This window comes from Dermochelys coriacea, chromosome 1 (assembly GCF_009764565.3).
Source record: "Dermochelys coriacea isolate rDerCor1 chromosome 1, rDerCor1.pri.v4, whole genome shotgun sequence".
In the NCBI taxonomy this organism is placed as follows: domain Eukaryota; kingdom Metazoa; phylum Chordata; order Testudines; family Dermochelyidae; genus Dermochelys; species Dermochelys coriacea.
Genome location: NC_050068.2, coordinates 313,204,052 through 314,253,280, shown reverse-complemented (window position 1 = coordinate 314,253,280; position 1,049,229 = coordinate 313,204,052). Strand labels below are relative to the sequence as shown.

At 41.4% G+C, this 1,049,229-nt stretch overlaps 2 protein-coding genes and 4 long non-coding RNA genes across 12 annotated transcripts; 4 read left to right on the top strand and 2 right to left on the bottom strand.

Annotated features, from left to right (window-relative positions):
- Window positions 1-6,579: 6,579 nt before the first annotated feature.
- Window positions 6,580-29,952, bottom strand: LOC122457828. The gene is made up of 4 exons (XR_006277503.1): window positions 29,838-29,952; window positions 28,449-28,454; window positions 22,722-22,726; window positions 6,580-6,591 (listed from the first exon to the last, which is right to left on the bottom strand). It is a non-coding gene; the product is annotated as an uncharacterized LOC122457828 (long non-coding RNA).
- Window positions 29,953-99,455: 69,503 nt separating this feature from the next.
- Window positions 99,456-110,762, bottom strand: LOC119844139. Its single transcript, XR_005289180.2, has 4 exons — window positions 110,348-110,762; window positions 108,693-108,813; window positions 100,887-101,015; window positions 99,456-100,375 (listed from the first exon to the last, which is right to left on the bottom strand). It is a non-coding gene; the product is annotated as an uncharacterized LOC119844139 (long non-coding RNA).
- LOC119844142 lies at window positions 109,271-138,292 on the top strand. Its single transcript, XR_005289181.1, has 4 exons — window positions 109,271-109,395; window positions 109,762-109,820; window positions 110,576-110,768; window positions 138,132-138,292. It is a non-coding gene; the product is annotated as an uncharacterized LOC119844142 (long non-coding RNA).
- Window positions 138,293-192,823: 54,531 nt separating this feature from the next.
- ZNF800 (zinc finger protein 800) lies at window positions 192,824-227,941 on the top strand. 6 transcript variants are annotated; one of them, XM_038387204.2, is made up of 6 exons: window positions 192,950-193,313; window positions 196,120-196,230; window positions 198,868-198,963; window positions 210,397-210,540; window positions 221,310-222,996; window positions 226,441-227,941. In XM_038387204.2, coding segments are annotated over exons 2-6 (1,989 nt in total). In that variant the 5' UTR covers window positions 192,950-193,313; window positions 196,120-196,169; the 3' UTR covers window positions 226,442-227,941. The 6 variants fall into 6 exon arrangements, with proteins under 6 accessions (XP_043351824.1, XP_038243132.1, XP_038243131.1 ...); XM_043495889.1 differs by lacking the exon at window positions 226,441-227,941 and having other exon boundaries at window positions 192,824-193,313; window positions 196,123-196,230; window positions 221,310-223,487; XM_038387203.2 differs by lacking the exon at window positions 226,441-227,941 and having other exon boundaries at window positions 221,310-223,487.
- A 65,788-nt stretch (window positions 227,942-293,729) lies between these two features.
- GRM8 (glutamate metabotropic receptor 8) lies at window positions 293,730-775,527 on the top strand. 2 transcript variants are annotated; one of them, XM_038385376.2, is made up of 11 exons: window positions 293,730-294,040; window positions 302,601-303,448; window positions 402,558-402,774; window positions 529,914-530,049; window positions 530,515-530,669; window positions 531,171-531,308; window positions 599,231-599,431; window positions 681,564-681,700; window positions 711,624-712,559; window positions 763,848-764,094; window positions 775,324-775,527. In XM_038385376.2, exons 2-11 carry the CDS (start codon window positions 302,939-302,941, stop codon window positions 775,371-775,373), a joined length of 2,727 nt encoding a protein of 908 aa, XP_038241304.1. In that variant the 5' UTR covers window positions 293,730-294,040; window positions 302,601-302,938; the 3' UTR covers window positions 775,374-775,527. The 2 variants fall into 2 exon arrangements, with proteins under 2 accessions (XP_038241304.1, XP_043351798.1); XM_043495863.1 differs by lacking the exon at window positions 293,730-294,040 and adding an exon at window positions 294,279-294,654.
- Window positions 316,598-324,796, top strand: LOC122456504. Its single transcript, XR_006275425.1, has 3 exons — window positions 316,598-316,667; window positions 317,241-317,377; window positions 321,267-324,796. It is a non-coding gene; the product is annotated as an uncharacterized LOC122456504 (long non-coding RNA).
- Window positions 775,528-1,049,229: the final 273,702 nt, after the last annotated feature.

Here is a 1,049,229-nt window from a genome sequence, read left to right as displayed (position 1 = left end):
TACGGGGGGGAGGCTGGTTTGTATCCCCACAGTAAATTGTTCCAGCCCTGGTTTTTGTGGAATTTCCTGCCACCTGAAACATAGCTAGCTGCTGTTTGAACCCTTGGTACCATTGCTTGTCATGCTCCAATTCCACCATTGTCCAAACCAAATCCTGCTCTAGCTTTGCTGCTTGCCTTACAATTTTCTGCTGGGAGGCATTTACTTCTGCCAGCTCCTGATTAGCTTCTTGTAGATGTTCCTCCAAGCAGTGAAGACATCTCAGAGTTTCTTCTCTAGTTTCCTCAGCATTCTCCAGGCAATCTAACAAGTCCCTCCAGTCATCTTCTGTGTGCCCGTAACGGCTGAGCATTGCTGACCAACGCTCCAGGACCTTGAATAGGTTTCTCCTCTGCTGGCTCAGGTACTGTCCTCTGCTGCATCAGGGCTGGGAATCCTTGCCAGTCTCTGCCCAGAATTGTGGACCAGGAAAGGCTTCTCACTACTCTGATTTTTATTCAGGTTGTACTTCTAATTCCACCACAGCCACTGGGTACACTCAAGTCTCTCCATACACAAAGAATATGTGGACTAACAGCTGCTGGTTTATCTGACCAGATGGAAGTTTGCCCACAACCCAAGCCCCCTAACCTGTTTTCCCAGTTTGACTGCACTACCTGTGGTGGGTTTAAGGAGCATCCCAAGCCACAAACCTGGTTATAAACAACAGCCCATATAGCCACACTCCATCAGGGGACACTCTTGTCTCATATGTCCTGATCAGTCACAGCTCCCAGCTACCTGCCAAAGTGCTTCCACTGGGCTTGGGAAAAGACTGGGGTGCCAATAGCTCTTCTGGACCTCAAAACTTAGAGCCACCCAGGAATTTCTCCCCTTGTAATCTCCTCCAGCCTCTGGAGACCAGGGTTTTATATCTTCCTGCCTTTCTGGCGGTGATCTTCTCAGTCTGGCTTGCTGGTCAGATTGCTTAGTACCATCTGCCTCTAAATAGGCCTCTGATCTTTCCACTGCAGTGCAGGTAGAAACTTTGGGCCCCAGCTGGTAGAACCTGCAAAAATTGTAGGATGATTTGATCCACAGTTCTCACTACAGGTTTAAGAGTAGCAGCCGTGTTAGTCTGTATTCGCAAAAAGAAAAGGAGTACTTGTGGCACCTTAGAGACTAACAAATGTATTTGAGCATCTCTGGCCATAGCCCATTCAATGCCAGGCCTTGGAGTCACTGAGATACCCCCCTGGACCATACTCCTCAGCAGAATGGTTCCATTCTAAAGCAGTGTTGATAGGCTTCAGTTGTCAGCCCCAACTGATCTAAAATAGCTTCTTTGACCATCAGATATTATTTTGCTTACTCATCAGATAGGACCCCTGATAGAAACAGGGCCATCCCAGCTGCCCAGGATGCTGCACTTGCTACCTACTCAAAAACATGTAAGAAAGCCTTTAGGTCTTCATCTGGCCCTAACTTTGCCTGGGATCTTCTTCCCAGGGAGCTGCTCCATTCCCTGGGGCACATTTTTCCATACATTACAGGAAATATTCCTGCTGCAGCTGCTGCACTTCCTATTGCTTTTGTTGTCCTTGCAGGAGGAGAACCTGGGTCTGCTCCCGCTGCACTGCCATCAGGCAAACTACTTCCTCCATTTTTCTGCTTCTCCTTATCTCTGAGAGGGTCTCAGTAGATCCTGGATGACACTCCCTGTGTCGCAAAGTGGCAGCCCTAACACATCCCCTCCTGGCTGCCTATGGCACTGCGGCAACTTTTGCCTAAGTTTTTCCCCCCTATCCTTCGGCCTACTCCAGCTGCAGGAGTCAGACTGCTTTACTGAGTCCAACCCCTTCCGGGACCTCAGAAGCGAGGGAGGGGTAAATAATGAAGAGGGCAACTCACTGATTCAGAGCAATCTAGATCACTTGGTATACTGACTGCAAGCAAACTATGTGTTTTAATACAGCTAAATGTAAATGTATGTGTGATGGTGCACCCCATAAAGCTCTATGGTAATATGCTTATGAATGTATATATGGGACATAACTGGAATATGTTTTACGCTACATATGCCATGTAACATATCTCTGTAAAGGTTATGATCTACTGAATCTATTCCTCCTAACTGTATGCCTGTATCATTTTTGGCACCTTAGAGACTAACAAATTTATTTGAGCATAAGCTTTCATGAGCTACAGCTCACTTCATCGGATGTAGCTCACGAAAGCTTATGCTCAAATAAATTTGTTAGTCTCTAAGGTGCCACAAGTACTCCTTTTCTTTTTGCGAATACAGACTAACACAGCTGCTACTCTGAAATGTATCATTTTTGTAGTTGAAGTCATGAATATAGCCTTAGTAAGAAGCATTTGATCAGCTTCTTGAGAAAGGAATGTGCAAGTTAAGTGCCCAATCAAGAAGCACTTAACAGTGGAGACACCAATCCACATCTGAGCTTTCCCAGGAATGTGGCTTGACTGGTAAGGAACTCAGTCTTGCAGGGGCATGTGACTTGCCCATGTGACTCCAGAACTCCATCTTGGAGTTGGACTTTGCATAGGAGAGAGGAGGGGGTCTCTACCCACAAGAGAAAGTCCGTTTAAGCCCATGAGAGACCCTTCCATTTTGTCTTCAGCTGACTAAGGAGATAGCTTCTCCCACCCTAACGATACCTGGGACATGAAACTGGAAAAAAAAAACGGTAACTACAGGGGGTGAGAGTGATTGCTGGACCTGGACTAAAAAGAGAGTAGTCTGTAAAAGGAACTGTGGAGGTTTTGTCTGTATTCAGTTTTATTAGACATAGGCTTGCGGGTTTTATTTTATTTTGCATGGTAATTCACTTTGTTCTGTCTGTTACTACTTGGAACCACTTAAATCCTACTTTCTGTATTTAATAAAATCACTTTTTACTTATTAATTAACCCAGAGTATGTATTAATACTTGGGGGGACAAACAGTTGTGCATATCTCTCTCTCAGTGTTATAGAGGGTGAACAATTTATGATTTATTTGGGAGTTGGGTATCTGAGTTTTAAAGACGGGAACACTTTTGTAAGCTGCTTTCAGTTAAGCCTACAGCTGTTAGGACACATGATTCAGACCTGGATCTGGGTTTGCAGCAGGCTAGCGGGTCTGGCTCAAATCAGGCAGGGTGCTGGAGTCCTAAGCTAGGAAAGCAGGAGCAGAAGTAGTCTTGGCACATCAGGTGACAGCTCTCAGGGGGTTTTTGTGATCCAACCCGTCACAGTATGTATCTAGGAACAAAGAATGTAGGTCATACTTATAGGATGGGAGACTATATTCTGGGAAGAAGTGACTCTGAAAAAGATTTGGGGGTCATGGTGGATAAGCAGCTGAACATGAGCTCCCAGCCTGATGCTGTGATAAAAGGCGCTAATGAGATCCTGGGATGCATGAACAAAGGAATCTTGAGTAGGAGTCAAAAGGTTATTTTATCTCTGTATTTGGCATGGATGCAACCATTGCTAGAATACTGTGTCCAGTTCTGATGCCCACAGTTCAAGAAGGATGTTGATAAATTGGAGAGGGTTCAGAGAAGAGCCATGAGAATAATTTCAGGATTAGAAAACATGCCTTATAGTGATAGACTCAGGGAGCTCAATCTATTTAGCTTGACAAAGAGAAGGTTAAAGGGTGCCCTGACTGCAGTACCTACATGGGCAACATATTTAATAATGGGCTCTTGAGTCTAACGGAGAACGGTATAACACCATCCAATAGCTGGCAGTAGAAGCTAGACAAATTCAAACTGGAAATAAGGGGTACATTGTTAACAGAGTAATTAACCGTTGAAACAATTTACCAAGAGTCATGGTGGATTCTCAATCACTGAGAATCTTTAAATCAAGATTGGATGTTTTATTAAAAGATAAGCTCCAGGAATTATTTTGGAATTTCTATGGCCTGTGTTATACAGGAAGTCAGGAGGTGCGTAGGGTTTTACAAGTATCCCCTGGGTCCAATATCTACATAGTAGTGCACCAGAGGGTGGGGTGTGAGGTCTCTACCCACAGCCAGTAACATATTGGTCATACTAATGACTGTGGGATGTATACTGGATGGTATTTAAGGAGTTATGTATCTATATTGGAAATTATATTCATACAGCATTGGAATTAAAAGCAAGTCATCATCAGGTGACAGGCCTTGGACAGATTCTGTTCAGGCAGGGGCTAGGAGACATTCACTCTCTGTTTGGTCAGGTGTGTATTGTGCCTATCTGCATGCAAAACCTGCAAGAAAGAATCCTTTAGGAAAAAAACAATTGAGGGAGGGACATCCTGTTTGAGTAAAGACAATGGATTGCTGGAATATATCTCAGAGTACCTGGGTGTACTTCGTATCCTTCACTTAGGGGACAAGCTACCAATGTGCTTTTCTTATGAATGGAGGGTCACCGCTAACTGGATCTTTAATATCGGGAGAGAGACTTTTGGTGAGCCAACATTTATAAGATTGAAAAAGTTTAGGCTCTAGAAAGCATGTTGTGGGTTTATTTTATATATAACAATTTGTTTCCATTAATTCTACTTGTTTAGTTTTGAATCTCTATTCTTTGTTAAACAAATTTATACTTTGACTATAAACATATCTCAGGGCTGTGAGTTGCGTGAAGCAGTGATGCTGAGGTGTAACCAGTAATCTGGGGTGTGCTGCTCCTTTGGGAATAGAGGGTCTGTGAATTTTGTGAGTATCCAGTGGACCAGAGCCTGGGCACTTCAGCGGGATACTTGGGGGTTGGACTGTGCCTCTTGCTAACCTGCAGAGCAACAACAGAGCCTGCATAGGATGAGAGGGCAGTGCTTGTGTTGCCTGTGGCTGGCGGAGTCATGGAGCTGACCCCTGGCAAGCACAGATGAGGCTTCCTCTTGCTTAGGGCAGGTGGTAGTGAGATGCCTTATACCTCTGGGTACCTCAGGAGGCATCACACAAGCCACTGGGTAAAATAACAGACTAATTAAGGTTCCAGTTGGTGTGATTCACAGACAACAGTATTGTAGTTCCAAACTATTAACCTTGATTGTTATCTTCCACTCAGTCACTAACCACATTCTGAGTGAAATAAGAAATTCCAAGGAGAGAGGGACTGTTTGTGATATGGTCACAGCTCTGACATGTGTAATCACTTGGGTCTTATCTTTAGAGGGAAAATTTGTGAGCATTTTTCTCCACCAATGCAACCACTATGGAAGCTGAAGTGTAAGCATTTTTGACACTGTTATCTAACTCTGCATTAAACAGTATAACAGACTGTGCTGACCCCTGTAAGAGCAGGTGCTGCTAGACTGCCTGTTACTGGGACTTTTAAGGCCAAGCATTTAGGATGGTTGTGGCTGCTACAGAGATATTGAGATTAAGAGGGAACCGTGTGACTGTGGATGGGGCTATCTACATGAGAATTATACCACATTAACTAGACAGGTATAACGAAAGTGGCACGGACTTCTCCTTCCCCCCCCTTGAGTGTGGAAACAGTTGTATTTGTATAAAGTTGCTTATACCACTACAGCTCATTTACGTGAATTTAGGAGTAAAAAATACAACACTCCTTACAGAAAGAGTGTTTCATGTTTTTGCTGTAGAGGTTAGCCAACACTTGGGGGTCTTGTGGGCTTTTTCCATTAGGAAGAGAAATTGGTGATGGAGTCAGGTGTTTCTTTGGTGCAATCCTGTTACTTTACAAAGAATGCACAAAGTCCTGTTTCCCTGAACACAGTAGGAATCAAAGAATAGGAGATAGTTTCTTTGCTCATATTTCCAAGTCTCTCTGAGCCACCAAGCAGTCCAAAAAGCTCGCTCTCTACAGACTTTTCTCAGGAGCTTGTTCCGGCTGTTCCTTTAGCTTTTCTGCCCCTGCTATCTTCTCTCTCAGCTTCTCTGGTTCTTACTGCCTCTCTTTCACAGACATACAAAACAATAGCCAGCAGAAATCCTTACATGGGTCATGCCTGTGCCTTTGTTTTGGGTGGTGACATAGGTATACTAGTACATACCAAGTCTCAGATTGAAAGGAGATCTGGGGGAAGTATTCTCTAGAGAGACCAGACCTCAAATGGGGCTCTCCTCGGAGTCAGTTGGGGAAGCACTGAGACTTGGAGGAGGCTGTAGAAAATGCCAGTGAAGGCTAGGGGTAGCACACAACTACTGAACATTGTGCAACTTTTGTGTATTATTCCTCTGCAGTGTTAGCTCTTTGCCAGTCTTTCTTGAGAGATAAGGTTTCCAAAACTCTTTCTAGCTGTTAGTATGGAAAAATCATAGAAAGAAGATTCCAGCTGCTTCATCTTTATTAATGAAGTACAGGTTACCTTGCACTAGTAGTATACAGGTTTGTCCTTTGTATTCCTGAGTTTTCTTTTAGTATTGCTGTTACCCATCCCTTTTTCTCCTTCTGTGATTTAAGTTGATGGACAAGTTTAATAAACAATATTACAAATGACATTTTTGTTTTACTTTTTATTTTCCTCAGAGAAAAGGAATCCCAAACTTTACTGTGAAGAACCATTTTTTTCTGTCCTCAATAATCTATGCTTTTGTTGTTTGTTTGTTTTAAGGGTGTCCAAAGTCCAGAACCAGCACTATAGTCAATAGTGCAGTTGAAATATTCATACAATGAGATTTCTTCACACCAGCTACAGCAGAGTGTAATAGCTCAGTGTACAACCACCTGCAGCCATCTGCCTCCGTTCCCATGAGTTAAAAGGGAACAGAGGCAGCAGATGGGCCAGCACAAACCGGAAAGAGTGGAACATGGGAAATAGCAAGAGAATTGTGATTGAGAAACAGAGGGCTGTGAAATGGCAAATAAGGCCTCCTTTCAGATTGCCTTATTGGGATCCTATCATGCCTCCTACAATGACAGGCATATTATCTAAGCAATGCTATAGGACTAAGTGCAGTGTGTGGTTATACCAGATACCCGAATACCTCTAGCATGTTTGATTTCTAATAACCAAGAAGTATAGATGTTCTGCACTTCCACAGGAAGTACAAAAAGAAAAGGAGTACTTGTGGCACCTCAGAGACTAACAAATTTATTAGAGCATAAGCTTATGCATCCGATGAAGTGAGCTGTAGCTCACGAAAGCTTATGCTCTAATAAATTTGTTAGTCTCTAAGGTGCCACAAGTACTCCTTTTCTTTTTGCGAATACAGACTAACACGGCTGCTACTCTGAAACAGGAAGTACAGTGATTATCATTAAGAAGTCAACATTTGCCAACCACAGCTATTTCTTACTCTAAGCATAAGGAAACTATATGATAACTATAAGCAAAGGATGCCTTTTTTAATAGCAGCCACTGTACAGCAATGTGTGTTATTAGTCATCTAGCATGTTTAGCGATGAGGTGAATCCACTTTTTTAGACTTGTGGATTACTGAAGAGTTTGCCTTTGTTATTCAGTGAATCTCAAATACTGCAGAGGTGAAGACTAGTGGACAAGAGTTTAGGGCTGGATCTGGAACAGCAGGAGGGAGTATCAACGAGTTATGAGGCTTCGTTGTAGCTGGGAACTGCGTCATACTTGAAATGACTGCCAATACCTGGGGCAATGATGTATTTTAAGTGTTGAGGATTCAGATTTAGTATTTCAAAGGGTGGCTACACAGCATATTTTAAAGACGTGTTTATATCTAGTCTTTTAAAAAAAACATTGAAAAATAGTTTCAAGTACTACAATGAATCTACCTGAATCTCCTGCCAATATTTGTGATTTACAATCACACTTTTTTCTATTTTTAAAAAAGTTTGTTTTTCTGTCCCCCGTTGCTTTGTGAAAAACCCATATAAATGGGGGCCATCTGCTCCCGAGCTGACCGCACAGGAAAACTGATGTTAATCAAGGTGCTGTCAAATACAGCAACAAAATGAAAAAAATAAAGAAATATTTTGTTTCTCTAATTGTTTAATGTTAGTTGCTTTGGACATTATTTGCAACAATAGTAGATAAAATAAAATAAAATCTTGACTGAAATTTTTTTTTAAGTTTTTGTCCCTTCAAGTGTTTTTAATTCTCTGTCTTAGTGTATCGTCCTACTCTAGTGGCTGGTACCCAAGCAGAATACGGCCATGATCTTGCAAACACTTACACATGTGCTTAACTTTAAATACATTTGGAGTACAAATTGAAGTACTCTTATGTGTCTATGGATACGCACATGTGTAAGGGCTTGTCTTCACTACCAGGGAGATAAACGCTAGTGAAGACCCGTTAAATCGATGGCAGAGAGCTCTCTGGTACTCCAGCTCTCAAAGAAGAGTAAAGTAAGTCAACCAGAAAGCCTCTCCTGTAGACGCAGCGCAGTTAAGACACTGGCGTAAATTGACCTAAGCTACATCGACTCCAGCTACGTTGTTCATATGGCTGGAGTAGTGTAACTTAGGTCGCCTTAACTCAGTAGTGAACACAAGTCCTAAACGTTGGCAGGGTTGGGCCCTATGAGCCTACTACTGCTACCAGCTTATGGAGTTGTCCCTTTAACTCAAGTGATGGAGGCCTGTGCTTTTGTTACTGAAGGTAAAATCTACACTGACCACTGATGAGTGGTTGTGTAGAAAAATTTGTTTACAGACTCAGCTTCACTGAATATGAAGACCTTTAAACATGAATACTTTGCATCAGTCTTCACTGCAGAGGGTCTTTGCATTGGTTTTCACTGCAGAGGATGTGAGGGAGATTCTCACACCTGAGCAATTGTTTTTAGGGTGACAAATCTAAGGATCTGTCCCAGATTGAGGTGTTAATAGAGGAGGTTTTGGAACAAATTGATAACTTCAACAGTAAAAAGTCATCAGGACTGGATGGTATTCACCCAAGAGTTCTGAAGGAACTGAAATACGACATTGCAGAACTACTAACTGTGGTATGTAACCGATCACTTTAAATCAGCATCTGTACCATATGACTGCAGGATAGCTAATGTGACACCAATTTTTTTAAAAGGCTGCAGAGGTGATCCTGGCAATTACAGCCAGTAAGCCTAACTTCAATACCAGACAAATCGGTTGAAACTATAATAAAGAACAGAACTATCAGACACGTAGATGAACATGATTTGTTGGGGAAGAGTCAATGCAGTTTTTGTAAAAGGAAATTATGCCTCACCAATCTATAAGAATTCTTTTGGGGAGGGGCCAACAAACGTGGACGAGGGTGATCCCTTGGATATAGTGTACCTGGACTTTCAGAAAGCCTTTGACGAAGTCCCTCACCAAAGGTTCTTACACAAAGTAGGCAGTCATGGGATAAGAGGGACGGTCCTCTCATGGATCAGTAATTGGTTAAAAAATGGGAAACGAAGGGTAGAAATAAATGGTCATTTCAGAATGGAGAGAAGTAAATAACGGTGTCCCCCAGGGATCTGTATTGGGACCAGAGCTGTTCAATATATTAAGAAATGATCTTGAAATAGGGATAAACAGTGAAGTGGCAACACTTGCAGACAATACAAAATTACTCAGGTTAGTTAAGTCCAAAGCAGACTGCAAGGCATTACAAAGGGATCTCTTTTTTCCACCAAATGCATCCGATGAAGTGAGCTGTAGCTCACGAAAGCTTATGCTCTGATAAATCTGTTAGTCTCTAAGGTGCCACAAGTACTCCTTTTCTTTTCACAAAACTGGGTGAGTGGACAACAAAATGGCAGAAGAAATCCAATGTTGATAAATGCAAAGTAATGCACATTGGACAACATAATCCTATCTATACATACAAAATTAGCTGTTTCCTCTCAAGAAAGAGCTTGTGGAATCACTGTGGATAGTTCTCTGAAAACATCCATTCAGTTTTCAGTGGCAGTAAAAAAAAGGTAACAGAATATTAGGAACCATTAGGAAAGGGATAGACAATAAGACAGTAAATATCATCATGCTACTACATAAATCGATGATATGTCCACACCTTGAATACTACATGCAGTTCTGATCATCCTATCTCAAAAAAGATGTATTAGAACTGGGAAAAGTACAGAGAAGGGGAACAAAAATCATTAGGCATGTGGAACAGCTTCCATATGAGGAGAGATTAAAAAGACTGGACAAGAGACAACTAAGGGGGGGAATAATAGTGGTCTATAAAATCATGAATAGTGTGGAAAGGGTGAAAAAAAAGTGTTATTTACTCCTCATAACACAAGAACCATGCATCCGATGAAGTGAGCTGTATCTCACAAAAGCTTATGCTCAAATAAATTTGTGAGTCTCTAAGGTGCCACAAGTACTCCTTTTCTTTTTGCGAATACAGACTAACACGGCTGCTACTCTGAAAACTGGTCACCCATTGAAATGAATAGGCAGCAGGTTTAAAACAAACAAAAGGAAGTACTTCTTCACACAGCACACAGTCAACCTGTGGAATTCGTTACCGGAGTAACAAAACTACAATTGGGTTCAAAAAAGAATAAGATAAGTTCATGGTGGTCCATCAATAGCTATTAGCCAAAATGATCAGGGATGCAACCCTATGCTCTGGGGGTCCCTCTGACTGCCTGAAGCTGGGTGTGAACAACAGGAGATGGATCACTCTATAGATACTCTGTTCTGTTCATTCCCTCTAAAGCACCTGGCGTGGAGCATTGGTCTGGCCCAGTATGCCAGTTATTATGTTTTTATATTCTTCAGTGTGTAGAGAAGCATGTGAACAGGACTCATTGCCGCTCTGAAATGTTTGCTATAAAGTTACATAAAGAAAAGCAAAACATCTTATAGTGAAAGATAATAATTTTTAAGCAAAAAAGGCATCCATTCAAAATATATTTTTCAGTGTTAACACTAAATGTTAGCAACTTCTTGTACCCCATGCTTGCAGACAGGGAGAGGAAATGTCTCTCTTCCCAGCAAGAAAATTGTCCCCATAATGTTCCTCTAAGGCAGGGTGGGAAGACTAGAGAGGAAATGAGTGCTGCTTCTTTCACATCATTTTGTTCCTTTCTAGCCTGCGAACCAGCCAGTGAAAGCAGTTAATGCTTTTTCTGGCTAGTCTCTTTGTGCATCAGACAGAGGGGGATAACAGCCTGCTACAAAGGAAAAGAACAGAAATCACTGAAATTCTCTTATCCTAGCCCTATACAATCAAGCAAAGGAACAACAGCTAGACACAATGTGAAGTGTTGGCAATAGACCAGAGCAGATGTGGAACAATTGAGTGAGACAGCCTCCATCTGTAATCAATGCATGGTTAAGTATTCAACACCTGAGTCAAAATAGAAACACAAGGTGCTAGGTAAACAATTTAGTGGGGGGGGGAGAAAGGAAAGTATTTTTTTCTTCTGGATATCTGTCCATTAGAACTAGAATTAGACAATCAATTCACGTCACCCAATTGCTTTTGCATGGTACTCGCTAGTAATCACTTTCAATCTCTGGTAGAATGGTCTGAAATAAAAATATTTGATCAGAATTTCCCCTCACTGCCACTAAACCTGTGGATGAAATGGAAGCTGGATCTAAAGCATACTTGCTTGTGATTCTACAATATTAAACCACAGCCTTCTCTAGTCTTTAGGGGCTGACTAGCATTGACTTCAATGAACTTTGGATCAGGCGCTCGCTTTTGGGTTGGATTCGAAGCAGAGACATAGAAGAAAGAAACTATTTATTACCAATCCCCTGAGGCAGCCAGTTAACCAGAGTCTGATTATCTATAGAAACAAAACACGTAGTTAGACTACTCTATATTCCCTAATACATAGATTAGGAGAAAAATCAATGATGGCAAGAGAATTTAGCTCAGAGGTGAGTTCTGCTCTAATAAAAATACAGAGGCAACTCTGCTAGCATTCACCAATATTGTCATTCATTAACCAATAATCCTTCTCCTTGTCATCCTCAAAGCACATTCACTTCAGTCCGGATGTTTAAATACCAAAGCAATCATCTGTTCAGAGACATTGGCAGTCCATTTAGTTAACAGTGCTCCTTCTTAAAGGACAGCATTGTACAAAAGCTGCAAGAGAAGTCTGTTGAACTCCAGGCCAGCAGAAAGGTCTCATTCCCTTATAATTGATTGGGCTCTTCTCAAACATCTAAAGACTTGGTGTGATGGGGTGTATAAACCCCACACTGGAACTGAAGGGATTAAGGAGCAATTCTGGGACCAGGGGATTCTGTGACGTTGGCAGGCCAGATGCCGGCTCTTGCCCAGGCTGCAGGCATTAACTAAGAACAGATAATCTCATAGCTGGAGACCAGACCAGGTCACCTGCATGTAAGTTTTGTTCAAAATAGGTATTAGTCTCATAAGAATGTACGTAGTGTTTAGACTCTATGAAATGCTTGTAAGTTGCTTCATGCATTAACTTCACTTGTAGTGGTTGCATTTCATGCTATAAGAAAATATGTGTTTTGCTTTATAACTTTGAAAATGTTCTGAACTTGTGAACTCAGGCACAGGAATCATCCTCCCCACCCATCCAAAAGGACTATCAAAATAGGATGGGTCATCAAGGATCATTGCAATATCAAGGATTGGTTAATGGCCCTGTCCCGGGAAATGCTACCTGCAAGGAAGCTCATCCCGTGAGCTTGGAAATGAAGGAAATGAAACAAAGTCACAGGACAATTTTCCATCTTTTTGTCTGTTTGAACTTTGAAGGACCAGAGACTCTAGAGTGAAGCCAGAGATCTCCAGGGGCTGCCTCCTGGATCTGCCCTGAAAGACACTTTGAATTGACAAATCACTGCAGCTGTCACTCTTAGGATTTACATGGTAACTCGTTTGTGCAATATGCTTGCTTGCTTTAACCTATACATAACTCTTATTTCTTTTTCCTAGTTAATAAACCTTTAGACAGTTTATTACAGGACTGGCTACAGGCATTGCCTTTGGTGTAAGATCTAGTATACCAACTGATCTGGGGTAAGTGACAGGTGACCTGAATGCAGTGTGATTTTTGGAGTAAGTGACAATTTATCACAATGTCCAGTTTATCTGGGTGGCAAGATAGACTGGTGAGTCTAAGGGGGACCATCTATGACTCAATGGTGAAACTATTACAGTGATCCAACAGTTCACATTTATTACTGACTTGGTGAAATCTAATTAGAGAACACACCACCAGTTTGGGGTGTCTGCAGAGGTGAAAGTAAGCCAGTCCGGTCCAGCGTACCGGCAAGAGCCAGTACGCCGTGCCAGACTGGACCGGCTTCCCCAGCAGTGATTTAAAGGGCCAGGGGGTCCTACCACCGCGGGGAGCCCTGTGCCCTTTAAATCACCTCCGGAGCTCTGGGAGTGGGGCTTGGGCAGCGCTTTAAATGGCCCAGGGCTCCCCGCAGTGGCAAGACCCCCGGGCCCTTTAAAGCACCTCCAGAGCCCAGCTGCCACTACGGGTAGCGGTGGCAGGGCTCCGGCAGGGATTTAAAGAGCCCGGGGCTCCGGCCACTGCAGGGAGCCCAAGGCCCTTTAAAGCGCCACCAGAGCTCTGGCAGGGGGGCTCGGGTGGGGGCTCCCCGCAGTGGCTGGTCACCGAGCCCTTTAAATCCCAGCCTGAGCCCGGCTATCGGAGCCCCAGGGCTCTGGCAGCCAGGCTCCAGCAAGGATTTAAAATGCCCAGAGCTCTGTGGCCGCCGGAGCCCCGGGGCTCCCAGCCGCCTCTACAGCGGGGTGATTTAAAGGCCCCAGAGCTCCCAGCCAGAGCCCTGGGGCCTTTATATCTCCTCTTCTGGTTGAGGCCATGCCCCCACTCAGGACTCCGGCGTACCGGTAAGTCCTTTAAGTTACTTTCACCTCTGGGTGTCTGCTCTGTTTTTGACAGCCTGCTCTGAAGTAGGCACTCACCTTCGTGAGACATTCCAGACAGGGTGACAGACTCCGCCCCTCCAGGTGTAGGAGGAGCTTACAAATTTGCCAGAGATCTCAGAAGGCAGCAGACGGGAGAGGAGGACAGACCTATCCTGAGAACAGAAGCCTTTGCTGTCAGAGAGAGACTACCAGTTGAACCCAGATGGACTGAAGGTTCAGTTAGTTCAGTGGTTCCCAAACTAGGGGTGCCGCTTGTTCAGGGAAAGCCCCTGGCGGGCTGAGCCGGTTTGTTTACTTGCTGCGTCTGCAAGTTTGGCCGATCGCAGCTCCCAGTGGCCGCCGTTCGCTGTTCTCTGCCAATGGCGGCTGCCAATGGCGGCTGGCGGCCCCATTGGCCTGGAGAGGCAAACTGCAGCCAGTGGAAACCGTGATTGGCCAAAACTGTGGATGCGGCAGGTAAAAAAACCAGCCCAGTCCACCAGGGGCTTTCCCTGAACAAGCGGCGCCCTTAGTTTGGAAACCACTGAGTGAGTTAGTTATTTTTCTATCTTATGTTGAACTTTGAGACTTTTGGGGGAGGCGAGTGGTATGAAGTGGCCCAGGGAGGCAGTTTACAGGCACTCCAGGGTGCTTGATATTGTTTCTTCTCACTGGTCCTTGGGTTGGAGCCCAGTTGAGTGTCTGGATCTGGGCTTCTCAAACCACCTCTTTTGTGTGGGGGCATAAACCTTGCTTTCACACTCCCCCTTCTAAGAAGTAAAGAGAAGCTGAAAGCCCTGAGGTGAAGGCAAGTGACCTGCAGAGATCAGGAGGTGGACCTGAGGACCTCCCTACTGCAAGGATGTGGGACTCCATAGATTTCTTTGGACTCTGTTACCCTGGAAGGGGATGAACTAAATTGGTGACTTGGCTGGAGGGCTGAATTGCCACCCACCCAGAGATGGGCTGTCACAGTGTTGGAGTCATTGGTGGAAAGAGGCAGCAGAGATGGGAAGAGGGGGAGGAGAGGAAGTGGAAGCCAGCAACCTAACCACTAGGCAATGCCACCAGTAAGTACAACTTCCTCCAACACAACTTGGTGGAGAATGTGAAGAGTGTCCCAGGTCTGCTGTAAGAAAAAGAAAAGAAGAAAAAAATGATCGCAAGGGGGAAGGAAGAGAAAGAAAAGGAGATGGATGTAGACAAATTTTAAAGTGGCTGATGGACAGCCAACAACAGGCAGCCCAACAGCAACAGCAGCAGAACCAGATGTTACAAGAAATAGCCGCACAGCAGCAGCTCGCTTGGCAGTTATCAATGCAGCAACAATGCCTCTTGTTGGTGACTCTTTTACAACCATCGGGGGGTGAACACAAACTTGTGGCAGGGCCCCTGAACCCTACTCTAGACCCAGACATTCTGATAATTCACAAAGATGGGGCACAGAGATGACCCCAAAACCTTCCTTGTCACTTTCAAGTAGGTCATCACTGTGGCTACCTGAACACTGGGTTATTTTGTTGAGGTCCTACATGACATGACTAGCCCAAGCTCTGTATCAGGGCTTCAATACTGTAGCCGCACAAGATGATACAGAGGTCAAGAGCCATCTGAGATGTCTTCAACATCACAGCTGAGACCCAGTGACAGTGTTTTTTCTGGGAAAGATCCCCACTGGGGGCCTGACCTTCAGCAGTGGTCCAAAGCCTTAAAGAACATTGTTCGCAATGGCTCCAATCTGAGAAGCGAACCAAGCAGATCACACTAGAACAATTTACACAGATCCTTCCTGCTGTGGGTGTTCCAGCATAGGCCCAAGATATTGGCTGATGCGGGGAGGCTGATTGGAAAATTGTATGCTCGTCATAAATCCAGCCATTGGAACTCCAAGATCTGAAGTTGAAGTTGCTTATGCCTGCAGATTTATGGTCCAGGCAAGAAGGGTGGCCTCTGGGAAACCATAATACATAGCCCAACTCCTTGGACTATCAGCAGCTACAGCAAGGCTGTGGAGTCTGTTCCCACGTGAACTAAAGGGATGAGGAAAAGCCTGAACCCAAGAGAAAGTCCTTTTCAAGCACTCAGCTCTCCCTGAGTTAGTCAGGGGATGGAGTGGTTTCCTTGAACAGAAGCTGTTTTTCATGTGGACAATGGGATCATTTCCACCACAACTGCCCCCTCATTGAGTGCAAGTATAGGCAAGTATGGACAGTGGACACCAGGGCTTGGAAAAGAGGCCCAGCAAAGATGTTGGTGCCAGTGCGGGTCAATGGGGTGGAAGTGCTGGGATTAACAGACTCAGTTGGCAGCCAAATATTGATTAGGGAACAACTACCCGGCCCCCTTCAGCACGTACATGGGGGTGTATGCCCATATCCCACAAAGAAAATACCATTAACTGTGGGAAATTGCACAGGTACAGTATGAGTTAGTTTGGCTCTGTCTCTAGCTTACCCAATGAATCAGGGCTAAGATTGAAAGTTTTTCAGAGTCATAAAATCATGGGGTGAATATCTTGAAAGGACTGACCATCCTATAGAGGCCCCTGTGTCATAAGAACCAATAGAGTTAGCTGGGGCTGGAGAGACAGAAGACCCTTGTGGAGGGATCTCCTGGCAGGAATCAATTCCTCCCCACCCCCTGGTAATCAGGAAGATGAGGGGACCTTGCAACCCCTGGACCTAGGTCTGCTTGCAGCCTTGTAAGCTAAAAGAAGTATGATCTGACTCTGGTTGGACCCTGAATTGTACAAACAACAATTGATTACGTTGTGTGGCAAAGTAATCAATCCACAACTGATGAAGCAGTCGTTGTCCCAGTTTGAACTGAGAGGAGTGGCTGTACCAGGTGGCAAAGAACCTCCAAAGCCGAGACGCAAGGGTACAACTCTTGGTTCCAAAGAAGTTCCTCAGGAAAGTATTACAGCTGGCCCATGCAATACCTTGTGGGGGACACTTGGGGAAAGAGAAGACCTTTGAAAGGGTGTCCCTCAGGTTTTACGGTCTGAACTACATAAAGAAGTTAGAGACTATTATATGTCATGCTCTAAATGTCAGTGGGTAGGCCCAAGAAAACTCCCAAAGGCCTCACTAGTGCCTCTCCTGGTGGTAGGAGTATTCTTTGAGAGGATTGGTATGGATCTGGTGGGTACGCTGGAAAAGAGTGTAGCTGGATATTAACACACATTGGTGATACACCACTCCCTGTGTGTGGCAGCTGCTGGATCCAGTGAGCTGTGCCCTGTGGAGAGAGGCAGGAACAACAAGAGCTGCTAGGAGGGGCCAGTGTTTCCATGAGGGAAGACTGAGGGTAAAGGGGGGATTGCTTGTCGGGGATGTGACTTGAGTTGTTCCAGGGGCAGCTGAACCTTTAAATTGTGCTCCCCCCACACTATCAGCACGTATTGGTCATCTCTGATCATGCCACATGGTACCATGAGGCCATCCTTCTTCTCTCAATCACTGCAGTGACCATCGTGCCCGTATTTATACAAACTGTTGCTCTGGTGGGAATACCAAAGGAAATACTGACTGACCACTTCAGGTAACAAAGGAATTGTGCAGTCTTTTGTAAATCAAAGCTGTAAAGACATTGGTTTATCACCCTCAAACAAATGGACTGGTCGATTTCTTCAATAAGATTCTGAAAGAGATGCTAAGGAGGTTTGGTGGCCTCAGATCCCCATCACTGAGAGCAATTGCTCCCATGCCTCCTGTTTGCCATCTGTGAAGTGCCACAGGCATCTACTGATTTCTCCCCATTCAGACTACTGTATGGGAGATAGCGACCCGGGATCCTCAATCTCTTCTGTGAGATGTGGCAACATCAAAACCGCAAAACAACCAACATGTGAAATACATGATCCATTTGAGGGAAAATTTAGAAATGCTGGGGCCTTTTGCAAGGAAGAAAATCTGCTGAAGTTACAAGAGAGCCAGGAATGAGCCTACGATAGAGGGGCCCGTAGGTAAAAATTTAAGCCTGGGGACAGGGTATTATGATTGCTACCATTTCCTCACCTATAGAATGGGGGTAATAATACTGCCCCACCTATGTCTGAGAATTTTAGGCTACATGTGACCCAGTATGGCTGGGGCAGCCCTCACTCAGGGCGGGCTGCAAAAAGAGAGCAGATTCTCCCAAAACTGGTGGTTAACCTGAAGTTAGACTCGCCAACCAGTCACAAACTGTGCTCCTGATCCCCCACACTGGTTATCAAGAAGCTAAAAAAGGGATCCTACAGCCCCTCTGATTGCATTCCAGTTCTCTGGCTCCCAATCAGCACATAGGTCCAGTACAGTGAGAAGCTATTTGAAACTCTGCTCACTATACAAAATGTTCTTCTGACCCCAAAGGGCCAGCCACATTGCCAGATTGGATCTTACCCAAAATACTACGCTGCAAGCCAATCCTTTAGTGTCTAAAACTAAAGGTTTTATTATAAAGAAAGAACAAGAAGGGAGTTGTTAAATGATAAAGCACTCAGATACACATATGGAGACTTCAAAGTCCATATATCAGGTTCTTAGCAATATTGGTGAGTTTGCTAGCTTGAAAGTCCCTCTGTAACTCATCCACATCTTGGATGAGTCATTCAGTCCTTTGTTTGAAAAAAAGTTACTCCAGAGGTATGGAGCAGGAATGAAAACAAGATGGAGATGATGCAGCTGCCTTTTATATTCCTTTTGCCACATGGCTTGTACTTTCTGTGTTTCAAACACAAGCTTCCTGTGTCCCAAACACATGGCATGGAGAAGCCTTAGAGTTCTCTGTCCAAGGCCTACCACATGCCTTGCTGACTCGTAAGGTGTATTCCCTAATTCCTTTCAATGGGTTCACTCTACAGTTGATGGCCCTTGGTGGGCCATTTAACAGGCTAGGCAGTGCTGATGCAAATCTGTCTGGGGTGGGGGGGTCACCCAGAAACACAGCACAAGTTTGGAAATACAGATATACCATAACTATACCATATACTATAACTCACAATACAAAGGTGATACAAACACAGAAATAAGATTATCATACTTTGCAAATTATAACATTTTTGCAGATATCTTACACAGCATGGTCAGATTCCTTTCAAATTTATAACACTGGTGTCAACAGTATCATAAAGTGTCTCCCAGATTCCATACAGCATCATACTACAATAATCAGGAAATATAAAATATTCTAGTTCCCACAGCAACATTAACTGAGTCACTTTGTAATATCTTCTGCCTCGGTACTTATATGGTCTCAATCAGGAGAGCACCTCCGTCTCATCATTTCATTATGAAATATATTATTTACAGAATTAATTTTAATTACAGTTGTCAACATCTTGCTGATTCAACCTTCCCTTGGTTTTATAACTTCTGCATTTCTTCACAGAAAGAACATCCTCTCTCTGTTTAGACATGAACGTAGCCCACAGAACATCACAGACACAGTCAATTTTTCCCTCTGCAGCTCAGGAGAAATAATGCAAACAATTGGATTTGTAGCTATTGATTCCAAATGGTGGACAACACGACCATGACATTTCTGTTTTTCAATCCTTTAGCTGTCCTTTTAGGGATTAATGGCCAAATCCTGCTGTCTTTATACAGGCCAAACTCCTAAGAACTGCAATATTCACCCCTTACTTTATTGTTTAAATACAATGGAAGATCTTGGCTATTCAATACAGATTTGTGTATCCTTTGCACCTTGACAACAATGCCCCTCTGACACGGGGAGGTGTATGTGGCTCTCTCCACAGAAGATTGTTGCTCTATGAGTTTACAAGTGTTACTAGTGATTGCTTCACCTACGTAGACCCCCACCCTCAACATCTAAAGCCTCATTCTGTAAGGTGCTGAGTGTCTCCTGTCAGTGGTAAGCCCCTTCAACTCCCATGGATCTGAGATGTGCTATGTATACTTCACAGGAGGTACCTCACAGAATCAGTCCCTCAATGTTTTGCCTCTTCAGTGTTCCCCATTGACTCAGGACCTGAATTTGAACCTCCACATTGTGGTATTATTCCAGCCCTCCTGCCCAATAGAGTTGCTGTCCCTACAATGATATTTTGAATGATGTCAGTATATACAGCTCATGATTACATTTTGAATGTCCCTTTAAACAAGTTGCCTAGTGATCACTGATATACGCATTCCATAATTAAAGTGATTTGCCTTGCCACAGAGCTCCTCACTAGGATAGAATGAGTCAGATGAATTTCTTGAACAGAGACTGACTCCTTAGGCTGGGCCTCAAGAGAGCAACTTCAGTAGTGATATAATTGCATTTTATCAGTGGAGTTGACATGTAAAGTAAGTAATAATTCTACCACTGCAGACAACTGATATTTCAAGGATTATTTAATAGAAGCAAGAAATTCAAGATAATATACTAAAATAAACTAAAGAGTCTTGAAGTATTTTGTCAGATTAAAAAATTAAATGTACTGATAATCTGCCAGGGAAATAATTTTAATTTGTTTATACAGGAACATGAAAGACTGTAAAATCCAAAATATGCAGACAACAGTCAGTTGGTTTTCTTCATTCTATCAGGGAAAATGTATCTATAACAAGCCAGTCACACGGTGGTTGCTCTAGAAGCTTAGAACAAAATACTTGAAGAAATGCGGTCATAGGGCTTTACATTTAATAAAGTCCTGTCTGAAAAGGTAACCAAGCTGTAAAATCAAATTGCCAATCACAAACATTTCCATTGCTTTGTATAACAGTACCAATTTGAAAAAGTATGTGCACTTTAAGTTTTCTGTGTAGAAAACAAGTCACTAGGGACCAGATCTGTAAGGTATTTGGGAACCAATTCCCATTGGAAGGTAAGTGCCTAAATACTGTTATGAACTGGGTGAAAACTAGCTATGAGTTGGGTTAAAGCCCCATTGAGGGTGATGGGTGTGAACTCTCGCTTCAGTTAACTGTAATATAAGCCCCACCTAAAACAAAAAGTGTATGTGAACCCACCCAGGAGCTTTTGGGCTGAGTATTGTTTTGGTAGGTGTGTGTTTAGGCGAGTGAGAGAATATACACAGACTGAAGCTTTGTCTACACTACAAAGTTTTGTCAACAAAAGGCAGCTTTTGTTGACAAAACAGTGGAAGAATACACACTGCAATTCGACTTTTGGTGGAGAAAATGCCCTGTTTTGACGACAAAATAAAACCACCCCGACGAGGGACATAAGGCTTTTTGAATAAAATGTTTGTCGACAAAGTGCCAGTGTAGACACCACGCTTGATTTTATTGCTTTAATTGGGCTCCGGGAGGTGTCCCGCAATGCCCATTGTGATCGTTCCAGGCAGCAGTTTCAATTCTACTGCCTTGCAGCCAGGTAAACAGCCATCCTCCCCTCCCCCTTAAAAGTCCTGGGAATTTTTGAAATTCCATTTCCTGTTTGCTCCGCACGGAGAAGTCTCATCGCATCTTCCCAGGTGACCATGGCAGGTTATCGCAGCAAAGGCTCTCCCGCTTGGACCACTGCGGAGATGCTGGATCTGCTCAGTATATGGGGACAGGAGGCTGCGCAGCCCCACCTGCGCTTGAGCCATAGGAATTTTGATATCTAGGGGCAGATTTCTTGAGGCTTGTGTGAAAAAGGCAATGGTCAGGACATGCTGTAGTGCAGAACAAAGATAAAGGAGCTGAGGCAGGCATACCATAAAGTGAAGGAGACAAACCGCTGCTCCAGTGCTGCACCTAAGACCTGCCGGTTCTATAAAGAGCTGGATGCTATCCTCTGTGACAACCCCACCTCCAATGTCAAGAGCCTCAGATATACTTCGGCGGCCCTGGAGGTGACAGAAAGAGGACCTAACCCAGAGGATGAAGTCATGGATGAAGAGGTGTAGTTAGACAACGATGTGGAGCTCCCGGCTGGGTCGCACGGTGGGGCAGGCAGCTAGGAACTGTTCACCACTTCAGAGGTGTCTAGCCCATCGCAGAAGTTGTTCTCTGGCGAGCAAGAAGCAGGAGAGGAGACACCTGGTAAGTAGCTGTGGTTTGTGTAGTGCGGAGGTGGATTCAGGGTATAGAAATGTGCAAGGCTGGCTGTCTTTCTGTTGGACATTACCCTGTGTAGCTAATCAGTACTGTGGAACAAGGTGTTGATGCATGTGAAGATCTCACAGGAATCCTCCAGAGGGATCCCTAGGAAAGTTTCCTGGAGGTACTCTGTAATCTTCTGCTGAAGGTTCCATGGCAGAGGAGCTTTGTTCCTTTCCCCATTGTAGGAAACTTTCCTGCGCCATTTGGCAATCACCTGTGCAGGGACCAAAGTGGCACACAGGTGAGCAGTATAGGGACCAGGTCGGAAGCCACAAGCATGTAGTAGATGTACCCTCGCTTCTCTGCTTACCCTCAGCTGTGAGATATCTATTATGACGACTCCCTCCTGTGGAAAATTGTAGGAGAATGTTAGAAAAATCAGGTGTTTGTTAAGGACGCTACTGAGTGGATGATTAAAGTCAGGAAGGAGCAAACACAGATGCTGAAGTCCTTAATAATACTGCAGACTGAGCAGATCCGTGCCAACCCTCCCCTGCAGCAGATTCAGATCTCTTTTCCATGCCCCCCTCCAAACTCTGCCCAGCACAGTCATTTTCGCTTTCCGGGACTTCTTGGTTTCCCCTTCACTCCACCCCTTCAGACACGTGTCAAAATGACAGCTGGACCTACACTCAGCTCTGAAAGTCTGCCCTTCCCTGGTTCCTCCTTTCCCACTAAGCATCTGTGTGTGTGTGTGTGTGTGTGTGTGTGTGTGTGTGTGTGTGTGTGTGTGTGTGTGTTTCTTGTGTAATACAAGCAAAGTTTTTTTGAATGGTATCTCATCTTTATTTGTTTCCTACTGATTGAGATAGCAGGCACTACCAATACATGCACAGGCAGTTTAATCATTAGCTTACTGGAATGTAAGGCCCCAGATGTCATCATTTCTTCCTAGGAAATCTATATGTAATGTAACATTGCAGCACCAATCACAGAGATATACGTTACTAGTTCTCATTTCCAAAGTGTTGCCTCAAAGCCTCCCTGATTCGAATTGCCCCCCCTCCGAGCTCCTCTGACAGCCTTGGTATCTGGCTGCTCAAAATCAGCAGCCAAGGGGTCTGCCTCAACACTCCACCCCTGAGCAAACCTTTCACCCTTAGTGTCAGAAAGCCGCATGTTGCATAATCTATGACCATGGGAATATTACCCTCATTGAGGTCTAACATGCCATAAAGGCATTGCAATCGTGCCTTTAATCTGCCAAAGGCACATTCCACAGTCATCCGGCACCTACTCAGCCTGTTGTTGAACTGCTCCTTACTGCTGTTCAGGTTTCCTGTGTAAGGTTTCATGAATCACGGCTGTAAGGGGTATGGTGGGTCTCCCAGGATTACTATTTCAACATCCCCCACTGTAATCTTCTGGTCTGGAAAGAAAGTCCCTGCTTGTAGCTTTCTATAGAGGCCGGTGTTCCTGAAGATGCATGCATCATGCACTTCCCAGACCACCCCACACTGATGTCAGTAAAATGCCCATGGTGATCTACAAGTAACATCATGGAGAATTACCCCTTCCTATTGATGTACTCCATCGCAAGGTGGTCTGGTGCCAAAATTGGAATATGTGTACCATCTATAGCCTCTCCACAGTTAGGGAAACCCATTTCTACAAAGCCATTCACTATTTCACGCACACTTCCCAGAGTCACAGTCCTTCGTAGCAGGATGCGACTAATTGCCCTGCACACTTGCTTGAACGCAGCCCTAACAGTCGACTTCCTAACTCCAAATTGATTCGCAACTGACCCGTAGCAGTCTGGAGTCGCCAGCTTCCACACAGCGATTGCCACACATTTCTCTACCGATAGGGCAGCTCTCATTCTGGTGTCCTTGCACTGCGGTGCTGGGGTGAGTGCCTCACACAGTTCCAGAAAGGTAGCTTTCCGCATCCGAAAGTTCTGTAGCCACTGCTCATCCCACACCTGCATGACAATACGATCCCACCATTCATTGCTTGTTTCCTGAGCCCAAAAGCAATGGTCCACCCTCGGCAGCTGTTCTTAAAAGCAATCTAAAGTTGCTCCTATCCACGTCACACAGCATGTCAGGTAATTGGGAGTCTTTTTCCATTAGGAACTTCATGATTAATTGCACTGCCATCCACTAAGTCTTCATGACAGTTATTAGAGCATAGGAGAGCAGTGCGGGATCCATCCCTTCTCACAAAGATGCTGGGGTGCACAGGAAACAAGGGCCATTGAAAAATGATATGAAAGAAATCCAGAAGCCCATGGAATGCTGGGACAGAAAGCAATGAATCATGGGACATTGAGCCCTGTCCCAAGATGTGCCGTGATCCACTCCACCTTCCCACAAGACCTAGCGGCAGAAGGTGTCAAGCTGGACTATGCGATAGGTACCCACAGTGCACTGCTCACACTGTCGATGCTTGTACCCCAAGTGTGGATGCACTCTGCTGACAGAGGGAGTGAGTGTGAACATGCAATACAGATTTTTACGATAGTGCTTTTTGAGTGTCGATAACTTTTGTCGACAAAATTCTGTAGTGTAGACAAGGCTTGAGAGAGAGAGACAGGCTCAAGGAGCAGCTGAAAGCATGTGCCTGACCCTGGAAGAAACCTGCGGAGAGGTTTTTTGCATCGGGGTGCAGGGTGAAAAGGCTGCTCTTGGTGCAGTGAGCAAAAGAAGCTGTTTCCTGCTATTTGATTCCCTCTGTATTCAGAGACAGGACTTTACACATTCTTTGTAAATAAATAAAACTGTATCAAAGAAATACCTACCACTAATTTCTACCCCCAGTTGGCACACCCACAGGGTTCCAAACTTTGCCTAGCTGCTTGGGTTGCAAAGGGACAACAATATTGGGAGGCTCTGGGGTTCAACCCAGACCACTAAAGGGTTTTGTCACCACCTGCCCTGTAACCCTGGTTTCTTCTGTGCTGTGTAGCTTTGGCACCAACAGGGTGCTCACAGAACAATAACCTCCTCCGGGCTACCACCAGCTGGTTACTCCTTGCAGGGTGATACTAACACCCTCCCAGTCACCCCAACACTGTTTTCCTCTGCAGTGCTCAGCCCCAGCAACTACAAAACCTTATCAAGTTTGCTATTCCTTTAAAGAGACAATACACAACACCAGTTTTTTAGCTGGGTTGAAGATTTTACTCTTCAGTTTGAAACACTGCACTGAGAGGGCTGTGGAGGAAAACAAGATTAATTTTATGAAGATCAGACAGCTAAGCAATACCAGGTAGAAGTAATTGGGACAGACATGGCTGCAAACCAACAAAAATAAAAATACACTTCTAAGACTAAAACTTAATTTAAGCAAGTTATAATCTTTGCTTAAGTAGTTCTCTCTCCTATACTCAGTTCCCACAGACTTCAACCTCCTTGGCCGAAGGATCCATCATTCTGTGATTTCAAGGGCTCTGGCTTCTTTAGTTCCTCAAGTAGTGGATAACTCAAATGTCTTTTTGACCCCCTTGTATCATCTCAAAGTTCATTGTCTCTGTTTCAAGAGCCAGGAAGGCTTCTTTGTTTTGATTCCACTCTCTTTAATTTACATTGGAGACAGATATATAGCTGCCTTCTCTCCTTTCTGGAAGAAAACCTGTTTGTCCCTTTCTTTGGTCACAGACTTTAAAGTACAATATCAGTAAGTATCCATAATTCCACATACACATACCTTTTCCAATGACATTAATCATCAGTGTCACCAGCTTTTATAAAAGACCTTAGTCAATACACTTTTATAGTGCTATAATGTCATACGCAATCACTTGATTCAATTGCTTACTCTTTGGGGATCAAACCCTTTGTTTTCCCCCTGAGGTGTCTGAACCATGATTGTCACAAATATCTTTACAATCTGGCCATAGCTGAATGTAAATTGGTGGAATGACTCAGCAAAAAAAATAAAATAAAATAAAAAAAATCACAGTCAGCAAGGTCTGTTCCTCAAGAATTAGCACTGATAACAATAAAATAACATAATCCAAAATAACTAACTCTCCAACTGGTGTTCAGCCAAGTCATGAGATGTAGAGTATACATCCTCCCAAATGGTATTCTCTCCATTCTGTGTCCTAAACAGCAATTCTTGTAGTCTTTCACTTGATCATGTGAACAAGGGGAAGGGGAAGTTGAGCAGGGATAATCCCTGTATTTGCTTCATCTGTCACCGACAATAGCCATCTATTGCATGCTATTCCCTTGTGGATAACTAAGGAGCCTATGTCTTGACTTTTTATAAAAAACAATATTCTTTTTATTACTTTGTTTTATAAATCTCCTAGGTTTGCACAGCATTTTACAGATACAGAAACAGGCACTTTTCCTGCCCTGAAGAGCTTGCAATGTTAAAAAACAAAAAAGAGAGAGAAAGAACAAAAACAAACACAATGTAAGACACAGAACAGCAGTTCAATAATCCCACACTTTTTCCCCCGATGAAGGGAGGAGGGTCTGTTTGAGAGAGGCAGGTTTCAGAGAGATTTGAAAGAAGAGAAATGGGGGTTTGATGTTTGAGGACAGGTTCAAGGTGCAGGGGCACAAAGATGAGTGGGGAAAATGAGGTGAAAAGAACCATTACACAAAGAATTTAGAAGAGCAGGTAGGGCAGGACGGGGCAGAAAAGAAAATGAAAGCAGAGATGTAGGTAGGGTCAAGTTTATAGGGCTTTATTGGTGACTTTATGCATAAAGATTGGGAGCAAATAGAGAATCAGACAGGGGATGGCATCAGGTTGGTACGGTTGTAGAAGGAAAAGGTTAAGGAGTGAGCCAAATTCACTAACCTCTCAGGCTCATTTGCTGGGTATAAATAGAAGAAGGAAACAAGTACTGAGGCTGGCTGGGTCATTCTTGGGAAGATTGACTCTGCAGTAACAGAAAGGAAATCTGAGTACTAAAGTGATATGAGCCCTATAAGTATCTAAAGAGATATGGTAGCAACTGAGGCCTAACTACTCAGGGGTATCATGAGACCCAAAGAGGTAACATCCTGTGATATAATTCAATACAATGGAAACTCAAAGCTACAAACACCAGAGTTACGGACTAACTGGTCAACCAGACACCATGTGAAAATGGAAGTGACCAACAAGGCAGCAGCACAGAACAAGAAAAAAAAAAAAAAAGAAGCTAATACCGTACTCTGCCTGTATTGCATCTTAATGATAGGCACATCTGGGCTGCCTCTCCCTCCCCCCGCATACACAGGACAGCCACTTACAGCTAGGAGGAGAAGACACTGGGGCTGTCATCCCAAGGCAGCCAGAGCTAACCGAGCAGGAGCAGTGCTGGGGTCAGTGCAATTTTCACCCCTCCCCGCCCCCAGGAGGGGAACACATTGTTTTTACCCCCCCCCCCCCCACCTACAGCTGGAAGGGGGACAAGCTTGAAAACATAGTCTGACCTAGGGAAAGAAGCTGCCAGTGCTGAGGAGGGAGCTCAGCTGCTGCTCGAGCCTGGCCTGGAGTGTCAGCTGCTGGATCTGAAGGCCGAACGGTGCTTTTTTCAGAGTTACGGACAACCTCCATTCCTGAGGTTGCTGCCTCTGGTGGGACACAACTGAGAGAGCATCAATTCAGGACAGATTGCTTAGAGCAGGGCAGTCACAGCCCCAGGCTGGTGGTTCTCCACCTCTAAGGCACACCAAACCAGCCAAACAGAGAGGACTTCGGTCTCACCCCACTGGCTAACCATAAGTCATACAAGCAATTCCCTTAGACAATCCAGTTTTCCAGTATCACCACCAGTGCTACTCGTTATGGGGATGAATGGTTATGAAAACCAGTATTTGAGTAAAAGGAAAAAGTTTCTCCTGATCCCAAAGGACCAAACCCCATACCCAGATTAATATACAAGTTAGATCTTACCCACAAATCACACTGTTGCCAATCCTTTAGAATCTAAAATCTAAAGTTTATTCATAAAATAAAGAAATATAGATGCGAGTTAAAATTGGTTAAATGGAATCAATTACATACAGTATGGCAAAGTTCTTGGTTCAGGCTTGTAGCTGTGATGGAATAAACTGTAGGTTCAAATTAAGTCTCTGGAGTACATCCGCAGCTGGGATGGGTCATTCAGTCCTTTGTTCAGAGCTTTAGCTTGTAGCAAAGTTCTTCCAGAAGCAAGATGCAGGATTAAAAACAAGATGGGGTGGTTTCCGGGCCTTTTATATTCTCTGCCCATGGAAGGACATCTCTTTGTTCTTACTGTGGCAAATCACAGCAGCAAGATTGAGTCTGGATTCACATGGGCAAGTCACATGTCCATGCATGACTCAGTTTGCAGGCCACGCCATTGCTTACATGTTACTTTGAAGGTTCCCAGGAAAACTCAGATGTGGATTGGCATCTCCCAAAATCCACTGTCAGTTAAGTGTTTCTTGATTGGGCATTTACTGAGAATAGTCCTTTCACAAGAAGCTGACCAAATGCTTCACTGAGGCTACTTGGAATCAAATACATTTGAGATACAAGTATATTGCCCATATTCATAACTTCAAATACAAAAATGATACACACATACAGCTTGCATAATTAAAACCAGCAAATCATAACCTCTTCATAGACACCTCACATGACAATCTTTGTACAATACTTGTTGCAAATATATAACAGTGGTTGCAACAATGATCTATATGTCATAGTTTATGTTAATAACATCACGAGGTGTCCATAACTCTGATCATGCTCATACACCCAGGCCTTCCCTCTCTAGAGTCTTTTCCTGAAGACTCAGGATTCCTTGCCGGAGTCCATCAGGACAAGTCTTTAATACATACTTCTTTCCTGCACCTGAAACACCACTTAGAAGGGTTCTTCTTCCTTTCTTGTACTGGTTGGGCACGCATCTTAAAGGAGTCTCCTGCTTTGGTATATTGCTCAGCTTTCTTTTAATTTACATTTTTATCATTCTTAAGGGGGCAGACCCTCTTGATGTGCCCCAGCTCTCCACATTGAAAACACTTCAATGGGCCCTTCCAGTGCCTCCTCCCCAATGCTCATATTGCCATCTGGTTTCAGAGTAGCAGCCGTGTTAGTCTGTATTCACAAAAAGAAAAGGAGTACTTGTGGCACCTTAGAGACTAACAAATTTATTAGAGCATAAGCTTTCGTGAGCTACAGCTCACTTCATCGGATGCATCTGATGAAGTGAGCTGTAACTCACGAAAGCTTATGCTCTAATAAATTTGTTAGTCTCTAAGGTGCCACAAGTACTCCTTTTCTTATTGCCATCTGCGACACTCAAATCACTTGTGTCCAGGCTTCTCACACTTAAAACACAACAGGACCTTCCTCACCTGCTGGCAACAGCGGTCTCCCTGCCATTGCTGCTGTGCCTCCTCAAGCTGGACCACCTCACTGTCCCACTGGGTCTGCAGGAGTTGGAGATAAACTGCCTGAGTCCACTGCACGTCTCACCTTGCCTTCTGCTCCTTCAGCTTCTGAACCACTTCCCTTTCCCTCCTTGGGGGGAAGGGACTTTGAAAGTACTGCCAACTGTGCCACTGTCATAGGGGGTTGCCTCCCGGGGCTACCCTGAGGCCAGGAGGGGGCAGGAGAGGCAGCCTCCTGATGACAAGAATACACTTGAGCCATGTTTTCAAATAGTTCTCTAAAACCATAAAGGCTAGAAATTTACTTTTTAATGGAAGCTGAGATATTTTATCAAATAGAATAAAACACTAAAATTTAAAAAAATATTAAAAAGTCAAAATCAAAGCTAAACATTTTGATTTTATAAAAAGAAAAGGTAGTGATTGACCAAAATGATTTTTTGGAGGAAATTTTGTTGTGAGAAATTTCAAGTCTTCACTCTGATTGGGAATGAATTATTATTAAATAATCATTAATTACTGATAATTAATCAATCAAAATGTCAGAATTTCCCTTTGAATGGAAATTCTGAGTTTTGACCTGCTCCAAAACATACCAAATATTGCAAAACTCATGATAAAACATTAAGGAGGCTGTAAGGTCTGCGGCCTTTGTCTATAGCCATATTAAGAGAGCAGCAGCCATTAGCTAAGAAGCAGGAAGTCACATCACATACCATCTAAATTAATTAAAACAAACAATGTAATAGACTGTTAAGAAGGAGATCCTGTCCTAATGGCACCCACTATCACCAGATAAAGAAATAGATTTTAAGATGGTTAAAGAAAATTTAGTTTGATAGCATTCTGTCTGGCAAGAAACAACTGACCAATAGTTGTGGTTGTGAAATCCTCATTTCTTTATTGTTTTATCTTTATAGTCCCACTTCCCTATTGTTTGTCTGTATGAGCTCTGTCTGGTTCTTTAATTGTTTCTGTCTGTTACATAATTAATTTTGCTAGGTGTAAATTAATTAAGGTGGTGGGGTATGAATGGTTAGAGAATTTTGTTACAATATATTAGGATTAGTTAGTAAAATGATTGATTAAGGTACAGGTAAGCAAGACTCAAGTTTCACTATACAAACTGGGGCCCAAAAGGAAGTTCTTTGGAAACTAACTCTAGGACACAGTTCCAAGAACAAAGCTGCCAGACCTCAGCACTCTGTCAATGATACCGTGCAGAAACTGGAGTCCCCCAGATGACCTGATTCTGACTGGCCATCAAGAAAAGTTCATCTGTCTTATTGGGAGTGGTGAGCATTGTATGTGTAGCGTGTGCATTCTGTTTTAGTGATTGTTAATAAATAGAGGTTAAGCAGGATATTACTGTGTAAGGCTCTGTCACTGGTAAAAGACCCTGTAAACCCGCAAAAGATTAAGCCCCGAGTCCAAAGGGAATGGGTGTTTACCCATAGCCTGGAGGAGTAGAACCCAGAGCCCATGGAGGGGTAAAGTTAGAGTGTAAGGTTACACGTAAGCCCTAGGAATGGGGTAAGGCAGGGTGCCTAAATTAAGAGCCCTAGGCACTAGGTAGAGGTGGGTGCCTTAGAGTGTGCAAGTGACAGAATTTTGTGCAGGTAACAAAGCTGGCCACCTTTCCAGCCTATGTGAAAAGAAGCTATTGCAATGTTCTTCGAGTGCTCCAACTGTTTGAGCTCTTTAGCACATTGAGATTAATAAATTGAGACTATTGGACACAAATACAATTTTAGGCCTCAGTTGGGTTGATTCACTTTTGTAACCTGCCTCCATTTCCTAGCCTACAGCTTCTAAATTAATAGATTTAAAAGTAGAAAATGTAAAGGACACTGACTTGAAATCTAATCAATGGTAAAGGGGCTATACCTGCTACCAAATCCCCCTGCCAAAGTTTGTGGTTTTATAGTCAAACTTTCTTGTTCTTCTTAAAAATGATTTTACCCCTCCATCCGTGTGTTGTGTGACAGATCAACACAAACAGGGGAAGCTGCTTAACTAAGGCCCAGATCCTTCACTGAGATCTGCTAGTGTATGGTCTTCTGCCCATTTCTCCAAATTTTTTCATTATAATTCCTGTAGATGTTATTGTAACAAAAATATGTTGAAAAAAATCAGATTAGAGATTATGTTGGCAGATCCCTTTAACAGCAGAATATTTTCATCTATCACATTTTGAAAAATCATCACTTTCAAATATCAGTTTAATTAGGAAATGTGAAAATTAACTCTGGCAATAGGTTTGGATTGTGCACACTTCCAGCACGCTTCCAACATTTAATACAGTCTAATAGTCACATTCTGTCCCCATTATTGCCTAGTGCAACCCCAAGGAGGTAAAAAAAACAAAAACAAGGAGTCCAGTGGCACCTTAAAGACTAACAGATTTATTTGAGCATAAGCTTCCATGGGTAAAAAACCACTTCAGATGTATGGAGTGAAAATTACAGATGCAAGCATTATAAAATGATACATGAAGAGAAGGGAGCTAGGTCACAAATGGAGAACCAGTGCTGACAGGGTCAATTTGATCAGGGTGGATGTAGTCCACTCCCAATAATAGATGAGGAGGTGTTAATTCCAGGAGAGGCAAAGCTGCTTTTGTAATGAGCCAGCCACTCCCAGTCCTTATTCAAGCCCAAATTAATGGTGTTAAATTTGCAAATGAATTTTAGTTCTGCTGTTTCTCTTTGAAGTCTGTTTCTGAAGTTTTTTTTGTTCAAGTATAGCTGCTTTTAAATCTGTTATAGAATGTCCAGGAAGACTAAAGTGTTCTCCTACTGGCTTTTGTATGTTACCATTCCTGACGTCCCATTTGTATCCATTTATTCTTTTACATAGGGACTGTCCAGTTTGACCAATGTACATGGCAGAAGGGCATTGTTGGCACATGATGGCATATATAACATTAGTAGACTTGCAGGTGAACGAGCCTCTGATAGTGTGGCTGATGTGATTAGGCCCTATGATGGTGTCCCCTGAATAGATATGTGGACAGAGTTGGCAACGGGCTTTGTTGCAAGGATAGGTTCCTGGGTTAGTGGTTCTGTTGTGTGGTGTGTGGTTGCTGGTGAGTATTTGCTTCAGATTGGGGGGCTGTCTGTAAGCAAGGACTGGTCTGTCTCCCAAGATCTGTGAGAGTGATGGCTCGTCCTTCAGGATAGGTTGTAGATCCTTGATGATGCGTTGGAGAGGTTTTAGTTGGGGGCTGAAGGTGATGGCTAGTGGCGTTCTGTTGTTTTCTTTGTTGGGCCTGTCCTGTAGTAGGTGATTTCTGGGTTCCCATCTCGCTCTGTCAGTCTGTTTCCTCACTTCCCCAGGTGGGTATTGTAGTTTTAAGAATGCTTGATAAAGATCTTGTAGGTGTTTGTCTCTGTCTGAGGGATTGGAGCAAATTCAGTTGTATCTTAGGGCTTGGCTGTAGACAATGGATCATGTAATGTGTCATGGATGGAAGCTGGAGACATGTAGATAAGTATAGCCATCAGTAGGTTTCCAGTATAGGGTGGTGGTTATGTGACCATCACTTATTTGCACTGTAGTGTCCAGGAAGTGGATCTCTTGTGTGGACTGGTCCAGGCTGAGGTTGATGGTGGGGAGGAAACTATTGAAATCCAAATGGAATTCTTCAAGGGCCTCCTTCCCATGGGTTCATATGATGAAGATGTCATCAATGTAGTGCAAGTAGAGGAGGGGCACTAGGGGACGAGAGCTGAGGAAGCGATGCTCTAAGTCAGCCATAAAAATGTTGGCATACTATGGGGCCATGAGGGTACATAGCAATGCCACTGACTTGAAGGTATAAGTTGTCCCGAAATCTGAAATGGTTGTGGGTGAGGACAAAGTCACAAAGCTCAGCAACCAGGTGTGCCGTGGCCTCATCAAGGATATTGTTCTTGATAGTTTGTAGTCCATCCTCATGTGGAATATTGATATAAAGAGCTTCTACATCCATGGTGGCCAGGATGGTGTTTTCAGGAAGATCACCAATGCATTGTAGTTTCCTCAGGAAGTCAGTGGTATCTTGATGATAGGAGTGCTGGTAGCGTAGGGTCTGAGGAGAGAGTCCAAATAGCTAGATAATCCTGCTGTAAGATGCCTGAGATGATAGGGCGTCCAGGGTTTCCAGATTTATGGATCTTGGGTAGCAGATAGAATACCCCTGGTTGGGGCTCTGGGGATGTGTCCTTGTAGATTTGTTCCCTTGCTGTAGCAGGTTTTTTTTTTTTTTTAAATTAAGTTTTTGTGGATACAGACTAACATGGCTGCCCCTGATACTTGACCCAATGAGGTCAATATCTGACTCTAAGAATTCCCTTTCAGATACTGGATGATGCACAGTTCTGAATAGTAACTGTAGGTCCTTTTTGAAAAAGCTGTTGTCTAAAGTCCACCACTAATGTACCTTGTCATCACTAGAATTTACTTTATTGCTGGATTTCACTTCTTGAGTCATCTTGAGAAATGTGATGGGGATATTTATTTCCAGTTCACTTCTTGAGTCTTAATAAGTAATACAGAAGCAGTGAGGTTCAGGCTGTTCCTTTGATAGAAGTCACAGTGTGGTATGAAAAGAAAAACACTTGCAAAATCTCATTTTATTGCTATTTACAACACAGGTAGCTGCTTTTTAATGTGAAATATTGTGACACTTATTAACAAAGGCTAGTGCAAACTATTTCTTGGAAGAGCCTCCGACTAGTGTGAAATTTGCAGTAAATATAAGGAGGCCCCACTGGCTGCTTCACAAAATGTTATTGTGTTCAGGCATGGTTGCAAGGAACTGCATTAGTGAACACCATGCTGAATATAACTGATTGGTCAGTCTAGTCCAGGGCAGATTATATTCATTGTTATATCACTTACTCTTATATGAACTTATATGAACATTCTTAACTTCACTCTTTGCAATCATATGAGAACATAACATTTGTAATGTAGATATCATGCTTGATTCCTTCAGATCATTGTACAAATACTACCATTTCTTTTGCCTATATCTTTCTCACTTTCAGATAACCCCAAATTTTCAAATTAATTATAACAATTTATACATAGAGTCTTGTCTAATAAAAGTCTAGGGTGGATTTGGATTTCTCTCCTTAAAGAAAATGCATAAATCCTTGTGAAAGGTGCTGTATTGACAGTGCTTGGAAACCAAACCCACTATTATCCACTCAAAAGGCATAGTAGATAACAAATACTGCTTTGCTCTACCAACGTGCTCCAACCCTGACTTGGAGGGACCATCTGCAGAGAAGAGAGAGTAATTCACTCTCCTTCCCATAATGGTTTCATGACATAAGACTGTTTGTAATGTGGACACCACTCAACTGCAAATGCCCTGAGGCTACACATTTATTTTACATAAGCTAGTAAGAAGCACCCCCCCACCAAAGAAAACAACAATATTCAGTAACTACCAACATGGACTGGATAAGAAAGTGGTGACTTGGGGGAGAAAAGCTTCATTTCACACTAAAAGAAAAGGATTACTTGTGGCACCTTAGAGACTAAAATTTATTTGAGCATAAGCTTTCGTGCATCCGATGAAGTGAGCTGTAGCTCATGAAAACTTATGCTCAAATACATTTGTTAGTCTCTAAGGTGCCACAAGTACTCCTTTTCTTTTTGCGAATACAGACTAACACGGCTGCTACTCTGAAACAAATAAATACATATTTTAGGCCCAATTAAGACCTGGTGTAAACAGGTGAAAGCTGTTGGCTGTAGATCTTAATGTCTTTTCAACACATTAACTCTGATTGCTCTATTTGATAAAAGTGAGAGTCATTTAGTAATACTTTATACTAAAGATTTTCATTTCTTTTACCTTACTGTGTAGGAACATTTGCCAAAAAGGTAGAAAAGTGCAGAAATAACTCAGATTTAAACCAGGAACAGTTTTTTTTTTCCCCCTGGACCACAAAGCAGTGGACAAAAGTTGTTAGGAACCAAAAGGTATGTTTTTTTTGTGTTTGTTTTTGTTTTTACAGTTTGCAAGAGTAGAACTTCTAGGAGATCAGATTCTACACTGATTTTACACAATTAGGTAAGAAGTCCAGTGCTTGAATGTGGGGGGGGAAAGAGAAGCTATATACAGGGATGTCATTACAAAAAAATTAAGTAGGCACAAAGTTATGTCAGCATATAGACCATTACCTATAGTGAATAATTTATATCCTGCAAAGTCGTTATGGGGGAGAAGGGGAAGTGAAGTATAAAGACCTCAGAAAAGTATGGGTGTAGAGGCAACTGACCTCCTTCCTCACAGCAAATTATGCCCTGGGCTATATATGATGTAGTTATAACTGCATCATACTTGGTATTACTCAAGCCATGCACAGGAGCATTTTGCAGATAGATTCTTACATAAAATTAATTCAGGTGCTTGAAAATTCAGTCGCAATTGTGGTGTCAGATTGTAGTCTTCCACAATCACATTCTGTGCTTTTCTTTATTATCAACTATAATGAAAGGTCTTGAAAAGCCACCATTAGCTTAATTTTTTTAAAATAAACTATTTTTAAAGAAATTCAGTCTTTTGATAGAGAACCCTTTACATAGCGTGTCTTGAATCTTTATTTTTACATTTTAAACATTTTTCAAGTGTTTTTTCGTTTCTCTCCTTTTGCTCTTTAGAAGGGGCTTGACAGTGGGCCCAAGAGGAATGCCAAACATGCTCAGTCCTGCTCCTTGCCCACTCCCTTTCCTCCCTATGCTCACTATCACCTCTTCAACCTTGCAGCTGCTGTTATTGCTAAAAATTCTCTTGCAGGGCCTGAGGAAGAGTGTACACTTGAGTTGCCCCAGAGCATTACCTGGAAGGAATGCTGTCACACTAGGGTATGAGATAGGATGTGAAACTGACTATTCACAAAGGGCTACCAAATGGACAAAGTAAACAAGCTGGAAAAATAGAGAAGAGCACTTTTCCAGCTGTTATCTTACAGGCAACAGTAACTACAACATTTAATGATAGAAATGTGACTTTCAAATTAGTGTGTTCCTTAAAATGTGTACTTTCTGCTGGTGCCCTTTAACCTCTCTGAAGAGGGCTTTTAAAGAGATAGTTCCATCCTCCACCATGGTGCATATTCAGCATTTGTTTAATCTGATGAAGTAAACAAAGTAGATTCTTTACTAGACTGTAGGTTCCTTACATTTTTTGTCTCTGTAAATAAATAGAGAAATGCTGCTAACAATCCTGTGGGGATCACTGAGGATCATGTGTATCAGCCCTGGCACTCTCTGGCATCAAAGCGAGTGTTTTTAAATGTGTATGTGCTGTGCTAATTATTTGTCTATAAAGAACTGCAAATCAGTGTCTGGTGTAATTGAAAGCATTTCAACTTCAACTATTAAAAACTGACTTCCTTTGCAAAGGAAAGAAAAAAAAAAAAAGGTAAGGGATGCCCCCAGAAATCTTGGGCTGCATTTATTCCATTGTCAGATAAACAAACATACAGAAATGTGCTTGATTTGTTCTGATGTTTTATTAAAAAACAAAAAATTGTCCAATTTTACAATTTCACCTCACTGGCATCTTTTGCTACAGGAGCAGGGGCAGTAGCTTCCAGGAAAAGATGCAAAGTCACAGTCAGAGAAAATATGAAGACTAAAAGCTTTGGAATGATGGTAAGTGTTAGTAAGGTCAGATGCAACTAGAAAAGACATTCTACCTTCCCCAGCCCTCCGGAGGCTCATATTGAACTGAATAATGTCCACAACACAACTGGGCCACTCACAGCTTGGCAGTGTCATCTAGCCAGCTTTTCATTAATCCTGCAAAGTTGGGCTTCATCCGTAATAAAGTCATGGAAGAGCAAGAGTTTAAGTATCCTTATCAACTGATGTCCTGGGTTGATGGGAACAGCAGCCAAGATCAGTGGGTCTGACATTAAAACCACACATCTAACCTGTGCTTTACAAATAGTCTTAGCTTTGTTTCCCTATCATGCCCATCATGGCAGGGATTGAAGGACATGACTGTAAGCATAAACTAACATAGATTGTGTGTGTGAGAGAGAGATAACATCATACTTTTGTGAAGATTTGTACAGTCTTTGAAACAAGAAATATTCAAAAAGGTTTCCTTTAAGCCATTGCAATGGTGCGATTTTAGTAATAAACTCTTAAGCTAGGCATGTGATATAATCTCTTAGAAAGGGAGTTTAGGAGGTATTTAGCATCTTTCAGGACTAGGTTCTGGTTCAGATGGTGTCTCAGGAATGGGCAATCTGTCTGATGTAATAAGCTGGCCATTGAGAGTATCTGGCATTCCCTGCTATTTACCTAATTCTTTGCTATTCTGGAAAATAGCAGTTTTGTTCAGGCTTCTTTGGCTTTTACAACTGCATTAGTAAACACGTAGTGACAGCTTCAAGCTGTTTGCCCAGAATAGCCAAATGGTCAGCCTAATGGTGTCTGTCACATTAGTAAGGAAATATTGTATTACCTTATTGAGTTATCATTTCAGATAATGAAATCCTGCCCTCTTTACTGTAAACAACAGTATCACAGGAAGAGAAATTGGCACAAACACATTTAAAGGAATGTGTGCCATTAGCTAAAGACAGCTGACATCACAGAACTGTACAAAAGACACAGTTAACCAGGCTCATGAAAATGTGACGAATGTTATCAAATGCAGTTTAAATGTCTAGAAGCAACAACAAAAAATGAAATTATCAGAACAGCATTAGCATTTTGAAGAAAGATTTCAGTGACCTGAAGCAAAGCTGTCTCCATGAGATGAGCTGTTACAGAATGTAAATGAAAATTTGGTAAGTCAGTGCCTCATAAATCCTCCTTTATTACCTGTACAAAAAGACTCTCTCAACAAGACTGGAAATAGAAGAATCATTGTTGGCCTATATCACATTCAACAAGAGGAAAAATGGAGATTCCTTTCTAACATATGGGCAATACAGTCTTCTTGGGGAGAATGAAAAGTGTTAAAAGAAAGTGTGACAGTGATTAGAGAGATGAACATAATGAAAAAATTAAGGGAAACATTCCCATATGAATTTCATGGGTATTGGCATGAAGTGTGAATGAAAATAATTGACAGAACTTCCTTTTTTAAACACTGTGGCTGGATAACAAGACAGGAATTAAAGTTTTGTTGTTTTTTTTTTTAAAAAAAAAAAAACCAAGCATGTCTGGTCTACTTCAGCTCCCAATGAGTGGAGGAGAGAGGACATACAGTGTGAAATTTAGAACAGAGAGGAGAGCAGACTGCAAATGCCTGAATAATAGAGTGTCAGGGGTTCAGGTAACAGCAGGAGGTTTAAAAACTGTGTTAATAACTGAAGATAAATGGGAAGTTATTTTAACTAAGAATACCAAAGGGTAAGATGCTTGAGGGCAAGGGGTACTTCTTCAGGAACAAAAGTGAAAACAAGTTCTTGTCTGTAACCAAATTGAGGAAGTCTAATGAAAGTATTGTGGTTTGTGGGGCTTTTAATCTCTTTTCCATTTCTGGTGCTTTCTTTGCTCTTGTGTAAAGAATATCTCATGCTCTGATGCTTTCTTGTTTGTGTAAAGATTTTGACCACGTTCAGAGTAATGGGTGAACTGGGAGCTATCTACATTTTTTCAGTGAAATCACAGGTGAGTCAATTTCCCTGTTCAATTTTGTAGAGCTGCTTGCCTGTGCAAATAGGGTTAATCAAAGGAGGCTATAAAAGGGGTATTACAGAACTGAACAGGAAAGGTAAAACAATGACAGATAAGACAGCCTCAGGTAGCAACTTCCAAGGAGTTAAGATAACAGTGGCTAGGTGGCCAACAGTTAGGAGAGAGACTGTCCAAGATGTAGCAATGAAAAAGCTGATAGGCTAGGCGTGGGGGGAAGGTTAATAGAGTCCAACAAAACATATACAAATCTAATGTTCCCTCAAAAGGAAAGAGTCTTCAGCCCACCATGCAGGCCTCTGTAGACTGTGCACCCTTGCATCAGGGTTTACAATGTCACTATCCCCATTAGCTTCAGGGGTGAAGGGCTTTGTGCCCCCTTTGTGGGAGGGGGGGTTGGTAGGAGAGCCTGCACCATCCCTCTCCATCAAGCTTTGGCCCAGAGCCCTACTAGAGGCAGCAATATCAAATACCAAGGAGTGCTTCAGAACTGCCTTCCAGGCCCACTTCCTACCACTTACCTGCTCAGTCTAGGGGTGGTCAGAAAGCATAACAAATGATCTATCAGACAATGGACTGAAGGGTTCCCTAGGGCTAAGGAAAGGCTGGTTGCTCCTCTCGGGATTGGGGTAGCTGCTGCTTGCAGACTTCTCTCCTATAGCCAGGGTTCCAACTGAGCCTTTACTCAGGAGCTTTCTGTACTTCAATGCTGACTGCCCTTTTCTGAGCTGACTAGCTCTCTTTCAAGTTCTTCCAGCTGGAGCAGGCTCTGCAGGTGCAGCAGGGCAGAGCCAGAACTGCTCCTTAACCCCTTCTGTCCCAGTGTGGGCTTTATACATCCCATCACAGGGAGGAAAAGTGATCACTAGAGCTAGAGAACAGTACTGACACCACCCACCTCATTTCTAGGACTGGTCACAAAACAAAAATTCCACTCTGAGATTTCAACGAAACTGCTTTTTTTTTTTCCCAATGGCAAAACTGTCAAAATTTCTCTGCTGAACTCTACTCATTCCATTATGGACATAAGTTATACTGAATCAGTTTCTGAGGTGTGGCATGAATAGAAAGCTATTCTGCCACAAACTTCCTTATCTATAATGGAGCTCAAAGTGTGGTTCTGCTTTGAAAAGTGACTGTAGAAAAACTAGCTTTCTCAGCAGACCCACTCCTTGTTTGAACTTAGAGCTCGATCAGCTGACTTTTGTGGAAAAAGCTTTACTATTTACTATTTCTAACTATAATCAACCCTGCAAAATCTGGGAGGGCGAATCACATTCTTTTCTGGCTCATGCATCAATAGAAGTAAATTCCACCTTCAGGACCCCCATATGCCCCCTTTTTCTTCAAGTTATACCCTCAGCTACACCTTTACTATCTCACAGAAGGCATTTGATTACACAGGTGCATATGGGGGGAAGGATTTGACCTGTAGAATCTCACCACAGATGATGATGCTTGGGCTACAAGCTATCTCGGCATTTATCACACTTATTACTGTAGCATCAGAGGAAAAACTCAGCTTACCCTTCCAAGCTCAGGTACAGTGATCAGAGCTGGAGATTCCCCCATGAACTCACTCATCCTTTTACTTGCAAACTGAACAAATTTGATATGAAAATATCAATGACACAATAAATGTAGGATCCAATAACATTGTTTTTACATGTAATGGTTTAAAACGCATATCTAAAATGAATTTCTTTTAGCCACACAATTGTAAAGCCTTGCATATGTGCATAAGGTAAAAATACGCTGGCAGATAAAATATTCTGTCAGTGTTCAGATCTATATCAAATGGAAATTTGCAGGAATCTCTGATCTATAAAATCTCTCAGATTAAAATGTGGTTCTTTGCAGAAAACTGAGTACGTAAAGATGGCACCTGCTAATGCAACAAATCTGTTTGCTTCAGTGATAAAGTTTGCACAACAATCTTTCTGTACCTCAGAACCAACTCAGCTACAGAAGAGTAACTTGGATTTTATTCTGGCACCTATATCATCAGAATTGTTAATTAAGTTCCAAATGCAGGGCAATACTTTGCCCTCAGTTGTTGCTGTTGCTATTTATTTGTATTGCAGTGGCTGCTAGAGGTCCTAAATAAGTATCAGGGCTCCATTGTGCTAGTCGGTTGCCTGAATTGACAGTATAAACAGACAGTTGAGACACAGGGTGGGAGGTGAATCAGAGGCACAGTCAGATCAAATGATTTGCCCAGAGTTACACAGCTGTTCAATTGCAGAACTAGGAATATAAATCAGATTTCCTGACTTCCAACCCAGTGGCCTATCCACTGCGCAACTCTGCCTTCTGCATATGTGTAATCAAATATGTGAGTATTTACTCCTACCCCCAAACTTCTTATAATCTAAGCATAGGACCAGAGAAAAGAGGTGGGGTGGGGTAGACAAGATAGCAGTGATACAATTGTTTGGGTCTTGGCACACTCATTGCCTAGTCTCTGGCATGCAGTGAAGACAATGGGATTGCAGAGGTGAAAGACTCCCATTCAGGAAATCACTCAAGCACATGGTTAAACCCATCAATGTTCAGGACAGCACTTGTGCACATGGTTAACTTTAAGCACATGCTGAAGTCCCAAGAGACTTGAATCATAGCATCATAGAATAGAATCATAGAATATCAGGGTTGGAAGGGACCTCAGGAGCTCATCTAGTCCAACCCCCTGCTCAAAGCAGGACCAATCCCCAATTAAATCATGCCAGCCAATGATTAAGTGCTCCCATGAATGAGGATGCTTTCCTGAATCGAGGCCTAAAAAGGGCATGAATGGAACCAAGAATTATTATTACTAGTGGTGATGTGTGAGAATGAAAAAAGCCAAGTTTTACTTTCAGATCCAAGATGAGGCTGCAGATATGGCAGTCTGTTACAGCATCTTGTAAAATTTGCATATTTAATCTGGAAGTCACTGAACTGTACTGCCATTGAACCCCACCATACCATTTTTACAGTCACTTTTTACAACATATAAACAGTTTAAAGGTATTCTGTCCACCTCTAAAGGATTCTGATTAGTGGGGAGTTACAGCTTCTATGTTCAAAGCAAGTGGCCAGTGGCTGGTGCAGAGAAATATCTGTATTGCTCTTGTCCTCAGATTTAACCTGATGCACACAGTGAGAGTATAAATTGGGCCGCTGAGAAAGCAACTGGGAAATTTTCTTGAACTGACAAACTATGTGGCAGCTGAGGAAATAAGCTTTTTATACAGAGGGAAGCAAGTGTCAAACCAGAAACCACACAATGCTTATTAAAATCTTATTGAGTGTTGGCAGTGAATAAGTGCAGATGGCTTTTTGAAAGCTATTTCCTGATAGTTCAAGAGAAAGGAAGGTTAAAATAAAATAAAACAACAACAAAAAAAAAAAAACCAGTCAGAATACTAACATGATTGTGGAGAGATAACTGAGGGTAGATGGACAAATAGAAAATTCTGAGTGTCAGGCAAATTTGCTAACAAAGGATTGGGGAAGCCATGCATTTTGGCAAATCTGCATCTTATAAGGTCTTTGTGGCCACCTAGTAGAATGAAAATAGTGCACACCTGGCTAATAAACTGGATTTGTTCTTGTTTGCTGGATTATTAGTGGTGTTGGCTGAACATGAGCTCTGAAAACAATCTACAGCTTTCACAGCAAATAGCACAAGATTCCAAATGGGGCCACTCTACTTGCTTAATGACAGGTTTCAGAGTAGCAGCCATGATAGTCTGTATCCGCAAAAAGAAAAGGAGTACCTTAGAGACTAACAAATTTATTTGAGCATAAGCTTTCGTGAGCTACAGCTCACTTCATCGGATGCATGTAGTGGAAAATACAGTGGGGAGATTTTATATACAGAGAGAACATGAAACAATGGGTGTTACCATGCAGACTGTAACAAGAGTGAGCAGGTAAGGTGAGCTATTACCATCAACCTATCCTGAAGGAGACCCATCACTCTCACAGATCTTGGGAGACAGGCCAGTCCTTGCTTACAGACAGCCCCCCAACCTGAAGTAAATACTCAACAGCAACCACACACCACACAACAAAAACACTAACCCAGGAACCTATTCTTGCAACAAAGCCCATTGCCTACTGTGTCCACATATCTATTCTTGGGACACCATCATAGGGCCTAATCACATCAGCCACACTATCAGAGGCTCGTTCACCTGCACATCTACCAATGTGATATATGCCATCATGTGCCAGCAATGCCCCTCTGCCATGTACATTGGTCAAACTGGACAGTCTCTATGTAAAAGCATAAATGGACACAAATCAGACGTCAAGAATTATAACATTCAAAAACCAGTCGAAGAATACTTCAATCTCTTTGGTCACTCGATTACAGACCTAAAAATGGCAATTCTTCAACAAAAAAACTTCAAAAACAGATTCCAACGAGAGACTGCTGAATTGGAATTAATTTGCAAACTGGATACAATTAACTTAGGCTTGACTAAAGATTGGGAGTGGATGTGTCATTACACAAAATAAAACTATTTCCCCATGTTTATTTCCCTCCTCCTCCCCCCTTCCTAGCTCTCCTGCTGCTAATAGCTCTCCTTTCCTGATCACTCTTGTTACAATCTGTATGGTAACACCCATTGTTTCATGTTCTCTGTGTATATAAAATCTCCCCATTGTATTTTCCACTACATGCATCCGATGAAGTGAGCTCATGAAAGCTTTTGCTCAAATAAATTTGTTAGTCTCTAAGGGGCCACAAGTACTCCTTTTCTTTCTACTTGCCTAGGTTGTTTCTCTTTCTTCAGATTTTGACTGGATATGTTCCTGTATATTCCTCAAGGCTTCAGGATCTGTACTAGCTCAACCTTGACAAATCCAATAGATATGTGATGTTCTCATGAACTCCCAACATCCCCAAAGACTCCCAATGATATAGGAACTCCCTATGTCGCTCAACACCTCCCTAACTCTCTTCCTCCAGAAGTGAAAAGACTCCATTTATGCATGTTCATATTCCTTAAATAAAATCCTGGTTCAGTTCAATATCCGCTGTGACAAAATCAGAGTTGACAGCTAAGAGGGGTGGAAAGCAGGTACTGAGACCCTCCCAATATAATGCCCTTCGTAATAGCAAACCTTGGGCTATACTGAATGTGGTCCCTGGATCCCACCTCCAGTCCTGCCTGCTGTGGTGGTGGGCTGAGAGCTCCTTAGGCCCCTGGGCTCCCAGGGGCAGGGATCTGACAGTTCCTCCAGCCCAGTGCTGCAACTGGGGGCAGAGTGCTCCTCCGGCTCTGGGGCCATGGCGGGGGCCCGAGTGCTCCTCCCACTGCAGAGCCACTGCCAGGACAGAGTGACTGTCCCAGTGGCAGCCCTGGGGCCAGAGCAGTACTTTTTCCTGGCCGTGGCCTTGAGGCTGGAGGAGTGCTCTGTCAGCTCCTGCAGAGACCCCTGGGCTGCAGGACGACTTTACCCTGGCCCCGGGGCTGGAGTATCTGTCCCCCCACCCCTCACTGTAACAACCCCCTGGCTATATTGAAGTCCCGGATGACTGGAAAAAGGCTAATGTAGTGCCCATCTTTAAAAAAGGGAAGAAGGAGGATCCTGGGAACTACAGGCCGGTCAGCCTCACCTCAGTCCCTGGAAAAATCATGGAGCAGGTCCTCAAAGAATCAATCCTGAAGCACTTAGAGGAGAGGAAAGTGATCAGGAACAGTCAGCATGGATTCACCAAGGGAAGGTCATGCCTGACTAATCTAATCGCCTTTTATGATGAGATTACTGGTTCTGTGGATGAAGGGAAAGCAGTGGATGTATTGTTTCTTGACTTTAGCAAAGCTTTTGACACGGTCTCCCACAGCATTCTTGTCAGCAAGTTAAGGAAGTATGGGCTGGATGAATGCACTATAAGGTGGGTAGAAAGCTGGCTAGATTGTCGGGCTCAACGGGTAGTGATCAATGGCTCCATGTCTAGTTGGCAGCCGGTGTCAAGTGGAGTGCCCCAGGGGTCGGTCCTGGGGCCCGTTTTGTTCAATATCTTCATAAATGATCTGGAGGATGGTGTGGATTGCACTCTCAGCAAATTTGCGGATGATACTAAACTGGGAGGAGTGGTAGATACGCTGGAGGGGAGGGATAGGATACAGAAGGACCTAGACAAATTGGAGGATTGGGCCAAAAGAAATCTAATGAGGTTCAATAAGGATAAATGCAGGGTCCTGCACTTAGGATGGAAGAATCCAATGCACCGCTACAGACTAGGGACCGAATGGCTCGGCAGCAGTTCTGCGGAAAAGGACCTAGGGGTGACAGTGGACGAGAAGCTGGATATGAGTAAGCAGTGTGCCCTTGTTGCCAAGAAGGCCAATGGCATTTTGGGTTGTATAAGTAGGGGCATAGCGAGCAGATCGAGGGACGTGATCGTTCCCCTCTATTCGACACTGGTGAGGCCTCATCTGGAGTACTGTGTCCAGTTTTGGGCCCCACACTACAGGAAGGATGTGGATAAATTGGAAAGAGTACAACGAAGGGCAACGAAAATGATTAGGGGTCTAGAGCACATGACTTATGAGGAGAGGCTGAGGGAGCTGGGATTGTTTAGTCTGCAGAAGAGAAGAATGAGGGGGGATTTGATAGCTGCTTTCAACTACCTGAAAGGGGGTTTCAAAGAGGATGGCTCTAGACTGTTCTCAATGGTAGCAGATGACAGAACGAGGAGTAATGGTCTCAAGTTGCAATGGGGGAGGTTTAGATTGGATATTAGGAAAAACTTTTTCACTAAGAGGGTGGTGAAACACTGGAATGCGTTACCTAGGGAGGTGGTAGAATCTCCTTCCTTAGAGGTTTTTAAGGTCAGGCTTGACAAAGCCCTAGCTGGGATGATTTAACTGGGACTTGGTCCTGCTTTGAGCAGGGGGTTGGACTAGATGACCTTCTGGGGTCCCTTCCAACCCTGATATTCTATGATTCTATGATTCTATGATTCTATATTGAACAAATGGCTAGGATCCTCAGGGGTTCAATATAGCAAGGGGGGACTGTATACCAGGCCTAGAATGGTAAAGCCCCTTTCCCTACAAACTGAAGAGGTTATCTCAGGTTAACTCAAGACACCTGAGTCCAATTAAGAGCTGCTGATGACTTTTAAACCCCACGCCCTCCACCGCCTCTTCTGGTGAGAGAGAGAGAGAGAGAGATGGCGGGACAGGGACAGGAAGGATGAAAAACAAGCTGCAGCAGAGTTAGTGGCAGCAGGGACAAAAGTCTTCTAGATGGAAGGTTGCATTCCTTCCATTAGGAGAAACAATCAGATTAACTTCTGTGTGGGGAAGGACTGGCAACCAGAAGCCACTGTTATAAGACAAAGCTCTTATACCTTAAAAGGGACAGGGAAATGCATTTCTTTCATGCTGTGAGCATAGATAGCGCATGCCTCCTGATACTGGCCCAATGTAAAGGTGGGGGGAATGTGACTGCCCCACAGTGTTTCATCTGGGAGGAACTTCCAGCCTCACCTCCCTGAGCCAAGGAAGCCAAGGAAGAAGTCCCTCCGGCTCCTGAGGGGCTGGGACCAGAGGGGCGGGGAGTACGTGCCTCTGGAGCCAGCCCTGGCCTGGGGAGACTCACGGAACCAGTGTCTCTCTGGAGCTCATGGACACCTCAGCAGGGGAGGCGTAGGGTGTGGGGAATGCCCCTACCGCTGGCTAAGCAGAGGCCAGGGAACCTGTTCCCAGCGCTTTCCCTAGTGACCCCCCAGCTTTGGAACTGCCATGCTCTCCCTGCCTCACCAGAGTTACCTGCGGGGAGTGGGGGGAAGGGGGGTGGAGACTCTGTCCTGCTGCTGCACCTCCTCCCTGGCATGTTTGGCTCCTGTCCCTGGCAGTCGGGCTCGGGTGGGGAGCAGGAGGGAGCCGCTTCTCATACTGGCTGAAAGTGGCAGTTCCAGGTTGCGGAAGCTGTCATGCTGCACAGAGATCTGAGCGAGAACCTGACTGGGGAGACAGCGGCTGCCCTCTCCCTCAGCTTCCCAACCCAGCTGCTGGGAACAGGGGCTGAGCAAATTGGAAATGTGCTGGGGGGCGGGAGGGCTCTAACTTGCTTGGCCCCTGTTCCCAGCATCCAGGCCTGGGTGGGGAGCAGAGGGGGCAAGCATAGGTGCTGGAACGAGGGGTGCTGGGTTTGCTGCCGCACCGCCTGGCTTGAAGTGGGTTCCATCATATACAAGGTTTAGAGTTTGATTCAATGGCTCTCAGCACCCCCACTATAAAAACTGTTGCCGCACCCTTGAGGAAAACTGTCACCATCTTCACAGCTGGGTTCTCACAGGCAGCTGCCGCGCTTCACAGAGCAGCAACCCGGAGCGACCATCCTCAGCCGGCGTGAGATGCAGCTGGTCCTGCCCCTTCTGCTCCCGACCCAGGCCCGGCTGCCAGGGACAGGGGCTGAACGTGCCTGGTGGAAGGCACAGTGGGAGAAGGACAGAGCCCATTTCCATCCCTGCCTCTTGCCCCCGGCACGCCGAGCAGAAATCTTGGGAGGCACTTGACCCCACATGCCCTCCCCCCATGCATCCTTATGGTTGTGAGTTTGTTTTTGCTTAAGAGGACTCCTTGGGCCTACCCACAGGCCCACCTTTTAAATATTGAAAAATAAACCAAAGCTAAGAATTAAAACTACCTTCAGAGAAGGACTGATTTATTCCTGGATCCCCATCACCAAAGGGAGAAATGCTGAGGCTGACAAGAAGAAGGAGGTGCCACACCCCCTTGACCCTCTTACACCCTCAGTAGATAGACCTTTGATATATACTCACACCCCCTCTTTACAGATTCCAGCATGCTATTCCTATAGCTCCATTATGTTCACATCACTTGATTCACTCCCACTTCCCTGCATGGATTCTCCACTCTGCTCCTTCTCTCCCCAACCAGGCTCTTCATATTTTCATGCCAAATTGTACAATCTGACGTGTGTCATACTGTGTAAATGCTGAAGTCAGCATATTGAATATCCTGTGTGTTGTCAGCAAAGTCCACCACTTATCTACCAACAAATATCTTTTTTTTCCTTCCCAGACTCAGCATATGCTCTTTACTTTATATTTTATGAGAATACATTTTAACTAAGTGAAAGTTAAAGAGTTTTATTGCTGTTGGTGTGATGCTTCTGTCCCAGCTGGAAAGGTAGAAGTGTAAGTATAATAAATATGTCTTTGCTGCAGTTCTGTGTGCCAATCACAGCTGCTACACTTGCAATGCAGAGGTTCTAGCATCCTAGTGAGTAACAGCCCCAGTGCCCCACTCATTGTAGCATATTCTCCAATAGCAACATTCTCCATAGCAGCAGCAGTGAAATTTAAGGAACTGTGCCTGCAACCAAGCAGTTTATTAAGTGCAGAGTTAAGGGGCATTCTTGGTGAGTGTATTTAATTAATGAGCACACTGTGGGTCAGGAGGGTTAGAGCACAGATTGGGTTTTAATAAGTCTAGACAGCACCTAGCATATGGTGGGCTCCACCAAAATACTATAATAAAAATTATAGGGCTCCACCTAAAATGTTGACCTTACATGTGGCACTGGTGAACTACCATCTCTGTGAGGGATTAGCTTTGTGCACATTCAGCCCACTTTGAACTAATCAGTCTCAATTCAGTTATGAATCGTTGATGAAGGCTGGTTCAGACAATGCTGCCAAACCTGCACCCCTAGCCCACCCAGGTCAGAAGCTCAGAAGCTTGCAAGAGATAGGCTTTATTCTGCATCTTGCTCCGATTGGCTGTACATAACTGCAACAAGAGCTTCACAGACTCCTGCCCAGACTTTGTCGGGGAAGCTCAGCTCTTAAAGGCACAGCCCCTAATGGCACAATAAAGACCTCGAGGTTCAGTGCTTACGCTAGTGTAAAAGGAAGAGAACCGAGACAGTGCAATATTCAGGCTTTATTCCTTCCTTCACACACACTATGCTCTCTCATCAAGCCCTTCCTAAAAGTGGAGGAGTTCTCTTTCCTCTGCATATACTATAGCTTCCCCATTACTAGTGTGATATTTATTATTTATGGCCCAGTACTGCGTGGCATGATATACGAGCTACTTCATGCCACTCCAGCTCTACAGTAAAAAGAAAAGGAGTACTTGTGGCACCTTAGAGACTAACAAATTTATGTGAGCATAAGCTTTCGTGAGCTACAGCTCACTTCATAACTTGAGCCCTTTGGGGAATTGATCAGAGTCCCTTTTTATCATGACCGTAACAGTGACACAATGGAGGTACTCACATTTCCTGTGTAACAGGAAAACTCAATCTGATGGGTTCCCCCCAGGATGCCACCAGGAACTGTGGTACCACTAAGCCCTCTGTCCACCAGCCTAGGATCCTTCTCTCACTGTGTTGCTGTGACAAGCTGCAGACCCACTTCTGGTCCTACACTTCCACCAGCATTCACACAGGTAGGGACATACCTAGCTGTAGTTACATGCAGGCTCTTTGACTAGTCAATGCACAAACCAACAATAGAAAGGCTAAAGCCAAGGTAACTCTCAGCTCCCCAAGCATGCTCCCCTTCTGTAGCATAAACCCCTGTCATAAAAATAAAGGAAAAGGTAACCACACTTTCTGTATACAGTGCTATAAAATCCCTCCTGACCAGAGGCAAAACCCTTTCACCTGTAAAGGGTTAAGAAGCTAAGATAACCTGGCTGGCACCTGACCAAAATGACCAATGAGGAGACAAGATACTTTCAAAGCTGGACGGGGGGAACAAAGGATCTGTCTGTCTGGGTGATGCTTTTGCCAGGATCAGGAATGCAGCCTTACAACTCCTGTTAAATTAGTAAGTAATCTAGCTAGAAATGCGTTAGATTTTCTTTTGCTTAATGGTTGGTAAAATAAGCTGTGCTGAATGGAATGTATATTCCTGTTTTTGTGTCTTTTTGTACTTAAGGTTTTGCCTAGAGGGATTCTCTATGTTTTGAATCTGATAACCCTGTAAGGTATTTACCATCCTGATTTTACAGAGGTGATTCTTTTACCTTTTCTTTAATTAAAATTCTTCTTTTAAGAACCGGATTGATTTTTCATGGTTCTTAAGATCCAAGGGGTTGGGTCTGTGTTCACCTGTACAAATTAGTGAGGATTCTTATCAAGCCTTCCCCAGGAAAGGAGGTGTAGGGTTTGGGGGAATATTTTGGGGAAAGACATCTCCAAATGGGCTCTTTCCCTGTTCTTTGTTTAACACGCTTGGTGGTGGCAGCATAGGGTTCAAGGGCAAGGCAAAATTTGTACCTTGAGGAAGTTTTTAACCTAAGCTGGTAAGAATAAGCTTACTGGGTCTTTCATGCAGGTCCCCACATCTGTACCCTAGAGTTCAGAGTGGGGAAGGAACCTTGACAACCCAAAATATACCATCTTGCATTGCACAGGGAACTGTACAGCATAAGCTCATAGAGTTTGCCCCCTCTTTACCTTCTCCCCTTGAGCTACGATTTCCCATGCACTTCACTCCAACTCAATGGTTTACATAAAGCAAAAATAAGTTTATTAACTACAAAAGATAGATTTTAAGTGATTATAAGTGATAGCAAACAGATCAAAGCAGATTATCTAGCAAATAAACAAAAATGCAACCTAAGTCTAATAGGCTAGAAATCCCTTTAGCCTGGGTCCAGCACTTCTCCCAGTTCAGTCTTTGTTCCTCGGGTGTTTCCAGGAGTCTTCTTGTGTGGGGAGTGAAGAACAATAGGTGATTTATGTCACTCCTTGCCTTATATAGCTTTAGCATATGGCGGGAACCCTTTGTTTCAAAACTTGGTTCCCAGACTGGTTTGTGGAAAAATACTGACATCCCAAGATGGAGTCCAGAGACATGTGGTCTGGTCATAGGTCCTTGCAGTGTTATAGTAGCTGTTGCTTACAGGCTGGCCAAAATGGCCACTGGAAGGTTAAGTTATTCCACAGTCCATTGCCTTTGCTGATGGGTCATCAACCTCATCAGGCTTCTTCACTGTTGTACCTGAAAGGCTGGCTGTGGGTGTTTTCCAGAGTAAGCCCATTTGAAATACAGATCCTTAGTCAATATTCATAACTTCAGATATAAAAATGATACATGCATACAAATAGGATAATCATATACAGGAAATCATAACTTTTCCAATAACACCTTACGTGCTCTGTCTTGTACAAAATGCATCATAATTATATCATAATCATACAACTATGAAGAATATGGGATGCAGTGTCACATTCAATTTGTTATTCTTTACCAAATCTTCATCCCAAAGGGACCGAACACCTGTCCCTCCCTCTTTCTGACTATGCATGGCATAGGCATTTGGGCCAGGCAGAGGAAGTCCCACTGAATGTTAGACTTTGCAGATAGATGCCATGATCATAGACAACTTTGCAAGAGGTCCCAGATCTGCTTGCCTCAATCCTATTAGTAAAGATTTCAACACACAATTCAAACGATTTTTATAAAGTCATAGATCCATCAAAAATAATCTCTTCTAGCTCTGGTCTCAGGCTATTGACAAAAACTAAAAAGTTCTAAATCAGATTGTTACACTGACTTCCCACAAAGATGTTCTAACTTGCAAGACTAATGTGATCAATTTAACTTGAAATGTTCTTGCTTAGTATAGCTGGAGGCACATATCTGCAAAGAATCAATAAGCACTAACACAGAGCAATGCCATCCTGTTGGGTGCTATGTCAGGCAGATAGGAGCCTATTGTGTTTGCAGAACAGAATCCTGGGGATAAAAAAGAAAAGAAAAAAGAATTAGGGTTATTGACTTTGCTCATCTGACTCATTTGCTGTGCATTTATACTTCATTTTTCACTATGCAGCTAGTTAACCATGCATGCCTGTGCCACAGTCCAAATGCTGCTAAAATTTGTAGTGTGAACTCACCAAAATGCAGTTCTCAGAGGCTAATCACCAAGTCAAATCAAACAGAATAAATAGTCCCCTGGACTATTCAAGAGCACTTTTTCTCAAGGAGGACTATTCCCACACCAAATTTAAACTTTTGAATCTCAGCTATTGCAAGACTAGACCTGTTCAGTTATAGATTTAAGGATTTTTTTTAATGGGGAAATTTCCTTCTTCTTCCACTGTTCTGTTTCAAAAAGGCTAACCGATTTTTGCTGAAACAACTACATCTATGTATATTCAGGCAGGTCACTGTTCCAAGGCTGGAAAATTTCAGCCCCAAAGGTAAGATTTTCAGAAAGTTATAAGTACTGAATATAGCGATTTGGAATAGAAACACTTAAGCAACCTCTATGACAGTAGTGGTTACAGCCTGGATACAGTCAAAAGAAGGGGGAAAACATCACCCCATAAAATAATGAATTGGTGAAAGAGAGGAAAGTTGGGAGACAAGTGGGAGGCAGAGAGAAAAGAGCCCACAAAGAATAACAAATGGTTGCATATTGTGATTTGTCTGACATCACTATACAACAGTGGATCATTAAAATATGCATGCAAAACTGAAAGGCCTTATTTTTTCAAATTGTTCTTGCCATAAATATAAAGGGAAGGGTAACCACCTTTTCTGTATACAGTGCTATAAAATCCCTCCTGACCAGAGGCAAAACCATTTCACCTGTAAAGGGTTAAGAAGCTAAGATAATCTCGCTGGCACCTGACCCAAAATGACCAATGAGGAGACAAGATACTTTCAAAGCTGGACGGGGGAAACAAAGGGTTTGTCTGTCTGTGTGATGCTTTTGCCGGGAACAGATCAGGAATGCAGCCTTACAACTCCTGTTAAGTTAGTAAGTAATCTAGCTAGAAATGCGTTAGATTTCCTTTTGTTTAATGGCTGGTAAAATAAGCTGTGTTGAATGGAATGTATATTCCTGTTTTTGTGTCTTTTTGTAACTTAAGGTTTTGCATAGAGGGATTCTCTATGTTATATTTTGGGGGAAGATGTCTCCAAGTGGGCTCTTTCCCTTGTGACAGGGTCAGGCCAGATGGCTACAGGAGAGTAAAAGAAGGCAGATATATTAGCCCCAGGTTAAGTAGGTCCCTTTTCCCTGGGTAAGGTAACAGGGAAGGTTCCAGAACAATCAGGAATCTTTTGGAGACAATTAAGACAGACAGGCTGATTAGAACACCTGCAGCCAATCAAGAAGTTGCTAGAATCAATTAAGGCAGGCTAATTAGGGCACCTGGGTTTAAAAAGGAGATCACTTCAGTTTGTGGTGTGCATGTAAGGAGCTGGGAGGAAGAGGTGCTAGGAGTGAGAACGCGTTCTGTTGGAGGACTGAGGAGTACAAGCATTATCAGACACCAGGAGGAAGGTCCTATGGTGAGGATAAAGAAGGTGTTGGGAGAAGGCCATGGAGAAGTAGCCCAAGGAGTTGTAGCTGTCGCATAGCTATTCCAGGAGGCACTCTAGACAGCTGCCTTCCACAGGGCCTTGGGTTGGAACCTGGAGTAGAGGGAGGGCCCGGGGTTCCCCCCAAACCTCCGAACTCCTGGTCAGACACAGGAGGAGTTGACCGGGACTGTGGGGTCATGAAAACAGCCAAGCTAAAGTCTGCCGTGAAGCTCCAAGGTGAGCAAATGTGCCAATAAGCGCAAGACCCACTAAGGTAAAGGAGGAAGTTTGTCACACCCTGTTCTTTGTTTAAAACACTTGGTGGTGGCAGCATACGGTTCAAGGACAAGGCAAAGTTTTTAACCTAAGCTGGTAAGAATACGCTTGGGGGTCTTTCATGCAAGTCCCCACATCTGTACCTTAGAGTTCAGAGTGGGGAAGGAACCTTGACAGTTCTGGAAAAGCTTGTAACATTATATACTGCATTAACATCTGGATAATAAACTGGAGGCTTTCCAACTTACTAGATCATGAGGAGCAATGCTGAAGGAAGGAAAAATAGAAGCCCATTTCAGATCACAGAGACACAAGTGAGCATCTTGCTAGCATTTAGGGAAGAGACTCAAAGACTCTCAGATTCTGAGTTGCAGCTGAGGAGCGCACAGAACATTTTATGCGAGGTGGCTTTAAATGTGGAGCAAGTCTGATGGAGTCACTAGACCCTGTCTAGATTAGGATTTCAAGTGTGATGATAGTATGTTAGCTGACATATGCTAACATCGAACCTCTAAAGCTTGGCCTAGGCAAAAGAAGAATTTGGTACTTTTATAGGTTGATATGTTTCTGAACAAGGCCATTCAAGATCTTATCAGATAAATGCAAGTGTATTCCAGTGACCTCAAGACTAGTGTAGAATATGCCCCCCAAAACAAATAACAATGGATTCTTTTTCATATAGTGCCATGGTTACCCTAGTATTCTTGCTGTTCTCTGAATTAACCCAATTTTTCTGAGTCAAGTTGCTGTACAGATATGGGTATTTGTTTATCCACCCACACATCAAAGCTAAAAAAATGTTTTATTCCATAGTTTCGTAAACCTGACTCATAGCATGGTTATGATTCAAAGTCACTGTTTATTCTCTTCTCTTTTTTATCTTTTGAAGTCTAACCAAGCACCACAACAAGAAATGCTTATTTATACTATGGTGCTGATGAATCAGCTAAAAGAAAATAGGATTTTTCCTTATTCTGTTAAAAACTAGCAGTCACCAGAAACATTTTGATAGAAAATACAGGATTTAGTTCAAATTTAAATCCTCACTTTCCTAGGAAAAGTCTTCCTGACATTTGCATGAGCACAAATTTGCAATTTAATACACTATTTTTGATTTACTAACTCTATTTCTCTTCCATCTATTATTCCTACACAGGAAAGAGCAAATACATTCTCACTTTAATATACAGTGGACAGTGTAATCAGAAAAAAAAAACCTATGTAAAAAAGGATTTGACAGTATAGCTAGATTTTGCTATATCTCCAGCTTGATAACAGGTGTTGGAATCCGTCAGAAAGCAGGTGAGGCTCATTAAACTCCACCCTGCATGTTAAAGAAGTGAGAATAGTTTTCTAGAGAGGAGGTTAGGGTTTGGGATACATAGATTGTAAAGGTCAAACTTTAGGGCAGCCAAAACTGGGGAGATGGCTTAGGTTGGAATTTATGTTTTTGTTTAAGTTATTTTTGATAATCAATCCAAGCCCCATGGTAACTTTTGACTCTATAAGTGTATGTATATTTCGGATGTAGCAAGTAGGATTGCCAACTGTCTAATCACACAAACCCAAACATCCTTGTCCCGCCTCCTGCCCCGCTCCTTTCCGGAGGCCCTGTCCCTGCCCCGCCTCTTCTCCGAGGCCCTGTCCCACTCACTCCATCCCCCCACCCTCACTCACTTTCACTGGGCTGGGGCAGGGGATTGGGGTGCGGGATCTGGGCTGGGGCCAAGAGGTTCAGAGTATGGGAGGGGCTCTGAGCTGAGCCTGGGGCAGAGGGTTGGGGTGCGGGAGGCAGTGAGGGGTGCAAGCTCTGGGAGGGAGTTTGGGTGCTGGACTCAGGGCTGGGGCAGAGGGTTGGGGTGTGGGGAGGGGTACAGGCTCTGGCCAGACAGTGCTTACCTCAGGCGGCTCCTGGTTGACAGCACAGCTGGGCTAAGGCAGGCTCCCTGTCTGCCCTAGCTCAGTGCTGCTCCCGGAATTGGTTGGCACGTCCCTTTGGCTCTGGTGGGTGGGGGCAGGGGACTCCGTGCTCTGCCTGTGCCCTGAACACCAAGTCTGCAGCTCCCATTGGCCGGGAATTGTGGACAATGGAAGCTGAGGGGGCGGACCCTGCCTTAACTCCACTGTGCTGCTGTCAGGGAGTTGCCCAAGGTAAGTGGGGCCAGGGAACTCTGCGTGCTGCCCCCTCTGCGTGACGCTCCCAGCACATCCCTGCAGCCCCTGGGGGTGGGGGACATGGGGCTCCGCATGCTGCCCGCACCTGCAGGCACCACCCCCACAGCGCCTATTGGCCGGGAATTATGACAAATGGGAGCTGTGGAGTCGGCGCTTGGAGCAGGGGCAGTGTGCAGAGACCCCTGCCCCTCCCCACAGGGCCGCAGGGACATGCTGGCTGCTTCTGGGAGCAGCACGCATTGGGGGCAGCGGGCTGGACTTTTAATGGCCTAAAATCTCCTGGTTTGGCTTCAGTAGCCTCCGGGAGATAGAGCCCGATTCTGGGAGACTCCTGGTAAAACCAAGAGGGTTGGCAACCCTAGTGGCGAGGTAGGGACACTGGGATAATAACCCTGATCTAAAACCAGTTTAAATCAATGAGCATTTTTCCATTGACCGCAGTGGGCTTTGGATCAGGCCTACGGGGAATTTCATATGAATTATCAGTAGCGAAAGACTTGCAAATTCTCATGTAAAATATTTGTATTAGTTATGTCAATTGTAGCAACCTGCCGCAAACCAACTTTCAGTTCCATAGGGCCAATGGGATGAAAAAACAATTCCTCTGACTTCTCACCCTTCTTTCTACTCTTTAATCAGGGAATATATTCCACATTTACAGAGGAAGGCTTCCCTCACTGAAATCAAATACTTACATGGGAGCACAGTTGGGTCCACAGTATCCTAAATGCTACTCTTGCAATCCATGCAGTGGATCTGTGATATCCCAATGTCCTATGGGCAATGTTGTAGAGGAAGGTCCATGAAGTACAGTACCTACTTTGTATATTTGGAAGATTATAAGGTTATGTCTACAATACGAAATTAGGTTGAATTTGTAGAAGTCAGTTTTATAGAAAGCATTTTTATACAGTCGAGCGTGTGTGTGTCCACACAAATGCTCTAAGTGCATGTAGTCGGTGGACTGTGTCCACAGTATTGAGGCAACCGTCGACTTCTAGAGCTTTGCACTGTGGGTAGCTATCCCATAGTTCCTGCAGTCTCCACCGCCCATTTGAATTCTGGATAGAAATCCCAGTGCCTGATGGGGCTAAAACATTGTCGCAGGTGGTTCTGGGTACATATCGTCAGGCCCCCGTTCCCTCCTTCCCTCCGTAAAAGCAAGGGCAGACAATCGTTTTGCGCCTTTTTTCTTGAGTTACGTGTGCAGACGCCATTCCACAGCAAGCATGGAGCCCGCTCAGCTAACCATCACCGTATGTCTCCTGGGTGCTGGCAGACATGGTACTGCATTGCTACAGAGCAGCAGTTTATTGCCTTTTGGCAGCAGACAGTGCAGTATGACTGGTAGCTGTTGTTGACGTAGTCCTGGGTGCTTTTTTAACCGGGCGCCTGGGCAAACATGGGAGTGACTCAGCCAGGTCATTTTCCTTGTTTCGTCTCATAGCGATTGAGTCCTACCGGCAGTGCACTCTCTTTTAATCTGCAGCCAGCAGAAGATGATGGCCAGCAATCATACTGCACCGTCTTCTGCCGAGCACCCAGGAAGTGACGATGGCTAGCGGTTGTACTGCACAGTCTGCTGCCAGCAAGATGTATAAAGATAGATGAAGTGGCTCAAAACAAGAAATAGACCAGTTTTGTTTCGTATTCATTTTCTCCTCCCTCCGTCCCTCCCTCTGTGAAATCAACGGCCTGCTAAACCCAGTTTTGAGTTCTATCCTTGAGGTTTTGAGTTCTATCCTTGAGACGGCCATTCAGTTTCTCACAAAGCCACCCCATGTGTTGATTTTAATTCCCTGTAAGCCAACTCTGTAAGCCATGTCGTCAGTCACCCCTCCCTCCGTCAGGGCAACAGCAGACAATCGTTCCGCGCCTTTTTTCTGTGCAGACGCCATACCACGGCAAGCATGGAGCCCGCTCAGATCGCTTTGGCAATTAGGAGCACATTAAACACCACACGCATTATCAGCAGCATATGCAGCACCAGAACCTGGCAAAGCGAAACTGGGTGAGTAGGCGACATCAGCACAGTTACGAGAGTGATGAGGACATGGACATAGACTTCTCTCAAAGCACGAGCCCTGGCAATGTGGGCATCATGGTGCTAATGGGGCAGGCTCATGCGGTGGAACGCCGATTCTGGGCCCGGGAAACAAGCATAGACTGGTGGGACCGCATAGTGTTACAGGTCTGGGACAATTCCCAGTGGCTCTGAAACTTTTGCATGCATAAGGGCACTTTCATAGAATTTGGTGACTTGCTTTCCCCTGCCCTGAGGTGCAAGAATACCAAGATGAGAGCAGCCCTCACAGTTGAGAAGGGAGTGGCAATAGCCCTGTGGAAGCTTGCCACACCAGACAGCTACCTGGTCAGTCAGGAATCAATTTGGAGTGGGCAAATCTACTGTGGAGGCTGTGATGCAAGTAGCCAATGCAATCAAAGATCTGCTGATATCAAGGGTAGTGACCCTGAGAAATGTGCAGGTCATAGTGGATGGCTTTGCTGCAATGGGATTCCCTAACTGTGGTGGGGCCATGGACGGAACCCATATCCCTATCTTGGCACCGGAGCACCAAGCCAGTGAGTACATAAACTGCAAGGGGTACTTTTCAATAGTGCTGCAAGCACTGGTGGATCACAAGGGACATTTCACCAACATCAACGTGGGATGGCCGGGAAAGGTACATGATGTTTGCATCTTCAGGAACTCTGGTTTGTTTCAAAAGCTGCAGGAAGGGACTTTCTTTCCAGACCAGAAAATGATCATTGGGGATGTTGAAATGCCTATAGTTATCCTTGGGGACCCAGCCTACCCCTTAATGTCTTGGCTCATGAAGCCATACATAGGCAGCATGGAGAGTAGTCAGGAGCTGTTCAACTACAGGCTGAGCAAGTGCAGAATGATGGTAGATGTGCATTTGGATGTTTAAAAGTGCGCTGGCGCAGTTTACTGACTCGGTTAGACCTCAGCAAAACCAATATTCCCACTGTTATTACTGCTTGCTGTGCGCTCCACAATATCTGTGAGAGTAAGAGGGAGACGTTTATGGTGGGGTGGGAGGTTGAAGCAAATTGCCTGGCTGCTGGTTACGCACAGCCAGACACCAGGGCGGTTAGAAGAACACAGGAGGGTGCGGTGCGCATTAGAGAAGCTTTGAAACCCAGTTTCATGACTGGCCAGGCTACGGTGTGAAAATTCTGTTTGTTTCTTCTTGATGAAACCTCCCACCCCTTGGTTCACTCTTCTTCCCTGTATGCTAACCACCCTCCCCACCTCCCTTCGATCACCGCTTGCAGAGGCAATAAAGTCATTGTTACTTCACATTCATGCATTCTTTATTAATTCATCACACAAATAGGGGGATAATTACCAATGTAGCCCAGGAGGGGTGGTGGAGGAGGGAAGGACAAGGCCACACAGCACTTTAAAAGTTTAAAACTTATTGAATGACAGCCTTCTGTTACTTGGGCAATCCTCTGGGGTGGAGTGGCTGGGTGGCCAGAGGGCCCCCCACTGCATTCTTGGGCGTCTGGGTGAGGAGGCTATGGAACTTGGGGAGGAGGGCGGTTGATTACACAGGGGCTGTAGTGGCAGTCTGTGCTCCTGCTGCCTTTCCTGCAGCTCAACCATATGCTGGAGCATATTAGTTTGATCCTCCAGCAGCCTCAGCATTGAATCCTGCCTCCTCTCATCATGCTGCTACCACCTTTCAGCTTCAGCACTCTCTTCAGCTGCCACTTACTCTCTTCAGCCCGCCACCTCTCCTCCTGGTCATTTTGTGCTTTCCTGCACTCTGACATTGTCTGCCTCCATGCATTTGTCTGTGCTCTGTCAGTGTGGGGGGACAGCATAAGCTCAGAGAACATTTCATCGCAAGTGCGTTTTTTTCACCTTCTAATCTTCGCTAGCCTCTGGGAAGGAGAGGATCCTGTGATCCTTGAAACACATGCAGCTGGTGGAGAAAAAAAAAAAAAAGGACAGTGATATTTGAAAAGACACATTTTATAGAACAATGGGTACACTCTTTCACGGTAAACCTTGCTGTTAACATTACATACATAGCACATGTGCTTTCGTTACAAGGTCGCATTTTGCCTCCCCCCACCTCGTGGCTAACAGCAGGGAACATTTCTGTTCAGCCATAGGCAAACAGCCCAGCAGGAACAGGCACCTCTGAATGTCCCCTTAAGAAAAGCACCCTGTTTCAACCAGGTGACCATGAATGATATCACTCTCCTGAGGATAACACAGAGAGATAAAAAATGGATGTTGTTTGAACGCCAGCAAACATACACTGCAATGCTTTGCTCTACAATGAGTCCCAAGTATGGGCTACTAGCCTGGAGTGGTAAAGTGTCCTACCATGGTGGATGGAATAAGGCTGCCCTCCCCAGAAACCTTTTGCAAAGGCTTTGGGAGTATATCCAGGAGAGCCAAGAATTCCAGGGCAAATTATTCATTAAACATGCTGGCTTTTAAACCTTGTATAGTATTTTAAAAGGTACACTCACCAGAGGTCCCTTCTCTGCCTGGTGGGTCTGGGAGGCAGCCTTGGGTGGGTTCAGGGGGTACTGGCTCCAGGTCCAGGGTCAGAAACAGTTCCTGGCTGTCAGGAAAACCGGTTTCTTCGCTTATTTGCTGTGAGCTATCTACAACCTCATCATCATCGTCTTCCTCATCCCCAAAACCTGCTTCCATGTTGCCTCCATCTCCATTGAAGGAGTCAAACAACACAGCTGGGGTAGTGGTGGCTGAACCCCCTAAAATGGCATGCAGCTCATCATAGAAGCGGCATGTTTGGGGCTCTGACCCGGAGCGGCCGTTCGCTTCTCTGGTAGGCTTGCCTCAGCTCCTTAAGTTTCACGTGGCACTGCTTCGGGTCCCAGTTATGGCCTCTTTCCTTCATGCCCTGGGAGATTTTCTCAAATTTTTTGGCATTTCGAAAACTGGAATGCAGTTCTGATAGCACGGATTCCTCTTCCCATACAGCGATCAGATCCCATACCTCCCGTTCGGTCCATGCTGGAGCTCTTTTGCGATTCTGGGACTCCATCACGGTCACCTCTGCTGATGAGCTCTGCCTGGTCACTTGCAACTTGCCACCCTGGCCAAACAGGAAATTGAAATTCAAAAGTTCGCGGGCCTTTTCCTGTCTACCTGGTCAGTGCATCTGAGTTGAGAGTGCTGTCCAGAGCGGTCACAATGGAGCGCTCTGGGATAGCTCCCGGAGGCCAATACCATCTAATTGTGTCCACAGTACCTCAAAATTGACCCAGCAAAACCGATTTCAGCGCTAATCCCCTTGTCAGGGGTGGAGTAAGGAAATTGATTTTAAGAGCCCTTTAAGTAAAAAAAAAAGGGCTTCATCATGTGGACGGGTGCAGGGTTATATCGATTTAACACCTGGAGCCTTGAGAAAATGTCAAATCTTCTGCTATCATTGTGGAGTGAGGACAACAATCCTAATCCCACTATCAGAATGCTACTCTTCAGACACAATGGATATCGACTAGCAGCCTGATACACTATCCAAGAGGGCTACCCCACGCTGTGGGAGAGTTCTTACTTATTGATTGTTCTTTTACTGAGTTATAATGAAGCAAGAGTGCTTGTAGAGAAAATGATCAAATCCAGCCTCCCAGTTAGAACATCTTTGTGGGGTTTCTGAATGCAGTAATCTGATTTTAATTTTTTTAAGATGTTTAAGTCAAATGTCCTCAGTCCACAGCTGGAAGACATTATTTCTAATAGATTTTTGGAAAGCCATTTCGTCCATTTGTACGTCTGAAATTGTTGCTGGCTGATAAACAACATGAGAAGACTAGGCCTATACATAGTAATTTCCTAGGACATTCAGCTGATTGGCTGGAGATGTGAATAGTGGTACCACAGAGTGCACTCAACATAATGTTCAATATACTCACTCCTAAAATTGCTACCTCAGTACGGGTTACAGTTACCAAACCCAAAGAGGAAACTGACTCCAACTCCTCACAGTTGGAGATTTACTCTCCAATTATTTCTGCATTTTGGAGTTGCAGTGATAGCCTAGATTCCTTTGCCTCTTAAGGAAAAACACCAGGCTGTCTGTTGGCAGGAAGCATGTGGCAAGAAGAGGAGGTAGCATAAAAAAAGCCAACTTTGTCTCCTCTAAAACTGATGCTCTGGGATGAGGAATGATCTGTGTGACACAGATGCTGACTGATAAAATGGCTGAGATATTGCCTTAGCCACCTTATCTCTCTAACATCCTGGGACTGACACAGCTACAAGCTACACTGCATACAACATATGCTAACTATCTTCCATCAAAATCTGTTGAAGATTCAGAGAGTTATAAATAGCATCTACTACATAGCTTGAGATCGCAAAGATTTCAAGCACTAGGTGTAGGGATTTCTAAAATAATGTGAAAAGAAAGATCACTCTCAGTAGAGTTGACATGTTCTTGAGAGTCTGAGAACCACAAATCACTCTATTTGTCGTAGTAGACTAGAATGTAGTCTTTACTCTGACAAAAGCTAGGCAGGGAGAAAGGAAGCAGGCATCATATGTTGACTCTTGTAATCGTTCCTTAGAATCTTATTTCTGATGTTGAAATAATTCTGCATATGTGAACCCACTGTTAAATTGATATCACATTGGGAAAATGTGTGCCAGGAATTGAATCTAGTGTAGCAATTCTGCATTCTTGATGGCTATGAGATCTGATTTGAATATTAATAACTTCCTTCCCTGTAAATTAAAAACCTGACTGAAGAAACAGTAAACGCTATTTAAAATCAGCTTCGTCATGAACATCTGTTGCCAACCAAGCAACATTAATGCCAGTAAGCAGATTTTTTTCACCTTGTGCTGAGTGAGGTTCAGTCATAACACAACTCAAACTTCATAGCCACAGTCACACAGAAAAGGTAAAGCCCAGAAGAGTTCTACAATAAACACTCTAAACACATTCAGGGTTCAGAGTAGCAGCCGTGTTAGTCTGTATTCGCAAAAAGAAAAGGAGTACTTGTGGCACCTTAGAGACTCACAAATTTATTAGAGCATAAGCTTTTGTGAGCTACAGCTCAAATGCATCTGATGAAGTGAGCTGTAGCTCACGAAAGCTTATGCTCTAATAAATTTGTTAGTCTCTAAGGTGCCACAAGTACTCCTTTTCTTTTTACATTCAGGGTTGTGACTACAAGCTCTACTCCCAAACATCAATCTGATCTGTAGCCTGGAGAAATGTCATGTCTGTAGCACACACAAGCAAGTGTTAGCATAGCAACAGAAATATAACAAAGTCCTGCCTGTCTGTTGAGCAATGATTTTTTTGAGGAAGGGAAAAATAATAGTAGTTATGTTAATGGTAACCGAAGAGGAAGACAACACAGTAATGGAACTTCTAAACCTTGGAGTTTGGATTTGGTTTGAATCGGTATTCAAAGACTATAGATGCTTATCTGAATCCAAACCATTGCAGGCTTTCCCTCCTCATCCCAATCAGAATCTAAGATTCTATTTTTTTAAACCATTCTGCCTTTATGGTTGCAAAGAAAACCTTTAAAATGTGAACCAAAAGTGACTGATGCTGTGATATTAGAGTCTGAAGACAGAGAGAAATATTGAAAAAATTGAAAAAATAACTGAGAGGCATAATCTACCTAATGTAGTCTAGATTTGCAGTTATACCACACTTTTCATTGTGGTATCCAAGCATCTTAAAATTTCTAAAAACAAACACAAAGTGTCCCTAACGTTCTCTTCCCCTATTCACCAGGTTGATGCAGAGTTTTTGCAGCTTTCTTCATTTTGTCCTGTTGTGGGAAGGTTTACCACAAACCTCAGCACATTTTGAGCTGAAGATGCTGAGGTTTGTGGTAGTTCCAAGAATTGGTTGCCAAGAAAGCTTGGTATCCTAAGGACACCAGTTTTACTTTTGAGGTTGACATCCATAGTTTCAGATGAACACGGCTGTTTTAGAAGGTCAAGATCTTGATGAGTGAAGTAGCCTGAATCTCATGGAGATTTGAAGAGAAGAAGTGAAAACTAGAACTTGACTCAATTCAGTGAAGAGCCAATACAAGAGCCAGAGCACTTGGGTTAGCTTGTGTGCTCTTAGCTTTGTTCAAAGGGCAAAGCAGTGGAGAATCAGGCTCAGTGAATCTTTTTGTATAGTGTTGGTACCCAAACACTTACCAGTTTGACCTTAAATAAGTTTCTCTCAGCAGCTGAAATATTCCCTTGTACTTTCTTCTACTTATACTGGGAATACCTTGAATACTGCAATGATTCAGGGTAAAAAAAGATAACTAAAAGTCTTATTAACTTAAGGCAGTGGGCAAGTTTTTCTGTATCACTCTAAGTGGCCCTAGCTGGGAGCATGACTGGAAAAAAAAAATGGAAACAGCAAGGGTCCTTTTTAGAATTTTCTTCTGTTACATTGAAAATCAATGTTTTCAAATACTAGAAAAAGTCTGTGGGGGGGGGTCACAATTCAGGGTGACTGTACCTATATCCCCCTCTTGTGGTCCATCAAGAGCAGCCACAGTAAGCTCCCAGCTATGTAGCGGTCACCTCTCTTGAGCAGGGACCATGTCACTCTCCCTCCTGACTGGGGGGATCTTTAAAGCTGCACAGTTTCTTCCCTACATGGATATCCCCACCAAGCCAGACCTGTCGAAACAGCCCAGCACCTGGTCTTTGCTTTCTCTTTGAAGGCTATAACGGCTCTTTCTAAGCAAGCACATTTATTCTTGGTGAAAGAATTACAGAGAAAACATAATAAAAGAATCTACACATATGCTAAGAAGGTCCAGCCTCAGGCTCTGGTATGACTGGGTCCATCCTTGAACAGAAGGTCCTGTCCATTGGCTGGATCAGAAAGAAGACCCTGATTCCGTTTGAACTCAGACTTTTAAAACCAAAAGCCCTTTGTTTTCTTGTGTCTGGAAACTCAATTTGACCCAATATATGTGAACCGCCCCAGTGGGTGGTACCTCTCTGGACGTGTTTACAAGGTGAGTAATTCATCTTAATTAACACTCCCCTCCACACACACTGTTTTTAGTTCCTGGAGGAGCTGTAGTAACCAGTAGTTGGAATTGCAACAATCCCTGGCCCACAGTGATACATAAACCACTAATACACTTAATGCATAGATACATAGATACTAAGGTCAGAAGGGACCATTCTGATCATCTAGTCTGACCTCCTGCACAATGCAGGCCACAGAATCTCACCCACCACTCCTGCGAAAAACCTCACCTATGTCTGAGCTATTGAAGTCCTCAAATCGTGGTTTAAAGACTTCAAGGAGCAGAGAATCCTCCATCAAGTGACCCGTGCCCCATGCTACAGAGGAAGGCAAAAAACCTTCAGGGCCTCTTCCAATCTGTCCTGGAGAAAAATTCCTTCCCGAACCCAAATATGGTGATCAGCTACACCCTGAGCATATGGGCAAGATTCACCAGCCAGATACTACAGAAAATTCTTTCCTGGGTAACTCAGATCCCACTCATCTAATATCCCAATAGCCATTAGGCCTATTTACCATGAATATTTAAAGATCAATTAATTACCAAAATCACGTTATCCCATCATACCATCTCCTCCATAAACTTATCGAGTTTAATCTTAAGCCAGATAGATCCTTTGCCCCCACTGCTTTCCTTGGAAGGCTATTCCAAAACTTCACTCCTCTGATGGTTAGAAACCTTCATCTAATTTCAAGTCCAAACATCCTGGTGGCCAGTTTATATCCATTTGTTCTTGTGTCCACATTGGTACTGAGCTTAAATAATTCCTCTCCCTCTCTGGTATTTATCCCTCTGATATATTTATAGAGAGCAATCATATCTCCCCTCAACCTTCTTTTAGTTAGGCTAAACAAGCCAAGCTCCTTAAGTCTCCTTTCATAAGACAAGTTTTCCATTCCTTGGATCATCCTAGTATCCCTTCTCTGTACCTGTTCCAGTTTGAATTCATCCTTTTTAAACATGGGAGACCAGAAATGCACACAGTATTCCAGGTGAGGTCTCACCAGTGCCTTCTATAACGGTACTAAAACCTCCTTATCCCTACTGGAAATACCTCTCCTGATGCATCCCAAGACCGCATTAGCTTTTTTCACAGCCATATCACATTGGCAGCTCATAGTCATCCTATGATCAACCAATACTCCAAGGTCCTTCTCCTCCTCCGTTACTTCTAATTGATGCGTCCCCCGCTTATAACTAAAATTCTTGTTATTAATCCCTAAATGCATAACCTTGCACTTCTCACGATTAAATTTCATCCTATTACTATTACTCCAGTTTACAAGGGCATCTAGAGCCTCCTGTATGATATCCCGGTCCTTCTCGAAATTGGCAATACCTCCCAGCTTTGTATCATCTGCAAACTTTATTAGCACACTCCCACTTTTTGTGCCGAGGTCAGTAATAAAAAGATTAAATAAGATTGGTCCCAAAACCGATCCCTGAGGAACTCCACTGGTAACCTCCCTCCAGCCTGACAGTTCACCTTTCAGTAGGACCCGTTGTAGTCTCCCCTTTAACCAATTCCTTATCCACCTTTCAATGGTCATATTGATCCCCATCTTTTCCAATTTAACTAATAACTCCCCATGTGGCATGGAATCAAACGCCTTACTGAAATCTAGGTAAATTAGATCCACTGTGTTTCCTGTGTCTAAAAAAACAGTTACTTTCTCAAAGAAGGAGATCAGGTTGGTTTGGCATGATCTACCTTTTGTAAAACCATGTTGTATTTTGTCCCATTTATCATTGACTTCAATGTCCTTAACTAATTTCTCCTTCAAAATTTTTTCCAGGATCTTGCATACTACAGATGTCAAATTAACAGGCCTGTAGTTACCCGGATCATATTTTTTCCCTTTCTTAAAAATAGGAACTATATTAGCAATTCTCCGATTATACAGTACAACTCCTGAGTTTACAGATTCATTAAAAATTCTTGCTAATGGGCTTGCGATTTCAGGTGCCAATTCCTTTAATATTCTTGGATGAAGATTATCTGGGCCCCCCGATTTAGTCCCATTAAGCTGTTTCAGTTTTGCTTCTACTTCAGATATGGTCATATCTACCTCCATATTCTCATTCCCATTTGTCATGCTACCATTATCCCCAAGATCCTCTTTAGCCATATTAAAGACTGAGGCAAAGTATTTGTTTAGATATTGGGCCACGCCTAGATTATCCTTAACCTCCACTCCATCCTCAGTGTTTAGCGGTCCCACTTCTTCCTTCTTTGTTTTCTTCTTATTTCTATGGCTATAGAACCTTTTACTATTGGTTTATTGGTTTACTATTGGTTAATTCCCTTTGCAAGGTCCAACTCTACTTGACTTTTAGCCTGTCTCACTTTATCCCTACATGTTCTGACCTCAATAAGGTACCTTTCCTTGCTGATCCTTCCCATCTTCCACTCCCTGTATGATTTCTGCTTTTTCTTAATCACCTCTTTGAGATGCTTGCTCATCCCGCTTGGTCTACAACTCCTGCCTATGAATTTTTTCCCCTTTCTTGGGATGCACGCTTCCGATAGCTTCTGCATCTTTGATTTAAAGTAATCCCAGGCCTCCTCTACCTTTAGATCCATAAATTCTTCAGTCCAATCCACTTCCCTAATTTCCTTAATTTTTTGAAAGTCAGCCCTTTTGAAATCAAAAACCCTAGTTGCAGATTTATTTTTGTTAATCCTTCCGTTCAGTTTGAACTGAATTAGCTCATGATCACTTGAACCAAGATTATTCCTTACAATCATTTCTTCTACGAGGTCCTCACTACTCACCAAAACCAAATCTAAAATGGCATCCCCTCTAGTCAGTTCAACAACTACTTGATGAAGGAATCCATCAGCTATCGCATCTAGGAAAATCTGAGCCCTATTATTATTACTAGCACTGGTCCTCCAGTCTATATCTGGGAAGTTAGTCTCCCATGATCACGCAGTTTCCATTAGTATTTACTTTATTAAAAACATTAAAAAGGGCTCTATCCATATCCAAATTAGATCCCGGCAGTCTATAGCACACCCCAAGCACTAACTTAGGGGAGGTTTTCTACTAGTTTTCTTCCCCAATGTAATTTTTGCCCAGACGGACTCTGTCTTATCCATTACATCACTTCTTATTTCTTTTCATTCTACCTCATCATTGATATACAATGCTACTCCACCACCTTTACCTTTATTTCTGGCTTTCTTAAACTGCACATACCCTTCAATACCTGTCGTCCAGTCAATAGTCACTACTATTCCACCATGTTTCTGTTATCCCTATAATATCTGGTTTCACTTCCTGCACCAGTAGCTCTAGTTCTTCCATTTTGTTACTTAGGCTCCTTGCATTGGTGTACAAACATCTTAATTTTTGCTGTTTGGCCTCACTCAGATTTTGTACCCTATTAGGCACGGTCATTCTACAGCCAGTATAGCCTATTAGACTGGTATCCACGCTGCCCTTCCTCCTTATATACATTCTCCTATCCACGGCTGTATCCTTTCTTACTTCGTTTTCTTCCCTCTCAATGCTAAAATCCAGTGTGGAGATTACCTGGACATCTCCCAACCATCTCCCCCTAATTCCTAGTTGAAAGCTCTCTTAATCAGTTATGCCAGCCTCCATCCTAGAAGTCTATTTCCTTCCCTACTCAGATGAAGTCCATCCCGAGAGAACTGTCCTCTGTCCATGAATGCCTCCCAGTGGCCATACATCCCAAAGTCCTCCTTATAGCACCACTACCTAAGCCATCTGTTGATAGTCATAATCTTGTCACACCTTTGTTGCCTTTCTCTAGAAACAGGCAGAATCCCATTAAAGATCACCTGAGCCTCGATTTCCTTAAGCGTCTTCCCCAGCCTAGCATAATCTCCCTTAATATTTTCCAGCGAGAATCTAGTCATATCATTTGTTCCCACATGAAGGATAATTAGGGGATTCTTTCCCGCTCCCTTTAGGATCCTTTTCAACCTCAGGTCTACATCCCGTATCTTAGCACCCAGAAGACAGCACACCTTTCTATTCTCTGGATCAGCTCTGGTTACAGGCCTGTCTATTCTTCTCAATAGAGAGTCCCCGATCACATAGACCTGCCTTTTCTTGGTGACGGTGCTATTCTCCAATCTATCCCCTGATCCCTCTGGCTGCAAGTTCTTTCCATTCCTATTCTCCCTTATAATCCTCTTCAACCCATCCTGTATCCTCCTGGGGCTCATATTTGGTGTAGTCTCCATTGACTCTTCCCCTTTTCCTATAGGACTAGCTGCTCTTCTCGTCTTCCTTGCCCTTCCACCTTCAGCAACTACCTGCTGTGCCTCTTCTTCATTTTCCAGCTCTGCAAACCTGTTCCTGAGCTCTATTTCTCCTTCACTAGACCGTCTTTTCCTCTGCCTGTTTCTTTTAGTCACATGCTTCCACTGACCACTTTCCTCACCGAGTCTCCCCTCAGAATTCCCCAGCCCTGCTTCCATCTGCAAGTCTGAGCTTTTCCCTTCAGATACCTCATGTCTTTGCTCCATAATCTGCTTAAACCCCTTCCTAAATTCAACCAGACTTTCCACCTGCATCTCCAAACCTCGGATCTTTTCCTCCATCAGCTCTATCAGATGGCATTTCATGCAGAAAAAACTCTTACCAGTTACCCCCTCCAGGATCATGTACATACCACAGCTTCTACATCCAGTCATCTTCATTGTGTCTTCCACTACATGAGTCACTCCCACTATGGTCCCCAAAGATATGGCGTGCGGTTGCAATATCTGTCATATCTCTCCCATAAAGAAGTAAATGTAACTAGGATGCTTGACCAGTGAGCTAGGGAACCCACAGGTTTATTCTCTGCATGGTGTGACAATCAATACCTTTTACAATTTCAAATTACAACAGTTCACATAATAAAAATTCTTCTTCATAGCCCAGTTCCTTTCTCTATCCCACCCTCTTAGGATCCCTGTGGCAGAACCTTGTTTTCTCTGAGGGGAAGAGGAAGAAGATAGAACACCCCCTCCCACCCAGAGACACAGCTGGCCTGGTGTACACCCTCCCCCCCTCCCCCCGCACACACACTGAGTCAATGTGAGCAGTAGTTTGTCCCTCATCCAGCTCAGGGTGCTTTACATTTTCACAGACCAGCAGGAAGTCACACCGATATGGAGGGAGAAGTTGCCCTTCCTTTCTGAATATCTCGGGTATTAATTTCTTTGTTACCTGCAGGGGGGCTCTATTTGTATTCTGGCTGACACCTCCCTCTGCATGTCTGGAGCCCACTGCAGGAGTCTGATTCACCCTTTCCACCTCTCTCAGAGAAAAAGCTGCATTTGGTTTTAAAGCCCCAGTTTTGTTTTCCAAAAATAATACCTCACAAGACATAGAATCCCATATTTCCACAATCAGGCTCCCAGAGCCTTCTGTGGTGTCCATATTGATTCAGGCCACAGGCAGATCGCTGGGGTTCATCACACCCCTGCATAGGTGCTGACTCTGTGGGAGCTCCGGGCTCACGCACGCACCAAAAACAGTAGGGGGTGCTCAGCACTTCCCTGCCACAGTGGTTCTGTGGCCCCCGGGGCTGGCTGCCGATCAGCTAGCGGCTGGTGGGAGGTGCTTGGGGGAGGGGTGGGGTGGAAAGGAGCAAGCGGTGAGCAGGGGAGCTTTGGGGGAGGGGCAGAGCTGGGGCAGGAAGAGGAGGTGCAAGGGCGGGGTCTTATGGTAGAGTGGGGGTGAAGCACCTATCAGGAAAAAGAAAAGTCGGCACCTGTGCAACCCATGCCAGTTCCTGATTAGGTACACCTTCACATTGGTCCTCCAGGGTCCATGGGCATCAGTTGACTCTCTTCTCCTTTGCCAGTCTGTGGGGCTTGTCTTGGCCAGAAAGTTTCTCATGCTTCAGCTATACCTCTAGCTCCATCTGTCTCTCCTGCATAAGCAGCATTTCCACTCCACATCTCTGGACCTCTAGCTACTGCCTCTACCTCTGCTGGACCATCTGTGGCATTGTCTCCTAAATCCCCTGCATGCCCTGTAAGAGGAAAAGGGAGCTCTCTTGGTCCCCTATTTGGCGGGAGTGTCCCATCCTGCCTGAGACTGAGCACAGCATAGCTTACCACCTCCAATCTCTTCACCTCAGCAGCAGACAAATCTTAGTGTTCAGACAAATTCAACAGCTGCTGTTTCTTAAGTGGTTCCTAATTCCTGCTCCTGTCTTTTTTCGCTATTTTTTTTCCAAGAAAGAGTATGGGACACTTTTTTCTCTGTGCTTTTCCCTTCTGCTGTTGGCACATATAGCAATTCACAACTGTCACATATCCCATCGCTGACATCATAAATGTCACAAAGTGTGTAGGGGTTATTTATTTATTTAAAAAATAGCTTTCATAAATCATTGTGTAGAGAGGTAATTTTTGTGGAGTTAAAATGTGTTAATTTTTTTTCTTTCTTTCTGGCAAATAACTTTCCTTTCATAAAGAAAGTTTTTGCTTTCCTTTAAGATAATAAATGTGAACTCTCGTGCCCACAAAATCTTTGTTTTTAGATTGGGAATACAGTGGTTTGGCAGCATGGTTTTTCAGTTGGAAACTGAACCTTTGGGTTGATCTCAATGATTATAGCTTGTCAGAAGTATTCGATAGCCTGCAATTTATTCTTTTATAAAGATGCAACTAATCTACAACTGCAAAATCCCAGATTCTCTATTACAGCCTACACTATCTTCAGGAGGTGGTATGAAGACCCACCTTCTTCCTGGCATCTTCAGAGGGAATAAATTGAATCATAGAAGTATAGGACTGGGAGAGACCTCAATAGGTCATCTAGTTCAGTCCCCTGCACTCAAGACAGGATCAACTCCATCATCCTCTAATTCTCTGGAGGTCTGACTCCCCCACACCAACATCACAGAGCACACAACATGCCACTTCTCCTTACCAGGAGGTCAACAAAGGCTTCCTTAGATTCTTTCAGAGCAGACCTCATTTTCTCTCTCTCTTCAGGGGTCAGCCAGCCAGCTTCTTCCCATTCTGTCTTGCAGCTGGTCTCTTCTGCACCACCTTCAGATAGTATGATGATGGGCCTTATCTCCCATAATCCAGTCTGGGAAGATGGCTAGAAATATTGCAAGGACAGGCTTTCTTCAAACATGCTGGGTAGAGTCTAGGTACAGTCCTGCCTGAAAATCAGAAGCAACGAGAACTTATCTGTACCCTTCAGGACCTCTTAAAAAGGTTCCAGTGTATATTCAGTTCTTATACCGAGTGAAACCTTAGTGTTGAGGTGGCAGTGGGTTTCCTTATTTTAGCTAAATCAGTTTGCCCATCTCTAGCCCACACAACTGCAACAGACCCAATACAATAGACCAGTGCCATAACACTTGTTTATCTCAGGGATAAATACATTGTGAAGTTAGAATAAGGCATAGACACCAACTCTGTGGGTGCTCCGGAGCTCAAGCACCCACCAGAAAAAAAAAAGGGGGGATGCTCAGCACCCATAGGGCTGGATTAAACTTTTGTGAGCCCTGTTGCCCAGACCGTGGCCCCACTCCTCCTGCACTTTGCCCCGAAGCCCTGCCCCTGGCTCTGCTTGGCCTCTTCCCCCCCAAGGCCCCACCCACCGCTCCACCCCAAGGCCCTGCCTGCTGTTCACCTGGGGGGAAAGGGCAGAGAGAAGCAGCCTCTGGCAAAAACAAAAGTCAGCGTCTGCGGAATGAGGTACTCCCTGCTCCTTCCTGCCATTGCAGAGCGGGTGCTAAGCATAAGCAGAATAAGCAATTGCTTAGGGTCCCAAACTGATCAAGGGAGACCTCTATTAATTATTGGTAGGTGTTGTGGGGGACAACCCCCCAAATATTCCTGCTTTACGCCCCCAATGGGCTAGCACTGGCACTGCCACCATCAGTCTGTTATGGCCACACATGGATAAATTTACTCTTCCCACAGTTGGAGACAGACAAGCGCACAGGTTTCTAGCAGAGCCACCTCTTTAGAGCATTGACATAATATCTGCAGCCGAGAAGACGTGGGAGGAACATCATTAGGTCAAGTAAATGGAGTGGAGACATTATCTAAATGTTTTCGGTTTGGGCTCCAAAAGGGATGCTAGCACGCTGCATTGTGAGCAAACCCACAAGAAACCACAGTAGGCGTGGGACCATATCCTCCTCTGGTGTAACCTGGCATAGCTCCATTCACCTCAATGGAGATAGAGGAACAAGCCCATCATGTACACTCTCAAACTCCAGCTTAATGGCACTGTACTGGATTGCTGGCATTTCCGGCACAGATTGGGTGGGGAAAGGACAGAATGAATCAAAGTCAGGACAGCTGATTTTTTTTAAATTACACTTTTTTGTTTGTTTGTTTGCATGTGGTGGAGTCTTAATAGGACCTGTTAGGGGATGAGCTGATTAATGATGGATCAGTGTGTTTAGGGTCCTTTGATGGTCCTTGCAGCAAGAGATAAGAAAAATGGAAAGGCAGAATGAGCAGCAGCACCTGCAACCCAGTAAGCTACCAAAAGATGCTACAGATTCTTCTGCTCCTTCTTTGCATCTGAAGGGGATGACCCATTGTTTTAAGCACCAACGGCCCCAGAGAGATGTGATCACTAGCACTAGGCTAGCCTCACCCCTGGGTAGCAAGGCATTGGCTAGAGGGCAGGTTTTGGAAGTATAAATGCCAGGGAACCACAGGGATCCAGAGCAGCCTGAAGAGTCGGGTGCTGAAGAGCAGAAATACATAGCCAGGGAGGCGGGAGGAGGTATTGTTTCATTGCATCCCTTCAACAGCAGGATGCCTATGGAGACTCAGCTGCAAACAAGTGTTGCCTTCCCCGAAGGTGGTGGTAGAAGGCCCTCAATAGTGAACCCCCTCTCCCAGATAGAGCTGTAGCTCACGAAAGCTTATGCTCTAATAAATTTGTTAGTCTCTACAGTGCCACAAGTACTCCTTTTCCTGTCTCACTAGTGTCAGAAGCAGCAATTTCTGACCCAGCACAAACTGGTACAAATGCAGCTCGAGGAATGAGGGCCAGGCTCAACCTGAAGCATGTGGGTGCAGTTCCCTTACTTTCAGAAGAGTTATGGTCACATGCCTCTGGCTAAATATTCAGGGATGCTATTTGGTGAAGAATCTGAGAACCATACACTGGGTGCACAGGGCTCTCATGTTAGGGCATAGATTTCTTCCAGATCCTCTCTTCTACTCAGGCTCTGGATGCTGAATTTCTGGCTGTGTTAGTTACTTGGAATTGTCCCACCATGGCAGATAAGATGCAGATGATAGCCAGATAGCTATTGTGTGAATCTGCGGAAACACTTCAGCACAGCAGAGAATTCAAAGTGTAAGTCTGTCAGCATATTCCTTTCTTTCACATAACATCTATTAATGGCAGCGAACATAGGTTAGTGCACTGTAGCCCCTTTGCATGGTTGCAGGTTTTGGGGATTTGCAGACTGATTTCCCCAAAACAGAAATTTGTGACATGGAGTCTTGGTATTTTGTTAATGCAACTTGTTTTCTTACTTTATATACACCAGTCTCTGAACAAAGGTGGTCACAAATAGCATGCAGGCAAATCTCTCTCTCAGGAATCTCAGCTCATACATCAATGTCTAGTTTCCAGGAAACAACTGTGCCTCGAGAATTGACTCCAGTTAGAGTGATTGAAGGAGAAAGCAAGAGCTTTGCTTGCTGTGTTTGCAAGAGCTCCCCTGAAGAAAGTGAATCACAATCTAACAATACAGCATTTCTTCAAAGATTGGACACCGCTTATAGGCTAAGAAAAAGAACTTTTAAGATGATGTTTAACATCACCAGCTGCTCATTCCTGCTATAACTGTATTTTCTGGTTGCATTTAAAGATAAGGGGCTGATTCTGTTGCTTCTTCCAGCTACCCTGTCTGGGAACTTGTGGTTTGGGTAGACTATAGATTTTTTTTTTAAGTTATCCAACCACCAGACATTGCTCTAAATGTAAGAAAAAGACTTTTACTAGGAAGAAGTTTAGCATCGCCTACAGTGCTAAGTCTCCTCCTCACACAGGTGTAGACTGCAGTCAGTAGAGACACACCATGGTAAATGCAGTGAGTGTGGGAGGGGAATGGGGCCTTAGCACTGATGTATCCTTGGTCTAATATTACTACAGTGGCATTCATTAGAAGTTAAACATTTTCCAGTTCCTAGGGGTGTGGAGTTACCACATATTTGCAATGAGTTCCTTTTCAATGAATTCAGGAGACCATATGTGGCTCCAGAATGGATTATACTGTCTCACTCTACAAACAATATTTCATACCCTGAGTCAGCATTTTATCACAAAACTCCTAGCTTACCTTAATTTTGAGATTTCCTGTCACAGTCATCACTGCTGTAATTTAAAAGACAACAGAATGTCTTCATACTGATACATGACATGCTACATATGCAAGTTTAACTGCAGTGGTTCTTGGGAGTATCAGGCAGTTGTTGTTCTATGACTCATAAATGAAACTAACTGAGCTTTATGCACCGGAAACAGGTGTTATTTGCTCATAATCTTGCACATTTGATATACATTAGGGCTAAAGAAGAGTTTACATTGGATAATGTTTGTATATATGGACTGGAGACTTGGGAGGCAGTGGGACAGAAGGGAGACAATATGCAGAAAGATGTAGACTATTTAGACAGGAGAAGGAATGATTCCCATTGAGTATCAAATAATTTTTTAAAATAACCTCTCTGTTATTTTAAAGGAGAAGAGGTCATGCAGAATTATATTCACTGCATCCTACAGTTTTCCTAGGAGTTCACTAAGGTCTCTTTGGATGCTAATATTTTTCTGATCAGATAGCTTGAAAATGTACATTCTATTAAATAACCTTTGACAAAATGTTCCTTATTTAATCATTAGGTTATTTTTAATATTGCATGTTTTAATGATTTTTCCTCCTTTCTGAATACTTGTCCTCTGGGGTTTTTCCTTTGAAACCCATCCTGAATATTAATTTTGATGTGATTTTAAATAATAAAATTTATTATTAAAAATGCAATCAAATAAAGAGTAGAGAAGTTCCAATGTAGCTCTGGAAAGTCTGCCTGCCTTTTTTTCCTGTTTCCACACGGCCATCTAGTGTAAATATATTAAACTACACTTACTAAAAATCTTTGATCCCAATTCTTTATTTAGTCTTGTTAGGCATAGTTATCTTATACCTGTAAAAAGTAGGTGGTAGCACTTCATATGCACAGGTGTAAATGATTACAAAAGATAAAAGGGCAGGGGAGAATCAGGCCATTCATGATTATCTTTCAAGGCTGCAGCAAAGTGATGCTGAACAGACAGAAATCTACTCTTAATGTGTATGCATAATAGCATTTAACAGGTGCTTTGAGAGGAGACTAGACATCATGGGCTAGATGCTCAGCTGAGGTTCAATTGATTTTAAGGAGTTATACTGACTTACACCGGATGATTTGGTTCCATAAGAACTTCTTGCATTTCTTCAGAAGTATGTAATGAAAAATCTTAAACTATTTATTTGCCTAAAATAAAAAGTCCTGATTGTGACAAATAGATGTTCCCATTTTCACCAGACACCAGGAAAACATTTGAGATGAAGCCATGAAGTGTGACCCTATGCACCCCTATGTTTACATCCTACTGCAATAATAGTTGTACAAAATATGCCATGCGAGGTATCATATGAAAGCTAATAATGTGCTGTTTATTAATATAATTGTAAAATGCATGTTAACCTTATATGTGAAGTTATGAATTCCCTCTGCATAATGTTGCTAGAACATGCTTAAAATAAAGACAGCCTAGCCTAGATAAAGGTAATAAATAGGTTTGTCCTAAACAAAGGAATGTGGGTTTACCTCAATTTTCATTTGCCATAACCAAAGCCATGAAGCTAAATCAGTGGAGTTCCCTTGAGTCTGAACTTCAGAGACAGAATTAACATGGGCTCCTTCATGCCAGAGAGATACAGGAGGCTGAATTCCCAGGTGGCCTTCCTGACTTGTAAGACAAAGACAATCCCTTTGGAATGTAAGGAACAAAGAGAGACTCCATCTTTATCCCTCACTTTAAAGAGACAAAAAAAACCCAAGTGATTTGATCTCTATGATGGGTACTGGCCAGGTCAGCTAGTAACAAGCTGGAAAGATGACTGTGGGTGAGAGGAAAACCATCTTGAATACAGACTATCTTGCTAGATTAAGTTTTAGGTTTTTAGATGCATGTTTTCACATTTATTTGTTTGTAACCATTCCTGACTTTATTCCTTATACTTGAACTCATTTAAAAACCTCCCTCTTTTTTATTAAAGAAACTTGTTTTACTTGTATTCTAAAATCAACCTACTACAGTGTTTGAATTGATTATTAACTCTAGCTGCCATGCTTTTGTCTCTTTAAAGGAGCCTGTAGCCGGGTAGTCACCTGGATCCAGTTAGGAAGGGGTTAAAAGCAGCCAGAGGAGGCTGGTTGGGTAAGCAGCCACAGGTGTGGCCACACCCAATTAGGGCACAGCTGACCCTGAAAAAAAGAGCAGGCTGGGGGAGTGAAAGGAGATTCTTACTCCAGCTGAGGAGCAGAGAGGACCAGGCTGCCTGGGAGAGAAAGCAGGGTACTTGAGGCAGAGCTGGGGAGCTCTGGCCTAGTGAGTCCCCAAGCTGAGGCCTTGCTAAAGGCCAGGGGAGGTACTAGGGCAGCAGGGAGAAAGGCAGCAGGTCCAAACCCCCCTTGCTGATGAGTGGCCACTTCAGACTGCAGTTTGCCCCAGAGGGAAGGGGCTTGTTGAGGACTGGCAGTGAGTCACTGAGGCGAGGTGGGCTTAGGGTTCCCTGGGGAGGACCCAGAGTGTGGGGGCACTACTGTGGGGCAGCACCCCAAGGTAAGAGGCACCAGGATCTGGGAGGGACATGGGGCTTGACGTGCTGCAAGTGGTGGAGAGCAGGTACTGGTAGGAAGATACGAACCAGCAGGAGGCACTCTGAGGGTGCACGAGTGAATTCCCAGACTGACCACCAGGAGGTGCTGTGGTGGTGAGTGCCCACTGTGCTACAGAGCCTCAGAGCTTAACACTTCTCTCCTGGATGCTCTGGAGAGGGCTGGATATGGACTGTTTTTGCAGAAGTGGACTGTTTTTGCACAAGTTCTGGAGTAGGGGTGTGTTGGTGTTACTTGGCTAGTAGTAACCAAGGCTGGTGGAGACCACAGTGTGGGTGTGGTATAACAAGCCAGCTGCTGGAGTCAGAGTTGCTGAACCAGGACTGCTTATCACACACAGACACGCAGGGCATGCTTGTATGCAAGCTTTTAGTGCCCAGACCGAGAGGTGCTGCAGCAGAACATTAAGGCACTCAGGTTTACAGGACAAGTGGTGACACAACCCCCCCCCCATTAGTCTGGGTTGGACCCAACCACATGACATGGAGAGTTGGTTTATTTTCCACTGTCTTCCACAATTAAGAATAGATTCCTAAAACGATGATGATTTTAGCATGCAAATGTTGAACATTTGCACGTCTCCCTCTTCCCACAAAGAGATGTTTCTCCTCAGCCTAGCACATCATTGATACATTTTGCATATATATGCAAGGAGAAAAGCCTTTCCTACATGCAGCAAGGGTACTTCAAAACCCAGTGTTGGACCCTGGCTTTTTTCCTCCTGATAGGCCATAAAGTAAGGGCTTTCAACAGGGCCTTGTGAATAGGAGAATGCTAAAAATGAACTATATTGTACATCCTAATAACTATGATTGCTGTAACAAAATGACCTCAATTTCTGATTCACGGAGCTGTCCAATAAATCTGATTTGCACCCTTATGCCAGAATATGGCCACTAGAAGACAAAACAAAGAAAGAAACCCAAACACTCCATTTAACACACCATTCAGTTATCACAGTTCAAGCAAATGGCATCAGACAAAGTATTTACACAGCTAGAGGCAAGAACAATTAAACCGTATTCAGAGTGATGAACACTGAATGTAAGGTTAATTCATATTCCAGGTGTCTACATCTCCAGCAAACTACCAAACTTTTTAAATAAAAGATAACTGGCAACTGCCAAAGAAAAAGTGAAAGATGTGACCTCTGATTTCCACTCACTCCAGCTTTGTAGAGCATTAAGATGTTCAGTTCCATCTCTCAATCAAAACCTTTTCTTTGCCTAATCTTAAGAGATGCAACGAACAGTTTAGCAAAACCCAAAATTATGTTCCTGCCTGGCTACTTTAAGCATTTTGTTCTTGTCTGAAGCACTGTCACAAGTAATTGGACTTTACATGGACAGTTATCGGAGTAGATTACTTTGCAGGAGAGCCTGACAGGCTACATCAATATGAGATACCATATCAAAGATCTGTCAAAGCTTTCCATTGACTGACACATTACTGGTGGCAATGGCTTCCAAGAGGAAGTTAACATGTATCATTAAAAAATCATTGGTGCCAAGATAGAGGGATGAGTGGGAAAGGGTCAAGCTATGGCACATTTCATGTACCTTGACATCCATAGCACTGCTTGAAATGAGACTTCCCATTAATAGTCTCTGGTCCTACTTTCCCCTCTCCCCCCTAAAACTGTCATCCTGTCTACTTCAACTATTGCATAAAGAGAACTTGCAGTTTAGAAGCAACATGCTCAGGAGAACTCCCTCTCCCCACTATATAATAATCAAAAAAAGTTTTCAATCAGATTAACAATTTACGACAACCACTCTATAACGAGTATTTGTCCCAAAGTGCACTGAATCTGGAATTCATCCTTGTCATTTGCAGATGTGGTTCCTGTGAAGTAGCAGAAGCTGATCTTCAGGACAGAGGTGAATTGCCACGTTACACCTGCAAGGAGCATTGTCCTTACTTGGCTGACTGGACTCTTGGGACAGACACAGTCCTCAGGAAGCATTACAATTTTAAAATGGTCAGTGAGGAGAAGATACCTCTCATTCCACAAGAAAACTCTTTGGGTTCTTTTTAGGCTTGCTTTTGAACTGTACAGTGTCAAATGAGATTAATAGGTATCTAGTCACATCAGGATGGATCTGACTATGATTGCAGAATTAAGGGAGGTTCCCCCCCCCCAAAAAAAAGTCATGTAGCACTCAAATATGAGAGCTGTGTTAGGTGGTAGAAATGTGTGTGCACGCACGTGTATAGCTACATTCAAAGAACTCAACTTATATTTAGGCACCTAATGAAGTGGCCAGGTTTTCAAATATGCCACACACCTTATAGCTTCCATTGCTCCTGTGGATGCTGAGCATTTATGAAAATCTGGCAGCCTTTTACAAACCCACAATGGTAGCTATTGGGGAGTGAGCTCTCTTGAAAAATCTGGCCCCAAATTTCTAGGGATAATCCTCAGTCACTGACTCTTCCTCATTTATTTACTGAAACCACTGCCTGTCATGCTGGCCAGTATTGTTTCATCATTTCCTTGTACTTACCTGTCAGTCTGTCTGGATCCATCTGTTGTCTCCTGTTTTATACTCAGATTGTAAGATCTTTGTGTCTAGGACCATATTTTTGTTCTGTTTGTATAGCATCTAGCATACTGGGGTCCTTATCTATGATTAAAGCATCTATGTGCCACCAGAGTACAAATAATAAATTATTTCACACGTACAGCTAAGAAAAACAAAAAAATGTTTAGCAAAGGAAAAACATTAAGCACCACCTGGAACATTTAAACACATGACACCATGCATATTTAGGGCCTCATTCTCATCTCTTTCCATCTGGTTTTACACCAGTGGTCTCTGAAGAGTTGCTCCACATTTACATCAGTGTAAGTGAAGGTAAACTCAGGCCCTATTAGTCTTATTCTGGTTCTTATACCATGCCCATCTCTATATTATCTGAGTATTTGGTCTGCCAAGCTTTAACATTACTAGTTTTGTTGCTTCTCAGCCATACATGATTTAGCAAGCTGTCTCTGAGACACGATTGATGAGTTCATGTGCCAGACTGGTTATACAACCAAGATCCCCCCCCCACCCCGCCCCCGTACATGGGTTTACACTGGGACTTGGCTGAACTATTGTACACAATGGCCAGACTTGAACACCAAATGAAAACAGGGTGGGGAGAGTCTCTGGTCATACACCATATGTTACAGTATGGAAACATAATTCTTTAAAGGCCAAGTTCAACCACAGAGGGAGAGCAGAAATGTAGCCGGGTGAAACCTCTGGCACAGGGAAAGCAGGGCACTGCAATCTGGGGGGTCATAATTGTGATGGTTCTTGGGGTACCCAAGACTGAGAGTCACCTTATCACCCCCCTGCCTCCAGTGAGAGAGAGAGACTTGTTTGTGCTTAACTGGATGTCAGCTCCTTGACACCACCAGCCTGTTAGCCACCCAAACAATCTGTCAGCTATGCCATCCCTCCCTTTGCCTTGCAGGTTAATAACTGGTGTATGCTAGTCCCAGAGTCCCTTTGAAGACCCTCTCCACTGAACACTCACAGAAAAATCCAAGGGAACACCAGCTTCTATGTGTAAGGGATCGGGGTGTAGGCTGTCGGACCTAGTGATCACAGCTGGGCTGAGATCTGCCCACTAGGGATGAGAGTCACCAGGCAGGAGTTGGAGGAATCACAAGACCAGGTCCTGTAGACCAGAGTCAGTGTCTGGGTCTGAGTCAAGCCAGGGTCAAAGAGCAGAGCCAGGTTAGAATTAAGAATCAGGGTTTGAGTCAGACTAGAGATCATGAGACAAAGCAAAGTTTGGCATTGCAGCAGCCCAAAGTCTGTGTTATTGCCAAGACAACTTCCAGAGGCAACCCCCGAGATTAAATGGGGCACTTGGCCAATCAGAGGGCTATAGGGTACTGTCCCTCAGTCTCATGGGTGGCACATCCTGTGGCACCTATTCTCCACAGTGCTCCCTGGCTCTACCTCTGCATAGCCTCCTGGTGGCACTGTGAGAATATCAGCACCCCTAGGCTGTGCAGAGCTGGGTTCTTACACTATAATTCAACTCAGAATCAGCCCCTTGCTTAATATCACAGCACTGAGACATTTACAGCAAAAACAAAAATACATTTATTATCAAAGATTCAAGAGATAGTGAGTAAGGCTAATGGAAGCAAAAGGGTTACTGTAGTGGGATGGCTGTGCCACTTCCACAGAACAGGGGTTAAAAGCAGCCCTGGGAGGGCTGTGGCTGGGAAATGAATGAGAACAGCTGGGGGAAGCTGAGTGAGTAGCTGCCTACAGGTGTGGCCAGCTCAATCAGGGCCCAGCTGGCCCTGATAAGAGGGCTGTGGGCCAGGAGCTGAAGGAGTCTCACTCCAGCCCTGGAGGGAGAAGGGCTGGCTGCCAGGGAGCAAAGTACCTGAAGCAGAGCAGTGCTGGGGAAGGGCGAAAGGAGCTAGGGTGCTCCAGCCTGGTAAACCCCCAGGATGCAGGCCTTGTTGAATGCCTATGAAGGTACTGGGGCTGCAGAGATGCAGCCCTGGGTTAGGCAAAGGCAGCAGGTCCTAACCCTTTGCTAATGATGAGTGGCTATTACAGACTGCAGTCTGCCCCAGTAAAAGGGGGCTAGATGATGATGATGACTGGCAGTTGCCACTGAGGTGAGGTGGGTTTAGAGGGTTGGGGGTTCCCCTGAGAGGGGAGACCCAGAGTGTGGGGATACTGCAGGGGCAGAAACCTGAGGTAAAGGGCACTGTAGTCTGGGAGGAATATGGGGCCTGAGGCAGGCAAGACACTGGTCACCAGGAGGTGCTCTGAGGCTGAAGAGCTAATTCCCAAGATGACCAGCAGGAGGTGCTGCAGCAGTGAGTCCTCACCTTGCTACAGTTACCTACACAACAAAACAACACACTTTCTGGAGACTAAACTTAATATACCATGCTAACCTCCTGTCTAAAGAGCTTTTATCTCACCCCCAATGTGCTTTGTAGTGTTGCAACAGGCTGGTTGGGATCCTATTTGCATGAATGAAGTGAGCTGTAGCTCACGAAAGCTTATGCTCAAATAAATTTGTTAGTCTCTAAGGTGCCACAAGTACTCCTTTTCTTTTTGTGAATGCACTGCTCATTTTTTTCCTAGGTGCAGGCTAAGAGGGTACCTTGCTTGCCTTCTACTTATGCCCCCTCCCCGACTCGTCTGTACTCAGAGACAGTATAACCCCTGTGGCTTGTTTTTCTGTGTGCTACTGCCCTGTTGATTTCATATTCCTTCTATAATTTCATATGTAAATAGGTATCCATTGTGTTGGTTTACAATGCAAATTTACAGCTGACAGAGACGGATCTGACAGGAAACCTGTTTCTCCACCTCTGCTGTGATGTAGATTCTAAGACCATGTTTTCAGTACACATGCAGAACTCCATAAACAGTATGTGTACATACGTTTCACAGCTATTGCAATGACCAGTTTGACCCTGGCTTTTATTTAAGACCTCAAATGACATTCTTTGTAAACAACAGAATCAGGAGATTCTTGTAACCCCCTTGCCAGCTTGCACTGAGGGGCTCTTAGGATCATAATATTGCATGCCACTTTGCCTACAGACCACACTCTTTTGGCAATACAGTGCTCAGGTTAGTCATCAGCTGAGCCCACCTGATAGAGAACTCGGGTGGGTAGACCCTGACCAGATGCCTTGGGTGGGGGATGGAGAACAAGATTTCCTGAACCTTCTTCCGTATGTTATACACTAGCATAGAACAGGACAGGTCTGATCCTTAAGTGTGGAACATGTTGGAATCTAGAGTTGGGGGCAGGCTGAGGGAGAGCACAAACAAGTGCATACAAGTCTGGCATACTTCATAGCCCAAAGATTAGGGTACTTACCCAGGATGTAGGAGATCCAGGTTCAAAACCCTGCTCCAGTTTAGGCAAACTAGAGAGATCAACTCAAGTTTCCTACATTCCAGGTGAGTGCCCTATCCACCAGGCTATTGACTATTCCATGTTTTTCTGAAAAGGTCTCTAATGCAAATGGGAAAAAATTGAAATCTTGAAAATTTTCCACAAGATTCTTGCCTAACTCTATTGGAATCTGCCAGAGGGTCACTGGTCCTCGGAGATTTTATTAAACACTCCACCATCAAAAAACAAACAACAAAGCCGAGACAACACAACAAAAACAGAACATATAAAGGCCAAAACAAAGACCACACTGATGCAAGACAACCCAACCCTCTTCTTCCTTCCAATGTCCGATATTCCCTTGACAGGAGAACCTTAACACTAAAGACTTTCCCAGTTCTCAAATACAGTCCACTTGATGTTTAAAGTCCAATCTAAGCAGAAATCAACCATGACCAGTTGTACTTAATCTCATAACAGGTGCTTCATCCCTCCATACAGAGGCCATTGTGTATGCTGAAAATTCTACTTCTGGGGTCCTTCCAAAATATGGATGTGAACACAGCTCCTTATTGCACAGAAACATGTCCCTCCATGAAACACAGAAGACAGAGAAAGACAAAGGAAAACAATCATAGCCTAGTATCAGGGGGTAGCTGTGTTAGTTTGTATCCACAAAAACAACAAGGAGTCCGCTGGCACCTTAAAGACTAACAGATTTATTTGGGCACATGCTTTCGTGGGTAAAAAACCCCTTCTTCAGATGCAGCTGAAGAAGTGGTTTTTACCTACGAAAGCTTGTGCACAAATAGATCTGTTAAACATAGCCTACAGCATTAGCAAAATCCTCAGTCATTGCATAAAACTGACTGAACATACACTTGGTCCAACATAATTTCCCCCACCCTATACAATAATTTCTTTCCAGTTCCTACCATCTCAGGAGTAAAAAACCCCCCAAAACACTCTCCAACATCCTTATTCCTTCACACTTTTGCCCCGAACTTATGCCCAAAGGCCTCTGGACCTATACACCAGGGTCCTCCCCCACCCTCCAAGGAGAAAGACCCACCCCAAACCAGCCCATGTTAAATTTGGATGTGCCTCCACCACTTCCCCTCCTCCTCCAGGCCGCACTTCCTCTCCTCATGCCTGAGTACCCCCAGCACCTTCCCAATTGTGTGCACCAGTTCCTCTGAGGAAGCCATGTCAGAGGTTTCTTCTGAAACACCATCTCACACCTTGCCTTCCAAAGGAACATACATATGACCTCACTGATGAGATAAAGGGTTTCCCCCTCCCATTGGTGATATGCCAGCCCTGAAAAATCCCCATATCCTTTTTGGGCCCTCTCTTGTACTTAAATAACTGGCACTTTCAGCATTCTTGCTAATCCCACATACACATTCTGAGCCCATGGGCACTCCTCCAATGGGTGCTCCAGAGTCTCCTGAAACCTGTCCCTCCCAAGTCCCCAGCACAGCAATTGCTGGGGAAACACCCAGTCTTTGTTTGTTTGGTTTTTTTTGTTTTTTTTTTAAACAAGGTTTTCCATACTTCCTGCATGTTCACTTTACCATGGCAAAGCCTCCAGTCATCTCTATTTATTTGAGGCAATAAATTCACCTTTGAGCAACCTCCTACAAGGTGTTCCTCAGACCTACATCTGTAACAGGTGTTGAGCTGCCCCACATAGTTAATATAATCCCTTTGCCCTATCAGCTCCACCAAACTGGGCAAGTGTACTAAGCTATTATCTGCCAAGCTGCTCCTCAATATAACCATAAAAATGTATTTCCCTGTCCAATTTCCCAGCCATCTGTAATTCTTGTCTCCCCTTGGCAGTATTTTTGTTTCCCACCTTAACCAATCCTCAATCAATTCATAAGGAACTGTGTTGTTTCTAAAAGGAACTGTTACTTTCTTTATGTCAGGAGCTGTTAAAGAAACAGCCACCACATGCTGCTAATCTCCTTTACTTCGTACCTTCCCATAGTTCTTCCATCAGAGAGACCTCCCTTGACCCTGGCAGCTGAATTGCCACTATGAAGTCCAAAGGCACAAACCCCACACCTTTCAATACAATAGTCTCTATTAAGAGATCTCGATCTGGCACTGGTGTTGTTAGGGAAATGTATTGCAAACAGACCATGTACCTCCTTGCCCTTCTCCAATTAGTTGTCCTTGTACCCCCACTTCCCTTCCCCTCTATCCCTTGTTTCTGTCCCATCCCACCTCTCAAACCCAGCCTCCTGCCCTAACTGTTGGCCACCATCCCTTCTTCCGGATCACTTTAAGGCCTGTGCATAAAATACCAGTGACCCCACAGCACCCCACTCAGTAGTGGCAAACACAGTGTCTGATTGCATCCCCTTAGTTAACATCATCCTTTTCCATGCTAGGGGTCTTAGCTCCTGAGAAGACCCAGGGCAGTTCCTTACTCTGCTACTGTTGCATCCATTCCACAGCAACCTCTGTAGCTGTCCCACTGACCAGAGAATCCGAGAAGGAGAATTGCCTGTCTCGTCCCATCTTCCTGAGTCCTTAGCTTTTTAGTAGTCCTCCACTTTCACGTGGGAAACTCTTGTTCCCCAGTCAGGAAGATTATCCTGTTTGTCCATTTCTTCTTCAAACAATCTTCTCCAATTGTCCTTCTTCCTCCTCCTCCTCTTCTGTATCCACTCTGGTTCATCCCAACCCGCTCACTTTCCTCTGCTCCATGTCCACATCCAAATCCCTCCTCGGTGCAGCCCTCAATCCAAGCGCTGTATGAGTAGTGACTGTCTTCACCATCACCCCCATACAAGGCTCTCCCCTAGCCACCGCTGACTCATTGGGCACTTGGGATGCTGTTCGCTGCACTCCAGGCCTCTGCCTTTCCTCTGGCACTGTAAACCAGTCTCATCTGCCACTTCCACGCCTGCTGATTCCTCCATCAGCCACATCAACAGCTCCTACCAGACTCAATCTCCACCACCAGGGGTGAGAGAGAGAGGGGCCTGGTTCACGCCCCTGTCCTTCCACCCTCCCTAGCTCTACCTGGTTCTGTTGCTCTTCCTTCTCCTCTATGGAATTCACTACAGCCACCATGCTGAATAATGCCTGCCCACTCCTGAGGCTAAAAAGAAAAGGAGTACTTGTGGCACCTTAGAGACTAACAAATTTATTAGAGCATAAGCTGCATCCGATGAAGTGAGCTGTAGCTCATGAAAGCTTATGCTCTAATAAATTTGTTAGTCTCTAAGATGCCACAAGTACTCCTTTTCTTTTTGCGAATACAGACTAACACGGCTGCTACTCCGAGTCCTGAGGCTGTTACTGCTCTGCAGTTCTTTGCCTTCTCCTGGTCTTTTCACCCAACCTCTCCAAACTGCTAGCCCTCCTGAACCCCAACATCCTCTCCTGTCCTGCTCACTGCTCTCAGGAGTCTTCTAGTTTATTGGCTGCAAGAACTCCTCCTGAGGGGGCAAGATCCCCAGAGAAGCCCTTCTCCCCACCCCCAGACTTGGGAGACAGGTTCCTTTTCCCCTGCTTCAGCCCTACTGGACTGTTCCAGCCTGCTCTCCATAACCTCCTCTTTGGACCCTCCACTACTACAGCCCCTCCCAATGCCTCCTTTTTTCCTCTTCCCTTCTTCTTTCTTCTCTTCCTTTCTCTCCCCTTCCCTCGAATGAGAGCCTTGCAGAAGAGAGTCAGACCTTCCTTGAAAATCCCCCGTGTCTCCACTCTGGAGCTGCAGAATAGCTGCCGGCTCTCCTGACTCAGCAGCTGTCTTGCTCCTCTCACCCAAGTCCACATCTAGCTCTCTTAGGGGGCCAGAGGCCCAGCCTACCTCTGATGGGCTCTACAAGGGAGAATGAGGCAACTCACATTCACCTGGGACTAATTAACTCCCTCAGTAACTGGAAGGCATTTAATTAGGCAGGGAAACACCTGGGAATGATAAAAGGCATCTACTTCTGGGGTACTGGGCTACAGAACAGAGGCCTGTGAATAAGAGAGGCTCTGAAAGGCAGGAGCTATGAATTCCTAGTTTTGGTGTAACCTAACCCCAATGGAAGGACTTCCCCAGGTAGCAGCAGAAGCCCCAGACCAGAGGAATTATATGCTGTTCTGAGGAAGGGTGGAGTAGTTTGACATCTATGGAGGCCCTTGACCCCAGAGGAGACACCCTTTCCCAGTTGATGAGAAGGGGCCCTGGTTCCAGAAGAGGGTCCTGGGCCTAGAAAGTCTTACTAGTAAGGTACCTGGACATAAGTGGATATACCTGGACATATGGTTAATTCATCCCCTTACTCCAGCTAAAGATACTGGAATGGAAGCATATTTCTATGATGTTTTACATCTGAGTTAAATAAACTAGACCCCTGAAGGGGGGTTGTTCAATATACATTGTCCTGACTGGACTTATTGAAGCCCACTCAGGAAAATGAGGCAGATACGTAATTGCAATGCTACTTCTGGCTACTGGGGGGGCACCAGGGGTGCATGCACCACCCCAGAATCCCAGTAATTTAAGAGACTTTAGCACTAGATGACTAGATTGACATTCTCCAAATGTGCACAACAGATAAAGTAGCCCTTACAGGAAGAAGAGCCACACCTAGAGGAAAAGGGGATGATGGAATTGAAGAACAAGCCTTTTATGGCTAAATTGACCTTTGGGAAGTGCTGGCTTCTAGCTTCCTCTGCAAGTTTAAATCATGGCACAGGGCTCCCTTTTGCAGAAAATTTTCCAAGGGGAGGCTGCACTGGTAAGAGGCCACAACAGCATAAATGGGCAGTTGAGACCTTCTACCAAGGACTTTCAGATTTGGTCCAGCTTGCAAAGAAATACCTTGGGATGCACGAGGACTGAATACAGTAGGACTTGGATGCCCTTCAGGGCTCAGGAGCAGCAGATGAAACATAGATCCTATTTGTGATGGGTCCCCCCCTGAGGTGCAACCTGAAACTGGGATACCGTTGAGCCCTCTGTCTCACCACCTTGGGCTTCCTCTCACACTGTGCTTCTGTGACAAGCTGCAAATGGCTTCAGTCCTTTACTCACACCAGCATTCACACAGGCAGGGACACACCTAACTGCAGTTACATGAATGCTTCTCCTAAGCCACTCAAGAACTGTGTGACATCATAGTGAGGCACCAGCCAAAATACCCCCAGTTCTTCAACCTAGGACCCCAGAGCTGTACCGTCCTGCCCTGGTCAAAAGCCTGACCAGGATATGAGTGATTACCCAGTCCGCAGGAGGGGTGCAGACTCTTACCTGGTGGCGCTTACCTTGGGCAGCGGTGCAGCAGGGCTAAGTCAGGCTCCCTGCCTTCCCAGCCTCACACTGCTCCTGGAAGCTGCCGGCATGTCTCTGCGGCCCATGGGGGTGGGGAGTGGGGGGCATGTGGCTCCTCGTGCTGTCCCTCCCTGCAGACACCGCCCCCGCAGCTCCCATTGGCTGCGGTTCCCTGTTCCCTATCATTTACAGTAAGATTTGTTGACAACAAGGATGGCTATATCCAAGTAAAGGGACGCTTTATCTGTTTCTGGTTTGTGGATGATTCTATTGGAAAAGGCCTAACCGGCCTGTTTAGGATCGTTTTGAATGATGATAAAATAAAACTTCAGGACTGCTGTGGCCACGGCTATGACAACGGCATGAACCTGAAGGGAAGAAACAGTGGTATCCAGGCAAGGATTCTTGTGCTGAATCCAAGAGCTTTCTTCGTGCCTTGTGATTCCCATTCCCCTAACCTGATTGTGTGAGATGCAGCATCTTCTTCTTTAGACTAAGTATTTCTCTTCTGAGTACTGTAAAGGGTATACGTCCTGTTTTCAGCATCAGCTATCAGGAGGAAGATCCACATGGACAATGTTATAAATCTGACCATGAAGCCACCAAGTGACACTCGCTGGGAGAGCTGCATTGACAGCGTAAGGCCAGTGAGGTACCAAGTGACTGAGGTTTATGATGCCCTGATGGAACTGGCACAGCTGAGTAAAATTGAGGCCAGAATCTGACATGGGGCACAAAGGTGGGCAAACCAGATCACTGACTTCAAATTTCTGGTCTCATGTGTGGTTTGGTACGATATTGTGTTACAAGCAAGGCATTACAGACTCAGTTGATGGACATCATGCTCCTACTTTGATAAGAAGCTTCCTTGATTTTATTGTAGGCTACAGACAATGGATTTGAAGATGACATCACTGCTGTCAAAGAAATCATGGAACTTAGGAGCTGAGCCTGCCTTCAAGGAAACTCCTATTCATCTGAAAAAGAGACAGTTTGGTTACAAGGGCAGAGATGAGGATGGGAAGCTTGGAAGAAAACTAATCTAATCTGACTAATCTAATCGCCTTTTATGATGAGATTACTGGTTCTGTGGATGAAGGGAAAGCAGTGGATGTATTGTTTCTTGACTTTAGCAAAGCTTTTGACACGGTCTCCCACAGCATTCTTGTCAGCAAGTTAAGGAAGTATGGGCTGGATGAATGCACTATAAGGTGGGTAGAAAGCTGGCTAGATTGTCGGGCTCAACGGGTAGTGATCAATGGCTCCATGTCTAGTTGGCAGCCGGTGTCAAGTGGAGTGCCCCAGGGGTCGGTCCTGGGGCCCGTTTTGTTCAATATCTTCATAAATGATCTGGAGGATGGTGTGGATTGCACTCTCAGCAAATTTGCGGATGATACTAAACTGGGAGGAGTGGTAGATACGCTGGAGGGGAGGGATAGGATACAGAAGGACCTAGACAAATTGGAGGATTGGGCCAAAAGAAATCTAATGAGGTTCAATAAGGATAAATGCAGGGTCCTGCACTTAGGATGGAAGAATCCAATGCACCGCTACAGACTAGGGACCGAATGGCTCGGCAGCAGTTCTGCGGAAAAGGACCTAGGGGTGACAGTGGACGAGAAGCTGGATATGAGTCAGCAGTGTGCCCTTGTTGCCAAGAAGGCCAATGGCATTTTGGGATGTATAAGTAGGGGCATAGCGAGCAGATCGAGGGACGTGATCGTTCCCCTCTATTCGACACTGGTGAGGCCTCATCTGGAGTACTGTGTCCAGTTTTGGGCCCCACACTACAGGAAGGATGTGGATAAATTGGAAAGAGTACAGCGAAGGGCAACAAAAATGATTAGGGGTCTAGAGCACATGACTTATGAGGAGAGGCTGAGGGAGCTGGGATTGTTTAGTCTGCAGAAGAGAAGAATGAGGGGGGATTTGATAGCTGCTTTCAACTACCTGAAAGGGGGTTTCAAAGAGGATGGCTCTAGACTGTTCTCAATGGTAGCAGATGACAGAACGAGGAGTAATGGTCTCAAGTTGCAATGGGGGAGGTTTAGATTGGATATTAGGAAAAACTTTTTCACTAAGAGGGTGGTGAAACACTGGAATGCGTTACCTAGGGAGGTGGTAGAATCTCCTTCCTTAGAGGTTTTTAAGGTCAGGCTTGACAAAGCCCTGGCTGGGATGATTTAACTGGGACTTGGTCCTGCTTTGAGCAGGGGGTTGGACTAGATGACCTTCTGGGGTCCCTCCAACCCTGATATTCTATGATTCTATGATTCTATGATAAAAAGAGGGAGTTTTTCTGCTCGCTCATTGACATTGCTCGAGTATCCATCAAAGAAAGTTTTGGATAAATGAAACACCATGAAAAGACCTGGGTTTTTTTTCTATGATCTTAGTAAGCTGCTGGCGGACAGGAAAACACTCTTGAACAATTTATAGACCTTCACCAGATGCTGACACATGGGGAATGTTCAGATGTCAATGATAAAAACCTCCATGTTGAATTGGATAACATCTGTTATATTTTGCCACACGGGAAGCACTCTCCCTCCAAGTTTTCCAATTCATTCATGATACACAGCTGACAGACACCTTTTTGCTAATGTGTGGATAGCTCTGAGGATCTTGCCAGTCACTGTCGCGAGTAGTGAGTGCAGATTTTTGACGCTCAGGCTCATTAAAACATATCTTCAATCAACAATATCCAAGGAAAGACTGACATCACTTGCTATTTTATCACTTGAAAATGACATCGGCCAGTCTTTGGATCTCTATGATGCTGGGCTTCAGCTCGCGAGGGCAAAGGCGAAAAAAGCGACCTTTTCAACTACAGGACTAGGGTTAACATTCTAAGGCTGTCACCTACGGTCACACTATTTAATACTGGTCCACCCAATGGTGGTGCACAGTTCAATTTCTTGATGTTAGTACATTTCAGTTATTCTTAAAATTAAAAAGTTTCTATGAGCTTAGAGAAAGTGAGGTTTTCTTTGTTGGGATATTTTAGGGTTAAGTATAACAATAAGCTGCTAATGTGCTGACATGGTATTAGGGGACAAAGGCATATGTAGGCAATATTTTTGTGTCTAATACATAAGTTGCAAATTCTTCAGTATTTCTTTGTCTAAAATATAAGTTGCCAAATTCTTCCCTTCTCTGTTGCTCATAAAGATTGATAAGGATGAGGCTGCAGAAGAAGTGCCCTTTGTGTAAAAGAAGGTAAAAGGAATGTTATCTTCCTCTCCCTCCCTTTCCCAGCTACATAAACCAGCCCTGGCTTAGGGCTCCTTCCTCCCCTCCCCTGAGAACTGTTCACAGCCCCTTCCTCCCTCCCCTGGGAACTGCTAAGGAGGAAGATTTATGACAACAAATTGTTACGAAAAAATGTATCTTCAAGGTAAAAGTGTGTGTAATGCTATCAGCAATAGACAGAGGTGGGTTTACTAATAGTGGGTGTTTCTATTAGAGTTTTTGGGGTGTTGTAATGGATGTAGGCATGTACATACTAACCTACACAAAAAGAGCGTGCTGTAACTCATTCAGTGCTTACTGGACAATTGGGTCCAGGGGAACAAGTATTGCAATAAAGAAGCCTGTACTCATATCCACCTCTGGGTCAACCTGCTCTTTTTTCTTCTAACTTTCTTTATTTGCTTATATGGCATGAATAAATACAGATTTACAGATTCTAGCATGCAAATTTATCATCTTATATGACAGGGATAAATCATGCATGCAAATTGTGCATCAAAGTCGTGAAATGGGCTACAAATGCAATAAAAAACAAGGCATTCAAAGTTTAACAAATGGGGGGGGCGCCGAAGATGCTCCTCACCTGGGGCGCCGTTTGATCTAGGTCCAGCCCTGCTAATGAGCACGCCTAGCGCCCAGCAGACCCAATTTCTGGATGATTCTGACCCAGGCAGCAGAGCCACTCTGCCTGCTCTGGCAAGTCTGGAGTCCCCCAAAACAAAACCAAGAGCTATGTATTCTCACTTTTCCTTCCCTTATTTACACCACTGTGCTACAATGCACGCATATGGGCTACACATGCATCAGTTGTGATTATGAACCTAAAAATGTGGGTGAAAGTTCCAAAGCTATTACAATTACCTATAATTTTTGCCTAATTGGAAATTAACTGTGAAAGATAGGTTGTTTTTAATAAGTGAATATTATAAACAAGTGCAAGAAGACCAGACAAAGAAGCTGGATTAGTCCAAACAAAAAGGACCTGTTGATATGATTCATGGACTGTTGAAATCATGCTTGGTTAAAAACAGGAGATGTGAAACCAGCAGTTAAAACATCAAAATTGGCGTGATGGAGATTAGGCCTAACTGGTGGACAAAATAATGAGAGGGATAAACTATGCTGCCCATTTCCCCCCTTGCTGAGTTTCTTAAAAATAAACGGTGGGGAAAAAAATCTCTCTCTCCTCTCTCATCCCACCTTGCATCAGAGCTCCTCTCATCTTCCCCAACCGCAAGATAGAAGAAGCAGACCAGACCAAAGACTTTCTTCCAGGAGGAAGGTCAGCTGGCTTCCCTGTTGTTTAAGGAATGTCATATTCACCTGCAAGTGATGAAAATCAACATGACATCCAGTCCTCCTAACTGCCAGCCCTGCAGAGACATATCAGATCCTTTTTTGCCTTCTTTCCCTGTTGTGTTAGAATCATAGAATCATAGAATCATAGAATATCAGGGTTGGAAGGGACCCCAGAAGGTCATCTAGTCCAACCCCCTGCTCAAAGCAGGACCAAGTCCCAGTTAAATCATCCTAGCCAGGGCTTTGTCAAGCCTGACCTTAAAAACCTCTAAGGAAGGAGATTCTACCACCTCCCTAGGTAACGCATTCCAGTGTTTCACCACCCTCTTAGTGAAAAAGTTTTTCCTAATATCCAATCTAAACCTCCCCCATTGCAACTTGAGACCATTACTCCTCGTTCTGTCATCTGCTACCATTGAGAACAATCTAGAGCCATCCTCTTTGAAACCCCCTTTCAGGTAGTTGAAAGCAGCTATCAAATCCCCCCTCATTCTTCTCTTCTGCAGACTAAACAATCCCAGCTCCCTCAGCCTCTCCTCATAAGTCATGTGCTCTAGACCCCTTATCATTTTTGTTGCCCTTCGCTGTACTCTTTCCAATTTATCCACATCCTTCTTGTAGTGTGGGGCCCAAAACTGGACACAGTACTCCAGATGAGGCCTCACCAGTGTCGAATAGAGGGGAACGATCACGTCCCTCGATCTGCTCGCTATGCCCCTACTTATACATCCCAAAATGCCATTGGCCTTCTTGGCAACAAGGGCACACTGCTGACTCATATCCAGCTTCTCGTCCACTGTCACCCCTAGGTCCTTTTCCGCAGAACTGCTGCCGAGCCATTCGGTCCCTAGTCTGTAGCGGTGCATTGGATTCTTCCATCCTAAGTGCAGGACCCTGCACTTATCCTTATTGAACCTCATTAGATTTCTTTTGGCCCAATCTTCCAATTTGTCTAGGTCCTTCTGTATCCTATCCCTCCCCTCCAGCGTATCTACCACTCCTCCCAGTTTAGTATCATCCGCAAATTTGCTGAGAGTGCAATCCACACCATCCTCCAGATCATTTATGAAGATATTGAACAAACGGGCCCCAGGACCGACCCCTGGGGCACTCCACTTGACACCGGCTGCCAACTAGACATGGAGCCATTGATCACTACCCGTTGAGCCCGACAATCTAGCCAGCTTTCTACCCACCTTATAGTGCATTCATCCAGCCCATACTTCCTTAACTTGCTGACAAGAATGCTGTGGGAGACCGTGTCAAAAGCTTTGCTAAAGTCAAGAAACAATACATCCACTGCTTTCCCTTCATCCACAGAACCAGTAATCTCATCATAAAAGGCGATTAGATTAGTCAGGCATGACCTTCCCTTGGTGAATCCATGCTGACTGTTCCTGATCACTTTCCTCTCCTCTAAGTGCTTCAGGATTGATTCTTTGAGGACCTGCTCCATGATTTTTCCAGTTACTTTCTGTCCCTCTATATTTTCCCCTCCTATTGTATCTCACTCTCTCTCTTTTCTCTGGCTTTTCATGCAATCCGGAAATTAATTAAACTACACACACCAAAGCCCGCCCTGTGTAAAGAGAAAGGACCCAGGCAGATTTCCCAGACTGCAAAGTGAACCAGAGTTCAAGCAACAAGTGCTGTGGTTGACCTACACGCAAAGGCATCCATTCATGACTGACCAGTCATCCAGTAGCTAAAGACATCAACAAAAGCCCTATTTCCCTCACCTGTTCTATCCTCTCTCTCCTCCACCTTGTGTCTGTTTATTAGAAACAGGAGAGGTAAATATCTGTAACACATCAGGACTAAAAGTAAAATGAACTCTTTTTCCTTTTCATCCGAGAAAAGCTGTTTTGAAAATAAGAGACTGATATTTTGCTTCTGAAAGGAGAGAGACTTTAAGGTTTTGAGTTTGTTTTACACAATCACTCAATTTCAGTTGCAATGTAAATGCTTGTTTTAATTTCTTGTTTGTTCTTGTGTTTGATCAATAAACTTTCAACTTTAGAATGAGTGTTCTTGGATGTTTGCCAAGCAATCGAGTAAAGCAAGGTCTCTGCAGAGGAAAATAAACAAACAAAAAATCCCTGGACCTCTTTGTATTGTTGCTCTTATGTGGGACAATAACATAGCTTATAACACCCTTAAATCTTTTGGCCCTCAAACTAGTACAACACAACTCCCTGCACAAGCCAGTGATTTTGGGTTTGCAGAATTTGCTTTTCTTTCTTCTCTTGTAATCAGCACCAACAGCATAAGAAAGCAGATGGCCAATTAAAAGGAGTGAAAAATCAATATACAATTATGGTAGAGCTGATTGAATAATTACAAAAATGTAAATATTACAAAAGATTGCCAAATTCAGTACATAGTCACATTGGTTATTTAAAATGTTTTGGACAACTGGCAGCTTTTTGTTAAATTTTCTGTGACTGTTTGTTTGATACATTGAAGGAATTATCTTTAAATGTGCCCTCACCTCATTTCTTGCTTTCCAAATGTTCTGAAGAGTAAGTTTGCAGAAACAGCGTATTTTAAAGAAATATTGGAGAATATCTGTGGAATATTTTGACTCTGACACAAGAATTTGCACCAAAGACCTGATGTACCACTTATTCTCATCCAGTCTGACCAGAAACATTTAATCTCTGTGCCCAAACAAAACCAATCAACACAGACCCAATCTGAAAAATGCAATACTTGACACACATGGTGATTCCTGACTGTACTGTGTATTAGATGCCACTAGGTGGTAATGTGGGGCTCCCTTTCAGACCCAGCCAGAGTGAAGTGGCTGCCTCTAATCCTTCATAGCCAAGGTATTCAGTGTGCGTACCCTGGAGTGACCCTCCAGCTACCCCCAGGAACCAGCATACTGGGCACTTACTTTAGGACCCAGTCTATCCCTGCTACTAGAGACTCACCTAGCCTAGCTAATATTCTGTGAGTGACAGAGGGTAAAGCAAACATATTTTCTATAGAGTTCCTCATGAACCAGGAATGAATATGGGTCAGTGTTGTGGCATTTACCATTAATCCACCTTTACTGTAGCTAGGTACTTCTGTGGTTTCTCCCAGCCTCCTCTAGTCTCCACTAATCTAAATAAATTTGTGTCATTCCCCACATTTTGCAACTGCAGCTCCATAATGTGTTAAAATAAACACTGGTTCTAAAAATATTAATCTTCGTCCATGTTGATGGATTATATGGTCCTCCTCTCCTAGCTTTAAGTTTGTCTCTTTCTGGATAGTATTCACTTACCCCAGCTGAGTCCAGTCTATAATGTTAGGTAAGATATGTGTGCTTAGGCTGTTTGACATAGCCATAGAGCACTCTTGTCAGAGGGCATGTCAGCAGACTGTCTCCAGACACCCCACAGCGGTCCCTCTAATTTTTCCCACTCATATGCAGAATGAATTTTGTTATGTGCACCAATATGGAGGTGATGTGTCACACATCTCCTCCATATTGGTGCACATAACAAAATTCATTTGGTGGGGGTGTGGCTGAGGGGTTCATGTGGGAGGGGACTCAGGGCTGGGGCAGAAGGTTGCAGTGCAGGGATGTGAAGGCTCCGGCTGGAGGTGCAGGCTCTTGGGTGGGGCTGGGGTTGAAGGGTTTGGGGTGCAGGAGGGTGCTCTGGGGTTACTGTGGGGAGTGAGGACTCCCCACAGTGCTCTGTCCCTGCAGCAGCACCTGGGCTAGGGCGGGAGAGGCGCCTGTCCCTGCGGTGGGAGCCCTGGGGCTGGGGCTGCAGGATAGGCACCCCACCCCTGGCCCTAGCAGGTCTGGGCCAGGGGAGGGCTCCCCAGGCTGCACCTGGGGCTGGCCATGTCTGGGTCCGGGTTGGGCCAGGATGTGCTGCCCTGGCCACGCCTGGGCCCGATCCAGCCATGGCTAGGTCCATGCTGCTCCAGCTGCACAACCCCGGCAGTGCCTGGGGCCATGCCTGGGCCCAATCTGGCTGCGGCTGGGTCCTGGCCACAGGGTGAGTTGGGGCCTCCCGTGGCAGGTTGAGGGCTGGGCTAGGTGGGGGCCGGGGGAGGGGTGCCCCTCCCCCAGCTGCTGCAGGTCCCCAGGTGGGTTCCCCAAGCACCTGTGAGGCACTAAATAGGCTGTTGCATGGCTGCACAGTTTACAGGGAACTTAGAATCTAACCCAGATGTATCCAGTCCTTAATGTGAGGTAAGTGTGTACATATATGTTGTGAGTGTCTGTGCCACTGCTGAATTGTGGATGATTTTATGAAATTGTATAATGAAATTACTGTGTCATGAAAAGCCTATATGGATGTGGATCCCCCTTGAGTTAACAGGGCTTGTTCATGGTCTCTGCCAGGCCAGAGACTAGGATGAGTGATCAGCACTGAATTGTCTGTCAACTTACAGTACCCTTTCTTCACAAACACACACACACACACACACACATTTGAAAGCTTGCTATGTCTACTTTAAGATGAGGTCTGATGTAGAGCTGTCAAGTGGTGCCATTACCATAGGAATAGGGATAAACAATGACACCATCAACATTAAAAACACCACTTTGAAATATTTGCATTCATTTCTATTAGCTTAATGACTCTATCTATTATTTCAAGACATGAAATTGGATTACTTTCTGACCTGAAAGTAACAATAATCTAAGGGTAAACCAAAATCTAATAATACATTTGTACAGGTATTATTGAAACGTAATAGCACTGGTGTCATGTCTAGTCAACATCATCTTCATCATTACGATCTCTGTCAAGAGTGCATGGATTACAACAGCATTCATTGGCTTAGCACGTACATAGTTCTGTGCAGGAAAGATTGTTCTGACTACAGACACATTTAATCATACAATGACCCCATAGCAGTACAGGCACAAATAAGGTCTTGTAGAAGCTCAGATGCCATTGGGCCTTTGAAGAATACAGGAACAAATTCATCATCCACACTTTCCCATCCATGTTGCAATGGTGATCTACTATCTGGTTTACCTTTGTGCCAAGTTATCCAAGTCTTTGTTTTCCAAGATGTTCTTTTGACATGCTCTTCAAAACTGTCCCCACATGATGGGAGTTTGGCCAGCCATTTGTCCTTTTTGATGGCTGGACTGAGGTACAAGCAATTCAGGTCTCTGTGGTCCTCCTCTTCTTTCTCACTCCGGTCATACAGAACTGCTACCAGCTTCCTTACAGCAGTAATTGCGGCTTGTCCATCACTCTCTTCCAATCTGGCAAACTCTCTGAAGCAGTAAGCGCTCGTTGCTTTGATAACTTTAAACACATGTCCCCCCCGCCCCACCCAGTACTAACCAGGGATGACAGAGAATCACATCCAATTAATATGTGTACAGCAGGAAGTAGATTGAAGAAGTCAGTAGTGAGTGTGTCACAAGTTGCATGCATAGGAATAAAGTGACGCTTGTCAGTTGTGCTGGTAATGGTGCCTGATTCAATCCTCGTTATCTGTGTGTTCCATTTTTGGAAAGTAGTGAACAGCAAGGACCAAAACATCTGTAATCAGGTGACTTAATTACTATGGTTCTTTGACACCAAGAGAACCAAAAGTCCTATTGGCACATACAGCACGCAGAAGCATCCTTATCTCCGCTTCCTGTTGAGTACTATACAAATCTTGGACTTCTTTGACACCAAGAGAACCAAAAGTCATATTGGCACATACAGCACGCAGAAGCATCCTTATCTCCGCTTCCTCTTGAGTACTATACAAATCTTGGACTTCTTTAATCCCTCTACTGGTAATGGGTGTTGCTACTTCAACATTGGAAAAGCCTCCCGCAAGAAGGAGAGTTTGTGCTGGGTGTGCTCCAACATTCGCAGGTGCATATTGACCCATATATTCACAGAAGAAGTTTACAAGTGACTGCTTATGGAATCCCAGATTTAGGACCCTTTTCCATGGAGGCACACAGTGTCCTCCAATCACCTGGTATTTCTTGCATCCAGCCTTAGATCCTGTCTGGTTTTCTCTTCATGCAGTTGTCCTAGAATTACTGTTGTTATAGTTAAGGCTGTGATTCTGTCATGGAAGTCATGGAAAATCACAGATTCTGTGACTTTCAGTGACCTCTGTGACTTCCCTAGCTCCAGTGGCCAGTGTGGCTTGCCCTGGGGAGTACCCAAGCAGGAGTCCCCAGGAGGGGGGGAGGGAGGGAGGGGCAGGAAGTACCTGAGCAATGTTCCCAGGGGTTGCCCTGGGGCCAGTCGCACTGGTTGCTGCTGGAGCAACCCTGGGGCCAACTGCACTGGCCGCTGCTCAAGTAGCCCCGGGGACTGCCTGAGCAGCGGCTGATGTGGCTGGACTCAAGGAGCACCCAAGCAGTGGTGAGCACCTATGGATGTGATTCAGCATCAAATGGGTTTGTCGTATTGGTTGGTAAGAGCTGTAATATGCTCTTCATCCCTACTCAGTGGAGGTGCGAGGACTTGTTTGTGCACTTTGTCTTTACTACTTCTTGTTAGGCCACTTCTTTCTCTCCTAGGTTTTGCATATTCATAATGTGAAGCTGTGTGTGTATTGTCATCTCTAACACTAATACTGATCTGTGCATAGGTGTCACTGAATTAAAAAGCTAGTTTCTAGAATATTTCAAAGACCAGCACTTCATGCATAGGCAATTACAAAGCAAAATCTTCTACCAGGCAGACTAGGTGCTGCATTGTGTATACAAAAGTTTACAAATACAGAAGCATTACATTAAGAATTCACATACATTTATATCTACCCACTATGCAGTACAAACTATGGACATCCAATTTGCTGCTACTGGTGCACAACCGTCAGCGTGAGACTGACTTGATCAGCAAATTTCAGTTGAAAATATAGAAAACTATTATCACTCGTGAGATACTTTGACCATTAAGAATAGATGATGTGAAAACATTTTATGTTAGTATATCACAAAATGTTGATATTTTGCATTTTTGCCACATGCTTTATCATTTTTTAAATAAAATACTTGTCCATGCAAAACCAATAAAAATCTTTTAATACATTGTCCCTTGGTGGCTTTGACCAATAAACACCACTTTAAGATGTTGAAATTAACTTAGACAGTAAAAACTGTAGTCATAGTCCTGTGGCAGTGTTTCTGCAACTGTGCAAATAATGGTGTCTTCTCATTTTGGTACCATTGTTTCTCCTGGCCCATAGGCTTATGGCACCACTTGACAGCTCCACCTCAGACTTCATCTAAATGTGGATAAAATAAACTTTCAAGTGATCTGAGTGTAGGGTGAGTACATTAAACTCCAAAAATATGGCTTTTTTGTGAAGTATTGCACCCTGCTGAGTCTGATCTCACCCACCCCCTGAGTTTAGTCTTTATTTATAGGCTAGGCAGTCCTTCCTGCCTCCTCTCTCTCTCTTTCCCTCTCTCTCTCTCTCTCTCTCTCTCTCCCCCCTTAGCCCAGTCTTCTGGCAGGAGGCAGTGGCTGGCCTGCCTTCACAGACAGCACTCCCTCTTAGTCTCTGACCCCTTTGGCCAAGTGCCCATACTGAGGAACTCCAGATCCTTCCCCCAGCCAGGCTTCTGTGTAGAGAGTTCACTATTCTTGTAGATGGGCCAGTTGGTGAGAGACAATCAGTGCTGATGGCCCTAGATGGTTCTGTTATAGCTTGTATGCAGTGGTGTTGTAGTTATATTGGTACCAGGATATTAGGGAGACAAGGTGGGAGAGATCCAATAAAATATATTACCCACCTTGTCTCTGTGATAGCTTCTTAGACATAACCATTCAGATAGATGCCAAGCCTCCACTACAAAATGGATGATGTAATCCATAATGGAGGTTGTGATGTGCCATGAGGATCATAATGCAAAGTAGAGACCCTGAAACAAAATGGTATTCACAAAGAAAACGGATTCACAATCTGATGCAGCTATATCTCCCTCTGTCGCACTTAGCAATTACATTGAGAAGAAGTATTCTTCCTCTTTTGGCTTTTTACTGAAAACTATGCTCTGGGTCTGGGCTGCAGTGAAGATCTCACTTGCCTTCTCTTGAAGGGACTGTGAAGTGAAGGCCACAGAGCATCTGGTAGCCCATGCAGTGGTGACTACCTCAGGTTTGGATGGCTCAGGCAAGATAGCCTGAGCTGCTGGTGCATAATAACCTGGGAATATGGAAATGGCGTGGAAGAGTGGAGTGGGGAAGGTATTCCCAGTGAGATGACTCCTTCTTAGAAGAAATCTTCCTAGAAGAGAATGGACTGTCAAGAGAACCTGTTGATGCATGGTGTCCCCTGCCCCTTTCTTGGTTGGACTCCTCCTTGGAGTCAGGAGCCAGTGCCTGTCAGGGCAGTTACATAGAATCAGAGAAATGTAGGACTGGAAGGGCTCTCCCGCATCTTCTTCCCTGCACTGAGGCAGGACTATTATCTGGACCATCCCTGATAGGTGTTTGTCTAACCTGTTCTTAATAATACCTGTCTTGGTACTTGCCCGTATGAGAGACTGCCTCTCTCCCTGTTCATTATTGCTGGAATCAGAAGAGGTGTTCAGGTTAGAGCCCTCTTACTTTAAAAAACAGGGAGATAATGGTAAAGCATTTTCTATGAAGGGCTCTGAACACTGGTATCTGCTTCCCCTGGTCTGAACATCTATATCACTGCAAAACTAGTTCCTTTACCCAGGTTTTTATGGGGCAGAGATGTGCTGGGGATAGGGATGTAGGTGCTGAAGGCTTATATTTGTGGATGGGATGGTTTGTTTATTTCTTGCTAGTTTGGAGGAGACTGCCAGTTTTTTTGTAGCAGGAGCATTACAATTTTAATGTACGGTAAAGGCTTCAATAGCTCTAGGTAAAAGCTTTTATTCAATGTCTTGTATAGCTCTATAATGTGTTTCTTAACCTTTTTGTGTTGGCAAAATCGTTTTTTTTTTAACATGGAAACAAACTACAATTTCACTTTTTACAAATTACGAGTCTTACAGAGCCCTTCAAAGACAATTGTGCTTGTTTTGTACTAGCTAATTTTTTTATGTTGGGTTGAATTGAAGAAACACTTAGCAGCAGGTCATTCTCCACAGATAATTTATTTCATTGCTTTATTTTAATTGCACCCATCTATAAGAATCCCAATTCACATAAGTATGACATCGCGCACGGGATTAAAACTTTCAAAGTTTCAGTAACAAGTTCAGGATACTCCTGCTTCTGCGCCATCCAAAACGTGCACATGTCTTCTGAAGGAAATGAACAACATTGAAGTGTTTTATCAGAGGAAAGCTCGATTAGTTTACCTTACAGACTTCCTGTAAGTTTGACAGACTCGACTACTCTTTTGTTGAATGGAATAATTATCCAGCTCTTGCCAAGTTTTTCATTGTCAGGCAGAAAGCAATCCTGGACCTGTTTAAGTTTAAGTATATGTTCAATCATAATGTTTTTTAAAAAAAGAAAAGGAGTACTTATGGCACCTTAGAGACTAACAAATTTATTTGAGCATAAGCTTTTGTGAGCTACAGCTCACTTCATCGGATGCATTTGGTGGAAAATACAGTGGGGAGATTTATATACACACACAGAGAACACGAAACAATGGGTTTCATCATACACACTGTAAGGAGAGCAAGGTAGGCTATTTCCAGCAGTTAACAAGAACATCTGAGGAACAGTGGGGGGTGGGGTGGGGGGGAGAAATAACATGGGGAAATAGTTTTACTTTGTGTAATGACTAAAAACTATTTCCCCATGTTATTTCTCCCCCCCAGCCCACCCCCCACTGTTCCTCAGATGTTCTTGTTAACTGCTTTAAATAGCCTACCTTACTTGTCACCATGAAAGGTTTTCCTCCTTTCCCCCCTGCTGCTGGTGATGGCTCATCTTAAGTGATCACTCTCCTTACAGTGTGTATGATAAAACCCATTGTTTCATGTTCTCTGTGTGTGTATATAAATCTCTCCTCTGTATTTTCCACCAAATGCATCCGATGAAGTGAGCTGTAACTCACGAAAGCTTATGCTCTAATAAATTTGTTAGTCTCTAAGGTGCCACAAGTACTCCTTTTCTTTTTGCGAATACAGACTAACATGGCTGCTACTCTGAAACCTGTCAATGTTTTTTCAATGTTTAATGTCCATACTCTTGTCATAGGCAATCAATTTCATGAACTCACAACTCAGACGGAATGACTCAAAGTTTCCACTCTGAAGCCAAGCAGACCAGGCTCCAAGCTTCTTTCCAAAGGCTCTCACTTTGTCTCCCAACACAGTTATGTTTTTGTGTCATCCTTAAAAACTCATGTTCAGCTCATTCAGATGATTGAAGATGTCTGCTAAGTAGGCCAACTGAAGAAGCCATAATGGATCGCCGAATGATTTAACAAAAGGAGTTCCTTGATCCTATAGGAACATAAGCACTTCAGCTCGTAATTAAAAAAACCTGCTTAATGCTTTTCCCTGTGTGGGCCACCTCACTTCAGTGCGCAAAACTTGACTTTTCTGAAGTGCACCCATTTCATCACATAAAACTGCAAACAGACAAGTTGATAGAGGCCAACTTTTATGAAATTCACAACTTTTACAGATTCATCAAACACCTGACACAACTCAGAAGGCATTCCTTTTTCAGTGAGTGCTTGCCGATGTAAGAAGCAATGGGTCCAAATTGTATGTGGCATAATGGTTTTTAATCTTGCAACAAGCCCGCTGTTCTTTCCAATCATTGCTTTGGCACCATCACTGTATATAGCAATACTTTTTTGCCAATCGATTTCCAAATATTCGGTAGCTTCAACGAACATGCTAAATAGACATTCACCAGTCGTGTGGCTAGGCAGTGCTTTACAGAAGAGCATGTTTTCCTCAACAGAAGCATCTGAATTATATTGAACAAAAACTAAGAACTGTGCTGAGCCTGATGAGTCATCAAACTGAACAGCTAGGGATCGTTTTAACTTTTCTTTCAACTGCTCATGAATATCATCAGCCATGTCATTAATACACCTGGAAACAGTATAATTTGATAAAGGAATAGCTTTAAGCTTATTTGCCTTTCCATGGCCAATCATGCCCATAACCATGGCTAATACCACACGAAGTATGAGAGTCTCAGCTATTGTATGTACCTTACATGTTTGGGCAATAAAATGTGACGCGAGATATGAAGTTTCAAGAGCATTCTTGTATTCCACATCAGGGTTTGCTGGCTATTCAAGCAGTTCAATTTTCTCTTGAAGAACCCAAGAGGTTTGTTCTTTAATTGTGGATGTTTACTTTCCAAATGCTGAATTAATTTGGCAAATTACATGCACTTAGCACTTCACCACATAACACAATGAGGTTTATTTTCGATTCTGGTAAAACCATACATCAAATAGCTGCACTCATATTTTTTGCACTTCACTTTCTTTACTCCTTCATTCTGTGAAGTACTTGGTTGATCTCTCTTTAAACATTTATCCATTGCACAAGAAGACCTTTTCAAAAGTGTGCATACAGTATGACTTGCTAACCGTGAAAAACCACCACGCTGTTTGGACAGGAAGCAGCAGTGAACTGATGTGGTTCTGTGAAGTCACATGCTGGCCTGAAACAGGACCAGCCTTAGACTCACTGGGGCCACACTGAAGGCGCATGAAACTGTCTTTGGAGGTGGACCCAGTGCTGGGTGCCAAGGCGTTTTGACCTACAGGCGGGGTGGCCTGCTGAGGTGAGTCAGGGGGTGGAGATCATGCTCCCACCCCAAGCCCACCATCTGAAACCAAAGCCTAGTTGCTGGGGCTGTGGCCCAAGCCTGAGCCCCGCTGCAGTGGGTGGGTAGGGGGCTCAAGCTGAAGTGATGCTGCAGGGGGCTCAAGCTTGAGCCCAACCCGTGCTGAATGCCCTGAATCCAGCTCTGGGCCCAATCCCCATTACCCAGAGCTGACAGCCATGTGCCTGGCCATAGTGGGACTCAAGCCAAAGCCCAAACCCCATTGCAGGGGAGCTGACAGCCCTGAACCCAGCTGTGGGATGCTCAAGCATGTAAATTAGCTTTACACAGGCCCCTGGGGCACAGGGCCATGCCAGCCCTGCACATGCGACCCTCCCATAAACTATCCCATGACCCCCCTGGGGCTCCTGACCCCCAGGTTGAGAAACAGTGCTCTAGAGAAATATTACTTTGCTTGGGTATTCCTGCAGCACTCAGTCATGTGTGAACCACTGCCCAAGAATACTTGTCGTAGGGCCACTTAGCTCTGTGAGTGTACACACTGCCACTGTCTGGCATTATGCTTCCGCTGTGGCAGCCAGCAGAGAGAGACATGTGCTGAGCTATGCTATAGAGTTGGGCAAAATATTTCAGGTGAATGGTTCATTCACCAAAAAATGCAGTAGTGGTCGACCTGAAACTATTCACGAAGAGTTTTGGCCAAGACCAATGGGGAGGGGTTGGCTAAATTCACAAGGGGTCTTAGGTGCTATTCACAAAGCAGGGGAGGTAGTGTCCACCTTTCAATCATTAGCCCTGTGGTGAGGCACTCACCTGGGATGTGGCAGACCCATGTTCAAATCCTTTCCCTAGTGTGAGTGCCCTAAGCACCAGCCTACAGGGTGCTCTGAGGTGAGGCTTTCCCAATCTCTTTTGCTGAGGCTGTTCCACTTTGTATAATTAAATATTCATTGGAGCAAGGACTTGAACTTTGGCATACCACGTTAGTGACCTAACCACTGGGCTATCGAGTCAGTCTCATTCTCTCCAAAGCAGGCACTGAAACCCAGGTCTCCCACATGTCAACTGATTGGCCAAACCACTTGGCTAAAAAGTTATCAGGGGGGATACCTCTCACTCTCCCTTCTCTGTATTTAGCCCTTTAAAAATGTCTGAAAACAAGAGGTTTGGGGTGGAACAAAACATTTGTTTAGCCCAAAATGGATGTGTCAACTTTTTCAATTCACCAAAAGTTCTCCAAACCTTCATATTTGTTTTGGGTGAAACCAAATTTTTTCCCCATATTTTTCCAAACTGCCAATGAACCAACTCCCCCCCCATCAATTATTTTCCCAGCTGCACTGCTGTACGGAATGGGTCTGGCCAATTTGGAGGCAGCTCTGTGTTTCTCAGGGAGCTTGTGGGTAAGAAATGATCAGATGGTTCATTCAATAAATGTCTGGACCCTTGACTTTCTTTCACTATGTCAGCTAGGAAAAACAATTTTGCATACAGAAGCTCAGATACCACAGGGATGGATGCAATACAAGAACCTAACCAGAACACAAATCCATACGAAGACAACTGAGATTGTTTTTGGGGACTGTCAAAGAATAAGCTAGCAGTAAGTCAAAGCAATGGATGTTGTTCAGCTGGATTGTCTTGTCTAGTTAAACTGTAAATGTATAAAGAGTAGCCTGTAGTGTCAGTCTCCAAAAAATAAAGGCAAAGCACTTCAAAAAAACAAACAGAACACTGTGTATTTAAGCCCCAGCCTGGTACCTCTGGCCATTATATAGAAAAAGAAAACCAGGACTTTCCTCAGCTTGATTCCTCAGTGGAATTCACTGCCAGCTGTGATTGGCGAACTTCAGCCACAAACAATCAAAATCAAGGCTAATAGCTGAAGGTGTTTGGGGACAGTTAGTCTGTTCCACAATTGCTCATACCTCCTGTTCACAGCTCAGCCTCAGTGCCTCTAGTTCTACTGTCTTCTGGATTGGGGGAGCAAAATGCAATGCTTGGGTATAAACAAAGTGGTGGGGTTCAAGTTCTCTGTCCCTTTAGTTTGGTCATGGTCTGGTAGTCTTCCTTGTCTTTCTAAGTTATATAAGGATAGGGAGGAATATCTCTCGGGGTGACTACATAGTCTGTGTCTAAGACTCTTCTGCCCCACTGGTCAGGGTTTGACATAATCATCTTCGTCCCTTTCCTCTTCTTCAATAACCTTTATCCTAGCCGTTAGGGAAGTCACTTGGGATGTAGAACACCTGGGTTTGAATCCCTGCTATGGAGAGTGAGAGTGACTCAAAAGCCTAGTGCTTATGTCAGTCATGTGGGGGACTCGTTCACAAAGCCCTGTTCTGAGGAGCTCAAATGGCACCTAAAAGATGAACATTTCAGCCACCTCTGTGGAAATTACCTCTTGCTAGCCAGAAGGTCTTCTGTCTGAGCTCTCTTTGAAGGGAGTGAACCCCTTCCCTACCAGGGGTGAGTAACCCAGGCTTCCTGATTTGTCACCTCAGCTCCGCTTCTAGATGCGCCTGAATGGATCAAAAAGTGGAGACTCGAAGGGAGATTCACTCATGTGACTTGCTTTGTTTTGGCTAGACGGCCCCTGGTAGGGAGGATTAGGATAAAGGAGGGGGTGGGAGAGGAGGCCACTGGCATCCATTTTAGGAGAATTTCCAGAGAGGGGATGTTAAGGGAAAGCTGGATAGAGGAGTCACACTGTGTTTGCATCAGCACCACCAGGCATCACCAAGGTACCTACACAGTGCCAGATCCTATAGTATCTAACCACCTCACAATCTTTCATGGAATTATGTTCACTCCAGGCAGGGAGGTGCTCTGATCCTTGTTTCATAGTTGGGGAACCAAGAGACAAAGGCACTTTGCCAAGGGCACACATGAAGCCTATGGTGGAGAAGGAAATGACCTCGTGTCCCCCAAATCCAGCTACCAGTCTAGCCACTGGATGATCCTTCCTCATTCATTGTCTCTGGCTACTGCTGTATTTTGACAAGCTGCATCTGAGGGTCATGCCTGGGGTCCTGCTGTAGTTTGTTTGCCACACTGGTTATTCATTTCATTTGCTGTACATATCCTTTAACACAGCCCTGTTTCCAGTTTATTATCCTCGCCCTCAGGGATTAAAATAATGGGGAAATGTTGGGATAAGGTGAAGGAGGGAGTGAAAGCATAGTGCCCTTCCCCCACCCTTTGTTAAAAACAGAGGGCAGCTCCCACTTCTCACCCTGACTTGGATATGCAGTTTCCCCACAACTCTCTCTCCTCCTTGGCTGGTGCAGTGAGAGTTCCCCCTTCCTGTTTCAATTTACTTTAACCACTTTCTGTCCCCTGTTCCTCCCATATTTCCTACCAATGTGACACCGCAAAAACTCCCGAGTTTCATTAGTTCTGCAGCAGCCCTAGATATTGTTTATTTCCTGGAGATTTCCAGGTGGAGGTAGCAGACTCCAAGTTAGATTGAACCCAGAAATCATACACCAAGACTGCCATATTAATTACCGTAACATAATAGCATGGGTGTAAGGGATATTCCATCACAAAATTCCTTTTGACAGGGGCCATCTGCCTGGTATATTCTGGGCAGTATAACAAATAAATAATAATAATTTGCACATGTTGTATGGTGGCTTATAGCTAACAACCAGAAATTTCATATGAGAACAGAGTTAGTAGTTTCAGAAGTTTTCTTAGTGAAGTTTACTTCGACCCCTGATATCTCTGGCCTGAACAGATGACCACATCTCTCAGATGACTTCCTGTTCTGATTGCTGTGATTGAAGACACAAGGCTATTAAAAGTCTACAGGGTGAACAAATTCAAAGAAATTGGTGCAAGTTTACCTTTTGTAAAGCAGTGGACTTTGTTGATTTTTCAGATGTTTGGGCTATCGCAAAATACAGAAGTATATACAGAGCCAGTCAGAGGAAACTGCAAGATTTTGAGACCAGGAAATCTAATTTTCTAAAAAGAATTGATAGAATAACAATTGAAAAGAAATGAAATAATGAGCATCCCCAGCACAGATAATCAAAGTTCACAAGATCAGGATGAATTTAATGCCCTGAAGTTGCTGGATCTTTGGAAAGCATGAATTAAATCAGGCTAAAATTACTATATATGAAAACAAAGTAAGCCTGAGTCAGATCCATGTGTAGCAGTGAAATTCTACTGAGTTCAAAGGAGTAATTCCTGATTTGCACGGGTGTAAGATCACACTCAGGCCCAGTCACTTGCTTTTTAGCATGCACACTGTCTGCAAAGTACCCAATCAAAGGAAAACCCCACACTGTCACCCATCTTTTCAATTTCCTCTCAATCTACTATCCTATTCTATCATACAATCTGAAAAATCACTCAGTTAACCTGGACAGCACAGAACAGAGGTGTTCGAGCCTCATGTGCGTGCAATTAAAGGCTAGAAAAGTCTGATGTTTCTATTACTGATCTTTTCTGAGCACATACAGGAGAGATCATTTTCAAGCTTCGGGGAAAAGAAGGTGCAGTGTCCAGCATCTTGCAGAGATCTTCCGAAGCCAATAAGAGGTACCCTAATTAACCACTAAGACCCCAATTCTGCCCACCCTTATGCACATGCGTAACTTTACTTTTGTTAGTAGTCCCAGCAGGTTGTAATAAAGTTAAGCATGTGAGTGTTTGAGGACGGGGGCCCAATTCTGTAGGAATTAAAAAAATAATCAAAAGTGCCTCAATTTTATATTTTGCCTGGATGTAAACCACTCCTGTGGTCGTTAGTGCTCTGACTCTTGTAGTAATTTATATACCATTTGATTGAGGAACAGCCAGAAAAAAAATTATTGAAATTATTGTATTTTATACTTATTTTAAAGAAAAGTGCAGCCTCTTATGTGAGGGGTTTTTTTTTACTGCATTTTGTAAAACTTTTTGCAGGGATCTGACAGACGTAAGAAACATAAACAACTGCAGGGATACACAGCGGGTATCTGAAGGTACATACATACATATATATATATATATATATATATATATATATATATATATATATATATATATATATATATATATATATATAAATAAATTAAATAAATGAGTCTTTATAGCTTTTTAAAAACTCTAATTCAGCCCAAATACATGCACAACAACACATCCCTAACTACAAATGTGCCATTTGTTTCCCATTGTAACCACAACAGTTTAAAAAATAAAACTATTTTAATTTTACATTTACTCTTCTTCTCCCCTTGTCCCCAACATCACCCACACAAGGTGATGTTGTTATAACTGAAAGAAAGAAGTCTGGGAGAGCAATTAAATAGTAGTCAGGGTGTCACAAAACCGTATGCATTAACTAACCTTAAATATATTGCAAATAATTTCAAGGCCATTTTTCACTGTATGAGCTATTTAGTAGCAATTCTCTATTGGAACATGGCATTTATGGTCTCAAAAGATTAATATAACATAAATCACTTATTTTATGAAGTGAAAAAAGTCAGATAATATCAGGTAAACTTACTCAGTAAAGCCTAAAAAGCCAAAGATTGGTTGGAAATGGCTAACTAAAACTTTAGCCACCTCCATGTGAAAGCCAATAACTTTAATATTTGCTGCAGCTGCTCAGTTTCCAGCAAGTCTCTCTTGGCTCGATGTGCCTGTTAGGAGGCAATGGGCACATATTGCTTCACACATTTGGTGGCTCTACCTTTGTGCAGCAGTCCTTCCCTCTGCAAAATGTTCTTCTCAGTACACAAAAGCGGCTGCTGAAGAAACAGCTTCGGAGTCAGAGTGAGAGAACCAAGGGCAACAAGCAACCTCCGGCAGAGACAGAGAGAGAGAGAGACGGATAACCGTGCTCAGATATCCAAGGGAGCTTCTGTAAGAGACAAAAACACCAGCTTGGCTCACCTCAGCTTTATTTTCACCTCCAGACCCCCCAGGTGAGATTATAAAACCATTAGAGCTAATTTGGCTGTAGAAATATGGGCCTACGTTATGCTTAACTTGAGAGCGTTCAGCTTGAACTTTGAAATAGGTTATTTTATAAAAGTGATGACAGCAGCCTTTTTTTTCCTTTGTCATGCTGAATTTTGTTTGCTGTTTAGTGACTAAAATATGCCCAGGGCGGTGTGGAGAGGGATCTGTACCTACTTGGAACTTTATTGAAAATGTTAGTTAATTCAGTAAAAGTTCCAGTGCATAAAGACTTCAGAAACGTAGATAACTGGCTAGGTAACCCATGCAATTCATCAAACTGCCTCTTGTAAATAGTGACAGAAAGCCTGATGTGCATAGACTGATGCTTGCTACTTAGTTTTTGAGTCTGTCTTTAAATATATTTCATTCTAATCATTTGTAAGAGGAGCTTTATGCTGGAAGATCCCCAGAGGCTCCATATGAGCCATGCATAGTTATTTCTGTCTGTGCTCAAGCTTTATTTTAGTTGTTTTTTTGCACTGTGCTTGCCATGCAGCGATCTGTAAAGGGAACCTACTCTGATACAGTTTGAAAAGTGCATTTTGTACTTGGCTCTCCCTTTGATCGAATTAATCTGGGCTTTTTTGTAGTCCTAAATGAGGCCTATGGGCTGACAATGTAGCTGTTTAAAGGGGATTTTAGGGGATAATAGCCAATGCAAATAGTGCCATGAGAATGGCAACTTGCTTTTGCACTTTCAATCACATAATAACAGCAAAGAAAGCTTTTAAAATGAATTGAAATTTTGTGGCATGCCATCTGGGATTATTTGGGGAAACAGTTCTGAAGACTGTGGCTGTGTAAAAGAATAGTACTATGGGCCACTCTTAAGCTGACATGTTTCAGATGGCAACCTTATGCTAACTGCTGCAAAGTTGGCTAGCATTTTTTTTTATTATTTTCTTTCTCTTGGATTATCTGCAAAAAATTCTCTTTGCTGGTATTTGGGCCTGAAAAACTTTTCTATTGTTAAAGAATTCAATTCAACCCCCTTGCAGCTGCTGATCCCTTTATTGTTCCAATCGTTATGTATACGCGTCTCAGATGAATGTACCCAAGCCTTTTAGTGCCTTAATAGGTGTCTGTATAAAGGTCATTTATTCTGTAGTACTTGTTTTAACAAAAGTTTATACACAAACAACAACTACAGCTAAAACATTCACATTAATCAATGCTCCTTGCACTGCAAAATGCACAAGGAAAAAAAGCCAGTTTAGAGGAAGTGTGTCCAAAGCATGAGAATTATTTTCTGTGCAATACTGGGAAGCAGCAAATACTTTAAGACATCATCATCAAAGGCTGTATGAAAATTATTTCATAGCTGTTGCTAGGGCAGATGATTGCAGAGATTTCTCAGCACAAGCACAGCTTTGATGTGGCTTCTGGAAGTTTTAATAGACAAGAAAGGAAGGAAACTAGAAAACGATGATTTTTCTAGGTTCTTTCCCCCTCATATTAGTTTTGGGGCTGGGCTGTATGCTAGAAAGCACCTTGACCTTTTGGTTGACATAGCTGCCTTCTTCTCTTTCCTTCTTGTCTTCCTCTTTGCCCCAGCTCCATCTGATTAGCTATTACAAACACTTATTGAGACATTAGGGTGTATGTAAGTCAGATTTTTGAGTTGTGAGATCTCCCGTCTAGTGAGCTAGCTCGACTTTTTAAAAGAAATATTAAAATCCACCATTGAGCCCTACAAAGCTAAGTCAATTCACGAAGAATGTAAAAAAGAAGCAGGTAAATTATAAGAACTATGGGCCAAATTCTAATCTTGGTTCCATCTGTGTAAACCTAAAGTAGTTCCATTAACTTTGGCAGAGTTATCCCTGTTTACACACATTACTGAGCTCAGGATTTGGCATTCTAATAATAAATACTAGCTCAGCAGAAAATAAATTCAAGAGAAGCCAGAGGGGCCAAATGCCAGTTATCAGTTACACGAGGAATGAGATTTGTCAAGAACAGGGAATATTATGTGGGAACTACGATGCAACATGGGGAGGGGGTCGGGGGGAGCAGCCACTTACTCGACTTCTAACAGAAGAGCAAATATATGCAGAACAGGGTGTGCTTGCTCATTTGATGGTTAATATTTTTGCCAGCAGTATTACTGCTCCTTCTCCCATCCCTCAATATTATCCAGTTTAAAATAATGAAACTATTACCACTGTTGCTAGGGGCATTACGCCACATTAACTCTCACACCCTAAGTTAAGCAGTATACATAGGTCACAATTGCCCAGTATACAAAGCCCAACAATCAATTGTTGCAGCAGAGGTCTGAGAAAATTGATGTGCATTCCACTGTGCCCTAGTGATGAACAGACTTGGGCTCTATTAGATCTAGGAGGAAGTTCGACTAAGGAGGACTCCACTGATAATGCCCTGTCATTCAGATCTAGGGATTGTTAGCTGGAGCAATTCAGTTATCTGACAGTCAGAGAAAGGCTGTCTCTCTAGCAGGCAGGACTTTACAGAGCAATGACACCACCACTGAACCCGTATGCAATGGAGGATCAGTGCAGTATTGGACTGTGCTCCCTGAAGCTGATGCTGCTAAGTTGGTGGGCAGCCACATACCGCGCTTACTGTAGCTTCCAGGTGGTCTTCAAAACTAGCCACATGTGTAGTGCATTGTAGTAATCCAATTGGAGACCACATAGGTATGGCTAACTGTGGCAAGGTCCACAGCCAAGTGAAAGGGTTGCGATCTGCTTGCCAATGCAGATGAAAAAACGTGTATTTGACCATTGAGAGAAAATAGGGATCTAAAAGCAGCTCCTAACTGTAAGCAAGCCTCACTGATAATAATCCATAGATATCAAAGTGCTTTACCAAAAGAGATAAAAATCCTTATCCACATTTGACAGACAGAAAAATTGAGGTGTAGACAGCGCTGTGTCAACAAGAAGCTACTGCTTCTTTCAGAGGTGGATTAACTATACATACCAATGGGAGAAGCTCTCCCATTGGCAGAGTAGTATCTTCACTGAACCGCTGCAGTATTTTATGCATAGACCTGCCATGAGTAAGATTCCCAGACCTGAAGAAGAGCTTTGTGTAAGCTCAAAAGCTTATCTCTGTCAGAAGTTGGTCTAATAAAAGATATTACTTCATCCACCTTGTCTCTCAGTTTATTTCAGGTCAGGAGGTTACTTAATCAGCATTGATAGTTTTAAATATCCAGTTCCTAAATTCTATCAAATCACTAGACAGCTTTTGGGCATCCTCAAATAAATGGCTTTCACAATGCACCTACAGTCAATTATTTATTTTTATTAAAAATATTTTTAATATAGTTCTTTTTCATATTGGGAGTCAATGTCAGAACTACTTACAAATATCTGTTGTCTTTTCTACCATTGCTTTTCCCTCTAAATCCATTAGTACTAATTTCTAATATTTTAATGAATGCAAATTAAGCTACTGTATCAAGTTAATTTTCCAATGCTGCACAATACAACAGGTGCAAGTATAACATAACTCTGTTATAATGCCCAGGCATCACCTGCCTGTTGCCTGTTTCACTACCTTGAAAATCAGGTTCTATTGTAGATGGTTGAATAACAGACCAAAGAACATAAAACATTAATTTTACATTTTGCAATACTGAATCAAATATAAATCTAGGAGAACACAATAGTTCAGAACCGACTTGGGACACAAAGTTGGGTCAAATGAATAAAGGTTTCAAATAAGTAAGGTTAAAAATGCAGATAAATATTCAGCAGTACAAAGGTCTACTGATCTGCGTCAACTCTTTAATTTCCTGTACTATTAATTTTTAAACATGTTACATATTTTTGCATTGATTCATCCAATAATATTAGTTTTTGAGTACATTATCTTTTTACTAATGTACTGAAGCTGGTAATTATAATATGTAAAAATAGCTAAATAACAAGGGTAGATGTAATAATTATGTCACTCACAAATCAGTGATTTTGGTTGAGTATGATGTATGCATCTTGCCCCTCACATAATATACTTCACTTAAAGGAAAAATAGCCGCAGAAATATATGTTAAAAACCACTATGTAAAAGGCTGAAATGTAATAATCTGTAGAATTTGGAGGTTTGGGGGCAGCTCAGGGGGCTGGCAGTAGATTATTTAAATTTATTACATCTATTAAATTATTACACTAATGCCCAGAGGTTCCAATCAGGATCATGGACAGATTGTGCTAGATGCTTCACAAACATGTGGGGATAAGTGCTCCTTACCCTGAAGAACTTCTGAGCCAGCTACAGATGGCAGGGTTCTTCTGTTGTCCCACCAGGTTAGCAGGCTAAGCAGGACACAGGCAGCTCTGCCACAGAGATGCTGACTGATTTTTGCCGCTTCACTGTGACATGTGCAGATTGTGAACTCTGTTCTGAATATAAGGAATATATGAGTGCCTCTCTGGGCAGAGGAAAGTAGGGTCTAGGACAGAGAAGTCTTTGCGGGAGATCCTTAGGCACAGCCAAGCATGAGACAAAAGCTTGGGCTAAACTTTATATTTTGTTATTGTTCTGAGTTATGAGTAAAGCCAGCCCCCAAAAGTGAGTAAATTTGGACTAAATATAATGGGGCTGCTTTTGGCTCCTACTTTGGCCCCTTTATGCCATCACAGTGGTGTGCAAGGGCTACTACAAGAGCCACAAAAGGCTGAAGTGAATTCCTCTGGCATTGGAACTATGTAGGGCTGATGTAAACAGCTCTACACTGCTTCTGTTTTCAAGCCATAGCACAGGGACTGTGCCAGGGGCAAAGTAGAGCTGTAGGTTGATTGGAGGTGGGATGAGCCATGCTTATTACTCTATAGGTAGCCCTGGAGAGGCTGCCATAAGTTAGAACAGCTTGAGGCTGTTCTAACTTACACCAGAGTTCACTTCATCCCCGCAGTATCCTAGAATTTTGCCACCTTTTCCCCCTCCCTTGTGCTGCCCTCTCAGATGATAGAGCACCAGATCTAGACCACTGAGTGTAATTTCAGTTCAGAACAAGGTGGCAACTCCACCTCTTTACAGAGCTTTAGACCTCAAGATCACTGGATCTAATATGCACTAGTGATTAGGCAGAGTGCCAAATTAATTTTGCCTTGTGATTTAGACCACACTTGATGCACTTTCACAAGAAGATATGCTAGTTTATTAATCTACTGGGTTATGCAATCTAACAATATTAAATGTCAATCCATTGTATAGTGTCAGTCACAAACACGATACTCCATGGCACTAAAATAGTCTGAACCATAGCAAGAAAATATGATTTTGATTATTTTTCTTTCAGGTAATAAAATGTTATATATTTTATTCTTTGGATATGCAATGCACAATGACTGACATATTTAATTTCCCCCAGATAAATCAAACACATTGGAAGTCAATGGCATTACACTCTGGGTGAATTTGGCCCACTAATTTACCAGTTTATTTTTGGAGTATCCTGGACAAATTCTAGTTTGAGCACCTATATTCTATCTACCTAAACTCCTCTCTGCAGATTCAAGTACCTAGGACTTTCTTGCTGGGTCACATGCTCTCTTTCCTATATAACATCCTGATCCAACACCCATTGAAGTCCATGGAAAGCCTTTGAATCACAGAGAAGGAACACTGACCTTTGCAGCAGCAGGGCAGCTTTTGGAGAGATGCCGTTCCAACACAACTTCCTCTTAGGCTTGGTGTTGACGAGGAAGAGGCAGAGGGTGTGTGGCCAGCATATCTTGTGTAGGCTAGAGAAGCATGGGTACTGACTGAAGATCTGTATATATCAGGCAATCTATAGAGTTCTGTTACAGGGCAAGCTGGCCTATTAAGGATGAGTCCCAGCACATGACATTCTGGGGATTTCAGAGTAGCAGCCGTGTTAGTCTGTATTCGCAAAAAGAAAAGGAGTACTTGTGGCACCTGAGAGACTAACAAATTTATTAGAGCATAAGCTTTCGTGAGCTACAGCTCACTTCAAGGATGAAGTGAGCTGTAGCTCACGAAAGCTTACGCTCAAATAAATTTGTTAGTCTCTCAGGTGCCACAAGTACTCCTTTTCATTCTGGGGATTGTAGTTCCCAGGGGGTCTGATTGTCGTCTGTAGGCTTAATCAAGAAATGCTGGGCACAGGCACTGACTTTTCAAACTGCCAGGGGGTGCTTGACCCCTGACTCTGCCCCAGGCCCCACCCCTTTTCCCAAGGCCCCATCCTGCCCGCCTCTTCCCACCCAGTTGTGCCCCCTCCCCCGAGCACGCGGAGTCCTCGCTCCTCCCCCTCCCTCCCAGCCTCTCTGCATGCTGTGAAACAGCTGTTCGTGGTGGATGGGAGGCGCGGGGAGGGCGGGGGAAGGCACTGATCCATGGGGACACTGGTGGGTGGGAGCTGATTGGGGGACTGCTGGTGGGTACTCCAAACCCACTGTTTTTTCCCTGTGGGTGCTCCAGCCCCAGAGCACCCACGGAGTCGGCACCCATGCTGCTGGAAAGGCAGCATGGCTTTAAATAAACTCCCTTCCCTTACTGTCATGGGGTAGGTACACACTGTCACGGGTGCCAGGTCACGTACGGCGAGAAGAAGGAAAAAACTGTATAGCAGCCAGTTAGGTCCCTCATTTGTGACCCTGACTATCAAATGTTGTAGTACTGCCTAGTGGCCAGTGTCAATAAAGCAGCCCTTCTTTCCAGGGCAGTGTGGTTCAATGGCCAGAGTCAATAAAGCAGCCCTTCCACTCAGGGCAGCATGGCCTAATGGCCAGAGTGAATAATTGGCCCTTCTACTCAGGGAAGCGTGGGCTAATGGCCAGCATCAATAAGCAGCCCTTCCACCAGGGCACCATGGCCTAATGGCTGGAGTCAATAGAGTAGCCACCTCTGTGGGATTGTGTGGCTTATTGGCCTGTTGGGGAAGTGGGGCACCACTCAGCAGGCTGTGACACCAAGGATAGGGTGACTTGGGCCCTCCCCGCTCCTCTGAGTCCCAGCCTAGGGCTCTGGAGGTGGTGGGGGTGCTCTGGGGCTGGGACTGAAACATGCTGACTAGTGCTCTGGTTCACTCACTGGAAAAGAGTCTAAGTCCCCTGGGCTGCTTCCTACCCTTTCTCCCTCAGTGATGCTCCACAGTTCCCCTGGGTCTCTGGGGTCCTCAGATGGCGTAACTCCTGCCAGCTTGGTCTCTTCTCCGGGCTCGTCAGGGCAGCCTGGAGTCCGTCTGGAACTCTGCATGCTGTGGCGCTGTAGTCAGGGGCTGTAGCAGCTCCCTGGAGAGAGCCTGCAGTCTGTGTCCTCCCCCTTCAGCAGCCTGCCCAGACTGAGTTGGGCTGTGTAGCCTTTTATTTTATTTAAAGTGAATTTTGTAATGTGGCATTATACCACCGTGTGTTCGGCTCTGGTGGCTACAGTTTTAAGTTTAACAGAGTGAAAGTCACCTCTGCTACTTTCTTCAGAGTTGGAGTCTCTAGGAACATATAGAGTCCAAAGGTAGTGACTACACAGACATTCACAAGTACAAGGTCTAGACCAGGGATGGCCAACCTGAGCCTGAGAAGGAGCCATAATTTACCAATGTACATTGCTGAAGAGCCATGGTAATAGGTCAGCAGCCCCCCATCTGTTCCCCCATCCCTGCTCCCAGAGTCTCCCACCCACCGGCAGACCCACCAATCAGCGCCTCCCTCCCCCGTCCCCTCCCCGCACCTCCCAATCAGCTGTTTCATGGCATGCAGGAGGCTTGGGGGGAAGAGCGAGGGCATGGCAGGCTATGGGTGGAGGCGGTGGGAAGGAGTGGAGTGGGGGCAGGTCCTGTGGCAGAGCCAGGGGTTGAGCAGTGAACACCTCCTGGCACACTGGAAAGTTGGCACCTGTAGCTCCAGCCCCAGAGTCGGTGCCTATACAAGGAGCCGCACATTAACTTCTGAAGAGCCACATGTGAACTTCTGAAGGCCACCCCTTCAGAACAGTCTAGACTGTTTTTCAAGTTTTATTAAAGTTACAATTAAAGTTATGATTACCCAACCATACAGAAATTCTATACAGACCTAGGCACAAGTTACAAACATAGTTATACTCACATCCTTAACAACAGTGTTCGGGTCTGATGCGTCTCTCATGGCTTGATCATCATGAGAGGGATGGTTCCTGCTGGAGTCTCCTATAGGGAGCTCAGTTTTCCCCTTCTAGGCATCCCATTTTTATAATGCGATTCTGTCTATACCTACATTCTGCGTATGTTCTTCAGAGTGTCAGCTCTCTTCTCTCTTAGTGGTCTGTGTCCCCTGGAAACTTAAGGGATCCCAATTTTCTATAGGCTGTGTAAGTTCCCTTTATTCTCATTAGCACTGATGCACAACCTATATCTTGTGGCTAAGACACATGTTGGAGACAGATGCGCCTTTACAGTATTTTTATGCTCTATATTAATCTTCTGTGTAATTTTGTAGCAATATTACTATTTAGTACCTCTTTTCCCATGATTTTAGGGCATCAGGTTATTTTCCAATCACTTATGTCATCATTTCTTGTCTCCAAGGCCTAAAATAGCTTAAGCAGAATCTTGCAGACCTCAGCCTACAAGCCTTGCGTTCCATCTTGTCTTACTCACGTCTAATACTTGGTTCCTCTAAATACTGATCAATCTTATACTTTTGTAATCCTACAAATTCATTCTAATTAACATACAATGAATATATGCAACATATTGATTAATCTTAACATCACACAATAAATGGATAATAAACTAAAATCATGGGTTACAGCTGCTTCCTTTTATACTCTGCCTCCAGGCTGAGCATGCCCAGCCGAGTCGGAGGGGCGGGGCAAAGCACAGTTAACCCTTTTGGCGCTGGTGTGGGGTAGGTGCACTCCATCACACTTACACTGAAGGATTTCTAGAGAAAGCAGCAGCCTGCTGCTAGGATTGTGACTGAGGTCAAGGCAGGACCTGCCTGGGTGCTCACAACTGAGAGGAAGCAGGGAAGGAACTTGAAAAGTACTGTGCTGAAGAAGTCTGTGGAAGGACTAGGAAGGAGTCCTAAGAGGCAGGCTGGCATAGGGGTATCTTTGGGGGAAAAGTGTAGTGAACATCTAAGTCTGGAATGGACTTTAGGGTTTCAGAGCTGGAGTTCGGGGTAAAAGGAGGGCATTGTGGGGCCATACATGTTGATGGCCTCCTTTCATAAGGTGTAGACCCCTGTAACCAAGGGAAGAATTTCACACAGACCCCAAGTAGAGAGCTATGGCCTAGGTAATGCAACGGTTGAAGACTTTTTGTCTGAACTCTTGTTTACCCAGGAAGGGGTGGAGTATTTTTAATGCAGCCAAGGGCTAAATTTACCTGTTGCATGACGGGGAGGCTAGTGATTAGCAGGGAAGCTAAGACAAGGCTGCATTGTGACAGGAAGAGGTAAGAGAACCTGCTCTAAGTTCCCTTGCAGCTCTCTTCTGTTGGTGCTCCTTCCCCTTCCCCTGACAAGCAATGGCAGCATGACTGACACAACTGCAATAATGCCATTGGTTCCCCCATGCCAGCAGCATTCTGTGACTCTGTGCAATGGGAATCGTAGAGCACAAAATAACACACTGCTGCTCTGGTCAATAGCGGTTCATGTGGCAGTTGTTAATGTAACCCATTGGCTAAAAAAGTCTTGCTCACTTCTTGGAGGATCATCATGGGGAGGGATTGAACGTGGAACCATCAACTCTAAAATCATAGATCACTACCTCCTTGAGTAATTCCGGTAGTAGTAGTAGAAGGTTTTTATCTTTCATGTGGACCAGATTCTACAGGGGAACATGACACATTGTTATACTGGTTTACTGGAAGTACTTGCTGCATAGAGTGGCATTTGACCTCTGTAGCTGGTTATATCCCTCAATTTCTTATGTTACTCTTAAAGTGTTCATGTGGAGGAACTAGCTACTCCTGTATGTGATGGGAGGAATATCACTGCACATAGCTTTATTCTTTGTGTATCCCAGCTAACCCATTTATACTCTGCTTCTGCAAGTTTGTTTCTATGCAGGCTGGGAGGCAGAGGAAAAGTCATGGCACCAGGGCCATGCACAGGAATAAAAATTTGGCCACTTTTGGAGGGGCACTTTCTGTGCCCCCAAGGCTAAAGGAGCTGGCTCTCCCTGCCTTGGCACCAGAGGAGTTATGTGCCCCCCACTGATTGGGGGGGCCTATTCCACTGCTTCCCCTCCCCCCCCTTGCCCAAGCCCCTGGACACTGCTGATGTTCTGTTCTCTCAATTGCTGTTGAGCTGAGCAGCAGTGTTTTGTTTCCACTTTCCACCATACAGCGTCTAAAGATAAAATTAAGTCATGATAGTCACCACTGTCATGGAACCGGAGAATTTTGCCATTTATTTCAGCTCTTCTGCGATAGCAGTGACCTTTCATGATTTTGTGAATTTTGCCATTTTGCCCTGCTCCTGCACATTAACAATTTGGACTAAATCGAAGCGAAACTTACAGTTTCAAAGGGTACTAGATCAAAGTAAACTAATCAACTGTTAATCCATGGCAGCAGGGTCCACACTGGTTTTCTGACCATAGCATCAAATTATTGATTGATTTTTTTTTAAACTGTGACTGTGCCATGAATTAGGCATAATTTTGCAGTGACAAAATTGTATCCATAGTGATGGGAGTATTTTAAGAATGTTTGTCAGTGCTTTGCTGGGTCAGGGCCCTGGTGCAATGAAATGCTATATTAAATAACTCTGAAAACAAATATTTGCTATGACTGACATATACTCTGATTTGTTGTAACTGGGGATAGACCATAGTTGCAAAGCTTAGATAAGGATCTAAATCTTCCTGAAAGTTCAGGTGATCCAATGTTCTGATTTTGGTTTGTACCTAGCATTTTCTCAAAATGAGAGATGACGCAGATGTGGAGATCTAGATATTAATTTTAGGCTGAGGAAGAATGTATTTTAACAGTTAAAAGTAGAATTTTAAAGAGATTGTTACAGCTCAGCACATGCCTAACCAACAGGTGTCAGCCTTGCAGTACATTTTTAATTTTTAGGATCTGTTCCTTCTATACCTTGCTATAAATTTTTGCTTTGAATTAGTGAATATTACAAAACACACACAAATAAATTAGACTTAAAGCATTGCACTGCCTGAAAGTAAAGAACACTTTTTCTTGTGAACTAGGAGATGAAACAAATTAGAATCATCATTCAGAACTATAACCCTGCTGCAAATTGCAAAATGAAACAAAGCTCATCTCCTGCAGCAGATAATGAAAGTGTTTTGGGATGGAAATGAAGAGTATAAAATAATGATGGAAAACTCTTTAGCTACTAGCACTGATACTTTGTGTTTACATTACCTCTTTTTTTAAAAAAGCTAGTCTTCTCTTTTATAGGGTTCAGGATAGATCCTTCACAGGATAGTGGCTAAATAATTGTCACATTCTAAAACATAATTTAAAAAACTGCATTTGTATCTTGTGTTTATTAGTGTTTGAATATTAACAAATATTTTTCTTGATAAATACATCTTTTCAACATGTATATCAAACTAGTATGGAATATATAACCAATTCTTTTTGAACGGGATTTTATGAATAACCCCAAAATGTTACAGTCAAAATTTACAAACCCATGTGCTTAAAATTAGGCTTTTGAGTCCATACTTTGGCACCTAAACAAAAGCAGCGTGATTTTTTTTAATGCTGATGAGACCTTCCAGCTCCATTTGAATAGGAATTGTATGTGCTCAGCAAATCTGAAAGTCAAGCCACTTTAATTGAGATGCTTAAATATGGACTTAAGAGCATACTTTTAGGTATCCAGGTTTGAAAACTTTGGCCCAGATCTCTTTTCCTATCCTAAAAATAGGCTGACTGCAAGATTGACATAAACTTTATCGATGTAGCTCTGCCTATAGCTACAGTTGCCTAACACTCCTACTAATAACACCCAGTTTTCAGTTGCTTATATATTTACCAAATTTTAACCATTGGGGCTGAAATCTTCCATGATATGTGTCTGTGTCAGGTGGATTTTTTTTTTTAAGTTTCAGAAAATAAGGTTGATTTGTTTCCAAGAATGAGATTCATGAAAAATATATCAGGTGATGCCAGGATGACAGCAATGTGCCTTTTGTTATCCCTGTGAAAAAAACCCCCAAATTTAGCCAAGTTAAAAGCCTTTGAAAAATCTCAGTTTGCACATGTTCCTTTGAGACTTGTTATTATCTAGCAACTAAATTCTCTAAAGATTCTGACTGCACTGAGCATGCTTCAGCCTACGGCTGCAGAGGTAGAGCAAGAGATTCCTTGCAATTGCTTCTTCCAGTAGTTTCATGCCGCTGCGGTGCCAGAGACCAGAGCTGAGAGCAGCAAGGCTTCGCTCCTATGCTCTCAATGCTCCCTATGCTGATGCCTTAGCACAGTGGTTCTCAAACTGTGGGTTGGGATCCCAAAGTAGGTCGTGACCCCATTTTAAGGGGTGAGTAGGGCCAGAGTTAGACTTGCTAGGACCCGGTGCTAAAGCTGAAGCCTGAGCTCCACCCTCACCTGATGCAGCAGGGCTTGGGTTCCAGTCTGATCTCTGCACACCAGGGTTGGTGGGTCTGAGGCTCCGTCCCTCCCCCCAGGGTTATGTAGTAATTTTGTTGTTAGAAGGGGGTCAAGGTGCAATGAAGTTTGAGAACTGCAGCCTTAGCAGTATGGAGGACTAAGCCTCCTGACTTGACAGCAGATTGGACAAGAGCCAGATCTGGAGGGAGAGGACAGTGGAGGGAATAGACTGAGAGAAAGAGTCTGGATAAAGAGGAGACTTGGACTGGACAGGCAGAGACTGGGGGAGACTTGGACTAGCTAGGTGAAGAGACTGGGACGGGGAGTGGGGACTGGGGGAAGAAACAGGATTATAATGGGGAGGTGGTAGGAGGAGGAGCTTTGCGGGAAATAGAGACAGAAGGGTCCAGTGTAGGGCCTTGCTGGCCAGTGCCCTTTTCTGGGGGCACCACTTGGGACAGGAATTGGCCCAGCTTGTTAACTGCATCCCAGTTCTAATCTCTTCTCTCCTCAATCTTTACAGCTGATTCAGCAGTTCCCAGGTACAGGGGAGGCTGCTGCAGTCCCTCCTCCTGCTTCTTTGGTGGTAGCATAAGCCCAACACTTGGGAATGTTGGTGTGCCTAGTTGTTTGGACATGCTGCTAACATTTTGCTTGGGAATGTGAGGAAAAGGGTGATTTTAAATAGATTCTACAGCAGCAATATTGAATAGAATTTCATGGGACAAGGAAAAGGGACTTCCCTGGGCCATGGGCATTCTCATTGCCAAATATCACAGGTCTGCTACAGACAATGGAGGTATTAAATGGATGACAGGTCACAAGAATCCTTTATAATGGAAAATGTTAGTCAACCTAACTACAGGGAGAGATGTTAGTGGCCCCTGTCATTTATATATTTCATATCTGCAACAGCAAAGAATCCGCTGGATTTTTTCTCTCCTGGGGTGAAGATGATGTCCACTTCCTTTGGCAGAGTTTGGAGGATATGTCTCCATTTCCCCTACCCCCCCCCCCGCCCCTTTTACTCCCATCTTCAAAGTCCTGTGTGACAGTCAGCACACTTCTGGCAGAAGGGCACAGGACAGCATTCATATTCCTGGTTACATCACTGACTGGAAGGGTCACTCTGGAGTAACACAAGGCATCCTGTCCTTTTGAGGATAAGCACACAGCTTTTGCAAAACTCCTAGCCAAAGAACCGAGAGTATGACAGGGACTGAGCCTGGCTCTCCTACATGGAGGTAATGTGGGTAGTATTGCAGCACCAGATAGTGTTTTGTTTGTATGGGTGTGACCGGTAGGTGACAGCTGTACCTCAGAATGAGTCTGACAATCAGAGAAAGATTTAGCTAGGTCGGACATACTTGATCTGATCAACTTCTACAGCATGTCTTCATTGTTATAGACGGAGTTGCTGTGTGAGACAGGATAGCAGTACGGCCAGCCCCAGACGTTCAAAGACCACGACTCAGACTCAAAATAATGAAATTGGCTTAAAAGCCATGACTTTAAAAAAAAAATAAAATAAAATGGGTTTCTTTTTGACCACTCAGATCATTTTTGCAAGCTCTTCATTGTAACCAAGAAGATATTCCAAACTATGACATTGTGCAGGGCACACAGAATCTTTCATTTCCACCTTAAAATTATTGGTCAAGTCTTAAATGCTTATACAAACTACAAAAGGTCTTTACTATTATGTTACAGTTAAGAAGAAGTTGTTATCACTGCGGAGCACAGCTGCCGACTCCATGAGACTATGTAGCTTGTTGATGCCACACACTGGGGCAGGAGGCCTGGTATGATGCCTTATAATACCCAGGTGAAAAGCACTATTTCTTCTTAAATCATGTCAGTTCACTACAGATTGTTCCATAGCATTGGCAGAGTATTGACACGAAATCCTATAAAGCGTGTGGGTGGGTGAGTGAGAGAGAAACCCTGCATTCAATACCGCAGGATATTATGAAAAGGCTACATAGGAAAATGAAAGTTAACTGCAAATTGGAATTTTCATTGTATTGCTTGTGACAGACGTTTGGAAAGAAATATGTGGAATAAGCAGATCTATATTGCTGAGGTTGGTGCAGAGCATACTTGCCCTAAACAGTTTAAAAACAGTTAACCCTCATTATGTTACCAAGGTCAGCAAGAGTTTGAATGATTGGCCATGTAAGTGCTGTTTTTATAGACTAGATATAGCTGTGGGCTGGTTTGAACATACATAAACACAACACTTTCTAAAAAGCAGAGTATTAGCGTCTTTGCTCATGTTGGCTTCCTTTACTATTTCTATCTACTTTTGGAACTTCTCTCCACATGTAGCTGAATGTATTACTGGTTGAAAAAGTAGTTATCCTGACACTCCATGCTATATGATATTACTGAGGTAAACAGCTTAGTAAAGTTCAAAATGGGAAAGATACTTATAAAGCATAGCATCTACAGTTACACTAGCAAGTATAAAAAAATATAAGGGTTATCAGTTCTAGTTGTTTAGGGCATGAACAGACCTTCAAAGAGGGTTAGAAGAAGACTGATCCCTTTACACACAGTTGATAGAATATTATATGTTGATTGGAAACATCTTACATGTAAATATCTGGCACTGGTCACTGTCAGAGTGGACCCCCTGTATAAGCTACATATTGGTTTGTTCTGTAAAACATATCTTCTGTTCTTATCGGAATTTGAATCTTTTCTGCACCATCAGATGTCACTTGGGTTCTTATGAATAGTAGTGTAATTCCATAAAACATGTTGAAGTAAATGTAACTCAGTGTTATTTCACTTTTATTAAAGAAAAAAAAGAACAGTGAAGAATGTGGAACAACACTTGCAATATGTACTATACAGTTACTGGTTTACTGGTTGCTTTTAACTGATACATAAAAGTAAATCAAATGTCATATTATGACCTCAGACTGCATATCAGTTCTCTTTGACATCAATAAGAGTTACACATGTACACCACAGGGACATCTAACTTAATTTAATACATTACTCTGAAAAGATGATTATGCCATCAGAAGTCTGTACTTTTTACAGTTAATATTTTCTGTCCAATGTATGTATTGAATACTAATAATCATACTAATCTATCTAAATACTTGTATGGTTCTTGCTACAGTAGTGTCTGAATGTTAAATACTATTACCAAGTATCATTTTCTTTGTACAAAAATATATATCTGAGCAAATAATGTGAACAAATATATGTATGTTATTGTTCTAAATACATGACACCAAATTTCAATGAGTTACACCAGAGATGAATCTGATCTATCCTCTTTCTAAAAGTGATATATTCTGAGGAACACTTTCAAGGCTGTCAGGCTTAAAATGCAATCTCACCTAGCCTCCACTTCAGAAAAGCATCTTTATTAAGGAAAACACTTCCACACATGTTTAACCGTGAGATTTTACCACATGCTTTAAAGTGTTTTCCTAAATTGAGGCCCTAATGTTTTTGTAATCCCTCTCAACACTATAAAAATTATTATCTTTAATCATACTTAATACTGTATAGAGAAAGTGGTTTACATCTTTTACAGCACTGTCCAAATATTAACAAATGAGTCTTCCTAAAATAAGGGCTATAATACTGTTAAAATCCCACCGCCACCATCCCTATAGCACTGTGGAAGTAATACAAAATGTGTTTTATTGAAATTTATTCGAAGTAATTGAAATTGAACGCGGTTGGTGTCATTTTTGTGGTCATGTTCTGTGAATATGCTAGAAAGAGTTTACTGGCAGGAACCTAGAGAGACACTTTAAAGTGAGCATTGAAGAATATTAATAGAAAGCGGATGTGCAATCTGTAGTTTCAAGCTAGAGGTTGGAAACCTGGTTCTAAGAGTTATGCTCATCCAATTAGGGAACAGAAACATTCCATGAGACCTAAATATCCAATCAGTATATCTGAGCTCAAATATTAAATGGTCTCCTTGTATAAGAATTATTAGCAGAAATAATTTGGCAAATAATTTTGAACAAATGAAAGAAAATTGTGATCTGATCTCACATGGTTCATGAACCAAAACAGGAGAAATAATCAAATTATTTGTTATGAATTATTTGCCCAATTATATTTTTGACCCTGTGAAAATGGATTTTGGAGGAAAAAAAGATACTATTCCTTTAAGGGACAGGCTGGAGCCTACAGCCTAGGATAATCAAGGAGTCCCTGCCCTGCCTTGCAGGCTGAGTTATATAAACAAACAGGAACAGAAAGCAGACAGGCTGCTGTAGATGGAAGTTGCTCTCTCTGGCACCCAGAGACGAGCTTGACCTGATTCAGAGACTCTGGGCGTGGATTCTACATATTGTGAGCCCTAAACTAAGGTTCTTGTGAACAGTTGTTACAATGATTTCTGTTGTGAAAGCTGACTGAAAGGGGACATAGTATTTTGCTAATAGTATGTTAGCTTATCTTAGCCCTGGATGGTTAAAGTGGAATCTGTTTGGAAATTAATGTGGGCCGCACCTGCCGTGCCACACAGGTCTGTCACGGAGTGCTCAGAGGTTGGCTGCATCTTCATAGACCCATTCTCACAAACAACTAGATCACTGTGTTAGTTATGACACTGGAAGCACTGTGCCATTCCTTTGTTCATTTGGCCTGCTCCATACTGCTGACGCTCCAAGGTATTGATTGGTAGGGGAATGTGAAGCAAAGATTTATTGCAACTGATATTAATGGTTGTATGACTAGTAAGTTCAAAGATTAGCATGGCTTTAGCAGATTTGCTAGTCCAATATACCCCTTTGGAAATCAGTAAAAATTCTACTCACAGCGTAGTCTCGCATGTAATTCATGTCTATTGAGATCATATTTGCTTGTAATAGTGTTCCAGGACCTTGTACAAAGGGTTTGTTGTTGGACCCACCTGCCTGGGAGCTGAAATTTGAACACTATGGCAGCTCTCATTTTGGAAGGCTGATTGTCCCCTTCCTATTGTAAAAACTTTTCAAAAATCATAGGGAGATACTTTGTAGCCTTATCAGTCACAGTGTCCCTTTAACAGTATTTCCATCTTAGATCAGGTTTCAGAGTAGCAGCCGTGTTAGTCTGTATTCGCAAAAAGAAAAGGAGTACTTGTGGCACCTTAGAGACTAACAAATTTATTAGAGCATAAGCTTTCGTGAGCTACAGCTCACTTCATCGGATGCATTTGGTGGAAAAAGCCATCACTAAGCCACTGAGGTGTCTTTCATTGTTTAGTTTTTAGGTATGGCACCATAACTAGAACGCTCTGTGTAGAAAAGAGTATCTGTATCCCCCAAGGAAAGACTTATCTGAGAAGTAGAAGAAAACGTATTTACTTTTTTATCAATACCCAGTACTAGGGCACAATTTTTCTAACAGAGATAAAACAGAAATCTAAACATTTTCACCAAGACTTTTGAAATTCAGTGTTCATGTAATTTAAATGGGCTAGGGGCTGTTAATTATTCTGGCAAGTTTTCAGTTGCTTTTTTATTACTTGCCCTAGAATGTAAATGCAATATGAGGAACCTAACTCATTATTTGTCAAATCTGGTTTTTATTTGATTTATTTCTTTGGGTCTTGTTTGCCTCTTAGATTAATCATGGTTTGTACCAAGTATTTCAACTAGTTTTGCTTTATTAATGCAACATTTCTTCATATTTTTCTAGAGCAACATTCAAGATTAAATTATCCAAATGAAAGGGGGAAAATTATTCTATAACCCAAAATGAAATATTAACAAAGCATTTCACTATAATGAATACCTGCTCTAGGATACAACAGAGTGCAGTCACTATACTGAGATAAATTACATATTTTGTTCTCTTTCAGTAACTTTATTTACATTAATACAAGAAAAATGTTGCAACAAATTTTTATTTGTCCAGTTAGATGTTTTTGTTCTGGGTTTCTGTTATTCCTGTGATTTTTAAAAATATCTATCTTACAACTAACAGCCATCAGAAAACTTTATTTTAAATCCTGTTATGTGTTCATCTTGATACTACTGAAATTATTTAGAAATAGAAGGAATTGAATAAACCATGATTGTTGTTAATTGAGATTTATATAACACCCTCATCCAAAGATTAAAAAATATTAGACAAGTTGTGTGTATGTACACACACAAATATGATCACTTTATTCATCATATAAATGATTATTTCTAGGGTGAAGGCACAGAAGCACCATACATAAACACTCTCTTGAATAGAAAAGAATGCTTATCCGAGTGAAACAAGTGCATTTCATCAGGTGACTAGAAATGCAGTGGTTCATTTGCAACTTAGCAAAGATACCACTATTAATATTCTTGCAAAGTAGAACTGTTCTCTTTCAAAGAGAACTGTTCTCTGACAGTTTGATATACTGGGCTTCAGCCTACTCTCCTTGAAATCAGTGGAACATTTACCACTGAATTCAATGGGACAAGAAACAGGACTTTTGCTTGAAAGCTGGCTCCTTAACACCACCCCATGCTAATGCACAGTGACTTATAGGGATGAAAGTCACTTACTGAATCACCAAAACAACTTTCTGTACGACCTAGTTTTTCCTTGGTCTCCTCTCCTAGATGTGATCAACCTGATGCTGATTTAGTTAAGAGTCCTAGCAATATCACTGCTTGAAGGTGATGCCTGAAATACAAAGGGTGATTTACATGCTTGTCGTTTATTTCCAACTATAACACAGTACAGCTCTTTTTTTGCCTCTTGAACCAACATAGAATACAGGGATTCACATTTTGAACCAAAACACAATGGAAAACAGTTTATTCAGTCTGTATTTATAATGTACAACAAAACTAACTGCAAACTCTATAATGTTTTTAAAAGTCAAACACTCAAAACTTTTTTCCCAAAAAAGTTGGGAAATCCCAGATTTACGGCTGCCCATATAACCTTAATAGAAGTCGTGTTAAAAACTAACTAGCTGACAGCAGGAGATCCAAGGACAGAGTGGCACTTGAACAATTTATATAGTTGGGGTGCTGAGAGCCATTGAACCAAACTGTAAACCTTGTATATGATGGAAACCACTTCAAGCCGGGGGTGCTGCTGCACCCTGAGTTCCAGCCCTTCAAGGAGAATGGGTTGCTGGCACCAGGGTCTGGGTCCAGACAGGTGGTTGGAAGTTGCTTGGCCCAGCCTGGCTCTCCCTCTGTCCCCCCATCCAGGAAGGGGAGCACTCCTGCCTACCTGCTGTCCTAGAGGAAGGATGGGCTCTTGGGGCCATGTGCTGGATCTGGGGCAGGATGCAGTCAGGGAGGGGTTAGACCTGGCTCTCTCACCTTACGCCTGCCACTAAAGCTTCCAGGTCTTTCCGGAGCAGCATGTGCTGCAGTTCTTTGGCAGTGGTTGTTGGCACAGCCTTTTAGAAAGTTAATGTTCAGTTACTAATTTGGCATGCTGCCCATTTTGCTGAGGAATGTGAGCAAAACATGGGAAATGGCAATTTTCAATAGTTTCTATCTCAGCTAAATCTGAATGGAATTTCACGGCTTTCCCTGCTGAATTTCAAAGGCCTCCTGCAAACAAGAATATTTTATAATGGAAAGTGTTAGGAAACTTAAAATAGGGGTTGCTGTCAACTGCCCCAATAACAACACATCAGTCACCTGGGCATCCGAGAACAACCAAAATTATCACTAGCAATCAATCAATCCAAAGGACTACAGTCCTCCCTCTTGACTCACACTGCAGATCTGATCCATAGCCCATCGAAATCAAAGAGAGATTTTCCATTTACTTCAGTTGAAGTTGGATTGGGCCCTGAGAGTTTGTAGTAAAGATTGTGCATGTTTGGAGAGGTGTTAAATTCCTATTAACAATTAAACCTTGTCAGAGGTGTTATTGTGGGAAAGTTAATGTAAATAGGTAGCTCTTCTTACAAAGATAAGATCTGTGGTCATTCTAATATCATGTAGAAGAGTTCTGTAGTCATGTTCCAAAGGCCCGATTCCATGCACTTGTGAGCAGAGCGGGTTCTGACAGCGATATTTCCAGGCTGCCCAGTTCCCTGCCTTCACTGTGCATTTTCCAGCACAGACAGGTTGACCAAGGACACCTGCTTGCTTTCTCTTCAAAGGTGTAACTGCTACAGTTATAAATACCACACAGCTCTTTTTGTACAAGCTTATTGTATTCTTAAGATAAAAAATATTACAGAAAAAACATTAAAAACAATAAATGAACCTATGTGCATGCCAATAAGCTTACCAGAATCAACCCCAACCCTAACATGGATTCTGGCTCGTCCAGTCCTTCAGCCTCCCCACCACAGAGAAATCCTTGTGGTTACCAGTTTATCACAGCTTCAGCTCAAAACAACCACCCAGTCTTAGGGGGCCTCAGTAAGGTGACCAGGTATCCAGTTTTTGACTAGAACACCCTGACGGCTCTGGTCAGCAGTGCTGACCGGGCCGTTAAAAGCCCAGTCAGCAGTGCAGAGCTAAGGCAAGCTAGTCCCTACCTGTCCTGCAGCACAGTGCTGTACCCTGGAAGTGGCCAGTAGGTCCAGCTTCTAGGCAGCAGGGCCACAGGGCTCCATGTGCTGCCTGAGCACTGGTTCTGCACTCCTGGGGGGGAGGGGGGGTTGGTGGTGGCTGAGAGCTGCATGCGCTGGGGAGTCTCCTGCCCCCCCACCCCACCTAGGAGCTGGAGCCGGGCCTGCTGGCCACTTCCAGGGCACAGCACGGTGCCCCAGAACAGGCAGGCAGCCTGCCTTAGCCCTGCTGCACCACTGACTGGGAGCTGCTCGAGGTAAGCCCGCACCGCAACCTCAAGCCCCAACCCCCAGCACTGAGCTTCCCCCCAAAATCTGGAGCCCCCTCCCACACCCTGAACCCCTCATCCCCAGCCCCACCCCAGAGCCCGCACGTCCCGCTGGAGCATTCACTCCCGCCCGCACCCCAACTCCCTGCCCGCAGCCCCTTCCTACACCCTCATTTCTGGCCCCATCCCAGAGCCCACACCCCCATTTAGAGCCGTCACTCACTCCTGCACTCCAACCTCCTGCCCCAGTGCAAGTGAGTGAGGGTGGGGGAGAGCGAGCCACTGAAGGAGGGGGGAATGTAGTGAGCAGGGGGCAGGGTTTCAGGGAAGGGGCGGGGCTAGGGTGTTTGGTTTTGTGCAATTAGAAAGTTGGCAACTCTAGGCCTTAGTAGGCCCAGTCCTTCCAACCCTATACTAAGGATTGGGGTCCTGTGTGGACCCAATGGTCCTATCCATTTGATGAATCAGGAAGAAGGCTCTGATCTAGTTTAAAATCAGGCTATTTATCCAAAAACGCTTGCTTTGTCCGTTGGCCCCGGAAAGTCCCCTTCGAACTAGTATATGTAAACCTCATCAGGGGATGGCTTCCTTTTACAACCTGATTGAATTTGCCTAATTGCCCTCTGCTATTCTCTTATTTACCTTTCCCATGGAAATACATACAATTCCACAATAATGGATGCACAATTATCTTAATAGAATGGAACCCAAAGATGTTTTTCAGTAAGGTTTAACTTAATTTCACAATGTGCATTCAGGAAACTGTCAATCTCTCACACCTGTAATGTTTTTTGCCTGAAAAACTGTCAGCTCTAGTGAACTTCTTTTTCCCTAGATTTTTTTCTCATGCGACCTTACCTACCTCCTCTGAGTGCAATAAAGTCTGCTTATTTGAAGTTCATTGCCCCTTTTCTTCTGCTTTCACTCCTTCCTTTCCTTAGAATCACAAAATCTATCAGGTCATCATCACTTTCACATACACTGCCTTCAGATTCGCAACCAATTCTTCCCTGTTAGTCAGAATCAAGTCTAAAATGGCAGTTCCCCAGTTAATTCCTCCACCTTCTGAAACCGGAAGTTATCCCCAATACATTAAAAAAAGACTTACTGGAGATTTTGTGTTTTGCCATATTACTTTTTCATCAATTGTCTGTGTAATTAGTCTCCCATTATCACCAGGTCTTTTAAAAAGATATATATTTTTGTTATTTCTTCTAGAAATTCTCATTTACCTCCTCCTCCTGATTTAGTGGTCTTTCATAGACTCCTACCATGATGTTGCCCCATTAGTCACACCCTCCCTGCCTTTTTATCTTCACCCAAAGACTTTCAACTGGTCTGCCTCTTATCTCCTTCTGGACCTCACAATGCGCGCATATATATATATATCTATATATCTATAGATATAGATATTCTTGATGTATAAATAAAAGGAGTACTTGTGGCACCTTAGAGACTAACAAATTTATTTGAGCATAAGCTTTCGTGAGCTACAGCTCACTTCATGAAGTGAGCTGTAGCTCACGAAAGCTTATGCTCAAATAAATTTGTTAGTCTCTAAGGTGCCACAAGTACTCCTTTTATTTTTGTGAATACAGACGAACACGGCTGCTACTCTGAAACTTGATGTATAAGACATCCTTCCTTTCTTCCTGCCTGTCCTTCCTGAATAAGCTATACCACTTGTCATGGGGTCACTCACCATACTGGCACCTCCTGCTGGGCATTTTAGGAATTAACTCAGTCCCAGTAGGTATGCCCTCACAAGGTCGTGGCTCTCCCATTCTCACCTCTGCCTGCAGACCTGTTGTTGCTCCTTTCTCTCGGCGTCTGCTTCTTGGCACAGCCCTCCAGTTCCCTGCCTTCCAGGGGACTCTTCCAACAAGAGTCCAGCCATTCCTCACAGCTGCTTGGCAGTCCACAGCCAGGCCACTCCTTCAGTGGTGGGCCCAGGCCCGCCCACTACTCCAGGCCCCAGTCCAGGGACCCTGCAAACAGCAGCTTCCTGCTGCCTCTTCCTTCCAGCTCACTGTCTCTATTTCCTTGGCCACTTCCCCACAGCCTCAGTTTCCTCTGCTCCTGCACCCTCTTCCCTGGACCTCGAGCCTGTAAGTCCTGGTGTAATAGTGACAGACCCCAGTCATCAGTGGACAGGATTGAACCAATGACCTCTGGAGCTTAGGGCATGAGCCTCTACTGCATAAGCTGAAAGCCAACTGGCTGTAGAGCAGACTCATTTTATCTCTCTTTAAGTGGTCTCAGTGCCACTAAATGGGACAAAACAGGTGTGTGGGTTACATACTTCTCCTTGCTGAGGGGGCATGTCCTGAGCTTCAGAGACTTCCCAGTTGAAATCGTGGATGAGCCCCCACTTGTAACGCTGACAGACCCTGAGCATCGGCAGGCAGGATCGAACCAGGGACCTCTAGAGCTCAGTGCATGAGCCTCTACCGCATGAGCTAAAGGTCAACTAGCTGTTAGCTAAGGCTGTAGAGCAGACTCTTTTTAGCTCTCTCTCTCTCTAAGTGGTCTCAGTGCTACTCGATGGGACAGAACACCACATCCAGGAGGTGTGTGGGTTACACTGGCAGCCCGTCAAAAACTCTCCCTGGCTCCCCTGGACCCTGCTAGCACCTGCCCTTCCCCAGGTGCAGGTCTCTCTGTAGCCCTCTAGGAAGCCAGTCTTCTCCCTAGAGCTCATTGCATCAGACCAACCTGCTCTGGTCTGCAGCTTTCTTTTAGATGGGCCGCTGGGCCCTGATTGGCTGGTCCAGATGCCGCCCTAATTGGCTGTTTCCCCTGCAACCACTCCTTTGGCTGCCTGCTGCTCAGCCTCCCAAGGCTGGTTTTAACCCTCTCAGGGACAGTGCAGGGCAGGCCCCCGTCACACCAATATTCAAGTTATGAGATTTATCCCACCAAGTCTCAATGATGTCAGTTTAGTCATAATGAAGGCTATGATTTAGTCACGGGTATTTTTAGTAAAAGTCATGGACAGGTCAAGGGGCAATAAATCTTAGGTGCTTGGGGAGGAGGGGCGCTCCTGCTCTGGGGGTTGGATGCTGCTGCTCTGAGGGAGATGCTCTGGCAGTTGCTGCTGCAGCTGAGGGGGGGCATCCCGGGGCCCCGCCACTGCTCCTGGAGGGGCAGTCTGGGGCCCCGCTGTCACTGCTGCTGCTGCTCCTGAGGGTGGGCGGCCTGGGGCTCTACTGCTGCTGCTCCTCCCTCAAGGGGAGGGCAACCCAGGGCCCTGCCACTGCTGCTCCTCCTCTGTGTGGGTGGGTGGCCAAGGGCCCTGCCACCACTACTTCTCCTCCAGGTAAGGGACAGACCGGGATGCCTGTGTGACTTCCATGACTTCTGTGAATGACTCGCAGCCTTAATCATAATTTAGTACTAAGACTTCGAGTTTATTCTCCATACATTTGTATGTAAACATCTAAGATGTTGAGCTGCTTCCCCAACTGTTTCCTGTTGTTGCTCCTGTGACCTTATTTGATAGTAGCAGATGTCAAAAAAATGGATGTGAAGGGAAATGTATTATTTTTAATAAAAGTTCTGCATGGCAGTCTTAAGGGGTTAATGAGGACACAGCACTCATTGCTGCGGTATCTCTGATTCACTTTTATTCTTCATTTCATAGGAAAAAATGGTAGCTAGACCTGGACAAGGCAAACACACCAAACTTTATCCTCAAATACTTGCTCAAATAAAAATTGATTTGTTTTACTTGTGTTTACGCTTCTTTTGTGTTTTCTTTCTGTAGGGTTCTAGCTAATGAGTTTGCAGGCAAGAATATTTGCAGAGCTGCTGAATTTGAAGCAAAAATGTTGGAGAATATGTGTCAAAAGCTGTCTTTTTGTAAACAAAAATATTCACATTACAATCTTGATTCTAAGAGTCACTTACTCATGTAGTAAGGAATCTGAAACAATAGCATATGACAGTTCAAATTTCAGATATTAGACACTCTGTTGACAAGCAAACAGTTCATACTATCTTCAGAGCAAGAATTGTTCTACTGAATTCTCCAATGAGTATCTCTGAATGACAAATACACTTGAGTTAACCTCAACAATTCTTGAACAGAAAGATGGTAAATTTATCAAATTATTTACAATTTACTTGCTTGGCTATCATAGTAATGGTACCCGCAGAGGTTCCCTATGGCAAAATTGCATTACCATTACTTATGGTCCTATTCCTGCAGAGCTTACTCATGCAAAACTTTCACTGACATTCATGGGCCTTTTGTGCAATGACTGCAGACCAGATCTTTCTGAGCTTGTCACAGAGATGTTAAAATTATCTGGAATGGCAAAAATGTCTTTAGAACTTTTAGCACTGTATTTCCCTGTGCTGTTGTGATGGTAGTTAAAAACCCAGAGAACACTGAAAGATGTTGTCTGTACAGTGACAGGCTTATGTTGTCATGCTTTACTCCTCGCCATCCCTCACCCCCATTAGCACACAGGCTATTTTTGTGGATGTAGATGCAACTTTTAAAAGTGGTTGTGCGTCCTCAGCATAGTTTTGTCAAATTCCTGCACTTTTCAAATAAGGTATGTCCTGGAAGTTGCTAGCTCACTTCTCGATGTATGCCATTAAGAAAGAAAACATGGCCAGGATTGACAAAGTATATCTGTGTGGGCACATCCCTGCAGCCAGGAAGATCCATGTGAAGGATGTAGCACTTATGATGCCTGGGTTATGTCCCTGCTCTGCCATAGCTTTGCTGCCAATCCCTTTAAACTACAGGTTCCCCACCTGAACTGTTCAACTATTCATAGGTCAGCATTCTGTCATAAGTGTATTCACTCTTCCCATGGGCGGCACGTCTAATAGGCAGGGGAAGGTTGTGCCTCCCCAAACAGGCCCGTGTGGCATGTGTATCCCACCTGCCTGGTGCTCCGGGTTTGGGAGGGGGCGCATGCAACCCGGTGCTCTGGGGCTGCGGGGAGGGGTGGGCCTGAGGCGGAAGGGGTGGTCCAGGCCAGGGGCTAGCCTCCCCTAGCCAGTGGTTCTCCCACTGCCCATGACTCTTCCATCTTTTCTTCCTCTTATGGTACAGATTCTGGCCCACAAGGGGTCAAGGCCCTTAACCATTTAGTTTCTTCAGTCTTCAAGAATTCATATGTCAGTGACTTATTTTCTCATCCATTTTCTCTGTCCTCATGATTCCAAGCATGGTATCCCCAAACTGTATACACTTCAATCTGGACAGTGTAGTCTCTTTAATTGTTCTCACTATATTGTGGCCTTCATAAAAGCACAATGCACTTGGTGAGATAAAGAAGCTCTTCATATTAAGAAGCCAAAAGAAGTTAATTTCATGCTGAAAATTCTGTCAAATATACCAATTAGATTTATAATTAGATATTCTGTATTGACGTAAGTGATTCTTTAACTAGCTAAAGATCAATAATATTCTAAAGAATGTAAGTAATATCATATGAAATATACTTATATATAAATATATATTATATAATAATAAATGTATAAAAATATGAATATATACAAAATATACTTTTATTTAGCAGGCCCTTTTCTCTAAGTAATACAAAATGGAAATATATTATAAATGTTTATGAAGTATGAATACATTTGCATTGAGTGATATAGTTGGGATCCAGACTGATTTGTTTGACTATATAAGGTAAGCATTTGAAGTACTTTTTCAGTGGGAAAAAAAATACATAAGAAACAAGGAAATGTCATTCCACAATATAATCCATATATCCTTTCCCTCTTGGAAGTCACAGAGTGGAGTTTAGTGTGTACCACTGAGGAGAAGCTTCCACGTTGAAAACATATAAGCAATGTCAACAATATCAAGGAGTGTGAAGAAATCCTTGCTTTTATGATGGACGAAAGGTAACAAGAAACAAGAGTCCAGGTCCAAATCTTTTAACCCCTGAGTACTGATTCTAGGCTATTTTAAGACCTACCGGTATAGGGCTGAATCATGAGGTAGGTGATCCATTTTTTATCTGTATGAATTTTTATTTTTGATCTTTGTAATTCTTGATCTCTATTTCTACTTCTTTTTTAGAAACATTGTAAAATAAAGAAGACATGTGGTGTTCAAGCAACGCAGCCAGTGCCCAGGACATAGTCTGGCCAAGATGAAAACACATTAAGGAGAAGAGGAAGAGAAGACTCTGGAGAGAGAAATGTTTAACAAGAACACTCTTACACAGCAAACTCATGAAATGTCACTGTAATAAAAACTTTTAAAATAAAATGTTTCTTATATATAATATTATTTTAGAGAGAGCAGTAGAAGGCTGGTATGTGATGGATAAATTATCTCCACCAAAACACATGTTCTTTACAATGTAATTATTCTTTAAAAGAATTTATTTATGCTATTATAGCAGTGGTGCCCAAACTTTTCCAGTTGCACGCCGGCCCTTACCAGTAATGGAATCTGTCCATGCCCCATCCATTACTGCACAGGTGGCTTAGCAGAGGAACGTGGGCTGAAGGTGGATCTGGGGGTAGAACTGGGGTGGGAGAGGAGCTGGGGCTAGAGGCAGAGCAGGCCTGAGGGCAGAGCTGGCCTGGGGATGGAATGGAGCTAGGGCTGGAGCTGGACTGGGGGCAAACTGGGGCTGGGTGGTGCTTCTTCCCCATTCCCCTTGGGCCCTGGCCCAGGCCCCACCGCACCCCCCTCCCAAATGTACCTCCATGCCCCCAGGGCATGTGTGCCCCACAGTTTTGGGACTAATATATTAGATATTATATATATTATATATATTATATATTACTTAGAAATATTTGTGTTTGAAGAATCAGAGGGGCTGATTCAGTTTTACACCAGTGTCTTTCTGACTTCAGTGGAATTACTATTGATCTCATTTACACCACTGTAAAATCAGAATCAGGCCCAAAGTTCTGAGAATTGTTCAAAGTGCTCTCTTTTCTGGAGTTTGTTGGACTCTTTTCTTGCAAAACAAAGAAACATAGTAGTATTTCTTTTATTTTGTGCCAATTTGATTGAATGCTGATAAAATACAGACTGATGTACGATTCTAAGTATTGTTTAGTAATTAAAGGGCTGAGGATGTGACAAGATGTTTGCTTTACCAGGGAACTAATTCTTTGATATCTGTGTGACTGGAACCACAAACTGCATTAAGTAATAGCCTTGCCTGTATGTAGGGTGAGGCAAAACTTACTACTTGATCTGGAACATATTAGTGAATCTCTCAGCTCCTTCTGGATTTTGATCATACATTCTCAGCAGAAAATAATTGTAGACTCACTGATTACTCACATACTCCACAAAACTTTCTAGCTGCACTGACCATACCCCACTCTGTGTTCACCTATATGGCAGTTAGTCATATAATTTTGGACCCATTGGTTCCTTAGTGCTGGATTCTTTACTGTCATCAATTGGTGTGGCTCCACTGCAGTCAATGGAGGTAGGCTGATTGTGACTAAGGGCTAGGTACTGAATCTCCCTGGGGCAAGAGATTTGTTCAGGCCAATGGTGCCCTCCTAAATAAAAAAGTACTTATGGGAGAATAGTGGCCAGATCCTCCAAAGTGTTTAGGCTGCTAACTCCCATTGAAATTAATAAGAGTTGCGGGCCTAAATATTGTGGAGGATCTGGGTCAGTGTTGTCTTGAAAACAAATGGTCTCTGCAGCAGAAGTTTTGGAAATAAGCAACTCATGCCCCAAATCACTGGGATTGGGTAGTAACACAAAGGCTAATGGGTCCTTCCTTTCTCAGCCTGTGAGAGAGTATGGATCTTTGCCGCGACAAAGGCGAGCCATGTGCTCCTAGCTGTGAATCTGGTGAAGCTGGATTCCTTCCAACCAGGTTCTCTCTTGCATGTACTTGGCTCTTAAAGGAACAGAGCCAGAAGAGTACCCAGAAGTTACCTACTACAGGACAGGCCCAACAAAGAAAATAACAGAACGCCACTAGCCATCACCTTCAGCCCCCAACTAAAACCTCTCCAATGCATCATCAAGGATCTACAACCTATCCTGAAGAACGACCCGTCACTCTCACAGATCTTGGGAGACAGGCCAGTCCTTGCTTACAGACAGCCCCCCAACCTGAAGCAAATACTCACCAGCAACCACACTCCACACAACAGAACCACTAACCCAGGAAGCTATTCTTGAAACAAAGCCCGTTGCCAACTGTGTCCACATATCTATTCAGGAGACACCATCATAGGGCCTAATCACATCAGCCATACTATCAGAGGTTCATTCACCTGCACATCTACCAATGTGATATATGCCATCATGTGTCAGCAATGCCCCTCTGCCATGTACATTGACCAAACTGGACAGTCTCTACGTAAAAGAATAAATGGACACAAATCAGACGTCAAGAATTATAACATTCAAAAACCAGTCGGAGAACACTTCAATCTCTTTGGTCAGTCAATTACAGACCTGAGGGTGGCTATCCTTCAACAAAAAAAACTTCAAAAACAGACTCCAACGAGAGACTGCTGAATTGGAATTAATTTGCAAACTGGATACAATTAACTTAGGCTTGACTAAAGACTGGGAGTGGATGTGTCATTACACAAAGTAAAGCTATTTCCCCATGTTTATTCCCCTCCCCCCTGCCCGCTGTTCTTCAGACGTTCTTGTCGACTGCTGGAAATGGCCCACCTTGATTATCACTACAAAAAGTTTTTCAGCCCCCCCCCCCGCTCGCCTGCTGGTAATCGCTTACCTTACCTGATCACTCTTGTTACAGTATATGGTTACATCCATTGTTTCATGTTCTCTGTGTTTATAAATCTCACCACTGTATTTTTCACTGAATGCATCAGATAAAGTGAGCTGTAGCTCATAAAAGCTTATGCTCAGATAAATATGTTAGTCTCTAAGGTGCCACAAGTCCTCCTTTTCTTTTTGCAGATACAGACTAACATGGCTGCTATTCTGAAAACAGTACATATCCTAACAGTGTACAGCAGGAGGCCACTTCCACAGAGCTTTCTCTCCCCTTCCTGGCTCACTCTCTGAGCCTCTCCTTACTGCCAGTTCCTCCCAATTACTGAGTCAATTGCCTCATTAGCCCATCAATTGCCACCCAAGTGTCAGTAATCCATGACAGAAACTGGTTAATTGACTTCAATTAAGTTTGCAGTCTTCCCAGTATTGTAGCAACTTCAGATACCGCCCTGTCACATACCACTTCCACTTATTTCGATTGAGACCTTTACTTGCCTCCAGAAGAGGTCTTCTTTGCTACCCACAGTCTATCCTCTTTATGGGGTTGGGGTTCTACTTGAGTTTACTGTGTCGTTTGAGACTGGCCTTCCATGGACCATCAGTAAGGGACTCCTGCCTTCTATCTGCACACCTCCACCTCGGCCCATACATTACCACACCAATCCCATCACATGGATCTTTTCTCCAGCATACTTTGCCTCTGGCTTGTACCCACCAGCGTAAGTTGTCCCTCCAGAGACTTCATATCAGGATCACTCTCTTCCCCTGACGTATCTTGCCCCGACTCTGGACTACTGAGGTAAATTCATCTGCCAAAGTCTCATAATCAGACCCCCTCCCCCTTCAGCATGCCCTTCATAATGTGCCTTGCCCACAGTTTTCTGCTTTTAGGAGCTGTCTGAGCCTCTGCCCTGCTGCTCCTTTAGGTGTTCTGATCTAGCACTCCCTGATACACTGCTCTTTGTAGAGTTTTTCTTTCCCCCTTTCCACCCAAGTCCTCCAGCATCTCAGTTCTTTCCAAACTGGTTATGGTTCATCTAGGCTTATTATATACTGGACTTTGAGGGCCAGCTGGAGTCTACAGTTGTGAGCTCCTAAAAGTGTGTGTGTGTATGTGTGTGTGTGGGGCCATGAGGCCCCATCCCCATGGCCCTGCACCTGCCCCTTCTCTTCCTCATGAGGCCCATCCCCTGGCCAAGCCAAAAGCTGTAGCCAGGCCGGGGAGCCTGGGCCCCTCCAGTAGCCCAGGGTGGGGGACCCTGAAAGCAGCCCATGTCCCCAACCTGCAGGCTCCCTGCCCAGAGAAGACGGAGGGGTCAGGGCTCACCACAGCTGCCTGTGCTGCTCTTACACTGCTGACCCAGCTCTGGCTGCTGGCCTGGCCTGGGGGCGGGGCCACAGGGCCAAAAAGCCGCAGATGAGCCATGGTAAGAGCCACTTAGGCAGCTGTGGGGGGCTGCAGACCCTCCATCTGCCCTGGGTGGGGAACCTGTGGGGGGTGGGAACATGGGCTGAGGGCTGCTGTTGGGCCCTCTGACCCCAGGCCGGTGGAGGGTCGCAGCTTCCCACAGCTGCCTGGGCTGGGCTCCAGCTTCTGGCGTGGCTGAGGGCAGGGCGTCTGGGGGGAAGAGGAGGGGCATGAGGCCGAGCTTGCGGTGGAAAGTGGGTGGGCCAGGCCTGTTCACTTTCAAAAGCAGGAGTGTTATACCAATAAAATAAAAACCAGCAGGATCTTATTAAAGGGGAAAAGGCAAAATGTCACATTTATTGTGAATACAGAAAGAATCATAGTAAGCAGTTAGTTATAGCTATAACATTCCAATCAATTTCATATTTATTCACACATTCATTCATACACACATAGATTCTGCAAGGTTGTTATCATAGTTACCAGCCTTAGAGTTGCTAATGCCAAGCCACTGGCCAGGTGGCCTGAACACGAGGGAGCAGGGCCTTGTCAGATGCTCATCTTACGCTCCTGGAAGTTGATTTGCAGAATCAGACCCCAAAGTTCTCACTTTCTAGAGTCCATTTTTATAGGAATTTCTTCCTATGCCAGTCTATAGGAATTGCTTCATCATGCTATTGCTGAATCAATCAGCAGATGGCATATTCCTGATGGCTCCATGATGCCAGATGTTATCTTGTTCTTTGGTTCTCCCATTCTTGAGGCTGTTGGGTGGATTCCAGTCTGCCTTCCGGGGGTCCTCTGGTTATTTCCACTTGACACCTTCTTCAGCCGATGGACACTGGATTCTGAGGCTGGCACCTCCCTGATCATTCAGTTATTATCCACACCAAGCATCCATCCATATCCATCCTCTATCTCTATTTTAATCACAATTGTTAACAAAGCGAGATGAATACAACAAAAGGGCGGGGAGTCTCTGGGTGCTGTTTCTGTTGTTACAGGGTATTGCTTTGAGTCTCTCTCTGTGTGAGTAGTTGTTGTTATGAAGAATTGCTTTGAGAACTCTTAGAATGTACTAACACAATTAGCAGCTTGCAAGTTTCACACAGAGAGGGAGAGAAACAGTACCAAAAACCAAGAGACCTCTTAATTAGTAATACCTTAATTAGTAATAGAATTTAAACTATGGGGAATCAAACTCATTTGTGATTTTAATACAGAACTTCTTTAATATGATCCAACAGGAGGGCCATAGCCCCTTGGTCCCCCTATTCTGGTGCTTCTGATCTCAGGTCCCCCTTTTATGTCTGTTCCTCCACACAATTCCACAAACCCACAGTCCATGTAGGGACATTCTATCATTATATGACCTTTACCCTCTCACTGGTAACAAACCACTGGGCAATTTGGGCACCCTTATTTGTCTCTTGCATCCAATTCCTGGACTTTCATGAATGAGGTTCCTCAAGCTTTCTTCCCCATCCCTTGCTGTAGGGGGACAGAGTTTTCTCTATGGAAAGTCTACTTCCACATACTCTGTTAATTTTACAGCAACTTCTAACAGTTCCAGCAGATGCCTCCAGACCCAGATGCCTGTAACCTCAGGGAGTCTCTGTATAAACTGTTCAAGGAAAATTGAGTTTGTTACGGTTTTGATGTTCTAACTATCTGGCCTGAACCACTGAGTGGCCCAGTCTGACAATTTCTGTGCAAAAGCCCTGGGACATATCCCACCACTCCAGCTGGCTGCTCTGAACTTTTGGCAGTTTTTCTCCACTGACAGGCCCATTCTGTCCAAAATAGCAGCCTTCAGTGTATCATAGCCTCTAGCTTGGTGCTCATTCAGGGCTATATAAGCTGCCTGAGCCTTGCTGGTCAGGCAAGGGGCTAGCCGAAGTATCCATACATCCGGCACTAGTAGCCACTCTGCTCAAAGGTTAACAAAAAGGCACTGGAGTCATCCCCTAGGGCCATCTTACATGGTCCTTGATCACCATCTGATTTCCAATTCCCTCATTGGAACTCATCAGCCTCTGTAGGAGCTGCTGCTGTACCTGGGACTGCTTCCTTAATGAACTCTTGCCATGTCCACTGCAGGTCCGCCTGCCAACCCAGAAGTGCATGCTTCATCTGCTGAGTTTTCTGCATCTCTATTTGTTGTTCCACCAGCTAGTGCAGTATCTCGTCCATCGTGCCTGGATCTCTTGCCTTTGCACAGGTCACCCCTCAAGACTCCTTGTCACAGCTGAAAGGGTTAATATCTCGGATCTTATCCCTGATATCTTGGACCTTCAGCTACCCTCTGAGTACCACTAAGTAGCCTATTCTTAGTGGTCTCCCAGCCACAAACACAGGTTCCCTTTCACCATGTGTGCTTTTAATCTTCAGTTTCAAAGCATATCAGAAGGAACCATAGGTATGCAGCAGGAGACTTCTACACAGCTTTCTATCCTCTCCCCAGCTTACTCCCTTACTTCCCAGTTCATCCTAACTATATCCTCCCAGTTACTCAGCCAATTGCCTCATTAGTCCATTGATTGCCACCCATGTATTAGTAATGCCCAACGGAAACTAGTTACCGTAATTGACTTCAGTTTAGCTTGTATGCAGTGTTGCTATACCTGTGCTGGTCCCAGAATATTAGACAGACAAGGTGGGTGTGATATTATCTCTTACTGAACCGACTTACACAGAGCTCTTCTTCAGGTCTGGGAAATTTACTCAGAGTGTCCCAGCTAAACACAAGGTGGAACAGATTGTTTAGCATAAGTAGGTAACACACATTTCCAGGGACCATTGAAGTAGCCCATTAACAGCTCTCCAGTCATAGGGGGTAAAGGAAAAAAATGTGTGTGTCTGTCAGGAATTTAGTGGGTTATAGATTGTTCTACTAAGCCATAAATCCAGTGACCCTTTTGGGTCCATGATTTTTTGTATCTAGCAATGTTATGAATTTTAAGCTCCCAGGCTTGTCTTTTGAAGGTGATGTGCAGATTTCCATTGACAATGAGGACTGCTTGCTTCTGATGATGAGGTTGGAGAGGTTGAGGGGGGTTGTCTGAAGGCCAGAAGAGAGAGTTTAGGAGTTCTCTTTCAGGATGTGGTCTCTCTTGAGTATGGGTTATAATTGTTTGATGGTACCTCATATGGGATCCAGGGAGGGGTGTTAGGTGACAATGGGAGGGGTGCGGTTAGAGGGGGTTTTATTTCTGTATTGAAGCATTGAAGAAGTTCTCTCAGAGTATTCGGGTGCTCGGTTTCATAATGTGATCTACTTTGGTGGAGTGCCCTTGTTTGGTGAAAATGATTTTTCAGTGTGTTAAGTGTATAAGGGATGATTTAGTTGGTGTTGGTCCTGCTTTGAGCAGGGGGTTGGACTAGATGACCTCCTGAGATCTCTTCCAACCCTAATCTTCTATGATTCTATATCCTGGACTTCCTTCTTGGAGCATATTCTGTCTGACTCTGGATAATGGATTTATTGGTGTGTTTGGGACGGTTACTGGCAGTGTTCCCTCTAATTTTTTATGTCCATGTGCGGAATGAATTTTGTTATTTGCACCAATATGGAGGTGATGTGTGACATATTGAGGAGCCAGCCTAGTACCCAGGGCTGTTCCCATGGTTTGGATAAAGTGTTTATAGTTGAATGTAAAATTGCTATGGGTGAGGATGAAATGGATGAGTTTGGTGATGTATTTGGGGTAGATATCTGAGGGCTGTCCATTATCTTTTAAATACTTGAGGCAGGCTGTGATGCTGTCATTGTAATGGATGTTGGTGTATAGCAAGGTTACATACATGGTGGCAAGGATGGTTTTCTAAGGGAGGTCGTTAATGTTGTGGAGTTTCTGGAGAAGTCGGCTGTGTCCTGGAGGAGGTTGTGTGGTGAGTGGTTTGAGGATGGTTTCTATCAGTGGGGACACAGCTCCTCTGTCTGATAAACGATTGGTACACACAAGAGTGCTTTCACCCCCAAATCCTTTTAATTAGGTCTTAAGCATACATCAAGCCTATCAATAGTCTAGAAGCATCCCAGATATAATTACCCAAAGCGTGAGGTGGTATCGAGTGACAGCAGCAGGACTCCGGTAGCCAGCTGGAGAGAGAGAGATGTCAGTGTCCTCTTGCTTGTGTAACCCAAACAGCTCCTGGGTGTGGTGCTCTGTCCCCTCTAATGGCACCAAGTCCACTTAGAGATTAATGAATCTGCTACAACCTTAGCTAACAGCCATGCATCTTTTAGCTCAAGCAGTAGAGACTCATGCACTAAGCTTCAGAGGTCTCAGGTTCGATGCCGGCGACTGTGGTCTGTCGATGTTACACTTGCAGCAATCCAAACTTCTCCAAAGTGCCTTTTCTGATTAAACTTTGTATAGGTAACTTAAGCCAAAGCAACAACTTCTAATAACCCCTACCAGGCTGACTACTCCCTAACAACAGTAAAAAAAAAATCCTCCTAATTTCTATTTATCAGTAAAGTAGCTGCTCAGCAAAACTTATAATCAAAGGCATGCAGATTCAAGGTCAGCTCTCCATTCTCCCTTCCATTCCCACAAATCTGTCACTTCACCTTATCTAACCTTGTTAGCAAACACTGAAGCTACAGCTGTGCAGTTGTTTTTGTCTGCCTAAGCAAGGCCAAATTTTTACTATGTGGTGTCCAGCTTCCAGCTTCTGATAGTTAGCTGAGGACACAAGATGGCTGTCAGTCATATCAAATCCAAGCTACAGTTATGTTAAGGCCAGTTCTCTCGTCACATCAGGTCAAGACAAACTGAGAAATCAAATTCTGCTTCCTTTAGATAGTGCAGCAATAAGCAATAGCTGAACCTAGTCATATTCTCACTTCTCCACCTTTCCATAGTTTGGTTCCTCACTGGTGCAAGTGCACAAGGTCAGAGGCCTGCTGTAATTTTTCCTATTCCCTGGTACCAAATGGTCAGGATCCCCATCACAGTGCTGTTATGTATTAGAGATGAAATGCAACCCTCGCCAAGGCCCTGTTTTGAGAGGTAAAGTAGGTGCTTGTGCTAGTTCTCCCCACCACGGTAAATTTCACCGTTGAAAGCTGAAGTTTTTGAAAACATTGAGACACTATAAAAGCAACCACGTGGAGGCAGTATACATTTGTGCTCTGACTATATATGTATACTTTACTGTTTAATAAAGAATAGGAAGGCACTTTGCGGGCAGGTCTACACTACGGGTTAAGTCGACCTAAGTTATGCAACTCCAGCTATGTGACTAATGTGTCTGGAGTTGACGTACCTTAGGTCGACTTATTGCAGTGTCTACACCATGCTGCATTGACAGGAGAAACTCTCCCGTTGACTTACCTTACGCTTCTTGTTCCAGTGGAGTACTGGAGTTGACAGGAGAGCGATCGGCTGCCGGTGGATCAATCACCACAGTGTTGATCCACGATAAGTGGAGACAAGCCCTAAGAATTGCCAGATCAGATAGTACTTATGCTACAAAGTAACTCTATCAAGAAGCATCGACACATACTACATTTTTTAAGTGCTTTTTTGGGAAAAATGCATTTTTAATAAACAAATCTATATATTACTTTTTTTTGCCACTGTGGTGCTCTAGCACATCTTGTGGGCAAGTCTCACTCTTATTTTGAGGTCTCTGCTTTTTAAAAAATTATTCCTTGTAGATCAGCTGGATAGCAACCAACTATTCCTGAACAGTAAAAACTATCAAAATTATACAATTTGGAAAAGTTCAGTCCTCTTTAATGTCAATGAAACTAGCGACTCTTATTGTCCCCAAGTTTCCACTCTCTGAAACGAAGCTCTGAAAACTACTTAAATAATTTCCAATAGAGCATGTAATTTTTGTTCCTGATATGAAATAAAGATTAGATGCCAGCTCTATTACTAGCTACTGGAATTGCCATATAACAAAGGTCACATTTGAAACTACGAGCATTGTTCATTTGTTAATTTAGCTACATTGAAACATCAGTCATTTTGGTAATAGGTTTGTGGATTAATTCACTTTACAGACATTTCTTATCTATCTTTAAGTATCTACTTACTGTAATTTACTTTGTAAGTAAGGATTTTGTTGGAAGATTCACTGTTTACAACAATTTCCGGGCATATAACTAAGAAGTGATTGTTTTATTTTATATAGGTTTGATGATTATGGCTGCGATTCAAGGAAGGTACTTAAGCACATGAGTAGTTTAACTCAGAGGGACTGCTTAAGTAATTAAACTAAATGCACATACTTAAGTACCTTTTCCTGATCTGGGCCTAGTTCAGCTCATTTATGCTTGACTTCTTACTTTCTGGCTGTGTGACTTATTAATACAATTGTGTTGCAGCAGCAAAGCTTTGAGTAAAATGGCACTTTCCTTCTGAGCCTTTGTTTTCAGTAGTTATATCTTCTCCTAAAGGGACTAGTTAAGCTGAAACTTCTCATATTTGTTCACTCCAATGTGAACATTTTTTAAACATTTAAAGGAAATCAATTCAGGCATTCTTGAATTACCTGAATATCATGAGAACCCTGTGGTTTTTATTCTTTCAGTGAATAGTTCAGATTTTATTTGATTTTTGATGACTCAAAACTGGTTTGAATTTAACACTTCAGACTCAGCATGTACTTAATTACTGAGTAGAAATATGTGTTTTATTAAGTTTAAATAAAAATGGTGAATAGCTAAAGTTGTGAACAAGCGTAAATGGTGTACTGCATATCCTCAGTATGCAATTTTCCTTGGCAATTTCAGGACCTGATCATGCATTGACTTAAGTAACTTAGCTGCTTAAGTCTTTGCAGGATTGGGTCGTAATTGTGCATGAAGAGGCATATCCTAGACCCAGGATCTAGCTTGGGCAGAAGTGCAAGAAGGAAGATCTGCTCTTCACACGCCAGTCCCACGATTACAATAGTCTCTGCAGGCTACTCATCTGGCCTCTGTATGGGTTGAAAGAAGAAAGGACCTGCACAAAAGAGCCTCTCCTTGTTATTAGAACTAGGAAGCAAGAGTTTTAGCTGATTAAAGGTGTAAGAAATCTGTCCAATATGTTTCCAAAATGAAACTCAGATTCTTTTCACAGAGTAACAGACACTGTATGTACCGAAGGTGGAGTTCTCCTCTGTATCTTCCTTCTTATTTTTATGATTTGTAAAAAAATCACATAACTCTCCAAATATTATTACTCAGAAAATGAAAAAGAGGTTGAATATACCTAGATATAAATTTATGTGACCTACTTCAGAAGATTTTCTGGTGTGTTTAAGGGGCTGGGTGAAGGGACAAACCATCTTCTCAGAAAATTCTGAAAGTAATTCCCTTACAGGAGTCATATGTGGGATACAATCTTCTTGTAGCCAAGTTGGTCCCAGAATATTAGAGAGACAAGTTTGTCCAATAAAAGATATTACCTCATCCATCTTGTCTGTTTTATATGGGGAATCACATTTGGAATTGACATAGAGGACATGCTCCAGAGAAACTATGTCCAAAGTCTTGCATAATGACAGGTTTCAGAGTAGCAGCCGTGTTAGTCTGTGTACATGCCTCTAGCTTTCATCCAGATCATACCACTCGATCCATTGTCTACAGCCAAGCGCTACGATATAACCGCATTTGCTCCAACCCCTCAGACAGAGACAAACACCTACAAGATCTCTATCATGCATTCCTACAACTACAATACCCACCTGCTGAAGTGAAGAAACAGATTGACAGAGCCAGAAGAGTACCCAGAAGTCACCTACTACAGGACAGGCCCAACAAAGAAAATAACACAACGCCACTAGCCATCACCTTCAGCCCCCAACTAAAACCTCTCCAACGCATCATCAAGGATCTACAACCTATCCTGAAGGACGACCCATCACTCTCACAGATCTTGGGAGACAGACCAGTCCTTGCTTACAGACAGCCCCCCAATCTGAAGCAAATACTCACCAGCAACCACACACCACGCAACAGAACCACTAACCCAGGAACCTATCCTTGCAACAAAGCCCGTTGCCAACTCTGTCCACATATCTATTCAGGGGATACCATCATAGGGCCTAATCACATCAGCCACACTATCAGAGGCTCCTTCACCTGCGCATCTACCAATGTGATATATGCCATCATGTGCCAGCAATGCCCCTCTGCCATGTACATTGGCCAAACTGGACAGTCTCTACGTAAAAGAATGAATGGACACAAATCAGACCTCAAGAATTATAACATTCAAAAACCAGTTGGAGAACACTTCAATCTCTCTGGTCACTCGATCACAGACCTAAGAGTGGCTATACTTCAACAAAAAAGCTTCAAAAACAGACTCCAACGAGAGACTGCTGAATTGGAATTAATTTGCAAACTGGATACAATTAACTTAGGCTTGAATAGAGACTGGGAATGGATGAGTCATTACACAAAGTAAAACTATTTCCCCATGGTATTTCTCCCTCCCACCCCACCCCCCACTGTTCCTCTGATATTCTTGTTAACTGCTGGAATTAGCCTACCTTGCTTGTCACCATGAAAGGTTTTCCTCCTTTCCCCCCCCTGCTGCTGGTGATGGCTTATCTTAAGTGATCACTCTCCTTACAGTGTGTATGATAAACCCATTGTTTCATGTTCTCTGTGTGTGTGTGTGTATATAAATCTCTCCTCTGTTTTTTCCACCAAATGCATCCGATGAAGTGAGCTGTAGCTCACGAAAGCTTATGCTCTAATAAATTTGTTAGTCTCTAAGGTGCCACAAGTACTTCTTTTCTTTTTATGTCCAAAGTAGTGCTTTGTTTGGAATCTGTGGGTTGTCAGTCCAAACAGTCAGAACTATAAGCATTGTTCAGAAAGCCAGAGAGAAGTTGTAATAGTTGGCCTCACAGTCAAATGATTCATTTCAAATAATATTCACCCAGCCAGATTCTGAGACCATTACACACATTTTAAGTAGTGTGCATCGATAGGTCCATTGATTTCAGTGAAACTGCTTAGATACTGCTCTGCCTCAGCAAGGGTGGCAAAAACTGGCACACAGTGAAAAACATGTTATAAATATAAACCTTTTTGTCTGTTGTTGAATAATTTGCCATCTGATCCTGATTTCTGCTAATGTATTTATTATTTGCCAAATGGCTTGGTTGAACAATTTTTAGCCTATGGGCTATTTATAATCGGCTAACTCTGACCATTTGCAATTTACTGTAGGGTACTTGTGGTGTGTGAATGATCACTTTAGTCACATTATTGTGTCTGTGCCATGACGTCAACTTTTTCATTATTCTAGAAGAGCAAATACCGAATGCCCTTGTTTGTGTATAACTACAGGAATCTTATGAAGAATGGCCTCTCCTCAAACACTTGTGTAAATGAAAATCTATTTGTGTGAATGTTTACAAATAATGAGTAAGAAGGGGCACTAAATGGTCAAAAACCGCATGTTTGGAATTCCAATGAGGGCACATGAACTCAGTGTGGTGTCACACATATAACTTCAAGGAACAAGGGCAAATAACGGCAGACAATGGGCTCATGTTCATTAGTGCTAATTACAGTTTTACAGTACTAATGGGCTCTATTCTCTTGACATGAGCATGTAATCCATTTAACAGACATGAGAACTGCACATTTATATGTGAAAAATAATCTCTTCACTTAGCAAATGCAGATACAAACCTCTCTTTTGTTTTGAGAAAGTACGTTTGTGTAGTACAATGGATAGGCTCCATTGATCCCAATAGGCACTGACCCACAGTGGGAGGGATGGAGAGCTACCTGCCTCTAATGCATTCTGCCACAATGGCTGCCAGAGATCTGTGGTGTGCTGGAGATCTGTGGTGTGGCTGCTCCTATACACTTTAGTTTGCACGCCTCTCTTTGCTGGCCAACATGGAGCGGGGGCAGGGTCTTTCCCCCCCTGCTGCTTTGCCACTTTTGATCCTAGCATCACTATCTAACTCAAAATAACCCTTCTGTTCAGGGGAGTATAGAGACTGCTCTTGCAACTAGCCCAAGCATACAGTATGCAAGGGGGGAAAGGATCCTCCCTTGTGCTCCTACACAAGAGCTAGGCAGAATCCATACCTATATTATTTTTATGCTACAGTGTCCTTTCTGTGTGTGGGATAAAGATGTTCACATCTGATCTGCCCTTCACCGTGGTATGTCTGAGTAATCCCTCTGAAGAGTTCCGGGAGGGTTGGTGAATGAGGTGAGGAGCAGAATGACTTTTGGATGAATAGTTTCTCTAATCATTGTTGTTCTATGCTTGTGCACACTACTGCCTCTGCAGAGTTTTAGAGGAGGTACATTATGGACATGCTCGTGCATTTTATGATTTGTGATCACAGTCTAAAAACAGAATGAATCAAAACAAAATGCAACTATTGAATGGCCCCTTTCCCGTCCCCTCTTTCTCCCATGTAATTTGTTTTTCACATCTTTCTTTTAATAAGATTGGGAAAATGTTACCTTTCTCTTTGGAATGTGGTAGCTGACAGCCATTAGGTTTTCGGTGTTCTAGTAAAAACTTATGTACCTTGTTAAATCTGACTTTTCCCAATTGTCTGAGAAGGAGTTAGACTGTGTAATTATAAAACAACATCTTCATCTACCATTAGGAAAAACAGTTACAAAATAATTTACTAAGTATAATAATGCACTCTAGTGTGGGTGGTTACAAAGGTGTCATTTTCAGGAGCTGGAATCATCCAGCTTTCAGCTTCATGCATCACATGAATCACATTTCAGGTAGGGTGTGCTTATTTAGGTCCTGGTCATGCAAGTCAGTTTGCTAGTGCTAGTGCCTAAGACCCCATCATAATACCGGTTTTTGAAGACAGTGAGTAAAGTGTGCTGATTTCTTTAACGACTTGTAATATTATTTATGTAGTGCATTAGACTCACAGCATAAATAATACTACAAGAACCACTTGCCATATCTTACAAAAAAGATTGTTTACAACTTATGATCATTTCACACCTTTGTATTGTGTGTACAAACTAAACACATACTTTGACTTTTTATCAAAATATTTAGCATAATAAAATCTGACCTGGCTTGATACTACTCACCTTATCAAAGCCAACTTCCAGCTGAAATCTTGATACTACTCACCAACTCACTTCCAGCTGAAGTCTGTGGGAAGTTTGACCTGAGTCAGATATGTAGGATCAAGCCCGTAATGCTTGCTTGGCGGTTCACAGTTGTTTTAATTATTAGGGGGAGGTTTTCCAAAGCATGTAAAGGATTTAGGAGCACAAATGTAATGGAATTTGTACTCTTAAATCCCTTAGATGCTTTTGAAATCCAGTCCCTTTATTAGTTTTAAATAACTGTTTGCAGTACTGAAATTTTATGTAATGGGGTGCCACTCATCATTATCACTCCAATCTTACACCCGTGTAACTCCATTGATACTGACTATGTTTCTCTAACATCTCCTTGTGGATGTCCAGCCATCAGTTTAAGCTTAACATGGCCAGCACAGAACTCTTAATTTTTCCTGCCAAGCCTTCCCCCCAGCCTCTTCTTTCTTGGTCACTATGGAGAACACCACCTTCTCCTTGTCCCTCAGGTCCATAACCTGGTTGTCATCTTCAACTCTGCTTTCTCTCTATATCTTTGTGTCCAGACCATGTCTAAATCTTGCTGATTTCTTACCGCTGAACATCTCCTAGTTGTGGCCTTTCCTATCCTAGCTAAAACTGTCATACAAGTGCTCATGATCTCATATCTCGATTACTGCAACATCATTTTCTCTGGGCTTGACAAATCCCATCTTGTTTTACTCAGATCCATTCAGCTGCAAAGATCCTTTTCCCAGCTCATTCTTTTGACCCTGTCACCCCTCTCTTTGAATCACTTAACTTGTTCCCCCTTCCCTATGACATCAAAAACAAGCTATTTGTCTTCACTTTCAAGGCCCTTCCTGGTCTGTTCCCACCCTACCGATCATCTCATTCACTACTGAGATGTTGATCCCCACCTCTGATTGGCTCACAATGCCAGCCTTCATTGGCCACTTGTTAAATTTTCAAACAAGCACAGTTGTGCTTTCTCCCATGCAGTTCTCATGCTTGGGAGGAATTTCGTGTTAACACCTGCAAAGCCACCACATTGGGCTCTTTCAAATCCCTTCTTAAAGGGAAAAAAAATACAAAAAACTTGACCACAGTTAGGTTGCTGGTGTGCTGAGACCACGGCTTATCATGCTAATATTGTCTCATTGTTTCCTTGTGCTTCTCCATCTGTATCCACCAGTTGTCTCTTGTCTTATACTTAGATTTTAAGTATCTATAGGGCAGGGCCTACCTTTTTCTTCTATGTTTGTGCAGCACCTAGCACAATGGGGGCCTGGTCCATGACTGGGGCTACTAGGTGCCACTGCAATACAAATAAATAATAATGATGACTAATATTTGAACAGTTCTACTGATCGAGAGTCTCCTTCCTTGGAAGCCTCTGTCTGTAATTTCTGGTGCTATTTTTCTGTTCACAAAACAGTGGCTCGAAATTCTTCTAAAAACTTAGGCCAAAAGCAAGGCTGTGAAGAGTGCAACCTAGAAAGGAAAACATTCACCATCTGTCATTGGGAGGGCTTACAAGAACATGCTGTAACAGAACAAAAAATAAAATCTTAAGCAAAGATTTGCCCATTGATCCATTTGTAAAAATAAAACACAAATCCTTAAAAAAAAGAAAAAGAAAAAAGAAAAAAAAGGAAATTCAATAGGACTTCTTTTGATTTAAGATGAAACTCCTAGAATAACGAGGAATTCAACTGAATACAAATGACATTAGCTGATTGTCTGGGACATGATAGCTGCTGGAGCTGCCATCTGCCTGATTTCAAACTCAGAGATCTGAATCCTTTTGTGATTTTTGGTCCTTCAGTTTTCACTGTATGATCAGAACTGAATTCCTTTATTATCACTACTATTTCTTTGCAATTCCATAGACTCCCTTCTATCCAGGGATCTCAAAGCACTTTACAAGCATTAATAAACTGAGACTCCTGTATAGATGGTATTATTATCCCTCCCTACCCCTAGGGGAAGTTAATTGACTTACCCAAGGTGATGCAGGAAGTTTGCTGCAGAAGCAAGACTTGAATCCATCTCCTGAGGCCTGTGATTTAACCAGAAGACCATTTTCCTTCTCTCTCTCTCTGAGAAGGCAAATTCCTTTATAAAGTGGTTTGCAAAAAGAATAAAAAAGTAAACAAGCTGGAGCAGAAAAAGAAATGAATTCAAAGGAACGCCTCCTTCCTCCCAGCATGGCTAGACAACAATTATCTCCATGTGATAAGAGAAAAATCAAACAATTTTAAACTTAAAACTGGTGTCTGCCTGATTATCCAAAGACCTGATCCACTGGTCCTAATTCAGACAAACCTCATCCTTGAAATCAATGCTTACACCATTGCTTCTCAATCTGGGCTATAGACTAAATGGATTAGCAGTATGAACCATATGCATGAGAGGACAATACAAATTCCAGTAAAACTATGGACATGCACAGTACAAGCAGCAGTCCCCAAATCTGAAGCTTTCATTAATAAAATATTTCCTCTCCTTTGGGTTCTTGACAATATCAAGAAAGTTTCAACTGATGCAAAAAAGAAACACATGAACTACATAAGCATTTTCCTGCACATATGTGGCAATATTCCTAGAGAAGAGTGGTTTTTAAGATCAGTTTTTATACAGATTATTAATTCATAGAGATTAATTTTAAGGCCAAGATTTTCTAGATTTTAGATGCCTAAACAAGTAATCTGGTTTCAAAAGTACTGATTAACCAATTATTTTAATCAGAGCTGATAGATCTTCAGCATTTTTTTAAAATCAGGCTACTCCTAAATTTGGATTTAGAGTTGGAACATTCAAAAGTACCTAAGTGACTTAGGAGCACAAGGACCATTTAAATTGAGGGGACTTGTGCTCCTAAATCAGCAGAGCAACGGTGAGATTTAGAAATCTTGGATTCCATTGCACATTAAATAATGTTTGTAAAGCACTCAATACTATAGTGATGTCCTCGAAAGGAAATAAACAATTTGGTCATCGAATCAGGATTTGAATAGTGTGCACAAAATAGGGCCTATGGTCACATGTTGAACAATGAGGGGGAAAACAAAATATTGAAGCTCTCCTCATTAAATGTCCATCCTGAGTACTGAATGAGTTCTTGAATTTGAAACATGAATAATGTTCTTTTCATATAGTTTGTGTGTCATAGCATCAAATGCTAGTGTTAGACAATCCCAACAAGATGAGTTAAGGGCTAAATTTTAGTTATGACTCTGGGATAACGATATTTTTTTATACAACTTTTTTTTTAAACTGCAGACTAAAAAAGAATAATCTGTGGAAATTACAAGAGTTAATTCCACAAACTACATGACTGTGTAAACACTAATGACTTTTTTACTGGCACTAGTGCAATGAAGTTCTTAACTACAGTTTGTGAATTTCCCACAATCATCACCACCAATCCCTACATTTTTACTATGGCACCATTGGTTGCAACCAATTGGTAGCAACTGTACGGGACTGCTATTCCAGAGTGAATGGAACACTCAAATCCCTAAATGGCTGTTACTCCAGCTTAATGGGGGAACAATGAATAATTCTGGGTAATCATAGGAATTTTTAGCATACGCAATAAACATTGGGAGAGATGGTCAGATTTCAGGTTACAGGGAGTTTTGGATAATTGAGGTTCTGATAACTGAGATTGATACATACATCATGTGTTTACCATAGTAAGTTAAAAGAAACAAAGTGGGTGAGGAAATATCTTTTATTGGACCAACTTCTGTTGGTAAGAGAGCCAAGCTTTCAAGCTTACAGGACTGAAGAAAAGCTCTGTGTAAGCTGGAAAGCTTGTCTCTTTCACCAACAGAAGTTGGTCCAGTAAGATACTACCTCACCCACTTTGTCTCTCTAATATCCTAGCTACAACAACATTGCATATAGGAAATTCAAAGTCAGAAGTGTGTGGGAATATGTCCTCTCTTTTCTGGTATGTGACTGGAAACCGAGAACAAAAACTTCCATTGTAAATGTATTTGAATAGGATAGCATGATTCCAGGTCTTCTGGGAATGTGGACACGATTTGGCTAATATTTATATGTCGTTTATAACTTTATTGGTTGAAGCCAGCTGATAAGTTCAGAACATTCAGACTGATATCTTTAGGCTGACTAGCCTAATTACTACAGATATACAGGACTCCAGAATTGCAAGTTCAAGACCACAGAATGCTCATTTTTTGGTTTTAATTGCAGGTTACCACCTCATAACCTTTATTGGAGAAGTCAGAGCTGCCACCTGAAGGCAGAAAGGTCTAATAGTTATGGCTATAGCTCTATTATGTTTAAGGTTTCAGGCCCAATACTGAAGTATGTTTATTACATTTGATAACACTATAAATGCTTCTCTAATTTGAATTAAATCCCAAACCTTGGACTCTCTGGCTCTACAAGTTTTAATCATTAAGACATGTATATATTTATCCTAACCTTGGTTTTTCTTATACTTATCCAATGGATTTTACAAAATAGGTTAAAAAGCCCCTCGAGTGCTATTAAATAAACAAAATAAATTAGCATTCTTGGTGCTTCTTCACCCAAGCAAAGTGACACCATACCTATCCTCCTCTTTCAAAGTGAACACTGGCACAGTTCATGGCTACTGGCACGGTGACTACAAATTTTACCCTCCTTGTGCCAGCAGGGGCAGCTTGTGCTGTAACCCTAGGGACTCATCCCCAAGGTAGGGCAGGGAATGTTTGCACTAACTCCCTCCCCTAAAAATGTTCAGCTCGGAGAAAGCAACTTAGCCCAGGGTTCCATACAAGATTTGTTGACAGAAACTGTCTGTCAGATGCCCCAAGCTGCCCAAGCCACATCTGCCAGATAACGCCATCCACTTTTGATGCTGCACTCTCTGTCAGCAGGCCCCATAACAGATTGGGGGCTGTCATCACCTTGTATCACTGCAATTACCCACAGCCCACTTGCTGATGTTGGCCCTTATCCTACCATAGATTATTTGGACAGAAGCTGGCATTATCCAAGCAGAGTCAAACCGTTGCTAGCTGCCTGACTCTCTGTCCCTGATTCTACTGTCACTCCACCACGTGACCTTTCATTCACCATCCTCTTTCTGGGTCCTCCTCTCTACAAAACTCCCATGCCCCTGATTTTTGCCATTTATTTATTTTCTTCAACTAAGAGTCTTGGATGGCATACTTTCCACAATACAAGGAGTCTACCAAGCCTGCTGGTCACTTAAAAGTAAGCTAGAGGTCAGGCCCAGATCTTGTGCTGGTGATTGAGATTAAAATTTGTTTAAGTATATTTTCTACCATTTACACATGTGAAACTCTGTTTGGCTGCATGTAAATTTGGCTAAAATGGGGTTGGTTGCATGAGCATATGCAGAGGGATTAAGGTACAAACCCTTTTCATTGTCAAATGCTAAAAGCATAACTAGAATCTTTAAACTCAGGATTCAGAGTAAGGAAGGGATTTGCAATGGAGTCATCTTGCTCACAGCAATAATTCCCTGAATTTTATTTTTTATGACACAGAATCCAGCCCTTTATTTTGCGAAGGAGGAATGGGGTTCGGCTCCAATTTTATTTTATTTTATTTTATTTTTTTTGCACTTTTATGGAGTTTAGGTTACTTTGTAGGTAAGGAAAGTCGGCAAGCCGGATCCGTAACTTCGGGATAAGGATTGGCTCTAAGGGCTGGGTCAGTCGGGCTGGGGTGCGAAGCGGGGCTGGGCGCGAGCCGCAGCTGGACAAGGCACCGCCCTCTCCCGGGGGGGCGGCGGCGACTCTGGAGGCGAGCCGGACCCTTCCTGTGGATCGCCCCAACTGCGGCGGGTGTCGCTCGCCTCTCCCCCTCCGCGGGGACGGGGGAGAGGTCAGCGTTCCGCCTTGGCCGGCACCTAGCAGCTGACTTAGAACTGGTGCGGACCAGGGGAATCCGACTGTTTTATTTCTCAGTTCCACTATAGCAGGTTGTCTGTTTGAAGGCCCGAAGTCCAGACAAAGATATCCTGGACACTTCCAACAAAAATGAAAAGTACCATTTAGTACAGCGTAATAGTGTCCTTGGTGGGGTAGGTGGCCTAGTGGTTAGTATATCTACTGGCCCCTCCAGGTGAGTATGTCTTACAGTCCTGGTCCTCCTTTACTCAGAGGTGTGGTGAGGTGGGCAGGTGGTTTGGGGTCCTTCCTGTAGTAGGGGCAGTGGTAGAGGAGCCCGGGCCCACCCACTCCACTGGGCTCTGACCCAGGGCCCTAGGAGGGCCAAGAGTGTCTGGCATCTGACGATGTCCTCTGAGTTACCCTCCCTGGCTCACTTCCTAACTGCTGCTGTTCTCTCCCAGCTTCCAGTACCAGATAAGGTGAAAAGAAAAATGTAACCAAACCATCAGCTCCAACAGGGCTCAGCGTATAGCCTTATTCCCTTGTGGAGACTTTTCTGGCACCCTTGTTGGGACCCTTCAGGGTAGGTCTGTCCTCCTCACCAGCCTTCCTCCTTCTGAGCTAGATTGCTCCCTTTTCAATCCCCTCTCCAGCTGGAGCAGGCTCTACAAAGCTGGAAGGGTTGGGCTTCCTGGTGCAGTAATGTCCTTTAACCCGTTCCGGCCCAGTGTGGGGTTTGTATACCCCATCACAACAGCATCAGACTATGTAACAGAATGTACACATATAAAAATGCAGATCAAGCAGTGAATATTTTGTAGGTGTAAGTTATGGTGAGATAATTTTCTTTCCTTGGGTATCTCTTGTACTAGATATCTTCCAAAAATCAGATAGAACGCAGAGGGCCACCTCCTCAACAGTGGAGCTATGCTAATTTATGCCAACTGAAGAAGTGGCTCAGAATAGCTGAGATGAAAGAATCCTTTACCTATTCTATACATTACTTAAATATGACCTGCGAAGGGAAAATTTGGACCTGGGCCATTTTTGCTTCTTTATGATCGCTAAAGAAAGCCTGAAATGTCTTTCTCGCGTTCTCTTTTTTTTTTTTTTTTTTTTTTTTTTTTTTTTTTTTTAAGTTTTTAATTTCTGTTTACAACTTGGATAGCTGGGAAAGCTCTATAGAGACAAGCGAAGAAACAAAGTTATATCATGGCGTTGAGACTGAAAATTGAGCAGCTGAGGAGAGAAAAGGATTTTTAATCAGACTATTTAAAACTCTGTTTTTGTTAACACCTAGTTACTTATCTCCACCGATGAATGATCATTTTGGATAAAGATACAGGACTGCCAACCCAAGTAAGGTTTGAGAGCTTTGAAACCCCCAGGAGGCTCCTTCAGCATAACCAAGCAACATGAGATTTCTGTTATTTGCATGTTAAAACCAAGCAGGATTTAAAAACAAAACACCTTTCAGAGTTTCTTTAACACATTGTAATAAAACAATAAGGGGAACAAATTTAAAAAACCCTTTTGTATGTCACCTTTGAGGTTGCAACATCAAGCTAAGAAATCATTTGAGGGGAAGGAGAGAAAATCAGTTTTATTTGCTAGCTATTTGATTTATTTTTGGGTAGTTGAGTATCCTTCTAGTTTGCATGAGCGTATAATCAGGGCATTACAGACAGTTGCACGGGTCAACTCTTTAAGAAAACTATCTTCTGAAACAGTCTAGTACAGCATGACAAGAAGGGATGCCATAAAACGCTAAGAGACATCTAAAGGAAATGGAAAGAAAACCTTTTTTTTTTTTAAAGGATGAAAACAATAGCGCTAAATAAACCACATTTACCAGAATCAAAGACAAGAGAATCAAAGAACTTGATCTTAGCTGGCTACAACAAGGAGTGAATTACTAAAACATTAAACCTTTTTTGGCACAACAATATCACTGCCAATCATCAAAAAGGAGTAACAGCACATGTAATCAAGGAACATTAAGCATAGCAAAGGATTATTCACATTGAGTGGGAGGATTAAAAAGGAGTCCTTCTGATTCTCAAGTGTATTTTTCACTGGAGTGTTAAAAGATTCAAACTTGGCCTGTTCACTCATGATCCTGATAAAGTCAGCCTTGACTTGTCTCAGTCTATTCCATCAGCCATGAATGATTCTTCCCCTGATCTATTCTGCGCTTCTCTGACACATGTTGGCTTACTTTAAAAGGAAAGAAGAACTGACACACTCCCTTGTCCAATCCTTTTTTTATTTAAAGTACTTGCATCTCATGTCTCTACTTGCCTTCCTTTGTGAATGAAGAGCTTGCCCACAGCTCCTTTGGCTGCTGGACTGGAGCTGGGTGCAGAATGTGAAGTAAGCCAAGAGGAGTTGCATAAGGCAGGGATGAAGCATCTTGAAACCTTTCTCCAGCTAAGACAAATGGTACGTGTGACATTAGAACTAATCTATTCATAGTGGAATCAGTACAGTAATGGCACCCACCATTAACCCCTACACAGAAGAATGAACTTGCAATGTACATGCCAATTTGTAATGACAGCATTAATTGCTCAGTCCCCTAATTCTGCAAAGCATTCTGAGTGGGTGGTTCCCTGGGGCTGTGCTGAGCTGACTGCAGGATCAAGACCTTGTATTGCATCAATATATAAAGATTGCCGAAGGTGACTAGTGATTTTGGATGCCTCAATTTTTGGGTGCCTAATTTGAAACACCTTACATGAGCCTGTTTTTCAGGGTGCAGAAGCTCAGCACTTTCTGCAAATCAGGCCCCTTTAAAAGAAAAAGAGAACAAACTACTATTGGCCCTTTAAGAGAGGAAAGGGTTTAAAATGGAGTGAGATAAAAGACAGTGAAAAAAATCTTGTTAGAGAGTGCCAAGCAAATGGCAGAGGAATTTGACTGAGTGTGAGGAACTGTTGCTGAGAAAATAAATAAAACTAGTTGGGGTGTATGGGTGGCCAGAGAAAGAGAGAGAGAAAAAACCCAAACATATGCAACACAATGTATGGAGTTCAGAGTAGCAGCCGTGTTTGTCTGTATTCGCAAAAAGAAAAGGAGTATTTGTGGCACCTTAGAGACTAACAAATTTATTTGACCATAAGATTTTTGTGAGCTACAGCTCACTTCATCAGATCCGAAAACTGTAGCTCACGAAAGCTTATGGTCAAATAAATTTGTTAATCTCTAAGGTGCCACAAGTACTCCTTTTCTTAATGTACAGAGTGTGGCTGGGAATCAGCATGTAAGCAGTCAGCTCCATTGCATGTCTGAGCTCTAGGCAGTCCCTAAGATGGAACAAGAAGAAGCACTGGAAAAAAAAAGAGAAGAGCCTTGAGTAATCAAGGCTACCATTTCCCTCCCAGGAAACTGTTCCAAGTGATTTCTGGATTGCCCCAACTTCCACCCATGCATTGCAGACAAAAAAACTCCAGTGAGCTAGCCTTTTGTGAATTTACCAGGGTGGCATGAGGCATTTTGGAAGTAGAGTTCTAGAGATGAGTACGACACAAGGCCAGAGTGTGTGATCAAATGTGACCAGCAAAGAGGCTGTGCTAGTATATAGACCAGGTGGAATCCTGGGAGGCAGACCTACGTGTGATGAAGATCCAAAAAGTGAGAGGACTAAGCGAGATACTGGGATTAAGTGTGAAATGCAGCCTAGAGATGCTTTGAAAGGGCCCATGAATATTGCTTTCAGCAACCATGTGGATCAAATGAGAAACAAAAGATTGAGAAGAGAGGGGAGCTTGTGGATTTGGTATTTTTATGGTTCATTAAACACATAAATCTCAGACTCCACTTGCCAGCTTCCCCTTAAATGTGATATGGACATGATCATTGTGATACTTCCCGAGGGCATGGAGGTTAAGGCACCTCACCACCACCTGCGCATAGAAAAAAGAAGTCTTGTCTGTGCCTGCTGTGGCTCAGCCCCCTGACTCCACCAGCTTCTGGCAACACAAGCACAGCCTTCCAGGCCTCCACAGGCCACCTTGCTCTCGCTGTACAGGTTAGTGACAGATACACACCACCCCCCGAGTCTCAGGGCGTTCTCTGTAGCGTCCAGCCCCTTTTCCACTGAATGCTCATGGAGATACCAGGCCTGCGGTTCCCAAAGGAACAGCGTACAGAATAGCTTGTAAGTGTCAGCTCAGGACCAGCACTGTGCTTAACACCACAGCACGGAGATATATTTATAGTGAAAACAAGTGTTACCAAATACTTTGATAGGTATTATCAAAGAACAGAGATTCAAGTGATAGTGAGTAAGAATATTGGAAACAAAAGGATATATACAAAACAGAATCATAACTGCTTTCTAGAGACTAAACTTAACTAATAAGTTATCCTCTTGGCTAAAGAAGCTTATCTCATCCAAATTTCTCTCAAGCCTTTTCAGTCAAGCCTGGTTGAGACCCCTCTTTCATGATTCAAACTTGCTGTCCATTTGCTTCCTCAGTGAAGGGTGGTAGGGCGTCCTCTTTTTCCCCGCAATATAGTAGAGAACACCTTTGATGTGCACCTCAAGATAAGGTTCTCTTCCCCCTCCCCACTGTTTTCCTCTTCCTGTTACTTTTCTCTCTTTGAGGCTTTACAGTCCTTCATTGATATTTAATTCAGACTGGTGAAAGGAGACCCACTGTGAACCATCCAATACTTAATTTACATGTAAACATTCAGATAGATAAACGCTTATTGTCTGAAACAAAATCTGCTTTCATTTTTGCTGGTGACCAGTCCCTAGCCACAGATGTTAAGAATATATTTTCAGTATACGCACTGAAAATATGCTCCTTACGTAGTGTCTGTATATACATTCCACAATGAGAATGATGACCAATGTGACACAGGCTTTTATTAGAGACCTCACAGGACACTCTTTTGGTGAGCCAGAATATACATACCAGACTCAGGAGATTTCTGTAACACCTGTGCAACCCCTCTCTACTCCTTGCCAGTTGGCACTACAAGGTACCTGGGTCACAATCATAAAATAAGTCAAAATAACTATTAAGTACTTTTTGATATATAACCACTGTCTTACTTTGGGGTATGGAGCTACTGCAACCCTTTGTGGGCTACAGTTACTCCTACTCTCATGACGAGGTGGTTCTGGTAGCTGGACGGAGAGGGGGAACCATAGCCCTGGCCCTACACACATCACCTGCCACCTTTGCAGTAAGAATGGGGGGGTGGGATGGTATTCAGGTTGCTAGTGAAAGATAAAATTCACTAATCTCTTTGTAACTATTCTCTAATAATGTTGGTAAATTTAGTAATGATCCTGTACTACCTGCTAATAGAATTAGCAATCACTACCGTTATTATCACAATTTCTTTTAAAGATTAAAGTTAGCTTGAAAAAGAGAAAAGTAAATGGAGAATCTAATAAAAACAAAATCTTAAAATATGGTTCTACTATGAAAATATTATCCTCTAAAAATGTTATTGTGGGGTTCCCTGTTTACTGAATCTCACTGATTCCATTTCAAATTTGGTTAGATTACAAATACATGTGGTTTTACTTATTGTCAGCTTGCAAATTCACCCTGGGATCTGCATCATCCCCAGTAATAAAGATTCTACAAGCCAAATTATCCCTCAGTTACTCTTATCCAATTCCAATGGCTTCAAATTATGCTGTCAGTAGTCATCTGTACTTTATAACAGCTCGATGGCCCCTTAAGGTACGAGGTAATGCACTTGCTGTTCCATGACTCTGAGGCAAGTGCTGTAGCTCTGAGGCCCTATAGCCTCCAGCCCTCATGGGTGCCATGAAGCATGCAGACATATGGCCCCAAAGAAGCTATATTTTACTAGGACTGGCAGCAAATGGAAAGGTTGAAAATACAGCTGACTGGAAAATAGAAATTGGGGAAAATGTCATTTTTTTGGAGGGGGGGAAGTGGGAAAAGGGTCCCTAATTGAAGTGAAAATTCAAAATTGTAAATTTTTTCCAGGGGAAGGATTTCTGGGAAAATTCTTTTTTGTGAGAACTGAAAGACTTTTCTTGTTTACTGGCTGTCTGCCTAGAACGCTTTTGTCCATTTAACTTTATTCCTACAGGCAGAAAGTAAAACTGACAAGAGCTTTCTAGTCTAGCTGCTGGAGGCCAAGCCACCTAGATTTTCCACCTCACAAATCTCCACTGCCCTGGGCCTCCACCTCATCCTAACCCTGACAGCAGAGAGCCAGAGTGTATAGCCTCCCAGCCTCTCTCCCTAGCCTGGCTACTGAAGAACTGGGGCACTCAGTCTTCTCACCTATCTCATGGCCCAGTTGCCAGAGAGGCAGTCATCTTTCTTACACTATCATGGCTTTTGGACATTGGAGTAGAAAGTATTGCTCTGTCTCAATCTCTTCTGACACATTGGTTGCATGATCTCTCTTCTCCAGGGTTGTGTTGTGCCTCCTGATTTGCACCTCCAGCTTATAGTCACTGATTCTGTATTTGGTGAGAGTCCGTCTTATTTTGCACACTTCACTGTGGTAAGGTAATGTGCTAGTCTATATCAAATGTGCCATGTATTACAGTCTAATGCAGTGATGGGCAACCTGTGGCCATCAGGGTGATCTGATTGTGGGCCATGAGACATTTTGCTGACGTTGAACATCCGCAGGCGCATTCCCCTCCAGCTCCCAGTGGCCACGATTCGCTGTTCCCAGCCAATGGAAGCTCAGGGAAACGGTGGGCCACAGGGACGTGCTGGCCGCCATTTCGCGCAGCTCCCATTGGCCTGGAATGGCAAACCGCGGCTATTGGGAGCTGCAGGAGGCTGTGCCTGCGGATGGTCAACGTCAGCAAAATGTCTCATGGCCCGCAATCAGATCACCCTGATGGGCTGCATCCAGCCCACGGGCCGCAGGTTGCTCACCACTGGGCTAATGCATTCAAGAGGCAAATCTAATCACACACAGTATATATGCACGCGGTATTGGTTTTAACATAGTGGGAATCAACTCTCTATTTGACTAAACCTTATAGAATGTAACTTAATGTCTCCCCTTTTTTACATCTTTTATTTTCTCTGTATTCCTACTAAAGTTCTTGACAGCTCTTTTGTCTGCATTGTTCTCAGTCTGTTGTCCTTTATTCCTTCTCTCTCCCTACATCTTCTTATAGCCCTTCTTCGTTTCTCTTTCCTCTCCAACTTTTCTCCCTAAATCTCTTACTTAGCTCTACCTCTCAGTCCCCCACTTACCTAATTTATCCCACCCCTACACTTCTAACCATTCATCTACCAGCTTCATCCAACTGCCTGTTCATCCCACCCCCATCCTGTACACTTACACAAACTCTTCAGTCTGCTTCTCCCTTCCTTCCATTGAAAGGAACAGTGGTTCTTTTACCTCCTCTTTTTATCCCTCCCAATCACTGAAAGGAGCAACTGTTCCTCTGTCTCCTCAGCTCCCTGTAGTGAAAGATACAGCAGCAGTTTCATGCCTCCCCCGCCCTTCATTGACCACAGACAGGAGGCAGAGTTGTGAGTGAGCTGTGCAGGAGATGAAGTGGCCATCCAGTAGGCCAGCAGGCCAATCCAGGCTTGCATTCTGTCTTACAAATGCACTTCCAGGCACCACTACTGAGGTGGAGCACTTCCGCCACTCCCTAACATGGCTCAGCTTCTGCATAAGAGTAACCGAGTCCTTAATATATATGCTGTTCTCAATAAAATTAATGTGAAACAATTCTTGAGTCATGCAACTCATTTTGACAAATCACTTACATAAGAACTGACATATTGGGTCAGACCAATGGTCCATTTTCTGGCAGTTGGAAATTTAGGGACACCCAGAACATAGGGTTGTGTCCCTGACCACCTTGGCTAATAGCCATAGATGGACCTATCCTCCATGAACTTATCTAATTATTTTTTTAAAACCAATTGTAGTTTTGGCCTTCACAACATCACCTGGCAATGTGTGCCACAGGTTGACTGTGTATTGTGTAAGAAGTACTTTCTTCTGTTTGTTTTAAACCAGCTGCCTATTAATTTCATTGGGTGACCCCTAGTTCTTGTGTTATGTGAAGGAGAAAATAACACTTCCCTATTCATTTGACCCCACCATTCATGATTTGATAGACCTCATCCCATTGTCTCTGTTCTAAGCTGAACACTCCCAGTCTTTATAATCCCCCCTTGTACAGAAGCTGTTCCATACCCAAGTCATTTTCATTGCCCTTCTCTGCACCTTTCCAATTCTAATATATCTTTTTTGAGATGGGGTGACTAGAACTGCATGCAGTATTCAAGGTATGGGCATATCATGGATTTATATAGTGGCATTATGATATTTTCTGTCTTACTATTTATCCCTTTCCTAAAGGTTCCTAACATTTTGTTAGCTTTTTTTTTATTGCCACTGCACATTGAGTGGATGTTTTCATAGAACTATCCACAATGACTCCAAGATCTCTTTCTTGAGTGATCCTGCTATTTAGACCCATCATTTTGTACGTCTAGTTGTTATTATTTTTTCCAATGTGCATTACTTTGCACTTATTAACATAGAATTTTATCTGCTATTTTGTCACGCAGTCACCTAGTTTAGTAAGATGCCTTTGTAACGCTACACAGTCAACTTTGGACTTAATTATCTTGAGTAACTTTGTATTGTCTGCAAATTTTGTCACCTCACTGTTCACCCCATTTTCCAGATCATTTATGAGTATGTTGAACAGCACTGGTCTTAGTACAGATCCTTGGGGAGCCCCACTATTTACCTTTCTCTATTGTGAAAACTTTGTTTCCTGTCTTTAACCATTTATTGATCCATGAGGGGACCTTCCCTCTGATCCCTGCTTACTTTGCTTAAGAGCCTTTGGTGAGGGACCTTGACAAAGGTTTTCTAAAAGTTCAAGTCCACTATATTGACTGGATCACTTGTCCACATGCTTGTTGAGTCCCTCAAATATTGGTGAGGCAATTTCCCTTTAAAACAGCTCTGACTCTTCCCCAATATATTGTGTTTATCTATGTGTCTGATCATTTTGTTCTTCACTACAGTTTCAACCATTTTGCCTGATGCTGAAGTTAGACGTACCGGCTTGTAATTGCTTGGATTACCTCTACAGCCATTTTATTAAATAGACATTAAGTTAGCTGCCTTCCAGTTATCTCGTACAGAAGCTGATTTGAGTGATAGGTTACATTCCACAGTTAGTAGTTCTGTAATTCATATTTGAAATCTTTTAAAACTCTTGGGTGAATACCATCTGGTCCTGGTGACTTATTACTGTTTAATTTATTAATTTATTCCAAAACCTCCTCTATTGACACCTCAATCTGGGACGGTTCCTTTAATGTGTCACCTAAAAAGCATGGTTTGGGAGTGGAGGGCTTCCCCACATCCTCTGCGGTGAAGACTGATGCAAAGAATTCACTTAGCTTCTCTGTAACAGCTTTGTCTTCCCCAAATGCTCCTTTAGCACCTTGATCGTTCAGTGGCCCCACTGAGTGTTTGCCAGGCTTCCTGCTTCTGATGAATTTTAAAAAAATTGGTTAGTGTTTTTGTCCTTAGCTAATTGCTCTGCAAATTCTTTCTTGGCCTAACTTATACTTTTACACTTGACTCCCAATTTTTAAAGTATGCCTTTTTTGCCTCTAAATACCTCCTTTACTCTGTTGTTTAGCCATCCTAGCTTTTTTTTTTTTTAATCCTCTTACTGGTTTTTTATTTCCATTTGGGGTGTATATTTAGTTTGAGCCTCTTTTATGGAGTTTTTAAATAGTCTCTGTGCAGTTTCTAGCTTCCTCATTTTCTGTAGTTCTCTTTTTTTAAGTTAAATGCTGTGGTGGTGGTGGATTTCTTTGGCATTTTTTCCCCTACAAAGATGTTAAATTTAATTACATTATGGTCACTATTACTGAGCAGTTCTGCTACATTCACCTCTTGGACCAGACCCTGTGCTCCACTGAGGACTAAATCAAGAAATGTTTCTCCCCTTGTGGGTTCCAGGAAAAGCTTTTGCAAAAAGCAGTCCTTGAGTGTTTAGACATTTTATCTTTGCATCTCTTGCTGAGATTTCGTCAATATGGGGATTATTGAAATACCCCAATACATTTTCTGCCTTTGTACCTTTCTAATTTCTCTGAGCATTTCACGGTGACTTGGTCAGATGGTCAGTAGTACATTCTTACTGCCATATACTTCTTGTTCAAGCATGGAATTTCTATCCACAGAGATTCTATGGTAAAATTTGATTCATTTAAGATTTTTATTTTATTTGACTCTATGCTTTCTTTTGCATCTCGCCACTCCCCCACTGGCACATCCTACTTTGTCATTCCTATATATTTTGCATACTGATATTGCCACATCCCATTGATTATCCTCATTCCACAATGACTATTATATCAATATCCTCATTTAATGTCAGGCAGTCTAGTTCACTCAATTCCATGCCTCAGTTTCCCCATCTGTAAAATGGGAATAATGATATTGACCTCCTTTGTAAAGCACTTTGAGATCCACTGACAAAAAGTGCTATACTAGAGGTAGGTATTATTCTGGTACATTTTTAGTCACTATTTTATAAGACATATATAAATCAGTTTTGAAAACATGAATTAAAGCAATATTTTTCTATATTCATTTTGTAGGTAGATTGTACAAGAGAAAAAAACACTCTGTGTACTGAACTGAACATCTGACTACTATAAAAAGATGACAATTTAAGTTATAATTTTGTAAGTGTCTCTAGTTGTTACTCAAACCATTTTGATTTTCCATAATAGATTTCATTGTAGGCAGTTTGATTGTAAAAAACTTATCTGTAAAAATTAATCCTGATAATCAAATCTAGGTAGGCAACAGGGACATATAATAAAAACAGAAAAATATTTATGTGGAAGGATGCCTTTTTTAAAAGGAAATTATGTTAAATAAATTATTTTACGCTGCAAGTTATGATTTGTATGGTAGAAAAACCTCAAATGTTTCACTGTGTAATCCTTGAGATAAAGATGAGAACACACTCTTCAGATCTTCAGATCTGAAGAAGAGCTCTGTATCACTCAAAACCGTGTCTCTTTCACCAACAGAAGCTGGTCTAATAAAAGATATTATCTCACCCACCTTGTCTCTGTAAAGAAAGAAATGTCAGATAAAGAGGACTGGAATTAATGCGGACACTGTGCATAAAGTTATTCTAAAATGAAGTTAGTTTATCTTAAGGTTGTCTAGAACACCAAATTCTGTAGCATCTAAGGGCTTGCCATGTTAATTATGTCAGCACAGTGAGGTCTTAGTGTTATTTTCAGCTTTTCCCTCTTCTGTGGTTATGGAAAGCTCTGCTTAGGGTCTATTTTTTTCCACTTGCATTTGTTAATCTCATTCCAGTTATTGTGGAAAAAGAGGGAGGTCTTGAAGCCAGCCTCCATTATACTGAATGACAGTAATCCAGTCTGGAGGTGACAAATACAAGGATCTTTACAGTCTGGTCCTTTTCCAAGAGGAAGAGGCAGAGTTTCATAGCAAGCTACAGGTGAAAGGAATTTTTTGCCACAGGCATTCTGTAAACAGTATGGCACTGCCCGCAGTGCTGCCCAGTGATCAGGCAGGAGTTTCTAGCTCTCCCCTCCTGCACTGAGATAGCGGGGGCTGAGACTTTGAATAATCAAGGTCTGCTCTAGTAGGCCTCAGGCAAAGGCCGCCCTTGTTGTGCTATCTGCTGTGTGGGATGTGGAGCGCAGGCCCACCCTCGCCACCAACTGCTGATCCAGGGTCCAACAGTGGGCAGCTACAATTGGTCCCTTGGGGTATCAGGCCTCCATCCTCCCTGGACCACTTCCTATCCCAGCCCCTGCCAATTGCACCGGCATAAAACCCTTCTTTTGAGTCTCTGACCTGCACACTCTGTCACTGCTCTCCTTTTTAGGTTTTTGTTGGGTCCATGCAGGGAGACCTCAGGCAAGGTGGCCCTGGGGTAATACTTTGACCACAGACTTCAGAGCCACCATTTGCTCCCTTCCACTTCCTGTCCCTCAACTGAGCTGCTCTTCTTTTTTAAGCCCTGCCTGCAGGTGTGGCTGAGTGGGCTAAGAGCTGCTCTTTAATCTCCTACTCTCCCGTATGTAATCTGTAAACCCCATCACATATTTCCTTACTATTACAATTCAGTGATGGAGTTAAACAGGACTGCTTAGACTCCTGCACTTTAACAAATTGGGCAGTGGGATGGTGGGAGGTTGTATTGAATTTAAGACAGCCGCTCTTCATCTGGGATCTGATCTCCTGTAGGCAATCTGACATTTTAGCAGTAGCTTCGATTGCATCTGTGGACAATGAGAGATAAAGTGAGCTGTAGCTCACGAAAGCTTATGCTCTAATAAATTTGTTAGTCTCTAAGGTGCCACAAGTACTCCTTTTCTTTTTGCGAATACAGACTAACACGGCTGCTACTCTGAAACCTGTTATAATGCTGTCTCATCATCTTGCCAAATAGACTCATATAGATAATTTGCAGAGAAGGGGATACAACATGAGTGTTGGATCTCCAGGGTCCTTGAGGAAGAGGAGCAATTACCACTCTCTGGTTCCTATTGGAAAGGAATGATAGAGCAGTTTATGTGCTATGTCATTAAATCCAGCTACATGTATGTCCCAAAGTGGGCTTACCTCCTTTTTGAGTATCATTAGTTTGTAACACCAGTATTAATTTGTTTGAAGTTATTTTATAACTTCAACAGTGGCAATAGTACAATAAGGTATTTAATAGTTTAATACTCTGCTGCGTGGACTGAAAATTGGCTGACTATATACAAAAGTTTATCTAAACAAGTTGAAGAATCATAAACCAGGAGTTATAACAAATTGGCAACTGAAATGTAAATAAAGGATTTGTTAAAAGACAAAGTGTCATATTGAGCGAAAGTATCTAGTGGAGGAATATCCTCATTCATGAAGTAGAAGAGGGAATAAACGGAACATTAATAAACCTCAGAGATTATATAAATTAGGAGGAGTTGCAAATATCAATGAAGACAGAGAAATAATAAAAAGAAACCTAGAAGGATTAGGAGCAGAGGCCCAAAATACAGGAGCAACCACTGGATGGGTAAAACTGGTATTGCCTGCCCTACAGATTGTGGCTTTAAAGCACAACTGAAACCTTTATGTTTATTTATATTTCTAAAGTATTATATCCATATATGATAGTAACATCTATAGTTAATGTTGCCTAACACTTTTCATTGTAAGCCCTTTTTCAGTTGCTTATCACTTTGCCAAACTTTTACTGTTGGGGCTGAAATTTTCCCTGCTTGTTCTTTGCTTCAGGCTGAAATGATTAGGAAAGTTTCATTGATAACAATTAAGCCATTTCAAAAATGAGGGAAAGATATGTAGTTTTGACAATCTTAAATTTTCTCCAAAACATTTCTGAGTAGAACTCTAGTGTCTCAGGGCTTTGAAGCAGGAAGTAGAGATTTATAGAGTTTAAGGGAGCATCAGATCATCTAGTCTGACCTCCTGTATGTTGCAGGCCATTATGTTTCTCCCAGTAAGCCCTGTTTTGAGCCTAGGGTGACCAGATAGCAAGTGTGAAAAATCAAGATGGGGGTGAGGGGCAATAGCCCCTATATAAGAAAAAGCCCCAAATATCAGGATTGTCCCTATAAAATTGGGACATCTGGTCACCCTAGTTGAGCCCAGTAACTTATGTTTGTCTTTGGCTCAAGCATATTTTCCAGAAAGGCATCCAATCTTGATTCAAAGACCTGAAGAGATGGGGAATCTACCACTTCCCTTGGGGTTTGTGCCAGTGGTTAATAACCCTCAATTTTAAAAAGTTGTGCCTGATTTATAATTTGAATTGTCTGAGTTCAGCTTCCAGCCATTGGTCCTTGTGATGCCTTTCTCTGCTAGATTAAAGAGCCCTTTAGTACCCAGTATTTTCTCCCCATGAAGGTGCTTATATATTGTAACTAAGTCTCCTCTCAATCTTCTTTTTGATAAACTAAATAAATTGAGCTCTTTAAGTCTCTCACTGAAGATCATTTTCTACAACCATCAAATCATTTTTGTGGGCTCTTTACTGCATCCTCTCCAATTTTTCAACATCCTTTTAAAAATGTGGTCATCAGAACTAGACATAGTATTTCAGTTTTGGTCTCACCAACGCTGTATGCAAAGGTAAAATCATCTCCACTCACGCCTGGATTAATCAATGTGCCCTTGATGTATTTGCGCAGGGCCCCCATTTTACAGGGGAACCCGATCACCAGTGAGGGGAAACACACACCCCAACCCAGGACCAGGAAAGGGTGGGGGCCCCACCTGCATGCTGTGGAATGAGACAATGGGCCAGGGGGAAGTTGGGCCATCCACTTTGGGTTGAGTGTGAGGTGGTCTAGCTCTCTAGTGACCCCCTGCAGACAGGGAAAGTGGGAGGGCCCCATTTGCCATAGTGCACAATTAAAATTCTTTAATTTAGCCTTTCTCCCTACCCTTGCTCACTGCTCCCCAATTTATACATCCAAAGATTGCATTGGCCCTCTTTGCCATGGTATCACACAGTTCTTAAGACACTTCATGTGTGATTTTTAAATAATGTATAGTGGAAATTTTCAATCAGAATGTTGTGTGGTAATAAGTCAAACACTTTACAAAAGTCTTAGTGTAGTAGTACATCTATGCAGTTGCCTTTATCAGCCAAACTTGCAATATCATCAAAGAATGAAATCAGATTTGTTTGACAAGAGCAATTTTCCATAAAATCATGTTGACTCTCTTTTAATTATATTTCTAACTTTTAGTTCATTATCAATTGATCCTATATCAGTTTTTCCATTATTTTGCTCAGGATTGATGTACTTAAGGCTAAGTAGTCTATAGTTATTCAGGTCATCCCAGCTGCCCTTTTTGAATAGCAGCAGAAACCGCACTCTTCCTGTCTTCTTGAATTTCCCCCTATATTCCAAGATTGATTAACAATTAACATTGAGAGCTCCTCAGTCAACTCTTTTAGGACTCTGGGGTGCAAGTTATCCAAGCCTGCTGATTTAAAAAGGTTTATCCCTATTAAATATTGTTTAACATTTTCCTCAGTTACTACTTGACTAGAAAGTACTTAATTTTCATGTGATATGAGTACCTCATCCTGTTTCTCTCCAAAAATAGAACATAAATATATATTGACCGCCTCTGCCTTTTCTGTATTATTAACAATTTTACCATCCCCATTTAGTAGTTGGCCTATACCATTCCTAACATTTATTTTAGTTCTAATATACTTAAAAAAATCTTCTTTGTTCTTAGCCCTGCCAGCTATGAATTTTTACCTGATGTCCTTCCCTTCCCTTATCAATTTTCTGTATTTATACATTTATACTGAGAACTATTTCCCCTCTTTTCCATTTGTTATATATATATAATTTCTAATTGCTGCCTTCACTTTGCCCTTGAACCAGTGTGAACTCTTAGCCAAAGTTGTCTTCTTTCTTGATTGTGAAACTGTGGCTTTTTGGCTATTTAATAAATTCTTCTTAAAGAACTCCCAATTTTCATAACATTTTTCTGTCTAAATTTTTCCTTCTAATCAATGTTGCTTATATTTTTCCTCAATTTTGCAAAATTATCCCTTTGAAAGCACCAAATATATATATTATTGATTGGGACTGTCCTCTGTTTGCCCATATTGAATGGAATCATGTCATGATCACAGGTTCACAGGCAACCACCAACTTCTAGTCTTGTGATTAATTCATCGTTATCCATTAAAATGAGGTCCAAAATAGTGTTACCTCATGTTGAGTGCAATAACTTCTGTGTTAAAAATTATCATCTCTAATTCAGCAGAGGGTTGTTCTTTGGCTGTCCATATAAAAAAAATCCAGATTTGATTAATTTTTAAGTCTTGGAAAATTGTTATTTGCCCACATTCAATAGAGCTTATTAAATACTTGCTGCTAAAATCTCTGGACATGCTATTTGCATTAGGTATTCTTCAGCCCTATAGATCTCTCTATACGTGCAATGAATTAAGCATGGTGTGAGCCTACTTTAGAGCTCTGTTGGGATGTGAAAGAATGCAAACCTTCCTTGCACCTTTGGCTAAGAGAAAATGCACTGGGCTGAAAGCCAAGGGGAGACTATGAATTCTAGTCTTAGCTCTTCCACAGAGTGGTGTTAATTCTATTCACTTCATAGCCCTTATTCAGGATTGCCAATCCCAAATGTTAAAGAATCATACAAGAGTGACCAAACTTTTAAAAATAATAATTTTAGGGTTCTTTTTATTTGTGTTCTTGGTTTTAAGTCTGTAGGTTCAAGTTCCCAAGTTTTTCTCCACCACCATGAGCACGAGAAACATATTTTCCTTTCTTAATGAAAGCTGAGATTCTCAGGTAATAAACTGATTCCATCAGCTGAACACCCCTTCTCCCAAATCATAAGACTTGTGATTAAAATAATGAGTGTTGGCAACTCTGCTTAGTATTGAGCATGATCTCATTCATATCTTAGTGTATTTCAAAAAGAGTGTAGGAATGTGCCCTATCTGAGCCACTACACAGCTGCTCAGAAAAGACACCAATCCCTTCTTCCCCTATAAAATTTCATAAAAATTAAAATACTGAAATATTTTGGCCACAATCTGAAATATTTCAATCCAGAAATGATGCCACGGTGCCTCATGGGAATTGTAGTTCAAGTGCCTCATGCATAGGCTGGGCATCTTCATGGGAAATGCAGTCTAGCTAGGGAGCCCACCTCACAGAGAAGAGTAAGGACATGAGGCAACCAAACTTTTACGCCTGTGAGGCCCTGAGGCAGCATATTCAAATCAAAATATTTGAGTTTTGGGGTGTTATTTTTTTCAATGAAAAACCAAAAATATCCACTGAAATTGAGAAATTTCAGGGAAAAAAATCTGTAATCAAAAATCTTATTTTCCTTCAAAAAAGAATTCTCATGGAAAGTTTTTGGCTAGTTTTAAGCCATTACATCACACTGCTCTCCACAATGAGGAATGGGACCCAGTATTACTAAATCCCATCATTTCTCTGCTTCTAGCAAATAGTTGTGCTGCCAAAATATGTGTTGCATTCCCTTCTCATCCACATAAAGTTTAACAGCCTGCTACTACTACTAGTTTCTTCTTGATCTTTTGTAGTAGATGTCTCTATTGTACATCTAAAGGTTCCAGGTTCCAGCCCTATTGATGATACATATGGGGCAGGGAGGGGTTGGTTATGGTTCCACCTGATTAAATTTTGGGATGGGGCAGTTTTATTTAAAAAAAACAAGCAAATTACAAGCAACTTTGTTAAAATAATATTAAAATTGATAAGCTATGCACTCAGAAGACAGTAAATGCTATAATTAAGGTTGTCTGTGCAGCTGTATACGTTACTTCTCCTTAGAGACTAACAAATTTATTAGAGCATAAGCTTTCGTGAGCTACAGCTCACTTCTGTTAGTCTCTAAGGTGCCACAAGTATTCCTTTTCTTTTTGCGAATACAGACTAACACGGCTGCTACTCTGAAACTTGTTACTTCTCCTGTATCTCTTGCTGTCTCTCAGTACAGGTTATACAAATGGCCCAAGTTAAGGTGATACACTTAAAGGTTGGCTGCTGGAATTTTTCCCACTTAGATCCACTGTGAATCCTCTTTATTCATTTCCACAAATATGGGCTCTCTTTATCTTGATTTTTCTTGAGAAGAAAATCCTGTAGGGATGGTTCAGCTACAGTGTTAGCTTTAGGTATGAGTTAAAGATATTATCTCTGCAGTACTGGTTATGTTACTGAGGGATGAAAGCCTTCAATCTCTAAAACACTTAGCGCTCCTGTGGTTAGCATCCAGGTGCAGAAAAAAACAGAAACTGACTGGTAGACCTGAAAAGCCTTCTGTGCGACCAAAACATTAATGATTTCCCTACTTTTACTGACTACTGCCTTTGTTTGGCTAGTGGTTCTATAGTGTCTGAACCGGTTGATAAAAGTTAACGTCTGGTTCCTTATGAGTAAATGTCCCGCTCTGTCTCTCTTGTTCTACTCTCATCACTTTATTATTGGACATTGAACATAAATGTCATCAGCAAAATTGAGCCTGAAGTTTGGGTGGCCATACCCCTTGTATGAAGGATTATTCAAAAACACGCTGAGCTGAATCATGGTGAGTGTCCTAGGGCTTCTCTTTGCCCTCTCACATGTTTTTCTGAATCGGGATAAAATATGGCCCAATAACAGAAGCCACTGTCCCTCATCCCAATCTTAGTTAAAGAACTGACACACAGTCCTTTTCTTCTGTCCCTACATAGATGGAATCTCAAGTGCATTGCTTCTTCATGCATCTTCCGGCAATCCATGTACATTGAGGAGCAGCAAAAGCAGTTATATCCCATCCAATACAAGCACAGACCCTGGATTTAGCACTTACTTATCATGTGTCTGTGGCACATAATAGTTTAGTCTCCTGTGGGCTGTAATACTTTGGCCTAATTTGGTTGTTGGGTTTGGTGTGCATGTGCTGGGTGATGTTAGTGCCCTGTAATATACTGGAGGGCAGACTAGATGATCTGGTTATCTCTTTTGGCCTTGAACTCTATGACTTATACCACTAACAAATAGAGCATTGCATTATTGCTCGCCTACGAAGCTGAAAGCAGTGCTGATAATTCCTGCACCTAGGTGTCAACATGTTTTAGCATTACATGTTAAGTCAGTTATCAGAAAGAACACAAAAACTACTGGTTTTCCAATGCTCACTCCTATTAGAGGCTATTCAGCCTAAGTATGAAGGGAGAAAGCAATCCTCTGGAATTTTGCTTCTGAGCTATTAAGAACCACCCTCCACCCCAAAAGCTAAATTAACTCTTTCTTTAGCTGGATGGACCTGGTTACTAGTTTTTGGGAGGTTTTAACTTCTTATTGTAAGTCTTGTAATTCTTGTTACCCACAGAAATGTCCAGTCCTTTTTGGTGATGAATGCTTGGTCTCACTGAGCTCTTTTGGCAATCAGTTCCACAGGCTAATTGTGCATTGTGTGAAAAATCATTTCCTTTTATTACTTTAAAATTTGCTGCCTTTCAGTTTTTTTGAATGTCACCATGTCTTTATATTGAGAGAAAAGCAGAAGAGAAGTACTTTCTCTATACCATTTATTATTTTGTATGGCTTTATCATGTCCCCTACACAGAAAACAAAAGCCAACACTGTTTATTTCAACACTATATAGCCTAGGGTAAAATCTTTTATGATTAGCACACACCAATTTTTCAGATTGATGCAGGCAGCTGGGATTTTTTAATATTGTGAAACTTCATTTCTGTGTTTTGGTTTTAAAAAACAAACTCAAACCCAAGGGTAGTTTCGATCCAGGTTCCTTTATCCAAGCTATCTCTTTTTGGTCATTGTTGGGGGTGGCAGTGGTTAGGAGGAAATATGGGTTCAGAAGGAAAGTTTTAGTTTTATACAGTTTCTATCGTGCCTCAACAGAAATACCAGGAAATGTGGGGATGTTCTGCTTTTTGCAAATCAACCTCAGTCAGGTTTCAGTTTTGCTTAAATAAAAATAACATTTAAGGTGGTTCAGACATAGGTTTCATTTTGTCTGAACTACCAAATTTGGGCAAAGAGGAGACCAAAAGTTTTAGGTTCTGGCTTATCTCCAAAAGATTTATATTTGATTTAGGAAGTGTGATGCCATTTACATTGGCATCAGTATCATTTATATACGGTCACTTTTACACCATGCTGTGATTCCGGCACCTAGGAGAATATTTGTTTCAGTTTATAGACAATCTTGTTTTTTCTCAAATCTTTTCCCCTTCTTCCTTGTCCACATATACAGTCTGTGACAGGGTGAATCAGGCAGGAATGGGTTAAGGGCAATCTGACTGTCATATCTCAGCAGGGTATTTAAGGAAGGGCCGGGCATGTCCTCTTTCTGGGGCTGAGAGAAAGGCCTCTGGCAACTGCTGTCTAGCTGGGACAAAGGAATAGCTTTTTATGATGTTACTGCATGAGTTTATGTGCTTGAGTTACAATAAATTGTGCCCTGAGGCAAGGGCCAAAAATGGGCTTGAGTTTGGCACTGGTTCTTTCTTGGGCTAGTGAGAGAGCCCAATACCTTACATCTGGTGGAGAATATGGTCAGTCGCCACAGACTGAATATAGGACTGGATCCAGAAGCGCTGTTCAAATGGCTGAGGGAACATCAGCAGCAGCTGCAGCAACAACAGCTACAATTACAGCAACAGCTGTTCCAGCAGAAACAAAAAAACTATCAGCAGTTTCTGCTGCAACTATTGGATCAGGATGGCTGAGACTCACAAATTGATGTGGTGCCTTAGGGTATGTCTACAATGCAATGTAAGTCCAGGGTTAGCGGGACTTGAGTCAGCTGACCCATGTTAAACAGCCCTGGGTTTGAGCGTCTATACTGATTCTTAACTCTATATTAAGACTTTTCTAACCAAGGCTTGAATCTGGAGTTCTGGCATCTACACTGCAGCATGTGGACCTGAGTCAATCCAACCATATCCCAGAGTCCCTAGTGCCCTCCTGAAATGTGGCCGCTCTAGCCCTTTGATCATGAAGCACTGTGGGAAAACTTTGCTGCCCACCCTGCATGTTACACGAAATTTGAACAGCCTGCTAACACAGCCTGCCAAGCAATCATTTTGGTCTGTGAGCTCCCAGCTACCAGAGCCAGCAACATGGAGGAGGTGCCTTCTGAAGAACTTCTCTTCCTTGCGCTTTCACTCCTGTGTCAGGAAATAGGTAGAGCTTCTCTGAGGTGCTGGTGGACATTTTGGCAGTGTTTTCTGACCCACCAAAGGTACCCAATGGCTTTCATGATGGAGCAGACTGAGAAGGCAGAAAAGGAAGAGTACCCTGGCATGGCAGACTCACATTGGCGATGCTGCTCAGTACAGTCAGCATAGCTGTTGATGTCCCCTATATAGACCAGCGTTTCTGGCACAGGGCCACAAACACAGACTGGTGGGACCACATCATCACAGAGACCTGGGATGACCGGCAGTGAGTCCAGAACTTTTGCATGAAGCAAGCCACGTTTCTGGAGCTTTGTAAGCTGCTTACGCCACCATCTAGCATAAAGATACATGCAGAAGGTCACCCTTGCTGCTCCAGAAGCGCATTGCTATAACTGCTTGGAAGCTGGCTACCCGAGACTACTACAGGTCCACTGCAAACCAGTTTGGTATTTGGAATTCGACAGTGGGTAAAGTGATGGCGGAGGATTTTGAGGCAACCAGGCATGTGATTTACCCCAGGGTGGTGGGCATTAAAGATATTCCTGAAGTAACTGCTCGCTTTGAGAGAATGTGATTTCCTAACTGCTCTGGAGCCATTGATGGGACCTATGTGACCATACCTTGTGCTCCTCAAGGAGCACGAGTACGTAAACCGCAAACGGTACTACTTCATTGTTATGCAGGTCCTTGTGGAGCACAGAGGCTGATTTATGAATGTCAATGTGAGCTGCATTGGAAAAGTTCCTGATGCAAGAGTTTTTCACCACTTGGGAGTCTACATTCATGGTCAGGCTGGGACATTATTCCCATCAAATAACATTGTTATAAATGGAGTTACTGTCCCCACCATTATTCTGGGGGACCCTGCGTACTCCCTTTTGCCTTGGCTTATGAAACCATGTCCTGATTTCAGAGGCCCTGGCAAAAGAAGGTTGGATGCCAGTGTCATCAATGCTGTTTGCATTACTGTGGCTTGCTATGCTTTTCACAATCTTTGTGAAACCAGAGTTGAGCCATTTCCCCCTGAAGGGCCTCTGAATCGGTACCCTCTGCCAGAAAGTGAACTTACCTCAGTTGGAGCTGACTGCACCCATGCAACAGAAGTCAGGAATGTTTTGTGTTCTCACATTATAGACTTGCCTGGACCAATGCAAGAGGAGGACTAGTACCTGTAAAAATGTGCTTGTGGGGGAAAAGGGAGTAATGGATTTGGGGGGAGGGTCCGATGCTTGGGATGGGTGTTGGCTTGATAGCCATGCAATATACTTATGAATGACATAGTGAATAATGAGAGGTTTCAGAGTAGCAGCCGTGTTAGTCTGTATTCGCAAAAAGAAAAGGAGTACTTGTGGCACCTTAGAGACTAACAAATTTATTTGAGCATAAGCTTTCGTGAGCTACAGCTCACTTCATTGGATGCATTCAGTGGAAAATACAGTGGGAAGATTTATATACGTAGAGAACATGAAACAATGGGTGTTACCATACACACTGTAACGAGAGTGATCACTTAAGGTGAGCTATTACCAGCAGGAGAGTAGGGGGGGAGGGGAGGGGACCTTTTATAGTGATAATCAAGGTGGGTCGTTTCCAGCAGTTGACAAGAATGTCTGAGGAACAGTGCGGGGGTGAAGGGGGGGAAATAGTTTTACTTTGTGTAATGACCCATCCACTCTCAGTCTCTATTCAAGCCTAAGTTAATTGTATCCAATTTGCACATTAATTCCAATTCAGCAGTCTCTCATTGGAGTCTGTTTTTGAAGTTTTTTTGTTGAAGTATTGCCACTTTTAGTTTAGTCGAATGACCAAAGAGATTGAAGTGTTCTCCAACTGGTTTTTGAATGTTATAATTCTTGACGTCTGATTTGTGTCCATTTATTCTTTTACGTAGAGACTGTCCAGTTTGGCCAATGTACATGGCAGAGGGGCATTGCTGGCACATATCACATTGGTAGATCTGCAGGTGAACGAGCCTCTGATAGTGTGGCTGATGTGATTAGGCCCTATGAGGGTGTCTCCTGAATAGATATGTAGACACAGTTGGCAACGGGCTTTGTTGCAAGGATAGGTTCCTGGGTTAGTGGTTCTATTGTATGGTGTGTGGTTGCTGCTGAGTATTTGCTTCAGGTTGGGGGGCTGTCTGTAAGCAAGGACTGGCCTGTCTCCCAGGATCTGGGAGCGTGATGGGTCATCCTTCAGGATAGGTTGTAGATCCTTGATGATGCGTTGGAGAGGTTTTAGTTGGGGGCTGAAGGTGATGGCTAGTGAATAATGAATTGGAGGGGGAGGGGAAGGGAGAGGGCGAAGGAGGGGTGAATCACAGTATGGGTTCATATAAGGAAGTTACTGAAATGTGAATTGCTGTCCATAACTGCATAGAGAAATAGTGTTTGTTCAGGAATGTATAATTGCTCCTGATCATGTTTTTAGCTTTATTATCTCAAGTCATAGTTGTATAATGTGATGCACTGATAGCAATAAACTTTCTTGATGACATAAAACAGTACAACAGTCACCCATTGCTAGGCAGGCCAGCTGCCATTACAACCCTCGAAAACAAGTAACAGAACAACATTTCCAAAACAAAACAATAAATAAAAAAAGTGCAGGAACCAGTTCCACCATGACAATCCCCTATCACTGCTTGTCCTCTGCCCCCACATTCTCCTTTCCCTTCTTTCCCCATTTTCCATGCACTTGGTGCCAGAGTAGGGGGATAGAGGTATCCACAGGAGAAGGTTTCAAGAAGAAAGGCTGCATGGGGTTTAGTTGCCCTGCCCAGCCACTCCATGAAGCTTCAACGCTGCCACGAACGATGACATTGAATTATCCAAGCTACTTCTGGAGTGAGGGTATGGTGCAGGGGAATCAGGCCATGGTGTGGGAGAGATAGCAGGAGCCGGTGCTTTACCAGCCATGATGAAGATGAGTCAAACAATTCTCCTTGTTGTGCTCTGTCACCTCCTTAGCTGCCATTCCTGTTCCAAGAACTGCGTTGCAAGTGCCTGCTCCCTCTCTGAAATCCTGTCCTCCAGCTGCGCAGCAAGACTCACCCTTTCCTCCTGATCCTCAGCATGCCAGTGCTTCAGTCTTAAGGCCCTCTGCTTTTGGTAACGGACCTGCATGTCAGCCCTCTCAAGAACTTCGCCCATAACTTCATCACGGAAATCCTTCCACTTGGGAAAGACTGTGAAGGTATGTTGGGCCAGGGCTCAAGTTCTGGATGTACACAGCCAGGGGAAGCCCAGGGTCCTGAAATAGGATAACAAACAGAGGATTATTGTCACAAACAGCTCAGTGGAGGAGCACAGAATTAGTTCTTGTGGAATCTCAAGGACATATAATGTTACATTTCAAAATTGAACCAAAATATATGGGAAAAGGGATGCTTCAGTCCACAGAGGGATTCTCTCTGAACATGGCTTGGTTAATTGCAGTTACAAAAATGCAGAGACAATGGTAAGTTTAAAATTGTAAGTTTTCTGTTTTATAAACATTGCATAGGTATTTGGGTTGTTGGGGTGTATGGTGAGTGGCCTTGCAACAAAAGGCTTTTTCTATCATTTCAGGCCTTTCACATTGTGGAGGACATAAATATTCTTGTGGTGTCTGATTGATAAAGGGAGATGTTATTCCAAGCTGCTAGTGGGATCCCTGAAACGTATGCAGCTGAAGTATTCAAATGTATGGTGACTGAAGAAGCACATCTGTGAATAGAGTGGGCTGATCAGCTACTGAGGTGGCCCTAGAAAATACATTTCGGGGAAGAGTGACTACCTATCTGGAGTTCCTGATTCAGGAAAAGTTTTTAGCTATCAGCAACCAGGATTGGGTCAGAATCCATGAGGGAATTAACAAGATGCTGCGTTGGCTTCCAAATGGCTTAGCCTGTTATGGCTGCATGCAAACACGCAGAACTCCACAGCCTTTCTCCTCCCTGATCATGGCACATTTCTGGAGAAAAATCAACACCCCAGTTGTACTTGGGAGAAATGATTTTGTTACCTGCCTACTACATGGACTACCTCTACCAGAAAAGGACTGGATTTGGAAATAGAACAGTTTCCAGAACACACACTGAGTTCACTGTTTCCAGGCAGCTCCATAGACAGTTGAGCGGCATATGTACAGGCACGGCAATGTAAGATTATTTTTACTTGAAAGGCACAAACTTTTGCTAGGGCCATTCCTGTTGTTTAAAAATACTCTTTAAAGCTGTTCTTTATTGTTTGTATTTCCTGATCGCCATTTTGAACTCCATGTGGTGCAGGGGGAGGGGAGGGGAGGAAGAGGGGACGCCAAGGCCCTGGGATACAATCTACCATTAGAGGATATACACTGGTAGCGGGGCTTCTTATAACTGTTGCATTGGTTCTTAGAGCGGAAAACTCTGCCATTACTGTAGTAATAAACTTTATATTGGTGTCAGAAAATTACCAGGCTCAGAGGAAGCTTCTGTCTCCTCTAGATTTTCTGCAGGCTCAGCAGCGTGGCAGAGGACGACAAAGAGCTCTTCTGAGTATGGGATCCAGAATTTGCTGTTGATCCTGTCCCACAGCTTGCTTGGGACTGGTTTAAGAAACAGAGTCACTTTCTGCTCCCCAATTGAAGTCTGCTGCTGGCTCTCATCAGTTCCCATGATAGATTCAGGGGTCACTTTGGTACCATCTCGGCTGACCAGGTCATCATGCACCCTGGCTGGCTCTGTGTTGGGTGCAGTGCCCAGCACCTGGTCAAACTCCTCATAGAAAGGGCATGAGATTGGTGAATAGCCTGAAGTGTGGTTCTGGTCCGTGGTCTTCTGGTACTCACTCTTGAGCTGCTTAATCCACTCCATGTACTGGTCCCCAGTCTGGAAAATTTGTAGAACTGCCAGCTTTTTAGCTATCTGTTGGTATGCATGGTCATTGCTGGTATTTTTTGCTAAAGTTCACAGTTTTACTGACCTGACACCAGAAATTTACCAAAATCTAGCTGTGCTCCTGTGATGATGAAGCAGCAAACTTTGTAAAAGGCTTGTTCTGTTCAATCTCCATTGCAAACACAGAATGCTCTGATGGTATGCTTGCAGCTCAGTGATCAGAAGACAATAGAATGGTTAATGTTGAGTCTGACTCACTGAGCTGCTGCTGTACATCAAGGGAGGTGACTTCCATTTGCAATTGAATTGATCAGAGATTGTTGGGATAGAGAGGACTAAGGAAGTTAGTCCATAGGATTGTGGGATACTTCTGCTGCACTCCCAGGATATGAGTCAAATGGGATTGTGTCTATACTACAAAGCAGTAGGGTTCGAATCCTGGGTCCTGGCTTGATTCAAGCTCAGACCCTGCATCCCCAGAGGGTCCTGGGACCCTGGGTCTGAGCCCTGGGTTAGTGTGATGTGTGTAGATGGAAGAGGGGTTAGGCTTGAGCCAAAGTTTGATCCTGGGTTTATATTGCAGTGTAGACATACTCTTAGTTACCTCTGGATGAAGGAGGATTTCTCACTAAGATGGGGACGGAGGCCTCCCTAGAGATCTTGGAACAGGTGACAACTGGTCATCAATTGCCCCAAGAAATATGGACTATCAAGATAGCACCATGCTTGACAGCGGAGTCCCCGGCTGTCTATTGTGCTTTGGGACCTTTGCAAAGGACTAGGGTGTGCTGAAAAAGCAGACATCTGCAGCTATTTGGGGCTCATCAGGGAAGGAAAGCCAGTTTAGATGGGATTCCCTAGATTCTTGGCCTCAAGCAGTGGCCATGGTTATGGGATTTCTGCCCTTGATGGCAAAGGAGGTTGTACAGTGCTCTGAGGAAATTGTGGAGGTGATGGCATTGGACTGTTTTGTCAGATCCTACCAGTAGGGCCCAAAAAGTGGATCTGCCACCACTTGGTAACACACCTGAAGGAGGCATCACAACTCATACAGAATGTCCTGGTGGCAGAACTGGACTATGGGATGATTGGGAGACCTTTGAAACAGGTCCTCCTTTTGAGAGTGAGGCCAGCAGTGGCTGAAACTGAGGCTGTGGCCAGGAGATACACAGACTTCCACTGAGAAGGTCCCAATGGGTCATGAGGCCAATCCCCAAGAAGGTAAAGACCAGGGTGTGAATTCCCCTGGGTTCAATCTGGTCTGTTGAACCCATAGATGCTGGAACTAGGGGTGCTGGGGGTGTTGTTGCACCCCCAGGCTTGAAGAGGTTTCCATCATATTCAGGGTTTACAGCTTGGTTCAGTTGCTCTCAGCACCCCCACTGTACAAATTGTTCCAGCACCCCTGGTTGAACCACTATGTCCCTTTAATTCTCCAGCCCAGCACGTCTTTTACAATACTTTGCCAGTGAATAGCAAACCCTTCCAGGCTCTGTTCACTCACAGCCACCAGCAAGCAAAGTCACACCCAGCTTAGTTACATGAGTGCTCTCCCAGACACTCATGAACTACACAAAGGGCAACACCCACAAATTCCCCAACCTCAGCATTGTACTCCAGAAATGTGCGCCTTACACTGCTCAGGACCCCCTGCTCCAAACACTGTAAGCTCACTAAAAGTTTGTCGTCATTCCATCAAAGAGTAATGAATATGCAACAGCCTTTGTGAATCTGAGTAGAGAGCCCCCAAACACTTCAGCCAAAACACATTAGTTTACATAAAAGATTGAAACAAGTTCATTAGCTAGAGAAAGATAGATTAAGTGATTATAAGGGATATAGGCATAAGAGTCAGAATTGGTTACCAAAGAAATAAAAGACAAAACTGCAATTAATTCCTAAACTTTACCATGCTAAATAAGATTAGAAAGCAAAATGGTATCTCTCACCCAAAAACTTTCAGCAGACCATACTAACGGAAAAGCTAAAAAAGGTAATCAAGTTTTAGAGACATTGATAAAATGGTAAATACCTTTTTTTGGTGTACAAGATGCTTTCTTATTTAAGATGCACCCCTTAAATTTTTAATTTTAAAAAAAATTTGTTATGCTTTGTTGCTTCATGCTACTGTAAGCCTTCTTCTTTGCCCGTCAATTAGGATAGTTCAGTGGTTTGAGCATTGGCCTGCTAAACCCAGGGTTGTGAGTTCAATCGTTGAGGGGGCCATTTAGGGATCTGGGGCAAAAATTGGGGATTGGTCCTGCTTTGAGCAGGGGATTGGACTAGATGACCTCCTGAGGTTCCTTCCAACCCTGATATTCTATGAATTATGGATTTTAACTGCAGTATTTGCAGTCTATCCCCATCCTGGCTTTCTAGCCACTTAAGACCAATTTCTAACCCTACAACCGCATCAGCAGCTTTGGGTGGTGGCTCCGAGGGTTCTTCGTCACTATCCTCAGGGTTAGACACATTTTCTGAGGCACCAGGTGATTGAGGGGCAACATTATGAATTACATCTACATCTGTAAGTCGTTCATAGGTTGGACACATAGCATCCACCTCCATCCACTCTTGAACATCAGCTATCCCACTCTGAGCCATAAGTTCCCTGTAGACTCGTTCTGCTCCATGGCCTCTTCTTCCATAAAACCTTCAAAGTTGTTCTCATCTTCGTCTTCCTCATCTTGGTTGTCATCGCTTTCAGTGACAAAAGCACTTTTGAGACCACAATGCCAACATTTCTCTATCATTGATGGAGTGATTCCTAGCCAGGCTGTCTTGCCTAAGTTAAATACATCCAGCAAATTCAATTTCTTGATTACATCTGTTATGCTACTTTTCTCAAATTTTCTTTACTAGGGCTTTACGATAGTTCATTTTAAATGTGGCTATAATGCCTTGATTGAGGGGCTGTATTTTGGACATTGTGTTCTTATGAAGGTAGCTCACCTTTATCTTCCCATCTTTGCTGGTTAAGGTATCAACTGGGGGTGGGCAGGACAGTTGTCAAGTAGGAGCATTGCCTTTGGCTTCAGGTTTTGTCTGCGTAGGTGGCTCCGGACAGCTGGTATAAAATATTTATTAAACCATTCCTCAAAAATATCCGATTTCATCCAGGCATTTTCTGAATGGCGATAAATGAATGAAAGCGAATCCATGTTCTTATGGTGGAAAGCCCTAAGTGACCTGGATTTGCCTATGCACACAGGTTTAAGTTTATGTAAACCGGTTTTATTCATGCAGAAAAGTATTCTCACTCTCTCTTTTATCACCTTAAAACCTTCGGCCTTTTGTTCTTTGGTCCTAGAAGCAAGTATTCTATCCAGCAGCATACGGTAACATAAGCTGGTTTCATCAGCGTTATAGAATTGTTCCGGAGCATAGCCACCCTCGACGATGATCTCTTGTAACTTTAGCGAGTATTCGTCGCAAGCTTTTATATCAGCGGAGCGAGTCTCTCCTGAAATTGTGACTTGCTGAATGCCATGATGTTTTAAAAAGTGATTTAAAGCCATCCGCTGCTAGCTTTAAATTCATTACCTTGATGTGCAGAAGTGTCCTTGCCCGAGCGTTTAAAAATCGAGATCCTTCTTCAATTTCTCTGCTTGTTTTCTTATAATGTCACTGGAAATTGGCGTGCCATTAGAGCATTCTTGGGTAAACCATGTAAATACCGCTCTATCTAGTTGGTTATCCTGGGCAGTTTTTATGCACTTCCTTTCCAGGCCTTCACTTTCATCCAGTTCAACTACCATTGATCATAATTTTTCCTCATCTTTGATTCACCCTCTTAATGTCCTAGTTCTTTTGAGACCTTTGCTTGGCTCATTCCCGATTTCAGTCTGTCCAAAGCTTCTAATTTTTCTTTCACTATCCATGCCTTTAAACTACTTGCCATGATGCCAATGGTATTTTAATATTAATGCGAACAATTTTTTAAAATTGTTTAGAAAATGTCACAGAGTTACAATGTTTCCAAAATACAACCAGTGAGACATCTTAAGCTTAGTCTATACTGCACACAATTTAGAAACGAGATTAAAATAGGTGGGAGAGATGAGAACACCAAATGGGACCAGGGGCAGGCAACATACGTTTACCCCTGCCTTCTCATTGTTGCACATTTGTTCCACCACTTTGATACATGCACATTTGGACAGACAATGTACTGTATGTATGTATGTAATTTGATACAAGCCACATTTTAATAGCCAAGGCACCGACCATAGATGGTTTTGTAACACTTTTAAACTGGCAAGGCGGCAGCAGGTTAGTCAACGACGAAGTTGACTGAACTCTCCTTTTTGATAAATTAGTCATGATTATAAATACAAAGGCCATTTTCATTATAACGGCCGTTGAAAATTAGCTACCACCTCACACATGGTTTTGTTGTCCGCAAAACAAATGTAAACTTTCAATGGTTTTAAACTGTCAACATTATAAACTTTAATTAAGACTTGCAGACAAGACTGTTTTTTATGCAATGAAGATCAGAGTGAAAGTTTAAAAATGCTGTAAATGCGCTCGGCTTTGTGTTTCAACTTTCGATCCAAGGCAGGCTTGTAAAAACATTCATACTGAATATGTACACAGTAATCATTGTGGCAAAATACCTTGTTCGCCTCAGTCCTTTTTAGCCTTGGAGACTCAGGTTTGGGGCAAGGCGAATCCTTATAGGTGGCACAGTGTCCTGCTACTCCTCTCCTCAGTCAGTCCCTTGTGCTTGTTTTCCTTCCCTTCTGGGGAGCAAGTGCAGCCTCCCTACTGGAAAGGTCTGGTGTCTTGCTGCAAACAGCCTATTGACAACTTCCCTGCTCCCCTCACTCTTCCCCTCCTACCACCCAGGGGAGGGTTTAAAAAGATCCCAAGTAGTTGGAGTCAGCTGAACCTAATTGGTTCCCTAGCAACCCCTTTTCCAGCTGAACCGTTTGTAGCTGTTTGTCCTGGGTTTACCACATCATTAAATGTATAAACTGGGATTAAACAAAATAAAAGTACTGTGTGTTGTAGACAAGACAGAAAACCAATTTTGCTTTACCATGTTATATCTGAATTTGTGTTATATTGGATCGTGTTGTATTGGAGTAGAGGTGTACCACACTATCATTGTTTTTTTACCCGCAACTAACACCCCTAGGGTCCCAAACTTTAACTAGTCGCCTGGGTTGAAAAAAGGAACAGTACATTGGCTCCCAGTTTGTGCAAATGCTTTTGGGGAGTTCAAATGGCTCCTCTGCAGTGAACGATGCTGTGAAGTCCAGATTTATGAGGAGTTCATCCTGCAGACGGATGTCTCTGAGCAGGATCTTGGAGCCGTTCTTTAGCAGGGGCAAGAGAATGGAGAGCAGAACGTCCTACATCAATTCTACAATGTACCACAGAAAATTCCTGCCCTTAGACAGAAACTGTTTGGCAACAGAGGAGGAGATCTTAGCAATAAATTAGGCAGTCAAGGCCATTAGATTTTATCTGTGTGGGGCACCTTTTGCACTGGTTACTACCCCAGGTCCCTCTGAAATGGCTGCTTATGCAATCAAAATACAAATTTACACTCTATCCCCAGCCTCAGAGTGGGTGATAGATTACATGACCCATTGGTTTTATGAAAAGCATAAAATTGGGCTTCTACTATATTGACTCCCTAACCAAGAGATCCTAGGCACAATAATCCAGTCAAGATTCTAGAGGCTATGCCTTCATACCATATTCCATAAGATATTCCCCATTTTTTGCAACTTGATTACAATACAGATATTTATGATGGAAAATAAAGAACTTCAACCATTTTTGAGACACTAATGCCTTTACAAGCAGCTTAGAAAAATCTGTTTGAAACTACGATGAAGCTCATTAATCTGACATTAGAAAAACACATTTACTATAGATTCATCTATAAAAAATCTTGCATACAACTGTTAAGCAGAATTTATTTGGAAATCAGGTTTAAAATTAGTGCTAAATAATTTAGAGAGGAGACAAATAATAGGGGATCTGACAAATTTATAATAAATGGCATAGGAAAGGCCCTATTTGTATTTTCTCAAAATAAGACAGCAATGTAAACCTCAAGGAAATGTGAGATCTGAATGCACAACAACCAGTGGAGATTGGGAGCCTTAGTAGTGGGAATCTTGGGAATGTGGGGTCCAAGAAACTGGATGGGCAAAGGAGAATGGGAGCAGGGACCTGGAATCTGAAAAGCAGGGGCCTAAAGTCTTATGGAGAGGGAACTGTTGGGGACTGAGGGCTTGGTGAAGGGGGCCAGAAGTTGGGCCGGGAGCTAGAGAGCAGTAGTTTCAGTGTAGGAATTAGTGGGGTGTGAGGGCTTGGGAGCTTTGGGGAATGGGAGCCTAGAGATGTGAAGAGGAGAAAGAAGCCCTAGGTAGGATACACATGGAGCATATACAAATCAAGGCACCTGGTCACTTTTGTAAATGCTAATAAAATTTCTTTAAATAATAATTTGGTGAAAAACTAATGTCTATATTTTTAAAAGTAGAATTTAGTTGTATAAAATATATTGGCCAGAGATAGATACAAGAGCTGTTTACTATCCCATCTGATTTGAAGAATGGCACTACTAAACAGCATATAATTATATTATAGTGCTGACATTAAATATGACTCCAAAACTTGGTTTATGACCTTGAGCCCTACCATGAACTTCTACCCAGAAAGTGACTGAGCCAGTAACCAAGCCAATTGTCTGAGAGATGGTTTCCTTTTTAATATCGTCCCTTTTTAACCAATATTTGTCTCTTTTCTAGTGGTGTGGAGAGCAGGTTGTTTATTGTACACATTTCCTCATCAAAGCCAGAGCAGCAAAGGGTGCACACAAAGGGAACTTTCTGTTGATTTGCTCATTTAATTTCCTTTCGGCAGAAACAGAGGGAATTTGATTTTCTCATTTACTGTGAGGTGAAAATAATAACCTGTAAATTGCACTAAGGAGGTTGAGAATAGTACACCGACAGAAACACACACTAACAAATTAAACAACAAACTGTAGCAATATGACTGGATATGAATCACAAACTGGCAAAATTATTTGTTACAATCCATCAGATTGGTCCTCCCACTATTTATTTTAATACAACTGGCAGAAACCTCCAGCCCCATACGGGCAGCCTACAATTTTCTCATCGTTGACAGCAGTAGTATTGTCCTGCCAATGGTGCATTTACCACTGCCATTTTCCCTTGCTCAGAGCAGCCCTAGATTACACAAGGGTAGAAATACCAGCTGTCAGGCTACACTCACGCTTCCACCATTTCTTGTGCAGGTGGAGCTGCCCCTGGTGTTTGCACAAGCATGGGAGACTTTCCGCAAATTGTAGACAAGGCAAGCCTCAGAACTAGAGAGAGACTTTGGATAGGGTTGAAGAGGAGCTCTTCTTGTTGCTCTCACCAACAGAAGCTGGTCCAATAAAATATATTACCTCATCCACCTTATCTCTGCCTTTAAGGAACGCAGCCTACAGTGAGGCAAGTGGCAATGGGGGGAGAAGTGTTGAGGCAGCTGCTACCTCCGTTTTTGCCGAAGAGACATTCACAACCCCTCTTCGTCCGAAGTGTTGCTGCTGTACGTAGTGTAGTGGATTATAGTGCAATGACGCCTTGTGTACAGAGTAATTGTCCATTCGGTTGCAGCTGTGCAGGAGGCCGCGGTCTAGGGGCGCGGGGTGTCACAAGCGTGCACCTTATAGCGCGTGCCCAAAAAGTGCTCTGGGCCGCGTGCCCTGTTTCGACTGTGCACTTTACGCTGCCACCAAGCATCCTGCAGGGGGGCGTCGGCTGCTTTATTCCAACGGGAAAGGAGGACTTGTGGCACCTTCGAGACTGACACATTTATTTGAGCATAAGCTTTCGGGAAAGCTTATGCTCAAATAAATGTGCTAGTCTCGAAGGTGCCACAAGTCCTCCTTTCCTTTTTGCGGATGCAGACGAACACGGCTGCTGCTCTGAAACCTGTCTTTCTTCCAGCGGGCTGCTCGGCAACGGCGCGCTAGGGCTGCAGCGGTGCCCAGCGGCGCGGGCGGTAGGAGACACGCAGCTCGTGACTCGCCCACGTGCGCGGGCCGCCCAGCCGCGAGCCCGGCTTCCTCCTGCCTGCCACAGCGCTCCGCGCCCGCGCGCCCGACAGGCACCTGTGCGCGTGGGCGGGGCGAGGGGAAGCCGGCTGCGGCGCCTGCGCAGTGCGCCGCCCCGAGTCGCCGCGGCCGCAGTCACTTCCTGCCCTCGTGCCCATCCGGCTCCGGGGTCAGTGGTCGCCGCTCCCGCTGCGCCGGCGGGACACGGGGACGGTGAAGTTTGGTTCGCAGGCGGGGGGCGGGGAACGAGTCCGCCCGGCGGAGGCTGGTGCGGCGGCTCCCGGCGCGGGCGCAGCGTCCCGTCCCGCTCCCTGCCGCCGCGCTGCTTTGGCGCCCGCTGTCACCTGCCGGCTCCGCGCGGCGACCCGCTCGGCTCAGCCCCGGCCGCCGCCCGCTCCCCGCGGGGCTCGTGGGTGAGCCGCGCCGCCTGGCACGGGCGCTGGCGGCTGCCCCGCACTCCGTCCCCAGGAGCCTCCGTAAGTGCAGCCCGGGCGGCCGGGAGCCCTGGGCCCCGCGGGGCGGCGGCAGCTGCTGCCGCCGTCGCCGCCCAGGGAGACGGGGACTGCGCAAGCTGCCCCATGTGCGGGGCGGGCTCTCCCGGCTCAGGCGCCCGACGGTCCCGCTCTCCCCGCGGGCTGGGCGCTGCTCCGGTTCCGGGGGAAAGAGCAGGGCCGGGTCCCCCCGGGGGGCGGCGGGAGGGGCTCAGGGCAGGGTCGGGTTCCTGGGGGGATCGGGGTGTGTGTGTCAGGGCCAGGTTCATGGAAGGGGTGGTGGGCAAGGTTGGGTTCCTGGGGGGGCAGGGCAAGGTTGGGTTGGGGGGGTGGGGCCGGGTTCCTGGGGGGGGTGGGGCCGGGTTCCTGGGGGGGGCAGGGCAAGGTTGGGTTGGGGGGGTGGGGCCGGGTTCCTGGGGGGGGCAGGGCAAGGTTGGGTTGGGGGGGGTGGGGCCGGGTTCCTGGGGGGGGCAGGGCAAGGTTGGGTTGGGGGGGTGGGGCCGGGTTCCTGGGGGGGGGGCAGGGCAAGGTTGGGTTGGGGGGGTGGGGCCGGGTTCCTGGGGGGGGCAGGGCAAGGTTGGGGGGGTGGGGCCGGGTTCCTGGGGGGGGCAGGGCAAGGTTGGGTTGGGGGGGTGGGGCCGGGTTCCTGGGGGGGGCAGGGCAAGGTTGGGTTGGGGGGTGGGGCCGGGTTCCTGGGGGGGGCAGGGCAAGGTTGGGTTGGGGGGGTGGGGCCGGGTTCCTGGGGGGGGGCGGGGCAAGGTTGGGTTGGGGGGGTGGGGCCGGGTTCCTGGGGGGGCGGGGCAAGGTTGGGTGGGGGGGGTGGGGCGGGTTCCTGGGGGGGGCGGGGCAAGGTTGGGTTGGGGGGGTGGGGCCGGGTTCCTGGGGGGGGCGGGGCAAGGTTGGGGGGGTGGGGCCGGGTTCCTGGGGGGGGCGGGGCAAGGTTGGGGGGGTGGGGCCGGGTTCCTGGGGGGGGCGGGGCAAGGTTGGGGGGGTGGGGCCGGGTTCCTGGGGGGGGGGGGCAAGGTTGGGGGGTGGGGCCGGGTTCCTGGGGGGGGCGGGGCAAGGTTGGGGGGGTGGGGCCGGGTTCCTGGGGGGGCGGGGCAAGGTTGGGGGGGTGGGGCCGGGTTCCTGGGGGGGGCGGGGCAAGGTTGGGGGGTGGGGCCGGGTTCCTGGGGGGGGGGGGGCAAGGTTGGGGGGGGGGGCCGGTTCCTGGGGGGGCGGGGCAAGGTTGGGTGGGTGGGGCCGGGTTCCTGGGGGGGCGGGGCAAGGTTGGGTGGGTGGGGGGGCCGGGTTCCTGGGGGGGGCAGGGCAAGGTTGGGTGGGGGGGGCGGGGCCGGGTTGGGTTGGGGGGGGCGGGGCCGGGGTCCTGGGGGGCAGGGCAAGGTTGGGGGGGTGGGGCCGGGTTCCTGGGGGGGCAGGGCAAGGTTGGGTGGGTGGGGGGGGTGGGGCTGGGTTCCTGGGGGGGGCAGGGCAAGGTTGGGTGGGTGGGGGGGGGCGGGTTCCTGGGGGGGGCAGGGCAAGGTTGGGTGGGGGGGGCGGGGCCGGGTTCCTGGGGGGGCGGGGCCGGGTTGGGTTGGGGGGGTGGGGCCGGGGTCCTGGGGGGGCAGGGCAAGGTTGGGGGGGTGGGGCCGGGTTCCGGGGGGGGCAGGGTAAGATTGGGTTGGGGGGGTGGGGCTGGGTTCCTGGGGGGGGGCAGGGTAAGGTTGGGTGGGGCCGGGTTCCTGGGGGGGCAGGGCAAGGTTGGGTGGGGGGGTGGGGCTGGATTCTTGGGGGGGTGGGGCCGGGTTCCTGGAGGGGCAGGGCAAGGTTGGGTGGGGGGGGGTGGGGCTGGGTTCCTGGGGGGGCAGGGCAAGGTTGGGTTTGGGGGGTGGGGCCGGGTTCCTGGGGGGGGCAGGGCAAGGTTGGGTTGGGGGGGGTGGGGCCGGGTTCCTGGGGGGGGCAGGGCAAGGTTGGGGGCTGGGCCGGGTTCCTGTTGGGGGTGCTGCGGAGTGGGGAGGGCAGGGCAGGGTTCCTGTTGATGTTGGGGCAGAGGGGTGGGGCAGGTTTCTGGAGGTATTTTAGGGCAGAGTTTTCTTGCCTCTAGTCTGGAGGTGAAAAGAGTTTGGGGGGGGGCATTCATGAAGTAACATACAGTATATGGGGCCTCAGTCACACTTCAGTACCTGGCACAGAGCAGCGATGGAGCTGAACATTTGACAGATGTGTGGGTCAATATTGTTAATAGGAGTTATAGTTGGGTTTTCACAACTTTATGGATGCTTGTTGTTATTGGGGGATGAATCACGTGAATTTCATCAACCAGTAGGATCTAGGTGGGTTTTAACAATTGTGGGTGCTATGGTAGTACAAACAAGAATAACTGAAAGATGGGTTAAGTCCCTACAGTTAAGCAAAGTGGTGTTGACAAACACAAGGGACCCCAAAACCATGGAATTTGTGCAGCCTTATGTCTTACACATTCCTAACATTGGTTCTTGTAGGAACCAGGGATTCAAAATGTTGGTTATGTTATCATTTTATTTAGGGACATGACTGGAGTTTAGGAGGAACAAGGGTTTCCTTGATTCTATAACTCTTGAAACTTTTGCCCTTCATTGAAATGCGCTGAAATAAACAGATTTTTTAGATTTGAAAATGGTTGATAAATAATACAGATTTTCTGCCTTAAAAAAGGCACAGTTGGCCTCTGAGCGAGTTCAGTGCTGTTTTAGTCTTTAGGAAGTGGGGGTATGATGTTAGTGTTGTTTAAGTCTTATGGTCTGGGAGGTGACAGAGAATTTGCTTATTTTAGCAGAAACAAGCTGCTGGATGTAGAAGGAAAGTAGGTCGTGCACACAGAAAATGCCTCTAAGGGATAAGTGTTGTCAGACTGACCATCATCACCATGGGTGCTGTGAACCAGGTATAGTGCTTTGTAATACTTTGTTGTTTTTTAATTGATTCTGTCCTCTAAGAAGCTTTCAGAAACTGGCTGTACAGAAATATGCTGTAATAATGAAGCCATTACTTAGGCAAATATGAAGTTTCCTAATTTCAGTTTTTAAAATGTTTGTTAAATATCCTAAAACTGTCACAGTAAATTACTTCAGGAAGATCAGTTTCTCAGTTCTTACTGGGTGCATAATAACCCTCAAGCTCACATGGGCATTGTGTGCACTGAACTGAGGGGAAAGCGAGATACTAAGAGCAGTCACCCTGTATCTGCATTTTTAAAAATTGTAGTGTTCTGATTTTTTTCTAATCTGTATTTTCTTTTGCATTCTGTTATGCCCAAATATAAGAGGATGGATTTACTTTATACCTTATCTGTTAAATATTAACAGTCATAGTTTTTGTTTTTGAGACCCCCCCACCCTAAACTACCACTAGCTTGTTTTGAAATTAGGTTTGTATAATAACATGGAAAAAGTCATATATAAAGGTGGAAGTGTGCACTGTGGAGTCCAACCATCTTTTTTGTTAAGAGACTTTTCATTATTGTTTTACTTAATGTTTACAGTTGGAAGTTTCAAACAGAAATGTGTTTCCTCACCAATTTCTTCTTCTTTTTGTCTATTGCTTTATTGTGGTAGTGCTGTTTATGAGGAGGTTTCCTCTTTTTTTAATCTCTTCCCCCCGCCCCCATCCTCCTTTTTTTTTTTTTAAAGTATTAATGTTTTGGGACTAATAGGAGGAAAGTGTTGTCTACCAACTCTGAAATTGTATCTGTAGCTTAGCTAAAGGTAGTTTTGAGAAATAAATTGAATAGTTTCAACAATAAACCTTTCTATCTAAATAGAAAGTTTTGACTTGTTGCTGTAATTTAAAAAAAATAGATTGAATATACAATTCTTACCTTACAGCCATGCATTTTGTCCAGTTCACATATGAAACTCCCCTTGATGTCACATGGAAGTAGCACATGTATATCAGAGGCAGTATCTAGTCCAAAGTGTGCTTTTTTGTTTTTGTTTTTGTTGAAGAATGGCAAGTAGGTTAGTAGGATACAATGTCATTGTGCTAGATATCACCAAGCAATTAGATGATTTATAATGGTTGTTACATATGTTCGTGTTTTAACAGTGTTTATGGTATGGGCATAGTTGGATAGAATAAAAAGTCCACCATTCTTAGACTGTTTTTTCCTAAAGTAATCATTGCATTTTGAATTTGTTTATAACTGCTCATATTCTAGGGCAGTATTTCCCTTTATCTTTGAATCTTGTCTAAATTATTTTTTTTTAATGTTCAAAAATAGTTTTATCTTATGCATTGACCCCTTTAATATAAATATATGTGGTTTAATTGCGATGTAGACATTCTGGGACCCACCCATCTCGCAGGTCCTAGAGCCCAGGTGCCAGTCTGAGCCCAGACATCCATACTTCAGTTAAGCAGCCTGAGCCCTGCAAGCCCAAGTCAGCTGGCATAGGTCCAGCTGCAGGTGTCTAATTGCAGTGTAGAAATACCTAAGGAGATCTGGGCCCTGACTTTGCAGACACATAAGTAACTTTGCATTTGAGTAGCCTCACTGAGTTAAATGGGGCTATTCCTGTGTGTAAAATGATTCATCTGTGTAAGTGTTCGCAGGATCAGGATTATGGTGTCCATATCAATATCGATATTTTCTATACATCAGTATATCCCACTTAAAATAGGACTATCGTGACCACTGGGGATGTCTTAGCTTTTTAGTTACATGTCACTAGAGTTTGTAAATATATTTTAATATTGTTTACAAAGAATTAGAGGTGAATCTAAATCAGATTTAGAAAAAGTGTCATTTTAGATGAGATCATTTCTGAAATTTGCTGGATTAAAAATGCTTGAATATAAAATGAATAAGAATTGAAATATATAATTTGCAGTAAACATTAAGTAGATGTGTTCATACTTATTTAGAACATTTGTTCTAAATAATAGTTCTTTTGAGGGCATAGTCAACCCTTGAATATAAATCTGTATCTTCGATTAAAGTCACTGGGATCTGCCCATATGCATGCAGATGTTGAATTTGGCATTTTCATTTTTTTCCCTCACATACTTACTTTTGTTTTTGGTTGCACCAAAAAATGAGACGAGGATTTTGTGATGGCACAAGGTGTCTTGAGTAATGCCAATCTAACGGGCAATTCTATGAATTGAATAGTCTAAGCTGGCAGAGACCATTGAGTTATCTACAGTTCTCTTCTATTTTTGTGTACGTACATACTCATATCCATGTTTATGAAACATACACAGGACTATAGGAATATACATTTAAAAAAAACTAATCAAAATCACAACATATTGCCTGAAATAAACAGCTTTGATAGAAAATCTATCACTCTTCAATTTAATTTCAACAGCAAGGAGGTGTGAGTGCAAAATTCCAAATGCCATCCCTAAGCCCTTTTTATTATTACAAGGAATAGGGCTAGTCACTTTAATTAGCTCTCAACTTCGATGAAAAAGGGAACAACATTTTTCCTGATGACTTTGTCCTGTTTTTCAACCAGCCTCAAATATTGAAATATATATGTGTATGTCTCCTCTAACTGTCATCCTTGATGTCTTGCAGTGTATTTGTTAGAACCTGGTGATCCTCCTTTGTTACAGCAACCTCTGCAGATGTCAAAATCTGGTATTCAACAAATTATTGAGTGTTTTCGATCAGGTACGAGCATTTGTTTTTTGTTTTTTTTTTAGTTATTTCCTTGCTTCTAACTATGTGATAATACAAGTGTGTCAGTAAGGTTATTGATTCCATAGAACCAATTTTCTACACATAATTGCAAAATGTTTGGCTGAGATTTAAGCTCTGTCCTTGTGAGATCATCAGTTCCTATAGTTCCTTTATACAAGGTGATGAAAAGACAGTCCCAGTTAAGTTTTATGCTATATTCTTAAAACCACTTCATTTTTAAAGTTGCTAAGTTCAGACAGTTTCAAGGAATTTTGCTTTTGTGGCACAGTTGTCATTATCTCAGTTACAATTTCTGCTAAGGGTCCATGCCCATGTGTCACCTTTTCTTGATGTTTTTTCCTCAAACTTTGAAAAGAGAATTAAAAAAAAAATTAATGTTTGTCTTGCACTGTTATATAGATAGTAGTGTAACAGCACTGCTATTACAATACTAGGGTTTTTTTTCTCTTCTCCAGTGCTGTCAGGGGTTGGCTGTGTATTCCGGTTCGGTAGCATCACCTAATGGTGATACTCCGGAGTGTAGCATCTAGCAGCAAGATTCCAAGGGTCAGTTTCCCTGGCAGTTACAGTTTAGGGCAGTGTCGCCCACTGACGAGAGTTCAAAGTCTGCTTTGCCTAAGGCAGTGAGTCTCAACCTGCGGCTTGCAGGCAGCTTGTGGCCCAGTTAGCGCATACATATGTCCCAGCTGTATGCTAAAAAAAAATTCAAAGTTTGCTGCTCCCTGGTGCTGGCAAGGCGTGGCTGGTTGAGGAGGAGATGGTGCCACGGAGCCGTGCTGGAGTGCTCCCTGCCAGCAGGGAAGACAAAGCAGCCCTCTGTGGCAGGGGAGGAGCTCCCATGCTGTAGGGACACACTGTAGGGTTGCCAGGGTAGGGGGAGGCCCTGGGTCATCAACTCTCACCACCCAGGCGTAGTTTGGGGGGCATTGCCCCCTCTCCTCCCATCCAGATTTCTGCGAGCACAGAGCAGGGCTTGCTCTGCTCAGCCTGTGTAGGGTGGGGGGGGGAGAAGATTCTGTCCTTCCCATGCTGTGCCAACTTGCTCAGCACCTCTCCCTGGCTGAGCTGGCAACTCCAAGCCACTGCCTCCTGGGTCCTAGTGCCTGTTGTCTTCCTCTTCTATGTGTGCTGGGTCTTGTTTCTGTATAATGGTTAGTGCCCATTTGGGGGCAGGATGAGACAGTGAGGAAGGAAGAGGGCTGGGATAGGGCAGGGAGAAGAGAAGGGGATAGGGGAGGGGGGCAGGGGCCGGTGTGAAGAGGAAAGGGGCTGTGGTGGGGAGAGGAAGGGAGAGGGGGAGGAGAGGGATGGGGGAGAGGGAAGAGAAGGGAATGACTGAGAGTGCCATTTCTGGAGTGAGAATTGCCTCCTCACTTCTGGGCATCCATGCCAGAGGCGTCCAGAGAAATCGGAGCGGGGGTGGGGGGACATGTCCCCTCATTAGCCACAGCGGTGTGTCACCTCTGGTGGGGGGATGAGCATGCTCCAGGCTGCACCCTGACCTGCCTGTACCAGATAGTGCCCGCCTGCCGGTCCCCTGCTGGCCATGTCCTGACCTGGAGCTCACAGTCAGAGAAGGAGGCTGCCCTGTAAGTCCCATCTCGGGGGGAGAGCTGGTGCAGGGTGGAAATGGGTCCCATGGGTAGCTTCCCAGCCAGGGTCCCCCATGGCTTGGTGGGTGGGATCAGCCCTGCCCTTGACTGTCTGGGAGCAGGCATTGAGAGACACATGCCTGACTGGCCAGCCACAGCCGACAGGGTGTTATATATATTGTGTGGATGTGGCCCACTTATCAGATAGAGAGCTGCATATGTGGCCCACAATGGTAAATAGTTTGAGATCGCTGGCCTAGTGGCTATTGTTCAGGGTAGTGTTACCCACTGATGAGTAGGGTAGGGAAACCTGGGCCCATCCTACTCCACTGGGATCTGAACTTCGAAACAGTGGCCCTTGTACAGGGCTCAGGACCCGAGACCTCTAACTGTACTCTGAGTCGCTTCCTACCCTTGTTTCAGTTCCACTGACGACATCACAGGTTGGACATGAGGTCCCTCCTGTGTTCTCTGATCTGTCTCCAGAGTCTCTTCTGTTGGCCCTAATGAGTCGCCACCCCTTGGCTCCTGTGGTCAACTAGCTTCCAGCGGCTTGGCGATGAGTCTCTGTCTTGGTGGTGTAGAGCCTCGGTGGCTTTCCAGCAGGAGGCTGCTTCACCTCACTGCTCTCCTCCTCAGTCAGCCCAGACTGAGCTGAGTTGCTCCCATTTAAATGCTACCTCCACTGGGATCATGCCCAGCAGAGGGAAGGGGGTGTAGCCGCTTATGCCTAGAGCAGCTCTTTAACCCTTTCCCACCTTTCGAGGTTGGTACACCCCATCACAAGTGCCAGTATGTGCTAATGAATATATGTATCTGACAGTAAAAACTGAGTTTTGGTTGTGCATGCTCCGTATAGGTAATGTTAGAAAGCTTTGACCCAGTACAAGGGCAGACCCATTTTAAATGTACTAAAGTACATTTTTATTTCCATAGTTCACAGTATAAAAACATAGAGATTCAGTACCAGTGTTAAAGTTTTAGGAGATTTCTTTAATGCTAAAATACAAATTTATTTAGAGATTTTCCTTTTAGATCTGTGGCAACATAGCTATGTGTGTGTGATTGAAAGACTTGCGAATCATCTCTCTTACTATATAACTTCCAAGAAATATGGCTGTGCTAGCTCCTGCAGATCTGTGTGATCATCGTTGGCTTTCCTCGGTACGAGGATGTTGTCTGCTGGGGCGGAAAAAGTCGTTGATGAGACTTCTGTATTCTCCCTTCATTTGCATTTAAGAAATATATAATAGTGACCAGAGGGAAAATGGGATGTGAGATACGTCATCTGTGACCTTTTATAAGAAGATGGAACATTTGGGTGGAATTGCCTAAGGCCTCAAATTTGTGTGTGCCCTTCTCCCACCTGAAGCGGATTAGCTGGAGTCTCCTTGGATAGCAGAGTGACCTAATTTCAAGTAATTTGTCCCCAGGCCGTTCCAGAATATCTTTACTGGCATGTCATATAAATTCATGGATTACTTCCCTCTCTTTTCTCATTTGCATCAAGACAGTTGGTCAGAAAGAAAAACAACTTTTGACTAGGGTTTTACTAGTTACCACTTTTGAACAAATGACATTTCATTATGGAAGAAACCTTTGATCCTTTCAAAAAGAAAAGGAGTACTTGTGGCACCTTAGAGACTAACACATTTATTTGAGCATAAGCTTTTGTGAGCTACAGCTCACTTCATCGGAAATTGGGCAAGAGAGCAGGATGTTTTTACCCTCAATAAAGCAATTCCAATAGAAGTTTTTCATCTAATATTACATTTAAAAAATACACATGGCTTTGTCCTCATTATTAAAAGGGTATGCATGCTGAATGCTAATATACCAGGAGAACAGATAGCTGAAGTTTTGAAAGATAAAATTGCATATGTGATGCACAAACACTGTGATTCTTATGATTACTGCAGTGCTTCTTGTCAGTAGGGTATCTGCACTAGCTGAAGTCCTGTGCCAGTCTTCTATAGGCTTCAAGATGAGCTAGTTTCATAGTCTCAAAATATTACTGGGACTTGATAAGCTGACAATTGCCTACAAGCCAAAAATAAATATAAAAGATGGAGATGGTTCAGTGGAATTGAGAGGCTTCCTCCGCCTGAGAAGCTTAGTGGTCATTGCATTCATCCCCATTTCCCATAAAGCTGGATGAGATCTTTCCTCTTCCCCTGCAGTGTGCCTACAACAGCAAGGAAGTTGTCTCTCTTCCGTTGACAGTCAGTTTCCAAAAATGTTACAGTTAAACTCACAAGAATCTGGTAATTTTCACTCTCTTACAAAGTACATATTTGGGAGTAGTATCAGTGAAATTGACTATTTCCTTGTAAATTTCATTCCGCTGCTGCTAGTGTGGTAGAAGCAGGGTACCTTCACTGACCAGAAATTTTTCGTCAGGTGCCATTAACAATTTGGAGATCCCCACTGCTCCCCACACTAATTTTGTCTGTATGCAGGAAATCTTCAGGTATGTTTCCTCAATGGTTCTACTTTGTGCAAAAATTCAGCTGTTTCTAGATGAGATCCAGGTAAACAGCTTGCCCTCAGAAGGGATTCTTTGCACATTTTTCTCTAGTTTGAAGTTGCTATTAACTCTGTGTCTGAGTTGGTATTGTTTTTTAAACAAGTCTCCCCTATCTTCCATACCTTTTCCCCAAAATGCTTAAGTGATGGCAGAAAAAAATCATTGCTATTACAAATATATAATAGGTATATCAAAAATATTTAAGTATTTGAAGAAATTTGATTCAAGGGATTCTAACTTAGAACTTTTATTTGAAGAGAACCCATCTGTGAAGTGTTACGGTGGGCCATGGTTAATTTTTTTTGGTGTTGTAGGTCAACTTGAAGAATATCTTGATGTTTCAGATGTGACAACACCTGTATGTCTACATCAATATTTTTGACTTGGGATTCTGAAATTAACTATAGCATATATTTTTCTGAGATATTGCATTGTATGATGAATGATCCTGTAGTATGGTGCTTTACTACATCAACAGTTTAAGTAAATTCATATTTTTTTTCCACTGGATGTTTTATCTGAACTGTTTACTTATGGATAAAGTGCAGATATCTTAGGTACTCGCATGGCCCCTGTTACCATAGTCTCTGAGCATCTCACACTTTTTAATATATTTATCCTCCCAACACCTCTGTGAGGTAGGGAAATATTATGGGGAACTGTGTCACAGAGAAATTAAGTGACTTGCCCAACATCACACAGGAATTCTGATGGAGCAGAGAATTGACCCAAGTCTTCCACGACCCAGGCTAGTGCTCTCACCCAGTGATTCTCAAATTCAGCAACCTGAGGACCCCTATTTTAATTTTAATTTTTTTTGAGACCCCCAAGCTCCCAGTTCAGACCCAGGCCCCTGCCCCCATGCCACCCCTTCCCCCCACCCTCACTCACTTTCACCAGGCTGGGACAGGAGGTGGGGGTGCAGGAGGGGGACCTGGCTCTGGGAGGGAGTTTGGATGCAGGAGGGGGTGTGGGCTGGGGCAGTGGGTTGAGGAGTTTGGGGTGCGGTGCTTACCTTGGGTGGCTCCCGAAAGTGACTGGCACATCTCTCTGGTAGCGGCTTCTAGGCGAGAGTGGCCAGGTGCGCTTCCCCTGCCTGCAGGCACCATCCCTGCAGCTCCCATTGACCACAGTTCCCAGCCAATGGGAGCTGCGGAGTCAGTGCTCGGGCGCTGGCAGTTCATGGAGACCCCTCTGTCCCCACCCCAAGGGACCTCAGGGATGTGCTGGCCACTTCCGTGAGTGGCACGGAGCCAGGGCAGGCAGGGAGCCTGCCTTAGTCCCGCTGTGCCTCCGGAGGGAGAGGAGTTGATCAGTGGGGCCTGTGGACCCTCTGGGACTTCCAGGGGTCTGTGGACCCCAGTTTGTGAAATGCTGCTCTAACTTATGGGCCAGTCTTCCCCGATGCCAAAGACCAAAAAAAGTCTCCAGATAGTCCCTAACTAATATACTAATCTTTAATTAAGAGTCTCCATATGGTTTACTGGAGTTTTTTTAAATTGTCTTCTTAAGTACCTGAGTAAATTGCCACAGTAGATTAATCTTTATAGTTTCTTAAATTTTTATAAAGTTGTTAAAAATATGTAAAATCACATGCATTTTCTTGAAAGACTCTTTTCATTTTTCAGCTGTCTCTTTACAAGAAAACTCACATTATAATTAATAGGGTTTGTCTTAAACTCTCTAAAAGCTAATATACTGGGAAATACTGCTGCCATTTTTAATTCAGCCTCTTGTGCCTCGTTATTGGTGGTGGTGCTCAGAAGCCTGCAGCACAGCACCATTACCCAGTTCCTACAAATAGTATTGCTGCCCGCCTGATAAATGTTACAAAGGCGGACAGGGACAAAACATTTGAAGGATAGGTGAAGAAGAAATGGCAATACTGCAAACAGTAGATCATGACTCCTGTGTAGATCATATGGGTTTCAGACCAAACCACAGTACTTGTGACCAAGAGCTGACAATCTCTACCTACGCTGAGAGCGGCTTCTAGGCCAGGCAGAAACAGGCACCAGTGCAGTAGAACCCCGTTTATCCGACCCGCCATTATCCAGCTCTCTGTATTAACTGAACAACCAGCGTACACAGGTCCAGAAGTTGGTGATCACTCCTGTGGCCGCTAGATGGTGCTGCAGCCTTACTTTCCCATTTTCTAGATTATTCAAATTTTTGATTGTCCGATCTGGCCCCAGTCCCAATTAGATTGTATAAATAGGGTTCTATTATATTCCTATTTTCAAGATTCAAATGTATCTAATACCTATCATGACAAATCCAACAGCCCAGCATCCTGGTTTTGATCTTTCATGCCATCTTGGGGTAAAGCTCAGTTGCTTCAGATGTGGAGTGGTCAGATGTGCTGCTAGTAATTACAAGTGGGGGACCTTTGACTCCATGCTTTGTCGTAGTAGGCAGTTTAGACAATGTACTTGCGGGTTGCACCAAATGGCAAGAGCTGTCTGGTTTCCCTCATGGATGTGCATAATGCCCTTCCCTCACCTGTTGAATGGTTAAGACAAAGATTAACCTGTGTGACTTGATTGTCAACGTAGATGCAATTGCAATATGTATGTGTATGTATAGTGTTGACTGAGGACTTCAGCAATGAGTGACACTAGTACATTTCATATGAACTACAGTATATAGGCAGAGGTGATCTCCAGATACAATGCCAGCCTTGATATTAAATGTTGTGGTTTAGATCAGCGTTTCCCAAACTTTTTTGGTCACGGAACACTTTTTAGTCTATTATCGAACACTTATAATATTATTTTGTAGTCATTTGGTTTTCAAATTAAAAAATTGCGTTTATTTATGCTCAAATATATTTTATTTTCTAAAACAAAGCAAAAATACAAATTTTCAAATAACTTGAACTAACAATTTCTAACTGGAAAGCGCATATAAAGTAGTACAAAAATCAAGTGCAAGAGTCAAAATTAAATTCTAGATTCTTTCATGGAACACTTATCCACATCATGTGGAACACCAGTGTTGCAGAGAACACAGTTTGGGAAACACTGGTTTAGATAGTTCAAGGTAGAAAACAGAAGTTTTATGAGAATACTAACTAAATCATAATATCCTATTGTAAAGTTAATAATCGTGTGCATAATGCCAGGTCCACAATCTCTTAGTCAATGGGAGCCTTTCCTTTGACTTTGAGCTTTGAGTTACGATCATACAGTCTTTGTCTGAATTCTCAAAGCACTTGGATATTATGGTACATGTAGTGCTATCTACTTTTAACTTCTGTTAAGAATATCTTTAAAATCTTATGGTCAAAACACTGTCAAGATACACTTTTTTTAATTCATATTAAAAAAAAACCCTCTTGGTTTTTATCAAACACTGTAAAATTTAAAAAACATAACTTTAAAATCTTGCATTTAGGATGTTTGTTTTTTGTGTTTTACTAAAGTTGGATAATCTGGGTTCAGAACTCCGCAGAAGAATCTTTGAGTCAAAAATATTTTTGAGTATTTTTCATTTAATGAAAACATTTGTTTTTCTGCTAAATTGTGGGACTATAGCAAGTTTCTTTTCTAGTTCCATAATTGTCAGAAGATATGTAAACCACACAAAAACTTGTATATTATCTTCTTTTCAGCTGTTCAGTTTTATAGACTGTTGCAAATAATTGGATTATAGTAAATCTAGAGGAAATACTGTTGAGTTCTTGACTTCCACTGCAGAAAGCAAGGGTTAAATTTATCTTTTAAGTATGTATATCAAAGTTAGTCTTTCAGTGACTATTATAGGTTTCACTTTTTGTGTTTATGGCAGCTATTTTATTATTTTAGTTCAACTGCTCAAAGCTGCTATAGATACTATAGATCTTTGCTATAGATGCTATAGGTCTTTGCATCTGATCTCTGTATATTCTGTATAAATTAATATTAAGTTTTATATTTTCAGAAGAGGTAGTAATGTTAATGTTCAAAGTTAAATTTACACAAGTTAAGAGGGAAGGTACTGTACATCTGGGGTCAGGCTTGGGTTATAAGGAATTACAATATCGGTTACAAGGTTCACAAGATACATACATAGTACATAACCAGCATAGACCCAGACTGAGGTGTGGGAGTTTTTAAAATGTCAGCGGATAAGTGATCTTGGGTATGCCACCCATAAAATGTATTGAGAGTCCAAGTCAGTATTGGTGTAGTGAATAAGTACATGGATGGGGTGCATCCCTTGGTTCGTATCTACACCTCCAATTGTTTTTAACAGGAGGACTCCCACTTAGTGAGCTAAAATCTCTTAACCCACAATCCAACATTTAAAAATACTTTTAAAAGGGACAGTATACTTATGGTGGACTAGATGGCTCAACTGTTCAGTAATTTATAGAGCTTTTCACTTATTTAAACTACTGACTTAGTAGTTATTAGGGCAGTCAAGCAATTACAAAAATTAAGCGCGTGATTAAAAAAAATAATAGAATACCATTTACTTAAATATTTTTGGATATTTTTCTACATTTTCAAATATGATTTGCATTCAGTGTTGTAATTGAAAGTGTACAGTGCTCACTTTATATTTACCTTTGATTACAAATATTAGCACTGTAAAAAACAAAAGAAATAGTATTTTTCAATTCACCTAATAGAAATACTGTAGTGCAATCTCTTTATCATGAAAGTTGAACTGACCAATATACAAAAATAACTGCATTCAAAAATAAAACAATGTAAAACTTTAGAGCCTACAAGTCCACTCAGACTTACTTCTTTTTCAGCTAATCACTCAGACAAACAAGTTTGTTTACATTTGCAGAAGATAACGCTTCCTGCTTCTTGTTTACAATCTCACCTGAAAGTGAGAACAGGTGTTTGCATGGCATTTTTGTACCCGGCATCGCAAGTTATTTGTGCCAGACTTGCTTAAGATTCATATGTCCCTTCATGTTTCAACCACCACTCCAGAGGACATGCATCCATGCTGACGATGGATTCTGCTCGATAACAATCAAAAGCAGTGTGGACTGACGCATGTTCATTTTCATCATCTGAGTCAGATGCCATCAACAGAAGGTTGATTTTCTTTCTTGATGGTTCAGGTTCTGTAGTTTCTGCATCAAAGTGTTGCTCTTTTAAGACTTCTGAAAGCATGCTCCACACCTCATCCTCCTCAGATTTTGGAAGGCACTTCTGATTCTAAACCTTGGGTCGAGTGCTATAGCTATCTTTAGAAATCTGATATTGGAATCTTCTTTGTGTGTTGTCAGATCTGCTGTGAAAGTGTTCTTAAATCAAACAACGTATGCTGGTTCGTCAGCCAAGACTACCATAACACAAAATATATGTCAGGATGTGGGTAAAACCATGGAGCAGTAGATGTAAAATTCTCCTCCAAGGAGTTCAGTGTCAAATTTAATTAACACTTGTTTTTTAAAAAAAAAAAAAAAATCTGCATGGAAGCATGTCCTCTGGCATGGTGGTCGAAGCATGAAGAGGCATATGAATGTTTAGCATATCCGGCACGTAAATACCTTGCAATGACGGCTACAAGAATGCCATGTGAATGTCTGTCTGTTCTCACTTCCGGTGACATTGTAAATAAGAAGTGGATAGCATTATCTCTCCGTAAAGGGGAGAGGGGGAAAGATAGCTCAGTGGTTTGAGTATTGTCCTGCTAAACCCAGGGTTGTGATTTCAATCCTTGAGGGGGCCATTTAGGGATCTGCTGCAAAAAAAAATTGGGGATTGGCCCTGCTTTGGGCAGGGGGCTGGACTAGATGATTTCCTGAGGTCCTTCCAACTCTGATATTCTATGAAATGTAAACAAGCTTGTTTATTTTAGCGATTGGCTGAACATGAAGTAGGACTGAGTGGACTTGTAGGTGCTAAAGTTTTACATTGTTTTGTTATGGAGTGCAGTTATGTAACAAAAATTCTAATTTGTAAATTGCACTTTCATGATAGAGATTGCACTATTGTACTAGGATAAGGTGAATTGAAAAATACTATTTATCATTTTTACAGTGCAACTATTTGTAATAAAAAAATATCAAGTGAGTACTGTACATTTTGTATTCTGTGTTGTCACTGAAATAAATATATTTGAAAATGTAGAAACATCCAAAAATATTTAATAAATGTCAATTGGTATTGTTTAACAGTGCGATTAAAACTGCAATTAATTGAGATTAATTTTTTGAGTTAATCACGTGAGTTAACTGCGATTAATCAACAGCGCAAGTAATCATGTTAAGTTTTTATCATTTTATGTCTAATCGATTGACATTAACTGGTAATCTTGTTCCAGTTCATGGGGGTTTTTTTTGTTTGTTTGGGTTTTTTTTTTTGAGACTTCTCTCTTAATGACCTAGTATACTAAAGAAATTTGAAATAAAAACTCAGTTAAGCCCCATCTTGATTAACCAGTATCTTACTAAAGTTTGTAGTGGACAAGTGTCCATATTACAAAACCCACCATCACTATATGCACTCTTGTTAGCAGTTTCAACACAGAAGCCAGTGAAGGAATGGATTTGGAGCATGAACTATTCTCTCACCACTTTAGTTGGCTCTTCAGGAAAAGTCAGGGTTGGAGCACATTAGCAAGGCATGTCTGCACTTTATGTATGTGGTTTTTAAACTAAACTATAACATTTGCATGCTTATAAACACAAACTCTACGCTTGACACAAAACATGCTAATTCAAAACTAATGTTAAATTTTATATATTTCTTCAGCGAGGAAGACAATAGGCAGACTAAAGATATGGGTCCAAATTCTGTTCTCTAATATAAGTGCAACTACATTGATCTCTGGTACCCTCGTGTAAAAGTCTAAATTTGTCTACTCTTCTTTTCACTTCATGTTCTTTACAATTTTCTGCCCTGTTTGACAGTCTTTTTGAGTGAATGTGTTTTGTTGTACATCCTCAGAGCTGTCTGAGGATCTTAAAAAGGTGCTAAATAATGATTTAAATGACTAGGTGGCTGTTCTTTCCTTCCACTTGATAGGCAATTATAACTCATTAACCAAAAACTCCCTTTCTGAATTTAGCTGTTGGTTTTAATCTTAAAGCTTATAGTCCTTTTACTTTTAACAATATCTGTAATCTTGATTTTTTTTCTTCTTCAGCCTAGTCTTTATGCAATAATCCAGAACGTGTGTAGTTGATTTACAAATGATAATGGCATTTTGTCTTGTATTATTTCCTGCTTTAGCACTGAAACTTATTTGATTTGAAAATATTTTTGCTTTAATGAGATAGTGACTTTAAAAAAAAAGTACCTTATTTTAAGTGTAAAATTTCTTTTGTTCCAGGAACTAAACAACTTAAACATATCTTGTTAAAAGACGTGGATACCATTTTTGAATGTAAAATATGCCGCAGTCTCTTCAGAGGATTACCAAACTTAATTACTCATAAAAAGTTCTATTGTCCTCCAAGTCTCCAGATGGATGACAGTAAGTTTTATTTACTGAAATATTTAATCAAACAACCTAGAATTGAGGGACTTTTCCCTTCTATATTACGTTTTTACATACCATATGTTTTACTATCAGAAACAAGATGTAACTAATCTACCAGGTAAATTAGAGGATCAGTGAAGCAATGAAGTACTTCTCTTTTATTAGCTTGTCACTTTCAGACTCATTTTTTTCAATCTGTCTGAAACTCTCCTGTGTCAAATGGGAGTTTTTTATGCAGAGAATGAGGGCAAACGATGCTCCAAAGATATTAATTTGGGCCACGTGGCAACTTAAGGCCTTGGTTCTGCAAAAGATGAGTAAAGTTATGAACGTGTGCAGTTTTTTGCAGAATCATGATCCCAGTCATGAAATTCAGTGTAGTTGAAAACTCCTGTATTTCCACAGGAAAAAAGAGTGAGGAAAATATAAGAGGTTAGGTCTTGTATATGATGATTTTGAAGATTTCTCCTTTAGGGATCTAGAGCCAGGGCTGATAGCATTGTGATGTGCCATACAGTATTAGGTAATTTTTCATGTTGGCCTTGATATATTATTGAACAAGTAGTGGTATTTTATTAATAATTTTAAAAGGACACTTTCAAGATCTAAAAGTTGGTCCCTTTACTTTTACACATGCCTCTTGTTAGCATATTCTTGCTTGAACTCTTAAGATTTTTGTTGTTTTCCTTCAACCAATCCTTTGTGCAGTGAGAAAAACACAAGATTATTGATGGACCTTACATACAATTTGCTGTGAAAAAATGATTAGTATATTATGACAAGATATACCCTAATTTAAAATAATGTATACCCAGATGACAACCTGAATTTGGTTTTGTTCTTATGGAGGTGGAGGAGACAAACTTACAAATGTGATAGACCTAGAACTTAAATTGGCATAGGCTAAGAACCTTGACACAATACCTCAGAGAAAAGGCAAGTTTTAAATCACTTTGTTTAGTGACCTGTAGGGGAAGGGAAAAGATTAACATTAAAAAAACCTTTGTTAGAAATAGTAATAATGTGTATTACAGTAGCACCCAGAGGCCCGAGCTGAGATCAGGTAATTGTTCAAAACTCGTGAAGCCAAGAGATGTTAACCTAAATAGCCCAGACAGACAAAGCATGGAAGGGGCAGTGAAGGCATAGAGAGGTAAATTGCCTTGCCTGGTGTTACACCACAGGTTAGTGACAGCTGGGAATAGAACCCGGGTTTCCTAACGGTATGTCTACACTTAAAATGCTGCTGTGGAGCTGCTGTAACAAGTCAGTGTAGATGCTACCTATGCTGACAAGGGCTTCTCCCCTTGGCATAGGTCATCTGCTTCCTCGAGAGGCAGTAGCTAAGTCGACGGAAGAATTCTTCCATTGAGCTAATGCTGATCTATGCTGAGCGTTAGGTTGGCATAACTACACCTCTCGGGTATGTGGATTTTTCACACTTCTGAGATGTAGCTATACCAAAGCAATAACTATAATTCCTAATGTAGACCAGGCTTAAATCTTTGCCTTATGCCTTACCTATTGGCCTACAGTACCTTTTTGACCAGCTAATGGTCTACTTCATCATTCCCATCTTACTTTAAAGCTATACTCATGCACGGAGGTTTTACTTGTGCCTGCTGCTCCATTAAAGTAACAAGGATGGGTAGATGTTGTTCTAATAAAGTTCATTTAGTATCTGAAGATGTGGGTAAAGCATTTCTGTTATTACCATGCAAGTGTATGGCATTAACTTTCTCTCATGCTTTCTGGACTGAACTGGAAAATAATAGACAAAAATAAAGGGAGGAGGGTGAAAAGGAAAGAACATATTTTGGACTCGTCCATCTAATTTTTGTATCCTATGCAACTTTTATCCATAGGATTATATGGAATTGAGCTATTAAAATTTTGTAGCTCGTGTCAATTTTTATTAAAACCTTTTGGGAAAGGACCATATCTATACTCTTTACAGCAGTGAAAACATTGGCAGTTAATCAGTTTTTAAAATATATTTTACTGAGCATGCTTTTAAATCATGTTATCAAGAGTTTCTGATTTGAAATTGAAAATTCAATTTTCAAAATTCAAAATTTCAAAATTCAATTCAGTGAGCAAATTGGCAATATTCCTGGATTAAATTTTTTTTCTGTTGCACTTATCCATCTTGCTGAATTAGATGTAATGGGCAAATATTTTGTAGATATTAAATTTTAGAGGAGCATAATATTAGATGTACTCAAATTTGAGCATGCTGGAGCTGTGAAATTAACAAGAAAGCCAGGCAGCTAGAACCCAGCTGTCCCCTGTGCAGGAAGGTGAGAAGCCGCCCACTCCTGACAGGGAGATGAGAAGCCCTGGTGGCTGTCACCGACTCTCAGAGATGAGAGCCCGGGGGGCAGCTCAGGTCCTGGCGGAGAGGTGTGTGGAGAGCTCTCAGGCCCCCACACTGCCTCTCTTGAGTCAGTGGAAGCACTACTGGTGCGGATCCACACCATGGACAGAAGGAGGGTAGTGTGGACATCAGCAACCTCAGTAATTACAGTGGTAGCTGTAAATCAACATTAAGTCTGTTGTGTAGACATGCCCTTAGGGATTGCTTTTGTTTCTCTTGAATATTTTTGTTTGCAGGGTTGGATGCTTCAAAAACATGTAGATATTTGAAAATATTCTTCAAAGCTTAGAATCTTTTTCCAATAGCCAGTAGTCCCTTTTATGCTAGATTGTCACAGTCCGTACGTGTTGACTCTATACGGAAGTGAGGAATAAGGCCTCCTTTACTAGTCCCTGTTCAGATTGTGGTTGAGGAAGTTAGGAAGCTTGTGGTGACTGCTTGTCTGATACTCCTCTCCCCACAAGAAGGGGGTGAGGCCTAGGAACAGTCTTGGCTTCCCACTTAAATTATTGGCCAAAGTAGTTGGTCGGTCAGATGGGTTGAATAAGCTTTTCCATGAAAAGGGATGAAGTAACTTACTTCCTCCTCTGAGTAGGAGACAAATTGTGACCCTAAGTCATCATTAGTTTTCTGGTCTGCTCTGAGATGCAGCTATTCACCACTCTTTTTATTCAGAGAAGATTATAAAGCTATAGTCTAGCCCTTGGTGTTTTGTCCTCTATTTAACTGCGGGTGGGGAGGGGGTTAGCCTTGCCATCTATTATGTTATATGAATAAAGGCATATGAGAGACCCCTATTGTGCACCAACTAAAAATAATTTTCTGTCCTAATGCAGAAACTAATTTCACAATGTTTGGACAGTGTCTACAATGTTACTTAAATTCATATGCAGAGATCTTCATAAACTGACAAATTTCTTAATCCGAGTCCTTGCATGCAAGTGAAAAATCAGTGAGAAAGTATGAGAAGAAAAGTGTACATCAGTAAGATACAGTATTTTAAATTTTCTCTTGACCCATCCATACCGAGGAAGTCAGCATGTGTAAGATTTTTGTGATTGTGTTGATTTTAATGTTAGAAAAGTGTAAATCAGTTTAACTTTAATTTTATCTCTGCCATTCTATCTACAACTGTTTGTTATCCCACTGAAACAAAACAAACTGTCTGAGCAAGACTGCCACACTTACTGTCCACGGAAAAGCAAGCGCTATTGACAACCTTTTTTGCATAGTATATTTAACTCTATTAAATAGAGTCCCTGTTTCGTTTTATAGGTATACATATGAACTGCCTCAATTTTTAAACAAACTTTAAAAGTGCTGTTGTAAGTATGAAGGTATAATAAAAATGCAAAGCATCTGTGAACCTTCGACCAGCTATTTTTAAAATCTATTCATTTACAAAGTTTAATGAGTTTACAAATCCTTGCCATGCAAATATCAGAAACAAAACAATCATTACAACAATTAGCTTTTGTTTAATGATGGATATAGTCATCAGATCTTTCTGTTTAACGGGGTGTTACTGTGTTACCGATTGAGCATCATTGCAACACCTGTGTGTTGATTCTCTTGGTTTGATCAAACTGAGTGAAATCTCTGTACACATATAACAGACCAGACTTGTCTAGCAAATGTTGCTATTAAAAATTCGGCAGGAGTGCTGTTTTTTGTTCTTTTTTTTTTTTTTTTTGCAGGTTGAATGTACTTGAAATATTGAATAAAATGTAACCAGATATCTAAATATCCATCTGTTTCTCCCTCCCCCCCCTTTGCTGGTACATAACTGGTGTGTTAACTTTTCCATAAACACAATCTCCCTTATTTTTTTTTAAACCATTCCTCTATTGTTGAGCTATTTTTCTTTTTCCAACAGGCTACCAATAGCCAAGCAGCTACTAGCAGATGAGAGATTAATTCTTCATTTTCTCTTTTGTCACCATTTTCATTAGGAAGCCCTAAGAGAATTACCAAAGGATTATTTGGTAATAAATATCAAACACTTCATGATATTTAGTTATGGATAGGGGTCTACCAAATTTTCAGCCATGAAAATCGTGTCACGGACTGTGAAATACAGTCTCCCCCATGAAATCTGATCTCCAGCCGCCCAGCTCTGAAGGCTGTGCCACTTGTCTGCAGCAGGGGGAGAAGTAAGAGTGGCAATACCATGACCTTTTAAAAGGGTCGGGGCCCCTAACTTGAGAAATGCTAAGAGAAATCACATGTTTTTCGTGGGTTGGTCAGGCATAAATAGCAAATTTTATGGATGTGTAACACACTTGCAGAATTTGCTATTTATGCCGTGACCAACCTCTGAAAACTGTGCGATTTCTTTGCAATTTAAGTGGACCTACTTATGGACTGAATCCCAGTACTTTCTAATGACTGGACATGTTGACCATATATGCATAAATATCTCCCCTTTCATCACAGTTTCTACATTAATCACCATTCAGTCGATATTCATTTTTGAACCTGAGTAGTGTGAAATAGTACCTTAAAGACATTTTCTTTTTTTGTGTTAGACTGAGGTTGTCTTGTCCTCTTTTTCCAGATCAAACGCCATTTCTCTGTGGTAATTTTGTCTAAACTGTTCCTTCTCCTAGCTGTCATATGATTTTTTTTTTTTTTTTGGTTGGGAAAGATGTCTGCAAAGATTGATAGAAATTAGTTGTGTTTTGTTTTCTATTGACCAAATGTCATTAAAGTTCGCTTTCTGTATAAAACAGGTTTTCAAGGAAGTTAGAATGCCTGACTTGAAAGTACTGGTACCAGGGGAGAGCAGACCAGTTAAAGTTAGTTTTGATCTCTAAGTAAGTTAGAAGAGTTTCTTTACTGTGTAGCTGGCCAACCGTGTGTATTCCATGGCTTCTCCAATTTTTGAAGTTCTCTGATTTGCGATGTGGATTAAGATCAGGATTATTTGAAATGAGTGTCATTGGCAAGGGAAAATAATTTATTACCTCTAATTCTAGTCCAAACCTGTAGAGTAACCTTTGCTAAAGAATGTGTATACATTTCTGGAGGGTGTGTTTTTTTTCCATTAAGCCAGGGAGCCTAGCGATGTCTACACTGCTGCAATTTTCTTGTTCAATAAAGACCCAGTGTTGGCTGGGTTAAAGCGTCCCCAGTCCATATCCAGCTTGATAGTACCATAGATTATTTGGGACAAGTAGTCCACCCTGTTTATTGGAACTGTATAAAGTATCCGCACTTACTCTTGGTCTGTTCTTGTTCCATATAAATTCTAACATCCTCTAAAAGAAAAGAAGTACTTGTGGCACCTTAGAGACTAACAAATTTATTTGAGCATAAGCTTTTGTGAGCTATAGCTCACTTCATCGGATGCATTCAGTGGAAAATACAGTGGGGAGATTTATATACATAGAGAACATGAAACAATGGGTGTTACCATACACACTGTAACCAGAGTGATCACTTAAGGTGAGCTATTACCAGCACGAGAGCGGGGTGTGGCGGTGGGGGGAACCTTTTGTACTGATAATCAAGGTGGGCCATTTCCAGCAGTTGACAAGAACATCTGAGGAACAGTGGGGGATTGTGGGGGGGAATAAACATGGGGAAATAGTTTTACTTTGTGTAATGACCCATCCACTCCCAGTCTTTATTCAAGCCTAAGTTAATTGTATCCAGTTTGCAAATTAATTCCAATTCAGCAGTCTCTTGTTGGAGTCTGTTTTTGAAGCTTTTTTGTTGAAGTATAGCCACTCTTAGGTCTGTGATCGAGTGACCAGAGAGATTGAGGTGTTCTCCGACTGGTTTTTGAATGTTATAATTCTTGACGTCTGATTTGTGTCCATTTATTCTTTTACATAGAGACTGTCCAGTTTGTCCAATGTACATGGTAGAGGGGCATTGCTGGCACATAATGGCATATATGACATTGGTAGATGCGCAGGTGAACGAGCTTCTCATAGTGTGGCAGATGTGATTACGCCCTATGATGGTGTCCCCGAATAGATGTGTGGACAGAGTTGGCAACGGGCTTTGTTGCAAGGATAGGTTCCTGGGTTAGTGGTTCTGTTGTGTGGAGTGTGGTTGCTGGTGAGTATTTGCTTCAGGTTGGGGGGCTGTCTGTAAGCAAGGACTGGCCTGTCTCCCAAGATCTGTGAGAGTGATGGGTCGTCCTTCAGGATAGGTTGTAGATCCTTGATGATGCGTTGGAGAGCTTTTAGTTGGGGGCTGAAGGTGATGGCTAGTGGCGTTCTGTTATTTTCTTTGTTGGGCCTATCCTGTAATAGGTGACTTTTCTGGCTCTGTCAATCTGTTTTTTCACTTCAGCAGGTGGGTATTGTAGTTGTAAGAATGCTTGATAGAGCATTCCTTCTGAGGAAACTACAATCCATTGGTGATCTTCCTGAAAACACCATCCTGGCCACTATGGATGTAGAAACCCTCTACACCAACATTCCACACAAATATTTTACAGCATTTGTTGTCCATTTGTACCTACATGTTTTCTGGAGGTGTGACTTTTCAGTCTGGCAAATTTGCTTTAATTCCAGATGCTTTCCCAAAATCCTGGACTTTTGTTAGAAACTAATTTTAGGGAAATATTTGGTTTAAATAAAATTATTACATCATCTGCATAGAGTGCTATTTTATTATGTGCTCCTGCAGGTTTCATTCCTGCAGTGAATTCCTTGTTTCTTATGCACTGAGCAAAAGACTCCATGGCCAGTGCAAAAATTACAGGTGGAGACTAAGCAATTTTTTTAATTCAATGGGAGATTTAACCCCATTACTTGCACAGTTGCTTTTCTGCTGGTGTAAAGAGCTGTTATCCATTTAAGGAACTGGGGGTCCTTTATAGGACAGGACTTGAAACAGAAAGTTGTTCTTCGAGGAGTGTCCCTCCAATTGGAGGCTCCAATTCAGATGAATATGCATCCCTGAACCTTTGGGTTTGTCTACACTACTGCTTAAGTTGATGTAACTTACGTTGCTCAGGAGTGTGAAAAAACCACCCAGCACATCCCTTGGCCCACGCCGCTTCCCGCAGCCTGGAGCAGCAAACCACTGCCAGTGGGAGCTGTGGTTGGCCAAACCCGCAGATGCAGCGGGTAAAGAAACTGGCCTGGCCTGCTAGGGACTTATCCTGATGGGCTGCGTGCCAAAGGTTGCTGATCCCTGCCCTAGCCCCACCACTCCGCCACAAGGCAGAAGCCCCAAGCTTTGCTCCCAGTCTGTTAGGTGGCAAATGCGGGGGTGAGGGTGGGGGGAACTCCACAAGCCATACTTTTACTGTACAAGAGCCAAATATGGCTCACAAGCCATGGTTTGTCCATTCCTGGTCTGTTTAAAAATGCAGAACACAGCTATTATTGATTATCCCAATTAAAGCATACTTCATATTGTTTTCTTTGTAATGTTAACATAATTACTGTTCAATTGGTCATTCCTGGTGACTCCCAAGAAATCTGGTTAGTCTTTAGGTTACTCCTCTAGTATCAGCGTTCTTTTGTTCAGTTTCACTTCTGCCATTGCCAGTATGGTCTCCAGAGTCGTATGTTTTTTCTTTTCCTAATTCCCTTTTCCTGGGTTTTACCATTTGCCAAGGGTTGTTCAGTGGCTTATCTGTAGTTATTACCTCTGGAGAGTCTTCTTGTACATTTGAGATTTGGATTTCTATCCCAAGCATCTTGAATGTACTTTCTCCTTGTTTAAAGTCTTTTTCTGTATAATACTGATTTTTGAAAGCTAAGTGGGATCGCCTTTTGCAGTGGATATCTGCCCTGCTGAGTGCTGCTGTAATTTCCTCAGTGCTGCTTTTTTCTTTTTTAAAGTTAAGGCAGAGAGGTCATGGCCCTTGAGTTTGAACTCTGAATGCTCTGACTTCTTTTCATAATTAATTTTTTCTGCTGATAATTGCGACATTTCAGCATTAGGTCTCTGGGTTTATTATTTATTTATTATTATGAGGCCTGTGAGGGGAAGGGCAGGGAGGGAGGCGTAGTGCCCTGTGTGCTTTCTCCACCTTTACCTCTTACAGACAGCTCAGCTATCTCCACAATTAAACTTTTTACGTACCAGATTGGGTTTCCTCCTTCAGCATTTTCAGGCAGTTCCTTCATTCTGATGATCCTTCTCACTCTGTTTTCTGTGTAATCCACTATAAGCAAAATTACTCTCTGCTCTAGCTCTGCCCTCTCTGTGTATGTCTACGCTGCATTTAGACATCTGTGGCTAGCCCACACCAGCTGGCTTGGGCTTAGGGGCTCTTTAATTGCAGCCTAGACTTTTGGCCTTGGGCTGCAGCCCAAGGTCTGGGACCCTGTCACCTCACAGGGTCCTAGAGCCCAGGCTCCAGCCTGAGCCTGGAAGTCTACTCAGCACTTAAACAGCCCCTTAGTCTGAGTCAGCTGGCACAGGCCAGCGGTGTATGGGTATCTAATTGCACTGTAGACCTACCCTCTCTTGCTTCTCTTAGGCCAGTCTCTAGCATAGGGCTCGCTATTCCAAGTCAGTAACTTCCTTCTTGACTGCAAGAAGCTTGATTGTCATACCATCTCTGATGGAATTCTACTCTGAGGTCATCTCCAGAATGCCTCTTCAGAAGCAATTTGATTTTTTTCAGCCCTGGCATTTCTGCCTGATTTGGCTGCCATATGTTCACTTGGACTCTGAGAAGTCCCACCACACTGCCAGAAACACTCTTCTGAGTGAGGTATCTTTACATTTTCAGATATTCTTAGAGAATCCATCCTCTGCAACTTTGTGATCTGTTTTTTGGTGGGGAGCTTAGTAGGTTTTGGGAATTGATGAAGGCAGGTTGCTCTTCTATTACCTCAGAGTATAGGCTTCAGAGAGCCATTTTATTCTCATCTCTTGTCATAACCAGCCATTTTAGTGAACTTGATTGACTGATTGATTGCTTTTAGGAAAGGTGTTAGCTAGTCAATGGATTTGAGAGAGACCGAGAAACGTAGTATTGGTTTAATGTTCACATCCTATATCAAGAATTGTAACTTGCATCTTGTCTGGATGATCTAATAGAGTTTTATCTCTAGTTAACTATAAGGTTATTGACAACTCTTTTTAAAAACATCTTTAGAGGTAGTTTATAATATATTCTAATATATTGTCATATGCAGATATTAATATATCATGAAAATAATAGAATTGCAGGGAAAATGTGTTCCAGTTCTTAATTTTGTTTTGGTGATTCAGTAAGACTTTCAGGATAATGGATTTTGAGGGACATACGAGGAGTATTTTGTTAATTGGTTGAGGGCTCATTATAAATTGAATATATAAACTAATTTCACTTGGAGGGATAGATCAATAATTATCCTTTTTAGTCTGTCATAAATATCTACAAACAAAATCTCATCTGAGCTTAAAACACCTTATGCTGCCTTGACCTTTCCATTGCAAGTTATTTTAATATTAATATAGCTGTTTAAATTTTACTTTAAATGTTTCAATTTTAAAGTAGCTTAATAAAACAATTTTTGATTTGTTTACACAGATTTAAATGATCTGAACGCTAATCATATTAAGGTTATTTTGAAAAGTGCTGATTGAATTTGTTTTTTATGTATATCTATTTCAATTTACCAAGCACCCATCTAGCATTCTACGCACTTCCCCTTTTATAAAAAGTTCTTTCTGCCAATGAAACTCCCAACCCACCACAAATGAAATTTGTCTTTCATCCTCGTACCCTATTTATGTTGTTCCTTTATGGAAAGCTTGCGGTTGTATAGGCCTTGTAGTGTGTCCTAAAAGGTCAGTACATCTGGGATCTGATTGACAAAGTTGTGGGGTGAAGGGAGGCAGGGAGAATTAACATCCAGAGTTGCAGGTCCTTCATTGAGACTACTCTGCCTCTAGCCCCAGGAAAAGTTTTCCCTAATGATATTGTACACTAGGTAACTCTCATGAAGAACAAGGTCAGGTGTTGCATCTTGATGATTTTGACTTTGGCAGTAGTTGGTTTGTTGTTTTCCTAGAAAAGAAATTCATTACAGATACAAAGGACATCTTAAACTGGGGGGCTGCCAGTTCAAGTGTACCAGAAGGAGTTAATCTTTGAGGTAAACCAAGTTCCTTAATAATTCTAAGGAAATTTATCCTGATGTAATAAAAATATTCGTTGATTATCCAGAGAAAATCCATTACTGGAAATGGTAACTAGTGGTTCAATTGGCAAATTAAGCAAGATTTCTCTCCAGTTAGGCTGGATGTAATTATAGCAATTGTTGAAAGGTAGTACAAAGATGAACTTTGAGTTAAAAACAAAATTTGTGGGCACATAATTCAATGATTAGGCCAAGGTTCAAACCTCACTTTGAAATTTGACAAATTGAAATAAAATGAGATTTCTAGATGATTAAACAATAACCTTTTGTTTTTACAGACCTCCCAGATGTCAATGATAAACAAAGCCAAGCCGTAAATAATCTCCTGGAAGCCATTTATCCTAGAGTGGACAAACAAGAATATGTAATTAAGCTAGAACCTATAGAAACAAATCAGAATGCTGTGTTTCAGTACGTTTCAAGGACTGACAATCCAGAAGAGAATATTGAGATTAGCAGTAGTCCTGATCAAGATCCATTACAAATACAGGAACCTACCACTGAGCAGCCCAAAACTGTTTCAACTCCCGATACAGAAACTTTAGAATCGCCACCTGCTGATGCTGTAATAAATGTAATGCCTGCTCCTGACGAACAACCTCCAGCATTAAATCCTGAATTGGACTCTTCTGATAATTCTGATTTTGGCCACCAGTTGATTTGTTGTCTGTGTAGAAAAGAATTTCATTCCAGACGTAGTGTACGTCGGCACATTAGAAAAGTACACAAAAAAAAGATGGAAGAACTAAAGAAGTACATAGAAACGAAAAAGAAACCAAATCAACGCTCCACAAAAGGACGAAATAAGAATGTGCTTGTAACATTAGGTAGAAGTTGTCCTGTATGTTATAAATCATTTGCTACAAAAGCCAATGTAAGGAGGCATTTTGATGAAGTTCATAGGGGGTTAAGGAGGGATTCCATTACTCCTGATATAGCTACAAAGCCTGGGCAACCTTTGTTCTTGGATACAGTTTCTGCTAAAAAATCTTTTAAGACCCGAAAACAAAAGTCTTCCTCAAAGGCTGAATACAATTTAACTGCATGCAAATGCCTTCTGTGCAAGAGAAAATATAGTTCACAAATAATGCTTAAAAGGCACATGCAAATTGTTCACAAGATAACACTTTCCGGAAAAAACTCTAAAAGAGAAAAAGGACCCAGTAATACTGCCAACAGCACAGAAATAAAAGTAAAAGTTGAACCAGCAGATTCTGTAGAATCTTCAACCCCTTCCATCACCCTTTCTCCACAGAATGAATTAAAGGGAACAAGTCATTCAAATGAGAAAAAGAACACACCGGCAGCACAGAAAAATAAAGTTAAACGAGACCTTGAAACCCCTAAATCAACCAATCCATCTGCTGCAGGTGGCCAGCAAAAAACAAGGAAGCCAAAACTTTCAGCTGGCTTTGACTTCAAGCAGCTTTACTGTAAACTGTGTAAACGTCAATTTACTTCTAAACAGAACTTGACAAAACACATTGAGTTGCACACAGATGGAAATAACATTTATGTTAAATTCTACAGGTGTCCTCTCTGCACTTATGAAACACGTCGCAAACGTGATGTGATAAGGCATATAACTGTAGTTCATAAAAAGTCATCACGTTACCTTGGTAAAATAACTGCAAGTTTAGAAATCAGAGCAATAAAAAAGCCTATTGATTTTGTTCTAAATAAGGTGGCAAAAAGAGGCCCTCAGAGGGATGAAGCAAGACAGATTGGTTCAAAACAGGATGTTGCCTGTAACTCACCGAGTAAAAAGTTTGAAGGAGCTGATGTTGGCATAGAAGTAAAAGTCACAAAAAACTTTTCTCTTCACAGATGCAATAAATGTGGAAAGGCATTTGCCAAAAAGACCTTTCTAGAACACCATAAGAAAACTCACAAGGCAAATGCATCTCATTCACCAGAAGAAAACAAAACCAAAGGCAGAAGTACAAGATCAAAAGCTCTTGTCTGGTGAGAAACAACTAGTGTTTTGCCTTTATTTAAAAAACAAACAAACAAAACAAAAAACACAAACCCTGCCCCCTCCCCAATCTTATTATTTTGTTGCCTAAACAGATACTTTTCAATAGACTTGATGGTGTGGGAGATACAAAAGTAATGTGGCTATCTCATTTGCCTCTTCAGCAAAATGTTTTCAGTGGCTTCGAGACAAGTCAATTTCTAAATTTTTTTTCTTCTGCAGGAAGTTGCAACCTAATACAGTTAGGCTGTACAGTTCTTCTAAACTGTTTTAATATTATAAAAATCAATTTATATTGGCTTATGTTTACAGTAGACATTTTACAATTAGTTTTGCACTTGTTTGGTACTTGTTCACATGGTTTATCCTGCTAATGTACACATTTGTAGGATAGTTACAAAAATATTATGGGACTTTGAGCTGATGTAAAAGTAAATTACAGCAGAGTAAATAAATCTCTACATCTAACTTGGAATGATCAGCCAGCAGTAAACATTATTATTTTTCTTTTAACTTATTCTATTAAGTTTCCTTCACCTTCCCAACATCATGGTATAATCCTAAAAACATCTTTTGCATGAGTAAGAGTTTCTCGGATAGGGCTTTAAATTTGGATGTTTTTTCTTTATCGTGATGACTTACTGTTTTTCTGAAGTCCTGCTTCAAAGAAAAAATGGTGACACAGAGGTAGTCTTCTAATAAAATACTGTATCTTGGTTAAATGGAAATAACCTATAGATGGCCATTTTAGATTTCAGAATCATTATAGTTTTTAACTGAAGGCTTTTTGGATATTGCAGAGATTTGTAATAACAGGCATGCGGGGCAGGGAGAAGGAGTCTTGAAATTATTACTTTGGAACCCTCTCCTTATACCTGTTAAATACCTGTTAAGTGAAGACAAGGCTAAGTACATATGCCTTGTCTTGTACGTGCTCTTGACTTCAACTCAGAAGTGCTCTCTTCCCGAAGGCAACTCTGTCTTGGTTCACCTTCTGCAGTGGATTACCACAGTCAAGCATATGTAGGTGGGTTTTCAGTGGTTTGGTAACCACTTTCTGCTAAAGAAAATGCAACTTAATTTAATGAGCTGGGTTCTCTTAAAATTACAGTAATCTTGTCTGAGGAAGAGTGTTTTTAAATTTTTTTTAAAAAAAAAGGAGTACTTGTGGCACCTTAGAGACTAACAAATTTATTAGAGCATAAGCTTTCGTGAGCTACAGCTCACTTCATCGGATGCATTTGGTGGAAAAAACAGAGTAGAGATTTATATACACACACACAGAGAACATGAAACAATGGGTTTATCATACACACTGTAAGGAGAGTGATCACTTAAGATAAGCCATCATCAACAGCAGGGGGGGGAAGGAGGAAAACCTTTCATGGTGACAAGCAGGTAGGCTAATTCCAGCAGTTAACAAGAATATCAGAGGAACAGTGGGGGGTGGGGTGGGAGGGAGAAATACCATGGGGAAATAGTTTTACTTTGTGTAATGACTCATCCATTCCCAGTCTCTATTCAAGCCTAAGTTAATTGTATCCAGTTTGCAAATTAATTCCAATTCAGCAGTCTCTCGTTGGAGTCTGTTTTTGAAGCTTTTTTGTTGAAGTATAGCCACTCTTAGGTCTGTGATCGAGTGACCAGAGAGATTGAAGTGTTCTCCAACTGGTTTTTGAATGTTATAATTCTTGACGTCTGATTTGTGTCCATTCATTCTTTTACGTAGAGACTGTCCAGTTTGGCCAATGTACATGGCAGAGGGGCATTGCTGGCACATGATGGCATATATCACATTGGTAGATGCGCAGGTGAAGGAGCCTCTGATAGTGTGGCTGATGTGATTAGGCCCTATGATGGTATCCCCTGAATAGATATGTGGACAGAGTTGGCAACGGGCTTTGTTGCAAGGATAGGTTCCTGGGTTAGTGGCTCTGTTGTGTGGTGTGTGGTTGCTGGTGAGTATTTGCTTCAGATTGGGGGGCTGTCTGTAAGCAAGGACTGGTCTGTCTCCCAAGATCTGAGAGAGCGATGGCTCGTCCTTCAGGATAGGTTGTAGATCCTTGATGATGCGTTGGAGGGGTTTTAGTTGGGGGCTGAAGGTGATGGCTAGTGGCGTTCTGTTGTTTTCTTTGTTGGGCCTGTCCTGTAGTAGGTGACTTCTGGGTACTCTTCTGGCTCTGTCAATCTGTTTCTTCACTTCAGCAGGTGGGTACTGTAGTTGTAGGAATGCATGATAGAGATCTTGTAGGTGTTTGTCTCTGTCTGAGGGGTTGGAGCAAATGCGGTTATATCGTAGCGCTTGGCTGTAGACAATGGATCGAGTGGTATGATCTGGATGAAAGCTAGAGGCATGTCGGTAGGAATAGCGGTCAGTAGGTTTCCGATATAGGGTGGTGTTTATGTGACCATCGCTTATTAGCACCGTAGTGTCCAGGAAGTGGATCTCTTGTGTGGACTGGTCCAGGCTGAGGTTGATGGTGGGATGGAAATTGTTGAAATCATGGTGGAATTCCTCAAGAGCTTCTTTTCTGTCCACATATCTATTCAGGGGATACCATCATAGAGCCTAATCACATCAGCCACACTATCAGAGGCTCCTTCACCTGCGCATCTACCAATGTGATATATGCCATCATGTGCCAGCAATGCCCCTCTGCCATGTACATTGGCCAAACTGGACAGTCTCTACGTAAAAGAATGAATGGACACAAATCAGACGTCAAGAATTATAACATTCAAAAACCAGTTGGAGAACACTTCAATCTCTCTGGTCACTCGATCACAGACCTAAGAGTGGCTATACTTCAACAAAAAAGCTTCAAAAACAGACTCCAACGAGAGACTGCTGAATTGGAATTAATTTGCAAACTGGATACAATTAACTTAGGCTTGAATAGAGACTGGGAATGGATGAGTCATTACACAAAGTAAAACTATTTCCCCATGGTATTTCTCCCTCCCACCCCACCCCCCACTGTTCCTCTGATATTCTTGTTAACTGCTGGAATTAGCCTACCTGCTTGTCACCATGAAAGGTTTTCCTCCTTCCCCCCCCTGCTGTTGGTGATGGCTTATCTTAAGTGATCACTCTCCTTACAGTGTGTATGATAAACCCATTGTTTCATGTTCTCTGTGTGTGTGTATATAAATCTCTACTCTGTTTTTTCCACCAAATGCATCCGATGAAGTGAGCTGTAGCTCACGAAAGCTTATGCTCTAATAAATTTGTTAGTCTCTAAGGTGCCACAAGTACTCCTTTTCTTTTTGAGAATACAGACTAACACGGCTGCTACTCTGAAACCTTTAAATTTTTTGTTTGTGGTAAACTTTAGGTACCACCTTGCATTTAAAAATGATTTCTCTGTTGTATAACTAGAAAACAAGTTGTATTGGTAAATGCAAAATATTAATTTATTCCCATTTCTCCTCAGATAATTTCAAGTGATGTACGGAAAGTTTGGAGTTCATTTGAATGGAAAGACTTTAATTTGGTGTTAGAACCACTAATATCTTGAAAATACTTTCATACACTATTGTTTGCTTACTAAATTAATAACTGTTCTCATGGCTTGTTATATGACAGTGCCTCATCCCAACGCTGTCAGGTAACTGTTGACTTGCAGTGCACAACATGCATCTATAGACTAGCAGTTAACTACCCTTATGTCTATGCAGTTCAGCAAAGTTATCAATAGAAAGTGAACTTTTTGTAATTTAAAAATAAAAAAACCCTTTACAAAAAGCATTTTGGGGAAGAAAACTTATTTTCATTTAGGAAATCAACTTGAGAGGTCACCACAGATACTGGCCTTAGTACTGCTAATGCTGATGAACCAATTCTGTAACTTTTTATGTGGTATTCTACTTGGCTGGCAAACTTTTGCTTTATGTACTGTTGTAAATTTATTACAGATGAATGTATAAGAGCAAACACCATATTAGTGTGTATTGGCTGAATTGTTCTAATTTTTAATAATTGTCATAACTTCAGTTTGTTCAGTTTGACTAATTTCCCAACTTTGGGGTGTACTGAATTTCACTGTACTAAAGTTGCTGCAGAGATATTGCCAATACTTTATTTTTCCATGAATGGTTCACAGGACAACATTTCATTTGTAAACATTTAGGAAGTTTACAGAAACACCCACATTCCCTATTTCATATTCTTTAATTTTGTGTTTAAATTTTATACACAAGCACTTTAATGATAGTTGCAGTTAATTTTTCAGTTATTGTTTAAAAAAAACACACTAATGTTAATATGAAGGTAGTGAATATTTTCTGATGTTTTGTAGACACAGACAATCCATGCACAACCACTTCTTATAATGCTAGTTTTATTTCTTTAAATATTAATAAAAGGGAGGATAGTGAGAGAAACTCAGAATATTTTTTTCTCACAAGATCTTAAATGACCACTTTAGGTAGCACTTGGCTTTACTGTAGGATTTGCAAAATGCTTACTGATCCTTTTGTCTATTTTATTTTCAAGATTTTAGCAAAACAGTAGCACACCTACCATTATGAAAATCTTGGCAGGCTTCTGTGCATCAATGTTTTTTTACTTTTTAGAAGATGTTTAGTGATTTGTGTCAAATTGCCACAATTTGAAAGGTACTGTACATCAGAAGAAATACCATGTTTTTATATAGGTTCGCTCTCTTGCTTAGGGCGGTGCCTTGTCATATATACTTTTTGTATTAAAAAAAAAAATCTAAAAATGTTGATCACAAGGTCATGAATTAAAAAAAAATGCTTTTATGGATAGAAAAATGTTTGGCCCTTTTAGTGCTTTGCACTAAAAAAATACACTGTGAATGGGAACTGGACTGTAACTGTTGCTGGAAATGTTCTATATTGAATGTACATGCTCTTGTTTGGATAAATGTACTGTATTTGGAAATAAATCAGACTGGAAGTTACTTTAACAAAGTGTGCTTAGACAGAAGGTGTATTCTAGTGTAACTGGAATGCCTTTCTTCAGTCAAACAAATTCAGTTACTACCAGCAGCTACACTTCAACATCTGCATTTCTATAAACTTTATTTCTTTATCATTGGGTCTGGTTTGTTGTATTATTCCACTGGAATTAAAAATACTTTTTGCCTTATGAGAAACTTAGCAGTTGGAGTGAACCCTTTTCTTCTACACTTACAATGATCTCCATTATGTAATTAAGAAATCATTGTCTAATCTTAGTTTTTACAAGTGACAAAAAACTATCCTTACCTTGATTTTAGTTAAGCAAAATTTAATGTTGTGAATCAAATACTGGTGCTCAGGAAGACTGAATATAGATTTTTTTTTTTTTTTTTTAAGATCCTTATTTTTATATTAAAGAATGAGAGAGGCTTTTGTAACCATTATCAGAGGGATAGCCATGTTTAGTCTGGATCTGTAAAAGAGGCCAAGAATCCTGTGGCACCTTATAGACTGACGGATGTATTAGAGCATAAGCTTTCATGGGTGAATACTCACTTCATCGGATGCATGTGGGTATTTTGTAACAGTAACCCATTTTCATTTGGTTAGAATGTGCATGGAAAACCCCTACTGTTTGCTTATGATTTTAATAAATTAAAAAGTTGGTTGCCCTTATGTGTCCAGCTCCCTAGTACCTATTCTTGGATCTCTGTGTTAAGATTAGGAAAATAAAATGCAGGAGTGGTGGTAGAGTGACTGGGGGGTTACTCAGCTAATTCTAGTATTTCTACTGACTCCATCTTGGCTAAATTTAAAGTCTCGCTGCTGAGATACTTGAAAGTGGAATTACATCTTTTCTAAAGGTAAGCCTCATGTAACAGATCTTCACCCTTGGTTCATATATATGGTAGGTCAAAATGGCCCTAGCTCATAGGGATTTATTGAATTGCTCTCTACTTGGTGGTGTTTCTACTTACAGATGAGGTTTAATACCCAGCAACTGCCTCAACAATTGGTTCCTTTTTATCTTGTGGTGGGATGAGATCTATTGTTTGGCTCTTTCAGAAGCTCAAGTCTCCTTTTCCTTGTGATTACATAGGTTTTTTTATCTCCTTTATTTCAAACAAAGAAAATAAACAAGTATGTCTAGATGTATAAAATTTGTTGCACTTACTGAATCTTGAGTTGATAATGCCACTAAAGATTTTGGGAGGGATGGAAGGTCACAAAATGTGTCTTGTTTGTCTCAGTATTTTTTTCCTTCTCAATGTTGAAATAGCAACCCAGTGCTTACAATAATGCTGCCTTAAATGTGATCAATAGCCATTGTGGATATTTATCACTGTCTGTGGTGTCTTGAGATAGTCATTGCCAGATCTAGTTGTGAGTTATGGATGAGGCTGTTGCCTTGTACAGGTCTAATCCTAGGTACAGTATATCTCATTTTGGATTTTGCCTGGTCTTGATTGAAATAGCCTATGAAAACAAATCTAAATTTGCTTATTTTGGTTCTGGTTGGATTTTGTAGATCCCATAGCAAAACTTTAGTATATTCTAATCATTCTGCGTGCAAATTCCCCACATGTTAGAGCCAGTGCATTGTAGTGAGGCTTTGTAGCCATCTAAATCTTAATTTAAGGCCCCCTGTGGGATTCAGATTTATTCTGAAGTGAAAGAAAACCATCACAAAGTGCAGACAGAAGTCTTCAGAAGTAGCAGCATTAGACTTAATGAAGCTTCCAGTTTAAAGTGTGGAGTGGCATCACATTTTTCTAACTTCAAATTGTAGAACACTAGACAATCGTTTTATAAACAGTCAATATTTTAAACTAGTGTTTAAAAAACAAATCAACAACCTATTTTTACCATTGCAAAATGCGTATTGGATTCAGAGGGGGGATTTATCAGAGGAAGGAGTGCAGGACTGGGCCCCAAGTCTTTCAGATATTAACCATTGTGTTCCAGTATAACCAGTTCCTCCTGGTTTGACACCTTTAATTATGTTTGTTACAGTGCAGTCTTTTTTTTGCTAATTAGTGTTTTGAAACAAACCAATAATAGTTTACTCTCTCGTTTTGAGGTAGACAGCTCCTTTTTAAAGTACAGCCTCATCACTGCTGCTCACTCTTGCTCTAAACATTGTATTATTTAATGTTTAGTGTTTCTGCTGTGCTTTACTGTGCTACATCCTTCGTGTCTGCCTTAGGAAAAAAAATTGAAGACTTCATAAAGATTTTATAGATCTTGTGTTGCTTTTTTAACATGCACTTTAATACAGGAAACTTTCTGTGTTAAGTGCCATTTTATTTGGTAAATAACTGGATCTTAACAAAAGGACCTTGAGATATAATAGATTTTAAATTATCCAAAGGCATAGACCATTTATTTTTTAAATATTTCTTTTGCTTATATAACAGGATCTATTATCCCAGAGCCTACTTCCAGTACAGTTTCTCTCTTCTATACTATAAATATCTCAATTCTTCTTCTTGCCTTTCCTGGTATCTTGTTCCGATTCCAAGTGACTTAAAAGTATCAGTATTCTCAGAACTATTTGTACTATTAAGGAGATTACTTTGTAAATATTTTTCCAATTCACCTAACTCATTTTATAAGTTTAAACCTAATCAATCATTAACTTCTAGAATTAGCTAGGCAGTTACTTTTTTAAAAAGGTATTAATAGTGGATCATTTACGTTGAAGGATTTAGATGGAGGAAAAGTAGTATGCTATAAATGTGTGTGTTTGGGTTTTTTTGTTCCTGCCCCCTCCCCCCCTGCCTCCCCCAGTTGGGTTGAGAGGCCAGCAGGATAAGAAATCATTAAGGTAAGACTCCCTTGGTGAGATACTTATGGATCTAAACTCTGGCAGGGACGCTGGTTATAGGTGGTGATGAGATCAGAAATGTGAGCGGCCAAGAGGTGTCATAAACTTGAGTTCAGTCTGTCTTTTTGAGAATGAGCCTTGAAATTTGAGAGGATGGATGAAAGGGTTTGTACCATTATGAGAACGAGTTTTTGGGCTATGAGGTGGGGATCTTGAATTCTCTCAGCTAATTTCATGGAAGTGGGACTGGTTGGACTGGGATGCAGAGACAATGGGAGTGGGTGATTGTGTTGATGTTGCTCTTCATATTTGGCAATAGCAGCAGAGTGATGATACACACATTCATAGACCTGCCAGGGATCAGTGCACCAGCCACAGTGACCATGGGTGATGGCATTGTAGTGAAGATCCTACAAATGCATGAATCTCTGGAGAAGACCTCCAAGTGGTCCGTATAGCTGCTCCAAGTCTGCCTGTAGGAGGGTCAAGGTTTCTGACCTTTCTAACAATGCAGGTAGTACGCAGGCTTGATCCTGAACTTTGTCTCAGCGCAAAGACTTTTGGATCCGTAAGCGAGACTTCATACAAGAGGCAGCAAGATCTATTTGCTGAAGAACATCCGGCTTGCTACTGATATTTGAACTCTCATCAGCGCTCTCCATGGTACTTGATCCCACCTGCACTGGGGTTCTGGTAGCCCAGCTCTGAGGTTCTGGACCTTGACCATCTCATGGCAATAGATCAACCCCAAAGTGCAGGTGGTGTCTTGGAGGGCAGGGCTGAAATTCAGTCTGACTTTTCCACATCACTGGCGTAGTCTTGGTTGGTAAACACTTCTTGACAAGCCTTGGTTCCAATGTGTGGCGTGGCAAGTCCTAATATCAAGTCAATAGCTTGACAGAACAGTGCCACGGTGAGAGAGCATCCCTGCTGCATGCCTGAGATTGTGCAGTAACATGTCAAAAAGCTGTGAATTGGTACTGGTGTGAAAGTTGCGCTCCAGAGTTAGCGCAACATTTTGAACACCAACTCTTTTTGGCATAAGCCAAAGTGGAGACCTGTCGACTGAATCAAAAGCTGCTTTGATGTTGATGTGTGCCACATGAAAGAGCAGTTAAGTTCTCTGCGCAGCTGAGTGAGAAACCAGAGGGTAAAGTACTAGTAGAATGGAAAGATGGCATTATAGTCTTCCTGTACAAGCCAAATGGTCTCTCACCAAGTGTAACAGGTTTCACTGCAGGGCAGTCAACAGTGGGCACTATACTTGCTTGCTGGCTTCTGGCTGAGCTGCACTGAGTGTGACTATGGCGGGGAGAGACAATAGGTTGTAATGATGAGGGGGATTTATGTTTTGAGAGGGATGGCATTATAAGGTGTGGGGGGCCCTAAGATGTAAGAGATTGTCAGTGTGAAGTAGTGAGTTGTGGTGCAAAGTAATGATGGATTAGGAAGAGTTTAAGATGTCTTTTAGAGCTAGTCCTGGGGCTTGCTGTTTGGGGTACCTAGTTGCAGTGACTGAATTCCTTTAGAGGTTACCGTCAAATGGACAAAAGCACAGAAAAGTGCTGCTGTATGCTGGAATATGGAAGCCCAGGATGGGGTATGGTTGCAGGGCTTGGTTCCTTGATCTCAGTGACAATTGGGGTGGGGGAGTAATAATTTTGTAAGGAGATGGTGTAAGACAGGAACAACATATTTAATTTCTGTTTATTTTTGGTGTCACCTCAGGAGGCTTAATTGTCAAGAGACAGGGTTCCTGGTCTTCAGTTCCTGATGATGAAAACTCTTAGAGGGGAAATAAATAACAATCTGTATTTTAATAAAAGCTTAAACTCCCGATCCTGTGCATCACTGAAATCAAGATGAATGATTCTGCTAGTCTAGGGATAGCACAGTTAATACCACCTGTGGGACATTTGGTACATTATAAACCTAGTGGGACTCAGCAGGGAGGAGGTATGGCCATTCTGATTGCATCCAGCCTAATGACGGCATCTTCTCCAAAATTGAATCTGATAGTATGTTCACTTAGTAGGAAAGTCCCAGGTTGGGATTAAGATAGGACTGGTTTCAGTTTGTTGCTTGACCTGTTGCACTACTATGCCATTTTGAACTGACTAAACTGATCGCTACAGTGGCAAAATTTAATAGTTTTCTGATTTCAATTTGCATGTAGATGTTGGCTATTCTGGGATAGCTCAGGATTTCCTGGTCACTATGACCTTGTTCCAGGTAGTTACTGACTCAGTTCATATAGCTGGCCACACTTTGGTTCCATTTTTTGGATTGAGATTGGAGGTTAGACAATTGGCTGTTAAGCTTGTGTCAAGGACCAACAATTTAACTCCTGTGGTTTGAGGTTGGAGCTCATCTCCTGTCAAGGTGAAGGATCTGTTTTGATGATTTGTCCTCAGATTAATGGAACAAGAAAAGATCCAGATTGCTCTAAAGGAGAATCTGGTTTCACTAAAAGACCCTCCCTGTGGTCTGGTAGAACAATATACTTTTTGTCCTCCACCATTAGTGAGGTGACCCCTAGGTGTTCTTTGCTGACTTCATTTTCATAGGTCATCTTGTTTGTGGCTGTTCAGTGATGAATTGAGACACAAGGTAGCTAGGGTACTGGTGGTCGAAGTCTAGTAATAAGGCTGATCAGTTGAAGCATAAAGAATTTTTAAAAACACTCGTGTCTGTCCAGGAGGCAAATAAAAATTACTTTCCTCCACCACAATATACACACAATCTGAGTACAGATTTGTTTCAGGTGGTAGATAATCTGGTGAATCCAGACAGTCTCAGTTCAGTCACTAGTCTGATTGCCCCCCCATTGTGAGCAAATTGCTAATCATTTTGCAGAAAAAAATGATCAGATTATGGATTGGCTGTCTGCGTCTGTGGTGGCAGAGCAAAATCTTGTCTGCTAGAGTTTCAACTGGTGCTCCCTGAGGCACTGGAGATATTGAGAGAATTTTGTCCCTCAGTTTTTGGACCAATGCCCTTCCTAGCTGGTGAATTACTGGGTCCCTTGCTTGTGGAGATAATCAGCACCACCTATTGTGTTGAAAGAAGCATTAAACTGTAACCCAGTCACCTTTTTAGAAGGTTGAGACCTTTCCTTTCTGATGTGGTCATTGCCATTGTTGATGTTTTTGTTACCTCAAGACTGGACTATTGCAATGGGCTCTACATGGACTATACTCTTAAGCCATTCAGAAACTGAAGCAGGTGTAGAAAACATCAGCTGGCTTAGTGAGCAGGGCATCTTGCTAGAAGCGTATAACACCAGTGCTCTGAGATCTGCACTGGCTGCCTGTTGGTTTCTGGGTGGAGTTTAAGGTGTTATGAACTATAAAACTTTAATGCCTGTAACTGGCTGTCATAAAAATAAAGGGAACGGTAAACACCTTTAAAATCCCTCCTGGCCAGAGGAAAAACCCTTTCACCTGTAAAGGGTTAAGAAGCTAGGATAACCTCACTGGCACCTGACCACAATGACCAATGAGGAGACAAGATACTTTCAAAGCTGGAGGGAGGGAGAAACAAAGGGTCTGTCTGTGTGATGCTTTTGCTGGGAACAGAACAGGAATGGAGTCTTAGGATTTAGTAAGTAATCTAGCTAGATATGCGTTAAATTATGATTTCTTTAAATGGCTGAGAAAATTAAGATGTGCTGTATAGAATGGATATTCCCGTCTTTTTTGTAACTTAAGGTTTTGCCTAGAGGGATTCTCTTATGTTTTGAATCTAATTACGCTGTAAGGTATTTACCATCCTGATTTTACAGAGGTGATTCTTTTTGCCTTTTCTTGTATTAAAATTCTTGTAGGAAATTGAATTCTTTTTTCATTGTTCTTAAGATCCAAGGATTTGGGTCTGTGGGTCACCTATGCAAATTGGGGAGGGTTTTTATCAAGCCTTCTCCTGGCAGGGGGTTGCAAAGTTTTGGTGAGGATTTTGGGGGGAAAGACTTTTCCAAACAACTATTTCCCAGTAAACCTGGTGAAATGTTTGGTGGTGGCAGTGGAAGTCCAAGGGCAAAGGGTAAAATAGTTTGTACCTTTGGGGAAGTTTTATCCTACGCTGGTGAAAGTAAGCTTAGGCGGTTTTCATGCAGGTCCCCACATCTGTACCGTAGAATTCAGAGTGGAGAAGGAACCTTGACACTGACCTACTGGATGGTCTGCCTCACCCATGGTATAATACCATAGCTGTAGTCATCAGGGGTGCATGAATAGGATTTTCCTTGATACAAAAGAGAGGGTGTGACTGGCAGCATGGTCTAAGAATTCTAATCTATGTCTACACTGCACACCCCTGGCAGCTGCACACCCCTGGCAGGGCAGTGGCATGTGTAGTTACACGTCACAGTGAAAGGCTCTTGCAGCAGGAGGCAGTGGGGGAAAGGCTCTGGCACTGGGACATTACTCTCCTAAAACAGTTTAGATGAGGGAGGTGCTGCTTGAGCATGTACAGAACCCTGTAGGGCATGTCTCTACTTGTTCATGCAGTGTCATCTACACCGCTACTTATGCCTGTGCCGATGGCACGGGACATGCAGTGTATGTACTCTCCACACCACCGTAAGTGTGCAGTATAGATGTGCCCTGAGACTCTGGAACTTGCTTCCCCATTTGTTTGAAATAGCCCAAATTTGATGACCTTTCAGGCACCCTGCAAAAGACATCTGTTTGTTTAGGGTTTTTGGATAGAGTTGAGGGTATGCTTTCCATAATGGTAAAGGATTTCTAAACACGCTTACTATTCTAAAAGCCCAAACCAAACAAATTGTTTGATATTGTGGATTCTTAAGTGAGAATATTGCATAATTGCTGTGGAGGTCAGGTAAAATATATGCTTGGAACTCGTAACAAATTACAGCAAATGGGAAAATTACTAACTCTTCCAGTCTTCACAAGCAGTCCACTCTTTCACACTTTAAAGATTTAATGGACTGTATTGTTTTATTGCGATAGTGCCTAGAGGTGCCAATCAAGGATTAGGGCTCCATTGTGCTAGGCACTGTTGCATGCTGTCAAATTGCAAACACCTCATAAATTGTACTTAATGTTACTCTGTCAGTGTTCCAAGATACTCAGTTTTATTAGTATTACTGTTTCACAGTCCTAATTTTATAAGACTTGCTTCGTCTATGCTACCTTGCTACTTGAGATTATTTTGGAGTCAAATTTCTATTAGTTTGGCAATTTTTGTTCAAATTTTAGCTTTTGAAAAAAGTGTTCTCATGGTAGTCAGTTGCTTGCCAGCTGCAATTATATTGAAGTGTGTAATTTCTCCTACCCAATTCCCTTGTCCTCTGTTGTGTTTTGAATTTCAGTGAGAGGCAACTGGCTGGTTGCAACAACGTGGCGTCAGGTAATCACATGGAGAGAGTTGGGTCACCTTTTAAAAGAAATTCCATATTGCAAAGGGAGTTGTACCCTGGAAAGTACTGGGTTATTTCTTTTAAACTATTCTGAGTATACTTGGCTGAAGGCAATGGATTTAAATACTGCAGAAATTGGCCAGTGAACAAAGCAACAGTTAGCATCCTTGATATTAAAATGGCTTAAAACTCAAACACAGAGAAACAAGTTTTTGGGTTTTTGTTTTTTTTTAACATCTTGGAGCCACTTGTATAATCCCAGTGTGTTGGTAACTGAAATACGATGTTGGAGTCTAGGCCAAGTTTCAGCGTTGTGTGAACAATGGAAAAGTTTAAAAACCCCTGGAAACATGAGGCTATAACAGAAATGCTGACTGTCCTTTGCTGTAGTATAGCTGTATTAAAACACTTATCTCTGTTGCCCACTGCAGTCGAAAATATCTTTCAAAAAGTTCTATGTAAGATTTTTTTGAAAATGCTTAGTTTGCCAAGTTTTTATGCTTTTCAATTTTAAATTAGTCATGAATTGGCATTTGAGACTTGAGTACATAATAGCAAAAAGGTACAATAAAGTCTAAAAGTAATAAGAAAAGGAGTACTTGTGGCACCTTAGAGACTAACAAATTTATTAGAGCATAAGCTTTCGTGAGCTACAGCTCACTTCATCGGATGCATTTGAGCTGTAGCTCACGAAAGCTTATGCTCTAATAAATTTGTTAGTCTCTAAGGTGCCACAATTACTCCTTTTCTTTTTGCGAATACAGACTAACACGGCTGCTACTCTGAAATGTATCTAAAAGTAATAGAAACTTGTTTTGTTTTGAGATTAAACACTTACTTTTCAGCTGATGAATGAGATTTGTTTTTACAAAAATTGAAATATTTTTTCAGGTGTAATTGCCATTAAAACACTACAGTTGTACTGAGCAAATGTATTACACTTTTGTTTATAATTCCCAAGAGTTGAAGTCTCTATCAATGTTACTATGACAGATTTATGAATACTGTGCACTAGCCTGTTTGTTGTGGTGTTTTCTGTATGACTATATTGGGATAGCTCATCAAGACTGAGAGTGCTGATCTTATCTTCAGTCAAATACTTACGTTGTTAAGGGACAATGCCACAACTACTAGCTTTGATTTCCCCTGGTGTCAAGTCAACCTACAAATTGGTTTGGACCAGAACATGAGAAAACTTGGAAATATAGAACAAAAGAATTCCCATGGACTTGAAAGGGAGTAATTGTTTCCTGAACCTCACTAGTGTTTCTGGAAAAGTTAGGCCTGCCTAGGTCATCGTCAAAGGATGGGTAGGATAAGGTAGACACGTGTGTAGACTTTTCTCAAAAGCTTTGGTTTCTACTACTGAAATAAAGAATATTATGTTTTTTTTTATCTGATCACTCTCCATGACTGGTTACAGACTCCCTAAAGAAAAACTTCTGGTGTCTAAACTTGGACCTGCAGGATAAGAACAATTAATATTCAGGGTATTGTAGTCCAGCACCTGGTAATGGAGTAGGAGAATCTCAAAGTATGAGATAATCTTGGCTTGGACAAGAATTTTGGCTGTGTGAACACATCACATCGTGGAGTTGTGGTGCAGAAAAAGTGGCAAGATTTAGAAGTGACCTGCAGGCATGATCGAAAGAGGGCTGAGTGAAAGATGAAGCCAATATTATGGGCCTGAGTGACAATGAGACAAGTGACAATTGAGAGAACCTCTGAAGGCTGCTATCCTGTAAATTCCTATAGTAGTCTTCTATACAACTAATTCACATAAAACATTTACTAATGCATGTCATGCTTTTATACATCCAAAAGGTGGCAGCACTCATCAAATGTATGTAATTCCTATAGATTTTTTTCCCATCAGTGTGTGTGTGTGTGTGTGTGTGTATGTATATATGTATAAATAAAAATATAAAACATACACTTTCTTAAAAGTAAGATTAGCAACCTAAAAGGGAAGAAAACTTGCATTAGAAAGGTCAATGGTGCTTGAATCTGATAAACAAGTTAGTCATTAATGTGTTTATGGAATACATTTTCTAGATTGTGACATTTGAAATTCATGACTAATATCTCTCCAAGAATCAAGATTTTTGGAATGGGATGTTTGGCAGGCCTTAACAGCATTCATTGTCATCAGTGCTGTAGTTCAGTTTAAGGACGGTGGTGCTGCATAATTCCTTAGTGAATAGCAATGTATGAATTGCACTTTATCAATGTCTGTTACCAGCTCCAAGCTTCATTTACCTTTTATCTCTGCATTTTAAAATAGCAAAATACTTAGTGACAGCAAAATTACATCTCCCTTTCAAAATGCAGAAGTTTTTTTCTTTTGGGGGCAAGGGGGGAATATCTCAACTAGAAATTTCCACTTTTTTGCCCTAAAAGCCAACTAGAGGTACTTACACATGAGTCTCTCTCTTTCCCAGCAACACCTAGTAAAAGAGCCAGTGCTGCCTTTCAATCCTCGTGCCTGTGACAAGCTAGTGTCTATCTGCCCACAGACCTACCAGGTTGGAGCTAGAACCGTCTGCTTCTCCCCAGTCCAGTTGCTCATTGTTTCTAATAAGATGGATGGTCCTGCTCAGTGGCAGTTAGCTGTGTCCCACAGTAAGGAGCAGTGCTTAATTTGTAATGAAAGAGGTGTCAGGGCTCAAGCAATTTTTTAATTTTTTTACTTTCATAACGGACGAGCCCGAAGGTGTTGGGGCTATGAATTGCCATGTGGTGCTGAGGCTCAGCCCTGGCACACATTAAGCACTGGTAAGGAGTACATAGATTGCTGCAAAGGGCAAGTTATTTCTTGAGGAACCTAGGAGTTTTCTGGGTAACAATATTTAGCAACTTTTTTCTAAGAGCACTTGAAGTGGATGGCATTGAGGAAGCCAATGACATTCTCCACCCTGATAGATGTCTGGTAGAAGGGAGAGTAATTCTGAAGCATGAATAGGAATGTAAGCAGAAATTTCACAAGAAAGGGAGATTCAGCTGCATAATTGTGGGATAGAGAGGGCCTGGAGATACTGTAACTGCTGAACTGTCATTGCATCACCTGCTTATCTGTTGTACACTTGTGAGTTAATTGGTAATGTATTTACTGTGGTTGCCATTAAGAAGTGGACCCTTTCCAAGAAATACTAGGCACTTACTACCATTTGCTAGTCTAAGGATGGGGAAAACCTGTGGTATCTCAGCCTGTTGGCAAATGCTTGCTTTTTTTTTTTTATGGTGATCATTTTATCTGGAAACCCATGTTCACAGCTAGCTGATTAACTCCCACTCTCTACCCTGTAAAAAAAAATATATATATTTATTTCACCTTACGTGATACTGAAGTATAGATTTTTAAATAGCCTGGGTATCATTTTCACCAATCTTTCCATTTCATTTGGTCTCCCCTCTATTTTGAGTTGCACCCTCTGTGATTTAATTGAACTGGGAAGATGGTTTCAATAACTGAGTGAAACAATTTAAATATTACAGGTTTGTGGTATTCAGAGGGGCATTGTTGACTACCGCATGGTCTTTTCTTCTTTTGGTTTTTGATTGGCTCTGTGTCCACTCTGTTCTGTCGACTTCATACTCTTCCTACCCTATCTGAAAAGGCTCTGCCTGTACTTGCCCTTGGGGTAGCTATATCAGTGCAAAGCTCAGCTGCACATGCAATATGCCAGAGTATAATGGGGACTGTACCAGTCTAATTGATTCTCTAGTGATTTACTGGGGAGTCAGACCAGTGGAAGCCGTGTTCTGTATTTGGTGTAGTGTGGTTAAGTTAGGAGTTTTCACCAGTGTACATTATGCTCCCCTAGTGTAGACAAGCTCTCGTTTTCTTACTGTACACTAGCTTCATGCTTTCAAATCCTTTGGGCTTGTCTACATGAAATGCTACAGTGATACAGCTGCTGTAGCATCTACAGTAAAACACTACCTATGCTGATGGGAGGGGTTCTCCCATAGATGTAGGTAAGGCACCTTCCCAAGTGGTGGTAGCTAGGTTGACACAAGAATTTTAGTGCTGTCTACCTGGAGTTTTTGCACCTTTGGGTGATATAGTCAAGCTGACCTAATTTTCTAGTGCAGACAAGGCCTGAGTTTCTCTCCTTATATTGTGTACTGATATTTAATTCCTTCTACCTACACTTAACAGCCTGTCCTCCTTCCAATTACTACCTCTGTTTTCATTGGCCAAGCAAAACCGGGTCTGAGTTCAACTTGATGGCATTTCTTTATTTGCTGTTTGGTTGTAACATGACAACTTTTGTATGCTGCATCCAGTCACTTCCAAAAATTGAGGCAATGATCTACGCACGAGTCATTAATACCTACCACTGTAACAATACCCCCATCTACGCTCTGCCCATCGCCCCACAGCAGTTCAACATGTTGATGCCCTGAATGATTGTCTCGCAGATAGACGAGAAATAATAATGGGGATGAGGGAGGAGAACACACAGGACCCTGGTTTCAGGGAATTGGGGGGCAGGGTAATACAGTGCCCTTGGCAGGAATGGGGAAGGGAGTGGAACACAGATCCTGGAAGGGGGAGAATGGGGACCCCAGTATGGGTAAAGGGTGAAATGGGGGATACAGCTCCTGGCATGGGGATAAGAGGATGGAAGGGGGAAAATACTCCCTTGTATAAAGGTGGAGAGAGGATGGAGGGGGACACATGGAACCCCGGTATATGGCAAAGCAGGCAATTGAGGGAGTGGAGAGAGCCCCTGGAATGGGGGAGGAATTGGGAGAGTTCCAGAGAGTCCCTGAAATAAAGGGAAAAGGGAGTTTGACCCACATAGAGCTTGTGGGGTGGAAAGGAGGAACGTAGGAGCCTATGGTATGTGCAAAGAGCTCAGCTGACAGAAGCTACAAAATGTGAGACCCCCCTAGTTTTATCATGGTGACATAACTCTAGCTCTTCATGATTTTATCACCATTTCTTGATTTATGCCTTACTTTAACCTTCACTTCTGTTTTCACACAGATACTTTTAAATCTTTTCCACTCCTATAGATTTTAAGGCCAGAAAGGACCATTTTGAGTATCCTAGTCCTGCATTACACAATTATAGAATTTCACAAAGTGAATCCTGCATCAACTCCATAGCTTTTGGCTGAGCTAGAACATATTTTTCAGAAAAACATCTAACCTGGATTTAAAGACTAATCTTTCCATTGTTCTCATTTTCCAGCTTTCTATTATATTCTTTTTACCACTCTCCTGCACCTCTTGTCATTTTCCGTCATCTGCCATAGCTTTGGAGTTCCCTTAATCTTTAGTTAATTACTTTGCTGTCCTCATAAGGTCTGAATATTTTTTTATTCCAGTGTGGAAATAGGATTGTATGTGTGTGTTTAGAGAGAAAACATCCATTATTCTCTGTATTGGGACTTTAAGAATCCTACATTTAAGATATGTTATAGGCCAAGCATACAGGAAGCTGTTATAATCCACAATCACATTAAAATTATTTTCCATACCAGGCACTATGCTTCCATTCAAAGCTGAAAAATGAGGGCTGGTGGCCTACTATGATGACCTTGCATTGCAAGAAACCTGCTTTTGATTTCTGGTCCTGTTTCCTGCTTCTCTAATAGTACCCATAGTCCCTGCCCACTGAAAATTTAAAATAAATAAAAGTGGAAATGTTAGTGTCTAGAATCTGCTTAAACTATTTAGCTGTATGGTATTTACATTTTGAATTATATATGCTGCTTCTAAAATATTTTAAAGTTTGTAAGTAATATACCACATAGGAGGAAGAGTAAGGTTACATGCTCTATGGACCAATGGTGGTTAACAAAAACCAAAAACAGACAAATCTGTAAATGATTATTGGTGACATGTCTTGTAAAAAAAAAAAAAACCTATTTTCAGATATTGAAAAGATGACATTAGTTAACATTTTTCTGATTAGCTTCTGTGATGCAGAGTAGTTCTCTTTAAGTTTATATCTTCTCTTTTGGGCAGCAGCAGGAAAAGAATGACTGTTTTGTCATCCACAAAACAGCAGCTATCATGGTAGAACCTTACTCATCACACCAGTTTTTGTGGCACTAGTATCTTGCAGAAGGGCCCTCCAGAAAAACAAAATGGATGCAAACTAAGATGCTGAACTGTGTTGCTTTCCTGGGATTATGGAAGAGAAATATAATACTTAAAGAACGTTATACTCTCCCTTAAACTGTCCCAAGGACTATGGAATTATTTATTTAAGGCACTGCCCACAATCTGCTGAACACTTGTCAGACATTCAGGAGGAAACGCGGGCTGTCAATTAATCGCAGTTAACTCATGCAATTAACTCAAATTAATTGCAATTAATTGCACTTATAACAATAGAATACCAATTGAAATTTATTAAATATTTTTGATTTTCTACATTTTTAATATTGATTTCAATTACAACAGAGTACAAAGTGCACAGTGCTCACTTTATTTTTTATTACAAATATTTGCACTGTAAAAACTATAAAACAAGATAGTATTTTTCAATTCAAGTACTGAAGGGCAATCTCTTTATTCTGAAAGTCTAACTTACAAATGCAGATTTTTTTGGTTACATAACTGCACTCAAAAACAAAACTGTAAACTTCAGAGCCTACAAGTCCACTCAGTCCTACTTCTTATTCTGCCAATTACTAAGACAAACACGTTTGTTTACATTGACGGGAGATACTGTTGCTTGCTGCTTATTTACAGTGTCACCTGAAAGTGACAACAGGTGTTCACATGGCACTTTTGGAGCCGGGCGTTGAAAGGTATTTACATGCCAGATAGGCTAAACATTCGTATGCCCCTTCCATGCTTCATCCCCCATTCCAGAGGACATGCTTCCATGCTGATGATGCTAGTTTAAAAAAAAATCTGTCAATTAAATTTGTGACTGTACTCCTTGGGGGGAGAATTGTACGTCTCCTGCTCTGTTTTACCCGTATTCTGCATATATTTTATGTTATAGCAGTCTCGGATGATGACCCAGCACACGTACGTTTTAAGAACATTTTCCAGCAGATTTGACGAAACACAAAGAAGGTTTAAGAATCTGAAGTGCTCTCCAAAATCTGAGAGGGACGAGCTGTGGAGCATGCTTTTAAAAGTCTTTAAAGAACAACATTCTTATGTGGAAACTACAGAACCCAAACCACCAAAAAAGCAACCTTCTGCTGGTGGCATCTGACTCAGATCATGAAAATGAACATGTCAGTCTGCACTGCTTTGGATCGTTATCAAGAGAACCCATCATCCGCATGGAAGCATATCCTCTGGAATGGTGATTGAAGCATGAAGGAACCTTTAGCGCATCTGGTACGTAAATATCTTGTAGCGCCAGCTACAACAGTGCCATGCGAACGCTTGTTCTCACTTTTAGGTGATGTAAACAAGAAGTAGGCAGCATTATCTCTTGCAAATTGTAACCAGCCTTGTTTGTCTGAGTTATTGGCTGACCAAGAAGTAGAACTGAGTGGACTTGTAGGCTCTAAAGTTTTACATTGTTTTATTTTTGAATGCAGTTTTTTTGTACATAATTCTACATTTGCAAGTTCAACATTCATGATAGATTGCACTACAGTACTTGTATGTGGTGAATTGAAAAATACAATTTTGTTTTTTACAGTGCAAATATTTATAAAGTGAGCACTGTACACTTTGTATTCTGTGTTGTAATTGAAATTAATATATTTGAAAATGTAGAAAACATCAAAACATATTTAAAATAAATGGTATTCTATTGTTGTTTAACAGTATGTAATTAAGTTTTTTAATCGTTTGACAGCCCTAGAAGAAACAGTCCCTGCTGAGGAGTTCACAGACTCTGGTCGGACGAGAGAAGTAGACAGAGATTAGGTATCTTTACTGAATTTCAGCTAGGTCTAAAAGAAGGCTTGCTTACCTGGTATTTGAAAGGCAAATCATGTTTATCATGTTTATGCCTAATCTGTTTAAGAACACTTTTTGCTGGAAATTAGAGACAGTTTACTTTTGATTTATCACACAACACTTCTCAAAAGATAGATTTATCACTATCCTCTATTTCAGAACCAGAATGTACATTATAGTGAGTAATTTGAATATATTAAAAAAAAATCTAGGAAAACTTTACTATGAAATATATTAAAGTGGAGTTAAGATTAACACTGTAGGATTGTTTAAGAAGATCAGAAAGCCAGGAATTTCAAGCTTACTGTTATACTTAAATAAAAAGTCTGACCTATATAGAGCAAGTGATTATACAAAGTGGGACCTGGAAGAGAGAATGCGGATATCAGGGGGGATGTACTCTTTTGCTGAATGTTTACTGCTTGCTGTGTTTTGGTTTAAGAATACAGTTCTTAGTCTCCCTCCTCCCCACTCGCCCAGCATACTGCTGAAATGCTGACTTGAATTTCCAGCCACCTGGTCCTTTTCAGAGGGCTGCTCTTAAGATTTGATGTATGAACATTTTAAAAAAGTATTGCTGACCATTTTTCATTGACTGCTGGGGTACAACCCCCTCAATTTTACCTACACTACCTTCCTGTAGACCTAATGCTGCCCCTATTTCAGATTCTCCCCTCCTACACAGCTTGTCTTTAATCTCTCTTCTAGCTGACCCTTCATTGCAGAGCCAAAGACTTCCCTATCTTATCTTTTTTTTTCATTTGAAATGGGGGAAGAAATGGAGGGCTATTGGTTTGTTGCTTTCCCCCACACACATACTGGGCTCCTGGGATAGTGCAATCCCCATTCCATCTCCTCTGAGCCTTCAGAAGTCTGGGTGGCAGCAAGGTATTTAGAAACCTGCCTTCAAGATTGTTGGAGAGGCAGGATGTCTATTTCCTAAATCTTACATTCATCGATCCTGAGGCTGTGAAGAACTAGTATGATTATCTAGTTCAGGGATTCTCAGGACAAATTTTTGGTGGCCTCAGTGTGTGGCCACCAGCTCTTGCTAGTGGCCGCTCTCACACTAAAATACTTTGTTAGCTTTAAGAAAAACAAATATGCACATATACACATCAAAATCATTGTAATTTGTTTATTGCTAGCTAGCAAGTTTGTTGTAAAAAGTGATATTAACAAACATAAAGTGTCACTTTTCACAGAAGACTTACTCAGCCCTGGCAAGCCTAGGGACAAATTAAGCCCTGGATGGGGGGTTGGTGTAGGCAGTAGGGGCCAGGCGTGATGGAGTTGTGCGGGTGTGTGTGGGGGAGATTGGGGGCCCAGAGCTCAAAGACCTGTGGCCAGGGGATGGGGATGGAGCCTGAAGTCGGAGCCTGACACCCTGGGAGGGTGGAGAACTCACCAGTTGTCTGCTCCTCCAGTGTTGTGCCCTAGCTGTCTCCAGAGGGGGGCAGGGCCCAACCCCTACTTGCAGCCCCAGCACACAACACCAAGGGAGTGCATACAGGAGCAACAGGGAGAGGGATGGGCTGCTGTTTTGCACCACACTACCCTTTTCTCCCCCCCCCCCATGTCCTCCCAATTGTAGCGCAGGAGGCTGTGGCTGTAAGAAAAGCCACTAGTGGCCGCATGTGGCCCTAATGGCCGCATCTGAGAAACACTGATCTAGTTTGATCTCCTACATAGAACAAGCCATAAAATTTCACCCAGTAAAATCCTCCATCAAGCCCATGAGTTCTAGCTGAGTTGCAGCATCTCTTTTAGGAAAACATCCACTCTTAAATACTTCAAGTGGTGGAGAATCCAACATATCCCTAGGTAAGTTTTTTCCAATTGCTGATTCCTCTCACTGTTAAAAATTGTATTTCTAGTCTGAATTTTTCTAGCTGCAATTTCCCGGTGTGGGATTTTATTTTGCTGGATTAGAGCCATCTTCTATCAGAAATCATGCCATGTAGAATTTTAAATGCAAAGACCAAGTCACCTCTTAAATCTTCTCCAGCATACACCAGATCTCAGCTCTATTCTAAACCTTTCCAGTTTTTCCACATCCTACTTGAAATGTGGACTCTCACTTCCAGTATTCCCGTAATGATGTCATTAATAGCTGGGTGGAAAACGGTTTCCCTGTCTTGTAAGAATAAGATTTTCAGGGTGGGTTTTTTGTTTTTTTTCCCCTCCATCAATCTCAAATGTTCAGGAAGTGATCACTGGGAAAATGTCTGATTTGGGTAAATGAAAATGTTTCATACCTATCATGTTGAAATATTTTATTTAGATTCAACTTTTTTTAGCTTTTTAGTTTAATTAAAATAGTGAAATGAAAAGGAGTTTCAAACCAGAAAGTGAAACTGTTTAGAAAATATCACAACAGGATGTTTTGACAACTTACTTTTTTTCCCCCCCAAAAGTGGGAGATTCTTCAAAACCAGTTCATCCTCAGGAACAGTCTTGATTTCAACAAATCATTATTTTCTAATGATACTCCCCATCCAGTACCATTCATTAATGCTGAATACAGAAGTCATATCACCTCCCTGCTTCCACACAATATTCACCTATTTACACATCCAAGGTTCACGATAGTCCTCCTAACTACAGGATTACCCTGGGAGCTCATGTTCAGTTGGCTATCCACTGTGAACTTAGATCCTTTTCACTGGTTTATAGAAAAGTATCTGAGTGTGTGACCTACATTCTGTTTCTAGATTTGACTTGCCATTTGGCTGTATTAAAACACCTGTTCTAGTGTGCCCAGCTCACCAAGCAATCGAGATAGCTGTGTTCACCTGACTTGTCCTATTATTTACCACGCCACCATTTTTTGTCACTGCATACTTGCGATAGTCATGATTTTATATCCAGATCATTAATAGGGATATTGAATAGCATTGGGTCAAGAACAGATTGCTGTGGGACCCCACGAAAAACCATTAAATAGACAGTGATTCCCTATTTAACAGTCACTTTCTGAGAGCTGTCATTTTTTAATCCATTTCATATGTGCTACAGTGATTTTTGCATAATGTTAACTGTTTAATCAGAAAGTCATGCAATACTAAATTAAATATCTTACCAAAGTCTAAGTAATTACATTGTCAGGTACCTTTTCCCAAACTTTTAATCTCATCAAAAAATGGTGTGTATGTGACATCTGTTTTCCATAATCCTCATTGAATGGCATTAATTATGTCACAGGCCTTTAATTTTTTTTACTGATTTGCATCCATAACAACCTTCTCATGCTTTCTCCCCCCCCCCCCCCCCCCCCGGAGTAAGGTCAAGCTCACCAGTTTATGTATCCATTTTAATTAGCAAACTTAGCTTTCCCCAGTCTGTCCATCCTTCCCTACTGTTTCAAGATTTGTTAAAAATCAGCATCCTTCCTCCCCTAAAACATTTCTGCTCCCTGAATGAGCTCAAGAAAAGATGCTTCTAAATCCGTAAGGAATCCCAAGGCCTTATGCATTGTTCTCACAGGTTTTATTATCAGATGCTGAGTAACCTTTTGACAGGTAGTTGCATATCACTCAATCATACACAATACAGAAATGTGGTCCAGGTAAAACTTTCCTATGGCCATGGAACTAAACTAGATTGACTGTAATTTGAAGAAGTGGATCGCCCTCTAATATATTTAACTTCCTGAAGTGATCTTGGCAGGACTGACCACCATCACTTCATGTTCAAACTAGTGCTTGAGAACTGGCAGATGTAAGAAAAATAAAAAGGGGTAACATAAGGGAGGCAGCATAGTTGAGTTCTTAGAGCAGGGCCCAAAGCCTGGACACCTGGGCTCAAATTCCAACTTTCACCAGCTCAGTGTGTGACCTTGTGCAAGTCCCTTAACCTTTCTGTTTCCCTTGCGGAACAATAAAGGATAATGCTTCTCTCTTTTGAAAGATGCTGAATTCCTCAGAGGGCCCTGTAACAGGATATTATGTTAAAGGCATGCCTATTTCCTTATAGAAACATTCTCAACCTTTACAGGTTGGTTATCCCTGATCTGAAGTAAAATATGTTCAGCCTCCCCCGCTTATACTATAAAAGTATAAATGGTAACCATATGTAATTTGTTTCTGCTTTGAGAAGTTGACAAAGAATACTGAATCTTGAAGGGCATGGGAGGGGGGATGATACAAAGGATTTTGAGCTGCTCTATTTTGTTTCTTAAGCACAGCACTGGAAAACATTGATCTGCCACCATTAACTGAAAAGAGGGGTTTGTCTGGAGTCCCTTAATTAGGATGCACTGTAAAGAATGGGGCAGGTAATCCCCAAAACTGGTGGATATTCCAATACTTAGATTTACCAAGCCAGCATTAAACAGCTTCTGTAATACCTCACTGGTTACCCAGAAGCCAACAACACAGTTCCCTCAAAGTAACCCAGCATTAGGCTTCCAGACAGCCAAGTCAAATAAATGATGAGGATTACTGAAAATCTTATTCATCATATAAAAAAATTCTACCTATCCCAAAGGATCAGACACATTACCTCCCAGGGTAATGAATAGGCCAGATCTTACCCAAATACATACTTATAGCCAATTCTTATTAACTAAACTAAAATTTATTAAAGTAAAGAGAGAGGGTATTAAAAGATCAGCATACATACATACATGAGTACAATTCTTGAGATTCAGATTAATAGCAGAGATGGTGAGCTTTGTAGTTGCAAAGAGTTCTTTCAGAATTAGTTCAAAGGTTATAGCGCCAATGTTGATATTCAGGGTGGTCCAGTCAGGACTGGCCTCTCAGCTTTGTGGCTTAAGCTTACCCTGCCTGAAGCATCAAGCGGATCTGAGATAAAAAGGATTGGGGCCCAAGGTTTCTTTATACAGTTTTCTAGCAGCAACTTGATTATACACTCCTGGGTGAACAATAGGCTTTTGATGCAACCTTCTGTTTCCCAAACCTCACCGGTAATTAACTACATGCATTCATACAAGATACTTTATCCGTTAAGCAGTCTATCGCAAAGAGACATATAAACAATGATATTATTTTAAAGAGACATATAGACAACGATGCTATTTCACCCAAGATTCATCTAAATGTTAGTATTCTCTTTTGATCTCTGAATTAATAGCTATAATGACAGGAACTGTCTGTTTACCTGGCTAATCAATAAGCAAGATAAGTAAACACATACAATTAGTATTTCATACAAATATTTCTAACTATATGGATTTGCATTTCAAAGTTCTATCCTAACATGGAATGGCCCTAATTACCATTTACATACCTTTCAAACCTGTCTCTATAGGTTGACTCTGGGTCAATTAGCCTGCAAGCTGCTTAATCCTTTCTGGCTATGTGTCACAAGGGGAAAAAATGAAGTGAAGTTAATTAAAGTGGTAGGAAATGGGGTGGCAGCAGTAGACCACAAGGTGCATAAGTTAACAATTAAACATAACTAAAGAAATAAGATTATGGTTTGCAGTTTAAATGTTTGGTAATTTAAGTGTGTGTACAATGTTGGCACACAGCTAAGAATAGTGAGATGGCTGTTTTAAGCAGTTTAACCTTTGGCCAGTGTGTTGGTAGGCAGAGTGTGGGCTGAAGTTAGGAAAAGGTCACTAAAAACTGCAGGGACGGGTCAGTCAGGCATCCTCAGTCCAAAACTAGGTGAGGCTCAACATCCCATAATAGTAAACAGTCCATAATATTAAAACTCATTGTGCAACAGCTTTGATTGACAGATTTAGCCGTTGTGATTGGTCTATAAATATGGACCAATCAGCAAAGGACTGAAGGTGATTGGAGGATAGGCATGCTAATACGAACAATGAAAAATAAGCCAATCAGAACAGGCCAAAAACTGTATATAAGGCAGAGAGCAAACAGACAAAAGTCAGTCCAGTTAGGAGCCAGAGAAGAAGAAGGAGAAACGGAAAAAGATCAGAAGAAACCTAAAAGAGCAATGGAATCAGAAGCAGCAGCAACGGAAGAGGTGTTGCTGAGACAGAACAGAAGGATCCTGACAGAACAGAGGGAGAGGAGACTACAGAGAGTAAGCATGCCAGTCATTGCACAGGATATAGAATAGAAATAGAGTTAATGAATGTGTACGCTTGGGATAATAAAGATGAATGTCTGTGGTGTGTTACTATGTATAAAGTTTAGGGTTTATAAAGATTGCTGATCACCATGTGCAGAACATAATCACTTAAGCCATTCCAGCTGTATGACACCACAGTCTTGGATATTTTAACTTGTATACCTGTGCTAAGGGATTTATGTTTGTTTGTTTTGATTTAAGTTTAGACAAATTGTATCAGGAAAGGTTGTTTACACTAAATAAAGAAAATAACTTGTTTTGGAAAAGTATTGCCTGGGTGTCAATCCTTTGAGTGGAAGGCTGTACCCATATCCTCCCAGAGTGAACAGATCTAGTCTGTTCTGGTGAGTTTCTGGAAGGGCATAGGGAGATCCTTAGTAAATACTGGCAATTCTACAGGCATCCTCCTTTGGCCTTGAAGGAACAGATTAATAGGCTAACATCTTGTGAAGCCAGAAGTAAGCAATAGGTGGGCTACTCTGGGATTTCTGAGTCTGTTCTTGTGGTAACAGGGAAACAAGAGTTCTTTGCTTTTGACTGTAATCAAATTTAATCCTTGCAACACCCCGTTTGTCATTTGTGACCTCCCTTAGGGGGTCAAAACCTATTGGTCGAGAAATGCTGTAGAGGCCATATATATATTGCTATGTGTTGATGAACTTATTGTGGATTGGAGATCCAGAAACATCTTCCACAATTTATTAATGTTCTTGTAGAAGTTATATTCTGTGATTATAAAATGACTGATTTTAAATCTGAGCTGATGCTCTTTAGCTCTGCCTCCCTTATTCATGTTCTCTTCATGGAATTTTAAGTAGGTACCCAAAATCATAGGGATCCTTATTCTCAGTTCTGTTAAGGCCGTTTGATACTGTTCTAGCAGTGCCTTAATGTAATTAAGAATTGGGTCCATTTTATGTAAGAATGAAAACGAAAAAGGTCCAGATGACATAATTGAAGATAATAGGCTAGATTGTCAGCTGGTGTAAATCTGAAGAGCTCTAGGATTGATCTGAAAATGGGGTTAAAGGTTTGTGCTGATTTGAAACACTTTTCATTGGAAGTAAATTGGTATTGACTTTGGCCTGATTTACTTTCAGCTATAAAACACACTAGGGAAGAGCTGGAGCAATGATCCACAATAAATTTTAACATGAGAGGAAGAATAAACATGATTAAAATCAAATCAACATCTGTTTAAAATCTGTCAGAGATATTTCTATTGACCATATCCAAACTGTATTTCTCTCAAATAAGAAAATATTTTAATACACTTGGAACAAAAAGAAACCTCATATTTATTTAAAATATAAAAATGACAAATCTATAATAAAAATCACTACTTCCATTCAAAATGCAGCTCTTCCATGGTTCATAAAAGACAATAACAAAACTTTTGCATTACGAAGTATTTCTACCAAATGGTCATACAGTGCTGTGTCCATTTGGTCTCCTGCACAATAGATATCTCAGGGCAAGGATTATTTCCTCTGTTTCTATGCACTGTGGCAGAATTGGCATTCACTAATTATTAATATTCCAAATAAGGCCTGTTAAAAATGGACACATTGCCAAAAATCTAAAACTCTTTATCAGATCATATTTGTTCTGTCTCTTTTTCATGCTGTATAATGAATGAGACTAGTGGGTGACAGTTGAACAACACACTGAATTTATGTGCACAGGAGGTATTTGTTTTATGAAGCGACAGGTTTAAATATTGATACATCCAATACTCCAAAAACATGATCAAATTCTTCCTTCGGTAAACATCTGTGCAATCCCCTTGAAGACCATGGGAAACAGTAATTATAAGTGAAGTGTTAGATGCTTGTTGTTTTCCTTTACCTAAAGATGATCTATTAGTTTAAATAAACAAAATTCCCATTGGTTTCAAGTTGAGGTGTTGACGTCATTGTTTCATAGATTCCAAGGCTGGAAGGGAACATTGTGATCATCTAATCTGACCTATTGTATAACACAGGCCATAGAAGTCCCGCAAAATAATTCCTAGAGCATGGCTTTTAGAAAAACACCCAAGCTTGATTTAAAAATTGTCAATTATGCACAATCCACCAAGACTCTTGGTAAATTATTCTTATGTTTAATGATTCTCACCATTAAAATTTTACACTTTATTTCCGTCTGAATTTGTCTAGCTTCAGCTTTCAGCCTTTGGATCATGTTATACCTTTCTCTAATAGACTGAAGAGTCAATTATTACATATTTATTTCATATATATATAATATATATATATATATATATACACACACTCCGAGACCATAATCAAGTCACCTCATAACCTTCTCTTTGTTAAGCTAAATAGGCTGAGCTTCCTGAGTCTATCACTATAAGGCATGTTTTCCTTTAATCATTCTTGTGGTTCTTCTCTGAACACTCTCCAATTTATCAACATCCTTCTCAAATTATGGGCACCTGAACTGGACACAGCATTCCAGCAGAGGTCAGATCAGTGCCAAATACAGAGGTAAAATAACCTCTCTATTCCTACTCTAAATTACCTTGTTTATATATTGCATATTGCCAGGATTGCATTAGCGCTTTTAGCCACTGCATCAGACTGGAAGCTCGTCTTCAACTAATTATCCACCATGATGTCTGAATCTTTTTCAGAGTCACTGCTTCCCAGGATAGAGTCCCCCATTCTGAAAGTATGGCCTACATTCTTTTTTCCTAGATGTGGACATTTACATTTAACCATATTAAAAGGCATATTGTTTGCTCGCTCCCAGTTTACCAAATGATCCAGATCACTCTGAATCAGTGACCTGTCCTCTTCATTATTTACCACTCCCTCAATTTTTGTATCCTCTGCAAACTTGATCAGTGATGATTTTATGCCTTCTTCCAGGTCACTGATAATGTTAAATAGAGTAGGTCCAAGAAATAATTCTTGCAGGACCTCACTGTAAACACACCCACTCAATGGCCATTCCCATTTACAATTACATTTTAAGACATATGTGTTAGCCAGTTTTAATCCATGTAATATGTGCCATAATTAATTTTATATTCTAGTTTTTTAATCACACTGTCATGATGTACCAAGTAAAATGCCTTCAAAAAGTCTAAATATATAACATCAATGCTATTGCCTTTCTCAACCAAGCTTGTCATCTCAAAAAAAGATATCCAGTTAGTTGGACTGGATCTGTTTTCCATAAACCCATGTTGATTTGCATTAATTACATTACCATTCTTTATTAATGTAGTGCCATATCTGCCACTTTGTTGTCTTGCCTGGGATCAATATCAGGCTGACAGATCTATAATTATTAGGCTTTCCTGTTTACCCTTTTTAAAAATGGGCACGAGACTAGCTTTCTTCCAATCTCCTGGAACTTTCCCAGTGCTCCAATCAACATTAATCTTCCACCGAGGAGCTCAGCCAGCTCTTTTGAAACTCTTGGATGTAAATTATCTGGAGCTTCTGATTTAAAAATGTCTAACTTAAGTAGCTTCTATTTAGCATCCTCCAGAGATACCAATAGTATGGAAACAGAGTTATCACTACCATGTGAAATTATATCATCGTTTTCCCCCCCAAACACAGTGTGACAGGGCAAGGCCAGATGGCTATGGAAGAGTAGTCCTTTCGGGATCTGGGAAGTGGGCGGGCGAAGCCCGTCCACTGCTAAAGGATCCCCCCAGCCTAGAAGGGGGATCCACAGGACCTAGATTCCAATTAATTTTGGGGGACAACTAATGAAATAACAGGGACGGGGTGTGGTCAAAGGGTCAAATGAAGAAAACCGGACGGGGACACCGAGCAGAGAACCCCAGACAGCGCCCACTGCTCCTCAAAGGCGTCAAGGGAGTCAGAGGACACCGCCCAGAGGAACTCTGCCCGGATACGTGAACAGACCGAGGATCGGAATTAGGTCCCAAAGTCACAGGGGACTCCATTGGCCAACCTCCTCACTCTGGTTTTAGAGATGGCCATTTTAGCTAGGGCCAGGAGGAGGTTGACCAGGAGATCCCGTGACTTTGTGGGGCCACGGATAGGGAGTGCATAAATAAGAAGGTGAGGGGAAAAGTGCAACCAAAAGCGTAATAAAATATTGGTGAGGAGCTGGAATAGGGGTTGCAGCCTGGCACACTCCAGATATATATGTGCCACGGTTTCCCTCACGCCGCAAAAGGGGCTGGTGTCTGGATAGAGGTGAACCACGCCAAGTACACGCCCGTGCTCACAGCTCCATGAAGGAGCCACCAACTGACATCTCCGGCGGGTCTCGGGACTAAGGTGGAGTATAGGCTGGCCCACCAGGGCTCCTCACCCTCCAAAGGTGGCAGGAGGTCCCATCATTTTGTATCGGGGCCGGACACGAGGGTGAGGGCGTGAAGAGTATGGAGCACGAGCGTGTATAGATGTTTTCTTGGCGCAGTTTGAAAGCAGACTGGCTGTATCTCGTGCAGCCAGCTTCCAGTGAAGGGGTGAAGAGGTCGGTTGGGACCACGGGGCAGGGGTCCAATTAAAAGGTCTGGCGGGCCTGGGGTAGTGGTTGGGCGGGGCATGCCCTCATGCAGGACCCGGTCGAGATAAACCTGAGCAGCGAGCGGCAGAGCGGCCTTCACCTCCTGAAGTATGAGCCAGGGAGTACAAGGTCTGGAAAGCCCCATGCACTGAGCGAGCATCACGGGATCCAGCCAGTCTGCACACGAAGCTGGGGGTTATGTAGCAGGGGCTCCGCGAGGAGATCTGCCCCCTCGGTGGCCGCCACAGATCTGGTCGTTGAAAAGAGTTTCCAGGTCCGGAGGAGGTCCTGGTAGAAGACCGGCAGCCCGGAGAGGTCTCGCGGAAGACCTCTCGGATGGAGATAAAGGAGCTGCCGGTCGTATCAGAGCCCTCGGAAGCGGCGCAGGAAGGCGTGTGCCGTGTGCTCCACGCCGGACTACCTGCCCCATAAAGGAACCTATGCAGGGTCTGGAGGCGGAAGACATGGACCTGAGTAAGCAGACATTTCAGGCCCTGCCCTCCCTCCTCCAGAGGTAGATGGAGAACCCCTGCAGGGACCCAGTGCAGTCCTGACCAAAAGAACTCCAGAATCGATGTCTGGAGGTTGGCCAGGAAACCCGGGGCCGGGACCAGGGTGTTGAGCCGGTACCAGAGCATGGACAGGACTAGTTGATTAAGCACCAGCGCTCTCCCTCCAAGGGAGAGGCACCGGAGTAGTCCTCTCCATTTCCGGAGCCGCTCTATCACCCCGCCCTCTAAATTCTGCCAGTTCTCCGGTGGAGAGGGATGCGTGGCAGAAAGGTAAATACCCAGATAGAGCAGCGGACCCGTGCTCCACCGGATGGCCTGAAGCGCAGGTGGGAGGGAGCTCGCCTGCCGCCAGTCCCCTACCACCAAGCCAGAGCTCTTCACCCAGTTGACCCAGGCGGAGGAGGCTTCCAAATAGATGGCCTGGCAAGCCTCCACCCGCGCCAAGTTGCCCGGGTCCTGGACCATGAGGAGCACGTCATCAGCATATGCTGACAGGACCAGCCGCAGCTCCAGCTCCCGCAGCACCAACCCTGTCAACCTCCTTTGGAGGAGACAGAGGAAGGGCTTGATTGCCAGAGCGTACAACTGGCCCGAGAGGGGGCACCCCTGCCGTACTCCTCGCCCGAAGCTGACCGGTTCAGTCAGGGTCCAGTTGAGCCTGACCAAACACTCTGCGGAGGCGTACAGCACCCGGAGAAAACCCACAAACTGGGGTCCGAAGCCAAAGGCTTGCAGAGTGCTGAGGAGATACCTGTGATCCACCCTGTCGAACGTCTTCTCCTGATCTAAGGACAGGAGGGCGAATGACAGACCATCCCTACACCTGAGTTCCAAAAGGTCCCGGACCAGATATAGGTTGTCAAAGATGATGCGGCCCGGGACGGTGTAGGTCTGGTCTGGATGGACCACGTCCACCAGCACGGACCCTAGCCGCAGCGAGATTGCTTTTGCCACAACTTTGTAGTCCATGCTGAGGAGCGAGACAGGACGCCAATTTCGTAAATCGCGGAGGTCCCCCTTCTTCGGCAATAAAGCGAGCATGGCTCGCCTGCACGAAAGAGGGAGGACCCCGCTCTGCAAAGACTCGGCCCAGATGGTGACTAGGTCTGGGCCAAGGACGTCCCAGAACACGCGGTAGAACTCCATGGTCAGCCTGTCCATGCCCGGAGATTTATTGGTGGGCATGCGGCGGAGGGCTTCCGAGAACTCGGCCTGAGTGAGAGGCAGCTGTAGCCGGTCTCGGTTGCCCACGCTGACCTTCGGGAGCTCCTCCCAGAGCACTCTGCAAGCGTTAGGATTGGTCGGATCCGGGGAGAAAAGACTTGCGTAGAAGGCTCTCGCCCTACCGCACATCTCCACCGGATCCGTGAGGGGGGTGCCATCTTCTGCCAGTAGGCAGATGACATGTTTTTTAGCCCCCCTCTTTTTCTCCAGGGCATAGAAGAAGTGGGAGCAGCGATCCATCTCCCGAAGGAGACGGATGTGGGATCGAACAAAGGCACCCCGGGCCCGATGGTCCTTGAGGGTCTGGAGCTCCTACCGCTTCTCCCGGCACACTCCGCAGAGGGGTGGATCCTCGGGGCTGGTGGCCAGACGCCTCTCCAGTTCTAAGACCTCCCATTCCAACTGCTCTATCGCTGCATCCCTCCGTCGGCTGGTGCCCCGGGTGTATTCACGGCAGAGGAGCCGGGCGCGCCCCTTCCCTAAGTCCCACCACCGCCGCACCGAGGGAAAGGCACGCCGCTGCCCTCGCCAGGCCAGCCAGAACTCCCGGAAGGATGCCACAAAGCTCGCATCCTCCAGCAAGCTGTTGTTAAAATGCCAATAGGCTGGCCCTGGCCTCTCCGCGCAGAGGGTGGCTGTCACGGTGGCTAAATGATGGTCAGAAAATGGGGCCGGCCGGTTGCTGGAGGAGTGGGCTCGTGAAAGATGAAAGCATGATAAATAAATGCGGTCCAACCGGGAATGGCGCGACCGATGGGCCTCTACCCGGACAAAGGTGAACGTGGAAGTGTCATCCGGGTGGTGGTCGCGCCAGACGTCCACCAGGAAGTGGTGTTCGACTATCTCCTGGAGGATGGAGGCGGCGGCCGGGCTCTGCTCGGTGCCTGAGCGGTCCCACTCCTCAAGGGCGATGTTAAAGTCCCCTCCCAGGACCAGGCACTCATGAGGATCCAAGGTGCCGAGGAAGGCGGATGCCTGCTGATAGAATTGCAGCCGCTCCAGGCTCGCTGCTGGGGCAGCAATGTTGATGTTGATGAGATTGACTACGAGCCCCTCCATGTGGACCCGGTGGTGCAGCAGGTGGCCCAGCACAGCCTCGGCGACCCCCAGCACCTCGGGCCATAGGTCGGGGGAGAACATGGTCGCCACTCCAGCCGTACGAACTGTGAGATGGCTAAAGTAGACCCTGTCCCACCAATCCAGCCGCCAGCTGTCTTCGGCAGTCGGATCTGTACGGGTCTCCTGCAGGAAAACCACAGAGTACCCCCCCTCCTGAAGGAAGGGGAGCACCTGGGACCTACGGAAACCCATCCTACAGCCGCGGGTGTTCAATGTTGCGATGATAAGAGGTGCCATGAGGAGGGCTGGAGGGGATCCTCACCGGCAGGGATGCTCGCGGCTCCCGATGGGCCGCGCAGCAGTCTGTGACCTACCCCGTAGGTAAGTAAGGAGTCACGGAAGAGGCGGACCCGCTGGTAGGCCGCGGCGCCTTGCCTCCCATTCCTTTTACCCTCCCCCATGAGGGCTCTTGCGGCTCGTAGGATTTGATTAAAGTCCCCCCATCGCTGGAGAGCAAGCAGTACTTTGTTGCGGGAGCCACGGACAACTTCTAAAAACTCCCGCAACTCCTCTCGCAGCGCATTGGGGGCTGGGGTTACGGTCTCCTGGTTACTCCCCAACAGGGCCCTTGGTACAGCCCCGTGGCCGACTGAGACGGGCAGACAGGGTGCGGACCCCCGACCGGGCTCCTGATGGGTTGGCCCAAATGCTGGGGCGATAGGGGGTGGTGGAGGGAGGATAGCAGCCCCTGGTGGGTCGGGACGGGTAAACACAAAGGCCGCTCCCTGGGGGGCATTGATTGGAGAAGGGAAGGAGACAGCCCCAGGGGCAGCAATAATATCTCCGGAGGTGGACGGGATAGGGACAGGGGCAGGGGCAAGGTTAGAGGTGAGATTCTGGACGGGGAGAGGGCTCTCAGTGATGCCGGGCGCAGGCTCTATGGTGGATTTGCAGCCATGGCATCAGGCGGTGGACTCTCTCCTGTAGGGCCCTCTCCCGGGAAGGAGGTCGAATGCTCCTCACCAATGAGGGGTGTCCCTGGTGGCTCAGGTCCCAGCCGCGTGGCACTGGCCGTTGCCTCAAAAGGCTCGGTGGCCCTCAGCGGGGTGCCATCTGCAGCCGGGTTGATGGAGGAGTCCAGGGGCTCCTCGGAGGTGGGAGCGGAAGCAACGGTTAGAGGGAGGGAAAGGGGGGGCTGGTGTGAAGTCGCCTAGATCGAGGCCCGCTGGCATAGGGTCATCCTCCCCCTGGGTGACCAGGGTCAGACCCAGGGCCTCAATCTCCTCATATATGGATGGGAGATCAGTTTCCACCACCCCGGGATTCTCCCCGCTGGCACCTGACGTGACGGTCGCCTCGGGGCACGCTGAGGTTTCAGATGGCGCCAGGGCAGGGGGGGTTCCCTCGTGGGCCTTGGAGGGGAGGGACTCCCGTGGAGGGGAGATACTGCCTTCCAGCGCTGCCACGTCTTCCCCAGCCGGCTCTGGTGGGTGGAACACACCCGTGGGTGGAGCGGAAGGCTCGGCATCGGTGCCCCCCTTCCTGGTCTTCCGGGGGGCCTCCACACCAGATGGGAAGAGCGGAGCTCAAGCCTTCCACTTGCCCCGCTTCCCCTGGACTAGGGCCCAGCCCTCCATGGCATCATCTGGGGGCTGGCTGGCAGGGGTTGTGTCAGGGGGCAGAGGCGATGGCTCAGGGACTCGAGGGGAAAACGGTGGGGCAGCACCAGGGAAGGAAGATTCCCCTTGGGGCGGGCCCTCTCCCATGCCTGGTGGTGTCCCTGTCGCACCCTCCTCCACAGGCCCCGCCAGATTGCAAGCAGCGGGGGCGGGGCTCTCCCGCTCGTCTGGGCATAGTTAGGGAGGTGCCCCTTGGGCCTGAGCGGGAGCAATGGTGGACTGGGAAGGAGGAGGGGTAGTTTCGGGTGCCGGGCAGCCAGGGGCGCCGGCGATGATGGGGCCGGTGCCCTGCAGGGACTTGGGGGTCCCGGATGCCCCTCCTTGCCGGGCCAAGGGGCAGTCCCTCCGGACATGCCCCATCACCCGGCAGAGGTAGCACCGGGCCTCCCCCGTGGAGTAATGCGCCCGGTAATGGGCCCCCTGGTAGGGGACTAGGAAGGACCCCTCCAGTGCCTCTCCGTCACGCGCTGCCGGCAGCAGTTGAAGCTGCACTTGCCGGCAGAAAGAGAGGACGTGACGGAGGGCGGGGTCTTTGCACCCCAACGGGAGAGGGCTGATGACAGAGATGGGCTTCCCCAAGGTAGAGAGGGTGGGTAACAGGGCGGCATTGGGAAGAAAGGGAGGGACAGAGGTCAGGACCAGGCGGACGCCCAGGTCCTCTAGTGGCGCCAAGGGGACCAACACGCCCCCGACTGCCAGGCCCTTCTTTACCGTGTCCTGGGTGGCAGCCTCCGATGCTAAGAAGAAGACAACTTTGCCATACATTTTGGAGGCCGCCACAATGGCCATGGGCCCCACCACCCTCGCCAACACCCGCACATAGTTTTCCATGTGGGGCGAGGCGGGCACCAGGAGGCAACGGACGCCGTTCTTCCAGGTCATGGTGGGAAAGGGGCCCCGGCCGCTATAGATGGTAGTGGAGGTGGTGGGCAGGAGAGATGACATAGCGACAGGCGGGAGGGCTGCCGCCACCTGGGCGTATGCCCTGGGGGCTAGGGGAGGGACACAGCGGGGCTGGTAAGGGAACAGCGGGGAGGGATGCCCCAGCCGGTGGTGGGGCTGGGGCATTGGGGGCAGCCCCTGCCATGGAGGGCCTGGTCTTTTTAGCAGGGCCCTTCCCCTTCTTCTTACCCTGGCCCTTTCTGCCGGCTGGGGAGGCTCCCCCCGAATCTGAAGGGGAGAGAGATGTGGCAGCAGTGGAGGGCACCCTGGTGCCCGTCGTTGCTGGTGCCCCAGCGGGGGCAGTGGCAGATGGTTCGGCAGCAGAGGTAGAGGCTTGGGGGGGTGACGGAGGGGCAGGTGGGGGAGGGGTAGCTGGGGCTGCTGGGGGGGGCCCCACCCGTCTCGTCCCCCAGCATCGTGAGCAGGGAGGGAAGGGGAGCTACAGAAGAAGGAGGGGAAAGGGGAAGCAGGTTGACCACTCCCTGCTAGGCTGCAGGCAGGGGAGAAGGGCACCAAAAGGGGTGGGCTGGAGGGGGGCAATCAGGGGTTAGGGGTCAGTTGCTGACACAGGGTGGAATTCCGGCTCCTCTTGGTGCACTGGGGAGGGGGGATACAACAACATTGGGGGTGCAGTGAAGAGGGTTGAAACTAAAATGAGGAGTTGCACAAGCGCATGGGAGGGGGCATGGGCACACGGAGCAAGGGGCTAAGCAGGCTGGAGGTGGGGCAGGGAAACCAAGGGGCTAGCCTCGGAGGCTGGGACAGGGCAAACAGAGGCTGCAGGAGGAAATGGGCGGGGCAGGCAGACAAACTGAAGGTAGTAAGCAGGGGCTGGGGCATACGGGGGGCAAAAGCTACAAAGGGCAAATGGGCACGTTGCAGGGGCAAAGCTGTGGGGTGGGCAGTCCGGGGGGGCACGTGTGCCCACGTGCACTTGCACAATGTCTGTTTAGGCTGGCTGCTGCTTCTGGCCAAAGGGTGGAAATAGGTGTGGCAAGCCAAGCAAGCAGCTGAGTCCAGAGGCAGGCGCTGAGGTAGATGGTATACAGCCAGTGGGGGTGGTGGAGGGAGCAGCAGTGATGGTAGTAGTGGTGGGGGTTGGGGGGGACACACAGATGGATTGGGGGGCAGCTCCATGCCATACCCCCTGTGTCCCTGGAAACACAGTCAAGACCCCAACCACAAGAGCACAGTTTGAAAATTACTCAGTCATAGGGCCCCCCTCCACGGTGGTCTGTAAAGTCTCTAGGTGCTTCCCCACTGGTAGATGGTCCTCTTCTTCTCCTCCTCAGGCTTCAGCAGCTCCAGGCAGCAGACTCCGCAGCAGCAGCAGCTCCAGGAACTCCAGGTGGTGGTCTAGGCAGGCAGAAAGGACCCCTCTCAGGTAGTGGGGTCCACAACAGCAGTGGCTGGGGTCCCTCACTCCTCCTCTCTGGGGAGGGGGCTAGCATCCCCCCCCCCAGGCTGCAGTTGGAGCAGTAGCAGCACCCGAGAGTGGGGGGATCCAGCAGCCAGGTAGCAGAGAACAGGGGGTGTCTGGCCCAGCCAGGGGAGCAGCTGGAGCAGCAGGGAGAGCTTAGGGCCTAGTAGCAGCAGGAGTAGCAGCTTCCCACATTCCTCCAAGCTAGAAGGCTATGGAAGAGCAGTCTTATTGGTATCCGGGAAGTGGGCGGGCGAAGCCCGTCCACTGCTAAAGGATCCCCCCCAGCCTGAAAGGGAGATCCAAAGGACCTAGATGCCCAAAAAATTCCGGGGGACAACTAATAAAATAACAGGGATAGGAGTGCGGTCAAAGGGTCAAACGAAGGGAACCGGACGGGGACACTGAGCAGAGAACCCCGGACAGCGCCCACTGCTCCTCAAAGGCATCAAGGGAGTCAGAGGATGCCGCCCAGAGGAACTCTGCCCTGATACGTGAACGGACCGAGGATCGGAAATAGACGGAGGGCTTCCGAGAACTCGGCCAGAGTGAGAGGCAGCTGTAGCCGGTCTCGGTTGCCCACGCTGACCTTCGGGAGCTCCTCCCAGAGCACTCTGCAAGCGTTAGGATTGGTCGGATCTGGGGAGAAAAGACTTGCGTAGAAGGCTCTCGCCCTACCGCACATCTCCACCGGATCCGTGAGGGGGGTGGAGATCTTCTGCCAGTAGGCAGATGATATGTTTCTTAGCCCCCCTCTTTTTCTCCAGGGTGTAGAAGAAGCGGGAGCCGCGATCCATCTCCCGAAGGAGACAGATGCGGGATCGAACAAAGGCACCCCGGGCCCGATGGTCCTTGAGGGTCCGGAGCTCCTCCTGCTTCTCCCGGCACACTCCGCAGAGGGGTGGATCCTCAGGGCTGGCGGCCAGACGCCTCTCCAGCTCTAAGATCTCCCGTTCCAACTGCCCTATCGCTGCATCCCTCCGTCGGCTGGCGCCCCGGGTGTAGTCACGACAGAAGAGCCGGGCGCGCACCTTCCCTAAGTCCCACCACCGCCGCACCGAGGGAAAGGCACGCCGCTGCCTCGCCAGGCCAGCCAGAACTCCCGGAAGGACGCCACGAAGCCCGCATCCTCCAGCAAGCTGTTGTTAAAATGCCAATAGGCCGGCCCCGGCCTCTCCGCGCAGAGGGAGGCTGTCACGGTGGCTAAATGATGGTCAGAAAATGGGGCTGGCTGGATGCTGGAGGAGTTGGATCGTGAAAGATGAAAGCGTGATAAATAAATGCGGTCCAACCGGGAGTGGCGCGACCGATGGGCCTCTACCCGGACAAAGGTGAACGTGGAAGTGTCATCCGGGTGGTGGTCGTGCCAGACGTCCACCAGGGAGTGGTTTTCGACTATCTCCTGGAGGACGGCGGCCGGGCTCTGCTCGGTCCCCGAGCGGTCCCGCTCCTCAAGGGTGATGTTAAAGTCCCCTCCCAGGACCAGGCACTCATGAGGATCCAAGGTGCCAAGGAAGGCGGATGCCTGCTGATAGAATTGCAGCCGCTTCGGGCTCGCTGCTGGGGCAGCGATGTTGATGTTGACGAGGTTGACTACGAACCTCTCCATGCGGACCCGGAGGTGCAGCAGGCGACCCGTCACAGCCTCGGTGACCCCCAGCACCTCGGGCTGTAGGTCGGGGGAGAACAGGGTCGCCACTCCAGCCGTACGAACTGTGAGGTGGATAAAGTAGACCTTGTCCCCCCAATCCAACCGCCAGCTGTCTTTAGCGGTCGGATCCGTATGGGTCTCCTGCAGGAAAACCATAGAGTACCTCCCCTCCCGAAGGAAGGAGAGCACCTGGGACCTGCGGAGACCCATCCTACAGCCACGGGTGTTCAATGTTGCGATGGTAAAGGGTGCCATGAGGAGGGCTGGTGGGGATCCTCGCCAGTAGGGACGCTCGCGGCTCCTGGCGGGCCCCGCAGCAGTCCGTGACCCACCCCATAGGTGAGTAAGGAGTCACGGAAGAGGCGGACCCGCTGGTAGGCTGCGGCGCCCTGCCTCCCGGTCCTTTTACCCTCCCCCATGAGGGCCCTTGCGGCCCGGAGGATTTGATTAAAGTCCCCCCATCGCTGGAGGGCAAGCTGGACTTTGTTGTAGGAGCCACGGACGTCTTCTAGAAACTCCCGCAACTCCTCTCGCAGCGCATGGGGGGCTGGGGTTATGGTCTGGTTACTCCCTGACGGGGCCCTTAGTGCAGCCCCGTGGCCCAGCGAGACGGGCAGACAGGGTGCGGACCCCCGACGGGGCTCCTGATGGGTTGACCTGAATGCTGGGGTGATAGGGGGCAGTGGAGGGAGGATAGCAGCCCCTGGTAGGTCGGGATGGATAAACACAAAGGCCGCTCCCTGGGGGTCATCTTTTGTCAACGGGAAGGAGACAGCCCCAGGGGCGGCAATAACATCTCGGGATGTGGATGGGATAGGGACAGGGGCAGGAGCAAGGTTAGAGGTGAGATTTTGGGTTGGGAGAGGGCTCTCAGTGATGCTGGGAGCAGGCTCTATGGTGGATTTGGCAGCCACAGCATCAGGGGGTGGACTCTCTCCTGTAGGGCCCTCTCCTGGGAAGGAGGTCGAATGCTCCTCACCAACGACGGGTGCCCCTGGTGGCTCAGGTCCCGGCCGCGTGGCACTGGCCGTCGCCTCAAAAGGTTCAGCGGCCCTCAGTGGGGTGCCCTCTACAGCCGGGTTGATGGAGGAGTCCAGGGGCCCCTCGGAGGTGGGAGCGGAAGCAACAGTTAGGGGGAGGGAGCATGGGGAAAGGGGGGCTGGAGTGAAGTCGCCTATATCGAGGCCCGCTAGCATAGGATCGTCCTCCCCCTGGGTGACCTGGGTCAGACCCAGGGCCTCGATCTCCTCGTATATTGATGGGAGATCAGTTTCCGCCATCCTGGGATTCTCCCCGCTGCCACCTGACGCGACTGTTGCCTCGGGGCACACTGAGGTTTCAGATGGAGCCTCGGGGGCCTTGGAGGAGAGGGACTCCCGTGGAGGGGAGATATCACCTTCCAGTGCTGCCACGTCTTCCCCAGCCGGCACTGGTGGATGGAACACACCCGTGGGTAGAGCGGAAGGCTCGGCATCGGTGCCCCCCTTCCTGGTCTTCTGGGGGGCCTCCGCGTCAGATGGAAGGAGCGGAGCTCGAGCCTTCCGCTTGCCCCGCTTCCCCTGGACTAGGTCCCAGCCCTCCATAGCATCATCTGGGGGCTGGCTAGCAGGGGTTGTGTCAGGGGGCAGAGGCGATGGCTCAGGGACTCGAGGGGATAACGGTGGGGCAGCACCAGGGAAGGAAGATTCCCCTTGGGGCTGGCCCTCTCCCATGTTTGCGGTGTCCCTGCCGCACCCTCCTCCACAGGCCCCGCCAGATTGCAAACAGCGGGGGCGGGGTTCTCCTGCTCGTCTGGGCATAGTTTGGGAGGTGCCCTTTGGGCCTGAGCAGGAGCAATGGTGGACTGGGAAGGAAGAGGGGTGGTTTCAGGCGCTGGGCAGCCAGGGGTGTCGGTGATGACGGGGCCGGTGCCCTGCCGGGGCTCGGGGGTCCTGGATGCCCCTCCTTCCCGGGCCAGGGGGCAGTCCCTCTGGACATGCCCCATCACCCGGCAGAGGTAGCACCGGGCCTCCCCCGTGAAGTAATGCACCCTGTAACGGGCCCCCTGGTAGGGGACTAGGAAGGACCCCTAAAGTGCCTCTCCGTCACGCGCCGGCGGCGGCAGTTGAAGCTGCACTTGCCGGCAGAACGAGAGGATGTGACAGAGGGCGGGGTCTTTGCAGCCCAACGGGAGAAGGCTGATGACAGAGATGGGCTTCCCCAAGGTAGAAAGGGCGGGTAACAGCGCGGCATTAGGGAGAAAGGGAGGGATGGAGGTCAGGACCAGGCGGACGCCCAGGTCCTCTAGCAGCTCTAGGGGGACAAAAACGCCCTCTACCGCCAGGCCCTTCTCCACCGCCTCCTGGGCGGCGGCCTCGATGTTAAGAAGAAGACGACCTTGCCATACATTTTGGAGGCCCCCACAATGGCCGTGGGCCCCACCACCCTCGCCAACGCCCGCACATAGGTCTCCACATGGGGCGAAGCGGGCACCAGGATGCAACGAACGCCATACTTCCTGGTCATGGTGGGAAAGGGGCCCCTGCCGCTATAGATGGTAGTGGAGGCGGTGGGCTGGAGAAATGACGTAACGGCAGGCGGGGGGGCTGCCGCCACCTGGGCGTATGCTCTTGCGGCCGGGGGAGGGACACCTGCAGAGCTGGTGGAGGGAACAGCGGGGAGGGGCGCCCCAGCTGGAGATGGGGCCGGGGCATTGGGGGCAGCCCCTGCCATGGAGGGCCTGGACTTTTTAGCGGGGCCCTTCCCCTTCTTCTTCCCCTGGCCTTTCCCGCCGGCTGGGGGGACTCCCCCCGAATCTGAGGGGGTGAGAGACGTGGCAGCAGTGGAGGTCACCCCGGTGCCTGTCGCTGCTGGTGCCCCAGTGGGGGCGATGGCAGATGGTTCGGCATCGGAGGTAGAGGCTTGGGGGGGGTGACAGAGGGGCAGGTGCGGGAGAGGTAGCTGGGGCTGTGGAGGAGCCCCACCCGTCTCATCCCCCTCCATCATGAGCAGGGAGGGAAGGAGAGACACCAGAAGGAGGAGGGGAGAGGGGAAGCAGGTTGACCACTCCTCCCTGCTAGGCTGCAGGCAGGGGAGAAGGGCGCCAAAAGGGGTGGGCTGGACGGGGGGCAATCAGGGGTTGGGGTCAGTCACCAACACAAGGTGGAATTCCGGCTCCTCTTGGTGCACTAGGGGAGGGGAGGATACAACAACATTCGGGGTGCAGTGAAAGGGGTTGAAACTAAAATGGGGAGTTGCACAAGCGCATGGGAGGGGGCATGGGCACACGGAGCAAGGGGCTAAGCAGGCTGGAGGTAGAACAGGGAAACCAAGGGGCTAGCTTCAGAGGCTGGGGCGGGGCAAACAAACAAAGGCTGCAGAAGGAGATGGGCGGGGCAGGCAACCAAACTGAAGCTAGTAAGGGGGGCTGGGGCAAAAGAGGGGGCAAAGCTACAAGTGGCAAATGGGGCAGGTAGTAAAGGGCAAAGCTGGGGGGCAGGCAGTCCGGGGAGGGCACATGCGCCCGCGTGCACTTGCAAAAGTCTTTTTAAGCTGGCTGCTGCTTCTGGCCCAAAGGGTGGAAATAGGGCGTGGCAAGCCAAGCAAGCAGCTGAGTCCAGAGGCAGGAGCTGAGGCAGATGGTATACAGCCAGTGGGGGTGGTGGAGGGGGCAGCGGTGGTGTTAGTAGTGGTGGGGGTTGGGGGGGGACACACAGATGGATCGGGGGGCAGATCCACGCCACACCCCCTGTGTCCCTACAAGCACAGTCAAGACCCCCACCACAAGAGCACTGTTTGAAAATTACTCAGTCTTAGGGCCCCTCCACGGTGGTCTGTAGAGTCTCTAGGTGTTCCCCACTGGTAGATGATCCTCTTCTTCTCCTCCTTGGGCTTCAGCAGCTCCAGGCAGCGGCCTCTGCAGCAGCAGCAGCTCTAGGAACTCCAGGTGGTGGTCCAGGCAGGCAGAATGGACCCCTCTCAGGTGGTGGTATCCACAACAGCAGTGGCTGGGATCCCTCACTCCTCCTCTCTGGGGAGTGGGCTAGCAGCCCTCTCCCCACCCCAGGGCTGCAGTTGGATCAGTAGCAGCACCCAAGAGTGGGGGTCCAGGAGCCAGGTAGCAGAGAACGGGGGGGTGGGTGTCTGGCCCAACCAGGGAAGCAGCTGGAGCAGCAGGGATAGCTTAGGGCCTAGTAGCAGGAGTAGCAGCTTCCCACCTCCCTCCAAGCTAGAAGGCTATGGAAGAGCAGTGGGAGAGAGAGAGAGATTCGCTCCAGGCTAAACAAATCCCTGGTACCAGGATAAGTGAAATGGCAGCTGCTCCAGGTCAATTAAGACACCTGGGGCCAATTAAGAACTTTCCAGAAGGCAGGGAGAAGGCTAGGTTGATTGGGACACCTGAAGCCAATCAGGGGCTGGCTGAAACTAGTTAAAATCCTCCCAGTTAGTCAGGTGGGAGTGGATGTCAGGAGCTGTGGGAAGAAGTTGCGCGGTTAGAGATGCTGAGTAGTACACACCATATCAGGCACAAGGAAGGAGGCCCTGAGGTAAGGGTGAAGTGGAGCTTGAGGAAGTGCTGTGGGGGAAGTAGCGCAGGGAATTGTACATGTCCTGGTTCTAAAAGGTCAGCTACCTAGCTGATCCTATTAGGGTCCCTGGGCTGGAGACTGGAGTGGAGGGTGGGCCCGGGCTCCCCCCCCCACAAACCTTTGCCCCCTGATTAATCACTGAGACTGGAAGACAACAGAGACTGTGCAAGGAAGGATAACTTCTCCTCACCTCCGTCGCTGGCTTATGATGAAAATGGCTCAGTAGACTTGACCCTTGTCTCTAGAGAAAGAAGGGTTACGTGGAGGGTCACAGTGAGCCTCTGAGGCTAGCTAAATCCGCCAGGAAATGTGGGACCCATGGAGGCAAGGACAGAGCTTTGTCCCAGAGAAACAGCAATATTTAAACACTTGTGCCTTTTCTGCATTATTATTGATAATTCTACCATTTCCATCTAATAAATGGACCAATACCATTGTCAAGATTTTTTTGTTGTTGTTCCTCATATACTTAAAATAACTTCTTTTTGCCCTTAACTCTATTGGATTTTTCCTTCTGTCACTTTGCTTTCCTTATGAATTGTTATTCTGCCACAGAACTAAAATTTAATGTTTACCATTCTGTTTTATGATTGGATTTCACTTCAGAGGGAGGATCACCTGTGGTAAAACTCTTAGATCAGCACACACAGATGAAAAGAAGAAATATCAGAATTCCCAACTATACAACTTTGTATAACTTTATCTGGGACTTCACTACCAATGTAATTTATCTGTGAAAGGAGTATAAATACCACATACTTATTCTTTATGGTGATATTTTTGGCTGGATGCACTGAAGGCAATGCAATACAGAATTACAGATGACTCAGACTACTAAAATTCGATACTTTGGACTCCATACAAAATGTACAGATTAGAGCAGAACTCTGGGACATGTTAGACATGCCTTCTTGAAAATTACCTGTCCCATGCTCTCTAAGCAAACCAGCAATGAGCAAAGGCCTCAATCATCAGGAGCCCTTTTGGATTCCTGATGACCTGATTTCACGGTTGAGGGCACAGAAGTTTTAAACCCAATCCCAAAATGTTTTGATTTATTTGTAAATCTGGCCAGCCAGAGCCTTGTTCAGGAATTTCTGTTTTTCCCCAGAATCAGAGGGGTAGCCGTGTTAGTTTGGATCTGTAAAAGTGGCAAAGAGTCCTGTGGCACCTTATAGACTAACAGACATATAGGCTTTTGTGGGTGAATACCCACTTCATCAAATGCAAGTAGTTTTTCCCCAGGAACATCCAAGAAAGGCGATTTCTCCAGCTTTATGGCTATACAATCTTGTGTGGCCTGCATGGGCACAAAGGGAATAAAGGAGTGGGTGGCAGATTGGCATAATTTCTCCTTCCTTCCACCGCTAACTCTATAACATGCAGCTGCAGAGCTAGAATTGTTTTCACTGTAATTTGGCACGGGCAGCTTTCCACGTCTTGTATAGCTTGGAACATCATGGTTATTTTCAGCTGGCTCTGGACCCTGATTAAGTGATTTATATGTGCTATAACTTGCAATAGTTTCTTTCTTCCTGCTCCTCAGTGCACCATAGACTAAATACATGAAATATAAAATAACAATTCATCCATTTAAAGTTTCTAATTATCAAATTATCTAATTTGTAATTGGACACCATGTAAAGCTGACCAGAGGAGCAGGTAAATTGCAGTGTTAGCAATCCTCAATATTTTATTGGGAGCGTCATTATATATTTGATGCCTTTCTTAAAGCACCAGTTACTGGATTAATTTGATTATGTTAGAATCCCAACTTTCATTTTTTTTAAAAGTAAGTTTCTAGCTTTCATGGTTGCAGAGAACAGCTTGAAAATGTGGCCTTAGTACATCTAAAAGGCTCAGAAAGCAGATGACAAATAAAATGAACTCCCAATTTAAAAAAAAAACCCTCGTAATTTTAAAACCTATCATGATATTTGACTGACTGTGGTTGGCAATTCTGAAACTCACGAATGCATGGAAAACTTTACTGAGTACCGGATGTGGAAAATGATGGCCTAAACAAATCATGCCAGAATCAGTTCAGTTCTTCAGCCTTCCGAGATATTGCAGCCAACTTGAGTACTATGAAGTTTAACATTTGCTGGTGTTTCAACTAAATTGTTAGGAAAAGGTAAGATCCTTTCTTCTCTGTGGGAACATTCTGATAATTTTCAGAAGAATGAGTGTCTTCAGAGCAAGTTCTCCCTTTTGCCACATTTTTGTACACTATGCTGGTGTAATGCCTCCCTACACCCAAAAAGTTATGTATACTAAGTGCTTTGACATAAAAGATAAGGTGTGGATGTATAGTAATTGTATTAGCTGCCTGGCATTTTGACAAAAGCTGCTGATTGTAAATTACTTTTTTATTGCTAAAAATAGCAATAGCACCCCTGTAGCTATTATCACAGCAAGTATTGCCATCAGATGAAAACATGCTATTCTAGAAAAGTAATCTCTGAAAGAAGGTATTAATAAATGTGACAATAACCCAGAGCTTATTTTGCATTTTTAATGAGTCACATGTAGTCTAAAGACTCATTCAAGCCATTATTATTTTATATGGGATTCTTATGAAAAGTCCTTAGGCAAACATCAGAAGTATGAGGGGGGAAAAGTCTGAATGGTGATATTAGCTGTATATTGAATCAAAAAATTAAAATGGCCTCCACAAAGTAAAGATTTTCAAAAATTATCCAAATTAACCCAATTATTTTATTTTGGGGCTTTAATATGGATTATAATGGGTATATTTTAAAAATACAATGGCAGATTAATTTTCTTTCAGTAAATTTTTTTTAAAATATCAAATTTTATTTCATTTAATTAGGTTCTGTTTCATGGTCATGTGGCATGACTTTAAGTACTACATCTTGTAAATACAAGCATTTTAGAGTCCTGATTTTAATACTCTAGTGAAATTGTTAGAGTTGTGAACATCAGACATGAAAACCCTACAAGAACTGATTCATGGGAAGTACTAGAGAGATCCCATGCTTTGGGAATCCTCTAGGAACCCTAGAGGAAAATTCAGCCTCTCAGATGCTTGTACTTGTACTGTCAAGCATCTGGAGATTTAAGAGCATGAGCCACTTATGTCAGTTTGCTTAAATTTCAATTTTGTTATGAGGTTTGTGTATAGAGAAATTTTCATAGGCCTGGTGTAAAGTATAAAAAAAAAAAGAAGGGGAGGTACGGCCAAGTAGTTAATTTTTATACAAGCAGTGAGGTCTTCATAATCAAAACTTATGAGCAAAGAATACGACTTCTGTGTGGAATAATGGTAGCAGTTTGTTCCCAGTGCAAAGCTGGATGCTGTTCCTCTTCCTTGGCCTGGTAGAAAGATCCTCCTTTCCATGGGCTATGTTGCTCAGCTCTGAGGCTGTAAGAATTTCTATACCCTTGCTGGATTTGTCTAGATTAAGGGCTGCTCTACACAGAAAACTTACATCAGCATAGCTATGTCTTTCAGGGATGTGAAAAATCCACCCCCTGAGAGACATAGCTACGTTCTGTTGATCTAGCTACTGCCTCCTGGGAGGTGCATTACCAGCACCAGTAGTTCTCAAACTTTTGTATTAGTAGCCCCTTTCAGACAGCAAGCCTCTGAGTGAGAGCCCCCTTATAAATCAGAAAACACTTTTTTTTTTTAACATTTAACACTATAATAAATGCTGGAGGCCAAGCTGAGTTTGGGGTGGAGGCTGACAGCTTGTGACCCCCCCACATAATAACCTCACAACCCTCTGAAGAGTCACAACTTCGCAGTTTGAGAACCCCTGTTCTGCACTCAGGGCCGGCTCCACGCACCAGCTTTCCAAGCAGGTGCTTGAGGCGGCATTCAGAATGGGGTGGCTCTTCCTGCTGCGGCGGCTTTTGGGCGGCAGCTCTGCCACTGTTGCTGTGGCGGCAATTTGGCAGCGACTGCTTGGGGTGGCAAAATTGGTAGAGCCACCCCTGTCTACACTTGTGGGAGAACTACTCCTGTCGCTGTAGTGACTGTCTACACTGAAGTGCTATAGCGGTGCAGCTGTAGTGTTTTAAGTGTAAGCATAGCCTAAGGCAAGTGATTGAGGTTTGGTTGGGGCTAGTTAACATAGGTACAACCCACGCTAACATGGGGTGGCTCATCTCTTCCCTAGTGGTTTGACCACATAGAGAGGTTTATGGATCTGCTACTGCCGTTGAGCTAATGCTAGTTCGGCCAGTAGAGGCTCCCTCTCTAAACCTCTACATCTGGTCTAATTAACATTTGTTGACTAATCCTGACCTTTTTTTCTAAATTAGAGAACCCCACTCTGTGTGGGGCAACAGCTGTTAGACCTTAGTTCACACCTAACCAGTCTTTGTTTTCTGCAATGATTCAGGCCTTCAACATTTAAAATAAATCACTGACATGTTTGTCTGGATGCCATAACCTCTTTTTTTAAAAAAAAGTGTATTGTCATTGTTACTCCTCCCTTGTCTGCTAATTCAATGATAAATACACATCGAGCATATTTGTGTGTCAGTGCTGCTTGAACTGTGAAATCAGAAATCCTCCTCCCCTGCTGTAGCTTACTCCAGCCTTTTTCCGGCTCCTCCTCAGAGATGCTCAGGAGTGACCGACATTATGTGGTGGGACAGCATCGCCTTGACTTTCAAACTGTCATTCTTATTTAGTCACAACAGGTAAGAGGAAGGCTGGTCCAGTCATTAGGGTGATAGCCTGGGGCTAGGGCAAGGATGGGCAAACTACAGCCTGGGGGCCGCATCCAGCCCTTCAGATGTTTTCATCAGGCCCTTGAGCTCCTCCTCGGCAGCAGGGTCTGGGGCTTGCCCCACTCTGCATGGCTCCCGCAGCGCTCATTGCCTGGCAACCTTGGCCAATGGGAGCTGCAGAGGTGGCGCCTGTAGATGGGGCAGCGCACAGTACTGCCTGGCCATGCCTTTGCGTAGGAGCCAGAGGGGGGATATGCCACTGCTTCCAGGAGCCGCTTGAGGTAAGTGCTGCCTGAGCCTGCACCCCAACCCTTTCCCACACCCCTGCTCTAGACCTTATCCCTGTCCCGCCCTCCAAACCCCTCGGTCCCAGCCCAGAGCTTCCTACTGCACCCCAGAGCCCACACTCCCAGCTGGACCCCTCACCCCAACCCCCTGCCCCATCCCAGAGCCCCTTCCACACCCTGAACTCCTCATTTCTGGCCCCACCCCAGAGCCCACACCCCCAGCCAGAGCCCTCACCCACTCCCGCACCCCAACCCCCAATTTCGTGAGCATTCATGATCCACCATACAATTTCCATACCCAGATGTGGCCCTCGGGCCAAAAAGTTTGCCCACTCCTGGGCTAGGGAGTTTGTTGCTCTGCCACAGCCTTCCTGTGTGACCACAGGCAAGTCACTCAGTCTCTCTGTGCTTCGGTGCCCCATCTGTAAATGGGGGCTAATAGCACTTCTCTGCCTGAGAGGGCTGTTGTGAGGATTAATGCATTAACTATTGCTCAGCTACTACAGTAGTGGGCACCGTACCTAAAACAGACAGAATAACTGCAGGTCAATTACAGTTCTCAGCAGAGGGTCTATGGCTAGTTTCTCTAACACATTATTAAACATTGCTATAATATACCTGTGGTTTAAGGGATAGATCTCTAAAGGGATTGAGGTGCCCAAGTCCAAAATTTAGATCCTCAAAACCCCTGCTGAGCTGCCACCTAACCGTGTAGGTGCCTCAGTTCCATAAGCGCTTAAATGATAAAGTCCCCAATGCACTTAAAAATCTGCCAGTGAACATACCTGTGGCCACCTAAATCCTGCCACTTATTGCCTATCTCACACTTAGGCTCCATCATCACACTCTTCAGGCTGGGCATCCCTCCATCTATCTTGCCTGCAGAGCCCCATATGGAAGGTCCTGCTTTGAGCAGGGGGTTGAACTAGAGGATCTCCTGAGGTCCCTTCCAACCCTGATATTCTATGAAGGCATTCTCAGAGGCCATCTACCAGGTGAGGCCCTGCACAAAATGGGGGGTGTGTGTTGGGGTGATGACACCCCCTTTTAACCTTTACTCCAGCTGTTAGAGCACTAACCCAGGATGTGGGAGACCCAGCTTCAAATCCCTCCTCTGCCTGATTTGGAGCACAGATTGGAACCCACCCCTCAGGAGAGTGGCCTGACCACAGGGCTTTGAGATATTCTGGGGCGTGTCTCCTATTGAAGCTGTTGCACTTTGCACAAACAATAAAATAGTCACTGGAACTGGGACAAGAACTTAGGTCCCCACAGCCTGGGTAACTGCACTAGCCACTGGGCTAAAGGTTATAAAGGGGACAGAGGCACCACCACCATTTTTTGGTGAGAAAGGGCTTAGGCACCTAACTCCAAGAGAGGGTTCATGGCCGTGGAAACCAAGTTCAGATAGGTGCCTCCCTTCAACCTGGACTTAGATGTCTTAAGTCCCTTTGAGGGCATGGCTTAGGCCACACCCCTCTCCTTGGCATCTGCTTTTGGCTATTTTAGACAGTTCCTCACTCAGCAGGTTGGCATTTGTGGATCATGTTCTTAGGTTGCTAACTCTCCTCATGCATTGCATGGGGAGTCTGTGCAGCTAACTAAGGGGCTGTGGTTTCCAGTAAGTGGCATGGAGCTTCAAGTTAGCAACACGCTGAGCCCAAGTCCCCTTTATGGATCTAGCCTGAGAGGCTAAAAATGATCATATACTAAATTTGCCAATGACTGATATAATTTAGGCTTTAATCTTCATTGTGACTCCTAGTTAAGGCCAAATTCTTCACCAACTTGCTCTGCGTGCAATTCTATTAGCATTAACGGAACTGAACAGCGAGTGAGTACAGAATATGTCCCTTAGAATATTTCAACCTCCCAGTTTCTCGATTCCTCTGTTTGTCCCCCAGGCTTATAGATACAACAGTTGTAACACTACATATCTTTTTTTTTTTTTTTAAAGAATTGCACCATTTGCAAACCTTGTCTCCTTTCTGATTCTCTTAATTGATGCAAGGTACCTTATTAATATTATGGGTCTTTTAAGGGGGATAATATGTTTTTTGTCAAAACAGTAATATCAATACTTGATAAGAGATTAGTTTCTTATATAATCAAAATGCAAATAGCAATCCCTTGAAAAACTCCACAACAATAAACTACTAGGCTCTTCTAAATGTGTTAGGGGATCAAAAATTACCTTTAAATGTGTCCAAGAACTATAGGAGATTCAAACACCTTCCATAAAACAAATTGTGCATTTACAAATGTTTTAAAAATGAATATATTTGTGATTTCTCCTCTGACTTATAATTTAATCAAACGTATTATTTTTTTCTTTACAGAAAACCTGTATTTAAGCAGCAGTACAAACTCCATTTTTATCTCATTAATAGAGTCAGAATAGTAGCTGAGTATAATAATGAATTATGGCCAGCTCCCAGACCATATATGGCATTTCCTCATCATTCTGGTTGAAATCTCTCATGTAAACAAATACAGGTATATTGCAGGTGGGTGTGTGCACACATGCATGAGAGAGAGATCTTTATAGCACCATTTTCTGCCACCATCCCTATCCCACATTATTCTCAAAACCTAGCAGGAGCCTTTGTGCAAGTCTAGGGCCACAATAGAGGGAAGAGATGACCAGCCAAGTCTTTGAGGTAATTGTGGTCAGGAGCAGCTGTGGCATTATGGCTCCAATGGAAGCAGTGGGGAGCGGGAAGGCTAGTGTAGAAACATAGCCCACATGGAGGGCTGTGGCCTCCTGCATATATTTTGAGATCCACAAGCTTGTGTTATGTGGGAGCCTGGTAGCTTCTTGAGTGAGGGGTCAAGCTCAGCCCCTAATGGGATATGAGGGGAATCTCTGGGAAGGGATGCAAGCTTGGGAGTTGCAATGCATTGGAGGAGCCAAGGGCAGTTACACAAGCTCTGAGCAGGTCCACAGCTCTCCATTTTGGAGCTGTCTTTTCCCTTATGCTGTATGGAATGGGCTGACCTTTTCCCTGGATAGTATACCTAGAAAGCAAAGCAAAACTACTATATGGCACCTCTGCAGCTAATGAATTGCTAAAATCAGTGCATATGTATAAAAGAATCAGAACTTGGACCAAGATATCCCATAAACACCTCTCTATTTTCTGCATGTAGGTTGCTAGACAAAGTACTGGTAAAAATTTATTTTAAAAAACTAAATATGTTTATAAACTCATAGACTTTAAGGCCAGAATGGAACATCATGATCATCTAGTCTGACCCTCTACTCATCTTCTGCTCCAGACCCTCACCTCCCCACTCCAGAAATAGGCCTACATAACCTCTGGATCAGTGACTGAGGTTCTCCAATCTTAATTTAAAGACTTCAAGTAGCACAGAATCCACCATTTACTCTAGTAAACCCATGTCCTATGCTGCAGAGGAAGGTGAAACCTCTCAGGATCTCTGTCAATTTGGCTTGGGGGAAAATTCCTTCCTGACCCCAAATATGGCGATCAGTTAAGAGACCCACCTGAGACACGCCTGGGAAGGAATTCACTATAGTAACTCGGAGCCCTCCACATCTAGTGTCCCATCTCTGGCCATTGGAGATATTTGTTAATAGCAGTCATGGATGGGTCATATGCCACTGTAGGCAACCTCATCATATCATCCCCTCCATAAACTTATCAAGCTCAGTCTTGAAACAAGTTGGGTTTTTTTGCTCCCACTACTCCCCTGCCATCTGCACCTGGTTCTGAGTCTTCCGTGGCTCAGCCTTCAGGTCAAGTCACATAAGGTTCACACTCTTCAGGGTAGGTAGTTTAGAGATAATGGGAGCTTTTTTTAGCCCCCCCCAAAGGAGCAAAGGGGGATATTGGAAGGGCATCTAGCGTCTTGGAGGTTTAATTTGTAAAATTATGGCTTGCGTCAATACAATATCCTCATAAAGTGTTTAAAATTATCTTACTTGGAGTGTCTTTCTGTTCATAGGAATGTGTGTTAAACTGGTTATGTAACTAAACATATGGAGAACATTGGACATCCGGATTTCATAGCCCATAGACTCAGACTGGCTAGCTGAACAAGTTCAACAGTTAAAAGAGAGAATGGAAACTCTCACCAAGATTCTTGCTTTGCTATGGACTCTCAGTCCAGCAAGAAAGGTCCAACCCATAATCCTGCACTACACTGGGGATGAAATTCAAACATTCCACTAGAGTTGACTCTCACAGTTTCAAGGTAACAGCACTTGTAGTCTCCTGTAGTCCTTTGAGGGTAACCACTTAAAGGTTTCTGGCTTCCAGTTGTCACTTCTCCTGGGCAGAGACCCGTGCTTCCCTCCCTCATGACTGGGAGTTTTAAGGCTGCACAATCCAGTGCCTGGCAGCATGATATCCCCAGCTATCCCGTTGGCCTAAAACATCAGCACCTGTGCTTTGCTTTCCCTCCAAGGACTATGACTAGTGTAATGCCAGCAGTTACAAGTTACCATGTAGCTCTTTCTAAGCAAGCACACTTCTTTGCCAAGTAAAAAGCATTACAGAGAAAAAATACAGAAAACAATAAACATTCCTATGTGCATGTTCAAAACTCAACAGAAGTTACCCATCAGCCTGATGGGGCTGGGAGGGGGAACGTTCACACTTGGAGCATCCCCTTTAAATCCGTGCATCAATGGTATATTCAACTCTGGCACCTCCTGCGGCTAGTTCTGAGTCTTCTGTCGCTCAGCTTTCTGGCCAAGTTATGTAAGTTTCAAATCCCGTCTGGGGTATCACAAACAATTCCAAACTAATTTGAGTAATTCTGGGGCTACTAAAGTCTTCTGTTTCTACTTCAAACCCTAACTCAGGGCCTCCCCCCCGATAGGAGCCTACTCTCCTCTGTAGGGGGGTTCTGCCTCCTCTGTAGTCTCTCCCTCGATCCCACTCACTTTCCAGGGCCCACCATGTAGGCATAGATCTTGTTGGGCATTGAGTAAACTTACCTAAAGAGTGATGTGAGTGCAAAATTAAACTGTAAACAGGGGTCTGACAGGCAACTTGATTTGAGTGCAAGGTTAAACTGTAAACAACAGTGTGAAAGGCTGTGTGCTTGAGACAGTGTTTTTGGACTCGTTAAGTGGGAAAACCCTGAACTGATAAACTTGACATAAGTGATTGGTCCTTACATGATCCATATGATGTCAAAAGCAATTAGATTCAAGAAGTATAGGTGTCAGTAGCTAAGAAAAATGTATACACACTGTGTAGCATGTAACGTGATGTGGAATTGCGGTATCAGACTGTACCAAAACGCCCTGTGCTTGAGCCAGGCCAGTTTGGGCGTAGTGTTGCTGTATGCCAAATAAAGGTACCCGAGTGACAAATTCCAGAGTCAAACTGAATTTTTGGAAACCAAATGGAAGAGGGTCTCAAGGGAGCCCAACACATACAGTGATCAATTCTTTCCCTACAGCCTTCCTCAATCTCTGCCTACCCCAAAGGGGACTTCCTCTGCCTTTGCTGGCGAGGAAGCAATTAATCACTCTTTTTTTCTGCTTTGGTGGTGCCCTATCTATGCAGACACTGATTAATGTGTTGGCCATGTCTTCTGGCCAAATGGACTGTGATGATGGACTGATTGTATGAACATGAATCTCGATTTTATCAGACACCTATCTTAGATATTTCTACGGGTCTCATTATCATAGTATAGTGTCTCTCAACACCTCTGTAATAGGGGAAAATAGGGAACTGCTCCTAGCCCATTTTATGTTTGACTTGCCTGAGGTCACACATGAGGTATAGGAGCAGGGTTTTTCCAATCTGATGCTAGCATTCCTACCACTGGACCATCCTTCAGTGTCAACTTGAAACTGCTTTGGACATTTCTGACCATTTTTGGCGACATCAATCCACTTGCTAACTCAAAGAAATTATTTTTGTAAGTCTTACTAAGAAGTTTATTTCTGACAAGCAATCTGATAATATTCTTGTGACTCACTCTTTCAGTATCACTATAATGTATGCTGTCATTCATACAGGAAATAACCAGGTTAAATAATGTGTCAAGCAGAATATAAAAATAGAACTGTTTTAATTGTAGAGCATGTGTTCATTTCGGTGCTAGGTTGAGTGGCATGTGAGTATAGACTTGCAGCCACACCACCGTGGGTTCTGATCCTGCAGTGAGCAATGTGTAGTTGCATAGGGCTGCCTACACAAAGCTCATTACTGGCTCAGGGCTGGTTATCCCCCTTTGGCTACTTGCTGCACAATTGGCTAACTGCATTTTTTTTCATCACCTACTTTTAAGTACAGGCTGTACAAGCCCTTTACGTCCTACTCTTACAGCATATCAGACCCTTTAAGGTCAGTATTTCAGAGCACTTTCAGTTCTAAGAGACGGCCTCTGATTGAGTGGGAGGATGTGACAGGGTATGAGCACAACCCGCTGGCGGAAGCTGCTGGTGCTCTCAGTGTGCGTGAGGAGGGGATTTGGAGGGGAGTAGCGGAAGATATCAGAGCATGACAAGGGTCAAGGTCTGAAGGGGACCAGCTCTGGGTTTATGGCGGGGAGGGAGCTGGAGAAAGAGGCTTGCGACAGAGCTGGGGTAAGAAGCCTTCCTGAAATGAAGAGAGAAGTAGTAGATGGAAGCCAGAGCAGATGGCTGCTTCTCTGCATAAAGCCGGGAGTAAAGGGAGGGTTTGGATTCCCTTATTTGCAATAATGAACCTTGTCATGGAAGGGGAAGGGGAAAACTTATCTTCACACTATCTCCCATGGTCCAGGAGTCTATTGGTTGAGTGTCTGAAGCGTAAGTACTGGTCAAACCTTTAATTACAAAATATTGACCAAAAGAGGTGTGTGTGTGTGGGCGGGGGGGGGGGGGAAATGCAGACTTCTTCCCTTCTCATCCATTCCCTGGTCTAGTTTTCAGCCAACACTAATGGGCAGGAAGTAGGAACCTTATGAAGTGTAATTATTATGTGCTCATGCCGGCCCATTATTCAGTCATGCCTCCAGAAGTTCCATGCTTTCCTCTAGTAAGAGCACTCATAAACCAGTCAGGAAAAACCACCAAGAGGCATCCCCATGATGATGCTTCAATCTCTTCTTCCTCTTCAGCAGGAGTCAAACAAGGCTGGCTTATGGAATTTCAGTAAATTGTTTTTTGGGGGACAATGAAGGGAGTGGGGGTGGGGAAGAGGCTACCCATTTATGCTCCAGAGCATAAGCTTGCATTTAAAACAAGTCTCTTGCTCTACTCTCTAGTCCTTAGTGTAGCAATCATAACCTTCAGAATGTGCGCCAAGTGGAAACTGATGCAGTGATGCCTTTCACCCATAATTTGGCAAGTGAGAATATAGGCACAAATGGAGATCTTGAGGGAGGTCCTCCTAAAATTACTCCTTGTGGTGAGATGATAGCATGATGAATATTTTTTTTTGAAGGGCAAGAATAAAGGACACATACATCAATTATTTAATCAACTGATTGATTGCTGATTCCTCCTCATGGTTAGGTAGATTATTTGTAAACAGGTCTAATCCACTGCATGACTCTCTTCTCCTTTCATAAAGAGTAAAAAATAAAATGAAATATTTCAATTCAAATTTCATTTAAAATGTCAATGCAGGAAAATAGAAAGCTTTCAATAAAATACTTGTTCAAAAAATTTCATTCAGCTCTAATAATTTAGTCCAGACATCACTGTAACCTTAACCTATAAATTTCCTTGTACAACACATTTGATTCCTGTAGTGGGGCGGCCACCCTGCTCCCTGGTTAGGAAGCAGTGGGTTGAGCTGGGGAGCTCAGGCCTGGTGACCTCCCAGACTGAGGCCTGACAGAAAGGCCTAAGGAGGTACTGGCACTGCAGGGAAAGGCAGCAGGTCCAACCCCCTAGCCAATGACGAGTGGCCATTCCAGAATGCAGTTTGCCCCTGAGTAAAGGGGCTAGATGAGGACTGGCAATGGGTCACTGAGGTGAGGTGGGCTTAAGGGATTGGGGTTCCCTGGGGAGGGAAGACCCAGAGTGTGGGGGCACTGCTGTGGGTCAGCACCCCAAGGTAAGGGGTACCGGGGTCCGAGAGGGGCACGGGACCTGAAGTACTATAAGTGGTGGAGATCAGGAGGAAGCAGGCACCGGTAGGAAGACACCGGCCAGCAGGAGGTGCTCCGAGGCTGGAACTGAGCTAATTCCTGGATGACCAGCAGGAGGCACCGTTGCGGTGAGTACCCACCGTGCTACAATTCCATTCACTATTTTTTTTCTTCACACACACCTATACCAACTAGAAGTCTGCATATTTCTGCACATTTCAAAGATCTTTTAGCCATTTCAAGAGAACTCTTTGAACCCATTTAAGGGAGGAGACCTTTCAGGTGCGTACAAAATTGTCAAACTTTCTAAGGATCCCCCACATCCTTTTTTGGGTCTGAGTGGGTGGCCTACTTGGAGTTATTTCTGTTAGCATGTTAATGAACACTTTACCCAAGGGATTCTCTTTGTTTCCTAGCTAAATACAATTTGGAATGCTAAAGTACATAGAAAAAAATATAAATCTAACCTTCTGCTACAGCAGATAGAGTTCATATCAAACAGCAACACATCAACCGTCAGTCACAAACTGTCCCATTAGGACGACAGATGAAGTAGTAGTTAATAATTGTTAACGTTTCCACCACAGAAGAGTTCCTGTTCAGTAAATAGCTGGTCTAAATGCTGTCTTTAATTATACTATCGGTGATTACCATTTTTTAGCCCACAGTTAAGCAATGAAACACAATAAGGCAAGAATCATTAGCCTTAATACCAACCACAAGAGTGAGTGGCTTTTAAATGTCCTTGGTGAGTTTGTTAGAAGAAAAAATGCCTGTATTGTAGCAATTTATTACAATTGGCCATTGATTGTTTCGTATTTAAAGCAAAGTTTAAGTACAAAACCATCAGCTTAATGAATTCACCATATCGTTCACAAATGAGAGTAATTGAAGAGTTTTGTGGATAAGAGCATAAATTGAACAGGGAACTATTTTGTGGCTCTGAGATGAATCTTGCCTCATTATGGGCCTGTTCCTGCTCCCACCAAGTCCATGGTAAAACTCCTATTTATTTCAATAGTAGTGCAAGATCAGACCACTGAGGAGATGGGGGCGCATGTATGTGTATATGCATTTTCAAATCAACCGTAAATGTCAAGTGTGACAATGAATAAGTGAAATGAGTGTCCCTTGTGACTGTAATAAAGAAGGATTAAGATAGGATGGGATCAAGCTATCCCTGCAGAAGCAATAATATGTAGCTCTCTTACAGCATTCTTCATCCATAGATCTCAAAGTGCTTTACAAAGGAGATGGGAAACTGAAGCACAGAGAGGTGAAGTGACTTGCCCAAAGTCACCCAGCAGCTAGTCAGTGGCAGAGCTGGGAATAGAAATCAGGTCTTGAGTTCCAGTCCGGTGCTCCATTACGCTATGTGGTTTCTCTCTATGTAGAAATTACATAGAAAAAATGACATTATTTGTTTGAAGAAAAGATTGATTACATTGATACATGACTCTCCCTTTCTCTTGTAGATAGAACAATTATGGGCGAGGATGCATTGTATAGACCCTCCTATCTGGTTGAAAAAGGTTTTAAAATGTTGTTATCCCCGAGCAAGGGAATCTCAAGGAAGAGAAAAAAGTTAGCTTAGAAATTATTTGCTTTCTTTGTAGAGGCTGTGGAGAGTGGGAATGGGACTGACCTCAGGTGAAGATGATTGTTCCCTTAAGTAAGGGGATTTTGAGCTTTAAAAGAGAGGCTCTGAAAGTCACTGGCTCTAGCATTTCAAGGAACAGGGAACAAACAAGTGAGACTCGCTCACCTGAAGGCAAGAAAAAGCCATTTGTTTTGCAAGAGAGACAAGTGGATGAAGTAATATCTTTGATTGGACCAATTTCTGTTGGTGAGAGACAAGCTTTCGAGCTTCACAGAGTTCTTACTCAGGTCTGGGAAATAAACTGTCACAGCTAAATACAAGATGGAACAGATTGTTTAGCACAGTAGTTAACACATATTTCAAAGGACCATTCAAGGTGAAATGGCCTGTTAACAATTCTCCAGTCATAGGGGAAAATGAGGATGAGGAAAAGGTGTGTGTGTGTGTGTGTGCAGTGAGGGGAAGAGGAGGGTTTAGCCGGTTACAGATTGTTGTAATGAGCCATAAATCCAGTGTCTTTATTCAGTCCTTGTTTTTTAGTGTCTAGCAAAGATTTTTGTTTTGCAAGTAATTTGACCCATAGGAAGACTAGTGGTTGCTGGTCAGTGAACTGGTCAGTTCCAGCTGGGCTCTGTCTGTAAACTTACACAAATGTTTTTCAAAGATTTTTCTCTTTCAATATCTAATTCTATTGCTCTCAGATATAATGGGTTTGATGTTGGCTTTATGCACAAATATTACAAAATTGTATTTGGGGTGGGAATAAGAAACAAGAGACAATATGAAAAGAGAAGAGGACAATGCCAATTAGCCTGTGCCAATGTGGTGACCTCTGCTCCTAGATGAATGTCTCCTAGTGGTCTCCTATGATGAGACCCAGCTGAGTAGGAAGTCTAGAGGGGAAAAGTTGTCCTCAGTCTCTGAGGCCCTCCACTGCCCATCTGGAGGTAAGCCTTTCCTTTGTGGCAGGACACGTGTGGTCTGCTCTGATATTTGGCATTGTTGCAAGAAATAACTTTTCCTTCTTAAAAAAAAATTCACCCCATCTTCTAGGCTGAGCACTAATACTGTTTATTCAAATCACAATAATGTCTGTTTCTCTCATTCCAGTCAGCTGTTCTTATTGAGCCTCTGTATGAAAGATGAAGAGCCAGTGATTGCAGCTTGCCTTGTGTGTGTGACACAAACGTGGTGTCCAGACACCTCTCCTACTAAGGTTTGGCTATGAAAGACCTTGTTAAGTTATTGAGGAAAGGTATTGAACTTCAAAAGAGATCTTGGAAGCTAAATCGATATAGTGAGACTGTATTACTTACAGCTAGAGAAGTTTAGAAACTAGTAAAAGACTTGAGGCTGTTCTAGCTTATGCCAGGGACAAGGCTAGTCTCTGGTTAGCCTCAAGATCCTGGGATGTAAAGATGGTATAAATATAGCAGCTCAGATATAGCCCAGGATCGGGGCCCATATCTTAAGTCAACCTAAGTATTGGCACTGCACTTGCACACATGCTGACTTAAGCAATATGCATAGCTGAGGAAAAGCACCTAAGTTTTAAATATACCTCCCAACTAAGGGCTTGTGTACACTGTTGCAATGGTGCAGCTGCAGTACTTCAATGCAGACATTACCTACACCAATGGGAGGGTTCTCCCTTCCACATAAGTACTCCACCTCCCCAAGAGGTAACAGCTAGGTAGACAGGAGGAGTCTCCCATTGACCTAGTGCTGTCTACACTGGGGGTTAGGTTGGTTTAACTGTGTCACTCAGTGGATTTTTCACACCCCTCAGCAATGTTGTTATACTGACCTAATTTCCTAGTGTAGGCCTAAGAAGCTAAAAGATGTTCACATCTCAATACAACTGTGATCTAAGGTGACTGGAATCTGTGCTGTTTAACTATAAATCACTTTCTCTACAGTATTTTATTACTTTAAATGGAGTCTGAATTCCTGAGTTTGAATTATACCTGAAATTACATTTCTACTGCTTGTGTGAAAAACCATGAAAACCCAGTGGTTCTGTAGCTGTGTCGGTCCCAGGATATTGAAAAGACAAGGTGCGTGAGGCAATATCTTTTATTGGACCAGCTTCTGTTGGTGAGAGAGACAAACTACTGAGCTTACTGTAAGCTGGTCCAATAAAAGATATTACCTCACCCACCTAAGCCATGAAAAGTAATGTTTGGTTTTGCAGTGTAGTGCATCAAAGTGTACTTGACAGATTTATGTTAGATTTCTTGCCATTGAATAGGCAGCAATAAAAGTAGAACCTAGTTTATCTCCGGATGTGATAAGTACACTTTCCACTTTGAAAGTACATGGCATTTTGTGCAGTTAGTGTAGCAAACAATCTTCTGATAAATTCTGTTATGTACACGATTTACAAGAATGAAAGCGCATGTTAGATGAGAAAATCAGCACAGGGTAGCAATCTACAGTGACTTTCTTTTGGGCAGGGAATGGAGGGCTGCACACCTGATGCCATTTACAAGTTAAGGTTAGACTCCACATGTGGGAAAAAATAATGTGGCTTTATTCTCTGATTTATAAATTGTTGCTGAGTCTCACTTCAAGGATGGCTGCAGTTCAGTGGTGAGTGAAACTCTCTCTAGTTTTATATCATTTTGTGAAGTGCTCAGGGATGAAAATCACTATATCAACATTTCCTTTTTTCACTAATATAAAAACAAAATGGGAGACTCTTTTCAGAAGCTACAGAAGCTGGTACATACACAGAGAAGTTATTAAATACATATAGAACCACATCGGAACCATCCTAGAAGGAGCTGGACTGGAGAGTCGCTGTTATATAGGTATAATATGTACTACTTGGGTGTTGCGATGCTTAATTAATTAGGGCTGGATTCTGATCCTCTTACTGAACAGCGCCCAATTCTACAGGGGTTCACAACCTTTTGCTTTCTGAGGCCCCCAGTGTGCTATAAAAACTCCATGGCCCACCTGTGCCACAATAACATTTTTTCTGCATATGCAGTACATTAAAAGCCAGGGCTGATATTAGGGGGTAGCAAGCAGGGCAACTGCATGGGGCCCCACACCACAAGGAGCCCCGCAAAGCTAATTTGCTCAGGCTTCAGCTTCAGCTCCAAGAGACGGAGCTCGGGCTTTGGCTTTCTGTCCTGGGTCCCAGCAACTCTAACGCCATCCCTGCTCTCTAGTTTATTTTGACAGACCACCTGAAACCTGCTATGGCCTCCCAGAGGGCCACGGACCCCTGGTTGAGAACCTCTGCTATTCTCCATGTGGCCCCATTGATTTCAATAGGACCACTTCCGGAGTAAGGTAGTATTTAAGAGAAATAAGCGTATCAAAATCTGGCTCTCATTTCATTAGTAATTATACGGGTTAAAATAAAAGTGCAGAGTTCTGGCTTGTGTTGGAGAGGATTTAACTAGTTCGCACAGTCCCATTTTCTGGAAGGACCAGGTTTGATCCATAAACTTCATGCATCTTTCACTTGAATTCAAATGAAGCCTACGGTATTCTACTTCTGGAGGGGTCACTCCTTCAGATTTAAACCATATGGAGAGGCATATGTTTCAAATCCTCACTTTTGTAGCAAGAAAATGCATCAAGTTATGTCACAGTGCTCAAGATGGCAAGCCTGACTCTCGTGATGTGCATTTTGAAACAAACCAAAACCCAGAGATCCTGGAATGGATATATTCCAGTATACATCAGAATCTCAAAACCCATTTACTGAATGGTGGGCTCGAGTGTATTTTTGCTTTTTCTAACAGACGGGTAGTTTCCAATAGCTGAATCTTTTAAAAAGCTGTGGATTGTAGGCTATTTAAGTTTGAGAGTTAGGCACTAAAAATATTCTGTTTCATTAAACCATCTTGATTCAGCTATGTGGTGCTCAGCACCTCTGTGACCTTATAACTATTTCCCTGCTTCGCACTCCCAACTCTGGTATCTCAGTCATCTTTGAAAAAATGATCTGCAATAGGAGTCCAAATCAATGTTTTCTAGATGTATTTTCTATCTTAGAAGACTGTCTGCTTCCTCTGCTTCCAGATACCACACTCTGGGTATAGATTCCATTCTCTTTCCTCTCTCTTTTTTTTCCCCCCACTTTTAAATTCTTGAACATTTTTTATTGTTATGCTTCAGCTCATAGAAAACCTTAATTTGTTAGAATACATAACACACAAGTGTTGAGCCTGCAAATGCTGCGATCGCTCTACTCACATAATGATATTTGCTTGAAAAATTAAATCTCATAAAAGATACTCAAGAGGGGGTTAATATCAGCAAGCACATCTCAGTCTGTAAAAATCAGCCATAGTAATAATTACCCCTGAGTTCCTTATAATAATAATAGTGTTTTATAAGCATAAACTGATCAATACTAACTGTATCACTATGATGTAAGCAGGTATGATACCTATTTTATAGAACGGTAAATAGAGGGACAAAGTAATTAAGAGCCTTTTTGGAGTTAAATGTGCTCAAAAGTAATGCTTAAGTGGAATGCAGGCCTTGTATTGTTCATCAACCCAGGAATGGATTTCACCCAGGTGTGTAGCCAATTTACCCAGAATGGGTTAGTCCCCTGCACTGATAATTAGAGCTGGGCATATAGTTGATATTTCAGTTTGGCCAGCAAACTGAAAAATCAGGGGAAATATTTGGTTCAGTTCTGAAAACATAGGTGCTGGAACTAGGAGTGCTGGGGCTGCTGCAGCACCCCCGGCCTGAAGTGGTTTCCATTATATACAGGGTTTACAATTTGGTTCAATGGCTCTCAGCGCCTCCACTATAAAAATAGTTCCAGCACCTCTGTCTGAAAATGTTTGGAACGTCAGCAAATCAGAAAGATCAATTCTTAAAAGGTTTGGAACTTGTCAGCCAATCGGAAAAGTCTGTCTTGGTCTTCAGAAAACTGTGTCCATGGTTGTGTCTATTATCACCTTTAATCATGTGGTTAGGGCACCTGCCCGGGATGTGGGAGACCCAGCTTTGAATCCCTACCGTGCAGCAGGGATATACACTCAGATGCCCCCCCTCCCAGATGAGTATCCGATACACCAGACTCTTATAGGCTAGTCTGAGGTGGTTTGCTCTCAGGGTATTTATACACTATATGTGCCTCAGTGGCAATGCTGCAGCTATGATGCCGCAGTGTAAACACTTGCTATGCAATGGAAGAGGGTTTTCCATCGATGTAGTAAATCCACCCCCTCAAGAGCAGGTAGCTAGATAGATGGTAAAATTGTTTTTCCACCTAGCAGTGTCTGTACCAGGGATTAGTTCAGTTTAACAATGTTTCTCAGGGGTGTGAATTTTTCACACTCTAGAGCGATGTAGCTAGGTTGACCTACATTTTAGGTGCAGACCAGGTCTTAGTCTCTCCTGTTGAAGCTGTTCTAATTTACCAATCTACTAGAATTCTTTGAAGGGGGCAACAAGCATGTGGACAACAGGATCCAGTGGATATAGTGTACTTAGATTTTCAGAAAGCCTTTGACAAAGTCCTTCTCCAAAGGCTCTTAAGCAAAGTAAGCTCTCATGGGATAAGAGGGAAGGTCCTCTCATGGATCAGTAACCGGTTAAAAGAAAACAAAGGGTAGGAATAAATGGTCAGTTTTCAGAGTGGAGAGAAGTAAATAGTGGTGTTCCCCAGGGGTCTGTACCAGGACCAGTACTATTCAACATATTCATAAATGATCTGGAAAAAGGGATAAACAACGAGGTGGCTAAATTTGCCGATGATACAAAGCTACTCAAGATGGTTAATTCCAAAGCAGACTGCAAACAGTTACAAAGGGATCTCACAAAACGGGGGTGACTGGACAACTGAAATGAAATGAAATTCATGAATGAAACGCAGATGAAATTCAATGCTGATAAATGCAAAGTCATGCACATTGGAAAACATAATCCCAACTATACATATAAAATGATGGGGTCTAAATTAGCTGTTATCTCTCAAGAAAGATTTTGGAGTCATTGTGGTTACTTCTCTGAAAACATCCACTTAATGTGCAGTGGCAGTCAAAAAAGTGAACAGAATGTTGGGAATCATTAGGAAAGGGATAGAAAGTAAGACAGAAAATATCATACTGCCTCTATATAAATCCATGGTATGCCCACATCTTGAATACTGCGTGCAGTCCTGGTCACCCCATCGCAAAAAGATACATTGGCATTGGAATTGGAACAGGTACAGAACAGGGCAACAAAAATTATTAGGAGTATGGAACAGCTTCCGTAGGAAGAGAGATTAATAAGACTTGGACTTTTCATCTTGGGAAAGAGATGACTAAGGGGGGATATGATAGAGGTCTATGAAATCATGACTGGTGTAGAGAAAGTGAATAAGGAAGTGTTATTTACTCCTTCTCATAACACAAGAACTAGGGGTCACCAAATGAAATTAACAGGCACAGGTTTAAAACAAACAAAAGGAAGTATTTCTTCACACAATGCACAATCAACTTGTGGAACTCTTTGCCATAGAATGTTGTCATGGCCAAGACTATAACAGGATTCAAAAAAGAACTAGATAATTTCATGGAGGATATATCCATCATTGGCTATTAGCCAGGATGGGCAGGGATGGTGTCCCTAGAAATCTCTGTTTGACAGAAACTGGGCATGGGTGACTGGGAATGGATCACTAGGTGGTTACCTGTTCTGTTCATTCCCTCTGGGGCATCTGGCATTGGTCACCATCAGAAGATAGGATACTGGGCTAGATGGACCGTTAGAATGACCCAGTATGGCCGTTCCTATGTTCTTGTATAAACACATTGGCCTAAAGGCAAGAGGGAGAATTACATTATAGCTAGGTTTCAGAGTAGCAGCCGTGTTAGTCTGTATTCACAAAAAGAAAAGGAGTACTTGTGGCACCTTAGAGACTAACAAATTTATTAGAGCATAAGCTTTCGTGAGCTACAGCTCACTTGAAGTGAGCTGTAACTCATTATAGCTAGGTGATTAAGGCACTCACCTGGGAGATAAGAGATGTGGATTCAAATCCCTCCTTTGAATCAGGCAAAGAGAAAATCTGTCCAAATTTACTAATAACAAAGGGCTTGCTCCAATTGCCATTAGCTGCAATTGAAGCTGGATGAGTGTGTGTGTGTGTGTCTAAATAGTTAGAGATACAAAAGACAGAATTTATCATTCAACCTCATTGAACAAAACCATTGTAACTTATTTTTTTCTGAAAAATAGAAGGTAGGAAACTTTATATTCTGTGCCTCTACTTGTGAGAAATCTAGTATACAGCTCTGTACTTGTATGTTTGCTTATTACAGTGGTTAGGGCAGTCACTGAGGTCTGAGAAACCTATGTTCCCTTCTCCTCACCTGGCAGAGGGGTAACCGAACTGGAGCCTCTCACATCCTGGAGAAGTTCCTTAACAACTGGGCTAAAAGTTATAAGGGCAAGGGCACTGGAACACTTTTTATAGTGGGGATACTGAGAGCCACTGAACCAAACTGTAAACCCTGCATATGATGGAAACCACTTCAACCCTATACCTTACTTTTGTACTGCTGCTGGTGGCGGCTCTGCCTTCAGAGCAGAGCTCCTGGCCAGCAGCCACCATTCTCCAGCCACCCAGCTCTGAGGGCAATGCTGCCGCCAGCAGCAGCACAGAAGTAAGGGTGGCAATACCACTGTTGACTGGTTTTAGGATGGCCGGAGACCAGTCAAGAGATTCGTCTCCCTACCCGTATCTATCATTGGGGTTTAAGCTTGTCCCCCCCAAAAAACTAACAAGAGAGTGCAGGAGTAAAACTCAGGTACATTTATTAGACTAACAACAGTTCAACAAGGTAAGTAAACTGGGTATGCTATAAAGGGCTCCCAACACAGGTAAGTAAAGTAAATTGGAAAAGGCGACACTATAACTATACTGACTGTGACCAAAAGGGTTTACTCCCTCCCCAAGATGGGTCCCAGGTAAGGGGTATGGAGGACTCAAAAGGCCTCTACCATATCTTGCAGCTTGTCTGGAGCCTCCTGACGTCATGGCACCCAGGTCCAGGTCCGACAGGTGACTCGGCCGGGTGAGAAGTGGACCTCAGGCAACAGGTAGGTGGTAACTCTGCTTAGTGCTGGTGATTCTTTTTCCTTCTTCCCTGTGGCATCAGGGAAGTAACAGTAATAGGATGAAATTTAATAGTGAGAAGTGTAAGGTTATGCATTTAGGGATTAATAACAAGAATTTTAGTTATAAGTTGGGGACGCATCAATTAGAAGTAACGGAAGAGGAGAAGGACCTTGGAGTATTGGTTGATCATAGGATGACTATGAGCTGCCAATGTGATATGGCTGTGAAAAATGCTAATGCGGTTTTGGGATGCATCAGGAGAGGCATTTCCAGTAGGGATAAGGAGGTTTTAGTACCGTTATACAAGGCACTGATGAGACCTCACCTAGAATACTGTGTGCAGTTCTGGTCTCCCATGTTTAAAAAGGATGAATTCAAACTGGAGCAGGTACAGAGAAGGGCTACTAGGATGATCCGAGGAATGGAAAACTTATCTTATGAAAGGAGACTTAAGGAGCTTGGCTTGTTTAGCCTAACTAGAAGAAGGTTGAGGGGAGATATGATTGCTCTCTATAAATATATCAGAGGGATAAATACAGGAGAGGGAGAGGAATTATTTCAGCTCAGCACCAATGTGGACACAAGAACAAATGGGTATAAACTGGCCACCAGGAAGTTTAGACTTGAAATCTGATGAAGCTTTTTAACCATCAGAGGAGTGAAGTTTTGGAATAGCCTTCCAAGGGAAGCAGTGGGGGCAAAAGATCTATCTGGCTTTAAGATTCTACTCGATAAGTTTATGGAGGAGATGGTATGATGGGATAATGGGATTTTGGTAAGTATTTGATCTTTAAATATTCAGGCTAAATAGGCCAAATCCCCTGAGATGGGATATTAGATGGATGGGATCTGAGTTACCCAGGAAAGAATTTTCTATAGTATCTGGCTGGTGAATCTTGCCCATATGCTCAGGGTTTAGCTGATTGCCATATTTGGGGTCGGGAAGGAATTTTCCTCCAGGGCAGATTGGAGAGGCCCTGGAGGTTTTTCACCTTCCTCTGTAGCATGGGGCATGGTTGACTTGAGGGAGGCTTCTCTGCTCCTTGAAGTCTTTAAATCATGATTTGAGGACTTCAATAGCTCAGACATAGGTGAGGTTTTTCGTAGGAGTGGGTGGGTGAGATTCTGTGGCCTGCACTGTGCAGGAGGTCAGACTAGATGATCAGAATGGTCCCTTCTGACCTTAGTATCTATGAATCTATGAATCATGGGTGTAAGTAAGATCCGGATGAGAGGGTGGCAGCTAGCAGCTCTCCCTTGCGTGCAAGTGTGTTAAATCCTCCCACAACCATAAGGCGCGGTGTTCTGGTTTACGCACCTGAGTGCAGCACTCTGCCACTCAGATGGGCAGCACTCTCCCTTAGATGTGCTAACCCTTATATGCCCTGCTGTTTCTGGGCAAATCACATGCCACATGGTTAGCCGGTTTCCCGCCTTTCGGCAAAAAGGGCAGGTAACTGTCCCTAAGGAGGGGGAAGAAAGGCAGCCAAGATGGATTCCTAGTTGTTCTTGTTAGGAATTCAAGATGGCATGTGGGTATTAACAACTAGAACAGAAATACGAAAATTCTCCCCCTATACCACGACCCCCCCTACCATAGCTTTGTTGACCCCTTTTGGGTCAGGACCCCCAGTTTGAGAAATGCTAGTTTAGCCCACGTAAGCGTGTCCTAGATTTCTAACACACAACATCACTAACAGAAGCTAGCCCAGCACCCCGATTTTCTTATTGTTAGCGAAGGATTAACACCCTCCCCAACACCCAAATCCTCAATGCACAACATATTCAGGATAACAGTGCATGAAGTTTCCAGGGCAGATATTTGTGAACCATTACAGGATAGCAATTGCAGGCTCAGAAGACCCAGCAAGGGTTGGCAGTGCCCTCCAGCTTGCCTGGGGCAGGCCATTACTGCACAAAGCCGAGCAATAAGGAACAACAAAGCCCAGGATGACAGCGTCAGCTGGCCTCATTACAGCTCATTACATTATATAACCCCCCCTCCCCCAGCCCCGATATGCACAGCGCCCAAGACCACCCTGGAACTGAGCCCTGCAGCTCGTTCCCAGCACGTGCACCTGCGTTTCATAAAGGTTTCTTGCTCCTCACTTGAGCCCAAAGGAAACAGAAAGGGGAGGAGGGCGGTCATTAATTCCAGGGCCCATTGCATCGCTGCCTGTGCTGTTGCCCTAAGCCCGCTGAGCTGCCCCCTGGCTCAGCCCTGCTCTTTCATTTCCGTGGCGCCCTGTCGCGCTGCCTCCTTCCCCTTTGCAGCCCTGCCGCTGCCCCCTCCCGGGTGCGCGGCCGCCTCCGGCTCGGTGCGGGCAGGGATCTTCCCCGCGTCACATTCACCCAGAAAGTGGGGCCGGCCCGCTCCCGAGCGCGCCATTGCCAGCCGCTGCCTCCAGATGGCGCCTGTTCACCAGGCCCGGCCGGGCCGGCTCAGCGGGAGCCGGGAAAAGCCCCCGCAGCGCGCCGTGCGGGGAGCCACCCGGCGCGGGGCTTCCAGCGGGGGGGGGCCTGGGGGGGGCCGCGATCCAAGCTAGAGAGCCCCGCCCCTGTGTCCCAGCCAGCACCTTCCTCCCCGTCCCATTGGGGGCCCCTCCCCGCTACCGCTGGTGCTGGAGAAAAGCCCCCCTGCCCTGCGGTGCCTTGGGTACAGACCGAGAGGCGGCCACTCAAGGCATCTGCAAACTTGGATGGGCAACTAAGGGGAGAGCGGCGCCGTTCTGACAGTGGCCTGCGGCCAGCTGCTTGTCAGTTTCCGCCCGCGGGCCACGTGTTCATCGATGGCGCGGTGATTCCTGTTTATTGATCACAGACCAGCACCAGCGCCACCCGCGGCCTCAGGAATGCCCCGCCCAAAGGGTTCCCTCGCGGTGTCTGAGTGACTTAACATCTCTTCCCTGGGCTGGAGCTAGGGTGACCAGACAGCAAATGTGAAAAATTGGGGGGGGAATAGGAGCCTATATAGAAAAAAGACCCCCAAATCGGGACTGTACCTATAAAATCGGGACATATGGTCACCCTAGCTGGAGCTAACAGCCATATTCCTTAGGAGCCCATATGTTTCCCCCGCCTTATCGCCCTCCCTTCCCCCCCCTCCCCGAGCCGTAATTGGCTTTCACTCCAAATCACTTGTTTACCTGAACGTTGTGGTCTCAGGCCGCTGCCCTGGGGAAGGGCGTGTGTGTGTTAACTGCAGTGTGTGCAAAAGGAGGCGAAAACTTGTAAGGGAGGCCTGGTACCCGAATCTGAGCCCTTCATAGCCAGATCCAGGGGGCTTCCTATCGGTGGGGTTGATTTATTCTGCATCCCAGCTTTGATTTTCTTGGCGCTAAACGGCGGGGATTAGCCTGCGAGTTCCCGAGCAGGGAAAGCTCCCTTTGCCCCTGGCCAGGCTGAGTGCCTGATAAGCAGTGGATTAGGAGAAGAGTTAGGCAGACCAATAGCGGCTGCCAGTGGGTGTATTTGTTATTCACATGGAAGAGACTTCGCGTCGTGCTCTGGAATCTCTGCCTCTTTCAGCACCAAGAACAGCTACAAGTGCAGCTCCTCTCGCCCCGGCATGCACTGACATGGGGCTGAGAGCCCCCGAGCCGGCTTCTTTCCACCAGCTTCTGCCGGAGCCAGGGTAAGACTCGGGGGGGGGGGGGGAGCGTGTGTGCGCGGGGAGCCAAAGCCCCCTCTAGGCTAGGAGCGCGGGGGCTGCAGCTATTTGTCCGAGTGTTGGATGCATCAAGTTGGCCCGTTCTTGGAGTTTGGTGATTTGATGTACTGCGAGGGGGAGGGACATAATTGGTGTATCCAAACACAGGCTGGCGCCCGGGGAGAGGAGATCAATGGTCCTTTGCTTAGGTTTATTTCAAATGCCAAGAGGAGGCAACCCAGAGCTCAGCAAAGCAGTTGGGATAAGAGATCAGCACTGAGGTTTGCGCTCCAAGCTGTCCCCAAAAAGTTTTTTTTCCGGGGTGTTTTTGGTGGGCGAGGAGGCTGGTTTTGCTTGGCTGCTCGACTGTGTTCTGCAGCAGCATGGAAATCGCTCTCCTGGCTACCTGTCCCGATCTGAGCTCCTGCCCCTTCAGCTGACGTTACCGGGGAAGATAGCTGAGACGCGGATTGTAGAGAACTACCGAATGCTATTTCCCAACGCTAGGTTAGGGCGGCTTTGATTAATTCCGGGGACTTCTTCCACCGTTTCTCAGCAATACGGATATGCAACTATTTTTGATCGATTGGAGGCTCAAGGTATTTGTATCGGGTTTTTTTTGGTGGGGGGGGGGGGGGGAGAAGGAGAGAGGGAAGTCAACAAATAAGCGTCAATGCAAGTTTTGTCCTAGTTAATATCTTCGGCTAGAAGAGACTAGTATCTGCCTGATTTGTGAGGCTTGAAATAGCCTGGGCTTTTATTATCAATTTCCTCTTAAAACCAGCTCGAATCAAACGGCACGGTAAAAAGACAATGAGCAAAGAACCATCCTAACAAGGACATTTGTAGCCCTGAATTTCAAGATTCCCCCCTTCCTCCTTTAAATGTAGCCTATTATAAACCACAAAGAGGGGCAATTTTCCCTTATAAGCACCCGAGCTTTCCCGCTCCTTATTTGCTTCAGTTTCTGAGCCCTGGGCGGATAAAATCACATTAAGTATTTAACCTGTTTATTCAATGCGTAGTAATAAACATTGGGTGAGTGCAGGAAGCTTCTGCCACAAACTTCGATTCTAGCAGGGTGGGAATACGCAGGGCTGGGACGCGTAGGTAAGGGCACCGAGGATTCCCGTCTTTCTGTTATTTTCAGTAGCTTTTTTCCTTTTTTTTTTAAAGCAGCCTGATCCTGTCCACTTTCCCCAGCGTTAGGTAATTGGAACCCCAGGCACCACCAGAAAGGAGCGGGGCGCAATGTTTGCTAGACGGCAGAAAGCCCCCTTAGCAATACTGAACCCAAATCCATCTGCTCAGCGAAGCAGCGCGAAGATCCCTCGCAGCTTGTTCAAAGCTGGGGAAAATATATAATAGAGCCCCACAAGATACTGGCTGGCTGACACGTGCCGGCTTGTGTCAATGAAACAACCACCAAACTGCGCAAGATATGACAGACCCCCCCTGAGAGCCAGCACGAATGACTTCAATCCGGTTGCAAGGGTTTATTTGGGCGGGGGGATAGATATCTGAGGGGGCACGGTGTGTGTGTGGGGGGGAATCCCTCTGCTCCCTTGATATTTCGCACAATACTCAACCCAAAATAAGGCTGTTAATAGAGAGGAATCTGCACCTCTCCAAAGTAATCTCACCTCTGTTTCGGAAGTGTTAGCTCTCCCACTGGATGATGAGTCTTTTCACAGCATTGTGAATGTGTTTAATGTGAGAGTCATACGTGTTTGCAAGGGCCGCGTGGATAACACATCAACCCCCTCTTCCCCAGTGAAAATCGATTACCGATCCGAATTGCATGCAGACCCGACACCACATTGACATTTGGCGTTGGAAAGCTTCTGGGCTTGGGGGATTCGTTAGAAGAATATTTGTTTTCCCCTCAATAATAATCTAGCCCATTAAAAGGGACCACTTAATTTAAGGAGCAAATGAAATCGTCTGTAGCTGTGCAGAGAGGCTAATGATCACGTATAACCAAATGGCGGAGAGTTTATTTCACGTTAGATTTTTTTTTTTTAATTAACGGTAATGAACCACAGGAGCATTTGGTTCTAATCTGGTCATTTGCATAACTACCTTGCACGCGATTATTTAGGTTCTAAGGAAGATCGGTGGTAGTAAAATAGTTAAAATGCTACAGCTGCTAATGATAATAAAAGAGGCCGGAGTAGTGGGGATAGTTTAGTTTAGAGTGTTAATAGAATTCCTCAATAACAGAAGCAAATTGGTATGGTCGACGTGAGCGTGGGAAGCTAAAAATGGTTTAGTTTAGTGAAAGTAGCGAACAATAGAGGGCTCCCTGCTAAGGAGGCTCACACCCTGGGCAGTGGTTGATTTGTGTGTCGTTTAGCAGGGAAAACTGGTGAAACGCAGTTTATCCTATTCCGCGGCTGAAATGGTTACTGGACCTTTTCATTGTGCAGTAGAGGACCCTTCCAGGTGGAACAAGTCTAAAAGACCGACTTTATGTTTCAGCACGGTGAGGTGCTGGGATGACAAAAGCTACGGAAGTACCCAGTATCACTATTCATATAAAGGCAGCCAGGAAAGAAGAGGGAAAGGAAAGATCTGCCACAAAGAAAGCAAATGAGGATGCTGGATGTTTCAGCTGAGATAGTGGCTGTGCAAAGTAAAGCTGCAGATAGACAGCTTTGACTGCCTCTTGGCACTCACACAGCCAGTAACCCAAGCTTGCAATGACCGTGGCAGGGTTAGGATGGTAATCTTTATGTTGGGATGACATGATTTTTGAATGATTTGGGCAGTCCCTTAGGCACAAGTAGATTTTCCTTTTAATATTAACTTTCCTGTGCCACCTAATTATTTTTCGTGAACGAATATATTTCTCAGAGCTGTTGCGGGGAAAAAAAAATCCTATTCTGCACTTACATTTGAGTTCCCCACTGTCCCTGTTAGGGTGTTCCAGATCCTCGATGAAGCACGGAGTCTTGCTCTAAACTACAGCTACAGCTGGTGGCCAGAGATTTGAACTCTGGAGAAGAAACTCCTCTAGGCTGACCTGGAAAATCTCACTGCTCTTCTTCACCTGTTAGACCAGGGGTGAAAAATCAAGTCTGAAAGGTGTGAATATTGATCGCGTTTGTTCAGTTGTAAGACCAGTCAGGGTCAGAGAGAAGGGCTTACTATGATTTTCCTTTGGAAGATTTATCTATTAGCTTTAAACTTTTATTAGGCCCACACTTGCACAGGATTTGTTTTGACTTTTAAAGATAGCTTGTTTAAAAGATGGAGATTCACAGGGTAGGATGTGAAGGCAGAAGCTCTGGTGGTACTTGAAGTTGCCTTGAAAAGAGTCTGAAATAGACTGATCTGAGACATTTCTCCCATGCCATATAATGAAAAAATAGTTCATGTGGACTGGATGCTGATGGTGACTTGCCTTGTTTTTTTATTGTGTAAAGGGTTCCCTCAGCAGGAAGAAGTGATAAATCCTTACTCATAGGACTGAAGTAAATGGGACTACCATAAATAAGGAGTACTCCTCAGGGGTGCTGGAACAATTTGTGTAGTAGGGGTGCTAAGGATCATTGAGCCAAACTGTAAACCCTGTATATGATGGAAACCACTTTAAGCTGGAGGTGCAGCATTACCTCTAGTTCCAGAACCTAAGGTACTCCTTTAAGTTAGGGTTTTCAGAGTCAGGGCCTAAGACTTCCACAATCCACTTACATTGATAACAAAAAGAATCAATCTGCTTTTATTTGAAATTCAAATTGTTGTGTTCAACTGGCAACACCTTTACGTGATATTCACATATTTTCTCATCACTGATTATAGTGCAGTACAAAAGAAAATATTTCCCAGGAAAATGAGTGTTAGCATAAAAACTAGGAAGATAACAGTCTGTTACTATACAAATCTTATTTTCATATTATAAAGAGGGAAATCAAAAATACTTGCAAGATCCTCTCCCCAAAATTTTGGAATGGAAGGTTTTTATATTTTCATTTCATTTCAGGTTTTCATAAATCTGAACAATTTTGTGGGTTATCACTTGAAAAGAAGATAAATTTGAGCACAAAAAGCCTCTCCTTTTCTCAAAAATATTCTTTTTTTAAAAACAAACTTGATATAACAGTTTTATTCTGATGCAGACCAAATTTCCCATAAAAATAAGCAAAATTCCATATGATATAATGAAAACCTCATCAACTCTTCAAAATGCTGTGAAAAGTGAAATCAGGGAAACGTGAAATGGCCTCAAACATAATTGCCAATATTTTCTAATAGAAAAAAATTGCTCTTTTCACACGGTTCCAGTAGTGTCATGTTTGTTAAACTGTCTAACAGGTCATCGAGATAAAGATCCATGAAACTAGAGCAGTGGTTTTCAAACTGCGGGTTGTGACCCAGAACTGGGTCATGGAATGTAAGGCACTGGGTCGCGGCAGCTCTGGTCAGCACCACCGACCGGGCCATTAAAAGTCCCATCGGCGGTGCTGCCTGGATAAGGCAGGCTAGTCCCTACCTGTTCTGACACCACGCTGTGCTCTGGGAGCAGCCAGCAGCAGGTCCAACTCCTAGGCGGGGGAGCCACGGGGCTCAACATGCTGCCCCTGCCCTGAGCACTGGACAATGGGAACTAGGGAGTGGGATGGTGCCTGCGGCTGAGAGCCATGCAGAGCCACTTGCATACCTCCACCTTGGACCCGGACCTGGTGCTGGCTGCTTCAGGGTTCAGTGCAGTCCGTGATGCCAGGACAGGCAGGAAGCCTGCCTTAACACTCCCGCTGTGCCGCTGACCAGAAGCTGCCCAAGATAATCCTGCGCCCCAACTCTGTGCCCCAATCCCCTGCCCCAGCCTTGAGCCCCCCCAAACCAGGAGCCCCTTCCTGCACCCCATAGCCCTCATTCCCAGACCCATCCCACAGCCCTCACCCCAACCCTCGGCCCCTGCTCTGAGCCCCTCCTACACCCCAAACCCCTCATCCCCAGCTCCACTGGGTCGCAGGCATCAACAATTTTCTTCAACTGGGTGAGCAGAAAAAAAGTTTGAAAACCATTGAACTAGAGGAAACATATTTCCCTATTTGTAATGCATAGAGTGCTACTTGATATCACAGCATGGGCATAAGTGATTTTAAGGATATTTTTTGTGGGAGGATCTCTTCATGATATTTGTATTCATTTTAGCTGACATGACTGTAAATTAAAGGTCACTCTTTCAGTAGTTTTGTTACCAAAATATAGCCACTGCCTAACCCATTTCATTATTTATCATTTCAGCTCATTATTTAGAGTTCCTTAATATAAAGAACTCCGGTACTTTACTAGTACCGACTAGTGTAGAAGCAATGAGTTTGTGATCAGAACAATGAACAGTCCTATTACATAGTACGCAGGCGCACACACTGTCATTGTAGTATTCATGAGACCTTGCTTAGTAGAAGAGTGAACTCCAGTATGTACTGAGCCTAAATCTTCTATAACCATGCTTTACCAAACAAGAAATAGTAATATTCTTAAAGATCTGGGTGTTTGCTGAAGGAACTACTTTCTGAAGTTAAATATTATTCTGTTCCATTATAAAAGCTTCCACCTCCCCCCTTCACCCTAACCCCACCTATTTATGTATTAAAATGAATGTACATGATAATCTATGGAAATTTGTACTGTAAACTTTGCTTTAAAAATGACTTAAACTCAGATGCAATTTTAAGAGAATTAAGGGCAAGCAACCTGTGATCTTTTATGTTGACTTGAAGTGAAGCTCCATGATGCACTTCCTCTTGAATCTATATGCTCAGTGCTGAGGAGATGTGTACATTTCTTCTCTGAAGTTATTTCCCAGTGAGCACTGACTACCACTATAAAAAAACCTGGTAAATGGGGAACACATTTGGATTAATCCAGATTTATGGTCAGTCAGAAAGGATTATATTGTACTTTGAATGGAAACTCTGAACATGAAACACAATTGTCTGGATTTATGGTACAGAAGGTCAATATTTTTCATATAACTAAAAATCACTGATAAAAATGAAATGAATTTAGATAAAACTTTCAACTTAGCTATACAGGCTCACAACAACATAGTTGTAAAACTTAATCAATATAGCCAAAGTGATGTGATACAAATAAATTAGGCAATGTAATACAAGCTTTGATTTCTTAGAAGACATACAATAAGACTAAATCTATTAAAGTTTAAAATTAATGCTTTATAAAGAATGTCCCTTCCATTTTATAGGTAAGTTGTGGCATTAACATCATTAAATACACACATCTTTTTTAAAATTAACAATATCTAGCGATAGAATGCATGATGACTAGTACTCAAGCATTACGTAATATTGCAAAATGCTTATTATGAGATTTCTTTAACCTTCCAATTATTCTAAACTTACTCATCCTAGATAAGCTACTGGGCCCACTTGTACTCCCAAAAACCCTTTAGAAATCAAGCCCACTGTGTTTGACCTACCACTGTACATGTTTATAAGGATTGATTCTATTTTCAAAGCTTCCATTTCTGAATAGAATATTCTTCATTAGAAATGGACTTTGGTCTAACCATGCCGCCAAATGGCACATGGAAAAAAAGCAGTTTTCTTATCAATATTCTGAGACATTTTAAATTCTCTACTCTTGCCTCCAAAATTTCAGCATATTGTTAAATATGAGCTGTTTTCAATTTTGTTAATTCAAAGAACTGATTCTGAAATCCTTGAAAAGTGGTGCTAGTATGTATAGTCTAAAGACTTGGCTGTTCAAAATGAACAAGGGATCAGTAAAAAAGTATCTCTGTAGATTACTTTAGATGTAGAGAAGCTCTTTTCTCTGAATGGTTAAGATGATCAGTTCTGATTGGTTAATGGTGCTCTTGTACTCATCAATATATTTTGAGCCAATTTCTGCTCTCAGTTATTCTGATGTAAATCAGGATCAACACAACTGAAGTTGATGCAGATTTGTACTTGGATAACTGAGAGCAATTTTTGTCCTACCATCTTTACAGCTGGAAGTAAACCTATTGGGCTAAAGCCTGCACTCATTTATACCTTGTATGTTTACAGAGAGGCCAATGAGATTATGTCAATCAGCACAGATTTTGATCCATTTAGATTCAATCCCCAACTAAACTCAAACAAACTAAATATTTAGAGGCATTGAAAGTCTTGTGCTTCATACACTTCGGCACTTTAATATTCCCAATGGCAGTGCTTTTATTCACACCAATTATACATACTTCAATTTCAAGTCTTTGTTTTGTTACCGGATCATGGTGAGATACTTCTACGTAGGTGACTCTCCACAACCAATCTTTTTCACAGGCCTTCAAACATCCATTATTTTAGAATTCTTCTGTAGCTTCTGTGATTTGAGTAGAATTTGTTTTTGAGAAAATTGGGGAACAAAATAATATTTAGTGGAAGATGATCAGTTAAAGGGATTATATAAGCACATTTTGAATTATAATATATTATAGCAGATCTTATTAAGACAAAGGGGGCTTAACCCCTCCCCCCCAAATATGATATAATTGGTACTTGTAACAAAATGCATTTGGAGCTAGACTTTTTAAAATACGGGTGCTAATTAGGTAATTTAAATGTCTAAAAAACGAACACAATCAAGTTAACAAAGTTAGTTACTGGTGCTTAGATACCAAGATAATAGGTACCTTAGAAATATTTAAGATAGCGTCACTCTGATTTTTAGATATAGGGTGAATTCCTGGCCCCATTCAAATCAGTGGGAGTTTTTCAATTAATGTTAGTGAAGGAAGGATTTCACCCCAATTTTGCACACACAAACCGCAAGTACAAAACGGAGGCCCTGATAATGTTGGGGCTCAAATTAAGTAAAAGATAACTGAAAATATATACCTTCTCTGGTAAAATATATTGTGAAACTTTTGCTTGGTACTCTATTATTTTTCCATTAAATATATTCAGAGTTTGAAGTTATTATTGTTTATGGAGCACTATAGATGTACATGGACCTGAACAGAAAGTGAGTTGTGCCAGAGAAGTAACACAGTTAGTATCAAGTGCTGCAAAAACTCAAGTGTGTGCTTAACTTTATGCACATTAGTAGGCTGCTGAATTCAATGAGACTAGTAAGTGTAAATCTTTGCAGGGGAAGAGCCTTAGACTGTAATAGGATGAATGGGTCCAATACAATATATTATGATTTTGTTCTGCAATATATTATTTAATTTAATTTAATTTAATTTAATATATTATTTCATATATTGCAGGACAAAACCCAAAGAGGTATATAGTCTTTGTATCTAAATGTTTCATGCAGTGCAATTGTAAATAAATATTACTGATCTGACTGAGCATCAAGCTAGGTTTTGTTACCTCAGTGTTGCTTCTGCTTTGCTGGTATCATCAATCTCTCAGCTTTTAGTACAGTACAACCAGGTGTTCAAATTCACAGTGGGCCAAGAATTAGTCCCTTACATAATGTGGAAAGTAAAACCTAGGCAATGTAACTCATATTCCAAAGTAAATACTGTTGACAAGCGCAAAACTGCTGAACTAAATAATATTTTTCACTGATTTTTCAGGAGTACCTCAGCTGCAGGGCAAAATGCAAGGACATGAGTCGCTGACTTCCTCCCAGCATCAGAGCCATAGATATTAATCTATATTTCAACATCAATCTACAATAGCTGAAAACACCTCACCACAAAACAAATTAACCCATGGTACTGATGGACATTTTTTGTAAAACATATTTTAAGAACTTTTGTTGAGATCTATTTTCTACTTGTGGCACAATTCTATATTGTTACTTATTGGGCACTGATGGTAGCTTTCAGAAGGTGCTGCTTCAAATGGTCCACCTCCTCTTTTAGCAAGAAGGAACTTCGGGTCTTGGATAGCAACAACATCTTCAGGAAAAATGGTATATGAAGGAAAGCGGCTCGTCTCCTGCCATTGTTTCTTCTTATTAACAGCCAAATTCTACTGGATACTCAGTATGATGCAAAGAACTCATGGCCAGGAATATGCCCACTCTATTCGATTGGATGGGGACATCATCTTGGGAGGACTGTTCCCTGTCCATGCAAAAGGGGATAGAGGGGTGCCTTGTGGGGAGCTGAAGAAGGAGAAGGGGATCCACAGACTAGAGGCAATGCTATATGCAATAGATCAGATCAATAAGGACCCTGATCTTCTTGCCAATATCACTTTAGGTGTCCGGATCCTAGATACTTGTTCCAGGGACACTTATGCATTGGAGCAGTCTTTAACATTTGTGCAAGCTTTGATAGAGAAAGATGGTTCAGATGTGAAATGTGCTAATGGAGACCCACCTATTTTCACTAAGCCAGACAAGATATCAGGTGTAATAGGTGCTGCTGCAAGTTCTGTATCCATCATGGTTGCTAATATTTTAAGACTTTTTAAGGTAGGTAAAGTTTTCTACTCTTCATTTAAATACCAACCATCATGATGATAAGTAATATGACTGTGGTATTTCCATATTCAAAAATAAAGGGCCAAAATTAGAAGTTCTTTCTTAGTTATTTCTCAGACAAAACATTGAGCAATGATAGAAGGCATTATTCTTCGAGATGTGGGGTGCCTCTTGCGAAGTGCGAAGCACCCTTAACTCTCGTTGGCAACACTAGGCATTGCGAGTTCTCTGCATCTTGCAGGAATCACTCAGTACATCAGTCCTAAACAAACACAACGGGATTTCACTCAAACTGTGTACTTGTTAATATCATGACTGCCCTACTGTTTAGTCCAGGGGACAGATTACGTGTATAGCACCACTGACTGCAATAGAGCAAAAGGGGCTACTCGTGTGTAAGATGCCCAGGATTTGGCCTAGGGTTGTCAATGTTTGCTTCATAACTTAGTATTTTCAAGGGTCTAGAACTTAGCAGTTAAATTTCATCTCAGGGAAACTGTTTTCTTAGAAGGAAAAATTCTGCCAGGAGTTAAACCCATATATAGAGTCTCATCTAATCTGCTAGGAGTTAGGAACATTATTAAATATATGATCTTTCTAAAAGAAAACAGAGAGTTGTCCTTTTAAGAATTTCTTCTATGCTGGGGTCAGTATCTGGCAAGTAACTAGACCATAAATCAGGCCAATCATGCTGGATATTTTGAGAACAAAAATTCTAAGGGTATGAAGTTTTATAAATTGGCTATCACACCTGTATTATTTTACCATCAGATCTGAGAGCTGAAAGGCATAACAGGGAATCCCTGGGATACTCTCACAGGCCAGTGTTTTATATTGGATGTGTACCTGCTCCACACTGGGACAAATGGACCCTCATCTAGGAAGTGTTTTGACCAAAAAAGGGGACAATTGTAATATGTTGCCCCACTAGTTGAGAACTCACTGTTCAAAGCCTGGGATAAATGTTAGGCCAGTTCACTTGAAACATTTACTTATTGTCCTCAGCTGTGGTGCAGTTACTGTAAATGTTGCATACCTGTATCTGCAGTCATGTGTTTGTTAAAGTAAAGGTTTTAATTTAAACACAAGCAGTTGTAGTCAAGAATGTAAGACAGACTTGGCATATATTCTTGAGTACTTTAGGTCCACATAGTTTTTTGGGGAGCAGTTTGAGACAGATGTAGTCACATCCTCATATGTCATGCTATTTGAAGTGATATCATACAGTTTATTAAAATCTACTGTGCTAAAAATTCCAAATGGAAAAAGCATCTCTTGGCATAAACATACTTATATTTAAAAATGAGGTATGCACTATGGCCTGAGTCAGAAAAGCACTTAAAGTGATTAAGGACTGAAGGTTTATTGACATCTAACAAAAAGAAAGGGAGTACTTGTGGCACCTTAATAAATGTATTTGAGCATAAGCTTTTGTGAGCTACAGCTCACTTCATCGGATGCATTTGGTGGAAAATACAGAGGGGAGATTGATATACACACACAGAGAACATGAAACAATGGGTTTATCATATACACTGTAAGGAGAGTGATCACTTAAGATAAGCCATCACCAGCAGCAGGGGGGGAAAAGGAGGAAAACCTTTCATGGTGATAAGCAAGGTAGGCTATTTCCAGCAGTTCCGATGAAGTGAGCTGTAGCTCACGAAAGCTTATGCTCAAATAAATTTGTTAGTCTCTAAGGTGCCACAAGTACTCCTTTTCTTTTTGCGAATACAGACTAACATGGCTGCTACTCTGAAACCTGACATTTAACATATGCTTAAAGTTAATAGTGAATAGATGTCAGATTTCTTACATGTTTAAGCATGTGCTGAAGTGCCTTGCTGAATTAGGAACTGTGCCTTTTTAGCTTTAATGAGATATGCCACATGCTAGTGATAATGTGACCTCTTCTCACATGAGGCCTATTCTAAAGTCCACTGATGTCATCAACTTGTGAAATTTCACAGCTGTTCGATGGACATAATGGGTCCAATTTTTGTTTAACTAGTTACGGACTATACTTTCCAGATTCCTCCTTGGTTTAACTCCCCTGACTTAAATGGAATTACACCATGGATGAAATTGACTCAGAAAGTCTAAAAATATAACAGCTATACAGTATTCATGCAAAATGAGCCTGCTTCCATGGATTTCAAAGGGTTTGGGTCAGATCCAATATGCAAAGAGGGTACATATCTTCACCTAATGGGATACAATAACCTTTCTAGAAATATTTTCAGTTTGGTCTTAGTTAGTGAAAAAAGGAGGTTAAATATAAAAATAACATGAAAATTATACTTGGGCCAGATTCACTCTTGCTTTGAACCTTGTATCATTATTTATGTATGTGCAAAGTGGTTGTAAAATGCTACCATTCTGATGTGATACCATTTTACACTCACTCCACACATGTATAAATGACTACGCAAAGTTGCGAGACAATAGACCATCAGGCCCGTTATGTCTTACTGTGACAAGCACCCCCAAATCATTACAAGTAGTACTTTGTCAATAAACTGATTATGACTGAAAAATAGTCTGTTGGAATGAGGAGAGAATGGCATGTTGGCCATACATTTTAATTCTTTATATTTTGTCATTGCTAATCTTTTTTCTGTATTTAATTCTATGTTCTTCAGTACTAGAATTGACACACTTTGCATATTTCCAAGACAAACAAATGAAAGGTTTAAATATAAATCCATTTGTAGGAGGACCAGATTATTACAAGCATATTTTCCCATTTAGAGAAATTAACTAGTGATTTGATTTGCATGTCTAGTCAAATGAAGTGTAGCGAAGCATCGTCTCTTCTCTTGAAATCTTAATCTTCCCAGTAAATTTCACAAGGTGATATCTTTACCATTCAGACTAGTTACCAGTGTTGGTGGATCACTTCAGTCCAAGAGTTGTGTTGACATACTATTCTTTGTCTTCATTGTGCTTTATTATGTTCTACAGTATAAACATTGAAAGGTGAGCCTGCCACATCTACACTTGTCAATTTGGATGGACGGATGAATGAATTCTAATCAATAAACTCAGTTGGAACTGATTGGGCAACTAACATTTAATTTTAAAGTCTGCTTGATGGTAAATAGATAATGGTAAATTGAACGCTAAATGCTTCCACTACACACAATGGCTGTAGCATATGTCTGAAACTGTTACTGTCCCATTGCCTGTTAATAGTCATGCTGATTCCTTCCATTAAAATGTCTGATCTCATTTCCTTAGGACTTGGTGCCCATTGAAACCCATGGTAAACCCACTGAGTTCAGTGGTGCAGGAACAGGCACTTGCATGTTATCGAGACTATTGAGCTCAAATGTTTACGGCGCAGTTATATATCGCCCTGCAGCTAGCTGACCTGGGCCAGTGTGGCTGTGGTGCAGGTCTTTTATTGCAAAGTAGACATACCCAGAGTATCACAGGCTTTAGGGCTATAAAATTGCAGTGTAGACATTCGGGCTCAGGCTGCAGCCTGGGGCTCTGGGGCTCTCCACTTTGAGTACCTTTCCCAGACCCAAAGAAGAGTTTCATGCAGCTTGAAAGCATGTCTCTCTCACCAACAGAAGTTGGTCCAATAAAAGATATTACCTCACCCACCTTGTCCCTCTAATATCTTGGGACCAACATGGCTATAACAATTTGCTTATTATAACAGTTTTGAAAATGATTATCTTCCTTGTTATTTATTAATTTTGGTGCATGTTTGACTGTTGAAAAAATCATAAGGAAGGAAAAAAGAAAAGGAGTACTTGTGGCACCTTAGAGACTAACACATTTATCTGAGCATAAGCTTTCATGAGCTACAGCTCACTTCATCGGATGCATTCAGGAAGGAAGAAATTTGAGTAGAACTTAGGATGACCAGCTAGCAAGTGTGAAAAATCAGGACAAGGTGTGTGTGTGTGTGGGGGGGGATAATAGGCACCTATATAAGACAAAGCCCCGAATATCAGGACAGTCCCTATAATATTGGGACATCTGGTCACCCTAGTAGAACTTGATTGTCTTTTTGAGGCAATCTGAAGCCAGAGTAGAAGTATGTTTTCAATCATTTTAAGGGGGATTTCTTTCTATCCTTTCTTCTGGCTTTACACTTCAGCTAAGAAGCAGCCTGTGCACTGGAGACCTGTTAAGTCTGTGTTGTAGGCAACGGGTTGATCGCAGGCCACGGTCACTATGAAAATTTGAGAGCATGAGACTTACACCGGTCAAATTATTAGCTAGCTCTGAAAGTCAAGGTATACAAAAAACAAATGAGATTTTAAAATGTTGTATATTGATAGCAGTCTTTTAGTCTTTTGAGTTATGCCTGGTTGAATTCCTGTCTTTACTGGTAATAATCACACTGGCTGCTGAATGGAGGTCTTTTTAATTGATGCCCTTTTTGAAGTTGTTAACCTATTAAATAATGCATAGCTCTGAAGTAATGGTCACTTTAATGCCTTTCTTAATGCAGAGTTACCTAGATTATCACTTCCACTTTTTGTTACTATTGAAGACAGTGTAGTAGACTGATTTAAGAAACTAAGCCTTGTAAGACATGCATTAGCTGTGAATTGAGAACAGCAAGAAGGAAAGAAGCCTATGAATTGTCTCAGATTCCACTAATTTGTCTTCTGAAGCCATGACAGCTAACTCCTGATTTCCATTATGCAATAAGATTGCAAATAACATTCCTCTGCAGTCTTAATCAATATAGCATCACATGGCACCCCTCTGGGGAAAGCTCCTATTTACCTATTTAATTGATGTAACACAGTTGCTGCTGAAAGAAGGAGACATCTCTCTTACGTTTAATTATAGACCCTGCACAAGTGCCCTTAATGTACAAATTACATAGGATGATTTTTAATGTTTGCATGTTGGACTGGACTCAAAAGGTCTGATTCTGCAACCCTTACATGAGTAGGTCCATTGACATGAGTAGGACAACTTGCTTGATTAAAGGTGTCAGGATCAGACTGTATTTCAGTACCACTTTAGGAAATATTCCCACTGATTTTATGCAAGCGGAATAGAAAAATAATAATTATTAATATTTAACATTAATATTACACCATAGGGGTTGGTGATACTTTACAGGAAGACTTGGGGCTAGATTCTCAGTTGGTGAAAATCAACATAGCTCCAGAGCTGAGGATAAGGCCCATAGTCCTTGCCCCAAGAAGTTTGTGTTCTAGATAAGAAATTAGTGCTCAATAAATATCACTACATTTGATCACTACATGATCACTGATAGCCAGATGCTCAGCTGATGAAATCTATGTAGCTTTATTAAAGTCAGTGAATCACCACCATACAAATCTGTGTTCCACACTATTTTCAAGATACGTTATTCACCCATATTCCAACCATAACAGTTCTATTTAACAGCTTGAACCTGTAGTCTGAAGTCCAATATTACCTTAATGTGCACTCTGGAACTACTAAGTGCAAGAATTGCATACTTTGCTAGATCTGCATGTGCAACTTATCAAGTGGAAATCTGTGATGAAATTATGGGTCATATATTAAATAGTCCAAGTATGAATATACATATAAAGTGGTTACAAAAAGATTCTGAACAGTAGTTGGGGTTTTTTATGCTGCTGTTGCTCAATTAAAAAAAAATTGATTCAACAACATAAAACACACGGGTCGATAAGCCTAGCTGATAAGCTGGTTGGCAACATAAACTGATTGATATTCATAGGATCCTTCTGTCTCAGTTTCTTTGCAAGAAGCAAGCAGATTGGGGACCAAAGAGAGAGGCCCTGATCCTCGGCCAGTTTCCTGAAAAATTAGCCAAGTTACAGTTCTGAGTTTTTATGTTTGTATATCTCCACCAATATCATATGGAGTGGCTTTTTTTTTCTTTTTCTTTTCTGTCAGCTGTTTGTCCAAGGGACGAGGTGTTAGATCCCAGCTGTTGCAATGAGGCTGCTTGTTGTTACACTCTATACTACTCGAGGTGCTTGGTGCAAACTTTGTCTTGTCTTTATCTTTGTGGGAAGGGAAGGAAGAGGATGTGAAAGATGATGTTTAGATACGTACATCTATACTTCAAGCTGGGGGTGTGATGTCCAGACCAAGGAGCCATTCTTGTGCCAGTTTTCTGAGAGCTACCAGGAATATGTCATCTCAAGCTGTGAATCACACCCCCAGCTTAAAGTGTAGACATACTCATAGATTCCAAGGCCAGAAAGGATCACTGATTGAGTCTGACCTCCTATATATCACAGACCACAGAACTTCCCCAAAATAACTCCTGTTTGAACGAGAGCTTAACTTTTTAAAGAAAAATATCCAATCTAGATTTAAAAAATTGCCAATGATGGAGAATCCATCAGGACCCTGGCATATTGTTCCAATGGTTCACTACCCTCACTGTTAAAAATGTGTGCCTTTATTTCCAGCCCAAATTTATCAAGCTTCAACTTCCAGCTGTTACATACTTGACTTTAATAACAATGTGAGACATCAAAAATAACAGGCTTAGATGGAATTATTTATCGAAGATTAATAGAGCACTATGCAGGACACAGAAAGAAAACATATTTCACCACCTTCTGTGAATGGTGAAAAGATGGCATTCTGTTCCTTCCCTCTGTAACTGTAGGAATTCTGTCAGTGTTCATTTCCAATCTCACTCTCCAAACCTCTTTCCTTTTATAGGGTGGGAGACAAAGAAATTCCTGCTGGAGAAAAAAATTACTTTCCCATAATAGGTACTGTTTTCAATATCTCAGCTGACCTAATTATTAATGGAATTTCTTTTGTGATATCTTAGCTTATGTGATTGATAGGCTAAAGGATTTCCAGTTCCATTACTATTCAAAATACCTGTTGTGTTAAGACCTCCTACCATCTTTCAACGGGTCATTACTTCATAAATCACAGAAAACATCTGTGGTAACAAATAGCCCTTATCAATTACAAAGGATAATTGGGTTATAAGCACCTTCTTATTAATTACCAGTCTAGTTTACTGTAATATAATTTTGTAGATCCCTTCATTAGTTTAGAGGTGCTCTTTCCCTGGTGTGTGGACTCTGACAGACTTAGAGATGCAGGAGATATTTAGGTACAACCCAGTACTTAACTACATGTATTCCTGAGCATTTTCATGTTCTAAGTTCAGTTAAAGGACAGCACTTTTCAGCGTCATAAGTTCAGGGGACTAAATATATAGATACACAACATAAAAAGGATTTGATTAACATATACAAGAATTCTGGGAGCTTAACATATACAAATAATAAAGGTTAATATTTATTAACATAACCTTTGGATCTTATCGTGCCTTCATTTGCTAGATTAAAACTCATTATCAAATATTTTTTCCTCCATGTAGGTACTTACAGAATGTGATCAAGTCACCCCTTAACTGTCTCTTTGTTATGTAAATATAGTGATAGACCCAAGAAGCACAATCTAAGACATGTTTTCCAATCCTTTAATCATTCTCTTAGCTCTTCTCTGAACTCCCTCCAATATATTAACATCCTTCTTAGCCCAGGGTTAATTGTTGTCTATTTAATCTTTTTCAGTTCCTGAAAGTGGCTAGGGATTTCACAGTACAAATAAGACATGGGGTGAGATTCTAAACTGCACCTTTGAGAACTCACAGCCGAGGGGGAGGTGGCCTAAAATGGATTTAAGTCACCTATGCACCCTCTGGATTGTAGGCTACTCTGGCTCTTTTACTCGACATAAAATGTCTGGAGCAGTGGTGAAGATCTCACCCATGGTTCTTGCCCCCAAAAGCTTGCAATCTAATTCTGGACATGACATAACGAAGAGGGATAATGAACATTAGAGAGGATTTTTTTTTTGGTGCGAAAAAGAAGGGTGGATTACAAAAATATGAAGTCATAGCTCCTGGGTGAAGGCTAGGGCACAGTGTGCAGTTATTTTTTATTCCAAGGTTTAGGGTTTCTGGTGGTAAGGGTAGATCTTATTACTGGCTACAGGTATAAGGCAGGTACTTGTATCTTATAGCATAGCACCCCCTATTCTTCCAACAGAGAAAGTGTGGGTTCTGCATCTGTGTTGAGAATTTCTAATGTGGGGTATCTAGGTGTCAACTCAATTTTTATATTGAAAGAAAACAAATTTGCACAGAGTTTAAAAACTTTACCAGACAAAGGTAGGGAGATGCAAAAGGTGAGCTCCTACCATCCACAGCTGCTGAGTAAGGGTATTGGACTTTCTCTGTGGCTGCTGTCCAGCATCCTGCATGGTGGCTCCAGCTCCCATAGCAACCTCTGGCTGGTCAGTATTGGAAACACTTGAAGCTCCATCTCATTCTTGCTGCTGTAAAGCAGAAAGAGCTTTCTGTTCCTTCTCCCACCTCCAGACTCTTCTGGCTGTCATGAGGACAGAGGATTTCAATAGCCTACCCCTCTCCCCGAGACTCCTCGCTGCTGAGAGGTACTCTATCACTCCATCTCTGGGCAAGCCATAGGGAACTTATATAACATTGTGAATCTTGAAGCGCGTCAGCCTGCCTGTTTGCAACTATTACTTACACACAGAAGGCCAAATTCTGGGCCTGGTTTCCATGGTAATAAGGAGTTTGATAGCTCCATATGGCTGCATAAACTGATCCTGGGGATGTTCTCTTTGTGAACACAATGGGGAAAGGAGACAACCGGTTGTGGCAGACAATAGAGTAAATGAGCTGCACAGTTACCTACTCCTATGGATTCCAGTGCAGGTGTTCCCCATCTGAGCCTGCCACCAGAACTCCTGCAGCTCTAGAATAACTTTTTTTGCAGCTCCCATGAGTAGTGGCTAGAGAAACTGGGGAGATGGGATGAGACCAGGGCCCCTCCATTGTTCTGGTGGGTCAAAGGTCACTCGTTCCCCTGGTTAATGGGAGGAGAGATCTTTGAGTGCATTGTTTCTTCCAAGCCAAAATCTCCATTTCTCAGCTGTCCGCCATAGAGACTTCTGTGCAGTCTGTAAAGACTATTTAGTGTCTGTCTCTCTCCTGGGCTGACTGCCAGTTGGCCGGGAGGGTGGGGAACTCGGCTTTTGTTGGAACATCTAGAAGAAACAGCTCACACTGTGCCTTCTCTGACTTTCACAAAAAGAAAAGGAGTACTTGTGGCACCTTAGAGGCTAACAAATTTATTTGAGCATAAGCTTTCGTGAGCTACAGCTCACTTCATCCGATGAATGTAATGCATCCGATGAAGTGAGCTGTAGCTCACGAAAGCTTATGTACAAATAAATTTGTTAGTCTCTAAGGTGCCACAAGTACTCCTTTTCTTTTTGCGAATACAGACTAACACGGCTGCTACTCTGAAACTTCTCTGACTTTGCATCTCTAAGAGCTTGGCTGCCATATATGGCAATCAGGCTGGGCTGAGTCATGGCCTCTGACTCCAGAAGTGTCACATGAGGACAGCTCTTATTCCTCAAGCTACGCTCACTTTCTCAGGACTGGGCGCAGAGGAAACAATAGGTTTAATCTTTCAGCTCAGCTCACCTCCTTGTGTTTCCATGCATTTAAGACTAGTATTCCTTAAAATGTCTGAATCTATGTTAAATGGTTAAAGTCTGCCGGAAAATAAAGACATTTGCCTACACTGATTTCCTCCCATCTAAAAATCTCAAGCTATCCCTAATCACCTCAGCACCATTCCATCTGTCACTTTCACACATGTCCTAGTGAATGTCAGTGTGGGAGCAGCCCAGAGACAATGGTTTGCATGTGAATCAAGACGGGTGGACAATATGCTTGGAGAACTGGGATGTTGGGCTTTCTATTTTTTTGCCAAAATATACCTTTAAAATAGTTTTGTTTAAACAATGGAAGCCTTATTTACCATGTATGTCCAAATTCTCCTTATTACACTAGTGCAACCCTACTGACTTCAGCTGCCTCTTGTATGAGAGGAATTTGGCCCATAATATTTACTTAATACTGTCATAAATATAAAGGGAAGGGTAAACACCTTTAAATCCCTACTGGCCAGAGGAAAACCCTTTCACCTGTAAAGGGTTAAGAAGCTAGGATAACCTCGCTGGCACCTGACCAAAATGACCAATGAGGAGACAAGATACTTTCAAAGCTGGAGTGGGGGGAAAAAACAAAGGTTCTCTCTGTGTGATGCTTTTGCTGGGAACAGAAAAGGAATGGAGTCTTAGAACTTAGTAAGTAAGCTAGCTAGTTATGTGTTAGATTCTGTTTTGTTTAAATGGCTGATAAAATAAGCCATGCTGAATGGAATGTATATTCCTGTTTTTGTGTCTTTTTGTAACTTAAGGTTTTGCCTAGAGGGATTCTCTATGTTTTGAATCTGATTACCCTGTAAGATGTTTACCATCCTGATTTTACAGAGGTGATTCTTTTACTTTTTCTTCAATTAAAATTCTTCTTTTAAGAACCTGATTGCTTTTTCATTGTTCTTAAGATCCAAGGGTTTGGGTCTGTGTTCACCTATGCAAATTGGTGAGGATTTTTATCAAGCCCTCCCCAGGAAGGGGGGTGTAGGGTTTGGGGAGGATTTTGGGGGGAAATATATTTCCAAGTGGGCTCTTTCCCTGTTAGACGCTTGGTGGTGGCAGCAATAAAGTCCAAGGGCAAAAGGTAAAATAGTTTGTACCTTGGGGAAGTTTTAACCTAAACTGGTAAAAATAAGCTTAGGGGGTTTTCATGCAGGTCCCCACATCTATACCCTAGAGTTCAGAGCGGGGAAGGAACCTTGACAAATACATGTTTACCTTATGTGGATTATATGCATACATATCGATAAAATGCAGGTAATTTTCAGGAGCGTCTGTTTTAGTTTTACATATGATTGTCCAGAAATTCAGGGGATATTTTTTTGCAAATAATCACAAAGCTTGAAATTGCAGTTCTCCAAGCATGTTCTGGCAATTTCTTTGCCTTGTGTTGTTTTGCATGAATACCCTCAGCTGTCAGCCTTGTGCTGCTCCTACTGTGACATTGATTAAGACATGCATGATATGTGAGTGTGTGTGTATTAAAATGACTCATTTGTGACTTTTTGCCACTTGCCTGCACTGGGCATATAGCTGCAGTGGGAACAATAATCAGGACATGTTTCAGAGTAGCAGCTGTGTTAGTCTGTATTCGCAAAAAGAAAAGGAGTACTTGTGGCACCTTAGAGACTAATACATTTATTTGAGCATAAGCTTTTGAAAGCTTATGCTCAAATAAATTTGTTAGTCTCTAAGATGCCACAAGTACTCCTTTTTCTTTTTGTGAATAATCAGGACAGTGTCTCAATCCCTACCTGATTGCCCAGGCAGACATCCCAACATGTGTTGGAAGGAGCAGTTCCTGAACTAAATGGAACATAGGGACTGCACCTGTATAGAGCCCTGCCCAATAGGGCCCCCAATCAGTATATCTGCATGTCCTGTGTGTATGTTCTCCATGATCAGAAGTTGGTGTGAAGAAAATATATGCACTTTGGTGGCAATTTGAATTGTGTGGGCCCTGATCCTGAATCCACAGGGGGGTTATTTGTGTCCTTGTGAAGTCTCATTGACTTCAGAGACTCCATGTAGGTGTCAGACCCACCCAAACCTGACTACAATATTAAGGCCATGGTTTCTGAAACTTATAAAAGCCCAACTTCTCTTGTCAATAAGAGTTTGGCCATTAACTTTGTTGGGAGTAAGAGCAAGCTCTAGAAATCTACCCAAGACATTGGCATACTCATCAGCTTGTGGTGATTAAACCATACCAGTGTTCAGTTTACTATATCATCCTGTATTTGTCATTAATATTTTCTGCAGCAGGATAGTTGAAATAATTAGCTACTTAAAATTAATTAGGATGAGATTATTTTCCCCCCCTCTGTAGTTAAAACCAAGCTGGAAAAAAATCTTATCTGAGATGTGAGAAAAATGATCTTTATTCCCCCCATTTAAAAAAAAAGATTTTAAAATCAACTTTTTAAGATGAACAGATTTATTTTCAGTTGTTTTCTAGATATTTTCAATTTCTGAAAATATTTAATTATAAAAAAAAAACCATAGCCAACCATATCTCATTTATTTTTACAGTATTTTCTCTACCTTATTACGAGCCCATATCTATTTAGTGCCTGAACATCTTGCCTATTATTGGTTAGATCATGCCATTGAAAACCATTTGATTTCCTCCCCCCCTTATTTTTGACAGCTCTGCTGCCATTACATAAAACAGCTTTTATATCTCTTTATGTTTCTATGGTAATAGATACCTGGATCACCTTAGAAAACCCTAAGATTCAACTATGAGTATGCTGTCAGTGACAAGTTTAAGTGTCATGGGTGAGAAAGCAAATGCCAGGGCAACAGTACAGATAACTGAAGTGTACAGCAAATACTTTACAACTATCAATAATGAAATAGTTTGGAAATATTTTAACTGCAACCAGAGGAAATAATGGATTTCCAGATTCCATGAAAACTGTTCAGAGTGATTAGCATCAATTTTAATTTGTGCTAAGATGCTCAAGGCAAGGGAGTGCAAAATCAACTTGATACATTGTGTTTTACAGTATATTAGTAATTTAAATGTGCTCCTAAAGTAGTAATGACTAGGGGCTACAAGAAAGGCCTAGCAGTCAGGAATTTTGGATTATATTCCAGGTGTGCCACTGATTCGCTATGTGACTGTGTGCAAAGTGCTCAGTCTCTTTGTGGCTCACTTTCCTAATCTTTATAATAGTTAATACCATAGAAAGGTCATGTGAGGCTCAATTATTTTTTATAAAATGGTTTTGTTGTTGTTGTAAATAAATCTAAATTGGTTAGGTTTTTGTATCATTCCATAACCTGTGTATCTGAACATCTTACAAAAAGGAAAGGCCAATGGTCTAATTTCCTTCCGACTCCCCCTGAGCAAATGGGACAATGTGGTTTGTTTTGTTTTTCTTTTCTCAGATGAAGGGCTCTGCATAGGTGGAAAGTGCTCTTTTATCCTGTGACAGGGTGGACTAGGCCCAAAGGCCCCCTGCTGGAAGGCTAAGAGTCCTGCCACATCCATCCCAAGAAAGAAGCAGTGGAGAGGTCATCCAAGCAGGCTAGAGTCGCTGCAGGGGAAGCAGCCAATCATAGAGACTTCAGGAAGCAGCCAATGAGGGCCTAGCAGGCTCATATAAAAGGAGCTGCAGGGGTAGCATGAGTTCAGTCTGCTAGCAGGGCCTAGGGGAGCAAGAGGTGCTTCTGGCAGGCTGCATGGGTTAAGGTAGGTAGTTGCTGGCATGGACTGGGGAAGCAAGGGAATAGCTTCTGGCTGGCTGCCAGGACTCTGTTAATCTGGGCTATGGGGAAGGGCCTAAGGAAAAGCAGTTAGTTAAAGGGACATGTCCCATGGCTGCTACTTAAAGGGTCCCTAGGCTGGGTCCTGGAGTAGTGGGTGGGTCTGCATCCCCTCACCCCCAACAGCCATTGGGGAAGTGGCTGTGCCTGAGAGAAAGGAGTTTAGACAGGTCCAGGGAAATGACTGCATGTGGACCTATTAGTCCCCTTCCAGGGGGATGAACTGACACTTGCACATCTGGGATCAGAGGACTAAAAGGCAGGTGAAAAGCCTCTGGAAGGAAGCCCTGGGGGATGCTGCTCCACCCTGGAGCAGGATGCACATAAGCTGTGAGCTAGGATACTGAGATTGAGGATCGGAGCCTGGGGAGAGCTAAAGAGACATTGCCAACAGAGGGGTACCATGGTGGACCCGGTTGGACTGTTAAAGGACTGAGCCCAGGGAGGGCTGCAGGACACTTTGGAGAATGTAGTCCAGGAGGGGTTTGTTTGCACATAGACTGTGGGTGCCTTGGCCAGAGGACTGAGTCACTGAAGACCCACCTGACAAGTGCAGTGGCTGACGAGGGGCATGGTGAGCTGACAAATTGAGAACTGCAGGCATGCACGCAGTCGACCAGGGAGTGCTTGTGAGAGGTGGGTGCCACCCCATTATGTACTCTTTCAAAGCTGATTTTTTTCCCTGTGAGATCCTGTCCATAATATCCTGATATCCATAATATCCAAAATCCTGTCCATAATAATAAAAATACATAGATACAGCACAATTCACTGAATTATTTCCCCTGTCAGTTATATTTTCTGTAACAGTGCAAATAAATGCTAGGTTTTAGAATGCTAAAAACAAGGCCCAAAGGCTAAGGTACATGGTCCACTAAGGGGAAGCTTCTGAACTGGAACATGCATCCCATGGTGGAAGCTTTTTAAGAGACTGTGTATTCTATTGAAAATTTTCTCAGTATAGAGGTCTCCTGCTGCTACATAAATGTGAGGTGAAGTCAAGGCACTTATTTTTAAAGGAGACCTTGATCCTGTGACAGTGTTCTAGTGCAATGATTTTATTTTTATTAGCCCAAATGATATAGATGAAGCCTTATTTTTCTGAAGGATGTCTTCTGTAGTAGAGTGACAGTTGTGCAATATTATTACTGACCTCCTGTGTTCTGATACTCATTGGAGAACAAGAACTACTGTGTGCAACAGCCAACTAGTAAAATAACTGAGGATGGTTTTTTTTTTTTTTTTTTTTTTTTTTTTTCCCTGAAGCACACTGTGCTTTTAGGAATAAACTGGCTTCTAACTAGCTAAATGTTTCTCTTTCTGGTAGCATTTATCAGTGAACAATAGTCAGCCATACAAGAGTCTTACTGAAAGGCACAATTTCTACTTGGGTTAATTGAACAATGAACATCAAAATATTTCTCTAGGCTATGATCTGCATATAGACCCTGATCAGAAAAGCTTTATACTGCTTGAGAGGAGAATGGATGGATGTTTCTTCTACTTGCTCCCCTCCCCACAGAGAACTACTTCACGCATGGAGGGCTTGAACATAGCCTGAGATTCTATACCATAAAAGGCAAAGAAGGTCTTGGATATATTTACTGGAAGGTTATTATTGATATGGGAGGCAGGTGCCTGTTTCTTAATACAGCCTTCATTTCCTCCCCAGAAGTTTCTTGTTGGTCCCTCTTCCATCATCTTATTTTTTTTTAAAAAAAATCTTACTTTTATCACCACCATTCCTAGCACCTTCACAAGAGAATATTCCAGTCAACGTTCTCCAATCACATTCAGGCAAATGTTCCCTGGCCCTGCTCTGATAAATGGGTGAGGCTCTACCTCAGGAGTGGGCAAACTATGGCCTGAGAGCTGCATCTGGCTCTTCAGACCTTTTAATCCGGCTCTCGAGATCCCACTGGGGAACAGGGTCAGGGCTGGACCTGCTCCATGTAGCTCCTGGAAGCAGCTGCATGTCCCCTCTCTGGCTCCTACGTATAGGGGCAGCCAGGGGGCTTTGCATGCTCCCTCCGCCCCAAGCGCTGGCTCTGCAGCTCCCATTGGCTGGGAAAAGTGACCAGATTTCCTGTTTTTATATGGACAGTCCCGATTTTTGGGTCTCTTTCTTATATAGGCTTCTATTACCCCTCCACCCCCGTCCTGATTTTTCACACTTGCTGTCTGGTCACCCTAGCTGGGAACTGTGGCTAATGGGAGCTGCAGGGGCAGCACCTGCAGATGGGGCAGTGCATGGAGCTGCCTGGCTGGTGCCACGCCTCCGCATAGGAACCAGAGGGGAGACAGGCCACTGCTTCTGGGAGCTACTTGAGGTAAGTGCTGCGCAGAGCCTGCACCCCTGACCTTCTCCTGCGCCTCAGCCCTGATCCCCCTCCCACCTTCTGAACCCCTTGGTCCCAGCCTAGAGCACCCTCATTCCCAGCCCCACCCCAGAGCTTGTGCCCCTAGTTGGAGCCATCCCCCCCCCCCACACCAACCCCTTACCCCGTCCCACAGCCCAACCCCCAATTTCATGAGCATGTATGGCCTGCCATACAATTTCCATACCCAGATGTGGCCCTCAGGCCAAAAAGTTTGCCCAACCTTGTTCTACCTCATCTCAGCTTGTGGAGGAAGCCAGGTGCTGAATCTTAGAAGGAAGAACTGGAATTTGGGTAATGAGGGGAACCACATATGTGCTGTGGTTAGGGGCTGGGAGCTGAGTATACAGGGAAGGCAACCTCATGGGGGTGATGGAAAATACTAATGCTTGTTGAGGAGATTGAACCCTCATGGGACAGAGGGGTAAAAGATTTTCACTTAGGCCTGCCATGGGGAGTTGGGTCAGAATGATACTGCTAACGGGGAGGAGGGAGAAATCTGACTTCTCATCTGCAACTTCATTTTACTCTAACACTCACTAGAAGAGAATTGCTTTTAGTTGGGGCTTCTGAGATATAGCAAAACAGTTTGGGTGAGTGTTAGTGCATGAGACAATGGAAGATAGGTATAGTAAGCGCTATTTCCCTATCTCCTACTTCCTAACCCAGAATGGTGGAATAGGAGCGGAAATGACTCCTCTCTACTCCACAGGAGAAGCAGCTTGCCCCTATCCACCTGGCAATCAGTCTTCTCTCCCCTGCCTGCTGCTGTATCAGAACTTCTCTGCTGAGCTGCCAATCCAGCCTTACACTACAAGAGAGGCACCTCACGGAGTAGCTGGCTTGCTTACAGTAGCAGGCAGCTAGCACAAAAAAACTCAGCTCCTCCTTGACTGGATAGAACAGTAATTTCTTAAATTCTGGTTAGTCAAAACAAATATGGAGTCTGAGTCTCTTTTCAATCAGGAGTAGCCTCAAGGAAGCCAATGGAATTATACTGATGTAAAATTGGATTTGAGAGAAAAATCAGGATAACAGTCAAGTTGTATAAGTATGAAAAATAGCACTCAACTTCTACTGCTTTCAGTGGGACTACTGGCATAGTCAGGTTCTACTCCATATGAACAAGTGCAGTAAGAACAGAAGTAGTCCCTTCATTATTTCATCATGCTACTATCGAATGATCCTCTCTTTATCTTAGGCTGAGAGGGATACAAATGCCTCCCTTGGGAGCAGATGATGATGATGATTTATTTCTGAAGGTCCGCTGTTGGTCCTGTAAGAGTAGTTTGACTAGTATATACTTAAAGGATGTATCGCTTCAGAAATGGCTTTTGTACTCCTGGCTAGATAGAAGATGCTATAGATGGGCTATATTCTGATCTCATTTATTTCATGGGGATCTCCATCTGTGTTTCAGAGCAAAATTGAACTCTCATCAATCTAATTGTGTGTGTGCTCATGCACACTCTCTCTCTGTTTGCATTGGTCCATATGAATATTTGAAGGGTATAATCCTAAAAAGGAAGAAGAATCAGTGTAGAACATATGCAGTGACTAGGAGTAAACTGTACACAAGTTAAGAAAGGAGAATTTTGGGCTGAATATCAGGGAAAATGTGCCAGGATGTTCCCTATTATGCATTGTCTAGGACTTCCTTCATTTGCAATAGCTTGTGTGAAAGTCCCCCAAGAGAAGAGGTGGGAACCTATTTGCTTAGAATCTTTAAAATTAGACTAGGCAAAAGTACAAAAATGCCAGGTAGGGAACATTCCTTAATTGGCAGGAAAGTGGACTAGGTGAGTGTCTCTTCTGTTCCACTTCTAACTTGGATTCTGAATGAGTCTTTCCATAACAAAGCCCAGGACTTAAGTTACTAGCTGCAATATTTACTTGCCAAAGTCTGAAGGCAATACATATTGTCTGGAGGATTAAAGGACTGATTCTCTTTGTGCTCTGCTGAGGCAGAACTGAAATGTTTATAATGAAAGTAAAATCTATTATAAAGCAAGAAGAAACAAGTCTGTAAATCCTCTTTGCTGGCTAGAATATGATAGTACCCTTTGAACATTTAAGTGTATACATTGATCTCATTAACAATATGTCTGTCTTTCTCAGTGTTGCAAAAAAAGGCTATATTTTTTCAGTTACACCTCTGCAACCTCACTGAAGTTAATGGTGTGGATCAACTTACAGGGAACAACTTGGCCAACTATATCTAGAAATTTCTGAAAAACAAAACTTTATCATTCTGTGGCGAAGGGACGCTGTCTCTAGCACCAACTGAACAACAATACGAAAAACAGATACACAGGAGACTCGAGACAAATTTACTAGTAACCTGAGGAAAAAATATCTGGTTCGGAATGTGTGTATAATGGGAAGATTTTTTTCAGTGTTTTGTGGTGGAAGTTATGCCTGGGGCTGCTTTTGGAAAACGTCAAAATGTAACTAGAACTGTCATTAGAGTACAGAGGAGATGGTTAATCATAGAACTTGGGAGGGGAAGAATCACAAAAAACCTGCCCATTTGGAATGTCATAATGTCCTGAAATCAAGTATCACTGATTGGAAAGGCCAATTAATATACATATAACACTTACTGTCAATAATGAAGGACTTACACTTTGGTGATAAGCATCCGAAATTCACAGTTCAAGCTTTACTTATTTTATTTCCTCATCAATTTATAGTTAAAAACCTTTTTTATCTGATAAGGAGGAGTGATTGGCAAGGCACAGTGGGGGTGCCAACAAGGAAACACAGGGCCATCCTGCTGATAGCCCATGGCTCCTAAAGGACCCACTTGCTTTGGGGGCAGGCCCTGCAGCCTTTTCTCTGGGTGGGGCAAACCACCTCCTCCTTGGTAGGATGGTGTGTGCATAGATACCTGGAGAGGAAGGATGATATGGGTCTGGATGGTTAGGGTGCTAGTCTAGGACTCAGACGCAGGTTCAATTCCTTTCTTCATCACACAGTCACCTAGCCTCTCTCTGCTTCAGTTTCCCACCTGTAAAATAGAGGTTATATTTCCCAACCTGACAGTGGTGTAATGAGCATTAATACATGTAAGAATGTTGGGTACTCTGATAACTATGGTGATGGGTGCCATGTAAGTACCTGAAATAGACGGAAAGCTCTTGATAAGAGACTCCTAACTGAGATTCCTCCTCCATAGTCCACTGCCATGAGTTTTCCTGTGGGAAAGGATGATCTGACCCATTATAAGGTTTTAAAGTGCAAATTATCAGTTGCCATAAGCAAATTTTGAAATCCCCCATGAACTGTAATTACAGATAGTATATCCCCAAGAGAAAAGCATGACAGTCAAAGAAAGAGCTCAACTGACAGGAAAAAATATTCAGATTACTGCCCCTGAAAAATTAAAACTGTTAAATCTCAGTGCTGAAATCTATATTAAAGTCACTGGAAGAACAAATGGCTGTCATTACTACAACAAAGCATGATATTAAATACTATGTGATAAAAGAAGATTAAGATAGGTGTAGCAGAATTTACATTAATTCTACCTAGCCAAGTGGATTATTTTTTTCTTAAATGCTCGAGGGGAAAATGACAGTCAAATTGGATTTGAAAATGACTTGCATGACAATTATTCAAGTTCACTCTTGTGCCTTAGGAAACATTTTAAAAAAATATTTGTTTTCACTAAAAGTGTTTGCTTTTCTGTATCTGGGGAATGAATCCATGTAAGGCATAGCCCCTGGAAGTCAAATGACTGACTAATGTAGTCAGAATGGAATGTATCAGTAACTAGAGCCTGGTCTACATGAGGAAATTAGGTTGATATAACATCACTCAGGGGTGTGAAAAATCCACCTCCCTCAGCGATGCAGTTAAACCGACTTAATCTCCAGTGTAGACCAGTGGTTCTCAAAGCCGGACTACCGCTTGTTCAAGGAAAGCCCCTGGCAGGCTGGGCCCGTTTGTTTACCTGCCACATCTGCAGATTTGGCCAATTGCGGGTCACTGCTCCAGGCCAATGGGGGCTGCGGGAAGGGCGGCCGGCACATCCCTCAGCCCATGCCGCTTCCCGCAGCCCCTATTGGGCTGGAGTGGCGAACCGCGGCCAATGGGGGCTGCAATTGGCCGAACCTGTGATTGCGGCAGGTAAACAAACCACTAGGGGCTTTCCCTGAACAAGTGGTGGACTGGCTTTGAGAACCACTGGTGTAGACCCTGCTAGGCTGACATCTGTTGGGAAGGTGGAGTACCTATGCCGATGGGAGAATCCCTCCCGTCGGCATAGGCAGCATCTTCACTGAAGTGCTACAGTGGTGCAGCTGCCCCAGGGCAATGTTTTAAGCCCTAAGACTAACTCCTGATACATTCTAGAAAATATAGCTTCATATATTTACTTTTCTGCTATTTCTATTGTTACCAAGAATTAAAAAGCATCAATGCAATATTATGAGCAAATATGAGGTACAGTTCTTTTTTTTTTTCCACTTACTGTAGTGTAACTCCTTTATCTTAGTGGGAGAGCACAATCTAGCTCAAGCTATTCAACATAACAAATATATTTCTACTGAAACAGTCGGTGTTCATTCTACTAAGAATAACCATTAACGCTGTGGAAAAGGACAGACTAATCCAGAACTACTATATGCTCAATGTCAGATTTACTATATAGTTCCTTTGGCCATTAATTATACATTTGGGAAAGTATTGTACATCAACTAAGGAACAGTTCAGAGCTTGTTTAAAAGTGGGTTCTATATTCACACCTTGAGAAAAACCCTATGTCTATTATTCTAGCTAAGTATTGGGTGAACTGGTAGAATTGAAGGGGTAGTTGATAACAATATGGTAGATTACAAGAGGATTCTGTTTTAGGGTCTGATTAAAAGCCCACTGAGCTCAATGAGGCTCTTTCAGTTGATTTGGTTTGATGGCTTTGGATCAGGCCTGCAAAAATCTAGTGGGATCAGAATAAAGCCAGCTCCTCCATCCCTGCAAAAACTAGTGTTCACAGTTTGTTTCAGAAATTCCCTCCCTTTGTCTAAGTGTTGAATGTCTATAGCTGTTGAAAAATGGGGGGGGGGGAAATTAATGGAAAAATTGTTTGGAAAAGTTCTGAATTAAACATATTTCGGCAAAATTTCAAAATTCAAGAGATGTTGACCCATTCTAGTCAAGCTACTAAAGGGCAATCCTTAAACATTATCTGAACAATCTGAAATTTTTGCATCTGCAAAACTAGACTGGAAGAACCCTGAGAATAACCTTTCTTGCCTTATTTTCACACTTTTGCCTGACAGAACTGAGGACAGTGTCAATATAAAGTAATGGAGAAAACAGCTTCAAAATTTTCCACAAACCTCAAAGAAAAAAACCCCAGTTAGGAATCACATTTTGTACAAAGGTTTTGCTTGGTTGCTGAACATGATTGTCCAACCTAACTCTTGAGTAGAGCTGTGTAAAAGCAACAGATGCAATTCAGAAGAGCCAGTGTAAATCTTTTCTTCAATTTCAGTTGATGGAATTTGCATCTCTTGAATTTTATGTAGAGTTTGAGGTTTAAATGCAACCAGAAATTCAAAATGAAACTTAAAATTGCTAAGCTTTTCTTTCAGTTTCATGTGGAAAATGTAAGTTGGCCCAGGTTTGCTCAAAAGACTGGAGGACCATAATAAACATTCAAAATCAAACTCTCCATGGAAATTTCCATTGAATCAATGGTTCTGTGCCCATTTATACCAGCATAAAATGTAGTTCTTACATTAAAATAGTTGGTGTGAGGTTTTAAAAGAAATCTGAAACCAGGTGAGTGTACCATGGTTTCAAACTTCATAACAAAATTCCAGCATCTTAGTTCTTTTTGTTCTATATAAGGTCTCATTACACAAGTCTTTTGTGCACAGAGTGTTCGTTGAATCAGATGGGAGTTCTGCATTCAGAGCTGTTGCAAGATCAGGCCCTTAATCATATACTACTCAGAGAGAGAAAACTGGGAAATAGCTTTCAAAAGAGAAGGTGCACAACTTTAAAGCTGCTGTATATGTTGCATTGCTAGGTGAGGGGGTCCTTTACAATGTTGGCTGCTAATTGTCAGTGTGCTTTCAGGATATGAACGTTCTACTCTATCCATGCTGAAGAACAACGTGAATGCTTTCTTCAGAAAAATAAAAGCCTCACTGTTCTGGTTTTTTTTCTTGTTTCACCATTTATAAAAATCTTAAGGGATCTGTCCTATGATAATTGAACTTTAATTGCAAAATCTAATAACTGACACAAGAAACCACCTTACATTAAAAATCTGTCACCGATGTTTTAAGCAGGAATATTGGGAGGAGTTGAGAGCTGGTGTAAGTGGGTTCAATTCTATAGACTTCAATTAGCCAGAATTCCTCCTGAGGGCTCCAACTGCGTGTGTTGCAGAAAAATCATTCTGCATATACCTGGATATGTCACTTCATCCATGACCCCCCTATTCCTACTGTGGAGGAGGCTAGAGACACTAGCAGCATTATCTGAGTACAGTACCTGAATTTCCCAGGTTTACTATCATTTGTCCATGTGTATGAACGTAAGGAGGAGGAGGAGGAAGATTTGTGTACCTTCATATGACCAGCCAGAATCTGTCTATAAGATCATAACCGTCTGTCACAGTTTCAGCATAACTGAACCTGTATTCACCTTTTGTGCTCCCTTGAGGCACCCACTTAAAGTTCTGGCTCTAGGTTATCACCTTTCTTAGAGACACACACGGATCTCCCTCTATAAGCTGCACAGCTCCCTGCCTTGCATTGTGATATCTCCAGCAAGCCAGTCTTCCTAAAAGGAACTTTTATTGTTTTTATATGCATGCTAAAAGCTAACCAGAAGTCACCCATCGGTCTTATGGGACCCTAGTAGGCCAAGATCTTTACAACACTTCTGCAAGTGTTGGTCCTCCTTTAGACAAAAAGTCCTGTCTGTCTGTTGAATCAGAAAAAAATGCCCTGAGTCAGTTCAAATGCAGTCTTTTTATGCCAAAATGTCCTTTCTTTGGCTTTTGGCCTCTGAAAACCCAGCTCAGGCCTGTATAATCAAGCATCCATAGGGGATGGTACCCCTCTGGAGGTGAGTGCTTCACCTTAATTCCCTGCCCATCCCTCGTTCTTAGTTCCTGATAGAGATGTGATGATTCTCTCCCACTGGAGAGGCATAGATTTCCTGGACCACAGTGATACATAAGCCATTGGTACACTTAATACAATATGGTTCCCAAAGGTACTGTGTGCAGTCATCTAGAAGGCTCTGATACAGCTAAGTCACGATTTGGTAGACTGATTTTTTGAACATGAATGAGGCTGGTTTTCGAAAAGGAAACTAAAAGGCTAATTAACCTGAAAAATGCATAATACAATATTAATAGTCTCTGGTCAGAAATACTCAGAACTGGAAAAGAAAGAGTGGGTGCAGATTGTGAAGAAGATGAATCATAGCAATGAGAAATTTTCTTGCTATGTGACCTAAACGGTCGTTTTCTTTAGTTCAGCTTATTATTTTTAACTATACTCCCTTGTATGCTGCATCCTAAATGATTTTTCTTCATCCTTGGGGTGTACACACTTCGAGGAGTTGTAGGTTGTCATCTCCCAATGTAGTTGCTGCTTAGCTAAGCGATCTCTCTAGATCTTGTTTGGCAAACCAACTTTCCACATTTCACCCATTCAAAAACAAGCCAATATTTTTTAAAAAAGAAAAGACTAGTGATTTTGGGTGTCACAAGAGCTAAACAATGTGAGAATCAGGCCCTTTTAAGTGGGGAGTCCAAAATCACTCATTTTTGAAAAAGTTCACCATAATATTTTATGCTCAAACAGTAACTGCACCCCCAAACTGTAAATAAATAAATAACCATTGTGGATATATTGTAACATGTTTCTTTTTTTGTTCCTTTAAAAAGGGTCTTGGAACTTGCAACATCCCTTTCTAGATCAATTTTGGGCTTTGGCTCTGATGAAGTTCCACATGGATGTAAAATCTGCCTGCATGGGCTAGCTTGTAGGATTGGGGCCCTACTCTCTCTGTGCCTCATTTCTCCTTCTGTAGCTTGTGTGTGTGCATGTGTGTTAAGATAAACTCATGAGTGCATGAGAGGTATTCAGGTACTGTAGTGACCAGAACCACTGAGAACCCTGTACATAAAAAAAAATCCAACTAACTGATTGCCCATGGGAGATTCTGGGAGTTCAACGCTTTTGGAGATCAAGGCACTTATTTAGATGCCTAACTATGGATTTATAAAAAGAAAAGGAGTACTTGTGGCACCTTAGAGACTAACAAATTTATTAGAGCATAAGCTTTTGTGAGCTACAGCTCACTTCATCGGATGCATTTGGTGGAAAAAACAGAGGGGAGATTTATATACACACACAGAGAACATGAAACAATGGGTTTATCATACACACTGTAAGGAGAGTGATCACTTAAGATAAGCCATCACCAACAGCAGGGGGGGGAAAGGAGGAAAACCTTTCATGGTGACAAGCAAGGTAGGCTAATTCCAGCAGTTAACAAGAATATCTGAGGAACGGGGGGGATGAGGTGGGGGGAGAAATAACATGGGGAAATAGTTTTACTTTGTGTAATGACTCATCCATTCCCAGTCTCTATTCAAGCCTAAGTTAATTGTATCCAGTTTGCAAATTAATTCCAATTCAGCAGTCTCTCGTTGGAGTCTATTTTTGAAGCTTTTTTGTTGAAGGATAGCTACTCTTAGGTCTGTAATCGAGTGACCAGAGAGATTGAAGTGTTCTCCAACTGGTTTTTGAATGTTATAATTCTTGACGTCTGATTTGTGTCCATTCATTCTTTTATGTAGAGACTGTCCAGTTTGACCAATGTACACGGCAGAGGGGCATTGCTGGCACATGATGGCATATATCACATTGGTAGATGCGCAGGTGAACGAGCCTCTGATAGTGTGGCTGATTTGATTAGGCCCTATGATGGTATCCCCTGAATAGATATGTGGACAGAGTTGGCAATGGGCTTTGTTGCAAGGATAGGTTCCTGGGTTAGTGGTTCTGGTGTGTGGTTGCTAGTGAGTATTTGTTTCAGATTGGGGGGCTGTCTGTAAGCAAGGACTGGCCTGTCTCCCAAGATCTGTGAGAGTGATGGGTCGTCCTTCAGGATAGGTTGTAGATCCTTAATGATGTGTTGGAGAGGTTTTAGTTGGGGGCTGAAGGTGATGGCTAGTGGTGTTCTGTTATTTTCTTTGTTGGGCCTGTCCTGTAGTAGGTGACTTCTGGGTACTCTTCTGGCTCTGTCAATCTGGTTCTTCACTTCAGCAGGTGGGTATTGCAGTTGTATTTATGAGACTATCTTTTGGTACTCAGGTGAAAATGTTGAAAAAAATGTCAGAAGACCACATTTTGTGTAAGGGGTTTGATCCTGGTTCTGAGCATTCTGGTCCCAATCAAAGAAAGCACCAAAGCACTTGCTTAACTGTAAGATTGTGTGTAGTTCCATGGCTTCAGTGGACCTATGCATGTGCTGATATGCTTTGCTGGATAATGGACAGAGTGCTCAGCACCTTGCATTGTTGAACCATAGGTACATAACTACCCCCTACATAAATGTAGATGCTGCATATTTTCTAAAGTTTCTTGGCTTTGTTTTTTAAAATACAACTTTCTATAAGGATCATAAAGATTTCTCCATTTACAGTTTGCAATATTATAGAATAGACAGGCTATTGCTCCTCCTTTCCTTAGGATATTCTGACTTCTGTTGGTACTGAAGTCACTTAGGTGGACTAATATAATAATGATATTAAATAATGCTACATTTTATTTTATGATACCTATCTGCTGCAGCACTCTAGGAACTTCCAAGTAACATAGTTTAAACCATTAAAATATTAAAACACAGAACCAGTGAACCATAAAAAATAATGCCACATGGATAAATAAAATAATTGGGTTGTGCCAAAAGCTTTTTCACATAAAAGATGCTTCTCTCTCTCTCTCTCTAAACAGCACAAGTCTGGCATTTCTTAACTCTGAGGGCAGCATGACACAGAGACATGGAGAGACAAACATACTCCCTGTAACTAACATCTTCTTGGAAGCCCTAATGGAAGACTATAGTAGTTATGAATTTAATTGGCATACTTTTTCAGGCCCAGTGACTAAAAACGTGAGTTACAGTGTTACATGTCAATAGTAATGAATCTCATGGATGTTACTAAAACCTCCTATTGAAAAGATTAAGAAAAAGACTTTGCTAAGAAATGCTACATACATAGCTTTTACCAAGTAGGAATAAATAACTGCTGTCCTTGCTTGCACTGGGGCACATATTGGGAAAGAAGGAACATCATAGTGGTAGTCCCAAACCAGCACCCAAGCAGTGCTGTATACAGTCTCTGCTGCCACCCAGAATCCCTTGAGAGAGCACTAGGAGAAATAGCTGGCAAGATGGTGAGCCCATGGCCTGAGGCATGGTGGTCATGGAGAAAATTGTGGTATCCTAGATTGTAAATTGGTCTATGCATATGCTACGTTAGCAGCAAATATTGTCTGGCAGAATATCAAATACGGACATTGCTCCATTCAGAGAAGTAGCAATATATGCCCTTTGATATGTTGAGCTGCCCATCCTAAGACAACATGTTGGAAACTGCCCATCCTACTGACAATGGCAGGCTGTCTTTTGTGCCAGCCAAGCCTCCAGCACTATACCACTGGATTTGCTCAGAGCAAGATTTTGCTCTGAGTATTTTGAGCCTAGTTCTGTTCTTGAAGGCATTTAAACAACTCCCATGGAAATCATTGAGAACTTCTGACGTGGATCTGAGGGAAGAATGTGGTCCATTAAGACGTACTGCCATCCATGTGTGCAAATTTCTTCATTTGGTTGTTGTTAAAAAGTAATTTACCAAAGAGTTCTAGAATGACGTAAATTAAAAAATAACCTTTTGCATCTGACCTAGTACTTAAAGAAATACAGTAAAGTCTGGATGAAATTTATCCTCTTTATTAGGACAACACAAGACCTATACATCGCTTAATTCAACTAAATAGGGTTGACTTTCATTCTCTGAGAATTGAAAAATTCACTTAAAAGCAAGTGAACAGATATTGAAACTGACGCATCACTAAGACAAGTTCACCATACTTTGGAAAATATCCAGCTATAAACTTGGCCTAGAAAGGCTCAGGAATATTGTATTTTTTTAAGTATGGGAGTATCGAATAGACACTAGCAGTAGTTTAACGTTATACTGTCATACAATTCTCTTGCTAGTAAACAGTTGGAAAGCAGACAGTAACAATAGTTCCATACATCTCTGACCATTTTACAGAGCTATGTGTGTTTGTCCCTTATCTGAAAGCATTACACTAAATGATCATTGAACTGGCCATCTATCATGGAGTTCATTCTAAAATACTTACAAGTTTAACACCCAGAATGATCAGGGTAATTACTTGTTCCTGAAACATATGCCATAATTTATGAATATTAAACATAAGCAAGAGATCAAATCCTGATGTGAGCAGAGATCCAAGCAATCATCTTGACATTTACTCCATTAGAACCTTTCTTTCACTAAGACAGTGAGAACATACTTATGTAACCATATAAATCAATGCAACAAGAGGCATAGGTAGATAGATATAAATTATTATGCATTAGCACAGCAAAGAAATAAGTATATAAACACAATTTGTGCACTTGGATTTCAATTACATTTTGCAAATGTCATGATTCAGGGTTTTATCATGCTTTTTTATTACCTCACCAGAGAGGAATACTTGGAACATAAATAATAAGGTTCCTTTTCCCGTCGTTTATTCCCTACACATTTCAATGTTCAGTGTAATTTAGCTGAGAAAACTGTGTACTCTGAATTAAACTGCCAAAAACTGGTGTTCTGTCATCCTACAATATTTTGACCAAGATTCTTTCTAATACTGGGATCCAGTAGGTGCAGGAACAAAGAGGAGGGTGGCGCTTGATATGGTTCCCTGGGCTTATGGGTTGATCTGCACTAGCTCAGACTGCTCTAACTCATGCAAATTGGCTGTAGTCCCCAAATGACCGTGCACCAGTGGGAGATTGCTGGAGCGTAACACGCTCAGGTTGCATCACTTCCCCACCTCTCCTCATTCCACCAACATGTGGGCCATAGGAGCAGACCATACTGACTCTAAGCTCACTTGGAAGTCCTCCATGCGGAAAGAATCTCCATTTGGGAGTTTCAGGAGCTTCCACTCCTTTTGTGATGCAGGAGTGATGGAAAGAGGCAGAGTCAGGTACTATTCAGTAATTTTTTGTAATTTATGGATTTTTGTTTTTATTCCCCATTGTCTATTACCCGCTGAGGACCTGAATCTGCCTCCTTTTACTCTGGCTGAGTATTAGCTTACTTCGGAAATGGTTCAGCTGAAGTCAGACAAGTGGAAGAAAGCCAATAATATATAGACATAGTAAAAGGAATGACTTAGATACAGATAAGCTGGTTAGCTTGACATCCGTCCTGGGCAAAATAATAAAACAGATGATATAAGATGCTATCCTTAAAGGATGGGAATTTAATGAATGCCAGTCAACATGGATGTATGGAATGTAGTTCTTGTCAGATGAACTTATTATACTTCTGGTTGTAAAGGTGTTGATGTGGAACATTTAGACTTCTTTAGGGCATTGTTAGTACCACACAGCATTCTGCGAAGTGCTGAGCTAATCCTAACCCTTGCTGCTTTAAGGGCTCTCAGAACCTTGCTGAAAACCCCTACTGACTGGTTCTTAGCCATGGGGTCAATGATGGCTTTAGGGTTTAGCTGAATAAGCTTTTGGGGGAGGAGGGGTCACACTGCAAAATCCTCTGCTCTGAATTTCTGCTGCCATTGCTCCTGTGCCAATATCTTCCAGAACTTTAACAAGAGGATACCTCTCCCTGATCTGAGAGACTCACAGGGTTCATTCTTGGGCCTTCTGGATGCCATTCCCAAATATGCATGCCAGCTGGTGTTTTGGGGTTTGAGATAGAAGCCAGGAATCCTTGCTTCTATCTATTTTATCTAGCTTAGATATTTCAAAGTTACTTATCAATTGCTATATCAGCAAGGGAGATTATACAAAAAATTAGCAACGCAGGGGCAGACAGTGGGGTCTGCCTGTAGCTGCGTGCCACCAGGAGCCTCTTCCCATGGATGTGGGGCTGGAGTAGATTATGTACTCTAGGCAGATTATCCTCTAAACCAGTGGTTTTCAAACTTCTGTATTGGTGACCCCTTTCACACAGCAAGCCTCTGAGTGTGCCCCCCCCATAAATAAAAAAAACAATTTTTTACATATTTAACACTATTAAAAATGCTGGAGGCGAATTGGGGTTTGGGGTGGAGTGTCAGCTTGCGCCCCTCATGTAATCTCGTGATGCCCTGAGGGGTCACAACTCCCAGTCTGAGAACCCCTGCTCTAATCTCTCCCGGAATGTGTCCCTGGGGACTGGAACAGGGAGGACAACTTGTGTGGGGCTGAGTGCTGAAGGAGACTGGCTTCTTGCTTGAAAATCCCATGTGTCTGCTGAAAACATGCAGAAAGAGAGAGAATATAATCAGGAATAGACTGAGGGAACCATGGGAGAATGGAAAAAATACGTTTTCTTCATCGCCTAAACTACAAAACCCAGAAAAATAGGAGCAGTGAGTCTAACAAAGCCAACCCAGTTCTGCTGAAGATAGTGAAGAGCAAAAAGAACTTTGAAAAACATAAAAAAAAAGAATATAAAATATTACAGTTCCCCCACTGTGAATAGGAGGAATACATTTGTGGTATCTTTTTGGTTATCTGCAGTATTATAATTTGCAGAACATGTAGCTAACCTACAAATGCTCCAGACTCATGCATTTCATTTCAAATATAAGCATAACAATTCATTAAAAAGTACTCATTTTCTATCTCGTGTAATCTATGAAACCAGCTCTGAAAAGTGCACATTAGCTACGGGCATCATCTATCAGTGTCACTGTCTGCCCAAACTTTAATGAAGAAAGTACACACATAACAAATTTGGAATGGATGGAATATTATTTTTTAACATTGTCATTGTGTTTTTCAAAAGGGTCTAACTTCAAGTTATATATAATAAACATTTTTTCCTCCTCTATCCCTGAAGTCAAAAATGATCAAGTCAGGTATTCATTGTATTTGCTATTCTAAGTCTTTCCCTTTGTTTGATTATAAAACCCAGAAACAATATTTTCTTCCATCAGGAGCATCTGTATCCTTGGCAGAATCCTAGGCACTTTTGTTGGCATTCTGTAGTTGCTTGATGGTGGGCCATGTGGTTAAGCTATAGACTTACTGTCTGAACTGCCTCATCCTCTATTTGACTCACTGTTAATGCAAAAGTGCACTCTACTTCTTATTTTCCATATGATTGTGACAGATACTTGGTATCAACATAGGAAGCTATTCCCCAACATGTATTACATTGTTTGAATTTGTTGTCTCCCAGGTTTGAGTCCAGTGGGCTGAGTTTTCTGAATTTTTTCAAGAGAGAAACACCCTGTCCATCTGAGGAAATGGGATTTATGAGTTGGGAGATGACAGTGCAGGGGGTGAATGCAGCTGAATGTAGTATAATGACTTAGCTATTTTACTTGTATTTTAAAAAAAATTGATCAAGCAACAGCAGGCTTTACAGGAAGGATAGTGCTCAAATTGTCCTCTAGAGAGCTCATCCAAAAAACATGATAGTTTATCAAGAGATTAGGAGAATATCTACTGCTTAGTTCATGCTTTGACCCTAAAGGTTAATAGGAAATACAAGGTTGGGGAAGAATAGTCAAGAGGTAGATTTGGGACTTTCTTTTTCCATAGAAAATATTCTTGAAAGACAGGTAGGAAAGAAGGAGCAGAGAAAGAAGGATGGTATGGTGAAAATGGCTATTAGCACTATTTGAACAGTGGGCTGTAATTACAGTTCTAAATTTCCTATTAAAAATAGATGTATTTTCAGTCAAGATATATAACATGACCTCATGGTACCTCAGTATCACAATAATAGTGTCATGCAGGTTTCCAATCTGTAGCACCTATTAAAGGATTAATTGGCCATAATGCATTTGTTACCTGAAATCCTACCTTTGCTGTCGTGACTCTTGGACTGATAAAACCTATGTTTCTCAGCACTTGAAATGTCTCAGAAAAGGCTTTTCAGGCTGGGAATGCTGTATTTCCAGAATTGTTTGACAATAAATAAGCACAGCTTTGGTACATAATATTATGAAGAACCACAGGGAATGGACAGATGTAAACATACACACTTAATGTTTCCAGCAAACACTGTCCACGTTACATTTTTGGGCAGATGTATTACTTCACTGAAAATTAGTTGCCTTGAACGTATTTACTGGAAGAATCAATGGTATTCCTCTGAGGTGTTGTTTTTATTGTTGTTCACTTTACTTGGGAGATTTTGGGGACTGACATTGCTATGTAAAATTGGGGATTAAATCACATCTGGCACCCATGGGACATTTTACAAGCATTGGGATATTATTAATTGCACTGTCCTAACCCATTTTCAGTATGAGTAATTACATAGGGCCTGATCTAGCACCTAGTGGAGTCAAAGGACCCTTACAAATTTGCATCCACAGTTTTAATGGAAGGTATTTATACTTCTTAACTTTTCTAAGAGCTGTTGTGTTGTAAAGCACCATGGGCAATGCTAGAGGCAGCTGCATATCACAGGAGGATGAAGCAGCCAGCCGACACATTAATTATTTTCTAAAGCACTTTGGGATCCCTCTGGAAGACTGATACAATATACATGCAATATCTGTTAGGATTATTTATTACTTTTAGCACAGGCACCAGGCAATCGCTAGGTTCATCTAATCATACTGAAAACGCACGTGGAGAATGAGACATGATACAGTGATCTTCTTCAGAAAGTGACCTTACAGTTCAGCAACTTCACTGGCCCTTGTTCTTGATAAAGTCTGAAATTTCCCTTGGTTTGCTGGCAACAATTTTTTACATTGTTTTATGCTGCTCTTCATTGTGAGCCCTCAATGGACTCCTTGAGACTCATGATAACCAGTGAACCTGCTGGGTAAAAAGCTGATAGGTCACTGACTAAAGCTCATGAGCTCGCAGGGCCCAGTTTTGCTATAGTTCGTATCAGCTCTGGGGAAAAAAAGATAAAACAAAACGAATGACCAGACAACCAGAAACCAACACACTGGACTTGTTCTGTCAGCTATGCAGCCCTTTTTTCAGGAATTTGCAAAGGAAGAAAAATTAGGGGTCAGATTTAAATGCACCTGCACTGGCCACTGTCGGAAGACAGGATCCTGGGCTAGGCTGACCTTTGGTCTGACTCATTATGGTTGTTGTTATATTCTTAAATGAAACTCCAGTTCTTTAAATGCACTTTGTCAGCCATTCAAAATAATGACAGGTTTCAGAGTAGCAGCCGTGTTATTCTGTATTTGCAAAAAAGAAAAGGAGCACTTGTGGCACCTTAGAGACTAACAAATTTATTTGAGCATAAGCTTTCGTGAGCTACAGCTCACTTCATCGGATGCATTCAGTGGAAAATACAGTGGGCATCTTAAGTGATCACTCTCTTTACAGTGTGTATGGTAACACCCATTGTTTCATGTTCTCTATGTATATAAATATCCCCACTGCATTTTCCACTGAATGCATCCATAGCTCACAAAAGCTCATTCAAAATAATGTTGCAGTTTGCCAGCAAAGACATATTTTCCTCTCATGTATTGATGCTTTGTAAATCTTTACTTGGGAGTAGCAAAAGACACTTCACAGAAATATTGTGTGCCCCAGATAGCATTTCACAATCTGGATCATTTGTATAGCTTTCTACATAGCATGTGCGATAATACCGGGAGCAGTGGTTAAATAATCATTGTTTTTAAGTGTGTCTTAAAATAAGCAAAACAAAACACATATTTGATCAGTTTGTTTACGGAAATTTTAACAGGGATGAAAAAGTAGAAATTTCAGTATATGTGACACTAAAATTTAGCAGCTCATGTTGCAGAGAGGAATGGAAAATTGCAGCCTTAAATCAATGTTATGTGGTAACAAACCAAAACAACAGATTGTTTGGGGTTCTTGAAGAACCCACTTCTCCCTGGTAATATATGGTTGTCAATATCACTTAGCAACACATTCTTTGTCAAGTTTATAGTGAGAATACCTGACACAGGCAGGTAAGGAATTAGTTTTAAGGCTGATGTCTTTTTGGTGGCTCATGCTGAGAATTATATTATTTATATTAACTGGTAAAATAACCGGGAAGCACACAAGCAATTACGTCAATTTTATGGTTAGTGCTCTGCTCATAAATCTGTGTAATGATGGCATCTCTGTTATGAGACTATATTTAACTTATTGGTTGTGGTAATTGTATTGAACAAGTAAATGTCCACTATGAGAGGAAGATACCAGGGTTATGATATCTGCAGTAAGTTATTGGTTAAAATATAAATAGGAAGAACAGATTAGGGCTTTTTAAGAAGCACAATTAATTGAAAAATTGCCTAATTAACGACAGTTTGAACAATGATCCTTTTTATTACGTATGTTTGTTTTCTTGGAAGATACGGTCTCAAGAAGGCTAAAGGCACAGGAAATTGAAATTCTCCATTTATTCACATACTTTTCCCCTCGTGTGCAGTGGAATCAGTGTTTAAAGCCATTGGATGAGATGAAATTATATGTGGAGCGGTCTCCTCTTTTGTTTGGTCAGAAGAGATTTCTTTTTTCTGATACCTTACTCTGAGCTTTCCTCCTAAGTAAATCTAACTGCATAAATTTTTGCCTGGTGGCTGGGGTTTGGGACTGAGCTGGAATTCAATATCTATATACTCAAGACTTCAGGCCAGACTTAAATCACAGCCCCAGCTGCAAAAATATTGAGCTTCATCCAATAAACTAGTGTCTTCATAGAAAATCATTAAAACATGGGCTTCTGATTCCCATTTACTCAAGTCAAATAAGAAAACCTGACATCACTTCAGGTTTCAGAGTAGCAGCCGTGTTAGTCTGTATTCGCAAAAAAGAAAAGGAGTACTAGTGGCACCTTAGAGACTAACAAATTTATTTGAGCATAAGCTTTTGTGAGCTACAGCTCACTTCTATCTGTTAAGAAAGATGAATTGTAGCCTGTATTTTAATTTTGTCTTAATATAAGTTGCAAAAATATTTCCCCCTTTAGCAAGCCCAGAAGTTGATTTTTAATGTGCTACCCTTGGCCCAGCACATTTAAGCCAAATGTGCTGAAGTAAAAATAGCTTCTGAATTGGCTACTTCTTAGAAGAAATTACCCATTTTGAGAGGTTACTAGACCTGCTAAGTATCTGCAAAAAATTCTCTGGTGTTGTCTGTCCAAAGTGGTTTACTACCTGACAGCAACTATGTGTTCAGGGCTGTCAGCAGGAGTTAGAACAGGGGTGGGCAAACTTTTTGGGCCGAGGGCCACATCTGAGTGAGGAAATTGTGTGCAGGACTGGGGCAGGGGGTTGGAGTGCAGGGTGTGGGAGGGGGTGCAGTGTGCAGGAACAGACTCAGGGCAAGGGATTGGGGGAGAGGAGGGGTGCGGGGTGTATGAGGGGGCTCGGGAAGGGGGTTGGGTGCAGGAGGGGTGCAGACTGCAGGGGGAGGCTCAGGGCAGGGGGTTGGGTGTGGGGGTGTGGCAGGGGGTTGGGGTGCATGGGGGTGCAGGTGCAGCATGGGGCTCAGGGCAGGGGGTTGGGGTGCAGGAGGGGTGTGGGGTGAGGCAGGAGTTCAGGGCAGGGGTTGGAGTGCAACGGGGCACAGGGTAGGGGATTGGGGTGCAGGAGGGGTGTTGCAGGGGGCTTAGGGCAAGGAGTTGGGGTGCGGCCTCTGGTCCGGCGCCGCTTACCTAAAGTGGCTCCGGGGTGGCAGCGGTGTGCACTGGAGCTAGGGCAGGCTCCCTGCATACCTGTCCTGGCCCCATGCCATGCCGCTCCAGGAAGCGGCGGCACCACATCCCTGTGCAGCCCCTGGGGGGGCACAGGGCTCCACGCGCTGCCCTTGCCATGCTTCCAGGTACCTCCTCTGAAGCTCACATTGACCGCTGTTCCCGGCCAATGGGAGCTGCGGGGGGGGGGCGGTGCCTGGAGGTAAAGGCAATGTAGGGAGCCCTCAGAGTTCGGCCACCCCCCTCCCCGGGGCCCCAAGGATGTGGTGCGGCCGCTTCTGAGAGCTGTGCTGGACCTGTGGCACCATGGGGGCAATCCCGCGGGTGGGATCCAAAGCCCTGATAGGCCAGATCCGGCTCACGGGCCATAGTTTGCCCACCCCTGAGTTAGAAGAACATATTAGGAAAATTAGAAAAGTATCCATTGTAGGGCGTTTGTCCGCTACTCATGTGTACACAAATCACTGCAGAATGAAGCAACAGACTCAGACTTGCCATAGAAAGGAGATGAGAGTATGTCATAGACCTTCCCTATTGATTTGAAAATAAACCCCCTCCTTCTAGGCTGATTCTAAATGAAGTGATTTTGGTGTTTGGAGATGAGTCATCATGTACACAGATCTAGGGTTAGCAGATAGCAACTGTGGAAAAAACAGGATGGGAGTGGAGGGTAATAAGCGCCTATATAAGAAAAACTCCCCCAAAACAGGACTGTCCCTTTAAAAATGGGACATCTGGTCACCCTACACAGATCTGGCATTGAGAATTACCATTGTTTATGGAGAACATCACCAGCCGCAATGTTTTGGGGTCCCTTGCAGTTAATAAACAAACCAATTTGTAGAGATGAGTCAGAAAATAGCCACTGCTTGCTGATGTCCACAAGTACCTTTAAAATGTCACTGCTGAGGCCACTGCTCAGGGATGATGCCATAAAGTCAGCTAGCATTCCTGTAAGTGCCATGTCATTTCCAAGTATTATGCCACTAGCACTGGCAATTTTGGAAATGAGGTGGAAATTTGGTGATTCAGCTCATGTAGGAGTTACAAAGTACTTGCTTTCAGCCACTTTCAACCTAATGTTCATATGATGATTTAAGAAAAAGCACAAGTCAAAGACAGCTTGCCTCTTTAGAGACGTGGGAATACTTAGGGCTTTTAGCTGTTGGATGAGTACAGGGCTGAAATCCTAGCTGTTACAGATTACTTGCTGAGTAGCAACTGGCAGGAAAGGGTGAATGTCACAAGACCAGCCCTAAGGGTTTTGATGGGTATTTTCTTGGCAAGGTAGATTGAAATAAGTAGCGAAGGGAAGAGAGAGAGAGTGATTTCCAGTCTGCAAATGTTAAGAAAAATAAGGTTATTTTTGGTTTCCTTCCTTCTGATAATAATAAAAATGATATTAGAATTCTGACATCAATGGTAGGAGTGTTGCTCTGATCCTTCATATAGTCAAAGAGCACAGGTTTGAAATTAAAATGACTGACTGCTGTGACATGATGAGTATATTTTTCCCTTAAAAAGTATCTTTCTGAAAATAGATTTGTCTCTGCTAAGCAAAAAGCAGATGAAATGTACCAAAGCATTCAGGAAAGACTGTTATAATAATAACATGTATCATTTCATTGTGAAATGTTATTCCACTGAACTGTCTGGGTCTTTTTTTTTTTTTTTTTTCCAAAAGAATCTCTCTGAACTAGCAGCACTGTGTTACTCCACAGTCTCTACTTTACATAATGGCTGGTTCATTCCCTGGTTTGTGTCCATCTCAAATAAACCAATTATATTTTTCTCCCTCATCATTTAAAAAAAGGCCTTACTGAACTTCTCATAGATCCCTGCCCATAATAGTGCTCATGATAGCCCCAAACACCATACATTACTCAGCTGGTTTTTGGGCCATGTTACTGCATACATTTCCAATACTTCCTACGTTCTCTCCATGCCCCCCCTCCCCCGATCTGTCTTGAGTCTGCAGATCTGATGTACTTTCATTGTTAGTTAGGTCTCTTTGGAGTTTTTTTATTTTACAGGTATATTTAGCATTCAGTTGTACTTACAAGGCCTGATCTAAAGCCGATTGAAGATAATGGAAAGACTCTCATAGAATCCAGTGGAATTTGGATCAGGCCAATATACTGTACAAATAGGAGGATTACCCACTATGCATTTAAGGGAAGTATTTTATTTGATGCTTAAAAGCCTGTGACATCTCTATTAAACAGCTACCTACAAGCATTTGATCAGATAAAATGGATGTTGTTTTCAGCCAAAGATGCGCTTTCATACCATGACTAAAACACAGGGGAGAAAAAGAATGTTCTAACAAGACTTGAACCCATCATCACCCTGATCATGACACTTGTATATTGCCCCACTTTCTCTGGACACTTGTCTAGCCAGGGCTGTCCTGTGGGTGCTTCATTTGTAGAAATAACTACATAGAAATAACTAATAACTCAGATTGTTATCTTTCTCACCTAAGGTGCACAGGATGCATGTCAGGTCCGAGGGCCTGCAGCTGCACCTGTTCAGTCATCAGGCAGCCAGCAAATATAGTTGTGCCACAGGAGAACTCCCTGAATGGCTAAGGCAGTTAAGTGGCTTGCTCTTAAGCCCAGCACCTGCAGAGGGTCAGTGGCTGCTCAACGCATACACTTGTGGATTCTGTACCTCCCTGTACTTGCTTCACTTCAAACCCTGCACCTTGTTCCATCCTTGCTCCTGCCCTGCATTCAACTAGACCCTGCCTTCCTTGGCTCCAGGTCATCTGGTTCTCAGCCTCAGCTTTGATTCCTGTCTCTGACTCTGTCTTGACCCTTGGCTGTGGCATTTGGACTCTGACTTCAGTTATGACCTTTGACTCTGGATCCTGGCTCTGCTTTGTCCTTGGGCTCTGGCATTTGGATTCCGACCCCTAGGCTGGGCTGCTGTTCTGACCCGGTCTCCTGTCAATGGGGGGGAGAGAATGTGTGCACCTTCCCCATCTGATGGGGAAGAGCACACTCTGTGGGGTTGTGGAGGGGTAAGTGCCTGTGCATGTGTCTGGGGGAGATCTAGGGGAAAAGATCTGGACCCTGTTAATGAACCTCAGCCAAACCAATGTAAAAATGCCTGCTATAATATTACTGATGGAATTTTCAAACGTACTATTCTCATCCAGCTTAAAGCCCCCTTAGCATAGGCAGCCAACCAGCACGGCTGATTTCCTTGTCACCCGTGACAACATGACTTTTAAGAACACTGTAGAACACATGGAGAAATATAATTGGGGATGTGTTTCTGTAATAGGAGGCTCGGGAATGACAGGAAAACTGTTGAAAATTCACAGTGTAGTGTATGCGAGTAGCATTGGTCCAAACCAGTGGTGTTTTAAGGTAATTCTATTTCTTAAGCAAGGAAACCTGGGGTTTGCAATTATCTGCTAGAGAATCAGATGATGAGGCGGCATGGGAGAAGGGGTTTGGAGAAAACCTTCACTAAAAGCAGATGCTACACCCAGGGCCGGCTCTACCTTTTTTGCCTCCCTGAGCAGCACTCCGATTTCAGCGGGCGGCTGAAGATAGAGGCTGCCGCAGAATTGCCGCCACCACAGAAAAGCCCTATCGGCTTGGAGCCAGCCCTGGCTACACCCAGTCTGCTCCTTTTTGTAAGAAAGATTTGTGGCTCCTTATACAATTTCCCCAGGCTTTCTACCACTGAGTTTGCCAGATGAACTTAGCCTTATTTCTTAGTTACTGAGTCATCTAGGGCACTAGATGGTCAGGAACTGGAGAAGTCTTCCTAGCATAGGAGGTAGCATGAATGTGAAATCAAGACAGGAGAACTGAGATAAGACACAGTAAGGAGAAAACACTGGCAGACACCAAAGACTTAGAAGTGAACAGCATAAGGGAAACCTCTGAATCAGTGCTGGGGCTGAAGGATAAGAAAATAGGATGGAAGACATGAGAGGTATAGGGGCAGGGAGGAAGAAAATGCTTGCTGGATAATATTGATTCCTTGGACCTTGTCGGAAAAAGAGGTGGATGAGAAAGAGAAAAGGCTGGGAAGAGATTTTGAGAGACTCAAAGACAGAGAAAGCAGTGCAAGAGTTAACCATCAGACTGACACAGTCCTATAAAAGCATTCAGGGCAAAGAAAGTAACGAGAAAACATAATATTAGCAAAATGTGTAATAAATGTGTTAGTTTTCAGAGTAGCAGCCGTGTTAGTCTGTATTCGCAAAAAGAAAAGGAGTACTTGTGGCACCTTAGAGACTAACAAATTTATTTGAGCATAAGCTTTCGTAAGCTACAGCTCACTTCATCGGATGCATTTGGTGGAAAATACAGTGGGGAGATTGATATACACACACAGAGAACATGAAACAATGGGTTTTATCATACACACTGTAAGGAGAGTGATCACTTAAGATGAGCCATCACCAGCAGCAGGGGGAGAAAGGAGGAAAGCCTACCTTGCTTGTCACCATGAAAGGTTATTTCCAGCAGTTAACAAGAACATCTGAGGAACAGTGGGGGGGTAGGGTGGGGGGGAGAAATAACATGGGGAAATAGTTTTACTTTGTGTAATGACTCATCCATTTCCAGTCTCTATTCAAGCCTAAGTTAATTGTATCCAGTTTGCAAATTAATTCCAATTCAGCAGTCTCTCGTTGGAGTCTGTTTTTGACATTTTTTGTTGAAGGATAGCCACCCTCAGGTCTGTAATCGAGTGACCGGAGAGATTGAAGTGTTCTCCGACTGGTTTTTGAATGTTATAATTCTTGACGTCTGATTTGTGTCCATTCATTCTTTTACGTAGAGACTGTCCAGTTTGACCAATGTACATGGCAGAGGGGCATTGCTGGCACATAATGGCATAGATCACATTGGTAGATGCGCAGGTGAATGAGCCTTTGATAGTGTGGCTGATGTGATTAGTCCTGAAGGTTGAAACTGGACTTCTACATAGAATGCTTCCATCGACATGCACGGGCTGAAATTGTGGAAAAGCAGCATCACTTGCCCTATAACCTCAGCCGTGCAGAACACAATGCCATCCACAGCCTCAGAAACAACTCTGACATGATGATCAAAAAGGCTGACAAAGGAGGTGCTTTTGTCATCATGAATAGGTCGGAATATGAACAAGAGGCTACTAGGCAGCTCTCCAACACCACTTTCTACAAGCCATTACCCTCTGATCCCACTGAGAGTTACCAAAAGAAACTACAGCATTTGCTCAAGAAACTCCCTGAAAAAGCACAAGAACAAATCCGCACAGACACACCCCTAGAACCCCGACCTGGGGTATTCTATCTGCTACCCAAGATCCATAAACCTGGAAATCCTGGATGCCCCATCATCTCAAGCATTGGCACCCTGACAGCAGGATTGTCTGGCTATGTAGATTTCCTCCTCAGGCCCTACATTACCAGCACTCCCAGCTATCTTCGAGACACCACTGACTTCCTGAGGAAACTACAGTCCATTGGTGATCTTCCTAAAAACACCATCCTAGCCACTATGGATGTAGAAGCCCTCTACACCAACATTCCACACAAAGATGGAGTACAAGCCGTCAGGAACAGTATCCCCGATAATGTCACGGCTAACCTGGTGGCTGAACTTTATGACTTTTTCCTTACCCATAACTGTTTCACATTTGGGGACAATGTATACCTTCAAATCAGCGGCACTGCGATGGGTACCTGCATGGCCCCACAGTATGCCAACATTTTTATGGCTGACTTAGAACAACGCTTCCTCAGCTCTCGTCCCCTAATGCCCCTACTCTACTTGCGCTACATTGATGACATCTTCATCATCTGGGCCCATGGAAAAGAAGCCCTTGAGGAATTCCACCATGATTTCAACTATTTCCATCCCACCATCAACCTCAGCCTGGACCAGTCCACACAAGGGATCCACTTCCTGGACACTACGGTGCTAATAAGCGATGGTCACATAAACACCACCCTATATCGGAAACCTACTGACCGCTATTCCTACCTACATGCCTCTAGCTTTCATCCAGATCATACCACTCGATCCATTGTCTACAGCCAAGCTCTACAATATAACCACATTTGCTCCAGAGACAAACACCTACAAGATCTCATGCATTCTTACAACTACAATACCTACCTGCTGAAGTGAAGAAACAGATTGACAGAGCCAGAAGAGTACCCAGAAGTCACCTACTACAGGACAGGCCCAACAAAGAAAATAACAGAACGCCACTAGCCATCATCTTCAGCCCCCAACTAAAACCTCTCCAACGCATCATTAAGGATCTACAACCTATCCTGAAGGACGACCCATCACTCTTACAGATCTTGGGAGACAGGCCAGTCCTTGCTTACAGACAGCCCCCCAGCCTGAAACAAATACTCACCAGCAACCACACACCACACAACAGAACCACTAACCCAGAAACCTATCCTTGCAACAAAGCCCGTTGCCAACTCTGTCCACATATCTATTCAGGGGATACCATCATAGGGCCTAATCACATCAGCCACACTATCAGAGGCTCGTTCACCTGCGCATCTACCAATGTGATCTATGCCATCATGTGCCAGCAATGCCCCTCTGCCATGTACATTGGTCAAACTGGACAGTCTCTACGTAAAAGAATAAATGGACACAAATCAGACGTCAAGAATTATAACATTCAAAAACCAGTCTGAGAACACTTCAATCTCTCCGGTCACTCGATTACAGACCTGAGGGTGGCTATCCTTCAACAAAAAAGCTTCAAAAACAGACTCCAACGAGAGACTGCTGAATTGGAATTAATTTGCAAACTGGATACAATTAACTTTAGGCTTGAATAGAGACTGGGAATGGATGAGTCATTACACAAAGTAAAACTATTTCCCCATGTTATTTCTCCCCCCCACCCCACCCCTCACTGTTCCTCAGATGTTCTTGTTAACTGCTGGAAATAGCCTACCTTGCTTGTCACCATGAAAGGTTTTCCTCCTTTCCCCCCCTGCTGCTGGTGATGGCTCATCTTAAGTGATCACTCTCCTTACAGTAAAAAGAAAAAGGAGTTCTTGTGGCACCTTAGAGACTAACAAATTTATTTGAGCATTAGCTTTCATGAGCTACAGCTCACTTCATCGGATGCATTTGGTGGAAAAATTGTTTTCCACCAAATGCATCCGATGAAGTGAGCTGTAGCTCACGAAAGCTAATGCTCAAATAAATTTGTTAGTCTCTAAGGTGCCACAAGTACTCCTTTTTCTTTTTGCAAATGTGTTAGTGAATATTGGGTGGGGGAAAGGAGGATTAGTGAGAAAGTCAGGCCATTAATAAATGAGGATGTAATTAATGAACCAAAACTAACCAAAATATTGAACTGTTTTTCTTATTCTGTCTTTAACAAGAAAGATTAAAAAAAAAAGGTTTAGATAGCTAATTTACAAGGTATTCATTATTTCCTATTGTTAAAAAGCAGGGAAACAAATATTTGGAAAATTTAAATAGATGCAAAACAATCATTCCTGGTTACACAAATGTAGCATGTTAGGGAATTAGCAAACAAACTCTCTGAACACCTCAATGTTTTTAAAAGTCACTAAGGTGGGTGGTATCATAGATTGAAAAAAAATATAATCCCCTCAAGACAAAGAAAGAAGAGCGATAATGGCAATTACTACCCTATAAGGACAGCTAATTAGACATAAGATTGCGATGTGATAAAACAGCAGGAAAAGGCCAGTATGATTTTTAGTCTATATGCAAAGTCATTACACTACACAGCAAGAAGGTAACCATTCCTGTGTTTATACTTTTGTATAATTATTCATATATATTTTGTTCGGAATATGAGAAAGATATTGAAAAATTGGAGGGAAATCAAAGAACAAGAAGACTGATCACAGGTCTGGAGGGACAGACTTCTGAGGGAAGATTAAAAGAGCTAAATATGTATACCTTTGTTAAGTGGGACTAAATGGGAGGAATACAATAACCTACTTTGTTTATTTAAAAGATGTAAAAACTGAAGAGGACATGTTTAGAATGAGACACCAGCTGAGAAACAGTTTCCAAAGGGACGTGGAGAAAGTTCAATTGCTTGGTACTCATTAGCCAGAGAAAACACCACCCTCCCACCCCAAAAAATAACCAACCCACCCCAACCAAACAAACAACCACACTGTTATAACTTTCTGTATCGGCAGGGAGATGGACGGGATAATTCAACAGGTCTTTTCCAGCTCTAATTTCCATGGGCTTGATTCACCATTCTGTTACTCCAGTTTTACAGGCATGCGGCATCATTGTTTTCAGTAGAGGCATGAATGGGTAAGAAAATGGTGAATAAGACCCCTATGATTCTATCTCTTGGGAAAATAGTGGAACAAATAGTAAGAAGAAATTTCTAAGGCCCAAATCCTATCTCCAGTTTTGGAGCATGAGAGGGTCCTGGACTAGCACAACCACCAGAACTAGTATGATACTAACCCAAAGGAACTGTAGACAGGATTTGTACACCCCATGCCTCAGCAGGATGCACAGTCTCTATTCTATGGGGAAGGTCTGTGTCCCAGCATGAAGAACAGGAATAGGGCCAGGCAGCTGTATCTCCATCTAAACCATCCGTCCATTCAGTTCCCATCCCCCCTGAGACAGAAGTAGCAGCCCTGAGCACGCTATGGAGGCAGATTCCTTCCACCCAGCACCCATTGAGACTCCTACTGCATAGCCTGGCTACTCCAGCTGAGCAGTGGAATCTAAAGTTTAGCTCTAAATAGCTAGAAGATTACTGGCCCAGGAGCAATTTACTGCTCAGCTTAATAAAAACCAACAACATCACCCCCCCAACTCAAGAATTGCCACATAAAGCTGATTGCTGTTTTTGATAGAATTGCACAATGAGGACAAAGGGAATGTGGCACATGATGTGTTTGGATGCTAGTAAACCATTTTGTCCAATGTCCCATTAAATCTTACTTTCAAAACAAATTCAAGTTGGCTTGGAGTCATGAGAACTGGCATGTAGACTTATCTGCTATACCATAAACAAAAGGCAATAGTAATTGGCAATGTAATGAATTGAGGAGTTGTCTAGCAGAATGCCACAAGGAATGGTATTAAACCCTACCTTATGTAACATCTCCATCAATATCTAGAAGAGGGGACAAACAGCAAACTAATAACATTTTCAGATAATGCTAATAAATGGAAGAAGAGAATGTAGAGGACAAGAAGAGAGAGATAAGAAGGAATAGTAGGAAAATGCAGAGAAGAGAGAATGTCAGCTGGCTTGTGGGCAGGCAGACCTAATAATCAGAGTCAGAGTCCCCAGTCACAAGATGGGAGTCAGGTGGGTCAGTATACCAGGAGGTCAGAGTCAGGAGAAAAACAGGAGATCAGAACCACAAATCAGATGCCAGGAGTCATGTCAGCTCAGGTTGCCAGAAAATCAAGCTAGGGGAGCTGGAGTAGGAAGCACAAGGCACACAGTTCAGTACAGGGTGTAGCCCTATTGTTCAGACAGCTTCCTGTTCCTGTTGCTGGCTTAAGTAGGGCCAGCAGGCCAATTGGTTGCCCTGGGCCTCCGCCAATAGGACTGCAGGGGTGGAGCCTCAAACTGGAGCTAGACTTTATTGATCCCAGGTGAGCAGGCTTCCAGATGGAGCGTTGGAGGGAGCTTGTTCCTGCAGACCCACATTTGAGACCCATGGATCATGACAGAGAGATGAAAATAAAAACTCAAAGAGAAATAAAACAAACAAGAAATAAAATAGAAATATTTGCCCAACTGCTGTGTGGAACTAGGTAGGAGAATTGTGCTGCAGGACGTTTCTAGATTTGGGAGGCTCTCAGATATCACAATAATTGTCACTATAATAAATACCAATAGCTAGACAAGAGTTAAAGATGGCTGAAAAATACATTTTTTCCCAACAAAAATGTGCACAAAACCCTGACATTTTAAAAATGAAAACAGACATTTTTTCCATGAATTTTTCTATTTAATCAGAAAAGCCATTTTCTGTCAAAAATAAACAAGTTTTGATGGGAATTTCTTGACAAGCCCTAAAGGTAAGTTTTACAAACATCACTGATATAAAAATAATGGAAATGGACCTAGAAAGTCTAGATTTAATTGGTGAAAATGAAATGTGAGTAATTTCATAAAAAAGCGAATTAGCTCATTTCAGGGAATATGTTCAAATGTACAAATATTCAATAGGGGGGAGAGAAACCTAGAAAGGTTTCAGGTGGAAAAACATTCAGGCTGACAGTGGACAGCAAATCTGATGTGAATTTGCAGTGTGGTGAGGGAGTGAAAAAAGCCAGTGCAATTTGGGACTGAATGTGCAGTGGCACCAAGTCACAGAGCAGGGAAATAATTCCATTTCTATATTGTCGTGCTACTGCAGATGCAATATTGCCTTCAGTTCAGGGCACCTCTGTCCCCCAAAGCTATTTTCAGATAAGGAACAATTCAGAGAAGAGTAGCAGAAATTTGTATAAAAATTATAAAAAAGATTAAAAGTTAATGGCCCCAGTTCACCCCTGGTATCAGCTATACAATTGAACAGAAGGAAAATGTGTTATGCCAGGGCTGAATTTAGCCCATTATCTGTAATTTGGCAAGGTGATGACATTGGGGAAGGGTGAGAGAGGATGATAGTCTAATATTTGAAAGGTGTAAACAGAAAGGTGGGCAGGGGAGGAGAGAATTTTTTTAAAAAGATAATTACAAAATGAGATATTGGGTGAAATCCTGGCTCCATTGAGGTCAATGGGAATTTCTGCATTGACTTCAGTGGAGACAGGATTCCACCCATTATGTATTTGTATATAACCTACTGTTATTTAATATGGTAGGGGGTTTGTAATGAGACAATTCGGAAATGGAACATTGACCTTGAATATCAAGCAAATTATCTTAATGCTGTGATGTTGTTGGGGGAAATTAGTTTCCCAAACAGAGCATGGAAATCCCCTCTCTTGAGATATCTACAGCTATACTGAACAAAGCACTAGAAGTTGTACTGTAGGGAATAATCCTATAGTGGTAGGGGGATGAACTGGATAGTAATACTTATTATTATTAAAGATGGATCTTTTTCATCTTTAATTTCTATGTGTCTGATTCTACAATTCAATATGATACTTCTGTTGAAGTTGGTGGGTATTGTATTTTCATATCTGAGGACAGAATCAGCTCCTAAAATTCTATTCTGCCCCCCTCATTCAGTTCAGGCATGTTTCCTCAGTATTTAGGGTGTTTATACTCAATCATGCTCAAGCACATCCTTCTCATTTTATGTAAACAATTTCAAGTCTTAAAGGGCTAGATTCAAAAGAGGAAGGCTTGTGAATCTGTTTCCAGCAAGGAAAATGTATCGAACAGGAAATGAAAATGATCTAAACTTTCAGATTTCTGTGAAAATAAACCACTTCTTTAAAATGCTTTTCACTGGATGCCGCTGCATCTGAAATCAGCATGACAAGTGCTAATCTATTTGAGAGCATTTGTCCTGGGCTCTTGTTCATGTTACAGTCTCCCAGTACACCTACAGCAGTTTCTTACAGAAGATATGTGCATGTCTGTAGTGGATTAGAGAAGAAGTCATGATGAGGGGAAAGAGACTGTTGACTCTGCACTTCTGTTTGTTTAATGACCCAGTATATGGAGCTGTGGACGAAACATAAGATCTGGAAGACTCCTATTGTTTATCAGTTTTGCTGTGAGTTTGTTCATCTTGCTAACAAAATAGAGATTTTTATCAGAGATGAATGAAATAGTATTCTATATGTAAATTTAAAGAAAGACTAGAAGGTATAGCTGGAGAATTTATTGCTTGATAATTCACGTTATGAATTGTGCTGATTTTTTTTATCAGAGGGTATATTTACTTGAGTTGTTGGGGTAGCGTCAAAGCAAAGAGGCTCTAAATTTATATGGCCTTAAGAAGTTAAACCTTAAGAAGTTAATACCTAAGCTTTTTACATTTTCTAATCTGAGTGGCTTGAGGCTCTACATATAATAATAAAGCTAATGAAAAAGAGAGGATATGAATAGAAGCATTTCCATCGATCACAACAGATTCCAAAAAAGGAGGGAAGGAGCTCCAACTCTCAGTTGTTCGAGCAATCTTACCCTACAACTTCCTGAATTCTGATTTACAAGCAGGAATATCTTCTCAGAGAAGTAAGACAGATGACACTGTAGTCCCATATTCTAAAAGCAGGGTATATACTTCCTTCTAAAAGAGCCTCTTACGCTCTTCCAAATCAAATACTGGCTTTGCTTTTTGTGTGAAGCTGAAAACCTAGGCAAAAGTTGAATCATCTTCCTGTTTAAGTTACTTAGTTCAGATATAAAGTATTGCATTGCTCAGTGGCTATAACTGAAGAAACAGGAAACCTTCAACTTAGGGAGTTGAAACACCATCAGTGGATATTCTAAAGCATGCACCTCATTTAACTTCTTTTATGCCCTAGCTCGGGGGGGGGGGCATTTGGTCAGACTGCAGGGAGAATGTATTGTCCCTGGAAAGGAAGTGTGTGTGAGGGAGGAGAGCTGGTACTTAAAAAATGCATTCCCTCTGCTACATCGGGTCAGGGGATTGCGGTGGGTTGGGCCAAGAAAGAGATGTGCTTCTCCCAGGAGGGAGAGGATAGGAAAGTAGCATAGCACTTGCAGAAGTCACCCTCCCACTCAAGTATCAGTACATCTCATTGTACATCTATCAGCCAAGGAAGGATGGTTGCTGATTGGTTCCCACTCTCCTATTTCCCCCACCAATAATTTAAATCTTTCCTTGTGCTGCTCCAGTCTCTTGCCTTTTTAGCTGCCTTGTCCTCCCTCCCTGTAGCTATAGACAGTGTGCTGTAGTTTCCAGGATGCTGTGGGCCTGACAGATCATCGGTTTTGCAAGATCAGGAAGGAATTTTTCCCACTGGATCAAATTGGCTGAAGTCGGATGGATTTTTTTGCCTTCCTCACAGCATTGGTGTAAAGAAGAATAGGATTTAGAAGCCTAATATGAGAGCATATGAGAATGTTTTTAGTTTGTCACAACTTGTGGCCAGTGTTGAATTCAGTTAAAGGCTAAAAGGACCAGCCTGCAGAGATAAATGTGTACCTTGTGCACATAAGAGGAGTCCTGAAGTCTTTGCAGACTGGGATCTCCCTCGGTACTCTCTAGTTACATGGTGCGGGGGGCAGAGCTAGAGGACTCGGATGTGAGCTGAGTCCTGGGGCAGTAGGCCGGGGTGGGTCTACTGTGAGATATTGGTTATATGGTAGGGGCCCTGTAAACCTGCGCGGGAACCAGTGAAATGCCTAGTAAGTGAGATGGGTATGCATATACCACCTCTGCCCAACATTCAGTTAGTAAAGTTGTGGCCTGCTGCAGTGTCTGACTTTCATTTATCTGCATGTCCTAAGCAAGTACTTTTGAGAATTGTGTTCCTTCAATGATATCAGATGTCCCATAATATGAAATGCACTTTAAACCTCAGAACTGCTGCTGCATAGACACTTGCAAATTTGTGTAGCTAAAAGGGTCTGGATTGCTTGGATTGGCTAATCTCATAGTCTGTTGTCTAAGAAACAGTCTCCCAGGGAACTCCTTGTGCGACATTTTGAACAAAACTTTAAAAAGAACAGATTACATTACATTACATTACAGATTAAGAACAGATTTTTAGTTGTAATCTAATGGGTATCTAAGAAAACCATCCAAACTGCAGTATCAGGGTTATGTACCTGCTAAACTGTTGTACAATATGCAAAGAGCAACTACCAATTTAGCATAACTCTTAATGACTCAGCCAGAGGGTTACCACTGTGTCATCTGTGAGTGCCACATGCTGTGGTCCACACAGATCCGAGCTGTAGTCTCAGCTACAATAATGCACTTGACCCTTGCTTAAAGGCCTAACGTTGCCCTTGTTGTTCAGGTAAAATTTCATTTCAATGGGAGATTTGCCTGAGGAAGGAGGACAGGATTGGGGGCTTAGTGTGTTCGGACACTGAATGCTGTACTTCAAGTCTTCTCTAGCATCATCATTGTATCACTTTTAAAGAAGGATGCATTGGTATTCACAGCAGCTTAGGCTAGATAATTCCAGCAATAATTTTGAAGGAAACTCCCAGACCAAAACTTCAAGAGATTCCACAGGAGGCTGTAAGCTTTTCAGGGCAGAAATCCGCTCTTTTCTGTGTTTGTACAATACCAAGCACAATGGGGCCCTGACTCTAATTTGAGTTTAGGGTGGGGTTATAATATATTTATTACTACTATAATCTACTCATCCAAGGGTCTGGTACAAAGCACAGTGAAGTCAGTTTAGTCTTTTCAAAGCATTTTCAAATCTTTGCATCAGGCCAGAAACAAGGAAGGCTTTTACAGATATTCATTGATGTAGTAAGTATTTGAAGGTGACTGTGACCATATATCCTTCAGAAAGATAGTCTCCCAAAAGTGACCTCTGTGTATGGCTCCTGTATTTAATGAAAAATGTCATCTCTGCTCTGTCAGGAAGAATAAAGTCTTAAGTGGTTCTTTGAATTTGCATCTGTCACTCCCCCTTTTTCTGAGTTTTAAGGAAAATGATTCATTATGGGGGGAAAAATACTGATTTAAAATCTGCATCAGCCCTCAGTAAAGACACTTGTTTGGACATTTAGAGAAACATTAATATAGACATTTCATAAAACTTCCATTAATTGGGCCAAATCCTAAAGTCCTTACTCACTTTTTTTTTTACCCATTGGAGTTTTGTCTGAACAGAAACTGAACAAACATTAAGGGCCTCATTGTGATACCCTTACTCCCAATGAGTAGTACCTTACATCATATGTAGTCTCGTTGATGTCAGTGGAACTGCTTGTGGAGTAGAAGCTTGTAGAGCATGCACCTTTGACAACCTCAACTTGTAGAGCAGAAATGTAACTAGGGTATCTGAATCTGGCCCTAAGTAAGGACTTCAGGATTTACTTTAATTGTTTAAATTAAATACAGAATAATTATACTTTTTTCTGTAAAGGATATATTGAAACTAAATGGGGACTTCTGTTCCTATTGGGAAATATAAAAATAAAGAACATTTGTAAACAAAGGATGAGGATTTATTAGCATCAAGTGAAACAAAACTACTTGTGAATAAATACAGAAGTCTTCTGTTTTTGCATACATAGAATAGGATAACAAATTTATATAAGATTCAAGAAATGACTGCAACAAAGAGCAGCAAATGCTGCTGAATTCAGCAGACTAAAAGTTCTCAAAATGTTCATTGTTTCCATGAGTCTAATCCTGATTCCACTGAAGTCAGTGGAAAATGTGCCTCTGTCTTTGGGTTGATCTCAAGAAAGTATTATCAAAGAGCCAAGTTTCTTAACTGGCGATGTCCTGCCTGTGGAATCATCTCTTATGTTCCAGAATAAAGAGAACCATCTGAAGTACTAGTATTGAACAGTTAAATCATCTGGGAACCAGTTTTTAACTACAAAATTGATTTGTATGTTTTATTATATCGACTATTTTATTTAGCTTATCAATCTATATATTCCATTTGTATTAGTTCAGGGCTTCTGCTCTGATTAACAGATCAGTAGCTGCAGGATGGCAGAGTTTAGTTCTTAGAGTGCTAGATTGAGTTACATACATGAATGATGCATTTCTCACAAAAGCTTATGCTCTAATAAATTTGTTAGTCTCTAAGGTGCCACAAGTACTCCTTTTCTTTTTGCGAATACAGACTAACACGGCTGCTACTCTGAAACCATACATGAATGTTTATTCTTATTGTCACAGCTCACTCTCAATCTGCTGTACAGTATTCAGTTCTTTGCAGGCACAGTTAAAGTGTACCCTTTTTGCTGGAATGACAGAAGAAAATAATAAGTCATGCAGTGGTAAGATATTAAAAACTGCATTTCAAAGTAAAATAGTTACCCTCCTCTAATGTAATGAATGGCACTGAAAGATGACAATTACGCTATTTTATCCAATGCTCAGCTGAATGCAAGATCATTCATAGACACTGAAAGTTCACAAAATTTACCTACTCTATGTCATTCTGTTTTTACTCCTAGGCTATTCATGGCTCTTTTAAAAAGTAATTGCATCTAGAGAGACAACTCTGATTTAAAATATTTTTCATGCACAAAAGTCCATGAGTCAGATCTCCATCTGGTACAAATCGATGTATTAGTTGCTGATTTACACCAGCTGAGGATCTTGGACCCAAGTTAAATAAACAAGCAGTTTATCCATATAGTGACAAAAGCAGCCATATTAAAAAAAGATTAGCTGTTTAAATGGAAAAAATTAAAAACAACAATAGGGATTAACATACAAACCATTCCTGCAAATCTTACTCAAAAGAGCATTCCCACTGAGTTATTAGGCTACTTTTGAGAATAAGCACGAAGCTTGGAGGATAGACATTTAGTTTCCCTTGGAAGAGGAAGATCCTATTTCAATCTATTTTAATCACTGCAGTTGGTGGCTTGGAACAAATGAGAAAAGACCGCCTTAGCCCTAATTGTCTCTTTTTGAATTTGACCTTTGAAATGACTAACCCTGTTCTAACACAGGTGCTTTTCTAGATTAGCCATTTTTGTGTATCTGAATTGTTGTTTCTCTTAACTGGATTTTTTTTAAACTTACAAAATGTTTTTGTTTAACTGTCATTTCTATTATTTGCTTAAAATAATGGCAAGGATCTGTAATTGCAACGATAGAGAAAAGGTAAGAGAATGCAATGAAATGACATAAAAAATGGCAAAGCCCATTTAGGTCTGTGAATAAAATTAATATATTTATACTGACAAAAATAAGCGCTGGCTATAGAGTTCAGAGTTAGGGTTTAGTTGACTCCTCAAGCACAACTCTGTAATGTGGAAATACAGAGCACCACTTACCCAGCAGGAGCTTCTGGAAGCTCTGTATCTGATTTAGACCCAACAGACCTGATACAAAGCCCAATGGAAAGACTTCCAAAGACTTCAGCTGGCTGTTGATGAAATCCCATGCCTGCCCCTATGAACTTGAGGGAACACATGATGGACAATAGCTGTCATTTCCAAGAGTGCAGTGTCTGCTTCCACGCCTCTCCCCCGATAAAGGGCAAGTTCCATGGTCCAGTGTGTTGGATGGGAGGTGGTGGTAGGGAGCCAGAGAGTGGGGTTGGCTCCATCCCCAGCCTCTATGGAAAGGCCCCTATGGAAAGACTAATACTACTTTTCCACAGCAGACTGCACCCTCTAGTCCTCTATGTCTAGAGTAGTTGGCACAAAGGCCAGCATACGGAACAATGCAAAACCACACGACCTATAGGGAAGCACAAGGACACCATGTACCTCAGGAGGCACGGTCTTTCCTCGAGCTGCTAGGTAGAGCTGTGTGAATAACATTGTTTTTCCTTTGGAACTGACAATGAACCAAAAAAATTGACGTTTCAGGTCAAATAAACATTTAGATTTTCCAGGCTAGATTCATAGGGAGACTTAGACACCATTCACAAAATGCTGTGTGACAAAGTTCCCCCTCCTACCGTGTGGGTCTTGCGCTTATTGGCTGATTTGCTCACCTCTTAGATTCACGGCAGCCCTCAGTTTGGCCATTTTCGTGAACCCACAGTTCAGGTCGACTCCTCCTGTATCTGACCAGGAGTTGGGAAGATTTGGGGGGAAGCCGGGCCCACCCTCCAGGTTCCAGCCCAGGGCCCTGTGGAATGCAGCTGTCTAGAGTGCCTCCTGGAGCAGCTGTGCGACAGCTTCAACTCCCTGGGCTACTTCCCCATGGCCTCCTCCCAACATCTTCTTTATCCTCACCACAGGACCTTCCTCCTGGTGTCTGGTGATGCTTGTACTCCTCAGTCCTCCAGCAGTCCGCGTTCTCACTCTCAGCTCCTAGTGCCTCTTGCTCCCAGCTCCTCACATGCATGCCACAAACTGAAGTGAGGTCCTTTTTAAACTCAGGTGCCCTGATTAGCCAGCTTTAATTGATTCTAGCAGCTTCTTGATTGGCTGCAAGTGTTCTAATCAGCCTGTCTGTCTTAATTGTTTCCAAAAAGTTCCTGATTGTTCTGGAACCTTCCCTTTTGCTTTACCCAGGGAAAAGGGACCTACTCAACCTGGGGCTAATATATCTGACTTCTGTCACTCTCCTGTGGCCATCTGGCCCAGCCCTGTCACAGCTGACATGGCAGTGGACAGTGGGCAATTAACTCACTGGGGATGCGGGAGACCTACATTTCAATCTCTGCTCAGGACTTGAGTGCTCTAACCACTGGATTATGAGGAATGGGTCTCTCTCAATCCCTCCTGAGGGAGTTGTTCCAATTTGTGTTAATAATTAACTATTAATTGGTTAATTAACTAGATCCTGGGTTTTACCTTTCATTGGGGAGTGCCCTATATCGCAAACTATAGAGTTGTTCTCACTCTCTTTATTTGGACCAATGGATATCTAAGTATTACTACCAAGTGGTGGTGAAGGCACTCACCCGGCACGTGGAAGACTTGGGATGGCATTGATTGTTCCTCACAATAGAACACAGCATGTCATGCTCCTGGCCCCATTTCAAGCAATTTGCTTTCTGGTGGCAGGAAGGGTTGAGCAGTATGTTACATCACAGGGACAGCTAATGTGATTGGTCCTTGTCCATGGAATATGGAAGGAGGTGAGAATACTATTTGCATGACCATCCCTGGTGGAAGAGCCATTCACAATCTGGCCATTCTTTAAGTACACATTCCAGATCAATCATTTGTTTTTTCCCTTTGGAAAATATCAACATTCTAAGGATTAATATCAACAAATATTGCTTCTTTTAAATTAAGAGTATTTTTAATGATAGAGATAATTAAGTACTGAAAATATGCTTTGCACTTTATATTGAGAGGAGATAGGTTGCAGTTGTGTTTGTTTTGTGTGTGTGTGTGTAACATACACATTCCAGCTGGATTTGAATGGTAGAGCCCCAAATCTTCCTCAGTCACATGGGTGCCATCTCTGTATTTTACTAAATGAGAGCTGCACACATGTAATTGAGGGCAGAAGTAGGTCCAATACTTTGAAATATAAGAGATTCTTCTATCATTTACACCATCTGTTAATCCAGAATAACAACTCTGATGTCAGTATAGTTACTCTACCTTTATACTTGTGTAACAGGACAGAAACTGGCCCTATATCTGCTAGACCAATAGTTTTCAACCTATGGTCCGCAGACTGCACGGGATTCACAGACTAGTCTAAGATTTCCAAAGGGATCTGCACTTCCATTCAAAAATTTTTATGGGTCCACAAATGAAAAAAGACTGAAAACCACTCTGCTAGACTAACTAATTACAGTTAAAATCCACAAGAATTTAAAGGTGTCCATATTGTTCTAGGAATGCATAGACATTGACTGAGAATTATAAGGAAATGTTAATAAATCCCCTGGATGTTTTAGGGCTTTGTAATGGGACATAGACACTTTTACCTCAAATTCTAATTCAGCTCATTTCAGTTGTGAATGGAAGTTCTTAGCCTTAGGCTATTTGGTGGCATATGTGAAATGAGTTTGGTGATCTTGGTCCAATTTTCAAGGGGACTGGCACCCTTTGGTAGTTTCAGCGGAAGTCAAATTCACATGAAAACATTGTGGGGCAAAGGAAAAATACAATTTTTTAATAAAATATATAAGGACTAGAAAATGCTCCCAAGATAGCTTGAATATACAAGGAGACTTAAGCATGGTTCACAAAATGCTGATATGGAGTGGAATACCCTATAGCCCAGTGGATAGTGCACTCACCTGGGATATGGGAGACCTACATCATATGAAAATGCTAATGTAATGGATTTTGCTTTTTTATCATGAAGCTAAGAGGAAGATGTTACAAAACAATTTTCCTATAATTTATTTACTAATAGAGTACCTATAAAAATGATTTTCATATGTGATGTCTGAATGAATGTGTACTAAATTCCAGTGGTTGGAATGATCAGTGTAATGGACCAGATGACCTATTACTTTATTTTTTTAACTTGAGTTTGGGGAACTATTATGTTTCAGTTGAATTTTATCAGGACTGCAATAAGAGTTATACAAGAAAAAAACCCAAAGATATGATTTGTCTTGTAAACAAATCTCATGCTAGCATCAAGATTTAGGAGACAAGCTGCCACAGAGAAGTATCTCACAAATGAGCTCCTAGAGATAGCAGTGAATACTATGGTCAGCAGATTTGTAACCTTCTGGGATATTTTAAAGTATTTTTAGATGAAACCAAGATAAAAGAAAAACAGACTCATAAAACATTTCTGACCGATGGCTTTATCCTATCTGGTTATACATCCCGGTGTAATTTTTTTTTAAGAGGTACTGAGTGCACACAACTCCCACTGAAGTGGTAGGTGCTCAGTATCCATGAAAATCAAGTCCCATTTGTCTTAAATGAAATACATATACTGATGCCCTTTGCGGCAGGCCATTTTCACCATCCTAGGGGAGTAGTAATTTCTGTTGTATGGAGCAAACCCAATTCCATAGTCCATACTGGGGTGCTCAATACTAAATCAGTCCTTATGCCAACCTATGTGCTCCCAAACTACTATAACCTACACAGACAGAAAAGATAATGTATTTGGGGTTGGATTCAAGAGCAGATACCGAGCATTCTATGCTACCCAAGGTGGATACCATTAGCCTGAGCCTGCCACATGAATCTGTCGGAATATGAAGAAGAAGCTGGTAGGCAGCTCTCTAACACCACATTCTAAAGGTCATTACCCTCTGATGCCACTGAGGGTTACCAAAAGAAACTACATCATTTGCTCAGGAAACTCCCTGAAAAAGCACAGGAACAAATCTGCACAGACATACCCCTAGAGCCTCAACCAGGGGTATTCTATCTGCTACCCAAGATCCATAAATCTGGAAATCCTGGATGCCACATAATCTCAGGCATTGGCACCCTGACAGCAGGATTGCCTGGCTATGTAGACTCCCTCCTCAGGCCCTACACTACCAGCACTCCCAGCTATCTTCGAGACATCACTGACTTCCTGAGGAAACTACAGTCCATTGGTGATCTTCCAGAAAACACCATCCTAGCCACTATGGATGTAGAAGCCCTCTACACCAACATTCCACACAAAGATGGAGTACAAGCCATCAGGAACAGTATCCCCGATAATGTCACAGCAAACCTGGTGGCTGAACTTTGTGACTTTGTCCTGACCCATAACTATTTCACATTTGGGGACAATGTATACCTTCAAATCAGCGGCACTGCTATGGGTACCCGCATGGCCCCACAGTATGCCAACATTTTTATGGCTGACTTAGAACAACGCTTCCTCATCTCTCGTCCCCTAACACCCCTACTCTACTTGCGCTACATTGATGACATCTTCATCGTATGGACCCATGGAAAAGAAGCCCTTGAAGAATTTCATGATTTCAACAATTTCCATCCCATCGTCAACCTCAGCCTGGACCAATCCACACAAGAGATCCACTGCCTGGACACTACAGTACTAATAAGCGATGGTCACATAAATACCACTCTATACCGGAAACCTACTGACCGCTATATTTACCTACATGCCTCCAGCTTTCATCCAGACCACATCACACGATCCATTCTCTGCAGCCAAGCTCTAAGATACAACTGCATTTGCCCCAACTCCTCCGACAGAGACAAACACCTACAAGAGCTCTATCAAGCATTCTTTCAACTACAATACCCTGCTGAAGTGAAGAAACAGACTGACAGAGCCAGAAGAATACCCAGAAGTCATCTACTCCAGGACAGGCCCAATAAAAGAAGTATCAGAATGCCACTAGCCATCACCTTCAGCCCCCAACTAAAACCTCTCCAGCGCATCATCCAGGATCTACAACGTATCCTGAAGGACGATTCCTCATCCTCACAGATCTTGGGAGACAGGCCAGTCCTTGCTCACAGACAGCCCCCCAACCTGAAGCAAATACTCACCAGCAACCACATACCACACAACAAAAATACTAACCCAGAAAGCTATCCTTGCAACAAAGCCCATTGCCAACTCTGTCCACATATCTATTCAAGGAACACCATCATAGGGCCTAATGATATCAGCCACACCATCAGAGGCTCATTCACCTGCGCATCAACCAATGTGATATATGCCATCATGTGCCAGCAATGCCCCTCTGCCATGTACATTGGCCAAACCGGACAGTCTCTATGTAAAAGAATAAATGGACACAAATCAGACGTCAAGAATTATAACATTCAAAAACCAGTTGGAGAACACTTCAACCTCCCTGGTCACTCAATTACAGACCTAAAAGTCACAATACTCCAACAAAAAAACTTCAAAAACAGACTCCAATGAGAAACTGCAGACTTGGAATTCATTTGCAAACTGGACACCATTAAATTAGGCTTGAATAGAGACTGGGAGTGGATGGGTCATTACACAAAGTAAAGCTATTTCCTCATGCTAATTTTTCTCCTACAGTTACTCACACCTTCTTGTCAGCTGTTGGAAATGGGCCATACTGATTATCACTACAAGTTTTTTTTTTCTCCTGCTGATAATAGCTCACCTTAATTGATTAGTCTCGTTATAGTTGGTATGGCAACACCCATTTTTTCATGTTCTCTGTTTGTGTATATATATCTTCCTACTGTATTTTCCACTGCATGCATCCGATGAAGTGGGTTTTAGCCCACAAAAGCTTATGCCCAAATAAATTTGTTAGTCTCTAAGGTGCCACAAGTACTCCTCATTCTTTTTGCTGATACAGACTAACACGATTACCACTCTGAAACCTTAGTCCTACTCTGTATTTGGAATGTGTCACTATGCAACAGCAGCAGGGCTGAGACACCTGCAGGAGCAGTGGCCAGAAAACAAGAGACTCATGCTGGACAATCACATGTTCCTTATTTCTTTCTGTGTATGCATTCAAGGTTAATGTAGAACAGACTGGACATCATAGGGAGATTTTATATATGTAATAAATACACACACACACACACACACACACACACACACACACACACACTACTTCAGCTGGACCTAAGCTAAGCCTGACTCTGAAAAAGATTTTGTGGTCATGGACGATAATCAGTTCAACATAAGCTCCTAGTGCAACGTAGGGCCAAAAAGGGTTTAATGTGATATTTGTATGCATAAACGAGAATCTTGAGTAGAAGAAAAGTTATTTACCTCATTATATGGGGCACTAGTGTGACCCCTGCTGGAATACTGTATCCAGTTTTAGTGTTCACAGTTCAAGAAGGATTTAATAAAGTGGAGAGGATTCAGAGAAGAGCCATGAGAATGATTAAAGGAGTAGAAAACATGCCTTATAGGGATAGACTCAAGGAGTTCAATCTGTTTGTTTTAGCAAAGAGAAGGTTAATATATGCCAATCACAGTTTATAAGTATCTACATGGGGAACAGCTATTTAATATTGTTCTCTTATGACATAACAGAGAAAGGTATAACAGCTGGAAGCTGAAGCTAGACAAATTCAGACTGGAAATAAGGTGTTAATTTTTAACAATGAGAGTAATTAACCAAGGGTTGTGGTCAATTCTCCATTGATTTTCCATCACTGGCATTTCTAAACCAAGATTGGATATTTGACTAAAATAAATGCTCTAGGAATTATTTTTGGGAGGTTCTACGGCCTGTGCTATAGAGGAGGTCAGACGAGATGATCACAATGGTCTCTTCTGACCTTAGAATCTATGAATCTACTTGAGTGGGGTGTTCTGTTTTGAAAAATAATGGGTTGGCATCGGGTTTTAAATATTCAGCCTCTTTGGTGCCACAGGTTGAAATGCTCGCAAGTTTCATTCATTCCTTCATCCTTGAGAGAGAGAGATTGAATTCTGTGCAATTTACTGTGTGAGGTTTTCCAAATAAGAGGCTAGACTTTACACCACTCAAGCAGTGTAAAAGGAGTGGGACCCTGGCTGCAAGTACCCTAATGGGGATTCCTCAGGTATGGAGCAGTCCCCAGCAAGGAGAGAGCTGGCTTCATCCCCTGTTAATGTCACCACAGGGCAAAAACTGAAACGCCAGAAACAAAGTTTGAAGAAAATTGGTTCAGTTGTTTTTAAATTATGAATAATTTAAAATTATGGAAATTAAAGTTACCAACTAGAAATTTTTTTCATAATCCTTTTAAAATGGATTCAAAACTATTGTGAATAACTTCAACTCTGGCCTGTCTCAAACTCTGGATTATATCTAATCTGAGAGCTCTCCTTTGGGCCAATCTTAATCTATGACACATCAGAAATAGAAGTTTGTCACAAAACAGAGATCATTTTCTTATAGTTGGGAATCTCAAATTCAGGAGGGCCTTAGTCTCTGGGCCATTTAACTGCAAACATTCTTACCTTTGAAAATACAGAAACTTGAAATCTGGCTTGTTCTGTAGATTGCACTGTCTCTGACATAAAATCAAGGTAAAAAAATGTCACCATTAGAAGCCTAAATACACATATAGATACCTAAATAAAACCTGTCTAATTTTCTGAGGTGCTCTGCACTCCTAACTCATAATAGCTGTGGGTGCTCAACATTTCTGCAAATCAGGGCACTTTTATATAGGTTCCTTAGCATGTATTTAGATGCCTAGTTTTGTGCACACAAGTTTGAAAATGTGGGTCCAAGTAACTACTGAAGACTGTATGTACCATAACTTAATGATGTATTACATTATATAGTGTTACTGAGCAAAAGGAGAGCATATTTTAAGAGATCGGCACACAGAAGCAGAGTTAAGGTTAAATTTTGAACTTTAGCTGTGCATTTACATACTTTTGAGTACTTGATTTTTAAGTCTTAATAATGCATATTCCTTTACATTAGCTATTCCCTTACAAAAAATTGTTTTTCTTTGACTGAAGGATAATACCGTTTGTTTGGCCTCTTTTACATGCCAGGATAAATGGATGGACTTAATGACAGCTGTTTGCAATACCCAGCAATTTTCAACTATCTATGGACATTCATATTATTCTTGTTATGATTTTGGCATATCAATCACATTGCTTATAATTTTGTGCCAGTGGCTTGCATGAAAGAACTTTGATGTCCTTGCAAACCAGCCTTGCTGTCTTTGTAAATAAAGCCTGAGATTAATTCTATACTTAATAAATGAATGAAATGGAAAATCCATGAGTGATTTTTGGAATGGTGTCCTAATATTAGACTAACTACACACTGTTTTCTAATACGGTCTAATATGTTGTCTTTATATAGCACACCCTTTAAGTTCATTTTGATCTTGTGATTATATTGGTTTGATGTGAAGAGTGGGATAAGGGTTTCTCAAGTAAACTAATCCCATGCCTTTTTTTTCTTACAAGAATTATAAGGGGAGATCTTATTGGTTTGTGAGCTATTAAGTTGATTGTCTAATTAGTTAGCTATAATGAGTGACTACATAGATTGAAATCACCTGTAATTTAATTTTGATTGACAAATGATCCCTTTTCATTAACAATTTAAAAAAAGAGTATTGTATCAACAATAGGATACCAGCACCTGATATAGAGAGATTTATATGGACAAGCCTGAAAATATTTTATTCATTGTCTTCAATGTGGGGAGTTTTCCTTAAGGGTCTTTTAACTGTCTTCAACTTTCATCAGCTGTATTTCTAATTGCAGAGATTTCTGTGTTTATAATTTCTGCACCCACAACAGAAAGGAACTGCACAACAAAAACAAATGAGAATCAGACTCTCTAATTCAAATGCCATGTGTAGGAACAGTACTCTTTGTAACTGTATCAGGAAATATAGTTGTTAAAACTTGATGGGGAAAAAATCCAAGTATCTTGCTTCACCAAAAATAATGTTTTCAAAGATATAAACCTTTGGAAGAAAGAGGCATCTGAATGAGAGCTGGTTGCATTTTTTCATTGGAAAAATGGTCTTTTTGCAAAACTGGAAGTTTCTGTGTGAGGAGATTTACATTTTACTGCCAGCTCTAATTTGAATATAGAGGCTGCTATTAAATATAATGTATAGGCATAGTTTATATTATTAAACTGAAATTGACTCTCCTTAGCTACATGGAATACCAGGATACTTAATTATTACTGTCCTGCTTATTTCTCATTTCTGCAAAGCCCTGAAACCTGACTGGCTGAGGAGGTTTGATTTGCCTAAGTAATAACTAAATGGCATTTTCTGAACAATTATAGAGTGCATATGCCCTGTACTCAGAACTCTTCCTTACATGCCCATGATAAACATGGCCCTCTCCAACTTCTGACTCCCTCTCCACTCTGTGTTCTTACCTAGCCCAGATATTATATATAATTTGAATTTTAAAAAGGAATTACTCTTAGGCTTTTTCAAGAGACACTGGGGCAGAAGGGAAGTGGTGAGAGAAGACGAGCTGCTGAAGACTGACCATGTTTGTTGTGGGTGTTACGAATTATACCACAGAGACCACACTACCTTCTGAGTAGTGAATTATGCTACATGGGTCACGTAAAAACCGGGTCTAGGCTGAGGCACATAAACGAGTTACAACTGATCAGTCTTTGCAAAGTTTCTGTTTATTACGCTCGAGCGTGGTGCCCCCCTGCTAGTCAGAGGGGGACCCTATGCATTGTCTACGCACCATATATATATAAGTAGGTAATACATGCAGCCCTCGTGCCCGAACCCCTCCCCGAATCAGTAGGTTCCATTGTCCTCGTGCACAGGGTTCTTCAGCCAATGAGTAAAAGCCCATTATTGTTGCATTTAGACCTAACCTTCACTTACGATAACATGCTTACACCAAACAGCGAGTCAAGGCCAGGCCAGAGCAGCCTATTACAAAGCCACAGAAATGAGAGCTCTCTTAATTCTTTCACAACAGTCCCTCCTTTTCTTTTGTACGTCAGTTAATTATATTAGAGCAGAAGAAATCTGTCGACAACATATACTGCAACACTGTATACATACAAAAAATAATACAAATGTAATCACGCCCAAACAGACCATATACAAGATACGCCATCCCCACACACCCAAATCTGGCACCCATGACGTAAGCCAGTTCCAAACCTCTTGGAACCCAGTGCTAGTATTGTCAAGACTAATATGGTGGAATATTGTAGCCTGCTGTTGTAAAATGTGAATGTCTGTTTCAACTTAACTGTGTTGATTCACAAACACACAACAGCTCGAGTTTACCAGAGCGCAAACCCCGCCTTGATTGGCGAGAAGATAATCCAGGGCGAGGCAGTTTTGCAAGGCAGTTTGTGATAATTGGGTAACTTCTATTTGAAGGGCAGATAGTGCATCAGCGGTGGCATTTGCCATCAATTCTAGGGCAGCCGATATGTTAACTATAGCTTTTTCCAATTCACTAACTCCCAGCCACGGTAAGAACCATCGTGCGAAGGAGTGAAACCCCGTTGGGCGGTTAACGAGGGGGTTCTGTGGGACCTCTCGTCGGTTTCTCAATACTAAATTGCAAATTCTTTCCCGGAGTAAGTTTTGGTGTACTGTGACAGCGGGTACAATAGCCCCCAGAGTACACGTACCAACCCAGTCTGCTGGGAGAATTTTATAAGCTGTGTGATTGCACAACCAGAACCAGCCTGATCCTTCAGGGACCGGCCAAGGGGCCCCTGAGTAATTCGAAACATGTGCTGCTCCAGAGCCAATTGTGGTAGTGTGGTTACACCCCATAAAAGTTGCTACAAAATTCCTGTTTTCCATTCCTTTCCCGCGCTTTACACATACCGCGTAATTGTCCTGGGTCACCATGTCGATAGACCATGTTTGAATAGTGATATTCCAATTAAAAGTGGTATTGGCCCATAACATGGGCAAACACATTTTATTAAAAGGGATAGGCACCCCTTCTAGCGGGACCCCCGATCAATATATGTGGGTGTATGGATACATATCCAACACTGTGTTTGATTCACTCTCTGTGTAATAACACGAGTCAGATTAAGAAACTATTACCCACCCATCCTTGTACTGAACTTGGGAATAGGGGGAGGAACCCCCAGGCAAACCATACCAATAACGACATCCTCCCCGATACCAGACAAAAACCAATACTCCCAATAGGAGTCCGATAAACAGGAACACAAAAAGTCCTGGTGGGCTATGAAGGTCCCAATAGCTGGAGAGTTTGGTCCAAGGGTTGGTAGTAGTGTTCATTAATGAAGCAATTCGTCAGTCAGGATTAGGGCCGGATGGGGGTCTCGTGGCCAGTTTAGCGTAGCTATGGTGAATCCAGGAGCCTTTACCTGCAACTTTCAAAGCAGAATAAGTACATAACAATACCTGATATGGCCCCTCCCACCGGGGTTCCAAAGGATCTGCCCGAGGGATCTTTTTTACCATTACCCAGTCCCCTGGTTTAAAGGAATGGACCTGCAATCCCAGGGGTGCAGTTTGAAACAGCTGAGCCTCGGATTGATTACAGGTCAACTCCTCCTGTAACCTAGCAACTTATTTGGCCAAAGTTTCATCTCCATCCGAAAGGCTAGCATGGGCCGGAACATAAGTTTCTGGAACTAATGCTGGTCTCCCAAACAATACCTCAAACGGAGATAGACCCAGTGGCATCCGTGGGGTTCGCCGTATGTGCCATAAGACTATAGGCAAGACATCTGGCCACTTAAATTTAGTTTCTTTGCAAAACTTTGCAACTGTTGTCTTCAAAGTTCGATTCATGCGCTCAACCTGTCCAGCAGACTGAGGGTGATATGGAGTGTGTAACTGTCGTGTAATCCCCAAACACCGGTACAATTCTTCTAAGATTTTTGCAGTAAAGTGTGAGCCCCGATCTGAATCAATCACTTCAGGGACCCCAAACCTAGGTACAATGTCTTTCATCAAAAACTTGACCACAGATCTGGCGTCTGCCTTTCTGGTTGGCACTGCTTCAGGCCATCCAGAAAGTTGGTCCATGATGACGAGGAGGTGGCGAAACCCCAAGCATTTGGGCATTTCGGCATAATCCATTTGCAGGCGCTGGAATGGAAAGGTCGCCCATGGTCTCCCTCCCCTAAGGGCAACATCGAATCGGGCCTGGGCAGAAAAGGCCAGACAAGTAGAGCAAGAACTGAAAACTCGTTTAACTGCGGGATACACATGGGGTGCCGCCCAATACTTCAATATGGCTGTCCCCGTGCCCTGGATCCCAGCATGGCCTAAAGAGTGAAAGTAATGAGCCGCTGCGAGCAAGTAATGCCGGGGGAGGATAGGTTTATTTCCAATCCGCCAAACCCTATCGGGGCCCTCTGATCCTTCCCAGTGCTTCCAATCCTGTAGCTCTGACGAGGATATATCAGCGTATAATAGCGACCAATCGGCTGGTGGAAAGGATACTTCCAAGGGGAGGGAAGTAGAGACCCCCAGAGGTTGTAAAGCTGCGGCCTTTGCGGCTGAATCAGCTAATGCATTTCCCCTTGACACAAAACTGTCAGGTTGTCTATGCGCGTAACAATGGACCACCGCTACCTGGCGTGGGGCTTGAATGGCCTCTAAGAGGGCAGAAATTAGCGGGCCGTTGGTGATTTTTGAACCTGAGGAAGTTAAAAACCCTCTATGCTTCCAGAGCTGGCCCGTAGCATGGCAGACACCGAAAGCATACTTAGAGTCCGTATAAATAGTAGCTGCCTTCCCTGCCGACAATAAACAAGCCCTGGTAAGCGCATATAACTCTGCACTCTGAGCGCTGAAAGAAGGGGGTAGGGGGGCAGCCTCGATAACGTCTGTATGGGAAGTAACCAAATATCCTGAAACCCGATAACCTTTTAAATAGTACGAGGACCCATCTGTAAAAAGCAATAAATCGGGTTCAGTTAAAGGGGTGTCCACCAGATCTGGGGCTTACCATCCTGCGCGACAACATCCATGCACACATGATGTGGGGTTCCTTCCTCTGGAAGGGCTAGCATCGTGGCTGGATTAAGAACGTTGCAGCGACGTAAAGTAATATTATCAGCAGCTAACAAGATCAGTTCGTACGTGTGAGCTTGCTGTGGAGACAGGGCATGAGTAGAATGCTGAAGTTTTTAGCAAAACTTCAACCTCATGAGGAACCCAAACAGTCAGAGAATGTCCCAAAACAATAGGCCATGTTCGTTCAACCATAACAGCGGTGGCGGCAATAGATTGCACGCAAGAGATAGAGCCTTGAATAACAGGGTCCAGCTGCACCAAATAATAGGCCACAGGGCGTGGGCGATCCCCTAGGTACTGTAAAAGGACGCCACTTGCTACTCCCCTCCTCTTATGAGTAAAAAGAGAGAATGGCTTACCATAGTCTGGGAATCCCAAAGCCAGTGCAGAGGCGAGAGCTTCTTTGACAGATGTGAAAGCACATTCCATTTCAGAAGTCCAGGAGATAGGATCACAAGTTGACATGGTAGTGGCTTGAACTAATGGTTTCACTAGTTCCCCAAAAGCTACAATCCATGGACGACAGAACCCAGCCGCCCCCAGGAAAGCTCGTAACTGTCTCTTGGTAGTCGGACGCGGGTAATCCTAGATTGCCCGCACCCTGTCAGGGGAAAGTAAACGCTCCCCCAGCCTAATGATGAAACCCAAATAAGTTACCTGACTCTGGCATAGCTGCAACTTGGATGGAGATGCACGATGACCTTTATCAGCTAATGCAGTAAGCAAAACAACAGAATCAATTAAACAAGCCTCGCGGTCAGAGGCAGCAATTAACAAATCATCCACATATTGAATTAAAACAGAAGAACTAGACAAAGTAATAGCCTTTAGATCCTCAATGAGAATCCAAGAAAAAATGGTGGGGGATCCTGAGAACCCCTGGGGAAGACGTGTCCAAGTTAACTGTTGACCCTTCCAAGTGAAGGCAAACAAATATTGAGAATCAGGGTGTAAAGGGATACTAAAAAAATGCTGCGCACAAATCAACAACAGTAAAACAGGTAGCCGACTGAGGAATCAATGTTAAAATAGTACTAGGGTCTGGAACCACTGGATGGGGGGCTATGACATAACTGTTTATAGCGCGTAAATCCTGAACAAATCGGTAAAGTGGGCGTCCATCCGACCCAGGTTTAGGTTTCTGTATCAGGAGGATGGGTGTATTACAAGGTGAATTACAAGGGACTAAAACCCCTTTTTCTAAATAGCTGTCGATAAGAAGTGAAATACCTTCTTCGACTTCCCTTGGCAAGGGATATTGTTTCACAGACGGGGGCGATCCGCCTCGTGTTTCTAAACTTATTGGTGTAGCCGATTTTAAAAGACCCACATCTTTGGGATCCGAACTCCACAAAGGGGGGGGGTACACTGGCCAATTCAGGAGGCACCATAAAAGTAGGAGTAACCGCTGCCATAAGGGAGGCAACTGTCGAATCCGGGACAGACATATGGAGCCCCTCAGGGGCGCAACGTATGTGTGCCCCTAACTTACCCAATACGTCCCATCCAAGAAGGTTGGCTGGGCCTTCTGGCATTACAAGAAATTTATGTAACAATTTTAACGGACCGAGCTCGATAGGAACAGGATAGGATAAGGGTGCCGGGTACGGACGGCCCTCTATGCCTTGCACCCAAACCCTGACAAAGGCTTGCACCTGACAAAGAGCCCGGAACAAAAGTCAAAGTGGAAAGGGTGGCCCCAGTATCTACTAAAAAAGGCACGAGCTGCTCCCCTATTTTTAAATAAATTTGTGACTGCAGCCCCAAGTCCCCTTCCAAGTCCCCCAGAGTTCCTAAAATTTCCGCTTTCAGTCACTGGGGGTCAACCTGGTTCGAAGGGTTGTTGGGGGATACCATTGAGGAGTCTGAGGAAAACAGGAAAGGTCATTTTGTGCTTGCCCCTGCCAAGGGGCCCCTTTCGGACGGAGGGGACATTCCCTTTTCCAGTGTCCTGCTTGTTTACAATAGTTGCAATTGCCAGATCTTGTGTTTTCCCAACCTCCTCTCTGCTCTATCCGCTCCCGCTCCCGACCCCTTCCTCTCGCACCGTCACGCTCCCCCCAATTCTGATTCCCAAAGGGGACCTGCAACGCAGCTGCCAACGTACTTACTTCTTCCTTTTTTTGTTTGCGCTTTTCCTTAGCCTTTTCCTCGTCCCTGCCATTAAACACAAAGGTGGCCAACCAGACTACCTCTTGTAGGGGTTTACCCGGCTAGTCAGGAACATGCTTAGAAAAGTATTTTTTTATATCTGATGTTGCTTGATCGACATAAAAGGATACCATCATGGCGGGTTTCTTCCGCCTCAGGGTTAACACCACCCCCATACATACGAACTTGTTTAGACAAGCGAGCCAAAAAGGCGGAGGGGTGTTCTGTAGGCTCCTGCTGACACTCACGGATCTTAGACCAATTAGCAGTCTTACTTCCGGCTTTACGTATGGCCTCTAAAAGTCTGCCAGCTTGTAAACAACCCATGTGATCAATAATATTCGGATTCCAAGCGGGGTCAGTCAACGGCCAGAGCACTCGAGCACCATCCTCCCCCGCCCAACGCCTGTTAGTATGTAAAATGGAGTATTTTTCATCCGGCGTAAAGAGTGTATCCAAAATTACCTGAACATCTCCCCATGAGGGGTTAAATGCCGTGAACATGGACCGAATAGTCTGCAATACCTTTTCGGGGTCGTTGTGCAGGCGGGGCATCCGTTGCTGCCAAATCACTAGGTCCCCTGGCCCAAACGGATGATGCACAAAAGGAAAGACTATCTGCTCAGCACCGTCTGCGTTATGGGTAACAAGGGGTTGTTGAACAAGAGGAGCTTGAAGGGCTGGTGGTGGGTCGATAGTAGGTTCAAACGAGTTGGGGGGTGGCAAGCAAGGGGACGAAAGACATGCATCAGAAAGGCAAGGGTAAGCCGGAGGAGGGGCAGAGGCGGACAGCATAGCACAGGATGGGGATGGGGCAGAAGACCCCTGAGACAGGTAAGAGAAAGAGGAAGTGAGGGGACGTCCCTTCGCACGTGCATAAGCCCAGTTGTCCCACACATACCAGTAATCCATCTGAGCTGGAACTTCGTCCTCTAATTTTTTTCTTAAGGCCGTTAATTTGTCCCCGGCAAAAGATCCATTCGGTGGCCACTCAAACGATATTTGAGTTGTTAATGCCAGCCACTCTTTTTTACACAAATGTACCATTCGTCTTTTACCTAATCCATGGGTACCAGAAATATGTTTCCAGTTTTCAAGAATTTCTGCCAAAGGGGTTCCCCTGCCTGTACTCTGTCCAGAGCCCATAATGGAATGGGCTACCAAAAGAGCATCAAATGTGCCACCTTATCGCCTAAGCGACAACCTCCCCCCCCTCGGAGTTCTCAAAGGTGAACTCACCTTATGCCGGCTGGAGCTATCCGAGAGTAGGAGTGCAGCCTAGCTTATTAGGGCGAGCCTAGAGTCCCATCTGGGGTGCCAAAACTGTTACGAATTATACCACAGAGACCACGCTACCTTCTGAGTAGCGAATTATGCCACATGGGTCACGTACAAACCGGGTCTAGGCTGAGGCACATAAATGAGTTACAACTGATCAGTCTTTGCAAAGTTTCTGTTTATTACGCTCGAGCGTGGTGCCCCCCTGCAAGTCAGAGGGGGACCCTATGCATTGTCTACACACCATATATATATGAGTAGGTGATACATGCAGCCCTCGTGCCCGAACCCCTCCACGAATCAGTAGGTTCCATTGTCCTCGTGCACAGGGTTCTTCAGCCAATGAGTAAAAGCCCATTATTGTTGCATTTAGACCTAACCTTCACTTGCGATAACATGCTTACACAAAATTTTGCTAACTCCAGGCCTTTTTCATAACAGTCGCTTATCTCGCCAAACAGCGAGTCAAGGCCAGGCCAGAGCAGCCTACTACAAAGCCACAGAAATGAGAGCTCTCTTAATTCTTTTGTTGTGGGGCATCTGAATTGTAATTCTGAGGCCAGTACACATAGTAAGAGGCATATTTATGATAGCTAATGAAAGCAGAGATGAAAGGAACAAGAGTGCATTTCAGGACAAGAGTAACTAGGATTTGTCCAGTCAACTCAGCTTTATACTGTAATAGTAGTGTCTCAACCAGTCAGAGCCCAAGGTTACTATACAGTTATTGATGCATGACATTTATGGAAATCCCTGCAGCCAGACTGGCTGAAGGGGGTCTGATTTGCATAATCTCTGCATGATTATTTCTCAATAACTCTACTGTATGTAAATCCTTAAATCAGATAGTTATTTGCCATTATTAGCCAATCAGAGCCCAGGTATTTGCATAATCACATTAGGGTTATTGCTGAATAACCATAGTGTGACTATGGAAATCACTTGCTTGATTGGCTGCTGTAATCATAGTGGCAGACTAGGCATCAATGATTACAGTAGTCGGACTGAGAGAGCATCTGGGTCTATTTTTGATTTATTGGGCCCCACTGAGACGGCGTACTACTATTAGGCAGGCTTTGTTCAGTGATGGGCTGTTGGGGTCTGCTTGCAATGATGAAAGGCTTACTCTGGGACGTCAGAGAACTAACACAGGTTTTGTCAAGAGAGGCATCCCTCAGAAGCATTTTACCAAGAGCGTTTTGCTGGAGGCATTTTACTTAGCAGGAGATTTGTTTAGGGAGGCATTCCCTAGAAGCATTTTCTCTTTCAGGGATTTGTCTGCATTCCTCTGAGGCTGTCTTCCCTAGCAGGGGACTCATTTATGGCATAATATCTTTGTTTTCAAAGCATGTTCTGTTTTTGTATGATATGTGTCATGCTTTTTCTGCAAGAAAAATGCTGCAGCACAGAATAGTTATAGCCTGAAAGTGCCTATTTACCCCATGCCACATTGGGGTGCTCTGGCTTCCTTCTCTACTTAGTTGCGTGCAGTGGTGTTGTAGCCATGTTGGTCTCAGGATATTACCTTACCCACCTTGCCTCTCTAGTATCTTTTATTGGACCAGGTTCTGTTGGAGAGAGAGAGAGAGACAAGCGTCAAGCTTACAAAGAGCCTTTCTTCAGAGTCTTTTATCATTTTCTTGTGTGTGTTCATTCGAGGGTGTAGTGATTATCCTGTTTCACCCACATAGTTGTTGTTGGGGCATGTAGTGCACTGGAGGAGGTATTCCACAAGATCCAGGGATTTTGAAAAGTGTATGGTGGGGATATGTAACAGTGGAGATATGTCTGCAGGTTTTGCATCTGTCATTCTGGCAGGATCGGGTGCAGCTTTGAGTTGGTCTTGGGGGAGCTTGCTTCTCCTGATGAGCTTGGAGAGTTTGAAGGCAAGAAGAGGGGGTTCAGGAAAGATTTATTTTAGGATATGGTCCCCACTGAGTATGGGTTTTTGTTGTTTGGCACCCTGCATGGGCTCCAGTGTGGAGTCGTAGGTGACAACTAGGGGTGTGCAGTTCGAGTGGGTTTTTATTTCTGTACTGAAGCAAGGAAAGCCCATGTGTAAGCCTGAAAGCTTGTCTCCGTCACCAAAAGAACTTGGTACAATAAAAGATATTATCTCGCCCACCTTGTCTCCTCTACTTAGGATTTTTAACTGTGTACCAGCAACAAAAATGGTCATGTCAGTTCATCAATTCTTTCAACTGAATCAGAACTGCCCCCCCCAAACAGCTTATATTTTATGATTGCAGTATTTAATTACTCCTCCCTCAGGCACATGCATCACTCTCATTACCACTAATGGGAGTTTTGTATATAATCAAGGCAGGAGCGTAGCACTGTATATTTGGCTCTTTCAACCAGGGGAACACAAATTAGATCAATGTTCCCACTTTTTGGCTTCCTATTTCTCTGGTGCTAGCTGGTGAAATGCTCAAATACATTTTACAGTGTTTCTAAATTTGTCAGTCACTTTTTAGTGAGTATAAAAATTCGCTGCTTCCTTTCTAGCATTCAGTACTGTCCAGAAAAATTGCACTATTTGTTGACAATTCTTACTAAGCAAAACGTGTGTAAGTGCATTCCTACTGATTTTCCTCTCATACTGAGCTTACGTCCCCTGACTTCAATAGAGTAATTTCTGATTTAAACCAATATGAATAAGGAATCAAGCCAAGGTCTTTAGAAGCAGTGGTTCCCAAACTTGTTCCGCCGCTTGTGCTGGGAAAGCCCCTGGCGGGCTGGGCCGGTTTGTTTACCTGCCGTGGCTGCAGGTTCGGCTGATTGCGGCTCCCAGTGTTCGCAGTTCGCTGCTTCAGGCAAATGGGAGCTGCTGGAAGCAGCGTGGGCCGAGGGACGTACTGGCTGCTGCTTCCAGGAGCTCCCATTGGCCTGGAGCAGCGAACCGCAGCCACTGGGAACTGCGATCAGCCGAACCTGCAGACGCGGCAGGTGAACAAACCTGCTGGCCCATCAGGGGCTTTCCCTATACAAGCAGTGGAACAAGTTTGGAAATCACTGTTTTAGAAGTAGGAAATTAGTGCATCCACACCCTTCTGCTGGCCGACTAAACTGTCTTTATGTCTGATTCAGGTAAGTATTTCAGCATGTGAAGTCAATGGGACTACTTATGTGTTCAGAGTTAAACATGTGCTTTGCTGGATTGGGGTCTTAAAGAGCAGTATTTTCACCTCTTACTGGAACAGGCATCAGGAGGTAATCCTTTTATTAACGGATAAAGTCAAAATCAGGGAATTTAACAATATATTCTATGAGTGTTGAGTTTCAGATAGCTGCATGCTTCATTGCTGCTACAGCATTTACTATGGTCTCTCTCAGGATTCTCTTGTCCTATTTTCAGAACTTGGCCTTGAAGTACTACTGATTTTCTGAGGCCTCAAATACTATGTGATATGAATCTGATTTGCCTAGATGTTTTTGTATTGTCTTGTTATCACTGGTTAGCATGACTGTACAGCTGTTCAGCAATTATTTACTATGGAGACAAACAGAAACTACAAAACTGAAGCAGTTCATAGAAAGTTTGGTAATTGCTCAAACCTGGTCCAAACCACGACTCAAATGCTACAAAAATGGAAACGCTATCTGTGAATGTTGCACTGGTTTTGAATGTCATTGTTTTTGAAGTAATATCTACATGGCTAGCATTGAAATCAGCAATGTTTCTCCAGTAGAGAAAATTAATTTAAAATGTCATCTGTTTAATTATTGTTTGTTATGCTTAATTAAGAATGGTAATTTATTAGCTTTATTTGTAGCATACTTAATATGTTGATTTATGGAAAAAAGTTACAAGAAATTTGTTTTCTAGTGTCAAAGTTTTGGGAGCTCTTTAAACATATCTTACAAAGTGTCTTTACTATGGGTCAAATTAGGGTCATGTGGGCAACATGGGTGTGGCAGGGCACACTTACCATTCCTAAGGGATGTGCTAGGGGGTATTATGTCTGCATAATTGCTGCTGGTGAACAGAATGGTGAATGCTAGCTCTTGTGCACCTTTAAAGAGATATAGCACCCTGTGCTTCACAGTGCAGACTGGCCAGTGCCTCCTAATGTTCAGGGTGGATGGAGCCACAGCAGTGCCCGTGTTCAAACAAGACACATTTCTATAGTGCTAGTAAGTGCTGGTGGCAGAGCTATTCCATCTCCCTTTGACCTACTCAGGGTGTGCAGTCAAGTTATGGGTCCCACTCCAATGCACCTGGGCAAAATCAGCCATAATTTACTCCCTTTAGTGTCAATTAAAAGGAACACATTTCTAACTATAGAGGATTTGAAAGACTATAGATATCCATCTATCGATGGCATTGATATGTGGCTTGAACACCTCGATGCATGGAACTGGACCAATACTTGTTCTGGAACGAGAACAACAAAGGCTGCTGTTAGGAAGCAGAATAAAACTGAAAAATAAATACATAGTCTTCATTAAGTGCAGAATGCTAATGAAAGTTAATCAAATGCAAAAAATTCTCTGAAAGATGTTTAATGTAGCTTTATTCAGGAAAAGAAATTGATTAGAAGGGATGGGCTTTGTGAAAGGAAGCCATCTTCAAAAAGCGGTGGGAAAGGGCAGAAATGCAGATAAGGTTTTTCATCTTTCTCTGCTGAAGTGACATTGACCTTTTTAGCTGTTTAATGGAACAGGTGTGCATTTTAGATACTCTGTTACAGATATGTAAGGAATATATATTGCCAAAATGCCTTGAATTCTCTTGAAGGCAAGAGCCCTAATTCTCAGTATATCCATATCTGTGCTGAGCACAGAGAGATTAGGAAAGGTGGGTTTGTGTTCCTGGAAGCCCCCAGTGTCATTTAGAGCAGTAGTTCTCAAAGCCGGTCCGCCGCTTGTTCAGGGAAAGGCCCTGGTGGGCCGGGTCGGTTTGTTTACCTGTTGCGTCCGCAGGTTTGGCTGATCGTGGCTCCCACTGGCCGCGGTTCGCCGCTCCAGGCCAATGGGGGCTACAGGAAGCGGCGCAGGCTGAGGGATGTGCTGGCCGCCCTTCCTGCAGCCCCCATTGGCCTGGAGCGGCAAACTGCGGCCAGTGGGAGCCATGATCGGCCGAACCTGTGGCTGCGGCAGGTAAACAAACTGGCCCAGCCCACCAGGGGCTTTCCCTGAACAAGCAGCGGACTGGCTTTGAGAACCACTGATTTAGAGTAACCTCAGGGCTGTGGGCCTAAAGATGCAGAGACTAGCAGAGTGCAATGTGCCCCTGACCTGCCCCAATATGCTCTTTGTCCTGGGGGCAAGGAGCAGGGTTGGTAAAGGTCTGTCTCAGTAGCTGTGCATTGGCGAAGAAGAGCACTTACACAGGGAATGTTCCCTGGGTATTATATTAATATTGTGTAATTCTGTCCTCTTCTATGAGCCTTTATACCACCAGAATATTGAAAAGGGGGCTTAGCACAATGGAGAATTGGACCCCAGTTCTCACTGTTCCCTTTCTCTCTGTCCTGTGTCCTGCATGCACACACCCACCTTTCAGTTCATGAACATTTTTACTTGGAGGAATGCAAAGCAGATCTACTGTGCTAATTCAGGATGAGTTTCTTACACACTCTGCTGAGGAGTTCCCAATTTTTTTTCATGGAGTACATGGCCTTTTTTGATGTGCAACTTTTTTTAGGTGTAACTGGTGCATAATGCAACTTGGCAGCATTTTGTGACTCTCTCCTCTAGAACTTTCGTGCCTTGCTGAACGACAATGTACTTGCTCTTCTTTGTACGGAAAGACTTAAAGAAAATGCCCTTATAAACCAAACGCAAGAATGAAGGATGCCACAGCTGCAGCTTCTTCCACTGGCACAGATCCTGCTGCTGCACTGAATCTAGTATGTTTAACATTGACTAAGATTTATTGTCTATTGTAAAGACTTAGAAAACGTCCAAAGTTAAATCAGGTGACTCCTGCTTACTTCTTAAAATTTAAACTCAAGTATGAATTCAGCCAGATATTGGCTGGCTTGTGGTATATGCCTGAATATTTGAGAGGTTCTGTATAGAAAATGAGTCCACCAGCTCTATATTGACACAATTACAAAATATAAATAATACCCTGCAAAAGACCTACTACTGATATGCCGGTTTCTGTAATAGGATTGCATTTTTTAGGACTCTACATAGGAATGCAAGGCTTCCTGTTGATTCAGATTAATAGATTTTTAAAGTGGGTCAATGACCGGGTGAAAGTAGGCTAGTATGGGCAGGTATGGCATACTGGTAAAAAATGGCCGCCGGTACCGGCCCATTTGCAGCCAAAGTTAAAGTGCTGCTGCGGCAGCGCTTTAATGTCGCTGCCACTTTTGTGCCCCCGTCGGCGGTTCTGCTGGGTCTTAAAGTGCTGTCATGGCAAAGGACCCTGCTTTAACGTTCTTGCCCCTTTTGCCCCTCCTGGTTGCCGATGTGGAGGAGAGGGGGAAATGAGCAGCTACCCTGGGGCTGGCGATTTAAAAGGGCCCAGGGCTCCGGCTGCCACTACCACAGCAGTGGCCGGAGCCCCGGGCCCTTTAAATTGCCGCTGAAACCCCGAGTGGCATGGGTCAGGCAGCGCAGATGGGCTGGACGGGGGATGCTGATCCCCCAGCCCTTCCCCTTCCACATGAGGCCCCGCCCCTTCCTTTTAAAAAAATTGTAACTTCTATTCTGAATTTTTCTACCTTCATCTTCCAGTCATTGGATCTTTTCATGACTTTGGCTGCTAGATTAAAGAGCCCTCTACTGTCAAAAATCTTGTTCCCCTCTAAGTGCATATAAGCAGCAATCAAATCACCTCTTAACCTTCTCTTGAATTCAACCCCAGCTCAGGTGCTAGAAACCTCCATAAAAAGAGCGGGTATTAACTGGTGACTAATGCAAGTAGGTGGAACTCATTAACCCAATTGGGATATAACAAATTTTGTGGACTGTCAAGGCAGAAGTAACTGGATGCTGTGACAGAGGGAGCCCTGTAAGGAAACCCTATGAATAGCCAAGTTTGGGGAGAAAGCTGAGGCTTATATTTTATTCTTATTGTCTGAATTAACAATAAAACCAAAACCTAAGGAGCAAGTAAGTTTGGACTCTAAACAATGTATGTAGACTGTTACCAAAGCAGGAATAGTCCACCTTGTAACAGTTCTTTGGATAATCAATTGAAGGGATAACATAATTTTTACATTCTGACAAAGATTTAATATTTGATATTATTTCACCTGATGCTTTCTGAGTCTGGAGTAAAAAGAATTAATAAATTCATGATATGTAGGCAAAACTGGTGATTGCTTGGTAGGTTTTGACATATTATTTTTATTTTTTGGCTTCTTAGATTTCATTCCAGCGGTACGTATGAACAAGAAGTGAGATGAGATGGGGGAATTGATGCAATTTTGTGTTTTGATGCAGTGTGAGAACAATCTCAAGTGGCTTTTGTTTCCTGAGAATATGGGTTAGTGTGTTTAGAAGTAAGAATAAATAAATAAAACAAAGATGATACTCTGAATTAAGCTTTTATGTCTGTTATGACAGAGTCACAAGATCAAATTTCTGATGATCTATTTGATCTATCTGGGCAACAAAATGCCAGATGAAATTTAATGTTGATAAATGCAAAGTAATGCACATTGGAAAACATAATCCCAACTATACATATAAAATGATGGGGGTCTAAATTAGCTGTTACTATTCAAGAAAGAGATCTTGGAGTCATTATGGACAGTTGTCTGAAAACATCCACGCAATGTGCAGCCGCAGTCAAAAAAGCAAACAGAATGCTGTGAATAATTAAGAAAGAGATAGATAATAGGACAGAAAATATCATGTTGCCTCTATATACATTCATGGTATGTCCACATCTTGCATACTGTATGCAGACTTGGTTGCCCCATCTCAAAAAGATATATTGGAATTGGCAAAGGTTCAGAAAACAGCAACAACAATGATTAGGGGTGTGGAATGGGTATGAGGAGAGATTAATAAGACTGGGACTTTTCAACTTGGAAAAGAGACAGCTTGGTGGAGATATGATTGAGGTCTATAATATCATGACTGGTGTAGAGAAAGTAGATAAGAAAGTGTTGTTTACTACTTCTCATAACACAAGAACTAGGGGTCACCAAATGAAATTAATAGGCAGCAGGTTTAAAACAAATAAAAGGAAATACTTCTTCACACAATGCACAATCAACCTGTGGAATTCCTTGCCAGAGGATGTTGTGAAGGCTAAGACCATAACAGGGTTCAAAAAAAGAACTAGATAAATTCATGGAGGATAGGTCCATCAATGGCTATTAGCCAGGGGATAGATCACTTGATGATTTTTGCCTGAAGATATTTGCCTGAAGCTGAGAATGAGCGCCAGGGGATAGATCACTTGATGATTACCTGTTCTGTTCATTCCCTCTGGGGCACATGGCATTGGACACTGTCTGTAGACAGGATACTGGGCTAGATAGACCTTTGGTCTGATCCAGTAGGGCCATTCTTTTGTTCTATTCTGAGCCTTCTAGTGTTCTATGAAGGTGGAATTCTGTGCTTGCAGGGAGCCCCATTGATTTCACTGGTGCTTTTCACTTTTGTCTGCCCACGCAGAACAACTTGCAGGATGGGGTCCTTGGACTTCATATTTTCTAAGTATTCATACTGTGTAATGTGAATTTACATGACATCAGAAATATGATGTTTAAATTCAATAAAGTGATGATGGCATGTAACCTGAATATTAGCCAAAACTTTCCTTTTTATCTGTCTCTTGTAACTTCCCCAAATATTCACCTCGAGATTTTCCAGCTTTGCCCCCCTGGAAATCATTGCAAAGCTTCTGTTGGTTTCCATGTGGACAGGATTACTCACCTTAGTATCTGCTCAAACGCAGATTATTGTTTCAAAGTTTGAGCAGAATGTAGTCAAGGAGTGTAAGGTGGGGGTGGGAAATAGTCTCACATTATTAAAAACACAAATTCTCATAACCTTTTTTTGAACAGTTTTAGAGCTGAAATTGCTACAGATAGAGAGTTAAAATCTAGCATGGAAACAGCCTTGATTGAGGGGAAACAGCCTCAAGTATTTTAGAAACACCTGCTTTATTGTGACTAGTTAAGGCCTGTGGAAGAGAATATTGTATTCTATGTGTGTATCAAAGAAGAGCCATATTGTGCATGCAATGTGGTTACTTTAGATACACAGTGAAAAGTGTAGTGATGGAGTGCAGTGAATGAAGTGAGGGCTTCCATGAAACCTTGAAAGCCTTAACTCATTTATTGCATGTCTTGCAATTTAAAAGCTGCAGGCCTTCTAAGGCTCTCTTCTGCGAACCTCATTAGATATTTAGTATAGAGTGTTCTGGTGATGGCTAGCTAAATAGTACCACAGAGTAATTATTTTCCTCTTAAAGAAAATCTAGGAAATTCCATTTAAAATAACTGTTGGGAAAATGCATGCACAGCCTTAATTCTTCTCCCTTGCTCATATGCCCTACAATTCAGTTTATTACATCATCACATACTATTTCTTAAATATTACAGTATATCATTAAAAAATCTACATTCTTAATACATATGTGAAGCATCTTGTAATACTATTTACCACTGGATGTATGTCAGATACATTGCATTAAAATTGTGTATGTGTAGAGTACATGGTGTACTGTTCTTACCCGACACACTGCATAGCAGGTATATAATATAGAATAATGGTGAAAACTTACCAGCATAGGAAGATCACCAAAATTGTTGGCAAGTTATATTTGTGGCTAATTGCCTCATCTCCTAAGGATGGCCATGCTGCTGATTGAAATGAATTTGTATAATACATGGCTCCTGTCTCAGTGGCAGATGGTGGCCAGTGTCTCTATGGGTGGACAAGAAGAGTAGAGTAAAAAGCGTTTCTTCTGTTCTTTTAGCTCACCCCTTCCTCCTGGGCCACAGCTGTATTCCTTCTGCTAATCTGTATGAAAGGACTGTGCAGGGTTAGTACCACTAGGCTACCATCTAAGAAGGAGAGATTTGTGTCACTCAAAACATTTGCTGGCAATACTGCTACAAGGCAAAACTGAGAACTATGTTATTAAAATACATACCTTAGCGCAAAGGGAGAGAGAGTATCCAATAACCCTAATGCCAACACATTCAAAACCTGGAGGATATAAAGTTAGGATCTTAAATCCATAATTATGTGTCTAAATATAAGTGATGTGATTTGATTTTCAAAGCTTCTCACCTCTTTCAGCTCTCATTGATTTCTGTGGGATTTATGGGTGCTCTTCTACTTTTGAAAATGAGGCCATGTATACATTGGAGCACCAGGTTTGAAAAATTGACCTCGGTCAATAGATACTTTGTACCATTATGGCAATAAAAATGAAGTAAATACAAAAGAATGAAAACAATGCTAAACGTGCGAATCGAGGGTAGTAGAAAAGAATTATGTAAAGCTCTATTGTAATATATGACCAATGTGATAATGTAATTAATGACTATTTCATAATATTTATATACTTATGCAGTGTATAGTTCACATATCCATAGCTCTCGCAAGAGATCTGGGCAGAATCAAGATTGCATTGGCAACTTAAACTCTGTAAATTTCTGACACTTTTAATGTGTAAACATGCAAGCGTTATATTCGTTTATCATAACTCTTTTCAGATGGAATTAAATACCAGTTTTTGGGGAACAAAGTATATATATATTTCTTCTATTCTTAATTGATACTTATGAATACCTGTAGATGTAAAGAACTCTTAAATTTCCACTACAGGAAAAAAAACTCTGTGACAGAAACCTAGTTAAAAAGCTTTTCCAGGAACTGAGGGAAATTGGAATCACAATGCTATGACAATTAGGTGTAAGGAAATGTATTTTAAATATCTACATGATAGAGTAATTCATTCATCTTTTGGAGACCATTTAGTGTAACAAGCAATTGAGTAAATGGAATGAGATTATTGCTACACAGCCCTGATTTTATTCTCATGTCTGGCACACTGTATTCATCTGTTAAACTGAATGCGGAGAGTATGTTTGAAGCCAGCCAGTCTTTTTGTTAGTATCCGACTGTTGTGACATCTGCTTCTATAAAGCCAACATTTTCATTTTTCCGTAGTAATTTTATTGTTAATAGTTGTTTCAGTATACTGCAGCCAAATTAAGCTCATTTGAAGGATATGTATTATGGAGCGTGAAAAGACTTGCATCAGCAGTAGCATACATTTATAAAGATTGAGTGACATAAAAGTCTATAGAAAACAACTTCATTCATGAATGGCTAGGCTTGCTAGTGTAGGTTGATGACTAGAGTTGATTCACTGGAGCTAGAATTTCCTTTATGTGGGAAATTCTGACATTTCTAAATTTCCTTTTGTCCTGAGTTGGAACAAAAGATCAAAATTTTGAAACTTCCTGCAAAATGAAAAATTCTAAAATGTTTTGTTTCAAATATATTGAAGTGGCCTTATTGAACCTTTTAGTTTTGATAAGGTTGAAGTGCTTCATTGAGGCTTTTCTATTATTATTTATTATATAAAAAATCAAACAAAGAAGTCAAAATGAAGCACATCAATAATTTTTTGATCTTGTCAGATCAGGATTTTCTGATGGAAAACTTTCTTCTGAAAAATGTCAACCAGTTTTATGGTGACCACTGAAAATGGATAAGTGAAACTAACATGTAAAAATGCATTTGGGACTAATTTATATTAGCAAGTGAAAATCAAATTGTATGTGCATTTACACAGGTTGTCTTGGCCTTACTAATCCGACTTGTCCTCAGAAGCTACCACTTGGGTTTTTGATGTTTCCAATATTTATTCAATGCAGTTGGCACATTTAAATTTGGTTTGATGTAATCTTGTTTATTATGAGTTCTTTTAGCATATGCAGCCACAGACTGAAGGAAGAGCATTTCAAAATAAAAGATGTTCGTTCATCAAAATCTGCTGTGATATTCATAAATGATACAGATCAACTGTGCACTGTGTACAGAAATACTTCTTTAGAGAGAGGAAGATTGTTGGCATAGAGAGATGCAGATTGTTGGCACGGTGTATCTACTAGCAAAAGCTATCCTGTCTGAGGTCTCTTTAGAGAGAGTGATGATAAAATTGTGTTTAGAAATCTGGAATTTCTTCATTCATCAAAACCTTAGCAGGTTGTTAAAGCGTGTTGTAGACTCCTGCAGGTTTAAATCACAGCAGGGCCAGAACAGCTCCTTGTTCTACAAAAGTAGAGAAAAGGAATTCCATAAAATTTACTGTGTGGATATCCTGAAACCAATCTCAAACAGTGAGGTTCTGTCTTCTCTGAGTGAGCAGGAAAATGCTCATGATACTTTTTTATCGGGAGAGGGGTTTGCGTGGAGGTGTCCAACCAACATTCCTTCTCACTCCTCTGATATGCTATGCTACATGTTCTGGTCATCTGCCTGGCTACAAACTTCCATCCCAAAAGTGGTTGCATTTCAGAGATGTGATTTCCTTTATGTGTATGGTTTACAGAATTCTTGGGATCCTCTGGGATGAAAGACAAAATGTGTTGTATGTTTCCATCTTGCCTAAGAGGAGTGGAGGGAGGCAAGATTTGCCAACATATACGCACAAAAGCAAGGCAGAGGAGATTTGACAGACTATTTCTTCAGAGCAAAGGACATTCAGGTTATCACAATGAGTAGTGCCCATGGCTACTGGAACACACACATGCATCCCATGTGGATGCGTCTGAGCTTCATAAGTACTGCTTTGTGCTTTCCAGCAAAGCCAGACTGGCAGGATCAGGCTAACTTGACAAAATGTTTAAAGAAGCCCTCAAAAGTGCACCTGAATCAATGACTGAAAAGCTATTTTTGTGCGTGTTCTTTCACACGCATACGTATAAGGGAATGACAGCTAAGGAGGAAACCTTCAGCCTACTGCTCAGGCTGAGCCTCACACTTAAGCAAAAGTCTATCTGAAGGGTGATAAATGTAGTTTGACTTTGGTTTAAGCTGGTTTGGAATTCTTTGAATGAAAATAGGGAAAAGGGGAATTTTATAGAAATTCTGTGAGTTGGTCTGAACATATGGTACTACTTCCTTCCTGCACTGCGTATTGTTCTCTCTGGTATCATGAAGGCACTCCCAGTACAGGCAGACAGCAAGAGCATGTGTGCAGGGGGAAGCTGCCTTAGCGAGTAGTCCATTGGAGAGTGGCCCTGTCCAGGCTTATCTTTCAGCAGCAGCACAGCAGAATCCCTCTGCCCTTCATGCTGGTCCTAGTGAAAACATTGAGCATCCGTGAACTGGAGATGGGAAGCAGTGAAGCACATGTCAACACCTCAGCACTAGCCACTGTTCTTTATTACTTCAGTTTGTTGTGACTGAGAAAGGAGGACCGAGGGGAAAGTGATGAAGGGTGTGGGAGATCAGGAGTCAGGAATGGAGGGAGAAGTTAAAAGGAGGAGAGAACGCATTATTACCTGGGGTTCTTTCAACCCAAAGCTCTCGGTAACTTTTACTCTGTGCGAGGTGGTGTCAGGAAATAAATCAAGGGAGACCGATAGATGGCTGGCACAAACAGGACAACACGAGTGCTTTCACTTAAAGCTAAACCTTACTTAGTCTCAAGCACTTGCACACGTCTGCAACAGGTTAGTAAAACACTCCCAACCCCCGATAATTACCAAGGCTGAGTGTGGCTTTCGAGTGGCACCATAACAGGCTTCAGCTGGCCAGACCTCTGTCTGCCAGTGGGGACCCAGAGGGAGCGTCCCTGAAGAGCCCCTCCTGAGAAGTCCAATTGCATCAAACTTTCCCCCTAATTTATACATTAGTAATACAATGACATATCCCTTAAAGAAAACTTGTTAAGCAAGCAGTTTTTAAAGATCAAGCAAGACATTTTCTTATGGTCATCAATTTACCAGATATGTTTGTTTTTTTTTCCCTCCAGAATGTCCATGCTTTAGGTTCCTGATGAACATTCCCGGGGGCACATATAGACAGACTTCCTGTTTTTCTAAAATACATAGATCAGCAATTTCCACATTCTCAGCAGGAAGGACGTGGGGTTGAGCTGCCCTGCCTGTGGCACTCCAAACCCCCTCCCCTCCTGTCTTGATTACTCTGAGGCCTCTGCATGACCAATTTACAACCTGCTGACTTGCTACTTTTAGCAAGAAGCAAGAATGGTTCAGTACAGCCTGCTAACTTGGCTACTGTTAGCAACAAGCAATAGTGGTTTAGGCACTTTACTGGTTTACCAAAATCTCACAGAACAAGATGGCAGGATGGAAGAAGGAGTGATGATGGAGATATGGTTAAAGAGGGATGAAAATAGAAGCAAGAGATGTGAAGAATGGCGGGTAAAATGTAGAGTGTGGTTGGTCAATATATATATGGGCACAACCCACTAATATGTGTTACGTGCACAATATTCGCAAAAAGAAAAGGAGTACTTGTGGCACCTTAGAGACTAACAAATTTATTAGAGCATAAGCTTTCGTGAGCTACAGCTCACTTCATCGGATGCATTTGGTGGAAAAAACAGAGGAGAGATTTATATACACACACACACACACACACACACACACACAGAGAACATGAAACAATGGGTTTATCATACACACTGTAAGGAGAGTGATCACTTAAGATGAGCCATCACCAGCAGCAGGGGGGGAAAGGAGGAAAACCTTTCATGGTGACAAGCAAGGTAGGCTATTTCCAGCAGTTAACAAGAACATCTGAGGAACAGTGAGGGGTGGGGTGGGGGGGAGAAATAACATGGGGAAATAGTTTTACTTTGTGTAATGACTCATCCATTCCCAGTCTCTATTCAAGCCTAAGTTAATTGTATCCAGTTTGCAAATTAATTCCAATTCATCAGTCTCTCGTTGGAGTCTGTTTTTGAAGCTTTTTTGTTGAAGGATAGCCACTCTTAGGTCTGTGATCGAGTGACCGGAGAGATTGAAGTGTTCTCCAACTGGTTTTTGAATGTTATAATTCTTGACGTCTGATTTGTGTCCATTCATTCTTTTACGTAGAGACTGTCCAGTTTGGCCAATGTACATGGCAGAGGGGCATTGCTGGCACATGATGGCATATATCACATTGGTAGATGCGCAGGTGAACGAGCCTCTGATAGTGTGGCCGATGTGATTAGGCCCTATGATGGTATCCCCTGAATAGATATGTGGACAGAGTTGGCAATGGGCTTTGTTGCAAGGATAGGTTCCTGGGTTAGTGGTTCTGTTGTGTGGTGTGTGGTTGCTGGTGAGTATTTGCTTCAGATTGGGGGGCTGTCTGTAAGCAAGGACTGGTCTGTCTCCCAAGATCTGTGAGAGTGATGGGTCGTCCTTCAGGACAGGTTGTAGATCCTTGATGATGCGTTGGAGAGGTTTTAGTTGGGGGCTGAAGGTGATGGCTAGTGGCGTTCTGTTGTTTTCTTTGTTGGGCCTGTCCTGTAGTAGGTGACTTCTGGGTACTCTTCTGGCTCTGTCAATCTGTTTCTTCACTTCAGCAGGTGGGTATTGTAGTTATAGGAATGCATGATAGAGATCTTGTAGGTGTTTGTCTCTGTCTGAGGGGTTGGAGCAAATGCGGTTATATCGTAGCGCTTGGCTGTAGACAATGGATCGAGTGGTATGATCTGGATGAAAGCTAGAGGCATGTAGGTATGAATAGCGGTCAGTAGGTTTCCGATATAGGGTGGTGTTTATGTGACCATCGCTTATTAGCACCGTAGTGTCCAGGAAGTGGATCTCTTGTGAGGACTGGTCCAGGCTGAGGTTGATGGTGAGATGGAAATTGTTGAAATCATGGTGGAATTCCTCAAGAGCTTCTTTTCCATGGGTCCAGATGATGAAGATGTCATCAATGTAGCGCAAGTAGAGTAGGGGCATTAGGGGACGAGAGCTGAGGAAGTGTTGTTCTAAGTCAGCCATAAAAATGTTGGCATACTGTGGGGCCATGCGGGTACCCATCGCAGTGCCGCTGATTTGAAGGTATACATTGTCACCAAATGTGAAATAGTTATGGGTCAGGACAAAGTCACAAAGTTCAGCCACCAGGTTAGCTGTGACAGTATCGGGGATACTGTTCCTGACGGCTTGTAGTCCATCTTTGTGTGGAATGTTGGTGTAGAGGGCTTCTACATCCATAGTGGCTAGGATGGTGTTTTTAGGAAGATCACCAATGGACTGTAGTTTCCTCAGGAAGTCAGTGGTGTCTCGAAGATAGCTGGGAGTGCTGGTAACGAAGGGCCTGAGGAGGGAGTCTACATAGCCAGACAATCCTGCTGTCAGGGTGCCAATGCCTGAGATGATGGGGCGTCCAGGATTTCCAGGTTTATGGATCTTGGGTAGCAGATAGAATACCCCAGGTCGGGGCTCCAGGGGTGTGTCTGTGCGGATTTGTTCTTGTGCTTTTTCAGGGAGTTTCTTGAGCAAATGCTGTAGTTTCTTTTGGTAACTCTCAGTGGGATCAGAGGGTAATGGCTTGTAGAAAGTGGTGTTGGAGAGCTGCCTAGTAGCCTCTTGTTCATACTCCAACCTATTCATGATGACGACAGCACCTCCTTTGTCAGCCTTTTTGATTATGATGTCAGAGTTGTTTCTGAGGCTGTGGATGGCACTGTGTTCTGCATGGCTGAGGTTATGGGGTAAGCGATGCTGCTTTTCCACAATTTCAGCTCGTGCACGTCGGCGGAAGCAGTCTATGTAGAAATCCAGGCTGCTGTTTCGACCTTCAGGAGGAGTCCACCCAGAATCCTTCTTTTTGTAGTGTTGGCAGGAAGGTCTCTGTGGGTTAATATGTTGGTCAGAGGTGTGTTGGAGATATTCCTTGAGTCTGAGACGTCGAAAATAGGATTCTAGGTCACCACCGAACTGTATCATGTTCGTGGGGGTGGAGGGGCAAAAGGAGAGGCCCCGAGATAGGACAGATTCTTCTGCTGGGCTAAGAGTATAGTTGGATAGATTAACAATATTGCTGGGTGGGTTACGGGAACCATTGTTGTGGCCCCTTGTGGCATATAGTAGTTTAGATAGCTTAGTGTCCTTTTTCTTTTGTAGAGAAGCAAAGTGTGTTTTGTAAATGGCTTGTCTAGTTTTTGTAAAGTCCAGCCACGAGGAAGTTTGTGTGGAAGGTTGGTTCTTTATGAGAGTATCCAGTTTTGAGAGCTCATTCTTAATCTTTCCCTGTTTGCTGTAGAGGATGTTGATCAGGTGGTTCCGCAGTTTCTTTGAGAGTGTGTGGCACAAGCTGTTAGCATAGTCTGTGTGGTATGTAGATTGTAATGGATTTTTTACCTTCAGTCCTTTCGGTATGATGTCCATCTGTTTGCATTTGGAGAGGAAGATGATGTCTGTCTGTATCTGTGCGAGTTTTTTCATGAAGTTGACAGATTTCCACTCTATACGGCTAAATTCAGTGCCTTGCATAATGACAGGTTTCAGAGTAGCAGCCGTGTTAGTCTGTATTCGCAAAAAGAAAGAGACTGGACAGTCTCTACGTAAAAGAATGAATGGACACAAATCAGACGTCAAGAATTATAACATTCAAAAACCAGTTGGAGAACACTTCAATCTTTCTGGTCACTCGATCACAGACCTAAGAGTGGCTATACTTCAACAAAAAAGCTTCAAAAACAGACTCCAACGAGAGACTGATGAATTGGAATTAATTTGCAAACTGGATACAATTAATTTAGGCTTGAATAGAGACTGGGAATGGATGAGTCATTACACAAAGTAAAACTATTTCCCCATGGTATTTCTCCCTCCCACCCCACCCCCCACTGTTCCTCTGATATTCTTGTTAACTGCTGGAATTAGCCTACCTTGCTTGTCACCATGAAAGGTTTTCCTCCTTTCCCCCCCCCCGCCGCTGGTGATGGCTTATCTTAAGTGATCACTCTCCTTACAGTGTGTATGATAAACCCATTGTTTCATGTTCTCTGTGTGTGTGTGTGTATATAAATCTCTCCTCTGTTTTTTCCACCAAATGCATCCGATGAAGTGAGCTGTAGCTCACGAAAGCTTATGCTCTAATAAATTTGTTAGTCTCTAAGGTGCCACAAGTACTCCTTTTCTTTTTGCGAATACAGACTAACACGGCTGCTACTCTGAAACCGTGCACAATATTAATATTGTATACATTATACCATATATGAACATAAGGTACAGTAGTTGTGTTAACTGAATTCTATTATGCTTTCCCCACAATGCTGTTTATTCCCGCTCACCCATGCTCAGGTATGTATCCCACAACACTTTGCATAGCTGAATTCCGATCTTGGCACAGGCAAATACTAAATCTGTCAGAGACAAGATGCATTCATTTTACATCCTGTACAAGCAGGGAACAAGGCTTCACAGACCCTTGGCGCCTAGAAAGTGGTATCCAAAGCAGAGATAAGAAAGGAACAAGCTGATACAGAAAAACATGAGGCAAAGCTGATTGGTGGGTTTAGAACCTTGAGTGACATATAGAATGTTCTTTTAACTTGTAAACACAACCATGCTATAGATGTACAGCTAGCTCTGAATACATATAGCGAGACTCTGCTATCCAGACAGGATTGGTAAATATTAACTCTTTCCTTTCTGTACAGTTCTTGTCACAGAGTAGCTGTAATCATTTCCCCAGGGCACAGTGAGTGCAAACTGTGTGTGAAATGCTGCCATTCTTATTTGGTTGTAGGTTGTTGGTTTTTATTTATTTTTTTAAATTTGGTGTTTACTTCTCAGTGGTGAGAAGCAGGGATTTTTCAAAGAGGCAAAAAACTTTGAAAAAGTCACAGAAAAGTTTTGAATTACATGAAAGAAATCAAAATGTTTCAGTTTTTGGGTGTAATATACTAATTTTTTTGACTGTAAGTGTGCTACAGCTCATAGTTAGAGGACTTGAAGCCAAATTTACATAGGTATTTAGGCATCTGAAGATAGGCATGTCTGAAAATCCCCCTACTCATCTAAGTGAGTTAAGTACTTAACTCTTATTGAAGTCAATTGGAATTAGGCACTTACCCTGCTTAGTGCCTAGTGGGATTTACTACAGTTGCTATCTGAATCTTTAGGTGCCTAAATAGCTGTCCCTTATTAGTCCTGTACCTCAAACCATAGAAGCTCAGACTTTAGCTCTTCAATCCATGGCAACAGCCAAGATGATGGTTGTTATATCTGTGTAAAAGTGCTAGCTGGGGAAGCTAGGAGGCAACTACAATGCATTTAAGGGAGTATATTGTCCCTTAAAGGTTCAAACACTTCTTTAAAAGTGAATGATCTGACTTGATTTAATACTAACACCTTATTTATGTTTTTCACCCTCACTTATAATTCTCTCCCACCTCCCCCAGTTATATTTTCTTCAATACTACTGTACCACAACAACTGCCACCTAGCCAATAGTTCATGATCAAGAGTGTGTGAAAATGATACAAAATCTGTTTTCACTTTTATAGGGTGGGAGGAGAGGTGAGGGCTGGGGAAGAGAAAGGACAATCATCCTAATGGTTATCTCCAGAAATTTTCCAGTCTCTGATAGGGATCTGGTAGCAGCAAGAGGGTCAGTACATCAACTTTAGTCACTGGCATAGGTGTGTGCGACTCCTACTGACTTCAGTGGAGACTCCCTTGCTACTGAAGAGCTGAATTTGGCACCTAGTCAATAGAACCACCAGGGCAGCTCATTCTTCTATTGACTAAAAGAAACAGAATTGCCTATAAAGCAAGGGATTTCCCCCTTCTTCAGAATGTTCTCTTAAGTTGATAAACTGCCAGCGGACAATCCGAGATCCTAAATCCCTTAAGTTACTAGCTATAGACTCTATAGTACTAATTAGCAAGTGAATTTAAAAAGAGAGAGCCGACTGGAGCTGAATCCAGTTTTCCAGCTACCACGTTACTTTATTGTCCCTGAATTAGAAAAGTAGCGGTGCTAGCTCATCCTGAGACTGATCTCTCTTTATATATTCTCATAATTCATCACAAGAAATTACACTTCTTGAAAAAGTGGGTAACTTGACAGACCCTAATGACGTAAATACAGCTGAGAGTGCTTTGAAATATCAGAGCTCTCACTGAGCTCAGAGTTCTGAGCAAGATGAACAAACCGATACACATAATTAAGTCTGCCCCCCCACCCAATAAGTAGAAAAAGGAATTTGAATGGGTTAAGAAGTCCCTAAGGCTGTCTGGCCATTCTTAGTTTCCTGTTTGATCTACTGATTGAAGAATGTGTGAAATGGCAATAGAAGAATTAAGTCATTCCCAAGCTCAAATCTCCTCCCCATGTGCTCTGATTTCAGCATGAATATTATCCATTTGATCTACAGTTTCTTCATCTCATCATACAGAGGCTGAGTTTAAACCTCAGTTGGGTTTAAAATATTTAGAAAGTTGCTTACAGATGGAAGGATAACTTAATGTAGCTGGTTTTCAGAGAGGCAAGAGACATGATATAAAGTGATGTGAATATATCAATGGAGCTCCCTTACTGGGAAAATGCCATCGTTAAACATTTATCAATAGATTTTTTTTGTTGCATAGAACACTGACAGTTCAAGCTGTCCTTAGATGGATTTTCATCCTCCTGGAGTTCCATAGCAGTGCACAGTGTGACAATATTTGCTTCAGATGTAAAAATGTGCATAATACATAAATACCTTTTTAATGTTTTCCCCTTAAGTACATCACAGAGCGTAGAGACATGTGTGATGGGTTCAGTCACAGAGACCCCCATGGGACTGTCACCTGATGTGCTGAAACTACCTCTGAGCCCGTTTTCCCTGCCAGCTTGGGACTCCAGAACCCTGCCTTGTTGAGGCTGAAATACTAGCCTAATGCATCATAGACTCAGGGTCTGGGCCATACCCCCCAAAACAGCTCAGCAGGTCACCTCTCCAGCACCCAGACACCCAGTTCCCAATGGGATCCAAACCCCAAATAAATCCATTTTACTCTGTATAAAGCTTATACAGGGTAAATTCTTAAATTGTCCAGCTTCTATAACACTGATAGAGAGAGATGCATAGCTGTTTGCTCCCCCAGGTATTAATCATTTACTTTGGATTCATTAATAAACAAAGGTGATTTTATTAAGTATAAAAAATAGGATTTAAGTGGTTTCAAGTAATAACAGACAGAACAAAGTAAGTCACCACACAAAATAAAGCAAAAACATGCAAGTCTAAGCCTAATACATTAAGAAACTGATTACAGGTAATATCTCACTCTCAGAGATGTTCCAATAAGCTTCTTTCACAGACTAGACTCCTTCCTTTTCTGGGCCCAATCCTTTCCCCTGGTACAGTCCTTGTTAGTTCCAGCAGACATCTTAGGTGGAAAACAGGGGTTTTCTCATGACTGGCCACCCCTTTGTCCTGCTCTACCCCTTTTATAGCTTTGGCACAAGGCAGGAATCTTTTGTCTCTCTGGGTCCCTACCCCTCCTTCTAAATAGAAAAGTACCAGATTTAAGATGGATTTCATTATCAGGTGACATGGTCACATGCCACTGTAAGACCCCTAGTCTCCATTCTGCATGAGCTGGCCCACACATACACAGAAAGGTTTTCAAGTAACTTAAGCCATTTACAACTGATTGTTTCTGGAGCACCCTTAATGGCCTCCACTTAATATGTTTACATCAGTGATACAAGTTTATATCTTATTCTCTTAACTCCAGACATAGAAATAATACATGCAAACAAGGAGGATGAACACACTCCATAGATTATAAGCTTTGTAATGATACCTTACAAGAGACCTTTTGCATAAAGCATATTCCAGTTACATCATATTCACATTCATAAGCATATTTTCATAAAGTGTATGGAGTGCACAACATGTATGTTTCAGGATTGGTTGATTTGTTTTGTAGATGCTGCATCTTACATAGGATTCAAGATTCTGGTATCAAATTATATTCCTTTGTGGTATCCCTTGTGCGTAATTACGAATAATGACTTCTAATGAGTCCCTGACCTACTTCAACCCATTAGAAAAAAACTACTTTCCAAATTTTTAACACTTCATATTGTACAAGATAACCTTCTTGATTATATCCTATTATACCATGTTGGCACAGCGGATGATGAAAACTAACATGCCTTGCCATAGTGTCACTTATTAAACTTTAAAAAAAGGTACTTTCTAGTTAATGGATAAAACTCAGATGGTGCTAAGTATCTTAGTTTCTGCTACCCACAGCCTGCAAAACAATTACCCATATTAAATTCAATAAGTTTATCTTAATTTTATAAAGAGCCTGATCTGGCAGACCATTATCTATTTGAGTAAACCTACTGATGTGAGTAAGGATGTGGATGATTGGTCTTATGCATGTAAGGCCTTTTGGGCAGGGAGTATGTTTTTCCTTTTGTTCTGTGATGTGACATGGACATCTATAGAAATAATAACACTGTCATCAGCAAACAACCATTAATAGTCTTAATTCTGCTCTGTGCTCATGCAAACAAGAGTGTTGCATCTAGAAGCTGACACCTGCTCAGGTTTAGGGACACCTGGGGTTAGCCATTAGTCAAGACAGCTGGAGGGAGGCCAGGCAAGAGAATAGATAATGAAAAGAAATGTAGTAATGATATACACTTCTGACCTCAAAAACATATAAGATGTGACAAAGCATGATATACATCTTCATGATGCCTGCACAAGCGATGCCAACAACATCTATACACATGCACACAAATGCCCTGCCCCACCAAACTACCCACGAGCCTTTACTGAATTTTTTGCTGTCACTTATGTCCTGAAACTCCTGGGACTAACAGAGCTGTAAGGTGCTATTCAATATGAATAAGGGTGCAAAAACTGGACCATAGAGGAGATGAGGAGGAGGGCAACAGAACAATAAGAAGAGGCTAATGCATAATTAATGGCACTAATAGCAAGTATGGTACATCAGTGAGGAAAGAGGGATCAGGTCCTTACATGGAAACTCTTCAGGGCAGGAACCTCATTGCCTTCTGTTTACTGTGAGGCACCTAGCACATTAAAACTGTTCTTCTCTCATGGGGGTGTCCAAGTGCAAACTGACAAATTTTATTGGAGTTTCAAAATAAACTGTTATGAATCATATCCTCATTTTTTAGAGAAAAATATTTTTGTTCTACTGATAAAGAACAAAGGTTTAATTGCCTGACATTCTATATTAGCATAAATGTTATCTTTACACAGCAACACTTAAGTGCATAGGGACCTTCCAGAGGACCTGAAAGTAGCTGACCATTAACTACTGATGTACAAGATATTACTGTTCACAGGAAACAGGGCAGTGTGTATTGCTAACTAATGGGAATCAGAGTGATTTAGAACCAGCTAATGGCAGCATATAGATTATACTTTTGTACTTCACTTTTCAAATACTAAACTTTATTTTTTCTAAAATTTTAAATTTTTAAATTGCAGTCATTTAGATGCAGGGCATAACTTTTTTTGCTCTAGCTAATATTGGTAAAATATTTTTCATAGTAAATGTATAATGACTTCTTGAACCAGATGCATTATTGGACACCCAAATTACTTCTGTGGTTGATGGGTATCCTGCCAGTTATGTCACACATCTCAATTTAGATGAACAGCCAATATCTGTACTTCTAAAATGTACGTATAAATGCTCTACCAACAGGGAATCCATTGCTAAAAAATCTTTGGGACAGATTACCTGCTCCTGCTGTAAAACCCATAAAAGGAAACCTGAAGTGTAGATGTGTCTCGTAATGGGAGGAGGGTTTTGTGGTCCCTGGAGTTTGCAGGGGGCCATACTTCTCAACATTACAGATCATAGATGTCTATGGAGCAGGACACGCCAGGCATCCTAGAGGGAAGGGTCTGTGTTGATGCTGTGGTCACACTTTTTCCAGTGGTATTACCACAGGCTGCTTCGCTGATCTACCTCAGCCCCATACCTATGGGTGTGTGGAGTCCTAAGAGAGTGGTCTTATCCTGGGCAGGAGAAGTTACTCCTGACAAGGGTCTCATGTGAGCAAAGAGATTCTTCAGCCCCTTTCAGAAAGATGTAAAAGGGCATCGTCAAGTCAAATTTGGCTCCTCTCTAGGTTTCAGACACACTGGCATCTACAAACCCTAAAGCGCATTGAAGAGTGTGTTCTCCTTTCAGCACTGAGAAATAAAGGGGAAGCCCTGAAAGCTGTAGCCCACTGTGGGCACAGGGACTGTTTTTGTTTTAGACATTTTGCCTAAGTTTTGTATTTGAAGAATAAAACTGTGCCTGGAAAGAGACTTGGCCTGAGAAGGTTGGGGGATCCAACCTGAATGAGGGGTTAGCCTGGAGCCAGACTGGGTAGGCAGCATGGTTACAATCAATTTTTCTTTAATTTCTGTGGAAACTGATGTAAAAACCAAAGCAAACCCCCACCCTTTCAATGTTTACAATTCAAGCAATGGAGCACTGATAATGTTATATTGCGTGAGAAACAAAAGATGAGTACACAGCAGTGACACTGGTGAGACTATTTTTCAGGCTGAGTGAAAAGCCCAAACACAACATGAAAAGTAAATCAGGACAGTACAATTATCTTAGCTTTTAAAAATCAGAATTGTCATGAGTAACAGAGGTAAGGTCTTTTAAAATACAATTTTTAACCTGACACGAGATTTTTAATGACAGAGGTGAAATGATCATGAAGCAGGTATCAATGGCTATTGATAGGTGAGTACAGATGGTTTAAAAGCCTGTGTAGGCATTGGTTTTTCATTTTTGTTTTTTTCATTCAGCCCCTCTGAGGGTTTTTAGTCTCCTTTTTAAGGAAAGGATCTCAGAGATGTTTATTTTCCAGCCTGTGAAAGCTTTAGTCTCCCTCTAAAAACAGAAGATCCAGAAACTGCTTGTGCTATGCTTTGGAAGCTTTGCTTTACTCCGGGGTGATCCCCTTCAGGAAGAGGGAATGTGTTTGTAGGGAAGAAGGAATCTTTGGAATCCAGGGGAGTTTGGAGGGACAACCTAGATTATTGCCTTGCTCCAGGGCCAGAGATTGCATTACTTAAGTGTGAGATGGTGTGATAGAGTGTACAAACTTCCCACTGGACAACAAGCTGTTAAGGAACTTCTGTGGGTTCAGCCAGCCCTGCCCTGGCCCACCACACCTGCAAGGCATGCACAGGCTGGAGGAGGAGTTAAAAGGGGAGAAGAACAACTCATTTGTGGCCAGACCAGGGAAGACACCACACCTTCATCCCTCAGCTGCTGAGGAAAGCCAGGAGCTTCCCCAACAACTGCCTGAAGGTCTCTCCCTGGGGGAAGGGGTGCCCTAATCCTGATACACCCTGAGAGGGAGGCATTCCCCTCTCTATCACTAACTCAGTTTGTTTGTGTTAATTTCCCTTGCTTTCTGTCTATGGATTACCCAGAATGGGAGTGTAGAGATATGTTTGTAGAAGATTATGATTTAGAGATGCTCCCTCATAATGGACAGTATTATGAACATAGGAATTTGGAGACGTGCCCTGGAGGCAGGATTTGGGAACACCACATGGCTGTGTGCAGCAGTTTACTACAGTCTGTTTTATTAAAGTTTTATTCCTTTCCCATTCACTGGTTTGTGCTTTAATGAACACCAAGATTGTTACAAGGAGAGACTTGGAAGTGACCTGACTGGAGGGCCAAGGGCTCAACTCCTAGGGGGAGGTTTGGCCAGGCAGCTCTGCATGCTGCTTCCTCCCAGAGTGCTGGCTTTGCAGCTCCCATTCACCAATGGGAGCTGCGGGACTGGTGCCTGCAGGGGAGGCAGTGTGCAGAGCTGCCTGGCCTCACCTCCAGGCTCTCAAAGCATGCCCATATCCAGCCACGAAAAAGCAAGTCTGAAGGTTTTTGGGGCTCACAGGCTGCTACTGCTGATTTATTCCTGGGTTTCTAACAGTAGCAACCCCTCTCACAGACCTAATTAAGGACAGGAGCCCCAAGAAGGTGCACTGGTCAAGGCCTGTGAAAAGGCCTTTCAGATGTTGAAAGACCTTTTATGTAAAGAGTCTGTCCTGTTCAGTTCCGTCTCCTCAGGAGTTCATTTTACAAGCTGATGCCTCAGAAGTGGTGAGCCAACCTCTTCACAGATGGGTTAGGGTTGCCTTCTTTCCCTGCTACCAAGCTATAGCAGCAAATGAGATGACCCTGTTGCAGTTGCATAGGGAGACTGGTTTACTACTGTCTGAATGGAAAGAATGTCCCCTACTGAATCACTAGTAAAACTTACTGCATCTCCAAAATGTTGATTTGAGATCTCTGATCATAGTAGTAAAACAACACATAATCCTGCTTACCTTGTTTGATCACAACATGAGATAGTATTAGCACAGATCAAACTCTTGAGTCTTGATTATCCATACCAAGTGAATTTAACACTACTTTACCATGGATGCTTTTCTTCAGTGAAGGCAGACTAAAATGATAATCTGAGGGATGGCAATTTGCAGATGTGACTAATAGCTGGAAGACAGTGACCTCGGCTCTCATCCCGCAAGTGTTCAATATCTAGGCCCTAAGGATCTATTTCACTTCAGTGAGGCTTTTGTGCTCACAAAGCTCTTCTGTACAGAAGTGGTGGTAATAATTTTGAAAAGACAAGGCTTTTAATGATTAATGATAGACATAAAACATGAGAAATCACCAACATGAAAATGTTTGACTATGCAAAATTCTATCTAAGCATTTATACTCCTTAGCAAAATTGTTTTGTTTATTAGTAGGTAGCAAAATGCCAGTTGAAATTGAACTGTTGCCAACAATGTTAGCTATAATAACTACTTTTAATGTGTCATTGCTGATATACTGGGAACAGGATGGAAGTCAGCTGCATCAGTGACTATTATAGCTATGTCAGTGTAACTCCTCATCAACAACTTTTAAGATTCTTGGCTGCCTATTTATAAGATCATTCTATCTCAATTCACTTCCCTATATCTGGTAAACTGCTCACAAGTCATCTGTCTTTGCCTGAAAGGATCTAGAGAGATTTCATATGAAAGCTTTGACTAATACCGTATTTTAAATTGACAGATCTAGTGGGCAAGAACCCACTGAACGTTTGTCCAAGACTTGAATTGAACAGGTGCAGAGGGGAAGGACTTTTAGGAGCAACTTGGACACTTGCACTGGAGAAGCACAGAATTAAGGGTCTTGCAGTTTTCCATACTATTCTTTTCTATCCTGGGCCTCCCTTAGGTTAGTCTGGACCCTATGTTGGGAACACCAGAATAAACCCATTAGTAACATTCCCTATTCAGTGGTCCCTGGATCAGAAAGTGGTGAATCTTCCTTCTGTGGAGGACACTAGATGTGGATCACCACTTGCCTGAAAATAAATAAAAGGCACTGGTCTTACGCTCCTGGCACTAAGAAGAGGCTCCTTTTTTCACATGTGTCTTCTTCATCTAATGGGATAAGACTTTCGCTGGTATCTCTGATAGCTGCCTAAGGCATTAAATGTTGTCCTGCCCATGCTGATGTGAGGGTGGCTGGTATTTTCAGGAGGAGTAGGTCAGCATTTTGCAGGATCAAGACCATACATACTAAAACCTGTGGGTCTTTCAAAACGGTACAGTATAGCTTTAACTAACAAAATACTTAGGAATGAACATAGAAATATATGTAGTTAAATAACTTTAAGGCTGTGACTTAAACCAGCCCAAGCTAACAAATTCTATAGTAAGGCTCCCCCATGTGTGTCTCCTTCTTTCAGAGGACTCAGTTCTGTTACCATTATGCACATGGAATATTACCCCATTCCCCAAGTAAAAGTGGCAGAATCTGACTCACAGTAAATCGGGATGGGGCAGGCAGATGGGGGTGGCATGGGGGCACTATCCCATCAGTTAGGATGGGAGCATCATCATCATGTTAAAAAGTATAGCTTTTGGCAGGTTGTAAAACAGCCCTACAGTTGACTTCAGCATAGTTATGCAATCATTTATTCATTTTTTTTCTTAAAAAGCAAAGCAAAAAACAAACTATTGTCCCACAATTATTAGGACTGCATATTGTATGAATACAATGTGGATATTATTACATGTATTTGTGTTAAATTTTAAAGGATAATAAAGGATAAATATAAGAAAAAATCCCCATAGGTCTCTTTCAAAACACAGATTTTTACCCTAGTTACAAGTAGTATCTATGTGTAGATACAAACCATATTTAGGAAGTTTTGAAAATATATATTACTGAATTGATAGACCATAACAGCTCTTTGCATAGGAAGCATTGTGCTTTGTTATGTAAAAATGTTCTAGGGATATGTAAAATATGGTTTATTAAATCTACAGTCCATAATCAGAGTTGTTATAGTTAAAGTATAAATTCTTAGTTCATGGTTTATTGATCCAGTGCATTCTAACAACTTGCTTGCATGCTAAACATTCTTTTGAATTTTGTTGAAAAAGAGTTAGTGTGTCTTTTTAGCTACTTTTTTTTCTCTTTTAACATCCCCCAAACCTCAGACCTCTTAATTCTGTATTTGAAAGCACCTGAGCTGTCTAGCCACATTAATGGATTTCCTGTAAACAAAAGTTCAGGTTACAAGAAACAAAGAGTTTGTTTCCCTCTGAAAATAAGAGTGTGAAGCTACACATTTAATTCTTTTGTCCTTGTAACTTCAAAATACCAAAATAGACTTTTATTAAGGAAAATCTACAATATAGTCCTTCATAGAAATTATGAACTTTTGGGGAGAAGAAAATTGAATAATAGCTTTGTTCAGGGACTCCGTCCTGAGAGGTTAATAGAAAAAGAAACAGGGGAGACATCTAATGATTCAGGAAAAGAGTTTTAAGAGTGTTTTATTTAAGTGTTCTTGACTTTTAGGCTGTTTTTTGTCTCATGGCTAAGTGGCTAGAGTGAGCCTAGTTCTTCCTTGCCGTTGAGCTGTCATAGTTACTTACATCTGTGTAAAGTTGGCACTAAAACACTGCCAAATCAAAATGGTGGCATTTTACACCACTTTGCACCATTGTAAATGGGTATGCACGATGTAAGGCAGTGGAGAATCAAGCTCATTAAGTATTTCTGTTAGTGCAACATTGCACTGTACCCTTCTGTGTCAGACAATGAACATGGGGCCCATTTCAATGCTCATTGAAATCCGTGGAAAGATTTTTGTTGACTTCAGCAAATGTTGGTTCAGGTTCTTCGTGGCCAAAGTGTATTCATTTCGGTTCATTATTCATGTATGTTTTCTTTACAGTCTCATAATTTTATTAGTCTAGCCCCCTCTCCTAAAATAAATTCTATTATGTGTTGGAAAATGGTTGGTGGTTCTGGCTTTTCCAGTGGCTCAATCAGGGATGCACAAAGCATATCTCTGTTGTCTGGGCTGAAACCTCATGTCACTGCATGACACCATCAGCTCCCAAACAAACATGTTGCTAGGATTTGACATTTGCCTTATATCTGAAGGGAAACCAGAACTGAGGAAATTAATGGCTATAAGTGGTATGGGTCCTACTCCTAGGATTTGTAACAACAAAGTCATCGCTAGATTAAAATTATCAGCGGTTACTGATGTGGTGCTATGATGAATACCACTGAGTAACTGTTCAATGAAGAAGCCTCCCCTGAGGATTTGCAAGGTGGCATTCTGAGATCCAACATGAGGAAACCAATGATCAAGGCTGTATTTCCCCTATTCCTTCCCCCCCCCATGGATAAATGTAACTTTTCACAGAGCAAAATGGCAAATATAACAAACATGTTTACAAGTGGGTATCTACCTTTTGCTTTTTAAAGTGCTAGAAATGTTTCAGAACATTCCATGAAGGAATTTGTATTTCCTTTCAGTTGATGGAGCTTTGCTTTGTTGATAGTAGCATTTTCTTTGAGAGATCACCTGTATCTTATATTTTTGAGATTATTTTGTTCTTCTGCCCATCTTCTAAATGGCTTTGTTCTCCCTCAGTCAACTAGTAACCTGCCTTTCAGACTAGACCTTAAAAACAGCAGAGGGAAGGGAAGGCTAACTTAAGTAAGAAGCGATTTAGTAACTTGCTCAAAGTTACATAAATCCTCTGATAGAGCCGGGATAAGAAACCAGATTTCCTAAATCCCATTCCTTTTGCCTTAATCACAAAATCATCCTTCCTTCTTGTGCTAATGACACAATATTTCATTGGCCCTCAGACAATAATTTTGGGGTAATTAGCTGGTATTCCACATTCCCCACTCAAAGTATTTTCTGGTAACTTTCATGACTAGTTGGTGAATATTTCAAGTGTATCCCATCATCACTGTTTTCAAATCATACTCATTATAAAATATCAAAAACATTAATTATCATTTTTTTCACCAAATAAATATTTATGCAACAGAATTGACAATAAACGTTACCTCTAGACAATAACTTCTTAACCTTCCCAAACTTTACTTAGTTCAGAAAGCAATGTTATGACTGAACCCAAACTTTACTTAGGTCAGAAAGAAAAGTTATGACTGAACACTTTCTAAATGCATAAAAGCAAAGTTTCTTTAAATATTTTAACTAGTCCTCAGAAATAGCATAACCATATTGTTTTGCACTTATTTAAAATCTCTTCTGCTCTCTGCATGCAAAATAATTGTGATAACAGGCTGTCTAAAGTCACTAAGGCCCTAATTTTTCCTATATCTATTTCCGAAAATCTAATATCTTTTTTTTTAAAAAGATCTTCCTGCATAACCCAATTACTTAGGCTTTGTATTCTTGTGTGATGCTATGAATGATGTCGTGTTAAATCATGAAAAATCAAAACAAAAAGTGAACGAGACAAACCTTATGAAATAGGGAAAAAATCTTACTTTTATAGTTGGAAGAAATTTAACATTTAAACATTAAGCTTCTCAAAGATGTGACCTTTTTTCTTGATTTGTGAATTGTACAAGTCCTCCTTTCTTCCTTCACTTTTGCATCAGTTCTTAATATGTCTGGAATGGGGAAAAATGTTGTTCTGGTGTGTCATCAGGAGTCATGACTCATGATATCTGGGGAATAACAGAATTCATTATTCACTGGGGGAAAAAACCTTAATGAAAATGAAACTTAACTGACATTTTACAATATATGAAATGGTTTCTGATTAGTTGCTTTAATTATGACAAGATATTCAGATCTGTGCTGCTCCTGTGCATAATCTATTTTAAACTGAAAATTATTTTAGATTGGCTTGAATTACTTGTCATTTTGTTTGCAGATACCTCAAATCAGCTATGCATCTACAGCTCCAGAATTAAGTGATAACACCAGGTATGACTTTTTCTCTCGAGTGGTTCCACCTGACTCATATCAAGCCCAAGCCATGGTCGATATTGTGACAGCACTTGGATGGAACTATGTGTCAACACTGGCTTCAGAGGGAAACTATGGAGAGAGTGGCGTAGAAGCATTTACTCAGATCTCGAGGGAAATTGGTAAGCGTACTTTTATCAAATTTTGTATTGATAGCTGACAGGTTACAAAGTCTGAGCATCACGAAACACTGTCTGGTCTATGTGGGATAATTAGAGCTCCTACAGATGCATGACCTAGACTGTATTATTGAGAGAAGTGGAGAATATTATGAATGATTTTGCTGTTAATGGGTTTGTCAAGGTGACACTTTGGGGCTTATTTAGGAAGGAGAGCTCCTGACAAAGGTAAGAAATTCAAAAAGATCACCCACTTTGGAAAGAGAAGCTCTTTGACAAATTAGAGACTCTACAGGTTTGATAAATGGGCTATAATATGGTCATTTTAGATTGAAACTTATATTAGCAAATTGTCATCCTTTTTAAAAAAAATGGCAACTGGACTGTAGCCAGAGAGGTTATGATCGAGTTGTTTTTAGAAAATCCTAATCTTGTGACCCCAAAGTCCTGGCAAATCTTTCTCACTGTTGTTCATGGCGTTTTTAATCTTGCTGCTCTAAAAATTCTATAAAGTACAAAGATATACCCTGGTTGTTTTTATTTCAGCATGAAATGTGTTATATAAACATTGGCATATGATGAGGAGTATTTTTAAGGTCTGTTTCATCTTTCCTCAGTGTAGTAGTTATTTCTGGCCTGCAAAATTGGCTGTTTTTCAGGAGCAATGGATTTTAGACTCCATGGAGGGGAGTAATAGGTGGTATGAAGGAGAGAGAAGTAGATGTCTGGTATTGATGTTTCACCAACTAAACCAATGTTAACTAACACAAATAACACCCCTTCTGTACAAAAACTTCAAACAGCTTTGCTATTCCTCCCCATATAGCATGGATTAATTTATTGGGCTTGTAGAATGCCTTGAAGCTCAACAAACTCTGACTTTGTCAGGACAAATTGTGGGGGGACGGGGAGAAGAGAATTCTAGAGCAGGAGTTCCAACCTGTCCCCAACTTCCACATACAGATCTAGAGACCATCAGCTTGAATTTCCCAGCTGTCTAGATAAGGCACAAGGGAGAGGCATCTCCTAGCTACCCAGGGTTCAAATCATGGAGGGCCTTATGGATCAACAACCTGAAATGTGTTGGATTTATACAGTATATAATGATCCATGTGAGAACCATCAGTAAGTAACTACACCACTTTCATTGAGTATACTCTGAAGTTTTCAAGTGGTATTCATATGTCAACCCAAGTAAAGTACCTTCCAATTATTTGATCAAGAGGAGACCAAGGCATGGTTGACTTTGGTGATGTCTGCTTTCAAAAGACAATAGTGCAATTTCACACTAAGCACTAATAGCAGAACATTCTTTGCCAGTGATGCAATGTGGATTTCCATTAGCACCTGAAAATGCGGCAGGATTCACACATGAGAGAACCCTTGCATCTCATAATCACTTAATACTTCCTATTGGAAAGAATAGTACAGAGTGACTCAAGTAGTATTGTTTCAGAGTAGCAGCCGTGTTAGTCTGTATTCGCAAAAAGAAAAGGAGTACTTGTGGCACCTTAGAGACTAACAAATTTATTAGAGCATAAGCTTTCGTGAGCTACAGCTCACTTCATCGGATGCATTTGGTGGAAAAAACAGACAGATTTCCACTCTATACGGCTAAATTCAGTGCCTTGCATAATGACAGGTTTCAGAGTAGCAGCCGTGTTAGTCTGTATTCGCAAAAAGAAAAGGAGTACTTGTGGCACCTTAGAGACTAACAAATTTATTAGAGCATAAGCTTTCGTGAGCTACAGCTCACTTCATCGGATGCATTTGTATCTGTCTGTTTTTTCCACCAAATGCATCCGATGAAGTGAGCTGTAGCTCACGAAAGCTTATGCTCTAATAAATTTGTTAGTCTCTAAGGTGCCACAAGTACTCCTTTTCTTTTTGCGAATACAGACTAACACGGCTGCTACTCTGAAACCTGTCATTATGCAAGGCACTGAATTTAGCCGTATAGAGTGGAAATCTGTCTGTTTTTTCCACCAAATGCATCCGATGAAGTGAGCTGTAGCTCACGAAAGCTTATGCTCTAATAAATTTGTTAGTCTCTAAGGTGCCACAAGTACTCCTTTTCTTTTTAAGTAGTATTGTGTATCTGCCAGGGGCCACAGGCACATTAACAGCAACTCTCTCTGCCAGTGGTTTCAAAGGAAGTTACTAGATCTAAGTGAAACAGTATGGGCGTTTGACCTATATCCCGTGTGTGTGTATTAGATAGAAATGCAGTCTCCCTGCCATGTACTAGTATAATTAGTTTGAAAGGAAATTCATTGACTCTCTGGATAGAATAACTTTCTCAGTCTTCCTTTACATGACTTTACGTTTGTCCATCCCAAGTATAGCTCTACCACCACAGAGGCTAACAAATCATTCCTAATTCAGGATATCTTGTTTGCAGAGTATACAGAAATCTCTTGCTGATAAACATTTGTCTCTGTAACCAAGTAAACATTCATCAGGCTGTTTACTACCTAATACAGTTCTGCTGATCAAGACTTCATGGATGCTGTGATGGAGAAGAAATCATTCTTGGTTTCCAACATAACCACAGCACAAGAGTTCAAAAATTCTTTGTCAAAATCTGTTCAATTTGGAATATAAATACTGCCTAGAGCTAGTCAAAAAATGTCCCATAGAACATTTTTCTGTCAGAAAATGCTGATTGGACAAAATCTAAACATTTCATGGAAATGTATTGATTTTTGTCCAAATTTTCAATGGGAAATCATGGAAATGTTTTGTTTTGATAAGCTTGACACATGTTGTTATATTATAATTTATGAGATTCAAAACGGTAAAGTTGAAACATTTTGTTTTGGCTTTATCAACCTGAAATATTTAGATAAGGTCAGTGAAATCTATGAAATATTCCATTTTATGACTAATTACATGATTTTAAAACTTTTAAATATTGGAATTTCCACAAGATATAAATACCCCCACCTTGACACCTCTACCTCTCCCACTGACATTGGCTTTTCTCTGTAGCTATAGAACCATTTTTGTTTAAAAATGAAACATAACTGCTCACATAATCACTGGGCTCCAGGACCTTGAGCTATAAGAAAACTACTAAATATGAGACTCTCCAGATAATAGTGAAGGTTGGTAACACTATATTAATAATCCTTGTACAGTGACACTCAAAGGCCCTAATCAGAAGTGGGATCCTGCAATAGGGTGGCCTGCAACTTTAAGGGCAGGAGACATTCGGCCAGCCAGCACTATTAAATTAGCCCTGCCCCACTCCACCTGTGCAGGATGTGGGATTTAAAAGAAAGAAAGCCCATCAGCTAAGGGCTGTATACTGGTGGATAAAGGATTTCTTAAGTAAAAGAACTATGCAGGTCAGAGTAGGGAAATCCAACTCTATACACATTCACAAATGGCACTCCTCTGCAGAGTGCCATCAGCCCTACTTCATTCAATGTAATGATAAATGAATGATTTCCCAAAAAGGATGAGTGCAGAAGTAGGCTTTTCCTTGTTTGCAGATGACTATGCCGAAGGGACTAAACATAGAAATCAGGAAATAACTGAAAAGTGAATTAATTAAGCACTTAGGAAAAGTGCGGAATGGGGAAACAGGAGGGCATTTACATTTTCAATAAGCAAATCTAAAGGAATGATATTCAATAAAATGAAAATTAAAAAAGATTGGAAACTGTGTCTCTATGGACAGCAAATAGGCATAGTTAAAAGCTACAAATTCCTGGGTGTGACATTTGATAACGAAGTAACATGGAAGGATCACACTGAAAATATTGTAGATAAATATAATCGTAAACTCGGTCTACTTAACACTGTCTCTGGAATCACCTGGGGCACTGATAAGAAAGCAATGGTAATGCTTTATAGAGCGTCAATAATACCAAACATTGAGCATGGATGCCACATGTTTAGTTCAGCATCAAAAATGAACCCAGGAAGCTAGACTCACTCAAAGCCCAGGCATTACCTCATCATAACATTTTTGTGTGTAATGAAGACAGGAGTTGGTGAAGTGCCTGTTGTGTTAAGAATGAAGTTACCGGAATTCATCTTTTCCCAAAAGGTCACAGGGAAGATGGAAACACTAGACAAATGTATGAAGAATACTGGGAATTCAGTGGACAACATTGGGTGGGGGGACCCCAAAATACTTCACGTGAAGAGAATTAAAGTATAGACAAAGCAACTAAGAGAAAAGAAAGACCTAAAAGAAATGAGCAAATAATGCATTTTCCATGGCTCTCTGGATGTAAAATCATACCCCCGATATAAATGTGGAACTATATAATGAAATTAAAAGGAGAGCTAAATGTATTAAATTTAGCAAATCTCTCTATGTAAAATGATACATGGGGCAAACATTGCTAAATATTTACAGATGGGTCTAAAGAGGGGAAAAAACAGGAGAGTGGGGCCAGCATTCTCTGTCCTAACACTTGAAATAAAGGAATCCATAAGACTATCAAATTTTGTAACCACTAGGACGGCCAAACTGGCAAGAATAACGTTGGCATTATACTGGATACTAGATGTGTGACCTACCTCAGTTGTCATCTTGTCAGATTCACTATCAGGACTAGTGGCTATGAAAAATGGGATTCAGATAGTAGAAATGGTATTACTAACAGAACTGGCAGAGATGGGCATAAACATTGAAATAGCATGTTGGGATATCAGAAAAAGACGTAGCTGAAAAAGTAGCAAAAAATGCTGTAAAAACACAAAAATTTACAGATTCCTCTAAGTAAACAGGCAACTAAAAATCTAATTAAAATGAACTAAGAGAGGAGTTGCAGGAAGTATGGACAAAAGAAACAAGGGGGAAAAGATGTCATGAAGTATGCCTTAGAATTAAAAATGCTGACATTTTGCTAGCACCTGAGAGAAAGAATGAGACAGCTTTACTCTGAGTACACTGACCCAAACAGTAACTTGGACTTAATTAACAGATACAATGATGGGATATGTGAGACATACAAGGTCAAAGAAATAGTTGATCACAGTCTCTGGGGTTGTAATGAGTGCAATAGCGATAGGGGGATTTTGTATGAGAAACTCAAATACCTAAAAGTGACAAAGTTCACACTAAAATACCTGGTTAATAGCATTAGGAATATGGGACACCAGAAAGCAATATTACAATTTTTTAAAAATACTGTGAAAAGAGAGATTTTGTAACAATACATAATGAAATCCAGCCCTTGGTGGTCATAGAATGTGAGTCTGCTACACCATTAAATACAAGAAGTAGTAGTAGTAGAAGAAGAAGCTGAAGGTTGGCTTGGGAGGAGAAGGGACATGCTGCTCATACTTTGGGGCAAGAAGCCTGGTTGAGGGACAGGAGCTGTTTGAGGACTGTGGCTGCCCAGAGCACTTTTGTAGAAGGGTGAGCCTAGACTGGATTGGTTGACTGGAGCCTAGATACCTATTAGTGGGTAGACAGGCCATTGCAGCTGGGGTCTGCCTGGAAAGAAGGGGGTTGGATACTGATCCCATTTGAATCCTTTGGTTTTGGGATTTTGTTGGATTTCATTTAGAGGACTCCATTGCCCCAGAAGGGATGGAACTCTCTAAAGCAGTGTGACTGGAGGGTCAAGTCATCTTTATGACTGGAGTTGGCCAAAAGGTGTGTTGAGGAAGCTGTCAGAGCAACTGCAGTGCCACACTGTGCTGCAAGAGGGCACACTGGGATAGTGACTCTTGTACAGACCCTTTATGCTGGGTGATGTATGAATTCAGAAAAACACAATTCCTACCTGGAATAATTTACATACTAACTTAAAACTGGTAAGTGTTACTAACAGCAGGAGGCAAAGTGGGTGTATGGACACAAAAGGTGGTAATAGTAATAAGGCTATTATGCAGTAGTGGAAAATTATTAATTTGTGGAAAGAATGTGAGACAAATTGTTGTCTTCATTACTGTTAGAAGTTCAGCACCAGAAGGAATGTGTGCGATTGTAGTCATCAAACTCTAAACTAGCATGAGTTCCCATCTTTTTAATAAAACTTTCTCCAGTCTGGTAGGAATTACTATAATGAGAATGGAGTTAGGAAGTGCTGTGGGCATGGTGGGTTTTTTTTTAATCCTCTTAAAATAGAAAATATTTTCAGTGCCTTGTATATCTGTTGGTTAGAACAGTGTTTTGTTTGTCGCTGTGTTACCTGGGGTTTTGCTGAACCCAAAGCTCTTGGTAACTTTTATCTTTTTGCAAAGTAGTGGCAGGAAATAAATCATTGGGGACATAGAACATCCAGCCAACAGATAGTTGATGCAAGCAGGCAAACAAAAGTGCTTTCACTCAAAGCTTCAGCTTTATTTAGTCTCTAGCACTTACACATGTCTGCAGCAGGTTAGTAGAGCACCCCAAATTAACCCCAGATTAATATTTACCCAAAGTCTTGAGGATGTCTTAAGTGGATATCTGTAGACTGCCAGTGGCCAGCCTTCCATCTGCAGAGGAACTCGAGAGGAGTCCAAGAAATGTCCAAAGTGTCCTAGAGTTCAGATCCCCTCCCCCCCCCCCGCTTTTTTTACCCTATTTGTTTTTATTACATAGCTTGTTCATCAAAAACAAAACAAAAACTTCTGCTCAGCAGTTGGGATAAATGTGGATTTTTCCAGCCTGTCAGGCAGGGAATTTTCCATCCGTTAACCTGATGTATTTTACATAGCAATAGTTAGCTCTTGCCAGACTTCCCATTTACACAACTGCATGCTTCAGCAAAAAGCTCAAGTCAAGAGCGCACAGGGTCATGTTTACTCCTCCTGGTCACTCACTTCCCCCTCCCAACCTGGTCTGTTAGTCATGCTAAGATCTCAGAAATGACTTTTCTAGCTGCTTTAGCAATGAGCATAACAATTGGTATTCCAGCAGCTGGCAGTGGTTTAAGCATGTTACTGGGCTCTGGGTTACCAAAAATCACCTGCTCTTACAGTTAGTTTATTTTTTTTTATTTTCAAATTTGATTGGCTGTCCATTAGTTTCTGTTCCATAGTCACTAACTTGCGCAGACAGGGAGTAATGGCCTCTCAATTGAAATGAAGAATAATGAAAATGTCAAAGTGGTACTACACTAATATGCCACAGAATATAGTAAGTATCAAAATCCTCTCTCATTTTAAAGACAAATATAACATCTGGTACAAAACATAGCTGAAAATTAAATATTTTACATGACAATGATTGGAATGGGAAATGGTAGTAATTCTAACTCTCTTTTACTGTACTTTTATCATCTGAAGGCAATGTATTAGATTTTTATTATTTGGTTCTCTTATCACAAAGTTTCCCAATGATATTATTATCATTTAGGTGTTGAGTTCAGTTCATGTTAGTATATTTGCCCCAAGAATGAACTGATATAAAAATATAATGCTTAAGAAATCACTGATTTGCTCAAGGCAACTTTACAAAAGCAAACATATTTTACCAAGTTCCCATTAAGCTGTCAGGCACAGTACTTCTTTTTTTGTATTTCCTTTCCCATCAGTGCTGCTTCCCAAAATGTTTGTTGGTAAATCAAGACTTTTTTTCTCTCTAATAAACTTCATCTTTCTGCTCGATTCACTGAGGCATAGTGTATTCCTAGTCAGACCACAAATTCACCACCAGAGAGGCAACTGTGTGTGGGGGGGGGGCTTTCATTTTCCAGGGTACAGCAGTACACTGTGGAAATTGATTAAAGAAAAGTCTCTTTTGGGGTCAGATTTCTTGCTTGGTTTAGCTAGTCCCCTGTTTATATTGCAAAACCTCCTCAGATGCCTGAATGGGATGTGGAATGCTGGAGAATATGTTTACCCCACTAGTGGCCAATGAAGCATCAGTATGCATCCTGATGGGAAGTAGCTGTTTCTTATGGTAGACTATTAAAGAAGACAATAAAAATGATAAAAGAAGAAAACTGTAGCTTATTAAGGACAGATGAAAACATTTAGCATTTTGTCCCCTTTGCTCCTAAGTCTGCAAAATAGCATATATATCCTGCCAGGAAGAGAGGGTAGAGAAGCGGTGAGAGACAGAGAAATGTAGAGCCTAACATGGACAGTGAGTGACTCCTTTAGTTGGGAGTCCCATCCTGAGGCCCACCCCATCTCAGCCTCCTCCTGCTGAAGCTCTGCCCATGCTTCAACCCCAGTCCCTCTCAGCTCTCTCCCCTGACGCTTCCCTGCCCACCTCTCATGCCTCTTCCCGTGAAGGCCCCCCTGCCCACTGCTCATGCCTTTTCACTTCATCCCCCAGATCCCCTGCCACTCGCTGGTCAGCCAGCTGGCTGCTCACCGCTTTCATTTCTTCGCTCCCTCCCTCAGGCCCCCCTCACCCTCCCTGCCCACTGGTCAGCCAGACACTCACCGCTCCCTTGCATCTCTTCGCCCCCGCTCACCAGCTGGCCAGCTGGCTGTTCACCACTCCTATGTGCCTCTTCATCCTCTCCCCCAGGCCACCCCTGCCCACCCACCAGCCAGCCACTCACCATTCCCGCATGCCTTTGTCCTCTCCACCCTCCCGCTGGCCAGCTGGCCACTCATCACTTGCATGCACCTCTTTGCCCCCTCCCCCGAGACCCCCATGTGGGTGGAGAGGAGACAGAAAGAGGTGGAGGGAGTGCGTGGTCTTGGTGGGAAGAGGACGAGTGGGAGTGGGGCCTCAGGCTTGCGCATGGGCGGGGCCATATCCAAGGTGCCCTTTTGGTGACGACGCTTTCCAGAGGCAGTGGGTCAGATGTTTGGGGAGGGTTAGCCTCCTCTGGACTCTTATACTTGCCACTGATGGGGTCAAATCATCACTGGGATAAATATATGTAACTCCACTGAACTGAATACAGCTATGTAGATTTACCCCAACTGCCCTTTGTTCTGATGGGTACCCCACTCATTTGGTTTTAAGACTGGATTCTGGTGGTGGGATTTTTATCTACTCCCTTCATCTTGATAGATTCTTGTGGTAAAATAACATTCTTCTCTGAGGGATCTCAGTGACTGGACAGTGGTCCTTCATATAATAATTTTTTACCGTGAAAAATGGTGTCATGATAATCACACCGATCACTGTACATATTTAATGAATGGATGACGCTACAGTTTTTGTGTACTTTAAAATTTTGATATGTACATTTTATGTAATTTCAAAGACTGACTGACATAGATGAGTTATCACATTTTCCTAATCTTAATGAATGGCCTATTGAAAAAAAAGATATGCACATAAATTGTTGGATCATCTGTCTTTTGCAAATGGTTTATATGGCCATGTGAATACATTGTATCTTTGCTTTGTAAATATTTCCAAACCACTACATTGTCTGCTGCCTTTTAACATCTCTTGGACCCGAACAGCCCAGCTTAAAAAATGAAGGTACAAAGTTTAATGAATCTCTCTCTAGAAACACACCCCACCCCCGTCAAACTATTTAAATTGTCATCTGATCTGTGAAACTGTTTGGTATCCAAATAATAGGGCAAAGAAACCCAACCCTTCTCTTCCACTTAAAAGATTCTTATTGCCCTTAGCTACCACGGCAACAGGTGTCTTTGAAATAAACAAGACTGCTCACATTCATATTTCCTGCAGTTATCTTTTAATTTCAAGCTTTTTTTGGTCTTGGAAAGTACGTGGCTGACTTTATATTAAAAAAACAGTGCAAAGACAAAGAGGTTATATTTCACATTGTATTATTTCTTCTCAGAGAATTTTCCTGTTTTAGAAATGGATTCAAGCTTAAATTAATTTGATAAAACAATATTCTAACATGCTCTCACAAAAGGGAAATATATTAATTCAATTGTGAATTTTTTGTTTATATTTATGCAGCTGGACTCTATTGATAATACTGCATTTGAATTTGCAAACTGTAATACTAACAGCATATAATTGTCAACAAAAGCTTGTAATGTTTGGAAAATTGCAATATCAAACTGTAGGTGCATTAATATTGCAATCTTTAAAAAGATTCTAGAATTTTAAAAATAATTTTACACAACTTTTACAGAACCTGATAAAGTACAGCATAATTTTAAGGGCTTATTATGAAGGTCCCATTTTAATTCTTTACCTTCACTGGTGCTAATAAATATGTGTTTTTTTCTCTTAACTGTATTAAGTTAGGCATATTACTTCTCTATAAAAACAATATACACAACATTTTTGTGTCCAACTTAATTGGATTTCTACCTACATTCTGTAAATGTTATATTATGGCTAAGATTTTAGAAGTTGACTAAGGGATTTAGAGTCCCAAATACCATTAATTGTGGGAAGCATTAATTCCTATGCTGAATGTGTATTCCTTATGTTCCAGCTCCAGAGAAAATTATGTATATTATCCACTCAAAAATATATTTTTTTGCTTGTTTGATGTGTTTTGTTTTTATAAATGCGGCACAAGAAGATGCTATGCTGCAAGCAGTCTATATGTAGTGCTCCCATAATCGGAGCTTGTTAGACTGTTTTTATACTCCCCCAAACAGAAAATTGTGAACCGTACTGTACTAATAAAGGCAACATAACTAACCCTGCACCTCTCATTTCCTCTGTCCATGTAAACAAGCAAAAGACACAAAATGAACTTTCAAGCTTGTGAACATGTCCTAGAACATTATGTTCAGTTTGAAGTGCTTAATTCTTTCCAAGCAACTTAATACATTTCCAATTAAGCAGCAATATCTGTTTTCTGGAGATTACAGGAGAAGATAGATGACTCACCAATAATAAAACTCCAAAGACACTGGTTTACAAGCTTATCAGTGTTTCTCATGGGCTCTTTACCTAAGGAAAACATAGTATTTTAAAACTGTTATATACATTTTTTCCCATTGTTCTGTGTTACCTTCCATCTTCTGCTTGGTAAGACACCATAGGGATGTCCTTCCAAGTGATGCTCTAAATATACATTAATTTTAGAGTGAATTTGGTGGTCATGAAAGCTGCCAGAATGGGTACCCTGGAGACAGTCCTCACAGAATATTTACAGCAGAGGAATCAGCAGTGCAAGCTTCCTTGCTTCCCCACCACTGGGTTTCATTCCTGTTCATTTTGGGGGAGAAAAAAAGTAATTGAGATCCCGATTCAGGAAAACATCCCTATTCAAGAAACTTGAATACATGCTTACAATGGGACTTCAGCATGTACTTAAGCACTTTCCTGGATTGTGGGCCTTTGTCCTCATTTGTATTTAATCATTGGCCTGTCTTGTGAGACTGCCCACAAGGATACCAGCTGTGATCTGGAGAGTGGTCAAATCTGAGACCACCAACTAATTTCACATTGGCCCCCTGAACAGCCAGCGGATGCCACTGACTTCCAATTTCTCCTATACCATCCTGGCTTCATATTTTAAGTTACTGTGAACTTCCATCAAATGTGAAGTAGACATGATATGACAAATATAAGCTATTTGGAGTGAGGATTCTTACTGTGTTTGTACAGTCCTTTGCACAATGAAGTGCAACCTGGATGTGACCTTTTGGCACTCTCACAATATAAATGTTAAATGATGATGATGATATATAGGCCCCCACTCCTGCAAAAACTTATGCATTTCTTTAACTTGACTCACGTAAGTAGACCCAGAGCTGCAGCCATTCACTTGAGTAAGTTAAGCATGTATGTGTTTGCAGGATAAAGGCAATAGTTTCTTTTTAATTCACTTGAACATCAGATCGTACAATGATGATAACTAATGCAAATTCAAAAGAGAGGTCAAGCGGAAAGAAAGCAAACATTTATTTTAGCAGTACTTTAAATGCAATATCTTGTTCATACAGCATTAAAAATTTTGAACTAGTTAACAGATAAATTATAATCTTAATTGCACTAAATTAACCATATATTAATGCTAATTTTAAGCAAATGCTGCCATTAGATTAAAAGTGTGGTTTAGTTGAAATATAGTGTATAGGTATTTAATACTGAATGTGTTAATAAAATGGTTTTGAAAATGAAGGGCTCATTAATGTAGTAGACAAAGAATTGAGATTACAAGATTCAGTGTCTGTATATTGAATTAATATAATTCAAACTGGAAATAAGATGTACATTTATAACATTTAGGATAACTAACCATTGGAACAAATTATTAAGAGATGTGATTTATTCGTTGCTTGCAGTCTTTAAATCAAGACTGGAGATCTTTTTAAAATATATGCTCTACTTTAGTTACAAAATGTTGAGCTAGATGCAGGAATCACTGGTTAAACTTTATGGCTAGGGCCCTCCAAATTTGTGGCCATGAAAAACACGTCATGGATCATGAAATCTTGTCTCTACTATGAAATCTGATCTTTTGTGTACTTTTACCCTGTACTATACAGATTTCACAGGGGAGACTAGTGTTTCTCAAACTGGGAGTCTTGACCAAAGAGGGCTTCTGTGTGTGTGTGGGGGGGGAGGTTTGCAAGGTTATTGTAGGGGGGTTGTGGTGTTGCCACTCTTACATCTGCATTGCCTTCAGAGCTGGGTGGCCAGAGAATGGTGGCTGCCTGTCAAGGGCCCAGCTCTGAAGGCTGCAGCACAGAAGTAAGGGTAGCAATACCATACCCTGCCATCCTTACTTCTGTACTGCTGCTGGCATTGGCATGTCCTTCTGAGCTGGGCTCCTGGCAAGCAGCTGCTACTCTCCAGCCACCTAGCTCTGAGGGCAGTGCCACCACCAGCAGCAGTACAGAAGGAAAGGTGACAATATATGAACCCCCCCCCAATAATCTTGGCACTGCCCCCACTGTCCCCTTTTGGGTCACGACCCCTACAGTTACAACACTTTGAAATTTCAGATTTAAATATCTGAAATCATGAAATTTATTATTTTGTAAATCCTATACAAAATGACTGGATGTGGAAGCTGTGGTATGTACATGATCCTGGAGGGGGGAACCGGTAAGAGTTTTTTCTGCATGAAATGCCGTCTGATAGAGCTGATGGAGGAAAAGATCCGAGGTTTGGAGATGCAGGTGGAAAGTCTCGTTGAGTTTAGGAAGGGGTTTGAGCAGATGATGGAGCAAAGATATGAGGTATCTGAAGGGAAAAGCTCAGACTCACGGATGGAAGCAGGGCTGGGGAATTTTGAGGGGAGACTGGGTGAGGAAAGTGGTCAGTGGAAACATGTGACTAAAAGAACCAGGCAGAGAAAAAGACGGGCTAGTGAAGGAGAAATAGAGCGTAGGAACAGGTTTGCAGAGTTGGAAAATGAAGAAGGGGCTCAGCAGGTACTTGTTGAAGGTGGAAGGGTAAGGAAGAAGAGAAGAGAGGCTAGTCCTATAGGAAAAGGGGAAGAGTCAAGGGAGACTACACCAAATATGAGCCCCAGGAGGATACAGGATGGGTTGAAGAAGATTGTAAGGGAAAATAGGAATGGAAAGAACTTGCAGCCAGAGGGAACAGGGGAGAGACTGGAGAATAGCACCGTCACCAGGAAAAGGCAGGTCTATGTGATCGGGGACTCTTTATTGAGAAGAATAGACAGGCCTGTAACTAGAGCTGATCCAGAGAATAGAAGGGTGTGCTGTCTTCCGGGTGCTAAGATACGGGATGTAGACCTGAGGTTGAAAAGGATCCTAAAGGGAGCGGGAAAGAATCCCCTAATTATCCTTCATGTGGGAACAAATGATACGGCTAGATTCTCGCTGGAAAGTATTAAGGGAGACTATGCTAGGCTGGGGAAGACGCTTAAGGAAATTGAGGCTCAGGTGATCTTTAGCGGGATCCTTCCTGTTCCTAGAGAAGGGCAACAAAGGTGTGACAAGATTATGACTGTCAACAGATGGCTTAGGCAGTGGTGCTATAAGGAGGGCTTTGGGATGTATGGCCACTGGGAGGCATTCATGGACAGAGGACAGTTCTCTCGGGATGGACTTCAACTGAGTAGGGAAGGAAATAGACTTCTAGGACCGAGGCTGGCACAACTGATAAAGAGAGCTTTAAACTAGGAATTAGGGGGAGATGGATGGGAGATGTCCAGGAAATCTCCACGCCAGATTTTAGCATTGAGAGGGAAGAAGACGAAGTAAGAAAGGATACAGCTGTGGGTAGGAGAATGTATATAAGGAGCGAGGGCGGTGTGGATACTAGTCTAATAGGTTATACTCGCTGTAGAATGACTGTGCCTAATAGGGTACAAAATGTGAGCAAGGTCAAACAGCAAAAATTAAGATGTTTGTACACCAATGCAAGGAGCCTAGGTAACAAAATGGAGGAACTAGAGCTACTGGTGCAGGAAGTGAAACCAGATATTATAGGGATAACAGAAACATGGTGGAATAGTAGTCATGACTGGACTACAGGTATTGAAGGGTATGTGCTCTTTAGGAAAGACAGAAACAAAGGTAAAGGGGGTGGAGTAGCATTGTATATCAATGATGAGGTAGAATGAAAAAAATAAGAAGTGATGCAATGGATAAGACAGAGTCCGTCTGGGCAAAAATTACGTTGGGGAAGAAAACTAGTAAAGCCTCTCCTACGATAGTGCTTTGGGTGTGCTATAGACCTCCGGGATCTAATTTGGATATGGATAGAGCCCTTTTTAATGTCTTTAATCAAGTAAATACTAATGGAAACTGCATGATCATGGGAGACTTTAACTTCCCAGATATAGACCGGAGGACCAGTGCTAGTAATAATAATAGGGCTCAGATTTTCCTAGATGCGATAGCTGATGGATTCCTTCATCAAGTAGTTGCTGAACCGACTAGAGGGGATGCCATTTTAGATTTAATTTTGGTGAGTAGCGAGGACCTCATAGAAGAAATGGTTGTAGGGGACAATCTTGGCTCAAGTGATCATGAGCTAATTCAGTTCAAACTAAATGGAAGGATTAACAAAAATAAATCTGCAACTAGGGTTTTTGATTTCAAAAGGGCTGACTTTCAAAAATTAAGGAAATCAGTTAGGGAAGTGGACTGGACTGAAGAACTTATGGATCTAAAGGTAGAGGAGGCCTGGGATTACTTTAAATCAAAACTGCAGAAGCTATCAGAAGCCTGTATCCCAAGAAAGGGGAAAAAATTCATAGGAAGGAGTTGTAGACCAAGCTGGATGAGCAAGCATCTTAGAGAGGTGATTAAAAAGAAGCAGAAAGCATACAGGGAGTGGAAGATGGGAGGGATCAGCAAGGAAAGCTACCTAATTGAGGTCAGAACATGTAGGGATAAAGTGAGACACGCTAAAAGTCGAGTAGAGTTGGACCTTGCAAAGGGAATTAAAACCAATAGTAAAAGGTTCTATAGCCATATAAATAAGAAGAAAACTAAGAAAGAAGAAGTGGGGCCGCTGAACACTGAGGATGGAGTGGAGGTTAAAGATAATCTAGGCATGGCCCAATATCTAAACAAATACTTTGCCTCAGTCTTTAATAAGGCTAAAGAGGATCTTGGGGATAACGGTAGCATGACAAATGGGAATGAGGATATAGAGGTAGATATTACCATATCTGAGGTAGAAGCAAAACTGAAACAGCTTAATGGGACTAAATCGGGGGGCCCAGATAATCTTCATCCAAGAATATTAAAGGAATTGGCACCTGAAATTGCAAGCCCATTAACAAGAATTTTTAATGAATCTGTAAACTCAGGAGTAGTAGCGAATGATTGGAGAATTGCTAATATAGTTCCTATTTTTAAGAAAGGAAAAAAAAGTGATCCAGGTAACTACAGGCCAGTTAGTTTGACATCTGTAGTATGCAAGGTCCTGGAAAAAATTTTGAAGGAAAAATTAGTTAAGGACATTGAAGTCAATGGTAAATGGGACAAAATACAACATGGTTTTACAAAAGGTAGATCGTGCCAAACCAACCTAATCTCCTTTTTTGAAAAAGTAACAGATTTTTTAGTTAAAGGAAATGCAGTGGATCTAATTTACCTAGATTTCAGTAAGGCATTTGATACCGTGCCACATGGGGAATTATTAGTTAAATTGGAGAAGATGTATCAATATGAACATCAAAAGGTGGATAAGGAATTGGTTAAAGGGGAGACTGCAACGGGTCCTACTGAAAGGCGAACTGTCAGGTTGGAGGGAGGTTACCAGTGGAGTTCCTCAGGGATCGGTTTTGGGACCAATCTTATTTAATCTTTTTATTACTGACCTTGGCACAAAAAGTGGGAGTGTGCTAATAAAGTTTGCAGATGATACAAAGCTGGGAGGTATTGCCAATTCGAAGAAGGATCGGGATATTATACAGGAGGATCTGGATGACCTTGTAAACTGGAGTAATAGTAATAGGATGAAATTTAATAGTGAGAAGTGTAAGGATATGCATTTAGGGATTAATAACAAGAATTTTAGTTATAAGTTGGGGACGCATCAATTAGAAGTAACAGAAGAGGAGAAGGACCTTGGAGTATTGGTTGATCATAGGATGACAATGAGCTGCCAATGTGATATGGCTGTGAAAAAAGCTAATGCGGTTTTGGGATGCATCAGGAAAGGCATTTCCAGTAGGGATAAGGAGGTTTTAGTACCGTTATAAAGGCACTGGTGAGACCTCACCTAGAATACTGTGTGCAGTTCTGGTCTCCCATGTTTAAAAAGGATGAATTCAAACTGGAGCAGGTACAGAGAAGGGCTACTAGGATGATCCGAGAAATGGAAAACTTGTCTTATGAAAGGAGACTTAAGGAGCTTGGCTTGTTTAGCCTAACTAAAAGAAGGTTGAGGGGAGATATGATTGCTCTCTATAAATATATCAGAGGGATGAATACCAGAGAGGGAGAGGAATTATTTAAGCTCAGCACCAATGTGGACACAAGAACAAATGTGTATAAACTGACCACCAGGAAGTTTAGACTTGAAATCAGACGAAGGTTTTTAACCATCAGAGGAGTGAAGTTTTGGAATAGCCTTCCAAGGAAAGCAGTGGGGGCAAAAGATCTATCTGGTTTTAAGATTCTACTTGATAAGTTTATGGAGGAGATGGTATGATGGGATAATGGGATTTTGGTAAGTAATTGATCTTTAAATATTCAGGATAAATAGGCCAAATCCCCTGAGATGGGATATTATATGGATAGGATCTGAGTTACCGAGGAAAGAATTTTCTGTAGTATCTGGCTGGTGAATCTTGCCCATATGCTCAGGGTTTAGCTGATCGCCATATTTGGGGTCGGGAAGGAATTTTCCTCCAGGGCAGATTGGAGAGGCCCTGGAGGTTTTTCACCTTCCTCTGTAGCATGGGGCATGGTTGACTTGAGGGAGGCTTCTCTGCTCCTTGAAGTCTTTAAATCATGATTTGAGGACTTCAATAGCACAGACATAGGTGAGGTTTTTCGTAGGAGTGGGTGGGTGAGATTCTGTGGCCTGCTCTGTGCAGGAGGTCAGACTAGATGATCAGAATGGTCCCTTCTGACCTTAGTATCTATGAATCTATAACCGTGAAATTGACCAAAATGCACCATGAATTTGGCAGGGCCCTATTTATGGCATATGTTATGCAGGAGAACAGACTAGATGATCAAAATGGTCCCTTCTAGCTTTAAAATATATTATAATAAAGTAATATTAATGCCTAGGAATTTAAGTCAGGTCTTAATCATAATAGAAATTAAGTTTCTCCATTGTTATTTTCACCTAGGAGTAGAACTGGGTGAATAACTGATTTTTTTTTTGGTTCCTTGGAAGTTCCAAAAAGTTAAAGAAAAGAGCAATCGGTTTGACTTGAACAAAAACTAAAAGTGCTAAAAAAAAATTCACTGAATCTAAAAAATTTGACAAATTTTATTTTGGGTTGAACGAAACTCCATTTTCCTGCAAATAAATTATTTGTGCAAAAGATTTTGCCCAGCTCTCCATAGAAGTCCCCCCGAAGGGTTGAGATCCTCTTGTGCTAGGCACTGCATGAGCGTGTGCACTCACACTCATTCTCACTCTGGAAGGACACTCCTTGTTCCAAAGAGCTTCAGTGTCTAGAAGTAAATGTCATTCTTTTAGGTGATTATGGACAAACTGCATTTTAAAAATGAAAGCCTGTCAGGACTCTGGATTACCGCCATGTTGATCTGAGTAGATGTTCCTATCACAAGCTGAGAGACTCACAGAGAGAACACTGCAGGACAAAGCATCAAGGGATAACAATATAACAGTTACAATATTAGAAATGTAAGCGGGGGAATAGTCCCACTATTGTGAGGAACTTTCCTGGCTTCTGAATTACCCCGGTGAAGTGGGCTAGTGAAAGGATCTGCGTCCTCGCTCCCACTTCCTTTACCCAGTGGCCTCCCTGCCCTTGAGGACTCCCCTTCCACTCTCCTGTCTGGCAGAGTCCTTGTAACCACAACAAGGCTGGACCCAGGATTCCTGGGGGGCTCCACCCCCAACCTTGCTCTGATCACCTAGGACAGGGGCTAGGGTGTCCCCACTCCGGGGTACTCTCTCTGCACTGGGCACTTCTCTGACCCACTGACCATTACATACAAGTTAAAGCAAATGCAAGTTATTTAATCAACAATTAATTTTAAAAAGAATAAGGAATAATGGGAAAGGTTAAAGGAAACACATCAACCCGCTCTGTGGCAGGGAACATCACAAACAGTGTCTCTGGAATGTCAATGCAGTTCACAGTCTGTTTCTTGTAAGTCCCAGGCTTTCTTCTCAGGCCCTGGCTGTGCTGCAGGGATGCTGTGGGTTGGACACTTGCTCTGGTGGTGGCCTCAGGCTCTAAGTGGTAGGACCCTACTTCCCAGTGTCGCCCCTGCCCTGTCGGGGTTACAATCCGAGTCTGGCCTGCAGTGCCTCTTGGCTGAGGCATCTCCTTGTGCTGGGCCTGCTGCCCAGGGTCCCCCTTGCTCTCCCCAGCTGCTCACCGCACCCAGCTCCGGACTGCTCCAGCCCCAGCTGCACCACTCTGTCTCTGCACTGCTGCTGCTGCTCTGCCTCCAGCTTCCTGGGCTGCTTCTTTGGCCCCTCTGCCTCTGGTTGCTGCAGCTCTGCTCCCAGAACATGTCTGCTCTGCAGGCTGCTTCTGTGACTCTGCTCCCAGCACTGACCTGCTTCGTGGGCTGCTTTTCTGGCCCCTCTGGCTCTGGTTGCTGCAGCTCTCCTCCCAGGGCAAGTCTGCTCTCTCTGGGCTGTGCCTCTGGCTTTGGGGCTGCAGCTCTGCTCTCAGGACAGGGTCTGCTCTCTCTGGGCTGCTTTTCTGGTCCCTCTGGATCTGGCACAGCTCTGCTCCCCAGCTTAGCTTGGGCCCCTGCTTTCTCCTTAGCTCGGCCCCACTCTGTCTGACCCAGGCAAATCCAGCTCACAGGGAGGATGGGACCTCCCTGGCCTCCTGACTCACTGATTAGCCTGCTCGCCCTGTCATTCAGGCTGACCTGGAGCATTGGCCTCTCCCCATTTTTCCTGGGGGCTGTCAGTCTCAGGGTCCTGATTCCCCGTCGACCCTTCTCCCTATTTAGTACTGGGAGCTAGCCAACCAAAACACCCCCACTGAATGTTAGTAAGGGGGCAACAGTCCCCTTACAGAAAGGCTGCTTGTGTCTTGTTTTCATCATTCCATAGGGCTGGTGATGCAGAGGATACAGGACTTTGCCATATGCACTGACAGCTCAGTCTCCACAGTGGTTGTAGGTTGTTCAGAGATTCCAGGAATAACTAGTCCCAACAGCTCCACAGACTTGTACTACTTCCTAAGTGAGATTTGTTTCCTTTCATCAAGGGCTTGCAAACAGCTCCTTGTCTTTGTCCCCCAGACAAAGTTTCAATATGGCGCTTTTTGTATTGTTCAAGTATGAATAATCACTGAAGCTGTACATCTTAAATTAAAGCTCAGATACTCAAGCCACTGTGGGCTTATTCAGACTCAGTGTGACTGAACCTGTCTAATATAGCCTCTAATATTTTAGCTTTCATAGCATGGAAGTCTTTGTCAGGTGCGCCTGTGGTTAAGTGCACTCTCAGAGCACAGACAACGAGAAGGACTGTAAAGACACTGGCTTGGTTTGCATTTACATTAATTATATCTTTTAACTCCTCAGAGGATTCCAAGTATTACAATATCAGCTAGATTCCACTAGCCTGGGTGGGTAGGTGTACCAAAAAAGTCTCATCTGTGGATAAACTTATTACATTTCACGCCTCTTGATCCTGTGCAGAACACTTTTGCTCTTGGTTTAAAAAAAAAAGAAAAGGGCCAGTGTTGTGCTTAGTAGTTTTACAATTTTGCTTTCCAACCAATGTCATGATCCAATCAGGAAAATACCTGCTTTCATACATTATAAGCAAGACAAGATTTCTTGACTAAAGTATTAGTATGAGTAATTTGTTCTTGCTAATTGCATTTTAGTTATATCTACAACTATACATTGGGATGTGGGAATTAACAAATTGAACTAGACCATCTAGATCAGTGTCTTATCTCCAATGGTGGCCACAACTAAATGCAAGAGGACAGTGCAATCTCAATAATGGACAGTTAAAGGATCTGCCCATAGTGTTTTATTAACTTATTCCCAAATGTACAAGAGTTGAAATCCCTGACATATTTTGATCCTCTCTAATAAAAGTGTGGAAGTTCCTATTAAACCATATACAAGTCTAGCCTTTCTTTGAACCCTGCAGCAATGATTCCATAGGCAGTGGTGGATTAGCCACTGGGCCAGCAGGGTCTCTGCCCAGAGGCCCCAGCCAACTGGGGTGCCCCAGCTTCCACTGCCCGGCAGGTCAGGAAGGAGAAGCCCCTGCATCCCCAGACCCCCTCCTTGGTAGAAGCCAGGGGAAGCCCCCACAGCATTCCCCTGATCCCCATCCCCATCAGAAGCCATGGGACGGGGGAAGCGCCCCCAGTAGTTCCTCCCTGACCCCATCCCTGGCAGAAGCCACAGAGCAGGGGAAGCCCCCCACAGCCCCTTCCCACAGAGGAAACCTCCAGTGCCCCCACCTGTCTCTGGTTGAAGCCGTGAGGTAGCAGGAGAAGCCCCTATGCCCGACCCCGCTCTCCGGCAGAAGCATCGAGTGGGTGGGGTAGGAGAAGCCCCAGCACTCCAATCCTGGTCCCCTGCAAAAGCGTGGGTGTGTTGGGAAAAGCTCCAGCACCCAGACCCCTGCTGCAGCCCTGGGACTGCAAGAGCTTTTACTGCCTGCTGTTGCCCAGGGGCCATGGTGTGGGGACAGAGCTTCTTTGGTGTTGGAGCTGCAGTTGGGGAGGGCGGGGGGGGGGGGGGGGCCCAGAAAGCAAAAGGGTTGTGGGTTGGGTGGAATGGGGGAGGACCCTGGGTGGAACAGAGGTGGGGCCCTGCAGAAGGGACAGAAAAGGGTGGGGCTGTGGGTAGGGCCACAGGCAGAAAGGGCAGAATGGGGGTGGGCCTGCAGGTGGAAGGGGTGGGGAGTGTCCCCCCTTGCTCTGGCCCAGGGCCCCAGGAGATCTTAATCCACTTTTGTCCATAGGTTAGTTATGCATTAGCCACAACAATATTTCATCAGTTTCAAATGTTATCACCTTTTGGTTTCATTGATTGTCCCCTTGTTCTGGTATTATGGGACAGGGTTAATAAGGAGTGCCCATTTACCTTCTCCATAACACTCCTTCCTATTTGCCTTCATTCTAAAGTAAACAGTGCCAACCTTTTCAGTCTCTCCACAGACAGTACTTTTCTCCATAACTCTAATAATTTTCATTATCTGTCTTTGGGACCTCTTCTGTTTTTCAGTTATCTCTTTTGAGATAAAGTGACCAGAACTGAACACAGTACTCAAAATGAGGCCAGACCGTTGATTTATATAATACTATTATAATCTCATATTTATTTTCCATTCCATTTTTATACATGCTAACACTTTGCTAGCTTTTGATGATTGCTGAGCCCTGAGCAAAGGATTTTGTTGAGCTGTTTGCAATAGCACTCATCTTTTTGATGAATGCATACAGATAATTTAGAAGTTAGTGATGTATATGGGACAAAATACAACATGGTTTTACAAAAGGTAGATTGTGCCAAACCAACCTAATCTCCTTTTTTGAAAAGGTAACAGATTTTTTAGATAAAGGAAAGGCAGTGGATCTAATTTACCTAGATTTCAGTAAGGCATTTGATACCGTGCCACATGGGGAATTATTAGTTAAATTGGAGAAGATGGGTATCAATATGAACATCAAAAGGTGGATAAGGAATTGGTTAAAGGGGAGACTGCAACGGGTCCTACTGAAAGGTGAACTGTCAGGTTGGAGGGAGGTTACCACTGGAGTTCCTCAGGGATCGGTTTTGGGACCAATCTTATTTAATCTTTTTATTACTGACCTTGGCACAAAAAGTGGGAGTGTGCTAATAAAGTTTGCAGATGATACAAAGCTGGGAGGTATTGCCAATTCGGAGAAGGATCGGGATATTATACAGGAGGATCTGGATGACCTTTTAAACTGGAGTAATAGTAATAGGATGAAATTTAATAGTGAGAAGTGTAAGGTTATGCATTTAGGGATTAATAACAAGAATTTTAGTTATAAGTTGGGGACGCATCAATTAGAAGTAATGGAAGAGGAGAAGGACCTTGGAGTATTGGTTGATCATAGGATGACTATGAGCTGCCAATGTGATATGGCTGTGAAAAAAGCTAATGCGGTTTTGGGATGCATCAGGAGAGGCATTTCCAGTAGGGATAAGGAGGTTTTAGTACCGTTATACAAGGCACTAGTGAGACCTCACCTAGAATACTGTGTGCAGTTCTGGTCTCCCATGTTTAAAAAGGATGAATTCAAACTGGAGCAGGTACAGAGAAGGGCTACTAGGATGATCCGAGGAATGGAAAACTTGTCTTATGAAAGGAGACTCAAGGAGCTTGGCTTGTTTAGCCTAACTAAAAGAAGATTGGGGGGAGATATGATTGCTCTCTATAAATATATCAGAGGGATAAATACAGGAGAGGGGGAGGAATTATTTAAGCTCAGCACCAGTGTGGACACCAAGAACAAATGGGTATAAACTGGCCACCAGGAAGTTTAGACTTGAAATCAGACGAAGGTTTTTAACCATCAGAGGAGTGAAGTTTTGGAATAACCTTCCAAGGGAAGCAGTGGGGGCAAAAGATCTATCTGGTTTTAAGATTCTACTCGATAAGTTTATGGAGGAGATGGTATGATGGGATAATGGGATTTTGGTAAGTAATTGATCTTTAAATATTCAGGGTAAATAGGCCAAATCCCCTGAGATGGGATATTAGATGGATGGGATCTGAGTTACCCAGGAAAGAATTTTCTGTAGTATCTGGCTGGTGAATCTTGCCCATATGCTCAGGGTTTAGCTGATTGCCATATTTGGGGTCGGGAAGGAATTTTCCTCCAGGGCAGATTGGAGAGGCCCTGGAGGTTTTTCGCCTTCCTCTGTAGGATGGGGCATGGTTGACTTGAGGGAGGCTTCTCTGCTCCTTGAAGTCTTTGAACCATGATTTAAGGACTTCAATAGCTCAGTCATGGATGAGGTTTTTCGTAGGAGTGGGTGGGTGAGATTCTGTGGCCTGCGCTGTGCAGGAGGTCAGACTAGATGATCAGAATGGTCCCTTCAGACCTTAGTATCTATGAATCTATATGAATAGTTCTGTTTTCCTTCTGATGTGTTCTGTCTAGTATTTGTCAATAGTGAATTTTATCTGCCATCATTTGCCCATTCACCTAGTTTGTGAATGTCCTTTAGTGTTTCTCACTCTTCTCTTCTATCCTATATAATCTTGTGCAATCTGCAGATGTGGCCACCTCTGTGGCTCTGTTCTTGATCAACAGCACTAATCATAGCATGGATCCTTGGGCCACTGTTAACCTTTTCCCCTGTTAAAATCCACCATTTCTTCCTATGGTCTGTTTTCTAAATTCTACATTGTATTGGTGGCGCTGGGGTGGAGGGTAGTGGAGGCAAAATCCCATCCCTTAAAGAGAACTTCACTTATTGTATCTTCTGTTTAAATTCTGATTATATAATTTACAATTGAATTTGATTCAGTTCTATTCTAATTCAAAACAACTTGCATTATATATCTATCTTGGGTACTTATAGGGCACCATTACCATAGTATCTGAGCTCTTCACAGTCTTAAATTCATTTGTTGTCACAACACCCACATGCGGTAGCAAGTGCTGTTATCCCAAAATTTCTGACCAGCCCTAACCACTGGACCATCCTTCCTCGCCATGTCATGGGCAAAATTATGTTCTTAGAATGATGAATACATCTGGTATGTGGCTCTAGCATGTCATTCCATCTTAAGTACAAAACTACTAGTTTTAAGAGCTGGGAAGCTATTAATTCAGATAATTATTTATCCTCAAAAGGTAACTATAACAAAAAAGGAAATATACCTGTAGGCTTGCATGGCTGTCCCTCACTGTCAATCTCCAAGGGCAGCCATGCCTTTTTGCTGTCATACACCTGGAATGGCATTCTGTACAAGGGGGAAATTGCTGCTCTACCCTGATTGCGGGGTGGAGCCCTAGAGACAGCTAAACAGTTCAGGGGCCTAGACTCTTAAGTAGGGTGGGGCACCTTGCAGTTTAGTGCTCCAGCCCTTGGGCAGGGGCAAGCACCAAGCAGTCGAGGGGCCAACCCAAGGGTGCGTGCCAACCACAGTCTATGGGGCTCAGGCACAGGTGTCTGAGGACAGCAGGCGGGAGTACTGCCACCCTAGGGGTGGGGTGGCAGAGGAGATACGGGCACACCCAACTCCACTGTATCCCAGCCCAGGGCTCTAACAGTGGCAGAGTGGGTTGTCACTGGGTCAGCAGGGAATCCACCCACAACACGCTGACCGTGTCTCCAACGGCACCACAGCCAGATGGTAGTCTGGTTTCTCTAGGCTGCTTCCTATACTCCCCCTCAGGTGTATCTGCTTCCAGGGGTCGTCCTCCGTCTTCCCAGGATACACTGCAAGCGGCAGTCCCAGCAACTCCTCAGTGTCAGGTGTGTCTGGCCATTCGGGTAGCTCGGGAGCCTCCATGGGACAGCAGAAGTCTTCTGCGGGCTCCCGCAGCAGCAGTGGGAAGAATGCATCCATCTCCTTTGGCAGCTGCTCCCCAACTGAGCTACAGGACCTCTCTTTTATACTTCCTGTTCCTGTCCCACCCCTCTGCTTCTGGCGTGGAGAGTGTGGCCTTCCTGGTTCCGTCCACCAAGGGGCATCTGGTCGTCCATCACTGTCAATCTCTGAGGGTGGTCATGCCTCTTTGCAACAGTACTGCTGTTGGTTAGTTGCATAATATGGTATGTGACATTGCACACGTTACAATGTAGCATACGCTGTGACATATGGCTATGTCCTCTTTAGCAGGATGTACCATAGCCAAACTGCTGTAGCCTACAGTGTCTGAGTTGCTTGGCAGCTGTCTCAAGACTGAACGAATCTATTGGCACATGCCAAATTTAGCATCTCGATTAATGCACTACTGTTCTTTAATCTGACAGATAAGGACTGATAGGGTAAATAAAAACAAAACAAAAACACCCCATGACCGAGCAAAAGGTCATAACTATCGCTGCTCTTTCTTAATGTACTGATAAAGGCCCACAGTGTTGCAAGCTTTGTCACTGGGATCTTCACTCCTAGTTTTACAGAACTGAACTTTTTTCTTTATGGCTCTCTGCACTCCTGCTGACATTTTCTCTCTCTCTTTTTTTTACAGCAGACGAGAATCTAGGGCCTGTAGGGATTAGCAAAAATTTGTCACTGACTGTTATTTTTAATATTGTATGCTAATACAAGACACTTCAGTTTTGCTCATCTGCTTGATATAGAATGGTTGAATGCTACAATGATGACAATGCTCTTGTAAAATTACAAGGTTAGAGCGTTTGGTTGGAAATGTCAAAACAACATTGTTTTCCATTTCATTTAGTTTATTTTCTTATGGAGAAGGGTGAGGGGCTAACTTCTGCTTTGGGTCAGAGTGGGCACAAGTCTGCTATTGAAGTCTATGGGAGCTACCCCCTTCCACTAATAGAAGAATTCAGTTGTGTGTGGTTGTGGCAGGATTGCCTGTTTGATCAGCAGTCTTAGTGGTTGTGGCCTGCTGCCCCAGTCCTTTAGTTTTGTGTGTCTGGGTCCCCCTGAACAGGGTTCAGCTGGATCAGTTTCCTTGTTGATAACCCTCTTTTCCTGCCCATCCCAGGGCTTGGCGTAGGGGAATCTGGGGTGGGTGTGGGGACCTGGGCCCTCCGGCTCCACCAGATCCTGGCCCAGGGTCCTGAATGTGTGACTTCATGGGATGGCCTACCTCCTGCTCATCTTCCCCTGCATCACATCGTACCCCACCCATGCCTCAGTTTGGAAGTTGTTGCTGTTCAATTATAGCCCTTGGCTCCAAATGCCCAGAGTCTCGGGGCTGATGCAGGTAACCGTCTGGTGCCCTGGATGGTTCTTCCCACCCTTGGGGTGATTTCTCAAAGGTGAGAGATTCACAGCCAGGCCTTCTCCTCCTGGAAATGGCTTCTTTCCTCTGCCTCCTTGGCTGTGGAGCTGTCTTTATACAGTTCCTTTCCTCAGGAGCATAGTCATCAGTGCTTTCTGGGTCCAGAACTTCTCCAGCCTTTCCCCTCAGTTGGTCTTACTGTATGGCTTGTAAAACACCATTGTACTCTCTCTCTCTTTCTGTGTGTGTGTGTGTGTGTGTGTGTGTGTGTGAGAGAGAGAGAAAGAGACTTGGTATAACCTATTTATTTACCCACATGTCCCTTAAATTTCCATTACCTAGTTAACTGTACATGGAGAATTATGGCTAATTCTAAAATAATTGTATCACTTATCATTACTCACTCAGGAAAAATGGGCAGTTGTGTGTGCTTCAGTAATATTTGGAAAGACTGCTACACCTATTTTTTAAAAAAGTTGCCTGATTTAAATGCAAATTACAAGATGTGATACCATCACTATAAATTGGGATGGCAGCAGTATGCATATTTTGTAGAACTTTAAAAAAAAAAGAGAGAGAGAGAGAGAGAGCAAGCGAGCTTTTATCCCTTGCTAGGACACAAATGATTTTTTTAGTCAAAAAATCCTTTCTCTTTTAGTCTTTCTGCTGTGGCCATTCTGTTTGTTCTCTCTCTTTAGTGTCTCATTAATATGGAATGATTACACTTCTGATTTCTGTTTAGAAGAAATTCAACTGGAACTAATTGTTTCAACTGCTGAAATTCTACCAAAACATATTGGCCTGTCTCTTTTACATCCAATAACCCAAGCAGGACCTTTGGATTATAGAATTAATTAATCAAGAACTGGAGTTATAAAATAATATCCATGAACAGCAGTGGTTGTCAATCAGATACGTCCCCATGCATTATTGGAGACTATATGAGTAGAAAGCAGCCTAATATATATTGATTATATGTAACAAGTACAGTACTTTTAAGTGATTTTGTATTGCTGCTTCTTCATGGCTCCCTTACAAAAATATGTGTCCCATGAGGCCGAGCAAATTTTAAGTACATAAGTGATGGCAACAAGGAAATTCCTTATTTCTAAAGTGAGACATTTCACTGAATTCCCCATGCGGAGGCAGACTATGTAATTACAGCAAATGGAAAAAATAGATGTCCAGTCACTTCAAGAAATAAGAATAAGGCCCTGATCCTGAAAACTCTTGTGTTTGCTTTCACATGTGAGCAGTCTCATTGATGTCAATGTGATTAAAGTTATGTGTTTGTAGGCTCAAGCTCTAAGTAAAGTAAGAACGTAAACAAAATGACCTAATTATTTTGCTAAGAAACCCTTGCTATAATTAGGATTAGAAGAAGAGCCCCTAACTACCCTCTCACCAAAACAATAGGAGGACATAAGTCCACCATTTTAAAGAGTTTTACCCACAGTGTTATCTGAGGGTTTTAACAGATGTGTTATCTCAGCTACTCGGTACTATATTATGTTTCTGTGTTGGTATTTCTGTCTCCTTCTCTTCCCTCCCTTTTTTCACAGTCCTAATATTTCTCTTGTGCTCAACCTGCACTCTGCACCATTTTCTCCTTAATTTGTCACTGATTTTGTAAGTCTCTCCAAAGCAATATGTGAACCCACTAACCTCTGAAATAGAGTCAAACTTTCATATCTATAATGTTCGAGAGAACTAAATTCAAACTGTGTTCAAACTCAGGGTCACCATAACTGCTTGAGATGTAGAGAAACAGACAATGGTAATCTTCCTGGAAAGGTCCCTGAAGGATGAAAGAAGAGGATATTCTGTGGTCCAAAGAAATGAAAAGCCTTAGTTTTATTAAGCTTAGAGCTCAGACACGGCATGGATACTGTGAACCAAGAAAATTATGCCTTGAAAAATGGAATGCGAGATAATGTAACAAATGCTCAATTTCTAGGCCTTCATAGTTGTTGCTGTTGCAAGTAATGGCTATTTGGAACTTCCCAGGGACAACAAGGATAGAACATAAATCCCTGTCCTTCAAAACCACAAGTGCCTAGCAATTGAGCAGTTCTGATTCTAGCCATTAAAGGAAAGTCTATCTAATAGGCAGACAATAGCTGGGTCATTGTAATAACTTTTGCTTAGCATATGAGATCTCTAACTAGATGTGTTACAGCATGTGGTAAGTCCAGTAAATTGGACAAAAAAAGCGAACATCATTCTGGGATGTATTAGCAGGACATGAGAAGTAATTCAACATTAGTTGTAAGCAAGACATGAGAAGTAATTCTTCTGCTCTACTCCGTGCTGATTAGGCCACAACTGGAGTGTTGTGTCCAGTTCTGCACACCACATTTCAGGAAATGTGTGGACAAATTGGAGAAAGTCCAGAGAAGAGCAACAAAAATGATTAAAGGTCTAGAAAACATGACCTATGAGGGAAGATTGTAAAAATTGGGTTTGTTTAGTCTGGAAAAGAGAAGACAGAAAGAAGACATAACAGTTTTCAAGTACATAAAAGGTTGTTACAAGGAGGAGGGAGAAAATTTGTTCTTCTTAACCGCTGACGATAGAACAAGAAGCAATGGGCTTAAATAGTAGCAAGGGAGGTTTAGGCTGGACATTAGGAAAAACTTCCGAACTGTCGGGATGGTTAAGCACTGGAATAAATTGCCTAGGGAGGTTGTGGAATATCCATCACTGGAGATTTTTAAGAGGAGGTGTCATAAAAATAAAGGGAAGGGTAAACAGCTTTAAATCCCTCCTAGCCAGAGGAAAAAACCATTTCACCTGTAAAGGGTTAAGAAGCTAAGACAACCTCGCTGGCACCTGACCAAAATGACCAATGAGGAGACAAGATACTTTCAAAGCTGGAGCAGGGGGAACAAAGGGTTCGCTCTGTCTGTGTTTTGTGGTCTGTGGTCTGATTACCCTGTAAGGTGTTTACCATCCTGATTTTACAGAGGTGATTCTTTTACTTTTTCTTTAATTAAAATTCTTCTTTTAAGAACCTGATTGCTTTTTCATTGTTCTTAAGATCCAATGGTTTGGGTCTGTGTTCACCTATTCAAATTGGTGAGGATTTTTTATCAAGCCTTCCCCAGGAAAGGGGGTGTAGGGCTTGGGGGGAAAGATGTTTCCAAGTGGGCTCTTTCCCTGTTATATCTGTTAGACGCTTGGTGGTGGCAGCAATAAAGTCCATGGATAAAAGGTCAAATAGTTTGTAACTTGGGGAAGTTTTAACCTAAGCTGGTAAAAATAAGCTTAAGGGGTTTTTCATGCAGGTCCCCACATCTGTATCCTAGAATTCAGAGTGGTGAAGGAACCTTGACAGGAGATTAGACAAACACCTGTCAGGGATGGTCTAGATCAGTGGTTCCCAAACTTGTTCCGCTGCTTGTGCAGGGAAAGCCCCTGGCGGGCCGAGCCAGTTTGTTTAATCTGCTGCATCCACAGGTTCAGCAAATCACGGCTCCCAGTGGCCGTGGTTTGCTGCTCCAGGCCAATGGGAGCTGCTGGAAGTGGTGGCCAGTATGTCCCTCGGCCCGTGCCACTTCCAGCAGCTCCCATTGGCATGGAGCAGCGAACCGCAGCCACTGGGAGCCACGATCGGCCAAACCTGCGGACGCGGCAGGTAAACAAACCGGCCCAGCCCGCCAGGGGCTTTCCCTGCACAAGTGGTGGAACAAGTTTGGGAACCACTGGTCTAGATAATACTTAGTCCTGCCTCAGTGCAGTGGACTGAACTAGATGACCTCTCAAGGTCTCTTCCAGTCCTATGATTCTATGATTCTAAGAGAAATAATTAAAAGGGTAACAATTTTCTGCAAAGGGAATCTGTTTGTGTTCTGGAAACATGTTGATGATGCAAGGGCACGAGTAGAATCTGTGAATGTATGCTTCCTGCAGGCTCAGCTAACTTTTGAAAATTCCCTATGGTTTACACATTTTAAGTCACTCTTGGGGATATCAAAAGTAATTCAAAGACTTTGCAGTTGATAGGAAGCCACTTCTATCTTCTTCTGAATTAACTTTTCTTCCATTCTTTTTATTTGGATATATTTATTGTATGGAAATAATAGACACACACAGACAGTTTCTGAAGGAAAAAAACTCACATTACATACAAATAGCTTTTCACTAGTCAAAATTACAGTGAATCTAAAAAGAAGATAAAAGAAAACAGAGAAAAGAAAGGGGAGGGAGAAAGAGGACTTAAATAAGGAGAAAATGCCAGGATCCATCTTCTTATGACATACCACAACACCTAGTTATAATTTTTGTTCAGCATTTTAGAAACACTTCCTGGAACGTTGGTTACATTTTCCAAGAGAATGAAGTTCTAAAGATAAAGTTTTTCTGAGCAGTAGGTAAATTCCTTATCTCTCCCCTATATTTATTTTGACAATGTGGTTCTGCTCTGATATCATGAGGTTCACCAGTCATTGGCTCTCAATAACTCCAGATCAAGGACTTGCATAATGACAGGTTTCAGAGTAGCAGCCGTGTTAGTCTGTATTCACAAAAAGAAAAGGAGTACTTGTGGCACCTTAGAGACTAACACATTTATTTGAGCATAAGCTTTCGTGAGCTACAGCTGTGATGAAGTGAGCTAGTGAAGTGATGCTGAAATAGATTAGAGTCAATTCTAATTTTGATTTAATTTAGATTTATTATAAAACATCAGTTTTGTCTAACTGCATTTTCAGTTGCTGGCATCTAATCATAGAAGCATAGGACTGAAAGAGACCTCAAGAGGTCATCTAGTCCAGTCCCCTGCACTCGAAGTAGGACTACTTAATAACCAGACCATTCCTGGCGGGTGTTTGTCTAACCTGTTCTTAAAAACCTCCAATGATGGAGATTCCACAACCTCTCTAGGCAATTTGTTCCAGGCCTTAACTATCCTGATAGTTAGTAAGCTAGTGAAATTAGGTTTTATTACAGCATCCTCTGCAAGTTATTCTAAGATAGTTAGTAGGGTTTTTTTTTCAATGTAGACTACTGGCATCCTCTGTTAGTTACCCTAAGCCCTTGATTTTTTATAAAGTAACTCTTGATTTTTTTATAGAATAAGATGCTTTCGGTTAATGATTTAGATGCATTGTCACTATTGCAGAAATTATTAAAATTAGTGGGGTTGGGGGTGGGGAATGGCACCTGTTGAGACGAGATGCAGAGCTCCTAATCCAATGAATGATGAAAAAAAAAACCCCTGGGGAAACTGCAGTGCCACTGATGGTGTATAATACTATATGCCTACCATTAGGTTCTTGGGTAAATTAAAGCTTTTGTTGCTGAGAGAGCTGCTTATTGAATTATTTCAGACAAAACGAAGATGGTGGTGTGGGTCACAGGAAGGAGGGAGGAATAAGGACAAAAGAGAGAAAATAGATGATTTAGGATTGGAAACCGTATGAACTCCATGCTAGAATAAGAAATCTTGATGCTAGCCCTTCCTCTAGGAATTGTAGCCGAGTCTACTGAAAAAAATATCATTTAATATCATACATATGAATACAGAATACCAGAAATTATATTGTTTTAAAAGTACAGTGATGCTAAATACCTAAGCTATTTTTCCACAGGTGATTATATAACATGTTTGAAAGGGATGTGTTAAGTGAAAGATCATTTTGATTAGAAAAATCATCAGGTGTTTTCACTGGCTCCTGACACAGAGCAGATACATGGCTTGGAGTTTCCTAAACTGCTGATTTCTATTTCTGAACATGAAAATAAAACCAATTAAGGTAATCAATGTGTGCAAACGACAATGTCAAAATCCACTTTGCAGTGCTAAATGAACAGCCTCTTTTTTATCTGTTTTCTCCCCCAAGTCAGAACTGTTCAGTAGAAAATGAAAGATTGATTCAAAATGTTCACTGCTCTTTTTTCTCTTGGAAGTCAAGATTTGTTTAGGGAGGAAAAAGAGATTAATTCCTCTACCCAAACTTAACAGATAAAGGAAGGATAGAGGATTTAGGATTTGACTATCATGAATTATGCACCATATATACCTTGAGCTTCGTTACAATCACATTTGGTGCATTGCAGTATTTACCTTCCCCATGGTATTTGTGGTGTTCCTTATACTCAGAATGTGGCATACTGTAAATACGACAGTAACTTTACCTACTGTCAGGTTTCAGAGTAGCAGCCGTGTTAATCTGTGTTCACAAAAAGAAAAGGAGTACTTGTGGCACCTTAGAGACTAACAAATTTATTTGAGCATAAGCTTTTGTGAGCTACAGCTCACTTCATCGGATGCATTCAGTAGAAAATATAGTGGGGAGATTTCTATACATAGAGAACATGAAACAATGGGTGTTACCATACACACTGTAACGAGAGTGATCTCTTAAGGTGAGCTATTACCAGCAGGAGAGCGGGGGGGGGGGGGGTGGAGCCTTTTGTAGTGATAATCAAGGTGGGCCATTTCCAGCAGTTGACAAGAAAGTCTGAGGAACAGTGTGTGTGTGTTGGGGGGGTAGGGAATAAACATGGGGAAATAGTTTTATTTTGTGTAATGACCCATCCACTCCCAGTCTTTATTCAAGCCTAAGTTAATTGTATCCAGTTTGCAAATTAATTCCAATTCAGCAGTCTCTCGTTTGCAAACTGGATACAATTAACTTAGGCTTGAATTTAAACTGGGAGTGGATGGGTCATTACACAAAGTAAAACTATTTCCCCATGTTTATTCCCCCCACTGTTCCTCAGATGTTCTTGTCAACTGCTGGAAATGGCCCACCTTGATTATCACTACAAAGGGTTTTTTCCGCCCCCGCTCTCCTGATGGTAATAGCTCACCTTAAATGATCACTCTCGTTACAGTGTGTATGGTAACACCCATTGTTTCATGTTCTCTACGTATGTAAATCTCCCCACTATATTTTCCACTGAATGCATCTGACGAAGTGAGCTGTAGCTCACAAAAGCTTATGCTCAAATACATTTGTTAGTCTCTAAGGTGCCACAAGTACTCCTTTTCTTTTTACCTACTGTGTGTGGTAAATGTCAGGTTTTAATTGCCCCCACAATACCATGGGTTTTCTATAGCTTGTTTGGAACAGGCATGTAATTAGCATCTCTCCAGGAAGTTATATGATGAAGGGATTTGTCAACATAGTTTACCTGATGCTGTTCAATGTATGAAGTAGTTAGTTGGTAGCTTTGGGATATGCAACAAGGAATGTAGGGTAGAGAATGAGGAAAAAGAAGAGGAGAAATGGTTTTCGGTGGTAACGTCACTCCCGCATGTACAGAAGTATAATATCACCACAGTTGAATAAATTGTCACTGCTTCAATGTAATTTGAAATATTATGATTTTCTTCTTGATTATGCTCAAAGTCTTCAGGATACAAATATAATGTTTTTATAAATGCATTTGTCAAAGACTGCAAATACACACAAATATTAAAGGTGCTTAAAACACTGAGAAATATATAATATATACTGGGCATCTGCTTTGTTTGGCTTCAGTGGAATTGCAGAATTTTAAGAGAGAGCAGAATTTGGACCAGGACAAGTTTGACTGACTCCTCCATTATTAGTTCTAACTTATGCAGCACTGTTTACGTAAAAGCTAGAGGTAACACATGTCTCTAAAAGATGGGACATATTTTTCATGAGAATAACGCTGTCCTGGAACAATTTCAGCAATGGGTTAAGTACAGCCTGGGCACCCTTTCTTACCAGTTTAGTTATGCACATTTGATTCAGCCACTATTTTATTGAGCAAATATATTAATCAGTGAGGCCCATGCAAGAGAAACTGGGATTCACTTTTGTTTGTATTAGTGTTTACCTCCCTCCTATTGCAGCACAGATTATTGATGAAGAATCAGAATTGTCTTCCATCCAGATTATTCTTGTAGGATCCCTTTCCCACCTGCCTTTACTTCTCCAGTATTATAGAGAAAAACTGTACTTCTGCAGCACTACTAAGTCCATTTCCAAAACTGCACTTCATATCTCCTTCATTTTCCTTCTTTACCCTGGGTTCTGGAGGGCACAAAACACAATCTGCTCTCTCTCCTCTCTGCCTACCACCTTTCTGTTGAGTGTTAATCCCAAAGGCAAGATGTAACCAAGTGGTTTTATTTACTTCTGTTTCACTACATGAGGTATTGTAATGAGCTGCTACTATTTTTGCAATGGTCTGACTCTTATACTTTCACGAGATATGGTGTTGCACAAACCAAAACAGAATTGAGCTGTATTGTCTTCTGTATGTCATGAAGACCCAATACTGGCCTTAGTGAAGTAGCAACAATTTTCCTGGGCAAGCATGAGAGATTTGGCCAGCAATACCAGCGTCATTAGGATTTCTCAGGAGAAATCTGTTTGTTTCAGGTGAGTCAAAGAAATATTGATGACCTCAATCAGTTTTCTCAAGTAAACATTTTAAAGAGGTTTTTATCCCTTTTTAAGTGATGTTATTACTACTTTTGCACACCACTTAATTGTATTATATGTTATTTAACTGCAATCAGAAAATATGCTGAGATTTTAAAATGGATGAAAATAACCAACTCTTTGCCTGGTCTCATAGCTTACTAATTTGTTCTACGGTGTCATGCAGAAGATGCATGTTCTGTTTTCAGTTACATCAGAGGATGGCAAGATGTTCCTCATGGAAGAGGGTGTTTGTGTCTTTGGCCAACTAAATGTAAGCCTCAGAGGTAGAAGGCTTTAAAGGAAGAAGAACTTTACTCTTCATATAGGAAGAAAGAAAGTGGCTAGGCTTCATTTATATGAACTACAATGGTACCCAAAGGCATTTTTGAACTGTCTTTTGTTGTATAGTTAGTAGAGCTGGTTGAAACTTGGAATTTGAATTTTTTAGGAAATTCTGAAGCTTTGAAAAGGTTTTTCATTCTGATTTGAAATGAAAACTTGAACATTTGAAATATCCTGCAGGAAGGAAATGCTGAAAAAAATCATTTTGGAAAAATCAAAAGGTTTTCAATATATTTTTCCAAAATGAAAAGGAAAAGGAGGCTGTCCCCACTCCTGGGGAGTCTCCAGGAGTCAGGAGAGTCCTCCACTGCAGAACAGGGAGTGTAGAAGCCCTGAGAACCCTAGGTCTGGCTGGGGCTCTGAGGGCTTTCAGTCTCCTGGGAACTGGGTACTGGTCCTAAAAACCCTTGAGTCCCCGACTCCAGGGCAATCTGCATGCCATAGCTGCCCCAGAGCCACCAACCCTGGAAGCCTGGTTTCCTTAGCAGCCTGCCAAGCGAGCTGGCAGGGAACCCTGCCAGTGTTTCAGTGGAAGACCCTCAAAACCAAAAGGTTTCCACAAAACATGTCAGGTTCAACGAATCAGCACTTTCTAACTAAAAATCCATTTTGTCAGAAATTTGCCAACCAGTTCTAACTGTTAGGAGTGAATTTGTCTGATTTTGAAAATCTATGGTATATGGCAAGTGTTCAAGTGGGGAGATTAGGTCACCTTTAGCTGACAAGTAATGGACTCAAGTTGGATAGGGAATTCATATTTAACAACAAGGCATCTCTGTTGCAAAGATATGGGCTTTTCTTTGGGGTCTTGTTTTGCTCTGGCTTTTCTATCTAGAGACTGAGTTCTGTGTACAGCTGCCTCAGAAGGACCAAACTTGACCAACAGCGGAGCTGATTTTGCAAGATCAGACCAGTGGTGACAGAAATGACTGGAGTGGGGCAGCAGCTGAGCTGGTGGAGCTGGACCATGTAGCCACGAGTTTGAAGCCGGATCTGGTGGTATGGGCTTCCCTGGCTTGGAGCAGATAGGCAGAGGGGATCAACCCACTGATGCCCACTTGACCACCACTGAGTCTGTTTTGGATTCTTCAGTGGGATATTAGAGGGGTGGGGATTGTCTTGTGAATAAGAACTCCGTTGCCTCAAAAAGCCAGGCAGTTAATAATTGGGATTGGGACGTCAACCATCCCCTTGACACACTGTTTCAGTTCTGTCATCTATTTCTATGTAGAAGTGCTGCTAGTAAGTGTGCTCTGCCCAGTACATCTAGTGGCATTATGCTTGTAGAAATCAAGTGTAGGCCATGGGTATTACCATAAAATAACCAATGCTGCTCCTACTCTTGTCCTCCATGGCTCAAATTCACCAGGCTTGATTATCCTCTTACTCTGTAGTGTACAGGAATATGGTAGTAACCCTTGAAATAATTTGTGAGCCCGGCAATGGCACTGATTGTGTCCTATGTTTTAGCAGTTGCCAAAACCAGTTATAGCAGCATAACTATGCTATGCATAGTATGTAGCTAGGCTATGCATGATTGGGACCAAGCTCTGCCAATATGGTATGTTCATATCTGCCCCAAAACGAAGAGTTCCACTGTGTTCATGAGAGGAGAGGTCTTTCTGAATCCATTAGTGAGAATAAAAAATGGAAAGGTTTTGAAGTATTCCATGACTAGTGCCATGCATACCTTTGAGATAAGACATGTCCCATAACTGCTTCTCAAATGCAATGGGGAACAAGCTAGCAATGACATCACTTAACTTGGTATCAGCCAAAAAGGGGGCATATGACATTAATTTTCCTTCCCATTTATGTTCATGTCAAAATTCAGATGCTGTATTGCTTTGTTTTCGCAGATGACATCTTGATGACAGTAAGAATGACATGAAGGACAGTTCAGTAAAGGAGTTATCACATATTGAAAGTGGGCCATTTTGGAAACATTTTATCTCAAAGAACATTGAATAATCTGTCCATTCTGTCTGCCTGTTGAAACCTTGGTGTTCTGATACTTGCAGTGAACTGCTCATGAGCAAGCTGTCCATTGAGAATTATTCACAGAAAACAATTGAGTACATAATTTTAAACAATAAGTCAGAGAACTGAGATCTAATGGTGTCTGTATTCAAACATAAAAAGAGGCAAAATTCAGTGAATAAATTATTCCTCATAATTGTTTAGATTGTGGTAGCACTCAAAATGTACTAGGTGCTTTCTAAACATAGAAGAAGAAACAGTCCCTGTCCCAAAGAGCATCCAGTATAAAAAGCCAAAGTCACACAAAAGAGAAAGAGGCATAACACACAGGCAACACAATCGGGATGATAGGCGTGTACCTTATTTGCTACACGTTTGCTGTTAGGTTACTTTTACAAGTTGAATTTACTCAATTCTCCTCCTCACTCACTCCTGTAACAATTAATTTCTCTCCATTTATTTCCCCACACCAATGCCCAGCATGGGGCACCTCCAGTGTTCTTACACATCTTATTCCTCCTTCCTGGATTCACAGATGTGGGCAGTTCATCTACAGGATAAATAAATGCACTTGTAAATAGATCACTGGCTAGCTTCTTGTTGGTGTGGAAGAAGAAATCAATCTTCAAGAATTGAGTTATTCAAGAATTATTTGTCCCGATCTACTGATGGAAATAATGTTAGGATGTAGTTATCACAACATGCTGACAGAACACTATGATTTAATTATTTTGTGGCTTCCTGAGGATTAATTCAATGACACATATTGTGACTGTTACAGTTTCAGTTCGATTTATATAGCTACTGCTGTGGGGGCACCCCAAATTAGTTAAACTATGGGTTGTGTTAGGCAATACTGCTCCAGAACAGAGAGCTGCAGAACTAAATAAATTACAAATTTCAACCATTTCATTGCATTTAATGCTTCTGTCATTCATACAAATGGTCAATTATATAAATTGTGAATTTTTGCCATTTCTTAGCATTTATTCTTCTTGTGGGCAATTACAGTAGTCTGCATACACTTTCCCATTATGTGCAGCAGCTGTCACATGGAGTCACTGAGAACAAATTCTCTTTTGACTATAGAGCATGAACTGGGACTAAATTTCAATATAGAACTGAAACAGAATCTGGAAAAATACAAACTCTAATAAATTGACACCTCTTGGCAGTTAAACAAATAGCACACATATTGATACCCGGTGATGAAAATGCCAGCACAAACATGAATTAAGACTGAAATGGTTTCCTAGCATGCGCTTTGTGCAGATGCAATTTTAATTTTTATTATTTTACTGTTTGTATCATAGTAATGCCTAGAAACACAAGTCAGGGATCAGGGCCCCATTGTGTTACACACTAGAAAAACAGTTCTTGCCCCACAAGCCTGTAATGCTAATGCTGAGTTAAAGCAACATGGTTTAGATGCAAAGAACAAAATGGAGATGATGAATAGAAAGTCTTGATTGGGGCTAACTTATAACTGAGCCATAAAAACATCTCTGTGTAAATGAAGGTATGATCAAGAACTATGCATTCTGGTAAGCTTGAAAAGGTATTAAAGATTCAGTTGGACTATATCTGAACCAAGTCTGGCCTTGAGTTGTTGGTTTTTGTGGAAGTTGGTCAATTCCAAGTGCAAGTTGTTAGAACTAAAGGGATCATTAAAAAACACAGTATTATTGTAGAGGCTGGCCTGTTCTGAACCTCCGCTGAGATCCAGGTTTGCTCTCCCAGAACCTATACATTGAGTCAAAACACGCACACAGAATCTGAACACATAGAAATTTGGGAGAGTTAGGATTCAGATCTTGATTTCAAACACCCAAATTCATATCTAGGGGCTGTGATTTTGCCCACTGTCAGCAGTTCTGAAGCATCTGTAAGCATAGTATCTAGATGTTGCTACATGATAAGAATCAGAGCAAACTTCTGCCTAAAGTGAAACCAAAATTGTCCACCCACCCATTGTTCAGTTTGCTGGTTACTATGACAAGCTCTTTATCCTTTCTGTTATTTGGGGAATGCTTTTGAAAAGTGAGGAGAACAGCAATTCACACATCCACGGTAAGTATTATGTTAACACTCTGATGTTGGCATAACTCACCCTTGATTTTGTGACAAGACATGGCTATTCTGTGCAGATAAGGCGAGTTGCAAGGACCCATGGGGAGTCATGGCAAGATCAGTATCCAGAAACATGTCTTTCCCACATCCCTTCTCTTGTGTGATAGGAAACTATTCTGCACTGCTGTTTGTATGGGTTGGTGGGAAGGGAAAAGTTCCTTTATGCCCCCATCTAGCACATTCAAAAGTAGGATCCTGCCCATGGCAGTTCTCTGGGTATCATATAGTTTCTGTGACCTCCTTTTTCTGTTTCTGTATTGCCCTGTATCTGGTGTAGAGCAAAGTAAGAGCAGAACATTTAAAAGATTAAGTCATCTGAATTCAACAACAAGCCAAGATGGCTAGGCCATAGACAAAGTGGAGCCACTCAATCTGGAGCCCCATTGGTACAGAAGAAGGTGACAGCTGGCAACATGTTCTCTGTTGGAGCCTTTTGACTTGGCAATTCTCTCTCTCCTTGTTTCAAAGGGATTGCTTCCAAGACTTTCCCTTGCTTTCAGAGATGTCTGTGTGGAGTGTGGTAGGGAAAGAAGGTGCCAGGACTGAGTGCAGTGAATGGCGGAGCTTATTTATTTATTTATTTATATTTATTTATTTATTGCCTGGCCATATGGGGCATCGGTGAAACAAATAATTGTAGGTGAAATCCACGCTCCATTGAAGTTGTTGGGACTTTTTCCTTTGTTTTCCATGGAAGGCAAGATTTCATCCTTTGGATTTAAATAATGCCCAAAGTTCCTAGAAGCATGAGTGGATGCATTTTTATTTTTTTGATGTCAAGATAAATTACAAATAATTATATTTGTTGAAAGGAGACTTCTAAGAGAAAAAATATTGGAGGCGGTCTCTTGCAATTGGAAAAAATACTTCCCTCTTTCCCTGAAAAGTTTCTGAGGGACAGACTGCATGTTTGTTATTACTGTGTCCCACCTGTTGGTGCGACATTTATTCATCTGAAGAGACCCATACAAAAAATATATTGTCTGAAACTGCAATCTGGAGTTCTCTGAAACTTAGTGCAATTCATTATTAACTGAGATTGCCCTTCCTAAACAAAGACTAGTCAAGGTCTTTGTTTAAACCTAACATAACTTTTGCTGGTTTCATAGTAGCAGCCGTGTTAGTCTGTATTCGCAAAAAGAAAAGGAATACTTGTGGCACCTTAGAGACTAACAAATTTATTAGAGCATAAGCTTTCGTGAGCTACAGCTCACCTCATCGGATGCATTTGGTGGAAAAAACAGAGGGGAGATTTATATACACACACAGAGAACATGAAACAATGGGTTTATCATACACACTGTAAGGAGAGTGATCACTTAAGATAAGCCATCACCAGCAGAGGGGGGAGGGAGAAGGAGGAAAACCTTTCATGGTGACAAGCAAGGTATGAATGCTGTTTTTTTGAAACTTTTGCTGTTTGCCAATCTTCACTAGCTTTATTTATGCTCTTTTTCTTAAAATATATTTGAGAACACAAACCATGTAATTCCCATTCTCATGATGTATTATTAGTTCCCTTCACTATCACCAAGACCATTGTAAACAAGAGAGCTATTAAAGTAGACAGCTGGACAATGAATAAGGGCTACAAAGATTGGATCAGACGTACAAAGAAAACCCTGGGTGACTATGGGATTTCTTGTTTTAGCATGTAAGTAATGTTATATTAAAGCCACATGGGTTTAAGAAGTGAATAGCAGAGTTGTACAGGTTTGGATAGTGAAATGGCATACAGTTGTAATTGAAAATGGACTTGACATGTTAAAATATTTGGGCATCTCTAAACATAACCTTGTCTGTCTAGATCAAGAGGATATCTTACTATTCTGAGAGTTTCCTACTCTGCTACTATATCTGTTGGCATGGATTATGTGCATTAACTAGCTCTAGAAGAACTTTGTACAAAAGATGCTTTTAAAAGCTCAGAAGTAAAGCTGGGTGGAAATTTTTGGCAAACTTTGATGGGTTTTTTTGAGAAAAATGGAGATTGTGACACAAACATTTCATGAATTTCTGTGGGTTTCACTGAATTGTTCACTTTGAGGAAAATTAAAAATCAAAATATTTCATTTTAACATTCTCGAAATAAAATATTTTGATTTCTTTCAGTTTAAAATGACTTCTTTTCTCATAATTTCCTTTAAAAATTAATAAATGCTCAATCAAAATGAAATATTTTGTCTGATCTGAAACATTTTTCTTTTACTTTTTGATTTGTGAAAAGTTTTAACATTATTTTTTTTAAATTGCCCATGAATTGGAAAATCAGTTATTTGCCCTATGTTTCTACTCAGAAGTAAGACAAACCAAATAACAAACTTTCTAAAAGATTTCTTTTTTGTTGGATATTTATACGTGGTGATCTTCTAGCTGCCTAAGATGAATATTATTACAAACAGCAATATATAAAATCTTACATTTATAAAGTTCTCTTCATCCTAAAAGAGCTTAAGCACTCTTTAAAGTGCATGTCTGAGAGAGATGTATTTATATATACACAAATACACACAAAGGAACCAATTCATCTATCACTAAGATGCAGCCACTTCTAGGGTGGAGCATAACAACAGTTTTATAGTTCCCACCAACACTATACAGGAGTTTAGGGGGAAAAACATATCACATTCAGCTGGAAGTGAAAAAATTTAGTTAGGCAGGGTGAAATTACCCAGATTAAACTTTGTTTCAGACATGGCCATATCACCAGCTCAGTTGACGTCACTTAAAAGTGCAGTTATACAGCATGGCTTCTATGCCATCAGTGTATCTCTGGACAAATATTTCTCATTTTGGTGTCTCAGTGGCTTCTTGAAGTCTAGTTATATTTTAATACAAAGTAAAGCGAAAGAGGAATATATTATTTTTATCGAGTGTTTGTTCTTTAAAGGTCTGTAGTATATAGGCACACTGGGCAACTTGGTGTACTGGCAACTACAATTAATTTCGTTTTCATTTCACAGCACTGACAGTGCAGTCACATATGAAGTTAGTAACAGAGAAAGCAAAGAAGAAATAAACATTTTGGCATTGTATGAAAGTTCTTAACCATCTGTGTGCTTTGTCCGCGGTTGGAGATTTTATTTTCATCTCACTGCACTAACAGTACAGTAAAACCCTTCATTGTGAAGGGAGCAAAGGAAAATGCGGAATTGAAATAAGACATTGTTACCATGGGTGGCGGGAATTTAAGCACCCTGGGAACAATTGCTCCATTTCCACCCTCACTGAGAGCACAGACACATCCTTAAGAAAGTGCTTAAGGCACAGAACATCCAATATGTTTTAAAATGTTCTTCTCAGTGCTCTGGCATGGCTGGCTCCTGATTCACTGAAGTGGAGCATCAAAAGCTTCACTGTCACTGTACTCAGTTCTCCTGGAGCCAGTCCCTGGGAGCAGCAGGGAGAGACCCAGTTCAGCCTCCCTACCCCCTGAGGACATGGATATTAGGAATGGGACCCCTTGTTATGTAGGTTCCCTATGCAGGGACTCTGTTCACAGCAACTCCCCTGCTCCCAGCCACGTGGGTAGGGAAGCAGAGCTTTCACAGTTCGGCTGTTGTCAGCAGACTGCTTTTGTGCAATTTTAATGCTAGAAATGATGCCTGCTGGTTGGTTGGTGGTTTGCCCCAGCCTCTGCCCACCTCCCTCTCCTCCACAATCCCTTTCTATGCTCCTCTCCATCCATCTCTCCCTCAGTGTCCCTCTACCCTTTCGTCTTTTTTCCTACTCTCTTGTTCTGACTCCAACACAAACAATACATAATTAAATAAAACCAAGTTTTTTATATAAAACAAACATGAGGGCTATCCGCACACCAGTCTTTGCATGCATATTCTACCCTTGCTCCCCACCCTTTGCCTGTTGTTTGTTTTTTTGTCTAAGATAATAAGGTCAGTGGGGCAGAGATCATGTTAAAATATACATTTGTATCTATGCCATGGTACAGTGACAGCACACCCAGGGCTCTACCAAAATGTGAATAATACCTTGAGCACCTACTGACTTTAGGAAACTGCAGTGCAATGTGAGTTTATGATGATGATCCAGATGGCTTTCCTGATGATGATGTTTTAGATGTGCAGGTTTTTCCAAATACCATTGAAATGGGTTTAAAAAAAAGCACAATATAATGTACCACCCTTCCATGCCTGTGGCTACTAGGTGCTACAGTGATACAAATAAATAATAATAATTCCCTTCCATACCATATACAACTACCACTCCCTTCTCTGTTTGCTTAAAGACACATAACCATGAGCATTTGCACAAGTAAAGCCCACATCAGTTACATATACAAATAGAATAGTTAGACATGTAATTACCTGATTTGCTCATACATGTGGGAACATATGCAAAATTTGCAGGCCTAATTTTAGAGTTCAGCTTGAAAATTTGGCCCTGGGAGTTTGGTTTCCTTCCCTTCAGAGTGGCCTCATTTCACTCAAATTATTTTGCAACATGAGACTGAGCACTTTGTGGTCCGTACAGGATCATCAGTTGAAGTTGTACAGTATGACACTAAGGCTATGTGGTTCCCTGCTCATGTACACATACTCAATGAGAACTCACTTGAGTATAACATGGCTGCAGCGGCATGGCTTAGCTGGGCCGAATACAAACCCAGCTCAACCTTGTGGATATGCACTCGGCATGGCAAAGCTGTGCCATCGCTGCCCATGTTCCAGTGGCTACGCTACTATTTAAACGGGCACCAGCATGAGAATGTGTATGTGAGCTGGGAATCAGACCTCTCACTCGTAGTATAGAGGTAGCTTAGGGCTCTCACTGCTGAGTCAGGTGGCCTGGGAACAGGCTCATGCTCATCATCCAGGTAAAGCTGCTTTGAGTGATCCATCCTCCAGGCAATAGACCTCTGTTACCATGTAATGAAAAACATAATTCTTCCTCTAATGGAGTCTAGAGAGCAAAAGTGTAAGCCCATTTTTAAAAAAAAACTAGACCTTTTAAAACATACTTAGAAAAAATGAATTACAGGCGAAACAGATTTTGCCCAGGAGTCCCTGTTGTGAAGTTTTAAAAGTAATAGTTTCATCATTTGTATGGGCAGTGTTGCCGGGGGGATGGAAAAGATTGGTTGAGAGGCTACATATAACTTTGTAGTTTAAAATATATATTTTAGAAAGAGGTAGCCAGACCTGTATCCAGCCCTACATTTTGCAAAGGGAATGTACCTTCATCTTACAGGGATTAAACTCCAGATCTGTAACATTTTGTGACTTGAGTTATGTCAGTGGGAGTTGCAGGTACCCAGCACGTCTGAAATTCAGGCCCTGCGTGTATCGTAATTGTCAGCCATTTTTTTTATGACCACCTGCAGGGTTTTTTCTTTGAACAGCTACTGTGACAGGGCTGTGTGTAAGGCATAGCAGTGGCTCTGTTGCAGAAAGAGCCAGTTATAAAGAACTCCAAGACACTGACGTGGCCTAGCCTGCATATTCCCAGAATAGTGGCTATTATTCCTAGGTTATCCTAGGCAATTGAGGCCATCTGGTAGACTTGTCCCAAGGTTACTCCTGAGAACACATTGTTCCCATCTGTGCTGTCACATCCACACAAAGTTTCTGAATCTTACCTGTCAGGGCAGATGATATTCCTCGGGAACCTTCACATAGGTATCCAGATGATTATATTTTTATCATGAGAGTGTTGTAACATCCTAGCAGATCTCTTAGGTTAGATACTAAAGTGGCATTTTTAGTTACTGATGGTCTGGGTCTCTGCTGTGTTACTCCAATTCTACACTGCTCAAATTCCATTGATTTCATTGTCGTGGTGAATCAGGGAACACACTGGAAAATCAGGCCTTGAGGTTAAAGATGTATTAAAAATACTTAAGATAGCCAGCAGGACACTAGAATAGTAAATAGAAAATACTAATGCTGCTACCCTACTTGTTCTGGTTTGGGAGTTATTGAAAAAACATACTTTCTTGTGCCATCCCTGAGACTTTGGTTGGAAGTAGGGTCAGAAATCAACATTTCATGTTAATCAAAATGGAACGGTGTGAAGGAGGATGGAGAGGAAAAGACTAGTGCTGCAGTGAGAGACCAAAAGGGAATGGAACTTCTTCATAAACTCCCCTTCTGCTTCCAACCTATTCTGGGCTATCCTCTGAACTGGCCATGAGGAAGAAAGGAGTTCTGTGTATATTGTTCCTTATCAGCCCATCTTAGAACTTTAGGGTATGTCTACAGTACGAAATTAGGTCGATTTTATAGAAGTCGATTTTATATAGTCAATTGCGTATGTACACACTAAGGGCATTAAGTCGGCAGAGTGCATCCTCACTACCATGGCTAGCATTGACTTATGGAGCCGTGCACTGTGGGTAGCTATCCCACAGTTTCTGCAGTCTCCGCCACCCATTGGAATTCTGGGTTAAGCTCCCAGTGCCTGATTGGGAAAAAACATTGTCCCAGGTGTTTTTGGGTACATGTAATCAGTTGCCCCTCCCTCCATGAAAGCAATGGCAGACAATCATTTCACGCCTTTTTTCCTGGGTTACCTGTGCAGATGCCATACCATGGCAAGTATGGAGACTGCTCAGCTCACTGTCACAGCTGCTGTTGCAGCAGATGTTGCAGTAGGACTGGTAGCCATCCTCGTTGGACATGTAGTTTGGCCAGGGGTTCTGGGAACATCTTCCCTGCCCGGCTCCTAGCAACCTCCAGGGCATGGTGTACGGCTCCACCGCTTCCGCTGCAACTCTTCTCTCCTGCTCTTTTGCAAACTGGAGGCTTCTGCATCAGGCTGCTCTCCCAGCTGGCTGCACCACATGATTGCACCTACCCCTTGCTCCCATGGCTCATGAAGCCTGGACAGTAGTAAGAAGCACTTCAACTATAGGCTGAGCAAGTGCAGAATGGTGGTAGAATGTGCCTTTGGACGTTTAAAGCTCACTGGCGCTGTATGCTGATGAGGTCAGACCTCAGCGCAACCAACATTCCCATTGTTATTGCGGCTTGCTGTGTGCTCCATAATATCTGTGAAAGTAAGGGGGAGACGGTTATGGTGGGGTGGGAGGTTGAGGCAAATCACCATTTGGTGTCCGATTTTGAGCAGCCAGACACCAGGGTGATTAGACAAGCACAGCAAGGTGCGCTGCGCATCAGAGAGGCTTTGAAAACCAGTTTCATGACTGGCCAGGCTTCGGTGTGACAGTTGTGTGTGTTTCTCCTTGATGCAAACCAGCCCCCTTTGTTGATTTTAATTTCCTGTAAGCCAACCACCCTCTCCCCTCGAAATAAAGTAACTATTGTTTTGAAACCATGCATTCTTTCTTTATTAATTAAAAAAAAGAGAGATAACGGACAAGGTAGCCCGGGTGGTATGGGGGAGGAGGGAAGGACAAGGCCACATTGCTTATTGTAACCACACTAAAAATCATACTATTTGAATGACAGCCTTCTGTTGCCTGGGCCATCTTCTGGAGTGGAGTGGCTGGGTGCCCGGAGCCTCCCCACGCTTCGTTCTTTGGTGTCTGGGTGAGGAGGCTATGGAACATGGGGAGGAGGGTAGGCGGTTATACAGTGGATGCAGTGGGGGTCTTTCCTGCAGCTCCAACAGATGCTTCATCATGTCTGTGTGCTCCCCCAAAAGATGCTTCATCATGTCCATTTGCTCCCCCATTAGCCTCAGCATCGCGTCCTGCCTCCTCTCTTTGTGCTCACTTAATTCTTCCCTGGCCTCTGCCACTGAATGCCTCCATGCATTAAGCTATGCCCTATCAGTGCGGGATGACTGCATGAGCTCGGAAAATATGTTATCATGAGTGCGTTTTTTTCGCGTTCTAATCTGCGATAACCTCAGGGAGGGAGATGATAGGGGGAATCATAGAATCATAGAATATCAGGGTTGGAATGGACCTCAGGAGGTCATCTAGTCCAACCCTCTGCTCAAAGCAGGACCAATCCCCAACTAAATCATCCCAGCCAGGGCTTTGTCATGCCTGACCTTAAAAACTTTTAAGGAAGAGTCCACCACCTCCCTAGGTAACGCATTCCAGTGTTTCACCACGCTCCTAGTAAAAAAGTTTTTCCTAATATCCAACCTAAACCTCCCCCACTGCAACTTGAGACCATTACTCCTTGTTCTATCATCTGCTACCACTGAGAACAGTCTAGATCCATCCCCTTTGGAACCCTCTTTCAGGTAGTTGAAAGCAGCTATCAAATCCCCCCTCATTCTTCTCTTCTCTAGACTAAACAATCCCAGTTCCCTCAGCCTCTCCTCATAAGTCATGTGTTCCAGTCCCCTAATCATTTTTGTTGCCCTCCGCTCGACGTTTTCCAATTTTTTCACATCTTTCTTGTAGTGTGGGGCCCAAAACTGGACACAGTACTCCAGATGAGGCCTCACCAATGTTAAATAGAGGGGAACGATCATGTCCCTCGATCTGCTGGCAATGCCCCTACTTATACATCCCAAAATGCCATTGGCCTTCTTGGCAACAATGGCACACTGTTGACTCATATCTAGTCACTTCTCGTCCATTGTAACCTCTAGGTCCTTTTCTGCAGAACTGCTGCCTAGCCATTCAGTCCCTAATCTGTAGCGGTGCATGGGATTCTTCCGTCGTAAGTTCAGGACTCTGCACTTGTCCTTGTTGAACCTCATCATATTTCTTTTGGCCCAATCCTCCAATTTGTCTAGGACCCTCTGTATCCTATCCCTACCCTCCAGCGTATCTACCTCTCCTCCCAGTTTAGTGTCATCTCCAAACTTGCTGAGGGTGCAATCCACACCATCCTCCAGATCATTTATGAAGATATTGAACAAAACCGGCCCGAGAACTGACCCTTGGGGTACTCCACATGATACTGGCTGCCAACTAGACATGGAGCCATTGATCACTACCCATTGAGCCTGACAATCTAGCCAACTTTCTATCCACCTTATAGTCCATTCATCCAGCCCTTCTACGCTCTACGATTCTGGGGGCACTGCATGGCCACCTGTGCTGTTGCGTGCTGCTGAGTTTGCCACGCTGACCAACCAGGAAATGAAATTCAAAAGTTCCTGGGGCTTTTCCTGTGTACTTGGCTAGTGCATTGGAGTTCAAAGTGCTGTCCAGAGTGGTCACAATGGAGCACTCTGGGATAGCTCCTGGAGGCCAATACTGTCTATTTGCATCCGCACTATCAGCAAGGTCAATTTAAGCGCGACTCCCCTCATTGGGGAGGAATACAGAAGTTGATTTTAATAGCCCTTTAGGGGTTGATTTGTGTGGACACAATCATTCTTTAATCGACCTAATGCGGCTAAATTCAACCTAACCCCGTAGTGTGTCAATCAATTCAGTCCTTTTCTTAGACTGTTTTATAAGAGTATAATTGTACCTTGTTGCATTTCAATTCTGTAAAGGAGTTATAGTATTATTGTTAATAGTGCTCAAGGGGCTCACTCAAGATTGGCCTCTTCTCATACTAGTCAGCATATACATTCACAGATGGAGCTATTGCCCCAAGAGCTTCCAGTTTCTCTTGAAACAAGATAAAAAACATGAGTATAACAAATGGGGAAGGTATAATGGCAAGGGAAGGGCAGAGGAGGATAACGAAATGAAGGCTATGTAGCCTATCTGCATGAAACTGTACCTATATGCACAACTTGATTGTTCTAAATAATATGAATGTTTTAAAAATAAAAACATAAAATCATCTGGTCCCCAAGGGCTGCCCAGCCAGGACATCCCTGGCTGGCAGATTTCTCAAGTTGTAGTAGAGCAAAAATGAGTTTTAGAGACGGACTTGAAGAAAGAGAGGAAGGAGCTACCTTACGGGGGTTTTTTATATCAGGGATGGTGTCCCATGTGCCAGAGAGGTATGGAAGATAGTAGAATAAAAAATGTCCTCTCTATTTTCTTTTTTTTAATGGAAGCCTCTTGAAAGCAGTCTGCAGAGACTGAGTTTCTCACAATATTTGAGCCAATATTATTAACAAAATTTAATATCAATCTTCCATATGGAACAGACTATGCTCCCTTTACACTGAATCGTACCTTATTTGACATAAGTGAGTCACAATCTGGCCTAATATTATTATTAAATTCTTTAAAATGATTTGAATCATAAGAGACCCCACAATGGAAATCTGTATGAAAACTACTCACACTAGATTTTTATACCGCTTTGTAAGTCACAATCTTGGGCATTAGAAATATGATTTCCTATGGAAGGTTCTGAAACCTTATTACTGAAAAATAACTTCTAGGCCTCAAAGTCACAAAGGAAAATGAAAAATGGAAATAAAGGAGAAAAGATTAACCTTTTTGTTCAAGTCACACTTACAGGGGATGTTATAATAGGAAGTTTTCAAATAAAATAAGATCGATACACCACACATATTGACCACAATATTACCCTGATAAAGTTCCATTGCCACAACCAGCAACAGATTAAATAAACCCCATAAAACCCATTTCTTGCACTATACAGGTACTGTGTTTTGTAAGAATGAACAGCTACAAGATGTGTAGAGTATGTAGCACAACAGCTAAATAACATTCAAAGAATGTTCCTCAGGAACAAAAATGCAACTCTGATTTAACATTGTCATATAATATCAGGTCTCCATGGAAATTCTGACAAATGAAAGATCAGATCGTGCCATCTTTACTCCCATGAAGCATGGTATTAGTTTACAGGAGTAATGGGAGGGGGTATAGTAAGATGCTGTGTACAGGATGTGAGAATAGATGATCTGATTGTCCCTTCTGCCTTTAAATTCTATCATTCTGTGATACACCTGGAGTAATTCCCATGATTTCAACTGAACTACTTGAAGAATAAGGATCACTTGCTTTGAGTAAGGATGGCACAAGCTGGCACCAAATCAGTCTTTTATCCCAGTTGCTACTGTTGTAACAGCTAATCATCTTTATTTTTCATGCAAAGAACTAAAAAATAATAATTTTAAAATGCGGAGTGGTCATGTAGAACAATTGATACAGTGCTTCACATTATTTTATGCAGTCTTAGAGAGGCTTTGAAATATGGGCAGGAAATGAAATAAGATTGATTATATCAAGGGAAAAATAATTCCAAACACAGATATTCAACTGGAAGAAGATTAATGGAAATCAATAACATGGAAGAAAGTCCTATAGGCAATAAAAGACAATTAGATATAAGTTTGCTATGCAATATAGCATCAAAAAGCCAGTGCAGGCTAGAGATGCAGCATATTTAGAGGATTATGTTTTAGGACAGGGAGATGATATTTCCATTCCCTGTGTGGTCATGCTAAAACTACACATAATAAAATGCATACAGTCCTGGGCATCTTTATATCAAAAATATGACAACGAAATAGGTTCAAGGAAGAGAAAAAAATGAATGAGGTGTTTAAGGGAATGGCTTAGGAGGAAAGAATAAAATAACCAAACTCATTGATTGTTAGAGCTGGTCAAAGGTTTTGGGGTTTTTTTTGGATGGAACAGGTTTTGATGGAACAAAATGCAGCTGTGTCGAAACTGAAATATTTTCATTGTCAATTTTGATGGAAAAGCCTCAGAACTGAAATGGAGTATCTCCCTTCCTACTTGTTTCGTTTGGATTTTTTTCATTTTTGTTTTGACTTCCTTATTTAGTTTCATTTTATTTAGACTTTTATATAACCACATTAATTTTAAAATATATACATATAGTCTGTTATAATGTTTAAACATTATCTAAATGAAATATTTTGACAAGATCATTTGCCTTTCCCACATAGATTTTTTTTTCTTTCAGAATTTCCATTCTTTGAAACAGTTTGATTTTTTTTTATCCCAATTCAGGATGAAAACAAATTTTGTAAGGTTGGAATTCCTTTTTTCCAGCCATTTCTATCTGTGAGGTGAATTTAACTGAAATTGTGTATAAAACTGAGGGTGCAGAATTGATTAATATGCCCTAAAAGGGTAAGCTAAAAAGCACTCAGGTAACATAACATTGGAAAATCTAGGCTGATTTTTAGGGAAACATTTCCTACAGTAAAAAGAAAAGGAGTACTTGTGGCACCTTAGAGACTAACAAATTTATTAGAGCATAAGCTTTCGTGAGCTACAGCTCACTTCATCGGATGCATTTGATGCATTTGATGCATCCGATGAAGTGAGCTGTAGCTCACGAAAGCTTATGCTCTAATAAATTTGTTAGTCTCTAAGGTGCCACAAGTACTCCTTTTCTTTTTGCGAATACAGACTAACACGGCTGCTACTCTGAAACCTATTTCCTACAGTGAGGCCTCTTATACTAGACTGTCAAACTTACTCTTACTGGAAGTGGTAGAAGCCCCAGTCATCTGAATCTTCTAAATCTATGCACAGCATACACTGATACCTATATATAGCATTTTTGACTATTTCATTCCCCCGTGTAAGCCCAACAGTCAAAACAAGTATTTTTTATAGAAGATGAGCAGTTAATGAGGTAGGGTTTCAAATATACAAAGTAAACCATACAAGGTGTATGATGAACAGGGCCAAACTCCCCAGGGATATTCAGAGTGCACCATACAAAAAGTGCGCTTTAAAGCTTTACTTGAGGAAATCGTTCTTTCCTACATTGTACGGTTGCCCACCTTACTATAAAAGTGCATGATCTGATACATACTTACATGGGCAGAGAGGGACTGATCCAATGCTGGTTGAAATCAATAGAATGAACAGGATCAGAATGAGGAAAGGCTCATATGGAGCCCTAGTTCATTCGATATATATATGTACACTATAACCTTTGTCTCTCCAAAACTGTGCCACTTATTGCAAAAGCATGAGGCCTGCTTTGATTTCTGTCCAATCATATCCAGTTTTTGCTGGAACAATGTTAACATAGTGCCCATCTTTAAAAAGGAGGAAAAGGAGGAGCCAGGGAACTATAGACCAGTCAGCCTGACTTTGATACCAGGAAGCTACTAGAGCAATGAATAAAACATTCAATTTGTGAATACCTGTAGGATGAAGGGGTAATCACTAGCAGCCAGCATGGATTTACCAAGAACAAACCATGCCAAACCAGTTTGATTTTCTTTTTTGACAGGGTAACTGGTTTGGTGGATAGGGGGAAAGCAGTGGACTTAATATATCTCTACTTTTGACACAGTCCCACCATTCTGATAAATAAACTGGAGAAATGTGGCTCGACAGAACTACCATTAAGTGGATACATAACTGGTTAAACAACCGCAAACAAAGAGTAACTATTAATGGAATGATTAGCGGTTGGAGGGAGGTCTCAAGTGGGGTTCCACAGGGATCTGTTCTGGGTCCAGTGTTGGTTAACATCTTTATTAATGACCTGGATGTAGGAATAGAGAACATACTAATCAAATTTGCAGATGAACAAAGCTGGGGTGTGGGTTTGCCAACACTTTGGAAGATAGAGGTAAGATTCAGAGGGATCTTGTAAATTGGAGAACTGGGCTATTGACAACAAAATGAAATTCAGCAAAGACAAATGTAAGGTGCTACACTTAGGGAAGAAAAATCAAATGCACAAATGCAGAATGGGGGGAAACTGGCTTGGTGGCAGTACTGGCTTGGCGGCAGTACTGCTGAGAATGATCTGGGAGTTGTAGTAGATCACAACCTCAACATGAGTCAGTAATGCAATGCTGTTGCAAAAAAAGCAAATGCAGTTTTAGGTTCCATTAATAGTGGCATGGCATGCAAGTCACAAGTGATATTAGTGCAAGTGATATTAATGCTCTACTCAGTGCTGGTTAGGTGTCAGCTGGAGTACTGTGTCCAATTTTGGTCACCAACACATAGAAAGAATGTAGGAAACTGGAAAGGATCCAAAGGAGAGTGACAAAGATGATCGAAGGGATGGAAGGCAAGTCATATGAGCAAAGGCTGAAGGAACTTGGTATGTTTAGTTTGGAAAAGAGGATTTGAATGGGGGACATGATACCTTTATCGTAATGCATATAAACAAGAGAGCAGAGTTAAGTGCTCAACTGTGTGTAAGCAGGGGAATGATCCCACTATTGTGGGTAAATTTCCCGGCTTATACACTATCCTGGTGAAGTGGGCTAGTGAAAGGATCTGAGTCCTCACTCCCACTTCCTTTACCTAAAGACCTGCCTGACTTCAAGGGCTCCCCTTTCACCTTCCTGTCTGGCAGAGACCTCGTAACCCCAACAAGGTTGTGCCCAGGATTCCTGGGGGGCTCGATCCCCAACCTTGTTGTGGTCACTTAGGGCAGGGGCTAAGGGGTCCCCACGCCGGAGTACTCTCTCCGCACTGGATGCTTCCCTGACCCACTGATCATTACATACAGTTCAAAGCAAATACAATTTATTAAACAGCAATCAATTAAAAATATTAGGAAAAAATCAGAAAGGTTTAAGGAAAACCCGTCACCCTGCTCTGTGACACGGGGACATCACAACCAGCATCTCTGGAATGTAAGGGAAGTTCAGTTTGTTCCTCACAAGTCCCAGACCACCTCCTCAGGCCCCGGCTGTGCCGCAGGGATGCTGCGGGTCAGATACTTGTTCTGGCAGTGGCCACATGTCCTCAGGCTCTAGATGGCTGTACCCTTCTTCTCAGTGTTGCCCCCACCCCATTGGGGTTACGATCTCCCTCCAAGAGTGGCCTGCATGGCTTCTTGGCTAGGGGCGTCTCCCTGCCCTGGGCCTACTGCCCAGGGTCCCCCTCACTCTTCCCAGTTGCTCACCGCACCCAGCTCTAGACTGCTCCAGCCCCAGCTCCAGCTCCACCATGCTGTCTCAGCTCCAGCTCCACTCTGCCTCAGCACAGGCAGCTGACCTGGAGCATTGGCCTCTCCCCATTGTTCCTGGGGACTGTCAGTCTCAGGGTCCTGATTTCTCATCAACCCTCCTCCTTTCTTTTGGTACTGGGAGCTAGCTAACCAAACCCCCACTGAGTTTTAGTAAGGACAACAGTCCCCTTACATGTGCAATCTAAAGAATTTTTCATGTCACTTTTTGATGAATCAGTAATACTGCTGACTGATTCACAATACAAAAATTAGTATTCTGGCTAAATGAAAGTGAGTATATAAACCTCCTAGTGTTAACATATTTGTAACATCCTAGCAATGCCAGAAGATTGCAACTTACTTATCAAGGTATTAGTGGAAGCCCAGGCATCAGTAAAGGGTTTCTCAGTACACTGAGGCCATATAATATATCCAGATTTGTTGGAGTTACTGTTTTTCAGCATAACAATCAGATACTTTCTCTCCCCACTCCGAATCAGAGCTCAGAAATGTATGGAATTGCCTACAAGGCAAGGTTGTCAATTAAATACACTAGCTTCATTGAAAAACCTGGACAGCATCAAGGGAAAACATATATTGAAAATGAAGTAAGATGTAGTGAGCCAAATTGTCTTTATATATTTGCTTAAATTTCTTGGGTTCATACATACTTAAAGACCTGGATCACTTATCTGTAGTGGGAATTAAGATTGTTATTGATTTTTTTTAAGTATAGCCAAAATTAAGGTACAAAATGAACATTAACAGAATATAGGGTTTAATTGTCATTAAACTACTAAAATAGCAAGATTACAAGAATGTTTTTAGCTCAAATAATGTATAATTGCTGTGTTATCTGTAGACCAAATGCCACCCACCTGCATTAATGGATGAGGGAACCTGATGGGGCTGGTGGTGAAAGTGGGACAGTCCCAGAAGCAAGGGAGGGAGACACTCGCTAAGGAGAATAGGTAGTTCCTCCCCCTGGGAGTCTCTGGCACCATTGGCCACTTGGGGGAAAGGAGTGCTGATTGGTCAGCATTCCCCAGTTCCCAGGATTCAGAGGGAGCCATGTGTGGGAGCCATGTGCAGTCTCTTTAGTCTCCATTCCAGCAGACCACCCGAACTAGGAATGGGAATCCAGCTTGACAGATACTGCAGGTATAACTAATTACCTGTTTAGAAGGTCAGGAAGGAATTTTTTCTATCATTGGCCAATTGGCAGAGGAGTAGGGACTTTTTTGCTTTCCTCACAACATCTTCAAGCCACTGTGGATTAAGTAGGAACAAGCTTAGTACCTAACTGAGGTGTTGGGGTGTTGGTGTTTTGTTCATCGCAACTCGTGGGCAGTTTCCAGTGCAAATAAGATAATAAAATGGAAATGTCTTTAAATATGTTGCTTTTGGAAATGCTAGTAGCGTAGGGCAAAAGTTGGAACTGATAGCAGCAAGATTAGGGATGAAGCATGTCAGGAGATTCAGGAGACTCCTGTGCATTGTGCACCTTGGAATGTACTACTGTTTTTTAAAAAGTGGTTATTTAGAAGAGTGCGCAAGTGAATAAAACTTAAAATTTGTTGTGTGTGTTAAAGAAAGTTAGTTTTTATACAGTCAGCAGTATTACCCCAGAAAAAGGTATTATTTTTTACCTTTTCTGATTATTTTTCCCTTCTATATTTATATTTACAGTTGTTTATGTTCAGTTTGTTAGCTCTGTATATCCACATAAGAGGCTGCAGCGGAGTCACTGGCCAATCCTACAGAGTGCTGAGCATTTCTGTCAAGGTGCTGAGCATCATCAATTCCCATTGACTTCAGTGAGAGTTGAGGATGTTCATCAGCTCACAGGAGGTGCTTGGCCCCTTGCAGGATTGAGCTTTCATACTGCAATTGCTTTCCACAATCTGAATTGCTCTGATGAGGCAAGTTGGCAGGCTGTTCAAAATCACAGGTGTTTTCAGAAGTGTCTTTATTTCAGAAAACTACATAATCGCTTAATAAGCGCTCAGTTTTTAAGCCTTTCAGATTTAGCTTTGAATCAACAAATGCTCTTATTTTGAAAAGCCATTTCCAATGCTCCTGTAGGACCTACAAAAATAAAATGTTCTCATGGGTGTGCTCTGCTGGCTGTCCAGCAATACTTAACCAATACACACAGAGCTGTGCAAACATTAGTGAGGTATAAACACAAGTAATAAATATGGAACCTTTGACAGCCAACCAGATTATTTGCTCTCTCTTCCTACATTCAATTTAACAGTTTTTCACTTGATGAAATAATCAAAGCTGGTGGCTGCTGAGCTGGAGTTGCTTTGAAATGCTAAATTAATAATTTGAAACTTAAAGGGTTCATGGACATGACTTTAGACCCCACACATGATCATTTGTTACTGTGTATCTGATGGTGAAAGTCCACAGACCCTGAATAGCTAGCATTGTTGTTTTTTAAATCTACAACTCTAGTGAAAGGCTTTTCTTTTAAAATAGCAGCTGAACCCACACCCATCATTCAGATGACATGCACACTGAATTCAAAGAATGTTTTGGCTCAGGAAGGAATGCAGAAATATACCCAGTTTTACAAAAACTCTAGGGGGCACATGTGAGATGTAGCCACCCGCCTAAGTTGAGCAGTGCAGAACTGCATAAAGCAATGGATACTTCAGAGAGGGCTAGTTCCTTCCAAAGCACACCAAGAGTATGGACCCTGCATTCCCTTGGAACAGGACTGCAGTTGTGGCAGACCTTTGTGAAAGCCCTACAAGACGAAGCATGCTGTTTGCATGCTTCTCTCCTGTCCACCTGCGTAAGGGCCTATTGAAGTCTAGTCCTATATTGCATCTGTGGCTAGCTGTCCAGTAGCAGGAGAGCTGTGCTGGCATCACCTGATGATGTTAATCTACATCTTGTCATAATGAGGAAGACTGTGTGTAAACTGAAGGACCAAATCCAAGCCGTTCAGGTGAATAGTCCCAATAAAGTCAGGAAGTTGTTGTTGATTTTTTAAAGAGCCACTTTAATTTCAGTTGCACTGGAAAAAGAGAAGAAAAATACTTGCCAAATGTAGAAGGAAAAAATGGTTTATTTTGAAACTTCTGAGTTGGAAGGCTGATAAAAATTTGAGGGTGACACAAAGATGGGTGGAGTGGTCAATATTGATTAGGGCAGCTCAATTCTACAAAATTATCTGGATCACATGGTTCAGATGGGCACAATCACACAACATACATCCTTTGTTCCTAGATATGTGACCTTGCATTTGGCTAAATTAAAATGCAAGTCACATTTTTGAGAAGAAGGACTGAATCAAATAAACGAGTGACTCTGAAAAGGACTTTGGGATCATGGTAAATAACCAACTGAACACCAGCTGTGAATGAAATGCTAAGGCTAAATTGGCTAATGTGATCCTTGTATGTATAAAGAGAGTAACACTGTGTAGGAACAGCAAGGGGGGTTTACTTCTGCATATGGCAGTGATGAGACCATGACAGAAATACTGTGTTCAGTTTTTCTGTCCACAGTGAAAAACAGATGTTGAAAAATTGGAGCGAATTCAAAGGTGTGAATGATTTTAAAGTCTGTAAAATATGTGTTACAAGAAGAGACTTAAGGAGCTCAATCTACTTAGCTTATTGAAGAGAAGGTTAAGAGGCAATTTGATCACTGACAGTAAGTACCTACACAAGGAGAAGATCTCTTTTACTAGAAAAAAAACAAGGAGTACTTGTGGCACCTAGTCTTTAAGGTACCACAAGGACTCCTCGCTTTTTTTTGCTGATACAGACTAACACGGCTACCACCCTGAAATCTTTTACTAGAGCGCTCTTTAATCTAGCAAAGCATAACAAAATCCAATGGCTGGAAGTTGGTGCTCACCCAATTAATTATAGGGGGGAAAAGCACATTTTTTTACACGTGCGGGTAGTTAACCACTGAAACAACTTACTAAGGGAAATAATATTCTGACTTGCTTGAAGTTTTAAAGTCAAAATTGGATATCTTTCTAAAAAAAAATTCTGTGTCTGAACAAAAAGATATGGGCTTAATGCAGAAATTACTGGGTGAAATTCTATGGTGTATATTATACAGGCAGTTGAGTTTTGCTTTTACATCTCTGAATTACAAACCATTAAGAATAAAACCCAAAATGATAAAAATATGTCTCTCGGGGATTTTTCTCCTTCTGAGACATCTGGTATTGACCATTGCCAGAAGCAGGAGACCTGCCTTGATGGACAAATGATCTAATCTGGTTGTCCAAACCAAAAATTCCCAAAATATTAGGACCAATTCTCAGCTGCTATTAATTGTCATAGCTCCATTGAAATAAATGGAGCTATGACAATTTATGTCAGCTGAGGAGCTGTTCCATACTCTGTTTAATTAGGACTGTGTGGAACCATTTCATACATGAAATGAAGGTGGAAGATTCTGGCTTCTTGCTACATTTTCAAAAAGCCAAAAGAAAAGTCATTTTCACTGGTGGAGTTTTGCTTGTCTTCACCAGCAGCTTTTGCAAGCACTGTGTCTGCAATTGCTATGTATATAATTTTCTCTAATTGGTCTAGTCTCTTCATCTTGGCCCCCTACCTGTCACTTGTTTTCTCTTTCATTATGATGAACAGGGTTGTGCTTAAATGTTTATGTGAAGACACTGACTGGTTCTTCCCTTTCTCACTGTTGAACGCCCAAGAGCAACACTGTGAATACGAAATTTCTTTGGGGGTGGGTAAATTTTCTATCAAGCCTTTCTCCATCCTCTGTTCACATTGTACATGCACAAGCTTGCACTTGCTAAAAATTCTAGCTCTATGCTTGCCCTCCTAAATAGTGTAACACCTGTGCAGGAGAAGGTGTTAGAACTTGCACCTGCAAAATCATGTAGATCCTTAATGGGTATAGAAGTAGAAATGTTACCATCTGCACAATTGCAAGGCAAGTATAATCGGAACATACAGATGTTAGTGTACACAAGTGTTTGAAACTGCAACATGTAGGTGCATGTTTGCATATATGCAATTCATGGTATGAAGAAATGATGGATGGGGGCTGAAAAATCTGGCCCTCCATGTTTCACCTTGTAAAATGAAATTGCAAAATTGAGAAATCTTTGGGTATGTCTACACAGCAAAGAAAAGCCTGTGCCAGCTGACTTGGGCTTGCGGGGCTTGGGCTGCGGGCCTGCTTCATTGCAGTGTAGACTTCCAGCCTCAGGCTGCAGACGGGGCTCTAGGACCCTGTGGGGCGGGTGGGTCCAAGAGCTCGGGCTCCAGCTTGAGCCTGGAAGCCTACACAGCAATGAAACAGCCCCCAACCCAAGCCTGAATCAGTTGGCATGGGCTAGCCGCAGGTTTTTCTTTGCTGTGTAGACATAACCCTTATGACTAAGGAATAGTGGCCTAATGGCAATGCAGGAGGCCATGTCACCGAAACATTTAAAGGCAGAGTGGATAAAACACTAGGAAATATGTTACAGGGAGCAATTATACAGTGGTAAAAGGATGCAGTAGGTGACCTAATTATCTTTTCCACCTCTTTTTTTTCTCTAAATATATGAAATTTCAGAAATTTTAAGAAATTCCTATAATCTTCATGGAAAGAATTGTATTTTTGTAAGGCACAAGATTAAGAGCCAGGAGCCTTGGATTATAGTCACTCCCAGCTCTGCACAGACTTCTTGTGTGACCACACATAAGTCATTAAAACATTCAGTGCCTTGGTTTTCTGCATCAGTTAATAAGGGTCAAAAATACTCACCTCACAGTATTATTCTGAGTCTTAACTAATTCATGTTTGCAAAGAAGGTTGAGATCCTCTGACAGAAGGCACCATAAAAGTGCAAGATATTATAAGCTCCTGTGCATCTCTTCGATGTTTCACCCAGCTCTATCCTCTGTTATTCATGCCATCACTAGTCCAGCCTTCAGTGGTCTAATTGTCTATGAAATTATGCACATTCAGTTAGAGAAGACAATAAATTAGCCATCTGATCCATTGAGGTGCTGAACACTTCTTGGAATCTGCTGAGGAACTTTAACTTCCAGGGAAACTAATGAGAGCTGAGGGTATGCTTCTAGGAAGTGCTGAGTCCCTGACAGGATTCCCTTCTACAAGAAACCTCTCTGCAATATCCCAATACAATTTGACAATAAATTAATATTGTAGTTGGGTTTTAGTAATTTGTTTCCTAGTCAGGAAAATCAGAACCATTAAGAGCTGCTTTAATATGCTGCCAAGTATTAATTGCTCAAACATTAGCGCATAAAGTCTGACCAGATATTGTGTCATTAGCATTCATTCCCACTGCAGTAAACTGAAGGGAAAAAACAGAAGCAAGGAAAGGAGACAAATGGAACAAGAGAACAATGAGATGAATAAATACATGTTGCAGATGCTACTGGGCCTGATTCTATTTTCACTTATGGCTAGAGCTGGGTGCAATATTTTGCATGAATAGTTTACAGTATTTGCCAAAAAAAAAAAAGCAGTTTGATCAACCCAAAACTAGTCATGAGTTTGCCAGATAGACATGGAGGAGGCTGCTCTGCTTGATGAGGAGAAAGGCTTTGAACTTGGGTTCCTCTACATTGTAAGAGAGTGTCCTAGCTACAGAGCTATAGGGAAACCTGGGGAGGTGTTGCTAAATCTCTCTTGTTGAAGTTGTTCCACTTTGTATAAAATACTTGAATAGTCACTGAGACTGACGGAGAGAGCGTGTGGTGGATAAGGCACACACCTGGAATGTGGCAGACCCAGGGTCCAGTCTATGCTCCAATGAATATTTAATTACCTTCACAAAGTGAAACAGCTTTAACAGGAAAGAGATGCCCTGGACAATCTTACAGCCCAGGGCTTAGGGTGCACTCCTGCTATGGGGGAGACTACAGTCCAAATCCCTTGTCCATATCAGAGAGAAGAGAGAACTGAACCCAAGCTTCCCACAACCTGGGTGAGTGCCCTAATACTGGGTTATCAGGGGATAATGTGTCTCCTCCTCCAAAGATTTTTGAATGTAGACCTTTGAAAATGCCGAGAATGAAATGTTTCAGGTTGAATGACATGTTTTGTTTGCTCTGCAATGGACTTTTTTGATTCACTGATGGATTTTGGAATTTTCAGTTCAACCCAAATTGACTTTTATTATTATTATTATTCAGAACTACCATAAACCAAAAAAATCAGTTCTTCACCCAGCTCTACTTACACCTGAATTTCACTGAAGCAATTCAATTGCCTTTAGTGGCATTACTTTTTAGTTTACAAGAACGTAAGTGAAAGGAGAATCCATGCCTCTGCGAATCTCTATCCCAGCATATGATATGGGGATCAGCAATAACACATACATGGTATCGTTGTGCATATGTGGGACATGGATGATTGGTTTTAACTTTGCTATCTTGCTAGCAGTCATATGTTTAAATGGCAGTAGCAGGTTGAGGAAAATCATCTACAGATGTTGCCTAGACTAGAGAATCTGTAACTTAACTTACAGCACAGATACTCATGTGCTCAGTGTTTTCATGTGTAAAACTTGCTATAAGTTCTTCAGTGTTTTTTACCTCAACAGCCCCTCTTTATCATTCACTCTTTTTTGCTTAGCTGGGGAGAGGGATTGAGGATCAATAAGCTCTTGGTTATCTCAGATTGTCAAGGGGCCATGTATTTCTATGGGCTGTTATATCACTAGATGCAGTGCTGGTAGATGGCATTTGAAGATGGGTGCACAAGGATTGCAGATCTTGTTTCATTTTTCAAAAATTGCCTGTAATGTTTCCGAAAGTCAGAGGCTGCTACGAATAATAGAGGCGCTTTTACTGATGCGTGTAACACAGCTGCTTGCTTCCTTCTCTGCTGTGCTGATGAACATGCTATGTAATTTTCTTCAGACACAACTTTGTGTGCTTATCTCACTTGGAAAGCCTGGTTTTCAAATTACAAGTTTCCTCTGACTAGGATCTGACAGCAGTTATTGTAATCGTTACTGTGATTGCTTAGGGTGGTCACAAAATTGGGTGACAGGAATTTCAAAAGGATTAAAAGACCAGTGATCATGAGGCCTCTAAATAACAGGACAAATTAGGTGTGAGATTGTAACTTACCCTAGGTGCCCACACAGGAGAGCAAGGGGACATCTCACACGTAGCACAAATGGGAGAAAAGCCTCCACAGGTCTGGTATTCCCCAGAAGTGGACAGGACAAGGGCGGGCAGGGATAAGGAATGAGTAGAACCTTGCTTTACCACCCACCCCCAACATCCAAAGCACTGGCCACATCAACTGAGCAGTGAAGAAGGGAAAATCATCTGCACCAGGTGTAGGAGTAATACACTATGTCCACTTCCCAAGAGCAAGGGGGAATCTAGGGAACAAGTCATAACTCTGAGTCACAGTCTGGATCCTGGTCTATTTCTGGGGCAGAGTAGCAACATGCCATCCCTAACTTAATAGTTATAGCAAATCAAGCCTTAAGGGTATTAAGAAATAGTTTGAAATACTGGAGTACATGCTGCTGGGATCTATACTATATCACACTCATCAGGAAAGGGAGCTATGGATCACTGTAAATAGTTTATTGAATATTATCCTGAATCAGATAGGGACGGCTGGTAAGAATGGGATGCTCCAGCCGTAGAGCTGGTTGAATAATAATTGTTGAACTGTAAAATTATTTGAAAAATACTGAGACGTTCATCAAATAATTGGTCAGCCATTGGACACATCATAGTGTGGCAGAATATAATAGGGGTTGCTGCCTGTAACCACTGGGGATTCCTGGTAGAGCTGGAACTGCCCCAGAATCCACAGGCTGCAGGGCAGGCAGAGCTTGGTATTTTGACCATCAGAATAGCTAATTCTAGAAATCACCCGCTCAAAGACAGAGCCAGGCTCCTCAGCACCTGTCTCATGCTGCCTGCAACCCTATGCAAGTGAGATAATGAGGGTGATTCTCATTTAGACTAAGCCCCTCTTACTTTGCTCTGGCAGCGGAAGGGTATGTCTTCAATGCACAGTTAAACCAGGCTCTTACCCAGGTTTTAGTCCAAGCTCACTCCCCCCACTACCTCCAAAATTCACACACAAAAAACTCCGTCTCAATCTGGGAGGTGCTGTAAACTCAGTCTATTTTATCTGGCTGGGGATATAGATTAATACCCATGCTCCAGTTTAACTTGGGCTGCAACATGCCCACTTTTGTTGTGCAGATGCAGGCTAAATCACTCGAGTGCTGATAGTCCGCCAATAGCTTTCTCAAAATTCCCATTGAAGGACCGACAAGTTTTCCCATGACTGTCACAGTTGACTCCAACCTCGAGTGTCTCAGCACCCAGAACCATGAAATATACGAGACACACGTGGTTGAGTGCAGAAACAGTGAAGAGAGAGTAAGGTGGATAGGGCTTGGCTGTGGGATGCTCGCACCAAGCCTAGGTTTACTGGTCATCCTGGTTAACTGTGGAGTGAAGACCCAGCCTAAAGGGCTCTAAAGTGGGTGTAACTTCCTTTTATACCCACTTTAAAGAGTGCTTTACGGGCCTTACTGGAAATGAAAACAAGGCCCTCTCACTATTGAACTTCAAAAAGTTCAGAGAAGGGGATGTATGATGATGAAAGGTTAGGCCAGGTTTATATCTGACGACAGATTAAAGAGATTTGGATCATTTAGTTTAGAGAGGACAATAAAAGGTGACATGATAGAAATAGTTTGAAACAATGAAGGGCTTAGTTAAGACTGGTTACTTATTCCCCTTTATTCAGTCTCATAATATACTAGTGGACTTTCATTGACATTGGTTTGTAGCAAATTTAGCACAGACAAATTTAGAAAAGATACTTCTTTACACAACAGAATTAATGGGTGGAATTCACTTTCATGGGGAAATAGAATGAAATAGTTTAATGGGAGCTGGATGGATATGTGAATTACAACAGTATAAGCAGTTAAACCGAGACCCTAGGTTAGTTCAGCACGATAATGGAGCACAGCCATTCTGCTTTAAGGCTTAAGATGATTACATGAAGGAGTTGGGAAAGAATTTCTCCCGCAGATAAAATCAGTTGCTTAAATTCAGTTATGGCATTTTCTGCCTTCTTCTAAAATCAAATACAGGGCACTGCTGGAGGCAGGATATTTAGCTAGATGGACCCATACATTCCTATGTGTCAAATATACAAATATTTTATTAAATGATTATGTATGAATATATACAATGTTTTCTTGTAATTTCATAAATGTCCAGTATGGACTAAATTGAGGCTCCAATCCAGCAAAGCACATGTAGTTAACAGGACTCCTCAAGTGCTTAAAATTAAGCACAGAACTATTATAAATGCTTTGCCGAATAGGATGCCAGTATTATTACATTAGTATTTTATTTTTTGTTTCACTTTCAAAATGCAAGGCTGAAACTATTTTTGGTTTGGTTTCTCAAACAGTTAATATCATATTGTTAAAACTGACGGTTACATGATTTTTAATTGCAACTAAATATACAAAAAAAATACTACTAAAATTGAGAACATTCCAGAAATCAAAATAATTTGTCATTTCCGATGATGTTAGGAATTTGTGTCAGGCTAGAACCCTAAACAACAGGGTGCAAGTTTTTAAAAGGTCACTTATAATTTCAAATTAATAGTTCATATTTTAAAAGGAAATTTTCTATACAGGTAGAAAGTAAAAGTGCCCTGTGTTAATATTTTCTGCCTTGAAGTTTGATATCTTCAAGACAGATTTAATACAGTAAATAGATAAAATGGCAGCTCTCTAGCTCTGTTTGCAGTAGCAATCATATAACTAGCTCAGGAATGAGCTAGCTTTTATAGGATTTATAAATAATATATAAGAAATCATAAATCTGGTCTAAACAAAGCAATGAAATATCTACAGTAAATCTTTGAAAGTAACTATAGGAATCCTATTCACATTGAATATTTTATTTTAATCCTATTTTACGAGAAGTTTTCCCCAAACTGCAAATTCTTCAGGAAATACAATTTGTAGGAGTAATTAATAATTATAATGTAGGATTTGTATTGTAAAGGAAGTATTTTTGCCAAGTAAGGTTCTACTCCTGTGTGATGTTCAATAACTCTTCTTGGAATTCTTCAACACCCTCAAGTACCTTTGTAGACGAGAGTGCTCAGGACCTCACAGGACAGAGCCCTGAGCAGCTGAAATTGAAGGTCCCTCTGTCCTTGATTAGTTTGTGCAAATTCTTCTCTGGTTTCAACCGTTGAAACATTATTAGCCCAGCTGCTGCTTACTTTACACTATAGCAGTCTTCTTTTTCTATCAGTTAAGTAGATATTTCTGGACCAAAGACTCTGAGGCAGGGATGTCCAATTTTTGAGCAGTATTGGACCTATGGGTATAGACTAAACCCAAACATTCAGACATATATTGTATGGTTGGGATTTTCCAAATAGTTATCAGACACCCAAATCCCAGAAGGAGCCTTGCAAAGCATTTACAGTATGGCACATGTAGTATATTTTTTACTGAGAAAATTACTTTCTTCTCCAGCAATGTGTATGGAATAGTTTGTGTTTTCTTTGTGTTTGTTTTCCTTATTTGTAGAAAGAGGAGATTCTGAGAGAGCTTTTCATGTTAATTGAGACTGCTTAATTTTTGAAGCCCAAGTATTTATCCCTCTCATAAAAGATGCTTTACTTGTGGGTTTCCAGCTTCAAGCCTTTGGTTATTATTGCAAACTGTAGTAAAATGGAAACAACATAAGTTATGTTAGATGGAGGACCTGATAGAATTATTATTGAGATATGATCTATAGTGAAGGATGAGAGTGACTATAGCTTTCCATACAAGAGTGATTTTTGACCCTCCCCAAAGTAAAGTAATCCTCCTGAAATTTCTCCAATATAGTTATGGGACACTGGAATATTTTAATCCAGGAATTTACTGTAATCAGTCAAGAAAATATAAAAGTAATAAATCAGAAAAGTATTTCAGTTCCCTAACATTAATGAGGATAGGGTGCAAACATATTGATGAGGACTATATTCTGAAATGCAGATCAGAGTTTAGCACAGACTAAAGAGTGGTGGCAATGGTGTTTAATATTCACAGAAGAGATTTTCATGTTCCATAATACATTTTTTGTAAGGAAAGGAAAAAACTGGAAACTGAAGTGGGTATTGATTATACGAGGATTTTGAGATGGAATATGAAGCAGCAGCAGTTTATTTCTAGCATGTTAAGGAGCTTCTGCTTTGGGCTGTATAAAACAGTCAATGCTCTTCGAAAGGGCACCGTCAAGGGTTGAAATGGACTGGCTCACAAAGAACAAACCAAAATAAAGAAGCCAACCAACACACCAAAACAATTTTTATGTATGAACTGATGATCACTGCATTGATGTGTAACTGAATCTGCAAATTGACTGAAACTATACCTAGGGTTGTCAGGTGTCTGGTGTCTTGACCGGAATGCCCAGTCGAAAAGGGACCCTGCAGGTTCCTGTCAGCACCGCCGACCGGGCTGTTAAAAGTGCAGTTGGCGGTGCTGTAGGTCTAAGGCAGGCTAGTCCCTACCTGTCCTGGCACCATGCTGTGCCCAGAAGTGGCCAGCAGGTCTAGCTCCTAGGCGGGGGGCTATGGGGCTCTGCGCACTGCTCCCACCCCGAACACCGGCTCCACACTCCCATTGGCCAGGAACCATGGCCAATGGGAGCTGGGGGGGGCAGTGCCTGTGGGCGAGAGCAGCGCGCAGAGTCTGCTGGTCCCCCCGCCTAGTAGTTGGACCTGCTGCTGGCTGCTTCCGGGGTGCAGCATGGTGCCAGGACAGTCAGGGAGCCTGCATTAGCCCTGCTGCGGCACTGACTGGGAGCAGCCCGAGGTAAGTGCCGTGCCCCAACCCCGAACCCCAACCTCCTGCCCCAGCCCTGAGCCCCCCTAAACCTGGAGCCCCCCTCCTGCACTCCCAGCCAGAGCCCTCATACCCCCCCTCACCCTAACCCCCTACCTCAATCCCATCCCCCTCCTGCACTCCAAATTTCAGGCCTCACCCCCAACCTGGAGACCCCTCCTGCACCGCAAACCCCTCATCACCAGCCCCACCCAGAGCACTCACCCCCACGCACACCTCAACTCCCTGCCCCAGCCTGGAGCCCCCTCCTGCATCCTGAGCCCCTCATTTCTGGCCCCATGCTGGAGCCCGCACCCCCAGTTAGAGCCCTCCTCCCTTTCCGCAGCCCAACGCCCTGCCCCAGCCCAGTGAAAGTGAGTGAGGATGGGGGAGCCACCAAGGGAGGGGGAATGTAATGAGTGGGGGCAGGACCTCAGGGAAGGGGTGGGGTGGGGCCTCAGGGAAGGGGCAGGGGTGGGGTGTTTGGTTTTGTGCAACCCTAACTATAGCTCTGAGAAAGGTGTCAACTGCTCTTATTCATCTTGATGGGGTGTGATCTCTGAATCCTGATGATAATGATTTAAATGTCAGCATTCTTATCTATTTCACTGCTGATCAAACACACACAAAAAAGATATAGGATGAAGAACTTCACAATCTACTATTTGTGCCATTTCATTTTGGAGTCCTGAGAGGGTGGAGTTTGGGAAAGTACACCACTTATTTTGTTCTAATCTAATCCCAAAGCAGTATTGAAGTCTAAATTATACAAATGGTGAGAAATAACGAACAAAAATATCTAAATGTTTGTTTTACAGTAAGATATGTAACCAATGAGTCTAGAATGGTCTACACAGTTTCACAAAAGTAAGGAGGAAGAATGGTAGTTACAGAGTATACTGACTGGTCCCAGTAGGCTATTTGAAATTGTAGAAACTATATATAATCCCTCCTTCCAAGTCATTAATTAAAGTAAAAAGGGGAATGGTTCTCAGAATATGGTCTATACAGCACAGGTCTATTCCAGGATGCCTGCAGAGTGCTCCTTTCACATATCAGTCTTCAAGCAGTGATGCTTTCCGCGAATCTAAGCGTAACTTAGGTTTTCCAGTCTTTCTTGTGATTACTTAACTCCCCTCCCCGCCCAATCAGGAGCCTCTGTTCACCCTGCATGACTGCTGCATGTCTGTCTTTATCTAGTATTCCAGTATATGTTCAGCTGTGTTAACCCCTCCACTTTTGTTTTCATCACACACGTTAGCGGCAGGAAGGAGGTAATGGTGAAGCATTTCATATGTTTTCTGTATGTATCACAGCACAAAAAACTAATGCAAGATTGAGATGTATGCACAGACCTCAGCAACACTAAATCACCCAAATGCGTCCCAATTAAGCAGGGTTACTGTCCCCATTAAGAAGCAGTCATTGCCAATAAGTATCACTGGGCTTAAATGTGTCTGCTTGAGAGACATCCTGAGTTAAGCAGATTTCCTAATAAAGGGCATCTTGATTAAAGGATGTATCTGATACTAGACTGATATTTATAACAGGTCACTGACTTAATTACAATATATTTCTATATTTCTACTGAGTTAGAACCTTGAAATTTGGTATACACACGATATGTCTACTGTACTAAGTCCATGGGGCTGGACGTGCTGCATCCGAGAGTGCTAAAGGAGTTGGCGGATGTGATTGCAGAGCCATTGGCCATTATCTTTGAAAACTCATGGCGATAGGGGGTGGTCCGAGACGACTGGAAAAAGGCTAATGTAGTGCCCATCTTTAAAAAAGGGAAAAAGGAGGATCCGAGGAACTACAGGCCAGTCAGCCTCACCTCAGTCCCTGGAAAAATCATGGAGCAGGTCCTCAAGGAATCAATTCTGAAGCACTTAGAGGAGAGAAAAGTGATCAGGAACAGTCAGCATGGATTCACCAAGGGCAAGTCATGCCTGACTAACCTAATTGCCTTCTATGACAAGATAACTGGCTCTGTGGATAGGGAAAGCAGTGGATGTGTTATTCCTTGACTTTAGCAAAGCTTTTGACACAGTCTCCCACAGTATTCTTGCCAGCAAGTTAAAGAAGTATGGGCTGGATGAATGGACGATAAGGTGGATAGAAAGCTGGCTAGATTGTTGGGCTCAACAGGTAGTGATGAATGGCTCCATGTCAAGTTGGCAGCCACTATCAAGCGGAGTGCCCCAAGCGTTGGTCCTGGGGCCGGTTTTGTTCAATATCTTCATTAATGATCTGGAGGATGGCTGGACTGGACCCTCAGCACGTTTACAGATGAGATTAAACTGGGAGGAGTGGTAGACATGCTGGAGGGTAGGGATAGGATACAGAGGGACCTAGACAAATTAGAGGATTGGGCCAAAAGAAATATGATGAGGTTCAACAAGGACAAGTTCAGAGTCCTGCACTTAGGATGAAAGAATCCCATGCACCGCAACAGACTAGGGACCGAATGGCTAGGCAGCAGTTCTTCAGAAAAGGACCGAGGGGTTACAGTGGACAAGAAGTGACTGGATATGAGTCAACAGTGTGGCCGTTGTTGCCAAGAAGGCCAATGGCTCAGAACTGTAGTTTGTTTTTTTCACTCCAGATTTAAAATTTTGACATTTCAAGTGGATGCCATAATGTTTTATTGGTTTTATTCCATTCAAGTATCTTTGTATGGGAACTAGGGAGCATGAGATCTCCTGTTTGAAGATGGGAAGATGACTAGAGGCCACTTATTCTGATTACCGGATTCTAGTCAAGTAAATTTCTGAAAGACAAGTTAGTGTGCTCCTGGTGCCATGTTTACCTGAAGGGCTGAATACTCTTACTTAGTGCTAAATATTGCTGCAGCATGTATATATTAAACATGCCAAATAAGACAATTGTTTCATTCAATTATTTAGGTTATAGCAAATAGTATGACAATAAAATCCCATGAGAGAGGCAGATTATGAGCAATAGTCTTGAAAAACTACGGGAGTGATAACTCTCCTATATTTTGCAATAATTAGTATATATCGCAACTGTCTGTTTCTAGTAGTTATTTTCAACACTTTTTGGCTATCTTCTCTCTGTGACATGAAGCTGGTACTTTGAATAATTCTGGATGAGAAGAAAAGGAGAACAATGAATTATGGGAAAGATGAGCTAGAGAGGGCAGCAGTTACAATTTTTTTTTGCAACAGTGAGAAAGTCTTAGCTTTAAGCACCTCCCAACTTGAGTCAGAGATTTTTGTGTGTGGATTTTGTGGAAAGTGGGGGAGTGAGCTTAGCACCGAAGAGGAACAGTTAAGTAAGGAAACGAAAAAGAGTTGAATTGAAGTGAGAGAGAGAGAAACAGGGGGATACAATAGATGAAGTAAAAAAGAGAAAAAGGAGAGGAAGGAAAGAACAAAACAATAAAATACCTCACCCCGTCTAAGCCTTTGAACTAAGTCCAATTTATAGTTTCTTTTCTTGTGGAAATTGAGGATGCTGAAAGGGACAGAATCCTTACCTCATAACCTGTATGGTGCACCCACACAACTACCTTCTACATGGGGAAGAATAGAGGGCATGGCTGGCTGCTCTTTCCCTATGTCTATTTTGTTGGCATGGGTCTCTTCATGGATGGACCCACTGGCCATGCCCCTTTCTGCAACCTCAAAATGTCCACATTCCTTCCTACTCCACAAAATGCAGTACAGATCTCCATCATGTACAAAAGAATTTAGAATCCACTCCATGGGATCTTAGCTGTCCCCCCCCCGCCTCTGGTCCAACAGTCCCACATTTTTTCAAGCTTCCATGAGCATGCTTGGGCCCTCAGGATTTGGTACTAGAATAGTAATAATGTGAATAAAGGTTTATTTTTAATAGGTTCAACTTTGTAGGCTTCTGAGAATTGCATAAAATTTATAATGACACAGAAAATTTCTAAAAGGCAATAATGCCCAATAACCAATGACGAATTTAAGAGACAGATGGGAAGGTAAAGAGGGAAAGAAAATGCACTGTATGATATATATGATTTCAGTGCACAACAAGCTGCTGCCACATAATGAAGCTCTTACTTTTTACCATTTGAACATCTGCCACATAGCTGCTTTTACCTCCCAAGACTCGCAATTCTCATTTTCGGTAAGGATTTATGGTCTTCTATGGTTACTTTCCTATTTTCCCTTGAAAGAACCATGGAGCAATGGCAAAAATTCTGGCCTCTTAAGAATTCAATTTGTGCCATTTTGTAGAATGAAGAAGCAACATTAGCCTTGGCCAGCAGAACATTTTCCACTGCTTATCAACCAGGTATTTAATGAAAAGTCTTTTCAGCATTTGCATGCACACACATCCACAGATTTCTCTTTTAAGAAACAATATCTTATAATAAAAGGGGTACTTGTGGCACCTTAGAGACTAACACATTTATTTGAGCATAAGCTTTTGCATCCGATGAAGTGAGCTGTAGCTCACGAAAGCTTATGGTCAAATAAATTGGTTAGTCTCTAAGGTGCCACAAGTACTCCTTTTCTTTTTTGCAAATACAGACTAACACGGCTGCTACTCTGAAACTATCTTATAAATTAGAACTGGCAAACTTTTTTTAAAAAAAGGCTTCCATAACTTCATGTACATCTTTGTCTGCACAACACTTAAATGTGCATTTTCAGCATTCTCACCACATATATGACAGAGGGGAAGTATTTGCATGTACACAAATGGAGACCAAGTCAAGGTCACTTGAAAATCTTTTTATAGGATCATATCCATTTCTCTCCCACAGCAAGACTGCTTTGTTTAGTATAATTTCAAGTAGCTCAAGACATGCTGCTTCTGCTATTCTCTCAGGAGACCATTCTACAATTTATTACCTCCCTGTGTTATGAAATCTTTCCTGACATTCAACCTACATTTCTTTTAATGTTACCCTATTAATCCCCACTTGGACCATCCTAAATAACATCTCTCTCTTCTTGCTATTTCTCCATTAACATACTAGTAGACAGTTAGTCATATACCATCCCATTCACTGTATCTGATTATCATTAAGGTCTGTGGGGAATTTTGCTAAATTCTCTGTAATTATACTGCACCCCAAATTCCTTGATAATGTTTGTAAAAACTTGGGTTTTTAAGCAAATTCACCCAAAACATAAACTAAGAATGTGGGGTTGGGTTATTGATTATGTTTACTCTATGTTTTGGGGTTTGGGTTTGATGCCCTATCAGATCTAGGATTCAGATTCAAGTTTATTTTTGGATCAGATCCAGAATTCATAGGAAAGGTGGGTTCAGATCCAAGGATTTGATTCTGAACTTTTCCAAAATTTGATGCGACTAAGATCCAATGTTCCTATTTTAGCTCATCTCCAATTAAACTCTTAAAGGTATATTCTGCAACTCTTGCTTACATTCAATGGTATTTATTCATACAAGTAATTCCATTGAACTTCCAGTAACTTAATAGATCAGGCCTAAGTGAATGAAATGAACAGCTACTCCATGTGGCACCATTTCAAAAAAGGAAAAGGAGAACCAAAATAGGTGTGAAATGATTTCTGACAGACACACTTGATTGGGTGAGAACATGAGCAAGCAAATTACCTAGCTTTTGGTCAAATCTGCCATAAATGTAATGGAAAACATTATTTTTCAAAAGCAGTTACACAGTTAAGCTGAGAATGTCCATATGGTATTTGAAACAATGGTGTATGGACTAATTGCTCATTTGTTCACTTAGGGCCAAATCCAGTTCCCAGTAATTAGTTAAGATATACATAGTTAGTTCTTTTATGGGGATACAATTCTCTTACCATTTAATATGTTTTCAAATGAAGAGCATCCCTCATAGTGTACTCTGCACATTGTATTATTGTATAGACACTTAGCTAAATCGAGACAGGAATGCTGAAGTAGTCTGACCATGTCCTTTATTTAAAAAAAACCCTCTGCATAAGTTAGTGTGAAGATATTGTATATGTTGAACAAGGAGTCGGTTGACACACAACGGTGAAATTCTCCATTGTGCAGAGACCCAGCACAAGCCCAATGTACCACTTAAGCCCTATTTTGGTGACTTAAGTGGGGCTTAATTGTACCTAGACTTTGGACTGATCCTCTGCACAGGGAGAAATTTCACCCCCAAATGATTACATATATGCATTGGTATAGGTATGGGTTAAACCATATGTGCCAGAAGCATGGATATGGGCATGTAACTTGCAATTAGACTGGTGAAAATTCAAAGGATAGGATACTATATAACTTTTACTGCTCTTGTAGCCTGCAGAGAGAAGCAGAAATTTTTCTTATATGCATTTTTTTCAAAAGGGCAGAATTTCGCTCTCCATAAGGTAGGTAACATAAGCAGAATAGACTCTCGCTTGAAATGTGATGTGGCATTCCTTGAGCTGCCCTTAATATTAAGTACTTGTGGTTTGATTCTCAATAGCATGTCTCCCATATTCAGTAGTAGCCAAATTAAATTTAAATTCTTCATCAACCATTTTTAATCTAATAATTTCTATAATTGAAAAGCTAACATTTAATTATGGAGGTTAACATTAAAGTATCCTATACCAGAGCATTCTACAAATCCCTTTTGTGCAGCTTTAAAGAACAGTATCTCTTGCTTCTTTTGTGATTGATTGATTGATATCAAAACACTTTTGCTAACTTCCTTATAGTTGTAAAGCAGATGACCTGGCCCTGAGCATTCCTCACAGAAAAAAAATAGTGGCCCCACCTTTTATAAACTTTGTAATATTTCCCAGGTTATTCTGCAGTCTGAAAATAGAATGAAAATTCACCAGTGACAAAGCAGTGTTTTTAAGATGGCAGAAGATGAGAGTAAATTGGAGGAATAAAAGAATCGTAATCAAAAATAGAGGAGGAGGATGGGTAGGATGGAAAAATAAAGACTCATTTCAGTGGGGATAGAAATTTATATTAGCTTGTTCAGAGAAAAAAGGTTGTAAGAAACCAAGTACTAAACAGTCAAAAGTATTCTGCTAAGGGATATTTCATAGAAGTGATTCCTCTAAAGGAAATGAAAGCAAGGCAGCCTTTCCATGCTAGCAGAGACAGTGTAAGCTAAAATATTCCTGGGGTAGAGAGTTACTTCAGTACTGTAGTCTCCTCATATCTAGGGGCATGAGGTATTTAGGAAGTTTCATCTTGCTTTGTTTAATTTCATATTTTTTTCGACAACCAAATGCTTAGCTAATGGTATGAAGAAGATCACCAGAGGAGATCAAACTGGAAGTGGAAGAAAGAAGTAAAAGATGAATTTAGTATCAGTTGTAGCACATGATTTATCTTTTTTCCTCTCCTTTTGGAGGTATTAGTTCCTTGGTACATGCTTTCTGTTAGCAAGAATTCAGAGAATTAAACAAGGTGCAGGCTAGAGATGGAATTCAAATAATAAATCAGATAACAGGATAAGCCATTTTTTAGCCCAAAGGTTGAACCTGACACTGACCATGCCACCTCTATATAAATGTTGCTATATTTGTAAGATTGTTTGGCTAGCATTGAATTTCTATTATATTACTCATTTTTGTGCATTAGCAGAGATGTGTATGCTTTTTAAGTATGACTACATAGATTCCAAGGGATTATTGATCTAAATGTAAAACAAACAAACGAAATCAGTAGGATAGGAACCTGCTAAAACTAGGCTTATATGGCCATTTCATTATAAGGAAAGCCAATGGAAATGAAAACCTCAGTTTCTGTCTTCCAGAAGTCTGGCTGATAACTGATATGATTAAAAAGACCTTACAGTGGGCCAATTTTTTCAAAATTTTGCTGGTATAAATCTGTGCAGATTCACTGAAGTCAAGAAGAAAATAATATGGTCCATTATTTTTGATTACAACAGAGAAATAAATGGATGCTGAGAAATCAGCAAAATTTATAAGACAGAAAAACAAACAAACAAAATAACATTTCAGATTCCCAGGTTAGTGAATGGATAAATACATTTCTGTTGCTTTTACATTCCAGAAACTATACACTTCATCATTCTGTTCCAGCATTGGAAGAAATAATTTTATTACTTATGGGCAGAAAATTTCTGAATAAACTGCAGTCTACACTTGATCATATGTGAGTATAGGTAGATATGAAGTAGTAATCCACTTTTAAAAGTCAGTCTTAAAAATCAAAATTATGCCCCTGTAGACTGAACTGCAGGGCCATGTAAATAAGCCCTGGGTATTTACACCCATTTGGCACTTATTCTATCCAGTGAGACTTCCAACAAGGATGCTTCTCTTCCCATTTAGTCGATTCCTTCTTAACTAAACCCACCCCAACCAAAAAAATAATTATGGAGCTGACAATACATTTGCTACCATCCTACTATTCATTCCACTTGTGTGATCTACCCCACACTATGTCTGTATTTTTTATTTAGATTGTAAACTCTTTGGGACATGGGCTGTCTCCTATCCTGTGTTTATATGATGCCTAGCACAATGGGCCCCTGTTCTTCGTTGGCCCCTAGGCACAGCTATAAAAATATGATTAATAATAGTGATGGTGGGGGTGTTGTGTGATGTGAGGTGTTCATGAAGCACTAAATTGGAACTACCAACTCATTTTACACAGTCACCACATGGTAATTGCTTTCAGGCACTGCCGATCAGGGCTAGATTTAAGACAATGATTCAAAGCTGCAATAGCCCATTACTATTCTTCTGAGTTATCCTTTCACTATCTATTTCTTGATGGCAACAGGCTACTTTCATCTAGATCAGCTTTACCTAAATCTGTCATTTCCTTACTCCCCACTCACAATTGTTGGCCTTCTTGCCAAATAGACTGTTGCTTCTGTTATCTGTAAGGAATGAAACTGACTAACCTGGTTCAACAGGAGCAAACTGGAGAAGGAAAGGTTTGTCACTTTTGCTCTGGATGCAAGACTGGATCTAAGGAAATGACATGAGCCTCACAGGAAAAAGAAGAATAGGAAAAAATTAAAAGGAGTACTTGTGGCACCTTAGAGACTAACAAATTTATTTGAGTATAAGCTTTCGTGAGCTACAGCTCACTTCATCGGATGCATTTGGTGGAAAATACAGTGGGGAGATTTATATACACACACAGAGAACATGAAACATTGGGTTTTATCATACACACTGTAAGAAGAGTGATCACTTAAGAAGAACCATCACCAGCAGCGAGGGGGGGGGGGGAGGGGAAGGAGGAAAACCTTTCATGGTGATAATCAAGGTGGGCCATTTCCGGCAGTTAACAAGAACATCTGAGGAACAGTGGGGGGTGGGGTGGGGTGGGGGGGAGAAATAACATGGGGAAATAGTTTTACTTTGTGTAATGACTCATCCATTCCCAGTCTCTATTCAAGCCTAAGTTAATTGTATCCAGTTTGCAAATTAATTACAATTCAGCAGTCTCTGTAATACAGACCTGAGAGTGGCTATCCTTCAACAAAAAAACTTCAAAAACAGAATCCAATGAGAGACTACTGAATTGGAATTAAGTTGCAAACTGGATACAATTAATTTAGGCTTGAATAGAGACTGGGAATGGATTAGTCATTACACAAAGTAAAACTATTTCCCCATGTTATTTCTCCTCCCCACCCCCCCCCCCCCCACTATTCCTCAGATATTCTTGTTAACTGCTGGAAATGGCCTACCTTGCTTGTCACCATGAAAGGTTTTCCTCCTTTCCCCCCACTGCTGCTGGTGATGGCTCATCTTAAGTGATCACTCTCCTTACAGTTTTCAGAGTAGCAGCCGTGTTAGTCTGTATTCGCAAAAAGAAAAGGAGTACTTGTGGCACCTTAGAGACTAACAAATTTATTAGAGCATAAGCTTTCGTGAGCTACAGCTCACTTCATCGGCATCCGATGCTTATGCTCTAATAAATTTGTTAGTCTCTAAGGTGCCACAAGTACTCCTTTTCTCCTTACAGTGTGTATGATAAAACCCATTGTTTCATGTTCTCTGTGTGTGTATATAAATCTCCCCACTGTATTTTCCACCAAATGCATCCGATGAAGTGAGCTGTAGCTCACGAAAGCTTATGCTCAAATAAATTTGTTAGTCTCTAAGGTGCCACAAGTACTCCTTTTCTCCTTACAGTGTGTATGATAAAACCCATTGTTTCATGTTCTCTGTGTGTGTATATAAATCTCCCCACTGTATTTTCCACCAAATGCATCCGATGAAGTGAGCTGTAGTTCACGAAAGCTTATGCTCAAATAAATTTGTTAGTCTCTTAGGTGCCACAAGTACTCCTTTTCTTTTTGCGAATACAGACTAACACGGCTGCTACTCTGAAACCTGTCAGGAAAAAAACAGTGATGGAGTAATCTGATTAGCAATACCCATTGGTTGAGGGATCATAGAGATTCTCGGACCCTCTTCTATTCTGTTGAACTATTGTGCAGCTAAAGGTTGAAAGGCTGTTCATTAAATAGCACTGTTCCATTATTGCTTTAGGACTGGTAGGTTGGAAGCTGCTGTATTTGTGAGCTCTCCCATACAGTGTCACAGCTATTTTCCTGTGAAGGCTGAAAATAATCTGTGAAAGTATTTTTCCTTCCCACTATTTCTGCATTTTCTGCTGATGTGACATGTTGCATTTGACGTCCCTTGCTACATAACATCATAATGTCATGGACATTGACTTCACATTGCAGAAAAAAGGTGGAAGTTTCAATTGTTTACTTGCTGTGGGTGTTGGATGGAAAATCTCAGCTGGGATAATTCACTCTGTTAGCTGTGGCTCACATTTAATCTGAAATGTTTTATGCAGCTGTGCTGGCAATACTTCAGCCAAGGGAGATTCAGACTTCCCTAGTGTGAAATGAAATAATTAATTTCTGAAAATATTCTCATATGAAGAACTGATGTAACCTTCATTAACAGGTTTTTGGTATGCATTTTCTGGGGTGGAGGAGGGGGATCCCTGAACCAATTTGTGAAAACCTCACTTATAAAATCCCTGTGGGAGCTCACACCTTAAGAACGGTGCTGAAATCAGTAGCTATGAACAGTGTGGGAATCTTTCTGCTGTGCAGCCCTGTTCTAATACAGTGCTGACAAATGTGTTCAACATATTTCCATATTGCCCTATATTTAGTGATTCTCTCTAGTATTTGCATCCAGTTGATGTTTGCCTTTAGATTTGCTGAACAGAAAAGAAGGGAAAATATGCAAATCATAAGCCTTGAGAGAAAAAAATCATTATTTTAAAGCAGATTTTGTTAATGGAACAGTCAGATTTTTATACTGGCACTGAAGCAAATGATAAGGGTGTAGTACAGTAAGATACTCCTTTCCTCAGCGATTCTTCTCTCTCCCTCCCCCCCGGCCGAGATGAACCCTCCTTCTAAATATGTTTGCCATTTTAATTAATAAAGCTCGTAACTGAATACTTGTAAAGATCTCCTACATGTCCCCATGGGCATTCAGTTCCCTGTCGTGGTGAATCAGCATGTATAGAAACATTTCTGCCTATAACAAGCATTGTCATTGGAGATAGTGCTGATTCAGCAGGATCCGAGATAGGAAGCACAGCTGCCTCAGTAGGGAACCATTCACACCCAAATCCAATATTTCCAGATGCATCGAGTTACTGTAATGACTTGGGCATTTGGCAAAGCTGCTTCTCATCCAAAATGCAAAGGGTAAATCTTAATTCTGAACCCCTGTCTTCCAAACCCAGACATTGACAGGACTTGGGGCATCCAAATGTGTGTGACAACTCTATCCTCAAAATGAAGGGCTGTGCTCTAAGAACATAAAGAATTAATATGTTTTGTTAGTGTATCAGGGAGAGAGATGGGACTGCTCTGAAAGAATCACAAGGGTGTTGCTGACATTGACCAGGCTTTTATTAATGTAGAAATCAATGGGTATAAAAGAACAGATTAATAAAAACATGAAAAATGTATTGACACGTTGATAACAATGATAATTAAGATTATCCATCAGCACTGAAAGGACTCCTCACATTACTGTAGCTCAATGGATACGCTCGCTAGCCTTTATGATGTATAAGTTCAAAAGAGTGCAAGCTGCTAAAAATAAGATGATTCCATTTCTTAGTATCAGAGAATCATAGGTTTCAGAGTAGCAGCCGTGTTAATCTGTATTCGCAAAAAGAAAAGGAGTACTTGTGGCACCCTAGAGACTAACAAAATTATTTGAGCATAAGCTTTCGTGAGCTACAGCTCACTTCATTGGATGCATGAATCATAGAAATCATAGAAATCTAAGTCTGGAAGGGACCTCAAGAAGTCATTTAGTCCCATCCCCCTATGGTCCTCTAACTGATAACTCTGTTATGTGGCATATATATTATAGGCTTGCATATCGTGGTCTATCAGCTCTCCTATTGAATGTGTTGGTTAGCTTACAATTGTATAAGTAATCAGTGGGAATTTGTGTGTAAGAAGTAGAGATAGACAAATACCAGAGTGAGAAAACAGTTTTATAAGCATTTCAGAGAATTAGGAAATACATTTTGATTTGCCAAATTTGTCCCCCCTTTGTGTTTGCTTTTTGCAAACATTCATATGAATGGAGCTTTGCTTGTATGAATTTTCACCAAAAAATGAATTTCAGGCCCATCATCAAAATTAGTTTTGCGATGAAAGCTGAAGTAGCATGCTGGACATCTGTCATTTAATTTATTGACCTTATTTATTGGGGGTTATTTAGTGAAAAAAAATCAATACACTTAGCTCACAGGCTTGTGGCAGCCATAGTAGGTGTCCTCAGACCCTTTGGGGAGAACTAGTGGAATTGGTATAATATGAAGTGATTTGCTGGGATGACGAATTCTTGGTTGCAAGAAGGATGTAAACAAGGTCCGAATGAGCTCCCCCCTGATATCTAGTGATGAACTCGGGTGGAGAGATTTTAGACATGCTTACTTACTTAGCTATGCAGCAGATGGAGCTGCTTTGCCAAAATTATCAATTTTGGCTGATTTGGGGCTACACATCTCGGTAGTATTTGAATGCAGGAGTAATAGACTGTTGTTATCCTTATTGTATGGGTAAAGGGCAACAGAACTGAGCTTAGCATGCCCTGATTGAGGGGGTCACCCTAAATCAGTGGAGCCGCAGCCAGGCTGGGAGCCAAAGGTCAGCAGCTGGGGCCGGAGCAGAGGTGGGGGCTGCGTGGGGCTGGGTGGTGCTCCCTCCCTGCTCCCTGTGGGGGCTAGTCTGGTCCCCCTTGAATGTTTCTCTGTGCCCCCCTAGAAGGGTGTGTCCCACAGTTTGGGGACCACTGCCCAAACTACTGACCACTAAACTGAACCTCACTTGCTAAGCAGGGGGTGGGGGATACCGAAGCTCAGTGAAGATGAGACTGGGTGGGAGCAGGTGTTTCTACTCTGGGTCTTTGCTAACCAAGGACAGCCAATGATGAGTGAGATGCAGGGGAGGGAGAGGGGAGTGATGTGTTAAAGGGACATTTGTTCCTCAGAGTTTCCCACCATAAAGTGGGAAACTGAGGCAAAGAACACTGGCCAATACACTGTGGGAATGGGCATGCTTATGCTTTTGAATGTGGTTGTGTTGTTTTTCTCAAATTAATACTTGGCTCCCTCTCCCTTTCATTAAAAGTTCTCTCTTGTTATACACAGATTCAGTGCTTGCCAGTATTGCCTCTTCTAGGTGCCCATAAGTGGTGTTAAGTTTTCCCAGGTTACTGGGTGACGGCTCGACTCAGTTCTATTTTGTATGATTAAGAGGAACCCCTAGATATTGAATCTGGTCCTTGTTGCTACTGACTCCACTTGGCAGAAGGGTTACAAAATATTTAAATGTGAATAGAAATAATCACCCATACTTGCTGTCTCAGTGGAGAGATTGTGATTTACGTGGGAACTAGAATGGCCTCGGGTGGGGTGGGGGCAGGAATCAGAAGAAACACACACAATTAGTTAAGCTACAACTAAACTTGTTTGTGATTCTTCTGTTTTTGTCAGTGAGCAGAATAATTTAGCAGCAAAAGCCTTTTATTTATATTCATGTGGGAGAGAGAAGGTTGAAGAAAAACTGGAGAGACCGAAATTTATTAGAAAAATATTCCAAAAGGTGTTTTTCAGTTGAAGGATCTTAAATTAGTGTAGATACTTCCCACATTTCCATTGTTATCCTACACATTTCCAACAATTGCAGATGAAAAAGAATCTGTCTGTGCACCAGCTCAAAGAAGAGATACAGTAGGTGCTAACCAGATGGAATTCCACCAGCTCTGCCTTGAGTGACTCTGAACAATAGACCTATACAGGCTATTAATGACCTTTTGCAATGATAAAGAATAATGAAGAGGCACTTTCACTCTGACACCCACAGTAGGGATCTTGCAGAAAACTTGGGTAGCATCCTGACACCTTATGATGATGCCACAGAAAGCACAAAATGACAATCCTGGTTTAATACAAAATTTCTCTCTTTTGACTACAACACCATTTTGAAGCAACTATACACTGTATGCTGCATTTGGTTGACAGTGGGTTTTTTCCATGCTAATTTAATTTTAGAGTTTTAGTTTACAGATCTCCTGGCATGTGAGAGAGGGAGAAAGATTCAGTGTCTTGTATTTTTGTGTGATTTCTTTTGTATTATTTCCTTCACATCTCAAAATATTTTTACTTCCTTTTTTTTTAAAGCCACCCTATTGTTGGGTGTGATTTTCCAGAGGTCTTGGGGTATGTGTGCACTGCAGTTAGGAGGTGTGATTGCAGCATGTGTAGGCTTACTTGGCCTAACTTCAATGGAGCTAGCTCTCAAAAATAGCAGTGTAGTCACAGTGGCACAGGCGGTGGCATGAGATAGCCACCTGGACACAATCACCTCTGGGTATGTACTTGAATGTCTAGCTCATGCTGCTATAGCTGCACTGCTATATTTAGTGAGCAGGTTTGATCAAAGTTAGCTTGGGTATACCTATCCATGCTGCAATTCCGATCATAGCGTAGACATATCTTCAGTTTTATCCTAACTCTGCTTCCAGTGAAGTCGATGGGAATTTTACTTTTGACTGCAGTGCGAACAGAGTTTGACCAAGGCTGGGCACTTCTGAAAATCCCACCCTAGTGCTTTATTTGCTTTTCTTTAATTTCTCTTCTATTGTTTTGACCAATCTGTTTTATCTCCTGTATTTCTGTTGCATTCACCACCATAGTACTTGGTCATCTGAAACAAATATTTGACTTGTGTATGTGTATAAAGGGATCTGCTCCCTGCTGTCAGGAACTGGGACATGGGCAGTCATGTCTAGTGGTTAAAGCTGTAGGTGATCAGGCCTGAGGTCTTGAGCCAGAGTTGGTAGCTGGGTCTAGAATCAATAGCTAGGAACCAGAGGGCAGGGTAAGGAGGCAGGAGCCAGGGAGCACCTATTTTTCAGCAACTGGTCAGGGATCTGTCTTTTTGCACGACCTGCTACACCAGTTACCTGTAGTTACCTGCTACACCAGGTCTGGGAGGAGCTGCCAGTCATCTATGCTGTGGATGGCACTTCCTGCAGTGATTGGTCTCCTAGGATGTATGGTACATTGATGGTAGCTCTGCCAAGGCTGCCTTGTGGCAGTGTGGATGCCCCACCCACCTTGAATCCTGCAGGTTCAAGTCCCATGAATCCCCACATCTATCTTCAGATCCGCCATTCTTTCTTGGATTTTTTTAAATTATTTTTTTCCAGCCTTTGTTCTAGCTTGTGAAAAGGCTGAGACGTTGACAAAGGCCAGGTGCTTTTGGAGTTTGGTGATCAACACACTGTGATTCTCCCTAGGAAAGAGAGATTGACGACTAAATGATCGATGATGAGATTGTTGGCATCAGGTTTCGGTTTCAGATGTACTGTTTGTTGCAGGGTGGTATGTAGATTCCCTTTTGTGAAAGAGGGGACAACGATTATCTGAGGGCAGTGATGGGCCTGAGTATTATTTTTATTACTGGCTTTCACTAGCCAAAAGTGGCTGGGATCTTTCATGGATACTGGATCAGACCTCTCTCAAAGCCTCCAGGGTCTCTGTTTTTTAAACGGGGCAACACACCTATGTTTTGATTATTTGAAGAGGTATTACCTGTACATCGTGAGCCTGATGTTTGAGGTGTGCTGCCTATAAATCCAATGTAAATCCATGGAAGCTGCAATCTCTGAACAATCAGGCCCATAATAAGGAATTCCAGTGGAATCTTTAAGTCTCTCAAATGGTCAGAAATATTGTAAGTGTGACTAGTGTGGTGCTAATCCTATAGATCAAAAAGCAAAACTACAGTGTAATTGCACGGCCGTTGCAGTATAACTACATTGTAACTAACATCACTATATCATAAAAGATTAACCCACTTCTAAGTATTATTATGAACTTTCTGTTAAGCAGTTGTCTGGCTTTTTGCTTGTCTTCTTTCAGTGTCCTGTGGAAGAGAGATTGTAGGAGCTTTCTTTTGGGCTTCCAGAAGTGTGAATAAGGAAAGGCCAATAACTTAGGCCTTCGTCCTTCAGTCAAAGTTGCTCAGGCAGATTCCTGTCAATGGGAGTTCATGCAGGCGCAGGGACCTGCCTGCTTAGATTTAACTGCAGTGTTGAGGCCATAAAATGCATGTAAGCTTTCAAATGAACTTGATGTACAAAATAGATGCTTTGAGATTGGATTAAAATATGATCTAGATCAGGGGTTCCCAAACTTTGGTTTGCAGCTTTCTCAGGGTAAGCCCTCGGCAGGCCGTGAGACGCTTTATTTACCTGAGTGTCCACAGGTTCCCGCAGCTTCCACTGGCTGGGAATGGCAAACCACGGCCACTGGGAACTGCGAGCGGCCGTACCTGCGGATGCTCAGGTAAACAAAGCGTTTTGCGGCCCACCAGGGGCTTACCCTGAACAAACTATGAACCAAGTTTGGGAACCCCTGATCTAGATGCTGTCAATTAGAGGAAGTAACCAAGAAATTTTATGAGAGTTTTGGAAGGATGTTGCTGATATTGTAGGGCAGATCTTAGGGTCCAGTCTTTCTGCACCTAGAGCAGCTCAGGATAGGGCAGATGAAAGCCACCTTTGCTCGGTCCTGAAACTCAGGTCTCTGGACACTACTTTTCTAGCATAACGTAGAGCCTGAAAGGGCTGTTTTGGTCACCAGAGAGCACCAGTCACATCCCCTTCCTCTAGCCATACTCTTTCCAGAAAGGGAGTGGGGCTGGATTCGCATCAGCAGAATCCCCAGGGACATTGTTTTAAGGCTTCTTTATACCAATGGAGCCTGCAAAGCAGTTTTAGCAGGGTGAGTATCTGGCTTTGTGAATCTGGAGTTGTATTGGAACTGAAATCCCAGATGCAAATACCCCTGAACTCTGAGGAAGTTCTGACACAGATCTGGAACATAACAGATTGTCTCATATGTCTATACTGGACCAAAATTCTGAACCCAGATGCTTATATTTTGGGGACGTTTGAATCAAAATCTGTATGGCCTGATTCTCTACTGCCTTAACCCTTGTGTAGTCCTCTGCACTTGTGCAAATTTGCAAAAGGCTACCATTCTGATTTACACTCATTTTGTACAGGCATGTCTATGGTTTCTATGGAGAAACAGGTCACAGTGATGCAGCCCTGGAAAGCCTTACATCTTCATAGTTAGACAGGATTCTATTATCAGAACTCTGAACACCCAACTGACCTACTGTTTCCCTTCGAAGGAATCAACAGGAACCAATTTTTATATATGGGTGCTTTAATAGGCTATGTACATTCTGCATTTGAATGATCAGCCTGGCACTTCAGTTCTGGAATCTATATACTTAAGTATCAATTGTAGCATTGAAATGTAAGCTTTGAATGTTCTATTAAGGACCCATGTTTGAAAATTGGGCTAATTAGGACTAATGCAATAATATTCTCAGTGATTCAGGGCACTGGAAGTTACAACAGCTGGCTGAGCAGAGCTTGAGAGCATTCACTATTAAAACCCCACATTCTGATCTATTCCTTTGAGCCAAAATCTGCCCTTAGATGCATGTCTGAATAATCTAGTGATTTCAGTGGCAGCCCACACGCACTAGCATCTGATGACAAAATTTGATCATTGGAGATTACAGGAAGGCTTTGATCTTATACTGTAGGATTTTAAAAAATGCTCATTTTGGCCTACCTCTGTTATCACTGAGGTCAATGGAAATTTGATCTTTGACTGCCATGGAAGCAGAGTTAGGCCAGTGCGGAGAGTCTCTGAAAATCCCATCAGTAAGTTTCAATTTATTTTTTTCAAGCAAAAAGCTGGAAGCTCCAGCCCAGTCTCCACCGTTGGTCTACCTTGTAAAAGAAAAGGTTCAGCCCATCTCAACACGTACCACCCACCATTTCAACCAGATTGAATGCACACCTCTAACACCACTTGGACATGCACATATTCCTGTTCAGAAAACATTGTGCATTATGTAAATGAAAAGAAGCTTTTAATTTATAAGGCTTGCTATTGATGTGATACATGCTACATAGTACAATCTTTGATAAGACAGCCATAATTGTAGGTGTATTTTTTCTAATTGTATTGTCATTTCTAAGTAAACAGTACTGGGCAGTATTCACCTTAGAGATTAAAATCTTCCCTCAGAAACACACACACAATCCCAAAGGTTCCAGTGGTAGCTTTGTACTCCTCTAATGGCTGAATTTGGCCTATATCTACCACTGTGAAGAAAAGACCCTAGACATGGAGGCCCAAATTTTCAAATGTATATGTGTGCAAGTGTGTGAATGTGCTTTTTACTCACAGTCATTCTAGATTCATGTATGTTGCCCAGAGTTGTGCATACACATTGTCATACTGTCTGGAGTGGTTCACAACTGTGAGTGCCAATCTTAGGCTAGACTGTCAGAAAAAAGGGCAGACACCCCAAACTGGTGGTATATCCTGCAGTTAGATTTCACCAAGTCAACAGCAAAGGTGAACTCCTGGATTGTTATACCAGTCTTACCATGGAATCATAGACAGGCCCCTTAGACTCTCCAGTTTATTTTGCCAGCCGGACAATCTGGACTTTGTGATAAAAGGTTATATAAACCAAAAATTACACCACATCAGGTTACTCCCAATCCCAAAGGATCATCACTCATCCCAGGTCAATTTGGTACTTTGGATCTCAAACCAAAAACAACACTGTCAGCCAATTCTCTAGTAAACTAACTGTAGGTTTATTAGCTAAGAAAAAAGAATGAGAGTGAGAGTTATTGAGAGGTTAAAGCAGGTAAAATATAAGAACAGGTGAGTCAAAGTTTGTAAGTCCAAAATAATAGCAGTTGATGTAATACACTGCTAGTTTCCCAAAAGTTTTTTCAGGGAATCCAGGCGTTTCTGGGGATCTCTATTTTGCATTTGGTATCTTCCCTGTAAGAGTCCAAATAGTCAGAGATAAAGGATCTGCCTTTGAATCACCTTCTTTTCCAGACAACAATCTGATAAGTGTTTTTACTCAGAATGACCAATTGCTTTAAAGTTAGCACTCTTCCTCATTTACGTTTCCAAGGCTCCAATTGTGTTTGATGGGTAATTTTAATTACAGGGATATACATAATGTAAAAGGTAATGTAATAGCAAACAACAATCCTTCATTAGTTTTCATGAAATTTATATATCAGGTACATTCTCATCTTAACACTAACACACACTTTTGATCTAGGTTTAACAAGTTACTGGCATATACATAATGGAATGTGATAGCAATCAACAGGTTATAGATAAGTGAAGACAATACCATTAACATTTCCTTTGAACTAAACTAACACACAATAACTGGCCTGATTACACTACAATACCTTTTGACACAGCTTTGATTTCTATTAGCATACAAGTGAATTAGTCTTTATGACCATTAATACACTTCAGACTTCTTTGATATTCACATAGCAGTGAACTGGTCTACGTCTTTGGCTTGAGTCTGTATGTCAGCATCACACCCATAACTGCACAAGTCCAGTTTGAATGTGCACTGAGGAAGATGTGCACCTAAGCCAGGTTGACGTTATTGTATCATAGGCTAATGCTCACAAGAACTCTAGAATAACAAGGAAAAATACATTCTCAGAATAATAAGTGTTACCTCTAAAATATGTGTGTAGGCCTGGTCAAAGATAATGGCGATATAATCTCAGGAAGTTCAGAGTTTGGGTGGAATTTAGATAACCTCAGAAACAGTGGATGATAATCTTATTTAAAAAAAGAAAAGGAGTACTTGTGGCACCTTAGAGACTAACAAATTTATTAGAGTATAAGCTTTCGTGAGCTACGGCTGCTACTCTGAAACCTGAATCTTATTTAACTAAACTTTTTGAGCCTCTATGATTGAGCTTGACATCCCATGAGGAGAGACTTTCTCATGAGACTTCCAGCATGCCTGTTCCAGTCATGGGAAGAATTACAATGATAAGTCTTTCTTGTAGTATTTCATTTCTTCTGGATCTGACCTTGACAGGGAATCGGAAGCGGGAGGAAAAATAACACAAACCCTTAACTAAATATTTCAGAATCTTATAAAAAGTTTAGTTTGATTTTGTTTCTCCACTAACAAAAGTTCAGTGTGGGTGAGTTTATTTTTATTTTGTAAATGATTCTCCTACCTGTACTTAAATGTGGAGCTTGGTTGTTACAAATGTATGAGAGAGAAGGGCAAATCTTTAATATAGTAAGGAATTGTTTGTGCTCAATTTCTCCTTAACTTTGAGTTTGCTTAGGTTTGGTTTCAATTAGAAAGTAGAGTCTTTTACAAGGTCAGACACATTTTTTCATCTTTCTTGCTTAGCCTTTTGTTTATAGTGGAGGTCTGTTCTCCTCACTTTCATTCGGTTTCAACAGAACAAAAAGTGATTCAAGTGAATGCTTATTTAGTCTGGTATATGATATTGTAGTAAGGCAAAAAAGCTGTCAAAACAAAACTGTGATACATATCTCCAAAAACGATGAAATTTAGGGAGCAAAAAGCTGCTGTGAAGAGTTATAATGAATATCTGATGTATAATGTGCTTATTCTGCTGCTTAAATAGTTTTTTTTAAAAAACAATTGTCCATTGGAGCTACAAAAGAAGGATTTAGATATATAGATTTAAAACACTTGCCTGGAGTTTTATGCAAAATAATGGAGGCTATTTATTTGCATAATGAACCGAGTTCTGCACAATAGCTGTTAGTGCACCTAAAAATTAGATACTCTTGACTACATTTTTAAATTTCTTTCATCAATGCATAAAACTGCTTTTGTAAACCACCTGGGCATTATATATTAGCAATAGTTGATATGCTGTATAATATAGAACCTATTAAGGTTATTTGATTGCTGTCTCACATGTTGTAATACTCAGATAATGCCATATTTGCTAGGTCAATTGTACTTTTGGTTGCTTAATAATGACTACAATTGCATTTGCTCAAATGTGTTTTAATTATGGTTCCCAGTAGGCCAAACTGCAGTATCAAAATATAGCAGGCTTTCATGTTTTTTTGTATAATGAGCAGAAGCAAAGTCTTTAGCAAAAATGGATTACAATTCCCAAAACTGGGTAAAAATGCTTTAGAACTACAGTATGCTTTCTTTTGTTTGACAACCTCTTGACCTTAATGTTTTTCTAATCCTATTAATTCCTTTCTTCAGAAGTACAGAATACAGTATCTGTATCCCTAAAAGGACAGGACAAACTGACAAGATCACTGGCTGCATTATGCTATGTTGAGAGATTGTTTAAATCCTACATTTGTAATGCAGACAGTAAACAGTTTCTGAACAAAAGCTGATTACAGAATTTAGTCAGAATTTTGTAGCACAAAGAAATGGCTTACTTAAGCAGAATAAAAAAGTTGATAGCACTCACATGATTAAGGAAAAAACTGATGAATTCTTCCAGGTGCTGAATGCTCTGTATCCCACTTGTTAGCAGTGAGTGTTTTGCGTGCTCAGGACAAGCACCTCTCAGGAGGCAAGCAGCACTTAATAGAACTGGGCCCAAGGTAAATGACTTTTGATTCTAATAAGAAAAAAAATCCTATTGTGAGAATTACTCTAGCACACTACAAAGGAGGACACTTTTCCAAGATAACCACTGTGCAAGTGATTGTGGAAAGGATTTGCTCCCTGCAGTTATCACCATGCACACTTTTAAACTCTGGTTTCAGAGTAGCAGCCGAGTTAGTCTATATCTGCAAAAACAAACAAACAAACAAACAAAAAAAAACCCCCCCCCCAAAAAACAGGAGTACTTGTGTCACCTTAGAGACTAACAAATTTATTAGAGCATAAGCTTTTTAAATTCTGATGCTAATTGGAGATGGGCTCGAACCAAAAACACTAGATCCTTGAACTTTTGTGAAGGGGGAGGGGAGTTTGGAATTCAAACCTAGATTGATCTATGCATTTTTAGCTGACTTTAATTTCTTTGTTGGGATGTTTGAAATCCAGACCCAGGTGTGGGTCTGGACCATTTCTAGTCTGAATAATTATCTGTTATATATAACACTGTAAGTGCACGTTGTCCCATTCTGTTCTGGAGACTATTGAATGCAGTATATTTTTCCTGCATTCCCCAGGGCTTTCCCTTGCTTGCCAGTTGCCACCCATCTATAAGCTTTCTTTAAAAAGATCTTGGCCTTTCATATTGAATTTGTCTAATTTAGAACTATCCTTTGAAACACCCCAGTGGGATTCATATTTTACTTGTGCTTTTACAATAAACCAAAAACTGAGCCTATTGTTAAAATAAGAAGTTTAACACTGGAGCCATTCTATAAATTTTAAGCTAACAAGCTGGCTGTACAATATTCTCAATGAGGTATAAAAAACAAGCTAAATGAAAAAAATGCAACAAGACTGTTGACCTATAGAAAAAAAAGAGAGGGATAGGGACTACTGAATATAGTCACAGAACTACTATTTAAACATTACTTATTGGTCGATATTTATTTTGTACCCAAGAAGTATAATAAAATCCACTGGCAGTATTGAATATCAGTTTTCTTCCATAAGCCTTTTACTGATCTCAATTTATATTTTGTTATTGTTTTTGTTATGGTGCCATGCATCCCAAATCACCCACCACTAGGTGAAACACAACCAGCATTTAACAAAATACAACAACACTAGCTAGTATTTGGGAAGGAAATGAAGAAGTATACAGAACCTAACAGTGAAGGCTACAGGATGAATTTAGGTGGGTAAAGTATTAACTATCAAAACAGGAATTTGGTCAGGACAGCGAACAATTAGAAAAGTACCATAGGATCTTTAATGATTTCATATGGGCAGGACTATAGTTTCACATTTACATGTCTGATGCAATATGGGACTTGTGTCTAAGGTACTTATATGGCCTCCATTACAACAGTATTTGAATACCTTACAATCTTCAGTACATTTATCCTCACAACACCTTATGAGGTAGGGAAGATTATTTCCTATTTTACAGCTAGGGGGACCTGAGGTACAGAGAAACTAAGTGCCTTGCCCATAGTCACATAGGGAACATGTGGTAGAGCATGGAACCGACCCAAGTTTCTCAAATCCCAAGATAGCACCTTTTAAGCACTGGGCCAAGCATCCTCTCCTACCTCCACTTGCAGCATCAAACAGCCTCCTAGATCTGTGGCAAGGTATTCCTGATTTCTTAATATTACTTAGGGACAAATTCTGGCACTCCAAGCAGTTTTGGTGACCTTAATAGGATTGATTTCCCGAGGTTTAACTTGGTGAGAATTTGTGCCTGAGTATTTCTGGAGATATTCTCTTCAAAGGCCTTTGCAAACATTCATTAATCCTCACAACACCCCATATGCTACCCCTATGCTGCACACAGGCCCCCATGCCTTCACTACTCGGAAGTTCCAGAAGGATTCCCTCCAAATTTCACCCCAAGCGATCCTGCTTATTTTTTGACAGGTAACAAAATCACAGCGGGAGGTGGCTTAGGCGCAAGAAGTATCAGTTATTTTTCTGTTTATTATCGTGATCGCCCCAAACGAATATTGGGAAGTGATTGTAAAGCCAATGGTCAAGATTTTAAGAAGTAACCGGTGATTTTGAGTGCCTCAGTTTTCAAGCCCTTTTTAAGGTGTCTCAAACTAAAGCAACAAAGATGCCTCCAAATCACTTCTGAAAATCTTGACCAATACAAGCCACTGCACAGTTAAAAAAAAAAAATATTGGCCCAGATCCTCAACTAGTGTGAACTAATGTAGCTGTGTTAACTTCAATACAATTATGCTGATTTATACCAGTTGAGGTTTTGGCCTCTTAGTTCCTAAAAAGTCTCACCAAGGGGAGTTTGCTTGATGTTTAAATCGTTTTTTGAACGTGGAGTGCGGTAATTCCAGCACAGTGCCCTTTCTGTGCAGCTGACCTGCAGAAAGCACTGGTATCAAAGGGTTAATAGGAGACACTGAACATTTTGCAGCCATCGTTTTTGGCTTTGATAACAGTGTCAAAGCTTTAGATCTTTTTTAGCCTCTCATTAATAACTAGAATGTATTTATCCTGCCCCTAAATGTTTGACTATCATAAAAAGCAAATGTGGAAGTGAAAAGGGAACATAACACACAGAACACATAAATCTCTAATCTGCTTTTGGCGATGAACATATTAAATGGCACTGAGGTCTTATACCTTGCACCGCCTGCTGTTGACAGTGGTTATTTTAAGTTTAATAAGTATTGCTGGAAAAATAAATATGATAAAAAATGATTTGTTATAGATGCAGGTATAAGAGCTATCCTGTAGAGAAGATTTATTGCAAATATGTGATACAGAACTGTAAAGCCAGAGTAATTTACAAGATATGTTCCCTGAGAACTGTGTTTGCTTGATTATGATTTCTTAGTTTAACTCTCTGGATGTTAGTATGAAGATATTTCATTCAATAGAGAGCAATACAGCGTGAGCAGTACTGTTAGGTCTTGATTTGGATCCCACATATGCCTTGCGGTGTATAAGACGCTGAAGCAATTGATATGAAGAGGCAGTGTAATGACAGCCTATCTTAAATTATGCAGCAATAGTATTCTCTCTCCTAGATTTTGTGTGCATTTCAAGTAACTTGCCAACTGAGCAAAAGGAGAATGGGATGATTGAGGTGGGGTGGGTGGGAATAAAACATTAAAAAGGAATGGAAGAAAAGGATGGGTGGGGGGAAGGGGAGAGGAAAGTGGCCCATGAAAATAAATCTGATATTTTGAGAAAAAATGATGTGCAAATTGACCATTTTAGAGACGACTTTTACAGGTGTATGGCCACCATCAAGTGAGCCAAAGACCACAGTCCAAATCCTGACACAAAACTCCCATCTAACTACAGTGGGAATTTAGCATAGATAGGGTGAGCAATATTTAGCCCCCTAAGCCTTATCGCTTGGATCTTCAGAAATCATTTTCATATTGCTGGGCTGGTTTTGAATAAGTCTCCAATTAATTAGGAAGCCAATACTTCTATTTAACACTGAGCAGACATGTCTTTCCCCCCTCTTCTTTAACACAGTTATTAATGATCATATAAGCAAAACACTATTGCCCTTGTTGTATTTCCTTCCCTCTAAAAGTATCCAAGACCTGTAATAATGGAGAACAGAATCTGACTCCTCATTTGTCTTCTTTTGGGATTATCTCCCTTTAGGATTACTGCAGTAGTTGTGGCTGTTGCCTAGAAAAAGTTCTGTTCTTTTAGTGGAAGGTGGATTATCCTCATGGCTAGAAGACCCTATTTCCCAAGAGTTTTGACTACCATTTGCAGCACAGTATATAAAGGCAACACCTTGTTGGGATCAGAAAATGGCTTCACCAGGAGCATTGGAATCTGCAGGCTGCACTAGAACAGTTTGACCTGCACATTTCCTGTGACTCCCATAGGTTCATGAATGCTTTTTACATGTGTCACAGATCCTAGTGAGTGCCCCTTCCTGGCTACCCACTAGGACTGCTTTGAGGGGAGCCTTTGTGCTGGGGTCCCTGGGGTTTCAAGCTCCTGGAGTCTGAATGGAGTCCAGCCACTGACCCCATCTCAGGGTCCTTAGGCACACTCTCAGGGTGCACCCCATCTGTCTGCCAATGAGTGTTGTTCAGCCAGGTAGCCCCTCTGGTCACAGCACAGAGCCTTCAGATTTCCCAGTACTTATCCACACCCCTCTCCCGGAGCTCCACCCAAAGGTGCGAAGCTTCTGGTTTACAGCTTAACTCTCTCAAGGATACACAGCGCATGTGGGGACACACACACACACACACACACACACACACACACACACACTTTGCACAATCTACCAACTTTATGCTCTTTACTTAACAGATAAAGCACAGCAGAGTACCGACCATACAAAACAGTAAACTATCCTCAAAGCAATGTCCCTTACTAATTCACTCTTCCCGTGGGACTCTTTGGCGAACCATCACGGTTCAGGAAAGCAGGCAGGCAAGGAATCCCCTCTTTATGCAGGCTGTTGCATGCTAGTTGGTCTTGCTCCCTCATGCACCCCCTGACTGAGCTTTATGATATTGCTCTATCCTGCCTCACATTTCCTACCCCCATCCCTACGTGTTCCTTTATTTTAAGTCCCTCCTAATCACCTGATCACTCTTGCCCTGGTGGGTTTCCATTACTCCCCAAGCCCCCCTCCCTTCAGGCAAGAGGAGGGAACATCTTTTCCTAGCAAATGCAAACCTGTTGTCCCAAAAGTAGACAATCATTGAATGCTGATCACTCACTGTTGTTTCTGATCTGGCAGAAACTTGACACAACTCTGCTAAGACAGAGTGGATCCACATCCATATAGACTTTCCAGGACACTGCCATTTGATTAAATCATCCACAGTTCAGAAGGGGTGCAGACAAAAACCCCAGTTCGTCACAACATGGTACCCTGTAAAATGTCCATTCCTTTTTTATGATATGAGCTTTATATAGACAAAAAAGGTGTCACCCATATTCCTGTACAAAGCACTAATTTGAAATAGTTTCCCCAAATCTAATATAGAACATGAGGATGCAATCCTACTCCCTTTGAAATCACTGGCAAAGCTTGCGTCGAGTTAGTTGGGAGCAGATCAGGCTCTTATATTGTATAGCATCTTTACAATGCGTTTTGTAGTGCAGCTTATATGAGAGTAGATGCTACAACTAAGAGAAAGAGAGAGAGAGAGAGAACAGTGATAGACATGGGGGGAAATGAAATTTGAGAAGAAATAGCAAGTTAATGAGGTTATGAGATAAGATATCTATTCCACATGGCAGAAATACGAGAAGGCACTTGTTCCCAAAAGTGCTAAGACAGTACTAGAACAGCAGAGGGAACTGTCAGGGAATTATTAATACTTTGGCCACATTCACTCTTGGTATACGCAGGGACAACTCCATTGAAATCAAGGAACCAGGTTCACTGGTATGCTTTGCGTTGCTCAGGTGATGTAAACAGCCATCAACCAGGCTCATCTAATCAATTTCTCTAGTGATTCAAAGCAGCTGTAGCATAGTGGTGATTCTGGGCAAAGATCTGCAAAGCAGATTTGAGAAAGTGTGTGAAAGGTTTTAAAAACATAGGAGCCAGTTTTGTACTGAATTCTCATATTCATTATTTTTTTGTAGATCTTCATAGCTATAGTGTCAGAAATTGTCACAAACTTTAAGGCATTAACCGGCATAGCACCCCTGTGAAGTCATAAATATATATTACACCCATTTTACAGATGGAAGCACTGAAGCTGATAGAAGTTGTGATGTCTGGAATAACTTAGGCCATGTATGGCAGAGCTAAAAATACAGCCCAGATCGCCTGAGTGTCAGGCCTTTGTCTTGAACACAAAACATCCCTCCTCCCTCAAAAGTCATTACATCTGATGGCCCTGCCTACCAAATGAAGAACCAGAAATGTTGTTAGAAGACAGATTTTGCTCGTGACTGCTCTTCCTTTTAATATGAGAGAAGGTGGGAAGCAGCACTTCACATATGCTGGCGTCTGTAAAGGTGGGGCTTGCTGAAGCCATAGCTAAAGGAGTTTTAATAGTGAAGATTAGCGGAGATGAAGGCACGTATCAGGATTTCAACGCAGATCAGGGCAAGGCAGTGTCATTCAAGGAAAATGTTGCAGATTTAGGCACACGCAGTGAGGTACATGAGTATGTAGGTAACTTTGAGCACACTAGTAGTCCCAGTGAAGTTAACGGGACTATTCACGTGCTGAGTTATATTCCATATTAATACATAGGGAGAGCTGGGAAGAAGAGAAGCTGAGTTCGGGATCTTGGATAATGACAACATTATGGGCGACAGCGGTAAATGGGAATCTGAGCAGACAACTGCGGTAAAGTTGATTGAGAATGCAGTGATTGCCTGTATTGTGTGGTTTGGGCATTTTTCTGTAGACTACTTTGCAGTCTACTATGTAAAGAACATGACTGCATTTCCTTACCTGCCAAATCTATGAAGTGGGGTAGAGATGATACACGTGGTTTAAATGAGGACACTCACTGTAGGGCTGAGCTTAGCCAGTTACTGTAGATAGCATGATTTCTTCTAATGACCGGTATTCAAAAATTATTATTGTGTTCTCAGCAAGTACTTACTAAAGAAGACTTGGTTACAATAGGAATTTGTGAGTTATTAAAACACAGTATGTATAAAACAATTATTCTAAAATACATTATGACATTACCAGCAGCCTTCTAGAAGCAGACCTGTTGTATTGGACTTCCTTTGTGTATTATGACAATGTAAAACTTAGCAACTTAAGTCTGGGTTATATGTGGCTCCAATAATTATTTTGTTTGCTGTGGAATAAATTCAGAGATAAATGGATTGTGAATCAATATACTTTTTGAGCTGCAGTCTGTTTATTTATTCTCAAGATCTTTCTCTGCGTGTACTGTACATTTCCCGGGATTATGACTACTGTGGAATGAAAAAAGATTGCAAACTTGAATAATTTTGTTTGGTGTGATTTGTAAATGTAGATGAATCCCAGTTAACTTAACAAGTGGCATGTCTGTTCCTGCCTATGCATCTCTGGGAGGTAAAGAGAAATCATCTTCCTTCCCACCTGTGAAACATAACACAAGGTACCTGATATTCGATAAAATAGTGGTGGTCATGTTGATTATATATAATGCCTGTTGTTGGGCTAGCTGTATGGTGGATTTAAGGGGTCAGCACCAGTACTGTAGGTATGTCAAAGAAAAGATAGGGGGAAAGGACTTCAATGAGCTCTTCATTACACAAAATAAGAAATGATTTTATCTGCCATCATCTTGCTCCTTCACCTACCTTAGTTAGGACCTCAGAGCCTTCTCTAGTCTTGACTACTCTAATAATTTTTATCTTCAAATTTTGCCTCAACACTATGTATCCCCATTCCCTATTATCTGTAATAATTATTGTAAACAAAACTGATCTTACTAAAGATCCTTGGGACACCTTGCTGAAAAGCCTCTAAAATACTAATCTGTAAGTAAGGACTAATGTCCCTCTCAATGTAAATAAAGGTGGAAGAATCAGGCCTTAAATAAGTAGACCTATGGCTGCAAGCTGCTTATGCTGGGACAGTGGGTAGTTACTCACAAACACAGCTAGGGTACATATCAGGGTCACTTGGCTATTTCAGAAACAGAGCTTTTTCAAGAACTGGAACACGTTGGTCAGCCCCACAGGCACAGACTGCTTCAGCACCCAAAGGAATTAAATCCATGTTCTATATATTAGCAATATCTTTTTTTCTGTCTCAGCAATACAGGCAGAACTTCCGTGAACTGGCACAGAACCTCTGTATTTAAGTGCTAGCAAGCAGTTTATGCTTTGGGGCCCATTAAAATTGTCTCCTTTTCTTTTCTCCTTCCCCAGTGTGGAGAGAGCATTGGTTGAAGGGACAGTAGGATGAGGCAGGAGGCTGAAAAAAGCTCTCTGTCAACTCTCCTCATTCTGCTTACTCAAGACTGTTCGGCTGTGTTGTTCTTTTGGCCCACTGTGTTCTTCTTCGTGTTGTTCTGTTGTTCTTATGGCCCACTCTTCCTCCTGCAATCTCCCACTTAGCTTGCTTTTCCTAAGGGAAATGGAAGGAGCAACAGGCTCGAAGAGCAGATGGATCCACTTTCAGCTGCCACTTTCTCCTAGTACACAGGACTTCACTTCAACTCAGGATCTTTGATTTTAACGGTGCTGGGTGAGGCGCTTTCATCTTATTGTTGTGTGCAGTCTGCACAGATTCATGCTACTGTTTAAGACCGTTCTCCATGTAGCAATCTATTCAGTTCTGATACCATGCTCATTGTTAGAGTATCTGAGTGCTAGCGCCAGTGTGCAGTGTCTCTCACAGGAGTGAGACACATCCAAAGAGGAGTGACTTAGGAAATTCAATGATATATTCACAAAGAAGTTAGTGTGAAGATCTAATGGTGTTAAATAGTAATGTACATGTACTGTAAATGTCACTAAAACAAATCAAAAGAACTTTTGAATTAAAAATGACAGCCCGACTAGTGAACATTTTTGAAACAATTAAACCTGGAATTCTGTAATGGCCTTTGATCAGCATCTACAGTGAATGACAGATTTCGTGTCTTCCAATAGTTTCTTTGCAAAGCATATTAAAAGCAAACTTGATAATCTTACATGTTTTATATGCTTAATCTTTTTACATTTAAAAAGGATTTCCCTTATCTTCATTTAATACAAGCCTTGGATAATTTAGCTCAATATAGTTTGACACTTCACATTTCCATGCTTTGGATCAATGATACAACTATCGAAGTCAACATGCAAATGAAGGAGGAAGGATAATTTACAGTCTTACTTTTAGCTGGTGCAGCATGATGGTGTGTCTTGGGTGCAAAGAAAATGGAAGAATGTACCTGATTGCTTAAGAAAATGAGAACAAAACTGTCATTTTGCCTTTAAGAAATGGGAGGAGGTGTGAAATTCAATGAACTAATGTGCAGCAGTAAAACCCTGTTGGAGAGTGTGAAGAATGTGGAAAAGATTATGATTAGCTGAACTGATTGATACCTGAGCCTGCAAAGAAGCCTAGGTGGAGTCTGGATGTGGCTAGAGAGAGAACACAGCATGTAGCAGAATGCTGGGAACTATAATGTAGACAGTCAGCTTCATGGGATGTTTGAGCTCCAGAGCAAGCATATGGGCATAGAAATTGTAATACCAAATCAGAGCAGTAGTTTTCCTAGTCCAGTGTCTTGTCTCTAATAGCAGAAAATGCTGCAGAGGAAGATATAGTAAAGATTTTGAAATTTAGTAGTGTTCAGTTTTGAAATACTTTGCCTACGAGGGAAGTTTTTTCCTAACTCCATCAATCAGTGCAGAGGCCCCCAAACTGTGGGCATGCTCCCTGAGGGGAAGGCACGGAGGAATGTTTGTGGGGGTGCGGTGGGGCCCGCATCAGTCCCCATAAGGCGCAGGGAGGGAGCACCACCAAGCCCAGCTCCCGTCCCTGGCTCCCAACCCCAGCCCCGCTCCCAGCCTCAGCCCCTGGCTGCGGCTCCTTTCCCAGCCCCAGACACACCCCCAGCTGGGGCCCCAGCCTCACCCACCTTACCCAGTCCCTATCCCCTCTCCCAGCCCTGGCTTGGGGGTGGGGGGCGCAGAATGGAGTAAGGGGGAGTGACCCTGAAAAGTTTGGGGACCGCTGAGTTAGTGGTTGGCTTATGCCCTGAATTGTAGAATCATAGGACTGGAAGTGACCTTGAGAGGTCATCTAGTCCAGTCCCCTGCACTCATGGCAGGACTAAGTATTAGCTAGACCATTACTGACAGGTGTTTATCTAACTTGCTCTTAAAAATCTCCAATGATGGAGATTCCATAACCTCCCTAGGCAATTTATTTCAGTGCATAACCACCCTGACAAGAAGTTTTTCCTAATGTCCAACTTAAACCTCCCTTGCTGCAATTTAAGTCCATTGCTTCTTGTCTTATCTTCATATGTTAGGAAGAGCATCTTTTCTCCCCTTTTATGTCCTTGAAAACTGTTATGTCCCCTCTTGATCTTCTCTTTTCCAGATTAAACAAACCCAGTTTTTTCAGTCTTCCCTTATAGGTTGTGTTTTCTAGACCTCTAGTCATTTTTGTTGCTTGTCTCTGGACTTTCTCCAATTTGTCCACATCTTTCCTGAAATGTGGCGCCCAGAACTGGACACAATACTCCAGCTGAGGCCTAATCAGCGGGGAGTAGAGCGGAAGAATTACTTCTCGTGTCCTGCTTACAACACTCCTGCTAATACATCCCAGAATGATGTTTGCTTTTTTTTGCAACAGTGTTACATTGTTGACTCATATTTAGCTTGTGCTCCACTATATTGAACAGAATTTTCAGAACAAACAGTTTTTTATGAGAAGGTCAATGCGAGAAAGTATCAAAAGCTTTACTAAAGTCAAGATATACCATGTCTACCACTTCCCTGCTATCCAAAAGCTATCAGATTGGTTTGACACAATTTGTTTTTGACAAATCCATGCTGACAGTTACCTTATTACCTTCTAGATGTTTCCAAATTGATTGCTTAATTACTTGCTCCATATTATCTTTCTGGGTACAGAAATTAAGCTGACTGGTCTGTAATTCCCCAGGTTGTCCTTATTTCCCTTTTTATAGATTGGTACTATATTTGCCCTTTTCCAGTCTTCTGGAATCTCTCCCATCTTCCATGACTTTTCAAAGATAATCGCTAGTGGCTCAGATGTCTCATCAGTCAGCTTCTTGAGTATTCTAAGATGCATTTCATCATGCCCTGGTGACTTGAAGAAATTAACTTCTCTAAGTAATTTTTAACTTGTTCTTTCCCTATTTTAGCCTCTGATCCTACCTCATATTCACTACGTTAGATGTTCAATCACCACCAACCTTCTTGGTGAAAACCAAAACAAAGAAGTAATTTCCACATTTTCTGTTGTGGTCTCCTCCCAACCACCCATTGAGTAATGGGCCTCCCCATCCTTGATCTTCCTCTTGCTTCTAATGTATTTGTAGAATGTTTTCTTGTTACCCTTTATGTGTCTAGCTAGTTTGATCTCGTTTTGTACCTTGGGCTTTCTAATTTTGTCCCTACATAGTTGTGTTATTTGTTTATATTCATCCTTTGTAATTTGATCTAATTTCCACTTTTTGTAGGACTCTTTTTGAAAGATCATTGAAGATTTCCTGGTTAAGCCAGGGTGGGCTCTTACTATACTTCTTATCTTTCCTACACAGTGGGATAGTTTGCTCTTGTGCCCTTAATAATGTCTCTTTGAAAAACTGCCAACTGTCTCAATTGTTTTTCCCCTTTGACTTGCTTCCCATGGGATCTTATCCACCAGCTCTCTGAGTTTGCTAAAGTCTGCCTTCTTGAAATCCAATGTCTTTATTTTGCTGTTCTTCTTACCATTCCTTAGAATTATGATCACTTTCACCCAAGCTGCCTTCCACTTTCAAGTTCTCAACCAGTTCCTCCCTATTTGTCAAAATCAAATCTGGAACAGCCTCTCCTCTAGTAGCTGTCTCCACCTTCTGAAATGAAAAAAAAAATGTCTCCAATATATTCCAAGAACTTGTTGCATAACCTGTGCCCTGCTGTGTTATTTTCCCAACAGATGTCTGAGTAGTTGAAGTCCCCCATCACCACCAAGTCCTGTTCATTGGATGATTGTTAGTTGTTTAAAAAAAGCCTCATCTACCTCTTCTTCCTGGTTAGGTGGTCTGTAGTATGAGATTTTAATGCCCAATAAAACTATTTTTATCCTATCTAACGTAGCAATGAACATTCTAATTTTTCATGTAGGCACCTAATAAGGAAAATCAAGCCTTTTCAATGATCTCAGTGGAACTACTCACATTGTATGGTGGAAAAATATTGTCCCTACTGCAGATGGCTGAAAAAAAGAACCCTTTATGGCAAAAAAAATTGCGCTTTTTTTTTTTTTTTCAAATGATCCTGAATTGGGATTCATTGCCAAAACTTTCTTTCTTTATTGCAAAAAATGAATTAAAGAAAAAAAAATTTGCAGAAGAGCCTAAATAGACCTTTTTTTAGCTTCCTGGCTGCCCACCAGGATGGCTGCCAACCGGCTTTAGTCAATGTCATTCGTGAAATTGACAAGAGCCTTCCAATCCCCTGCAGTGGAAAGCCCAAGCACTCAGCCTCACCATGCAGCACTGAGAGTTAAAGAGGCAGAGAGCCTGGATGTCCAGGCTCTTTTTCTGTCCATCCCTTGGAGCTGAAATGGAGGCTGAGTGCTCTAGCTGTTGGCTTTGCTATCCTGGAGCTAATCATCCAGGAAAGCTTTTGTCAGTTTTACTGGAAGAAAGTGAAATTCACAAGAATATTCCAGGCAGGCAACCAGTCACCAGTCACCAGTATGATTTTTCCCCAATGGAAAATTGATTTTTTTTTAAGCAAAATTCTCATGGAAAATTTTGGTTTTGCAAAAAGATCATTGTTGCCAGAATATTATTTTGATGAAAATCAGCCCTAGTCCCTAGTAACAAGCTTTTAATAAATTTGGTAATTTGCCTATACAATTACGTGGCACTTAGACTGGAAAACTATTTCACCTTCTGCAGTTGATAATTACAGATGTAGTCACCTCCCATCTAAAGGGGAGAGGATACCAAAAATGTATCATATGAGAACTATATAAAGAGCACAGTTGTTGTAGATATGTATAGGAAAGTAGATTTTTGCAGGAAATAGATAGATAAACATTTGTAAAGTTAATAGAAATCGAAGGAAATAGAAAAAGGCTGGTCACTGTCAGAAGCAGCATTGACTCTGAGATGGACTATCCTTAATACACTAGGTAGAATAACTCTGAATCCATTCTAGGATTGTTATTTTCAGGCGTCTATAAAAATATCGTTCTCCCACTTCTTTAATGCTGTGCTAGAGCATCAAATTTTCTGACTCCCATATTGGACCACTCCATATAGGTTGTCTACTAGACTGTAAAAGGCCAGTATTTTAAAAGAACTTCCATCCAGCCTTTAAAGCTTTAAGCATACCTCTGAATTCAAATTTTTGCTTGTGCTATTTTTCATGACCAGTTTTTTTGTGGGGGGAGGCATGAAAAAGCTATGCATGAACACACATTACACCACCACCGAGAATATGGTTAGACGGTGAAGGTCTGTAGTGCTGAGTGTCCATGACTAAAGTTTGTGTGTCTAAGAGTTCCACAGGATTATTATTAATCTGGTGCAGGCAGGTTAATAGTGGACAATCACGTGTTCTCCACCAGTCCTGACTGGGCAGTGTCCCCCCCGACTTCAAATCTGATCTTCAGGGCTCGATGTATGGGGATTTCATTCCTGAGGTGGGCAACATGAACAAAAAGGGCCAGCCAGTGGTGGCCAGTGATGACTTCAGTCTGCTCAAAGCCCTTTCTCAATGATAGGTCCCCTTTCCCATTACTGATAAAGTCAAACCATCTTATACCCAATAGTTGCTGCTGGAAATCCACAGAAAATGCCTGCAACCTCCTTATGTCTTGTTTATGCAGTGTCTGTTTCAAATCCATATGAGGATTGGAAGTACAGAAGTTTGATAAATCTGTACTTTCGTTTATAGTTCTTTTGGCTCCAGATCCTATGCAGGTCTTTCATGGCTGACGCTGCTAAGCCAATTCTCCTTAGGATGTCTGGCTGGCTGCTTCCATTTGTTGACCATTTACTGCCTAGTAGATGAAGTTATCCATTACTTCCACAGTTTGTCTGGAAGCACAGACATCTGTATCACAACTTTTGTGCCGACACTCTGAATTTTTGTGTTTTGCACAAGAAACCCTTAGCCCAAGGGCAGCTGCTTCATGCTGGAAGCTTTCTAATGCAGCTTTGAGATCATTTGCATCTTGTCCAAAGAGGACATCATCATCTGCATAATCCAGGTTGGTAAAAGAGGTTGAACTGGTGGTTATACCAATATTTCCAGAGATATGTTCAAAGAGCCAATCCATTATGCGGGAGAACAGGGCTGAGGCCAGGACACATTCGTGTTTCACCTCTGATCTAGCATAAAACCTGTCAGCCATATGGGTCTCCCAATGTACCCATGCCCCTGAGTCATTGTGTAGATCTTGAATTAGTCTCAGGAAGACGTTGGGAACTCTGATACTCCATAGAGCATTCCAGAAGGCAGCTCTACCAACAGAATCAAAGGCTGCTTTTAGGTCTATGTATGCTACTAGCAAAGGCTGGCTAAATTTATGATGGACTCAGATAAAAGACAGAGAGAGCAAGTATAGCGTCCATTGTGGATCACCTGGCTGTGAAGCCTGATTGCTCTGGCAGATGGTGTTTCACAAAGGGAGGCTAGAGCTGGGTGAGCAGCATATGTGTGAAGACTCTTCCAGTAACAGAAAGCAGAGTTATTGGCCTATAGTTACTGCACTCAGTTTATGAGCCTTTCCCTGTAGAGCAGGATAATTGATTCCTTCCTTCCACTCCATTGGTATCTTTCCAGTAGTCCAAGTGTGGACAAAAAGTTGCTGTAATACTACAATTATGGGCTCTGTGGAGCAACTGAGAAGTTTGGATGTTATGCTGTTGGATATGGCAGTACACCCACTTTGCAGGTTCTTTATGGCAGAGTGAACCTCTTCCAACATAGCTGCATCTATACCTGTTTTGGGTTCAGGTGTTGTATCTACTGCTAAAGCATCCAGATCTGGACATGGAATCACTTCAAGATGGTTAAGTGTGGACTCATAATATTCTTTGCATCTTTTCAGGACTTCTTGGTTAAGCATGTTTTACTATCAGCCTTGTTTATTGGCACAGACCCTGTGCAAAGTCCAGTTTTGGATCAAAGCGATTAAATAGCTTTGAATCTAGGTCATAATGTATTAGATCTTATTCCCTCTTCTGCCTCATTTGCTATGTTCTCACAAATGCATGCACAAAATTATGCTCCCATTTTTAGACATACTCAGATACTTTGATGAGGCAATCCACAGAAATGCTTCCAAATATATACATTTTGCAGATATGCTCGCTAAAGGAAATATATATAATGCATATATGCGGGATGCATGGGGTACCATCTTTGTTACAAGAGAGAGCTGAAAACTGTCTGCCAGAATTGACAGACCTGATCACTGACTGATCAGAGTTAAACAGTGACTGACAGCCCCTGAGTAGAAAATTATAATAATGGAGAAAGCCAGGAGAAAATATATCTTTAAAGACTGCCTGATTCAGAGTTTTGTGATATGGAATGAAAACTTGAATGTTTTGAAACATTCAAGTCTGGAGCATCCCTGCCAGAATGGAATGGGGTTTTGTCAGGAAGATTGAACTAAATTGACATCACTCACAGAACTGTTGGGCTCAGATATGTTACAAGAACCAATCTGAGTGGAAACATGTTGCCAAATCCCTACGATGAGACTCAACAAGAAAACAAACATGGATTACACAGAAAAGCTGCCAAGTCTTGAAAAATGCCTTGTGTGAAGAGAATCACTAGTGAGGGAACAGAAATCTTCTGTCCTCGGTGGTCTCAGTCATGCACTTTTAACAGAAGGGAAAAGTTTTCAATAATCAGGCTTTTACCAAGACTCTGAAGCTGTGGTTCTGTCCTAGAGGAGGGTAAACAATTGGCAACAAATTTGTGAATTTCCCCTTATTTTGGCATGAGAATTATCCACAAACAGGTTCTGATGTTCATAAATTTGTTCGGTATTCATAATTGGTCAATCAATCTTTGGTAAAAATAATTTGCAGCCAAGGGGTTTCTCTCAAACTCTCTCTCTGCTGTTATTTGCTATCCATCAGATTTTACATATGCTTGTTTCAACTAGATCCTTCTCTCTTTCGTTTAATAGCTTCTTTTCTGGGGCTTTGGCCAGCCGGTATTCTCCCTTATCAGATACAGCAACAATGCACATATTTCAGATATGGATCGAATCCACTGGCTTTGATTTAAATCACACCATTACTGCCTATTTGCCAGGGCCCAGCTCAAAATTCCAAGCAGAGACATACAACTCAGAAAGAAGTGCAACAGCAGCATCACAGTGGTCATTAAGACTGGGGAGGCCCCTGTGTGAAAGCCTCTAGCACTATGGCCTTGATGATGCTGTCCTCTCTCCTGGAGTACTGAGCTGAAGCTAGGGGCTGCTCAGATGGTGGATGGATATCGGTCGGACACTATTGTTATATCTTCCAATACAGATCCTTTACTGTATTGGGAACTCAAGAAGGATCTATGGCTGGTTCTGTTTCACATAGTTTTGTAACGCAGGCTGTACTCCCCATCTCTTTCCCCCCCACATAAAGGTTTATTCAGACCTCAGTGGTTCAGGAGGCAAATTAGCTATCAGCATCATCCAAAAGAGCCACAATAGTGTGAATTCATTGTTTTATTTATTATAATACTATATATTCATTTTAAACAGTATGACAGGAAATATTTAGGTTTTATATATATATATATATAAAATTTTATATATATAAAATTTTCACAGCAAACTGTCTGACCAAGTATTATTTTATCAACTGCAATTGGTTAATAACATAGTAAAAGCATCCTGATTGGTTAATAACTTTGATTGGTTAATAATTAAACCACAGTGTTTTATCATCATGTACTGCAAAGAGCCACAGGAGACACATTAAAGCTTATGCTCAAATAAATTCATTAGTCTCTAAGGTGCCACAAGTCCTCCTTTTCTTTTTGCGGATACAGACTAACATGGCTGCTGCTCTGAAAAGAGCCATTTGTGAGCCTCATTCTGAGGATCACTGCTCCAAACACCTTTTTAGCGTAGCAGATATCGTAGTCTCCAACAGGCATACCTGCCAGTCCATAGGCAATGGTTGGGCTTCATTAGAATGAATGAACACCTGACTCCATCAATAGCTGAATGCCAAATCATATGATTAGCAGTGACAGGGAAGACCACAACAACATAGAAGATGGGTTAAAGGAGGAGGTTAACATAGAGCACGATAACTTCGTTAGCCAAAATACGTTTCTTGGTGAAAACCTGCCAGTTTTATTTACGTTGGGTTACATTCACCCCTGTGCAGGGGGCCATCACAAGCCTGTAATCCATTTATGCCCTCAGGAAGAGGGGTCACTAAAGTGATGTGTAGACCTTATGTTGGTCCTCTGCACAGGGGTAAAATAGAGAATCCAGGCTGCCTTTTACCTGGAGACCATTTATTTGTTTGATTACACAGTAATTAGATCCCTCTGTGTCAGTGGGGGGCAACTTGCGGCCCACAGGACTCATGCGGCCCGTCAGAGAAATCCACTGGCAGGCTGCCAGACAGTTTGTTTACATTTGCACAGCTGCTCACAGCTCCGAGTGGCCACAGTTCGCCATTTCCAGCCAATGGGAGCTGTGGGAACTGGCAGCCAGCATGTCTCTGCGGTCCATGCCAGTTCCCGCAGCTCCCATTGGCCAGGAACGGTGAACCCTGGCCAAACTGGTGGCCTGCCAGCGGATTACCTTGAGAGGTCACGTGTGGCCCACGGGTCGCAGGTTGCCACCACTGCTCTGTGTACATGATCTAAAAAAAAAAAAGATGGGTGAGAATAATCTCTCCTCACTGTTTTTTCTCATTTTTAATTTTGAAAAATGCTGTCTTCTGGTCCTCTGTGATGGCCTGATTCCTCCCTTGCCCTTCCATCTTCCAACCCACAAAGAGCTCTCAAAATGTCTACACAAGCGCTTCAAATGAGAATACTCTTGAATATTTCTTCACAGGAGTGTGTGTGCATATTCCACTGTTGGAGAGTGCCCTTGCATGTTGAGCTGCTTTGAAAAATGGGGAAGGAATTTTGTGTGCGTTTTGTTTACATCATTCAAAATTTGCACGGGATTTCAAGGAAAATTTTCTACATTCAGAACATTTCCACAAACTTGACCTGAGAATAAAAGAAATTTCTAACTCAAACATTCCTGAGTAAGGAAGCAAAAAAAAAAAAAGTCACAAATATCAACAAAGTGACCAGGCAAGTTTTAGCTGCAAGTGTATTGGTGAATGCCCTTGTGCAGTACTCAACTCTCTACTGTGCATTATACAAATTTGTTGGTGTTATGGTATGGAACTACTTGAACAACCAAAGGGAGAAAGTTATGTAGAATTTTTTGAGAACAAGGTGACTCAGTCCAACTAATATTTTTTCCACTTCAAAATCTGACAGTGATTAAGGTTAAGGCATTGCAAACAAATGCATAATATTTCAAATGGTAATATTTTAGTTTGGAATGCTAAGCAATTGGGGAAGGTTTTATTTTAGGACCAGTGCTTTATTTGTGCATTATTCAGAACATTGAAAGCTCTGGCTGTTTTTATTTCTTTTGTTATCTTCATTTTTCATCTCCAACCCCTAACTTCATCTAGTAAGGTAGGATAGACTTTTATTACTGTTTGCAACAAGGAACTTCTCTCATATTTCTTTATTCAAAGAATTATACATGGCAGATTGAAGTACCTTATTATTTCTTCCATTACCTCTATGCCAAGGTTGAATGGATAATATGTTTGTAGAATTAATAATGCTGAAAACATATACATATCTGCAGGGGGGCTGGAACAATTTGTATGGTGTAGGGGGCACTGAAAGCCATTGAACCAAACTGTAAACCCTGTAGATGATGGAAACCACTTCAAGCCAGGGGGTGCGGCAGCACCCCCAGTTCCAACACCTCTGCAGATCAGCTTTTTTTTGAGTTGATAATGAGCAGAATGTGCATGCTCCATGTACAATAGACCTCTGTAGTATTTTTTTCTTTAAAAAATAAGAATGTTTAACAAGTGTTATGTATAATAGAAAGGGAGAGATGTCAAATTACTGTAACCAGCTGAGCAGCCTGGTAGTGTGGATGGAGAATAGTCTATCCATCAGATGATGAGTATAAAAAGAGATGAGTAGTTGGTAAAAAGATCTACCTGGAGATTAGGTGCACAGTAAAATAGGCTTTTATTTCAGCATGAATTCACAGGGTTCACATTCTGTTCTAAAAGTAATTGTATACCTAGTGATTGCAGGCTTTTCAGATCCTTAGCTCATCTCTGGGTGCATTGTCTGCAGAGTGTGGTGGTTCTGGTTAGTGGTTTATTAAATGCAGCAGGCCAATCACTGGTCACACTAAGCTTCTTTGCTGTTATACCACTGCTACTTTTCCAGCCGATAGCCTATCCCAGAGCAGCCATACAAACTGCTGCCTTGCTCTCTTCCTACTGATAGATGTGCCTTCTAGAATGGTTGTCATTTGCATGGAGGGAGCAGGGCACTTGCAACTCTCCTACCTGTCTCTGTAAGTTTAACAAATTAAAATAATGCAAAAATCGAGGCTGGAGACAATTTCAGAATTACACCTCTACTATATTAGTCAATTGTTCTTGTGCGTTTAAAAGACCTACCTATTGTATTTTCACAATAAAAATACCACCACTGAGCTAAATTCTGCTTGCAGTTCCTCACATTCACCTGAGGTCACTGAATTGGTTTGGTAGGATTCCCCTGAGATCAGGGCTAAACCAGCCACTGTCAGCATAGGTCCATAAACAGCAGTTTGGCCTAGCTGGGTAGAAACTCTTCTTCTTTCCTCCTTCCCTCTAAGTCACCTTTAAGTCATCCCTTTTTACCTTTGCTATCTTCTTGGGGAGGTGAGCGGAGTCCTCTCCTGTAACCTTATGGGCCCAGGTTGTCACCTCCTCAATATCTTCCTGGCTGGTAAGTGGCAAGCTCTCCCCACATCTTCCTTCTTTTGCGTTGGAGTCTGTGTCATGTAGAGTCACTGCTCCCTTGAGTGTATCATGTTTTGAGTTACTCCAGACTTACACTGCTACATTTAAGAGTAGAAACTGAATGACACTTTTGTCTGAGTAAACATTGCTACATTTGCCCCATTCTATTTTGCACTTCTACAGTTTGGCCCAAATTCACAAAAGTATTTAGGCTCCTAACTTCCATTGATTTAGGATCTGAGTGTTAGTGCTTTTCATCCAGGGATATGTATGATTCACTGGGAAACTTGATCTAAACCCACCTTTTTCTAAAATGGCACTTCATGGCTTAAAGCACACTACTGTGTGTTACCTCCAGTCTACAAGCTCTCTCAAAGATACCATGCTTAGAGTTCCTGAACACTTCTCTGCTAATGCATTTGCCTCCAAGTCATGGAAGTGGATCCACTTAGTTCTAAACTTCTTCCCCGGGGATATTTCACCTCCTCGTATTAAACATGTAAAGCTTGTCTACGCTGCCCCAGCCATTTGGATTACAAGGGTGGGAATAGCAGTGCGTAACAAAGTCTGCACTGTAACTTCCCTGTTTGAATGCTGTGGGTGGGAGCCAAAAGGTTCCCAGTACATGTTATTGTAATATTCTTCAAACAGGACTACGTTAGTGTAAAATAGGAATCTTAGTTTATGCCCACGGAGGAGTTACAGTGCAGCACTCTGGTGTGCATTGCTATTTACACCCCTGTAGTCCAAACTGCAGGGCAGTGTAGACATAGGCCTTGTCTACACTACAGGGGTAAGTCGACATAAATTATGCGACTCCAGCTATGTGAACAATGTAGCTGGAGTCAGTGTACCTTAGGTCGACGTATTGTGGTATCTACTCTGCGTCAAATAGGAGATGCTCTCCCATCGACTTACCTTACATTTGTCTATCTGGTGGAGTACCGTAGTCAATGGGAGAGTGATCTGCGGTCAATTTAGTGGGTCTTCACTAAATCAACCCCCAGCAGCGTCGATGGATTGATCGCAGTAGCGTCGATTCCCGATAAGTGTAGACATGCCCATAGCCTTGGAGACACCAAACCCACTCACAAACTTTATTCTCTGAACCAAGAGTCATAACAAAGCCCTGCCAGCTTCTCTTAAACCTGCAGTATGATGAAGCCTGCTCCAATTTGATTATGTTTTTAAAATTATGGTTAGGCTTCAGTAGGATTATTTAGGTGAAAGGGTACTGAATGCCTCCTTTACCCACTCAGTAACTCATTCCTCTCTTTTGTTGTTGTGTTATGGAAGTAGTATTGCTGTTTCTTAATATTATTAGATTCTCAGATAGTGCCTAGAAATAGAAAGAAATTAGGCAATATACCACATTTAGTTTTATTCTCTTCATATTTCATAACTAACAATGGGAAGAAGTGGGCAAATGAAAATTCACTAACATGTTTAAATTCAAGGGGTTATTCTTACCCAAATTTTCAGTTAAGAAGGTTTTATAAACTGAAATAAAGTATAGCCTGGTGTTCACACTTCAGAAAATTGGAAAGAGTTCAGAAAAGATCTTAAAGAATGATCTGAAGGCTGGAAAACCTGTTTTCAGTTTCTTTTAGTTGCTCACTGTAATCTATTGAGTTTATCCAAGAAAAAAAAATAGGTGATTTGATCACACTCTACAAGTAACTCTGCAGGGAATAGATTTCTGAGAGTAGATTGCTCTTTAATCTAGAATAAAAAGTATAATGAGATCCAATGCTTGGAACCTGAATCTAGAAAAATTCAAACTAGAAATAAAGGACATTTAACAGTGAGGGTAACCACTGGAACATCTTATATAGGAATGTGGTGGACTTTCTATTCATTGAAGTTTTTTTTAATCATGGCTGGGTATCTGTCTAAAATATATATTTAGAACTCAAATAGAAGTTATGAGTTTGATGCAGAAATTGGGTGAGGCTTTTTGCCTTGTGCTGTTTTATAGGACAGGTTAGAAAATAAAATTTCCATTGCACAGAAAATTGACCTTACAGAAAAAAATTGTTCCAAATCAAAATGAAAAATTGACATTTCATAATTTTCTGTGAAATGAAAATTCCCCCAAAATGTCATTTGAGATACTTGAAATGTTTTGTTTAGATAATGTTTAATAATTTCATTCTGATAATGTCAGTGTTTAGTTTTGATAATTTTTAAACTTATTATGAAGTAAATATTAAAATAGAATATAAAAGTCTAAATATGAATCAAAATGAAGACAAATTGAAACATTTTTACTTAAGTGAAACTTTTCAGCATTGTTGAAACAAAATAAGAATGGCAAAAAAATCGACATTTTCCATTGTCTTTTTAAAAAAGACATTTTAATGAAATGTTTCAGTATCAGTGAAACTGCATTTTCCAAGGAAAATTTCTGTCAAAAGCTCTTCAACCTATGCAGGTGGTCAGGTTATAGGATCACACTATTCCTATCTGGTCTTAAAAACTATGACTTTATTAATCTAATAAGTGATCAGAGAACCACACTTTTGGCTTAAATATTAGCACTGCTAGAGATAAATATGACATGCAAGAGCAATTAGGGCTTGATCCTGTCTGACAACATCAATGAAAGCATATTGAATCCTTTGGGTACAAGCCTGTAAGTGAGCATACTAGGAACGCTACTTGAGGAACCATTTAATGTGAGGCTAACTGCTGCCAGTATATGTTTTACAGCAGACCTTGCAACCATGAAATTTGCCTTGCTGGTAACAGATTTCATTACAAATTCAAATCAAATCCAGGGTTGTGAAAGGATTTTGCAATCACTTGTGGACCTTCTTTATGATGAAGGGGTCTGATGATTTGGAGTAAAAATTATGCAAAGTTTTGTTTTTGTACGATTTTAACAGAAAACCAGATGAAACTGAGTGCTTTTTACTGAGTTTTACTTTGAGATTTGGAATGTGGTTTGAACTCCAAATGAAACTCAGTGAAAACAAACTTATACTTATTGAAGTGAAAGGAAATGTTTATGTGCACAAAACCAAACCATCTATTTTAACCCAATTCAAATATTGATTGACAAAGCATTTTAACCAGCATCAATCCTTGCTTGGACCATTTTTTAAATTACTTGCTGGGATTGAATTGCTTGGATGAGAACATACAGAAAGAAAAACTTTGCTAGTTAATAGCCTGGAAGATGGTAATGGGAAGAAGAGATTTCTTTTAAAATTCCTATAAATCAATTTCTTTTAATTAGGGCTGTTAATAGTGATTAGTGATTAAATTCACTATTAAAAGTTAATGCTTAATTGTGCTGTTAAACAATAATAGCATACCATTTATTTAAATATTTGTGGATGTTTTCTACATTTTCAAATATTGATTTCAATTACAACACAAAGTGTACAGTGCTCACGTTATATTTCAAATGTTTGCACTGTAAAAAATGAAATAGTATTTTTCAATTCACCTAATAAAAGTACTATAGTGCAATCTCTATCATGAAAATTGAACTTACAAATGTAGAATTTAAAAAACCCTGCATTCAAAAATAAAACAATGCAAAACTTTAGATAATAAAAGTCCACTCAGTCCTTCTTCAGCCAATTGCTCAGACAAACAAGTTTGGTTACAATTTGCAGGAGATAGTGCTACCTGCTTCTTGTTTACAATGCCACCTGAAAGTGAAAGCTGGTGTCCGCATGGCACTGTTGTAGCTGGCGTCGCAAGATATTTATGTGCCAGATGCGCTAAAGATTCATATGTCCCTTCATGCTTCAGCCACCATTCCAGAGAACATGTATCCACACTGATGATGAGTTCTGCTTGATAACGATCCAAAGCAGAGCGGACTGATGCATGTTCATTTTCATCATCGGAATCAGATGCCACCAGCAGAAGGCTGATTTTTTTTTTTGGTGGTTTGGGTTCTATAGTTTCCACATCAGAGTGTTGCTCTTTTAAGACTTCTGAAAGCATGCTCTACACCTTGTCCCTCTCAGATTTTGGATGGCACTTCAGATTCCTAAACCTTGGGTCGAGTGCTGTAGCTATTTTTAGAAATCTCACATTGGTACCGTCTTTGCATTTTGTCAAATCTGCTGTGAAAGTGTTCTTAAAAGAAGCATGTGGTGGGACATCATCCAAGACTGCTATAACATGAAATATATTGCAGAATGCAGGTAAAGCAGAACAGGAGACATAACAATTCTCTTCCAAGGAGTTCAGTCACAAATTTAATTAACACATTTTTTAAATGAGCATCATTAGCATAGAAGCTGGAATGGTGGTTGAATCATGAAGGGACACATGAATATTTATCGCATCAGGCATGTAAATACCTTGCAATGCCAGCTACAAAAATGCCATGTGAATGCCTGTTCTCACTTTCCGGTGACATTGTAAAGAAGCTGCAGCATCATCTCCTGTAAATTTAAACAAGCTTGTTTGTTTTGGCAATTGGCTGAACAAGAAGTAGGACTGAGTGGACTTGTAGGCGCTAACTTTTTAGATTGTTTTAGTTTTGAGTGCAGTTACGTAACAAAATCTGCATTTCTAAGTTACGCTTTCATGATAAGGATATTGTACTACAGTACTAGTATGAGGTGAATTGAAAAATACTATTTCTTTTATCATTTTGACAGTGCAAATATTTGTAATCAAAAATATAAAGTAGTACTGTACAGGTTGTATTCTGTGATGTAATAGAAATCAATATATTTGAAAATGTAGAAAAATATCCAAAATATTTAATTTCAATTGGTTTTCTATTGTTTAACAGTGTGATTAGTTTCTTTAATCACAATTAATTTGAGTTAATCACATCAGTTAACTGCGATTAATCAACAGCCCTACTGTTAATATTTCACCACTAGTGACTCCAGCAATGCACACCCTCAAGCCAGATAGAGACAGAGGGTCTGATCTTGCATTTTTGCATGCCAGAAATGACTGATTGGGAACTGAACCAAGTGAGACAGAGGAGCCTTTTTTGCTATACTTTAAACCCACTATAAGCAATGCATCTGTTACAGTCCTGCTATTTTAGTAAGGGCAAAAGCAAGGCCATGGGGACTGAGCGCTCGGTGCTTGGAGTCCCTGGTGGCTGTTACTTAAAGGAAGCCACAGGCTGCGAAAAACAGGCCAAACAGATCCAAAACAAGTAGTTATTTTTGTTAAAAGCATCAGAAAAAACAGGTCTGGGATGACTGAAAAAAATACGAAATACAACAGGCAATTTGAGGTCATTCTCTGATCATCACAACAGCAAGAGGAAGCATGCAAGAAAAATGGGTCACCAGGGAGCCATTGATAACACAGTCTAGAGACTTTAAGCAACAAAGCCCTCATGTATAACTGATTAAATATTAAAAATAAAACAAAGAGCAGGGGATGGAAATGAAACTTAAAAAATGTTAAGCCAAAGATTCCTGCTGCGGATGGATTAGCCTAAAGGAGGGAAAGGAGTACATTTTTATAATTAAAGGCTATGGGAAAAATCCAGCCATTTCCCAAGTAGGGGCCTCTTTCCTTCCCAAACCGCTATGTCAAACAGCATACAAACAGCTCTATGAATGCTGTGTCAGGCCTATGATACCAATTGTGCATGTTCTATCAGCCAGAGGCCTGTCAAGCCCCACCAATCAGCTCATGTGTATGCTGAGGAATGTACAGTAGCCAATGGAGGTGATATGATACTGACCTCATGTGACAGGGATATATTCACCTAGTCCCATGTCATGTAAGTTGGACCAGATAAAAGAGTGTCTGAAATAAATGAAAACTGAGAAAATGGAGCATGTGGAGTCATCTGCTCTGATCGCCTCTATACTTGGAGATGGATTTAAAAAAAAAAAAACAAAAAAACAAAAAACTTAACACATACAGCCTTGGAAATGATTTTTTCCCCTCACCTGGACCATGTTCTCTGTAACAGGTTAAATCAAAATCCTGGACCTGAACTCCCTGAAACTTTGGGACAGTTTGGATCCAGATCTGATTTTTATAACTTAGACACGTCTCTTGTAATAATCATAAAGGTGTGGGGGAGGAGTGGAAAAGAAAGGGCTTGATCTTTACACAACTGAACAATGAATAATAAGATGTTTCATACATTTCCAAAGGCCTTATTTTTATCTGATTAGATTATACCAGGTTTGAACCCAATACATTTTGCAAACATTTTAAATTTGGGGGGGGGATATTAGAAATTCCTACTGTCCACAGCTTCCCTACCTCCTAAAAAACAAACCAACCACATTCTCCCTTCTTTACTAAAAAGATTACCAGTGTCCAATAAGAAAGTGGTACCACAAATAGTGGCATTGTCTCTTTATTTACACACTGTATTCAAGTACAGCATGTTCTCCAATTTCCAAATGTACTAGCATTAGAAAGTACCACTTATCCTGAGGAAGAGAAAACAACAGAACGCCACTAGCCATCACCTTCAGCCCCCAACTAAAACCTCTCCAATGCATCAAGGATCTACAACCTATCCTGAAGGATGACATATCACTCTCTCAGATTTGGGAGACAGGCCACTCCTTGCTTACAGACAGCCCCCAATCTGAAGCAAATACTCACCAGCAACCACACACTACACAACAGAACCACTAACCCAGGAACCTATCCTTGCAACAAAGCCTGTTGCCAACTCTGTCCACATACCTATTCAGGGGACACCATCATAGGGCCTAATCACATCGGCCACACTATCAGAGGCTCGTTCACCTGCGCGTCTACCAATGTGATATATGCCATCATGTGCCAGCAATGCCCCTCTGCCATGTACATTGGTCAAACTGGACAGTCTCTACGTAAAAGAATGAATGGACACAAATCAGACGTCAAGAATTATAACATTCAAAAACCAGTCGGAGAACACTTCAATCTCTCCGGTCACTCGATTAGACCTCAGGGTGGCTATCCTTCAACAAAAAACTTCAAAAACAGACTCCAACGAGAGACTGCTGAATTGGAATTAATTTGCAAACTGGATACAATTAACTTAGGCTTGAATAGAGACTGGGAATGGATGAGTCATTACACAAAGTAAAACTATTTCCCCATGGTATTTCTCCCCCCCACCCCACCCCCCACTGTTCCTCAGATATTCTTGTTAACTGCTGGAATTAGCCTACCTTGCTTGTCACCATGAAAGGTTTTCCTCCTTCCCCCCCTGCTGCTGGTGATGGCTTATCTTAAGTGATCACTCTCCTTACAGTGTGTATGATAAACCCATTGTTTCATGTTCTCTGTGTATATAAATCTCCCCACTGTATTTTCCACCAAATGCATCTGATGAAGTGAGCAGTAGTTCACGAAAGCTTATGCTCTAATAAATTTGTTAGTCTAAGGTGCCACAAGTACTCTTTTTCTTTTTGCGAATACAGACTAACACGGCTGCTACTCTGAAAACAGATCAGCTATTATGTCTACAAAAAACAAAGGGACTCAAATTGCAACAAACGAATAGCAGTTGTATCTGAAAACAAATTCCAATCAGAATATATTGGCCACAGACTGTGTCCGAGTTTGGCATAGCATCCTATGTCCACTTTCGTCCAGCTATGTAGATATTGCAGACCCTGGTTCATAGTTGTAGGGAAAATTCCAAGCCCACAACCTCACACCCTTTGAAAAACCCATTTATTCAGTCTTTTGGCAGGTTATGAGATATTCACCCATTCATAAGTATTCTTACTGTAGATGAGCTCTCTCAGCCTCTCACTTCCAGGACTATAAAAGCTGGTTTTCATTTTCACAAATAGCAGTGAAGAGTCAAAGCAAGAATAAAAAATGTGTTGCTTTTTTTGCAACCTGCAAAAATGAGATTGTTAGTTTCACTTATGGTGCTAAAATCCCTTGAAGTTATTTCTCTTCTGGTGTTGGGGTAGATAATACTGCTGCTGTAGAAACTTTTGCTATTTGAAATAAAAGTACAAAGAAAAACATTACCTTTTCTTCAGGTTATATTAGAGCTTGATTCTGCTCACTGAAGTCAATGGCCAGTTGTCTTCTATGGGAGCAAGCCTGAGCCTTTACTCCCCCCCTTCTTTAAATGTTGCTTTAAAACTGGTTTTGCCTATTTTATATCTAGATAAACAGATATCTACAGCTATAGATATCTGGGTTTCTGATTTCTTATTCACACCCATCAGAAATATGGACGCTCTTGAATGATCACATGCAATTTAAGCAAATACATTTTTAAACATTTCCAATACCAGTCATAAGATAGTATGGAAAAGCTGATAAAAGACCATCTACTGAAACAATGAGAGAGAGTAATTGACACAAGCTTTGACCTCACTTTTGTTGTTAGCCATGAGTAGGGGAGCTAATGACTTCATGTAGGTATTGAACACACTAGCATTCAGCTATTAAAGATTTCTGCAAAAGAAGATGTGCATTTTCACTAAACCCCAGAAACTTGTGGGTCTAAACATGCCCCCCTTTCTGACTTTTAATAGATCACAACCAAATTTCATATCCTCCATCAAAACACAATATGTTTTAGTATATTGGACACAGTGCTGCTTGAAGCTTTCAAAGCAAAGTATTATAAATTATTAAATGTTTTTCTATTACCTACATCAAAGAACATTGCCATGTTGGACTGCAGAATCAGCTAATGTAGCTGTCTGCTGGGGTATTGTGCAGGAATTTGTGGGAATGATAAGCCACAAGATTTTTGGTTTTACAAGAAGATAAACACTTACTTTGAAAAACAAGCCTATGAACTTCAATCTTTAGTTTGTAAGTTTACCCACCTAAACTTGAACAACCGCAAATGTAAATTACAATAGCAAATGGTCGGAGTTAGCGAAGATGGATACAAGCAGCTGATTTTTAGCCAAGTGGTTGTAACTTAAATGACCATAAGACAATTTCTAAAGGTATCCTGCCCTGGTAGCAGTGAAAGCAGGAGAATAGCTGCTAACCTGAACTGTCATTTGCCTGCCCTCCTTCCAATATTCAAATTCTAAGCATCCTCACTGTTCAAGATCTGAACAGCCTCCTTAAACTGAAGGCTTTCAGTGTAGGGTGACCGTATTTCTTTATGCTGAATATAGGACACCTGGTAAAATTACTTGTATTCAAATGAGTTCAACAGCAATCAGAACTATGCAGTACAAATGTTCAAGTTATCACGTTGACTGAGCCCCTGTTAAAAAGAAATACTGTGGAGTTGGATTCTTTTTATTTACCTTATCTTTAAGGCTCACACAGGGAGGGGTTACATACACCCCCCCCCCCATGCTTGGGGAGAGGTGACATTCCTGTACACATCACTCACATGAGGGGTGACTGACCTGACCCTCCCTGCCCTGCGCTGTCTGCCCTCCATGCCTTTTTGGGCCCCCAAGGACAGACCCACCTCTCCTGGTACCACGTCTTCCTGAGGCAACACGTGTGTGTGTTGGGGGGGGTGACACGCAGGGTCACATGCTCCCCCTCCCTAGATTTCTGCCAGGGTTCATACCAAAATATGGCCAGCAGCAGCCTTTCCACACTGTGTGGGAGGGAAGGGAGCTGCTTCCAGCTGTGGGGGGGGGGAGGGGGGAGGGAAGGGATGACCTGGCCCATGCTTTTGCAGGACAATTAGCCTGTTTTTAAGAAAAAAGTTAGGACACCTGCAGGATGGCTTAAATACTGGACTGTCCCTTTAAAAATGGTACATCTGGTCACCCTATTTCAAGGGCCCATGCAGTTCAAGATCATTTCATAGGGTAACACCGAGCCTTGCCATAACAGCTTCGGTCTTCCTGCAGGTCTGACCCTGTTTGACCTAAAAAATAGGTACATGTGTAATCTTGCCAGGAAATGGATTTGGTCCTGTCAAGGCTGAATCCCCACTCTGGCACTTCCAGTGCAGACGGTCAGGGCCCGCAAGGATTTTAAAAATTAATACTGGCCACTCCAGGCTTGTATTACACTCCCAAGGTTACAGCTTCTCTGACCTTGGCTTGGTAAGTGCTGCCACCACCCAAATGCAAAAAAACCCGCCTTTAACCCAGGAAGGAGCACTTGGGAATTCCTCCCTGTGGGGTACCCTCAAGCCCTTTCACCCCCCTCCAGAGAAGAGCAGAGAAAGAAAACAAAGGAAGTTAGCTGTTGCCACCAGCTAATTAAACATATGCATAAACCTCTTATGACACCAAAAATCCAATTCTGTTCTTAAAAAAAGGTAAATTTTATAAACAAAAAGGAAGAAAATACATCTTGATTTTAAAGGAGCAATTCCAAAAATTAAGCACCCAAAATAGCTCTCTTTTGGGATTCAGCTTAAAGGTTACAAGCAAACAAAAGCATTTGGGGTTAGCAGAGGGGATCCACAAGCCAAAATAAAGAAACCTAATCATGTCTATGTAAACATTCTCGGTCCCAATGATTCCTTCTTGGTACGGAAGATAATTTTTCATACACGGTTCAAACTTTACATAGCATTCCTGCAGCCAGAGAGAACAGAAAACAAAAGGTTTTTCCCAATTTTAAGAAGTTTTAGTTCTCCTATTGGCTCTTTTGGTCAAGTGCCCACTCTTTTTTTGGTACCTATGCAGGGAGGCTTCTTAATCCTTTACAGCTAAAGCAAGCAGAGAACAGCTACCAAGAGGGATTTTACACCTAACTGGCTGTCTGTCCATAAAAGGGAGCTACCCCCCACTTCATTTATCACAGGTCAATTTCCTCACATCTGAAGGGCTGTACTTAGAACCTGTAGAAAAATGAAAAATTGTATATTTTTTAAACAGAAGTTAAGGCAAACTTCTGCCCAGTAATATAATCCATCCCGTCCCAGAGCAATTTGGCCTCTATTGTGAGAGCAAACCACCACAGCTGCTGTTAAGCACTGATCTTAGCTTGCATACCCTGCCAGCAAATCAATTCTCAATCCAGTTCTTTCTATCTAGGATTTAGAACATCTGGGTTCAGTTCTTGACTTTGCTGTGGACTTCTTGTCTGACTGTGGGAGAGTCATCTAATCTGTGTCACAATTCCTCATTCGGATAATAATCCTTCATTTCTCCCATTTTTTTTTGATCTCTGTAAGTCACCATCCTGCTACCTCTGTGGGCATACTCTGCCTACATGCAATCTTATTGACTTCATGTTGCCCCAAATCTTCACCATTCAATGACGTCTAGAGAAAAGCCTTTAGGATAAGGGACCAGTTGTCTCAGAAAATGGTGCCTGGCTGAAGTCTATTCGGAGTCCCTGCTGCCAGTTCCCCAATTTGGAACAAGGACTTTGGAATTTAACTTTATATATTTATGAAGCGTGCACTGGAGACTATCCATACATATGTATTAAGAATTTATTGGCTTCTTTTGCCTATTGCTATGCAGATTCTATGATCTGCAAATTTTAGAAACAAAAAGGAGTTATTGAGAGCAGTTGAGGGCAAAGAATGGCCATGCAAAGGCAGGATTGCCCTTAATAATGCTTCTGTTATTTTCTAGTGAGTCTAAGGAAAAATATGGGATTACTACAAAACTGTTGTGAAAAAACTATGTCATAAGTGATGATTGAGGGATGAGACAAATGCCTCTATTTCCTGAGAAACAAAGTTATGTCAAAGCAAGTGCAGACATTGATCTATGCTTTTTCATTTTTACAGTGTTACAGTTGACTGTATAAATGGGAAAATAAAATAGTTTAAAAAGCTAAGTAGTTCTGAGCTGGGTGCTTATGGTCTCAAAACTGAATAAGCTTGAACTTCAGGACTATGTTCTGCCACCCTTAACTGGAGCAATAGTTTACTCCCATTGATCTCAATGCTGTTGGTCTAAAATGTGCAGTGCTTAGGTACTTCTCAGAGTGGTAGAATGTGCCCCTTAGTCAGTCATTCCGCTTGTCTCCTGTGTCTTGTTCATTTTTGGAGTCACAAGTTTACAACGGTGTCTGCTATTATTTTCTAAATACGCATTTAGTATCACTTCCACCAACATCCACTTCTACTTTCTTAGAAATTTGTTTACAGTGAGAATTCCACCTTGTGAATTATCTACAAGAGTAAGAGTATTTACCATTCTAATACACAATAAGATTAACCTCCAAAATAACATAGGCATTATACTACCATTTTATCAGAGTTGTGCTTCAATAACAAGGGCAAAAAGGAAAGCAAAAGCTATTGATTCCAAGTACTGTTATCTTCTAAATCTACAATACTCAAAGTATCTCACAAACATGCATTGCCAGCTTGATATCATGTTTCCCACAGCTGTTATACATAGTACCTTTAAACTGGCCAAGACTGGCACTGAAAAATTTGTTTAGGACATGATTTTTAATAAAAAAATCAAACTAAACAATGCATGGTCTGTAAACGCAGGTCTAACTGTATCCTATGTTTGAAAGCACGCAGATTATTAGCTGTTAAGTGAAAGACAAAATGAGAAAGTAATCACCACTTACATAGCGCTGTTCAAACATTAACCAGCTATAATCTTCACAACTAGATCTGGTTGGAAATTCTCCAACACAGTTTCTTCAGAAAGTGCCAATTCATTGAACCCAAAATGTTTGTGAACAATTTGGGCTGAACAATCCCTGAGAAGATCCCTGCCTGGTTCCCTGCCATTTCCCCTGGCAGGCTTCTGGACAGCCCAGGCTTCTAGAGTCCTTGGCTCCAGGGCAGCCTTGTCATGTGGGCTGCCCTAGGCCAGGGGATCCATGGACCCCTGCCTATAGTTGAGGCTTACAGGGTTTCTGGGCTCCCTGATGCTGATTTGGGAGTCTGATAGATTCTCAGGCTTGCTGGCTGCTTAGACTGGCTTCCAGACTCCCTAGACTGGGGAGTCAGCTGGCCCCTGTTGGTAGTGCTGGAATCCCTGGAGCTGCTGAGTGAAATTGACATGATTCTTTTCAGTGTCACTCCTGCCCACCTCTCAGGAACAGTGAGTGGTTCAGCTTCTGCCAGATATTATGGGGAGTATATTTTGTTTCAGAAACCCCATGTGTGCGTGTTTCTGAAGTGAACTTTTTTGGAATCTCCATTTTTCAGGAAATTTCAGATTTGCAAAAAATTACTGAAACCAAAAAGTCAAAGTTTCCTGTGAAACAAAAACCTGTCTGGGTAGTTAAGTATTATCCCCATTTTACAGATGGGGAAACTGAGAAAGAGAGAGTACGTGGGTGGCTGGAGGCATCTCTTCTCTCTCTTCAAGGGAGCACAGGGACTGCTTCTTCTCATACTCCCATGGAGGCACATAATGCACCAAGAATGAATTATGATTTCTGCAGTACAAACTGTGTGCATCTGTATAGGTTTATCAGTGCAACCCTACATAAAGCCTTCTTGTATAGCAACTTCATTGATCATTTTTAATAACACTGGTTTTAAAATCAGATGATGATTAGAAGAGGGGAAGTGTTCATTTATTAGATGGTGGGTTTAGTGCTCTTTATTTAGAAATGAAATATTCTGAACATAATATGTATTGTTTGTTTATTATACATTAATATTATGAAAGGAGAGAGAGATCAGTTGTAATGTTTTAGCAAATTTTAGTCTCCAGCTGAACTGTGGTTTGTTTCCAGGGCCCTGGTTCTGCAGACACTTAGAGTTGTTTAACTTCAAACACCCAAGCAGCCCTATGGACATTAATTTACTACTCATGGGAGTACAGTCAAGCACATGTACAAATGATTGCGGGATAGGGGACTAGATTTGAAAATGTGTGAACACATTTACTGCTAGAACTGGGTAAAATTTATTGCCTGAGATTTTTTGTTGACAAAAATATGTATCCAGTGACACCAAAATCTTTTGCACATTTGACTTGGTTTTGCTGAATTGTTTGTTTTGGGGAAAAAGACGAATTCCAAACAGCCAGAATAGTTTTGTTTCAGCATATTTAAAATGTAACCTTTCAATTTTTCAAATTCAAATAGTCTTTTCATTTTTAGATTTCCTACAATGTATATAGTATACATATATATACACCCTAAAACATGTTCAAACTCCAATTAAAAAGATCCCAAACTATTTTAACATTTTGAGTCACAGAAAATCGATAACTTGTTTTTGATTTGACCTGAAACAGTTTTTTCCAGAATTGCCAGCAAACCCTAATCTGTTATGCACCCAGCCGTATTTACAGCCAACTATAGTATGTCAAGAGGCGTCACAGTTTTGTTCTAAGAAAACCATTACCAAGCTAAATTGTAAGTCATATTTGTCATAGTATGTTGTAAATTTAATTAAAATAGAACTCTCTCTAGAGAAATGAGAATTTCTGTGCAGGAAGAATTCTTGGGTAAAGAGAGTGCTTAAACATAAGGATATACAAGTAATCAGCCTGTGTCATGAAAGAAACATGATTTGTATGCCTTGTATAAAGGTCTCCTCCTGAGTATGGCAGGCAGTAATTGTAACTGTTCAGCTTTTCTTCACAAATGCTATTAATAAATACAAGATGGGAAGATAAGTCATTGGTTTAGACATTTTAGGTAGCAGCTACATAACTCACAATAGTTAGCGAATGGGAGAGGAAGACCCAGATCCACAAAGGTATTTAGGCTTCAGTTGAAATCAATGGAAGAGAGGTGCCTAAATAGCTTTATGGATCTGGGCTTGTAAGTGACCAAGTTGCTCACATGCCCATAAGAGCTATAATTCACTGACCATACTGAGAGTTCTCACAGATTGTAGTTTGTCATTTCTTTATTAAGTTACCAGTCCTGCACTGAGAACCTTTAGGGTGGTTCCATTGACTTCACTGGGGCTCTGCTTGGACCCTCCTGTGCAGTTCTCATTGCAGGATTGAGGTGTAAATATGCATGCCTGAAGTGACTCCTTGTGCTGGTTAGATAATTTGCTCCTTTGGCTTTTTCCTCAATAGCAGAGACCAGTTTAGAATCTGATCTTAAAGAGGGTGAGCACCTGAAACTCAATTTCAGGGTCTAGTTTCTGTCTGGCGACTGTTGGTTAGGAAAAACCAAGAGACATGTGCATTTTAATAATTGTAGTTTGAATTCTTGTCTAGGCCACATGCAGGTGAGTACACATTCTTTTAGCTTTCTGAGCATGTGCTTATCTAAAGCAAAGGAAATCAAATAAGTAAACTTCCATTTTACAGCAATAGGACTTGGACACTCAGTGCAGACTGCCTTACATGAAATCACCCCAGGAGTCTGGCAATTCGTCCATTACGAGATTGACATTTTCAGATTTTCATAATTAAAGGATACTAAAAAACAAAACATAACACAAAAATACTACACTGATCTAATGTTGTTTTGGACTTAAATCAATGAAGTGTGGATATTTGCATTTTAGGATCAAATCTGCAATACCTACACACAATTGGGTGTCACCTTAATGTTATTCTGTTATACTTTTTCCACTGAATGCATCCAATGAAGTGAGCTGTAGCTCACGAAAGCTTATGCTCAAATAAATTTGAGAGTCTAAGGTGCCACAAGTACTCCTTTTCTTTTTGCGGATACAGACTAACATGGCTGTTGCTCTGAAACCTGACTTCAGGAACTGGAGGTTTGATCGTTAATTGTAAATTGATATGCTGTTACTTTGTCACAACAATATAAGTAATAAATAGATATGGATATACACAAAATGTTTTATATATCAGAAGATGCTTCCAGAAATTATAAATGTAACAATAAGGTTGAAGTGTATTTTGTTTTGTTCCTAATAGATCTTCAGTGTAGAGATGTTAAGTTGCACTGTGAAGTCATGATTAAATTTAATGCTATAATGATGGAAAGGTGTTTTTGCTACACCATTTGGACTCTAGGAAAATAACTTTTCAGCTACTGTAGTTTTTCATTCTTTGATATCCATTCCATGTAGATGGCAATATGCAGTATATAATATAAAGGCATTGTAATATTTGAGGTTGCATTTCATGTAGAGAGAATTTTCCCCCCCTAAAGAGCCACTGCATGAGTAGAAAGGGTTCAAAATTATACTCAAGAAATGTATGAGGTAACAAATTATTATTGGGTCATTTTTCATTCCCATACCTGGATGACTTTGGGTTCTGTTGAGAGCTTAATATTCTTTTTCAAGTCTTTACTTTTTTTAAACCAGAGAACTATTACTTAAATGACAGAAATGTACAGTACATCTGTTAACTTTTTTTAGCATTTGTTGTCAGGTGTACAAAACTGTTAACTCAGAAATAGCTTAGAATGAGGGATTATTTTCTGATTGTATGTTAGAATAGGTTAGCTTATTTTTAGAAATATGCCAAACATTTTCATAGCACCTTGTCATTTATATCACCATTGGATCATCATAAATACCTGGTAGATATTAGGATCACCTAATATTTGTTCTCACTTGTTATTGACAAAATAGCAGTCTTTTGTGGAGAACCTGGTTATTAATACAGCTATGAGAGAAAAAATTGTTGCCAGCAAAAATGGTAACATCCCACTGGAAACAAATAGAATAAATTGTAAATTACTACATCTTTACCCTCTGTGCCAAAGCTCCAAGCTTGTATTGGTGGGTCCCATGCTTCCAGATAGATTCAGTGGCCTCAGAAGCTCACTTAGGCCCTCAATATGACCCCCTTTTTCTCAGTATAGCAGCAAAGGTGACAGCTTATTGAGGTACTTTCATCACAGGCCAGTATGGGAGGTGGGAAGGTGGAATACCCCCCAGTCTCTATTGCTCCTTAGAGCTCAGTAGGTGCAGTTTGGCCTCCTGCCTGGACCAAAGTCTGCTTCCCCTCTCAAGGGGATCTCTGTAAATCATGGGGGGAAAGGAGGGAACCAAGGCTCACCCTCTACTCCAGGTTCCAGCCCAGGGACCCTAATGGTAGCAGCTGTTAGCAGTTTTCCCTTTACCACTGACACTGCTTTGATTCCCTGGGCCAGTTTCCCCATGGTCCCCTTTTCCTAGCTTCAGGCTTACCTCAGGATTCAGCCATGCTTCTCCTCCTTTCACCTGAGCTTCCCCTGAGGGAATGGGAAAGGAGAGCTTTTAAGCAGTGTGAGTGAGACCTTGATTGTTTCCACCTGTCTCCATTAGCCTAATGGCCTTAACTGGTTAATTGATGTCAGGTGTCTTGATTAGCCTGGAGTAGCCTTTCTTTGGCTATCCAGGGAACAGGGACCTGCTCATTCTGAAGCTTCTACTACTCTCTTATATCCTTCTGGTCTGAGTCTGTTACACTTCTATACAAACATTGTTTTTGCAGTAAAATGGCAGGTGTTTTCACTTGCAAAAATGTGTTTTTGTTTTCATGTGAAATAAAGAAAAGTTGAAGGTAAAACATGGTGTTGTCATAAAGAAGTTCATGACCAGTGGTGAAAAAGGTGACATTTTTGTCTTTGACCAAATCCAGTGATTTTCATAAGATTTTCATAAGAACTTTAAAAAAAACATCATATTTATTTATGACAATTGATAGTTTCATACTGTTTCACACTGCGTTAGCTGCTAGTGACTTGCTTAAAATCCTGACTCTGCGCTGTGATCCTCCTGAGTGGAGAACAATTGAGGTCAATGGGATTGTGCATAGTACAGTGGTATGTGGTTCAAATATAAATCTATATTTGAGCAAAAACACCAGATCATAACCTATTTTTAAGGTTTAAAAGTTATTCTTTTAAACTCCCTAACATGAGAAAACCTTAGCTGTCACTGTTGGGATCCTGCACCTCTTTTCAGATTCCATTACTCCTGGACTGTACCACTTTCACAGTGAAGTACTTCAGAAGATCTAGGACTGGATTGAAGGCTATTAGGGAGCTAGTTCTTAAGGAGAAAGTAATTATTGTAAATAATATTTTAAATCCCCCAACAGAACCCTAAGGGCTGAGGTACAATGAGGTAAATCCTGAGGTACAATGATTTGGTGCTCTTCCTGACTGAGTGTGCCATAAGACAGACTCTCAGTGAGTTTCTTGCCTGGTATTCTCAAAACATGTATAACCATGATATCGTAAAATTCCACCTGCACTGCAGAGAGTTTCCAAAACGACAGGATTTATTCCATCGGATAACACTGAATTTAAGGATCCTTTCCTGCAGCACCGTTAAAATGTAATGGTTCTAATTATCTCCAATTCCTGCTTCTGTCGGGGAAAAAAACCATAAATATTGCCTCTAAGTTTGTGTTTATTCAGCGATTAATAATTTAGACTTTCCATTGGCAACCCAGGCGGTTAAATGATTAAGACAACTTAATTAAAATGCTGTAATAGCAATTGGAAAAATTCAGTGTATGGTTCCCATGAAAGGACTACAAGTTTGCTATCTCATTCCTCTAACCATAATATTTACTGTTAATCATTGTCCAGCTTACCCACCCCTGGAAAAGAAGTTCTGAATGTAGGATAACTGTCAACCCACAGGTATTTTTGTAGGCTAAATGCAATCCTGTGACAAAATGATGAGCCAGATTCTCAACAGGTATAAATCATTGCTATGCTGATTTACCCCAGTTGAGGATCTGGCCTGATATGTTTTTAAGTTTTGGATACAGTGAATGATAAACACATACATAACTGCCCGGTGTCATCACGTTTAAGCTTTTCGTTGCATGTAATCATTGCTGATTTTTGGTTAGATGAGTTAGACACTCCCTCTGGACATGATAGTTTTTTTGGCTGAACTGTCTCCTCCAATCAAACTGGTATCTTGTTTTCCTTGTCTGTTTTGCCATGGATTTATTAAGTTAAATATTAATAAACAGTTCAGAGTTTCACCTCAATTAATTAGTTTTGCTTTTTTGTGTGTGTGTGCATGCAGGTGGCGTTTGCATCGCTCAGTCGCTAAAAATCCCCCGTGAACCGAGACTGGGAGAATTTGACAAGATCATCAAGCGCTTATTGGAAACTCCTAATGCTCGAGCAGTGATTATGTTTGCAAATGAGGATGATATTAGGTGCTTATTTTCTTAATTTTTTATGTTGAAGAAGTTACCTCTTTGCAGAAAGTCCCTTTCTGGGATCCCGTGTCTGATATCCTAACAGATTTCAGATTTCAATCCAATATAAAGTTACCATTATACTGTATGCTATGGCACTGCTCCACAGAGACCCCAAACTTCCTAAGAATGAAGATGGTGTATATTGTAACTTGAGGATGGAAAGAGATGAAGCAAATAAGAATGATAGACAGAATAATATGTTTAAGGGTAAGGATGAGGCAAATTAATATTTACCGTACTGTAGCTTGAGTGCTGAACTCTGTCTTTTGAGAAATATGCTTTAGACTGTCAGAACAATTGACTAATTGGTTAAAGACAGGCTATTTATGTATAACCAGAACCTATGCTGCAGGGGGACTCTAGTCAGTAACATTTCTTGGTAAATGCGTTATATCTAATTAGTCGTTTGTTTATTTGCAGGCGAATATTAGAAGCAGCCAAAAAAACTAATCAAACTGGACATTTTCTTTGGATTGGCTCAGATAGTTGGGGGTCAAAAATTTCACCCGTTTACCAACAGGAAGAGATTGCAGAAGGAGCAGTCACCATTCTGCCCAAAAGAGCTTCGATCGATGGTAAGAACGTATAGTAATGACACAAAAGACACACTTTAAGACTTATATTTAATTGATGAGAATCTCCTATTTACTTCACGTAGTATTGAATGCAATGCAGACCTCCATGGGAATTGAGGGCAGTTGGCACCTTGCAAGATTGGGCCTTTACTGTATATTGATGTTGAATTGGCGGGTTTATTGACCACCTGCATTGCATTTTTTTCAGCTATAGTATTTCACAGCACCATTATCGATTAGTTTTTATCAAATAATTGCTATAGCAGTTTCAAGAACATCTTTCTAAAACAGATATTAATAGCAAATGTAGTTATTTTTATTTCCCAAATACCACTTTATTCTTTAAAAAAATCTGTACACAGGTAGTTTATATTTCTATGCAATGGAGATATGCATTGCATTCTTGTTATGCAATCCAAACAAATCCACCAAAAACTTGTAAATGTATTCTTCTGCATCCTGTGTCATATTTGTATTTTTTTCTTTTTTGTTTAATTTTAGGATTTGATAGATATTTTCGGAGCCGTACCCTGGCTAATAATCGAAGAAATGTGTGGTTTGCAGAATTTTGGGAGGAGAATTTTGGATGCAAGTTAGGATCACATGGAAAAAGAAACAGCAATATTAAGAAATGCACAGGTAACACACTAGAATAAAATACTTTCTTCAAACTCTTTGTAATCCATTACAAGGCAGACTGGTAAGGAACTTACTTGGTCCCTTGAGTGGTTGCTTAAGACAAATTTCACTGTATTCTTATACCAATCTCATTCCCCCTTGAAATATAAATTCTGATACCTTCTTGTCTATACTGGAGAGTGCAAACTCTTATTAGGGTGTTGCTTTACTCACATGTTTGTTAGACATCCTTATAGCATGTCTCACTTTAAGAGAGTACCATATCTTTTACCCTGTGGAACTTACAAGATTTGAAGACTGCGCCAACAGCGATTGCTACACCTGCAAAGAAAATATGATGAGTTTCAACAAAGGCAAAATGAAGTCTGTTGGGGAGAAAAAGGGGGTATTTAATTTATCCACATCCTAAAGATGGTTCAGGTTTGGGTAAATATTTGGACTGAAGTTCAGACTGGGTCTTATTTTTCACTGAATTACTGTTTCAAACTATATGCAAATGAATACAAAACTGATCTTCTTTTCACTCTTGACACATGTAAGCGATGAGTGAGATTACTTGTCATCTTCACTCTGGGTCAGATCCTGAAGTCCTTAATCAGTTTATATACTGTGTTTAAGGACTGAATAAGAACTGAATAAAGAGCTCCCTGTGGGAAGGAAATAGTCATTTTCTGATATACTCTTTTGAACACTGAACAAAAAGCTTGATACATCTAGTGCATGGTTCTAATTTTAACCAGGGACTATTAGCTCAGGTGTCCCAGCTCATCACATTTATGAATTTGAAGCACCACGAGTTGGTCTCTGAGATGCACACGATACAAGCTATACATTATACATTTATTATAAATATATCTTTATAAATTCAAATCAACACTTTCAATTGCAGATGGAAACAAATTGGGAGCCAGTGCAGTTTATGGAGCACACTTGTAATGTGCTCCATGTGTAAATTATTGCTATGGAACCTCACATTGGGCATTCTAATAAAAAAAAGTTAGAGTCTCTTTGCTAAGCAAAAGGTGGAATGAAGTATTCTTGGACACCAATATTGTCTGCACATCGTGAAACAGACAAAGTTCTAACAGGGCCCCTAGGCTATGGACGTTTAGTTATAACTCCTGGTTATACATATGAAGGGGCAGAAATCTCCTCTTTGGCCAGATACTGGGAATGCTGAATGACCAGTCCATCTGGATCTGATGAATCACAGAACAGCTTCCTGGTGGCACTGCAGCATACACTATTTCATTCTCTCATTATGGCCTCCCATGCACAATGCAAAAAAAGTATGACAGACTAGAATCTTGTGTTACGCCCCATAAGAGAGCCCTTGAGGCAATGAATCATAGCACATTATTATTCATAGATTCATAGATACTAAGGTCAGAAGGGACCATTCTGATCATCTAGTCCGACCTCCTGCACAGCGCAGGCCACAGAATCTCACCCACCCACTCCTACAAAAAACCTCACCTATGTCTGAAAAACCTCACCTATTCTCTTGCCGGCCTCGCTCTGGGGGGGAGGTGGATCGTCGTCATGGACCAACACGTCATAAGCTGCCATGAGAACCTTGGCGTAAACTTTCACCATGTCGAGAAGCTCCTCCTCTTTGGAATGGGTTTATTTCCTTCCTCAGGTCGGTGATCTCCTCCCCCAGCATCTGGGCCATTTCCTTAAAGTCCTGCTGCAGCATGGCCTCCTGCCTTCAGCTTGCTCTCCAGCGCCTGCTCCGCCTCCTGGCCAGCACCTCGGCCTCCAGCTGCTTCACGTTCTCCTAGTGGCGGCGCTCCTGGTCCTTCAGCAGCTCCTCTGTCTGCAGCCGCTTCTCCTCCACCGCCTTCCGCTGCTGCTCCAGCATCTCCACCTCCTGCCTCTGGGTGGCAGAGACTAAATAATAGAGTGCCTGAAGCATGACTTCATCTCGGCCTTTTCAGGTCCAGAGATGTGTTAACAATACCTCATGGTCAAGTTTGTTCTGATACAAGGGTGGTAACGTTAAAGCAGTAAAAGCAGCTAATGTCCTAAACCAAGGACATTGATTTTAGAATCAGAATATCAAAGGAAAATGTATGAATACAACTTTTGCAAAACTTAAATTTTGAAAATCTTAGGATAGCTTTCACCTAGATCCCTTGTCCCTCCCTCCCTCAGCCCCAAGTTAGGATTTCAGTTTCTTCCCTTTGGAACTATTGCGTCTGCAATTACATGTTCACATTGGTCTCACCTTCTATAGAAACTTTTTCCCTCTTGTTTTTCTGCTAGTTGTCCCTTTAAATCTGAGACAAGCAAATGCAGCTGCAGTTTGCCATATTGCAAATGTAGGCGATACGTACGTGATCTCTGTCTACTATCCACCAAAGGGACTAGCCCAATCTCTGTGCCATGCCAATGCCAAAGGGATGGGCCAAGTAAATCTGAGGGCTCCAGATATAGCCAGTGGTACCTCCACAGAACCCTCTCAATAATCTTCCTCAACAAAGAAATTTACAGGCAGGGTGTTAAGTGTCAAGTTTATCAGCCTCAGAAGATGGTTTTGTTATCAGGCCTTTGCTCATTCTCTGTTTTAAGAGATGTGGGTGCTTTGTTCTTCTGAGGGGAAGCATCTATATTCTCCACCAATAATGAAATAAATGTTCCCACACTATTTTAACAACCCAAGTGGGGTGTGGCCCTGTTATCAGCTCACAGCCTGAAGTACCTAGAGATAGAGACGCCGACTTTCTAATGTGCCAGGGGGTGCTTGACCCTGCTCTGCCCCAGACCCCGTCCCCACTCCATCCCTTTCCTCAAGACCTCACCCCTGCCCTGCCTCTTCCCGCCACTGCTGCATGCCTGCCATGCCTCTTCCTGCCCCATTCTGCCCCTTACCCAAGCATGTCCCACCCTCTCTCCTCCTCCTCTGAGCTGATCTGTGGCAGGCAGGATGTGCTGGGAGGGAGAGGCACTGATTGCTGGGGCCAGCAGTGGGTGCTCAGCACCTGCCGTTTTTTTCCCCTCGGTGCTCCAGCCCCAGAGCACCCATGAAGTCGGCACCTATGCCTCTAGAGTGAGTAAAATTGGATGAAATTCAAATAAGGCTTCAGATTTTTATTACATCGGTCTGCTACCAAGGCCTCTGCCAATCTAATCCAAATAGTTTGACCCATGAAGTTAATAGAAACCACTTCAGAGTGAAAAAAGCTCAACTGTAATCCAGAAAAAGACAAACTGGATTCACCAGGTTTCTACCACTGGAACAGTTCTCCTGATCAGGATTTTCCCTACATCACAATAGTGGTATATAGAGCTGGGCGAAGTATTTCAGACAAATAGTTTGTTCACCAAAAAATGCAGTTTTGGCTGACTCCAAAGTAATCACAAATTTGACACATATTGACTACATAGTTCCAGCCAGATTATTTAGGGAGTTGTATTTCCTCTAAGCTGTGCGATAGGGTGGCTGCCCAGAGGTGATGCAAGTGCGCACTCTTGATTAGCTGAGCCATGCACATCCAGCAGTGTGTGTTCAGGTGCCCCTACCCCCTGCTGCTTTGCAGCCACATTGCTCCTCCAGCTGCTCCTGGGACCCTCCTGCTGGCTGTGCAGAGAGGCGGGAGGGGGATGCTGATATTAGGGTGTCCCCTTCCCCCTGCTCCTGTACTCCATCTCCGCAGAGCAGGGGAGAGGGGACAGCCTGGCTCAGGACTTGGAGCAGGAGAAAGCTGCTGTGGTCTGAGGTCTGAACCAGCTTTCTGGGTGAGTGAGTGCGTTAAAGAGACAGCGCCTGGTCTCTGAGACTTCCCCAGCAGCCAGCACACACTCACTCTCTCTCTCCTCCTCCTCCCCTGGCCATGGTTCCCATCTCTGCAGAGTGGGGGAGGGGAGACAGAGCTCAGGATGGAGCCGGAGCCAGAGCCGGAGAGCTTTCAGTGAGTGCTTTAAAGAGACAGCACACAGCGTCTCTCAAAAACTTCCCCAGTAACCAGTACACTCTCACTCACACACACACTCACTCACCTCCCAAAACATTCTTGTATTATTATAGTTGTTACTTCAATGCCCCTCTGCCATGTACATTGACCAAACCAGACAGTCTCTACACAAAAGAATAAATGGACACAAATCAGATGTCAAGAATTATAACATTCAAAAACCAATCGGAGAACACTTCAACCTCCCTGGACACTCAATAACAGACTTAAAAGTGGCAATTCTTCAACAAAAAATCTTCAAAAACAGACTCCAACAAGAAACTGCAGAACTGGATTAATTTGCAAACTGGACACTGTCAAATTAGGCCTGAATAAAGACTGGGAGTGGATGAGTCACTACAAGAACTAAAAAATTTCCCCCTATGGTTACTCATACCTTCTTGTCAACTGTTTGAAATGAGCCACCCTAATTACCACTGCAAAAGTGATTTTTGTCCTTTGATAATACCCCACTTTAATTGAATTGTCTTAACCCCCCACTTGGTGAGGCAACTCCCATCTTCTCATGTACTGTTATATATATCTTCCTACTGTATTTTCCACTTCATGCATCTGATGAAGTGGGCGTTAGCTTATGCCCAAATAAATTTTTTAGTCTCTAAGGTGCCACTAGTACTCCTCATTGTTTTTGTTTTTGCATATATTCTCTGTAATTTTATTCTTTCAAAGTGTGTTATTTTAGTTTTTTGACTAGTCTATGCATTTCATAATTTTTATTTCTCTTACACTTAAATTTAATTCTTTGAGTAGTGAGTTCTAAAATGCCTAACCTGTCCTAGCTGGAGTAATTATCCCTATGGTAACTTTTAAAATATATATTATATTTATATTATTATATAATATCTATTAAATATATAATTATATTATATATTTTATATATTTTTTGTTTCTACTGGTGGTGCACATCCGCACATACCTCATAAAATGTAGCCCCCTGGTTAGGATACTCACCTGGGATGTGGGAGACATAGGTTTGAATCCCTGCTCCAATGACTGTTTAATTGTTAATACAAAATGGAACAACTGCACCAGGAAAGATTGAGAACCCTGCTCTAGAATAGCTAATAGCCTGATGGTTTGGGCATCTCCTTCCCCCTGAAAAGGGGAACACCTGGTTTAGATCCCTGCTCTAGAGTGGAGATTTGGAGCTGCGTGTCTCATTTCCTACGTGAGCATCCTAACTACTGTGCTACGGGTTATAAGAAGGTGAAGGAGGCTCCTCCTTCACCACCTGTTCCCCTATTTTGTGAATATAGACCTTCATTAAATGCCTGGGAACAAAATGTTTTGGGTCACACCATGTTTTGCTTGGCCTAAAATTAATTTTTAAAAACTTTTTTTCAAGTTGCTGAAAATTCAAAAAAATTGGATTTGACTTGAAACAAATTATTGTAGATTTTTTTTAGAACTGTCAGCAAACTGAAAAATCAGATGTTCATTCAGGTCTAGAGAGAGAATATTTTAAAAGACTATATACCGCTCAGAGTGCTTCCTGCCTCCCTCAGGCCTCTAACAATATTAATTATTCTTATTAATTATAGTTATGGTTCACTAGATCATACTCTGTTTAATGAAAATTGCATTTTTAAAAAGCAGCCTTTGTTTTCAAGCGTTTGTTTTGTACTTCACTATTTATACATGTTTGTTATTGCTTTCTTACCTTTTAAACATTTTAGGCTTCTGAGCTGAGTGAAATTAGTGGAGTTTTCCTTTCAAGTTTTCCTAATAATATACTGCCCTTTTTTGGCCAATTCACATTCAGCAATCATTCACCTAGATCAGGGATGGGCAACCTTTCGCATGCTGCTTCCCGCAGCCCCCATTGGCCTGGATCAGCGAACAGGTAAACAAACCGGCCCTGCCCTCCAGGGGGCTTACCCTGGAGGGCCTTATGCCAAAGGTTGCCGATCCCTGACCTAAATACTGCAAAAAATATTTATTTTTTCTTGCTGTTAACTTTAGCAGGACTCTGAGTGTTTGTATGTATGAATCAAGTGATAGTGACTAGAATGGTATATTGAAGAATATGAGGTTGTTCTTGTGCAAGTCTTCCTGGAATAAAAAGTTATCAAATCAGACCATTAACTTAGCATGGATGAAACAATAATTACAAAGTTATCTGTAAATCCTTTCATTGAAAGAAGGAAAAATCATGAATAAAGGTTCTTTCTGTTGCTGTAATTTAATGTGCAGGAGTGGTGCAATTCACAGTTTTGACCCACACATGAAGGTTATCTGGAGACCATTTTGCATATTCATTAAGGTAGCAGAGCTTTTCCTTCCCAGCAAGTCAATATTTTGGAAGGGATGATCCTATCAGAGAAGCTTGGCAGCTGTTTCTCCACATAGGAGTCTTAATTTGTGAGGGTGGAATGAGGAAAAGCTCCTCTATCATTATCAATACTAATGCAGAAAAGACAGAAAAGTGATCAATTAATATTTCTGTTTTGTATTTGGGAAAAAACAGATGATATGGTCACATTATATGATAACATTATTTCCATTTCACTAGTTTCTCAAGACAATATTAAACAGCAGCTACTAAAATTAGCACTTTTAAAGAAGCAAGACTGGATAACTTGCATTGAAGAGTTGTAAAAGAGCTGGCTGAGGAATTGTCTGGACCATTAATGTTGATTTTTAAGAAGTATTGGAACACTGGGGTTGTTCCAGAAGACAGGAAAAAATCAAATGTTGTGCCAATATTTAAAAAGTATAAATGGGATGGCCTGGAAAATTTTAGGCCTGTCTGTCTGAAACTGATCTTGGGCAAGATAATGGAGAAGGTGATATGGGAATCAATTAATAAAGAATAAAAGGAGGATAATATAATGAATACCAGTCAACATAGGTTTATGGAAAATAGATTCTGTCAAACTAACTTGACATCTTTTTTTTTGCTGAGATTACTAGTTTGGTTGATAAAGGTAATAATGTTGTCATAATATACTTAAATTTAAGTAAGGCATTTGACTTGGTACCATATTATATTTTGATTAAAAACCTGGAAAGATATAAAGTTAACATGGCACACGTTAAATGGAATAAAAACTGGCTAATGGACTGGTCCTAAAATGTAATTGTAAATGGGGAATCCTCATCTAGTGAGATCCAGTAGGGACTAGTTCTTGGCCCTACACTATTTAACATTTTTATCAATTACCTGGTAGAAAAATAAAATCATCACTGAAAGTTCGCAGATGACATAAAAATTGGGGAGTGGTAAATAATAAAGAAGACAGGTCACTGAAACAGAGCGATCTGGATTGCTTGGTAAACTGGGTGCAAGCAAACAATATGCATTTCAATATGGCTAAATGTAAATGTATACATCTAGAAACACATAATATAGGTTGTACTTACAGGATGGTAGACTCCATCCTGGGAAGCAATCACTCTGAATGTTGTGGTATATAATCAGCTGAACGTAAGCTTCCAGTGCAATGCTGAGGCCAAAAGGGCTAATGCAATCCTTGGATGGAGAAACAGGGGGATCTCAAGGAGTGGAGAGGTTATTTTACCTCTGTGTTTGGCACTGGTGTGACTGATGTTAGAATATTATGTCCAGTTCTGGTGTCCACAATTCAAGAAGGATGTTGATAAATTGGAAAGGGTTCAGAGAAGAGCCACGAGAATGATAAAAGGATTAGAGAACCTACCTTCTGGAGAGAGACTCAATGAGCTCATAGATTATATGGCCAGAAAGGACCATTGTGATCATCTAGTCTCACCTTTGGTGTAGCACACATCACAGAACTTCCCAACGTAGGTACTTGTAGACTGCAATAAAGTTACCTCTTACCCTTTTCTTTTTTATGCTAAACAGATTGAATGCTAAACAGATGTTAATAAAATTAACAGGGGACCCGTTACATGGATTAAAAATTGGCTAAATGATAGATCTCAAAACGTAACTTTAAACAGGTTATCTTTTTTAGGGTAGAGAGGCTTTGAGACCCTCCTCTCACCCACATCCTTCAGGAGGAAAGCTTTGTGCCTCCCCAGAACAGTAGCAGAAAGTGGCAGAGGTAATGGGACTCTTGCCCCACTTTTGAATACTACAATCTGAAGCTTTTCCAACCGAAATATCTGGAAGGCTACAAGTTTATGGAGAAGTTCCAGGTAACTGAAGACTTAGGATAACTTGGGAGCAATGTGAATTGTGAGGTGTCTGATGTTGGCAATTTAATGGTAAGTGTCAAGAAATTTGATATTTTGCTTAAAACTTCGGCTCCTGGAGTCATGTTATTACTTGAAAATCTCAGCTTTCATTTAAAAAAAAAGTTTCTAACTGCCATGGTGGCTGCTATTGAAAACATGAATTTAAAGGACCCAAACCCAGAAGGCAATAAACAGATCCAAATTTTATTATTTTTAATCTTACCATTTTTAATCCAATCTCATGATTTTGGGGGACCTGTCTCATGATTTTTGAATGCTCAGGGTTGGTTGCCCTGGAGTCACTAATGAGGAAGATGTGAAGTGCAACAGCAGAGGATACTACCATTAAAGGTTGAAAGGGCTGAGGTAAGGGATTGGGGTTAACTGAAATTGATGTTTAGACTTGATTGAGTTTTAGGGATGGACAGAAGTTTGTCAAAGTTATTACTTTAACTGAAACCATTAGTACATATATCCAGCAATTTAATGCAGGCTAACGTAAAGGGCAGTGTATTATGTTTCAAAGGATCAAATTGTAAAGCCAAATTCATACATGACATAAGAGGTTGCAACTCCATTGAGATTCAAGGTCTGAATTTGCCCCATAATGTCCCTTCCAGGCCTGCATTTAACATAGTACTTTAAGTCTTTTTGAATAGGGAAATCTGGTTCTCTAATACATATCTCAACAGCAATGTTAATTAAAAGGGTTCTTTCATGCATAACTTTTACTGTTAGAGAAGAAATATCTTTCTGTTTCTGGTTAGCATTTTGTTTAACTATTCTGCAAACCTAATCAGCCTTTAAATACCTATAATGACTGACTGCACTGCTAAAAATAGAGATGGGAGAAAAGATTCCAGAAGCATATAGAGACCTGTGCAAATTAGGCAAATTTGAATTTGCTCTATCAAACTGGGTTATTTGTTTCACTGAAAATTCACAGTGCAGTATAACAGATTTTAAATCTATTTATTGCATATTAGTGAAATTTAGACCTGCATTAGTTAAATTCTCCTTGCTTTTAACTAAGTTCTATTTGAATGCAATTGCAAGCTGAAAATATTAATGGAAAAGAAACAGATTTACTCATTGGTATCACAGTCCTGAGCCATGATCTGAGAAATTTGTAGGACACATTAGAAAGTTCACTAACAGAATGTAAAAACGGACATTTTTCAGAGTAATACAGAAAGAGTGGTCCTATCTACAAAGAACTTACAAGCTGAATGTCAGACATGATACCCAAGAGGATGACACCTTTGTGTGCTTTGAAGTAATACTAAATTATAGTCGTCATAGCTATCACTGTATCACAATAAGCAGGATTTGGGGGGCCATTTGGGATATTTGTTGAATTCATCTGAACTGCCCGCTACTCTAGTTTTGATATTATCTCAGACTTTTTAAAAAAATAGATGTTAGACAGAGGCACTTATAATGCAGAGGTCCTATGCTGTCTAATGTAACACTAAATCAAATGACTAATGTAAAATATGTCCTTAAGTAATTTGTAGAGCTGGAGAGCATTTAACTTTGCCTTTTCTACAACAGATCATGTCCCAGGTGGCCCTGCCAACCCTTCTGATAATCTAATTAGAGCCTAATTTGTTTACTGCATTATATTTTGGGTCATAAATTCACCAGGTTGGCAGATGTTGTCTGGCTCCCAACTTCAGAAGCCTGGGCAGTAAACTCCAGATGAAAAGTTGATGTCCAACTGTGAAGGCTGACATTTAAGAATGTGGCATTCTGTCAAAATAAAAAAAAGATTGTAATGTGGACTCTCTGTGCCCCATTTCAGATCAGAATGTTTGTTTAGCTGGTTTTCTCTCATGATGGTGGGGAGTTAAACAGCAGAATTCAGACATATAGGTTTTCATTATCTTTCTTCTATAAAAGCCTTAATAGAACAGAATGCGTTGAAATATACCATATTAAATTAGAACATACTTGTTCCACAGTAAATGCATATTTGACACAAGTCAGTGACGAACAGTACACCATCAAACCTCTGAGTGGCTCTGAGTGGCAAATTCTGAGCATGAATGTGCAAACCTTACCCATGTTGAGTAGTATTTAATACTGGGGACAGCTAGTGTGAGTTAAGTACAACATGATGCCCTGAGAAATGTTGAACATTTACAGCTCTCGTGGACCTCACCTCTCAGTATTCAGCCCACACTTTACTGGCCTCCTTTTTGGCACTATCGTGCATGGGGCTAGTTGGAAAAAGGTTGCTTAGCTTTGGTCCAATATGTATGCATTGGTTTCAGAGTAGCAGCCATGTTAGTCTGTATTCGCAAAAAGAAAAGGAATACTTTTGGCACCTTAGAGACTAACAGATTTATTTGAGCGTAAGCTTCCGTGAGCTACAGCTCACTTCATCAGATACAAAGCTTATGCTCAAATAAATTTGTTAGTCTCTAAGGTGCCACAAGTACTCCGTTTCTTTTTATATATTCATTGTAAGACACAGTATTCAAGCCTCAGAAAGAGTTACAAATAACATTTCAAAAAGTTGCTTATTTTAATATGTTAAAACAAAACAAAGGGTTGCTGTTTGTTTTTGTGTTATTTGTATTCAGGACCAAGAATTCAAGCCTGTTTGTCAGTAAACGTATCATTTTTAGATTTGTAATATCCCCTCTGTTATGAGCCATGCCCCATTACACAAGCATTTGGAAAACAGCTGATCTTACCCATTTAAAACTGATATTCTTACTGACAAATTGTGGCTTGAATACTTGGAACATGTGTGTATACAGTACTTCATAAAGACAGGAATGCTTAATTCCAGCTGTACTCTTCAGAGATGGTCTGCAAGACTGGTGAAAGCTGGGCCAGTTGTTACTTTAAGCACAGCACTGAGCAAAGGCTGTAAGTGTAACATCTCAGGCATAGCCCTGGGAAGCATTGTAATTCAGACACATCTCACAATGCCTCCCTTTCTCACTCCTTGTTCCTGGGGGTAAGTAGTAAATTGCTTCCAGTATGCCCTCACTTCCAGTATGCTCTCAGCTACTCTGACAAGGTGCTAATAGGAGGGAAGGAGCCCCTGGCCCAGACCATTCCCAACCCATCCTCACATACTTTCTACCGACCCCTCTGGAATAACTATAATTTACTCCTTTGTGCCTGGACCCAACGTCCAGATAGTCCACACAAGGTATGTCTGAATTGCAATAAAACACCTGAGGCTGGCCTGTGTCAGATGACTCAGACACATGGGGCTCAGGCTGTGGGGCTATTGCAGTGTAGACATTGGGGCCCGGGATCCCAGATCACGGGCTCCAGCCTGAGCCTGGACATCTATGCTGCAATTTTATAGCCCCACAACCTGGGCCCTGTGAGACTGAATCAGCTGACATGGGCCAGCCACAGGTGTGTTATTGCAGTGTAGGCCTACTGTTACCCCAGAATTTGACATTCCTGCATGTACTCCAGAATTTGACAGTACTGCAGTCAGCCATTTTGTATGTTCAGCCACTGCCAGCTGAAAAACCAAACATCACATAGCTAGGAAAATCTCAGGACTTTGTGAGGCAAGGTCTGACAGCTGCATACTTGCAGTTTGTTAATCAGAATGGGAAGATGGAACAGAAAGTTAACAGTATGGAAGAGAGCGAGTGAATAGCCAACTTGGTTCTAAGTGCCCTGACACGGTTTTGTTATGACTAGAAATGTTTTGATGATAAGAGATGAGTAGTTTTGCTAAAATTAGGAGAATTGGTGACCCACTAGAATCACTACAGGTTATGTGCTTTGTTTGAAGTTAGCTATAAAAGATTAGGTGAAATAATATGCTTTGGAGCAGTCCGAGGAAGCTTTCTTTGGGCAAGGATTTGATAGCTAAGTTCCCCAGCAGCTAGACAGATGGGCAGGGCCCTCCAGAAGCCTGGCTGCTGATCCCTTGGAACCATTTCTTAACTTTGGGTAACTATAAAAGTTTTGAAATGCTCTAACCCTATTGTGACAACATGTTTGCGTGAGATCTAATAAAAAAATAGTTTTAGATGAAAGCACTTCTGGTTTGTATCAATTATTTATCAGACGGATGAGCTGTGCCCCCCATTGATTTATTCCTGATGCTGCCTGGAAAGAAACAGTTAAGTTACCACTGCTTTGCGTTCTGAGAAACCCAAGGTAACAATATCTGTAAGGTTTAAGGAGGATTCTTACTCTGTATTTCTCCTCTGTGGGGGTATGTAGTCAGGATCACAATCTAGCCACGTGAGAGGAACTGGTAGACTGTTATACTATTTAGTTTCATTTATTTATATGATATTGTCCAAGAATTCCAGGTTCCAGTCTATATATAAAATATTATGTTTATTATGTATTCATGACATACCACCCACCTTCACTAGCTACACTCTTAGAGTAAGGGTTAATCATACAGTCATAGAGTGCCTGCCTCTTTTCATCAATAGGAAAAGGAGGTATTTGACAAAGGAGGTATTATTCTCCCCATTTTACAGATGGGGAAACTGAGGCCCAGATAGGTGAAGTGACTTGCAGGCCAGTAGCTGAGCTGGGACTATAATCCAGGTCTCTTGATCCCCACTCTAGTGCTTTTTCCACTAAACCGCAGCATATAGCAACATGAAACATAGACTAAAAGTCTCTGAAAATGACCGTTATCTACGTAATTTCCAGTATCTGGCATAAAGGCCACAATTGTTCCATATATTAGACATCTGCACTTGGGAGTATCTTACTGTCCAACTTCCCTAAAGGACTATGTACTTGGAAGGTTCCAGCATGGTGGGGAGAGCAGCCTCCAGGGGCTACTACTCTCCATCCTGCAGAAGTAGGCATTGGGACACAGGGACTGGGTGGAACCCTGGCTCTGGTGCCCCCCAACATGCCAGCAGTGCAACCTGAACCAGTGTGGCAGGGGAAGTAATCTACTAGGTATAGTTCAATAGCAGATTACTTCTCCTCTGGAACAAGTCAGGAACCACAATTCTCTCCTTGATCTGCTCCTGTGGTGGAACACTTGTCCTTGGTCCTTTACTCCTGGCAGATTGTCAACTAGCCCTATATTATTCCATTGACTAATTGTTCTGAGAAAAATAAGCCATTTAATATTCTGTTCAACCTTTGTGGAGTAATATTTTCTTAATATTCTGGCAGTATGAGATGATTCAAGACACATATTCAAATCTGTCAATACAATTTTAGTAATAGATACAGGAAAAAGCAGCTTGGTCTTTCTCAGTTCCCCTTATGTAACTATAAAGAAAACCAAGGCATTTCACATATAAATTAAATTACAGATTCAATTACACCATAAATATTTGAGGCACATCAAAGAAACTTCGTATTGTACAACATTTTCTTTATTAATCAATTTTTTACTTGCAGGATGTCAACTACTCTAAAATATGATTCACTAAAGAAAAAAGATAATTCTTTAAGCTTCTTATTACCTATTTTTCTTGACATTTTGAAAACAAACATTTTTCCATATTCAGATTTATGTTTCATTTTAGACACCACTGATATCCAAAGAATATCCATATTTAAATTACACTTGTAATAATATTTAGTACAGACTTCAATGAGACTGAACTGATGAATTATTACTCACCCATGAGGGTGAAGGTTTCACAGTGGTCCTTTGTAAACAGTAATACATGTTTTCTAACCCTCAGTATGAGTAGCATGTTACTGCATGAGTAGTCCCATTAAAATCAGTGGGACAGTGTGCATAGAATCATAGAACTGGAAGGGACCTCGAGATGTCATCTTGTCCAGTCCCTTGCACTCAAGGCAGGACTAAGTATTATCTAGACCATCCCTTAGAGGTGTTAATCTAACCAGTTCTTAAAATATCCAATGATGACGATTCCACAACCTCCCTAGGTAATTTGTTCCAGTGCTTAACTACCCTTACAGTTAGTAAGTTTTTCCTAATGTCTAACCTAAATCTCCCTAGCTGCAATTAAAGCTCATTTCTTCTTGTCCTGTCCTCAGTGGTTAAGGAGAACAATGTCTCACACTCCTCTTTATAACAAGCTTTTTATGTATATGAAGACTATTGTCATTTCCCCAGTCAGTCTTCTCTTCACCAGACTAAACAAACTCATTTTTTTAAATCTTTCCTCATAGGTCATGCTTTTAAGTTCTTTAATCATTTTTGTTGCTCTCCTTTGGACTTTCTCTAGTTTGTCCACATCTGCCCTGAGGTGTGGTGCCCAGAACTGGACACAATATTCCAGTTGAGTCCTTATCTTTGCTGAGTAAAGTGGAAGAATTATTTCTCATGTCTTGCTTACAACATTCCCATTAATACATCTCAGAATTATGTTTTTTTTATTATTGACTACTAATTAGTTTGTGATCCATTATAACTCCCAGATCCTTTTCTGCAATACTCGTTCCTAAGCAATCATTTTTCATTTTGTATTTGTGCAGTTGACTATTCCTTCTTCCGTATAGTGCTTTGCATTTGTCCTTATTGAATTTCATCCTTTTTATTTTAGACCATTTCTCCAGTTTGTCCAGATCATTTTGAATTCTAATCCTGACCTCCAAAGTGCTTGCAACCCCTCCCAGCCTGGTATTGTCCGCAAACTACTCTCGATGCCATTATCCAAATCATTTACGAAATTATCAAAAAATGGACCCAGGATATATCCCCGTGGGATCCCACTCAATACGCTTTTCCAGTGTAGATAACTACTTACTGAGTATGGTTTTCCAACCAGATGTGCACCCACCTTTAGTAGGTTCATCTAAATTTCCCTACTTCGTTTATGAGAAAGTCAAAAGCCTTTCTAAAAGTAAGGCATTCTAAAGTGCTACGCAGTGTGAGAAAGGGTGTCAGAATTTGGCCCTTAATGGATCACTAATGAACTATTCTTCAATATTTCAAAAATTGTTCCAAATAATATTTGAATAAAACATTTGAAACAGGCAACTTAAGCTTTTAAACTACTTAGCAACTGAAACATGATAGTAGAGTCTCAATAGAAAAGCTCAGATTGGAAGTTTCTGGGTGCCCTCAAATCAGAGTCCTGGGGAAATGTGTGAGGTGTCTACTGGGTTGATGATTACATAGATTCAAAGTACATAGATTTAGGGTGACCATAGTGGAACCAGCAAGCCCATTTGTAGTGCTGCAACAGTAGCTGTTCAGGCCCTGTCTAACTATCTCATGCCCAGCTTATGAGTTAGGATACTCTTCATTCCCCAACCCAAGTTTTGTCTGAAAAAGGGTGTATTTAGCCAAAATACTTTTTACTTCATTAGCTATGTGGTCACTATTCTCCAGCACATTATCATCAAGATTTATAATGTTACTTATTTTGTCAAACTTTCTCATAGTGTGGGCTACATGTTAGTAGAGAGATTGTCTTGTCAACACCATCCCCTGCCATTCATGATTATATGGATTACCATATATGGATTATAATTCATATGGATTCTAATACAGCGGGCCCTCTCCTGACCCACTTGTGATCACATAACATCCCCATAGGAACTACAGCAATTGCCTCCTTGGAAGGGTAATATCAGAAAACTATTTAATATATTTTAGCTTTATTTAATGCAATTTAATAGCTGGAAACAAGGAGAAGAGCCAACACCATGTAACAGCAGAGAGTTTGAGAATATTGGGTTTAGATGATGCCTAAAATAGTTCAGTATGTAGCATTTTAGTGGACTACCCAAAAAGTTCTGAGTGGATATGAATTTTCAAGTGTTAATTTGGATTGCCACATTCATTATAATACTAATAGATTCTAAGATGATGGGTTTTGTGTTCCCAGCTGTGGTCACTTTACCCAGTGATGAGAGAAACCAAGGAGGTAAACAAAATAAGACTTTTAAGACTTTGATATTCCTGTGTAATGTATGCAGTCTGCCACTTAGATAAGAACAGCTACTGTTCTGACCTCATATGTTTCACATCTTGCAAAGAGTAAATCACTTTCAGTTTTATTAAAGAAGGTAATGTGCTTACACTGTTAATAACTTCAGCAGCACTCTAATAAACAATAGGTGGCTTATTCACTTGGTTCTACAACTGCAACTTCTCTTAAAGTGGAGGTAGTCAAGAAACGTATTAGTGGTTTGTTACTTTTCCATGGATTCACCCCTTCCATGAAGAAGGACACTGCAGACCTATGCAACACTTAAGGCCCACTTGAGCCTTCAACATAGTTTTTAAATTGAATGTAAGTAGTCCATAGGTTAAAGGCCTACTAATAACTCAATAGTGATTAGACAGCTTGTGTGCTGAGACCATTGCTTGACATGCTGACCAATATTTGCCTCATTTTTCCCTTTGCTTCTATGTTTGTTATCTGTATCCATCTGTTGTCCCTTGTCTGACACTTAAACTGTAAATAATCCCATTGGGGCAGGGAAGAAGTGTTTCTTCTGCGTTTGTACAGCACCTAGCACACTGGGGACTTGGTCCATGACTGGAGCTCCTAGGTGCTACCACAGTGCAAATAAATGATGATAATAATTTGTTGACCCTCTATACAAATGCTTTTAAAATCTATTTTAGGGGTCAAATGGGACTGAAGCGATGCATAGGTCTTGTGCTGGCCATCTCCATCAGGATGTATTTCACTCTCACTGGTCAGTTTTGGCTCTTGGTAAAAATTTTTTTGTGCCATATCCTCAACAGAGCAGTTCTTTAAAGAATCCCATATAGACAAAGAGCAAGAAGTATTCTCTTATGTTGAAGTGAGAAATTCACTTCTATCAGCAGCTGCAGCAGTGCCTCAAGGTGGTATTATTGAATTATTTGTTTATGATGTCTTTTCCCATGGCTTTTGGTTGTCTCTGATAAATTTGTTTCTAGTTCAGTAGTCTGATATATTCCCGTTAAGTCAGTTCAGTAGTCTGATGTATTCCCGTTAAGTCATCAAGGGGTACTGAAGAGCATAAAAACAGTAATATTTAGGAATGTCATAATATAAGCATTGCCTTGGAGAGTATAAAATAAGCTTTGCAATTCACAGTGCTCTCTTGCAAAAATATATAACCTACAACACCTGAAAATATGAAAAACAAAGAGCTTTGTAGGCTTTTGTGGAATTTTTCACACAAAAAGCAGTTTTTGATTTTTCACTAGTTTCACTTTTGATATGAAAATGTTAGCATCTGCCCAAAATGTTTGCCGTAAGCTATTTTCATAATTGAAAACTGATTCTAGGAGTTGTGTTCCTCCGATCTAGGAACACAAATGACATCATGTGATCTGTGTGTCTTGTCAAAACTAGACAACATAGCTTCAATTTCAAGATACTGAATACTGAGAAAAAACAATGTGCAGATCACAAATGACTCAGACTCTTTTGGTGAATAATTCTGAATCAGTAATAAATAAGAGAAAACGGTAAACATCTCTCGGACAATTTGGGAACAGAAAAGGACTACATTCGTTAAATAAATTATTCACTATGAATTATTCACTGATAGAGGAACCACAGAAATTTTGTAGATTTTGTCACTACAAAATCTGAACCTCTTGAGTCTAACAGTCAGTCTGGACATTTATCAAATTGATTTTCCTGCAAGATTAGAGGTCTGGTGGGGATCTCTCTCATGATCATTTGATACCTCTGCTGGCATTTCTGGATGAAACCAGGAAATTGCACTGATGTCTTAAACTGAAAACAAGTAACATTTATTGAACTAGCTTGGGACAAGCCTTTACATAGGTGCCTAGGGCTGGAGGTGAGCATGCTCTGAGTCTTGTGCAATAGCCATTTGTAGTTGCAATTCCTGTAGTCAGTAAAGTAATGGGGAGTGCAAGGGCTGTTCCATTAGTAGACACTGTTGATATGTGGCTCCCTGAAGAGAACAGGGAAGAGAAGGAACCTTGAGGGTGTGAAGTTTGACAGCCACACTGCAGGAAGCAAGTGGCAGTGTCATAAAAGGTGATGTATCCTGCACAGTTCCCCTGCATACTGTGTGATTCTCATTATCCCCATGATCAGTCACTCTGTCATGGGGGAACCTCTCACCACTGGGCTGACGCCTCCTCCTGATCTGCGGATTTGTTTGAGGCCAACACCTCATCTGCAATTTGCACACCTGGCCCATAGCCCCTCTCTCAGCCACTTCCTCTTCTCGACTCAGTCCTCCAGCTAGGTCGCTCTGTGTTTCCCCCTTCCTGGGAGTGGCGGGGGGGGGGTATCACTGTCCAATAGTCCAGCCACTTCCTCAATAGTGAGTGGGGGGGATCCGGGCCTGCTCACTGCTCTTGAGTCCCAACCGAAGGACCCTATAGATAGCAGTCTCTTGCTGCAACTCTTTAACTTCTCCCAATGCTGCTGTGTCTCCCTGGGCTACTTCCTCAGAGCCCCAGCACCTTCTTCACCCTTGCCTCAAGGCATGCAACTACTCAGTCCCAACAATCACCCAGGAGCTCCCTCTTGCTCCCCCAGTTCCTAGCAGCAGGTGTCTCAGCTTGCTAGAGACACAGTCCTCACTCACAGCAACTGCCTCCATTCTGCACTGCAACTCTTCTTATTTGGGTTTGCTGGTCCTGGATTGGCTGCTTTCTGCAGCACTTCTCTGATTGGCTGCACTCCATGCAGTCTTTCTGTGCTGCTTGGAGGACTCACCTCTACTGCTCCTTTCTGGGGCAGGGTATGGTAGGACCGTGGGGCCTGCTTTCACCCCTTCCACTTGGGTATGGGGTGAACACCCCATCATACCCTCATTGAGCTGTCCATGAGGCACTGTGGCACTGCATTCCTCTTTATTTGGGCCAAGGTCACATGCCTCAGTTTGAAAAAAAGATTGTAATGTGGACTCTCTGTGCCCCATTTCAGATCAGAATGTTTGTTTAGCTGAAAAACAATGGTTTTCAGGTTAATCAATCCCTAAATGAAATCTTTGTTCTTAAAATGTATTTAATGAGCACTGACAGTGTGCTCAGAGCTCTAGCCCAAGGAATTTGTAATCTAGTTCAGACATTTTAATGGCCAGATCCTTAGCTGGTGTAAATTGGTGTGGCTCTATTGACATCAATTAATCTGTGATGGTTAACCGCAGCTGAGGCTATGGCCCAACCAAATCATGATACTAACTTGAGTTGGTACAAAAATCATTATGAGGCCATTGCTGAAAGTCTGAATAAAAGCAATTTGTTTAAAGGAATGATAGGAAGGAGTTGTAAGTGGTATGGCAATTCAGCAGAGAGAGAGAGAGAGTTTCTGAACTAGACAGTGCTAAGAAAGAAAGCACAATGATGAGAATGGGAGAAGGTTATTGAGGCTCACAAAAAATATTTTTTTACATGATCATTGCATAAAATATTCCCAGAGTGTGGGACCATGTGGGTGTTTATATATCCAATAAATACACAGATGATTATAATACTGTAATAACATATACATATATAAACACACACGTGTATATATATATATTATACACTTTTAAATTATGATTAATCACATGCAAAAAGTTGATGCACCAATTAATTTTGAAAGTCTCAAGTCAATAGATCTACATTTCAATGAATCATTAGCCATTTTTAAAATAAGAAAATACCTAATTCATTTATTTAATCAGTTCCTATAAATAAAAAGTGAGAGTACTGAGGAATATCATGTCAGGGAAGGGGTAGCAATGCACATAAGTTAATACATGTATGTTTCCTTACATCCAGTTATGTCTGTAACAAAGGGAGGTTGGGACACACTGGGAACATTTTTATTTATTACCAAAAATTGCTGCATCAGTGCCTTTTCTCTTGCCTTGGTTCTATTAACCCCAGGAAAAAATAGTGCAGGAAAACTATGACAAATCATTGTAGCTGTATCACAAAGATGAGTTACCATGCATTTCTGAGAAACTGTATTGTCACTTCAGCAGGTCCCTTTACACGAAAAGGGCATGTCTGATTCTACATTGGCTGTTACTGAGACATGTATCAGCAAAACATGCTTTTCCTGGTTTATTTTTATTTCTTAGTGCAATCTAAGGCACTATCAATAATAATGGGGGATTTCAACTATCCTCATATTGACTGGATACATATTACCTCAGGACGGGATGTAGAGATAAAGTTTCTTGACACCTTAAATTATTGCTTCTTGGAGTAGCTAGTCCTGGAACCCACAAGAGGAGAGGCACTTCTTGATTTAGTCCTGAGTGGAGTCCAGGATCAGGTCCAAGAGGTGATTATAGCTGGACCGCTTGGTAATAGTGACCATAATATAATTAAATTTAACATCCTGGTGGTGGGGAAAACACCACAGTGGCCCAACACTGTAGCGTTTAATTTCAGAAAGGGAAACTACACAAAAATGAGGAGGTTAGTGAAACAGAAATTAAAAGGAACAGCACCCAAAGTAAAATCCCTGCAAGGTGCATGGAAACTTTTTAAAGACACCATAATAGAGGTTCAACTTAAATGTATACCCCAAATTAAAAAACATAGTAAGAGAACCAAAAAAGAGCCACCATGGCTAAACAACAAAGTAAAAGAAGCTGTGAGAGTCAAAAAGACATCCTTAAAAAAGTGGAAGTTAAATCCTAGTGAAGGTAATAGAAAAGAGCATAAATGCTGGCAAATGACATGTAAAAATATAATTAGGAATGCCAGAAAAGAATTTGAAGAACAGCTAGCCAAAGACTCCAGAAGTAATAGCATTTATTTTTAAGTAACATCAGATGCAGGAAGCCTGCCTAAACAACCAGTGGGGACGATCGAGATGCTAAAGGAACACTCAAGGACGGTAAGGCCATTGCGGAGAAACTAAACAAATTCTTTGCATTGGTCTTCACGGTTGAGGATGTGAGGGAATTCCCAAACCTGAGCCATTCTTTTTAGGTACAAATCTGAGAAACTGTCCCAGATTGAGGTGTCGTTAGAGGAGATTTTGGAACAAATTGATAAACTAAACAGTAATAAGTCACCAGGACCAGATGGTATTCACCTAAGAGTTCTGAAGGAACTCAAATGTGAAATTGCAGGGCTATTAACTGTCATCTGTCACCTATCATTTAAATCAGCTTCTGTACCAAATGACTGAAGGATAGCTAATGTGACACCAATTTTTAAAAAGGCTCCAGAGGAGACCCCGGCAATCACAGGCTGGTAAACCTGACTTCAGTACCGGGCAAACTGGTTGAAACTATAGTAAAGAACAAAATTGTGAGACACATAGATGAACATAATTTGTTGGGGAATAGTCAACATGGTTTTTGTAAAGGGAAATCGTGCCTCACCAATCTACTAGAATTCTTTGAGGGGGTCAACAAGCATGTGGACAAGGGGGATCCAGTGGGTATAGTGTATTTAGATTTTCAGAAAGCCTTTGACAAGGTACCTCACCAAAGGCTCTTAAGCAAAGTAAGCAGTCATGGATAAGAGGGAAGGCTCTCTCATGGACTGGTAACTTGTTAAAAGCTAGGAAACAAAGGGTAGGAATAAATGGTCAGTTTTCAGAATGGAGAGAGGTAAATAGTGGTGTCCACCAGGGGTCTGTACTGGGACCAGTACTATTCAACATATTCATAAATGATCTGGAAAAGGGGATAAACAGTGAGGTGGCAAAATTTGCAGATGATACAAAACTACTCAAGACAGTTAAGTCCCAGGCAGACTGTGAAGAGCTACCAAAGGTCTTGCAAAACTGGGTGACAGGGCAACAAAATGACAGATGAAATTCAATTTTGATAAATGCAAAGTAATGCACATTGGAAAACATAATCTCAACTATACATATAAAATTATGGGGTTTAAATTAGCTGTTCTGTTTAAATTGTGGCTAGTTCTCTGAAAACATCCACTCAATGTGCGGTGGCAGTCAAAAAAGTGAACAGAATGTGGGAATCATTAAGAAGGGGATAGATAATAAGACAGAAAGTATCATATTGCCTCTATATAAATCCATAGTGTGCCCACATCTTGAATACTGCATGCAGTGGTGGTCAGCCCATCTCAGAAATATATATTGGACTTGGAAAAGGTTCAGGAAAGGGCAACAAAAATGATTAGGGGTATGGAACGGCATCCGTATGAGGAGAGATTAAAAAGACTGGGACTTTTCAGCTTGGAAAAGAGATGACTAAGGGGGAATATGATAGAGGCCTATAAAATCATGACTGATGTGAGAAAGTAAATAAGGAAGTGTTATTTAGTCCTTCTCATAACACAAGAACTAGGGGCCACCAAATTAAATTAATAGGCAGCAGGTTTAAAACAAACAAAAGGAAATATTTTTTCATGCAGTGCACAGTCAACCTGTGGAACTCCTTGTAAGAGGATGTTGTGAAGGCCAAAATTGTAACAGGGTTCAAAAAAGAACTAGATAAGTTCATGGAGGATAGGTCCATCAATGGCTATTAGCCAGGATGGGCAGAGATGGTGTCCCTAGCCTCTGTTTGCCAGAAGCTGGGAATGGACGACAGGAGATGGATCACTTGATGATTACCTGTTCTGTTCATTCCCTCTGGGGCACCTGCATTGGTCACTGTCGGAAGACAGGATACTGGACTAGATGGGCCTTTGGTCTGACCCAGTATAGCCATTCTTATGTTCTTATTGTTTGGAAGATCCCTCAATCTTCTCTCTTCATTTTGTAAACACACAAAATTGCTTTGTTTTGGCAGTTAGCAAAAACCAATCCTTCACATTTATGGAGAGCCTTTTTGTGACAGGTTACTCCAAACATTAGAATCTGCCTCTCTCTCATCCAATGGACACTGGAAAATTTTCTTTCTTCAAAAAATAAATTTTCTTTCTTCAACAGTTGTAACATACCCTGGGGAAAATAAGAGATTGCTTTTCAATAGCTTACTGAACAACAAAGTTCTCATGGTATGCAACAGACAAATTCACAAAATTCACATAATTCATGTGTTACCCCAAGTAATAATTTATTCAGTTTGATGGGCATAATTTTCATCACAGCTGTGAAATTATTTCAGTTGGCAGGCTTTTCAGTGGAAGTGGGGTAACCAGTGATTGACAGAGCTGAGTTCCGCCCTCAAAGCTCCAAGTAGGGGAAAGACCATAGTCAGGTCATTGTGGACTTTGCTACCTTAAGAAAGGATGTTTTGGGAGTAAGCACATATAAAATTTATGCACTATAGGCATACATTTGTTCTAATGTAACTTCAGTTATTTGATTATTAAGATGCAGGCATTCCCTCAAGATTACAAAGTGACAGCAGATTTATAGATCGCTACTAAAAAAGATGCGCAAAATGGAAATATTTTAGGGCATTATATTTATTAAGGTAATTACTAATACCAGCACAGTTCGACAGACATATCAGCCCATGCATTATAGAGTGTGGCTCATTAATAATTTTTTTGCAGGTCAGAAAGAGGATATTTTACTTTCTAAATCAGGCATATCCAGTCCCTTCCAGTGGCTGTCTCCCTTATCACTTCCCCACTGAGTGTAGGGGTCGTTTAAAACTATATGTAACCCATACCAGCTGGGCGTGGTGCTCTGTCCCCCTCTAGTGGCACCTAGACCACCTAGAGATTGATGAGTCTGCTACAGCCTTGGCTAAGGCTATGGCTTTTAGCTCATGCAGTAGAGGCTCGTACACAAGCTTCAGAGGTCCCAGGTTTGATCCTGACAACGATCGGGGTATGTCGGCGTTACAAATACATGGATTCAATCCCTATCTCTTATGCTTCCAGACAATGAGTAATGGACAGTTCTCATGCTGATTGAGTCAGACTAATATAATGTCCTTTCTCTGTCTCTTCCTTTAGGCCATGTTAGTTAGATTAATTAACCTTTGTGAAGTGATTTGAAAGTGCAAAGCATCATATAAACGCTAACTATGTTATTAAGTCATGAGGTAGCCTGAGAGAGCACCATGGATTCAGTGGTGAGCTGGAGCCGGTTCACACCGGTTCGCTAGAACTGGTTGTTTAATTTAGAAGCCCTTTTAGAATCGGTTGTCCCTTGTGGGACAACCGGTTTTAAAAGGGCTTCTAAATTTAACAACTGGCCAAAAGTGGTGCCTTAGGCGCTGACTCCAAGGGGGCTCCATGGAGCGCACACGGGGAAAATTTGATGGGTGCAGAGCACCCACCGGCAGCTCCCTGCCCCGCCCTGCCCCGTGCTCGGCTGCAGATCACCTCCGCTCTGCCTCCGCCTCCTCCCCTGAACGTGCTGCCCCGCTTTGCTTCTCTGCCCCCCGCCCCCAGCTTCCTGCGAATCAGCTGTTTGCGCAGGAAGCAAGGGGGGGCTGAGAAGCAGGTGGAGGCTTTGCGCTCAGGCCCAGGGAGGCGGAGGCGGAGTGGAGGTGAGTTGGGGCTGGGGGGAGTGAGGAGGGCCGCCCGCAACGCAGCAGGTAACCTGGAACGGGGTAGGGGGCAGAGGAACCGCTCCCCACTCCAGCTCACCTCCGCCTCCCTGGGCCTGAGCGCGAAGCTGCCGCCTGCTTCTCAGCCCTCCCTGGCTTCCTGCGCAAACAGCTGATTCGCAGGAAGCCAGGGGAGGGGGCAGAGAAGAAGAGCGGGGCAGCACATTCAGGGGAGGAGGCGGAGGCGGAGCGGAGGTAAGTTGGGGCCGGGCGCGGGGCGGGGAGCTGCCGGTGGGTGCTCTGCACCCACCAAATTTTCTCTGTGGGTGCTCCAGCCATGGAGTCGGCGCTCCCCCTGCTGCCCCCCAGCTACGCTCCCATGCCCCTAGGAGCCAGAAGGACCTGCTGGATGCTTCCTGGGAGCTGCCCCAGGTAAGCACCGCTGAGACTCCCCACCTCACCCCCCGGCAGGTCCCTCTGGCTCTTAGGGCCAGGGTGGGCACCCACTACGGTGTCCCACGAGACCCTCCCACCCAGTTCTGGGGGCAGTCAGGGGACAGGGGAGGGGGGTGGATGGGGCAGCGGTCTGGGGGGACATCAAGGAACACGGGGGGTTGGATGGGGCAGGAGTCCCCAGGGGGTGGGGGTGGGCTATGACCCCCTCGTGGGGTGAGGAGGGAACTGGTTAAGATTTTGGCAGCTCACCACTGCATGGACTTACCAGCAGGTGCCTGGCCTATAGGGTTCAGTTTTGTGCCATGTTGCCTGTTGCTAATTGCAATGACAAGTCCCTTCAACCTCAGACACTGGGTCTTCCTTTGACTGAGAAGAACTATATCCCTAGCCACACTGAATTGTCATTATCCTAGGATGACGAGATGATGTTAGCAAGTGAGTTCTACAATGACAAAGCACTTTAGATAATTTAAGATGTGCCAGAAGTTAACTCAGAACCTGAATTTATCCACGTGGACATATCCTTTTTGAAATATTAAAAGTTGGTTAAGTTTTGAAAAGGTTTTTCATGGTCTCATGTCTCTGAAGTTCCTACTGTTGAGCAGCACTGGATTTGGAATAGCCACATATTATAAGGGAAGCTCTTTTTGTGGTGTTCATAGCCCAATGAGCAGCTGGATGTGAGAGTGGAAATTTAGTCTCCTGGAGGCAGATAAAGGGAAAGGATCTTGTGAAAACAGGTTGTGTGAAGAAGAGGGACAAACCTGGGGTCAAAGATGAGAAGTGGGAAAGAAAGAACCCAGCCTCATCTTGGAGTGGAAGATTTGTATGGAGTAGAGTGGGTTGGCCCTGACATGGATAGGGCAGAGGTATACCATCCTATGAACTTAATGGGAAAGAAGAGAGAAAGAAAGAAGTAATAACTATAGAAGAAAGCACAATAGGTGTGAACTTTTCTATTGCTTTACTTTTTATTTTATTAAGGTCGCAAGGGAAAATGTTTCTTGGCAATCATTATTGCCATTTCTCCTATTTCTTCCCCTTTGGCATTTTTTTCTTTTATTGTTCTTTCTTTTCCCCCATAACTTCCTTTTCTGCTCCTTTTCTCCATCACTGCCTTTTTCTTTAGAGCTGATTGAGATGTGGCTCTTTCGTGCACCTCTGTCAGGAGCTTTGGCCTTGGGCTGGATCTGCTCTGTCACACACCATATAAACTCTATACCATGGTCACAGTGTACTTCTAAGTACAATAATGTATCGTTGAAATGAATACATTGCACCAGTTTTCTTTGTATCTATTCTCCGAGGAAACAGCCTCCTAGACAGATCTAAAAGGCTGCATTTTTTTGCCTATTTCCACTTACAGTCACTAGTCTCTTATGCTGCAGCTAATACCAAGGACCAGCTAATGAATGGGGTATGTTTGATCAGTTGAGTCTCATTCTTCTTTGCAGCTTGACTGTGTGACTAGTTCCCATTAACTCTGCCAGTGTGTTTAGAATTGCGGATTTGATTCCCTTATACAGCAACTCGATATTAAAATTTATTAATAAATACTTTTAGCAATAATAATAGTATTTACGCAGGCTATAACAAACATTCAGGGTGCAGGGTAATAGTACCATGGACTTGGCAAGAATTCACATAGGAATATGCTTAATTGCGATGCTGTGCTAAATTCCTTGTGGAATGCTGAGTGCATTAGAATCCATAGTAACGGTGCTTGGGTACAAGACCTTATTACTGAGATGTTGATAATAGAAGTCCATTTAACAAGAACCAAATGTCAAGGTTCTAAGAGTAGCAGGTGGCACTATTTGTACCTGAAGTAAACACAAACACAGTGCTTTTGTTTAAAAACAGAGATAAAATAAAGGCTTTTTGTAGTGTTTGTTGTAGTTGGTTTGTTTGTTTCTTTTTTTACTGTCTGAAGGTAGATAACTGTTTGAACTCCATCCACCAGAAATAAAATTGCTAACTTATCAATGTTAATTCCAAAGTACCTAGCTTACAATATTGAATGTTCTGTTTTTGAGTCCTGCTAGAGCAAAAACATGCAAATATATGGTCTTTGGAGTAGGGATAGGGTGACCAGATGTCCTGACATTATTGGGACCATCCTGATATTAGGGGTTTTGTCTTATATAAGCAACTATTTCCCCCACCCCTCAAAAAAAAAGTCCTGATTTTTCACACTTGCTATCTGGTCACCCTAAGCAGGGACTATGTTTTCCCTTGTTTGGAAGCACCTAGTACATTTGAATAACAAGGGCCAGATTCTTTCTGCCTTTGACTTCAATAGAAGTTAGGCATCTAACTGGCTTCGGTACTTTTGAAAATCCTATTAGATGCTACCTTCATTTTTATATGCCGAAATACCTTTGAAAATCTGGCCTTAAGTCACTTCTGAAAATTGAATGTAGGTTCTTTTGAAAATGTTATCTATTACCTGGCACTTGAACTAAAACAAAATAACAAGCTTATCACTTCCCGTGAACTGTGCAATGTACATAGTGCATGTCTGTACATACTTTCAGTGACACCAAATCTCATATATTTAAAAAGAACCATAAATTAATAGTAAATGACCATTACACTTCCTAATCTCCCACTCCCATGTCTTATTCAGACAATATTTACTACGGGTGATACGTTTGCCATAAACCAGTTTTAGGGAGTGGGAGTTGATCTCTACCTCCACATTGTTATTTTCCTGAAAATTTTCAGGGATGATATAAAGAGACTGACCTCATGATTGAGCATGAGGTTAAAAATAATGAATTTCTAACATAGATTCATAGATTCATAGATACTAAGGTCAGAAGGGACCATTATGATCATCTACTCCGACCTCCTGCACAACGCAGGCCACAGAATCTCACCCACCCACTCCTGCGAAAAACCTCTCACCTATGTCTGAGCTATTGAAGTCCTCAAATCGTGGTTTAAAGACTTCAAGGAGCAGAGAAGCCTCCAGCAAGTGACCCGTGCCCCATGCTACAGAGGAAGGCAAAAAACCTTCAGGGCCTCTTCCAATCTGCCCTGGAGGAAAATCCCTTCCTGACCTCAAATATGGTGATTAGCTAAACCCTGAGCATATAGGCAAGATTCACCAGCCAGATACTACAGAAAGTCTTTGTTTCCCATCAGGATTTTATAGATTTGATACCGATATTTTCTTTAGTTCAGACCATGAAAAATGTTCCACGTCAAAGATCTTGTACACAGGAAGATTGTACACAAACAAAGGAAGTTCCCACCTAGAAATTTTCTGTCCTTCTGGGATGAAGTTCATTTGGAAATATTCAGCGTTTCTCTTGCTTTATTACACCACTGCTTATAGTCCCCCCAGAAGTATCTCAATATCCTGTCTCTTCCATCTGGCATAAGGAAAGCAGAAGAGCTCAGTGAGAGGTTTGAGACCTAAGGAGCAGCACTAACCAGAAGAGAAATGGAAGATACTTTAACAATGTGAACGTGTCTCTTAGACATGATGGACATAACTGGGAGTGGTTTTAGTTTAATGAACTTTATCTTGGGAAATCAAAGTAAAAACTGGTGTCCAAGTCATATATTATACACTCAGATTTGCTGGATTTGGAAAAAATGATCTAGTTCTGGCTCAGTCTTAGCTAGAAGGGCATATAGACAACTGCAGTAACTACAGACCCTAGAGTTCAGTCTGAGGTACTAAATGTAGTTATCTTCCTATATTAACTCTATTTTTAAAGGAGGGCACTACATTTAATGGGGAGTACCACTCGCTGCTGACCACACAATGAATTTGAGAGTCTCAAGTAAGGAAAAGCCCAACACTGATCTGATGTACAAGATGAATCAATTTTCAGTCTAGAGGGTGGTCTAGGGTACTAGGGTACTAGGGTACTAGGGTAAATGATAGGCTGTAGCATACAATATGGATTAAATACTCTGTGCTTCCAATAAAGCCTGGCTAATCACACTTTATGGGGAAAACTGCATCAGGGCCAGGGCATGGGGCTGCAGCTGGGAAAGTAGGCACCCCATTCACTGGCCGGGAGTGCTAGGGTAATTGGAACTATATATGTCATCTCTCCTCACCTGTCTTTCAACCTACCCTCCACATTGGCATATGTGTGACTGGCATGGAGGTCAGGGATTCAGAGGGCTTCCCCTCATGTGCAGCCACACCACACATCTGCACCTTGAAGATTACGTGGCATTTGGATACTATACTGGTAGGTCCCTTAGAAAACTGATAGGGAAATAGGTAGATAGGTAGATAAATGGTGTAAAGAACTTAGTATGGGATATCCACACCACTGTAGATATCACCCAGTATGACTCCATAGATAATTACTGCAAACAAAAGGCTTCATTTTCATGCATTGCAGTATTCTTAATCTTCTCACACATGAATATTCACTAAAAATGATATATATCTTCTATATTAAATTTCTAAGCTCTTCGTCTGAAATTGCTTGGTTGATCTAGTGGCTAATACATAAATAAGACTTGTAATTCCATTTATAATATAAAATTAGTATACTTTCTTACATTATAAAAATGTAAAGAAAAAAATTGCAAAACACCTATTAGATAGGCTGTCTTTTAGCCCCTTTCATTTATAATAAATGGAAAATGTTTTTTTATGACAATTTGCTTGTGGGAGAGAGTCTGCGGTGAGGAATTTTTAAAGTATTTACTAGAGGAAACCAATTTTTTCAGCAATTAATTGAAAAAAGCAGAAAAAGGCATTTTAGTAAAATGAATGTCTACCTGATCTACAAGTGCAGAACATATTGTACAGAGGAAAAAATACGTAGTGAAAATAGGATGCACCCAACCCTCCTCCAAAAAAGATTAAGGCACTAAGATAAGTCATAAGAAAATATATGAAAAGCAGCCTTTCCAAAAATAACTAGTTACTCATCTCTATAGTCATAGAGAAGCACAAGGAACTAACTAGTTTAAGAAATAAATTATCAAGATCGACTAAAAAAGCAAACAAATCTGTTTTTTTCATAATAAAATACAACTATTCATGAGAAAGCAAATATTTAAATATGGAATAATTTAAAAATACTATTTAAAATAATATTCAAGAAAACAGCCTTCAGCACAAAATAGAAATTGATTTAATAAGAAAAAAGTCACTCATTATTGGTATTTGTTTAATATGTTGTAATAGTTGACTTGCTCATATTGAGTTAGTTCATTAGTGTGCGATCTAGCCTCTAGGAAGGGGCAGTGCATTATTGTTCTGTTGTTCCATGACATGCAAAATCACAATCTCATTCCCTGACTCCCTTTGATTTGGGGAAGGAGTAAACTGAAACAGGCGTATATTTGTCACAGTATAGGATCCCTGATGCGCTTATGTAATGCTGACACACTCCAGTTGTCGTCGGCTAGGATCAAACCTGGGACCACTGAAGCTTTATGCATGAGCCTTTACTTCATGAGCTAAAAGATACATGTCAGTAAATCATGGCTGTAGCATGCTCATGAATCTCTAGAGCAGAGGTGGGCAACCAGCAGGCCACATGCGGCCCACCAGGGTAATCTGATTGCAGGCTGCGAGACATTTTGCTGACATTGACCATCCGCAGGCATGGCCCCCCGCAGCTCCCAGTGGCTGCGGTTTTCTGTTCCTGGCCAATGGGAGCTGCGGCCTGCCACTTTCCGCAGCAACTATTGGCCGGTAACAGTGAACCGTGGCCACTGGGAGCTGTGGGAGGCCATGCCTGGGGACGGTCAATGTCAGCAAAATGTCTCATGGCCCACAATCGGATTACCCTGATGGGCTGCATGTGGCCCACAGGTTGCCCACCACTGCTCTGGAGTCTAGGTGTCACTAGAGGGGGACAGAGAGCCACACCAAGCAGGTATGAGTTACACTTACAAAACTCCTAACCCACTCTTTGCCCCCTTCTGCTCCCTTGTGCAAGGGTAGGATGCCATGGCTTTGCAGGGCCTGCGAGGTGCCAAGCACAGGGACCAGCAGTAGGATGCACTGGCATAAGGGAATAAGGGACACCTTGTGCCCTTTTAGTCCCTTGTGGTTGCATACAGGATAACATAAGAACATAAGAATGTGCTTTTGCCCACTCACCATTTTAGGGCCAGATTCTGATTTCTCTGCTCATATTAAATACTCTACCAACTGTCCCATTGAAGTCCATGGGATTATTATTGGAGTATGATTCTACCTCGTGTGAGTAAGATGATCAGATCAGAGTGTGTAAGCTGGAGGTGCTGAGGAGAGCGAGCTATTAAACTTTTACAAAAAACATCTTTTTGCCTGTTCTAGGGGTAAATATCTTTTTAAATATGTATATAGAACTTTCCGTTAGTCTTAGTCCTAGAGGCTTGTGTGCACACCAAGAAGAGAAAAAAGCCTTCCTAATATAGAAATAAGAGTTTTAGAGCTTTGATGTTGTGTAGGCAGCCCACCAGAAAGAGTGAACAGTAATCATTTCCTCTGCTTATATGCTGGTAATAGTGTCTGAGAATCATGACATGCAGGATTTTTAGGTTGATGAAGAATAATCTTTTAAATTTGTCTGTTGCAAGAAGCTGTCTGTAAATTATCATGGTATCTTCTGTATCCGTGCATATGCAGTATTATGCCTCCATAATAAGACATTAAAAGGCACCATAGCATAATACCAGAATAAAAAAAAGATCTTTGAAGCAATTCACTGTGTTTGCATTTACTCTGTTGGTTATTTTCAGGAGTCACCTGGGCACATGTAGTATTGCAATGATCATTCTGTCATGATTTCTACCTGGTAACTGTTATCTTTTACATTCCATTAGAGATAGCCTTCACCATAGATGCTGAAACTCAGGGTGCAGGGGCTGCTGCAGCACCCCCTAACCAGAAGCGGTTTCCATTCTATACAGGATTTACAGTTTGGTTCAATGGCTCACAGCACCCCCCACTATAGAAATTGTTCCAGCGCCCGTGCCCTTCATGGTTCCTTTTCTTTAAGAGAGATGGCTCCCTTTGCAGATTTTTAAATGTGGCCCTGTGGATCTTTGATTTTCTGCAATACTGCTTGAAAGATGGAGATGTCAAGCTGATTGATAGCTAATGAACTGAATGTTCAATAGTTCATCACCTGCTTTTACCAGAAACCATTCAGGATCAGGTGTGCAATAATTGTCCTCTGGCAGAATGAGATTGCTTGACTTTTTAAAGCAACACCTGGCACTAGTCAGAACATGTAGGGTATGTCTACACTGCAGTAAAAGACCCACAGTAAGGCCATGGCTGGTCTGGGTCAGCTGACTTCGGTTTGTGAGTCTGAGGCTTTAGGGCTATAAAATTACAGTGTTGACATTTGGGCTTGGGCAGGAGCCTGAGCTCTGAGACACCTTGAAGGGGGAGAGTCTCAGAACTTGGGCTCCATCCCGAGCCTGAATGTCTACACATTGCAGTTTTTAGTCCCACCGCCAGAGCTCCACAAACCAAATCAGCTGACCTGGTCTCTGACATTCGGTGCTGCAGGATTTTTATTGCAGTGTAGATGGACCCATGTAAGCAATGTAAGCAAAGGGATAATAGAATTTGAGTTAGCAGACTTGGTTTATTACACTTCTTTGTAACTCAGGTTAGGAGCTGCTGTACACTGGATCCCAACCTGAAGCTGCAGCATCAACTCTGCATTATACAGGCCTGAGTCCACCCACCCATGTTCCAAACTCAATGGCACCCTCCCAAAATGTGACTGCTTTAGCCCTTTGTTTGTGATGCAGTGTGGGAAAACTTGACTGTCCCCCAAACTTGACAGTCCAGAGGACAAAGAAAGTAGGCTCATAGGATTGTGGAATACTTCTGGCAGACTCCTAGAGTATGAATGCAGAGGGGCTGCATCTACACTGCAAAACAGTAGGGCTTGAACCCTGGGTTCCAGCTTGACTCATGCTCAGACCCTCCCCCCTGTAGGGTCCTGGAACCGTGGGTCTAAACTATGGATTAGCTTTCTTTCTAACACTTCACACACTATGTAGAGTCCAACTCATCTTATTCCTAGGAGTTCATTTATCACAACTGGAATTAACAAATAGGATAAAATTCTGCTCAAACCTTTTATCTGGGCTCCTTTTGTCTGCTCCTTGGACTGCTCAATCCACACCTTAGATCCTCTTTGTGTAGACAACTACTGCCACATCCCCTATATCTAAATGGGGTAACAATGACCTGCCTTAGTATGTGAGAAGAACCTACTTATAATTCTCCCCTGAGTCAACATCTGCTAACAGGGTGGACTCTTTCAGCCTGGAAGAAGATGTAGTACTGACATTAAAGCTCATCATAAAATGTTGTTTTTTCCCATGAAAAAATTTGATTTATTGTTAAAAATTGAAAATAGAAATGTTTCAGCTAAAACCAGAAATATATTGATTGAGAGAAGCCACCTTGATGTCTCATGGAAATTGTCGTTTGGGTGCCTCATGCTCCCATTCTCCTGTGTGTGTTGAGCTCCATGGTTGGACTCTTGGCAAGGAGAGGCAGTGTAGCCTGGGATTTGCATGGCCATGGAGGTGCATCATGGGAGATGATGTATAGCTGGGTAACTCACTCCATAGAGGAGAAGGGGAACATGAGGCAGTTCAACTACAGCTCCCAGGAGGCACCACAGCAGCACATCAACATTTGGGGCCGTGCATTTAGATTTTCATATATTTGTTTTTTCAGTGAAAAATGAAACTTTGCAACAAGAAGACACTTTCAACAAAAAATTTCATTCAGTGAAAACTCCAATTTCCCACCAAAAAACAATTTTGATGGAAAATTTTTGCCTAGCCCTTTCTGATGTGGAAAACATTTCAAGAAACGATTACTGTTTTAAAAAGTGTTAGTCCATAGAATTCTAATGAATTCAAGCACTGATTTGGAATGTCTGCTGCTTTTACAAATGCTATCCCCTTAGCAAATTGATAACAGCTCCACAAGGAAACCGCTTGTTTGAAACCCACTTCTTCAATAACAAAATATGTTTAGCAACTGGAAGATCAAAAGTTATGAACTCAGTGGAGTTAGATGAGAAAAAAAATAGTTCCTTGTGCCTTTCCATTTTTGTTTGTATCCTAAGGATTTATTGTTTCCTTTCCTATTGCTATGGAATAGTATTCATATCTCATTAACAAGCAACCTATCATGGGTTCCATACTATGTATTTTCAATATTATTTTTATAAACCAAACTCCAAAATAATAGTGATATTTATTGCATAAATAGAATCCTCACTATTTCGTTGTTTTAAAAGCTATTTTAATTTTAAATTCTTTTAGCCAATGTCCTATTTTCTATTACCTAACCAGTCAGACAGATAATAATTTTCTAGTACCATTATCTGGTACCATTAAAATTACATTGGGGAAGAAAACTAATAAAGCCTCTCCTACGATAGTGCTTGGGGTGTGCTATAGACCTCCGGGATCTAATTTGGATATGGATAGAGCCCTTTTTAATGTCTTTAATAAAGTAAATACTAATGGAAACTGCGTGATCATGGGAGACTTTAACTTCCCAGATATAGACTGGAGGACCAGTGCTAGTAATAATAATAGGGCTCAGATTTTCCTAGATGCGAGAGCTGATGGATTCCTTCATCAAGTAGTTGCTGAACCGACTAGAGGGGATGCCATTTTAGATTTAATTTTGGTGAGTAGCGAGGACCTCATAGAAGAAATGGTTGTAGGGGACAATCTTGGCTCAAGTGATCATGAGCTAATTCAGTTCAAACTAAATGGAAGGATTAACAAAAATAAATCTGCAACTAGGGTTTTTGATTTCAAAAGGGCTGACTTTCAAAAATTAAGGAAATTAGTTAGGGAAGTGGATTGAACTGAAGAACTTATGGATCTAAAGGTAGAGGAGGCCTGGGATTACTTTAAATCAAAGCTGCAGAAGCTATCGGAAGCCTGTATCCCAAGAAAGGGGAAAAATTCATAGGAAGGAGTTGTAGACCAAGCTGGATGAGCAAGCATCTTAGAGAGGTGATTAAGAAGAAGCAGAAAGCATACAGGGAGTGGAAGATGGGAGGGATCAGCAAGGAAAGCTACCTAATTGAAGTCAGAACATGTAGGGATCAAGTGAGACAGGCTAAAAGTTGAGTAGAGTTGGACCTTGCAAAGGGAATTAAAACCAATAGTAAAAGGTTCTATAGCCATATAAATAAGAAGAAAACTAAGAAGGAAGAAGTGGGGCCGCTTAATACTGAGGATGGAGTGGAGGTTAAAGATAATCTAGGCATGGCCCAATATCTAAACAAATACTTTGCCTCAGTCTTTAATAAGGCTAAAGAGGATCTTAGGGATAATGGTAGCCTGACAAATGGGAAGGAGGATATAGAGGTAGATATTACCATATCAGAGGTAGAAGCGAAACTGAAACAGCTTAATGGGACTAAATCGGGGGGCCCAGATAATCTTCATCCAAGAATATTAAAGGAATTGGCACCTGAAATTGCAAGCCCATTAGCAAGAATTTTTAATGAATCTGTAAACTCAGGAATAGTACCGAATGATTGGAGAATTGCTAATATAGTTCCTATTTTTAAGAAAGGAAAAAAAAGTGATCCGGGTAACTACAGGCCAGTTAGTTTGACATCTGTAGTATGCAAGGTCCTGGAAAAATTTTGAAGGAGAAATTAGTTAAGGACATTGAAGTCAATGGTAAATGGGACAAAATACAACATGGTTTTACAAAAGGTAGATCGTGCCAAACCAACCTAATCTCCTTTTTTGAAAAAGTAACAGATTTTTTAGATAAAGGAAATGCAGTGGATCTAATTTACCTAGATTTCAGTAAGGCATTTGATACCGTGCCACATGGGGAATTATTAGTTAAATTGGAGAAGATGGGGATCAATATGAACATCAAAAGGTGGATAAGGAATTGGTTAAAGGGGAGACTGCAACGGGTCCTACTGAAAGGCGAACTGTCAGGTTGGAGGGAGGTTACCAGTGGAGTTCCTCAGGGATCGGTTTTGGGACCAATCTTATTTAATCTTTTTATTACTGACCTTGGCACAAAAAGTGGGAGTGTGCTAATAAAGTTTGCAGATGATACAAAGCTGGGAGGTATTGCCAATTCGGAGAAGGATCGGGATATTATACAGGAGGATCTGGATGACCTTGTAAACTGGAGTAATAGTAATAGGATGAAATTTAATAGTGAGAAGTGTAAGGTTATGCATTTAGGGATTAATAACAAGAATTTTAGCTATAAGTTGGGGACGCATCAATTAGAAGTAACGGAAGAGGAGAAGGACCTTGGAGTATTGGTTGATCATAGGATGACTATGAGCTGCCAATGTGATATGGCTGTGAAAAAAGTTAATGCGGTTTTGGGATGCATCAGGAGAGGCATTTCCAGTAGGGATAAGGAGGTTTTAGTACCGTTATACAAGGCACTGGTGAGACCTCACCTAGAATACTGTGTGCAGTTCTGGTCTCCCATGTTTAAAAAGGATGAATTCAAACTGGAGCAGGTACAGAGAAGGGCTACTAGGATGATCCGAGGAATGGAAAACTTGTCTTATGAAAGGAGACTTAAGGGGCTTGGCTTGTTTAGCCTAACTAAAAGAAGGTTGAGGGGAGATATGATTGCTCTCTATAAATATATCAGAGGGATAAATATAGGAGAGGGAGAGGAATTATTTCAGCTCAGCACCAATGTGGACACAAGAACAAATGGGTATAAACTGGCCACCAGGAAGTTTAGACTTGAAATCAGACGAAGGTTTCTAACCATCAGAGGAGTGAAGTTTTGGAATAGCCTTCCAAGGGAAGCAGTGGGGGCAAAAGATCTATCTGGTTTTAAGATTCTACTCGATAAGTTTATGGAGGAGATGGTATGATGGGATAATGGGATTTTGGTAAGTAATTGATCTTTAAATATTCAGGGTAAATAGGCCAAATCCCCTGAGATGGGATATTAGATGGATGGGATCTGAGTTACTATAGAAAATTCTTTCCTGGGTATCTGGCTGGTGAATCTTGCCCATATGCTCAGGGTTTAGCTGATCGCCATATTTGGGGTCGGGAAGGAATTTTCCTCCAGGGCAGATTGGAGAGGCCCTGGAGGTTTTTCGCCTTCCTCTGTAGCATGGGGCATGGTTGACTTGAGGGAGGCTTCTCTGCTCCTTGAAGTCTTTGAACCATGATTTAAGGACTTCAATAGCTCAGACATGGGTGAGGTTTTTGATAGGAGTGGGTGGGTGAGATTCTGTGGCCTGCGCTGTGCAGGAGGTCGGACTAGATGATCAGAATGGTCCCTTCTGATCTTAGTATCTATGAATCTATGAATCTATGAATCTGATGGGCTTCCTTTTCATTTTTTGACTGTATTGAAATAGGAACAGCTCACAGAAAACCTTTCCTATAGAACTAATCTTTGGTTCTCAGACTGGCTTCCATTTTTAAGGACACCATTGAAGAACAACTAGCTTACCTCTGTATGTACTGAACAATTGTTTTTATTTAATTGATCTGCTTTCTAAAACATGGTTAAGTTCAGAGAAAGACCTAACTATTTTAATAATGAGTAGTACTACAAATAAAATTATTCTCTTTGGATTTACTTTAAACAACAGCCATTTCAGCCACTCAGATTTGAAGGGCAACTTGAACTTTTCCCAGGAAAGTACACAAAGAGCTTGGAAGCTACTTCAGTTTTCTCCAAATGCACTGTGATCTCAACTGAGGTTTCAGTATTCTACCATTGTAAAATAAAATATTATATTACAGTTATTATATCTGAAGAAAGCCTATCAACTTCATTTAATGTTAAGATTAGAATGGTTAGTGCTATGAAGGGACCCTGCTGCAACGAAGATGAAGAATGCATTTGTGAGCATAACATGTTATTGGGGGATAATTCAATTACTACTTGTCTACTGGACTGTATTCAAAGTTATATAATTCCTTTTGTTTAATGCAATATAATATGGTTGCATTCATTTGTTTGAATTGCTTGCGGACAATGTTTGGAAGAGAGACTAACTTGATAGACTAAAATGTAATTTTTTTAAGACAGCCCTTCAAAAACAAAGCAGCTATCTTTTCAAATTACAGTCCTCACAGCAAAGGTTCTGTTTGCCTGTCCCTTACGACTAGTGATAGCAAAACATTCGTAATAAAATGTGGTTGATATTGTTTTGGTTGGAACATGCGTATCTTCAAGTTCACAAATCTTTCATTTTCACAAAACGTCTTTCACCACTTTTGCCCAAGCTGTAATTATGATTTCTAGGGCATGACTTTTTAATGTAATGTAAAGAAAGGGAAGGATTCAGTGCTACCCAATATTTTCATTAATGGCTTGGATATTGGAGTGGAAAGTATACTATTAAATTTGTGGATGATACCAAGTGGTAGGGGGTAGGGAGGGGATTGCAAGCAATTTGGAGGATAGGATTAGAATTCAAAAAGACATTGATAAATTGGAGAATTGGTCTGAAATCAAGATAAAATTCAATAAGGAGAAGTCCAAAGTCCTACACTAAGGAAGGAAAAATCAATTGCATCAATCCAACATGGTGAATAATTGGCTAAGCAGTACTACTCTGAAAATGATTTGGGGGTTGTACTAAGAGATTTTTTGGGGGGTGATTATTAATTTCCTTTTTAGGGGGTCATTTTTAGCAATATTTGAAGTTTATGAAGATGTCCAAAAGTTGGGTTTTTGAGGCTTTCTCTTTACATACTGTATATAATATACATTACTTGTTACTGCCTATGCACTGTAATGAGTAATCTCTTTGTAATGGTCCCCGGTGCACTTTAACATATTTCAAATAGCACTGTATTAAAATGCACTGGGGAATCTTTAGTGCACACAAGAAGGGTCTTGTAGGGCTGTTAATGCACAACATATTAGTTCTCTTTAAAAATCACACACCTGTATATTATTGCTCTGTGTGGAAAAGCCCTTAGATACAAGTAACCATTTTAGTGTTTTTCTGGTGTTTATTGGATAAATACTGTTTTCTTTTTTTTTGAATTGCGGGTTTTTTTTCTGAGTTTGTGGTTAAAACTGAACATGAGAAACCCTAGTTATAATGGATCACATATTGAATACAAGTAAAACATGTGATGCCATTTTGAAAAAAGGCAAATATCTTTCTTGGATTTACTAACAAGACCTTCACATATAAGACATAGCAGGGATTTGTTCTGCTCTATTTGTCACCGGTAAGGCCTCAGCTTGAGTACTGTGTAGTTTTGGGTGCCACACTTAAAGATGTGGACAAATTGGAGAGAGTCTAGAGCAGTTTTTCCAATGACTGATCCATGGACAGGTGCCAGTCCCTGAGATCTCCCTGACACAGTTTAGAAAGGCAGAAGGGACTTGACGACAGTCTTCAAATAGAGGAGGCGATCAATTGTTCTATATGTCCATTGATTGCAGGAGAAGAAATTATCTTCTTAGTCTGCAGCAGGGGAGATTTAGGTTAGATATTAGGAAAAACTTTCTAACTATAAGGACAGTTAAGAACTGGAATAGGCTTTCAAGGGATGTTGTGGAATCCCTGTCATTGGTGGTTTTTAAGAACAGGTTGGACAAACACCTGTCAAAGGTGGTCTAGGTATATAAGCTCCTGCCTGAGTATGAAGGGTGGGTGGACTTGGTAAACTCTCATGGTCCCTTTCAGCCCTACATTTCTATAATTCTGTAACATTTTGGGTGAAATCCTGGCTGTTCTGAAGTCAATGGTAACATTTCTATTGAACTCAATGGATTGAGTGTTAGCCCCTCTGTCTCTTATTGAAAATGACTTGTAATTTATATTTGCCAGATATGCCACTTCTTTGTCCAGGTTCATATTACATGGACAAATTTTCAGTCAATACAGCCATTAATCCTCTTGTTTGATGTTTCCTGGGTGAAATTGAGAGGTGGATCTGTTCCACTGTATATCAAAAGGGGATGTGGGTTACATTCCACATATGTTTCTGCAACCAAAAGTAGTGTAACCTCCCAACCTACCCTACTATTTTGTTGACTTGTTTCACTGAGTCAGGTCTGATTGTAAACTATTAATACAGGGACCATGTCTTTTTATATGTGGTTTCTAGCATATTTTGATGGCTGTAAAATAATCAATAATGATTCAGGCAAATTAAGCTTATTTTTCCTTCAAAAACCCATTAAAAATAAATACATCTACTTATATGAGCAGATAAATGAAAAAATGAATTAATGCCCTTGTCCTGAGCAGGCAGCAACCTTCATTTGGTGTATCTCATTGCTTTACAATGAATGCTAACACAAAACTAATATTGCTTTCCTTTTGATATAATTTTGTGTTATTTGAATAAATAGCTGCTTGAGAAAATCAGCCCTTTCAGAGGGCTTTCCTATTAGTTTATAATGAAAAGAACTCACACATCCAGACCATCAAAGAGCTCATGTGTAAATAGTTTCCAAGCTTTAGGCAAGAGGGGAAGGAAGCTTAATGGACATTGTCCATTCCTGAGGTTTCTTTGGTTTCATTCTCTTGATTTTGCTTATTATTGATTTTAAATGGTCCCAGTGATTGCGTCAGTTATAAGGAATGGCAGTTAAGTTAAATCTTCATGGATGAAATTTATTCAACCTGCATAAATGGCAAGTATTCAGGCTCTCTGTAGTTAGAATGTGGTAGGGCTGGAGAGGTGGAATCTCCCCACACAAGGGGGATTACATGAGGTGTTGGAACCTTTGGGTGTCTGTAAATATGGATCTCATTGATCCTCCCTTGGTCAGTCTTTCTCTATCATGGCCTTTTGTTCTGGCTCATGCGAAGTTACCACAAAAACTCTTTCTGTGATGCAGAGGAGAGGAACTGATACCCCCATGTGGCTGCTCTGCTCACTTCCCTTGTATAGTGCCTATTTGGGACTAAAATTGTGCAGAGTTCCCTGCATTGGAGGTATGATCCTGCCCTCATTCATCATGTGGCACTCCCACCAATGTCAGTAATCGTTTTGGGTATCAGTGGCAAGCCAGGCTCTAATTAGTTTATCACTAATGATAGTTTGTCACTCCTTAATAAATCAAACTAACTTTGTGTTTTATGAGGTTATACATGCAGAGTTGGGAGAGGTGTGTTGGTCTTTGTTTCTGTCTCTGGTTAGTACACTTTCTTCTTGGACCCAATTTCTTCTCTTTACTATTTTTTTTAAAAGCACATCTAAGATTATCTGAGGTAAATGGGTGCACCTTCCAGAGGGCTAACAAAAGTTCATTAGCAATGAATTCTGAAGTTTAATGTTATACATTGTCAGGAATCAGGGTCCTTTGCAGAGCCAGTCTTGAAACATGGTCTGCAGCTGGCCTGTAGTAGGCTGTCTGATTGGCTTTGCTGCCTGATTGGAAGAGTCACCAGGCCAGCTCTTAAACCCAGCAGCAGTAGCAGTCCAGTGGGTGCTCAGAGCATTTTCCCATGGGTATGATAGCACCTGTGTCAACTTGTTCCCAGCTTTGCTCTTGCCTTGCACCCAGTCTTGACCTTGTCTTGGCACACCTAGTCTTGACCCTTGGCTCTGATTTCTGACTTTGTCTCTGACCCTTCACTCTGCAATTTGGCCTCTGACTCTGGTTCTGATGCTGGACTCTGATTCCTGACTAATGACTCCTGCTCAAACCACTAGGCACAACCAGCCATGTCCCAGTCACCGACATACAGCATCTAAAATATCATACAGCATCTCAAATATTGTGCAGGTGAGATAGGCCTGTTGACCCAATGATGCTTAGATATTTCCTCCTACACATTGTTTCATTAGTGCTTTACTCTCCCTGCTGCATTAGTGAACACGTATGAATTGGAACCAATCTTTGTTTCCAGAGAATTGCGTGGGGCTTAGCTATCTAGGGCCCATTTAGCCCTGCAAAGACTTGTGCACATGCTTAACTTCCTGCTCTATAAATAATCCCATTGGCTTCAGTGAGTTTACTCACAGTATGGAAAATTAAGCACATGTGCAAGGCTGTGAAAGGCTGAGGCCTTAGTTGCATGGTTAAATCCCATAAAATTCTGATCATCTTTGCCACCACTTAGTATCCAAGGCACTACTAAAAGTGAAAATATTCCTTGAGCTTTTTTCATCAAAAATCATTTTTAAAAGTTTTTTTTGATATTATTTTTGAAACTGGAGGAAAATTCAAGTGAAAATTGTGGAATTACAGTACCAAGTAAAAAGAAAAGGAGTACTTGTGGCACCTTAGAGACTAACAAATTTATTAGAGCATAAGCTTTCGTGAGCTACAGCTCACTTCATCAGATGCATTTGGTGGAAAAAACAGAGGGGAGATTGATATACACACACAGAGAACATGAAACAATGGGTTTATCATACACACTGTAAGGAGAGTGATCACTTAAGATAAGCCATCACCAGCAGCAGGGGGGGGAAAGGAGAAAAACCTTTCATGGTGACAAGCAAGGTAGGCTATTTCAGCAGTTAACAAGAATATCTGAGGAACAGTGGGGGGTGGGGTGGGGTGGGGGGGGAGAAATAACATGGGGAAATAGTTTTACTTTGTGTAATGACTCATCCATTCCAGTCTCTATTCAAGCCTAAGTTAATTGTATCCAGTTTGCAAATTAATTCCAATTCAGCAGTCTCTCGTTGGAGTCTGTTTTTGAAGCTTTTTTGTTGAAGAATTGCCACTTTTAGGTCTGTAATTGCGTGATCAAAGAGATTGAAGTGTTCTCCGATTGGTTTTTGAATATTATAATTCTTGACGTCTGATTTGTGTCCATTCATTCTTTTACGTAGAGACTGTCCAGTTTGACCAATGTACATGGCAGAGGGGCATTGCTGGCACATGATGGCATATATCACATTGGTAGATGCGCAGGTGAATGAGCCTCTGATAGTGTGGCTGATGTGATTAGGCCCTATGATGGTGTCCCCTGAATAGATATGTGGACAGAGTTGGCAACAGGCTTTGTTGCAAGGATAGGTTCCTGGGTTGGTGGTTCTGTTGTGTGGTGTGTGGTTGCTGGTGAGTATTTGCTTCAGATTGGGGGCCTGTCTGTAAGCAAGGACTGGCCTGTCTCCCAAGATCTGTGAGAGTGATGGGTCGTCCTTCAGGACAGGTTGTAGATCCTTGATGATGCGTTGGAGAGGTTTTAGTTGGGGGCTGAAGGTGATGGCTAGTGGCGTTCTGTTATTTTCTTTGTTGGGCCTGTCCTGTAGTAGGTGACTTCTGGGTACTCTTCTGGCTCTGTCAATCTGTTTCTTCACTTCAGCAGGTGGGTATTGTAGTTGTAGGAATGCATGCTAGAGATCTTGTAGGTGTTTGTCTCTGTCTGAGGGGTTGGAGCAAATGCGGTTATATCGTAGCACTTGGCTGTAGACAATGGATCGAGTGGTATGATCTGGATGAAAGCTAGAGGCATGTAGGTAGGAATAGCGGTCAGTAGGTTTCCGATATAGGGTGGTGTTTATGTGACCATCGCTTATTAGCACCGTAGTGTCCAGGAAGTGGATCTCTTGTGTGGACTGGTCCAGGCTGAGGTTGATGATGGGATGGAAATTGTTGAACTCATGTAAAACGATGACAGCCAGTCCCATTCAGTTTAGGGATCTGTTGCACTGACACTATCTCTTGTAAACATAGATAAATGTCATTATCTGGGTCAGTTCGGTGCATTTTGTCATGCTGTGATTCAGAATAAGGACAGAAGTTACTGCTGATAACACATTTTCACCTGCTGCTTGTTCTTTTTGATTGACCTCAGGCACTTTGGGACTTGAGGAATTTATTTTCTTCTCCCATTGTTGTTTCTATCTTCTTTAGTTCTTTTCCCATGTTCATTGTGTGGGATTCTTTTCTTTTTCTCTACCTTCCCACAACCTTCACTTTCTCTTCTATCCACAATACCATAACTTCCTTCTCTCCCAACACAACTGAAAGAATATAGTGTTTTTAAAGCGTACTCACTCCCCAACTAGCTATAACATGTAGAAATCAACAGGTATGCAGCTGAGAAAGAGAGAGGAGAAAGAAGTGTGCTTTGAGAATCAGAACGCTGAAAGTAGCACTTCAAGTGCAATTACTATTATAAAAGTGGTGGAGATAAGGAGATCATGAAGACGGAGGTAAGAATGGACTGAATTCAGAATAACTCATGTAGGCAGGACCAGATTAAGACAATCCAAGGCTCTAAGTACTCTTTACGGTGGGCTCCCAAAGCTTTGCCCCAGATTTGCATGAACCAACTCTCCTGGGCATGGCCCTGTTCTCTTTGGGGGAGGTACTGATTTCAATGTTAAAATGAATGAATTGGTTCATACACCTTGGAGCTATTATTCCAGGCTATCTACAGACTCAGTCACTTGAGTAATTGTTTTCAAGCTTTTCTTTGCATCCATGAAGGCTAAAAACAAGGTTTTTAATGAAAGCTAGGATTCTGATCTCATTATGTGATTCCAAAGTCTGGGGCACCAGGCACAGACCTATAGTTCCTATGCCTTGATCCAAGTCTGTTCAATTAAGTTATGTTTTTGTCTTCAATGTTTGTTTTTCTCTTAAAGGACCAGATTCTGTAATATGCGCAGCACCCTGATGTCCCAATGACCTTAATTGTATTCACACCTATAACTGTCTATCTAAAAACTCTAGCTAATGTGCAATGACAGTCTCAGCTCCTCACAGGAGCTGCTCTGCACCTTGCAGTCTTGGGCCTAGAAGTAGCAAAGGCAGCAAAATACACATCAACACAAAATAAAGTTCACAAAACAAAGTAAAATCCTCCCCTCAGATAATCTTATTTTGACAATGGTTTGTGAGCCTCAAAAAAGCCCTCATTAGTGGTTATTTTATTTGTGTAAATTGATTTTAATTATCATTCCTTCAGCTCATACATTTGGGGACTTTTTAAAAATGAGCTCTGCCATCAGGAGTTTTTTGATGTGGCTGTAATGAAAAGGGGTTTGACAAGTTTGCACAGCTTTGCAGCTTTTTCATTTTAAAGCTTCTGGCTTCTGTGGCCTGATTTTTATAAGCCTGTACCACTTATTTTTTTTATATTTGAATTGAATGTTTTATCTGCTACAATGTCTATCCAGTAAAATCATAAACAATAAATCAAAGAAACTGTCTTTCCCCCTGAAATTTGGCTGTTTTCTAAAACGCTAGAAAATAATATCACTTGCCTTCTTGGCGGTGATCCTGGATCCTTGTTTAAAAGTGAACGCACAAATGGAATGAGAGATACTAAGACCTACTACATTTGTTCATGTCTAGGATCCTGTCCTGTACACAGTGATCCAGGCGAGTAACTTGACTGGCCTGTCTCCCTTGAACTCAATGGGACTAGCCAGATTGGTAAAGTTCATAGAATCATAGAATATCAGGGTAGGAAGGGACCTCAGGAGGTCATGTAGTTCAACCCTCTGCTCAAAGCAGGATCAATCCCCAAGTTCTTCCCATTGAGAAGCAGCAGGTCCAGTGGATAGGACTCTGGGCTGGAACTCAAGATAGCTGAGTTCTCTTTCTGGTTTTCACATCACTGTTTGGCCAAGTCACTGCCTTTCTATTTCCCCTCCAACCCTTTGTCTGCCTTGTCTATTTAACCTGTTAGCTCTGTAGCATAAGGATTGTATCTCACCAAGTGTTGAACATTACTTAGCACAATGGGGCCCTGTGGTAACATTTTCCAAAGGGGTATAATGCAGGTAAGCATGTAGGGGAATTTTCAAAAGCCACTCATTGGGAGTTAGGCACTTAGGTACTTTTGAAAATCCCAGTATATGCATCGTTAGGCATATAAATACTTTAAAAACTTTGGCCCTAACTGCCTAAGTCCCTTTTGAAAATGGGACTTAGGTTCCTAAGTCATTTAGGCACCTTGGGAAATTTAAGTCTTGCTCTTGTTTGGGGTGTCCTGGTATTAGTGTAATACAAATAATAAATAAATAAATAATAAGGACCAAGGCCTTTTTCATGAGCAATTGTTCCTAGTCAATGTCATTCTATTATTTTCCTGTTCTAGTCGCTGTATAAAGCACAATAGTAAAGTGCCAGTGCTTGATGTAGTCACTCAACCCCTTACATGGAATTACAACACAATACTAATGTTCCTCTTGTTTATTTTATATAATACATAGATTCAAGTCAATACCTGGAATCATGTCCTTCAAAAGCTTGCAACTTTCCCTCTTTTTGCTACTTCATTTGGCCTTCATCCATTCATTACTGTTGCTGGTACTCCTCTCATCCCCATGCCCATGCCCTTCCCCCATTGACCCTGCTCTTCCCCTTGTCTTCTGTCCCCTGATGCCTTGTATCCCAAAGCTGATCCTCGTCTCCTCAGATGCTGCTACTCCTAGCTAAATTTGCCCCTCTTGAACTCTGGATCAGCCCTTCTGACAATCTCTTCCAATTTGCCTGATATTGTTTTCCTGAGTGCTTCAAAAGCCACCATTCAGTTTAAGTGGAATATCACCGAAATGCTCTTGTGGTATTTATTGGTGCTATGTTGTAATTCATGGGCAAGATAAATCTTCTATGGGTTATCAGGGATTAAATTTATGTGGATTGCAGTGTGGATAGAGGTAGGATGGTCAGGTGTTAGCTTAACTGAGACAGTCTAAGGTATTAATAGACTGCTCCCTTGATCAGACAGTTTCTAACATCATGATCTCTGGTTTCATTTCTCTTTTTCTGGTAGAAGATTTTGAAACTTTATCCCACATCCTTTGTATCTTCTGCTTAAATCATCATATGCAGTGAAGGCAGAGAAGGTTACAACAACAATCATGCTCAGTGATGCAAAGAGACAGAGCTAGCTCAGTGGTTTTTTAAAATAAACTGTCACTTTGAATTCCTAAATGTAAAGTATTTGGGCGCTAGTGCTGATAGTACCAGGTAACAAGGGGATCAGCACTTCTTGTTTGACCTTCAGATATTGTAACACTCAGGATTTCACCATTGCCATCTCTTTTTGCAGTATTTTATCTGCAAATTATCGTTTTCTGGATCTCATATTTTTTCCATTTTATCTTTGTTCCCTTTTTCCTTTGGTGAATGAACTTATGATCTTACATAGTAATGTAAAGGTGACACAATGAATTGTTTCAGTGCCTATCTCACTGAAATGACAGATGGAGACTGAGGCTCTGAGGAGCAGGGTAGATTCACTGTGTCTATTCCTCTTCCTTTTGTAATGTTCATTGAAAAATATACCCTTTCATTCATCTCCTTTGTTGAAATTCAATCTTTTAAACATTCATTTCCATTAGTTTGTGTTGAAGCTACAGTAATGATCCATCACAAGTACCATGCACTATAACTCTGTGGTTTATGGCTGAGACTTTAAAAGCTATTTTGGAGATTTGAATATCCAATCCCCATTAAAATGTGTGGGAATAGGGCATCTACATTCCATAGATAGTTTTGCAAATCTCAGCCTACTTCCTTTATTAGTTGAGATGCATAGTGATATTGCAGTCAAATGCATTACTTTAACAGTGGAATATATGTGTCTGGAACTGTACAAACAATGAAAAATAGTGTTCATCCTCCAAACAGCTTACAGTCTAAGGACTTGATCTTACTCATATTAAAGTCAGTCTGAGTTTTTTCACTAGCTTTACAATGGAGCATGATCTAGTCCTGAGTTAAGAAAACATTACACTAAAAGAACTGGTTATAAACACTCAGGAGAAGGGGAAAGGGAGGATAAGGTAAGAAGATCATGTTGATTGGTACCAATGCATGCATCCTGGGAGGTTATTTCTTTATGTATGCATGTTATGATGCTGTTTCAGGAGAATTGAGGGAACTAGGGCTTATGGGTCCTTTAGGGAGAAGCATGCTATTAGGAGGAATCACAAGTGACAGCATCTGAAAGGGAGTTCCAACCATGGTAGGGAAAGGGGATCAAATATAAGATGACAATGATAATGAGAGGGAGAGGGAGCTAAAGGGATGGTTAGGTGTCTAGCTTGAGCAGAGTGGAGGGGACGAGGAACAGATTGAAAAGAGACAAAGCCTTTATGTGCAAGTGCTGACACTTTGAACATTCCTGCCATTTTGAAAAATTGTACCAGAGATTCTGTATGCTTAAAATGGCAATACCTCTGTAATTGGGGATAATTCTCAAGGAGGAAGAGACCTTTCAGCTTGAGCACTATGTGCCTCTGTTTAAAGGACACATTTCAGCATTGTACATTCTCCATATTCTGTCGCCAAGCGACTATAATCTCCATGGAAATTCTATTTGGGGATCAAGTGCAGAATGTGCAATAAGGTCCACACTGCAGATGAAAGATCCTCAGGTCAGATTCAAGGAAATAATTTTGTTCTAAATCATGGCCCAATCCACTTCCCATCTAAGTCAGATTCAAAACTTCAATGGGAGCAGGACTGGGTCCTTAGTAAGCAGATTAAAAAACAGGAGTCTATTATATTTCATGACTAAAGGAAAAAATGACTTATTAGGATCTAATAACTGGATTATTACACACAAAGGCTGAAACTGGAAAACACTGAATACACGACTGGATGATGAAGTTGTTAGAGTTTTGCATGTGAAAGGACCTGGTTCTACATGTACAATGCACACTGTATCAAAAGCAATTTAAACATTGGCATAGCTTAACAGAAACTTGAGGCATTTTACAATAATAATAACAGCAATAATTAATAATTAATAATTACAGTTGAAAATGAACCCTCCCTGCAAGATGCTAATTAAATAATTTAAAAGCTGGTGAGAATAAATCTGCCTTTAGTTTAAATAAGGGAAAGGTAGTTAGTTAGTAGGCAATGAGTTATCCTTGAGAAATAACTGTAAGGTATAATCTTGCATTGGCGGGGGGTGGGCAGGTGACCTAATGTGCCTTTTCCAATCTATACTATCAGTGATTGTAATATCTTTATGGACAGCCACCCAAAAAGATACATTTCAGAAATGAAGATACAAGGAGACTTGGATGAATTGACAACAAGATGAGCAGGGGTCAATAATTCACAAAGCTAAACTGAATTCTGTTTTTGAAGGGCCTTATAGGTCAACACGACACTTTATAACTAATGAAAAACATGACTGAAGTTAGGGTCACATAACTGAACTTCTTAGAGTCAGAGAGATAAGGTGGGTGAGGTAATATCGTTTATTGGACCAATTTCTGTTGATGAGAGAGACAAGCTTTTGAGTTTACACAAAGCTCTTCTTCAGGTCTGGGAAACTTACTCAGATTTTCAAAACCCTGCCACATCTGTGCACCTGTCACAATTTCTAGAATGTGCATTACATTATCAGAGTGAGTATACTAATTTACCATATTTTATGTGAAAAAGCCACTATGATGATTTGAGATATCGATCTGTATAATTCATGAGTTCAAGATGACATACTCAGGCTCATTTTCATCGAGCTAGTGCACTAAAAATAATAGTGTAGCCAGGGTAACATGGGCAGTGGTGAGCAGTGTCATAGGCTAGTTGCCTGATGTACAAACTCACCAGGACCCTGGGGGCGCGGGGGGTTGGGGGGAGGTATGTATTCTGGGCAGCTAGCCTGCACCACAGCTATACAGCTATTTTTAGCATGCTAGCTCAATGAGAGCTAGTTTAAGTATGTCTAGTTGAGCTGTGGATCACCCTGTAGCTTCAAGGGTAGACAAAAGCTTATGGATCTTTACCAAGCTGCACACTCCATTTTGAGTGTTAAGGGTAGTTGCTGTCTTTTTGCTTTCATGTTCAACTGAAGTTCTGAAGGTGGGTTGTAAAGGGCTAAGAAAAGAGGTTCATTGACTTAAGTACTTGACCATTGAAATGTAATCACTCTAGACGAAAAAGGCCAGCTCCTGTCCAGCAGAACTAGTTTGGAAGGAGAGAGGTTGCCTAGCAATGAGTTCAGCTGTTGACTGACCAGGAGGCCACCTGACAGGGGGCCTGGAAAGTTATGAAAGGAGAGGAGCTGATCACTTTGGCCATTTTCACCAGCCCAAGCTGAGAGGAGCTGCATGAAGAAGCCTGATGAAGTAGAAAGAACTCTGCCTTCCAGAACACAGGGGGACCTCCCAGGGATTCCCAAGGCAAGAGTGAACTAGAGTGAGGGGCGTTGTGTTCAGGATGTTTCTACATTATCTGTGCTCTGTTGTGCTTTATCTGTTAAGTAAAAAACAATGGTTTTAGAATTCTGTGCAGAATGTCTTTATGAGGTATGTTACACTTAACACATGGCCAACCAGATAAACCAGAAGCTTCACATGTTTAGGTAGTGTTCTGGAGAGGGTGTGTTTAAGCTACAAAGCTATCTTGGAGGTTACTGCTGGTTCTGAGGGCCTAAGGGAATAGACTGTGAGTTGGTTTGCAGAAAATGTGCCAGGGAGGAAACAGTGGCTTAGCCTGCTGAGACCCAGGGAAGCTTACCTGTGACAACCATGTTGCTTTCCCCTCATCCCCATTCCCCCAAAATATCCTTACCTTTGACATACTGGGAAGAATATCACTCTAGTTAGAGTTTTATGTTTTTTTTTAATGGCAATTGATATATTTAATTGACACCAACAGAATAAAAAGTGGTCGAGTGAAAATAACTGAGCAAGGGTTGCCCTTCGTATGTCATTTATAGTCCTTTGGTCCTGGTAAATCTTTCAAAGAGCCATTGTTATCAACTTTACTAAGATAATTGAGCACTAAGCCTACATCACATAGCAAATTATATTTGGGTCTAATTGATTTAATGACGTGACATTGCTCTAAGGATCTAAAATTATTCTTCCTGGGATTTAATGGAGGAAAAGGTTTACCTAGGGCAAAGTTGTGAAAATTGAGAAATCCCTGGTAATCTTAACTTTGACTAATGTTAGGTGCCAAGCAGTTAATAATTGAAGTCTCTCTTTTCTTAGAGGAATCTCTCTGTCCTGCTCTTTTTCTCATTCTCTTTTATTCTTTTTGGACCAAAGAAGTCGAACTCCCCCAAGGTTTTGTCCGAATATTTGGAGGGCTGGAAGCTGAAGATACTTGAGTAACAATTCAGGACCATCTGAATTACTTGATGATTAGAACGGTTATTTGCTATAAGGCATGCAAAGGACTGAATCTGATGTTTAGTGTACTGTAGATGATGGAAGCGAACTATGTCAAAAGGAAAGTCAGGGGAAAGTGCAACTAATGAGCCAAGTAAATAATCCCAACATAGTTGCACTATATCCTTTCAAGAAGGCACTTTGCTTACCTCATTAAAATGAAATCTTTCATTATGAGGAGAAATGCGAAGGAGCATAGTAAACAACACCCCTGAATGCCTGTCTTTAGAAGTCCAGTTCTCTTGATTGAGTTCTCAGGAGTTGGCAGACATGGAACATATAGCAGGAAGGGCATTAGTGTTATGCCACCTTCAGGATATATTCTGTTTTACCAGGAAATAGATAGTAAGGGACCATTTCTGGCCACAGCTATGCCAGTAGAAATCTATTTTCTTCAATAGAATTACTCTGGATTTATATTTGTGTAACTGGAGTCAGCATCTGGCCCCTGAATTCTACACAGACAAACTACAAATCTTAACAATATGCTGTTTAGATAGGAAAAAAACAGTCCTCAATTGGTAAATTCTTTCCTTCACAGGAACATTTTGGAGCACAGTTATTCATTGGGATACTTAAGCAAAACATTGATTAAATCTACTTTTTCATAAAGAGCCACTTTGAGATCTTTCAGACTATCAATTCAGAATAATTTTGCTACATGAAAGAAGTTTAGTGCTTTTAAATGTAACAAGATTAAATACATCTTCTGCTTTAGTACTGCAGCTAATATATTATTTGATCCTGCAACTCATAAACATGCTAACCTCTATTTACTGTAGTGGGAGTCATATACATCTAACCAAATTTGCTGACTTTGGTGTCAAGGAATTACAGTTATAAGAGTTCCTGAACAAGCTCTACTTCTGATTCTGGCTTGACCAACCTTTTGACTTAGCCTTCAGGACAAAACAAACAAACAAACAAACAAACAAACAAACAAACAAACAAACAAACAAACAAACAAAAAGCTTAATTGAATTGGGTTCCTTCAAACTGGAAGTATTAATTTGAGTGTCATAACAAAGGTGAGAGGAGAGCTCACCATGAGTTATAATTATGAGCATTCCAAGAGGAATATAATTGGACTGGGATGCTTATTAAAGGCTAAAAATTCTTACACATCGCACCTACTGGATTAGGTGACACAGGTGGCTAGTAAAGTAGGTGTTGCTGTGACTTCAACTGGTGTGGTGCCTAACCCACGACAGAAGCATTGTACCAGCTTGGCTGTGAGCTTATTAGGTTCCATACTGATGCACACCAGAGACTAGGCAGCACTTTGATGTGATCGGAACCAGCAAGGAAAACCCCAGGTGGTGCAAGGCTTCACAATTTCTCCCTCCTAATATTTTGAAAAGCTAAGGTCGTGCTAATTCCAAAACTTTACCGGTCAGATATAAACTTTCTCAGCCAGTCTAAGGAGATTATTCAGCCATGTGGGGGTGTTGGTGCCCAAATCATTTAATTAGTCTGGTTGAGAAATTTTAAGTCTCTTGCAAAATGTATCAATCTCTTTATATTCCCCAGAAATTATGTGTGTGTGTGGGGGGGGGGAGTGTTGGGGGAAAAGGGGAATGATGGCCCGTGAAGGTTGCAAAGGCATCTTCTTTCATTGGGGCATTGTGAGGATTGTTAAATATATATTTCAGTATATCATCATTTTTTCTTAAGGTCAGATGTCTTGAATAAATTGTCCCTTGACATGTTTGTAATGATGCTAGGTTTTGGCTTGGACAATATTCTGTAGACTATGGTTTTTTAAGGAGCCTTTTAGGTCTAATATTGGCATGTTTTCAATGAGTTTCTACTCCAATACCAAGAGATTGTTCATAGGTTTCAGAAAGGTGAGAAATCTGGATTCAGTAATTCCAAAGTATAGTGCTTCTGCTTAAAAGGACGCTGCCAAGTTCAGATGAAAAATTATGTTCTATATATTTTTAAAAGTTCTGGAACATAGATCAGACATATTTAAACTTAACATCCTACTTCATATTTCCACAATGCTAATAATAGGATTTATGATTTCCTTTTCATAGCAATGCACAAACGTGTAATAAGACAACTTTGTTTTATTTAACTTATCATCAACATACACACTTTTAACATCCTTCATGTCAAATATGTTTGTCATTTTTTATCTGTTGTAAGCAATGGTGATATTAACTAAATAATGATAGACCGACTCATTGCTGGCTATCGGCAAATAAAGCAAATGCTTTTTCCAGCCATGGTCTGATTCTGCAGTTGCTAACAGATAATTCTCCCATTAAGATATGTGGGAGGATGCCACTTAGGTTTCACTGGGATTAATTCCTCCAGAGTTTAGTCATATAACGTCTATAGACTGTAGTCCAGCAAATGGCTTTGCAAATATATTTAATTCACCTGGTAGACCAGTTGAAAATATTATTAACCCTGTTTAAATGACATGCCTTTCTTAGAGTCATGACACTGAAGGAGTTAATATCATTGACAGAAAATGGTAGTATGTCCTTTTCATTTTAACTTGACTGAATGAGTTGCAATTCCTGATTGTTGCTGTTGTTAATTTCATCTGGTGCAAAACATTTTTCATTTTATTCAGGCTTGTTAGATGTCACATACTAAATAGGGAATTTATTTTTTCTTCATGCTTTGCTAGATATATATGTTTAAAAAAGTGTGGTGTTTGTTATATTCCATGGAGTTTTTTTTTATAAATTAGCTTCTCCAGAACATTAACCTGTACATCTGGATGCTGTTACTAATGAAGAGAGCACTAGCCCTCAAACTGCAGATTTCCAGTTGCCTCTGAGGGCAGTGAAGATAAAGAGTCTAACGAGACTATACATTTATAGCATGGAAGCTGGCTGGTACTTTCTAGCAGTGTCTTTGTGTTGCTTAGTTTGGAGGACTGTAATTATAAACTGATTACAACTAGGAAAAATGTCTCAGTTGTTCTTGACCCTGAATAGTAATTACTGTGTTATTGTGTTTCACTTCCATCCCTTTCTGCTGTTTTTTCTGAACATTACTAGATCTTTTTTGGGCTTTACTGTAGCTTTCAGGAAAATGAAGTACAAACTAAGTATAATCTGGCTGACATGTTTACAATGATTGTATTGTGAATTACATATTCGTTATATATCTATATCTAAACATACATATACATTAGAATTGAGGGTGTTAAGTGAGAGAGTTCCCAAAACTTCTCTAAGCTACCCTATTTCTAGGGTTTTTTTAATTGTATTTAAATTTATTTGAATTTCCGTTACTTCTCTCTCTCTCTGTCTCTCTGGGCCTCTGATTTAAAAACAAACACTCAAGAAAATGAAGAAATTGTTCCATGTCTTGCATTGCAAGAGAAGGCAGTTACTTCATCTCTCCTGAAAATTAGAGTTCTCGATATAACATTCCAGACATGGTTACAATAGTGCAATCCGAGAGGTATGAGGACAGATTCACAGCTGGCGTAAATCAGTCCAGGATTATTGACTTCAATAGAGCTAGGCTGATTTACTCCAGCTGAAGAGCTGTGCCTTGACAAATACAGGTGTTCAAAGATCATGAATCAGATCCTCAAAAAAAATCCTTCTGTTTTTTAATTTCCCTCTTCTCACCGAGATGGAGTAATTATGCCAATGGGAGAGCGCTCTTCTGTCGGTATAGTGCATCTTCACCAGACACACCACAGTGGAGCAGCATAGTGTAGACTTGCCTCTAGTTGTCTTTTTCTCTTACTTTAATTTGTCTGTCTAACTCTTGCCACCTGTATTGCTGAGCCCCAGAATCTGTTTTCCAAAGCTGGATTAGCTATCATGGCTGAGAGTACTTTGCTTCTTTCTATCAAAGCAGGTGTAGGGTTTAAAGTCAGCATGCTCCTGATGTGACAGACAGGAACAAAGAATTCTGGGGCATAGCAGAGGCAGCTGGCCAGTAGAAGAAAACAAGCTCAGGATTTCTCTGGTTGCTAGAGACAGCTGGGATAGGTGATCCCACAGTGGGAGTTCAGGGAGCAGGACCAAACAGGATGGAAGGCTAGAATGGTGGGAAGTAAAGTGACAGGTGAAAAGCGAAGGTTGGAAATGAGACAAAGTTTCACTTGCTAAATTGGAACATGAACTGTACAAGGTGACATTATTTTACTGAGGAGTTCTACAAGACTATTAGTAGAAGTAAAATGCATTACATGAAAGTGGCAAGAGAAATTCAAAATGAGATCGGGAACAAGCTGAAAGTTGACTTTTAACCAGCTTTTGCTTAGTGTATAGAATCAGACTGACAATAACAAGCTGTCTTTTTCTTCAAACGTAAGCATCAGAAAGTCTAAAGTGGCATGTCCTTTTTCATTTGATTTCTCCATGTATCAGAAAAACCCAGTAGATTGAAGCTGTCCATAAGCTAAGATTGTATGTTTGCCTCAAGTTTATTGTGATATGTACAAGCCACTAAAGATTAGCCTTTTGGGTTCATACTAGCTCTAGAAATCATTGATAAAAATACAGCTCCAATCCAATAATGCACTGCATACTGGTATAGCAGTTTAAAATGGTGCAGCTGGCTAGATCTCCTTCTACAAATATTGTTGGTATCAATATGCAAAATGTAACACTGTGGGTACATTGCATCAAGTGAATGATCATACTTCATTTAACAGTATTCTGTGTATTGCACTGATTATTATTATTTACTATTAATAATGTATTTATTTGTCAAAGACCCCTGTTTTGTTATGCATTAAACAAACCCAGAACTAAAAGACCATCCCTGCTACATACATCTGGGTAATTTAGTTGGATAACTGGAATCAACACCTGTAAATAACCCAGGTTTATCCCTCTTCCAATCTTGCATTTCCTCATTTACACTTAAGGTAAGGTAAGATTAAACAGAAGCCTCTTACATCACATTCAGATAGTCACCAAACTTAGCCTTTGGTAGACTGCTTAAAGTAGTTGATCCCAGACCACGGAGCCCTTTCTCAAGAACGCAGTACTGGCAAAGAGCAAACCAGTGAGTTTCAATTCTGTTTAATTTTAGTAGCAATTCATAAGAGGTGGAAATGCAGTAACAGGGTACAGTGAGGTACAGTTTTAAGTGTTCAAATCATGTGTTATTTGAGGACTTGTTGATTAGCCATGATCCCCTTATTCAGGGCTGCCTAATTCAGTGTGTCTCAGACAAATCATTCTCAGATTTGCTGCAAGCTCTCTGCTGGAACATCATCGCCAGCCCTGAGAAACACCAACTCACTCTCTCTATCATAAACTACATTGTTTCTAGATAATGAGCCTGATTCATCCTCATGGGAACAGGGGGTGAAAATTGACCCTCTGTGCCTGAAAGGGAGAGCTGTGCCAATGAAGGGAATTCTATACGGCTTAAATTTATAGCCAAGGCTCCATAAGAGCTCTTCCAGGGGAAACTGCAGGAGATGCACTGAATCAGCACATCTTCTGCTTGCCCTAGCCCTAAACTCTTCCCAGTCAGCCCTAATCACTTTCTGAGCAGCGTTAGCTGGCTCCAGGCCCTTTGGCAGAGCAGCATTTGTGGGTGGTTTGCACCAATATGCACCCATCTGAGCAAAATTTCTTCCACCAGAGGCATGCAGTCTGTGGCACTGAATCAAGTCCATTAGATTTAAGCCAAAAGTATAACTTTAAATAGAGATGAAAAAAATAACTCTAATTAGAGCTGCAGAGAAATTACAGATTTTCACTTTGTGAATATTCACATGTGAAAAACTGCCTATTTCAAAGTTTTTTGTGAAGATGTGTTAATTTGGATTAGAGATGAGTGATGTTTCTCCATTTCCAGCAAAGCAGATGCATTTATTTTTGCTGCAATAAATGATGAAAGCATACTCTGGAATCATTCACAGCTTTTGTTACAAAGTTTCCCATTTTGGCCTTCAAAAATTGCCTTCCTTTTTATGGAAAACTGCCTCTCCCCACAAAAAAAAGCCCTCAGGTGAAAAGGTAGAATATTTAAATTTTCACAAAACTGTATGATTGTTTAAATTATTTTTATTTTTTATTAGTTGCAACAGTGATGCTGATTTTTTTTCACTAAGCTCCAGTTTTTATAAAATATTAAGGTCCTAGAATCAGGAGTGGGAAGATTCTGGTCCATAGAAAAGTTATCTTATAATTATGTTTCTATTTATTGTAAATAAATATGTGTAATATAATAATTTCCATAATTAAGTTACCAGCACCAAATGCTTCTGTTTGTCTCCTGACAAGTACCCATCCTTCCTACTCCCATGTTCTCCCAGAGAAAACCTGGAGGGGAGAAGGGGGACCAAAAGGGACAGTTTGCCCAGGTTCTCCATTTGAGAAGGCCCCCAAGCATGTGGAATTTGAGTTAATGGCTTTGCGACCTGGCGCAGAATCACTCAGGTTTGGCCCAGCCACCCCTCTGTCGACCTGAGTGGCGCTGTGCTTGGTCACAATGCCACTCACTCAAAGGTCAGAGGAGTGGCTGGGCCAAACCTGCTTGGCTGTAGCAGGGAGCCAGGCCCAGTCCTGTTGGACAGGAAACGCTGCTGCAGGGTGAGTGTGAGACAGATTCACTTTCCAACCCCACCCCATTCCTGAGTCTTCCATTGCCATGGCAACTTTTTGGGAAGGAAAAGGATCCTCAGTTTCAGATTCTGCCCCAGTCCTCCAAAACCTCTTTGTGGCCCTGCTTGCAGTTGACCATTTCTTCTTCCTCCTCCCTTTGCTTCCTCCTGACAAAATCCTCAAGTGCTTAACTCTCTCGCTGCCATTTCTTTCCTGCCAAGTTGCTGAATGCAACCATTTGACTGGTGCCTTTCTCCTGGAGACCAGGTACCTTTGTATTGACTAAGCATTTATTTTAAGACAGACAGATCAGTGACCAAATTTAGTTGTATACCCAGGGAGAGATGCTATTCTGTTCTATTTTGGCTCTTTCATGGCAATTTTTGCTGAGATCCTTTGTAAAAAGTTGCATTAACCACAAGCCATTGTCTCCATAACAACAGTGTGCAGTCCTGAAAGTCAATACAAACACTACGGACACTATTTTCTCATGGTAAGCACACAATTAGCATGTGTAACTATACATGTGTATACCATGGTCTCCTTTTGAATTTGAATCTCTATCCTATTATGCGAAGGAAGCAGATAGCAATATGCAGTAGTATAGCATAGCTGTATATAATGAAAAAAAACATAATTGTGGTGAACAGAATAAGAGAATTAAATTAGTACTTCCTAAATCACTCCCAGTAGTTAGAGCACTCCACTGGGATGTGGGAGTCTCATGGTTCAAGTCCCCCCTCCACCTGAGGGGGGAAAAGGGATTTGTACAGGGCTTTGCTACCACTCAGGTGAGTGCCCTGACCATTGCAACTATGGGATATTCTGATGTGGGACTTCTTCAGTTTCTCCTGTTGAAGCTTTTGCACTGTGTGACTTGGTAGCTTGGGCATTAGAGCACTCACCTGGGAGGTGGGAGAGGCAGGATCCAGTCCCCTGCTCAACTGAGAGGAGAGTTATGAATCCCAGTGGGTCTGATTCTGGGATTTAGGTGCCTACAGTGGCAGCTAGGCACTTAAGTTCTTTTGTGAATCTAGCTCAGCAGTATCTTAGCTGGATTTCTACAAAGGGGATGATCTATGTTTAGCTTTGCCTTATCTGTTCAAGGTGAACAATATATATGTGCATTTTGTGCCTAAAATAGGGAGGAAATACAAGGAGTCTGGCATAATTTATTTCACTCACAGTGAGAAGTGGACCCCAAACTACTGAGTAGTTGGTGGAAGGGCACCAGATTTATCGTGAAGTACTGTTAGTCCAGGTGGGATTTAGCATTAAAGCCCACCTGAATCTTCTGTCTAGAGTCTCTGCAAAACATACAATTGCATCAGCCAGGCATAGTCTACTTCTCTAGTGTTTACTAGTCAGGCTAAAGAGTGTGCCTAACCTACACAATCCCCTAATTACCAACCCGTGTCATTACTGTAGCCAATTTTCTTTGGTGAAATCTCTCTACCTTTAACCCTTTCTCTGGGGGGTCTTTAATCAACTTCTCTTTGCTCCTGGGCAGTGTTAGTAAACGAGTTTAGTAAACCAGGTTTACTTTCTTGCTTTCTTTCTGTTGTTTGCTATAAAGTGGGGGGTAAATAGCTTTGAAGTATTATTAATTAAGGCAGAATCTATTTTTAAATTGTCACAATTCAAGAACTCCTTGGTCATTTCACTTCATCTTTGGTTAAAAAAAATTGCCTCACTCCCATGCCAAACCAACTAATTTTGAGACCAATATTCCAATTTTTTTGGTAGCTATTAGGGAAGGAGAAAAGGAGTACTTGTGGCACCTTAGAGACTAACAAATTTATTAGAGCATAAGCTTTCTATTAGGGAAGGGAGATTCAACTTGAGGCTTATAATAGAAACTCAGTTACAGCAACCTAAGTATAGAGTGATTGCTGCTACTCCATAATATTCTTAAATATGACAGTTGTGAAACTTGATTAAGTTTTTATTTAAATTTATAACCCTGGGTTGAACTTTTATGTTCATAGAAGTTGCAGCAGTGATAACTAGAGGGCTAAAGAACTGTAGCACCATGATAATATAGATCCACATCAGTTATATTCATTCAATGTGCATTAAGCCCTGGAATAAAGAAAGAATGAAAGAGGCCATGAATCATTAACACTCTTCTAAATGTCCTGTGATATAAAATCTGCAAGACCCAGGCCCTTAATCAGAATGGAAATACAAATCTCTGATTTAAGTGTCTTTTTTTCCAGCTCAGGAATGAAGGAAACAAGATGCGATTCGGTGATGTTTAAGTGATTATGTAAATAGTTAAGAAAGCTGCAAAGGGCATGGATTGAATTACAAATACAATTTCACCAGATTTGATGATAGTTAGCTCTCTGGCATAATAACTGTATAAAAACTGTAAATGTCCTCTTTGGTCTCAGATTTATTTTAGTGCTATGACTCCCTTCCATGTAACCCAACTTCTTCTTTACTTTATAACCCACTACTGCAGTGTCTCCTACGGCTTCTGTACAAATTTTTGGAGTGAATATGCTGTATCAGGCACAAAGTACAGTATTTCCTACCCTAGAAGTGAACAGTAGAAATATATTGATAAATTCCTGGGTCACATTCCTTTTGTGAGGAATCTATTGGAGGTATCTTTAACTATTGATCTACAGGCATAGTGCTACAATTTACTGAGAACAAGTACAATTTCATTATTACCAGTTTTATGCACAGGGAAAGATTCTGCTGTTCTTACTCTCAATGGGTAGGTAGCACTTCATGAGTAGTTTCCTTGAAGAAAACAGACTGCTGACTACTAATCAATGTGAATAAGAGTGGCATAGTCTGACCCACTGTAATTTCAACAACAGACAATTTATGTGTAATGCACTTCATAGACTGATTTACAATTGTTCATGCTCAAAACATTGTATCAAACAGATACTGTGATGACACACTATTATTTGAACACATTTATTATTACTAGAAATAGCATATGCATCATAGTGAATTTCCAATTTACTGATCACTCTTCTTCACTGCATTTCAAAAGTTGGAGGATATGATAGATGCAGGGGTTCAAAACACACCAAGGGTTATATTCTCGTTTGTTATGATTAAGGCTAATTTTTTTACGTGACTTAGTAAAAGTCATGAACAGGTCACGGGCAATAAACAAAACTTCATGAAGCCCGTGACTTGTCCGTTACTTTACTAAAAATAACCAGGGGCAGGCTAAGTTGGGGGAAGGAATAGAGTCCCATGAAGAGGGGGGACTGACAGGCCGAGCCCCCCACCATGGCAAGGGGCACAGCACTGACTCCAGTGGCCACAGCAGGGGTTGCAGCCAAGGGGGAGACACAGCTCTTGCTCCAGAGCTGGCCCATCTGTGGGACAGGGGTGCGTGGCCACAGGGATGCCATGGGGCTGGGGTACACGGCCCTGGCTGCAGCCCTGCCAAGCCCAGGACACTGCGGGTTTGGGGCATGGGGTCCCAGCTGCAGTCCCACCAAGCCCGGGATGCTGCAGGGCTAGGGTGCATGGCCCTGGCTGTAGCCCCCGCCAAGCCCAGGACAATGCCGGGCAGGGGTGCACAGTCCCAGTTGCAGCCCCTGGTGGAAGCCATGGGGATGAGGCGTGCAGCCCTAGCTGCATCCTCTGCTAAGCCTGGGAAACCGGGTGGCTCGAGCGCATGCCCCGGCTGCAGCCCCCAGCCTAGCTGCAGCCCCCAGAGGAAGCAATGGGGCTGAGGCTACAGGGTCCTGATTCCAGCCAGCCCAGTGGCAGCGCAGGGGCGCACAGTCCCATCTCCTCCTCCTGAAGCCCTAGAAGTCACGGAGGCCAGGTAAAGTCACGGAATCCATGACTGCTGTGACCTCCATGACTAAATCGTAGCCTCAATTATGATCAATCTAATCAGTGGTTTAGTGTTTTGGGGGCTGCAATTAACAATGAAGGCAGATAACTATAAAAGGGGAAACCTTCTGAATTCCACATTAGAAAATGCAATGTGTCTTCAGAGAGTCTTAGAAAATGAAGAGAACCTGAAAAAAATAAATGATCACATGTCAGTGATGAGACTTTAATTCCTGTGGGTGTCTACATGATTACAAAATGCGAAACTGTTAATAATGTCACATACAGTATTAAAAACAATAAAAGCTATGTGTCTAGAAGTACGTTATGTTAACTAAACTTCTGTATATACTGCTAACTAGAACTGATCAAGAATTTTTCAACAGGACATTTTTATTGGAAAATGCTAATTTATCAAAATGAAAACTTTTTGAAGGAAAGGTTGGTTTTGATGAATTTTTCAGCTTGAACTTTTAAAATGGTTGAAACATTTCATTTTGACAGTTTTTGAAATGAAAAAATCTGTTTTTCTGATTTCAAATGACATTTTGTTTTGAAATGTAAGCTAATTATAGTACCAAAATAAAAATAAAAAAATAGTCTAAATAGAAATAAAAAGTTTCAAAACTACCCAAGGGAAACATTTTGCTTGACTTGAACTGATTTTATTATTTGGTTCATACTATTTTTGAGACTTTTTGTCCTTATTCAGAATAGGGAAAATGTTTGAAATCTCAAAAATGTTCACAGGATGGGAAAACCATTTCCTGCCCTGCTCTACTGTGAACTATTCTCACAGTTTATTATTTGGTGAACTAGCACAAGCAGGCACAGTCCCTAAAAAAAAAAAAGTTACAGCAGACACAAGTTCATTAAATCAAAGAACTGCATCTATTGATTGATGGAGAATACTCAGTCCGTTCACATCCATCTGCTTGCATTGCTGTTGCTTTCCCAATTTTCCCTCTCAACGAGTCAGGAAAAGACAAATTCAACCCTTAACTTCTTCTCAGAATTGCTTATTTGGCATCCTTCCTGTGTGAAGGAGCCAGCACTTTTAGAGGCTATTTGTGAACTTAGTCACCCACTCAGCCAACATACTAACTCTGTTACGATATATTTTGTTAGAAAAAACAAACAAAATTATCATCACCTTAATATCTGAACAACTTAATATGCTAGCCTACATCATATTATTTTGTCCAAGATGTATTTACATTGTTGTCTATATGAAGATAACATAGATATAACTCAGTCCTCCTGAGTTCTATGGGAATTTTGCCTGAATATACAGTGCAAGATCACAAACTGTAGAGCTCATTAATGAAATCATTAAAAAATTCTGCTGCAAGATTTATAGTTGTATTCTTTCATTAAGACTCTATTATATGTAGAAAGATGCCCAGTAGACCTTAGTTTCTAGTTATACATGAAAATGTTGTAACTTGATACCCATGGCTTAATAAAAACAATGTTTGATAATAATGACTACTAAAGGTGTGACTTTTTTGTGGGTGGTTACCATATTTATAGCATTGATGATATGCACCATTTTAGAGCTATACATTAACATTTAGTTTGGGAAGTACAGCATAATCAAATTTTACAGCCAATTTAAGTTGGAGTCACTGTCATCTTTGTAAATTACTGTTTTAGATGTTGAGAATGCTAGAAAGAGAAAACTGGTGAAAATCTCAAGAAGAATGACCTGCACATAAACCTGATTTGCAATTTTCCTCTTGCACTTAATATTAGAAAGCATAGATCTTTGGTGTAAAATATTTGGTTTAAGAGCTACTTGCTAAGGTCTTTAGCATCTTTGAAACAGAGTAATCCTGTTATGTCATTCTCCCACCTGTAATTAAGAAAACGCATACAGTACTACTAAAATAATAAAACTATTTCTAAATTTATGGTGGTAAAGTGATTTATGACCACATATTTTTGAGGAATAAAAATGAAAGATTATAGCAAATAGGGGCTGTTTATATAAATCCCATGTGCATAGATAAGAAACTAGATTCTGAATAATGAGGATTCATAATCTAAGATAGGGGAATTGGACTATGTATTTTTCTTTAATTGTTTAGCAAAAAGAAAGTTTGTTGTTTGCACATTTGTGCCATTGATTTAGTTTCATAAATATTTGTGAATTTCAATGTTTTATGCCCTAATATTTATTTCTAGAGCATAAATTTTAAATATGCATGCTTGAATATTTGCAAGGAAGATCTTGTAAACTCTTCCAGTCAGAGAACAGGTGCAGTACCATGTGATTTACCCCTCCAATCACTAAGTAACACAGCTTGGAAAGTGTCTATCCGATTGCTTACAATCAATCCAAAACGTGCCCAAAATGTATTTTATTTCAAAGTACTAGTATCTTTGAAGAAATTGCAATGTTCTCACTAATATTCCATTAGTAGTTAAAGAAGGTAGTGAGCTGGTTTTCAGAGGTACTGGGTACCCACATTTCCCACAGAAATCTATAGAACAAGTGGGCCCTCAGCACCACTGATTGTCAAATTATAAATTTGTCCAGCTCTACAAAGTAGTCTAATTTTCTCTGTGTTCCGTGTACCATAGGAATATTGGATTGCAGGCCTGTGGGATTAATAGAATAAATGCTTGCAGGTATAATCCCTGGCTATTTTTCAGTTAATCTTTGTTTACGTGATGTAGCTTTAAAACTAAAAAGAAAATGATTCAACACAGAGATATAGCAGGTCTGAGAGACCTTATGCTCAATGTATTAACAGACCTAAATAATATACTTGTTTTCTTTACAATAAAATGGAACAAAATAGATATTTTCAGGAAATGTTTTTCTGTTTAGAAAATTGAATGTAGTGGGCAAAATAAGTGGAAAGAAATCAATGATGCAGAAAGTAACCTTTGTTGTTTTGAAAATACTCTTGAAAGAATTTGAATGGAATGTGGGCTGACTGAATATGCTGGTAATTAACAGATCTGTGGATGAAATCTTGGGCCCCATTGAAGTCAGCAGGAGTGTTGCCATTGATGTCAGTGATCCAGGATTTCACCCTGGTATTTGGTGAAATTTTAAATCCTTTGATGTCAAAGGCAAAATTTCAACAGACTTCATGCTGTCTTGATATCTACTTACATTAACTAATTTTCCCTTCCATATTTTGCTAATTCTTGCTTAAAATATCAATCTCTGTCTAAGACATAGAAATCATAGAAATGTAGGACTGGAAGGGACCCCAATAGATCATCTAGTCCAGTCCATTGCACCGAGTCAGGACTAAGTATTATCTAGACCATCCATGACAGGTGTTTGTCTATTCTGTTCTTAAAAACCTCCAATGACGGAGATTCTACAACTTTCCTAGGTAATTTGTTCCAATGCTTAACTACCCTTACAGTTAGGAATTTTTTCCTAATGTCTAACCTAAATCTCCCTTGCTGCAGTTTCAGCTCATTACTTCTTGTCCTGTGCTCAGTGGTTAAAGAGAACAATTTATCATGCACTTCTTTATAATTACTGTTTACACATTTGAAGACTGTTATCACATCCCCCTTCAGTCTTCTCATCTCCAGACTAAACAAACCCAGGATTTTTCATTTTTTCCTCATTGGTCATATTTTTTAGACCTTTAATCATTTGTGTTGCTCTCCTCTGGACTTTCTTGAATTTGTCGATATCTTTTCTGAACTGTGGTGCCCAGAACTGACCTTATCATTGTTGAGTGGAGTGGAAGAATTCATTTTTGTGTCTTGCTTACAACATTCCTGTTAATATATTACAGAATGATGTCTGGGGTTTTTTTTGCAACAGTATTACACTGTTGACTCATATTTAGTTTGTGATCCATTATAAACCTCAAATCTTTTTCTGTAGTACTCCTGCCTAGGCAGTCATTTCCCATTTTGTATTTATGCAATTGAGTATTCCTTCCTAACAGTAGTACTTTACATTGTCCTTATTGAATTTCATCCTATTTATTTCAGATCATTTCTCCAGTTTGTGAAGATAATTTTGAATTCTAATCCTGTCCTCCAAAGTGCTTGCAACTCCTCCCAGCTTGGTATCACTCACAAACTTTATACATGTACGCTCTATGCCATTATTCAAATAATTTATGAAGCTATTGAATAGAACCGGATTTCGGACAGATCCCTCTGGGACCCCACTCAATATTCCCTTCCAGCTTAATTTTGAACCATTGATAACTACGCTCAGTGTATGGTTTTCCAACCAGTTGCACACCTACCTTATAGTAGGTTTGTTTAGGCTATATTTCTCTGGTTTGTTTGTGAGAAGGTCATGTGACACTATCAAAAGCCTTACTAAAGTTGAGCTATATCACATCTGCTGCTTCTTCCCATCCACAAGGCTTGTTACCTTGTCAAAGAAGGATATTAGGTTGGTTTGACATGATTTGTTCTTGAAAAATGCATGTTGACTGTTACTTATCACCTTATTTTTTCTAGGTGCTTAGAAATTGATTGTTTGTTTCCTCTGTTATCTTTCTGGGTACCAAAGTTAAGATGACTGTTCTATAATTCTCTGGATTGTTGTTATTCCCCATTTTATAGATAGGTACTATGTTTGCCCTTTTCCAGTCCTCTGGGATCTTCCTCATCCTCTGTGAGTTCTCAAAGATAATCACTAATGGCTCAGAAATCTCTTCAGCCAGCTCCTTAGGTATTCTAGGATGAATTTCATCAGCCCCTGCATATTTTAAGACATATAACTTGTCTAAGTAATTCTTAATTTGTTCTTTTCATGTTTTAGCCTTAGATGCTATCCCATTTACACTGTTCACTATGTTAGTCGTCTAATCACTGTTAACTTTTCTGGTAAAAATTGAAACAAAAATGGCATTTAACACTTTGGCCATTGCTGCATTTTCTGTTATTGTCTTTCCTTCCTCACTGAATAATGGGCCTACCCTGTCCTTGGTCTTCCTCTTGTTTCTAATGCATTTATAGAATCTTTTCTTGTTACCCTTTATATTCCTTGCTAGTTTAATCTCATTTTGTGCCTTGGTCTTTCTAACTTTATCACTACTTGCTTGTTTTTTTTTAATATATATATTCATCCTTTGTATTTTGACTAGTTTCCACTTTTTGTATGACTCTTTTTGAGTTTCAGGTCACTGAAGATTTTTTGGTTAAGTCAGTGTGGTCTCTGACCATACTTCCTATCTTTCCTTCTCACTGGGATAGTTTGCTCTTATGCACTTAATAATATCTTTTTAAAAAACAGCCAGTTCTCCTAAATTCTTTTTTCCCTTAGACTTGCTTTGCATGGACTCTTACCTACTAATTCTCTGAGTTTGCTAAAGTCGGCCTTCTTGAAGTCCATTCTCTTTATTATGTTGTTTTCCCTCCTACCATTCCTTAGAGCAGGGGTGCTAGAACAATTTGTATAGTGGGGGTTCTGAGAGCCATTGAACCAAACTGTAAACTCTGTATATGATGGAAACCACTTCAAGCCAGGGGGTGCGGCAGCACCCCTTGTTCTTGCACCTATGTCTTAGAGTCATGAACTCTATCACTTCATGATCACTTTCACCCAAGCTGCCTTCCACTTGCAAATTCTCAACCAGTTCCTCCCTGTTTGTCAGAATCAAATCAAATGCATCCAATGAAGTGAGCTGTAGCTCACGAAAGCTTATGCTCAAATAAATTTGTTAGTCTCTAAGGTGCCACAAGTACTCCTTTTCTTTTTGCGAATACAGACTAACACAGCTGCTACTCTGAAATCTAGAATAGCCTCTCCATGCTTTCTCCACCTTCTGAAATAAAATAATATCTCCAGTCCATTCCAAGAACTTGTTGGATAATCCATGCTCTACTCTCTTATTTTCCCCACAGATGTCTCAGTCGCTGAAGTCCCCTGTCACCACCAAGTCCTGTGTTTTGGATGATTTTGTTAGTTATTTAAAAAAAAACTTCATCCACCTCTTCTTCTTTGTTAAGTGTTCTCTGCCCATCCTAACCACCCATACCTCAAGCTCCTTCATTGGACCCATGTGCGGCACTCATTTGGTCTGAATTTTTTTCTATGGAAAATAAAGGCTTTATGAGAAAAAGAAGCAAATAAATTAGAATAAGATACATGATTCTCAATTTGAGAAATAACTTAGTGTTAAATATAGGAAAAAAGACCTCAAAATAGGCATTCTTAAACAGAGAAACAGATGGCAGCAGCACTTGGCAAATATTCACCTTCTTTTCAACATGGTTAAATAATGTTTATCAAACCATAGATGTAGATAAAAATCAAGGTATTCACTAAATTTCATTTAAACCAGAATCGCAGGCTGCTGTAAAAGTGTCCTATAAATAACAGTAACCAGCTGTTCAATGGGAGTCAGTAAGCCAGAAAGAGAGATTTTGGAAATACAAATCTACTTTTTTTTTCTATTTTTCTTGTAATCAAATATTTTCTCCTCTTTCCCAGCTCAGAACTCAATATACAGTTTATAAACCTGGCTTAGTGTATAATGATTAGAGGTGAAACCAGATGGACATATTTTATCTTGTTTAATTTGTTCCACTGATGGATATCTGGGCCCTAATTTGATCTATCAATTGACTTTAATTGTTTATGATGAACTCTAGGAATGCACATAGGATTATGCACATACGCACAAGCACAAAGTGATCTGACTCTTTTTTTCTTTCTTTTCCATAGGCTTGGAAAGAATTGCAAGAGATTCAGCCTATGAGCAAGAAGGAAAGGTCCAGTTTGTAATTGATGCTGTATATTCCATGGCCTATGCACTACATAGCATGCATAAAGATCTCTGTCCTGGCTATATTGGTCTGTGTCCAAGGATGAGCACGATTGATGGTAAAGAACTACTTAGTTATATCCGGGCTGTAAACTTTAATGGTAAGTTATAAGCATTTTTTTCTTCTTCTCTAAATGCTTCAGAAGTGACAGGGTTTCTTCTATATATAGGATACTTTCAGGCTCAGTGGAAAACACAGGATTAGAAGCAGTTCTCTTTTTAATCAGAAGTGTGAGTTTTTCCACCTGCTTTGAAACCCCATCATAACATTAAGCTGCCGCTAAAAGAGGCAGATGTTTAAAAATAAGAATCTGTCAATCAAACTATTCTGGTGGAAAACTGCTATTATAGAAACAACTAGAGGACTCATGCAGTCCTACTGGCAGATTAAATTTCTGTGATAGTGCTTGTTCATGCATTTGTTAGGGAATGAATTGTAGAAAATGCCTTTTTGCAAATTATTTTATTTTAAAATCAGTTTAATGATTTTCCTACAATAGTGAATAATTTGGAGGTTGCTCTTTATTTACACATTTAAAACTTGATTAAATAATTTCTAACCCCTCTGGGTTCTCTTCTGTGTCATTGGTTTTGATTCAGTGATGTAGTCAATTTTAAGCCATGCACAGTGTTAAAAAAACAAACAAAAAAATCCCAACAAAGACCACCACCACAACAACCTACACTGCATAAGCTTCTGTTCAGCTGGCATCTGCCTGCTGGAGAAATATAGTTATGGATGCTTATGCCACTGTCAGAAGAGGCTGTTAAAGAATATACTTAATTTAAAAGTATTAAATTGAAAAGAACAGAATATACTCCATGGCAAAACAAAGTTACTGAAAATGTGTGTTCTTTCATGAAAGTCATAATTGTTGTAATTACATCTGTCATTATTTTTCAATGAATTGATATGGTGTTCTTTACTGGATTCCCCCCGCACACCCACATTTGGCTGTAATCCACATAACAGACATGCCTCCTAACCATACACAGAGTAGCACTGTCTATCACAATATACTCCAATGACCTCAGCTGCCAGCCTTTTATAAAACAGCACAAGGTCATTTTCAATTTAGCTTCCAAGTGGAAGCTGTTTTTGCTTCAGGTAATAAACCAGACCATTTGGTTGATATGAACATTGTCCATAGTTTGCAATATATTTATTCTTTCCTAGAAGATTTTTCTTTTTTCATCCTCTGAAATTTCCTTGTACAGGGAATCCTTGTCTCATTCAAGTGGGTTTGAATGATTCTTTAATGATTGTAAAGAAAACCTTGAGCAAAATAGGTAACTCACGAATGGGGAGTGTTATGATGACAAAGTATGCAGCATATTGAAAGGTTTGCCATGATGTTTCCAATGTTTCCAATAAATATTCTTTTGAATCTAAGTTGTTAAGGAATAAAGAAAGTGATCCATTTTCATTTGGTTGGTGTAAAAGTTTAGCATAAAAAGATAAGCTGAACAGTTTATTTCAAACCACTCTTACCCTAAAGATTGATGTATTTGATTAATACCTGTTGTGATTTCTCTGGTCTGCTGTAACTGTTGCTGTAAATACAAGGAGATGAAATGTGGTGTGTTTTATAAGCATCATAATGGACAGTGATGAGAACATTTTATCTTTTTTTACATTAGTGATTTATCAGAAGTGGAAAAAATGCAGATGAGGTCAGTTTTTCAAACCTAAGAAATAATTGTGCTAATTAATCCCTTATATTGGTTTAGTCCACATACTCTATTAAAGATAAACTGCTCTTTTCAGTCCTTTGGTCTGTGGAACTCATACTGAGGTCAGACAAATAGCGTGCAACAGAATTTGAGGACCAAATTCAGCCTCTTCTCAGGCTGTAGAAGTCCCCTAGGAAGTGGAATTGATGTGGTTCTGAGGGTACTGTGCAGGGGAAAGGTGGACACAAGGCTGTGTGGGCCAGGACCAGAAGACTTGTATGGATCTTTCCATCATTTAACTGTTGTGGTGATGGTAGTAGGGGAAGCTGAATAAGGGCCTTAAGCAGCTACAGCCATCGGTCTGGAGAAGATATGGGGAAAGCAGTGGACGTGGTATACCTTGACTTTAGCAAAGCTTTTGATACGGTCTCCCACAGTATTTCTGCCACAAGTTAAAGAAGTATGAATTGGATGAATGGACTATAAGGTGGATAGAAAGCTGGCTAGATAGTTGGGCTCAATGGGTAGTGATCAACGGCTCGATGTCTAGTTGGCAGCCGGTATCAAACGGAGTACCCCAGGGTTGGTCCTGGGGTTGGTTTTGTTCAACATCTTCATTAATGATATGGATGATGGGATGGATTGCACCCTCAGCAAGTTCGCGAATGACACTAAGCTGTGGGGAGAGGTAGATAAGCTGGAGGGTAGGGATAGGGTCCAGAGGGACCTAGACAAATTGGAGAATTGGCCCAAAAGAAATGGGTGGAAAAGGGGAAAAAAGGATGGCACATATCTCTAAGGGATTTTGCTAGCCTCTTATCTGAGAGGAGGTCACTTGTGATGGTAGCGGCAGTGTGGGGAAGTACCTTTCACATTCAGACAAAATACAGTCTATAAAATACTAAGGAAATAAGCTGCAGAAATGTGTTCTTGTGACCCACAAGCATAAAAGGTGGTATTTTAGTTACTTTCATAAAAATTGCCAGTATTCTTGTTGGTAAATAATACATAAATATACTGAAAGCAACATTGGGGGGAAAAAGGCAGAAAGTTAGAGCCTGATCTTGCAAACTCTCCAATGTAGAGCTCACACTGATTTCAGATGGCCCTTCCTGCTTGGAAGGCTGACTGAATCAGGCCCAGTTTTGCAAGAATGTAGCAATTTTCAATATCCAGGGATGATGGGCATTTTACCAGTTATGTAGATTATTTTTTGCTTTGACTTGAGAGTATCCCTGTTCTGTTATGTCCAGACTGTTTAGATGTTGGGTCACTTTCTCCTCTCTATTACTCCCATGCAACCATATTGACCTCAGTGGGATATCCTGGGTGTAACTGGTATTAGTATATTGTCACACTGAGTCCTATAGATATGGTTTTGTTAAAATTGATTAAACATAATGAATTATATGAAGAATACCTTCAAAGCACCCAGAAAGCTTTGATGTACAGGAAAGAATATAACTTTCTGTTACCTGGAGATAATTGTTTAGCTTTCAAATGCAGGTAATCAGTCTTAAAAGTGTTTATTTTTGACGCGTCTTTGTTTACTTATATTTATATTGCAAAGAAGATTTTATTCCCCTGAAAGATTCATCCATGTAATATTCTGTGACACTTTCATGACAACAGGGTCATCATAATCTCCAAAGCACAGTGTATTGATGTAATTGATATGACATTAGTTTCTGCTTAGATGAACTTCCACAAGTTACATTTTAAACCCAGAATATCACATAGCAGAATGTGATCATAACGGGGATAGCACTTTTACACTTGTAATGGGAATTAGGAAATTTGATGGATGTGTTAGCTTTTGCATATGAATCCACTTTAATGAATTGGTCAACCTTTTCTGGAATGCATGTGTGGGTATTTGTTCTTCTTGTTATTATTATTATTGTATTTGGTTCTTGGGACACCTACCAGTTAAACAAAAACAAGCTATATTGAAAGAAAAATCAATTGCTTTTCATATATAGTGGCAGTTTAGTAGTTAATTTGGTTTGATAAGGAAACCTTGAACAGCTATATTTTTACAGCATTTTGTAGTGTCATCGGGAAATGCAAAGTTTGAGAAAGCTGGGAAAATCCTAAGAGCCCTGTTTTATCTGCAGGCCAAAACTATGGCAGTATTGCCAACACTTGTGAATTTTTTGACTAGTGATGGATTTTGGAGGGTTCTGGAACCTGTCTCATGATGACGTGAAAAACTCTAGCCCTTTTAAGAAGAAACTTGGGCCTCCAACCCCACTTGACCCCTTAGGCTGAAAAGCCCAAGTTCCAGCCCAAGCTGGAATATCCACATTGCCATTTTTTTTTTTTGCACACTAGTTCAAACCCTGCAAGTGTGAGTCTGTCTATCTGGGCTGGAAGGCTTGCTCCCATCCCAGTGTAGACATATTCTCAGTGGAATGAATGGACACAAATCAGACGTCAAGAATTATAACATTCAAAAACCAGTTGGAGAACACTTCAATCTCTCTGGTCACTCGATCACAGACCTAAGAGTGGCTATACTTCAACAAAAAAGCTTCAAAAACAGACTCCAACGAGAGACTGCTGAATTGGAATTAATTTGCAAACTGGATACAATTAACTTAGGCTTGAATAGAGACTGGGAATGGATGAGTCATTACACAAAGTAAAACTATTTCCCCATGGTATTTCTCCCTCCCACCCCACCCCCCACTGTTCCTCTGATATTCTTGTTAACTGCTGGAATTAGCCTACCTGCTTGTCACCATGAAAGGTTTTCCTCCTTTCCCCCCCCTGCTGTTGGTGATGGCTTATCTTAAGTGATCACTCTCCTTACAGTGTGTATGATAAACCCATTGTTTCATGTTCTCTGTGTGTGTGTGTATATAAATCTCTCCTCTGTTTTTTCCACCAAATGCATCCGATGAAGTGAGCTGTAGCTCACGAAAGCTTATGCTCTAATAAATTTGTTAGTCTCTAAGGTGCCACAAGTACTCCTTTTCTTTTTGCGAATACAGACTAACACGGCTGCTACTCTGAAACATATTCTCAGTGGCTATCTAAAAGGGTGAAAGAGGGTGGTGGCTGGGCTCTATGGCCACTGTCCCCTTCGCAATCCTCAATTCCTATACTAGGGATCGGCAACCTTTGGCGGGAAGCGGCGGGATAGAGGGATGTGCTGGCTGCCACTTCCCACATCCCCCATTGGCCTGGAGCAGCGAACCGCAGCCAGTGGGAGCTGTGATCGTCTGAACCTGCGGATGCGGCAGATAAACAAACCGGCCCGGCCCGCCGCTGGGCTTAACCTATCGTGCTGCGTGCCAAAGGTTGCCGATCCCTGTCCTATACATAAATTTGGGAGGGAAATAATACAACTCCAAGTTATACAATATATATCCCCTTTGTTGGCTGGTATTATACAAAATAGAGAGACAAGATGGATGAGGTAATATCTTTTATTGTAACAACTTCTATTGGTGGGACAGAAGTTGGTCCAATAAAAGACTTTACCTCACCCACCTTATCTCTCTAATATTCTGGGACAAACATAGCTACAACAGCACTGCATTATACAAAATAAGCAGAGGAATTTGAAGGGCACAATCTTGTGACCTACTTAGTGCTTCTTGCAAGGTGCTAAACTCCCACTGAAGTCAGGAGGGGGCAATCACAACCTTGCCAGATCATACACATTTTTGAGGACATTTTGAAACATTTTTTAGAAAGTGATTAATCTGTGAACCTCCTGTCATACGTATAGGAAAAGCAGGAGGTGGATGCAATGGATATTTCCTTTGGGCGATGATAAAACATACACATATAGTATAGATCAGATTGTCCTCTTTCATTGCTGTTCCTCTGCAAAAATAAAGCTAGAATTATGTAGCTGTCACCCTAAAGGTAAAGATCATAATTCCCAATTTTCACATAACTTCTTTAATTATCAGGTTGAAGAATAGAATAATGTTCAGTCTTCCTATAGCTTCATAGTTAGTGTACTATTATTATGTGGACCATCTGAACTGTTCTTTGCTAACCACCTTAATTTAGGTGTTCACATATTCAGTGCAGAAAGCTACATTTCAAGAATGTTACAGTTACATGGTTAAGCACTCAGGAAATGCCAAAACTATGGCTGCACCTTAAATCAGTCCATTATGCAAACCTTACAATAGACTGTTTGATTACACAATCATTAAGGGCAAGGTTGTGACTTGACCTGCATGCGCATGCACGGGAGTTCAGGAATGCAAGGATATTCCTTACTCCCCTGCATAGGCTAATGGCCCCATGGATCATGGCATGGGTGGAGATCAGCCTCCAAAGAACAGCGACTTTGCCTCCTTCACGGGTGGAGTCGGAATAGGTCAGAAGGAACAGGGAATGGGAGGAGCATTGACTCTGCCAACATAGCAAGCTGAGATAGTGCAAAAGGAAAGAGTAATTGGCTACTAGTACAATGCAATACCATACTTTTTTATAATACAACCTTAGATAACCAATTGTAGAATCTTGTAAGATTTCTTTATTCTTTTTATACTTGAACTAATTTCTTAGTTATAGTGGGCCAGCATATCTTTATTGATTTAGATTTTGTAATATGGTAAATTATCTTTTGTCAGAAGGTATTTATTTAATTAATTTTGTCAGCAAATGCACAAAAGATCATCCTTTGTTAAAAAAAGCAAACATGGAAAATTTCATCCTGAAATGTTAAAATGGTGAGCGACTGAAGACAAGAATGGACATGAATATTCAAACCCACATATAATTGCAGCTGCTATCATGGAATTAATTTTTTAAAAAAGTAATTATATAAAGTATTTTTAGAAAAAATGAAGTAAATATTCATCTACAGAAGACAGATTTTAATGAATGAAGACAGAAATTTCAGAAAGGATTTTGAACCAACAAGTGAGCCATAACCATAGCATGAGCTGTTTGCATAATTCATATGCCACTCCAATTACTTCCAGTTACTATTAGATTGACCTGAATCTTGAAATTCATTCAGTGTTAATATGCAGATCACACTTCATATCAAAACTTTTCTCAGATAAATCTTCACCCTCCATTCCTCTCCTCAAGTATACTCAAACCATGATGGTTCATTTGCAAATTGTTTTCCAATATTTGTGTTCTTATTAGGCATGAAAATATACTCTTGGCTTAAAACTCAGAAACTTTGAAAATCCAAATGAAGTTTCATTTTCTCATGGATCAAATTGTTAATACATACTGTAGGAAGATTCGTTGGATTCATCAAGGATCTGCAACCTATCCTGAAGGATGACTCATCACTCTCACAGATCTTGGGAGACAGGCCAGTCCTTGCTTACAGACAGCCTCCCAGCCTGAAGCAAATACTCAGCAGCAACCACACACCACACAACAAAAACACTAACCCAGGAAGCTATCCTTGCAACAAAGCCTGTTGCCAACTGTGTCCACATATCTATTCAGGGGACACCATCAAAGGGCCTAATCACATCAGCCACACTATCAGAGGCTCATTCACCTACACATCTACCAATGTGATATATACCGTCATGTGCCAGCAATGCCCCTCTGCCATGTACATTGGCCATACTGGACAGTCTCTAGTAAAAGAATGAATGAACACAAATCAGACGTCAAGAATTATAACATTCAAAAACCAATCGGAGAACACTTCAATCTCTTTGATCACGCAATTACAGACCTAAAAGTGGCAATTCTTCAACAAAAAAAGTTCAAAAACAACTCCAATGAGAGACTGCTGAATTGGAATTAATTTGCAAACTGGATACAATTAATTTAGGCTTGAATAAAGACTGGGAGTGGATGGGTCATTACACAAAGTAAAACTATTCCCCTATGCTTATTCCCCCACCCCTGCTGTTACTCACACCTTCTTGTCAACTGCTGGAAATGGCCCACGTTGATTATCACTACAAAAGCTCCGTGCCCCGCCCCCCCACGCTCTCCTGCTGGTAATAGCTTACCTTACCTGATCACTTTTGTTACAGTCTTTTTGGTAACACCCATTGTTTCATGTTCTCTGTGTATATAAAATCTCCCCACTTTATTTTCCACTGCATGCATCCGATGAAGTGAGCTGTAACTCACAAAAGCTTATGCTCAAATAAATTTGTTAGTCTCTAAGGTGCCACAAGTACTCCTTTTCTTTTTTGCGGATACAGACTAACTCTGTGCCACAAGTACTCCTTTTCTTTTTGCGAATACAGACTAACACGGCTGCTACTCTGAAATCTGTACTACTCTGCTACTCTGACATCAGTTAATACTGGATTTTACTTTCTACATACACAGATGTTAGTTCTGGGAAAGTGCATCAACAGACAGATACATACACACAAGTGAACATGAACAAGTTGTGGCTGGGTCTGAAATCAGGCTCTAATGTGAAAAGGACACCACTGAAAAAAGAAATATTGAAGAAATCATGGTTTTAAAACAACACAGTTCATACACGGATTTTTAAAGAAGAAAACCTAGCACAATGGAAGAATTAATCCACATGATGTTTGGGGCCCAGTTCTGCAGGATGCCAGGTGCCTTCTGGAGGTGTTGAGTAATCTTTGCTCCCAGTAAAATTAGTGTGAGAAGAGGATACTTAGCATTTCATATGACTGGGCTCTGTGATGGGATTTTCAAAACCATGTAGGTGATTTAGGAGTGCAAGTTCCACTGAAAATCAGTGTGCTCCCAACTCACTTAGGCACTTTCGGAAATCCAACTCCAAAGAGTTACTACTACAGAAATAAAGGTTTGCTGTGGCAGCTCAAGACACCGAGAGTCTATATTTTCAAAAAAAAAATGTATTCATATTGCTGTTATTAAGTTGTAGTTCATTGGTTCCTGCTGCCCACAGCCCTATTATGTTAGACACTGAAAAGTTTATAATCTAAGTATAAAATGAGAGACCACAGGTGGGTACAATAGGCAGATGGGAGAGCACAAGGTAACAGGGAAAAGGATCATCCATATTGTTCTTGCTGGCTTGTGCCAAACATCAGCTGAATCAATCAGTACACTAGATATTGGACAAGCAAAGGGAAACCTGAGGACCGCAGGATGGCGAAGTAGCAGCGGAAGAAGAAAGCCTATTAGCAGTGGTACTAACACTTGTGATGTTATCACCACTCTTGTGGTGATCTGTATTCTTTTATAGCCCCAGCTCTGGAATCTGTCGATTACATAAGAAACTTAACTTTAGGGGTGTTTTTTTTTTAAGTTTCTAGCCATTATGGTTGCAGAGAAATGTTGGAAAGTATGACTGGTGTGTAAACTGAAAGCACAAAAACCAGAGGGCAAATAAAAAGGACCCCAAATTTATTATTATAAATCTCATTTTTTGGGGGGGGAGAAAGGGTTGTCTAACTTTTGATTTTTGAGTGCTTGAGACAGGCAATTCTGTATCAGCCTTTCCTTTTCACTATATAAGAGCAAGGTGGTATTATTATAATTATTAGCTTGTATCACAGAAGCCTGATGTCCAGTTTTTCTGTCCTTCTGTGGTAAATTGGATAAGGATTAGATCTCTTAAAACCTTATTGGGAATGTAGCAGGGGGTGACTCCAAATAAATTCAGTTCTGACATGCTAATTACTGTAATGGAATTAATCCAGCTGGATATACAGCTGGATATAATGTTGTTCAGTGGTCCGAATCCCTCATGCTGGTTTTATGTAATGTGTGGTTTTAAGCTTATACAGTGGACATAGTTTGGAGACACCATGATTCTTAGATACCCAATGAATTTAGATGACTAGAATGATAGGTTGTGATAGAGGGGCACAGCATAAAACATTTTATTAATTCTTAAGGATGGATATGAAAAGCAGCATTGATTATATGCAGAATTATCTATCAATTCTAATCTAATCTAATCTACCTAATATTCCACATGATATTTCATGCGATAGAGGAACAGCATCAAACTCTCTCAGCAGCTGTTTAATACTTGATGCATAAAGAAGAGGTGATATAGGACCGTCCTTACTGGTTCCAATGAGTATGCAAAACCTGAAATGCAACCATTAGTCATCACTGGGGATGCAGCCAGGTTAAAATACATTGTCCCTATGTGATCACCAGAAGGACTAAAGCCCCACATTTTTGAACAGCAGTGAATATTAATCCCCACTTCATATGGAGAGAAGATTTCTGAGCACCAAAGAAGTGCATCCGGAATGACATCTTTTTCTTAGGCAAATTTAAGAAGTGTCTTATTCAGGCTGGGTACAGTTCTCTTAGGTGCTAAGTGCTTTACAGATGTTGAGCACCCTGCATGCTGAGATGAGGGTTCTCAAGATGTTTCAGGACCAAACTTATTGTTAGCAAAATGCCTGAGAGATAGATGAAGTTGGAAGAATCCTCTCAAAAAATCAACTCTGATTCCATGAATCAAGCAAGCAGGGATTATGCAGTATGTTTCTCTTTTCATATATTTATCTAAGTCCTAACATAAGAACAGCCATACTGGGTCAGACCAATGATCCATCTAGCCCAGTATTAATTTCATTTGGTGACACCTAGTTGTTGTGTTATGAGAAGCAGTAAATAAGACTTCCTTATTTACTTTCTCCACACCAGTCATGATTTTATAGGCCTTTGTCATATCCCCATCTATCATATCCCCATTTGGGAAGGCAACACTTGCTCAAGTCAGGAGGGTGATCACAAGGGAAATGCACATTTTCAGTATCTATATCTCTTTATGTAGCAGAGTAATGTGGGCCTTTTTCATTGTCTAAAAGTAACCCTCACTTATGAATTAAAATATGGATATGCATCTTAGCCTTCATCTATAGGTCATTTATGTAAAAATCTTACTGATTAACTGACAAGTGACCAGTTCAACAAAAATGAAAAGCCATCCTTTAAGGACGTCACCAACAGTGAAATAAACTTGACACGTCTTCTCAGATTTCCTTCTGAAGAGGAAAATAGCAGCTTCTCAATCTTAAAGTGAATGACGGAGAAATCAGGTAGACTTAATTCTCTAGAGCAACAATTACAGAAGGAACTAGAAGAAATGTATGATTAATAGACATTGCCTATATTATTAGATATTGTTAATTTTAACTTCTCTAGTGGATTTCAGTATTTCCTAGCAGTTAACTGAGTTTCACGCTAGTAATCAAAACAATATTGGATAAGACAGCAAGATAGAAATGGGTCAGACCTGTAGCTGGGCAAAATTTTTCAGAAAAATAATTTATTCATGCAGTTTTGGTCGACCCGAAACTAGTCATGACTTTGACACAGGTTCATCAAATAGTTTTGGCCAAATTTTTTTGTGGGAGGCTAGAGTTCTGAGGGACCTTAGGATATATCTACACAGCAAAGAAAAATCTGTGTCTGCCCCATGCCAGCTGACTCGGGCTTGCAGGGTGTTTCATTGCTGTGTAGACTTCTGGACTCTAGGACTCTGCGGGATGATAGGTCTCCAGAGCTTGGGCTCCATCCCAAGCCTGGAAGTCTACACAGTAATGAAACAGCCCCACAGACCAAGCCCTGCAAGCCCGGTCACCTGGCATGGGCCAACCATGTGTTTTTCTTTGCTGTATATACATACTCTTAGGCACTATAATCAACACAGAGAGGAGGAGGTAGTTCACCCTCACATAACTCTTAGTCCTGTGATTGGGGCATTCATCTGGGATGCAGGAGAGCCAGTTGAATCCCCACACTGGAGCAGGATTTGAACTCAGGTTTTCCTCTCCCAGGTGAGTGTCCTACATTGGGCATAGGGTAGTCCAGGATGGGTCTCCTCGAATTTCTCTTGTTGAAGCTCTTCCACTTTGTGTTAAATACCTGAATAGTCATTGGCGCAGAGCGAGCGAGCGAGTGAGTGAGAATGACTATCTAGCCTGCTGGTTAAGGCACTGATGTGGGACACCCAAGTTCAAGTCCCTGATCCAATGTATATTAAATTATTTATACAAAATGAAACAGCTTCAACAGGAGACAGTGACATTTTGTTCGACCTGAAACTGACTTTTTTCAATTAACTGAAAATTCTGAAAAAATGTTAGAATCAGTTCAGATTGAACTGAATTATTTGTTTCCATTTTGGGGGATTGCCAGCAAACTGAAAAATCAGTTATTCACCCAGCTTTAGCTAACCTTGTTACCAGGTGTGATCTCAAGTGAGACCAAATGAAGAGAACTTAACCAAACAACCTGGCTCACCCAGGAAACACAGGTAACAGGTAAAACTCCTAAGGCCTTTGAAAATTTCCCCCCAAGAGTCTATCAGCCAGATCTAGGTTTACACTGAATCTGATTATTATTTCTCTGGTGTCAGAAAGGAGTCTGAAAGCTGGCTTCTGGGGCCCCTTGAGGATTTCTCTAGGATAAGAGAACTCCCCTACTGTAAGAGACCTAGGATTCTATGCCTAGTGTTCTAAGTGGTGGAGAATTAGTATAGATGGCCCGATGCTGATGCCACCCTCTTCACAGCACTCTCCAGTGGTGTGGCCAGAATGTTGCTTTGCTCTGGCAGTCGTACTTGTTGAAGTAGCTACATGGGGTCTGTCATAACTGAAGGTAAATTAGGACATCCTTGAATCTTCTCTAATTTATTTCATGGGAGAAACCATCCCTTGTCATACCCCAAGACTAGGGGCTCTTAAACTTGGTATCCAGCCATCTTTGCCAACCCTCCAGCTTAGGAACTGTACTGAGCATAGCTTGACTGGACCTGAAGACTGGGCACCAGAGATTTAGGCAAGCCTGTTCATCTTAACCATGAAATAAAAATTATATGCTGCAGAAAGTCCTTGAAGCTTCCTATTTCAGTTAGTGAGGAGATTTCTCTCTGAGTTCTTCCATTACTGCCTTAATCAAATGTTACATGACATGATGAAAAATGAAATCATCCTGAAGCAAGGATTTGGTTGTAATTCTATAACCTCTATGGGTAGTACATGATCAGGATGATTATGCACTGGTGAGTTTCACTTCAGCATGACTGGAGCTATGTTAATTTCTTAAGGTTATTAACTTTTATAATTATGTTAAAGTTTAATTAATAAATTAGTTTTGAAATGTGGGAAATACAGAGGCCTCTTCACTAGCAGTTATAGTTGCAGGCCCAAAGTCTTTCAAACTCCGCCATAGAAGCCTGCATAGCTGGGTGAATTTGAAAAGGGTGCTTCTCCTTGTTAGTTACAACTCAGCTAATGAGTGGCAATATTGTCAATTTGACTGTTAGAATACTACAGCTACTTTGATTTGCTAGTAGTTGGACTTTTTTGTAAAGATAAGATTGTCATAGGAATAAAATAGGTTTTATAATGCTGACTTCTGTGACTCTGCCTTACAAACCTCAAGGATACCATTCCGTTTGTCAGGGTTCAAAACTTTAAACTAGTGTGTCAAACTCTAAAAATTCACAATTACCCCTCTTCTGTGTTCACCGATTACAATAGCTGCAAGTTCAGAAATGGCCAAAAGGGAAATTGCCATTTCAGAAATAATAGTTCTTCTTCAAGCGTTTGGCCCTATGTGTGGTGCTCTTCAGTTTGCACATGCACCTCAGGACTAGAGAATTCTTCCTTGTAGTGTCTGCTCAGTCCACAGACATGCCCCTGCTCTCCTTCTGCTCCACTCCAAGGTATAAAGGGGACTACCAGATCACCGCCATTTCACTTCCTTCTCACTGCTCATGGTCTGGGACCAAGCCCAATCTCAAGGGCACCTATTTCCACACAGATATCCATCCAGCACACAGGAGATTCCTGATGCTTGTCACTAGCTAGAAGTACGTACCAGTGTCAGGTTCTCCCCTTCAGCCACTCCGCTGTGCTAGGGGTATTCACCAACATGCTCTTGGTGGTGACAATGCACTGTCACTGGCAGGATGCAGTAATTGACCCCAACTCGGAGGATTGGCTCCTGAAAGGATGATCTTGTCAGAAGGCACAGGGGCAACAGTCATGCTCCTAGCCTTTTTGAGAGACTCGGGTGAACCTAGACAAGTCTATCCTGGAACTCACTCAACTATAGAGTTAATTGAGGCGCATCTGGATGCAATGTTAGCCAAGGAATACTTGCCAGACAACCTCTTTCTAGCCATCAGCAGACTAATAGAGCAAATGGCCCTTTTGGGTTATGTGGGCACAAGCACTTCCGAGGCCCTGTTAGTGAGGCTCCACTTCAGATTCCTGCAAACATGGTTATGGGCTGTGTATGCCCTGGGCAGACAGCCTCAACTTGCTAGTTTTGCTTCCCCAAAGGGTCCTGCACTTTGGCTGGTGGGAGGACAGTTCTATTCAGTTTCTCGCTCCCGATAAGAACTATGACCATGGATGTATCCCTTGTAGGCTGGGGAGTCCACAAGTAGGGGTTAGTGGCCCAAGGGACATCGTCCCATCAGGAATCAATGTTCCACATCAGCATGCTGGAATTCAGGTGATTCGGCTGGTGTGTTTCATCCTGACTCTGCTAATGCTACTTTAAACTATCCGATTTGAACATGATGTCATCTTTCATTCTTGCTAAGATAGAGCATAATTGGTCCATAAATTTTTCCACAAACCTAAAGTAGAAATGTTTGTGAAAATAAGATTAAATTCAGGGCCCTGATCTGAAGTCCTTACTTTTGGAAGACTCACATTTACTTTAGTGTGACCAATGATTACAGGCCTGAACCCTTAGAACTATATCCTCAAAAGGGCTTAGTCATCTAACTGCCACTTAGACACTTCAATTCAACATTTGGGTGGCACTGATACCCTTAAAACCCCTGTTCAGCTGCTGCCTAACTCTCTAGGTGCTTAAATTCTGTAGGTGCCTATGTTTCCAGGGGATGAGAAGTTCAGGAGATTTTGGGGCTGGCTGGCTGGCTGTGTGTGTTCCAGGACAGCGGCTCTCAATCTTTCCAGACTACTTACCCCTTTCAGGCATCTGATTTGTCTTACGTACCCCCAAGTTTCACCTCCCTTAAAACAACTTGCTTACAAAATCAGACATAAAAATACAAATGTGTCAAAAAGTACCTTATTACTGAAAAATTGCTTACTTTCTCATTTTTAACCATACAATTATAAAATAAATCAATTAGAATATAAATATTGTATGTACATTTCATTTCAAAAGTGAATAGTATACAGAGCAGTATAAACAAGTCATTGGCTGTATGAAATTTTAGTTACTGTACTGACTTTGCTAGTGATTTTTATATAGCCTGTTGTAAAACTAGGCAAATATCTAGATGAGTTGATGTATCTCCTGGAAGACCTCTGCAAACCCCCTGGGGTACCCGTACCCCGGTTGAGGACCACTGTTCCAGCATATCCAATAGGAGGGTGGTTATAGCACTCATATGGGATGTGGGAGACCTGTTTTCAGATTCCTTTTCTCAAAGCGAAACATCTCAGAGATTGAGAGACCCATTCCGGAAAATCCAATAGCCTGGTGGTCAGGAAAATCACTCTGGGATATGGGAGATGCAACTTCAAGTCCCTCCTCCAAATGTGGCAGAGAGAGGAGAATCAAAAAGAGTCCTACCACATCCCAGCCGAGTGTCATAACTACTGGGCTATAATGAGGTAGGTATTTCTCTCTGGTTTTTCCATAAGTGACCTAGCTGCAGCACCTATCTCTAGTGGGGAGGTTCATGCCTGTGAATCCTGAGCAGAGACAGGTAGCTAGCTACTGCTGTGTTTCCTACTGGCTATCTTAGGACATCTCCCTGCTTATCTTACTGGCTTCTGATAATCCCTTTCTTAGGCACTTAACTCTTCCCATGCATTGTATGGGAGCCTGGGTGCCTAACTCACAACTCTACACCAACATTCCACACAAAGATGGACTACAAGCTATCAGGAACAGTATCCCCGATAATGTCATGGCAAACCTGGTGGCTGAACTTTGTGACTTTGTCCTCATCCTTAACTATTTCACATTTGGGGACAATATATACCTTCAAATCAGCGGCACTGCTATGGGTACCTGCATGGCCCCACAGTATGCCAACATTTTTATGGTTGACTTAGAACAACACTTCCTCAGCTCTCGTCCTCTAATGCCCCTACTCTACTTGCACTACATTGATGACATCTTCATCATCTGGACCCATGGAGAAGAAGCCCTTGAGAAATTCCACCATGATTCCACCAACAATTTCCATCCCACCATCAACCTCAGCCTGGACCAGTCCACTCAAGAGATCCACTTCCTGGACACTACGGTGCTAATAAGCGATGGTCACATAAAGACCCCCATACCGGAAATCTACTGACTGCTATGCCTACCTACATGACTCCAGCTTTCACCAGACCACACCACACGATCCATTGTCTATAGCCAAGCTCTACGATACAACCGCATTTGCTCAAGCCCCTCAGACAAACACCTACAAGATCTCTATCAAGCGTTCTTACAACTACAGTACTCACCTGCTGAAGTGAAGAAACAGATTGACAGAGCCAGAAGAGTACCCAGAAGTTACTTACTACAGGACAGGCCCAACAAAGAAAATAACAGAACGCCACCAGCCATCACCTTCAGCCCCCAACTAAAACCTTTCCAATGCATCATCAAGGATCTACAACCTATCCTGAAGGACGACCCATCACTCTCACAGATCTTGGGAGACAGGCCAGTCCTTGCTTACAGACAGCCCCCCAACCTAAGCAAATACTCACCAGCAACCACACACCACACATCAGAACCACTAACCCAGGAACCTATCCTTGCAACAAAGCCCGTTGCCAACTGTGTCTACATATCTATTCAGGGGACACTATCATAGGGCCTAATCACATCAGCCACACTATCAGAGGCTCATTCACCTGCACATCTACCAATGTGATATATACCATCATGTGCCAGCAATGTCCCTCTGCCATGTACATTGGCCAAACTGGACAGTCTCTACATAAAAGAATAAATGGATACAAATCAGATGTCAAGAATTATAACATTCAAAAACCAGTCGGAGAACACTTCAATCTTTTTGATCACGCAATTACAGACCTAAAAGTGGCAATTCTTCAACAAAAAAAGTTCAAAAACAGACTCCAACGAGAGCCTGCTGAATTGGAATTAATTTGCAAACTGGATACAATTAAATTATGCTTGAATAAAGACTGGGAGTGGATGGGTCATTACACAAATAAAAGTATTTCCCTATGTTTATTCCCCCCGCCCTGCCCTACTGTTCCTCTAACGTTCTTGTCAACTGCTGGAAATGGCCCACCTTAATTATCACTACAAAAGGTCCATCCTCCCCTGTCACCCCCCCCCCCACACACACACACACACACTCTGCTGCTGGTAATAGCTCACCTTACCTGATCACTCTCGTTACAGTGTGTATGGTAACACCCATTGTTTTATGTTCTCTGTGTATATAAATCTCCCCACTGCATTTTCCACTGAATGCATCCGATGAAGTGAGCTGTAGCTCACAAAAGCTTATGCTCAAATAAATTTGTTAGTCTCTAAGGTGTCACAAGTCCTCCTTTTCTTTTTGTGGATACAGACTAACATGGCTGCTACTCTGAAATAACTCATGACTGAGGATTCCACTAGGTGGCAGAGCAACTAAAAGTTAAGCATTTCAACGCCTAGGTCCCTTTGTGGATTTAGCCGGTTAGTGACCCTAGCCAAGACTGGCAATTGATTAATCTTATTTCAGAAATTGGGGGGAAAGGGAGGAGGCAAAGAAAAATGTGACTCTGTGTTATGAAGATGTTTGGGGACTATACTGCTATACTGCAACGAATGGCATTTTAAATTCTGTGAAAGCAGAATCAGAGCAGAGGTGATCAGTACAATTCCATCCCCACCTTCCCACCCCCAGCCAACATCAAAATAAAACATGTAAGTTCACAGACATCTGGTGAAAAAATATCTTTCACCTACCTTGTGCAGAAGTAAGGGTGAACTAACTGCCATTTGTGCATTAGACTGGCTGCAGGGTTGGTTGGATTTTATTGCACTAGTTTTGATGCATGTTCACTATAAACAATGAGTGAGATGCTCTTAAATTTCAGTATGTAAAAATAAAGAACAAAAAACCCAATGAAGCCTGTAATATTTTGGGTTTACAATCAAATTAAAATATGTAATTTACTTTTACAGCGGTAGAATTACATCAGGACGTGCTGTAGCCTGGGAATGGGTCAGCACTATGTTTAAATGATTTTAGGATCTAATTATTTTTATAATATATGGTATTTTGCACTGTCCCACAGGAAAATTTAATTCAGTCAAAATGGAATAAAATAAAATGACTGTGTTTCGAAGTTATTATAATACACCCTCTCAATGTGTGGAATACAGCTTGATTAGTTAGCACTGTGATCAAAAGACTGTTCACAGTTTTCTGGTGAACATATAATCAGAAATACAAGTCATTAGTTAAGTCCATTTTTATGAAGATCACTAGAAAAGTGAATTATAAGGAGCTATGTTTATTTTGCACTGTTTATGAAACAGCAGTTGCAGTACTTCTTTGTTCTTGCAAGTGGAACTCACTCTATGCTTTCGTTACCTCTTCATTGTAGCTTTTCCCCAAGTGATTTAATTTATTTTAAATATTGGAGGATTTTAAATGTCTTTTTAAAAAAATTGCATTCTGCATTCCTCAGTACTATCAGATACAAACAACATAAAAGGAAAAATGATTTTACTCAGCCACTGAGTATTTGTGAAAATGTTTGCAAATCCTATTAATGTCACAGATTTTAACAAGAATGCTTATTTGTCTGAAAATCATACCCAAACTGTGTTATTTGTTGTTTGATTAACAAGCTTTCTTCATCCAGTCAGGGAAATGACACAATACCATTTAATTTACCTGACCAACAACACTCTGGGTGAAATCCTGGCCTCACTAAAGTCAGTAGGAGGTTTGCTGTTAACTTTCTTGGTTCAAGATATCACCCACTATGAATAATTTACAGACAAAGTAAATAAACCATAGTCTAAAGATAATTTGTTCCAGCTATTTGGTCAAATATTGCTAATGAATTAATTTAAAGAAAATCAAGGTCAGTTGCTAACCAAACAAGGGGAAAATTTATAATATTACTCATAATTAGTAGTTCACCTGCCTTTAGTCTTCTAGCTCTAGCTGTAATGTCACTATTGGAATTAATGCTTAGACAAATCAGTACAAGAATATAATTCACACTGGACTGGAAATGATCAGAGAGGCATAATAATTACCTGACCTATCTGTGGGCTTCAGAACATGCCTGTGTTCAGAGATTTGCTCTGTGTCACACATTAGTGGTATTTGTTATTTGTGATCTGGTAGTGTGTAGTGGGCACAATCTGTATTTGGGTCCCATTGTTCTTGGTGCTGTTAAAGACATAGTCTTTGCTATTCACTAGATACGTTCCTTTGGGAGCTGAATGTTTTAAGTGGAAAACCCTCCACTTTTGAAGATCTCGGTTTGGCTTTGTATGGCATTATGTCAGTACAGATACAGTGGATGGAAAAATGATGCATCATTTCCTGCTGCCCTGTGGGTGTTTATTTCCTTGGAGGTCTGCCATATATTACCGACCACACCTTTTAAATAGAAATTCTAGTTTGTCTGTGTTTGATAAAATGATAACACTAGGATTTTAGTGGTGCATTACTTACATTTTACAGGAAGGCTAACCAAACAGAAATAACCAGTGAAGAAACACTACTGCACACCGAGCTCCATTTGGATCGGCATTTGATTCCTCTTGTTTGGCTCTGCAGCCATTTTAGGACTTCCCTGGATTGGCTCCAATGCAGCCTAATTGTGAGTCAGGAGCCAAAAGTTTATTGACACTGTTTCTATGCCATCCCTAATCAAAATTTTTGGAAAGATGCATTACACACTTCCTTGTTTCTCTTGTGGTTATGTCCCTCAGTGGAAAATGTACAGTATATCTTGAACGAAATATTCAGACACTTTGTTTGGATAAACAAAAGTTTGAATACTTCTCTAAACCTTACTCAAAGTATCTGAACCCCTCTAGCCTACTAAACTAAGTAGGAAATCTCATGAGAAAAGACTCATTGGAAAGTTTGTAGAGCTTTATTTATTGTTATCTGGAAAGTAATGTGAGAAGAGCCCTTGTCGGAGTATTTTGATGATTATCCTCCCAATCCAGAGGAATCAAGAAGTAGAGAGGCACCTGAAAAAAGAAAACACCACCACCACAATATTCAGGCAATTTTTCTATAACCTCTAATAAATGTGGTTCCAGTTATGGTTGCATGGGGTTCAGGTGGTTTCTTATTTTATCTGCTTTGTTTCATAGCTAACTCTGAACTTTGTGAGATTCACTATTATTTCTTTGAGGTTCAATTGGTCTCCTGGTGATTCTGTGTCATTGGATTACTGTCACACTATCACACTATTTCATTTTAATTATATTTTGACACTCATCAAGACAACCCCATAGCTTTTCAAGGCAGTCTTAGGTGCTGCAGACTCTTCAAATGATTGATCACAAGTGCCCATAAGTGCTATGGGCTCAGATCTCAGGTCTGTCTAAGCTCCACTTGGTGCAGTACATGAAGGGTTGAGACATAGGTGGCTGTATGCCTCCTGTCCTTCCCCAGTCCTTGGGCCAGCCAGACCATTTCAAGCTATCCCCAGCTACAACAGATGTCAATGGGTCTCTTATTATTATTTTTTATTTATATTACAGTAAAGGCGTCAATCAGAGGTGATGCTAGGTGCTGTACAAACATGTAGTAAAAAGGAAATCCCTGATATAGAGAGTTAATAGTCCAGATTCTGCTGTGCGCACCAAGAAGGAGTGTTATTGGGATGGCTATGCTTTCTCTTCAGCATGGAGGATAACCCTACACCAGGAAAATCCTCAGGTGGCCTTTTAATCTGCTTTGCAACTCTTGAGCAGCAAAGTAGATTTAACAGGGCCAGACTAAGAACTAGTCTGCATCAGTTTAATTTGGTAATTTTGAAAATTAATGCACCACTTTAACTGAATCGATTTTAAATCAATCCCCTAATGTGGATGGATTTTAACCATTTAACCCTTCCTTAAATTGATGTAGTTAAAGCAGTGAATTGCTGAATTACATTAAACTGATTTAAATCATCTTAAGTGCATCTACATTAGGGATTTACATTGGTGTAAGTAGGCTCAGTTAAAGTAGTTCAAGTTCTCTTATGTAGACCAACCCCTAACAGGAGTGGCCAGGCATTCCTTTTTAGCACATAAATATCAAACGTTTAAATCCAGTGCCAGAAGAAAAGTATGACAGGTTTCAGAGTAGCAGCCGTGTTAGTCTGTATTCGTAAAAAGAAAAGGAGTACTTGTGGCACCTTAGAGACTAACAAATTTATTTGAGCATAAGCTTTTGTGAGCTACATCTCACTTCAAGTAGAAGCAATGTTTCCAAGTGGGCATAAAGAAAAGACTTGATGCAACAGAAATAACATTTGTATTGATATGTAAGCAGCCCATTTACCCCAGAACTGCATGACTCTTGTATCTCATGGCAAGGGTCTGAGAAACGTATGAGTGACTATAATGCCATGTGAATAGATGGCCATGAGTATGTTCAGCCAAGAGACCACATATATGGTTCTAATGCATTTTGTTGAAGTCAGATTTGCTAGCAGAGAATACCCCAAAATCTGTCTTTCCTGAGCTTTCATGCCTGTGGTTTATGGGATTTTCCATTATTAACACACTTCTGAAGTCCATTAGTTTTCAATAATAAAAATGATTCTATTACCATGTAGGAAATTATGATGTGATTCAAATCTAATAAAATATTGGTCCGAGCATACAGACTCATTGTAATGAAATCTCCTCATTCATTTTATCTCTTCCAGAGCACCCCTTTATCCTTCATAATATACAAATAAATATATACTATGTTCACAACAGGAATGAAAATAAATTACTACAAATGTCTAAACGGTATTGCATCCGTCTGTATAATATATTGATTACTAGGCTTGAGATGCCTATGGCCATATAGAAAATGCATGTGCAATTCTAAGTCTCACTTGTTCGTGCATGCAAGTTGTATTTGAATTTGCAAATTGCTAGTGAAATGACTAACTGGCAATTTGTACATGCAATTATGTAATTTCACATTTAGATTAGGCATGCATCTGCGTGTGTGTTTTTCCGTGTGACCCTGGGCTTCTCAGGTTTTAAAAACAAGCCCCTAAATATCTTGTACTCCATTTTTATGGTAAAGATTGCAGCTAGAAAATAAATTACCACACACAATAATCCTTTGTTATGACAAAGATTGTAATCAATTATATTGGCTGAGCTCACGACACTCAAATCTTTCGTCTACTGAAAAAAATCTCCAAGCATAGTTATTGCCTTTTTTGCTGCAGCCTAAGCTCCCTACCAGTGGAATTACATTGGCATAATGGCAATGTGTACATGCACTGATGTTTCAGCTTTAAACCAGTCTTCTTTAAACCAGACCTGATTATAATCCATAAGCTTCATTATCAATCAGTACCAGTGTAATATCTACATATGCCACTTTTTAAAAAAGAGGCTTAATTTTTATTTGCTAACTGTCTGATGTAGGTTAAAACTGAGAAACCACCTCTGGTTTGTTTGGGAAACTATTCACGGTGAACTTAGTATTCATATTCAGAGAAAGAGCAGACCCAGGATGATCCAGTAGTTGAGACACTAGACTAGGAGTTAGGAGACCTGGATTTGTGTCCCTGTTCTGCCACTTGATTTTGGGGAAGTCACCTGGCCTTCCTGTGCCTCAGTCCCCAATCTGTATAATGTCGATAATAGTACTACCCCACCTCCCAGGTGTATCAGTGAGGTTCAATACATTAAATACGGTGGACAATGTTCCCTCTAATTTTTGACAGGCCGTGTGCACAAAAAATTTCTTCTGTGCACATTGTTGTGTTTCTGTGCAAATTTTTATGCACGCAGTGTTTCGCCATGTGCGCGGGGTTTAGGATCTGTGTGCACGTGCACACGCCAACAGCTTAGAGGGAACAGTGACGGTGAGGTGCTCAGATACTCTGGATATGGGGACCATAAAAGTCTTGAAGATAAATAGATTGTGCCTAATGTAGTGGCCATGTGAGAGAATAATTATTGTGAGGTACATTGCCTTCTGGGGTTACCCCCTTAGGGTGATGCAGCAATGCACTATCCTTTACTGAGGGCTGTTCAGAAAAGCACATCTAGCCCTGTTTATATTAACTTCAACTTAAATATCTTCCAGACTGACTTTATACATCTGCTACTCCTCTTGTGTTGTACAGCTGTTTGTAAAAATTATGTATGCTTTTTTGGTACAGCCACAATTGCTTCTTTATCATCCTGTACTCCCTTGGAGATCATTCTGGCACAACCCATAACATCTAGAGCAGTGACAGAATATTTTTGAAAATGTGAAATATTTTGTGTTGGTGGCCGTGACTTACTAGTGACTTGTAATGGAGTGTTTAATAGAAGTGAGCACAGGCTTTGGTCTGAATTGCCAGGATGATACTTAATAACGGGGTGCCAGATCACTGAGGATGACAGAAAATGAGCATGACTTGCATAGAGCAGCATTAGAGGCTGGTACCTGACTTACAAGATTCATTGCAGAGAAGTATAAAGTAGTAAGGCTAGGTACAAACACTGAGGGGAGGGATTATACCTTCAACAAGTAACATACGACAAATGTTGAACACTTGATAGATCTAGGGTAAATCTTGGCTGAAACTCTAAAGCTTTATTCACAATGCTTAACAGAAGGGGAAAGAGCAAACAATTTTCAGATGCATAAACAAAGATAGAGGCTGTAAGGCTTAGTTTATTCTAGCATTGTGAAACATCTTATCTGGAGTACTCTGAGCGGTTCTGTTCACCTTATTATAAAAAGGATATTATAAAAAGCATAAGGCACAATAGGGGGCAACCAGAAAGATACAGGGACATGAGGATCTTAGTTATTCATAAAGATTAGAGAAACTATTCTTGGGGGGGGGGAGGAGATTAAGCAGAGATGTCATTGAGGTACACAGCACACTGAAGGGAATAGAGAGTATTGATATTCTAAGACATCTGAGTTAACTGCTACATAAAAGATAAAAGGGGCATGAACTTAAGCTAAGGAATGAACAGACACAACAGGTTAATATAAGAATCAAATTATTGAGAGAAGTAACTAGCATAAATTAGTTAAACATGGAGTTAGTCTAGTATTTAACGGGAAAAATATTTGATGGTACAAATTGCTGCTTGAAAAGAAGTGAAAGAGAGAGAGTGTCTCTGTATGGGTTTGCTCTCTCTTTCTCTCATTCTTTCTCTCACACATATACTCAGTTCTTTCCTAAAAATTCACATTCTTACATGTTAATTTTAACTAAAATATATTTGAGCAATATAGTATCATGAGAGAAGCTGCTGACACTGCAATAACATCAATGCTGACTAAGATATAGTGTGTTGGTTAAAAATTATTTTAAATTATAGCAGTGCGAACATGCCTTTTAGAGCCTCTAAAAAGTTAGATGGAGTTCGTAAAGGTTAAACACAAGAAAAGCACCAAGGAGGAGGTGAGAAAGGACCAATCTTAAAAGGTTAATATAAAATTATATTCTTGAAAAGAGCCTGTAAAGGGTAAAGCAGGATGTGGGGGCGGGGGGTGGGAACCCTATAAATGCAGTGGGACTTTGCAGAAAAGATACAATAGCTACAGGAATAAATCAAGCAATAAATTGTAGGTATTGATGAGATTGGATAAATAAAGGTAGAATAAGGGGAGGTAGGTTATGGAATCTAATGTTAGTATTTGTCAGGTTTCAGAGTAGCAGCTGTGTTAGTCTGTATTCGCAAAAAGAAAAGGAGTACTTGTGGCACCTTAGAGACTAACACATTTATCTGAGCATAAGCTTTCGTGAGCTACAGCTCACTTCATCAAGTGAGCTGTAGCTCATGAAATCTTATGCTCAAATAAATTTGTTAGTCTCTAAGGTGCCACAAGTACTCCTTTTCTTTTTGCGAGTATTTGTCAGATTATTTGTAATTCAAGAACTTCATATATTAGGGATATTATTTGAGAAACAGAATGAGAGGGTGGTAAAAATGCTCTTCATTTAATTCTGGAGGCTATTAGGAAACCAAAGGGATGATTAATTAATTTTTTTAGTTGTCAGCATCTTGACAGTTGTCAACATATTGCCGAGGAAGAGAGAATCCTGAAAACTATGGCTATTGAAGTGAGATGAAAATATTAGTTATATAATTCATTGTCGTGTAGTATTCACCATCTCTATCATAATAGCATTTGTCTGTCAAGACTAAATGGTTGGGCATTTCGTAGAGAGAATAAAATATATTATGAGAAAAGTATGTAAAATCCCTTGATATAGAAAATGTGTGTAAGTCTGGAAGCTAGTTTTAGGAGAGATGAATTTACTGCTTTAGTAAGAAGTTGTCTGACATGACTTAGTTCAATGGCCTGATTAGGAAATTGATGTACCACTACATCAAAATGCTCCCAAGACTATGTGCTGTAGCTGAAGGAGGAGAGTTTGTAAAGTAAATTTGGATATGCTGATAAAATAAGGAAGTCCTGAGTAATTTGTATTTGTCCAGAGACAAATATAAAGTAGAAAGACTTTGATATACTTAAGGCAATAAGTAATAAGTTCTTAATGTGCCTGAATGAAAGAGGCTGTGAATGGATGTTTTTATGGATACCTTGAATGTCCAAGAAGGATGGAATGAAAGAAGATAATAGCACAGTATGGTAAAGAGAGGGAGAATATGGGATTTAAAAACTTCTTGAGATTATGGTGGGTTTCTTTGCTGCCAGGGTAATGTCTTTACAATCTTCATTGTAGCTTTTGTGAAGAACAAGCATAGTCTCCTGAAAAGACTGAAGGAACTGTTGCTTAATCCAGTCCAGTGTGTCAGAAAATCTGGACCTGGTGGATTTTTTTAAATAGTTGGTTGTCAGATTGTGGGTACAATCCAGATAGTAAAGGCTTATGATACTGCCTTGTAACCTTGGTTGCCTCACAATGCTTTGCTGTTGTAGCTCCCATTCTGGACCACTCAGAAAAAGTCTGCCAGCTTGCAGGTCACACTTCGAGTGTCTGTGTATATTTGCAGCTTGGTCCAGCAGTGCTGACCCCAGCAGCCAGTCAGCAACACACCAGCAACACTCTGGCTTCCACCAGCCCTGGTTACTATTTTCAGAGTGACTGCAACATACTTGCAAATTTCCCCAAAAGCACGTGTTACGCAATGTCCAGCCCTCTCCTGGACAGTTCAGATATTAAGGTTCGTTGCTCTGTACAGAGTCAATATTCAACCTTTTTTACTGTATCTGGAGTTACCAAACACTTCAGTTTAAAAACAGCACCGGAGTGGTTTAGATTAAAAATATAAAACAAGTTTATTAACAAGAGAAGACAGGATTTTAAGTGAATTCAGGTATAAGAAAGAAAGTTGGAAATGGTTACAAGCAAATGAAAGTGAAAACATGCATCTAAAAGTCTAAAACTTAATCTATCAAATTTTGGTTCAAGGCTTTGTTTAAAACAGCCTTTCTTAACCCCAGACTCCCAGCAAGATAGTGACTGACCTTTTCCTTGGTCAGAATCTTCCCAGAGGCACAAAGGTGCTGGTGCCATTGTCTTTTTAGGTGAAATAGAGATAATTTGGGATTTTCTGCCCCTCTCTTTTATAGTACAGTGAACCTTTGAAGTGATTCTGAGTGTTAGCTTTCAAAATAAAGTTTGTTCAAGCAATAAAGGAGGTGACATGCAGTCTGGTGGTGAGGGAGGCTCCATGCTCTTTTGCCTCACTCATGTTTTCTGAAATGCAAATTTGATTAGTCTCCTGCCATCTCCCTCCTTGCTGACTTGAGGACCCTCTTTACTACTTCTATGTAAACTAAGGTAAACACACATTCCTTTGTTTAGGATAGACCTGTTTAACACCTTTTGCCTGGGCTGGGCTATCTAGTTTTGAACATGTACTAATAGCATCATCAGGTGGATTTCATAACTTCACATATAATATTGCTATATACTTATACCTATGATAATATTGACCAATGAGTTATTAGTTTTCAACTGATAACTAACAAGGCATATTTTGCACAAAGATAATTACAGTGGTGTGAAGGGTGTTAATATGATGTACTTCTTATCCCAAAGGGCAGTTGCCAAGATTTGCAAAAAGCACTAATTTCAGAGCTGGCACTTGTTGTTGGCAAACTGGATTGAATTTGTGTTATCTGGAAAATCTTAATGAATTTCATATTAACACGAGAGTCACAATTAGTACTGTAACTAAAAATAATTCCTTGTTAAGCAGTGGCAAAACGTAATCTGAGATTTAGATTTCTGTTGCAGCAATAATATCTAGTGGGGGTTGTAATTAATTTCTAAATTAATGCTGAAAGCACAGGTTAGTACAAACAAGAGAAGGCATTATTACAGTAATACTTGATAGCCATCAGCACTCGATAGTCCCCAAAGAGGTACAATTGAACTTGCAATATCATCCTACTGTCAGTGGCATTGGAACAATTTTTATAGTGGGGATGCTGAAAGCCACTGAACAAAACTGTAAACCCTGTATATGATGGAAACCGCTTCAAGCCAAGCGGTACTGCTTCACCCCCAGCTGCCCTAGTTCCAGAACCCTGCTTGTTGTACTGAACTGTGCCATTATTCCCAAATCTAAAAGGTATAATTATTTCTGACAATGTACTAATATTCCTGAAAGTACTATGTGGTTTTTAGGGCCAGTGTATCAAGGAAAGGTAAGGAAGATATAGTTCTCTATTTATTTTTATAACAAATATAGTGTTGGGAGTGGCAGCAAAGATTTCTCACTCTGTGCTTATAATATGCCTCAAACCTTAACTTGCAAGGATCAGTCCTATATGTGAGATGTTAGCTCAATGTTTTTGTGTATTCATTCATTGGCCTCTGCTGAAATTGCCCATGAGCATGCCAATTAGTTCCAGTTGTGATAGAAGTATTTCTGATGTCCACGGATGGAGACCACCAGCTAATTTCACATGGATTGGCACATTACCATCACATGGTAAGGATGTTTGATCACTACCAGCCTGGTCTAGACTTGAAATTGTTAGAGAGGTGAAAGGACCTGTTTCTTTGTACTAGTCCTCTGAGCTATCCCGTCCTTCATACTAATTATGCTTGTTTTTAAAGCAGAAACATCACTTGTAGCCATGCCAGAAAAAGAAAAGATCATGTATGAATATGCAAGAGTGTCCTTAAGTAGCTGTGATACATGTACTACACCCTGAATAGCTGATCTGTGTTAAGATTTTGAATAGGGAGCTGGTTAGTGCAGGGGTTCTTAAACTTTTCTACAATGTAGGCAATATCTTAACAGAGAGTGTTTTGTAGACCACTTCCCCTCCCATTCGTGATTATGTAAACCACATTGAATTGCCATTTATAATTACAAAACATCCTCATACACCAGCAATTCATATGGAAAAGTAATGGTCTGAACTCTCAGCTGTCCTGAGTTTAGGATTTAGCAGCTGAAAGGCAAGGTGGCTCTAAGCCACTTTTTTCCACTCTCTACTCCTGGGGCCATATTGGCCACTGGTACGTGTTTGTGTAGCCACATGTCTGCTCTTACTTATGCCAAGTGGGATGGTCATTTCAGGACTCTTCCAGCAGCTCAGAATCACTGAAGCATATACCTCTGTCCTGCTCCCCTCCTGCCCTGAATTGCCTCTTCTTAACCCCTTCCCACTCCTGATATGCCCCTTACTCTGAAAGGAGGTAGGAATCCATGCTAGGGGAATACTTATCTACCCATTTAGGGCTGGTTGAAGGGTTCTTTATGTTCCTGCCACTGCTTTTAAAAATATTTGAAGTATTGAAATAATAATAATTGCATCATAATCACATCAGCATGTCACAGGAAATTGTTATATGGATTTTGTATTCACGTCGGATCAGATTAGTCCACTCTTACATATGGTGAATACTACTTTGCTCACTGATTTCAATAGAACTAATTGCTAAGTAAAGTGCTACTCAGAGATCATCGGAGTGGCAGAATCTGGCCCTTATTTTTCCTCACAAAGTGATTATATTTCAATATAAAATGTGAGGGAACTGAGATTTCTTAAAATAATGCATTGATATTAAATTGGATCTATTGGTAAAATACTTTATAGGCCCAATCATGGATTTATTCAAGAAAAACCTCATTGGTCCTGAGGTTTGTAGAGAGAATGGAATTTGTTGAGAGTTTGTTTGTGGAGAGAATGGAGGGAGGATTCTATGTGTAATATTGTTTTACCTACAATTTAAAAGAGAAAAGAAAAACCACGTACCTGATATTATTACCTACCAGCACTTCCTAGGCAATCCTTGAGTCTGATACCATTATCTCTTAAAATCATTTGTATGACAGCATTTGTGAATAGCTTAAACGTTCAATGCTGTGCAAAATGAACTGGAAGGTAATATTAAACAAGATTTAGAAGCCAAGTCTATAGACCCGATCCAGCAAAGCACTGAAATATCTGCATACAGTATAATCATGCAAGTAATTCCATTGAACATACTTAACATTACACATGTTCTTAAGTGCTTCATTGGATCCAGTCCTCAGTGCTACTGTATGTTAGCGTTCAAGGGGTGAGCTTGTTAGCAACTCCTGAAAAATCCATCTTAACTAATATTGTAATAGGTGATGACACAGGATATGTGGAAAAAGTTCTGGAAATAATTAAGGCTTCCCTATGTGGTCACCTGAAGACTCACCTGAAACATTTAAATAACAAAAGATGTGTGAATCAACAGCAATAGCTAGGGTTTACAAGTGTGCATACACACACCCACAGCCTGGTGGGAATAAATGGAGATTGATAATACATTCAAATGATTTTATTTATTATTTAAACAGACTACCTAGCAAACAAAAATATATTTTGCCTTGGATTCATGCAAACATATGCACATTACTTTACTGGGAGTTCACACAAAGTTAAAGGTACACCTGTAATGTTCCAGTTGCAGCATTGGGATCTTAGAATGTAAGATCCTGATCCTTATAAGAGAATTGCCTCTGCAGAGTGCCACTGAGGTTGACTGGGGTCTTTGGGCGGTCCTCTAGTAGATATACTTTAATGTAATATTATTAATGGAAAAGCAGTTTGAAGCCCATTACAAAATCTGGAAGTAAAGAGGCCAAATAGTTTTTCGAGAAAGGTCTCAAAAATAGGTTGCTTTCCTTGCTGTGCTTTATGGTCTTCTGCTAGAGCTGTTGTTCATATAACTATATGTAGTCAATGGACATCACTGAATGATATAGCTTCACAATGCAAGATACTTTTAGTAGTCTAATTGTGCAGCGTTATCAATATAATTTCAAAAATCTGTATGTTGGCGTCAGAGGGTTTTGCGCAGAATATATATAATTTGCATTTACTTGTTTAGAAATGCTTCAGTTCAGGTGTAGTTACCTTATTTATGTACTCTTCTACTGCATAATGTTTGGGTTGTATTTATAAATATGATATAGTTGCCAACTAATAAGAAGATTTTTCATGTGTCTAATTCAGAAGAATTGATATACATAGTGAATGGTTTGAAAATGCTTAAGATTTGTATAGAAAATATTTCTCTTTTGAACTTCTTTAAAGAATCCTAGAAGAAACAGTGGTGGGGAAGGCACAGTAGTCATCTTCAGTGCTGAAGATTTATATAGTTAGGGGCCTGATTGTCCGACGTGCAGAACTCCTGTTGCTTCCACTGAATTCAGATGGAGCTGTGGTTGTTCAGTACTTCTGAAAACAGACCTTTAGAGCAAAAGTTCCCACTCTAGTCTGCCCAGACTATCGTAATACTGGCATTCTGTTCTCCCTGTTTAAATAGATCTCCCAGAATATTAGAGTCAAGGTCTGCTGTGCAGAACTGAGAAAAAATTTTAACCCTTGGCATGACCCACTTATTTTTAAAGACGCACATTATTGATGCCATCTAATTAAAAAGAAGTGTGTATTTTTTGTACAGGTGATTTTGTACAGGTGGACATTTTATATAGGAAATGCTTTCTACAATTTGAACTGTTAGCAGAATCAATAGGAAACACTGCTATGTTAATTCACCAAGATCAAACTCTATGTCTTTAGGATGGTTAAAATCATTCCACCACAAAGAACATGGAATGCATTGACAAATAGCCTAAAAATACTCTCAACATTCAAAGTTTATTCAGCTTAAATATGAAACCAAATCCATACAAGCCCATACTATTATAGCTATATACAGTATCAACTATCCTGAACTGGAATTCTCCAGTTAGAAGTTAGCAGCAAGAAAAAATGGAACCCTTATATTTCCTAAGCCCACCGTTCATTTTTTACTCTGGAATCTAATTACAAGGCAAAAATATATTGCGGCTTGATAGTGACATAAAATAGTATTTCATTACCAAGCAAGGTGGTTAACATGTATTATTTCAGGTTTGTAAATTTCCTGGATGGTCCACCATTCACTAATGAAAGGTCCTCCACTCGTAACTTCTTATACTTTTCATATCTCATTTAATGTATGTGGAGTAATGAAGGACCATCATTGAGTTGGGGTGGAAAAAGAAGGCTGAAATTAAAAAAAGCAAAATGATTTTAAATTTCACAGCTATCAGGTTACCATCATTAAAGCCAATCCACCTGTCAAAACCACTTCAAGTTGAATATTGACAATCTCTGTAACAGGAGAATTTTAATGCACTCAACAAAGCTCTAAATGTGCACGTGTTTGAGGGAGGGGAGGAGAAAGAGAAATGTGAAGTGACACTCATCCATCAGTTTAACAAAATTCACAATGACTAGACAGAGGTAAATGATTGTGTCCATAATAGCATTTCTATTTGTCTAGATATTGCTTGACCAGCATTTCTTCTAAGTACATAGCACCAGAACATTTGGAGAGTTTGCAACAAGAGAAATTAAGACTGAGTTATCTGTGAGATCACCCTTTTGAAACATTTCTTTGGACCTCATCCTGATAATGCTGATGCACTGGCAAATATAATCATGCACGGTTTCCCTTCTATACAATGCAACAGATTGTCTTTAATATACTATATTATATAGGGTGACCAGATAGCAACTGTGAAAAAAACGGGACAGGAGGTGGGGGGTAATAGGTGCCTATATAAGAAAAAGTCTCAAAAATGGGTCTATCCCTATAAAAACAGGACATCTGGTCATCCTAGTATTATAACATCATTAAAAGATAACTTCAGTCTTGACAGCATGTGTTAAATTTTATAAACATGTTCATTCTAGGAATTAAAAACAAAGAAGAAAGAAACAAAAAGTCTTAGTTAATTGCAAAAAAATTATTTCAGATATCCTTGAAGCATCAATTGTTCTTAGGTGGACAGTTTAAGAGACTTTTGCTTTTATTCTGCAGAGATAGAGACAGACCTACTTAAATAAAATAACATATTGGATTTCTGTAGGGAGTACTTTCCAACAGATGCACTTTACTGTTAGGCTGCCATCACTATTAATAATCTTCTTTATTGCCTTTCTTTTTTTTGTGCTCTATAGTTTTTATAGGATTTATTGCATTTGTTATCACAAAAACCTAATTTATTGAGAGTATATGTAGACAGGACTTCGAGCATTTTTGTTTTTCAAGGAAAATAAAAATTCAGGCCTAAGCATGTGTCCTTACCCCTCATGAAAATGGTTGAAGTGTATCTGAAAAATAGGTCTGCATTTGCTGTAATTACATCCACATTATAATGATGGATAATGGGCAATCATTGCTAGTGTTTTAATTTGAATGGGATTCTTTTCTATCCACCAATCTTAAATGTGGGCTCAGAAAATGTAGGAAGGTGTTTGGACTTGGAAGCATGTGGTCAGTCTCTTTGCCAGGAGTTAATATTAGATTTTAATAAAAAATATATATTCAGATGCCTGGAGAACTAAATTGAAGGTCCAACGTAGGTGGCATATTTAAAACACTTTCTTTAAGCTGCATAGTCACATGGGGTCATGCTTTTGATGGCACCTTCTAATTCTTACAACCTCAGAAATGCATCCATCTTTTGCATGGGGAAAATCTAGACTTGAGGATTTAGAAGGGCAAGAATTTGTGTGTACCGATTGGGAAATGTGACACACACTTACCAAATTTACATAAAAAGAAAAGGAGTACTTGTGGCACCTTAGAGACTAACAAATTTATTAGAGCATAAGCTTTCGTGAGCTACAGCTCACTTCATCGGATGCATTTGGTGGAAAAAACAGAGGAGAGATTGATATACACACACACAGAGAACATGAAACAATGGGTTTATCATACACACTGTAAGGAGAGTGATCACTTAAGATAAGCCATCACCAGCAGCGGGGGGGGGGGGAAAGGAGGAAAACCTTTCATGGTGACAAGCAAGGTAGGCTAATTCCAGCAGTTAACAAGAATATCTGAGGAACAGTGGGGGGTGGGGTGGGAGGGAGAAATACCATGGGGAAATAGTTTTACTTTGTGTAATGACTCATCCATTCCCAGTCTCTATTCAAGCCTAAGTTAATTGTATCCAGTTTGCAAATTAATTCCAATTCAGCAGTCTCTTGTTGGAGTCTGTTTTTGAAGCTTTTTTGTTGAAGGATAGCCACTCTTAGGTCTGTGATCGAGTGACCAGAGAGATTGAAGTGTTCTCCAACTGGTTTTTGAATGTTATAATTCTTGACGTCTGATTTGTGTCCATTCATTCTTTTATGTAGAGACTGTCCAGTTTGGCCAATGTACATGGCAGAGGGGCATTGCTGGCACATGATGGCATATATCACATTGGTAGATGCGCAGGTGAACGAGCCTCTGATAGTGTGGCTGATGTGATTAGGCCCTATGATGGTATCCCCTGAATAGATATGTGGACAGAGTTGGCAATGGGCTTTGTTGCAAGGATAGGTTCCTGGGTTAGTGGTTCTGTTGTGTGGTGTGTGGTTGCTGGTGAGTATTTGCTTCAGATTGGGGGGCTGTCTGTAAGCAAGGACTGGCCTGTCTCCCAAGATCTGTGAAAGTAATGGGTCGTCCTTCAGGATAGCTTGATGATGCGTTGGAGAGGTTTTAGTTGGGGGCTGAAGGTGATGGCTAGTGGCGTTCTGTTGTTTTCTTTGTTGGGCCTGTCCTGTAGTAGGTGACTTCTGGGTACTCTTCTGGCTCTGTCAATCTGTTTCTTCACTTCAGCAGGTGGGTATTGTAGTTGTAGGAATGCATGATAGAGATCTTGTAGGTGTTTGTCTCTGTCTGAGGGGTTGGAGGAAATGCGGTTATATCGTAGCGCTTGGCTGTAGACAATGGATCGAGTGGTATGATCTGGATGAAAGCTAGAGGCATGTAGGTAGGAATAGCGGTCAGTAGGTTTCCGACTGGTGGGTGGTGTTTATGTGACCATCGCTTATTAGCACCGTAGTGTCCCGGAAGTGGATCTCTTGTGTGGACTGGTCCAGGCTGAGGTTGATGGTGGGATGGAAATTGTTGAAATCATGGTGGAATTCCTCAAGAGCTTCTTTTCCGTGGGTCCAGATGATGAAGATGTCATCAATGTAGCGCAAGTAGAGTAGAGGCATTAGGGGACGAGAGCTGAGGAAGCGTTGTTCTAAGTCAGCCATAAAAATGTTGGCATACTGTGGGGCCATGCGGGTACCCATCACAGTGCCGCTGATTTGAAGGTATACATTGTCACCAAATGTGAAATAGTTATGGGTCAGGACAAAGTCACAAAGTTCTGCCACCAGGTTAGCCGTGACAGTATCGGGGATACTGTTCCTGACGGCTTGTAGTCTTTGTGTGGAATGTTGGTGTAGAGGGCTTCTACATCCATAGTGGCTATGATGGTGTTTTTAGGAAGATCACCAATGGACTGTAGTTTCCTCAGGAAGTCAGTGGTGTCTCGAAGATAGCTGGCAGTGCTGGTAACGAAGGGCCTGAGGAGGGAGTCTACATAGCTAGACAATCCTCCTGTCAGGGTGTCAATGCCTGAGATGATGGGGCGTCCAGGATTTCCAGGTTTATGGATCTTGGATAGCAGATAGAATACCCCAGGTCGGGGTTCTAGGGGTGTGTCTGTGCGGATTTGTTCTTGTGCTTTTTCAGGGAGTTTCTTGAGCAAATGCTGTAGTTTCTTTTGGTAACTCTCAGTGGGATCAGAGGACCATCAACCTCAGCCTGGACCTCAGTCTGATTTTCAGATTGCATTACTCCCCCCTCCCTCTCTCTGATGGAGAAGTTAAATGGTTGGGCAAAAATCATGTGTGTTGTCAAGGCTTATGGTTAATTAATGTCATTAGTTCACTGCATTGAAAGTGAAGTCCCTCCTTCTCTGATATAGAAGGTGAGGTCACATGAGTGATTACTAAGCATTTTTAAAAGACAAAGTGAATCCTGTAATGGCTATTGATTGCACACATTGTTTATTAAAAGCTGGGGATATTATCACAAATTGATGTTGAGATAGCAATGAAGATCATTCTATGCATGAATGACCATCTGGATACTGAAGTTTAAGATACCTAGGATTAGAGCGCTCGGGGATGGGCGTGGAGGAGGAGACATTTCTGGAAAAACTGGAAGAAAAAGCGTGTTTTGCCTGAATTTTTCTCAGGCCTGAGGTTGCCTTTTATCTTAGCAGCTGCTATTGGAAAAGCTACATCCCCTCCCTAGATATTCTTTTATCTGCTTTCAAGTTCCATACTGCCTGGTGATCTAGTAAGATGTGAGGCATCCCTCCATCACTGAGTTGCCCAGGACAGTGCTACGGTGTTACAGAGAAAATACAGGTTTCATAGTAGCAGCCGTGTTAGTCTGTATTCGCAAAAAGAAAAGGAGTACTTGTGGCACCTTAGGGACTAACAAATTTATTAGAGCATAAGCTTTCGTGAGCTACAGCATCCGATGAAGTGAGCTGTAGCTCACGAAAGCTTATGCTCTAATAAATTTGTTAGTCTCTAAGGTGCCAAAAGTACTCCTTTTCTTTTTAGAGAAAATACAGATTGGCCTGCTTCTGATCTTGGACCACAGTAAACCAGGAGTAATGCTGGTGAAGTCAATGCAGTTACTCCAGTTTAAAGTATAGGTTGCTGCCTGTGGTAGTATTTTGGGGACTGAACTGGTAGTACTTTCACATATGACTTTAATGGGAATTGTGTGCACATACCATAGAATCAGGTCTAATTAAGCAGCTTTCTGCGTGATTCCTGTCCTGTATTTTAGGTTGTGTTCTATCATTCAAAGAACTGCCAAGGTCTCCAAGATACAAGCATTTTCCTATGGAAGAAATGACAAATACTTTATTCACCTCAGGTGTGTAAACTTAACAAGATATCGTAGCACACAAAGGCAGAGCTAGGCCAGAACATTTCCTGGTAATCAGTAGTTTGGATATGGAAATACCTGACTTGTTGTACAAGAGCTGCAACTTGGCTATTGTCCCTGGATATTCAAATTAATAGCAAGATGCTAGATGCAGGTTTTATTGATATGGATAGTCATTTTAATGACCTCAAATCATATTTGGGATACTGAGTAGGGGAATTTAGAGTAGTTAAGAGTCTGGTGCTCTCTAGACAAAAAATAGCTCCTTTATGATTCACTCTTGGCAATATTTTGTAGGATCAGTAATAAAATAGCAAAGTATTTATGAGTCACATTTAGTTCTTGCTGTCTTTAAATTATGATGTTCTCTAAATATGAAGTTTAATATAATCTTCTTAGTAGCATGGTGAGTTTCAAACAAAAGGGGTTAAGAAGCCAAAATCGTCAGATGTTTCCTGCAAGCTGCTGCCTCCCACAAAGAATACTTTAAATGGCATTAAAATTAGGATCAATGCTGTGTTTTCTTCCTCTATTTTAAATAATGGTCTTTTTATCTACATTTTATCTTCCAGTGATAAATGTAATGGTTACTTTGGGCTACTCCACTTGCTTCAGATTTAAAAGCCAGACATCTTGATAAATTTAAAGTGTTTCAGATTAATACATAGGAAATTTACATTGGTAATCATGATTTGGTTTCTTAATACACTGACATTTCCTTTAAACTGGTATATTTAATGTAATCTCAATAGAGCAGGATTGAGCAAATGAAATACATGGGACCAGTTTTAAGATTTTTGTGCAAAAGTTCACATGGATAATTTGTGTGAGTAATCATCAGGATTATGCACTAATTTGAAAAAGGGTACACAATGACCAATTAGTTGTGGATTTAAACATCCCTTTTGTAACACTTCCTATCCCAAGAACACTCTCCCTTCCCTCCTCCCACCCCCTTAGATCCCTGGGAGTCCCCTTTCTCTTATCCCAGAACATCTTCCCCTCCTACAATCACCTTCCCATATATAACTGCAGGACCCTTCCTCTCCCCATGCAAGACCAAATCACCCATTGCTTACTGTTGGATATCTCTATCTCCCCCCATCCCCCCACACACATTGGGGACATTTACTTTTATCCACTTTCCCATTCAAGCTTTGAGAGTAGCCTTCTGCTATGGGATGGGCTACTCTCCACTATAATAATAAGAAATTCTTTTGTGTGATGTCTGTCTAAACAAGCACCAATTCTGCAACACTCTTTTGCTACATTGCTTGTATCTATCTAGTTAGGTTCACTATATGGTGAAGTAAAAGCCATTGTAAACCTCTGGGGTTAATACTGGTGTTCATGTGATGTCATAACACGCCTTATGTACCAGTCTGCTCTTCACCCTCCTGCTGTTTACCCCTCTGTTTTTACAGAGACTCATATTCCCTCTGTCTTCTTTTTGCAATGCTAAAGAAGCCCAGCTCTTCCAGTCTTCTCTCATAAGCTAAACCCTCCATTCCCCAATCATCCTAATAGCTCATCTCTGCTCCTGTTCCAGTCTGAATTCATCTTTCTTGAACATGGGTGACCAAAATTGTTCACAACATTCCAAATGAGGTGTCAAGGTTCCTTCCCCACTCTGAACTCTAGGGTACAGATGTGGGGATCTGCATGAAAACCCCCTACGTTTATTTTTACCAGCTTAGGTTAGAACTTCCCCAAGGTACAAACTATTTTACCTTTTGCCCTTGGACTTTATTGCTGCCACCACCAAGCGTCTAACAGGGAAAGAGCCCTCTTGGAAACGTCTTTCCCCCCAAAATCCTCCCCAAACCCTACACCCCCTTTCCTGGGGAAGGCTTGATAAAAATCCTCACCAATTTGCATAGGTGAACACAGACCCAAACCCTTGGATCTTAAGAACAATGAAAAAGAAATCAGGTTCTTAAAAGAAGAATTTTAATTGAAGAAAAAAAGTAAAAGAATCACCTCCGTAAAATCAGGATGGTAAATAAATACCTTACAGGGTAATCAGATTCAAAACATAGAGAATCCCTCTAGGCAAAACCTTAAGTTACAAAAAGACACAAAAACAGGAATATACATTCCGTTCAGCACAGCTATTTTATCAGCCATTTAAACAAAACAGAATCTAATGCATATCTAGCTAGATTACTTACTAAGTTCTAAGACTCCATTCCTTTTCTGTTCCTGGCAAAAGCATCACACAGACTGAGAGAACCTTTGTCCCCCCCACTCCAGCTTTGAAAGTAACTTGTCTCCTCATTGGTCATTTTGGTCAGGTGCCAGCGAGGTTATCCTAGCTTCTTAACCCTTTACAGGTGAAAGGGTTTTTCACTAACCTAGTGAGGAGGGCTTTAAACTAGGTTCACCGGGGGAAGGAGACCAAAGCCCTGAGGTAAGTGGGAAAGCAGGATACCGGGAGGAAGCACAGGCAGGAATGTCTGAGAGGGGAGGGCTCCTGCCTCATACTGGGAATGAGGGGCGATCAACAGGTTATCTCAAGTGCTTATATACAAATGCACAAAGCCTTGGAAACAAGCAGGGAGAACTGGAGGTCCTGGTGATGTCAAGGAATTATGACGTGATTGGAATAACAGAGACTTGGTGGGATAACTCACATGACTGGAGTACAGTCATGGATGGTTATAAACTGTTCAGGAAGGACAGGCAGGGCAGAAAAGGTGGGGGAGTAGCACTGTATGTAAGGGAGCAGTATGACTGCTCAGAGCTCCGGTACGAAACTGTGGAAAAAACCTGAGTGTCTCTGGATTAAGTTTAGAAGTGTGTGCAACAAGAGTGATGTCATGGTGGGAGTCTGCTATAGACCACCGGACCAGGGGGATGAGGTGGATGAGGCTTTCTTCCGGCAACTCACGGAAGCTACTAGATCGCATGCCCTGATTCTCATGGGTGACTTTAATTTTCCTGATATCTGCTGGGAGAGCAATACAGCGGTGCATAGACAATCCAGGAAGTTTTTGGAAAGCGTAGGGGACAATTTCCTGGTGCAAGTGCTAGGGGAGCCAACTAGGGGGAGCGCTTTTCTCGACCTGCTGCTCACAAACCGGGTAGAATTAGTGGGGGAAGCAAAAGTGGATGGGAATCTGGGAGGCAGTGACCATGAGTTGGTTGAGTTCAGGATCCTGACGCAGGGAAGAAAGGTAAGCAGCAGGATACGGACCCTGGACTTCAGGAAAGCAGACTTTGACTCCCTCAGGGAACAGATGGCCAGGATCCCCTGGGGGACTAACATGAAAGGGAAGGGAGTCCAGGAGAGCTGGCTGTATTTCAAGGAATCCCTGTTGAGGTTACAGGGACAAACCATCCCGATGAGTCGAAAGAATAGTAAATATGGCAGGCGACCAGCTTGGCTTAATGGTGAAATCCTAGCGGATCTTAAACATAAAAAAGAAGCTTACAAGAAGTGGAAGGTTGGACATATGACCAGGGAAGAGTATAAAAATATTGCTCGGGCATGTAGGAAAGATATCAGGAGGGCCAAATCGCACCTGGAGCTGCAGCTAGCAAGAGATGTCAAGAGTAACAAGAAGGGTTTCTTCAGGTATGTTGGCAACAAGAAGAAAGCCAAGGAAAGTGTGGGCCCCTTACTGAATGAGGGAGGCAAGCTAGTGACAGAGGATGTGGAAAAAGCTAATGTACTCAATGCTTTTTTTGCCTCTGTTTTCACTAACAAGGTCAGCTCCCAGACTGCTGTGCTGGGCAACACAAAATGGGGAAGAGATGGCCAGCCCTCTGTAGAGATAGAGGTGGTTAGGGACTATTTAGAAAAGCTGGACGTGCACAAGTCCATGGGGCCGGACGAATTGCATCCGAGAGTGCTGAAGGAATTGGCGGCTGTGATTGCAGAGCCCTTGGCCATTATCTTTGAAAACTCGTGGCGAACGGGGGAAGTCCCGGATGACTGGAAAAAGGCTAATGTAGTGCCCATCTTTAAAAAAGGGAAGAAGGAGGATCCTGGGAACTACAGGCCGGTCAGCCTCACCTCAGTCCGTGGAAAAATCATGGAGCAGGTCCTCAAAGAATCAATCCTGAAGCACTTAGAGGAGAGGAATGTGATCAGGAACAGTCAGCATGGATTCACCAAGGGAAGGTCATGCCTGACTAATCTAATCGCCTTTTATGATGAGATTACTGGTTCTGTGGATGAAGGGAAAGCAGTGGATGTATTGTTTCTTGACTTTAGCAAAGCTTTTGACACGGTCTCCCACAGCATTCTTGTCAGCAAGTTAAGGAAGTATGGGCTGGATGAATGCACTATAAGGTGGGTAGAAAGCTGGCTAGATTGTCGGGCTCAACGGGTAGTGATCAATGGCTCCATGTCTAGTTGGCAGCCGGTGTCAAGTGGAGTGCCCCAGGGGTCGGTCCTGGGGCCCGTTTTGTTCAATATCTTCATAAATGATCTGGAGGATGGTGTGGATTGCACTCTCAGCAAATTTGCGGATGATACTAAACTGGGAGGAGTGGTAGATACGCTGGAGGGGAGGGATAGGATACAGAAGGACCTAGACAAATTGGAGGATTGGGCCAAAAGAAATCTAATGAGGTTCAATAAGGATAAGTGCAGGGTCCTGCACTTAGGATGGAAGAATCCAATGCACCGCTACAGACTAGGGACCGAACGGCTCGGCAGCAGTTCTGCGGAAAAGGACCTAGGGGTGACAGTGGACGAGAAGCTGGATATGAGTCAGCAGTGTGCCCTTGTTGCCAAGAAGGCCAATGGCATTTTGGGATGTATAAGTAGGGGCATAGCGAGCAGATCGAGGGACGTGATCGTTCCCCTCTATTCGACACTGGTGAGGCCTCATCTGGAGTACTGTGTCCAGTTTTGGGCCCCACACTACAGGAAGGATGTGGATAAATTGGAAAGAGTACAACGAAGGGCAATGAAAATGATTAGGGGTCTAGAGCACATGACTTATGAGGAGAGGCTGAGGGAGCTGGGATTGTTTAGTCTGCAGAAGAGAAGAATGAGGGGGGATTTGATAGCTGCTTTCAACTACCTGAAAGGGGGTTTCAAAGAGGATGGCTCTAGACTGTTCTCAATGGTAGCAGATGACAGAACGAGGAGTAATGGTCTCAAGTTGCAATGGGGGAGGTTTAGATTGGATATTAGGAAAAACTTTTTCACTAAGAGGGTGGTGAAACACTGGAATGCGTTACCTAGGGAGGTGGTAGAATCTCCTTCCTTAGAGGTTTTTAAGGTCAGGCTTGACAAAGCCCTGGCTGGGATGATTTAACTGGGACTTGGTCCTGCTTTGAGCAGGGGGTTGGACTAGATGACCTTCTGGGGTCCCTTCCAACCCTGATATTCTATGATTCTATGATTCCTCTGGCCAGGAGGGATTTTATAGTTCACAGAAAGTTTGCTGTTACCACTGGAGATTACTTATCTAATCTGCAGTCCCAATGTTCCTTCAAGATAGACAAGGCCAAACCAGAAGTTTGGGTTCAGAACTGCGTTAACCACAAATGCTCAGACAAAGCCTCTTTTTTTATGTCTGTGTCCCAGAGTTAGGCTCCTTCAGAATGAAACTTCTTGGGTGACATCTTCTCTATGTTTGACATCAATGACATTTCTCTTTACCAAATATGAGTTTGCAATAATTTGGGATTAGTTTGGGAGACATGAATACATGGTGTTTCAGAGGGTTCAGATTTTCATCTGAATCCCCAGTGAAACTGAGATTTCAAACTGGAGATTTCAGATTCTCAGCCTGAGATTACAAATTGTATCATCCAGTTTCACTTTATTAAGCAGATAAATATGCCCTGCAAATGCAATATGACCAGAGGAGAACATAGGGTGAAGGAAAACAGCCTATTTGGTACGATAGAATGTATGTTTAAGACATTCATAACTTGGTTTTCTGCTAATATGACTGCATTAATTAATATTGTTTTTGCTTTCAAATTAAATTTACATGATTCCAAGAAGGATTGTGAGGAATTAGCACAAGTGATTGGTGGCCACATCTCTCTGAATGGAGACAGCAACATTAGTTTTCCACATTATTTAGCACTGATAGGTTCATTTCACTTCTGCACAATGCAACTGCAAATATATTAAGTATATGTATTTCAAAATGCCTAGTGTTAAAACTGGCCATGGGAGGCAGGCTTTTGAAGGGTTGCAATCCAGAACATTTGGTATAAACTACATATTTAAATGATAATAAGACACAGTGTTATCTGGTTTCTACTAAGAGCTGACCAATTTCCTCCCTGAATTTGGAGCTTTTGTAGACTCTTTTCATTGTAGATTGATTTTTGATGATTTATAGATTTCAAGGCCAGAAGGGACTGTTGTGATCATCTAATCTAGCCTCCTGTATAACACAGACATTAGAACTTACCCCAAATAATTCCTGTTTGAAATAGAGTGTATGGTTTAAAAAAAAATCCAATTTTAATTTAAAAGTTGCCTATAATGTAGAATCCACAACAACCTTTTGCAAGTTCTTCCTCTGGTTGTATTGGAAATTATTGGGTAGCCATATTAAAAAAAATCAATATACTATTATACTGTTTTGTTATTTCATGTGTTTTCTGTAACGTTTCTGTGCATCATGTAAATGAAACACTGGCCTATGTTTTTCAGCCATGTTGCTCAGTGTGGTCAGTGAAAGTCCAACAAACAAGACCCAGAGTTCAGAGGTACATTCATGTGAGTTCCCTTCCTATCCCAGGGGAACGGGGAAGCACTGAGCAACACCTCAGTTGCTGCAGCTGCCCCTGCTGTTGTTCATTCTGACAGTGCCCTCTGCTACCACTGTATCGCTGTTGCAACATCACAGTCTGAGGTTCCACTATTTAATCCAGCTCTTAGTGATTTCAGCAGGTAGTGGGCAACCTCACTACTAGTGCAGGCTGTGCAATGTCTTTCACTGCAACACTATCCCATACCAAGTCTAAGGCTTAGCACTTGGTCCCAGGTCTAGTGATCACTGAACAAAACAAGGACTGTCAGCTGAATATAATCAGCTCTGTCTTTAAACAGAATCTAATGCAGATTGGGTCAGATTGGTCCAAATGGCATCTAGGACTCCTTGCGCAGAACCCTCAGCACCAGGTAGGAACGTCTCGCCCGCACTCTTTCTCTCCTTTAGTGAGAGCTGGCATCGCTAGTCCCTGCTTAGTGAGTGAGGTTCCATTTAGGGGGACCCCCTCAATCAGGGCACGTGAAGTAAAGTTCTGCTGCCCTTTATTCATACAATAAGGATAACAACATTTCATTACTCTGCACTCAATTCTAAAGTTATTTGTAACCCAACAGTGGCCAAAAGTGGTTATTTTGGCAAAGCAGCTCCATCATTCTGTACATCTAGGCAGAATCAGTGTGTCTATGCAAATACAGTCCGTTCCTGATATCTTTTCCCCCAGCTCGTCACTAGATGTTATGGGAGAGCTCATTCAGACCCTGCTTAAGTGCTATTAAATAGTTTAGATCAGGGATTGGCAACCTTTGCACACGGCCCATCAGGGAAATCCACTGGCGAGCCGGGCCAGTTTGTTTACCTGCAGCGTCCGCAGGTTCGGCTGATTGCAGCTCCCACTGGCCATGGTTCACTGTTCCAAGCCAGTGGGGGGCTGCGGGAAGCGGCGGCCAGCACATTTCTTGGCCTACGCTGCTTCCTTCAGCCCCCATTGGCCTGTAATGGCAAACCACGGCCAGTGGGAGCTGCGATCGGCAAAACCTGTGGATGCTGCAGATAAACAAACCTCCCCAGTAAACAAACCTGCAGCAGATTTCTTTGATGGGCCGCATGCCGAAGGTTGCCGATCCCTGGTTTAGATAAACATTATTTTAAAACATGTATATGAGTCATCTCAAAATGTTCCCATAACAAAAAACCTTAATATTAATTGAATATTTTGTCATGAAACTTTAAAATATTACTTTTTGTATTTTTGCTATGACAAAGCCAAAGGTTTTTGTATTTTCCTATTTACAAGAATGATTAAAGGATTGGAAAACATGCCTTATGTTGGTAGACTCAATCTATTTAGCTTAACATAGAGAAGGTTAAGGGGGACTTGATTACAGTCAATAAATAACTACATGGGGAACAAATATTTAACAATGGCTTTTCAGTCTAGTAGAGAAAAGGTATAATGTGACCAATGTGTAGCCCACAGTGCTAGCTTGCCTTTATTATATTCACTGCCTTGTGTTTATTGATTTCTGCCTTTATTATATTCATTAGTAACGCAAGGAACCTACAGATTTTTATCCTGTAAGACATTAGCTTCAGAAGCTTAGCATAAGGCTTGAGGCCTATGAACTTGGAACAGATATATGGCCCAATGGAAAACCTCAAGTATTGGGGAGCGGAAAATAGAGTGTTTAAGGGGAACTTTTGACCATAGGAACATGATACTAACCACAAGAGGGCCATGGCAATGAATTGACATGTATGATAATAAGTTGAGATCATTGATATACTAACCTATAGGAGAAGGGCACTCCAACCTTGGTAAGGTGAGGAAATACAAATAAGGAAAAAGGGAAAACCCTCTACTGAATATGCATCCAACAGCATAAAAATATTATAAAAATTGCATCCCAGCCTAGGGGCAGTAGGAGAGAGAGAGATGTAGAGCTGGGGAGGTGCCAGAATGATGGCCACTGGTGATGAGGGAGAAGATGATGGTGATTAAAAAGATGATGGCTAATATTTCAGATAGGGATGGTGTGAGTATATGGATGTACATTCTGTAGTACCTCGATCTACCTTACTGAGTTGGGGTATTTCTGACTATGATAAATATATTAATAAAATATTTGTAAGAAGAGTTCCTATAATGTGAGTGTTGCAGCTGTGTACACCGGGGTTCCCAACTATATAATAATTTTAATAATACTGGGCCTGATCTTGGGACAAGAACCTGTCAACCCTCAAAGTAATAACAGGGAATTCTTAAGTAATCAGTATAATAATTATGTAAGCTATAGATCAGGCTACAAATGGACACAAGACAGATTCAGACTGGAAATAAGGCTTACATTTTTAGCAGTGAGAGTAATTAACCATTGGAACAATTTACCAACCGTCATGGTGTATTCTCCATCTTTGACCATTTTAAAAACAGATTTGAGGTTTTTCTAAAAGATATGCTATAGGGATTATTTTGGAAAAGTTCTGTGGCCTGTGTTATACATGAAGTCAGACTAAATAATCACAGATTCCTTCTGGCCTTGGAATCAATGAATCTACAACTCTGTTTTCTGACATGACAAAGATCCAGCTTAATGACATTGAAATGGTTAATAGCATGCCCCTCATCCTACAGTAACAGTTTAGATTTCAGGCAAAGATGCAAGCTGAGAAGAACAAAGAAAAGCAATAGTTCAGGAAGCTTAAAACAGTGTGGGAATAATTCCTTTGGTATAGAAAAACTTTTTCTTTGACCTCAGTTCCAAGATTCATCATCAGTAACATAAATAATTTCGCTGAAGACGTTAGAGATGGAAAGACCTATTAGATCATCCTGTCCATTTCTCTGCCAATTTGCCATTATAGAACTGAGATAACAGCAGTTTGTGTGGGACAGAAGTAATTGTGGCTATAAAATGACCGGTAGAAGCGGTTAGAAAGCTGTTGAGACATACAGTAAACTATGAAATATTTTTGTAAAGTTATTTTTACTCTTCAGAGCTTTAATATCACTTTAAATACATAAAAAAGAAAAGAAGTACTTGTGGCACCTTAATGTTGGCATACTGTGAGGCCATGTAGAAGCCCTCTACACCAACACAAAGATGGACTACAAGCCATCCGGAACAGTATCCCTGATAATGTCACGGCTAACCTGGTGGCTGAACTTTGTGACTTTGTCCTCACCCATAACTATTTCACATTTGGGGACAATGTATACCTTCAAATCAGCGGCACTGCTATGGGTATCCGCATGGCCCCACAGTATGCCAACATTTTTATGGCTGACTTAGAACAACGCTTTCTCAGTTCTCGTCCCCTAATGCCCCTACTCTACTTGCGCTACATTGATGACATCTTCATCATCTGGACCCACGGAAAAGAAGCCCTTGAGGAATTCCACCATGATTTCAACAATTTCCATCCCACCATCAACCTCAGCCTGGACCACCCAAGAGATCCACTTCCTGGACACTACGGTGCTAATAAGCGATGGTCACATAAACACCACCCTATATCGGAAACCTACTGACCGCTATTCCTACCTACATGCCTCTAGCTTTCATCCAGATCACACCACACGATCCATTGTCTACAGCCAAGCTCTACTATATAACCGCATTTGCTCCAACCCCTCAGACAGAGACAAACACCTACAAGATCTCTATCATGCATTCCTACAACTACAGTACCCACCTGCTGAAGTGAAGAAACAGATTGACAGAGCCAGAAGAGTACCCAGAAGTCACCTACTACAGGACAGGCCCAACAAAGAAAATAACAGAACGCCACTAGCCCCCAACTAAAACCTCTCCAACGCATCATCAAGGATCTACAACCTATCCTGAAGGACGACCCATCACTCTCTCAGATCTTGGGAGACAGGCCAGTCCTTGCTTACAGACAGCCCCCCAATCTGAAGCAAATACTCACCAACAACCACACACCACACAACAGAACCACTAACCCAGGAACCTATCCTTGCAACAAAGCCCGTTGCCAACTCTGTCCACATATCTATTCAGGGGACACCATCATAGGGCCTAATCACATCAGCCACACTATCAGAGGCTCGTTCACCTGTGCATCTACCAATGTGATATATGCCATCATGTTCCAGCAATGCCCCTCTGCCATGTACATTGGTCAAACTGGACAGTCTCTACGTAAAAGAATAAATGTACACAAATCAGATGTCAAGAATTATAACATTCAAAAACCAGTCGGAGACTTCAATCTCTCCAATCGTACGATTACAGACCTGAGGGTGGCTATCCTTCAACAAAAAAGCTTCAAAAACAGACTCCAACGAGAGACTGCTGATTTGGAATTAATTTGCAAACTGGATACAATTAACTTAGGCTTGAATAGAGATTGGGAGTGGATGAGTCATTACATAAAGTAAAACTATTACCCCATGTTATTTCTCCCCCCACCCCACCCCCCACTGTTCCTCAGATGTTCTTGTTAACTGCTGAAAATGGCCCACATTGATTATCACCACAAAAGGTTTTCCTCCTTCCCCCCCTCCTTCCTGCTGGTACTAGCTCATCTTAAGTGATCACTCTCCTTATAGTGTGTATGATAAAACCCATTATTTCATGTTCTCTGTGTGTGTATATAAATCTCCCCACTGTATTTTCCACCGAATGCATCTGATGAAGTGAGCTGTAGCTCACGAAAGCTTATGCTCAAATAAATTTGTTAGTCTCCAAGGTGCCACAAGTACTCCTTTTCTTTTTTGCGAATACAGACTAACACGGCTGCTACTCTGAAACCTGTTTAAATACATAGTATTCTTTCCCTTCCTGTTTGTCTTTTCTTGTATAGCACCTTGAAATTGTACTGTGTAGCAAACTGTGGGTTAATATTAACTCAATAGCAAACTTTATATTTTTCTTATGTTCCTTAAAAGCAGAAACCAACATGCCTTTCTTACATTTTTTCATTTCTAAATTATAATGATTTGACTCTGTACCATTATTACAATGGTATCAACAAAGTTATCCTGCAACAGAAAGCCCAATCCTCTGGCCCAGCTAAAGTGCTCTTGGGGCAGGATTTGATATAAGAATGGGGGCGGTGGAGAGATAGGAAGGTGACTGTATATCACCTTACTCCCTGAACTTGAGTCTTTCTGGAAACTGATTTAGTTTTGGGGGCTACTCAGAACAGCCTCAGGGCTACTCTATGTTACACATGGGTATAGCAGCTGCCTGAGTGCTCTGGGATTCTGGGTAAACTGTTTGACTGCTCTGAGTTATACTGGTGACCATTTTGGCTCCATCAGCATCCTAACATCTGGGCAGTCATAAAAAATGTCATAAAGCAAGCTTTCCCCCTCTCCTCCTGGTCTGCACCTTCTCTGCAGCGTCTCTCTGAAGATGCAGCCAAAAATCAAGATCTATATGTTGATGACAAACACATTTTTTATCTATGTCATCAATAACACTTTTAATCACTATGGATCTAATGGTGGTATTTAGCCATTGGCCTGTGCTGGGGGGGGTGGGGTTAGCGAATAGTGTGGCACCAGAGTACCCCATTCAGAGCTCGGGGCACAATTCACTCCTTCCCCTAAGCCCCCCCCACAAGTGTTGTGCGGGGGAACTGCACAAGTTGCACCATCCTTGCACTCCCCTTCTACCACATGCACCTCTGTAAAAGCCCATCACAATCTGACACTAAAGGAAAATGATTTTTTTAAAAATTCCGATGTACCTGTCTTTGTTTATTTGTTTGTATTTCTTTCAGTGCTGAACAATGAAAAACAATGGTTCCATTTTGTTTAGTTAGTTCATTTGCAAGCTTTTAATACTGAAATGTTTGGTTTCCAGACACTGCAAGGGAATGTTTATTTGTTTAAGTGTAAAAAAAAATATGGAAACATTTATATTGGTCTTCTTTTTAGTACATATTTTCAACCAAATTTAAGTTCCCAGTGACCCATGAAGTATAGATCTCCATGCACTTTTCCTATACTGAAACTGTTAATCAATAAATGTCAATCAAAATTCCACCAACTTCACCCCCCCAAGATGTTTATCTTCAGAGTAGTGTGCAAATATCATATATTCTTTCCTGAATGGTTGGGCCAGTCTCTCACACACTGGAGGCAGATGGGGATGAGTACTAAGGCAAGTGTATAAATCTGAAATCTAGGCAATAGGTGGTAAATTAACCCAGTAGTACTCAAAGTCCACAAGTCTCTGTTGCAGCATTCAGTAATGAATATTGCCAGGAATTGTCCTGAGCTGTGAGTTTAATTGACATGTAGTTTTACTGATCTAAAATTTGTGATAGATCTAAAATTGAATTTGGTAAGGCAACTGAATAAATATCTTGAAATGATATGGCTCTTTATCTGGTTTTGTAAAGATTTGACCTCACTAAATACATTTAATGAGTTTAAGCTCCCACCTCTGTGCGTCTAAGTATAAAGTAATAAGCATTAAGTGAGTCAATTTCTCTTTGGTTTATCTGAAGATTCACACTTCAACTGTCCTAACTTTTTTGCTGTGTGATAACTTCTTTATTATTTATAAAGGATACTGCTTGATGCTGATGGCTAGCAACCGTCTTTTGTTCTATTGCAATGAAATCTACAGTGGTAAATAAATAAAAATAATATAAACTGATTTATTTTATTGGTATTTATAAAAAATCAAATCAAACCAAAACTTGAGTTTTTTTGAAGATTTAGTATTTTTCTGAAACCGACTGTGTTACATCTGATTAAGGCATGTATAGTTTGTACAGTCATGTCATTACAATTTTCAACATATTCAAATCAGTTCTAGCCTCATGCAATGTGTTATCTCTCTGAAGAGCTGTGGGTCAATCACAGGGGTGTTGGTCAGCATGATGTAGACTAAGAACCAATAGTTTTCTCCTGGAAATTCATAATGATTCACTGTGCCCTTCTCATTCAGACTGAACAGCATCCTAGTCTCAGTGTAAGGGTCTTTCTTACAAAGCCCCAGGCACACTCCTTCGTTCTTCTCCCAGCTACTGGCACTCCTACAAATATCCTCTGGACTCTACTGTATGCTTCAAAGAGCATAATCTAAAGGATGGCAGTATGCCCCTTACTGTACCCACAGATAAATTCCCAGGATATCTTTGCAATGTGTGCTCATTATTGAGGTAATGTCTCTATATCATTATGCCAGCAAGAATCCATTTGTAAAACACAAATGTGATAACCTTTGAACAATCCCAGAATTCTGAATGCAGGAGGTATCTGCCACATTCAAACTAACTAGGATTCATTTGATTGGTATCTGTATAAATCTTGCATACATTTCGTAGGTCTCAATCCAATTTAATATTAAAGATCAGTTCAATAACATCAAAATAAAGAATATGCCAAGGAGATTGTCTGTTTACATCATCAACATATAATCCACACGATGAACATTGATAAATGATGTTTATAATTAGCTGACCACTTGAAATATTTATCTCACATTTAAAATTCCACTGCATATAATGAAGGTACTAAAGATTTTTCCTTAAATTGGATTTCTCAATTAAAATTCCATACGATGGCTATTATTTCAATTTATGAATGTACTATTTCCATATTCTGAAGCAGAGTGATTTGTTTGAGCCACTTCTAAAAACATTCCACACATTTCCTGTGCTGTTTCAATCTCCACAACACTAGGATAATACTAGAAATTGATTTTTTTGAACTCTTACAGGAGTACTGTACATATGACATCCTTGTTACTATAAAGTGAGTTAATGTAGCAAGTCATAACAAGCATACCGTAATGGTCCATTAATATCTACCTTGGAGGTATGTATAAGCCTGATAAATATGGCTTCATGCCTTCAACCATCTGAGGTGTGTATTAATGGGCTGGGAAAACCATATCCTAAAGCACCTTAATGCTATTAGAATTACTAACACATAAACCTCTAAAAATGTAGATATCATATTTGGTTCAACAAAGCTTCGAAAGGTCCTGCTGCTTCACTAGCGCTTATCCAAACCTCTGTGTTTTGAAAAACTGGTATGGAAATCTTGAGAGAAAAGGCTTTTTTTTTTTAAAGATTCCCAACAATTTCACTTCTATTTATGGCCACAAAGTGGAAGTGAAATATCCAAACATTTTTAGAATTTAAAAAGGGCTTATTTACTGTTTGTTTCTAGAAATGTTCATATACTGGGGGAAAACGGGGCTCTGATTTGTTTTTCCTAACCAGCCTACCCAACTATCAATCAATCATGAAGCTTTAATTATAAATTTAAATGGATGGATTTACTTGAACTTTTTTTAAAAAAAGATTTGTTAAAAAATAGATTTTTTTCTGGTTTTCATTGAAAAACCAAAAGGTAAAAATGTTCATATTTTTTTTCCAAAAAGTGAATGTGTATTGTGAATAAAACATTGAATACCAGTAAACAATGTGGATGCAGTTGTGAAAAAAGGCTAATATCATTCTAGAGTGTATTAACAGAAGAGTCATATGTAAGATATGCAAAGTAATTGTCCTGCTCAACTGGGCACTGGTGAGGCCTCAGCGGGAGCACTAGGTCCAATTCGTGGTGCCACACTTTAAGAAAGATGTGGATAAATTGGAGAAAGTCCAGAGGGGAGAAAAAAGGATAAAAAGTTTAGAAAACTTGACCTATGAGGAAAAGTTTTTTAAAAAAACTAGTCATGTTCAGTCTTGAGAAAAGAAGACTCGGGGGGACCTGATAAGTCTTCAAATATATTAAGGACTGTTACAAGAGGATAGTGATCAGTTGTTCTCCATGTCCACTGAAGCTAGGACAAGAAGTAATGGACTTAATCTGGAGCAAGGGAGATTTAGGTTAGATATTAGGAAAAACTTTCTAACTATGAGGGTAGTTAAGCTCTGGAATAGGCTTTGAGGGAAGGTTATGGAATCCCTATTATGGGAGGTTTTTAAGAATAGGTTGGACAAAGAGCTGTTAAGGATGGTCTAGGTTTACTTGGTCCTGCCTCAGCACAGGGTGCTGGATTTGATAACCTCTCAAGATCCCTTCCAGAACTACAATTCTATTAATTTGATCCAATTTGCCCATCAGCATCAAGCCATCAAACATTGTTTCTCTTTGATTCAGCTCTTTTTAAGTGAATCTCATGTGCACGCTGTAAGATGTGTGTAAAAGTTGGAGAAAGAAGCTTAGGGAACTGAGGCATTAAAATATTTCCCTTATTTTACAATTCCTCTTTGATGAGAAAGTAAGGTTCTAGCACAGATTTGAACTAGAGCTTTCTGATAAAATATTTCAGTTGGCTAAATATAAACTACTACCCTGATTTCCATCCCACATCTCTCAAGGGAATGATCATTCTTTAATAATTGTGTAAAATAACCCCATCAATAAATCCCTTCTGAAGTTTCATCTACAGTGCCTTGAAGCTCCAGCATTTTCTTAAAGATGGGGTATGCCGTCTTCATTTAGTTGCAATCTTCAACTTAGCTGAGTGAAATTGACGACTATCACTGTGACGTGGTGTGATTCACCACTGTGGTGCCCCATGCTGACTGTCCTGGGGATTAGCTCTGCTACCCAGGGCACCCTCCTCTGGTGGTGCCTTGCCATTGTCACTTTCGTTCCAGGACCTGCGCCACTCCCAAGACTGCAGCATCCTCTTCAGTGACACTGCCGTCTGGCTGTGCCACACTCTGTGTTCTCCCCTTCTGGAGGACCTGCAGTCTCTGTCCAGCCACTAGCTCAGTAGCAATTACAGTCCTTTGTTCCAGGGGCCACTCTCCGTATGGCTCCAGCACCCTTTTCTGCCCTTACCTCAGGGCCTCTGTCTAGCTCCCCCGGTCCCTGCTTGCAGCACTGAATTGTTCCAGGTGCTGGGGCTTCTTCCTTCTGCTAGGAGCCTGGTCTTCTCCCCTCAAGCTCCAGTCAGCTACTGACCTCTGCTCTGCCCTGCATCCCTTCTTATATGAGCCTGCCAGGCCATGATTGGCTACTCTTCTCAGCCACTTTCTAATTGGATCTGTCCGGCTCAGCCTCCCTAGGGCTGCTTTTAACCCCTTTTCTGACAGTCAGGAGCAGCCTCCCCATCACACAGAGCCATACTGTATTTGCAAAACCATCTTGCTATTTTTATATATTATGTTAGCTGACGATCTGAGACAATACCCACTGAAGCCAATGGAAAAACTTTCACTGACTTCAGTGGGAGCTGAACTGGAACCATAAGCAAATAGTTCTAAAATTAAAAATAGGCTTTTAACTAAATTATATAGCACAATGATTCCCAAACTTTTGTACTGGGTGACCCCTTTCACATAGCAAGCCTCTGAGTGTGACCTCCCCCCACTTATAAATTAAAAACACTTTTTTTTATTTAACACCATTATAAATGCTGAAGGTGAAGCAGGGTTTGGGGGCTGACAGCTCACGACCCCCCCATGTAATAACCTCACAATCCCCTGAGGGGTCACAACTCCCAGTTTGAGAACCCCTGATATAGCTTATAGAGAGAGTAAGTATCACACACTCCATAAAAGGAGTCATGTAAGAAGATACACACACCAGTATGCCATTGCTTTTTCTCTCCTCAGTTTTGGTCACTGGGAATACTCAATAATTCTGGTAAGAAATGCAATCAAACATCATACTGGACGCCAAGCTTATAAATATCTGCCTTTCAGATGTTGGCCTGGTCTACGCTAGGAAATTAGGCTGGTATAACTATGTCACTCAGAGGTGTGACAAATCCACACCCCGAGCTCTGCGGTTAAACTGATCTATTGCCAGTATAGACAGTGCTAGGTAGACAAGAGAATTCTCTCATCAACCTTGTGATTATCACTACAAAAGGTTCTCCCCCCGCTCTCCTGCTGGTAATAGCTCACATTATCACTCTCATTACAGTGTGTATGGTAACACCTGTTGTTTCACGTTCTCTGTGTGTGTATATTAATCTCCCCACTGTATTTTCCACCGAATGCATCCAATGAAGTGAGCTGTAGCTCACAAAAGCTTATGCTCAAATAAATTTGTAAGTCTCTAAGGTGCCACAAGTACTCCTTTTCTCATCAACCTAGCTATTGCATCTCAGGGAGGTGGGTTAGCTATGCGATGGGAGAACCGTTCCTGCCAGCATAGGTAACATCTCCACAGAAGTGGTGCAGCAACTACAGTGGCACAGCAACGGGTCTTTAAAGTGTAGACAAGCCGCTACTATAAAGGTAAGACAGAGGCAGAAAGGAGCTGAATACTTTAAAATCTGTCTAGCTACAGAGGAGGCAGAGCCCTGCTTTTTAAAAGGCATAATTATTAATCAGTGGTCATAAAGAAGTTATGACAATAGCAACTCTGGGAATAAATCACAAATGCAAGTAAACCTTGAGAAGGAATATGAATGGCTTGTGCAAAGCCTACAGTATACACTGAAGACTAACAGTTGAATGTCAAACCAGAGTAGTTCAGAGCAGTGACCAACCAAATCAATATTATGCTTTGGAAAGTGACACTTTACTGAGGTTGTACTGATGTACAAGTTAAGACATGTAAGTGAAAAGAGCACTGTGAGTCGCCAGAAAGGACTCATATACCACCACTCCACTGAGATTAATTGCTGTCCTGAGGACGGCTGTCAAGGTCCTTACTGGTCATCATTTTCTGACAGGAGCTCAGTGTAGACATCTTTTCAAAGTCATCAGTTTTAAACACTGGCTGTTGCCAACCCTCTCTCCCCCTCCCATGCACAAATACAAATAGCTACAGTAAAAAGAAAAGGAGTACTTGTGGTACCTTAGCGACTAAAACATTTATTTGAGCATAAGCTTTCATGAGCTACAGCTCACTTCATCGGATGCATACAGTGGAAAATACAGTAGGGGGATTTTATATACACAGAGAACATGAAACAACGGTGTTACCATACACACTGTAACGAGAGTGATTAGGTAAGCTGAGCTATTAACAGCAGGAGAGAAAAAAACCCCTCTTTGTAGCGATAATCAAGGTGGGCCATTTCCAGCAGTTGACAAGAACGCGTGAGGAACAGTAGCGAGGTGTGGGGGGGGAATAAACATGGGGAAATAGTTTTACTTTGTGTAATGATGCATCCACTCCCAGTCTTTATTCAAGCCTAAGTTAATGGTGTCCAGTTTGCAAATTAATTCCAATTCAGCAGTCTCTCGTTGGAGTCTGTTTTTGAAGCTTTTTTGTTGAAGTATAGCCACTCTTAGGTCTGTGATCGAGTGACCAGAGAGATTGAAGTGTTCTCCAACTGGTTTTTGAATGTTATAATTCTTGACATCTGATTTGTGTCCATTCATTCTTTTACGTAGAGACTGTCCAGTTTGGCCAATGTACATGGCAGAGGGGCATTGCTGGCACATGATGGCATATATCACATTGGTAGATGCACAGGTGAACGAGCCTCTGATAGTGTGGCTGATGTGATTAGGCCCTATGATGGTATCCCCTGAATAGATATGTGGACAGAGTTGGCAACGGGCTTTGTTGCAAGGATAAGTTCCTGGGTTAGTGGTTCTGTTGTGTGGTGTGTGGTTGCTGGTGAGTATTTGCTTCAGATTGGGGGGCTGTCTGTAAGCAAGGACTGGTCTGTCTCCCAAGATCTGAGAGAGTGATGGCTCGTCCTTCAGGATAGGTTGTAGATCCTTGATGATGCGTTGGAGAGGTTTTAGTTGGGGGCTGAAGGTGATGGCTAGTGGCGTTCTGTTGTTTTCTTTGTTGGGCCTATCCTGTAGTAGGTGACTTCTGGGTACTCTTCTGGCTCTGTCAATCTGTTTCTTCACTTCAGCAGGTGGGTATTGTAGTTCTAGGAAGGGGATACCATCATACGGCCTAATCACATCAGCCACACTATCAGAGGCTCGTTCACCTGCGCATCTACCAATGTGATATATGCCATCATGTGCCAGCAATGCCCATCAGCCATGTACATTGGCCAAACTGGACAGTCTCTACGTAAAAGAATGAATGGACACAAATCAGACGTCAAGAATTATAACATTCAAAAACCAGTTGGAGAACACTTCAATCTCTCTGGTCACTCGATCACAGACCTAAGAGTGGCTATACTTCAACAAAAAAGCTTCAAAAACAGACTCCAACGAGAGACTGCTGAATTGGAATTAATTTGCAAACTGGATACAATTAACTTAGGCTTGAATAGAGACTGGGAATGGATGAGTCATTACACAAAGTAAAACTATTTCCCCATGGTATTTCTCCCTCCCACCCCACCCCCCACTGTTCCTCTGATATTCTTAGGTTTCAGAGTAGCAGCCGTGTTAGTCTGTATTCGCAAAAAGAAAAGGAGTACGTGTGGCACCTTAGAGACTAACAAATTTATTAGAGCATAAGCTTTCGTGAGCTACAGCTGTAGCTCACGAAAGCTTATGCTCTAATAAATTTGTTAGTCTCTAAGGTGCCACACGTACTCCTTTTCTTTCTGATATTCTTGTTAACTGCTGGAATTAGCCTACCTGCTTGTCACCATGAAAGGTTTTCCTCCTTTCCCCCCCCGCTGTTGGTGATGGCTTATCTTAAGTGATCACTCTCCTTACAGTGTGTATGATAAACCCATTGTTTCATGTTCTCTGTGTGTGTGTATATAAATCTCTCCTCTGTTTTTTCCACCAAATGCATCCGATGAAGTGAGCTGTAGCTCACGAAAGCTTATGCTCTAATAAATTTGTTAGTCTCTAAGGTGCCACAAGTACTCAACTTTTTAGACTGTTATGCTAGAAGGTGTTAATGGCTGTCATCAAGTGCGTCTTTGATCTATAGACAATCACAGACCTGGTTTAAAGTCAATGGTTGGGCTAACTACTCTTTATTCAGCTTCAAAGGAAGGAGCAATTCAGCCCCTCTATGCAGAGAGATACATGGAAACACTAGAAGCCTCTGCTCAAGACACAAGCTAAGCTAAGTGAGTTGAGGGTTTCTCTGGTTGCAAGTGAAGGTGCTAGGATGTTTGGCAAGCTGTGTGTGTGGATTAGAGAGGGGAAATTGTGAGCACACAGTGAGAGAAGCAGTCATGAGTATGGCCCTGTGAAGGAGTGGAGAGTCAGAAACTTGGGACACAGAACTGACTGGAGGGACAGACTTGGAAACTGTGAGCAAGGAGACTGCCTGCTGTTGTTTGTCTATTGTGTTAAGGGAAACAGGACCTTGTGTAAATTATTTGAAATATGTGACTCATATAATCAATTTATCTTTCAAATGGAAACAAACCTATAAGGTTGTGAATACTGGCTAACTGCTCAGGCAGTTTGAGATTTGAGGAATTTGAAAAAAGCTTTTTATTTAATTAGACTGGAGTTTGGCTTTTATTTCTTTTGTTTATTTGAGGATAAGGGATAATGATTGGCTATTACAGATATATATGTGTTGGGGCAGGGAGTATAGAAGGAGGGCTGCAATGTTTTAGTAGGCTACTCTGATGGAGCTCGGATGGGGCCTTGTCTGTAACTAAAAGCAACTCTTCGCAGCTGAGAAACTGAAAGAAAGGTAGTTGTGGCACCTTATAGACTAACAAATTTATTAGAGCATAAGCTTTCGTGAGCTACAGCTCACTTCATCGGATGCATCTGGTGGAAAAAACAGAGGGGAGATTGATATACATACACAGAGAACATGAAACAATGGGTTTATCATACACACTGTAAGGAGAAAGAAAAGGAGTACTTGTGGCACCTTAGAGACTAACAAATTTATTAGAGCATAAGCTTTCGTGAGCTACAGCTCACTTCTTTAAGCCATCACCAGCAGCAGGGGGGGGAAAGGAGGAAAACCTTTCATGGTGACAAGCAAGGTAGGCTATTTCCAGCAGTTAACAAGAATATCTGAGGAACAGTGGGGGGTGGGGTGGGGGGAGAAATAACATGGGGAAATAGTTTTACTTTGTGTAATGACTCATCCATTCCCAGTCTCTATTCAAGCCTAAATTAATTGTATCCAGTTTGCAAATTAATTCCAATTCAGCAGTCTCTCCTTGGAGTCTGTTTTTGAAGCTTTTTTGTTGAAGGATAGCCACTCTTAGGTCTGTAATCGAGTGACCAGAGAGATTGAACTGTTCTCCAACTGGTTTTTGAATGTTATAATTCTTGACGTCTGATTTGTGTCCATTCATTCTTTTACGTAGAGACTGTCCAGTTTGGCCAATGTACATGGCAGAGGGGCATTGCTGGCACATGATGGTATATATCACATTGGTAGATGCACAGGTGAACAAGCCTCTGATAGTGTGGCTGACGTGATTAGGTCCTATGATGGTGTCCCCTGAATAGATATGTGGACAGAGTTGGCAACGGGCTTTGTTGCAAGGATAGGTTCCTGGGTTGGTGGTTCTGTTGTGGTGTGTGGTTGCTGGTGAGTATTTGCTTCAGACTGGGGGGCTGTCTGTAAGCAAGGACTGGCCTGTCTCCCAAGATCTGTGAGAGTGATGGGTTGTCCTTCAGGATAGGTTGTAGATCCTTGATGATGCGTTGGAGAGGTTTTAGTTGGGGGCTGAAGGTGATGGCTAGTGGCGTTCTGTTGTTTTCTTTGTTGGGCCTGTCCTGTAGTAGGTGACTTCTGGGTACTCTTCTGGCTCTGTCAATCTGTTTCTTCTCTTCAGCAAGTGGGTATTGTAGTTGTAGGAATGCATGATAGAGATCTTGTAGGTGTTTGTCTCTGTCTGAGGGGTTGGAGCAAATGCGGTTATATCGTAGAGCTTGGCTGTAGACAATGGATCGCCAAGCTACAGACTATCACGGCTGCTACTCTGAAACCTGAAAGAAAGGTGACAGCATCACTGTCTTCTCTTCTTAAGGGTTTGCCCCTCCTTGGGCCAGGCTCATGCAGGGAGGTGCAAATTACCTTTCTAATTGCCAGATTCAACAAAATTGGCTCCCAGGCTTTAATCCTTCCAGGACACTATGTGGAGTTGTGTAGACACCTTGTGGCTATCATTTTATAAAGTCAGCTCAAGAATATTAGTCTTCTCAAGTGCTGATATAATATGGCATTCACTAAAGTTTCATGAAATACATATACAGCAGGATCAACAAATCGTAAATCTTGAGCTCTTTGGGCATAATTCTGTCCCCAGTAAAAACAGTGCAATTGTGATTGAAGTCAGTGGATATCTGGGAACAGTTCTGGACCCTGCATATTGGAAAAGACCAGTCCCATTGCATTTGTCCTATTTCTTGATCTGTAGAAACACCTAATGATGATCATATTTTATTTTTTATGGTGTCTTCTAAAATGCACCTGAAAGAGCCCAGGTTGGTTTTACTTTTTATAACTGGAGTTGGTCTATTCTGCAAAAAGACAGCTGCAGAGGCAAAGATCTGAGCTGTATCTGTTCTGCCCATGTGTGGGATCTACTTCCTCAAAGATAGAGAGCAAGAAGGGTGTAAGGATGTATATGGGATCCTTCCTATTTAGGACTATAAATATATAACCAAAATTATATATTCAGTTTGTGGCCTGAGAGAAAGCTAGCCCAGAAGGAAACAGTAGGGAAGTTGTGTGCATGCATAATCCCCTCTACCTACCCCTGAGAATAATCACACTGGTGTATCCTGATATGCCTACAGGTGACAGGTCAGCTTCTTGGGTAGCCTCGAAAGAGCTTGCTGTAGTAATGAAATCTTGATATTGCATTAGAGTTACCAGGAAAGGAGGGTCTACATTCCAGTGACATTTTTAAAACACAAAATTATGTTGACCATGGCCAACACACAATGCTGAAATATTAGTCATAAGTTATGGACCTCATCACACTTTAAACTGGCCTTCTGAAACAACACCTAATCAAAGATTGTGAAACCCAGTAAAAATCTTTCTCTGTTCATACTTCTGTTCATACTCAAACTAATCTACTTACTTTGTTTGCTAGGATTCAATCTTAGCCAGTTCCTAGACATCCCATCTCAGCGATGTAGACTTTTCGGTACAAAATATTACTCTCAGACTCTGAAGATAAAGAAATATTTGTCTGAATATTATCTGCATAATAATGATAACCACAAATTCACCAAAAGTAGGGTATCATATCTATATCTTTAGCTTGTGATTTTGTGTGTGTATAATATAATTATAATATATTTTCTGAAAAGCACCAGAACCAAAACAGATGGATATTATCAAGTATCACTGACTGGAACTCTTCTGTCAGGTATGACCGTACCTAGTTCAACACATTTGATCTGCTCCCCTGGCAATACAACACTATTTTATAATCCTATGTATTGGAAGCTTCAGGTAGACCTAAAGCAACATGTATGTCAGCTGAAACATATCTATTGTGAAAAGTGGGTCATGAGGGCAGTGTCATTGCTATGTATGTGCTTAAACTCAGACAGTAATGATATATATTATCACTGTACAGATGTTCCTTCAGTTGTTGTGATAACACTTTTTTTAGGACTTGGGACAAATATGACAGAATTATATATATATATATATATATATTATTAATATCCAAGATGACTGTGCCAAATTTGGAAATTTGGAATTGTAGTAACATATGACATTCATTGTACAGTGGAAGGATGTAAGGACTTCATCTGTCTGTGAAGTTTTAGAATGCAAATCATGGTGGCAAACCTGACCTACAAATACATAGTAGTCTCTTAATTTAGAAAATAAACATTTACCTTCAATATCCAATATTGAACTGCAGATATTGTAAACTAGAGAATAATCATGATATTTAAAAAAAACATTTTGGACTCATTTTATTTGTGTTCTATTTTACATGTATACATGTGGGTCAATTTTTTAAGCTTTTTTCTGCAACCATGAAGGCTAGAAACATTTTTTTAAATGAAAACTGAGATTGTCACAAATTCACATGATTTCAGGACCTGGGACTATCAGACAAATACCAAATATTATGCAACTAGCAATAAAATTGCATGTATGTTAACATTGTTGGCTTCTTATTCCTCCTGGTAACTCCGTTTGTATATGATTGTCTAAATCAAAAGGTTAAATGGATGTAGTGTAGAGACTAAGATTAGTAGCATATGACTCCTGAACTAACAGTCTCTGTCTTTAGTGCCTTAGCAGTGTGACATATGTTGACGGCAAAGCAAAGCACATTCAGATATTGTAAACTGAGTAAGTGAAAGAACCTTATTCAGCTAGTTACATTGCATGGCAATCTACAGACTGTTGTTGACAGGTATTCAGAGGCACAGTCATCTATCTGTTTGCTGTTCAAAAACAGTTCTGTGCATTTGTCATGGATGGAAGCATATTACCTCCCCATGTATCTCTCCTTCTGGTGTGCTGCATGTCCTTCAGTATATATACATCAACTCCAAAATGGTAAAACGTGTATAGGCTTCTCCAAACTTAGCTCTAAAGACTTCATTTCACAAAAGAACATGATGATCTCCAAAGCCGGAGTTCCTTCTTCCTCACTATCTCTTCGTCCCCCCACAGAGGTTAGAGGTGAGGAAGTGAGTCTGTAGCTGATAGATGTATAAAACAATCACCATTTCAAATTTGTCAGTTCATAAATAGAGCTGTAACCAACAATATACTTCCAAATCCTTGTAAATTAAAATGCTGTCTTAATGTTTTATAGATGGGTTGAACATTGCTTGATGTCTTTGAGAATTACCAATACAACCTGAAATAACCCGTAAATTAGCACTTGTTACACTGACCAATTATTCATGGACAGTTGCTGTAATTGCAATGAAACAAGATTATTAAAACCAGAAATGATTTGTTATTCTTAGTCTCTAATTTATAAATTATTAGCTGTAAAGAGGGACAAACCAGCCCTACTTTAATGCAGTAACTGCTGAGAGACTATGGCATTTCAGGGTTTTTATTTTTATTATTACTTTAGTTTATTACTTTTGAATGCAGTATCTCAAACGTCTCAACATCTGCTTTTGTGGTGCCTGCCCTGTCTATATGACACAAGTAATAATACTTAGAATTAATAAAAGGTATTAATTCTGAATCACTTTAGAAAACTTGACATTTCTGAAACATCTAAAACAAGACATGACAAGGACATGTGACAGTGAGAGAACATAATGCCTTGGATACTTTGAGAGAAATGAAGCACTGATTCAAACAGGGACATCTCAGCATGACACTTCTTATATGCTTCTGGGTAATTAAGGAGTAACCTTAAAGTTAGTTTTTAAAAAAGTTCGTTTCTTTAAGGCATAGATTTTATAAAGGAAATACAGGTTCTGATATATAACATTATTCCAGTGCAAAATGCTTTGCTAAGATGGTGTTAAAAGTGTGGGTACATAGTTCCTTAAGGTCTTCCTCATTCTTCCTGGACATAAGAGTTTAAATTCTCCAACTGAAAAGTTAGAGAAACAGAAAAGGTTGAGCTAATATCCTATACAAAATCCCTGGTAGAACATTAGAGACAAAATGAAATCTAAAATAACACACAGAAAACTAGAAAAGGCAGAGTTAAAAGTTACACTTCACAAAGAAGATGCAAAATTCATTCTTTGGAGAATGACTGAACTGCACATTAAGTGGTTGAGGCCATTGTCTGGCTTGTAGGAAAAGCATGGAGTTCCTTTAAGGGCTAAGCCAGAGAGAGACTTGCAAAACATAAGAACGGCCATACTGGGTCACATCAGTGGTCCACCTAGCCTAGTATCCTGTCTTCTGACAGTGGCCAGTGCCAGATGCTTCAAAGGGAATAAACAGAACAGGGCAATTTATAGAGTGATCCATCCTTTGTTATCCAGTCCCACTTCTGGCCGCCCACCCCCACTTTTCCAGCCTGCAGTGTTAGAAGCAGGCACTTGGCAACAGAGAAGGGAGTTTCAAACTCATCTTGGGGCCATAGCAGATTGGTGAGAACAGGGAGGCGGGGAAGCCTCCCACCCACCCTTCCAGCCCACAGTGGCAGAAGCAGGTATTTTGTAGCAAAAGAGGAAAACGGGAGGGTGGGAGGAAAACTCATTGATGTGAGACCATAGCAAACCAGTGAAAACAGGGTATCCCTCTCCTTCCAGCAAGCCATAGCAGGTGTGTTAGAGCAGATGGGGAGGGAGTTCCAAACCCAGCTGAGGGGTGGATGGAGTGGGATTCAAGGGGCCTTGGGAGACTAGAGGATAGGATCCTCGCCACATGGGCAAGGAGTTGGCCCCAGAACCATGATGGGCAGATCCCAAGCTACTCTGTCTGTCTACCAAATGGCTTTCCCTCAAATGGGAAGTAAGCTGGATCATGGGGAACCAAACTCTTTTGGTGGTGAGCCAGCTGCATTTTGGGGTAGGGGAGCTAGGAGAGAATTTATTCAAGTAATCTGGGAAGTTGTTTTTGTAATTGTTACTGCAGCACTACACGGCTTACAAGGTGTAGTGTGTCAACCAGAGCCAGGACAGTTGAATGAACAGATTGCAGGATAGGAGAGCGACACGGCTAGCAGGGGTGTGTGTACCCAGCACCAGATGAAGGTTGCAGGGGCAGGGTGTGAAAGTGATTCTCTTCCATCCAGTGCTGAAATAGGTGTCTGAAGGGATGACCTTGGTGGGGTTCAGGGAACTTGCCCACATTTTCTCTTGGACGACCTAAGTGGGGGAGGGGAGGGTGGTCACTTACTCCTCCCCACATGGAATGCAGGAGACATTGAACCTAACGGTAGCAGAACTAGCAAATAGGCCAAGGGGTGTGGGGGTAGTTGAGTAAGAATCTGGTGTTCTAGAACCTGTGTTGGAGTTGTCTGGGCTACACAAACCTTTTACAGAAGCTAATGGCATTACATGGCGTTTGCAAGCTAACAATGCTTCAATGGGTACTATGGTGGGGTCTAAAAGTGGTAATAATGGAAATCCAACCTGGGATTAAATTTAGGAAACAGACAATAGTCAAGTGGGGCAAATCTCTCACTAGGGGTGATAGCCCTTAATGTGAGCATGGGGGTGACTTATGAGCACCCTACAACTCAGCCACTGTTAGGGAATGTGAATTTGTGGGATAGAATTGCTGCCCCAGGGACAGCTGGGGGGCAACAGAGCACAGAGGGTGCCCCAATGGTCAGTTTGATTATGAGTATGCTGGGGTGGCTGACTCAATGGGAGTTCACCCTCATAGTACTACTAAGATAAAATTTTGAGAGGTGAATATGTAGACATATTGTCACTGTTGCACAGGGAGCTGATGACAGAGAGTAAGTTGGGACAGAGCAAGCCGGGTAATGAAATGCCCAAGTAGCCCAGGGAGGCTAGAACATCAGAAAATGGGGAAGCTGCCTTCGTGATCTAAGGTGTTATTGCAGGAGCCTATCCAGACCGAAGCCCAGTGTTGTTCAAATATATGCATATAATGCATTTGGGGACCTGGCTTGGGTTAACTATGACAAACGGTTTAGATTGAGAGTGGCATCTCAAACCGGGATCCGGTGGCACAAACCACATTAAACACTGTGATTAGAGTGGAAGACATGATAGGGGCCTGGTCTCCATGCTGATAGCGTCCTGTTCATTCTGCAGGAAGCCTGCCAGAGGCCCGAGGCTCAAAATGACATTCGCTGGGCATTTAATGAAAGTGCTTGTTTTCACGTCATGTGCAAATGTAGGCCTGAGTGTGAACTGTGCTTTGGGGAGTGTACAGCCAGCAATTTCCACAGCAACCTGGGAAGGCCTCAGGGGGAAAACAGAAAGAGGGATAAGTCAAGCGCTTCCCACAGATCCATAGGATCAGGAGCAGGGTATGGGGGCCAAGAAAAGAAAGCGATGGAGGGTGAGCTGAAACCAGGGGCTGGACAAGAGTACTATCTCCAGTTAAGGTGGAAGTGTTAAGGGTGTTCTTGTGGGATTACCCTGATGAGATGAAAGGGGCATATTTGTGGGATGGGTTCACTGCAGGATTTAGGATCCTCTTTATGGGGGAAAGAAGTCATGTGATGTAATTGATATCCTTAGTGGGAATGGTTGATATGGTAAAGAAAAAGAAATAAAGTAGAATAGGGTAGCATGGCCATGCAGTGATCTACCTATGCAGAACTTGCAGGATTCTCCTTTGGCTTGGTCCCTAAGAAAGTTCTGGGAGAATATCGCTTAATTCACCATTTGTCATACCAACAGGGTAGGTCAGTTAACGATGGAATAGACCCAGCCTTGTGTTTATCCATTGATGAGGCTGCACCTATGGTTAGTTTTTGTCGCCCAGGGGTGCTGATAGCCAAGTGTGATATCAAGTCTGCTTTTCCACTGCTTCCGGTGCATACTGACTTTAACCTTTTGGATTTCTCTGTTGAAGGACAATTTTGTTTTGATAAAACTGTGTCCATGGAATCTGTTCAGCATCTGAGAAATTTAGTACAAAGCTACACTAGGCAATGATGTGAGAAGTTTGTTTACGGCAGGTAGTTCATTACTTAGATGACTTCTTGTTTGCAGGTAGAGTGAATTCATATAATCATAGCCTCATAGAAGATTAGGGTTGGAAGAGATCTCTGGAGGTCATCTAGTCCATCCCCTGCTCAAATCACAACCAACCCCAACTAAATCATCTCAGCTAGGGCTTGGTCACACCAGGCCTTAAAAACCTCTAAGGGTGGAGATTCCACCACCTACCTAGTAACCCATTCCAGTGCTTCACCACGCTCCTAGTGAAATAGTTTTTCCTAATATCCAACCTACACTGCCCCCACTGCAACTGGAGACCATTGCTCCTTGTTCTGTCATCTGCCACCACTGAGAACAGCCTAGCTCCATCCTCTTTGGACTCCCCCTACAAGTAGTTGAAGGCTGCTATCAAATCCCCCCCTCACTTTTCTCTTCTGCAGACTAAATAAGCCCAGTTCCCTCAGCCTCTCCTCAGGAGTCATGTGCTCCAGCCCCCTAATCATTTTTGTTGCCTTCCACTGGACTCTCTCCAATTTGTCCACATCCTTTCTGTAGTGGGGGGCCCAAAACTGGATGCAATACTCCAGATGTAGCCTCACTAGTGTCAAATAGAGGAGAATAATAACTTCCCTGGATCTGCTGGCAATGCTCCTATTAATGCAGCCCAATATGCTGTTGGCCTTCTTGGAAACAAGGGACACTGTTGACTCATATCCAGCTTCTTGTCCACTGTAATCCCCAGGTCCTTTTCTGCAGAACTGCTGCTTAGCCAGTCAGTCCCCAGCCTGTAGCAGTGCATGGGGATTCTCCCGTCCTAAGAACAGGACTCTGCACTTGTCCGTGTTGAACCTCGTCAGATTTCTTTTGGCCCAATCGTCCAATTTATCTAGGTCCCTCTGAATCCTATCCCTACCCTCCCCCAGCTTAGTGTCATCTGCGAACTTGCTGAGGGTGCAATCCATCCCATCATCCAGATCGTTAATGAAGATGTTGAATAAAGCCAGCCCCAACCCAACCCCTGGGGCACTCCGCTTGATACTGGTTGCCAATGAGACATTGAGCCACTGGTCACTACATGTTGAGCCCGATGATCTAGCCTGCTTTCTATCCACCTTATAGTCCATTCATCCAATCCATACTTTTTTAACTTGCTGGCATCAATACTGTGGGAGACCCTATCAAAAGCTTTGCTAATGTCAAGGTATATCACATCCACCGCTTTCCCCATATCCACACAGCCAGTTATCTCATCATAGAAGGCAATCAGATTGGTCAGGCATGACTTGCCCTTGGTGAAGCCATGCTGACTATCCTGATCACTTTCCTTTTCTCTAAATTCTTCAAATGGATTCCTTGAGGACCTGCTCCATGATTTTTCCAGGGACTGAGCTGAGGCTGACTCATCTGCAGTTGCCAGGATTCTCCTTCTTTCCCTTCTTAAAGATGGACACTATATTTGACTTTTACCAATCAGCTGGGACCTCCCCCAATTGCTACGAGTTTTCAAAGATAATGGCCAATGCAATCGCATTAGCCAACTGCCTCAGCACCCTTGGATGCATTGCATCTAGCCCCATGGACTTGTGTGTGTCCGGCTATTCAAAATAGTCTTAACCTGTTCTTTCACCACTGTGGGCTGCTCACCTCCTCCCCAGACTGTGCTGCCCAGAGCAGCAGTCTGGGAGCTGACCTTGTCTGTGAAGACCGAGGCAAAAAAAGCATTGAGTACTTCATTTTTTTCCACATCATCTGTCACTAAGTTGCCTTCCCCATTCAGTAAGAGTCCCACACTTTCCCTGATCTTCTTCCTGTTGCTAACATACCGGTTAGAAACCCTTCTTACCCTTACTCTTCACATCCCTTGCTAGCTGCAACTCCAGTTGTGCTTTGGCCTTCCTCATTATACTCCTGCATGCTGAAGCAATATATTTATACTCCTCCCTAGTCATCTGTCCAAGTTTCTACTTCTTGTAAGCTTCCTTTTTTGTGTTTAAGCTCATTGAAGATTTCTCTGTTAAACCAAGATGGTTGCCTACCATATTTGCTATTCTTTCTGCATTTCAGGATGGTTGTTTCCTGAACCCTCAATAAGGCTCCTTTAAAATACAGCCACTCTCCTGGACTCCTTTCCCCCTCATATTAGCCCCTCAGGGGATCTGCCATCAGTTCCCTGAGAGAGTCAAAGTCTGCTTTTCTGAAGTCCAGGGTCCATATTCTGTGCTCTTCAGAAAAGTGTGTTAGCCTGATGGATCTCTTTCTGACTCCGGGCAAAAAATTGCAGGTACACCCAGCAAAGGAAAAAACAGAGGGGCCTTCCACAACTCTTACCTACCTGGGGACTGAGCTAGGCACACTGATGGGTATATCACGACTCCCTCAGGATAAGCTTCAAGAGCTCCCAGGCTTGATTAGGAGAGGCAGAACATCTAGGAAAGTTACGCTTTGGGAGCTCAATCCATTATTGGGCTTCTTAATTTTGCCTACTGGATGGTAGCCCTGGGGCAACTTGTGGTGAGTTTCTAGAAGGGTGAAGGAGGATTTGGGGGTATGGGAGCAGTCTCTGAGCCATTTTGGTGGAATGTCTATTGTGGCGGGAGGAATGGATACTTGAGGCTGATTTAAAGATCCATTCACATGCTTCAGGAGGTATAGGTTTGGGGGTATTTTACCAAGGGAGGTAGTGTGCCCAGAGATAGCGCTCCACCTGGATACAAAAATAGTGCAGGATTTAACATTTCTGGATTTTTTTTCCCATTTTGGTCATTTGGGAAACAGAGTTAGCTAATAAAAGGGTATGTTTCTGGTGGGACAACATGGCCGTGGTTCATGTTATCAATAGCCAGTTGTCCAGATCAAACAGAGTTATGAGATTGGTAGGACATTTGTACTACAATGTTTAAGCTTTGACATCTTTTCTCTTCCAAACCTGTGCCTGGGGTTGATAATGGCATAGCAGATGCTATGCCTCATTTTCCGATGGGCAGATTCTGGGAGCTGGAACCAGGAGCTAGCAAGGAACCTGAATGCATGCCACTAGTACTGTGGAAACTTGGAATACGATGGCTGTCAGGGTAGTGCGGAGATTGGTGGCTCCATAAACCTTGTGGAGCTATGAGAGAAGTTTTAATGATTTTGTGCAATTTCGGGAGTGGGAGGGCCTGTCACCGATGTGGCCCATTATGGAGGAAAGGAGGCTGCAGTACATCCCTTTAGCAACCTGACAACCATCTCCACTTGCCTAGCAGCCCTTACATTTGCCAGTAGGATGAATGATTACCCAGATCCTACTAGTGGGTTTTTAGTTCAGAGGTTTCTAACAGGGTGGTCTAGAAGCACCAGCCCTAGAGAAGATACCCATCCCATCACATGTAATATGCTCAGGGATATGAGATGGATTCTAGAGCCGTGTGTTGTTGTGAACAAGACACGACCTTGTTTGGGGTGGCATTTCTGGTAGTATTTTTTGGAGCTTTTAGGATCAGCGAACTAGTAGCTGGGTCCTGTAGGGACTCTCCTGGATGGGCTTTGGAACTGAGGGATACATATTGGGAGAGGCAGTCTGTGATATTAACCTCAAGGAGGTGAAATACGGTGGTGCATCCATTATTCTACAGGAGGCTTGGGTGCATCCATATTCTACAGGAGGGTGGTGAGCCTGGGATGTGCCCTGTGGAGACTGTGAGGGCATATATGAAAATAAGTCAGGGTGTGATGGGACCTTCTTGATTCATCAGGATGGGAGTCCCCTCACAACATACCAGTTTATTACAGTTTTAAGATGGGGACTGATCAAGTTGGGGCTTCCAGCGCATGAATTTGGTTCCCACTCATTCAGAAGTGACTCAGCTGGTTCTGGTGGCTAGTGCAATTCAGGCAATTGGGCGTTGACATAAAGCATGCTGAATGCACGTGAGACCACTGTTGGGGAATCAGCATTCCTTTTCCTTTGTGCTTCCATTCCAGATGCTGGCACATGGGCCTGGCTGATGGTATGGATTTGCGGGCACACTATTGTTTACTGTGCACATAGGTAGGCTTCCAGGTTGTTGGGAGGTTCACTGCTGGGCCTCGTGGTGAAGCAGTCTTGAGCTGGTGTGGGAGGAAGGGCATGTTATGTGACAAGCTCTTGCCCCTTCCGTACACTGTTGTGGCCCCTGAGCCTACAGTAGATATGATTGTGATTCACCTCAGGGAAAATGTTCCCTCACCTTGGGAACATTTAAAGTGGTGGACTTAATTATTAGAGCTCAGAAGGTCTTGGGGCAGATCCTGGAACTTTTCCTAGGAGTAAAAATTATTTGGTTGGACATGTTGCAATGATGGGTGTGGCAGGGAGTTGTGAAGTCCCCTCAGGTTGACAAGGCTAGGAGGTATGTAAATAGGGAGGTGGCCAAATTTATAGTTGGCAAAGTTGGGGGGGCGGGCTGGTAATTTTTCATCTGGACATAGCATACAGGGCATCAGAATTATTCAGGGAAAATGGGGTCCACTTGTCAGACTTGGGAGCTGACACCTTTTTGGTCCAAATTAAAGAGGGCCCTTAGTAGAAGTCTGGGAACCCAGCTAGGTATGAGGGGCAGAGGGAGGATGGCAACCAAGCTAATTGCTGGTGCCTCCTTGTGATGAATGTCCAGTGCAGGTCCTTTGTAGGGAATTGATACAGTGGCCACATAACATGGATTGGTAAAGGATTTAAAGGAGGTATTCCTTAAAGGAGTAGAAACATGAGGGGTTTGGGGCTCCTCTGATTGCTATGGCAGGGAGCCAAATTCTCCTTCCTTTATAGCTCCCTTAACCCTCAGTTAAGAGGGTATGGTGAGGTCCCATCAGCGTGTTGACCGGGGACCAGGATGGGTAAAGAGGGAGGGCTGACAGAAGACCCCCAGGTATATGCAAATGATTATGGAATTACCTGCATGGTACACTTTTATTGGCTGGGCACTTCCTGACACTTAGGCTATGTCTACGCTACCGCAGGATCAATGCTGCTGCAATCGATGCACTGGGGGTCAATTAAGTGGGTCTAGTGAAGACCCGCTGAATCGATGGCAGAGCACTCTCCGGTTGACTCTGGTACTCCACTGAGAGCAAGAGGAGTAAGGTAAGTCCATGGGAAAGTGTTTCCTGTCAACCCAGTGTAGTATAGATACTGCAGTAAGTCAACCTAAGCTATGTCAACTCCATCTATGACAGGTTTCAGAGTAGCAGCCGTGTTAGTCTGTATTCGCAAAAAGAAAAGGAGTACTTGTGGCACTTTAGAGACTAACACATTTATTAGAGCATAAGCTTTCGTGAGCTACAGCTCACTTCATCGGATGCATTTGGTGGAAAAAACAGAGGAGAGATTTATATACACACACACAGAGAACATGAAACAATGGGTTTATCATACACACTGTAAGGAGAGTGATCACTTAAGATAAGCCATCACCCACAGCAGGGGGGGGAAAGGAGGAAAACCTTCCATGGTGACAAGCAGGTAGGCTAATTCCAGCAGTTAACAAGAATATCAGAAAGAAAAGGAGTACTTGTGGCACCTTAGAGACTAACAAATTTATTAGAGCATAAGCTTTCGTGAGCTACAGCTCACTTCATCGGATGCATTTATCGGATGAAGTGAGCTGTAGCTCACGAAAGCTTATGCTCTAATAAATTTGTTAGTCTCTAAGGTGCCACAAGTACTCCTTTTCTTTTTGCGAATACAGACTAACACGGCTGCTACTCTGAAAAGAATATCAGAGGAACAGTGGGGGGTGGGGTGGGGGGGAGAAATACCATGGGGAAATAGTTTTACTTTGTGTAATGACTCATCCATTCCCAGTCTCTATTCAAGCCTAAGTTAATTGTATCCAGTTTGCAAATTAATTCCAATTCAGCAGTCTCTCGTTGGAGTCTGTTTTTGAAGCTTTTTTGTTGAAGTATAGCCACTCTTAGGTCTGTGATCGAGTGACCAGAGAGATTGAAGTGTTCTCCAACTGGTTTTTGAATGTTAAAATTCTTGACATCTGACTTGTGTCCATTCATTCTTTTACGTAGAGACTGTCCAGTTTGGCCAATGTACATGGCAGAGGGGCATTGCTGGCACATGATGGCATATATCACATTGGTAGATGCGCAGGTGAACGAGCCTCTGATAGTGTGGCTGATGTGATTAGGCCCTATGATGGTATCCCCTGAATAGATATGTGGACAGAGTTGGCAACGGGCTTTGTTGCAAGGATAGGTTCCTGGGTTAGTGGTTCTGTTGTGTGGTGTGTGGTTGCTGGTGAGTATTTGCTTCAGATTGGGGGGCTGTCTGTAAGCAAGGACTGGTCTATCTCCCAAGATCTGAGAGAGCGATGGCTCGTCCTTCAGGATAGGTTGTAGATCCTTGATGATGCGTTGGAGAGGTTTTAGTTGGGGGCTGAAGGTGATGGCTAGTGGCGTTCTGTTGTTTTCTTTGTTGGGCCTGTCCTGTAGTAGGTGACTTCTGGGTACTCTTCTGGCTCTGTCAATCTGTTTCTTCTGTTGCTTGAATAGAGACTGGGAATGGATGAGTCATTACACAAAGTAAAACTATTTCCCCATGGTATTTCTCCCCCCCACCCCACCCCCCACTGTTCCTCTGATATTCTTGTTAACTGCTGGAATTAGCCTACCTGCTTGTCACCATGGAAGGTTTTCCTCCTTTCCCCCCCCTGCTGTGGGTGATGGCTTATCTTAAGTGATCACTCTCCTTACAGTGTGTATGATAAACCCATTGTTTCATGTTCTCTGTGTGTGTGTATATAAATCTCTCCTCTGTTTTTTCCACCAAATGCATCCGATGAAGTGAGCTGTAGCTCACGAAAGCTTATGCTCTAATAAATTTGTTAGTCTCTAAGGTGCCACAAGTACTCCTTAACTTTTAACTCCATCTATGTTATTCACATAAGCTATGTCTACACTATTGGGGTAAGCTGACCTAAGTTACACTACTCCAGCTATGTAAATTATGTATCTGGAGTCGACGTAGCTTGGGTCGACTTACTGCAGTGTTTACACCATGCTGGGTAGATGGGAGACACTCTCCCATCGACTTACCTTACTCCTCTCATCCCCAGTGGAATACCGGAGTCAACCGGAGAGTGCTCTGCTATCAATTTTGCGGGTCCTCACTATAGCCACTAAATCGACCCCTGGTGTATCGATCACAGCAGCATCAATCTTGCGGTAGTGTAGACATAGCCGTAGCTGGAACAGCATAACTTATGTCGATTTACCCTGGAACTATAGACATAGCCTTGGGAATAAAGTTGTGTCCTAATTAAACAACATCCAGTGTCTCTTTTCCTCCTTCAAGCATAGTTAGACAATGAAGCCTTTTGTGACCTGTGTCAATTACTGGAAAATCATATTAGGAGATTTCCTAATGTACTGTTAGCCTGTTTATATTGCACAGCTTATTGTACAGCTAGAAACAAAGAGAGAGAGCTCAGTGTATCTAATGTGATCTTGCTGAACCATAACTAGTTGATCCATGGATTAATGGTATTATATTATTCTTATTTGGGATCCTGTTGTAAGGAGTCCTCAACTGGAGTTGTGGTGGACATACAGAAAAATGATGTTTGTTACAATGGGCTAAGTTGATGTGATGTTCTGATTTCCTACTAGCATTCCTAAGGGGGAGGAATTAAGGCTACATCAGTGTCTTGTTTGAGAAGAATAAAACTTTCTCTTCTTTTCCTGTTTTTCTCACATTTGATGCATTTTCAAAAAACAAAAATCTCTAAAACTTTTTGCAGGACTGGTACAAGGGAAGATAAATATTTCCTGATTTGTCCTAACATTTCAAGGATTTAAACTAGCATTGAGGAAGGGCATGATGGCCAAAACCTCAACTTCATTGTAACATAATTTTGGAGAGTTGGAATTTCCCTAGTGATTTTTTTTTAATCCTGACAGTGTAATTTTTGAGAGGAGTGACAGGACAGAGAAAGTAAATATGCCATCAAATACATGCTTCCTTTTACATAAGTACTAACCAAATTATGAAAATTAAAGTATTGTGTACAGACTTCAAAGGGTGTGGTCATGGTTTAGGAGAGCCTAATGGCTCTGACAGAGTTTCAGTTATTAGTTTCTCCCTTCTGACTCACTCCTCCATGCCCTTTGTTTTGGTTGGAGGGGGCGGAGGAGAGGAGGAGCCTGATAGCTGAAGGTTTGTCAAAACCCCAGCTACCACCAGCTGTCTCATAGGCTGGCAGATAAAAGTAGAAATTTGCTGAAGAACTGGTTCATCAGACTGGATCGTCTAGCAGGGAGTTTGAAGACCTGGACTCACAGGCAGTGGGTATCACTGGAGACTGGGTAGAAGCTCAAGTTGTGGGAATGAGGCATGTTAGGGGGACATTTAAGTCCTCCCAATAATGCTACTTTAACAGTTCGCCAGACTCCAAAGGTGCTCACTGCTCCTCACACAGGTGTTGTTCTGAACCACAGGTAGCTTCTCCCTCTAACAAACCACCATGATTCACCAGAGAGCAGCTATGCTCTGGCAAGCCTCCAGGTGTCCATGAGCCTGGAAGTTCTACTCTGGAGTCTGAATCTCATCTCTGGGCAATATCATATGGCTATAGATAGTTCTGTGGATTTCATCTCATCTACAACTTTCCCACCCAGTTCAACTCCCTGTTGAGCCCCTTGTACTGTGCTGTGACCCTATGCATGATCCAACTCCATGCTTGTGCCCCCCACTGAGCCCTTTATGTACTCCCATATCTCTGTTCCCCTCCCACTCCCTCACAACACACACTGTCATTTCGCTGGCTCCCCATGGCCATGCTTTCTGGAATCAGAAGAAGAAATCTCTTCTTCCAGTGATTGTGCAATAACTTCCTGTTTGTTGACATTTCCCAAGGTTGTTCCCCAAAATAATCTGAATGATCTTTCTTCTGTGTTTTTATTGGTCTGATACTGGCACTAGTGTGTGCCGAAAGCGAGTCCTCCGATAGGTGTGTGTCATGTCTGCACCACCCGTAATATTGGAATTACGAGTGAGCAAAAAAAGAGAGAAGAATTTTCAAACTATAGGCACGCCCTGTATTTGAAGAGACAGTAATTCCAGAACCCCTCCTCCCCATTTTCAGTATCTCAGTAAATTGGTAGGAAATATTCTATCTTGACTCAAGAAGCATTTTCAGCTCAATAAGTCTTTATTTGCAAAGTTAAGCGTGTGTGCACATGTCAAAAATAGGGTGTAGTATGGAAGTGACATTGAAAGCATCCTTGTGGAGTACAACACAGCACAAGGGCTCAGTTTAGAGAAAACAATCCAGATACCAATGGGAGATGAAGAAGTCTTATAAAATCATGAGTTGCACATTTAACCTCATATAGAGCCCTTTGTAAGGTCCACACTTATGCCCCCGCCTTTTAACTTTTTCATGTATTTATTTATTTTGCAATGAGACCACTGCTCCAGAATGGCTTGGCTATAAATTAAGTCATCAGGATATCATGTTTATCTCCTGATTAGTACCAAGTGTTCTAGGGAGAATTCAGCTGTGTGCTGCTGATCAGGAATGTCTTTAATGGAATGACAACATAGCATGGGCAATGGAGGGCCAGCAGTGAAGAAATAATTATGGTACAATAAGTATATCTTTCTAGTTAAGTGGGGTGGATCTGCATGAAAGAGAACAGTGGAAAAGTGAAGGTTGGTAATGGGACCTGGGAGGAGGAAGGTGGCTCAGGAAAAATGAGTGTGGGAGGATGGTAGAGGAGTGAGAGCTAGGGAGGATATGGGATTTCTGTGCGAAGGGAGTTAGTGACAACTATACTGTTCTCTTGAGCTTTATGTACTATTTTGGTGACACTACTTCAAATGAAGTTCAGTTATATTTGTGACAGAAGCTCTCTAGCAGTTCTCGACTGACTCAGTTCCTGGCATATATTTAAGGCAAAAGAACCCTCATTTTCCCTCTGCAGAACATCAGGACCATTAGCTGTTCTGAGAAGGACTGTGAAAAAATGTTGAAGGTGCAAGATATGTTAAAAAACAACAACAACTTTTCACTGTGTATTTGTTTACATTTTAAAAAAATGAATTTTATCTGCCCACTGACATTTCGATAGATTCCAGCCTATTCTTTCACACAAATGCAACATTGTGTCTCTGATGCATCCTAGTGCTGTGGTTGCTGCACAAAAACTGAATTTTTTCTGATGTCTCACTGTATCCATGTGATTTGCCAACAGTCACATGGTAGGTGAGATTACCACTGTTTTCTATATAAATAGAATAGGAGTTATGTAGGTAAGAAAATGTTGACTTTTTAATGGATTCTTCTGTATGTTTCCATTTTCATAGGAATACAGCGATGTACTTAATGTGTGACTCTAGTAGTTTTCCTTTAACTTGCTGTGCAGTCTAGATGTAAGCCAGATAAGCTTCTCTGATACACTTCCTGATTATGGAGAGAACTGGCGAATGCCTCAAGGTTTGCTGGGAGAAGGAAGCATGTGTGGATCAGCCACTGTGTGCACATATGGTGCAGAGTGCTCGTCCCAGTATTAGCTCTGATATAGCTGATAGTGCATGAGGCAGTGAAGCCGTAGCTCTAGTCTTCTCCCTTCTGGACATCTGGTATCACTCAAGGCACTAACACTTCCCCTTTGTGCACAGGAATACAAGGTGTGGGATTCTGGCTGTCTCTTGTGCAGAAATGTAATGGGCAGCAGGTTTATAATGAATCGGTATGCTGCAGACAACAGACACCAGACAAATTACATCACCACTGTGGAATCAGAACTAGAATCATCTAGCACCTCCTAAAATAGGCTTCTACAATATGAACTGTAGTACCTGGGCCCCTTATCTTCTCTGTGAGCCAACCACTTGGCAGCAGTATCATCTCACATGATAAGGGAGAATCGTTCACTGGCTACATACAGACTAACACGGCTGCTACTCTGAAACAGCTCATGATCAGTAATTCTACAGTGCTGTTATCAAAGATCTTTGTTTGAAAATGCAAATTTTAATAGCTGTAGAACAATAATTGTTTGCTATTTTAGAGACCATATTCATTGTTTGAATATGATCTTCTGTGTGGAGATTGGATAGATAATAGCTGCATTTATCACTGAACCTTACATAACTGGATAGAGTGCATATTGCTCTTTTGTCTGCCAGCCTAACATTCGCAAATTAGACTCCCTCAGTTCTACCTAATTGTTGATAATTCTTTGCCATTTCTGTCCCTTAACCAAGTATAAAATGTTTTAACAACTCTTCTTTTTTCTTTGAGTTGATTTCATTTAACCCTTCTATTTTCTTCTGTCTTGTTGAAATGCGTATCAGTGACAAATAGTTCCTTTTAAATGTTAAAGATACTTCCTTCCCTTTTGTGATTTCTAAGTATTGTCAGTTCAAATATGAGCTTTTCCTTTGCTACTTCCCTAATCACATTTTAATTAATGTACATTAGACATTTTCTTTGTTGTTTTTAACAGTTAATTAAAAAGAGAAGCTATATAAAAATCCTTAGCACTCAAAATTGATTATATTATTAATCATAATAACTGATGATCCTATAAACTGCCACATTCTTCCAATATGGCTTAATTCTAACACATTTTTTAAGCTATAGTACATTCTGAGATTTTCTCTGTAGACAAGTCTATTGTCTATATTTGAATGCATCAAAAGGACTCAGTCCTGTAAGCTGATCTACCTGGGCAGACCCCCACAATGAAATTTCATTTTCAGTGGGACTTCCAGTGGAAAAAAGGATCCACCCACATGGATCAGCTTCCAGGATTAGGGTTTCAATAATGAGGCTTTTCTATATTAACGCTTACTCTAAGAAAATAGCTACAGTTTGATATGCTGGTATGATGAGAATGGCAAGGTGTTGAGATTTGATGAAATATTATGGAAATCGCTGTACTGAATCTGCTACAGGAGAGTTTGGAATTGTTGGTATGTGGCCCTGATTCAGCCTATCATCACAGCCATTTTTTTTTTAGCATTTACACCAACTTCCTGAAGCATTAAACATTTCTATATGAGGAATCCCAGGACTGTTGATAGAAATTAGCATTTTTCCTCTCTCAAAAAGCCAATTACATTTCTAAAAGGCTGACCATTGCACTAATTTTAGGATCCTTTACTGGGGAATCAATGCCTGTCAACCTGTCAATGCCGGTCAATAGAGTCAACCACTATCTCAGTATCTGCTTTTCTAGCTGTTCAGAGTTCTCCACACACAACACCACACACATTCATTTTCATTAAGGACTCTTTAATTCCTCTCAGATTCAATAATATGAACACCGAATGTGTTGCAGAATGTATGGTCATACATTATATTCAGCTAGCTATATCATGCTTGTGGATCTGTGATATTTTACACCTTCACTGACTTTATGTTTCATGTCTAAGGAATCTCTTGTGAAACAATTGTTTACCATAAAGAATCCTTCTTGCCAAAAGGTTTAAAAAAATCAAACACTTCTATAATATTAGCTTCCTTTTGCTCCCCTCTCTCATACATACACCTCATTTATGTTTTTTTTTTCCTGAATCAGTGTTGGCCTTGTTTAAACGACCTCAGTTTTGAAGGGTTCACCTCTGATTGGGGTCAGAAGGCCATTATTTAATACTGTTTAGCTAATAAGCTACTTTACCACAAAGAGTCATTTGCTGCTACCTAGGGTGAATGGGATTTTTCAGTACTAGATTATTACTTCAAATTATAATAAGGAAATATGACTTCAGCTTAATAAACGGTAATCTTCCCTTTATTTTGTGTTGAACTGTCTGATATGCATTGCCTTCAACTGGATGCAATCAGAACTACCTAGCTATGTGTCATGTTAAGAAAGATACTCCTCTTGTGCAAGTGGGAGGAGGTGGTTCTGAGTTCTAGCCCCACTGTGCTTGTAGAGCTCTGAGGACGTTAGGAGGCCACAGAATCCTTACAATATGTATTGTCATTCACAGAAACTCCCTTTAAAATGATGCTAAAAATTGAAAAATGCACACCTAAAAAGGACTATGTTAGTGACGTGCAAAGTTCAGGGGACTGGTTCAGATATCCAGCCCATCTACTTGTCCTTCTGTATGACTCTTTAGAGCTATATCATGATTGAACTACAGTCCTACAGAAGGGATGGTGCACCGCTGTACCCCTAGGGGGAGTATCGGGAAGTACTGAGGTTTCGCTGAGAAGAATGTAATTTGCTGCACTTCTTTGAGGGTGCAGCATAGTTACCCCACTCAGTTTCGGTTGGCCTTTTGGGGACACGGGTTAGAGTAATGTCTCCACATACTTCCCGACCACAACACGTCTTCCAGTCTTCTCTTGCTCCGGCCATCCTTCGCCATGCTTGTCCATATCTCTTTGTTAGGAAATCATCCCACCTCTTTGGAGGCCGACCACGTGGCTGTTTCTGTTCTCACAGATACCACTCAGATATAGCTGCAGTCCATTTGTTGTCGCTGAGTCAGGCCACATGTCCCAGCCACTGCATTTTGCTGAGCCTGCTTTCAACAACAACGTCTCGCACTCCAGACTGCTGCCTAATTATTTCACTGGGGATGTGATCGCGGAGCGAAATGTCCAAAAATGTTTGTTCCATCGCCTTCTGTGTGACAGACAGTTGATGTTCTTCAGTCTTTGTCAGCGACCATGTTTCACTGCCATATAATATCGCTGGAAGCATGGTCGAGTTAAAAAGATTTGCACGAGTTGTTTTGCTGATCTTTCCTTGGAGGATGTCCTTGATGTTATTGAATGTGCACCATCCAGCTTTTTTTCTGCTCGACAGTTCGCCTTTCTGATCATGACACATGTTGACTTCCTGGCCCAAATAAACATATTTATCAATCTCTTGGATCTGCTCTCCCCCAAGAGTTATTTGGGTTTTTGGCAGAACATCTGATCTCATGTATTTAATTTTTGACTGGTTCATTTTTAATCCAACTTGACTACTTTTCGCGTTCAGTTCTTTAAGCATTCTCTCAAGCTGGGCTGTATTTTTGGCTATCAGCACTATATCATCTGTGAACGTGAGATGGTTTAGTTGCTCGCCCTGATATTAATCCACCCTTTCAAGTCTGCTCGTTGAAAAACCAATTCAAGACAGGCTGTGAATAATTTTGGTGAAACTGTATCTCCTTGTTTTTCACCTTTCTCGATGGGGATTTGGAGGGGAGTATCGAGCAGCAATATGTCCGTGCTGCAGCCAGAGTTCGCTTCCTTTAGTAATATGATATATTTCACGCTGATGCCATATTCTGAAAGAGCTTCAAGAATGGCGTTAGTCTCTACGCTGTTGAAAGCCTTCTCGTAGTCCACAAAGGCAGTGCACAAAGGGAACTTGTATTCCCTTGAATGCTCTAGTAGTTGGTTTAGAGTGAAGATGTGGTCTATCATGCTGTAATTCCTTTGAAAGCCGGCCTGCTCTCTAGATTGCTGTTCATCCAGATTTCGTGACAGTCGATTTACTGTTATTTTAGTGAACAATTTATAGATATGCGAAAGCTGGCAGATCGGGTGATAGTTCTTTAGATTTTCTCGATCGCCTTTCTTATGCAGCAAAATGGTATTGGACTCTTTCCAGCCAGACTTCTGGATTTCCAGGTAGCAGCTGAACCTTTGGGCGAGAGCTTTCCAAAATTCCTGACTTCCCGCCTTAAGCAATTCTGCTGTCAGACCATTCTTGCCTGGAGCCTTCCCCTCTTTCATTTGATGGACTGCATGATGGACTTCACTGATGAGAACCGGGAGTATGTGTTCATTTGTTTAGTGAAGTGATGGCCTTGGGTTGTCTATACAGGATGCAAACAGCTGGGTATAGAAATCCCTGCAGATTGCCTCCACCTCTGTTCAGTCGGTTGCTCCGACTGATGTTCTTCAAAGCTGATAATGATGACCTTACAACTCCAGTTCCCATTTGCATTTTTTGAGACTTTTGTGATCTTCAGCAGCCTTTAGGAGCTTTTCAGTTCAAAATTTCTCAAACTTTTCCTACAACTTCATTCGTATGAGCTTGCAGAGAGGGGAGTACTCAAGCTTGTCACTGCCATTTCTTTTCATTTTCCTCCTCTTCTCCAATAAAGTCTTTGTATTATCCGAGATTCTTCTGCTAGCTCTTCTTGGTCTTTCATGCTCAGCTGATTTCACATACTGTTTCAGTCTCTTACTGAAATTCTCATAATCATCATTGCAGTCGTCCAGGAGGCTCCAATCTTCCCTAGAAATGTTTTCCTTCAGGATTGCCTCATCGAAAACTACCAGTTGGCGCCTTCTGTTTACCATATACAGCGCCCTTTTCTCCACCTTCACAGTGAACGTGAGTCTGGCTCTCAGTAGGCAATGATCGCTACCAATATTGAATAATGGCACTACTGATATATCCTGCACCATGCATCGTCTATCAATCAGAAAGTAATCAATTTTGTTTTTTGTCATCGCATTTGGTGCAATCCAGGTCCATCTTCTGTTGGCCTTCTTTCAGAACCAGGTGTTACCAATGAACATTCTCCTCGTCTCTGCCAATATAGCTAATCATTCTCCTTGCACGTTTCATTCTCCGATACCATACCTTCCTATGAACTTTTCACCCTCTCTCCCTCTTCCAACCTTTGCATTAAAATCTCCCATTACAATCGTATATGTGGAACTCTGAACGAGGGTTTCCTCCAGTTCCTGATAGAATCCTTCCACATCATCATCTTCTCATGCACTTGTGGGAGCATATATCTGGATGATTTTGAGGGTTCAATCGGAGGTAAAGCACTCCGATACGCAATGACTTCAAATGACATGAGACAATTTTCGAAGACCATTCCTTGTTTATGATGAATCCGACTCCTCCAACTGTCCTCCTTTTGCCTTCTCCTTTCCCTAGAATGTCATACTTCCATCCCTCCAGCTGACCTTCATCTCCTTCTTTCGTCATGTTTCGCAAACATCCAGCACATCGCAGGCTGATTTTGCCTTTTCCTCCATGAGATGGTTTATCGATTCCTCCCTCATCAGTGTTGTGCAGTTATAAGTGCACACTGAGAGAGTTATCCAGTTTCCTTTTGGCGACCTGTCACCTGAGATTATTTGCAGCCTCTCATCGTTCGAATGCCTCACTGCCTCCAGAGTGGGGATCAAGGAATGTGTAGAGAACTGAGACTTGGTTTTCCATGTTGTTTTAGCCATTGTTTTCAGCCACCAGAGCTTTGCAATATGGCAAAATTTTCACAAAACCAACCCAAGTCATTTCACACAAATAGGTCCACCAAAAGGCAACTCCCAGATGTGGATCTCCAAACTCATCCTCTGCTGAAGATATTCTAGCTAAGTCATGATTTGATACAGGCCCACAAAATCTTTTAACATTATACTATAGCAAGTAGCTATCCACTTCCACAAGTGGAATCCCACATTGCTTTCTTCCTCCAACACTTTGACTGTTCTCTCATTTTCTAATTTTCAGGGTGAAGGGAGTTGGAATTCACCATACCTTCAGTACACTACTCCTGACAATTGTAATTGCTGAGAAACTCTGAGCTTTATTTATCACTGAGTTACACCCATTCTATGCTGGTTTAACTCTATGCCAGTTGGCAATTGTCCCAAAGTGACTGTTCACTAGCTGAGACCCGCCAGAGTCCAGTAGCACTCCAGCAAAACCATTTGCTGCTGTTAGCGTGCCCCATATGATGGGCCTTGGGGTGTGTGGTGCAAGACCAGGCTATGCCAGCTTAGCTGAGAACTCCCCTATGTCTGTGGAACTCTAAGCTGACCAGACACAGCCTGACTATTGCCTGCACTTTTGTTACACTGTACTCATTCCTGAGGTGAAGTTTTGACCCCCATTGAAGTCAGTGTGAGTTTTGCCATTGACTTCAACAAGGCCAGGATTTTATCCCTGCTTCTTAAAGTAGCCATCTAATGTTAATCAGTGTTAAACATTTAACTGACATTTATCTTTGTAATTTGGTTTGATTAATTTTTACATAGGTTAGTTGGCACTGACGGACAGTTTATATTGTGATGCAAGTAATAACGTCGCACAATGGCCTTTCTCTACAAGCTTTTTAGGTTTATTATAATGCTGGCAACATTGCATGAAAACTTGCTTGATGTAATCATATCGTATTGTCTCATTTTTTCCAGAACATGTTCAAGAAAAAAAATAGAAGCTAAAGTAGAATTATGAGAATATTTTTGGAGGAACTTTATTTCAATTGTTGTTCAACTTTTTTGTAGGGAGTGCTGGAACGCCTGTTATTTTCAATGAAAATGGAGATGCACCTGGGCGCTATGATATATTTCAGTATCAAATGACCAACAAAAGTGCAGAATACAAAGTAATTGGTCACTGGACAAATCAACTTCACCTAACTGTAAGTAGCAGGCTGATTACATAGTTCTCATTAATGAGAAGTTAGAGCATTTGAGCTTTCATTTAAAAAACATATATTATTTTTTATAATTGGCAGCAGCAAGAAAATTCCCATTTTTCTCCTAAGCAAGGGAGCTAAAACAATATCTTGTATTTTAGCACAAATTTCCCCTTGTGTTCCTCTGTTCTGTTAAACTGTATTTTAGAATCTTCTCTATAGCCAGGTAAGGGTAATGGAAGTTTCTTCTTCATAAGTAGGCTATTACACAAAAAGATTGGATGTACACCACTCATGTCCTTGATGCAAATGGGTGCAATTTCCTTGAGGTCAAGGGGCAGATTTGTCCAGCAATCACTCCTGACTTCAGATCACCCACATGAAAGCGAAGTACAGGGCTACTGTGTTGCCAGACCAATAAAATGTTAATTTCTGAAAATAAAAAAGAGAGAAGCTGGAATGAAGTTATGGCTATATTTTTATACTGTTAATTTGGATTACACTTCAACAAGAACAATAAATATCCCAGATTCATGCATTATGGTGCCATGAAATGAAAATATATGTTTCTACTGTGGTAGCTGTTGTACATAGTGTTCATTTGGGCTGTGGGAACATTTCACATCAAAACCTGAAAGTGAGCAGTTTTACCAGATCCTGGGTTTTAGTATGAATCCACTCTTCAGGCTTTAGGGAACATCAAAGAAGACTTGAGATGACTGGGGATCCTCCTTCCCCTTCACAGAATGCTGTTCTCCTAATTATATCCACCCTCCCAATAGATACCAAATCCCTTCATACCCTTCATGAACTCTGCTTAATCCAGGTAGTCCCAAGACCATCCCTACCTGGTGGTCTGTGCTGGTGAAGAAAAGGCCAACAATCTTTTCCCGATTCAATCAGATCTTTTAGGAAATGGTTGGCTGGCTGTCTGGCCTGCTCCCCATCTAGCACATTTTTTGTTTGTTTGGGTTTTTTTGAATGGAAATCTAAGTCTAATCCATAAAATGCAGGTGAATTAGCAGCCAATCCTGTCCCTTCATTCACCATCAGTAGTTAAACTTGGAATTGCTCTTAAGATCCATTGCTGCTTCACTGAAGACACTTTACCTCACTCTGGAGTATATTTTCAGTAGAAAACACCATATCAAATGGGGAATCCCTGCAACAAGGGGTAGGGCCAGCTATGCACACCCCAAAGATGCAGATAGCTACAACCTAAAGGGAAGAGGCTGCTGTCCATGGAACACCATCTTTCCTTCAGAAAACAGCACAATGTAAGGAGGAGGGGAAATTATGATAGGAGGAGGGTGCTGAAATTCACCAGGTTCAGTGTAAACAAAAAAAAAAACTGACAGGTTTTGGTGTGAGGTTAGTTTGGAGTCTCTGTAGTACTTAATTTGTGCCAGGGCTCACCAGGGCTGAGCCCCAGCACCTCTAAACTTGACCGTTCATAGCCCCAGCACCTCTGGGCTTGCTGCATCAGTTATGAATGTAAAAAAATTGCTTGAGCTCCAGTACCTCTTTCATTACAAATTAAGCTCTGGGTCTCTGCAAACCTGAAACACAAAATGAAGTTCAGGAAGTGTGAACCTTGATGACTGGATCCACCCATTGGATCCTAATATCATGCAAACCTCAAAAAGCTGGTTTCACACAGCTCTGGTTTTCAGTATAACAGGCACATAAATAATAACAAAAACAAAGCTATAAGTATTTACAAATTATTGTTCCTTTGAGACTACTTTGCAGTAATTATCAAAGTGCTACCAATATAATAGCTTCCCCTTTTCAGCCACAGCTCTGATAAATCACCTTACCATATCTACTATTAAGTTTCTATTGCTGCTTGGCCAGACACCATTGGTTTATTTTTGGGGCCCAAATGGAAGCCTACAAATATGCAGCCTTTGACAACAGGTTATGTGCCTGTGTTATCTCCTTTCCGTAGTCTTCTATGAAAAGGAGAGTTCCTCTTTGAATCAGTCTGTTGAGTAGTGTAAGAGAAATCGGAGGCGTGAAAGAGAAGTGCTCAACAACTTAAAGAGAAATGTACTAGCCCAGGTCCTGAACACATGAGAACAAGAACTTGAAACTAAATTTGTGTTCCTTACAGTTTTGGAATAGATTCCATATTCCATGAAATGCTACAGTTTTGGTAGCATGTGAATAGCTTGTTGGTGAAGAGAAATATTTCTATTTAAATATTTACACTTTTCATAATTATGTGTGCTTTGTTCTTTTGATTTAGTTGTAACTGCATTCATGTTTTCTTCCAAAAAAAAAAGATGACTAAAGCTCCCATTCAGTCTTTTAGCTTTTCAGTCCTGTTGTTGCTGGTTGTTTGTTCTTTTCTGTATAGCACCTGTATGTCATTGTCATATGGTAATTATGATGGTGTGTGAAATATAAGATGAGGCTGGCAAGTACCAGGGAGTACTGAAAACACTGTTACAACTGAAAACACTGAATACAAGCACATCTGTGCCTGCTACAATCTTGTCCTCCCATCTTTTTCTCTCCTACTTCCTCTCCTATTTGATTTCTTATTCACCTGCCACATATTGTCTAAATTTTAGATTATAAATGCTCTGGGGCAGGGACTGTTTCCGTGTAATCATGTTTGCAAAGTGCCTAGTGCAATGGGTCCTATTTCCTGTTTGGATCCTTAGCCACTCGCACAATAGAAATAAATTAATTATTGATGATGATGATAGATTTTGTTTAGCTTCTATTTCCTTATTCACCAAGCTTAGTTCATGTGTGCATGTTATTTTATCTACTGATTACCTATTGTAACAAAATTGTATATTTCTTTCACTAGACAACATTTATTGGGCACTGGGTAACCTTTACTGATAATTACCAGCACTGTTCATCATCACACTGCAAACCATATTATGGTCTTTGATCCCCAGTGGAATTTCCATTGATGGCAATGGGTGTATCAAAGGCAATATACTGGTGTATATTAGATAGATAATAGACCAACTTTTTACATTACTGACCTACAAAGGACAGGCCTTTCTATTTCAATATCTTTCTCACCGTCCAGAGTGGATACCTTCCTTTTAAAGAAGCTACATTACATACCCAGCTGTTAAATGACTGCAATTTTTAATGAATATTAACCAAATATCATCTATAATACCTAACACTAATTTTTTTCATCAGTAGATTTCAAAGTGCTTTACAAAGGAGGTAAGTACAGTATCATCATCCCCATTTTACAGAGGGAATACTGCCCAAGGGGACCCAGCAGGCCAGAAACTGGAACTCAGGTCCCTGCTGTGCCACTCTGATGCTACACTTCTGTTCATATGTCTGTTCCAGCTTCTGCCGACATTTTCATTTCAAACTGCTTCATAAGCTAATACACTTTTCTCATAAATCTACTTTATTCAGTAAATGCCATACTTCAGTAAACTATATTTTTTTGAGCAGGATAGTGAAACTTCATAAAAGTTTTGTGTCTATTCTTAGGGTTTTCTCTGTGAACAATCAATAGCCACTGTTAAGTTTAGCTAAGGATTAGTACATTTCTCTGTTGTGGAGTATTGAACTAGAAATTTTTTTCAGGATTGTCCCCGATATTTTTTCTATCAGATTTTGGCTGCAGTGCATCAGACTACTCTCTTTCTGGTCCTGACTCTAAGCTGACCTTCAGGATTTGTATGCTGGGAACTTTGGTTCTTCAAAAGTTTTCACTGGCTCCTCAGGGTCTCGTGGGCAATTTGTCCCTCTTTTTGTGTGATATTGGCTTTCCCATGGTGCAGAAAATACTAATACTAGTATTTAGGTAGAGTAGTTAGATAAAGACTCTATATCTGAATCCCTAAAGGTTTGTTTGTCAGCAGACTTGACTGGCTTCAGAGCTCCTTCTAGCTATGATACGGGTTTCTTCCTTTAATCCTCAGCTTTCCTTCAGGCTGACTGACCTTTCAGATTCCCTCTGCAGCAGCTATAGCTTCCAGAATCAGGGTTTATGATTACTGCTCAACACTGAACCAACAAAAATAAACACTTTAACCTGACAATGCTAATATGGAAGCAAAGCATCTAGCAAACACAATATAGAAGTCAAAATATAAAAAAAAACATAGTTAGCTCCTATATGTACACTTTAACACAAGAACAGAATTTTGTTTGGCTTAGAGACATCAGACACTTGACCTTTACCAGACCAATCTGAATGCAGATGCTTAAAGCTGTCAAATGAATATCACAAACCTGAAGAGCCTGATTCTCATTCACAATAAGGCCATGTTTTACCGCTCTGGCAGTGTACATTTACACCCACTTTAAAATCCCTTTACACTCCCAGACTGCTGTAAAAGGGACTCAGTATAAATAATAATCAGGTGCAAAGCGTTTGATTTTTATATTATGATGGCAGAAATTTAGGGCTATTATAAAGTATGATCCTTGACAATAAGTTAAGTGCCTGTTTGTGATTTCCATTTCTTTATTACTAGTAGCAGACAAGGTATTTCAGAGCAAACATTGAAAGAAATAATACTTGCATAAAAAAGGTACTTATATTCATAACAAATAAGAAACATATAAAGGATGGGAATTTTATTTCCACCAAAAAATCATGTTTCATTCATTTAGCTACAGTACTCTGCATACCAGGTCACATGTAGTACTTCCCAATAAATGTGTGGGTTTAGCAAATTTGAGCCCTCAGCCATGTAATCTCCACAGGAGGAAAGCTGTTAAAAACAAGCTAGCAGTCCTTGGCATTTATGAATTGACAAATGTACTTCCTTCTATGATTAATAATGAATCCCCTTTTAGAACTTGGGTCACTTAGTAGTATGTGTTGTAACATGAGTGCTAGTTAGAAATGTTTACTGACTGCTTCTCTCAACTGCAGTAACTAGACAAATTCCTGAGCCAGGAAGATCAGATTCAAATCTGAACTTGAAGTTGGTCATGTTGAGCTCTGGGGCTTTGGTTTGACCCAGAATTTAGAACAGCTAATATCTGGGGCTTGGTTGAGGCTATGAAAAGCTGAAACAAAGGCACACTGGAATTATCACCCTCTTTGAGAAGCAAGACAAGAAGACATCTAAACACAATACAACTTTTCAGTGAAACACAAGGAGGTTTATGAAAAACTGTACTTAACATTAGATTTCTTCCCTCCTACACTGAATAGAAGTTGGAAGAAAAAAAAGCATCACAGATTTACAAGATTGTTTTAGCAGTAAGAAGAAGCCTGGTCACTCAGATTAACAGAGACCGTATACAAGAATGTTAAGTGACTTGTTTATGGCTTTTATTCTGTGGCTGCATCTTCATTTGCAGTGCTTTTTAGCTAAGAAAGGGTTAAATTAAACCTTTGTGAATATGAAGATCTAGCAGAGATAGTCATAATCATAAGAAGACAGTGCTGACCTTAAGCACAAGCTTTGGTGAAGAGTTGAACACTGGAAATCCTAGAGAGCAGACAGAACTTACCTTCTGGCAGCAGTGTCACAAGAGGAGGTGTGTCATTGCTCAGTCTCTGTCCCGTGGCTAGAGGCATCACAAATTATAAGCCTAACCCTGTAGGAGAGGATCAGAATTGAGATCCCTCAATTTTTATGAGTCAGAATTAAAAGTATACTGACTTCCTATCTACCTGCAGCAAAAGCAAATGATATGAGATGGTCATGATGTTTGCTCTACCTGTAGTAAACATGATTCAGGACTTGCTCTAGGCCATTACATTTCATTAAAGGACCCAAAGAATCTATTTTCCTCTGATGGCTAATATAAATTTGATTTTATAGAACATTGCTGAATCCAAACTCGAAGTATAGCAGTGGAAAAATTTAAAAAACAAAACAAGAATTCCTAGTAGGAGCACCTAACAGAAGATAAAAAAAAGTTGGACCACTCATCATCTTCCTAATATATTTTATTATATGGTGACCAGGGTAGTTGATGGGTGTGCTTTTGCATGCAAATAATCTCATAGCAATACAGTTCAGCCTTGCTTTCCAACAATGCAAATAATCATGACGTTGGTCAGGAAGTCTTAAGAATAATACTGAATGGATGGACAAAGAAGTGAATTTTCTCTGCTGTTCCTGAAAAAGTTCCATTGACTTTCTCTGTAGTATATGGTAGCTCAAAGCCAGGCAGGAAAAGACCATTAGATAATGTTGGGGAGAGTTGCTAGGCTCCACTAAAATAGACCTGGGTGTTCAATAGAATTGACAGATGAGTATGACTCATGTTCTCCTTCACTAAAAGTCTGAATACATCAGGGAGCCTCTTCGCAGGAAGTGCAGATGCCAGACTTAACAGCCCAATCAATAACAGCAGACAATGAATGTAGTCTGTGGGCCAGTCTGTGAAATAGGTAGGTTGGGCCAAAAAGAGATTATTTTTAAAAGTAGCACTTCTGTGATTGTCTAATTAGGAAAAAAGCGGGAAAATGGAATATAGATGTAGAAAAGACATCAGTTGGTTTGGAGAAGTACTTCTATTAGATTAGGAAGCATATGGTACATTACTGAACACCTGAACAGACCTTTGATTCAGGGTTCAATGAATAGAAAGATACATAAAAAGAACATCATATCTTCTCCTCTAAAGCTTACTGTGTGACAGAATTAATAGTCTTTTTTTTCCCCAATGAAATAGAAGTCAGGGCTTCCATGAAATGCTATGTACAGGGGAAACAAAGTGAGACGCAGAGGAAATGCCCTGAACTTGGATAACCATTTGTTCATCATTAGAAAGATGCCAGATTGCCAATAAAACTGCCTCTGCTCAAGAGCTAAGACAAATAGAGATTTTTCCCACCTTGTCCGGGTCAGTGAAAGTCAGGTTTCTCCAATGAAGTATGGGGTTGCTTACACAGTAAAACACTGGGAAGTGTGATGAAAAACTTGACTATGAATTTGTCATAAGCCTCTTGCTTCAGCAGTAAGTATTCTATCACACAGGAACAATTATGCTTTGAAAGAACTACACTTTAAATAGCCATAGCATGAGGGATTGCAGATTATTTTTATGTACTTCTGATCATTTCAAGAAATATAAAGAGCCACTATGACGTATGATAAATTAAATAATCTTATTCAGTTTTAAAATAAGTAATTCCTCTTTCACAATCAAGGCCACTGTACAATGATAGAGCAACTAAGAGCCATCGAGTGTTGGGTAAATTGCTCTATGGAACTTGTCAATGTGATTATATTTGACACAGAGAAACATCTATTCAGGTATAACAAGTAGTTCAGTGAATGTGTTGCCATCAGTATGTATGCAGCAAATTGTGAGGCAGTGTGGAACCTGGGGCAAAAAGTAGGCTAAGGCCACCAGCATTGATTGGTTGTTTTTGTCACTGAAAATTAAACTGTACTTTAAATCTGGAGGTATAATGTTTATTGTTAACAGCCAGGGTAGTTGATTAAATTACCTTTAATTTTTGTGCATTTGCTTTACATAACTGAACTCTACTACTAAATGAAAAATCATTAAATTAAAGAAAACATTCTGGAATAGAATTTTCAGGGGATAGAGTCTTGTAAAAGAGAACCACCATCATGTGGCAGCTCATTTATTAATTCATATGTGTTTCTGTTTACTTTGTCATACTTTCTGTCCTGACTTGTTATGTCCTTCACAAAAGTATTAACTAATTTATAGCACAAAATATTGTTAATGTTTGTATATTTATATAGCGTTTTTCATCCAGATCAATCTCAAAGCAAATTTTATTAACTGATATGCAAAGTAATCCCTTTGTGCATTTCTGGAAACCACCCAACATTGGGAAAAATAGAGTTACTAACTAACAGTTTATACACCATTACAGTTTAGAGTAGGAAGTGAAGACAGAATACCAAATTGCACTGAAACTCTAGCTCAATTTAGGAAAGTGTTTTTAGGAAGTGTTCTGAGGTCACTGGGGTATAGGGAAATAGGGGATGGTATAGAACTATGGGGCAATTTGGGGTGTGGTTACAGCTATACGTGGCTGACACTTAGTTCTGCCGTGCTGAAGTCAACACAGGGAATTCTATATTTGACCTGGTCCTAACAGATAAACATGAACTGATCAAAAAGAAAAGGAGTACTTGTGGCACCTTAGAGACTAACAAATTTATTTGAGCATCCTGATTTCTTGAAATTAGTCTCTAAGGTGCCACAAGTACTCCTTTTCTTTTTGCGAATACAGACTAACACGGCTGCTACTCTGATGAACTGATCACATGATTAAAAATTAATAGTAGCTTGTATACAAGTGCTCATGGATCAATTTATAATGTGCAAGCAGAATAAAGTCCAGACCAGTTTTATACATACTTGGTACTTTAATAGCGCCAGTTTCATAAAGTTGAAGACAATTATGAGACAAATCAGCTGTGAAGAAGAATTTAATCAGAAAAATGTGAATGATAATTGGGAATCATTTAAGAACACCTTATTAGATTCCCAGAACCCCACAATCTTACAATTGAGGAAGAGCCCTTGTGGTGGTTAAAACAACAACAACAACAACAACAAAAGACCTGATTTAGAGGGAAGTGAAGGCAGTTTGTAAAAAATAATATATATAACAAACAGAAGAAAGGGGAAGTAATGATAGTAATGAATATAAATCAGATGTTAGAAAATGTAGATTATTCATAAGGAAGCCAAGGGACATAAGGAGAAATCCATGACCAGAAGACTTAAAGACAATAAGAAGTTTTTAAAAATACATTAGGAACAAAAAGAATCCTGACCATGATATCTATCCACTACTAGATGGAAATGGTAGAATTATCAATAATAATGCAAAAAGGGCAGAACTGTTCAATACATATTTCTGTTCTGTATTTGGGGGAAAACATATTATATAGTCTCATCATATGCTAGTGATAACACTCTGTTCATTCCACAAGGTTAAACAGGAGCTACTAAAGTTAGATATGTTTAAATCAGCAAGTCCAGATAAGTTGCATCAAAGAATTTTTTAAAAGCTGGCTGAGGAACTGGCTTGACTGTTAATGTTGCTTTTCAGTAAGTCTTGGAGCACTAGGGAAGTTCCAGAAGACTGGAATAAAACTATTGTTGTGCCAATTTTAAAAAGGGTAAATGGGATGATCGGGGTAGTTATAGGCCTGTCAGCCTGACATCAATCCCAGGCAAGAATAATGGAGCAACAATACAGGACTTGATTAATAAAGAACTAAAGAAGGATAATGGAATTAATACAAATCAACCTGGGTTTATGGAAAATAGATCCACTCAAACTAACTTGGTATTTTTTTTATGAGATCACAAATTTGATTGGTAAAGGTAATAGTGTTGTCATAATATACTTAGACTTTCATAAGGCATTTAGGTGGTACCACACAATATTTCCATAAATAATCTAGAACAATATAACATTAACATGGAATACATTAAATAGATTAAAAACTATCTAACTGATAGGTCTTAAAATGTAACTGTGATTGAGGAATCATCATCAACCCCTCAGGGACTGGATCTTGGGTCTACACCATTTAACACTTTTTCTATGACCTGGAAGAAAACATAAAATCATCACTGATAAAGTTTGCAGATGACATAAAAACTGGGGGAGTGATAAGTAATGAAGAGGACAGGTCACTGATTCAAGCAATCTGGATCGCTTGGTAAACTGGGTGCAAGCAAACATGCATGTTAATTTGGCCAATAGTAAATGCATACATTTTATCATTACTGTATATATCTAGGAATAAAGAACATACTTACGGGATGGACAACTCTAGCCTGGGAAGCAGTGACTCTGAAAAAGATTTGAGGGTCATGGTAGATAATCAGCTGAACATGAGCTCCCAGTGTAACACAGTGGCCAAAAGAACTAATCACAGGTTTCAGAGTAGCAGCCGTGTTAGTCTGTATTTGCAAAAAGAAAAGGAGTACTTGTGGCACCTTAGAGACTAACAAATTTATTAGAGCATAAGCTTTCGTGAGCTACAGCTCACTTTATCGGATGCATTTGGTGGAAAAAACAGAGGAGAGATTTATATACACACACACACAGAGAACATGAAACAATGGGTTTATCATACATACTGTAAGGAGAGTGATCACTTAAGATAAGCCATCACAAGCAGCAGGGGGGGGAAAGGAGGAAAACCTTTCATGGTGACAAGCAAGGTAGGCTAATTCCCCACAGTATGCCAACATTTTTATGGCTGACTTAGAACAACGCTTCCTCAGCTCTCGTCCCCTAATGCCCCTACTCTACTTGCGCTACATTGATGACATCTTCATCATCTGGACCCATGGAAAAGAAGCTCTTGAGGAATTCCACCATGATTTCAACAATTTCCATCCCACCATCAACCTCAGCCTGGACCAGTCCACACAAGAGATCCACTTCCTGGACACTACGGTGCTAATAAGCGATGGTCACAGAAACACCACCCTATATCGGAAACCTACTGACTGCTATTCCTACCTACATGCCTCTAGCTTTCATCCAGATCATACCACTCGATCCATTGTCTACAGCCAAGCGCTACGATATAACCGCATTTGCTCCAACCCCTCAGACAGAGACAAACACCTACAAGATCTCTATCATGCATTCCTACAACTACAATACTCACCTGCTGAAGTGAAGAAACAGATTGACAGAGCCAGAAGAGTACCCAGAAGTCACCTACTACAGGACAGGCCCAACAAAGAAAACAACAGAACGCCACTAGCCATCACCTTCAGCCCCCAACTAAAACCTCTCCAACGCATCATCAAGTATCTACAACCTATCCTGAAGGACGACCCATCACTCTCACAGATCTTGGGAGACAGACCAGTCCTTGCTTACAGACAGCCCCCCAATCTGAAGCAAATACTCACCAGCAACCACACACCACACAACAGAACCACTAACCCAGGAACCTATCCTTGCAACAAAGCCCGTTGCCAACTCTGTCCACATATCTATTCAGGGGATACCATCATAGGGCCTAATCACATCAGCCACACTATCAGAGGCTCGTTCACCTGCGCATCTACCAATGTGATATATGCCATCATGTGCCAGCAATGCCCCTCTGCCATGTACTTTGGCCAAACTGGACAGTCTCTATGTAAAAGAATGAATGGACACAAATCAGACGTCAAGAATTATAACATTCAAAAACCAGTTGGAGAACACCTCAATCTCTCTGGTCACTCGATCACAGACCTAAGAGTGGCCATACTTCAACAAAAAAGCTTCAAAAACAGAATCCAACGAGAGACTGCTGAATTGGAATTAATTTGCAAACTGGATACAATTAATTTAGGCTTGAATAGAGACTGGGAATGGATGAGTCATTACACAAAGTAAAACTATTTCCCCATGGTATTTCTCCCTCCCACCCCACCCCCCACTGTTCCTCTGATATTCTTGTTAACTGCTGGAATTAGCCTACCTTGCTTGTCACCATGAAAGGTTTTCCTCCTTTCCCCCCTCCGCTGCTGGTGATGGCTTATCTTAAGTGATCACTCTCCTTACAGTGTGTATGATAAACCCATTGTTTCATGTTCTCTCTGTGTGTGTATATAAATTTCTCCTCTGTTTTTTCCACCAAATGCATCCGATGAAGTGAGCTGTAGCTCACGAAAGCTTATGCTCTAATAAATTTGTTAGTCTCTAAGGTGCCACAAGTACTCCTTTTCTTTTTGCAAAAGAACTAATGTGATCCTGGAATGCATAAATAGGGGAATCTTGAGTAGGAGAAGAGAGATTATTTGACTTCTGTATTTGGTTCTGTGACAGCTACTGGAATACTGTGTCCAGTTTTTGTGCCCTCAATTCAAGATGGATGTTGATAAACTGGAAAGGGTTCAGAGGAGAGCCATGTGAATGATTAAAGGATTGGAAAACATGCCTTATAGCGATAAACTAAAAGGGTTCTATCTATTTAACTTTACAAAGAGGTTTAAGGGATAATGTGATAGGGGCCTTCGGTGACTGGGTGGCCTAGTGGCTATACCATTGGTCAGAGGGGTTGGAGGGGGACCTGGACCCTCCCCAGGGCCCTGTGTAGTTCAAACCCTTAACAGGAGAGATGGGTCTGCCTCTTGGCCGGGGGTGTGTGTTCAAGACCCATTTCCTTGGGCTACATCCAATTAAAATCTCTTTAATCTGGGTCCTGGCCCCGCTAATTCAATTACCCTGCAGTTGGGGCATACCTGCAGGCTCCCCTTGGCAGGGGAAGGCTTATTTGCCACCAGTGGCTGTGTTGGCTTCAGGGAGGCAAACAGAGAGCTCCTGCTGCCTTGCCAGTCAGCCCTCAATTGAGCCACCCTCCCTTCTTTTCTCCCCGCTCCAGGCCTAGCATCCACTGTATGTATACCGGGATGGGGCTAGCTGAGCGCACAGGTTTTCTCTAACCCCTGTTGTGCTCCTTCACAGATGACTTGATTACTATCAATAAGTACCTACATGGGGAACAAATATTTAATAATGGGCTCTTCAATCTAGCAGAGAAAAATATAACATGATCCAATGGCTCAAAGTTCAAGCTGGATTAATTGAAACTGGAAATAAGGCATAAATATTTAATGGCGAGAGTAATTAAACATTTGAACAATTTACTAAGGGTTGTGGGTATATTCTCAATCACTGACCATTTTTAAATCAACACAGTATGTTCTACTAAAAACTCTAGGAATTATTTTGGGACAGTTCTATTGCCTGTGTCATACAAGAAGTCAGACTAGATGTCACAATGGTCCCTTCTGGCCTTGGAATCTATGAATCTCTCCAGATTAGTATTTGAATGATAGTGAAGTTGAAGCTCAGTCTGGATATGAGGGAGGCGATGTTCGTGGAGGAAGCATTTGACATGGCTGTTACAGTAGAGAAGATTAATGCCTTCAATATTGAGGCTGTTTTCCATTCTTTCCCCTATGCATTCACTAACTTGCAGTACACCTAATGCCACTTCAGAGGGTTTCAGAAGTGAAATGTGCCTTTTAAGTCTGTTCCTTGCAAGATGCATAAGATCTTTACATTCAGACACAGAATTCACCATGGTAACCGATGCCTTTATTACCTCCAGATTGGATTTTACTCCTTCATGTGGGACAATATATGAAGCCGACTTAATTATTTCCCAAACTGAAATGTGTCCAAGACATACATGTTGATGCATTTCCCCTCATTTGTGGGTGGGTTGTAGGTATACAGCTTACCCCATTAGGGGTAAAACCATGTCTACAATCTGGGGCCCTTCTCATTTGCTTTGAGCCCTTCCTTTGCTTTCCCTCACAGTAGCACTTTCCCTCTGGCCAACTGGGATGAATCCAGCGTCTCTGCTTTTGATATCTCTGATGCTGTATAATGGCTGGGAAATCTTGAGGAATGATGTGATCATCAGCAATCACCTCTTATTTTCCCCCCTGGAAAACAAAATTTTCAACCTCTGTGATATATCTGGTCTCTAGTGTCCCAGCAGTCAGATCCTGAAACCTTTTAACTGGGAGTCTCCAATGTGACATCAGAATGTATTACTTTTACTACTGTTTCTCTTTATTTAATTTTTATTGCAGCTCAAAATGTTGTATGCTTTGAGTCTTCTCTACTTTTTTGTTCATGTTGGTCTTTTATCCCTAGCAAAAAGATATTTCTTCTAGAAAATCTTCTTGACAGTATTTTCTCTAGCTTAAATTTGTTTCTCTTGCTTGTTTTGTTTGTTCACAGCTCACTAAGTCCCAGTGTAGAATTTTCAAATTATGTATTGACTCTTCATATAAGTGGCAAAACAGACCTGAAAACAAGCTCTTCCTTTGCAGCTAGAAATCTCAAAATACAAACAAACATTTGTCTCACAGTTCTGAGCCAGTTCAGGTTTTCAGATGTTTGAATCCAGTTTGTTCACCCAGCCCTGGAATCATGTTTAAAACGCCAATATGATTTTCTTTTGTCTATGTAGAACTGACATATCAGGAGCTAATTACAGTAGGAAGGTCTGACTTTTCCCTAAAAAGAACTGGCATGCAGTTAAAAAAAGAAATATGACTTTTATTATAGTGACAGCTGATAGCACCTTAAAGTAATATCAATATATAAATCTCTAGATTTAGCATGGTGAAATGTTTCAAGTTCATAGAATCATAATAATAGAATATCAGGATTGGAAGGGACTTCAGGAGTCATCTAGTCCAACCCCCTTCTCAAAGCAGGACCAATCCCCAATTTTTGTCCCAGATCCCTAAATGGCCCCCTCAAGGATTGAACTCACAACCCTGACTTTAGCAGGCCAAACCACTGAGCTATCCTTTCCCCCCCCCCCCAAAAAAAATTTCCCCTCTTTTCTTTTTGCCCCAGATCCCTAGATGGCCCCCTCAAAGATTGAACATGGAAAAGCATACTATATAAATAAACAGCTCAATTCCCTCCTTTGACTCCACCCCATCCCCCCCTCAAAAAAAAGTAAAAAAAAAGAAAGATGGTATAGTAGCTGGTTAGTTCAATTGGTGGTGAAAATTAAGTATTAATGTGCTGTAGCCTTCTCCTTTTAAACATCTGAAAATGATCTGGGTCTCTCTGTTCTATTTAGGTTCTCCTACCATGTCTATCACTGTGGGATATGGTGGGGATGTTATGAGCCTTAATTCACTAATGTTTGAAAAGTATCTTAAGATGCTTGCATGGAAGGTACAATAGAAATGCAAAGAATAATTAAAGTTAGCTGCATTTCCCCAACACAAATTTGCCACCAATTTTAATATGAATTACAAGAAATGAATATGAATTCTCAAGAAAATCCAAGAAGCATAGGTGCTGGAACTAGGGGTGCTGGGGGTGCTGCCACACTCCCTGGTTTGGAGTGGTTTCCATTATATACGGGGTTTACAGTGTGGTTCAATGGCTCTCACACCCCCACTATGCAAATTGTTCCAGCGCCCCTGCCCAGAAGTATAATAGAAAAGATGCGGTGATTCTTGCAATTACTCTCTATGATTCATTTGTGGTCATATATTTTCTTCGAGAATACTCCATGGGAAATGTGTTATGTACCAAGTTAAAGTCTCTTGAGAGCAACTTGAGTAGGATACTTCTGGGGCATAAAAACTTTAAGTAGAAGAGGGTAATTTTTTTTATTTCCCTTGAAAGTGAAGAGCCTCTCTCCGGCTCTAGGTGCTTTTATGGCAATTAAAATTTACAACTACACAAATATAAATCATACACAAACACAGAAAAATGCATCCTGGAATGCCATAAAAATCCACAGTAATACTATCTGCAGCAATATCAGTAACCCCTTATCTGACATCCAATCAGACTACATTGCACCCTGCTCTTTCCCCATAAGCCTGAGGGGAAAAGATTATCCTTGCAGCCTCCCTTTGTGGTTTACAAATCTGGCCTCTGGCTTCTGGCAGACTGAAGAAGGGAATGCACTCCAAAAGTGAGGATCTGTCCCAGAAAATGATTTATTACCAGCGCCTACCTTTTAAACCAAGAGAGTGTTAGTTCAAGTGCTTTTGTTGCTCACTTAGCTGTTTCTCTCTGACATGAGGAGAGAAACAGGCTCTTATGTAATCAGGTCCCAAGCCATTCAGTTTAAAACCAATAATTTCTACCTGGGAGCTAATAGGCAGATAGTGCAGATTATGGTGCAGTGATATGATGCGCTCCCATGTAAAATGACAGGTTTCAGAGTAGCAGCCGTGTTAGTCTGTATTCGCAAAAAGAAAAGGAGGACTTGTGGCACCTTAGAGACTAACAAATTTATTAGAGCATAAGCTTTCGTGAGCTACAGCTCACTTCATCGGATGCATCCGATGAAGTGAGCTGTAGCTCACGAAAGCTTATGCTCTAATAAATTTGTTAGTCTCTAAGGTGTCACAAGTCCTCCTTTTCTTTTTCCCATGTAAAATGTCCATGATGTGTCCCACTTTATAAGTATGCAGCTACCATGAGTTTCATTGCTTACGATTGCAGGACTGGGCCCTGGGAGTGAAATCCTGCTCCACGGCACTTAATAGCAAATTCCATTGACTTCAGTAGGGCCAGGATTCCACCGTAAGCATTCAGGGGATGAGAGATATACATCCACCGACTCACATTAATTCCTTTCTGTTCACTACATTTTCTTCCTCCACTCTAGTCTCCCTTTTAACTCCAGTTTTCTTCTTTCATCAAAATCATTTCTTATTGTGAACATAAGATAAGCAGCACTCCAATATAGCTTTATTAATCCTAGTGGATACTGAGTGCAAGGGAAGTGGAGAGGATAAGAGTCTTTCTGATGAGAACAGAAGCTAATATGCTGTGTACAGTGTTTTTTGGTTTCTGGTGTTTATTTTTTGAGAAATCGTTGCTCATGTTTTAAGAGTTTAAATAATTGGTTTATTTGAATTATGAAAGCTTCATGTCACCAACAATGTATTTCCAGTGATCACAGAAAAAATTTAATGCATGGTTCTTAGGGCTTTCCAGCCTGCCACGCACATAATTATCAAACCTGCAAATATTTGACATTTGCTGGGTTTCTGTGTCTATTTTATGAAGCCCCATTCTCAAATGCTTTCTTCAGTGTGAAGTTATCAGATTAATCAGGTTTCACTACAAATGTACAAGCCATAACTCTGGAAATGTTCACTCCAAACTTGGCCAAGGTTTGCCAGAAGTTCCAGCGAGAACTAGGTAATGTACTTCCCTGCTTTCTTTTCTCCAGACTCTTCCTGCCAGTTTATGCTGAAGCAGTGGGGAAATTACTTTACATCACCAAAATCCAGCTTGAATACCAAGAAGCAGCAGAAAACAAACTTCAAAGTAACCTCTCAAGGGGTCAAAATATGAATAAAATAAAATAAAAAAGTAATATAAGCCTCATTCACCTGGGGTCTTCTCCTGGTGGTTCTCTATCTAGGCATCTCACCCCTTCCCCTTAATTTCTCTGGTGGTTACCCTCTCCTATTTGTTCACTCTCCTTAGTAGTTACTTACCCTTCTTTGCCTTCTTGGTAGCTGTTCTCATCTTTGGCAACACCTATCTTCTTGATAGCAGTTTTGACCTCCTTTTCCCTTTCCCTGGCCACTCCTCCTCCTTCTCTCCTTTTTTCTCTATGCCATTTTCTGCCTGATCCTAATATTTCTTCAATCCTTCTCCTACCACTTTGATCCACCTATGAGCATTGGGGAAACTGAAACCAATCCACATCCCTGTTGATCACAGGAAGAAGAGCAGGCAGTGGTTAGGGCACTATCAAAGGATGTAGGAGACCCAAGTTCAAGTACTTCCGCCACCACAGACTTCCTTGCACTAGTCACCTAGCCTCTCTGCCTCAATTCCCCATTTTTAAAATTGGTATAATAGGATTGTCCTATTGTGTTGCAAGGATAAATACATAAAAGATTCTGGTCACCTCATCTCAAAAAAGATATATTAGAAAAGATATATTGGAAAAGGAGGACAGAGAAGGACAATAAAAACGATTAGATGTATTGCATACCTTCCATAGATAAAGAAATTAAAAAGACTAGAACTGTTCAGCTTGTAAGAGAGATTACTATGGAGGGATATGATAGACATCTGTAGGCAGCAGTGAAAGTGAGCTGATATGGTCCACAGCCAACTGTAACAGCAGGGCCGCTAATTGGGAGAGGGGAGAAGGGGGCAAAAGGGGCAACTTCCCAAGGCCCTAGCAATTTAAAAGGGCCCAGGGCTTCTGGCAGCAGCCAGAGCCCCTGGCCCTTTAAATCACCACCAGAGCCCTGGAGCTACCACTACCATGGGGCTCCAGCAGTGATTCAATGGGCCAGGGGCTCCTGGCTGTTGCTACCATTACTGCACCAGCACCTGGACCCTGGGCCCTTTAAATTGCCGCCAGAACCCGGAGTAGTTGTAGCAGCAGCCGGGAGCCCTGGGCCCTTTAAATTGCTGGGCGTGGGCTCAGCAGCACTGAATGACTAGCTGAGAAGTCTGGCCCCAGCCCCACCCCTTCTAGGAGCCCAGAGCTGCCCACGCACCTTGCTCAGGACCCTGGCCACCCTGCTTATGTTACTTTCACCCCTGTCTATAGGGTGACCGTATGTCTCAATTTGGGCCAGGACAGTTCCCTTTTTAAGCTCAGTCCTGGAAGTCATGGCTTTTTTTTCCCAAAACTGGGCCATTGTTCCATTTAGCCTTGCTCTGGGGGGGGGGGGGGGCACGGAGCAATGTTCAGGCAAGAGCAAACAGGACAAATGTCCATTTTTGCCAAAAAAAAGTTGTGGCATCCGTGATGTCAGCTCCAGCGAGTGGCGACACCAGCCCCATTCAGCAGGACTCAGGCAAACTGCAATGCCAAGTATCACAGCTCAGGCAAGCATCAACACAAGGTGGCTCAGGCCAGCCCTGTGCACCAGGGCTTGGGCCAGCACCTGAACACTGACCATCTTTTACCCTGTGTCCCGTTTTCAGCGTAGGGAAATATGGTCAACCTAGACATCTATAAAATCATGAATGATATGAAAAGAGTAAGCTGGGAAGTATTATTTACCCCCTTCACATAACACAAGAACTAAGGGATCACCTGATGAAATTAACAGACAGCAGATTTAAATAAACAAAAGGAAGTACTTCACTCAGCACACGAGAACCTGTGAAACTCATTGCCATTGGATGTTATGAAGGCCAAAAATATAACTGAGATAAAAAAGAATTAAATAAGTTCGTGGAGGATAGGTCCATCACCGTCGATTAACCAAGAGATTCAGGGATGCAAGACCATGCCCTGGGTTTCCCTAAACTTCCAACTACCAGAGGGTGGAACAAGACGATAGGGGATGGATCACGCAAAATTGTCCTGTTCTGTTCATCCCCTTTGAATCATCTGGCACTGGCTGCTGTCAGAAGACAGGAACCGGGGTAGATGGAACATTGGTGTGGCCCAATATGGCCATTCTGATGAAGAGTAATGCCTAGTTTTTTTCTGTAGTCCATTATAACTTCTAGGAAAAAAGTTATCTTTCCCAGTTTATTTTCACCAAAATGAGTTGCCTTTTGAGTTGCTGATTTCTAAGCAAGGGTTTCAAACACAATGGAATACGGTGTCAAGTGGAATGCATGAGAAAATATTCATTTCACACTTGCAATGAGTTATTTTGCTGTGGGAGGAATGAATATAGAGAATTTTTCACCCACACAAATGTAACTGTAAAACAAACAAGCAGCAACAAAGGAAAAACAACTGGCAGGAGCATTTGGTACTTTAAGATGAAGTAAAGCATATTATTTTTTCTAACTGATGGATCTATTGAAAAAAATTAAGCCACACAAATACCAACAACCAAAAACAATTTACCCCTTATATTCTCTAGTAACATGCCATAATATATGTGTCAAATTAATACACTCAATTATCATTCTAATTCGATATCCTGTCAGCAGCCTCAATACACAACTGTCCTTATCTACCCAAGCTGCTTTTGTGGTAATATTGGGAAAAATATTTCTTACACAAATTCATGTGTGTTGTTACAATTTTTTTCTGTTTGTAAGTTAAAAAAAGTTTGTGAAATTGGAGCATTTAAAATTATCAATGTTTATTTCAAAATTTCATGCACATTATTTTTACTCTATTGGAATGCTTGAGAAAGATTGAAAATCATTTTTGTTCTGAAAATACAGAAATAGTTTTGTAAAAAAACAAGAGAACATGGTGGTCTCGAGAGGCCTTGGGGTCTAATGTATTAAACACACAACCATGAGTCACATTGTCCAGAATTACTCTATCCCTGTCAGGCTTTAATAGTACTTGGTTCTGATATAGAACTTTACAGATATTTTTTAGTCAAGTTGGTAAATGTTGTTATTTATATGGACACAGCAACAATAAGAGACAGATATCATAATATGGTTAAATGCAGAGGCCAAAACTTTATTTAAAACTATTATCTAGCTGAGGTTACCCCACCCCCACCCCCAAAGTACCCAGAAGGGTTTGTTCCAATGCAGATGTCAATGGGCAACAATGGCTTTGGTGGATTATAAAACTGAGGGTTGGTTTGCAGGCCATGCTCCCTTGCAACCCTCAGATCTTCCCAGTGAATTACCAAGCAAAATAAGATAAAACACACAAGTCTATGCCTAATACAGTAAGAAAACTGAATACAGATAAAACCTCACCCTCAAAGGTGTTCCAGTAAGCTTCCTTTTACAGACTAGTCTCCTTCTAGTCTGGGTCCAGCAATCACTCACACCTCCTGTAGTTACTGTCCTTTGTCTCAGTTTCTTTGAGGTATCCTTTGGGCTGGAGCTGCTATCTGTTGAGCCAGCTGAAGACTAAATGGAGGAGTCTCCCAGGCGTTTAAATAGACTTTCTCATGTGGGTGGACACCCCTCCCTCCCACTGTGTAGAATCCAGCTACAAAATGGAGTTTGGGAGTCACATGGGCAAGTCACATGTCCATGCATGACTCAGAACTTAAAGGTAGCAGCCATGGTATCTATGAATCTATGAATCTATGGTTCACATGATACCTTGAATGTCTTCAAGTAGACTTCTTATGTGGATTGGAGCTTTACAAGATCCATTGTTCATTAAGTGTTTCTTGATTGGGCACTTAACTCGCAAAATCCTTTCTAAAGAAGCTGCCCAAATGCCTTACTACGGTTACTTAAAATCAAACCAGTACACAGCCAATATTCATAACTTCGAATACAAAAATGTTACATGCATACAAATAGGATGAATAGATTCAGTAAATCATAACCTTTACAGAGATAGGTTACATGGCATATGTAGCATAAAACATATTCCAGTTAGGTCATATATACATTCATAAGCATATTTCCATAAAGTCTTATGGGGTGCAACATCACACTAGTATCACATAACCAGGCCTATTGACTGTCACTCCTGTACAAATTCCTTTAGAACATATTATTGTCAGTTCATCTTTCTGTATCTCTCTTCCCAAATAATGGGGATAATTGACCTACCTACATGTAATTGGGGACATCTTAAATCTTATATATTTTCAGGATTTCAGATATGGTAAATATCATTGCCCCATCTTACATCTAGTGAAACTGAGAGGTAGTCGGGTCTGTCTACACTTTGATCTGGAGGTGTAAATTCAAACTTGAGGAGACATACCCGTGCTAGTGCTGATTGAGCTAGTGTGCTAAAAAAATACAGTGGCACAAGTGGGCAAGCCAGTCTGAGTATATGCCTAGCATCCCAGATGAGACTGTACTAGGGGCAGCTAGCCTCTCCTGCAGCTTGTGCTGCCATGGCTACACTCTGTTTTTAAAATGCTAGCTCAGTCAGACCTACTGCAAGTATGTCTCCTTGAGCTGGAATATACACCCGCAGCACAAAATGTAGATAGAGAGGTTCAGTGGTTTGCCTAGGAAGGATTGTGGGCTAGTGGGTTAACAGGAGTCTTAATCTCTCATCCTGATTCTAACAGAGATTCAGTATATAATGACTTAGTTTTTCCATGCCTCTCTTTTCCCGGATTTAAAATGGAGATAATGACATTTCTCATAACATTCCAAGCTGGTGCATTAGTAATAATTGTATTTGATTCTGTTATTCAGAATCTTCATCCAGTCTGCTTTGTTTAGGATTGGATTATTTTATAACTGATTGTAGTAAAGTAGAAGACCTTGTCAAGCTTTAGGCAGACATCTAAACCTGGGCATCCAGGAAATGACAACCAATATTCAATGTGCAGGAAAACATCAGGCAGTGCAGTCAGGGACCGACATTTCACAGCAAACATGGTGAAGTTAGTAATGAAACTGACTTGACACTGCTATTGGCAAACCAGATTCTTGACAGTTTTTATTTCTGACTCTGTTTGCATTCTGATGGATTGGTTGCCCTTGACTTGTTTCCTGTCTAAACATCCATAGTTAAATATTTGTAATTTCAGCCTGTAAGTACACCCAGCCTGTCCTGGGAGCTATAAAAACTGGCTAGCAGGCCAAATCCAATGATCATCATATTTAGGCTTGTAATGAATAACATTCACTTTTGGTGAGCCAGTTTCAGATTAGTTTCTGAATGTAATGGTTCAGATTACTTGGCTGGACAAGGTACATGAGAGTTTAACTTGTACTTTGGGAGTTATAGATACATTATAGAATGCAAAAGGCTAAATATTAGACTAAATTTGTATTATATCATGCAGTTGTTTTGCTTCAGTGATGAACCTTTAGTCAGAAAAGACATAATTGTAGGGATCTGTGACAGAACTAAGCAAAACTCTTAGAAAGAGCTGTGGGTAACATTTTAGTTCTTGGTCATTTTTATAAATCAGGATTAGAATATGTTTTAAAAGCCACATTAACTGATACCCAGAAGTCTTGATGCTTCTGAAGAACTGAGTTGCCTGACTCTAAATGAAAACATTAGCCTGTTTGTTCAATTAATGCCATCAGAATACACTATTTATATCCTAGAGAGATACTACTGATTGATGACTTCCTCTGTCTATAGCTAATATTATTCAGCTCATTACAGCATTATCCTTAAAGAAATATCTTTCTGTTATTATCATTGAGTAAATATCAGATTCTGAACTAATGTTTTAAAAAAGTTGAAATACAAGGTAATTTCCTAATGATAAGTTATAATATTATATATCTTGAAGCAATTTTATGGGCCTTGCAATATTATTTAGGTAGAGCCGTGATGAATACCTATAAAACCATGATTTATTCTTCAGATTCTGTCCTTCCCAGGAAAGTCAGTGGGGTTGCCCCAGCAATAAGATCAATCTGTTTCTCTCTCTCTCTCTGTCCAGGTTCTGATATTGTCATTGGTCACTGTAGTATTTGAGGGAGGGCAGAATTTGGTCTATTGTCATTAATAATGGAAAGTCTGCTTCAAAAAACCTGTTATGGAACCTATTAATAACGTTAATGGTTGGACTCCTTTAGTGTCTAAGAGCACTGCTAATTAAATTAGTTGCTGAGTAGCTAAAGGAATGTAGGTGCTGGATTGCGAATATGCCTGCTGTATGCTGTACTGCGGCATGTACAGATCATGCCTTGTATTAACCCAGCTCTCCCAGCGTTATTTTTTTAGTTTTGTTATTAGAGGTTAAAGAACAAATGTAATTGTAGTGTTCATAAAAGGCTGGTACTTTTTACTCAGTGTTGTTATGAAACTGCATTCAGTCTGTGTTTTCACTAGTTAGCTGATATAATGAGTGTTAGGGCTGTAAATCTGAACAAATTACAACTCCATCAGGCATACATCTCCTACATAGTTGATTTTTATGATGGTTATTCCGGTTTAAATAGCAAGGAAGGCACGTTCTCTCTGTCCGGACAAATTAGTTCTAAAATTAACAAATATTGTAATTTAAGGAAATAATTATAAACACTGTTTTTGGTTATTATGCGGATAATCATTAAGATAGTGGAAAATGGCAGCTCATCATCTAATGCCTTTTTGCTAAGGGATCTTTAGACACATCTTGGTAGCACATAATTCCATCAAGGAGTTTGGTTTGAAAATTCAGAGGAGCCATTGAAATAAAATTAATAATCAGCTTTAAACTATTACCAATAATAAAATCTGAGCTAGCCTGTTCTGTACTAACCTAATGTGGGCAACAGATTAGGATGGATTTAAGGTAGTAATTTGCCTGGTTTTGTGCTGATGTTGTAGCTGAGAGTACTAAGAAGCTGGCACGCACAAATGTAATTAATAAAAATGAGCCTACCAGAAATGAAGTTTACCAAGGACTATCAAATAATCTGAGTGAGCCTCAGCCAACTTTAGCAGAGTCTAAGCAACAGAAGGTCTGTCTCTTGTTCAGCGTGGGTAAAATAGTCCCATAAGTGATACACTAATTATAATTTTTTCTTACTGGGACTTTCTCTTCTTTCTCCTCTCTCCTATCTTATTTTTGCCTTATTTTTATTTTTATTCTTCTAAGCCAAGTTTTTAAAAAATGGGTGTGTAAAGTTAAGCTCCTAAATCACTTTTTGTGAGATTTTTAAAGGCATTTAGGCATCTAAAAATGCAGATAGGACCCATGAGGGAGTTTCCAAAGCACCCAAACATGTAAGGAGACTAACTTGCATTTAAATCAATGCCCTTAGACACTTTTGAAAATTCTGCCCCTAAGTCCATAGTTAGACACCAACATAAATGACCTGATTACCAAAAGTGCTGAGCACCCAGCAGCTCCCTTTGACTTCAGTGGAAGTTATGGACATTCAGCACTTCTGAAAATTAGACCATTTATTTTAGTGCCTTAGTATGGATTTAGGAACCTAGCTTTAGGCAAACAATTGTGAAAGTCTTGTCCCATGTCTTCTCCCCTCTCCTTTTCATATCTTACTATCCTTTCTTATAACCAGTGGGTCTCCAGTTACATTCAGAGAAAAATGCAATCCTGTTAATTTATGAGTTGATTATGCCTTGAGGTTTGGGGTGCTTAATCCATTTTTATATTGTTCACTTTATGTTAGAAAAACTGCAAGGGCTTTTGAGAGTGTTGTAAAAGACTCTGGCCATTGTGAAATGTACTGAGTTACTTCAATACATTCATATTAAGTAAAATAAAGTTTTTAAAACATATGAAGTGCATAGCATACTGGAGGTTTATAGGTACATGGGGGTTCAGCTAGATGACCTACAGCAACATGTCTTTCCAGTCTTTAATTTATGTGAACTGGATTGCCGCTTCCCTTTCTGCGAGTAAAGGGGACCTCTAGCAAGTCTGGGGACACCAAAGAAAAGTAATGCTTGCTCTGTGGTATCATCCTGCTCTCACTCTGCCTCTATGGGAGTGGTCTCGGAGTGATCTGCAGGGATCCCTAGCAGTGGAGGAGGAGGAAGAGGGTGGTAGAGTGGGACGGAGCAAATCTGGGGGAACAGTTGCTTTCTGCAGCATTGTACCCTTCCCCAGACCCAAAGGAATACCCAAGTATAGAAGAAGTGCTGAGTGTGAAACTCTGTGAAAGGAAAATGACTTTGAAGATCACTGGGTGTCCTTAAATTTAGAAGGCCCAATTGCTTACTACTTCCTCTTGGGGAGCAACCTCCTCTTTCTCCTAAGGTTTAATGATGCAATGAAAATTCCATAAGCAGGGATTCACAGAATTTCCTGTCTGCTAGGGACCTTTTTTCCATGTCTGAGGCAATCTGGATCTATGAATCTAATCATCAGATTAGCCTAAAAAAAAAATTGGGAGAAATAAAGTGAAATAGGGGGATAAAACATTCCAATCCACCCCAGCCTCAAATATTGAATATTTCCTATTTTTACGTACATTTTCTGAGCCTTGAAAGATCACTCTGTTTTAGATAATTCTAGGCTTAGAAGACTAAAATGATTACATTTTTTTAAAGAAAAAAATAAGCAAGTTTGCTCTTCTGGGAAGTTTTTCCAATATTTGTAACATTATATTGTCATAATATGAATTATGTGGTACATATTTTGTGTGCCAGATCTACTGAAATGAAAACTATAATGTGAATCATTACTAGTGACCTTCTCAAGATGGGCATTTATTACCGCTGTTGTCACTGGATCATGTAACTTGTGAGACATTCAAATGTTTTTACCAACTACAGGAGTTTTGAGGAACATTCAAGAACAAATACTGCATAGTAGTAGATTAAAAGAAACCATACCAATTTTTCCCAGTTGAACAAGGGAAACACTCAGAAGTACCTGAGTGATTTATATATATATAAATAAATAAAATGAATGATGTATTTGTATGCCCCCCCATTACCTTACTATTATGTAAGAACATTAGAATGGCCCTACTGGGTGCCCCAAAAGGAATGAACAGAACAGATAATCATCAAGTGATCCATCTCCTGTTGCTCATTCTCAGCTTCTGGCAAACAGAGACTAGGAACACCATTTCAGTCCATCCTCCCAGCCCACCCATTGATGGACCTATCCTCCATGAATATATCTAGTTCTTTTTTGAACCCTGTTATGATCTTGGCCTTCACAACATCCTCTGGCAAGGAGTTCCACAGGTTGACTGTGCATTGTGTGAAGCAAAACTTCCTTTTATTTGTTTTAAACTTGCTGCCTATTAATTTCATTTGGTAACCCCTAGTTCTTGTGTTATGAGAAGGAGTAAACAACACTTCCTTGTCTACTTTCTCTACACCAGTCATGATTTTATAGACTTCAATCATATCTCCCCTTAGCCGTCTCTTTTCCAAGCTGAAAAGTCCCAGTCTTATTAATCTCTCCTCATATGGAAGCCATTCCATACTCCTAATCATTTTGTTGCTTTTTTCGGAACCGTTTCCAATTCCAATATATCTTTTTTGAGATGGGGCGACCACATCTGTACACAGTATTCAAGACATGGTCGTACCATAGATTTATATAGAGGCAACATGATATTTTCTGTCCTATTATCTATTGCTTTCTTAATTATTCCCAGCATTCTGATCGCTTTTTTGACTGTCGCTACACATAGAGTGGATGTTTTCAGAGAGCTATCCACAATGACTCCAAGATCTCTTTCCTGAGTGGTAACAGCTAATTTGGACTCCATCATTTTATATGTATAGTTGGAATTATGCTTTCCAATGTGTGTTACTTTGCATTTATCAGCATTAAATTTAATCTGCCATTTTGTTGACCAGTCACCCAGTTTGAGAGATCCTTTTGTAGCTCTTCACAGTCTCCCTGGGTCTTAACTACCTTTAGTAATTTTGAATCAACTACAACACCTCACTGTTTACCCTTTTTTCCAGACCATTTATGAATATGTTGAATAGTACTGATCCCAGTACAGACCCCTGGGGGACACCACTATTTACCTCTCTCCATTCCTAAAACTGACCATTTATACCTACCCTTTGTTTCCTATCTTTTAACCAGTTACCAATCCATGAGAGCACCTTCCCTTATCCTGTGGCAGCTTATTTTGCATAAGAGCCTTTGGTGAAGCACATGGTCAAAGGCTTTCTGAAAATCTAAGTACACTATATCCACTGGATCTCCTTGGTCCACATGCTTGTTGACTTCCTCAAAAAATTCTACCCACAGTCTTTAATGTATTTATCTTCACAGACTGATGTGCAGTAAAAGTGCTAATACTATACTTATCATTCAGAATTCATAGCAACACTTTTCCTTCATTCGTATTGGATGAATTATGTTGCTCAAAATAGTATGATTGCTGGTCTTGAGAATCAAGAGGATTGTAGAATAGCTTAAGACTCCTTGGGTATGTCTACTCTGTGATAAAACACCCATGGCTGGCCCATTTTGGTTGGCCTATGTCAGACTCGTGTGGCCTAGAGCCCAGGCTCTGGGACTCTTCCCACTTGTGGGGTCCCAGAACCTGGGCTCCAACCTGACCCCAAAAGTCTACACTGCAATTTTACAGCCCTGTAGCCTAAGCCTCATTACCTAAGTTCCCTCTAAGCTGCTCAGCTGCCTATTAAGCCCCACGCAAGGGCTCAGGGCTGTGGTGGGAAGAGATGCCTCTCCCCCAGCATGGACCTGCCATGGTGGGGAGAGGCGCCTCTATCTGCTGGCCCCAGCAAGAACCTGCCATGACGGGGGAGGTGCCTCTCCCCACCGTGCCCCAGCATGTACCTGCCACAGCTAGGGGAGAGGTGCCTCTCCCCCCGCCAGCCCAGGTGTTTCTGTGGGGAGAAAGAGCTGGGGGGAGTCCTCTCTACCTGCTGTAGCCTCCGGGCAGTCTGCATCCCAAACCCCTCATCCCCGGCCCCACTCCAGACCCTACACCCCCAGGCGGAGCCCTCACCTCCTCCCTGCACCCCAAACCTATGCCCCAGCCCTGAGTCCCTCACCCCCCCTCCCGCACCCAAATCCTCTGCTCTGGCCCTGAGCCCTGCTCCCACACTCCAAACCCCTTGGCCCCACCCCCACCACATGAATTTTCTTATGTGTGCTAATATAGAGGTGATATGTCACACATCACCTCCATATTGGTGCACATAACAAAATTCATTCCGTACGTGTGTGGGAAAAATTAGAGTCAGCTGACACTAAGGTTGCCAGGCATCCAGTTGTTGACCAGAACGCCCAGTCAAAAAGGGCCACTGGTGGCTCTGGTCAGCACTGCTGACCGGGATGTTAAAAGGCCAGTCAGCAGCGCAGTGGGGCTTAGGCAGGCTCCCTGCCTGTCTTGGCTCTGTGCAGCTCCCTGGAAGTGACCGGTATGTCCAGCTCCTAAGTGCTGGGGCGGCCAGGGAACCTCCACAGGCTGCTCCCACCTTGAGTGCCGGCTCTGCAGCTCCCATTGGCCAGGATGTGGTGGAGCAGGGCCTCAGAGAAGGGGTGGGGCAGGAGGCGGGGCAAGGGTGTTTGGTTTTGTGCAATTAGAAAGTTGGTAACCCTAGTTGACACAGGTTAGCCACAACTGTTTTATTCCAGTGTAGACATACTCCTATAGACTTGAGTGAGCTTTGCATCAGGCCCTTAGACCCAGATCATCAAAGATATTTAGGTTTCTAAACTCCCATTGATTGTAATGGGAGTTAGATGTCGAAACCCCTTTGAAGATCTAGGCCTTAGAGACTTGGCTTTATGAGTGTGTTTATGTTTTACACATCATTATAATTGGGCACTTTTGCTGTGAAGAATAAAATGAACCAGAAGGTCCCCTATGACACAGAAGAAGGGAATGGAGGCTCCACTGTCAAGTCAACATGGCTGTATGGTTGGTGCTTGGCTGCTTGAAGGCAGGGGAGTGGGGCTGTCAAGCAGATGCCTTACATGGTGTGCTGCTCTCTGAAATTTGTGGCAACGCTGCTGGAACTGCTAAGGCCAAAATGATCACCTTTGACAACCTGGTCTTATTCTGTCCTCTGCCAGTGGGAGGTGAAAACACCCATGCCACACAAAGGTTTATTATTGCTCTTTCATTTATAAATCCAGAACTGTGCTAGGCACTTTACAGGCAAGGATGAAGACACAGTCCCTGCACTTAAGAGCTTACAATCTAATTAAATAATGTACACATGAAGGATGGATGCAGCACAAGGGAAAGGGCCAGATTCTGCCATCCTTGCAATAATACCTTACTCTGTAAGTAGCTCTATTTAAAGCAGTGGGATCCCTTGTGGAGCAAAGTGCTACTCAACCTGAGTAAAGGTGGCAGAATGTGGGCGAAGGTGCAGTAGTTAAGCAAGAATCTTGTTAGATCCGTGAGTTTTCTTTACAGATTTTATTTTATTTTTTGTGGGGGAGACTTCCTATTTTGTTATATGTCATTGTGAAGAGATCCAGGATTGATGGCTCCTTTGAAACAAGGTTGCACTGCATGTATGAATTTTAAATTATAAAAAGATATTGGAATTTTTAAACCAGGAGGACTGAAGTGCAGCTGTGACATCTCTTTAAATTATTAATTATATTGTGGTGTAAACACATTTTTACCTACTAGAAATGGGAAAAAAGATATTCTTATGCATTTTGAGCAAAAGTTGAAGGATGAAAACATATAAACAGATAACAGGTTCTTCTTGGAAGAGATGGCATTATGTCTAAATGGAAGTGGATCCTTTCCTGGTCCTTTTTATTCTGTCAGAGTTGATGCATGGAGATTTTAATCTGTCCTTTTGCTGTACCAGAAATTAATTCCAAACCTACATCATCCACATTTCCTAATTAAATGTTGGAAAACTACTGGTATTTATACTTGCATATGATTAGTTTATAAACTTCTTTATGTAGGACATTTTGCTTTTAAGCTAGCCTGGAGTCAATAAATCTCTCTGCAGATGTCAATTTGGTCGGCAGTAAAGAGGTAAATAGAAACGAATGACACTCATCAAGCCCATGGCATGAATGATTTACTGGGCGCAATCATTTAACACTTTCATAAAGTCAATATAAGGGAAAGAAACAGGTTTCTTATTATGGTAAACTGTATTTGTACTGTCAGCACACCATGATTTATGACAAACCTGTGGCCAGGATTAGGATATTATAAATGAAGGAAAATGGAAGGCTCATTAATTTTTTATACCCATAGGTAGAAGACATGCAGTGGGCTAACAGAGATCATACCCATCCAGCATCTGTTTGCAGCCTGCCCTGTAAACCTGGGGAAAGAAAGAAAACAGTAAAAGGAGTCCCTTGCTGTTGGCACTGTGAACGCTGTGAAGGGTACCATTACCAAGTGGATGAGCTCACCTGTGAACTGTGCCCATTTAATAAGCGACCAAATGCCAACCGCACAGATTGCCAGCTTATCCCAATAATCAAACTGGAGTGGCATTCTCCCTGGGCCATCGTGCCCGTGTTCATAGCTATTCTCGGAATTATTGCAACCACCTTTGTCATCGTGACATTTGTCCGCTATAATGACACACCCATCGTCAGAGCATCTGGCCGCGAACTCAGCTACGTGCTATTGACTGGGATTTTTCTCTGTTACTCTATCACTTTTTTAGTGATCGCCGCTCCAGACACAGTGATCTGCTCATTTCGACGGCTCTTTTTAGGACTTGGCATGTGCTTCAGTTACTCTGCCTTGCTCACAAAAACTAATAGAATCCACAGAATATTTGAGCAAGGTAAAAAATCTGTCACAGCTCCAAAGTTTATTAGCCCAGCTTCCCAGTTGGTGATCACTTTCAGCCTCATATCCATGCAGCTTCTTGGAGTCTTCATCTGGTTTGCTGTTGATCCACCACATATCGTAGTAGACTATGGGGAGCAGAGGACACTTGATCCTGAAAATGCCAGGGGAGTTCTCAAATGTGACATTTCTGATCTTTCTCTCATTTGTTCCCTTGGATACAGTATTCTCTTGATGGTCACATGCACTGTGTATGCTATTAAAACAAGAGGGGTTCCAGAGACCTTCAATGAAGCAAAACCCATTGGATTTACTATGTACACCACCTGCATAATTTGGTTAGCTTTTATTCCAATCTTTTTTGGTACTGCGCAGTCCACAGAGAAGGTAAGTGACAATAAAATTAAGAATCAAATGTTAACCTGCCTTTTTCATTACAATATTTGTAACATTACATTAATTCAGTCTTATAAATTACTAATTCTGAATGTGAACACAAATTGCTAGAAGATTAAGAAATGGAAGGTAATGGCATGTGTCTTTGGAAAGGTACATTTCCCTTGTTACATTGTAACAAGATCTGGGATCTGACTATGACATAACTGCCATAATAACTTGGTCATTTTCTGGATATATCTTTTCCTTAAGTGACTGCTTCCACTAATGGGCATTACTATCCTTTCATGATGCTCCAGTCTGTTATACAAAATGCTATAAATGTTTGCTGCCTAGCACAGAACTGATGTAAATAGATATATTTCAAAACTCCACCAAGGTCTACTTACACTTGTCAAAAATAATGAAGAAGAATGTTTGGGTAGAATGAAAGTCATTACCTTTACCTGTCAGTCACACATACAAATAAATAAATAAATAAATACAAACATGGGGAGAAAAATACCCAGTAAATTGAATATTTATCTCGTTTAAAACTTTACATAAGGGCTCAGTTAATTAATTAATAGCTCCTTGAGGAAATTACAGGTTTCAGAGTAGCAGCTGTGTTAGTGAGCTGTAGCTCACGAAAGCTTATGCTCAAATAAATTTGTTAGTCTCTAAGGTGCCACAAGTACTCCTTTTCTTTTTGAGGAAATTAGGCTCATGAAAATGAGCTCTTTTGATGAGAGATTCAGTCTAACATGTTCAAAGGTCAGTTCTTCTTTGTTCAGTTGACAAGATCCTTTTGTAATATCAGTCAGCGAGAACCATATACAATATCTCAGACATTTAACTCTCTCTCTCTTGCTTCTAATGGGAAGACAGAGACATATGTCAGCTATATGAGTTTGTCTCCAGCTGACATTGGGAAAGATGGCAAATCTGCTAGGAAAGAGTAATAAAACACAGATCAATTGCCAAGACGGTTTGGAAAATCTTGAAAAGCAGAAGTGTATGGTATGAATCCCTGAACCAGAGCCTCCCCCTACTCCCATTCCTAATGGGTGATTTTTTTATAAAATAATTTTTAAATTATCCAAAATCTTTTTTCAGAAAATGGACTACAGAATCTATCCCCATCAATGTATATGCAAAACAGCCAAATGCTGTCGGCTGGCATAACCCCCTTGGCTTCAAAATTCAAAAGTGGTAATGTGTGACTAAATAAAACACCTGCTGATTCAGGCATAAAAGCTTTCAGGGGGAGCAGAGCTTATTAGTATGATCTTTTTCATTTCCATAGATCAATGTGGTTTTCACCCAGGTTTCTTAAAAAAAAAAAAAAAGCATTAAGCACGCTCACTGTTGAATAGGTCAGGCTGCCCCAAAGCCAAGATCTGTGACCTGTCATGACTTGCATAGCCTTGTTCAGAATGAAAGGCCATTAATATTTTATGGAGAATTAAGCCCTATGGTAGTGGCACAGCATAGGTGCAGTAAGTAAAGCTGAAGAATTCTGACACTTATAATTGGAACAGGGAAATACTTTTAGCTGATAATCGTATGTGTGAACAGAGTTTAAATACTGATGCTTTTATGTATAGGTTTGTCAGTAAAGACTTGTGTGGCTAGGGATGCAATACTTATTATTTGAAAGAGAATGTTTTACCATTCAGGGCATGCTGAGTTTAGCAAGGCATGATATTTGTGACTAAACACATGTATTTCTGGATAATGGAAAATACTGTTTGGCCGGTGGTTCCGCAATGACTTTTAATTTACACAATAGGTTCTCATTTATTTGACGCAAGAGATGACACACTCTCCACTTCTAAAGAAGAGAATAATAAACCCCTCTGTTTGGTTTCTTATGTGAACTCCCAAAGTGGTCAAATGAACATAACTAAATCTCCTGGTTCTGGCACTAAACTCTGTTATTTAGTTGTTCCTTTTTAAAAAATGATCAGTTATTCTTGTTATTCATATAATGACTTTCAGGAGGGAAAAACAAATTAAAATGTTAATACAGTAGTTTTGCAATTCAAATAATTCTTTCAGCCCTTCTGCTTTTTGTTGTAAATAAAAACATGTTTCCACACTGAGCCTTATGGACATCATCACAATAGCTCAAGCATGCATGCAATTAAATAGTTTCTCTAAATGGGACAAAAATGTAATGACTAGTGCTCACATACATAATAAGTCTCTGAATATACTCAGGCAAAGTTACTTGTAGTTTTCTCAGTTAATATAGAACTTCTAAAGACTCATGTTTTAAAGAAAGATAATACACTATAAAATCTGGTAATTGGAATTGCTTTTTGTACACCTATTTTTATCTGATAAGGAAATGATGGGATAAATTAAATGAAGTGGTGGTTTCTGAGATGCTCATCACCCTGGACCTTATCTGCAGTTGATTTTAGAGCCCTTATATTATTTGGCTATATGGCCTGAGCTTGTTCAAAGGGAATCTAGCTATAAATTGGGGATTTTAAAGGCAGAATAAGAGCAAGGGTTGCATCCTTGAAATGCTGAAGGGAATAAAATTGAGCAAGGCAGTCTTTATATCCCAAATCTATTCCCAACTGGTATTTTACAGCATCTGTATCTCTAGACATGTTCCTATTATTAATAATAATAAATCATAATAATAAATAGTTAAAACATCTCTGAAAGTGTTCTGGGGCACTGTCAGGACTGGGGCGTGAGCAGGAATCAGGGCATAGTGGCCTGAGCAGGAGTTGGAGCTGGAGTCAGAAGTCAGGAATTGATGTCAAGGGTCAGAACCAGTTAACCTGGAGTGAGGCAAGACAGGCAAGGCTGGGTCCAAGACTGAAACAGGCCCAGAGTAGGGCTGGGGGCAAGCAGACACAGGAGCTCTTACAGTCATGGGATACACTTTGAGCAGTCACTGTGGTGATATTGATGGTGGTGTTTCTATGGGGATTAAGAGCCGGTCTGCTGACTTTTCCAGCCAATCAGGTGGTGTAGCAATTCAGGCAGCCTACTACAGGCCAGCTGCACTGGGGCAGGTTGCCGAGAGACTGGCTCTGCTGCAAGCCCTGCTTCCTGATGGGCACTTCTTTGTCCCCTAAATGTTACTGATACCCACAACAAGCAGCAGAAACCAATATATTTTCTGGAAAGATCATATACACATGTACAATTGCCTATTCCAAGAACTAATGAGCACACAATTTAGGTAGAAAATGTTTTAGTATCTCCTGTTGTTCTTGCACTCCCAAGATATTTATACTGATAAACAGAGAGACAAGGTAATTTAAACAGCTTGCTATTTGAAACTAACAGAAGGCCTGATCCAAAGTCAATTAATGTATGGAAAGATGTGCATTGACTTTCATAGTATTTGAAGAAATCCTAGAAGATGCAAGAGTCCAGTGAGATTTTGGATAGGATGAAGCTGAGTTTGAATGTACAACTATTACAAAAACTTTGGACCCTGACCAATTAAGTCAACAATTAAGCACTGATGTTAATAGGACTCAAACACATGCCGAAAGTTAAGAATGTGGTTAAGTGTTTTGCTGAATAGGGTAGACTGCTGCATCAGTGCCTTAATGAACAAGATGCTGGATTGGACTTTAGACATATAAAAGGGGCACTGGAGATTGAGGAAAAGGAAAGGTTTATGTGGGTATTCAAGATTATAATTACTAGGCCAAATCCTCAGCTGGTGGAAATTAGCGTGACTTCACTGAAGTCAATAGGGCTAGGCTGATTACCCCAGCTCACGTTCTGGCCCAACGTATGTAGCTTGTTATTAATAGTCCCATTATGATCGTTTTTCTACTCACCTTCCAGTTATTTGTAATTATGTAGGTGTAAAAATAAAACATAGTTGGGAGGATTTAGAAACATATGAGAAAAAAAGTAAATTTAAAGTAGTAAATAAACAAAGTACAAAAAAATCTTCTGAACCTCCCTTCATCCTAGTCTGATGGTTTTTATAAATTTCCAGACACTTCAGTTATCTTGAATCTCAACCAGCAGAATATCAAACCAACATACATGCCTAAGAAGGCCATTCTTCTGATTATTATTTCTGTAGCATTTCATTTTGTGGTTGTTGCTACTAGCGGGATTTAAAGATGTAGACGAGAACGGTATGCAGGTTTTGTTCATCAGCAGATTCCATCATCAGCCTAAGTGTAGGAGCAAAAAAGGGCAATGACTCTGCTGAGTATTGTTGGACTGATTTTCTCTTTCGTTATTTTGTCACTTCATGATTATGCTGTTGTCTTCCACTATAAAAAAAAGGAAACCTACTAAGAGCATTGAAAGGTATTTCAAAGCTATATTGGGATAATGGGAAAAAATTGACCTCAAGACATAAAACACTATATACTTAACACTGAAGTAAATGTCACTGAGGTGCTTGAAGTGGAAAGTGGCAAAACTGTACAACATAGCATTCCAGCCTGCATATCCTTTGACCTCACATTTGCATGTCAGAGTGTTAAAGTACTGGGATTTTCTGAAATAGAGATCTCTTAAAATGTCATGATGGTTGGAATGCTGTAGAATAAAAAGTGAAGTTGGCTGAATGATTAAAACGGATGTTTTATGAACCACTGGGTAAAATTACGTTACAACGGCAGACTGCATAAGAATTGGCAGAGGATAAATGACTGTCTAAAATACATCTCTATTCGATGAAAAGATCTACTTAATTTCCTTGTATTACTTGTTTTACAAGTTTTGACAGGTGGATGAATCAAGTTCATTCAGATAATGAAGATATCATTTATTATATTAGCCTAGTACTTTTCTGTTTTGAGTGAATATACGAATACTCGTTTTCCATTTTGCAAAAGAAAGGAGGCTGAACTTTTTGATAAAGAAAAAGGACCGACAGAAAACATTAAGTCATTCTCCTCCCTTCCTGTTCTTCCCCCCACTCTGGAAGCAGTGAAATAGCCGAAAGCGGTAATTTAAAGAGACAGGAACATTTCAGCATATTTCCAAACTATGCCTACAACTTTGATCTTTTCTCCAACAAGTGGAGTAAAAGCAAATTAAAAAGTATAGCATAAACAGATCATATGAGTGTGCCCATACATCATTATTCTTACAGCTTTACTAGTCCCACAGTTCTTAAGCTGTTGTACATAGACTCAAGGTGATTGATGGAGCAATAGCTGGGAGTGTGTAGAGAACTTGCTGGTCACATGACATGGCTCTCCTATTTGTTACCAACTGTTAAGTCACTTAAAAGAAGATAAAAATACATCTGATCATTTCATAATACTAATTGTCCATGCAAACTGTTGCTGTACTTGTAATAAGGATATTATTCAATTTCCAGCGGGAGGAAGAGGCAACCCAGGAGACTATCTGTTAAAATATGGTCCAAACAATAAAAAAGCTTGAAAATTCTGGTGCAGGTAAATTCCCTCTGCCCACCCTACATTTCTGGAGATGTTGGTCAAATTTTTTTCTTCTAATTTTTATTTCACTTACGATGAATTCAAAATGATTTGAAGGTGACATTAAGAAAACAAAATGTTTGATAATGCTTCAGACTTTGTTAATGAACCAGCCTGCACTGAGAGTTTTCTTCATCTCAAAGTATCATCCCCCTAGTTCAGACGATATTCAGAGATGTGTCTCTGAAGGTTGTCCATCGTATACACATCACAGCACCAAAGAAAGAAAGCAGACCTTGAGAAAGGGAACTCATCATGTTAACATTTATTTCATCTTGTTCATAATGTCTGTATTGAGTTTAATTGAATCCTTCGCTCCAGTGTAACAAACCGAATAAGAATTCAGCTAACGGAGATGAACACTTTTTTGGTGGACCCAACAGCGTACAGTGCTGGGATGTGCACACTTAGCAGACTGTGGGATTGATATTCCTCTCACTTTCACTATTTTTGCTCCAGTTGAACTCAGCTGATTTCAGTGGCATTACTCTTGATTTGCACCAGTATAAGTGAGAAGAGAATCAGGTCCTAAGTTTTTTTGTTGTTCCAAAAAGTCTTTTATTAATTAAATTAATCCTTCAGTTTTAAACTTTTTCTAGTAATCTCAAATAAATCATGACATTTGATATCTTCAGAGGGCTGAGCAAGGGACCATGTGTTTTTTATGATGTTCCGGGAGCAGAATGGGAACTACGGTCTGACTCAGAATCTAGGCTCCATGAGCTCTTTGGGGGAAGTACCCTGCTCCAGGCCTATACCTGGAGCAGCACACTTCCCACTACGTGTCAGACAGTGAAGCTCCCCTGTGCAGTTGTGGATCGGAGCCACTTCTGTCCGCATGTTCAACTAGTGAATGCAGAAGTACTGCCAGGCTATTATCCCTTTCTCTCACACCCACAATCCAGATAACCAGTGAAAGACAGTAAGGGAGTGCTTATGCTCCATATGAATTTGGAACCGTTAAGTTTGCACCTGCAGTGTCCACAGTGGGAATTACAGCATGGAACTTTGGTGTGCACTGCTGTTCACACACTCTTCGTCCAAACTGTGGCGCGTAGACATATCCGTAGTGGGATGTATATGGGGTGCATAGGCCATGTGCTGGTCCTCTGCATAGGCAAGAATTTCACCCTATCTGCATACACTCGAGGCCCTGATTCCTGTGCAGTATATATTGTTCCTTTCACTGTGCTCTTTAAATGAATGGTGTGGTTTTCTTCAAGTCTTTGTTGATCAAAAGTGTGGAATTCACCCCAAATGACATCTTTTTGTCTTAGGCACCAGCTTCTCAGGTGTCTGCAGATAGCTTCTGAGAAAGCAGGGCTATTGGGGCAGCTTGAGGCTTGAGAAATTTTGTCTGTCAGAGGTGTTTAAAACATCCCCACCCCCAAAAGACAAAAGTTTTGCCGATGACAAGCAATGCTGTGGACATCTCCACCCTCATTTTATCTCTTCATAAGAGGGCTCCAAGGAAAGTATGAAAAAATAAGCTTCATTGAGCCCAGCTACACTTTTTTTTTTGTTTCTTGGAGGGTTGCCATGGATTGGAACTACAGCCACTTGGCCATTTAAAGGCACAGACTCTTTTTTCTCTAATAACAGAGAAAAGAGTCTGTCTATTTTGACCACAATAGTGTAATGAGAAGTGTAAAATAGAAAAAAATATATTCAGTGGTAGCAATTTAATAGTAACTATATTACTGAACATAATTTTGTATTTTAATAGTAAATAGTAAGCCCACACAGTGAGAGTGTAAATCAGATTTCTTTCATTATCTGACTCTCAATATTACCATCTTTATAATGAATGTGAGATGTAATTTTAATGCCTAATATGCTCCATAACAGACTATAATATTTGACTAAATTTGTAAAATCTGGATAAAATACAGTATTGCCATTACCCAATGAAGCTCCAAGGATATATCTTGTATTTGAATTGGCTTCCTGCTTTAGCTCTTGCAGCTTCTTGAACATATAAACGGGGATGAATAGAAATTCTCAAATAATCAAACTGCACAATATTGACAAAATCTAGGTAGGCTAGTTCAGTGTTACAAAGCATATATAGAATTAGCGTTCTTAAGGGGTGGATAAAAATAAAAAATAACCTGAATCTCCATGCAAAATTCAGACAAAAGCTTTCTTTAATGTTTGAACCTTTTTCTCTTTTGCATTTTTTTACATGTGCTTCTCTAGTTATGACCAAAGTAAAAATAGTATGATGCCACAAGAAAGGCTATTTCTGTTCTATTTCCAACTCAGCAAGAACTAAGAAGTACCAGGAATCTCACAAGAAAGGCTGTTCCAGCAAGATTTCCATCCTGATTTCTACACAATAGTTTCTTTTAGGTTTGCCAATTACTACTGCTAAAGCCATATTTTCAGGACAAAAAGCTGTTAACAGGATTAAAAGTGGCGCAAAATAAACCTATTCTTATCAAGACAAAGAAGAATATGAAAGAACATAGTGCATATAGGCCAAATCTTAAATCTACGCCTAAACATGACTGGGGGGAAGAGAATCCTTCCCTCAGGCAATGAAGTAGCTTTGCAGAACACTCTACACAGGCGTGAGACAATGCATGAAGTGCAACATCCTGCTTTAGTCCCAACACGCTTCCTCTAAGGGAGAGCTGGAGGATTTACATGAACATGAACACTGCCCAACAGGGAGCCTCTGTGGAGATGGGCTCTGTGCTATGTTGCTGGATACAAACTCACACCTCCACACATATCTAGTGCTCACCTCACATAACAGAACTGCATGGCTTCGACTACCAAGAGTTGGGGCCTGGATTTGCCCTTTAATCCATTTTCTTGACCTTGATACACACTTTACCAGGATCACCTTGACATTGATCAGTGCACACATTGAGGCTAGGCTTGCCAATGAGCAAGGGAAACCCACATTTACTAAACTGTTAAAATTGCTGAAGATCCTTCTCAGATGCAGTGTGCAAGGAGGGCGTGTTTGTCATGCCAAGACCACTGGAGCACAAAGTGATTGAAAATGAAAAGTGAGGTGTACTGTCTGGACCATAGCCTGCCATTACTTTTTATGCAAAACTATCAGTGGCTTTGTTGGCCCTTCTGCTCAGAATAATGATAGATTACAGAAACACCTGTCGCAGCCAACACTGTTGTGCAGCTAGACAGAATGTTATTACAATGGTTAAAGTTTTTACAAACCACTCAAGACTAAGCAGTGATCTAGTTGTTACTGTAAAAAAACATTTCATTCATATATGTTGCCACAAAATGTTCATCTATACTTTCAACAACTTTTGACTTTGTTTCGCACTTCACTCAGGCTATGTCTACACTACACAGCTTTTAGTGACATGGCTGTGCTGCTACAGCCGTGCTGCTAAAAGGTGTGCAGTGTAGTCGTTGTTTGTCAGCAAGAGAGAGCTCTCCTACTGACAAAAAACTTCCACCCCCAACAAGCAGCATTAGTGTTATCGGCAGGAGAGCACTCCTGCCAACAGAGTGCTGTTCACACCGTCTCTGTGAGGGACGTGTTTGTACCATATATTTCCTTTAAAGTTGAACTGCTGAAGTGATGATGTAGAAATAGAAATCTTACACATGCAATGCAAGGTACAATATGGTCAGATAAAACTCAATATAATGGGCTTACATCCTCCAAAATGCTTTGTCTTATACCTTTTTGAATTGTTATGATAAGCTTTCACTTTGCAACAAAAGTCATCCAACTTCATAAAAGTTTCCAGATTTCCTAATTACAGATTAAGTTGCTATTTTCTCTGCACTGTCCTTGCAGTCAGGGAGACTTGTCAACTCTCTTCCTCCCAAATTTCAAAGCCCTGATCCATGCTCTCATTACCCCTCACCTCAGTTACTCTAATATCCTCCTCTCATCTCCAGTCCACTTCATTTATAGTTTATCCAAAATACCACCATTAATTAATCTTCCTCTGCTGTTGTCCTAACCATGTCAGCCAATGGCTTCCACATCTTTCCCCTTCATATCCAAACACCTAATCCTTTAAAACCTTTAAAACTTTACATGCACTGCCTACAATCCAGCTCTTCTTTCATCCTACTTTCCCTCATGGACCCTATGCTCTGCTCATTGTTCTCTTCTTAATGTTCCTTTTATTCCCAACTCCCACTCCTAACTTCATGCCTAGTCTTATGCTGTTGTTAAAACAATTTCTATTCCTTCCATCTACTATCATCACCATCATCACGTCATAGCAAATCCCATAGGCAAATCAAATGCCACCCAGATCAGTGTGTGACAAGTTGCTTAAGGTTGTTTAATTGTATATTCAGCTTGTGTCCATCATTGGCAATCTTGTTGAACCACTTAAGATTTTGGCATGCCACTGATCACTTAGCACCCATCATTTCAATGGTCAAATCTATCCAAGACCCACTTCTTTTTGTTTAGCCTTTCATGGTTGACAGACTATGAGTGAAATCCTGGCCCCAGTGAAGCCAATGGAAATTTTAACATTGACGTAGGTCACTGCCCTATCTCTTCCTACCAGTGCCATGAATCCTTTCATTGTTTGCAAAACATCCATCCCATTTAGATTACAAGCTGTTTGAGGCAAGGATCTATCTAAATTATGTGCTAGCATTTTGCACAACAATGGCACTATACTAGTAACAAATAATAATGAAAAGTTTGAATTTGTTGTTGTATTTTTCATTGTTTATCTAGCATGAAAGTAAAAATCCAAGCGCTTGAATCTGATTTAACTAAACTTTACCAATAGCTGCTTTGCAGAATATTCTACCATAGTTTTGCATGTTTCCAATAAATACACTGCAACCTTTTGTAGTTCTGCTCACAACTAGTATACTATAACTAGTATACTTGAGAAAAGAAGAAATAAAATAAAAATTACTCTCCAGGCAGGTTTGGTCTCCTAAACATCCCTACTAGTAAAGAGTACTAAATGTGTCCTATCCTTAAAATATAGAATTTCCTACATCTCTCCAGTTTACAAATGGAGGGCAGCCAAAACCTCTGTTTGAGATGGGAGACACACAAAAGTAGGAAAGCCAGTTTCATGGTACGCTCCCTATTCCTTCTCTTAGATCCTATGGCAACCCCTTCATAAGAGGTCCAGGGGAAACCATATCTGCATGTTGGGATAGGGTGGCAAGAGGCAAGTCTTGGGGAATGGCTGTTCTTTGGGCCATGCTTTCCCTTTACACACATGCTGCCAAGAAACATTGACTCTTGTGGTGCTTGTATGGGTTTCCTCTTTGGACTCTGGAACACCTCTTCTGGGCAGTATAGTCAGGTAAGCCACCTGTGGTATGGCTCCCGATGGAGCTGACATATCTCGCTGCTGTAGGGAGCCAGAGACTCTCTATAGCAATGCAGGGTCTAAGGGCAGAGTGGATGGCCCATACCACTGGTGGATCTCCCAGGAGCACCATGGTTTAAAAGGAGCTGCATGTTGGGGGGGGCAAACTAGCCTTTCCTGTATGATGAAAGATAGAGGAGGAAATTCACATAGTTTCTACTCCAGTCTGTGGGAATCACCAGTACTGAAGAGCATGGGGGGATATTCTTAGTGCTTCAAGAGAGCTGCGGTAAGTGGAGATTAGCTATGTGCAAAGATAGATCAGCTACTGCAGCATATAAGACAAAAGTTAATAAATGCAGAGTTTTATGTAGATTTTATCACACAGAATACACTAATACTATATGGAAAATGCTAATCTTACTGTTTAACTATGAGCCTAAATAATAATTTCTATCTATTGTGCATGCCTGAAATAAAAGCTTTTATAACTAAAATTTTAGTTATAAATTGGGGACGCATCAATTAGAAGTAACGGAAGAGGAGAAGGACCTTGGAATATTGGTTGATCATAGGATGACTATGAGCTGCCAATGTGATATGGCTGTGAAAAAAGCTAATGCGGTTTTGGGATGCATCAGGAGAGGCATTTCCAGTAGGGATAAGGAGGTTTTAGTACCGTTATACAAGGCACTGGTGAGACCTCACCTAGAATACTGTGTGCAGTTCTGGTCTCCCATGTTTAAAAAGGATGAATTCAAGCTGGAGCAGGTACAGAGAAGGGCTACTAGGATGATCCGAGGAATGGAAAACTTGTCTTATGAAAGGAGACTTAAGGAGCTTGGCTTGTTTAGCCTAACTAAAAGAAGGTTGAGGGGAGATATGATTGCTCTCTATAAATATATCAGAGGGATAAATACAGGAGAGGGAGAGGAATTATTTCAGCTCAGCACCAATGTGGACACAAGAACAAATGGGTATAAACTGGCCACCAGGAAGTTTAGACTTGAAAACAGATGAAGGTTTTTAACCATCAGAGGAGTGAAGTTTTGGAATAGCCTTCCAAGGGAAGCAGTGGGGGCAAAAGATCTATCTGGTTTTAAGATGCTACTTGATAAGTTTATGGAGGAGATGATATGATGGGATAATGGGATTTTGGTAAGTAATTGATCTTTAAATATTCAGGGTAAATAGGCCAAATCCCCTGAGATGGGATATTAGATGGATGGGATCTGAGTTACCCAGGAAAGAATTTTCTGTAGTATGTGGCTGGTGAATCTTGCCCATATGCTCAGGGTTTAGCTGATCGCCATATTTGGGGTTGGGAAGGAATTTTCCTCCAGGGCAGATTGGAGAGGCCCTGGAGGTTTTTCGCCTTCCTCTGTAGCATGGGGCATGGTTGACTTGAGGGAGGCTTCTCTGCTCCTTGAAGTCTTTAAACCATGATTTAAGGACTTCAATAGCTCAGACATGGGTGAGGTTTTTCATAGGAGTGGGTGGGTGAGATTCTATGGCCTGCTCTGTGCAGGAGGTCAGACTAGATGATCAGAATGGTCCCTTCTGACCTTAGTATCTATGAATCTATGAATCTATAAAATTATACTAGACTTTTTATCTATACAGTGGAAATTATAAATTCAGCCTTATTAATTATGCTACCTGAATCTACCTGAATACTAAAGTGAGCTCTTTGGGGTCTCTTTGCCCATGGATGCACTCACACACACAGAGAATAGATGCCTATGACTGCAAAATGAAACACTGGACACCTCTCCAACACATGTAATGCCTAAAAGTCAATGCCAAGACCTATTTTTACAGCACTTGGCACTAGCATGCTGTTTAAAATGACAGTGTGTAAGCAAGTAAGTTAGATCTAGCCTGTCAGGTTAGCTAGCAGCTATGCATTTCAGTGCACCAGTGTTCTTCTTTCTCCTCGAGCCTTCCCATCCCCCCGCTTGTCAGCCCTGCTAAGCAATACTCTTTTCCTCCTACAAAACCATCCATTTGGGTGAAGAATATTTTCACAGAGGACCCATGGTCAATGCCTTATTGCCTTCTTGTTGAAATTGCTTTTCATCCATGTTTCAATTTATATACAATTTTTTTGTTTTTCAGAGCCTTTAATTTATTTTGGAGAACGAGTGCACTTTTTGTCTTCAGAGATTTTAGATGTGACAATCTGTTTTTATATTCATGTTATAGGACTATGCATTTTGCACTCAGCAGTTTTTGAAGAAAAATACATGAGTAAAAAAAAGATAACGTCACTTCTGAAAAGACTAAAATACTTATTTTTATCATAGAGAATTAAAGGACCGCTACAGTGCAAGGATGTTTCTAAGCCAAATCTTGCAGTTCTTAGTTTTTTTCCTCAGGCAAAGCACCCATAATTATACTGTATTAAAATAATGCAATTGTCTGCAGCTAGCTAGTCATGTCTGGTTATTTTCAGATGAATATGCAGATGACTACCAGGGAGTGCAGTTCCTTCACAGAGCAAGAAGAATAGGAGATGACAGGGTTGGCTGCATCAACTGGCAGGAAGTTTTAAACCCCGAGCGCCGACTCTGCAGCTCCCATTGGCTGGGAACTGCAGCCAATGGGAGCTGCGGGGACAGTGGCTGCAGGCAGGGGTAGTGCATGGACCCCCTTGGGCCCCCCCTCAGGGTCTGCAGGGACATGCTGGCTGTGGAGCCAGGGCTGGCAGGGGGCCTGCCTTAGCCCCACTGTGCCGCCGACTGGGAGCCGCCTGAGGTAAATGCTGCCCATCCAGAGCCTGCACCTGTCACCCCCTCCTGTACCCCAACCCCCTGCCCCAGCCCAGAGCCCCCTCCCATACTCCAAACCCCTTGACCCCAACCCAGAGCCTGCACTCTAACCCTCTGCTCCAGCCTGGTTAAAGTGAGTGAGGGTAGGGGACAGCGAGCGACAGAGGGAGGGGGGATGGAGTGAGCAGGATGGGGCCTTGGGGAAGGAGTGGGGCATGGGGCTGGGCAAGGGAGTTTGGGTTTGTGTGATTAGACAGTTGGCAACCCTAACGGGGCAAGTCCTGAGCGGGAGATGGTTTTGTGGGATGAGAACAGGAACAGAAGGCATGGAAAGGAGCTAGTGGCTTCAGTTTTGTTAAGGCCAGAAGGATAGAGATTCACAATGCTAATTTTCACTTTTTTTTAAAAAAAATTGTGATTAGAATGAAATCCGATGAACTCATTTCTCACTATGTGGGGCCTCTGTGGAGGCACACCCTTATGGAAAACTTCTAGTCAATTGAATACAATATCTAATTAAAACAGATAATTTTTTATAGGTGATTTGGACTATCCTGGGGAATTTAATACAGGATGCTAGCCCTGCTATAGAATTCTATAGGACAGGTTATAACACCTGTGGAAAGGATCTCATTCCCTATTAAGGTGTATAGGATTTTATAGTAATTTCTATAGAGCTCTTTTAAATATATCTAGAATTCTAAGTTTCATCTCTATTATAGATACTTTAGGACATTTTGATAAGGGAAGAGATTTTCATCGGCAACATGCCTCCCCATGTAATTGGTTTCAGGGGCATAACAAGACCCCAGAGGACCTGGTTGCAAAAATAGGTTAGGGGCCCCCTTCTTGATTCCAAAATCTAAAATTTTGCTTCCTTTCACCATCTTGGAAAATCAGAATATATCCATCTTATCCAGACCTACACAAACATGATATGCAGGCTCTGTCTATACATTTTTGCAGGCTATCTACACATGTAGCTCCAGAACCCTGCAGTATTGATCTCAAGTTGGTCATTCTGTATGCGAGACATAGATATGTGTGATGTCGTCAAAGCACCCATACTCACAACGTAACTAACATTTTTCCAGTAAAAGTTAGCTAACTGAAAATCTGCACAACAGCAATTATGAGATTTTACATATTAGTAATAAATACACATATTGTACCAACATAAAACATGCATAACTCAGTGTTTATATGCCAAACTTTAAACCAAGTAGCAAGGCACATCCAGAGTACACATGTCGTTAGTCAAAAAGTCCAAGGGCTTGAGCCTTCATGGTGATACTGCAGTTTCAAGTTGGTGCATCTCTAATGGACCTAAATGGACCTACAGCTGTAAAAGGAAGTAATGCAATGGGGAATCAAGCCTCAAATCTTTATAACTGAACCCATAATTTTGCTATGGAAAAATTTGCAATTTGTTTTGCATTTGCAAAACCGCATTTGTTTTGCATTCACCAGTCATGAGCCTGGGCACCAAATGCAAACAAGTGTTGTCACAAATAGACAGACCATTCTTGAAAATGTGGTCTCTGTGTCTCAGAAACCAAACACAGGATTCCATACTGCCATGAAAATAAAACAAAGCAGAACAAAAACCTCTTAAAAGAACTCCATCGTCAGCACTTTTCAAAGATCACGATATCTCGTCCATTTTATGTTACTTAGGTCTTGTCTACATGAACAATTAGATTGTGGCAAGCTGGTGTGTGAATCTACCCTACGTTAGCCTGACATGGGTTAACAGTTTGCTGGAGAGCTTTGATCTTAGAAACAGGACTTGATTAAAAGCACATTAGCGGACTGCTAGTGTGCACCAGCAAGGTGCACCCAAACAGTTAGTGTGCAGCAGGCTAATGTGGGCTCAATTCACACCGAAGCTTACTGTGAACTAAATGCTTGGGTAGACAAGCCCTAAATCAGGCACTTATGGTATGTCTGCTTCCGTAACATAGAAATGTTACCTGAGCTAGATAAAAAGCCAGTCCTCAGCACCATCTGTTACATTTAAGTACCACTAAGACATACATGCTGTTCAAATAAGGTTTGATCCTACCCCATATGGGGCAAGATTCACGGGTATGCTCCAGCTATTTTTGAGTCACTCCATAAACTCAATTTACCTGGCTGATCAGACAATGGTTTTCTATTGTCAAAATGTTGCATAGGAACTAGAGTGCTCTAGTGAATCTAGCCTGATTAGGAGAAACATATTCTAACAAACAAAAGAGATTAATTCTGACTGGGGCCACTCCCCCGGCCTTATCCTCCACCCCCCAGAATTGGGAACCCACCCTCCCATTGGCCCCCCCAAACCCTCTCCAAGCCTCCTCCACCCCCAGGGCTGGGCACCCACTCCCCACCTTCCCCCTGCAGCCCTTTCCCAGCCTCCTCCACCCCCAAGGGCTGGGCACTTACTCCCCATCCACAACCCTCCCACTGGAGCTGCTCAGCTCAATTGCAACAGGACCCAGGCACCCCCACCCTGCACTCAGCATCCCCAAATGCCCTCCTTCCCCGAAGCCCCCAACAGTTGTAGAGTTAGGGGCATGCTCTCCTTGTGCACCTGGAAACTCTGGGAGGCACTGATTGTGGAGAAACACTCAGAATCTGGCCAGGGTTGGCTATAGTTCTTTTCCCCACAAAAGAGATTTGCCCAGCCCTACTACTTGCTGTCAGAAGTTACAACTTTGCCACAACCCCACATGCTACAAGTACAAGCTATTAGCAGGGCAGTTTGCTTTGTAAAACATGGCTGTAATTTAAAGCAGATGACCTTAGAATGTGAATATAATTATTTTTGATTTCCAGATTGACCCAGCCTATAATATGAGGCTGGGTGGTTTCACTTCTATAAATTCTGTGCAAGGGGAGAGTGCAGCATTCAAGTGGGTTAGCTTTTTTACTAGGATTTCATTCAGGGCCTCTCTTTTTTCCTCTCTTACAATCCTCCTCCAAGGCCATTGTGCGTATTCTATTCTCCAGATGAGCTAAAGGAGAGACAACCAGCCTCTGGTTACAGTCAGTAGTGAGTGTTGACCCATGACTAAAATGTAGCAAACACATAAGATCAGCGCAGGTCCTTCCCCTGGAGAGAAAGGCTGTCAGCACTGCAATTATCCCTGCCTTTGCATCCTGGAGACACTTTAGCAAGTATTATGATACTACTGTTTATCTCATTCATTTCACACCACGTTTCACTAATCATCTTTGCAACAGGCTTGTGGACATGCTGCAGGATCAGTAGCAACACATTTCTTTGTTTTATGGAGAGAGAGAGAGAGAGAGAGCAGTCTCGCTATTGCTAAGAATGGAGCCAGCTTACTGTTACAAGCTGGACATTGACCTTCCACTCCTCTGTCTTCACCAAAACTGACTGAGATTGTCTGAAAATTACAAGGTGTACTCCTCTAGCAGAGGTGATTGTCTGAAAACCTATGGGATAATAGGACAAGCTGTTTGTGAGATAAGACCAATGAAACAGTCTGAAGAATGAATGGTTTCAGAGTAGCAGCCGTGTTAGTCTGTATCCGCAAAAAGAAAAGGAGTATTTGTGGCACTTTAGAGACTAACAAATTTATTTGAGCATAAGCTTTTGTCACTCACTTCCCTTCATTGGTGAGCTGAGCTGTAGCTCATGAAAGCTTGTGCTCAAATAAATTTGTTAGTTTCTAAGGTACCACAAGTTTCTAAGGTACTCCTTTTCTTTTTGAAGAATGAATGTTATCTCTTCTTAAATTACACCTCTTTCTAAGAAGGATCTAACCCTTCTTTAGAGTTTCTGCTAAACAGGGACAGCTCCAAAATTCACTGCTGGCTCCGTAGGAGACTTGCCATAGCAGAGGCTGGTGAGGTGATGCATAGATTAATTGCATCCTTTGACATCCAACAACACCTATTATTTGGGCTACCTGTATCCTTGTAGCAATACAGTATCCTTGTATGCCTCTATTGCCAAGCAGTTAAGACTTTGTCAGCCAGAGTCCAGGACTATAGAAAGATAAAAAATACGGGGCCAGATTCTCAGCTAGAGTAAATCGTGGTAGTTCAGGAGCTGGCCTTCATTGTTGTAGAGTGAAATATGTTTTTTTGTGCACCCAGGGTCTGAGTATGCTGCTGCTGCAATAATCCTTGATCCTGACAGCTGAGGAATGAGAGACTGAGCTCAAATTCTTAATTCTAATGCCCATCATAATAACATTTTATACTGCTGCTAAAACACTGGGTAGGCCCCCAAAACAGTGTTATGTCATTTGAGAATTATACAAAAAAATGAACTCCCTGTCCCACTTGATGAGAATTCAGCATAATTCAAAGAGGGATTGTATTTAAATTAATAGCAATATCAGTTCATATTTTTTAATGCTAGTGCAAATTTTGGAAGGGATATAAAACATCATGCTTCAGACCTTAATGCACTCTTTAGAATATTAGTGATCAGGATGAAAACTTCCCCATCAGCCTACTGTGGGGTTTCTTGCATCTTCCTCTGAAGAGTCCAGCACTGCCCATGGTCAGAGACAGCACACGGGATTAGATGGACCATGTGTCTGATCCAATTTGACATTTCCTATGCTGATACATTCCTAAACATTTTAAGGACAAAATATTTTATGTTTTTTTTTCCCCCAGAAGAAACAGCAGCCGTTAAAAATAAATTGGTCTGGGTACTGTAATATTTTTTTCTCTTATGTCTCTGGCCTCTCCCTCTTCATAGTGTGGCATTCCTAGGATCTACCTCCAAGGCAATTTTCTTTCAGTTCTTGAGCTTCTGAGACTGTCTTTTGATGTGCAACTTGTAAATTTGTGCACCATCTGTTTTTTCCATTTATTCTGTATGTGAGAGATCTGGTCATTTATTCTGTGTGAAAGATAAAGTGCTTCAAAAATCCCTCGTTAAGTGTCGCTGGTTATAACAAGAAAGGTGTTTCTCTGTGTATAGTGGTTGTCCCTGAAGGTTTTAAATACATTTGTATTCATGCAGCTAAGTAAATCTGCATCTGTAATCCTGCTGTGATATTCCACTTGCATACCAACAGTGTACTTCTTAAAGAGAAATACTGCAAGTTTGTGTCTTGATTTCTCCTCATTACCAAGTTCTTTTCATCTGATAATGCAAGTCACGATGTTTAATACCTTCTAAGTGCATAAAGTCTGACTTTTCATCCTAATAGAGGCTTTTGCATTTCACACAGTTAGTGAGATTCCCTAATTTGACATAATTGTTAAGGCATCAGCCGTTTACAGAATAGCTCTTCACGTAGATGAGTCTACTTGTGTATAGTTCTGTTCTGAACTACTCCTTTCTCCTCTTCCTGTCCTTTTAAATGAGGAGAAAGCACCGCTGTTATTACTAATGAGCTGCCTAGTTGCAAGTTTGGAAGTAAAGACTGCAGAAGGAAAAGATTGTCCTTCCTCTTGTCTTTCTTTTGAACACTCCTGTGAAGTGGCATGGCACTCAGCACATGGTTGGTCTGAATTTATATTGGATAATATAAATTCAGACGATTAGTGGAAACATAATGATACTGCACCAACAATTACACTGAGTTCCATAACATAGCTCACAGAGCAATTTGGGACTTGTTTTGAAATGTAATTTATGAGCATTATTACTGAGCCTGAATAGATTGTATCATAGTGATGATACTTCCACTAAAACTCAGTGTAGTTTGCATGTGATTTTTTTCTTTTAAAATTGAAGCACTTTTAACTTGAGTTCATGGGCCATTGTTCAATTTTGTTTTTAATACATTGAGAATGTCCTCCAAACAAATCAGAGTAAAGAGATGGTAGTTTTCCCAAAAAACAACAAAACACTTGTAAATTACTTTCCATCTATACTTTAGTTGAAAAGCTAATATAGGAATATTACATGTGTGTGGGAGGTGGGGGACTGTGTGTTGTATACATAATTACGAATTATCTCATATTTGTATTATGGTAGAACTTAGAGGCCATAACCAAAACTGGAGCCCTGTTGTGCTAGGCACTGGGCAAACACATAGTAAGAGATGGTCCTGGCTGAAAAGAATTTCCAGTCTAAATAGAAAAGACAGGCAAATGATGGGAATGGAAACAGAGGCAGAAAGAGTAGAAAAGACTTGTTTCTTTGGGGCTACAAAGTAGAATGGCTTCAACAGAAGAGATTGAGAATACCCTACTGCAAAACACCCAGTGGCCTAGTGGTTAAGGTAGTCCTGGGGAAAGTCGGAGATGTGAGTTCAAGTCTATGCTCCCCATTAGCAGAGGGGTAGATTGAAAGGGTCTTTCACATCCTGGGCAAGTGCTCTGCTCACTGGGGTAAAGGTGATATGGGGAGCAGCAACTCCTCCCCCTGTTTTGTGTGGGGCCCAATCTGTTAGATGGCATCTGAGAATTGGGCCCTGAAGGTGAGATAGGAGAAGGAAAGCCTAGTTTGAGGAGCGTGCTACATTTTAGGAATAGGATAGATAGCCTGGGTTTTCAGGAGTGTGGTGGCTGTGTGCATGTCCACTAGCAGACTTTTAGGCACCTAAGAAGCTTTATCAATTGAAACTTGGATGCCAAATGGACTTTAGGCACCTACAGGATTAGGCAGTTGCTGAATGGGGATTTTGAAGTTCTACATTTTTGGCACTAAAATGGCAGATAGACACCTAAATCCCTGTGGATCTAATCCTTAGAATATGTTGTTATTATGATCACAAAAAATAATGGGGAATGATGTTCCAACCTAATAGTTTGATTTTTATTGAAATTTTTGCCAGTTTAACTTGCCATGAAACATCGCTGGCCTGATGTATTTCAACATGGATGTTTCTGCATTTTACTGATGCAACTCCTAACAACATTTTTTACGTTGGCAAATTTAAAAAAATAAATCAGTTCCAGCAGCGCAGTGAGAAACAAGAAAACAAAGTTCAATAGCATGGTAAAATGTTGATTTAAGAAAATGCTGTCAGGCCAGTTTCGTCCCTGGTATAGTATCAGTATAATAACACTAATTCCACAATCCCTCAAAATGCCACACTCATACACTAGCAATGAAAGAGGATTCATAATCAAAAGACAGAGGAAAACAGCTCCAATATGAGCATAACACCCAGGACACACATGCTGTTACTTTGAGCCAAAATGCTAGTTCCAACACTTTCCTCCACTTTCATTCGCTCTTCCCTCACTCTACTTTGCATTCCACTTGTGCATAAATGCTCCTTTCTCTCACTTTTGGCCAGTGTCTGGAAGGATACTGCAGAGCAAGAATGCAGCAACCTAGGTATCTGGCAAGCTACTAGTACACAAGAACTTATATATGCTGGCCACTTCTCTTCCAATATACTTCAGTGTCTTTGTCTTCGGTAGAAGGAACTGGCCCAGCAACAGTAGTAAGAACAAATTCAGGCATCTGAAACAACCCCTTTAAAACAAAATATCAACTACAACAAACCCAATGTAAGATTCATAGATTCCAAGGCCATAAAGGACCATTGTGATCATCTAGTCTGACCTCCTGTGTAACAAAGACCATAGAACTTCCACAAAATAATTCCTAGAAAAACATTTTTTGTAATAATATCCAATCTTGTTTTAAAAATTGAGAGTGATGAAGAATTCTCAACAACCCTTGATAAATTGGTCCAGTAGTTAATTATTTGTACTGTTAAAATGTATGCCTTATTTCCAGTCTGAATTAGTCTAGATTCAACTTCCAGCCATTGGATAGTTTTATACCTTTTTCTGCTAGATTGAAGAGCCCATTGTTAAATATTTGTTCTCTGTGTAGATATTTATAGATTGTAATCAAATCGCCCATTAACCTTCTCTCTGTTAAACTATAGTCTATCGCTATAAGCCATGTTTTTTATTCCTTTAATCATTCTCATGGCTCTTCTCTGAACTCTCCCCAATCTATCAACCTCCTTCTTGAATTGTGGACACCAGAACTGGACACAGTATTTCAGCAGTGGCCACACCAATGCCAAATATAGAGGTAAATTAACCTCTCTATTCTTACTCAAGATTCCTCTATTTATGCATCCCAGGATTGCATTAACTCTTTTAGCCACAGGATCCCACTGGTAGCTCATGTTCATCTAATTATCCACTATGACCCCCAACTGTTTTTCAGTCCCTGCTTCCCATGGATGGAGTCTCCATCCTGTAAGTATGGCCTACATTCTTCATTCCAGATTATATACATTTACATTTAGCCATATTAAAAGTGCATATTGTTTGTTTGCACCCAGTTTATCAAGCAATCCAGATTGATCAGTGACATGTCCCCTTCATTATTTACCACTCCCCCAATTTTTGTATCACCTGCAAACTTTATCAGTGATTATTTTGTTTTCTTCTTTGATAAAAAATGTTAAATAGCATAGGGCCAAGAACCAATCCTTGTGTGGTCCCACTGGAAATACACCCACTCAATCATTGTAGTTTACAATTACATTTTGAGACCTATCAATTTGCCAGTTTTTCATCCATTTTGTGTGCCATATGACTTTATGAGAAAGCCAAGGTGGGTGAGATAATGTCTTATATTGGACAAACTTCTGTCAGTGGAAGAGACAGAGACAAGCTTTCAAGCTACATGGAGCTCTCCTTCAGGTCTGGGGAAAGTAATCAGACTGTTACAGCTAACACAGTGTGGGGCATCGGTCACTTGCAGGTTTACAGTAGTGTAAATGATTCTCTAGAACTTGATGTCTTTAAATCATGATTTGAGAACTTCAGTAACTCAGTCAGAGGTTATGAGTCTATTACAAGAGTGGGTTGATGAGGTTCCGTGGCTTGCAATGTGCAGGAGGTCAGACTGGATGATCATGATGGTCCCTTCTGGCCTTAAAGTCTATGTCTATAAATACATGCATAGGAGTTAACACATTGTAAGGGACCATACAAATTGAAGTGGGCCATTAACACTTCTGCAGTCCTAGGACAAGTGAGGGTTAGTAGGTTACAGATTGTTGCAAGGAGATATAAAACCAGTATCTCTGCTGAGTGCATGATTTTTAGTGTCAAGCAAAGTTATGAATTTAAGCTCCCAGGCTCATCTTTTGAAGGTATTCTTCAGGTTTCCTTTGAAGGTGAAGCCTGAGAGGTCAGATATGGTGTGATTGTTTTGTTGATTGTTAGGTGATATGGTGATTTTGTCTTTTATCATTTTCCTCTGTGAGTTCATTCAAGAGCAGAGTGATTGTCTGGTTTCACCCACATAGCATTTGATGCACTGGATGAGTTACACGACATGTTGTGATAGGCCTGTGTAAGACCCATGGATTTTGAAAGGTGTGTTGTTGGGATTGTTGATCATCATAGCAGCAGTGATATATCTCTTTCTCTTCCACCCACAGTAGTTGGTCTGATAAAAGATATTATCTCACCCACTTTGTCTCTCTCATATCCTAGGACCAACATGGCTACAACATTGAAAACAAAAATATTAATTTTATATTGTTCCAGTTTTTCAATAGCATGTGTGGTACAAGTCAAATACTTTACAGAAGTCTAAGTGTACTACATCAACACTATTGCCTTTATCAACCAAACTTGTAATCTCATCTAAAAATATATCAAGTTGCTTTGAAGGGACCAATTTTCCATAAACCCAGATTGAGTTGCATTAATTACATTATCCTCTGTTTAATTCCTTATTAATTGAGTCCTGTAGGAGCTGCTCCACTTTCTTCCTGGATTGATGTCAGGCTGACAGGCCTATAAGTACCCAGGTCATCCCATTTAGCCTTTTAAAAAGTTGGCACAGCATTAGCTTTCTTCCAGTCTTTTGTTACTTCCCTAGTGCTCCAAGACTTGCTGAAAATCAACATTAATGGTCCAGAAAGCCCCTCAGCCAGCACTTTTAAAACTCCTGGATGCAAGTTATCTGGACCTGCTGATTTAAAATGTCTATCTTCATTAGCTTCTGTATAACAGCTTTCAGCAATACTACCGGAATTGAAAGAGTATTATCAGCAGCATATGATAAGACTATGTAATTTGTTTTTTTCCCATATACAGAAGAGAAATATTTAATAAACACTCTGTCTTTCCTGCATTATTATTGATTATTTTTGTATTTCCATCTTGTAATGGACTAATACCAACACCAACCTAGCTTGTATCAGAAAGGACTCCATAAAAAACAATGTCCTGCAAGTCAGTTTACTTAATTTATGAATCACTGAAAAGGCCAACATTGGAGAAATGGTCTACAGACTACCACAGAAAGTGTTTTCTAGAAAAGCTAACAAGGGTCTGCAATGGTCAGAGACTCCCCAAAACTCATCTCTGAGAGACTTTAATAGCCATATTGACCATGACAATATGCAGGACACTCTCCTGCCCCCCATTTCCATCCAAACCCCTATGAGATTTTTTCAGGTGTTTTCTGTTTCCAGCCACACAAAACACACAGTAGATTGAATCTCTACCCTAGATGTGGACACAAGGGCCACAAAAATGACACCACTTCTCTGGTCAGAAGCTACCTTCTACAAGCACAAATCAGGACTCGAAAACTACATATTATACTGTGGAATGCCATCTTTGACCATCCCTAGAATATTTTCACATTTACCAGTGTCATGAATGTGTATTTTGCATTGACTCTTGTCTCTGTATTTGCAGCATATGGAAACTTTCAACCACAATTATTAACTTTTGTCAGCATAGCAGCAGGAGATTTCTCTGTGATGCATGAGTAAATACATGGCAGTTCTTTGTTGCACAAGGAAAAAACAGAAAATAAAACGTGCTGTAACTGCACATATAAAGCATTTCAGTGGTGTATAAATAGTGAATACTAAAGCAAATGAAATCTCACTGCTGCAGCACTTCAGTGTAGACACTACCTATGCTGATGGAAGGAGTTCTGCTGTTGGCGTAGATAATCCACCTTCCTGAGAGGCAATAGCTAATTTGATGGAAGAATTCTTCTGTTGACCTAGAGCTTTCCACACTGGGGTTTAGGTCAGTTTAACTAAGTCGTTCACATCCCTGAGCAACATAGTTAAACTGACTTAATTTTCTAGCGCAGACTAGGCAAATTACGGTACCACACAATCTTTCCCTAAACACTTCTAATGTCAAACCAGTTCAGTTCACTTATGTTAGTCATAAACTTTGAGTTCTGTAGGTTTTACATTTGAAGGCAATGTTAGTATGATTTACAGTCATTTTTCTAAGAAGAAATAGAACACATTTCCCATTAGACACTATATGTTCATTTTCTTGCTCCATTGACATAATTTCCTTGTAGGACTGTGGTCTGCTATGTTAATTTGGCATGATAAAGAAAGCTTTTTTTTCAAATGAGTTTGTTACTGTTCCTTTTCATTAAATTAAATTACTTTACTATTACAACAACAAAAGAATCTGCCACAAGACTTCGCAGAATGATTTTCTGAGGGAAAAAAATCTTCAGAAGTATTTTAACTTACAAAGTTTTGGCTGAGAAGCAAGAAGGAGACAAGTGTGAAATTCAAATATATTGCCATCCATGATTAGACTTTAAAGAGTTCTACTAAAATATAAACTAATCCTTTAATGGTTTGAAGAAACATAACTAAAATAAATGCTGCCTGTTTTTGCTCATTTTAAATTTATTTCACCATTTGGCTAACTAGTGTAAATAAAAATCTATTTTACTTTTATTTTTCCACCATCAGGTAATCAGTGACAGCAAAGATATCTGTTATTTTGGGAAATTGTGAGTAAAGAATTTCAGAAAGTTCATAGGTTATTTTATGTTATTGCAATAATAAGGGTTTTTGGGGAGGGATGAAGAGGGTGCTGCTCTTTTGTTTGTTTTGGGGTGTATTTTTTATGATAATTTATTTTTTTGAATGGCTGTGGAAAAAAGAGTGGATTTAGACAGAACCATGATTTTCATGGGGCCTTGTGAACATTGAGAAACCATTAGCGGCCTTGCAATATGAGACCATGTCTGAAGTTAAACAGCTTCTGTACATATTTGATTGACCCATGATATGAAGAACATGATACGAATTAGTCCAGGGCCTGAATTAGATTTCTGTAGAGGGACCTAAATCTAGGTCCACAGGCAAGCTGTGAGTTACATTTAAAATCCACATTTTCTCCAGTAAAAGATTAGAAACTCAAAAATCTCCAGGCACTTTGATACTGCAGTAATGGGTGCCAAGAATAAGAATAAGAATCTAGATAGAAGGGCTTCCTCCCTCATTATAGACCAGTGGTGGGCAACCACGCGGCCCATAAGGGTAATCCGTTGGCAGGTCGCAAGACAGTTTGTTTACGTTGACCGTCCGCAGACACAGCCACCCACAGCTCCTAGTGGCCGTGGTTCGCAATTCTCGGCCAATGTAAACAGCCTGTCTCGTGGCCCACCAGCGGATTACCCTGATGGGCCACAGGTTGCCCACCACTGTTATAGACTATATATAGTGCCTTTAAAGCACTACAGCAAGTTGAGGGTGGGGTGGAGTTGGCATACCATAGGAGCTACAGATGGCCTTTTAGTAGAAGGCCTCTCATAGTACCCCTGTATGCAAAGGTTGTAAATCTGCTTTAATGGGTGCAAAGACTGCTTCTCTCTGCAGTTGGTAATCTGTGCTGGCCACAGTGGAGATAAAGAGGTGGTCCATGGCTCCAGCATCTCCCCATGCCACCCCTTTTGGTAACAGCATTCAGTAGTACATGCCCTCTTGCTCAGGAGAATACAAATGCAACACATGTTTGCATTGCAGTTTTTAATGGTGTAAATAAGGGATAGAACAGTAGGGAACATTATATTTGGACCCAGCAGAGAAGGAGACAGACACAGACACAGAGGGAGGTGATAGAAACACAGCTCTCTGCTGTGATGGTTAGCTATATTGTTCAGGCAGCAGAACTGAAATTAACATAAAATGGAGGCTTTGCACTGGGGAGGGGAAAGTGCTTAAACACTTAAAGGTGCAGGACATGCAGGGATGATACATAGTTCTTGGTTCTTTGTTTTGGGGGTCTTTGTGTGTCTGCAGACTTGCTGGAGCCAGAGGGGGAATTGACTCCGCTGTATGAGCTGGAATCATCCAGAAATTGGATAGAGTAGCTCATTAGTTGTTTAAAACTGCTTAGTTGATTTCCATTGTGGGCAAGCAGAGTGACAGGACACATCCAAAGTCACTCTCTGACAGTGGAATGAATGGAAACTCAAGGGGAGAGGGAGGAGCTTATAATTGGGAGTGGGAGCCAGACTGGAACACTCAGCAGTGGAGCAGTGCAACAAGGATCAGAAGGGTCTGTTGTCTGGATTGTGATCCAGGGACTTTGCCAGTTTGCTGATTTAAACTGCAGGCTCCCTCACCCCATGAGAGAAAACGACAACTAGAATTGCTTCAGGCTGTCACTGCAGAGACTCAGCCCTGGTCTACACTAGGCATTGTGGTTGAATTTAGCTGCGTTAAATCAATGTAACCCTGCACCCGTCCACATGATGAAGCCCTTTTTTTCGACTTAAAGGGCTCTTAAAATCGATTTCCTTACTCCACCCCCGACAAGGGGATGAGATCGGTTTTGCTGGGTTGAATTTGGGGTACTGTGGACGCAATTAGATGGTATTGGCCTCCGGGAGCTATCCCAGGGTGCTCCATTGTGACCACTCTGGACAGCACTCTCAACTCAGATGCACTGACGAGGTAGACAGGAAAAGGCCCGCGAACTTTTGAATTTCAATTTCCTGTTTGGCCAGTGTGGCAAGCTCCCGGTGACCATGCAGAGCTTATCAGCAGAGGTGACCATACAGAGCTCATCAGCAGAGGTGACCATGATGGAGTCCCAGAATCGCAAAAGAGGTCCAGCATGGACCGAACGGGAGGTACGGGATCTGATCTCTGTATGGGGAGAGGAATCCGTGCAATCAGAACTACGTTCCAGTTTTCAAAATGCCAAAATATTTGTGAAAATCTCCCAGGGCATGAAGGACAGAGGCCATAACAGGGACCCAAAGCAGTGCTGCGTGAAACTTAAGGAGCTGAGGCAAGCCTACCAGAAAACCAGAGAGGCAAACGGCTGCTCCGGGTCAGAGCCCCAAACATGCTGCTTCTATGATGAGCTGCATGCCATTTTAGGGGGTTCAGCCACCACTACCCCAGCCGTGTTGTTTGACTCCTTCAATGGAGATGGAGGCAACACGGAAGCAGGTTTTGAGGACGAGAAAGACGATGATGAGGAGGTTGTAGATAGCTCACAGCAAACAAGCAGAGAAACCGGTTTTCCCGACAGCCAGGAACTGTTTCTCACCCTTGACCTGGAGCCAGTACCCCCCGAACCCACCCAAGGCTGCCTCCCGGACCCACCAGGCGGAGAAGGGACCTCTGGTGAGTGTACCTTTTAAAATACTATACAAGGTTTAAAAGCCAGCATGTTTAATGATTAATTTGCCCTGGCATTCGTGGCTCTCCTGGATATACTCCCAAAGCCTTTGCAAAAGGTTTCTGGGGAGGGCAGCCTTACTCCATCCACCATGGTAGGATACTTTACCACTCCAGGCCAGTAGCATGTACTCGGGAATCATTGTAGAACAAAGCATTGCAGTGTATGTTTGCTGGTGTTCAAACAAAATCCATTCTTTATCTCTCTGTATTATCCTCAGGAGAGTGATATCATTCATGGTCATGTGGTTGAAATAGGGTGTTTTTCTTAAGGGGACATTCAGAGGTGCCCATTCCTGCTGGGCTGTTTGCCTATGGCTGAACAGAACTGTTCCCTGCTGTTAGCCACGCGATGGGGGAGGCAAAATGTGACCTTGTAACGAAAGCACATGTGCTATGTATGTAATGTTAACAGCAAGGTTTACTGTGAAAGAGTGTACCCATTGTTCTATAAAATGTGTCTTTTCAAACACCACTGTCCCTCTTTTTTTCTCCACCAGCTGCATGTGTTTCAAGGATCACAGGGTCTTCTCCTTCCCAGAGGCTAGCAAAGATTAGAAGGCGAAAAAAACTCACTCACGATGAAATGTTCTCTGAGCTCCTGCTGTCCTCCCACATTGACAGAGCACAGATTAATACGTGGAGGCAGACAATGTCAGAGTTCAGGAAAGCACAAAATGACCAGGAGGAGAGGTGGCAGACTGAAGAGAGTAAGTGGCGGGCTGAAGCTGAAAGGTGGCGGCAGCGTGACGAGAGGAGGCAGGATTCAATGCTGAGGCTGCTGGAGGTTCAAACTAATAAGCTCCAGCATATGGTTGAGTTGCAGGAAAGGCAGCAGGATCACAGATCGCCGCTACAGCCCCTGTGTAACCAACTGACCTCATCCCCAAGTTCTATAGCCTCCTCACCCAGATGCCCAAGAACGCGGTGGGGGGGCCTCCGGCCACCTAGCCACTCCACCCCAGAGGATTGCCCAAGTAACAGAAGGCTGGCATTCAATAAGTTTTAAACTTTTAAAGTGCTGTGTGGCCTTGTCCTTCCCTCCTCCACCACCCCTCCTGGGCTATCTTGGTAATTATCCCCCTATTTGTGTGATGAATTAATAAAGAATGCATGAATGTGAAGCAACAATGACTTTATTGCCTCTGTAAGTGGTGATCGAAGGGACGTGGGGAGGATGGTTAGCTTACAGGGAAGTAGAGTGAACCAAGGGGCGGGGGGTTTCATCAAGGAAAAACAAACAGAACTTTCACACTGTAGCCTGGCCAGTCATGAAACTGGTTTTCAAAGCTTCTCAGATGTGCACCTCACCCTCCTGTGCTCTTCTAACCACCCTGGTGTCTGGCTGTGCGTAACTAGCAGCCAGGCGATTTGTCTCAACCTCTCACCCCGCCATAAACCTCTCCCCCTTACTCTCACAGATATTGTGGAGAGCACAGCAAGCAGTAATAACAGTGGGAATATTGGTTTCGCTGAGGTCTAACCATGTCAGTAAACTGCACCAGCGCGCTTTTAAACGTCCAAATGCACATTCTACCACCATTCTGCACTTGCTCAGCCTGTAGTTGAACAGCTCCTGACTACTCTCCAGGCTGCCAATATATGGCTTCATGAGCCATGGCATTAAGGGGTAGGCTGGGTCCCCAAGGATAACTATAGGCATTTCAACATCCCCAATGGTTATTTTCTGGTCTGGGAAGAAAGTCCCTTCCCTGCAGCTTTTGAAACAGACCAGAGTTCCTGAAGATGCGAGCGTCATGTACCTATCCTGGCCATCCCCCGTTGATGTTGGTGAAACGTCTCTTGTGATCCACCAGTGCTTGCAGCACTATTGAAAAGTACCCCTTGCCGTTTATGTACTCGCTGGCTTGGTGCTCTGGTGCCAAGATAGGGATATAGGTTCTGTCTATGGCCCTACCACAGTTAGGGAATCCCATTGCAGCAAAGCCATCCACTATGACCTGCACATTTCCTAGGGTCACTACCCTTGATATCAGCAGATCTTTGATTGCGTTGGCTACTTGCATCACAGCAGTCCCCACAGTAGATTTGCCCACTCCAAATTGATTCCCAACTGACCGGTAGCTGTCTGGTGTTGCAAGCTTCCACAGGGCTATTGCCACTCACTTCTCAACTGTGAGGGCTACTCTCCTCTTGGTATTCTTGCGCCTGAGGGCAGGGGAAAGCAAGTCACAAAGTTCCATGAAAGTGCCCTTACGCATGTGAAAGTTTCGCAGCCACTGGGAATCGTCCCAGACCTGAAACACTATGCGGTCCCACCAGTCTGTGCTTGTTTTCCGGGCCCAAAATCGGCGTTCCACCACATGAGCCTGCCCCATTAGCACCATGATGCCCACATTGGCAGGGCCCGTGCTTTGAGAAGTCTGTGTCCATGTCCTCATCACTCTCGTAACTGCGCTGACGTCGCCTATTCGCCGGTTTCGCTTTGCCAGGTTCTGGTGCTGCATATACTGCTGGATAATGCGTGTGGTGTTTAATGTGCTCCTAATTGCCAAAGAGATCTGAGCGGGCTCCATGCTTGCCGTGGTATGGCGTCTGCACAGAAAAAAGGCGCAGAACGATTGTCTGCTGTTGCCCTGACGGAGGAAGGGGCGACTGATGACATGGCTTACAGGGTTGTCTTACAGGGAATTAAAATCAACAAAGGGGGTGGCTTTGCGAGAAACTGAATGGCTGCCTCAAGGATAGAACTCAAAATCTCAAGGATAGAACTCAAAACTGGGTTTAGCAGGCTGTTGATTTCACAGAGGGAGGGAGGGAGGAGAAAATGAATACAAAACAAATCTGGTCTATTTCTTGTTTTGAGCCATTTCATCTATCTTTATACATCTTGCTGGCAGCAGACGGTGCAGTATGACTGCTGGCCATCATCTTCTGCTGGCTGTAGATTAAAAGACAGTGCACTTTCGGTAGGACTCAATCGCCATGAGACGAAACAAGGTAAATGACCAGGCTGAGTCTCTCCCATGTTTGCCCAGGCGCCTGGTTAAAAGAGCACCCAGGACTATGTCGAAAACGGCTACCTGTCATACTGCACTGTCTGCTGCCAAAAGGCAATAAACTGCTGCTGTGTAGCAATGCAGTACCACGTCCGCCAGCACCCAGGAGACATACGGTGATGGTTAGCTGAGTGGGCTCCATGCTTGCCGTGCTATGGCATCTGCACAGGTAACTGAAGAAAAAAGGCGCAAAATGATTGTCTGCCCTTGCTTTTACGGAGAGAGGGAGGGAACGGGGGCCTGACAATATGTACCCAGAACCACCTGTGACAATGTTTTAGCCCCATCAGGCACTGGGATTTCTACCCAGAATTCAAATGGGTGGTGGAGACTGCGGGAACTGTGGGATAGCTACCCACAGTGCAAAGCTCCGGAAGTCGACGGTTGCCTTGGTACTGTGGACACAGTCCGCTGACTACATGCACTTAGAGCATTTGTGTGGGGACACACACACTCGACTGTATAAAAACGCTTTCTACAAAACCGTCTTCTATAAATTTGACCTAATTTCGTAGTGTAGACATACCCTCAGAGGGAGTCTGAAGGAGTGGTGGGACTATCATTTGTTTCCAAGACTTTAAGGAGCTTGTGCATTCCACAGAGCCTTAGACAATAAATCCTCCCAGAGAAGAGCCCTGGGAAAGTATGCATATGCATAATTATATTTTGCATTTGAATTTATGATAATAACAAGCACTATAAATTGGGAGGACCCCTTCCCAAATGCATCCGATGAAGTGAGCTGTAGCTCACGAAAGCTTATGCGCTAATAAATTTGTTAGTCTCTAAGGTGCCACAAGTACTCCTTTTCAAAGAGTTGTTATTGATGAGATTCACAGTTGTTTCAAGATACAAGTAAACTCTTACATATTCAAAGAGAGAGAGACAGTGAGTGAGTGATTTAGTAAACAGTTTCCTTTAGAGTGTTTGGGTCACTCTCCTTCTAACAGAAATTTAATTCTCTATTATATAGACAGAAAGATATCAAAATCCTGAAAAGACTAAACTCTGGCCTGTACCATAGCAGAAAGATAAGCTGAGGTACAAAAAGGGGAAAAAGTACGATACCTGATGATAGCATATTGTCTCCCCCAAACCTAATGCACAAGGGCTGCAGTTTTAGCTGTATAGCAGATGCAATACAGAAAGTATGCTCCTCATACACCCCCACTTTCCTCCTTAGTGCACCCATGCAGAGCCTGACTACAGTCCAGTCCTATGAAACCTGGAACTGAACACCCATTGTTTAAACCAACATATTTAAATTCTATTCCATTTCTGTCATATACTGTAGTAACTGTGGGTACGGTTTTCAATATTGCACTTATAAACTGGGTGGCATGTCAGAAACAAATACATAATCTGGGGTTTGGTCTCACACTAATTCACTTTTGCATTTGTATCGAGTTGCAGTGTTTACAGTGAAAGGAAAGACACAGCAAATCATTGCAATCAATAGTTACATAGCAAATATAGATTTTAAAATTGTGAAATGTGTTCTTCAGTCTTGCTGGGCCAAGACAAAGAAGCACATATGTTGAGGAAAACCACTTGCTGTTGGGAGACCCCTGCAATCCCTAAGCACAGGGAGGAGCAATTTAGCATTAACTGACACTTTCTTCTGTTGGTTCAGTGTAAGTCAAATCCAAGAGACAGAGGGAGGGTAGATTTAGAGAGAAGATGGGATTTCCAATCTTATGCAACAAAATGTTATTTGCTAAGAGACTTAAAGATGAGTGAATAATAGAAAAATGTATTTCTGATTGTATTCACTTAATCTGATTTTTGATTCAAACACCTTTATACTCTTTTTTTTAAAATATCACTTTTTTCCCAAACATCTGTTTTTTTATTTAAGTGCATTTGTGATGGAGCAAATAGTCATGTAAATATGGGTTTTCAACTCAGCATCCTACCACGCCTGCTCCTGTACACATTGGCTTTACATATTTGTGAGTCAGGGCATAAGAGAAAGGGATGAGACAAGAAGTCATCATAAAATCACTGGTGTTCTCAAACAAAATCAAGGCATCATCAGCATGAGCACTAGTAAGTAGGTGAGGGGAAAATGTGGGTGAAGGGAACGAAAATATGAGCAGCAGAAAGGTCCCTTGCCTAGAGACATTTGCATGAGGTCCAGCCTCAAGACAATGTGGTCAAAAATGGATCATCCCCTTCATCTACCATGGTACAGGGAGAAGTATATCAACTTTCAGCAAGATCGTCACCCATCAACACAATGTTGAAGGGGAGGAAAATCAGTACCACTGCTGTCGCCAGTGAGAAATGGGAAGCTGGCAAACAGTGGCACCAAACAAGGAGGAAGACTGGGGGATGGTATGGCAAGAGTAATTAACTGGTGAGAAGTGACAGGAGAAAACTGAATGTAAAGTCTGCTAGACAGACATTTAATCTGTTTTAGATTTTGCTCTCATTCTCCCTCAGAGAGGAAAGATCTCAGCTATTTTTAAATCTAGTGTTCACATATGTAATCAGATATGCTCTTTCTTTGTAAAAAAGGGCAGGAAACAATTTTAGATGTTCTAAATTTTCATATGCCTACTTATCTCCTGCTGCTTCTCTCACTCAAAAGTGTTCTTCACCCTGCCCCTAAGACTCAACACACTAATAATTTTGTCATTCAATGCTCCTGTTTATATAAATTAAGTATTCCAATCAGGGAAAGACAATACCATTCCATATAACTTAGGTTCCCAGTCTCATGCCTTGAATATCAAATTACAAACATAAAATACTCTAAAAGAATTGGGGAAACAGACAGCAAGGTGAGAAAATAAAGAGAGAAGGGGGAGCAAGAGAAGGGAAATGGTGTGGACACCAGAGGATTTAATATAGGAAGGAAATTTAATAAAGGAGGAGTCAAGAGAATATGGCATGAGTCAGATGAACATGTTGTCTGAGTGAGGAGAAAGGGGTGGCTGTGGGAAGCTGCTGGATGAAGGGGGTCAAACTTTTGATTTTTGCTTTAGGGGCCAACCATGTATCATTATGCCTCTCAATGAAACTCAGTAGACTGAACACAGTATGCTTATTATCTGTGTTACACCACAGATATATTTTACCTCAAGTTATCATGGTACTTCTCTCTGAAAAATTGCCTCGCTGTAGTACAGCTTGTTACTGTGCACAATTTACTCAAACCAACACTGTTTGCTAACAGTAGTATGCTAAATTCCACAGTGGACTGTTACTACTTCAAGCCAGATTATTTACACTGTGATAAAGTTGAAGAAGAATAAAATAACAGTTTACATCTGATTGTGCCATGAATATTTCCTGCTTGCTGTTTATGCCGATTGCAGAGCATGAAACAAAACCCATCTTCTCCTCAGAAGACTAATGTTGGGATTTTCTGCTGTACAGTCCAAATTTATTAGCCATTAATTTAAAATATCCTTCAGGTTTAATAAGAATGAGAGGTGGAAAAGTTGTAAAATTCCAGCCAGAGTCAGGCAGGAATTTGGTGAGATTCTGCAGGAGAGAACTCAGTGTAAGCTATCATCTGTTTTCAGTACTTCAGTGGCCCCATTACCTTCATATCTGAGCACCACAGAATCTTTTAATTTATCCCTACACCCCTGCAAGATGCTATCCCATTTTACAGATGGCAAACTGAGCCACAGAGAGACTAAGGGACAGGATTTTACAGATATTTAGGCACCAAAAAATGCAGCTAGGCATCTAGGTGCTTTTGAAAATCCCACTAGGCATCTAACTTCCATTGAGTGTTAGGAGACTTGCTTAAGGTCACACACAGAACTGAACCCAAGTATTGGGCTAGCAACCGAATCACTGCACTATCCTTCCTCCCTGATATATGCACAGCATTTTCCAGGTGAAACAAGCTTACAGTGACCTCTACTGGCAGGGAAAGGCTCCTTTAATCTCACATAGTCAAGCCAAGGCCTATGAACCCTGAAAGTCCACATTTAAGCCTGGGCGACAGTAACAGGCAAATCCATCACATGGGATTCCATTTCTGTCATGTATTGGAGGCATCGTTTTTAACATTCTCAATATTGCACTTACAAAATGTGGCCTGTCAGCTACGAAAAATTTGTTTGGGTGAGTCCTGTGACGGGTTGGAAGAACTGGCTAATTGGTTAGATTGGCTCCATTGTCTGGAGTTTGCAGTTTGCAGTCTTGAGACTCTGCATTCCAGTTCCTTGAGTGAAATGCACTAATGGGGAAAGCAGCTAGATTTTCTCATTAGTTTGAAAGAAAAGGTTGCTCTTGTGTTCCTCATTTAGCTGCTTTGGAACTGTAACTAATAATTCTAGAGATGACTGTTAATAGTCTATAATAGAAAATAATTATTTAGTAAATAGTAATTGGGATATTATACAACTGGTAGCATGCAACAGTTCTCTATACATTCAGTAATATAATTAGAAGTGTTCATTAAAGTTTGAAAATAAATAAATAGGGAGAAGAAATGTCAATTATTTCTAAAAATAAGTGTGTGGGGACGACGGGGGAGAAATTTACCCATTAGCCTGCTAGCACATCTAAACCAGTGTTTTCTTGAGAGGTGGAGTGTCTTCTTATTTAATCATTACAACAGATTTGTAGAGGCACTCCGAATCGTCTGAAAAATCATAATCAAGAGGTTTGTCTGTCAGGTTTAAAGTATTGCCATTACTTTGAAAATGAGCAATCTGTTGTGTATTAGATTTGAATCCAGCATAGGAATCATAGCACCATAGAAAATGGGTTTATCTAAGATTAATGATTAATATTTATAGTAGGGCTGTCAAGCGATTAAAAAAATTAGTTGTGATTAATCCCGCTGTTAAACAAGAATAGAATACCATTTATTTAAATAATTTTGGATGTTTTCTACATTTTCAAATATATTGATTTCAATTACAACGTGGAATACAAAAATACCATGCTCACTTTATATTTATTTTTGATTACAAATATTTGCACTGTAAAAAGCAAAAGAAATAGTATTTTTAAATTCACCTAATACAAGTACTGTAGTACAATCTCTTTATCACAGTGGTGGGCAACCTGTTACCCGCGGGCTGCACGCGGCCCATCAGGGTAATCCGCTGGCAGGCCACGAGACAGTTTGTTAACATTGACCATCTGCAGGCACAGCCACCTGCAACTCCCAGTTGCCATGGTTCGCTGTTCCTCAGCTCCCATTGGCCGGGAATGACGAACTGCAGCCACTTGGCGCTGTGGGCAGCCATACCTGTGGACGGTCATTGTAAACAAACTGTCTCACGGCCTGCCAGAAGATTACCCTGACGGGCCACGTGCAGCCCGTGGGCCACAGATTGCCCACCACAGCTTTATCATAAAATTTAAACTTACAAATGTAGAATTATGTACAAAAAATAACTGCATTCAAAAATAAAACAATGTAAAACTTTAGAGCATAAAACGGAGTCCTACTTCAGCCAAACACTCAGACAAACAAGTTTGCTTACAATTTGCAGGAGATAATGCTGTCCGCTTTTTGTTTACAATGTCACCTGAAAGTGAGAACAGTCATTCACATGACACTGGTGTAGCCAGCGTTACAAAATATTTATTTGCCAGATGTGGTAAAGAATCATATGTCTCTTCATACTTCAACAACCATTCCAGGGGACATGCGTCTATGCTGATGATGGATTCTGCTCAATAACGATCCAAAGCAGAGCGGACCAGCGCATGCTCATTTTCATCGTCTTAGTCAGATGCCTCCAGTAGAAGGTTAACTTTCTTTTTTGGTGGTTAGGGTTCTGTAGTTTCCACATCTGGGACGTAAATATCTTGCAACACGGGCTACAAAAGTGCCATGCAATGCCTGTTCTCACTTTCAGGTGACATTGTAAATAAGAAGCAGACAGCAGTATCTCCCATAAATGTAAACACACTTGTTTGTCTGAGTGATTGGCTGAACAAGAAGTAGGACTGAGTGGACTTGAAGGCTCTAAAGTTTTACATCGTTTTGTTTTTTGAGTGCAATTATGTAACAAACAAAAAAAATCTACATTTGTAAGTTACACTTTCATGATAAAGAGATTGCTCTACAGTACTTGTATGAAATGAATTGAAAAATACTATTTCTTTTGTTCATTTTACAGTGCAAATATTTGTAATAAAAATAATAATATAAAGTGAGCAGTGAACACTTTGTATTCTGTAAAAAAGAAAAGGACTACTTGTGGCACCTTAGAGACTAACAAATTTATTTGAGCATAAGCTTAAAGTGAGCTGTAGCTTCTAAGGTGCCACAAGTACTCCTTTTCTTTTTTGCAAATACAGACTAACATGGCTGCTACTGTGGAACTCTGTATTCTGTGTTGTATAGAAATCAATATATTTGAAAATGTGGAAAAACATCCACAAATATTTAATGCATTTCAAATGGTATTCTATTATTTAACAGTGGGATTCATTAAAATTAATTTTTTTACTTGCAATTACTTTTTTTAGTTAATCGCATGAGTTAATTGTGATTAATTGACAGCCCTAATTTATAGAGTACCTTCTGGGATAGGACTCTTTGTTTGTGCAAGGTCTAAAATGTGCCGTATAAATACAAAATATTATATTAGGCAGGCCTAAATTGTATGTATATTATATAGGTGTAACCAAAATTTAGCACTTGAGGTTGAATACTATTTTTAAATTATTGCTACTAGTTATTGTATATTTGATTACTCAAAAATGTGCTAGGCATCTCACAAAAACAAATAAAAATATGCTCCCTGCCCATCCCTGCTTATATTCTCAATTCAAGAAGATACAAGGGAGGTTCAAAGACTAGACTCTAGGAAAAGGAAAAAGAAGGCCAAAGCTGACAATAGTAAGACCATGTGATAACACAGTAACACATCTTGATAGTTCCAATCAATGATCATGACTCATTATTATTATCATAATCTTTCCTCCCTGATAACTTCTTGTAGGTGACACAGCATAACTGTATTTTTACGAGGGATTTACACAAGCAGAGGGAGGTGGCTCAGTGAATAGATTTGAATTGAATGTCCCTAGCAGAAGCATGGAAGAAGGCACAGATGTATTTGTGAGAGAAGGAGATTAAAGAGAGATTGGCTAGAAGTGGTCAGAATTTTTTGACTCAATTTTCTTGTAAGAAATTGCCAATTTTTCAAAATTGAAACTGTTCATGGAAAAAAGTCAGTTTTGATGAAGTTCCCATTTCAAACATGTTTTGAAAAAAACCTCAAAACTGTCAAAATGTCCCACTGTGACCTCTTTGAAATGAATAGTTCCATTTTTTTTGTTTGAAACAACTTTTTTTAAAATTAATTTATAGTTAAAAAAAGTAAAATAAATCAAAAAGTTGAAATGGAAATGAAACATTTTGAAATTATTGAAATGAAATGTTTTTGTTCAATTGATCCAATCTGCATTTTTTGGGTGGATTTTTGGTTTTCCAAAAATTGAGATTTCAATTGTTCATGCCATTTGTGCTGAGAAACATTTTTTTAAATCTCAGAAATTCCCATGGAATGGGAAAATGCTCACTTCTGAAGATTAATGTCATTGATGTACCAACATGTGTGGCAGGGGGTGAATGTGAAATCAGATGGGTTTATGTAATCTTTTTTTGTAATAATTGAGGCCATAGAAAAGTTTGTACAATAAACGATAAGGCAATACAGCAGAGCAACAAAGGTGGACCCTCATATAAAACTTGTTCACTTTACCATCATACCTATGATGATTGTTTTAGAGAAATGTATAAATATTACATGCAACATATTCTAAATACTTTCATCAAGCCCTGCCAACCTGAATACATCTAATTTATCGACATATTCTCTAACTCGGGGTCCCCAACGTGGTGCCCGTGGGCGCCATGGCGCCCACCAGGGCATTTTTGCGCGCCCACAGGACACCCTGCAGCCGAAATGCTGCTGAGAAGCGTTGCCATTTCTCGGCGGCATTTCAGCAGCGACACTTCTTCCCACTGCTGCTTTCTGCGGTGGCATTTCGGCAGTGAGGTGTCCAGCAACCACCACAGTCTTCTGGGAATAACAATATGCTTTCTCACGCGAAAGGTTGGGGACCACTGCTCTAACTGTTCTTTCCCTCTTTTGGCTTGCATTCCATCCCCCTTGTTGTCAGTATTAATTGTGTTGATAATCTGGTCACTAATGTCTTTTTTAGTAAAGACTGAAGCAAACTAGGTATTAAACATCTCAGCCTTCTTGATATCATCAGTTATTAGCTCCTCTTCCCTGCTAAGTAGAGGACCTGCACTTTCCTTCATCTTTTTCTTCTAATGTATTTAAAGAACTTCATATTGCCTTTTATGTTCCTTACTAGGTATAACTCATTTTGCACTTTGGCCTTTATGATTTTGTCCCTACATGCTTGTGCTATTCTGTTGTACTCATCCTGAGCAATTTGTCCACTTTTTGTAGGATTTCTTTTTGATTTTCTGCCATAAATCCAGCATGGACATAGTTTTGTCTAATTATGACCATTTAAATTGCAACTTGCTTATCTTTCTTCTAAAAGGTGGGAGAGGACAGTTGTGAAAACATATCCTAATTAACCTGTCATAAATATAAAGGGAAGGATAAACACCTTTAAAATCCCTCCTGGCCAGAGGAAAAACCTTTTCACCTGTAAAGGGTTAAGAAGCTAGGATAACCTCGCAGTCACCTTACCAAAATGACCAGTGAGGAGACAAGATACTTTCAAAAGCTGGGGGGAGGGAAAAAACAAAGTCTCTCTCTCTCTGTCTGTGTGATGCTTTTGCCGGGGACAGAACAGGAATGGAGTCTTAAAACTTAGTAAGTAATCTAGCTAGATATGCGTTAGATTCTGTTTTGTTTAAATGGCTGATAAAATAAGCTGTGCTGAATGGAATGTATATTCCTGTTTTTGTGTCTTTTCGTAACTTAAGGTTTTGCCTAGAGGGATTCTCTATGTTTTGAATCTGATTACCCTGTAAGATATTTATCATCCTGATTTTGCAGAGGTGATTCTTTTACTTTTTCTTCAATTAAAATTCTTCTTTTAAGAAACGGAATGCTTTTTCATTGTTCTTAAGATCCAAGGGTTTGGGTCTGTGGTCACCTATGCAAATTGGTGAGGATTTTTATCAAACCTTCTCCAGAAAGGCGGGGGGGGGGTAACGTTTGGGAGGATTTTGGAGGGGAAAGATGTTTCCAAATGAACTCTTTCCTAATAATAATAATAATACCGGTTATACGTTTGATGGTGTCAGCGAAAATCCAAGGGCAAAAGGTAAAATAGTTTGTACCTTGGGGAAGTTTTAACCTAAGTTGGTAAAAGTAAGCTTAGGAGGTGTTCATGTAGGTCCCCATATCTGTACCCTAGAGTTCCGAGTGGGGAAGGAACCTTGACATACCCTATAATCATTGGACCTCAATTGGTGCAGCTTTCTAATTTAATTGAAGTCTATAAACAATATCAATTTACAGCAGCTGAGGACCACTCCTATTGTCACTAAACTTCAGCCGACATAAGAAATCGACTCTACTAACATTTCCATATAAGGGTAGTACTTCTGTAAGATTTTCATGTAGTAATTGCAATTTAAATGCATGCTGAGGTCTAAAGGGACTTGTTTGATTGTTTGATTTTCTTTTTGTCTTTCCATTTTAGCTGTTTCCTTGCTCATTATATTCTGTCCATTAGCATAGTACATTATTTGTGTTTGCAGAGATTTTCTTGTGAATGGCTGCCCTGCAGCTGTACAGCCATTGAGGTAACCAGCTGTTACTTACATAAGCCTCAATCATTTTGTATGACACAGTAACTTAATTATGCCCTGTTTAAAGATGCTAAATAAAATTATCTTCCGAACAAATGTACTTCACTTAATATTTTTCTGTCAAGTACTTGAACTCTGTCACTTGTACCATATGCATTAAAATAAATAAAAACATTTTAAAACCAAATAGAATCAGAAGTTGTTTTATATCAGAGAGGTAGCTGTGTTAGTGTGAATCCACAAAAACAACAAGGAGTCCGGTGGCACCTTAAAGACTAACAGATTTGTTTGTGGATAAATTTTCGTGGATTAAACCCCACTTCTTCAGATGCATGGAGTTAAAATTACTGTACAGATACAGGCATAGATGTACTGGCACATGAAGAGGAGAGAGTTACCTTACGAGTGGAGAACCAATGATCACAAGACCAATTCAGTCAGGGTGGATGTGGTCCACTCCCAATAATTGATGAGGAGGTGTCAATACCAAGAGAGGGAAAATTGCTTTTGTAGTGAGCCAGCCACTCCAAGTCCCTATTCAAGCCCAAATTAATGGTGTTAAATTTACAAATGAATTGTAGTTCTGCAATCTCTTTGAAGTCTGTTTTTGAAAACTGTTTTGTTTTCACTCCATGCATCTGAAGAAGTGGGTTTTTACCCATGCAAGCTTATACCCAAATAAATCTGTTAGTCTTTAAGGTGCCACCGGACTCCAGGTTGTTTTATAGTATTTGTAGTGCTCTCCATTATTTGTTTAGTGAAGTTACATAGCAGGCTAGGTGTTTCAGAAATTAGGAAGTGAAATGTAATTAATAGCATTATGCATCAGCAGGATTAATAATTCTTTTCTGTATCTTTCAGACATGGAAATGGAACTCCAGTAGTGTTGGTTAAGTCATTTAGCAAATACATGCAGAACAGGAACATTCTTTATATTTCATAATTGAACAAGAAATTATAATCTTTGCTGTTCAGCTAGAATACTGCAGATCAAAGGTTGTGCCAGTCAATGAAAGGGTCAGTTAATGCTGTGGGAAACCATTCATTTTTAAAATCTTGAAGATGGAGAAATCAAATTCAATCCACATTTCTTCACTTAGATCATATCTCTGTAATTCTCCTTAAATCAACATTTTTTTCTTTTCCATTATAAGACAATCATGCATATGAAATTGACAATTTTGGCATTGCCAACTGGCTTCTTGAGTTCTGAATGTTCCAAAATGTCATCTCCCATATTTTTAAAGGGATTATAATTGAAGATGTGCCAATGTACATGAATTTATTTTGAATAGTTGCCCATCTGCCACATTTGCTAGTTGATTTAGCTTTTGGACAGCTATTACATTTTTCATTCAGAGAAGATACCTGCAAACTGAATTAACTACAGACCGGCATCTTCTCTAAAAGGATGTTTTGCTGCAAAATTCCAAAAGAGCAAATATAAAATGATTCTTTAAATCAGATTGTGTTCTGTTTAGCTGTATCTATCCAGGTGGATAGTGTAAGTATAAACAAGACAGCACAGAAGATAGCGTGTTATACATTTCTAAGTCTTTGAAAAGAGGTAGGAAATGTGTTGTGAACTTGAACATATCTGTACAGGAAAGTCTCTAGCATTGACTGTGAAAGGACAACTGGAAATATTAAAGGTGAAATTCACACCCGTGTAGGAAGCCAGCACAAGGTTTAATGTACTGCTTACTTCCCAGCCTCAAGAGTGAATTTCACCCACTGTGAATATCTGAAATTCACAGTGTCTTAAGACAGAGAATAACCCACAATTGCATGTAAGAGAGTTTGTTAGTTTAAAAATGTATATCATTGTGCATTGCTGAGGCAGCAGGGCCACTATAATCTTTACATCTTTCCCATGTATCCCTTTTCCCAAAAAGGCTTCAGTTGGAAATAATTAAGGTTGTGAATATATTTCTTTTATAGATGATGCAAATAAAATGCAATTGGGATAAAAGTAAAACTTAAATGTTCAATACCAAAGAAACTCCTCACTCTTATAGAACTCTGCCCTCTTCCTACAATGCACCCCTCACTTAATGGTAGGATTTCCTGCCTTTTAGCACACGTTCTTCCTTTTTTTTTAACTATATAACCTGCACCAACCGTTCTGGCCTGTAGTGCCTGCAGATCTCAATCCAATAATGCAATGGTGCGACTGATGTTTGGAGATTTTCACCCCAGAGTGGCTTGATTTTTCAGAGGTGGTGAGCATTGCAGAGTATTTTTTGGATGGGGTGAATCACAGCTCCTACTGTGTGTCATTTAAGGTTTGGGAGCTTATTACTTCTGAGAAGAATGGAATTTTATAGATTGAGCTTGAGCCAGTGTGTACACAGCAGGGCCTCTTCACAATATGGATTGTGGGGTGAATGGATTACAGTAGGATGAACAACCCACGGTGGTGTAATGGAATGTAGTCTGTGAGATGCTGTGGTATCCAATCTGTGTCAGAAAAAGGGAGAATAGTCAAACCTTCCACCTAGTAGTAATAAGTGAGTCTGGAGTTTTGCAAGCTAATCTGAAGAGTTCTCTCTGAGTGTGTGGGGTGAGCTTGCATTTGAATGTTAGAGAGGATGGACCAAGGTGCAGGAGAAGATTTAAGGTAGTTGTAGAAGGAACTTAAACTTTAAGTAGCTTTACTTTCAAACATTTGTTATTTTCTAACTAAAACATAATAACCATTGTAAATTAAACAATGACTGAACCATAACTGTTTTAACCTAGCTTTTTTTCTGGGGATTTCCAGTGATCACAGCATTTGATAGCACAACATTTGATGTCTCTTACTAATTTTCCCCACATGTTGCAATACAATATTTTAAGTACAGCTTCCTTTACCATAGGTTACCTACCAGGCCGCAGGCTGGGTCTCTAGAGGTTCCAATATCTGTAACAAAAAGAAGGGGAAAACATCTTTTCTGGGGTTTCATTATGAAAGCAACTCATGGAAACTGGGATGAGTTTCCACTGAGTTTGGGGCAATTTTCATACTGCTGTGTACTTTGTCTCCCTATACAGCCTTCCTCTTAGAGGCCCAGACTCCCCTTTACCTTATTTGTTTTCAGGGTTAGAGAAATCCAATTGGCCTGCTATCCCTCCTTTCCTTTGATGCATTAGAAGGTGTCCAGATGGCCCCTTTACCGGAAATGGAGTAGAGAAAGCAAGGTACAGGTGGTAGTGTATGAAGTGATGGAATTTGTAGAGGGCATTGGATGACCATGACTGGGCAGAGAGGAACAGAGAAAGGGCTTCTGCCGCATGGTCAGCTAGGTGGGGCTGGGTGAAGGAACTGGAGTTCACTTGTCCCTCATTGAGAGGGTTCCAGGAGGTATGTTTGTTTGGACTATAGTTGTCCTAATCTGAAGTTCAAGTTCCTCTTCATTAGAAACTATCTCTGGAAGCTACCCTGGGTATATCTATACAGAAGCTGGGAGGTGTAATTCCCGTTTTGTAGGCTCTGCTTCTGCTAGCAAGCATGCTAAAAATAGCAGTGTGGCTGTGGCTGTGCGGGCGGTGGCTCGGGCTAGCTGTCTGAATGAGATTGTAGGTACGCATTTAGGTGGTTAACCCTAGCTGCTGCCCATGCTGCTGTGGCCACACTTCTATTTTTAGCCGCAAGCTTGAGCAGAGTTGGTGCATGTACATCTACCCAAACTGGGAATTACACATCCAAGATGCAGAGTAGATGTACCCAGAGTTGTGGCAGGCTGAAGTGGGAAAACCCTCTGGGACTTGTTTTAGCTAGCTTGAGAGTCCCATCATAGAATAGCTTCAGGCACCTAGTGGGAAAGCATTTTTGGTAACGTATTAGCAGCTAAAAGTAGTTGTTACTTATTATATGAATCACCTATGTAATATTTGTCATCTACAATTACTGGACATACAACCTTCCAAGAGTGGGTTGCAAATTCGAGCCCTTTATAGTGTTACGTTATTTAAAATAACAAATTATGAAAAGAAAATAAAGAAGCCATTCAGAAGCTATTCCCTTGTCACAATAGAAGAATTTTTAGATAAAATTGGATGCTTATAGACATATCACTTAAATGAAAAATATCTGGACAGTGGAGCCATTACCATCAGTAATCTTGGGGAACGCAGGTACACATGGGCTCCACTGAGGCTATAGGTATCCATAGCTCTCATGATGTCACCTCAGCTTTATACCAGTTCATGCATTCATACACATTTAATATCAAATCTACCCTCAGATCTTTCCTTCCCCTTAAAATCTGAAAGCTACTGAAATGTACAGATAAGGAGCCAGAATTGGTTTTCCCAATCTCCTCTGCAGTACACAGAATCAAATTTATGTTTACTGTTAATGATAATAAGCAAATGAATATGGTGGGAGAGATTTCATTTTTCTCACAGCCTATTTTAATTGATAGGTTTGGCAAAAGATTATTTAATAAGGATCAAAAAGTATTTGATTAGTGCCCCATATTTTCTAACCCACAAAGAAGTTTGAAGCAAAATCTTGTCCACAGACACTGGCTTTGTATTTTCATGTATCTTTGGGCAAAATAATAAAAATCATGATATCTTTAAATGTAATGGGTACATTTGTAATGCTTTCTTTTAAGCAAAGCTGGATCTTGCTTTCACAGGACCATGAACAGGAACAATAAAAATCTACAGATCCAAGTTTTAGGGATTTCTGCAGAGAAGGTGCAGTTGAATGAAGCACTCATCTGAGTCTAGGAGGAGGAGACTGGATTGGGTCTTCTCTCCCTTCCCTGTCTATTTTGTGTTGTTGCAGGAGGGATTGGGAATGTATGATTTCACTATATGAAAAGAGTCCTACTCTGTGCACCACAGCTAGAGAGAGACTGGGCCATGTGTGCCTTCTTTCCCCATCGAAGTGCTAGCTTGCAGTGAGCGAGGGAATGCAGAGTATTCCTCCAGCCATGGACGCAGATACGGGCATAAAGCCAGTCTATGAGAAATGAGGAGAAAGGGGAAAAGAGCTTCAAAGTCTCAGATACTAGAAGATCACCAGCAGGAAGCACTGTGGCAGTTGTTAGATGGCAGGTAGGAGTTGGTGGCATACAGCTAGGCAGTGGTTTTCAAACTTTTTATATTGGTGACTCCTTTCACACAACAAGCCGCTGAGCCCCCAACCCCCACCCTTATAAGTTAAAAATGGGGGGGGGGTAATTTAATTTAATGGGGCTCAGGGCTGTCAGCTCTGGACCTCCATGTAACCACCTTGTGACTGACCCCCTGAGGGGTCATGGTCCCTAGTTTGAGAACCCCTGGATAGAGCCAGGAAGACAGATAGAGTAGATCAAACTTCCATCCTCCAGCCAGTCATATATGCTCTTAACAACAATTAGGAGGCAATAGGAAAGTCCCCCACCTCCAAGCCATCTAGAGCAGACCATCCAACAGTTGCTACGGATACAGCCACTGCCCATATATTAAGACACAGACCACAATATAGGTTCCTAAAATGCCAGACAGGATTACACTAGATAGCTAGCACTCACATACCGTGGTGATGGACACAGTATAAATACATAAAGAAGACACCTCCTTCCCAGCAGCCAAGTGTGATGATACAACAGTGTATGTGTGGACTTTGGAAGGGGCTTTGCTGGACAAAAGGGGTGTAGTTTGGGAGGGGTCTAAAGGGCTAGGCTACACTACAAGTGCTACATTGGCGCAGCTATGCTGCTGTAGTATGTCTGGTGAAAACATTCTATGCCGATGGGAGAGAGCTCTCTCGTCGGCATAGTAAGTCCACCTCCGTGAGAGGCAGTAGCTATGACAGCGGGAGAGCTTCTCCTGCCAGCATAGCACTGTCCACACCAGTGCTTGGGTTGGTGTAATTTATGTCGCTCAGCAGGTTGACTTATTCACAGCCCTGAGTGATGTAAGTTATACTGAAGTAAGTGATAGTGTAGACCGGGCCTAAGTGTGTGTGTAGTTCTTTTAAACTTACCCCAGCGGTGGCAGCCTAACTCCTAGACTCCTATATCTTAAGGTTAACTATCACTGTGAGACACATGGAGGATCATTCAGTATTTGCTAGCTTATTAAACTAAACTGTCTTTGCTGCTGTTCATTTATTTTATTGATTTTTAGTACAGCTCTTGCTGTAGCAGCCAGCCATTTATTTACACAGAAGGATAAAACTACCCACAATGCATAGCAATTAAAAAAAACATTATCCTTTTGTCAGGAATAAAATCAACAGAAGATAAGAGTCAGACAAAAGTTAAACCAAATACATAATGCTCTGCAGTTCACTAGACCTGGGCTCTGGCAGGGTGCCAGAGGAGTGAATTCTAAAGATTGAAAAGACCATCATAAGAGAAAAGTCAGTAGACATGGAGAGGCTCTTTTCCCATTGCCCTTCATCTTGTGTAGTCATTTGCACTTGCTTTGCATTATTATAAATGATGGCAGAAGAACAGAATCAGACCCGGAGCGTTTAAGCACAGGGGCTGTCAGACTGCCTCCTAGCTGAGCTGAATGCTGCATTGGGGGTGTGCAGTAAAGTGATCAAGAGACTGCCTTTACAAGTCTAGCAAGTTGTTCAGTGCCCTCAGCTCCAATTGGCTTCAGCAGGAGTTGGTGCTTATCACCTTGCAGGGTTGGACCTGCAAAGAAGAGGACACCTCAGCAATGTCTTTTTTGAAGTCAACCAGACACTAATTGGAAGCCAGCCCAATGCTCAAATCATGGGTACAACATACTTGTTCATAGAGGATTCCTCCACTCAGGGCTCCCGGCAGTTTTCTCTGTTAGTGGAATAAGTTTTAGATGCTAGAAAACACCACCTTTACCCCAACATTAGCCAAATAATCAAATGATGTCATTAAAAATCATTTGCTGTTTCCATAATCAAAACATGAAGCCTTGTTATTAATGGGACATGAGAATTTGACAGGTATGTTCACCAGCGCTGTATTAATCACAGCATCTCAATGTTCCTGGTAAAATAATTAGCAGTAAAATGCTTGACAATCTCAGCATTTAAGTAACCATAATTAAATTTCAGAGGCAATGCACCATTAAGAACAATAGGCTATGGTCACATCTATTTTAGTGCTAATGTTTCAGTATGTCTGGTGTCTGATTCAAAAACACAACAGTCATTATAAATACTTTATTGTTACAATTTATCTTTGCAACCTGAAAGGCAAGAGCTTTTTTTTTTTTTCCAGTTGAAGCATAGATTAGCATAATCCAGAGAAAATTTGCAGGTAGATACAATTTTAGCAACAGATAAATCTTATAAGAGGGCCTGATCCAAACCCTTTGAAGACACTGGGGGTTGCATTAGGCCCAAAGTTTGGGATCTGGGTTTGTTTCATCTGGAATGGAGAACAACATCAGTGATACAGTAGAGAGCAAGTGCAATTGAATCAGTGACAGCAGCTCCCAGCAGCAGCGTTCTTTATGAGACAAACAGAAAGCAGCACAATAGAAAAATTCTTTTTGTGACAAGGATGGTAATAAGAATGGGAACTGGTGCAAGCACTATCCATTCTCATTACATGCAAAAAAGAGTTTTCTGATGGTCTTTGGTTGCAGTACCAGAGGGCTATTTATTTTTCCTTCTTTCCCCATACCTAAATGTTCTTTACTTATTGTAGAACTGTTGGGCTAATTGGGTTATGAAGTACTGTAGAGATGAGTGATATAAGACAAGACAGGCCCCAGTTACAAAGTTCGGATCCACCCTTCCAAAGCTGGGGTGTCTTTGTAGCCTGCATTTTGGTTTGGGCCTCTCTAAATGTAAGCAGAACCGTGTAAAATTAGGTGGCTCCATTTTTGTGGGTTCATGCAACATTTTCTTTGGTCCTGCTCTGTGCACATTTGCATCCCCTGAGTTTCACTTTGAGTTTCAGGCTGGAATAAACCTAGAAGTTTAAAGTAAAACTCAGTGAAAACGTCCAAGTTTAACCTAGTTCCAGAGGGAAACTGTGTGAAACTACGAACTGCGTAATTTCAATCCACAGATGAGGCCCAGTTTTGAACAAACCTTAGTCACAGTTAAACTTTGGATGAATTAGGAGCTAATTTTAAACTATGTGAGAATGTTTAGTTGGGGATTGGTCCTGTAGGGGATTGGACTAGATGACCTCCTGAGGTCTCTTTTAACCCTGATATTCTATGATTCTGTGAATGTGAAATCAAGTTTAACATATTTTATGTTTTACTGCAAATGTTTTCTAAAGCTGCAGTTTTAAGTAATAATATACAGGCAGGTTTTATCTGGCCCTCGCACCATCATACAAGGAAAAGAAAACTGTTCTCTCCCTGGGGATAAACACTTCCCTCCAAAAGTTGTTGAGAAACAGGAAGGCGATAGGCATAGTTTGGATGGTGCAGCCTGAACACCCACACTGTGTACTTGGGAACTCAAGGAAGAAATTGGCTACCTGAGGCACATTTCATCCTGAGTTTCCCCTTTCACATTGCAGGTCTGTGTCTAAGTGGCGCAATGTAATCCAGAGTAATAAGATCCTTGGAGTGTAAATTATAACTCTTTGGGTTTAAATTATGCCAGCAATGGGTTTAAACTTATTCCAGCAATGAATGCAATCCCCTTTCCCTTGGTTGGTAAAACACTGGGCATATTAGTTGCAACAAATAAATGGAACTTGAAAGGACTAACGATTATTAGTTGCTGAATAGTCCTACTGGCAGGAAAGGCGTCTGTAATGTGCTTTGTCTTCAGATTATATTCACTATTTAAAGCAGCCAACAGGCATTGATGCCATTTATATGTAAAATATGCATTTCATGTATGTGCAAACATCTTTCCATATAAGATTGGAAAAACCTTCCAGTTATTTTAACCATATAAGGTTACCTGGACAAATCTTAAGGCATTCTGTGGGCCAGACTTTGCTCTTAGTTACACCAATGTAAATCCAGATCAACTGGATTGAAATCAATGGCGTTATTCCAGATTTATACAGGTATGAGTACACAATTGGGGTTTATCCACTTTTGGAGCTATTATAGTGATGTATTATTTAAATGAAGGAATGGCTGCATACCACTTTCAGTAACAAAATGTGAAATCCTTTGGACCTTATTATCCTGACAGTTGCATGCAGACAACTCCGTGGAGAGTGACAACTCTACATTTAGTATGCTTAGTGTTGTCAGGTTTAAAAGTGCCAGATCTCTACTCATGTGGTAAATTGCACAGGGCACTCTTGGCTTTTTGGTGAGATTTTACACATTATCTATAGAATAACACAGATAGTTTGTGGAGTGTCCCCATCGTGTGAGTTCACACCACTTAAGCAAATCTGTTACACTTTTCATGTAATGGTGTTTTAAGTGACAGCACTGTTTGTGATCTCTAAGGGTAAAGTAGCTAATGGAAAAACTTTGTTCATGAGTTGAAGAATACTCAAAATGTGCTTCTGTTTGGACTATTCTAGGCCAGTTTATTATATGTTTAGTTTTCTGCTAAGGGCCAATTTACTGAGGGATTGGCTGTAGTGAAAACAGTTGATTTGGAGATTGTCATTATTGACAGATTCTTAGTACTGTATCTCATGATGATAGTCACTATGCCATAAAAACACACCCCACACTGAGATTAAATGTTAGTGAAGCTCTGTTAGGATGTGGAATAGGTTTTATTCTGAGTGGGCTCAGTGTTCCTTCTGATTAAGTCACATTATTGTTGAGCTAGAAAGAGAAATTGGAATAAGCCATGCAGAATTGTAGGTAAAATTCTTGTTTAATAATATAAAATCCTCTATGAGAGGTAAATGTTGAACAAAGCCACAATGAGTATTTTAATGTGCTTTTTTGAATAAATATTTACACTCAGTGTTTATTACCATGGAGCCATCATCACCTTTTCTTCCCAGGCAGCAGGAAAAGATCAGAATAGCTTGGTTTTCAAAGTAATAAGTGATAGAACACTCCCTTTGAAATGATAATTCTTTCTGTTTGTCTATCGGGGATAGAGGTCTATTTCAAACTGGTTCCCTGGAGACACTATATTCCAATTTCCTATTTACAAAGTCCATAGCATATAAGAGTATTTGTTATGTGCCACATAATAGTATGATTAGAATTCAACTGTAATGTACAAATGTTAAAGGAAATGGTACTCAAGCTTTACTGTGGAGAAACTCATTTTCTTCCGGGCACAGGAGTCAAACAGTAAATCACATGTTTCTCATTAGATTCTGTGTTAAGCATGTTGCCAGTTGAACAGTATTGCATGCACTGGTGCATCAGTGAATGGCATATTATTCCAGAAGCTTCAGTTTATTAAAATAGATGATACAGGGCTAACCTTGTTGTCAGTCTTGTTGTATATTATGTCTGCACAGACACATTTGTTTATAATCTGAAAATGGAGGTGGTTCAGAGGCTTAATTATTTTTAGGGGAATGGAGTTTAATAAGCATTAGCTGCTTCTACCACCCACTCTTTAGTGGAAGAAAAAAGAACGCGTGACTATAATTAAAGACAATCTGAGTGAAGCTTTCTTCTAATGTACACACAGTCAAGTGACAGCATGATACCATTTCCATGTTCAGTTAGTATTTTTAAGATAATTACTGCATTTGCCTATGTATTTTCTATCAGTCTTACAAACATTGGTTTTTATGTTGTTTTCCCCCCGCAGATGTACATCCAGACAACAACACTTACTGTCTCCATGAGTTTAAGTGCTTCAGTATCTCTGGGCATGCTCTACATGCCCAAGGTTTATATTATCATTTTTCATCCAGAGCAGAACGTTCAAAAACGGAAGAGGAGCTTCAAGGCTGTTGTGACAGCTGCCACAATGCAAAGCAAACTGATCCAAAAAGGAAACGACAGACCAAATGGCGAGGTCAAAACTGAACTGTGTGAAAGTCTTGACACCAACAGTAAGTCATCTGTAGACTTTCCCATGGTCAAGAGTGGGAACACTTCCTAATAGATGTACGTTCACAAGAATGCACTCACTTTTAATTGTAAACGTTATTCTTTTCTTTGCTTGCCCTGCATGAATGCAGAGATGTGTCAGAATTCAAGTACCTTTGAGCACAGGAATGCCTATCGTTTGCCCACATGCAAATCTTTTTTATGGGTGACAACTGGTGATTAAAAAAATGAACACATTTTGAAAAAACTACATCTTTTTAAATGATCTGGCCTAGCAAGCACTAATTTGTTGCATCAGATTTTACTATGGCAGTCTCTTTATATACTGATGCTTCTTAGGATATATTTAGGTGAGCCATTTTCAAGCCTTTTGAAAAATATGGTTTCACATTCTATATTATTTTTTAAAATACAACTAGACATGAGTGAAAATATTCCTTCCTTAACCTTCTACCCTGTACTAGAATATTTTGTATAGCTTGTGCATTTTCTATGATTTATCTATAGTCGTAAAAAGGTTGCCTGCCTCTACCTGATGAGGACTTTGGGAAAAAGTACCGCATGATCCCATCACCCAAATCTTTGCTGTAGTTTTTCATTTTGTACAAACAGCATGGATCTCTTTTTAAGTTTACAAAAATTTAACATAAGCATCTATGTTCCAAGTGTTCATGCACATATAGATTAGACACTATATTTTTAGAGTTACCAAAGGATAGAAGTGGGAAGAGAATATTTTCCACATCTGGAAGGTCTTTGAATCCTGGCACATCTCTTAGGAATTAATAAATTATTATAACTTCCAGACAGCAGCATGTCATAAATAGAGCTGAGTGAATGTTTTCTGTACTCGGCCTTTTTCAGTGACAATCGCAGATTCAGTGACACCAAAACATTTAGTGAATTCATATTGGCTTTGCCAAAATTGTTTTGGAAATTAAAAAAATTTCCACAAAACCCAAACTATTTCATTTTGACATTTTCTAAATGGACCCTTTTGATTTTTTAGTTTGAAATGACTTTTCATTTGAATATTTCCTTTAATTGTACGTTTAAAAAATCAAAACCATATAAAATGGTCAAAACTGAAATGAAACGTTTCAATTTGATCAAAACAAAATGTTTGATTCAGCTCCAAACAAATTTTATTTTACTCTTTGATTAACCAAAAATGTTGTTGTTGGTTCAACCTAAAATATTGTTTTAAAGATTTTTTTTTACATTTTTTGGAATTGCCAGCAAATTGAAAAATCAATGTTTTGCCCAACTCTAGTAATAAAGCCTGATTAACTGTACTTCTGAACAAAAATAATAAAAAAGTTTTGAATAAAGCTAATGATTCCCCTTTCCCAAATCTGGTGGTAATAGAACATAAGTTTCTATTCCTTGGCCTACACTAGGGGGAATTGATTTATGTTATGCAACTTCAGCTACGTGAATAACATAGCTGAAGTCGACGTACTTAGATCACCTTACTGTGGTGTCTACACTGTGGTGAGTCGACTGCTGCCACTCCCCCGTTGACTCTGCCTGCACCTCTTGAGGTGCTGGAGTACAGGAGTCGATGGGAGAGTGCTTGGGGATCAATTTATCATGTCCAGACTAGACGTGATAAATCGATCCCCGCTGGATTGATCGCTGCCCGCCGATCCGGCGGGTAGTGAAGACATACCCTATGTTAGAGTTAGAGCTTCAGTGAAATGGTAGTTCCTGTTATAGTTAAAGACTAATTCCTCCCATTATGCTGCAAATGGATCCTCTAGAGTTTTCTGAATTATTACTACTCCTGAGGTTGAAGGAAAGTTGAATAATAATATTTTGCTTGTACATGCAGACAAACCACTGCACGTATGATTGTGAAAGTTATTAGACCAAATCCTGAGGTTTGTACTCACTCCTTTCACATGGAACTCCTAATGAATTCAGTCAGAGTTCACCAGAGTGAAGTACAGTGTAAAAAGTGAGTGAGGAGCTTAGATTTGTTCCATAACTCACTTGTTGGAGGATACTGGGTACAGATTATCTTTTAAAAATTCAATAATTCGCCTGCAAAACTTATGGTCATTCAAAAGTATGTAACTACCAGATGAAGCAATGGAGCCACTGCCCTTTGGATTTCCATAGGTTCATACTACAACCTATGACAGAGGACAGAGGGAGAAATCATGATGAAATTCTCTGTAGATCAGATGTCAGCCTGTAAATACGAAAACCCCTACATTTTTTACAATTCTTCAGAAGTCACCAAAAGAAAATAGAGAAGGAGGAGGGAGAAAGAGAGTTTCCTTGCTGAGTTGGCAAAATGATCAACATCAGAGAAAAAGGTCAAATATAGTTCCACAATGGGGTACAAAAGAAGATGGTAAGAAAGTCCTGTGTACCTGAGATTTATCAACTGTACCTAATGAAGAAGAAATGCTGTGTCTGGTATTCTTTTAACTATGACTATGCATAATTCATGAAAACAGCTGCCACTGGATGCAAATATGTTTTCTCCAGCAGTGTGACGCAGGCAGGGAAGTATCAATTTACCGTATTCTAAACCTGATTTAACACTAGCACACCTATATAATTTTCAAGTGCCTCAGTAGTACATCTCTTCAAGGCTTTGATCCATGTACTGATATGCTCCATAGGCAAGTGTTCAAAAAAATCAACAAATCCCCATTCTAGACAGCTAGCCCCATGTAATTGAGCTGGCTTGGCTAAAAGAATGCGCTGTTAGGTTTTCAAAAAACATACTATATCCATTAAATTTTGTTAACTTTTCTCTTTTCTGCTGAAATAATTATTGTCAACAAGTTTTTGAGGCTGTAGTGAAGGACACATTAAAATAAATCTGTTCCCCTAGATCAGCTGTAATAACCCAAAAAATACAGAAAAATGTCTCTTCGAACTGACACCTGTAACCCAGTCTCAAATTGTTATTAGGTGACCACAGTTCCAGCATGTAAGTCTTACCTAGAGAATAGCAGGGTGTCACTCACACTCCAAAAATGGAGAAAGTTACAGAATATACAAAATCAGGGTATCACTAGCACTCCAGAAATGGAGAGAGAAGTTTCCCTCCCCTTACCCCGACGATGCTGATACTGATGACAACAACCACAATTTACCACCAAAGCATAAACAGGAAGAAGTGAATTTGTTTGCTGATTTTTGGGAGGCATCAATGGTGCATTCTGGGATTTCTTATTTAAAGATATGCAGCCAAATTCTGATTCCATTTATATATACCTGTATATGCTAAAGTAAAGGGAGCTGTGTGCATGTGTCTGAGGACAAAATTTGCCACTTGAAGAGGCAGGAGGGCAAGAGAGAGTAATCAGTAGGCGCGATACATCAGGATAACTACAACAGGATTGTATACTCAACTGCTGTAAAACATGGACTTTGATGGAGCTATACCAATTTATACCAGTTCAAGATCTGGCCCAGAAGGCTTGATTCAGCAGCCTAGATGCAGAAGTAATTCCTGTTGAAATCAAAGGAAGATTTTTCTTTCAAAAGGTTTGCAGGATCAGGTCAAAGGAGGGATCAGGTGTGCCTGATCAGTCACCAGCAGGGAGTGAGCAGACTGCAGAGTGAAAGTCAGCATGTGGTCAAGTGAACACTAGGCAATAAACAGAGGGACAAGGAGGTTAAAACCAGACAGTCACCAAATTTGTTTTTCTTCTCTCCTACCCATCTCATTCTGATGATTCCTCTGACATGATCTGTGTTATTCTTGCTGTCTTTCTCAGGTGCCTTTTTGTTTTTTTCATTGTCATGTATATTTTAATTTTTCCACAGTCCACCTTTTCATTGTTCTGTTCTCTGTCATTGCTTGCTCTCTGCCTTTTTCTTAGTGTCTTTGTTTCTGCTGCATTTTCTTCCCTCTGACCCCCTTTTTGGTGCTTTGCAGTTCCTTACTCATTCTCCCCCACACACTTTTTCTCTCTTTAAATTATTCTTCTTCCTATGGTTTTTATATACTGAGTGTTTTATTTTTTATTTTCCCTTCCTATTCTTTGTCTTCTGTTTGTTTATATTTTACTCACTACAGCCATTTAGTCTTTTGTTATTTTTCCTTTTTGGCTGCCCTTACTCTGTGCTTTAGCTCTGTCCTTTATATATATATATATATATATATATATATATATATATATATATATATTTACATTTCTTGGGTCCATCTCTTTTAATCTGTTCCTCTACTCTCCTGTGCTTGACCATTCACCAATTATTTTTTTCTGTCAAAATCTTCTAGGCACATGGACTGAAATCCTGGCCCTGTTGAAGTCAATGGCAAAACTCACAGATTTCAATGGGGCCAGGATTTCACCCATAGACTGAACCAAAGCCATTTGCTTTAGACAGCAGAGAAAAAAATGCAAGAGAAATTACACACAACTCTTGAGATCTGGGAGTAGAATCCTTATCCTTCAGTTCTACAAAGGAGAAACCACTACTGCTTGAGCTAAATGAGATCTCTCTCTGGTCATGTACCAAATTCATATATTACAGCATCACTCACTGCAGTTTAGTTGTTACTGCCTAACAGGGGGCTTGATTAAACAGGAGGTCTTAGTCTTCATTCAACCTCCATTCATCCAAATTCACCAGACCTTTGCAGAGAGCAAGGAATGACTTATGGGCTTAAACAATCTCTGTTGAAGCTTCCATGCTACTCCCATTCAGGGCAGGCCAAGCAGTCCTTTACTTTAGCATCTTTTGGGCTAGGATCAACCACATTATACCTAACAGAGCACTCTACGTGCCTCATATCAGAATCTTCTTCTCCCACAACAGGTAGTAGTGAATCTCAGTGCCCCTCACCCCTCGTCTTCTTTCCAGGCACCAAGGGACCAGGTATTCTAGCCCTTTCCAATGCTGATTGTTTCCATTAGCTTCTCTGTTCCCAGTCACATGCGTCAACTGATTCACTGTCATGTTCTCTGTTAGTTTCCCCCCCCCCCATTCTTTTGTGTTTCCTTTCTTTGTTTCTTTCTTCATGTTTGTTTACTTCTCTGCCCTCTCTGTTTGATGTTTGTGATTTCACTCTCTGTTTTTATTTTGTGTTGGTTTCCGACCCAAAACTCTGTCTTTTGTTTTGTTTGTGTTTACAACAAGCTCTTTCTGTCCTTCTAGAAGTTGCAGTGAGATGAAGCAAACTGTAGGAATCAATATGGGCCCATCAATAACTTGGTATTCAGTAGAGAACTATTGAATCAAAGCCACTAATATATTCCCAGTCTATTTTCACAAAGCTAATCCTGAATATTCAATGCTAATTTCCATAATTGTCATTGCCTGGTAAAACTGGAAGAAAAAATACTCAAACAAGTATGGAGGAGTTTCCTGTGCCCTTATTTTATCCTAATGATGCCACTGATAAACATCTAGTAAGAAGAAGAAACGTGGAGGTTTTGTAATACAGTATGAAAATAAAATAAATGATAGAACCATATCTCTATATAGTAACTTTTATGCAAGACAACTTAATCACAGATGCTTTATATGCTAAATCATAGGTAGAGATGGTTAAAAAAATCCCGACTTTCACTGAATTTTTTTACAAAAATTGCATAACAAACTCAATATTTGGAGAATCTTGGCCAGGTGTAATAACTGGACTAAACACAATCTTCCTTTGGTTTTAATAAAATATAGGTTTTAAATTGCTTTCAGAATAATATTGTGGTTCTCATAGGTAACCACAATTGTACATTTATTTCTCTATACTATGAAACTCTTATGCAAATATATGTTCCGACAGATATCTTTTTAATTTTTTTAAGTTGTCATTAAGGTTCAAGCACATATCAATGGTTTGACTACATTTTACGTTTTGAAAGAGTTAAAACATTCAAAACCTGGGAAATGCAGAAGTGAAATTGCATTTCTCAAACAGGGCTCTTAGACTTCCAAATCTCTGAACTCATGCTAATATTAGCCTACCATTGTTCCTTATTTGCATGTAGAGGATGGAAAATGTGCACCACAGGATGCTGGTTTTATACTTTGTTTCACGTATAGATGTCTCTACACCAAGACACTGATCCTGCAAGCTATTTCATGTGAGCACATCTCCACACCCGTGGGGTTCCACAGAAGTGTAGGGACTGAACCACATTGGGACACATGCAACCTCAGGGCCTCGATGTGCTGCTTTGTCATTACTAAGGCTACGATTTAATCATGGGTATTTTTAGTAAAAGTCATGGACAGGTCATGGACAAGAAATAAAAAAATCACGGCCTGTGACCTGTCCATGACTTATACCCTAAATACCCCTGCTTGAATCCTGGGGTAGTTTTATCCTTCTGTGTAAATAAATGGCTGGCTGCTACAGCAAGAGCTGCTCCAAAAATCAATAAAATAAATGAATAACAGCAAATGTAACTCCTGCCACTTGTACCACCATGTCTGCACAATATTTTTAGCACGCCAGTTCCACCAAAGCTAGTATGTCTCCTCCAGATGGGAATCACACCCCCAGCTCAAAGTGAGGACATACCATTGGACTCTGCAAACTGGTTTTGTAGACTCCTAAGGACCAGATTGGCTCCTGAGTCCCAAATGAACCTCGATCAGTTTATAATTCCTCTGCTAGGGATTGATCCAAAACAGGCTTGGCAGGGGACAAGTTAAGGCTCTTGGGGGTTTGGGTGTGGTCCTAATGAGGCATTTAAAGTTCGGTACTGGTGGGCTAAATCATGGTGCTTAGGTAGGTCTTATCAAACATCCTGCAGCTTGTAAAGAAGGGGCAAGAGACATTGGGGAATCTCCTCCCAGCATACCTCAATAAATTTACAGAAAGTGGGGGACAGTGGTCAGAAGTCCTTTAATCTCCCATGCAAGGCCCCTGTTCTCTACATCCCCTCCGTCCCAGCTCCATTTCACCCTCATTGAAACACAGGTCCTTGTTGAGTGGAGTATGGTGCACATTCACCAGTGTCAAACAAATAATACAGCTGTCTAGGACAGGAAGTGAAGAAAAAAAGATGTGCAGATGGGTCAACCGAAGAAACAACTATGTCACCTATTTTAAATATGTACAGGACATTTCATGATAATGTTTCTATACAACTCTAAATCCTTTTTTTTGGGGGGGGGGGTTTACTTCTGTTGTCTCATTTCAAGAGCAGAGTAATAAATGGGCCTTGAAAAGGCTATTTTCAGGAGCATGATAAGTAAATTTGTTGCCCTCCCTGGCCAGATAAGCTTGCCGAGTGTGATCTATGCAACAACTCTGAAATGTTCACAGTCTTAAAGACCAAGAAACTAGATGTTGAGGCTCTTACATCCCAAACAGGAGCTGCAGGCTCATTAGCATAAATTATATAGATATGTAAGGTATTAATCAAATAAAAAGAGAAAAGCTGAATATGCCGGTGGTCTGATTTTTCCAGTCTGGCAGTATGAACTACTATATAAACCCTCCATGGGAATACTTTGGAATAAATCTGATTTTATTTTCAAAGTCATATTGTAAGAAATATACCTACTTATTGATTTTTACTTTCTTCTTCTTGACTCATCCAACACTAGATGCATCAAAGCTATGTATTCAGACTGGCAGATAATTCAACATTAGTTTTTTTCCCACACACAAAAAAGGAACCTGTCCAATTTGTGTACGTGTATTTTATTTACTCATGTTTTACTGTGAACAAAATCACTTTATGTTCTAAAGAAATTGGTCCAGTTTCAGAAATCCTATTGTATTCCCAGATGGGAGAATGCAGGGCAGAGTGAGAACAGTCTCCTCAACAATCCAGCTGTGGGAGCGTGAGAGCGAGCTCACAAAGGAGTCTCATGTCCCATGCGAAAGTTCTGAAAAAACATGAATTTGCCTATACTTGCTTAAAGAGTCCTGGTACTCCAAGAGCAGGGCTATTTCCTGTCAGGAATGGGGTACTCTGATGCTTAGGCAGAGTCATATGAAGGCCTTGCCCAGCACCTTCTCAGAGTAGTCTTCTCTTGAACTTGGACGGCCACTGGTCTCTTATTTTTGTAAGCAACACAATTTGCTTGCCAGTTTCCACTGAGCTGAGTTTTAGAATTCACATTCATCTTCTCAGATCTAAACCTTCCCAGGGGTCATACTTCTGAAACTCCAAAACCGGAGGTACCTGTATGTGATAAACAACAAGCTTGATGTGTGTGTTCTCATGATTATGCATTCCAATATCCTAATGGAAAAAGTCAAATCAGATTTGAATTTCAGTGGGCTGGTTTCCTGGTATCTTCCAAAGCTGCAACTGCAGGATTAGCGTCACATTCACTAGAAATCCAAACATCACCATGAACTTTACACAGCGTATTTCTTATTTATATCTATCTAGTCATCTTAAAATAACGCGGTTCTGTACATAATGTAGTGGGACTGGGGAGTGGGCCAGAGAAGATTCAGGGTGTAGCCGCATTAGTCTGTATCCACAAAAACAACAAGCAGTCTGGTGGCACCTTAAAGACTAACAGATTTATTTGGGCATAAGCTTTTATGGGTAAAACTCCACTTCCTCATCTGAAGAAGTGGTGTTTTACCAACAAAAGCTTATACCCAGAGAAGATTTTATTTCCCTGCTTCTGTATTTTTGTTCTTCCACCATCACCCTCAGATTCCCAGGTCAGGTTTAGACAGTGTGAAGATTTCTTTTCCTATTTCAGTCATGTAAAAACATCAGTGGATTCCTATCCAATAAAACATAGCAAAGGACTGTCCTGAGAGAGAGAGAGAGCAAAAAAGCTTGATTGATACTGTGTTAGCCTTGATTCTGAGCTCACACCAGTTTACACTTGTGTAACTTCATTGACTTCAATAGATTTCGGCCTGATCCTGTGCTGCTTAACTTTAAGCATATGAGACATCCAAATGAAGACAATGCGACTACTCCTGGCCTAAGTCTTTGCAGAATTGCAGACTTATGGAGAAGTGACATCAGTGCAGTTACTCTTGATTTAAATTGGCGTGCATATAGAATTATACGGGCCAGATTCTCTAGACCACTATGTTCATTTTGTGCTGCCACCCGCCTCCACCCACTGGGGTAAATGGAGTATGTCATAGGCAGGCTAGAGGCAGAAAGGGGTGTGCTGAGGCCCAGCCCCCCTGCACCTGATGCCGTACAGACTTTATAACAGTCAGGACCCTACTGCTCTAAGTTCTGCTGGGTCCATGCAGCTGGGGATCAGGGAGCTGCCTGTGGCTCTCTGAAGCCACCACTGCCCACTCTGTCTGAACACAGTAGTAGGGAACTGGCTACATCTCTAACAACAATAAGGGACAGTGGTGCCATGTAGAAATGCCCAGTACTATATTTAGCTTCAGTGACTTGTCACCATTTTACCTTAACAGCAATCCAGGAGCTGACTCATCCTCACATATTGCACCTTTCTGAACAAGCAGGAGAATATCTGCCCTAAGAGGAAATTCACTTGTAAGAAAGGGTGGTGCTGTTGATGCTGTTAATCTGCCTGGGGAACATCACCACAGGAGGGCAGTTTTAAAGTACAATTTGGGCTTTCTAGTAAACATGCCTGTGGACACTTCCTTGAAGAGAGATGTTCTATGTCAGAGCATCTCCCGAGGATGCTGGTCACATATCTTCATCAGCCAGCATTGCCCACTTTCAGGGTTGCATCAGCCACCTTTGGCCCCTTTCCCCTCATATAACAGGCATTGTGGATGTTTTGTATGTCTGTAACTCCCTCCTAGGTCTCCGTTCCACCAGTGGATGCCTAGCCGGCCTCAGTCAGTGGAAACTGGAGAGTGACTCAAGCCCCAGATGTGCCAGCAATTGTTCTGCTATTTTTTTTTTAATTAGCCAAATAAAATGTTGAAACTAAGGCACAGCATACTATATTTAAAAAAAACACAACTAGCCAGCAAGAGATATGAAATATACTGAACAGCTTGTAGAATAAAGAGCTGTGTGTCTTTTTCTCACCCAGCAGCCATTATATTACTCCTAAACCACACACACATAAAATGTCATCAAAAGCACAGTATTTGGGCCCTGTTTCCAGCAAGCTATTTAGAAAAGCACTTAAGCGTATGCTTCAAGTCAAGAATATGCTTTTGTGGTTTCTTGAATTGGAACCTTGGTGAAGTTGATTATATAACTGAATGCTGACTAAATACTAAATTAATTTCATTGCTACACGGGTTTCAGAGTAGCAGCCATGTTTGTATGTATCCGCAAAAAGAACAGGAGTACTTGTGGAAGTACTAGAGACTAACAAATTTATTAGAGCATAAGCTTTCGTGAACTACAGCCCACTTCATCAGATGCATAGAATGGAACATATAGTAAGATATATACATACAGATAAGTTGAAAGTTACCATACAAACTATGAGAGGTTAATTAGTTAAGATGAGCTATTATCAGCACGAGAAAAAAACTTTTATAGTGATAATCAAGATGGCCCATTTAGACAGTTGACAAGAAGGTGTGAGGATACTTAACTTAAGGAAATAGATTCAATATGTGTAATGACCCAGCCACTCCCAGTCTCTATTCAAACCCAAGTTAATGGTATCTAGTTTGCATATTAATTCAAGCTCAGCAGTTTCTCATTGGAGTCTGTTTCTGAAGCTTTTTCTGTTGCAAAATTGCCACCCTTAAAGCTTTTACTGAGTGGCCAGAGAGGTTGAAGTTTTCTCCTACCGGTTTTTGAATGTTATGATTCCTGATGTCAGATTTGCGTACAGACTGTCCGGTTTGGTCAATGTACATAGCAGAGGGGCATTGCTGGCACATGATGGCATAAATCACATTGGTAGATGTGCAGGTGAATGAGCCCCTGATGGCGTGGCTAATGTGATTAGGTCCTATGATGGTGTCACTTGAATAAATATGTGGACAGAGTTGGCATCAGCCTTTGTTGCAAGGATAGGTTCCTGGTTTAGTGATTTTGTTGTGTGGTGAGTGGTTGCTGGTGAGTATTTGCTTCAGGTTGGGGGGCTGTCTGTAAGTGAGGACTGGTCTGTCTGATCCCTCACTCTCACAGATCTTGGGAGACAGATCAGTCTTCGCTTACAGACAGCCCCCCAACCGGAAGCAAATACTCAGCAGCAACCACGCACCACACAACATTCATTATGTTCTAATAAATTTGTTAGTCTCTAAGGTGCCACAAGTACTCCTGTTCTTATTGTTACACAAAGTGCTTTATGTTGATTCCAAAACCTGATATGTAACTTTGCTCTTTTCTTTTCTTCTTCTTTTTTTTGCCTTGCAGCTTCCTCTTCCAAGACAACGTATGTCAGCTACAGCAATCATGCAAACTGAGCAGGGAAATGAAATGCACCTGAAGTATGTGAAAATAAAAAAAACAAACAATGAATTTATTACCACCAAAACCTCGGTCTTGGAAAGAGCTGTAGACTACAATCGAATCAACAGTCAGTCTCTTAATGGACAAAAGCAGGAAGGGTGGGGAAGGGAAAAGCTCAGTTTTATACAATTGAGACCGAATGTCAAACTTCTGAACTGTTTACTCACAAAAGGAAGTAAATCACAAAAGGAAAACAAATGTTAGCTTGTGAAAAAAAAATGCTGTTGAAATAAACCATGTCTGATGTTATACTTGTAAGTACTTTTTTGTGATTGTGAGAATTTCCATTCCTGTCCCACATTGTTCAACTTGTATAAGAAGATGAGTTTGTTTCTTGTGACGACTGACTGAATTGAAGCCCTGGGTTGTGCTAAAATAAGTGCAATGATTGACGCATGCAAATTTTTATACAAAATAATTTATTTCTAATAATAAAGGAATGTTTTGCAAATGTTCAGACTTGTTTCGTTGCAGTTTTAAGGAAGAAAAAACAAATAATATTTTAAGTCCGGACAGTATTGTCTATTGTTTGTTTAGAATGTGCAGTAAAGGGGGGAGCGGGTATAAATAAAACAATAATAATGGCGTCAGAAGATGGCAGTGTAAAGTCTAAGCATGTTGACGGGGGTGTCTGTATGTGCGTGTGTGTGTGTGTGTACTCTCCGAGGTGGATGACTTTATTTGTTTTAAAAATTGTGACTATTTTAAAATTGCTGATGGGAGTTTTTCCCAAAGTAAATACATTTTATAAGATTTTGTGAAGGATTTCTGATGTTATGCTCACCATTTATGATTTGGCAATTGTTTTTTTTCTTTTGAAAAATTATCAGACAATTATAGCAAAGATGATAAAAACTAAAATCTCAGATTTCTTATAGTAATCAGAACCAGCAAACTGAAATAAAAGGTTAATCTTATTATCCTGTACAATGGTATTATGTTGCTGATACTCCCCCAACAGCTATGACGGCGTGCCATTGCTGGCAATCACATCTTATTGATGGATGCCTTAGAAATAACATAGAAAGGAATCAGTAGAATATTTGGAAAGCAGTAAAGTGGATATATGAACTAACTTATCAAACCTTTCAAAATCAAAGGAAATGGCTATATGAGTACAATTCTGATGTCTTCTAATTTTCAGAATTAAATATTCAGTAGTTAATGGTGCCATGCCATTAGAAATGGTTGTACCAAAGACAGAGAAAACAAGAGAGATTGGAACCAGTGTAGAGATCTATCATGTTAATAAGCCACTCTAGACAAGTTAAAAGCAGACTGCTAGAGGCTTTCAGCTCTGTCACCAATGTTTATGATGTGCTTTGAGACTTTTTCTACTCTATACAATATCTGCCATTAATCAAGTCAATGGGTCTTCGCAATTGGTTTGTTATTAAATGTTCTTTCTGCTGATTTAGCCTGGATGGCTCATTGTTCTTCTTTTCAATAGGCGCTATCTTTTTGTAACCTACCTTCTCCAAGGAGGCTGCAGTGGACCCTGGATTACATTATTGATAAGGGAAGGCTAATTTATTTGAAACTGAATCTCCTACATGTTACAGTTCCGTACTTTACTCTCTTGTGCAGCCAGCAAACTGCTTTCAGTCAACTATCCCCTCAGTGAATGTCTATGTTCCAAAGCACTTTGCAAAGTACAGTTAGGAAGGATCTATCCCAATATTTGGACACCTGAGTTACTGATGATGTATCAATCAATATAGTATAATTGAAATGTTTATGACTGACCACTCACCAAACTACAAAATAATTATAAATGAAAAAATAAAGAACCAGGGATTAATTACTTTTTCTATTGACTATGCTTGAAAGCCATTAAGCATACTATGGTCCCTACCCTACAGACATACATACACTTAGTATTATGCACGACTAGTGCCATTGGCATCAATGGGCAGTATTCACATGTTTAAAGTTAATAGAGCTGCTTGGAAACTTTTTGATGAAATGTTTAGTTGCACAGAATGCCACTGCGTCAAATCCAAAATATATCAGTTTTGACTAAGGCTTCAGTGGGACAGTTTCTCAAGTTCAGGGGGATGTGAGAGAGAAAGACAGAGAGACCTGATGTTTTCTAACTGTAAACAGGCATTTTAACACAACTCCAGTTTGCAAAAACCTTCAAAAGGTTTTGATTTCATTCCAGTCAGAATGAAAACAAACGTTGAAAGTTGTCATTAAATGGAATTGTTGTCTTCTGGCCTGCTCAAAAGATCTGCATGAGTGTTTGCTGCTTGAAGCCCTTAATCAGCAATGGGCCTGATCCTGAAGTTGTTCTCTGCATGTGACGCTGATTGAAGCTAGTGAATTTTCAGGTAAAGTAAGAAATAGCCCATTAATCTGTTGTGAAGAAGAACACTAAGAGGCAATGTTGTTATGATGAATGAGCCTACAATCCATTACCCACAGTGGAATTACTCTTGTGAGTAGAGATTTGCAGGATCAGGCCAAACATGTTAACGTCAGAGATGTGAAAAAAAGCCAGTCTTATGGCTAGGATCCGCACCGCAGGTGGGGTGGGGGAGTGAAGGCAGCCCCTTTATAACTTTTAGCCCAGTGGTCAGGGCACACTCCAGCAATGCGGAAGCCTCAAATTCAAATTGCTCCTCCACATCAAGGAGAAGCGGGGAATTGAACCAGCATCACCCACATATTAGGTGAGTGTCCTGTCCCCTGAGCTAAAAGTTATAAAAATAGGGGGGTGGGGCAGCATCAACATCATTCTTGCAAAAAATGGCTTAGATGCCTGACTCCAGGAGAGGATTCATGGCTGCAAATCCCAAGTGGAAATAGGCACCTCCCTCCAGCCCTTTGTGGGCGGGACGTAGATCACACCCCTCTCCTTGCCATTTCCTATTGGCTACCTTAAGCACCTCTCTGCTTATCATGCTGGCATTTGTGAATCCCATTCTTAGCTGCCTAGCTGTCACCATGCAATGTACAGGGAGCCTGAGCACCTCACTCAGGGTTGTGAAGTCCACCAGTCATCAGTGTACCTAAAAATAAGTCCCTTTGTGAATCTAGCCTGCAATGTCTAACTTACACTACTGATGTATGGGTTTCACTTCAACAGGCTATTTACACACATGCCTAACTTTCAGAATGTGAGTAGTCCCGTTGACTTCATGAACTTTTAAGTTATGCATGTGTTTATGTATCTTGTTGAATGGGGGGGGTCACAGTAGTCAGGAAGGAGCTTCTCTGTTGGCTCATACTGGCATTGAGTCAGTTGAAAACACAGGGTATCATACATTATTAAGATATATTGGTCCAGATCCTGCCTACCTCGGCATGCAGAATGCACAGTGATGTTACGGAATTTTTGTAGTGCAGCATAAAGTCCATACAAGAGCACCACAACTTTCTCAGAGATATGCCAGCGTTACTAGTAAACTAACTCAAAACAGAAGAACGGTTTTTTGGTTTTTTTTTTTTGCAATGGCCATGCTGTAACACCTATTTTGTTCTTACCTTATTTGGTTCTTTCTCCCCAATTTAACCACTTTAAAAATTCTACTCCTAAAAAGAGTTTCAATAAAAACAGAGGTTTCAGAGTAGCAGCTGTGTTAGTTTGTATCCGCAAAAAGAAAAGGAGTATTTGTGGCACCTTAGAGACTAACAAATAAAAATAAAAAAATAAAAAGAGCAATGTCATGACAGGGTTGGAGAAAAAAATTGCTTACAATTGGAGCATGGGAATATAATAGAATGAGCTGTGGAAAAATGACTTCTGCTATACTATTTACTTTACATTACCAGGTCCCTTTTTATCAGGAGGTTGGGGGAACTTGGACAGCAATAAGAGAAAATCCCCTAGTATCTGTGCTTATTGTGTCTTTGAATACTCAGGAAGCTTCTTCATTTCTCCCACACATTCTTCCTCTCTCTTGGAATTAACCATCACTTGTTCCTTTTATACAGCAAACACATTGCTTTTTTCACAACCTTCTTCTCTCGGTCTAGCTCATTCTGCTCTTTCGTTTATAGCCTTGCCATTCATTAAGCTGTAGTTAAAACTGTCAGCATTTTCATTATAAATTGTACTATTTAACACAGCCTTACAAAGACACTGCAGGATGTAACTTGGCATGTATAGTCTAAGAATGGGTCTGAAATACTTTCTTTAAAAACATCATAATCGTTTTTTCCATTTAAGTTTTATGTAGGTTAAAAATGAAAAGCTTATACATTGTACATTGAACGTATCTCCCAAACACATGTAACTGAAGGGCGGTAGCAATTTAAAACCTGAATGTTGGCCAATGATTATTGCATAATGTGTTCCAATTGCTCGTGCTACAGTTTGAAGAATTAGGTTTACACAGTATGTAAAAGACACATACTAAGCTATAATCCTCCACCCATTTTCAGCCTATGTTTTTTTCTTTGTTTAAGAGTCCATAAAAGCTTCCCCATTGATTTCAATAGGTTTTGGATTTGGTTCCATGTGATTTAATCAAAAATGTAGGTCACTGCTTTCTCACCTAGTAACACTGTGTAAACCGATGTTAGCAGAGTTACGCTGAGAGCTACATTAAATATTATGTATGCATTCTTAGGAGCTAATCCCACCATCACTCATGCACATGATCAATTCAGGTGCATATATTGTGTGTGTTTACAAGGCCTTTGCTTACATGTGAATTAGTGTTTAATGAGTACTAAGCATCTTATATTGGCCAGATTTTCAGAGGCATAGCACCCTTTCAGATCCCATTGGCTTCACTAGGCTCTGAGGTGCTTAGTCTTGAAAATCAGGCTGCTAGGGAATTGGTTTAGCTGACCCAATCAGGGGGGGAGGGGGGAGCAGAAACAAAAACTCAATCCTCAAAGGTACTTTGACCTTGCTCCACAGCAGCATTGCAGTGCCTAACCCACAGTCAGCTGATGCCTAGTGGAATCCACAGCCCCAAGCTAAGTGCCCAGGTTCCCATACAATATATGGGGAGCATTAGGCACCTAAGAAAGGGATCCCTAGAAGTCAGCAAGCCGAACAGGAAGCTGCCTAACTAGATAGGATTAAAATGCCGAGAAGTGCAAGGACAGGAGAGAGAAGAGGAGCAAGGACCATGGGCACCTAAGTATCTGACCAGTGGTGTTGGGATGATGGGCTGGAAATACCTACCTCCATTCAAGATCCTCATCCTTCAACCCTCTCCTGGAGTTAGGCACTCTGGTTAGGTACCCCTCTTCTAGCAGTACCCCCCCACCTCCCTCTCTCCTGCTTACACTCAATATCTGTCTCTTGCTCACCCTATATTTTACTGTGCCCTTGGCTATCTTTTGCATGGATGCTGTGTTGACTTCCATGCCATCTATGGGCTGCATCCAGCCCTCCTGTTGTAGGGTCTGATAGGTATCAAGTCTCAGCTGTGCTCATAGCATGTCTACAGGATTGGGCTCCACTGCTGAGATAGCTGTTCCCCTGCCTAGTTTGAGACAGTAGTGGAGTAAATGCGGGTAAATGTGATGTTTAGTATGTGTGGTGCCTTTTCACACATGGGTGTAGGGAGCCCACCCTACACTGATCCAGAAAAACCACACATGCATATACAAGTCAATCTCCTCCCTGCGGGGCTGGACCTGGCTCCCTGCTCTGGGCGTTGTGCCATGGTGCATGGGGCCACATGACACTGAGACCCCATACACCTTGTCACAGTGCCACTCGTTCATTTTTGGCATGGTTGCTCCTTTATTATGATGGAGGGGTGGCCATGCCAAATCTGAGTGGTGCTGCAAATCTGTGCACCAGATTGCAATGCCCAGAGTGGGGAGCCAGGCTCAGCCTCACGGTACAGGAGTCACCACTGCCTGTTGAATGCAGGGCCATCTTGCTTTTCAAACTGATGCTCCCATCCCAGTCTGGGGCCTTACCTCTGCACCAGTCCAAGATGAGGGTTGCAGTGCCAGGGCAGACGGTGCTGCTGATGCCCCTTTGTCAGGGAAGGAGGAATGCTCCCATTGAATAGGGAGGCACCGCTAATGACCCATCACCCTCCCCACCCCACCCCACTCTGTTACAAAACCTGACTGCCACTGGTTTGAGAATTCTGCTTTGGGACCTCCAGGGCTTAAACTGAAGTTCTGAGCTGCTTGTTAGCTATGCGATGGTGTCAGGGTTCACACAGCTTTGTGAATGCTGACTGGTGGAAACATGGGCACCTAGGAGATGTAGGATCCTAAATAATTAGGTAGCAGCTGGGCATCAGTTCTGAAAATATCAGTGGTGCCTAAGAGGTGGATTAGGCACCTAAAGAGGCAGATAGGTGCCTAAATGCCTTTGAGGAGCTGGGTCAGAGAGCCTGCCATGTCAGTCAAAATATGGGTAGGGTGTGCCCATGCTGAACCAGGGCCCCACTCCTGCAAACGCCTCACTCTCAGCCCAGGCCGTGGGCTTAATGCCACCATATGGCCTTTATCAATCACACAGTCTACATTCCATTCCTGATTTTTAACCTCAGAAGCCACCACAGCTCTTATTAGCTGGTCCCCAACTGGGAAGGCTGTCTCAGCAAAGAGGCCGAAGTCTGTATAAGCGCAGCCTCTCACACCACAGCTCAGGCACATTAGCAAGGCAGTATGTGAACTGTGGCTGCCCATGCTTTACTTTGGCTTTTGTTAAACAAAGTGCTTCAGTCTTGAGTGATTTCAATCCAGTCAATTTCCAGAGTACTAAAAATTTAACTGCCTCATCTGAGTTCTTAATGTGTAAAAGATAAATGGCTACATAGGCACAGCCAAAAAAAAAATCCTTAAGGGTTCTTTATCACACAGACTTAGGGCTCAATTCTGATCACAGAAGAAAAGAGAGAGACCATAGCTTAAAAACTCAATTACTGTGCATGCATGTGTGCACACAGAAGCTAATTCATCAGGACAGATGACTTATACTATTATACTTTGAAAATCAGATACCGGTCCTTAATGTAGTTTTGTGACTGCAGGATAGATACAATGGACTCTAATGGTGCTATGTATCAGGCCAATGAACCAGAAATTGAACAGGATTTATAAGAGAGAGATGTTAAACATTCCGTAGAAACTATAATGGACCACTGTGTCAAAAATCCACTTTTCAAGAAATGCCTAAATAGCAATTTACACAGTAGGGTTTTTAACGAATAGCATCAATTCTCTCCCAATGAATAGATAATTTTTATCACTAACCAAGGGAAGAAATGATAGAAGACATTTTTAACATCTCACATTTGTAAATATGTTGTATTAAAATACAATTACCTTGTTTATGTATCTCAAGCGGAACATGAAAGTGGCAGACATAATATGTTGTATAAAGAGAAAATGTCTCTTTTATAGTGTTCCTTTATTGTGCTCTAATTTTAAAATTCACCTGTATGATGCAGCTTATTGCAACATCATGTCAGCCACTAAGTTAGAAAGATGGTTTAAAATGGTAACACATTTGCAAATAGGCTGCTTATCGTACAGTGAACTTAAGACAAAAAAATATGTCTCTGCAACTAGTGCCTGTTAAAAATTGCACTGGGCAAAGCTTGAGCATGGAATGGAAAAGCACAGTTTCATCTGATTTCTGATTTCATTTGATTTCTCTTATACCCATTTTCCACTGATTTCTCTTACACACGTGTTTAACGTTATTCATTTTAATGGAGGTATAATGGTATTACATTGGTGTAAAGGATATCAGACTCAGGACCAAAAATTCAGTCATTGTGGACATGATCACAACTCTTAGGGGTATGTCTACACTGCAATTAAAGAGCTGCAGCTGGCTTGTGCCAGCTAACTCCAGCTCGTAGGACTCAGGCTAAAGGGCTGTTTAATTGCGGTGTAGATGTTTGGGCTCAGGCTGGAGCCTGGGATCTAGGACTCTGTGAATTGAGAGGGTCCCACAGCTGGGGCTGCAGCCTGAGCCTGAACATCTACATCACAATTAAACAGTCCCTTAGCCCGAGCACAGGCCAGCCACATGTGTCTAACTGGAGTATAGCCATACCATCTGCTCGAATGACAGCTTCAACTTAATGCTAATTTATTTATTTTCACTGAGAAAGCAAAGGTTACATGGGGAGGTGCTGTTGAGGAGGTGAAAGAGGGGAAGGAGAGGATTGCTTCCTGGTTTCCATTGCAATTGGATCTTTCTTCCTCTTTTATATTCAGGTGAGCTTCAGAAGGGAGCCAAACTCATGTAATTGGCAGAAGTCTAATGCATGACTTCACTATATACTTTCATGATTACTAAGAATAGAAAGTGAAATGCACTGTGCACTAGCAGCACTTCTGACTAATGGGATCCAGTAAATACTGCATATATAAGAAAAGTCTTCATTTGTGAACTGTTTTCTGTAGTTTGGCCCATTTCACCTATTTCCTTGGCCCAAATGTCTGAGTCATGTCATGGATTTTGGAAAGTATATTGTTGGTAGAATTAAATTGCTACACTTATGCTGTGAAAGCAAAGGGCATGTGTTTGATGTGAAAAAACACATTCACTGGGCAATATTTCTGTTTAATAATGTAAAGGAAGCAAAAGCTGTATCTAACCAGACACAATTGTGTGCTAGATATAATGGTCAGAAGAATTCTGCAAAGTTGGGTGTGTGCTACACTGGCTTCAGAAATAGTCTGATGAAATCTGCAGCAGGGTCACCTACAAAGTTTCCATGTAAAATTCCTGACACATTCCATGAATATTGATACCTGCCCCATCATATTGCAATACTGAATGGAATCATTTTCTTGCTTGGCATTATAGCGTGACAGCAAGTAGTAAGCTCTGGGAACTTTCATTTTCAGTAGTGAGGTAGTAGGAAGAGAAGGGCTAGCATCATTTCTCCCAAAGCTAAATCAAACAATGGTGAGAAGCACAGTAGGATCCACAACATCCTGGAAGGCGAGTCAGCCTTATGTGTATGTTTCAGAAATGACAAGTACCACTGAGGAAGTAGCACACATGGCATACTCAGAGGTGTATAAAGAGAAGAGGAAAAGGACTGGTGACACCATTGTGGTAATCAAAGTCCAAATGAAAAGAGAACAAAATATTGGGAACCATCTCCTTTAAAAGCATCCTGTTAACCTTAAAAGGTCCATAACAACTTCCATCAAGGGCACACAAACCTCCCTGGAGCATGAGTGTTCCTCCATTTACACTATCTAGAACTTATCATAATTTAAAGGGGAAGCAGGAGAGAACCCTTGATTGGAGATAATTAATGCTAATAGTTGATGGGGTAGTAGGATGAACATGCACTCTGATTGTCCTGGGAAGAGAGTAAATAAGGAGAAGTGACTGGGAGCATCCAACCAGCACGCACAGGATCCACAGTGTTGTCCAGCCCCCAGTCACACATTGTAACCCCTTACCCTCAACACTCAACCTTTAGATCAAATGTTGCAACATGATGATAAGGATTCCACACTTTCTTTTCCAAGGGCCACTTCGGCAGTTCATTCCCCTATCCTGTCTGTCATCCTCCCACCCATGTATCAGCTGGCATGTAGCTACAATTTTAGTGTTAGAATGGCCTACTCTGCTGCAGTGCTACATATATTCTGCTTGGAAAGTGTTTCAGGCTCTTTGTCTCTGTTTTCCCATGATGGTGTTGCATCACAAAAACAGTGTCTCCAAAATCTCTGTGCTCAGGCCCCACAGGACTATTAATTAATACAGTCCCGTATACCAGACACCAGGAGTTTGGGCCATTTAAACATCAGGTGAAGCCGAGCCACTTGTAGGCCTCTTTACTAAGCCCTAGTCTACACTAGGCATTGAGGTCGAATTTAGCAGCGTTAAATCAATGTAACCCTGCACCCGTCCACATGACGAAGCCCTTTTTTTCGACTTAAAGGGCTCTTAAAATCGATTTCCTTACTCCATTCTTGACAAGGGGATTAGCGCTGAAATCGGTATTGCTGGGTCAAATTTGGGGGTACTATGGACGCAATGAGATGGTATTGGCCTCCAGGAAGTATACCAGAGTGCTCTATTGTGACGGCTCTGGACAGCACTCTCAACTCAGATGCACTGACCAGGTAGACAGGAAAAGGCCCGTGAACTTTTGAATTTCAATTTTCTGTTTGGCCAGTGTGGCAAGCTGCAGGTGACCATGCAGACCTCATCAGAAGAGGTGTCCATGCAGAGCTCATCAGCAGAGGTGACCATAATGGAGTCCCAGAATCGCAAAAGAGCTCCAACATGAACCGAACGGGAGGTATGGGATCTGATCGCTGTATGGGGAGAGGAATCCGTGCTATCAGAACTACGTTTCAGTTTTTGAAATGCCAAAACATTTGTGAAAATCTCCCAGGGCATGAAGGACAGAGGCCATAACAGGGACCCAAAGCAGTGCCGCGTGAAACTTAAGGAGCTGAGGCAAGCCTACCAGAAAACCAGAGAGGCAAACGGCCACTCCGGGTCAGAGCCCCAAACATGCCGCTTCTATGACGAGCTGCATGTCATTTTAGGGGTTTCAGGCACCACTACCCCAGCCGTGTTGTTTGACTCCTTCAATGGAGATGGAGGCAACATGGAAGCAGGTTTTGGGGACAAGGAAGACGATGATGAGGAGGTTGTAGATAGCTCACAGCAAACAAGCAGAGAAACCGGTTTTCCCGACAGCCAGGAACTGTTTCTCACCCTTGACCTGGAGCCAGTACCCCCCGAACCCACCCAAGGCTGCCTCCCGGACCCACCAGGCGGAGAAGGGACCTCTGGTGAGTGTACCTTTTAAAATACTATACAAGGTTTAAAAGCCAGCATGTTTAATGATTAATTTGCCCTGGCATTCGTGGCTCTCCTGGATACACTCCCAAAGCCTTTGCAAAAGGTTTCTGGGGAGGGCAGCCTTATTCCATCAACCATGGTAGGATACTTTACCACTCCAGGCCAATAGCACGTACTCGGGAATCATTGTAGAACAAAGCATTGCAGTGTATGTTTGCTGGTGTTCAAACAACATCCGTTCTTTATCTCTCTGTATTATACTCAGGAGAGTGAAATCATTCATGGTCATGTGGTTGAAATAGGGTGCTTTTCTTAAAAGCATTCAGAGGTGCCCGTTCCTGCTGGGCTGTTTGCCTATGGCTGAACAGAACTGTTCCCCGCTGTTAGCCATGCGGTGGGGGAGACAAAATGTGACCTTGTAACGAAAGCACATGTGCTATGTATGTAATGTTAACAGCAAGGTTTACTGTGAAAGAGTGTACCCATTGTTCTATAAAATGTGTCTTTTCAAACACCACTGTCCCTTTTTTTTTCTCCACCAGCTGCATGTGTTTCAAGGATCACAGGGTCTTCTCCTTCCCAGAGGCTAGCAAAGATTAGAAGGCGAAAAAAACACACTTATGATGAAATGTTCTCTGAGCTCATGCTGTCCTCCCACATTGACAGAGCACAGATGAATACGTGGAGGCAGACAATGTCAGAGTGCAGGAAAGCACAAAATAACCAGGAGGAGAGGTGGCGGACTGAAGAGAGTAAGTGGCAGGCTGAAGAGAGGGCTGAAGCTGAAAGGTGGCGGCAGCATGATGAGAGGAGGCAGGATTCAATGCTGAAGAGAGGGCTGAAGCTGAAAGGTGGCGGCAGGATGATGAGAGGAGGCAGGATTCAATGCTGAGGCTGCTGGAGGATCAAACTAATATGCTCCAGCGTATGGTTGAGCTGCAGGAAAGGCAGCATGAGCAAAGACCGCTGTTACAGCCCCTGTGTAATCAACCGCCCTCCTCCCCAAGTTCCATAGCCTCCTCAGGCACCCAAGAATGCGGTGGAGGGGCTTCCGGCCACCCAGCCACTCCACCCCAGAGGATTGCCCAAGTAACAGAAGGCTGGCATTCAATAGGTTTTAAACTTTTAAAGTGCTGTGTGGCCTTGTCCTTCCCTCCTCCACCACCCCTCCTGGGCTACCTTGGTAATTATCCCCCTATTTGTGTGATGAATTAATAAAGAATGCATGAATATGAAGCAACAATGACTTTATTGCCTCTGCAAGTGGTGATCGAAGGGAGGTGGGGAAAGTGGTAAGCTTACAGGGAAGTAGAGTGAACCAAGGGGTGGGGGGTTTCATCAAGGAGAAACAAACAGAACTTTCACACCATAGCCTGACCAGTCATGAAACTGGTTTTCAAAGCTTCTCAGATTCGCACCGCACCCTCCTGTGCTCTTCTAACCGTCCTGGTGTCTGGCTGTGCGTAACCAGCAGCCAGGCGATTTGCCTCAACCTCCCACCCCACCATAAACGTCTCCCCCTTACTCTCACAGATATTGTGGAGCGCACAGCAAGCAGTAATAACAGTGGGAATATTGGTTTCGCTGAGGTCTAACCGAGTTAGTAAATTGCACCAGTGTGCTTTTAAACGTCCAAATGCACATTCTACCACCACTCTGCACTTGCTCAGCTTGTAGTTGAACAGCTCCTGACTACTCTCCAGGCTGCCTATGTATGGCTTCGTGAGCCATGGCATTAAGAGGTAGGCTGGATCCCCAAGGATAACTATAGGCATTTCAACATCCCCAACGGTTATTTTCTGGTCTGGGAAGAAAGTCCCTTCCTGAAGCTTTTCAAACAGACCAGAGTTCCTGAAGATGCGAGCGTCATGTACCTTTCCCGGCCATCCCCTGTTGATGTTGGTGAAACGTTCCTTGTGATCCACCAGTGCTTGCAGCACTATTGAAAAGTACCCCTTGTGGTTTATGTACTCGCTGGCTTGGTGCTCCGGTGCCAAGATAGGGATATGGGTTCTGTCTATGGCCCCACCACAGTTAGGGAATCCCATTGCAGCAAAGCCATCCACTATGACCTGCACATTTCCCAGGGTCACTACCCTTGATATCAGCAGATCTTTGATTGCATTGGCTACTTGCATCACAGCAGCCCCCACAGGTTTCAGAGTAGCAGCCATGTTTCAGAGTAGCAGCCAGCAGGACCCAGCCTACCCCCTTTTCTGTATTCACAAAAAAGAAAAGATTTACTTGTGACATCTTAGAGACTAACAAATTTATTTGAGCATAAGCTTTCATGGTAGATTTGCCCACTCCAAATTGATTCCCGACTGACCGGTAGCTGTCTGGCATTGCAAGCTTCCACAGGGCTATTGCCACTCGCTTCTCAACTGTGAGGACTGCTCTCATCTTGGTATTCTTGCGCCTGAGGGCAGGGGAAAGCAAGTCACAAAGTGCCATGAAAGTGGCCTTACGCATGCGAAAGTTTCACAGCCACTGGGAATCGTCCCAGACCTGCAACACTATGCAGTCCCACCAGTCTGTGCTTGTTTCCCGAGCCCAGAATTGGTGGGTTCCACCACATGAACCTGCCCTATTAGCACCATGATGCCCACATTGGCAGGGCCCGTGCTTTGAGAGAAGTCTGTGTCCATGTCCTCATCATTCTCATCACTGCTCTGATGTCGTCTACTTGCCCAGTTTCGCTTTGCCAAGTTCTGGTGCTGCATATACTGCTGGATAATGCGTGTGGTGTTTAATGTGCTCCTAATTGCCAAAGTGATCTGAGCGGGCTCCATGCTTGCCGTGGTATGGGGTCTGCACAGAAAAAGGGCACGGAACGATTGTCTGCTGTTGCCCTGATGGAGGGAGGGGCGACTGACGACATGGCTTACAGGGTTGGCTTACAGGGAATTAAAATCAACAAAGGGGGTGGCTGTGCGAGAAACTGAATGGCTGCCTCAAGGATAGAACTCAAAACCTCAAGGATAGAACTCAAAACTGGGTTTAGCAGGCCGTTGATTTCACAGAGGGAGGGAGGGAGGGAGGGAGGAGAAAATGAATACAAAACAAATCTGGTCTATTTCTTGTTTTGAGCCACTTCATCTATCTTTATACATCATGCTGGCAGCAGACTGTGCAGTACGACCCTAGCCATCATCACCTCCTGGGTGCTCAGCAGAAGACGGTGCAGTATGACTACTGGCCATTGTCTTCTGCTAGCTGCAGATTAAAAGACTGCCAGTAGACTTGGGTGATGTGATTGCAGAGCCATTGGCCATTATCTTTGAAAATTCGTAGTGATCAGGGGAGGTCCCGGACGACTGGAAAAAGGCAAATATAGTGCCCATATTTAAAAAAGAGACGAAAGAGAACCTGTAGAACTACAGAACTACAGCCTCACTTCAGTCCCTGGCAAAATCATGGAGCAGGTCCTCAAGGAATCCATTTTGAAGCAGTTGGAGGAGAGGAAGGTGATCAGGAACAATCAACATGGATTTACCCAGGACAAGTCATGCCTGACCAACCTGATTGCCTTCTATGATGAGATAACTGGCTCTGTGGATATGGGGAAAGCAGGTGGATGTGATATATCTTGACTTTAGCAAAGCTTTTGATATTGTCTCCCACATTATTCTTGCCAGAAAGTTAAAGAAGTCTGGATTGAATGAATGGACTATAAGGTGGATAGAAAGCTGGCTAGATTGTGAGGCTCAACAGATAGTGATCAATGGCTCGATGTCTAGGTGGCAGCCTGTATCCAGTGGAATACTCCAGGGTTGGTCTGGGGGCCGGTTTTGTTTAACATCTTTACTAATGATCTAGATGATGGGAGGAATTGCACCCTCAGCAAGTTCGCAGATGACACTAAAATGGGGGGAGAGGCAGATATGCTGAGGGTAGGGATAAGGTCCAGAGTGACCTAAACAAATTGGAGGACTGAGCTAAAAGAAATCTGATGAGGTTCAACAAAGACAAGTGCAGAGTCCTTTACTTAGGAAGGAAGAATCTCATGCACTGCTACAGGCTGGGGACAGACTGGCTCAGCAGCAGTTCTGCGGAAAAGAACCTGGGGATTACAGTGGACGAGAAGCTGGATATGAGTCAACAGTGTGCTTTTGTTGTCAAGAAGGCCATCAGCATATTGGGCTGTATTAGTAGGAGGATCGCCAGCAGATAGAGGAATGTGATTATTCTCCTCTATTTGGCACTGGTGAGGCCACACCTGGAGTATTGCATCCAGTTTTGGTCTCCACACTACAGAAGGGATGTGGACAAATTGGAGAAAGTCCAACAGAGGGCAACAAAAATGATTAGGGGGCTGAGGCACATGACTTATGAGGAGACGCTGAGGGAACTGGGCTTATTTAGTCTGCAGAAGAGACGAGTGAGGTGGGATTTGATAGCAGTCTTCAATTACCTGAAGGCAGGTTCCAAAGAGGATGCAGCTAGGCTGTTCTAAGTGGTGGCAGATGATAGAACAAGAAGCAATGGTCTCAAGTTGCAGTGGGGGAGGTTTAGGTTGGATATTAGGAACCGCTATTTCATTAGGAGGGTGGAGAAGCACTGGAATGGGTTATCTAGGGAGGTGGTGGACTCTCCATCCTTAGAGGTTTTTAAGGTTTTTGACAAAGCCCTGGCTGGGATGATTTTGTTGGTGCTGGTCCTGTTTTGAGCAGGGGATTGGACTAGATGACCTCCTAAGGTCTCTTCCAACTCTAATATTCTATGATTCTAAGGATGCAGAACCCCCTACTTCATTGGACACCGCTACCCTGAAAAGGGGGGTTGATCTAAATTGGTGACCTGGCTGGAAAGCCAAGTCTTCACCCACCTAAAGGTAGGCTAGCCCAGTACTGGAGGAGTTGCTGATGGGAGGCACGAGATACTGAGAGAGGGAAATTGAGGGCCCAATGATCTAAGCACTAGGTGACGCCACTGGTACATGGTCTCCCAACACACAAGTGTTTTAGAATCTATCTCATCTCTATTGGTTTGATATTTCTGCCTGCCACGATAGTATCTGAACACCCTCCAGATAACAGAGATTCGCAATTCTGAAGTCCCTAAAGGACTTCATGATGTCTCTGTCTCATCTTCTTTTTTCAGGCTATATAGAGTCTGCTTTAGGTAGGTTTCTATTTTTGTTTGTTTGCTGCATGCCCTATTTAGGAGCTACATCACCTTCTACTGAAATGTAGTCCTTTCTAAGGTGAAAATTTGCAGCTTTTTAACAGCCTTAAGTGTTGCACAACAGTTGAGGAGGGGAAGCAAGTTCTTAGAGCTGGCCAGAAAGTACACTATTTATTTTCCATGTAAACAATATTTTGTTACCCTCTAGGATTTTGGGGCATTTTGTATTCCAATATACTGGTGGCAATATATCAATTGCTCACCTACTTAATCACAACATCACTTTTTTAGCACCTATGTGTTTCTTCTCAACATCTCCCATCCAAATACAGACCTATTCTGACACCAGTGGGAAATCAGCAGTATGGAAGAGAACACATTTTTGGAAATGCTAGCCAAATAGGACCAAGAAGTGGATTAGGCCCTGGAAATTCTTTAAAAACAAAAACAAAAAAACACACTACACTCCTGGACACAGAAGTGAGAAATTGCCTGATTGTTGAGTGAGAGATTGCAGCTAACATGAAAGGCAAACATTGTTATCAAACCAACTTAAGAATAGCATCCACAAACTGCTGATACAATAAATCTCTGTGACAGATGGGTTTTCTTCAGTGCCTTCCGGTTTTCTCAATGAGTCTTAACAACTGCTGAGATAACCCTGGAACCCTAGCCTAGATGATATATATTTAGTTTTAAAGGAAACATACCATCAAAAAAAAGAGGAGAGAGAGTGGGAGAGTGCGAGAGATAAAATAAGTTTTGGAGCTGAATAAAAAGGTTTGTTTACAATGAGCTACATTGCATTTGCAAGTTTTGGGTGTCTCAACACTGATATATATGAATTCCCACAAAGACCAACTATCCTTAACAACCAGTGATATTGCTTCAGGGGAACACTTACACAAATTCTTAAAAGCAAGGAAACTTGCAGTTAAGATGTCGTTCTTTAACATGTTTTAAGCACATCATATTCACCACATTTATTGTCAGACTCTTCCCATCTCTAAATGAGTCCCATATGCCTCCAATGTGTACAGCAATAAAATATACATACCATACACTACAATGTAAAATCTTATTCCCAGCATTAACAGCATCAGTATTCATCTCTTAGATAGCCAGGGAACAGTATGATGTATTTTCCAGTAGGTAAGTATAAGGTTAGAATTCAGATTCATATTGTGTACACCTTTTCTGTATATCTATATAATACATAAAATCATTATTGTATGTATAATGTATATATTATATACATACAAACAGAAATGTATGCGTATTTCTCCCACACTCCTGTTTACTCCTCACTAGTGAAAATCAAGTGATGGACTTTTCTCACGATGCCCCAATGCTGATTTCTTCATTTCTACAGTTGATGCTGTTATCTGACAATACAAAATAAGTTGCTATTGCTTTTTTATGCAGAGGTTATCAATCCTTGTGAGATTTTTCATCTGTCATCATCATCTCCACAGTGACGCTGAACATGGAATGACAGAATGATTAGTTTTATCTGGAATTTGGGATATTTTTCTCTGAATGACAGCTATGAAATGCACAATTTGTAAGGTAAAATAACAAAAATATGATTATTTCAAATGCCAGACTGATGGTAAGTTATAAGTTATTGCCTAAAGCATTGAATGTTTTGAACAGCTGCCTTGAAAGTGTTTTCTGGAGATAGTTTAGAAAGATGGTGTTTCAGAACCTATTTCTTCACTTAGGAAAATTAAGTGTGATTCCTTGAAACAGGCAGAATGTAAAAGCAGAAAGGAGAAAAAACGCAGCTTCGGCTATGACAGCACAAATATTATGGTGAAAACAAAGAAGCCATTTATTTACTCAGCAAGTAAGATTAATTTGATTCATTTACTACTTATGTTTATTGCTTTGCCAAGAAAATATAAATGAGATGATGCAAATAACACACTTAAAAACAACAACAAAAAGCAATGTTTTCTGAATGGTCTGCAAGCAAAATGTATACCATGCACTGCTTCTCATTCTAAAATGCTGTTATGATTTACTTACTTACTATGGCTTGTATTTTAATTTCATTTAAAGGTCATGCTAAAATCTTCTCTAATAATGTCTAATTAAAACAACTTTCAAGAACAGAAAAGGGAATATATATATATATATATTTTAATATGTAATTAATCTTGTTTCCCCACTTAAGCAAAGTGATGGTGTCCGAGATAGAAATGTGTAAGTATTTTGTTACTGAATCCTCTTGAGTGCCTGCAGGTACTCCTCTTAATAGCAAGGTGCCTGCCAAAGCTCCTGATCTACTGTCTGATGTTATTCTCAAAGGCCAGCAAAGTGGTGTGGCAACATCATTCTTGAAACTATTTTCATCTGGGTATATTGCTCTCAGATATGGTGTCAAGATCTGGTTATTGCCTTTGCTGGTAAATGTAAGTGTGATAGCCATCCCCTTGGCTATATGAACTCGCACCCTCTGTGGATTGGCACAGGGGTGTCGGGGAAGGAATCTGCAATACATGCTCAACAGTGAGATATATAAAATAGATATTAAACTATTTGTCTTGCACATTGTTTGGTGACCGATTGGTGCTCTTTATTTATTTGTTTGTTTGTTTGGTAGAAAAATTGTGGATTTCTGCTCTGTCAAAGTCTTTCCAGCACCTGAATTTACTAAGCTAACTTTATCATGGCTTGATACCAATCACGATTCCTCTGAGGTTACAGATTCAGAAGACTGAAGCCAGGTCACTTTCAACCTTCCAAAGTTTCTTTGCCCAAGGGAAGGGTAACCACCTTTCTGTATACAGTGCTATAAAATCCCTCCTGGCCAGAGACAACATCCTGTTACTTGTAAAGGGTTAAGAAGCTCAGCTAACTTGGCTGGCATCTGACCCAAAGGACCAATAAGGGAACAAGATACTTTCAAATCTTGTGGGGGGAAAGGCTTTTGTTTGCGCTCTTTGTTTACATGGTTGTTCTCTCTTGTGACTGACAATTTACCAACCCATCCTAATCCAAGTCTCCAATATTGCAACCAGTATAGGTAAGCCAGGAAGGGCGGATTAGTTTATCTTTTGTTTTATGTGAATTTTCCCTGTGTTAAGAGGGAGGTTTATTCCTGTTTTCTGTAACTTTAACATTTTGCCTAGAGAGATTCTCTGTGTTTTGAATCTGAATACCCTGTAAAGTATTTTTCATCCTGATTTTACAGAGGTGATTCTTTTACCTTTTCTTTAATTAAAATTCTTTTTTTAAGAACCCGATTGATTTTTCATTGTTCTTAAGATCCAAGGGTTTGGGTCTGTGTTCACCTGTACCAATTGGTGAGGATATTATTATCAAGCCTTCCCCAGGAAAGGGGGTATAGCACTTGGGGGGATATTTTTGAGAAAGATGTCTCCAAGTGGTTTCTTTCCCTGTTCTTTGTTTAAAACGCTTGGTGGTGGCAGCATTCTGTTCAAGGACAAGGCAAAGTTTGTACTTGGGGAAGTTTTTAACCTAAGCTGGTAAGAATAAGTTTAGGGGGTCTTTCGTGCGGGTCCCCACATCTGTACCCTAGAGTTCAGAGTGAGGAAGGAACCCTGACAATGGAGTTGTCCATTTCCTCCTGACCTGAGTTCTGGTGACCAGGTAAATAATCATATATATCTTAGAAAGAGTTAAGATGCTTTCTAAATTATTGTAAATGAAACTAAAATTATGACGCAAGTAGGAATAGGGAAAGAAACAGACAGTTTATTTTAAAATGGGCTTTGGAGTAAGCCTGAAGCCTAGTATTTACCTTGATGCCTAGTGGTAGTAACAGTTACCATAAGGGCACATTAGGACTAATAAAAGTTAGCATTATTAAGTAACTTTGGGTCAGAAGAATTAACAATATATATCTTGTGATAAGCTGTGTAGACTGTATGGTTTTATTTAGCCAGACTTTCTCAACTTCTTGCATAGAGAACATTTTATCAACACATGTACTTATGACAGTTGTTGGAACCCCCACAAATGGATAGAAGGAATGGCAAATATGGACAAGAGGTCAAGACTTAATCAAATAAGGTCTCAGAAATAGGTGTGAACTTGAGTGCCTGGTATTAAATGAGGATATTGCCATAATAGGCATCACAGAAACTTGGTGGAATTATGGACAGTTAATGAGACACTATAATACCAGGTCCAAGACATATAGGAATGACAGAGTAGTGTACCTGCTAACTGGAGGATAGCTAATGAGATGCTAATTTTAAAAAAGGCTCCTGAGACATTCCTAGTAATTACAGGCTAGTAAGCCTAACTTCAGTACCTAGAAAATTGGTTGAAACTATGGTAAAGGACAATTATCAGACACATAGATGAACATGATCTGTTGGGGAAGAGTCAGCACAGCATTTGTAAAGATACCAATATATTAGAATTCTTTGAGGGAGTCAATAAACATGTGGACAAGGGTTATCCAGTGCATATAGTGTACTTGGATTTTCAGAAAGCCTTTGACAAGGTCCTTCATTGAAGGATCTTAAGCAAATTAAGCAGTCAGGGGATAAGAGGGAAGGTCCTCTCTGGTTAAAAGTCAGGAAACAAAGGGAGGAATAAATGGTCAGTTTTCAGAATGGAGAGAGGTAAATAGCCATCTCCCCAAGGGGTGTGTACTGGTATCAACATATTCATAAATGATCTGTAGAATGGGGTAAATAGTCAGATGGCAAACTTTGGAGAAGATACAGAATTACTCAAGATAGTTAAGTCCAAAGCTGACTGCAAAGAGTTACAAAGGGACCTCACAAAACCGATTGACCGGGCAACAAAATAGCAAATGAAATTCAATGTTGATAAATGCAAAGTAATGCACATGAGAAAATATAATCCCAACTATACATACAAAGTGAGAGGTCTAAATTAGCTGATACCACTCAAGAAAGAGATCTTGGCGTAATTGTGGGTACTCTGAAAACATCCACTTAATGTACAGCAGGAGTCAAAAAAGCTAGCAATGTTAGAAACTATGAGGAAATGGGTAAATAATAAGATAGTAAATACCATAATGCTACCATATAATTCATGGTACACCCATACCTTGAATACTGCATGGAGTTCTGGTCACCCCATCTCAAAAAAGGTGTATTAGGAATGGAAAAGGTACAGAGAAGGGCAACAAAATTATAAAGGTTATGGAACAGTTTCCATATGAGGAGAGATTAAAAAGACTGGAACTATTCATCTTGGAAAAGAAATGACTAAGGGAGGATATAATAGAGGTCTATAAAATCATGAATGGTTTGGAGAAAGTGAATAAGGAAGTGTTATTGACCTCTTCATATAAAAAGGAACCAGGGGTCACCCAATGAAATTAAGAGTCAGCAGGTTTAAAACAGACAAAATGACATATTTCTTCACACAATGTACAGTCAACCTGTGGAACTCATTGCCAGGGGATGTTATGAAGGCTGAAACTATAACTGGTTTTAAAAAAAGAATTAGATAAGTTCATGGAGGATGGGTCCATCAATGGCTATTCATCAATATGGTCAGTAATGCAACTCCATGCTCTGGGTGTTCTAAGCATCTGACTGCCAGATACTGGAACCAGATGACAGGGGTGGATCACTTGATGATTGCTCTGTTCTGTTCATTCCCTTTGAAGCATCTGGCATTAGTCAATGTTGGAAGACATGATACTGGGCTAGGTGAACCATTGGTTGATCCAGTATGGCTGTTCTTATGTTGGTGTAAGGAACAGGTGCATATAAAGGGAATCAAACCAACTGTCAGCAGGACTTCAGCATAACAGGTCTATGCTTAATGTTACCTTTAAATTGTGACATTGGAACCCACAATCCCATGGAGTTGTGAGTATATGTGGTGCGGATTCTGTTATTATTCTTATCTTGTTTTTCTAGTTCTGTGAATTTGCTTATATAGATCATGGTATTAATGAAACATAAATCCTCTCTGCATGTCTGGCCAATCATCTTCTTAATTTCATAGAATCATAGAATCATAGAATCATAGAATATCAGGGTTGGAAGGGACCCCAGAAGGTCATCTAGTCCAACCCCCTGCTCAAAGCAGGACCAAGTCCCAGTTAAATCATCCCAGCTAGGGCTTTGTCAAGCCTGACCTTAAAAACCTCTAAGGAAGGAGATTCTACCACCTCCCTAGGTAACGCATTCCAGTGTTTCACCACCCTCTTAGTGAAAAAGTTTTCCTAATATCCAATCTAAACCTCCCCCATTGCAACTTGAGACCATTACTCCTCGTTCTGTCATCTGCTACCATTGAGAACAGTCTAGAGCCATCCTCTTTGAAACCCCCTTTCAGGTAGTTGAAAGCAGCTATCAAATCCCCCCTCATTCTTCTCTTCTGCAGACTAAACAATCCCAGCTCCCTCAGCCTCTCCTCATAAGTCATGTGCTCTAGACCCCTAATCATTTTCGTTGCCCTTCGTTGTACTCTTTCCAATTTATCCACATCCTTCCTGTAGTGTGGGGCCCAAAACTGGACACAGTACTCCAGATGAGGCCTCACCAGTGTCGAATAGAGGGGAACGATCACGTCCCTCGATCTGCTCGCTATGCCCCTACTTATACAACCCAAAATGCCATTGGCCTTCTTGGCAACAAGGGCACACTGCTGACTCATATCCAGCTTCTCGTCCACTGTCACCCCTAGGTCCTTTTCCGCAGAACTGCTGCCGAGCCATTCGGTCCCTAGTCTGTAGCGGTGCATTGGATTCTTCCATCCTAAGTGCAGGACCCTGCATTTATCCTTATTGAACCTCATTAGATTTCTTTTGGCCCAATCCTCCAATTTGTCTAGGTCCTTCTGTATCCTATCCCTCCCCTCCAGCGTATCTACCACTCCTCCCAGTTTAGTATCATCCGCAAATTTGCTGAGAGTGCAATCCACACCATCCTCCAGATCATTTATGAAGATATTGAACAAAACGGGCCCCAGGACCGACCCCTGGGGCACTCCACTTGACACCGGCTGCCAACTAGACATGGAGCCATTGATCACTACCCGTTGAGCCCGACAATCTAGCCAGCTTTCTACCCACCTTATAGTGCATTCATCCAGCCCATACTTCCTTAACTTGCTGACAAGAATGCTGTGGGAGACCGTGTCAAAAGCTTTGCTAAAGTCAAGAAACAATACATCCACTGCTTTCCCTTCATCCACAGAACCAGTAATCTCATCATAAAAGGCGATTAGATTAGTCAGGCATGACCTTCCCTTGGTGAATCCATGCTGACTGTTCCTGATCACTTTCCTCTCCTCTAAGTGCTTCAGGATTGATTCTTTGAGGACCTGCTCCATGATTTTTCCAGGGACTGAGGTGAGGCTGACCGGCCTGTAGTTCCCAGGATCCTCCTTCTTCCCTTTTTTAAAGATGGGCACTACATTAGCCTTTTTCCAGTCATCCGGGACTTCCCCCGTTCGCCACGAGTTTTCAAAGATAATGGCCAAGGGCTCTGCAATCACAGCCGCCAATTCCTTCAGCACTCTCGGATGCAATTCGTCCGGCCCCATGGACTTGTGCACATCCAGCTTTTCTAAATAGTCCCTAACCACCTCTATCTCTACAGAGGGCTGGCCATCTCTTCCCCATTTTGTGTTGCCCAGCACAGCAGTCTGGGAGCTGACCTTGTTAGTGAAAACAGAGGCAAAAAAAGCATTGAGTACATTAGCTTTTTCCACATCCTCTGTCACTAGCTTGCCTCCCTCATTCAGTAAGGGGCCCACACTTTCCTTGGCTTTCTTCTTGTTGCCAACATACCTGAAGAAACCCTTCTTGTTACTCTTGACATCTCTTGCTAGCTGCAGCTCCAGGTGCGATTTGGCCCTCCTGATATCTTTCCTACATGCCCGAGCAATATTTTTATACTCTTCCCTGGTCATATGTCCAAGCTTCCACTTCTTGTAAGCTTCTTTTTTATGTTTAAGATCCGCTAGGATTTCACCATTAAGCCAAGCTGGTCGCCTGCCATATTTACTATTCTTTCGACTCATCGGGATGGTTTGTCCCTGTAACCTCAACAGGGATTCCTTGAAATACAGCCAGCTCTCCTGGACTCCCTTCCCTTTCATGTTAGTCCCCCAGGGGATCCTGGCCATCTGTTCCCTGAGGGAGTCAAAGTCTGCTTTCCTGAAGTCCAGGGTCCGTATCCTGCTGCTTACCTTTCTTCCCTGCGTCAGGATCCTGAACTCAACCAACTCATGGTCACTGCCTCCCAGATTCCCATCCACTTTTGCTTCCCCCACTAATTCTACCCGGTTTGTGAGCAGCAGGTCAAGAAAAGCGCTCCCCCTAGTTGGCTCCCCTAGCACTTGCACCAGGAAATTGTCCCCTACGCTTTCCAAAAACTTCCTGGATTGTCTATGCACCGCTATTTAGCCCTAAGAAGTCACCAAAAAATGAACATCTTATTAGTGACAAGTGAGCTTTGCACCCCAAATTAATTTTAAAGCTACAATGATGAAGGTTGACTTTGACATAAGTAATATGCCTGATGCAGGTGAATAGGGAAACTACAATCCACTGCACATGCACATTTTACATCACCTTTTGTGTAATGAAAGTCAGAGTTTCCCTATTTAGAAAGAAAGGCCTGCTTGATATGCTATTGCTGTTTTCTGCTTAGATGTACTATGTAAACAACTATGTGCTGACATATATAAAGAGATCAAAGAACTCCTACAGTCAGCCACATACTCACTGAACAATTAGATGAGTCTAAAAAGGCACAATTCCTGCATTACAAGAAAGCTAAAAGTCTCTTATATTACGATAAAAGAAAATATCCAGCATTCTCTGAAAATAAATAATTAGCATTTCCCACAAAGAATTGCCTATATGTACCAGTTGATGTTTTGTGTTTGATGATTTCTGTATTTTGCAACAAATATTGCTGAACCTCATAAATAGTCTAGAAAAATCACAAGTTTATTTATGAAAGTTCTAGCCATAACTTATTAACTTTTTCAATGCATGATAAGCAAATGATGTAGCTGATCAACATGAAGGACCTAATGTTAAGTCCTCCCACCTTGTGAGTTAAAGAGCAAGAGCTACAGTAGACATAGGATGGATTGGTCAGTGATACTAGCTGTGTCAGTCAAAACAGATTCCTTCACAGAGTGTTATGAAGGTGCCCTGGAAACATGGAACAAAAAAATTAGATCATACGGTGCTGCAAAGTCCTTCAGCAGCCTCAGAAGTTGGGTAGCTTTGTCTGGACCAGGAGAGGAAAAAAAAGCTTTAATGATTGCATCCCCTCTCCTATTCTTGTGGACACTCAGCTCCTTGTGGGCTGAAGGATGGGGACTTTGTGCCTGATTGGCTGGACAAAACAGTGCTACATAAACCTATTGGTTCCTGCATACCAAAGGGGAGGATTTCTAAACCCGTCCTCCTGCTTGGGGGCTGCTATTCTGTGCTGGGAGAAAAGCTCCCATCTCCACCCTGTTATCATTAGTGTAGGACTGGATTTTGTGGCCTTGTTGTGGGCATCATGTTAGTTGCCTTTTTGGGGCTGGGAAGGAATTATTCTGTCTCTGCCAGATAAGCCTGGGCTTTGTAGGGTTTATTCACCTTCCTCTTAGCATCGCAGGGATCCAGTGGGTAGATTAGGTTGGATTAGGAGAAGGCATCTCCTAAAGAGATTGGGTAATAGAGATGAGACTCCTAATATCTAGTACATCATGTTGTCAATCTCCTCTTCCCCATTCCCTTGATCTTTCTATGAGGGCAGAGTAATCAGGTCCCAGTAATGGTGCTGGGGCCAGGTGGAATGGGGTGGGGGGCTGATGGCAGTCCGTACATCAACTGATGTGGATTACCAAGGAAGGATGGCTGCACTGGATGAGTTACTGCTGGATAGTTCCAAGATATGTTACCTAATAAAGCTGCAGTCCAGTGAAATCACATTTCAGGTGTCTTATATGTTTTCCCACAGAACAATGTAAAATGAACCTTGTGTAGCAGGGGATGCAGAACTGGGTGTTAGGTTCCAGGACATAGCAACTCCAAAACATAAATATTGTGGGGAAGGGGTGATATATGTTTTTTCCCCTCAGTGTTTCTGCCCCTCCCTCCCAATATCTTGTGGATGCAAGAGCAGTACCAGGCCATGTTCCATCCCCAAGTGCATGCATGGTGGGGCTTGGGTGGGAAAGGCGGAGGTGTGAGTGGGACCTGGAGGTGGGACTGGAGTGGCTGCCATGGTGCATAAAATCAGTCTGGCCAACAGAGAGCAGATAGGAATAACTTTCCTCTTCCTGCTTTCCAGTCATCACTTGTCCAGGCAGAGATACCTGGCCTGGAGGGGTGGGGGGGGGGTGGGGTGGGGAATGGGGACATGGCACTGCACTAGGGTAGGGGAAGAGGGCACCAACACACAGGGCACCAACCTTTGAAGGGGGGAGCACTGGGCACCAGTTACCAAGCAATTGCCTGGATGCTCATTCCCAGGCAGGAGCTGGCTCTCCCACCTGGCCCATTTTCAGTATTTCCCCTCACTCCCCTTCCATATCTTCATCCCCCAAATTCACAGTGGCCTCCCTCCCCCACCCCCTGTAATGTGTAGCAATTACTCACCAGGCAAGCTGTGGCTTACAGCAATAGCATGAGTATGTAGGTAAATAACAATCTCAGGATAGTTTCTTGAATGTTGCAGTGGGGTGTCCAGTCCCCAGATCCAGGTAGCCCACAATGAAAGGGGTTTCGTGTTACCCTGTACAGACATGTCATAGTGTAGCCCTTATTTTGTCAATATTAATGCCAGTTCACTTGCCTGAGTAATTAGGAATTTTACAGTGTTCTTGAATTATGTACAATGTTTTTATTTCACAAAATCCCATTATGTTAGTATGTACAAAATATATGCTCTGGGAGCCCAAATGATTTCTATTGGCTTTGTCATTACAAATCTTTTGACTTCATAATTTAAAGTCAGTATTTAGATTGGAAGCAATATAGTTTTATGGGAGTAATGCCATTTACAAAATTGTCCGCAGTTCAGATGGTGCATCAACATGACAGCCTTTATTACAAACTGCATTGTTTATACCTTTTGATAGTGTCACTGATCTTTCTGACCACGCTATTTGCGGAGGAGTATTGAAGCAGAGCATGTATATTTTGATCCTCAGTATTTAAGAGTTTGTAAGAGTATATAAACCTGCATTTCAGTGTGGCCTTTGGATAAAATTGTGCATTAGTAGCACTGCCACAGCATGAGCTATTAGAGAGGCACTTAGGCTCATGGAGACCCAGTGCCTACCCAAGTACAGTTGTTGTGCCACCTTTCAATAGGTCTCTTGTATCTACAGTTGGCTGGAACATTTGGTGTTCGGTCAAAGTGTTTTGCAGAGATGTATGGTTTGGATTAAGTTTTTTCAGGCCCAGGGCTCTCTGGTCACTTCTAGTGGGAGAAAAAAAAACCCTAAGTCTCTCACTCCATAGGCTGGTGGAGAGGGAATGGGGCTAAGATATAGGCAACTCAGATTCATGTTCCTCCTTTGCTTTATCCACAGTGATCTGGGATAAAAAATTCTGTTCTGCATCAAGAAGGCCTGATGTTCCTGGCCCTGAGGCAGTCTGCATAATTGAGCTGCAGGCCCTGGCTGCTGCTGAGTGAAAATGACATTCTAGGCTTGGTATACACACACATTTTGAACTTTTATAACTATTTTGGTTAGGGATGTAATTTTTTTAAAACAAAATAATAATAATTAATAATAGCTCCAGGCCAGTACTGTACCAACTAGGCCACACTGCTTCCAGGATAAAGGCACCTTAGATTGCTGTAGCTAGTTTCCCTTCCTTTATGGGATTAGCTATAATGTTTTAAGCTCCTTGGTACCAATATAACTGTGCCTACATGAGGTTTTTCTTTTTTTCCAGTTTCAATTATATTAGTATAGTTAAAATAGTACAACATTTGTGTGTAGATAAGCCTCCAAGTGATTTCAGAAATGTTACCCTACATCTTATTTATATACCCAGAAGACACAGTTTTATTCCATTTCATATCCCAGGGACAGCTAATCCAAGCTAGCTCAGTAATAAGCCTAATAAGGATCTTGACTTCTGATTGTGGCAGAACTTCAGTATAAATGCTTTCCATAAGCTTTATGATTTGTGCCTCTTTAATTAAAAGGATTATAAAACAAACAAAACCATCCTCTTGCTCCCCAAATGATCCATATTTAATTTATATTCAGGTAGCGGAATTTAATGGAGTGTAAGACAGCTGTTATTTCAAGGGAACAACTGTATTCTGAAGAATGTTGGCAATTTTCCAAAGATGGGATAATTTTGGAGAGGGGAGTTCCTTGATGAAAGTTAGTTCCTTTCATGATCGAGGTGTAAATTTATCTCAATAAATTGAACTTCCTTTCAGCAGACCCATGTAGGAAAGTGCGCTACTAAAAAAATTGTGTCTTCTTTCCTGGTGTGGCTTCTGCCTCTATAAAACTGCCATGCATTTCATTACTTATTTACAGGGTATCAGATGGGCCTGGCAATTTACAGGTGAATAAAAGGAGAAATTTACATTCTACGTTACCCTGAGAACAAAACAAAATGATTAAAGTCCATTGAGGGGAAGGAAGTGGAGTTGCGGAGATGCAGCAAACAAGAAGGCAAATGCTGGTCTGAAGGGGTATAGTTTTTATACTATAGAATATATTTTATTCTGTTTTTTCCTATTTATGAATAAAATTCCTATCACTGATGCATTACTGTTTTTGCCCCATGCATTCCAGAAAGATCTCTCTGGTGATCTCTTTCATCAATCACCAATCAGCAGCAGGATTTGAAGTAGGAAAGGAAATGGGAGGGGAAAGCGGTAATTAGCACATCTTTATTAAGGTATTATATTGGATAGATAGTCCTATATCAGGTTCACCATGTGGGCCTTTTAGTCTCCACTTGTTAAGAGGCCCAAGTTTATCCAGGCCAGGTTAATCCATCTAGCACTGGCACTTATTGATAGACTGTGCTATCGTAGCCAATGACTCTATTGTTGAAAATGATCTTTATGTTAACTTGGTATGCATCTCAGATCTTCATATCAATTTAGCACAATCCAAGTTTTATTGGAATGAAGCTTAGGACTGGTAAATGGGACAAAATACAACATGGTTTTACAAAAGGTAGATCGTGCCAAACCAACCTGATCTCCTTCTTTGAGAAAGTAACACATTTTTTAGACAAAGGAAACGCAGTGGATCTAATTTACCTAGATTTCAGTAAGGCATTTGATACCGTGCCACATGGGGAATTATTAGTTAAATTGGAAAAGATGGGGATCAATATGAACATCAAATGGTGGATAAGGCATTGGTTAAAGGGGAAACTACAACAGGTCCTACTGAAAGGCGAACTGTCAGGCTGGAGGGAGATTACCAGTGGAGTTCCTCAGGGATCGGTTTTGGGACCAATCTTATTTAATCTTTTTATTACTGACCTTGGCACAAAAAGTGGGAGTGTGCTAATAAAGTTTGCAGATGATACAAAGCTGGGAGGTATTGCCAATTCAGAGAAGGATCGGGATATTATACAGGAGGATCTGGATGACCTTGTAAACTGGAGTAATAGTAATAGAATGAAATTTAATAGTGAGAAGTGTAAGGTTATGCATTTAGGGATTAATAACAAGAATTTTAGTTATAAGCTGGGGACGCATCAATTAGAAGTAATGGAAGAGGAGAAGAACCTTGAAGTATTGGTTGATCATAGGAGACTATGAGCTGCCAATGTGATATGGCTGTGAAAAAAGCTAATGCGGTTTTGGGATGCATCAGGAGAGGTATTTCCAGTAGGGATAAGGAGGTTTTAGTACCATTGTACAAGGCACTAGTGAGACCTCACCTGGAATACTGTGTGCAGTTCTGGTCTCCCATGTTTAAAAAGGATGAATTCAAACTGGAGCAGGTACAGAGAAGGGCTACTAGGATGATCCAAGGAATGGAAAACTTGTCTTATGAAAGGAGACTTAAGGAGCTTGGCTTGTTTAGCCTAACTAAAAGAAGGTTGAGGGGAGATATGATTGCTCTCTATAAATATATCAGAGGGATAAATACCGGAGTGGGAGAGGAATTATTTAAGCTCAGCACCAATGTGGACCCAAGAACAAATGGGTATAAACTGGCCACCAGAAAGTTTAGACTTGAAATTAGACGACGGTTTCTAACCATCAGAGGAGTGAAGTTTTGGAATAGCCTTCCAAGGGAAGCAGTGGGGGCAAAAGGTCTATCTGGCTTTAAGATTCTATTCGATAAGTTTATGGAGGAGATGGTATGATGGGATAATGTGATTTTGGTAATTAATTGATCTTTAAATATTCAGGGTAAATAGGCCTAATCCCCTGAGATGGGATATTAGATGGATGGGATCTGAGTTACCCAGGAAAGAATTTTCTGTAGTATCTGGCTGGTGAATCTTGCCCATATGCTCAGGGTTTATCTGATCGCCATATTTGGGGTCAGGAAGGAATTTTCCTCCAGAGTAGATTGGAGAGGCCCTGGAGGTTTTTCACCTTCCTCTGTAGCATGGGGCACAGGTCACTTGAGGGAGGATTCTCTGCTCCTTGAAGTCTTTAAACAACGATTTGAGGACTTCAATAGCTCCGACATAGGTGAGGTTTTTTGCAGGAGTGGGTGGGTGAGATTCTGTGGCCTGCATTGTGCACGAGGTCGGACTAGATGATCAGAATGGTCCCTTCTGACCTTAGTATCTATGAATCTATGACTTGTAGCCTCTTCAGCATCTGAGAACTTATTTCTCCTTTAGAGTTCCAGTCCCCTCAGGAGGCCATCGAATATAATTGTCTTCTTTATGGCTCCAGTGGTTTTGCTTTAACAACATTGCCTGGTAGGCTGTTCCACAGATTTCTGACCTTTTTTTTATGAAAAAGTGCTTCTTGACATCTGCTTGGAGTTACTTTTCCTTTAATTTCTGATGATATCCTTGTTCTATTATTTCTGGGAGGCTAAAAATCAAAAGCTTTGATGTGATATATGCCATTAGAGATTTTGTGTGTTTCATTTAAACCTATCTTAACCATTTTGTCCAAAGCTACAGTATATTCTGGCTTAGTGTCTGTCAGCCTGTACTCATATTTCTTTAGTCCAGGAACCAACTTGACATTGTTTGCTAAGAGCTATAATGTTTGTTTTTTATTATGTTTGGCTGATGAGTTATGTTGATTTTTATTTCATATAGTAGCCCTGAATAGACCACAAGGCAATTTCCACTGTGCCTTTAAATTGTGAACCTGCAGTAGCTGTGACATAGTTAGGGATGAAACTAGCTTCTCACTGTGAGCTCACTTCAGTAACCTGCTAGCAGTCCTCTAAGGTGCTAGGTACCCTAAAATCTTAATTGGGAGTAGAGTGCACCTAGCAGCTCACAGAAGTGCCCAGCATGTTACAGAATGGGCTCGTTTTCAGACATACCTGCTATGATTGCCTGAAAAAGAAACAAGTCCCTTGGAATTTTTATGGGCCACATCTCAGTCCCCAGGGTAGAATTTTTCTGGGAAGTTTGGAAAAGCTCAGAGATGGAGTAGCACAGTCCGGTGGATGAGGTTCTAGACTGCAAGTCAGCAAACCTACTTTTCAGTCTTGCCTCCGTGTGAGCAAGTCATTTCCTGTCTGTTTCCCCTCTCATCATTTGATTTCTTGTCTATTTAGATTGTAAGTGCTTGGGGGAAGGGACTGTCTCTCACTATACGTTGATACAGAGCCTACCATAGAGAAACATCTAGGTGTTACTGTAATACAAATTCCATCTTTTGTTCTGTGTTTGTACAGCACCTTTCACAATGGGGTCCTGGTCCATGACTAAGGCTCCTTATAATAATAAACTTTAAAGTTACAGAGTGGGACACTTTTTTGGGGTGCCCAGAAAAGTGAGTCACAATGTTATCACTCTGTCTTAGTGAAAGAGATGGGTTAGTGCTAAAATTGGTGTCAGACCCCTGACACCCCAACCTGTTAGCCTCTCAAGCAATCTACACAGGGCTTTGCTAGCCCTCACTTTGCCTTGCAGGTTAACATTTAGTGCATGCCGGTCCCCAGGTTCCTCTGAAGCAACCCTGTGTAGTGTCCAGCCCCTGTCACTGAACACACAGTGATTACCAAGTTTGCTATTCCCAAAGGACAATATATACAGAGCTTGACTGGTAAAACTCAGGATCAGGTCCTTTACAACACCACAGCACTGAAATATATTTATAGCAAATCAAGCATACGTTTATTATTAAAAGTTAAGTTTTAAGAGATAGTGAGTAAAGATAAATGAAAACAGAATGGTTACACATAAAAAATATAAAATGCAATCCTAGGTCTACACTTATTAATGGTTACCTTGCCTATTTAATAAATTAGATTTTCTCCCAAGGATGCAGGCTTCAACCGAGCTGCTGGTTTCCAATAAAAGCCAGAATCCAAAATTTCATGAGTACCCCAGACCCTTCAAGAGGTTTCCTCAGTAAATAGATACCAAAATGGCTTTTTACTTCTCCTTATATTTCTCAAAACCCATTGTTTGGTCTGCAGAGTCAGGATGATCCTGTAAGGTCCCCTTCATCACTCACTGTCACCACCTCCAGTTATCCAACCAACCCAGCCTTAACTTTGTTCCATGTTTTGTTTTGAAATGTGCTGTTTATTTTATACACTGTTTATTAAAATGTTAAAAGATTTCAGAAAGAATCTAATCCCAAGACACATTATGTCAGATCTCTATGACTGCACTGTCGTCTTGCACTATGATGATTTAGTGGACCTCACAAATATTTTTAGAATAGAATTGATCTGTTTTGTCTTGTGAAGTATATTGAATATATTGTTCATGTTCTGTGGACTAAAGTATAAGTGGACCCAGTATTTCAACTCTACTGCATACTAAGTAACATATTTTTTTGTTTTGGTTTATTTTGTTTTTTTTGTAGAAGGTAATGCTGTAGTATTTGTTAGTCTGATCATACAGTGTATTGGAAACATAATCCCTTGAATAAAACATGAGATTTTAGTGACCTAAATACTGCACTGTGATACTTCACACTGCTAGCACAGAATTGTGCAGTGTAGCTGGTCATGTGTGGGGAGGAGAGTAGAGATGTTGTATCCATTACTATATCATCACCTTCTCACCTGTGGCATCGGAAGCATACTTGGGGAACAGGAGGGTAGGCAGAGATTATCTGTGCCCAGGCAATATCAGCTATTTGAGGATATTGTCAGATGGAGCAAGTCAGGGCAATGTTCAGGCTGCTGTATTGTATCCTGAGGAACAGATCAGCATACAGCTGTTGTAGTGTAGGATTCAAGACTGAGCCTTCTCCTCAGATGGGCATCAAATAGCGACTTCTCAAGTCTCAGTGCTTCTTTTGCTCATTAATTCCCTACTTAGTGCAGCAAAATAGGGAGCCAGAAAAGGGAGATGAGAAGGTGGAACAAAGAAGGGGGACACGGGTGAAGTGGTTTCTATTATTACAAATCCTTAGGCCTGGGGAAGATGGAAAAGCAGATCTGTTGCTGCACCTCATCTCCCCAGGCCTGAATGAGTGTGTGAGATCCACTGTAAACTCCTTCCCCTTGGTTCAGATACTATGTGACCACATTCTGGTGACAGGCATATTATAAAGGCTTAGATAAGAGTGAGAAGAGTCTACACTACAGTCCTTGTACCCCCAAACTAGGAAAGGACACAAAAGGTAATTCTCTAGATCTGCCTTAAGCATTGCCTTAGAGCATTGGGAAAACTACTATTGGGGTTGTGGAGAGGGCTGGATATGAAGCAGCAGAAGAGATGGAAATCCAGCAGACGGGTGCGATAGTGGAGGGTACCACATTGAAGGATAGATTTAGGATGACAGTTAGCATTATACCTGCCATCCACACGGCCAGGCTACCTCTAAAATACAAGAGAAAATGGGTAGTGACTTAGGTCAGCAAAAAATTGCAGGCTCTGTTTGGTGTGGTTGATGGTTGGCTGGGGGAGAGGATGTTTGCCTGGAGCAGAAAAACCCCTCAGAACTGGTCCTTCCCCTTTTCCTCCATCTAATCCCTTCACCCCCCTGCACACACATTATGGAGATTCACTGCCTAAATTAATACTGACTGAGACATCATTACTTTGGATATGCTTCCCCTCTGTGATGCCATTAAATGGCCACTGGCTGCCTGGGGAGGTTCTGATAGTATGACATTAAGTGAACTGCACTGGCAGGGAACTGGAAGAGATAGGTTGAGCTTGAAAGTATTTGGCCTCCAGGTTGATGGCCTGTCTCCTAAGACTTGTAGTAGCCACACAGATGTACAGGATGCTAAGGCCAACACCCCTGGCTACTCCTAGAGGAGCAGATTCTCCCTTCTTTCACTAAGCCAGGAAATTGCACAGAGGTTCCTCTATCCTTCATAGGCTTTCTCCATATTGCAAATGCTCTGAGCCTATGCTGACAATTCTGATGGTGAGGTGTGATCAGAAGTGTGAGGGTTTTGTTCCTGCATAGAGGGATGTTTGTAAATCTTTCAAGCATGAGTTTGAAATTATGACTTATTTTCAAATTACAATCTAAACCTCAACATTTTTTCGGAATAGGTATAGACATACAGCATGAAATCTTGGCCCCACTGAAGCCTTTGACTTTAATAGGGCTGGGATTCAATCCACAAAGTTTATTAAAAAAATGTTGTCATAAAAATGTGGGGGACAGATCAGTGAGTTTTATAAGAAACATTAGCTCCTAAGAAGACTGTGGATTATTTCTTGTACGTATTTCAGGCTGTGGATAAACATAAAAGGACATGATTAGATAGACCAAATATTAGTAATAGACAAATGTCAAAAGGTTCAGTTAAGCATCTAGAAGTTCAGAATGTAATTGTCCTTGAGCCCTTGGGATTTGATAAGAAATTGGATGAACTGGTGTAATTTGCTTTAGATTCCCCTGCAGGCGCCAGTCGGATTTTTTAAGTGACTAAAGCATATTCTGACAACCTCTAAGACCATCACCCATATGCAAGAGGTTAATTCCACCCATTGACTTCAAATAACTCTGCATCAGACCTTTGGAATTTTGAACTATACTTGAGGCTCTTTACTTCCAATCCTATTTAGACACAGAGGTAGCTGGACTATCAAGCTGGTGAAGACAACACTGTTAATAGACTCTGGATAACAAACTGAATTTTGTATAAAAATAAATACACTTTCAAAACTGAAATCAATTAGTTGAGTTCAATGTGGAACAAGTGCTCCTAGAAGATGCTCAGTAATTTGGGCTCGATTCAGAAAGGGATTTAGGCACCTAAGGCCAACATATATGTGCCACTGACATTCTCAAAACCATTGCTCAGCTGTTGTCTAACTCTCTTTCCTAAGTTTCCACCACTAGGCATGTACAAAAGCCCCTATATCCTAATGCCTCCCAACAGCTAATGAGATGCTTGAAGCCTTTTGCTCATACCTGAGCTCTGGCAGGAGTCTCAAACTATTCCCCCACCTATCTCACCTGCAGGACCCAATTCAATAAGTAAACTCACAGCCATTGGGGAGAGGATCAGGAATTGCTTGCTTGCTTGCTATATATCCCAGTTTACCCCAAAGCCCAGTGGTCAGGGCACTCAGCTGGGATGTGGGAGACTATTTTCCAGTCCATACTCTATCTGATTTGGAGAAGGGACTTAAACCTAAGTGTATGCCTAAACTACATGGGGTGGGTATCTCTTAATCTTTTCTGTTGGAGCTGCTCCACTTTGTATACATAATTAAATGCCTATTGAAGTAGGGATTTGAACCTGAGGCTTTCACATCACCACATGTGAGTGGTCCAACCACCATGCTATAGAGTCAACCAATCACACCCTCTCTCTGGCCTAATGAATAATTAATTTTAATACACAGTGGACCAGCTCTAACAGGAGAGATTGAAAGAACCCCACACTATAATAATACCCAATATCCCTGTGTTTAGAGAGCTCACCTAAAACTTGGGAGCCCTGCTCCAAATCAGGCAAACTGGTATTTGAAAACAGATCTCTAATATTCCATATGAGTGCCCTGACCACAGGGCTAATTGTGGCAATTGGACAAAGTCCTCTCCAGTGTTTTTTTCTTGAGAAAGGGCTGACCTGGTTTAAGCACCTAACTCCATGAGAGGGGTCACAGCTGAGAAGCCTGAACAGTGGGAGGCACCTCCTTCCTGCCTGCCAGTCAGGCACCCAAGGCCCAAATCAATGGGAATTATATGTCTAAGTACCTTAGAGGAATTGGGCCCTAAGTTCCTTAACCTTATATTTCACTCCTGGCTGGCTTAGCCAGCCTCCTGCTCAGCTAGTTAGCTTCTGAGACTCCCATTCCTACTCCCTCCATGCATTGTACAGGGAGTCCGGGCACCTTGCTTGCGGCTCTAAATTCCACAGGGCAGCAGGGTATCTAAAAGTTAGGCCCTGCAATTCTGACTGTTGCAACACCTATGTCCCCTTTGTGTGAGTATGTAGCCCAAGTTACAAGGTAGCCCCAAATGTAAAAAATTACATTCTTCTCTCTCTTTCGCAATACTTCTCTCTCTTTCACATCACAGAGCTGATGAGGCACTCTATCTTTGTGCTGCTGAAATTTAATTGGGAAGGTCTATTTTGTACCTGGAATATTTTAACTAATAAAAATTGATGTGATTATACAAAAAGTTAATTGCTTGCCTAACTGAGCAGAAATTGCAGTTACACACACTTTAATGTTTTGAACAGGTGGCACTTAAAAGTATTAAAACTATTGGAAGTCTAAATGCGAAACAACAATAAATGTGCCTGGGGACATGACCATCTTTTTAAGTTTGTAAGTTCAAAACTTGCCTGACTAAATGATTGTAGATCCTTATTATTTTCCTGGACACCAGATTCCCAAATCAATGCATATTAAGCATCTAAATACCTTTGGGGATCTGGACCCATGCTTATTTTCTTGCTCTAACATTTAATGGCTGGCTTTTACTGTGTTCTGTATCATGTAGACTTCTAGTCAGTCAGTGCTTGAGAATGAACTCATTCTGGCAGGTGAATTGAGCACCTGGGAATTCAGACCAATTTTACATTGTAAATTTAACAGATTGTCATTTAGAACATAACAAGACTATAAAGAGTAGTAGTCCAGACATCATATAAGCAACAATAGACTAGAAATTCATGGCAAATCTAATTTCATGGATAAAATACTGTGTATGGGGACTGGTAATGTTGATCGCTGTCATAAATACCAAACGAAAGAGAAGAGAAAAGGTTATAATTGTGCACCAGATCAGTATTCATTCAATCACATTATCATTAACTACATTTAAAAGTGTTATAGAATAAGATTTAGGATACTTTTTATATAAAAAGATATGTGAAATTAAAGTCTAGTGGAATATAAAACTAGATTCTAACAGCAAAACCAATGGACTACTCAAAAATATGGAACTGTTCGCTGTAAGTAAGGATGGCAGAATTTGGCCCCAAGTTAGGAACTTGCAGGAACAAAAAGACTGTAAGTGAATATCATGGCCATTTTATGTTCAATAGAATAGCTAACACAAAGCCTTGAACATTTAAAGTTTATTTTACTGAGAATGGACATGTTAGTCAAGGCAACATACAACATTCTTTTGAAAAAAAAATGCCATATCTTAAACTTTGGCCTGTCAAGAAGTAATTTCAATATAATGTCTCATTCAAGTAATAGAACCTCTAAAAATGAAATCTCTTCTCCCCTCAAAAGAAATGCACTGATATATGCACTTGTTGTCTTCTGTCTTATACCTAGATTGCAAGCTCTTTTGTATATGGCCTATCTTTTTATTCTGTATTTGTACAGCTCCTCTCATGACGGAGGCCTGGTTTATAACCAGGGGCAACAACATTACAAACAATAAATAATATGTGATTGTATTAAGCATGAGCCCACCGGTTCATGGGATTTAAACCCAACGATTTTCCTGACCTATTAATATACTTCCACAAGACAAAGGTTAGACCAGAAAAATTTGAATCAACAGGTCAAGCCAATAGAATATAGGAAGTAAAGCAACATGATACTGACTCAACAATCATCCATCAACAAGTATACTTCAAAAGAAAAGAAAGATTATATAATAGAGATTTCTTGAAAAGAAATCTATAATATTGACTGTCTTGTTCTTCAGTGAAATGAATTACAAAATGTCTGCACATCAGCTTCACAAAGGGAATCTAGTCAAGACTCCCATTAGAGGGAACACGGGCCATAGAACTTCCCTGGATATATTCCTTCTCTAACTAGAGCACATCTTTTGAAAAAGCATCCAGTCTTCATTTTAAAATGACTAGTGATGGAGAATCCATCGCAAAGCTTGGTAAATTGATCCAATAGTTTATTACCATTCACATTGGAAAATTGCCTTTTCTTTCTAATGTGAATTTGTTTAGCTTCAACTTCCAGCTATTGGACCTCATCTCTTTGTCTGCCAGACTGAAGAGTCCTTTGTTATCAAATTTCTGTTCCCCAGATAGGTACTTATAGATTGGGATAAAGTGACCATTCTAATCTTCTCTTTAAATTAACCAGATTGAGCTCCTTGAGTCTCTCATTAAGGCATCGTTAATCATTTGTGAGGCTCTTCACTGAACCCTCCTCAATGTATCAATATCCTTTTTGAATTACAGACACCAGATCCATCTTGAATTGCAGTATTCCAGTAGAGGTTGAACCAGTGCCAAATATAGAGGCAACATAACCTTCCTACTCTTACTTGATATTCCCCCTTTCATACATCCACAGACAGCATTATCCCTTTTGGCTACAGTGTTGCACTGGGAGCTCATGTTCAGCTGATTGTTCACCATGACCCCCCAATATTTTTCAGAAGCACAGCACTGCTTCCCTGGATAGAGTCCCCCATTTTGTAAGTATTGTATCAATAGGATTGTTTAAAATTTGTATTAAAAGATTATAGTTCTCTATTGAATTCTACAGATCTTTCCTTAAGGGAAAAACTACATGAAAAATGTAGCCAACTCTCCTCAATGAGACCTGACCAAAAGCTACGGGTTGGTCTTCCTTTGTGTCAAAGTAAAGTAAAAGCAGTAGAGTAGCTCCCTATATCTTTGACAATCCTTCCCATCTATTAGCCCAGCAAGTGTGGTTTTTGGGCTCCAAGCCAGCTACTTCATAAAGATTTAATGCACTAGGTCTTTCCTAAGTACAAGATACATAAAGCTGGGCGAAGTCCTTGGGTCAGATTTAACACTGATATAAATCCAGAGTAATTACATTAAAGTCACCAGAGTGACAGAGCAGAATTTAACCAGTTATATTTATTACTCAAGGTCTACATCTACTTGGATTGTCATTCAGCAGCGAAAGTATTTTCAGCCTCTTAAATAGTTTAGGTAAATTATTAGACCTCTAGGTAACTCTTCAAGTGTTTTGGTTCTGAATGTCTATTGGATCATATCAGTAGTATGGGAATCAATGGTTAGGTTTAAAAATTATATATAGCAATAGGATTTAGAATGATGTTTACCCATTCAGTAAGGAAATTTACTGGACTGAATCAGTCATCTCCTTAGATATGCTAGTGATACATATATAACTGCTTCAACTTTTGCCTTTAAGAAGGGTTATGGAAAACATAGAAGCAGTTGTAGTTCAGCTGAGCAACATTGTGGCTTTTACTAAATCAGAAAACCTGAGCTTTATCTAGTCGTATCAGAAAGGGCAAGTAGAAAAGTAAGCACAGAAGATTTGATTGGAGACATGCAGGCAGATTCTCTCCCCGGGTTCCAACTACTTTTGCCACTCAGACAGTGCAAAAGGCAGACTCTGACCCTCACTGGCCAGCTGAGAATTCCTCTAGTGTCAGGAAGTTCCCAGCATCCATAAAGCAGCATAGTCATCTTCTATAGCAACTCCTCCCCAAGACTGCAGTGTAGAGACGCAAGGGTGGAGCACATCCGTTCTCTACTACTTCTCATCTCGCCTATGGTCTCACAGGGACAATAGATAGAAGGTGTAAATAAGGGCAATCCCTTAGATGCTATAATTTACACTGATGAGCTGGGATAGCACATCTGCACAATGATAATCCCTGCTCCCCCTCTCCCCTAGAGATTGAATGGATATTGATACAGGAGAGAATTTGAGTCATAGTCTCGATCATTTTTCAAATTTCAAGATATTGTCTTCTAAAATACTTGAAAGACTTTTCTAAGAGGGAAAGGTACCTCATTCATGAGATGGAGCTTTTCGGCTTATAGTTTTGAGTGTGTGCATTTATATATGTACAAGAGAAGTGCTTTCGAATAGAGTAAAATGGCTGCATGTTCGCAGTTCTATTGTAAAGTACATTTTAGCTGATTCAATTCCTCTCTGGGATCAAATAGTAGGTGACTTGCAACACAGAGAGTGATTTCTGGAAATTCAGAGTGCTGGGTATGTGGTAGGAATGTGCTCTCTGGGGAATAATACGTCATGGTGAAAGATTTAGCAGCAGCTTTCACTTTGTACAGCTGAGCACTATATTACAATACCTCTAACTTCAGCACATTAGAAACTCTTTCATTTATAAAATATTTTTATCCCAAAAGACACCATCATATAGCATTGTTTAGTTCCCACATGCAGAGCCCAAATCCAGCATGCACACACCTCCTGGGTAAAGCTCTTCCTTTCTTTCCCATTTTCTGGTTGACAGTCTGACTGCATGGGTCAGAAAGTGAGTTCTGCAGATTCTTGGGCTTCCTAATAGGAGATACAGTCAACTCTATTGCAGAGTGATAATGATGACTGAGGTGAAAACTGGCATGCATAACTGAAGAGGGATCTACTCTGCTTTTTAAACCTTCCAAAACTTTCTGCTCCAGTTGAACTTGAGTAAGGTGATGTGACTGATGCAACCTGATGTGACACATCACAGAGTGACTCGATAATCAGAAAATTTAAAATGACAAGGATTCTGAGAAATGAGTGAAAGAAAATGCATTTTTAAATGCAAATGAAAGGCTTTTATCAGTCTTTTCTCCTTCCTCCTCCTCCCGCCCCAAATAAATAAATAAACAAGCTAACCATGGAAGATTGGGTACCAGTTTACTATTTTTATGATGGCAAAATACTTTAGTCCGTTCTCCTTCAACTCACATGATTCCAACTAGTGTGTACATCAAGGAGCCTATCCCCTTCCCACTGTCAATGAATTGGAAGGCTTCTTTCCCCCAGACTCTTAAAGAATGACGTTGCTAATTGCATGATGAATCTTCCACCTCACCAAACCATCGCAGAGCCAAAGAGTTCTGGTGACTCCTGAGAATCAGAAACCCTGTCTCCCAGGCAGGAGACTTGTGCACCGGTCACCAAGCTCTCCCTACTGGCCCTGTCTTTTGCATCTGTAATTAAAAATAAGATCCAGTTAGAAATTAACTTCATTCATGGAGAAATCCAATAGCTCTATATGTAACAAAATGGCATCATGTTTTTAAGGGAGCAGAGTGCAGTTACCTCTTGAATCCAGTTAGCGATTCCGTCCAGGATCAGAAGCAGCCAGGTAGGGACTGCTGCACGGGGGGGGGGTAAAATGGAGCCCAACTGAGGTCACCTCTCTACCTGTCACCCTTTGGATCCAGAGCAATGCAGGGAAGACCCTCCCATACTCTGAGGCCATTGGGACTCAGGTAGTGCCTCCTCTGCCCCACTACCCTATGTCTTGAGGAACAACTGCAGAGAGCAGCCACCCAGAGACTCCTGCCAGTAGGAACAGGAACAGTCAAAGCGGAGACTTTTGGACCTCTGGACATTCCAGGAAAAACTATAGAATTTTCTGACTTTCTCTTCCCTGTGCTAATTGGCTGTTTGTGCCAGCTCTCCCCCTCCCTCACCATCTCTTCACCTCAGATTCACTCCACATCTTCCCCTTCTCTGCCCTGTCCCACTTGCTCTCCTTCCTTCCTCTTCCCTTTTCTTCCCATTTAACTGATCCCCTCCTAGACACCACCCCTGCAAAACCCAAAACAAAATCACAGAACTAACATGCCATTTTCTGCCATCACATTGTTCACCCTGCTGGTGTCTGTTAGCTTGTCCCTCTCCCTGAGTCTGTCTTGTCTATTTAGACAACATTGTCCCATTGTTTCCATGCACTCCCCCATTTATCTGTATCCGTCTGTTGTCTCTTAAATTCATAGATTTTAAGGCCAGAAGGGACCATTTTGATCATCTAGTCTGACCTCCTGTATAAGACAAGCCAGAGAACCTTACCCAATAATTTCTGCATCAAGCTTATTCTTCTGGTTGAGCTAAAGCGTCTCTTTTAGAGAGACATCCAATCTTGATGTAAAGACTTCAGGTGATGAATAATCCACCATATCCCTAGGTAAGTTGTTCTAATAATTGAATATCCTCACTTTTAAAACTTTGTGCCTTATTTCAATTGTGAATTTGTCTAGCTTCCACTTCCAATTTAAAGATTAGCTCGCACCTTCTTCCCAGGTTTAGCAGCTCCTAGAGTTCCTCCTTCAGAATTGCTCAGCTTGTACACTGGATCCTCTTTCCAGCCCTCCAGGTGGACTAACCAGTGACCTGCCCTGCTAAACAGCAAAATCCACTTAATCCTTTCTCAGTACAACCAGCACCTGCTAATGGGGTCTGTAAACGTTGTCAGGTCGAGATTATCACAGGTTTCCCCTGCACATAACCAAGAAGATCTTGGTGGTAAGTGGGTGGTGGTGGTGGTTGACACCAGGTGGTTTAATGGTTTCTATTGTACATCTCAGCTACAAAACAGGATTTGGGGTGAGCCCAGTATCCTGTCTTCTGACAGTGGTCAATATCAGATGCTTCAGAGGGAATTAACAGAACAGGGCAATTGCGAGTGAACTATCCCGTGTTGTCCAGTCCGAGCTTCTGGCAGTGAGATGTTTAGGAACACCTGGAGCATTGGGATGTGTTCCTGACCATCTTGGCTATAACCATTGATGGACCTATCATCCATGACCTTATCTAATTATAATTTTGGATACACAACATCCCCTGGCAATGAGTTCCACAGGTTGACTGTACAATGTATGAATAAGTACTGCTGTATGTTTATTTTCAATATGCTGCCTATTCCGTAAATAAATAACAACAATGCTTGGTTCTGCAGGATCAAATTGTGCTCATTTAAATTATTCTATTTTTTAAAAAATAAGCAATATAATTTATCCCGTCTTGAGGTCAATCCAGCCATCTTTAGTTGTTGGATTTCCTGTAGGCATCACAGTAGAGCAGGGTTGTGTGAGGAGGGATTTGACCATGCCTTATCTTATACTTATATTGTAAACTCTTTGGAACAGAGACTGTCTATTTATTCTGTGTTTGTTCAGCACCTACCATAACGGGCTCTTGATCCAGGGTTGAGACTACTAGGCTCTAAAATAATACAGAAAAACAATAGTGTGTGATTGGTTGCCCTTGTGAGGAAGCTTTTCTTCTTTTGCTCTGGGTGCTGCTGTTTATTCCTTCCCTTGCCCAATTCAATGCCTACTGATGTTCAAGAGTTTGTTTTAGTTTGGGACACATTATGGTCTGTTTGCTACTTCTGCCTGTTTATTTTTAAGCGCAGTATTCATTACTGTATATTTGTCAGCATTTAGTATGATTTGCCACATCAGCCTGTTTACAAATCCTTTTGAATTTGACTCACTGCAATTTCCATGCTCTCTCAGTTCCCCTCACTTTTGCATGATTAGCAAATTTGATTTGTCTCCCGGTGCAAGTCTGTAGCTCATTTATATTGTTTGAAAGCAGCAGAGGACCAAACAGTGACCCTGTGCAAGTTCAATTACTATTAAACCAAGTTAGACAAAGTTTGCATGTGGGACATTGTGTGCATTCTCTAGCTTGTCTATTGAAGCCCACTTTTCATTTACAATTTATCTGTGGCATGCCATAGATAAGCAGTGGAATGATGATGTTACTGACCTCTCATACAATGAGCTGTCAGAAAAATTTTACCTAGTGGAGAGGGGACACAAGTATTTCCAAAGAGTATATTAAGCTAAAGTGTAGAGATATAACTATTATTTTTCTCTGCTGTGATATCTATAGAACTTTGTCATCTCAAACATGTATTATTAACCTTTACTTGAGATGTACTAAAATAAATGTTTAGAAGCACTAGCAACATTTCATTCTTTCTCTTGCCTCTCTGTCTGGCTTAAACATGTTCTGTATATCCCACTAGCATTTGGTTTAAGTACTTAAATGGTCTTCTTTTGGTTTTGAAGCCCTTTTATTAGAAGGGCCCAGTTATCAGAGTATTAGCTTTCTGCTCCTCTTTTCTATGTCAGAAGACAGCTCCAGTCCTTCTAAGGCAGTGACTGAATATTTCCATCCATTCTTTTATTTTTCTGTTTCTCTTTTCTGTATAACTTTGCTATACATATGGTAGCTGATGCACATGCTATGCACAAATGCTCCACCTAAGACTGTGAAGTCAAGAAAACCTTCGCCAGAGCCAGGTGCGGGATTATGATATGCTGCACCCACTCTGCCTACTAAAATACCACCTATTCTCTCAGGGCACACATTCCTTACTGTTCAGAAAATTGGAACCCCAGATTATCTATACAGTATTGCACTGCTTACCAGCCAAACTATCATGAAGCCCCTTCTTGACTGATCTACTCATGCAAAATTACCACGATGTTTATCTTTTCTGGTTTAGGCCAATTTAGAACCAAATACTATAACTGCAAAATGTTCTGTCACAGGGTTTTATGCTGCTGCCCACCACTATACTAGCTGAGTGCCTTTCATGTACTGTTACTACTGTAGTGCCTCAAAGCCCTAGTCATGGACCAGGACACCGGTGCTAGGTGCTGTACAAACAGAGAACAAAAATAGATTAGCAGTAGCAAAACTAAAACGTTTATGAGTGAGTTGTAATTGCCTCGGTGTACTGAAGTTATCTAGAACTACCTGTCATATTCATTCGGTGAATTTGTGCTTAATATGCTATACATTCTCATTCAAGAGAAAGAGCTGAACATATTCATTTGAGAGAATGGAATGTATATTTTCATCCTTGCTGTCTAGCAATATTCTTGTATGGTATGATAAATAAATATCCTCTCTTCGGCAATCTTTTCACTTTTATGTACTAAAGTAAAAGTGTACTTGAGAAAAGATATTTTATTTCCTAGCATCTTAGTCTGGTAATATCTCTGTAGAGAATTAGCCACTTAAATGACCAAACCCTCTGGCATATGATAGAGCTGAGACTGGTAATTAACCCTAATTGGATAATAATGATACAAGCATGGAGTGAGAGCTCATAGATGCTGATATATCTGGTAGCCTGGGGACAGGTGCTTAACATTGCAGGTTCTTTCCTTGTGGAGGACTTCTGTTGCACTTGAATGCTACCAATCGCTTCTGCATTCTGTTAGGAAGGGCCACCTGAAGAAGACTCCATTTTAAAGCCCTTATAGTTAGAGGATCAGGCTAAAGAACTGATTCCAACTATGAGACACTCATAGTCCTGCCCCAAATTAGGGAAATGTTGGCTCATAAGTACCCCCTCTCTGAAACAGAGAGACTACTTTCAGGAAAAATGACTCATTAGTTACAGTGGGGCTTGAAGTTTTTGCAGATAGAGCACTGGCAAGAACCTATGAAGTAAATGTGAGGGGGGAAACTCTGTAATGGCAACTAAATCAGCATCTTCCACAGAACAGTGACCTTTGACCTGATTCCCTTCAGGGAGTACACAGATACTCTCTGCACATGTCTTAAAGTATAAACAACAAAGTTCAGAAGCACAGTATACCTTCAATGTGGATCACTCCCTGCATCTAGGTAATCCCCATCTGAGGGGCACAGAGATATCATAGACCTGGGACATACCAACTTCACAATTCAGAATCAAATAGAATGTGCACTTTATAACCCATTCTCCCTGCTGACAGGATTTGTCTGCTTGGGTAACTTAAAGCAGACCTGTGGCAGGCCTTTCTGTTTCTCCCAAAAACTGAGCTAAGCAGCTGGCCGGTCTAGTCTGGCTCCTGTTATCAAGGTAGATCTGACATGAGTTCCTCCTAAAGGCAAATCTAGCTGAACACCTTCTCTCCAGCATGTCTGGTCTGCACCTTCCTAGAACAATGTCAGATCTAGTTTGGCTTATCTTCCCTGTTACAATAAGTTCCCTCTGAGCATGTTATGCAATAGGACATCAATTCTTGTATGTCAGCTTTACTTGGTGCCCCTCACTCAAAAGTCTCCATCCCCCGCAGTCCTTCACAAGCTAGGGTAATCAGTGCAGGCAACATCCCCATTTCCCCAACATGCATAAACCTATCCGAACAACCCAATAATGAAATAAACCATGCCTATCACAATACAAACTAAAAATAATGTTACAGCTACCAAAAATATCAGCTTCTTGAGAGCCCTAACAGTTCACTTTGTTGTTCTTTTTCTCCAATTAGAATGTATAGATTTATAATTTGCAATCTCTATCTCTTCTGAATATTAAAATTTTCAGTAACTGGTCTGACACTCCTTTATTAGACTGGAAACTCTAAGAGGCAGTAGACATCTTTTTCTCTATACAATATTTAATACAGCTCTGATTGTGACACATAGACACACTGTATTACAAATGATAAGTAATGTTGCTATTAACCCATCCCCTCTATAATCATGTGTTGCATAGATGGCCAGTGTCTGCTGACAGTGTGGGGGCAGGGCACAACCTCAGAACAGTTCTAGTCATGCCCCTCCCCTTGGCAGCCCCTCCCCTCTGTGACGGGGTGCCACCTGGAACTGGGGTATCACTAAACCTGCCTGACTTCCTTTATACTGTACTGCTGTGACAGGCCCTCAAGTCCCCACCAGCACACATACAGGTAGGGACACACCCAGCTGCAGCCACACACACATATGCTGAGATCAGCTGTGCATGGGAAAGCTCATGGGAAAGCTCAAGTTCCTATAGCACACACCCCCATCTGAAGTGTAAACCCAAAATTATATCACCTTGTGCTGCACAGGGAACTGTACAGCATAAGCTCAAAAAATTCACCCCCTCCCTCAATGTGGAGAGAGATATGCAGCAGCTTTCTGTCCAAAGTTATAATTTCCATACACAAGTTTTAGACAAAACAAAAATAAGTTTATTATCTACAAAAGATAGATTATAAGTGATAGCAAACATATCAAAGCAGATTACCTAGCAAATAAACAAAACCACAAACTGAGCATAACACACTAGATAGGTAGGATATGAATGAACAAATTCTCATCCTGAATGATAAACAGGCTGGCAGATTCTTAAGACACAAGCTGCCATGGCTTTTCAGCTTGGATTTCCCAGGTTTTCATACACAGGCTAGAAATCCCTCTAGCCTGGAACCATCACTTCCACAGTTCCGTCTTTATTCCTCAGGTGTTTCCAGGTGTGTTGTAGGAGTGAGGTACCCAATGACCCATGCTGTCATTATCCCCCTTTGATATCTTCTTCCCACTTGTTGGAAAGTGCTTTTTCTGTTACCTGGGTCAAACAATTTCCATTGTGTAGTGCTATCTCTGAGAGCTTTCTATGGAACACAGTTCCTGAGGTAATCTTTGTGCTTGTGTGCATTTCCTCAATAAGCCATTAAAATTGTTTGGCCTTTTTTACTCTTGTACCTGAAAGGCTGCTTGTGGGTGTTTTCAACCTCACAACTTGTTTCAGTAACACATAGATTCATAGATTCATAGATATTAAGGTCAGAAGGGACCATTCTGATCATCTAGTCCGACCTCCTGCACAGCGCAGGCCACAGAATCTCACCCACCCACTCCTATGAAAAACCTCACCATGTCTGAGCTATTGAAGTCTTTAAATCATGGTTCAAAGACTTCAAGGAGCAGAGAAGCCTCCCTCAAGTCAACCATACCCCATGCTAGAGAGGAAGGCAAAAAACCTCCAGGGCCTTTCCAATCTGCCCTGGAGGAAAATTCCTTCCCAACCCCAAATATGGCAATCAGCTAAACCCTGAGCATATGGGCAAGATTCACCAGCCAGATACTACAGAAAATTCTTTCCTGGGTAACTCAGATCCCATCCATCTAATATCCCATCTCAGGGGATTTGGCCTATTTACCCTGAATATTTAAAGATCAATTACTTACCAAAATCCCATTATCGCATCATACCATCTCCTCCATAAACTTATCAAGTAGAATCTTAAAACCAGATAGATCTTTTGCCCCCACTGCTTCCCTTGGAAGGTTATTCCAAAACTTCACTCCTCTGATGGTTAAAAACCTTCATCAGATTTCAAGTCTAAACTTCCTGGTGGCCAGTTTATACCCATTTGTTCTTGTGTCCACATTGGTGCTGAGTTTAAATAATTCCTCTCCCTCTCCTGTATTTATCCCTCTGATATATTTATAGAGAGCAATCATATCTCCCCATAACCTTCTTTTAGTTAGGCTAAACAAGCCAAGCTCCTTAAGCCTCCTTTCATAAGACAAGTTTTCCATTCCTCGGATCATCCTAGTAGCCCTTCTCTATACCTGCTCCAGTTTGAATTCATCCTTTTTAAACATGGGAGACCAGAACTGCACACAGTATACTAGGTGAGGTCTCACCAGTGCCTTGTAAAAAGGTACTAAAACCTCCTTATCCCTACTGGAAATGCCTCTCCTGATGCATCCCAAAACTGCATTAGCTTTTTTCACAGCCATATCACATTGGCAGCTCATAGTCATCCTATGATCAACCAATACTCCAAGGTCCTTCTCCTCTTCTGTTACTTCTAATTGATGCATCCCCGATTTATAACTAAAATTCTTGTTATTAATCCCTAATTGCATAACTTTACACTCCTCACTATTAAATTTCATCCTATTACTATTATTCCAGTTAACAAGGTCATCCAGATCCTCCTGTATAATATCCCGATCCTTCTCCGAATTGGCAATACCTCCCAGCTTTGTATCATCTGCAAACTTTATTAGCACACTCCCACTTTTTGTGCCAAGGTCAGTAATAAAAAGATTAAATAAGATTGGTCCCAAAACCGATCCCTGAGGAACTCCACTGGTAACCTCCCTCCAACCTGACAGTTCGCCTTTCAGTAGGACCCGTTGCAGTCTCCCCTTTAACCAATTCCTTATCCACCTTTTGATGTTCATATTGATCCCCATCTTCTCCAATTTAACTAATAATTTCCAATGTGGCACGGTATCAAATGCCTTACTGAAATCTAGGTAAATTATATCCACTGCTTTTCCTTTATCTAAAAAATCTGTTACCTTTTCAAAAAAGGAGATTAGGTTGGTTTGACACGATCTACCTTTTGTAAAACCATGTTGTATTTTGTCCCATTTACCATTGACTTCAATGTCCTTAACTAATTTCTCCTTCAAAATTTTTTCCAGGACCTTGCATACTACAGATGTCAAACTAACTGGCCTGTAGTTACCTGGATCACTTTTTTTTCCTTTCTTAAAAATAGGAACTATATTAGCAATTCTCCAATCATTCGGTACTACTCCTGAGTTTACAGATTCATTAAAAATTCTTGCTAATGGGCTTCCAATTTCAGGCGCCAATTCCTTTAATATTCTTGGATGAAGATTATCTGGGTCCCCCGATTTAGTCCCATTAAGCTGTTTCAGTTTTGCTTCTACCTCAGATATGGTAATATCTACCTCTATATCCTCATTCCCATTTGTCATGTTACCATTATCCGCAAGATCCTCTTTAGCCTTATTAAAGACTGAGGCAAAGTATTTGTTTAGATATTGGGCCATGCCTAGATTGTCTTTAACCTCCACTCCATCCTCAGTGTTCAGCGGCCCCACTTCTTCTTTCTTAGTTTTCTTCTTATTTATATGGCTATAGAACCTTTTACTATTGGTTTTAATTCCCTTTGCAAGGTCCAACACTACTCGACTTTTAGCCTGTCTCACTTTATCCCTACATGTTCTGACCTCAATTAGGTAGCTTTCCTTGCTGATACCTCCCATCTTCTACTCCCTGTATGCTTTCTGCTTCTTCTTAATCACCTCTGTGAGATGCTTGCTCATCCAGCTTAGTCTACAACTCCTTCCTATGAATTTTTCCCCTTTCTTGGGATACAGGCTTCCGATAGCTTCTGCAGCTTTGATTTAAAGTAATCCCAGGCCTCCTCTACCTTTAGATCCATAAATTCTTCAGTCCAATCCATTTCCCTAACTAATTTCCTTAATTTTTGAAAGTCAGCCCTTTTGAAATCAAAAACCCTAGTTGCAAATTTATTTTTGTTAATCCTTCCATTTAGTTTAAACTGAATTAGCTCATGATCACTTGAGCCAAGATTGTCCCCTACAACCATTTCTTCTATGAGGTCCTCGCTACACACGAAAATTAAATCTAAAATGGCATCCCCTCTAGTCGGTTCAGCAACTACTTGATGAAGGAATCCATCAGCTATCGCATCTAGGAAAATCTGAACCCTATTATTATTACTAGCACTGGTCCTCCAGTCTATATCTGGGAAGTTAAAGTCTCCCATGATCACGCAGTTTCCATTACTATTTACTTTATTAAAGACATTAAAAAGGGTTCTATTCATATCCAAATTAGATCCCGGAGGTCTTTAGCACACCCCAAGCACTAATGTAGGAGAGGCTTTACTAGTTTTCTTCCCCAATGTAATTTTTGCCCAGACGGACTCTGTCTTATCCATTGCATCGCTTCTTATTTCTTTGCATTCTACCTCATCATCGATATACAATGCTACTCCACCACCTTTACCTTTGTTTCTGTCTTTCCTAAACAGCACATACCCTTCAATACCTGTAGTCCAGTCATGACTACTATTCCACCATGTTTCTGTTATCCCTATAATATCTGGTTTCACTTCCTGCACCAGTAGCTCTAGTTCCTTCATTTTGTTACCTAGGCTCCTCGCATTGGTGTACAAACATCTTAATTTTTGCTGTTTGGCCTCGCTCACATTTTGTACCCTATTAGGCACAGTCATTCTACAGCCAGTATAACCTATTAGACTAGTATCCACACCGCCCTCTCTCCTTATATACATTTTCCTACCCACGGCTGTATCCTTTCTTACTTCGTCTTCTTCCCTCTCAATGCTAAAATCTGGCGTGGAGATTTCCTGGACATCTCCCATCCATCTCCCCCTAATTCCTAGTTGAAAACTCTCTTTATCAGTTGTGCCAGCCTCGATCCTAGAAGTCTATTTCCTTCCCAACTCAGATGAAGTCCATCCCGAGAGAACTGTCCTCTGTCCGTGAATGCCTCCCAGTGGCCAGACATCCCAAAGCCCTCCTTATAGCACCACTGCCTAAGCCATCTGTTGACAGTCATAATTTTGTCACACCTTTGTTGCCCTTCTCTAGGAACAGGAAGGATCCCGCTAAAGATCACCTGAGCTTCAATTTCCTTAAGCGTCTTCCCCAGCCTAGCATAGTCTCCTTTAATACTTTCCAGCGAGAATCTAGCCGTATCATTTGTTCCCACATGAAGGATAATTAGGGGATTCTTTCCCGCTCCCTTTAGGATCCTTTTCAACCTCAGATCTACATCCCGTATCTTAGCACCCGGAAGACAGCACACCTTTCTATTCTCTGGATCAGCTCTAGTTACAGGCCTGTCTATTCTTCTCAATAAAGAGTCCCTGATCACATAGACCTGCCTTTTACTGGTGACGGTGCTATTCTCCAGTCTCTCCCCTGTTCCCTCTGGCTGCAAGTTCTTTCCATTCCTATTTTCCCTTATAATCTTCTTCAACCCATCCTGTATCCTCCTGGGGCTCATATTTGGTGTAGTCTCCCTTGACTCTTCCGCTTTTCCTATAGGACTAGCCTCTCTTCTCTTCTTCCTTACCCTTCCACCTTCAACAAGTACCTGCTGAGCCCCTTCTTCATTTTACAACTCTGCAAACCTATTCCTAAGCTCTATTTCTCCTTCACTAGCCCGTCTTTTCCTCTGCCTGGTTCTTTGAGTCACATGTTTCCACTGACCACTTTCCTCACCCAGTCTCCCCTCAAAATTCCCCAGGCCTGCTTCCATCCGTGAGTCTGAGCTTTTCCCTTCAGATGCCTCATATCTTTGCTCCATCATCTGCTCAAACCCCTTCCTAAACTCAACGAGACTTTCCACCTGCATCTCCAAACCTCGGATCTTTTCCTCCATCAGCTGTATCAGACGGCATTTCATGCAGAAAAAACTCTTACCAGTTCCCCCCTCCAGGATCATGTACATACCACAGCTTCCACATCCAGTCATCCTCAATGTGTCTTCCACTACAGGAGTCACTCCCACAGCAATACAGATACTCCCTCTGTATTTGTCAACGCCTTCCCACCTAAATCCTCTTAATCTGGGAACCACTCCCCCCAGCAAAAGCAAACCCCAAACAAGCACCACAATACAAACTCCCTTTACAAACTCCCACTCAAACTCCCCTGTTTAGAGCTCTGTTTGCTAGCTCCTGTTCCGCTGCAGCTGTCTGAAGCTGAAGTATGTTTTGGCTACATACATAGCCAAACTTCATAACTTCACATACAACAATAGCATCTACAATCCAATGAGATATGAATGTCTAGCAGATCAAGACTTTTAGAATGATACCTTACAAGGCACACTCTGTACAAAATATATCCTAATTACATGATAGTGATAAATATTGGGGTGCCAGAGTGTCACACCCTCCCCTTCCAGAAAGCAGCAGCCCCTCCATGCAGCTCTACCTTTCATGCCCAGTGGAGCTCACTGGCTGAGCTGCTCTGCAGGGAGGGGGCATGGCCACACCATATGACTGAGCAATCTGGGAGGAGGGCATGTGACCCCGCATGCTCCCCCACACGTCACCTCTGATGTGTTGGCTAGGCAAGTAAACAGGAGGAAGAACTAAAAGCTTGTCATTTATTTTTTCTGACTAATCTAATCAATATCTGTCTCAATAAAGTTTACTTCAAGAAAAACCATCAGACTAGATGATCACAATGGTCCCTTCTGGCCTAATAAGCTATGATCCATAGCTGCGTATGCATTTTTAAAATTTTGAGTAACAGCTTGTTACGTCTATTTCATAGGACAACAAAATGTTCACAATCTGAAGGATGTGCTGATGCCAGAAGGTGCAGAACACAACACATTCTTAAACTTTTTCATAGGTCATAATTTGAATGATGGTCTTACAGGTACTTTTATTTTGAAAATGAAAAATGAAGTCATAGATTCATAGATACTAAGGTCAGAAGGGACCATTCTGATCATCTAGTCTGACCTTCTGCACAACGCAGGCCACAGAATCTCACCCACCCACTCCTCCGAAAAACCTCACTTATGTCTGAGCTATTGAAGTCCTCAAATCATGGTTTAAAGACTTCAAGGAGCAGAGAATCATAGATTCATAGATTCATAGATACTAAGGTCAGAAGGGACCATTCTGATAATCTAGTCCGACCTCCTGCACAGCGCAGGCCACAGAATCTCACCCACCCACTCCTATGAAAAACCGCACCCATGTCTGAGCTATTGAAGTCCTTAAATCATGGTTCAAAGACTTCAAGGAGCAGAGAAGCCTCCCTCAAGTCAACCATGCCCCATGCTACAGAGGAAGGCAAAAAACCTCCAGGACCTCTCCAATCTGCCCTGGAGGAAAATTCCTTCCCAACCCCAAATATGGCAATCATCTAAACCCTGAGCATATGGGCAAGATTCACCAGCCAGATACCCAGGAAAGAATTTTCTATTGTAACTCAGATCCCATCCATCTAATATCCCATCTCAGGGGATTTGGCCTATTTACCCTGAATATTTAAAGATCAATTACTTACCAAAATCCCATTATCCCATCATAGCATCTCCTCCATAAACTTATCGAATAGAATCTTAAAACCAGATAGATCTTTTGCCCCCACTGCTTTCCTTGGAAAGTTATTCCAAAACTTCACTCCTCTGATGGTTAAAAACCTTCGTCTGATTTCAAGTCTAAACTTCCTGGTGGCTAATTTATACCCATTTGTTCTTGTGTCCACATTGGTGCTGAGCTGAAATAATTCCTCTCCCTCTCCTATATTTATCCCTCTGATATATTTATAGAGAGCAATCATATCTCCCCTCAACCTTCTTTTAGTTAGGCTAAACAAGCCAAGCTCCTTCAGTCTCCTTTCATAAGACAAGTTTTCCATTCCTCGGATCATCCTAGTAGCCCTTCTCTGTACCTGCTCCAGTTTGAATTCATCCTTTTTAAACATGGGAGACCAGAACTGCACACAGTATTCTAGGTGAGGTCTCACCAGTGCCTTGTATAAAGGTACTAAAACCTCCTTATCCCTACTGGAAATGCCTCTCCTGATGCATCCCAAAACCGCATTAGCTTTTTTCACAGCCATATCACATTGGCAGCTCATAGTCATCCTATCATCAACCAATACTCCAAGGTCCTTCTCCTCTTCCGTTACTTCTAATTGATGCGTCCCCAACTTATAACTAAAATTCTTGTTATTAATCCCTAAATGCATAACCTTACACTTCTCACTATTACATTTCATCCTATTACTATTACTCCAGTTTACAAGGTCATCCAGATCCTCCTGTATAATATCCTGATCCTTCTCCGAATTGGCAATACCTCCCAACTTTGTATCATCTGCAAACTTTATTAGCACACTCCCACTTTTTGTGCCAAGGTCAGTAATAAAAAGATTAAATAAGATTGGTCCCAAAACCGATCCCTGAGGAACTCCACTGGTAACCTCCCTCCAACCTGATAGTTCTCCTTTCAGTAGGACCCGTTGAAGTCTCCCCTTTAACCAATTCCTTATCCACCTTTTGATGTTCATATTGATCCCCATCTTCTCCAATTTAACTAATAATTCCCCATGTGGCACGGTATCAAATGCCTTACTGAAATCTAGGTAAATTAGATCCACTGCATTTCCTTTATCTAAAAAATCTGTTACTTTCAAAAAAGGATATTAGGTTGGTTTGGCATGATCTACCTTTTGTAAAACCATGTTGTATTTTGTCCCATTTACCATTGACTTCAATGTCCTTAACTAATTTCTCCTTCAAAATTTTTTCCAGGACATTGCATACTACAGATGTCAAACTAACTAACTGGCCTGTACTTACCCGGATCATTTGTTTTTCCTTTCTTAAAAATAGGAACTATATTAGCAATTCTCCAATCATTCGGTACTATTCCTGAGTTTACAGATTCATTAAAAATTCTTGCTCATGGGCTTGCAATTTCAGGTGCCAATTCTCCATCAAGTGGCCCGTGCCCCATGCTACAGGGGAAGGCGAAAAACCTCCAGGGCCTCTCCAATCTGCTCTGGAAGAAAATTCCTTCCTGACCCCAAATATGGCGATCAGCTAAACCCTGAGCATATGGGCAAGATTCACCAGCCAGATACTACAGAGAATTCTTTCCTGGGTAACTCAGATCCCACCCATTTAATATCCCATCACAGGCCATTAGGCCTATTTAAAACAAATATTTAAAGATCAATTAATTACCAAAATCACATTATACCATCTCCTCCATAAACTAATCGAATAGAATCTTAAAGCCAGATAGATCTTTTGCCCCCACTGCTTCCCTTGGAAGGCTGTTCCAAAACTTCACTCTTCTGATGGTTAGAAACCATTAATTTATTAATTAATTAACCATTAATTAATTAAACCATTAACTAATTTAAAGTCTAAACTTCCTAGTGGCCAGTTTATATCCATTTGTTCTTGTGTCCACATTGGTACTGAGCTTAAATAATTCCTCTCCCTCTCTGGTATTTATCCCTCTGATATATTTATAGAGAGCAATCATATCTCTCCTCAACCTTCTTTTAGTTAGGCTAAACAAGCCAAGCTCCTTGAGTCTCCTTTCATAAGATAAGTTTTCCATTCCTTGGATCATCCCAGTAGCCCTTCTCTGTACCTGTTCCAGTTTGAATTCATCCTTCTTAAACATGGGAGACCAGAACTGCACACAGTATTCCAGGTGAGGTCTCACCAGTGCCTTATATAACGGTACTAAAACCTCCTTATCCCTACTGGAAATACCTCTCCTGATGCATCCCAAGATGGCATTAGTTTTTTTCATGGCCATATCACATTGGCAGCTCATAGTCATCCTATCATCAACCAATACTCCAAGGTCCTTCTCCTCCTCTGTTACTTCTAATTGATGCGTCCCCAGCTTATAACTAAATTTCTTATTATTAATCCCTAAATGCATAACCTTACACTTCTCACTATTAAATTTCATCTTTTTACTATTACTCCAGTTTACAAGGTCATCCAGATCCTCCTGTATGATATCCCGGTCCTTCTCTGAATTGGCAATACCTCCCAGCTTTGTATCATCTGCAAACTTTATTAGCACACTCCCACTTTTTGTGCCGAGGTCAGTTATAAAAAGATTAAATAAGATTGGTCCACAAACTGATCCCTGAGGAACTCCATTGGTAATCTCCCTCCAGCCTGACAGTTCGCATTTCAGTAGGACCCATTGTAGTCTCCCCTTTAACCAATGCCTTATCCACCTTTCAATATTCATATTGATCCCCATCTTTTCCAATTTAACTAATAATTCCCCATGTGGCACGGTATCAAAAGCCTTACTGAAATCTAGGTAAATTAGATCCACTGCGTTTCCTTTGTCTAAAAAATGTGTTACTTTCTCGAAGAAGTAATTTGTTATTCTCTAAGGTGCCACAAGTACTCCTTTTCTTTTCTCAAGAAGGAGATCAGGTTGGTTTGGCACGATATACCTTTTGTAAAACCATGTTGTATTTTGTCCCATTTACCATTGACTTCAATGTCCTAAACTATTTTCTCCTTCAAAATTTTTTCCAAGACCTTACATACAACAGATGTCAAACTAACAGGCCTGTAGTTACCCGGATCACTTTATTTTCCTTTCTTAAAAATAGGAACTATATTAGCAATTCTCCAATCATACGGTACAACTCCTGAGTTTTCAGATTCATTAAAAATTCTTGCTAATTCTTGCTAATTTCAGGTGCCAATTCCTTTAATATTCTTGGATGAAGATTATCTGGGCCCCCCCGATTTAGTCCCATTAAGCTGTTTGAGTTTCGCTTCTACCTCAGGTATGGTAATATCTACTTCCATATCCTCATTCCCATTTGTCATGCTACCATTATCCCTAAGATCCTCTTTAGCCTTATTAAAGACTGAGGCAAAGTATTTGTTTAGATATTGGGCCATGCTTAGATTATCCTTAACCTCCACTCCATCCTCAGTGTTTAGCGGCCCCACTTCTTCTTTCTTTGTTTTCTTCTTATTTATATAGCTATAGAACCTTTTACTATTGGTTTTGTTTCCCTTTGCAAGGTCCAACTCTACTTGAGTTTTAGCCTGTCTCACTTTATCCCTACATGTTCTGACCTCAATAAGGTATCTTTCCTTGTTGATCCCTCCCATCTTCCACTCCCTGTATGCTTTCTGCTTTTTCTTAATCACCTCTGTGAGATGCTTGCTCATCCAGCTTGGTCTACAAGTCCTGCCTATGAATTATTTCCCCTTTCTTGGGATGCAGGCTTCCGATAGCTTCTGCAGCTTTGATTTAAAGTAATCCCAGGCCTCCTCTACCTTTAGATCCGTAAATTCTTCAGTCCAATCCACTTCCCTAACTAATTTCCTTAATTTTTGAAAGTCAGCTCTTTTGAAATCAAAAACCCTAGTTGCAGATTTATTTTTGTTAATCCTTCCGTTCAGTTTGAACTGAATTAGCTCATGATCACTTGAACCCAGATTATCCCCTACAACCATTTCTTCTACGAGGTCCTCGCTACACACGAAAATTAAATCTAAAATGGCATCCCCTCTAGTCGGTTCAGCAACTACTTGATGAAGGAATCCATCAGCTATCGCATCTAGGAAAATCTGAGCCCTATTATTATTACTAGCACTGGTCCTCCAGTCTATATCTGGGAAGTTAAAGTCTCCCATGATCACGCAGTTTCCATTACTATTTACTTTATTAAAACACAAAAAAGTGCTCTATCCATATCCATATTAGATCCCGGCGGTCTATAGCACACCCCAAGCACTATCCTAGGGGAGGCTCTACTAATTTTCTTCCCCAATGTAATTTTTGACCAGACGGACTCTTTCTTATCCATTGCATCGCTTCTTATTTCTTTACATTCTACCTCATCATTGATATACAATGCTACTCCACCACCTTTACCTTTGTTTCTGTCTTTCCTAAACAGTACATACCCTTCAATATCTGTAGTCCAGTCATGACTACTATTCCACCATGTTTCTGTTATCCCTATGATATCTGTTTTCACTTCCTGCACCAGTAGCTCTAGTTCCTCCATTTTGTTACCTAGGCTCCTCGCATTGGTGAACAAACATCTTAATTTTTGCTGTTTGGCCTCGCTCACATTTTGTACCCTATTAGGCACGGTCATTCTACAGTCAGTATAACCTATTAGACTGGTATCCAACTGCCCTTCCTCCTTATATACATTCTCCTACCCTTACCCTCTCCTACCGCCCATACCCGGCTGTATCCTTTCTTTCTTTGTTTTCTTCCCTCTCAATGCTAAAATCCGGCCTGGACATCTCCCAACCATCTCCCCCTAATTCCTAGTTGAAAGCTCTCTTTATCAGTTGTGCCAGCCTCCATCCTAGAAGTCTATTTCCTTCCCTACTCAGATGAAGTCCATCCCGAGAAAACTGTCCTCTGTCCATGAATGCCTCCCAGTGGCCAGATATCCCAAAGCCCTCCTTATAGCACCACTGCCTAAGCCATCTGTTGACAATCATAATCTTGTCACATCTTTGTTGCCCTTCTCTAGGAACAGGCAGAATCCCGCTAAAGATCACCTGAGCCTCAATTTCCTTAAGCGTCTTCCCCAGCCTATACTTTCCCTTAATACTTTCCAGTGAGAATCTAGCCGTATCATTTGTTCCCACACGAAGGATAATTAGGGGATTCTTTCCCGCTCCCTTTAGGATCCTTTTTAACCTCAGGTCTACATCCCGTATCTTAGCACCCGGAAGACAGCACACCCTTCTATTCTCTGGATCAGCTCTGGTTATAGGCCTGTCTATTCTTCTCAATAAAGAGTCCCCGATCATATAGATCTGCCTTTTGCTGGTGACGGTGCTATTCTCCAGTCTCTCCCCTGTTCCCTCTGGCTGCAAGTTCTTTCCATTCCTATTCTCCCTTATAATCTTCTTCAACCCACCCTGTATCCTCCTGGGGCTCATATTTGGTGTAGTCTCCATTGACTCTTCCCCTTTTCCTATAAGACTAGCCGCTCTTCTCTTCTTCCTTGCCCTTCCACCTTCAGCGACTACCTGCTGAGCCCCTTCTTCATTTTCCAACTCTGCAAACCTGTTCCTGAGCTCGATTTCTCCTTCACCAGCCCGTCTTTTCCTCTGCCTGGTTCTTTTAGTCACATGCTTCCACTGACCATTTTCCTCACCCAGTCTCCCCTCAGAATTCCCCAGCCTTGCTTCCATCTGCAAGTCTGAGCTTTTCCCTTCAGATACCTCATGTCTTTGCTCCATCATCTGTTCAAACCCCTTCCTAAACTCAACCAGACTTTCCACCTGCATCTCCAAACCTCGGATCTTTTCCTCCATCAGCTCTATCAGACGGCATTTCATGCAGAAAAAACTCTTACCAGGTCCCCCCTCTAGGATCATGTACATAACGCAGCTTCCACATCTAGTCATCCTCATTGTGTCTTCCAATACATGAGTCACTCCCACAGCTGCCTCCGTATCTGTCATAGCCCTACCACCTAAATCCTGTTAATCTGGGAAACACAAGCCACACCAAAAGACCACCCCCCACAGCAAAACCACACCCCAAACATGCACCACAATACAAACTCCTCTTGCAAACTCCCCCTCAAACTCCCCTGTTTGCAACTCGGTTTGCTGGCTCTTGTGCCACTGCAGCTGTCTGCAACTTCACACAAGCAATAAATAGCAACCAATGGATGGACTGTGTCAACATTTCAAGACACCTATAAAAAAGTTTATGGTGATTTCAAAAAAAGTACTAAATATTTAACACCGTGAAATGACACAGGATTCCCCATTCCCAAAAATAAGTGTGATATAACTTTTGTAGTTTTGTTTATTGTTGACATCATAGCAGAGTTATGAATAATGTCATGTACAACTTTCCATGGATAATAACCTTATAGTAAATCATAGATTCATAGATTCGTAGATATTAAGGTTAGAAGGGAACATTATGATCATGATAACTAATGGTATCTAAAATATCTTTAATTGGATAACGTAATATCTGATTGCCAAAGTAGATATTTTTCAATCTGTTCCAGCCGAATTTTGCATTTTGTATCTTCTGGCTCAGGGAAACTCCATGAGTTCTTAGCTATATAATCAAAAGAAACTAATTATGATTCCATAGTTAGGGTCCTACCAAATTCACAGTTCATTTTGGTCAATTTCATGATCACAGGATTTAAAAAATCATCAATTTCATGGTTTCAGCTATTCACATCTGAAATTTCCTGGTGTTATACCCATGGGGGTCCTGACCCAAAAGGTGGTTGTGGGGGGATCACAAGGCTATTGTAGGGGGTTGCAGTATTGCCACCCTTACTTCTGCACTGCTGCTGATGGAGGCGTTGCCTTCAGAGCTGGGCAGCCGGAGAGAAGTGGGCAGCGCAGATGTGAAGTTATCATGGTATGGGGCGGGGGGGAGAGCATCACTTTTTGGGGGGTCAGGGCTTGACTTATGAGTGGGTGACCACCAGAGCCCAATGGTCAGGGGACGCTATGGTCCCACTGCATGCAATCAGCCGAAGGCCCCTTTAGCCCCCAAGCACTGGGCCTGGAGCCGGGGAGGGGCAGGGCTGGGGGGCAAGGGCACCGGAACCTTTGTAGAAGTGGAAGGGCACCAGCCTCAGAACCGGGAGTTATACCCTGCACTTTTTAACATGAATGTAGTTTGCGGGGCAAGGGATACCATTGCCCCCCATGAACTGCAAGCCTTGGGCAGACACAGAGTGGCGCCAGCAAGGGCTGTGCTTTGTGGTGAGGGAATAACAGTGATCAGCTCCTCTCCCACGAAGCACAGCCCCTGCCAGTGCCACTCCATGCCTTCCCAAGGCTTGCATGGGGGGGGCAATGCTGCCCCCTGCCACCCCAAATACACCCATGTTAAAAAGTGGGGCTATGGCCCCCTGCCCCTTATTCCCACATTGCCGGCATTGTTGGCTGGGGGCACCCCAGCTAGAGGCTCCTACCTTGTGCCGGGCTCCAGCTGCTAATCCCAGCCAGGCTGGGGAGGGATGGGATTTCCTCTTTCTCTGCAGGGGCCGCTCCCAGGCTGGTCAGACCCACCTCCAGAAACCTCTCCTGGCTGCAAGAAGCTCCATGGCTGCTCCCTGTACAGTGACCCCTCCTTCTGTGGCTAGAGAGGAATGGGGCAGTAGGTGGGGTGGGGGTGCAGTGCTTCCTGCAGTCAGGGGAGGTTCCCGGAAGTGGGTCTGATCTGGACCTGGGAGAAGCCTCTGAAGGAGAAGAGGAAGATCCATCCCATTTCAGCCCCGCCAGGACTAGCAGCTGGAGCCCAGTGCATGGTAGGAACCCTGGCTGGGGCAACCCCAGTCCTGCCCCTCCCTGGCAGATTTCACAGTCTGTAACACATTTTTCATGGCTGTGAATTTGGTAGGGCCTTATCCATAGTGAAAAATCCCCCTGGTAACTGTGAAATCACAATGAGCTGAATTGATGACTGGATGCCACATAACTGAAGAAAACAATGGAAAGGGCCCACAGCCTGAAAGTATTTCACTCTTCAGTGATCAGTTGTTGTCTGGGGGCTAACAACAAAGAGGGAATATGGTATGAAGATTGAAAAAAAAAAGATGAAGACAAACAACTATGAAAAGGTGCACATTGCACAGAGAACTCCTAACCACAAAACCAACACATCTGGACAAGAGGGGGCCTGTAGCAGCTATTTCTCCATCTATCTCACTGCAGGAGAAGGACTCTGGGTGGACTCCTCCTGAAGGTCGAAACAGCAGCCTGGATTTCTACATAGAGTGCTTCCGCCGATGTGCACGAGCTGAAATTGTGGAAAAGCAGCATCGTTTACCCCATAACCTCAGCCATGCAGAACACAGTGCCATCGACAGCCTCAGAAACAACTCTGACATCATAATCAAAAAGGCTGACAAAGGAGGTGCTGTCGTCATCATGAATAGGTCGGAGTATGAACAAGAGGCTACTAGGCAGCTCTCCAACACCACTTTCTACAAGCTATTACCCTCTGATCCCACTGAGAGTTACCAAAAGAAACTACAGCATTTGCTCAAGAAACTCCCTGAAAAAGCACAAGAACAAATCCGCACAGACACACCCCTAGAACCCCGACCTGGGGTATTCTATCTGCTACCCAAGATCCATAAACCTGGAAATCCTGGACGCCCCATCATCTCAGGCATTGGCACCCTGACAACAGGATTGTCTGGCTATGTAGACTCCCTCCTCAGGCCCTTCGTTACCAGCACTCCCAGCTATCTTCGAGACACACTGACTTCCTGAGGAAACTACAGTCCATTGGTGATCTTCCTAAAAACACCATCCTAGCCACTATGGATGTAGAAGCCCTCTACACCAACATTCCACACAAAGATGGAGTACAAGCCGTCAGGAACAGTATCCCCGATACTGTCACGGCTAACCTGGTGGCTGAACTTTGTGACTTTGTCCTGACCCATAACTATTTCACATTTGGTGACAATGTATACCTTCAAATCAGCGGCACTGCGATGGGTACCCGCATGGCCCCACAGTATGCCAACATTTTTATGGCTGACTTAGAACAACGCTTCCTCAGCTCTCATCCCCTAATGCCCCTACTCTACTTGCGCTACATTGATGACATCTTCATCATCTGGACCCATGGAAAAGAAGCTCTTGAGGAATTCCACCATGATTTCAACAATTTCCATCCCACCATCAACCTCAGCCTGGACCAGTCCACACAAGAGATCCACTTCCTGGACACTACGGTGCTAATAAGCGATGGTCACATAAACACCACCCTATATCGGAAACCTACTGACCGCTATTCCTACCTACATGCCTCTAGCTTTCATCCAGATCATACCACTCGATCCATTGTCTACAGCCAAGCGCTACGATATAACCGCATTTGCTCCAACCCCTCAGACAGAGACAAACACCTACAAGATCTCTATCATGCATTCCTACAACTACAATACCCACCTGCTGAAGTGAAGAAACAGATTGACAGAGCCAGAAGAGTACCCAGAAGTCACCTACTACAGGACAGGCCCAACAAAGAAAACAACAGAACGCCACTAGCCATCACCTTCAGCCCCCAACTAAAACCTCTCCAACGCATCATCAAGGATCTACAACCTATCCTGAAGGACGACCTATCACTCTCACAGATCTTGGGAGACAGACCAGTCCTTGCTTACAGACAGCCCCCCAATCTGAAGCAAATACTCACCAGCAACCACACACCACACAACAGAACCACTAACCCAGGAACCTATCCTTGCAACAAAGCCCGTTGCCAACTCTGTCCACATATCTATTCAGGGGACACCATCATAGGGCCTAATCACACCAGCCACACTATCAGAGGCTCGTTCACCTGCGCATCTACCAATGTGATATATGCCATCATGTGCCAGCAATGCCCCTCTGCCATGTACATTGGCCAAACTGGACAGTCTCTACGTAAAAGAATGAATGGACACAAATCAGACGTCAAGAATTATAACATTCAAAAACCAGTTGGAGAACACTTCAATCTCTCTGGTCACTCGATCACAGACGTAAGAGTGGCTATCCTTCAACAAAAAAGCTTCAAAAACAGACTCCAACGAGAGACTGCTGAATTGGAATTAATTTGCAAACTGGATACAATTAACTTAGGCTTGAATAGAGACTGGGAATGGATGAGTCATTACACAAAGTAAAACTATTTCCCCATGGTATTTCTCCCCCCACCCCACCCCTCACTGTTCCTCTGATATTCTTGTTAACTGCTGGAATTAGCCTACCTGCTTGTCACCATGAAAGGTTTTCCTCCTTTCCACCCCGCTGCTGGTGATGGCTTATCTTAAGTGATCACTCTCCTTACAGTGAGTATGATAAACCCATTGTTTCATGTTCTCTGTGTGTGTGTATATCAATCTCTCCTCTGTTTTTTCCACCAAATGCATCCGATGAAGTGAGCTGTAGCTCACGAAAGCTTATGCTCTAATAAATTTGTTAGTCTCTAAGGTGCCACAAGTACTCCTTTTCTTTTTGCGAATACAGACTAACGCGGCTGCTACTCTGAAAACAGCAGGAGAATTAGTCTTGCCTAGAACTCGATGAACTCCTGCTGCTGCATTGCTGTGGTATGAGATTGAAGTTTCTGTGAGTCAGAAATACCACAGCACACAAGGTGGGGGGAACTCATCAAGCTCGCTCTCAGTTCTTGGGTAGCTCCACAGCTTTGCAGAAAGCTGGGCTCCTTTGACAGACTGACATTTCTGTTTAATTAGGTTGGCCTGTCATGAAGACAAGATTCACAGTCTTTGGGGCTTGTAAGGCCACTTTATTTTGTGTTGAGTTAGGCACTTCAAGTTATAACCTCTATTTTACCTTATCTGACTCATTTTGAGCTGTCTTTCATGTCTCCTGGACAGTTTCTTTGTTTACCTAGCCACTCTTATCCCTTTCTTGATTTCTTATCCATTACCTGGCCAATTTACAGAAAAGAGCCTGGCTCTGCCATCGAAGAGTGCAGTACCTTCAGGAACTAGCTCCTTTATACTTTTTTTCCAAGTTAACTGACAACCAGCCAAGATTCAAAATCTCGCCCCCGCATTCGGATATTTAAAGAGACCTGAGTTTAATTCCCAAGAGGTTAATTTACCCATCCAACTTTTAGAGCAAGAACTTATATACTGAAGAATTATAGTGTTGTTTTCCATTAGCTTTACTGTATAATTTATCTTCAGTTACTTAAAAGAAAAACAAATTGTTTTTTAAAGCACTGTCAAATGGTTAAAGTATAGATTCTGGAGCTGGGAAATCTTGTTTCTCTATAGGTCAGCCACAAACTAAAGCATATTACTTACAGTGTGGTGTTGGGCAAAAATGGCACTTTTCTACTCATAAGGACTACATTCTGTGTGTATGCTTAGTCATAGCTTCTCTTTGCTTTAGTGGAAATACTAGTTTTTTACCCTTCTTAGTGCTGCGGAGGAATTCAGCTCAGAGGTTGTGAATTGAATTATTCTGTTCCTTCTTATGAAATCAGCAACAGAATCACTTAATAAATTCGAGTTACTGAGCTACTCAGCGTTGTGTGCAATCTCATTTAAGTTAATCAGGTTGTGCAGGTATCATCTAGGGCTCAATGTGAGGATAATGAATAGGTGTAATTGAGGGCTTAATTTGGCCAATATAACTTTTAATCCTGGTGATTAGACCTGATTAGAATTAAGAAGCATTTTTCCAAAGTCACTGGGATAAATTCTGCTCTCAGATACACAGGTGTAAATCTGGAGTAATTCCGTCAATTGCCCTTACTATAGAAAAACTAATTTTTTTCTGCTAATTTTTACATGGGAGTATTTTAATCCTTGGAACATAGATATTTCCCAGTAGCCCAGAGGTAGTGAATAGGTGGACCACAGGCCAAATCTGGACCCCAGATTTGAACGGCCCCCAACATCTTCTTCTTCTCTGAAGTCTGGACCTTGACTATACCTTGAAATTTGGACTTTGACAAAAAATAATTGTCTACTTCTACAGTAGCGGTTGTACTCTGCACATTCTAAATCCCATTAATTAGTAGAGCATATACATTTGTGGACCGTTAGTGGCAGTAGGAAATACTGTACAATTAGGGCTGGGTCAAGTTTGTTTCTGGCTTGGCCAGAAAGGGGTGAGAAAGAGCCATTCTCCAACTATCTCCCCTGGTTCAGCTACTCAAGGGCCACACACACTTGCAAGATAGAAGATTTAGGCCCGGATTCATCAAGGCACTCAGCATGTGATTAAGTCTCCTCTGGATTTGCTAAATACAAAGTTTATATTTTATTTTTCTCATAATCTTGGAAATGTCTCTATTCTAAGGATTAAAATATTTCTTTACAACAAGCAACAGCTCACTTCATTAAAAAAATATATGACCACATTCCAATAAATGCAATATATAACAGTTTAATTAAAACATGGATCACAGCATTTCCAGCTATATCCAGTATTAGAACTATCAAGTACTCTGATCACATTTATTAATAATTAATGTTAATACTGTAATAAATTAACATAATAAATACAGTTCTAATTACAGGAACTATACATACAATTACAGAAGGAACAATCATCATTAGCTTTGTTATTGTGTTTGAAGAGGCATAATTTGCAGTTTTATTTCTCACTGAAAGTTCTTCCAAGCCAAATAACTGTTTAGGATTAGAAATTAGCAGATCAGATTTGCTTGAATTCTGGGGTATTCGAAGCACTGAAGGTCACATAAAAGTAAACATTAGGTTCACCTTAGATTCCTTACTCAGGTTAACCTCTTGTTGGCTGCCATGAGACTCTGCTCAGGCCTAGCCTCTGCTAGACAATCTAGATGCAAAACTGGGAAACTGTATTTTTTTAATCAAAATGTTGTTAACATTTTCTGTTTTTTGGCCTTGTGGAAGAAGCAGATCTCTAAGTGGAATTTTAATGACCACTTATATTAGAAAAAAAAAGGGGAAGTTGTATTCTGTGCTTATCTGAAATGTGCCTATTTGATCAACTCTGCTATTTTTTGTTGATAAATTTCATAGATGCCCACCATATAAAACCTAATGTAGTTGAATAAGGACCTTGCACATTTAAAAATGGGCTCCCCAGCTCTATAATAAAACAAATATTCTTGCAGAAATATTAATGGGTAATGTAAGGTTGGTGTTATATGCCAACTGATCTATGTATAATAGAAATCACCGTGCTATACTGCAATAATTCTTGTTAACTGGAATTGTAGAAATGGTTTCCATTGTTAAATTAAATCTTGTGGTCTTTGAGAATATTCAAAGATGAATAAAAATGTTGACCCTCAACATAAATAAATATGCCTGTTTGAATAATCTTATACATGAAAACTTGTGTTAGTGCAGGGGACTAGACTAGATGACCTCTTGAGGTCCCTTCCAGGCCTATAATTTTACAATTCTATGATTTGCAAGACCTAGATTTCCTGGTGCGTACTGTTTCCTTCATATTCCACTTCCTTTCTTTGTCAATTTGCTAGAGGTATAGGGCCATATTTGTAAGGGTATTTAGATGCCCACAGATGCAGATAGGAACCTAGTGGGATTTTCAGAAGTGCCTAGATGCCTAAATCCTTTTGAAAATTAGGCACCTAGGTGCTTTTGAAAATCCCGCTAGGCACCTATCTGCATCTTTAGGCACCTAAATATCTCAAAAAATCTGGCCCATTGTTCTCCAGAAGGATTCTCATTTGTGTTGCTGTGCACATGCCAGTTTGCATACTTTCTATACATCTATCTAGCTAGACAAGATGATTTTTAAGTTTAGAGATGCATTTTTCTATTATTGCTAAGGCAGCATGGTGTGTTTCATTTTATTTTTGATCAGCAGGAGTAGCAAGAGACAAAAAGAGGTCATCAGAAGAGGACAAGGGGGGTTATTTCCACAGCATGATAATGCAGTTGAGCTGTGTACACGTCTGATAGCTTAGAAGCAGATCAAAAGTTCTACCTTGAATGCATACTGAAAATAAAATATAAAGTTAGATGTCTGAAACTTTAACTTTTTAAAGACTTTCCCTTAAAGAAAAGTAACTGCTGCCAGTTGTGATGGAGAACATAATATAGATTACAGAGGAGAGAAATCAGTACAAATTACGAGGAACAAGAACTAAAAGGAAAGAAAAAGGGAGGAAGAAAAGGAAATCAGGTAAGAAGTTAAAGTAGAATAGATATGGTTATAACTGATCAACATAAGGCAAGGTCTTGCAAGAAGGCTGAAAGGGTGACTGCAGCATCTGCTCTTTAGGTTCCTTCCCAGATGATTTTCATCTTAAGGAAAAGGAAATTCTGATCTCATCTTCATAAGGTAGTTTCTTCCATCTCTCTGCCTTTCATAAACTGCTAGGTGTGCTCCTTTCCTGTATCACTTTTCTCTCCTGGGTGTGTGGTTGAAGCTGGGGAAGGAGAGATGTCTCTCTCTTTCTTCTCTCTGTTTTAGTATATTCTCTCTGTTATTTGTCTTGTGATATACTCTCTTTCCTTTCTTAAAGCCTGCTGGTACTCTAAAGAATGTATGTGTTTGTATGCATGTGGTTATGGAAAAGAAATAACTAGTGAATGCCAAATAGGCATCAAAATGTCTATGCTTTGATATTTGACCTTTCTAATGTTTATGGGTAAGCATACATGAGGTTAATTAGCCAATTTTTTTTTAGATAATATATGGCACCATGCACATAAACTATGCTGTTCTTATCTATTGTGGCATTTGCACAGCAACTCCAAATCTATGTACTGCTGTCTACTTATACAGACAGTGCTACTTCCAATGAAAATGTACTGAATGCTCTTCTAACTCTCAGTGTAACAACTGCATGGTTAATATCCCTGATATTTGTAATGCTGCTAATATTAGTGATACTTCCTATTTACATAATTTAACAGTACACCTTCATGAGTTTTTTGGGCACCTGTTTACATCATTGTGTCTAGATTCAGATATATTCTGCATCCCTAACCCCTTTGCTATTTCCTCTGTATATATGCCTGTAACTTGCAATGGTAATGAATGACGAATGTATGTTTGAAATTACTTCTCAATGATTGCTAGGACCATATGTCCTACCTCACAGCATTAACTGATACAAATAAGGAGTCCAGTTTATTAAATGCTGTCATGCTATGACACTGCTTTATTCACATTCACATAGTCTTGAAGTTCTTAAGTGAAATTTGGGTTTCTTTCCAAAAGATATGCCTTAGTTCAACCACACATGTCTCTTCATGTGTCAGTATATAATGCCTGCATCTGTAATTTTCACTGCATGCATCTGAAGAAGTGTTTTTTTACCCACGAAAGCTTATGCCCAAATAAATCTGTTAGTCTTTAAGGTGCCACCGGACTCCTTGTTGTTTTCATACATAACTGTGATCCATGTGTAAAGTATTAAATGAAGTTCTATGGCCTGTATTATTCAGTAGCTTGGACTCAATAAACACAATGGTACCTTTTATACTTAAAATCTATGAATCTCTAAGTCACCATCTTGACAAATGACCAAATGAACATAGCAACTAATTCAATTAACTGGCAAAGAAGTCAGTGTGAGAACTCAAAACTTGTATTTTTGGGGAGTGATCTGTACCTAAGCTAGAGATGCAGTTCCACTAAGTCTTGGCAGGAGAGATATTTTTATATTTTAGCCCCAACTCTTTACAGCCTGCTCAAAAAAAAAATATGGCAGCATATAATGCAAAATCCTAGGTAGGATTTACTAAGTTAGAAAAATAAGAACTAGAGATGCCAAAGGTCAGAGATGTACACAAGTTGGATGAAGTGAGATGAGGAGGAAATAAGGAACTGTACATCTATGTTTTTTTTTCTCCTTCTGAGTAAAGGAAAAATGGGACACTGAAGGAATAAGATTCATCCTCAATGAACAGTTCAACAGAAATATGGACAACTTCAGAGTACATGAGACAGAACATGTCAAGTCAACATAAAAATCAACTGGCAGTAACAAGCTGAGCATGATTCAACTTTCTGCATCAACAGGCATGAACTGGAATAAAGAGGGAGAACTGAATTAAAAGTTAGTGCTGGAAGAAACAAAAAAGAACCAAACAAAATGCATTTTGAGGATGAAAAAATGAAAGTGGAGACCACTGTTTGAATGGATTCTTTTGGTTTCCTTGAGTCTTAATTGCTGTTCCAGAAAGGGGAATTAGAGGGTCTAAAATTAAAGTGAAGCAACAAATAAAATCTGATATTCATTATAAGCACTCATGTATTTGATTGCTTTACAGATGCCTGAGATAGATATATAGATCCCTAAATAACAGATGTTAGTTGTTCTTGCCAATAATACAGTAGCCCTGGCCGTAATATGGGTTGCATTAGAGTGACCAGATTTTCAGGACTAGGTCACAAGAGTTCAGGACTAAGTCACCATCATAGCTAACACACACTTCCATGAAAAAGGACCCCTTTTATCTATTTTTTAGAGGAAAATCCCTTCCAACCATCAAATAATAGATCTCTAAAAACTTCCAGGAGAGCCTTCCAAGAGAACACGAATTATGGATAGGGTTCTTGAATAATACTTCTAAATATTTCTACCTAGGACTGCTAAAAGACTTACAGAATGGTGTCTTAAGCAATACATTTCTCAAAGCGTGCAACCATTATGTGTACCACAGTTACCCTGGAATGGTGGCATTCCAATCTGATCCAAATATTAGATTCTCTAAAATTTTTTCTTTTCTTTGGCTAAACAACAGTAGAAAAAATGGACATAATGATTCACAGAGAGATAGCTTAGGCACATGTAGCTGTATAATTCTCTGTGTTGCCAGAACCTCAGACCCACTAACCGGCATCCCCCTGTCCTGCTCTGTACCATCATCAGTAGGCCATGCATCAGTATGCTATTTCATGATCTAACTCTCTTCCCTTGCAAACCCCATTTGTAAAGCTTCATTGCGTCTCTACCATTGTCAACAGAGGCTGCAGAGCCTCACAAAAAGGCAGGGAAATGGGTCTAGGGAAAGGTCACCACCAGCCTATAGCTGGCTGCCACAGTTCTTGTAAATGTATGCAAGGCACGAAAGCTATTGGTGGGGAGGGAGCTGGCTGGGGCTGGGGCTTCTGTGTTGTACTTTATAAAAGGACATACAAAACCTAGTATTGGTTCTGTTTGCAAAGCAGGATTGTGAAGAGTTGGGGCAAGAATGTCTTTTATATTTGTAGGACATTTCACCCACATGGCTTACTCAGTTTCTGGTGCTGCTAATATTGTTGCTATAGCTATGTAGAATTTCTAAAAATAACTTTTTAAAGAATAATGCATCATCTCTTGTATGAATACAGTTTTTAAAGGTGTGGACTTAGTCGATGCCTGACAAAATTAATCACTATGGGCAAAATCCCTAGATATGGAATGACCTTACTGAGGGTGAGCCCTCATCACCTCTAAAGATTTGTCTTTAAACAATTTCTGCCAGCTACTGTTTTCTAGCTAAGTTGCTCTCTATTGAGTGTGTGTTCAGCATGCATGTTTACTGCTGCAAACTGTTACTGGCAGGCAAATCTATTTTGTTTCAATTTTGGAGGGGCAGACGAACTATTTTTAGGAGGCCCAGTTAAAGAAAAGATTTTTGTGAGCATTTATTCCCAGTAAATAAGAAAAGGACAGTACATTTTAATAAGGGAGAGGATACATTAATTGTAACAGAAGACTAATGTCTCATCCAGACTTCTGCACACAACCTGCCATAGTTGGCTTTTTTAGTTTAGTTAGCCTTCTGACAAGAAGGAAGAATCCCACACAGGTCAGAGGGAGATACACAGCCAGCCAGCAGCAGAGATGGAGCAGGTATTACAGACAGTATGAAAAAGAGTTCCAAGAGACAGAGCAGGTGTTAGATTTAGCTCTTTGAAGATGAATTTAAAATGGAGTGGAGCTGTTTAAATGTAGTAGGAGATAACAACGAAACATTTAGATCTTCAACACATTCCTTTAACGCTTCCTCTGGCTGTATAACACAAAAGTGGAAGAAGTGGAACATATATGAGGATTACAATAGTCTTACTCTCTCAGCGGTTGTTAGTGTTTTAACACTGTACTATATCAGGGGGTAGCCGTGTTAGTCTGTATCCACAAAAACAACAAGGAGTCTGGTGGCACCTTAAAGACTAACAGCTTTATTTGAACATAAGCTTTCATGGGTAAAAACGTCACTTCTTCAGATGCGTGGAGTGAAAGTTACATATGCAGACATAAATATACTGACACATGAAGAGAACGGAGTTACCTCACAAGTGGAGAACCAGTTTTGACAGCTTTGCCTCTCCTGGAATTGACACCTCCTCATCTATTGTTGGGAGTGGACTACATCCACCAGTGAGCTGTAGCTCATGAAAGCTTATGCTCTAATAAATTTGTTAGTCTCTAAGGTGCCACCAGTACTCCTTTTCTTTTTGCGAATACAGACTAACACGGCTGCTACTCTGAAACCTGTGATCCACCCGATTGAATTGGCTTATGCTCAAATAAAGCTGTTTGTCTTTAAGGTGCCACTGGACTCCTTGTTGTTTTTGTGAACACTGTACTGTGTTTGCTAGAGAGTACTCCTTCGTCTGATAAATCAAATGACTAAATAAATGATATATGGACTGGTGTAAGAGCTTTTAAAGTTACTTTTTAACTTAGCCTTTTTAATAGCCTGTTACAGGGTCTGAACTGGTAAAGCACTTACGCACACGCATAGCTCTAAGTTTGTGTGTACTTCCACTGATTTCAAGTGAGAGAGTGGGAGAGACAAATTTGGACAAGTTGGAAAAAATTGGCTCTTACTGCTACTAACCACTTGCCCTTCTTCCCTCTCTATGTTTCTTTGCCTTAAACTGACCCACTGGGCACTCAGATACACCACTGGTCCTCATATTTTATGAGGCAAAGCATCCAACTCACCAAGTGAAAACTGCAGTAAATTGACTGTTGGCTTTTCATGAGTGTGTTGTTGCTGGAGCCCACAGGAACACTGGAATTTAGGATCTAGGGCAGAGATATATCTCATTTATCCTTGCTAGTGGTTACCAGAGAAACCACAGGTCTGGAAAAATAAGACCCAGTAATATTTCATCCCCTAACTTTCACAGAGAACATATATAAAATGCATATATTGTCCCTGTTAGAAAATGATTCAAAATAGCTTATGCTGATGCATGGGGTGAGGTCAACTGATCATAGTCGGTTAAAAAAAAAAGTGATGTAAACTGTCAGTTTCAACCATATAATTGCCCTACATTGAGTCTCAAAATTAATGGTAAAAAGCAGTTTCTACATTATTCTGAAGATGCAGGAAGTAAAAAAATAAAATCAGATTTTCAAAGGAGCTCAGCTCCCATATTGGCACCTAAATAAAGAGCTGAGCATTTAAAAAAAATCTGGCCCTATTAGTGCACAGTTTAGACTAACATTTCACTTTTATGACAACTCTCATACGAAAATTTCAAGTCCTGTGGCTTGCACATAACACCATTCTTTCTTTCCTAACAATTCTCATTGTCTTCCTATCAAGGGAAGGGGGGAAAGATAATCTTATGGCTCAGTCATAGATCTGTGTCAGATGGACAAGGTTGTATTCCTGGATTTTATACTGGCTTCTAGCATAACCTTGAGCAAGTCACTTCAGTCTCTCCATCTACAAAATGTGGCTACTAAAACCTACCTCATAGGATATGCTGAAGCTAAATTCATTAATACTGTATTTAACTTTGATATCCTCACAGCTGCTGTAAAAGTGCAAATTATTATTACTGTATTGCATATCTTCTCTTTTCCTAGGTAAGATACCTCTGTGCACAGAGCGAATAATCCAGAATTGTACTGGCCCTTTAAAATACAGAAATATACCTATGAAAAGCGGCTGACCTACATCTGAATATCAGCTGTCCATTGGCAGCTGCAGCGTCAGACTTTACATCCCTCTACATGATAAAAAATGGTGGGAGCAACCACCAAAATCTGATATATCCCAGGCTGTTGACAGTATAGGTCAGTTTGTACCTGACACTAGCATGGAAAAAAATGGTAGGGCTCAAGGAGTCTTTTCCCATCCCCTCCCACAATTACAGCCTCTGTGCTCTCCTGAGCACAGGTCCTCCCTCCCTGATAGTGTCACCAAGGAATAGTAATTAAGTCAGACGAGGTGGGAAAGAGCCGGGAGGTGGGAGGCCTTGACCCCACCCACCTTCCTTATTGATCACTTGTAGTTGGTTGGATGCACAGGAAAGATCATGCTACCCCCTCTTAAAGAGTGATGCAGTCAGCATGTTCCCTCTGAATGCTGGGAAGTTCCAGGAGGCACCAGAGGTGCTGGAACTAGGGGCGTAAGGCAGCTGCTGCACCCCCCGGCTTGAAGTGGCTTCCATCCTAGACAGGGTTTACAGTTTGGTATTCAATTAGCTAAAATAAATTCTTATTTGATATTACTTCTGCATGAAAACCCACATCCATTTTAACAGTCACATTCCCCCCACCCTCTCGCCCTTCTTAATTCTGTATTTAGCACTGTGCAGAATTATTTAGACTGATCGCTGCAAATCATAACTATATCTCACCATATAATTACAGTAAACAAACGAGTCTGTTTAATCATTTCAGTCAGAGCTTTCTCTCAGACTGGAAAAATAGTATCAGGCACAGATCTTTTATTAATGGTAGTCTTCTGTTTCACTGTATCTGATAATAGGTTTGTTAATTAAATTATTTGCATTCATGTGTTCATAAGTTCCTCCTGAGCTCAAAACAACCTAGTTATTTGTGCTCATAACAGGTTTGTGGATTTCTTTAGGCTTCTACTATGCTAATTTTACTGAGAACTCTATTTGTGATTCATTTACAGAAAAAGAAAACAGCATAAGAAATTATGAGTGTAATGTAACTCTAAGGACTTGCCTCCACTAGAAATTTACTGAATAGCTATTCCTATAGTTACTTGATATAAGCCACTGTATGAATATTCCTATTCTGCAAGAGGGATTTATACCAAAATAATTATTCTGGAAAAGCTATTTTAGTAAATTTTCAAGTGTAGACAAACCCTATATTAAGGACAATCAATTGTATTTTAGCTGTATTGTATCAGTTCTCAGCCTGACAATAGTAAAGGAGATCTAGGCCAGATATGTGCTCTCATCTTATGCATTATGCGCTACAAGAATTGTGCTACAACATGTCCAAAAATAGTGCTACATTTGCCTGGTTCAATAACTGCATCAGCAGTCTGAGGGAGAGTGCAAACCATTTAAAAAGTGATACTAAAGGTGTGCTGGGTTTAAAATACAGAAGTCGACAGGTCTGATGACAGATGTATTGATTTGATTGTACTGAATTTTATTTGCAGTTAATATAGGGCTCTTTAAGAACTTATTTTTAAATTCTAAACAAACTAAAAACATTTTCTTTGTTAATAAGATATCATTCTTTTCAAGACTTTAAGCCAGAATATGGCCTATCCTGTATGCCGGAAAGAGGAGAAAGGGAATGTTTCCTGATACAGGAGTAAAGGAGCCCTCTGCCCCTGTGCCAGCAACCTGCATCATGGATATGGATGTGTATAGGGAAGCTGATCATACACAGCTGCTATTCTTCCTCCTGTAATGGTGAGTAAGGAGTGGATGGGCAGAGAAAAGCCATGGGACTTGTTTTGTTCCAGTTATAGGGCTAGTACAGGACATACTGGAGGGGGGAACCAGGAAGCAGATTCTTGTCCTAAATTCCAGGCTGCTTCTAGAGTCGCACAACAATGCATTGCACGGGGCTGCGGAAAAGCTGCAGTTTCACCCCTCATAAAGCCAATAGAAATACTTTTCTGCTCTGTGGTGTATGATGCACCCAGCAAACTGTGATTTTTGCATAACGTTACTGCTGCCACTGACTGCTAGCACCTGAGCCACACCCTTCCATTCTGATCAAATGATGAGCATAAACCATGAGTTTGTAATTTTTTCTCTTTATGTGCCATCCCGCTGAGTGGAATTTCTATAGAACTGGACAGAATGACATTCCCGCTTCTCCCTGAGCTTGCTCACATAGTTTCAACTGAGCTCAGTTCCAGTCAATTTTTAATTCTTAATTAAATAAGTTGGCTTTCTAATTTTCCTGTAGATTCCTCATGAATTATCAATTTGAGCACAGCATTCCCTCCCCCCCCCGACACCTGTTTTTTTCTCCATGAATAAATGTTGGTGTTCGAGAAATAGAGAGTTTGGTGTCATAGGCTGTGATAACCCACTGGTTGGTGGTTACCAATCAGAAGGATGGTCCTTTAGCTAGGGCACTAGCCTGAGAATTAAGAGATGTGATTGTGAGTCTCTGTTCTGCCAATGACTTTCTCTATGAGTCTCTGTGCCTCAGTTCCCCCTCTGTAAATTGGGAATAATAGTACTCTCATACCTAACAGGGATGTTGTGAGGGTAAATACATTAATGATTGGGACATTCTCAGATAGTATTGTAATTCAGCCCCCTTACCATAATGGGGGCTACGAAACTTGCCAGAGCTGAAGATTGCATCCCATAAACAATGCTGTCCTGTTGCCAGGTGACCCTCCCTTAAGCAGAGAGAAGGCTGAAGGGAGGGAGTTAAGGCAGCAGCCCTAGATGGCCCAAAAGAGGGAACCTCAGAATGGTTCAGTACCCCAGAGACAAGAAGCCTGGGAGAGAGGAGCTAACCTCTCCCTCTGGGGTGGCAATTTAAAGGGAAGAGAGAGGGAGAATAGCGGAGAGAGCCAGAGACAGGTGAGCATCCAGCTCCCCTTACAGAGTGACTGTTTTGTCAACTTTCCCAATCCTTAGTTGGGAAACCCTGTTGAGTTAGGTTCTCACAGTACCAGCCACATACTGTGAAGGGAGTGACTGCCCGACGGACAGTTAAGCTGGCTACCTCAGCTGTCTCCACCTGCAGCCTGATCACTGATAGTTACCTCAGCCAGGAGGAAAAGTGGAAAGCTTATAGCTAAGCTTGTTACCCCAGTGTAAGGAGGCTTCAGACCATCCCCTGGAGTTAAAAAGCTATTTTTGACAGCCAAGCTGCTCTACAAATCATTGGACCCTCAAGCAAGACATACACACCAGACAACAGTGCCTGGAACTTTTACAAATGCACCACTGACAGGGATCTGGAGCTGGGACTGGCTTGTTAAAGGGTTGACTTAACGACTAGCATCAGGGAGACTTTGAGTGGTTGTGTTGTGTCCCAAAATGAAAAAAAAAAGGTTTATGGAATCCTCTATGGATGGCTGTGTTTAAGGGTTTTAAAAATCTATCCATATTTATATGTATTTATTTAGTATGACTTGTTCTTTGCATTTTTTGTGTTTATAATTTCTATTGTTTATATAGTTTATTGGAGTTGTTTGGTAATTTGAGAATTGTGTACATGTTTATGACAGTATCCACTGTTAGGGTGGATTAACCACCATTTCCCAGGAGGCACTGCCATTAGAATAGCAGATCAAATAATCCAGATCACCACTGGGCGAAGTCATGAGTTCAGCTGAGATACCCAATTGGCAAAATGGACCAGGACCTCAGGAGGTAAAGCATAGCCTGCCCCTCCTGAGTTTGTACCCTCAGAAATGCCAGAGGGATTACAGTATGATAATGCAGGGCATACTTAGGGTATGTCTGCACTGCAATCTGAGATGTGATTGCAGTGCAGATACCCATGCTAACTTTACCTATGCAAGCATGACTTAAAATGGCAGTGTAGACATTATGACATGGGCTTCAATGCAGGCTAGCAATGCAAGTATGTATCCAGTGTCACTGGTGTGCTTGTACAGCCCATACTGAAGAGTGTGCCTCTGCATCTACACTACTGTTTTTAGCCAAGCTAGTGAAATTAAAGCTAGCATGGGTATGCCTATGCATGCAGCAAACATACCTCAGCTTGCGGTATAAACATACCCATAGAAAGATACACTGGTGGTGGATGAACACTCAAGTTCTCCCTGTTGCTATTACCAAAATGGGGGGGAAATCTGAAGTAATATACTAGAGTGGATATAGCCTCAGAGTCTGATCCTGCAGTCATTTCACATTAGTCATGGAAATCAATGGAAGTGTTGCACGTGGAAAGTCTACAGGTCTTGGCAAGTCTTAGCATGCAAAATCAGTGCTATTTCTACCTTGATCTCTCCTGAAACAGTCACAGTAACGTGTTATTTTCTCCTCCAGTAATCAAATTCATTTCATATATTATAATAAAGAATTGCAGTGCACTCACTTTAAACCCAAAGTAAATGTTCTGTTTGATACTTTGAAATATTATTTTATGTGTGAACCACTAGAATATAGCATGGATAAACACAACGCTGTCTTTGACAGAAGATAATTGCAAGCTTCAAAACAGCAAGCCAATTACCCTTTCCAAGATGCTGTATTTGTGATTACAGACCTCCTAAGTACTCACATAAACAAAGACAAGGGACTGGAGTCTAGGTGGTAAATAACAACTAGTTCAGACTACTTCTGGTGAAAAGAAATTGCCCTTTTTATTCCCAGGTATATATTTTAATAATATTATGGAACTGGTCTTTCTTCATATACACATAATCAGTCACCTACTGCTTCTGCAGTTCTCTTATAACTAAAAATGTGCCTGCAATAAAAGACATGTTGCGTACTTTTACCTGTGAGGAGCAGAAAAATATTTAGGACTAGATCATGCAAAAAGCAATGAGCCCACAGGGGGAGTGCATGCACTTCTCTGTTTAACCACTATGGTTTTTTCACCTGTGTATTGGACCAGGTGTGTGGGCTGAGGGGGTCTTTCCCCAGCTCTTTTCTATTGCTACTTTCCCCCTTCTGGGCTGATTTGTGCTCCCAGGAGTGTCTGTCATTGACATGGAGTAAACCTGAAGGACGGGTGCTGGGTGGAAAACTCTGCAAGGTCCTTTCATACAATTTCCCCCAAATCATTGCAATGTTGGTGCATCTTTAAGATTTCTTGGGGAGCAGCTGCAGTGTGAGACAGACAGACAGCCTTGAACTAACTTTACTAACAACAAACAGGAAGAATAGTTCACATGAATATCCAGTCACTTTTGATATCATTAGAACCACAATTAGGGGAGCATCTGTTACTGACTTGAATACTTTAAAACATTTAGGCCTTGGTCCTGCACACATTTATGCATGTCTAACTTTGCCAACAAAAGTCCTATTAAAAGTTAAACATATGCACAAGTGATGGCAGGATTGGGGCATGACTGTGGGATCTAGTTGTCTCATCTGTCCTGTGGGTAACAGCAAGCATTGTGGAGGAAACTGAACTTGTGCTTTCATTCCTACAGAAAGCAAATTTTATTCTATTAATTCTGCTTACTGTCTTGCAGTTGGGTGCAGGGTGAGCTTAGCAACTTCTGTCTCTACCATACTTGGAAATGAGCTAGTCAGAGTGAATCTGTGATACCAGTTTGAACCATTGAGATCCCTAGTAGTACCATCTCTAAACAGCCAAGTGCTTGTGTCAAGCAGTCAAGATCCTGTGACAGAGGATCAGTACAGACCCCTGTTTCCCTCTCTTTTTCTTTCATATGTCAAGAGGGGTGATTAATAACACCCAAATAACCAAGTCCAGATTAGTGAGCCACTGAGTAGCTTGATGTAAGTCTGAGACAAGTTTTCTGTACATCCTACAGAAACATCAGGTGTGGGGGTCCATTTTGAGCAGGACATCCCAGCTGGATTAGATTAATCTGATTTGTGTCTATTGGTTCTTCAGTTAAAGGTGTAGCCACTTTCACTCTATACCATGTACCTGCCTTTTCATGTAACCTGGAGATCAACAAACAATTTATTAAAAAGAACGAGGAGTACTTGTGGCACCTTAGAGACTAACAAATTTATCTGAGCATAAGCTTTCGTGGGCTAAAACCCACTTCATCGGATGCATGAAGTCGAAAATACAGTAGGAAGATAGATAGATAGATATGCATACAGAGAACATGAAAAAATACATGTTGCCATACCCACTACAATAAGAGTGATCAGTTAAGCTGAGCTATGATCAGCAGGAGGAAAAAAACTTTTGTAGTGATAATCAGGATGGCCCATTTCCAGCAGTTGACAAGAAGATGTGAGTAACAGTAGAAGGAAAAAATAAGCATGGGGAAATAGTTTTACTTTGTATAATGACCCATCCACTCCCAGTCTTTATTCAAGCCTAATTTAATGATGTCCAGTTTGAAAATTAATTCCAATTCAGCAGTTTCTCATTGGAGTCTGTTTTTGAAGTTTTTTAGTTGTAGTATTGAGACTTTTAGGTCTGTAATCAAGTGCCCAGGGAGATTGAAGTGTTCTCCGACTGGTTTTTGAATGTTATAATTCTTGATGTCTGATTTGTGTCCATTTATTCTATTCTACGTAAAGACTGTCCGATTTGGCCAATGTACATGACAGAGGGGCATAGCTGCACATGATGGCATATATCACATTGGTAGATGTGCAGGCGAACAGGTCTCTGATAATGTGGCTAATGTGATCCTATGATGGTGTTCCTTGAATAGGTATGTGGACAGAGTTGGCAATGGGCTTTGTCGCAAGGATAGGTTCCTGGGTTAGTGTTTTTGTTGTGTGGTGTGTGGTTGCTGGTGAGTAATTGCTTCAGGTTGGGGGGCTGTCTGTAAGCAAGGCCTGTCTCCCAAGATCTGTGAGACTGAGGGATCGTCCTTCAGGATAGGTTGTAGATCCTTAATGATGTGCTGGAGAGGTTTTAGTTGGGGGCTGAAGGTGATGGCTAGTGGCGTTCTGTTACTTTCTTTGTTGGACCTTTCCTGTAGTAGGTGACTTTTGGTTACTCTTCTGGCTCTGTCAGTTTCTTCACTTCAGCAGGTGGGTATTGTAGTTGTAAGAACACTTGATAGAGATCTTATAGGTGTTGGTCTCTGTCTGAGGAGTTGGAACAAATGCAGTTGTATCTTAGAGCTTGGCTATAGGCCATGGATCATGTGGTGTGGTCTGGATGAAAGCTGGAGTCATGTAGGTAAGTATAGTGGTCAGTAGGTTTCCAAGATAGGGTGGTGTTTATGTGACCATCGCTTATTAGCACTGTAGTGTCCAGGAAGTGGATCTCTTGTGTGGACTGGTCCAGGCTGAGTTTGATGGTGGGATGGAAATTGTTGAAATCATAGTGGAATTCCTCAAGGGCTTCCTTTCCATGGGTCCAGATGATGAAAATGTCATCAATGTAGCGCAAGTAGAGTAGGGGCATTAGGGGACGAGAGCTGAGGAAGCATTGTTCTAAGTCAGCCATAAAAATATTGGTATACTATGGGGCCTACTATTACTCACACCTTCATGGAAGTGAGCTGTAGCTCACGAAAGCTTATGCTCTAATAAATTTGTTAGTCTCTAAGGTGCCACAAGTACTCCTTTTCTTGTTGGAAATGGGACATCCTGATTATCACTACAAAAGGTTTTTTTTCTCCTGCTGATAATAGCTCACCTTAACTGATCACTCTTGTTATAGTTGGTATAGCAACACACATTTTTTCATGTTCTCTGTGTGAGTATATATATATTTATACCTTCCTACTGTATTTTCCACTGCACACATCTGATGAAGTGAGCTGTAGCTCATGAAAGCTTATGCTCAAATAAATTTGTTAGTCTCTAAGGTGCCACAGGTACTCCTCGTTCTTTTTGCTGATACAGACTAACATGGCTACCACTCTGAAACAATTTATTGTTACTTGCGATGTACATATACATATTGTGTCACTCTTAAAGTTATTGTAAAAAGCACATGTCCATAAAAGCATGCTTTGGGTTGAGCCTCCAACTCCAGACTGGAATGCCTTTTCTTAAGAAGTCAAAAATCTATGTGAAAAGGTCAACAATATAAGTGATTTTACAGCGATAATGAATGTTAAATTGTGTGTTGGAATCTCTTTATGCCCCAAACCTTGCTGGGTTATGAGACAAATTCTGCATATCAAAAAATAATGCATTGGATTTGTATTAGTCTTTTAGATGGAGGGAATGCATTATACTGACAGTAGTCGGAGTTAATTATTGAAGGCTTGTTAAATAACCCTCTCCTTTGATGGTAACGAAGAAGTGGCATCAGGCAGATTTGATCTGTTTTGGTCCCATTGTGTGGATGTCTGCTAAGGGGATATCATTTCACTTCAAGAACACGTAAGGGTAACCCTGGAAGTGTAAATGAATGAATCCCTCCCAGGAAGATGGGGAAAATCTTTAATGCCCATGGGAGTACAGTTGTTCTCTTGATTTGCAAAACAGGCACTTTGTGATCGAAGCACCTGGTTTATCAATTTTATAGGCTATTCCACTGCAGGAAACAAAGAAAATAAGTAACATTACCAATGTTTCCATGAGAATTTCTATAGAGGAAATATCACTGCAGGTATATGAGCTGGAATATTACAACCTGTGGGAGCACATAGATAACCCCAGATATTTAAAATGACCCTTGTTTACTATAAAAAGAAAAGGAGTACTTGTGGCACCTTAGAGACTAACAAATTTATTAGAGCATAAGCTTTCGTGAGCTACAGCTCACTTCATCGGATGCATTTGGTGCATCCGATGAAGTGAGCTGTAGCTCACGAAAGCTTATGCTCTAATAAATTTGTTAGTCTCTAAGGTGCCACAAGTACTCTTTTTCTTTTTGCGAATACAGACTAACACGGCTGCTACTATGAAACTTGTTTAGTATGAATGCCATATTTATAGTTCACTATATTTTGATAGGTATCAGATATCCAGGGAAGTTTCTATGTATGTGTCCAATTTGCCACCAAAGAGACAATGTGGATTAGGATTATATGATCTAGTTTCTTTCAGCATTGGGGAATCCATTCCAGCTGCTTTGTGGCGGGAAGCCAATTATGAACTATATATTACAGAGAGGAAGTAATTGCATTTATTTTCTTGGGTGCTGAGAAATTTGACAAGATTGATATTTGCCATATTGAGCTGGATTGCAGTTAATGCTTAAAAATGTAGAGAATATAGAACAACCAAGTTGGAGCCATTTGTGTTCAAAGAATAAAAAATGGTATTATCTTTTCTATTTTCCAATTACAGTAATGGATGGGAAAAATAGCTCACAAATCTATTGTAAATGCAATACTTTATTCTTTTGGTTTGAAATGAAGAATTTGTTTCTAAAGTAAACACACACACACAAAGAATACAATAGGTAGTGATGGATATGTGTAATCTCATGTCACCAAGCAATTTTACTATAGTTTGCTTTATGAAAAGCAAGGAGCCTGATTATTTGATGTATTATTAATCCTGAACATATTACATTATTGAGATTCTGATTAGGTAAAAAAAATGCTAATTTACAGCTCTCTGGTCTACAGTGTTATGACCAGTATCAAAATGTTGATATGCCAATAAATAGTTTAAATAATCTGAGAGGCAGATTTTCTGGGGCTACTGTCCTTCAGCATGAGGTTCATACTGTCACAGAAATAAGTGTAAAAACAACAAGGAGTCCTTGTGGCACCTTAGGGACTAACAAATTTATTTGGGCATAAGCTTTTGTGGGCTAAAACCATCTTAGCCCACAAAAGCTTATGCCCAAATACATTTGTTAGTCTCTAAGGTGCCACAAGGACTCCTCATTGTTTTTGCTGATACTGACTAACATGGCTACCACTCTGAAAGAAGTAAGTGTGAAGATTTCATTTGAGATGCGAAAAGAACATTCCACAACATCATTCCACACACTGTAACCATTATTAAAAAGTTAGCAATAGCCAGCAGTTACACACAATGAGACACCACAATTTCCCTCTATATTTGGAATAGGGAAATTGGTAACACTGGTATATGAAGGTAAAGGTAGATTTATAAAGTGTCAACCACTTTGCTTCTACTTTTATCCAGAAAAGACAACCAAACAGCAAAGTAGTGGAGCTATTGGACTACATAGCAGAGCTCAGATTTAAAAAATTAGGCATTGTGAATCTGTTCTGTTTTTCTTCCTTTCATTTAGGGTCTCATTTGAGTAAAAAACATCACATCTTTGTAGTGATTGAAAAAGACTCAAATTCAGATCTATGAAAAAGAAATAGGATAAATAGTGTTAAACTATAATGATGGGCACAATAATAAGATCCTATTTAGACAAATAGAAAGTTTTAAAATAATGTACTGTAACAGCATATGCTACAAGCTAAGTATCCAAAACCACTCGTGCCTGCCATGCATCTTCATTTCATTTTAGATAAGTTAACAAAAACTGTTGCACACAGAAGTATTTCAGTGGGGAAATGATACCTCACAGATAGAAGATGCAGATGGATCTGAGCTATGCATCTCGTTCACTGTTTGATAAAACTATTTCCATGTTTGTTTTCCATTTGTGGGATCTGTTTTCTCCAGACAAATATAATTGCCTCTAGATACTGATTTTTTTAAAAAAATATGTATGATGCAATGAATGTACATGGATTGCATCAGTATTTTCAGATGCTGTAAGGTTATTGAAAACAGTGTTTGCTGTGTCAGAGAGATTGCTGATACAGACAAATAGGGGGAGAAAAACAAAACAAAAAATTGGATACGACAAATCAATACTAGATTTGCAGTGCTGGCAATTGTTATGTGACTCAGTAGGATAGGCATTCTAGTTTCTAATCTCTTGATGACATATGCTTTGTAAAAAAAAAAGCTGCTCTTTTATCTAAACTGTAGTGAGGGCGTGGTTACTTGCCACCACATGGTCTATTATTTCTGACAATTAGAATAGTAATTATAAGAATAAAAGAAAGCTCAATGTACCACAATTTGAGGTTAATTGTATGAGATCAGCAATTTGCTGATTACTTGAAAAATTTAGACAATTTGCTTTAATTCATGGCAATTAAGTGGATATTCTATGTTACAAATTTTAATTAAGGCTTCTTATCTCAAGAAATGTGGAGAAAAATATATTTAAGTACTGTCTAAAATACTGACAAACTCATTTCTGCCTAAATTTGAAGATTTTTTTAAGGGTGAGATTTAATGGATGATTATCAAGGTTTAACGACTCTCCAGTGTTAATCCTATGTCACTATTCCTTGGAGTTTCAGTCCAAAATGGAAGTAAAAACATAGGCAAGAAAGTAGACCAGCACTGCATTGGAAGTATAGTGTGTAATTTGAGATAGATACATATGTAGAGTCCATAAGCTCAAACAGTGATTCATAATTTATACATAAATTCCCCAAATTGTACACAGGCCCACTGGGAGTTTTCTGGCCATTTTGAATGTGGTCTGGTAACTTAATGGGCGGTGTGATAATTAATTGATTTACCCACATCCCTATGAAGAAAATGCCTCCTGCATTTCACAAATTTATAAAGTAATTACAGACCTAATATGACCCGTGGTGCCTGGGGCAGCCCTAAAGGAAAATGCCAAGGTCAGAGCAGGCTGCAAAAAGGAGGGCAGACTCTCCCCAAACTGGTGGTTAACACTGCAGTTAAACTCACCAAACAGTCACAAACTGTGCTCCTGATTCACCACACTGGTTATCAAGAAGCTAGGAGTTACACAGCCCCCTTGATTGCATTCCAGTTCTCTGGCTCCCAATCATCACATAGGTCCAGTTCAGTTAGAAGTTATTTAAAAACTCTGCTGACTATACAAAATGTTCTTCTAAGCCCAAAGGGTCAGTCACGTTACCATGTCAATATTAGTTTGGTTATTACCCAAAATACCACACTGCCAGCCAATCCTTGAGTGTCTAAAATGAAAGGTTTATTACAAAGAAAAAAGAAAGAACAAGAAGAGAGTTGTTAAATGGTAAAGCACTCAGATACACATATGGAGACTTCAAATTCCATATACCAGGTTCTTAGCAGTATTGGTGAGTTTGCCGGACAGAAATTCCCTGTGGAACACATCCACAGCTTTGGATGGGTCATTCAATCCTTTTTCAGAGCTTCAGTTTGTAGAAAAGTTACTGCAGAGGTAAGAAGCAGGATTAAATACAGATTGGAGAAGATGCAGCTGCTTTTTATATTCTTTTGCCACGTGGCTTGTACTTGCTGTGTCCCAGACACAAGCTTGATAGCACATGGCACGGAAAAAACTTGTAGTCCCCTGTCCATAGGCATGCCCCTGCTGATTCATAAGGTGTATCCCCTGGCTCCTTTCAATGAGTTTATTGCACAGCTGATGACCCTTGATGAGCCATCAAACCATGCTGATGGCAATCTGTCTGGGAATGTCACCCAGAAACACAGCACAAATTTTGAAATACAGATACGCTATACATATCAATAACTCACAATATAAATATGATACAAACATAGAAACAAGATTATTATACTTGGCAAATCATAACTTTTTCACAGATACCTTAAATGGCATATCTGTTTTTCAATTTTATTATATTGATATCGACAATATCATAAAGTATCTCCCATATTCCATACAGTATCACACTTAGTAATATGCACATTTTTGGCTAGAACATAATTCTTTTACAATTTTATAAACATGCCTAAAATTATTTTTAAAAGTACTTTCCAGCTTCAGAGTGGGGGAAAAAAGAACATTCAAATTATCCAGGTTTTCCAGGGCTGTTTTGTCCAGTTCTAGCTAAAAACAGCGTATAATTGCTTAACATTAAAACAGAAGGGGGTCTGATTCTCCTATTACTTACATGGATATGTCAGGAATAGCTCCAATGAACTCAATGACATAGAAATATTGACAAATAAATAGCATAAAGGAGAGGAGATACAGGTCCCAGTATTTTGTAAGCATTTAGTCACCCATATGAAGTCATGCTCTTTTGATAGTTTGAAAAAAAAAACCCACCAAAACATCTATTAGTAGTTACTCTCCCTAATGCTGAATTACTCTGATACTGTAATCATATGTGGTTTGGCTGGAGATGTAAAGATGATGTTTCCATCACAAATATCATGTATTCTATAATTTATGTGGACATTACTATGCGAGACTTTTAAGGGTTGACTTACGAATGATTGACTGTTATTTTAAATTTTTAAATATTAGATATACTGAAGAATGGAGACTAAAGAATGAAGAGATGGAGGTCACATCAGTGCAGGTGAGAAGGCTCAGCCATGTTGTGAACCAGTGTTTTGTGGTAGGGCCTTTGGAAGGGTAAAGAGAAAAGGACATTGGCCAAAATTCTGTTTTCCTCTTCCATTGGCAAGAAAATTGAACCTACTACTCACAAACAAAGACTTGGGAGTACCCTTCCCAGACCTGAAGAAGAGCTCTGTGTGGCTCAAAAGCTTGTCTGGCTCACCAACAGAAGTTAGTCCAATAGAAGATATTACCTTAACCACCTTGTCTCTCTTACATTGCTACACACAGGGAAACTGAGGCTTGATGTCTTGCCTATGGTCAAACAGCAAGTCTGTGGCAAAGTGAGGAATAAAATATTTCTTGATTCCCTGTCCCTTATTCTAATAGCTAGGAAACTGTGCCAGCCTACACATTGCATATATTTTGTAGGTATTAAGGGGATTGTTTTATAATAATTTAGGTTGCAGTACACATGACATCTGAGTAATTATGTAGAGTACTAATTACTGATTTGTGCATGTTTGTGCGTTGTTCTAAGTCAGCCATAAAAATGTTAGCATACTGTGGGGCCATGCGGGTACCCATCGCAGTGCCGCTGACTTGAAGGTATACATTGTCCCCAAATGTGAAATAGTTATGGGTGAGGACAAAGTCACAAAGTTCAGCCACCAGGTTAGCCGTGACATTATCGGGGATACTGTTCCTGATGGCTTGTAGCCCATCTTTGTGTGGAATGTTGGTGTAGAGGGCTTCTACATCCATAGTGGCTAGGATGGTGTTTTTAGGAAGATCACCAATGGACTGTAGTTTCCTCAGGAAGTCAGTGGTGTCTCGAAGATAGCTGGGAGTGCTGGTAACGTAGGGCCTGAGGAGGGAGTCTACATAGCCAGACAATCCTGCTGTCAGGGTGCCAATGCCTGAGATGATGATGATTTTTATGGCTGACTTAGAACAACGCTTCCTCAGCTCTCGTCTCCTAATGCCCCTACTCTACTTGCGCTACACTGATGACATCTTCATCATCTGGACCCATGGAAAAGAAGCCCTTGAGGAATTCCACCATGATTTCAACAATTTCTATCCCACCATCAACCTCAGCCTGGACCAGTCCACACAAGAGATCCACTTCCTGGACACTACTGTGCTAATAAGCGATGGTCAAATAAACACCACCTTATATCGGAAACCTACTGACCGCTATTCCTACCTACATGCCTCTAGCTTTCATCCAGATCACACCACACGATCCATTGTCTACAGCCAAGCTCTATGATATAATCACATTTGCTCCAACCCCTCAGACAGAGACAAACACCTATAAGATCTCTATCATGCATTCCTACAACTACAATACCCACCTGCTGAAGTGAAGAAACAGATTGACAGAGCCAGAAGAGTACCCAGAAGTCACCTACTACAGGACAGGCCCAACAAAGAAAGTAACAGAACACCACTAGCCATCACCTTCAGCCCCCAACTAAAACCTCTCCAACGCATCATCAAGGATCTACAACCTATCCTGAAGGACGACCCATCACTCTCACAGATCTTGGGAGACAGGCCAGTCCTTGCTTACAGACAGACCCCCAACCTGAAGCAAATACTCACCACCAACCACACACCACACAACAGAACCACCAACCCAGGAACCTATCGTTGCAACAAAGCCCGTTGCCAACTCTGTCCACATATCTATTCAGGGGACACCATCATAGGGCCTAATCACATCAGCCACACTATCAGAGGCTCGTTCACCTGCGCATCTACCAATGTGATATATGCCATCATGTGCCAGCAATGCCCCTCTGCCATGTACATTGGCCAAACTGGACAGTCTCTACGTAAAAGAATGAATGGACACAAATCAGACGTCAAGAATTATAACATTCAAAAACCAGTTGGAGAACACTTCAATCTCTCTGGTCACTCAATTACAGACCTAAAAGTGGCTATCCTTCAACAAAAAAGCTTCAAAAACAGACTCCAACGAGAGACTGCTGAATTGGAATTAATTTGCAAACCGGATACAATTATCTTAGGCTTGAATAGAGACTGGGAATGGATGAGTCATTACACAAAGTAAAACTATTTCCCCATGTTATTTCTCCCCACCCCCTCCACCCCCCACTGTTCCTCAGATATTCTTGTTAACTGCTGGAAATAGCCTACCTTGCTTGTCACCATGAAAGGTTTTCCTCCTCCTCCCCCCCCCCCGCTGCTGGTGATGGCTTATCTTAAGTGATCACTCTCCTTACAGTGTGTATGATAAACTCATTGTTTCATGTTCTCTGTGTGTGTTTATAAATCTCCCCTCTATTTTTTCCACCAAATGCATCCGATGAAGTGAGCTGTAGCTCACGAAATCTTATGCTCTAATAAATTTGTTAGTCTCTAAGGTGCCACAAGTACTCCTTTTCTTTTTGATTTGTGCATGTAAGTTATTGGTGTCCAAGTGTGGAGTTTTCCCTGAGACAAACATTGGTTGTGGTAATCATGTTTTCAATATAGGTCAATGTATAGTGCAGTGAATGAGCATTGATTTTTAAATGAAACATAGATACACTCATTGTTCATTTGCAAAAGTACACAGCTACTTAAAAACTCAATAACTGACTGCGGACATGTGGTCTATTTAATTTTTCAGCATAGCCATTACACTAAGGACCCAGTCTTCCTGTACATGTACAATACAGGCTAAATTTGCATCCACATTAAAGGAGATTTTGCCTGTGAATGGACTTGGGGCCAGATTTTTAAAGGTAGTTAGGTTCCTAATTCCCATTGAAATCAATGGAACAAGGATCCTAAATATCTTGTCCTTGACTGTGAAATCTTTGTGTTAGGTTGCACACAAGCCTGCCTGCATATATAAAACCAGTAGAGGGCCAAAGGGGTTTTCACTCCTTGCACAGGTACCAAACACACAGGAATCCTTGCATGCAGAGAACCATGACTCCCATTCTTATCCCATAAAGCCACCCTGGGCAGTCAAGCTTGGAACCTGCACTCTCGGTTAGCATAGCAGCTGTCTGCCTTGGATCTGAGTAAGGCATTGTGGCTGATAAGGCACAATTCCTTCTGAAGCGCCTATGGGGTGGTGGTATGCCTCTGCACTTTCTCCAGGGTGGGATTGTGGCTCTGATCCACGTGAGTGCTGTTAATTTTGACATGCGTTTTATACAGTATGTCAAATTCCACTTTCAGAATGAGTTCAGTATGTTATGTTCAAACTTCAAAGGGCCTTTGCTTTGGCCTCTTTCGACCTAATTCTAGTGCTAACAATGAAGACTTACTGATCTGCCAGTGGGTATGAACATCTTAAATCCTATGTATTTTCAGCTTTCATGAATGATGAAGAGGAGAGAGGCTCAGAAAAGTTAAAGAGTTTGCCTATGGGGCAATCTGGTTGACTGGATTAGGCATCTTTAGCCAGGAAACCTGCATTTGCATCCTGATTCTGATATGAACTTGTGGCATGACCTTGGATATGTTGCTAACATACACTTTTTTAAGTTTAATTCCCACATCTATAAAATGTGAGCAATGATGTCTACCACCAGGAACCTCTAATTCAGGATTTCAAATTTGTACAGGGCCGGATGTTATTATTATCCTCATTTGCTTATATGAAAACTGATGCTCAGAGGGCTAGATTCACAAGCAGGCAATGCCTCACTTTTAAGCACTCTGCCAACTAGTGGAATTCACAATCCCACGTTAGGTACCCAGGCTCCCCATACAGTGTTTGTGGAGAGTTAGGCTCCACAAAAAGGGGATTCATAGAAGCCAGCATGCTGAGCAGGAAGCCACTTAAGATAGCCAGTAGGAAATGCTGAAGAGAGGGGTGTGACATATGTCCCGCTTCTCAAAGGAAGTCAGATGCCTATCTCAGGGGCATAGTAAGGCACCTATCTCCACTCAGAATTTACCCTGAATTTAGCCCTGAACCGTCTCCGAGAGTTAGCTGCCTAAGCCACATCAGCCCTAACTTGTACCCAATAACCCACAGGTTAGAGCACTCACCCAGGCTGTGGGAAAACAGGACTCAAATCCCACTCCATTTCATTTAGAGCAGGTACTTGAACTGTCATCACCTACCTCATAGCTACATGCCTTAACCACTTGGCTATTGGGTAGTTTGTAATAGGTCCCTTTCAATCACTCCTTTTGAAGCTGTTGTACTCTGTTTGATATACTTAAATAGTCATTAGAGCAACGCCTGAAACCTGGGTCTCCGAGGAAGTGTGCTACGCGCTGTAGAGCCATTCTCAATCTCTCTTTCTCTCTCTCTCTGGCCCAATGAATGTTTTAAAAATGTAACTGGGGGTCATCGTCATAGTCTTTCAAATTTTGCCTAGAGTAACTAAGTAATTTTATTTCAGTATTGGTAGTAATCCACTGAGGTAAAGTTAATTGAGTTAACTAAGGCAAAACTAGACATTTTTTTAGGTAAAGATAAAACTCAAAAGGTCAGAACAGTTATAACTGTGAATAATTTCCAGTATCCTGAAACTGTGTGTGTGTGCACATGTAATGTTGGAACTGCAACATCGTGTTAACCAAATTGGCAAAAGAAATCAGAAAACAAATATGGCTGGTTTCACCCAACTCTACCAATGGGCCTTAAGATTCTCATTCAATCAGCCATCTACATACGTATTGTCACAGTTCAGGGCAACTCTCCTGGGTTCAGGGCAACCCCCTCTGTGCTGCAGCAAAGGCAACCACTCTTAGGCTTCCAGCTTCCCAGTGAAAAGAAAAGGAGTACTTGTGGCACCTTAGAGACTAACAAATTTATTAGAGCATAAGATTTCGTGAGCTACAGCTCACTTCATCGGATGCATTTGGTGGAAAAAACAGAGGAGAGATTGATATACACACACACAGAGAACATGAAACAATGGGTTTATCATACACACTGTAAGGAGAGTGATCACTTAAGATAAGCCATCACCAGCAGCAGGGGGGGGAAAGGAGGAAAACCTTTCATGGTGACAAGCAAGGTAGGCTAATTCCAGCAGTTAACAAGAATATCAGAGGAACAGTGGAGGGTGGGGTGGGAGGGAGAAATACCATGGGGAAATAGTTTTACTTTGTGTAATGACTCATCCATTCCCAGTCTCTATTCAAGCCTAAGTTAATGGTATCCAGTTTGCAAATTAATTCCAATTCAGCAGTCTCTCGTTGGAGTCTGTTTTTGAAGCTTTTTTGTTGAAGGATAACCACGCTCAGGTCTGTAATCGAGTGACCAGAGAGATTGAAGTGTTCTCCAACTGGTTTTTGAATGTTATAATTCTTGACGTCTGATCTGTGTCCATTCATTCTTTTACATAGAGACTGTCCAGTTTGGCCAATGTACATGGCAGAGGGGCATTGCTGGCACATGATGGCATATATCACATTGGTAGATGCGCAGGTGAACGAGCCTCCGATAGTGTGGCTGATGTGATTAGGCCCTATGATGGTATCCCCTGAATAGATATGTGGACAGAGTTGGCAACAGGCTTTGTTGCAAGGATAGGTTCCTGGGTAGTGGTTCTGTTGTGTGGTGTGTGGTTGGTGGTGAGTATTTGCTTCAGATTGGGGGGCTGTCTGTAAGCAAGGACTGGCCTGTCTCCCAAGATCTGTGAGAGTGATGGGTCGTCCTTCAGGATAGGTTGTAGATCCTTGATGATGCGTTGGAGAGGTTTTAGTTGGGGGCTGAAGGTGATGGCTAGTGGCGTTCTGTTGTTTTCTTTGTTGGGCCTGTCCTGTAGTAGGTGACTTCTGGGTACTCTTCTGGCTCTGTCAATCTGTTTCTTCACTTCAGCAGGTGGGTATTGTAGTTGTAGGAATGCATGATAGAGATCTTGTAGGTGTTTGTCTCTGTCTGAGGGGTTGGAGCAAATGCGGTTATATCGTAGTGCTTGGCTGTAGACAATGGATCGAGTGGTATGATCTGGATGAAAGCTAGAGGCATGTAGGTAGGAATAGCGGTCAGTAAGTTTCCGATATAGGGTGGTGTTTATGTGACCATCGCTTATTAGCACCGTAGTGTCCAGGAAGTGGATCTCTTGTGTGGACTGGTCCAGGCTGAGGTGGATGGTGGGATGGAAATTGTTGAAATCATGGTGGAATTCCTCAAGAGCTTCTTTTCCATGGGTCCAGATGATGAAGATGTCATCAATGTAGCGCAAGTAGAGTAGGGGCATTAGGGGACGAGAGCTGAGGAAGCGTTGTTCTAAGTCAGCCATAAAAATGTTGGCATACTGTGGGGCCATGCGGGTACCCATCGCAGTGCCGCTGATTTGAAGGTATACATTGTCACCAAATGTGAAATAGTTATGGGTCAGGACAAAGTCACAAAGTTCAGCCACCAGGTTAGCCGTGACAGTATCGGGGATACTGTTTCTGACGGCTTGTAGTCCATCTTTGTGTGGAATGTTGGTGTAGAGGGCTTCTACATCCATAGTGGCTAGGATGGTGTTTTTAGGAAGATCACCAATGGACTGTAGTTTCCTCAGGAAGTCAGTGGTGTCTCGAAGATAGCTGGGAGTGCTGGTAACGAAGGGCCTGAGGAGGGAGTCTACATAGCCAGACAATCCTGCTGTCAGGGTGCCAATGCCTGAGATGATGGGGCGTCCAGGATTTCCAGTTTTATGGATTTGGGTAGCAGATAGAATACCCCAGGTCGGGGTTCTAGGGGTGTGTCTGTGCGGATTTGTTCTTGTGCTTTTTCAGGGAGTTTCTTGAGCAAATGCTGTAGTTTCTTTTGGTAACTCTCAGTGGGATCCGAGGGTAATGGCTTGTAGAAAGTGGTGTTGGAGAGCTGCCTAGTAGCCTCTTGTTCATACTCCAACCTATTCATGATGACGACAGCACCTCCTTTGTCAGCCTTTTTGATTATGATGTCAGAGTTGTTTCTGAGGCTGTGGATGGCACTGTGTTCTGCATGGCTGAGGTTATGGGGTAAGCGATGCTGCTTTTCCACAATTTCAGCTCATGCACGTCGGCGGAAGCAGTCTATGTAGAAATCCAGGCTGCTTTTTCGACCTTCAGGAGGAGTCCACCCAGAATCCTTCTTTTTGTAGTGTTGGCAGGAAGGTCTCTGTGGGTTAATATGTTGGTCAGAGGTGTGTTGGAAATATTCCTTGAGTCTGAGACGTCGAAAATAGGATTCTAGGTCACCACCGAACTGTATCATGTTCGTGGGGGTGGAGGGGCAAAAGGAGGGGCCCCGAGATAGGACAGATTCTTCTGCTGGGCTAAGAGTATAGTTGGATAGATTAACAATATTGCTGGGTGGGTTACGGGAACCATTGTTGTGGCCCCTTGTGGCATATAGTAGTTTAGATAGCTTAGTGTCCTTTTTCTTTTGTAGAGAAGCAAAGTGTGTTTTGTAAATGGCTTGTCTAGTTTTTGTAAAGTCCAGCCACGAGGAAGTTTGTGTGGAAGGTTGGTTCTTTATGAGAGTATCCAGTTTTGAGAGCTCATTCTTAATCTTTCCCTGTTTGCTGTAGAGGATGTTGATCAGGTGGTTCCGCAGTTTCTTTGAGAGTGTGTGGCACAAGCTGTCAGCATAGTCTGTGTGGTATGTAGATTGTAATGGATTTTTTACCTTCAGTCCTTTTGGTATGATGTCCATCTGTTTGCATTTGGAGAGGAAGATGATGTCTGTCTGTATCTGTGCGAGTTTTTTCATGAAGTTGACAGATTTCCACTCTATACGGCTAAATTCAGTGCCTTGCATAATCACAGGTTTCAGAGTAGCAGCCGTGTTAGTCTGTATTCGCAAAAAGAAAAGGAGTACTTGTGGCACCTTAGAGACTAACAAATTTATTAGAGCATAAGCTTTCGTGAGCTACAGCTCACTTCATCGGATGCATTTGGTGGAAAAAACAGAGGAGAGATTTATATACACACACACAGAGAACATGAAACAATGGGTTTATCATACACACTGTAAGGAGAGTGATCACTTAAGATAAGCCATCACCAGCAGCAGGGAGTGGAAAGGAGGAAAACCTTTCATGGTGACAAGCAAGGTAGGCTAATTCCAGCAGTTAACAAGAATATCAGAGGAACAGTGGGGGGTGGGGTGGGAGGGAGAAATACCATGGGGAAATAGTTTTACTTTGTGTAATGACTCATCCATTCCCAGTCTCTATTCAAGCCTAAGTTAATTGTATCCAGTTCCTTTCTTGGGCGGAGAGATGTATCTGTGTCCCCTTCTGACCAGAATATGTCCAGGCCAAACAGTTTCTTGCGTTCCCGGTTACTATCAGCAAAAGACTCTGCCCAAGCAGGCCTGCTAAGTATCCCCTCAGAGACTAATAATGGAATAATCACTCATTCACCATTACAAGGTACCACATAGCACTTTTTGTGCAAGCCTATTTTATTCTTAAAGTAAAAGCACTACAGAGAAAACATATCAAAACAGTAAAAGAGCCTACATGCCTGCTAATAAGCTTACCAGGGATCACCCCAAACCTAACATGAGTTTTGGCAGGATCACTCCTCAAAATGCCACCCAAGAGGGTTCCTTCTGGTTTCAAGTTCAGCACAGCTTCAGTTCAAAACAAGCCCACTTATGAGGTGTTTAGTCCACCATTCATACAGTTCAGGAGTCTTTGATCTGGTGTTTCCAGAAGAAGGTAATTAGCAGACAATTGCTTTCTCTCCCCAGGGCTTAACTTCAAAAGGACGGATTTGAAGTAGGTCATTTGGATTCCTCCCCTCCATCCCAGCTATTTCCTAGGAAATGCACCTTAGATGCATTGTCCCAAAAAGTCCATTGAAGTTCCTAACACTTTACATTAGTCAAGCCCTAGAAAAGTTGTATACAATCCTACAATAACACATAAATAATTGCATTTTTAATATAATGTCCCCAAAGGCATTAAACCTAATTCAGTACAATTTAACTTAATTCAATAAAGTTCATCTTAATTCCATAAGGTTTTTCCAGGATATTGCAGGTTATTGTCAGTCTGTCACAAGTATTTTTATAACATAATTTTCGGTTTCTACAAGACTTACGTCTTTCCCACATATTTTATGCCATCTGTTGTACACAATATGATGTTCCTGCATGAATCCTCTTCTGTATTTATTATTTGCAATTACCATTTATGAATGTGTAAAGTTTATTAACTGAAACCAGGAACACTGCACAAAATGTGTGTGGAATAGTAAATTGGAGTGCATTGGTAAATAGTACATTATTTTTGTTGGGTGACAATCAGAGCAGAAGATAAAAACGAAAACTAAATCTGGACAAAAACGTAGTGCATATGCTTTCATTTGGCAATGTATAAAGGAATGCCAGACTTAGCAGCTCATTGCTATGATCACTGCCTTAATTACTATGCAGAGACAATGATACAGGAAAAGACTATATTTAACTTGATTGTGACCTCTTTGGGGCAGGGATCACGTCTGCTTGTACATTTGTATGTCACTCAATAAACACTACATAATAATTATTCTGATGTCACTGAACCTCAACTGGTTTTGCTCTACTTCTAGACAGGAATATTGTCAGCTCTTATGTGCAGAATTTATTGTTCTCTCAGTTCTTGTTACTTCTACCTAGTTTTTCTAATAATAAAACAAACATAATAAACTAGATATAAACTTCTCATAATATTTTAACCACTTGCTACTTTACTTAGCTATACTTGAAACATTTAATTATATATGTATACATATATAACATGAAAAGTTAAAATCTAAACCAATTATATGTATTATTCAATTTACAAACGTGCAAAATTTGTGTATAAAAATCCAACTAGTTAAAGAAAAAAAATCAAGTTTAGATAAAGAACAGATGCAACATTCAGAGGAGGGGGATAGAGATGTGGAGGCAAAAAAGTGGGTAGAGAGGAGGGGGAAGTGAGGGGGGGCACCTTGCTTTTGATAGGATAATTTAGATACTTCCAGGAAAACATCCCATCTCTCAGGGAATTTTTCCTGGGTATTTCTGTTATGGCATATAATTCTTTCCATGATGGCCATGCTTATTATGCCTATGCTCCAGTCTCCAGTTGTTGGTCACTTTTGGGATTTCCATTTTTGTTGTACTAGTCTTTCATCAATTCTTAGTTCTCTGCTTCACCAAAGTTTTTCAGATTTATTCATTTCCAATTACATCCAGTAGGTTTAAAATTATGTTTAGCTTGCAATACAATTTTATTTGATAGGAAAAAATAGCTTTCAGTTAAGTTCTGCCCAAAACATACAGGTGGAGGGGCATTCCCAGAGCATCTGGGTTAAGTTAATACTTGCTGAATCACACTGGCAGCATTTGTCTGATTTAGTAGCACCTGTTTTGAACAGTTGGAGAGGGGTCCAATGCATCCTCCAGAGGACTTTCTGCTGGATCAATCATGAGCGGAGGTCCAAAGGACACTTCAGAGGACTGGCTAAAATGTATTTTAATTGGTTAGCAGAGAATAATTGGCCCAGGTCCTCCTCCCATTCTAGGGAATTTGCTGAGTATTATTTGAACCATGTCTTTTTTTAAAATAAATCCCACTTGACTGGGATGAACCATATCACTCATTGCTTTTTCAAGCCTCTTAGCCAATATTTTTGAAAGTATTTTTCTATCCATATTGACTAAAGAGGTGGGTCTATAGTTATTACACTTTTGTACATCCTTATCCAGCTTAACTAGTACAGTAATTAGGGTTTTTCTCATAGGAGGAGGCAACATCCCTTTCTTTAACCTGGCCTGCTGTTCTTCTGAGATTTGTGGTATACTGGGAGTCAGGCGAGAAAGTAGGGAAAATTGACATACAGAATTAAAGTCAGAGGTCAAAAGTTCCAAATAGTATCACTCAAATCAGAATGAGGGCAGGTTATTACTTTTTTGAAATTTTACCAGGCTCTTTATAATAATGATTCACCACCTGTAAAAGGGTTGTCAACAGCTTCTGCTTTTTAGGATTTTGTAGAAAGTCTAGAGATGGAGCAGCATCCATAATGATATTATATTAAAAGAAGGGAGTTGTAGAATAATATTTGATGAAAATTAAATGGAAAAATAGTGATTCAATTGCTGATGGTTGTGGATTTTAGGTGATGGGGAAGGGAGCTGTAAAACTATGCAGTCACCATCTCAACTAGTGGCTCCCAGAAGTCCCACTTCTGCCTAGTTTTTAAGCAATTAAGAGTTTGTCCAGACTGGATATGCTACTCTAAGTGAGCCATCTTTCTTCCATACTACAGAATAATTCTCTCCAACAGACAACAGCACCATGAGCAAAAGATCATGAGGTGTATCAACAGTGGCACAATGACATAGCTGTCACTGCAACTAACCCAGCATTGTACTCTGAAATCAACCTTATTTACTGTAGATGTTCTTGCAGTCTGATGTTAAAAAACACAACTGATGGGAACTGACACTCTCCGCAAGTAGGACGTGACTCTGTAGGGGAAGCATTACAAAGGTTTGCAATGTTCTACAGGGGCATAAAGGAGTCCTAGGGAATAAAAATTCTAACCTAATCTTCAAAATAAATTGTGCTGGTAGGTCTGAAAAGCTCTGGGGACAGGTATTAGCACATAGAGAACTTTATCTCTTGGCTTCCAGATTAAATATGGGCCAGGTCTGTAGTGACTGACGGGTCCATTAGTTACATGTTTGTGACTATCTTTCTACAGCAAAATATGAGTGTATGTTAAAAAAGTCAAAGTAGGGTCTAGGAGTCTTGGGTTCTATTTACAGTAATAATTTAATATATAACATGAATGCCCTAAACATTCATACTGATATAATTGTTGTCCCTACAAAGGATTCTTTACACATTTTATATTCAGTACACTGCATTCACTCTGTGCCAGCAATTCTACACTGCACACTCAGAGACACTAATCCAACTAATGTTTGTAATTCCCAGTAGCTAACAGCTGATATGTGAAAGGTGTCCAAGGTTCCCTGATGGAGATTTCTACTGCAGGAAGAGATCCCCTTTTAGTTTTAGAAAGTGGTCTTCATTGATCTTCTTTCTTTTCAGTCTTAATTTCAGTTTATATTTGGCCATTTCTTCCATTTATGTAAATATCCAGCGTTAGAAGGCTGCTGATCATCTTTATGCTTTATGCTGCAATCAGCAGATATATATACAGCTTTTTAGTCTTAAGAGTTATTCACTAAATTATAGGTCCTCAAATATATTTAGGCACCTAATTCCTATTGAAATCAATCAAAGCACCTAAATACCTTTAAGGCTCTGAACTGCAGTTAAGATACTAAAACCATTTGAAACCCTTTGAATAAGACTTTAGGGGAAGTAATGTACTGACCAACTTGAATAAAAATACCAGAATTATCCCTAATTCTTACTATTACAAAAATGTCCTAAAACTAAAAATGAGAACAAAGCTACAGAAAAATACATACTTTTATAATCTCCGATATGATAGATAGATAGATACTATACTTATAGGTAACTGATAATGCTAAAATTATAATCGTGACTAGTCTTATTATTATGTTTATTATTGATTTATGTTTCAATAGATTGTAGGGATCCCAATCATAAACTGAAACCTCATTATGCCAGTCATTGCACAAACATGTAGACAGTCCTTGACCCAAGGAAGTTACAATCTAAGTATAGGACAAGAGACGATAGATGGGTACAGGAGGTCCCCAGTCTCCCCCTCATCCATTGTTTCGCACATCCGTCGCTCATCAATAGGGGAATGTGTTCTGATTAATGTTGGTCCCAATCTGCATATCCTTCGGGGGCGGGGGGAGAAGGGTGGCGGAGTCGGCCCCCATACTGGTAAGAGCTCAGTTTTACTTTTGCCCTGATATTAGGCCAAATTTAGCCCTTGCATTACTTCCCTGAAGCCAGTGAAATTGTATCCATTTACTCCAGGGCTTAATCTGGCTTGGTATTAAGTGTTTCCCTATGACAATATAGTACTAAAAATGTATTATTAGTGTAATAGTCACATATAACTGTACGAGCGAGTGACAAAATACTGTGCCTGCTATTTTCTGTTAATTATTCCCTCTCGTTTGTTAGGTGTGTTCTGAATGGCAATAGGTTATAGCAAGCTATCATGGCACTTGAGTTAACGTACAGTATACTGCTCGCTGCAGAGCAATTTCACTCTTCGTTCAATACAAATTGAAATGGACCTGCTGCCTTCCAATGCTATGCCCCTACATAGCTTGGAAACATGATTAAATGTGATGGAAGCAAAGCACTTTAATCCAGATATAAAAATGAGATCTGGTTAAGATCTTTAACAATAACTTTTTAACAGTATTTTGTCCAACAAACAGCATTTAAAGGGGGATAGGTGTACAAAATGTTTTTCCAGAGCTTTGATTTAATGCTAGTTTGCTACATAACTGTAATTAGAAGTTATTAGATCATTAATACATTATTCCTAATTTAACATATCTGGCACAGACAGTTATGTGCCATAATTCTTAATTAGGAAGCATAAAAATCACTAATTGCCTTCATTTGAACTATTTGATTAAGAAGGAGACTAGTGAACAGATTTCTTGCTTCCCCAGTGATGGAAGGTGAAGTGGAGATGCGAAGAGGGAGTGTCAGGGTATCAGTTGTGACTTCCTAATTCTCCATCCAGTTCAAGGGTTCCCAGTGCAGGTTAAAGCATCCTTGGTGCTGACCTAATTGTACCAGCCAGTTATAGTCCCTAAGGGACCATCCACCAGTTGTGGATGCTTCTTCCCAACAAAGATATCCCTCCCCGCAGCACTGGAGACTGCAAGGTGGGTGGCAAACAACAATTACACTAGTTGTATGCCTGCTGGGAACATCCGCCATACCACAGGAATCCCCAGTGTGAGAAACAGGGGCAGGTGGTATCTCACCAGATTGGGGCAAAGGGAGCAGATAGGGTCAGCAAATCTGCTGCTCAGAGTTTAAGAATGAGAGCCTTTCACACAAGTAGGGTGTGTCTACCCTTGCAATTGTGCATGGGTACATGTAGTGTTATGCTCCCCCACCCGTACAAATATGAAGCATGTTCCCGAAGGACAGTCTAGTTCAGGAAAGCATGAGGGGTCAGAATATGTACACCCTTCTGCTGTGGAATGCCCCTTACCTGTTCTTTAACACAGTGTGGACTGGAGCAAGGGGCGGTTACCAGGTCACAAGTATTGATAGTCCTCTAAGGCAGTATTTCTCAAACTGGAGTCCTATTCCAGGGGGTCCGTGGGCCCACCGATCAACTCCTCCTCCTCCTTCCGAGCACCTCCTGCATGCTGCCGGGTGGGCGGTGGCCCAGGGCCGCCCGCCAAAGGGGGTACTGTGCGCAGGGTTCTCCTGATTCCTATGTGGCCTGCCGAGAGCCAGCTGGGCTGGCGGATGCAGCAGGCAGCAAGGTGGAGCAGCAGTGTCTGGAAATGGGGAGGAGGGATCCAAGCTGCCGGAGACATTTGGATGAAAAGCCGACTTCTCCAGAGCAGGGTTGCTCCTCCTCCCCACTACTCTATTGCGATGTGCAGCCACTGCTGCTCCTGTCTCCCACCCCCTTCCTCCCCGGAGCCCCTGGCCACTCCGGACTGGGAGCACCCTCTTATCTGCTGTGCCTGGGGTGTGAAGGGAGGCGGATGTCAGGGTGTCCCCTTCCCACAACCTGTGTACCCGGTCTCCCCTGAGCTGGGGTAACGGGGCAGCAGGAATCTGTGTGTGCGGCCTCTCTGGGTCTGGCAGCAGCAGATGCTTGTGGTTTCTTAAAGATAGCATGTGCTCAACACTCACTCAGGCACACACACACACGCCCCTCAACACAACACATGCTGTTTCACACACTCCCCTCAACACACACACTCCCTCTCTCTCACACACACTAGTCTCCCTCACACAGTCCCCCTAACACACACACTAGGGCTCCCTGCATCCAGGTCACTTTCCCCACCTGGGCTGGGCTGTGCTGAGCTGCTCCTCTCCTGCCCTTCCCTTACACAGCGCAGGCGGGGAAAGTGCCCTGGATGCAGGAAACCCTGACATTGCTCCCGGCTTCCCCCACCCACAGCTCCCTAGGGGTACACGGGGCAGAGGAGCAGAAGTCCAGAATGCCAGCTGCTCCATCACTGCATCTAGGTCAGTTTTCCCATGTGGGTGCAGGAGGGGGATGCAGAGGTTAGGGGCTCAGGACAGGGGCAGGGGTAGGGGTGAAGAGGGCACAGTGCAAGGGTTGAGCCACAGGAGGGAGGTGCAGAGGTTAGGGGTGCAGGGGTTAGGATGAAGCAGGGGGCAGGGGTTGGGGTGAAGAAGGCACAGTACAGGGGTTAGGGGCACGGGGGGCAGGAGTAAAGGGCATGCAGAGATTAGGAGCACAGGAGGGGTGTGTGCAGGGGTTGGGGTGAAGGGAGAGTGGGGAACCCTTGGGGGCCAGAGGCAATGGGTGTGTGTGTGCCATGCCCATGGGGGCCAAAATGCAAGTTTGCCCAGGGTGTCATTTTCCCAAAGGCCAGCCCTGCAGTCACTACAGAACAGCTGTTCCCTGGTGTGCAGGAGGCACTTGGAGGGAGGGGGAGGAGCGGGGATGGGGCACACTTGGGGGAGGGGGCAGAAAGAGGTGGGGAAGAGGAGGGGCAGGGGTGGATCTGGGTGGGATGGGGCTTTGGGGGAAGGGGTGGAGTGGGGGCTTGGGGCTGAGTGGGGACTTGGGGCTGAGTGGGGGCTTGGGGATCCATGAAATTTTAAAATCAAAATGGGGGTTCTCAGATTGCTAAAGTTAGAGACCTGCTGCTCTAGGGCCATTCCTTTTGCTGCCTGACCCTTACCCAATGTTGTAAAGGTCCCTGACCCACCATTGTCCATGGTAGCAGTGAGCTGTGCTGAGCACTTCAGAACAAATTGATCAGTACAGGTGAGCATGGCTCATGGTTGGAAAGCAGCCATCTGGTCTCTGGAACAGGTAGGAGGAGTTAATAGTTTGAACCAAACTCTGTACTTGTTTGAGACTGTCAACTCTGTATTCTTTTTTTAAATGACTAATGGGTGCTGATCAATGTGTGGTCAGAGTACACTTTTCTCCATGGTTTTGCCTGGGTTGGCAGGAACATTCACCTGTCCCGGAAGATTTCACAGTGGCTGGAGCCTCCTGTATTGGAGGCTGAATGACTCCATCCATCACTCTGGGAGGGGATCTAGCACATGAGCATGATATCATGAGATAGACGAGGTGCTTTCCAAGGCTACAAGTATGGAGCTGGAAGTGACTCACAATCCTCTCCTCAACCCTGTCAGTCTCATCATATCACAGGAAGCTGATGAGGTGCAGAGCAAGGAGGAAGAGAGGGCATCAGAGGAAATCCTGGAGGAAGCCCCAGGAAACAAGAAGGAAGAGAAGCATGCGATTCAGTGGATCTGGTTGAGGAAGCCCCATGGAGGAGCCTGAGGACCCAGAGCCACTGCAAGAAACAGATTTGATGCTGGTAAGTTTTACAATGGACCCCCACCCTCCTTGACAATATCTCCTCTTGCTCCAGTGCTATATGCCTTAGCCCAGCCTTCCCCCCACACCCAACCTCCTCTCCACCCTGACATGTTCCCAGAGCTACATGGCTGTAGACCAATGATTTTACTGAAATCCCATGAATTGCCATAAAACATTTAGCAGAAACTATTACAGGTTATTAATAGCAATAACTGTGTCCCTGCATTTCTCGGCCAGCCCTGACAGTGGTAGCCCCTTGGCCAAAGGAAATAGGGGGTGAGGAGTAGGAAGGAGTGAGTGGGCAGGTTGTAAATGGGCGTGGGTGGGGAAAAGAACAGTTGCATGACACTCATGATTGTGCACAGACCCAACTCCCATTCTACCCCCCCCCCCCGCTGTCCTTCCCTTTACAAACAGGAGCCTGGTGAGCTGCAAAAGTTAGTCTAGAAGAAGGAAACTAACAGTTGCATTCCTAGGATTCTAAAATGTATCAATATTGCGGCCTTCAGCAGTACAGCTGTGTTCTGTAGCAGGATTTAGGTGTCTTCCAAGGAAAAAATGAAATCTAAAGCTAGCCTTGTCTTTGACTTCGCAGGACGGTCTCGTGTCAACAGGGAAACCATTCCACTGATATGGTAAAAGCTGCACCACAGAGATAGCAGAGGAAGATGCAGAAGGACCTGGCCTGGAAGACCCACTTCTTGGCATAGATAGAAGAAATCAAGAGCAGTTTGACTTTCCTAGGGAGGAACAGGCTGGAGAGACAGCACAGGCAATGGAAGCATGCATACATGAAACAGAATCGTGAACTCATGCAGTCCCTAATCCAACTGGTGGCGGAATGCTTTTGGGGCCCACCCACCACAGTGGCTGCTGCCCCACTTCTTCCCCCAGCTGTGGCTCAGGTGGCTATTGAGGTGAATCCCACCACCACCATGCCAGATGGAGAGAAACATGGATGGTTGGCACAACACCTAGAACCCTTCACAGGGAAAACCCCCAGAGTATTTGGGAGGGGAATGATGAGCCTGATCCACTCTCTGTAGCCCAGCCTGTCTTCAGCCCCTAAATTCCATGCAGGAGATGTCCCTGTTTGACTGCCCCCCCCCCCATACAATATTCCACAGCCATCCCCCAGTTCTCATGAAGAGAGAGAGAACAAGGGCAAGGAGACATGTCCACAGACATTATGTGTGCCCATTTCTCAGGGAATTTGTCCTATGTATTTTTGGTTGGTTTGTTCCTGTTACTAACTGTTTTAACTCTGTTTGATCTATGGGTGTAAATAAAAGTTACCATTAATTTCACTGGTGTGTGCACCTTGTGTTCTGGGGCAGCAGAATGCACAGGGCCTGAGTGTGAATTCTCAAAAGTCTGATGCCATAGAAATGCAAACAATTTCTTCCCTTCCAAAAGCCTTCTCCCCACCACCATGAATTTGCTATTTTTTAAAGGGTTCTTGACAAGGCAGTATGCTGTGAAATAATTATTTCTATGAAAAACAGAAGATAAGTTAACTGAACATATTTATGGCTTTGGTAATGATTTAAGTGATAATACAGACAAGGGAAACAAAACTAAATTAACATTCAAGAGATCTGAGTGGTGCTTTTATACCACCTCTCCCCCTCCCGTCCCCCCCCAAAAAACCAGTCACCATGGGAGTACTCATGTATAGCACTCAGTAAGTTCTCTGAACGGATGTCAGAAAACATTGAGAGGAAGAAATGTGTGAAGTCCCTCCCAAAACTTTACAGAACTTTTTTTTTAAAATTACTGTAACAATGCTTCAGTTTTCCCTGTAAAGGAACTCAAAACTGAGCAGTTAACATATAACAAAAACATTCAGCAAAGATGCCCTTAAAATGCATTATAACGGTCCTCAGCACAAAACTACAGTCAAAGGTACTAAGGTGTCTCACAACAGATGTACGTGACAATAATCTATTGAGCTTTTTCAGCAGCACAACAGTCTCTCGGCACAGTCCCAAGTCATCTTCTAGCTCCCCACTGATCCATGATGCACAACATAGGTGAGGCTAAAGGGGAATGCATCCACAGCAAGGGCAGATCTATTGTTTTTCATAGCCTATACAGACAGATTCCACCCATGAGCACACAGTTCCTGGAGGGCCAGGGAAATTTATGATGTTGTATGCACATGGATGAGATCTGGCTTCCTGTACAGGCTTTGAAAACAGATCTGTTTTGTGCCCACTTGCTGTGGAAGTATTCCCCTTTAGCCACACATACATAGTACAAGGTATAGCACTCCATGATAATCCGAACTACATTGGCCATGATGGGATCCAAAAGGGTCTGGAGGCATCACCAATAGGCTTTCAGTCACCCAAGGGCTTACTTCACCCTCCTTTTCTCGCTACTCAGTCTGTAGTTGAATTCCCTTTTTCCTAGGTCAGCAATGTCAGGGTATGGGTTCATGAACCACAGGAGGAGTGGGGTATGCAGGGTCCTCCCCAAATAAGTGTTGCACAGACACACCATAATCTATCTTGTCATTTCTGGGGAATAAAGTCCTTTCTTCCTCCCTGTGGTACAACCCCAATCTCCTGAGCATCCTGGTGTCACAGATCTTACCTGTTGTCTAACATTCATTTACCGATCCCTGTGATCCACTAAGCCTTACCTTTTTGGTTCTGTATTTACTGGGCCTTTGAAGTTCTGAAACCTCATCCTTTGAATTCCGGTAATAATATCAGGGACTTCGGTTATGACAACCATCCTTGGGTACATCAGTGTCGATTGCCTGGCAAATCTGTACAACCATTGTTTCAAGCGTTAACTTCTCCACCCTGAACTGGTTTGCAACTGATCTGTAGCTGTCATGTGTCGCCAACTTCTAAAAGGCAATAGCCTCCTGCTTCTGCACTGGTATGGGTTTCCAAAATTGAGTGGTCTTAGGCTGGAGGGTTGGTGTAAGCTACTCATACAACTCCATGAAGGTCTGCTTCTTCATGCTATAGGACTGCATTAATTGTCACCCCAGGTTTTAAGATGATGTGGTCCCACCACACTGTGCTGATTGTCCAGGACCAATGGGCCTACTGTTGCAATCCCAGTATTCAATACACCTTTCCTTGAGACCACAGTGGATTTTCATTCCCCCTCTGAGTCAACCATGCTGGCATCTCAAATGTTTCTGGGCTCATTCTGTCCAGTATCTAGTGCTGCACAACCTGAACATTTGTCCATTGAGTATCAGCAGGAGCAGAACCACCTCATTGAATACTTGCTCCAGGTCTGCAAAACCATTTGGCAGAAGGGAGAAATGAGTAGGAGCTGCTGTCACCGATTGTGTGAAGGCAGCATATGGTACCAGAAACATATAGCAAGTCAGTTCCCAGAGTGTCTCCAGTAACACACACAGGACTCTGGGTTGCTGCCCCTGAAATGGTAGCACTACTGTTACTAAATACAGCTACTGTAATCTTAACCCCGCTTCTAAACAAGAACTGCCTGGTTAAGTATTTCCCAGTTACTGTTTCATACCTCACATGCCATTTCTTGATCAACTGCTTAAAATGGTTTGCACCAATCATCTCACCTTACTGGTTGTACCTACACTCAAATGTTCAGCTGTGTTGACAATTGGTGTCACTCAGCTTTATCCCCTCTCAGTATTTCTGGTGGTATGGACACAGTCAGCCAAATACAATGCAGCCTTAACAAAGTGTGGGCAACCTTATCGGAAAGAGAGGTTCTCACCCAGTGAAGTGTTGAGCGTGGGTTCTTGTTCCAATATGAATGGACTGGCTTTTTGCAACACCTGGTTGGGCAGAAATAAGGAGCTGCTAATTTTTCTCAAACTAGACATGATCACATTATTGGGATTTCTTTTACAGAGAGAGACAGCTATGATTAAGATTGTGAATTATTTATTTCTCTGTACTTTATATTTAATTAGCTCATGGATTAATGGATGTTGCTGCTGCACATGACATTACTGACCACGTCAGTCATGCTGAATCCTTTGGAATCTTACCATGGTTTGACATAAGCAACACTTTCTTATTTTAGATTATATTTATCTGATCATATGCAATGTGTGTCACTTTGCTGGATTTCTTTCCGTTCCCCTCCCAGTTTTTTTCTGATGTTCTGCATGAACTTTCATAGGTTTGTTGTTATTAAGTGCTATGGATTGTTATTGTTGCTTCAGTCTGGGAGCTCTGAATGTCAGTTGCAGTAGCAGACAATGTAGCATGTTAATTCAGTAGCTCTTAATGTTGTTCATAAGAAAGACCAAAGGCTTGGTTCAGTGGTGAAGGTGCTCAGCTTGGTTTATTGTTGACAAAGCACGGTATTAGTGCCCCATAGGAGCTAAAGGTACATTAACACATGTATGCCTGTGACAATGGTACCAGCTCAGCACACCAAGATGCTATCCCCCCAGCAGGCCAAAGATGTCCCTCCTAAGACTTCTCCTTTTGTACATGTATATGAACAAGTTATGTATTACACTCCAGACGTTGCTAGTTACCACCCTTCTTAGGGTTGCCAACTTTCTAATCGCACAAAACCAAACACCCTGCCCCGCCCCTGCCCTTCCCACGAGGCCCCGTCCCACCCCCACTCATTCCAGACCCCCCCATCACTCGCTCTCCCCCACCCTCACTCACTTTCACTGGGCTGGGGCAGGGGCTTGGGGTGCAGAAGGAGGTGAGGATTCCAGCTGCAGGTGTGGGCACTGGAGTAAGGGCTGGGGATGAAGGGTTTGGACTGCAAGAGGAGGCTCTGGGCTGGGGCCGAAGGGTTTGGAGTGCGGGATAGGGCTCAGGACTGGGGTAGGGGGTTGGAGTGCTGGAGGGGGTGTGGGCTTGAGGAGGGAGTTTGGGTGCAGGAGCGAGTTCTGACCTGGGGCAGTGGGTTGGGGTGCAGGTGGGGGTGTGGGATATGGAAGGAAGTTAGGGTGCTTGAAGAGGTTCCAACTGGCTCAGTGGGTTTGGGGTGCAGTCTCCAGCTGTGCGGTGCTTACCTCAGGCAGCTCCCAGTTGCTGGCGCACATATCCGGCCCTAGGTGGAGACATGGCCAGGTGGCTCTGTACCGTGAACGCTGACTGTGTCTGCATGCACCGCCCCCACAGCTCCCATTGGCCAGATTTCCTGGCCAATGGGAACTGTGGAACCGGCGCTGGGGGCAGCATGCGGAGCTTCCCCTGATCACCCCTGCACCCTAGCAGCCGGACATGCCAGCCACTTCTGGGGAGCTGTGCAGAGCCAGGGCAGGCAGGAAGCCTGCCTTAGCCCCACTGCACCACTGACCGGACTTTTAATGGCCTGGTCAGCGATGCTGACTGGAGCCGCCAGAGTCCGTTTTCAACTGGGCGTTCTGGTCAAACACCGGAAGCCTGGCAACCCTAACCTTTCTCCTTGTACCTGCTAGTTTGAAGAAAACATCCTTATCCATTATCCTGTCATCCCCTCCATCTTCTACAAGGGGTCAATGTCTTCCTGTACTATCTCATAAGAATGTATTTATGTAGTTACTTGAGAGATCTGTGTGGTTTTGTACCATCCTCTCCAGTCAGGAATGTGCTTACTGGGTGTTAGCTAATACATAGTGTGTTATTTTCCCAAGGCTAGGCCTTTTCTGATTCACCACCTTTGGTTCACACTGTTAGTTATGCCTAGGGCTCCAGCAAGGCCTACATTTGTTACTATCAAATGTTTACATTCCTTCCTTGAGTGAATTGATTGTATTTTTGTTTTTATACAGTTTGCCGCAAACCAATCTGTTTATCTGAAGATTTTTCATAAATGCTCCTCCACTTACCATTTGATGAAGTTTTCATGAGGACATAGAAGGTTGGTCAATAAATATAAAAATTGCTTTCCCCTACACCAGTTTCAATTTGCATGCTCTTTCTACTTTGATAGCAATAATATACATTCATCACCTATAGTCAAGCATGTTGGTGTTCTGATTGATTCAGGCTTTACCTTTTGACCGCAATGGTGAAATCAGCTTTCTAACAGCTAGAGAAACATTTCCTGAATTCAGCCTCCCCCGCCCCCACCCTTTTCAAATGTAGAGACTTTGATCTATGTTTCTAAAGTTCTCCAGAATCAATTATTATAATACTTGATTTCCTTGATTTATTGGCATTCCAACACATTTGATTAAGAAGCAGCAAGCAGCGCAAAACACAGCTGCCAGAATTTTGCCTGGTGCTAAGTTACTTCATCTTGTGGCTTTAATTTTCTCCCAGTTGCTCTGGTTGCCAACTAAGCTTAAAATTAGTCATAAAATGGATATGGGGATCTTAAAAAAATATTTTGTGAACACCATACTTATGTAAATTGTTCTGACCCTTGAGGACTCATAGTCACCTGGGAAGAAGACTGACAGAAGGGCTGACGCTACATGTTATCAGCATGAGGAGCTCCCATTGAGAATAATGAGTTTCACAGCCAGTGGGCTATCAGTTGTAGGCCTTAAATTCATGCACGCTTCCTTCAAACAGTATTGTATATTGACTAATCCTGTCCTAAACTCCTCTGGGTTTCTCTTCATCGGAACAGATGTTGATCTCTGTTATACTGATATCAATCTGGACACAGTCTGGATTTTCAAAGAAAATAGGAGTTAGTCTTGATTTAGCCAGAAATAAATATAATCAGTGGTAGCCAGAAAAGCTCCTGTATTGCTTTAATATAGAATACAGCTGGGTACAAAATGGTAAGTATCTTGAAAGAAACACAAAATGTTTAATTTAAAATGTGTTTACAGAAAAATTCTCTCTTTTTTATAATAAAAAACAGACATTTTTTGTGGATTTCCTTTCTCTTCTAGTAGTGTATTTTTCCAGTAATTATATTACATTGGGGTAGTGTGGCATTCTATTCCTTCCTCCCCCCCTTTTCTCCCCCTGCCACCCCGAATGGTACTACTAATGTATAAAGGTATTATTTATTGTGCATTTCAAAGGAAAAACAGAATTAAGGTGATTGTAGCATAGAGAAGGAGGGAGATGTATACCTTCAAATAATATAGCAGAGTTTATCCATGTGACCCTTACGGAGTCCATAGAGAGTTGCATAACTAAAACCCTGTGTACTGCTCGGAGGCCTAAAACTGCTCAGGGTGTCCTCTCCCTTCTGTACACACCAAGTGCACCTGTTATTCACCATAAGAGAGCATGGGTCTTTGTTTTCCTTAGAAGTGGTTAACAAGTTCACTACAGCTGCCACCTAATAGGCTTAGTGTTCTAGTTCAAGCAATCCAGGCTCATACACTGAAGATCGCAGGTTCAAACCTCACTCTCAGCACAAAGCAGAGCTGGTTACACACCCTCATCAGCAGCAGGGTAGGATTCCAAGCTAGTGTGCAAGAAAGTGAGGTCTAGCCCACTGCCCATTAGTGCATCACCTTCCTAAGGGACTGACCACAAAGCGAGCTCCTGTCCTCCCCTTGTCCCTCTCAGGCTAGTAAATGGAAGGCTAATTTAATTAAGGTTCTATAAGTCAGGAAGCTCAGTAAAAATAATGGAATTAGTTTCACCTTGGGCAAATGCAGTCAGTGAAATAGAATGGGAAATATATTTGAAGTAATGTCTTGGGGTTGGTCTCCTCGCTTCCTGGGCAAGCAAAAAAACCCCCAAACTACTGGCATGGAAATCAGTAATTCCAATGTGAAAGGGTCAATAAAATCAGAAAGGACCTACTACAAAGTGGTTTCTTTATATAAAAGTTAATCCTAAAACTACTCAAAAAGCATAGTTTCTACTGAGACTAAAAGTCTTTAGAGTGTCTTTATGTCTTTAGAGTATATTTCTCTTGCTCTGACATTGTGGTGAATCCACTGAAGTATAATATTGAATATTGCAGCTTGCGGGATTCTGTTCAAGCTGGGGTAGGATCCAGGAGAGGATAGCATAAGAAGGGAATATGCAGGCTAACTGTCTTCTCAGGTTAATGCCAGGGCAGAAAATCCCACAAAGCAGCTCAGTGGATGTTCATCATCCCAGAACTGCTCTTCCTGATGCTGACAGAAACCGTGTCTATAACTGTGTAGACATGATGTTGCCCTGTTATGATTTCACAGGTGGGAATTATTCAGTGAGTAAGGCTGGCATGAACTAAACCAAAGCAAAACCTTTGAAATATATATTAACTCCCATTCTCTCTAGATGCTTTTGAAATATACAAGAAGCACTCTCTTCCCAGTTGGAGTCCATATGGGGTCCTCATAAGGTCATTTCTTATATGTTCCCAAATCAGGACGTAAAAGGCTTCTTCTTCTTCTTCTCAATTTGTGATGTGCAGAACATCCTTTCTCACTCCTCAAGTTGATCTGAAAGTTATTTCATCCACAGCCCACAGATTGCTACCTAATCTACCCACAGCCCCTCTCATTCACCTCTCCGCAGGGGCGGCTCTACCAATTTTGCCGCCTCAAGCAGTCGCCGCCGAATTGCTGCCGAGACAGGAAGAGCGGGACACGGACTGCTGCCCCATCCTAAATGCTGCCCCAAGCACCTGCTTGAAAAGCTGGTGCCTGGAACCAGCCCTGCCTCTCCATCAGTGACTCTGACATATTATACTCTTGAACATCAATTAAAAACTGAAAAAAAGAGAGATTCTTTTCAGACTACAGCACAGACTGCTTTAGAGGAGACACTGGTAGGAGACAGACATATAGATATGCGTCCAAGAGATCTGGATAAAGGAGGTGAGTCTAGTTTTCTTTTAAGTGAAACAATCCACATCAAAGCCCTCATGATAGGTGTTCTGGACATGGCAGATATTTCTGACTCTGACCCTCAGAAATGTCACTGCTTCATTCTTCATAAACCCTATGAAGCTACATCCACATCCAATCATATTACAATATGAATTTAAATAGAGTTTAATTAATCTGTGCGTTCGGAAACTGGAGTAAGTCTTCTCCAGAGCTTGTTCAGTATAAAAGTTAATCATGTAGCTGAAGGAGAATAGGGACTAGGAGAAAGGCAATTGGCACAGGATAGGATAGGCATATCAGAGGGATCCAGTTTCACTTTCTCTCTGCAGACCAGGAAACTCCAGGAGGGATTATGCTATATCCAAAGAGAACAATGCCAGCTTGTCTTGACCAAAATGTATAGCCCTTCCTGACTGTGTAGAGTACAGCAATTTAGGTAAAAATACTATTTGAAACATGCTACATCATATTTAAAATAAAGTCAAATAAGGCAAGTGCTTTTGATAAACCATAGCTAACAGCTGGTGTATACTTCATAGAATAGGATGCAGCTCCTCATTTCCAAAAGTGAGGCAGATAATGGAGAATTAATCTGTTTAAGATTAAACAAGCAATTAAATCTAAAGATACTAAATAGAATGTCTTTATAAGTGATATAGAGTTCCTTCAGAAGAGCTCTTAAGAATCCCTTTTCATCATAGTTGTGATTTTAATCACTTAAAAATGAATGATGTGGAGTTGCAAAATGAACTGTGCTGAGCTCAAAGGCATTTCAAGTATATTTTATGTTATAGTTATCAAGTCTATCTTAGTAGTTTATTTAGTCGTCACATGACTGAAATCCCACTCCACGAAATTTCACAAGTCTGAAAAATCCATTCACACTTAGGCCACATCTACTCTTGCGTGCTTCCCTGGGTACTTGTCCATGTACTGCTTGCACATGTACCCCATGCCTGCTCCAAGTGTTCACAGAAACCAAGTGGAGCATGGGTACATCCATACTTCCTCTTTCCAGTATATATTTAGTAAAAGCTGGAACTGTACAAGAATAAAAAGAGGAATTAACAGTGTAGTTTACACTACAAAGATGGAGTTAGTTCACTGACACATTGCTGGAGAATCTTAGAGGGCAAAGATCAAAAGACTAGAAATTAGGCCTAGATTTCTGGTCACTCCATAACTGGGTATGCAGCCAGAGTGTCTTTGTGAGTGAATAATGGGGAGCAGAACTGAAACATGTATCCATGCCACCTCATCTCCCCTTCCTGTCCCCAACTCCACAAACTAGGGCTAAGGTCAAGTGCCGTCTCTACATTTGTTGTAACAGAGGTCCTACTCTTTCACTCTTGGATGCACAGTGCTGGGCACCAATACTGACTCTATCTGGACAGACATGCACTCCTGGGGGAACAATCCAATTGGAAAGTGGTGGGGAAAGGTAGTGCCATGGGAATGGTTCTTGCAAACATCTGTAGAGCTAGCTGACTGTTGAGTGGAGAGTTGGCTGCACTACCTCTCCTTCAGGTTAAACAACTGAGGGAGGAACACATAAGTAACAGACCTGCCGGGTGTTGTCAACACCAAGAGGCACTGGATTAAATTTTTAGGCATTTCTCCTGAAAGTGAAAATGATGTTGACTCCAGCTCCCATTCAGAAACATGGGAAACATATATAATATAATGTGAGCACCCTAGGTAGGCAATACTTCCTCACTGAATTCAGATGTGTAAAACAAAGAACACTTTATTAAGGGGAAGAAGTGGAGGCCAATAGAATAAACTTGGGAAACTCATCAATTAACAATATCTATGAGGTAAGACCCCTACCTCTCCCCTACGCCTGCTGTTTAACAATAGTCCCAACCTTAGTCCTCCTCCTGCAGCTAAAATGGGTTCTAGCATTCTAGCTGTGAGTGGCTAAAATGGGTTCTAGCAAATTCCCTATGCCCAAGCTCCCCACTCAGAGTTTGTTGTCCTGGGCTCGAGAATTCTAGCAGGTCAGTCTCCAGCTGCTAATGGAAGTACTGCTTGGGCTACTCTAGGGGCTCTGTGTTAATTTGGATGGAATATATAGGCCCTGTGACAGAGTGCACGTACCTCTCATGAACATCTCCTGGGTGCGATCCTACACGGTTTTTCTCTGGTCCCAGTGCCCCCTGTTATCTGTTGCCTTTGTCATGTGTGTCTTCAGTGTCTCAGCCTTCCACCCAAGTTACACACAGTTAAAATTCATGAAGGAATCCCTTCTGGGGTAACAAAATTTTGACACCTGATCTGCCCTTACTAGGGTCTTCACCTTATCTCTGGACCTGTTTAAATTCTAGTCCCTTACTCAGATTTTTTAGTACTAAATTTTATCCCCTTCTTGGGGCTTAGGTCACTTCCCTAGTGGCCAGTGGGGAAGGGGGGGATGGACGGATCCAGGCCCACCCACTACTCCAGGTTCCAACCCAGGGTCCCTATAAACAGCGGACACATTCTGCTTCCCTTTAATAGTTGCTGCTGGATTCCCTGGTAGCTTCCCACTTGGTCCCATCACCTTCTTGGGTTTTCTATCTGTTCCTTGTTTGAACAGGGTCTCTCCCAGGCCTCTCTGCCTGGAGAACTTCATAGTCCTATCTCTGCTTGAATAGGATCTCTCCCAAGCCTTTTTACTGTGGAGTTTCACAGCTTTCCAGTTCTTCTTCACCCTTCTAGTCCCAGCCAGCAACTGACTTGCTCAGGCTCTGTAGCTCCTTTTAACTAAGGCTGCTGAGCTCTGATTGGCTGCTAATCTGTACCCTTTCTAGGCAGTCTGAAAGACCCACCTTCACTGTTCTTTTTCCTGGGATGGGGAGTAGTAGGACTCCCATGGGGCCTCCAGTGGGGCCTGATATGCCCTGTCACAGGCCCAAAGAGTCAAAGGTGTTAACATGACCCTGTTATTGTCCAGCACTAAAAAGTGTTAAAAAAAGTTTAGAGAACAGAGACCTCAGGCTGCTTAGTACCATGGCAAACACATCATAAAAATCTGTTAAACCTTTTATTAAAGATACAGAAGAGAAGGAAAAACAGTTAAAGGTTTTGAAATGTAAAATATTAAATACAGTTTCCATTTTTACAACATCCCTTGTTCCTTTTCCCTTTAGCTGGAGGGAGTTTTTAAGAAAGAGTATTTCCTTCTATTTGACAGTCTTTTAAATGGTATGAAAGATTATAATAACTGTCTTTTTGAGGAAAAGAGAAGTTAGTTGAGATGGGCTGGAACTATTGTTGTTAAAGACTGGTCCCACTTCCTGAAAACAAAAGAAGGCAAATAGACTTAAAAGGGGAGCGAAAAGAACAGAAAAGAAAGAAAATGCAGCTTCTGTCTCTGGTGTTAACTCTCACTCGCAAACTTACAGGTGGAAAAACACAGGCACAGCACAGTTTTGTCAGTTACTCCAACACCTGCTTTTGGGTGCCTCTTTCTGGTCACAGGCCCGTAACAATGTTGCAAAATATATAGTCTTGGCTGGCTAATTCAGACTCTTATTAAACAGAAGGCAAAAGGAGAGTGAGACAGAGAGAGAGGGAGAAAGAGAGAAAAGAAGAAATATGGTGGCATAGGAAAAGAACACACACATTGTGTGTGTGTGACAAAGTCTCTCATCCCAGGTTGTGGTTGGGATTTAGGCAAAGCTGGTAAAGGTGCTGAAGTCATTCTGGTTCCTCTTTCTGGTCTGGGGAAGACATCTCTCTCAGGATCAGGACAACAAAGGCAAAGTATTGTAACACTGCATCCTGGGGTACCAACCATGATGGTGAAGCTCACTCCTTCCTCTCTTTCAGGCAGTTAATGTCGTATTAGCCAGCTTCCCGCCCCCTTCCAAATTTCTGTTTGAGTACAGCTAAGGGGGAGTGGTGGGCCTAATTTCTGACAAATCGATTTTGGTTCATTGATTTCTAGACCAATACTTCTCTTTTTTACCTTGAGTAATCTTAACTCGGTCCTTGAGTTGTATCAGGTGGACTTCTCGAACTAATTCAGTCTGTCTCCTTTTTTCACCTTTTCCCACCAACATTATTATAGGTTCCTGTGACATTTCATAAACTTTATTTCACTTTTTACAGGTAAGCTTACCATTAGGGTAAATTTGTAGACCCCTAGACAAACTGGAGGATTAGGCCAAAAGAAATCTGATGAGGTTCAACAAGGACAAGTGCAGAGTCTTGCACTTAGGATGGAAGAATCTCATACACTGCTACAGGCTGGAGACCGACTGGCTAAGCAGCAGTTCTGCAGAAAAGGACCTGGGGATTACAGTGGATGAGAAACTGGATATGAGTCAACAGTGCACCCTTGTTTCCAAGAAGGCTAACAGAATATTGGGCTGCATTAGTAGGAGCATTGCCAGCAGATTGAGGGAAGTGATTATTTCCCTCTATTTGGCACTGGTAAGGCCACATCTCGAGTATTGCGTCCAGTTTTGGGCCCCACACTACAGAAAGGATGTGGACAAATTGGAGAGAATCTAGTGAAGGGCAACGAAAATGATTATGGGGCTGGAGCACATGGTTTATGAGGAGAGACTGAGGGAACTGGGATTATTTAGTCTGCAGAAGAGAAGAGAAGAGAAGAGAAGAGAAGAGAAGAGAAGAGAAGAGAAGAGAAGAGAAGAGAAGAGTGAGGGGGGTTTTATAGTAGCCTTCAACTACCTGAAGGGAGGTTCCAACAAATATGGAGCTAGAGTGTTCTCAGTGGTGGCAGATGACAGAACAAGGAACAATGGTCTCAAGTTGCAGTGGGGGAGGTTTAGGTTGGATATTAGGAAAAACTTTTTCACTGGGAGGGTGATGAAGCAGGTTTTTAAGGCCCTGCTTGACAAAGCCCTGATTTAGTTGGGGTTGGTCCTGCTTTGAGCAGGGGGTTGGACTAGATGAACTCCTGAGATCTCTTCCAACCCTAATCTTCTATAATTCTATGATGCAATTATTATAACTAAGGCTGCAATTCTTTCACAGAGGAAGTGGAAGTCACAAATTCCATTACTTTCTGCAAACTCTGTGACTTCTGCAGTGGCTGGTGCAGCTGATTTCAGGGCCACCCGCGCCACTGGCCCCGGGGCCAGCTGCTGGAGCGACCTGAGGCCAGCTGTTCTGGCAGCCCCTGGGGCCAGCTGCAATGGCTGCTGCTTGGGAGGCTCAAGGCCATCTGGCTCTGGGGACCACCCAAGCAGTGGCCGGTGTGGCTGGTCCCACAGACAGCCATCTGCTGTCTTGAAGCTGACTCCATGCTAAGTCTTAGGAGAGGTATTGCTAGTTTATATAGAATACCAAGAGTAAATAGAACCCTTAACAGAATCCTCAGCACCATACAAGCTATTGTAGCGGAATATAGATTCCCCTTCTCTGTCTCCTCCTTTGACCCAGTCTAGCTCCCTTTTCCAACTATGCCTGACTGCAGTCATGGTGATGGTACCTCTCACCTCAGAAACATTAGGTGAAGTTCTCTTGTCCTTTTACTACCCATCAGGGATAATAACATTTTATTGCCCTCATATTTGAAACTTAACTGAATTTTAACCAGTATGCCTAAACTGTCACATAACTGAAATGTAAATAAGGCCTGGCCCATTCAATCATTTCCCCTTGCTCTCCAACAGATGCAAATATAGAGCTCCCTCCCCTATGGAGCCCTTTCCCATCCGGAGTTCTCAAGCGACTTTGGGCTGCTCTTCTCCTTGTTTACCAACAGATGTCAACAGTGAGTTCCCTGCTCTCTAAGGGTATGTCTACGCCAGTGGTTCACAACCAGGGGTACACATACCTGGGGTGGTACACAGAGGTCTTCAAAGGGGTACATCAACTCATCTAGATATTTGCCTAGTTTTACAACTTGCTACATAAAAAGCACTAGTGAAGTCAGTACACACTACAATTCCATATAGACAATGACTTATTTATATTGCTCTATATACTATACACTGAAATGTAGATGAAATATTTATATTCCAATTGATTTATTTTATAATTACATGGTAAAAATGAGAAAGTATGCTTTTTTCAATAATAGTGTGCTCTGAGATGTTTGTATTTTTATGTCTGATTTTGTAAGCAAGCAGTTTTTAAGTGAGATGAAACTTGGGGCTACGCAAAACAAATTGGATTTCTGATAGGGTTGGTCTGGAAAGGTTGAGAACCACTGGTCTACACAGCAAAGACAAACCTGCGGCTGGCCCATTCCAGCCGACCTGGGCTCATGGGATTTGGGCTGTGCGGCTGTTTTGCTGCCATGTAGATGTCTGAGCTCGGGCTGGAGCCCAAACTCTGGGACCTTCCCACCTCACAGGGTCCTAGAGCCTGGGCTCCAGCTGGAGCCTGGAAGTCTACATAGCAGTGAAACAGCCCCACAACCTGAGCCCCGCAAGCCTGAGTTGGCTGGCATGGGCCAGCCGTGGGTTTGTCTTTGCTGCATAGACATACTCTCAAGGTAAAATAAAAGCAAAGATATATTAATACTAGTAATAAAATCATGATCTGAGATGGTAATGTCCTTAATATTTAAATTTAAGAGCTTTAATCCACATGGGATTAAGAACTCCAAAGCATGTCCCCGGCTCATGATGAGGAGAAAAAAATTAATTGCTTGAAAAAAATATCAAACAATCTAAAAGAGTTTGAAAAGAACTAAGCATCCCTGAAAAAAAAATAGAGAGAAATTAAAATCCACAGTGAAAATGATTTTATCTGTGCCAAAGTAAACAGTGGACAGATAATCAGAAAATTCATTAGAAAAAGTTAAATTATTTTTGGAGGCAAATAAGAAAAAAGATAAAAGAGTTATAAATGTTATGGCACAGGGTGGTGTTGAAAAGGAAAAATAAATCTCCTTGACTATCATTTGTTTTAGTTTGTCAAGTGTTTTTTTAATATATATTCCTACAATCCTTGACCTTTTCTTGTGGGAAAGACGTGGCCCTTTTTTGTTTTGTTTTTTCAGGATCTCAGCAGTGCTTGAAAGAATTTGCTTCACAGGGCAGGAAATCCACTGCAGCACAGGTGGAACTTTAAGATTCCATAATTTTATCCCATGAGTGACATTGACTTCAGTGAGGCCAGGACTTTATCCCGTCAGTGCAAACATCTGTTCTGTGTCCTCTTCTTCCATTATCCATAAAAAAAAATCCAACGTAACTATAGTCGTAACCCAAACAAAGGCTGGTGTGAAAACTAATCATGCTAGGAACAGTCTTGGAAGGTACCCTGCCACTGAAACACTGTTCTGAGCAAAACTCTTCCTTTGTTCCCCTCCTGCTTCATGGGAAATGTAAATTACTGATGTCATTGTAAAAGTGACGGTCACTCTTCTCACTTTCCAAGTGGGTCTGAGAGGGGAAACAGATCCAAAGCTCCTCCCTCTCCCCCCTGCCCCAAACCCATTTCCCATTCACTTGCTCACAAGGAGAAATATTTGAAGGTCAGGGGACATGCTCAGCAGTAGACCCTTACCCAAGATCCAGAAGAGCTGGGGTGTTATTCTCCTGCATGATCAACTAAGACAAAAGCATAGTCTATCCCTGGAAACATTATCCAATGTTATAACATTCAGTGTCACTTGGATAGTTTCTCTTCTAACAAAGAAATTGACATTATACCCATTAACCTTTAGGCGAAAAAGAGTGTGCACTGAATAGTTTTACAGTATGATCTATGTAAGAATTACTTGCATGCTTTATATTCTGCATGAAAGAAAATGTTCCCAGAATTGGGGCCTAGTATTGCCCAGTAATGGGAATCCTGTGATAAACACCTATATGTCACAGATGCAGAAGTTTTTCATCTGATCTTCTCCTGTAGCCTCTCCACTTGCCCTAGTAACCCCATCTCATCTCCTGATCTGCCTCATGTCCACTCTCATCCTCTCTCTTATTCATTTTAACCTCTCACTCTCCTTTGGCTCTTTCACTTGCCTCTCTCAATACTGGCCCATCTTCCCTCTCCCTGGGAATCTCTAAGCTCATGGGAAGTATTGTTTACAATAATCTCCAGAGTTCCTCTCCTCCAATTCCATCCTACACTCTCTCAAATCTTGCTTCTGCACCTTGCATTCAACTGAAAACACTCTCACCAAAGTCTCTAATAAACACTTTTTATCAAATTCTCAGAATCAGTACTCCATTCTCATCATTCTTCACCTGTCAGTTGTGTTCAACACATTTGACCATATTATTCTTCTTGAAATCTTGCCCTCCCTCAGTTTCCGTGACTCTGTCCTCTTCTGGGTCTCCTCCCTCCTCTCTAATTGTTTCTTCAGCATGTCCTTCAGAGGATCCTCCTCATTCCCTCTCCAACTTTCTCTACAGGTTCCACACAGTTCTGCCCTTAGTCTCCTTCTTTTATCCCTCTGTTCCTTGTCTCTGGGTAATATCGGCCACAAACACAAATTCAACTACCATCTCTATGTGGACCCCTCTGCTCTAGGACTGTCTTGTTCTGTTCAGACTAGAATCTCAGCCGTCACCTCATGGATGTCTAGCAGCCAGTTCAAGCAGTTCAAACAGAGCTCTCAAACTTCCCCCCAAAACCCTTCCTGTTACCTCTGTTTCAATCGCTGTGGCAACACCACCATTCTGCCTCTCACTCAGACCTCTCTCTAGGTCCTCACACTCAGGCTATGTCTAAGTCTTGCAGATTCTTTTTGAATAACATCCTTAAGATACAGCCTTTCCTGTTCATTCATGCAGCTAAGAATCTCCTCTGGGCTCTGATTCTCTCACGTCTCAATTACTGAAACATCCTTTATTCTGGCCTTGACAAATGTAGTCTTGCCCTGCTCATATCCATTCAGAACGCTGCTGCAAATATCATTTTCCTGGCCCTTCACTTTGACCACACCACCCTTCTCTTTGCATCCCTCCATTAGCTCCCTTTTCTCTATTGTACCAAACATATTGTATTTTTTTCACTTTCACTTTCAAGGCCTTTCACAGATTATTTCCTCCCTACCTGTCATCTCTCATTCACTATTGGAAGGTCAACTCCCACTTCTGGTAGACTTACAATGCCAGCTTCCTTGTCCACTTGTTAAATTTGCAAACAAGCACCTTTGGGTTTTCTCCCCTGCTGCCCCACACTTTTGAGAAGTATTCCCAAGGTCATTCACAAAGCCACTTCATTATCCACCTTCAAATCCCTCTTTAAAACCCTCCTGTGCCATGATGCCTACAAAAGCTTGACAATGGTTAGGCTTTTGGGGTGCAGTGACTACTGACTAGTGTACCGATCAACATTGTCTCACTGTTTCCTTGTACTCCCCCATCTGTCTGTTTGTATCCATCTGTTGTCTCTTGTCTTATACTTAGATTGTAAGCTATTAGGGACAGAGACTGTCTTTTTGTTCTGTGTTTGTATGGTCCATGACTGGAGCTCCTAGGCACTATGATAATACCAATTAATACTATTACCACTTCTCCTCCTCCTACTACTACTAATAAAGTTACCTACTGCATCATAACAACAGCCTTATTATTAGTACCAGTATTACTTTAGTGCCTAATAATGGACGAGGAACCTATTGTGATAGACACTGTACAAATAGAAAAGCCTTAGTGAATTTCTTTGATTTTGTGGCTCTTTGTCTCACCCTTAATGCTATTAACTAAGTTTTATAAGATCTATAGTCAAGTCTTTGATTTGTGATGGAAGTTAGTAATACTTCATCTTCACTATACAGGTGCCCTTAAGAGCTAAACATTTTGAATATTATAAATAGGTTTGGTTATAATAAGGATAATTATCTAGAGAATTTATGAGTGGAAGCCAATAAAGATACACAACTTTTATGTAACATCAGATGAATGTATTGTAAATGTTCTAATAATTATTTTGATTATTTATAAAGTGGGAGAAACCTTAATGTGTTCTTTGTGGTTATTTCTCTATTTCTTCTGCAATCCTAAATAATATCATAAAACTTTAGAATTATAGAAATGAGTTCCATGACCTGTTTTTTTATGGTCTGAGTTTTCATTTGTAGTTGTCAATTTACATGGCAACTACAACTTACTAATTTCTGTTCTCCCCCCTCCCAGTTTTACAATGCATAAAATATGGATTTATGTATGAAATTTGCTATTTTTAGTCCACAGCCCTCACCCATGCTTAAAGACATTACACAGCTAAATATGTAGTTCTAATGTTTTACTTCATTGGTGTTTATGATTTGCCAAGCTGCAGCAAGTGATTGCTCCTAATTAATCTTCTTTATAGTTACCTAACTGCTAAATTGATCATTATCCGACAACGATATTTGAGCTCTCAAAGGTGCTGTGGTACAGAATTAAACACTGGAGTTGCAAATATGCAAGTCATTCACATTAGCAATCACTGCAATCTAGCAGTCATCATACTGTTGCTATTTTGCTATTCTTTTCAAGTGGGCCAGACTTCATTTAGCATCTGCTAGGAACCATTCAGACATTTACTTTTACTTCAGAGTTACCTCATGGTAAGATTTACCCAATGAATTGTCTTTGCATTTGGATTACAATACTGCATCTGGTATGCATGACTCAGGTTGTTGGTATTCTGCAATTTTCTTTTCAACATATTAGGGCATTGTTACAGAAATCTGACAACTTGGTTTGGCCCCCCTCCCCCCATACACATACACACTTTCTACATTTTTATAGTATACCTTCTCTCTGACATTGTCTCTTTTTACGTTCTCCACAGCTGTTCTGCCAGGAATCCTGGAGGTACACAGAAGTCTTCCAGGGGGTACATCAACTGATCTAGATATTTACCTAGTTTTACAACATAAAAAGCTCCAGCGAAGTCAGTACATACTAAAATTTTGTACCAACAATGACTTGTTTATACTGCTCTATATATTATATACTGAATTATAAATACAATATTTATATTCCAATTAATATATTGTATAATTATATGTTAAAAATGAGAGACTAAACAATTTTTCAGTAATAATGTGGCTGTGACACTTTTGTATTTTTATGTCCGATTTTGTAAGCAGATAGTTTTTAAGTGAAGTGAAACTTGGGGTACACAAGACAAATCAGAGTCCTGAAAGGGGTATGTAATCTGGAAAGGTTGAGAGCCAATGTGCTATGTTGACTCCTAGGCTTGGTTGAAAACCCCCATCAAAATTCGTTCACCAAGCCACCTTTCTCTCCTCATTTAAATCCATCCTAAAAACTCATTTCTTCCATGTTGTCTAAGGGAAAGAAGCTAATAATTACTTTAATTATACTTAGATTTTAAGTTTTTTAGAGAAGGAGATGTCTCCCCCAGTCATCCCCCCCCACCAGGTGTTTTTACAGCACTTAGCACAGCGGTGTCCTGGTTCAAGACTGGGGTTCCTAGGTGCTACCATAATACAAATAATGGTAATACTGTTTTGAAAATAAAAATAATTCAATAAGATTCAGTAAGATTTGCATATGAGTTATTGAGTAACAATGGCCAAGATACACAAATATATTGATGCTCCTAACTTCTACTGTAGAAGTTAGCAGCCTCAATACCTGTGGGGATCTGGGCCCATGAGCTCACATTCTTATAATCCTTTATCCACCTCTTTCCTTTCTCATTTTGTTTATCGCTCTCCTCACTTGTAGGGCCAGATATTCAGCTGGTCAACTGAAGTCAATGGAGCTATGCCAATATACACCAGCACAGTATTTGGCTGTGTGTGTAGAAAACTTCCCATTGCACAAAACATCTGCACAGCCATGGTAATTAGTCATGCATCTGACAGTGCAAGCATCTTACTATTGCTGGGCATGATGTTTCTTGCTGAGCTGCTACAATGTGTGGTGGGTCATTTATATGTTGGAGAATGAAGCAGTGCTATTTTTCTCTGCTGAGTATGCATGTTGACTTTTAGGAAGAGAAGATCAGAGTAGGTGCCTGAATGAAAAAGTTCATGCATACCTCCTGTACAGAAGGCTAATTGGCATTTTTTATTGAACTTTTACCTGACATCCTAATGGCTGGATGAATAGGGACTTGCTCCTCCTTCCTGCAGCCATTTTTATAGAATCTTTGGCCCCATATCCTGACAGGCTGATTTCTTGAATGCGTGGAGGAGGAACTGGCTCGCTTCCCTGGATGTGGCACTAGCCACATCAGGGGATCTAGAGAAGTCAGGATTTTACCTTTGCTCTCACCCCCATTGACTATTCCAGTGATCCAGTCCAGGGACCATTCTCCCTGAACTTCAGGTAGCCAGCCTTCACCCTGAAGTCACCAGATCCCTGCCTGCATTGATACTTGCTCTTGATCACCTGCCCAGATTTTGTGCCTGTCTGACTCGGATATTTATTTTGTTTTGTTTTCCTTATTAATTAAATCCAAGAATGGATTTCTGTGATTTCTTAGGCATTCTATTAACGGCTTTTATTTTAACCAACCATCCACGACTTCCTAGCCATTCAAGTGACTGTTTCTAATTGATCTACCTAAATGCAAGTTCCTGGACATTGAGTTAATTTCTTCTAATTAATGAAGCCATCTGTGACTCCCTGCCATTTTACTGATTGGTTCCTAGTCTGATTGTCTGGCTATGTAGACTCCCTTCTCAGGCCCTACACTACCAGCACTCCCAGCTATCTTCGAGACACCACTGACTTCCTGAGGAAACTACAATCCATCGGTGATCTTCCTAAAAACACCATCCTAGCCACCGTGGATGTAGAAGCCCTCTACACCAACATTCCACACAAAAATGGACTACAAGCCGTCAGGAACAGTATCCCCAATAATGTCACGGCTAACCTGGTGGCTGAACTTTGTGACTTTGTCCTCACCCATAACTATTTCACATTTGGGGACAATGTATATCTTTAAATCAGCGGCACTGCAATGGGTACCCGCATGGCCCCACAGTGTGCCAACATTTTTATGGTTGACTTAGAACAACGCTTCCTCAGCTCTCGTCCTCTAATGCCCCTACTCTACTTGCACTATATTGATGACATCTTCACCATTTGGACCCATGGAAAGGAAGCCCTTGAGGAATTCCACCATGATTTCAATAATTTCCATCCAGAATTCTTTGTAATCCAAAACAGAGTCATCATTAAAAGTGGTATAAGTGAGAAAAAAAGTGGACCTGATATGTCTTTATACCAGTCAATGAAACATCTATGTAGACCCAGGGCCCAGAATCAAAGGTATTCTGTATTTAATGCTCTGAGCTTAGGGTATGTCTACACTACGAAATTAGGTTGAATTTATAGAAGTCGGTTTTGTAGAAAGTGTTTTTATACAGTCGAGTGTGTGTGTCCCCACACAAATGCTCTAAGTGCATGTAGTCGGCGGACTGTCCACAGGACCAAAGCAACCGTCAACTTCCGGAGCTTTGCACTGTGGGTAGCTATCCCACAGTTCCCGCAGTCTCCACAACCCATTTGAATTCTGGGTAGAAATCCCAGTGCCTGATGGGGCTAAAACATTGTCGCGGGTGGTTCTGGGTACATATCGTCAGGCCCCCGTTCCCTCCCTCACTCTGTAAAAGCAAGGGCAGAGAATCGTTTTGCGCCTTTTTTCTTGAGTTACCTGTACAGACACCATACCATGGCAAGCATGGAGCCCGCTCACATCACTTTGTCAATTAGGAGCACATTAAACACCACATGTATTATCCAGCAGTATATGCAGCACCAGAACCTGGCAAAGCGAAACCAGGCAAGTATGCGATGTCAGCATGGTTACGAGAGTGATGAGGACATGGACACAGACTTCTCTCAAAGCACTTGCCCTAGCAATATGGGCATCATGGTGCTAATGGGGCAGGCTCATGCGGTGGAACGCCAATTCTGGGCCCGGGAAACAAACACAGACTGGTGGGACCACTTATTGTTGCAGGTCTGGGACAATTCCCAGTGGCTGCAAAACTTTCGCATGCGTAAGGGCACTTTCATGGCACTTTGTGACTTGCTTTCCCTTGCCCTCAGGTGCAAGAATACCAAGATGAGAGCAGCCCTCACAGTTGAGAAGCGAGTGGCAATAGCCCTGTGGAAGCTTGCAACGCCAGACAGCTACCGGTCAGTCGGGAATCCATTTGGAGTGGGCAAATCTAGTGTGGGGGCTGTTGTGGTGCAAGTAGCCAAAGCAATCAAAGATCTGCTGATATCAAGGGTAGTGACCCTGGGAAATGTGCAGGTCATAGGGATGGCTTTGCTGGGATTCCCTAACTGTGGTGGGGCCATAGACGGAACCCATATCCCTATCTTGGCACCGGAGCACCAAGCCAGTGAGTACATAAACTGCAAGGGGTACATTTCAATAGTGCTGCAAGCACTGGTGGATCACAAGGGACGTTTCAGCAACATCAACGGGGGATGGTCGGGAAAGGTACATGACGCTCGCATCTTCAGGAACTCTGGTCTGTTTCAAAAGCTGCAGGAAGGGACTTTCTTCCCAGACCAGAAAATAACCATTGGGGATGTTGAAATGCCTATAGTTATCCTTGGGGACCCAGCCTACTCCTTAATGCCATGGCTCATGAAGCCATACATAGGCAGCCTGGAGAGTAGTCAGGAGCTGTTCAACTACAAGCTGAGCAAGTGCAGAGTGGTGGTAGAATGTGCATTTGGACGTTTAAAAGTACGCTGGTGCAGTTTACTAACTTGGTTAGACCTCAGCGAAACCAATATTCCCACTATTATTACTGCTTGCTGTGCTCTCCACAATATCTGTGAGAGTAAGGGGGAGATGTTTATGGCGGGGTGGGAGGTTGAGGCAAATCGCCTGACTGCTGGTTATGCACAGCCAGACACCAGGGCAGTTAGAAGAGCACAGGAGGATGCGGTGCGCATCTGAGAAGCTTTGAAAACCAGTTTCATGACTGGCCAGGCTACAATGAGAAAGTTCTGTTTGTTTCTCCTTGATTAAACCCCCCGCCCCTTGGTTCACTCTACTTCCCTGTAAGCTAACCACCCTCCCCACCTCCCTTTGATCACCACTTACAGAGGCAATAAAGTCATTGTTGCTTCACATTCATGCATTCTTTATTAATTCATCACACAAATAGGGGGATAATTACCAAGGTAGCCCAGGAGGGGTGGTGGAGGAGGGAAGGACAAGGACACATAGAACTTTAATAGTTTAAAACTTTAAAACTTATTGAATACCAGCCTTCTGTTACTTGGGCAATCCTCTGGAGTGGAGTGGCTGGGTGGCCGGAGACACCCCCACTGCGTTCTTGGGCGTCTGGGTGAGGAGGCTATGGAACTTGGGGAGGAGGGTGGTTGGTTACACAGGGGCTGTAACAGCGGTCTGTGCTCCTGCTGCCTTTCCTGCAGCTCAACCATACACTGGAGCATATTAGTTTGAGCCTCCAGCAGCCTCAGCATTGAATCCTGCCTCCTCTCATCACGCTGCCACCACCTTTCAGTTTCAGCCCTCTCTTCAGCCCTCCACTTACTCTCTTCAGCCCGCCACCTCTCCTCCCAGTCATTTTGTGCTTTCCTGCACTCTGATATTTTCTGCCTCCATGTATTCATCTGTGCTCTGTCAATGTGGGAGGACAGCATGAGCTCAGAGAACATTTCATCGCGAGTGCATTTTTTTCGCCTTCTAATCTTCACTAGCCTTTGGGAAGGAGAGGATCCTGTGATCCTTGAAACACATGCAGCTGGTGGAGAAAAAAAAAGGGACAGTGGTATTTAAAAAGACACATTTTATAGAACAATGGGTACACTCTTTCATGGTAAACCTTGCTGTTAACATTACATACATAGCACATGTGCTTTCGTTACCAGGTCACATTTTGCCTCCCCCCACTGCGTGGCTAACAGGGGGGAACAGTTCTGTTCAGCCATAGGCAAACAGCCCAGCAGGAATGGGCACTTTTGAATATGCCCTTAAGAAAAGCACCCTATTTCAACCACATGACCATGAGTGATATCACTCTCCTGAGGATAACACAGAGAGATAAAGAACGGATGTTGTTTGAACGCCACAAACATACACTGCAATGCTTTGTTCTACAATGAATCCTGAGTATGTGCTACTGGCCTGGAGTGGTAAAGTGTCCTACCATGGTGGATGGAATAAGGCTGCCCTCCCCAGAAACCTTTTGCAAAGGCTTTGGGAGTATATCCAGGAGAGCCACGAATGCCAGGGCAAATTAATCGTTAAACATGCTGGCTTTTAAACCTTGTATAGTATTTTAAAAGGTACACTCACCAGAGGTCCCTTTTCCGCCTGGTGGGTCCAGGAGGCAGCCTTGGGTGGGTTCGGGGCGTACTGGCTCCAGATCCAGGATGAGAAACAGTTCCTGGCTGTCGGAAAAAACGGTTTCTCTGATTGTTTGCTGTGAGCTATCTACAACCTCCTCATCATCGTCTTTCTCGTCCCCAAAACCTGCTTCCATGTTGCCTCCATCTCCATTGAAGGAGTCAAACAACATGGCTGGGGTAGTGGTGGCTGAACCCCCTAAAATGGCATGCCGCTCATCATAGAAGCGGCATGTTTGGGGCTCTGACCCGGAGCGGCTGTTCGCCTCTCTGGTTTTCTGGTAGGCTTGCCTCAGCTCCTTAAGTTTCACGCGGCACTGCTTTGGGTCCCTGTTGTGGCTTCTGTCCTTCATGCCCTGGGAGATTTTCACAAATATTTTGGCATTTCGAAAACTGGAACGTAGTTCTGATAACACGGATTCCTCTTCCCATACAGCGATCAGATCCCGTACCTCCCATTCGGTTCAGGCTGGAGCGCTTTTGCGATTCTGGGACTCCATCATGGTCTCCTCTGCTGATGAGCTCTGCTTTGTCACCTCTGCTGATAAGCTCTGCATGGTCACCTGCAGCTTGTCACACTGGCCAAACAGGAAATTGAAATTCAAATTTTGCAGCCCTTTTCCTGTCTACCTGGTCAGTGCATCTGAGTTGAGAATGCTGTCCAGAGCGGTCACAATGGAGCACTCTGGGATAGCTCCCGGAGGCCAATACTGTCTGTGTCCACAGTACTCCAAATCTGACCCCAGCAAAACCGATTTCAGCGCTAATCCTCTTATCAGGGGTGGAGTAAGGAAATCATTTTTAAGAGCCCTTTAAGTCGAAAAAAGAGTTTCGTCATGTAGACTTGTGCAGGGTTAAACCGATTTAATGCTGCTAAATTCGACCTCAATGCCTAGTGTAAACCAGGGCTTAGAGCAACATGCTCTATTTATAACTCCTGGCTGGCACTTCACGCTGCAGGCAGTGTATGTTCTGGATGAATTGTTATCCTTTTGCTGGATCCTGCAAGGCAATGAGCACCTTTTGAGAGGTGCTAAGTGCCCCCCCCCCTCCAATTTGTATCTCTCAGGATGGAATCTTCAATCGGAAGAAAAGAGACTCATCAGTATCTTCCAGATTTTTTCTTCTTTGCACTACTGTGCTACTCAGGGAAGGATTCTGTTTCATTAGATCACTGATGTCTTTCCCTTCTTTTCAATGGCTAACATAGTCACTGTCAGACATTCTCTCCTGGGATACATTGGAATGACCCAGGATTTCATGACTTTGGAAACAAACCACAAACCCCATCTATTTACATTTTCTTTCCCACACAGACAAGGAAGAAATAGCAAAGACAGTTACTACACTCACTAAGCAAAAGATGAAAAAAGAAAAAAATCATTTTTTTTAGTTGTAAATCCCAAATTTTTGCTTCAGTTTTTAGATTTCAGGTTTTGGGTCTTTCCTCCTCACTTTTTTACTTTCCCTGATCCTCCCAGTGGTGGTTAGGAACAGAAGGGAGGTGGAGAGGAGATTTTTCCCCCTTACCTGTGAAATAAGGGAACCCAGAAAAAAAAGTTCTTTTTTTGAAAACTTAAATAAAATAAAAATGTTATATTAGTCAAAAAATCCACAACAAATTGATAGGAAACAAAAAGTATTTCCTTTGACATTTTTCTTGGAAATTATTTTTTAATGTTCAACCAGCTGTAGCAATAAACAATGTCTTCATCTTTTTTGTTTATTAACCAGGGAATAAGGCCATATTATGTTCCATGGGTATATATTAATCTTCCACTTTAAAAAGGACTGATCCAGCTCCCATTAAAATCTATGAAAAGATTCATTGTGCATTCAGCCCTTAAATTACTTCAAGTGAGTGGAACTACAGTTCATTCCTAGAAGAAATTTGTTTGAGTCCATAATAAATATGGTTTACTTTCTCCCCTTCAGCAATACTTTCACTTGATGCTCACAATGAATGTCTGCATGGAGTAGTTCTTTGCATGTATTATTATTATTAATAATAACAATAATAATAAAATAATTAAGTAATATTTTCCTTATGCTGTGATAAAAGGATGTAGAAGTGCAACAGCCAGATAATGGATGAGATAGCCTGTCTTGGGAAACCCAGAAGGGTTGCATCAAATATTATGTACTATTATGGAATAAGGTGCTGAAAACCTGTGGTTCTCAACCTGGGGTACATCTACCACGGAGAGTACGCAGAGGTCTTCCAAGAAGTACATCAATTCATCAAGATATTTGCCTAGTTTTACAACAGGCTACATAAAAAGCACTAGCGAAGTCACTACAAACTAAATTTTTGTACAGCCAATGACTTGTTTATACTACTCTATATACTGTACACTGAAATGTAAGTACAATATTTAGATTCCAATTGATTTTTTTAATAATTATATGGTAAAATGAGAAAGTAAGCAAATTTGAAGTAATAGTGTGGCTGTGACACTTTTGTATTTTTATGTCTGATTTTGTAAGCAACTAGTTTTTAAGTGAGGTGAAACTTGGGGGTATGCAACACAAACCAGACTCCTGAAAGGGGTATAGTAGTCTGAAAAGGTTGAGAGCCACTGCTGTAAACCAACAGTAACTAGGATAAGGAAAATTCTGATTCCAAACAGCAGAAAAAGCACACTTGTCCTCTTCAGGCAAGTTTGTCTAGGAGAACTCTGATTTCTCTAACCAGAGGAATAAAGACAACCCAGGGAATTACAGACCAGAAAGTTTAACATCAGTACCAGGAAAGACAATGGAACAAATAAATGGAAATGTTCATGGATTTGGGATAATAACTAAACATATTACATACAATGTGAGCTGCAAAGTTAGAACTCTGTTCTCTCTAGGCCAGACTGAGCTAAAAGCAGAGTTGTTTGGGAAACTACAAGTTTCCCTTACTACCATGCAGGAGATACATTGGCTAGGTATAGAAATTTGACAGTTGAAAATTACATGTTTCTTTATTTCAGACATTTAAGCAGACAAGTGAAGTATAGAGATGGGTTGCTAAAGCAGTGGACAAGAGAAAAGTTACTTTAATGAACAATAGGAAACCTCTGTCCTAGCAGATTGTCATACCAAGGTTTACTACTGCTTACACTATGCATAACTGTGATCTGCTGTTATGCATCAGTGGAAGCAGTAGAAGAGGAAGAGAAGGAAAGATTTTATCAACATCTGGATAGCATCATAGATGAGATTTCTGAACCTGGTAATCCTGATTATAGGAGATATGAATGCAAAGGTTGGTGATGGACATGGTAAGCAAATGAATAATGTTGGACTCCATAGTATTGGGATTGCAAACAATAATAGGGAAAGAATTTGCTGTGAGAGGCACAGTCTGGTTTTTGGTAGTACTTGGTTTCATCACAAAGACATGCATAAAGTTGCAAGGAATTCACCAGGCAGTCAAACCAAACCCCTGACTGAGCACATTGTTATAATTAAAAGGCATAGATGGTTACTGTTGCATGTCCGAATCTATAGAAGTGCCAAGTGTGGCAGTGATCATGAATTACTAATGGAAAAGATTAAATTTAAAGTCAAGAAAAAGGTGGGTGTAACTAGAGTCAAAATTGATATTGATAGGTTAAAATACAGCTCTGTGAGGAAAACATACAAGGTGGCATTTGGAGGGAGGCTCAGGCCTTTAATTTGTGATTATGAAGAAATCTCACAACAGACCGATGGAAAATATTCAAGGAAGCAAAACACAATGGACAAAGTTATTTGGAGGTGTAAGCAAACAGACAATAGCTGGACAAGCAATAAAATAAGACTGTTACAGGAAAAGTGTAAACAAGCTAAGACTGGGGGGAAAGTTGAAGAATCATAGAAATGTAGGGCTAGAAGGCAACTTGAGAGGTCATCAAGTCCAGCCCTTTGCACTGAGGCAGGACCAAGTAAACCTAGACCTAGTGGTATTTTTCCATCCTGTTCTTAAAAACCTCCCCTGATGGGGATTCCACAACCTCCTTGGACACCTGTTCCAGGGAATACCTACCTTTATAGCTGGAGTTTGCCCTAATATCTAACCTAAATCTCCCTTGCTGCAGATTGTGCCAATTCATTCTTGTCCTACCTTAAGTGCACAAGGAGAACAATTCATCATCATCCTCTTTATAACAGCCCCTATTATATTTGAAGACTATTATCAGGTCCCCACTCAATCTTCTTAAGACTAAACATGCCTCATTTTTTAACCTTTCCTTATAGGTCAGATTTTCTAAATCTTTTATCATTTTTGTTGCTGTCCTCTCGACTCTCTCCAGTTTATCCACATCTTTCCTAAAGTGTGACACCCAGAACTGGACTGCTGAGTACAGAAGGATAATTACATATGACACTCCTTCAACTCTACCCATGAATGATATTAGCCTTTTTTCACAATTGCACCACATTGTTAACTCCCAGTTTAACTCCCATTGTTAAGTTCCAGTGAACCATTGATATGTAGTCGCTGAGTACAGTCTTTCAACCAGTTGTGCATGCACCTCATAGTAATTTCATGTTGACCACATTTTCCTAGTTTGCTTATGAGACTGTCATGAGGAACTGTGTCAAAAGCCTTACTAAAATCAAGGCATATCACGTCTATTTCTTTCCCACATCCATTAGGCCAATAACCATTTCAAAGAAGTAAAAGCATTGCAAAAAGCAGTGAAAAAAATCACAAAGAGTGGACAAGAAAAAGTTTTGGAAAGAAAATGCTCAGCAACTAGAAGAGGTGCCAAGCAAAACAAGATATGAAAACAATATGCAAAAAGGTTAAGTTGTATGAAACCACAATCAGGCCAATAATGGAAGCAGTGAGAAAGGCTACTGTGAACTGACAACAAAAGCTGAAGACATGTTGAAAGTACAGAAAGAACATTTTAACAAAATGATTAACCCTGTAGTTCATCCAGACACAAGCATTCTAGACATGCTAGATTAACAGCAATTTGAAGGAAGAATATATATCAGTACTGACGCACCATCAGAATAAGATATAGAAAGAGCAATGAAGCAGTTAAAAATAGGAAAGCTGAAGAAATAGGCAATATAACAGCTGAGCTGCTAAAACCTGGAAGGATTCATGCACTCAAAGCATTAGAAGGTATGGGAGCAGATTACTAGCTAAAGGCTATAGTTGTACCAAAAGGAGATCCTGCTGATCCGAATAATGATAGAGGTATAAGCTTATTGTCAGTACTTGGAAAAAACCACTATGAAAGTAATTGTTAACGGATTAAGGCCAATTTTTGAGTAAGTAGCAGGTGAAGACCAGTGTGGCTTTAAACCAGGCCAAAGTTGCATTGGTCAGATATTCATGGTCCAACAATTGATGGAAAAAAGTAAAAATGGTGTTTAAAGATGTTTGCTCTTTTCAGCGACTTTAAAGAGGCATTTGATTCAAGTCAAAGTTTGGTGTTAAATGAGGAGTGTCGGACTCACCATCACTTTTCATCATAGTTTTAAACTGGACATTAAGAATTGTAGACAAATTGGAGGGTGTAACATTGGATGATCTAGAGTTAAGCTCCTTAGTTAATGCAGATGACATTGTACAATTGGCAAGCATATTTTAATTAATTATGATATTTTTCACTACCATGAAAAATTTGTGTAGTTGACTTTGACTTACCAAAAATGCCAAGAACATGAAGTTGTTGCTTCTTGAAAAAGGGCCAACAGATAAAGAGTTGAAATGCAGCACTGGTGAAGTCATAGAACAAGTAGCATCTTATGTGACCCCAGGAAGCTTGATCAGTGCAAATGGCTCTGTCAAGGATGAGATGAAAAGGAGATGTGCCTTAGCTACTAGTACTGCAACAAAAGAAAAGGAGTACTTGTGGCACCCTAGAGACTAACAAATTTATTTGAGCATAAGCTGTCATGAGCTACAGCTCACTTCATTGGATGCATGCAGTGGAAAATACAGTGGGGAGATTTATATACACAGAGAACATGAAACAATGTGTGTTACCATACACACTGTAAGGAGAGTGATCAGGAAAGGATCAGGAAAGGTGAGCTATTACCAGCAGGAAAGCAGGGGTGGGGGGAAGGGACCTTCTGTAGTGATAATCAAGGTGGGCCATTTCCAGCACTTTACAAGAACAGTAGGAGGGGAAATAAACAAGGGGAAATAGTTTTACTTTGTGTAATGACACATCCACTCCCAGTCTTTATTCAAGCCTAAGTTAATTATATCCAGTTTGCAAATTAATTCCAATTCAGAAGTCTCTCATCGGAGTCTGTTTTTGAAGTTTTTTTGTTGAAGAATTGCCACTTTTAGGTCTGTAATCAAGTGACCAAAGAGACTGAAGTGTTCTCCAACTGGTTTTTGAATGTTATAATTCTTGACATCTGATTTGTGTCCATTTAGTCCTGGAAATGGCCCACCTTGATTATCACTACAAAAGGTTCCCTCCACTCCTCCACATCCCGCTCTCCTTCTGGTAATAGCTCACCTTTCCTGATCACTCTTGTTACAGTCTGTGTGGTAACACCCATTGTTTCATGTTCTCTGTGTATATAAAATCTCCCCACTATATTTTCCACTGTAAGCATCTGATGAAGTGAGCTCACGAAAGCTTATGCTCAAATAAATTTGTTAGTCTCTAAGGTGCCACGAGTATTCCTTTTCTTTTTACGGATACAGACTAACATGGCTGCTACTCTGAAACCTAATTGAAACAAACTACTCATTATCTCAGAACATTTCTAGTATTCCTAGTCATAACAACAAAATGTCAGGGGAACTTAAAACCCAGGTTGCTATTCACTCACTCTCTTCCACAACTTTCTATCCCATCCTCCCTTCAGATTAACAAACTGCAAGTATTCAGCTGTCTGACCTTGCCTCACAAAGGCCTAAGATTTTCCTAGCTAGCTAGTTATGTCAGCTGACAGTGGTTGAACATACAAAATGGCTATCTGCAGTACTGTCAAGTTCTGAGGCACATGCAGGAATGTCAAATTCTGTGGTAACAGTACTGCTTCCTGTGCTTACAAAGATGCTCTGTGATGAATCAGAGATTATTTTATTTGTATTATCGTAGCGTATTGTGCTAGATGCTGTACAAATGAAGAACAAAAAGTAATTCTTGGTCAGTTCTGATCACTCCATCTCAAGAAAAATATATTAGAATTGGAAAATGTACAGAGAAGGGCAACAAAATGATTAAGGGTATGGAACAGCTTCCATAACTGTGACTTTTCATCTTGGAAAATAAACAACTAAGAGATTATATGTTAGAGGTCGATAAAATCATGACTGGTGGGGAGAAAGTGAATAGGGAAGTGTTATTTATTCCTTCACATAACACAAGAACCAGGGGTCACTGAAATTGATAGGCAACAGGTTTAAAACAAAAAAAGGAAGTACTTCTTCACAGAGTGCACAGTCAAGCAGTGGAATTTGTTGTCGGGGATGTTGTGAAGGCCAAAACTATAACAGGGTTCAAAAAAGAATGAGAGAAATTCATAAGTTGGTCAGTAATGCGAGCCCATGCTCTGAGTGTCTCTAGCCTCTGATTGCCAGAAGCTGGGATGGATGACAGCAGATGGATCACTGAATAGTTACCTGTCTGTTCATTCCCTCTGAAGCACCTGGCATTTGGTCACTGTCAGAAGAGAGGATACTAGGGTGGGGTTTTTCATAGGAGTGGGTGGGTGACATTCTGTGGCCTGCGCTGTGCAGGAGGTCGGACTAGATGATCAGAGTGGTCCCTTCTGACCTTAGTATCTATGAATCTATGAATCTAGGCTAGATGGACCACTGGTCTGAACCAGTATGGCCATTCATATGTTCTTATAATCCCTTCCCCCAAACCATTTACAATTTAATATCATAATCATGGTATCCATCACATTTTTGACTCTGTTGGGCCCTGCCTCATCTCAATTACAAGTATACAGTAAAAGAAACACTATATATATAGGTTTCAGAGTAGCAGCCGTGTTAGTCTGTATTCGCAAAAAGAAAAGGAGTACCCGTGGCACCTTAGAGACTAACAAATTTATTAGAGCATAAGCTTTCGTGAGCTACAGCTCACTTCATCGGATGCAGTGAGCTGTAGCTCACGAAAGCTTATGCTCTAATAAATTTGTTAGTCTCTAAGGTGCCATGGGTACTCCTTTTCTTTTTACTATATATATAGTATGTGGGTGGATGTAGATTGATTGCACTTTTTTCCAGGACATCACTTAATCAAAGGAACTACTTTAAGTGAAAAACTGTTTCTTTAACTGTATAATGCTACTTTCATAAACCATAAATTGAAGTGAGAATCTCTAAAGTCTGAAACCTTAATGTAATGATTTATCAGAAACCTATTATACAATATAAATGTGATCACTGCAAGCAAAACCATTGTGAGGAGTGTTCAATCATTCCTGTGAAGACCTGATGTTTATACTTTAATAAGTAGTTGAGGGCAACATAACATCCTTGAGATATAACTTAACACATTACTTCCAGTGTTGTAGTTGCATTTGACCCTATACAAATACTGATAATGGTTCTGTTTACTCGGATTTATTGCTGCCACAGATGGAGTTCAAGAAGTAGGTAAAATATGCAACCTCAAGTCACATAAGAAGATGACACATCTAAATCATTAAAATGCAGATGAGGATTAAACTGAAGATTGATTTCATGAATTGATTGTTATAAGGGTACACAATAGCTCTTAAAATAACCTCAATGTTATTTAATATTTATATAGTGTGTTTCATAGATGCATTCAACAAGGCAAAGAGACAAAAGAATATTTTTCTAATTATTAAGAGTTGTAGACCAGTGTTGTTATAAAATATATAAAATGATCCCTCCTTTAATAATTTTCACTGTTATCATTTCGAGCCAATGTTATAAATCAGCCTCAGCCTGGGCGTGGCTATAGTCTCTTTGAGTCTCTTGCCCCTGGGTTCCCTATGGGACCTCCCACTCTTGGGAAATCTCTCTGTTCTGAGTGGAGTTTAGCTCAATCTTGGGGTCCTTTCTGAGTCCAATTACTTCTAGTCCCTGGTGGTGCTCCCCAGGTCCTACCACAGGTTGCTGGCTGGGAGCAACCCTGCAGGGTCCCTCACCTATATAGGCTTGTAGTGTCAGTCTATCCCCAAACAAGTGGGGGAAAGGAAGGGCTCATCACTGCCTCAGGCTGGGCTCCCCTTGCTACTGGAACTCACTGGCAGTCCCTAGAAGTCTCTCCTCCTGAGTAAACTTCCCCCATTCTCTGTGGCATGTGTCATGTCTTTAAGCTCCTCTTCTCTAGATGGTGCATGTTCTTCAGGGGCATCTAATTGGCACTGCTTGAGTGCAGGAATGTTTGTTAGCCCATCAGTGGGATGGGGGCATGTCCCATCACAGTCATTCATGCTGATATGTTAGATAACAACCTTGTGGTTAACCTTTCCTGTTAAGAACAATACTGTAAAGCTTCTGTGGCCACTGCAATTATGTTGCCTTTGCTGGCACTAGAACAGATCTTGGTTATTGCTAAAGGCAGTTAACTTAACAAAGTTTAATTGGAAATATGTGGAAGAATAACAAGATTCCAAAAGGGAAGACATCTTTTAAAGATGCTTTACAGTAAGTATTGCGCTCTAAAGAGTTTTACATCCTATGGGATTCTGCACCACCCATATTTTTCTTTCATTTCACAATGTTATTAAATAAAAAGTGAGGCACAACAATTTATCCTTGCATAGGATTTTTTTCTGCACTGCAACCTGTTAAATTGAATTTAAATTAAAAAAGTACAATAAACGTAAAGCTTTTTATCAAATCAGCCAGTAAGATTAAAACTCCTATGTTTTGCAGTGGCCTACAGTATATTTGGCTATTTTTCTAAGAAGGATATTTTTCCCTGCATTGTTTACTGTTGCTTAACTTTTCTTAACATAAAAGTGAGAACTGAATATACCAAAATATAAAAACAACAACAAATAATCTATACACTTTGTTCACAAGACAGCCAATACACTCAATATACTCTCAGCACATTGAATTGAATAACATTTCTTCAATTAATGACATAAAGTCATATGGTACTGTTTTTTCCTCCTTACTCTTTAGTCTTCTGTAAGGCCAGATATATAAAAGGGTAAGTATGTATGACTAAAGTGTTTAGAAACCCACTAACAGCCATGATCTCATTTAGTACTCACTATATCAGGTTCACATAACTGAATGTAAAATGTCTTTGGGAAAACAAGAATAGGTTGATACAGACCAGATAACTCTCTGAACGACAAAAACAAAATGTTGTCATTCAATGTGCACAATTATCAACACAATAAATATAAAAGTAATAATCATGGGAAAATAAGCAAAGGATTTTCTGCGACTATTTCTTTGACATTTTTAATGAATTCTGTTCTGCCACGTATGCATTCTTTTTGTTTTCCATGTCACATACATTAAAGTGATGTGCTCTGATGAATATGTTTATTTTAAAAGCAAATTTCAAAAAGTCATGAACATTTGTGGAAACTGAATTTCAAATGTAAAAGTGCAAACATTTTGTCCCAGAAATGCTTGCACACTCATCCATCCAATCAGGAAAAGGAATAAGGCACTTTAGTTATATGACCTATCACAGCTAAGCCACAAAGCTTTACAATCATTACACAGAGTAAAACATTTAAAATATTTAATATATTCACAGCATAAATGCAAGGAAATTATGTTCTGCTCACTGATATCCATGAAGAGAAAAGAAGAGGCTAAAGTTATTGAAAAAGTGATTAACCAGGAATAATTTATCTCTTTTTTTAAAGGCTAAACTATAGGTTGTTAGATTTAACAACTATTACTTTTAGGATATTTATCTGATTGTATAGATAATAGTTCTTCATGAAAATATAGAAAGGATTCTCTTAAATGGATGCAGAGAAAAAGAAAATTTCTCAGGCTTCTTTTCTTTTGCTTTGATTTCTTTTGCTGCTTCTCGCTTTTAACGTTTTTTCCAGAAGACAATAAATCATGGTGTCCTAGAAAATATATGATTTGTCTTTATACCTCACCTGTTGTTTGGCTGAGAACAATATTATCAAGGTAACAGTTTCTTCTCAAAAAGCTTTTATAAACACCACAAGATCTCTTTTTTGTTGTTATTTTTTATTTTGGTACAATAAGACTGAAATTTGTATGAAAACAAAATCAGTTGAGATTTTTTAAAACATTTCTTTCTTTTTTCTTTCTTATTTTGTTGAGAATTTTCTCTCAGTCCTGAAGATCATAAAGAACTGAAATGGTGGGAAGGTATGTCACAGTTTCAAGGAAAGTCTGTGCAACAGTATTCACTTCCTTATATTGAAAAGTTCCAGGGGAAATTCCAAAAGACTGGAAGAAAGAGGATGTGCCACTATTTAGAAAGGATATATGGGGTGACTTATGTAATTATAGGCCTATGAGTCTGACATTGATCCCAGGCAAGATAATGGAATGGCTGATACGGGACTCAATTAACAAAGAATAAAGGAGGGTAGTAGAATTGGTACCAATCAACATTGGTCTATTGCAGTGGTTCTCAAACTTTTGTACTGGTGATCTCTTTTACATAGCAAGCCTCTGAGTGTGACCCCCTCTATAAATTAAAAACGCTTTTAAATATATTTCACACCAATTTAAATGCTGGAGGCAAAGCGGGGTTTGGGGTAGAGGCTGACAGCTGTAAACCCCTCATGTAATAACCTTGCAACCCCCTGAGAGGTCCCAACCCCCAGTTTGGCAACCCCTGGTCTATTGAAAATAGATCCTGTCAAACTAAATTTCTATTTTTTTGTTTATGAGACTACAAGTTTCATTGATAAAAGTAATAGCATTGATGTAATATACTTAGACCTCTGTAAAGCATTTGCTTTAGTACCACATGACATTTTCATTAAAAAAAATGGAACATTATAAAATTAACATGGCACACATTACATGGATTAAAAGCCATCTAACAGGTCTCAAAATGTAATTGTAAACAGGGAATCATCAACAAATAGGTGTATTTCTAGTAGGGTCTTGAAGGTATTGGTTCTTAGCCCCAGTCTATTTAATATTTGTATTAATTAATGACCTGGAAGAAAACAAAATCATAAGAAATAAAGACTGCAGATAACACAAAAATTGTGGGAAAGGTTGTTAGTAACCAGGACATGCGTGGTTGTACCAGGTGGTTGGATCTGGAGAAAGGTATAGTGGTCAGAGCAGAAGTCAGGTGTCAGAACCAAGGGTCACAGCCAGAATCAGGAACCAGAAGTCGGAGCCCAGAGTAAGAACTGAAATCAGATATCAGAGCCAAGGGTCAGTGCCCAAGTCAGAACTGGGTTACCTGGAGTGAGGAAAGATGGGAGCAGGTCAGGGTCTAAGGCAGGAGCAGGACAGAAGCAAGGCTGGAAACAAGGACCTACAGGAGTTCTTGCTGCCATGGATAAATACTTTGAGCAACCAGTGCTCTACTTCTGATCTTCAGAACAGGTCTGCTAATCACCTCAGCTAATAGGGTGGCTTGGCCAATCAGGCATCTCAAATGGGACCCAGCTGCACTTATAAGACTTCCTGGGGTTAAGTCAGCAGGTAAGCAGATTGATGCAGGTCCTTAAATCTTATAGTGGTAAATAATGAAGAGAACAAACATCACTGATACAGAGTGATCTGAATCACTTGGTAAACTGGGTTCAAGCAAATAATATGTGTTTTAATATGGCTAAATGTAAATATATACATATAGAAACAAAGAATATAGGCCATACTTACAGGTTGAGGGACTCTATCCTGGGAAGCACTGTCCTGAAAAAGATTTTAGGTCATGATGGATAATCAGCTTCACATGAGCTCCTTGTGCAATGCTGTGGCCACAAGGACTAATGTGATCCTTGGACTTATAAACAGAATATCAAGTAGGAATAAGTTAGTTGACCTCTGTATGTGGCACTGGTGTGATTGCTGCTGGAATACTGTATCTAGTTCTGGTGTCCACCATTAAAGAAGGATGTTGAGAAATTAGAGAGGGTTCAGAGAAGAGCTACGAGAACGATTAGAAAATATGCCTTATGGTGAAAAATGTAAGGAGCTCAATCTATTTAGCTGAACAAAGGGAAAGTTTTAAGGGGTGACTTGATTATAGACTATAAGTACCTATATGGAGAACAAGTATGTAATAAAAAATATCAATGTAGTTGAGAAAAGTATAACATAATCCCAATGGCTGGAAGTTGAAGCTAAACAAATTCAGACTGTAAATAAAGCATTAAATTTTTAAGAGAGTAATTAACTGTTGGAACAACTTACTGAGGTTTAGGGTGGATTCTTCATCAATGACAATTTTAATTCATGTTTGGATGTTTTCCTAAAATATATGCATTAGGAATTATTTTGGGGAAGTTCTATGGCCTGTTTTATGCTGAGGTCAGTCTAAATCAGGGGTTGGCAACCTTTGGCATGCAGCCCATCAGGGTAATCTTCTGGTGGGCTGTGAGACATTTTGTTTACATTGACTGTCTGCAGGCATAGCTCCCATTGGCCGGGAATGGCAAACCACGGCCACTGGGAGCTGCGGGGGGGGGGCCATGCCTGTGGATAGTAAATGAAAACAAAATGTCTTGCAGCCCACCAGCTGATTACCCTGATGGGCTGCATGCCGAAAGTTGCAGACCCCTGGTCTAGATGATCACAATGGTCCCTTCTGGCCTTGGAATTTATTAATCTATAAAAATCAACAGAAAGGATTACTTTCTTTTACATACTTTTAATAGTTACTTCAGAATATTTCAAAGCAGTTATTTCTCCACTGAAACAGACCATTACATGGGATATACACTCATGGAAAGATTTACAAAAAGAGGTTATTTACTTAAGTGTTTTAATTATGTGTCTCATGGAGAGGCAATGACTTGCTACTTTGAACTCTGAATTCCTAAAACCAAGACCAATACTAATGACATACTTATTTTTAGGCCACTTCAGCTAGAAGAATTAATTACTCTAGTAATACTTAGAAGAGTCATTTTCTTGCTTCCACAGAAACAAATTTACCCTGAATCCCTTTAATCCCTCTTCCAGATGTTATAACTGGATACATTTCTCCAAATTTATCTCTCCCATCTGTGCATTCCCACTGACTTGAAATTCTTTGGGCCTCATCCAAAGCCCCTTGAAATGAATGGGAAGACTTCCATTAACTCCAATGCAATAGGATCAGGTCTACTTCAAATTTGTAGGGCTGAATAAACTGGGACTTGAATTCACACAAATAAAGTATATTGTTAATTATTATATTGATGTTTATTTGATTGAGGAGACTATATACTATTCCATATGTATTGCATGATACTATGGAGTCAAGTGGGTTTTTTTTCAACTTTAATAAATATGCATGATAAGTTAATGGCTTTATATGGTGTTTGCTTTGGTGTCTATATCCACATCCCAGAGAGATTTTATCTTTTTGTCTTTAAATTACATGACAAATCACTTGAAGTCTTTAAGTCATGATATGAGGACTTCAGTAATTCTGCCACAGGTTATGGGTCTATCACAGGAGGGGATGAATGAGATTTTGTGGCCTGTGATATGCAGGAGGTCAGACTAGATTATTGTGATGTTCCCTTCTGTCCTTAAAGTCCATGAGCCTGAGACTAAAGTAGTTGCCCTTCATAGTTTTGGTAGCCAAAGCACCCATTTCCATTACTCCATTACCACTCAATATGTGTAATCATCAGGTTAACATAATCTGATTTCACAAAGGCTTCATCTCTGTATCTCCTGACACTTTCAGTCTAATGGTATAAAAGAAAATCAATCATCCCAAATAACAGTATATTTCTCCTTTAAATAAAGATGGGACAAAAGAAAAGCCCCCAACATCCTGAAAATGGATGGCTGTTCAAAATCCAGTCTCCCCTCTCTGAATATTGTGGCTGATGCTCATCTTTTATTTTCACTGGTAATTACCAATGTTTACCTGACTTCTCTGGTTATGAATTGATTTCAGTAAGGGCTCCTTTTTTAAAAAATATCACCTGCCACTGCTGTATGCCACTTGAATTTATGATAGTCTTGTCTGGCCCAGTCACATCAGAAAATAATCTCTCTCCTGCATGTTAGATTTCTGCTTAGCACTCACTATTATCTCTCTACCTTAAAATAATTCATTTTTCCAAACTATTGGCTTCTTTTCTCCACCAGACTCTTTTGCAGCAAGAACTCTCCCATTAATAACAAAATAACCTCCTCTTTATATAGGATACAATACACCACTGATTATTACTAAAATGCCACTATTATCTTATTTGGGCAAGCTTTTCTGTTATAATGGTTGAGTCTTTTCTTTCACTGATATTTTTTTTCTGCGGTGGCTGTTTTACTTGACTTTACTTGCTGATTCTCTCTTTTAAACTAAGCTTTCTGCTTATAAAACTCACCTATGGGAGACTGTCTTCCAAGATAGCAATCAGGTTCTCATATCAAGTAAAATAATTGGCAGCAACGTTAACAAATGTCTTAATTATGGCTGCAAGCACTTAATTAGAAGAGAAAAAATAACTGGAACTCTTTAAAAAGAATCAGAACCTTCCCTTGGTAAAATAGTAATTGAAAATGTTGAAAGGTCATATTGGTGGCCTAGAGGTGGTATCCTCCAGTGCCATCTGGGAGACCTGGGTTTAATTCTCCTCTCTTGCTTTTCTGATTGGCAGGAACGGGGAGTGTCAAATAGGGTAATCAAGGAGCTTTGCTGATGGACTCTGTAGGGAATTTAGTTCAACCCACCCCAGCTGCAAGCAGGCCTGCCGACAGCAATTCCAGGCCCCATGGCAGAACAGTTAATGAGCCCCCACGTATGCACAAGCCATGCCTGTGCAGATGTGGTCCACCTGACATTTGGGCAGTGCTACGCCTGCACTGGCTGGTGCCCACTGAGCTGTTGGCTGCACTGCTGGGTGCACTCTTCCAGCATGGCTAGGGCTTTCCCATGCTCACCCGGTAGGGTTGCCAACTGTCTAATTGTGCAAACCCAAAGACCCTTGCCCTGTACCTTCCCTGAGGCCACATCCTTGTCCTGTCCCTTCTCTGAGGCCCCACCCCCTGCTCACTCCATCCCCCCTCCATCTGTCGCTCACTCTCCCTCACCCTCACTCACTTTCACCTGGCTGGGGCAGGGGGTCGGGGTGCAGGATGTGGTGCAGGCTCTGGGAGGGAGTTTAGGTGCGGGAGGGGGTGTGGGCTCTGGGAAGGGGTTTGGGTGTGGGGGTCTGTGTGGGTGGCGGGCTCTGGGAGGGAGGTTGGTTGCGAGATCTGGGAGGAAGTTTGAGTGCTAGGTGTAGGCTCTGGGCTGGGGCAGGGTGTTGGGGTGCATGAGGGGGTCAGGAGGTCAGCGCTTACCTTGGGAGGCTCCCAAAAGTGACTGGCACATCCCTCTGGCAGTGGCTTTTAGGTGAGGGACCCAGGAGTTATCCGCGTGCTGCTGCCCACAGCCCCTCCTGCCCCCACAGCTTCCATTGGCTGCAGTTCCTGGCGAATGGGAACTGCGGAGTTGGCACTGGGGGTGGGGTCAGTGAGTGGAGACCCCCTGCCCTGGGACATAGGGCCGTTCCAGCCGCTTCTGGGAGTGGTGCAGAGTGAGGGCGGGCAGGAAACCTGCTTTACCTCTGCTGCACTGCTGGCGATGGTGGGCGGGGGCCCCCGGGACCTTTTAAATCGCCTAGGCAATTGCCCCCTTTACCCAGCCCCCATCGGCTGGCATGGCTCAAAGGATATAGATTTTTACATGGATCCTCCACATGGGCATTCAAATCAGGGGAATGGGGATCCTTCAGTGCAGATGTGAAGAGGTTTCAAGGGGGAAACCAACTGATGTGTTTGTGTTTTTTAATAAAAAAGGTAGATAGCTCCCCACTTCATCACACTGGCTTTTTGCAGGTTCTTAGAAGGAATAAGGAGCAAACAAGATTTCAGAAATAGAAGTATAGCATTTTTAGCTGCCAGTAGGTTTGCTTTTCTGACTTTTACTAACTCCATGTCTGTATCAAACACGCACACACACACATATATTTCATCATCAGATCTGATACATTCATTACAGTTTTATCTAGTTAAGCCAGTTCTGCCAAATTGTGAAAGACAATTCCCTATGAAACCATTAATGTTAAGCACAAGTAAATGCCATTGCATTTTATACTGATCCGCAAGCATACTAACGACTGTTAACTACAGTTTTTTAATGTTACATCATTTTTTCCTATTGTTAAATTACCAAATCTTCATTCTAATTTCTTCTAAAATTACAGACACTGCACCATCTATTTACATTATTTATATTTATGTTAGCCTAATATGGAGAAGGTGTGTCAAAGTTATCCTGAAGTAGAAACCATTCTGAGAAGTTTCAGAGTAGCAGCCATGTTAGTCTGTATCCGCAAAAAAAAAAAAAAAAAAAAAGGAGTACTTGTGGCACCTTAGAGACTAACAAATTTATTAGAGCATAAGTTTTCGTGGGCTACAGCCCACTTCATCAGATGCATTGAATGTTCCATTACTATATGTTCCATTCTATGCATCAGCCAATTGCTCAAACAAGTTTGTTTATATTTTCAGGAGATAATGCTTCCCGCTTCTTGTTCACAATGTCACCTGAAAGTGAGAACAGGCGTTCACATGGCATTGTTGTAGCTGGCATCGCAAGATATTTACATGACAGATGTGCTAAAGATTCATACGTCCCTTCATGCTTCAACCATCATTCCAGAGGACATACATCCATGCTGCTGACAGGTCCTGCTCGATAATGATTCAAAGCAGTGCAGACTGATGCATGTTCATTTTCATCATCTGAGTCAGATGCCTCCAGCAGAAGGTTGATTTTCTTTTTTTGGTGATTTGGTTTCTGTAGTTTCCGCATCAGAGTGTTACTCTTTTAAGACTTCTGAAAGCATGCTCAACACTTAGTCCCTCGCAGATTTTTGAAGGCACTTCAGATTCTTAAACCTTGCGTCAAGTGCTGTAGCTATCTTTAGAAATCTCACATTGGTACCTTCTTTGCATTTTGTCAAATCTGCAGCAAAAGTGTTCTTAAAATGAACATTTGCTGAGTCATCATCCGAGACTACTATAATATGATATATGGCAGAAAGAGGGTAAAACAGAGCTGGAGACATACAATTCTTCCCAAGGAGTTCAGTCACAAATTTAATTTACTCATTTTTTTAACAAGTGTCATCAGCATGGAAGCATGTCCTCTGGAATAGTGGCCGAACCATGAAGGGACATACAAATGTTTAGCATATCTGGCATGTAAATACCTTGCAATGCCAGCTACAAAAGTGCCATGTGAATGCCTATTCTCACTTTCTGGTGACATAGTAAATAAGAAGTGGGCAAAATTATCTCCCATAAATGTAAACAAACTTGTTTGTCTTAGCAATTTGCTGAACAAGAAGTAGGACTGAGTGGACTTGTAGGCTCTAAAGTTTTACATTGTTTTGTTTTTGAGTGCAGTTATGTAACAAAAAATACATTTGTAAGTCGTACTTTCATGATAAAGAGATTGCACTACAGTACTTGTATGAGGTGAATTGAAAAATACTATTTCTTTTGTTTATCATTTTACAGTGTAAATATTTGTAATAAAAATAATAATATAAATTGACCAGTGTACATTTCATATTCTGTGTTGTAATTGAAAGCAATATATTTGAAAATGTAGAAAAACGTCCAAAATATTTAATAAATTTCAATTAATATTCTGTTAACAGTATGATTAAAACTGCAATTAACATGATTAATTTTTTTAATCGAGATTTTTATTTTTTTTAATTAATCACATGAGTTAATTGCAATTAACCAACAGCCCTAAAAATATTATAGAGTACAAACTGTGAAAAAGTCAAAAATGCCAACCTTTACCTCAATAGCTCCTATTTTAGGTATTGAGAAAAACTATTACAATCTCAGATACCATTGTACAGTAACAGATGAAAACACTTTAATGGCAACCACTGTGGCTGGGCATTTACCAGACATCTTGCCTGTAGCCCTGTGACTTCGATATGTACACAATACAATTTTCATAGTATTATAGCCAAGGAAACATAGAAGGGTCATAGACATTTATACCTTTTCAAAAGGAAATCCAACAAACATGAATACTAAGGTAGATTTTCCACATCCAGGGCATAAATAGTGAAAATAGATCTCACATTCTGGCTTCTTTTCTTTGGCCGGTAGTCACAAGTTGATTCTCAGTAACTGCTTTCAGATACTACAAGTATTAATTTAATTTTTTCATTCATATCCTGGATCAGAATGTTCATATACTCAGAGGCTTCTTTTTGTAAGCTAATAGACCTCCTGTGATTTGAACTCTGATAAAAAGCAAGATTTCTTTCTTTCTTTCTTTCTTTCTTTCTTTCTTTCTTTCTTTCTTTCTTTCTTTCTTTCTTTCTTTCTTTCTTCTCTCTTGTAATTTTTTTTATATAAATGTTTTTCAATATGTCCTGGTACTCTGTGATTGAATGTTTGACTTTTGCAAAGAAGTGATATAGAATTTCTTGCTATCAAGGTAACACTTGTACATTTGATGAAGGTGGTGAAGGCGGTGAAGGCTATGTCAAAAATGTTTATATTGGCAGCCAGTATAAGAGAAACAATGTTTTGTAATTGGCGTGAATACTGTAGGATAATATTATTTTATTTTGAGTAGCAAGTATTTAAAGAAAAATCTCTTTTTCTATCTTCAAAGGAAGTAGATTTTATGGAAATTTAAAAAATATAACTGAATCCATATTCTATAATTATTCATTATGTGCCCCACCAGAACGATATCTAACAGAACAATCGCTCATGAAAATGAGTAGTTGCTTATGATCCCTGCACTGATCTCTCCTTTTTCATTTAATTTATTAGATGCTTAGTGGTCCCAGTTTCTGAAGAGTGTGGATCTGAAGTAGAATTGAAAATGTTTGGGGGTTTGATTCTAATCTGCTCGATAGTATACCAATTTAACTTTATTGACTTGAATGAAGTTAATCCTAGTTTACACCAGTGTGAATGGAATTTATTTTGTACTTCTTGTGTAATAAAATACCTGATACTTTTTGAATTAGAAATATTTCTCATTTATACTGATAAAATAAAAATACTTCTGGTTGGGGAACAAAAGAGCTGGGTTTTAGTAGTAGATTTCCACTATTACTTTGTATGTTATTGGACTAGGTTGCAAAATACTGAAAAATTTTTGCAGGAATGTTGCAATTCTTCAGTCAGTATTGAAATACTTAAATGTCTTGCTAATGTGGGATCCACAATGCTATCCATTTAGAACTATCTCCAATTTTCATGATGCCATTATTTTATTTCATAAAATTTATTCTTCTATTCAGACCCTGGAAATACTGTTATTTGAAAAGCAGAAAAATACTGTCAGAATTTGAAAAGAAAATGAAATTTGCTCAAGGAAACTTTTTGTAAACTGCAAAGAGCTAGTCAGAAAATTTTAGTTGATTTTTTTTTACAAAAATGCTGGTTTTATTGAAATTGAAACATTATATATAGAGAGAGAGACAGAAATTCTTATGGGGAAAAGTATTTTGCAACAAAAAATCATTTTGGAAAATTTTGGTTTTGGAAAATTGTAATATTTGCTTCATATTTTAGAATTTTGTTTTGGATTTTAGAATTTGTGTAAAGATGTCAAACTGTTTCATTGCAATACAAACAGAAGACAATGTGATCATTAAAAAGATGATAAGTTGTTTCAATTAGTACTAAGTAGCAATTGACATTACATCATATTGTGACACATCAGTAGTTCATGTAGCAGTGCATATTATAATAGAGCATATCATAGAATCATAGAATATCAGGGTTGGAAGGGAACTTAGGAGGTCATCTAGTCCAATCCCCCGCTCAAAGCATTATATTATGCATTACTACTACTGACATATCATAGTATAATATATAAAAAAATAAACTTAATTCCAAACCAAAATTTTTCTGAGATAGATTTTTTTTCCTGGCAATTCTGGTTTTCAGGAAATTTCAAAAATATTTCCCATGAACCAGAAATTCTGAGTTTCTACCAGCTCGAATATTGTACCTTTTCAAGATATACTTGTTTGTGCTACTATTTCTGGTTCTTTCTTCAGATTGTCCATGATAATTTCTTCTGACTTTTTAAAGTATCCTGTCTAACTATAATATACTGCTAAAGTTCTGACAGCAGTTGGCGGCGGGGAGGGAGCAGCTTCCTGACACAAGGTTTGGGAGCCTGTTTCCCTGAGACATAACATTTGGCAACAACACAAGCAGGGAAAAAGAAAACACAGAATTTGGGAGAAAGCCCAGGCCAGGTTCTCTTCCCTCACACATACCATACTTCTGGCTTCAGGCCTAAAAATTCCTTCAGTGATTTCCCCACCTGTGGTAGAAGTCTCCTAGAGGACAATGCCCTAGGCCTGGGGCCTAATTCTCCATTTCCCTGGACTATGTGCTATAATTTACATCAGTACAATGTGGGTGTAAAGCGCCACTGACTTAGGATGCAGTGGTTTTCAACCACTTTTTACCAGTGTAAATAACTATACAAAGTACAGGGCAATAGAGATTCTGACCCCTGGATTGTTCATGAGGAAGATTCCCATGAGTCATGCTCATGCAAAGTCTTTGTAACATGAGACCAGATGTTTACGTATCCCCCTCCCCCCCCCGACCCAAAAAATAAATGTTGAGGCAAAGTTTTAAAAACACTATAAATAGATAGATACAGACAGCTCACGGCACAGATTTTAAATAGAAGTTTTTTACTACATGAGTTAGTAGATTCCATTAAAGTGCTGATAAACATTATAGATTTTTTTTTTTTTTGCATAATTACATAATAAACAACTTTCCTGCCTGGGTTTCTTCTAAACACTGTGAAAATTTTCATAAAAGTAAAAAAAAACATAGCCCATTCCTACAACCTATTAATATCAGTTAGTAAATATTAATCCTTTTAGTTCTTTACTTTCTGTATATTTGATTCATTTATATGTTAACTATTCTTTAGAATCTTTAGGATATTAACAAGGCCCAGAACACTAGTCCTTGTTCAATAATTCCTATTTAGAAATTCTATGTGTTAGACTGTACCTAATAATCTTGGGTGCCTCTATGTCCATAGAACTCCAGTTAGTCTGGGAAACCATTCCCTTAACATATATAATGCCTACATTAGCATATATAAACCCGGGAAACTGATAAGGGATAATTGTCATAGTAGCTAGAGAAGAATAATTAGGGGAAGAAAGACCCAATTAAATATATTATCTTGTGAGTCCTCTCAGCTGTAAATAATCATACCTTCACACATAAATCAGGTAAACTGAGAATGTATAGAAATAACATCAGAACACGTTTCTTTTGACAAAAGACATTTTCTTTGTTTGAAAACCCTATCTAATGACACTGGTATGGGAAATTAGTTGCGAAATAAATCTGCCACGTCCCTCCAGATGCAGTAAAGTGGAGACACAGAGCCAAGTCTTGCTCTGATAACAGAGTGTGGTAATGTCTCTATTCTCCTTAAAAAGAAAAGGAGTACTTGTGGCACCTTAGAGACTAATAAATATATTTGAGCATAAGTTTTCGTGAGCTACAGCTCACTTCATCGGATGCATGCAGTGGAAAATACAGTGGGGAGATTGTATATACACAGAGAACATGAAACAATGGGTGTTACCATACACACTGTAATGAGAGTGATCAGGTAAGGTGAGCTATTACCAGCAGGAGAGAAAAAAAACTTTTGTAGTGATAATCAAGGTGGGCCATTTCCAGCAGCTGACAAGAACGTCAGAAGAACAGTGGGGGGGAGGGGGGAGAATAAACATGGGGAAATAGTTTTACTTTGTGTAATGACACATCCACTCCCAGTCTTTATTCAAGCCTAATGTAATGGTGTCCAGTTTGCAAATTAATTCCAATTCAGCAGGCTCTCGCTGGAGTCTTTTTTGAAGTTTTTTTTGTTGAAGAATTGCCACTTTTAGGTCTGTAATCGAGTGACCAAATAGATTGAAGTGTTGTCCGACTGGTTTTTGAAAGTTATAATTCTTGACGTCTGATTTGTGTCCATTTATTCTTTTATGTAGAGACTGTCCAGTGTGGCCAATGTACATGGCTGAGGGGCATTGCTGGCACATGATGGCATATATCACACTGGTAGATGTGCAGGTAAACGAGCCTCTCATAGTGTGGCTGATGTGATTAGGCCCTATGATGGTGTCTCCTGAATAGATATGTGGACACAGTTGGCAACAGGCTTTGTTGAAAGGATAGGTTCCTGGGTTAGTGTTCTTGTTGTGTGGTCCAGGTCATTTTGAATTCTAATCCTATCCTCCAAAGTTCTTGCAACCACTCCCAATTTAGTATCATCTGAAAATTTTATAAGCATATTCTACACTCCATTTTCCAAGTCATCAATGAAAATATTGAATAGTTCTGGATCCAGGATAGACCTCTGCAGGACCCCATTAGGGAAATCCTTCTAGTTTGACAGTGAACCATTGAAAACTACTCTTGTGTATGGTTTGTCAATCAGTTATACACTTGTTTTATAGTTATTTCTTCTAGACCACAATTTCCTATTTTGCCTGTGAGAATATCATGTGGAACTGTGTCAAAAGCTTTACAAAACTTAAGATATATCACATCTATAGCTTCCTCCCAGCCTTAGGCCAGTAATCATATACAAGAAGGAAATTAGGTTAGTTTGCCATGATTTGGTCTTGACAAATCCATGTTGGCTGTTATTCATTATTGTCTTATGCTCTAAATGCTTAAAAATTGATTGTTTATAATTTGTTCCAGTATTTCTCCAGGTTCTGAAGTTAGGCAGACTGGTCTATAATTCTCTGTGTCTACTTTGTTTCACTTTTTAAAGATAGGTATTATGTTCAGCATGCTACAGTCCTCTTGGACCTCACCTGTCCACCATGAGTTTTCAGAAATAATTGTTAATGGTTCTGAGATTGCTTCAGCTAATTCCATAAGTACCCTAATTAATTTCATTAGGCCCTGCTGACTTGAATACATCTAAGTTAGTTAAATATTGTTTAACTTGTTCTTTCCCTATTTTGGCTTATGTTTCTTCTTCCTTCTTGTTAATATTATCTGAGTTAAGTGTCTGGTCACAATTAACATTTTTAGTGAAGAGTGAAGCAAAACACCTCAGCTTTCTTGATGTCATCTGTTATCAGCTCTCCTACCCCATCAAGAAGCAGACATACATTGGTCTTTCTCTCTTTCCTAATATATTTATAGAATCTTTTCTTACTGCCTTTTATGTCCCTTTCTAGGTCTAACCATTTTGTGCCTTAGCCTTTCTGATTTTGTCCCTGTGTGCTTATAATGTCACCATCCCTATAGTACACTTTCCTCTAATCTGGAGAACAGTTACTCCAGCTGTGCTCCCACTCACTGTACAGACAGGTGACAAGGCCAGATGGCATCCTCAGCAAATGGTCCTACATCTCTTATCTCCCATTTAGTGCATAGCCCTAAAGTGAACCACACAAGAATAGGGATATTCACAAAAAAGTTAAGCAGGATCTGGCCTTGTGTTGGTAAATTGGAAGTTTAAGGACAGGTACAATATTTGTCATACATGAAAATAGCTTTTAATCATTTTATGTTTTATTTTACCATCTTATAGAAATACTGAACAAATCTTGTTCTCCTTACTCTCAGAGGAACTACACACCTGAGTAAGGTAACAAGGACAAGTCCTATTCAGTCTATCTATAAGTCCCCTTTTCAAAATGTTATCAGAATCTACAGGTTAAAAAAAAGTTCAGTTGCCTGCTCATCAGTGTAACGATTTCCAATATTTGACCCTAAAGTCCTGGATCATTTCATGCATTATAGCCCATGGGAACTGTTAATATGAGTTGACTGGGATGTGATGCTGTGTGCCTCAGGGGAGCACCCTACACCCCCATGTTCATCTTTATAAAATGATTGTGTGGTATTCAATGCAAAGTTTGTCATGTTGGGTATCTTAGGAAGGCTCATAATGCACTGAGCATGGTTGTTATAGTGATGTTTTAGTAATTGTTACAGTAATGTTATAGATTATAATTTAATGTATGTAGCTATAAGGCTGAAAATGTATCCTCATGGCTTAAAGCAAGCCCAGGCAAAAACTCTCCAAGAACAGAGAGGCAGTTCACACCTCATCAGGGCATGGATGGGACAAACCCAGCCCAGCCTCACAGGAACAATGAACACTGGTTTAGTCAGCAACAAAAGAATCTGTTAGACCCTCCAGGGAGTCATCCCCTTCCTTTGGCCAGTTTGGAACTGTGATGAGGTAATGCTCACCTGACTCTGAAGGGGGTTGGGGGCAAAGCCAGGAGGAAAGAAAGGACATGATAAAAGTGAGAGACATTTTGCCATGCTCTCTCTCTTCCACCTACATTTACAGACACTACCACCACCAAGCAACTTAACTACTGATCAAAGGGGAGAGCCTGGCTGAAGAGCCAACCTGTGGTGAGAAGCATCTAAGTTTGTAAGGACACTGAAAGTGTTAAGTTCAGCTTAGAATGCTTTTTGCTTTTATTTCGTTTGACCAAATCTGACTTGTTATGCTTTGACTTATAATCACTTAAATCTACCTTTATAGTTAATAAATCTGTTTGTTTATTCTACCTGAAGCAGTGCATTTGATTTACAGTGTGTCAGAGACTCCCCTTGGGAGAACAAGCCTGGTACATATTAATTTCTTTGTTAAATTGACGAATTTATATAAGCTTGCAGTGCCCAACGGGCATAACTGGACACTGCAAGACGGAGGTTCCTAGGCTTGTGTCTGGGACTGGAGATATTGGCTAGTGTCATTTGCTTGCAAGTAGCTGGGAGCAGCTTACATGCTGGAGGATGTGCATGAACAGCCCAGGAGTGGGGGTTCTTACAGCAGAGCAGGGTAAGGCTGGCTCCCAGAGTCAGGAATTGCAGTGGCCTAGCAGATCACCGATCCAGACAACACCAGAGGGGAATGTCACAGGGGATGTATCTGGTTCTCATATTACCTCATATTTCCTGATTCATGATGAAACTCTAATGACAATAAAAGCTGCATGGACATACTCAAGGCAATATATGGAGTTAAACTGGATAACCCTTGTGTTCCTGTCTAACCCTACGGTTCTGTGATGAAAAATTACAAAATTAATTTTAATTAACATATTAGAAACGAATATCTATCCCACTTAGACTAGCAGCTCACAAGTGCTCCTAAAATATGTCAATGAAGTTTGTTAACTTTGTTACAATGGCTGTTACTATTTGTTAGTGTTTTGGTCTTTTGACAGTTAATTTTTCTGAGTTTAATAAAGCATAAAACTACATCTGCAAGGATGGCAAACCAATCCAATTTAATTTCTGTTAGAGGTAAATAATAATCTAAAATTTATTAAATATAATTGAATAATAATTTAAAAGAAGTATGGAAGAGCTTTCCTATTTAGTATAATTATAAGCAATATTAGCATGTCTGAAGTTTCTTCACTATCTGCAAATCTGGGCAAACTTCAGTTTCATTTACTACAGCTACAGCAATTTAGCTTGCAATTGCTTTCCATATTCTTATATTTTAAGATCTGCCCTTAGATTTGTCAGATTCTGAACATGTAAACCTATAAATCTTCCAGGGTTCTAGAATTTCCAACTTTGTACAACTTTCTGGGTTGGGCTCCTTTTAAAGGTTTTAGTCTCCTGGTAAATATTGGCTTTCAAAAACATTCTTGTGGTTTTGTGGAACCACAAAAATTCTCTGGCTTTCCCATCAGTAATCCACACTTGTGAGTAATTCCGCTCTCAGTGTTGTGCAAAAGAGGAAACACTGAATTTACTAAGTCCCCAAAATTGGTTATCTGAAGAACATTATAGTTTAGTGGTAAATGTCTTCCTGTTTCTAAAAAATATATTTAAAAATATAATCCTATTTAATTAAGAAATAACTTTTTAAAAAGAACTGTGAGCATGTTTATATGAGCCATCAAACCCCATGATCTCTCCCCCTTTTTGGCATGCCCTTCACTAACATTCATCTCAAAGCTGTGTGCATTCCTTTGGGTATTTTTGATATTGCTAATGTATAGGCAAAAGTGTAAACAAAAGGAAACTGGGTTGGTTTCCGCTTCATTAGAAACACAGGGGGAAAAGAAATCAATGTTAGCTAAATGAGGACAAAACCACTAAGGGAAAATGCATCCTGAAGTTTCTTAGTGGGTGTTACTAAAAGAAAAACTATGCACAAATGGTTGCCAATTTAAGTGAAGCCTACCCCATAACTTAAACAGTATGGTATAAATGCACATAAAACTTATTGAAAATCACTGTTTTCCTACAGACAATATAAAAAACAGTATTTTAGTGCTGATGTGACATACATCAATGTTAATAAGTGTGCCACGCAGATTTACCAGGGTGAGGCTTTAGCAGGACCAGCTGTGGAAGAGAAAACCTGCTTCATGCCCTGATCCCACCCTGTCCCCTGATAAAGGGTTGGGCATGTGGTACCCTGCAGGTGCTTCCATTGAGACTCTCCCCTCCTTATTCTGATAGTTGATGATGAGTATAATTGTCCAATGGGGCCAGAAGTACCATTCTGCTTAGATGATTATAAGGTATCTTAGTATGTCTGAAGAAGGAAAAGGGGTCACCCCTGAGGATCAGAAAGAAAATGTATCCCCACTGACAAATGACATAGATAGCTGGGTTTTTTAGAGCTGGCCAGAAAATGGAATTCAAGTTCCATGAGAAATTTTGGGTCAAAAAGCCAAAAACTTGATTTTTTTGGCATAAGTTGAAAGCTGCAATATTTTGTTCAAGGCATTAGGAATGGCTTGGTGGTCCACAAGAAAATATGCTTCCTGGGATCCCCATCTGTCCACTCAGTTGTGCTGAGGGGAGCCGGAAAACCCTTTTTCTCCCAAGCTCCTCAGCAGCTCACCAGTTGGGGAGCTAGAGAAACAGCCAACCTGGCAGGTTTCCATCATAAAGCTGCCTTGTTTCTGTCCTGAAGAATAGATCAATTTTCATGAACCAGCATTTTCCAAATGTTCTGCTGGAAAATTTCTGACCAGTTTTTTGTTTGTTTGTTTGTTTGTTTTAGTTTCTCTGAAGCATTTGTTAGGCTTGCCTAGAAATAACACTAGTGGGGAAAGTATGGGAATCACTATACATGGTAACTGCTAGAAAGTTCAGACTTTTTAATATTGACTTTAAAGAAGATTTGCCAGCCCATAGAAAAATATCTCTAAAATAGTTCTCCCCAATTTCTGCATTGCAGTGCAAATTAGATCCACAGAAGATGTTTTCAAGATAGCTTCTCTGTTCAAGAAAGCATATTTTTGAAGTGGTTTGTTTTCCTTAGACAATAAGTAGGATCTTCCTCAAATTCATGACCAAGTTTGTATTCCCTCAGAGTCCAGATACTGAGCTAGTGTGAATCAGTGAATCTACAGCAGCTCTGGAACTGGCTTATGATGTGTAGGTGGGTGCTTAATAAAGCTGAGCTAGAGACAGTTTCCCCACACCGGAAACTCTACAGGGTATCATTAAAAAATTACAACCCATACTTGACGGGTGATATTCTGAAAGAAATTTTTCCCAACCCGCCCTCTTCTGGCCTTCAAATACTTTCCCTCTTCACTCTAAGCTCATAATCAGAAGCAAACTCCCCACAGGCCAGAACAGACCAACTCAAAGCTGCATCAGACACTGCCAGAACAACAGATGCAAAACCTGCAGGCATTTCTCCATTGCCGAGATAATCAATACTCTCCTCAACACACCTTACACATGCCTATCACAACATGTGGTGCATGCCATCCAGTGCACTAAACGCTTCTATAACAACTATATGAATGAAACAAAACAATTACTATTCTGTTGAATAAACTTGCACACAAAAAAGACAAAAACACCATTTCACCCATAGCTGAACACTTTTCATAAACCAATCACTCCATAGCTGATCTCTCAGTCCTCATCCTCAGAAGAAACCTGCACACCTTCCAAAGATGAGCCTGGACATTTAAATTCATAATTTTGCTAGGCACTAAAATTGATGGATTTAACAAAGACACTGTATTTATAGCTTATTGCAAAAATCAGTAACGCTTTTTTTGTCCATGACTGCAAAGGCGTTAACTGGCTTTTTTGCCTTGAATAGTCTCTTACAGTATCTGCTAATTACTTATGCTAAACAATCTGCTCCACCTTATATTTAGCTGTGACACTTTGAATATCTTTCCAGACCTGAAGAAGAGCTTGAAACCGTGTATTTTTCACCAACAGACATTGGTCCAGTAAAAGATATTACCTCACAGCTTGTCTCTCTAACATTTTAAGAGTAATTTTAGAAAGGTACTCTCTCCCTACAATTAGTTGATAATGCATCTATATTCTCCTAATTATCAGAGTGACATGGTTCTGTATTGGTTAGGACAAAAATTCCAATCACACACTGTCATTTGAAGGGTGAAAAGATTGAGCACACAAGAGAGAGCAGCAATACAGAGTAGTTCTATAATACCTAGTAGACTATTGGAGTGAATTATTTTATTATTTCTCTTTCCCTCTAGTCTCCACCAGCAATAAAATAATAAGCCAAGGGGCAAAGCAAGGTACTCATTTCTCTTCAGGATACTAAAGACTTGATAAATAAGGTGACATTATATGCTCAGTATGGTGAGAGAAAGAAAACCTGTTTTCTCTTTACCATGCTGAAGAAACAGGAAGTTCACATGAAACAGGAGTCATTATCGCTAAATGGATTTCAGTTTTAATGCCTGCTACTGCTGGGAATTTTACTTTTAAATAGCTATTCTTAAAACAAAATTAGCTGTTTCTGGATAACTATAACACACTTCTAAATAACGTCTTTCTTCAAGTAATTCATTGTAATTACATTCATAACAAGTTTGGAGAGACACATGAGGTGACAAGCTCAAACAATTAAAAAAAGGATTGGAATAGATAAAAAGAAATTTATGAAACAGATTCTCAATTTGAATTACTATTTAAAAAAACTTAATAGCTCTTGCTCTGTACATTTTTAGGGAGAATGTATTTAATTATTGGAGAAATTATTGGAGATACTTGGAGAAAATAAGTATTTAAGTAATGAAAGGGTGGAATATTTCTAACGGAAGACTCTAGAACAGAAGTCAGTGTTATATATAGGATAACTTAAAAATGAAATATATTTTCCCTTTGTTTACAATATTAGTGTGTGTGAAGTTTATCATCTATTTTACAGTAGGTTGCCAAATTAAGAAAATAAACAATTCTATTTAATTTTTGAGCCTCTGTCTGAGCAGGCTTCCTTGTGTTATTTCTTTCTCTGTTGTCCATTTCTTTTACATCCATTTTCATTAACTACTGGTCAGTTGTTATCAGTTTGCTTTATTCTCAACAATGCTTCTTCTGTTTCATGCTGATTCTGATTTGCTTTTAACATTGGTAGATCACATTCATTCTCAAGACATGAAACATAGCCAGAGCCTCAATTGCACATACAAAAACAAAAACAAAACAAAACAAAACACCACCCCTATTTTTCCAACTTTCTATCTGTTGCAGTCACTCCTTATATCCCTATCCAATCAAGCTGAGAAAATATGCCATAAAATACTGTGGATTTAGAATTGTGCATAAAATTAAAAACAAAAATATTTGATAGACAGTATGAATTGTCAAATAAAATACATGTGTGTTTTCTAAATTTTCAAAATTGTCAGCAGTAGCACTTTGAACCTTTTAATAATGTCCTGATTGAAATATTAGGACAATCTATACAATATTTATAAAGCAATCACTGACCAATAGTGTGTATTTATGGAGGATAGTGTGCATAGAGCACTGGAGTGGGACTCAGAAGACCTTGGTTCTATTTCTGGCTCTGCCATTATCCTGCTGCATGACTCTGGACAAACCACATTGCCACTGTGTGTCTCAATTTCTCCATGTGTAAAATGGGGATAGTGATACTAGCCTCTGTTGTAAAACACTTTCAGATCTATGGATAAAAGGTGCTGGATAAGTGCTAAATATAAGGTCTTACGTAGATACAAAGATCCAAATACTACTTGCCTTATACTCACAAATAGTCCTATTGACTTCATGGAAACTACTCATGAAACTAAGATTTGGCCTTTTCAGTGTGCATGCTGTTCTTATGACTAGAATAATTGTTAGAGCTCTTGTGTATTAAGTGACTGTTTGGTACTTTCTCTGAGTCTGCAGTATTTTCATCATGATAACATATGGCCTCTTGATGTATAATGAAATAAGTGAGGAATAAGTTCCAGCCAAGATTACCAGGATAACATGAATGATTGTGGCAACTGCATCTCTTGTACTCCTCCAGATATGAGAAAGGACACTCAGTATGCAGATCTGTATTTTAGTGGGTGAACAATTGAAACATTTAGAAAGTTACAAGAAAATTCTGAAATTAACATTTAAATTAGAGTCCTAACTAACTCCATGTTTCAGTGGTAGCCATGTTAATCCTTATCAGCAAAAAAAACCGAGGAATCCTTGTGGCATTTTAGGGTATTTGTGTGTGCGCGCGCATGCACAGGTTTTAAACAATTGCTCTTTCCTCAGTTTTGAGATCAATAATCAATATGTAAATGAACAAAAAATTATAAATCTTTAAAGTGAACAAAAAATCACTTCATTATCCTTTTATAGCATTTGTACTAACTATCTGTTTAAGAATCCAGTGCCCAAGGCAACATTTTGGTAGATAAAGACGCACACTAATAGCTCCAATCTATAAATATTAATTGCTGGAAATGACTGGCTCAATCAGTACCATTGTAGATGATCACTGTCATTGCCAGAAGCCTTATTTGTTTTCTCAATGCAATAGGTTGGCATGACATGAACTTCAGGCATTGCCATGATCTTTAAGAGACATTACATTGCCTCCACATCCTACATGTGTAACAAGAGTGTCCATAAAGCATATACTTCCTGTTTTTTTAATTATAAATGTGACGATATAATTATGACCCAACAGTTACCTTTTGCTTAATCATTAGTTTTTATTCCTATGTTCCTCAAGAATAAAGTAACTTCATGAAACTTTTCACAGTCCTTGACATTCAGATTTGGGAAACATTTCTGTAATCATATATTTGGCAACATTAATTGACATATATTGTTATACCCCCAAATGTCCCTTCTTTCAAGGGACATTAATCATTTTAAATACAAGGTAATTACATTCCACACACATTTGTGTTCCCACTCATGCCCCCAAGTCTCATCACTGAAAATAATGTACATCAGAAATTCAAAATCATTAAACTGAGATTATAGAAAGAAACAAGGTGAGTGAGGTAATTTTTTTTATTGGATCAACTTCTGTTGATATTATAAGAAGAGTCATTTACACTAACAGAGTGAATCCTGCAACGCTTTAAGTTTCCTATATGAATGGCATTTTTGTGCCCTTCTTTTTGGTTCTTTATCATGCTGTGTTTCCCACATTTAGGCCCTGCAGGTTAATAGAGATTATTATAATAATAATTAATTAAAATAAATGAATGTGAGAATGATGAAAACACTATACTATAAAGAAGAACCACTTTTTTTTTTAGATTAAATGAAGTGAAATATCTGTTCTTCATTTGGACTGCAGGCATATTAAATGAGGTGAATTGATTGCTCCAGATGGTAACAGTAGAAATGCATTGCAGTGCTCACAAGCTACAAAGTATGTTTTCCTTTGTGAAACTATGATTCTAACTGATTTTTGAGTAGTTAAAAAAATCCATCTCTCAATTATTGTTGTATTGGAAAAGGTCATACAGCAAATTATTCTTTTGTAAATGTTCCACAAATCCTGCATTGCCAACTCTTTCAATTTTATCTGTGTTTTGAATTGTTTAGTGCTTTTCTTAAAGCTCCACCTCCTGGAGTGACATGTTTCATATAAAAAAGATAAGTAGGTTACTTATCCCTCCTGGATGCAGCAAACAACCTGAAGATTTGGCTTGAATGAAACCTAAATGTTCAAAAAACAAATAAAACTCCCACACATAATTTTTTTTTCAAATTCTCATTATTTGTAATCAAATCTCATGATTTTTTGGGTCTGACTCATGGCAATATTGCAATCTCTAACTGCTACATCCTCCTGGAGGTATTTTCAATATTTACTGTATGATGAGGATTTTCAGAATTATGAAGAAATGTTGAGCTGATAAATGTTTTTGCAACTGATCCTTAACTCTTGGATGACAGTATCTGGGCTGGATGAATCAGACTTTGAGATAGGTGCTTTAGACCAAATTCCAATCTCTGTCAGATACGTTAAGATGTGTATGGTAACACCCATTGTTTCATGTTCTCTATGTATATAAATCTCCCCACTGTATTTTCCACTGAATGGATCTGATGAAGTGAGCTGTAGCTCATGAAAGCTTATGCTCAAATAAATTTGTTAGTCTCTAAGGTGCCACTAGTACTCCTTTTCTTTTTGTGAATACAGACTAACACGGCTGCTACTCTGAAACCATACAAGAGATTATTACCATATTGAAGTCCATGGGAGTTCTGCCATTGTCGCAAAGATTCATGCACAAGGGCAGTTTGTATACAACCACAGAAGACCTCTTTAATGATGTGAAGTGCTTACCTCTATGGTGATAGGTTCAATATAAAAACCTCATATACATAAACACAATGACAGTAAACTTACATAAAATAAAAATTTTACTTAAATAAAAACTTACACCTATTTCTCCTGGCTCAGAGATTCATCCTTGTAATGGAATCTTACTTTTCCAGCTCAGATCACATGTCTCTGCCTCAGTTTTCATATGCTCCACAATCTCTCCCTGATGAGAAGGGAGTTCATCACTCCTGTTGACAAAGAGTTGCTTAATAATATAAGTAGTTTGCACTCTCCAGGCCGCACAGTTCAGGAATCCTTTCTCCACTAGGGTCAGCGCTGGCCTTTCCTGTACTAACGCAGGAGTGAAAAGGGGGCTCTCTTTCACACTGACCATGGGTGCTGGAACAACTTTTAGGAGGGGGGGGGTGCTGACAGCCACTGAATCAAACTGTAAACCCTGTTTTTAATGGAAACCACTTCAAGCCAGGGGGTGCAGCAGGACCCTCCACACCCCTACTTCCAGCATCTATGTCACTGATGTGAGATCCAGCCATGGGTCCCAAACTTGAAGTGTGTGCCTGGCTTCCATCACAAACTCTTTATTCTTTTTGCCCAAAGCCTCCTCCTTCACTCATTTTCCTGGGCCTTTTAAGAAGTGCATGGAGAATCCACTTGCAGTGTTCAGCACAAACCGTTTTATCGGTCCTTCAAAATCTAGTTTAAATGCTCCATATTCTCAAACACCAGCTAGTGGCACCTCACTTATTAACACTTTACTTTTACATCAATAACTCATAGCCCCTCCCCAGGCTATTTACTCAGCCCTCTTGCCTGATTACTTCATTCTAGGTATTGTCTTACCACTCTTTTCTCCAGACTAACCCAGAAGTTTCCCTTATAGTCTGAGCTCACAGTCATATGGTTCCTGGATGACATGTCCCAGAATATCCATATTCAAGGTTGAGCAATGACAGGATCCCCACGTGGCCTGTTGCCTCCCTGCAAGTGTCAGTGTGCACAACGTAAGAATTCTGATCATGTCTTCAGTTATCCTTATGATAAGTAGGTTGTAATTTTTTGCCCTATCAGAATTGAAGTCTATGAGATGCATGAAATTTGAAAATGATCTGCTACCATGTTATTTTTTCAGTGGAAGAAGTTATACATATCTTTCATGATATATATCCCAGAGAACACAGGCACAGAAGAGGGAAAAAAAGACTGATTTTTTTTCCCTGTGAACAAATGCTATGGTTTTATTTATGGTTGTTAAGGGAGAAAAATATGTTTTATGGCTAAGATGGTACTATATTTTTTCTGGCACAATCTAAGAAAAATGAAGATGTGAATAAAGATGTGAATAAAAATGAAGATGTGATTTGTTTGATGATAAATTAGAAAACTACTGTCCCTGATTTTGAATAATGTTTGAATTTTCATGAGATGATATAAACTTTGACAGCTGTATCTATTTGACTTTTCTTTCATTTGTGAGTTTCATCTATTATATGTTGGTGAGTAGTATTTAATGTAATTATGATGAAGGCCTTTTCACTTTTTGTTCATTCAATTCTATTATGACTGTATTAATTATTAGTATTATTATATTATTGTAAAATTGCTCTTGTCTATTTCTAGAACTACTTCTCAATGGTACCTTTGGGTCTCTCTCTCTTCTGAATCTCACTTTTGGGTTAAAAGCAGAGCTGGCCAAATAGTGGGATACATTATTCACACCCATATTTGTGAAACCTCAGCCATTATTTGATCTGATCATGTTCATTCTGTTTTAGTCACTTTTTCTAGAACGTTAATATAAATGGGTTTTGTTCACACAACTGTTTGGGGAATTTTGTTTATGCCTAAATAGATATTTGTGTGTGAATTTCTGCATTCATATACAAATTGGCATGTTTGAGTCATGTGCTGTCAACTGACCCTCTCTATATATACATTACTTGACAGTAGAAAAGGAAATGTCTGCTAATCAGCCAGATAGCCTTTATTTTTCTGTCTCCATCAGTCAGGATGAAATGCAGGTCTTTTAAAATATGGGATGGGATCCACCTATGCCATGCAGCTAAATATATACTCTTCATTGATCTAAAGGTGATAGGTAAATATTTAAACTGTCCTTACATTTCATAGGCTTGCTTAACTCTGGCTCTATTTCACATACCAAAGTTCTCCCTGCCCTCTCCCTGAGAGAGTCAATGCCCAGACGATTCCTTCAGGCATACTTCCTGTTTATAAAGGGTTAAATAATCGAAGAACTGAGCAGAAATCATACCGTGTGATTTTGGTGACTAATCATACAGCTTGAAAATCACATTCTGAATATAGACTTTTTGATAGATTCCTTGGTTGGTGCAGTTTATGGAAAATTGATGCCTCAACCATATTCATTAAAAGAATTATCAACAAAAACATGTTTATAAAAGTTGTGAGATGTTCCTGAGCAATTAGTGCACGGGGGAGGGGGAGAGGAGGAGAAGCCAAATCCAAGTAATAAATTGTTTGCTGCAAGAAAGTAATCAGCTAAGGTTAATAATTAATTTATGGGAGACAGGTAAGTTTTCTAAGTTTTCATTTTTCCTTTCTCTTGTTTTGTTGCTCTTTACTTGTTAGTTGCTATATCCAGTTTACTTTACAGTAGCAGACAGACACTGTGTCTAATCTACTTTACAGTCTGATTTAAACACCAGCTAATTATGAGCCACAGGAATCGGAGTGTCTTTTCCATCCCCTTGGTTATCATTTTCCACAACGTCTTCGAAAAGCACTTATTATTAAGTATTTTAATGAGACTTGACATAAAAAAGAATTAAAGAAAATGTCTTTCCCTGATGGGTATAACTACAAACTACTTTGGATTGCAACTCGCTTTGAGCAGTATTATTTCTGCATGCCGTAGTTGTACATTGTGTTTATGGATAAATAAGAGTTTGTGCTGCTCTGTGGTGCTTACAAGCTAAGGGTCTGCAAGTTTATCCACAACTTCAAAATTTTGCAAGTTGTTCCACTTGTGCCTGCCCAGAGCCTTATTAAAATCAGTGGAAGTCTGTCTGCCTGGGACAACTCAAAGGACCAGAGCCAAAGATAGATAAGGTGCAGTAACAAAAGTCCGACAAAAGGAAGGGCACACAGGTAGGATGGATGCGTAACAACAAAGCAATAGGAAATATGAACTGCTGAACCAATGGGAAAGAAGAACAGTAATAAAGTATCAATATTTAAATAACCATAGAGATTATGAAGGTGACCCACAGCATTGTGCAGGCATCAACCTTGTGTTCTTATTAATATCATAAGATGATATGAATGAATGAATGAATGAATGAATGAATGGTACTTTTACAGGGTTCACAAAAGGAGAAATGAACAGCAAAAAAGAAGTGAGGAAAGAGGAAGCAGTAGCAGCAGCTGCTGTTAAAAAGGCACAGCTGTTTAGGACAAGGAGGTGAACAACTGCACCTAAAGGAGTACATTGGGTAGTCTCCTATCATCAACCATATTTCTACACAGAAAATGCATGGCAGTAAATGGTTTCAATAGTGAGGTTATAAAAGAAACTAACCAATAATGGAAATCGACTTGATTTGAAAAGAGAGAAACCCAGACTTTCCAAAGGGGGAGTGGACTACTGGGCTTCTTTCATCCAGTGCCAGCAATTTTAAAAATCAAATTAGAGGTTGAAAATTAAGAATATTAAATAATTAATAATAAGTATGTGGCCATCTTGCAGCTAATGTTCTCTAAATTCTCACATATGAGACCCATATCAACACAAATGGAAATGATTCCAATTGTGATATGTTAGTCATCAAATATAGAATAATCAGTTAGTTTTTTCATGCAGAGATGGGCTTTGCCAAGTAATTTTCTCCGTCTCCCTTTTCCAAGTACTTAACTTACATCAGACCACAGCCGAGATGTCCTGGGGAATGGCTCTGTCCAAGAAAATAATCATTTTGTCCTACTGAAGATCTGTGGGTGAAATCCTAGTTCCATTCCCATCAATGATACAATTCCTATTGACTCCAGTGGAGCTAAGATTATACTCCATGCCATCCAGATCATAAAGAAATTAAACCAGATTATTTTCATTTCCACAGATCCTTCAGAATATCTTGTTTACAAGCACAATATTGTTATTCTCTAGGACATCCCTAGTAAAAGGGGTACTTGTGGCACCTTAGAGACTAACAAATTTATTTGAGCATAAGCTTTCGTGAGCTACAGCTCATTTCATCGGATGCATTCAGTGGAAAATCCAGTGGGGAGATTTATATACATAGAGAACATGAAACAATGGGTGTTACCATACACACTGTAACCAGAGTGATCACTTAAGGTGAGCTATTACCAGCAGGAGAGCGGGGGGAAAAAGCCTTTTGTAGTGATAATCAAGGTGGGCCATTTCCAGCAGTTGACAAGAACGCCTGAGAAACAGTGGGGAGTTGAGGGGGGGAATAAACATGGGGAAATAGTTTTACTTTGTGTAATGACCCATCCACTCCCACTCTCTATTCAAGCCTAAATTAATTGTATCCAGTTTGCAAATTAATTCCAATTCACCAGTCTCTTGTTGGAGTCTATTTTTGAAGATTTTTTTGTTGAAGAATTGCAACTTTTAGGTCTGTAATCAAGTGACCAGAGAGATTGAAGAGTTCTTCATTTATGTCCATTTATTCTTTTATGTAGAGACTGTCCAGTTTGACCAATATACATGGCAGAGGGGCACTGCTGGCACATGATGGCATACGTCAAGAATTATAACATTCAAAAACCAGTTGGAGAACACTTCAATCCAATGTTCATCAGACATTGTTGTCAACTGCTGGAAATGGCCCACCTTGATTATCACTACAAAAGGCTCCCCCCCCCCCCGCTCTCCTGCTGGTAATAGCTCACCTTAAGTGATCACTCTGGTTACAGTGTGTATGGTAACATCCATTGTTTCATGTTCTCTCTCTATATAAATCTCCCCACTATATTTTCCACTGAATGCATCCGATGAAATGAGCTGTAGCTCACAAAAGCTTATGCTCAAATAAATTTGTTAGTCTCTAAGGTGCCACAAGAACTCCTTTTCTTTTTGCGAATACAGACTAACATGGCTGCTACTCTGAAACCTAGTAAAATTGTCTCAGTAAATATTTGTACCTCCTTGTATTTAGAACAAATAATTTCTGTGTGGATATATGTTAACTTAAACAGAAGAGATCCTTAAATGATACCACTGTGTATCAGATTTCCTAACTGTTGAACTAAAATCCAAGTGGAATGCTGAAATTCTGACTACAGTTGCATTTCCTGTACCTATCTAACAAAACAGATTTGATTGATTTGTAATAAATGTGAGGGAAGACTGAATGCAACAATGGTCTTCTAATGAGTATCAAAATATGAACTGAATGGAATCAATGGGAGTTGCGTGCATGTATCTGCAGACAGAAATGATGCATCATTTTTCAATAAGCTTCAGGCAATTAAAAATAAACATCCTTCCTGCGTCAATGTTGGTGCACATGGCAGAACACAGTCTCTTCCATTCTATTTTGTCATTTGCTGCTGCTTCTATTTGCTCTGTGGTAATGAGATCAACTATTGTGCCCTTCTTGCTAAGGGTTCTTCTTGTTTACTCACACCAGTTGGTTTCCACTTCACAGCTTCATGTGGGAGTGTGTGTGTTGGTATCTGAGTACATCTGCCAAATACGTCCAGTGTTTCCTTCTAATTTTGGTGCTGGTTGGTGACCTTAAATCTCTTCACTTGTGACAAAGTCTTTTCCAAATAAATACTGTATCAAAAGAGATCTTGTGAGAAAAAACTTTAATTTCTTACACAAGCAAAATATTATGGACATATTCCTACATTCAGTTATCTCAAATAGTCTAGACATGGGAGTTTTCCCAGTAATATCTATGAAACATGTTACACGATGATGATTGGACAACAATGTAGTCAAGATTCCATTGACTGGTAGAAAATTTAAGATAATTCAAAAATAATTTACAATGGTATTGATTACATTATAGAGTATGTCTACTGGAATGCCCTTGTTTTATGTTTTATGTTGGGGAGTTGATTGAATCTCTTAAGATAAGAACTGGGGATATAAAAACTGTTTTAAGAGAAAAGTAATAGCAAAACATTTTGACCAGTGGACAGTCAACACTCTCATAAAAGGTTAGATTGTGATACCCTTTCTCACATTAAGTAGTACCTTATTTCTTGAGTAGTCCAAATGAAAATACAGCAACTACAATTTTAAGAGAAATCCAAAAGATCATGTTATGTTTATGTCATTTTAAAATATCATGGTTAACATAAGTGTTTTATTTTTAATTTTCTTGCACTGTTTTATTTCTGAAATAAATATGCATTAGATTGAAACATGAATGCATGTAACTGTTGCAACTAGAGGAATTAATTGCCTGTTGAAATTAAATAAACAAGAAATGTCTGTAGCAACATCTGGTAGAAACAGAGATCACATCAGTTAGTGCTAACTAGGGTCAACATTATCTTACATGACAGAGATGTTGTTGCTGTATTCTAACTGTTTGCAAGATTTGCTCTGTTTAAGAGGCTCTTTTGGTTTATTTGTTCAATTTTTTGCTAGTTTATGGTTTTGTTGGATCAGAAAAATGCTTTTTCAATTGCTGAGGTTTCGAAAATACATCTATGATAAACTAATTACTTTAAGAAGAACCGTGAGACCCCTAAATTCACCTACTGTTCATCTACAACTCAGTCTTTCAATGGGATTGGAATTAAGCCCCTTGGTTGTTGGGTTTTTTTTTCCAGCTAAAAGAAATACTAATTTCAGAGAGCTATAGATGGAATATAATGTGAAACAGAACTTTACTTTCATACCCAACATTTTAGTGCAGTTTGAGAACATACAACTATTAGTGTTACCTTCAGAAGATCCAATTGTAAGTTAAAATGGTGATTCTCTAGCAGTCTGCTATACAATGAATGATAGAAATTCTATGTGTTAGATTTCAAAAGAAGTTCTAGGATCACAACCTCTGCAGCAAGCAAAAAGGATTCTTCACCATTGCCACAAACTTATATTACTTCGGGCCCAATTCTCGAACTAATTCTAGATGGTTCATGCCATTTCACCAGCTTCCTGAAGACTACCTTGTGTAATGGAAATCTCCAGGGGATATAAGGAACAGTGCCTCTGTACAGGCCCCTCATTGGCCCCTGGCACAAGGAACATCACAGGGAGAATGACCCAAGCATCAATCCTTACCAAACTCTGGCTACTAGATCAACCCCTTGGGGCTGTGGGCAGCTGACCATAACTTGGTGTACTTCTGAGGCTGATTTAAAGTACCTCGGGGAGGTCCAGGACTGGAGTAATGAAAAGATAGATGATGATAATCTGTTTTGTCCTCTCACACTTTATCTGTGTCAAGCATATCTCAGCGGAAGCTAAAGATCCAGCCCTTTGACATGAACTTCTGTGTGGCCCTGATCACCTTATAAAGTAACTGAAATAGTTGTACATAACTTCCTGTTTGCACACATTTTCCATGCAATGGGATAAGTATGATGTCTACACAGCAATGTTCAGAGCAATGCATCACTTTGGTTGACTTTAAGTTTCCTCATAAAGATGAATTAGCTAAGTAGAGTGATTTGACTGACTCTACTTACATGATAATTAGCAATGTAAGAAGCAAGCTTTCTTTGAGTGTAGATTGCACTGACTGGTTGTTGCCTTTATATCAGGAAGGGAGCGTTGTCTCAGCACAGTCTGATAACCTCTTTTAAACTGATTTCCTATATCTTGCTGTGCTGACATCCTTTACTGTTAGCACCAGTACACACCTTTAGGAGTTGTCTCAAAAGGCACCTTTTGCATCTTCACATGTCAAGATGCGGCAAATCGTGTTTTGTCCACAAAGAGGGAACTGCTTTTGCATAAGATCTTTTAACCTGAGATGTCAAAATGCAATGTGATATGTTGTGATCACATTTGATAAATGTGGGACACAAGAGTCTTAAAAATATTCTTGTAAGCTCAAAAGCTTTTCTCTGTCACCAACAGAAGTTGGTCCAATAAAAGATATTATCTCATCCACTTCCCTCTCTCTCTTCCAAAAAAAAAGAAAAAGAAAAAGAAAAATTGTTTCTAATCCTTTCCCCTAAAATACAGTATGAAGGACAGGTGAAAAGTAAAATACAAATGGAGATGTGGATTTTAATTGCCCTGATCACATAATGCAAATGTTTGTTCAAGATTTTTAAAAGTATGTATGTCTAATGTTAATTAAACTGATTGTGGGGTGTGATCTTCTGACTATACTATGTTGGAATATAAAAAATCATTGTCAAATTTAAAGACGGGAAAACTGGTTTAGCCAAACTTGAACGTTTTAGGGTTGGGATTTAGAACAGAACTCAAAACATATTAGTAGTGATAGGCCTGAACTAAAACTCTGACCCCAAACATCTGCAGACACTGGGATGTTCAAAATCTGGATCCAGGCCAAGGTCTGAATTTTTTGACTTGAACCATCTATTCTTTGAGGTTTCAGTGTCATTTGGCTTTGGCAAAATATGAGCATTTTATATATTTATTTCATGGATAGTCTTACAAGAATAAATGTAAGTGGAGAATCTTTATAATATGCATAGGACAAGCAACTGTTTACTTAGAAACATATTTTTAAATTAGTCATCCCTTAAAAATCAGTGTTTAAAATTAAGAGAAAAAAAGGTTTATTAATCTTGAAAAATTGCACATACTCCCAAATCCCATCAGGTTCTCTCATGCCTATAAATATTATTATTAAGCTTGGAATGATTAGATTTTTATTTGTACATGTTGATAAACGTCAATTTCACTGCACACACACTAACCGAAAAAAAATATACCCATCAATAAGAATTGAAACTTACAGGTAGGTAAAGTAAGTAAAATGCTGCTTGAAAACTTATTAGAGTTTGATTTAAGGATATTTACTTTGTATATTTTGACATGATGTTGACAATTTGTGTTTCAACAGTTATAGAGCTTTAACCTCATGAATCTCAATGTCTACTATTAAATGTTGTCTGACTGCACCCAGAACTGTGAAAATTTAAATCAATACAAATCTAAAAAATGTTTTAAATAAATATGGATATTATCTGTCAAAATTATAAAAAAATAAAAATCAAATTCTTCCAAGCCTAATTAGTACTTGTATAAAGCCTTATCAAAAGCCTCATTCACTTCAGTGGGACTCTTTCCTTTGAGCTCAGTGGGCTTTGCCTAGGGTCCATAATGCTGCTTCCATCAATGAAGCACATCTTGGGTTAATATGTCCTGTTCAGTTAAAAATAATAAGGAGTCCTTGTGGCAATTTAGAGACTAACAAATTTATTTGGGCATAAGCTTTCATGGGCTAGAACACTTCATCAGATGCATGTTCGATGTGAATGCATTCATTAGAGGTAAGTAGTGGGTGAATAGTTTGGTTGAATAATTGTCAGACTATGGATTGTTTGAAAATAGGCCACTATTAATTATTTGTTATATTGTTCCTGCTTTTGAGGTATTGTTCTTGCTCCCTAGCTGCACAGATGAACTTTTTAAATTGGATAATAATGAATAGCAAATGATGAAAAAAAGATAGAAAAAAATTCACTTCTTATATAAAGTTGCATAACTTCCTGCAATCATAATTAGTTTCAAGTGTACCAGCACAACCCTGAATATTCAATAATAATGAACAGTGTGAATCTCCTGAATATCAGCAAATTTAATTTGAGTTGTTTATTCTGGAATGTATATTTTCATTGTTTGACTTATTTCATATTTTTCATTATTTTTTTAAATTTATTCTTAGAAATTAAGCATTTTTCCACAATCATCATGAATGGATCCTCCGTTTCCCCGTCTCTCTCTCTTTTGGTTATACTTATCTTCTCACCCACCCACTCCATACTTCACTGTTTTATCTCATTGTGGCAGTGAGGACAAATACATATCAATGGGCTCTGACTGAGGGTATATTATATGCAACAGTCATGTTGTGTGAATTTGTTGGGTGCAGTTTTGCCTTCAGTTAAATCCAGGCATCTCCTGTAGCTATCAGGATGTAATTAGCCTTTTTTGCATACTCAAAAATCAGCCTAAGTCTTTGGAGGAGATTAATGCCATGATTGTCTACAAGGGGAAGAAACCATTACAGAAAATTTCTTATTTGATTAATGCATCCTTAGTCTCTTTCACAAAGATCTCTCAAGACAGCAGCAAATGTTGTTGATGCCATAACTGCTGGTTTATTCAATTGAGCAAACAATAAAATGTGTGTGTGGTTCCTAGCCACCAGTATAAAAGCAAGGCTGCTGAGAAAAATGTACTTCAGTGACCTGCATGTCCGAGCAAAAATGGAACTAAACAGACAGCATTAGGGGATCAGGACAGTCTGAATGAATAAATGTTACTCTTCACAATCAAGGTCTGAAAATGCAGGTGATCTTCAAAAAATTTATTTGTGCCAAAACACTTTGGAAATAACACAGAAAAGCTAAATAAATACCATCTCCTAGCATCAAGGGGAGCTTCAAAGCTTTGATTGCAAGGTTCATTTTTCTGTGTATTGGCCCATATGTCAGTGCCTTATATTCAACATGAGCTCTATGAATTCATCCAATCCATTCCGATAAATGGCTGTGCACAGAAGACACTCACTTTGTATAGGTATCATCATATAATTCATCTGTGTCATCTCACCCAGCATTTCACTTCCATTTTATTTCCTATCAGCTAGTTTGTTGTGTTTGCTCCTTGGCGAAGTGTGATGCCTGAGTGTCAGACTTTTTCTTCCTTTTGCGGGTTAGTACTCTGGTTGCTTATATCTTATGTATGGCTGTAGCTGAAATGAGAAATTTTGGCCTGATTCATTAATAGAAGACAAAGGTAAAGTTGTATTTGGAAATCAAGAAGTTTTCTAGTGTAACATATAACAATATTCTCAATTAATTAGAATGAACTGAACTTATTAATAAAGAATGATCTTGCCAAAAGCAGGATATTCATGAAAATGTGTCTAGAAGCCAGAGCTCTAGGTTTTTTGCTGCCCCAAGCAAAAAAAAAAAGGTTGGAAAGCCACCCCTGGAATTGTGCCGCCTCAAGCACGTGCTTGCTTTGCTGATGCCTAGAGCCAGTCCTGCTAGCAGCATTAGTGTATTACTGACATCTACTGCTGATCTAACTTTTTTGCTACTAAATAAGCAAAATCTAAATACTTACCTGGCCAAATTTTACAAGCAGCCTCTAAACTTGTGAATGTAATATTTCATGCTTGCAGCAGTTCACACCAACCTTTTTGCCTGTCCAAAACCTTTTGTGAACAGTTTACATTTGTTTACTCAAACTGTGCTGTTGGATTTTGTGTGGGCAAATGCAGTGTACATACTTAAATCAATGGTTTTTGCACATGCAAACACTTGACCGTGAAAAGTTATGAATACCTCTTGGCAATGCTGGGTACGTTTTCATGACTTGGTACTTAACAGATAAAATACACCAGTGCAACTTTAAAAGTAATTTCAATATGTGTCCTCCAATAACAATTCCTTTTAAGTTGAAGCATACACGTTTATCTGTTTTTGAGATTCTCTAATTTGGATGATTGCATTTTGGAAACCAGAATAACTCTTGCTGAAATAAATGACCTATACTAATTTGCAGAAAATGGGTTAATTAATATAAGGTGATGAGAGTGAAAGTCATACAGTAGGAGAAAATGTACCTATAGGTTAGAACATCATACGGGAATCTAGACTTCTCCTACATTCTACTTCTGGCTCTGCCATCAACTCGGTGGTAAACACTGGGGAAGTAATTTACCATTTCTGTACCTCAGTGTACCTATCAATAAAATGGGTATAATAGTATCTACATCAAAGGAGAAGTAGAATTTAAAGTTCGTAAAATCCCTTTGAGATGAAAGGTTATATACGAGTACAAAGTATTATTAGTATCTATTAATAAATAATAATAATAAATGATAATGTCCAAGAGATGAAGTGGTGGCAACCTATGACAACTTTCAAAGAATATAAATTAAATATGCCAATTCCCATCTGGAAATCAAGGAAGTTCGGTTACAATATTATTGTAAAACAGATTTGATCTTTCATGTGTATATAATTAATGTCTAGCCTCTTTGCATATTCTATTGTCTAAGTTCAGTATTTGCTCTGTAATTAATTAGAAGTTCATCCAAAATGGCAATGAGGGTCTGAATCAAGTAATTAAATTAACTTTCTATTAACAAGAAAGGAAATTAAGAAAAACTAATTGTTTTAATCCAAATGTTGTCATATTTTGATGAAAGCGAGGTTATGTTATGGTATCTGAGCATCAGGTCAGGCAGTTACTAAAGAATGTGCCTCCAGGGGAACGGAAAGTAATAAATAATTAATCATCCCACTCTTCCATATTTCAAGGCTTTGTTACTGGTGATATCTATCTTTAGCTGGAAAATAAGCTGCCTCGGCAAATGCCTATTGAAGTCAATAGAAAGACTCCAATTGACCATAATGCATTTTGGATTAGGCCTTAAATGTGTAAGAAACTTGGACCAGAATGTACCTGGTCCTTATACAGGCACACAAGGGAGCGGGTAAAAGTAACATTTCTCCCTGCCTTGCATAGTCTGCAAAAGGGCTTGTCCCAATTGTACCCCTGAACTGAAGGAAATACATAGACTGCATCCTTCCTGCTTCCCTGAGGGTCTGAGATATCTCAAAGTAGGTAGGGGGAGGTGAGGAGAATGTGAGGCCATGGTTCCACCCACCCATGTAATGACTAATGGAGCTGGTCAGTGGAGTGGAGTGGAGTATTCTGCTTCTCATAAATGGGCACAAGAAAGTGTCCTGCTTTTGCAGGTCCAGGAGCACTGGGATGGATTCTAGAAAATGGGTCCTAATGCTTCCCCTGTAACACTGTACTCCTGTACCATCCCTAATGCAAAGTTCTATATCATAGACACAGTGGAGCACTTTGTTTAAAAGCTTCTTCTCCCCCCCCCCCTTTGGGACAAATTCTGAGGCCCTTACTGAATTTTTACTCACTGATGTCAGTGCCAGCTTGACTGAGTAAAGAATGAGTAAGTACTTGGCACACAAGATATGGGCCTGTATGTTTTCCTGTGTTGAGAACCTCAGTAAGTGCACGTCTAGCAACAGATTGACAATCACTGTTCAATATTGAGCACGGTCTATACATCCACTAAAGAGCATTGTCCTAAATAAACCTTTACTGATGCTGATCAAAGAATGAGATTTGTATATGTTTCATTGCTGTGAGTTTGAGAAGAGGTTGGAATTGTCAAATACAATTTCTGTGCATCTGGGAATGGGAAGATAATACAAGTCTGTGAGTGCAAATACTGGCAGGAGAGCATGTTATACACAGAATGGAAAATGCCTTACCTAATAGTTTCCCTTCTGCTAGCAGACTCTCTCACAATTATGTGGTGCTTGGGTTGTTCCCCCCATTTCTGCAGTTCTGGAAATGGTTCGCCATTGTGATGTAGACTATGCTGGCCACATTCCCTTCTCCAGCTGCCCACCAGAAGAGTCATTCTATAGCTGTGCAGAAACTTTTTGAATATCATTGGTAACAATAACTTCAATCCCAGATCAGTGAATTATGTAGTATAGGCTTTCTGGTCCATAAACTATAAACGCATATAAAAAAAATGTTGTCCCCTACAGGGGAAAGCAGGATTGTGGGAGATACTGCTAGCACAAAAGGAAAGTATTGTGTAAGAAATCTGACATTCTTCAGCCCAGCATTTCCTACAATTCTGTGATTTGTGGGACGCAGCAAGTAGTGAACTTTAGTAAAGGAGAGCTAAAGAATTCCACCTGAAATGAAAGTACATGTCTGAATGGCAAGTTTGGAGCATCACATACAGCATCTTCCTTCTGAACCCTCAGCAGATGATAGAAAGTCTATTTTACAATGCTTGGTAAAGGTAAAGATAGAAGACCATGTTGCTGTGCTGCAAATTTCCTCAGTTGAATCAAGCTTTTTCTGCCTCTGATGTTGCTAAAGCTCTTGTGAGTGTGCTTTGAATCCTTCAGAAATAGATTCACCTGCTGCCTTGTATGTCTCCACAATATATAATTTAATCCATTTTGTCAGTGATAGTTTGGATGCCTGAAGACCATGACACTTTGGAGAAAAAGGATACAGATAAGGATCCTGATCTTCTTGTCAATTCAGAGTGCCTGAGGTAGTTATTTAATGCACTGCATACATCCAGATTATGCTACAATTTTTCTGTAAAATGCTGAGTTTTTTAGATGAAGAGCCTGAACACACTGCATGCAACACATGCATGCAATACACTACTTATGGCTGAAACTTGAAGATGTATGGTTCTCAGCTGAAGTACCTTGTCCCATATGGTCCTGAAAAAAAAAATCCAGAATAACTAGCATTCCAGGGCCTTGGGGTTTCTATTGTATTCTTGACACCACGAGATAAATCATAACCAGATGGAGGAGTAGGCTTTTAACACTGAAATCTGTCTGGAGAATAATCAAGTCTCTATAACTTTGGAGGATATTCCAAGTGCAATTAATGCTTCCTTCTCAATGGCCATGCTATCAATTAGACACTTCCTGGGTCTGGATGGTGGATGCCTCCTCCTGTCTTATCTGAATCACCTTCCCTAAAAGCGGAGGTGGTGGGAACGCTAAACCAAATCCTTTGGCAACCTGCATGCTAGTACATCCATCCTTAGTGACCTGGAATCTACTTCCATGGTAAAGTACTATGCCAGTTTTCTCTTCTTGTGACTGACAAATAGATTTACTTCCAGGAGGATGAATTTCTGTGATATCAGTTTGAAAACTTCCTGATTTAGACAATATTCTGAGTGTCCACTGAACCAATCTGTCTTCTGGTTTGGTGTTCCCTTTATGAGTATGATGCTCATGAAAGCCAGATTCTCCTCTGCCAATTCTATTATTTCCATTGTTTCAGAATATAGCATCAAGCGTCGAGTTGGGGGGACTCTGAACTCCTTAAGGGGCTTTACATTCCATCCCAGGTCTTTTGCAGAACTTTCCCTGTGAACTGGCCTCATGGTATCCTTTTCCTTAAATTACCTTTCTGAAATGCTCATGAAAGCCATGTTGCTCAGCTTCTTTACCTAATTTGAAATATGCAAAGACAAGATATTTTTACCTGTTTTGTTTTATTATTCATTTATCATTCATAATGTTCACTGGAAATCATGCTATAAATGTAACAGATAGTTACTATTCCATCTTCTTTCAAATTACTTCATTTTTGTCATTTTTCTAATTTTTCATAGCATCATGTAATCAATTGGTAGCAATAAAACAACCAGCTCTTTAAATCAGGAAAATAATCCAATAAAGTTGGGTTAGTAATCAATTGTACATTTTAGTCCAAACCCTGGAGACTGCAACAGATTATGTGAACCAAATAGAAAGGGATAGCTGGAAAAAATCCATCCTAAAGGAAAGGAGCAGATGGTTTTAGGAAGACAATTAATTGTAACCTGAATGTATTAAAGTGTAATGAAGTTAAATAAAAAGTCCCTTTTTCCTTTGGGCTGATAGTCTGATTTACAAGATATATGCAGAGGAAGAACAATTTGTCAAATTGTCATTGAGGAATCTGTACTTTCCATATGTGAACACAACACTAAAATCTGCCTTTATAATGATGGAACTTGAAGATACTGACTGATGCAGCACTCTTTGCCCTAGTATGTTTCGGCATTTAATCGGTTACTCCTAGCTAACTAGTGTTTCACTCATGGTATTTTAGAGCATTTCTGATTTACAATGTTATGAGTCAAATTTTCCAGCACTAAACACTTTCCTTTTCTCATGACTTCTCTAGGAGATACTAGTGCTCAGAATCATTTAGAAGCCAGACAAAATATTAATAAAGCTTGTACAAATAGAGATGGGCTGACCGCTTCCTGTTTCCAAAGGAGCTCTAACAGTGGGATTGGCATGAGCTACACTGTGCCTAAGAATAGTAAACTACGCTTTATTGAAGGAAGAACTTGCGTTTCAGTCTGTGCAGGGAGCTCCTAGGATGTGCAGAGGGGCTGCAGGGGACTCTGGCCGTTTGGGACAGCTGACCAGAAAGGACTCCATCGGTGTTACATGGGGTCAACAGCTGGTTACATTCTTATATGTATGATTTATGATTATTACATAAACTAACTTGTTTACAGGCAAAAATATGCTGAGCTATGCTACAATATCTTTTTGCAGGGTCTGTTGAACAAAGTTCATTGAAACTGCCTGCATCCTCCGCTTACATCCAGTCATGTACTCAGTTCACCACTTAGCTCCTTGCCAATCTTCTGCAACCTTGCCCCTACATACACTCAGCCAGCACATGGGTTCTTCTCACAAGAGCCGGTTAAAGTAACTCATTTTGATAAAATTTCCCAGCTGAAAAGTGATGTGTGTTGCTTTAGATTAACTGGTAGTTGGCATTTCATTACGTAGGAGTTACCAAGTGTAATGGTGATGGATATGGCAGAATGATCAAGAAATGGTTCCCAATTAAGGCTTATTTTAAGATAGGCCTTACATAATTTCTCTGGCGATTGTTGTGAATGTTTAAGTGCCTGTAATGTCCTCTGACTGGCACTGAGAAAACAACATTTAGCTGATTCCAGTGTGCTGTATATTTGCAACATGCTCCTAACAATGTGAGAAATATATGGCCCTTGGCATGTACAACATACCATATGTCCTGACACTGCTTTTAATTGTATTTTTTTTCTTATAAAAATGGGGACTTTGATGTGGTGTATAGATCCCACACTGATGAGAAAGGTGCCAGAGATGCCCTGGGGGCAGGACTAGCTGTACCCCTACAGCCCTGTCAATCATGTATTGTAGGGAGGAGCACTTTAAAAGGGAGGAAACCACAGTCATATGGGCGGGGTTGCAGGATCAATATTGCCCTAAGCAGGAGACCGCTGGAGTGATCCCTGAAGCCACAGAGAGAACTCCCAGCCAGATGTTTACCCGGAGCCTATGGGGAACTCAGTGAATGGCCAAGTAAGTCAGACAGAGTAAATGCGACTCAGCATCCCAGAGAGAGATTTCTCAAAACACTACATGGTGCTGCGTCATTGGCAGCTCTGTGGACCTTTCCCCACCTGGCTTTGAGGGATCTGGGTAAGGGGGGAACCTTTGAATTCATTGGGGGCATTTAACTTTTCTTTCCATCCCCAATCTGAAAAGACTTAAGAAGGCCTGCAAAGGGCAGGGCTTCCTTGCAAGTAGTAAAGAACTGAGGTCCACTGGAGCTACCCCCTGTAAATAACTGACGATGGCCAGGTTCTCCCACCCTCTGGGAGAAAAACCTCAGGATGCTCCTTTACCGGGACACGAAGATGTCATCAAATCTCAGCTCTTAAGTGAGAATTTAAAACTCACCATGAAAAAACTGGAAACTATTCTTACCTGACCATTTCCTTTGTCCTAATACTAAGATCCACGAAATGGATCTTCCATCTCCTGTACATGGGGACAGCAATCAGATTTCTCATTGGGTGGTACAGGATCCAAGTCCCACCTCCAGTCAGGCAACTGGTAGAAGAACGGTTGCAAAACTTCAGACTACTGGATGGAACATTTCCTCCTCCCTCCCATGGAGCAGGGTGAAATTGCTTGCTTGCTAAGACAGTCAGGGAGAGTGAAAGTGGCAGGCAGGAAGCATACTACCTTATGACTTGTAAAAGGAGAACTCCCTTAAGACATGTGAATTACTTTAGAGGGACATTTTAGAGGCTTGTGTTTTGACACCCTCTCTCCTTACCCCATATTTATTGGGTGAGAGGGGAGTCTTAGGTGTTCCAGTGCATCTCCCAGCCATGCTAGGATTGCTCCTTTCGGTAAGCTCTTTGGGAGCGAGGAGCTTTTCTTTGCTATTAGCTTGTATAGTGCCCACCTAATGTAATAGTGTCCTGATTTATGACCAGGCACTGCCACAATACAAATAAATTAAGATGATTATTATTAATGCTTGGTGAGAGGTTTCCCCCCCGCCATTTTTCCTTAATAAAATAAGGAGCTGCTCCCAGATGCATCATTTTGCTCCTTTTGAAAGCAGACATCGCTTTGGTTTTCCAGACAAAGGTTAGTCCTGGTGCCAGTCACTAACAGGGTTGATCTTTCCTCTATATATCTAGGAGATAAAAATAAGTCCCTTAATGATGCCTAGAAGACATGACTATGACAGAAATAGGCAATTACTTTTGTGCATTTATTATTACTCTGATGCAAAATTGACCTATAAAAAACATTTACAAAGTAAGACAAAGAAGTTTCTCAAAATTTTGTATAAATGCAGAAGTGAAGTAGAAACTATTGCACTATTAGTTTCTATTCACACCTCATTCAATGGCTACCAATATATTTCAGGCCTCAGCCTGTATTGTCTGTCTTTTTGGTCATTCTTCTAATAGTCAAATGCATCCACTGGTAATGACAGTAAGTCACAATTGGAGTCAGTATAATGCAGAGGCAAGATACAGTATCTTAATACCACAGCAATCTTTGTACAGAAATCCCCTGAATTAAAATTCTAGTGAAAAAATGTATTACTGAAAAAGCAAGGTCCAAGAAAATAAAATTCCTCCGCTTTTCTTCAAGAAAGCATTTGTGTTACTACTGATAAAAGACATTAACGGGGAATATTCAGGTACTTCTGTGATGCATATGCTAGGTTTCAGAGTAGCAGCCGTGTTAGTCTGTATCCATGAAAAGAAAAGGAGTACTTTGACACCTTAGAGACTAACATTTATTAGAATGTAAGCTTTTTGTGAGCTACAGCTCACTTCATCGGATGCTGTCATAAATATAAAGAGAAGGGTAAACACCTTTAAATCCCTCCTGGTCAGAGGAAAAACCCTTTGACTGTAAAGGGTTAAGAAGCTAAGACAACCTCGCTGGCACCTGACCAAAATGACCAATGAGGAGACAAGATATTTTCAAAGCTGGGGGGGGGGGACAAAGGGTTCTCTCAGTCTGTGTTGTTTTTGCTGGGACCAAAGCAGGAATGCAGGTCAGAACTCCTGTAAAAAGTCAGTAAGCAATCTAGTTAGATTCTGCTTTGTTTAAATGGCTGATAAAATAAGCTGTGCTGAATGGAATGTATATTCCTGTTTTTGTGTCTTTTTGTAACTTAAGGTATTGCCTAGAGGAATTCTCTATGTTTCGAATCTGATTACCCTGTAAGGTATTTACAATCCTGATTTTACAGAGGTGATTCTTTTACTTTAATTAAAATTCTTCTTTTAAGAACCTGATTGCTTTTTCATTGTTCTTAAGATCCAAGGGTTTGGGTCTGTGTTCACTTACGCAAATTGGTGAGGATTTTTATCAAGCCTTCCCCAGGAAATGGGGTGTAGGACTTGAGGGAATTTTGCGGGGGGGGGGGGGGAAGTCATTTCCAAGTGGGCTCTTTCCCTGCTATTTTTGTTAGATACTTGGTGGTGGCAGCAATAAAGTCCAGGGACAAAAGGTAGAATAGTTTGTACCTTGGGGAAGTTTTAACCTAAGCTGGTAAAAATAAAGTGTAGGGGTTTTTTCCATGTACCCTAGAGTTCAGAGTAGGGAAGGAACCTTGACAGATGCATACAGTGGAAAATATAGTGGGGAGATTTTATATACACAGAGAACATGAAACAATGGGTGTTACCATACACACTGTAAGGAGAGTGATCAGGAAAGGTGAGCTATTACCAGCAGGAGAGTAGGTGGGAGGGGGGGAATCTTTTGTAGTGATAATCAAGGTGAGCCATTTCCAGCACTTTACAAGTACAGTAGGAGGGGAAACAAACCAGGGGAAATAGTTTTACTTTATGTAATGACACATCCACTCCCAGTCTCCACCTATCTATTCAGGGGACACCATCATAGGGCCTAATCACATCAGCCACACTATGTGAGGCTTGTTCACCTGCTCATCTACCAATGTGATAATGCCATCATGTGCCAGCAATGCCCTTCTGCCATGTACATTGGTCAAACCGGACAGTCTCTATGTAAAAGAATAAATGGACACAAATCAGACATCAAGAATTATAACTTTCAAAAAACAGCCAGTCAGATAAACACTCAATCTCTTTGGTCACTCGATTACAAACCTAAAAGTGGCAATTCTTCAACAACAAAAAAAACTTCAAAAACAGACTCCAAGGAGAGACTGCTGAATTGGAATTAATTTGCAAACTGGATATAATTAACTTAGGCTTGAATAGAGACTGGGAGTGGATGGGTCATTACACGTAGTAAAACTATTTCCCCTCCTACTGTTCTTGTAAAGTGCTGGAAATTGCCCACCTTGATCACCACTACAAAAAGGTTCTTCCCCCCCCACTCCCCTGCTGGTAATAGCTCACCTTTCCTGATCAATGTCCTTACAGTGTGTACGGTAACACCCATTGTTTCATGTTCTGTGTATATAAAGTCTCCCCATTATATTTTCCAGTGTATGCATCTGATGAAATGAGCCGTAGCTCATGAAAGCTTATGCTCTAATAAATTTGTTGGTCTCAAAGGTCCCACAAGTACTCTTTCTTTCTACTATATGTTAGGTGACAATTCAACACCTGATCAGAATGAGTTATTTCAGTGCAGCTCAGCTGGAACAGAAGTTAGAATGTGCTATTAGTGGTGCAATTAATTGTTCTCCGACTTCAGAGGGGAACACACCTCACTGGTTGAAGTAACAATAGGATTTTTCCCTCAATACTATTTAGACAACTGGCCTCAAAACGGTTAGTCTATAGATTAAGTAAAATAAAATGGAAATATACAGGGTTGTAGGAACATGTTGATTTTAAAAACTCTTTAAAATTAGAAATAAGTACAAAATTGTCAGTTTTACAAAAGACAGTTCATTATGGAAATTAATCTTTTGTGTTTGATATGTGAGAAGTAGAGCACTGTATTATTGCAAGAAGAAAATAATGGTTTTGTTTAACTGACTGTTTGATAACAGCTTTGTCCAAACCTGCCTTTGGTAATCTAGAATTCAAAGTTTTTCTCTCCTAGCAAAGCACAGAAAAAATAGCACCATTATTAAAAAGAGTCCATGCCTTTGTGTGTGACTATTATACAGCATATTTTGAAGATTAACAACAAGAATGAATTTAGGCACCTGAAAAAGAAATTGAAAGTTGTACTATGTGGTTTGTGTCTATCTTCTCTTTTTATAGATCACCACAAGTACTCTTATTTAAACTATTGTACAAATGGCTTATTTCTTATCACCTCAAAAATATTAGTGTGTTTAGTTATTTCTAAATGCATTCTAGTCACTCAGCCAAGTAGACTTTTATTTAGTGTTACAACTTTCAGTAAATGTAATTTGTATAATCTAAAACAACATTTTATTCATTTATTTTAGTGAATCGAGTTATGAATAAGCAGCACTTGCATTTCTGCTGCTTCTAATTCCAATCTCATGCCTAATGATAACTCACTAATTCTCTTTTTGACTCCTAAACCAATCCTGCTGAACTTCTCTTGATTAGGGTAGCATTATTCACACAATTAAATTGACTGTCTTTGTGAAACAATTATGGTAGTAAGTATCAGAGGGTAGCTGTGTTAGTCTGTATCCACAAAAACAAGGAGTTCAGTGGCACCTTAAAGACTAACAGATTTATTTGAGCATAAGCTTTCATGGGTAAAAACCCCACTTCTTCAGATGCATGGAGTGAAAATTACAGATGCAGACAAATATACTGACACTGAAGAGAAGGGCGTTACCTCACAAGTGGAGAGCCAGTGTTGACAGGGCCAATTCGATCAGGGTGGATGTAGTCCACTTCCAATAATAAATGAGGTGGTGTCAAGTCCAGGAGAGGCAAAGCTGCTTTTATAATGAGCCAGCTACTCCCAATCCCTATTCAAGCCCAAATTAATGGTGTTAAATTTGCAAATTAATTTTAATTCTGCTGTTTCTCTTTGAAGTCTGTTTCTGAAGTTTTTTTTGTTCAAGTATAGCTACTTTCAAATCTGTTACAGAATGTCCAGGAAGACTGAAGTGTTCTCCTTGTGGGTACCTGTCTCGCACTGTCAATCTGTTTCCTCACTTCCCCAGGTGAGTATTGTAGTTTTAATAATGCTTGATAAAGATCTTGTAGGTGTTTGTAGTTTTAAAAATGCTTGATAAAAATCTTGTAGGTGTTTAAAGATCTTGCAGAGACAAACACCTACAAGATTTTTATCAAGCATTTTTAAAACTACAATATTCACCTGGGGAAGTGAGGAAACAGATTGACAGAGCGAGACAGGTACCCAGAGAGGCCCAACAAGAAAAACAACAGAACACCACTGGCCATCACATACAGTTCCCAGGTAAAACATCTCCAACACATAATCAATGATCTACAACCTATCCTGGAAAATGATCCCTCACTCTCCCAGACCTTGGGAGGCAAGCCAGTCCTCGCTTACAGACAGCCCCCCAACTTGAAGCAAATACTCACCAGCAACTACACACGACACCATAGGAACACTAACCCAGGAACCAATCCCTGTAGCAAACCTCTGTCCCCATATCTACTCTAGCGACACCATCAGAGGACCCAACCACATTGGCCACACCATCAGGGGCTCATTCATCTGCACGTCTACTAATGTTATATATGCCATCATGTGCCAGCAATGCCCCTCTGCCATGTACATTTGCCAAACCGCAAAGTCTCTATGTAAAAGACTAAGTGGATACAAATTGGACATCAAGAATGGTAACATACAAAAGTCAATAGGAGAATGCTTCAATCTCCCTGGACATTCTGTAACAGATCTGAAAATAGCTATACTTGAACAAAAAAAAAAAAACCTTCAGAAACAGACTTCAAAGAGAAACAGCAGAACTAAAATTAATTTGCAAATTTAACTCCATTAATTTGGGCTTGAATAGGGACTGGCGGGCTCATTATAAAAGCAGCTTTGCCTCTCCTGGACTTGACACCTCCTCATCTATTATTGGGAGTGGACTACATCCACCCTGATTGAATTGGCCCTGTCAACAGTGGCTCTCTACTTGTGAGGTAACTCCCTTCTCTTCATGTGTCAGTATATTTATGTCTGCATCTGTAATTTTCACTCCATGCATCTGAAGATGTGGGGGTTTTACCCATGAAAGCTTATGCTCAAATAAATCTGTTAGTCTTTAAGGTGCCACTGGACTCCTTGTTGTAATTATAGTATCACCCACTATCACATTCACTTTCTGCTCTACTCCTAACATACCTGCACCTGTGGAATTTCTGGAAGACTGTGCCATCAAGTGATTCTGGAGGGTGGTGTTTTGGGAAATCATGACCCATGCGCCTCTGGTGATGTGGCTTCAAAGGACAGAAAGTAAAATTTGCTGCAGTAAAGACATCTCAAGCAGCGCTGTGCTCACAGTTCCCAAAAAATACATTATGCTCATCTCCAGTCTAGGTTCATTTTGCTGCTCATGATAAAGGTTCATTTCCTCCTATCATCTAACGGAATCATAACTTTCCAGTTAGATCATTGTTAGCCTTCTAGTTGGTGTGTATATATAATCTAGACTTGGTGCTATTTGTGTGCCATATTTCTTTCAAAGTCTGTGAAGGGTTAGCACCTGCAAAGAAAAACATTTTTTAAGATTTGTATAAAATTCTCATCCAATTTCTAGACTATAAAAAAATGTAGTCTTTCAATTCCTGAATGAGTTTTAAAAACTATGGATCTTAAGAACAAAATGATTGATGTCTGCAGAAATGAATCTTAGCAAGAGATGATGAATGTTTCCCGACTCTGAGGCTTTGCTGTTTCTTTATAACTTTGTCTAAGCTCCATGACATATACACAAGGTATGGCATCAATGTGCCTGTATCAGCACACTTTTGGAGAAAAGTGTAGCTAATGCTAGCTATTAAAACACCTCATTTATAAAAAGAAAGACATTGAGAAGAAAATAAAAGAAAGTAAAGGCACATGTTACAATTTCTGATTTTGGTCCAATTTTTCAACTAAACTGCTAGCTGCATTGCGGTACAAAGAGCAGGAACCTCTGGAATAAGTCTGATCTACTTATTCAGGGGGCTCAGGAGAAGTTCAAGCAGGAGTGGCGTGGGTGTGGTGTGTGCTCTGCACTCAGAGAATGAGTCACAGGAGTGCTGACAGGAAACTAATTTTTTTTTCTGGACATAGTTCATATGAATTTAATTAATGTCAGTGATACTGTTACACTTTTTCTTAATCTCCTACCTGCCCAACACAATATCAGATAAAAGCAACCACCACAAACTATAACAGCCAAAAGATAAAATGCACAAACAGTGACTTCCCTGGTAGAGGTCAGGAAAGATGAACTGAAGGCCTCAACCAATGAGAGAATTATTCTGCTTCTTTGGGGACATTTGTGAATTACTTTCTCTGAGCCTCAGGGGATTTCTGATCACATGTCCACTTCTTATCTTCAAAACTGGTCCTTCTGCAGTGGCCTGGTAAGCCATTGAAGGTTCCAGTGTACAGCTATTATTTTGACAGATTGTCATTCACTTTTTGTTTGGGACCTGCTATACTTACTTAATAGACATGACATAGCATCTTACAGTAGTTTGTTAGGTTCACCAGTTCACTTACTTATGGGCAGATGGACTAAACCTTATTGCCAGTGTAGCGATGACTCACTGGTGTGGCACCTCTTGCTGGTTGTCTTAGGAATTAGCTCTTCCAGCCCAGAGCACCCTCTGTAGGCTGGTGTTTCATCTGCCACTGTGTCCCTCCCAGACTCCAGTGCCTCTCTACATCAGGGTTCTACCCCAGGCAGTAACCCACAATCTGGGTCTCTGCAACCAGGGGAACCCTCACCCCTCTATCTCCACCTTGCCTCAGTGGCTACTGCCAGTCACCATCTAGTCCCCACTCACTGGGGCAGACTGCAAACCACTCATCATCAGGAAGGAGGGTTTGGACCTGCTGTCTTTGCCTAACTCTGGGCTACCCCTCTGCCACCCCAGTACCTGCTTTGGGCATTCAGCAAGGCCTGCATCCTGGGAGTTCTCCAGGCTGGAGCTCCCCAGCCTAATTCCACTCTAGGTACCCTGCTCAGCTCCCATACAGCCAAGTCCATCTCTCTCCACAGCTAGAGAAAGATAATACCTGAGCTCCTGGCTCACAGCACTTTTATAGGGCCAGCTGTGGCCTGATTGGGGCGTGGCCCCAGCTGCGGCTGCTTCCCAATTAGCCTAGCCTATTGGTTCCCAGGGGCAGCCCTTTCCTAGGGCTGTTTTAACCCCTTCAGGGCCAGAGAGGGGTGACCACCCCAGTACAGCCAGCATCTAGTAAACTTTCCCAAAGTCATTCATCCCAGAAGTTGTTATGAAAAACCTATAATATCAGAAAACTAGAACAGAAGAAAAACTATTAAAAGAATATGAGCTTGAGGAGCCAGAGCAGAGAGCAAGGATTTGACCTTGACATTTATTCCCTGGCCTCAGTCATCTGACACAGGTGAGAGTTTCAAAAGGTTGATCACTTTTTAACATGACAGGGTCAACATCCATTTACTGCAGTTGCTACAGTTATAACCTCCAGTCCTGACCCATCACCACCTTATGGGAAAGCCCTATAGTGTCAGGGCAGCCAAATGACTGGGTATGGCTGGAGCAGGAGCAGGCATAGCTGGGGTGGGGTGGGGCGGGGCAGGGCAGGGGAAATCAGTAGCAGTCTGTTAGAACTACCAGGTAGTAGGGAGCATCCCAAACAAGTTAGTGATGATGAACAGACTGGAGTGGCTGTTTTCATTAGAACCTATACACCTTCCTGGGGATCACTTGGTTCTACCTGTGCTTGTGGATTGATTGTATCCTTAGGACTTACAGGCAATTTCTTTTAAATGACTCATCAGGCTGAAGGGCCAAAATCCATATGCTGTTTATGTAACAACCTGATATATATAGATTGTGTCAGCTCTTTTTACAGGCCCAAAATTCGGAGTTTGGTCAAGAGGCCAGAGCCTAGCAAATAGTGAATAATATTAACTAAGAAGCAGAACAAACAAAAGACAACATTCCTGATTGCTGAGATAAGCGTGGTGAGCAAGATGCCAGGTGAGAATTATAATTGGTGGCTTTATCTAAAACTTGTAAACAGACCTAAGGAATTAAAGGGGCCCTGTTTTTTCTGTAGAACAGGTGCCTTCCTATACACCAACCTTGAGTTTATGGAGGAAGTTCAAACGTGTCAATATGAGATATGATATCCTCCCTCTCACAGATGTACACCTCTCTTTATTTAATCTTTATTGCCATGTACTTTTTATTTGTCTCTTTACTTTAACCCCTAGGTATGTACCTGTGGACAATAAGAGGAGCTACTTCATTCCTATGGATCCCAAATCAGAATTCAACATAGATATTTTATACTAACACAGTTTATACATTGTTTAAAGGAAAACACCTTTGTACTAATTGTATGTTACTTGTTAACCTGAAACCATGGGTGAAAACATTATGTAATCTTTCACTATTGGCTACTGTGCTTATCTTGTCTTGCAGCTAGACCTATCCAGGGGTTTGGGACTGCCTACCCCATCATTTCTCTCTGCCCATGGAAAATCCATATAATCCACTGTAATCAATTGTTTGGCAGTGTCTCTGAGCCTAATAAGCAAGGTGACACTCCGCCAGCACTGTGCGTAATAAACCCACATGCTTGATTCTACATGGTGTCCATTTTGGTCCTTCGAGGCTCAGAACACTCAGGCTCAGAGATGACTCATCAGGATCAGATTCATCACATCTAGGATGTAATAGAGAGGAAATCAGTAGGCTTCTGAATACATTTATTAAGGCCCTATAGAAATTACTCTAAAATATGAAGAATTTAAATATTGCCTTTCAATTTTTTTTTAAACCATCCCATGAAATTCTATAATAGGAGTGTAAAACGAATGGCTTAACAAAGGGTATTAAAGATTTCCCACATTTCCCATAATCTTCTCCAGTTTTGGCAAATCTCAATAATTTTTGTCATCTACAAATATTGCCATCTCACTATTCTTCCCCTTTCCAGACCATTTATAAATATATTTAAACACCACTGGCCCGTCTGTTAACCTTTTGTCATAATGGAAACTGCAGTTAGTCTTAGTCATTGTTTTCTGTCATTTAACCATTTTCTGATCCATTATTTTACTTTGCCTTTCACACCAAGACTATTTAGTTGTTTTCAGTAGTCTTATGAGAGTGAATTACTCAAGGACTTTTGAAAGTATAGGTAAAAGTTGGAAGAGGGATGGCAAAATGGCTATCAGTTTTGCAGACTGACAGATTTGCATTAAACCTGAAATAGTTCTACATTCTAAAAGCCACTCTGTTCCATTATGGTAGCTTATAAGATCATAACAGCCATACTGGGTCAGACCACAGATCCATTTAGCCCAGTATCCTGTGTTCTGACAGTGGTCAATGCCAGATGCCCCAGAGGGAATGAACAGAACAGGTAATTATCAAGTGATCATCCCCTGTCACCCATTACAAGCTAGTAGCAAACACCATCCCTGCCCCACCTGGCTAATAGCCATTGGCTGACCTATCCTCCATGAATTTATCTCAATCTCTTTTGAACCCTGTTATAGTCTTGGCCTTCACAACATCCTCTAGCAAAGAGTTCAACAGGTTGACTGTGTGTAGTGTGAAGAAATACTTCCTTTTGCTTGTTTAAAACCTCTTGCCTATTAATTTCATTTGGTGACCCCTAGTTCTTGTGTTATGAGAAGGAGCAAATAACACTTCCTTATTTACTTTCTCCACAACAGTGATGATTTTATAGACCTCTATCATATCCCCCCTTAATCATCTATTTTCCAAGCTGAAAAGTCCCAGACCTATTAATCTCTCCTCATACAGAAGCCGTTCCATAGCTCTAATCATTTTTTTGCCTTTTCTGAACCTTTTCATATATAAATATATATATTATTTTAGATGGGGTGACCAGGTCTGCATGCAGTATTCACGATGAGTGCGTACCATGGATTTATATAGAGGCAATATGATATTTATGTTTTATTATCTATCCTTTTCTTAATGATTCCCAGCATTCTGTTTGCTTTTTTAGACTGCGGCTGCACATTGAGTGGATGTTTTCAGAAAGCTATCCACAATGACTCCAATTTGTCTTTCTTGAGTAGTAACAGCTACTTTAGACCCCATCAATTTATATGTATAGCTATGATTATGTTTTCCAATGTGCATTACTTTGCATTTATCAACATTGAATTTCATCTGCCATTTTGTTGCCTAGTCACCCAGTTTTGTGAGATCCCTTTGAAGTCTACTTTAGACTTAATCTCTCCTCTAGTATTTAGCTCATACTAGCCTAATTGGTCCATTCTTTGTAATTTCAAAAAAGATTTAGATCTTAATTTCACATAGTAAATAAATAGTAACAGCTGTACATTACAATAATATCCAATATTTCTAATCCCAAATATATACAATATAGCATTGAGAGAGTTTATGCTGATTTGCTTGTGCGATTATGTGAGATTTTAGCACCATAATCAACTATAACAAGGTTTGACTGTTGGCTGTAGTAATGACCCATTCTCCAGCATTCAGTCCACAGGGAAGGTGTGTGAAGATGTAATTGTTTGAATTAGTGATGACTAAACTTTCTCCATAAAGGCCTGTATGAACAGTGGATATAGGGTTGATTTGCTTGTGCAAAATATGCAATTACAATGTCAAATGCAAATTGAACTATTGGATTCAGTGAAGCTGCTCATTCAAACTGGTGTTTAAATATATAATATTGTTATATAAAAATAATGCACAAAAATAGCTGTGTAAAAGAGTTTATTCAATGTTATTAGCACTAAAGATGCGTGAAATTGTTCAACCAAAACTATTTTCACCAAAAAAATGCAAATTCAGCAACACCAAAACATTTTATGAATTCATGTTGCTTTCACCAAATTGTTTTGGCCAGAAGGGGGTAGGGACCCTAAAAGACAAAACCTTAAAAAAAAAACCCTCAAAAAATCAAAATGACATTTTTTCAAATATCTTTCAGCCAGGTATACCCAAGATTTGACACTTTCTCTGAGAAGTTAGAGTGGGACTGGAAAATAAAAGGCTTTGCCTACAATATTGGAGGATGTATTAACTCATTTTCCCCACTGTGACTATGTTTCTGACTCTCCCCAGACTAACTGTGGTTAGCTACTGCACCGAGGCAAACAGAGAAGGAAAGGCTGCTGTCACTTTCTCCATCAGTTGTGTACCCATACAGAGACAGTCACAGTCTGGCTATTTGTGTTTAGTTGTAAAGATACACACACTGAATCTATATTATAGATTGAAACAGAGAATCATAGACTATGAATTGATCTTCCCTCAGATTTACACATTTAGGTAGATTTCAGAGTAGCAGCCATGTTAGTCTGTATCCGCAAAAAGAAAAGGAGTACTTGTGGCACCTTAGAGACTAACAAATTTATTTGAGCATAAGCTGTGGTGAGATACAGCTCACTTCATCGGATGCATGCAGTGGAAAATACAGTGGGGAGATTTTATATACACAGAGAACATGAAACAATGAGTGTTCCCATACACACTGTAACGAGAGTGATCAAGTAAGGTGAGCTATTACCAGCAGGAGAGAGAAAGAAACCTCTTGTAGTGATAATCAAGGTGGGCCATCTCCAGCAGTTGACAAGAACGTCTGAGGATCAGTGGGGTGGGGGGCGCGGGGGAAATAAACATGGGGAAGTAATTTTACTTTGGGTAATGACACATCCACTCCCAGTCTTTATTCAAGCTTAAGTTAATGATGTCCAGTTTGCAAATTAATTCCAATTCAGCAGCCTCTCCTTGAGTCTGTTTCGGAAGTTTTTTTGTTGAAGAATTGCCAGTTTTAGGTCTGTAATCGAGTGACCAAAGAGATTGAAGTGTTCTCTGACTGGTTTTTGAATGTTATAATTCTTGATGTCTGATTTGTGTCCATTTATTCTTTTACGTAGAGACTGTCCAGTTTGGCCAAGGGTCATTGCTGGCAGAGGGGCATTGCTGGCACATGATGGCATATATCACATTGGTAGATGTGCAGGTGAATGAGCCTCTGATAGTGTGGCTGATGTGATTAGGCCCTATGATGGTGTCCCCTGAATAGATATGTGGACACAGTTGGTAATGGGCTTTGTTGCAAGGATAGTTTCCTGGGTTAGTGGTTTTGTAGTAGTGCTATAGGGTGTGATGGGTTTTTTGTGTTTGTTTTTGTTTGTTTGTTTTGTGGAAGCTAAGTCAGAGAGCTCTAAACAAAAAACTTGTATTCTCAGAATAGCATTACAATGTATTGTGCTTGACGAAAAACACTTTGTAATCTATGGAAGAAAAGCATGGAATCTATGTAAGAGCCAGGTGGTAGTATTATTATTTTATTCCTACTTTTTGCCAGGTGGAACTTTTAACCCTTTTGGCCAATATGCAAGACTATTCAGAATCTGAACTCTATTTTGGTCCTAATGAACGATTTCCTATTGAATAGGACTCAGACTGGATAAAAAGAAAAGCAGTACTTGTGGCACCTTCGAGACTAACAAATTTATTTGAGCATAAGCTTTCGTGAGCTACAGCTCACTTCATCGGATGCATAAAGCTTATGCTCTAATAAATTTGTTAGTCTCTAAGGTGCCACAAGTACTACTTTTCTTTTTGCGAATACAGACTAACATGGCTGCTACTCTGAAACCTGTCAGACTGGATAGTTATAGTATATAATGTAAAATGATAAACAATACAGTTCTTAGTTAGTTCTTTGTTTTTTCCAATAAGTAACTCTCACTAGGCATGAAGGCCTCGAGTCAGCAAATCTTTTAACTTTGTGCTTAACGGTAAGCATGTGAGTAATCCCATTGCTATTCAGTAAAGCACAGGTTTAACTCTAAGTAAGTGCTTAATACCCATTGAAGTTGAGATTTAAGTGTGGAGTTAAGTGCATGCTTACATGATTTACTGAATTGGGGCCTAGAAGAGTATGATATGACTAGAATCATAATTCTGGTATTAGTTGTATGGATGTATGTACTGGCAACATTCAAGAAATCCACTAATATTATGCCAGGAAAATCATATTTAGTAAACCAAAAAGAGGAATTGGAGTAACATAAGTAAAAACTGCTTGAATAATGAGAAAATGTATTTGAAGATAGATGAAAAGTTTTTTGAGTCAATTCTCACCAAATATTTTTCAAGCATGTATATGGCAGGTTGATTTTTTTAAAAGAATACTTTGCAATTAATTTACATGACACAAAAGAATACTAGCTTTTGTCAGCTGAATTATTCTCAGATAATAATTCAGTCATATTTATCAGGAAAAAAAACACTGTTTCCCATTGCTATTATAATCATTGTCAAAAGACTAAGACATCTGAATTGTGATGCCCTGTAATAGCATTGACAAATGTATATATATTGAATAGACCAATGAACTGGGATGTCAAACTTTTCAATATTTTCTCATCTGAGCACTAGCCCATTTTACCCCTTCCATGCAGGTTATTTTTGCTGTAAAGCAGGGAGACAGGAAATGCCCAGTGAATGAAATTATTCAACATCAAAACAATCAGAGCAGTGTAGTTTAGAATAGCTGATGTGAGGCATTGACATTCTGATACTGCACCCCTCTGACAAATTGTGTTGAGAACATGAAACAGAACATGAGTTTATTGTCATGATAATTAGTGTAATGAAAATGGAAAATACTACAAATGTAACTGACTCCCATTATAATTTTAAGGTTGAATTTATAATTTGTAATCTTGTTGTCCTCAATCAACATGGTAAAGTCTCTAGGGAGAGAAAAAAATAACCCACTGCTATATTTGCTAGTGGTTGGGTGGATTGGCATGAAATACAGAAACTCTTTATTATCTCAGTTTGGCTCCAAGAAATTACATTTACCAAGCTTGTTGTTAATGCTAAATACTGGTGTGAAATGGTGTGTAACTAAATTAATCTACAATTATAGGGAGTGTCCTTGGTAAAGTTGCTGTAGCCTTAATAATTAAAGGTTTCAGAGTAGCATCTGTGTTAGTCTGTATCCGCAAAAAGAAAAGGAGTACTTGTGGCACCTTAATAATTAAGTAGAGTAATAATTCTGGAGATAATATTTCAATACCAGAAAGTCAGCCAGTTTGAAGCTGATATTACTTACATAGTTCTGCAAATATGACCTGTAGAATTGATATGATCTTTCTGTATATAGCCAGGAAAGGAGTCTTGGGCCTCAATCTCAAAGATAAAATAATCAATTTACTAGATGCTTGTGGCATAGCTCCATATCCAAATATGCAGGCATATTTTCATTGCTCATAATACTTGGTTGTTTATCCTTTCTCAGTTCAGATCTGTAATACATCTTTATAATGCAATGTTTATGTGCAATGATAGTGTAATGTATCTTTTCCCATTCACCTCCTCTTCTGGGGACTGATATTATCAACAAACATGCAGAGCCTCCAACCTCCCTCCTTAAACCATGATTTGATGAGGGAGAGTTTATTATTTCCTCCCCTTTGGGGAGTTCAGTGACCTTTCAGATTCAGGTACACCTTGAGTCCAAGGCCATCCTGCACAGATACTAGTGTGAGTTCTGACCTTCTTTCGAAACTGGTTAGCAGGGTCATCAGTTATAGTCTGCTGGTTTAAAAACAGGGCCAGGTAACCATTTTGATCATGATAGATCTGGGTGGCTTTTGATACACCTAGATGCCCCAAGTATTAGTGCATTGCAGATGCATAGATAAAGAGATGAAAAATAGTATTCACAAACATTCTTTCAAATTCCAAACACCTGTTCAGTTTTACCTTATTCATGTCAATCTTTATTTGCTATGGCATAGTGTCCAAGCATCTTGGGAAAGGGAATGTGTGGGGTGCTTTATAAATCAGGGAAAGTATTATTATTACTACTACTACTACTATTGCTATTATTGATGAGTCAAGGACATAATGTTTAGACCTAGATTTTGATTATGTTTATGTTGGGGTCTAGTTGAAATCTGGGTCAAATGTAGCATTGATTTTTATCAAAAAGTTCGATAGAATTTAATAATGATAATCTTTCTATAGTATTTTTAAACAATCAAAATAATTATATACCTGAATTATATAATTCTCCTTTAAAAATCAACTTGTGGAATTAAACAAATCTTTGGAAAATACATCATTAGCTACTAATTTCAATAAGCTTTTACATTACTTCCAATGAAACTTTATTTGTTTCATCCTATTAAATGTTATTTTGTCAAGACACAGTATTAGTTTTTATTAATTCTCACAGCATGGTATTGTGAGAATTTTGCCTTCTTGAAGGATAAAAGTGTTGTGAAATCTCTCATGACTTCCACCATTATGAGCCAAAATTTTGTCTGCATTTTAACCAGAGCTAGAAAATAGGCTTCTTCTCATATGGATTTGACTCATGGCAAGTTTAGGGATTTGAGTCCCTACCTCTCAAAACTCAAAGCCATACTTTTGCATCCAATTTTGGCCCATTTCTCAATGCAACACTCATAAGAATCTTAGACAAAAGCACCACATTTTTACAGTATTAATATATCCAAATTAATTCAAACCCTATTTGGTAAAAATATTTTTAAAAATTACTTGAGGCAAGATTCAAAGTTTCTGTTCAGAGTTGAGCTACTTGGGTAAGTTATAAAGCCCTGGATAAAGAGGTTTGGAATAAAAACACTGAGTGAATTAAGAAATAGCAGGGTATCACAATATTACCAAAATCCCAAAGCTCATTAGAGCTAAAATGGTTGCTATTATGTAAAATGAGAACCTCTGCAACTCTAGATTTAAGGTTTCTAAAGCATGAACCTGCTGTTTCTGCTCTCTTTTGCTAAGTCCCAACTCATCTGCTCTGGTTCTTTGTAAGTAAACCATACTCAAAGATCCATGGGACAGTGGATCTCATCTGTGAAACAAAAACATAGTGACAGAATAAGTAACCCCAAGTAGCCATTATAAACCCAGCAAACAATGCCCATCACTGTAACCAATGTCACAATTAAGCTCTTCAAACCAGTGTAAAGAGCTCTACACAGCAGATCTAGTAGCTCATTCCTCTGGGATTGCATCTGATTGTCACCTGACTAATTGAGATTCCACTGCATTGCTGGCTGCTGTTAGGCAACAGTGGAGCCTGCCATCATGTATTTCTATCAGTCTCGCAGACACTGTATAGGTCAGGCAAAATGCGACTGAAATAAGTTACCATAAGACACATCCCAATAACACCTGAAGGGTGCAGTGCCCTGAAGTCACACAGGATAGCAATCATTTTTTCATTAGGATTGCCTGTTTCACATAGTTCTGTCTGTCTTCTGTAGAGATTCAGAGGTTCAGCTGTCATTGTGTTGCCTTTTTCTTAGCAGAAAATGCATTACCTTGTATATCCAAAGATGAATACTGCCAGCAATAATGTTTTATTTCAAAGGGCCCTACATGTTTAGTTATAAATATCACACAGTCCAGAATGCTTGAGAAGACCACCATGGAGTATAAAGTAAAAACTTGAAACAGGTTTTGAAAAATGAGGCACCATCAGAGACTCGGCATTTGCCTCGTGTTTGTTTTGATTTGGATTTTCTAATGCCTGCACTCTGCAGTTTGATATGCTGTAATGAAAGCAGTCATACATTTCACCTGTTGCAGACTTTTGTACAATTGAACAATCACTAAATATTATGGCTCAGTGCTTTCCAAATCTTAACTCTGCCTATCAGTGGTAGGTGATAGGCAATACTGTTACCCCATTTTACAGATCAGAAAACATAGAGAGAAGTTAAGACCCAACTTCTACCATACCTACTCATGCTGAGTTGCATCCTTGAAACATATAAAGGTTGAAAAACAAACACAACTTTTTTGGTAGTATGCTTTCTTCTCATGGTTCAAAATGGATTTACAGATCTCTTGAGTTCCACAAGAGCAACCTTCTTACTGTAAGAACTATCATATTCTGCCCTCCATACAGCCCCCAAAGTAGACAACATCTTACCTGGCACAATCCAGTCCTTTGTGAATACATGTGCATATTGGCTGTAATGGATAGATTAGGAGATGATGGTGATCACAGATGGTCACATCGTGATCCCTCAAAATCAAACGTTTACACATTTACCCAACATCCCTTCACAAAGGATGTAAGAGATTTGCGTTAGAAAAGGGCATGATGTTGCAGGAGGATGGCAGAGTAAACCCCAAGGGGGAGCTGAGTGAAGATTTTCATTATTACCATAGAAACATATTGGGGGAAAGTATTTTCTTCTGCATTAGTGAAAGCCAAATAACACAGGATTTTTTTATTACTTACCATTAAAAGAATAACATTTTGTCACAGAACAAATTTGCTGACCTCATACTTTGTAAAGCAACCCCCATCCTTTCATGTATTTATACCTGCTCGTGTATTTTTACTCCATGCATCTGATGAAGTGGGTTCTAACCCATGAAAGCTTATGCCCAAATAAATTTGTTAGTCTCTAAGGTGCCACAAGGACTCCTCGTTATTTTTTCAAAATCATCCATTTGCACATGTGACTGTGAACCAAGCTGGTGCTAGAGGTTTTTAAATAGTATTAGTCAAGATTAGCTGAATAGTTGTTTTGCAATGTATTTATCAGTGGAGAATGTATTTGGAATTTGTTCATATTTGTTGAATAGCTTAGACTAAGTTTTCAAAGTATATATTTTTGATTAACTTTTACCTATTAACTACTGTGTTTTTTTTTAAATCATGTGACTAGATACAGGTTATTGTGTCTCTTCCCTTATTGGATAGCTGAAACTTTTAAGCTTTTCAGGAAGTGAATGAATAAAAAACAAATAATGAATCATGACTTATGATTGGAGAATAATAAAACAAGGTGATAGTGGAGAAAAGATACCAACAACACTAGACATAAATCATTTAATGATATTTCATGCATATTAGACCTCTTCAATATAAGTGCAGAGGATGTGGTTGGGTACAGCATTAACATAAAAAGGAACTATGGTTAGACGCTGAAAGGATAAACCGCCATTTACTGAAATGGGCCTGATCCAAAGCCTATGCAATCAATGGATAGATTCCCATTGACGTCAATGGGCTACGGATCAGGACTCATGCATGTAGTTGTCAGTCTCAAATGAGAAGAATACATATGAAAAACTATAGGAAATGAAAGAAGTTCAAAGGCATTTGGAATTTAAAAAAAAAAAATATTCAGGGATTTTAATGACACAATCAATGTGTTTCAACAGGAAATGAACAGAAGATATAACCTCATATTCAGCATTAAACAAATATTTAGTTCCTCAGAAGAATATACCTTCCTTTTGGTTTGTAAATGAACAAAAACTAGCTTGTGATATAAAAATCTTTAACACAGTGATAGTTCAAAATTGTAAAGACATTTATAAAAATACATGTGCTCTGAGGAATGAGACATTGGTTTTGTTGCATGAGTATTAATTTTAGATAGACAGATATGATTTTATCAGAAAATTTCAATAAAGAATGATGATAAAACCTGAAACTAACTTCATGAAACTTCTTTTTTAAATTACTAGAGAGAATTATGAAATACTTGTGCCAGATTTTGCTACCTTTAAAGAGGATTAATGTGCAATCTCAGTGAAAACCAGTTTGGCATCTGACAAATACACCACTCATCTGTCTTGAGAGACCCACTGAAATCCTTAAGATAATATCTTGATAAAGAAGGTGCTGCTACTTCTGTGAAATGGGTAGGTATCTTATTACAATGACATACGAAATTCCAGCATGAAATAAAATTATCATTTGCTTTCCTTTGCAAGTGGACCGCATTGTTTTGTATACAATATGTGTATGAGACAGAGATTGTTCATTATGGCTGGTCAGTCTTCTTGTACCTCCTTTTTATACACTATACTATGTTTCTGATAAAACTGCCTATTAGATGGAATGTGCTAAGCATTTAAAACAAGCAGACAGGATGCAATATTTCTTATCAAAATTGCAGGGAGAAAAATATAAACAAAATCTACCTTCCAATAATATAAAATAAATAAAAATAAATCATATTGCAAAATATTCACTGGAAACAAAGTTGCAAAAAGAATATTTCAAGCTTTTAAAGAAGAGAGTGAGTTCTATTTTCTGGAGGCATACATTTTATCAGAGGGGAATGAAAGGAATCAGAAGCTATCACAAGGTATCTTCCATAGAGGAGTATCATTCCCAAAGGAGCAGTAAGACTGCTCTATTAATGCACAAATTGTGTGAACCACAAGCTTTGTAGATGAGGAATCAGCTTCAGCCCATCACTATTCAATCCGTGAAACATCCAAATGAAAGCAGCCACCTCAGAAACAATGCTGCACTGGATTGGAGATAGACCAGATAACCCACTGTAGAAGGCATTTTCATCTTTGACACTTGTAATTCTATTATCTCTGTTGGCTTATTTGAGAGAATTAGAATTACCCATAAAGCACATCCTAAGTAATAACAATAATGTTCATAAAGAATGCATTTTTAAAATTAGACTAATAATCAAGAATCAATCTGACATGTAAAGAAAAAAAACAAAATAACATCTGCAGCTGGACTTTCAGTGCCAAGCATTCTGGGACAAACTCATGGATACATTCAAACTCCATTCAGCACAGCACACAACTTGGGGGCAAAGATGGCTTTAAGGTTTGAGCTAATGTAGAAAGTGTTTTTCACAGTTGAGGAAGATCACTTGTTGAAAATGCAACACTTGTTCAAAACTTGTTGAAACTACCGCTACCCCTTGCCTGAGGTTGGTTAATTCAGTGGACTGTGATGGTCAATCCAGCTGCCAATAGACAGATGGATAACACCCATCTGATCTCGTCCCCATGTGGCCTCATTGCAGTTTCCACATCATTTTACCTATACTTGATATTTTCCATCTATCACATAGATGGTGCCAATCATCAGGCCCTTTGGCTTCACTTGTCCAACTCTCAAAAGTCTAGTATTTTTATTGGGCTACTTTGCTCACTTTTAAAATTCCTATTTAAAGTAGCTCGACCACCCAAGGTAGGAAAACATTTCCTTGTTGAGCTGTTAGGTTTTTCAAATCTGTCCCATGTTTACACTTCTCCCCTTGCTTTTCTTTTTGGAAGCAAGCTAATGTTTGATTGCTTACACAAACATACCATTGTATGAGAGCTATTGACATGTTGGTTATTAACTTTACATATCTTTATAATTTGCAAATTTGATCATATAATAAATGTCTTCAGATTTCCTTAAGAGACTGGCAAAGCACAGGCTAAAGGGAATAGTATGGAGGATCCTATAATAATAGTGAAAAGTGTGATATTTTGCCCAAGTTTGGAGTCAAACTCTGAGGACCTTCTCAGTTTTCACTCAAGCAAACTTACATTGCCCTTATTACCTGAGCGAAGACTAAATAAATTGTTAAGGCATTCAGAAGGCATTCAGGATATGGCCCATATGCAGTTCAGAATTGTTTTGCAACTTGTCATATTATGAGTCTATCTATTCTCCTGACCTGGATTCCATGACTTCAAAAGAGTTGAAGGTGCTTTTCCACCTCCCAAAACCCCACAATCTCATCTTCCACCTCAGGTTCCCTTGACTTTAACTTCATTGTGGGGTATAACAGAGAAGCTGGGCCCTGCTCCATTATTAAACCTTTTTGACTCCAGGAGAACTTGACTGTAAGAAAACATGGGGGCTGTGGAAGAAGAGAAGGGTAAGAAGGTTCCCAAAATATAAAATCCATCTCATCCTCATGTGTGTATCTAGGTAAGACCAAAACAAAATCTCGCAAACTAGGCTGGAGAGTCAGAATAAACTTTGTGTGTCTATAAAGCTGACATCTCCCAGAATGTGGAAATCTGATTAGCTTTACTACTGAAGACAACCTTAAAATCCAAACTATGCACTTTGATTAGACCATATGTTTCACTTAAGGACTGAACCACGTGAAGGAGATCACTGACCCCCCCGCAAAGTTACCTACCCTTTTCTTCGCTCTGCTGTATTACTCACTCTGGGGGGAAAGGCAGATGGCAAATCAGAAGACAGAGCTCCAGGTCTTTCTCTGCAAATCTTGACATGTTCAGGGCCCTCCTCCCTGGTCCAGAGCACTAACAGCAAGTCTCTTGTCTTTGCTGTGCCATTGTTTGGACTCCTGCTATCTGCCTGTCAGATTCAATCTAAAGTTTTGGAAAGCCACAGAAGGAGATTTATAGCTGATCTTGGCTACAGAAACTTACAGTACTTTTACAATAATAATTTTCACTGACTTGAGGAAGGCATATGCTGCATAGAGCAATTGTTCCTTGCTCCTATTGTCTTTTGCTCCTTGCTCTTTTGCCATGCCATGCCAAGTATGCAGAACTGATCTCCTGCATCATAGCTGAGATAAAGCTGTTTTTATGAGGCAGCCGCTCCACTTGCAGCCATTTCCCCCCCACTACTGCATCACCTTCCCCTTTTGCTACTAATGTTGACTCCCCTTCGCACCACACAAAATTGAATATGAGACCTTGCTACCTAAGTTCATAGAGGCAGTTCATAAAATATGAATTAGCCATCTATCAGCACCCACCAATGGACACAAAAACTTCATTGGCTATGACCATCTTCATGATTTTACTTACATTGGTGTAAATCAGGATTCACTCGAGTCAAGTCAATGGTGTAAAACTTGAGTAATGGAGATCAGAATCAGGCCCCACAAAAAGGTCAGATAATTGGAATGTAATTTCCCAAACTGGCTACAGGGTATTAATAAATATATGGCTCAGTACAATTTTATTCACTGTCAGCTCACTCCAACATAACAGAGATTCTTTATAACCAGATAATAACTACATTGCATTGTTTATGATAATATCAACAAAAAGAACAAGGTGGATTTTACAGTCTGACATTTACAAGGGTAGCAAACCAACAATTCTTGCATGCATACCAAAGAAAAGAGAATCTTTGCATATTTCTTTCAGCTAGGTTTAAAATGTAAGAAAACTAGATAAACTAACAGATGAATTTATCTTGTGGTCCTAATTACTACATGTACAATGCAATGTAAAGTGCACTTACATCTGTATACATATGTATGAAGATGTACTATAGTTCATCTTGTATTGTGTATATATAGTGCTTAACAGACATGTGCGTACACACACACACACACACACACACACACACAATATAAGGCCAGATTCTCTAGCTGGGTTATGATCACTTTGCACCACTGAGATACCACAAAGAGATCATAATCAGCTGCCAATGCCCAGCCGAGAATTCCCCTGGCATATGGGAACTGCTGCTGGTGCATCTGCAACACATCCAAGCTCTGCCTGTCTGCCCCCTTACTGGTGCAGGGGATGCTTTGGGGGCATGGTGGATTTCTGCACCCCCAAAAAAATCCTCCACTGGCATAGGATCCATTATGGTCCTTAAACCAGTGATAGAACTTTAGAGCCACTGCCATGAAGCTTTATTTACTTGGGCCAGCCCCAAGATTCAGACAGCTGGAATGTCCTCCCTGACATTTCCCCTCTCCCCAGTTACATTCTTTCCAGCTTTGCACAGTTATTTTAATACAATATTTTAGAGAAAAGATTATTAATAAACCAGGTCAAAGAGTCTCTATCACACTGTGCGACTGCTAATTTACGAATGACAATTTTGCTTTACTTCTTCTTTCATTTTCCTTCTTGCTTCCATTTCTCCCTTCATCTCTGTCAAGAACTGTATTTTCTGTCAGACTATTTTTTCTACAATGTTCTGTGCCTTTTAAATCAATTGTTTATTTTTTCTCTCTGAGGAGACACTCAATTTTGTCAAACTCTCCTGTTTCTTCAGGATAACTTATTCATTTTTGGTTCTGCTTATTTCCTCAGCTTTTCATTTTTCCTCCATCCTATTTGCTCCTCTTCTATTTTTGCCTTCTTAGGTTTTTTTTCTCTCTCTCTCTCTTCCTCTGCAGCATGGTATTTCAGATTAATTAGCACTATCTGTACAGTGCTTTCATACGCTACCACTTCCTCATGGGGTACAAGCTGCATAGCGATAGCATTATCCTACCTGTTTTCATTCTGCTGCTTGTAATGCATGCAGAAGGGCTGCTTTGTAAGAGCTCTGTCCAGATGGTGTTAAATTGTATTTTGTACGATTCCTTCTCTTTGGGTGAAAAAATCCTGCTCAGTCGTGCTGAGTGTCTCCTGGGAGAAGTCAAGTTCCTTCAACTCCTGCTGACTCCAATGGAATTTGAAACTATTCAGCACCTCACAGGATGGGGTCTTTGACACCTACATAGTCACATCTCAATAAGTTTTGTATTCTGACTATTCATTTTCAAAAGTACCTTTCCACAACAAACCAAAGATAATAGGTCAGATAGTAAAAGGTAAAGTACCTTTCCATAATGAACCAAAGATAGTAGGTAAAAGGTGTATCATACTCCTGCAGGGGTCACTAGTATTCATATTTATATTTGTCAGACAGTACAATAAGATAAAATGGCATCAGGCCAGAAAATTCATTTATGATGCTATAATAATGCAAAGATCAAAACTTACTTCTTTAAATGAGGAGCTTTCAGTGGTGATATTTAGCTGCACAAAAATGCAAAGTGTTTTTTTCCTCCATAAGCATGGACTAAAATAGACAGTATATTCCAAAGGTATAAGCAAACAATGTAATGTGATTTGCAAAATCTATTTCTCTGTTTAAAGTTAAAAAGAACAAATTTCATGCCTCAAAGGAATGCAGCTGCAGCTAAACGATATATAGTAAAATCCCTATTTCAGAGATACTAACTACCAACCATGAAGAGACACAAACCTCACATACCTATCACATCAGAATTGTTTTCCTTTCTCTTCCTTCCTTCTTTTGTTAATTAGAAGCATTTAAACCCATAGTGGAGTATATACATTATGCATCTGCGCCCCCAGGAAGCATCATCTAAAGCTGGGAAAGAGCTTTGTAATGTGGACCCCTCTGAAGAGTAGGGCTTGATGAAATTTTTCAAATTGCAAATGATTTTTTCATTAAAAAATCAGTTTTTGATTAAAAAGAAAAACCTGAACTTTTGTGGGGGGTTTCCAATCACCTCTATTGGATACTTTGTGTCAAATACGGACTTATTGGACAAATTACATTCTTTTTTCAGGAATTATACGAAAACAGATCATGATTTTATCATATGTATTCATATTTCAAAATTATTTCATGAACAATTTCTGTGAATAATTCTTAATTTGTAGGTTTTTCACAAACAGTTAGTTATTAGTATTTAAAACCTGAGCTGTTTTGATTGGATATCTATGCCACAGAGAATGTTTCTTCTCTGATTGGGTGGCAGTAACTCTTGCAATCAAGTTTCCAAGGCAAACAATTATGTTTACAAAATTTAAATTTGTATTCTGCAAATATTATGCACTATTCCCTTAAAATTCACTGACTGTTTCACATTCTTTTAAGTATTTAATATGCTAAAATATTATTGGACTGCAAACACAAAAGAGAAGTGAAAATACTTCATACCTTAATCATTGTTATTGCTATTGATTTTCAAGCACCCAGAAATGTTTTAGAAATCTCACAGAAACAAGTGAAGTAATGGGGCCATATTCTGCTTTCACTTATGTCAGTCAATTAAGTTACTTACTATAAACTGTATTGTGTTTTAGCTTTTTCACAACAAGAACATGAAGAAACCACAGAGGCACAGCTGGGTCCCAAATAACTCTGTGTACTAACTATTGACAAACATGCAAGCCCTCTACATACATAGTGCTGCTCTGGCTGAATTCTGACAGTTTCTAAAACACAGAACACTGTGAATACCACTAAAGGACTCACAACAATTTAAAGGGATAGCATGCTGTTCCTATAGGCCACACTCTGGGTTTCCAATGTTGTAACTGACATAATATACGCCACAGTCCCTGAGCAAAAAAGCGTGCAATCTGAGGCCCCGATTCTGCAAACCCACAATGATATAACTTTACAAATGTGAGCATTTCTATTGAATTGAAAAGGACTACTCAGGTATGTATAGTTAATCACATGAGTAAGTGGCCAGGATCTAAGGTCTACAGGTCAGACCTACAGGTCTGAAGGTCATGAACAGACAAAGAAAGAGCTAGAAAGGGAAGAGAAAGGTCATACTCAAAATAATAAGAACAGGCAGTCACTCAGCTCAATAAATCATATACAAATTTTGGCAATCCAGTTAATTGCATGCGTGCACATGTGTATCATTGTGACTGTCTTTGAAAATTCACATGAATATCCTCAGAACATTTTTGCAACATTCAGCCAGCTCTGTTCTTATGTGATATGAAAGATTTAAAAAAAAACCCAATCAATTATATTCCTCTGATACTGATGTTTTTTACCTTTGGCAAATCATTGGGGCTAAGGCTCAGCAATATGAATCAGTCACAGGAATTGGAATTGAAAAGTTCCAGGTGACTTTCAGTCTTATACATATGGCTGATGAAATACTGTATACTATTTAAGCCATGTGTCATCATCCATCATCTTAATCTTCTTACAGCAGGTTCAAAAGAACATCTTCCTGGAGAAAGGAAATGTTCTTATGACAGGTCAACTGATGTTTTTATCTGGTGCCCCAAAGATTTTGTCAAACCAGTTTTGCATTCTGTGTGTGTAAGAAGGTCAAGAAATGTTATAGTTCATGTCCTAGACCTAATTCCACTTTTATTTTGTTTAGTACAAATCTCAGTATATTTTGGTGCTTAAACCGGGAACATACTAGGACTCTTCTTGGACTAATGTATTGAAGTACACACTATATGGGGAATATAATGGTGCAGCTCATTCTCATTAAAACACAATAAGTTATTTATTTCAGATTTAGAGGAAATCTCACAAGAGATAATTGTAATATATAAGAAAAAACAATAATGATTAATGAGCCCTTCGGTATCTTCTCAGTACATACCCTTTTACTAACACTGGACAGGTATTCCAGGTGTATTAGGACTTGGATATTTGCAGTGTTATTAAACATTGAATTTTCTCATGAAATCATGATTACAGAATCACCTGTGCTAAACTACATTTATGTAAATAAACGTTGAAAATTTGATGTTCATTGGCCTTGTACACTTCTCCATTGGTTTCACTTGTGAAATGATCTAATAGTTGTACACTAGTCTGCAGTATAAAGCATTAGACCCAAACTTCATAAAGTCACATTTACATTGCCTGAGTACTATATTTGTATTTCTTTACATATTAATATGCATATCACATTTGGCATAAAGAGATCTGTTACTTTGCAGTTCTGCAAGCCTGCTACCCGGGGAAGAATATCTAGGGGATAATGAAGTAAGCTGTAGCTCATGAAAGCTTATGCTCAAATAAATTTGTTAGTCTCTAATTTGCCACAAGTACTCCTTTTCTTTTAAGAAGGCTTTGCAATGGTTCAGGATCTGTTCCCAGATATATATCTCTGGCAATAAACTATATCATTGACATTTTAATAATTACACTTGTAGACAGATTTTGATTTAAAGAAAAAGGGGGGGGGGGGCTGGAAATAATATGAGAATCAGTAAAACGTGTTTAAATACTTTAAGTATCCTGAGGAATGAGTAGCAGAGCATGCTGTGTAACAGTGAATTACCCATCTAACTATTCTTCAATCTCTCCTTTTCAGGTAGCATTAAGGTCTTTCATCCTTTCTAAGAATCCACTAGCATTATTTAATGCATAGTTAGAAGGTCTCCCAGGTCTATAATTTTAGTATTATATACTAACCTCATGACTAAACTGTTTGAGTGATACCAAGCCTCCCAAACTGAAGCTGAACACTTGGAATTGGCCAAATAATAAACAACCTGCCGGGATCAAAATGTGGGGAATAATCTGGGAGAAAAAGGAAACCTTGAAGAAGGAACTAAAAGAAACATTCTGTAGAAAATGTCAAATGCTGAAGATTTCATTCTTTTGGAGTAAACACGTCTATTCCTTCACTTACATTTCTGAAGTAAATAACTTTCAATGGCAGGAGTGCAAGGATACCAAATTTGTGTGAATGTAGGAAACTTTAGAAGTAAAGTGACTAAATGGGACTAAAATCAGGGACACTGGAGAGTATAAGCAGGAGCTCTTCATAATACCAAAAGGAAACAGGCAAGTATCTTTCATAAATGTGTTATTTAAAAGTCTCATTTGGAAGAATTCTTGCATAAAAATTCACAAGAAAGATTTGTTGGGAAACATAAAGGGTCAGCTCCTCAGTTACTGCTAAGCTTCCCTTCTATTGCTGGAGCTGCACCAAGGAACCTGGAAACAGCTCTAAAGGGCTTAATGAGGGTTTGTCCTATGCAGGACTTAAAAGGAGGCCCCTCACCAAACTACTCATCTGTTGAGTTGTTTGCAGAACCAACCCTTACATGGTATAATGTGTCTGTGGGTACACACATTACAGGTGGGGCTGGTAGGTTAGCCTATTATTAAGATTGCCCAGAACTTTCCATTAGAATACCCTATTGTCAGTTGCTTCTAACTTTACCAAACTTTGATCATTCAGGTTGATATTTTCCATGCTGGATGCCTCCCTCAAGCTGAATTGTTTTAAATTTTTTCAGCTAAAACAGTTCAGCCATTTCTGATAATGAAGTTAACAAAAATATGTTATTCTGCCCATATCAAAAAATTCTGACAACCGTTTGAGAATCCCTAGCATCCTTGTTTGGAACAGTGACTTGAAATTTGGCAGGAGAGTGGACCTTGTGACAGGGATTTGTCCTTTGAAAATCTGACTAAATTTGGCCAATTATAAGACTTTTAAAATTACAGCTCAGACATGCTGAGTAGACTCACTAGACTTCCACAGCTAAATTCCCTCATGATTCTTGTCAAGGTTCCTTCCCCACTCTGAACTCTAGAGTACAGATGTGGGGACCTGCATGAAAGACCTCCTAAGATTATTCTTACCAGCTTAGGTTAAAACTTCCCCAAGGTACAAACTTTCCCTTGTTCTTGAACAGTATGCTGCCACCACCAAGCATATTAAACAAAGAACAGGGAAAGAGACCACTTGGAGATGTCTTCCTTCAAAATATTCCCCCAAGTCCTACACCCCATTTCCAGGGGAAGGCTTGATAATAATATCCTCACCAACTGGTACAGGTGAACACAGCCCCAAACCCTTGGAGCTTAAGAACAATGAAAAATCAATCAGGTTCTTAAAAGAAGAATTTTATTTAAAGAAAAGGTAAAAGAATCACCTCTGTAAAATCAGGATGGTAAATACTTTACAGGGTAATCTGATTCAAAACATAGAGAATCCCTCTAGGCAAAACCTTAAGTTACAAAAAGACACAAAACCAGGAATACACATTCCCTCCAGCACAGCGAATTTTACAAGCCATTAAACAAAGAAAACCTAACACATTTTCTAGCTAGATTACTTACCAGCTTTACAGGAGTTAGAGAACTTGCATCCTTGATCTGTTCCCGGCAAAGGCATCACATAGACAGACAAAACTCTTTGTCCGCCCCCAGCCCCAGATTTGAAAGTATCTGGTCCCCTCATTGGTCATTTTGGGTCAGGTGCCAGTGAGGTTACCTTAGCTTCTTAACCCTTAACAGGTAAAGGGTTTTGCCTCTGGCCAGGAGGGATTTTATAGCACTGCATACAGAAAGGTATGAAAAAAAATATTTCCTTTTGTTTGTTTTAAACCTGCTGCCTATTAATTTCATTTGGTAACCCCTAGTTCTTGTGTTATGAGGAATAAATAACACTATTTACTTTTTATTACTTTTTTACTATTTAAATAACAGTATTTCTTCACATAATGCACAGTCAACCTGTGGAACTCCTTGCCAAAGGATGTTGTGAAGGCCAAGACAATAACAGGGTTCAAAAATAACTAGATAAATTCATGGAGGAGAGGTCCATCAATGGCTATTAGCCAGGATGGGCAGGAATGGTGTCCCTATCCTCTGTTTGCCAGAAGCTCGGAATGAGTGACAGGGGATGATCATTGATGATTACCTGTTCTGTTATTCCCTCTGAGGCACCTGGCACTGGCCACTGTCGGAAGACAGGATACTGGGCTAGATGAACCATTGATCTGACCCAGTAGGACCATTCTTATGTTCCTTATTTATGTTCTCCACACAGTCATGATTTTATAGACCTCTATCATATCCCCCCTTAGACATCTCTTTTCCAAGCTGAAGAGTCCCTGTCTTGTTAATCTCTCCTCATACGGGAGCCAGTCCGTACCCCAAATCATTTTTGTTGCCCTTTTCTGAACCTTTTCCAAGTCCAATATATCTTTTGAGATGGGGCAACCACATCTGCATGCAGTATTCAAGATGTGGGCATACCATGGATTTATATAAGAGCAATACGATATTTTCTGTCTTACTATATATCACTTTTTAAATTATTCCCCACATACTGTTCATTTTTTTGATTGCTGTTGCACATTTAGTGGATGTTTTCAGAGAACTATCCATGACTCCAAGATCTCGTTCTTGAGTGGTAACAGTTAATTTAGAGCCCATTATTTTATATGTTTAGTTGGGATTATGTTTTCCAATGTGCATTACTTTGCATTTATCAGCACTGAATTTCATCTGCCATTTTGTTGCCCAGTCACCCAGTTTTGAGAGATCCTTTTGTAGCTCTTTGCAGTATGCCTGGGACTTAACTATCTTGAGTAGTTTTGTATCATCTGAAAATTTTGCCACCTTACTGTTTACCCCTTTTTCCAGTTCATTTATGAATAGGTTGAATAGGACTGGTCCCAGTACAGACCCCTGGGGGACACCGCTAATTACTTCTCTCCATTCTGAAAATTGACCATTTATTCCTACCCTTTGTTTCCTATCTTTTAACCAGTTACTGATTCATGAGAGGATCTTTCCTCATATCCCATGACAACTTACTTTGCTTAAGAGCCTTTGGTGAGGGACTTTATCAAAGGCTTTCTGAAAATCTAAATACACTATATCCACTGGATCCCCCTTGTCCACATGCTTGTTGACCCCCTCAAAGCATTCCAATGAATTGATGAGGCATGATTTCCCTTTAAAAAACCCATGTTGACTCTTCACCAACAAATTATATTCCTCTCTGTGTCTGACAATTTTGTTCTTTACTATAGTTTCAACCAGTTTGTCCATACTGAAGTCAGGCTTATTGGCCTGTAATTGCCAGGATCACCTCTGGAGCCCTTTTAAAAAATTGGTGTTACATTAGCTATCCTCTAGCCATTTAGTATAGAAGCTGATTCAGGCAGCCTGGAGAAGGAAGCTGCCTAACTCAGATGCAGCAGGTACAAAAGTCAGACCTGGGGAGTGAGGTGGGGACAGTTGAATGGAACATAGAGCCTGGGAGAGGTGGGGAGTTTGGGACTGGAAGCTGGTGAGGGAAATAGGGAGTGTGAAACTCAAACTGGAAGTTGGGGTGAGGAAAACCTGGAATGTTTGGGCAAGGAGATTGGGACTGGAGCCCGGGACAGAAATGCCGGGAGAAGGGACTTGGAGCTAGTGGTTGGAGAGGGGGAGACAGACTCGGGGAGACATATTGGGGGAGGTTGGGATTAACTGGGAAAGGAGACTGGGACTGGAAACTATTGGAGGGTGAAGAAGGAAGACAGATCTGATGATTAACCATGTTGCAATGGGAGAACTGGGACTAGCTGGGCAAAGAGACTGGGACAAGGATTTGAGTGGGGGAGGGGAAACACTGTGATTGGATGAGAATCTAAGGGAAAGACACTGGAACTTGGTGCAAGTAGGGACAGAAAATGTGGCCAGGGAACAATAAATGCAGGTTGGAGGGAGACACAGATTGGATGAGGAGCCAAAATGGGTGGGCACCGGCAATGATTGGGCAAGGAGATTGGGACTAGAACTGGGAGCAGGGCATGGCAGGGAATAGGGAATGGCTGGACAAAGAAAGTGAGAAAGAGAAGAATGGGACTCGCAGTGGAGGGAACAGTGGGATGGGGTGTCTGGAAGAGGAAATTAGGTTTCACTGGGCCAGGAAACTGGTGTTTGGAGAAGAATCTGATGTTTGGAGACTAGGACTGTCTAGGTGAGGAGAAAGGGACTGGGGCAAGGAGACAGGGGTGAGGAAGAGACAGGACTGGGATAAGTTGAAGTAGACAGGGCACAACCTATCAAGTTTGGGCAAAAGAGACTAGAGAACATTTTGCTTCAGTGTCCGGAATGGAACCCAAGATTCCTGAATCTCACTATTCCTCTGCTGCCAGCAAATAGGTGTGAAGCCCACTGGCCAACTATTTCATCCCCCTTTAATGATGGTCCACATAGAGAATGACAATTTACTGTTGCTGTCAGTTACTCCATTAGCACAAGTGGCAGAGGTCTATGTGGTAGATCTAAAGGTTCCAACCCTCTTGATGACCCTTGTGCATGAGAATATGATGCCAAATGCTGTAATTTCTGAGGAGGGGTCATTTTGCTTTTCTAAAAAACTACACACAAAACCTATATTAAAAGAATGTTATTAAGGTTTCAAAGTCAAGTATTGACTAGTTAGGAAATGCCAGAGTTAAGGTAACATGAGCAACCTTAACTTGGCACTCTTGCGCGTATGCATTCTTTAATTATGTGATCACATCCTATTTTTCCAAATGTATCCTGCCTCATTCAGTGTACATAATGGCGCCCTAATTCTGAGGATGAATCAGGGTTATGCAGTGAATGAGAGTGCTGTCTTATTTGTTGCAGAAAATTGTATTTATGTAGTGAATGAGGCAGGAAATTGCAGGGATATATAGAAGAGTGTCATGGTTAGGTCAGTCTAGTGCTTCCCTGGAGAATTAGATTCTATTCTTATCACTGCCACAAAGTTCATACTAGTTGGTAGGCAAGTCACTTAAATTAAACTTTTCATAGGTTGATTGTGTGCTTCTCATTTTCTGCATGCTAAGCTTGAGACACTGAAATCAGGTTCGCAGCAGTGCTGAGCACTCATAGTCATCATAGAATCATAGAACTGTAGGACTGGAAGGGACCTTGAGGGGTCTTCTAGGCCAGTCCCCTCCACTCAAGGCAGGATTAATTATTATCTAGAGAATCTCTGACAGGTGTTTGTCTAACCTGCTCTTAAAAATCTTCAATGATGGAGATTCCACAACCTCCCTAGGCAATTTATTCCAATGCTTAACCACCCTGACAATTAGGAAGTTTTTCCTAATGTCCAACCTAAATCGCCCTTGCTGCAATTTAAACCCATTGCTTCTTGTCCTATCCTCAGAGATTAAAGAGACAATTGTTATCCCTCCTCCTTATAACAAACTTTTATATACTTGAAAACTGTTATCATGTCCCCTCTCAGTCTTTTCTTCTCCAGATTAAACAAACCCAATTTTTTTTTTCAATCTTTCCTCATAGGTCATGTTTTCTAGACCTTTAATCATTTTTGTTGCTTTTCTCTGGACTTTCTCTAATTTGTCCATATCTTTCCTGAAATATGGCACCCAGAAATGAACACAAAACTCCAGTTGAGACCTAATCAGCATAGGGTAGAGCAGAGGAATTATTTCTTGTGTCTTCCTTACAACACTCTTGCTAATACATCCCAGAATGATATTTGTTTGGGGTTTTTTTGCAACAGTGTTACATTGTTGACTCATGCAGGATCCCACTTGATATGCTCTTCCAGCTTGATTGTGAACAACTGATAACTACTCTGTGGGAATAGTTTTCCAAGCAGTTATGCAGCCACTTTATAGTAGTTCCCTCTAGGCTGTATTTCCCTAGTTTGTTTATCAAAAAGTCATATGAGACAAAAGCTTTACTAAAGTCAGATATACTGCATCTACCACTTACCCCCATCCATGAGGCTTCTTACCCTGTCAAAGAAAACTATTATGTTGGTTTGACATGATTTGTTCTTGACAAATACAAACTGACTATTACTTATAACGTTATTATCTTCTAGGTGTCTGAAAATTGACAGCTTAATTATTTGCTCCATTATCTTTCTGGGTATTGAACTTAAGCTGACTGGACTGTAATTCCCTGGGATGTCCTTATTCCCCCTTTTGATATATTGACACTATATATTTGCCCTTTTCCAGTTCTCTGGAATCTCACCTGTCTTCCAAGAATTTTAAAATATAATTGCTAATGGCTTAGATATCTCCACAATCAGCTCCTTGAGTATTCTAGGATGTATTTCATCAGGTCCTACTTGTTGTTCAGCCAATCACTAAGATAAACAGGTTTATTTAAATGTGTGGGAGATACTGCTGCCTTCTTCTTATTTACAATCTCACCTGGAAGTGAGTACAGGCGTTCACATGGTACTTTTGTAGCCAGTGATGCAAGGCGGTTACGTGCCAGAAATGCTAAACATTCGTATGCCCCTTCATGCTTCAGCAATCCTTCCAGAGGATATGCTTCGATGCTGATGATGCTCATTAAAAAAATAATGGGTTAATTAAATTTGTGACTGAACTCCTTGGGGGAGAATTGTATTGTCTCCTGTTCTGTTTTGCCTGCATTCTGCCATATATTTCATGTTATAGCAGTCATGAATGATGACCCAGCACGTTTGTTTTAAGAACATTTTCACTGCAGATTTGACAAAAAGCAAAGAAGATACACAAAGAAGTTGTGGAGCAAAGAACAAAGACGAACTCAAAGAACACAAAGAAGTTGTGGAGCATGCTTTCAGAATTCTTAAGAGAGGAACATTCAGATTGGGAAACTTCAGAACCCGAACCACCAAAAAAGAAAATCAGCCTTCTGCTGGTGGCATCTGACTCAAGATGATTAAAATGAACATCCATCGGTCCGCTCTGCTTTGGATTGTTATTGAGCAGAACCCATCATCAGCATGGATGCATGTCCTCTGGAATGGTGGTTGAAACATGAAGGGGCATATGAATCTTTAGCGCATCTGTTATGCAAATATCTTGGAATGCCAGCTACAACAGTGCCATGTGAATGCCTGTTCTCACTTTCAGGTGACATTGTAAGCAAGAAGCAATTAGCATTATCTCCTTCAAATTGTAACCAAACTTGTTCGTCTGAGCGATTGGCTGAAGTAGGACTGACTGGACTTGTAGACTCTAAAGTTTTACATTGTTTTATTTTTGAATGCAGTTATTTTTTGTACATAAGTCTACATTTGTAAGTTCAACTTTCATGATAAAAAGATTGCACTACAGTACTTGTTTTAGGTGAATTGAAAAATAAAATTTCTTTAGTTTTTTACAGTGCAAAGATTTGTAATAAAAATAAATATAAAGTGAGTACTTTTTTCAGGGTAGCAGCCCGTGTTAGTCTGTATCCACAAAAAGAAAAGGAGTACTTGTGGCACCTTAGAGACTAACAAATTTATTTGAGCATGAGCCTTCACGAGCGACAACCCACCCCATCGGACACATGCAGTGGAAAGCACAGTGGGGAGATTCCATATACACAGAGAACATGAAACAATGGGTGCCACCACACACACTGCAATGAGAGTGACCAGACAAAGTGAGCCACCACCAGCAGGAGAGAAAAAACAACAGCCCTGCAGTGACAATCAAGGTGGGCCATTTCCAGCAGTTGACAAGAACGTCTGAGGAACAGTAGGGGGGGAAATAAACATGGGGAAATAGTTTTACTTTGTGTAATGACACATCCACTCCCAGTCTTTATTCAAGCCTAAGTTAATGGTGTCCAGTTTGCAAATTAATTCCAATTCAGCAGTCTCTTGTTGGAGCCTGTTTCTGAAGTTTTTTTGTTGAAGAATTGCGACTTTTAGGTCTGTAATCGAGTGACCAGGAGACTGAAGTGCCCTCCGACTGGTCCCCAAATGTCATAATTCTTGACATCTGATCTTGACTTGCATTCTGTGTTGTAATTAAAATCAATATATTTGAAAATGTAGAAAACATCAAAAAATATTTAAATGTATGGTATTCTATTATTGTTTAACAGCGTGATTAATTACATGATTAATCACGATTAATTTTTAATCGCTTGACAGCCCTAGTAATTTTTAACTTGTTCCTTCCCTATTTTAGCCTCTGATCCTGCCTTATTTTCACTGACATTCATTAAGTTAGATGCCCAATTGCTGCTTAACTTTTTGATGAAAACTGAAACAAAAAGTCCTGTAACACTTCTGCCATGTTCACATTTTCTGTTATTGTATTTCCCCCCCAATTGACGGGTCCACCATGTCCTTGGTCTTCCTCTTGCTTCTAATGTAATTTAGAATATTTTCTTGTTACCTGTTATGTCTGTAGCTAATTTAACCTCATTTCATGCCTTGGCTTTCTAATTTTGTCCTTACATACTTGTGATATTTGTTTTTATTCATCCTTTGTAATTTGACCTATTTTCCACTTTTTGTAGGACTCTTTTAAATTTCAGATAATTGAAGGTCTCCTGTTGAACCCAGGGTGGCCTCTTGCCATACTTTTTATCTTTCTTATGAAGTGGGATAGTTTGTTCTTGTGCCCTTAATAGTGTCTCTCTGAAAAACTGCCAACTCTCTTGAACTGTTTTCTCTTTAGACTTGCTTTCTAAGGAATCTTACTTACCAACTTCCTGAGTTTGCTAAAGTCTGACATCTTTAAATCCATTATCTTTATTGTGCTGTTTTCTCTCCTACCATTCCTTAGTATCATGAATTCTATCATTTCATGATCACTTTCATCCAAACTGCTTTCCACTTTCAAATTCTCAACCAGTTTCTCCCTATTTGTCAAAATCAAATCTAGAGCAGCCTTTCCCCTAGTGGCTTTCTCCACTTTCTGAAATAAAATATTGCCTCCAATATATTCCAAGAAGTTGTTGGATAATCTGTGCCCTGCTGTGTTATTTTCCCAACAAATGTCTGGATAGTTGTTAGTCTCTAAGGTGCCACAAGTACTCCTTTTCTTTTTGTGGATATGGACTAACACGGCTGCTACTCTGAAACCTGGGTAGTTGAAGTCCTTCATCATACCAAGTCCTATGTTTTGAATGAATTTTTTAATAAACAACTAACAAGTCTCATCCACCTCTTCTTTCTGGTTAGGTTGTCTATAGTAGACCACTACCATTATATCACCCTTGTTTTTATCCTTTTTATCCTTACCTAGAGACTTTCAAGAAGTGTGTCTGATATTTCCATCTCAGTCCAAGTGTATACATTTTTGATATATTAAGCAACACTTCCTCCCTTTTTTCTCTCCCTGTCGTTCCTGAGCAAGCTGTACCCTTCTATACCAATATTCCAGTCACATGTATTATCCCACCAAATCTCTATGATGCCAGCTAAGTCAATGGGAACTTTGCTTTGAATATATAACATGTTACATAATCCTAAATACTCTGAAAAATCAGGTTATAGGCAGTGATTAGCTGCCAAAATCTTAACAACCGGTTCCCTATAAAAAGTTCTGACTTAAGGGATGTGCCACAATTTAAAATTTTTAAATTTTAAAAATTCCTCCTGGGAAAATACGGACATATGGTAATCCTACTGGTACAAAAAAGAACCAAAAACAATGACATGTCCAGGAAAATACAGATGTATATTAACCCTACCTAAAGTTCTTTTTTAAAAAGATGAGCCTGAACTAGAAATGAGCTCCGTTTCATATGTGTGGGTCCCCGCCACTCCCTGGGGGTGTGCTAGGGTGACCAGATGTCCCGATTTTATAGGGACAGTCCCAATTTTGGGATCTTATTCTTATATAGGTTCCTATTACCCCCCACCACCATCCTGATTTTTCACACTTGCTGTCTGATCACCCTAGGGTGTGCACATTTGTGGGTCCCAGCTGCTCCATGCCCCCCTCATTGAAGCAGGTGTGCAGTGTTACTGCCCTGGGAACTGCAGGGCACCAGTGGACATGGGGCCAGCTGCAGACAGGAGCATGGGACAGGGCTAGCTGGAGGCAGGGTGTGCGGGGCTGGCTGCGGGCAGGGCAGGGTGCGGAGCTGCTTGGAGACAGGAGAGTGTGGGGTTGGCTGGAGGCAAAGGGGTGTGGGGCTGGCTGGAGGCAGGGCAGGGGCTGACTGGAGGTAGGGGCTGGCTGCAGGCAGGACAGACGGGTGCAGGGCTGGCTGGAGACAGGTTTGTGGGGCTGGCTGGCTTTGGGCAGGGCTGTAGGGGGGTGCGGCAGGGGTTGGCTGGAGATGGGGGGTGTGGGGCTGGCTAGCTTTGGACAGGGGGTGCATGCATCAGGGGTTGGCTGGAGACAGGGCAGGGGGTGCGTGTGGCAGGGGCTGGCTGCCGGCAGGGGGTGTGAGGGTGGCTGGAGGCAGGGGCTGGCTGCGGGCAGGGGGTTTGGGGGGTGGCTGGAGGCAGGGGCTGGCTGTGGGTAGGGGGTGCGGAGCTGGCTGGAGGCAGGGGCTGGCTGTGATCAGGGTGGTGGGTGCTCACGGGGAGAGCAGCTAGGTGCAGCCCGAGCAACAGGACACAGCCCAGGCCCAGCAGAGCAGCCGGGGACCCACCAGGGAGCAGCGAGAGCCCCAGAGCCAGGGGTTGGGGGAGCAGCAGCAGCAGCAGCAGCAACAGGCCTCGTGCCCAGGGCCAGGCGGCAGCCCACATGGCTCCCGTAGTGCAGCATCCCCGGCGGCCGGAGGAGGAATTACATTACTTCTCAGCCAGAGCCCATCAAAGCCGCAGCACCCCCTGCAGGGAAGCGGGTTAACAACCAGTTCTAAAACAGCTTCAAAATTTAACAACCGGTTCATGTGAACCGGTGCAAACTGGCTCCAGTTCATCACTGGTTATCGGTACCTAAACTTGAGCACCAAAAATTAATAGATAGTTCCCTCAGTGTACAGTAGGGATAATACCATCCCCCCTCATCTCAGAGAGGTGTTGTGAAAATAAATTAATTAATGTTTGTGAAGCACTCAAATATTATTGTGAGGCCCGTGAGGAAATTAACAATTCTGTATTCAGAAGTGGGTTTGCATAGTGTGCAATAAATAAGGCCTAGGGTCACACATTGAAAAATGATGAGTAAACAAAATATTGAATAGCTGCTCTAGCATTCTATAACATTTCAGTGCTTGATTTTGCAACCTTAATAATATTCTTTTAACATAGTTATTTTTAGTATAAGGACACACACACAGACTCAGACTTGTATTTTTATAGCAGCACTTGAGCAGTTAAGCTTTTATAACTTTTAAGGAGGGTAGGCTCAGTGGTAATTCACACTCATCATGAATTAAAGTAGTGGCTATTTGAAGAAGGTACATATGCATACAGATTGACATGTTCTCTGAAGATATATTTCTCAATTTCTTATTCCTCACTGAAATCAGTATTGTGTTGCTGGTACACAACCTCACGCTTATTAACTGTAATCATCATTCATAAGCAGCTGCATTTTCAGTGTCTTAATCTATCTAGATAACATTCAGCATTCTATGTAGAGTTCACATACTCAATTTACATACTGTGCATTCAGGGATTTGTGATAAACACAGCAAGCCATAGACTCTCTAAAAGTCTCTTGGTTTATTAGATTGGAAATTCTCCCATGAAAGATTTAACTTTGGTCTGTCTATACATAACAGAAAAACAAAGTCTGTTCTATTGGCTCTTCCTCATGCTTTTCCAGTTTGATATTTTCTATTCCAGAAACATTTAAGAGATTCTTTCAAGCCTTAAGAGGAACAGAATAATGTCTCAGTTAAGTAGGTCATAATTCTCTGCCCTCTCTCTTCTTACTTTGGGTTATTTTGTTGCTGAGGGAACCGTATTCCTTCCTTTTTACTTAGCACAATAAGAGGGGTCTGAATGAAAAACCCCTTAAAATATTTCTGATTGAGAACTCTCTGGGGATCTGCACTATAACTGCCATTTGGATTTTCCGAGCATTAATATTCTTCCACAGCCTTTAAAGGGCAAAGCCACTTTGGCTCACTGAACAGCTGAAGAGTACATCAGGAAAACACAAAACAACTGTTAAAGGGAACAATGCCTCAGTATTAATCTGAGGGAATATATTGAGTCCAAATGCAATAAACTTATTCAAGAAGTCTAATGGTCACTATTATAAAGTTACAATTAGCAGCAGTTGTCACACAGTGGAATCTGAGATACCTCAATAATATTTCAAATATGGCTTGTAATGGTGACCACTGGACAGTAACAGCTGTCATTTGGTACATAGATTGCCAGGTACTTACTCCTGCAATATCTCTTGAAATGGCAGCATGCTATGCTCAGTGTGCACAGCAAAGCATATAAAATAAAGCAATACAAATGTACTGGACTCAATTCTGATCTTATTCATACTCTTTTTTACTGGTGTAAACTTCATTTATTGCCTTCAACTTATTTATACTGGTGTAAGTGAAGTCAGAATCAGGCACAAGGGTTGTGGCATTTGAAGTTGGGCTGAAAATGAGTGTGTATATCTTTCCTAAGAAGGAAGGAAAGATGTGTTTGTTTCCATTGTTAGTGGCCAATTTTGCTCTAAATTATAAGACATGCTTGTCCTAAAATTCTGGTTAAGGGAAAAATGTGGTGTTCAAAGTTTCCTAAACTGAGGCCGTAAACACAGCTTTAGCGAATTACTCTCAGCTGAGTATCTGGGTGGGTTTCAAAGCATTAAAGAAATGTGCCCTACTACTACTGCACCTCCTCCTCCCACTGAAAATGCTTCACCAGTTAGGTTGCTATCCCTTGCCATTTCATTTTTAAGTTTGCTGTGCAGCAAATCAGTCAAATAGCTTTTCTCCGATGCCCAAAAGAAACAGATGAAATGGAGAACACATTTCACTCAATGTCCTTGGACATTTTTTGTTGACTTTAAATCATATCCAGCTCTTTGTGACAGAAAAATAATTCCTATTTCAGAGCTTTAAGCACCAAAATAACACAATGATAGGTAGCCTACCACTAGTTCATTAAATACAGAGTTATAAACACTTCAGAATGTGTCTTTGGCCAAAGTCTTGCCAACTAAATTTAATAAGGTCAGAGAATCCATTCTAGAGTTACAGACTGAAGATCATGCTGTGTTGGTGAGTATCTGAGTGTCTGTTGTAGGGACAGTTTGACCATGTGCTTGATTGGTTGTTTGAAAAGTGTGAATTGGGAGTGCTTTGTTCCAGGTGAGCCTTGAGTGGGCCTGACTGTTATAAAAAGCCAGTCAGCTGTGAACCAGCTGAGCGGTGAACAGCAGAGAGGCTAACAGAGGGAGTTTGACTGGGGAGAGCCCACTGAGGCTTACATTTTGCCGGTTTCTCTGAGTAGTTACTACAACTCCTGAGGAAGCTCGTAGAAGGAAGGGAATATGGATGGGGAGTGTTCAGTTGTTGTGACCTGCACTGGATGTGCCATGCTTGTATTTCTTCCACAGGACAGAAGCAACTTTGTCTGTACAAAGTGCAAGCTGATCTCCATATTGGAAGAGAAGGTTCAAGGCCTGGAAAAACAAGTATCGACCCTGCGTTGCATAGGAGAAACTGAAGATTTCCTGCACAGATGTTAGGATATGCTTCTACGGACACAATTTTCTGAAGATTCAGAGCGGGCCACGCAGTGGGGACAGGAGGACGGTGAAGAAATTTGGCAGCATGTGACCTCCAGAAGAAGAAAGGGGAGCGTCCATGTATCAGCAACGCAGATACAGGTAAGCAACCGTTTTCATGTTCTCTCCACAGGTAGTAATGCGGAGAGTGGACTAGATGATACATCTGAGGGAAGAGAACAGAAGGACACTCCGCCGATTTGAAGGCATGAGATGCACTGTCCTAGGGATGGGGGTTCCACAACCACTGCTCCCAAGAGAAGGATGCGGGTAGTGGTAGTCGGGGATTCTCTCCTCAGGGGGACTGAGTCATCTATCTGCCACCCCGACTGGGAAAACTGAGAAGTCTGCTGCTTGCCAGGAGCTAAGATTCACTTTGTGACGGAGAGACGGCCGAGACTCATCAAGCCCTCGGATCGCTACCCCTTCCTGCTTCTCCACATGGGCACCAATGATACTGCCAAGAATGACCTTGAGTGGATCACTGCAGACTATGTGGCTCTGAGAAGAAGGATAAAGGAGTTTGAGGTGCAAGTGGGGTTCTCGTCCAACCTCCCCGTGGAAGGAAAAGGCCTGGGTAGAGACCATCGAATCATGGAAGTCAACAAATGGCTGTGCAGGTGGTGTCGGAGAGAAGGCTTTGGATTCTTTGACCATGGGATAGTGTTCCAAGAAGGAGGAGTGCTAGGTAGAGACGGGTTCCACCTAATGAAGAGAGGGAAGAGCATTTTCGCAAGCAGGCTGGCTAACCTGGTGAGGAGGGCTTTAAACTAGGTTCACCAGGGGAAGGAGATCAAAGCCCTGAGGTAAGTGCAGACGTGGGATACCGGGAGGAAGCACGAGCAGGAGAGCGCGAAAGGAGAGGGCTCTTGCCTCATCCTAAGAAAGCAGGACAAACAGCAAGTTATCTCAAGTGCCTATACACAAATGCAAGAAGCCTAGGAAACCAGCAGGGAGAACTGGAAGTCCTGGCATAGTCAAGGAATTAGGATGTGACTGCAATAACAGAGACTTGGTGGGATAACTCGCATGACTGGAGTACTGTCATGGATGGATATAAACTGTTCAGGAAGGACAGGCAGGGCAGAAAAGGTGGGGGAGTTGCACTGTATGTAAGAAAGCAGTATGACTGCTCAGAGCTCCGGTATGAAACTGCAGAAAAACCTGAGAGTCTCTGGATTAAATTAAGAAGCATGAGCAACAAGCATGATGTTGTGGTGGGAGTCTGCTATAGACCACCGGATCATGGGAATGAGGTGGACGAGGCTTTCTTCCGGCAACTAACGGAAGTTACTAGATCACAGGACCTTTTCTCATGGGAGACTTCAATCACCCTGATATCTGCTGGGAGAGCAATACAGCAGTACACAGACAATCCAGGAAGTTTTTGGAAAGTGTAGGGGACAATTTCCTGGTGCAAGTGCCGGAGGAACCAACTAGGGGCAGAGCTCTTCTTGACCTGATGCTCACAAACTGGGAAGAATTAGTAGGGGAAGCAAAAGTGGATGGGAACCTGGGAGGCAGTGACCATGAGATGGACGAGTTCAGGATCCTGACACAAGGAAGAAAGGAGAGCAGCAGAATACGGACCCTGGACTTCAGAAAAGCAGACTTTGACAACTTCATGAAACTGATAGGCAGGATCCCCTGGGAGAATAACATGAGGGGGAAAGGAGTCTAGGAGAGCTGGCTGTATTTTAAAGAATCCTTATTGAGGTTACAGGGACAAACCATCCCGATGTGTAGAAAGAATAGTAAATATGGCAGGCGACCAGCTTGGCTTAACAGTGAAATCCTTGCTGATCTTAAACATAAACAAGGTTACAAGAAGTGGAAGTTTGGACAAATGACCAGGGAAGAGTATAAAGATATTGCTCGGGCATGCAGGAGTGAAATCAGGAAGGCCAAATCACACCTGGAGTTGCAGCTTGCAAGAGATGTTAAGAGCAACAAGAAGGGTTTCTTCAGGTATGTTAGCAACAAGAAGAAAGTCAAGGAAAGTGTGGGCCCTTTACTGAATGAGGGAGGCAACCTAGTGACAGAGGATATGGAAAAAGCTAATGTACTCAATGCTTTTTTTGCCTCTGTCTTCACGAACAGGGTCAGCTCCCAGACTACTGCACTGGGCAGTACAGCATGGGGAGGAGGTGACCAGCCCTCTGTGGAGAAAGAATTAGTTCGGGACTATTTAGAAAAGCTGGATGAGCACAAGTCCATGGGGCCGGATGCGCTGCATCCGAGAGTGCTAGAGCAATTGGCGGATGTGATTGCAGAGCCATTGGCCATTATCTTTGAAAACTCATGGCGATCAGGGGAGGTCCCAGATGACTGGAAAAAGGCTAATGTAGTGCCCATCTTTAAAAAAGGGAAGAAGGAGGATCCTGGGTACTACAGGCCAGTCAGTCTCACCTCAGTCCCTGGAAAAATCATGGAGCAGGTCCTCAAGGAATCAATTCTGAAGCACTTAGAGGAGAGGAAAGTGATCAGGAACAGTTAGCATGGATTCACCAAGGACAAGTCATGCCTGACTAATCTAATTGCCTTCTATGATGAGATAACTGGCTTTGTGGATGAGGGGAAAGCAGTGGACGTGTTGTTCCTTGACTTTAGCAAAGCTTTTGACACGGTCTCCCACAGTATTCTTGCCAGCAAGTTAAAGAAGTATGGACTGGATGAATGGACTATAAGGTGGATAGAAAGCTAGCTAGATTGTCAGGCTCAACGGGTAGTGATCAATGGCTCCATGTCTAGTTGGCAACCGGTATCAAGCGGAGTGCCCCAAAGGTCGGTCCTGGGGCCATAATTGTCCAATATCTTCATTAATGATCTGGAGGATGGTGTGGATTGCACCCTCAGCAAGTTTGCAGATAACACTAAACTGGGAAGAGTGGTAGATATGCTGGAGGGTAGGGATAGGATACAAAGGGCCCTAGACAAATTAGAGGATTGGGCCAAAAGAAATCTGATGAGGTTCAACAAGGACAAGTGCAGAGCCCTGCACTTAGGACAGAAGAATCCCATGCACTGCTACAGATTAGGGACCGAATGCCTAGGCAGCAGTTGGGCAGAAAAGGACCTAGGGGTTACAGTGGACGAGAAGCTGGATATGAGTCAACAGTGTGCTGTTGTTTCCAAGAAAGCCAATGGCATTTTGGGATGTATATGTAGGGGCATTACCAGCAGATCGAGAGACATGATCGTTCCCCTCTATTCGACATTGGTGAGGCCTCATCTGGAGTACTGTGTCCAGTTTTGGGCCCCACACTATAAGAAGGATGTGGAAGAATTGAAAAACATCCAGTGGAGGGCAACAAAAATGATTAGGGGACTGGAACACATGACTTATGAGGAGAGGCTGAGGGAACTGGGATTGTTTTTTCTGCGGAAGAGAAGAATGAGGGGGGATTCGATAGCTGCTTTCAACTACCTGAAAGGGGGTTCCAAAGAGGATGGATCTAGACTGTTCTCAGTGGTAGCAGATGATAGAACGAGGAGTAATAGTCTCAAGTTGCGGTGGGGGAGGTTTAGGTTGGATATCAGGAAAAACTTTTTCACTAGGAGGGTGGTGAAACACTGGAATATGTTAGCTAGGGAGGTGGTGGAATCTCCTTCCTTAGAAGTTTTTAAGGTCAGGCTTGACAAAGCCCTGGCGGGGATGAATTAGTTGGCAATTGGTTCTGCTTTGAGCATGGAGTTGGACTAGATGACTTCCTGACATCCCTTCCAACCCTGATATTCTATGATTCTATGCCTCTGGTTATTCTCCAGAGCAGATAAATTTGATGATCACAACTCCCTATGGACGAATGTCCAGCCATGATCTAGTCAAGATACATGGTTAGAATGGTACTTGGGTGGATAGGGAGTTTTGAAGTCATAAAGGTGGTTATTATTAATTATTATTATTTATCTAAAACTTAAATTGCACCACTGTAATAACCTGTGTCCATTTATATATAAACAGCACAGTCATCAGGGCGTATTGAACATGGGATGTCCAATATTAAGGCCTTTATGTAGCAAAGTACTTAAGCCCATGATTAAGTGTTTTTCTGAAACAGGGCTTATACTCCAGTTCTCCCCTGCACTATCTGAAAAAACTCTATTAGGTATAAGAAAGTAGGTTGTAATGGCCACTGGGACCAGCCATTAAAGATATATCATTTTCTTGAAACATGTCTGTAGCGGGTTAGACACCTGCTCCTGCCCTGAGGGGCTTAGAACAGCCGAGGAGAGGGCTGTGCCTGGGGCAAGCAGCCCAGGCTGAGTAGGGAAGTAGGCTCAGATGGGGCCACACCCCAATTAGGGCTCAGCTGGCCTTATAAGTAGGCAGTGAGCCAAGCACTGACTCACTCTCTCTCTCGCCTTTGGAGAGGGAAGGACCTGGCTGCAGGGAGCAGAGAGTACCTAGATTGGAGCAGGGCTGGGGAAAGGCCAAGGGAGCTGGAGAGCTCTGGTCGGGAAAATCCCAGGCTGTGGCCTGGTAGAAGGCCAGGCAGGTACTAGGGTTGCAAAGGGGGCAACCCATGGGTAGGCTAAGGCAGCAGGTCCAAACCCCTCCTTGCCAGTGATGAGTGGCTTTTACACTGTAGTCTGCCCCTGAAACAAGGGACTAGTTGGTGACTGGCAGTAGCCTTACACTGAGGCAAGGTGGGGATAGTGGGTGGTGGTTCCCCTTGGGGGGGGGAACCCTGAGAGACAGTGGGTATACTGCCAGGGGGCAGGCATCTGGGAGACAAGAGGCACTGAGTCTGGGATGGATGTGGGGCCAGCGGTAAGGTGGATCACTGGCCTGAAGAGTGTGCTCCAGAGCCTGGTGAGCTAATTCCTAACCAAGACCAGCAGGAGGTGCCACAGGGGTGAGTCTGCTCCCTCACAATGTCATTACATCATTTGATGTCTCTGTGCTATATATCATTCCAGATGTAGTGGAGCCTCTAGGAAATAAGGGAGACAAAGCTAGAACTCAATGTGTGTGGAAGCCTGCCTGTAGCTTGTAGTTTTCTTTAATAAGGGCCTACTGTTTTGGAGTGTCTGTTATTCTATACATCAGGATATGGTGAACATCCATATGATTGAGTTTTAATACTATGAATGCTCCAGGCAGAACATTTTAAGCATGCAGTCTTGAAGAGTGAATTTTCAACTTGCTTTCCATGATAAGAGTTGTGCTCAACCCATCATGGAACAGAAAAAAATACCATATAACCCAGTTTAAATAGCAAGACATAGATTAATCAAAACTTCTGAATTTTATCAGATGCTATTTGACAAAATGTTGAGAAAAATAACTGTTTGTAGACATTCCATAAATACAGAGAGAAAATTAATCAAACTATTTTATTTATTTATTTATTGAACTCTATTCTCTTTGGACTGAATTCAGCAAAAGCTTTATGCACTTAAATTAAGCAAAGCACTTACATACATTCTTAACTTTAGTCATGTGTTTAATTCTCATTGAAGTTAATGGGATATAATGAGCCTAAAGTCAACCACGTGTGAATGTGCTGTCATGAATAGGGATGATTCCCTAAATCAAATTATCACATTTTTATATAGGGCCATAGTAAATCTACACTGTAAATAAGAGTTCATTTTAAGGTAGTACAGCCCACAGTGAATGCATTACTGAAAATTAATTGTCAGAAATATTAGCTCTCAGAAGTTTCTGCTTTCAGAAATACTGAGAAGCAAGACTTCTAACACTGAATCTGGTAGAAGCAACACCCGTAGAAATGGTGAGAATCCTGGAAAGGGGCATAGAAAAGTTCGATGTGTCGCAAAATCTCTATTTGATACATTTCATAGTCATTTTTACATTACATGGTGTTACTTCATCACAAAACATTTCAAAATGTGTCACAGTTGTATAAGTTATTTACCACTGAAATGAAGCCATCTTTCTGGTGAAAGACAACAGACAGCCCTAGCTAGTGCACTGAACATAATATAACTGGGAATGGGAAAGGTTGTCCAAATATACAGGGATAATTTTCTACTTGTACAAAATATGCCATAAGAGCTTCAATATCTAAATATCCTGTATGTTTGACGATCTCACGCAAAAGATCCTCAGATACTACATTTTGCATATATTAAATGGCACTGGCACCCGTGTCTTTGTGGAACAGCCTTGATCTCTCTATTTTGAGTGTTTTGGGTGTGATAGACATGTGGTGTGCCGTCCTGTGGGGATCTATTATTTCAATTTTCTTACATGAGGAAAAAACAAAATTCTTTCACCAAAAAAAAAACTGAAGGAACTTCCAGCATGATCTGATTTCAGTAATTGGAACTCGTTTCCCCTACCATTTACCAGGAAAAGAAGTCTGCAGTGGCTTTGTGATGGTATCACAATGACTGCTTAAATAATTAATGTGTGCTTTCACAGTGGGCGCTGTAGAAAGAAATTCATTAATGTCAGAATGATTCAGATTTGATCAGATCAAAGATGAACTCTTACACTTTAGCTATTTTTCATTACTTCCAGACAAATATAAAAAGTGTGTGTGTTTTGGTGATGAATCAGACCTATTAAATGCATGTATCTTTCCATAGTGCATGCTATTTCTGAGAGATAGTATAAAATTATTTTTGGTTGCATGTAATTGTTCTACGGTTTCCAACAATGCAGAAAGAGAAATCAATATATCAGGTATTCACTAGGAATAGCAAAGCCAGTTCATATGAAATAAGCACACCCCAAATTTTTGACTATAATTAGAGACGGGGCCAAACCACACCACAGGTCCGAACAACCTGTAACTTTAGGTATTCATAAACCAGGGACAGATTTAGACTCTGAAGGTTGAGCTCATCTCTGTCCAAAATTCAAACCAGAATCAAATCCTTTTTTAATCTTTTAAATGTTCAGATAATCTTTTCCGAGATCCCCTAATGGCCTTTACATAATCCCATCATTTTATCTGGTTGCAGTTTGTAAAGTTTACATAAGGAGTAAGCCTATGTACATCTTTCCACAGTCCAGTTGCCCCTTAATGGAAAAATGAAGGTGGGAGTGCTAGGAACAACCACTGGGATACATTTCTGTGATCCTATGATTCTTGTGGAGGAGGAAAGAAGGGTAAGTCTGGAAGAGATCTTGATGGGTCATCTAGTCCAGCTCCCTATGCTGAGGCATGTCCAAGTACAGCTAGACCATCCCTGACAAGTATTTTTCTAACATGTTCTTAAAAGCCTCCAATGATGGAGATTGCACAACCTCCCTTGTAAGTCTATTCCAGTGCTTAACTATCCTTATTGTTAGGAAGTTTTTCCTAATATCTAACCTAAATCTTCCATGTTTCAGATTAAGCCTGTTACTCCTTGTCCTGTTTACAATGGATATGGAAAACAATTGATCACTGTCCAAGAAGACCTGCAATAAGGCAAAGGGAGAACAATAATGGTCATTTTACACTTATGACTGTACACAGATGCATGTCACAAGATTCACTCACCACAGGTGGTGGCTTGTCCTGGCCACTCTGGGGAATCTGCTCTTTCCAGGTGAGAGGTCCCCTTCTGCTGCTTGCTGCACACTCTGTTGCTGCTTTTTCTCTCTCATTTTCTGCAACTCCAGGTGCTCCTTCTTTATGACCTTCCAGCCAGGTCACAATACATGTTTTTCCCCCTTCCAGGGTATCAAGGTCTTTTGGGACAAATCATCCCAGGAAGTCCACTCCCCATTGCCTGGTCTGTGCCACTTCCCCAATGGCTGGTGGAGGAACTCGGGCCTGCTCTCTATTCAGGAACTCTCTAATTAGCAGTGAAGGCCTGGTCCCTCCTGGACATTACTGACTTTCCCTACCTTTCTGGCTCTTCCCCCTCTCTGGGTTTGCCAATATCACAACTCCTTCCTCCCAGGGAATAACTGCGCTACTTGGCTTTATAGTCCCCAAACTTGCCTTCCTTCTCCCAGGGAGTAACTGCAGACTACGTCCTGCAGCCCCTTTCTGCTATCAGCTTCCTGGCTTCATAAAAGCTGTCTCCCCCCCATTCCCAAACGTGTGAGCTTCCCCTAATTAAGGCTTTCCTCTGAGCCTTAATTTTCCCATCTTGTAGCCTAATAGGTTAAATGGCCCACCTGGCCAACATTAACCCCTTCAGGGCAAGTGTGAGGTGGACACCCCATCACAGCATTGTTGTGCCAATATCCCACTATTGTCCACATCTGAAACCCTGATGCATGTTCCTGAAGGACAGTCTAGTACATGAAAGCTAGCACACATGAAGGGTATGGGTATGTACATGTCTCTACTGTGGCATCGACCCATACCCATTCTACAGTGTAGCGTGGACAGGGGCAATGGGTGTGTTCCCCCGTCACAGGTACTGGTAGGCCATTCCCACAATGCATTGATCCCTTTGCTAAAGGTGTAAAGTTCCCCATCCCTCTTCTTGCCAACAGTAGTGGCAACCTTCCCTGAGCACTTCAGAACAGGTTTTTTGCTGAAATCTATTTAACAGTACAGGTGATCATGGTCTTAGAGTACAGTGACTTGGTCTCTGGAGTGCACATAGGTGCTGATCAATGTGTTGTCAGAATACACCATCCTCCACAACTTTGCCTGTACTGTCAGGAACATTCACCTCTACCTGGAGATTTCACTCTGTCCCAGTGCCAGGAGCAGGTGAAGCACCTTAGGCTCCTGTACTGGAGGGTGAAGAACTCCAGGAGGGGACCTAACACATGCCCATGCTATGATGAACTGGACTGTGTGCTCTCTAGGGCTGAAAATAGGGACCCTGAAGTGACTCATAACCTCTACTTCAACCCTGCTGGTCTCATCATATGACAGGATGCTGATGAGGGATGGAGAGTGGGGGTAGTGGGAACCTCGGAGGAAATCCTGGAGTAATCCCTAGGAAGCACTGAGGGAGAGGAGCATGTGATTCTGGACCTCTACCCAGTGAACCCAGTTGAAGAAGCCCTTCCTAGGAGGCTTCAGGAACTAGAGCCGCTGCAGGAACCAGAATCCAGTGCCCATAAGTTTTTTACAATGGATCCCCACCCATCCTGACAATACCCCTTCTTGCACCAGTGCTACATGTTTCAGCCCAACCTCTTGTGCCCTCCTTTCATTCCCCCACACACCCTGCTTCTCCTTGACATGGTCCTGAAGCAACACCTGGCTGTAAATTAATGATTTTCTTGAAATTCCGTGAACTACTGTAACTGAGCTCTGGTGTCTGTGAAATTATCTGCCAGCGCTGAGAGTAATAGTCCCTGGGCCAAGCAAAATGTGGGTTCAGGGAGGAAGTGGCCTGGTTTTAAAAGGACCGGGATGGAGAACAATTTTGTGACACTTATGGTTGTGCAAAAACCCAACAGCCCCATTCTCCCATTCCATACCCTCTTTCCTTTTCCTTCTGAATGGGAACCATCCAAAGGGGAATGGGTGGGGAGGAGGGGTTGATAGCTTGTGTGCAGGCTTGACTAGGTCCTGAAAAGGAAAGGGAATTGTTTGGATGTCCAAGGAAAGTCAAAGTGGTCCATTCTCCCTGTGACAATTTCAAATGTTTTGTACCATTCCCAGTGTCTGTCCTCTCCCTGTGCTGAGCCACTCCGCAGAAGCTGGTAGAAGTAGAAGTTGATGAAGCATCTGCTCCAGATGTTACACAAATGCATGTCATATCTCTTAGTCATATCTCCAATGCCAGTGGACAGGTGACAGGCATGCAGTGTCAATCCAAAAGTTCATGAATTTTTCTGGCTCGCAGGGAACCAGGAGCTGTGTACACATGGGTGGGATCTGGCTGCCTGTACAGGCTTTGAAAACCTGTTCTGTGCCTAGTCGCTGTGGAACTACTCCCCTTTAGGCTCACATATGTTGTTTAAGGCACAGTGTGCCACAATAATCTGAACTGTATTGACCACATTGGCATCCAGATGGGTCTGAAGGTATGAGCAACATGCTTTCAGCCACCCAAGGCATTATCATTTTGGAGCTACTCAGTGTGTAGATGAATTCTGCTGTGGGATTGGCAATTTTGGAACATGATTTCATGAGCCAGTTTTATAGGGTTGTCCAAAAATGTCAGCAGAAACACTATACACAGTCATGTTACTTTAGGGGAGTAGAGTTCATTCTTCCCACCTGGGGAATACCATCTCCCTGAGTACCCAGGTTTCATGGACTTTTCTTCTGTATCCAACATTCATATCCATGAACTGACCCTTGTGGTCGACTAAGCCATGGAGACCCAGTGAATACTGTTACTGGCCCCTTTAGGAGGGCAAATATAGGGATATGTATACCATCAATGGCCCCCGCACAGTTTGGAAACTGCATCCTCTGAAATTCCACAATTTCAGGACTTAGGTTATGGAAACCACCCTTGGGTACATCACAGAATTGTTTGCCTGGCAAACCTGTACAACTATCACCCTACAAGTTGACTTCTCAAACCCTAACTTATTTGCAACTGACCAGTAGATGGCAGGTGCTGCCAGCTTCCAAAAAAACAATAGCCACCACTTCTGTACTTGTATGGGTTTCCAAAATTGAGTAAGCTGGTTCTGGAGGGTGGGTGCAAGCTCCTTGCATAAATTGATGAAGGTCTGCTTCCTCATTTTGAAGTTCTGAAGCTACTGGTCATCCTCCCAAGATGTTGTAACACCACAGTGTGCTGGTTCTCAAGGACCAGATCTGGCAGTCCACCATGGACATACCTTTGCAATCCTGGCGCTCACCACATCTGTTTCTTTGGATCACAGTGGATTTTCATTCTTCCCCCCCCCCCCCCCCGGGTCAGCCATCTTCACTGACTCAATTTTTTCTGGACTGATTCCATTCAGTACCCAGTACTGCATGACTCTTTGTCCTGTGAGAAATAGTGGGAGCAGAACCATATCATCAAACATTAGCTCCATGTTTCCAACACAGTTTGGCAGAAGGGAGAGATGATTAGGAGCAGCCATTGCCAAATGTTTGAAGACTGCATATTCAGCCACACGCAGCAATATTGTTCCCAAAGTGTCTCCTATGATACATAGCACTCCGCAGCACAAGTATAGGATACATGTGCTAGCAGTACACAGACGTGTACCAAGGGAAGTGCAGAAGTATAGACAGACTATAGGTAAGATGTTTCTTAACTTTTTAAAGACCTCTTTTGACATTCAATAACCACCCCTTACTCTTTGCACTTAGATATTGTGGTGACAGATGCTATAGAAAACCCAGCTGAAGGTGAAGTTGTTGTGTGGAGATTGTGAAATTTGGGGGCAAGGCTTTAAACAGTTAATTATCTGAATTCTGGGATGCTTATCATACTGAATTCAGATTAGAACTTTTTCAGATTCCTCCATTCCTAGTGCTCACTGTCCACTAATTGTGCAAAATAGATAATATTAGGTGATCACAGTCCATGAAAACTTTAGATAGGATGGTATTGCACTTTGGTTTGCACTTTCTGGCTAATGGTTTATTTCCAGAAAACTTTGGCTCAGTGTGTGTGTGTGTGTGTGTGTGTGTGTGTGTGTGTGTTAAAAAAAATCACTAAAAGGTTTGGATTAAGTATGTCTCATTCTCTATTTTGGTTTGTTTTTGTTTTCTCTCTCTTCTAGAGGAGAGAAAGAGAGAAGAAACAGAGCAGGGAAGGACCGAAAATATTCAGCACACATTTATTCAAGGTATCAAGGAACATTTCAAATGAATAAATCAATGTCAATAAGCAGTCCAAAATAAAGACCAGGTTGTCTCAAATTATCTGGATTATTTGAATATGTTCTTGTGGTTTTTTTTTTACATATGACTTTTCCCAGGGCTATGATCCTCCCCATCTTACTGTGGTGGTCTTCTCCCTGTGAAACTAAGGTTTCCTATGAAGGACTTGCTTCTAGGGCACCCAAAAAAGGCTCCCCAAAGCCCTCTTCTGGAGAAAAGCAGTTAGGGTTGGGGTCTCCTTAGACCTGCCCTAAATACCTCTAACAAAATACGCTAAAATTGGTGGCTTTGCCAAAACTCAGGTTTGATGAAGCTCACACAATATTCAGAGATCTATGAAGGAGACAAGGGAATAGTTAGTGCTCACCTGGGGCACTCTGTATCAATCTTTTTCCATCTATATTCATAACATCAGGGGTTCCACTATCAGACAGAATGTCTCCATATTATCAATATAGCAGAAGGGAAATGGTAACATAATTTGCCAGATTCTCTCGTGCAGTACAGCTGCTTTGCCTCACATCTCCAGCATAAAATGGAATTACCTAATTGGCCTGGGAAGGATCATCACAAAGCAAGGGTCACCCCCTGCCTCCATGGCATGGCTCAGCAGACGAGACAAGGGGTGTGGCTACGGCAAAAGATCATGAATGGGATGCCTCTTTAAAATTTCAATCCCCTGCTGCACTTATGATTTTGTGCAGCCAGTGGTATTCCTGCCCTCAGGTTACTGTACCCAATCATAAGGGGACTAACACTTCACAGAGTTGCAAAAGGCTCATGGCAGTGCAAGGAGAAGCTTTAAGCCACTTTTCCACTTACATCTCTGATCTGTGTATCTGTTGGACCCCAGGCTCTTGCCAAAATATTTTCAGATTAGAAAACCTGAAACCTCTTTTAAAAGTGGACTTGTACATTTGGCAAAAGGTCATATCATTTGGTGCCCCCATTGGTATTAATACCTTGGAAAAGTGTTTAGGAGACTAATAAGCAGTTTAGCATGTAAACTAATCTGGGTAATATACTAAACTTAAAAATGTTTATGGGGCTTCATACTTACTTTACTTATAAAATGATGTTCATATGAAAAAGTGGGAAATATTGTTGTCCTCAACTGAACTGTATTCCCCCAAAGTTGTCCATTGAGGGCACCCACTGTAGGCTTCCAGCTCCTCAGACATTATCCTCTCTTGGGTGGAGGGAGACCTACATTTTTCTCCCGTCTGACTGTTTTTTCAGACTGGACAGTTCCCTAATTAAACTATGGTATTCCTAGCAATGCAGGTGACTTAGGTGAGAATATGTGCTTTGCTTTCTCTCCAAAGATTATGAACAGCTGTAATTGCCAGCAATTATAAGTTATTACACAGCTTTTTAATAAGCACATATATTCTTAAGGTAAAAATATAAAACAATAAAAGGAATTACACTAAGCTAATAAGCTTACCAGAAATCACTACCAACTCCAACAAGGACTCTGGTAGGAATCAGTCCATCCAACTCCACCAAGGAGTTTGTTCTGTAGTTACAAGTTCATAACAGCCTTACTTCAGAACTAGCACACCCATGAATATTTCAGGGCTTTTCTATACCTAAAACTCTTCAGTGGCACAGCAGCACCAATAGGATGGATTCTTTCTCTGGTGTAGGTAATCTACTTCCCTAAGAGGTGGTAGCTAGGTGGATGGGGATTTAGGGTGGCTTAACTACACCACTCAGGAATGTGGATTTTTCACACCCCTGACCAATGGAGTTATGCCTACCTGATTTTCTAGTGTAGACCACACGTTAGTCTTTCCTTCATAAAGCTTGGCATCTGATCTCTAAACTCCAGAAACGGCTGATCAGCAGACAATGGTCCTCTCCTTAGGGTGTAGCTTCAAAAGTCAGGGGCTTTGCATATACGGAGGTAGGAGGTTTGCACTCACCTGCCCCTAAAGATTCCCCAGGAAAACACTTGACACTGTTTGTCCCAAAACTCCATTCCTGTATGGCACATTGTTCAGTACAGTACTCTGAAGTTCATAACACTTCCCAGGGGTCACATCACATCTCCCTACCTAGAGGGATTAACTACAACCCCAGCCCACAATAATAAATAACTTTGGCATTTTGTACAATTGACTCCAAAGATACTTAAACTCAATTCAATAAAGTTTTTCAACGCTATCACAGGAAATTGCCATATCTGTCACAGGAGCATTGGAATTTTGTGATAGTCATTAAACTGAATAATGCTGTAGGAATTATATGAATAATTGGCATGCTCTCTAGTTTTTTAACAAGTGCTTCTAAAAAAAATCTTGCATTTTGTGTTCATTAAGGATATGGGATAGTAAATTACATGTTAAACTGGAGGCTTATCCAATTTAAATATTACTGAGCTCAAGGTAACACATTAAACATGAATAAAAGAGAAAAGGAGAGACTGAATCAAAGGGAGTAGTGTAAAGGTTGCCATTTTTACTGAAATCAAAGCCAAGTTATAGAAGCTCTTCCCATTTTTTTTTATATCTGGGCCTCTTTTTTCATCTTGATCACATGACGTGTGAAATCGCTGAATGAAACAAGATGTAGCTACTGTAAAAAAATCAGGGCCTGTAGAATGATGGATACATGTAATATCCCCAAATACTTAAAGGTATAGAGAGGATGCCCATCGATGCTGTGTAGTGACATTCTTTGTACAATTGCACTGTATCTACACTCCACAGCTAGCTGTCTCAAGTATCAAAGTTCCTGTTTACATGCTGTATCAGTACCAGTGCCAACTAGGAAGGACTTAATTTTGAACCAAATTTCTTGGCTTAGAGACAGAAATCTTTTTTTAAAGAGATGTTTTCTGTCTACATTCACATCGTATGCGGCTGAGTAAGGCTTGGAACAATGGAGGTACATGAGAGAAAAATGTCAATGCCTCAGTCTTTATACATGTCTTTTTTTTTTCTTTTTTTTTTTTTTTGCATCTATTATGTCTTCCTACATCTAAGCTCCTTCAAAGTTCGGTTTGTAGTTTGCTCAGTTTTAATTTAAAAGCTGGATCAGAAAGCTACAGAAGTTCAACCAAAACTCAACCTTAAATTAAAGCAGAAGTCTGACTCTTATAAGAAAATAATGAACTTTTTGGGGAGATATTCTCAAAAACCTGACCAGGATTTTAGAAAAATCAAAGAGACTGCTCCAAGAATCCTTCCCAAGATGTAAACTGAACCCAGTGCACCCTAGAACAGGATTTTGGGTGTTCTGTGCACCTCTGACAAAGATTCTAATTATGTACGCCAGTCAATATTAAATCCTTGTGCCTTGGTTTAAATTCACAGTAACCAGAGCCACAGGCAACTTTTTAAAGTTCTTAAATACCTCTCAAGCTACACGTAGAAAATTACCTAAATCAATAACCACACAATTCATTAACTTTATATTAGCCCTATTACATCAAAAGCTCGTTGAAATAGAGCAGATTCAAGATCACGACCTGTTACAGACTGACAATATCCTGCAAGAAAGCTTACGGAATTAAGATAAACTTCATTGAATTAAGTTAAGCTTATTGAATTAGGTTTAATATGTTTGGGGTCCATTGTATTAAAAATGCAATAATGTATGTGTTATTGTGGAACTGTATGTAACTCCCCTGGGGACGGGGGCAGGATGCTAATGTAATTCTTCTGGTTATCAGCCCTGTGAAGCCAGAGGTTCACATATGCTAGTTCAAACTATGTTCTCCAAGGATTAACCAACAAAGAAAATATTGTTGAATAAATGGCCTGGTTTTAAACAGGCTTGAGGCCTTCTTCCTGATCCAGCAAATGGACAGGACCTCTGGTCCATGAAGGGCCCCAGTCCTTAGGGAATGGTTGGAAGCAGCGATGAGCTGCCAAAAGCTGAAGAATCGGTTCCTTCACTCGCTCCGGGTCTTTGGCGGCACTTCGGCATCAGGTCCTTCAGTCACTCCAGGTCTTCGACGGCACTGAAGGACCCGCCGCCGAAGACCCGGAGCGAGTGAATGACCCGCTGCCAAAGACCCGGAGCGCCGCCGGGTGAGTAAAAATTAAAAAGGGATTTGCAGGGGAGCCTCCCCCGCCGAGAGCTCAGGCGAGCCGGACAGGATGGACAACCGGTTCTAAACCGGCTTCAAAATTTAACAACCGTTTCGCGCGAATTGGTGTGAACCGGCTCCAGCCACCACTGGTTGGAAGGACTGGGTCTACTGAGGCCCCATAAGACTGTGAGCTTGTTCTGAGCTGAAGCTTTGATGAACTTGAAACCACAAGGAAACCCCTTCAATGAGGTGTTGAAGGATTGATTCTATCAGAGCCCATCTTAAAATTGGGGTGATCTCTAGTAAGCTTAGTAGGATGTGTGTAGGTTCTTTTATTATTTTTAATATATTTTCTTTGTAATGCTTTTACCTTAGGAATAAAATAGACTGGCACAGGAAGTGCTGTGTGTTACATTATAATGGTGGGCGATTACTCTGTTATTAGTCTCAGAAGAGAAAGTAATAAGCGGGTCTGCTTAGGCAAAAAGAAAAGGAGTACTTGTGGCACCTTAGAGACTAACAAATTTATTAGAGCATAAGCTTTCGTGAGCTACAGCTCACTTCATCGGATGCATTTGGTGGAAAAAACAGAGGAGAGATTTATATACACACACAGAGAGAACATGAAACAATGGGTTTATCATACACACTGTAAGGAGAGTGATCACTTAAGATAAGCCATCACCAACAGCAGGGGGGGGGAAAGGAGGAAAACCTTTCATGGTGACAAGCAGGTAGGCTAATTCCAGCAGTTAACAAGAATATCAGAGGAAAAGTGGGGGGTGGGGTGGGAGGGAGAAATACCATGGGGAAATAGTTTTACTTTGTGTAATGACTCATCCATTCCCAGTCTCTATTCAAGCCTCAATTAATTGTATCCAGTTTGCAAATTAATTCCAATTCAGCAGTCTCTCGTTGGAGTCTGTTTTTGAAGCTTTTTTGTTGAAGTATAGCCACTCTTAGGTCTGTGATCGAGTGACCAGAGAGATTGAAGTGTTCTCCAACTGGTTTTTGAATGTTATAATTCTTGACGTCTAATTTGTGTCCATTCATTCTTTTACGTAGAGACTGTCCAGTTTGGCCAATGTACATGGCAGAGGGGCATTGCTGGCACATGATGGCATATATCACATTGGTAGATGCGCAGGTGAACGAGCCTCTGATAGTGTGGCTGATGTGATTAGGCCCTATGATGGTATCCCCTGAATAGATATGTGGACAGAGTTGGCAACAGGCTTTGTTGCAAGGATAGGTTCCTGGGTTAGTGTTTTTGTTGTGTGGTGTGTGGTTGCTGGTGAGTATTTGCATCAGATTGGGGGGCTGTCTGTAAGCAAGGACTGGTCTGTCTCCCAAGATCTGAGAGAGCGATGGCTCGTCCTTCAGGATAGGTTGTAGATCCTTGATGATGCGTTGGAGAGGTTTTAGTTGGGGGCTGAAGGTGATGGCTAGTGGCGTTCTGTTGTTTTCTTTGTGGGGCCTGTCCTGTAGTAGGTGACTTCTGGGTATTCAGGGGATACCATCATAGGGCCTAATCACATCAGCCACACTATCAGAGGCTCGTTCACCTGCGCATCTACCAATGTGATATATGCCATCATGTGCCAGCAATGCCCCTCTGCCATGTACATTGGCCAAACTGGACAGTCTCTACGTAAAAGAATGAATGGACACAAATCAGACGTCAAGAATTATAACGTTCAAAAACCAGTTGGAGAACACTTCAATCTCTCTGGTCACTCGATCACAGACCTAAGAGTGGCTATACTTCAACAAAAAAGCTTCAAAAACAGACTCCAACGAGAGACTGCTGAATTGGAATTAATTTGCAAACTGGATACAATTAATTTAGGCTTGAATAGAGACTGGGAATGGATGAGTCATTACACAAAGTAAAACTATTTCCCCATGGTATTTCTCCCTCACCCCACCCCCCACTTTTCCTCTGATATTCTTGTTAACTGCTGGAATTAGCCTACCTGCTTGTCACCATGAAAGGTTTTCCTCCTCCCCCCCCCCCGCTGTTGGTGATGGCTTATCTTAAGTGATCACTCTCCTTACAGTGTGTATGATAAACCCTTTGTTTCATGTTCTCTGTGTGTGTGTATATAAATCTCTCCTCTGTTTTTTCCACCAAATTCATCCGATGAAGTGAGCTGTAGCTCACGAAAGCTTATGCTCTAATAAATTTGTTAGTCTCTAAGGTGCCACAAGTACTCCTTTTCTTTTTGCGAATACAGACTAACACGGCTGCTACTCTGAAACCTCTGCTTAGGCAGAATCTCTTGCTGTGATATCACAGTATAGTCAGGGGACTGTGCAGCCTGGAAATATCCTGGTCAGAAGGAGTGAGACATGTGTCTCCACTCAAGAGAGATGACAGCCAGGTGAGATTGAAGCTTAAAGTAGATAAGCTTGCTGGACTATAGAGGGAGAGTACAGGTGCTGTTGCCCTGAACTGTCATAGAGCCAGATTGGCTTTTCCTAATCATAATAAAAATGGGAACACAGTCAACATACCTACACCTACGAGATTGTAAAGTGTTACTCATACAAAACTAAATGGAAGAACATACTACACTGATATGTGTGTGAGCAGCTTTAAACTAGTATTTCAGCAACAAATCCTGATTAGGTTTTGAAATATGACACTTACAACCACGATACATGGAATTCGTTTCTAGTCTGAAATCCACCTATGTATTGAAATTGAATAGGAACTGTCAGAAGCTCAAAGCACTTCAGAATTGTTCATACTCAGACCGCGAAAAGAATAGAAATAGAGCTAGAAGAGAAGACAAGCTTTAAGAATGATTCTGTTATGCCTTATCAACATGAGAGACTCCACATCCACCATCCTGTAACTTGAATACTAAATTAAAAATGCACAGCAGAATTGCCTCTTTTCTTTATTCTGCTGTACTTGATATGGCACATAATTGTCTACTTATGTCTGCCTATGAGTTGGAATTTTAATAACCGACCTCTGGCAAAAATCAAAATTAAATTCCATCCCATACTTGCAGGTATCCTGACTTGCTTCCGATTGACACCATACCTAAAAACATTATGTCCACATGGGAATGCTACTATGAAGATCGTACCTTCAGGAAATCGACATCACCTACAAGATCTCTATCATGCATTCCTACAACTACAATACCCACCTGCTGAAGTGAAGAAACAGATTGACAGAGCCAGAAGAGCACCCAGAAGTCACCTACTACAGGACAGGCCCAACAAAGAAAATAACAGAACGCCACTAGCCATCACCTTCAGCCCCCAACTAAAACCTCTCCAACGCATCATCAAGGATCTACAACCTATCCTGAAGGATGACCCATCACTCTCACAGATCTTGGGAGACAGGACAGTCCTTGCTTACAGACAGCCCCCCAATCTGAAGCAAATACTCACCAGCAACCACACACCACACAACAGAACCACTAACCCAGGAACCTATCCTTGCAACAAAGCCCGTTGCCAACTCTGTCCACATATCTATTCAGGGGACACCATCATAGGGCCTAATCACATCAGCCACACTATCAGAGGCTCGTTCACCTGCGCATCTACCAATGTGATATATGCCATCATGTGCCAGCAATGCCCCTCTGCCATGTGCATTGGTCAAACTGGACAGTCTCTACATAAAAGAATGAATGGACACAAATCAGACGTCAAGAATTATAACATTCAAAAACCAGTTGGAGAACACTTCAGTCTCTCTGGTCACTCGATTACAGACCTAAGAGTGGCTATCCTTCAACAAAAAAGCTTCAAAAACAGACTCCAACGAGAGACTGCTGAATTGGAATTAATTTGTAAACTGGATATAATTAACTTAGGCTTGAATAGAGACTGGGAATGGATGAGTCATTACACAAAGTAAAACTATTTCCCCATGTTATTTCTCCCCCCCATCCCACCCCCCACTGTTCCTCAGATATTCTTGTTAACTGCTGGAAATAGCCTACCTTACTTGTCACCATGAAAGGTTTTCCTCCTTTCCCCCCTCTGCTGCTGGTGATGGCTTATCTTAAGTGATCACTCTCCTTACAGTGTGTATGATAAACCCATTGTTTCATGTTCTCTCTGTGTGTATATCAATCTCCCGTCTGTATTTTCCACCAAATGCATCCGATGAAGTGAGCTGTAGCTCATGAAAGCTTATGCTCTAATAAATTTGTTAGTCTCTAAGGTGCCACAAGTACTCCTTTTCTTTTTGCGAATACAGACTAACACGGCTGCTACTCTGAAACATCTCTGATACTGCAATACTCATTCTGGAAATAGAAGAACAGCACATGTCCGTAAACATCTTTTATTGTTTTGAGTTATATTATCGTTGCTACTATTAAACCCCATTTTAACTTTAGGAAATAGGTCTCCAGCAGTTCAAATCGGAAAGACTTCATAAGTGGGATCATTGTACTATGCGGTAGCTAGTAGTTCCAAGACTGATATAAAAACATGCTTATGTGAAGGTGTTTAGAAGAGTCAATGGGACGTATGATATTCACCATTTTAGTATTAGTATCTATCTGTATTGTATCAGTCTATTGTATCTATCTGTATTGCCACATGCTCAATGAGCATAAATGCCCCATTGTGATAGGGGCTGTACAAAACCACAGGTAGATATGATTCCTGCACATAATTGCTTACAATGTGGTTTTGAAACAAAACACAACAGTAAGTAATGGAGGAAAGAGGAGGAAAAAGGGCAAAGCAAAGAGGATAAGGGAAATGATGATGAACTCACACATACATAGGTTAATTATTGCTAACTGGTTCCAAATCATCTGCAAGCTTTTTTTAAAAATCAGTCAATCAATCAATCAATCATCCCCCCACTTTCAGCACAAGTACCAAAAAGGACAAAAAGGGTGAGTTACAGTTTAGGGCAACTGTGGTCTAGAAAAGAACACCCACTCTAGGCTTTTAACTCCCACTCTAGGTTTTTAACTCCCAGCTGTCACCTCTCCTGGACAGAAACCCATGGTTCTCTCCCCTCAACCGGGATTTTTTTAGGCTGCACAGTTCCCTGCCTACCCTGATTATTTTAAGCAAGCCAGACAGCCTAAACAGGCCAGGATCTGCACTTTGCTCTCTCTCTTTGGAGATTATAAACAGTGTAATTGTCCACGGTTATAAGCTACCATACAGCTCTTCATAAGCAAGCACATTTATTCTTCAGGTGAAAGTACTACAAAGAAAACAATAAAAGAATTCACACACACACTAATAAGCTTATCAAGGGCCACCCACAGTCTTCTGAGGCCTTTGTAGGCCAAAGTCCTTCTAACCCTTACCAGGAAACACTAGGGGTGACCTTCAGACAGAAGACCCTGTCTATTTGCTGAAGGCCCTGAGACAGGTTAAACTCAAGAAATTTATCCAACACTTCTCTATTTGTCTTTTGGGTCTCTGGAAAATCCAATTTGAACCAGTTTATAATAGCCTCTCCAGATGGTAATACCTCTCCATAGGTGCTACAACCGGAGTGAATTTGCCTAATCAGTCCCAGTGATCACCCTCCCCTTTGAATTACATACAATCCCTGGCTCTCAATGATACATAAACTTAATACAGTAAGATCTCCCCAAGATATTGCAAGAAATTGTCATAGCTGTCACAGGGTGGTCTGTGGTTAAGGACAGGACTGGGAGTCTGGTTTGTGTTCTTCAGTGATACAGAAGGTATTTACTATATAGTTATATGTAATGTGATAAGGATATTTAATAGACATTTTTGCAATTTCTCTCCTTTTAAATAACTTGATTAAGATTTTTGTTGTAATGTGGCAGGAATCTTTTACTTCCTGGTAAAAGAAAGAGGCAAGGCTACAGATATACAACTTTCAAACGGTTTTTACTTTATATGAAAAACACAATGAATGCCAAAAAATTACTATTGGAATATGAGAGATACATTTTTATAAATAAAAATTAATAAATAAAAATGACACTATACTGATACTAACTTTCACACCTAAAAATATATAGTTCTCTCTATTGTTAAATAAAAATAACACAATTTACTGGTGTCAACTTTCACACCTCAAAATGCATAGGAGATGCTCACCAATCTCAAGATGAATGTGTTGAAGAGGTTTTTTTTTATTATTATTATTTGTACTACAATAGCACCCGGAGGCCCTAGTAGGGCTTGGCGTATTATGCAGTCTAGCAAACTGGTGAATCAAAAGAGTAAAAGTGGTATGAAACTATTTTCTTCTCAAAATGTTGCTATCAGTTCAGACAATGATTTTCCCTGTTGAAATAACATAGTAGACTGTAGCTCCGGCAAATAATGTACAGTTAGGTATTTCCATAATAATATCTGTAAACTAGGAAACAGGGCACATATCTCTCTGAATTACTGGTGAAGCAAAAGAACCATTTTTATATAGGCTAGAAAACGAGATGCCCATGATATCAGTTTCAGTCCATTTAGTCTCCCTCATTATTGTCGTCCATCATCTCTTTCTTCAAGCAGCAACTTGTTAAAGGGAACTCTTTCAAAATGACATTTAGATAACAAAAGAAAAATCACTCAGCTTGTTAATATTTCTGGGTTTTTAGACTAGGTCTTGCTAGATACTATCAACAGCTACTCAGGGCACAGAATATGTTCTGTAGGATCTGTGCTACTGAGCAGTTGGTAAAGATGACCGGAAACGGCTGCCAATGGTCCTAGAATCCCATTGACTTTAATAGGCTTTAGATCATAAAAGATTGCTAATGAATTGTTTCATGTGATATTACTACTTTATCTATAAGTAATTTGAGAACTTTTCCATACAGGTATGCAGATGACATGAACACTGAACTTTGTTATCGATTTAAAGGCTTCATTATCTAGTAGAGATCAAGTAGTCATCAACAGGTGTGTGTCTGCGTAAAAAAGATACATAGCATGTAGCTCAAATCTATGAGTTTTTTATAGTGCATAAGACACTGGTTATAATAGTTCCCCCCTGGAAATCTCAGGTGCAGTTTCCTCAATTTTGTAAAAAGAGGATTTAAAGCAGGGCAAAATTTTTCACATTTTGAAACCAGCTCTAGTATAAATATTTTTGCTCTGAGAGCATATAGAACTATGGGTTTAAGAATTTTTAATATGCAGAAAGGCTATGGTGCTTAAGTTTATTTTCAACAGACAAGAAGTTCCTGGCTATGGCAGGAACAAGGCTTTGGGAGATGAAGAGAAATTTCTCAGGAGTCTGAGGTTATCAGAGACTGTGGTATGAAGTATAATTGTAGACATGTTGCTCCAAGCATATTAGAGAGACAAGGTGGGTGAGGTAAAAATCTTTTATGGGACCAACTTCTGTTTGTGAGAGAGACAAGCTTACGAGCCACACAGAGCTCTTCTTCAGGTCAGACTGTGATATTAGTATAAGAACTAGCATAGGTGATAGATAGATAAGTAAATAAGAGTATAAACTAGGGATGTCAAGCAATAAAAAAAATTAATCGTGTGATTAATTGCACTGTTAAACAATAATAGAATACCATTTATTTAATTTTTTTGATGTTTTCTACATTTTCAAATATATTGATTTCAGTTACAACACAGAATACAAAGTGTACAGTGCTCCCTTTATATTTATTTTTTATTTCATATATTTGCATGGTAAAAAACAAAAGAAATAGTATTTTTCAAAAAGAAAAGGAGTACTTGTGGCACCTTAGAGACTAACAAATTTATTAGAGCATAAGCTTTCGTGAGCTACAGCTCACTTCATCGGATGCATCCTATTCTAGCCTCCAAACAACCACCCCTTTCTCACCTGAATGCAGCCCAGCTTCTTTTTAAATAGCTAGTCTCAGTAGGTTCATTTGCATCTACTTACCTTCCACCTGGCAGTGCACCTCCCTGAGCTGACCTTGAGAAATCCTCCTGGCATGTAACTCAAAAAGTCCTTTCCTTTGTCATACTCATCACCAGTGTGGCAATTGCATGGTGGCCCCACGGCAGGTAATCTTATTGCCCTATCAAATGTTTGAAAATCAGAAAGGAGTTTAATGAAAACTTGATAGATAACAATTGTACTTTCAGGTACTTTTCCCCTTCTGCCACCTCTTTTTCATGCACTTGTCCATTAATTCTTGTCATTTCCTTCAAACTCTAGCTAATTTTCCTAAATTGTGTATGCCTCATCACTTTGTATATCAATAAGAGTGCCCCTCAGTTACCTCACTGTTCCTTGTGAAAGCTTTATCCAAATTTACTATTTAAGGTGAATGAACAGTTCAGGCAGAAATGTAAATCCACAGAACATGGTGAATCTGAGTTCAGAAGATGTATGCCATTGTCACTAGCAGTAGTAAGGGCCACGTTTAAATGTTGTCTAGGAGTTTCCTTTGAATTAAATACAAATGATTGGCTTGATCCCCCACCTATTGCTTACTCTCACTTCTGGAAATTAAAATGTAAGCCCTGAGGATAATGATATGACCTCCTTCATAAAGTACGTTGAGGAATACTATAGTACTATATAAGAGCTAGGTGTGACGGTTTGGATCACAGAAAGCCCCTGGGGGTTGCCAACTGATGTGGCAATACTACTTCTGCTCCTGCTCTCCTGCCCTGTCATCTTAGGACTTCAGTGCTCTGCCTGGTTTGAGCCAGACCCGCTAGCCTGCTGCAAACCCAGACCCATGTCTGAACCACATCCCCTAACAGCTGTAGGCTTAATTAAAAGCAACTTAGGAAGTGTTCCTGTCCTTGACACTCAGATGCCCAACTCCCAATGGGGTCCAAACCCTAAATAAATCTGTTTTACCCTGTATAAAGCTTATACAGGGTAAACTCATAAATTGTTCGCCCTTTATAACTCTGATAGAGAGGTATGCACAGCTGTTCCCCCTCCCCGCAGCTATTAACACATACTCAGGGTTAATTAATAAGTAAAAAGTGATTTTTTTAAATACAGAAAGTAGGATTTAAGTGGTTCCAAGTAGTAACAGACAGAACAAAGTGAATTACCAAGCAAAATAAAATAAAACAAAACACACAAATCTAAGCCTAATGCAGTAATAAAATTGAATACAAATAAAATCTGACTCTCAGAGATGTTTTAATAAGTTTCTTTCACAGACTGGACGCCTTCCTAGTCTGGGCACAGTCCTTTCCCCTGGTACAGTCTTTGTTCCAGCTCAGGTGGTAGCTAGGGGATTTCTCATGATAGTTCCCCTTGTTCTGTTCCACCCATTTACATATCTTTTGCATAAGGCAGGAATCCTTTGTCCCTCTGGGTTCCCACCCCTCCTTCTCAGTAGAAAAGCACCAGGTTAAAGATGGATTCCAGTTCAGGTGACATGATCACATGTCCTGTGCGACCCCAAGCCTTCATTCCTTCCAGCCTGACTCACAGGAAGGCCTGCCTGCAAGCAGTGCCACCCACAGTCAATTGTCCCGGTTGATGGGAGCCATCAAGATTCCAAACCACCATTAATGGCCCATACTTTGCATAACTACAATAAGCCCTCAGAATTATATTTCATATTTCTAGTTTCAGATATAAGAGTGATACATTTATACAAATGGGATGACCACACCCAGTAGATTATAAGCTTTGTAATGATACCTTACAAGAGACCTTTTTCATGAAGCATATTTTAATTACATTATATTCACACTCTATATATAGAGTGCGTCACACTAGGTATTGTTATTTTTCATTTCTCCAATTGGCACATGATGAAAAATATGATTCTTGCCATGTAATGGCAAAATATGATCCTCTGCTCAATTTTCTCTTTAGCTAAATGTCCAGTCACAACCTGTACCTTCTTCTATTAGCAGGTGAATCTGAGACAGCAGCTTGTTACTCTAATAGGGGAACTGTGTTAGATCTTATTATAGTTGTTCCTTTGACCTGAAGGTTAGCTGATATTTGAGGGGTTGTTTCCATTAGAACGAGAAATTGATAATACTAGTCAGGTATATTCTTGTAATCTTGTTCATTTAGCGAAAATACACACAAAGTCCTGTTTCCCTGAACACAGTAGAAACAAACAACAGAAGGCAAGTTCATTGGTCAGAAATCTCCAAGACTGTCACTCCATCAAGCTCTGTGCCTAAGAAGCTCTGTTTCTCTGCGTCTTCTCAGGATGACACAATTCTTCTTCAGGCTTTCTGCCTCTAAGGGTATGTCTGCTGTTCCATCTGGGTGAATAATTCCCAGATTGAGGAGACACACCCGCAATAAGTCTCAAGCTTGCACACTAAAAATAGAATGCAGCTATGGTGCCATAAGGGGATAGCTGCCCTGAGTGCATCCCAAGTGTCTTGGATGGGTATGAGCTAGGGGCACCTGGCACTTCTACTGCTACTAGTGATGCCATGACTACACTTCAGTTTTAGTGTGCAAATTCGGTCAGAGCTAGGCATTAGTATATCTCCTCCTCAAGATGGGAATCACACCAACAGCTCAAAGCATAGTCACACCTATTTGGCATAGTCTGCCAAACCAATATTCTAGCCCCTATATCTGCAATCAGAGAAACCCCTCAGATCACAAGGCTTAGTTCATAGACTCATAGATATTAAGGTCAGAAGGGACCATTATGATCATCTAGTCTGACCTCCTGCACAATGCAGGCCACAGAATCTCACCCACCCACTCCTGAAATAAACCTCTCATCTATGTCTGAGCTATTGAAGTCCTCAAATCATGGCTGAAAGACTTCAAGGTGCAGAGAATCCTCCAGCAAGTGACCCATGCCCCATGCTACAGAGGAAGGCAAAAAAATCCCAGGGCCTCTTCCAATCTGCCCTGGAGAAAAATTCCTTCCTGCCCCAAATATGGCAATCAGCTGAATCCTGAGCATGTGGGCAAGATTCTGACCTGATGCCCTGTGCCTTGCACAGTTTTCCTTGTTTGTAGCTATCTTCACTATGCAATTCCTCCTTCCATTGAGGATGAAAGAATGCATGGCACAGCCATTGACTTCCACAAGGTCTGTGATTGTCTTTGGATCAAAGACTTACCTGATAGCAGTCATTAGCACCTTCCAGCAAAAGAGTAATTAGGTCAAATTAATCCCTGATGTAATTTCATTGATGTCAATGGAGTTACACCAGAAATACAATTTCTCATTATGGTAGGGGTGGGTGAACAGCTTGAAATTTGACAGTTCACAAACCTCTCAAAATGTTTTGGGTTTGCAAGATTTGCAAAACTAATCCTTCCCCGCAACATTTATAATTCAATCCCACATGTTTTTCCACCCCCCAAGAAAAAGGCAATTTTACAATCAATACAACACTCACTGGGGAAAGTCAAAGTCAATTTTATACTCTTCTAGCTAAAGGGAAACCTATTTTATGTTGTATGGGTATGGGTGATACCAATCCCCAAAATCTAAACTGAGACAAATGGGTGCATTGTATACTATAGTTATTTTTTCATTAGCTTGTTTTATTCCTCATCTCTAGTCCCTTTTTACAGTCTCGTTCTGAATTTGTTTTTCACTCTTCACTGTCTCATCTCCATTTATTTTTTCCATTTGATTTTTTTTCTTTGTTCCTTTTTTCCCCGCAGTCTATCTAAAACGAATGCAATAACACTTCAGGTTGAACCAATGAAGTTCAAGAGGGTTTGAAATCAGACAAAACAAATTCCCCAGTCCCATGTTATTTTCCAAGTTGACTTTTGTCCTTTTTTATATGAAATCGAAGCTGTTTTCTCTCTGTCAACACACCTTGCTAAAGAAAACTCTTTTTAGCTTGAGATCCATGTCTTGTGTTAACACTGCTTCAGCAATTCTTTACTTTCAAACTGATTAAAATTAGATGGAACAGTTCTTTGGTAATTCAAACAAAACTAAACCTGATCTGCCTGCCTGCCTGTAAATAATGTGAATAATCATAGTCCTTTAAACTTCTTCACAGTGTCTTTATTTCACTTGAGAAAGAACACTAGTTATTATATCACAATGAATTTATAGTAGTTGTTTCCAGTTACAAATAGGTATATATCAGTGTTTTGTTTTCCAGCAGGGAGCTATTTGGTTTGTCACTACAGTTCATGATATTTTACATGCAACCCTTCTGCCAGGCCGAGTTGATAGCAGCAAGTGACGGTTTCATACATAGGGGTTCTCTCTCAACAACACAATGCAAAACTGGCTTGAGCCCTCACCCAGTGACCTGGGAAAATCTTACACACACACACACCCACCCCCTGGGAGCCTCAAAGAGGCAATACTTCCCCTGTCGCAAGCACAGAGTCATGGTGTAGCAGAAAATCTTCAAACATGAGGTAAACAACATCAGCATTAAATTGGGAAAACACCAATAAACCAAACCATGAGCAAAAATCCATCCCAGCATTTTGGGCTGTGTCCTTTCCCCTTGGTTCTTGAGTCCAGCAACCCAAAAATTACCCAAAGTCCCAAAAGTTCAACAACCCAAAAGTCTCTGTCCCTGATCAGTGCAGGCCCAGAGTTCAAAAGTTTATCTGCAGAGTTTTACCTCCCAGCCTGGGTGGAAATTGAGGGGGGGGGAAGTTAAGGGGCACTTTACATAGTCTAAGGCCAACTACCCCACCTCTCTGTGGGGTTCTACTGCAATCTTCAACACAAGCTGCTCCACTCCACTAAGCAATATATCTTCAGGCCCCTGCACTACTTAATATAGCACTCAGTGATTTCAGCTCTTGATAATTTTAGCTCTTTAGTGATTTCAGCTTGTAGCAGAGAGCCTCAGTGCTGGTGCACCATTGGCCCAAGGTGAATTCAGCTCAGCAGCCTATTACTAGATTTCTAATGGAATCAATACTAGTTCTGATATTCCACAGTAGAGGAAGCTCAATTGCTGTTTCAGGCCCTCAAAAGGGGACCCATCATATCATCCTCATCCTCATCCTCATCCTCATCCTCATCCTCATCCTCATCCTCATCCTCATCCTCATCCTCATCCTCATCCTCATCCTCATCCTCATCCTCATCCTGTACAAATGCCTACCCCCAGTCTCTCTTCATTCACTGGGTTTAGGAACCCATGTCCCTTGTCTAGCAAGTGCTACTTAGTTGATGGTGAGTCCCTCAGTCATAAAACAAATCCACTGTCCTTGATTCACATTATCAGGATAACAACATTTTATTCTCCCTGCCCCAATAACAGAGAAACTGGGGATTCCACAGCAGCCAAAGTGACCATTTGGGCTGCTGTGGGCTCATGCTAGGTGGGGTGGGTGTGCCTATGCAAACAAGATCAGCCCCTGACATTCTTTTGCCACAACTCGCCATAATTCACCATCAGATGTCAGAGTCACCCTGACTCTTCTTACATCTAAGAGATGATCCTGGTTAGAAATGTATCTCCTAAATATTGGACTGATTTTACCATAGCTTACAGTATGAAATCTTGGGTGGAAGGTGAAGCAGAAGGTGATGTGTCTTGCAATTTCACTGATCTGTCAGCCAATGAAATACAATAAAATTTCTTTTTATAAATAAAAATAATTTTACCTGAGTTGAAACAAAAATAATTTTTTAAAAAAAAACATGGATCATAAATCTTTGTATGCGAGGAAGGATAAAATGGAAATTTTAGCAACTAAGACATATTTTTAAGCAGAAACAAATAAAAAAGTTGAACTATTGAGTAAATAAAGCCAGAAATACCAACTGCACTGGGATTTTTATTGAATTTTTCAGCATTCATGTATTCTTGTATAAAAATTATTTTATTTATCATTTCACATGTATTGTATATGTCTTGATGAATTAGACAAACAGTTATCAAAAGGAAAACATGAAGATAACACATTAGATAAGTTTTGTCAAGTAAAGACTTCCAAAGACTTGGTTATAGAATAAGATACTAGTATATGGCTAAAGATTGTAATAAACAAAAAAGTTAAGTGAACATCAGAAACACTGCTCTCTGTTTTGGAATAAAATGTCTACAGTGTACAAAGTACATCTGGTCTTTATCTGAATACCTAAGAGGAAGTTAATCTCTTTGAAAAATGTGGCCCCAAATTTGGGTGTTGAGCCTTAGAAAATCTGGCCCTGAGCTCTTTTGGCTTCCCTTAGACAGTCGTGAACACTGAACTTTGTGAACTTGTGTTTTGTTTTGTCTCATTTTACATAACTATCTTCATGCATGTACTCCTGTAAGTAATGTGCATAGTTTGAATAGACAAATTTTCTGTTTGCTAAAACAGTATTTGGTTAATATGTAAAGGCGAAGGGGGGGGGGGGGGGGTTAGTGTGACTTCCTTCTTCCAATGTACCTGCCACTCAGAGAAGTAATCACAAGTAAACAGGAGCAACTTTGAAAGGCATGGTGGTACAACATAATACCTGGAATCAGCAAAATAATGAACATCTGGATTAGAGGATGATGCTCATTAGAACTTCAGATGAGCTGCATTATCACTGTTATATTTTATTGTACATTTTCTGATGCTGCTAATTATTTTAAAAAGTAATTGGAAGAGGTATCTGATATAATTTGGCTGCTCCGTACTATAACTACACACTTTAGTTTCACCACTGGTCTATATATGAGTAGCATAGCACAATAAAATCCAAATGAGAATAAAACACAAAAATCCAAAAGAGTTCAATTAAAAATAATAACTTTTAAAGAAAAATAAGAGTTAATATGAGATTTTTGAAGATGCCTAAGGAAGTTGTGTCCAACTCCAGCTGACTTTTGCTTAACTACCTTAAATCCCTTTTTGAATCTCAGTCATAATAAGAAATAAGAAAGTAAGAAACAAGGAGCATAAATAAAAGAAACCCTAAGTCTATCTGGATAAGTTTACTGAAGAACTTTAATTAGACTTTTTTCAATATGAGCTGTGTGTTCAGGTGTATCATTATTTTAAGCATATAAGTGAATAATTAAATCACTGATTAGAACAATATTGCATTAGTATCATCCCACTCAAAATTAATTTTGAGAATAAATAAATATAATCTAAAATGTCTGCAAATGGAATAAGAACAATATAACAACCCCATTCCTGAACAAAATACTGAAAAATCCAACAAACCAAACATATTAAAATAAACAATTATAAAGATTTCAATTGCCATATACACAGAGAAATATTTCAATTCATTTGTGCAGATTTTTGTGTGTTGGTTCTCCAACATAATCTGGGTTTCCTAGAAACATTTTGATCTCTATTTCTGCTTGTCCTACTGAAACCCTTCCTTTCCAGATGGGATGTTAAAACTAGAGCCGGTTGGAAATTCTCTGAGAGACAAACATTCTGCAGTCAGAGAATGCTGATTTGTCAAATCTGAAAGATTTCCAGAAGACAGTTTGATTTCAATAAAGTTCTGTTAGAAACCTGCCTTGTTTCCTCCCAGCTCACCCGCATTGCTCCTCCACAGCCCATCTGATGGACTTTCAGGAAAGCTGACAAGGAGGCAAGAGCCTGTAAACTCTTGTAGCCCTGGCTGCCGAGCTTCAAGTCCCCACTCAGCCAAGGATTCTAGGCTCCTAGCTTCGTTTCAGCTCACCAGGTGGGCTGATGGGGGGGCTAGAAGCCCTATAAACTGTAGTTCCCAAGCTCCAAGGATCTCACATCAGCAAGTGCTTTCAGGCTCCCAGCTACCCTTCTTCCTGCTAGGCATGGTTCCAAGAAGCCAGGAGCCTGGAACTCCTTGGTAGCCATGGCTTTTGAGCTCCAAAGCTCCTGGCTCAGCTGGGGCTTCCAAGTTCCTGGCTCCTCTTCAGCCTATCTGGCAGGCTGAACGGGCCATGGGACCTTAGAAGCCTGGAGTGTGCTGAATAAGCTCCCAGGCTCCTTGGCATCTAGGGCTCCAAGGCTTCCAGGGTCCATGGCTCCAGGGCAGCCTTCCAGGATTGATTGCCCAAGTATTGCTTCATCCCCTTTTGCAAATAATTTTGAAATGTTTAGTTTTAGTTGAAAATGGGAATGATGCCAAATTACAAAATAATTTCTAAATCTGCCATGAAACAGATTCACCTTTCTCTGCACATCTCTGGTTAAGGGTGAAAATAACCATTTCTCGCTTTTCAGACATCCATTCCCGGAATTATGATTCCTTCCCATACACATCTTGAAATGTCACGGTGGAGTATGGGAGTGCAGGGGAGAATCACTTACTGAGTTGATAGGCTGCCTCTACTATTCATCACTAACCCCTCTACTTCACTTCCAGCCCGTGCAATAGGTGTAAAAACTTTTGTAATGTTTTAGGTTCTCCTCAAATAGCTCTCTCATTTCCTGCAATGCATTTTTCAGAGGAACATTAAATAAATGTGCCTATTATTTTAACCTTTGGAAAGAGAATGTGTCATCACATCAAATCAGACAGAGCCCAGTATTGCTCCCACTGAAGTCAAAGGGAAATTTTCCTATTCATTTCAATGAGAGCAGAAGCAGATGCATAGCATGCATGTTATGCCAGTACAGATTCTGGAGGTCATGTGTCTGTAGTGGGGGAAGAACTCAGAGTTTGCAGGATGCCATTGCTAAAAAAAAATTAAAATGTAATAATTTTTTTGAAAGCCATATATTTATAAACACAGGCATTTTCCCCCAAAAAATAAGTGTGTGTGTGTGCGCACGCGCACACATGCACTTGTGCATGCAGTGCGTACAGTGATCTGAAAAGAGTGGGGTGTCTGTCATAATCCCATCTGAAATAAATGTTCGTATGTTTGATTCAGACCAGGCATAATTTCGATATACATCTATTACATAATAATTGCATTCAGTTTTTAGGTCATGAAACGATTTATACCTATTTATTTTTATTGACTTTAAATGAGGCAACAGGTCTCATGCAAGTTAATAAAATAAAATATTAGTGCTGTCAAGCAATTAAAAAATGAATCACGATTAATCAAGTGATTAAAAAATTATCATGATTAATTGTGTGATTAATTGTGCTGTTAAACAAAAATAGAATACTTAAATAGAATAGAATATTTAAATACGTTTGGAAGTTTTCTACATTTTCAAATATATTGATTTCAGTAAGAACACAGAATACAAAGTGTACAGTGCTCACTTTATATTTATTTTTTATTACAAATATTTGCATTGTAAAAAAGAAATAAAAGAAATAGTATTTTTCAATTCACCTAATACAAGTACTGTACTGCAATCTCTTTATCATGAAAACTGGACTTACAAATGTAGAGTTATGTACAAAAAATAACTGCACTCAGATATAAAATGTTGTAAAACTTTAGAGCCTACAAGTTCACTCATTCCTACTTCTTGTTCAGCCAATCGCTCATACAAGTTTGTTTACATTTGAAGGAGATAATGCTGCCTGCTTCTTTTTTACAATGTCACCCAAAAGTGAGAACAGGCGTTTGCATGGCACTTTTGTAGCTAGTGTAGCAAGATATTTACGTGCCAGATGCGCTAAAGATTCATATGACTCCTCATGCTTCCATTCCAGAGGACATACGTCCATGCAGATGATGGGTTCTGCTCGATAATGATCCAAAGCAATGCAGACTGACCCACATTCATTTTCATCATCTGAGTCAGATGCCACCAACAAGGTTGATTTTCTTTTTTGGTGGTTCAGGTTCTGTAGTTTCCACATCGGAGTGTTGCTCTTTTATGGCTTCTGAAAATATGTTCTACACCTTGTCCCTCTCAGATTTTGGAAGGCACTTCAGATTCTTAAACCTTGGGTCAAGTGCTGTAGCTACTTTTAAAAATCTCACATTGGTACCTTCTTTGTGTTTTGTCAAATCTGTAGTGAAAGTGTTCTTAAAACGAACAACATGTGCTGGGACATATCTGAGATTGCCATAATATGAACTATATGGCAGAATGCAGGTAAAACAGAACAGGAGACACAATTCTCTCCCAAGGAGTTCAGTCACAAATTCAGTTCATGCATTATTTTTTTAACGAGCATCATCAACATGGAAGCATGTCCTCTGGAATGGTGGCCAAAGCATGAAGAGGCATACGAATGTTTAGCATACCTGGCATGTAAATGCCTAGCAGTGCCGTGGTGTCATGCAAACACACTTGTTCTCATTTTCAAGTGACATTGTAAATAAGAAATGGGCAGCACCATCTCCCGTAAATGTAAACAAACTTGTTTGTCTTAGTGATTTGCTGAACAAGAAGTAGAACTGAGTGGACTTGTAGGCTTTGAAGTTTTACATTTTGTTCTTGAGGGCAGTTTTGTAACAAAAAATCTACATTTGTAAGTTCCACTTTCATGATAAAGTGATTGCACTACAGTATTTGTATGAGGTGAATTGAAAACTATTATTTCTTTTATTTATTACTTTTACAGTGCAAATATTTGTAATGAAAATAACATAAAGTGAGCACTATATACTTTTATTCTGTGTGGTAAATTGAAATAAAATATTTGAAAATTTAGAAAAAACATCAAAAATATTTAATACATTTCAATTGGTATTCTATTGTTTAACAGTGTGATTAAAACTGCAATTAATTATTTTTTAGTTAATCACATGAGTTAACAGCGATTAATTAACAGCCCTATAAAATAATTTTTCTGAGTTTGGAGGATTGGGATCCGGGGCATTCAGTGAGATTCTGTAGGTTGAGGAGTCTCTGGAGACAGGGGATTGAGGGTGCAGTGAAATTCAGGAAGGTTGAAGTCTCTTGTGGGGGAGCAGTGAGACCCTAAGGCCAAAGCCTATGACAGGGGAGCTGGTGCTGCCCTCCTGTCCCTGCTTCTCTCCACTCCAGTCCCTGTCAGCTTGTTAGCCTGTCCCTAAAAGAAACTCATTGACCAGCAGTGAGAGGGTCTGTGGCCTCTACAGCTCCTCCTGTTTCCTTCCCAGCTTTCAGGCAGCAGTACTGAAGCCAGGACCAGTGCTTGATTTGTGCCAGGGCTGAGCCCCAGCATCTCTAGGCTTAGCAGTTCATAGCCTCGGCACCTCTGGGCTTGCTGCATCAATTATGAATGCAAAATAGTTGTTGAGCCTTGACATCTTTTTCATTACAAATTAAGCACTGGACAGGACCCAACCAATGGTGTTGCATCTATTGTTCCTGGGCTTGGCTCCACTCATTGGCCCAGCTGCCCATCATTCATGCAGGGGAGGAGCTCCACTGCCATGCCACCCAACTCATTTACTACCTCCCCATTGGAAGAGGTGCACCCTGTCCCCACCCATAGCTTGGGGTGGAGGCAGGAGAAGTGCTGATGTGTCTGCTGGCCTGATTGGATGCTTGTTTAGGAGCTGGGAGCCAATGGCGAGGCAGAAAATGCATGGTGGATGGGTGACCTGGCCAATGAGTGGGCAGTGCCTATATCACAGTGAAAGAGAGCGGGAAGGGAGGAGGTATGAGTCTGCAGCTTTGGTAAAAGATCTGCATCTCTTAGCAACCTGGCTTGATTTTTAACATTTTCTTTTCCAGGTCTGCAACCCCTGACAAAAATCCCACACCACACTGAAAGCTTGTCTACACTTACAGAACTGCCAATGGGTGAACACCTTCCGTCAACATAGCACTGTCTACGCCAGGGGTTAGGTCGGTATAATTGCATTGCTCAGGGGGTTGGATTTTCCACATCACTGAGCAACATATTTATACGAATGTAAGTTTGTAGTGTAAACCAGGGCTTAAACACTTTGTGTATGTGTGTGCATGTGTGTGTGTGTGAATGTTTGTGTAAAGTGAGGGGGAAGAGAGAGAGAGAGAGTGAAAGGAGGATTGAAACAGGAAGATATTGAGAAAAAGAATTAAAATTAGAATGCACTGAAAAATCATAAAAATAATAGATTGACTGTCCAAATTCAGAAGGTATTTGGAAAATAAACAAGCTGACAAGTGTTCAAATAATCATACTATCTGGATAAAAGGAAGACATTTTTGAATGAATATTTCATACCATTCTAAAGTCTCAAGTTTATCTAGTACAAGGAGTGACCATGGTGGATGATATTTCAAGATGTAGTTATCTCAAAGGAGTATAGTATCTCAAAGATGTCATGTGATCTTGATCTTTGGTTGATGCTGATTTATGCAAGGTTAACCACCTATAATTCAGTTAAGGCCCCCAATTTTGCATGTTTCACTGAAACTGAGTGGCTTATACTTCTAGCATGGTTGTGGTACAGTTGTCTCCAGGTGAGTATTTGGGACACCATGAACTAAACAGGGATTGACAAGATGATGATTTAGCTGCATTAGTTGCATCCAAGCAGAAATACTGGGGGTCCTCTACCCCCAAAACTGAATTTGATCATTATGTCCATTTTGCAGGATTGGTGTTGGTTTATAGATCATGCCACTACAGCATGAAGTCTCTGCATGATCTGATGAAGCCTGGTGGGTTTAGCAGCTCAGAGGCTTATAGTGCTTAGTGACTTTAATGTCCATGGTGATGATGAGTCTTCTGAGTCAGTCCCATGGATGACATAAAATTCTGAGCTATCACAAGTAGATGCAGACTCAAGTTAGACATCTGACCACTCTACTGCTATGCTATTTGGGCTGGGAATAGAGGTTGTGTAACGGGAATTTTGACCCATGTCATGGACTGATCATTATTTCCTGTAGTTTCAAGTTGGAGTGCACCTCTCCTATCAGAGCTGAAGGCCTGTTTAGGTGGTTGTGCCTATGGCTAATATAATCACAGCATTTCTTGAGATTTGTGAAAGAGAATCCAATTTTCCAGTTGATTGCCCAATGAATAGTTTGGAAGGACTTTATAAATGATCTTCTGATATTACCTATGATCTCACCTACTGTTTCTGCCTCCATTGCTTTGACCTCACATGTCACCTTGAATTATATATCATCTGTGAGAGTTTGTGTAGGAGAGGAGCTAAGTAGAGTACTAATGGCAGAAGTATGGTTGATCTATCTTATCAAAAATATTTAGGCACTCTCTGGCTCCATGTGCTAACCAGGGGATTTGTTTCTGGTAGTTACAAAATGGAAATAATGGAGTATTTTTACCCAATATCCAAGCTAAAAGACAGACTGTGTGTTTATAAGCAATACCCTGAGAATAAACATATGACTTGAGGAATCCTTCTCAGATGGCAAGTTTTCCTTATTTTCCCTAGAGGGTGTTAAATTATACACAAAATACACAAAATGTTCATCAAAGCCTACCGTACTGCATTGGACAAAGCAAAAAGGAGACAGCGAGAGAGAGAGAGAGAAATTCTGTCAGTGAAAAGAAAAGAAGAGAGACCAAAGAGCTTCAGGAAAGTTAAAAAAGGGGCAGATGTCTGGTTGTGCTAGTTTTATTGTCATTCTCAAGCTGGCATTGTGGGCTTTTTTTCAGTAAAGTCACAGATGTACCTTAGCATGGAAAGATTAGGAGAGTCAGATGTGACCTGATTTATATTTCAGTTCTGATAACTTTTCTTCTTATTGTTTTCTCTTTTTGTCCCACTTCAAGATAATCACAGGAATGTCAAGTAGATGAGGAGAAAGAATGGCTCTAGCTGTGGCAGTCCCTTATGTTAGCCAAATCCAGTTTGCTTTTTATTTTGCTCCCTCCAGAGACAGCATATGAGAGAAATAAAACTAGTTGCCTCTGATGTTAGTGTCCTCTGATCATACAAGTTACAAAGATATTTTATGGAATAAAAAATAATATTTTAATTATGGTTGTTTCATTTCCCCAAGGAACAGCAGAGAAGTTGGGCACTAAATTTTGTACCCTTCCTTGTCTGAAAAGAATAAACTGTGAATTATTAAGGGACTGTCCCTCCTACAACAACTAGACAATGTAAAAATAATATTTGACAGCTATTATTATATTATTTTTTAAATTAAAAATTATTTTTTTTTAAAAAGTTGTCTTTGCCCCAGTAATGTACCACTCTATAACACTCCCGTTAACCTCTTCCTCAGGTCTGAAGCACAGACCAGAATTCTGTCTTTTCAGGACTTTTCAGAAAGCATTACACAGAGTTCATCTTCAGGGCTCTTGTGTATAAGTATAAAATTATCAGGCCAAGATCAGCAAAGGCAGAACTGAATTTAGGCCTCGATGTTGGAGGTTGGTATGGCATATTGAACTGCCTCTTAAAAAGCCCATTGAAGTCAATAGGAAGATTCCCATTAACTTTAATAGGCTTTCGTTTGTGCACATGTTCACCTAACCTAATCATTCTGGTATTGCTGGTGTTCACATTTTATTCCTCTGTTTCAATACAATGCAGTCTATTCAGTTTCTGAGTCTGATGCAGCCATTCAGAACACATGCAATACATGAAGCTCCCCAGAAACTATTTGCCGATTTCCCTACTAGGAGCAACTTCCCCAGAAGCCATGTTTTCTCTGGGTTAGAACTAATGAACAGGCTTATGGGCTTCTAATACCCATTTCAAATTTTACAGTGAACGGATGCTACCCAGCATTCCTAAATCACCATGGATTGTATTATTTTTAACGTATTCAGTCACGTAGCTTTTCATTATCATATTCAATAAACATTTTCAGAGTACACAATGAGGCTGAACTATAGGTGAGAGGAAAAACACTGGCTAATGTATTAATACAAAGCAAAATACGCAATGTTCTTATGTGATCTGCTATGTATTAATGGTGGATGGTGAAGCATTAGGATTGCTGCATAATATATTTTTCAGCATCACAAGAATTCAATCACTATGAAGGAGACTGTACTCAGTAAATGGCTCTTGGTTTTATTGTCCATTCATTTTAAGAGTAAAATTTATATGCTAAATACAGTAATGTATACAGTACCTGTAGGTTTACATTAAGGTTTACATTAAACGTTACTGAAATAGAAGATGACAATTCCCGAAGCAAATAAACTCCTTACTTTAAACCATTATATTTTATAACAAAAAAGAACTGCTTAATGCATCTATGGATATTTACATCTTCTATAAAAAGAAAAGGAGTACTTGTGGCACCTTAGAGACTAACAAATGTATTTGAGCATAAGCTTTCATGAGCTACAGCTCATTTCATCGGATGCATTCGGTGGACTTCTATAGTGTCTGATATTATTATAATACAGGCATCCTACAGGATTTGGCATACAATCCAAGACATAGCTGCTGGAACATGCTATTGTCACTTTCATAGATTTTACTTTTATTTTCATAGCCAAAGGGGGGAAATCTATGTATGCTAAGGACAAATGTCAGATTTTACAAATTACTCTACTTTGAGGTCAATTGTTTGCTCTGTAAATTCCTGGGGGTACACATTTCTGTGGACTTGAAAGATCTAGTAAGACTCCAGTGTAATACTTACACATTTGCTGCATCCAAACAATGCTCCTGAGGAATAAGTTTGTCCCATACGCAATCTGTGAGGGACTTTTCCTTCTACAAATCTTCTGGAATTAGAAATTGGTTATTTTTTCATCTGTAATGGTGAGAAACTCATCATACAAGGTCTTGAGCCAATGGAAAACTCAATATGTGGGAAAATTTGCAATAAAAATATGTGGTCTCTGGACTATAACCCTTTGTAGAATTTTTTCTTGGTCTAAAATTGCTATAATACAGAGGTGGTTGACATTTTGTTCATTAAAATATGTAGATTTATCAAAATGGAAAAGTTTTATGGGAACATGTTAATTTTGATGAAATTTTCAGTAGAAGAAAATCAAAAAGATTTGTATTGATTTTCTCGTTTTGTTTCAATAATATCAAAATGTTTCATTTTGTTTTGACGATTTATTTGTTGTTTACATTATACTATAACATGAATTTTAATATTATATCATGTAATATATAGCATTATACATATTATATGGTATTGTATTATATTATAACATTTTACATTATTGGAATTATCAAAATGAAACTATTTGATATTATCAAAACAAACTTTGGCAGAATTTCTATTCCAAAGGATTTTTTTTCCAATTCAGAATAAAAATGAATTTTGAAATGTTAGAATTTCTCCTGGAACAGAAACTCTAATTTATGACCAACTCAGACTGTCCAATAAACTATGTAATATTTTTCATCAAATTCAGAACAAATGTTAGCAAACTTAGTGAAACAGATCTTGAATTTGTATTGCACCCGTCAGACAATGGATCTCAAAGTTCTGTTCAAATGTTACTATGTTAGAATTAGATTATTGTATCCTCTGTACAATGTGGCAGAATGAAATACAAGTCATTTTTAGGGGAAAGAGTGAACAAATGCCATGGTTTGTATGTTTGAGTGCTATCAAAGGTCTGACATCAAGGAGAACCTTAAGACTGCCTTTCCTGAGCCACTTTCTACCACCCCACTGTAGTCCAAAGTTCACAGTCTGTGGCAAGGAGGTGTGAAGGGGGTGGGGTGGGGGGTCGACTCACCCCCTGGGCAGTTCCTCATGGCCATGCCTGGTGTTGCAGTTCTATGTCTCTCAGGCCAGTGGCTGTTTCCTCCTGTGACTTGGCCCTTTGGCCAAGTCAGTTCTAAGTCTCTCCCATGTCCGGGTAACCCATAAACAACACAAGAGGAATTAATACAGAGTTAATATGAGAGAGAGAAGGAAATGCCTGCCTCAGGGTGTATCTGAAGCAGGTCATCCCTTCCCTCAGGGAAAGACCTTTTGGCAATTGTGGGAGAGATACTGCCTTTCAGCCCTTTCCTCAGGTGTTGTAAGTTGTAGGTCTGCTCTCTTCTCTGTTCTGCTCCCTTTTAACTCCTCCTCTAGTCTGTGACTCTCTTGCAGGTGTGGCAGGGCAGGGCTGGCTGAGACCAGAATATCTCCTTTACTCTTTGTTGCCCAGTGTGGAGTTTGCGTGCCCCATCACATCACTGAGAAATACACATAACTATAGCCAAGTCAAAAGAGACAAAGACCACGGTTCCCCAAAAGGCAGAGTACATTTCCTAAAGGCAGCCTTACATTTTTTTACCATTATTCCATGCTGAGTTGCTGAGCACACATAAATAGTCATTTTCGAGATACATGCCACGTGCCAAGAAGATACCATAAAGATAACAATGGGATGTTTTAGCAGGCAGCAAATAAGAGGAGATTCAAACAGATGCAGACAGTGATGAATTTTTATGAGGCAAAAATTCCATCAACTGCTATGAGAGTGGAGTGGGACATTTATGTTATCTCCAGAATCCCCAGGTGATGGTATGATGATTTGAAATTTCTATTTTAGTAGCACCAAACAAATAAGATTGGGGTCCCATTGTGTTGGGCATTGTACATACATACAGTAACAGACAGTCTGTGCCATGATGAGCTTACATTATAAATAGACAAGACAGACAAAGGGATCAGGGGGAAACAGAGGCACAGAGTGATGAAATGACTTGTGTCATCCAGTAGTTTGTGCCAAAACTAGAAATAGGATCCAGGTCTCCAGATTCCCAGTCCAGTGCCCTGTTGTCATTCCCTCCAAAACCTTAACCTCTCGATTCCCAAGAACTCAGCTGAACAACAAACACATCACTCAGGTTTCCTTTATTCAATATATCATGGAGCTGATCAGATTCACATGTAGAGAGAGTGGCTACAGGTATACCCACAGCCAAATACAAAATTATTAATGATCTTCTATATGCCTTCTAAAACAGACTGCCGCATATGGCTTTTATTCTACATCATATCACACACTCTATGACTGATTCATTAATTTCTCGGAACTTGTCTCATGAGCTGTTCACACACTACACTTATGCTGTCTGTTGGACACTGCCTACTTCCCTACTATCTCTTTTTTACTAGCTACATATTTTACATATTTACAAGGGTACTGTGAATTCATGCTTTGTTCATGGTTTCATGTCCTTGCTCAGAATAGACCTATACACACTGGACTATTCCCAAGACTGTGATTCTTCTTACATACAGATGAGGTAATTTGCCTATATATGCACAATGGGGATGAGTTAATATTGCTGTGAGAATCATACATTTGAATCTCTGATATCTGTGAAATTAAAATCTAAGGGCCAGATCCTGGTGTAAACTGATGTAGCTCAATGGGTTTATGCCATTTTACACCTGTTGAATAGATGACCTTAAACGTTCATATTGAAGGCGTTTTTTTCATTTAATTTATACAGAAAAAAGTGCTAGTGTATGGATATAGTAATTGCTTACTTTTTCAGAGAAATAAACTGTCACCTCAGAGATGTTTGTCAAAGCCCCAGTGCCTTCCAAGGCAGTCAGACAGATAGCTGAGTGAAAGAGTGAAAGAGTAATTAAGGATCAAGGCCCTCTTCAGTGCATCTAATGTCAAATAAGTCTACAAGAATTTATTGCAATTTGTCCATAGGGTAGCTAGATAATTACTGCAGGTAATTATTTCTGATGGTTTAGGAAAGGATTTCCCCTCCCATTATTATCTCTAACATGGTATTGTGAGCAAGACAAATTTGTGTCTAGGCTAATAAATATTAATCACAACTTTGTAAGACTAAAGTCACTGTAGTATAATTACCAATAGTCTTGTTATATCATCAAATAAAGAGGAGTTTTCTGGGTTTCTGGGACTTTGCTATCATATATATGTTCCTGAAAGCTAGGTCAAAAGGTCTCTTAGGCATGAGGTAATGAGAGAGAGTGAGATATAAGCCGGTTGGGGAAATTGAGGAAGGTGGGTATGTTAATTGAGGGTAGCAGAGAAGAGGAGAATATAACTGAACCATAACGAAGAAGTAATGTTGATGGACCTAAATATTTTTGAAACAGATTCTGAAACAGATTTTCCCAAAGAGTAGAGCCTCTTTAATTCACATGTAACCATAATTTACACACTAAACATGTTGATCCCTACAGCCTGCTCAGCAAAGGTTTATTAATGAGTGCTGTAGTATTCTTTCATGTTACTGAAATTTCATTTGACAAACTGCATTACAGAACATCTATTAAGAAATATTAATATTCAGGAGTTGTACCGAATGATTGGAGAATTGCTAATATAGTTCCTATTTTTAAGAAAGGAAAAAAAAGTGATCCAGGTAACTACAGGCCAGTTAGTTTCACATCTGTAGTATGCAAGGTCCTGGAAAAAATTTTGAAGGAGAAATTAGTTAAGGACATTGAAGTCAATGGTAAATGGGACAAAATACAACATGGTTTTACAAAAGGTAGATCATGCCAAAGCAACCTGATCTCCTTCTTCGAGAAAAAAGAAAAGGAGTACTTGTGGCACCTTAAAGACTAACAAATTTATTTGAGCATAAGCTTTCGTGAGCTACAGCTCACTTCATCGGATGCATTCGGTGGGAAATACAGAGGGGAGATTTATATACACACACAGAGAACATGAAACAATGGGTTTTATCATACACACTGTAAGGAGAGTGATCACTTAAGATGAGCCATCACCAGCAGCAGGGGGGGGAAAGGAGGAAAACCTTTCATGGTGACAAGCAAGGTAGGCTATTTCCAGCTGTTAACAAGAACATCTGAGGAACAGCGGGGGGTGGGGTGGGGGGGGAGAAATAACATGGGGGAAAGTTTTACTTTGTGTAATATCCCCCCCACCCCACCCCCCACTGTTCCTCAGATGTTCTTGTTAACTGCTGGAAATAGCCTATCTTGCTTGTCACCATGAAAGGTTTTCCTCCTTTCCCTCCCTGCTGCTGGTGATGGCTCATCTTAAGTGATCACTCTCCTTACAGTGTGTATGATAAAACCCATTGTTTCCCATTAACCCATTAATTTGTTAGTCTTTAAGGTGCCACAAGTACTCCTTTTCTTTTTGCGAATACAAACTAACACAGCTGCTACTCTGAAACCATTCTTTGAAAAAGTAACAGATTTTTTAGATAAAGGAAATGCAATGGATCTAATTTACCTAGATTTCAGTAAGGCATTTGATACCGTGCCACATGGGCAATTATTAGTTAAATTGGAAAAGATGGGGATCAATATGAACATCAAAAGGTGGATAAGGAATTGGTTAAAGGGGAGACTACAACGGGTCCTACTGAAAGGCGAACTGTCAGGCTGGAGGGAGGTTACCAGTGGAGTTCCTCAGGGATCAGTTTTGGGACCAATCTTATTTAATCTTTTTATTACTGACCTTGGCACAAAAAGTGGGAGTGTGCTAATAAAATTTGCAGATGATACGAAGCTGGGAGGTATTGCCAATTCGGAGAAGGATCGGGATATTATACAGGAGGATCTGGATGACCTTGTAAACTGGACTAATAGTAATAGGATGAAATTTAAAAGTGAGAAGTGTAAGGTTATGCATTTAGGGATTAATAACAAGAATTTTAATTATAAGCTGGGGATGCATCAATTAGAAGTAACGAAAGAGGAGAAGGACCTTGGAGTATTGGTTGATCATAGGATGACTATGAGCTGTGAAAAAGCTAATGCAGTTTTGGGATACATCAGGAGAGGCATTTCCAGTATGGATTAGGAGGTTTAGTACCGTTATACAAGGCACTGGTGAGACCTCACCTAGAATACTGTGTGCAGTTCTGGTCTCCCATGTTTAAAAGGATGAATTCAAACTGGAGCAGGTACAGAGAAGGGCTACTAGGATGATCCGAGGAATGGAAAACTTGTCTTATGAAAGGAGACTTAAGGAGCTTGGCTTGTTTAGCCTAACTAAAAGAAGGTTGAAGGGAGATATGATTGCTCTCTATAAATATATCAGAGGGATAAATACAGGAGAGGGAGAGGAATTATTTAAGCTCAGCACCAATGTGGACACAAGAACAAATGGGTATAAACTGGCCACCAGGAAGTTTAGACTTGAAATTAGATGAAGGTTTCTAACCATCAGAGGAGTGAAGTTTTGGAATAGCCTTCCAAGGGAAGTAGTGGGGGCAAAAGATCTATCTGGCTTTATGATTCTACTCGATAAATTTATGGGGGAGATGGTATGTGGGAAATGTGATTTTGGTAATTAATTGATCTTTAAATATTCAGGGTAAATAGGTCAAATCCCCTGAGATGGGATATTAGATGGATGGGATCTGAGTTACCCAGGAAAGAATTTTCTGTAGTATCTGGCTGGTGAATCTTGCCCATATGCTCAGGGTTTAGCTGATCACCATATTTGGGGTCGGGAAGGAATTTTCCTCCAGGGCAGATTGGAAGAGGCTATGGAGGTTTTTCACCTTCCTCTGTAGCATGGGGCATGGGTCACTTGATGGAGGCTTCTCTGCTCCTTGAAGTCTTTAAACCACGATTTGAGGACTTCAATAGCTCAGACATAGGTGAGGTTTTTCGTAGGAGTGGGTGGGTGAGATTCTGTGGCCTGTATTGTGCAGGAGGTTGGACTAGATGATCAGAATGGTCCCTTCTGACCTTAGTATCTATGAATCTATTAACATATGTACATAAAATTCTATGACACATCATGGTTTTTTCATTTTTGTTCATTTACTTACTAATTTGCAATAGGTCTCTCAGTCAATGGTGTGAATTAGTGAGGCTGCAGTGTGATATTTGTGCTAGTTGATATTCACGCACATTAATCGTTTGCAACGTAGTTTAAATTCAACATACATTAAAATGTACAGATTTCTGTGTTAAAATGTGAGTGAGCTAATTTGCTCTATTTTTTTTAAATAGAACATTTAGCAAGATTTTCACATAGGGGATTTGAATTCCCAATTTCCATACATTTCTCCTGGAAATTGAACATCAAATTTGCATACATGGCTTTGAAAAACTCATCCTTTGGGTTTTCAATCCATCCTTTAATCATCATTTGTACAGAGGAGCGGCAAATAAAACCCAACGTACCTTCTGAACATAGAAAGGGTGAAAATACCAACAATTTTTATCCATGGGCATATTTGAAGCTTAAAATATAGTGAGACCTGAACCAAAATCTTCCTACGTAGACGTAAGTAGAGAAGTATTTTTCTAGTCCAAAAGATATATTGTTCACTCTAGTCCTCTGAGAAACACTTAGTGTCAGGAACCAGGGACTGCTGCAGACACACTCTTCAGGTAACCTAATAAGCCCAGCTGGCATGATGTAGGCTGCCTGATTGGCTACAGGGTCTGGGTGCTTGGAGGACTCAGCAGACGAGTTCCTAAGCATTTGTTCAAGGCTGTGATAGCTCCCAGTTCTGCTTCTTCCTTGTTCCTAGTCCAGCTTCCACCTGGTTCCCAGTTCTACTCCTGTGTTGTGCCTGACTTTGACCCAGCATTGTTCTTTCCATGGACTCATCCTGCCCCTGCCTTGCCTCACTCCTGCTAGCCTGACCATGACCACAGTTGCAATTCCTGACTTCTGACTCCAGCTCTGACATTCGGCTCTAGCATCTGGTCTCTGACTCCAGCTTTGACCCTAGGCTTCTCTTCCTGGCTTCTGACTCCTGCACTAAGCGCTAAGCATGGCCACCCAAGTCCAAATCTCTGACCCAGGTGATAGAATGTATCAGAACTAACTCATAGTCTAGTTCTTCCAGATTTACTTTCTTTATTTCCAACATCTACTGGGTCTACCAATGAAAGAAAGAAAAGAAAAAAGACAAGAATCTGCATCTGGCTTTTATTTTGTGTGCTCATCAAATGTATTTCTTTGGCTGTTATTGTAGCTCTATGGGATTCTTCTGTGAAGTTTCCTTTACAATCCATGCTGAGCATAAGAATCACATAGGCTTATGTTGAGAATCCAGGTATCTTTCTGGATACAGCAGTGACAAAGCAGGTGGCTATCCCTAGGGAGACTAGAGAAGGAAACTCTCTATCTGAATTTAATTCATGCTGCTTGCTCAACAGCCGGAATTACCCAGTAGTGACTGTTGTGGGAGTTAAAATATAAGTGCAGGATCAAATACCAGAATAGTATAATAATATGCAAATTAAGAACTATGAGAGCATAATTTCACAGTGTAAAACATGGCAGTTAACTTTAAAATTGTGATAACTGTAAAGCCATATGCTCTACTCAAATGTATACACTACACAACTTTAATTAGGACTGAACTCTCAGACCCCAGATCCCCAAAAATCCTCTTCTTTACAAAGGTAAGATATTTCCCTTATGTGATTAGTATGATTCTTCACAATCGGGGCCAGTCAGTGAGATTCATTTTTGTCTGTAGTACCACAAGCATTCTTCGATGCCCTGAATACGACTCATGTAGAGTCCAAAAGTGTAACTGAAATGCCTTTCACACTGCTTGCTACCAGAAAGATCACAGGCATGCTCCCCATGCTACCTGACACATAAACAAATGGATCCAAGTCACTGGATTCCCTCCCTGACTCATGAAACGAGAAAAGTTAAGAAATGAAATGTCTGTGTTCAATTCCTTTAAGTAGCCAGATGAAAAAGGAAGTGGAGGAGACATTAGAGATACAGTGTCATATAGTTATGGAGAGCCACACTATAATCCCAGCTTGATAACTTGACGTTGCTTTGCAATGTTTTCACTGTCATATTGCATCAACACATGAACACATTGGGTCATGTCAGGATGACATGCTGCAATTATTTTGTAGTTCTGTGTGACTGTTCATTTACTTCATCTTCTCTTCAACTCTTCAAGTTTGAATAAAGCTGGGTCAGATGTTCAAAGCACTGAATGCTTATTACTGTGCCCTAAAATCCAGCACTTAGGTGTGCAAGTTGATTTTTAGATTCCCTAGGAAGCTTGATGTGAAATGAATCTCCATTAAGCTTGAGAATTAATGCATGTTGCATTGGTGCAGATAGTCTGACACATCACAAAATAGGTGGGGATCAGGCAAAGCTAAAAACATAGATGTTTGAATGGAATTTTAAAAATACTATGTGTACACGGGCCACTCTAGATGAACAAAATTCTTTAATAAGAAAAACTGAATCTGGCCATGTTTAGTATAATACAGCTGGAATTATTTAATTCCCCTATATTAGCTTTAAATGTAGATTTAACTTGCAGAAAGAAAACTATTACAATGCACATGAAGCAAGATCCCATTGAGTCACATTGACCCATAGGAACATTACAGATCTAGCACAGTTAGAAACTGAGAGACATCTACTGAACTCCACAAAAATAGTAGTAAAAGTTACTGGAGCCATATTTTAAATATGGTGAAAATAGTTTGTGCATAATTTTTCAGGCCACAGATTTAGGACTCAGTTTTATCTCTTGTGATGTTGAGACATGCTAGGGAAGGGACAACTAAGTAGCATGTCCGAACCAGCAGAAGTGCTCCAGAAGTGTCCTTTGCTACTCATAGTTCACACAGCACAGCCATCCCACCCGCAAAGCATGCAAAAATTTAATACCCGCTTCGCCATCTCCAAAACACAGCCCTTTATGCCTGCCCAAACACATTCTGCCTTTTGCCCACCAGAGGCTGCTGTGACACCAGAATAGCCAGCTGCATTCATATTGCTAGCTGTTCTGGCACCACGGTGGCCTCTGTTGGGTGAAAGGTGGAACTGCAGCACTTCTGGGGCAGAATGTATTTTCCGTAAGCAGAAAAAAATTCTGCAGGACACATGAATTCTGCGCATGCAAAGTGGTGCAGAAATCCCCCAGGAGTACTTTGTTGATATTTAGGCACCTAAATAAGCAGCCTGATTTTCCAAGATGCTAATCACCCAGCAGCAGCTTTTGAAGTCATTGGGAACCTTCATGGGCAATGGGAAACCTCTTGGATCAGATTGCAGGATGTAAATATACATTCTGGTGAAAGCAGATATTGGGGCTTGCTGCCGAGATTCTTATAACATAGAAGAAAATTTATTTAGTGAAGAAGTGCAGTGTTTTTTTAGTGACAAAACATATTACAATTCGGGTAGAAGTGGAAGTATTTTATAAAGGTTAGGGCATCTATTTAGGAAATGGAAACAATCTCTGGTGATCGGTCCCACATCTAGAATTCTGAATTCTGCATATGGAATACACGAATTAATCAACTTGCTATGAACAATTCCCATAAACTGTGTAGCTGAAATTTGTTCACATAACTTATCTTTTGAACAATTTCCAATTACAAAAAAATCTTTAATAATTGTGATTTGTTCACAGACAATTTAGGCACAGAAAAAGGGCTACATTCTTAGAATAAATTGTTCATAACAAGAAATTTAACCTAGTCTCCATTCAATAAATGCTCATAATTCCTATTAGTGTTAATGAGAGTAGTGAACACGCATAGCAGGGAGAATATGCAAGTACTATAATTGCCTAAAGAATTTTTTCTTTTTCTTCAAAGCTTTTAGAAATTTTAATGGGAATGCATAGTTATAAAGGTAATTCCCTTGAATTGTAAACACCCTCATGTAGCGATACCCTTTTATTATGTTGTATTAATATTAGAACAGAAACACGGCACATCCAGGTCCATAACCTGCTAAAGTAGGCTTTAAATACCTTTCAAACTGCCAAGATATATTTTGTCAAACAACGTAGAGTTATTGTATTACTTTTCCTCCATTGTTAGATTTTTATTTACTTATCTGGGAAATAGGATTTCTTCTTGTTTTATAAACCACAAGCTGGGACAAATCATTATCAAATTTCCTCTATGCTGGTTCTGGTTATATTCACCCATGATACACTATCAAACCTGTTTTTTGCAATCTTCTACATTTTGTGTGTAACATCAACCATCACTTTATTTCATGTGGTAATTAATTGGAGCCCCTGTTAGACACAGAACAGATTCTGAGAGTACAAAGAGCAGAACCGTAAATTAGCTTGTCAAGGCTCATAAATCATCTGCTGTCCAAAAAGTACAAATCCTGCATGCTGTTTTCTGTTTCAGATTTGTGCTATTGAATTTATTTGATGCTTCCTCAAATGGGGAGTGGTTTTGACATGGAGTCCATTGCTACAGAAGATAAAGATGATTTTAAGAGACCTGAAAAAGGAAATTCCAAATTCACTCCAGTAGGGATAACCAGGTATAATCACTCACCAAAGTGAGGAATCATGGTCTAATGGCTAAAGCACATGAGTGAGATTCACTGGAACTGGGTTTTGTTTCTAGCCCTGCTACTGGGCAGACAAACCCATTGCAAAGGCTCTTAGACAGGCTGCTGCTCTCTCTGCAGCTTCAGCCCAACATGCTCAATCCTGCTCCCACCACTGCTGCTCCATTCTGTCCCTCACCTCAAAGCTGCTGCCATTGCTCTGCACCATCAGTTTCTTCAAAGCTGTCCTCAGCTCTGCACAATCTACTATTCTGCTGCAATCTCCGCGTAGGTGTTTAGACATAGACCAGTAGTATCTATGACTCTTTACAGAGTCCAAATCACCAAAGAGCTACTCCCAGCAAATGGCAGAAATCTTTTCCCTCCAAACTCTGTCCAGGATCTATGCCTGACAGTCTCAGGGAGGCTGGCCACAAGCACTGTCATTGTATTTCCCAACTAGATCAATACGTATTTTATTATTCCCAGACTCAAGATTTATCTGTTTTTTTAACCAAAATGCCTCAAACTGTCACATAACTAAAATGCAAATGAGAGCTGGCCTAGTCAGTCAATTCCCTTTGCTCTCCAAAAGGTGCTGACAGATAGCTCCTTCTTCAGCATAGCCCCTGCATATCTGCAGTCCTTAAGATGCTCTGGGCCATTCTTCTCCCTTTTCATCAACAGATGACAGTAGAAAGCTTTTTACTCTCTTATGCCACGGGGAGAGATAGATAGATAGATAGATAGATAGATAGATAGATAGATAGATAGGAGTGTATGGGGAGAGATAGATAGATAGATAGATAGATAGATATTGTGGCCTGATTCTTTTCTCACTCATGCCACTTTCATAGCAGAATTATATAGTTATTGCATGGTGTCAACTACCATGCAAACATGACTTGCAACAACCATACAGTTAGGATTAATGCATAATAGTGTTTATGGTTCCAGATTTGATTAAACTAACTTTTAGTTAGTTAACCAGACACTTTGGGTTTTGTTTTATTATTCTTCCTCTTCAGAGGGTCACTACAGCGCACAGCTGAGATTGTTTAGGGGCCTAAAGTACATACTTCCATATATTAATAGCTTGAATTTCTTTTAAGTGACAATTGCTAGTTAAAAAGTATGGGGAATATAAGCAAACAATCACAAAATAAATGAATACTATAAAAGTAAGTATGGATGTGCAAGATATAGGGTACTTCCAGGATGATTAAAGGCATGTAATTACACGTGAATGGAAAATAGAGAAAACACAACAACAAACAGTAAGCAATGTATAATATCCTCTTGCATGAGCAAAATTGTGGTTGGTAAATACAAAAACGTCAATTACGTTTCCCCTTAAAGAATTACTATATTTTTAGCATGTTTAGAAAACATTTTTTCAAAGTGATTAAATATCTTAGACGCCTTCTTTTCAAGCTGGAAAATAACTTCAGATCAGTGCTGAACAGAATGCAAAGAAGATTACTTACTGTTTTCTTTAGGACAGATTCCGCCATCCTTCTTCATGTAGAGTAGTATTTTATTCCATAAATAATTGCATTTTCTGCAACTGGACTATTTATGGAGTGAAAATGCGTAAAATAGGTAGGTTCTGCCACTATGTTGCTTATATTTCAATACTAGTCAAAGGCCCCAGTCATGAGCATGACAGATGCTGTACAAACACATAAGAAGATGTGGTTCATGCCTTGAACAATCTAAGACCCCAGTCCTGAAACTTGTGGGTATCCAATTAGAAAATCAAGGCCTAAAATTAAATGAGTATTCAAAACTAAATTTTCCAATTGAAACTCTAAGCCTTAGAGTCTAAGGGACTGAGGCATACTGTAATTATACTAGACTGTCATTTCCCCAGGACACTGGGATGAAGGCTCCTACTATTCAGAACAGTGATATGATCGCTTTAAAAAATATAAGAGGTCAAGGTGTCAGTTCTATGCTCATGCAAAAAATGATGCATTCAGCTACACACCAGACTGGAATGCTTCACTATTTACACATACGGAAGAATACTGTCCAAGGAATCACCAGTACTATTTCATCAAGCACCTGGATTTAATGTAGAATTTCCCATCCATATACTGAACAGATCCAGCACTTTTTATCTAATGACACAAAATGAGATCAAAGCACAAACTATACATGCAACTATGTCCATTAGGTTGTCTTACCCAAAGTGTTCCCAGGAAAGTAGTAAGGTAATGTTTGTAGAATAATTCAGTTAGAGATGTTATATATCTAATTCTATGTTATAACTCCTGGATTAACATAAAAGTTTAGCCCTATGTATTCACCTGATTCAGGGCCTAGTTTCAGGATATTATGAATGCCTTCAGCTCTTCAAAGAATGTTGAGGATGCTCAATGTTGGCACCAGGGGGCACCAGTACCCCAAATGGATTTTTAATGACTCCCAGGGGAGCAGATTACTCATAATTACTCAGATTACTCATAGTCATACCAATGAAAATGGTCCACAGTAATTATCTTGCATAACCGCAGTTTATTTGAGAAGGAATTACACAAGTGGTAAAAGGTTACATTAAGCACATAATTCCTATGTTAGACATTAAAGAACTATACATTAAGAGCTATACATTCCTCTTAGCAAGCCTCTCTTTCAGAAACATACACAAACAGGCCCTGTGCTAGCCTCACACAGCTCCTGCTTGGCAAACAAAGAAGGTGGTTACCAATTCTATGGACACTTCTTCTCTCCAGGTCTGGTCTCCTCAGCTATCTGGTCTGTCTTGGATTCCCTCGAAGCAAGGGCTTGGTTGCCTGGAAACCCCTCTGGTTCACAGTCCTACTTGAGCCCATGGAGCAGAGTTTTGGCTACTCTGTCTAGCAATGTTGCTTCTTTAAGTGTTAATTAAGGATTCTCTCAACAGTAATTTAATTTGCTTGATTTTTATACTCTTTTTCCTCAGAGGAGTCACATGTCTTAAAAGCATGCCCAGTGAGTGTGTGGCTACTAATTTTTACCTAATCAATATTTTAGGAAGAGACTTGAGGAGTGGTGCTAACTGAACATTACCCCACATTCACTCCCTTATCAATCATTCACTTCAGCCCCCTGTGTGATGTTCTTCAACGGGATCGAGATGCCCCGGTCAGCCCATGCTCCACTCAGGATATTCTACATGTGTTGTTTGCTTTCAAGTGGACATTTTGCTGACTCAAAAATCAGTATTGATCATACATGCAGCATGGAGCCAGTCAGTTTCACCTCTGGCATCTGCCTAATGCTAAGAGAAGCTTTCTGCTCCCAGAATCCTCTTTCACAGTTCAGTCATGTCAAGCCATGTTCTCCCACCATTCATTCAGTATGGCCACACCAATTTGGCACCATCCCAACACTGAACACCTAACATGATTGGTCCTCAAGTCAGGTGAACTGCTGAACTCAGAGATCCAAATGAATTCACTGGAGTTACTCAAGAGGAAAATGTGCCAATTAAAGTGAGATTGGATCTTGAGGTATTCATCATATTTCAGTAAGCACTCAGTACTTTTCAGGAATGAGGCACACGTCTAAAAAATTTTAGTCTCTAAGGTGCCTCAAGTACTCCTTTTCTTTTTTGCGAATACAGACTAACATGGCTGCTACTCTGAAAGCTGTAGAACTAAATGTCCCTGTGTCTGCCCTTCCCATTCTCTAGATGACTAGATGATTTTGAATTATTTGATAATCATGTTAAAGGAAAAGCATATTTTGATAAGCCATGATTTGTGGAACTTAACACATTTTCGTATTACTCTCTGTTGATGTAAATTGGGGCAACTCCATTATTGTTAATGATTGACACCAACATAGCTCATTTACTTCAGTGGACCTATGCCAATTTACATCTGCTGAAGATTTGGATCATTAGTTGTTATGAGCAGAATTGGGATTGAACATTTTTCCTATGGAATAGTTTTCCATTGGAAAACACT

Excerpts from the sequence above, each read along its gene's own strand:
- ZNF800 (XM_043495889.1), top strand. The coding sequence starts at position 196,170 with ATGCCTCTAAGGGATAAGTGTTGTCAGACTGACCATCATCACCATGGG. Across the intron at positions 198,964-210,396 it reads TATTGAGTGTTTTCGATCAG|GAACTAAACAACTTAAACAT; the intron begins GTACGAGCATTT and ends CTTTTGTTCCAG. Across the intron at positions 210,541-221,309 it reads AAGTCTCCAGATGGATGACA|ACCTCCCAGATGTCAATGAT; the intron begins GTAAGTTTTATT and ends TTGTTTTTACAG.
- GRM8 (XM_038385376.2), top strand. The coding sequence starts at position 302,939 with ATGGTATATGAAGGAAAGCGGCTCGTCTCCTGCCATTGTTTCTTCTTA. Across the intron at positions 530,670-531,170 it reads CAAAAGAGCTTCGATCGATG|GATTTGATAGATATTTTCGG; the intron begins GTAAGAACGTAT and ends GTTTAATTTTAG. Across the intron at positions 531,309-599,230 it reads CAATATTAAGAAATGCACAG|GCTTGGAAAGAATTGCAAGA; the intron begins GTAACACACTAG and ends TCTTTTCCATAG.